The sequence below is a fragment of the Mytilus californianus genome, unplaced genomic scaffold, assembly GCF_021869535.1.
Source record: "Mytilus californianus isolate M0D057914Y unplaced genomic scaffold, xbMytCali1.0.p SCAF_9, whole genome shotgun sequence".
NCBI classification, from domain to species: Eukaryota; Metazoa; Mollusca; class Bivalvia; order Mytilida; family Mytilidae; genus Mytilus; species Mytilus californianus.
The window spans coordinates 88,531,710-89,685,142 of NW_026262745.1; the positions used below are offsets into that span (position 1 = coordinate 88,531,710).

The 1,153,433-nt window shown below is 31.6% G+C and overlaps 9 protein-coding genes and 17 long non-coding RNA genes across 41 annotated transcripts; 5 read left to right on the plus strand and 21 right to left on the minus strand.

Annotated features, from left to right (window-relative positions):
- Positions 1-10,040: 10,040 nt before the first annotated feature.
- On the minus strand, positions 10,041-11,249 carry LOC127716057 (uncharacterized). Its single transcript, XR_007988738.1, has 2 exons — positions 11,122-11,249; positions 10,041-10,127 (listed from the first exon to the last, which is right to left on the minus strand). It is a non-coding gene; the product is annotated as an uncharacterized LOC127716057 (long non-coding RNA).
- Positions 11,250-12,058: 809 nt separating this feature from the next.
- On the minus strand, positions 12,059-28,345 carry LOC127716038 (uncharacterized). The gene is made up of 4 exons (XR_007988719.1): positions 28,236-28,345; positions 27,028-27,115; positions 25,805-25,908; positions 12,059-12,204 (listed from the first exon to the last, which is right to left on the minus strand). It is a non-coding gene; the product is annotated as an uncharacterized LOC127716038 (long non-coding RNA).
- An 11,361-nt stretch (positions 28,346-39,706) lies between these two features.
- LOC127716014 (uncharacterized) lies at positions 39,707-82,481 on the minus strand. 5 transcript variants are annotated; one of them, XM_052222126.1, is made up of 6 exons: positions 82,381-82,481; positions 44,567-44,649; positions 43,520-43,689; positions 43,059-43,219; positions 41,682-41,848; positions 39,707-39,982 (listed from the first exon to the last, which is right to left on the minus strand). In XM_052222126.1, exons 1-6 carry the CDS (start codon positions 82,449-82,451, stop codon positions 39,930-39,932), a joined length of 705 nt encoding a protein of 234 aa, XP_052078086.1. In that variant the 5' UTR covers positions 82,452-82,481; the 3' UTR covers positions 39,707-39,929. The 5 variants fall into 5 exon arrangements, with proteins under 5 accessions (XP_052078086.1, XP_052078089.1, XP_052078087.1 ...); XM_052222129.1 differs by lacking the exon at positions 82,381-82,481 and adding an exon at positions 82,299-82,346; XM_052222127.1 differs by lacking the exon at positions 82,381-82,481 and adding an exon at positions 67,511-67,650.
- A 10,528-nt stretch (positions 82,482-93,009) lies between these two features.
- Positions 93,010-101,388, minus strand: LOC127716030 (uncharacterized). Its single transcript, XR_007988710.1, has 3 exons — positions 101,237-101,388; positions 95,492-95,677; positions 93,010-95,077 (listed from the first exon to the last, which is right to left on the minus strand). It is a non-coding gene; the product is annotated as an uncharacterized LOC127716030 (long non-coding RNA).
- A 5,207-nt stretch (positions 101,389-106,595) lies between these two features.
- Positions 106,596-136,889, plus strand: LOC127716024 (methionine adenosyltransferase 2 subunit beta-like). Its single transcript, XM_052222146.1, has 6 exons — positions 106,596-106,716; positions 123,641-123,826; positions 124,755-124,869; positions 126,671-126,823; positions 127,575-127,780; positions 134,209-136,889. The coding sequence occupies exons 2-6, from the start codon at positions 123,644-123,646 to the stop codon at positions 134,461-134,463; spliced, it is 912 nt and encodes a 303-aa protein (XP_052078106.1). The 5' UTR covers positions 106,596-106,716; positions 123,641-123,643; the 3' UTR covers positions 134,464-136,889.
- On the minus strand, positions 135,425-156,179 carry LOC127714026 (ficolin-1-like). The gene is made up of 6 exons (XM_052219975.1): positions 156,075-156,179; positions 154,774-154,904; positions 153,764-153,860; positions 152,084-152,248; positions 151,108-151,257; positions 135,425-135,447 (listed from the first exon to the last, which is right to left on the minus strand). The coding sequence occupies exons 1-6, from the start codon at positions 156,094-156,096 to the stop codon at positions 135,425-135,427; spliced, it is 588 nt and encodes a 195-aa protein (XP_052075935.1). The 5' UTR covers positions 156,097-156,179.
- An 8,764-nt stretch (positions 156,180-164,943) lies between these two features.
- On the plus strand, positions 164,944-175,404 carry LOC127716012 (E3 ubiquitin-protein ligase TRIM63-like). Its single transcript, XM_052222125.1, has 5 exons — positions 164,944-165,760; positions 167,090-167,134; positions 173,929-173,976; positions 174,728-174,745; positions 175,255-175,404. The coding sequence occupies exons 1-5, from the start codon at positions 165,075-165,077 to the stop codon at positions 175,271-175,273; spliced, it is 816 nt and encodes a 271-aa protein (XP_052078085.1). The 5' UTR covers positions 164,944-165,074; the 3' UTR covers positions 175,274-175,404.
- Positions 175,405-179,292: 3,888 nt separating this feature from the next.
- LOC127716043 (uncharacterized) lies at positions 179,293-182,362 on the plus strand. The gene is made up of 3 exons (XR_007988723.1): positions 179,293-180,250; positions 180,937-180,954; positions 182,044-182,362. It is a non-coding gene; the product is annotated as an uncharacterized LOC127716043 (long non-coding RNA).
- A 19,966-nt stretch (positions 182,363-202,328) lies between these two features.
- Positions 202,329-207,365, minus strand: LOC127715997 (uncharacterized). Of its 2 annotated transcripts, none has more exons than XM_052222097.1 (2): positions 207,313-207,365; positions 202,329-204,336 (listed from the first exon to the last, which is right to left on the minus strand). In XM_052222097.1, the coding sequence occupies exons 1-2, from the start codon at positions 207,317-207,319 to the stop codon at positions 202,394-202,396; spliced, it is 1,950 nt and encodes a 649-aa protein (XP_052078057.1). In that variant the 5' UTR covers positions 207,320-207,365; the 3' UTR covers positions 202,329-202,393. The 2 variants fall into 2 exon arrangements, with proteins under 2 accessions (XP_052078057.1, XP_052078058.1); XM_052222098.1 differs by lacking the exon at positions 207,313-207,365 and adding an exon at positions 206,624-206,740.
- Positions 207,366-219,090: 11,725 nt separating this feature from the next.
- On the plus strand, positions 219,091-231,030 carry LOC127714027 (uncharacterized). Its single transcript, XM_052219977.1, has 2 exons — positions 219,091-219,403; positions 230,690-231,030. Exons 1-2 carry the CDS (start codon positions 219,091-219,093, stop codon positions 231,028-231,030), a joined length of 654 nt encoding a protein of 217 aa, XP_052075937.1.
- Positions 231,031-267,521: 36,491 nt separating this feature from the next.
- LOC127716004 (transcription intermediary factor 1-alpha-like) lies at positions 267,522-699,345 on the minus strand. Of its 6 annotated transcripts, none has more exons than XM_052222110.1 (9): positions 699,319-699,345; positions 282,872-283,326; positions 281,383-281,427; positions 279,070-279,117; positions 278,423-278,440; positions 277,722-277,736; positions 273,830-273,853; positions 269,164-269,181; positions 267,522-267,823 (listed from the first exon to the last, which is right to left on the minus strand). In XM_052222110.1, the coding sequence occupies exons 2-9, from the start codon at positions 283,189-283,191 to the stop codon at positions 267,793-267,795; spliced, it is 519 nt and encodes a 172-aa protein (XP_052078070.1). In that variant the 5' UTR covers positions 283,192-283,326; positions 699,319-699,345; the 3' UTR covers positions 267,522-267,792. The 6 variants fall into 6 exon arrangements, with proteins under 6 accessions (XP_052078070.1, XP_052078067.1, XP_052078068.1 ...); XM_052222107.1 differs by lacking the exon at positions 699,319-699,345 and adding an exon at positions 688,100-688,241 and having other exon boundaries at positions 282,872-283,525; XM_052222108.1 differs by lacking the exon at positions 699,319-699,345 and adding an exon at positions 416,826-416,881 and having other exon boundaries at positions 282,872-283,525.
- On the plus strand, positions 310,780-317,104 carry LOC127716036 (uncharacterized). The gene is made up of 3 exons (XR_007988717.1): positions 310,780-310,839; positions 314,213-314,304; positions 316,189-317,104. It is a non-coding gene; the product is annotated as an uncharacterized LOC127716036 (long non-coding RNA).
- LOC127716059 (uncharacterized) lies at positions 338,528-342,147 on the minus strand. Its single transcript, XR_007988740.1, has 3 exons — positions 342,128-342,147; positions 341,089-341,107; positions 338,528-339,154 (listed from the first exon to the last, which is right to left on the minus strand). It is a non-coding gene; the product is annotated as an uncharacterized LOC127716059 (long non-coding RNA).
- Positions 355,585-363,465, minus strand: LOC127716053 (uncharacterized). Its single transcript, XR_007988733.1, has 3 exons — positions 363,216-363,465; positions 361,897-361,944; positions 355,585-355,716 (listed from the first exon to the last, which is right to left on the minus strand). It is a non-coding gene; the product is annotated as an uncharacterized LOC127716053 (long non-coding RNA).
- Positions 434,086-435,914, minus strand: LOC127716025 (uncharacterized). The gene is made up of 4 exons (XR_007988706.1): positions 435,577-435,914; positions 434,866-434,993; positions 434,382-434,520; positions 434,086-434,159 (listed from the first exon to the last, which is right to left on the minus strand). It is a non-coding gene; the product is annotated as an uncharacterized LOC127716025 (long non-coding RNA).
- Positions 448,640-452,607, minus strand: LOC127716031 (uncharacterized). The gene is made up of 4 exons (XR_007988711.1): positions 451,387-452,607; positions 450,702-450,829; positions 448,940-449,078; positions 448,640-448,707 (listed from the first exon to the last, which is right to left on the minus strand). It is a non-coding gene; the product is annotated as an uncharacterized LOC127716031 (long non-coding RNA).
- LOC127716041 (uncharacterized) lies at positions 539,928-545,766 on the minus strand. The gene is made up of 4 exons (XR_007988721.1): positions 545,723-545,766; positions 544,500-544,603; positions 541,819-542,075; positions 539,928-540,014 (listed from the first exon to the last, which is right to left on the minus strand). It is a non-coding gene; the product is annotated as an uncharacterized LOC127716041 (long non-coding RNA).
- LOC127716046 (uncharacterized) lies at positions 545,785-549,709 on the minus strand. Its single transcript, XR_007988727.1, has 4 exons — positions 549,494-549,709; positions 548,341-548,538; positions 546,930-547,045; positions 545,785-545,810 (listed from the first exon to the last, which is right to left on the minus strand). It is a non-coding gene; the product is annotated as an uncharacterized LOC127716046 (long non-coding RNA).
- Positions 559,437-923,933, minus strand: LOC127716018 (uncharacterized). 6 transcript variants are annotated; one of them, XM_052222140.1, is made up of 6 exons: positions 923,793-923,933; positions 564,295-564,377; positions 563,249-563,418; positions 562,788-562,948; positions 561,411-561,577; positions 559,437-559,712 (listed from the first exon to the last, which is right to left on the minus strand). In XM_052222140.1, exons 2-6 carry the CDS (start codon positions 564,374-564,376, stop codon positions 559,660-559,662), a joined length of 633 nt encoding a protein of 210 aa, XP_052078100.1. In that variant the 5' UTR covers position 564,377; positions 923,793-923,933; the 3' UTR covers positions 559,437-559,659. The 6 variants fall into 6 exon arrangements, with proteins under 6 accessions (XP_052078100.1, XP_052078098.1, XP_052078102.1 ...); XM_052222138.1 differs by lacking the exon at positions 923,793-923,933 and adding an exon at positions 598,035-598,135; XM_052222142.1 differs by lacking the exon at positions 923,793-923,933 and adding an exon at positions 597,953-598,000.
- On the minus strand, positions 879,944-915,227 carry LOC127716019 (uncharacterized). The gene is made up of 6 exons (XM_052222143.1): positions 915,124-915,227; positions 885,235-885,317; positions 884,189-884,358; positions 883,727-883,887; positions 882,349-882,515; positions 879,944-880,648 (listed from the first exon to the last, which is right to left on the minus strand). Exons 1-6 carry the CDS (start codon positions 915,192-915,194, stop codon positions 880,596-880,598), a joined length of 705 nt encoding a protein of 234 aa, XP_052078103.1. The 5' UTR covers positions 915,195-915,227; the 3' UTR covers positions 879,944-880,595.
- Positions 923,934-949,323: 25,390 nt separating the features above from the next.
- On the minus strand, positions 949,324-967,107 carry LOC127716035 (uncharacterized). Its single transcript, XR_007988716.1, has 4 exons — positions 967,072-967,107; positions 951,799-951,966; positions 951,171-951,385; positions 949,324-950,341 (listed from the first exon to the last, which is right to left on the minus strand). It is a non-coding gene; the product is annotated as an uncharacterized LOC127716035 (long non-coding RNA).
- LOC127716049 (uncharacterized) lies at positions 956,275-963,853 on the minus strand. The gene is made up of 3 exons (XR_007988730.1): positions 962,296-963,853; positions 961,341-961,436; positions 956,275-957,600 (listed from the first exon to the last, which is right to left on the minus strand). It is a non-coding gene; the product is annotated as an uncharacterized LOC127716049 (long non-coding RNA).
- Positions 967,108-1,033,282: 66,175 nt separating the features above from the next.
- On the minus strand, positions 1,033,283-1,128,761 carry LOC127716037 (uncharacterized). Its single transcript, XR_007988718.1, has 3 exons — positions 1,128,608-1,128,761; positions 1,126,597-1,126,641; positions 1,033,283-1,033,296 (listed from the first exon to the last, which is right to left on the minus strand). It is a non-coding gene; the product is annotated as an uncharacterized LOC127716037 (long non-coding RNA).
- On the minus strand, positions 1,044,170-1,046,337 carry LOC127716052 (uncharacterized). The gene is made up of 3 exons (XR_007988732.1): positions 1,045,728-1,046,337; positions 1,044,526-1,044,574; positions 1,044,170-1,044,234 (listed from the first exon to the last, which is right to left on the minus strand). It is a non-coding gene; the product is annotated as an uncharacterized LOC127716052 (long non-coding RNA).
- On the minus strand, positions 1,067,127-1,067,861 carry LOC127716062 (uncharacterized). The gene is made up of 3 exons (XR_007988742.1): positions 1,067,847-1,067,861; positions 1,067,495-1,067,518; positions 1,067,127-1,067,145 (listed from the first exon to the last, which is right to left on the minus strand). It is a non-coding gene; the product is annotated as an uncharacterized LOC127716062 (long non-coding RNA).
- LOC127716054 (uncharacterized) lies at positions 1,088,949-1,097,335 on the minus strand. The gene is made up of 3 exons (XR_007988734.1): positions 1,096,552-1,097,335; positions 1,092,786-1,092,860; positions 1,088,949-1,088,996 (listed from the first exon to the last, which is right to left on the minus strand). It is a non-coding gene; the product is annotated as an uncharacterized LOC127716054 (long non-coding RNA).
- Positions 1,128,762-1,153,433: the final 24,672 nt, after the last annotated feature.

A 1,153,433-nucleotide genomic window follows, 5' to 3' on the forward strand; every position in this document is an offset into this window, starting at 1 on the left:
ACTTTTGTTTTATCTTTCATGCGTTCAGGGAGAACAAATCAAACTGTATTGTCAAAGCATATAAGATATAACAATATAAGGATATTTTTTTATTGTATTTGTATCTATCATATGACGGTCCTTTCTAGTTGAGTGTTGCGACAAATAAAAAACAATGTACGTCCTTAAGTTCATTATGTTGACATGATGTTTTCTGCATGTTCTAGATATGCATATTTGACTTCATTTTATCAGTTGATATACATAACGTTGTTTGTTACATGCATGTTAGAACAGATGCAATATATACTCTTCGGAGTTTAGTATGACGTTCATTATCACTGAACTAGTAACATATTTGTTTAGGGGACAGCTGAAGGACTCCTCCGGGTGCGGGAGTTTCTCGCTGCATTTAAGACCCATTGGTAACCATCGGCTGTTGTCTGCTCTATGGTCGGGTTGTTGTCTCTTTGACACATTCCCCATTTCCATTCTCAATTTTATCTTATTTTGCAGGATTTTTTGACGAATCATCTGGAAATCCTGATAGTAAAATTGAGAATGGAAATGGGGAATGTGTCAAAGAGACAACAGCCCAACCATAGAACAGACAACAGCAGAAGGTCACCAACAGTGAATGTTTGGTAATAGTTGCTTTTTTCTCTGTGATGAGTGTGGATTGGTTTTGGGGACCAATAACCTGTACTACTGACGCGACATACGTTTGCGAATTTGAAAGAGTAAGTTTGACAAAGAATATTTAGATTTCAAGGCTTTTTTATCCTTGGTTTAACATTTAGATTAAACATAATGTTAACATTATATTAACCGCGCACTATTACTTGTCTGTTTGTCTTTTTTTATCTATGAGTTCGAATGCCCTAAGGTATAGTTTGCCCTTCTTTTGAAACAGCTGATTGTACCTATAAATAGTTTGTTCCAGGTAACATCAATAACATAGGCTTCTGACGTCATGCACATTGTCGTTTTTACTTCTATTTTGTCTATATCAATTTGTTTTAATACGTTTGATTGCATAATGGTGGCATATAATAAATTAACATATTCGTGTATTTTGGTATTATAATAAGTAGTTTCCTTATCGACAAGACTATGTATACAGGTGTATATAAGTCATCATTAAATACAAAAGAATGAATTTCAATGGGTCTTTGATTTTTATCAATAAAGCGATTAAAAATATAGAAGACGTGCTCAGCGAAAAACGATAAGACTAAAAGTACAAGATGCCAGATTCATAATAAAAAAAACTATGAATAGTTTCGACACATAAGGTATTAGTACGAATAATGTTGTGTATAATGTTTTTGTTTTCTATGAATTACATTTGTCTCTGCATAATACTTTTAAAAGCAGCAAAATATAAGTTATCAGCGTTTAAGATTTCATTATTTCTAATTCGTTGACAATAAACATATATGTTTAAATGCAGAACTCTTCATATTTGTTAATTAAATGGGATGTTGCAAACGGAACCACTTTAATCAATGTACATGTATATAGAAATCAGAGAAAAGTTCAAATATAGATTAATGTTATAAAAGTTAACATAAAATTCAAATAGATTAAATAACACGTATTCGAATTATGCCACACAGTCTAAATTTCGAAAGTTTTACTTTTTTTTATCAGATAAGCTGACATGTTTAACCTTACTATATTCTATATGTGCCTGTCCCAAGTCAGTAGCCCGTATTTGGGGTGGGGGGTGGTGGTTTGTTTGTTGCAGTTGATCTCATGCGTTGTTTGTTTTTTGTTTTAAACAGTTCTTGTCTTGCTCTGTTGCACCACTTCTCAGGATTAGGGGAGGTTTGGGTGCAAACCCCGCCGCATGCTGCATCTGCCTGTCCCAAGTAAACTGCATGTAATTTTGTGGTTGTCTTTTGTTGCTATGTCACATATTTGTTTTGTTCATTATTTTGTAAATAAAATAAGCCGTTAGTTTTCTCGTTAGAATTGTTTTACATTTCTCATTTAGGAGTCTGTTATAGCTGACAATGCGATTTGAGCTTCACTCATTTTTTACGGCCGTACGGTAACCTGTAGTCATTAATATCTATGTCATTATGTCTCTTGTGAAGAGTTGTGTCATTGGTAATCATACCGCATATTCTTTTTTATATTGTATAAAAAAGCAATTTAAAAAAAATGATTTAACTAATCAATAAATGAATTGATCAGTTATCCTTGCATGAAACCTGTTTAATGTATTTGATCTGTACTATATTTCTGTAAGATAATCTGTTTGTTTTCTTATCAAATGTTAATACATTCGGACGAACACGGGAAGCCTGCATACGCATTGGGGTTACATTGGACACCGAAAGCATACTAATGACGTCACGTTTAATTGCGAAATATTATTTTGTGAAATTTTCGTTCTTTAAAATTTTACATCAAAACATTAATTTTAATTTACGAATTTGTATTTGTGTTTGCATCAATATTAAACAAACCATGCTGTATTTGACTTCTTGGTTTTATTTTCACAAATACCTGGTTGTTCATGCTCTACGACAATTTGCTTTGTAAACTAAATATTCAACGGGAAAACACACGTTTTACATCGGCCAAGTTTCAAGCATAATACACATAATACATTGATCTCTGAATTGACGACTTGAATAATTCATTTTCAGGATTAATATATATTTGATGATGAAGGATTTACATTTGTACCATCACTCAAAAGTAATGATAATAAATGAATTTGTCAGACAATATTCGAATTTTATTTAAATGTATGTATTGTTTGTAGAATATATGGACTTACGTTTACTATGTTATGTATTTCAGAAGGTTTGTCCATAGATATTATGAACGCCACCAACAAAGCGCTTCATTGAAAGAAGACTGGTCAATGCATTAAAATCTTAAAACTGACTTATCTACATAAATTACGCCTTTTAGTTTTATCGTTTGATTTGTTTTCCGTTTGTCATTTTAGGGCTTGTTATAGCTGACTATGCGATATTGCCTTTGTTCGTTGCTGAAGGCCATTTGGTGACTTATAAGTGTCAATTTCTGTGTCCTTTTGTCTCTGGTAGAAGGTTGTTATTTAGATGACATGGCCCACAGGGCCAAGTGAGCTTTTCTCATCACTTGGCATCCGTCGTCCGTCGTCGTCGTCTGTCGTCCGTCGTCCGTCTTCCGTCGTCGTTAACTTTTACAAAAATCTTCTCCTCTGAAACTATTGGGCCAAATTTAACCAAACTTGGCCACAATCATCATTGGGTATCTAGTTTAAAAGATGTGTCCGATGAACCCACCTGCCAACACACATGGCTGACATAGATGAAAATAGAACATAGGGGCTTATATCTCTGAAACTACAGCATTTAGAGCAAATTTGAGATGAAAATATTTATCAGGTTAAGATATATTTGTCCTGAAATTTTTAAACGAATCAGACAAACTGTTGTTTGATTGCTGCCCCTAAATTAATAATTTTAAGGAAATGTTGTTGTTATTGGTTATTATTTTCAATATCATTATAGATAGAGCTAATTTGTAAACAGCAATAATGTTCAGCAAATTAAGATCTACAAATGAGTCAACATGACCAAAATGGTCAATTTAACAATTTTTCGTAAATGTTTGTAATTTTTTACAATAGTCTTCTCCTGAAACAGCTAAGACAAATTTATACTTGGTCACAAATAAGCACTAGGGTATTTTTTTTAAATGTGTCCTGTGACCTTGCCTGCCAACCAACATTGCAGACATGGTTACAAATAGAACAAAGGGGAAAAATGCAGTTTTTGACTTATATCTCTGAAACTAGACCAAAAGTATAACGGTTGCATTATTTCATGCATCAATTTTAAATACAAATATCATGTGAGCGACAGAGGCTCCTTGGAGCCTCTAGTTTGGTAAGTATACCACATCTTCTTATTTCATAGTAATTGTTTTAGTTTATTTCTGTAATATTTCACTGATACTCCAAAGGGTCTATCCAACTACGATTGCATCCGTAAATCATTCAATCAAACAAATCAGTTGTATAATTTTCAGAGAAAACAATTGTGCAACAGATTTCTTCTAAATATAAGTAGATAGAATATTATAGGAAAAACAAGCACTGGAATAAGAAATCAATTGAGAGGTTTTAAAATACTCTAAAAGCAGGAGTCGATTGAATATTCCTAAATATAATGTCAACGAAAATTATGTCTTTAAATAAGGAGATGTTGTATGATTGCCAATGAGAAAAACTATCTTCCAAATTTCAAATGAAGTATAATCCACTGGGTATTGAAGTTATATTCGTTACATTTATCATCTGTATCATTATATAATTCAATATTTTTTTTTCTTTTACAACTTTTAATGACTTAAACCATGTGCGTGTTACAGATTTCCCAATATGGCTCTACTTTAAATGATTTAAATTTGATTACAACCCGATAAAAGAGCAGATAACTGCATAATGACACCACAGTCTTCAACGCAGCGAGAAAATCCCGCACCCGGAGGTTGGCCTCAGCTGCCCCTTAAAAAAAGGAATATTGAATGAATTAAATCATAGCGAATGAATGTGACATTTTTTCTGTCTATTCAGAATAACCTCAAACACATATAAGTGGGATATAGTGTGAAACAAAGACAACAAATATCAGACATTCCTTAAATTGTTTTTTTTTTCAGTAATTGAGCGTCATGTTTACTTTTTAAAAGAATGATGCAATTTTTGTTAAAACTCGAATAGTATCATATAGATATAAGAAGATGTGGTATGAGTCCGAATGAGACAGCTCTCAATCCAAGTCACAACTTTTAAAAGTAAACCATTATAGGTCAAAGTACGGTCTTCAACACGGAGCATTGGCTCACACCGAACAGCAATCTATAAAGGGACCCGCAAATGACTATTATTACACCATTCTAATGGGACAACAAACGGTTTAATCTATATAATAAACGAGAAACGAGATTTAATTATGAACCACATCAATAAACGACAACTTCTGAACATCAGGTTTCTGACATATGACAGGTGCAAACACATGCAGTGAGTTTTAATAAGTACCATCCTTCACCCGTACCGAAACAATAGTGTAATATCACAACATATAAAAACACTATAGAATAACCGTTGAAATGGCTTTACTCAATCAAAAGACATATTAACACAAGTGAACAAACACTGGACGAATAAATATATACTGATGGACTTTATAAACGCAACACTAGATAATTCTATTTTATTCCCATTTTCAAAAAGGTAATGTTTGTAAACTAAATGTAAATAAATAAACTTTAATTATGTCGTAATTGCCTGGAAAAAGTTTGGAGTTTAAAAACTGAACTGATAACGTCATTTTTTAAGTTCAAATCATGTGGTATGCATTGGTTTTCCCCTTATCAATGGGTGTGTCACCGTCGAATGCAATGACTGCCTGCAACCAGCGCCAAAAAGATTGTCAGAAACGTCAACTAATTCTTTTGGGTATGTTTTCCGTTTTTTTTGGTACATTATGAGTTTGCCTCTGTCCCATGCATTACAGTGTGTTTTAGCCGTTAAGGTGTTGAAATTTTATTGCTTGAAATGTTTTAGTGAAGTCGATTCTTTTGCCTTTTAGTATACGGGAATCATTTTTGACATTAAACTGTCTGCCATTGCATTCTTGACTTGATGAGCAGTTTATGTTGCGGTCGTTAAAATGACGTGGCACATTTTTTTTTTTTTTTGTATTGACGTTGCGTTTTCACAAGATATTGATCTGGTCATAAAAGGTCTTCAAAAATTCTATGTCTGTCTGTACCGTTGTTGTAAGGACGAGTTTCTGATGTAAAATCGTCTGAAAACAGCACATTCACACATTCCTGCATGCACTATTCGTATAGCCTGATTCAGATTGTCATTGCTTAGTCTTGACAATATGAAGGTGCAACATTTGTTTGATGATTTAAAATTGGGTATGAATTAAAGGAATTGTTTCATGAACAAAAATCCTTAAAAAAATCATTTATGGGTTTCAAATTTTTGAAGAAATCCGTGCGACTTGAATAATACAGTATGTTCAATAACCTCAGGTAGTCAGGTATTGATTTTTCTAACCAGGCACACCTTTTTCAGTAAAAGGTTTAACGTTTTTGTCTCAAAAAAGACTGTATTCATGAACTACAAAAAAAGATCAAGGACAGATGAACCTTGCCAGACATGCATGTTTATCTGAGAACCCTTATGCACACCACAAAGTTGTAAGAATATGCTTAAAGTATATTGGAAACGCACCTCATTATCAAAATTAACAATGCAAAACACTCCGTACAGATGGAGTCACTGTAACACGTAGCATGTCAGACAGATATACACCTTACAGTCATTCAAAGTATCAAATATAATTACCTTTTGATTATTGTATCAAAACCGTTTTCACAAAAAATTAACAAATGAACTTTAAAAACAAGAATAAAACCTTTCAAACATACATGCATATCATAAAATCATTCCATAAAATACATGTAGTTGTCATATCCCTTAACGTATCGGAGATAAAGACAAAATGATTTATAAATTAACAATTCTTCTTTACATATTTGTTTGTTTTTGTAGTGATTAAGATTATAACACAATGTTGACTGCTGTACCCCTATTTTTGATGTGTTTTCCTATTAAAGTCTGTTTGTTTTGTTCACACATCGTTTTCAATATACTGTGAATTCATTATTATTCGTTGGATACCAATTTTCGTGGATTTCGTGGGTTTAGGTGAAACACGAAATTAAAAGTTCAACGAATGACAAATTTTGTATAGGCTCTTATGTAGTCTTCGTCAAAACCACGAACATTAATGTCAACGAACATGATACTGTAATTTCAGAAATTATTGCGAGGTTTTTATTTTTGGGACAAATGCGACAAAGTTGTTAACGCAATAATTTAAACTCGCATTTTAAAATATTTTATATGAAACAGGATTTTTCTCAAAATCTTAAAAATTAAAATCGCATTAAAGTCTAAAATGACAAAATCGCAATAATAAATGCCCGCAATAATTTTTGAATTTACAGTAGTTTTCTCAATCCACGAAAATTGGTGCCCACGAAAATAAATGAATCTACAGTAATGGAATTTGATGCAACTGTAATACAAGTGAGAGGTTTAGCTAGCTATAAAACCAGGTTTAATCCACCATTTTCTACATAAGATAATGTCTGTACCAAGTCAGGAATAGGACAGTTGTTATCCATTCGTTTATTGTGTTTCAGCTTTCGATTTTGCCATTTGATTAGAGACTTTCCTTGTTAAATTTTCCTCGGATTTCAAATTTTTGTGATTTTACTTTTAGCCAGACATGCATGTATTCCTGAGAACCCTTATACACACCACAACATTGTAAGAATATGCTAAAGGTATATAGGAAACGCACCTCACCATCAAAATTAACAATGCAAAACACTCCATGAAGATGGGGTCACTGTAAAACGTAACCAGTCAGACAGATATACACCTTACACATGTTACAGTCATTCAAAGTATCAAATTCATTTCACCTTTTGGTTATTGTATCAAAACCGTGTTCACAAAAAATCTAACAAACGAACCATAAAAACAAGAATAAAACCTTTCAAACATACATGTACAATGTATATCATAAAATCAATCCATAACAAACATGTAGTTGATATATCCCTTAACGTAATTGAAATACAGACAAATGATATATAAATTAACCATCAGTCAAGATACAACACAATATTTAAGATTAAACGAAGTTGACAAAACCACAAATATACACCATTCAATCATTTCATTCGTTACCTTTTGGTTATTGTATCAAAACCGTTTTCACGAAAAAGTTAACAAACGAACCATAAAAACAAGAACAAAACCTTTCAAACATACATGTACAGTGCAACCTGTGTAATCCGACACACAACTCATTTTACATCATAATCATACAGATGAAGGATATCTGTTTTCCGAAATATTTAACATTTGTTCATATTATTATTATTTTGTGGTGATGTTGTACCCTTTTAATCTTGTCATATATTATGTTTTGAAGTGTAGTGTATCGATTTTGTTTGTTTTGTTCACATATCGTTGTCCATATGATGGAATGTGATGCGACTGTCATATAAGTAAAAGGTTAAGCGCTTTAAACCAAGGTTCAATTCACCATTATCGACATAAGAACATGCCAAATTCCTACAAACATAAGAAAATGCCTGTACCAAGTTAGAAACATCCATTCCTTTGATGTGTTTGAGCTTTTAATTTTGCCATTTGATTATGTACTTTCCGTTTTGAATTTTCCTCGAAGTCAAGTTTTTGTGATTTTACTTCTGACTGTTTTAACACGTGAAACCGATCCTCAAGTAACCAGCAGAAAGGAATTGAGGGCCTAGACCTTTTGCTGAAAATTAAAAAGAATGGTAATATGCCTCTAGATTCAGACAAAAAAAGATTTGATATAATGGCTCTGTGTTTCAACACAGGGGACTGAGTCTCCAATGAACAAAAGAAAAAGGAATTAAGAGCCCACATCCCTTGTTTAAAACTTGGGAACAGGCCTTAACATGTTAAGGAACAAACGAAAAGTAATCGAATTATTTAACCTTAGTCAAAATTAAATTACAAATTTGAAATATTATACCAGCTTTAATCAGTGCTGTTTATTGGGAATGTATTTCCAAGCAATCGTTGTTGTAACGCCTTAATTGTCGTCATCTTTGAAATTTTAGAGTTGTATCAGTTCATATCGCACATTACTGTTTTTATTTAAAGCATATCTTTGCAGTCTCTGTTGTAAAAAACTATATAACCTTCGTCATGCTTTAAATTTTAGAATTGTACAAGTGTCTAAACTATGATGATCGGTTTTAGCTGTTTTATTGTAAAAATTTCAAGATTGATATGATTCATTTTACTTCATATTCATACTGATGAAGGATATCTGTTTTCCGAAATATTTTACATTTGTTCATATTATCATTATTTTGTGGTGATGTTGTGCCCTTTTAATCTTGTCACATATTATATTTTGTAGTGTAATATATCATTATTAAATAATCCATCGCCCCGTAAGATTTATCATTGGCTATTATTCAGTCATTTAATATCAATATATACATGTATATTCATATATACTTGTAGTCTGTTTAAAAAAAGAAGCATATGAAGTTAAAGTCATAATTAGAAACACCTTGACCTCATTATCTATTTTCTGGATCATTAACCTCAAATTGAAAAGATCAAGTTATGCTTCAGTTAAGGTTTACGAGTTATAATCATTTACTGCTCGTATCAAAAACATAAGAGAAAAGAACTCTCATATGGTATCTACTGATTACTTTGGTTACATTTTTTTTCGAAATCCTGAGGATGTAAGAGCAATTTGAAAATATAAATCAGTTATGTTTAAGAAGATCAATCACACAAAAACGGTATTCTGAGAGGTTACAATAAAAAGAAAAGCATTCGGTTAAGATTACACAGATTCAAAAGCCAAAAAACATCCTGTTCTATATCATGGACAAATAGAAAGACCTGCTAATATTATTAAAAACATAACTAGACTCAAATGAGAAAAAAACATTCGAGAGGATAGAAACCAAGAGACACCAATAAAATATCCATTTCAAAACTGCTCAAGTACAAGCAATCTTTATTGAGATGTATTACATTGCATATAACGGTTAACTTTTACAAATTTTGTATTGGATTGAGAGTTGTCTCATTGACACTCATACCACATCTTCTTATTTATACTATCTGAAAAACAGTACAAAAAAGTTCTTCGATCGAAATGCATATAAACTATACATCAGACTGTATATCTGTAAAGATTTATATACACAGCTAGTATGTATCTTAAGTTATTTTACATCTACACAGATGCACATATGAAGATAAAATGTAAATTAAAAACAATGTATAATATATACATTTTAATATGTTTATATTCAGTTTATATGTATCGGATCTGATGTATATTTCGTTGAAAGCTTTACAGACGTAACGTTAGTTTGAGGGAGACTTATAGAATATCAGTTATTAATTACAGAAACAGGCTGAAATAGATAAGTCAGTTTAAAGATTTTAATGAACCAAACAATCGTCTTTTTGTGAAGCACTTCGGTGGCAGGGTACATTATATCTAAGGACAAATCTTCTGAAAATACACAACATATTAATTGTTAGTCCATATATTCTACAAACAATTAATAAAATTAAATAAAACAAAAAAAAATCTTCACCGAATATTCCACAAAAGGTTTTTTTACAATTTTAAAATGTCGCGGTATAAGTCTCGGCACCGAATTTATGCACCAGACGCTGAAATACGACTTTCATACAAGTGAAACGTTTAGCTAGCAATAAAACTAGGTTTAATCAACCATTTTCTACATGCTTGTTCGAAATCAGGAATATAACATTTGTCTTCATTCGTTTGATATGTTTTATCTTTTTATTTAGACTTTTAATTAAGGACTTTCCATTTGTCAAAATGTTTAAATTTGATAAATAGAAGATGTTATCATTTCGGTTTGTCCTTAGTTACAGTCAAGTATCTACATAGTTTAAAAGAGTATTGTCATCCAATGACATTTTAAAGAGCCACCACATATTTTGATAATCAGGAAAGAATTACAATTATTTGAATAAAAAAAATGTTCGAAAAAAACACATAATTTCTACATAAAATGAACGAAAAGACTATATTAATGAGACATATTCAAATACATGAGAAGGTGATATACAAGGAAAATGGATGATTCCAATTATCTATTAAATCAATTATTGTTTACATATGTTATAAGGATAAACTACTTTTGAAATTAATAGTATCGTCGATAATGTTAAATGTTTGGCAACTTTCAAAGTATTTTTCTAATATACATGTACGTATTCGTGTAATTTCATCTAGTTATTAATTAGAATATACATTTTATTTAATCTTACGGATTGTGGATTCATTATTATGCATTGGATACCAATTTTCGTAGATTTTACTTGCACAGGGAAACCATGAATTTAAATGTTCAACGGATTACGAAAATATCCATAAAAACGCAAACAGAATACGTCAAAACTACGAAATCAAATATGCACGATAATTCCAAGTTGTCATCAATTCTACAAAAAAACAATGTACCCATGCATACCTATTTTCGTAACTTTCGTTGGTACAGATGAACCACGTAGTTAAAGGTTCAATGAAAAGCACATGTTCTCTTGGTTTTTTTGCGGACTTGGCCAAACCACGAATTCAGATATCCACGAAAAGTGTTCCTTGATCCAAGAAAATTGGAACCCACAAAAAGTAAGTGAATCCACAGTATTTTGAAATTCAAACATGCATCCACTGAAGCGTATTCCTCAGTATTTGATAATGACGTATTTGTACATGTATAAATCGTCACACGAGTCATATCAATAAGAAAACTCTGTAATAGAACCCCAAAATGTTGTACGACTTTCTGAACCTTGGATAATATTTTCTCAGAACATTAAAAACAAGAATATATAACTTTATGATATGAAAAAAATATTCATTTTGATAAGTTACTTTTGATTGGATCGATACAGCGATTTTTATAAACTCCAGATATATGGCATTCACCGAGGATAACAATTGTTTTAGTTTATAATACGCTCCAATTTCTAGTATTTGCTCAAGATATGTAACTACACCTTTTCTATTTTATATATTATCTGTTTCAAAAGTTGAAAATATATAATAGAATGTCTTAAAATTGACATCGACAAAAATGAGACAAAAATAAAAAATGTGCATGACGTCATGAGCCTACGTTATTGACCTTACCTAGGGAATTTTATTTTTGTTACACGTTAGATGTTCTAAATCTGATAATAACCTATCATGATGTTTTCCGCGGTGAGTATAATCTTTTATTAAAGAAGACATGTTTTTGCCAACGAGAAAAGAGAATGTTTAAGTCCTATAATAAAAATATGAGTCAAACTCACTCTTGGATATTCGCAAACGAATGACGCAGTAACAGAACAAGTTCTTGGTCTCCAGTACCAAATCAGAGACCCAACAAAGATAGGACTCATTCCTAAACATGCACTATCAGTATTAATAAAAGTCTGTAGTCCTGCATTTGTTGCCGCATTTACTGCAAAAAAGTGTATTAGTTGCAACTGTTGTAACATGAAAAGGACTAAACATTCACCATCAGTATTAATAAAAGTCTGTAGTCCTGCATTTGTTGCCGCATTTACTGCAAAAAAAAGTATTCGTTGCAACTGTTGTAACATGAAAAACATGTCAACTGTGAATAAAATAAAGTAAAATATGGATAATCAGAAAATTAAAACAAACAAACAGACACAAAAACGAAACTGAAAAACGTGTTTTCTTGTTTATGTGTCATAAGACTGAACTTAACAGTACAGTAATATCATCTACATAACATAAAGCTCTCTTCCCTATAACAAAAATTAAACATATCGTTTTAGCAAGACATTACGATTTTTTTCATCTAAGGCATGAACGATTGAAAATTTAAATATCGTGCTTCTGCTTGCTGATAGCACATTTTCATGACCATATATTTATCTTATAATTTTTTAACATCTATCAACACCAAAGATTCATACCTCGTTTGCTTAAATTTTGTGAAAACCACAACTTCTGACGGGGGTATTTGATAAAGGTATAAGTCCTAAGTCAGGAATCTGAGTTTCTGTTTATGTGTTTCATAAGTGTTTCTCGTTTTTATATAGATTAGACCGTTATTTTTCCCGTTTGCATGGTTTTACATAAGTAATTTTTGGGGCCCTTTATAGCTTGTTGTTCGGTGTGAGCCAAGGCTCCGTGTTAAAGGCCGTACCTTGACTTATAATGGTATACTTTTATAAATTGTTACTTGGATGGAGAGTTGTCTCATTGGCATTCATACCACATCTTTCTATATCTATAGACTTCAAATACAATATATGGAACTAAGAGATGTATGAAGTACCCTAGTTTCGAAATGATCATAATATTTGTTTGAACTTTTGGCCCTGTACGTCATATACAGTAAGTCGAAGTTTATCATTTAGGAGATAACTATTGTATTTTAAGCTTCGACGGCATCAATTGATGATTTGATGATCGATCGCAAATCAAGATAACTGGTGACATGTAGCCAGTTAACGGGTATCTGCTACCATCAAATCACCAATTGATGCCGTCTGAGCTTAAAATACAATATTGTTATCTCCATTCTAATGTAACTGACAGAAAACCACGTCAAATCATGCATTTAAATTTCTGTCATACCTCGTCTGCGCTTGCGCGTATGTTTTCATAGCATCAACCATGAAAATTAGTGACGTTATCCAATCAAAATGAACGTTACAAACGAAACGCGCGTCTGGCGTAAATATAAAATTTAATCCTGGTATCTATCATGAGTGTATATATGACTATGATTCATTACTAGAAATAAATGCATCGTCTTAAAAAAAGTGACATAACAGAAACAGATTATGACCAGATGTTTAATTTCTTTTGCGACCCTGTAGGTACCACATGTAAAGCAGTAACTTGTTGCCCATCAGCGTTCCTCAGATCTACCCGATTCATATCAGGGATTAAGTTATTAATGAATAGTTTTTATATGATTTTAACTGTTAATTATGTTAGTGATGTTTGTCCTTAGCAAGTTTATGGTGTTTGTCTTTGTATGTTTGTTGTCTGTTTGAAAGCCCTCTTTGAATCTTCTCCCTTTTTCATATGAGAGAAAAGTATAAGAGTTGTATGATTAGAAGACATTGTCGACAGACCGTTGAAGAACACTTATGTAGTGAAATTCATTAACACCCTCTTTTTTTCATAGGATGCTATAGAAAAAATATTGCCTATATTGATAGTATAATCCAAAGGCCTCGTTATAAATTTTCTACTTTTATGAAAAAGTTGTCACGTATTTCAAAATCCTGCTATCGGAAATTTGTATTGGTATTGCAAATATTCTGTATTGTTATGATCTATGTATGAATAACGGTGCGGCTTTTGGTCCCATAAGTTGATTTAGAGGGGGTCCTAATTACTTCCATGTTACAAAGATACAGATTGACAATCAAATTCGTAAGTAGAAAATAACTTACAACGCCATGGCGAAAAAGGAAAACAGACAAACATTTTTTTGCAAAACACAACATTAACAACTAAAGAATTAGCAATACAAACCCCACAAAAAAAGGGGTGACATCAGGTGCACCGGCAGTGTAAGAAGATCCTGCTCCACATGTGGAAAGTTATAAAACACGTTTAAGTATAAATTTCATCAGTATTTCATTTTTCTTCAGAAGCTGTAAAGAGGAGTATCTATAGTATAATCGCTTTAACCCTATTACAGTATATAGAGAAATTACAGGAAAGACTAAGATTTGAATTATTACTATTAAGAGCCAATCTGCCAGAAAACCATGCAAAACCGTCCGAATGTCACTTTTTCCAAATGAGTTCATATTTGGCATATTGGTGCACCTTAGTAATGTAAATAACCACACAAATTTTTTTGGGAAAATATTGAACCGATCTGGATATTTTTTGAGCGCCATGTTTTAACAGATGAAATTGCTCGAAAACAGCAAAAATAAGCCTTTTTTGGCATATTTGGCTGGTTTAAATAAAAAAATATGGTAACATTTATAATTTTTTGATAGTTGTTCCTAGTAGTACATCACTTTAAGTGTAAGAATGCATAGAATTAACAATGCTGTCTATTTAGTGTATGTATAATCTAACTGTTTCAATATGTCTTATTTAGCTACATGTCCAAAATGGCTGATTTTGGTCATCTTTCAGATCCAAAATACTCCAAGACCCGTTTATTATTGTAAAACAACATATCTACTTGCAAAGTATAACTATATATACCCAATCAAAAAAAATATCAAGCTCGGCAAATAATGTTGGTGTCTGGTATATGCCACACCAAAATGGGGTAACCTACATATTCAAATTTTTCTCAATTTTGCCGTCTAATTTGTAACTACTGACATATGATAGGATCTGGACTTATAAATAAGTATAACAACAAATGGAAAAGAATAATTAATGTTTCATTTAAAACATTAAGAAAATAATCATACTTAAATACAAATTATTCATTATAAATCTAGAGGCTCCCAGGAGCCGAAATAGATCGTATTGACAAATTGTGCACCTAAAACGATAAAAAACACATATTTCAAACGCAATCAATTTAAATTAGAAGTTAAACAATTCAGAATAAGTTCAGACTGTTCTGACCACTTTTGCAATTTATTCTTATAATATATTGATATAGTTGTCGGATAGTAGCAGAAAACTGTGAAAATTTGTAAATTTACACATTTCAGGGACAATAGCTCATAGATGTTATGTTCAATTTTTCAGAAAAATTTTGGATATTTAGATCTTGTCATGTTGATAGTTTTTATCAATATATATATATATATTGAAAAGTTTTTAAATTTTGTATACATATATATATGTATGACACTTTTTCTAAAGTTATTAAGATGATGGTTTAAAAGTGAAAACTGTAAACAGATGATTTTAACAAACACTTAGTGATGGAAATTTTTTTATGACCCTTTGAGCCTAGTATGCCAACAAGGCAAGATTTGCCAGGTACCTATATCTATGTTGCTGCAATGTGGTCAATACAAACATGAAAATCATAAATGCTTCTAAAAAAAAATCCCATAACTAGACGAAAAACAAATTACTTAGTCTATATATACCAGTGCAAAATTTATAAAGAATTTTGAATGAAATTGGATAGCTGTTAAGATTACTTTACCTATAATGCTCTACATCACATCCTCGGAGATAACAGAATTAAAATAAGTCATATCAATCTTCAAATTTCAATAAAGTTGAATGTGTTTTTTTTATACTTGAACGGCTATAGGTTTTACTATAAAACAAGTGTACATTAACTTTCTTGTAAAAGAAAAACCATAACATTAAAATCTCCATAAATGATGAACTGTTTTTTGAGACATCATCCCATGGAAGTTTTAACTGATGTTTTAAAGTTGGAAAGTTTCTGTTGCTTGTTTGGTTGGTTGAAATTGTTTCTGTTAGAAGCATTATCAGTCTCCCAATCTGATGTTGACTGCTGTGAAAGTTCAGTTGTTGTTGACACTGACAGAAAGGTTAGCTGCGAGTCTAGATCTGAAAACCACAATACATACATACATAAATCAGGCTGTTAGTTTTCATATTTTTTCATTTTCTTATTTTGGGGCCTTTTATGGCTGAATATATATGAGTATAGGTCTTGCTCATTGTTGAAGGCCATATGGCGTATGAAGACCTATAGCTTTACTTCTATGTCATTTGTTCTCATTAGCAATCATACCACATTTTTTTTTTAATTTCATATATACCACTGACAAGAAATAAAATTGACAACTTTTACTGTAAGTGGATGCAGTTACAAAATTCTCCCAACTAAAGCCAAATCATTTTTGCAGAATAGTTATTATCCACTCCTTTTAAGCATGTCCAAATAGCCCTTAACATCTTTACAACAATAATAAAATGCTTCGCAGGGCGCAGCTTGATACGACCGCAGAGGTCGAACCCTGAACAGTTGGGGCAAGTATGGACACAACATTCAAGCTTGATACAGCTTTGCATTTGGATTGTGATTAAATATTTGACACAGCATAGGTTTCTGACACAGAATGAATGTGGTCTAAGAACTTAAAAAATTTAAATTGGACATTCACCTATTATGGTCCAATATCCAAAATCTAAATACATGGTTAGATTCAGCATATCAAAGAACCCCAAGAATTCAATTTTTGATGAAATCAAACAAAGTTTAATTTTGGACCCTTTTGACCTCAATGTGGACAAAGTTGATAACGGGGCCCAAAAATCAAAAATCTAAATACATGGTTAGATTCAGCATATCAAACAACCCCATATATTCAATTTTTGTTGAAATCAAACAAAGTTTAATTTTGGACCCCAATTTGGACCAACTTGAAAACTGGGCCCATAATAAAAAATCTAAATACATGTTAAGATTCAGCATATCAAAGAACCCTAAGAATTCAATTTTTGTTAAAATCAAACTAAGTTTAATTTTGGACCCTTTGGACCTTAATGTAGACCAATTTGAAAATGGAACCAAAAATTAAGAATCTAAATACACGGTTAGATTCGGCATATCAAAGAACCCCAATAATTCAATTTTTGATGAAATCAAACAAAGTTTAATTTTGGACCCTTTGGACCTCAATGTGGACCAATTTAAAAACGGGGCCCAAAATCCAAAAACTAAATACACGGTTAGATTCAGCATATTATAGAACCCCAAGAATTCAAGAATAAAACCCCATTGAAATTGGTGAAGAAATAAGCTATTATACGAAGTTCTTTTGCACAATACTGTGCAATTAAATATTTCTTGCTATTGCGCAATACTGTACAATTTACAATTTCTTGCTATTGCGCAATATTGTGCTATTGAATATTTCTTGCTATTGCGCAATACTGTGCAATTGAAGATTTCTTGCTATTGCGCAATACTGTGCAATTGAAGATTTCTTGCTATTGTGCAATACTGTGCAATTGAAAATTTCTTGCTATTGCACAATACTTACTATATAATAATTTACACATCCTGTTTGGTGTGTATCTCCTACCATATTATTATTATTTGCTTTTAAATATAAATCAGAAATAACCAACTTTAAAGGAAAATTTTAAAAGAAAAAAAAAAGGAAAAAAAGAAAAAAAAGGAAAAAAAAAAAATCCCCCCCCCCAAAATTTTTTGAACCCCCTTATGATTCATCACCCCCAAACTCAATCCCAGCCTTCCCTTTGTGGTATGGTACCTTGCAGTACAATTTCAGAGAGATCCATACACTTGAACACAAGTTATTGTCTGGAAACTAGAAAAATGTGTTTTTTGGGCCCTTTTTGGCCCCAAATTCCTAAACATTTAGGGCAATTACCCCAAAACTCAAACCCAGCTTTCCCTTTGTGATATAGAACCTTGTAGTACAATTTCAGAAAGATCCATACACTTACACACAAGTTATTGTCCTGAAACTAGAAAAATGTTTGTTTTTTGCCCCTTTTTGGCCCCTAATTCCTAAAATATTGAGGCAATTACCCCCATCATCAATCCCAGCCTTCCCTTTGTGGTATGGTACCTTGCAGTACAATTTCAGAGAGATCCATACACTTGAACACGTTATTTTCTGGAAACTAGAAAAATGTGTTTTTTGGGCCCTTTTTGGCCCCAAATTCCTAAACATTTAGGGCAATTACCCCCAAACTCAAACCCAGCTTTCCCTTTGTGATATAGAACCTTGTAGTACAATTTCAGAAAGATCCATACACTTACACACAAGTTATTGTCCTGAAACTAGAAAAATGCTTGTTTTTTGCCCCTTTTTGGCCCCTAATTCCTAAAATATTGAGGCAATTACCCCCATCATCAATCCCAGCCTTCCCTTTGTGGTATAGTACCTTGCAGTACAATTTCAGAGAGATCCATACACTTGAACACAAGTTATTTTCTGGAAACTAGAAAAATGCTTATTTTTGTCCCCTTTTTGGCCCCCAAGTCCTAAACGTTTCAGCAATTACCCCCAAACTCAATTGCAGCTTTCCTTTTGTGATATGGAACCTTGTAGTACAATTTCAGAAAGATCCATACACTTACACACAAGTTATTGTCATGAAACTAGAAAAATGCTTGTTTTTTGCCCCTTTTTTGGTCCCTAATTCCTAAAATTTTGAGGCAATTACCCCCAAAATCAATCCCAGCATTCCTTTTGTGATATGGAACCTTGTGGTACAATGTCAGAGAGATCCATACACTAACACACAAGTTATGTCTGGAAGTTACAAAAATGCTTATTTTTGGCCCCTTTTTGGCCCCTAATTCCTTTACTGTTAGTACCATAACCCCCAAAATCAATCCCAACCTTCCTTTTGTGGTATTGAACCTTGTGGTAAAATTTCATAGAGATCCATTCACTTAAACTAAAGTTAGAGTGCGAAAACCAATGTGTCTTCGGACGACGCCGGACGACGCCAGACGACGACGACGCCAACGTCATACCAATATACGACCACAAAATTTTTTTTGCGGTCGTATAAAAATTGCCTCCATTTGGTTTGGCATGTCAGGGGCGTAGCTACCCGGAGGCACGGCAGCACGTGCATCCACGTCGTTTTCACAAAAAAAAAAGAGAGAGAGAGAGAGAGTGAGGGACAAAGTTAACATATAGGAATTAGTCTTTCTATGTATGCATTCTAAAAACTACACAAAGAATAAAAGCAAGAGAAATACACATGCAGCTGAATTTTTAATCCTGTAAGACATGTATGTGTACGATAAATACATACAACTGGTGTAAACTTAGAGGAACTTTTTATATTACGGGCATTGTTTAGAAAATACCAGCTACATAGTTGTTGGTACCACAACCATACCGTATACTTGCTTTGAGTGCAAAAAACATAACCCCTTTAGGGTTAACAAAAAAACTTGAAAATTATTATTTTCCCCCTCGCCCCAAAGCACACATCTTACTAGAATGAAGACTCTTCAACTTGTATCGATCCGGGAATAATGACTGTTACCTTGTGAACTAGTTCAATATTGACTAAGTATGTAGGTGTTGACAACACGAATAGTTCATTTTCACATCACGTCAACGTATCTCGTCCTGTGTGCATGTAATATTTGCTACCGGACATTAATAACCATTCAATCAATCAATAGTTTCCGTATACTAGTAGATGAGAAGTTGGAACTGCTGTTATTATAAAAAAAAGTACACATTTTCCAGTACATGTTTAACGTTTTTATTTATTTTACAAAAAAAATCTTTTATATAGATTCGATAATTCGAAGTAGTTTCTATATGGGCTGGCTATACGAATGGTTGATTGTAAAACCATTTAAATAAATTGTTAATTCTAACTCGTTTTACTGGACTATTAGGTCATTCAATTTTAAAAAGAACTGTCTGTCCGAGTAGGACACTAAACTGCTGATTCTTGTTCGAAGACACACCAAACTTTTATTGCACGTATCTTCACTGTTATCATCTAGATATTGCCATACAACTGGTCGAATGCATATGCATTTGTTAATTAGCTGGCTAATTAAAAACGCAGATCATGAAAAAGATCGTGATCAAAGTACCATTTACTCTGAAAAAGTTCATTAATTTCAACTTCGAATATTCCTAACTACGTAAAATTCGAAATTCCCATCTCTCTCTTGTAGAGTTTACCCACAAAATTTTTAAACATCTAAATACATATGTTAAGCAAAATATATGAGAATGTGTCCACCAAGTATTTGGTATCCATGATGTTTTTCTAACAGAAACTCCACATATAGTATTGTGTTTATGTTTATGTTTATTGTTTGTTTTTTTAAATCTACTTTGCTCAATACAAATACTAGCATATGGAACAAATCTCCGTGATTTTAAAAGCTTTCACGTACAAAAAACGCAAGCGACAATGTTAAGTCTTCATTCGACTCGAAGTTTAACAAATAGTTGACCAAATAACCTCAACAAAAATGTCCAAGTTTTATTTCGGTTGTGATTGTTTTGAAACGCTATATATGCGGAGCTTCCGGGGGGCTTCACCCCCCTGGCCCCCCTACCAGGGCTTTGCCCTGGACCTACTGGGGGCCTTAGGCGGTCCCCCAGACCCCTTGCCCTATAGTTTGTGATTCCACTTCATTAAGAAGGTAGCTACGCCCCTGCATGTCAAATTACCTCTCAGTATAATTTTACATTGAAAACAGACAATGGTGATAATTTGACCGCTTTTAGTGACAATCTTTGAAATGGTGGCCATCTTTATATCTGTTCTCTGTGTCAAAGTACAGCTGAATATCAATATATCAATATTCTTTAAAATCAAACTCAACAAAATTGAAAATTTAACCCTTTATTTGCTGTGTCCATCTTTAAAAAAAAATTTCATTGTTTTGTTGGCATGTCAAAAGTTCTGTAATTTCTTAATGTCAATTTTCATATAAGGCCATCTTGAAAATGTTTGCCATTTTGGAAGAAAAAACAACCTTACTTTGTTTAGCAAGTCAAACTACCACGACTATCCCTAATTAACAATTTTCATTAAATTAACCAGTGTTGAAATCCTTGGTGGCCATCTTGAAAATGTTTGACATCAGATAATCATCCACATATTGTGCTTTTCTTTACACTAAAGTTTCATTTAAAAAGATAACACCAGTTATCTCAGAAAAGGACAAATTTTGTGGAAGATGGAGAAAAAATGCAAGTTTGGACAGAACATTCAAGCTATAACAGCTCTAAATTTGTAATGGGATTAAATATTTGACAAAGAATAGGTTTCTAACACAGAATAAATATGGTATAACGATAAAGTTTAATAGATTCAGCATATTAGAGAACCCCAATATCAAATTAAGATTTAAAATTTAGTTTAATTTTGGACCCTTTGGATCTCAATGTAAACCAATTTCATAATAGGGGCCAAAAACTAAATACAGGTTAGATTCAGGCTGAATCAGCATCTTTAAAATTATTGTTGAAATCAAACACAGTTAACTTATGGACCCCATTTGAACCAACTTGAAAACCAAAATCATAAATCTAAGTACATATTTATATTCAGAATATTTGATTATTTCTATTTATCATTCAAAGAACCCTAATTCATTGTAAGGAGAGTTCAAGTTTTGTTAAAATTAAACTAAGTTAAAATTTGGACCCTTTGGACTTCAAAATGTGGACAAATTTGAAAACCGGACCAAAATTAAAAATCTAAATATAAAACATTTGCATTTTGTATATCAAAAGAACCTCAAGAATTCAAGTTGTGTAGAAATAAGAAAAAAAAAAATTGGACCATTTTGAAATCAATGTGAACCAATTTAAAATGGGGCCCAATTGCAACATCTTAAATTATTTAAATACATTGTTAGATTTAGCATATTAAGAACCCAAATAATGTATTTATTTTAATTTGTTCTTGTCCTAAACATGCATGAACTATTTGCCATTGGACATTAGCATTACCAACAATCAATCAATTAATCGAACAGGTGAAATATCTTCAAAAGTACATTGTACCAATAAAAATCTCCCCCTTTTATATTTGAAAAAGTAAAATCACAAAAATACTGAACTCCGAGGAAAATTCAAAAAGGAAAGTCCCCAATCGAATGGCAAAATCAAAAGTTCAAACACATCAAACAAATGGATAACAACTGTCATATTCCCGACTTGGTACAGGCATTTTCTTATGTAGAAAATGGTGGATTGAACCTGGTTTTATAGCAAGATAACAAACCTCTCACTTGTATGACAGTCGCATCAAATTCTATTATATTGACAACGATGCATGAACAAAACAAACAGACACAATAGGTAAAATTGTCAAAAATAGGGGTACAGCAGTCAACATTGTGTTATCATCTTAATCACCATAAAAACAAACAAATGTAACGAAGAAGCACAAAAAGGCATACATCAAATTTAACATCCTCATTTTGCTTATATTATACGATTTTATATATCTATGTAAAATCCACCCATAAAGGATGGAAGGTTTTAAGTACTGGCGTAAAATCGCGCGTTTGAAATTCGCACAGGTAGACATAAAATAATTTTGTCGTTCAAAGTATGACGGGATACATAAATACAGAGTCAAGTAAAATGGATATCACAAAAAACAGACTTAACAGTAAAAGTAATACGTATTAATAAATAAAATAATTGAAATGGAATGTATGAACAGTTCATTAGTCATTGTTAGTTATTGAATGGAAACTATAGGAGCCGCCCAATATAGTACTACAAATTAAAATTAGCAAAGTGATTTTTCAATGGGAAAACCAAGTTAACAAAGACCTGTTTAATAAAACTGATGTACAAATGTATAACATGTAATTGTATAATTATGTTATTATATAAGTGATTACATATACTTTGTATGATTACCATGTTATACAAACAGTTAAATTAATATATAAGTTAATAATAACTTACCAATATCTTCTTCTATACATGTATCATGTGTATTTAGTTTGACCTGGCTATTGTCACTTTTACAAAAATTCATCTTAGTTAAGCATTGCTTGCATAAATATAGCCCTACAAATAAAAAGTGTTAAACTATAAAATAATTCTTCAATTTTGTTTTACATGAAATAAAATATATCAGACAGGAAATGTAGGGTAGTGTAGCATCACTGTGCATGTAGTTTAAATGTAGGTTTTTTCTTTTAAAAAGGGCTCTATAAGTAATCTACATACATGTACATGTAGGGTCCTAAAATTGAACTTTACAAAAGTTTGCAATGCTTTTGATTTTTTTAGTCTCCATGGCCTATTAGTTCATTAAAAAAATATTATTCTCTGGATAAAGTTGTCTAGTGTTACATGTACAGTATGTTGTATGTAAAACATGTATTTGTAGGAGGCTTTTCCACGAGATAAAAGTTTTTTTAGTAGACAAAGAGCTGAACAACTTCCAGTAAGAACTGAAAATATAACTTACATGTAGGGGATGAGAATAAAAACCTGACCTGCTAAACGTTGAATATGTTGAAATAGATTTTGATTATTATCATGATTCTGGTCTATAAATTGATTTTTTTAAAGCAGAAAATAAATATATATTGTACCCTGGTTAATAGCTTGAAAATTAAAATTCTGTCCTAAGCTGACAAGGACATAAATATTTTGACCATACTAACCCTCCCCCTTGCTTTTTTAATCAAATGGTCCCAAGACAGAACAATGTATATACGGATATATATTATTTGCTTGCACTTTGCCATAGGAAATAAATAAGATGTCTTAGAAACAGGTCAGGTGTAAAAGAATATTCACATGCCCCATCAACACCCACCCCCCCCCCCTTTTTTTAATCTAGCTAATGTATCAATTGTTGGTCCCCTAATTTCAGATTGACTATATGGAACAAATGAAAATTGATTGTAAGATTTGTACCTGTTCCTACTGGAATAACTCGTCCTGTATACAGCCTGTTTTGAAAGGGTGAAGATCCTTGGTCAGCTTTGGCTTTGCTGGAAGAGGGTTGGACGAGATGTTGACATCTTGCTTGACTATCATGTCAATGAATTCCATAAAAGTCCCTGTACTTTGAGCATATTCAAAGACAAGATGATGTAACAACCATGGGAAAATAAACCACTCCTTGTCTTATATAAAATAAGGAGTCCTGTTGGAAATTCTACACCATAAAAATGTAGTTTTCAGTATTATTCAGACTTCCTAAATGTAGATGAATGGTAGTCTGTATCTGTATGAATATGTTTGGTTACCAATGCTGGTTTCAATACCACGGTAGAGAGAGTGTCGTTGATTTATTGATGGTGCGCCAGAGTAGTTTTGACACTCTCAATCTCAATTTTGGTGCGAGCAAGGTGGTTCCACTCGCTCACTTTTTTTTTTACGAAGAATGATTTAGAATACTTTTGTTTTGCTCGTTGAAATCTAAAAACACTTTTTGCTGTTCATGGACTTATTTTTCCAATCAATATTTATCATGTTTATTCACTAAATTATTGTCATTATTGTCAAATTTCTTGGCAGTATTTATTTTTTTTGGAAATGCTATTTTGGTCTTTAGTGCATTCAGATATCTTACATAGTTTGTAATATGTAGATGTATAAGGCTGGGATAGCCCACATGCTCATCCTAGATTATTAAAGTCACAAACTTCACTGTAAACATTTGTCTGCCAAACCATCACTGGGAGCTGACATGTTTGAGATCTTACCCAAGGGAGATAAGTCAATGGAAGAGCATAAAAGATGGACTCCCTGGTTTCAGACAATTTATTGATTTTTGGACTTGCAGTACAAATACGTCTTATTTCATTTTTTAGACAAATTGAATTTACTTGTTCGAATGATTTTATGAGCTATTTTAGTACCAATTGTGTTTAGAATTTAATTAAAATCAAAATTAAAATGTGTCAATTTGGGACTAAAATCACCATTCTTCCAAGGCATAAATTAACATATAATAGTCATTTGCCAAGCTTAATATTTTGTTTTGATATAAAACATACCCCATAGTTAAAACCGATATAAGTTGCAAACAAATCCGGAATGGGTCTTGCAAGATAGAAGCGAATGAAAACCACGTAAATTCATGTATGAAAAACCCCGCCTTTGTCTCCCTGCTCCTGGCAATGTGCCAAATCGTTTAAATTTTCATTTGTATTGATCATAACATAGTAAAATGGATGAGTTTCAGCTGACATTACTCTAAAAACTCAACTACCCCATTTAATATGCTTCTGGGTCATTCTTAAAAGGCATAAAATGTTGGAATTTTTCCTTGGTTTCATAATGAATTTACAGAATTATGCAAATGAGGCTGTTACTAAAAATAGATACGATTCTGGGAAAAACTAAGTGGTCAAATTCTTTTATTTTATGTCAAGGATTAAGATGACGTATAAAAATTTGTCAAGTTGTGATTGTCGATTTGGACGATTTTCTGAATATTGCATGGTTTTCTGGCGGATTGGCTCTTAAAAGAAACACTGCATACTATTGTGTGTGTCAAATCGGCGAGTTCTAATTATTGCGATGGTTACCCAGTCGCAAAATTCACATTAAAGAAAAACCTCGCAATAATTTCTGAATGTTATTACCAACACATATCTGTACATTTCCCACACCTGTGTGGTATGGTGTTCCCAATATAAATTGTTATGAATACCATAAAAGACAAAAATAGCAGCAAGTTGATTTAGAAGAGCTCATAGTAATATAAATATATATTCATTGTAATTATCTAAAATTTTAAGTTACCTCCAAATGGTACCTGATCCAATACAAATCCAGTATTGCCAATTTTAAATACAAACTTTCCATTAATGTCTTTTTTGCCACCAACCCACAGCATTTCTCGTTTTCTAAAAGAATGATATTAAGCATGTTAAGGTTAGTAACTTCAGAAGGTAGTTTATATCAAAGTAAATTAAAACTTCTGTAGAAAAAAGGATTTTGAATCGAACAAATACCGACAACACCATTTCTATTCTAGTTAACTATTTGTGGAATAAAATATACCCTTTTCTTGCTTATTTATATAATGTAAATGATTAGTATCTTTAAAAAAATATTTTTAGAAATAAAACTAAAAACTAAAAAATTTCAAAAAAAAAGAAAGTTTTATATGTTAACAATTGCAACAATACTCATTATTGTAAATTTAACTAGTAGGCTATGTTACAAGACTTGAAATACAACAGACGACATAATATGATCTTTGAAACATTGTTTTCAGACAATCCACTAATTTCAAAATATTTGCCGTAATTCATTGTCCACTGAATTTATAAATGATATAGTTGATCAACATTATACATGTTATATATACCATGTAAAATGACGATTTTGATAAACCTGTTCATTCCTGCAGACATTTAAGGAAGTACTTTTTATCAAAAGAATCATCTAAATAATTCCTTTTTTTCAATGTCAAAAGTAAAATCACAAAAACACTGGTCTCCGAGGAAAATTCAAAGCGGAAACTCTCTATTAAAATGGTAAAATCAAAAGCTTAAACACATCAAATCTGAGATAAATCCTGTGATAAGAAAAAGTTATTGGCATTTTCATTTTGATCCTGTCATTGTCCTAACATTGGGCCAGTATTTATTGAAAGCCACCATGCAGTTGAAAATGATGGCACACAAACCACATATTCTTATATCTTTTAACTTTATAAAAATATAGAAGACGCACCTGTTTCATGTTATCTCGGAAAAAAGCCCGTTTACTATTAACAAAATTACAAGGCACTCCTTTCGCCTTAACGCGGAGGTAAACGTTGAAAGAAACGCCCATTTACGTTTGATGTCTACTACAATTTTGGAGTAAACGCAGAGTTAACGCGGTGTTTACATGAAGTGCACCCGAGTAAATGCCGCGTGATATTTTTCGTGCTTCTATATGTAATGCTTGGTCTGCAATCAACTGTATATTTTCATCGATAAAGAATTATCATTGATATTTCACTCTTAACTTACCAAGCATAAGTTTAGTCTGTACGGAATTGGCTTCCGCCTCACTGTTTGGGTTCCACAGGAAAGCTCCAGGAGTCATGGCACATGTCCTCTAATGTTGCAAAAAGAAGACATCTCTAATGTGAATCATTATTTCAACTACCTATTTTTATAAGTAGCATGATATATTAATATGAATGTATGTCTGTTTTAATTTGTTTTTGCATCATATAAGAAAACCATTTGACTTTTATTTTGTCTTAAGCTTTATAATCTACAATATGTTCAACTTGAACCTCTGCTTATACGATGAAAAAAATAATTGTTTTTTAGTTATTGGTTACTATTATTACCCAGACAATTCAGTTAACATAAAACTAAACTTCAATGTTCTTAATTCAACTTTCGTTATGTTCATGCTGTCTTGTTACTCAATAACCCAAATCTTATCTTATCACTTATCTCAGTGAACTTGAGATAAAAAAAAAAAGTTGTCGAGACTAGAAGGTCTACTGCATATCTATTTTTTGTTCGGATATGAAGCCTTCTTCAACGATTTAAAACTAGAATCTTTCATAAACGTGATGATTTTAATACCCCAATAATCAATATTCCCTATCTTAGCAGTAGCATACCACTTGGTCATTCTTAAGGAGGATACTCATCAGAATTAATTGGTTGTTCTCGTGTATGTTCATACTACTCTGATTTTATTAGATTCGTTACATAAATTGTTTCAAGGAATAAGCTACTTAAATCGCCACTACATGCGTTTTATAACCTCGGTTTCGTTTTGTGACCCTTGATTTGTTTTCGGTTAATCGGTTTATGACTATTGAACACCGGTTTACTTCTGTTGACTTTAGTTATGGTCACCATTACGTACAACAATGTATTTGTTTACCGCTACGGTATATTTAGATCTTTAGCTTATAGTTTTAAATATTCAAATACCAGAATATTCTTTGAATCTGTTATGTCAACCATTGTGTCAGATTCATACTTGTGCCATTTTGACTAAGTATGGCTTTGCATAAGGGGTAACGTATGCATAAGAGGAGACGCGATGTCAGTTTACTCTGTCTCGTTGCAAAAAGAAAAATTGTCAAAGGATAATTTTCGAAAAGTTCTTTCTACAAAACAAAGTAATAATGGACTTATTTGAAATTATATGATATCAATATGTTACGAAATAAAGAGTTTAAATTGTTTCTATTTTAAACATTACTCACCCAAGCGTTATACCATGATTTCTCAGTATTTCCACTATACAGGTAACAATTAGGGCTAGCATTTTGGTCAGTAAGCAACACATAACCATTAGGGCAATTTGTTGGAATACATGGTGCTATAAATATGACAACGTTGGAGTTCAAAGAATTAAAACAATGGAAAAACATAAATGAAGATAAAGTAACCACATTCAACACAATGTTTTGAATAATTCTAAATGCAAAAGCATTACAAAAGAGGCGGAGGTATCATAAATTGAAAATAAACTGCCAAAGACATGTCATCAGAGAGAAAAAGAGCTAATTTATACAACAAATTGCAAAAAACAAGCAACAGTCTACAAAACACAATAAATAATATTAAAGACTGTGCAACACCAAAAACCGGGGTAATCTCAGGTGCTCCGGAAAAGTAAGCAAATATTGAATTAACGTTCTGTCCACAAATAGATCGTGCACATGTAGTATTATCGATATGTATCATTTTATGTTTCTATTAAAACAAAATGATGAAATATGAATATAAGAACTCTGGGATGGAGTGTTAACGTAAATGAGACCGTAATCAACGACACAAATAACCAAACATTTATTGACCGATGTTTTATTAAATGTGTCTTGTCTGTGTAATAAGTTGTTCAAAATGCATATTCTATCTTAAATGTCCCCTCCAAACCGATCACCTACCCCCATCCCCATCCCTCGCCCACACACAAACACACATGCAAACATATACTTTTCATAAAAAAAAAGAAAAAGAACTCGGTTTATTAAGTAGAGTTTATTTTCAGTTTATCACTACCTTCCATTGGAATGTACTAAAAAAAATAAAAAGTGAATGTTTTAAAACAATAATTTACATGTAGGCCATTGTAAAAGAGAGGCAAAATCTTCAAAAGGTATCGTTCGTCCTGAACATGCATGGAATATTTGCCACTGGACGTTAAGCAACCAACAACCAATCATTAGGAATATTCCAACTTATAAGTTGAAACCCAACTCATAATGACATGGCAGTATAACGGGGGAAAAACATAAAACATAACCACAGTATACAACTGTAAACAACATAAAGCATAACAAATTAAAGACATATCAACACAAAAGTGCTTTTTTTCTAGACACGGTAAAGCTTGCTTCAAAGAAAGGTGGATATACACATCCAAATGTATTGGTAACATTATAGATTGACAATGTAATTATGACATCTATAGCTTAGTTATTCAATGTTTCTGATAGACGCACTAGAAAATTGTTGCTATATGAATCACAGACAGGTGCATACATCACTGAAGGACTACTTCATACTACATATAGATCGAGGCCGTTGCGATATTAAGGTAACAAGAGGGGAATACCGACATTTGTTATATCTTAACATAAGCTAAATGATTTTGTCAATAATACTCACTATGTGTTGTTGATGAGGTTTGCGTTGTTGATAAGGCTTGCATTGTTGGAGTCAAAGTTACCTGACTGACACTAGTTGTTGTACTAGGACTCATCATTCCCATCATAGCCATCATAGGTACCGTAATCAAAGATTGGAAAACAAAGTAGGGAAAAAATAGATCCAAAGCCGTTTCCAAAAACGTTTCCTATACCAGTTTCTGCAATGGATTTTGAAATAAAAGATGAGTAAATGTAATACAAATAACCAATGATTATAATTGATAACTACTTAGTATAGTGTTCTTTCAACACCAGATGAAAAAAGTTCAAACATAAGATTGGTTGTGTTAAGTCATCTTGAATGGCGTTACCGGTATCACGGATGATAAATGTATATCGTCAAGTGTCAGATTTCACATTCAAATCTATATGCATCATACATGTACGTGTGATCTTTAGAATATTCTTATGTTCTATTGTGATCAGCTCAGCAGTCACGTTTAAAATATTTTTCAAAGAACTGGTATGTTTAAAACATCAATGCATTTACTGGTAATATTACAACGACCAAAAGTGTTGTGTTCAGTTGGAATTTTTGTATTGACATTATTATGTGTGGTTTACATTTTTTTACGTGTTGTCGATATTTCAAGTATTTGATAAGCACATTGCAGTTAAAATTTGAATTCATGAAACAAATAAAAAATCATTTTTAATGGCGCTCCGAATATGAAACAATGAACAAGTGTTTAAAACTTTTTGTATATTTTATTTTGCTTATGGTTTACTGTTTTATTTCAAAGTTGTCCGAATTAAAAAAAAACAAGTGTGCAACAAAAGTAAATTGCAATATACATGATATAGAAATATCAATATGTTATAAAAATGTATAATTGCAATACAGAGTTTACATGGTTCCGCATTTGTTTTTGTTTTTTGTACTCTATCAAAGCAAGACGGGTAGTTCTTTTGTTGTTTTGTTGTTTTTGTTATATTTCTTTCGACAGAACAGTGATAATTAGTTAAGAGTATTAAAAGGCGCGGAAATACTACTTCTTTAGCATGTTAAATGTACAATATTTATAATATATGAGTATGTTGAAGTCACCAATACTGACATTGATAGGAATTATACATTTTCAAAGACATCTGTTTATTAGTAACGCATTTACCTCAGGCATCGTCTTCAATTACTAACAAATTTGGCCGTTCTTCTTCAGCATTTTGAAATACTAAGCTTACACATAGTGGAAGGAAATCCACGATCAGTACTATAAATATAAGCTGAAAAAGAGAACATAAAAGTATGTGATATTTAAGTTTTTAAAGCAATTTATCGACGCAATGAATTAAAATGCATTCAACATAATACTGCTCAGCAAATTAAGTATTGGGTTACATGATCATATAAGATATGGTATGATTGCTAATGAGACAAATATCCACCAATATTAATTGAAATGGATGTAAGCAATTATAAGCAACCGTACGACATCAACCATGAGACAAACCCATACCGTATAGCTATACCAGCCCCAATTATATGTTTGGCTGTTTAAAAAGAATTCAATGTGCACTGAAAGATGTGTTTCTGGAATTTAAACATTATTAATTAATTGGTAGCAACATAATTATCTGACCATTTTCTGCAATCAAAAGTCATTAAATGATCAAGTTAAACGATTACAAATCAATTTGGTATTATTTCAAAGTAAAAAAAAATCATGATTTTCTTGCCTTCAGAAGAAAATGCGTTTAAAGCAAGCACATTTTTGGAAAGTGCTACTACATTTTGTGTATTGAAATTTCCCCCAAAATGTAAAACAAATTTTCTTCTGATCACTTCAAACAATACAAAAACCTTTTGTTTTTATCATAGCCGTGTGCGTTACGGCAAAAAAAAACTTTATTTAAAGATTTGAAAAATGTTATAAAAAAGCAAAAGGACTTCTACCACCAGAGAGCAGGCTTTTTAAAAGTTAGTTTTGCATCTTTTTTGTTTTTGTTTAAACATTTAGAATATCTATAAAATTTTACACACTTCGAAGTAAAAATGTAACCACAGAAATGAAAAAAATAAAGTAATACATTATGTTGAGAAATATATTTCTCACTATTGTTAGGATACCAATGTATCGGATTTTTTGTTTAAATTGTTGAAGAAACTTGATACTTTCATTGCAATATAATCATGAACTCCATTCTTGCAGTGAATATAATACTAGAACGCCATAAACAGGAATAAATATATACGACATTCCTCTGATTTTAAATGAGTTAGTGAAAGGGCAGAACCCTCAATTGCATGCTACATTTATTTACAGGAGGGAATATTTTGAAATGTTGGTACTTTTATCACAGCAATAGCTCCTCATCACAAAGGCATCTAAAATAAGTTTTCGTCCAAATATGGTCTAAACTTTAAGTACCGTTTGTTGATCATTCATAATTTAGACTATTGAAAAAGGGAAATTCTTCACAAGCTTACAGTACTGCAATAAGACATAGTGGTGATACACTTTTGCAATTGTAATCGAAGTTCTGTCATGAAAATGAACAGCCAACAACAAAATCAATACATTAAAACTAACCTTATAATTTTGTGCCATCATGAACTCTCTTCAGATTTATGAAAAATGAAATGTTCACTATGATATCATATGTTTTTTAGTGTGTTGACCTTCTCCTGAATCCTACGGTTTAACTATTAAACATCGATGTCTTATTCGAATATATGCTTCCGTAATATGTTGACAAATCAGAAAGTCAACCCACGTGTTTCTTAGGGTGAACCTGTTTTTTTTCGAAGAAAGGTATACAAGTACCAATGTAAGTTCATAGGGACTGATATTTGATGACCAAGGAAGTGTTATATGTCTGAAAACAGTGATGTATCTGTTTTGACGGATATAAATTATAATGATCTGTCCAAATCAGCTGTTCGAGCATAGTTGATTTATATCAAGTGTTTTTTAATCATTTGTGATCAATATTCAGTTCTTAGAAATTAAATGTCAAATTTAAATCTGACAATTGATGTGATAGACGTTTTAAATATAATTAACATTTATTAAAACAACTTATTTGATAAGCATTTTTTTATAAATTTAATGAAATCTTTCCATAAAAATTACATTTAGATGTGAAAATGAACCGCCAACATCAAATACATTGCAGTGATACTAACCTTGTCATTTTGTGTCATCATGTTCCCTCTTCAAATGTACGGTTAAACGGGATAAAATGGGATGTTCAGTATAACATGTATAATATCGTACGTTTTTTAGTTTATTGACCGGTAAAACATCGATGTTCTTTTAAAAATAAATGCTTCCGTTATCTGTTTGAGAAATTAGAAATCGCCTACATGTATCTCAAGGCAAATCTGTTCATTTCGAATCATTCGACTCATGTCCACCGTTCAATATGTAAATGCCAGAAGGAATATAATACAACTGTAAGTTAATAAGGATAGATGTTTTTAATCAAAATGAAGTATTATATTTATTAAAACAATTATTGAGAAGGAGCTTTTTACCATATGTGCAGTTGATTGTCTTTTTATTAATTTTTGGTTTCTTTCCATGGTAATGTCAGTTTGATTTCTATTGATGACTTTCGAATGTGAATAAACTAAATGTCTAGGCCTGCATCTTACAATATATCAGTCGATTTGTTTGTTTGTTCATTTGACTGTTTTCTTATGAAACCATGCAATCATACCGACATAACTATATCCATTTGACAATGTATCACATTTATCAACTTCAAACATTTCAAATCCAAGCATGTTTAATAATCTTAAGTTGTGCATAGCTGTATGGACAAAATAGACTTGAAGATAAATCTTTATCAAAGGTCAAGTGAAAGAATTGAAACCTAAACCTCGACTTATCAATGGAGAATTCTAAAATGGGTATGATTTAAACAATGTCAATTACGAATCACTGACTATTGAGATAATGACCTTTCGCTGATACAGCCCTTGGATGGTGTAAACTTCCCAAAATAACGTGTATGGTGTAATGGTGTATGGCATATGGTGCAATGGTAGAAGGTGTATGGTGCTATGGTGTATGGTGTAAGGGGAATGGTGTAATGGTGTATGGTGCTATGGTGTGATTGTGTAACGTGCGATCGGGAATGGTGTGAATGAATAGTGTACGACATTTCATTGGTTGAAACCGAAGTTCATTTTATTTTAATTTTTCGGATTGTAAACATAAACAATAATAATAATCCTATTGTTCTTTTTTCCCAGTAAAGCAAATTACTTTACTCGTTAGACTCTATGTCATATATATTTAATATACACATATTAAAAAATCTTTTTTTTTCATATTCTTATTTACATTAAACAATGGCTTTAAAATTACACACTTGTGATCACATGCAGTTATCATAAAAGAAAGGATTTTATTTTAACTAGAAGGCGGATAGAAAGGTTATCCACGCATCGGAACAGTATTATTATATCACGGGTTATCAACATCATTTTTAAAGTTGCTTCGTTCCCCACTTTTGACAGTCTCTTTATAAATATCTTATCGTCATTCACCTATGTTTGCCTTGGATTTACGATTCTGTTTTCCAAAAAATGTTCAAAGGAAAATTGTACAGTGTTATTGCACATAAGGTGTTGTATAATTATGAACAATCTCGTCAATTTCGTTAGATTTGTCTTTACGGATTATAAATGATATATTGAACGTCCGAAAAAATATACTTATGTGAAACGGAATGAAATATTTGCCACTTGATATTTAGCCACCAACAAAATCAACCAACCGACATAATATACTAACAGTATACTTTTCCTAGAAGAGAACTTCTCATACTTTTCATTATAAAGTACAAATGAAATCTGTCATGTCAGTCACACTGTTGGATGATGAGGTGGAATAGTTTTATTATACAAACCATCCTGAACTACTGAGTTTAAATCATCACACCTCAGCAAGCACGACTAATTTATGCGCAGACCAACCCATCACACAATAGCCCAAAAGGAATCTGTGATGTACCCGTCCATATTCAGAAGTCATGGAAGTGGGAAATACAGATACTGATACTGACTTTAGTGACAGTTTTATATAACGAATACAGAGATGAAATGCTGGCACTCTAAATTAAAGCGGACAAGAATTTGTTATCATTGTATTGCAATGTTGCTGTCATTTGTATTATACAATCCATCCTGACATCAAAATATTGCTGATTTACTATGCGGCTATATAGATTTACATAATAAAGTGCAAATATGGTCAGTTTTGGTTGATACTTTAAAATAGTTTTGTTATATGAGTCAGCCTGAGGTATCAAAACTACTGAAATTTTCTTGTGACACAATATTTTGAATAAAAAGAGGACATGCTGGCAATCTAGATTGATGGGGACAAATTTGTGTTGTCATTGTATTGCAATGTTGCTGTCATTTGTATAATGCAATCCATTCTGACAACAAAATATTGCTGATTTACTATGCGGCTATATAGATTTACATAATAATAAAATGCAAATATGGTCAGTTTTGGTTGATTCGTTTAAATAATTTTGTTATACGAGTCAGCCTGAGGTATCAAAACTACTGAAAGTTTGTTGCGTGACAATATTTTGAATAAAAAGAGGACATGCTGGCTATCTAGATTGATGGGAATAAATTTTTGTTGTCATTGTATTGCAATGTTGCTGTCATTTGTATTATACAATCCATCCTGACATCAAAATATTGCTGATTTACTATGTTGCTATATAGATATACATAATAATGTGCAAATATGGTCAGTTTTTGTTGATGCGTTTAAATAATTTTGTTATACTAGTCAGCCTTAGGTATCAAAATTACTGAAATTTTGTTGCGAGACAATATTTTGAATAAAAAGAGGACATGCTGGCAATCTTAATTGATGGGGATAATTTTTGTTGTCATTGTGTTGCAATGTTGCTGTCATTTGTATAATGCAACCCATTCTGACAATAAAATATAGCTGCTTTACTATGTGGCTATATAGATATAAATAATATTAAAAGTGCAAATATGGTCAGTTTTGGTTGATGCTTTAAAATAATTTTGTTATACAAGTCAGCCTGAAGTATCAAAACTACTGAAATTTTCTTACGAGACAATATTTTGAATAAAAAGAGGACATGCTGGCTATCTAGATTGATGGGGACAAATTTTTGTTGTCATTGTATTGCAATGTTGCTGTCATTTGTATTATACAATCCATCCTGACATCAAAATATTGCTGATTTACTATGCGGCTATATAGATATACATAATAAAGTGCAAATATGGTCAGTTTTTGTTGATGCGTTTAAATAATTTTGTTATACTAGTCAGCCTTAGGTATCAAAATTACTGAAAAATTGTTGCGAGACAATATTTTAATTAAAAAGAGGGCATGCTGGCTATCTAAATTGATGGGTATATTTTTTGTCGTCATTGTGTTGCAATGTTGCTGTCATTTGTATTATACAATCCATTCTGACATCAAAATATTACTGATTTACTATGCAGCTATATAGATTTACATGATAAAGTGCAAATATGGTCAGTTTTGGTTGATGCTTTAAAATAATTTTGTTATACGAGTCAGCCTGAGGTATCAAAACTACTGAAATTTTCTTGCGAGACAATATTTTGAATAAAAGAGGTCATGTTGGCTATCTAGATTGATCAGGACAAATTTTTGTTGTCATTGTATTGCACTGTTGCTGTCATTTGTGTTATACAATCCATCCTGACAACAAGATATTGCTGATTTACTATGTGGCTTTATAGATATACATAATAAAGTGCAAATATGGTCAGTTTTTGTTGATGCGTTAAAATAATTTTGTTATACGAGTCAACCTGAGGTATCAAAACTACTGAAATTTTGTTGCGAGACAATATATTGAATAAAAAGAGGACATGCTGGCAATCTAGATTGATGGGGACAAATTTTTGTCATTGTACATGTTGTTTTGCAATGTTGCTGTCATTTGTATTATAGAATCCACCCTGACATCAAAATATTGCTGATTTACTATGCGGCTATATAGATCTATATAATAAAGTGAAAATATTATGGTCAGTTTTGGTTGATGAGTTAAATAATTTTGTTATATGAGTCAGCCTGAGGTATCAAAATTACTGAAATTTTGTAGCGAGACAATATTTTTAATAAAAGGAGGGCAAAAATATTTCCAAATTTTTTAACCCTATATAAATTAACAGATTGACACACTCCCCATTTCCATTCTCAATTTTATAATTATAAGTGCAAATATGGTCAGTTTTGGTTGATGCTTAAAATAATTTTGTTGTACATGTTGTACATGTACCAGTCATCCTGAAGTATTCATTTTTGGCATTGTTTGTCGATTTTATCTGAAAACCAAGTTTATAAGATTTACGATACATGTTAAAACCGATAATAATAGCATTGTAACCAATATCGTTTTTAATTTATAGATAGGCAGATCGCGGATAAATTTGCATTACAAGCAAAGTTTTATGCGTACTTTATTTACAAATACATGTATATATATTTAATCTGTATTGTTTATATAACCATCATAGGCATGACCACGGAGATTTTAATTTTATACATTAATTTACAATATTGTGATCAAAATTCGTTTTTTAAATCAAATAAATAATTTTGTAGTCGCACGCTTTCTTTGAAATTTAATTGCATTATGGGTAATTTCGGATCGTGTAGATAGAATGGGGAATGGTGTATGGTGTAATGTGTAAGGTGTATGGTGCAAAGGTGTAACGTGTATGGTGTAATGGCACAAGGTGTATGGTGTAATGGTGTATGGTGAATGGTGTAATGGTGTATGGTGTGAGTGGGAAGTTTACACCATCCAAGGACTGTAAACATTTCACCCGTAGTAGTATCAACCAAAATAGGACCTATAGAAGCCGACTTTGTCAAGGTGTAGACATTTGTTATTTGATATCACAAAAGACAATACTATCGTTAGAATGTTTTTCCGTAAAGAGAAAACTGAATGTATTTGTTATTTTTCCAGTTTATTATTTGAATCATCAATGCATATCCAATATGAAAAGAAAGATATAAGATATGATTACTAGTGAGGAAACAGTGTTCGTTGTCAGTTTTTTTTTTGTTTTTTTTTTTTTGGTTTTATGAGTTTGTTTGTCCCTCTGGTATCTTTTGTCTCTCTTTTAAAGACAGATCGACCAGTTCGTATGCTTTTTACATCTTTCACGCTAACACCGCATAACCGTAGACTTATCTCAGAGATATCTCAGTTGTTCTTGTCATCGCCACTCCTTCGCAACCGTAAACGATACTGACAAATACGTTTTTTTGGCAAAATGCTTATAACATCTTCAGGATTTCGAATACAAATATGACCAGAGTAATCCTGATATTCCATACGAAAGTTATTTCTCCTAATTTCTATGATGTAATCGATATGTTTCTATATCTTGTAATCATTAATTGATAGATATCTAGAGCCCTCATATTTATAGTCCAGGAACAACAAAAAAAAGAAAACGAGGCCAAGGTAGTCTTTTTTATTTTGACATTGGCTTCATATGCTTTTATTCAGAAAGAGATATAGACACATCAATTTAACAAATAATTAGTCGCAAATGTTATAATTTGAATAACAGTATTTGTCAAATTGATATCCGACATTTTTTTTGCGGTTTCAATGCCCCTGAAATTATTTAATCTACATATTACCTAATTACAACTTTAAATGTTACAGCATATCAAAGTTTATATGTATCTAATATAAATCGATCAATCAACCAAGGTCCGTTTATCGTCGACGAACTCGCCCCATCCCGCCCCCGGTATGTTTGAGTTACCACAATTATATTAGAATTAAAATTGCCTTCTGTTCTGTGGTGTTTTTGAAAAATGCAATCCGACACATGTATAACTTTCTGAAAGAGAAATCTGCTGCAATTTTCATGTTTTTTATTTTCCCCAAAAAAAAAATCGAAAAACGTTTTATTTAATTACTATCATGATAATTGAATTTTTTTTTGGGGCATGCACTGAATAAAGACTCTAAGCCAGGGACAAGAGCTCTTCAATTTAGATGTAAATGAATAAGAAAATATAATCTCGTTAGCATTATGAATACTGGCCAGATCTGGGCTGAAAAATAAAAAAAAAATCAATGCAATTCAAATCACTCTCTTGTTCTTAGCTATTAGTGGTATCCTACATTTAAATTTCTAAACATGCACTAAGCACATACACTGGCATAACAATGGTGAAATAGGTTCATTTTCTCAAACAAAAAAAGATTAATTTGTAATTTAGTATCACGAGAAACAAAGACACAAAACATGTATTATCAAACATCAATTATGTGTAGTAACTAAAATCAATAGTTAGTGTGTTATTCCATCAATACTCATGTTGTCGTGTTGACAAACTCTCTTAAAAAGACTTCAAGTAGACCATCATTTTGCCTTTGATATCGATACTTCGTGACGTCATAATCACACCATCTTCGAATAGAATACGAAATATGCAGGTGATTTCAACAAAAGTTATAATCTACTAGTAGACACGGTTGCTCCACAAAATTAAGAGAAATAAAAGTGCATACAACAAAAACATAGAACATGAATCACTGGGGTCATTATTATAGAATGAAGACATTACTTAAGGAAGATGCAAGGATATTTTATTTAAAGAGAACAGCAATGTTAGTACAAACCTTGTAATAAGTCTAATTCGGTGAGTAACATTTGTGAAAAGGGACGGGCTTGTTGTTACGACATTAGGAACATATCCACTACAATCTGTGAAACGGATATTCTACAACGGTCAACCACATCGCGATGGGGATGATTTCAACTTCAGCACTCGAAACTCTTAGTTTGATATGCCCATGTATACATTCAAAAGTGCAAACTACAGAGTTCGCAAAGAAAATTAAACTATTATACTGAATTTCAAGTTTATGTATAAGAATGCTTCATACATATTACACAAGGGAGATAACTAAGCAAAAATCTGAAAGTTTTAATCCCGTTCTTTTGTAAAGACAATATCAATCAGCTTAACATTAGTGATAGTCAAACTACTGTATATCCAATAATATTTATTTTTTCTCGATAACATGTGTTTTACATTTTTATATTTCTGTCAAAAGGCCAAAGTTAATAGTTTGTTATTTAACGAAAATGAAACGAGCCAAATCAATTTAACCAAGATGTTTGGTACCACCTGAATATCAAGTTACAATTAAAATATTGCTACATATTATGTCAATATATTTTCCTGATCCTTCTTCTCTGTCTCTTTTTGCACTTTATACAATACAAAGAACAGATATAATCATGGTATCTGCTGGAACAGCCGTATCTACAAATAAAAAGAACAAAATGTATTCCTAAATATGACGCTTATGTATGAGGTGCTCAGAACCAGGAGTAAATTTGCTAAAAACTTCGGAATAACCTCACACATTTTTACACTTCTACGTGGATAAAAATATTACTGTCATGCTTTAATTAAACAGTGAAAAGGTGTAATCTTTGAAACGTCAAGTGAAGTTTCAGGGATAAATATAGCTTCTTTTCAAAAGAAGATCTTTCTGTTTGACTGTTTTCAGAGTCTTCTTTTACAAAATTTATGAACGACTTTGTGTTTTTATTTACAGATGATGTATCTTAAAGGGCCATTTTTTAAATTAAACTAAGTTATACAAATTCGTTCAATCAATCTAAAACACATTAATGAAACATCTGAATAGTGTTAAAATGACGCATGTGTATAGTTTTGCAAGGAGAAAATGATTAACATTGTATTTTCTCTGATATTTTGAGAGATTTAGCATTGACTTCTAATTCACAGCTTTAAATGCTGGGTGGGAAGAATAGTCATCTGTACATTTTTTTGAATGGTGGTTGTCATTGCTGATGAAAAAATATTAATGATTTGTAAAGAGGTTTCATGGTGCATTTTAGTGACCATTCATTGTACATATCATTATCGAGTGTATCTTGTAGAGTGAAGAACTTGAAAATAAGGAGATGTTGTATGATTGGCAATGAGAAAACTATCCACCAAACTTCAAAGAAGTGAATGTAAGCAATCACGTGCAACCGTACGGGCTTCAATAATAAGAAAACATTCATACTGTATGGTCGGCTTATCATTTTTGTTTATACAGTTAAGCTTTGGTTGAACTCCCAAGCCGAAAGAATAAATCTAGCCTGTTGAAAAATTCCTCGTCAGTAAAAACAGTAATTTACTGTGGTTTTAGTGTTAAAAATTTATTAGAAAGACTAATAATCACATATTGACTTACCTAATTAGACTTATCACAGGGTTTTTTTTTTACATTAACAACACGACAAGTGAAGTGAAGCAGGATCTCCTCTCCCTTCCAGAGCACATGAGATCACTCCCGGTTTTTGGTAGGGTTCTTATGGCTCAGTCTTTGGTTCACTATGGTGTGTTTTGTATAGTTTTTATATTTTAGTCTTTTTATCTATTTTGCCATTGTTTTGTAAATACATTTTCGACTTATGAGTTTGAATGTTCCTTTGACATCTTTCAACTCTCTGTCACTATATGCATTCACACTCAAGTCAACATTGGTACAATCAGAAAGAAGACACGGTTGATAAAATTCAAAAAAGACTTTTCTTGTATCCTAATATTTGATACTACTGAAACATGTCGCTAGTTGGTTGAGACACGGACAAATCGTATCAGTCAACCATTTTGTGATCGATTGATTGTGTGTAACTCGCTTTACGTCAAATGGCAAATAGTGCATTTTTAGTACGAAAAAAAATGAATGACGGGAAGTTTGGAATGACAATTGAAAAAATGGAATAGTGGATAGGGATAGGAGTTTTATTAGCCTTTGAACACGCCCATACAGTCCGATTGAAGAGTTGTTCCAAGTATTCTCAACTCGAATTGTAATCTGACATTCAGCAGTGAGGAATAGTAGTATTGAAAAAGGGACATATGAGCTAAGGGTGTTTTAATGTTTAATAATGATAAGCTCAACAAACTAAATTAGTTCGAACTTTAAATGCAAGCTTACCATTGGTCCAGTTTCTAGGTGTGAAGTTTTTGGTGTACAGGAAAAGTGGAATGGCTCCTTTCTTTTCCCATGGACAAGAAGGAGTTTGATCAATAACAACAAACCATCCATCATCTCCTGGACATCCATGATAACTTTTATTTACAAAAAACTTGCGCCGTGAATTTCTGAAGAAATAATCAGATATCAACTTGATCACATTTAAAATTAATGTTTACCTGTATATGATAATATAAATTATTTCCAGTGCCTGAGGGAGATATGAAGATGTGTTCACCCAAGCACATTCATATTTCATGAAAGCATCGCCCGATGGAACTATATCTTTTCGAGGGTGAAAACATCTTCATATCTCAATAAGCCAATTGAAAATGAATGTTTTATTCCACTACCTATACTTTTTTCCTTCCTGAACATTATTCTTTATCTTATCCGCTTCTTTTTGTTTTTGTAACTAAACACTACATGAAGAATGATAATCAAAACTAAACATAATCTATTCATTATAATTCCTTTTTTTCTTTTAGACCTGAATTAATTTTGAAAACGAAATTACTTTACAATCTCTAAAAATATTTAAAACGTTATTTAAATATTAACGCACGTAATGTTGTATACGGAAGTTCCGAGGGGAATATGATACTCAGAGGGTAATATAAAGTTTTGTTCGACGTCATGTGGCATAGTCTCGTCCAATCAATTGTTGATTTCGCTATCAATATTAATAAGCAGTGCAATAACATCATTTGAGATAACTTAATTTGACACAATGTAAAACATTGTAAAATATTATATAGTATATGATATTATATGGTATGATGTATAGTATAATATTACATTACTTAATTGTATCTTTAGCAATATATTAAAAATTATCATAGAATGCATGATATACAGTTAGTGATAAAGTTTTAATATTTAGAAATAAATGTACAGCAAGGGAGAATAATTGTAATTAGTTATATAACCGACAATAACGTTCTTATGTGCAGTTTGCAAACATTTCACTTGCCAATTGGAAATAATACAACTTTTTAGCAAAAAATACAAATATAACTACTGACCTAACAACAAAGTTGATTGCATGGATAATGGTTATATTTTTTCGTTTACTGTATGCCTATAGTCATGCAATCATTAAAACTCTCTTGATCATTACAAGTATAATTATTGCCGTTTTAATCTGTTCTCTTTAAAACGACTCTGAATCAACAAGTCGGTGTAAGTACATGTTTTTGATACCGTCAACATGGTCATGTATTGTTCCTGCATGTATCAAGAATATTTTATTGTCAATTTACTCCTATTTCCTTACCATGTTTACTGTATACAAAATAAGTGTTAGTCATTAAAATAAACTATTAGTAAATTATTTACCCAGTTATTGAAAAGAAGTTAAATGTACTGCAGGATTCCAAGTCATTAAAACTACTGTCTGCTAGATTTGCTCTACTAAACCAGTTCATCTTATCTGTATGTCTGCCATTAAAGGACATCCATGCAACAACATGATTATTCTTGAAAAATTCTATTTTCACCTGTGAACATTAAAATAAACAAACACAAAAAAATTAAAAATTAAATGCTACGTCATAGTAAAATGTCGTTGGTTATTTTGTTATTGTTTGTACAACAGATAATTTAGTTAACCTACATGTCTATAAACTTATCTTTCGTATTGAAAAGAATTAAAACAAACAATATTAAACACCATGTTCAAGCCTTGGGCTTCGTCTTTATGTAATTGGTGCCTTTGTTGTTCGGTATTTGTTATAGATATAGAGCTGGAACTTCTTTCTTTGTTTCTTTAGTTATATCTGTTATCAAATACAAGTTACCGTCTTTATATTTGCAGTACCCCAATTATCGATAATTCTATTTCTTAAATGGCGGCTTGTGCCCTGATTAACGAACGATGTTGGTAGATCGTTACACAATGCCTGGTTTTTCCATGCTTCAAGAACGGGCTTTCCATTTCCGGAAAATGCTATAAACACAGGAAACCAAACTAAAATGTAAAAGTTTTTATTTCACATTTCATGTCAGATAAAATATCGTATGATATAAATGTTTAAGAAGGACATTTCTATAGTAATGTGCCTTTAATAAAAAAAAAAGATGTTGTTTATCGTCTTAATAACGTGTTATATTATTCTTTTATTTGTCTTAAATATTATTACTTTTACTGTTTAGTCTGGTTTTTTTTTTTTTTTTTGGTGATATCCTTTAGACGTGACTCTAAACTTATTTATCCATCAATGTGTTATTCTTATTACTTATACACCCCGTCATTGTGTTATTGTTCTATGACAAGTTGTGCATTCTTGTCTTTCATTTTTGCTTATGTGCTTTGTTTATATGCCATTTTGTGTTAACTTTCTTTATTACATATGACTTGGCTCTGTACTTATACATCCCGTAATTATGTTCTTGTGGTATTGTAAATTTTTGTATTCTTGTCTTTCATTTTTGAATACATTATGCTTTGTCTATATGCCTTTTTGTGCTTCTTTGTTACATATTTGTTTGTTTTCGTAGTGATGAAGATTATAACACAATGTTGACTGCTGTTCCTCTTTTTTTGACATTTTTATCAACTGTGTGTGTTTGTTTTGTACGCACATCGTTGTCAATATAACGGAATTTGATGCTACTTTCATACAAGTGAGACGTTTAGCTAGTTATAAAACCAGGTTTAATCAACCATTGTGTACATTACAAAATGCCTGTACCAAGTCAGGAATATGACATTTGTTATCAATTCGTTTGATGTGTTTGATTAGGGACTTTCCATTTTGAATTTTCCTCGGAGTTCAGTATTTTTGTGATTTTACTTTTTAAATGCTTCATAAAACTACCAGCACTAACATGTATATAGTTCTTACCTTCTGTTGTGCTGACACTTTCGTGAACAACAAGCAAAACCAGAACTAAGATACACATGGTCATTTCAGCATTCGGTTTCATACTATATCATGAAAAAAAATATTATTAAAATAGCTACATTATGCATTTATAAGCATATTTTCAAAATAAATTACATTATTAACAAATAAAACGTAAGAATATTGTTATTAGTATATAATAGAATAGAACAAATTATATAAGGTAGGGTTATATGAAACATTACAAACATAAGCTCTATAGAACTTTTTGCCGACACTTTTTTTTTTGTGATCTGTTTTAGTTATTTGTTTGCGTTATATTACACTAGTAGCAAGATTTCAGTCTGAAACGGTCATTTTGGTCTGATCAAGTCTGAATCAACTGAATTTACCGCTAGGGAAAAACGTTAAGACTTTTTAAGACTTTCAGACGCTGTTCAGATATGTCGTGTTCAGTCCGTTCATTCATGTCAAGATAAACAAGACAGAAGGCTCTAGCTGTTAAACAAGATATGTTAAGACGGTTTTAGACGAATTCAGACCAAACATAAAAAGTAATGTTCAAAATTTTCAGATCGGGTTAAGATCCGTTTAGTGTGTCAGAATGATATTAGGAGTTACGCCCCTTCATGTGGATGATACATTTTAATTATAAAAAAATTACAATATAAATGCTAGAATGAAAAACGTATATTTTTAATAATTAAACATAAAATCATTGGTTGACGTTTTATTTCTGTTGGTCTTTTTTTAAGAGATTAGTGATTTTGTTTTGTTGAGGAAATAACTTATTCGCCTATAACTGTTTATGATTTTATTTTATTTTTTATTTTCTGATGTTAATTTATGTATTTATCTACTTATTCTTTGAAAAGAAGTAATTGCAAATTTTAAACATAACATTATCAAAAGAGTGAAAACACCTTATAAATTTCATGCGTCTGAAGCACGTTTCTGGATTTAACTTCATCGGGAACGATAAACGTAAATACAAATATGTTTTATGTCAGATAATTTATATCGTTAATTTCGTTATCTTTCGATACTTTCCTCTAAAACTTAATAATTACTTCGTGGCATTTAGTAATAATTCCCCGTGCGTGTTATTCTTTTTATATTTGGACAACCGTCTTCTTTTTTTTTTTTTTTGCTTTTATTTCGTAGTGATGCGTAGTCACCAAGGCCGCATCAGGGAACCATGTCTCCGAGTGCAGTTAATATTCTGAAAACTGCAACTTAGACCGTGACGAGACAATAAAACTATAAATAACATACCATCGGAAAGAAGAAGATGTTGATGGGAGGGGGCGGGGAGGAGGTTACAGAATAGAGAATGAGTGGCAATAAATATAAAGAATAGAGAAAATGGATAAAAAAAAATAAAGAATAGAGAATAATAAGGTGCTTGAATATAAAGAATTGATAATAATAGACAAAAAGTTTAAAGAATAGAGAAAATCGGCATAAAAAATTAAAGAATAAAGAACTAGAGGCTCTAAAGAGCCTGTGTCGCTCACCTTGGTCTATGTGCATATTAAACAATGGACACAGATGGATTCATGACAAAATTGTGTTTTGGTGATGGTGATGTGTTTGTAGATCTTACTTTACTGAACATTCTTGCTCCTTACTATTATCTCTATCTATAATGAACTTGGCCCAGTAGTTACAGTGGAAAATATTTTGTAAAAATTTACAAAAATTTACAAAATTTATGAAAATTGTAAAAAATTGACTATAAAGGGCAATAACTCCTTAAGGGGTCAATTGACAATTTTGGTCATGTTGACTTATTTGTAGATCTAACTTTGCTGTACATTATTGCTGTTTACAGTTTATCTCTATCTATAATAATATTCAAGATAATAACCAAAAGCTGCAAAATTTTCTTAAAATTACCATTTCAGGGGCAGCAACCCAACAACATGTTGCCTGATTGGTCTGAAAATTTCAGGGCAGATAGATCTTGACCTAATGAACAATTTTATACCATCAGATTTGCTCTAAATGCTTTGGTTTCAGAGATATGAGCCAAAAACTGCATTTTACCCTATGTATTATTTTTTTGCCATGTCGGCCATCTTGGTTTGCGGGCAGGGTCATCGGACACATTTTTTAAACTAGATACCCTAATGATGATTGTGGACAATTTTGGTTAAATTTGTCTTAGTAGTTTCAGAGGAGAAGATTTTTGTAAAAGATTACAAAAATTTACGAAAAATGGTTAAAAATTGACTATAAAGGGCAATTACTCCTTAAGGGGTCAACTGACCATTTTGGTCAAGTTGACTTATTTGTAGATCATACTTTGCTGAACATTATTGCTGTTTACAGTTTATCTCTATCTATAATAATATTCAAGATAATAACCAAAAACGGCAAAATTTCCTGAAAATTACCAATTCAGGGGCAGCAACCCAACAATGGGTTGTCTGATTCATCTGAAAATTTCAGGGCAGATAGATCTTGACCTGATAAACAATTTTACCCCATGTCAGATTTGCTCTTAATGCTTTGGTTTCAGAGATTTAAGCCAAAATCTACATTTTACCCCTATGTTCTATTTTTAGCCATGGCGGCCATCTTGGTTGGTTGGCGGGGTCATCGGACACATTTTTTAAACTAGATACCCCAATGATGATTGTGGCCAAGTTTAATCAAATTTGGCCCAGTAGTTTCAGAGGAGAAGATTTTTGTAAAAGTTTACGGACGACGGACGACGGACGACGGACGCAGGACGACGGACGCAGGACGACGGACGACGGACGCAAAGTGATGAGAAAAGCTCACTTGACCTTTCAGGTCAGGTGAGCTAAAAAAAGGACCCCCTCCAGATCCTCATAGAAGTTTTCGTTAAAACAATACAACCTAATTTAAGTTCAGCATCTAGTATATATCCTTGTAAATGCGTTAATCCTTTCTTTCATTTTAATAACAATTTTATTTAATATAAAATAATTATGTATTTATTTGTTTATTCAAGTTGCACTATAGCAAATAATTCTTCTTCGCCTTTTTCTTCCTATAATAGTAATAAATGTATTCGTTATTTAATATTTTCTGTCAATAAAGATTGAATTCGATGGCACGTGCCACTAATCAAAAATGATCCTTAAACTATCAAAAACTTGGCAATTACAATGGCTATTTCACAATTACATCATATGTACACCTGTCATGGTATCATAGCTCCGTTCATGTATGTGTAATTTAAGGTTCTGATACATTTTATAATACTAGTAGCTTCTTTCTGAACACTATTGACGACATTGTTAAAACTGCACGAACATATCACAAAACCGCAAATTTAGTGGTTAAAAAATAAACGATAATGACAAAAAAATAATTAAAAACTAAAAACAAAACAAAATTCTGTTGGAAGTAGCATATATTTACATGTATAAATTGTCTAGTGCTTTTATTACAGCGGTATACTTGTTTTATACACAGACCATATTCTGATCATATTCTATGCTAAGATATTGACAAGTCAGAAGTATATATGTTAAAAGTCGTTTTAAATCAATTCATTTCACAGCTGAGGCAAATGTTCCTTCCCATTGTTGAATGGAGGTTAAATAAATGTGAACAATAAAAAAGATGTATATTTCTTAGGCATGGAGCGAGGCATTTCTGAAGTATCTTTGATAGCATTTTTTTCCTATCAAAAATGTATGCTGGTATATATGTAACTCTAGGTGTTTACCTAAAATGTTATGTATATGTAAAAGTTTAAGATTTTTTTTTTAATATTTGCCAAAAAAAAAACATTATCCGGAAAACCATATAATGGCGTTTTGTCCTTTAATTCTGTTTTTGTGATTTTCTAACCTACCTTCTAATTGATACGTTAATCCAAACAGTGCAAGTGTGTAATGCAAACATGCAAAATTCGGCTTTGGTGTATCATGTTGAAACAATACCCATAAATTATGATAATTTTCAATAATTTTAGATAAGATTATGCAAGGAAATGTGTTATTGTTTTCTATTTATCTAGCAAAATTGTATCTTTTTTTACACAAAGATGTCGATAAATAAATTTGATACCCTGCATTTATCATGCATTTCAATAGCATATTGTCAAATTGTTAAAAGATCTCCTCCTTAACAGGGAATCCGTTAGTATTGAAAGTCCCTGTCCTAAATTATTGAATTTGTCATTCTGCATTGACAATATTCAATTTATCTTGGTGTAAGTAATACGCACTCATTCGGGCTAACGCCCTTAATGTGTATCTAATACATATTATTTTCTCCCTCGTTTCACCCCTCCGATAATAAAGTTTTTTCTTAACTAGATATCGTAGAAAAACCAAACACAGTATAGGGTTGTGCGTTCGCTACAAGATCGCCTTGAATTTAACATGTTCAACATAAATATATACAATCAGCCATGCACAAAGGCATAACATTTGTGTCAACTAATTCTGCCTCTTTAAAGGTCAAATGAAAGTTAGTCATTTCACTCTACTATGGAATGAAATGAACGAGAGAACTTTTGACGTGGTATAGTTATAATATAACTGTTCTTTATACTTAATATACTGAGTTTGTACTGCAAGCCGAAAAATCCACTTTGCTCTCTGGATGTCTCTTGGCTTTTGTTTTTGTTTTTGGTTTGTTTGCTATATTATTGACGTAAATAAAACCAACAACTCCTTTTATTCAGATATATAATTTGAGTTCTGTAAATTTCTAGACGTACGTAAGAATGAAAGACGAAAATGCAGGTTTCATAAATGGTCATCAAAGAGCGACACAATTAAAAACAAATAAAAATATAGTTATTACAGCTACAGTCATTTTTTTTTTCTCTATTAAAACATATTTGATACTTTTTGCGCTATTGTCATATATCAAAAAAAATCTAACATTTCCATAAGCTTTCTGTGATTTCCCCGATTCACCATTATGATGTCATGCCACTTACTATATGGATTCAGAAAACAAATTTACGAAATCTATGACCACACAATTGTAACTGTTCCTATCTTTATTAACAAAATTTAGTGTAAATATTTACAACTATAAAAATTAGTAACAGTGGTGGTCTATTCTGCCCGGAAAACAATGCGGACTAAATCTGTGTACAGTGCACGTGGCGGATCCAGTCTTTTTAAATGGGGGTTCCCAACCAAGGATAAAGGGAGGGGATCCAACCGTATGTCCTTATTAACAATAGGGGGTCCAAAATCCCCCCCCCCCATCCGCCACTGTGTGTACCACTGACATTAAATTTTACAAATATGCAAATCGATACTTGTTCTGTTAGGACATTTTACAATTTTATATAATAGAAGTAGGTGAATTAAACAGCAGACATATTGGTTTTCTTGGTTTATATAGAGGAATTGTCTACCCCCGATCAATAATCTCATTAAATTGTACAGATGTGCATACGTATTAGTCTAATATAATCTTTCATCTTATCAAATTTGAATCTCATGATTTTTGTAAAAAGGCGGAATTAAATTTCCAAAGTGATATTCAAACTTATTATTCAAAGACAAACTGACAACGCCATGGCAAAATAAAAAAAAGTCAAAATGACAAACTGTACAGATATGCTAACTTAGAATATATAGAACATACTCTATGACTTCATAACCATAGAAAGACAACGAAAGATCATATCATAAACAAAATTGTATTGAAAGGTCAATGATGAGAAAATTTTAACATTTGTTATACCTAGTACTTCATAATCTTTTTCTGAAAAGTTTTGTCGTCCTGAATATGCATGAAATGTTTGCCACTGGATGTTAAGCAACCAACAATCAATTAATCTTTTGCTCTAAAAAATTAATTAAACAATATAAGCCACAATTGTATCCATCACTTGGTGTCTGTTTAGGGGCCAGCTGAAGCACGCCTCCGGGTGCGGGATTTTCTCGCTGTGTTGAAGACCAATTGGTGGCCTTCGGCTGTTTTCTGCTCTGTGGTCGGGTTGATGTCACTTTGACACATGCATTCCCCATTTCCATTCTCAATTTTGAATAGTATAAAAAGTTGTTTTATTTAAAAGAGACTTTGAATAATAACTTTAAAACACAGTTATGTTATAATTGAACGAGTTCATAAAAACTAGAAATAAAGGACTATATATATACTGGAGTAAAACCAAAAGTTTGTTCCGACACTGGACTTGTAGGCAACGGCTCAGATGTACTTATTTATACTGGATAACCTATATGTGTGGTCATAAAAATTACAGACTAATTTCCTCTATGTAAACACAAGGAGATGTGGTATATTAAGAATTGCTTATGAATTTACAACTATCCGTAAAGTTCAAATGAGGTGGACGAAAGCCACCAGAGACAACCGTACGGCCTTCTAAAAACCATTCCGTTAAGTTGGCTAAAAACGGTCCCAACATGAAAAATATGAAATAATCAAACTCTGAGAAAACTAACGGATTTTACTCAGATCCATCCATCTTGACACCTCAAACATTCAAACACTATATAATTTTAAACCTAACTGACTCGCAATTTTATAATAAACAATAATTATGAACTTTTTAAAATAAGTTATCCATGGGGAATACTTAAAAAATCATCTTATTCACGATGTAAAAATGAATATTTAAAACTTTTCCGTTATATGTTACCTGTGAAATGGCGCCAATGTAGTTTTATTTTTTTGGCGCAAATGAAAGATTGATTTTTTTTTCAAAATTGGCGCAAATGCAATGCACCCCCTCTTTGGAATCATTTAAAAAGGTAAAATTCACCTGTATTGGTATTGCTGGTGTATATTTGTCACACGTTCCATCTACAATATACGGAAATGACACGGCTGGGTACTGTAAAGTTACTGAAGGACGTTTAATGTCAAATTCATATCCCCGGGCGAAAACATGATTATTTACCGGTTTGTCAAAACGCCGTTTGTATACTTACCAAAGTGTATTGATCTTTCACGCTGTCTAGTCTAAGATTAAAAGTTTAGGCAATTTTTGTAGGTTTTTAAAGTGAACGGAAAATGAGCTTTGCAACAGTGTCTCTAACGATAAAAAAAATAATGTGGTCCGTCAATATGACATATTACAGAGGCAGGTATAAATATTTGTAAAATTGGCTTAAATATTTCATTTAACAGCAATTTGTAGAACTGATTATTTTGATCCCTCGAACACGTGTAAAATAATGAGTATTTATATTATTTAGATTCTTTCATATAATTGTTTTTGTTTATTGTATTCACGAATTTTATATAAACTCATGACGTTTAGACCTTGACATTTCGTGTAGACACCTGGGGCACTATTTGATTTTTAAGAATAATCTTAAACTGCACAAAAATTCGTCAATGTTTGTCTCGAATATGATCAAAAAGGACATCTTGTTTATTCAATTTTTTTAAAGTAACCAAACTGGATTATTTTTGTATAAAGCAAAGATATCGGAAAGTTCTCAAAATCATTTTTCTCTGGTGGTCCTTGAAGAAAATCTTCTGTTCCTAACTATTATTTCTATTGCATAATTTCGATGGTCAAAACCTTCGGACCACCACTTTTCAAAAATTTTCATTGTATATGGATCTATATGCAAGTATATATATACAATGTATACCAGACATTTCTCTGACTGTTTTTTCTTCTTTTTTTTTTAATAAATCCGTTGGTTGTGTACTGATTGATACTTCAGTCTTGGAGAACAAGATTTATTTCAGTACTATAGTTGTAATTAGCTTTGAGCAAACTTCCAGTAATTGCAAATACCCTTATTTCCCTGCTTTGTGTCTATTGTCTTAATGTAAGTTTTTTTTTGTGTGTCTCGTACCGATCTTTTGAGTTAATCTAATTGCAATTGATTTGTGCAGGTTGTTCTAATATTGTTCTGTTACACCACTGTCCCAGCCTCGGGGAGGGTTAAGCGCTCACAAACATGTTATTGTACTGTTACACCACTGTCCCAGGTTAGGGGGCTGGTTGGGCCGGATCCCGCTAACATGTTTAACACCGCCACATTCTGTATGTATGCTCTGTCCAAAGTCAAAGTCAAATGTAATTCAGTGGTTGTCGTATTTTGCTGTGTTACATATTTGTTTTTCGTTCATTTTTTTTTGTACATTAATTTGACCGTTAGTTTTCTCGTTTGAATTGTTTTACATTTGTGATTTCGGGGCCTTTTATAGCTGACTATGCGGTATGGGCTTTGCTTATTGTTAAATGCCGTACGGTGACCTATAGCTGTTAATTGCTGTGTCATTTGGTCTCTTCTGGAGGGTTGTCTCATTGGCAATCTTCGTTTTTATATCAACCCTGCCATATTCTGTGTGTGTCTATCCCAAGTCAGGAGCCTGTAGTTTAGTTGTTGTCGTTGGTTCATGTCTCGACTCATATTTGATATTTTGTAAATTATTTTGTTATATATAATTAGGCCGTAAGTTTTCTCGTTTGAATTGTTTCGCACACTTTTCACGTCGGGCCTTTTGACAGTATCGGGTTTTGTCATTGTTGAAGGCCTTAATTACGGTTGTCTATAATTGCTTACATCCACTTCATATTTGAACTCCGGTGGATAGTTGCCTCATTAGCAATCATACATTTCTTCGTTTTTATTTATTTACCTGACTTTTAAACTCGTGTTTTGAACCGAGTCCTGAGCATGCATGACATATTTGTCACTGGGCGTTAATAATTAGCAACAAACAATCAACCAATTAAACTTGTGTTAAATAAGAAGAAAAACCATTTGATATTCATTCATTTAGTGGGGTGGGCTGGTAATTAAGAGCTGAAAAATATGCATAATAAGCGAAAGATTAAAAATGTTAATAATGCCCTCTATAAATTTAAACTGACCACCACGGAATAGCCCAACTTAGTGTTGAAAGTAGCGTTAAACACCAATCAATCAAAATCCCTTCCCTAGAATATCAAATAGTCGTCCCTTAACATTTTTGTCCGTGTAGTTCTTATATTTATCCAGCTTATCGTCATACAAGGATGTCCTATTAAGACTGTCATACCATAAAAACGTTTATAACACAGCTCACATTCCAATATATCTGCATTCATAAATTTATTAATGTCATTTAGACTAAACGACGCCATGTTTGTTATGTGCCTCTGCCGTTTAAACTACCTATCAAAAACGAAGAGGTGGAAGAGGGCCAGAAGATCTTCCCTATGCAAAAAAACAGAAATGGACCTCTTCTGGCTCACTACCGAAGAACAAAAAAACACGCCCCTGTTTCTTGTTGAAGACTGATTTACCCGGTACGTCTAAACACCACCTAGGCCGCCTTGGTGCACTAAGCTCTGAAAACTGCACTAAGCCCATGATGGAACAGTCATAAAAGTACCAAGGTCATTCAGTATGATAATGTTGTAAATAAAGAGCATATATTTAAATTTTGGTGTAAATGTATTTAGAAATGAAAGAGTTATAAACATTTTACATGGCACGCGCCGACTTTTGTATAATGTGTCCAGTTATCATAGTGTTGATTGAATCCACCGAAGCTTGACGAGTTCATATAAACCAATACCAATATCTTTATTCCCATAACCATTGCAGATACATAGGTACAGAGAGAGTGCAAAATATGTACATGAATATGCATCTATTTACAAAACATATATACAATACAGTGGTTTCTAAATAATATACATTTTAGCTAGGAGGACCCACATGTTTATTTATACACTTTGTAAACTTACATAATCTTTTTAGCTCTGAATTTTTGTTTAATTTGCTCATCAATTTTCTAAACTTTAGTGTATTAACATAAGCCAAATAGTACTTATCAAGGTATAATTTTCTACTGTCGTTAAAAAATGGACATTCTAGCAGATAATGAAATTCGTCTCCAATGCTACCAATATTACAAAGATGACATTTTCTATCATTTCTATTAACATTATTCCACCTCCCTGTCTCTATTGAGAGTCTGTAGTTTGTGGTTCTATATCTACACAAAATAATACTTTCGTGCATATCCAACATATCAAAATATTTTTTTTCAAAATTTAATTCTAACTTAAAAATTCTATAATCTACTGATTATGTAGACTCTTGAAATTGTGTATTCCACAACTGTTTGTATTGGTCTTGTAATCGCAACTTTAGTGCATTTTTTAATCATATATCATTACCAAAACATTGAGAAATCCAAATATTTGAAAAACCACATGCATCCAATATATTTTTAACTTCACTCACAAAAAATGTACATACATTATTAACAGTAAATAGTGTTTTTAATAGTGTATATGCGATAGAAGATAACTTAGTCTCTTTAGCAGATACTAATTTACACCAATAAGATACTATTTTTAATTTAAAGGATATCTACCAAGTTCTCCGTATACCATATAGCTAGGTGTGGAATTTTCAGTTTCAAAAGAAGTTTACAGAATTTCTGATGGATTCTTTCTATAATTTCAACATCACCATGCCTCCAAATTTCACATCCATACAAAAGTATGGGTTTCACAACTTTATAGAAAAGATCTAAGTGACACTGAGTGGAAAGATTATGTATGCGGCCTGATTTCAACACCTTAAACATAGCTTGTGTGGCTTTTTCTGCTAGGTGTTTCTGTGCTATTTTAGTATTACCAGTTCTAGATAATAATATGCCCAAATAGTTAAATTCTTTTAATATTTTCAATGTCAGTGCCGTCTATAGCTATATAAAAATGTAAATTTGACGGCATTCTGCCTCTAGAAAAAATCATCACTTTAGTTAACTTTAAGCTTCCAAATATTACAGTATTCACTGAAAGAATCCAGCTGTTTCTGTAAATCATCAGCACTTTCTGCCAATAGTACTATGTCGTCTGAACTAAGGATATGAATGGAAAGGTTAAATATGCACCAAGATCGTAAATTAAGATTGATTATTATAATGTAAAAAAATATGTTCAAAGTTGGTTCGAAAATCTTAAGAGATTTAAAAGTTATCATAAAAAAGAAGATGTGGTATGATTGCCAATGATACAACTCTCCACAAGAGACCAAATGACACAGAAATTAACAACTATAGGTCACCGTACGGCCTTCAACAATGAGCAAAGTCCATACCGCACAGTCAGCTATAAAAGGCCCCGAAATGACAATGTAAAACAATTCAAACGAGAAAACTAACGGCCTAATTTATGTACAAAAAATGAACAAAAAACAAATATGTAACACATAAACAAACAACAACCACTGAATTACAGGCTCCTGACTTGGGACAGGCACATACATAAAGAATGTGGAGTTAAACATGTTAGCGGGATCCCAACCCTCCCCCTAACCTGGGACAGTGGTGTAACAGTACAACATAAGAACGAACTATAAAAATCAGTTGAAAGAGGCTTAACTCATCAGATGGATAAAAATACAAATACTACAAATACAAGTTAACATTTTTACGGGGCACGCGCTCTTCTTGTGTAATGTCTGATCACCTTGAAAATTGATCCAACCAATCTTTAACTGGTAAATTATGTTTCCTTGTTGCTAAGTAGTAATGATAAAAGGGCTGTTGATCTTTTCTTTGATGCTTTGTTAGAAAAAATATATTTGGAAAAAGTGATTGTTTAATTGCGCTAGTTGAAATAAAAACAGTGAAACAATAGAAATTGGCTTTTACTCAAAGACATATCTGATTTACCTATGGCGTTTTTGTCGTTTGGTTGCTGTCAAATTGAAGTTTATTCCACATCTCCTATAGTTTGAGTTCTGTTTGATTACTTTTTATTACCGTCTCCTCGGAGACGGTATTAAGAGTTGAACGATGGACAGTCTGCGGGCTGAAGGCTTTCTTACTACCTAATTGGAAGATATTACTTACGCTGTCATAATTAAATTTCGTTCATTGGTTGGGACAATTCAAACCTAGTAAATGTCTTTTAATCCCGTAGAGTGTCGGATCTGAACTCTTTATTTTAGTAAATAGATTTGCCTGGTTACCAATCATGCATATCGGTACACAGGTAACACTTATCTATAAATAGCCAAATCTCCTGAAGATTTGTAAACACACACGTGATTATTTCATGTTACGTACATTTTATACGTGAAAACATAAGAAAACTTTTAGGAAAATGCCTTTTTCTTAGGTTATATTTATTTATACTCAGTAAGATTTGATTTGATTTGATTTTTGGTGTTTTAAAGCCACTTTGAAGCACCGCTTTTGGGCTATTTCGTGGCGGCCAGTTTTTATTGGTGGAGGAAGCCGGAGCGCCGGGAGAAAACCACCGACCTTCGATAGGAAAACTGACAATCCTAGTCAATTAAGATTGGAGTCGAGTGCACCCGCACGAGCGGGGTTCGAACTCACAACCTCAGTGTTGACTGGCTAGTGATTACAGTAGTAACTACTTAGACCACTCGGCCACCGAGGCCCCCTACTCAGTAAGATAATCTAAAGGCAACACAAACATTTTAAAACGGAGATATCAAATAATTTCTGTTCGATTAATATTAATTTACACAAGAATTTTTATCTCAGGGGGCGGGGGCGGCGGCGGCGGCACTTCGACCTTTTTATGGCAGAGGTGAGCAGCTGAGACATCCAATACCCCACTCTTTATATATATATATATATATATATATATATATATATATATATATATATATATATATATATATGAACAAGTCTAAATTGAAAACAACGTTCAAACCTATGATTGCGTTGGATAAAAACCGCAATTTTTATACGTGTGCATGCAAAACAAATTTCTTGGTAGAGGGGTCTAAATACAGCACAAACAACATTTTCCAAAAGACCAAATGAGTGAAAAAGTATATTTTAACAAAACGCATTTGACTAGCAGGTCGAACAACTGATGTTCTTAAACCCTGCTGACTGCCATTGGCGATTGACAAATAAACGGATCACAAGATGTAACAATTAGATCTTATCATTAATTTATTACCAAACAGAAAACAATAAACTTGCGGAAAAGATGGTATACCGCAAACATGAGGTGCAAACATTTGTACACCATATCCGGATTTCGACAATTAATGTCTCTTCAGTGATGTTAGGAATCGAAACGGTATTTGGAAGGCCATATAATTTACCTCAATTTAGGATAGACTCTTGAATTTTGAAAGAGTCAAAATAGGATGAACGGATCATATAAGTCCGAAGGCAAATATAATACAAGCCCAAACGAACAAATATAAACAAGTCTAAATTGAAAACAACGTTCAAACGCATGATTGCGTTGGATAAAAACCGCAATTTTTATACGTGTGCATGCAAAACAAATTTCTTGGTAGAGGGGTCTAAATACAGCACAAACAACATTTTCCAAAAGACCAAATGAGTGAAAAAGTATATTTTAACAAAACGCATTTGACTATATATATTGAATGATAAAAGAACATACATGCAGTTACCCTAGCTATCATATATTTTTTACAATACGTATATATACCTGCCGTGACATAGCTATCATTGTTACGTTATTTCATGGGGAGATACTAGTAAATAGATTTGACAAATATCTTAAACATTTACGAAAGTGATTTTAGAGACATATATACACAATCTCTGGTGATTTTAATTGCATCTGTAAAAAAATATCGACATCTGATTAGTTTCAGATTCAATCATCAACCTTGTCTTATATTTCACCTAAATTTCTCGACCTCATGCAATTTCATGAAGCTTCAAACAGTGACCTATCCCAGCGACTCATCCATTCCACTCATTACATAATAAGTGCCCCCACACACACCCCAAGATCGTTTGGCTGAGTTGGATGTTGTCTAGATCTACCTAGCTAGCTCTTCCTAGCAAGATATAGCAGAGGTTGAAGAACAGAAGACTAAAAATATATCTAAAAGGGAATATAAGAAGAGCAAAAAACTACTCTCAGACGATGTATGCTAACATATTTTAAGCAATGTTTAATTTCTATGAATGATTTTAAAGGAGATGTGAAGTATACATAATTAATTTAGACAGCAACCTAATTAAGCAACAAACAAAACGTGACAATTTACTTCTAAAGTTCAATCTACGGTCTTCTTCAATGGACATGTCATTACAACATTTTAAAGTTTTTTATCCTCCCAAGTCTAACTATAATATATAGAATAGTTGTGAATATGTGAGCCAAAATTAGTTCCTGTGAAAAAAGTTCCAGTGGAACAAATATCACAGGAAATATATTCTGGGAGAACTTTTTTCACAGATAATTTCTATATGATTTGTTCCATCTCTATAAAATAAGTTCAACAATTTACCTGGTGAAATAAGTTCTGGGTTTGTGAAATTTGTTCCTTACCTAGTGAAATAAGTTCAAGGTTTGTGAGATTTGTTCCTTACCTGGTGAAATAAGTTCCTTGTCTGTAGATATGTTCCACTGGTTATACAAGTTATCTTTTATACTGAGCATTGTTATCAGTGAGCTTAAAGTTATAATTCAAGTTCATTATAAAAACATGTATTATATTGATAATGTAATAAATAAAAGGTGTAAACATCCAATATGGATTCTGTGGAGTATAGCAAAATGTTTAATTACATTATGCATACAAAAATATCCAAATGACAATAATTTAATGAGGCAGATAAGCGAAGAATAAGAAAAATCCGTCAGAAATTTTTTATAGATCAATCATTTATTTATGAATATTGCAATTCAACATATGTTACTTCATATCAGAATTTGTAGATAAACTGTTATCACAGAAATATGTCTCATCCTTTTGTAATTTTGATTATGCAAATGTTGAAATTAAAATAGCAATACTTTAACATGTTTCATAAGTTATGCAAATATTCAAAGTCAATGAACCATGACTGAGGTACATGGCTAAACAATTTCCATGTAAATGAGATGTGCCAAAGCTAATACAACTGCATACCAAATACCATTGAATTATTATAAGTCGTTCCCTTTAAACAAACCTAAACACAAACATTAACTTATAAACTATGTAAAAGTTTCAAAGTCAATGAACCATGAAGAGGGGGTGAGGCTATATAATATCCATGGAAACGATATTTGCAAATGCCAATAAATTTGCATACCAAATATCGTTTACTTAACATTAGCAGTTCATCTTAAACTGATCTAATCACAAACTAATACATGTAAACTAAGCAAAAGTTTCTTAGTCGATAGACAATGACTGAGGGGGCGGGGCCAAATATTCTCCATGGTAATGAGATGTGCTAATGCTTATACAACTGAATACCAATTAACATTTGCCTACCCTAAATGGTTCTCCTTGAACTGACCTTATCACAAACTAATACATGTTAACTTAGCAAAATTCTCAAAGTCAATAGACCATGACTAAGGGAGCCAAATAATCTCCATGGAAATAAGATATGCCAATGCTTATACAACTGCATACCAAATATCATTGACCTACCACTAGTTGTTCCCCATAAACTGACCTAATCACAAACTAATACATGTAAAGTAAGCAAAAGTTTCAAAGTCAATAGACCATGACTGAGGGGACAGGGCCAAATAATCTCCATGGAAATGAGATGTGCCAATGCTAATACAACTGCATACCAAATATGATTGACCTACCACTTGTGGTTCGCCATAAACTAGACCTAATCACAAACTAATACATTGTTGACGACGCCGCCGCCGCCGACGCCGGAAACAGCATACCTATGTCTCGCTTTTTGACTCCGTCAAGGCGAGACAAAAAATGAAATAGTGTGTTTTAAATATTTATCGCAGTTGTTAATAATAGTTGTGCATTTGTTTTTTAATCATATTATCTACGTACAATATATGTGCTGACTTAATTTGATTTTCTCAAAGATTTACCTTATTTTGAACGTTGTCGTGTTGTTTAAAGACTTCAATGTTGAATATTAAACTTGTCAGGTACAACTATAGAATGTTTTGCTTGATATAAAGTTAATGCATCATGTTAATCTATAACACCCGGAACTTATTTAACATTTAGTAAAAAAATTAGTTCCGGAACAAATTTTACAGTGCTGGAACATATTTTCTTAAAATATATATTCCGGGTAAAAATTTTCGGTGATATAAATTCCGGTGGAACATATTTCCTATGAAATAAGTTCCAGCGGAACAAATGTCACGCCGGAACATTTTTTTTGTTACAAAAAATAATCTTAATAGCAAAAAATAATTCAGATATTACTTGGAACTATGAGCAGGGTCAGGAACAAACTTCTAATGTTTGTTTTGAGGTTTATTGACTATTTATACTAGACATGCTAAATGAGAGAAAGAGAAAGAAAAGAAAATTATAAATTTAAAAGACGAAAATACTGTTGGCACTTTAAAAGATTATTCTTAATTGTATGTTTTCTACAAGAATTGTAAAAACAAGTATAAACATACATATACTATGATCATAAAACAAAAAGACATTTATATGTCAACATACGAACGGTCTCCCACAAAAGATTATGTCAATCCAGTATGTCAAGCTTTTAAGGGTAAGTATGATAAGGGCCTTATTCGTCACCCAACATTAAATGGTATAGTAAATAAATATGAAGATATGTACAAGTAAAACAATAACAAAAGATACAGTATCAAGCTGTATGCTTGATTAAGTTTTGGTCAAATTTGTTGATTCTCTTATGTTGATGGCCTCATAGTGAACTTAAAGTAGCTTTGCAGAACTTATCACCTTCTTTATAACCAACGACGTCTATTATGATTTGAAAAAAAATGGCGGCGAAACTACTTTGTTTTCAGGCGCTTACAATAGGTCTTATATAACAAATTACCCGTCTCACGACTCTGAGTATTTTTCATCAAAAAATAAAATCAAGAAGTCCAATAACACCAAATAATCTGAAAAAAGAAACATTTAATTGTTAAGGATACTCATTATTCAAATATAGAAAAAGAGGCGTGGGGCATTCCACATTGCAGTCCAACTACAATGAATAGACTAAATCTTCATCGACAACAAAAATAACCATACATATATGTGAAGCTATACATTTTAAGGATCATTTTTGAAAAGATGTGAGATACCGTTGGAAATATATTAATTGTGTTCTTATATGTTTAAATTTTACTACGTTTCACTCTCTATTAGGCATGGGGCGAATTACATTGCAATGTAATGCATTATATTACAATTACTTTGACCAAACCATGCATTATATTACAATTACAATTACATGCATTTATCAAAGTAATGCATTATATTACAATTACTTTTGCAAAGTAATGCCTTGAATTACACATTACATTTGAAAATTTTATTAGTGAATAGAAAAATTAAACATTTTGAAAAACAACTACATTTCACAAAAGATTATAGCATATGCAGTAACTGTTCCATGAATTGAATATAAGTATACATGAAAAAAGTCTATTTAATTTGACTTTTACAATTTTTAATTATTTTAACTTAATGTTGACTTTACTTTTATAAAAATATTTTTTGTTGTTTTTCTTTAAATTTTAAACGAAATATTTAATTACTGTGAATTACTTCCCTAATTATAAAATAAACATAGACCTTAATTAAAATTAACATATTCTTAATTAATCAAGAAATCTTAAATTTGGTTTAGTTAAAACTCCAACAATATGTTAAAGATGTAGTATGTGAAAAAAGTAATGACATGTAATGCCATGTAATGCATGAACTTACACAACTTTTTGCTAAAGTAATGCATTATATTACAATTACATGTAATGCACAAATTGCTGCATTACACATTACATGCAATTACTTGGAAAAATGTAATGCATTACCATGCATTACAATTACAAATTTGCATTACCCCATGCCTGCTCTCTACACTTTTCGATGCCTATTATGAACGAAAAACTTTCAGGTGGAAGCGGCCATACTTTTCTAACACAAATAAACAAGCAAACAACCAAAGAAAAAGCCAACGAACAACTCCGATATCTGTTTGAAAAAAAATAATCGATAAAAAGACATTACCCCCAATTTCCAGTTTTAATACTTTCCCCCCAAAAAAATTGGTAAATCTAAAAAAAGGTATAAGCCTTTTATAATTTTTGTTATCTACTACAATTTACATACAATTTTGAACGAATTGAACTACAAAGAGAAAACATTTTCCACTTTCATCAGCTATGAGACGGCTAGCTTTTTAGAAAAGCTATTACTTGTTCAGTTTATAAGAATTCATAATTGAAAGGGTTATTTGCATGATTATAGATCAATTGCTTTTCTTTCACCCAAGCCATGCATATACTCAGAGGACAAAAAGGATAAAAAAACTTGAACACAAGTACAGTATAAGTAAACTTTTTGAAAATAAAATAGTTCCCTACTTTACCATCTTACTATTTTATGACGTATTAGGACCTAAATTAAATAAATTTTTTTGCAAAGTTTTAAAATATCCAGTTACCTTTAAAGAATAATGATAAGATCCGAAATAAGGTAACTTTAAACTGTGAAGGAAAACATGTATATATGATGAATCGTTCTAAACCCCAACCCTTTTACATAAGTCTTATAAAATAACCTTCTCATTATAAATTCTGATGTACGTATAGCACCTTTAACTAACAATTATAAGAAAGTTTAATTTAAGACCACTTAAATTCTAAATTCTTATTTGTAAATATATCCAGTTCTTACTTAACTTATTCTTACACTTCAGCACATTATGAATATTATTTTTAAAATTTTATGATGACAATCCTATGAATTAGTTATAATATTAATTATTTAGTAATTATTATTGCCTAAATTCAGTCATCTGTACATAATTAAATGTTTCCTTATGTTCTAAGGTGTATATAGTTGCTACAATTATACCCTATGGGTAATGCTCCACAATTAATGGAGGAATATACAAGAAACTGAACTGAACTGAACTGATTAATCGTAGCATGGAAGTACTATATTCAATATAGTACTTCCATGGTCTTAATATCCATCCAATGCATAGTAATATTTCTTTTTCATCACTTTTTTTATTCTTAAATATAAGCGTTGTCTATTTCTATCTGACAAGCACACACATGGACTTTTTCATTTGTATAGAAAGTCCCTGGCCAACAATAGCAACAACGTCCTTTTGATGATCAATTCATTATAAAAAAAACTACTAAACTCTCTAAACTAAACTATGTGGACAGTGGGTCATCGCACACAGGTTTGTTTAACAAGACAGCTGATTGGATAAATGTGATAGATTGTCACGCCTACATTAAACTGTTGTCCAATCAAATGCCAGCAGAAACCTGTCAATAAAAAGGTTATTGCAAGCGTGGATAAGTTAGAGATTTGATTGTGTATTCGATATTTGAACAAAAAGTTAGATAATCACTATTCGTTTAGAATTAAATTGCGAAGAAAGTGTTCGTGTAACAACCCTCCCCTTTTCCCGTTTTCGCCTTCTAATGTTTACACTTTCTTTTTTAACAGAAAAGTATTAAATATGAGCGTACTGCAAGTTTCTGAATTTTACAAGCATTCTATATAGCGACTTGTGATTTCGGGGAACGTCATATTTTCAAGATTTCACAGACCTCTGAAAAAGTTAGAACATACAAGTTTCATCTACCATTTGCAGAAAAAACAATACCAAATTATATTTGTAAATTGGAAGAGATTAAGAATTATAGTTTAATATCCGTACTAAAAATCGTCTGAAATATATCAAAACATATTTCTCTCTGCCTGAATGCAATCGAAAGCAAATTTTCATTTTATTCTTCATCTATTTGCAAAAGACGAAGAATTCTCCTTAAAACTGTAAATTATTAAACAGGCATACTAACTTTAAAGGATAAAATACAAGTTTGTACTACCATCCAAGGAAATAAGTGTTCCATAAAGTAACTAATCCTTAATTCACAACCGTCAAAACTCAGGACTCATTTTTGATATTTACCTGAGAGATCATAAAGGACATACATCTACCAAGAACTTATTATAACCAAAATGGCAAAAATGAAACAATATCTATTTTTTTTTTGGTAGACGAGTAGCAAATTGAATAAGGAAATGTTATTGAAAGAGAATTAAGATATATGATAATTTTTCCAAGCAAAGTGGCAAAAACATGCATATATAGTGTTACGTAGGTGCAAAACAAAACTATATATTAATAGTCAATTTCGACTATTTAATAAAGGATTATAGGTCGAACACGACACACGATTCTTGATTTCCAATGTACATGATTTAAAACCGTGTTTTTTTCTTCTACAGATTGCATTTTGAAGAACACATGCTTGGCCATGATCGTTGAATGTTCAGCGTACAATATTACATAATATTCAGGATGATTTCAACGAAAGGCAAACGAAAAAGATTTATTTTTTTAAATCCGAGCATTCCTTAAATTCAACATTTAAAACCGTTTTGTTTTACGCAAAACATATAAAATTGAGAATGACTGATGTACTTTTTATTCTCTCTAACAATTAGGATTGGTAGTCCCGACAGCTTTCTCTCCATTAGTAAGGGAGGTCCTGGGTAAGGGAGGTCCTATTCTTAACAGTAAGCGAACACTGAAAAGTCACAGGACAAAAAGTCACAGGACAGGAAGTGACAATTGTTTAAGTATGTAAGAGAAATATCTTGAAAAATTACTTTGTTTTACAGTTTATGAAATTGTTCATTAGCCTTGGTAAATGAAGATTTATTAAATTTTAATCATGCAAATGATATAATATTTCTTAGCACCATGAAGCTGTTTAGGTACCAATCCACTTTGATAGTTTGTTTACTAAACAATTATTTGTTCATTTAATACATTTGTTTACAGAGTTGGTTTATATATACAATAGTTCAAGATACATACAAAATATATTTTTTTAAATAAGTAGTTTCTCTTTTTCAAAGAAAATAGTCTCAGAAACTGAATTGTGACCTTTCGTCTGTGACCTTTTGTCCACAAGCACGCATTATTTATGAGTAAAGTTGGAACAAAGGTCAATTTGGCTCTGATTCACAACAATTGTTCTCTTGTTAACATGACCTTTTTTGTCGACACGCGCTCGCCGTATCAGGCTAGAACAAACCAATGCATATCAATGTCACATGTGTCTTTTCCTCGACTGAATGTTATAACAATATTAATATTGAATACAATTGTAACGTAATGAATTGCATTTGATCCTAGTCCTAAGTTTAATTTTTGGTTGAATCAGTTGAACATCTAAGTGATCATCGATGTGTAATATTTGACACTGGACATTATTTTAGGAGCGATGCAATACAAATAATGTATTTCTATCAATCATTTACTTCAGTTAAAGACTTTTGAATGTAACAATATGGTACAAATCGATTTGATTTACTGAATTGCATATTTCTTTTTATCGAAATGAAAATATTATAAACTGCTCCCGGTTAATATAAATAAGAAGATGTGGTATGTGTGCCAAATAATCATCTCCATCCAAGTTACAAAGTATAAAACAATTATAGATTAAAAATACGGCCTCAACACGGAGCTTTGGCTCACACCGAACAGCAAGCTATAAGGGTCCCCAAAATGACTAGTGTAAAACAATTCAAAATGGAAAAACAAAGGTATAATCTATAAGTACAGTCATTTCGCTACGTTATTCTATAGCTTTTTGGTCAATTTCGAAAAAGCAAGTAAGCATCTCACTGTTTTTTAAATGAGAAGTAACGCTGGTGTTATAAAAAAAATCTGATACGAAACAGAAATATAAACCGTACACAAGATTTTATCAATCGTTGTTTGATATTTTTCTATATGATTTATTCTTGTATTAGTTCTTGCTAAAAAAAACTTGATGATAAAAAAAAATCAAGAGAGGTATCGAAATCGGTCTTTATAGGTACCTAATGGTAAATATAAACTGTCAACTAAATTCTTAAAATATTCTTTATTCTTGTTGCATTTTTTTTTGAAAAAATAATGTTTTATTTGTCAATGTAATAATTTTACCCGGTAAATCCTTATATAAGATAAAACATGGAACTTTATTCATTTTACGTCCATAGATAAAACATCATAAGCGTTGCATGGGTAATTATTTAGATAGTTTATGACAACCCGTTTCGGTTGACTGCTTAGATAATCCGTTTATTGAAATGTAAATAACTTTCACCAAGCAACTGTCATCTATATAATATTTAAAAATTTAAAGTAAATTAGATACTTAGAATATATTTTTCTTGACAAATTTTATATGGATCAGAACTATTATTTTACATTAGAAACAAAAAATGTTTAAGAAAATTTCAGAACATCTTTGGGATATATTACTTATCATTATATCTTATCGGGCGGAATGAATAAATACAGGACTACTTTATGTCAGAAAGCACGACTGCAAAGTTTTAATGACTAACACATTTCCCGGTTAAGACAATTAATCTTTTCTTATATAACCAATTAAATGTTAAAAATTCTATCGGGAAAAAATGAATTGTACGTTTGCATACGTTATTTAATGAAATAGATATACAGTATTACATTAAAAGACCACAAAAGAATATCCTCCTAGCTATGCCGATTTTATTCATAAAGGGGAGTAACCCCTGATAAACACAGATAAAGTGTCGCTCGTTTTATTTAAAATATTTAAAATCTTAACACGACTGAACACGATCTTACAGCAACTAAACAGATTTTTTACCTTTGGTCTTATTTTATCTGAACGTGATCTAATCAAGTCTTATTTGAACGCTAGAAGAATCTGTCTTGTTTATCTTGACCCGACTGATCTGACTGAACACGATATATCGGAACAGAGTCTGAAAGTCTAAACCGGTCTTAACGTTTTTCCCTAGCAGTAAATCAAGGCGATTAAGACTTGATCAGACCAAAATGACCGTTTCAGACTTAAATCTTGCTACTAGTGTTAAGTAATAAATCTAAATGACAACAAATATTGTTCGAAGTAATTGACGTACATTAAAGTGACTGTTTTTATTGCGCATATGATTTGTAAATACACTTTTAAGTTGATATCGATAATCTTGTTTATAACTATATCTTATTTAACGTTTAAAAATTGTTTAAATGTTCACTTACATTCAATAAAATTCCAGTTTATCACTAGAACAGTATAACAACGACGCTAAAACTGTATTTGTTTGAACGTGTAATTCACAATATTCATATTTTCCTGTTATATATTGTATAAACAAATCGTAGATGCGGTTTTGGTACTTTTCCAAAGGTTAATCTCAAGGTTGATTTCAATTTGATAATTTGACTATTGCCTGAATTCATCTGTTTCATTTTTGTCAAGCCTTCGACTTTTGTCGAAAAAGCGAGATATAGCGATCCTATATTCCGTCGTCGGCGTCGTCGTCGTCGTCGTCGTTGTCGTCATCGTCGTCGGCGGCGGCGTCCACAAATATTCACTCTGTGGTTGAAGTTTTTGAAATTTTAATATCTTTCATAAACTAACCTGGTTTTCTACCAAACTTGGACAGAAGCTTGTTTATGATCATCAGATAGTATCCAGAAGTAAATTTTGTAAAGATTTTTCAGGTTTTTTCGTATTTTACTTATAAATGGACTTTTCAGATAACATTACATACAGTTTAGAGTTAAAGTTTTTAAAACTTTTATTAGATTCATAAACTATTCTGGATTTTAACCAAACTTGGACAGAAGCTTCTTACAATCAAAAGATAGTATTGAGAGGAATATTTTTATTAATTTTTTTCCTCGGTTTTGTTGAGCCTGCGATTAACAGCAAAAGTAGGCGAGACACTGGGTTCCGCGAACCCTTGCAAATTTTGAACATTTGCGTCTTTTTCATAAAATATGAATACTATGCGATAAAATTACATTAAATCCCATAAAACAGAAATATGATTTGTGTAAGTTTCTATCCTCATTAGTCCATTTTTAGTAGTTGTTGGTCACTCAATAAAGCACTGTCTTCAATTGTTTATGATTTTCGTTCTCCATTTGTCACAGTACTGTGACGTGAATTTATATTTCTTTCCTTTTGGTCTAATACACTAGTAGCAAGATTTCAGTCTGAAACGGTCATTTTGGTCTGATCAAGTCTGAATCAACTGAATTTACCGCTAGGGAAAAACGTTAAGACTTTTTAAGACTTTCAGACGCTGTTCAGATATGTCGTGTTCAGTCCGTTCATTCATGTCAAGATAAACAAGACAGAAGGCTCTAGCTGTTAAACAAGATATGTTAAGACGGTTTTAGACGAATTCAGACCAAACATAAAAAGTAATGTTCAAAATTTTCAGATCGGGTTAAGATCCGTTTAGTGTGTCAGAATGATATTAGGAGTTACGCCCCTTCATGTGGATGATACATTTTAATTATAAAAAAAATACAATATAAATGCTAGAATGAAAAACGTATATTTTTAATAATTAAACATAAAATCATTGGTTGACGTTTTATTTCTGTTGGTCTTTTTTTAAGAGATTAGTGATTTTGTTTTGTTGAGGAAATAACTTATTCGCCTATAACTGTTTATGATTTTATTTTATTTTTTATTTTCTGATGTTAATTTATGTATTTATCTACTTATTCTTTGAAAAGAAGTAATTGCAAATTTTAAACATAACATTATCAAAAGAGAGAAAACACCTTATAAATTTCATGCGTCTGAAGCACGTTTCTGGATTTAACTTCATCGGGAACGATAAACGTAAATACAAATATGTTTTATGTCAGATAATTTATATCGTTAATTTCGTTATCTTTTGATACTTTCCTCTAAAACTTAATAATTACTTCGTGGCATTTAGTAATCATTCCCCGTGCGTGTTATTCTTTTTATATTTGGACAACCGTCTTCTTTTTTTTTTTTTTGCTTTTATTTCGTAGTGATGCGTAGTCACCAAGGCCGCATCAGGGAACCATGTCTCCGAGTGCAGTTAATATTCTGAAAACTGCACTTAGACCGTGACGAGACAATAAAACTATATATAACATACCATCGGAAAGAAGAAGATGTTGATGGGAGGGGGCGGGGAGGAGGTTACAGAATAGAGAATGAGTGGCAATAAATATAAAGAATAGAGAAAATGGATAAAAAAAAATAAAGAATAGAGAATAATAAGGTGCTTGAATATAAAGAATTGATAATAATAGACAAAAAGTTTAAAGAATAGAGAAAATCGGCATTAAAAATTAAAGAATAAAGAACTAGAGGCTCTAAAGAGCCTGTGTCGCTCACCTTGGTCTATGTGCATATTAAACAATGGACACAGATGGATTCATGACAAAATTGTGTTTTGGTGATGGTGATGTGTTTGTAGATCTTACTTTACTGAACATTCTTGCTCCTTACTATTATCTCTATCTATAATGAACTTGGCCCAGTAGTTACAGTGGGAAATATTTTGTAAAAATTTACAAAAATTTACAAAATTTATGAAAATTGTAAAAAAATGACTATAAAGGGCAATAACTCCTTAAGGGGTCAATTGACAATTTTGTTCATGTTGACTTATTTGTAGATCTAACTTTGCTGTACATTATTGCTGTTTACAGTTTATCTCTATCTATAATAATATTCAAGATAATAACCAAAAGCTGCAAAATTTTCTTAAAATTACCAATTCAGGGGCAGCAACCCAACAACATGTTGCCTGATTGGTCTGAAAATTTCAGGGCAGATAGATCTTGACCTAATGAACAATTTTATACCATCAGATTTGCTCTAAATGCTTTGGTTTCAGAGATATGAGCCAAAAACTGCATTTTACCCTATGTATTATTTTTTTGCCATGTCGGCCATCTTGGTTTGCGGGCAGGGTCATCGGACACATTTTTTAAACTAGATACCCTAATGATGATTGTGGACAATTTTGGTTAAATTTGTCTTAGTAGTTTCAGAGGAGAAGATTTTTGTAAAAGATTACAAAAATTTACGAAAAATGGTTAAAAATTGACTATAAAGGGCAATAACTCCTTAAGGGGTCAACTGACCATTTTGGTCAAGTTGACTTATTTGTAGATCATACTTTGCTGAACATTATTGCTGTTTACAGTTTATCTCTATCTATAATAATATTCAAGATAATAACCAAAAACGGCAAAATTTCCTGAAAATTACCAATTCAGGGGCAGCAACCCAACAATGGGTTGTCTGATTCATCTGAAAATTTCAGGGCAGATAGATCTTGACCTGATAAACAATTGTACTCCATGTCAGATCTGCTCTTAATGCTTTGGTTTCAGAGATATAAGCCAAAATCTACATTTTACCCCTATGTTTTATTTTTAGCCATGGCGGCCATCTTGGTTGGTTGGCGGGGTCATCGGACACATTTTTTAAATTAGATACCCCAATGATGATTGTGGCCAAGTTTGGTCAAATTTGGCCCAGTAGTTTCAGAGGAGAAGATTTTTGTAAAAGTTTACGGACGACGGACGACGGACGCAGGACGACGGACGACGGACGCAAAGTGATGAGAAAAGCTCACTTGACCTTTCAGGTCAGGTGAGCTAAAAAAATGACCCCCTCCAGATCCTCATAGAAGTTTTCGTTAAAACAATACAACCTAATTTAAGTTCAGCATCTAGTATATATCCTTGTAAATGCGTTAATCCTTTCTTTCATTTTAATAACAATTTTATTTGATATAAAATAATTATGTATTTATTTGTTTATTCAAGTTGCACTATAGCAAATAAATCTTCTTCGCCTTTTTCTTCCTATAATAGTAATAAATGTATTCGTTATTTAATATTTTCTGTCAATAAAGATTGAATTCGATGGCACGTGCCACTAATCAAAAATGATCCTTAAACTATCAAAAACTTGGCAATTGCAATGGCTATTTCACAATTACATCATATGTACACCTGTCATGGTATTATAGCTCCGTTCATGTATGTGTAATTTAAGGTTCTGACACATTTTATAATACTAGTAGCTTCTTTCTGAACACTATTGACGACATTGTTAAAACTGCACGAACATATCACAAAACCGCAAATTTAGTGGTTAAAAAATAAACGATAATGACAAAAAAATAATTAAAAACTAAAAACAAAACAAAATTCTGTTGGAAGTAGCATATATTTACATGTATAAATTGTCTAGTGCTTTTATTACAGCGGTATACCTGTTTTATACACAGACCATATTCTGATCATATTCTATGCTAAGATATTGACAAGTCAGAAGTAAATATGTTAAAAGTCGTTTTAAATCAATTCATTTCACAGCTAAGGCAAATGTTCCTTCCCATTGTTGAATGGAGGTTAAATAAATGTGAACAATAAAAAAGATGTATATTTCTTAGGCATGGAGCTAGGCATTTCTGAAGTATCTTTGATAGCATTTTTTTCCTATCAAAAATGTATGCTGGTATATATGTAACTCTAGGTGTTTACCTAAAATGTTATGTATATGTAAAAGTTTAAGATTTTTTTTTTAATATTTGCCAAAAAAAAAACATTATCCGGAAAACCATATAATGGCGTTTTGTCCTTTAATTCTGTTTTTGTGATTTTCTAACCTACCTTCTAATTGATACGTTAATCCAAACAGTGCAAGTGTGTAATGCAAACATGCAAAATTCGGCTTTGGTGTATCATGTTAAAACAATACCCATAAATTATGATAATTTTCAATAATTTTAGATAAGATTATGCAAGGAAATGTGTTATTGTTTTCTATTTATCTAGCAAAATTGTATCTTTTTTTACACAAAGATGTCGATAAATAAATTTGATACCCTGCATTTATCATGCATTTCAATAGCATATTGTCAAATTGTTAAAAGATCTCCTCCTTAACAGGGAATCCGTTAGTATTGAAAGTCCCTGTCCTAAATTATTGAATTTGTCATTCTGCATTGACAATATTCAATTTATCTTGGTGTAAGTAATACGCACTCATTCGGGCTAACGCCCTTAATGTGTATCTAATACATATTATTTTCTCCCTCGTTTCACCCCTCCGATAATAAAGTTTTTTCTTAACTAGATATCGTAGAAAAACCAAACACAGTATAGGGTTGTGCGTTCGCTACAAGATCGCCTTGAATTTAACATGTTCAACATAAATATATACAATCAGCCATGCAAAAAGGCATAACATTTGTGTCAACTAATTCTGCCTCTTTAAAGGTCAAATGAAAGTTAGTCATTTCACTCTACTATGGAATGAAATGAACGAGAGAACTTTTGACGTGGTATAGTTATAATATAACTGTTCTTTATACTTAATATACTGAGTTTGTACTGCAAGCCGAAAAATCCACTTTGCTCGCTGGATGTCTCTTGGCTTTTGTTTTTGTTTTTGGTTTGTTTGCTATATTATTGACGTAAATAAAACCAACAACTCCTTTTATTCAGATATATAATTTGAGTTCTGTAAATTTCTAGACGTACGTAAGAATGAAAGACGAAAATGCAGGTTTCATAAATGGTCATCAAAGAGCGACACAATTAAAAACAAATAAAAATATAGTTATTACAGCTACAGTCATTTTTTTTTCTCTATTAAAACATATTTGATACTTTTTGCGCTATTGTCATATATCAAAAAAAATCTAACATTTCCATAAGCTTTCTGTGATTTCCCCGATTCACCATTATGATGTCATGCCACTTGCTATATGGATTCAGAAAACAAATTTACGAAATCTATGACCACACAATTGTAACTGTTCCTATCTTTATTAACAAAATTTAGTGTAAATATTTACAATTATAAAAATTAGTAACAGTGGTGGTCTATTCTGCCCGGAAAACAATGCGGACTAAATCTGTGTACAGTGCACGTGGCGGATCCAGTCTTTTTAAATGGGGGTTCCCAACCAAGGATAAAGGGAGGGGATCCAACCGTTTGTCCTTATTAACAATAGGGGGTCCAAAATCCCCCCCCCCCCCCCCCCCCCCCCCCCCCCCCATCCGCCACTGTGTGTACCACTGACATTAAATTTTACAAATATGCAAATCGATACTTGTTCTGTTAGGACATTTTACAATTTTATATAATAGAAGTAGGTGAATTAAACAGCAGACATATTGGTTTTCTTGGTTTATATAGAGGAATTGTCTACCCCCGATCAATAATCTCATTAAATTGTACAGATGTGCATACGTATTAGTCTAATATAATCTTTCATCTTATCAAATTTGAATCTCATGATTTTTGTAAAAAGGCGGAATTAAATTTCCAAAGTGATATTCAAACTTATTATTCAAAGACAAACTGACAACGCCATGGCAAAATAAAAAAAAGTCAAAATGACAAACTGTACAGATATGCTAACTTAGAATATATAGAACATACTTTATGACTTCATAACCATAGAAAGACAACGAAGGATCATATCATAAACAAAATTGTATTGAAAGGTCAATGATGAGAAAATTTTAACATTTGTTATACCTAGTACTTCATAATCTTTTTCTGAAAAGTTTTGTCGTCCTGAATATGCATGAAATGTTTGCCACTGGATGTTAAGCAACCAACAATCAATTAATCTTTTGCTCTAAAAAATTAATTAAACAATATAAGCCACAATTGTATCCATCACTTGGTGTCTGTTTAGGGGCCAGCTGAAGCACGCCTCCGGGTGCGGGATTTTCTCGCTGTGTTGAAGACCAATTGGTGGCCTTCAGCTGTTTTCTGCTCTGTGGTCGGATTGATGTCACTTTGACACATGCATTCCCTATTTCCATTCTCAATTTGGAATAGTATAAAAAGTTGTTTTATTTAAAAGAGACTTTGAATAATAACTTTAAAACACAGTTATGTTATAATTGAACGAGTTCATAAAAACTAGAAATTAAGGACTATATATATACTGGAGTAAAACCAAAAGTTTGTTCCGACACTGAACTTGTAGGCAACGGCTCAGATGTACTTATTTATACTGGATAACCTATATGTGTGGTCATAAAAATTACAGACTAATTTCCTCTATGTAAACACAAGGAGATGTGGTATATTAAGAATTGCTTATGAATTTACAACTATCCGTAAAGTTCAAATGAGGTGGACGAAAGCCACCAGAGACAACCGTACGGCCTTCTAAAAACCATTCCGTTAAGTTGGCTAAAAACGGTCCCAACATGAAAAATATGAAATAATCAAACTCTGAGAAAACTATCGGATTTTACTCAGATCCATCCATCTTGACACCTCAAACATTCAAACACTATATAATTTTAAACCTAACTGACTCGCAATTTTATAATAAACAATAATTATGAACTTTTTAAAATAAGTTATCCATGGGGAATACTTAAAAAATCATCTTATTCACGATGTAAAAATGAATATTTAAAACTTTTCCGTTATATGTTACCTGTGAAATGGCGCCAATGTAGTTTTATTTTTTTGGCGCAAATGAAAGATTGATTTTTTTTTCAAAATTGGCGCAAATGCAATGCACCCCCTCTTTGGAATCATTTAAAAAGGTAAAATTCACCTGTATTGGTATTGCTGGTGTATATTTGTCACACGTTCCATCTACAATATACGGAAATGACACGGCTGGGTATTGTAAAGTTACTGAAGGACGTTTAATGTCAAATTCATATCCCCGGGCGAAAACATGATTATTTACCGGTTTGTCAAAACGCCGTTTGTACACTTACCAAAGTGTATTGATCTTTCACGCTGTCTAGTCTAAGATTAAAAGTTTAGGCAATTTTTGTAGGTTTTTAAAGTGAACGGAAAATGAGCTTTGCAACAGTGTCTCTAACGATAAAAAAAATAATGTGGTCCGTCAATATGACATATTACAGAGGCAGGTATAAATATTTGTAAAATTGGCTTAAATATTTCATTTAACAGCAATTTGTAGAACTGATTATTTTGATCCCTCGAATACGTGTAAAATAATGAGTATTTATATTATTTAGATTCTTTCATATAATTGTTTTTGTTTATTGTATTCACGAATTTTATATAAACTCATGACGTTTAGACCTTGACATTTCGTGTAGACACCTGGGGCACTATTTGATTTTTAAGAATAATCTTAAACTGCACAAAAATTCGTCAATGTTTGTCTCGAATATGATCAAAAAGGACATCTTGTTTATTCAATTTTTTTAAAGTAACCAAACTGGATTATTTTTGTATAAAGCAAAGATATCGGAAAGTTCTAAAAATCATTTTTCTCTGGTGGTCCTTGAAGAAAATCTTCTGTTCCTAACTATTATTTCTATTGCATAATTTCGATGGTCAAAACCTTCGGACCACCACTTTTCAAAAATTTTCATTGTATATGGATCTATATGCAAGTATATATATACAATGTATACCAGACATTTCTCTGACTGTTTTTTCTTCTTTTTTTTTTAATAAATCCGTTGGTTGTGTACTGATTGATACTTCAGTCTTGGAGAACAAGATATATTTCAGTACTATAGTTGTAATTAGCTTTGAGCAAACTTCCAGTAATTGCAAATACCCTTATTTCCCTGCTTTGTGTCTATTGTCTTAATGTAAGTTTTTTTTTGTGTGTCTCGTACCGATCTTTTGAGTTAATCTAATTGCAATTGATTTGTGCAGGTTGTTCTAATATTGTTCTGTTACACCACTGTCCCAGCCTCGGGGAGGGTTAAGCGCTCACAAACATGTTATTGTACTGTTACACCACTGTCCCAGGTTAGGGGGCTGGTTGGGCCGGATCCCGCTAACATGTTTAACACCGCCACATTCTGTATGTATGCTCTGTCCAAAGTCAAAGTCAAATGTAATTCAGTGGTTGTCGTTTTTTGCTGTGTTACATATTTGTTTTTCGTTCATTTTTTTTTGTACATTAATTTGACCGTTAGTTTTCTCGTTTGAATTGTTTTACATTTGTGATTTCGGGGCCTTTTATAGCTGACTATGCGGTATGGGCTTTGCTTATTGTTAAATGCCGTACGGTGACCTATAGCTGTTAATTGCTGTGTCATTTGGTCTCTTCTGGAGGGTTGTCTCATTGGCAATCTTCGTTTTTATATCAACCCTGCCATATTCTGTGTGTGTCTATCCCAAGTCAGGAGCCTGTAGTTTAGTTGTTGTCGTTGGTTCATGTCTCGACTCATATTTGATATTTTGTAAATTATTTTGTTATATATAATTAGGCCGTAAGTTTTCTCGTTTGAATTGTTTCGCACACTTTTCACGTCGGGTCTTTTGACAGTATCGGGTTTTGTCATTGTTGAAGGCCTTAATTACGGTTGTCTATAATTGCTTACATCCACTTCATATTTGAACTCCGGTGGATAGTTGCCTCATTAGCAATCATACATTTCTTCGTTTTTATTTATTTACCTGACTTTTAAACTCGTGTTTTGAACCGAGTCCTGAGCATGCATGACATATTTGTCACTGGGCGTTAATAATTAGCAACAAACAATCAACCAATTAAACTTGTGTTAAATAAGAAGAAAAACCATTTGATATTCATTCATTTAGTGGGGTGGGCTGGTAATTAAGAGCTGAAAAATATGCATAATAAGCGAAAGATTAAAAATGTTAATAATGCCCTCTATAAATTTAAACTGACCACCACGGAATAGCCCAACTTAGTGTTGAAAGTAGCGTTAAACACCAATCAATCAAAATCCCTTCCCTAGAATATCAAATAGTCGTCCCTTAACATTTTTTGTCCGTGTAGTTCTTATATTTATCCAGCTTATCGTCATACAAGGATGTCCTATTAAGACTGTCATACCATAAAAACGTTTATAACACAGCTCACATTCCAATATATCTGCATTCATAAATTTATTAATGTCATTTAGACTAAACGACGCCATGTTTGTTATGTGCCTCTGCCGTTTAAACTACCTATCAAAAACGAAGAGGTGGAAGAGGGCCAGAAGATCTTCCCTATGCAAAAAAACAGAAATGGACCTCTTCTGGCTCACTACCGAAGAACAAAAAAACACGCCCCTGTTTCTTGTTGAAGACTGATTTACCCGGTACGTCTAAACACCACCTAGGCCGTCTTGGTGCACTAAGCTCTGAAAAATGCACTAAGCCCATGATGGAACAGTCATATAAGTACCAAGGTCATTCAGTATGATAATGTTGTAAATAAAGAGCATATATTTAAATTTTGGTATAAATGTATTTAGAAATAAAAGAGTTATAAACATTTTACATGGCACGCGCCGACTTTTGTATAATGTGTCCAGTTATCATAGTGTTGATTGAATCCACCGAAGCTTGACGAGTTCATATAAACCAATACCAATATCTTTATTCCCATAACCATTGCAGATACATAGGTACAGAGAGAGTGCAAAATATGTACATGAATATGCATCTATTTACAAAACATATATACAATACAGTGGTTTCCAAATAATATACATTTTAGCTAGGAGGACCCACATGTTTATTTATACACTTTGTAAACTTACATAATCTTTTAAGCTCTGAATTTTTGTTAAATTTGCTCATCAATTTTCTAAACTTTAGTGTATTAACATAAGCCAAATAGTACTTATCAAGGTATAATTTTCTACTGTCGTTAAAAAATGGACATTCTAGCAGATAATGAAATTCGTCTCCAATGCTACCAATATTACAAAGATGACATTTTCTATCATTTCTATTAACATTATTCCACCTCCCTGTCTCTATTGAGAGTCTGTAGTTTGTGGTTCTATATCTACACAAAATAATACTTTCGTGCATATCCAACATATCAAAATATTTTTTTTCAAAATTTAATTCTAACTTATAAATTCTATAATCTACTGATTATGTAGACTCTTGAAATTGTGTATTCCACAACTGTTTGTATTGGTCTTGTAATCGCAACTTTAGTGCATTTTTTAATCATATATCATTACCAAAACATTGAGAAATCCAAATATTTGAAAAACCACATGCATCCAATATATTTTTAACTTCACTCACAAAAAATGTACATACATTATTAACAGTAAATAGTGTTTTTAATAGTGTATATGCGATAGAAGATAACTTAGTCTCTTTAGCAGATACTAATTTACACCAATAAGATACTATTTTTAATTTAAAGGATATCTACCAAGTTCTCCGTATACCATATAGCTAGGTGTGGAATTTTCAGTTTCAAAAGAAGTTTACAGAATTTCTGATGGATTCTTTCTATAATTTCAACATCACCATGCCTCCAAATTTCACATCCATACAAAAGTATGGGTTTCACAACTTTATAGAAAAGATCTAAGTGACACTGAGTGGAAAGATTATGTATGCGGCCTGATTTCAACACCTTAAACATAGCTTGTGTGGCTTTTTCTGCTAGGTGTTTCTGTGCTATTTTAGTATTACCAGTTCTAGATAATAATATGCCCAAATAGTTAAATTCTTTTAATATTTTCAATGTCAGTGCCGTCTATAGCTATATAAAAATGTAAATTTGACGGCATTCTGCCTCTAGAAAAAATCATCACTTTAGTTAACTTTAAGCTTCCAAATATTACAGTATTCACTGAAAGAATCCAGCTGTTTCTGTAAATCATCAGCACTTTCTGCCAATAGTACTATGTCGTCTGAACTAAGGATATGAATGGAAAGGTTAAATATGCACCAAGATCGTAAATTAAGATTGATTATTATAATGTAAAAAAATATGTTCAAAGTTGGTTCGAAAATCTTAAGAGATTTAAAAGTTATCATAAAAAAGAAGATGTGGTATGATTGCCAATGATACAACTCTCCACAAGAGACCAAATGACACAGAAATTAACAACTATAGGTCACCGTACGGCCTTCAACAATGAGCAAAGTCCATACCGCACAGTCAGCTATAAAAGGCCCCGAAATGACAATGTAAAACAATTCAAACGAGAAAACAAACGGCCTAATTTATGTACAAAAAATGAACAAAAAACAAATATGTAACACATAAACAAACAACAACCACTGAATTACAGGCTCCTGACTTGAGACAGGCACATACATAAAGAATGTGGAGTTAAACATGTTAGCGGGATCCCAACCCTCCCCCTAACCTGGGACAGTGGTGTAACAGTACAACATAAGAACGAACTATAAAAATCAGTTGAAAGAGGCTTAACTCATCAGATGGATAAAAATACAAATACTACAAATACAAGTTAACATTTTTACGGGGCACGCGCTCTTCTTGTGTAATGTCTGATCACCTTGAAAATTGATCCAACCAATCTTTAACTGGTAAATTATGTTTCCTTGTTGCTAAGTAGTAATGATAAAAGGGCTGTTGATCTTTTCTTTGATGCTTTGTTAGAAAAAAATATATTTGGAAAAAGTGATTGTTTAATTGCGCTAGTTGAAATAAAAACAGTGAAACAATAGAAATTGGCTTTTACTCAAAGACATAACTGATTTACCTATGGCGTTTTTGTCGTTTGGTTGCTGTCAAATTGAAGTTTATTCCACATCTCCTATAGTTTGAGTTCTGTTTGATTACTTTTTATTACCGTCTCCTCGGAGACGGTATTAAGAGTTGAACGATGGACAGTCTGCGGGCCGAAGGCTTTCTTACTACCTAATTGGAAGATATTACTTACGCTGTCATAATTAAATTTCGTTCATTGGTTGGGACAATTCAAACCTAGTAAATGTCTTTTAATCCCGTAGAGTGTCGGATCTGAACTCTTTATTTTAGTAAATAGATTTGCCTGGTTACCAATCATGCATATCGGTACACAGGTAACACTTATCTATAAATAGCCAAATCTCCTGAAGATTTGTAAACACACACGTGATTATTTCATGTTACGTACATTTTATACGTGAAAACATAAGAAAACTTTTAGGAAAATGCCTTTTTCTTAGGTTATATTTATTTATACTCAGTAAGATTTGATTTGATTTGATTTTTGGTGTTTTAACGCCACTTTGAAGCACCGCTTTTGGGCTATTTCGTGGCGGCCAGTTTTTATTGGTGGAGGAAGCCGGAGCGCCGGGAGAAAACCACCGACCTTCGATAGGAAAACTGACAATCCTAGTCAATTAAGATTGGAGTCGAGTGCACCCGCACGAGCGGGGTTCGAACTCACAACCTCAGTGTTGACTGGCTAGTGATTACAGTAGTAACTACTTAGACCACTCGGCCACCGAGGCCCCCTACTCAGTAAGATAATCTAAAGGCAACACAAACAAAACAAAACGGAGATATCAAATAATTTCTGTTCGATTAATATTAATTTACACAAGAATTTTTATCTCAGGGGGCGGGGGCGGCGGCGGCGGCACTTCGACCTTTTTATGGCAAAGGTGAGCAGCTGAGACATCCAATACCCCACTCTTTATATATATATATATATATATGAACAAGTCTAAATTGAAAACAACGTTCAAACCTATGATTGCGTTGGATAAAAACCGCAATTTTTATACGTGTGCATGCAAAACAAATTTCTTGGTAGAGGGGTCTAAATACAGCACAAACAACATTTTCCAAAAGACCAAATGAGTGAAAAAGTATATTTTAACAAAACGCATTTGACTAGCAGGTCGAACAACTGATGTTCTTAAACCCTGCTGACTGCCATTGGCGATTGACAAATAAACGGATCACAAGATGTAACAATTAGATCTTATCATTAATTTATTACCAAACAGAAAACAATAAACTTGCGGAAAAGATGGTATACCGCAAACATGAGGTGCAAACATTTGTACACCATATCCGGATTTCGACAATTAATGTCTCTTCAGTGATGTTAGGAATCGAAACGGTATTTGGAAGGCCATATAATTTACCTCAATTTAGGATAGACTCTTGAATTTTGAAAGAGTCAAAATAGGATGAACGGATCATATAAGTCCGAAGGCAAATATAATACAAGCCCAAACGAAAAAATATAAACAAGTCTAAATTGAAAACAACGTTCAAACCCATGATTGCGTTGGATAAAAACCGCAATTTTTATACGTGTGCATGCAAAACAAATTTCTTGGTAGAGGGGTCTAAATACAGCACAAACAACATTTTCCAAAAGACCAAATGAGTGAAAAAGTATATTTTAACAAAACGCATTTGACTATATATATTGAATGATAAAAGAACATACATGCAGTTACCCTAGCTATCATATATTTTTTACAATACGTATATATACCTGCCGTGACATAGCTATCATTGTTACGTTATTTCATGGGGAGATACTAGTAAATAGATTTGACAAATATCTTAAACATTTACGAAAGTGATTTTAGAGACATATATACACAATCTCTGGTGATTTTAATTGCATCTGTAAAAAAATATCGACATCTGATTAGTTTCAGATTCAATCATCAACCTTGTCTTATATTTCACCTAAATTTCTCGACCTCATGCAATTTCATGAAGCTTCAAACAGTGACCTATCCCAGCGACTCATCCATTCCACTCATTACATAATAAGTGCCCCTACACACACCCCAAGATCGTTTGGCTGAGTTGGATGTTGTCTAGATCTACCTAGCTAGCTCTTCCTAGCAAGATATAGCAGAGGTTGAAGAACAGAAGACTAAAAATATATCTAAAAGGGAATATAAGAAGAGCAAAAAACTACTCTCAGACGATGTATGCTAACATATTTTAAGCAATGTTTAATTTCTATGAATGATTTTAAAGGAGATGTGAAGTATACATAATTAATTTAGACAGCAACCCAATTAAGCAACAAACAAAACGTGACAATTTACTTCTAAAGTTCAATCTACGGTCTTCTTCAATGGACATGTCATTACAACATTTTAAAGTTTTTTATCCTCCCAAGTCTAACTATAATATATAGAATAGTTGTGAATATGTGAGCCAAAATTAGTTCATGTGAAAAAAGTTCCAGTGGAACAAATATCACAGGAAATATATTCTGGGAGAACTTTTTTCACAGATAATTTCTATATGATTTGTTCCATCTCTATAAAATAAGTTCAACAATTTACCTGGTGAAATAAGTTCTGGGTTTGTGAAATTTGTTCCTTACCTAGTGAAATAAGTTCAAGGTTTGTGAGATTTGTTCCTTACCTGGTGAAATAAGTTCCTTGTCTGTGAAATATGTTCCACTGGTTATACAAGTTATCTTTTATACTGAGCATTGTTATCAGTGAGCTTAAAGTTATAATTCAAGTTCATTATAAAAACATGTATTATATTGATAATGTAATAAATAAAAGGTGTAAACATCCAATATGGATTCTGTGGAGTATAGCAAAATGTTTAATTACATTATGCATACAAAAATATCCAAATGACAATAATTTAATGAGGCAGATAAGCGAAGAATAAGAAAAATCCGTCAGAAATTTTTTATAGATCAATCATTTATTTATGAATATTGCAATTCAACATATGTTACTTCATATCAGAATTTGTAGATAAACTGTTATCACAGAAATATGTCTCATCCTTTTGTAATTTTGATTATGCAAATGTTGAAATTAAAATAGCAATACTTTAACATGTTTCATAAGTTATGCAAATATTCAAAGTCAATGAACCATGACTGAGGTACATGGCTAAACAATTTCCATGTAAATGAGATGTGCCAAAGCTAATACAACTGCATACCAAATACCATTGAATTATTATAAGTCGTTCCCTTTAAACAAACCTAAACACAAACATTAACTTATAAACTATGTAAAAGTTTCAAAGTCAATGAACCATGAAGAGGGGGTGAGGCTATATAATATCCATGGAAACGATATTTGCAAATGCCAATAAATTTGCATACCAAATATCGTTTACTTAACATTAGCAGTTCATCTTAAACTGATCTAATCACAAACTAATACATGTAAACTAAGCAAAAGTTTCTTAGTCGATAGACAATGACTGAGGGGGCGGGGCCAAATATTCTCCATGGTAATGAGATGTGCTAATGCTTATACAACTGAATACCAATTAACATTTGCCTACCCTAAATGGTTCCCCTTGAACTGACCTAATCACAAACTAATACATGTTAACTTAGCAAAATTCTCAAAGTCAATAGACCATGACTAAGGGAGCCAAATAATCTCCATGGAAATAAGATATGCCAATGCTTATACAACTGCATACCAAATATCATTGACCTACCACTAGTTGTTCCCCATAAACTGACCTAATCACAAACTAATACATGTAAAGTAAGCAAAAGTTTCAAAGTCAATAGACCATGACTGAGGGGACAGGGCCAAATAATCTCCATGGAAATGAGATGTGCCAATGCTAATACAACTGCATACCAAATATGATTGACCTACCACTTGTGGTTCGCCATAAACTAGACCTAATCACAAACTAATACATTGTTGACGACGCCGCCGCCGCCGACGCCGGAAACAGCATACCTATGTCTCGCTTTTTGACTCCGTCAAGGCGAAACAAAAAATGAAATAGTGTGTTTTAAATATTTATCGCAGTTGTTAATAATAGTTGTGCATTTGTTTTTTAATCATATTATCTACGTACAATATATATGCTGACTTAATTTGAATTTCTCAAAGATTTACCTTATTTTGAACGTTGTCGTGTTGTTTAAAGACTTCAATGTTGAATATTAAACTTGTCAGGTACAACTATAGAATGTTTTGCTTGATATAAAGTTAATGCATCATGTTAATCTATAACACCCGGAACTTATTTAACATTTAGTAAAAAAATTAGTTCCGGAACAAATTTTACAGTGCTGGAACATATTTTCTTAAAATATATATTCCGGGTAAAAATTTTCTGTGATATAAATTCCGGTGGAACATATTTCCTATGAAATAAGTTCCAGCGGAACAAATGTCACGCCGGAACATTTTTTTTGTTACAAAAAATAATCTTAATAGCAAAAAATAATTCAGATATTACTTGGAACTATGAGCAGGGTCAGGAACAAACTTCTAATGTTTGTTTTGAGGTTTATTGACTATTTATACTAGACATGCTAAATGAGAGAAAGAGAAAGAAAAGAAAATTATAAATTTAAAAGACGAAAATACTGTTGGCACTTTAAAAGATTATTCTTAATTGTATGTTTTCTACAAGAATTGTAAAAACAAGTATAAACATACATATACTATGATCATAAAACAAAAAGACATTTATATGTCAACATACGAACGGTCTCCCACAAAAGATTATGTCAATCCAGTATGTCAAGCTTTTAAGGGTAAGTATGATAAGGGCCTTATTCGTCACCCAACATTAAATGGTATAGTAAATAAATATGAAGATATGTACAAGTAAAACAATAACAAAAGATACAGTATCAAGCTGTATGCTTGATTAAGTTTTGGTCAAATTTGTTGATTCTCTTATGTTGATGGCCTCATAGTGAACTTAAAGTAGCTTTGCAGAACTTATCACCTTCTTTATAACCAACGACGTCTATTATGATTTGAAAAAAAATGGCGGCGAAACTACTTTGTTTTTAGGCGCTTACAATAGGTCTTATATAACAAATTACCCGTCTCACGACTCTGAGTATTTTTCATCAAAAAATAAAATCAAGAAGTCCAATAAAACCAAATAATCTGAAAAAAGAAACATTTAATTGTTAAGGATACTCATTATTCAAATATAGAAAAAGAGGCGTGGGGCATTCCACATTGCAGTCCAACTACAATGAATAGACAAAATCTTCATCGACAACAAAAATAACCATACATATATGTGAAGCTTTACATTTTAAGGATCATTTTTGAAAAGATGTGAGATACCGTTGGAAATATATTAATTGTGTTCTTATATGTTTAAATTTTACTACGTTTCACTCTCTATCAGGCATGGGGCGAATTACATTGCAATGTAATGCATTATATTACAATTACTTTGACCAAACCATGCATTATATTACAATTACAATTACATGCATTTATCAAAGTAATGCATTATATTACAATTACTTTTGCAAAGTAATGCCTTGAATTACACATTACATTTGAAAATTTTATTAGTGAATAGAAAAATTAAACATTTTGAAAAACAACTACATTTCACAAAAGATTATAGCATATGCAGTAACTGTTCCATGAATTGAATATAAGTATACATGTAAAAAGTCTATTTAATTTGACTTTTACAATTTTTAATTATTTTAACTTAATGTTGACTTTACTTTTATAAAAATATTTTTTGTTGTTTTTCTTTAAATTTTAAACGAAATATTTAATTACTGTGAATTACTTCCCTAATTATAAAATAAACATAGACCTTAATTAAAATTAACATATTCTTAATTAATCAAGAAATCTTAAATTTGGTTTAGTTAAAACTCCAACAATATGTTAAAGATGTAGTATGTGAAAAAAGTAATGACATGTAATGCCATGTAATGCATGAAATTACACAACTTTTTGCTAAAGTAATGCATTATATTACAATTACATATAATGCACAAATTGCTGCATTACACATTACATGCAATTACTTGGAAAAATGTAATGCATTACCATGCATTACAATTACAAATTTGCATTACCCCATGCCTGCTCTCTACACTTTTCGATGCCTATTATGAACGAAAAACTTTCAGGTGGAAGCGGCCATACTTTTCTAACACAAATAAACAAGCAAACAACCAAAGAAAAAGCCAACGAACAACTCCGATATCTGTTTGAAAAAAAATAATCGATAAAAAGACATTACCCCCAATTTCCAGTTTTAATACTTTCCCCCCCAAAAAATTGGTAAATCTAAAAAAAGGTATAAGCCTTTTATAATTTTTGTTATCTACTACAATTTACATACAATTTTGAACGAATTGAACTACAAAGAGAAAACATTTTCCACTTTCATCAGCTATAAGACGGCTAGCTTTTTAGAAAAGCTATTACTTGTTCAGTTTATAAGAATTCATAATTGAAAGGGTTATTTGCATGAGTATAGATCAATTGCTTTTCTTTCACCCAAGCCATGCATATACTCAGAGGACAAAAAGGATAAAAAAACTTGAACACAAGTACAGTATAAGTAAACTTTTTGAAAATAAAATAGTTCCCTACTTTACCATCTTACTATTTTATGACGTATTAGGACCTAAATTAAATAAATTTGTTTGCAAAGTTTTAAAATATCCAGTTACCTTTAAAGAATAATGATAAGATCCGAAATAAGGTAACTTTAAACTGTGAAGGAAAACATGTATATATGATGGATCGTTCTAAACCCCAACCCTTTTACATAAGTCTTATAAAATAACCTTCTCATTATAAATTCTGATGTACGTATAGCACCTTTAACTAACAATTATAAGAAAGTTTAATTTAAGACCACTTAAATTCTAAATTCTTATTTGTAAATATATCCAGTTCTTACTTAACTTATTCTTACACTTCAGCACATTATGAATATTATTTTTTAAATTTTATGATGACAATCCTATGAATTAGTTATAATATTAATTATTTAGTAATTATTATTGCCTAAATTCAGTCATCTGTACATAATTAAATGTTTCCTTATGTTCTAAGGTGTATATAGTTGCTACAATTATACCCTATGGGTAATGCTCCACAATTAATGGAGGAATATACAAGAAACTGAACTGAACTGAACTGATTAATCGTAGCATGGAAGTACTATATTCAATATAGTACTTCCATGGTCTTAATATCCATCCAATGCATAGTAATATTTCTTTTTCATCACTTTTTTTATTCTTAAATATAAGCGTTGTCTATTTCTATCTGACAAGCACACACATGGACTTTTTCATTTGTATAGAAAGTCCCTGGCCAACAATAGCAACAACGTCCTTTTGATGATCAATTCATTATAAAAAAAACTACTAAACTCTCCAAATTAAACTATGTGGACAGTGGGTCATCGCACACAAGTTTGTTTAACAAGACAGCTGATTGGATAAATGTGATAGATTGTCACGCCTACATTAAACTGTTGTCCAATCAAATGCCAGCAGAAACCTGTCAATAAAAAGGTTATTGCAAGCGTGGATAAGTTAGAGATTTGATTGTGTATTCGATATTTGAACAAAAAGTTAGATAATCACTATTCGTTTAGAATTAAATTGCGAAGAAAGTGTTCGTGTAACAACCCTCCCCTTTTCCCGTTTTCGCCTTCTAATGTTTACACTTTCTTTTTTAACAGAAAAGTATTAAATATGAGCGTACTGCAAGTTTCTGAATTTTACAAGCATTCTATATAGCGACTTGTGATTTCGGGGAACGTCATATTTTCAAGATTTCACAGACCTCTGAAAAAGTTAGAACATACAAGTTTCATCTACCATTTGCAGAAAAAACAATACCAAATTATATTTGTAAATTGGAAGAGATTAAGAATTATAGTTTAATATCCGTACTAAAAATCGTCTGAAATATAACAAAACATATTTCTCTCTGCCTGAATGCAATCGAAAGCAAATTTTCATTTTATTCTTCATCTATTTGCAAAAGACGGAGAATTCTCCTTAAAACTGTCAATTATTAAACAGGCATACTAACTTTAAAGGATAAAATACAAGTTTGTACTACCATCCAAGGAAATAAGTGTTCCATAAAGTAACTAATCCTTAATTCACAACCGTCAAAACTCAGGACTCATTTTTGATATTTACCTGAGAGATCATAAAGGACATACATCTACCAAGAACTTATTATAACCAAAATGGCAAAAATGAAACAATATCTATTTTTTTTTTTTTGGTAGACGAGTAGCAAATTGAATAAGGAAATGTTATTGAAAGAGAATTAAGATATATGATAATTTTTCCAAGCAAAGTGGCAAAAACATGCATATATAGAGTTACGTAGGTGCAAAACAAAACTATATATTAATAGTCAATTTCGACTATTTAATAAAGGATTATAGGTCGAACACGACACACGATTCTTGATTTCCAATGTACATGATTTAAAACCGTGTTTTTTCTTCTACAGATTGCATTTTGAAGAACACATGCTTGGCCATGATCGTTGAATGTTCAGCGTACAATATTACATAATATTCAGGATGATTTCAACGAAAAGCAAACAAAAAAGATTTATTTTTTTAAATCCGAGCATTCCTTAAATTCAACATTTAAAACCGTTTTGTTTTACGCAAAACATATAAAATTGAGAATGACTGATGTACTTTTTATTCTCTCTAACAATTAGGATTGGTAGTCCCGACAGCTTTCTCTCCATTAGTAAGGGAGGTCCTGGGTAAGGGAGGTCCTATTCTTAACAGTAAGCGAACACTGAAAAGTCACAGGACAAAAAGTCACAGGACAGGAAGTGACAATTGTTTAAGTATGTAAGAGAAATATCTTGAAAAATTACTTTGTTTTACAGTTTATGAAATTGTTCATTAGCCTTGGTAAATGAAGATTTATTAAATTTTAATCATGCAAATGATATAATATTTCTTAGCACCATGAAGCTGTTTAGGTACCAATCCACTTTGATAGTTTGTTTACTAAACAATTATTTGTTCATTTAATACATTTGTTTACAGAGTTGGTTTATATATACAATAGTTCAAGATACATACAAAATATATTTTTTTAAATAAGTAGTTTCTCTTTTTCAAAGAAAATAGTCTCAGAAACTGAATTGTGACCTTTCGTCTGTGACCTTTTGTCCACAAGCACGCATTATTTATGAGTAAAGTTGGAACAAAGGTCAATTTGGCTCTGATTCACAACAATTGTTCTCTTGTTAACATGACCTTTTTTGTCGACACGCGCTCGCCGTATCAGGCTAGAACAAACCAATGCATATCAATGTCACATGTGTCTTTTCCTCGACTGAATGTTATAACAATATTAATATTGAATACAATTGTAACGTAATGAATTGCATTTGATCCTAGTCCTAAGTTTAATTTTTGGTTGAATCAGTTGAACATCTAAGTGATCATCGATGTGTAATATTTGACACTGGACATTATTTTAGGAGCGATGCAATACAAATAATGTATTTCTATCAATCATTTACTTCAGTTAAAGACTTTTGAATGTAACAATATGGTACAAATCGATTTGATTTACTGAATTGCATATTTCTTTTTATCGAAATGAAAATATTATAAACTGCTCCCGGTTAATATAAATAAGAAGATGTGGTATGTGTGCCAAATAATCATCTCCATCCAAGTTACAAAGTATAAAACAATTATAGATTAAAAATACGGCCTCAACACGGAGCTTTGGCTCACACCGAACAGCAAGCTATAAGGGTCCCCAAAATGACTAGTGTAAAACAATTCAAAATGGAAAAACAAAGGTATAATCTATAAGTACAGTCATTTCGCTACGTTATTCTATAGCTTTTTGGTCAATTTCGAAAAAGCAAGTAAGCATCTCACTGTTTTTTAAATGAGAAGTAACGCTGGTGTTATAAAAAAAAATCTGATACGAAACAGAAATATAAACCGTACACAAGATTTTATCAATCGTTGTTTGATATTTTTCTATATGATTTATTCTTGTATTAGTTCTTGCTAAAAAAAACTTGATGATAAAAAAAAATCAAGAGAGGTATCGAAATCGGTCTTTATAGGTACCTAATGGTAAATATAAACTGTCAACTAAATTCTTAAAATATTCTTTATTCTTGTTGCATTTTTTTTGAAAAAATAATGTTTTATTTGTCAATGTAATAATTTTACCCGGTAAATCCTTATATAAGATAAAACATGGAACTTTATTCATTTTACGTCCATAGATAAAACATCATAAGCGTTGCATGGGTAATTATTTAGATAGTTTATGACAACCCGTTTCGGTTGACTGCTTAGATAATCCGTTTATTGAAATGTAAATAACTTTCACCAAGCAACTGTCATCTATATAATATTTAAAAATTTAAAGTAAATTAGATACTTAGAATATATTTTTCTTGACAAATTTTATATGGATCAGAACTATTATTTTACATTAGAAACAAAAAATGTTTAAGAAAATTTCAGAACATCTTTGGAATATATTACTTATCATTATATCTTTACAGGCGGAATGAATAAATACAGGACTACTTTATGTCAGAAAGCACGACTGCAAAGTTTTAATGACTAACACACTTCCCGGTTAAGACAATTAATCTTTTCTTATATAACCAATTAAATGTTAAAAATTCTATCGGGAAAAAATGAATTGTACGTTTGCATACGTTATTTAATGAAATAGATATACAGTATTACATTAAAAGACCACAAAAGAATATCCTCCTAGCTATGCCGATTTTATTCATAAAGGGGAGTAACCCCTGATAAACACAGATAAAGTGTCGCTCGTTTTATTTAAAATATTTAAAATCTTAACACGACTGAACACGATCTTACAGCAACTAAACAGATGTTTTACCTTTGGTCTTATTTTATCTGAACGTGATCTAATCAAGTCTTATTTGAACGCTAGAAGAATCTGTCTTGTTTATCTTGACCCGACTGATCTGACTGAACACGATATATCGGAACAGAGTCTGAAAGTCTAAACCGGTCTTAACGTTTTTCCCTAGCAGTAAATCAAGGCGATTAAGACTTGATCAGACCAAAATGACCGTTTCAGACTTAAATCTTGCTACTAGTGATACCACTTATACTTTTGTGAAAATTCAAATTAACGACACAAAAACTGTATTTGTGATTTTACGTGTAATTCACAATATCCATCTTTCCCTGTTGTAGATTAAAAAAAAAAATAGATCGTAGATGTGGTTTTGGTGTCTTTCCAAAGGTTAAGCTTACCAATTTTCTTGCAGTTTTGCACATATTTCATGTAAAGGTGTCAATATAGTTGTTGTTAATGATTTTGCAAACTTTTGAATATGAAGTTGCGAAGTGTCAAAAAATATTCATAATTCCAAGAAGAGCACACAACTTTATGGCAAAAAAAATTAATATGTCGATAAAACAATTTAATAGAATTGCAGTCGTTAACCAAACTAAAAAAAAAAACGTTGCTTGTAATAGAATTTGATTGAAGGTTATTTGCGATTACAATGCATACTAAGTGTCTATCAAATCCGAAATTTAAATCTTGACATTATTTCACATTTTTTTAATTCAGGACTATTGATAGCTGACTAAACTGAATGATTTTTGGTTCGACAATCATCCGATGGGATAAGTGTTTTCTGCTAATTGTCGAACGTCGTGTCGTGATCTCGAGTTATAGGCATTTTTAATAGATATTTGTCAAATTAGCACATCCAATTATATCATCTATTCTTTCTTATAGAGGAATTTAGAAAGATTATTCCCTTTTGAGATTGATGTTTAACGGTGGATTGATAGTTCTTTTCGATGAATCACATTTTTCAAACAAGTTTCAACACGTAGACATATAATTATGAAGACATTGCATGAATGCCAATAAGATATTCATTCATATTCATATTATGTGATCAAAATCCGATTAAATTTCCGACACACAGTGTTTTTATTAGTCAAATATAAGTATGTAAATGAAAAGGAAAGTAGATAGGCAAATTGCAAATCATTGCTTTTAACCTAATAATTACTAAGTATATGTGTTACAAAGTTGCAAAAAATCAAAATGTACTACAGCATTACAAGTTTTAAACGGATCAATGCTCGTTATAAAGCATCAAGCAGCATGCCTTTGAATGTCAGAACAGAAAAATGACGCGTACATATATAAAATTTAAAAACGTATGGCAACGTATAACCTCATCGAATATAGAAGAGACAAAATCATTAACAACTGGTAAAGCAGCCGATAATGCGTTTAGCAATTGACTTATTTTTCCCATCTAAAGCATTTATGTACATTTATACATTTGTATATGTAGTAAAAAACAGATACCGAATAACTGACCACACAACATTTACACTGAGCTGACAATGCTGACATTGTTCCGGAATTAGAAATAAAGTTAGATATTATTTGTCAATGTGAATATATATCACTGGGTTTATACTACAAACAGCAGGAATTACGTTCCCTTCCAGAAGACTATAAGTCATATCTATATCATAGTTTTTCTTATGGATGTGGCAATTATTTATTTTCTACATTATTATGTATTCCTTGTGTAACATTGAACAGAGTTTGGTATGAACAAGTAATACGATGGATATGTTAATTTAATAGCTCTTCTCCGCAATATGATACAGAATTTCCAAATTTCCATTGGCTATTCGTTAGGTCAATGATAACTTTCAAATATCAAAGACAGTGTAATACTTTTCATTAATTCGTTTGTGCACTGGTGGATTCTTTAACATGTTAGGACATGATTTATTCATTAATTATAATTGCCTCACTGTCACTTCAGTAATATTGGAGTAGTTACGTGTCTTTTGTTTTTAATGTTAATGGTTTTTTAACCTTCAAATTCAACTGTTTTGCTATAACACCATGGCCTCAGATAAGAAGAAAGACTGAGCTCTCGCAGTATATTTTACCTCGCTACATTTTACATCAGTCTATAATTCGTGAGCCTGTACTTCAGTGGTTCTCGTTAGTAGATGTCTATCATGTTCTGTTTTATTGTTTGTTCATAAATCATGCCGTTAGTGTTTTCGTTTGATTTCTGTAATATAAGCTCATGTCGAGTTGTATTTTATCTGACATAGGTTTATATTTGGTCATTGTTCAAGGTCGCATTGTTGACTTATTGATGTTTATACACACATCATTTGGACTCTGGTTGATAGTTGTCATAACACATATCTTCTTATTTTCATATAATTCTCCTCCAAAGCAACAAATAAATAACATTTCTTTATTTACTTTAAATAACAACAATAAACCTTCTAAAGGCTCGTGTATTATTGAAATGAAATGTAATAACTCTGGCTGATAGAAAGCTTGATCGATCGTCCAATGTCCGCATCACTCTACGCAGCTATGAACAAAATTGCTATCACGGCTTTGTGGCGTGAAGTACGTTGACCCGGCCTGATTAATTTGACCCGAACATATCACCGACGCTATAAGGAATGCACAGAAGTAGTAAGTTTGCCCAGAACTTATCAAGTTACCTTCCGGTTTGCAGATGAAACAAAGAAAACACTTATTTTATCATGCAAAATCTACAAATACAAACCGATAATTCGGTTATCTGGTTGACTTCATATTGATATTGTAAAAATTTGCTGCTCACTCGACATAAAGGATCAAATTGTATCTCGCAGCTGATCTTTTATAATATCAATATGCAGACAACCTGATATTCAGTTCATTTTACATTTTTACCCATTATGAAACCTATAACCCTTTTTTATATTTTCTGTATATTTTTTTGTGAGCTATCATTTATTTCCTTTTTTTTTCTGTTCTCTTGCCAATTATTTGTTGTTTTTCCTTGGGTAAGTTTTTGTATCATCCATTCGTATTTCATGCTTTTTTTATTCTTTCGAACCAGACAAAATGAAGTTACATGGGCTTGATCACATAAGTTACATTTAAATACATTGAAACTAAACACACATAGTGTGTAGCAAGTTTTTAATTGGAAAATTGTTAACACTATCATAATTCAGGTAAAATCAGATTTATCTTAAAAGGAGCCAGATCCGGTACTTTAACCGGTCTATAAAAATATTTTTACAATAAAAACTAATTGAATTATTGATATCTAATTTAAGAAAAGCATAATGTTCCATATATCGTGTGATGTCAGGTCAGTTGCCATACTCTTTTAAAACAAAACGTTGTCCTTATTAATCAGTTCTTGATAAGTCTGCACGGACTGAAATAACCATCATATCCGCTGGCTGTGCCATGTCTACAACACATTTTTTTTACATAAATTATCTCGTTCATTTTATTTAATATAGTATCCCTTAACATAACCAAATTTAGATAAATTAAAAACACGAAAAGGATGTGCCTACAAAATAGTAATTGTACGCCTGATATCTTTGATGGGTTTTATCACCAGCCCAATAGTCAGGAATTTGGAGTTGACAACTTATCATTGAAATGTTCATTTTCTGTAAATTATCTGTTTATAAAGTTTAACATAATTCGAATAACAGAAATGTACTAAGGTTTTCAATCCCCCGAGTGCCTTTGTCGTATTTAGAAACTCTTTTTCGTTGTTTTTTTGGTTTTAAATGCAATTCAACTTTGCGTTTGACTTTGCCTTCAAATTATTCTCATTCGGGTGCAACTGTAGAGTCTTGTGTAGACGAACCGCGCGTCTTGAGTAAAAACATGTACGCCATGTATCTTTGATGAGTTTTCACACTGATTAAAAACCATTAAATAGCAAAAATCATTTCACGAATACTTTGTAAATTAAGACATTTCTAGTTAGTGCGTTAACAAAAAAAAAACAGTAAAAGAAGGCGTTTATTTGTAAGCCCTTCCAGAAATTTGTTGCTGCTGGACGAAAAACAACCAATTATCAAGCGATCAATCCCCTAGTTGGTCCAGTATCTTCCTGTTCATATATCAGTAAGATAAAGGTTATTTAAATATTATATTTCCTATACCATATCAGTTCGGGTTCTCAACTATCCGAAGATAGGTTACTGCAACCTTTATAATCTTCCTAAATTGACAATAATCGGGAAAATCATAAATATTAACGTATACTAAGTGCACAACGTTCGCAAACAATGTATTAATGTCGAGATCCTTTATGACTCCCTTAGTACTTTCTCCATGTCCAGTTTCTATCTGTGAAGTGTTTTGTATAAAGGAACATAGAAATCGAGCCAATGCATTCATATGGACAGCATCTTTCTTTTATCAAGGACGTGCATCCACCCTTGATCATGAGCACATACTCCGTAGTTCTGATTTACATAGAATTTTCGCTGAATATCTCTGAAAAAAATGTATTTATTGGAAATTTTAAACGGAATTGATGGACTTACACGAAAAAGCAATTACATCAAATACTGTATAAAAGCAGACAACGTATTAAGCATCCCGATAATGTCTTTTAAACATGAAAAAAATATGTGTATCATTTGACCTTTCCTAATGCATGATATATGTATCTTCGTTTGTTTTTGTAGTTACTATTCTTCAACTTTAGAATGTGGTTTTAGGCAGAAACTTGTTTTTATGTCTATTAGACTGAAATACCAGAAAACGACTTTCAAGACTAGCAATAAAGGTAGATTTTATATTTTGAGACGGTCTCACTTTCTCAAGAGTAGATTTTTTATAGAATATTGCAAAAAACTAAAATTTTAGCTGAAAATGTTATAATTTTATCAATTTTCAAAAACTTACCAAATTTTTCTTTTTTCATATATATATATATATATATATATATATATATCGTCTTTCTGAACATTCATGCAAAAGAACAAAAGCTCTGGCAAAAATATCTCTGCACTTGTTTAAATATATTTCAAGGACAAGAGATAATCCCAAATGATCAATCATTTTTATTCTGCTGTACAATCTTCATCAGTCCTGAAGCAATAAAAAGAATCATAAGATAAAAGTTTAGCTTGAATCAATAAGTTACTTAAAGGAGAGCTAAAATTTTAGCTGGTTCCTTTTCAGACCAAAAGCTAAAATTTTAGCTTCCATAAATTAAGATAAAATTTTAGCTTCCATTATGATAAAATTTTAGCTTTGCAGAAAAAATGATAAAATTTTAGCATTATTGACTTTACATAATATTGCAAACAAAGATATAACTTTAGCATAAAATTATAGGTATTATAACATCGATGATGGCATTACCTCTGTTAACCTTAAGATTAATTGATTGTTGGTTGCTTTATGTTCAGTGGCAAATAGTTCATGCATTTTGAAGACAAGAACAAATTAACAGACAAAAGGTAGGTCCTGTAATAGGACTCAAAAGGGATGAAATTTGAACTATCACTGGCTGGTAAATTGGACAGGACATAGAGTAAGAAATTTGACCTTTCAAACCCCACCTGTGCACAGCTCATCAAGTAATAAATGCTGAACAATTCCTCATGGTTATTTGCATAAACAAACAAGTGACTAAATGAGTAACTAGACATCAGGTCATATTCATGTAATGACTCACTGACATTAATTCTGAACAATTCCTCATGATTTGATTGGTATGAACAAACAAGTGGCTATATGAGTAACGGGACATAAGATCATACACTCACATACAGACATTAACAGTAATAAATGCTAAACAATTCCTCATGGTTATTGGTATACACAACCAAGTGGCTATATGAAAAACTGAAGAAAGGTCATATACTGACTTGCAGACATTAAAAGTCATCAATCTTTCACAATTCATCATGGTTATTGGTATAAACAACCAAATGGCTATATGAGAAACTGAAGAAAGATCATATACTGACTAACAGCCATTGACAGTAATAAATGTTGAACAATTCATCATGGTTATTGGTATAAACAAACAACTGGCTATATGAATAACTGGACATAAGGTCATACACTGACTTACAGACATTAACAGTATTGAAATCTTCATGGTTATTGGTAAAAACAAACAATTGGCTTTATAAGTAACTGGACCTAAGGTCATACACTGACTCACAGACATTAACAGTAATAAATGCTGAACAATTCCTCATGGTTTTTGGTATGAACAAACAAGTTGCTATATGAGTAACTGGACATCAGGTCGTAGACTGACTCACAGACATATACAGTAATAAATGTGAAACAATTCCACATGGTTATTGGTATAAACAAACAAGTGGCTATATGAGAATATTGACATAAGGTCATACACTGACTCATAAACATTCACAGTATAAATACTGAACAATTCCTCATGGTTATTGGTAAAAACAAACAAGTGGCTCTATGAGTAACTGGACATAAGGTCATACACTGACTCACAGACATTAACAGTATAAATGCTGAACAATTCCACATGGTTATTGGTATAAACAAACAAGTGGCTATATGGGTAACTGGACATCAGGTCATACACTGACTCACAGACATTAACAGTAATAAATGTGGAACAATTCCACATGGTTATTAATAAAAACAAACAAGTAACTGGACATACAGTCATATATTGACTCATAGAGATTAACAGTAATAAATGCTGAACAATTCCTCATGGTTATTGTTATAAACAAACAAGTGGCTATATGAGTAACTGGACATCAGGTCATACACTGACTCACAGACATTAACAGTAATAAATGCTAAACAATTCCTCATGGTTATTATTATAAACAACCAAGTGGCTATATGAGAAACCTAAGAAAGGTCATATACTGACTTGCAGACATTAACAGTAATAAATGCTGAACAATTCCTCATGGTTATTGGTATAAACAAACAAGTGGCTATATGAGTAACTGGACATGAGGTCATACACTGACTTACAGACATTATCAGTTATCAATCCTTAACAACTCTTCATGGTTATTGGTAAAAACAAACAAGTGGCTCTATGAGTAACTGGACATAAGGTCATACACTGACTCACAGACATTAACAGTATAAATGCTGAACAATTCCCCATGGTTTTTGGTATAAACAAACAAGTGGCTATTTAAGTTACTGGACATAAGGTCATACACTGACTCACAGACATTAACAGTAATACATGCTGAACAATTCCTTATGGTTATTGGTATAAACAAACAAGTGGCTATATGGGTAACTGGACATCAGGTCATACACTGACTCACAGACATTAACAGTAATAAATGTGGAACAATTCCACATGGTTATTAATAAAAACAAACAAGTAACTGGACATAAAGTCATATACTGACTCATAAAGATTAACAGTTATAAATGCTGAACAATTCCTCATGGTTATTGGTATTAACAAACAAGTGGTTATATGAGTAACTGAACATAAGGTCATACACTGACTCACAGACCTTAACATTAATAAATGTGGAACATCTCCTCATGGTTATTGGTAAAAACAAACAAGTGGCTATATGAGTAACTGGACATAAGGTCATACACTGACTAACAGACATTAACAGTAATAAATGCTAAACAATTCCTCATGGTTATTGGTATAAACAACCGAATGGCTAAATGAGAAACTGAAGAAAGGTCATATACTGACTTGCAGACATTAACAGTTATCAATCCTTAACAATTCCTCATGGTTATTGGTATGAACAAACAAGTGGCTGTATGAGAATATGGACATAAGGTCATACACTGACTCATAGACATAAACAGTATGAATGCTGAACAATTTCTCATGGTTATTGGTATAAATAAACAAACAAGTGGATATATGAGTAACTGGACACATATGCAATTCGAGATAACAAATAAGTGGAATAAGTAATCACAGGTTGGGTTTTTTTTTGTGATTCGTAATTAAGCACAACATTCGCCATTACAATTATTTTTGTTAGTCGTGATAACGGATTAGAATCGTTATCACGGATTAACAGGTTTTTATAATGTATGACGACAGATTAAATTTGTTATCACGGATTTGTATAAGTCGTGATAGCGGTATTATAAATTCGTCTCGCAGTTTGGGTTTTCAAAGTCAAACGCGGGGAATGTAAAGCCTAGCGCTGTATATAAAAAGTAATGCGCTGGAGATATAAAGTCCGGCACTGTAGATCTAAAGTCGAGTGCTGGAGATTTAAAATCCAGCGCTGGAGATGTAAAATCAAGCGTTGTAGATATAAAATCCTGCGCTGTCAATCTAAAGTCCAGCGCTGTAGGTGTAAAGTCCATGCAGCGATGAAGCTGCAAATTAAATTTAAATCTCAAGCGCAGGACTTTATATCCACAGCGCTGGACTTTAAAAACCACAAGTTTTTATCTGTATGAGACCATTAGGGCTCCGTAGGTGTCATGTAGCATTTCCGATGTCTTGAATCTTAACCAAATAATGGAAATTCAAACTATTAACGGTCGAACAAAATATGGATTACAAAGGAGAATTAGAGGGATTCACATTGAGGTTTAATCTTGAGTGGAGTAGTTGCCAAATTTTATTCAATGTTTATCTGCCTTCAAACCCAGAATAGGACGTGCAGTTTCAGAGGAGTTAAATGTCTATAAGAAGGAAACATTTTTCAAACATATTGTGAAGGTATTCGTCCATTCCCAGAACAAGAAAAAGATCGGTTTATTGTTTTGTTGTTTATTGCGTAATGTCCAGGGACAAATATTTGAAGCATGCTCAATTCATGGAGAAAGACCTTTGTAAAATAGAGGAAATTACTGAACATCCAGTGACATTTATTTTTGGATATCTTCCTAAAATGCCAGTATCTCCTTTAAAAACACTTGGGTGGGGTCGCTATATGACATGATCTCCCTGCATATTTATCAAACTGTCTCCTGATTAATAACAGGTTTAGTTTTAGAAATAATTCTTTCATGTCTATGATAATTTTACTTTAAGATAGAAATCCAGGCCTTGCAGTCATAAAAATTCTGAGCGCGTTGATCGTACTCAGACTCAGATATGAACCTATCAAAATTAAAATAATAAAGAAACCTAACTTCAAGGAAAATTCAAAACGTCCCTTATCAAATGGCAAAACCAAAAACTCAAACACAAACACATCAAACGAATGGAAAACAACTGTCATATTCCTGACTAGTTACAGGCATTTCCTTGTGTCGAAATTGGTGGGTTAAACCTGGTTTTATAGCTAGACAAACCTCTTTTTCTCATAAAATTCCATTATATTGACAACAATGTGTGAACAAAATCAAAATATTGTGTTTTTGTTGCTTCGAGCACACTTTTGTACTCCCGAGTACTGAGTAAAGTTTTATGACCGAGAGCCAAGGAATGTACTAATTAAGTTTTGTTTTCACCTTTTCATCTATAATTCATGTGAGCTTATCAAACATGTTATCATACATGTACATTCATGTGCACGAAATATATCATTTCCATTATCTTTTTTTTTTTTAATAGTTCTGACATTTGAGTAAATTTATTTATATTACTTTTTAAATGAAATTAATTTATTATGTAAACCCTTTTTTATACTTAAACGAATATCAAAATCAGACATGGATCCAGTGGTTAGCAAGTAGAATTGTTTTTAATATATACATGATGATCTATTATCTTACATCTAAAAACATGTACATGGAAGTTTTATTTGTTAAACCAATTTGCCTAATGAATTGCTTCCTTAGTTGCACATTTCCGTTTCATAGTATACATTATTGTCAAGTATAATATTCTAATCACATTGGCAATCGACCTTAAATTTCGTTTTTAAAGATTTAAGCGTTCCGTGTGATGGAATACAGTAAATCGGTACGAATGCACACAACTTATTAAAAAAGTGTTGATATTTGAAAAATACCTAAAGAAGTTTTCATATATCAATTGCCTTTTTCCTGCCCTTATCCAGCATACCAAAATTTCTGTAGATATTCTAATTTCAGAAATCAATCGCTGTCCAACTACTTTTCATAAGCTGACTATTTGAAGGTTTAATTTGTTATCGGTCTTTCATAGTTCTAAGTGTTATCATTTATCATAAAAAAAAAAGTTCAGAGTTTAGCAATTAAACCAGAAAAAAGACAAAATAGTTCAGCAATTCATATGTTTATAATACAGTAATAATGTATCAATTTGATAACAGAAAAATAGACTTCATTCCAAATCAATAACTACAAAACATCTTCTGAAAGCGTTACTGCATCCGGAAAATTTGAGATGATGACACTTTTCCTGTTTTATCAAAACCTATTACTCTTTTTATTACAAGAGAAAAAATAAAATATTCATTGATCACTTCTATGTACATCAGATGTAAACATCTCATATCTTCGGGGCTGACGCCCCTCATCCATGAGAAGCTTTCATCTAATACTAGGACAGGTGACATTGCCATAACAATAATTAGTCAAAATGTCATAAGTAATACAACAAGTACATTATTACATGTACATGTAGGACGTGAACAAAATGCATATGTCTATTTATAATAAAGTGCAAAATAGCAATCAATAGAACATTGTAATGTGCATATTTATGTAAATAATACGATCGAATAAAAGAGGTAATAAATATATTATACATACGTGACTTCCTGATAGATTACGTGTTTTATTATCCGGTTATAATTTAGTTTACATAACTGTATGATAGTATATGTTTTCTGAAAACCAGTATTTAGGTCATTAAATCGATATTGTGCATAGTCTTTTGAAATGCTCGGTTTAGCCTTTTAACATGTTTCATTAACCGATTTTTACAGCATTGTTCAAGCTCGTTGTTTTATATGAAATGATTAGTTTATAATGTAATGAATTAAGTCAGATATGATATAATTTGCAGGTCATTAATTTTACACAAATACATATTCATATCATATGTGTACATTACCATGCATAAATTCATGCATTTGAAGGTGCCAATAAAGTTACACGTTTATTTCTTTGAAGGATATCTTACTATGCTCATAGGTGGAGATCGCGAAAATAGTAATGCACTTAGTCAATCAAAAAAGACGAAAAATGGTCACAAAAAAAAACCCCAAAAAAAACGAAATGGACCGGAGCTAGAATGTAAATTTGTTTTGTTCAAATATACACATAATTGCATTTGTCTATAGATTAAACATTGTTGATTTACTTCCCTCATTGCAATGATTGATGAATAGGAAAATGTGCATTATGTATAACAGTATGTACACACCATAACTTGTCGTATCATGCTTTAACTGTAAGTATTAGATGTAAGTTTCTCCTATCTGAGGTGCGTTAGCCCCGAAGATATCAGACGATTATACCTGATGTACATAGAATTTTAACTAAATATTTTATCTTTTCTATTGTTCTAAAAAGTCTTAGAGCAATTAGTTTAGATAAAGCAGGAAAGGTGTAATTTTCTGAAAATTTCCAGATGCAGTAACACTTTCAGAAGATGTTTTGTAGTTATGGATTTGGAATGAAATCTTAATTGTGTCTATTTTTTTGTCATCAAATTGATACCCTTATTACTGCTTTTGATTAGCTATATAATATTAAGAATGGAAATGGGTCAACACAGCAAGAAAATCTCGCACCCGGAGGCGGGCTTCAGCTGGCCCCTAAACAAACATGTGTACTAGTTCAGTGAGAATGGACGTCATATTAACTCCAAAACATATAAATGAACTAAAATTAAAAATCATACAAGACTAACATAGGCCAGAGCCTCCTGACTTGGGACAGGCGCAAAAATGCGGCGGGGTTAAACATGTTTTGTGAGATCTCAACCCTCCCCCTATACCTCTAACCAAAGTAGAAAAAAACAAGCACACAGCAATACGCACAGTAAAACTCAGTTGAAAAGAAGTCCGAGTCCGATGTCAGAACATATATCAAAAGAAACTAAGCAAAATGACAATGATACATAAATTAACAAAGGACTACTAGCAGTTACTGACATGCCAGCTCCAGACCTCAATTAGACTGATTGAAAGATTATGTCTTCATCATATTAAAATCAAGCACAATCCCTCCCTTAAGGGGTTTAGTAGCATACCATCATAAAATATATGAGAAGAACATAACCCGTATCATGCCAACAACTGGTTTTAGAATAAATGTGTTTATTTCCGATGCGAAGACCCTATGAGTGAATAAATATTTATACCAAAATATGCCATCTTTAATGACCTGACAACAGTATCGTAACTATATCCCTTATGAATAAGTCTGTTGAAAGGTTTGGTTAGCTTTTGAGGTGAATGCCGACATTTTTGTGCTTTCTAAAGAACATTACCATACAAGATTGGATGTGAAATACCTGAACGTATAAGATGTCTGCATGTTGATTTATATTTACGAATGATGTCCTTGTACCGATGATAAAATTAAGTAAATGTTTTGACTAGTTTGTGATATCGAAAACCCTGGTGTAATCATTTTTCCGTAATACAGACATTTCTTTCGTTAAAATCTAATACGTTGTTACATACACAAGCGAATCGAACAAGCTGAGATATATAAACACCATAAGATGGTGACAAGGGAACGTCACCATCTAAAAATTGATAATAAACAATAGAAAATGAAAAATCATCTCTTTTATCATAAATTTTGGTATTAAGTTTCCCGTTAAAGATATAGATATCAAAATCCAGGAAAGGGCAGTGTTCATTGTTAGTATTAGCGTTATTTAAAGTCAGTTCAGCAGGATCAATCCCTTAAGTGTACATACTTTAGTCGTCATTATTGAGAGTCAATATATCATCCAAATATCTAAAAGTGTTATTAATTTTTTGTATCAGATGTTGTTTCGATGGGTTTTTGTTGATTTTAGTCATAAATTGTAACTCATAACAATACAAAAACAGGTCCGCAATAAGTGGTGCCCAGTTAGTCCCCATTGGAATTCCGATAACTTGACGATATACGGAATATCCATAGCGAACAAAAATGTTACCTAGTAAAAATTCAAGGGCAGTTATAGTATCAAAGCAGTCCAATCTACATAGTGCTTTTGTTTGTTGTTACTAAAAAATGACCTAAAAGAGTTTGAACATATATATTCGCATTCTGACTTTTTAAATGCCAATTTAATTAGGTTTGTGAATTTTTTCTTAATAAGAATATGAGGCAAAGTGGTATATAGGGTAGAAAAATCAAAACTTTGAACAGATTCAAAATCACAAATATAAGCATGTATATTATTAGGTACTTCCAAAAAATTTTTGACACCCCAAAAGTAATTTATTCTACTATTTTCAAAGGCCTTATTTAAACAATTTATTACCAGGTTTTTGATTGTACCAAGTGTACTAGTAAGTAGAATAGACAGTTTAGTCGTGGAACAATGGCTTGAAGACGAAATAAATCTGTTTGTGCAGCTTCGGAAACCAGTACATAGTTGGAACTTTCATTGTATTTGATTCTGCTTGTAAAGAAGTAGCTAAAAGTTTATGTTTGTTACAGATGTCATTTTCCGAAAATGGAGTCAGTTGGAATGTTGGTGAATTCGTGATTTCCTTTTGCAGAACCTCAATGTAAAATTTACGTCAAACTATAATTATATCATTAGCAGCCTTATCAGCCGGGACAAAAACAAGTTCCTTTGCGAGTTCTTTTAGCTTATGTTTGATACGAGAAATAGGGTTATTATGGTTGTTGTTAGGAGTAAAATGTTCCCTAAAATCTTGTATACGTATATCAACTATATATGTTCATTACTGAATTAAAAAAGAATCTAAGGATTTCTTGTCAGTTTTTTCTCGTTTTATCCATTTTGAGCAGTAAGTACGGAGTGAGTCGTGAATGATGTCACGATATTCATGCAAATTAATAATTGACGGGAACGATATTTAGGTCCTTTTCTGAGGAATAATTTCAACTCTCGGTCACGAACGATGTTAAGGCCTCTTGTTATAACATGGAAACTGGGGCCATAAATGTATTCGGAATTACTGCAATTTCATGACGTAGGTGTATTGTCACTGATATTTACATCTTTACACGCTTGGCTATAGTTAAACACATATTTCCGGGTAGGTTTTTTGTAAACATAACAAATAAGAGGGATTTCAGTATTATCAAAATAGCCAGGAATGTGTATGAATTCCTGTACTATCTTTTTCTGGTTTGATTGCAAAAATCTGAGCTTTTTGCTGATAAATGATAACACTTCTATGCAAATAGGGTTAAATTTCTAAAAGATACAGCAATCCTTTTCTCAAAAGAATGTAATTTTGCATGAACATGATGAATCATATAGAATAATGACATGGAGTACATTAGGAACACCGAATCGGCTAACGCCATTTGGACATACACAAAGTGCTCGGATAAAGATTTACCGCGCTTAATCTAATGATGGAGATTACAAATAGAAGGGTTACAGTCTCAAAAACTTTATATAACCTGGTCACATTTTGATGTGCCTGTTCTAAGTCAGGAGCCTCGTTAGTAATTTTCGTAAATAATATCATGATGTTGTTTGATATTTGGTGAATTGGGGTGTTAATGGCGTATCGTTGATTGTTTGTCCTAAAGTTATTCTCTGCTGTACATGTAGTAAAGACAGACACAGTGTCTGCAGGAAGAATGCCACCCAAGGCAGTGTAAGCTTCGAATAATTCCGACAGCAGATATAGGCATGATGTACACCTTTGCGAAGATAATTTGATGTAGATTTACAACATAACAAGTTTTAGTGGGACGGAAAACCGCAAAATCGAAATGTAACGGAAGTTCACGACCGAATGTCATTTCTCAAATACATTAATTGTGAGTTGGGTAACCTTGTGTTATATTAAAGCATGCAGTTGAAGCCCGCCTCCGGATGCGGGATTTTCTCCCTGTGTTGGTCTTGGTCTGTTTTCTGCTCTTTGGTCGGATTGTTGTCTCTTTGAAGCATTCCCCGTTTTCATTCTCAAATTTAGATATTTAATTTAGAGACAAGTGTCTGTGTCACTATATATCGGCACAGCAGTATTTGATGTAAAGCATGCGTTTTTTTTAATCATCATATACAGGGTTGAAAGAAAACAAAAATCAAATACACTAAAACTTAAATTTTGGCAAACACAAAATATATATTATTAAGTGTAAAACCATTCAAACGGGAAAACCAACGGTCTAATCTATATAAAAAACGAGAAACACTTATGAACCACATCAACATACGACAACTACTGAACATCAGATTCCTACTCGAACAATAAAAACGAATTATCGCAGTTAATGGTGTTCGCTACTCTGTTTCAAAATAACAAGCTTTTTAAAGTATAGTTATAAATTAATAGTATATAAAAAAGAAAATTTAAAAAAGCAGGAAAAAATGAAAGGTCCGTCTCATTGTTTTTGAGATATTTAAGCCATTGAAAATTTGGCGGGAAAAGAAACTCTCTATAGTTTTCCTACATTTAACAGTGGTACATTTGTTGTTTCAAAACTTTGAAAAATAACAAGAATTTTATAAGATTTTGAAAAATAGCTTTTTAAACGATATGTAATAAAATTATGAAAAGAAATGTAGGTGTAAGCGAAATTTGTATTGGCTAATTGTGGATGAAACTAGAGGATTTCGAATATCTGGCAAAAAGTCAAAAATGAGAGAAGCAAACATCCTTAAACTGCTGATCAGAAATCATGCCGTCCTTCAACAAACAAATATATATAGCAACTTTATCATTGTTATAAACTATATAGGAAACATGAACATGAACACGAGTTATGTGTCTGTAGATATAGAAATATACAGATGTACACCTAGGATTTTAACTTTTCCTGATATGGATCTATGATTATCAGATTAGGCATAATTATTTATGTACGTTATTTGTTTACAAATATTCAGGTCATTTTACTAGCTGATTAGTTTAATGATATGTTAAGTTTTCTGAAAATGATATTTTTTAAATCGTATGTCGATGTATATATATAAAGCATTGTTCAACATGTTCAAGGTATATGAAAACACAATATTTTGCGTGCTCGACTTTGTACGGGTACACATGGTACATATGTTACCATGGTTATGCGGGGACAAAAGCGAACAAGCAGAGTACAAATAAGGAAAGAAAAGAAAGGGAACAAACGTAAGTTTAAGACATTATGCGAATTAAATGACGTGAAATCAAATTGTGTGTGCCTTTTCGAAACCCCTGTATGCGCCTCGGTACACAATGTGCAACAATTTTAGAACAGATCAATATTGCATGAACATTGTTGGTTATGTTTATCAATCGATCAACATGTATTTTCAGTGATAAATATGTATATATATGTATCACTGTATGCCTGAATACATAATTATATAATACTTACATATTGGAACTCACTTAATTTTTAACAAACTTTCCAATTTCCAAATACAGATCTATAAAAATGTACAGCATTAACCATTGTTAACATTATCCACAACCTTGACGTTTATCATTGAGTGCATGACTCCGATAAATTGTTGTGCTCGGTTTGTTGTGTGTAGATGTTTTCATGTAATTATTGTTTTGTTTATAACTTGGTTTGTTTTATTTCAAAGATTTGAATTTATCGTACCACGGGGTTGTAATTGGAATAATATTAATTGTACGTATGTGATCTGTTTTCTGAAAAACACATGACATGTATGCTACATGTACTAGAGTATCTGGATGGGGTTTACAGAATAGAGAATAAGGGCCAATACTGCAGAAAAAAATGGGCCAAAACAATAAATAATAGAGAAAAGTCGGCCACAAAATAAGGAAAAGAAAATAACAGGGTTAAAAAAAAATGTAAGAAAAAAATAGAGAAAAATTACCTAAAGAATTAAAGAAATTACAGAAATGAAGGATCCCCAATCCAGACCCGTATACCATATAAAATAATATATATTTGCAGTATGCTCTTTAGTAACACTACATTAGAAACAATTTCATTTATAGTATAATTTTTTCTCAATCTGATTGAATTTTATTAGAATTTTTTCAATGATTGCTATAGCATGTGTACATCTATATCTGATAAATGCAGACCTCTGAAAGAAGATACATTTCTTTGTCAAAAAGGGGAAGAGCAATCTGTAATACAGAAATAAAAAAAAGGTACATAGTTCATGTCCAATACGTCTGTGGATAATGAAAAACAAGGAGAAAGGCTGAGGCTTGTATCGTAGAATTAAATATTGGAACAAAACATGAGAGAATTTGCGGCAAATGGTAATACGCGTTCTTCAATATTCTGTTTCGGGGGATCAGTTTTGTATACTTTGAATATCGACAACCAGACGATCAAAATAAGTGGCTGATTAAGCTTGTCCTACATACGATATGACAAATCATACTTTCTAAAAACTTTGTAACAGTTGTGTAGCACTTCATATGTCGAAGATGATTTTCAATTAATGTTTTGTCCGGTACTAGAGTGTAGAATTTTTTTATCTCCAGATTTAATTTACGATGATGTCTAACATTCCTAAATGATCTGGAGAACAGGACAATTCCCAACATATCATTATATAAATCTTTAAAAATGCAATTCTTACTTGTGTGATTACACACTTTTACAACCTCTCTCCGCTTTAGCTAGTACCAATATCCGATGTCGCTCCCATACGGTGAGACAGGTGGAACATCTTGACAGAGTCGTTAATGTGGACTTTAAAAGAATGAAAAAAAGCGAAGGTCAATATGGACACATTGACACCTTATAGAATTGAAATAAAGATCTTATTGGTAATTTTTCTGTTTCCTGTGAGCTGTAGGGATAAAATCACTTTTGAAAAATTATCGGAATTTACAACGTGTTTAAGGATTTTGCATTCGCTTTATTGCAACACGCAATTAACAGCCAACCAGAAATCCATCCATTCGATTGATTGTTGGTTGATAAACATCCAATGACAAATATTTCATGCGGGTTCAGGATGATAACAACTTTCTAATAAATACAATTGTAGGGTTCTGCAATGGAGGCCGTCCAGAAAGAAGGTCGGGGAAATTTTGATTGCCACTGGGAAATGAGGGTATATCATATAGGTACAGAAATGATGCCGTGCAACAGGACACCTATCCATCCCCTCCATTCTGACCTGAAGAGGCTGCGTTCTTGTACATCCCGCACAGGCAAACGGACGCAAAATTTTGGCAAGGGTTTTAATTCGGTCGGAAGAAGATCAAGAGTGAACATATTTCTATTCCCCAGTCCCCTCCCCAGTCACCCTTTTATCATTTCTAATGTCAGTCCCATTGTTAAATTCTCCGGTGCAAGTACGCATTGACACTTTCTTCTGTCAATTCTAACTGAAATGTGCACTTGGCTTCTTATTCAAATGTATTATTAAACCAGTGTTCATATTGCCGACTCTAAATAAGAATTACTTACTTAATTTATATACTAGCACATTGCTTTTAACAGTTTAATCCATTTGCACCAGTAATTAGGACTAACATGTTATATAAAAATATTTAAAGTTAGAATTACACAATCTACATAGTAAAAAAAAAAAAGAAATCCGGAGGGTTACCACGGGTTGAGGGACAAACACTCATTATTCATGACATTGTGAATTGAACCTTTTCCGATACGCAAAAACAACACTACTGTTCAATCAATTGCCATCTTGAAAACTATTTTACAAATACGGCTGTGGTTACTCTGAGTACAGACAAAACTAAGCATACAGGAAAGTGTTAACGCTCATGTGGACCCTTTGTCTAAAATGGCTGCATTTTCACCTAAAAATTTACTCTGAGTACATTTTTTAAATTTTGTAAAAAATAAAATGCATTTGACTTTTATTTATTCTAGGACATGCTATGTCTTAAAACTTTTCCAGATGCACACTTGAGTCTGTACGAAGAATAAATTTTGAGGTGAAAACGCAGCAAATCGTTTAGCCAATGGGTCCACATGAACCCTTAAGCATGGCTGGATCTATACACATAAAAGTTATATGCGTTTTATGTTTCAGAAATTAAAAACCTACCTGGATTTTGGTCTGCAGAAGATAGCAAAATAAACAAACAACTGAGTTTCATTTGATACGGTCCCTCATGGGGCTATCTATAAGAGGGTCTTAATGGGGGTACCTTCATGGCGAATAACGGTAAAAAAAAATCTTGCCAATGACGGTAACGGTAATATCTGATGCATGACGATAAAATGTACATTTTCTTTAAGACGATAAAAAATCGACTGATCATCTAGTTTGACGACTCACGTTAAATTCTTTCCAAAAATTACGATAATGGATAATTATTTCAGACCTCTGAAGAATCACGATCAGGATATGTTGACGAATTTCTCATGATAACTTGAAATGTTAACCAATTTGCCGCTAACTGTAGCCGAAAATGTTTATTTTAATATTAAGAAACTCCAAACGTTGCCTAGTTTTGCCTCCCTTTTCAAAATCCTGGATATGCATCTTTTTGATTCTCAACTTAGTTTATATGCAGGTAGGAATGCAAAAAAAAAAAAATGAAAAGCAAAACCCAGTTAAGTTTTTAATTTAATATTTAGAAACTTCAAATGCATAAAAAAAGTGAAATTATATTGATCTAGGCGATTGATTGATTGGTATTTACAAGATTGTCTGTACTCAGAGTGAAATTTGTGGTGTAAATACGGCAATAATTTCAGTTTTTTTTTATAAAGTGACTCACTGACAATATGGTACTTCCCAAGCTGTAAAAATAAAACATTTTTTATGGTTATTCTTCACACCTTTTCTTGGTTATCTCCCATGTAGACAGAAAATACAAATGCCAGTAAGGGGAAACAACTCCTTACTATAATGCAAACGCCATTTTTATGCGGGGAAGATCAAGTTTTGTGTTTACAAAAAGGTTGATTTAGCGGATCGTACATATCAGAATGACACGTAAGTCTGCCACATAATATTTCATAACATGGTCTTTTGATCTATCTAAATGACAATAATAATCGCACTGTAAAAACTCTTGAAACCAGACGGCCAAAAAGTTGTGCTATTGAAAAATATCGAAAGGAAATCGCAAGGTACTTGCGATTTCAACTTTTTTCAAGAATATGACATAAAAAGATAAACTATTCGATTATTTGACATTATATCCATTACAAATGATTGACAAAGTTATAATAATCAATATTGAATGACAAAAATAAAATCAATCAACAAAATAACGAGTTTGCAGTTGCATGTTGACATTGTTGTTGTTCTATTGATATGCTAATCAAACACCACCTCCTCACAAATTGTTTACCACACAGTCACGATAGTCCTAGAAATAGTTCCTACTTTTAGTGTTGGCAGAATGTAAGTGAATATCATCCTAGATTTTATTATAAGATAAGATAAGATAAGATAAGATATTTTATTTTCAATTATGGGCCCCAAAGGGCATAAACATTACAACATCAATAATTTTTCATAATACAATACAAACAATGAGATAAAAAAAAAAAAAGTTAAACGAGAACTATTTAAGTTCTTAAATTATAATTTACACTGCTTGATATACAATGATATAGTCATGTATATTTTTTACAAAAATGTACCATGTTGTGCTCTCAGTCATTGTTTAATTGTCACTGCTGCCAGGTCAATATTAAATCTTTGTATACTGCACATGGTAAGCATTTTTGATCCTTTCATAAAGGCAACCAAATTTAAAGTGATTAACTTTTAAGTATTTACTCAGATTTTTTTTAATCCATGATGATGACCATAAAAAACAAAAGACTGGACAGCTTTGTTTGAAATAACATTTCTGATTATATGACAAGTTTGTCTCAAAGTCTTTAAAGTAAAGTATAGTAAAGTAATCTTTATTTAAAGTCGGGTTGCATATATAAATATTAATAGCAAGGAACATGAGCTCTTAATTAGAGCTCTTTAAAAATTAAGTATCCTTTTGTTGTTTCAATGCTAAACATGTAATTTTAAATAAAATCTAGCCTTTCCCTTGTAATCTAATATTTGACCATTCTATGCCTGATAGATAGAGGAATATTGCATGCAGTGCTAGCAATGATTTCCTTAGGACAAGTTTATATATCAAAATATTGGTTAGAACAAATATAAATATGGACCAATTCAAGTACACCTTCTAGGGTGCACTCGACTTTAGTGACTCAGCATGAGCCATTGAGGTTTTTTGGAATTAAAAGTTGTTTAGGACTTTTTGTAAACAATAAATGCTAGCATATCATAGAAAAACAAGTGAGTAATCTATGTTTAAAATTTTATAACAAAAATCTCTTTTTTAAAGTCTGTGGATTTTCTACAAAAATCTTGGTTTATTTGCCACAAAATCCCCCTTTTCTATTAAATGCAATGAAACAATAAATAATGATGCTTTGCACGAAGTTTCCCCTTGGTATATGTACAAAACAGCCCATCTCTATTATTCATTATCTTTGCTGTTTTGATACTATTGCAGCTTGAAAATTTCATATTTCACATGGCTACAGAAGGGGTCATAAACCTTAAATTTTGGTTGTTGCAGATGCTGTTCTGATTGTAGAGTTATGTGAAATGGAAAGGAAGAGATACATGTACATACAGAGACTGTTTTGATATTAAGGTGTAAGTACATATATGAAATAATTATTAGAAATGATGTATCGGCTTATCAGTGAATGTACAAACATTTATTAGAGTTCTATATTTCAGTTAAAAAAACATTAATGTCATTTGTGTATATAAGCAAGGCAAATGGACTTGTTTGTTAATAGTACATTACTCATCTTACATACTTCTAGAAAATATAATTTTATTGGACTGTTTTTCTCTGCTGTATACACAATTGATATTAAAATGAATCCGCAGTAACAGTAAGACAATTTTATTTTCAGAGGTGGATTTAGGGGGGTTGCAGCGGGGCCGTCCCCCCCTTTTGTGGGAAAAATTTGGTTGATTATATAGGGAATCACTGAATCATGACTCGAGTGGGCCCCCTCTTATGAACATTTTGTGGATCCGCCACTGATCTTTTATACATGTGTAATTACATGCCAATTTTGTTAATTCTTTATTGATATTATATGACTTCTCTTTTTCAGGTAAAAATGAGCTACCAGAAAAGATGTTAAAAATTTTAAAACTGTTTTAACAAGAGCATAAAAAAATAGAGAAAAAAAAAAGAACAATACCAGGTCTGGACCTTTGTGGCTGCATGCAATTAATTTTAAAATACCAGGAAACAAGATGTAGCTGCACAGCAGACATGGCAGATCTTAAAATTGCTAATAGACATCAACTCAACATTTTCAAGCTGCATATCAAAAATGAAAGCTTTCCTTTTCATATAATCCAAGAAATCTTTTAAACCAAGTCAAGTGGTTATTAGACCCGCTATCATGAAAATATTAACATATATATTATTACAGTCACATGTAATATCCCAAATATAAGAACTATTTGGTATGTCTGACTATCTTTCTTCCCATGTCATGTTACATGTATGCTCAGAATATTTTAATGCCACAAGGATATGAAATGGATAAATGATATATTGTCAACCATTTAAATAAAACAGACAGGCTCACATAAAAAGTAACTGTCTATGTGAAATTTCAAGTTGACTGAAATTGTCTATAATTCATACCATATATCCAAAAGTACAGAATTGTCTTTCTCAAAAATTTTGTATGTTTAATAGAATGATACTTGTAGCTTCTATTTTCTTGGATCTATATGATTATCAATATAAAATTGGGAGATGTAGTATGATATTCAATGAGACATCTTTCCACCATGCAGAGACCAATGTAAATGCTAGAAAATACAGGTCACAGTTATGTATGGCCTTGTGTAGCAATCTATGGAAGACACAAAGATTACAAAGTGTAAAATTATTCCAACAAGATGACCAACTATCAAGGCTTCCTCTTAAACCAGACAACTCACTGAAACTAAACACAATAGCAATATTCACAATAGGTATTATAGAATATTCCTTCATGGTTTGATTTCATTTCACTTCATGTGTTCAGAGACATATATATTGTACCAATATGTCTATGAAGTCTTTTGGAAATTAGAACAAAAGAAAAAGTTCTTGTTTGGTTTAAATATGAACGTTTGACCACCTATGATGACAATTAGTCCATGGTGTGTCTCCAATCGGAACCAAAAATAGAATACTTATGGGGAACTTCAAACGCAAACACTGATACCCTACAGGTTTGATTGTATTGGTTCACTGGCTCTTTGAAGCTAAGACCAATCTGATACCGTTTAGCTCTTGCAACCATATTAGGCTTTTTGTTAGGTAATACAGTGAAAACATATTGTTACGGTATTTTCTAAATTACATTCCAGGGTGATTATCCTTTATGTGTTACACAATATAAAAATATAAATCTGATTTTCATTATAAGGTTTCATGAAATGTTTAAGAAAGAGGTGCATGCCAACAAACACCTGGTTGTTATGAACATTCTTGATGGTTTTTGTTTTGCCTCTATGAATTCATTAATGTGAGACATGTTTATAGCGTGGTGTCGCTGTTTGAACAAGTCTGTGTTTAGGTTACTTAAGAACTCGATCATATTTGGCATGCTGTTGTATAAGCATAGACTTGGATCGAACCCCCTCAGGCCTCTTTTTTTAAAAATTCTGGATTCGCACCTTAGCATATCTCATTTCCATGGAGATTAGTTAGCCTTGCGCCTCTGGTCATTGGCATTGAATGACTTGGAATATTTTTTCTTAGTTAAAATGTGTAAAAGTATTTGCAATTATTTTAACCTTTCCATTTTATCATTTTAATTGCTTACAACGAGACGTATATCCCTGTGTCAACAGTTAATTAAATAATAGAAGCTGGGAATAGTTTATTAACTATTAACAAACCGGCGACTGAACCAAATTACTTCAGCCTTATTGTTATCCTTGATTTTGAGTATTTGTATGGTCATCTGTTAAAGTCATGCCGAACATAAGGTGAACCAAATTACTTCAGCCTTATTGTTACCCCCAAAATCAATCCCAACATTCCCTTTGTGATATATATGGAACCTTGTGGTACAGTGTCGGAGAGATCCATACACTAACACACAAGTTATGTCTGGAAGTTACAAAAATGCTTAATTTTATTTTGTCCCCTAATTCCTTAACTGTTGGTATCATAACCCCCAAAATCAATCCCAACCTTCCTTTTGTGATATTGAACCTTATGGTAAAATTTCATAGAGATCCACTCACTTAAACTAAAGTTAGAGTGCGAAAACCAATGTGTCTTCGGACGACGACGTTGGCCGTCATACCTATATACGACCGCGGTCGTATAAAAACTAAACCCAATGAAACCCACTTTCAAAATGACTTGATCCGCGCCTGGAATATATCACAGGTTGTGGTCAAAGGATGGAGCTAGCTGGTTTATTAAATGAATGCAAGGAGTCTGTGTTTTTGTTATAGATGTATTTCTATTTATATCCATCTGATGAGTTAAGCCATTTTCAACTGATGTTTATGATTTGTTCTTATGTTGTACCAGAGACATATTGTGTATATATGTCTCTGGTTGTACTATTCCTCCATAGCACAGGTTAGGGGAGGGTTGGCGCCTGCTAACATGTTTAACCCCGCTACATTCTATATGTGCCTGTCCCAAGTCAGGAGCCTGTAATTCAGTGGTTGTCGTTAGTTGCTGTGTTACATATTTGATTTTCGTTCATTATTTTGTACATAAATTAGACCGCTTGTTTTCTCGTTTTATTTGTTTTACATTTGTCATTTCCGGGCCTTTTATAAGGCTTTGTTCATTTTTGAATTTCTGTGTCATTTGGTCTCTTATAGAGTTGTCTCATTGGCAATCATTCCACATCTTTTTTCTATAAACTCTTTAATAGATTTTATCAGAAGTCCATTACTAGACTAGTCTAGTATAATGGACTTCTGATTTTATTGATAAGATGACAAGAAAAGAAAAAGACACAATAATGTTTTTTTTTTATATCCCGTTTGAATGGTTTTACACCAGTAATTTTTGGGGCCCTTCATAGCTTACTGTTCGGTGTGAGCCAAGGCTCCGTGTTGAAGACCGTACTTTGACCTATAATGGTTTACTTTTTTTAAATTTTGACTTGGATGGAGAGTTGTCTCATTGGCACTCATACAACATCTTCTTATATCTATATATTATATGATTTCACATTGACAAATACAGTGGTCCTAAAAAATATAGAAAACTGGATTCAATTATTCTGTTTTCCATGCATACTGAGACTACTATAACACTGTGTTATAGTAGTCTCAGATGCATACTAAGCCGCTTTTGTTATAAGCTGGGACTAAATATTATACTATGTTAGTATAATAGTCCCAGTTATAAGTAGCTAAATTATGCATCCATATATTAATAGAACAAATGTCTATAAAAAGATGAAGACGGAAAAAAAATGAAATTATCATCACTGACTCGGAGTAACTGAACAACGAACAGTTCGAATACAACTACCCGGTAAGGGAGCATTGCAAATTACCTGTCACCAATTCGTTAATAATTTACAAAAAATATGTGCACAACGGAAACAAATAAATTTAAGGTCTTCTTTTTTTTAAATGTTGCCACTTTAAAATATATATATAATCATATCTCAAGTCAGTTAAACATGTGCATGGCTGTGATTAATACGCGTTAGCTAGTAAACAAACCGGTGTATTGACCTTTTAATTTAAGAATAATAGAGTTCAAATATATCAATATTCATGTAATAAATGATTGTCATATTGACGTAAAGTTTTTAAACCAATGGCAAGATACGATTTATTTTTCGATAATCTCTGATATTTAGTCGTTTGAGATGGTAAAATTCAAAAAGGTTCGAATAAGATCTTCCCAGCATATTATCATTTGTTTCCCTCCCCCTTACTTATATTCCCCTGACAAATGTAAACAACTTGTTTGTAAGATTTTGTTTTTAGTGTTTAATTTACTGATCAAATGGATTTTAAGCTGATTTATTTTAATTGAGAAGTTTTAATCTGATGGCATAGGTGCCATCACTAACACCGACCCAAACTGTCAAAGAGTTACTGGGGTATAGAAATATGGTCACCTTGGTCTCATAAGTTATAATTTCCGGACTCCCTGAAAACTCGGCCCATAACAAAATCGGCCTGCAACAAAATCGGACTATAAACAACTCAGACTATTAGAAGAATTTAAGTATGATAAACGATGTCATCATATACTTGGAGTAAATAACTTATAATTTTTTCAGAATGATAATAGCTTTAAATTCACTTAAATTCCATATATTCCGAAATATGGTGTGTATCGTACTGATATGAAAAATTTATCAACTGCTTCTGGTTATTATCGAATGGCATTTTGACGTCACTGGGCAAATTCTGGAAAATACACATCAATGGTACGATTTCAGTGAAAAATATAACAATAAAAAAAAAGCACATGGAGTAGGATACAAAACAAATATTAGAAAACAGAAAATATTTTATGTAGAATGCAAAGCAAATGATACAATAAATTAATTTTTCCAAAATTTAAAAATAGTTCTTGTCTGTATTTCTTCTGCTGAAGTATATGATGAAAAGATCATCACATGTCATTTTTCATATCATTCATATCCGATGAATAACATTTGGCGTCTGTGGTCCGTAAACTTTTCACTTTTTGAACTTGTACTTGAGAACCACTTGATAGGATCAATATATTTAACTGTTATTTTTCTCCATTGTTGAAGCATATGATAAAAAGATCATTACAAATGTACATGTCATTTTTCATATCGGATGTATTATCAGCCCTTGTTCAATATCAGCCCTCAAGCATTCGGCTCTTTGGCTGATTGTGAACCTTGGGATGATAATACAGCCAACATGAAAAAAGCCATGGAAGATTCTGATATCATTTAACTTTGTTTTAAATAAATTCCCATCAGTAATAATTTTAAAATAATTTATCTTTTAACAGATTACAGAGGGGTAGATGCCAAATCCTGAATTCCCATGAAAATAATCAATCAATCCCGAATTTCCATGAAATTAAAAGTTGATGCTATTTCAAAATCGCCACACATGACCATATATAGTCATTTAAACATTTGAAAAAAATTATTGTGACAATAGCAAAAGGGTCAATATGGTTCCTGTTTTCACTTTGTTTTCTACATGTTCTATATACATGATATATGTACCTGTGCAAACCCAACATATTAAACCTTCTTGTGCTCTTTTCTTTTATTAAAAAAAAAAACATAACTCTAAATTTGAAGAAAAAAAGAGTTCACAGTCATGACACTGTCCACATCCTATAGCACTGCAGAAGCTGAACATGCTGAATAAAAGATTCAAATTCAGATTTGGGTTAATGAATTTAATATCAGCTAAAACGTGTACACGCACATACGAGAATGAAACAAGTAAAAATGTGATAACATTTAATAAAAGTTTAATTTCTTTAGTAATTAGTAATAGACAAAGAGCCTGGATGAAGCCCAATTTATAGTGTCCTTCCTGATCTTGACACATTCCGATTAACCATGAATTGAAGTTCTGTTGAAAATGTATTCGTGTTGTCAGAAATAGTTTGGTAAGATCTCCTTGTGAATGACTGTCTTATTTCAGTCTCGCTGTCATCATAATTATTTCATCATCCCCTATAATTTAACAAATATAACTTTAATAGCTTTGCAGACTGACTCTTGGTAAATATTAAGTGGAAGAGTACCACACTAATGTGCTTTATTTCCTGGTGAACATTACACTAACAAACACATTTTCAAAACAAGTTTGCCCACTCATATCCAGGCCACAATGTCTTCTTTCTCGACAGATACCCCCTTTGGCTTTTGAAAGGAAGGGACCATACATGTATAAAGGTAGACTACACACAGGGACAATATATATATAATAAGATGACTCTGAAGTAAATAATATGTTGCCCATGATCATGATGATGTAATTTTGTTACACGTTCACTATGTTCACTGAAGATTGTACCGTTATTTCGACAGTATTGTGGTTTTGTAGGTAATTTTTGCGTTCATTGGTAATAGAGTGAACACATTTTTTGATTAGGTTCATCAGAAGTAATTGAAAAATATGGCTGTGTTAACGTTTACACCACAAAATGTACTCTGAGTACGGACAAAGCTGTGCACATGGTAAAGTTTTAAGGCAGTTTATGTTTAAGAAAATTAAAAACAGGTCTGAATTTTGAGATTGTTTTTCTTAGCATGCAGAAAATGGTAAAATAAACAAACACCTGCAATTTAATAGAAAATAGTAAATGAACATTCAGCATGTTCAGTTAAACAAATTAAATAACATATTTATAAGAGTTAAATTACCTATATAGCTATTTATATAACAATTGGTTTCACAAGATATTTGACATTCCACACACATCAAAAATGTTTTTTTTACAAATAATATCCATTTACATTATAGACCATGAAAATATAGTTTTATACAAAACATGATAAAAGACAAGAAATATTACTTTTAAAAACAATTTTTTTACCATAAATATATGTAATCATTGCTTAATCGATACACACCGTGGTATTTAGAATAAACCAGTTCTGCATAACAAGTGCAACTTATTGTAGACTGTTTTAGATGTAGGACAAGCTTACAAAATTTTAAGTGAACATGTTCTATTATCATGATTATCATGATTATAAAAAAATATTTTCAAATGCAAATGGTGGTATTGTGGTAGCGTGTTCGCCGTGAGTGTTGGAGGTCGTGGGTTTGAACCCCAACCAGGTCAAACCAAAGACTTTAAAATTAGTATTTAATGCTTCTCCGCTTAACACACGGCATTAAGGAGTAAGGGCAAAGACTGGTCAGTTTGGAGTCAGAATAATGTGTCCGGGAAAGGTGACATGTCTTCCTGTGAACTGTTACCTTGTGAACTAGCACAGTAAAAATCTGGCTGAGCGTGTTGGTTTAGTACAAAGCAGGGTTAATATTCATAAAACATTAACATGTTCTCGTCCCGAATATACATATTAATTTGCCGCTGGACGTTAAGCCGCTATCCATCATCATAATCATCAAATGCCAAAATTTTAGAAGAATAGATAAAACTATCTTATCAAACATACATGTATCTAATTAACACTGTTAATCATTGTACTGTTTTGTCTTCCCTTTTTTTATATACCACACATTGATTTGTAGCTTGTTCACAAATATTTTTTCAGGTCTTTAGAAATGAACGATTTCTAGTTCTCTATTTGGTATAAACAAAAAAAAAAACTGGGTTGTTTCCCTTTGGAGACTATAAGAACTGTTTTCTTATAAACATATTCTTTGAGTTGCCATTTTTCACAATAATCACAAATTTGGTAAATCTTCACTACCCTCGGAAATCATCACAATGTGTTCAGCATATATATAATAACATAAATACATCTGTTGAGCATGGTGAGAAACTTCAAATTCTTCTTTTATTTACTACATTTTCCATCCTTTTTTTTAATTCATACAGTACTAGTATAACAAGACAATTCATTTGTAACATGCACTGAAATTAGCCTTCACTATGAGATTTTAATGTCTAGTATGATTAATTTTCATAATTTGTCTATAAGTGCAATGTAGTCGAGACAAATTCAAGAAAAGAAGAAAATATGACTTTTTTACTGATATAAGTAAACACAAATCTGAATGCCTAAGGATACAAAGTAATCTACCTCCAAGGAGATTTACCTGTACCAGTAAATAAAATACATGTGTATATGTATTACCCCTGACTGACTGACATGTTTTAAGTTCCTTACTTCATGTACCATGAATACATTTAAGGAATGATCAATTAAATCTTTAATAGTACTGAACAAATGCTAAAAGGTTCATCTTGCAGTTAAAATTTATTTGTCATTAATTCTTTGCAACAGCTTGTGCATTGATCATATTTTACATTCATCATGAAAATATATATTCTATATATACATTGACTGTCATTGAGGTCACCAACTGTTCAATACGCCCTTCACAATAAAGAGATTATTGATCATTGTTAATAAACAATTAAATTGTCAAATCTTTTTTATTTATTAACACAAGTAAATATTTTAAGTCTATATTTTTTTTTTATTACATAGAGACATATTTATATTATTCTTTGTAATTATTTACATGATTAATATCGGAACTCCTAACACAAAATCTGCCCTCAATTACACAGATTATCGAATATCAAGAAAACTGTCAAATCTTTATTGTTTCGTAAACACAAATAAAGGTTTTAAATCAACAAACAAATTATTCTATTGTTGTAAGGGGTCAGTCATGTGTCAGTAGGAGTTTTGCAGCTGAATTACATTTCGGTTAGTAATAAAAAATATTTTATGTACAGATTAATGCTTTTTATAAGTGATTTATTAGATTTGAAATAATTTTTAAGTTCTGAAATATTCTACTTGTGTAAGTGTGTCAGTTAAACAATAAATCATTACTTAGATAAAAATTTATTATATGGGTAAAAAAAGTAACAGACTTTTTGTTGACCTTTTAAAAAGGCAGAATCAGGAACTGTTGTTTTCTTTTTTTCATGATTTTTTTCCCTGAAATTTCAAAATGTTTTTATCCTATTCATCAGGTGTTGGACATGTGTATATATAAATGGGAAATTTAAAGTGTGTGCAACTCAAAAAAGGATTGCACGGAAAACTTTTGAACTATTTTTCAATTTATGAAATTCACTTATCGTTCTGATAGTTTTTATACGCCCGTTTACGGGATGTATTATGGTATACCGTTGTCTGTCCGGACATCCGTCCAGACATGAACTCAAAAACGCTTTAACCAATTTGCATGAAACTTTTGGTGAATTGTTTATATCTATTGATGCGAGCCCCCTTTTGTTTTTTAAAAATTTTAGATTTTATGTTTCCGAGTTTTGGGGTTTTATTCATTAAAAAAGGGGATTTTCCAGTTTTCAGACAACAACTCAAAAATGCTTTGAGCAGATTTCATGAAACTTTGGTGAATTGTTTATATCTACTGATGTGAGCTCCATTTCGTTTTTTTATAAATTTTAGATTTTGTGTTTCCGAGCTTTGGGGTTTTATTCATTAAAGAAAGGGGGATTTTCCAGTTTTTGGACAATACATTTTTTTTTGTAACTCGAAAATGCTTTGAGCAGTTTTTATGAAACTTTGGTGAATTGTTTATATCTATTGATGTGAGCTCCCTTTCGATTTTTATAAATTTTAGATTTTACTTTCCGAGTTTTGGGGTTTTATTCATTAAAAAAAGGGGGATTTTCCAGTTTTTGGACAATAACTCCAAAATGCTTTGAGCAGTTTTCATGTAACTTTGGTGAATTGTTTATATCTATTGACATGAGCTCCCTTTCGATTTTTCTAAATTTTACATTTTACATTTCCGAGTTATGGCCATGGGATTTTATTCATAAAAAGGGGTGATTTTCCAGTTTTCAGACAATATCCTTAAAGTGCTTTGAGCAGTTTTAATTAAACTTTGGTGAATGATTTATATCTATTAAGATAAGCTCCCTTTAGTTTTTTATAAATTTCTGATATGAAATTGAGAAGTTATTGAGCTTTATTCTTTGAAAACGTGACAGGCGTATCATGCCCTCATGGCACAGCTGTTTATTTCTTATAATGATGAATGTTCCAATGTACACATTTTCTTCATATAAAACACATCGGAGTCACAGAGACAAACAGCAACATTCTGATGACCATATTTTGACCTCTAGTGATCTTTTGGCTATTTTTGTCCTTGGGTTGCAGACTGTCTAACACAAAAATGGACATGAAGGGCCATGTCCTTACTGACATGTCAGTTTTCTAGATGTCTTTATTTGTACACTTTGTGTTTTATTAAAACCCAGATGAATTAAACCTGATGTCAAGTCCGTAAATATTATGTTTTTTTTTTCTTTTGGTCATGTTGTTGGGAAATGAATATTATAAACATGATAAGAATTAAAAGTTAATTTTCCTTATTTATCAATACGTAGAATTGTTACTCTGAATTAATTTCTTTTCGTGGGTACCAATTTTCACGGATGAAAGAAAATGTTTGTGGGTGATCTGATTTTATGAGGGTCTGGATGAGGAGTTCTTCAATTCTATATTCTTTAATTTGTTTAACCATTTTTCTCTAATTTTTTAATTTTTGTCCATATTTTCTCTATTCTCCATATTTAGGCACCTTGTTATTATCTAAATATAGTTATTCTTTATATATTTTGTCCTACCGGTATTTTTCTTAATTCTTCTTTACCCATTTTATCTGCAGTTTTAGCCCATTATTCTCAATTCTGTTTACCCCATCCTGACCCTCATACATTGAGAACTTCCATCAATTAAAAAATTTGTCCTTGAAAAATGACATTTCTTGCTCATTTGAACACACATCTTTTAAGGAGATGTGGGGAAAATTGTATACTTTTTTCCATGTACTCAGAAAACAACAAAAAGCTATAGTTACAGTTAGATTTTATTATGTTGTATTTATTTCTTATTAAACCAAAGATATTTATCTTATCACTGTTTGTCTGGATTATTTGATAATGGCATCTTGTTAATAATTCCATCATCTATCTTATAAGTACATATAATCAGGGGATTAGTAAAAATGTTTCAACATTTTTGTACATATTAGACGAATTATTTTTACAAATCAGTCAGTCCCACTTACATACATGTATTAGCAGCAGTGGTAAACAGATAGACAGAAAATTTATTGTAAGTTTCATTTCCAATTTTGAAAATTTTGTAAAAGTTTACAAGGCATCTACATGTATACTTAGAAGACAGTATGTTGTAAGTGAAAAGTTAAGATTTACAAAGTGATCGTAAATACCATTGAAAGTTTTAGCTCTATGGAATACATCCTATGCATTCTGCCTATTTGTCATGGAAAAAATAAGTCATTCAGTCATAACATGGGATTTTTCAATGATAATTTCAAACTCAGTGTAATTCAAACTCAGTGTAATCATGGTAAAAAGGTGACCAAAGATAGTTCTGAATATTATTTTAAAATACCGGTTTATCTTATTCATAACTTTAATAAATATTTGTTGTTCTTTTCAGGTAATGTCTAAGAAAGTTTTAATCACTGGAGCATCAGGATTATTAGGCCGAGCTGTTTACAAGGAATTTGTGAATGAAGGATCATGGGAAGTTTTGGGTTTGGCATTCAGTAGGTGTACAGGCAAGTTAAGGAAGTGTGACATTACAAAAGATGAGGAAGTAAAAACTGTGATGAAAGAGTTTAATGTAAGTGTGTATGTCCTGGAAATAATTATTATATATATTGCTTAAAAAGTTCTAATCATGCTAATTAGGGATATAATAGAAAAACAAAGGATATATATGGGGCACCATCCATGACATAAAATCAGTACATGCACAGCAAAAAAACACACAAAAAGCAAAGGAACAGCTCTTTCATTGCTGTTCTTCATCTCAAAGTCATAGTGAGGCCTTCAACAGGGAGCAAAAAAAAACCTCTCACATATCGGCAAGTATGAGACTGCCCCTAGCACTGGCCAGAGCGGAATTCTTAGCCCAAACAAATTTTGATAGACTTTATAATATATGTAACACCACCAAAACTGGCTTTGTCAAAAAGAACATACTGAAAAGAAGTACATATTTAAAAACAAAATAGTTCCTATGAACATAATGAATAGCTTTAAATTTTAATCTACGTAGAATAAATTTTGGTAATTTGAAATGAAAGGTGAAATGCATAGTAAACTTTTTGAAAATTTGTATTAAATATGAAGGGTCTGCATAGTTGAGTAATTAGAAATATTTAAATATGATTGATCATTCAGGTAAGTTGTAGTAAAACAAATATAATGTATTTGATGAATTTGTATATATAATGAAAATATTATAATACATGTGAGTACTTATAGATGGGTAGTCATTGTTTTTTTATGCGCCCGACGCAGCAGAATGAACATTCAGTGTTATCCTTGTGACTTGTCTGTTTGTACATCCGTTAGTGTTTAGCATAAATCAGGCTGTTTTTTTTTCTTTTGAATTTTTAATTCCCATTTTATAATGCCAGGGTCCTTATAACTTAAAATATATCCACATTATTTGTTCTATAGTGGATAGTTGTCTCATTGGCAATCATATCACATCTTCTTATTTTTGTACTAATGCTATAATGTAAATTCATATATTATTACAGCCATCAGTAGTTATACATTCTGCTGCTGAGAGGAAGCCAGATGATGTTGAACAGAAACCAGATGCAACTCAAAAACTGAATATATCAGCAACCAAAGTAGTCTGTCAGAATGCAGGTATTTTTTCTTGTTTGCATAAAGCTAACTATTCATACTTAGTCTAGAAGATAAGGATCTTTACCATGTTTGCTGTGGGTATTATCTAATCTACACCACATGTAAGAATACCACTGAAAGTTTGACCTATATGTAATTTTTGTTAGCATGGTCTAAAATATGTTTGCCACTCTTCATATAGACTTTCTGTCAGATATTGGTATTAGTTTTATCCGTGAGTGCCATTAAAGATTTTGCCCGCTAACCCTGTTTTTCTTTTTGTATTTTTCATTGCATATAGTTTAAGAAGCCATTTTTAAAAATCATATAAAGTTCTTGTTATTTTTTATAATTTTTGAATGAAAACAGATGCCAATGTTAAATGTATGAAAAATCTAGAGAGAATCATATTCCTACCAAATTTTCAATTGCTTATATCTCAAAACCAAGAACACCATCCATTAATTTTTTTCTGCTTTCTAAGTCCCATTATTTATATAACCATCAATTTATGACAGTCTTTTAAAAAGCTTGTTATTTTTAAACTGAGGAGCAAACATTCTTATATATATATAAGATAGAACATTTATCACTGGTGTTATTGGGGTAAAGATTGCATTCACACAATCATAAAAATTATGGTGAAGGCGTGTTATTTATCAATGTTAAAGACTTTATCAGTATTATCCATGAGTGTGGGTATTTTAGATACTTAGCTATAGTTTTTTGGGGGGGGGTAAAAATTGCAATGGAATCCATGAGGCTGGTTAGCTATATTTTTGCAATCTTTTTTTGTGTTTTCCTATATATGTCAATATAAATTAAGAAGATGTGGTATGATTTCCAATGAGATAATTATCCATCAAAAACCAAATGAAGTAGATATGAGCAACTATACTGAGGTCTCCTTACGGCCTTCAGTAATAAGCAAAACACAATAAATGTGAGACAATTTTAATGAGAAAACAAACGACCTGATATATATATATACATAAGAAAATAAATACAAATATGATATGCAGTACTAGTTACAATTGAAAACCACTGAATTACAGATTCCTTACTTGGGACAGGTACATACAGAATGTAAGCATTTTATTTATGATATATACTCAAATATAAATTAAAACAAATGATGTGTAAGTGTATTACCATACTTACATGTATCATGCTTTAAAATTAAGACAATAATTCTTAAAAACAATAACACAAGTTAAGTGTTCTGCCCAGATATTTCATTAAGCATCCTGGTAAACAGGTAAATTATAAATACCATCTTGTTTCTAAAATAATAGCATCTCATCCATAACATAATCTATAAGAAAACCAATTCAGATTGCATTACATTCAAGAAGTATAAGCATCACATTACCATGATGCTATACAGGTCTGGGGAGAACACTGAAGTTGTAGATACATTACAGACCAAGGGAGATAACTCAATTACTTCTTATTATGTTTCTTTATTAATTACTATAGATTCTTTTGTTTTCATTGTTACCAATTTTAGTGGCTTGAGGAAAACATAAGTTTTTGTTGATATATTATTTTGTGGTTTTGCCAAAGTCTGCTTACAAGTCTATAGAAATTTTATAATTCAGTGAACACTTCAATTCCTTGCATGTTCACCTGTACAAATGAAATCCACGGAAAAAAATGAATCCACAGTAATTCAATTAAATATCTTGACAAAACTTCAAATAAATTTTGTAAGATTAACACTTGTTAACTATAAAAGGTAGGAAGATTTTCACTTCAAAGAAGTTTTCTAGCTGATTTATTCAGATATTTATTGATAAAACATTCATATATTTTTTTTAAGCTGCTGTTGGTGCTTGGGTATTATATATCAGTACAGATTACGTGTTTGAAGGGTCATCCCCTCCATATAAGGAGGATGCTACACCTAATCCACTTAACAAATATGGACAAAGTAAATATGAAGGTGAAAAGGTCACAATGGAGGTTAGTCAAGGTAGACATTTTACTTTTATGTTAATATCTTATTTGATGCTGTCATAAAATTGTGAAAGATAGCTGTTATATGGAATTGGGTTTCATCTTAATTTTAGTAGCCCTGAATAGGATTTTTTTAATAAGGAGATAGTATCCAAACAAATTGGTATTGATTGATATTTGCTAAAAAAGCTTAGTTAAAAAATATTGTCAATTCATATGTTTAAAATTTGGTTAAACTGAAAAAATTTACAGAACCACATGTTTAAAATTGGTTCGATAGTAAAAAAAAGAAAATCTACCAGTTGGCCATCAAAGATGGCAGCCAAGGATAATAAATCCAACTAATATTTCATCATTGAAAACTATCTATAGGATTATTGTAGTAATGAATATAAAATATTATTCTACCATATATATGTTCGTGCTAAAATCCTTTTGAAGTTTTTCATTTATGTAATACAAGATGGAGTTATTTCCCTTGGATCAATCTTGCAGTGCCAACTGGTTGATTATCGTATTTGACTAACCATTTTGATAAATGTGGTACAGCCAAGTTGAATCAATAGAAGATCCGAAATTGATATAAGTGTTCAAAAAACAAACAAGGCTTAAACAAATAAAAATCATTCAGGAAATTTCTAAAATATGGATGTCAGAAAAGCAAGTTGAATTTAGTTGATTTATCAAAGGATGGGCAAAGGGGAGTAACTCTGATTCAAATTGCATGACAATAGGAAACCATTTTTATCATTGTGTTTTGTTTGTAGACAATTCAATATTAAGAGTGCCAATTCTGTATGGAGACATTGAGTACTTGGACGAGAGTGCAGTGACTACACTATTTCAGAAGGTCACAAATTCATCTAAACCGTGTCCTATGTCAGATTATGAAAGACGTTTTCCAACTCATTGTGATGACATAGCATATGTGATAAGACAGTTAGCAGAGAAAAGGATCGTGAAAATTTACAATGTGTTTAAAAATGCCATTGAATGTTTCTTTATGTTATCATGGTTATAATACATCTGCAAAAAAATGTTTTAATTAAAATTAACTAAGTTGTCCTGAAAAGTTTATGATGGAAGAGTATTTTATTTGTAAGATAGGCTAAAGATACCAAAGGGACATTCAAACTCATAAGTAGAAAAACAAACTAAGGCTGTTAGTTTTCTCGTTTGAATTGTTTTACATTGTCATTTCGGGGCCTTTTATAGCTGACTGTGCGGTATGGGCTTTGCTCATTGTTGAAGGCCGTACGGTGACCTATAGTTGTTAATTTCTGTGTCATTTGGTCTCTTGTGGAGAGTTGTCTCATTGGCAATCATACCACATCTTCTTTTTAATATTGACAATGCCATAACCAAAAAATAGGAACTTCGAAAAGACAAAAGAAAGTACACAAAACATAACATAGAAAACTAAGCAACACCACCCATATTGACAAACAGGGGGTGATCTAAAGTGCTATGGAAAGTTAAGCAGATCCTACACCACCTGTGGCACATGTCGTGTGGCTCATGTAAGTACAAACCCTGTGGTTGTAAGATTCTTCATGAAAACAGTTCCTGAAATAGTTTTTCAAATACGTACAAAAGCAAGTCTTTCCATTTTACTTTTAAATTAAATTTGCAATGTTAATTATCATGATTATACATGCAGTGTATCTGGATATTTGATAGATGCAAACATATTTAATTTATTGACACCTCTGATATTTTATAAATTCTAAGTATTTTAATAAATAAATAAAAAGGATTAATTATTTACATCATCAGAAAAAATATGTTTGTATATTTATTCATATAATTTGCATATCTACAAATACTTGAATGCGATTGCTTGGTTAGAATTTGTTCCTTGGTTTACACTTTAATAGACCATGTTGCCTAATCTACTTTTATTACCTATTTCAACACTCTGTTAATAGATATATATGCTAATAAATTGACAGAAAAAATATAAAACATGATATGACAAATGTTTAGTTGAAAATTATAGGGATAAAACACATTTTGTGTAGAGGTTTATACAGTTTGCAAAATAATTTGGGTCATGGTAACACATCATCAGCCTTAAGGATGTTTGCTCCTCTTGATTATGAATTATTGTCAGATATTCGGAATCCTTTGGTTTTATCCATTTAGTGACATAAAGAATTTTGCCCGCTAACCATTACTTTTCTTATCATAATTTAGAAAATCTTATCATAGAAAAATGATGTCAATGTTAAATGTATTAAAATTCTAGAGAGAATAATGTCCCTCCATATTTTCAATACCGGTAGCTTATATCTTGAAAACAAGCATAGTGACATAGACACTTTGGTAAGCTGCACCTTTTCAAAGTGTCTATGTCACTATCACAGTTGGAGGTGGCAAGCTGCAGCTTTTCAAAGTGTCTATGTCACTATCACAGCTGGAGATGGCAAGCTGCAGCTTTTCAAAGTGTCTATGTCACTATCACAGCGGGAGGTGGGTGAGCTGCAGCTTTTTAAAGTGTCTATGTCACTATCACAGCTGGCAGTGGCAAGCTGCACCTTTTCAAAGTGACAGCATCACTAGCACAATTGTGGTGTCTGAGGTGGCAAGCTGTAGCTTTTCAAAATGTCAGTGTCACTATCACAGCTGGAGATACCAAGTTGCAGCATTTCAAAGTATCAGAGCCACTATCACAGCTAGAGGTGACAATTTTCAGCTTTTTAGCTCACCTGGCCCCAAGGGCCAAGTGAGCTTTTCTCATCACTTGGCGTCTGTCATCTTTCGTCATCGTTGTTAACTTTTACAAAAATCTTCTCCTCTGAAACTACTGAGCCAAATTTAACCAAACTTGGCCACGATCGTCATTAGGGTATCTAGTATAAAAAATGTGTCTGATGACCTTGCGTGCCAACCAACATGGCCAGCATGGCTAAAAATAGAACATAGGGGTAAAATGCAGTTTTTGGCTTATATCTCTGAAACTAAAGCATTTAGAGCAAATCTGACATGGAGTAAAAAAGTAACCTGATATATCTTCCCTGAAATTTGTAGATGAATCAGATAACCCGTTGTTGGGTTGCTGCCCCTGAATTGGTAATTTTAAGGAAATTTGCAGTTTTTGGTTATTATCTTGAATATTATTATAGGTAGAGATAAACTGTAAACAGCAATAATGTTCAGCAAAGTAAGATCTAGAAATAAGTCAACATTACCAAAATTGTCAATTGACCCCTTACGGAGTTATTGCCCTTTATAGTCAATTTTTAACAATTTTTTTCGTAAATTTTTGCAATCTTTTACAAAATCTTCTCCACTTAATCTACTGGGCCAAATAGAATTAAACCTAGCCACAATTTTCAATAGGGTATCATAAATGAAAAAATTATCCGATGACCCTGCCATCCAACCAACATGGCCACAATGGCTAAAAATAGAACATAAGGATTTACTATAGAAGTCTAAGGGAAAATTGTGAAAAAACCAATTTCAAATTGTCACAACTTGAAAACTAATTTAAATAATGATAAGGGGTCTTCAGTACCTATTGTAGGTCTAGTTACTAGTGGGATGACCTGCTTTTAATTTAACTACTGGGCCAAATTAAACCAATCTTGGCCTCAATCATTATTAGGGTATCTAATACTAGTACTATTTATTATGATTTAAACCTTATTTTACATGATTTCATAAAACCACAGTAGATACAGGTGAGCGACACAGGCTCTTGAGAGCCTCTAGTTAAAGTGTCAGTATCACTATAATTACAGTTTGAGGTGGAAGGATGTACACCATGAAAATTTTAATGTAACAATCAAAAATAGAGGTTGAAGGTAATACCTTATCAAACTATTTCTCCAGATTCACAGTTGGAGGTGGAGGCTGCTCTTTAAGAACTGGGGATTGAAATATATTAAAATATTACTATTAGTTAAATACCAGCATCACAAATGTACTACTATGACAGTTGGAGGTGAGAAGCTGTACACTTTCTATCAGTGCCACAATCAAAGATTGATGCTGAGGTCTGCACTATTTATTAAAACCAGAGATGGAGGTAGAGGGCTGTACTTTTAGTGCCACAATCATACATTTGGATTGAGGGCCATTTTTGCCATATCAAACTATTAGTACAAGTATCACATTGAAGGTGGAGGGCTGTATTATTTTTAGTTGTTAGTCCTCCAATAACAATTTAAGATTGAGGGCTGTACAGCCTATCAAAATCTAAGTACCTTTATGACATGAAGATTGGACACTACTCTGTCATGCTACAGTGCACAAATCACAGTTGGAGGTGTAGACCTCATGCTACAGTGCACAAATTACAGTTGGAGGTGGAGACGTCATGCTACAGTGCACAAATTACAGTTGGAGGTGGAGACGTCATGCTACAGTGCACAAATTACATTTGGAAGTCGAGACATCATGCTACAGTGCACAAATCACAGGAGGAGTTGGAGACGTCATGCTACAGTGCACAAATCACAGTTGGAGGTAGAGACGTCATGCTACAGTGCACAAATCACAGGAGGAGTTGGAGACGTCATGCTACAGTGCACAATTCACAGTTGAAGGTGGAGACGTCATGCTACAGTGCACAAATCACAATTGAAGGTGGAGAGGTCATGCTACAGTGCACAAATCACAGTTGAAGGTAGAGACGTCATGCTACAGTGCACAAATCACAGTTGAAGGTGGAGAGGTCATGCTACAGTGCACAAATCACAGTTTAAGGTGGAGAGTGATATCAAAGTTGGAGATTCAGGACTAAACTCTATTCAAGTTTCTTTCTATCTGTTAAGATACAGTCAGGATCTGTGATATTTCAATACACTAAAGAGCAAACTGGAAAAGGGAGCACTTTCTCAGGAGGAGGAATTGAGAGGACTTTAAAAACAAAAAAAAAACGTTTATTTTAGAATCAGAAGTGTGAACTCAAAATACAAAATGAAGACTTGGAAAAGTGTATGAAGTTAGTGGATGACTTGTTGAGTGAAAAACATCAGGTAATAATTTAATTTTAAATTAATTTAAATACATTGTTCTTGTACAGAATGTTTTAATTTTACATATTAAATTAGTTAATTTAAAAAAGAGCTGATACTTTATTGTTAAATGTTGAAAACAAATATGAAATATATAAAAAATGATGTATATTATAATTATATATGCATCATATGATCTTTTTTTTTGATAAAAAACTGTAAACTTATGCAATTCAAGACACAGTTATTTTTTTTACAATGTTTACACTGAACAATGTTTTAGCAGAAAAAGGGAACATATTTTATTTTTTTCATTTTTATTTTGTTTAATCAGTATATTGTTTTGTTATCATTGCGCACATGGTTAGTTACACATTTTCTTGTATATTTTAGAGTTTTATGTGGCCATTCTACCAACCAGTGGACCCTATAGCCTTAGGCCTCTATGATTACTTTGAGATAGTCAAGAAACCAATGGATATCAGTACAATTAAGGTGAGAGTTATAAACAGAAGTAAGTGCTTTAATATGAACAGAGGTTCAATATACCATGACAGGGGGGTCAAAATACCATGCCTAAATACAATTTTCAAAACATCTTTTGCAGCATGTTAAATACATACAAACTACTTATTGGAGTAGTATTACTATGTAAAAGAGTAAGAATAGATAGAATGTTTTAAATTAGAGGTGTATAGTAGGGGGTTCAATATACAATGGCAGGGGGTCAAAATACCATGGCTTAGTAAAATTTTCAGCATTTTAAATACATACCAACTACTTACTGGAGTATTATTACTTTGTAAAGGAATCAGAATATCTAGAATTTTTGAAATTGGAGGTCTATAGCTATTCTTCCTCCTTTAAATAGTAATAATACTGCAACACATGGTTAGTATGTATTTAGCATGCTGGAAAAGATATTTGGAAAACTTTACCTAGCCATGGTATATTGACCCCCTATACACCTCAAATTAAAAAAAAGTTCTAGCTATGCTAATTCCTTTGCATAGTAATTCTACTCAGATAAGTAGTTGATATGTATCAAACATGCTGAAAAAGATATTTAGAACATTTTATTTAGCCATGGTATTATATATTACATTAACATGATTTGATTCTGAATAAGTATTTAACTTAATTTGTCACTGGAAGTTAAATAGCCATCCTTTTTTACCACTAATTCTTTGAGCATGTTTTTTTTAGAATAATTTGGAATGTTGTTTATACAAATCAGTAGATGAATTTAGTGGTGACATGCGACTTCTATACCAGAACTGCTATCTATACAGCGAACCAGATACTGAGATTTATAAAATGGCGAAACAGTTACAAGAATACTTTGAAAAGACAATGAAAACAACCATTAGTGATAAACCAGTTGGAATCAAGTCACATACTGAAAATTCTTCTCCAGGAAAGGAAATGGCTATAGCAATGGAAAATTTACAACTGGAGGTGAATTACAATTCACAGTGGTGTTTTTTCTTGCACAGTTTTAATAAAGTGTTTTAGATATTTAAATAAACTATTGCACTGATTTTGTTCTTGGTGTTTTGACTGGTTCACAAAATAATAAACACTACAGCTGAGAAGGATTTTTGCTTTTTAATTCTGTACACAGGGGAACTGGTGGCATAAACTGGTTGTCAAAACTGCCAACTTCTGCATACTTTGGAGTAGACAATTTTGATACAAGCTTTTGTATTAAGATTTCTATCCATTTTGATAAAAGGAAACATTTGAGTGGACATTGACTGTCTGTCCATTATAGACAGGAGGAATAGGCAGAATTATTGTTAGCTGTATTGGGCAACATTTTTTTTAGCAAGACATAACATTGCATCACTTATGAGCATTTTTCTAAATGAAAGATGATACTTACACTGTACTTGGAATTATGGTACTTTCCTTGTAATATTATTTTCCTTAATTAATGTTAATTTTGTATTTGTTTCATTAAATTTCCCAAGAGTGAGTGATAAAAGTTTATTCAATTTAAAATTTGCAATTTTCTTAGCATTTCTATTCAGGTTCTTTATGTTTTGTTTTTTTATAGACATTCTGAACATTGTCAGTAGCATATCACTAATAAAGGTTATTCCAGACACATATGATGTCATGTTAGGGCCTCTTATATATACAAATGACTATATTGTATGGTTACACACATTTTTGAGGGCAATACAATGACTTTTAGTACATAAGTATACTTTATTTGGAATCTGGTTGAAAGTTGTCTCGTAGGCAATGAAACCACATCTCCTTATATTCATATCAGTAATAACTTTTACCATGTTTACACTTGAAACATTCTTGTTTACTTCTACATATCGTAATCAAAATACCTTATAAACAAATTCAAAATGGAACTGTAATTAAAATAGTATCTGATTCTTTTAATTTGTTTTAATATTTGTTTTTTTCTTCTTCACAGGATAAAAGTATTAAAGGGGTATACCATTGGAGTGGTGATGAAAATATGACTAAATATGACATGGCTTTAGTAATGGCAGAGGTGTTCAGTCTTCCTTCAAATCATATTCAACCAGACAAAAAGCCTTCACCTGGAGCCTCTAGACCATTCAATTCTCAGCTTAGTTGTCAGAGACTGAAAGACCTAGGAATAGCAAAAAATAACCAGTTTAAAAGCAAGATTCTTGATGTGTTGAAGCCATATTACAAGACATGATTTACTTTCATTTTGATACTGTAAGTTTAGAAACTATTGCAAGGTTTTTATTAATGCGAATAATGCCACTGGGTGAGTATCCCAAAAATAAGGACTCACATTATGATATATGACGAATTTATATGTATGCAGATTTTTTTGAAATGGCAATAATTAATAATCTTGCATTAGTGTTAAAATCGCAATAATAAATGCACGCAATAATCTCTGAATTTTCAGTTTGTCAAATCTAAGTACGGACTTCATCACTATTACCTTGAACTTAAAGGACAATTAGTTTAAACATTTTATTTGCTGAATTAAAGCAAAATGGATTAGACACAAGTAAATCATACTTATATGAAGTCTTCTCCATAATACAATATAAAATTACAATAATAGTATAATATAATGGACATGCATTTAAAGCAAACAGTTTATAGAATATAATACAAGCTTTAATAGTTAAAAAAGTAGAGAGAGAGAGAGAGAAAAAAAAAGTCTATTAATTCTGTGATGATGATGTGAGTGTTGATGATGATGATGTTCCATGTCAGTATCAATAACGCTTTATGAAGGGACAAGAAATCTGTTTGACCTTTTGATGAAGTTTTGAACATGTTTGAAAATTTGAATATTTTGTTCGTTTGAAAGTTCCAAGTGTCCGCAAATTAATAATTTTGTATCTAAAACAAAGTTTTCGGAAAGGACAATTAACACATATTAGATAATAATTTCAAAAATTACAATTGGTGAAATATAAGTAGGCTATTCACTGTAGATTGGTGATTTATACAAGATTCATTACAGTCTTAGACTAAGATATTGAATAATATTAATAGATTTTTAAACATCTGAGGTGTCAATATAAACCCGCTTAATTTTTCAAATACTTTTCTATTTTTTTGCCCTTTATAATTGACTTCACAACAACTTATGTTAATACAGAAAATGTTTACTTTGATGAAAGACATATATGTTACTATTTTTCTACTCTGTGGAAGTCTGAAAAACAAATTGTTGAAGTCTGAAAAACAAATCCTGTTGAAAAAAGAGTTATAGAAATGCTGGAAGGAATGAGGAAGTTTTTGAAGATTGCAAAAGTCAAAAGGAATAATAAATAATTTGATTTTAATTTAACTTTTTAATTTGACTTGATCAAGGAATATTTGCTTTTTTATATCATTCTTTTGCCCTTTTTGCAATTTTATTATTAATACAAAGTTATTTTATTGGTAATTTATGGTACAGTATGTTTGTTGTTTTATTGTTTGTTAGCATTTTTCTATTTTGATTTAAGTAGAAATAAAAATGGTCATGATGGTATTGACCAGTTTTTAAACTGGAGTAAAATTCTGTTATATATATTACTTTTAGTATGCTGATTTTCTTTTATTTATATGTTTAATTAAAATAAATTCCAATGTGTCATTTTTGTTTTTGTGTGTTCATGTTTATGCTTTTTTCGCTCCTTGTCGTGTTAAAGTGATCAATTTGGTGCATAATTTATTTTGTATTTCCAGAGGTTTGTGTCAAAACAGATTGTTTTTTTTTTTTTTTCTTAGTTTATAAACGTATGTTATAGTATGTTCATGATGGTGATTATGAAGCTGTCACGTTTATAGATTGTAAAGAAGAATATTGACAAAATTATGTAAGTAAAGTAAAATTATAATAATGTCTGATCAAATGAATGTGATCATAAGTATGATTAGAATCATAAATAAAACAACTGCAAAAACTTAATCTTTGAAATGGATTGGCCCTTTAATAAAGAAATAAATCTCCACTTTTAAAAAAAAAATTAAATTTTAATATGGCTGAAGTCATCTTAAGCGTTTTTGCATAGAGAATAGAGAAGAGATTTGCCATGAGCATGCAGGAATTGGTGACTTTAAAAAATTATATACAAGTACAGAGAAATATGAGTTAACACTTTAAAGGGAAATGTTTTAAATGATGTGGATATTTATAGGTTAGTAGAGAATTATTTCATTATATGGAGGATGATTTCAGGAAAAATAATAGAGAATTTATAAGTTATCTTTGTTTTCAAAATTATAAATGCCTTTTTCGCTCACCTTGCCCAAAGGAATTTTCTGATAACCTGCAGTCTGTCATCAAAGTTATCCTTTGGTCATCAATCATCCATTAATTTCACAAAATTCTTCACCTGTGAAATAACTCAGCCAATTGGGACCAATCCATCATAATCATCCTTATTTTGATACCTTATAAACAAATGTGCTGGATAATCCTGTCTGCCAATCAACATGGCCGCCAAGGCTAAGCATAGACCTTATCGGTAAATACAAGGTGTGTCTAATATTTTGAAAAATGTTTTAGATAAAGAAAAACCCGAAAGCGCATAACTTGCAGAATAAAATAAAAGATCTACCAACTGTTCATTAGGACAGACATTTTCAAACGTCTTCTTATACATGCTATAGGAGTGCTTGCCTTTTAATAACAAACTGTTTCTAATTTTGTCATTTTTCTTATTTTGGAAACATAAATAGACGTTAATGGGTAATGTTTTCTTTTCTGTAGACACACTGTTGAAATTTTAATTAAGAAGATATCTTCTACTTTGAAATTTGTTTCATGCTAGTATGAATACTAACATTACCAACGCTTTTCGTTATCAAAAACCTTACATTTGTTTTTGAGTGTTTCTTCACGCAGAATGATACAGTTTTTTTTTTCCTTATTCAGAAACTTTTCTCTTATTCTATTCAGCCATGCGTCTGTAAGATTTTAAGTCAGAGGTAGAAAGGTATGGATTTATGGATGATCCTAAGGTCTATGTTTAAATGAAGTTGAAGTTTCTTAATGTTGAACATGTTGAAGTTTGAAAAAGTTTGAAAATGAAATATTTCATTTAAATGTGAAACATACATATCATGCATACATATGCTTCGTCTGGGTTTAGATAGTTGTATTGCGACCTAGTATACATATATTTTATAGTAAGACATTGTTCAAATAAAAAAAAATGTTTTTTATCTATTATTATTAATAGTCACATAGAACCCAAAAGCAAATTCAACTGACTGCCATTTTAATCTTAATAATATCTGGAAAGGCCGTACTGGAAAAGGTCATGTTATAGAGTTCAAACTAGTTTTCATATTTGCTCTTGTTGAAATTGCTGTACTGTTTAATTCAAATGCATTGCACTCATTTGAATACTGTCCCTTAGCTTTGTAAACAAACCACCATGTAGATTTTTTATATTGGTAAACAACAACTATAGTATTGTCCTAACATAGACATTGTTAAATTAAACATATCTCTGTTGCCAATTGTCCGAACAGTACTGGATTTACAACAAGAACTTATATAGAAAATAAAGAAAACTCGAAAAATACTCTTTGTGTTTTTAAATTCAGATTTTTCAGAAGCTGAATTTACCCTTTTGATTAACTTTTAGAATTGACTGAAAGACGGAGCAAGCATATAATTCATTGCTAAGCCTTGAAAGAGCGATTTAGGTCAATATTGCCGTTTCATCTCACAATTCGTTTACTTGTGATCTTACTGTATATCTCTTACAATCAAATAATTACCAGATGGATGGGATAGGGATATGTGTCTCCAACTTGATCTGTGTATATTATGGACCTTGTCATTATTATGATAGAGTTGAAGACAACAAGAAATTGACAATTTTATTAGATTTTAACGGGGATGTTAACACAAATAAGAACACCATTATATTACTTTATTAAGTTTCGTTAGTAAAAAATTATCCTTCATTTTATCATAAACCATTTCATTATAAAACGGTTCATTTAACGTACAATAAGATTTCAAGATTTCATATGTAATCAGAAAAGGCAATCATCTATAAATTCTCAGCAGTAGCTGGATTCAATAGGAAAAGCAGATATGGTACACCAAAAACATATATCGGAGGCGATACTTTTTTGTATAAAAGAAGGGCAAAATATACCAGAGGGACATTCAAACTCATAGATCGAAAATAAACTGACAACGCCATGGCTAAAATAAAAAAAGGACAAACAGACATATACAGCTTCATAATTCAGAAGGTAAAATACCTTATCTCTATGTTTTGTGCATATTTCTTTCTCAATGTTCAAACATTGTTTCTCAGATGCTATAAGCAGCATGCAAATAATATTTGTTGTGTGAAAGTGTTCGATATATATATGCATATCTGGCAAGTTTAATCTGTCATTAGACATATTTCTGTTTTTGGTGTATGCCTTATTTCTTATAGGATGCACTTTGTAAATAAAGCTGTTTCATAAACAACGCCTCTTTTGGGGAGATACATAAAATTCATAAATGTTTTGTTTTGTTTACGTACTGGTTCCCAGATATGATCTCCATGTCTCATCTCATAGAGATATAACTTGGGAATGTTACCAGTATAAATGCACATGGAAGGCGGTGGAATTGAATTCTGAGTAAGACATAAAGTGAAGGGAGTGGTAGTGCAGAATTTTAATATAAGTTTAAACTTATAAGAAGTTCGGGCCATATAAACGTTGAAAATATGCCGCACAGCCCTCTATTTTGACCTTTGAATAAAAAAGTAGTGCACATTAACTTTCCATTCTGGGATATCATTGTTTACGAAACTTCACAGTAAAAGTGACCAAGTTTAAGCGGTAAACGGAGTTCCTATGGGAAATTGCATTGTCTATATTTACAGAAATGTAACCTTAATACAATAGTCAATAGGTTCACTACATTTTGTATATGATATTATCGTAAAGTGTACATGTCTGCCTGACAGGTTCCATCTGATCTTGACCTTGTTTATTGGTCAATGTAAAGTGTTTGTTGTCTAATGTGCTTTTCTGATACTGTGGATTCATTTTTTATTCATGGATACCAATTTTCTTGGTTTGAGGAAAACTTATATTTTCTCAAATATTTGATTTTGTTGATTTGACAAAGTCTGTTTACAAGCCCTTGAAAGTATGTTCGTCGGTGGACATTTAAATAAGAAGTTTTACTATGTCAACGAAATCCACGAAAAATGATATACTACAGTACTGTATTTTGATAATATACATGATAAATTCTGTATTGAAACAACTTTATTTGGTGTATGGATAGTTGCAAAATACACATATCTGTCTTTTTGGCTTTTTCTGACATTGACCCCATTTTTAATGTTCTTTGATCAAAGAAAAGTTTCTCGAGTTTATGTCTGTTACTCACATACCTTGTGCAATATGTCAACAATATAAAGTATATGAAAGAATGGTCTCATTATTGGGTAATAGAATGAATTGAATGTTTGTTGATAATAATAACTATATGTTTTAGTGAAAAAAATGGACAACTATGTGTTATACATGTTATATATAAAACAGGAAAGACCTACAGTACGGAAGTAGTTCAGTTCAACGTAGATTTTTCGTGTCCCTTTTTTGATACATCCGTAAATATATGGTACAGATACAGTTATACTTAATTTAATTTATGCCTAGGGTTGGTTTCAATTATTAATTTGAGTGATAAACCATTTCTACAAAGAATTAACCATCAGTATAAGAAATTAAAAAAAAACAATTTCATGACGTAGGACCTTAATATTTCTTGGTGTTTTATTTGAGAATCTGTAAAATATATCAACCACACACATGGTTTCTGTTTTAGAACTGTAATGGTTTTTATGATACCTTTCTGAAACAGTTCTAGAAAGGCGTCAATAGAGAAACAGCAAAATCTGTCTCAATTGAAACTCTTGGGGACTCCAGATTGTGCTTTGTTATGGCAAATATTCTGTTTCACAAGGTTCACAACATATACAATTGGATATTCCTGGGCTTAAGATCATGAATGGTTTAGACAGGTTTCCGGATTATGCAAGATTCGGTTTACATAGGTTTAACTTTTTGTTTTCGTATGAAGTAAAACGTGTGCATTTAAATTGGCAAAGAGAAAAGAGAAGAGAAATTAAATAAATGTTTTTGTGTGAAAATTGCCGAAATATTGTAATATACTTTTTTTAAGAACCTTAGTTATACATGTTATATGTAGGAGATAATTGGTCTATTAACGAAAAAAGAAAATATAAGCGCCCAATTACATGTACTACAAAAAAAAAAAACATTTACGGTATAACCAAACAGGAAGTGATTTCAGATAAAAAAATATGAAATACATTACAACTTATCATATACAAGTTTCAGATCAATTATCACATCATACTGTAACACAAAAGTAAAATGGAACGAATAATGTTCATGCTCAGTCAGTAAAATAAACATTCAAAGTGCCGTCAAGCAGAAAGAGGATTGGAAAAAAGCTAATCCTGTACCACTACGGCGTATCAGTCCAAGTATTAACTCTTTTCTACACAAAAAAAAAACCAAAGTCATGAGCGGGCAAGGTGATAGCAGTATAGCACTCGCTCAGTGAATGTGGTCGGGGTTGGCTTTTCAGACCAAGAACGACCGCAAAGAACATTTCTAAAAAGTATCACGTTCATTGCAACTGAAATGTGTAAATCAAAATTGGTTATATTGAATATAAATTGACAAAGAAAACACGTGTATAATTTAATATATCAAGTAACGTTTTATATATGTTCTACGTATCATTAACGCTGTTGATTTTAACGAATAGCTGTATCCTCTCCAACAAGGCAAAACCATTCCTTTAGATTTGCTCCGTTTAGATTTGATTGATAACACTTGTTATACCAGTATCCTCCATTGTAAGAATTCGCACAGTTGATATGATGGTTATCATTGTCCTGGTCGGTAGTCGAGAAAAGAATGCCATTATGACCAGATAAGAATTCTCCTATAACAGACGAATTTCAAACTGTAAGACTGCATTCAAATCTTATTGCATGTTCATTTTACCTTTGCTATTTGCCCGTTTAATTAAAAAAAAAGTGGTCATAGTTTCCACTGCAGAAGTTGTTTTCCAGTTTTAAGGTTGATGGCAAAAGGGAATAATTACTGTGTAGAATAAACTCAAGCAAGTTGAACAATCATTGTGTTTTGTTCGGAGTCTGACTATAATATTTACCGCGTGCATACATGTACATGGATTTATAGAACAAGGCATTATGTTGTGATGGTACTCTTCATGTGCAGGGTACCTTAAATGCATTTTCAGCACGATCATATGTTTATGCAATATGTTTGTGTAATATGAATATTAGAGCAATACGCTGAGCCAGATTTTTAATCTGTCAGTGTACAAGATAAAACTCCACAGGAAGACACTTATTTTATTGATTTTGTATTTATATTGTGTCATAGATCAAATGTATTCGTTCAGTGTATGTTCACTTGTGTCAATGTGTCTTTTGATTGCGTTTAGCCATTTCAATTGATATTTTAAAGTGTCTTTTGTATGTTGTATTGTTAAACTATTGTTTCAGATAAGGGCGAAGGTTGGTACCTATTAAAACGTTTAAACACGCTGCAATTGTTTGTACATGTCAATTTTTGGGACCTTTATAGATGCTGTTCGGTGTTAGCCAAGTTTCCGTGTTGAAGACTGTACTTTGACCTATAATGGTTTACTTATACAAATTGTGACTTGGATTAGAGAGTTGTCTCATTGGCACTCTTACCACATCTTCTTATATCTATGTAAGAAAGCATGATTATGAAATTAATAACCAGTCATTACTGAGGCGTTATGGTATCGAACCTTGCCACATAAGTTGTAAATGTTAACGGTTTTTATATGTGTGTTTTTTTTTTGATTTTTGATTTGTTTATTTTTGTGAGTAGTTTTTCGTCATCAACTGATAATTTTTGAGACACACAAAAAGTACTCTTAACTTATTTGTTATCAAATATGAAAGGTATTGTTTAAACATTTTGAAGTTTTTATCGGGCTTTTGGGCATTGTTTTTTTCTTTTTTCAGTTAAAACCAAATTGCTTTGTCTTTTTATTCCATAGATGGGAACATTCTAAACAGCGCACGTTAGAAATGGAAATGCAATATGATTTATTTTAAGTACATACCTGCATTTCCACTATAACCACTAATTGTCAGTATGAGTATGAGTATTTAAAATCCATTGTTTAAAACGGAAGCTTAAAACAATTGTCTTACCTGTACACCAGTTATTGATCATATGTCCTCGTCCATACTTAAACCTTCCTGTGAAAATTATAACGTAAAATAATTATTTCATAACACTAAACAGGGACTTCGTTATAAGACACAATAGTTATATCAAACGTTGTATATACAATTAAGTTGAAATTAAAGAAAACAAAACGTGTGTATACGAAAACGACAAATTTACATGTTACTATTTTTACGTATATCTTATATTCTTACATTTCGTCTTGGTTATGAAAGATAGTTTCTTTCTTGTGTAATAAACATATTGTAATATTGTTTAAATGTTTTTCTCTGATATAATTAGGTAGACATTTTGAAAAATGCTTTGTGTGCGGTTTCGTATTTCTTTTTATGTGTTTACATATTTTCTTAATTAAACGTACTACACCTGTTGTAATTGGTGACCTAACAATCATCTCCAGTTTACTAGAAACATCCCAGTTAAAATTTGATATAAACTTAAAACATAAAAAAAAGAATCGTATGTATGCTAGATACGTCAAATATTGACGTAATTGATACATGTTGTCGCTGATGTGATTTTCTCTATTAAACAATTATATGTATATATATATATATATATATATATAAGTAAACCCTAGATTAACAAATTATGTGTTTGTTTTGACATTATAATATTTGTTTTATATTTTTTTTAGTGTTATTTATAGATTAAATGAATTTTGTAACTAGTTGCTATCATACTGTTAACTGCAAAACAAACCTATATATTACAACTCAGGTTTTTATTTATCATAAAGTTAAAACCCGTCATTATAACTTCAGTACATCATTTATCTTTATACGTTTATTAATTATTTACTCAAACATTATTATTCTTAAACTAACTTATGTTCATGTTTCCTTATATATTAAACATGATATTTACCTGATGATGACGTTACATTTTTTCATCGATTGTACAGTTCAAATTTACAGTACAATGACATTATAATTTGATTTTGATAGGACAGTCGAACATTTGTCGAACGTTGGTTTGTTTGTTTGTTAAATATTTGTATGTGTACTTATGTTTGTATGCTCAACATAATTCTATGATTTACAAATATCTACCTTCAATCGTTTTTCTTTTTCTACATATATACAGACATTCTAAAACATATTACAAGTCTGTGATATATATTAAACAATCTTTTTTTGAAATACGTGACAAAATCTAATAATCATAAAATTAATTTGGACTTTTGTCTGAAAATGCAGTAGTAACATAAATTGTTTTGATGAACCAACCATCTTACCTGTGGATTTGGGGTAAAAAGTATTTTGAATTATATATAGAAAATAAGTCACAAGACATTTTTTTTGAAGTTCCATGATATTATGTATATTTAGGTCACACAATGTATATGAAGTAAATATCAATGGCATTGTGTGTGTTTATCGTCTTGAACTCGATATATTTGGAAAAATCTATGAAATATTTCATCTCAAAAACGAAAGAACTGTACTTTCGAAAACTTTTCAGCTGCTACTTAGTTGAAATATAAAAAGTGAAATAACAAACCTAAAGTTGAAAAGTAATATTATATCTTAATATTTAAGAACACATATAACACTACGACAGTTGATAAGCCAGTGAGTAGATTGAAACTAGTTTCCTTAACATGAAAATATTCATTTGACTTAATCATTCACATAGAAGTAATCTCTAATACTAATTCTCTGTAAGGACCATACTTTTTGAATATGAGCTTAGAAATGGAAGTTCTTAGAATTCAGTCATACTTTGTTAAATTACTCATCTCATCATAAAAAATTACTGGAAGACATTTTTTTGGAAAAACTTTGTGCGTTACCATGGTTACGGGAGCCAATAAATTTCGGCTCTGTTTTAGACCTTTTTAAGTGAAAACGACCATTTTCCAGTATCAAATCAAACCAAACAACTAAATATTGAAGGAAATGTATTCCCATTTATGCATTATATACTTTATTTGTAATATTTTTACTACATCTCATTTCTTTCAGTTAAGCACATTCTCAAGGAAAAAAATCGCACGAACATGTGCTAATTTCAGAAGATTTACAATTTCAGAATGTTGCATTTTTTTGCTTTATTTAATCTATCTTTACTAAAATTTGTCAACACAAATTGGAATTGATATTGTGTTCCCTTAGTAGGTACATCATGAATAAAGTCAGAAAAAAAATTAAGTGAGGTCTCGACGGATGACCCATTACAAATCATGCTGAAAAAAGCATGAATTGGTATTTGGTCAAATTGAGCCAATACAACCAAGATCTTTATTGTTAATTTGTTCTAACAATTGCTCATACAAACGATCAGTAGTTATATCGATCACTGTGTGGTATTCAACTTTAAAAAAATCAAAATGAAAGGAATTCTTTAATTGTGTGTGCATAACAACAAATTGTTACCACAGTAACATACATTTTTCAAAAAATCAAGTAAGTTATATGAATGATAAAGAGAAAAATACATAAAGATATCTATGAATGAAATTTGTTTTTCATTTATATACAATATTTAAACAGATGCATATTTCAATACCGATTAACAGCTATGTAAAATATACCATAGAAACAGTATATCACCATAGCAACCATACTAACTTAAACTTTAAAATTTTTGTTTCCCTTGATTTTTCCCTTCACTCTTCATCAGATTCTCTCTGATCATGTTTGTAAAACAGAACTTGACAAACAGGTGACTTTAAAAAGGAAAAATAAACTTACTACTCTTCTTACGTGTCCAAAGAATATGAGTTTAACTACTTTTTGATGGGATATAGTTGCGGATCTATATTTTGATAGTTTTTTCGTGTAGTGCCTACCAATTAGTTATATGTTTTCTTTGTTTTTTTTTAAATGACTAATTTGATGATGTTTTTTAAAGAAAAAATAAATTTACTGTATAAGCAGAAATGATATACAATCACTTACCGTATTTATAATGCCTTCAATAGTATGATTATTTGATTTCATTAGCAAAATGTAAACAAAGTCCAATTCACACATTTCTTCCAATTTTATTTATATATTCTTGGAAGATTTTAGTTTTGCAATAAATAGATCACATACTTAGATGGGGCCTTTCATGGTTTTAACTGCTACAAGTATGATTTTGATGCTCACCAGAATCAATGACCATTCACTGGTGTTTTGGGATTTGCATATTATGGATGTGAATTCATTTACACTCAGCATGCAACATGATGGAAATGCTTGGCAAGCCTCATATTTCTAACTAGTTTTACATCATATAAATAAACTTTGTGTGAAACATTGCTCAGTTATTCTATATTATATTCTTGTCTGTTTAAATACGTGTCTATGTCCTAGGTCAACAATGTTTGAATAATATAACAATCAGAAGATAAATTATGATTGCCAATGAGACAAATCAACATTCAAGACCAAATGTTGTTGATGTTAGCAATTTAAGGTTACCTTATGGCCTTCAACATGGAGCATAACACTTCATGTGTCTTTCTTTTCTCACATTAATAATATTAATCCCTTAATTATTTTTGGAAGTAATATTATACTTCCTGTATAAAAACAAAAATTGTAAAGAAGACCAAGTTCATGATCAGCCCAAACTGAGAGCTTTACTAAATATTTTTAAAGTGGAAAATGAATCATTGACGTATCACAGATGAAATAATACATAGCACTAAAATTTAGTAAAATTGAGCTTATTTAGCAAGTTGCTGCAAATTTAAATTTTCAGTTCATGTTTGCTGTCTTCTTTTTCAGCAGATTTAAAAATCCCCAGGTTCAGATTTCATAGCAAGTCTTTAAAATAGGAAGAACTTTGTTATCCAGTCATATATTCATTTCTTTTGAATGGTACTGTTCTTCTTCCTTCATATTTCTCATTTCCTCTGCAGCTCTAAAAGGATCTACCTTACTGCCAGGTCTTTTCCCTGCGTAGAACCTGTCGAGCAAATATTCCCTCTGATCCTCACTGAAACTTATCTTTTTTCATGGTTGTCAGTGCCCATCCCTGATACAGCCCACTTTCTCCTGCCATTGAGTCTGATGGTATCGAAACTGACTGGGTGTTAATTAAAAGGCTGTTTGCCTCTGTGCCATACATAATCTTAGCCTTGTCATGCACAGAAATGACTTATTCATAGTTACAGTCTGCCAGCAGAAGGTGCTTATGCAAGGTTTCATTTGAGCTGAAGGATTTCACACAGCAGTCTTTTGGGCAATCATATGACAATTTCCTTTTCTTTGGTTTTGAGTGAGGGTTTTCATCTTTAATGAAAGGATCACATTGTCAAACATATTACCCAGGCTATAATTAATTAAAACATGTAATAGGCCATTAATTAAATTGAGGGTTATCACATGCTGAGCAGGCATATACCTACCCTTTCAGGAGTATTATCACTGCAGTTTTTAATGTTCACATTGTCAAAGCTTTAGTTTTCATAGTTGTGTATATGTGTTTCTGTGTGCTTGTATCTGTTTTTTTCTTTAGATTGTCTAAGTCTTAAACATTTTGAAGGCTCACTCAAAGTTTGTTAGGCATTTTTGTCTGCTTTTATGAATACCATTAACAAGTCATCTGTGCACTGACCAAATATCTTTCCTCTATGCCTTAGTTCTTAGCTCACCTGACATCAAGGGTCATGTTACAAAATTAATAAAGCAGGTTAAAATTTGGAGTAAACATTTTGAGATTATGACTTAAGCAATGAAATGATTGCAGCAGTATAAATGAACACTTTAATTTTACTTATAGTTTGTTCGTATGCTGCGTTTAAACTTGATTACTCTGTTCATTCTAAAAATATGAGGCTTATTAACCAACAAAAGAATAATTATTTGCAACTGCTTTTGTTGAATGCCAGGGAAAGCAGCAGAAGAAGAAGCAATATTCACCGAATAATGTTACCATGAATTGAAATGTTTAAATTATATGTAACAAGCAAAACATTAATACTCAAGATAACTTTTTTCATAAAAAAGTGCAAACCGAAATGGCAAGTCAAATGAAGTAAAACAAAACTGTGTGTACCCTGGAAGAATTCAAAGTAGAATATGAGAAAGTGACTGCGCTGAATATTTGGAAATCTATTACGCGATGTAACGCAAAGTATCACTTTATATCAAACCACTTCTGGATGAAAAAGGTGGATAACACAACAAATACATTCTGACAAAAAGTATTGATACTCGAGTTATATTAATGGTAGATATGACTAGCTGTTAATGTCTCATCATTGTGTAACTGATTTTTGCTTAATATTGAGCAACCACTATGTCCGTGCAGCCGTTGATATTGCGCATTTAATTATTCCGTCATATCCACAATGTAACAATAGCAGAATCTTTCTTTTAATTATTTTTAACTCTTCTGAAGGAATGAAAATAAAAAAGTTCAAGCCTGAATAAGAAGCCAGGTCATTTAATTTCACTTTCATATATATTGATGATGTTCTTTCCATTAACAATCCAAACTTTTCTGATTGGATTTCATTGATATATCCCTCAGAACAACAGAAACAACAGACACGGCATCCTCCGCCTCATTTTTAGACCTTTACCTCAAATTTGACTTACACGGTCATCTCAGTACCAGAATCTATGACAAACGATACGATTTTAATTTTGAAGTTATTAATTTTCCCCACCTTAGTAGCAATATACCAACTTCACCTGCATATCGCTTATATATTTCCTAACCCTTTCGGTATTTAAGAGCTTGCAGCTCCTACTCAGACTCAGACTTTGTAAAACGTCAGTATTGTCTGAGCAGAAAGTTGATGAACCAGGGGTATGTCAAAGAACGTCTCGTCATTTTTCTAAAAAAAAGTTCATTGGAAGGTACCAAGACCTTGTTGATAAATATTCCGTATCAACTTCACAAATAATACGCGATGGTATTGAAGTACATGTATAGATTCTGGGTACTGACGTTGTTTATTATCTTTATAACGTGTTATAGTATTCTTTTATTTTTCTTTATGCATATGCCTTTTACTGTTTAGTCTGTTTTTATTGAGATCCATTTGACATGACTTTGTACTTATACATCCCGTCATTGTGGTATTGTTCTATGATAATTCTCGTATCCTTTCATTTTTGCTAATGTGCTTTGTCTATATGCCTTTTTATGTTTCTTTGATACACATAGACGTGGCTCTGTACTTATACATCTAGTCATTGTGTTATTGTGCGATGGTGAATTTGTGTATTCTTGTCTTTAATTTTCGCTAATATGCTTTGTCTATATGCCTTATTGTGCTTCTTTGTTACACATTTGTTTGTTTTATAGTGATTAAGATAACAACACTTTGTTGACTGATGTGCCCCTATTTATGACATTTTTACCTATTATGACTGTGTGTTTTGTTCACACATCGTTGTCAATATAATGAAATTTGATGCGACTGTCATACAAGTGAGAGGTTTAGCTAGCTTTGAAACAAGGTGTAATCCATCATTTTCTACATAGCAAAAATGCCGGTTCCAAGTCAGGAATATGACAGTTGTTATCAATTCGTGTGATGTGTTTGATCTTTTAATTTTGCCTTTTGATTAGGGAATTTCCATTTTGAATTTTCCTCGGAAATCAGTATTTTTTTTATTTTACTTTTTATTTGCAATCCGCTGATTAACCATATTTAGCAATTTTCCATAAAAAAATCATCATCAGATCAAATTGAATTCATTTTTTATCAAATGTTTGTCAAAATGAAATAAATATTGCTCCGCATCCTTGGTAGTCTGTTTGGTTTAAACTGAACTATAATTCGTGGTATAAAATCTTTCCTGTATTCAAATTAAGATATGTTTTGAAGAACGAAATCACCAGACGTTTAAAGAACTGTCAAAACAGGGGTATGCCTAAATTTGGACACGTGTTACGTACATTTTAACGGTGAAACCATAAACAAGGTAGATTTCGTGAAATTAAAGTATGTCCTGAAATTGGTCAAATAATATTATCCGATTAATGGCTTCATTAGATTACCTAAGTGAAACCAAAACTATTACGTGCGTAAATACACCAAACTGCTGGTCAACCAACTCAGGATGGCATCCGTAAAATTTACAAAGGAATAATTTCAACTTTACTACCTGGAACTATAAGGCGTGAATATGTGTTTTTTAGAACAGCATCAAAAATTTACGGAATTTGTTTAGGGAAATTTCATGGGTATAGATGGTGTGCATTAAATCGAGGGAAAAGGGGTAAAATGGATATTTTGTGTGAAAACTGCCGAAAGATTTTAAGGGAGTTTTTTTTCTGTAAGGTAGTATAGTTTAATGCTGGATATTAGTTGACTAGTTATGAAAATCTTTAGAAAACTCAACGTCCCTTTTCTGAACAATACATTTAAGATATCGACACAACATAAGCATGTCCTGACACATCCACCGTCGAGTCTATGTTTTTTGTTCGATAATTGTGTGCTTTGTATCGATATGATGAGTGTTTATGATGGGTAAACACTTTCAACTGATATTGAAAGTTTGTTCTTGTTTCTTTTATTACACCACTGTTCGAAGTTAGGGGAACATTTGCACATCCAAACATTTTTAACCAAGACATGTATTTTTTATATGTGCCTGTCCGAAGCTTATAATTTAATGTTTATCGTTTTTGCCGTTTCTCATATTACTTTTTCGTTTATTGTTTTGCATAGTTTTTTTTTTTTTTTTTGGTTTGCATTTTTACAACTGTCGCAGATAGGTAGCCCACTAACATATGTTAAAGCCGCCACATTTTTTATTTGCCTGTCCCAAGTCAAGAGTCTGTATTTAAGTGGTTATCCTTGGTTCATGTCTGACATATTAGATTTTAGTAAAATGTTTTTTTTATACTTTAGGCTGTTAATTTCTCAATCGAATTGTTTCATATGTTTGATGTCGAAGCCTTTCATACCTGACTATACGGTATGGGTTTTTATAATTATTGAAGGCCAAAAGGTTACCTAAAATCGCTTACATCTACTTTTTTGGAGCTTTTTGAATAGTTTTCTCATTGCCAAACATACCACATCTCCTTATTTTGATATTTTAGATCGATTATCAAATCATTCCGAAATGCAACGAAAAATGTAGAATATGAATTATGTGCTCAGTGACTACTCTACGATTTAAAGTATCGTCAATCAGGAAGTCAATGACCGGCAAATTTAAACATCAATTATACCATACAACTAAGTAGTTCCAGACCACTTATCAAATTATTTCTACATGTTTTGTAGTGAAAGATACGGACAATGGGATTGCAGTATACCACCAACTAAGAGATTGGAGCTATAACAAAACAACATTGACCACAAACATCTTTTTGATTAATACAGAATACACTACAACTTAATTATAGCAAACTGAAACTGAATTCCATAATATCCTTCTTACAACTTGTAATCGGTTAATATAGGAAATTTTAGGTAAATTCATTTATTTTCTTATCGTGAAATTGACAAAGAATAACAATCTTTATTCAGTGTGTCATGTACTAGTAATTTTTATTCATATTCTACGTATCATCAATGTTGTTGATTTTAAAGAGTAGTTGTATCCTTTCCAACAAGGCCATACCATCCCTTGATATTTGATTTTGGTTTCACCTTTCAAATAGGCTCCATTTAGATTTGAACGATAACATTTATAATACCAATAGCCGCCCTTGTTCGAATCTGCACAGTTAGATTCAGAGGAGTCATTGTCCTGGTCAGGAGTCGAGAAAAGCCTTCCATTATGGCCAGTAAGACAGTCCCCTGTAACAAAGAAATGGTGTATTGCTTAATTATAAACACATTACTTTCCCACTTAAAACATGCATCTATTAGTTTAAAATGAATAAGTGCATACAGTTAATTTTGTTAAATATTGAGTTGATTTGTTTTCAGTCACAAAGCAAGTGGAACGATCATGGTGTATAATGCGAGAATCGACTATAATTTTCACTTTGAAAGTACATTCAAAATAATTGTAAATATAGGATTGCAAAACTAGGAATTATACAAAAAAAAAATTCATAACAAGTTATGAACAAGCAAACCATGCTCAACCCACAAGAATGGGATATGTAGGAATATAATTTGTCCTGTTTATGAGTTGTTTCCCTTAATTTAGTACTGGAAAAACACTACAGTTTAAAATAATATAATTTTTGTTGTACATGTTGTAATAATATCGAATTCTCATTAAATATTTAACGTTATATCATGTAACAGTCTGACACAATCTAAACATGTCGCGTGCATTTTTGTACTAACAAAAAAGGCAACAGAAGTATACCGCTGTTGAATAGTCATACATCGTTTAGCGAAAAAACAAATACGGGTTACAAACTAGAACCAAGGGAAACGCATCAACTATAACACAGGAATTAAACGGAACAACAATGATTAATCACACGGGCAATGAAACACACACTGATCTTTCGTTAGAACATATTATAATGAAACTGAAAATCGATCATCATATAGGTATGCAATTGTCAAACCTTACCGCATTGTTTGTTAACATTTGAAGGAATCTTTCAAAAAAATAAAATCATTAATCAATAGAGTAATCAAACAATTCATTTGAAGTATATACCTGCATTTCCACTATAACCACTAACTGCTAGTTTGTATTTTGAATTTGCATCATCAACCGAAAACCTCCTATATAAAGCATACCTGGCTTCTCCGTCAAAATCCTCAAGATATATTCTTAACTCAAAGTTACCTCCGGAAGTTAAAATATGTATTTTATCATTACCTATAAATAGAAAATATATTATATAACTTAGGTTTGACACATCAATTGTTAAAATTTATATATAGATAAGGAGCCCTACGTGACTGAGCATCTTCACTTATTCAGTTTGCCATTCCTTGTCAACTAATCTTGATGAGCATGTTAAGAGATTATGTCTAATTTATGACTATTCGAGGGTTTGAACAAGATATTGGGAATTTAAGTCTCTTTGTGACCTAACATAATTATGGATGAAATGTTAAACGGATTGATGTGTCATATTTCTTATTTTGTGTTGTCGATGATTTATACTACAAAATTTCTTATTTGTGTGTATTCAAGTGATTGCTGAGAACCGTAATCAGTGATCGACCACTTCACATTCATTTTGGTGAACACTGGGGTTATTGAACAAGCAAAGTTTACCTTACAGGAATTAGCTTTTCTTTCTCGATCCCTTTTTGAGCAGGTAGTTTATACATTTAAAAATAGAGGCGAAAGATGCAAACTGAAAAAGCCATATCTTAAACCCCAATATTTGTAAACGTCAAGAACCAACAACATAGAAAACTAGAGACTAATCGATTATCCAAAATCAAAATAAATAAACTCATCATAGATACCAGGCTTAAAATGGTATTCTGTCTACAACAGAATTATCACTGACGCTCCAATAAAAAGAGTTAAAATGTTCAAATAACGACCAATAACGAACGACGTTGGAGAGCTTTGGGACACAAAATTCTAAAATGTTTTGACAAATACCACTAAGGCTATATATTCCTGGGATGGACAATCCTTAGATTTTCAAAAATGTCTAAGTTTAATAAACAGTGAGTTTATAACTATCATGATAATAATTATAAATGCTCACCATTCTTGATTTTTGAAAAATGAAAATTATAAGAGTATGCATCATGTATTGTAATGTGTCGAAAACTGCTTTTGATTTTCATAAACAAACGTGTCCGAAACTGTATTGATTTGTAGGCCATATATATTTATGTATTTATAAAAAATTACACAAGAACATATTAAATTAAATAACCAATATATGTGATCATTTGTGTACAACCTTTATCAAAATATTTATCCTGCAAAGTTTGTTCTTTTACAATATCAAACCGATACAAATTAATTTTGATAAAAATAAACTGTTGATACACTGTCTAAACAATGCACACGTTGAGAAAAAGAACCACTGATTATTTTAATAATGTGCCCTTTTAAGCAACTGAATCACATAACAACAACCAATGTATTTCAATACTTTATTTGTGATCATGCAAGTTAAAAAACCAAATCGTTTAAGAGCAACAAACATGGATATATAAAACAAGCTATTCGACGCTCCAGTAAAATGGTCTAAAAATATGAAAGGATTAATTCACGTCTTATCTTTTTCCCCTCTAAATCATACGTTTGTCATTTGCTATTTTCTAAATATTAACAAAAGGCACCTACCTATAATATGTTTATAACATACCCGATAAGAGGATATTTGTGTGAGAATATTTTTTTAAAATTTGAACTTACCAAGCCAGTGTTCTCCTTTAAGATTACCAAACCCATGTGCATATTCATTCAAGGTTCTATAGAAGTCTATTTTTCCATCGAATCGTCTTTGAATAACCTGAATACGATATCAATACCATGTTATAGATACAATGAAACTGATCAAGCAATGAATTGCCCTTCTTGATTTTCTTGGTACGTTATTTTCTTGAAGTGTTGGTCATAAAATCAAAGTTAATGAGGTATATTGTTCAGTCTGCTTTTTTTTTTATCATTACTGTTATACATTTATATATGAAGTAAATATGAAAATAAGGATGCGTGATGTGATTGCCAATGAGACAACTATCAGCCAAAGTTCAAATGAAGTGGATATAATAAATTAAAGGCAACCGAACGATCTGAATCACTGAGAAATACCCATACCATAAAGTCGGCCCATAAAAGAACCCGCCATGAAAAATATGAAACAATTCAAAGAAGAAAACTAACGACCTAATTTTTGACAAAACAATTTACGAAAACCAAATATGACACAAATGAACTAACAAGTACAGATTATATGTGAACATGTGTCTTTTCTATTACCTTACTAACTGACTCGTTGTTAATAATTAAGAATATGTACACTTAAACGTCTTGATTTGTTACTCAACAGTCTTTATAAAGGACACTGTATCCTTTGCCTTATATTATTTACACTCAATCATTAATTGTTTGGAATCTCAGACGGATACTTTTTTTTCAATCGTTTATGGACAAAAAAGGTTGTATAATATATACTATACTGTGGATTCAATAATATTCGTTGGATACCAATTTTTGTGGATTTCGTGGGTACAGTTGTACCACGAAATTAAATCTTCAACGAATGACACATTTGTTATAGGCTAGCTTGTATGTTGACTTCAGCAAAGCCATGAAATTAAGTATCCACGATCATGCAAGTTTTCCCTAATCCCCGAAAATTGGTACCCACGAAAAAAAAAATTAATCTTCAGTATTTAAAAAGTACTAAATAATTGAATCCACGTCCAAGCTTTCCCTTGATTGGTCAGTTTACAGTAAACGTCAAATGGTTTAAGTCCTGGCGGGAAAATTGTATAAACTCCACTTTTACAATGTACTGGGTCTATATCTCCACAGTCTTTAGGTTTGGCAACTAAAAGGTTAAATGTTATTTACAGTTTAATAGGTTTAATAGTTCTTTGTGTATGTTATATTACCAATTATTTTAATCGTATTACTTTTTGCAAATATGTGCGTGTGAAATTAACAAAACGTGTTTAAAGCGTTTAAGCTGTATAAAAATATTTGAATTTAAACTGTTTGTATATTTTCAAAAAAAACAGAAGGTACAATTTTCGAAAGAACAATAAGAACATGAAAATGATTATATGATTGTTTTCTTCATATTAAAGAAACAATATCGAAAGTGAACGATTGTTAAAATTTGAAGCAATATACAAATAGCAATTCGATAATGGCATGTTTAAGCTTTTTGAAATCAAGTAGTATGATGTTCAGACGTCATCGAGTGTATCATAATACATATATAAATTGAATGATTGATTTTAATTATTGGGCACGAAACATTCCTGTTTGCCACTTTTTTCAACGATGCATGCGAAAGACATATATGGCTCGATTGATTTAAAACAGTTGCATTTGTGATTTATGTTGTTATTAATACAAAAATAAGGTTAAAAAAATGTGTTTTATTGCAATTGACATACTATCCATAAATAAACAAAATGACATATAAATAAGTAACTGCTTGTCACCATACGACATTAAACAATATTTAAAACCGTGCCACGTGGTAAAAGTTATAAAAGGCTTCAACATGACAAAATGTTAAATATCCCAAAAAAAAAAAAACAACAACCCATTAAATGATAAATTGATGGACTTAGGACATGCGTATACAGAATATGGTGGGATTAAATATTTAACGCGCAGCAAAATCTCGTCCTAATAGGACAGTGGTGTAGCAGAAAACACTTGGACCTAAATGCATAAGATATCAATTTAGGAGTACTTTACGTTATTGAAAAGTATTTCAAAGCCATTTATTACTGATGAATCACTCATCTTTTTATTTACAAAAATATCAAACGTAAAATAAGTGCAACCTCGCGCAATTCTACAATTTTAGGAATCGAAATTAAGGACCATGAGTGGTCATACGTGTATAGCAGTATACATATCTACCGAATATATTTATATTTATTATCAAGAAAATCAAAGTACCGACCAAAAGATATTCAAAGATCAGTATGTAAAAAAAGAAAATACTGTATAAAACGGTAAGCTTAAACATGTGTCCTACCTGGACACCAGTTATTGATCATATTTCCTCGCCCATACTTAAACCTTCCTGTGAAAATTATAACGTAAAACAATTATTTCCTAACACTAAACAGGGACTTCGTTATATGCCACAAAAGTTGTATAAAACGTTGTATATACAATTAAATTGAAATTAAAGAAAACAAAAAGTGTATATAGGAAAACGACAAATATATATATTCTTACATTACGTCCTAGGCGTAACAAATAGTTACTGTCTTGTGTAATGAGCATATTGCAATATTGTTTTAATGTTTTTCTATGATATGATTAGGTAGACATTTTGAAAAAATGCTTAGTTTGCGGTTTCGTTTTACGTTTTCTGTGTTTACATATTTTCTTAATTAAATGTAACACACCTGTTGTAATTGGTGAAAGAACTTTCATCTCACAAGTTTACTAGAAACATCCGTGTTAAAATTGGATATAAACTGAACATAAAAAAGTGCACTGTATGTATGGTGGAGACGTTAAATATTGATGTAATTGATACATTATGTCGCTTATGAGATTTTCTCTATTAAACAATTTTTTATTTTTCAGTCTTATTTATAGATTACAGAATTGTGTAACTAGTTGTTATCACACCGTTAACATCAAAACAAACCTATTACAACTCCAGGTTTTTTTTATCATCAAGTTAAAACCCGTCCTTATAACTTCAATACATTTCATTAAGCACGAGGGATGAATTATTTATTTTTATAAGTTTATTTACTCAAACATTATTATTATTGAACTAACATATGTTGATGTTTCCTTATATTATAAACTTAAGATTTTGTCATGAGAAATTTTCCTAATCTGCGGTATCGTCGTTGTTACCAAGACAACAAAAGTTGTAATCAGGAATAATTTCGATAAGAACATTTTGCCGAAAGGTGCATGCATTTTCAGAAACAACCTACTAGTGTTAACTGTAGAAATGTTTTGACTGTATAGTCTTATTGATTTTTTAGCTGTAATTTGATAATGTAACATTTGTTTCTATTCGTGTTTAAATAAATATATTCTGAACAATGTTTTGCATTAATTTCAGGAGAATGTGAAACAACTATAGTCTGGTATTTTGATTACATTTCATGAAAGTTACATTTTTCATCGATTGTACAGTTTATATTTACAGTACGGTTACATTGTAACTGTATTTTGATAGTACAGTCGAGCAGTCGTTGTTCATTGGTGTGTTATATATTTTCATGGGTAACCATTGTTGCATGCTCAATCAAAATATATGTATATCTATCCCGCGGGTAGTATCTCTAGTTCAGCAGCCAGAACTTTTACACGATTTTAGATATATTTTATAAAACTATCCCCTGATGATTTTATAAAACAAAGCACAGCTTCTTCTGTTAAAGGTGGCTATTTTCTACATATTCATACATCCTTTACTTGCAAATGTTTTGTTTCATATGAAAGTAAATCCAGAGAAGTGCTTCGAACGCACGAAATTCATGAAGTATCATTTTCATTCAAAAAGAATGTTATTTTCAATTTGGCATTGGTGTGTTGGACATACGTTAATTAAGTTGTTTCTATGTTTCAATTCCAACAGCCGGAATTTTAACAATATTGAATTTACTAAGTGGCAAAGTCTGAATATTGAACGAAAGACTGAACATGACATAATGCTTAATAGTTTAGACTTTTCAGATTAAGTTGAGATCAAAATGACCGTTAAATACTTAAATTACTCTTGCTTCCTTGTGGCAGTCTTCATTTCGACATTTTTATGAAAAACAAAATATTAAAATAAATCAATTGCATGTGCTGGTATGCCAAAGTTCATTTATTAGTGAACTAAAAGTATGCATAATATAACGAAAGAGGGGTGGGGTGGTGGTTGAATTAAATGGTCTACTATGCATAAGGTAAATTTCCATTTTAGTATGAAGGGAATTTTAGAATACTAAAATTATGGTTTAAATGTTTAGTAAGTGATTATTGTATATTTAGGTCTCGGTTTAAAAAGCATGTGTAGAATGTAAATGCTGGGCAACATTTGTACCTTAATTGTCCTGTATTCATGGTATAAATAATTTGTGTAATAATCAGTAGCTGTTGAAAGTTGAAAGGTTATATTTACCTCTAATTATACAACGAAGGCTAAACAGGAGTTACAATTATTCTTCAAAGGCTAGATTATACATCACGAATAAATATGGAAGTATTTATAATTATATTTACAGAAATGTATTCCATACCTTTTCCTTTTTAGCAAATGTATAACAAAGATTCGTTTGTATTCACAATTATTTGTATTGAAACAGGACGTTTTATTGGAACTAACATACATGAAAATACATTTAATTGGCGTGCAGATGTACCGATTTGCTTGAAAATATATAAAGAAATGATAAAGGATTGGGTCATCAAATTTTACAGTAATATGTACTATTAGTTGATGAAAAAAGCAAGTTTTTAAACTTTAAACGTAATTAAAACCTTTCTCGTTTAAATAAGAAGACCGGTTATTGTAAAGAATGTTTTCAACTTGAAACTTCTGACATCACCTATTGCTATTAATGCATATTGTTTATATTGTTTGTAATATGTCATTTGCATATAGTGCGTTTAAATACACCGATGAGCCGTAAAACTCAAGGTTAATAAACAAATTTAATAAACAATTGCCAGGGGCTAAAAAAAGTAATGGCATAAATAGTGTTAATAAAGATAACAAATATACATATAATTTAATAATAACAAAGTAAACTTGTAACATAACAAAAAATATAACTTCTACTGTTCAAGTACTTAAAGTCATCAGCAGTCGTCTAAGTTTCCATGGCGAATCAACGATTTATTATTGAAGAATACTTGGCTGTTATTTATATTATACGATTTTCTGAAATATAAAAGAACAACGCATTTCTTAAATGTGATAAGTTTAACAAAATTGATCATTAATTAAAAGCACATAACAAGTAAAAACAAGAACATAAACAACATTACTAAACCTCTAAAAATAATTACAAAGTTGACACAAACACAACCATTAAAAAAAGGAACACCCTTGATAAACCAGTATTCTTGTTAAATGATATGTCTTAGATGAAATTCAGATGAATATCATACTTCAGCTTCTCTTTGCTGTCTTTTCAAATATCTGGGAGTAACATGTTCCTCATTTAATGCGAGTGTCAAACTAAATGAGAGGTTTAATCAGCTAGAAAACCGGGTTTACTCCACTTTTTTTCTAATAAGGATATGCCTGTACCAAGTCAGGAATATGACAGTTCTTTTCCATTCGATTGATGTGTTTTAGCTTTTGACGAGAACCATTAACATTGCTTGTTTGATAGGCGTTTACTTAATTGTACTTAACATAAACACCGGAAGTCTTTAATAGGTCTTTGATACACACTTACATTGTTCTTTGGTTTGTTGAGTTGAATTCATACTTCCCATTTGTTGGCATTCTGCAATAATAAGATTATCGAATATTATAGAAATATTGTGATCTCGTATTTATATCAACTCGAGCACTTACTGGATTTACATTGATTTCCCGTCATACAGAACGCTCAGAGTCAAATATTTTTAAGCTAAGGGTGAATAAGAACCAAAGCATTTGTTATTTCTGGGCCTTTAACAGCTTATCATATGGTATTAGTTTCGCAAATTCTTGAAGAAACATGAGGATTGATAGATTTATTGATTAGTGTTAAACTCTACTTTTAGGACTATTGTGATATTTGATTGATAGAGGAAGCCAAAGTTTCCTAGGAGAGAACCACAGGATTTAGACAGGAAAACATTTGTCATTTTGGGGCTATTCAATGCTTACTTTCTGATTTGGTTTTGCACACTCTCGAAGGCCTTACAAGACCGCTAGTTGTTAACTTTGATGTCATTTTGGTTTCTGGTGGAGAGTTGTCTTATTGGCAATTATACATTATCTTTCTATTTTTATATTTTAACTTTGAAGCGTAATTGTAATAAAGCGGCTGAAAAATTTTTGATACAGATATACAAAATTAAAACATAATATTACATGATTGCTGGATTATTTTTACCGTATTTAAGGAAACATATGCATGAGTTAAAGTGGAAAAGTAAATAATTTCATATCATTTGGCAAATTTTTTTGAAACTTATCCGCCAAGAAAAGTATTCAAGGGCACAGTAGTTAGTAAGATACAATACCTGATAATCCGTACATTTAGTATATGAACATTTTACCTTCAACCAAGAGAGGTGGTTGTATTATCAAACACATCATGTTGTAAAGATAACTTGAATAAATCATAAAAGTTGACATATATGACCTGTGGTACGACATAACCATATCAAATCTAATGTATCGGCCTTTTCAAGTGACCGTCAAATATAGCGCTCTCATTCCAGTACCAACTATAGCCTAGCCTATCAAGTTATTTGATTATTTACTCATTGTATTGTAGGCATCAGAACGCATTTTGTAACTGCCACTTGAAATATTCCAACAGCAGTTAGAAGATGAAACTGTTCAATTTACTTTTAAATGTCATGATCAGAAATATTATCACCTTGTTGATGCTTCTCGTAACACTTATATTTTATGGGGTTGTCAGTTTATGTTTGATCTATGAGTTTGAGTTCCCCCTGGTATCTTTCGCTCCTCTTTTAAGCGTATGTTGATGACTAAAAAGTAATAAACTCTCTTAATCAGAAGTTTAATATTCTCTCTATTAAATTTAGAGGAATGGTGTATATCCGTGTTTTGCACAAACGTTCTTACCTTCCTAACAGTTCCTTTAAGCGATTCATTAGTATCAACTCTTGTGTATGAAATCCTGGGTTTTCCTTGCAATCTGTAAGCGAATATAACTTGAAATAATTCTAGAAGATATTGCATCTACACAAGTTATTACAATAAAGTATGTTTCAATAATATATTGTTAGATACATTTACCGTGATACTCCTCTGATTTCAACTTTGTCCTGCTGAAGCAAACAATTGTCGAGGTCAATGTTACGTTGTCGAAGAAATATATCCCACAAAATGATTATTTAATTCATTCGATAAGGTAGATATTAAAAAAAATAAGGAGATGTGGTATGATTGTTAATAAGACAACTATCCACCAAAGTTCAAATGAAGTAGATGTAAGCAATTATAGGCAACAGTACGGCCTTCAACAATGAGAAAAATCCATACCGTTTTGAAGACTGTTTAGCTCTACCAACACTATTGTTTTACCACTGGATAGTTTGCATGACTACGATATTCAAACACAAGAACTTAAAAAAGAGCATCACTCTCCCATTCAACTCAAATCGTTAAAACACGTTCTCCTGTATAAAATGCGGGTAAAAGTTATGAAGGGATTTTACTAGCAATGAGTACATTTCATGTAATTCATTTAAATCATTTTTTTATACAATACAATTGAAAAGGAAATGAGGAATAGTTTATAGTCAAAGACGTCTGACAGTAGTTGACTATGAGTGGCAGTGCATAAATGAGTGGTTTAATGAACGACGTCCCCGTCTTCGTCATTTTTAGTGCATTGATAAAGATATGATTTATCTTAAAAATGTATAGAAGAAAAGAAATCTGATATGGAAGATGTGCACTTAAAATTTTAAATGATACATTAGCACTGATCTATTTTATAAATCATACCAAACTATATAATATGGGACGATTAACTCAAATGTGGTCTAAAACCATTAATTAAATGTGAAGGGACATTATATACCCGTTTTTATATGTTTTAGAATGGTTTAGAATTAAGATCAAACTGTTGACGACTGTTTGGAAAAGATGAAATCTGCCATTTCCTTCATAAGAAGCTTTAAAAAATCATAAAGCAATATAGGCGATGATAAAAGGAGGAAATCTGTTAATTAACCATTTATTTTTTTTCTACGTGTTTTGATTAATGGGATTATACAGATATAAATATCATCAAGATAAAAAAATATAAAAATGTACTTGGACTAATTAACCTTACTTGAAAAAAATGTATGACATGTATAAGCCCTTGCTATAGATGCCTTAATATTTGCAAATCAAATGTATTCAAAATAAAATATAATCTTCATCACAGATTCCTCGGATTAGTTTCCCAAATATAGTTTCCGTAAGATGTTCATTATGTACTTAAACTTCATGTGTCACATGTTGTTAAAAATGAAATGTTTATATTGAATTCATACTATTTTGGTATATTATAATTTATACTTGACGAATGTAAAATGATCAGCATAGTTAGGATTGGTAACAGAACCCATGTGAAGTTTTTTTGTCATTTTAGGTTGTAACTTGATTTGTCTGCTCATAGAAATCCAAGATAAATACAGAATTGCTCTGAATCTACATTTGCCAAACAAACCCTATATTTTGCTTACACATGGACATTATTCCACAAAATTTAGTTCCTTTGCATTGCACCAGTTGCATTTGGCTCTTAAAAGTTGAAAAAGACAGAAGTACAATGGAAGTAACAAAAGAGCAGAATGGATTTTCATAAAGCACTCCAAGTATGTATAGTTCGTTGTAAACTAATTGAATATGCATATAAATAGATCATGCAATAAAGTTAGAGATAGATGTGTATGATGTCAAGTTGATTATTATTGCGTATGTTATATATTTGACAGTCGATTTGAAAAGTTTAATAGGTTAAGTGATATATTGAATAAATCGTGTAAGAACTCAATATCCATACAGGTAATGGAAAAAGAAACACCCTCCACCCCCCCCCCCCCCCCCCCCCCCCCCTCCCACCGAAAAAAAGAGAAAAAATAAAAGAATGTCTGATTAGTCCAATGTTGAGAAGTGTGATCAGGTTTGGGATTTTTAGTAAATCTAAACCCATACAACGTAGTAATAAATCGTTTTACCTTAAAGCTTTTCGTAATGTTAAGTCATTATGCCATGCATTTTTTGTAAGGTTAAGTCTTAAAAATACCAAATGGTATTTTCCGAAATAAATCTATGACATTAAGTTTGAAATGTGAATAAACTTTAACAAAGTATTTATACATTTTATTCCACACATCATATCTTCATATTGTACCCAATACGTCATTCTGACGGAAATAAAACGAGTAATACGATCGTTACCTTCTATGGAAAAATAATGTCTAGAAAGTATATAATTATTGTTATTCAACTAATCACGTGTCGCTATTTACTGGTTACAAAACATTATTTTTCTTGGAAATACTAAGGATGTTCTACCCCAGGAATAGATCACCTTAGCAGTATTTGACAAAACATTTTGTAATCTTTTTTTTTAAATCAGTAGAACCTCTTGCAAATGTTGTCTGGTAATTTTTAATTATTTATTAAACATATATTTTAATAATAATGCGAAAGTGATATATGTTGAAATCATTTTTTTTGTGCATATCAATAAGAAAATTCGCTATAAGGATATAATCTTACACTGTTTATATGAAGGAAAGCAGTGATGCTTATTAGATATTAGAAAACATATATCATTTTGAATCTAGAAACACCTTTCATAGCGAGCTGATTTTTTACATTTAAAGTACATGTAATATACGTTCAAAAAATATGTATTGAGAAATACAGCTTTTCTGTCTAAATTTACCTCTACCTTTATCATATACCAAATTAATACATTAATCTATTCACATACATAACCTTTTTTTTTAGTTCGTTTTTACCAGTTTTTGTTCTCAATTCGTAATGTTTGGTGGTTCTCGCTGGGTACTCTGACCTCCCCCGATGATACTGTCAAGGTCGAAGAAAGACTCTAAACAAATACAGCTGACTATGCGGTATGGGCTTTGCTCATTGATGAAGGCCGTACGATGACCTATAGTTGTTAATTTCTGTGTCATTTGGTCTCTTGTGAAGAGTTGTCTCATTAACAATCATATCACATCTTTATTTTTATACATATAGGGAACTTATTCCTAAATGATTTTTACAATCTGAACCTTTTTATTATAACTGCGTTGTATATATTATTGCAGTTTTATACCAGAGAAAGATCAATATGTCACTATCGTTGTATTCATAAATTTGCAAAACGAAAATCTTGGTGTAATATCCTACTTAAATATGTTTACAAAAATAAAGATTACACATTAAAAATTTCGTCATATTTAGTTTATCTATAATGGCGGAAAAACGCATAGGTGCATTCGTTTTCTTTTCTTTTGTTATGTAAAAAACAGCTTACAAATACAATGCACATGTAGGAATGTAGATCTTGTAGGTAAGTATCAGATACTATTTTCACCTTAATAAGTTTCTGGATGCAACTGTGTAATGATTAATGTTTCAGTTTCGTCAATGAATACACAGAGTGATTGGTGAATATACATATATGTGAAAACACTATTACTTAATACTCCATTTTTTTAAACCCACTTATAAACGAATATCAACGAATGAGAATGCGTACTGTTAAAGTATAAGGATAGCTAAATTCAGCACATATACAATCATTTGAACTGGGAAAATAATAACCCCTAATTTGCAGATTTGTAAAATTGGTGATATTAGTGTATTCAGTTGTCCCTCTAGGCCAACATTTTATCATCTTGATTTGAACATTAATTATAATAAGATACAGTCTACTTCGGAACTCAGGTATAGACATTTCAATAGTTTACCTGCTTTAACAGATTATTAATAAAGGTGAGATACCGTGTACGTCGGAACTCAGGTATGGACATTAAAATATCTATAAATAGTACACATTTAAGAGTAAACAAACACGTTACAAACTTCCTTACACATTTTGTATTTTGAATCAGACTCAATTCAAACCTTAACATTTTCATCGATACATATCATTATAATCATATGCGTAAAATTAATCCACATATGGTTGCAATTTCCGTAACTTCTTGTTTTACTTGTCCGAAGTCGATTATTGATTAGACATAACCTGTGTCAAGGTAACTTAAAAAAAACCCAACCAAAATGGCACAATCCGCTTCGAAGTCCTGCGATATCTGTATGAGCGGACCAGGACATAACTATTGTGAACAATGCGATCAATGAATGTGTGGAAATTGTAAAACTTTACATTTAAGGTCAAAAATAAGTATAAATCATACTTTTCTTAGTGGGCAAAATATAAACCCGGAAGAAAAACTGTTATGCAAAGAACACACCGAAAACTTCATATTTTACTGCATTGATTGTGCTATACCAATATGTAAAATGTGTATTGTAAAAAAGCACAAAAAGCATGAAACGTCTGAAATCAACGAATCGACACAGGAATTACAGGCTGAAGTGGAAAGGGCAATTAACTCGAAGATTAAATCCGTCAAAACAAATCTAGCCAAAATTGAACAAGGCACTGGAAAGTACCAGAGCGACGTAAAAGAAGCTATTCGTGTTATTACAGAAGATGGAAAACAGATGAAGCAGTGGATTGACAAAAAAGTTCAAGCCCTCATTACATCATTGGAAGAAAAAGAGACAGCTAACGTGAAGGTCTTTCAATCAATAAGAACTGGGTTTCAAAATGATTTAGAGAAGTTCCAGAAATGTCAAACTGCCTTTACCGAGAGCCAGAAAGTTACCGATGCTACTAAACTTCTGACACGATTAAAACATATTAAATCCGAGTTAGATGTTGGCGATGAAAAGCAGCCACCGGTCATGCCGACTATGAAATATAACAAAAAGAATGTATCAGAGCGAGAAATATTCAATCTATTTGGAGTCATATCGTTCCAGTAAGTTATTAACTCTAGACAAGTGTTGTTATGCCAATAGTTTGTTTTCACATATATTCAGTTAATTATATAATTAATGAATAAATGACGTTGTTATAAGTTAAAATGGTTTGGTTAATATTACACATTTGAAATTCGTATCTCGCCGTGACGCATCTACCGTTATATTTACATGCTTTCCATGTTACACTCAGATGAATTAGAGATAACACGTGATGCACATGTACAATTGCATCAAGTGATTACTAAGGCAATTACATTAACAGGGAGGTACACATATGGGTGATACACACCACTCTTATACCGATCCTGGGTCTACGCTTTGCTCAGCAGGATTTGACAACACTCCGTTCTACTTTCTGTTCTAGTAGTAATGAGTACATGAGTCAATTAAATTTCTGCCTCAACAGTTTTCAAGATGTGAATCATTAAATCAGAATCCTCAAAGCTCTTTAAATCAGAAAGTAGACGTTGCTTTGTCAGATCTTTGTGAGTGAAGGTTGAACACATGATCATTAATTCAATAATTTAGAACATAGACTTACGGAAAGTAGTGTAAATACAAAACACTAATATCAGAGGCATAACGATACATGCATGAATCTATGTAAAAGCATTTGTGTTTATTTTGAATGTAATTTGTAACTATCTTAAACAAATTGTGTAATCATATTTTCCTTTTCGAAAAAAATTAGTAATAATTTTATTCACAATTTTGAAAACAAGATTTCAAAAATTCACTTGAATTTTAAGTTTTATTTTCAAGTTCACACGATTACTTTAGTTAACTGTGTAGTTATATACAAAATATAAAAATTAGCTTCTGAAAGGCTGTTCACATACACAAGTATGAAAAAGAACATGACTAAACTGTTTACTGACAAGCTGTTCACGCTACATTAAAGATACACTTAAACTTGCAAAATAATGTACGAAAACACAGCACACGATAAATGCATAAGCTAATGCTCATGGTGTACAGTGTAAACAAATACTGAACACAGTTAAGACACTCGTTGCACATTATATTACAAAGAACCGGACAAACACGCTACACAGCATTGCACCATATGGTGTGCAAGAACACAGTCGCTGGTAAACGAACGACACAATAAGGGCCCACGTAAGCAAAAGATATATGAAATATGGAAAACGCACATACAGTAGACTGGAAGGACTTGAAATTGAAAAATCTTTTAAGATACGCGTTATGGGTTTTAGCGTTAACGATTAAATGCATTTCCATTTTACACCATGAACTCATATAATTGTAGTACGAGGAGAAATATGAGTACCTATAAATATTTCCTTTTTTTTGCTTTTCTTCAGAGAAATGGTTTACAGTGTAGAGCAGACGCCAAAGAAGGATACCAGGTATGTCCCTTATAATTAGAAGATACATCCTAATTTATTAAACAGAACAGTCCTTTTATCATGTTTTTGGTTAAGGGATATTCACAATAAACTTTGAACAACATATTGAACGTATCAATGTTCTTCAATATTCGATTGACGAAATCTCTACACTGATGTTGTGGTCATACATAAAGTGTCATTTTCAATTGTTTGCATGTATCTTATAAATCGAGCAACATGACACTTCACCATATAAAAATTGGGACGAAGCAATGTCCTTTGAAAGTGCTAGCAGTTTCTCTTCCACAAGTGACATCAGTCATATTATAACTGAGAAATAACTATAACAAATAACATGTATAAATGCGTCACTAAATACAACATTCAAATTAAGAAGAAATACAGGTTTTATTGTAATCATTTCATGTTTATGTTTTGCAGTTCAGCGTCATGGTGTAGGCGGTAAATTCAATACATATATGAATGTAATTACCGATATTGCATTTGATATATAAAACAGTGGTTGTTTTGTAGATTGTATCCATATCTGTATATACACTTATTCAATGACTGTCATTTTATAATAGCAGAACAGTCACTTCTGCCTTTGTACAGAGTCATTACCCACTAAGAATTGATTGAGTTTCTGTAGCTCATTTATATGCGTTTGGTAGTATTTTTGTTTACTGTTGTTGCCTGTTCCTTTTTTTCTCAAGGTAACATTTGTTACTTTTTTCGCATGGTATCATCTGTTCGTGCCAGGTGAGCTTTTCTCATCATTTTTCGTCCGTCGTCCGTCGTCCGTCGTCCGTCGTCCGTCGTCCGTCGTCGTCGTTGGTTGTCCTTAACTTTTACAAAAATCTTCTCCTCTGAAACTACTGGGCCAAATCTAACCACACTTGGTCATAATCATCATTTGGGGATTTAGTTTAAAAATGTGTCCGAAGACCCTGTTTGCCAACCAAGATGGCCGTCATGGCTAAAAAAAGAACATAGGGGTAAAATGCAAGTTTTGTCTATTATTTTGAAAACCGTTATAAATAGAGAAAATCTGATAGGGCAAAAACTGTTCAGAATGTTGAGCTCTATCAATTGTTCATATACGTTATAACTGTCAGACAACTTCAGATAGGAGTTATTGCCCTTAAATGACAAATTTACCATTTTTTTTTTTCGTTTTGTCTATATATTGAAAAATAGATAGAGAGAAACTTTAAGTTGCCAACACGATCAGCAAGACAAGTTCTACAAATAATTTTGATGGTCGAATTTGTCAGTCGACTCCTTATTAGAATGTTGCCCTGGTTTGAAGATTTTTACCGTTTTATCGTTTTTGCCTTATAATTAAAAAAAAATTAATAGATAGATAGAAACTTAAATGAGCAGAAATGATCAGCAAAACAAGATCTACAATTAAGACAATTTGGAGAAAATCGTCCAACGACTTTTTATTGGAGTTATTGCCCTTAAAGATGATTTTTACCATGTCTTGCATTAGATGATAAAATTATGATAGATAAATAAACTCATCTTAGGTACCAGGATTGAAATTTTGTATTTGCACCAGAAGCGCGTTTCGTCTATAAAAGACTCATCAGTGATGCTCGAATAAAAAAAGGTTAAAAAGGGAAAATAAAGTACGAAGTTGAAGAGCATTGAGGACCAAAAATTCCTAAAAGTTTTGCCAAATACAGCTAAGGTAATTTATTCCTTAGGTAGAAAAGCCTAAGTATTTCATACATTCAAATTTTTGTAAACAGTTAATAGACACTTTAAACCACAAAAATGATAAAAAAAAGGCAAGATCTACTAAAAAGTCAAATTTTGCCGATATAGTTAGTCGACTGTCACTCTTTAAATGAGTGATTTCCCTTAAATGAGGATTGTTTTTACCCTCTTTTGTGTTTTGAGTAAAAACTAAAGAAGATAGAGAGAACTTAAACAGACTAAAGTATCAGTAATACAAGATCAACATAACAGAGATTTCTGTCATGAATTCTATTCTCGTCTATAATGTTGTAGAGTATCCTTTGTTAAATATGCACATAGACCAAGGTGAGTGGCACAGGCTCTTAAGAGCCTCTAGTTTCTCCTGGTATCATATGTTCTTTTTTCTTATGGTATCATCTGTTCATCTTGGACTGATTTATTTGGGTTGTCCCATTCATATATTATTTACTTTTGCGTAAAACATTAGATGTAAGATTTGTGATCTGGTCGACAAAGGTATTTATTTTACAAAATCTTACATCTCCCTTATATAGTTTGTATTTCTGTAAATATAGAAAATGTAATTTCCCATAGGAACTCCCTTAACGACTAAAACTGTGCCACCTTTTACTATGAAGTTTCGTAAAAAGTTATATCCTAGAATGGGAAGTTGATACTATTTTATTCAAAGGTCAAAGCATAGGGCTGTGCTGCATATTTTCAACATTTATATGCCATGAACTTCTAAGAGTTTAAACTTATACTATAATTGTGCACTACCCTTCCATTCACATTAGGTCTTTCTCAGAATTCAATTCCACCGCCTATCATGTGCATTTATACTGGTATCATTCCGAAGTTATGTCTCTATGAGATGAAACATAGAGATCATATCTGGGAACCAGTACGTAACCAAAACACAATATCTATGAATAGTATATATCTCCCAAAAAGAGGCGTGGTTTGTGAAACAGCTGTATTGACAAAGTGCAACCTATAATATAGATTAATCAAATGTTTTTGATTATGATCATTTTCAATAGCTCTTTAATGTTTAAAAAGTATGATACCATAAACTGTACCAACTAACCTTTACCAGATGCGCATGTTGACAACTAATGTTCTTTTAGTGATGATCGATGCAAAGTGTTTGGTGTTTCATTTCTTGGAGTACAACACGTGACCTAGATTAACGCACAGCAAGTACCATCGAATGTTAAAGAATTTGGGCGTATACATTTTTGAGATAATAACAACAACGATGCAAAAATGTTTAACCAAGAGTGTATAAGATATTTTTTCCTTGAAACCCTCTCGGGTCAACCTTTAACTTTAACATAATTCACTATAATAATGAATGGAATATAGTGTAAACTGATAATGAATAGAAGTAAATTTAAAGGTATGGAGATTTGGTATAATTTTCCAATGAGACAGTTTGTACACGCATACACTATGATTTGCATATGTCATATTGTGTACTTTTTAGTGTACTCATAATAATCAATATATGTTCCCTATTATGTGTTTAATTTTGGAAGGAAACATTTTTTACTTTGAGCAGATACATACGGAGTATATATTTTGTTTTACTTTGCACAGAAGCATACGAAGTATATATCTCCAAGTTGATACGATATTCCCGGGCTTGTATTTCCTATCATTTTTGCCTTGATAGAGGGTTGTTTCTCACAATGAAGCTATTAAACCAAGAGTTCGAAATGGTGAAGTTTTAATCATCCCTTCGTAAGTTTGACGAGCGCAATCACGAGTTGGTTGACCGTTATGGAATATCCGTTTCACAGATGATAATGGATATGTTTCTAAAGTCGTAACTACAATACCATCCCCTTTTCCCGAATGTGACCTACCGAATAAGACTTATTACCGGGTTTGTACTAACATGAGCAACCTTACGGGTGCCACATGTGGAGCAGGATCTGCTTACCGTTCCGGAGCACACGAGATCACCGCTAGATTTTGGTGGGGATCGTGTTGCTCAGTCTTTAGTTTTCTATGTGGTGTTTTGTGTACTATGGTTTGTTTGTTGGTCTTTTTCTCTTTAGCCATGGTGTTGTCAGTTTATTGTCCACTTATAAGTTTGAATGTTCTTTTGGTATCTCTCTTCCTCGGTTGAATTTAATGTATTCTCTTAACAGTCAGAGCTAATCATGAGCTGTCGTCAGAAAATGATGACAATGAGTAAAAACCATTAAAATTGCACCATTATATATGTTCATCCTAGTTTAGATTTCAAACATTTGGTATTTAACTAGAATGATATCAGTATGTTTTTTTACTTTCTATAATGAATTTGATTAATTATAACACATAGGCTTGCACACAATAAATGAACAACGTCATACAGAACAGCATATTTACCACATCTATAATTTATTCTACTATGGGTAACTCCAGTAATTGTATTATTATCCTTATCGACGGTTTTGAGTGAAATGTGTTTTTTTTTTAAGTTGCTTTTCATTACATAATTTGTAAAAGCATATAAGTTTAAAAAAAACCTCCTGAAATGTTGTTTGGTAAATAGAGTATTTTAAAACTATTAGCAAACTATCTTTTTTTTAACAAAATTCAATTTTAGATTTTCAAAGTTATCAAATAAGTAAAATTTGATATTAAAAGGCATTTAAAAAAAAAATTGTTTTTCAATTTAAATGCATTGACATCATCGATAAGACAAAATTGAAGTCAGTGACAATGAAAATTAAGACAATAAATACAATATTTAACTTAAGTTAAAAGACAAAGTATTTTTTTATGGTTTATTGTATAAGACTATAGATTTTATCAATATATACATACATATAAAGACGATATAAAAGTGTTTTTTTTTATCTTTTGTGGGGGTATCTTATTAATTACTTACTATGTTGAAGTTAATGTATGGAGTTGGATGCTTCTAACATCATGTGGATATATTTTTGAAACTAATTGTAAATACAAGGTTAAAAGTGGACTACATTTTAAGTCTTCCATTACCCCTGGATAGATGGTTAATATTGTAAACAGGGACCATTAGCTTGTTACCTGGATACAGGAAATATTTAGAAATAAAACGTTTATATGTGTACAAAAAAGAGCATTTCAATGTGTGTACTTTCAAAAATCAAATTTTTGATGCAAGCTAAAAACTGCAGACCATTAAAGGATTCAGACCACAAATTCAAAACCTATCTGTTCAACAAAACTTTGTAATTTTCAAAGCTGTCTATATATTTTACCTTAAGTTTAACTTCATAGAAACCAGGTACTTGCTGTTCGGTGTGAGCCAATGCTCCGTGTTATGGCCGTACCTTGACCTATAATGGTTTACTTTTATAAATTGTAACTTGGATGGACAGTTGTCTCATTGGCATCTTCCTATATCTATATATTGAATCATACATGCATCACCTTTCTAAATGACAATTTTCAACCCATGTTTAAAGTCTTCTTACGAAGAACTCACGTTCGGAACCCAAGTACTACTAAAAATAACCCCCGGTTTTCTGGAAATTCTAAATTATAATTCCACCTTATGTAATAAAACTGTATTTTGATTGGATAAGAGAAATTGTATTTTTCACCAATTTTCTATATATTGAGAATTTCTTTTCGATGCCGATATTTTTGTCTTTAGGGAATTCCATGTGCCGGAGTATGTCCTAACAAATATCACGGCAGATAGGAAATACCATGTCTAAAAATAACGCGACGTCCGAAGACCTCTAGACTTTCATTGAGATGGAGGTAAACAAATTTCCTTCGTCTTACGGCACTCGAAATTTGTTTACCTCTCAACCGGTATTTTTTTTGGCAAATACTCCTTATAAGCAAGATATATGTATATAGTATACTATGGAGTGCGATAATCCTTAATTTTCAATGCAAACTCATGGATAGGTAAATTTAAGCTCAAAATGGTCTACATATATTTCTCTTTCACCAAAATTTCCATATGTGTAAATTTTTGGTTAGTTTAAGTAAAAAATGACATCAAACGCATCATTTTTTTGTCAGGGAAGGGCTACGTTAAGATATGTTCTAAATTGTAATGGGTGATTTGGTGGTCTGACACCTATGACAACTCCAAAAAAGATCTTTTATGGTCTCTGTTATTTTTTTACGGTATTTACATTTATTACTTTTGTTTATTTTCATCTTATTAAGTAGTGTTTTAGTTTAAAAAAAATCGATGGATAATTCTATATTGGAACCAGCAGCGCTTTGTGTTAATAATATACTTTGTACATAAAGGGTATATTTTTTCTAGTTGATACCTATAAAATAAAGATGGTTTCTCAGTTTTCCTTTGCAGCAAATGTAATATTTTTCTCATTCAATTATTGATCACCTTACAGATGTCCTTTGAATTTTTTTTTTTTATCTAAAGATATTGCTTATATTAAACGGTAGCATTGCTTGAGATCTTTTCACCTTTGTGTCGATGTTAATAGCTTTCAACCTCTCTTTAAGTAAGTGTGCTAGTCCATTCTTTTTAAATTGTCCCAATTGAGATAAAGTTGGAAATTTTTAAATGACATTATTTTCTTATGTACTGTCGTAATTCAATCTTTAGCCCAGTTTATATAATAAATACGTTCTCCCTCTCACAAGGGATAAGATATAATTTTATAAACATATATTGGTTTTCGAATTTCAAAAAGGGATTTCCATGCACCAAAAACCTTCTGCCAAACTTTAGTTGTTGACCTTTGCATGGGCCCAATGAAACTTAGTTCAATACAATATATTCGCTCCACAAAAAAAAAAACCCAAACTTTTCTTACCCACTTTAAATGGTGTTAAACAGCATTCTTTCCATGTAAGTGTCTGTCGCTGTATAAATCCTTTTATATTAAACAGCTGATTATGTTCACTACTAAGACGTTGATAATTGCAACATGTGTGCATTGTATTGGAAATTTTTCAAGATGAAATAAATTAAATGGACATTCTGTGAAAAACATGGAGTGACCTATTGAATAGATATTTAAACAAATATAGCAAAACACACGCACATTTTTTTAATATGGTTATGTGTATTTATCGTTTCATGTTTTCCATTTCATCAGTTTATATTTTCATTTCTCTGATTTCAGAAAACCGTCAACAAAGACATTGTACAGATACGTATGCGAGTATTGTGGGTAAGAATAAAGTTCTTTCTGGGTTGAATGTGAGAAGATGCTTGGATATGCCAAGGTGTTATTAAAAACACTCCCTCTGATGAATACCAATAAGGGTTAGCTCTGATAATCTCAGGTAAAAAAATTAGTTATACTCTGACTAGAAAATACACTGCACAACATAGAATAAATAAAAGTTTAGAAATATGAACTGAGAACAAATGGGAACAACCTGACACAAGACCAATTCAAAGATTAAATAATTTAGAAAGCCATGCACCATAGGTTCAGAACGATAAAAACGATAAGAGAAAAGAAAAAGACTGAAAAAAGAAACAATGATGGAAGAAAAGGTCTAATAAAACCAGAAAATGAGAGGAAATGAAGAAAAATATGGCAAATAACTCATTTATAATAGCGTTGTTCCAATGTACTGTATACGAAAGGAAACAATATATTTTGCAAGATTACTTTCAACCCTATGCAAATCATTATTTAACCATATATAATAGATGAAAACCAACAGTACATAGCACACGTTTTCAAAAGTAATATAGCAAAAATACCGAACTCCAAGGAAAATTCAAATCGTAAGGACCTTTATCAAATGGCAAAATCAAAAGCTCAAACACATCAAACGAATGGAAAACAACTGTCATATTCCTGACTTGGTACAGGCATTTCCCTATGTAGAAAATTAATTCGATTTACCTTTCGAAATTAATTTGAATAAAAATACGTTTACAAAAGATACTTGTCTATTCATTTTCAGGGGAGAAAAACTTTCTGAGTAAGTATCAGAATATATCTACAACTACATATTGAGCATCAATCATTCATAAATTGGGAACGACTTAAGTTAAATAAACATGTATTTTGACTAAAGTTGATGAAAATGTTTGGTTCATTTACTTGGTGTCACTTTAATCAAGGAAAATGATATAAAGCTTTATTTCAAAATACAGTAACTCGACCAAAAAAAAATACAGATATTAAGATTAAATAGAATAAGAGTTGATGTGTGCTTTGAAATTGTATTTTTTACAGACATGCTTTCTGTTACAGGAAAATAACATGTGGCAAATACGAAAATGAACAACATATAGATCAGGTCTTACAGACGATCATCTGTTGATTATTTAAAAAAATATGATTTTTTTTAAGAAAACTTACATACAAATTTCTTTATCAAAACAAAAGTAAAACAGTGTAATGTAACAGTTTTGAGTTAACTAACGTAATTACTGTTAAATGTATTTCAATTGTAGCTGAGTCTTTTATCATGTTTTTGTTTTATAGAAAAAAAGCTAAAGAGTGAGTATACATGTATAATATTTTATAAGAATAATATGTAAAACCTTTTAATTCAGTTAAAAACATTAAATTGACTTTACAACCTGCAATTCCATTTAAAACATTAGCTTCTGTAAACGTGCATACATTTTTTTATATAAGTTTCTAAGATAAGTGATTTTAAAGATATTGTGAAATCGTATAAGATAGATAACACAAATTTAAACGTCTTTCTAATAAAACACTTATCAACTGTTAATGGTTAATGTAGAGGAATGCATATCTAATCTTCAAGCAAATGTGATTTCCACATGACTATTTAGCATCATTGACATGCAATGGTTATCAGTTTTCGTTTTTATTTGTCTTATGATTTGCATTTCACAAGTTATATCAGGCCACCTTGACACATCCTGTGTTTATTTCTTCGATACTTAAAGTCAAGAAACCAGGATTCAGTCTTTTGCAATACATTGCATATCATATCAAAAATTGTGTTTTTGAATCCGATACTAAAAAATCCTATAACAAGTATAAAGGGATGAAAGAGTCCAAAACATCAACTAAATATACTTCATTCATTTTGAGGTTTTGGAACTATTGGTAAGGTCGCGTTGTGGTTAATTTCGTTAAAGCTATAACACTGGTGTACAAAAATCCATTTCCTTAAAGAATATTTGTCCTATTTAAATAATTTGTTTTGCATTTTCTATTTTTTCTAAAACATTGTGATATAGAACATATATTCCATGGTTATTCAGTCTATATTATAGAAAACGTTATTTTGTACAGACATGTTTAGAACTTTAACTTTTATGTTGGAAGATTACACTATATGTTTTATAATTGTAAAACTAGAATATTTTAGTTTTTTTTTCAATTGAACTACCAGCTTTAAAAAAGTTCATTGTTTGGCTACATTTTTGTAATCAGCATTTTCAATTGAAGTAACACAGGAAATGTCAATAATACTGCCTTTCTCTTTCATGTTTACATAGGTTTTTCTTGGTGTTCATTTGCCCCATAAGCAGATTTCTGTGTAACATTAACTTGTTTGTCTGTAAATGTTTTTAGTTATCTATCATTCTTTTACATATTTGTTAATTCTCATTCATATCTTTTCTCCTTTGGTAATATATAAAAAGACAGTTGTTGTCTTTTTCAATTTAAAACTATTTTCCATTGTTTTCATATATTAAATATGAAATTCCTTGGCATACCAAACTTACTATATCTGTATATATCACAATAAACAATTTTATCATAAAATAAGCTGTGTTTCAGTAAATACAATACTACCTATGACATACTATTATTAATGGTGGCCATAAAAACTATGTCCACAATGATGGCCCTGTTTGTCCATCATTATACCCCTTGTTGCTTAATTAATACACATCAAAACCTAATCAAGGGTAAAGGGAAATAATGATTGCATTAAAGTGACAACATTAAATAGATTACAAGTAAAGGGTCTCAGGTGCGTTGTAAATGTACATGTATATATGTCTCAGAAACAATATGTGTTTGTCAAACTTCATTACTGAAATGACAAGAAAATCAAAACTCCAATAGAATAATAAAACCATTTGAACATATAACTAAATAATATTTTTTTAGAAAAAAGTGTATCATGACTCAGTTTTTATATGTAGCTTATACTGCCATGGCTGTTTGTTTTTCTCTAAATTTAAGTTGTTTCTTACATGTATTTTTTGGCAAATGAAAAATATATGAATCTCATCTGCTAATATATTGCAAACTTGCACAGTCTCCAATCTCTATGGGTCTTATAATGTCTGCCTTTTTCTATTGAAAAAGGTGTTTTTCAATTTTTTTTCCCAAATCAAAATTGTTGAGATTTAGATATACTGATTTCCATTCAACATTGATTACCAAATGTTTAAGATTTACTTTAGGACTTTATTTATAAAAAATGTAACCAATTCATTTTTTTTCTCTATTGACATTGCATACAGCAAAGTTAAATAATTTCTTTATTGGCATATAAACATAATTAGTTTGTGACAAAAAAAAAAAAACACAAAAATAATGACACAAAGAAATAACAATTCTTTAATAAATGAACACATGAAAAAAAAAATTTAAGACCTCTGCCCTCACTTCTAAAGAATGTTTCATAAAGGAACCAATATTTCTAACATGTAACATGATATAGGGGTTTAGCTTTTGTTTTGAATTTTTATTGTTCTCGGGTAAGAGACATAATTATGAGAAGGTAAACAATTTTCAAATAGATTATCCCTTAGTTTTGTTGTTAATTTTACGATCAAGGAGGAAGTGTTTTTCATCCTTCAGCAAGAGGCTAAGTTTACATATTATTCGATTCTTGATATTGACCTCTTTCTATTTATAAATTATGGTCACTAATTCCTAAATAAGGGAAGTATTTTCTTATAGAACTTAAGCTTTCTGTCTTATCTCTTTTGTGGCTTTCTGTCTGTTGATCTATATTTCTTAACACCATGAAGCCAGTCAAATGAAAACTTTAAATAAGTCATATTGCCAAAGAATTTCAATTAATATTATTTAATAATTTTATTTTAAGTTTTGTATACAACTTGCTTTACATTTTCAGAAAAAAAAATGAAAGAAGTCTTTTGTAAATCACAGAAAAAAAAACATTACCATAAATAGCGTAGTATGTCTTTTCTGTGATTTTTTTTCCTATTTCATTGTACTTAGTCCTAGGGGGGAAATGTAATAAAAAAAACACCTTACCTCCTATGGCATAAGCATTATGAAAAAGATTGAAGATTCAAATGAATTTGCTACAATATATATAGTTCACACTGCTTGAGAAAGTGAATTAATCACATAAAAATACAAAATGTTAAGACTAGTATCACATGTATACAAATAAAAAAATACTTCAAGAACGGTAGGCTGTACAGGTCAAGTTTTGATGCAGTATGTTATTAACACACCTTTGTTAATCAATAGATAAAATCAGTTCATCTGTCCAGGTACCTAATTAGATTGAACAACCGCCCTTGGTTTATGACTCCAATTAATGGCCAACATCCCAGGTTTTATGAGCCCCAATAAATGGTCACCATTGGATGTTGAACATAGCAGATGGTAAACATTTTTCCGATATGTCACAGGTTGTACTGTACTTAAAAGATGTACTTATCGATAATTATGTAATGAGTTGTGTAATTCAGTGTTTTACAATCCACAGCATCTGATGTTGACAATTTTTCTGTGTATTGGCTGTATCATTTACGTAAATACTGTATTGTTTTATCGTAATGCATATTAAAAACGTTGTACTTATAAGTACATCAAGTTTATTTTTTGCATCTATATGTCGCGATCATTTATATAATACTATGTAGATTTATACCAAACCGAACTTTTAATTCAAATTGATATCAACATTCTATCATTTGTCAATATTTTACAGTACTGTTTGTTACATTTACTTTTACTCTTATAGCCATAACAAACTGATGATTTTCATTATACATGATGTGTTTTCTATTTTAGTTATCTTAAGAAGTAAGTATCACAAATCTTGAAAATCTTAAATATTTTACGTTCAATGAAATTCAAACACATATATTTTAATACCTACACATTTTCCATTGGTAATTATAAGAGGGGAATTTCAACACGCATAAAATGAAAACCCACACGTTAAAATGTTATATTTGCATAGCACATACAAAATCTATGGAGGTGTTATGGCCATATCCCTCATCATGGTTCATTGACTCTGAAATCTTTGCATAGTTTACTTATTTATAAGTTTATGTTTGGGTTAATTTAAAAGGAACCTCTTATTAATAAGTCAACGGTATTTAGTATTCAGTTTTATCAGCATCTGTAGTTTTTATTTCGCTGAAGGTTAATTGACACTCCATCTTTAATCATGGTTCTTTGACTTTCAATGTTTTGCATAGTTTAAATGTTAGCATTTTACCATTTCAATTATAATATTTACATTATACTATCAAAATTGTCTTGAAGTTAGATATATTTTTATACTGTTTACATAAAGGCGAGACTTATGTCTTTTTTATCCTTTTCTAAACAAAACTTTTTTTGATGAATTTGAATTTAAATCAAACAATATTTTCTGTTATATTATAATGAAAGTCAATTTTATCTGTATTTTATGTACGATAAAATTGGTATGTTCGAAATTCACTGCATGTATATGTCGTTGTTATCTTCTGAATTTGAAAACAAGAAGCTCACAATTTTTTGTCACAATATGTATCGTACTTTTTTACATAAAGGCGAGACATATTTCTGTGGCAACAGGTTTTATTAATCTCTTTGTAAAAACTTTATGGTGAAATATTTGAATTTAAAACGATAAATATTTTACTGTTATATTCCAACGTGTTTAACGAAAGTCAATATTATCTATTGTATTGTGTAATTTTATGTACGACGAAACTCACTGCATGTTGATCTTACGTGAACCAATACACATGGTTTACGCTTCCATTTATTGATAAGATTGTATGTTGATGTTTAATATAATCTTTGTGTGATAATTATACTCAAACTCTTCCAAAACACTTTCTACATCTATGTCTCAAACATCTCAGTACACCAATTATCTTTCTGTATCTCCTGTGCAGAAGCTAAATGAAAACCCTCAAACAAAATAATCTATTTGCTTTAGAGATGAACACGTGCAAAATGCAAAATTTGAAGTCAAAATTTTGGAACACTAAACGTGCGCATAACAGAGCATTCATTTTACATACAAACTAAAACGTTTTAATTATACAGGTAATTAGTTCGTAATAGTTTATTTGGTAAAACAAATAACATTTCTTAATAGTAAAATGACAAGTCGTGTCCACAGTAGCGCATATGTTGTGAAGGCCTACATGTATTCATTTTTTTGAAAAACAGTATAATAAAAAGAATAATATGTAGGTTTATTCCGCGACAATGATGATCATGTTTATGTTGTATCTTACAGTTGGTTACAAATTCAAGGACAAGGAAACTATTTGTAAGTTTCACTTTGTATATATATATATATAAACATTTAAGATGTGTTTACCATACAATATTTTATAAACTTATATCAAACCGATGAAAAACACAAAGTCAAGGTCAAAGTCCGCAACAGTTTGTGTGTTGTTTCAATGAAACAGATACCAATAAATTCAAATAATAATCGAACTCTAAGCTTATAACCTATACATTTTGGTTTTTCTCATGTCATTATAGGCACAGTTAAAGACACAATCTTGAAAATGAAACTGAAACATTCTGATTTGATTTTTGAAAATTAGAAAAGCTTATCATGATTATAAATAAGATGATTTTACTATAATATTTAAAAAAAATAGCTAATAGATAGATATATATTACTAGTTTAGTTATAATGACTTCAGTTATACTGAACTTGTGTAATTTTATTAAAGAGTTAAGTTCAATAAGAGATTACAAAGTATGTGTTACATAAATAAACGTTATTTAACGTAAGCATCACAAATGAAACGATATAAAGTTATACCTTTTCGGTGGAAAACTATAAATATTTTTGTGTTCATGCTCCAGCCTAAATGATAAATATGAATGAAATGTTATACTGTGTAAATATACAAAGTATACGGTATTTTGTTGTAAAAAATTAGAATATGAATGAAATATTTTACGTTATTTATTTTTTGTAATTGTGCTATATTTTAGCGACTGTGAAAACTGTGAGTAAGTTTATTTTATGTTTATGTTTATTGACCTTTCCTTTTTTTTAATTATCTTTGTGTTTGTTTTCCTTTCCATTTGTTTTCCTGCGTGTGTTTTATTTTCAATCAATTATGTTTCGCACGAAATATCTTATAATGGTTGTATTGTACTTTAAGATTCTGTTCGTATAATTCAATCAAATTTTAGTTTTATATGTTATGTAATATTTTCTTTTTCATCGCGGTATCAAAGTACAAACATGACAAGATTGGTATTTTATTTTTACCTGCGTATAGCAAACAGTAATTTATTCAGATTGTAACATGAATATGAAACAAATATATTATCCTAACAAAGGAATGCAATTTTATTTTGGTAAACATTTGTTTTTGATCGTATTGTATGAGAAATTTGATTTAAGCATTGAATTTGACATTTCGATACATGTCATAAACATTTGATACCTTTTAAGGATGTGCGGACAAAACAATACATACTAACTTTAGAACTTCAAAAGTCAAGAATTGTGTGCAGGTCGAATAGCTTGACATTGATTTTATATAAGTTGTAAAAATACTAACTCCATATATGGTGAAGCTAAATCAACATACTATAAACATGTTAAGAATATAAATAGATATAAGAAGATGTGGTATGAGTGCCAATGAGACAACTCTCCTTCCAAGTCATAATTTGTAAAAGTAAACCATAGCATACATGTACACTAGAGGAACAGAAAACCCAAATCTGATGTTTAAGGAACATTGTAAACAACAACTATATATGGAAATACTCTATTAGTTGTCGAAAAAGTTCCTGGACAAGTCTTGATAATGGTGTCATTTAAAGTATTTGTTTAATACATTTATAAAACCTATGCAAATTGAAATATCAAACAAGACAATCTAAAATAAGCATCTCATTTTAACGTGATATATGTTTAACACAAGGACAACAACAAACATCCACTGTCGTTGTCCTTAAATGCTATTTATCTGCTGATAATGACACTAGTTGTTTTCTTACGAGAAAAGATGACTTTGAAAATGATTAACAAAATATTAAATATAAGTATGAATGTATGTTCTGCTATGTAATTGTATGTTTTAGATGTCAAAGGTGGTTTTCGTGCATGGAAGAGAAGTAACAGAACACTTACTGTACAAAGCAAAAATACCATTGTAGAGATATTAATTCAATAAATTATCTATTTTGACTATAAATAAATGCTGATCATATAGACCTCATTTAAATTATTTTTAGTATAGTTTTGTATAATGCATTAAATTGGACTTTAGCAGTCTCGATCGGTTATACATTCTTTCTTTTAAAATCATGTAAAAAATGTAATAGTTAATTTGAACTTATAAATAATACAAATCTACTGAATTAAACAAATATAGAGAGTGTGGATGTTTATTAAAGTATATCTAACCCCTTTCTCTTTGCCTTGATCATTTACTGTATACAAAAACAAATGGGTTCTTCTCCCACAAAATTTTTTAATTTGATTTTCTTTTATCTTAAGAAAAGAAAAAAACGTTCTGTCTTGATAGTGCAAGTATACCGATTACAGCCTTAAGATTAACACGCAAGTAAAACTAACAACGAAGATTAGTCACAAGTCGTTTGTTGGGGGGGAATTATGACAATTATCCAAAACAGAAAAAAGGGTCAACCCACATTATCACTTAAAAATGCCCCCCCCCCAAAAAAAAAACAGCTCCTATGGAGAAATCAAAATTGGACTCAGGTTATCAGCCCTGGGTTTTTGTGGGGGTTTGTGCTGCTAATTCTTTAGTTTTTTTATGTTGTTTTTGTATACTGTTGTGTCTTTTTGGTCTTTTGATGTTTTGCCATGTCTTGACTTGTTTTCGACTTCTGTGTTTGAAAGTCAATTAGTTATCCTGTATAGCGCATACATTATGTTCATTCACCTAAGGAGGTTAAAGCCATTTGATATTTTTATGAATTGCATAGTTTAGGCTCCTTCAGATGAAGGATGATGATTGCCATTTGATCTCTAAAGTTATTTCGTAGGTCTAGATAGCTTACAGATTACGATCATCACTATTGCTTCTCTTCGCATCGAGTGTTGCGATATATAGTAAAAGATTATCATTTCATTTGACATAAGGAGATGTTTGAATATTCTGATGTTAACAGTGTTCAACTATTTTTTGGTGTTATGAACGATTGTAAGCTGTACAGGTCTATCGGACAGGGTTCCCTTGACATTTTCTTTATTGCCTGGTTTTCTGGTCAAAGTGCAGTTTTCTTCTGACCTTGACCTCCATATCATGGTTCATTTGCCAACATTTTTCTAAAACCCTACCTTTAATTATCAAACAATATGAATGAAAACATGGCTTTTTAGTAATAATTAAATCAAGCAGACTATTGATTTCTCAATTGCAAATTGCTTTTTAAGTATTACTGAAAAAACATACATTATGGCATGCCAAGTCACATAGAAACAGAGATAATTTAAAGCGCTCTTGAAATTTAAGTCGTTGGATATATGTTATTAGGCAAAATGATATACAGCAATGATTTGATAATTTTAGTCAATAAATTAATTGTGAGTGCTTAAAGGTTGTATCACGTTCAATATGTTTGCATATTTTTTTAATTTCATGTATTTTAGTGTTTAACTTTGTTGTCTATCATAGTACGTTAAAAATGCGAAAAGTGTCTAAAAGGTGTTTTCTGTTCATCATGAAATTACATTTATTTCATGTAACTTTTACTCCCATTTGCATAAGACAAACAGGAATATCACATATCATGCAACATATTCGTACGTAATCAATACACTGACATGCAATATGCATATTACTTTGGGTTTTTTTTCATAATATAAAAGGGATTTCATGATATTTTAAGCATATCGATTAACAGATTGAAGAGCTTTGTTATTCTTGTTGCATTCTTATATATTGTAATAGTTACAAGTTTAACTAACCGTAAAACGGTCAGCATATCCATTAATGCACAGAATAAGATTCCAGTTCGTGGTGTCTTGATAGATGATAATTATGACAAGGTTTCATCTTTGAAATTGAAATCGATTGAAGAAGTAATGAAATCCCAACAGGACCAATTAAACAAAACAATAGCAGTTTCGAAGGATAATAGTAACAGCGTTTCTGCAATTAAATCCAACCTCACAGATGTAAATAAAGCAATTAATGGTTTGCAGAAAGCAACTAGGAAACAAGCTGATGGTTTGTATCGATTATACAATAAAGTTTTCAACAACATTTCAATCATTGCGCACAAAACTAATGATATGTATACGATTTTGAATTAATTCAAATAAAATAAAATGTCCTTAAGTAGCTTTTTGAAAATGTATTCTGTCTATATAATCACAATCTCAAAACGACAAATTTACGAAGGCGATACATCTTTATGCATGGTGCTAGAAATACCATAGAAAGTTCGTAATCAATTAAAGGACCAGCGTGTAGAACATGTAGAAGTACAATTCGCTAATTGTTTATTCCGATGATAATTGAAATTATTGCAATGTTCGATACAATAAGGAACACGTTTTGAAAAAAATGTGAAATAGAGTGACACAAATCATATTCCAATGAAAATGATTTTTAATATGATTGAACCAAAAATTACATTTCAATAGCATTTGTAGAATCGTTTTAAAACAATTTCCCAATGTATAATATTTACTTAATGATCGAAAAATGCTTCTGAACGACATAATGTAATAACACAAATTTCTGATCGATTCTTTTAATATCTTTTGATTTTGTCACTTTAAGTAAATATTATTGTTAATATTTTAGGATACATTGGATGTTACAAAGATGACAATGTCAGACATCTCGAACATAAAATTTCGAGCTTGGGGAATTATATAACTTTAGCTAAATATCGTGAACATTGCAAAGTATATAAAAATACAGGCTTGCAGGTAACACTGATTTCACAACCAACTTTAAGAATAAAACATAAAATAGCGTCAAATAAAATATGCATTTGCATTCAGCTTTAAATGAAAAAAAAATAATTTGTTTAGATATCTTTTTGTCAAACGTTAGGAAAATCCATCCGATATATTAGAATAAAACACCATAATAAGTTTATATATAATTCGCACCACTATTGCGTCTTTTTAAAAAAAAGTTTATGCATATTTTTGTTTAAAAAAAAGTGTTTTTACATGGACCATTCCACACTTTTATTCATTCCAGCATTTTGATACATGTAATTTGTTTATAGCATATTAATATCATTTTGTTCGATTCAGAATTTACGTCTTTTTTTCACTTTTTCAGTATAGTACATACTGTCTGTGTGGAAATATGCAAGAAAATAAAAAGCATCCAAAAGTAGCAGAATCAGACTGTAACATGGCTTGTGCATCAATCGTTTTTTCCCCTACATATAAACCAGATATGTTTGTTTAATGTAAACTGATTGATATAATTATTTTCGTTTCTTAAAAGCTTTCAAATGGATTAATTGAAAACAGGAAATACATTACGTGAAAGTAACTGTTTTATACATTTTGATTTGTTTTTAATTATGATGCATTTATTTTTGTTTTTCAGTCGAACAATAGACGAGGTGAGAAATACAGAAGACACAGATGATCTGCATCAAAATAAAATAATCGCAATATGATTTGGTTTTTCTTGTTAAAATTAATGTTTTTGTTAAAGATGATGCAGCAATGCTTGAAGAAGTAATATTTTCTTTACTTAGGTGGCTTGAAATACATATGTGTTGGTTGCTTAATAAATAGATTTTAGTTGTTTTATATTACTGTGGTTATATTTAGTAAACACAGAAAGATTACTTTTTCTCCCTTTTTACATGTAGATTTTATGTTATAAACGAAAAAGAACATGTATCCATTTGTTTGATGTGTTTGAGCTTTTGATTTTGCCATTTGATTAGGGACTTTCCGTTTTGAATTTTCCTCGGAGTTCAGTATTTTTGTGATTTTACTTTTTTCTACCTCTTTATCCTTTGCCCAAAATCTCTTTCGTTTATAACATAAAATCTAATAAGAGAGACAAAGTAATCTTTCCGTGTTTACTAAATAAAACCACAGTAATATATAACAACTAAAATCAATTAGAATGTACCTGTTATTGATTCTTGATCCTGATAATGTGATCCAGTGTTATGTGAATTAAGTAATGTATTGGCTATTTAAGATAGCATCCATGTCTGTAATACAGGACTACATGGTTGTTTTATTAGCTACATCTGCTTTACCTATCGTAACACCTGAAAAGTGTGGTACTCGTTAGTCAGCAAATCTTTTCTTCAAACTGGAAGGGTAAGATGCGCGAGGCGATCTGTCATTCTGTTTTGGATCGATCTTTTAATTTGAAAAAAAAGACTAAGTGGATGTATGTCTCAGCAATCATTTCATTAAATACTAGGATGGCAAATAAATCAATGAAACTGAACTGTTAATGTTGTTCATTCTGATTGTTAATAGAAGGTTTTCAGCAAACAACATATCTGCTACATCTCACATGAAAGGTCAATACCAGATCAAGTGTCGAAATGCCGTGAAGGCTGATACACATGTAATGCGTTTGTAATATTTGACACCACGGGCGAATCCAAGATTAGATATGAATACTTAAAAATGTTTTACCTAAGAAATACAAATTTTCCGACCTTCAGGAAAAGCACACACTTTCTGTCCCCCCTGAATTTCCCTATCCATGTCGTCTATCTTTCGAATTTGTTAATTATAACCGAAAACGAACGTCTTAATATTTCAATGCATCAAGTGATCATATGAAGGAAGTTAGCGTGTATGTGAAAATAGGGAAAACAGTTTAATGTCCTTATTTAAGGAAAGTAGTTTATGATTCTCAATACTTCAGTGTCATTGTATTGTATCACGAGCTTTGACTTTATCTTAGTTTATGATTGCTCCTCTGAGAAAGACAGATGGAGACATTCAGTAAATAACATTTGTGATTTCAAGTTTGACATTTCTCACTTTCAAGTAGACATATTCATTAGTTTCCAACTCGATATAGTTCCATAATTACATTGTTTTTTTCATTTTTTTGAAAGGGACCACTGTCAATTTGGAACTGAGAAATATCAATTTATAATTAAGAAATGTATATTTTGAACTTCGAAATGTCACGTTGGTAAAATAACTGTGAAAAATATGTCTATCCCTTTTATAATCTCGAAGGATATGTTCACATGCATTTTACTTATGTACAGTAACGTTTTGTCTTTTGAATAGAAAATACGAAAGTTAACGACGCCAGTGCCCATGCCAAGTAGTTTTGGAGAAAATGTCACCAGATAAACTCAGCAGACTTAAACTTTCCTACGTGTACTGAATTCATTTTGTTTATATAAATCGAAATGTGAGAGCATGTTGAAAGGTCGTAAAAACATGTAATGCCCCACTTAACAAAATCGATAGGATCTAATAATCGCTTTGTCCGTATGTCCGTCTGAAACAAAAGTTTGACGAATGATAACTTGAGAATCCCTTGTTAAAATTGTATGAACTGTATCCACAGATACAAAAAAACAGAGATTAGCCTATTGATTGTTTGTTCAATAGGTCAGACTTTAACATAGTCAAGTTCACTATTAATAAAATCTAATTAAAAAAAACAATGGTTGTCGAATGATTCTTTTTCAATTAAGTTTTCCTTGTTGCAATGGAAAAAACATGTATAAAGGGAAGACAGTGACCCTTTTGAAGTCCGGTTTAATAGTCGAAATGTTAAAATGCGGATCTGGTGCAGGAACATGGTGCCGCTTATGTTATTATCTTCTGTGAGTCTCTATTTGATACTGACCAGAACTAAAATATATAGAATATTCCAATTTCACTTTACTTTAAAAGTTTTAATATGAGGAAGATAATCTACTTTTGAAATTTTTTTCATTGTTCTGTCTTCAAATTATATTTTGCCGATACAACCTTATATCTAACATTCGGGTAATGAACGGAGCTTGACAAATGAATTGCTAATGCATAGAAATCAGCAAAATATTTCATCATATATAAACAATTACTAGTATATAAAAATCAAAACAAATGGTAGTGACTGGACATTATATCGACTCGTTTTTGACATATATAACGAATAAAGGTGCTTTATTTTTGAACTCTCAAAAGACAGTATCATGTGTACCACTTTTGCTAATAAAAAATGAACAGATTTTATAAAAGCATCTGTCCCATACCCGAAGTAGGATAATATGAATTTGAGACTTTTATTATTTATATATTTAATGACATCATTCCACAGTTAATTTGAAATGCTGATTTATTGATTTGATCTGAAAATAAGATGCATTGCCACCCATAACTATTTAGAGTGATCAGCTTTTGTAAGAGTGTTTCCTGTGCGTGTCCTCTAATCTTAATATCAAATAAATTATTCTCGGGAATGAAATAATGGGGACAAACAGAATTTTCAACACAGTATATAAGTCTCCTAAAACACCTCATAAAATTAGGTATCATGTAAGCTGACCTCCATATCACGTGAGGCATTTCCTCAGAAATCCAAAACAAAATTGTTTTCAAGAAATATGAGCATTGTAATTCTTTACAATCTTAGTCAATATCTATCACATCTTTTAGAAAAATTTTCATCAGAGCATAACATAGTAATTGTGTGTGTGTAAATGTATATACAAGAAATGTTTCTCCAACCGAAAACGATATTCGCCATTCAAGATCTTCCTTAATAGACCCTTGAACACCTTTAGGTACAAATAGAACACCGTGTTGTATAATGGATTTTTAACATCGTATGCAGGCCATGAATTATTTGATCGTGTTATCCACTGTTTTGCTTGTGATATCCATGATTTACTATGTAGGCAAAATGCCATATCGAGTAAACCATGCGTGTCGGATATACACGGTCCATGCATGACCGGTGTGATTTGTTCAAGTATCGTTGTTTTATATAAATGTTAGAAAGGTATCATTCACCATCAATTTCATCATACAACTCTAAAATGCTCAGTGTACCACTATGTAAAACTTAGCTGTGCTTCTTCTGTTTCCATGATAAAATATATTTTAACAGGATCGAAATGAACGTTTATGTCCTCACACACTTCAATGTACTCAATTGTCTTCATAAGATCTATATCACTTCCTCCATCTCAAGTCCTTCTCCCAAACCCCCACTTGTGAAGAATGAACTAGTTTCATTGCTTGGTAATTTGTCTCTGACTGCATTCATCTTCCTGCGTGTTTGTACGTGCTCCTCTGTTCCAATAATATTCTTACACATGTAGTGATACAAAGCTATTGAAGCGTCTTGTGTAGCTTGTTCTGTAATACCATTTAATTAAAAGAGACAGACATTAGGTTCTAACACATTAAGGTTTGTCAAACAAAGGCACAACATTTTTGATAAGAGTGAAACTTAGGTTTGTATCGACCGAATATCACATGTTTGTTTGTGTTATTGTCTCCTATTGTTTCTAGTAACATTTTGACCGTTCATATGATGATGTTAATGGATGTGGTTCAGTTTGGTCAAAATCTCTAATGTGCCGTAAAGTTATGATCGACTAAAAAAGTAGTCCGTTAGTAAAAGTCTCTCTGAAGTGCAAGTGATATTTGACATAATGTTTAACAAGTTACTGCGCTTAACCAATTCTGCTGATTTGAAAAGCAGAGGACAAAAGAATAAAGGTGTACAAAACTGGGGCATTATCATATGTATGCAATGAACTAAATTTTCAAAGAACTGATTGCGTGATAAAAATAGATTTTTTACTTCGAGGACCCACAGCACAAAACGCTTATCGGGGAGTACTAAATAACGGGAAAACCAATTTTACTTTGTATCCAGAAATCTCAGTTTCGAAGCGATTCATCATACACATCCAAATTTACGAAACAGCCGAAATGAGGAAAAGGATACCATAACCTCTTACCTGAAATAAATTGCGCATCATGATCTCATTTCTGAAATTTATTTTAAAAGTTGTCAAACTGATTTAAGGATGAATGCATCTTGTACATCAGAGCAAATTGCCCAAATGAAGGCAAGTTGCCTTTTATAAATACTAAATAATCACAGTTATTCGTTTATATATCAGCACTCAGGTAATCCAACATACAAAAACATATCATTTGACAAGGATGAGATTTTGGCGAATCATAAGTCCATCATGGCTTCAATGAACATTACATTGAAAAAAAATTCGGAGGACTTACCTTGTTTGTTTTGGATACCTAAGTTTCACAAATTTCCGTACAATCAACAGTACATTTCAAGCTCACCTGCATGTTCGACTAAACAATTGTCCATTAAATTGACAAAAATTCTGTCCGCAGTGAAAGAGGGTCGTCAGAAATTCTGTAAAACTATTTACTCGGGTAGTGTAAATAACCATATGTAGATTCTAAAATACTCTTAAGAACTTCTGGATAATTTTACATCTTGATCGTTTTCTTTAATAAGTTCCATCAAAACATTAGATTTTTCAACCCTGTATACAAGCATTCCCAATGTGAAATTGAAAAATCGTCTAAAAGAAATAATCCACAATGCTTTTCAACTTAGAAATGGTAGCATACGATAAAATTTATAATTTTGGGATACCATACGACATTTTTTGTTAATAATGAACAAAACAGGCTACACAGAGGAACAGGTGATCAGTAAAACGGAGTTTCTTATTGACAACATATTTGTTGAATTTGGAGATAGCCTTTTTCAACAAATTGTCGGCATTCCTTTGGGAACGAACTGCGCGCCGCTCCTTGCTGACCGCTTCTTATTTTCATATGAAATGGAATTCCTTCATACACTTGTCAAAAACAAGAATATCAAAGCACAAGATCATTTAATTTCACATTCAGATCTATTGATGAGGTTCTTTCAATTAACAATCCAAACTTTTCTGATTGGGTTCCATTAACATATCCCCCAGAACTAGACATTACAGAAACAACAGACACGGCTTCCTCTGTTTCATCTTTAGACCTATACTTCGAATTTTACATACGTGGTCATCTCAGTACCAGAATCTATGACAAACGAGACGATTTTAATTTTGAAATTATCAATTCCCCCACCTTAGTAGCAATATACCAACTTCACCTGCATATGGGATATACATTTCCCGACATATTCTGTATTCAAAAGCTTGCAGCTCCTACGCAGACTTTGTAAAACGTCACCAGTGTCTGAGCAAAAAGTGGATGAACCAGGGGTTTGTCAAAGGATGTCTCGTCTTTGTTCTAAAAAAGTTCATCGGAAGGTACCATAAATATTATGTATCAACTTCACAAATAGTACACGATGGTCTTGAAGTATAGATATGTGTACTGACGTTGTTTATCATCTTAATAACGTGTTATAATACTCTATATTTGTCTTTATGAATATTTCTTTTACTGTTTAGTCTGGGTTTTTTTTTTTGTGATATTCATTTGACGTGGCACTGCACTTATACATCCCGTCATTGTGTTATTGTTTTATGGTATAATTTTTGTATGCTTGTCTTTCATGTTTGTTAATGTGCTATGTCTATATGCCTTTTTCTGTTTATTTGTTACATATGACGTGGCTCTGTCTTTATAATGATTAAGATTATAACACAATGTTGACTGCTGTACCCCTATTTTTGACATGTTTACCTATTATGTCTGTTTGTTTTGTCAATATAATGTAATTTTATGCGACTGTCATACAAGTGACAGATTTAACTAGCTATAAAACCAGGTTTAATCCACCATTTTCTACATAAGAAAATGCTTGTACCAAGTCAGGAATATGACAGTTGTTATCCATTCGTTTGATGTGTTTGAGCTTTTGATTTTGCCTATTGATGAGGGACTTTTTTGTTGAACTTTCCTCGGAGTTCAGTATTTTTGTGATTTTACTTTTTTGTAAACTCTTGTCTCCCTGGCAAGACAGTCATAACATTACTATCTGGAATACAACGTAAGAACACATGTGAAGCATTTTCATTAAAACAAAAATATGACATACAAACGTTGGTGTTTTATTTATAAACTTAATTTACTGTACCATTAGGTATTTTCTTTTACAAAATATTGTGTTGGTGTTCATATATCAATTATACTCCAGTTCTACAGGTAAATTGAAACTGAATAGACAATTTGTTGAATTTTGTTTAAACATTTTACAAAATGACTAGCTATTCCTATTCAGTTTGTTTGCCTGTCAAGGTTATGCGTTTTGTTAAGTGCCTAAGAATTCAGTCATTTTACGAAATGTCTGTAAAATATACAAATAAGAACATTTGGTATAAAAACCAATGTGGCAACCATCTAATTTTAAAACATTATTAGTTGGATATTACAAAAACTTAAATTACCGTTTGTCTTTTAGCCAGTAGCAAATCATAAACCGTAAATTAAGTTATAAAAAGAACAGACAAGAGCAAATTATAAACAATTAAAAGAAACAAAAAACCTGCTCTAGGTTAAAACAATAAAACAGATAGACGGCAACAAACGACTACCAATGAATAACAAACTCCACACCTGGGACAAACACATCAAACATGTGGCAGTCTTTTAAATCTTTGTTTAGGCAGAACCTTTCCAAAGCTTCAGACGTCGGTGTTATAGCACACATATTATCAATTTGCGGCATTTACATCTTGACTTCTTTTTTGTCGAGAAAAACAGAAGGATTGAAAAAATGGTTTTCTGGTTACAATTGCATGGTCAAAAGTCACAAAGGTGTTCAACCAATCAACGACAAGATCTCATATACGTTAAAGTAGACAAGTATCATTGAAATTTAATTCTTGACACAACGCTTGGATACGTTTATATGTCTTAAAAATAATCGAATAAAATAATGTTAAAAATATACATTAAAAACACAATAGTGTAATGTAATATACATTACCAGCCATTTTGTTTTACAGTATTTGTTTACCTTGATAAATGAATAGGGACTTTGCCCATTATTTGGTTGTCACCTATCTATTAATAGTCAATGTGAAGTAGATATAATTAGATAAACTTTACACTATTATGGCCTTATTTTATCTCAAATTTACCTATTTATATTACTGCTGAAATTATATTTATCTTTAATACTATGTTAGAACTGTTTGTTTTTATGTTTTATCTGATAATGTGATCATATGTCGGTGTATCGATCTTCATTGTTTCGAACAAATGTTAAGCTTTTTGTGGTCATTTCCTTTTAATTTGATAGCAATGAATTGTTTTCACAGCTCAAGCAGATTGTTTTATGCTTTGACTTATCTTTCATATTGATAAATCAGTAGACGAGAGTTCAACAACTCATTGGTATCAAAAAATTTGAAAATCAATTACGTTAGACAAATAATAAAAGATTTTATGTTTCGTATTGGCAAACGATAAAATTGGATTTAAAAATTATAGGCTTCAAATCACTGACAATTCTATTTTTATAAGCACATTATAGGAACTCAAGTTTGCTTTACCATATCATTATAACACTGTTACATAGGGATAGGTTCTGTAAATACATTTTAAATTTTAGGATGATAACATACATGTATGTTAAGGTTAGTTTATGATATTCAACGTATTGGCAATGCCAATACATTTATAAGTTGTGTTGTAAAATAGTATTTTTTAGTAATCATACAATAGAATGTTTTTAAATATTTTTTAAACCTCTTAATGACTTTTCTAACATATATTCATTGGTTAAAGTAAGATGATACTAGATTGTTTATCTTTTAAATACAGGTAGTGTACACATTGTTGATAAATCTGATTCATTTTTGTTTTTGAATTTGCACATTGGAAGCTGGTAAAAGTTATTTATTCTGACATATATCTCTGCACCAGGAGATTTGAGATTTAGTTTGTGGAGTAGCCAGGAATCCTGTTAGTAATAATTTCAATTTCATTTAGCTTTCAGAATTAACTTTGATGACTGATATAATTCGGATACATGAAAACCCATTATGAGTATTAAGATACTCATTTACGGAGAATTAAAGTACGAGCACATTAACAAAGCATTTTATATTTAAAAATTATCAAATTGACGAATTTTAACTTATAAGGTATAATTTGTAAAAATTAGACCTTTGTAATTTTCAATAATAAGTAAAAAAAGGGAACAAAATAATGAATTAAAAACCAATTGTTCCCTTACAATTGAAGGTCTTTCCACCCATAAAGATCAATTTTGATATAGAACTATAAAAATTCAGTTTGATATATCATATCCAGCGTCAAATGATAGCTTATTGTACACTGATTCCAAAAATATATGGTTTCTATACATTTTTTTCTAAATAAGGGAGATAAATTGTTACTTCCGGTTTGAAATATGTCACTTCCGGTTGTATTTGATAATTTACTTGATACTGATTCCAAAAAATATATGAATCAATATACTTTAACATTTAATAAGTACAAAAACTCCAATTTAATGTTAGCGTACCCTTTCAACCAAAATGTATGTGTCACGACATGTCGCAACTTACAATATAGTAAAAATATGTTGTCGATATCTTATACGGTTTTTGAAAAGAATTGAAAATAAGCCAAAATCAAAATTTAAAATATGACCTTGACCTCTGACCTTGACCTTATTTTCTTATTTTTGGATCAAGGACCTCAAATCAAAAGATCCTAGGTCTCTATCACTTATGGTTTACAACATAGAAATGCATATCACTTATATCAAATGCATAAGGGGAAATAAAGGACTCATATGGAGTGTTCATATCGCTTCGGTCAAAATAGGACAAATCATGCAAAGGGTATAACGAGCAATTTTAGAAAATAAATTTGTCGCTTTCTTTTATGGTTACGGAGGAGATGCAGTCACAAAGGAAAACAGTGTTCAGGGAGATAACTCCTACAAAGAAAATTGTTCGGCTTAGAAAGGGTGAAAATTAAAAGCGCATAAACTGTATGATACTATATAAGAAATATCTAAGCGACATCTTGCGAAACAAAAATTGTACGCGAGAACAAAATTAGGCGGAAGAAAAAAAAAATAATTAAAAACCAATTGTTCAGAGAACAATTGAAGGTCTTTCCATCCATACAGATCAATTTTGAAATAGAACTATGAAAATTCAGTTTGAAATATCATATCCAGCGTCAAATGATAGCTTATTGTAAACTGATTCTAAAAATATATAGTTTCTATACATTTTTTTCTAAATAAAGGAGATAAATTGTTACTTCCGGTTTGAAATATGTCACTTCCGCTTTTATTTGATAGTTTACTTGATACTGATTCCAAAAATATATTGTTCAATACACTTTACATCAAATAAGTACAAAACAAAGCTATTTCCGGTTTACACAAGGTCACTTCCGGTTGGCTTTTCAAGGTCATGTAAATTGCAACCTAATAAAAAAAGTCCCATGGCTTTATCGTGTTTAAATATGAAGTTAAAGCAAAGGTCAAAATCTAGAACATCAAATTTAACTTTGACCTTGAGCTCAATTTCAAGGTCATACACCAAGGACCTTTAATCATATTACCCTAGGTCTTTATTATACTTGGTAAATGAGTTATACCACCATACATGTAATTTTAAATATAAAAAGGGAGAAAACTCTCTTTTACGGTCAACGTACCCTTTCAACCAAATCATGTGTTACGACATGTCGCAACTTACAATTTAGTAAAAATATTTTGTCGATATCTTGTACGGTTTTTGGAAGTAAGTGAAAATAAGCCAAAATCAAAATTTAGAATGTGACCTTGACCTCTGACCTTGACCTAATTTTCATTTTTTTGGACCAAGGACCTCAATTCAAAAGACCCTAGGTCTCTATCACTTATGGTTTACCAGTTAGAAATGCATATTACTTATATCACATGCATAAGGGGAAATAGCTCTCATATGGAGTGTTCATATTGCTTCGGTCAAAATAGGACAAATCATGCGAAGGATATAAAGAGCAATTTTATAAAATAAGTTTGTCGCTTTCTTTTGCCGTTACGGAGTAGATGTAGTCACAAGGAAAACAGTGTTTGGGGAGATAACTCTTACAAAGAAAATTGTTTGGCTTAGAATGGGTGAAAATAAAAAGCGCATAAACTGTATGATACTATATAAGAAATATCTTAGCGACATATTGCGAAACAAAAATGTTACGCGAGAATAAAATTTGGCGGAAGAAAATAATAATAATAATCAGAACAAAAACAATAGGTCTTTCCACAGAAAAGTGGAAAGACCTAATAATAATAATAATAATAATCAGAACAAATACAATAGGTCTTTCCACAGAAAAGTGGAAAGACCTAATTAATCTGCGATAGTCTTGGTTTAAATTGTGAGATTGGAATACATATTTGTTTTATCAAAGAGTCTTTGTGGAAGTAATATGGACAGCAGCTTAGCTATATGTGGAGAGTAAATATAAAAAAAACCTAAATCATATAAATATGATTTTTTCACACAATTTTTAGTTATCTGCTGTTTTCTATTTTGCATCGGACAAATTGTTGGGAGAAGACTTATGCCTTCTGTGTCCAGCGTATTAATGCATTAGGGGTACCAGATGCAGCATCGGTGATTACGATTGATTGTAGATTGCAGTATGTTTATACAAAAATACAAACGCATGAGCAACACTGATCTTCTTTTCTCTTAGAGTTACCAACCTATGTGATTAATATTTTTTGCTGTATTATACTTGTATTGCTTTATTTATTTTTTTTGTCCCCAGCATTCATAATAAATATGCAGTAAAATCGAACAAGTATCGTTCCATAATCCTTACCATAAAAACATAGTTTTGATTGCAATTGCTTGTTTAAGCCTTCATCATTACTGATATTTACCTCCATAGACCCTCAAATAGTAATATGGCGTAAAAATATTTCCTTGTAATGGTTATTCATCTTTGACTTATAATCGTGTAGTTGTCGTGATAAAAGAGATGGAAAGCAGCTATATCTATCAACTGTCTCCATCACACAGTGCTTCACTTTCATGCATTACCCATATACACCTTTATGTTGTCAATATACTGTGAACATTGTATCTATTTATTACGTTCTTGCTTATTACTTTTAATCTTGCATATCTTACACTTATTACTTTGGATTTTTGATACTTGAATTTGAAGATTACGCTTCCTCGGAGTTAGGTATTTTTGTTATTTTACTTTTTATGTTGATAAAAATTAAAATGATATTGACGACTGTGAAAAATCTCTCGTTCAAACATAATTGATTATGAAAGAGACAAAATGTGTTATTTGAATATAATGTGTACCAAGTGTACAGTGTGAATGTTCTTCATTTAGTGTTGATGTGTGTCAATTAGAGGATGTTTTGTGTTTGTTTTCTCTGTAATGTTTTTTAAACTGTAGTTTATGTTTTCATTGTTTTTTTGTTTTTTGTTACCATGGTGCTGTCAGTTTGTCTTTGACTTATATTCTGTGTTTGAATGCCTCCTGTTTACTAAAACAACATATGAAAAAGTTCAAGAAACATGTTTGTGTTTATCAAGTTAACGAATAAAAAAACGTAGATTTTCGCTATTCACTCTTGTACATATACATATTAATCAGTTCCCTCAGTAGTTTTGACAAGGAGTTACCAACAAGACTGGTTTTAATTAGAATCTTTAAATCGTAAGCCTTTCGCAGAATTCAAAATTTTGTATGAAAAAAGATATGGCCATCTAGAGAGATAAAACAGCTAAACACTTGAGCTTAATTTCATGCTAGTTACGCGCCAATTTGCCAAATGGGTTATTTATATTCCATCTTATTGATTAGGATTGCAAAGTTCACCCATCCGTATTTGTAAATCTATGAATCTTTTTATTTCGCCTTACAAGAAATATTTCGTATCACACTTTATGATGTGTGATATGAATAAAGGATGCGAAGAAAGTGGTCTCTTGGTTTTTCTATCCCGCCATATTGAGTTAAATTTCCTACATTTCTATTTACTATCCGATAAGTGAATGCTGACTTCCAACGGTCACATACTGCTTGAATTACATTACATAGCAACAGATATGCGATGTGTTAATCAAAGTACAAAGCACTCGCACTTTTCAGTTCAAATTTTTTTTTTTTTATTTAGATTCTATTTTAGTCTGAACTGTAAAAAAAAGGCTTTTAAACGCACGATGTTACTGTTCGATAATCGAAGCTGACCTATGACATCAAATTGTGTATTTGTGGGGGTGGGTGAATGAGCAATGATTCACAGAATTCTCATGTCTAACAATATTTAATTGTTCAAAAGTGCACATTTAACAATTATACAATAAAATACAGGGTTTCGACAACTTGAATGACTTCTATATAAGTCCGTCTCCTCTAAGAAGATGGCAACATTGAAAACACTGTGTTGAGAAACCGGCCATAGTATAAGTTTACTTTTTATATTTATTCGGTGGTTTCTCTTTTTCATATGTACACAAAAGTCAGTTTGGTCGAAAGTAGCGATAAACTCATTTGTAATATTGTAATTGTGGCTGTGAATATGTTCCACAATTTTTTTAAATCTAAATAGAATTAATAGAAAAATGATTTTTGCCATAACAGAAACGGTCTCAAAACGTCATGAGAATTAGATATTGCTTAACAGCAACTCACAATAGGGTCGCTTATTGCTGTTAATAAAATCAAATTGAAACCTCTAGCTTGCATTTTTTAAATAAAGTTGTTCAACAAAATACGCCTCTCGTTGTGATATATATATAATATTCAAAGATATTTGGTTTTGTTCACCTACTGGTTCCCTGATATGATCATTATGTTTCATCTCAATGAAAACAGCTTGGGATTTTACCAAGAAAAAAAATGCATGTAGATTTTTACCAAATTAAATTCTGGTGAATATCAAAAGTGAAGGGAGATTTCAGTATTTTAGTAATAGTTTAAACTCTCAGAATTTCGAGGCATATAAATGTAGAAAGCATGCCTCACATCCCTATATTTTGACCAATGAAAAATATAGTTGTGCATATAAAGTTTTTGGCTGAACAGGAGAATTTGACTTGTTTGTATTTAAAAAAGTGCAACCTATAACTAGCTGTAGTACAGTACGTATTATTCATTGAAACATAATCTTTTGATGTTTAGGCAACAGTTTTATAATATCTTAGTAACATGCTACATGTCAAAGGAAACCAGACCTGGGGTAATTAAAATGTAATTGTAATTAGCTGTAATTAATTACAATTTTGAAAGTAATTCACTGTAATGTGTAACGACCATATTTTCAATTACTTTGAAATACATTTAAATATTTTCATGGAAATTTCGGCTTTTCTGATGAAACTTGTAAATATATTTTTCCTTCATTTTGTATGCACTGTGAACTTTCATTTTTCTTTATACATTTTAAACATTTATCATGATGAAAAAATATAACATGTCTCAAATTATTCTATCGAGCATTATTGTATGCATAATAACCATTATGTGTATTTAAATCAAATTTGTTTCACATGTTAACATAATAAATCTAAATAATAAAAATTATACCAATTTATTTAAATCAAATTTTCAAATATCATGTTGTTCTAACAATTAAAAAAAATCTTACCCTCAGGTTATTCCTCTCACTTAACTAATCGTTACGTACAAATTTGTCCTAGGTTAAAATGTCAAAGGCAATGCTTTTTAAACCATCATTTTTATTTATTAAAATCTGTACCGATGGATATTATTTAAAAACTTTCTACAAAATTTAAAATACAGTCAAACCATACAAGAATAAAGTCCAATATAATTGACAATTTTGACACATCATAAAACAAGTCTTGAAAATGCTACCCTTACTCTTCTGTAATAAGTGGAAGCTTTAAAGATACTTCAAGAAACATGATGTGCATAAGAAAGCCTTCAAGATATAAATTGACATTTTAAGAAGAAACTTAAAATGTTAAGAAAACAATTCTAAGAAGAAAAAACATATTAATCTAGATCTTTAACTGTATTCATGTAAATCTTTATAAATTGTTTTCCAATAAAAAAAAAGAAATGCAATCTAATAATCAGTATTCAAAATCTAATGGTGATCAAATGTATCAATGACGTAAGAATTTTTTTCAAACAAATCTTGTTCAAATGTTTTCATCGTTAAAAATGGAACCTAATGGTATATATGTAAATCTGGGTTTTGAAACAAATGCTTGCCTTGCTGTTTCTATGTCCCCTAATAGCTGAAAATGTACTACACGGATGTTGTATGATAAAGCTTTCTCGTAGGCATTAGCTATAAAATTGTCTTCCTGTATAGTTAATTGTAAATCTTGCAGAAAATACCGACATTGAATGATATTATTGTAATGATACTGGCAAATAAAACAAAGAAAATGTGCATATACAATATTATGTATGGCATCGTTTTACTTGGATTTGTTATTCATCGGGTAGTAATGTACACTTTTTCTACAACCATATGTTATCTATCAACAGCAATTTCGACAACTGACCATTCGTCATCTGCCTAAACAAATTCTAACTGAATATTTCAAAAAATGAATCTGCTACAAAGTCATACCATGGTAAAGAGTATATTGCAATATGGCAAGAGCTATTTTGTTTTGTATTGTAAGTTAGAGTACTGTGGTTTCATTTATTTTCGTGGGTACCAAATTTCGTGGATTAAGGAAAACTTTCATGTTCGTGGATATTTAATTTCGTGGCTTTGTCGAAGTCTGCATACAAGCCTATAGGAAATTTGGCATTCGTTGAACATCTAATTTCGTGGCACACCTGTACCCACGAAATCTACGAAAATTGGTATCCAACGAATAATAATGAATCCACAGTATACTGTTGACCTCTTTTTTTTCTTTCTAAGAAGTTCCTGTATGAAATCAGCCTCATAAGAAAAAAAAATGAACAAGTCGGCAAGAAGAGGGCCACAGATTGTTTCTACGGGAATGCCGATTGTTTGTTGAAAAACACGTCTTCAAAAGGTAACAGATATGTTGTCAATCAAGAAATCAATCATCTTGATTATGTCAGTTTCAGAGAACATTTTGTTCGAATCAGAGTGATTTTTTACAAATTAGGATTTGTCAATAACAACTAGTAGGATTTATCATTACAAACTAGCCGCCACGAAATAACCATTGTGTTGACTTGGTGTTAGATAAGAAAATATCAATCAATCATGTACATCAGACTGTTGTCACCTTCAAATCAGCATCATCCGTTTTCACAATGAAATATTCGCAACACCAGTCTACGTGAAATTGGACCGATTAGACTGTTTGTAATAAGGAGAAGTTCTACATTGTACATCATAAATTCGAAGCAAGACAGTTATGTCGAAGTTTGTTAAAGTTTGGCTTAATATATCTGTATGTCTTGGTGTGCTTTTACTTTTTTTCGGCTACGATTTTGCTGTCGTTAATGCACTAAAAGTCAAAAGATAAGTGTAATCTAAATTTACAAACCTGATTATCTACCATAACGGGATGATGTTACCCTCAGGGACAAAATGTACACCATCAGTGGCATTGACTAACATCTATCAATGATACCACTTCTATGTAAATTATAAAGTTATACTCGCAACACCAGTCTACATGAAATTGGACTGATTAGACTGTTTGTAATAAGGAAAAGTTCTACATTGTACATCATAAATTCGAAGCAAGACAGTTATGTCGAAGTTTGTTAAAGTTTGGCTTAATATATCTGTATGTCTTGGTGTTCTTTTACTTTTTTTCGGCTACGATTTTGCTGTCGTTAATGCACTGAAAGTCAAAAGATAAGTGTAATCTAAATTTACAAACCTGATTATCTACCATAACGGGATGATGTTACCCTCAGGGACAAAAAGTACACCATCAATGGCATTGACTAAAATCTATCAATGATACCACTTCTATTTAAATTATAAAGTTGGATTGCATTAATGATGTTTTACAAATAGACAGTGCTAAAAGAGTACTAGTACACTAAATGGTTGTCGATAATTGCTGTGAAAGATAAGATAAGTCGGAGATAGATAAAAATGTCTAAACAGGAAAGTCGACCGATAGACCAACGACGGCAAAACACCAACTTATTTGTATTTGCTTAAAAGGACGCCATTATACCAGTTTTCGGTTTGCTATTAGAAATATAGTTGATAGTTCGATCTTGATAAAAAAGAATGACACGGGAGAAGTCAATGTTTTCAGCAATTCGTGTTGCTGGGTCTTTAGTGGTTTCGGTCGTGTTACAAGAACATTAATTGTCTTTGTGTTCGTGTTTTATCGTGTAGTTTTGACTCCTGAAAAAATATTGTTTTTGCCTGTCCCTCTTGTATCATATGAATTTTTGAAATAAGGTGTGAATTTTTTTCTTATATCATATCTGAATTGTGTGTTTTTTATTTGGGGTTAATATATTACATTAGTTTGCAAATACCTATATCAACACGATAAATAAATCAAAACAAAAACACACAAATCAGATTTAATTTCGCAAAATACACCTCACTCACTAAAATACATTATCATACATAATTCAACCTATTAATGGCAGCATCCGGTACGCACTATTACAATCTACATCTTGGTATATTTCTATAGATTTCATTAATACTTGTCTGGCTGATGCTCTGTCTCCAACTAAGTGAAAAATTATACCTAAGATGTTATATGAAGAAGCTTTCTCAGAGTCCTCAGCAATGAAATAATCTTCCTCTATAGTTAATTGTAAGTCTTTAAGAGAATGCTGACATTGACAGATATTATTAAGTTGATAGTGACAAAGAAAACGAAGGGAATGAGCATAAACTACTGGTGGTATTTGAAAGCCTGTCGTATTTTTTCCAATAAGGAGTTCATTCGGTGTGAACAATGAGTTTTCAATAAACAACACTTCATTTACTAGCAGCAATTTTGTTAATTGAACTATACTCATCTGCATAAACAAATTCAAACGGTATATTTCATTATGAATATTTGAAACATCAAAGTCATTGTAAATTTTTTCGGGTGAACATTTTAGTAATGAGTACTGCAGGATGTCTAGAGCTATTTGAAACTGTTTAGTCTTATAGAAAAATGAAGCTAACATCAGCCATCCAGATACAGCATCTTCACGTGTATTTAGTAATACATGACTTATACACATTTTGTACTGTTTATAGAAAGATTTGTTATTGTCCATTACATCAAACGGTAGTACCTGGCATCTATTATGACACATTTTTGACATATAGAACGAACAAAGGTATTTTATATTTGAACTCTTAAAAGACTGCATCATGTGAACCTCTTTTTCGAATGAAGAAGGAGTGCTTGGAATGAAACCATCTCTCAAAAAAGCAGTTGGAGATACTACTATTTTCAGACTATTATAACATGTATAATATAACGTTGGCGTTTCTGATTGAATTTGAAATGATAATTTATTGATTTGATTTGAAAATAAGATACATTTCCATCCATAACTATTTAGAGACTTCAGCTTTTTCAAAAGTGTTTCTTGTGCGTGTCCTTTCATTTTATTCTCAAATAAATTATTCTCAGGAATGAAGTAATGTGGACAATCTGAGTTTTCAACACAATATGTAAGTCTCTTCATACACTTTATAAAATTAGATATTAGGTTAGCTGGGTGCCAGGTTGTGAGTGGTACTTCCTCAGAAATCCAAAACAAAATTGTTTTCATGAAATATGTGCATAGCATGTCCTTACTTTCTAAGTCATTCTCTATTACGTCTTTGAGAAGAATTTTCATCAGAGCATAACACAGTAATTGTGTATGTGTAAAGGCATAGATCAGTAGTCTTTCTCCAACGGAAAATGATATTCGCCATTCTAGATCTTCTTTTGAAGATCCCTTAACACCTATTGGTACAAATAGAACACCATGTGTTATAATAGACTGTTTAACATCGTATCCCGGCCATGCATTATTTGAGCGTTTTATCCACTGATGTGCTTGTCTTATCCATGATTTACAATGTAAGCAGTAGGCAATATCAAAGACACCTTTCTTGTCGGATGTACACGGTCCATGAATTATTGGAGCAAATTCGTTGATGAATCGTTGCTTTATACGAAAGTTTGAACAGTAGTATTCACCTCCAATCTCTTCACAAATTTCCAAAATGTTTAACTTTTTATTACAGTGTTTATTTTGCAGATGTAATTGAGTGTATCCCGGTTGTATTTCGTCTGCTTCAATGATAAAATATGCTTTATCAGGGTTTAAAGGAACATTATTGTCCTCGCAAACTTCAATATATTTCATTGCAAACATAAGATCGAGATCACTTCCTCGCATCTCGAGTCCTTCTCCAAAACTTCCACTTGTGATTATTGATTGGTTGTCATCGCTTTCTAGATAATCCCTTACAGTGTTCATCATTCTTCTTGCTTTAACATTTTCCTCTGACCCGACAATTTCCTGACAGAGGTACTGATATAGAGCTATTGATGCGTCTTGTGTTGCTGGTTCTGTAAAAAAAGTTAATTAAAAGACATAGAATACGCTTCTTACACTTTAATGTCTGTTACCTCAATGCACAACAAATGGTTTATGCGGAAGTTACATTAGTATATACTAAGCTTCTTTAAATTTGATTCTGTTTTTTTTAACACAATCGAAAAAGGAAAAATAACAACAGGGAAAGATAAATTATCCATTTTGGATGACATTTTTGTGTAGAGTTACCTTTCAAAACGGACATACCTATATGTTAGAAAGGAAACTATTGCTGTTTAATTTGATTTATATAAAATAATATAAAAACTAGAAGATATTGTATGATTGCCAATGATACAACTATCCACCATAGTTCAAATGTAGTGAATCATGCAATGATAGGCAAATTTATGGTCTTCAACAACTGAGAAAAAAACAATATCGCATCGAATGCTATAAAATGCCCCGACGTAAAGAATATGGATAGAATTGGATAAATGTTTACGTGGATTTGCCAATTACCTAGTTTGATCTCTTACGCTATGGTTACAAATCAGTTGATATTTGATTGAGACAACAACGTTTACCCACTATGACTTTGATTCTTTCCATTTTGAATTGTTTCTATTGTTTCTATTGTATATTTGTTAATTTATTTGTATTTTGGTTGGCCGATTAAGAATGATATAAATGACACCTCAATGAAATGATATGTCCTACTGAAATATGACTCCACAGATTATTTACTGTGTTAGTTATATGCGAATATTTTTGGTTTTAAATTTTTCATTGTTTTTAAATCAAAGATCTAGGTTTCAGCATCACTTGGAGGGAATACATGTTTGATAAATGCACACGTGATACGAACATTTAATAATGGGAATGTGTATAGCTAGTAGTCTTAGTTAATATAATATATCAATTTGATTACGTTTTTTAATTTACATGAAATCAAACAAGAGATTTTGATTTGAACAATCTAGTTGATCTGTAACGGGATAATGTATTTATAATTGATCCTTCACATAGAAGTAAAATAACAAACATTTCAAACTTCATTGCGAGTCTCTTATAAATTGAAAAAGCAAAGCTCAAACACATCAAACGAATGGCCAACAGCTATCATACTCATGACTTGGTACATGCATTTCCTAATTATGTAGAAAATGATGGATAATACATGGTTTTATAACCATCTAATCATCTCACTTGTATAACAAATTATCTTACCTTGGTCTCAAGTGCGAAACCAAAACGTACAATAGAGGCATCCAAGATAAGTATTTACTTGTAAATTTTGTTATTATTACATGCAATATTACCATGATGCTGGTTCATACAAACATTTCTCAGATACTTTTTTTATTTTATTTTCAAGTATCATTTAAAATATAGGATCCATGGTACAGAAACACATTGCAAGACCAGAAAGAGTGCGAGTTATACATCTGAACGTTGTTGTAGCTAGAATTCAGGTTATCGTTCGTGTTAAAGTTTGATTCGGAGTTTCACTTCGTGATGAATCTTTAGTAGGAACGAGAATAAGACTTTTAATCTTAATGAACCCTGCGCTCGAGCTACCTAATTGAATTTTGAATGAAAATAGTTTATCACTATATTATCAAAGGAAAACATCGTGTACATGAAGGTAGAAATGTTTATTTCACATCGTGTCGCTGTATCCAGACACACAAATTGTAACTATTAGTAATTCTGATATAACCTGGTAAACAACTTATGTAACATATGATCATTAATTATTTGTTTACAGATTGTGGCCTTTTCAAGATAGTGATGAAACAAGTTTCAGTCAGTATTCTGAATTATAAGTCAATCATATTGTTAATCAAAAGGACTGAAAAGCAGAAGGACAACATATGTTTTTTCCTCAGTGCGTTCGTTTATTTGTGTTAATTACTCTGAAATAGTGACATCAGATATGACCGAGCTCATCGACTCTTTTGACCTATAAGGTACAAAACTGAATTTTTCGAGTCTGAGACGAAAGTCACAAAAGTGAAACATTGCGACCCTATACTAAATCGTCTTCTCTTTCAATATTTAGCTGCAGTGTTATATCAAAACAAGCTATTACTATATGAAAACCAGTTGTTGAACGTGTATCAAGATATTGCACGGAAACAACATAAAATGGCAAAATTGTGCAATTAGAAAAAGATCATATGATAACAGGAATTGCTTACACAATGCCATAATTTTCGTAACAAAAGTATACTTAACTTATGTCCGTAGTAAAACTCAGAATTCAGTTTTAGATATACATCCCAGAAAACAAAAAAAGTATAAAATAGTACTAACCTTCCATTTTACTTTTGTGTACACTTTTATGTGCATGGATACGTTTACGTGGAGTTTCTAACAACCTTGTTGTTTTTTTTACTAAGTTATAGTTAAAATTTGTTGATATTTAATTAAAACAAAACGATTGACCCACTATGACTTGTTTCTTTCAATTTCAAAATAGTTCCTATTGTATATTTATTAATTTCATTGTATTTTGGTTGACCGATTAAGAATTATAGATGACACCTCAATGAAATGATATGTCCTACTGAAATATGACTCCACATATTTCGTTTCGTGTAAGATAGTAGGCAAACAATATTGGTTTTAAGTGTTTTATTGTTTCTAAATCAAATATAAAGGTTTTAAAAGTATCACTTGACGGGAAATAAAGTTTTAAACCAGACAAATATCAACCTATCTGCTCTTTGGTTGATGAACAGAATAACGTTTTTGTTCATTTCAACATTTCTTATGAGATAGCATTACAACTACACTGAGGATACGACAAACTAGACATACGTCAATCAAAGACATTAACTACGGAAATAAATCTACACCGGACGGCAACCAGTTAAAGTGTCAAAATCAAGCTTGGACTGCCTATCCAGTTCGTTCAATTGATAAAAGAATATCATATAAGAAATATGAAATAATTTAAACACATAATTAAGAGAAAAATAGTGTTATTCAATATTATTTACCTGCCATTTTGTTGTACACTTACTGTTGACTTGGTTACATACGGGGATTACCCCGGAACATCTACTTTCGTTTTTTTTAAAGGTATTGTGAAATCGATTTTTAAATCAGATGTATCGTACCATGACTGTGTTTAATTCAAATTTTGTTATTATGTGTATTTATGTCTGTTATACAGAACTGATATATTTGAATAAAGTGACCAACTATTATTATTAATATAATCTACCTTCTGATATAGGTTTTTTGTTTGTTTCACGACTTATTGAAGGGATTTTTGGCTAATGATGTCCTTCAGTGATAAGATTTTCCCATTCACCCTGTGTAACCGAACACTTATTCTTATAAGTGTTATCTCCCTGCGTCCCGTTTTTCTTGTTATTTTTATATCTCTTTAAATGGAAAAGATATCAACAAACATTAATTTCAAAATTGTTCGTCTACTCTTAAGAATGTTTTGGTTAAGTTTAACAGATATGATCCATTAATACCTTATGTTATTTCCCTTTAAAAAATTATCATAGATGATATTTTGAATTAATTTAAACACTATCAGCCATAGAGGCCTTAAATCTTTCGATACAGTCCCTGGTCAACTTGGAGGAAATTAGGGTCAAGGTAAAAGAGCAAGGTCATGTCCTTAATTTTGAATTTTGTTTGTTATATTTATTCCCAAAAAAACAGTGAGAGTTGAAGATGAGATGTGTGTGTCAAAAAACTGTTTCCGACATGAAACAACTTCAACGCATTTCAGTTGAAGTGATTCGGTAATCGCTTGTATTAGTTCTCTCCCCTTATATATTTAAAATCAGTATAACTGCTCAACCATACAAGGGAATAACCTTGACTCTTTCGATATGAGATCACTGACCTATTACCTTAAAATTGAGCACAAGGTCAAAGGTCAATTTGACATTCTAGATTTTGAACTGTGCATGAAGTTCATACTTGTTCATTGAAAACCCATCTGGTTTTTTGCATGAGATTGGTAGACGCATGACCTTAAAAATTTCAAAAGGAAGTGACATTATTCTAACCGGAAGTAGTCATTTTCACACTAATTTAATGAAAAAGTACCTTGAAACCTTAAATTTTTAGAATGAGTTTGAAGTCCTCAATCATATAAACACTAAGTAACGTCTTCCTACGATTTTTAATGTAATCCTCTATTATTGAAAGTTACGGTGTAAAGGCCTTCAACTGTTCTCTGAACAATTGGTTTTTAATTAGGTCTCTCCACTTTTCTGTGGAAAGACCTAGTGTATTTGTTCTGATTATTATTATTATTATTATTATTGTTTTTTTTTTCTTCCGCCAAATTTTGTTGTCGCATAAATTTTTTGTTTCACAATATGTCGCTTAGATATTTCTTATATAGTATCATACAATCTATGCTCTTTTTATTTTCACCCATTCTAACCAGTTTCTTTGTAAGAGTTATCTCCCTATTCACTGTTTATCATGTAATGTTATCTTCGTAACCAAAAAAGATATCGACAAATTTTTTTTCTTGATTGTTCGTTACATCCTCAGAAATTTTTGGCTCATTTGGATCGAAGCGATTCGATGAAATTTTATAGGAGTTATCTACCTTTACCAAATAAATTTGTCGGTATGTTTTTTTAACTCATAAACCTTTAACCGTATAACCCAGGAATCTTTTTATTTGAGGCCCCTAGGTCCTTACTTAGAAAATGAGGTCAAGGTCAAAGGTCAAGGTCAAGTTCTCAATTGTGACTTTTCCTTGTTTTGGCATTTTCTCCAACACTTGTAAAGATATATATAAAAGAACGAGCGCAAAATGTTTGCTTTATTGTTATGAAGATTTGTTACATTTGGTCTGATACAATCTTATGGCATCTTATAGGAGTTAGTGCCCCTGGAATGTCTAATTATAAGGTTAATTGAATATAACTTCAATTTGGTTCATTATAAAGCCATATGACCTTTTATAAAAGGTTAGGTGACATATGACCTTGAAAATTGACAACCGGAAGTGACCTTGAGAAAACCGGAAAAAGCTATTTTTGCACTTTTTTCATGGAAAAGTACTCAGAATCCGTATTTTTTGTAATAAAGATACACACACTTCTCACTAATGACCACAAGTGACTTTCGATCAACCGGAAGTGGCCAATTATATCCTGTTTAACATGCAAAATTATATAGAAACTATATATTTTTGGAACCAGTGTGAAAAAAGCTATCTGATGAGATCGGGAGTAACATTTAATTTACCGGAAGTAGCATATTATCTCCCTTAAAACTAAAAAAAAATAGAAACCACTTATTTATCGCATCAATATGAAGACACTTATGATTAGATGCCAATTTAAACTTTGAGTACACAGGAACTAGCTTCTTTTCAATAACTTTGAAAATTGATGTGGAAAGACCTCCAATTGTTCTCTGAACAATTGGTTTTTAATTATAAACATTTTTCTTTTTCCGACAAACTTTGACGAAGTTAGCAGCCTTAACAGTAAGACAAGTAGCTTTCACAACAACCAACCATTTTAGTTGTAAACTTGTGTCTGTCCTGATTTGTCTGCCTTAAAACCAAAACACTTGGTATCTAAGATGCTTCTATAAAATGTCAAGGGTAAATACAAATGATTACTGTTAGAGATGTTTATTAAATTTGTGAAAAATCGCAATGTTTTGAGTACCCATAGCTCTACTCCAGCCGAACAAATAGTTTCTCTCCTTTCACTTGTCATTGTACTTGTAGGAAAATTGATAAGTTTAAACATACACTTGGAATGCTGCAAACTGTATCACAAATTAATGACGCATGTACACATCTCTATGTCCTCTCAAATTTTAATGAATTGACAATATTGTATATATATATATATCAATATAAATTGCAGGATATTTGAGCTTTCGATTATTCAGTTTTTTCGTGTCAACTGGGACTAAAAGAGAGGAGAAAGATATCAAAGGGACATGTACAATCATAGGTCGAAAATAAACTCACAAAGACATGATGTAGGAACATTTATTCACCTAGAACTGTTTAAATAAAAAAAAAAAGTGGTGGATAAAAAATAAACAAACTCGTTTAGTGAAAATGATTACAATAAAGTTATGATTCAGAGAAAACAAACACAAAGAAGCCGTGTTAGAACTCACGTTTGTGAACGACATCAATATATTTCTGAAAAAAACTGAAAAGAAAACGTCATAAATTTTATGCGTCCAAAGCGCTTTTCTGGGTTAATCTTCATCAGTAACCCCAAAAGTCAAATATTTGAACCTAAGTCTATCTAAGGTCAACCTTTTCTAATGGAGTTGAAACCTTGTTTTCTTGATGATTTCAAAGTTAATAAATGAAAGCAATACGTTTATAACTTTATGTGTCAGATTCGCTTTTCTGGACAATCTTTTATCAGGAACGCTCGACGTCGAACATTTAAAAGCCAAGAATGAAGCATTTGATTAGCTGTCTGACAAAAATAAAGACATAAACGAAGCTAAATTCAAATCGGTTCTAATCTACCTGAGGGAGTAGAACACTAAGTTTCTTTATAATTACAAAATTTACAAACGATCTATAGCTATTTAAGACTACTTCTTAAGTCATTTGGTTTTCTTTTTGAACATGTATAATGAGAGTGAACTATAAAAAGACATGGAAAATATATAGGAACATGAATATTTTTCATAATTTAAATGATCCATTTACGTAAAAAATGAGGGCTGGCATCGAAACATGATTGTCATCTTAAATGTGATTAATATCTCGAATGATTACACTCAAATCAAAGTTAGAATTATCTTAAATATTGGCAGTTGGTTTAATCAGATTATAACTTTCAACCATGGCACAACACAATCAGTTATCAAACAATTGAAATTGTAAAATTTATTTTAACTTATGTAAATTCAAATTACGATTAAGTACACTAACTCAACATTCTATACTTTCTCCTGTATATATATCCTATTTCAATATAACGTCTTTAACTTAAAATAGTAATTTGAATGAAAAGTATAAATAGGCAATGAGATTAGTTTTCAACTTATAATATAATAAGCTTTTGTTTCAATGAAAATGAAATCTGTCCGCCATAACCGGATATCAAAATATGTGTGCCCTATAATTTTGTAACATAGCAGAGAAAGAATCTTTATATAGTTTTCCACTACTCAAAACGATTTAGAAATCATAAAATAAAACAGAATAAACAAGAGTGTATGCATTTGTATGGTATGTGATGCACGTGAAACAAAACACTTGCAATACCTCAGATGTTGTTGAAATTGTCAATGAGCGTGTTATTTAAATTGATAAACGAAGTTTATTCCTGTAGCTGAAATATCAATTTTGCATTTTATAATTATTGACAAGCTATGAATTTCAAATGAGGTGGATGACAAATATCCGAATTGAGTGAATAGCAGGGAATATAGACTGAAAGGGAAAATAGAGAGGTTGCTTCTATCGTTACATGACATCAAGCATAATTGTTTAATTGAAAAGATTAAATTAAATTGGCGTAAATATTTTCAACGTAAGCAACTATTTGCTGAAATTTAACTTTACTTGATTAATTTCACAATGCAAAAAAACATTCGATAAACAAGTAATTTCTTCCTTGGATAACCAATGAACTTCTTCCTTGAATAAACAATTATCTTCTACTTTGAATAACCAATTAACTTATTCCTTGTATAAATAATTTACTTCTTCCTTGGATAAACAATTAATTTCTTCCTTGGATAAACAATTCACTTCTTCTTTGGATAAACAGGTACATTTTTCTTGGATAAACACATAACTTCTTCTTTGGAATCCTGTTTAATTTTGGATGACTTATTTTACAAGAAAACAGTCATGGATATTCATATTTCTCATGCAATCAGTGGCAGAAATTACGAATTAATCTCAAGATTTTTGTTTTGTTCGTAATAATATACACGAAAGAATATTTTATGTTAAAATAATATACACGAGTGTCTGAATGGGGTTTACAGAATAGAGAATAATGGACAAAATGGGTAGAATAAAGGGCACATAAATTAAGGAATATAGATAGATAAACATTTTGGGGCCTTTTATTATAGCTGAATATGCGGTATAGGCTTTGCTCATTCTTGAAGGCCATACGGTGACCTATAGTTGTTAATGTCAATGTAATTCGGTCTCTGGGGAGAATTGTCTTATTGGTTATCATACCACTTCTTCGTTTTTAAACATATAAATTAGAAAAGTTAGACTTGATATAAACAAATTGGAAATATTAAATAATGAATCATTAAAAAAAAAACACACAAGAAGAATTAAAACCGTGCGTTTTGACAATTAACCGCAAGAAAGGGATAGTATACGAGCAGCATAGTTAGGATAAGTAAGAAAATCAATTTGAAAAACATTGTCATTTTAAATTGTAAATTGAGATGTCTGCTCATAGAAATCTAAGATAAATGCAGAATTGCTCTGAATCTACTTCCGCCACACAAACCCTATTTTGGAGCGTCACTGATGAGTCTTATGAAGACGAAACGCGTGTCTGGCGTATTAAATTATAAGCCTGGTACCTTTGATAACTATTTGACTACACATGGATATTATGCAACGATTTTAGTTACACAAGTTACATTAAGGTCTCGAAGTGTTTTCTAAAATTAAAAAAGACAGTATAAATGGAAGTAACAATGGAGCGGAATAGATTTTCATAAAAAAAAACTCCAAGTATGTATTGTTCGTTGTAAATCAATTCAACCAATATTTAAAGAACCAAAACATATATTGTGAGTTATTCAAAACAAATGACACAACTAAATGCATTATTTCAAAGTTTTAGAAATAGTAGTTGTAGGTATTTTTTTCTGCTTAAGTATATGGTAAAAAGATTTTTACATACATATACTTTTATTTCGTATTTCTTTATATAATTTCGTTTTAATGAAAATGGTTGCAATACTAGGACGATCGTTCAACAGCTTAAGTAACCAACAGTTTTAAATAAAATCACATACAAAGAATACAAACCATCGAGTAATTGTATTTGTTTTTGATCGTTCATTTCAGGGACTAAACGTGTCTTAACTAAATGTTTGCCAGATATTGGGAATCCTCTAACTTTATCCATGTAGTGTCATTAAAATGGTTTTAAATTAAACCACATAGAAAAGAAAACAAACCGTCCAGTAATTTTATTTGTGTTTGATCGTTCATTTCAAGGACTAAACGTGTCTTACGGATGTTCGCTCCTCTTAGTTCGAATTTTTGCCAGATATTGGGAATCCTCGGGTTTTATCCATATAGTGCCACTAAAACTTTTTGCCCACAAATCCCTACTTTTCTATGCATAACTTGATTACATATAGTTTAAAATACCATCTTTGAAAATCTTATCAAATCCTTGTTGATTTTTCGTACTTTTTGACAGAAAAAAGGTACCAATATTAGATGTATGTGAATCTAGAGAGAATCATTCCCCGTCAAATTTTCAATGGCTTATATCTCAAAAACAAGCTCACGCACCATTCATTTTTTTTGTTTTTTTTTATAGTTCCTTTATTTATATACTATCAATTTATAATAGTCTTTTTAAACGCTTGTCATTTTGATTCAGAGGAGCAAACATCCTTAAGGACGAAACCAGTAAATTGAAAAATTCACTTTCGAAATACATCGATGATTTTGTTCATCCTTTTTAATAATTCAGATCCGTAATAGTCATTTTTTTAAACGTTATATATTTGATGATTTACATAGACACATTCTGCTAAAAATCATTATTTGAAATTGTACAGTTACTTCAAACCACAATGATTTTAACATCATGCTGAGTACGAGATTTAAATAACAGTTTGTGGAAGACGTTAAATTCAGCTGTCATGCTAATCACCAAGTTATATGGATATATATTTCAAAACCCGTTTCCTGTATATGATTTCTTTCTTGAAAACATATTCTGGTAAGTAGTATTAATCAAACTTTTCATTTTCGGTAACACATACATTTATTTAGAATAAGTGTAAATTGTTCAGAGTACACAGTAAATGTACAAAGATTGTGTTTTTTTCTTTTTTTTTTTTTTTTTTTTCGTTTTCGTTTAATTTTTACAGTCTGATTTACACCTTCTTTTGAAAAAAGTGTTTATTTCATATAATTGGTATATTACCAAAATGCTAAGCAAGAAAATATGTTAATTCTGGAACAATAAATGTGTAAAAAATTGTTTGTGAACCCTCTTAATCAAAGAGTTCACAAACAAAAACAAAAAAAGAACCCGCACCCAAAAAAAATCTTTTTTTATATTTTGTGTTATAAATATTGACAAATATCTACATAAAAAATTTGTATTTGTCTTTTTATCATTTCGAGTTTTCTTTTTTTTTTTTTTCCTTATCCATGGGTCGATTTTGTATTTTTAGTTTTCTATTGTTTTTTTTTTTTTTTTTTTATCTATTACCAAAAATCCTTTACATTTAATCGGATAGAAGTATTGAAAAATTCAATTTCGGACAATTGTTTTATGGATAATTCGAGGTTTATAGTTTTAGCCCTGACAGTGGAATATGGAATGAAGTTCAATGTTTTATAAATATCGATATATTGAATATAAAAGTTAACAAAATGCACTCCATATAACTTCGGAAAAAAATAAGCACAAATATAATTTGGAAATTTGATATACGAACTATGAAGGAAAATGTTCTTTTAATGACAATTTGGAGAACAGTAGATTTGTATAATTTTTGTATATACATGTACCCAGGCATAGAGAAAAATAGATTACTTTGAAAAAAAGTTCGTTTTAACTTTATTGTTAAACCAACAAAAGACGATAAATGAACTAGCTTTTCGGAAACATAATATTCATAAAATAGAAATGTACTCTGACACGTATAACAGCATCGTCCGTAGCGAAGACAGGAACATCGCCAAAATAAAAATAAAACATTTTTGCACACTACTTTTTGAAATGGAAGACAAAGAAATATGCAAAATGATTATTATAATTTCAAACTTTGGTTCCTTCTAATGGATTCAAACATAAACAAGTTCGATCTGATCGCGACTGAAATTGACTCGGTATGCATACGAATAATTTTATAGCAAGAATACAGCAGAAAAAAGTTTGGTCTGACGTACACCGAAATCCTTTAGGTACGCTGTGGTGAGCTGGTCTTTAAAAATGTGTTTTAGTTATAATAAAACAGATGTGTGTCACATTATGCAATTGTTTGTAGGTTCATAAAACCGGTTGAAGGAGATAAGTATCATAATTACGTTACGTAATTTAAATATGCGAACATGACAGTCCGAGGAATTATTATTTATAAGGAATTGATATGTAAAGTGCATTTTATTTGCCATTTGATTCCGAAGAGACACAATATGACCATAAATCATGTAAAATTGCTCACTGTATCGAATTTCAAATATTTATTTCATGGCAGATCAGACACTAAACTACTCCAATTCATAAGAAATTAAAAGAACAGTGTAAGGATAACTTCCAAGAACATATACAAAAAAAAATGTTATTTTAGCAAAGGAGTTTAACTTTTTAAGTGTGATTGCACGTGGTTTTGGTTAAATATAAACATATATAAGAAAAGTCTGTCTTTAGTCAACTTTATTGCTACACATTACATGCATTTGGAAGTCCCTATGATTAAATCGTTCCATCCAAAAACAAATTGTTTAAAATATATACATGTTCTTTTTCAAATTTTACAAATAGTAAGCAGAAGATTATTTATATATCTAAAGCATAATAATAAAACAGAATAAAACTGAAGTTAAGTACCTGTTTTCCCCGTTTAAAACAGTCGTGCGACAAGGATATTTTATCTAGTAAAAACATATTCAGCGAAATCGTACATAAGGATGGATACTCCAAATAATATCCCACAAAATTATCATTTTTATTTATTCAATAAAGTACATATAGTTTATGGTGTGCAAAGGTTATGTCAGAAAAATGCATGTTTTATAATAAAAGAAATATGGGAAAATTACTTTTTTATGTAAAAGTAAAACAAATACCGAACCCCAACACATATTTAATCGGAAGTAACCTATCAAATGGAAAAATCAAAAGCTCAAACTCATCAAACGATTGGAAAATAACTGTCATGGATTATCATGGATTTCGAACCATATAACTGTGAAAGTACTTTCATTCGTCGGGTACGAATTTTCGTGGTTTTAGTGGATTGCTTTATCTACGAACTTGAATGTCCAATGAAACATAACAACTGATGTCAATATTAAGACATAGATTAAAGTTTCACTTCATGGATACGGGCATTATTGATTTAATCTAGAAAATACAACTTATATGAGCAAAACACTTTAATAAAAAACTACAGAGATGATTTTACCCATTTAATCCCCAAAGAACCCCGAATTGTCCGACTTTGAACCATTAAATTCTAACAAAAAATATAGTTTTGATCAATGAGAGTTATATTTCCGGTGATGATATACCGGATAATATATGAAAGTGCTAAACAATTCTCATACGAAAAATCTCATGTTGGGCTTGCTTTTCAAATTTCAAACGAATTAAGTTTTACAATCCAAAGTAAATTTTGTAGAACTATTTTTATGTAACTGTTTTCTTTATGTAACATGTCTATGGTCCAATTAATACCTTTGATGATCGCTAGTCTGTTGATCTCAAGTTAATTAGTGTCATCCCTTCTGATTTCTCGTATGCAACATATAAATGTTCACTTTGTTATATTCTTAAATCGAGACATAACTTTGAGCATAGCTTATATCCGAAAGCAATTATTTTATTAAATATTTAATGAATGTTGTCATTAATAACAGACGAACCAGCAAGTGAAAGTGAACACCTTAGTTTTCAATGTCCCAAAAATCAATATAAAACAACAGTTAGTTATATTCAAGACGCCTGATTGGGAAAGATGAAATCTGTTTTTTTTTTCATAAGAAGCTTAACAAATCACAAAGAACTACAAAGAACTACACATGCTATAGTCGATGGTAGATACCGGCAATTTGTTAATCAACTATAACTATAAAAGTTAAAAGAGACAGTATAAATGGAAGTTACAAAAGAGCGCAATAAATTTTCATAAAGCACTCCAAGTATGTATTGTTCATTTTAATATCCATATGAATATACCATATAATAGTAAAAGCGTAGCATTTTAAATTTATCATCCCTGCATATAGTGTATATTGTACAGCATGTTTCAACTTTAATGGGTTATGTGATATATTGTAAAAGTCGCGTAAGAAATTCAATTGCATACATATTTTGGAGAGCCCCCCCCCCCTTTTTTTTTTCTTTTTTACAAAAAAGGGCAACGTTGAAAAATGCATTTAGAATTTTTAGCATTGCACACATGCTATAGATCAGTTTCGACTAAAAAAAAAATATTTAAATATCTTATTACAAGATTTGTATTAAAAACATGAAACCCCAGAGCTGGAAACCCCTAATAAGAAACAATAAGTCTGTTCTTTCGTGTGTATGTAAAAAATACTTGCAGGTATATTTAAAAAAAAATGTCGTTTATAATGATCTTTCAAAAATGATAACAAAACTTCATAGAGGCGCTTTTCTGGGCAAACCTTCATCAGAAACGCTTAAACATTGTTTTGTCAAAGCTGAACATAAGAAAGCCAAGGATGGAAAAGAGCTGACAAAGTTGAAACGCTTTATAACCGAAAATGATATTAAATAATAACCAAACGAATTTGACCAGAGGGAGTTAAAACCTTCAGCGTTTTAATAAATTATAAATCTATAAACATACAATTGAAGAAAATTAAGCTATAAATCATATCAGGACTAAAGTACAACAATAATGAAGAGCGTTCACAGTATGGATAAGTAAACCGACAACTAAATTATTCTTAAGAGTATAACGAAATACTTTCTATATTCTTTAGAAGCATCACACTATATAGCTTTTTATAATAATAAATCGTTATAACTTAAAGCTGTTCGTAATGATAATTCATTATATCATACAATCTATTGTAATCTTATGTATCGACAATAATAAACGTTCAAGATTATGACATAACGTTTGAAACGTAACTAAACTTTTAAACAGTATTTACAATTTTTTCCACACATAATACCTTCATATTGTACCCAATACGTCATTTTGAGGGCGAAAAACAAAAAAAAAAACATTCTAGTAATACGATCGACACTAGAATGTATATAATAATTGTCAACAAATCATGTGTCACTTTTAAGTGGTCGCAAAACATTGAACTTTTCGAAATACTAAGGGTGGTCTACCCACTAGAAGGTATATAATAGTTGTCAACAAATCATGTGTCACTATTAGGTGGTCGCTAAACATTGAACTTTTCTAAATACTAAGGGTGGTCTACCTTAAGAATATATTACCTTATAAGTATTTTGCAAACATTGTTTTGTAATATTCGGTCTTCATCAGTCCTTATATTTGTACACTATTTGCCTTTTTTAGATATTTTAAATTTGCGTGTCACTGATTAGTCTTTTGTAGAAGAAAGGCTCCTCTTGGGATGCGAACTTTTCCTCACTGTCTACTAAAATAACAAATATAATGTAAAATAAAGAACATGTTTTTTTTAAGGTTTAATGGTTGATTTTTTACTTACAACCACCGATAATGGAAGAAAAGTTCATTCCAGTTCAACACTTGATATATTAGGTTAATCTGAGCATTTGGACAAATATGGCATCGAGGGTTCAAAAATCATTTCTTTAAAATTTAAAGTGAAAGCTAGCAGAGATGCAAATGTATATTTATCCAGCTCTGTCACTATAGATAGCGCAATGCCATTATACGATGTAAACTTTGGTGCACATGATAATACCAAAACACTGGTGATACGGCGCAAAGATAACTTATTAACCACACCATTCACAATGTCTTGGAATACTGTAATTGATCGTCATTGTCTAAATAGTTCGGAATTCAGAGATTTCTGGGTTATTTGGGATAGAGGAATTGTCAAACATGGACGAGGAACTGTGATTGGTGATGATCTGATTGGTGAATGGACAGATCCAAACCCGTTTCCGGTTAAAAGTATTTGCGTTTTAAACAGCTATAATTCTAAAGGCGACTGGATAATACACGCTACAGGTAATCATGCATGCAAAGTGACTAAAAAAAACCAGAAAATTATATGACAAAATTATCTGCTGATATAATTTGTACTTAATCTAGCAATATGAACTAACCTACGAGAGTTCTTATGTCTAATTATATGCGTAACTATCTAAAATTCCAACTGTTTCTTTATTCTCATACAATGTTATCATAGATACATATGAACATATACACTCCATGAAAAAAACACACATTTCTGGCCTTAGAATGTATGCAGTATGACTGAATGTTTTAAGACAATTTTTACTTTATTCTCATGTTTTGATCGCATATCACACTGACTGTGTGTGCAATAAATAAGCAAATAATACTGATTGTTTACAGTTTATTTAATTGTGTATTTTAAAAAGTGGGTTTTTTTTTGTTATTTTATGGATATGTGTTAAAAAAGGACTCTTTATTCCGACATATAATCGAATGACACAATTATGCAAGTCGTTGCTGTAATATGGTTGTTGCATATTGAATTATGGTAGAAAAAGATTTAAAATCAAATCATATTTCTTTTGCAGTTTATGGAAATGCATCTAACCATTTCATCAATTACAGTCCACCGAACGTGAAAGTTGACCTTAACATATATAAACCAGTGATGATTTTTTCTGTATCGGAGTGTGCAATAGAATGTAAGACAGATGAACAATGTATGGGGTTCAACTTCAAAGATAACAAGTATGTTGATTTTATTTTAAAGAAATGCAGAAAAAAAAAGGAAAGGGTGCACGATAACACATTTCAGAATCAACATACACATCACAAAGGCGTTTTATTGGAATCTGAAAATTATCATAAACTTGAAATTAACATGGGGAGTGGGATCTGCTTATCCTTTCGGAGCACATGAGATCACCCCTGAGTTTTTGTTTGTGTTACTCAGTCTTTAGTTTTTTATGTACTGTTTTCACTATTATGTGTATGTTGGTCATTTTCTTTTTAGCCATTGCGTTGTCTTTGTATTTTCTACTATGAGTTTGAGTTAACTTTTTGATTCTGTCGCCTCTTTTGATGATAGTTATCAGCCATAAAATCTTAAATTTACTTGAATAAAACAATTTGTGGTAGAAGAGGGGCGAAAGATACCAGAGGGACATTCAAACTCAGAAATCGAAACTAAACTGACAACGCCATGGTAACAAAGAAAAAACAAACAGACAAACAGTAGTACATAAACAAAACATAGAAAAATAAAGCAACCCGAACCCCACCATAAACTTGTGGTGATTTCATGTGCTCCGAAAGGGTAAGCAGATCCTGCTTCACATGAAAGATGTCAACAAATATATATTATATCTAGCTTTTGATTTGAATTGCATGTACAATATGATTTCGGTTCAACTGATTTAAAAAAAAATAGAATTTTGCTATTGTGTTCACCTTTTTTTGTTGGTTTATCCCTTAAATATCTTCTGTTTTTGTTCTGTTTATATCATTGCTGTTTTTGTAGGTATTTCATTTTTTTTTTTTTTTCTATAAAACTTATTTTAGGGTTTTCATACATTAAGCAATATGTTTCAGAAACTGATTTTAGTTTTGTTTTTTACACTTGTGAACTGCTATCATTCGGACAAGATGTCGTCACTGCTATTCCTAAGATATCGAAAACTGGATGGAAGTTTTTTACCAAGTGCTATGTACAGCAAAACGCATGTCTTGATTGTTTATTGTGATATTGTGAAGCAATTACAAAAAAATAAAAATATTATGTTTGTTTATGTGTTATATGTTATGATGTTGATTATTATTCTGTTTTTTAACATGCATAATTTTAAGTTTTAATTGTAGAATGCGTTTTGAAAAATATTTTGTACTTCTCTACAAAACTCTGAAAATATTTTAGACGGGCATTGTAAAGGTGATTTAAGTTCAACATATAAGGACTCCTCACTTGGGACAGGCTCATATATACAGAATGTGGCGGGGTTAAGTATGTTAGCGGGATCCAAAACCTCCCCCTATCACGGGGCAGTGGTAAGTTATTGAACAAATATATTTGTATCGGTAAAATCTGTGTCGTTCACTTAAAGTACCTGCAGAGTATTAAGATTGGTCATTTGTTTTTAAGAATTATAACAGCTTGATAATAATTCTGCTTGTCGTGTCATATAATATTACTTTTACTAAGGAATGAAACAAAAAAGACATGTGGTTGTAATGTTAGTAACCGTTTTTGAATTTTCTTCTAGACAAGCTCTAGAAAACTATCACTTTCAAATATTTGAGGTTTTCTCACATGAACAAACTTATTGTTCTCATAAGAACGTTCTCGTAAAAATCGATAATATATTTGTTCATTTTGGAGGATTGATATTTCAACAGACAGTCGATATTCAAATAGGTACTAACTGTGCACCCCTACTGGTTGATTTGTTTTTGTACTCGTATGAAGTATAATTCATTCAGAACCTTCTAATAGACAACATATAAAGTACCTTGCGAAATTCTTTAATTTTACTTTCAGATATATTGATGATATCCTATCACTGAATAACCCACATTTCAGCCAATACTCATGATACTTACATATCATATATCCCAGTGAACTTGAAATTATGGATACTAATGATTCTAGAAGGACTGCTTCATACCTTGATATTTTCCTCAATATTGACACAAATGGACGACTTTACACTAAAATCTATGACAAACGGGACGATTTCAACTTCCCAATTATCAATTTGCCATTTCTCAGCAGTAACATACCCTTTGTCCCTTCGTATGGTGTTTACATATCTCAGTTGATACGTTATGCTCGTACATGTACATGTTCACACTATACGGAATTCATATACAGGAGTGTTCTCCTTACACAGAAACTGCTCCAACAAAGTTATATGAGGATGAAAGATTAAAAATGACACTCCGTAAATTTTATGGACACCATTGCAAGTTGATTGATCCATACGATGTGTCCTTGTCTAAACTAACTAAGGACATTTTTTTCACGTCTTATATTCTGGTTTAGCTTTACTTTTAAGTACCGAACGTGACCTATTCTCGATTGACACTGTTTTGCTGAGTGTAAATTTGCATTGCTATAAGACGTGTCACGATATTTTGTTATCCAATATTCATGTATTTAGTTTTGATGTTGTATTTGTTATATTGATCGGATATTGTTTAATGTTTCATCGTTTATAGTTGTAATTCAATTTTTTTTTTATTTTCTATTCGTGTGTGAGGGTAAAGATAATTAATCACCAATTTCATTTATAATATTCAAGTTTGGGGCAACTAAACTTACACGGTGTATTCGGTTTACAGTTTGATTTAGGAGAAATACCATTATAGCTAGATAATACAATTGATTATCTAATTAATAAAACAATTCTATTATAATAGTATTGTAATTTTCATTATTATCAAATACATCAATTAGCATTAAAGCAAACCTAATCTTGAACTACCCCGGTATATCCAATTTTTTTGAATTTTTTTAGAGATTTATCTGTGACGTTGCTTTAATGCGTCGATCTAGTCGGGTGCCATGCCATGCGTTTTTCGGCTGTGATGTTTTTGTGTGCTGACCTAGGTTGTTTTACGTGTTCGTTTCTATTCTGTGTTGACATGTATATCAATTGTATGGTCATTTTTAATAGATTTTACTGTTTGCAGAAGTACATGTATGAATTATTCTAAATACTAAGGAATTTCTTATCCCAGGCAGATAACCTTAGCCGCATTTGGCACAACTTTTTGGAATTTTGGGTCATTTTTGCTCATCATCTTTGTTTGTCTTTCTTTACTATATTGACATGAGTGCATTGGTGAGTCTTATGTAGACGAAACACGGGTTTGGCGTTTTATATGATAAGCATGGTACCTTTAATAACTATTAGCATGTGGTAAGGTTATATTTATTGTTAATTTGTGTATTTCCCTATCCTGAATGTTTTTCCATTTATTTGTATTGTAGTCCTGTCATGTAATGTTGTCATGTTAGTGTTATATTTAACATTGCAATGAAAGCTGGAGGTTTGGCTAGCCACAAAACCAGGTTCAACCCACCTTTTTTTCTTAAAATCTCCTGTACAAAGTCAGGAAAATGGCTATTGTTAACTTACAGTTCGTTTCTGTGTGTGTTGCATTGTCGTTTGGTTTTTTTGTTGCACTTTAGTATTTTTGTTGTTTCGTTGTTTTCGTCTTATATTTGATGTGTTTCCCTCAGTTTTAGTTTGTAACCCAAATTTGCTTTCTCTCAATTGATTGATGACTTTCGAACAGCGGTATACTACTGCATGTTGCCTTTATTTGTTTGTTTGATTCTTTTAATCATTTATAAGTATTTCATAGATTTGCTGTATACATTATTTGCTATTTATCATTTGTACAAAACTGTCTATAGTATAGTTCACTTTGTGATCCTTTACTTATGCTTATTAAAAAAAAAGGAAAATCCATATACTTTTTTATTCATTAGCCTAACAAACAAAGATACATTGTATAATGTATATAAAAAACTGAATGGATTGAGAACTATTACAAATATCCTACACACTATTATGAAAATAAGAAGATGTAAGATGAATGACAACAGGGATGATATGACGTAGAAATGATCAACTATATCATATATATGTCATCGTTCGACCTTCAACAATTAGCAAAACCCGTATTTCACAGCATGCATATCAAGCTTTACAAGTATCTGATATGGCAAATGTCAAACAAATAAAACGAGAAACTATATTAGAAATAAAAACATGATATGCAGCGAAAAAACGACAACCACTGAACCACACGATCATCACTTATTCTGTCATTCTTGTTGTTAAAGGAGAAAGTGGTGAGAAAACGATAGTGATTGTTTCTAAACAACAATGACATGTATCCTCAGTTTCAGGCATGGAATCAGAAATCAGGAGAATATCTTGAATTGGCGGTTAATATCAAAACTTTGCAACAAAAGGGATGATTCCACCTTCTCAGTGAGGAATAAGAAAGAAGGAGGCGACATATACTAAAAGGATATGCTAACTCTAATATCATCAGATAACGATTGTATGGCTAAAAAGAAAGAAAGAAAAAGAATATACATACAGCAGTACACAAAACATAACTTACATGTAGCATTCGAGCAGCGCCAGGATATTGAGTATATTTCTCCCAGTTATTGAAATATTCCATGGCTTGCTTCTTCTATTACAATTTCCTTAAAAGATGTCTATATGTAGAGGTTTATTAAATACTTTCAATCTTCAACAAAGGACATGTTAGTATACAAAGCGTTAAGTGCTTTAACTTTACTGAATATAAACGTTGTAATTGTAACTCAAATATATCATATTATATATAAAACTGTTTCATTTTTCCATTCTGCTTTCTATGCACCATTTAAACAGCAGAGTTTTCACGTGTAAAATATAACGTTTTCACGTGTAAAATATATTTTTGGTTTTATCTTTTACATACTTTTAACATTACTTCCATTGTCTTCTATTATCTCAGATTTCAAAAAACTAGAACTCGAAATACAGAACATAGCTAATCATTAACTGTTTGAGCAGAATTTGAGCAAGATGTTAATAATTCGTAACAATTTCGACTTTATAATTTCACTCAAAAGTTTTGTCCAATGCGTTTTATTCGTAATAATAAACATTCATCTAAGTCTGTTTAACTTGAAAATATTGTTAGTATTATGGAACAAAATGTCCGTTGCGTAATTCCTGTTAATGACCTGTTGTCAATGATTGTTTTAACAGTACTTAATTGTTTGCAAGCAAACTGTCTGAACAGTACTGAACTAATTGTAGTAGATAAGTCTGAAAATTGACTGAAAAGCAAAAATGACATACTTTTTATTGTTCTTTTTTACAGCTGTTTGGATAAAAATTACTGTTTCAGATCAAATTCAGTTTACTAGACGTGTGATTTAACACTCAGACTTTGTGCCTTGAGTATCAAATGTTAAGCCTCGTATCTATTCAGAGTAAATTTAATGTTATAAGATCGTACCAGGTTTATAAAATTTTATAAAATTTCAATAAGAGAACATTTCAATACAGTGACTTCGGGTATGATGAGCTATGGTTACCATAGCAACTGTTGCTGGATTCCAATCATAGCTTTACTTCACATAAATCTGGAAACTTTTCCAAGCAGTTCAGTATAATCATGCATCATATAATGAGGATTTGTCTTTTGTTCTTTAATTTTGACTTTATTTAATACATATATAGAGAGTAAACCAATTATAAAGGAATGGACAGATCTATAAGAACATGATTATTTGATAAATGTTTGAAACTATCTTTCTAATTGATCTGCATGATATATGAGGAATGGCATCGCACCATGACAGTAATCTTAAGTGATAAATGAAATTATTTCTAAAATGAATGCACAAAGATCAAGGTGAAAATATATTAACAATTCATTTAGTTGGCTTTTAATTTTTATGCATGATATAACAGAAACAGTTTTCACTTAATTTGATTACAAATCTCAGTTTGTTTGGTTTTTTTTTTTTTTATCTTTTTTAGTGCAAAAAAATATTACTCCAACCCTTTGCCCAATAATTGCTTTGTGATAAATATCTAATTGCAATCTCATTATTTTATTTAACTACAAAGGAGTTATTTCGAAAATTATTTTAAATATGTAATGGAAAATAAGTTTTCAACTCAGCATATCAAAACTTATGTGTCAATACACCTTCAAGAACGAAAATGAGGAGATTGTTTCTATAGTAACATATAACATCAAGAAAAAATTCCACCTAAACCAGATTTAAATATTATGATAAGATATGTGTCTTTTTACATTTTATCAGGAAATGCTATGTAGATCAGAGATAGTAAAGCGGACATGAACAAATAGCATTCAAAAAGGAAGACGTAACCACAGGGAAAGCAAAACCAAACTTGCACTTTAGCCAGAACAATGAAAAAAGACAGATAAACAACAGTTCATACATTACTATTTGAAATACTGAAGCATGGGAATCTCGAACGCATCAAATCCTTGGTAAACTAGGTAACTACGTAGAGTTAGATTTGTCTGTCCCAGTAGGGACATCCGTCGCTTTATCCATTGTTGAGAGAATTATCGAATAGAATAGATGTCGCTCTTTAACTCAACACGAAGTTGATACATCAGAAGCATGTTTATGTTATCTGTCGATAAAAAGGAGACCGAATGTGCAAGTTTAAAGTGACAATGACAAAAACAGTCAAAACACCTAAACTTGCAAAAACAAATACACCAACATAAAAAAAAATTATTCAAAAAGACGAAAATATGAAGGCAGGTACTCAAGAAGGGTAAATAAATAAGACGCATAGGTAGGAATTCTTGTATAACGATTATTAATTTACAAATCGATATAAGAAAAAAATTCCGAAAAAAATTAAACCGTGTTTTCTGAGACTCAGGCCAAGCAATGATAAAACTTTAAATTATTGTGACTATGGTTTATCTTAAATCAATTTGCTTTTTGAATAGTATAAACTTACCAGTATGGGTTTGAACAAAAGTTCATCAAAGATTTCCTGTTAATATTTGTGCAAACCTGACATTTTGACTACAATAGAATTATCAGAGACGCTGAATCATATCTAAGTGCATCATTTGCTTAAAATTCGTGCATGGACTACTAGTACTTGTTTGAGACTTTTGAATACTTTTCAAGTTTATGTCACTTTTAACGTTAAATAATCAGTTGATAATGACATTTTTCTGCTCTTTGATCAGGTTGTTGTCTCTCTGACACATTCACCATTTCCATTCGCAATTATGTTCTTATATGTGGCAGTAGTAAAGCTCAATACAATATATATATTTGAAATAGAGCAGTCATTGAATATAGATTGATATCGAAATTTATTCGGTTTATTGTTGAACGATGATGGTCAATTCAAAAATAAGAACATAACAATTTCTAACAAAGTACAATAGTTTTTATAGTGCATATACGTCCACCATTTTGTGTTGAAATGCTTGTACCAAGTCAAGTGTATGATATCTGTTTTCCTTTCGTTCCGTTTGTTAAATTCATAAAGTCTTACATTTGATTTTGAATTTATCTTGACTTTCGCTATTTTATTTTAGTTAATACGTTTGAAGAACATATCATACACTTTTATTTGGTATTTCTTCATATACATTCATGTTTGACAATACTAGGAGATCAAGTAAATCAAGTAACTAACAGTGAGAAATTTATTTAGTTTTTGTTTGTTCCTTTAAGCGTGTTCTCAGGGGAGCCAGTGAATTATAATTACAACTTTTAAAATACACTAATAATTTTAATCAACCTTAATATCAAACTTTGTATTGTAATAGTATTGAGGATTAATATAAAACTTATTTCGATAACAGATCAATATTTCAAATCTTACAGTTCCTATCATAACAGAATTATGCTATCATGCTGATTACGGGATCAAACAAACAATTTGTGAAAGTCGTTCAATTCAGATGTCATTTTAGTCATGTGTTATGAAAATGTATTACAAAAACCGTATTTTGTATATGCTTTTTTTCTTGAAGACATTTTCTGGTAAGTAAAATATTTCTAATTTTACTTTTGTTGAAACGCATATTTTTTTTAGATTAAATTTCATAATGTTCAAAATGTTTCTGAAATATTTTCCTGGTCGTCATGCAAATGCGATGAGATATAATTGTACATACGTTCCTGTTTGTTTTTCTTTGGGTTTTTTAACAGTCTTTTCAAATAAAAATCTTAAAAGAGATTCGTCTACATTATTTTAAAGTTAACCAAACTGTTTAAAACATAAACATAATTGATAAGTTTTGAACAATGCATGGTGAAAAAATCTAAATTGAAGATTACCTCAAGTGAAAAATGAATTGTAAAAAGAAGTTCCATTTCAAAATTTCTTATGATTATTGATAAATTTGCATGCATTAGTGTCTTTTTTTATCATTTCATTTCGTGTCGTCTTTTACCGAGTCTTAAATTTTGTTTTTCTTTCTAAAAATTTTGGTAATGAAGAATTCTAGGACCATTTTTGAAAATAATTCAAATTTACAATTACAAGTTTGACAAGTGGTTCAAATTTTATTTTGTTTCCAAGAAATATGCACATTAATAATGTTATATATTAACAAAGAAGGCAACTCTCAATTACATGACATATTTTTTTAGCAGTAAATTCAACTAAATATAACACATTATAAATACAAATAGATTAATTTAAGCACAAACTAATTTTTAACTTAATTGCTGAACAAACAAAGTGTGATCAACTAGCTTTTCTGAAGAAGAAAACAAAAACATATCTGGTAAAATTTCATGTATTACGCTATGTCGTGTATTACGGTATCTTCCATTCAAAAAATAAGTTCATCGTCAAAATTTTTTAAAAAATGCGTAATTTGCACATTAGTTTTTAAAATTACAATAAATATGGAAAACAAAGAAATATAAAAAAAAAGTTTGTTGCAATCTCAGTTTAACGCCAAATATATAGCATATATCAAACGGGAGAGAAAAAAATTAGGAAAGATAAGATGTATATCCTGATACATTTGGCTCCGTATTATGGAGTTTAATATCAGAAGGATTGCCATGCGAACTTTTGCAATTGATATTGTATGTATGCGAATCGATAAAATAGCTAGAAGACAGCCGGAAAAAAACCACCGGTAGTTTTGAACTTTCTTTTATAATTTTGGTCCAGCTAACTTTCGCTCGGGTACTTTTGGCACCATGGACTTTGAAATATCTTTCAAAAAAGTTCCCTTATCTTACCAAACAAATATTTAGTAAAAAAAAGTAACTTTTTGTAGTTTCAGAAAATATCAGGTTCATTAAACCAGTTAACAGGAACAAGTGTCAGAAAACCCAGTACGTCAAACTCATTTGTGCCGCTTGACAGTTTGGCAATTGATAATTTAACATATTAGAGATGACAAGTATCTTTAGTTGGACACACGATGCCCTCGAGACAGCATTTGACAGATTATATTATGAGAAGTGTTTCATTGTATCGAATTGCCAATCAATAACTGATAAAATCTTAAATGAACAATAGTATTTGTAAGATTTAACTGTCCACCTGAATGAACAAACCCGAGTAGGAAATATGATTTCCTATAGTAATTAATATTTCATTGGAAGTTAAAAGCATAATTCAGGGTAATAGAAGTCAGATCCTAAAGATAATGTGGACATTAAACTACTGGTGAAGACTGTATGATGAACGCTAGACGTTTTCATATTATTTTAGTTTGACTGGTATCAGTCTCGTCAAAGTTTATTTTACAACACATTTTATGTATACATTGTATCGAACACAATCAACATTCTCACACTCTTGTAATCATGTTTTACTAAATTATTAATACGATGAAAATTTATCAATAATAGTAATTGTTTTGATTTGTTGGAAAATGAAAACTTTAATCAATATTATTTTATTGGTAAACTTTACAATATGTGACAGTGTCCTGAGGTAAAAATGTTCATCGCTTTTTATATAAATATATTATATTATACAGTTATGCAAACTAGTTATCATGTCATATTTTGTTTCCAAATCTAGTGTTTGCTTTCGCATTCTTTTCTTTATATAGTGCATATTGAATTACATTAAAAGTAAAAAAGAAACTCATCATAGATAACTTGATTAATTGTGTACACCAGACGAGCATGTCATCTACAAAAGAGTCAGCAGTGATCGACACTCGAAAAATAAAAGATGGTTTGAATTTTTGAACAACAGTTTAACTATTTTTGTTGAAAGATTTTTTGTTTTACATATTCTTCCGTATAAATCCCGCATGTTGCAGGTGCTCTCCACTCCTATCTTAATTGACTTGTATTGTCAGTTTTCCCACCAAAGGTCGGTGATTCTCTTCAGGCATTTCGACTTACTCTACCAATAAAAAACTGACCGCCACGACACAGCACAATATTGCTGAAGTAGGTTTGAACACCAACCAATCAATCAATCAATCCTTATACATCATCCTAAAGAAGATTAAGCAGGTAATACGATCGCGACCATAATTTTAAAACGCTTATTGAAACGGCTAGGTGAATAACGTGTACTCTCATTCGTTTGACCATTCGCATTTAGCTATTTGACTACACTTTCAGAATAATACATCAACCGTTCATGGTAAACATTTGAAAAGTAACAAAACACAAAAAAACTATTAGCAAATATAAACCATAAAACCAAAAATGGCTTGAACACTAAAGTAATTGGTACCGTTTATACTAAAACCGCAAAACACACTTTTCTGTTGCAGTTGCTTTGATAACAATTTAATTTTAAATTATTGTAGGTCTGGTAGTAGAATTTACATTTTCTTCCACCGATGATGGACAACAAATGACATCTGGCTCAACACCTGATATATTGGATCATGCTGTGTATTTAGATAAATATGGCATCGAGGGTTCAACAATCACTTCTTTCACATTTCAAGTTAAAGCTAGCAGGGATGAAACTATATATTTATCAAGCTCAACCACTATGGATAGCATAATGCCGTTCTACGATTTTAATTTTGGTGCACATACTAATACAAAAACACAGCTGGTGCGGCGCAAAGATAATTTATTAACCACACCATTTTCAACGTCTTGGAATGCTGTAATCGATCGTCATCGTCTGAAAGGTTGAGAATTCAGATATTTCTGGGTGAGTTGGGATGGTGGAGTTATCAAAAATGGACGAGGATCGGTTATTGGTGATGATATTATTGGTGAATGGACAGATCCAAACCCGTTTTTGGTGAAAAGTATTGGCGTTTTAAACAGTTATAATTCTAACGGCGACTGGATAATTCAATCTACTGGTAATTATGCATTTAAAGTACAAAATGAAATAGATATTTATATTTCAATACAGAATTGTCTGTCCATGATGATCAAAGTCAAATTTATTTTTAACTTATTTTCAAAATATAAACTTAAAGAGCTCGTCTATCTAATCCTATACGTAACCATTCCTAATTCCATCCGTATCTGCTTACATATATGCGACTTTATCTCATTACAGTTGCATGGTGATATTTTCATTATATTTCGTTCTTAATATGTATGCCATCGTTTAGCAAACAATGATTTATTAATTTTCATTCATTTTTAGAAGTTTTGATTAGATTTTTCGGACTATTTTTATGGAAATGTTGAAAACTATATGTATGGGGCCAAGTTCAATATTTTACTTAAACAACACATTAAGCTTGTTTCTCTTTGAATTTTGAACAACATTTCAACTTAGTATTTCTATTTCTTTTGCAGTTTATGGAAATGCGTCCAACCATTTTATCAAGTGCGGTCCATCCGACGAGAGGGTTGATCTTTACGTTTATAAACTAGTGATGCAGCTATCCGTAAAGATATGTGCAATAACATGTAAGACAGATGAAGAATGTATGGGGTTCAACTACAATGAAAACAGGTAATGTGGTTTTAGATATATACTTGCAGGGCAACAAATAAAGGAAAAGGTGCTTTTTTTTATTCTCTTTTTTTTTCCATTTTTATATTTATATTGATCTGTATACTCTTTTTTCAGTAAGTTAAATAATCAATAAGTTAAGATTAAGTTCTAGTTGCATAATTCTTTAAAAATTTACTTTCATGAACATAATGAAGTTAAAAAACAAACGCAATGAAAGTTAACAAAGCACACGTACTATGATTAACGCTTTATGGTAAGCTCGTGTACTATAAAATTTGAGACCTAGCTTGAAAATTTGTTTTTCCTCCGGGCAGAATTAACTTTTCTTTGTTTTATTGTTTATTTAATAACTTGTTGTAAATTATTTCTCAAGAAATAAGGCAAAAGTCAAAAGGTTTCGGCCAAACAATCGAAAAAGCCATACCGAATCGTACATTTATGTCAATTTAGTCGTTTATTCTCTTTTGTTTCATTTTAAATTATTGTGTTTTTGTTGTTATTTTTTTTTTTTTTTTTTTTTTTGTGATATGATAAAGTGCCATTGTTTTGAAAATAATAGTGTATTGTTTTACAGTTGTGAGCTGCTTTCTTTCGGACAAAATGTCGTGACTGCTATTCCCAAGATGTCAGAAATTGGATGGGGGTTTTATACGAAGTGGTACGTTGAACGACATGCATTTCTTGTTTGTTTATTGTGAAGCAACTACAAAAACTTTTACAAATGACATGCTTGGCTTCGCATTTTGTGCTGCCTCCGCTATCCGATTGTTATTCTCTGTAACGTATCATTAGCTTGATAGCTAGTGCTTGTACAATATCAGGATAGTACTTTGATGCAAATACGATAGATGTTTTCGTTTATCTAAACATCTAAAACTTATATTCATATTGTCGTCAAGATGCACAGATATTTGGACGGCTTTTTGTTGGTTTTTGTTATAGTTTTTTTCCTGAACAGATTTTTATGCATGCAGATGTCATATATTTCATATATTTTTCATATATTTCCTTTTATTTCGAACACATCTGATAAGAAAACCCTGAATAGTATTTGTTACAATACTCACCTTCTATATAGATTACATGAAAAACAAATGTTAGGGAAATATCAAAACATGAAAAGAAAACATGTTACCTATAAAGTACTTTATATGAGCATATGTTTTGTCAGCAAAAATGCGTTTTTTCCTAGGAAAACAAAACATTTGATTACAAAAATAACTAAAATATTAAAGCACGATAAGCGTACATTGTTTAGCAGTTGTTGTTGGCCATATATGTCTGTAATTAAAATTCAGTGAACCTTACCAAACGTGTCTCTTCCTGGGTTAGGAGACTAAACGTGAATATGTCAAGTTATATCCATATTTTTTTACAATTTTTTTTTATTTCAATTTGGCTTTCATGAAAATAACATTCTATCAATTTCGTCGATGTAGACGCTTTTCTGAATTGACATTGATCAAAAAGCTCAAACCATGGGGTTCGTCATAATCTTTTTTTGCAAATATGGTCGTATTTACATGACAAATTTTACAATTAATACAGACATATTTGTGCACCTTTTAAGTTTTGAGGCAGGGGAGGAACTTCATTATCAGAATATAAATGCATTTTATGTTTCATAAATATCAAAACTTTCCTGGATTTTATAATGATATTTCTCGTTTCAACAGAAGGTGCCAATAAACTAAGTGTGCATGGTTGTTTGGGATGATCTGTAATAATTGCAGTAAACTGTATTGACTGACGGGGGGAATAGAGGGGTAAAAGATAATGTACAACCATATGTTATCTAAACTGTATAAATGAGTGGACCGCATCAATGAAACACAGTTGTTTATTTTGGCACCTACTGTGGACGAATAAAAAAGAACCTCAATCTTTGTTATTTATTTTCAGAAACGTAAAATGCCTTTGATATTTAACTATCTAGTTCCTGTTTTGCCTTAAATCTTTTCCAGTTTCACAGGTTTTTCTGTGTAAACACAACAACTTTTGTTTAATATATTCTGATGAATGTAATATGTAACAAATGAGAAGCTAGTGGTATTGACCCTATGCAGGTTAATGAAAATATCGTCCAAAGCGAATTTTCTTGATTGACTTTCATAAAGAACGCTTAAACCCAAACACTTGAAGCCTAGGATGTATGAGACCTACTCACGTGAAGACCTATACGACCAAATAGAATCTAAAAAATATCCGAAGTCATCTAAGTTCAATTTTTCCTCCAGAGGGAGTTTTAACCTTAGTTTCTTAATTTAACACGGTAAATTTATAGAAAACATTCAATTTGTTAAAAATTAATATCAATACCGAAGCACGGACTAATGATGTGAAGATACATTTGTACCCTTGGGGACAATAGTTCATCAGCAGTTGTATCTATCCATTGCTAGTAAATGAAAATAAATTCGTAGAACTTAAGATTTTACTAAGTAGTTTTGGTGATAAAAGTATTTTTGCTCAAATGTTATTTGTTATGTTTTTTGTCTTTTTAAACAAATAATGCATTATATGAAAAAATGATAACAACTATGATACCAAATATCACATCATTCGTTTACATTGAGACTCATTTAAACAGAAGAGAGAACGGAATGACAGATGATTAACGTAACTGATGGCAGATAGCGAAAAACTCAGTTACTTTTCTTTTCTTTTGTGCATAGTGATTTTGAGTCATGAACTATTATTCCTGGACCTTTACTTTTGCTAAATACATGTATATGATGACATTAAATATATTTTAATCTTAGTATTGAGACAGCAAACAAAAGATAAAAATCACCAACGACAACTAAAGGTCATCAAATGACAGCTGTCCCGATCTATTTCCATAACAAATTATTTAAAAAACTGAATTACTAAACTAATTTTAATGTAAGTATTGTGACAGCAGGTCAATCCGAAAAGTCACAAATACAATGCAGATTAAAGTTGTGCCTAGAAGGAATTCTTTGTGGTATTCTCTGTGCTATATGGAAAAGCATCATTTTAGCAAAGACATAGGAATATACGATATGGAAATTTTAAGAGCGTACAACCCGTTCCTTTAGTAATATTCAGCTAGTATCAAAAACCTCAAACGAGATTTACAGTATAATAGACACTTCATCGTTGATTTCACGAGAAATGATTGCACAGGCACAACATGCATGTGCATACAGTGCATAACAATTGAAAGTACCAGTTATTAACTACTTTGACAAGACGAAAACAAGTTGAAAGGAGAAGCTGGAAAACATTTGTTTTTTAATCTCAGCATGCAGATTGAAGACCAGAGAGTGCACACTGAAATATTTCGCCTGTTTTACTTATCATTGCATTGATATAAAAAATTCTGTAATATAAAGGGTTTACCACAAGTATCACATAATCAATATTCTATGAAACTGAGGTCAAGGCCAGATGAACCATGCCAGGCAGACATTTACACATTAGAACCATTCCATACAGCAATTATAGTGGTCCTATCCTTAATAGTACCCGAGAAACAGATCAAACAACAAAATTCTGCTTTTGATATCTGATCAACCGACTAAATTACGAAAACTTATCAATAAAAGTGAGGTCATGTTCATATCAACCCTGCCAGACAGATATGTACACCTTACAATTGTTCAATAAACTGAATATGATTGATTATAATATTTGAGAAAAAGAACAACAAAAACTAAACCTGCTCCAATGAACCATGAGGTCAGGGTCAGACGAAAAAAAGGTAAGATTTGTCGTTTAGACACTCTTCCTACATCTTTTTTAATACTACTTGTAATATCTTTATTATATAGGCACCTACGTTTCAAAATTGTACTTATATTGTGTCCTAGATTAAACTCGTTCGTTCAGTGTATATCTACTTGTTTTTGTTTAAATTTCTTTTTAATCGAGTCAAGCCATTACAATTGATATTTTTTAGTGTGCCTTTCTGTGTTGTAATGTTACACTACTGTCTCAGGTTAGGGTGAAGGATGATGACTATTAGAACTTTTAAACCTGATGCATTAATATGCAACTGTCCTAAGTGAGGAGCCTGTTGTTCGGTGGTTTTTGTTTGTTGGTGTGGTTCATATGTGTTTCTTATTTCTCGTTTTTTATATAAATCATACCATTGGTTTTCCTGTTTGAATTATTTTACACTAGTCATTGTACGGCCTTTCAAAGCTTGCTGTTCCATGTGAGCCAAGGTTCCATTTTGAAGGCTGTACTTTAACCTATAATTGTTAACCTTTGATAAATTGTGACTTGAATTGAGAGTTGTCTCATTGGTACTAATAACACATCTTCTTATTTATATGTACACCTTACAATCATTTCATATACCAAATATAGTTGACCAATTGCTTTTAGATCTGATAAACTCAAAACAATTAAGAAAACTTATCATTGAATAATGAACCATGAAAATGAGGTCGAGGTAAGTTGAATCCTGCCAGATGGACATGTACACCTTATAATCTAAGAAACAGACCAAACCACAAAAACTAAACATTGTCCAATTAACCATGAAATTGAAGAGAGTTAGATGAAAACTGCCAGTCAGACATGTACATCTTACAATCATTCCATACACCAAACACAGTTGAACTTATGCTTATAGTATCTGAGATACAAACTTGACCACCTAACTTTATTCTTGACCACTGATCCATGGAATTAGGTCGAGGGGTCAGGTGAACCCTAACTGACGGACATGTACATGTTGCAAGGAACCAATATACCAAATGCATTGTGGTTCATTGTGTCGTTTTGGTTAATTTCTTGCCATGTTTTGGGCCTACTAAATATATTCTTACATCATGTCTAAATTCATATTAACATATCGAAAAATTTCAAATTCAATAGATCATAACTGAGGGGTAAAGGCCAAATAGTATCTATGTATAAACTAATAAAACTGGATAATAAACTTCATTGACTTTCAAATACATAATAGTTTCCTACAGGCTGAACTAATCACAAACTTGGACACGTCAATGACCACAATGCTGCCTCCACTCCAACTGTCACCTGTGAGAACACTACAGTTATAACTTTCAGTGTCGATGCCTCTGCTGGTGGACTGATAGTCCCCGAGGGTATCACCCTCCAGGTAGCCACAGTTCTTAAGTACTGGCATGAAAATATCACTACAAACCATTGAAAGTCTGAAATGGCCTATATTTGTACTCGACTGTACTGAATTTTACTCGACCAGTCTGAATTGGTCTGAAATTAAATTGATTATACTCGACTGTAGTCTGAACCATACTTAACAGTCTGAACTTGTACTCGACTACACTCGACCAGTACTTAACCATTTTATTTGCGTCTGAGCCATGCTCGACCTAGTCTGAACAATGCTCGACCTAGTCTGAACCATACTCGACCTAGTCTGAACCATACTCGACCTAGTCTGACCCATACTTGACCAAGTCTTAACCAACCTAGACATATTTTTTGTATCTATCTATTGTATTTCATCAATTTAGGAACTGTTTTTAACAGCTTTTTCCCCTGGCTAGAAATTTGAACAACAATTTGAAATTTAAAATGTATTCAATATTGCATTGAAACCAAAATTTCACAATAAACATAATATAAATTCAACACCATATTCATCAACACTTACATATATATATCACCTTTAAAATAAAAATAAAACAAGCTGATCCAATAATCTCAAAACTGAATTGTGACTAATATTCAATGTAGGACAAAAAGTCACAGGACAAAAAGTCACGGGAAATAATATATACCCGATTGAGACTGATAAAGTCCAATTTACTGCATTATTTCTAAAGGTTGTACACATATATATTTAAATAAAGTTGCAAATGCTGTCAAAAAGATTGCCATTTATTATTATTCAGAAGCGATAATACATTCAATTGTTATGTAAATATTCCTTGTTAATTTATTGTTCTGTTACTTCTCTCTTTTGAACAAAAACCACTTTTGACATCTGAAACATATGATTACATAGTAGGACATACATAGATACTAATATTTTATAGTTGTTTAAACATTTTCAAACTCCACTTTTCCTTTGAGTTATGAAGAAAACGTAGCATATTTCTATCTTTTACCGGCAGATAAGTTGTATGTATAAACAAGGACAGTAGCTTGATTATTTTGTTCTCGTGTAGTACATAAAACACTTCAACATTAAATGCCTATTTTCGGTGTCTGACAAAACAATACACACTAACCTTGTGTTGAGGCATTCATGAATTGCGCGTAGTGTGTATTGTTTTGTCAGGACATCCCAGAATTTGTATTTTTAAAGAATTTAATGGGATTTAATCATATTGATCGAAATGTCAAACCCAATGCTTAAATCAAATTCCTCATAGAAAACGTGAAGAAAAAAATGCATTTCTTTTTCTATGATAATATATAGATTAGATATGTTAAAGATTCGTGTCACCATCTGAATAAACTACTATTTGTTATACCCAGGTAAAACAATGTATCAATCTGTTAATGGTTGTTAATTACCCCGCACTTGAAAAAAAGTATTATATACGTGTAGCATGAAAATCTATGATTTAATTAAAATAAACGACAGGAATCATAAAAACAAAAGCATTATTATAAGACATTACGTACGAAATTAATATAGATAATATTAACACAGATAAATTTAAAAAAAAGGGCGAATACACACAAATATAAAATAAATTTACCCACAACTCGAACAGTCGCTGAAATTTAGGAATATTTATAGGTATAAATAAAGTATAGTATTTCATGCACATCATAACTTGCCACTCAAATTACGTATAACTTTTCATTCAGATTTATAAATTAAGCTTGAACCGTGAAGAAAAACATACTTATAGTTTACCACTGAAAAACATAACTTTATATTGTATCCTTGATTTTTGTCCTTTGTGATGTTAACGTCCCTAAACGTGTTAATGTTGTAAAACATAATGTGTTACTTCTTATTAAATATGACTTATGTGTTATTAAACTAATATTAGTTCAGTATTACTGAAGTCAATATAACTTAACGATTTGTAGATTTTCTATTTGTTATCTACTTTTTTTATATATAAATATAAAGCCTTCTTATATTTAATCATGATCAGCTTTTCTTGTTTACCGACATCAAATCAGAATGTTTCAATTTCAAGATTGCTTCCTAAACTGTAATGACGAGAAGAACCAAAGCGTATAAGTCTAGAGTTCGATTACTATCTGAATTGTGTGGTCACTGTTTTTTTGGAACCTTGATTTTGACTTTGGTTTTTCTTTGGTTTAATATTTAGCTATGCTCTATTGTATGGAAAATACATCGTTAATGTTTATATATATACAAACTTACAACGTGTTTCCTTGGCCACACCAACTGTAAGATACAACATGAACATGATCTCGATTGTTATGGAATAAATTTGCATATTATTCGTTAAAATGTATTGTTTTTCGAATTACTAATATACATATATATCTTTATATCTGTGGTACTGAGGGCACGGCTTCTCATTTTACTGTTTAGAATTGATATTGTGTCACCATATATAAACTTATATATAATTGCTTGGTTAATTAAAAGGTTTTTAGTTTGTTTGTACAACCAATGCTTACTAATGTGCCTGTTCAGTGTTGAAAAATTTGGCCTAACATATTGATTTTTACGCGTGCTCATCTATTAAGCAAATGGAACATTTTGTTTGAGGGTTTTCATTTAACTTATGCACAGAAAAAGCAGAAAGAGAATGGTTGTATTGAAATGTTTCAGACATAAATAAAGACAGTGTGTTTGAAGAGTTTGAGTATAATTATCACACAAAGATTATGTTAAACATCAACATACAATCTTCTACAATAAATGGAAGCGAAAACTATATGTTTAGGTTCACGTAAGACTACCATATACATGCAGTGAATTTCGTCGTACATAAAACACAATACAATAGATAAAATTGGCTTTCGTTAAACATGTTAAAAAATAAAAGTAAAATTGTTTTCAGTTCAAAGATTTCATCATCAACATTTTTTTTACAAAGAAAAAGAGTTATAAACCCTGTACCCACAGACACATGTCTTGCCTTTATGTAAAATAGTACGTTATCAATTGTGACACAAACTTGTGAGCTTCTTTTTCAAATTCAGAAGATAACAACGACACATCCATGCAGTGAATTTCGAACATACTAATTTTGTCGTACATAAAACACAATATAACAGATACAATTAGCTTTCTTTACAATATAACAGTAAAATATGTATCGTTTTAAAATCAAATACATCATCCAAAAAAGTTTGTTTTGAAAAGGATTAATAATAACTGATACCACAGACATAAGTCTCAACTTTATGTAAAAAGTATAAAAAATATATCGAACTTCAAGACAATTTTGATAATATAATATAATGCAAAACTTTGAAAATCAATGAACCATGACTAAAGGTGCAGTGTCAAATAACCTGCATCGAAATAAAAACTACAGATGCTCATAAAACCGAATACTAAATACCGTTGACTTATCAATAAGTGGTTCCGTTTTAACTAACACAAACAAAAACTTTAATTTGCAACATATGCACAGATTTCAGAGTCAATGAATCATGATAAGGGGGGTGGCCATAAAATCTCCATGGAAACAATTTCCTGCTAATAATCAACGATAAAATGTTTAGGTGTTAAAATATATGTGTATGAAATTCATTGAACGTTAATTATTTATGATTTTCAAGATTTGCGATACTTACCTCGGATGACTGAAATAAAAAAAAAACACAAAATTAAAGAAAATTATCAGTTTCTTCAAGCGATAAGAGTACAATTACATGTAACAAACAGTACAGTGAAATATTTACAAATGATAGAATGTTGATATTAATTTGTGTTAAAAAAAAGACTGTTTGGTTTAAATCTACAAAGTTATACATAAATAAACGAGACAAATCGATACAAAAACTAAACTAGTAATACTTAAAAGTACAACGTTTCTGATATGCATGTAGATAAAAAAGTACAGTATTTACGAAAATGAGACAGCCCATCAGAACACGGCAATACACAGAAAAAGTATCATCATCAGATGCTGTGAATTGCAAAACACTGAATTACACAATTTCATTATGTTAATCATGATAAGAACATCTTTAAGTAGTATTTACTGAAAAACAGCTTATTATACATGTATAATAATCATGTTTAATGTGATATATAGTTCGGTATGGCAAGGAATTTCATATTCAATATATGAATATACAATGGAAAATAGGTTTAACTTTAAAGAGACAACAACTGTCTATATATATATATATATATATATATATATATATATATATATATAAACAAGTCTAAATTGAAAACAACGTTCAAACCTATAGTTGCGTTGGATAAAAACCGCAATTTTTATACGTGTGCATGCAAAAACAAATTTCTTGTTAGAGGGGTCTAAATACAGCACAAACAACATTTTCCAAAAGACCAAAAAAGTGAAAAGTATATTTTAACAAAACGCATTTGACTAACAGGTCGAACAACAAATGTTCTTTAACCCCGCTGACTGCCATTGGCGATTGCCAAATAAACGGATCACAAGGTGTAATAAATGGATCTTAATTAAAAATTTAATACCAAACAGAAAACAATAAACTTGCGGCAAAGATGGTATACCGCAAACAAAGGTGCAAAGATTTTTGTACACCATATCCGGATTTCGACAATTAATGTCTCTTCAGTGATGTTAGGAATCGAAACAGTATTTGGAAGGCCATGTAATTTACCTCAATTTAGGATAGACTCTCGAATTTTGAGGAGTCAAATTAGGATGAACGGATCATATCAACCCGAAGGCAAATATAATACAAGCCCAAACGAAAAAATATAAACAAGTCTAAATTGAAAACAACGTTCAAACCTATGATTGCGTTGGATAAAAACCGCAATTTTTATACGTGTGCATGCAAAAACAAATTTCTTGTTAGAGGGGTCTAAATACAGCACAAACAACATTTTCCAAAAGACCAAAAAAGTGAAAAAGTATATTTTAACAAAACGCATTTGACTAACAGGTCGAACAACAAATGTTCTTTAACCCCGCTGACTGCCATTGGCGATTGCCAAATAAACGGATCACAAGGTGTAATAAATGGATCTTAATTAAAAATTTAATACCAAACATAAAACAATAAACTTGCGGCAAAGATGGTATACCGCAAACAAAGGTGCAAAGATTTTTGTACACCATATCCGGATTTCGACAATTAATGTCTCTTCAGTGATGTTAGGAATCGAAACAGTATTTGGAAGGCCATGTAATTTACCTCAATTTAGGATAGACTCTCGAATTTTGAGGAGTCAAATTAGGATGAACGGATCATATAAACCCGAAGGCAAATATAATACAAGCCCAAACGAAAAAATATAAACAAGTCTAAATTGAAAACAACGTTCAAACTTATGATTGCGTTGGATAAAAACCGCAATTTTTATACGTGTGCATGCAAAAACAAATTTCTTGTTAGAGGGGTCTAAATACAGCACAAACAACATTTTCCAAAAGACCAAACAAGTGAAAAAGTATATTTTAACAAAACGCATTTGACTAACAGGTCGAACAACAAATGTTCTTTAACCCCGCTGACTGCCATTGGCGATTGCCAAATAAACGGATCACAAGGTGTAATAAATGGATCTTAATTAAAAATTTAATACCAAACAGAAAACAATAAACTTGCGGCAAAGATGGTATACCGCAAACAAAGGTGCAAAGATTTTTGTACACCATATCCGGATTTCGACAATTAATGTCTCTTCAGTGATGTTAGGAATCGAAACAGTATTTGGAAGGCCATGTAATTTACCTCAATTTAGGATAGACTCTCGAATTTTGAGGAGTCAAATTAGGATGAACGGATCATATAAACCCGAAGGCAAATATAATACAAGCCCAAACGAAAAAATATAAACAAGTCTAAATTGAAAACCTATGATTGCGTTGGATAAAAACCGCAATTTTTATACGTGTACATGCAAAAACAAATTTCTTGTTATATTACATGTATAAGAATGATAGACATCACTTACAGACAAACAAAAGTTAACGCTACACAGAAAACTGATTATTGAGAAAAATAAACACCAACAAAAACCTATGAGAACATGTTAAGGAAAGACACTACGATTGACCCTCGTGTAGTCGCATCTTTCGAAATCAAGATGAAAGGTCTTAATATATCTTTACAAAATAACGTTTTCAATCTATAATATAAACTGATTAACCATCGAGTTTTGCTCAATCACAATGTCTTGGAAAACACAAGTGCTATAGCTTCAATAAAATCAATCTCAAATCGACCTTATTAATAGTTCCAAAACACCAATAACAATGAAGTATGTTTTGTTCATATTATTTAATCTTTAATTGTTACTTGTTATAGGACATTATTTAATCGGATTCAATAACACGAATCGCTATATTTGATACGATATGCAATACATTACAAAAACAGTATCCTGGTTTCATGACTTGATAAGTGTCGAAGAAAAACACAGCAATAGGTCAAGGTGACCTATATGTACTTGTGTAATGCAAATCAGAAGATAACTAAAACGATGCCTTGTAACCATGACAAGTCAAAGATGCTAAAGATTCATGTGGGAATCACCTTTGCTAGCTGATTATATATACAGTCCTCCAGATTTACCATACACAGATGAAAAGTGTTGTATTCGAATGAAGTTTACATCTGTGTTATCTATCATACGTCTTCACAATATCTTAAAATCGCTTATCTTAGAAACTAATTATATGAAAAATAAATGTGTACACGTTTACAGAAGTTAATGTTTTAATTGAAATGGCATGTTGTAAAGTCAACTATATGTTTTTAACTGAATTGATAGGTTTTACATATGATTCTAATAAAATACAATACATGTATACTCACAGTACACTAGGTTTCTGTCTACAAAACAAAATGCACATTAAAATGATTATGCCTTTCTAAAGTCTTTATAAACACAAACATAACAAAGAATGAATGACAAATTCTGAACAAATAGTACTGTCATGGATTGAATACACTAGCAAAATATTGCTTCTGATTTTCATGGTTACAATTAATAAATGATCATTTTTTTAATAGGATATTGTAGATATTTACTGATACTTACTCAGAATTTTTTTCTTCCCTGAAAAGCAATAGAAAAGTATCTTTTGTAAAAGTATTTTTATTCAGACTAAATTTCTCAAGATCAATCGAATTCATTTTAATATATACTTTTGAAGCCATTCTTCTAAATAATGTCATCATCTATTATCTCGGGTTAAACAATTATTTGCATAGGAATGAATATAATCTTGCAAAGTATATTGTTTCCTTTCGTATTTAGCATATTTGATTAGAATTAAACAATGCGATTATAAATGAGTAATTTGTTGTAGTTTTCATATGTTCTCTCATTTTGTGGTTTTGTAAGACAATGTTCTCCCATCGTTATATCTTTATTCAATCATTTTTTTTTCTCTTGTCGGTCTGACTTGTGATTCATGATTTTTTTAATCATTTATTCTTAGAATTGATTTTTTGTCAGGTTGTTGCCTTTTTTTATCATCTCATAATTATGACCCTTAGTTTTAGTACGTTCGTGTTGTGCAGAGTTTTTTTCTTCTTCTAAGTATATCAATATTTTTTCTTGTCATTATCTGGGCTTACACTTCCGGTTATTCTTCAAACGGGTGGTTTCTCATAACACTTTGTCATATATAAACACCTCACATTTAACATCAACAAAAGCTTAATCTTACGAACAATACATGCATGCGTATCTGTATAGTGTCTTTGTTAACTGTTCCCTGAAATAAGAGATGTGGAAATACAAACTGATTAAAGTGAAACTCACGAAAAAAAGAAATATTAAATATGCATATCAAAATGTGAGTGTCTTTTGTGATATTTGTTCAAATATTTATAATGTATGTCGCACAATGATTCACAAATAGTGTCCGTATGATTTGTTTCTTCTCTAATGAAAAGTTCTACTACAATACATACATGATGCAATTCACAACTTCGTTGTTATAAACATATTCAACTGTAAACCTTAAAACCATTTATACAGGGACTGAACTTACATAAATAAAAAGGCTGTATGAATCAAATTCAAAGTGGGTGGTATTTGCCTCTTTTGTATTAAACTGAATTACATTGCACCACTTGTCAACAAATAAGTTTGATAGGAGGTTTTTGATGTTTAGATTATCCTTAATCAAATAAGAAAACCAAGATGTGTTCATGAAATGCAATCGTATCCTTTGTGTAAAAGAGAAAACATTACAATTGGTTGTTCAAGTGTTTATTATAAAAACGTGATTGCAGGTGGTATTTGGCCAGAGCATGCATGACCTGCTTCATAGTTAAGGCAAAATTATGTCATTTAAAATGTCCAACAGTTATATCAATTTAGACCAATTTTAAACATTTTTTTAATCACACTTTCGCTTAAAGGGTAGTTATAAGCTATCAATATCGATTTAAATGAGAAAATGCTACTGTTTAATATAAGTATTTTCTTCGAATCATAGAAAGGTTAAAAGAACATATATAAGGTATTGAATGAGAAAAATGTTAAATTTGCTGCAAATGAAAATAGGAAATCCATCTTAATTTGACTGCTATTAACTAGAAAGAAAAATCATGAACAAAGTATACTAGAAGCACAACGTTTTGCTGGTTCCAATATAGAATTAGCCAAAGAAAATTAATTAACTAACACAGTAATTTATAAAATGAAGATAAGCAATACTAATATACATGATAATACTGCAAAGAAGAACCAGATTTTGGAAATTTTGAACATTTTGAATTGCCTTTGCTATCAAAAATATTTTATTTTGTAACTTTGGTATACAAAACTATATTTTGCTCAACATTGTCCTCACAAAAAACAATACTAAACAACACAAAATTACAAGAAGTCTTGGCAAACTTAAACATGTTAAAATGCTTTTCAAAATTATGAAAAGAAACCACTGAACTTTAAAAAGTACATTTCACTTGAAAACCTCTCTGTAGATGAATATAAAAAATACTAGAGTCCCCGGTTCTCCAATATAGACTACCTTAAAAGTATATGACTAAGCATCCGAATTTCTACCAATTTTTAGTGAGCTAATGTCTCTGTGCAAAGTGAGAATATCCTGTTTTGCTATGTTCGAATGAAAGTCATTGAATAAGCGTTTATACAGATATGGATATAATCAACAAACAACCATTAAGTTTTGTATCAAATGCAATATCGGTAGTTACATTCATATATGTATTGAATTAGCCCCCTATACAATCACGCTGAACTGCAACAAATGAATATGAAATACTTACAATAAAACCTGTATTTCTTCTTAATTTGAATGTTGTATTTATTGACGCATTTGAACAAGTTATTTGTTTTAGATACTTCTCAGTTATAATATGACTGATGTCACTTGCAAGCACTCCCAAAGAACCTTCCTTCGTTCCCATATGTATATGGTGGAGTGCCATGTTGCTCAATTTATTAAATTAATGCTTACAACTGAAAATGGAACTTTATGTATGATCCCAACATCAGTGTAGCTATTTCGCCAATTGCATATTGAAACGCATTTGTTACGTTCCATATCTTGTTCAAACTTTATTGTGAAATCCAAAAACCAAGCACATAATAAAAGGATTGTTTTGTTACGAAAGTAGGAAGCATCTTATAAATATAAGGGAATACCTGGTCTTTTTCTTTGACGTCTGCTCTTCACTGTAAACTATTTCTCTGAAAAATAGCAAAACATGCAGATATTTATCGGTATTCCTATTTCTTCTCGTACTACAATTATATAAGTTCATGGTATATAATGAAAACGCATTCAATCTTTCACGCTAAAAACCGCTACCTAAAATATTTTCAAAAAAATATTTCCAGTTTACTGCATGTGCGGTAATCATGTTTTATATGTATTTTGCTTGTGTGTGACCTTATCGTGTCGCATACAGCGTGTTCGTTTATTAGCGACTGTGTCCTTGTTCATCATATAATGCGCTTCTGTGGAGCGTGTTTCTGTGATTTTTAAAACAGTGTGCAACGAGTGAGTTAACTTTATTCAGTATTTGTTTACACTGTACCCCATGTGATGTGTTCTTGTACACACTTGGTGTACCGTGTACAAAGTGTGCATTAGCTACATGGTGATTTTAAGTGTATTTTTAATGTAGCATGCACAACTTGTCAGTGTACAGATGAGTCGTGTTCTTATTTATACCTTTGTATGTGAACGAGAAACGAGAAACACTTATGAACTACATCAACAAACGACAACCACTTAACATCAGATGCCTGACTTAGGACAGGTGCAAACAAATGCATCGGGTTTAAACGTTTTAATGGGCGCCAACCTTCACCCTACCTTGAACCAATAGTATAACATCATAACATAGAATGACACACTATAAAATATCAATTAAAATGGCTTAACGCAATCAAAAGACATATTAACAAAAACAAGTGAACATACGCTGAACGAATCAATTTGATATATGACACAATGTTAATAAAAAATTAATAAAAAAGGGGTGAGATGTAAAACAATATCAGAAAGACAACCATAACCTTGGATAAAATGCCGCCAAATAAAATAACGTGCACAGGTAAGTAAAAATAATTTAGTTGTAAGGTATACATGGGGTACGGAAATATTTTTTACAAAATAAATAATTTTGTTGTTCATAGTACGAGAACAGAAGTGAAAATTAATAGTCATACCAAACACTTATCAAATGTGGTGTATATTAAAAATAGTGAGACGAGATATAACAATAGAGAAGTAAGCATTAAATAACAAAAATGTATTACAAATTGTATCAACAGGTCAAATTAAAAGTATCGACAGGCTGTAGGATAGTTAGGAGTTAACCTTTTAATAAATATGTATAATGAAAAAATATGTTTACACCGTAAAATTGAGGTAATCTTGTGATCACACACATTTAACTTCAAACTTAAAAAAAAAAAAAATAGATAGTAAATAAACTTCACTTAATTATTAAATTCTTGTTTTCAAAATTCTGAATAAAGTTATCTTACTGTTATTTCACTAATTGTCTTTAAAATGATAATGTGATTACTCATTTTCTTTAAGATAATTACAAATTACATTCAAAATTATAGAATAATAAATGTTTTGTACAATGTTTTAATTCGTGTTTTTTTTTTTTTTTTTTCTGTTTTACACAGTATCATGCGTGTATCGTTATGCTTCTGGTATTAGTTTTTTGGATTTACATTACTTTCCGTAAGTCTGTGTCCTAATGATTAAAATACCGATCATGTGTCCACCCTTCACTTTTTTAATGATTCAAACCTTGCAAAATGTATTTGACTAATTCACTTATAACTACTAGAACAGAAACTAGAACGGAGTGTTGTCAGATCCTTCTAAGCAAAGAGTAGACCAATGATCGGTATGAGCGTGGTTGGTATCATGCATACGTGTAAATACCTGGTCGTGTAATTGCCTTAATTATCACTTGATGCTATTGTACGTGTGCCTTACTTGTTACCTCTAGTTCATCTGCGTGTAACATGGAATGCATGTGAATACAACGGTAGATGCGTTACGACGAGATACGAATTTCAAATATATAATATTAACCAAAACATTTTAACTTATACATGTTATAACAAAAGTAATTTATTGGTAAATTAATAATCACCTGAATAGGTGAAAACACACTATTGGCATTATAACACTTGTCTAGAGTTAATAACTTACTGGAACGATATGTCTCCAAATAGATTGAATATTTCTCGCTCTGATACATTCTTTTTGTTATATGTCATAGTCGGCATGACTGGTGGCTGCTTTTCTCCTTCAACATCTAACTCGGATTGAATATTTATCAATTGTGTCATAAGTTTAGTAGCATCGGCAACTTTCTGGCTTTCGGTAAAGGCAGACTGACATTTCACGAACTTTCCTAAATCATTTTGAAACCCAGTTCTAATTGATTGAAAGACCTTCAGGTTTGCTGTCTCTTTTTCTTCTAATGATGTAATTAGGGCTTGTACTTTCTTGTCAATCCACTGCTTCATCTGTTTCCCATCTTCTTTAATAACACGAATGGCTCCTTTTATGTCGCTTTGGTACTTTCCTGTGCCTTGTTCAATTTTATCTAGATTTGTTTTGATGGATTTAATCTTCGAGTCAATGACCTTTTTCACTTCAGTCTGTAATTCCTGTGTTGATTCGTTGATTTCAGACATATAATGTTTTTTTATGTTTTTTGACGCTGCAAATTTTGCATATTGGCATGTCACAATCAATGCAGTAAAATATGAAGTTTTCGTCGCGTTCTTTGCAAAAAAGTTTTTCTTCCGGATTGATATTTGACCCACTAAGAAATGTATGATTTCTACATATTTTTTACCTTAAATGTAAAGTTTTACAATTTTCACACATCCATTGATCGCATTGCTCACAATAGTTACGCCCTGGTCCACTCATACAGATGTCGCATGACGTCGAAGCGGATTGTGCCATTTTTTGTTGTTTTCTTTTAAGTCACCTTGACACAGGCTATGTCTAATCAATAATCGACATCGGACAAGTAAAACGGAAAGTTACAGAAATTGCAACCATATCTGGATTTTTCAAACTTATTTACGCACATGATTAGAATGATAGTTGTCAATGAAATTGTTAAGGTTCGATTGAGTCTGATTCAAAATACAAAATGTGTAAGCAAGTTTGTAACGTTTGTTTACTCTTAAATGTGTACTATTTATAGATATTTTAATATCCATACCTGAGTTCCGACGTGCACGGTATCTCATCTTATTTATATTCAGTTAAAGTAGGTAGAGTATTTAAATGTCCATACCTGAATTCCGAAGTACACTGGATCTTATTATAATCAATATTCAATTCAAGATGATAAATTATTGACTTAACTGGATAACTAAATACACTTATATCACCAATTTAAACAAATTAGAGGTTATTTTTTTCCCCAGTTCAAATGTTTGTATATGTGCCAAATTAAGCTACACATATACATGTACGTTAAACAGTACACATTCTCATTTTTGATATTCGTATATAAGTGAATTTCAAATAATGGCGTATTAATGGATAATTTAACTCCGTGTCATATATAACCTTTTTAATAATATTTTATTTCTATATTGATTAGAATATTATTGCACAATTGAAAAAGGATAATAGTTATTTTTTTGTGCATATTTTTTACCTAAATACATGTAATTGCATTTGGATTGAGTAGCCTGTGTTATTCTAATCAGGAAATGGTATCTTACATTTCTCTTTCGTAAATAGTATATAGACAAAAACTGTTTTGTGTCTTTGAATATCAGCTATAATGTAAAAGGCTAAGAAATAGGTGTAATGCGAGCTGATATTTAAGGACACTTAAAAGGTCTTATCTTTATCCTGCAATAAAGTTCGAGCCGAGTACAAATACAGCTGATATTTAAAGACACTAAAAAGTTATTATCTTTATTGTGTAATACATTTTGTTTATTGTTTTTGCTTTGAAAGACAGAAAAACTCACGTTTATTGCATGTATTTTCGATTTACAATTCTTTCAGGCCCGCGTAATAATATTAAAAAAGAATCACGCAATCAGCTGATTACCGGTACGCCGAAAAGAATCTCGCATGGTCAACAATAATACATAGCTCAAAGTTAAAAATTATTTATAACATAACAACTGGTTTCAACAGTAAAAAAAAAATGACAAAACTTTGTCCGATTTAATACAAAAGAGTTTGATTTGTCCTACGCTTCAGAATTTCGCACTGTCCGTGCATTCACTGATTATTGACATTGTTGCATGGTTGATTTTTTGTGTTACATATTAACACATTCTACTTTTGAATTTGAAGATTTGCGCCGTAGAAAATAGAGTTAATCATACTGTTCATGTTTGTCAATGAGCAGGAAGTAGGTTGCAGATCGGACACTAACACTTTAACATACGGAGCAATACGTCATTGGAATGCGATTGCATTACACATTCTGAGGTCACAAAAGTTCATACAACAGCAATACACAAAAATAGTCCGGCAGTGGGCGTAGCTTTAAAGCAATATCTGTATAGTATACAAATACAGGCTAGCGATATTTGTTGGGCTGTTAATGTATGACAGACACCCTGCAGGATACAGGTTTGTCTCCTTCTTATCTAGTGTAATGACCCAAAGCATGTGTTTCTATAATAATTTTTCAAATAATTTTCACGCTTTATCATTTCATAGGTATAAATAGTTATCAAAGGTACCAGGATTATAATTTAATACGCCAGACGCTCGTTTCGTCTACATAAGACTCATCAGTGACGCTCAGATCAAAATAGTTATAAAGCCAAACAAGTACAAAGTTGAAGAGTATTGAGGACCCAAAATTCCAAAAAGGTGTGCCAAATACGGCTAAGGTAATCTATTCCTGGGATAAGAAAATCCTTAGTTTTTCGAAATATTCAAAGTTGTGTAACAGGAAATTTATAAAAATGACCATATAATTGATATTCATGTCAACACCGAAGTGCTGACTACTGATAAAAGATAAGAGATTTATCTAATATTTGTTATTCAGTGTAAGGTATGTATGTTTGATAATGTTTTCACATATGGGTATATTCACCAATCACTCTGGGTATTCATTGAAGAAACTGTAACATTAATTATAACACAATTACATCCTAAAACTTTTCATAGTGAAAATAGTATCTAATACTAACCTACAAGATCTACATTCCTATATGTACATTGTATTGTGAGTTGTTGTTTTTTTAAATTAAAACAAAAGAAAACGAATGCAGCTATGCGTTTTTCTGCCATTATAGATAAACAAAATATGACGATATTATTGATGTGTTATGTTTATTTTTGTAAACATATTTAAGTTTGATATTACACCAAGATTTGTGTTATCCAAATCTTAATACAACGATATAGTGACAAGTTTATCCCTCTCTGGTATAAGTATTCAATACTTTCCTGCCGTACCAATATATATTTAAACGGTACGCCTCTGAGTATTATCATATAAAACGCAGTTATGAGAGAAAGGTTCAAATTGTTAAAATCATTTGATGTTTGTTAACAGTTTTTTCTGCGACCTTGACAATATAATCGGGAGGAACTCACAGTAACCAGCGAGAACCACCAAACATTACAAATTGAGATCAAAAACCGTGAAAAAAGCTAAACAAAAGGTTATGTATGTGTATAGCTTCATTTTTTAATTTGATGTACGATAAAGGTAGAGGTAAATTTAGACAGAAAAGCTATATCAGATTTGCTTTTTCTCAATACATGTTTTCCAAACATATATAACATGTATTTGAAAAAACAAAATCAGCTCCCTATGAACGTAGTTTCTAGATTCATTTCTTATATTTATTACACCTCACTACTTTCTTTCATATAAAAAGTATAAATCAAAATTTTATAGCCGGTTTTCTTATTGATGTTCAAAAAACAGAGACTGATTTCAATATATATCACTTTCGAATGACCATTAAAATATGTATTTGATAAAAATATATGAAAATAACGAGACAATATTTTCAAGAGGTTCTACTGATTTGAAAAAAAGAGATCAGTTTTTGTCAGATGAAAAAATAGTTTTTACTTATCGATAGATTCTTTTTTATTATATTTAGCATGTCATGCCTTTGGTAATGTATTCAATATAACTTATGTATCCGATTGTCAGCCAGATGTCTAAAAAACTAGATTTTACAAGTTTAATTTCTCTTTAAAAAACGTTCCAGAAATATGATACATTTACTAGATTCTACCATGTACCACACTCTATCTGTGTGTTTACACGTGTATTTTCATAGTAGAAATAACAAAGCAATATAAAAACACTCATTTACTCTAAGAAAGACCATGCAATATATTTTTTCAATTGAAATAATAGCGCGTTTGTACTTGTAATATATTATTCCAATTCTATTTTGTTTGACCATTCTGTCTATTAGTTGGTTGCATTGCCTTTGCTGAATATGCCATTATACTGTTCATATGGGTAATTGATAAATGCAGGAAGACAAAATTACCCGGTATTTTATGATAGTTTGAGTATTCCCTTTTTTTATCTTTGTTAATATTCTCTCATATGTGACATATATATTAAAAATATGCATCTAGACAAGCAAATATTTTTTGTATTGATATATCCCCACAGGAATACATAACAAAAGTTCATAATGAATACAAAAAAGTCATCTCCCCTTCAAATATCTCCAACGCGCGGTGCATCTTCCTTTGAAACGTTCAACGTACCTACAAATTGCAAATAATTTGCGTGCTTGGAGTGTTGAGTGTGTAGGTGTCTGTGTACGGTGTGTGGACTATGTACAGCAATGTTATTATTTGCTTAGGTTTTCTGACAAAAGAGATAACTCTGATATGCTTTATACATTTAAAAAGATAATTAAATGAGGCAGTTATATTTTATATTTGTGTTCTTTTACCTTATTCTCGTGAATGTTAAAAATACATTGTACTTCAACTGCCAAATTAGAATAAAATGTTTGTCATCGATATTAACACATATGGAGGCCTTCAAACCAGAATCTATGACAAACATGATGATTTCGAATTTCCAATTGTCAAGTTCTCATGTCCCAGCAGTAACATAATCTCCGCTCAATCGTATGGCGTTTACATTTCTCAGTCAATGCGTTACGCTCGTGCATGTTCTACTATACGAACTTCACTTAGAGGGATGTGCCCCTTTACAAAAACTGAGTTATAAAGAAGAACAACTGAAATCAACATAATGTTTACGGCCACAGTTCGTGATGAATTGGATAATGATACTACATTTCGGTATCTCAACTCAATACCAAACTGTTTTCGCGGTCTTAGATTTCTATAAACCAATATAGTCGTCTAATCTGTAATTTAACCAAGTGTGTCCTATTCTCGACTGTAATAACAATACTGAGTGTCTATTTGCCTTGCAGGAAACGCGTACAAATAAAGAAACGCATACGACTCCGTCGGTGCAGGCAGTTTAAGCTCCCTGTGTAATTCATGGGATTCTCTCAGTTTCTGTTTGTTACCTTGATTTGTCTCTTCCTAACCGATTTACGACTGTCAATTAAAATGTATTAATTTATAATTCTAGATTGACATTTAACTACTTGTAGATTTGAGTAAATTAAGGAATAACAAACATACTTAATTGACATCAGCTGTTATGTGTTGTGCAAACGTGGTTGAGATTGCCGATAAAAGGAGGAGAAAGGACAAATTACTACATGATTGACGATATGTTTTATTGACAGTGAAAACAAACCAACCATTTTAGTAATAAAAAGATCTAATTGTATTTGTAATACTCTTCAGTGACGCTTGAGAATAACATAATTAAAAATGCATAGCCTTTAAAAACGTTAAATAGCTGATAAAAAGCACCAAAAATGTTAAACCCGGACAAGCCACCATACTATATAGAAATAAAAAAAAAAACTTGTATGACTGACAATGAGATAACTCTCTAGTAGAGACTTAATGGCGTAGACAATTAACATTTATAGGTCAATGTAGGGACTTCAAAAATGAGCAAAATCATACCGCATAGTAATCTATGAAAGGACTCGAAATGACAAATGTAAAACAATTCAGTGAACTATGCATCAGAGAGATTTCCTTCAATTCAAATGATTTCCAAAATCTTCAACAGCAAATTTTACTAAAACTTTTAAATAAGTAATGCATTTCAGAATCGTATTACTAACTTATGGGCTGGTGCTATCATCGGTGACCAGCAATTCACTAACAAAGGCATATTTCAGTGGTAGCACAAAGTTTACGAAACCAGATTCGCATTTCGACACGTTATGTATCTTCAGTGATGCCCAAGTTCAGTTTTTTAATATCCAAAACCTAGAACTAACATTGATCTGAAAAACCCCAAATGGACATTTTATAACAGCACATTTCAATAGAAACAATATTCGTATTTTCATGTCAGGGAATGAAGTTCTTACTACTGAGCTGATGATAAACAAGGGACTAACAGTTTCCATGAACAGGTATCGATCCAGTCATACCAATTACATGGATGCAGCAGCTGCTAATTTCTCGAAGCACTCAATCCCGTCTCCTTTTCACCGAATGTAACTTACCAAATTAAACTTGTTACCGAATTTTTCTCTTATATGATCAACACGTAAATTGTCACATGCGGAGCAGAATTTTTTCTTACCCTTCCTGAGCACATAAAATCACACCCGGTTCATTGTGTGGTTCATGAAGCTCAGTCTAAATGTTTTCTGCGTAGTATTTTATATATTATTGTTGTTGTTGACCATATTTACTTCAGGCTGTTATCCCACTGTCGATTGGTTGATTTCAGACATATCATGTTTCCTGTGATTTTTTACGATACATAGTTCACATATTGGTATATCACAATGAGTGCAGTAACATAAATTATTTTCATCGTGTTCGCTTCAGAATGATTTGTCTTCCGGTTTTATTTTCGGTCCGATAAAAAATGTATGATTTCTTCTTATTTAGACCGTAAATGTAAGGTTTTACAATTATCGCATATACACTGATCGCAATGTTCACAATACATTTGTCCTGGTCAACTCATGAAAATGTAGCAGGACATCGAAGCGCATTGAGCCATTACCAGGAGATGTCTATAAAGTTACCTTGGAACATGTAGTTCTGTTAAATAAACGATATTGGAAATTTGAAAGTATGAAGTAACGGAATTCGGAATCATCTAACTCTTAAACATCATCTATGTTCAACTTATTTAATACACATAGTCATAGTAGTTTTTAAGTTATAAATTCGAACAGTTATCGATATTTAAAATATATAAAAATCAATACATTTGTATAACGTGTTCAAATTCAAAATTTGAACATCAAGTTCAGATTTTATGAATGAATTTTCTACTTACCACCTGATACTTTACATATAGGATTTATCTCCCTTTGACTGTTCAGACTCGCAAAAAAAAATTAAAGCGTATTGATGACTCTCATCTCAATCATATAATCATAGTCACCAAGACGCATGCGTCACCCTACCAAATCAGTTTTATTTTCTGGTCCTTATACCAAATAACCATAGAAAAAATATACTAAGTGGGGAGGTAGGGCGGGCAATTTCTCAGGTGGTAAGTAGAAAATTCATTCATAAAATCTGAACTTGATGTTCAAATTTTGAATTTCATTTCATTCATTTTCTACTTACCACCTGATACTTTACATATAGGATTAGATTACAAAGCCTTACCTTCCATTGGAGTTCGGGTAATTTTTCTATGGCTCTCCATATCTTTTCTTCTCTCTCCTTATCTCAGTAGTTGTTCAATTTTCTATTTGCAAATGTACATATTTACAATGTTCTTTTTTTTTCAATTTTTTTAAATGATAGAAATGTGGTTTTTTTTTGTTTTTTTTTTAACTGCATCCAAGCAGAAACAATAAATTTTAAATTGTCTTTTTAGGTAAAACTTTCACATCCACATTTCTAAAGTAAAATTTAGTAAAAGTTGTATCTGTCGACTAATCTGCCGATTCAAGAATACTTTTCATGCTTGCTCCATTAAATAGAGCCCATGATGGTCCAATCGCTCTAGTGGAATGTGCATTCACTTTAAAATCATCGTCTCCATAGGCCATTTAAATCGTATTTACAATCCATCTTGCAATGGTCTGTGAAGAAACAGGTTTGAAAGGTTTCACTAGCGATAAAAACAGTTTGCCTCCATCTTTTCTCACTTTCTAAGTTCTCTTTAAATAGATGGCAATTGCTCTCTTTGGATCCAATTTCTTATTGTCTTTAAAACATGGTACCAAAATTTTGAACCATAATGTTTTGTCTGTCCTGTTTAGACAATCCAGGTCTTAAAAAGTAATACCTCTACTTTGAACATTGACAAAGCCCTCTCCAATCCTTAACGCTTGAAGGTCTGAGCATCTCCTGAACGTCGTGATTACTGTAAGAAAAATTAACTTTATAAGTTACAAATTTAATCTCAGCTTCACGTAAAGGTTACATGTCTAGAATTTTATGCAAATCCCATTCAGGTACTAATTTCACTTTTGGTGGTCTTGAATTGAATACCCCTTTAAGCAATCTAATATTATAAGGATGTTGACCAATGGGTATATTGTCAATAGGTGATAAAAGTGATGAAAGCATTGACCTATATCCCGCAATAGTGCGATATTGTAAACCTGATGTATACAAAGATGTAAGAAAATCTGCACAATCTGCTAGATTTGCTGTATAGGGATCTTTTTTTTTCCTCTCACTACACCAGCAATTAAACTTTTTGAATTTGCTTGTGTAATCTTGTTTTGTACCAGATCTCCAGGATGCCCTGAGTAGCTTTCTAGTGTCTCGTGATAAGCCTTTATTTCTGAAATTTCGGTTGATAACAGCCATGCTGTTAACTTGAACACTTCTGGGTTTGGATGATAAATTTGTGTTTTTGGTTGATGTAGAAGATTTTTTAGTAAAGGAATGTTTATTGGTTTTGCTATTGACTTTTGTAGAAGTTCTGTGTACCAATGTCTTCTTAGCCACAGTGGAGCAATTAGTATTATCCGACATTTGTACTGACTCCTGTGTTTCAGAACTTTTGGTATTAGGCAAATTGGTGGAAACGCATATGCCCACATGTTCTCCCACGAAATTGTCAATGCATCTATTGCTAGGGCCTTGTAATGCGGAATCCAAACACAAAACACTGGTGCTTTGTGATTGTCTCCCGATGCAAACAAGTCGATCATTGGATTCCCCCATATTGAACAAAATGTTTGAACCACTTGATCGTTCAGTGTCCATTCTGTTGGGAATATTTTGTTGCGTGACAACTGATCCGCTAATATATTCTTTCGACCTGCTATGTGAGCTGCCCTTAGAACTATTTTGTTTTTGATTGCCGTTTTCCACAAGTCCCAAGTCTTGTAGCATAGATCTATTGATCTGGTGCCCCCTTGTTTGTTCACATATTGAACTACTGTCGTATTGTCGCTTTTGATCAGAACATTTTGTCCCTGTAACTGAGGTAGAAAATGTTGTACTGTGCGATGTATTGCATCTAACTCTAGAATATTGATGTGTAATGATTGTTGGGTTTCTGTCCATTTGCCCTAAAAAAATCTGACCCCTCATGTGACCCCCAAAACCTGTTTTGGAAGCATCTGTGGTTATTGTTATATTGGCTGACCACTGGTGAAGTGATCTGCCCTTGGCTGTGTTGGCTCTGTCTAACCACCATATCAAATGACTTTTTAGGTGTAGTGTAAATGGTATTTGACATAGTAGGTCTTTTGACGAGGGTTTCCAGTAATGTAGTAAATGTAACTGGATAGGCCTCATAAAAAGTCGAGCATTTGGGATCATTTCTTTGCATGATGCTATTAAACCCAATAGAACCAGATAATCCCTTGCTGTGTTGTGCCCTGTCATTAAATTTTGAATTGACATTTCTAATTTGTTCAGTCTCTCTGAAGTTGGTGACACAATTTCCTTTTTGAAATTGAAAAGTGCTCCTATGTATGTTATTGACTGAGCTGGGATCAATGATGATTTTTCTAGATTGACAATGAACCCCAACCTTGTTAAAAGATTGAGTGTTTTCTCTCGATCTAATACAAGACTGTACTCCTGCATATTTACTAGTAACCTATCGTCTAGATATGTCGCTAGCGTTACATTCTTAATTCTTAAATGAGCGGCTATTACTGTTACAATCTTTGTAAACACCCTTGGAGCTTGAGATGGGCCGAAACATAGTGCTACAAACTGAAACATTTTGCCCTGTATACAGAAGCGTAGGTATTTTCGATGTGATTTGTGAATGGGTACATGTAAATATGCATCCTTCAGATCGAGAGACAAAGCCCAATCTTGAGGTTTTACTAAATTTAGGACTTATGTCAAAGTGTCCATTTTGAAGTGCTGCTTCACTAGATACTGGTTGAGGGGTTTCAGGTTGATTACTGGTCTGAAGTCCCCGGTTTTCTGGGGAACTAGAAAAAGAGTACTGTAAAAACCTTGACCTATTTCGGATTGAGGTACTGTCTCTATTGCACCCTTTTCTAACAATGCGTCTACCTCTGATAAAATAATAGGAAGACTCTGTGCATTGACTTGTGTCTGCCTTATACCTGTCCAATGAGGTTCTGTCTGAAATTCCAATTTGAGACCTTCTTTTAGAATTTTTAAATTCCATTTGTCGTCTGTTATTTTTTCCAATTCTCTTACAAAAACCTCAACCGTCCCCCCACCGGTATCTGGGGAAGCAGCGCTAAAATCTTGGCGTCAGGAACAATACTTATTTTTGGCATTAGAAGAAAAACTTACCCAAGGTTTATTTGTTGAGTTCTGCTTTGCTGTATATGTAGCTCCTGACGTGAAATCAGCTGCCGGTTTCTTTGGTATTTTGAACCCATTGTCAAATTTCCCTTTCTTAAAACCACTGTCATTAGTTTCATTGGTACTGGTTACTTTCCTCTTCATAGGAAGAGAGCTAGGTACCCTTTTTAAATTCGGGAAACACCCAGCAAGTTGTTTATTTCTCTCTGTCTTTTCCTTAAGTTTCTCGTCAAATTGAGAACCAAATATTCCCTCAGAAGTAAGAGGTAAAGACATCACAGTATTAGCATAATCTTTTAAATCACTAAGTCCTGTGTCATACATTGTTGCTCTTCGCCTAACTATATGGTGAAAAGAACCAGTCCTAGACATTTGATCGAATGTTTTTGTAGATAACGCAAAAATGTCTCTCACATTTTGCACAGCACCATCTAAATTAGGTGTATCAGACTGTAAATTGTCCAATAAAATACCAAGTGCCTGTTGTGTATAGCAAGATGTTATCAAACCCATTCTTGCCGATAATTGTCCCTGATATGCAATTTTCGCTAAAGACTTTAACTCTTTATTGAATAAACAAGGAACTCTACCGAAAGCTGCTTTAGGTCCAAATCTCTTGACTAACAAACTCTCTACGGTATTGTCAAAAGTAGGCACATTGAAAAAATTTTCACAGCTAGTGTCTACTGGAAAACTTTAGCTATAACTGTCTAGAAAACAAGTTACCTTCTGAGGAGTATCTGACCTCCATGCCCCTTTCAAGATATCAATTTGATTCTGTTCTAATATGATACCAGTCTTGTCTTTGGAGCGATATGCATAAGCATCTTCTCCAAACTTTTCTCCTAGAACATTACATCTAGTTTTCTGATTAGAGTCTGTTGTACTAGTAGCTGTACTTGTATTCTCAGGTTTGAAATACCTTTGAAACCTTTCAGTAGATTTTACACCTTCAAGATCCAGTAATGATCTATTGTCTATACTAGATGCATATTCTGAATGTTCAGATGCATTTTCACTGAACATAAAACCACTATTTTGTCTCTCATTGTCTGACACACAAATTGACAAAGTATCTAAATTCCCGTGATTTGGCTGCTCATCAGCAGATATCAGGGGTAATATTGGTCTGCGAGCTGCACTACATGCCTCATCTGTGACCGTTACAGTTTCTGACCTAGCAACCCCCGCTACGGGTTCTGTATGCCTTTCAACTGCCAAAATGTTCACTAGTTGACCTAACTTTTCATTCAAAGATGAATATTGTTGCTCTTGCTCAGCAAACTTAGCATTCATACGTCCTTCTAAGTCATGAACATCGTCTTTTTTCTTTGAAGACCTTTTCTTACCGCTACGGTTTTGTTTCTTTTCGTCCGCCATGTTGGAAGTTTCTGACATAACAGAAGCGCTTTCTTCGTCTGCTACAATATCAGAGCCTTCAATTCTGATTCTGCCACGTTTAAAATCAAATCTTGAAACAACAGAAGTTGTTCAAGAACGTCTGAACTCTTTCGCGCAGAAAATAAAACTGATTTGGTAGGGCGACGCTTGCGTCTTGGTGACTATGATTATATGATTGAGATGAGAGTCATCAATACGCTTTAATTTTTTTTGCGAGTCTGAACAGTCAAAGGGAGATAAATCCTATATGTAAAGTATCAGGTGGTAAGTAGAAAATGAATGAAATGAAATTATTTTGTACATCTATTTATAATAAATGTTTGAATGCCAATACCCAAGTTTAGGAATGATTTTGTATTTTATGTGTATACAGATTAAGCAGAAAATATATTGTTTAAGGTCACTACTTTAAACACCTTTATAACTTGATTGCGGTTGAACGGTTCGACTTCATTTCATTTAAATTAAAATGTTTGTAAAGGTGGTTCACAGTTGAATTTAGTAATACATCGTTGATTGATATGTAGATTTTAGTTCGTGCTATTTTTTCATCAGGTATTTATTTCATTTCCTTTTGTTGGAATAAAGGCAATGAGTATGTAGCTCTGACACTCATCATTTTCTTTCTTTACTCTTGGTTTTATCAACTTATGACAGTAGGAATCATAAAAGTTATAACAGAAAAAAAAACCAAACAAACAACAAAACGAATAGAAAACTAACTATTTTTTTTAATTATATTCTATAGGATGCTGTTGAACACATTGAAGAAAACAGAGATAAACACCAGATAAACACATGAGGAAACTGTTACGGAAGCTTATGAGATATATTATGTAATCTTGGTAACCAAATGTTGCGCCTCGTGTTGCACCGGTTCGTCAAATGTTGGAAGACATTTTATTTTTTTAGAAAGTAAAAAGTAAAATAACAAAAATACCGAACTCCGAAGATTTTGCAATAAGTACTTTGTAAATTACATTCGGTCCTTTTTAAATAATTTGAATTAACTATAATAATGAAAATGTGTTGTTCTCTTCGGAATCGATATCATACATTTTTGTTATTTTAAACGTATTCCGTGAAATGTAATTTAAATGAACAAGAAATAGTACACTATATCTTCTTCGTTATATTGTTTGTTTATATTAGCCTCAGTTTGTTGAATCATGTCCAAAAAGAGAGAAGATACTGAAGGTAAAATACAAAACCATTAATAAAATACAAAACTGGCATCATCATGGTTAAAAAAGACGAATAAGCGAACAACAGAACATTCTTCTAAACCTGCTAAACCATATTAGAACCTTTTCAGCATAGCTGCTGACTAAGCAGATGATTTTTTCGGGTTATAAGTCATGTGTTAATCAGGAAGTAGCAAAAAGGATCCGATCAGTGATCGTAACTCTTTCACCATTTAATGGTTTTGTCATGTCGAGCATCTTCTAGATTAGACCGTGAACCTCAGTTGAATATTGTACATATAAAAAAATAAGAAGATGTGGTATGGTTGTCTGTCAGCCAACTCTCCACCATGAACCATATTACATAGAAGGTTGAACAATTTTGGTTATCGTACATCTGTGGACGATGAGCAAAACCTGTACCTCGCAAGAAGCTATACAGATCGTAAAAAATGACAAAGTAACGTAAAACATGCAATTCACACGAGAAAACTAACTTTTATATATATATATTGTATTGAAGTTCGTCTTAATTGTAATGTGAACTCTTTAAGCAGTAACACTCGTTTTTTTAAAGTTCATCTGCATCAGGGAGGAATATCGACGTTGTTATGTCTCTAGTCTACACTATTAACGTGTTCTGCAATTAAAAAGAATTCAACATTATCATTGATTGATCGTCTGAAAAGCAACATTTTCGATTCTACCCTAAAAAAGCCCTTTTTTTTGCAGCGACAATTGAAAAAATAAATGTCATTTGTTTACCTTTATAACTTGTTTCAATCCAAAAGAAATGAGACCTTTCACTTTGTTCTGTTAGATTTTCTTATCACTCGTAAAGAATTTTGATCAATCGATGAAATATAACCGATTTATTTACTAGCAGTTTATACTGGATCAATAAAATCAAATGTTTAAATGATTCAAGGAGCTGACTAGGCAAAACTATTCAGTTTTTCGTTATTGATGAAAGATGTATTACGACACAATCAATTGATTTACCAAAGTTCCTATCCTGAAGATGGTTAGACTGTAACATACAATAATCAGACTTTGCATACATGATGAAGGTTAAGATGGATTCACTGAATATCGCCATTTTGGATTGTACAACAGCAGTACACAATCGGTCTAGTTCTTTGCCTAAATCTGCAAATTTGAGACAGATTTGCAATTTATGTGTAAGACTTTTTATTTGTATAAAGACTAATTAGTGATTTATTGAATTATTCAAAATGTTAAAACAAATACCAAATTTTTTGTGTTTTTTTATAATCAATTTTTCAACCTAGCCATTTAAGGGAAGATAACTCTTATAATAAACGTTTTATACTAGAATGATAGTGATTTTATTTTATTTTTACTTTTAGCAAGAAAAAAAGTTCGATGGCATCATTTTTCATTTTCTTAAAGCATATTATATAACCTATCTTCTCATATTTGTTTTCAAAATTCTATCTCATATATTTCTTTTTATTCACAAAAAATGTGTTTTATGAACAATCTATGAATATTTAGGCAATTTTGCACAACCTGTTGCTTGAAAAATAGCACGATGTCCCACACTTCTTATTATATTTATGGAAAAGTATAATACAATCTTCATTTTGACAAAGTATAAGAAAATTCTATCTGAGGAAATATATACTGATGATCCACCTTAACTAATCGATTTTAGTTACTGTTTTGTTTAACAATATTCGTAAGCGTAACTTCTTAAGGAAATATGTTACCTTAGTTGGATATTTTTAAGTGCCCATTTTACCTCGCTGAACTAGTAAAAACATCTCCAGCATTCAAACGGTCAATCCAGAAAAGAGGCGTCAAAGCACCAATCCTTGTTATAAGTTTATTTCTATTTCGAAAAACTCATTTTGATCACATTCATAACACAAATCAATCACAAAAACATAAGAACAAGACATTCAAGATATTTAAAAACAACCATATAGAAAATCTTAAAATTTTAGTAATACGATGGCTGAAATGTCATCCGTTACAAAGGAGACTATGTCTGTGGTCTGTGGTTTTGTTTTCGGGTATTTATTCAAATGTTCGAAGCTCGGAATCAGAAAAAAAAATCCGAAAGAGGAGAATGTCTTCCTGCGGGCTGTTACCATGTGAACTAGCACGTAGTAAATGTGTCTCAATGCGTCGGTTTTGTACAAAGCAAGATTCATAGTTGTATCGCAATACATATTCTTGTTGGGAATATGCATTTGATTTGTCATTTGAAGTTTAACAGCAATCTATTATCATCTACAAATTCATTGTACGGGTATACAATATTTCATTTCACATAGCACAAACATAATACAGCAAATATTGAATCTTAAATAAAAGAGAAAAGAATGTCGTCTTGTCATAACAAACATAAATTCAATAGCAGCTACAACAGGATGGAAAGAAAACAACAATTGAAAGATAATTGAACTTGTATCCGATTACAATTTGAAATATACTGTTCAGGTATTAATATTTTACAAGAAAATACAAACAATTGGTTATGCAATAGGACAAATTGTACTAGGTCAATAAAAGGAGGAACATTATCTCAAAGTATGAGATATTGCTTCGTTGATATTCCTATCCAATGTTAAAAAACTTGAATATTTACTCATCGTATATACCAGACAACATCAGAATGGGAAACATCGAACATTGCTGTAAACCTTTCACCAAAGAGCAATGTCAATAATGATTTGCTGGCTTTAAAAGGCTCCACAAAAAAATTATGTAAAACTGTTCAAATCAGAAAACCAATGGCCTTATTTTTGTACAAAACACCAAAACAAAACAAATTTGAGACACCACAATAGTAACAGTGGGTGGTGCGTTACACGCCCCTGACCTTGGAAAACCACATAAATATTGTAGTGGGTTAAAGCCTTGATCCGTTAGATGCAAGATACACATGTGTTCAATATGATGAGATGATCTGAGTGTGAGGAATTGATGTACCTTGTGTGCTATACAAAATGTGTGTACGTTTCGGCAGTTAAATGTATTTATAGGTTTCATATATTCCTGTTGGTACCAATTGAGTATGTTTGATAATTGACGCATTCCGGTATTTTGTAATGAATCACAGTTTATAGAAAAAAATCATTCAAGTCCGTCTGAATTCCTTTAAATTGATAACTTTAATTACAAATACCATTACTATGATGATATATTTGCTTAAGATTGCATTTCTGTAAATATAGACAATGCAATTTCCCATAGGAACTCCCTTTGCGGCTAAAGCTGTGCCACTTTTACTTTGAAGATTCGTGAAAAATTATATCCTAGAACGGAAAGTTGATATGCACTACTTTTTGATTCAAAGTTAAAAACATAAGGCTGTGCGGCATATTTTTAACATGTATATGCCCCGATCTTCTAAGAGTTTAAAATTATAATAAAATTCTGTACAACCCCTACCTTCACTTTGAAGGTCCCTCAGAATTCAATTTTCGTTGCTACCATGTGTTTTTATACTGGTAACATTCCCAAGTTATTTCTCAATGAGATGAAACATAGAGATCATATATTGGAACCAATACCTTAACAAAACAGAATATCTATCAATATTATATATCTCCCCAAAAGAGGCGTGTCTTATGAAACAGCTGTATTTACAAAGTGCAACCTATACTTACACTTATTCAAATAGAAAACTCTTGAAAAACACTTTTTCTCACAACAATACTATTTATCAGAATTATAGCCTTAAAGAAATCACTGCATATACTCTAACATTTTTTTACAGTACATTTTATACCCCCACCCCTGTTTCAATTTTTAAAGAATTTGAAAACAAGACTTTACCTATTGTCAGATTACCCTATGTGCATGTTTGCTGACATGAAATGGCTAGAACCTGTTTGAAACTATTCTGATAACAAATTGAAAGCATTTCAGAATACTATAAATGTAACGTTAAGTAGTTAATCATTCCAACATTCAAGATTATATAAAGTATCCATTCCTGCTTCTGTCTCCAGTCCACATCTTGCTGTATGCCTATTTGTCAATAAAATTTCACAACTTCTGCCTCGAATGGTCAGTTTAGAAATCTTGTCACAACAATATCATATCGAACCTTATATCTAACATACTTTAGCTGATATATGATCTAGAAGTGTTAAACAAAGCCATATTTGCAAAAAATTGTATGTATGAAGTTACCAGTCTGATGTATGAATTCACATCTGTTTTTCTTTGCACAACTTCCAAGCACAGTTATTGTTTTTTTATACAAAGGACTTTTAAAATAATAAAATCATAGCATATAGGTTAAATTATCTGTTTTATGACCCAGAGGGTAGACATTTTTCTCTGTTTTTTGCCACTGGGGTCTCAAATTTGCCAACTTGTTCTGCTGTTTCTGTGAATTTGGAAAATTTAGTACATATTTAGGATAGAACATACTATTGTTAGTTTTATTGAGGTATTTTTGTTTTTCTAGCTTGTATTTTTATTTTTTCCGCGGTCAGAAAAAAAGCAAATTCAGGTGTTCCGGTTTACTTTTGGGTTATCGACAGGACAAAAACACCCCAACAAACAAAAGGTCGAAACATTGGGCTGTGCGGCATATTTTCAAAATTTATATGCCCGAACTTCTAAGAGTTTAAACTTATACTAAAATTCTGTACAACCCCTACCTCCACTTTGAGGGTCCCTCAGAATTCAGTTTTCGCCGCTACTATGTGTTTTATACTGGAAACATTTCAAAATTATTTCGCTATGAGATAAAACATAGAGATCATATCTGGGAACCAGTACGTAAACACAACAGAATATCTATGAATATTATATATCTCCTCAAAAGAGGCGTGGTTTATGAAACAGCTGTATTTACAAAGTGCAACCTAAAGATAATCAAATATTTAGAATAAAGTGGAACTTATTCATAGCGAACTCACTGTACGTAAAGTGGTAATAACAGCAATAATAGTGTTGTTTCAAAATTTGTATATCTTAGAATGACACAGAATACTTTATACAACATAAAAAAAAAGAAAAATTCCCCTTTTAATTCCAGATTTTGAACGTTAGACGTCGTTTTTTTCTCTTCTCCTGCTGTGCTCTGCCCTAGTATGTGTTTACGTTTAATATCTCATTGAACGTAATCTAAGCATAACTGGTTAAATATCGTTTGGCACATCTGCATAATTATATTTTGTTGATTCTAGGCAAATCAATTTGAACTATGCAGTGAGTTAAGATTTCCGTGTTCCTTCATTTCTTTATTAATTTCCTATTAAATAATTTGTAAATAGGAAAGAGCCATAAATGGTCTACTGCATTTCAGTAAAACTTAAAAGCCATTTGTTCATTCATACTGTTAAATAATTAAAGGAACGAATTTAGGAATATGAACCATAACAAAAAAGGTCGAGTTCATACGAACCTTAACAAAATACAGATATGTACATATTACATTCACTACATTTATCAAAAACAGGTGAAATAATACTCATATTAATTTAGTGACGGATCTATTAACAAAAACTACACATTGACCAATGAACCAGGAAAATGAGGTTAAGGTCAGAGGAATCCCACCTGACAAATGCTAAACTCGACGTAAGAATACTGTATTATCAAAGAGCGACATTTTCTTTTAAAGTTTAAAAAAATGGCTGTTGGAAAATTTTGGTTTCTAGAAACCATTTTGTTTCTAAAATAAAGTAAATGACCTCGGCAAAGTCAAAACGGTTAGATATACTTGAAGTACAAGAACAACACCAACTTAATTATTAGTATATTCCGTACAGTTTTATAATTATTATGTCAAATATCAATTCCGAATTATTTACATGCATCTCACCGGAAATAATATATATCCGATTGAGACTGATAAAGTCCAATTTACTGCATATTTTCTAAAGGTTTTGTAATCCTTGTACACAGATATACTTGAATAAAGATTCAAATACTGTCAGAAGGATTACCATTTATTGATAATTAGAAGAGATAATCCATTCAATTGTTATGTAGATTTTCCTTGTTAATTATTTTTTCTGTTACTTCTATCCACTGAACAAAAACAATGTTGGATATCTGAAATATATGATTACATATTAGGATATACATAGATACTAATATTTAATGTTTGTTTAAAAATTTCCAAAATCCACATTCCTTATAAGTTATATAGAAAAAGTAGCATATTGCTATCATTTACCAGCAGATACATTGTATTTATAAACAACGACAGTAGCTTGATGATTTTGTTCTGGTGAAGTACATAAAACGCTTTAACATTAAATGCTTATTTTGGGATGTCTGGTTTGATATTTTTATATCTGTGCTTTCTTGTTATTTTTTAAACAAATAGCTTAAATCATTTTCAAAACCTGTCAAGGACGTTTTTCCACCACCAGTGTAGTGTTTCAATATATAAGTTTGTATTGACATCGGTCTATCAACTGTTTTATGCAAAAACAATTTGTTAAGTCTACTTCACCAATCCATAATAAATTTTTCATAAACACCATGTGCTTACTGACCATTTTTACATGTATACTTTATTGTGTTAACAAGTTAATTTAGACTATTTACCGGATGTGTAATAAAATAAGCAACACGACAGGTGCCACATGTGGAGCAGGATCTGCCTACCCTTCCGGAGCACCTGAGATCACCCTTTTTTTTTGGTAGGGTTCGTGTTGCTTAGTCTTTGGTTTTCTATGTTGTGTCATCTGTACTATTATTTTTCTGTTTGTCTTTTTATTTTTGGCCATGGCGTTGTCAGTTTGTTTTCGATCTATGAGTTTGACTGTCCCTCTGGTATCTTTCGTCCCTCTTCTTTAATATAATGATATTTTGGTTTCACCTCTATAAATACAATGTTAAATTATTCGCAGTACGCATGATTCATGAATGCCTTTACCCGAAGTTGGTGTGTATTGTTTAATCGGGACATCCTAGAAATTTTATTTTTAATGAATTTAAAGGTATCTAATTATATTGATCAAAATGTCAAACTCAATGCTAAAATAAAATTCCTCATAGAAAACGTTTGGAAATAACGGTTTTCCAAAGCACAATTGCATTTCTTTTTCTATGATAAATACATATTTCAGATTTGTTAAAGATTCGTGTCACCATCTGAATAAACTACTATTTGTTATACGCACGGAAAACAATGTACCAATTTGTTTATGGTTGTTATTTACGCTGCGCTGGAATAGAAAGTATTATTTAACATGAAAAACTATGAATTAATTCAAATATACGACAGGAATCATCAAAAACAATAGCATTATTATAAGACATTACATACAACAATAACAGGTTGGACATAAAACAAACATAGCAAAACAAACGGAAAGGAAAACAAAAACAAAGATAAATAAAGAAAGGAAAGGCGAATACACACAAACATAAAATAAACTTACCCACAACTCGAACATTCGCTGAAATATGGGAATATTAAAAGGTATAAATGAAGTAAAATATTTCATTCACGTCATAATTTGCCACTCTAATAACGTATAACATTTCATTCAGATTTATAAATTAAGCTTGTATCATGAAGAAAAAAACGTACTTATAGTTTTCCACTGAAAACAAAATTATGTTGTATCCTTCATTTTTTCCTTTGTGATGTAAACGTCCCTAAACAGTCAGGGGCGTTACTTAAACAAGTTATTTTTTTTAGTTACTTATATAGGTAATTTTTGTTTTTAAAGATCATAAAATTACTCAATAGAGTTATTTTAAATTTCAATAGAAGCATGGACTTTATGTAGTTTTCATGAATTTTTACATCATTTTATATCATAAATATAAGAATTTACTAAATTTGAGTGGAGTATAGTGGTAAAGGGTTACTTTAAAAATAAAGACAAAAATATTACTTGAATAAGTTATTTTATACATCTTTGAAAGAATCAGTAATAACACTTATTTAAGGAATATATTTAATTGTTTTGGGTCACAAATTATAAATAACTTCAAGTCTTAATTAAATCACAAGTTTCTATCTATTTATATCTGTCTACTTTCAAGATTTTCAAGGAAAATGATATTTTAATAGTCCCAAGAGACCAATCTTTGACCCAGGAGCGTCGATATGAAAGATAAGTGCGTCAGAAAGGCAATTAGTGTTTCAGAAGGATTAGATTTTATATTTAATGGGAAAAATAACCAGATGACTGTAAAAATTTGTTAAAGCTAGTAAAATCTGTATAATTGGACACCTAAAAAAATAATATTTAGAAAAGTTACTTAAATAAGTAATATTTAATATAGCCTCGTTTTCAACATTACTTGTATAGGTAATTTTAAAAGTTACTTGTTTAAGTAATGCCCCTGACTGCTAAACGTGTTAATGTTGTAAAACATAATGTGTTACTTCTTAATGAATCTTACTCTCTTATTGTGTAATTAAACTAACATAAGTTCAGTATTGCTGAAGTCAATATGACTAAACGAGTTGTATATTTTCTATTTATTATCTACTTTTTTCTATATAAAGGTAAAGCCATCTTATCTTTAATCATGATCAGCTTTTCTAATTTATCGAAATCTAATCAGAATGTTTCATTTTCAAGATTGCTTCCTAAACTATAATCCCGAGCAGAACCGAAACGTATAGGTTATAAGCTAAGAGTTCGATTATTATCTGAATTTAGTGGTCACTGTTTATTTGAAACCTTGATTTTGACTTTGTGTGTTTCATCGGTTTAATATTAAGCTATGCTATATTATATGGAAAGTACATCGTTTATGTTTATATATATATACAAACTTACCACATGTTTGCTTGGCCAAACCTACTGTAAGATACAACATAAACATGATCTCAATTGTTATGGAAAAAACTTGCATATTATTCGTTAAAAGGTATTGTTTTTCGAATTACTAAATATATACGTATATATCTTTATATCTGTGGTACAGAGGGCACGGCTTCTCATTTTACGGTTTAGAATTGATATTGATTCACCATATATAAACTGTTTCAAATTAATTGCTTTGTTAATTAAAAGGTTTTAAGTTTGTTTGTACAACCAATGCTTACTAATGTGCATGTTCAGTGTTGACAACATTGGCCTAAAACGTTGATTTTTACGCGTGCTCATCTATTAAGCAAATGGAACATTTTGTTTGAGGGTTTTCATTCAGCTTCTGCACAGAAAATGCAGAAAGAGAATGGTTGTATTGAAATGTTTCAGACATAAATAAAGAAAGTGTGTTTGAAGAGTTTAAGTATAATTATCACACAAAGATTATGTTAAACATCACCATACAATCTTCTAAAAAAATAAGAACACCATCATACATGCAGTGAATTTCGTCGTCCATAAAACACAATAAAATAGATAAAATTGGCTTTCGTTAAACATGTTAAAATATAAAAGTAAAATATTAATTGTTTTCAGTTCCAAGATTTCATCATCAAAATTTTTTACAAAAAAAAAAGAGTTATAAACCCTGTAGCCACAGACACATGTCTTGCCTTTATGTAAAATAGTACGTTATAAATTGTGACACATTATTGTGAGCTTTTTCTTCAAATTCAGAAGATAACAACGATACATCCATGCAGTGATTTTCGAACATACTAATTTTGTCGTACATAAAACACAATATAACAGACACAACTAGCTTTCATTACAATATAACAGTAAAATATGTATCGTTTTAAAATCAAATACATCATCCAAAAGAGTTTGTTTTGAAAAGGATTAATAATAACTGATGCCAAAGACATAAGTCTCAACTTTATGTAAAAAGTATAAAAAATATATCGAACTTCAAGACAATTTTGATAGTATAATGCAAATTTTGGAATTGAAATGGCAAAATGTTAACATGTAAAGTATGCAAAACGTTGGGAGTCAATAAACCATGACTAAAGGTGCAGTGTCAAATAACCTGCATCGAAATAAAAACTACAGATGCTGATAAAACCGAATACAAAATACCGTTGACTTATCAATAAGTGGTTCCATTTTAACTAACCCAAACAAAAACTTTAATATGCAACATATGCACAGATTTCAGAGTCAATGAACCATGATGAGGGGCATGGCCATAAAATCTCCATGGAAATTAATTTCCTGCTAATAATTACCTATAAAAGATGTTTAGGTGTTAAAATATATGTGTATGAAATTCATCGAACGTTAATTATTTATGATTTTCAAGATTTGCGATACTTACCGCTGACTACTGAAATAAAAAACACATCATGTATAATGAAAATTACCAGTTTCTTAAAGCTATAAGAGTACAAGTACATGTAACAAACAGTACTGTCAAATATTTACAAATGATAGAATGTTGATATAAATTTGTATTAAAATATAGTATGTCTGGTTTGGTTTAAATCTACAAAGTTATACATAAATAAACGAGACAAATAGATGCAAAAACTAAACTAGTAATACTAAAAGTACAACGTTTTTAATATGCATGTCGATAAAAAAGTACAGTATTTACGAAAATGAGACAGCCCATCAGAACACGGCAATACACAGAAAAAGTATCATCATCAGATGCAGTGGATTGTAAAACACTGAATTACACAATTTCATTGTGTTAATCATGATAAGAACATCTTTTAGTAGTATTTACTGAGACACAGCCTATTATACATGTATACTAATCATTATACATGTATACTAATCATTATACATGTATAATAATCATGTTTAATGTGATATATAGTTCGGTATGGCAAGGAATTTCATATTCATTACGAATATACAATGGAAAATATGTTTAACTTTAAAGAGACAATAACTGTATATATATATATTTATTACATGTATAAGAATGATAGACATCACGTACAGACACACAAAAGTTAATGCTACACAGAAAACTGATTATTGAGAAAAATAAACACCAACAAAAGCCTATGAGAACATGTTTAGGAAAGACACTACGATTGACCCTCGTGTAATCGCATTTTTCGAAATCAAGATGAAAGGTCTTAATATATCTTTACAAAATAACGTTTTCAATCTATAATATAAACTGATTAACCTTCGAGTTTTGCTCTATCACAATGTCTTGGAAAACACAAGTTTAAATAGGACAAATATTCAATAAGAACCATCAAGTGTGTACACAAGTGCTATAGCTTCAATAAAATCAATCTCAAATCGACCTTATTAATAGTTCCAAAACACCAATAACAATGAAGTATGTTTTGTTCATATTATTGAATCTTTAATTGTTACTTGTTATAAGACATTATTTAATCGGATTCAATAACACGAATCGCTATATTTGATATGATATGCAATATATTACATATGTTATATGTTTCTTGACTTAATCGAGTATCGAAGAAAAACACAGCAATAGGTCAAGGTGACCTATATTTACTTGTGTAATGCAAATCATAAGATAACTAAAAACGATGACTTGTAACTATGACATGTCAAAGATGCTAAATATTCATGTGGGAACCACATTTGCTAACAGATTATATATACATTCCTATACATTAACCATTAACAGATGACAAGTGTTGTATTGGAAAGAAGTTTACATTTGTGTTATATATCTTATACGATTTCAAAATATCTTAAAATCACCTGCTAAAGTATCTTAGAAACTTGTATAAAAAAAATGTATGCACGTTTACATAAATTAATGTTTTACTGTGACTTGACTGTTAGTGTTGCTCTCCACCTATTGCAACTTATTCAAAATTCTGCCCAAATTGCAATTTGTTTTATAAAACCAAACTGATCAACTGGTCAAAAATTTGAACAAACTGCTGTAGAAAACCATAGTCAAGTCGTGAAAGTGCAAGGTGATAAAATAAAGCATACTTACAATCCTATCAGACTTTAATTCCACTTCAATGTTATTATGAAAAATCAGTCTAACAGTTTGTATAGAAATTTTATTGTTATTGGCATGCTAAAGGTGATGAATAGAAATTTTGAATCGCTATAAAAATGTCCAAACTAAGCTTAGTGGTCACTGTTTATTTGAAACCTTGATTTTGACTTTGTGTGTTTCATCGGTTTAATATTTAGCTATGCTATATTATATGGAAAATACATCGTTTATGTTTATATATATATACAAACTTACCACATGTTTGCTTGGCCAAACCTACTGTAAGATACAACATAAACATGATCTCGATTGTTATGGAAAAAACTTGCATATTATTCGTTAAAAGGTATTGTTTTTCGAATTACTAAATATATACATATATATCTTTATATCTGTGGTACAGAGGGCACGGCTTCTCATTTTACGGTTTAGAATTGATATTGATTCACCATATATAAACTGTTTCAAATTAATTGCTTTGTTAATTAAAAGGTTTTAAGTTTGTTTGTACAACCAATGCTTACTAATGTGCATGTTCAGTGTTGACAACATTGGCCTAAAACGTTGATTTTTACGCGTGCTCATCTATTAAGCAAATGGAACATTTTGTTTGAGGGTTTTCATTCAGCTTCTGCACAGAAAATGCAGAAAGAGAATGGTTGTATTGAAATGTTTCAGACATAAATAAAGAAAGTGTGTTTGAAGAGTTTAAGTATAATTATCACACAAAGATTATGTTAAACATCACCATACAATCTTCTAAAAAAATAAGAACACCATCATACATGCAGTGAATTTCGTCGTCCATAAAACACAATAAAATAGATAAAATTGGCTTTCGTTAAACATGTTAAAATATAAAAGTAAAATATTAATTGTTTTCAGTTCCAAGATTTCATCATCAAAATTTTTTACAAAAAAAAAAGAGTTATAAACCCTGTAGCCACAGACACATGTCTTGCCTTTATGTAAAATAGTACGTTATAAATTGTGACACATTATTGTGAGCTTTTTTTTCAAATTCAGAAGATAACAACGATACATCCATGCAGTGATTTTCGAACATACTAATTTTGTCGTACATAAAACACAATATAACAGACACAACTAGCTTTCATTACAATATAACAGTAAAATATGTATCGTTTTAAAATCAAATACATCATCCAAAAGAGTTTGTTTTGAAAAGGATGAATAATAACTGATGCCAAAGACATAAGTCTCAACTTTATGTAAAAAGTATAAAAAATATATCGAACTTCAAGACAATTTTGATAGTATAATGCAAATTTTGGAATTGAAATGGCAAAATGTTAACATGTAAAGTATGCAAAACGTTGGGAGTCAATAAACCATAACTAAAGGTGCAGTGTCAAATAACCTGCATCGAAATAAAAACTACAGATGCTGATAAAACCGAATACAAAATACCGTTGACTTATCAATAAGTGGTTCCATTTTAACTAACCCAAACAAAAACTTTAATATGCAACATATGCACAGATTTCAGAGTCAATGAACCATGATGAGGGGCATGGCCATAAAATCTCCATGGAAATTAATTTCCTGCTAATAATTACCTATAAAAGATGTTTAGGTGTTAAAATATATGTGTATGAAATTCATCGAACGTTAATTATTTATGATTTTCAAGATTTGCGATAATTACCGCTGACTACTGAAATAAAAAACACATCATGTATAATGAAAATTACCAGTTTCTTAAAGCTATAAGAGTACAAGTACATGTAACAAACAGTACTGTCAAATATTTACAAATGATAGAATGTTGATATAAATTTGTATTAAAATATAGTATGTCTGGTTTGGTTTAAATCTACAAAGTTATACATAAATAAACGAGACAAATAGATGCAAAAACTAAACTAGTAATACTAAAAAGTACAACGTTTTTAATATGCATGTCGATAAAAAAGTACAGTATTTACGAAAATGAGACAGCCCATCAGAACACGGCAATACACAGAAAAAGTATCATCATCAGATGCAGTGGATTGTAAAACACTGAATTACACAATTTCATTGTGTTAATCATGATAAGAACATCTTTTAGTAGTATTTACTGAGACACAGCCTATTATACATGTATACTAATCATTATACATGTATATTAATCATGTTTAATGTGATATATAGTTCGGTATGGCAAGGAATTTCACATTCATTACGAATATACAACGGAAAATATGTTTAACTTTAAAGAGACAATAACTGTATATATATATATTTATTACATGTATAAGAATGATAGACATCACGTACAGACACACAAAAGTTAATGCTACACAGAAAACTGATTATTGAGAAAAATAAACACCAACAAAAGCCTATGAGAACATGTTTAGGAAAGACACTACGATTGACCCTCGTGTAATCGCATTTTTCGAAATCAAGATGAAAGGTCTTAATATATCTTTACAAAATAACGTTTTCAATCTATAATATAAACTGATTCACCTTCGAGTTTTGCTCTATCACAATGTCTTGGAAAACACAAGTTTAAATAGGACAAATATTCAATAAGAACCATCAAGTGTGTACACAAGTGCTATAGCTTCAATAGAATCAATCTCAAATCGACCTTATTAATAGTTCCAAAACACCAATAACAATGAAGTATGTTTTGTTCATATTATTGAATCTTTAATTGTTACTTGTTATAAGACATTATTTAATCGGATTCAATAACACGAATCGCTATATTTGATATGATATGCAATATATTACATATGTTATATGTTTCTTGACTTAATCGAGTATCGAAGAAAAACACAGCAATAGGTCAAGGTGACCTATATTTACTTGTGTAATGCAAATCATAAGATAACTAAAAACGATGACTTGTAACTATGACATGTCAAAGATGCTAAATATTCATGTGGGAAACCACATTTGCTAACAGATTATATATACATTCCTATACATTAACCATTAACAGATGACAAGTGTTGTATTGCAAAGAAGTTTACATTTGTGTTATATATCTTATACGATTTCAAAATATCTTAAAATCACCTGCTAAAGTATCTTAGAAACTTGTATAAAAAAAATGTATGCACGTTTACATAAATTAATGTTTTACTGTGACTTGACTGTTAGTGTTGCTCTCCACCTATTGCAACTTATTCAAAATTCTGCCCAAATTGCAATTTGTTTTATAAAACCAAACTGATCAACTGGTCAAAAATTTGAACAAACTGCTGTAGAAAACCATAGTCAAGTCGTGAAAGTGCAAGGTGATAAAATAAAGCATACTTACAATCCTATCAGACTTTAATTTCACTTCAATGTTATTATGAAAAATCAGTCTAACAGTTTGTATAGAAATTTTATTGTTATTGGCATGCTAAAGTTGATGGATAGAAAATTTGAATCGCTATAAAAATGTCCAAACTAAGCTTACATACAAGTTTTCTTTCGAAAAGTCTTCTATATTCAAAAGAATCAGACATCATTTGAATTAAAACATCTTATATTCAGTAAAATATATGTCAAATTACAATACATTGTTAATAAGTTTCCATGGGAGATAACCTAAAACATTATTCTTTTGAATATAGAAGACTTTTCTAAAGAAAAATTGATTATCTCCCATGGAAACTTCCTAAAAAAGTATTGTAATTTCACACATATTCTACTGGACATACAATATTTTAATTCAAATGATGTCTGATTCTTATGAATATAGAAGACTTTTCGAAAGAAAAAAATTTTTGAAACCTTAGTCTGGACATATTTATAGCAATTCAAAATTTCTATCCATCACCTTTAGCCTGACAATAATAATAAAATTTCTATACAAACTGTTATACTGATTTTTCATAATAACATTGAAGTGAAATTATAGGATTGAAAGTATGCTTTACTTTACCACATTGCACTTTCACGACTTGAATGTGGTTTTCTACAGCAGTTTGTTCAAATTTCTGACCAGTTGAACAGTTTGGTTTTATAAAACAAATTGCAATTTGGCCAGAATTTTGAATAAGTTGCAATAGGTGGAGAGCAACACTATCAGTCAAGTCACAGTAACTGGAATTGCAAGTGGTAAAGTCAATTATATGTTTTAACTCAATTGATAGGTTTTACATATTATTCTAATAAACTATTATACATGTATACTCACACTATAGGTTCTTGTCTACAAAACAAAATGCAAACTTAAATGACTCAACAACAATTGAAATACTTTTACCCGTTATTACTTAGGACTTGTATGAGTTGGTTATGTTATTTCTTATTTAATATATTTTACTTTTTTCTGAATGAACTCGAAACTGTAACATTAAGCTTTTTCACTGGTTGATCATTAATGCGTCTTTTGATAAAGAAAATTGTGTATAAGGTTTAAAAAGCAATCATCTTTCTTTAGATAGTCAACAGATGGTCGTCAGTACGATCAGATACATATTTTGTGAATTTCTGGATTTGTCACATGTTATTTTCTTTTAACAGAAAGCTTGTCTAAATAAAATACAATTTCAGTACAAACTTCTTCTTCAAAACTAATAATTCTTAAAATGTGTATTTTTCATGGTTAAATTTCTGTATTACTAAATAATGTCTGATATAATTTCCCCTTAAAAAAGTTGATAGAAAGTAAATGAACCACACTTTTTAATCAATTTTAGGCAAGATAAATATTAATATGCCTTTCTAAAGTCTTTATAAACACAAACATGACAAACAATGAATGACAAATTCTGAAAAAAATAGTACTGTCATCGATTGAATACACTAGCAAAATATTGTTTTTGATTTTCATGGTCACACTTAATGAATGATCAATTGTTTAATAGGATGTAGTAGATATTTACTGATACTTACTCAAAAATTGTTTCTTCCCTGAAAAGCAATAGAAAAGAATCTTTTGTAAAAGTATTTTTATTTGAATCAAATTTCTCAAGATCAATCGAATTCATTTTAATATATACTGTTGAGTCCATTCTTCTTATTAATTTCATCATCTATTATCTCGGGTTAAACAATTATTTGCATAGGAAAGAATATAATCTTGCAAATTATATCGTTTTCTTTCGAATTTAATACATTTGATTAGAATTAAACATTGCGATTATAAATGAGTAATTAGTTGTGGTTTTCATATGCTCTCTCCTAAGTGGTTTTGTAAGACCTTGTTCTCCCATCGTTGTATTTTTAGTCAATCATTTTCTTTTCTCTTATCGGTTTGACTTGTGAGTCATGATTTTTTAATCATTTATTCTTAGAATTGATCTTTTTGTCATGTTGTTGCTATGTGTTATTATCTCATAATTCTGACCCCTTGTTTTAGTACGTTCGTGTTGTGCAGAGTTTCTGTCTTATTCTTAGTTCTACAATATTTTTCTTGTCATTAACTGGGCTTACACTTCCGGTTATTTTTCAAACGGGTGGTTTCTCATAACACTTGTTATATACTTGAGATGTCATATATAAACATCTCACGTTTAACATCAATAAAAGTTTAATCTTACCCACAATTGATGCATCCGTATCTGTATAGTGACTTTGTTGACTGTTTTCTGAAATCAGGGATATGGAAACACAAACTGATTAAAGTGAAACTCACGAAAAAATGAAACATTAAACACGCATATCAAAACGTGAGTGTGTTTTGTGATAATTTTTCAAATATTTATAATGTATGTCGCACAATGATTCACAAATAGTGTCCGTATAATTTATTTCATCTCTAATGAAAAGTTCTACTACAATGCATACAAATTGCAATTCACAACTTCGTTGTAATAAACATACTCAACTGTTAGATTCACAATCTTTTATACAGGGACTGAAACTTACATGAATAAGAAGGCTGTATGACTAAAATTCAAATATGATGGTATTTGTCTCTATTTTTGTAGAGCAAATAAATGATATTGAACTGAGTTACATTGAGTCTATTGTCAACACATAAAATTTGGTAGGAGGTTTTTGATGCTTGGAATATCCTTAAAACCAAGATGTGTAAATGAAATGATCTCTTATCCTTTGTGAGAGAGTAAAAACATTACAATTGGTTGTTCAAGAGTTTATTTGGTAAACTTGGTTTAAGGTGGATTTTGGCCAGAGTATGACTTGCTTCATAGTTAAGGCAAATTTTATCATTTAAACATGTCCAACAGCTATATCAATTTAGACCAATTTAAAACATTTTTTTATTGAATCACATTTTCGCTTATAGAGTGGTTTTAAGGTATCAAAATCGATTTAAATGAGAAAATGCTTCTGTTCAATGCAAGTATTTGCTTCGAATCATAGAAAGGTTAAAAGGACATGTATGACTTATTGAATGAGAAAAATGTTACATTTGCTACAATGAAAAAGAGAAAAAAATATCTTATGTATTATATTAATATGACTGGTAATAAATGGAAAAAATAAACACTTAATGAACAAAACATACTAGAAGCATTTAGTTTTGCTGGTTCCAATATAGAATTATCCATAGAAAATTAAATAACTAATACAGTACTTTATAAGATGAAGATAAACAATAGTAATATATATGACAATACTGCAAAGAGAAGTTTTGGAGTTGTCATACGGTCTGCAGTTTTTGGTTTCTAATAAAACATTTGATTGTTTTGAAATTTTGAAAATATTGAACTGCCTTTGCATATCAAACATATTCTATTTTGTATCTTTGGTATATAAAAATGAATTTTGTCAAAAGTAAGAAAATTGTGCTCATTAAATACAATATTTAACGAAAAAAGATTACAAGAAATATTGCCAAACTTATGTCTTTTAAAATTTTCCTTGAAAACCTCTCTGAAGATGCATATCTCAAATAATAGAGTTTCTGGTTCTCCATTATAGACGAAATAATAAAGTTTGTTTTGTTTGTGTGTGCTTTTTTAAAGTTTTTCTGTTTGCTTTTCTTTTTTTTTTTATGGGTTTTTTTGTTGTGTTTTGTGTTGGTTTTTTTCAAATTTAATGATATATTGTTTGTTTCGATTTAAAACTGATATTTTTGTTCTTAATTATGTAAGGGGATGTAACATTTTGTAAAATAAATACCATAGTAGACTGGTTCACAAATCTTATATTTTACGTTTTACGGAAAAGTAAATATGTATGAATGGTGCAATCATAATAAATCAATCGAAAAGGAACAGATGATACAAGAAAAAAAAAAAGAAATGCCAAACAACATTTAACAAAAATTCTACCCCAAAAGTATATGACTAAGCATCAGAAACTCTATCAATCTTTAGTGAGCTAATGTCTCCGTAAGAAGTGCCTGTTCTACTATGTTCGAATGAAAGTATTTTAATAAGCGTACACACAAATATGGATATAATTTACAAACAACCACTTTCATATATGTATTGAATTAGCCCCCTATACCATCACGCTGAACCGCAAGATATAAATATGAAATAATTATTATAAAACATGAATTTCTTCTGAATTTGAATGTTGTATTTAGTGACGCATTTATACATGTTATTTGTTATAGTTATTTCTCAGTCATAATATGACTGATATCACTTGTGGAAGAGAAACTGCTAGCACCCACAATGAATATTGCTTCGTCCCGAATTATATATGGTGGAGTTTCATGTTGCTCAATTTATTAGATTAATGCAAACAACTGAAAATGACACTTTATGTATGATCCCAACATCAGTTTAGAGATTTCGTCAATTGCATATTGAAATGCATTCTTACGTTCAATATGTTGTTCAAAGTTTATTGTGATATTCCAAAACTAAACACATGATAAAAGGACTCTTTTGTTTATTAAATTAGGGTGTATCTTATAAATATAAGGGAAATACCTGATCTCTTTCTTTGACGTCTGCTCTACACTGTATACTATTTCTCTGAAAAGCAAATATTTATCGGTACTCATATTTATCCTCGTACAACAGCTACATGAGTTCATGGTGTAGAATCAAAATGCATTTAATCTTACGCTAATAACCATTATGCAAACCGTAGAGATTTTTCAAAATTATTTCCTGTGTACTGCATTTGCGTTTACCATGTTCATGATGTTCCATATACATTTTGCTTGTGTTTGACCTTATTGTGTCATATACAGCGTGTTCGTTTACTAGCGACTGTGTTCTTGTACGCCATATATGCTGCGTTTTCGTGCTTCTTTTGAATACCTTGCGCAACAAGTGTGTTAACTGTTCAGTATTTGTTTACACTGTACACTATGTTCGTTAGCTTATGCATTAATCGTGTGCTGTGTTCTCGTACGCTTTTGGTATACCGTGTACAGAGTGTGCATTAACAATTTGATAAGTTTAGGTGTATCTTTAATGTATCGTGAACAGCTTGTCAGTTTAAAGATGAGTCATGTTCTTTTTTATACTTGTGTATATGTACAGCCTATCGGAGGCGAAAAATTCTATTTTTGTATATGTTTACATTGTAAAATAAAGTGATCTTCAGATCAAACATATTAAACTTGAAGATTTAAAAATATATAGATATAACATTAAGTTTAATGAATGATTGAAATCTTGTTTGCAAAATTTCGAATGCAGTTATTTTACTGTATTCTTACTTATTTCCTTTGAAAATGAAAATTTGATTACATATTTTGTTTAAGATAGTTAAAAATTACATTCAAAATTATAAAAACAAATGTTTTGTACAATGTTTTCATTGGTGTGCATTTGTGTTTCTTATTTACACAGATTCATGCGTGTATCTTCATGCCTCTTATATTAGTGTTTTGTATTTACATGACTTTCCGTACGTCTGTGTTCTAAATGATTAAAACACTGATAATGTGTCCACCCTTCATTTACAAAGATCTGACAAAGCAACGTTTAATATCTGATTTAAAGACCTTCGAGGATCCTGTGATTTTTGTTAATGATTCACACCTTGAAAAATGTTGATGCATATATTCAGTTGACTTAATATGTACTTATTACTACTAGAACAGAAAGTACAACATAGTGTTGTCTGATCATTCTAAGCAAAGCGTGGACCCAGGATCGATATTTTAATCAGATTGGTGTGTATCACGATACGTGTAACTACCTATTTGTGTAATTGCCTAATTTATCACTTGATGAAATTGTACGTGGGCCTTACGTGTTACCTCTAGTTCATCTGCATATAACATATAATGCATTTGCATACAACGGTAAATGTGTCACGACAAGACAAGATTTTCAAATGTATAAGTTTAACCAAAACATTTTAATTTAATACAACAGTTATTCATTGATATATCAAAAATCACCTGAATAGGTGACAACAAACAATTCACAAAACAACACTGGTCTAGAGTTAATAACTTACTTGAACGATGTGTCTCCAAAAAGATTGAATATGTCTCGTTCTGTTATATTCTTTTTGTTATATTTCATAGTCGGCATGATCGGTGGCTGCTTTTCACTTTCAACTTCTAATTCGGATTTAATTTTTTTCAAATGTGTCAGAAGCTTAGTAGCATCGGCAACTTTCTGGCTCTCAGTAAAGGCAGTCTGACATTTCTGGAACTTTTCGAAATCATTTTGAAACCCAGTTCTAATTGATTGAAAGACCTTCTGGTTTGCTGTCTCTTTTCCTTTCAATGATGCAATGAGGGCTTGTACTTTCTTGTCAATCCACTGCTTCATTTGTTTCCCATCTTCTGTAATAACACGAATAGCTTCTTTTATGTCGCTCTGGTACTTTCCCGTGACTTGTTCAATTTCACCTAGATTTGTTTTGACGGATTTTATCTTCGAGTCAATGACCCTTTTCACTTCAGCCTGTAATTCCTGTGAAGATTCGTTGATTTCAGACATATCATGCTTTTTATGTTTTTTGACGCTGCAGATTTTGCATATTGGCATGTCACAATCTATGCAGTAAAATATGAAGTTTTCGTAGTGTTCTTTGCAAAACAGTTTTTCTTCCGGGTTGATATTTGACCCACTAAGAATGGTATGATTTCTGCACATTTTTGACCTTAAATGTAAAGTTTTACAATTTCGCACATCCATTGATCGCATTGTTCACAATAGTTTTGCCCTGGTCCACTCATACAGATGTCGCAGGACTTCGATGCGGATTGTGCCATTTTGGTTGTTTTCTTTTAATTGGCCTTGACACAGGTCATGTCTAATAAATAGTCGACATCGGACAGGTTTTGAAGTTACGGAAATTGCTAGATTTTTCAAACTTTTCTACGCACAAGATTAGAAGGATATTTATCGATGAAAATGTACAGGTTTGAATTGAATCTGATTCAAAATACAAAATGTGTAAGTAAGTTTTTAAAGTGTTTCTTTACTTTTAAATGTGCACTATCTATAGATATTTAAATGTCCGACGTACATAGTATCTCACCTTTATGAATATTCAATTAAAGCAGGTAAAATAATCAAATGTACACACCTGAGTTCCGAAATACACTATATCTCATTATGATTAATATTCAATCTAATATGATAAGATATTGGCTTAGAGTGATAACTTAATACACTAATATCACCAATTTTACAAAACTGCAAGTTAGATGTTATCCTTTCCAAGGTCAAATGTTTGTATATGTGCCGAATTTAGCTATACATAAAGGTTAAACAGTACGCATTCTCATTTGTTGATATCCGTATATAAGTGATTTTCAAATAATGGCGTAATACATGATAATTTGACTCAGGGTCATATATAATATTCTAAATAATACCTTTTTTTCTTTGCATGTATTGATTATAATTTTTATTGCACAATTTAAAAACAAATGATAATAGTTACTTTGTTGACACATTTTTTCCTAAGTACATGCAATTTCATTTGAATTAATCGCCTGCGTTATTTTAATCAGGAAATCGTTTCTTACATTTCGCTATCGTCAATAGTGATATGTTTGTCTCCAACCTATCTATAGTAATGACCTTAAGCATCTTTTAAATAATTTTCACGCTTTATCATTTCATAGGTATGAACAATTTATCTTTTTTTTTTTATTATTCAGTGGAAAATATTTGTAATTAATAATGTTTTCACTAATCACTCTGTGTAATCATTCAAGAAACTGTAACATATTATAGATGTGTAATGTTTTATTTTTGTAAACATATTTAAGTAGGATATTACACCAAGATTTTTGTTATGCAAATATTAATACAATGACAGTGATATTTGTTATCACTCTCTGGTAAAAAACTGCAGTATTATCATATACAACTCTTTTATAAGAGAAAGGGTCAGGTTGTTAAAATCATTTAAGAATAAGTTACCCATAGATGTTTGTAAAGAGGTTTTCTGCGACCTTTCCAATATCATCGGGAGGAAGTCAGAGTACCCAGAATTAACCACCAGACATTACGGATTGAGTACAAAAACCGGCAAAAAAACTATAAAAAAAAGGATTCGTATGTGTATAGTTTAATTTATCAATTGGATGTATCATACGTGTAGAAGTTAATTTAGACAGAACAGCTATACTATTATAACATTTGCTTTTTCTCAATACACAATTTCCGAGCACAAATAACAAATAAATCAATATGCGTCACTATTTTTGTTTTCATATAAACTGTATAATTATAACATTATAGACGATTTTCTTATTAATATTCACAAAAAAAGAAAATGATTGCAACATATATCACTTTCGCATTACCTTTATATTTGTTTGATAAATGGTTAAACATAGCCAGACAATATTTCAAGATGTTCTACTGATATGAAAAATTAGAAACAGTTTTTGTCAAATGAATAAATAGTTCTTACTTATCGATGGATTCTGTTTTATTATATTGAACATGTCATGACTTTGGTAATGTATTCCATATAACTTATATATCAGATGATCAGCCAGATGTCCAAAAACGGTTATAGATTTTACATGCTTTATTTCTCTGAAAAACATGTACCACAATCTGTCTGTTTTATTTCCTTTGCTGAATATGTCATGATGCTGTTCATATAGGTCATAGATAAATGATGCTGGAAGACAAAATTACCCGGTTTCTCCGATAGTTTAGTCTTCTCTTCTGTTGTGTTTATTATTCCCTCATATGTGACATATATCATGAAAATATACATTTGTACAAGCATATATTTGTACTGATTTATCCCCACAGGAACAAATAACAAAAGTTCATACATTTCATAATGAATACAAAAATGTCATTTTCCCTTCCAATATTTTCAAAGTGCAGTGCACCATCTTTTCAAACGTTGAACTTAACCACAAATTGCAAATAAAGTGCGTGCCTACAGTGTTACGAGTGTTTTGTTTGTGTACGCTGTGTTGACTATGTACATCAGTGTCATTATTTTCTTAGGTTTCTGTCACAATTGAGTACTATGATATGCGTGTTGAAGGCCGTACTTTGACTTACAATTGTTGAAAACTAAAACAACACGCTAAATAATTGCATGTGTCCGAAGCGCTTTTCTGGATCAACAGGGAAAACGTTAACTGTGTATACATTGTTACTTGGTTAACTTTTTATACATTGTGACTTGGATGTAAAATCAAACGAGTCAGTTTTACTTTATTTTGGTGTTATCTGCCTTATTCTCTTGAAAGTTAAAAAATAATATGTACTTTGTCATCGATATTGACACATGGACGCTTCTAACAAGAATCTATGAACCAGTAGGTTACCTAATCTGTAATTTAACCGAGTGTGTACTATTCCCGATTGTGATACCTTTACTGTGTGTATATTTGCCATGTATGAAACGCTTACTGTGTCGGTTCAGGCAGGTTTAGCTCCTAATATAATTCACGGGCTTCCCTTGTGTCACCTTGAATTGTCTCGTCCTTACCAATTTGCGACTGACAACTTAAATGTATTGATCCAAAAATTTGAATGTTCACTACTTCTAGATTTGAGTGAAATAAGGAATAACAAACAAACTTATTGACATCAGCTGTAATATGTTGTTTATGGTTGAGATTACCGATAAAAGCAGGAGAAAGAGCAAAATACTAAATGATTAACGTTATGTTTTATAGACAGGGATATCAAACTTGCCATTTTATTAATGAAACTATTTTAGAATTCATCATATTCGTCAGCGATGCTCGAGTTAAAAAATATGATAATACACAAAGCAATAAAAACGTTGAATAGTTCATAAAAGGATGGAAGTGAAAGTAAGAGTTGATAAAGATGTGTTACGATTGCCAATGAGATAGTTCTCCACTAGACACGATTATTAACTATAGGTTACTATATAGCATTTTACAATGAACAAGACAATACCGTAAAGTAAGCTAGTAAAGGCTCCGAAATGACAAACAAAAATCAAACGAACTATGCATGAGGGAGATATATCCTTCAAAGGGAACGATATCAAAAACTTTCAACAGCAAATTTCTTAAACAAAAACCAATCTATGTATTATATACACCAGAAGCGAAGTGCTGGCTGTTATGCTGATTCTAAATTTCTGATATAACCAACAGTTGTAAATCTGTAGGATAGTGACAGTTAACGAATGCTAACCCAGAGTACAGTATATTTATTTGAAGTCTTTTTAATCCTTCTCAGAAAAACTACTTGATTTTCATAGCTCATAATAAACGTGTTTAATATAGTAGTTAAACTGTATTTGTCTCTAAAACATGTAGTATAAGACACAATACATACAGATCGTATGATTGTATCAACTTACTCAAATAAAGATATAATAAATGCCTGAACATTTTGACATTGTTTATTATTTTTATCCGTGTCGGTTTTTTTAGTATTACAACAAATTCCTCTTAAGGTTCGACAAAAAAAACCATATCCCGAAATCGTCAGTTAAACACTCAAGATTATTGGAAAGGTGAAAGTATGAAGTAACGGAATTCGGAATCATCTCAATCTGAAATGCTATCTTAGTTTAACTTATCTCATGATTATGATAGTTTTTCAGTTCTGAATTCGAGCATTCATCAGTATTTAAAATATGTAAAGATAAACACTTTTTATAACGTGGTACAATTATGTTATACATCTATCTCTGTAACAGCTGTTCAAATGCCAATACCTGAGTTTAAGAATTATCTTCTATTCCATATGTATATTAACCCGAATAATTCAGTCTTTGTATTTCGCTGATCTACGATTGCTTCATTAATGCCCGAATGCATCAACAGTGAAAAATCTTTAATCAATCAATCAGATTTAGCTCGGGATTTACCTATCTAGATAAATAGAACTGACTGCTGATTAGTCACCTCTCCTAGAAGACACTAAAATCCAGGATCCGTGAAGAGTTTTTAGCGTTCGCAAGTAGGAGAGATAGATCAAGGGGAGGGACTGAATTATTCGAATTACAAATGTATGTGTGTATAGACAAAGTAGATAACATATTGTTTTAAGGTCAATACTATAAAAATCTATATGATTTGAATGTGGGCGATGATTATTGACTTCAGTGATGATTTTGTATTATTGTTAACCAGTACTAGAACGTGTGTCGCTAAAAACAATTTTCAGTCACGAATGCCACGGTTAATAACATATTGTTTAAGATTTAAACCTACTTTTTACAGTATTAGTCAACGCTTATATCTTGAGTATGCGTATGCATAATAATAATTCCGTTTGGTAGATGGATAGATACTTTATTCTCTAACAACTAGATTCAAGTTTATAGAGAAACATACAATATAAATACAAATACAATATTTGAGGTAAACAAATGCAGTACGATATTTGTAAAATGAAGTGCAAACTTATGATGGCATACATGTTTAGTAACATGTATAATAAAAGGTTGAACTAAATAGAAATAAATCAGTACGATGCTTATGTGTATACATTTACACGGAGGGACTGACTTTTTTTTATTAATACACTTAATAAATAAACACAGTTTTCTTAAAACTGATTGCTTTTTAGTATTAAACAGTGAACACATTGACTTTATATTTGGACTAAATGGGAATTTAGGTTTTAGAAATAATTTTAGTTCCTTCTTCAATTGCGAACAGAAAAAAATAATAAAATTCGTCGGCTTTATCACCGGACGAAACAACGCAGATGTCCGTTCATTGCGGGCAATGTTTTGCAATCATCCCTTTTCTATAGGCAAGGCATGGTTACCTGCTCTGAATTTACATATGGTAAATACATTTTTTTCATCAAGAATATTCAGGTAGTTCTCAAAGTCCAATGTTTTGTTATGGACAGTCTAGTATTTACGGCATCGTTACCAATGAACAACTAAGAGAGTTTTTACCCAAGACCATTGACTGGAAAAGAACTTCAAGTTACTTATGGATGAAGTTGAGGACTTTAATGGGTAAAGCGCGAACAAAACGAACCAGAACTGGACACTTTGGCTTAATGGATCAAAGCTATTCGATCATGAATTAAGAAGCGCATTAAGAAACTATAATGTACTATGAGCACAAGGGTTTCTAACCCATTCAAAAACCCGGAGGTTGTGGATGCTTTAGCCTCTTTATACATGACAAATATATCTTTGCTTAAGCAGATAAAGCCTCTAATAATATTGTCTGCGTATGAAAAAATCCAGTATTTGCGATGTCTCACAAAAGAGCTTGAAATAATCAGTACAACTGGTAATCCTACATATTCTTTAACATTATTTACAAAGGAGAAAATTTTACAAGATCACAAATGTGTCCTTCTTTCATTTGGTATTAACATCAACGAAAATGACGAAAATCTACCGTCGTTATACTGGATATACCAAAACTTCACAAAACTGCGTATAAAGATCAAAACATAGCTGGATTATCAAGATGTTCCACTAAACATTTCTAAATTGTTGACTTCTATTCTTTTAACAGTAAAATATAGCCTTCAAACATATTGTGATGAGATATATTCAACCAATGGTGTCAATCAGATGTGGATTTCCAAAAGTTCCTAAGATCTACTGCTAAATCTTAGATGAAAATCTCTGCAATTTTGTAGCAACATTAAGACCTTTGATTTTTCTATGTTTTACACTACAATTCCACATGCTTAATTGGAAGATCGACTTCACCATCTCATAAAACATAGCCTTTTCTATAAGAATGGGAATCGTAGAAATAAATTTCTAGTTTTGGGTTATAATGATTCCTATTTTATGAAGAAACAAACAAACTGGTTCCCTCAGATAATACAGCGAAGATGATATTATCAAAATGCTTGACTTTTTAATCAACAATATATTTGTTGAGTTTGGAGGATTGATATTTCAACAGACAGTCGGTACTCCAATGGGTACTTATTGTGCACCCCTTCTGGTCGACTTGTTTTTATACTCGTATGAAGCAGAATTCATTCAGAACTTTCTAAAAGATAAAAAAAAAGAAAAAGCACCCTGCAAAATGCTTTAATTTGTCATTCAGATATATTTATGATGTCCTTTCACAGAATAACCCATATTTCTTTCATTACTTGCATCTCATATATCCCAGTGACTTGAAATCAAGGATACTACTGATACTAGAAGGTCTGCTTGATACCTTGATATTTTCCTCAATATTGACACAGATGGACGACTTCACACTAAAATCTATGACAAACGGAATGATTTGAACTTTCCAATTATCAATTTCTTATTTCTCAACTTTATTATTGTTTAATTTATAAATAAATATCGATTCGTATAATTAATTTAAAGTTCAATAATGTTGACAAATTATAAGACAAGCCGTAAAATAGAAAAATATAAACTCCACAGGAACAGATGATACAGATTGTCCATCATGTCGGACTTTATGATCATATTGATGGTTTTATTGGCATATTTCTGATTTGGTTCATGAACACACAAACAATGATTGCTATTATGATAAATACGGTGGTCCATTAGTCATTGGTCTATTGACACAAAAAAGGACTAGCGATACATATAACCAAGGATCTAGTTATATGTTGTAGTCATACAGTTTGAGTTATGCAACAATACGTATGTCTTTCGTTAAGATGTCAAGCGATGTCGTCGTATATAACTATTATAATTAGATTTATGGAAGGTACTATTTTTACAAATTGTGACTTGGATGGAGAGTTGTCTCATTGGCACTCCTACCACATCTTCTTATATCTAATAACCTAAATAACCACTTTCCAAAAAAAATTGAAACTTTTCACTGGACGTTTAAGATTTGTCTGAGTACTCGCGAGTATCATGACCGAGTACTCGAATATTAAATTTCAGATCTTTTGACATGCCTAATTTCAATACAATGAATTTTGGCAGAAAAGAGTGAAGGGCTAGAATTACTTTCATAAAAAAAAAACAAATTCTATATGAAATTCCATACATTGTTATTTTATTATGTCAAATTGATAATTTCAAATGTTTTAAATGTATCTCAAGGGAAAGAATATATAACCAATTGGGACTGACAAGGTCCAATTAACTGCATGATTATAAAGATTTTGTAAACTTTGTACAAAAATATACTACAATAAAGATTCGAATGCCGTCAAATTGATCAGCATTTTTAGATAGTTAAAATAGATAATGAATTGAATTGTTGTTTATATTTGCGTTGCTATTTAAGATTTCGGTTACTTCTCTTCGTTGAGAAAAAACCACCTTAGAAATCTGAAAGATATGATTACATAGTAGGAAATGAAATCAAATATTGGATATTTTGTTGATAATATTTAAAATCAGCTCTTCTTGTGAGTTTTGCTAATAACGAAAAGTAAAAACTAATATCGACAATTACCAGCATATAAGTTGTAATTATAGACAACGTCAGTAGCTGCTTGGTGTTTTCCTGGTGTCACACATAAAAAACGTTAAAATTAAATGCTTATTTTGTCTGGTTTGATCTTTTAATTTTCTTCTTTTTTTTGTTATTTATTAAACAAATAGCTTAAATGGCATCATCTTCAATAATTATCCATACATTTTTTCGACAACTAGAAATGAAGTTGGTATTTACAGTGCTCTATAAACTGTAATGTATTTTCCATTAAGACCATCTGAGATGTGTTTGCTGTAATATTGACTGACTGGTTGTTCTATACATACCGACTGAATGTAACAATTCTTCAATAAAATACAAAATACTCACACTTTTCACCTGAAAATCTTCTTTTTGTCAAATCTTATTATATTCTGAGTACGAAAAGTTTTAAAATAAAATACACATAAAAAACGTTAAAATTAAATGCTTATTTTGTCTGGTTTGATCTTTTAATTTTCTTCTTTTTTTTGTTATTTATTAAACAAAAAGCTTAAATGGCATCATCTTCAATAATTATCCATACATTTTTTCGACAACTAGAAATGAAGTTGGTATTTACAGTGCTCTATAAACTGTAATGTATTTTCCATTAAGACCATCTGAGATGTGTTTGCTGTAATATTGACTGACTGGTTGTTCTATACATACCGACTGAATGTAACAATTCTTCAATAAAATACAAAATACTCACACTTTTCACCTGAAAATCTTCTTTTTGTCAAATCTTATTATATTCTGAGTACGAAAAGTTTTAAAATGTCCGATGTTTGACACCGAAACATGACATATGACGTCATACTTGTATATGCAAAAACTAGATCAATCATTCGGAGATTATTTGATTCTATACAACGTGAGTGTTGACTATAAGAGAAATGTGAACCTGTTGTTTAGTTGTTGTCGTTTGTTGATGTGGCTCATAAGTGTTTCTCGTTTCTCGTTTTTTATATAGATAAGACGTTGGTTTTCTTGTTTTAATTGTTTTACACTAGTCTTTTTGGGGCCCTTTTTCGCTTGCGATCGATGTGAGCCAAGCATCCGCGTAAAAGTCTGAACTTAAACCTCTGATTGTTTACTTTTTACACAATGTGACTTGGATGGAGAGTTGTTTCATTGGTACTCATATCACATCTTCTTATTTCTGTGATAACTTTGAATTTATTTTAGCAATAGCATAAAACATTCGGTACGAATATATTGGAACGAGCACCAAACAAACTTAGCAAATCAAAAGGAAACGAAATCAAAACCAAAACCAAAGATAAATCATAGAAAGGAAAGGTGATATAAAAACATAAAACACACTCACCGACAATTTTTGCAGATGCTAAAACATAGCATTGTTAAAAAGACAAATTAAAATAAAATATTGTATTCACACCATAATTTATCACTGAAATCACGTATAATACAGTTTAATATTTCATTCATACCTATCATTTACTCTTTGACCTTGAAGACTTCATACACATACTTTTTCATTGAAAGAATCACTTTGTATCGTATCCTTTGTAAAGTTAACGTCTCAAAACGTTCTTATGATGCAACATATCATGACTTACCTCTTATTGAACCTTGTTTTTAAATTGTCTAATGAAGTTTACATAAGTTCATTACTACTAAAGTAAAACTAGATTTGGGTTTTCAGTTTATTATTTCCTTTGTTTCTATGTATCATATAATATTCATTCATGATCAGCATTTTCTAATTTTCCAAAATCAGATCAAAATGTTTTTGCTTCATTTTCAAGATAATTTCTTAAACTGTGCCTTTAATGACATGAGCAAAACCAAAGTGTATAGGTTATGAGCTCAGAGTTTGTTTATTTTTCGAATTTAGTGGTCAAGGTTAATTGAAATAAAAGGCAAAATATTGCTAAATTCGATTTTGTGTTTTATCGGTTAAATATTCAGCTATTCTATATTAAATTGAACATACATCGTTAATGTGTATTTATACAAACTTACAAAAATCGTCCATGGATTGGTCAACTGTAAAATACAACATAAATATGATTAAAAAGTTCGTGGAATAAAGTGACATGGTTTAAACATGTTAAAGGTAGTTTTTTTTTCTTCGGATGAATACATTAGGAATGCCATTATCACGACAAGCAGCTCAGTGTCTGAAAAGACCATATTTTGTGCTCGACCAGTAAAGTCGAGCACATATTTTACTTGACAAGACTCGACATAATCTCGACAGTACTAGTCTGTACTTAACTGTACTCGACTTTAGTCTGATTATGTACTTGATGATTTTGGTGTATTCTAAATATGGTCTCGACCAGTCCCGAATCAGCCCATCTAACTCAATTATGTAATGATTTTACAGAAGTACAGGTTATGTGGTAGTTTGGATCATTGCTGTCAAGTAAAAAGATTTAATTAATAGGGAGAAAATGCTACAATTTTCATTTCTGATTAAATTCAGATAGTCACCTTTAATTTTTTCTATAACTTTTACAAAACAACTTGGATGGTCATCAATCTATACAGCTATCTGAATTGTTCATCGATCTTACAGAATGTCAGGTTGTTTGGTAGTTTGGTGTATTGCTATCAAATTTAAGGATTTAATTAATAGTTAAAAAAAAAGCTCGAATTTTCAGTTCGGACTAAATTTAGATAGTCACCTTTAAATTTTGTTTATATCTTTTTCAAATCAACTTTGGTTTTCATAAAACTATACAGCTATATCAATTATATATTTATCTTAGATAATGCTCGGTTGTTTGGTAGTTTGGTGTATTTCTGTCAAATTCTATAATTTTGTTTGTAGGTAAAAAAAAAGCTAGAATTTTCAGTTCGGACTAAATTCAGATAGTCACCTTTAAAGGTTTTTATAACTTTTTCAAATCAACTTGAATTTTCATCAAACTGTACAGCTATCTGAATTATATATTTATCTTACATAATGCTTGGTTGTTTGGTAGTTTGGTGTATCTCAGTTAAATTCTATAATTTTGTTTGTAGGTAAAAAAAATAGCTAGAATTTTCAGTTCGGACTAATTTCAGATAGTCACCTTTAAATGTTTTTATAACTTTTTTCAAATCAACTTGAATTTTCATACAACTACAAAGCTATCTCAATTATGTGTTGATCTTACAAACTACCATGTTGTTTGGTAGTTTGTTTTATTGCTGTCAAATTTAAAGATTAAATTTATAGGTATCTATCTTACACTTGAGATTTGCTTTTTTGAACTATTGATTAAATCCTTGAATTTGACAGCAATACACCAAACTAATAAACAACCTGGCATTCTGTAAGATCAATTTATATTTGAGATAGCTGTAAAGTTTTATGAAAATCCATGTTGATTTGAGAAAGTTATAGAGATAGTTAAAGGTGACTCTCGGAATTTAATCAGAACTGAAAATTCAAGCTTTTGTTAAACTATTAATTATCTTTCAATTTGACAGCAATGAACCAAACTACTGATAACCTGTCGAGACTGGTCAAGACTGAATCGAAACTGGTCGAGACCATAATCAGACAATACCGAAATTATCAAGAACTTAATAAGACTTATTAGGTGAAGTCGAAACCAAAGTCGAAACCAAAGTCGAGTACAGTTAAGTACAGTAAAGTACTTTCGAGATTATGTCGAGTCTTGTCAAGTAAAACATGTGGTCGACCTTACTAGACGAGCAAAAAATTACGATATTTTCATACTCTGAACAGTTTGCAGTGTATCTTAGTGGTACTGTACAATGTGTACGTGGGTATGGCTTGTCATCTTATTGTTTAGAAATGATGTTCTCTTTTACATAATTGTTTGAATAATTTGAACTTTTTTCTTTTTGTGTGAAATCCAAGCTTACGAATGCGCCTGTTTAGTTTTGAAAACAATAGCATTCAATATTGTTGTTTTTCATATATCCATCTGTTAAGCAAACTGAACGTTTGTTTGCAGGTTTTCATTTAGCTTCTGCAAAGAACCAACTGTACCCCTCTTCTTGCCGATTTGTTCCTGTATTCATATAAGGCTGACTTCATACAGAAACTTCTGAGCAGAATCCTTTAACTTTACTTTCCGCTATATAGATGAGGTTCTCTTACTGAATAATTCAAAATGTGTTTACTATGTTGAACGCATTTTATCCATCGAATCTGAGATTAAGGATACAACAGATACAGTTAAGTGTGTCTCATACCTTGCCTTACATCTTGACATTGACAATGAGGGTCGGTTGAAAACAAAACGTTACGACAAAAGATATGAATTCAGCTGCCCAATTGTGAACTTTCTATTATTATGTAGCAAAATTCCAACAGCGCCTGCATACGAAGAATATATCTCCAAGTATATAAGTTCCATGATAGAGGATTACTGCACAAAAGGAAGCTATTAAACCAAGGGTTCCGAGTGCTGATGTTGAAATCACCCCTTCATAAGTTTTACGCCGTCAGTAGTTGCATGATGAAATCTGTTCACAGTTGAGAGCGGATATGTTCCAAAATGTTTTAACTATAATCCAGTCTCCTTTTCCCCGAATTTGATCTACCGAATAAGACTCATTTTCGGGTTTGTACTAACATGAACAGCACAATGGGTGACACATGTGGAGCAGGATCAGCAGACCCTTCCGCACACCTGAGATCACCCCCAGTTCTTAGTGGCATTCGTGCTGCTCAGTTTCTAGTTTTCTATGTTGTGTTAAGTGTATTGTTGTTTGTCTTTGGTCTGTTTCCTTCTTAGCTACAGCGTTGTCAGTTTATTTTCGACTTATGAGTTTGAATGTTCCTTTGTTATCTTTCGCCTCTCACATACGCGATATCTTGATATCACTTATTCTAGTAGAGAGTTATAGAAAAACTGCTATGCACGTTTACAGAAAGAAAAAAAAACGCTTTTATTTGAATTGGAATTAAAGGTTGCATAGTCAATTAAATGATTTTATTGTTTAGCGTGTGTAAGTGTTCCTTGCATATACTATGTCCAACAAGTGCGATTATTGTATGCAGTGTGCAGTTGTGAACAGTGTACAGCGTGTGCATTTACCGTGTTGTGAATAAACGTTTAAATGTATTTTCTATATTATACACGTCATACGTTTTTAAAGGCGATAATGTTTTTTTTTTTTCATACTTATCTGTACAAGATTCGAATGTTTATATTCTGTTGCGATATATTGACATATGCTTTGAATACTATATCGCAATAACCCTGTCATCACATACATTGATCTTACATTGTAAACTTATTCTTGATAGAAAATACCTTATTTTCATTGAAATATTGCATTTTTCTCCAAAACAATTTGAATAAGGATAACTCTCTTGCTGCCGGAGAGTCCACATCGGCATTGCTGGAGAAACACATATGTCTATGTTTTGATTTCTGCAAACTTCTCATCATTGCTGTATCTCTTTCAAATAAAAGACCGACGATTAAACAGTGTAATATTTTTCTTCAATGCGGGGTTCCCAAATGTAACGGTCATTAGGGTGTGACGTCATAAAATGAATGATGTCAATGTTGGGCATTCGACGTCACAGACGTCGAGCTGTCGTATTTTCTGGCACACAAAATGCAACCTTAAAAAACAACTGGCAGCAAGAGGGTTAATTAACAAATGATTAGGAGTTTGGCGATTTCCATAGAACATGAAATGTTCATTTACGCATTCTATGTTAATTGTTTTTTAAGATAGAGCAAAAAAAAAAGATTTGTGCAATTTTCTAAAATATGTGCACTTTTCTTTTTCAATAACGCAGATTTTAGCTTGCATCTGATATAGATCAATTCAATCTTATTAAAATATCGATCGTGTGTCCATGCTTTGCCATTTTTGTGTTTAAGACGTTTGGTGATCCAGTGGTTTTAGTCTAAATGATACACACCTAGAAACTTTTTGATTGAGCATTGACTGATGTAGTTATTATTCGAATAGATAAAAAAAAGAATATGGTTTTGTCGGATCCTGATAAACAAAGCGTAGATTCAGGGTCTGTATTTTAATCAGATCGTACGTGTTACTCCCTATTTGTATTTCACTTGCTGTAATTATGTGTATACTCTCCGTGTCATACTTGTTCATCTGTGTGAACTAGGCATATATGTGCATGCAACGGTAAATGCATGAAGGTGGAACAAAAATTTAAATGCATATTTCTAATCCATCAAAAAATAACCTATAACAAAAGTCATTCAATGGTTATGAAATTAGCATCAGGTTAATAGGTGGAAACAACTACAGTGTATTGAAATTACAACATTTTTCTAGAGGTATTAACTTACTGGATCAAAATGTCTCAAAATAGACGGATTATTTCTTGTTCTGATACATTCTTTTTGTTATATTTTGTTGTCGGCATGATCGGTGACTGCTTTTCAACTGCAACATATAACTTCAATTTTATATCTTTTAACTTTTTCAGATGTTTAGAAGGATCGCCAATTTTCTGACTATCGGTAAAAACGATCTGGCATTTCTTTGAATTTTGCATTGCATTTTGACAGTCAGTTCTGGCAGATTGTAAGGCCAGAAGGGTTGTTGTTTCATTTTCTTGCAATGATGATATAAGAGCTTGTACGTTTTTGTCAATCCACTGTTTCATCTGCTTCCCTTCTTCTGTAACTGTACGAATAGCCTCTTTTACGACTTTCTGGTATCTTTCTGTGCCTTGTTCAATTTTGTCTAGATTTGCTTTTACGGATTTAATCTTTGAGTCAACTACATTTTTCAATTTAGCCTGTAATTCCCATGTCGATTCGTTGATGTCAGACATATCATGCTTTTTGTGATTTTTTTACGATACACATTTTACATATTGGTATGTCACAATCAACGCAGAAAATAGGAAGTTTTCGTCGTGTTTTTTGCAGAACGGGCTTTCTTCCGGGACGGCTTTTGACCCATTCCGGAAGGAATGATTTCTACATATTTTTTACCGTAAATGAAAAGTTTTACAATTTTCACACATCCATTGATCGCATTGTTCACAATAGTTATTTCCTGGTCCGCTCATACATATATCACAGGACTTCGAAGCAGATTGTGCCATCTTTTATGGTCTAGTTTGAATAACCTGTAACCAGAATAATTGAAAGATGTTGAACAGGTCAAACACGAGGATTTGCAATATTTCTCGAAAACTATCACAAATTAATCTCAGAAAGAAAAATTATGTCAAACAATTTATCCTAATTATTCTTTTCAAGTAACAAGTTTTAATTTGAATAGTTTTTTATTTAAGTCTAAAATATTTAATCAAAATTACTTAATACGTGTTTCATAATGTATTTGTTCAATTTAATACGTTTATTTTTGATAAATATGTTTGATTGCTCTGTGAATATCATATCTCATGGGTGTTTATATACAGCTGATAATATGTTGCTTTATAGGTCACTACTTACAACTATATTAGTTAATTGTAGTGTAGTGTTAGAAGGGGAATATTTCAATTATTCAAATGTTTTCTGTGTTTACTTGTTTGATATTACATTTTGTATTGGGTATTGAATTATACAAGCAGTTTGTCGCACTGACATTTCGACTTAACTTAGTTTACATAAACCATATAAATGAAAATAATCATTTGTCTTTTTTTTTTCGGGGGGGGGGGGGGGGGGGGGAAGGGTCGTAACCCACAACATTATGGAAAACATATTTTTAGTAGTACACAAACATAAGCATTAATTCATTAATTTTCATTTATGACCGTCCCAGGCATCCAGGCATTCTTATGTAAATTATTATTTCTATTACTTCTCAGGACACAGCTTCTATATCGGTAAACGATAAAATCGATCAAAGATTATAAAATCACTACTGCGTCAATTGTTGGTGACATATTTTAGTCATATTTAAAATAAAAAAGGACGTATTTTTGTGTCTATTTAAACTCGCAATAGACATATTTCGTGGTCTGAGATCTTATGATAATCGTCTGATTTGTTAATGTACCAATTGTGTCATATTTTTTATGACGCATTTTAACTGAGTCTGAATTCACATGACAATAGATGCATGTATAGATGGAAACACTTACCTTTGAATATGAACCCTATGTCGCTCTTTGTGGATTGTATATCATTCTTTCCGTTTCCACTTTATATGAATTTTAAAGATGACGTACAAGATTTTAACATTGACAAACAAGTTTTCTTTTGTATGCAGTGAAACAAATACGTTATAATTACATTCAATATATTAGATAAAATAAACGCTTGATATATGTTGTGCATCCGCAGCACTTTTCTTGATTTCCTTCATCAGGAACTCTCAAACCCTCAATTTGTAACGGCAAGAATGTTTGATTACGAGGACACGTTAGGAGCAAGTATATGACAAAAAGGGACCAATTCAGATTAGCTAAATTTATCAAACTAAATCTGACTAGAGTTTTTTGGTCCTTGTTTTTAATTATTTTATAATTTTTTGGACGTTATATATCTTTTTCAAAGTTCTGTCCGTTACAATATTTAGTGTTATTATATTTATTTCTAAAACTCGAATTAAGGGATGTAAATTTTAAAGTAAGCTGTGTATATAATGAAGATTATCAATATAACTGACAGCCTCGAATAATATTAGAAAATAGGCAGATAATACAAAGGAACAATTGAAACTCATATGAATCCCATTTCCAAAATAAAAAAAAAAAGAAAAGAAAAAAAAGAGAAAGGATGCAAGCAACAGTTTACAAAACACTACATAGAAGACTTAGGACTGAGCAACACGAACAAAAACCGGTGTTGCTGTGGAAGAGAAGCACCTGTTATAGCATTCATTCAGAATTCAAAATGTGTAATATTGCCGTAATTTTTAATTTACTGTTCAACTCAAAAGAAAATGAAATCACAAGTAATGATGATTTATAGTTTCTTGTTTTGACATAAAAAGTGGTGGAATGAGTTACTTTATAATCTTTTCTTAGACTTTTCAACTAGACAAAGTCCATCAGATTTATTTTATTATTTTTTCATAGTTTTCATCCAACAAGAAAACATTTAACCAGCCTAAGATAACTTATATATTCTATAATGGATGCAATAACATGTTAATAAAAATGATAATACACAGATCATCTAAACTACACTTCTTCTTGTGTTTGCAGTATAAAATTCCCATAAGATATGAACGTATATATAGCCATCTCAATAATAAATGTTTCATCGAAAATGCACTGACTGATTTTGACAAAAAAACACAATGGAATAAAGTTCACGTGTTTGCAATCAAATTTAATAGTTTTGTACGACACACTTATAATTCATAATTCGTTACTTCGAGGAAATTTTAAACGGTCAATTGACTCTTTTATTGGATTTAATACCTTTGAGTGACAATTGAATTTGTGTTTTTGTTTCAAAGGGTTACACCTTCAAACTAGTAGTATAAACTAAATTTGCCCTAATAACATAAACGGTACCAATTTTTCTGCACCAGGTGCGCATTTCGACGTTATATATGATTCCGGTGACATTATGTTAGCTGGTTACATCAACGCCATTTTGATTCTAGTGGATACTAGTAGTTGTCGCAGTCAGCATACCACATCTATCTGTGTTCATATTTTGAATTACATTATGATTAATCAAGCAATATACATACAGTGGTTACACTTGAATATAGAAAAGAAACATTAAATGCACAAGATATCTAATATAAGATTGCTTCGGAGATGCTTATTTGATTTTGCTATGGCTTTTGTTATCATTTCTAATTAACAATTTCATGATTTTTCTTATGTTGTAATAGTTTGCAAGTTGTGCTATTAGGCCTCAACGGAGCATTTATTTTATCAAAGTTTATAGATACAATTCGTTTTGCGTACACAATCTTATTTGTCCTGTTCAAAACGGACTGAATTGTCTTGTACTCGTATTTGAACATGGAAATGGCAGTGACGGATAAAGCTTTGAATTTTTTCATCGGTTTCTTTGCTCATGTTTTACGAATCTTTAATCATCATTACCATGCTGCGTTAATAAGCTGTTCAAAACGAGAACGACGATCTTACTATATCTTTGTATAATAATAGTCTGGTCAAGATATATTTGCCAACATTATCAATTCTTATTTTGTTTGAAAACATTTGAATATGAACCTATGCATACGCGGATAGATATGAATAAAATAGTTTTTTTATACGACAATGAGACAACAACTCAACTATGAAAATAACGATTAAACTATAGATTGCCCTTTAGAAGTTACAAAAAAAGTTTGGGCATCCTTGTTAAGGACTTGAAAAAACTCAGAACTTCAGAACACCTGAGAAACAACACGTAACTATATAGGAACTATCTTTTTGTTAACAATACGTTGTAAATAGGACATAAGTTCCACATTATTTTTCATTATATCGGTTTAAATCAATAAACGAAAACATTTTTTAAATATGTTAAATACGACATTATTTTTTTTAAACTATGTCTGTCAGACAAAGACATTAACTATGCATTATTTACAGCTTCATAATTTGATGTTAGAGTTACTACAACTGTCACTTATTTATTCTAATCATGATTAAACTTCATAATGAGTCTAAAACAAAAATTGTTTGACCACAAACATAATATAAATCTAATACTAGTTTAATCACGATACATCTAAATAAGGAAATGATTATATGAACCCTGCCAGATGAACATATTCATCTTACAATCATTTAATGCCCAATATTTAAACTCTCAAATTGGACATAAATTTGTGAGGCAGGCGTGCCTAAAGCAAATAATGTCCAGTGAACCTCATCCAATGGGTATGCACATATTTCACTCATCGCTTTCACAAACCATAGTCGACCTACTGCCAATATTACATTTGTGAGACTTACCTAATTTCAAACTTAAATTTGACCACTGAAACTTAAACTTGATTAAACGGTCAAAAACCCATACATACAGACATGTATATCTGAGTATTATTCCTTAAACTAAACATAGTTGACTAATGCAACTAGTATCTGAGAAAAGGACCTAGTCATGCAACCATTCAATTGATTTATTAACCATGAACTTACAATCAAAGACTGATGAACCCTTAATTTAACAATCACCCCATACACAAAAAATAGTTTATCTTATCTTATAGCATTGGAGAAAGATCTTTTCATGAAATCTGAACATTGGCCAATGAACCATAACAATGGTCTGTCAACTGCTATATGAAAATAAAAATTATTAAGTCCATTTCACCAACCAATAATAAATTTTCTATGAAGACCAGCTGGTATTTATTTACTGTTCTTTTTATGTACACGTACACCTTATTTTTGTAACATGTTGATATTATAATATTTTGGCTTCGCTATATATGGAGTAAGTATTTATATTTCATTAATAATTATAACCAGAAGTTAGTGTGTATTGTCTTTCAGAGCCTCTTGGCATTTTTATTTTCAAAGAATTTGGAGGTAAATTCTTTTACGTTTTTAATTTGTTCTAATCAGATTTGAATCAGATCTTTGTTCTGTCAGATTTGCTTGTCGCTCATAAATTCGCTCGTGAAGACAAAAGTTTTGTTAAACTTCAAATCATTAGGATTGCTCAAAAGTACATATTTGGAAGGCATCGGTTTGTAACTATGTCAAAAAGGCAACAACCCGACCAAAGAACACAGCCCGAGATCACTAATGACACACATTTGGAAAGAGTATCAACGTCTCATCACTTGCGTTTGTCCTAGTATTATAAATGGCGTTCTATATTTCCTATTTAATCATGTTTGCTTTGTTTTAAAAGTTCGTATAATCTAGATTTGTCCAATATTACCTATAATATTCCTTTGATGACATTTGTTTTTCTAGTTGCTTGCATCCAAGTCATTCATTTGTACTCTAGTGTATAAGCGTCTCGTTAGTTATCATATGCCATATCTTTATTGTGACATTAAATGCTAGTTTATGAATTACAGTAAGATTTATCCATCATTATGCATATAGGGCTATTTGTAAACAGTAGATATTGAACATTTAAATAAAAAAAAATTATAATATACGATTACCTCGGAAATGTTAACTTTTTTAATGGTATTTTTTGTAAATATTGCAAAATCAACACATTTCATGTGTTTAAGTAAGTTGTCATAGGTTACCAGAAGTACTTTTAAGGTTCATCGGGTCTCTGGTTTATGGATGTTTATAGATACAAATTTGTATGTGCCAGATTTGAAAGGCAGCGTTGTGTTAATATATCAAAATGACAACAATTCGACCAAAGAGCCGGAGGTCAGCAATGGCACACATTTGGAAAGAGTATTAACGTCTCCTTACTTGCGTTTAACCAAAAGCTTAGCATTGTAAATGGTGTTCTATATTTCCTTGTTAATCATGTTCGTTTGATTTTCAAAGTTCGTATAATCTATATTTGCCCAATATTACCTATAATATTCCTTCGATGTCATGAATTACAGTAAGATTTATCAATCAATATGCATATACAGATGGGTGCGGTCCTAACCAGTACAAAAGTTAACTTTGAGCAGACTTGTTGACTGCTTTTCAAGTTAACTTGGGAAATTTTTAGCAGACAAGCAAGTTAACTTTGTCGTTGGTAGACCAGACCTACGGTCTGCTTTTTTAGGACTACTGCAGACCTATTGACAGGTCTGCTCCAGACCAGACCTGTGGACAAGTCTGCTTTTGACCAGTCCTGAGGACAGGTCTGCCCCAGACCAGAACTGTGGACAGGTCTGTTCCAGACCAGACCTGTGGCCAGGTCTGCTCCTGACCAGACCTGTGGACAAGTCTGTTATTGACCAGACCTGGGAACAGGTCTGCTTATGACAGATTACCGTGTTTAAGACTTTTATTTTAATATGTAAACAATAATCGCATTGTTCTTTTTTCCCAGTATAGCAAATTTCTTTACTCGTTAGACTCTATCGATATTATACACATCACCAAGTTAAAAAAAAATCTTTTTTTCATTTCATATTCTTATATACATTAAACAATGGCTATAAAATTACACATTTGTGATCACATACGGCTATCATTAAAGAAAGGAAAGTTTTTATTTAATTTGAAGGCGGATAGAAAGGTAATCCAAAGCATCGGAACGAATATTTTTATGTCATGGGATATCAACATCATTGTCGACGTTGCTTCGTTCCCCATTTTTTACAGTCTCTTTCTTAAATTTAACTTTATGCTTTACATGGATATTTCATCGTAATTCACCTTGTTTGCCTTGGATTTTCGATTCTGTTTTCGACAAAATATTCTAACGAAAATTGTACAGTGTCCGGATACATAAGGTGTTGAATAATTATGAACAATCTCGTCAATTTCGTCCGATTTGTCTTTACCGATTAAAAATGATGATTCGGGACTTCAAAAAATTATACTCGTTGTGCACATGAATGAAGAGAACTTCTTATACTTTTCATTATAAAGTAAAAATGAAATCAGACATGTCAGTGTTGGATGATGCTGTCAAATAGTTTTGTTATAAACACCATCCTCATTTTGATCCTGAACTACTAACTTTAGTGATGGTCTAATATAATAAATACAGAGATGAAATGCTGACAATCTTAATTGATGCGGAAAAGATATTGCATTCATTGTTTTCCAATATTGCTTTCATTTGTATTATAATACAGTACATCCATGAAATCCTGACATAAAAAAAATCTGATTAAATATAATGCAGCCATATAGATTTACATACTAAAGTGCAAATATGGTCAGTTTTAGTTGATATGGTCAACAAATTTTGCTACACCAGTCAGCCTGAGGTATCAAAAGTACTGAAGTTTTGTTACATATCAATATATTGAACAACAGGAGGACATGCTGGCACTCTAAATTTATGCGGACAAAATTTTGTATTCATTGTGTTCCAATATTACTGTCATTTGTATTATACATTAAATCCTGACATAAAAATATTACTGAATTATTATGCGGCTATAAAGATTTACATAATAAAGTGCAAATATGGTCAGTTTTGGTTGATACGGTCAAATAATTTTGCTATACAAATCAGCCAGGGGTATCAAAACTACTGAAATTTAGTTACGTATCAATATATCATGTATATTGAACAAAAGGAGGACATGCTGGCACTCTAAATTATACGGACACAAATTTGTAGTTGTGTTCCAATATTGCTGTCATTTGTATTATACATTAAATCCTGACATACAAATAACTGCTGATTTTCTATGTGGCTATATAGATTTACAAATAAAGTGCAAATATGGTCAGTTTTGGTTGATACGGTCAAATAATTTTGCTATACGGGTCAGCCTAGGGTATCAAAACTACTGAAATTTTGTTATGTATCAATATATTGAACAAAAGGAGGACATGCTGGCACTCTAAATTTATGCGGACAAAAATTTGTAGCTGTTGTGTTGCAACATTGCTGTCATTTGTATTATACATTTAATCCTGACATAAAAAAAGCTGCTGATTTACTATGCGGCTATATAGATTTACAAAATAAAGTGCAAATATGGTCAGTTTTTGATGATGCGGTCAAATAATTTTGTTATAGGAGTCAGCCTGAGGTATCAAAACTACTGACATTTTGTTGCGAGACAATATTTTGATTAAAAAGAGAACATGCTGGCAATCTAGATTTATACGGACAAAATTTTGCATTCACATTATGTTCCAATATTACTGTCATTTGTATTATACATTAAATCTTGACATAAAAATATTACTGAATTATTATGCGGCTATAAAGATTTACATAATAAAGTGCAAATATGGTCAGTTTTGGTTGATACGGTCTAATAATTTTGTGATAGGAGTCAGCCTGAGGTATCAAAACTACTGAAATTTAGTTACGTATCAATATATTATGTATATTGAACAAAAAGAGGACATGCTGGCACTCTAAATTTATGCGGACAAAAATTTGTAGTTGTTGTGTTCCAATATTGCTGTCATTTGTAATATACATTAAATCCTGACATAAAAATAGTTGCTGATTTACAATGCGGCTATATAGATTTACAAAATAAAGTGCAAATATGGTCGGTTTTGGTTGATACGGTCAAATAATTTTGCTATACGGGTCAGCCTGAGGTATCAAAACTACTGAAATTTTGTTACGTATCAATATATTGAACAAAAGGAGGACATGCTGGCACTCTAAATTATGTGGACAAAAATTTGTAGCTGTTGTGTTCCAATATTGCTGTCATTTGTAATATACATTAAATCCTGACATAAAAATAGCTGCTGATTTACTATGCGGCTATATAGATTTACAAAATAAAGTGCAAATATGGTCGGTTTTGGTTGATACAGTCAAATAATTTTGCTATACGGGTCAGCCTGAGGTATCAAAACTACTGAAATTTTGTTTCGAGACAATATTTTGATTAAAAAGAGGACATGCTGGCAATCTAGATTTATACGGACAAAATTTTGCATTCACATTATCATGATTATGTTCCAATATTGCTGTCCTTTGTATTATACAATACATCCTGACATAAAATATTACTGAATTATTATGCGGCTATATAGATTTACAAAATAAAGTGCAAATATGGTCAGTTATGTTTGATGCGGTCAAAACATTTTGCTATACGAGTCAGCCTGGGGTATCCAAACTACTGAAATTTTGTTACAATATATTGAACAAAAGGAGGACATACTGGCACTCTAAATTTATGCGGGTAAAATTTTGCAGTGATTGTGTTCCAATATTGCTGTCATTTGTATTGTACATTCTATCCCGACATAAAAATATTTCTGATTTACTATGCGGCTATATAGATTTACATTATAAAGTGCAAATATGGTTGATACGATTTAAAGAATTTGATATGTATTGGAATATATATTCAGCTCGTTAGCATTGTAACCATTATCGTTTTTTTTTTAATGTATAGAAAGGCAGATCACGGATAAATTTGTATATAAACAAGCAAAGTTTTATGCGTACTTTATTTACAAATAGATATAAGAAGATGTGGTATGAGTGCCAATGAGACAATTTAACTCTCCATCCATGTCAAAATTTATAAAAGTAAACCATTATAGGTCAAAGTACGGTCTTCAACACGGAGTTACATGTATTTAATCATGTTTATATCACGGAAGTATTAAATTGACTTTATTTTTTCTATGTTTATACCAAGAAACAAAGACATTAAAAAATATTTAAAAAAATCGATGTAGATCGAGCGGTCCTGGTTACAAGTTAACTTAGTGTTGAGCAGACCAGGCCAAAAGTTAACTTGAGATCAGGTCTGGTTCGATCGGAGTTGTCAAAATCAAAGTTAACTTGTGTTAACTTATGGCAGAACTGGTTTCGAAGTTAACTTATATCAATAGCGGACCTGTTTCCAAGTTAACTTTTTGGCAGACATAAAAACAGTCCTAGGACCAAGTCCGCTTTTCAAGTTAACTAGATTGTGGTCCTAGGACTGGTCAGAGCAGTCCTAAATCCTGTCACAGGTTAACTTTGACCAGTCCAAATGACTGGTTATCAAGTTAACTTGCTGTACAGGTTTGGACTGCACCCATCTGTAGGGCTATTTGTGAATAGTAAATATTGAACATTTAAATTAAAAAAAATGTATAATGTACGAATGCTTCGAAGATGTTCATTTTTTTTAATGGTATTTTTTGTGAATATTTCAAAATCAACACATTTCATGTGTTTAAGTTAGTTTTCATAGGTTACCAGAAGTCCTATTAAGGTTCATCGGGTTTCTGGTTTATGGATGTTTATAGATACAATTTTGTATTCATACAAAGCATTCGTTGTCCTGTTTCAAACTCTGTCATGTACTCTAATATGAACGTGAAAATGGCACAGATACAAATGGCTACAGATAAAGGTTAGAACTTCATCATCTTGTTCTTTTCTCATGATTCGCAAATTTTTTATCATGATGACAATGCTGTTCTTTTAAGCTGTTCAAAATTAAAGTGACGGTCTTATTCGGAAAGTAATACACTTCATCGTTGTAAATATTGTTCTGGTCAAAATATATATCCCGACATAACTCAGAACTTCAGAACACTTGCGGAACAACACGTAACTATATAGGAAATATCATTTTTGTTAACAATACGTTGTAAGTAGGACATAAGTTCCACATTATCTTTCATTATATCGGTTTAAATCAATAAACGAAAACATTGTTCAAACATTTTAAATACGACATTATTTTTTTAAACTATGTCTGTCAGACAAAGACATTAACTGTGCATTACTTACAGCTTCATAATTTGATGTGAGAGTTACCACAACTGTCACTTTCTTTCCTAATCATGATTAAACTTTATATTGAGTCTTAACAATCAATGTTTGACCACAAACATAATATAAATTTAATACTAGTTTAATCACGATACATCTAAATCAGGAAATGGTTATATGAACCCTGCCAGATGAACATATTCATCTGACAATCATTCCATGCCAAATATATAAAGTCTCAAATTGGATATAAATTTGTGAGGCAGGCGTGCCCAAAGCAAATAATGTCCAGTGAACTTCATCCGATGGGTATGCAAATATTTCACTCATCGCTTTCACAAACTATAGTCGACCTACTGCCGATATTACATTTGTGAGACTTACCTAATTTCAGAACTTAAATTTGACCACTGAAACTTAAACTTGATTAAACGGTCAAAAACCCATACATACAGACATGTATATCTGCATATTATTTCTTAAACCAAACATAGTTGACTACTGCAACTAGTATCTGAGAAAAGGACCTAGTCATGCAACCATTCAATTGATTTATTAACCATGAACTTACAATCAAAGACTGATGAACCCTTAATTTAACTATCACCCATACACAAAAATAGTTTATAGTCTCTTATAGCATCGGAGAAAGATCTTTTCATGAAATCTGAACATTGACCAATGAACCATAACAATGGTCTGTCAACTGCTATATGAAAATAAAAATTGTTAAGTCCATTCCACCAACCAATAATAAATTTTCTATAAAGACCAGCTGGTATATTTTCTACTGTTCTTGTTATGTACACGTACACTTTATTTTTTTAACATGTTGATATTATGATATTTTGGCTTCGCCATATATTGAGTAAGTATTTATATTTCATTGATAATTATAACCAGAAGTTAGTGTGTATTGTCTTTCATCGTCTCCTGGCATTTTTAATTTCAAAGAATTTGGAGGACTCAGGTAAATTCTTTTACGTTTCTAATTTGTTCTAATCCGATTTGAATCAGACCTTTGTTCTGTCAGATTTGCTTGTCGCTCATAAATTCGCTCGTAAAGACAAAAGTTTTGTTAAATTTCAAATCATTAGGAATGCTCGAAAGTACAGATTTGGAAGGCAGCGCTGTGCAAATATGTCAAAAAGGCAACAACCCGACCTAAGAGCAGATCCCGAGGTCACCAATGGCACACATTTGGAAAGAGTATCAACGTCTCATTACTTGCGTTTAGCCTAGTATTATAAATGGCGTTCTATATTTCCTATTTAATCATGTTTGCTTTGTTTTCAAAGTTCGTATAATCTAGATTTGTCCAATATTACCTATAATATTCCTTTGATGACATTTGTTTTTCTAGTTGCTTGCATTCAAGTCATTCATTTGTACTCTAGTGTATAAGTGTCTCATTAGGTATCATATGCCATATCTGTATTGTCACATTAAATGCTAGTTTATGAATTACAGTAAGAGGTATCAATCAATATGCATATAGGGCTATTGAAAATAGTAAATATTGAACATTTAAAAAAAAAAGTATAAGGTACGATTGCTTCGGAGATGTTCAATTTTTTTTATGGTATTTTTTGTAAAAATATTTCAAAATCAACACATTTCATGTGTTTAAGTTAGTTTTCATAGGTTACCAGAAGTACTATTAAGGTTCATCGGGTTTCTGGTTTATGGATGTTTATAGATACAATTTTGTATTCATACAAAGCATTCGTTGTCCTGTTTCAAACTCTGTCATGTACTCTAATATGAACGTGAAAATGACGGCTACAGATAAAGGTTAGAATTTTATCATCTTGTTCTTTTCTCATGATTCGCAAATTTTTTAACATGATGACAATGCTGTTCTTTTAAGCTGTTCAAAATTAAAGTGACGGTCTTATTCGGAAAGTAATACACTTCATCGTTGTAAATATTGTTCTGGTCAAAATATATATCCCGACATAACTCAGAACTTCAGAACACTTGCGGAACAACACGTAACTATATAGGAAATATCATTTTTGTTAACAATACGTTGTAAGTAGGACATACGCAGCGATGTTAAGGGAATTTCGATAAGATTTTGTCAGGGGCAGATAACCCCGTAAGGACCTCATTATGTATTCATATATTCATTAATGGCGAAGATTCCGTAAGCTGCGTCTATCGATGAAACTGTTATGAAATCAAATTACATACATGCCTGTTAACTAAAAACGGGTAACTATATGATGTAATTTGTTTATCGAAACACGAATATTTTATGTTTGTGCTTTAATTATTATGGTTAACAGTTGCAATAGCTGTTTTTGTTGACGAGATTGTCGGCTTGTGGACCCCGCCTCCTTTTGCAGATTAACCAATCAGTAGACGATCGCCGTCAAGTAGATGTTTGTAGTTTGCAGATGGAAAGAACCTTGCAGCGAAAATTATTTTCACTTCTATGTGAAAATCTAACCAGAAAAGTAAGTGTGAGCCTCCAAATATGTATTATTTATGAAACATACGTTGCTTGTTTTGTTAATCATTCGCTTCAGAAATAAAAAAAACTGTATACTTATAGATAAAAACGAGTTCAGTGTTGGCAAGCATGATATACACGTGGTCATGGTGGTCAAAACGAAACTAGACTGCAACAAATATCTGAAATTTGAATAATTTATAGAATCCCGTCAATAAATGAACAGAATATCGAATGAAACAAGATCCCTCCATTATACCGAGAGCCCATTCTCAACATTTACCCTGAAATTCGTTTCTAAATTTCGTTTAGCAGGTACCTGCCAAAAAGGGGGGGATTCCACCGTTCACTTCTCTCCGGCACCCGCATTGCTGGAGCCATGACCCCTACTTTCATAGCATGGAGCTCTTAATTTGTAACACACGGTACACAAACTTGCTCAAAAGGAAGCCTTGCAAGACATAATTATTTTGACTACCCCCCTGCCCCCCACTCTCTTTCCAACTTCTACTCCCACCATTTAATCAGTGTGAAGTCCATATTATATTATTTTCTGCTTAGTGCTGTATTAATCAACTTTGAATTTAAAAGGGCGGTAAAGGGTTAATTTTATGCAATGTTTTCTATTTACCCAGTGTATATATTTTATTTCACTTATTTTCGTGTTTTGACGTTTGACCTCTCAATACATGTATCTCGTGTTTGGTTCGATGTGCGTGCTACATGTTTCCCCTTATTTATTTCCATGTTTCCTGTCGTACAATTTATTTCTCATGCTTGTCAAAAAAGATTTGCAATTCTACTGAATATTTATGGTTCATGTACATGTTGTATGTGATAAAGAACTTCAAATTTAAATGTACTATAAATAATAATTTTTTGAAATCGGATGCAACTTAAGCTGTTAAGGAAGTTAAAAGGTGACAGCAATATGATTACATCTTTATGTCCATTAAAAATGACTGCAGAAGGCTGAGTATCTGGGTAATTATTTGGAAATATCCTGGACAGTGTGTCTTTCTCTGGAAAAAGCCTGTGCACCTTGTGTATCTTATTATCTGTGAACCAGTATTTTTTAAATCGTTACCAAGTCAGAAATGTATATATAACCAATTGCAAGTTTATGTACTTAAATTGCTGGCTAAATTAAACAATTTTTAATACATAGTCAAAATAATATTATAATTTCTTGAAAGGCTTTGTTAATGATTAACTGGGACGCCTTCCTAATGTTCCTATGACCGTCATTATTAGGAAGGAACCACAGCAAAAAATTGAAGAAGCTTTTCATGACACAATAATATTATACTAATGAATATGTAGTTTGCTCATCAAGACTGCCCACTTTGACATATTCTATTTATATATATGTAGTACTCTAAAGTGCGATGGTCACGCTAAAGTGTGATGGTGTCAGACGCTAAAGTGCGATCAGATGACACGCTAAAGTGCGATGGTGTAACGGGAATAGGATTCAGGCGATTGTTTTTGTATTTTGCTGTGTTCATATTAGTTTTTCGTTTATTGTATTGTTTCTAAATCATGTCGTTGTTATTCTCTTTTGAATTGTTTTACACAAGTCATTTCGTGATCCTGTATAGCTTTCTATGCGACGTAAGCCAAGGCTCCACATTGAAGGTCATAACGTTATTAGGTGCATACATCAACGATATTTGGTCTTTGGTGGATATTTGTTCGTTGACAATTACACCACATCTTCTTATCTGTTTTTTTGTTTATTGTTTATTTTGTATATTAATCAGTCCGTTATCTTTCTCATTTGAATTGTTATACACTGGTCTTTTTGATACTCTTTGGTCGTTATAGAATACTATCTGCGGGGTTAGCCATACGGTAACCTATAGTTAATTACATTAATGGCATTTAGCATTGAATAGCGACTGGTTGCATTGGCAATCATATTATAATACTACACCTCTGGTCGTTATGTTACTGTCTTGTCGACGAGTATCCATCTCTTTTACGGACATGACGAACCATATTTTAAAAAATTGTTTTTACAAAATTATTCAATTAGAAAGTTTAAAAGTGGCTTTTATTTCACGCAAGTAAAAATTTGAAAACAAAACGTTTAATTATTTCATTCGTCCGAAGTGCATTTCTGGATTTACCTTCATCAGGAACACTCAAAGCCAAACATTTGAAATCCGAGGATGTATAAGCATGATAAGTACCGAAACAGTTGAAGAGCTATATGCTTTTCCAGTAAATGACATGGGACGAATTAAATACCTTGACACTTGGTGTATTTTGCCATTTTCGCTCTCTTTTATGGTATACACCTTTCCCTTACTAACGTCAGTTTCAGTCTATGTTTATGAAAAGTATTTTTTTCCAGTATACTGACAGAATCATGTTTGTCCCCGCCGACACAGCGGGATCAAAGGTTTGCATTCTGTTACTGTGGATGATTTTTTGGGAAGTAACTCCTCCACATGCACTCTTCTAGCACCGACCAAAAATGTTCGGGATTGGGATCATTTGTTTCTTGTCTTTTAAAAAATCTGTATCTGCACTAACATTCTCGTTTACGGGCATGTCCATTTTTGTTTGTACAAAAGGCTTGTGGCGTCATAATGCGATTTAAGTAACGTTGCAAACGTCAATACTTTCGCGAACATACGCACTTTAGCGTATCGCGGCATCAGACTTTAGCGTGTTCAATAAATAGCACAGACTATCGCACTTTAGCGTATCAAACCATCTCACTTTAGAGTCCTACATATATATATATAAGTAAAACAGTATTTAAATTGAATAAACACTGCATGCATCATCCTTCTAAAAATAAGAGTATTACATAAAATATCTGAACTCTATCCCTGTTCAAGTGTTGGCAGGAATTAAAACCATTACTCGAAGATATATCCCCGGTAAACAGAAGGGTCAGTCCGCCCGTCCCATGAATATTTTTCTTTGCATCTTTCTCAGGAACATTACAAGGATTTCTGAAATTTGGTTTCAGGGTTTATATGTGTCAGCTATACCGTGTGATGCTTTTTCAGATGCATCACTCAACAACCTTTGTTTACCTTTTACTTTAAGGGTAAGGGGGTATATTAGTAGCTCACAGATTCACTTGTTTGTTTTAAATTTTTTTTTTTGGGGGGGGGGGCTTTTTTTTTAGCACAGCTCTTTATTTAGCATAGGATGCAGCAATTCTAGAAATCCAAGAAAAAATAGGCATTTATATATCTACGGAGGAAATCCTGATATCAAATTAGGGTTGTGTGGCAGACGTTATTTCTTTATTTTAAAAATTATATGAATCTGACATTATACATATGTGTATGCTCCTTATTTTAAAAAAAGTACCTATATGTAATTAAATAATTACTTTCTCTTATTATTTTTAGCTCCCCTGTCAATTACAAGATACAGTATGCCATTCCAGCTTTGATGAAATAAAGTAATGGTTTGATTTGGAGAGCTTTATTATTATAGACAGGTAAATTGTTTTATCCTGACTTAGAACTATTGTACAATGAGACAACTCTCCCCAAGAGTCCAAATGACACAGACATTACCAACTATGGGTCTTTGAATGGCCTTCTACAATGAGTAAAGCCCATTCTGCATATTTGGCTATAAAAGGCCCCAAAATCACAAATGTAAAACATTTCAAAGGAGAAAATTAATGGTCTAATTTATGTAAAAAAAAATGAATGAAAAAGAAATATGTTACACAGCAACAAACGACAACCACTGAATTACAGGAACATACATTGTACATACAGAATGTGGATGGGTTAAACATGTAAGCGAGCCTGGCTTTTCTTCCTGTTTTATAATTTGTCCAAATAAATTTCTGTTCTTACATCATGTACAATGTAAGAATATTGTATGATGTAAACTCAGAAATTATTGCAATGTTTTTATGAGGCAACCTTGAATATCGCAATAAAAGGAACTCACATTCTGAAATCTATACATATAACTGTACAAGTATGCAGATTTTTCTGAAATCGCAATTATAAATCTCGCATTTTTGTCCATTCTTCAAAAATTGCAAAAATAAATGTACCCAATAATCATGATAATTTCTTAATTTAATCAATGTTAATGAAGTATCTGTACCAGCAATAAAATTTGTTTACACAGACATGACAGATATTAATACAATAATATACTGAACTTGCTAGCAAATTTTTTTTAGCTGTGGATTACTGATATTGATATTGAAGTATTCCTGTCGGAAAAAGAGATACAAAACAAAGTAAATTAACATAAATAAATATTTATTACATAATACATCTTAAAGGCACATCTGGGTTTTTGTCTCGCCTTGACGGAGTCAAAAAGCGAGACGTAGGTATGCTGTTTCTGGCGGCGGCGTCAACAATGTATTAGTTTGTGATTAGGTCTAGTTCATGGTGAACCACAAGTGGTAGGTCAATGATATTTGGTATGCAGTTGTATTAGCATTGGCACATCTCATTTCCATGGAGATTATTTGGCCCTGCCCCCTCAGTCAAGGTCTATTGACTTTGAAACTTTTCATAGTTTACATGTATTAGTTTGTGATTAGGTCAATTTATGGGGAACCACTAGTGGTAGGTCAATGATATTTGGTATGCAGTTGTATAAACATTGGCATATCTCATTTCCATGGAGATTATTTGGCTCCGCCCCCTCAGTCATGGTCTATTTACTTTGAAACTTTTGCTTAGTTTACATGTATTAGTTTGTGATTAGATCAGTTTAAGATGAACTGCTAATGTTAAGTCAATGATATTTGGTATGCAAATGTATTGGCATTTGCAAGTATCGTTTCCATGGAGATCATATAGCCCCACCCCTGGTCATGGTTCATTGACTTTGAAACTTTTACATAGTTTACAAGTTAATGTTTGTGTTTAGGTTTGTTTAAAGGGAACGACTTATAATATGTCAATGGTATTTGGTATGTAGTTGTATTAGCATTGACACATCTCATTCCATGGAGATTGTTTAGCCATGTACCTTCAGTCATGGTTCATCGACTTTGAATATTTGCACAACTTACATGTTAAGGTATTGCTATTTTAATTTCAACATTTGCATTATCAAAATTACAAAAAGGCGAGACATATCTCTGTGATAACCGTTATTCTCATTTAACTTTAAAGTTTTATAAGAGTACATGTAGTGCACCTTATTAAAATGTGTGTGGAAAATTATATCCTTGTTCAAATGATGAATGAAGACATTATTAAATAAGGACAGGGAAATTATTTTGCTAGCATTTTAACAGTAACTTCTTGAAGAAATATGTTTGCACTAACTTTTGATAACTTTTCACATGTTAAATATTTCATTTAATATATATAATATTAGCATTTTCATATTTCAGGGATGATGACCTGCAGTAGAAAGTTCCTTATAACTCATCATGGCCATTACGGAAGATCTGATTAAAATTTGTTTAGAAAGCCACCAAATATGTCCATGAAAAGTAGAAAAAAGACAGCAATTCTATATAATGTACATATAAGTACTAAGCAGAAGCATTGACTGTTTCAAGACCAAATGAATTGGAATTTAGTGTTTTGATGCTGAGAGACAGAGGAAAATTAACTACACAATTTAGCTTCTTTTTCATCATCATGTATCACTGAAGTTGATGTTTACCATCTTAAAGAGCTTTTACCTCAGTTAAAATGAATTCTAAATACGGACAGTTTGGAGATTTGTGAATTTTCTTACAATTGGAGTTTCAAAAAAGGATTTCATTTAACAAAATTATATTTCATGGATGTAATTTGTAGTTTCTTTCATGAAATATTTGAAAAATCTGCAATACATTTGTATCTGACCAAGTGAGAGATCTACAAATAGACATATGATATTCAGTTGAACTGTAAACATGGTGAAGAAGGAGATATTCATTTATAAGACTTATATGAGTGTTTTGTTATTTTTATGGCAATTACGGGGAAAAAATAGTAATTGATTTAAACATTAATCCTACCTAGATATACATGAGATATACTATCATATACATGTAGGCATACAATTCACTTATGCACCACTAATGGAGTTACATGTAATTATAAAACTAAGAATATGACATATGATTGCCAATAAATTAACAACTCTTCATCAGAGAACAAATAGTCATATTATATATTGTCCACCAGCATGACCAGAGAACAAGAAGATCATATTATATCATGATTTATATTTCAATTTCATTTCATTTCATAACAGTTAACACAGAATAAAGGTATACAAAAAGTTCAGAAGCATAAAAAAGTGTTTTAATTGCAGTTGTTGTTCATCGTAAAGTGACTTAGTCATATTGATGTTGGCCTTCAATACTGAGCAAGACCTCTGTAACAGCCACAGAATGTTTGAACAAAAAAATTATCTATACTTATATATTTGTCTATACTTAGAAATCAGAATTTTTTTTCATTTCTTGTCTAAATTAAAATTGGTTATACAATTGTATACGTTTGGCAAAAAAAAATATAAATTTATTTAAATGATGGTATTATTTGTATCCAGGATTTTCTGAAACTGCAATAATTAATCTCGCATCTTTAATTGTCCTTACATTGTTCAATAATTAAAATTATCTTGGGAATAAATTTACTCACAAAATTCTGAGTCTTTTTGAAGGATATATAAACTTGGAAACTTGCGATGGAATATTTTCACAGTTACTGTTTTAGAGATTCTTATATCTAGCATGTTTAGCAAAATATGTTGGGAATACATGTATGGCAATGAGACAGCATCCCCAAAACAGACAGAAATTGTTTTGTTCTCAGTTTGAAATTGCACACATATTTTTGTATTACAGCTAGAATTTGATATAAAAAAAGATGATGTGGTATAATTGCCAATGAAGTTTTGATTTACAATTAAGTCATTTTTTTACTCTTGTGATTGGTTCAGGTAAAGATTAACCACTAATTGTACCCTTGTCAATGATATTTGTAGGAAGTAGTTTTATAAGCATTTACACATCATTTTGATTTCCATGCTGACTAGTTTGTCCTGTCCGCTATGTCATGATTCATTCACCTGACACTGCCTGAAACTTTTGGATTGTGTATATATGTATTAATTGTGATTGAGTTAGTCATTTCTGTGTATTTATATTATATATGGTACATAGAATTTCTTTTATTCTGACAGAAAAGAAATACCATTCAGTTGCCTCCAATCTCAGCAGGTGATGGGAAATAAGTTTTCTGATTTTGACATGTTTGAGATGAACCTTAAAATATTATGGCACTTGATAATGAAAAAACAATTGATTGATTGTGCTGAATGTCATGTAAGCACTTTTGGCTATTTCTTGGCTGTCCATTTGTATTGGTGAACACTGGTAGACAGGGATTTAATATGAAATGAGCAGCAGAAAAAAATAGGTCACTATTTCCAACTTCATGGTATAAACATGATTAATGTAAATTATAAGGTTGAGAAATTGAGATGATATATATGACAAGGTTGTTAATTGAATCATAGGTACATGTACATGTATCTGAAACTAATTGGATGTGGGGTTTTTTTCACAGATGCGATTAAAATTAGTCTTGTATATATATATATGCATCCGATATTTGTCAAACTGGTTATCGCTTTATGATATAGTGTAAGCATAAATAATGAGAGCTCAAGGTACATTTTTTTGAAGTATGGGGTACTCAATGCTGTAGCAAGCCATACAAAATACTGGCCTGGTAACTGGTGAAAATTCATATTCATTCATAGGCAAAAAAATTACCCTACCCCACCAGAATAAAATTCAAAAAGACCTCCCAATCATGATTTACAAATTGATACCAGTCACACTTGAGATACAGGAGATATTCAACTAGTAAAATGTGAATATTTATATGCAGGTAGGAGTTAATATTTATGATTTAAACATTCATTGTCAATGACAAAGAGCAAACAAAAAAATCATGAATTTTGGTATAAAGTTCTGTATGAAAATGCTACTTTTTTCATTAAAATTTTAATGCTTCCCAATATACAAGCACTAGAAGAGACTTTATAGTATACTATTAATTATATAATGAACTTGCATTTGCAAAAATGAGAACTGCACTATGAGTGACCCCAGATGAGGATTCCGGATTTTGACAAAAAAGGGGGGGGGGGGGTGTGTCCATACACTAATCGAAGTTATGGACATATAAGAAGTGTATACATTAACCATACATTGGTTGATACACAAGGGATCAGAGCCCACATGAATCCGCCTCTGCCATTTCAGCCATTTGCGGTGATATACACAAGACTCAAGAGGCGGAATGCAAGAAGATGTAAATATTCTATTTTATGAAAGTCCAGCCTGTCACAATAAAAATTCCCTGAAAAAAAAACCAATACTGAATAGGAAGCTTCAATAAATTAAGCAAGCAATACGAGAATATTTGTTTATTCGCTCCAACATGACGTTATTATATATGAAACGCTACACGGTGAGTACAAAAAATACACTGAGTTTTTTCCGTCAGCCGATCCGACTACTGCAGGGTCATTCAAACGTTTTTCTCTCACATTTCAAGGCGATAATACTACATCATGCTAAATTAATTGAAAAGGGCAGGTGCAAGAGCTATACCAACCCACTTGATTCTGGTATTGGTAGAAAGGCCACATTTCAAATTTTTCAAAAAGTGCTGTGCCTAGTTATATAGCGTTCGTGTAAAAGAAATTTCACAACCCGAAGTGCCAAAAAGTCAATAAATCGAAAAAATTCTCCACGTTTTATTGTTTTTTATTTACAACACCTCTATTAAAAACTAGGCACAGCACTTTTCCAGCAAAATAAGTAATCCTGATTACAGTGAGCCAAAAACCAGGGCGATCGGATTTCATCTTGCACCTGCCCTTTTGACTTTTTTAGGAAATGTCCTTACTTTCAGTTTGAAGTCACGTGACACTAGTGTATTTATATTTTTCTATAAATAAAAGTTTGGAATGTGATTCAGAAAAGAAATTTAACTTTGAGTTCAATATGATTTTTCCTGTGTATAAAAATGGGATATTTCTTGAAACGCCCTTAACGTCGCTGCGTAAGTTCCACATTATCTTTCATTATATCGGTTTAAATCAATAAACGAAAACATTGTTCAAACATTTTAAATACGACATTATTTTTTTATACTATGTCTGTCAGACAAAGACATTAACTGTGCATTACTTACAGCTTCATAATTTGATGTGAGAGTTACCACAACTGTCACTTTCTTTCCTAATCATGATTAAACTTTATATTGAGTCTTAACAATCAATGTTTGACCACAAACATAATATAAATTTAATACTAGTTTAATCACGATACATCTAAATCAGGAAATGGTTATATGAACCCTGCCAGATGAACATATTCATCTGACAATCATTCCATGCCAAATATATAAAGTCTCAAATTGGATATAAATTTGTGAGGCAGGCGTGCCCAAAGCAAATAATGTCCAGTGAACTTCATCCGATGGGTATGCAAATATTTCACTCATCGCTTTCACAAACTATAGTCGACCTACTGCCGATATTACATTTGTGAGACTTACCTAATTTCAGAACTTAAATTTGACCACTGAAACTTAAACTTGATTAAACGGCCAAAAACCCATACATACAGACATGTATATCTGCATATTATTTCTTAAACTAAACATAGTTGACTACTGCAACTAGTATCTGAGAAAAGGACCTAGTCATGCAACCATTCAATTGATTTATTAACCATGAACTTACAATCAAAGACTGATGAACCCTTAATTTAACAATCACCCATACACAAAAATAGTTTATCGTCTCTTATAGCATCGGAGAAAGATCTTTTCATGAAATCTGAACATTGACCAATGAACCATAACAATGGTCTGTCAACTGCTATATGAAAATAAAAATTGTTAAGTCCATTCCACCAACCAATAATAAATTTTCTATAAAGACCAGCTGGTATATTTTCTACTGTTCTTGTTATGTACACGTACACTTTATTTTTTTAACATGTTGATATTATGATATTTTGGCTTCGCCATATATTGAGTAAGTATTTATATTTCATTGATAATTATAACCAGAAGTTAGTGTGTATTGTCTTTCATCGTCTCCTGGCATTTTTAATTTCAAAGAATTTGGAGGACTCAGGTAAATTCTTTTACGTTTCTAATTTGTTCTAATCCGATTTGAATCAGACCTTTGTTCTGTCAGATTTGCTTGTCGCTCATAAATTCGCTCGTAAAGACAAAAGTTTTGTTAAATTTCAAATCATTAGGAATGCTCGAAAGTACAGATTTGGAAGGCAGCGCTGTGCAAATATGTCAAAAAGGCAACAACCCGACCTAAGAGCAGATCCCGAGGTCACCAATGGCACACATTTGGAAAGAGTATCAACGTCTCATTACTTGCGTTTTGCCTAGTATTATAAATGGCGTTCTATATTTCCTATTTAATCATGTTTGCTTTGTTTTCAAAGTTCGTATAATCTAGATTTGTCCAATATTACCTATAATATTCCTTTGATGACATTTGTTTTTCTAGTTACTTGCATTCAAGTCATTCATTTGTACTCTAGTGTATAAGTGTCTCATTAGGTATCATATGCCATATCTGTATTGTCACATTAAATGCTAGTTTATGAATTACAGTAAGAGGTATCAATCAATATGCATATAGGGCTATTGAAAATAGTAAATATTGAACATTTAAAAAAAAAAGTATAAGGTACGATTGCTTCGGAGATGTTCAATTTTTTTTATGGTATTTTTTGTAAAAATATTTCAAAATCAACACATTTCATGTGTTTAAGTTAGTTTTCATAGGTTACCAGAAGTACTATTAAGGTTCATCGGGTTTCTGGTTTATGGATGTTTATAGATACAATTTTGTATTCATACAAAGCATTCGTTGTCCTGTTTCAAACTCTGTCATGTACTCTAATATGAACGTGAAAATGACGGCTACAGATAAAGGTTAGAATTTTATCATCTTGTTCTTTTCTCATGATTCGCAAATTTTTTAACATGATGACAATGCTGTTCTTTTAAGCTGTTCAAAATTAAAGTGACGGTCTTATTCGGAAAGTAATACACTTCATCGTTGTAAATATTGTTCTGGTCAAAATATATATCCCGACATAACTCAGAACTTCAGAACACTTGCGGAACAACACGTAACTATATAGGAAATATCATTTTTGTTAACAATACGTTGTAAGTAGGACATAAGTTCCACATTATCTTTCATTATATCGGTTTAAATCAATAAACGAAAACATTGTTCAAACATTTTAAATACGACATTATTTTTTTAAACTATGTCTGTCAGACAAAGACATTAACTGTGCATTACTTACAGCTTCATAATTTGATGTGAGAGTTACCACAACTGTCACTTTCTTTCTTAATCATGATTAAACTTTATATTGAGTCTTAACAATCAATGGTTGACCACAAACATAATATAAATTTAATACTAGTTTAATCACGATACATCTAAATCAGGAAATGGTTATATGAACCCTGCCAGATGAACATATTCATCTGACAATCATTCCATGCCAAATATATAAAGTCTCAAATTGGATATAAATTTGTGAGGCAGGCGTGTCCAAAGCAAATAATGTCCAGTGAACTTCATCCGATGGGTATGCAAATATTTCACTCATCGCTTTCACAAACTATAGTCGACCTACTGCCGATATTACATTTGTGAGACTTACCTAATTTCAGAACTTAAATTTGACCACTGAAACTTAAACTTGATTAAACGGCCAAAAACCCATACATACAGACATGTATATCTGCATATTATTTCTTAAACTAAACATAGTTGACTACTGCAACTAGTATCTGAGAAAAGGACCTAGTCATGCAACCATTCAATTGATTTATTAACCATGAACTTACAATCAAAGACTGATGAACCCTTAATTTAACAATCACCCATACACAAAAATAGTTTATCGTCTCTTATAGCATCGGAGAAAGATCTTTTCATGAAATCTGAACATTGACCAATGAACCATAACAATGGTCTGTCAACTGCTATATGAAAATAAAAATTGTAAGTCCATTCCACCAACCAATAATAAATTTTCTATAAAGACCAGCTGGTATATTTTCTACTGTTCTTGTTATGTACACGTACACTTTATTTTTTTAACATGTTGATATTATGATATTTTGGCTTCGCCATATATTGAGTAAGTATTTATATTTCATTGATAATTCTAACCAGAAGTTAGTGTGTATTATCTTTCATCGTCTCCTGGCATTTTTAATTTCAAAGAATTTGGAGGACTCAGGTAAATTCTTTTACGTTTCTAATTTGTTCTAATCCGATTTGAATCAGACCTTTGTTCTGTCAGATTTGCTTGTCGCTCATAAATTCGCTCGTAAAGACAAAAGTTTTGTTAAATTTCAAATCATTAGGAATGCTCGAAAGTACAGATTTGGAAGGCAGCGCTGTGCAAATATGTCAAAAAGGCAACAACCCGACCTAAGAGCAGATCCCGAGGTCACCAATGGCACACATTTGGAAAGAGTATCAACGTCTCATTACTTGCGTTTAGCCTAGTATTATAAATGGCGTTCTATATTTCCTATTTAATCATGTTTGCTTTGTTTTCAAAGTTCGTATAATCTAGATTTGTCCAATATTACCTATAATATTCCTTTGAAGACATTTGTTTTTCTAGTTGCTTGCATTCAAGTCATTCATTTGTACTCTAGTGTATAAGTGTCTCATTAGGTATCATATGCCATATCTGTATTGTCACATTAAATGCTAGTTTATGAATTACAGTAAGAGGTATCAATCAATATGCATATAGGGCTATTGAAAATAGTAAATATTGAACATTTAAAAAAAAAAAAGTATAAGGTACGATTTCTTCGGAGATGTTCAATTTTTTTTATGGTATTTTTTGTAAAAATATTTCAAAATCAACACATTTCATGTGTTTAAGTTAGTTTTCATAGGTTACCAGAAGTACTATTAAGGTTCATCGGGTTTCTGGTTCATGGATGTTTATAGATACAATTTTGTATTCATACAAAGCATTCGTTGTCCTGTTTCAAACTCTGTCATGTACTCTAATATGAACGTGAAAATGACGGCTACAGATAAAGGTTAGAATTTTATCATCTTGTTCTTTTCTCATGATTCGCAAATTTTTTAACATGATGACAATGCTGTTCTTTTAAGCTGTTCAAAATTAAAGTGACGGTCTTATTCGGAAAGTAATACACTTCATCGTTGTAAATATTGTTCTGGTCAAAATATATATCCCGACATAACTCAGAACTTCAGAACACTTGCGGAACAACACGTAACTATATAGGAAATATCATTTTTGTTAACAATACGTTGTAAGTAGGACATAAGTTCCACATTATCTTTCATTATATCGGTTTAAATCAATAAACGAAAACATTGTTCAAACATTTTAAATACGACATTATTTTTTTAAACTATGTCTGTCAGACAAAGACATTAACTGTGCATTACTTACAGCTTCATAATTTGATGTGAGAGTTACCACAACTGTCACTTTCTTTCCTAATCATGATTAAACTTTATATTGAGTCTTAACAATCAATGTTTGACCACAAACATAATATAAATTTAATACTAGTTTAATCACGATACATCTAAATCAGGAAATGGTTATATGAACCCTGCCAGATGAACATATTCATCTGACAATCATTCCATGCCAAATATATAAAGTCTCAAATTGGATATAAATTTGTGAGGCAGGCGTGTCCAAAGCAAATAATGTCCAGTGAACTTCATCCGATGGGTATGCAAATATTTCACTCATCGCTTTCACAAACTATAGTCGACCTACTGCCGATATTACATTTGTGAGACTTACCTAATTTCAGAACTTAAATTTGACCACTGAAACTTAAACTTGATTAAACGGTCAAAAACCCATACATACAGACATGTATATCTGCATATTATTTCTTAAACTAAACATAGTTGACTACTGCAACTAGTATCTGAGAAAAGGACCTAGTCATGCAACCATTAAATTGATTTATTAACCATGAACTTACAATCAAAGACTGATGAACCCTTAATTTAACAATCACTCATACACAAAAATAGTTTATCGTCTCTTATAGCATCGGAGAAAGATCTTTTCATGAAATCTGAATATTGACCAATGAACCATAACAATGGTCTGTCAACTGCTATATGAAAATAAAAATTGTTAAGTCCATTCCACCAACCAATAATAAAATTTTCTATAAAGACCAGCTGGTATATTTTTTACTGTTCTTGTTATGTACACGTACACTTTATTTTTTTAACATGTTGATATTATGATATTTTGGCTTCGCCATATATTGAGTAAGCATTTATATTTCATTGATAATTATAACCAGAAGTTAGTGTGTATTGTCTTTCATCGTCTCCTGGCATTTTTAATTTCAAAGAATTTGGAGGACTCAGGTAAATTCTTTTACGTTTCTAATTTGTTCTAATCCGATTTGAATCAGACCTTTGTTCTGTCAGATTTGCTTGTCGCTCATAAATTCGCTCGTAAAGACAAAAGTTTTGTTAAATTTCAAATCATTAGGAATGCTCGAAAGTACAGATTTAGAAGGCAGCGCTGTGCAAATATGTCAAAAAGGCAACAACCCGACCTAAGAGCAGATCTCGAGGTCACCAATGGCACACATTTGGAAAGAGTATCAACGTCTAATTACTTGCGTTTAGCCTAGTATTATAAATGGCGTTCTATATTTCCTATTTAATCATGTTTGCTTTGTTTTCAAAGTTCGTATAATCTAGATTTGTTCAATATTACCTATAATATTCCTTTGATGACATTTGTTTTTCTAGTTGCTTGCATTCAAGTCATTCATTTGTACTCTAGTGTATAAGTGTCTCATTAGGTATCATATGCCATATCTGTATTGTCACATTAAATGCTAGTTTATGAATTACAGTAAGAGGTATCAATCAATATGCATATAGGGCTATTGAAAATAGTAAATATTGAACATTTAAAAAAAAAGTATAAGGTACGATTGCTTCGGAGATGTTCAATTTTTTTTATGGTATTTTTTGTAAAAATATTTCAAAATCAACACATTTCATGTGTTTAAGTTAGTTTTCATAGGTTACCAGAAGTACTATTAAGGTTCATCGGGTTTCTGGTTTATGGATGTTTATAGATACAATTTTGTATTCATACAAAGCATTCGTTGTCCTGTTTCAAACTCTGTCATGTACTCTAATATGAACGTGAAAATGACGGCTACAGATAAAGGTTAGAATTTTATCATCTTGTTCTTTTCTCATGATTCGCAAATTTTTTAACATGACAATGCTGTTCTTTTAAGCTGTTCAAAATTAAAGTGACGGTCTTATTCGGAAAGTAATACACTTCATCGTTGTAAATATTGTTCTGGTCAAAATATATATCCCGACATAACTCAGAACTTCAGAACACTTGCGGAACAACACGTAACTATATAGGAAATATCATTTTTGTTAACAACACGTTGTAAGTAGGACATAAGTTCCACATTATCTTTCATTATATCGGTTTAAATCAATAAACGAAAACATTGTTCAAACATTTTAAATACGACATTATTTTTTTAAACTATGTCTGTCAGACAAAGACATTAACTGTGCATTACTTACAGCTTCATAATTTGATGTGAGAGTTACCACAACTGTCACTTTCTTTCCTAATCATGATTAAACTTTATATTGAGTCTTAACAATCAATGTTTGACCACAAACATAATATAAATTTAATACTAGTTTAATCACGATACATCTAAATCAGGAAATGGTTATATGAACCCTGCCAGATGAACATATTCATCTGACAATCATTCCATGCCAAATATATAAAGTCTCAAATTGGATATAAATTTGTGAGGCAGGCGTGCCCAAAGCAAATAATGTCCAGTGAACTTCATCCGATGGGTATGCAAATATTTCACTCATCGCTTTCACAAACTATAGTCGACCTACTGCCGATATTACATTTGTGAGACTTACCTAATTTCAGAACTTAAATTTGACCACTGAAACTTAAACTTGATTAAACGGCCAAAAACCCATACATACAGACATGTATATCTGCATATTATTTCTTAAACTAAACATAGTTGACTACTGCAACTAGTATCTGAGAAAAGGACCTAGTCATGCAACCATTCAATTGATTTATTAACCATGAACTTACAATCAAAGACTGATGAACCCTTAATTTAACAATCACCCATACACAAAAATAGTTTATCGTCTCTTATAGCATCGGAGAAAGATCTTTTCATGAAATCTGAACATTGACCAATGAACCATAACAATGGTCTGTCAACTGCTATATGAAAATAAAAATTGTAAGTCCATTCCACCAACCAATAATAAATTTTCTATAAAGACCAGCTGGTATATTTTCTACTGTTCTTGTTATGTACACGTACACTTTATTTTTTTAACATGTTGATATTATGATATTTTGGCTTCGCCATATATTGAGTAAGTATTTATATTTCATTGATAATTCTAACCAGAAGTTAGTGTGTATTATCTTTCATCGTCTCCTGGCATTTTTAATTTCAAAGAATTTGGAGGACTCAGGTAAATTCTTTTACGTTTCTAATTTGTTCTAATCCGATTTGAATCAGACCTTTGTTCTGTCAGATTTGCTTGTCGCTCATAAATTCGCTCGTAAAGACAAAAGTTTTGTTAAATTTCAAATCATTAGGAATGCTCGAAAGTACAGATTTGGAAGGCAGCGCTGTGCAAATATGTCAAAAAGGCAACAACCCGACCTAAGAGCAGATCCCGAGGTCACCAATGGCACACATTTGGAAAGAGTATCAACGTCTCATTACTTGCGTTTAGCCTAGTATTATAAATGGCGTTCTATATTTCCTATTTAATCATGTTTGCTTTGTTTTCAAAGTTCGTATAATCTAGATTTGTCCAATATTACCTATAATATTCCTTTGAAGACATTTGTTTTTCTAGTTGCTTGCATTCAAGTCATTCATTTGTACTCTAGTGTATAAGTGTCTCATTAGGTATCATATGCCATATCTGTATTGTCACATTAAATGCTAGTTTATGAATTACAGTAAGAGGTATCAATCAATATGCATATAGGGCTATTGAAAATAGTAAATATTGAACATTTAAAAAAAAAAAAGTATAAGGTACGATTTCTTCGGAGATGTTCAATTTTTTTTATGGTATTTTTTGTAAAAATATTTCAAAATCAACACATTTCATGTGTTTAAGTTAGTTTTCATAGGTTACCAGAAGTACTATTAAGGTTCATCGGGTTTCTGGTTTATGGATGTTTATAGATACAATTTTGTATTCATACAAAGCATTCGTTGTCCTGTTTCAAACTCTGTCATGTACTCTAATATGAACGTGAAAATGACGGCTACAGATAAAGGTTAGAATTTTATCATCTTGTTCTTTTCTCATGATTCGCAAATTTTTTAACATGATGACAATGCTGTTCTTTTAAGCTGTTCAAAATTAAAGTGACGGTCTTATTCGGAAAGTAATACACTTCATCGTTGTAAATATTGTTCTGGTCAAAATATATATCCCGACATAACTCAGAACTTCAGAACACTTGCGGAACAACACGTAACTATATAGGAAATATCATTTTTGTTAACAATACGTTGTAAGTAGGACATAAGTTCCACATTATCTTTCATTATATCGGTTTAAATCAATAAACGAAAACATTGTTCAAACATTTTAAATACGACATTATTTTTTTAAACTATGTCTGTCAGACAAAGACATTAACTGTGCATTACTTACAGCTTCATAATTTGATGTGAGAGTTACCACAACTGTCACTTTCTTTCTTAATCATGATTAAACTTTATATTGAGTCTTAACAATCAATGTTTGACCACAAACATAATATAAATTTAATACTAGTTTAATCACGATACATCTAAATCAGGAAATGGTTATATGAACCCTGCCAGATGAACATATTCATCTGACAATCATTCCATGCCAAATATATAAAGTCTCAAATTGGATATAAATTTGTGAGGCAGGCGTGTCCAAAGCAAATAATGTCCAGTGAACTTCATCCGATGGGTATGCAAATATTTCACTCATCGCTTTCACAAACTATAGTCGACCTACTGCCGATATTACATTTGTGAGACTTACCTAATTTCAGAACTTAAATTTGACCACTGAAACTTAAACTTGATTAAACGGCCAAAAACCCATACATACAGACATGTATATCTGCATATTATTTCTTAAACTAAACATAGTTGACTACTGCAACTAGTATCTGAGAAAAGGACCTAGTCATGCAACCATTCAATTGATTTATTAACCATGAACTTACAATCAAAGACTGATGAACCCTTAATTTAACAATCACCCATACACAAAAATAGTTTATCGTCTCTTATAGCATCGGAGAAAGATCTTTTCATGAAATCTGAACATTGACCAATGAACCATAACAATGGTCTGTCAACTGCTATATGAAAATAAAAATTGTAAGTCCATTCCACCAACCAATAATAAATTTTCTATAAAGACCAGCTGGTATATTTTCTACTGTTCTTGTTATGTACACGTACACTTTATTTTTTTAACATGTTGATATTATGATATTTTGGCTTCGCCATATATTGAGTAAGTATTTATATTTCATTGATAATTCTAACCAGAAGTTAGTGTGTATTATCTTTCATCGTCTCCTGGCATTTTTAATTTCAAAGAATTTGGAGGACTCAGGTAAATTCTTTTACGTTTCTAATTTGTTCTAATCCGATTTGAATCAGACCTTTGTTCTGTCAGATTTGCTTGTCGCTCATAAATTCGCTCGTAAAGACAAAAGTTTTGTTAAATTTCAAATCATTAGGAATGCTCGAAAGTACAGATTTGGAAGGCAGCGCTGTGCAAATATGTCAAAAAGGCAACAACCCGACCTAAGAGCAGATCCCGAGGTCACCAATGGCACACATTTGGAAAGAGTATCAACGTCTCATTACTTGCGTTTAGCCTAGTATTATAAATGGCGTTCTATATTTCCTATTTAATCATGTTTGCTTTGTTTTCAAAGTTCGTATAATCTAGATTTGTCCAATATTACCTATAATATTCCTTTGAAGACATTTGTTTTTCTAGTTGCTTGCATTCAAGTCATTCATTTGTACTCTAGTGTATAAGTGTCTCATTAGGTATCATATGCCATATCTGTATTGTCACATTAAATGCTAGTTTATGAATTACAGTAAGAGGTATCAATCAATATGCATATAGGGCTATTGAAAATAGTAAATATTGAACATTTAAAAAAAAAAAAAGTATAAGGTACGATTTCTTCGGAGATGTTCAATTTTTTTTATGGTATTTTTTGTAAAAATATTTCAAAATCAACACATTTCATGTGTTTAAGTTAGTTTTCATAGGTTACCAGAAGTACTATTAAGGTTCATCGGGTTTCTGGTTCATGGATGTTTATAGATACAATTTTGTATTCATACAAAGCATTCGTTGTCCTGTTTCAAACTCTGTCATGTACTCTAATATGAACGTGAAAATGACGGCTACAGATAAAGGTTAGAATTTTATCATCTTGTTCTTTTCTCATGATTCGCAAATTTTTTAACATGATGACAATGCTGTTCTTTTAAGCTGTTCAAAATTAAAGTGACGGTCTTATTCGGAAAGTAATACACTTCATCGTTGTAAATATTGTTCTGGTCAAAATATATATCCCGACATAACTCAGAACTTCAGAACACTTGCGGAACAACACGTAACTATATAGGAAATATCATTTTTGTTAACAATACGTTGTAAGTAGGACATAAGTTCCACATTATCTTTCATTATATCGGTTTAAATCAATAAACGAAAACATTGTTCAAACATTTTAAATACGACATTATTTTTTTAAACTATGTCTGTCAGACAAAGACATTAACTGTGCATTACTTACAGCTTCATAATTTGATGTGAGAGTTACCACAACTGTCACTTTCTTTCCTAATCATGATTAAACTTTATATTGAGTCTTAACAATCAATGTTTGACCACAAACATAATATAAATTTAATACTAGTTTAATCACGATACATCTAAATCAGGAAATGGTTATATGAACCCTGCCAGATGAACATATTCATCTGACAATCATTCCATGCCAAATATATAAAGTCTCAAATTGGATATAAATTTGTGAGGCAGGCGTGTCCAAAGCAAATAATGTCCAGTGAACTTCATCCGATGGGTATGCAAATATTTCACTCATCGCTTTCACAAACTATAGTCGACCTACTGCCGATATTACATTTGTGAGACTTACCTAATTTCAGAACTTAAATTTGACCACTGAAACTTAAACTTGATTAAACGGTCAAAAACCCATACATACAGACATGTATATCTGCATATTATTTCTTAAACTAAACATAGTTGACTACTGCAACTAGTATCTGAGAAAAGGACCTAGTCATGCAACCATTCAATTGATTTATTAACCATGAACTTACAATCAAAGACTGATGAACCCTTAATTTAACAATCACTCATACACAAAAATAGTTTATCGTCTCTTATAGCATCGGAGAAAGATCTTTTCATGAAATCTGAATATTGACCAATGAACCATAACAATGGTCTGTCAACTGCTATATGAAAATAAAAATTGTTAAGTCCATTCCACCAACCAATAATAAAATTTTCTATAAAGACCAGCTGGTATATTTTTTACTGTTCTTGTTATGTACACGTACACTTTATTTTTTTAACATGTTGATATTATGATATTTTGGCTTCGCCATATATTGAGTAAGCATTTATATTTCATTGATAATTATAACCAGAAGTTAGTGTGTATTGTCTTTCATCGTCTCCTGGCATTTTTAATTTCAAAGAATTTGGAGGACTCAGGTAAATTCTTTTACGTTTCTAATTTGTTCTAATCCGATTTGAATCAGACCTTTGTTCTGTCAGATTTGCTTGTCGCTCATAAATTCGCTCGTAAAGACAAAAGTTTTGTTAAATTTCAAATCATTAGGAATGCTCGAAAGTACAGATTTAGAAGGCAGCGCTGTGCAAATATGTCAAAAAGGCAACAACCCGACCTAAGAGCAGATCTCGAGGTCACCAATGGCACACATTTGGAAAGAGTATCAACGTCTAATTACTTGCGTTTAGCCTAGTATTATAAATGGCGTTCTATATTTCCTATTTAATCATGTTTGCTTTGTTTTCAAAGTTCGTATAATCTAGATTTGTTCAATATTACCTATAATATTCCTTTGATGACATTTGTTTTTCTAGTTGCTTGCATTCAAGTCATTCATTTGTACTCTAGTGTATAAGTGTCTCATTAGGTATCATATGCCATATCTGTATTGTCACATTAAATGCTAGTTTATGAATTACAGTAAGAGGTATCAATCAATATGCATATAGGGCTATTGAAAATAGTAAATATTGAACATTTAAAAAAAAAGTATAAGGTACGATTGCTTCGGAGATGTTCAATTTTTTTTATGGTATTTTTTGTAAAAATATTTCAAAATCAACACATTTCATGTGTTTAAGTTAGTTTTCATAGGTTACCAGAAGTACTATTAAGGTTCATCGGGTTTCTGGTTTATGGATGTTTATAGATACAATTTTGTATTCATACAAAGCATTCGTTGTCCTGTTTCAAACTCTGTCATGTACTCTAATATGAACGTGAAAATGACGGCTACAGATAAAGGTTAGAATTTTATCATCTTGTTCTTTTCTCATGATTCGCAAATTTTTTAACATGACAATGCTGTTCTTTTAAGCTGTTCAAAATTAAAGTGACGGTCTTATTCGGAAAGTAATACACTTCATCGTTGTAAATATTGTTCTGGTCAAAATATATATCCCGACATAACTCAGAACTTCAGAACACTTGCGGAACAACACGTAACTATATAGGAAATATCATTTTTGTTAACAACACGTTGTAAGTAGGACATAAGTTCCACATTATCTTTCATTATATCGGTTTAAATCAATAAACGAAAACATTGTTCAAACATTTTAAATACGACATTATTTTTTTAAACTATGTCTGTCAGACAAAGACATTAACTGTGCATTACTTACAGCTTCATAATTTGATGTGAGAGTTACCACAACTGTCACTTTCTTTCCTAATCATGATTAAACTTTATATTGAGTCTTAACAATCAATGTTTGACCACAAACATAATATAAATTTAATACTAGTTTAATCACGATACATCTAAATCAGGAAATGGTTATATGAACCCTGCCAGATGAACATATTCATCTGACAATCATTCCATGCCAAATATATAAAGTCTCAAATTGGATATAAATTTGTGAGGCAGGCGTGCCCAAAGCAAATAATGTCCAGTGAACTTCATCCGATGGGTATGCAAATATTTCACTCATCGCTTTCACAAACTATAGTCGACCTACTGCCGATATTACATTTGTGAGACTTACCTAATTTCAGAACTTAAATTTGACCACTGAAACTTAAACTTGATTAAACGGTCAAAAACCCATACATACAGACATGTATATCTGCATATTATTTCTTAAACTAAACATAGTTGACTACTGCAACTAGTATCTGAGAAAAGGACCTAGTCATGCAACCATTCAATTGATTTATTAACCATGAACTTACAATCAAAGACTGATGAACCCTTAATTTAACAATCACCCATACACAAAAATAGTTTGTCGTCTCTTATAGAATCGGAGAAAGATCTTTTCATGAAATCTGAACATTGACCAATGAACCATAACAATGGTCTGTCAACTGCTATATGAAAATAAAAATTGTTAAGTCCATTCCACCAACCAATAATAAATTTTCTATAAAGACCAGCTGGTATATTTTTTACTGTTCTTGTTATGTACACGTACACTTTATTTTTTTAACATGTTGATATTATGATATTTTGGCTTCGCCATATATTGAGTAAGTATTTATATTTCATTGATAATTATAACCAGAAGTTAGTGTGTATTGTCTTTCATCGCTTCCTGGCATTTTTAATTTCAAAGAATTTGGAGGACTCAGGTAAATTCTTTTACGTTTCTAATTTGTTCTAATCCGATTTGAATCAGACCTTTGTTCTGTCAGATTTGCTTGTCGCTCATAAATTCGCTCGTAAAGACAAAAGTTTTGTTAAATTTCAAATCATTAGGAATGCTCGAAAGTACAGATTTGGAAGGCAGCGCTGTGCAAATATGTCAAAAAGGCAACAACCCGACCTAAGAGCAGATCCCGAGGTCACCAATGGCACACATTTGGAAAGAGTATCAACGTCTAATTACTTGCGTTTTGCCTAGTATTATAAATGGCGTTCTATATTTCCTATTTAATCATGTTTGCTTTGTTTTCAAAGTTCGTATAATCTAGATTTGTCCAATATTACCTATAATATTCCTTTGATGACATTTGTTTTTCTAGTTGCTTGCATTCAAGTCATTCATTTGTACTCTAGTGTATAAGTGTCTCATTAGGTATCATATGCCATATCTGTATTGTCACATTAAATGCTAGTTTATGAATTACAGTAAGAGGTATCAATCAATATGCATATAGGGCTATTGAAAATAGTAAATATTGAACATTTAAAAAAAAGTATAAGGTACGATTGCTTCGGAGATGTTCAATTTTTTTTATGGTATTTTTTGTAAAAATATTTCAAAATCAACACATTTCATGTGTTTAAGTTAGTTTTCATAGGTTACCAGAAGTACTATTAAGGTTCATCGGGTTTCTGGTTTATGGATGTTTATAGATACAATTTTGTATTCATACAAAGCATTCGTTGTCCTGTTTCAAACTCTGTCATGTACTCTAATATGAACGTGAAAATGACGGCTACAGATAAAGGTTAGAATTTTATCATCTTGTTCTTTTCTCATGATTCGCAAATTTTTTAACATGATGACAATGCTGTTCTTTTAAGCTGTTCAAAATTAAAGTGACGGTCTTATTCGGAAAGTAATACACTTCATCGTTGTAAATATTGTTCTGGTCAAAATATATATCCCGACATAACTCAGAACTTCAGAACACTTGCGGAACAACACGTAACTATATAGGAAATATCATTTTTGTTAACAACACGTTGTAAGTAGGACATAAGTTCCACATTATCTTTCATTATATCGGTTTAAATCAATAAACGAAAACATTGTTCAAACATTTTAAATACGACATTATTTTTTTAAACTATGTCTGTCAGACAAAGACATTAACTGTGCATTACTTACAGCTTCATAATTTGATGTGAGAGTTACCACAACTGTCACTTTCTTTCCTAATCATGATTAAACTTTATATTGAGTCTTAACAATCAATGTTTGACCACAAACATAATATAAATTTAATACTAGTTTAATCACGATACATCTAAATCAGGAAATGGTTATATGAACCCTGCCAGATGAACATATTCATCTGACAATCATTCCATGCCAAATATATAAAGTCTCAAATTGGATATAAATTTGTGAGGCAGGCGTGCCCAAAGCAAATAATGTCCAGTGAACTTCATCCGATGGGTATGCAAATATTTCACTCATCGCTTTAACAAACTATAGTCGACCTACTGCCGATATTACATTTGTGAGACTTACCTAATTTCAGAACTTAAATTTGACCGCTGAAACTTAAACTTGATTAAACGGTCAAAAACCCATACATACAGACATATATATCTGCATATTATTTCTTAAACTAAACATAGTTGACTACTGCAACTAGTATCTGAGAAAAGGACCTAGTCATGCAACCATTCAATTGATTTATTAACCATGAACTTACAATCAAAGACTGATGAACCCTTAATTTAACAATCACCCATACACAAAAATAGTTTATCGTCTCTTATAGCATCGGAGAAAGATCTTTTCATGAAATCTGAACATTGACCAATGAACCATAACAATGGTCTGTCAACTGCTATATGAAAATAAAAATTGTTAAGTCCATTCCACCAACCAATAATAAATTTTCTATAAAGACCAGCTGGTATATTTTTTACTGTTCTTGTTATGTACACGTACACTTTATTTTTTTAACATGTTGATATTATGATATTTTGGCTTCGCCATATATTGAGTAAGTATTTATATTTCATTGATAATTATAACCAGAAGTTAGTGTGTATTGTCTTTCATCGCTTCCTGGCATTTTTAATTTCAAAGAATTTGGAGGACTCAGGTAAATTCTTTTACGTTTCTAATTTGTTCTAATCCGATTTGAATCAGACCTTTGTTCTGTCAGATTTGCTTGTCGCTCATAAATTCGCTCGTAAAGACAAAAGTTTTGTTAAATTTCAAATCATTAGGAATGCTCGAAAGTACAGATTTGGAAGGCAGCGCTGTGCAAATATGTCAAAAAGGCAACAACCCGACCTAAGAGCAGATCCCGAGGTCACCAATGGCACACATTTGGAAAGAGTATCAACGTCTAATTACTTGCGTTTTGCCTAGTATTATAAATGGCGTTCTATATTTCCTATTTAATCATGTTTACTTTGTTTTCAAAGTTCGTATAATCTAGATTTGTCCAATATTACCTATAATATTCCTTTGATGACATTTGTTTTTCTAGTTGCTTGCATTCAAGTCATTCATTTGTACTCTAGTGTATAAGTGTCTCATTAGGTATCATATGCCATATCTGTATTGTCACATTAAATGCTAGTTTATGAATTACAGTAAGAGGTATCAATCAATATGCATATAGGGCTATTGAAAATAGTAAATATTGAACATTTAAAAAAAAAAGTATAAGGTACGATTGCTTCGGAGATGTTCGATTTTTTTTATGGTATTTTTTGTAAAAATATTTCAAAATCAACACATTTCATGTGTTTAAGTTAGTTTTCATAGGTTACCAGAAGTACTATTAAGGTTCATCGGGTTTCTGGTTTATGGATGTTTATAGATACAATTTTGTATTCATACAAAGCATTCGTTGTCCTGTTTCAAACTCTGTCATGTACTCTAATATGAACGTGAAAATGACGGCTACAGATAAAGGTTAGAATTTTATCATCTGGTTCTTTTCTCATGATTCGCAAAACTTTTATCATAATGACAATGCTGTTCTTTTAAGCTGTTCACAATTAAAGTGACGGTCTTATTCGGAAAGTAATACACTTCATCGTTGTAGATATTGTTCTGGTCAAAATATATACCCCTTCATATCCATTTAGTATTATAGATATCTGCTTGATTCATTGAATGATTTGGAAAAGTAAATATAAAGGGTTTACCTTTCCAGCATTCTAATCTGAAGAACATCGGAGTGTTTTAAGTTATAAAACTATGTTGTGAACCTGTGCATATGCATGCTTAATAAGAATCAAAGGAGAACTGTTTATACAACAGTGAGACTTCAACCTTACGATAAAAATAGCAATCAAACGATTGATTGCCTATTAGAACTTTTTAGCATATTATTTTATATATGTAGACCTTGACGGATCCAATATAGCATAGCAATATGATTATATATCATGTTTATAACTCATAATTGGTAAATTCACCTGTCAAAAATAAATTTATTATTTTTTTTCCACAGCAATTGTTGAGCCATGAACCTGAGATAAAGGAGAATGGACATATGACCTTCAAAACACAAGACCGTTGTTAACTAGATGTAAAGCGACTAGATCTTCTACCTTCCGAAATATTAAGGTGTATGTATCGAATTCTACAAACAAATTCGAATGAGAAACGAAATATACATTACAATAAAATTGACGGTACCAATTTTACTGCACCAAATGCGCAGTGTGACAATTAAGGTCTCCTCGGTGTTGCTAAGGGCTTATATAATTGCAAGTCAAATAAAGGCAACAGTAGTATACCACTGTTCAAAAACCTTATACAAACACTGAAAGGTCCAATGATCAGACCATTCCTTTTATTCAGTATAGCCCTTCAGTCATTAAACTGAATTACAAGTAACGCCATTGTACAAACAAAAGCAGGATTCATGAATTTTTCAAGTGAAAAAAGTTGGAAGATTATGTTATTTTTCTGGTACATTTTTTTTAGCAGTTGAAAATGAAGAAAGAATTTCAGAAAGTGTACCCAACTCTAATCATATGAAAATTGCGCCATTTAACGTAATGGACATCTTTCGTTAATGAATAACAAGTGATATGTCCATATATTTGGAAAAAAAAAATATACCGACATCAAAGGTAATAATTGCCATATGTCTCGAAAGTGCTACAAATATCTTTATGAAGTTTTGATTAGAAACGCTTCCAATGCCACTGAAGATATTGCAACTGATTCTCCTTTCAGATTACCAAATTCCTTTCCTTATATTCTGTAGGAACTTGTTTTATGGTTTCCTGAATACTTTTGTTAAAACCATTCATTCTATATTGTTTTTTTTTGGTTTTTTTGGCAATTGTCTAATTTTTTTTAGCATAACATTTATCTAATTCAAGGTATCTCTTATGGCTATGTATGCATATATACTGACTCCCGTGTACTTTTCCTATGATAGAACAGACCAAACATTTCTTATTCTTAATTCAAAAGAGCAAACACTACTGGTAGGAAACTTTAGGGTACTGTGAACTAGTTAGTTTATTCACTAAAATAGATGACTTCGCCTTAATCAAGACGTTTTATTTTCATGAACAACATCAACATCAAAATAAATCACGTTTATTTTAATTATTAATTATATCAAGTTTTACATTTCAAATTATTTACATACAATGCAAGGAAAACACTGATAACCGACTAGGGCCGTTTAAGTCCATTGAGCTACAGGAATATAAAGGTTTGAAAAAAAATTGATACACAAATAGATTTAAATGACCCCATAAGATACTACATTTGTTCAAAAGTCACAACAGAATATTGATCAAATTGTGATGTACTTTCGTTTATGTTATACGATATTTTTTAATCATGTCTAGTCATCAAAAAACATATTGTATTAAAACTGAGGATTTCAACTAGCTTTGCATAACCTTGTTAACGTAACAAATTTATTTTTTTTCAGTGTGTATTCCAATATACTTATTTCTGTCATATCATTATATGGAAAGCTTTTGCTTATCGTATATATGAAATATATGAATAACTTGTTGTTTATTATTTGACCCTAATCTAAAGTTTTTTTTTTGCCATTACAAATGTATATTATGTATTTGATGAACACTACTTCGTCTATTAAGATAAACAGCTGCAGTGTCATGCCTCAATAATTTCAAGCAGGTCTGTCTTGTAGGTGTTACCTCTCTCTCTATATTGTAAACCACATTTCATATCTAAAAAAGATAAAACAGGCATTTCTTTTATTATAGTGTCAGCAATAATTAAATACGCATAAACGTTAATATACTAGTATGATGATCTTGTTGTTAAGAAATCTGAAATTCAGCTTTCTTTCTGATCTATGTACAAAATGCAGCAAAAGCAAAATTATATACCATCAACTAGTCGATTATTTGTATTTCTAGACGATGACAGGGGCTGGGAGGTTTTGACCTGGTAAAGTTGATTTTGGATGGCTTGGTTTGATTTTCGATGCGTTTGTGATATTGGTAAACATTTTTTTTTAATGGCATCATGTTCAATACTTGTGCAGATAATTTGTTAAAAAACCTGAATTATTTCAATATCTAATTGGTATGCAAAGTGTTCTATGAACCGTCTTCTGAAAATAAAAATTATGAATTTAAAGATAACAAGATAAGGTAAAGTCCATTTCACCATTCCATATATTGTTTTCCCTTTATGACTAACAATTGTTCAAATAAATGAGTTAAGTTTGTAATATCTTTTCAGCGAAAATAGCGAGAATAGCTGCATCACTTGTTGTAACTATACAGTGTAAGTATATGATTAATTTTCTACCTCCATCATGCTCAATGGCCTGCACAAACTTATATGAAAGTATTAAGTAAACGACATCGATGTATTTCTATGACAAAGAAAAGGTCGTTGTTCACCTTTTTAAGAAACATATTTTCCTTTGCTACATGTATACATGTACACAATGTATATCAAGGGTCAGAAGTGTTCCATTAATTAACAATTGTTCCATATATTTCATACTAAATTAACATTCTACTTTAGTTATTTATTGTCCCAATTTAATGCTTCCTATTCAATGCAGAGGTGTCTGCAGTTTTTTACAATAAATGCAAAAAAAAAAAAACTATGTATGATTTACACTTTTAAAAACATAGATATAGAAAGATGTGGTATGAGTGCAAATGAGACAACTCTCCATCCAAGTAACAATTTATAAAAGTAAACGTTAAAAAACAAATATGAAAAACTCCACAAAAACTCATATGGCTGAAAAGGAACACAATAATTCACATATTTTAATTTTAATGATAATTTCTCTGTAAACATTTATGAGTTTAACAATAGAAATTGCATACAAATCTGACCTCAAACTTGTTTTAAACAATGTTCAAAAAAGTGTTTCATACATAATATATAAGGTAATTTCCGAACGGTGAAACGCTTTTGACCAATGACTGTTTCTTGAAAAATCGTTCATTAAATTACTTGTTTATGAAAACTAACATGGTATATTGTGAACTGTATAATGAAAAATGGTTTAAATTCACTGATGTGTAAAAAAAACTTGTCTTAGATGCATAATGTTTTTGTATTAGTTGTTATTAGCTTTGAACTAGCTGTCAGTAACTGCGAGTACTATCCGATCTATACTTAGTGTCTTTTTGTTGCAGGGGTGAATAAGTACCCTGTCACGTCCACTCCGTGTTTTTGTTAGATGTGTCCCTGCTTTATATCGATCTGACGAGTTTAACTGAGTTTTATAGTTTGTTCGTATTATGTTGTACAGTTACACCACTAGCTCAGGTGAGGGGAGTGTTGACGCGCCTTCCAACAAGTTTAATCCTGCAACATTCTGTATGTGCCTGTCCCAAGTCAGGAGCCTGTAATTCAGTGGTTGTAGTTTGTTGCTGTACATCATATTTGTTTTTCGTTCATTATTTTTTTACATTAATCAGGCCGTAAGTTTTTTTGTTTGAATTGTTATTACATTTGGCATTTCGGGGACTTTTATAGCTGACTATGTGGTATCGGTTTAACTCATTCTTGAATGTATTACTTTGACCTATAGTTGTTAATTTCAACTGGCACTGCTAAAGGAAACGAAAACAACTTATTTGATACAACAGAAAGCAAATCACGTAGACACAAACTTAAAATAACTTACCTTACAGATCTCACAGTCTCTGAAATATCGTATAATACTGTTACACAAAAATACATGTCATTTACATTAATCATTAAGGCTCGGGCAACGCAGACATGAATATTCATAATTGTTCACTGAAGGATAAGTTGTTGTCGTATGCCTTGTGTTTCAAATGTTCTTTGATATTTGAAGGAGGAAGCACATAGTTTGCAACCTGTTATTGCTTGATCCTTACTCTAAATTTTTTTTAAAAAAGCTGAATAGTTTTAATAAAACTAAAGTAGATAGAGCAAGGTCAAAATTTAGACTTTCTAATTATTACTTAATTTGTTTCTATACTAAACCATATAATCTTAAATTATTATTTGCTTCTCATTATTTTCAATAGTCAAATCTAAAAGTGTCTGATTAATTTTGAACAGTGTGTCTTAAACAGGGCCTATAATGACATGAACAAAATCAAGATGTATAGTTGAGAGGCTCAGTGTTTTCATAACCGAGTTCAGTGGTCACTATTTAATTGAGATAACAGACAAAATATCGCTGACTTTCTTGTATGCTTTATCGGTTTTTATCTTAAATTTTGTAATATTGAAGAAAAAACACCGTCTCATGTAACCTTTGTTATGAAAAACTTGTTTCTATTTCGAAATTTCATATTTGATCAAATGTGAGGGTTAAAATTTTGCATGACCGATGGTTTATAGTTGGTGATGTCTTGATGGTTAGATGAAAGTCAATTACTAATCCGCTTTTTCGTGATGTCAAGTCGTTTGATATAACTTATTAACGTAATTTATAGTAGTATCACGATTGTCGTATGTGGAGTAGAACTTGCTCACCCTACCTGATCACGTGAGATCATCACCGGTTTTTTACGGAGTTCGTGTAGCTCCGTTTTTATTTTTTTCTTTGTTGTGCTTTGAGATTGTTTTTTGTGTTTTGGTCCATTCCTTTGTTTTTGCCATTGCGTTGCCAGTTTCTTTTTTACTTATGAGTTTGAATGATCCTGTGGTATCTTTCGCCTCTCTTTTAATGTTTATACATACAAACTTACAACTCGTCTCCATAGCCCCTGCAAAAAACATAACCATGACAAAGCCATTCATGGAACAAATTATCATTATTGTCGAATTTATGAATTTGGAGGCTCTTCTTTACTTTTGTGGGAATGTGGTCGCGGCTGTTCATTGAAATGTTTAGAAATGTTTATTTTTTTTGACGAAATCGACATTTCGAAATTAAAACCTGTCAGCTAGTATGCAACATCATATTGTTAGTATGCGCATGTGTAGTATCAAAACAAAAACATCGGTAATGGAGATAACTGTTCGAGTATACTCATCTGTTAAGCAACTACAGCATACGTGTTAGATGTTCGGTTAATTTTGCACAGACAATTTATACAGAGAATGGTTGTATTTAAAATGTTTCCTACATCGTATAAACAATATTGTTTAAGATTTAGTATTACAAAAAAAAAATATGTTGAACATCAACCAACGATCTTTCATAATTAACGGAAAGGTAATCCATATGTCAAGCTCTTTATGATCAACATTAAACCTTTAGAGAACAAACAAAAAAGTCAGTTTTGGTTTAATATTGTAAAAAAAAACCCAAAACATCGCTGATGTATCATTGGCTTGCTAGTCATTCGTTCAACCTTATTTGGATCCGTATTTATAAGATTTTCAAGTTGACTCTTAGCTGGATTTCTGTTACTTATGTGCCAAAGATGTCCAGTTATTGTAAAGAAATGAGTCTCAACATTGAGAAGTGAAACAAAAGAGCCAACAGGAAGAGACATTTCGTTTACTGATTCGGCTCACAAAAGAAAATAGTTCTTAAACAGACAAAACGATGATTAACATGATCATCATATCTACAACAGGAAATCATGCCTAGAAAAATCGTCTTTATATGATTACACGTTTTTTGTCCTTCTTGTTGATATTGAGTCGTGTGACCTTCGGTAGTCTTCGGAGGTCATCACGATGGGTAATTAAAATACAAACGAAATAGTGATACATTATAACGTGTTCATATATTAATTATTGATTCTGTTGGACGTTTGTAATTGGATATACGTCTTAGCATTTTATAAATCAAATATGACAATTTTAGCAAATTGGTTAACATAAATTAGACAGTTAATTCCGCTTTAATGTGTAGACAATCTCAGCAATAACGTTTTCAAATAGAATTTCAAAAAGATTGACCCATAACATAATAACTTTCTTTCTTCAGAGGATGAACTTTAAATTTACAAAATAATGTTTCAATAGTATTTTTATTTTGATGTGTTTGCAGTTAGCAAACACTTATTTTAGTTATTTTAAACCACGAGTCATAACCTATATATAGGTTTTCGATTAAAATTTCGTACAAGCGCTTTAATTTTCCTCAAAATAAACTGCAGTGTCATAGCTGATCAAGATGCTTAAAGATTATTAAATTTTATATTTGATTACAAAGAGGCATTTTATTGTTTAAAATGATAGTTAAGGTTCATAAAACTGACTTGAAATACAAAATTGTTGGACACTAAAACCGATTTCACCGCAGCCTTGTTTTATATGGAACGACAACAACCAAATGTGAGGTACCTGTCTGACTTTGGTAATAAAATGAATCACTTCAGTTTTCATTTATAAACCACTATCATGAATGTGCGTTTAGGATTTGTAGTTTTCTTAAGAGCATTAAATCATGTGTGTCTTGCTCTAAATATACCCAAATAGCACATTTGTATGGTAAGCTCTATAACATTAGAAATAGAATAAATACACATATACATAACATGTTTTTCTGTAAATGTGCATTACTCAATGATAACATTTTCTTGTGAGTGTGCTTTTCGCACTAAAAACATCAAATTTGTATGTATCATTGAAACAAAATCTTATTTAACAATTCATCTCTCTGATTATTACAATATCAACATTGAATATTTACGATGTTGAAATATTGCCTTTTGTACATGTACTAGTACATATTTTTATTTTCCTTTCCTTTTTATTCTTCGGAAATTCATGAACGGTCGTTCGAATTATATGTATCCGTATTATGTATAATGTTTTACAATGCAATCCTATTTTGTTATCGTGTTGTATTGTATTGTATTTGACAATGGGTAATGACATGGTAGCGTACATATTAATAATATGACTGTTTTATCGCAAGACTAGTTTGGGTTGTTTGCGAAAAACAGTTTACCGGTGTTGTTTTTCCTTAAAAGATATGCTGGCAGAATTAATAAAGATGATTTCAAGATTTCAACTATGTATTCGCAACTTAAACAGAACTTGTAGTAGTTTAATTGCTTTCTACATATTGCTATTATGTATATCAATAACATGTGGTGACATTGAACCGAACCTGGGTCCTGAACTGCCAACGTGTAAAGTTTTTGAGTTATCCTTCTTTGAGTGCTACCTGGATTTAAATCTTAGTGATTTATAAATAGAACAAAAGTAATCAAGTTTGACAAATAGGTAGTGTGAAGGTGAGAAACTGGTTAGGCAGGTTAATTTAGAAACACTAGTCTTGAGATAGGGTGTTGTCAGTATAACACCTGGACAGTGTTGAAGTCAGATGTTGAGAACTGACTGGAATTTGGAGTTGGAGTTTGACTATTGTCAGGGCAGATATTATATCAGAAATGATCAGTTCAGGATAATTCATTAATATTTTGTCCATCAGGACAATAAAGAACTCCAAGGTAGGTTTTGTCACACAAACACACCATGCCTCGCCCTCATGTCTTCTGTTTCAAATATTCGCACGATATATCAAATTTTGTTTGTCATATTGTAATTATAGCGCGCACGGTTGTCAAATAATTATGTTTATTCGGGATTAAATCGGTCCGTTATTTAAAATTGTGTTTTGTTTCTTTCCCAGGGGACTTATTGAGTTATGGAAGTATTTTAGACCATTAAAAGAAAGGAGTGATAAGTAAAATGAGACAATTTCCTATATATAAAGTTGAATCTCAGATGAGGATAAATATATACTGTGTGTATTGTTAACATTTGATAGTTTAAATGGAACAGATAGTTTTCAAGTAATAAGTATTACAACAACCTGAATGTCTGTGCTAAATAGTCCGTCAGTGAATTTGTTTTGGGACAATTACAATTTAAAAGATAGCAGAAACTTGTTTGACAGTTTGTCCCAGAGACTGAAATATTTAACGTTATGTTGTCAAAGTATTGGTTTTTCAATATTTGTCTAAAGTTAGTTAAAAGTTGTCAGACAGTAAATTTGAACAGTATAATAATTCGGATCAAATGAGAACAACCTTTGAGATTTCTGGATTGATATAGACTTGTGATTTATGGACTGTGATGGACTCATTTATTTATTTACTTTTAATTTTAACTTTTAGTTATGTGTATTTAGTTCCGTGTATTTGTCATTGTCTATGTGAGATAGAAGAGAGGTCGTGGAGAGGTTGTTTCATATGTGTATATTTATGTTTTGTGTTTGTCTTGTGGTTATGGTATTATTAAATGCAAATTTTTATTTAGTTTTGCTTGACGCCCAATTGACATATCTATTTGATTGTCCCTTACTAAAAGAACCCAGAAGTGAAAATTTCACTTCTTTACATTTGGCATCCACAATGGGATCTGTCAGTAGGGTTTATACTAGTTGACTGAAATTCAACTTTGTCATGGACATGCCTTAGTGGATGTCTGAGTTAGTAGAAAAAGGGGGGTCTGTTACAAATTGTCTGACCCTGTGGAAGGAAATACAAGCGACGGAGCGCGAAGAGCGTGCAGCAGATCGTGATTTGAAACGTGCAGAGATGGAAAGAGAAATACGCATGCGTGAACTTGAGATTAATGAGAAAGAGATAGCGGTGCAACAAGCTCTAGGTATTGCAGCACCTGTTACTAGCAAAGGAGATCAGAAATATAGTAAGTTACCAAAATTTATTGAAGGTCAAGACCCAGATGTATTTTTGAAGTCTTTTGAGAAACTAGCAGCCTTGCATAAATGGGCAAATTCTGAATGGCCAGTTCGTATTGTGCCATTATTGAGTGGTAAGGCATTAGAGGCATACTCTCGTTTAAGTGATGCTGATGGTGGTAATTATGACAAGATTAAAGATGCAATTCTAAAAAGGTATGAGTTAACTGCAGAAGCCTACCGGAAAAAAATTTATGTCTGCTATTCAGGAAAAAGACGAATCATTTAGAGAATTCAGGGTTAAGCTAGAAAAGTATTTAGAACATTGGTGTGAACGTGAGAGTGTTGGTAACAGTCATGAAAAACTGTTGGATTTGATGTTGCTTGAGCAATTACTCCAAACTTGTAGTACGGATTTAAGGCTTTGGGTTAATGAACACAAGCCTAAATCTGCTCATGAAGTTGTTGATTTAGCTGAATCCTATCAAGTGGCTCACAAGATTGAGAGTCTTGTATCAGATGGTGCTTTCAAGATGAAACCTCAATCAGGTAATAATGGTGGTCAAACCAGAGGCTTACAGAAGGATCTAGGAAAGGGTAAGGATTTCAGTAAACCTAAAACTTGTTACATTTGTCATAAACAAGGACATTTAAGTTATGATTGCACTGAAAAGAAAAGTACGGAAAAAGTTAAGAATGAAGATGAGTAATCAGCGATTATTATGTTGGAGTCTGAAACTACAGGAATTAAAATTTAGAAATTCGTATGTGCCTGGTAAGTTGAACATTGTGGCAGATGCGTTGTCCAGGTTGGAGGAATAGAAGTCCCCTGAAATACTCCAGGTAGTGTGTATAGTTGTATATATGTTTATGCATGTTGTTCTTGGCAGTTATAAGATTCTGTCTAAATGATGTAGACAGGTAGGTCATTTTGTATCGAGTATGAGAGAGTGTTTGGTATGGACAAAAATGGTATTTTGTCTCCTTAGTGGGGAGGATTGTAAAGTTTTTGAGTTATCCGTCTTTGAGTGTTACCTGGATTTAAATCTTAGTGATTTATAAATATAACAAAAGTAATCTAGTTTGACAAACAGGTAATGTGAAGGTGAGAAACTGGTTAGGCAGGTTAATTTAGAAACACTAGTCTTGAGATAGGGTGTTGTCAGTATAACACCTGGACAGTGTTGAAGTCAGATGTTGAGAACTGACTGGAATTTGGAGTTGGAGTTTGACTATTGTCAGGGCAGATATTATATCAGGAATGATCAGTTCAGGATAATTCATTAATATTTTGTCCATCAGGACAATAAAGAACTCTCAGGTAGGTTTTGTCACACAAACACACCATGCCTCGCCCTTATGTCTTCTGTTTCAAATATTCGTACGATATATCAAATTTTGTTTGTCATATTGTAATTATGGCGCGCACGGTTGTCAAATAATTATGTTTATTCGGGATTAAATCGGTCCGTTATTTAAAATTGTGTTTTGTTTCTTTCCCAGGGGACTTGTTGAGTTATGGAAGTATTTTAGACCATTAAAAGAAAGGAGTGATAAGTAAAATGAGACAATTTCCTTTATATAAAGTTGAATCTCAGATGAGGATAAATATATACTGTGTGTATTGTTAACATTTGATAGTTTAAATGGAACAGATAGATTTCAAGTAATAAGTATTACAACAACCTGAATGTCTGTGCTAAATAGTCCGTCAGTGAATTTGTTTTTGGACGATTACAATTTAAAAGATAGCAGAAACTTGTTTGACAGTTTGTCCCAGAGACTGAAATATTTAACGTTATGTTGTCAAAGTATTGGTTTTTCAATATTTGTCTAAAGTTAGTTAAAAGTTGTCAGACAGTAAGTTTGAACAGTATAATAATTCGGATCAAATGAGAACAACCTTTGAGATTTCTGGATTGATATAGACTTGTGATTTATGGACTGTGATGGACTCATTTATTTATTTACTTTTAATTTTAACTTTTAGTTATGTGTATTTAGTTCCGTGTATTTGTCATTGCCTATGTGAGATAGAAGAGAGGTCGTGGAGAGGTTGTTTCATATGTGTATATTTATGTTTTGTGTTTGTCTTGTGGTTGTGGTATTATTAAATGCAAATTTTTATTTAGTTTTGCTTGACGCCCAATTGACAGATCTATTTGATTGTCCCCTTACTAAAAAAACCCAGAAGTGAAAATTTCACTTCTTTCCACAACGCATACAAGAGTAATCCGAGAAAACATTGTCAATTTTCCATTGCAACATAAGAAGCCTTAGAAATAAACTGTACTATATTGCCGATATTAATGAGGATTATGATGTAGTATTTTTCATAGAAACACATTTAGACTCTTATATTACTGGTTACGATATATCTATTATGGGGTTTCAAATACCACTTCGAAAAGATAGAAATTAACATGGGGGGTGGCAGTAATATGTATTTTAAAAATTATGTTCACATAATCCGTCGACAAAATTTAGAGTACGACGATATTTGAGAGCATGTGGTTTGAGTTAAAGACCAAACTTCGATCTATTTTAATTAATATAAATTATAGGTCCGAAAGACAATCTACAGTTTATTTCTGGCAATATTTTGATCAAATGTTGAAAAACGCCTTGCATGAAAATAACTGTATAATTTGCTAAGTTATCTGAATAAAAAATTTAAGTCTGATCTACCATCAAATATAAAACATGTCATTTTCATTAATGGCCTGACTAACATAATTGACAAAGCCACGCACTTTGACACTACTTTATAGTATTTTAATTACTTAGTTTTATACCATTTTTAGATAAAGACACAATACGTATTGAAAGGTTTATAAGTTATCAATATGGAACAAACGTCACAATTGATTGCTGTTTTAGTAAAAGCCAAACATATATTAGATCTATATAGGATTATAAAAGAGGGGATTATGACTTGATGAAACAAAAATTACTTAATACTATTTGGGAAAATTTTATTTCTGATGCAAGTGATGCTACAAACTTCACTAACATTTTTATTAACATAGCATCTATGTGTATACCTACAAGGTAACTATAAGATGTGATGATAAAGTTTGGTTCGATTCAAATTTGCAACGGGAACGAAAACAATCTATTCGTTCAAGAAGTACATTTTCTGAACATAAATGTAAGCAACAAAGGAACTAAGCTGATAATTTAAAAAAGCAAGTAGCGATTTACCTGAATTTGAAGATCGCTGTCAGGATTTTCTTTCACAAATGATTGTTAGTGAACAAGATGCACTTGATATTGTTTCCACGCTTGATGCAAATCAAGCCGTGGGACAATATATAATTAGCAACAGAAAGTTACTTGGTGTTAGAAATGAAACAGTTTTTTTTTACTTTTAAATAAATCTCTTAATGATAGAAGTTTCGATGGAAAATTGCACATGTTATTCCCATATTCAAAGGTGGGGACAAATCTTGACCTTCCAACCACGGGCCTGTCTTCTTATTGTTATGTGTGAGTAAAGTATTAGAAAAATTGTTTTCAAAAATATTTTTAACCATGAACATGAAAATAAACTGTTGTATAAGTATCAACCTGGATTTATTCCAGGATATTCCACTACGCATCAATTGATTGAACTTTACAACAAAATATTATGAGGGCTCAATAATAAGCTAACTAGCATTACATTTCATGACATTGGCAAGCTTTTGATAATGTTTGGATCACGACTTTACAATACAAACTTGAAAAATATGATATAAAATGAGATTTGCTGTGTTGGCTAAAAAGCTACTTCTGTAGACGATCTCAGAAAGTCGTCTTAAAAGATTCACTTTCAAAATTTGGAAAATTAAACGCCGGTGTTCCTCAGGGTTCGGTATTAGGGCCGTTAGTGTTTTTAATATATATTGATGATATAGCTGATGGTTTTTTCTGGATTTGGGATGCTCTTTGCAGATGATACCTCAATAGGTCATACAGCCCCTAATGAATCTGTTTTAAGAAATTCAATCAGCACAGATTTGGTTTATTTAAGTGAGTGGTCAAAACGAAGGCTAGTGAAGTTTAATCCAAATAAAACAGATATTATGATATTCAGAATGAAAACTATACAAAGTAATTTTTATTTTTATTTTGATGGTGTTACATTAGAGCCAGTTCATACGCATAAGCATCTTGGTGTCATATTTTGTAGTGATTGTTAATGGAATAAGCATGTTGATAAACTGATAGAAAAAACTTCAAAGCAGCTTATTTTTTTACGAAAACTAAAATTTAGACTTAATAGGGAATATATGGAAAACATTTATGACTTTTAATCGGCCAGTTCTGGAGTATTCGTCAGAAGTCTGGGGTAACTGTGAGCAAGTAAATTCTGATCGGTTGAAAAATATCCAAATCGAGGCTGCCCGAATAGTTACGGTATTTCCAAGTTACTCTAGCCGGAACAGTATCTATGTAGAGAAGGAAAGGGAAACATTAGGCGTCAGACGAAAGGTTAAAAGAATTAGCAAGATTTATAACATTATCAATAACCAAGCGCGAGATTATTTACATGATTTGGTTCTGGATTTTATATCAGATATTGGTAATTATAATTTGCGCAACAGTTAAAATATTACTATTCCTCTAAATCGTTATCAACCTATCAACAGTCTTATTTTCCGTTATCTATTGCATTGTTGAATTCTTTGGACTGAAGTATTAGACAGATTTTTACATTTTCCTCTTTTAAACTAAATTTGCATAAACTATATTAGAAAAAAAATAATTCTTGGAGATATGATTCCTCAGGAGTTCGTTTGTATTCTGTTTTACACACAACACTGCGTAACAGATGTAGCGCTCTGCATGCTGACTTGTTCATTGCAAATTTAATACAAAATACCAATAATTGTTCATGTTGTTCTATCAATGAAAACTATTTACCTTATTGTATTAATTTTCAAATTCATAGACATCTGATGTTAAACGAAAGTAATGTCTTTTATGTCAATATTACTATCGATTTATTATTATTTTGGCAATGATGTATTGCATACTGAAGAAAATGATATTATTTGTTTATCTATTCAAAAGTATATAGAAAATACCAAACGTTTTTCTCTGCATAGACAACCTAAACTTTGTAAACAACACATGTGAGTAAAGATATTTCTAAATACATGTAATGGCAATAATCGAATGATCTTGATGAATAACTACTGTTATGTTGTGTTATCAATAACGAATAAATGGATTTTAAAATTAAAAACTAATTGTTCAGAGAACAATTGAAGGTTTTTCAACCCAAATTAACCGAAGATAAGAAAATTTTGATAAAAAACAGTATGTCCGATCTTAAATGATAGCTAATCACACACTGATTTTGAAAATAAAATGTTGAAGGCACTTTTTTTCATCAACTAAGGGAGATAATAAGCCACTTCCGGTTAAATCAAAAAAAACTTCCGGTGTCAAAAATAGCTTACTTCACGCTGACTCCAAAAATATATAGTTTTTATATACTTGTGTTTAAAATAAGGGAGATAAGTTGCTTCTTCCGGTTAAAAAAAGTTCACTTTTGGTTTCAAGATCATATATCTACCAACCTAATGCAAAAGACCCCATGGCTTTGTCATGTATAAATATGAATCTATAGCAAAGGTCAATATCTAGAACGTCAAAATCAAAATTAAGAACCTGATCGTGACCTTTGACCTTGACCTAATTTTCTATTTGTTGGACCAAGAACCTCAATTCAAAAACACCCTATGTCTCTATAACTAATGGTTTACCAATTATCATTATATTTAACTTATCTTAAATACAGAAGGAGAAATAACTCTCATATAGAGTCTCCGGAACGCTTCGGTCAAAATTATTCTTAAGATCCTTAGGATATAACAAGCGAATTGGTGAAATAGTTTTGTCGTTATCTCTTACGGTTTCGAAGGAGATGCGAACACAAGTAAAAACAGTGTTTGGGGAGATAACTCTTACAATAAAAAGTGTTCGGTTAAACAGGGTCTGTTTCAAGAAAGAAGAAGAAAAATAATAATATTCAGAACAAATACAATAGGCTTTTCCACGACAAAGTGGAAAGACCTAATTAAATTACAAATCAATAAATGTTTAAACTAACAAAAGTACACACAACACAAAAAAAGTATATTGACAAAAAACGAAATACAACAACAACCGGGACTTTAGATGAAAAAGTAAGGGATCCAGGAAGGGTCAGTAGTTCCTGCACCACTTATGAGACTCCTGTTTCACTCCTGCCCAAATTGTTGATAAGTCAAATAATGCACGTTTATAATTTTCACAGATAGTACATATTACAAAAGAAAATCAAGTTATACAAAAATAAAACATATGATGCATTTTATGTATTAGTTGCAATTGGCTTCACACTAGCTTTTAGTAACTTCGAGTACTCTTATTTCGGTGCTTTGTTTCTATTGTTTTTATATTAGTTGTTTTTGTACCTCGAATTGAGCCTATTGCTACTGAATTTTACTGTGTGTTCTTCTGCTGTGCTGTCACACCCCTGTCCCAGGTTAAGAGAGGGTCGGGCACTCACAAACATGTTTAACCTCGCAACAATCACCATGTGCATGTTCCTATTCAGAAGTTGCTTTTCGTAAATTGTCTTGTTATACATCAGGCAGTTGGTTTTCTCGTTTGAATTGTTTCACATTTTTCATGTCGTGGTCTTTTATAACCGAATATAGGATATGGGTTTTTCTCATTGTTGAAGGTCGTACTGTTGTCTAAAATTGCTTATATTCACTTTATTTGACTTGTGGTGGATAGTCGTCTCATTGGCAATCATGTTACATCTCCTTATTTCCATATTAATCACATCTACTGAAATTAAGATCAAACATTTCATCACAAAAATCATGCTTTTTATATTGTTGTACTTCCGAGTATATTCAATATCACAATGTCTTGGAAAAAAAATAGAAGACATTTGATAACAAAATAACAATTATTACCAGAATGTATGTACACATGACTAGTGTTATAGCTTCAATTAAATGAATCACATAAATATGATATTTATAGTTCCAAAACATCAGTCATATAACAAATTATATATGTTTTGTTTATATATATTTTTTTTAATCTCTCTTAACTTTCTTATCACTTGTCATAGGCCTTTCTGTTATTAGATGCAATAACACGAATTGCTATAGTTGATATAGCAATATACAATCATTTTTTAAGCAGAATATGTCACGGTTGCTAATATTTACTTGTTTAGTGTAAATCATAAGATAAATTAAAACGATGCCTTGTATCATGACATGTCAATGATATTAAACATTCATGTGGAAATTACCTTTGAAAGCAGATTATACATATATTTATCTATCTTGACAATTAACAGATTAAAAGTGGTGTATTTGAATGAAGTCTATATCTGTGTTATCTATGTTTGAAGACATCACAATAACTTAAAATTACATATACTTAGTCTAGAGAGTCATAGAAACACGTGTTGTGCACGTAGACGTTAATTGTCCAATAGAAACTGAAGGTTGTATTGTCAAATATATGTATTTTTTACTGAATTGATATGTTCCATATATCATTTTACAAAAGTAATATGAATGTATACTCACTGGTAAGGATTAATTCTATAAAACAAAATGCAGAATGCAATGACTAAACTACAATTAAAATACTTTTAACAGTAATGACTTATGAGTTGTTTATGTTTTTTTATATTTGATATTTAATCAACTTTACATTTTTCGAATAAACTTATCCTGAAACATCACGCTGTTTCACTGGTTGATCATTACTTCGTCTTTTTGATAATTTGAAAATAAAGGTGTATAAGTTTTCCAAATTATCCTTCTTTAAATAGTCAACAGATGTTCGTCAGTAAGACCAGATACATATTTTGTTCATATTCGGATTTGCCACATGTTATCTAACTTACATAGAAAGCATGTCTAAATAAATTACAATTTCGATACATACCTCTGATTTAAATCTATTTATTCTTAAAATGTGTATTTTTCATGTTTGAATTTCTGTTTTAATTAAGGAAGACTTACACCATTTTCCCTGAATAAACTGATAAAAAGTAAAGGAACCACACTTTTTCATCAACTTTAGGCAAGATAAATGTTAATATGCCTTTCTAAAGTCTTTATAAACACAGACATGACAATGGATGACAAATTGTGAACAAATGGTACTGTCATGGATTGAATACACTAGCAAAATATGTTTTTGATTTTCATGGTCACAATTAATGAATGATAATTTTATCAATAGGGTGTTGAGATTTACTGATACTTACTCAGAAATTTTGTCTTGCCTGAAAAGCAGTAGAAAAGTATCTTTTGTAAAAAAATGTTATTCAATCGAATTCATTTTAATATGTACTGTTGAATCTACTGGTTCTGTACCAGTTACCGTCAATAATTCTTTTTTTTTCGAATAAAATTTTACTGGGACTCTATTTGAAAATATTTTTTTAACATCAAAAGGGTTACCAAAAGTTATGTCAAATACCACATACTTGGACTTTCAATCATCTTGTAAACAATGAAAAGTGGTTTGCAAGTGTGCCTATTTTTGGGAGGAATTTTATGGTTACAAGGACCAGTAACCGTCACTTAATTATCTGACCACTTAATCATAGTTAATATGAATAGTAATGTCATATATGCCAATCGATATTAAGAAAAGAAGTAGATTTGTTAAATTAACCAAAAGTGTAGACATTGCATCCAAAAATTCTTAATCTTTTCTTCCTTTTGCTAAATTTGATCTGAACATGAATTGTGTCACTTGAGACAATCAAAATACACTGTATTGAAAGGGAGCATATAATGTGATTTTCAAAGTGTTAAACTTGTTTTGATTTTGATTAAAGAAATTTGTATTCTAAAGCAAGCTTTGATATATAATTTGTTAAAAAACGGCAAGTTTTCCAAAATTGAGGACGACAAAAAGTGATTACGTCATGTCCCCGCACGCGTTTTTCCCACGACGTGTTACAAAAACTAAACACTCAACATGTCATTGTCTTAAATGGATCAAACAAAACAAAGTTTTTGAATATGAAGCAATAGTATTTGTCTGCAGAAAATAGCAGTATGCCGAATGTTCGCAATACTTCCGTTATCACATTAAATGCATGGTGACGGTAACTGTAACTGACGGTAACTGGTCCACGGCCAGTATTCTTAAAATTAATTTCATCATCTAATATCTCGGGTAAAACATTTATTTGCATAGAAATTAATATAATCTTGCAAATTATATCATTGCCTTTTGTATTTAGCGCATTTGATGAGAATTAAACAATGCGATTATAAATGAGTTATTTGTTGTTAATTGCATTTTGTGGTTTTGTAAGACCTTGGTCTTGCATCGTTTTTTTTCTTTCCTCGTTTATTTTCTTTCTCTCGTTCGTCTGAACTTGTGATTCATGATTGTGTTAATCATGTATTCTTAGAAATGATCTTTTGTCAGGTTGTTGCCGTTTGTGATCATCTCATAATTTTGACCATTTGTTTTTAGTAAGTTTGTGTTGTGCGTTGTTTTTTTTTATTCTTCTAAGTTTTACAATATTTTTCTTGTCATTATCTTGGCTTATATTTCCGGGTATTCTTAAAACGGGTGGTTTCTCAAAGAACTGTGTCATATCTAAACATCTCACATTTAACACCAATATGACAGTATTCTTACCCACAAAGGTTGCATGCGTATCTGTACAGTGCCTTTGTTGGCTGTTCTCTGAAATCAGAGATTTGGAAATAAGAACTAATGAAAGTGAAACTCACGAAAAAATAAAACATTAAATACGCATATCAAACGTGTGTGTGTTTTGTGATATTTGTTCAAATATTTATAATGTATGTCGCACAAGATTTACACATAGTGTCCGAATAACTTATTTCATCTCTAATAAAAAGTTCTACTACAATGCATACATATTGCAATTCACAACTTCGTTGTAATAAACATACTCAACTGTAGAATTTAAAATCATTTACACAGGGACTTAAACGTACATGAATAAGAAGGCTGTATGACTCAAATTCAATGTGGGTGGTATTTGTCTTTATTGTAGAGCTAATAAATTGTATTGAACTGCGTAACATTGAGTCTATTGTCAACAACTTATATTTGGTAGGAGGTTTTTGATGCTATGAATATACTTAATCAAATTAGAAAACCAAGATGTGTTCTTGAAATGCTATCGTATCCTTAGTGAGAGAAAGAAAATATTACAATGGGTTGTTCAAGTGTTGTTTTTTTTTAATGAAAACTGGGTTTAAAGTGGAATTTGGCCAGTGCATGACTTGCTTCATAGTTTAAACAAGTTTATGTCATTTAAAAATGTCCAACAGTTATATCAACTTATACGAATTTTAAACATTTTTGTTTAGAATCAAACTTCACTTAAAGAGTGATTATATGTTCCTAATGTCGTGACTACAATCCCATCTCCTTTTCCCGAATATGACCTACCGAATTAGACTTATTACCCACGGGTTTGTATTAACATGAGCAACACGACGGGTACCACATGTGAAGCAGGATCTGAGATCACCATAAGTTGTTGGTGGGGTTCGTGTTGCTCAGTCTTTAGTTTTCTATGTTGTGTTTTGTGTACTATTGTTTGTCTGTTGGTCTATTTCTTTTTGAGCCATGGCGTTGTGAGTTTATTTTCGAATTATGAGTTTGAATGTCCCTTTGGTATCTTTCGCCTCTCTTTTATAAGCTATTAATATCGATTTAAATGAAAACATTCTACTGTTCAATATAAGTATTTTCTTCGAATCAAAGACATTTAAAAGGTACTAAATGAGAAAATGTTACATTGGCTGCGAAGGAAAACAGGAAAACCATCTTAATATGACTGATATTAACTTAATAGAAATATACCAGGGTTTCCGCTGGCGGTCGCCATTTTCGCCATTTGAGAAAAAAAAATTGTGGCGATTAAAATTCGTTAATGGCGAAAGAATTTGGCGAAACAAATATAACCGTTCGGCTTCGTTCATCCTGTTTACTTTTAGGGTTTATCAGACTTTTTTCTTGTCAGATCATACAATACTAGGAATTCACCATGAACTCGTTATATCTTAAATAGAAAATCAATAATCAGGTTATTGCATTTCATAGCTACCGCCAACAATGGATTATAATTAGTAAAGGTGTTGAGTGTATTGTTTAATAAAATGGTGAGGTCAAATGGCGTCATATGTCATTCAAAGGATTTAGTTACAACTTTCATAGAAATTATTGTTTTGAACAGGGATTTTACAATCGTTTTACTTTTAGCAATGCAAGTGTACATCTCCCCTTTTACTTTTAACCATGGTATGGAAAAAAAACCTGTTGTTATGGCGAAAAATGTTCAACAGTAAGAAAAATCTCTAATTTTAAAGTTTTTTATATAATTTTTTTAGAAATAATTGTTTTGATGTAGGTGATTTTTTTTAGCGACGCATGTGTTTAAGGCTTGGTTTTTGGGGATCCAATTTTTTTCATTTAACGATGGTCCGGAATGAAAACTATTGTTAACAAATAAAATATTTAAAAGTAAGAAAAATCTTTGACGTTAGTCCTTATCCTTTAACTAGACGGGAAGTATCCAATACACTTATTTAATATGAATCCCTTCTTATGCGTCAGAAGTTAAAAATAATGGTTTCATGATCTGTTTTGCAATTTTACAGTTTCTTTTTAAAAGTAAATGTTTTGTTGTTATTGAGTGTTTATTCATTACAATGTAGATAACAAAAAGATATGAAGAATTATAATAGATAACGATGTGAAATGATTTTTTTTTTGTTAGAAAGAAGGAACATTTTAAACGAAAAATATGTTTAAGCTAGTGGGCGAAAAAAAGATTGAAACTGACAAAAAAATTGTTTTCGCGAAAGAGATGGCGAAAAGAAAATTGTTCCAGGGGAAACCCTGAACATATGTAAATACTGAAAAGAAAAACAGAGACCATAGAACATCTATTTTGGAGTTGTCATATGGTCTGCAGTACTAAGCTTGCACTAAACAATTGGATTTTTGAAATTTTGAAAATATAAGAAGATTTTGCTCACAAAAAAAATATTACAAGAAGTATTGCCAAACTTAAATAATTTTCCAAATTTGTAAAGAAACACCTGAACTTGAACAACTCTCTAAAGATGTATATAGCAAATACTGGAGTCCCTGGTTCTCTATTATAGACTAAATAATAAATGTTTTTTTTTGTTTTTTTTTATTTGTGGTTTTTTTCGCATTTCTTTATTCAAATTTGATTTATACACAACACATATATATTCAAGAACGAAATAAGAATCGTTCTTCCGCTACTAGATCATTATTTGGGTTTGACCTAAGGTTGTATCATTATATATTCTATTGTTTGTTTTAATTTAAAATTTCCTTGATGTAAACATGCTATTCTGCAAACCTTTGTTCATACATGATGTGCAAGCTAATTTATTACAGTAAAGCATATCCATTATAAACAAAATATACTCATATCATTATAGTGTTATTCCAAATGTCTGAAATCCTAACTCGGATAAATAATTGTTTTACTAATTGTCGTCGTCTTCTAACGAAAGTTCTTTATTAGCTATGACTGTTAAGATAATACATCAAATTCACGCGAGGAAAATATTTCTTTCCAAAATAAAATGCATGATAGGGAAAATATCTTATAAACTCTTGACTAACAATTTTTATCTCGTTGCTTTTACTATCTCATAAGTTTTATACGCCTGGATTCCCCATTTTTAGCATTGGAGTATACATTCTTTTGGTTATTCCAGTTCACGTGTTGTGCTCAAATATATCATATAAAACATTATATGTTATCAGGTCTCAGACAGGGTATATACTTTGACATTCCCAGCTTAGAGTCTATATAACTCCTAAGTCGGGAATGTCACAGTATATACCCTGTCTAAGACCTGAATTACACATATATTATGGATTACCCCTGTCTTTATGTTTTTTTCCAGTGCAGGTATTTATTAAACATTCACAATGCAGCATGTATATTCATTACATGTTTATTAGGTCTTTCCACCTTTCCGTGGAAAGACCTATTGGTTTTCTTCTGATTATTTTTTTTTTCTTCCGCCTAATTTTTTTCTTGCGGTGTATTTTTGTTTCAAAAGATGTCGCTTAGTTTTTTGGTATATGATAGCATACAGTCTATACGCTTTTGAAACTGACCCTGCTTAACCGAACACTTTTCTTTGTAAGAGTTATCTCCCCAAACACTGTTTTTCTTGTTATGAGATCTCCTCCGCAACCGTAAAAGAAAGCGACAAATTTATTTTTCCAAATTGCTCGTTATATCCTCAGGATGTTAGGTTTTATTTAGACCGAAGCTTTACGAAGACTCCAAATGAGAGTTATTTCCCCTTTTGTATTTGATATATGTGAAATGTATTTGTAACTGGAAAACCATAAGTGATAGAGGCCTAGGGTCTTTTGATTTGAGGTCCTTGGTCCATAAAAATGAAAATGAGGTCAAGGTCAAAGGTCAAGGTCATGTTAAAAATTTTGATTTTGGCTTTTTATCACTAATTTTCAGAAATCTTATAAGATATCGACAAATTTTTTTACAGAATTGTTAGTTGCGACATGTCGTAACACGTAAATTTGAGTTGAAAGGGTACAGAGACATTTAGTGGGAGTTTTCTCCCATATAATATTCAAAATTACACGTATGGTGATATAACTCATTCATCATATATATTTGAGACCTAGGGTCTTTTTATTTGAAGCCCTTGTTTCATGACCTTGAAATTTGGGTCAGGTCAAAGGTTGATTCGACGTTCTATATTTTGACCTTTGCTTTTACCTCATATATATACATGATAAAGCCATGGGACTTTTTGCATGAGGTTGCAAGCCATTTGACCTTGAAAAAGCCAACCGGAAGTGACCTTTTGTAAACCGAAAGTAGCTATTTATTGTACTAAATTAATGTAAAAGTATATAGAACTATATATTTTTGGAATCAGTGTCAAGTAAACTTTCAAATAATACCGGAAGTGACATTTTTCAATCCGGAAGTAAAAAATTATCTCCCTTATTTATATTTTTTTTGTAAAGAAACCATATATTTTTGGAATCAGCGTACATTAAGCTATCATTTGACGTTTGAATTGACATTTAAAATCTAATTTAAATATTTTTCATATCAAAACAGATCCTTACTGGAGGAAAGACCTTCAATTGTTCTCTGAACAATTGGTTTTTAATATTGTTCTTACATCTGTTCTGAAAAAAAAAATCCACATGCTTGTTATCAGATGTTCTCTGAAACTACATGTCCAATTGACCCCAAAATTTGCAGTCAGCAGGGTATACATGTATTACATCTTCATAAAACAATGTGGTGCAGATATCTTTCAAGAATTTTCCTAGAGAAAAGAAATTGCAATGCCGTAAAAATCGCTTGCTAGTTCCGTAAATCTTAGTGAAATCCATCCTACAATAAAACGTCCGCTCCTAGATTGAAATACAAATCTGTGTTACAAACTGCTACTGAAAAATGTACAATACAAATCTGTGTTACAAACTGCTACTAAAAAATGTACATTATATGAAAATAATCAACAAACGTGTTTTAAAATTACACAGGATCAATTAAATCCAAAGCATGCACTGCTCGTAAACTGTGATCAAAATGTCAATTACCTACAATGACAAAAGAAATACATTGTGTGTATTCCGTCGCTATACATGTTGTCTGTCCAACGTCCCCACCTAAAAAGAAATAAAAATACTAAGTTTTCGCTAATATAAAGCCTCGTAACGTGACGCCACAACCTGGCGCGAGACAAAGACGCGCGCAGACCTTGAAATAGACTAAAAACTTTCCAAACTAAATATAGAAACTTAACCAACACACTTATATGGACCCTTTAAAGAAACAAACACACAAACAAACATACACATGTATCAATCAATCATGTTTCAGAAGGGGAAAAGACCGTTTACAATTGCTTTTTAAAGCAATTGATTTATATTTGTTTCTTAATATTTTGAGTAATCCATTTAAATGCACCTTTTCTTATCTTGACAATTTTTTATCCGTTTAGAAAATGTTTTCAATAAAGTTTTCAGATTTCATGTTTTGTGTTTGTATGTGTGTGTGGCTTTATTTTTTACAACACAAACATTGGAAAACCCAACCTGATATGTTCTGCAGACGTGAAAGATTATGTAATTTGCTGTGAAAATAATTTTATCCTGTATGTAATAATTTATTATAACACTTTAAAACATTAAATTTAAGTATTCGAAGTGTAAATTTGCGTGATTTTTTGTATTAAAAATGTATTATTGACGGATGCACGTCATTATTTTCCCTCCGTGAGCCTCTGGCATTTTTTAGTGTTCTGTATAGCTTTTGACTACGTCACATAGTAACAGGTGTTATGATGACGTTTTTGAGGTTCCAATTGGGAATAAAAACGTCGTATATACCCCGGCAGTTTCCTGAATATATACTGACATCTCTGTGTTGTTATCAATCACAAAACTCGACACATTTGTAATCCGTAATATATAATTATGTAAGGAGTGTAACATTTTATAAAATTAATTCGTTTATTGTCAATTCTAAAAACGTCACAAACATACAAATATTTTCTTAGCGCATATTCTAATCATTGGTTATCAGAAATCCTAGGATGAATAAAATTAAGTTGGTCCTTGCAAGTTCGTGTTTAAGTGTTTTGATTTATTAAACCAATGCAAACAATTGAAAATGGTGCTTACTGGAGGATCCCAACATCAATTTAGCCATTGAAGCGTGTTTGTATGTTCACTATGTTGTGCAAAGTTCGTTGTGAATATCCCAAACCCAGAAAAGCATAATAAAAAGACTTTTTTTATATTAAAGTAGGATGTATCTTACAAATATAAGGAAAATACCTAGGCCCTTTCTTTGGTGTCTGTTCTACACTGTAAACTACTATTCCTCTGAAGAAAAGAAGAAAAGGCAAATATTTATCGCTACTTATATTTCTCCTCGAACTACAGTTACACGAGTTCATAGTGTACAAATGAAAATACATTTATCTTTAACGCTAAAAAGCATTACACCAACCTTAAAACGGTAAGATTTATAACAAAATTAATTGCAGTTTATTGCGTGTGTTTTTACCATGTTTCATGTACTTTTTGCTTGTGTGTACCTTTATTGTGCCGTATTTAGCTTGTTCGTTTACTGGCGACCTTGTCGTTGTACACATTAGGATGCGTTACTATGTAGCATGTGTGTGTAGTCCTTTCACATACCGTGTGAAACGAGTGTGTTAATTGTGTTTAGTATTTGTTGACACTATATACCATGTACGTTAGCGTATCCATTTATCGTGTGCTGAGGTCTCGTATACGTTTGTTGTATCGTTTATAGAGTATACCTTGACTATGTGGTGTGCATTACTTCGTATTTACAGTTAATCTGTGATTTTAAATTGTAAAAGAATTCTGAAAAGTAAATAAGTTTTACTGAAACATTGAAATCTTGTTTTTAAGATACTGGAATACGACTATTTTACTGGCTGACGATTTCCTTGTAAAATAAAAAAAAAAAACATGATTACACATTTTGTGTGGAATAGTTTTAGAAAATTATGGGAAAACATATTAAAAGTAGAATTTTTAATCAATATGCGCTTTTGTTTCTGATCAATACGAATCCTAGTGTGTATCTACGTGCATGATGTGCATCTGATGTATGTGTTTTGCATTTGCATTCATTTCCGTAAGTCTGTAATCAAATTTATTACCATATCATTTTTCCACGTTTCGCTTAACAATAATCGACATTGATTCGTTTTAAGACTTTTAGTAATTTTGTCGCAATGATACACACCTTGGCATAATTGAAGGCAACATTTTGATTGACTGATGTAGTTTTGATAAGAACGAAAAGTAGCATGCGTGTGACCATTTGTTTGTTTGCAAGTGACTTGTGTGCAAGCTGCTGTAAATGTGCATGTGTCTTGGGTGTCACGTCCAGTTCATTAACCATGAAATGCATGTTTATACAACGGTTGAGTGACGGTAATAAAAGAATGTCGAATGTAATATATAGAATATATGCAGTATATTATTTGTATATTATAACAATAAAGTTAAACTTATAACAAAAATCAATCAGTGGTTAAATAATTAGACTCGAGACAGGCAAAAAGGTGAAAACAAACTATTGACATTACAACACTTGTCTAGAGTGAATAACTTACCGGTACGATATGTTTCCAAATATATTGATTATTTTTCGTTCTGTTACTTTCTTTTTGTTATATTTTACTCTCGGTAGCACCGATGACTCCTCTCCCCTTGCAACATCTAGCTCGGATTTGATATGTTTTAACTGTTTCAGACGTTAAGTAGCATCAGTTATTTTTAAGCTATCGAAAAAGGCGTTCTGGCATTTCTTCAACATTTTTATGTCATTTTAAAACTCAGTTCTACTAGACTGTAAGGCCTTAATGCTTGCTGTCTCTTTTTTTTTCCAATGATTTTATGAGAGCTTGTACTTTCTTGTCAATCCACACTTTCATCTGTTTTCCTTCGTCTGTAATCATACGAATAGCTTCTTTGACGTCGTTTTGGTACCTTCCTGTGCCTTGTTCAATTTTGTCTAGGTTTGTTTTGGTGGAATTAATCTTCGATTCAATCACATCTTTTAATTCTGATTGCAATTCCTGTATCGATTCGTTGATTTCAGACGTATCATGCTTTTTATGTTTTTTGACAATACACATTTTGCATATTGGTATGTCACAATCAATGCAGTAAAATATGAAATTTTCGTCGTGTTCTGTGCAAAACAGTTTTTCTTCCGGATTGATATTTGACTCACTTAGAAAGGTATGATTCATACATATTTTAGACCTTAAATGTAAAGTTTTACAATTTTCACACATCCATTGATCGCATTGTTCACAATAGTTACGCCCTGGTCCATTCATACATATGTCGCAGGATTTCAAAGCGGATTGTGCCATTTTAGTTGTTTTCCTTCAGTTACCTTGACACAGGTTAAACGTCTAATAAATAATCGATATCGGTAATGTAAACCAAGAAGTTACGGAAAATTCTACAGAATTTTATCTTGTTTAACTTTTATTACGCACATGATTGAAAGGATATTTATCGATGAAAATATTAAGGTTTTATTGAATCAGAATAAAAATACAAAATGTGTAGGCAAGTTTTCAACGCATTTATTTACTTTTAAATGTGTACTATTTATAAATATTTAAATGTTCTACCTGCGTTCCGAAGAACACAGTATCTCAATTTAAATAATATCTGGTTAATGTCCTCAGCTGAGTTCCTAAGTACACTCTCTCGTCATGATTAATATTTAGTTAAATGTGATACACTATTGGCTAAGAAGGGTTAGTTAATACACCAATATCACAAATATTACAAAACTGTGGATGACAGGTCAGCCTTTTTCTAGTTCGAAAGTGTGTATCTGGTTTGAATTTAGCAATGCAAATACGTTTAATAGTACACGCAATGATTTTTTGATATTGATATATATTAGTGATTTTCAAATAAAAGCGTATTAAATGATAATTTGATACAGGGTTCTATATAATCTTCTAAATAATACCTCTATTTATATTGATTAGAATTTTATTGCACAACTATACAAGGATAATACATGTAGTTATATATTTTGCATATATTTACTTAAATACATACACTTACATTTGGAAAAATATCCTGCGTTATTCTAATCATCAAATGCTTTCTTATATTTATCTTTTGTGAATTAGTATATGTCTGTCTCTGATACCTTTCTAGAGTTATGACTCAATGTAAGTGTTTTATAATTATTTGCCAAGTATTTTCCTTCTTTTATCATTTAAAAGTCTTGAAAAATGTCCTAATACATTTATGTTATTCAAGAGGGTGTGGATGGGGGTTACAGAATAGAGAATAATGGCCAAAAAATATAAAGAATAGAGACAAATGGACCAAAAACTAACGAATAGAGAATACTAGGTTGCTAAAATATAAAGAATAGAGACTAATGGGCAAAATGTATAAAGAATAATGAAAAAATGGCCAAAAAAATGAAAGAATACGATATTGAAGGACCCGCATCCTCATTCAGTATTGAGGTTTTGTGTTTAATAATGTGTTCACATATGGTTTATTCGCCAATCACTCTGTATGTTCATTGGAAAATATTGTAACATTAATCATAACACAGTTGCATCCTAAACCTTCTCATGATGAAAATAGTATCCGATACTTACCTACGAGATCTACATTCCTATATGTACATGTGTTTGTTAATTGGTTTCTGAACACACAAAAATGAAATAAAACGCATGCAGCTATGAGTTTTTGTCCGCCCTTATAGATACTAAAGATAAATAACGATATTTTTGATGTGTAATATTTATTTTTGTAAACATAGTTAAGGAGGATATTACACCAATATTTTCGTTATACAAATATTAATGATAGTGGCATGTTGACCTCTTTCTGGTATAAGACTGCAGTATTATTATATACAACACAGTTATACGAGAAAGGTTCAGATTGTTAAAATCATTTAAGAATAAGTTACCTATAGGCATTCAGAACAAAAACCAAGAAAAAAGCTTAAAAAAGGCTCTGTATGTGTATATATTAATTTATTAATTTGGTGTATGATAAAGGTAGAGGTAAATTTAGACACAACAGCTATATCAGATTTGCTTTTTCTCAATACATATTTTCCGAACATAAAACATGTACTTAAATTAAAAAAAAGCAGCTTGATATGAACGTTGTTTCTAGATTCAAAATGATATATGTTTTCTAATATTTAATAAGTCTCACTATTTTATTTCATATAAACAGTGCAACATTATAACCTTATATCCGATTTTCTTATTGGTATTCACATATGATTCGAACATATATCACTTTCGCATTACCATTACAACATTTGTTTAATAAATGATTGAACATAGATGGACAATATTTTCAAGAGGCTATTTGATTTGCAGGAAACACGTACAAATAATGAAACGCTTACTCTGTCGGTGCAGGTTGGTTCGCTCTTTTTGTAATTAATGGGATTCTCTCAGTTTCTGTGTTTGTTACCTTGGCTTGTCTCTTTCTAACCAATTTACGACTACCAATTAAAATGTATTGATTCATAATTCTGAATTGACATTTTGATTTGTTCACTACTTGTAGATTTATGTGAAATAAGGAATAACAAACAAACTTAATTGAACGTCAGCTGTTATGTGTTGTCTATACGTGGTTGCGATTCCCGATTAAAGGAGAAGAATAATCAAAATACTAAATTATTGACGATATGTGTTATAGACAGGGATATCAAATTAACCATTTTAATCATGAAACTATTTTATAGTATTCATCATATTCTTCACCGATGCTAGAGTATAAATCATGTATAAATGCAAAGCCTAAAACAAACTATGAATAGTTCATAAAAAGAACTTAAATTCAAAGTCAAACCCGGACAAAGCTATTTCGAAATTAGAAGATGCGGTATGATTGCCAACGAGATAACTCTCCATTAGAGACAATTAACAACTATAGGTCGCCGTATGGTATTTTACAATGAGCACAACAATACTGTAAGGTAAGCTATTAAAGGCCCCGAAATGATCAAAAAATTCAAACGTAATATGCACGAGGAAGACATTTCCTTCAATTTAAATGATTTAAAAAATTTTCAACAGAAAATTTCATAAAAAACAAAACAATATACGTACTTTATACCAGAAGCAAAGTACTGGCTGCTGGGCTCATGATACCATCGTTGACCAACAATTCACTAACAGAGGTATTGACAAGAGGTAGTTTCAATTTCACGGAACCAGATGCGTATTTTGACAAGTGATATTTCTTTAGTGATGCCCTATTTTTGTTTAAATCCAAAATCTAAACAAAACATAAAAGAGCTGAAAAAACAAAAATGGACATGTTATAAGCGCATATTTCAATAAAAAAAGATATCCGTAGTTTTATGTCAGGAAAGAAGTTCTTGCTACAAGGCTTATGATACACACGGGACAAACAGGTTACCAGTAAAGGTATTTATCCAGTGCTAGCAACAACATGAAAGTTGAAGCTGTAAATTTTTCGAACCTGTAAATCCCGCCTCTTTTTTCCCGAATATGACGTACCGTATTAGACTTATTGTTGGATGTGTTTTTACATGATCAACACGACGGAAGTCACGTACGGAGCAAGTTTGTTTTTTCTAAGATGTGTTTTGTATACTGAGTTTGTCTTTTGATGACCGTTTATACTTCAGCCTGTAATCCCTCTGTCACATTGTCTGATTGTTTGATATCAGACATATCTTGGTATTTGTAATTGTTGTCGATACATAGTTGATATATTGGTTTATCATAAGCAATACAGTATCAAAGGCTATTTCATCGCGTTTGCTGTAGAATGATTTTTCCTCCGATTTTATATTCGGTTTGATGGAAATGGTATGATTTTAAATTCTTTTAGACCGTAAATGAAAAGATTTGTAATTATCACAAAGCAACTGCTGGCATTGTTCACCATAGTTTTGCCCTGGTTCACTCATATAAATGTCGCAGGACATCAAAGGGGATTGAGCCATTATCAGGAGTTTTTTATAAAGTTACCTTGACACATGTAGTTCTAATAAATGAACACTAATTGATAGGTGGAAGTATCAAGTAACGGAATTCTGAATCATCTAAATCTGAAACGTTATTTCAACTAATCTAGTACACATGATTATGGTAGTTTTTAAGTTCTGAACTCGAGCATTAATGAATATTCAAAATAATTATGTAAAAATCAATACGTTCCAATTATGTTACACATTTATTTGTAAAAGCTATTCAAATGCCAATACTCGAGTTTAAGAATTATCATATATTTCATATGTTTATTAACCCGAGTAATTCAGTCGTTATATTCCGCTGATCTACGATTGCTTCATTAACGCCTGAATGCATAGACAGTGAATAATCGTTAGTCAATCATTCAGAATTAGCTCGGGTTTTACCTTTTCTCAATAAATTGAACTGACTGCTGATTGGTCACCTCTTCTAAAAGGCACTTATCAAAATCCAGGATCCGTGAAAAGTTTTTAGTGTTCGGAATTCTGACCCTCGCAATTAGGAGAGATCGATTACGGGGAGGGACGGAAATATTTGAGTTATGTATATAAAGACAAAGTAGATAACATATTGTTTTAAGGTCAATATTATAAACATCTATATGATTTGCATGTAAGCGATCGAGTAGAAGTTCACAGACTCATCGTTTTCTAAATTTACTTTAGGTTTTGTTTATTATAAGAGTACAAATCATACAAGTTACCATTGAAACAAATCAACAAAAACAAAACAAAAACTAACAGACAAATCTTAATCCATTTGATAGAAAGCTGTAAATCACATTGAAGACAACATAGATAAAAACCAGGTAGACATATTATGAAACTCTTACGGAAGCCTGTGTAATATATCATGGAATCTAGGTAACCAAATGGTGTTTATAATGCTGCAACAGTTGGTCAAATGTTGGATGACATTTCATTTTCAATAAGTGAAAAACTGCAATCGGAACATATTTTTTTTATTTTGATTACTTTGAAATAAGTTTAATGGTGAGTATGTGTTGGTCACTTTGGAATAGATATTATACGGTTTGCTTAATGCATTTCGTGTAATGTTATCTAAATGAAAGAAAACAAGTACACTAAATCTTCTTTGTTATATGTGTTTGTTTGTATAGGCTTTCTTTTGATTGAGTTAAGCCATTTCAATTGATATTTTATAGTGTATCTTTCTATGCTGTGATGTTACACTATTATTTCAGGTTGGGTGAAGTTGGCGCCTATTAAAACGTTTAAACCCGCTGCATTTGTCTGCACCTGTCCTAATTCAGGAAACTGATGTTCAGTGGTTGTCGTTTGATGATGTCGTTCATAAGTGTTTTTCGTTTCTCGTTTTCATATAGATTAGACCGTTGAATTTCCTGTTTAAATGGTTTTACACTAGTGATTTTTAGGGCCATTTATAACTTGCTGTTCGGTGTAAGTCAAGGGTCAGTGTTGAAGGCCGTACTTTGACCTATAATATCTTACTTTTACAAATTGTGACTTGGATGGAGAGTTGTCTCATTGGCACTAATACAACATCTTCTCATATCTATTTAGCCTGTTGCATCGTGTAAAATGAGGGAGAAGATATACTAAAGGTTAAACCATGAAAAAACTGTATATTGTATTAACTAGTTGTAATTGACGTCGGGTTTTTGTTTGAATTGTTTCTCTGTTTTTCATGTCGGGGACTTTTAATGGCTAATACAATTGTATAAGTTTCCCTCATTATTAAAGGCCGTACAATGACCTATATTTTGCTTAATCAACGTCATGTGGACATTGGGAACTGTTGGATAGTTTTATCTTTGGCAATCATTCCACATCTTCTTATTTTTATGCTAAACTTGCTCTTTGTATGTAGAGCAAGATCTGATTACTCTTCCTTGACATATGATATCTCTTCCGGTGTTGGTTGTTTTTTTGTTTGTTTTTTTTCCAGTGCTATTTTTTTTCTATGAAGTGTTTTGTGGACTTGTTTGTATTTTCGTCCGTTTTTGTCATGTCCATGCAGGTTTCTCGTCGACGTATTTATACTTAACATTTGTTATGGTTTTATTTTAATGAATTCCTTTGCTGTGTCAGGGCATTTAATAGCTGACTTTACGGTAAGGATTTTTTTTCATTGGGACTCATGTAAATAGATGTCGTAATCATACCACATAAACTCAATGCTGCTCGACCGATGGCATCATTTTGCTTTCAGACTTTACATTGGCGTAGACAATAACTAAAGTATATTGTTGTATGCAAAATTGCCTAACAAATTAGTCAATAATCAAGAAAACACTAATGAATAAAATTCTGTCTGCTTTTTTACGTTCCATTACGCTTAGACGTTTGAATTTGAAATGGTGATCATTTAGAGAGAAATGAAAATAGGCTTTACAACATCTAAAAAACAACAACGTTGAAGCACATCTTAATCATAACTGTTTCCGTAAGGCACTGTTACACATTTAGAACTAATAGAAATACCGACAGTCTGCTAAATTAACAATCCACCAAACTTGTTGTCGATAAAATATTTCAGAATTTTGGTCCATTTGTTATAAGAATGAGCAAAGTAACAAAGTAATATGTTTCATGACATAACACACGGAATATGTTTCATGGGACAATGTTGTCGATCTTTCAATTGAGCATTTTAGAGTAGTGATTTATAACTTGTTAGATATAGGTGTACTTATCAATTAGACAACTCTCCGCCAGAGACTAAACAACGTAGGGGTTAACAACTAACGGTAGACATGTAAACTTGTGAAAGAAGAACATTGTTTATGAACTTTGTGGATATTTAGTATGTCTTTTTTCAATACAGCTTAAGCACGTTAATGTGTAGATCAGGTGTTGTTTTGTTTAATTGGTCAATATGGTATCGTTTTGCACACACTTCAACCTACATCAGTTGTCTGAACCACACTGGTAAATATCGGGCGCATCTTACAGCAAGTATTATCTAATCAATTGCATTTTATACAAATATCATTGTTTCTGATTTATCAATAAATTGTGTAGATTTTTAGTAGTCTCTCTTTCATAAAATGAATAATGTATGTACAAGTCAATGTCTTTTTACCCTCTATCATTTGTCTATAGTGTGGTATTTGCCAAAACATAATATTTTCGTTATTCACATTCACAGACAAATTTTATCGTTTGTGCGCTTGATTGAATTAACTTCGTAATACCGAACGACTATTAAAAAAGTGAGAGAGTAGGAAATGTTAAGAATGCTACATTCAAAAATAACTCAAAATAGGTTAAGAACAAAATCATGTAGGCCAATGCCCATAATTTTTTTTAGATATTTTATTACTTTTTTAATAATCAACATTGACCTCCGTGATGATTTTGCATTGTTGTTTACCATTACTATAACATGTGTCGCTACAAAATTTTCATTGATGAATGCCAAAATTACTAAAATATTGTTTGAGATCTGAAGCTACGGTTTATATCATTAGTCAATGCTTAATAATGCATAATAATTTCAACTGATATATATTTCTATTGTTTATTGATTCGTTAATGCTGGCACCGATACATAATTATATTTTGGTGAGTATAGGAAAACCAATAAAATTCTGCGGTGGGTTGAAATTTATGTTTTCCTTGATTTCTATATTAATTTCCTACTTGTGTTACACTATAGAAACACAATATTTATAAATATGTTAGAGACAATAATGTTCTACTGTGATTCAGTAAAAGTCTTTTTTTTTCATCTATACTGTTAACTAATTAAGGGTAGGAGTTTATGAAAATGTTGTCAAATGAACTCCATGGAAAATGCAAAAATGCGTTATCAAATGGCAAAATCAAAACCTCAAACACATCAAACGAATGGCAAACAACTGTCATATTCCTAAATTGATACAGGCATTTCCTTATGTAGAAAATTGTGGATTAAACTTGGTTTTATAGATAGCTTAACCTCTCACAGGTCGTATTAAATTACATTTTATTGACAACTATGTTAACAAAACAAACAGATTTAATAGGTAAACATTTCAAAAATAGTGGTACAGCAGTCAACAATGTGTTATAATCTTAATCTTAATCTGAAAGACGGACATGCACATATAACAATCACTACAATTATCAAATATAGTTGACATAATACTCATATACACTTGATGACAGGTCTTTTCTCAAAACTACACATTGACCAATGAACCAGGAAAACGAAGTAAATGTCAGAGGAACCATACCCGACAGACATATTCAGCTTACAATTGCCCTACTGCTTAATTCAGTGTATCTAAACATCTCATTTTCCTCTATAAAACGATGATCTTTTTGCTATATATTGCAAAACTCGACGTGAAGTGTAGAAGTAGGAATGATCGCAATTTGTAAGCTATCTTGACCAACGAATTGTTTTTAGAGATCCCATGGATATGGAACTGATTCATTTTAATGAAATGGCGTTAAGCGCCTACATATAAAGTAAAAGAACCGACTGTATGCATGATCACTGAATGGTTGCACAGAGGTTATTGTCAAAGTGATTTTATTTTCTTAGATATAAGAAAATGTGGTATTGAAACAACTCCCCATCCAAGTCACAAATTGTGAAAAGTAAACCATTATAGGTCAAAGTAAGGCCTTCAACACGGAGCATTGGCTCACAACGAACAGCAAGCTATAGAGGGCCCCAAATTACTAGTTTAAAACAATTCAAACAGGAAAACCAATGGTCTAATCTATATAAAAAATGAGAAACGTGAAACACTTATAATCCACATCAACAAACAACAACCACTGAACAACAAGTTTCTGACATAGAACAGATGAAAACAAATGCAGTGGGTTTTAACGTTTTAACAGGCGCCAACATTCACCCTAATCTGAATGTTACATCACAACATAGAAAGACATTTGTCTTACAGTTCAAATCCAAAACAGAAAATCCACGAAATGTAACCTTTCCTATCACATGACAATTGAGTCGTCTAACAAAACGTATTTTTGTCGGTAATGATTAATGATGAATGAGGTCAATCATTATGAAACACAATTCCGATATCAATGGAATCAGTCGTTGTATTTTCCCCTAGGGTTACACGTTTCATAAATTACTTGGCATGAGCAGAACGACCAATGCAACTGAAGGTGCAGCAGCTGCATACCCTTTCTCATATCCTGAGTCCACTCTTGGATTTCTTTTTCGTAGGTGTGAATTGTTCGGACCCTTTATTTTTTTATTCTGTTGTCGCATTTGTCAATGGTCATATATTCTTCAACATACGAATTGTAACTAAACTCTGAACTTTAAAATATTTTTACTTCGTATTAGTTTAAATGATATAGTCGGTAAATTTGCATTTTCAAAGAGCTATATTTTTCTGAAGTTTGAAGACAAACATAAAAATTTGATAGATGGAAAATTTGGGAGAACTAGTTGATATATTAATACAATATATGCTCGCGACAAAGTTAGAAGGGTTAGGATTACTCGGATAAACAAAAACTAATTAGTTTTTAATATATACTATATTTATTGATTGTTATCATTTATTATGTCAAATTACCAGTTTCAAATGTTTTAAATGTATCTCAAGGGAAAGAATATATAACCAATTGGGACTGACAAGGTCCAATTTACTGCATGATAATAAAGATTTTGTAAACTTTGTACACAGGAATCTACAATAACTATTTAAATGCCGTCACATTGATCAGCGTTTTCAACATAGTCAAGAAAGATAATTCAGTGAATTGTTATGCATATTTGCTTTGTTAATTAGGTTTTCTGTTACTTCTCTTCTTTGAGGAAAAACCACCTTAGAAATCTGAAAGATATGATTACATAGTAGGACATACATACATACATCATGTACATACTAATATTTGATATTTTGTTAATAACATTTGAAATCAGCTTTCCTTGTGAGTTATGCCGATAATGTAGCAGAAGCAAAAACAAATATCGCCATTTACCAGCAGATAAGACAACGACAGTTGCTGCTTGGTGCAGTCCTGGTGTAATACATATATATATAACATGATAAAATCAAACGCTTATTTCGGAATTTCTGGTTTGATATCTTATTTTCTTCTTTTTTTGTTATTTTTTTTAAAACAAATATCTTAAACGGCATCATTTTCAATAATTGTCTATGCATTTTGTCGAAAACCAGTAAAACGTTCAGATATGGAAATGGTATTTACAGTGGTCTATTAACTGTTTTATGAAAATAAAATGTTAAAGTCCATTTCATCAATTCATAATGTGTTTTCCATTAAGACTCTCTGGTATGTGTTTGCTGTTCTTATAAAATACATGTAAACTTTATTTTCTTATCATGGTAATATTGACTGACTGGTTGTTGGATACAATGTACATACTGACTGAATGAAACTGGATTCTACATAGTAAGCTAATGACTGCATTTCTTTCAATAAAGCAAAGTTTGTTTGGTTTCACATACATGGGGTATTGATATAACATGTATACATATAATGTGAAATTATTCGCACTGCGCACAAAGCTTGAATGCTATTACGCGAAGTTAGTGTGTATTGTATTGTCAGCGCATCCTGAAATTTTTGTTTCACTTATGGTTGCGGCCTGTTATATTTTTTCTTGAATGAAGAGATATTTCTCGTATCACACGGCACAAAGTGTTATATGTTAAACAGTGATACAAATGTCTGCAATAATTTGATTGGCTAATTCAGCATCATGAGACAATATTACGATGTCTTCATTGGTTATTTGTTGTGTCATGTGTGGTAGCGTTCAAAGGTTAAGACGATGTACATTCTGTCCATGGCAGCGGACGTATTTGATTTCTTCAATAATATACAAAACACTCACACTTTTCACCTGACAATCTTCTTTTTGTCAAATCGTATTATATTTTGAGTAAGAAAAGTTTTCAAATGTCCCATGTTAAGGTTTGACACCGAAACGTGACATATGACGTCATAATTGTATATGCAAAAACGAGATCGATCATTCGGAGATTATTTGATTCAATACAACGAGAGTGTTGACTTTAAGAGAAATATGAACCTGTAGTGAGTGGTTGTCGTTTGTTGGTGGGTTCATAAGTGTTTCTCGTTTTTTATATAGATAAGACGTTAGTTGTCTGTTTTAATTGTTTTACACTAGTCATTTTGGGGCCCCTATTCGTTTGCGATCTGTGTCAGCCAAGCATCCGTGTTGAAGTCTGTACTTAAACCGCCGATTGTTTACTTTTACCACAATGTGACTTAGATGGAGAGTTGTTTCATTGGCACTCATATCACATCTTATTTCTGTGATAACTTCGAATTAATTTTAGCAAGGGCATAAGACATTCTGTACGAATAGATTTGGAAGGTACATGAAACAAACTTAGCAAAACAAAAGGAAAGGAAAGGAAAACAAAACCAACAACAAATATAAATCATACGAAAGGAAAAGGGATATAAACATAAAACACACTTACCTACAGGTTTGGCAGATGCTAAAATATAGCATTATTAAAAAGACAAGTTAAAGTAAAATATTGTATTCACACCATAATTTATCACTGACATTACGTATAATATAGTTACACAGTTTAATATTTCATTCATATCTATCATTGAGGCTTTGACCACGAAGACATGCATACTCATATTTTTTCCACTGAAAGAATCACCTTATATTGTATCCTTTGTGAAGATAACGTCTCAAAACGTTCTTATGGTGCAACATATCATGACTTACCTCTTATGGAACCTTGTTTTTAAATTGTCTAATGAAAGTTACATAAGTTCAGTATTACTAAAGTAAATATAACTAAATTAGTTTTGAATTTTCTGTCTTTTATTTTACTTTTTTTTTTCTATGTTAAACCATATCATCTTCATTCGTGATCAGCTTTTCAAAATTTTCCAAAATTAGATAAAAAGTTTTAAACTGTGTGTATAATGACAAGAGCAGAATTAAAGAGTATAGGTTATAAGCTGTAATGTATTGTCTGATAATTTTTTGAATTTAGTGGTCAATGTTAAATGACATAAACTGCAAATTATTGCTGAATCTGATTTTGTGTTTTATTTGTTTTATATTTTGCTATGCTATATTAAATGGAAAATACATCGTTAATGTGTATATATACAAACTTACAAAAATCGTCCATGTATTGGCCAACTGTAAAATATAACAAAATATGATCAAAAAGTTCGTGGAAAAAACTTACATTTGTGATATCGGAGCCTTTTATAGCTGACTATGTGGTATGGGCTTTTCTCATTGTTGAAGGTTGTACGGTGACCTATAGCTGTTAATCTCTGTGTAATTTGGTATCTTGTTGAGAGTTGTCTCATTGGCAATCATTCAACATCTTCTTTTTTATATTAACATGCATTAAAGGTATATTTTTTTTCTCGGATTAATGCATTAGGAATGCCATTATCTTAGTGGTACTGTTCTTTGGCATTGGTTGTCATCTTACTTTTTCGAAATGATGGTTTTTTTTAAATAATTATTCGAACAATTTGAACGTTTTTCTTAGTTTTGAAAACAATAGCATTCAATATTGTTGTTTAACACATATTCATCTGTTAAGGTAGATGGGGTGTCTAAATTATAATCCATAGATTTTTTTAATAATTTGCCAAAATGTAGTTTATATCATGCTTTTTAAAAAAAAATAATAAAAAGAATGGGTCACGGGGCTTATTTTCACGCTTCAGGTTGTTCAAAATTGACAGATTTTGTATAGATTATGCATGGAAAACCCAATTTTCAGCCATAAAACGAAAACTACACCATAGAATTTTGAGATAAAATATGAGAAGATAGCTTTAATAGTATGCTTTCAGATAAGAAAAAGAAAAAATGGGGTCACCGAACCCGTTTTCTTGCTACATAATAAAATAGGTAAATTCCTAACACATTCTATTATAAAAGTACCTTTATCTGAATTATCTGCCCTTACATTTGAGTTGCCTCCCTTTACGTGGCAAAGTTTGAAAAAATTGAATCAAACAAAAGTTTTCTGTTTTTTTGTAAAATACAACCATAAATATGATAAAACATGTCATTTTCTATATTGAAATGAAAATTCTTACACATGAATTACCTACTACTCTCAAAATTTGCACATTCTATTAAAGATCTAGACCTATTGCTTTCTGGTATTTCAAAATCCAAGATGGAGGAAGACACCCTATCTACCTTAAGCAAATTGAACGTTTGTTTATGGGTTTTCATTTAGTTTCTGTACAGAAAGTCAGAAAGCAAATGGTTATATTAAAGTGCTTCAGTTATATAAGAAATCTTTTTTTTTAAGTTTAAGTTTAATCATTACACTAATATTATGTACACCACCAACATGCAATATTCTACAACAAATTGAATCGTTTACCATATGTCAAGTTCTTAATTGGTACAAGTGAAATCTTAGAAAGACTCTCACCGTACGATAAAACTATGCGAATTTTTAACTTCTTTTCAAATACATAAGGTAATTACCACACATACAGTGTATTTTGAACATAATTTTGTTGGACATAAAACTAAACGTAATAGATAGAATTTCATGTCATTAAACTTTAACGTTAATTTTTTATCGTTTTACATTCAATAGTCCATCAACAAAATTTGTCTACACAGAAAAATATTAATATAAGCTGTTGCCACGAAAATATTTCTCGGCTTTATTTTATTTTGATAGTACAATGCAAATGTTGGAATTGCAATGGCAAAATATAACCATGTAAACAAAGCAAAACATTCACAGTCTAACAAACATGCCTGAATGTGCAGTGCCAAAAAACCTCCACCGAAATAAAAATAGCACAAGATGGAACAACTTAATACTAATTAACATTGACCTAAGAGGTTCCTTTTTAAATATCCAAATTACACACTTTAATATGTAAATTATGTTAAAGTTTAATAGTAAACGAACCATGACGAGGGGCGTGGCCATAAAATCTCAATGGAAATGAGTTTGCAAATATCAATAACATAAGTGATTTATCTTTAATTGAACTAATTCCACACTTTTCGTGTTAACTATGCAAACCGTCCACAGTCAATTGACCATAAATGAAATTGCGGGACCAAGTTTTCTTTCTGGAATTGAGAGGCTTACACATCCGCCTACCAAATACCGTTGACATTCCCCTGGAACTGACGTAATTAAAAACTAATAATGATAACGTAGGAAAACGTTTTAACGTCAATAGAGAGTGACTAAAGGGCGGGGCAAATGATTTGCATGGGAATGAGATGTGTCAATTTTAATACAACTTCAAGCTAAACATAATTTTCCTACCACTCGTGCTTCGTCATTAACTGAACTAATACAAAACTAATGAATTGTTGACGTTGCCGTTACCATCAGAAACAGCACGCCTAAATCTCGCGTTTTCGAATTCGTCGAGACGAGACCAAACACTTTGATTCCTCTTTCATTATTTCCTATAATACACAAAATTTATACTCAAATGTTGTCAAACATACATCATGTACATTATGAGTAACTTTTACAATGCAGTGAAGATTTATACGTAATGATCATTTCGTGTTGTCGATTTAATTGTTCGCATTAGAAATGTATATGCTTATTAACGTCAATAATATATAAAGGTTGATTGCTGACTTAATCAATGTGCAGAAACTCCCAGATATAACGTTTTCTATACACTTTCAAAAAGGGTAAACTATAGTATAATATTGTGTTTCATCAGAGTATGAACGTTCTTTTAACTGGTTTTGAAATACTATCTATATTTGTTTTGTATTTGTCAAAAAACTATATTCAATTATTAAAAACTATGAGTATTGACCGATATCAAACTGAGTGAAGCATGGCATTCATTGAGAATTTCGGGAGAAAACTTTCAATCCCCCCTTCCCAAATAAACTGCAGAGGCAAAATTGATCAACATACCTAAACAAAAATCAGTTTGTCATTTGATTATAAGCAGTCATAAAGTAAATTTGGAAGACCGGTGTGATGAATCATGTATTGCTTAGATCTTACGGAAAACATTGAAATTAGCTATTAACACACACAAATGTGTTTTCTGAATATGCCCGAAATATAGGCCATCTAAATTTTGAATAACCATAACAATAACCTAGCAGATTGTAATATATGAATTTTCAAAAGCATTTTTATTGTCCAAATTTGATTATTTAGGTTAGAAAAAACTCACTCCAAACATAAGAATGTACAAGTTGTTTGCATTTCAAACCGGAAGTGTTGCTTTGCTTAAACTCATGAAACAATGACAAACAATGGCGAGGTACCCGGCGTTATCACAAATCAGAATCACTTCAGTAAATCATAGATCAATAGTACTAATGAATGCATTACTATTTTTGTTTTTCATTTTTCGGTACAAGTGTTATATTAAAATATTACAATTTGTAACGCAGTAGTATCTACATGGCCAATGGAATAATCCTACTGATTCTTACAACGTCTTAAGAAAAAGAAAAGAAGTTACATGTAGTAGTATTCTTGAACTATAATTTCGCTAAATAGAGGATTTTCTCTCACTAAATAATTCAAATTAAATGACTATGTTGAACGCATTTATCCATCGAATATGAGATTAAGGATGCAACATATACAGTTAAGTCTGCCTCATATCTTGTTTTACATCTCGAAATTGATAATGAGGGTCGGTAAAAAACAACACTTTACGACATAAGAGATGATTTAAGTTTCCCAATTGTGAACTTTCCATTTTTATGTAGGAACATTCCAACAGCGCCTGCATATGGAGTATATATTTCCCGACTGCTACGATATTCCAAGGCTTGTTTTTTTCTATCATGAGTTCCATGATAGAGGGTTTGCTGCTCACAAGGACACTAGTAAACCAAGAGTTCCTAGTGGTGATGTTTAAATCATTCCTTTGTAATTTATAAGGACGCTATCACGAGATAGTTGACCTTTATGAAATGGTTTCACAGATAATAGTGGATATGTTCCAAATGTCGTAACTACAATACCATCCCATATTAAATGAATGTAACCTATCGAATTAGAATTATTACCGGGTGTGTACTAAACTGAGCAACATGACGGGTGACAGATGTGGAGCTGAATCTGTTTATTCTTCCGGATTTCCTGAGATCAGCCCCAGATTTTGGTGGGATTCTCCTTGCTCAGTCTTAAGTTTTTTTTATGCTGTGCTTTTTGAACTGTCTTTTGATGTTTTTCGTTTTTAGCTATGGCGTTGTCAGTTTATTTTCAACTTATGCGTTTGAATGTCCCTTTGGTATTTTCCGCCTCTCTTTTACGCGATATCTTTAAATCACTTATTCTAGTAGAGAGTTATAGGCAAACTCCTATGTACGTTTACAGAAGAAAGCTAATGTTTAAATCGGAATTGAAGGTTTATATCATATATGATTGTACTGAATTGATAGGTTTTAAGAACTAGTGTATGAAAGTAATAGGAATGTATACTCACCTTGTAGGGTTGTTTCTATAAATCAAAATACAAATTAAAATGACTCAGCTACAATTGAAATACTTTTAACAATAGTTACGCATGAGTTGGTTATGTTATTTCTTATTTGATATGCTTTACTTTTTCTCGAATAAACTTGAAACTGTAACACAACACTGTTTCACTGGTTGATCATTAATTCATCCTTTGATACAGAAAATGGTGTATTACTTTTCCCCAAAAAAAAATCATCTTTCCTCAAATAGTCAACAGATGGTCGTCAGTGGGACCAGATATCATTTTTGTCATTTTTCGGATTTGCAACAGGTTATCTTACTCAAGGTGGTACCAAATACCTTGACTAAAATTAATTTGGCTCGTTTAATTTTCATAAAATTTTGACATAATAATTACTTTGACCCTTTGACAAAAATATATATATTTCACAAAACTTGAACCACACACTATGTCGGAAAAAATTCCATTGGATATATAGCAGTTTGACATACACTTATTTAATCTGTGAGAAGCTTGATATTTCTTAACAATAGATTGTGATTAAAACGTTATCTCCCTGTAGTGTTCTGCGTCACCTTAAATAGAAAGTATGTCCAAATGAATTACAATTCCAGTACAAACATTTCCTTTAAATCGATCTATTCTTGAAATGTGTATTTTACATGGTTGAATTTCTGTATTACTTAAAAAGACATTATATCATTTTCCCTAATTACACTGATAGAAAGTAAGGGATCCACACTATTTCATCAACTTTAAGCAAGATAAATGTTTAAATAACTTTATAAAGTCTTTATAAACACAAACATGAAAAAACATCAATGACAAACTATGAAGACTTAGTACTGTCATGGATAAAATACACTTATGAAACACATTTGTTTTTTTTTTTTTTATTTTCAAGGTCACAATTTATAAATGATTATTTTTCATTAGGTTGTTTTAGATATTTACTGATACTTACTCAGAAAGTTTTTCTTCCCTGAAAAACAATAGGAAAGTATATGTTGTAAAGGTATTCTTATTCGAATTAGAATTCTAAAATTAAATCGAATCCATTTCATCATTTCTGTTGGTTCGAATTCTTCAAATTAATTTCATCATCTATTATCTCGGGTAAAATTTCATCCAAATCACATTATTTCCTTTTTTTATCTTTTACATTTGATAAGAATTATAAATGAGTTATTCGATATAATTATCTTCATATTTTAGTGTTGTAAGACCGTGTTATCCCAATCACGGTTTCTTCGTTCAGTCATCCTTTTTTCTCCTATCGGATTGAACTCGTTATTTGTGGTTTTCTTGATCGTTTATTCTTAGATGATTTGTTTGGTTATACCATTTGTTATCGTTTCATATATCTAACCGTTTGTATGAGTAACTTTATGTTGTGCAGTTGTGCAGTGGTTTTTTTTCTCTTGTGATTATATTAGCAAACCCTTCCTAGTTGTTATCAATTCGTTTGATGTATTTGAGCTGTTGATTTTGCCATTTGCTTAGGGACTTTTCGTTTAGAATTTTCCTCGGAGGACGTTATTTTCTATTTTACTTTTTCCTTATATTCGTCGAAAGAAAAGTTTCTTATAACACCTTGGCATATCCAAACATCTTTTCACATTCAACCTAAATGAAACATTATTCTTACCAACAATGGTCACATTGGTATCTGAACAGTGTCTTTGTTAACTGTTTTCTGAAATCAGAGGTATGAAAATATAAACTGATGAAACGGGACATAAAGAAAACAAAACGATAAATACACATGAACATTTCAAAAATGTGTACGCGTGTTTTCTATATTGTTCAAGAATTTATGCTTTATGTCACATGATGTTATACACATAATACCCATATAATTTATTTCATCTGTATAGAAAAGTTCAAATTCATTTAAATGGAATCAAACACTCGCTTACAGAGTAGGCAAAAGCTATCAACATCGATTCAAAGGAGAACATATATCAAGCAATGATACCGTTCAATATACGCATTTTTTTTAATGAAAGAGTTTCAAAGGACATGTATATTGTTTTGAATGAGAAAAATGTTACAAATGCAAAATAAAAATAAAAATTGGAAAACCAATTTTATATGACTGGTATTACCTAAAACAACACTTTTATGTTCAAAATATACTAAAAGCACAAAGCTTTGCTGGTTCCTATATAGAATTATGCAAAGAATTTCGCGAACTAAAGCACTTCTTTAAAAAAATGAAGATAACAATACATGTAGTGATACATGTTTATACTGCAAAGAAGAGACCATAGAAAAGCATCTATTATGGAGTTGTCATATGGTCTGCAGTCTTTAGCTTGTAATACACAATTGGATTTTAGAAATTTTGAAACATTGAACTGCCTTGTCGTATCAAAATTATTAAACTGAATTTTGTTAGAAACAAGACAAAAATACAAAATACTATATTTACCGAGAGAAAGTACAAAAGGTATTGCAAAACTTAAATGCATTTTAAAAATTATAGAAAGAAACACATCAACGTAGAAAAATACATTTCACTTAAAACCCATCTAAAGATGTATATAGCAAATACTGAAGTCCTTGGTTCCGAATTTTAACCCAAATCATAAATGATGGTTATTTTATTTCTTTGGGGTCTTTTTTTATGTGTTTTGCTGTGAGTTTTGTGTGTTTTTACTGTCTCTCTACTTGTTTTTTGTTTGTTTGTTCTTTAATCCAATTTGATTTAAAAACCACACATATATATTAAAGAACGAAAATATATTCCCTCTTTCGCTAATAGATAATTATTTATGTTTAATTTTATACCATTATATATTCCATTGTTTTTTTTTTTATTTATTTAATATTTCCTTGCTGTGAATTTGCTTTTATGTTTACTTTTGTTCATACATGTTGTGCAAGCATATTCATTACAATAAAGCAAATTCATTAAAAAAAAAATAAACGTACTCAAATCATCCTCGTAATATATCAAATATTTGAACCTAAACAAAGACATCTATTAGGAGCAGTTCTAACTGCTTTAACGTATTGTCATAATTTTCTAACGACAGTTCTTGATTAGCTATGAATGTTAAGGGAATACAGTAAATTCAACCGAGAAAAATGTGTCATTTCAACTTTAAACATATACATAACTGGTATTGATTGTAAGTTCACAAAAAAGTACACAATATGAAATTGGAAAATTATAGTTTATATGTGTACAAACTGTCCCATTGGCAAATATACAGCTCCTTAATTTTAAAGGATTAATGTTCAACATCAGTTTTAAAATGTATCCCAGTCCTTATTATAGTGAGTTATATGTATGTTAAAGATTGACACAAGAGGTTTAAAGGGGAAACAATTTTATACACTCTTAATTAACCATTTTTGCCTCTTTGTTTTTTTTTATCTCAAAAGTTTCATACGCCTGGAATCCGGATTTAAGCATTCGAATGTACTAGATGTGGACTATCCCAGTTTACGTATTGCACTGAAAGAAATCATATTCACATGTTACCGTCCCGGGTATCACTGAAGATACACTAATTGTCGTAATGTGCATCTGGTACAGGTTAGTTGGTGCAGTTAATGTTATCATATTTTTTTATACATTAAAATCCATTGAGCATGATAATGATAGATAAACAATTTAACATTCATTTCTAATCATGTAAGGAGTGTTACATTTTGCAAAATAAATACCTGTGTCGATTACTTCACAAATCTTATATTTTATGTTGTACGAAAAAGGAAATAATATAATTATAATAAAACATGTATTTTTTCTTATTTTAAAAGTTGTATTTAGTTACGCAATTCATGCATGTTATTCATTTTAGTTACTTCTCAGTTATAATTTGACGGATGTCACTAGTGGAAACTGCTAGCACTTCCAAAGCACCTTGCTTAGTCCAAATTTATATATGGTGGAGTGTCATGTTGTTTAATTTATAAGATTAATGCAAACAACTGAAAATGACGCTTCATGTATGATTCCAACATCAGTGTAGCTATTTCGTCAATTATGCATTTTTTGGTACCGTTTATGTTATTAACACCACTGGGTCGATGCCTCTGCTGGTGGACTGATAGTCCCCGAGGGTATCACCAGCCCAGTAGCCAGTACTTCGGTACTGGCATGAAAATACGGATTTAGTGTTATTGAAATTTCCAGTTACCAAATGTTTTAAATTATTTTAAACTAAGGAATGTATCTCCCTCATGCAAAGCTCTGATTCCCTGCCCGGCTTTGGCTATACTTTTTTGTCCTATTTGGCTTATAGCTCTTCATCTTTTTAATTATCTTTGGATTTTCAAATATTTTGATCTCGAGCATCACTGAAGAGACATTGATTGTCGAAATGCGCATCTGGTGCAAAAAAAAAATGGTACCGTTTATGTTATTAAGTGCAATATGTAGTTCAAACTTTATTGTGAATATCCCAAAACCAAAAACATAAATAAAGGATTATTATTTTTATTAATACAGGATGCATCTTCTAAATATGATGGAAATACCTGATCTCTTTCTTTGACGTCTGCTCTACACTGTAAACTATTTCTCTGAAGAAAGGCAAAAAGGGCAAATATTTATCGGTTCTCATATTTCGTACTACAATTATATGAGTGCATGGTGTACAATGAAAATGATTCTAATTATATACGCTAAAAACCATTAAGCATACCTTTAAGATTTTTACAAAATTATTTCCAGTCCACTGCATGTGCGTTTACCATGTTTCATATGCCTTTTGATTGTGAGTTCCCTTATTGTGTCGTATACAGCATGTTCGTTTACTAGCGAGTGTGTCCTTGTACACCATATAATGCGTTTCGGTATAGCATGTTTGTGTAGTTCTTTTCAATACTGTGTGTAACGAGTGTGTTAACTTTGTTCAGTATTTGTTTACACTGTACACCATGTGCGTTAGCTTATGCATTTAACGTTTACTGTGTTCGTGTGCACATTAGGTGTGCCGTGTACAGATTATGCATTAACTATTTGGTGAGTTTAAGTGTATCTTTAATGTAGCGTGTACAACTTTTCAGTTTACAGATGAGTCATGTTCTTTGTTATACTTGTGTACATCCTTTGAATGTTGAATTTTTATATTTGCATATGTGTACACTGTATATTACAGTCAACATGTAATTACACACATATAATCCTAAAACTGTAAATTTAAATTGGATAAAAAATTAATTTTACGAATTATTGAAATAATACACAAAACAGTTATTTTACTGTTTCATTATTTTCTTAGAAAATAAATGGTTGATTACACATTTTGTTTCAAAACAAATGTTTTGTACAAACTTTCATCGATGAACACTTTGATCCTCATTTACACGGATTCTAGCGTGCATCTTTGTGCCTCTGATATCGGAGTTTTGCATATCCGTTACTTTCTGCAAGTCTGTATCCTAAATCATGAAAGTACCGATCATATGTCCACGCTTCGCTTAAAATGATTTGACAATTTACGTATACTTTCTGGCGAAATTACCTTAAGGGATCCTTTATTTATTTCGTATTGATTCACACCTTGATAAATACGGAGGCAGACATTTAATTGTCATCGTAGTTATTACTATTTGAATACAAGGAAGAATGGAGTGTTTCCAGATTCTTCCAAGCATAGGCCATAGCGTAAAGACAGAATCTGCATCTTAATCAAATCGGTATGTATCATTTGTACGTGTAACTCCCTGTTTGTATGTAAATGTCTTGTGTGTCACTTGCTGTAATCGTGTGTGTACCTTGTGTGTCACGTTTAGTTCATCTATGTGTACCATAGAATGCATGTACATACAACAGTTAATGTGTAACGATAGAACAAGTGTTTCAAATTTATAATTTTAACCAAAAAAAGCAACGTATAACATAAATCTTTCATTAGTCAGGCGAAAATGCAAACACTATCTATTGGTATAACAACACTTTTCTAGATTTAATAACTTACTTGAACGATATGTCTCCAAATAGATTGACTATTTCTTGTTCTGATACATTCCTTTTGTTATAATTTACTGTCGGCAAGATTGGTGACTGCTTTTCACTTACAACATCTAACTCGGATTTGATATGTTTCAGTTGTGTCAGAAGTTTAGTTACATTACCAAGTTTCTGGGTCTCGGTAAAGGCAGCCTGACATTTCTGTAACTTTTCTAACTCATTTTGAAAATCAGGTATAATTGATTGTAAGGCCTTCTGGTTTGCTGTCCCTTTTTCTTCCAATGATGTTATGAGGGCTTTTACTTTCTTGTCAATCCACTGCTTCATTTGTTTCCCATCTTCTGTGATAGTGCGAATAGCTTCGTTTATGTCGCTCTGGTACTTTTCCGTGCCTTGTTCAATTTTGTCTAGATTTGTTTTGAAATATTTAATCTTCGATTCCATCACCTTTTTCACTTCAGCCTGTAATTCCTGTGTCGATTCGTTGATTTCAGACATATTATGTTTCTTGTGATTTTTTACGATACACATTTTACATAGCGGTATGTCACAGTCAATACAGTAAAATATGAGGTTTTCGCTGTGTTCTTTGCATAACGGGCTTTCTTCCGGGACGTCTGACCCACTGAGGAAGGAATGATTTCTACATATTTTTGACCTTAAATGTAAAGTTTTACAATTTTCACACATCTATTGATCGCATTGTTCACAATAGTTACTCCTTGCTCCACTCATGCATATATCACAGTACTTCAGAGCAGATTGCGCCATCATTGGTTGTTTCCCTCAGATAACCATAACCAGGTACATGTATTTCTAATCAATTAAAAGATGTCGGAAATGTTAAACACGAAGTTACGAAATTTTTCTTGAAAACTATCACAAAGTAGTCTGAGAAAGAAACATTATTTCAAACAGACAATTATATTTAGTTTTTCTAATGTTCTAATTTGAATTGACTTGGATTTAAAATTTGAAAAATTGAATTATAATTACTTACGTGTTGTACAACGTGTTTGTTAATTTAAATACGTTTATCTATGATAAATATATTTGATTGTCATGTGAATATCATATCTCTAGGGTGTTTATATACAGCTGATAATAGGTTGCTTTATAGGTAACTACTTAATAATATAACAATATCAGTCAATTGAAGTGTTGGAAGGGGTGTGTAAAATGTAAAATAACAAAAATACCGAACTCCGAGGAAAATTTAAAACGGAAAGTCAGTTATCAAATGGCAAAATCAAAAGCTCAAACATATCAAACGAATAGATCACAACTGTCATATTCCTGACTCGATACAGGCATTTTCTTATGTAGAAAATGGTGGATTAAATCTGGTTTTAAAGTTAGCTAATTATAATTGATAACTATAAATTATCTTTATCTAAATCGTTTCTTATTTTCTTTCAAAGTTACATTAACATAAGTGTGTCGATTAAAATCATTACAATGAACAATAATGAAATGTTTTCACTTTTACTAGTGTCTATTTCATAACTTTAGCTTTCAAATTTTATTAGCACTGTAGACAGTTTACACTGTACAATGAGTCATACACATGATACAAATAATATTACACAATGGTGAACAAGATAGAAAGAAATATTCATAGTTCATTACACCTAATTCTTTGTGCACAAGTATACACATTTACAACATGTTAAAATCATTCAGAGCTATAATAATGGGATTTAAGATCCCAAGTCGAATAAATGTAAGTATTGATAATATATTCATAATCATAGATATTTCATAAGTATTTTGGGGAAAATAGACAAGTTATTCAAGACTTTGACATTACATAAAGATATCAAACCTTTAAATTTATATTCGGAAGGGTTTACAATATAGTAATTTGGGATATATGCATGTCTGAATTTTGTGACCTCGTCATTGCGACATTCAAATAAGTAATGAAACTGATTTCCGAATAAAATTATTTTTGCCCAAAGTACATAATCTTTCCTGTTTTTGAATGTTATGCCATTGACTAGTTTCTATGGGAATTTTGATGTTTGAACACCTAAGATTGGTTATATACATATTCTTTTTTCTCTTTTCAATCTTAATAAGTAATTTTCTCAACAAACATCGTGTTTAAACAGTAAAAAGTATCCAGCTCTTGGGGAGTTTTCAGCATCACTAAGCCACTTTTGAATAAACTGGTCGTGTGAAATTTGCTTTACATATATTTTGAGGTCAAAATATCTTAAAATACATTGATTGTTCCATACATGGCCTAAACATATGTTTTCTACTGTAAATTTCATTCAATTAATCAATTTAGAAACAACATTTCCATAATTATGCATGTTGTACAAAAATTGTTATAATAATCTTCATAATATTGTGCTGTTAAATAATTATTTTGACCAGAATGATAACATTAGTAATCTTACTTTATTTTCTAAGGCATATCTGCCAGTTTCACCGTACACCATAACATTCGGACTACTGGTTCTTAATGAAAGAATTTTTTAGAAATGTTAAATGAACTCTTTCTAAAGCATCTATGTTTTCGAAACCCCATATTTCACAAGAGTAAATCAGTATGGGTTCAACCAAAGGATCGAACAATTTTAGTTGTAAATCAATAGGGATATATAAATTTCTATTTTTATTGTAAGGAGCATAACGTGCCTTTTCTGCTTGATCTATTAATAATCTTTTTCTGGCCTTTGTAAATCTACCGTTACAATTAAGGGAGCTACCATTTGATTTTTATTGTGGGAGGGCTAGGATGACAAATCCTATCCTGCATTTTGTTGTAGTTGTAATCTCTGTCCTGCCTTTTTATTTTTCACTCTATTTGGTCCTGCATTTTTTTAATTTTTTTATCCTGACTTTTTTTTTTTTGCCAAGTTGTTCATTCTGCCTTTTTTTTTAACTCAAAACTCCTGTCCTGCCTTTTTTTTAAATTTCATCCTACCCCCCCCCCCCCCCCCCCCCCCCCCCCCCCCCCCCCCCGTCTAGATCCGAAAGAAAAATAGAAAACGAAAAAAAAGGTGACAAATTTTCTCCTTGGCGTACCCAAAGATCACTAGAACAGAAAGCAGAAATATCATTTCCCTTTTTGACACAATATTTGATATTATCATACATATTAAAAAATCACTCTTAAAATTGGATGTTGTATGTTAACTGATTAATATTTCAGTCTTAGATGCATTAAATAAGTATATTATTAGTTATTTGCCTTGAACTAGCTTTCAGTAACCGTGAGTATTTTAATATCTCAGGTACTTTGTGTCTTAAATATTTTTTTGTGTGTGCTTCGTATCGATCTGATGAGTTAATCCCTCTTCAACTGATTTTAATAGTTTGTTCTAAGGTTGTACTGTAACAGCACTGTCATAGCTTAGGGGAAGGTTTGGTGCCAGCAAACATATATAACCCCGCCACTTCTTCTGTATGTGCCTGTCCAGAGGAGCCTGTAGTTTGTTAATTTTCATTTATTGTTTTGTACATAAATTATGCCGTTAGTTTTCTCTTTTACATTTGTCATTTTGGTAATTTTATAACGTAATATGCTGTATGGGTTTTGCCTATTGTTGAAGGTCGTACGATGAACTATAATTGTTAATTTCGACGTCGCTTGATATCCAGTTGAGAGTTGTCTTTTAGGCAATATTATCACATCGTCTTATGTTTATATGTAAGGTGATGATACTATTATTGACTTTCGGCGACATTTGTTGTAATTTTAGTTGCATTAGTACAAGTTCATATTTCATATTAATTTTTAGAACATTTACAAGTTTATATATCTTATAATTTGGTTAAAATTTTTTGTCTACGTGTTTGGGAAAATTATAACAGATCTTTAACAACTGATTGTCGCAGACATTTGGACATTCAGGAATACACATAATACTGCATGCACAACACATGCACAACGCATTATTTCAAAAATTTCATATGTACTATATTAATTTATTTGTATGCTTTTATTAAGAAAAAAAAAACAAAACACGTTGTTTGGTATACAATGAACTGAAATTAATTAAATCAAATATAGCGAAAACGTAATCGAAACGTGAATAATATTCATTGTACATAATTTTATTATTAACGTGTTTTCTTGTCACTCCTTGACACTTCATATATATATATATGCTGGTAGTAAGTGTGACCCTACTAGCATGTTATCAATGTGTTCCTTTCACCTTACTTGTACTTCCCTAGACAAAAAAAATCAACATGTCTAAAAAGAGGGACAGCTCTCCGTCACCATTATCGCCGAAAAAAAAAGAAAATAAGCACATCATCGAGATCATCAAAACTACAGAATGATGCAGTAAGTCAATGATTTACGTGTATGAATTGCATAAACTATCGCATACAGACAACTCGGCCCGGAGACAACTCTGAACCGTCTGTAACTGTAAGAAAAACTCATATCAAATCTATCTAAGAGAGGGTTTGCACTTTTTAAATTATTAAATGTTATATTTCACATAAAAGAACTAGATCTGTGTGTTTAATTTTAGTGCTCTTAAAATATGAACTTGATGAGCATAATGAGATCAACTTTTCTATAGTTTTATTTAATTTGTGGCCCAAATAATATGTTCATTATGAATTATAGTTATCTCGTACTATAACAAAATGATACCAGTGTTAACTCGTACCGTTAGAAGCAAACTTGTACCATTCCAAACCTGTACTGCTTTCTAGGCATGCTAGGGGGCTACTCAATAAATTACAATGAAAATAAATAAAATAACACAACTAAAAATACTACCTACTCATTAATTGCCTAAATTATGCACCTGTGGTAGATTGGTTATTTAAATAAATTCAAATTGTGTTAAATGTTGAATCTGGATCTATGAAATTCAATATAAATGTGTGTTGATGATACTTATAGGTTTCATTAAGAGTGAGAATGGGATATTGCTTGATATCAACTTGAGTTATTGAATTTCAATATAATAATAAACGAGCCTTTGGCAAGTTTATTTATACTATTTGAATTAAATAACGAGAGTTGATATCAAGTGATATCCCATTCTCACAAGTTGTTAAACCTATTTCTCTTATGGTCAACACTCTCATTGTGCTTAATAAAAAGATTCAGCGAATCGTTGATTAGTCTTTTTGCACATTCCAGTATGAAGTCATATGTGTCCTTTTCCGGTGTCAAACTTTAAAATCAGACATTTTAAGACTTTCTGTACGCTTCAGAATGTAATAAAATTTGACAAAAAGAAGATTGTCAGGTGAAAAGTGAGAGTGTTTTGTATATTATTGAAAAAAAAAAATCACATATTTATGTCCATTGCCATGGACGAAATGTACATTCTCGTAGCCTTTGAAAGTCATCAATGACCTAATGATCAATAATCAATTCTGTAATATCGTCTTATTATGCTGGATAAGCAAGAAATAGATAACAGGCAACGACCATTAGAGCATAGTTATTAAGAAATTCAAGACATGCTAGAAAATCAATACATTTTGTACAAATGTTTGTAAATACAATTCATAAATAAAATTGAGAATGGAAACCGGAAAGATGACAAAGAGACAACAACCCGACCAAGGAACTTAAAACAGCCTACGGCAATGAATGGGTCTTCAACACAGCGAGAAAATCCTGCACTCTGAGGCGGGATCCAGTTGGCCCTTAAACATAAATGTGTACTAGTTCAGCTAAAATGGATGTGACAATAAACTCTGAAACATATAAAGTTAACCAAAATTATAAAACATACAAGACTAACAAAGGCCAAGAACTCCAGGAAAAAGCCAAAACAGAAAGACCCTTCTAAAAATGGCGAAATCAAAAGCTCATACACATCAAACAATAGGAAACAGCTGTCACATTCTTGTCATATAACTATTATAATAGATTTAGCAAGATTGTTAGAAGCAAAAATGTATACTACAAATAATCCAATTAGGCTGAAATGTCAATTGACCACTTACAGCAGTTATTGTCCTGGAAAGACATGAAAGATGGCTTTTATAAATGTTTTTTTTTTCTCTTTTATTTTTCAATACCATCACGGAATGAGAGGAATTGTATTTAGCAAAAATGTTAGGCACAATCAGATCTACAAGCATGCTGAAATTGTCAACAGAAATTTGAGCTATTGCCACTATAGGACCATTTTCTTGACTGTTTCCTAAAACAAAGATATTTAGCGAGCAACAGTATATAGAAAAAATGCTCAGCACAATAGGATCTACAAATTAGTCTTTGTTTCGGGAATTGTCAACTGACTCCTTAGTGAAATTGTTTCCCCTGACTTTTGATTGTTATTCATGTTCGTTCTTCACTGAACTCCACCACATTTAATCATTACTGTCCACTGCTGTGATTCAGTTCCTCAATGGTAGTCTTTGTTTTGGCTTGTATGTTATATATATATAATTTCTTTTCTTTTAAATGAATAACACAGTCAATTGTGTTGATGTTTTTTAGTGAAACTTTTAAAGTCAGTAAATAAGAGATCTTATTAATTGCTGTTGTTTGCTTAATAATATTTGCTGATCACTTATTTTTAAAGGAGTTATGCCCTTTGGAGATATTAGTTATATGGAAAGTTGCATTGTTGTCAAGTGTACAATTCTTGCCAGAATTTTATGACATGTATATCATAGGTTTAAATAAGCAATGTCTTTGGAACTTTTGAAAATAAGTAGTGATCAAAAAATTTTAACGAGAGATGTCTCTTTAAAATATTAATTATATTGGAAATCACTTTGAATTTGCTCTGAAGCATTAATTTCTCTACGATATTTATCAGCAGAAAAAAAAAAAAAATAGTTATTGCCCTTGATCATTGGACAGATGAAATATGTGCAATGCTGAAGACATTGGAACTCTGTTCTTTTATTTTATTTTATGTAACCTTTATTTCCAGAGTTGGTTCCAATTCAGTTGCCAACAGAAACAGTGTAATTGACACAAGCAATGGGATGTCTTCTCCAACAGATGATTGTAAGCATTCAACATGCATATGTGAATGGAATGTGTAATCGTCAAGCTGTACAAGCTTGGAATAAAATATTCTCTTTAATATATTAGAAAAAGGATAACTAAGACATTGTGTCGTAGGGGAAGCAAGAAGCCTCATGGACTTCTATAGATGTAAAGTGAGGTTCTGTGTTCAACCAAATAAAGGTGGTAACCCAAATTTTGACTGTGATATTGGCAGTGGCAGCTTTAATTCTAATGCCAAATATTGTGAAAATGCAATGTCTAAGCAGTTTACAGTGGCAGCTGATCAGACTGTGTATGAGAAGGATGGAAGTTCACTGCCAAGTATTGGTTTTAAAAGTCCAGACTTACTTATTTGTGATGAAGATGGGACAATAGTTCCAAAATGCATGTGTGTTGTAGAAATTAAATCAGAATTAGAAAAGTATCATTAAAACAGAGCAGAACGACAGGTGGTTGAATACATGCTTTGTAATTTACATTTCCAGTCTAAAATACGTGGTGTTCTTGTATTGTCATCAGGTTTCAAGTTGTACAAGACAGTAAAGAATAAGAGTTCAAAAAGAATAAGAATAATTCAAAGCCAATATTCTATTTAGGATGATTCTAAAGTAGATAACTTCAGAACTGATATTTTCAGAAAGTTCATTCATCACTTGATTGCATCTTGCGAAGACATTAGCAATGATGATGACATTTCTGAAGGAAAGTCTTTTTCTGTAAAATTGTGATATTGAGTGTTTAAGACTGGAAATAAATAAAACATGTAATTGTTTACAAAGATGTTTTATATGCAACATCCAGAAATGTGAAAGAGCCCTTGTATGTCCTTCCATATACATGATATTCATACAAACAAAATATATGTCCTAATGTATGTCCAATTTGATCATGTTATTCATTTTGGTTTATTAATTATATCAATGCCATTGCTACATTCTATTATAATTTCCATGCAACAAAGAAAAAGTACAATGTGTCTGCCAAAGTCTTTTCATGCTTGATAGATATATTATTGCAGTTAAGTTCTATTCCAGAAACCCTGTGAGATTCAAAGCAAAAGAACACATGGTGATATATGAATGATTAACTACTGCAGTCATCATACACAGTATCGTATTCTCTAACAATACAGTCATTGTTGTCTTGCCTTGACACAGTCAAACGCAGGACTTATGTATGCTGTTTCGGCTTTCGGCGACACTTTCAACAATGTATAAGTTTGTGATTAGGTCAGTTTATTTGGAAGCACTAAGGGTAGGTCAATGATATCTGGTATGCAGTTGTATACGTTTTGGTACATCTCAATTTCATACAGATTATTTGGCCCCTACCCTCAGCCATGATATATAAACTGTGAAACTTATGCTTATTTGCATGTATAAGAAGTTGTGATTAAAAGTCTTTTAAAAAGGGAACCGCTAGTGGTAGGTCTATGATATCTAATAATGTACATGCATAAGCAAGTTAAAGTTTGTATTAAGGTTAATGTGAAAAGTGGGCCACCTTAGACAAGTCAAAGGTATCTGGCATGCAGTTTTATAAGCATTGGCATTGTTCATTTCTTTAGTTATTTGGTTCTGCAGCTTAAGACATGGTTCAATGATTTTGACATTTTTGCATAGTTCAATGTTGAAATATTACCATAGGGCGATATGGATTCAATATTTGTATTATACTATCAAAATTACAAAAAGGTGAGACATATCTTTTTGTCAACAGTTTATTACCTGCATGTCATGCTTGCGACTTGTTTCAGTTTTTGTGTTAGGTCTATTTAAAAAAAAAAAATAGTGATAAATCACTGATATTTTTCGAATAATAGGGTCAGACCCATGCAGTTGTGAAAGGGGGTACATGGGTTTAACTGAGGAAAGGGGGTGATGGCTTGATTTTGTCAGATTTTCGCTGAATTCAAAATGAAAGAGGTTTCGGATCCTTTGAACCCATCTCGCGTTTAAACTAACTGCTGACATCTAACATATATAAGTAATATTTAAGATGCTGATAGATTAACATTTAATGCTTGAGTAATTTGAGAAGGTTTTGCTTTCATATCCATTTCTTGAAGTATGCACAGGTGTCTGATATATTTTAACGGTTCCTTGATTCTCAATCATTTTTGTACGAGGTCTATTTCGCAGTAGCAAGTGCAAATCAAGTATATTTGGTCTGTATTATTCTTTACTTGTTACAATTGTCATGCTTTGTTCAAATTATTACAACTAACCAAAGAAAATGTCTGTTAATTATTGTTTAATGAGTAGTAATAGATCACATAGGAGTTTTATTCCAGATGACCTTCTGATTACCTAAATTTTGTTTAGATGTAGAAAAAGTCTTAAAACTAGTTTGTGTATTCCAATGTCGACAGTCCTTTTCGATGTCTCCGTCGTATGCTACGGGGACATTCAGTATGTCTTTCCGTCTGCCCGTCCCTTTTTTGTTACAAAGCTTAAATGGGTACATTTGTGTCCTCGGACACATTCTTTTTTAATATTTTCGTATATGAAGCTGATAGTTGGTTAACAATTGTATGATGAAAAGGTAGGTAACTACCCAGCAGACACATCAACGTATATTTAATTTTGAATAAACGTCAGATTTCAACGTTGTATCAATGTTGAAAAGTTAGTTTGGATTGAAAATTGATATGACGCTGAAAACACGTCAACTTTCAACGTTGAAAACTGGTTGATTTTTTGTCTAAATGTTGCCAGAGTGTCTTGACTACGGCGGGTCGAATGCTTGTTGAACTAGGGTTAATGCAAGTTGAAAACCGGTCGAATGTTAGTTGAACTTTTATCAATGTATACTGAAAACATGTCGAATGTTGGTTGAACTATGGTCATTGAATGCTGCAAATAGAGGGGATTTTGGTCCAGGTATGGTAAATAAAAGTTGAAACTTGAGATGTGGTCAATATTTATGAATGTTGTGTAGAACAAATTGGTCAAATTCTTCAATGTTAAGAAAAGGATGTGAACATTGGTTAAAATGAGGTATATCAACAGCTTGAGGTATGTTCTGTATTTCAACAGAAAAAATATCTATGCCATCAGGAACATTCGTTTTACTCAAAATAATACGTTTTAGTGTTAAGATTGAGTAATTTTGATATTCTTCTACGTAGCAATTGTGTTTTTTTTTTAGCTAGATATCTTCCTTGATTTTCAAAAACATACTTTTTAAGACATTTTAAAGCAGATAAGGCTTCAAATATCTACAGGGACAACAAATCACGTATTGGACCCGATTTCCTGAGAATGAGTGAGTAGAAACTGAGATAATAAAAGACGGGTAAATCTTGTAAAAATAGAAAATAAAATACATTTTACACTTAAACATTTTGTTGATCAAGTGTTGCCTTTGAACACAATAGAAGATTTGTTTTGAAATATGACATTATTTGTTTACATGTACATGAAAATATTTAAAAAAAAAACGACTGTGTAAGACTCCCTCTTTGTTAGTATCCTGGTAAAATAAACAGTTATATTATGTTATACTTGTGTAAAAATTATAACTTTTAAATTATGTTATATTTGTGAAAAAATCAATAAAATAAAATACATTCAATCATACAAAAGATAGAATAAAAGTCTAGTAGAAAAAAATGCATGCATTTTTATAATCATAAAAGAGAGACGGCATATACCAAGTAGACATTAAAAACTTATAAGTCTCAAAAGGAAAGATGAAAAAAGCACAAACACACTACATATTAAATTAAAGACTGATCAATACAAACCAAATTCAAAGGGGAAATGCTCCAGAGCCTTATCTACTGCTGGGCTCATTCGGTCATGAACATATCATTGGTCATTTGTAACACAAATATGCCAACGGTCAACTAATTCGAAATTGCGTCGTTCAAACTTCTATTTTACCATTCAGAAACCCTGATTAAAAAGCTTCCTTTAAAGCAGTATCTCTCTATTATGGAAATACTGATAGAAGAAGTAAGTTTTGGAATATCTTATCAACTGAGATATATATACACCATATGCTAGCGCTGCTGGAATGCTATGTTGTGTTTTGTGTACTGGTGTTTGTCTTTAACCTTTTTTCGTTTTTTTTTGCCATGGCATTGTTCGTTTGTGTTTTCGATTTATGAGTTTGCATATCCCTTTGGTATATGTCGCCATCTTCTTGCTAGTTCACAACTGGAAAGCTTAAATAACCCCTTTTGTTGTAAAGTTTTTTTTTTATTAACCGTCAATTCAAGATATAAGTAAAGATATGATGCATATTCAACATGTTTTATTTGAATGTCCATGCAAGAGGTGCGTTAAACATATGGACACCAAACTTTGAAATATTTAGAGAGAGGACATCATCTTTATATCGGAAAGTAAAGTTAAAGGATAAAGGCACAACAGGAAGGAAGAAAGAGTACAATTGGATCCTATAGGAATGCCGATTGTTTGGTCATGCAGCCATAACAAATACATTGTATATGTGGTCAATACAAAAAATAACACATGATGATTGAAGTTTCAAAGAATTTATTGTTTAATCAGAATAGTTTTAACAAGAAATAGTATGACTCATCGTTTTCTTAAACAAGATATTTGCATCTAGGTTTGCCATTCTTTTTTAGTGAAACGACGTTATCATGGTTATGTTTCTATATGCATTTACCTTTTTACGCGGAAATACTAGCGTACAGATAAAGAAATCAAATATTTCATACAATTGCAAGATGAAAACATCTTAGATTGTATGTATTCTAACTGATCTTTAGAATTTTAAATTTCAAATAAAATCATCATAGATTTAGGATTGAAATTGTATACGGAAGACGCTCGTTGCGGCATCAAAATACTCGTCAGTGAAGCATTGAGAACAATAAAATATCACAGTTTATCGACATTGAATGTTGATACAATTGATGTTAATAGTTTTGAAATAGGTTTGATAAAGCACTTAACAGACCCAGCAATAAATTGTTGTTTCATCATTTCAACGACTCGTTCTGTGGACAAATAAATACCTAGCGTACGTTCGTCCTTACATCTGTCCGTCCGTAATGATAGACACAATAACACTTACAGTTATTGCCAGTTTTTCTGTAGTTTTTCTGTAGTTTTTTTTTTATTAAGTTTTATATCAGCAATTTCTCGAACAAGTTTGAAAATCAATTCCAATGAATTATTTTTTTTATAGAAGTTATGCCTCTTGGAAATAAAAATGATATAGAAAATTGCATGGTAAACTCTGTCAATGAGTAATGTCCATATACATTTAAATTATTTAGAAAAGTCATTATAAGTGATGTCAAGAGTACAGTTCTTGTCAGATATGTATGAAATTTATTACAAAGGTTTATATCGGCAAATGTCTTGGTCAAGGTCAGCGCTGATCATTTTTTCTGCAAGAGCTGTGTTTCTTTCAAATATAAATTTGATGGAAAATCCCATCGTAAGCGCTCTCAAGTGTACAATTCTCGTCAGCTATTTATGAAATTTATAAATTTATAACTAATGTTTATTATTAGCAATGTTTTGGCTGAGTTTGAAAATCAACACCGGTCAATTATATTTACAGATTATATCCCTCAGAAAAGTGTATTCTATATAAAATTGCATTTTGAGTGCCCTCAAGTGTGCTATTTTTTCCAGATACATGTATTTATAAAATGTATAAAACATGTTTATAGTAGCAATGCCATGGGCGGGTTAGAAAATCAGCACTTATTAAGTTGGTTTTGTTTTTACAGAAGTGATTTTTTTTTTAAATGTAAATTATATACAAGTGTACATTTCTTTCCATATTTTTTTTTTTAAATTAAGATTAAAGATTGATAACATCAATGTCATGCAACAGTTCAAATATCATTGCTAATCGATTATTCAAGAGTTGTATCCATTAGAAATGTTAATTCATATAAACAAAACTGAGGAAGCATGTCCTTGTTTTTTGTAGTAATCAATTACTATCTTTCCATCACCACTTTCTCCTCGGAAAACAAGTTTCATCCCCTCATTAAGTCAATATCTTGTTGTTCGTTTTTTGCTGTATACCATGTTTGTGTTTTTCGATTATAGTTTCTCTTTTGAATTGTACATTTGTCATATTGGTCTTTTTAAAAGCTTGCTATGCATGCTGTACAGTACGCGTTTAGCATATTGTTGAAGGCTGAACGGTGACCTGTAGATGCCAATTGCTACGTCATTTGATCTCCGGTGGAGACTTGTTTCATTGTTAATCAAACTGCATATTTTTCTTTTCATATTAGTGTGAAGATATTTTCAATCGTTCACAACCATTCTTACCTGACATCAGCGATTTTTTTAAAGAGCATACAATGTATCTATGACTGTTAAACCGATACTGAACAAAGTATCCTTGATTTTTCTTTGTGTTTAATAAGCTTAAGCAAGATTTACAGAGGGAATTAAACAGATATGTCAAATGAATCATAATAAATAATGTATATAGTAAATCTATGAAATATTACTTATAAATGAAATACAGTATCATATAGCAAGAAAAAAACGTATTTTGAGAAAGTTTAGACTTGTCCATGCGACAAAACATTTAACTTTAAGATATGGCTTTATAACTTTGTTGTGCTTGACTATAACATGTATAACAACATTACAAAAGGTATCATTTTCTAACAAACATTACAACATTTAAACAAGCAAAGGCTTTTTTGTTCTCTTTTCTAGTCTGAAGGTATAAAATAAGAAACGTCAAGCAAATTTAACATTAAACTGTAATAATCATAAGGGAACAAATGAAGAGGAGCAATCTAAAAACACTTCAGATAAATATGTCTGAATAGCGCAGATTTAACGTGTACAAAATATCTATGACTAATGAATACATGCTATGATTAGACGTTAGATGTTGTGTTCAGATCACAAATACAATGCCAATATAAAATATTTTATGGATTTGTAGATATATAACTTAAAACGGGTCACAACGCAATATAAGTTTGAAACTTAAGGTTAATCATGTTATAAAACGAAATTATACAGAACAATAATGAAAATGAAATATGTAAACAGCCATATTTTTGTTACAGTTTTTACAGTTGCTTCACAACAAACAATCAAAACACGCGTTGAGCTGTACATAACACTTTGTAAAAAATCTCCATCCAGTTTCTGGTATCTTAGGAATAGCAGTGACGACTCCTTGTCCGAATGAAAGCAGCTCACAACTGTTAAACAAAATAAAACAATTTCTGAAACATATTGCTTTTTATATGTAAGACATAAAATAAATTAAATCCAACAAATGAAACAACTCGAAAAACAGCAATGAAATAAACAGAGCAAATACAGAAGAAAAGAAAAAGGAATTAAAAGAAGTTAAAACAGTGTATGTACGATTTAATATTGCTTTCTTGTGTATTGATTTGCGGTCTAATTCATCACGAAATGTTAAATGTGTGTCGAAATGTTAATTTAATAAAATATTATAAAACAAGTTGTAAAATAAACATAAAAAGTAGAAATAATATAATTCTATATGTTTTTTAAATCAGTTGTATATCGTGTTGTGCATACAAATCAAATCAAGCGCTAGTGATAATTTAAATGTTTCGACAGCTATCACTAAGTGTGTAATCTAAGAAAGTGAAAGTAACCTTTATGATGCTGGTGACTATCAAAACAGAGAGGGAAAAGATACCAAAAGGACATTAAAACTCATAAGTCGAAAATAAACTGACAACGCCATAGGTGAAAAAGAAAGAGACCAACAGACAAACAATAGTTAAAACACAACATAAAAAACTAAAGACTGAGCAACACGAAACCCAACAAAAACTGGGGGTGATTTCAACTGCTTTGGAAGGATAAGCAGATCCTGCTCCATATGTTATTTTTAAATTTGCGATCTTTTTCAGATTCCAATAAAAGCGTTTGTGATGTGTATTGTGATATGTGATATATTGTCCACCTTTTTCTCTATTTTATTCTAGATATAATGTAAATAAAATCACAGTACCTGTTATCGTTGTAGTTGAACCCCATACATTGTTCATCTGTCTTACATTGCATTGCACACATCGTTGCAGAAAGAATCATCACTAGTTTATTTATGATAAGGTCAACTTTTTCGTTTGATGGGCTACAGTTGATGAAATGGTTAGATGCATTTCCATAAACTGCAAAAGAAATATGATTTGATTTTAAATATTTTTCAATCATAATTCAATATGCAACAACCATATTACAGCAACGACCTGAATGTGTCATTCTAATATGAGTCGGAACAAACAGTCCATTCCTTTTTTTTAATATACATGTATCCATAAAAATAACCAAATAAAAACAATTTCTGAAAGATTAAATTAAACAAAATGAATGGAATCAATTATCATTTGCTTAACTAATACACAACATTCAGCATATATTCTAAGGCAAGGAGTGTGTGTTTTGATTATGTGTGTTTTTGTGGTGTGTCTATGGTCGTGTGTATATATAGGAGGTAACGCTGTATAATATAAAAAAGTATTAAAAGTGACGTAGCCGTTAAATTAGGTAAAATAATTCTTGTAGTTTATGATTAAGAAAAATCAGTACAAAATATATCATTGGCATATAAATCTGTCATCTAAATTTATTATTTATATTTTAGGTATTTGTCATGCATAATTACCGGTAGCGTGCATTATCCAGTCACCTACAGTATCAAAACTGTTTAAAACGCCAATACTTTTCACCGGAAACGGGTCAGGATCTGCCCATTCACCAATAACGTCATCTCCAATGACCGATCCTCGTCCACGTTTGACAATTCCTCCATCCCAACTCACCCAGAAATCTCTGAATTTCCAATTATTTAGACGATGACGATCGATTACAGTATTCCAAGTTGTTGTAAATGGTTCGGGTGATAAAGTATCATCAATGCGTCGTACCAGCTGTGTTTTTGTATTAGTATGTGCACCAAAATTTACATCGTAGAAAGGCATTGCACTATCCATAGTGGCTGAGCTTGATAAATATACATTTACATCTCTGCTAGCCTTCACTTGAAATTTAAAAGATTTGATTTTTGAACCCTCGATGCCATATTTTTCCAAATGATTGGAATAATCCAATATATCAGGTGTTCCACCGGAATAAAGTTGTCTTCCATTATCAGTGGTGGTAAATGAAAATTCAACTATCAAACCTAAAAAAAAAGAACGTATTCTTTGTTTTACATTACTTATGTCATTGTAGTAACCCCTGGAATTCAATGTTTTGTTACCAGTTAATAGCGACACGGGATTGGTTTGGAAGACAATTAATATGTATGCTTTCTAGACATTAATATTTCTATAGTGGGTTAAATTCGTATTACTTGTTTTTTTTCCCTCATAATATAATGTTTTGGGTACAATATGAAGGTATTATGTATGAAATACAATGCATAAATACTTTGTAAAGTGTATTGACGTTTCAAACTTTATGTCATATATTTATTTAAGAAATGGATTTTCAATAGTTTGGAATTGTTGAGACTTGACATTACAAAACAATATGTGGTTTAATGATTTATCATTACGAAAAGCGTTAAGGTATAACTATTTGATATTACGAACAGCTATATAGTATAATTGTTCTTACGAACATTCAAAATATTTCGTAATACTCTTAATAATAATTTTGTTGTCAGTTTACTCATCCATTCTTTGGCAGCTCAGTAGTTAGGCCCCTCATGGGGGTGTCCAAGTAATCACATAATCAAAAATTTTTTGCCAATATAATCAAATAATCATTATTTTTTTTTAATCAAGATAATCAATTAATCAAAAATACAGTTTTAGATTATCAAATAATCATGAAATATTTGGTTTGGTTATCAAATAATCACTATACAAACGGCCAAGTAATCACATAATCATAAACCCATGAGGAGGCTCAGTAGTCAGTACTTTAGTACTTACGTATTGGCATGATCTATAACAAACCTTTCTTTAATTGTCCGTTTATAAATTAATAAATTATTTAAAAAAATAAGGTTTCCCTTTGGTAAATTTGACCTCAGATTGGTTAAGTTATTATTTCACATGTTTTATGTCCTTTTCAGTCATATAGTGCTTCAACTTTTCGGTTCTTATGCATCTTTGTCTTTCAAATGTTCAACTTTGAGCGTTTCTGATGAAGGTTCATCAAGAAAAGCGCCTCTATGAAATGTTGTTTTCATTTTTGAAAGATCATTATCTGTATGGATATGTATATACGACATGTTTCTGAAAACGATTTTTGCACTAAAGTTCTACATATTCATGAAAGTGCACGCTTATTGTTCCTAACTAGCTTTTGCAAGCTTAGAAGTTTAATATAAAAGCAAATACTTGTATAAATGTATTTAATGTCCCCATTGCTAAAACCGCTTATATAAGAGCAGTGATATAATCATTATAAAATATTTGTGTATCGTATCATGTTGAAACGGGTTTACTAGGTTCAATCCACCATTTTCTACATCAGAAAATGCCTGTACCAAGTCAGGAATATGACAGTTGTTATCCATTCGTTTGAAGTGTTTTGATTTTGCCATTTGATAAGGGAATTTCCGTTTTTGAATTTTCCTCCGAGTGCTGTTTTTTTTTTTATTTTACTTTTTAAATTTAAAAAATATCCCAATGATCCTGAACACTTATCAGACATTCTTGGGAGTCTTATATTATAACCTGTATGAATCTTAAGTTCTAACACGATCTATGTCACTTAACCCATCAATCTTTTCAAACATGCTGTCCATTCTGCTCTTTTATCGGGTTGTTGTCTCTTTGACACATTCCCCATTTCCATTCTCAATTTCCAACTATGCAGGAATAATCAACTTAAAATCATACACTTTTACCTCTAAGTTTATTGCATGAAATATTGCTATATTGATGTGGTTCATAAGTGTTTCTCGTTTCTCGTTTTTTATACAGATTAGACCTTTGGTTTTCCCGTTTGAATGGTTTTACACTAGTAATTTTGGGGGCCCTTTATAGCTTACTGTTCGGTGTGAGCCAAGGCTCCGTGTTGAAGACCGTACTGTGACCTATAATGGTTTACTTTTATAAATTTTGACTTGGATGGAGAGTTGTCTCATTGGCACTCATACCACATCTTCTTATATCTATATGCATATTGAATTGATTTACAACGAATAATACATACTTGGAGTGCTTTATGAAGTTTATTCCGTTCTTTTGTTACTTACATTTCAACTGGATTTGTTTTAACTCTTTAGGTTAGAGGCCTATATCCAATTTGTGCAATTCTTAGGTACTTAAATTCGTTGAATATTGTTCATGTGTAAGCAAAATAGAAGGTTTGTGTGGCAAAAGTAGAGTTAGAGCAATTCTGCATTTATCTAGGATTTCTTTGAGCAGACAAATCAGTTTATAACCTATAGTGACAACAACTAGTCACATGTATTCCCTCACCAATCCTTACTATGCTGCTCATTATACATTCGTCAAGTATAAATTATAAAATAACAAAACAGCATAAATTCAACATTAACATTTCAATTTAACAATATGTGACCCATACAGATTAAGTACAAAAAGAACATCTTCCTGAAACTATATTTGGGAAACTTATCCGAGGAATCTCAAAGCAAGATTGTATTCTATTTTGAATACTTTTGATTTGCAAATATTATAGCATCTATAGTAATGGCTTATACATGTCACACATTTTTTATTTAAGGTTAAGCCGCTTAAGAACTGATTTCAATAAGTCCAAGTACATTTTTTTATTTTTTATCTTGATATCTATATCTGTATAATCCCATTAAGCAAAACACGTAGAAAAAAAAATGTATAGTTAATTAATAAAGTGCCTGTATCTACCATCGACTATAGTGCTTGTGATTTTTTAAGCTTCTTATGAAGGAAAAGGTAGATTTATTCTTTTCCAAACAGTCGTCTCTAAACCATTTTAATACATATAAAAACGGCCATAAAATTTCCCTTCACATTTAATTAATGGTTTAAGACAACATTTGTTTTTTTTTTTTTTTTTTTTTTTAAATTTAAAAAAAACATATTATGCTTTATTTCATTTAAGCTGTGTATAAATCTTTTAAAGATACAGCTCTCTCCTTAAAAGCCCACAATACTGTAAATAATAGGTTTCGGGTTACCTATTGATACTAATACTATTAACATAAGTATAAATTACAATTTACAATTTTCCGGAAATATAACAGTGTTTTTCCGTATATTTTAATGTACTAATAAATCGTCCTATATAATACAATACTACTATAACAAAAAACATGCAGTTGGGATTTAATTTTACAATTTGTGAGTATATCACTATTGGTTTTGGCTTTTGCTGTTTAGTGTCACTGGAACATATGATATTAAACAGTTATACAAGTTTTAGCTAAGAAGTAAAAAGAGTTTTTTCTTAAATACTTTCAATTTGCTTCAGCGTAAAGCTTACTTGTTGTTTCATTGCTTTGTAGTGGTTTACTCTTGACAGAAATTCATACTAAAATATAGCGAACACATTTACTTCTTTTTCTTTTCTATTTGATAAGCAGTATGCTTTATTTATACTAAATATTACTACTGTTATAAGAAAATTAATTTCATAATACTTATCATCAGTTATTTTATATCCAAATATTAGGTTTTCTAGACTTATAATGAGATATCCAATTTTGAGTTTGTTAAGAATTAATCTAATACTTTCCCAAAAAGTTTTAAAATATTTGCAGGTGATAAAGAAATGTTCATAATTCTCTTTAACCTTCCATATATTACACAAAGGAGTATCTACTATTTTCCAAGTTTCTAGTATTTGTTTACAGGGCAGTATCCAATGTAACAATTTCCACCTCAATATTTTCAATTTATTATCTTTTAAATATCTACAAATAAACAGTATATTGTGTTTTATTTTCAAATTTATATCTTCAACTTGCAAAATATTTTTCCACTTTACAAAACCTATTGGTGTTTCTATGTTAGATTGTATTAGTATATTATATATATCTTTTGTTGTTACTTTTTGTAACTCATACTTTGTATGATTTTTACATACTATTTCCAATTTTTTATAAAAGTTAACTTTTGTTCGCTTTGATTTTTCTTCTTTAAGTAAATTTAACCATTGGTTTGGTAATGCCTTTTTTAATTTTGTATATTCTGCGAACCAATTACAATGAGATGATAGTTTGTTTAATATCAAATTTTGAGAAATATCTCCATTATCATCCAGGAGATCATTAATATATAGTATATTATTTTTAATCCATTGATTATAGATTAGACATTTACCCTTTAATTTTATGTATTTGTTTCCCCATATTATTTGTTTTCTTATTTCAATAAAATTATTTGGCATTTGTTCTGTTCTACTGTTTTTCAATTTCACCCAAGTTTTAATTATTTCGAAGTAAAAGGGTGTTACATTGTTTTTTAAATTCTCTATATCTTTTGTTTTATCTATGTTCATATAGAAAATTAAATATGTTTTTCCTAGTTTATCAAAGTAGAACGGAGGAATAACTTTCCAGTTTGGTAACATATCATTATTGTTAACTAATCTTTTAATCCAATTTATTTTTAATGATTCAATATATTTATCTACATCAATCATATTTAATCCTCCGTTAGCATACTTTGTACAAATAACAGATCTTTAAACCTTTTCTCTTTTATTATCCCAGATAAAGTTACATATTATTTTTTTTTTAAATTTGATATGTAGTCTTTATTAATATTGCTTATTGATGCTAAAAAGGTTAAGTTTGGAACTATTAAAGACTTTACAACAGTTATTCTGCCTAAGATAGTAAGTTTTCTTTTAGACCAATCTTTGATAATTTTCTCTGATTTAGTTAGCTGTTTTTCTAAGTTTATTTTTTCACATTCAATCATGTTATGTCCAAAGTATACTCCCAAGCATTTTATTGGCTTTGTTGACCAGTTTATATTTTCATATTTATCTCTGCTACTTTTCAGATTTCCTAGCCAAATACCTTCTGTTTTATCTCTATTCAGTTTAAGACCAGATAAAGAACCAAATATCTCAATAGACAACATTTGATTTGAATGTCGCATATACGTTTGGTATGATTTACAAAAGAAACCAATGCTACTGTATCATTTAAAATTTTAAGTGCAAATCCTGCAAAGCAGATTTCTTTTTTTCCAGACATTTTGACGATAATCAATATCTTTATCAATGCGCTAAAAATTAAGAAGACGGGGACGTTGTTAATTAAACTACTCATTACCGCACTGCCACTCTAATTCAACTACTATCAAACGTATTTTAATATAAACTACTTGTTTAAAACAAATACATTTAAAAGAATAACATGAAATGTATTCAATTACTAGTAAAATCTCTATAAAGACTTTACCCGTATTTTGTACCGGAGAACTAGTTTTAACGATTTGCATTATATGGGAGAGTGGTGCACTTTTTATTGTTGGTTCTTGTGTTTGAGTTTCGTAGTGGTGCAAACTATCCAGTTGGTAAAACAATAGTGTTGGTAGAGCTAAACAGTCTTGAAAACGCTCACAAACATGTTTTACCCCGCGACATAAATAAAAGTATGTTCAAACCTAAGGAGCCCGTAATTCAGTGTTTGTCGTTGGTTGCTGTCTGTCATGTTTGTTTTTACGTTCATTGTTAAAGTCTGAAAAGAACTGAATATCCAGAGAATTTAATCAATGAAAATCGGTACTTTGTACTTGCTGAAGCCTCGTCATATAAGTCCTTTCGGAGTTTCCAGATTTTTTAAAATATTTATAACAATCGTACCCCCAAAAAATAACTATATCTGTGAAAATGTCTCATCTTCGAACAGAGCCATCATACATATCTGAGATTACGATATGGACAGAGAAATTGAAGAAAGGTTTACCATTATCGCCTATCTGAAATGAATAGAACGTATTGAACTATTTGTACTAGTTTGTGTCATTGGCATCATATCACCTCTCTATATTATGATACTCTGTTTGAAAACAAAATATTGATATAAATCTACCGATTTTAATTATTTGTCTAATTTATTAAGAACCGGATACTGTATAACATTTATAATCTTTAATGATTTTTTTTAAATACCAGAACTGGTAATAGGGTTCAAAATCCATGATGACAATTAACCATGATATTATTCTCATTAAATTAAAACGAGACGAAATATACTGACAGTCTTGCATAACATCACAATTAAAACGAGACCAAATGTACTGTCCAAGGCGTTAAAACACAAAAACCCCTAGGATGTGTGTTAATTGATTTTAGTCTCTGATGCATATTTTTTTTATTATTAATTGTTTTTGGCTTTTAACTAGCTTTCAGTAACTGCGAGTACTCTTAGATAGTATTTTTGTGTTAATTTGACCTAGTTGACACAATTTGTTATACATTTTTGTTATTCAATGTTTACTTATTTTTTGTTATAACTCGTCTCACTGTTTTTAAAATGTACCACAAGTATTTAGTACATGCACTACGATAAATTTTCACTTCTGTACTCGTTCTATGAACGACAAATTTATTAATCTTGTAAGAAATATTTCCGTACTCCTAACAACCAAACTATTATATTCAAATTTACCTGTTATTTCATTTAACGCCATTTTGTCCCAGGTTAGAGTTGTCTTTTTGACATTGTTTTTAATCAATATTGTATTGATATTGTGTCATAGATCAAATTTATTCGTTCAGTGTATAATAAAATTGAGAATGGAAATGGGGAATGTGTGTTTGTTTTTGTTAAAATGTTTTTTGATCGAGTTAAGCCATTCCATTTCATATTTTATAGTGTGTCTTTCTATGTTGTAATATTACACTACTGTTTCAGGTTAAGGTGAAGGTTGGCGCCTCTTAAAACGTTTAAACCCCCTTCATTTGTTTGCACTTGTCCTAAGTCAGGAGCCTGTTGTTCAGTATTTGTCGTTTGTTGAAATTGTTCATAAGTGTTTTTCGTTTCTCATTTTTTAAATAGATTATACCGTTGGTTTTCCTGTTTGAATTGTTTTACTCTAGTCATTTTGAAAGCCTTTATAGCTGCTGTCCAGTGTAAGCGAAGGCTTAGTGTTGAAGGCCGTACTTTGACCTATAGTTGTTCACTTTTTGCACATTGTGACTTGGATGGATGGTCGTCTCATTCGCACTCATACCGCATCTTCTTATTTCTATTGACAGTCTTGCATGACATAGACATTTAAACGAGACGAAATATACTGTCGGTCTTGCATGACATGAAAATTAAAACGAGACGAAATGTACTGTCAGTCTTGCATGACATGAACATTTTAAAGTTAATTTTAAAAATTGTTTGATTATTAAAAATGCATTAATCTGACATAACCTCAATACACAAAAAACTATATCTACCTATCGAATTTTGTGGGATATTTTTTGGAGATTTTATCCTCTTTTACGATTTTGCTGAAAATTACTTTTTTACTAGATTAAATATCATTTTCGCACGAATGTTTTGAAGGGGGAGAAAAGGTGCTAACCTTAAGTTTAATTCGGTTTTATAATTATGGTTTGGATATATAAACATAAGCTCTTTGCTGTTTGTAACATTGGAAAAGAGCATGCATACATTAAAAACAATGTATTTTAGTATGAACGATAAGACTCATTGGGACTTCCTAATGTGTAGCAAAAGAGTTGACTAAAGATAGACTTTTCTTATATGTGTTTATGTTTAACAAAACATGAGCAACATACATACCTAAAATGTTTAACACTCTTGCTCAATAACATTTTCTGTGTACAAATATTCCTGGAATTTGAGTTAAAATTTTCAATAACAGCAAAAAAATGAATTTAAAATTATAATAACGATCAATCTTTTGATAAATTGTATAATCGTGGGTGACTAGGTCTCTTGCGCTGATCATTTGATTTCTAATGAATCAGAGTAGTTTACTAAGGTATGTCATTAAGTCTTTCCAATTCTATTATTTGAATAATCTGCCCTCATATATTTATTTGCAATTCGATACAGTGAGCAATTTCTCATAATTTATGGTCAAATGGTGTCTCTGAGAAATCACATGTCAAATTCAATACAGATTTCATATCAATATTTGTTCAAATAATAATTCCCAAACTGTCATGTTCGCATATTTTAAAAAACGTAACAGAATTCTGATACTTATCTCCTTCAATTGGTTTTATGAACCTGATTGCTTCTTCAACTACATATAGTTACATAATGCGTCTACCATTTGTTTGGTAGGTTAAGTTATTATAACTCAAACACATTTCAAAGACCAGCGCATCACTGTACCTGAACGAAATTCAGTGTAAGTAGGACCAAAATAACAACAACAAAAAAAATAAAAACTTCTTTTTTTTAGGCTGCATTCTAGCTATAAAATCGTATACACACAGAGTTTATGGCAAAAAGTAGAATAACAAAAATACCGAACTCAAATGGAAATTCAAAACGAAAAGACCTTTACAACATGGCAAAATCAAAAGCCCAAACACATCTAACGAATGGAAAACAACTGCCATATTCCTGACTTGGTACAGGCATTTTCCTATGTAGAAAATGGTGGATTAAACCCGATTTTAGAGCTAGCTAAACCTCTCACTTCTATGACAGTCGCATTGAATTCCAAACGCATGCATATCGAACGTAACGAGGTTTGAATCCGTAAGAAGGAGACACAAACTTCATCTTCTATTTTAAATTGTAACATTGTTTTGTATATATCTATGTCTTTCATATTTTGTAAATTCAAACATTATAATCATCTGTTCTCCAAGTTGTCATCTAATGGACATGTTCCTACATAGTTCATATATCTCATTTCCAAATTATATTTGGGTTTATTTCCCTGAAGTTATATGGAATGTAATTTGGACTTATTTAATGATAATCAACTATAATTGTAATAATAATTTGTGAGAAAATTTGAGAATTTCGTCATGTTTTTTGTTTAATTTAACAATTTTTATAAAAAAAAATTGAACGTCTTTTAATGCTCTGGATCTGTTTGTCAAGGTGGAAATTATAAAATCAGAATTATCCACAAAACATTTGTCCAAAATTGAAATTTTAAATACTTCTATACGAATTAATTCAAAGCGTTCTAGTAAAACACAAAAAGTCAATCAAAAACAAAAACATATGAAATCACTCCATCTTCAACATTTTGTAAAAGAACAAGAAAATAGAAAAAAAATACACAATGTGACAGAAAAACATAGACAAACGTATGTGTGTGTAATTTTTTGTCTATGTGGAAATCTTCGATTACGAGTTATTCCCAATCTAACTGTTCATTATTTACTGTACCAAGTCAGGAATATAGCAGTTGTTATCAAATAGTCCGTTTCTATATATGTTAGCGTTTGTTTTTGTTGCAGTTCAGTTTTCTGTTGTTCCGCTGATTTTCTCTTATAGTTGATGTGTTTCCCTCTGTGTTGGTGTGTGACCCGGATTTGTTTTGGATTAACCGATTTATGACTATTGAACAGCAGTATACTACTGTTGCCTTTATTTATAGTATTTTGTTTCGAAGCATTTTTTTAAAACACCAAATAATATAAAAGATACACCTTTTCAAGAGAAGAATGAAATAAGACATTACAAAAATGAAACGAAAGAAAAAACAAAGAAAAAACAAACACGATCTAACGTACTGTCTTGTATACCTTGAACGAAATAAAAACATATTTTCAATATGTGTTACCGAAATAGAAAAAATATAAATTATTTTACTTACCAGAAAATGTGTTCAAGAAAGAAAACAGATACAAAATACGGGTGAAATAATATATATCCATAATACTTTGTGACTTAAATGACATCTGAATTTAACGATTTCCACAGATTGTTATTTTGATCTAGTAGTCAGCATCATGTTAAAATTATACTGATATGGCTTAACTGCTGTTTTCAAATATAGATTTTTTAACGGAATGAGTCTGTGTAAATCTTCAATAATAGTACGGTATAAAGTTTGATAATTACTAAAATTATTAAAAAGCTTTGAAGTGTACTGATTATGCTGATTGGTATTTTAGTCTTAGATACATGATTATTTGGGTAGTTGTTATAAATAAGAAGATGTGGTATGAGTGATATTGAACAACAGTTGTTATTGGTTTTGAGCTGTCAGTAACTTCGAGGACTATCAGATCTTTACTGTTGCGCACCCGTTCAAGGTTAGGGAATGTTTGGCGCATTCAAACCCCGTCACATTCTATATGTGCCTGTCTTAAATGAGGAGCTTTTAGTCAGTGGTCGTCGTTGATTCATGGCTGTCATATTTGTTTTTGTACATTGTTTTGTTATAAGTTAGGGCGTTAGTTTTTTCAATTGAATTGTTTCATACTGTTCATGTCGGGCCTTTTATAGCCGACTAACTGGTATGGGTTTTTCTCATTGTTGAAGGTCGTAGGTTGTCTATAACTACTTACATCCACTTTATCATGTTCATTAAAACTTTGGTTGATAATTGTCTTATTGGCCATCATATAACATCTGCTTGCTTTTATTGTGAATAAGATTTTAATGTATTTCGAAAGTCGAAATGCTAATTCAATGGCGCTATCAAGAACACACTTTTAGTGCACGAAATAAAGGAATTAAAACAAGCAAAAACTTTTCAAGGACTGTTTCCTTTGTATTCGGTATACTTTTAAATTGTTAGTCACATGACGTGTTGAATGATCGTCCTATCGAATGTATATTTTGATTCAAACCTGCACGCAATAAATTTCACAATATTTATGTTTTGCGTCTCTGTGGTTGCGTAATATGTCCTAGCTTACTTTTCTGCTGTGCTGAAATTTTATTTTATATTAAATTCATAAACAAAACAAAAAATAAAAGTATATAAAAGTTTTAAGCTCTTTAAGAATTCAATTTTGTTGTAGAGAAGTGTATAACAAATGTGACAAATTGTGTTTAATTTGTAAAAAATATTATATGTATTCTACGTACCAATAATGTGTATGGGTATAATAATTCTTAGAAAGGTAAATGACATTGCAGTAAAAACAGTTTATCCAAATGCTCCATAACTATTGAAACTTACAGCAAAGAGGACCGTGTAGAACAAACTTTAAGAAATCAGATGTTCAATGTTATCATTTCAAACGGACTATTCAGGTAGTTTTGAAGTTCTGAGTCCAAGCATTAATCAATATTCAAAATCTTTAAACATCAATACGTTTTAATAACGTGTTCCAATCATTGTATACCTCTATCTGTAACAGCTATTCAAATGCCAATGCTCGAGTTTATGAATGATCTTATATTTCATGTGTACATTTACCCGAATAATTCAGTCGTTATATTTCGCTGATCTACGATTCCTTCATCATGTTCATTAACGCCGGAATGCATAGACAGTAAAAAATCGTTAGTAGATCTTTCGAAATTAGATCATGAACTGACTGCTGACCTCTACTTCAGTGCCCTTATGAAAATCGAGGATCCGTGAAGAGTTTTTAGTGTTCGGAATTCAGGCCCTGGCAAGTAGGAGAGATCGATTACAGGGATGGACTGAATTATTCGAACTATGTGTATAAAGACAAAGTAGATAATATAATGTTTAAAGGTCAATACTATAAACATATATATATGAATTGAAGGCGGACGATCAAGTTGTAGCTCACACACTCATCATTTTCTTTGTTTATTCTAGGTTTTGTATAGTATAAGACTAAAAATCATAAAAGTTACCAAATAAACAAACGAACAAAAACAAAACAAAAACAAACAGAACAATCGTAATAACATTCTATACAAAACTGTTTATCACATTGCAGACAACATAGATATAAACCAGACAGACATGTTATGAAACTCTTAATTCAGCCTGTAAAATATATCATGAAATGTAGGCACCCAAGTGTTGCTCCTTATGGTGCACCGGTTAGTCAAATGTTGAAAGACATTTCATTTTCAATTAGTGAAAAATTGCAATCGGCTCCTTCTTTTTTTTTACTTTCGGTCATTTTGACTACTTTGAAATAACTATAATGGTGAATATGTGTTGTTCACTCTGAAATCGATATTATACGGTTTGTTCAATGCATTTCGTGGAATGTTATCCACATGAACGAGAACAAGTACACTAAGTCTTGTATGTTATATTGGTTTGTTTATATAAGATGTTTTTAATCACATAACATGAGGGAGAAGATACTTAAGATTAAATCAGAAAAAAAAAATAATCATGAACGAAACTGGTATCACCATTGTTAACAAAACGACGAAAGAGCAAAAAAAAAAAAAAAAAAAAGAACAGTCTGCGTAAAACTGTTGAAAAAGAGAGTTCAAATGTACCAGAGGGACATTCAAACTCATTAGTCGGAAATAAACTGTCAACGCCAAGGCTAAAAAAGAAAAAGACAAACAGACAAACAATAGTACATAAAACACATAGAACACTAAAGACTAAGCAACACGAATCCCACCAAAAACTGGGGTGGAACTTTTCAACATAACGACAAAAGAGACACTTCATTGGATGTACAGATGGGTTAAGTTCTGACACAGTGAATCTAGACTTTAAAGGATTTAAAAGTCTTACTCCCTATATATAACTGAAAGCAATTATACCAACAGAATAATACTAGTCAGAAACAATATATTAAATGTTATACTTTTTGAAAATTAGGGTCCAAATGTACTCAATACTACAGGAAACCAGCATATTTTGAGTTCTTCCTCTCAAGAAAACAACCAAATCGGAAACACCCTTAACATGTTTCCTTAAATTTCATGATAACAGTTAACTGAAACACAGTATTTTAGTAAATACAGATGAGTGCAGTCCTAACCTGTACACAAGTTAACTTAGAGCAGACGTTTTGACTGCTTTCCAAGTTTACTTGAGAAATTTTAAGCAGACAAGCAAGTTAACTTCATCGTTGGTAGACCAGACCTAGGTCTACTTTTTAGGACTTATGTCTAACCCTTTGTTTGAGTAACATTTGTTCACATTCAACCTAAATAAAGCGTTATTCTTACCAACAATGGTCACATTGGTATCTGAACAGTGTTTTTGTTGACTGTTTTCTGAAATCAGAGATATGAAAATGTAAACTGATAAAACTGGACACGAAGAAAACAAAAAAATAAATACACATTTTAAAAATGTGTACCCGTGTTTTCCATATTCGTTCAATAATTCATGCTAAATGTCAAACGCTGTTTTACATAGAATGTTCATATAATTCATTTCATCTGTAAAGAAAAGTTCAAATACAATCCACATAATATGAAATTCACAACTTCGTATAATAAACTCAATTGTTAAATAAAGCATGTTTACAGGGGCTGAAAATTAAACGAATAAGAAGTCTGTTTATCGCAAATTCAAAGTTGGTGATATTTGTCTCTTTTGGTTTAAGATTGTGTTAGTGTGCTTTGTCTATCATTGTCTATATGCCTTTTCGTGTTTATTTGTTTGTTTTTTCAGTGATTAAGATATATAAAACACAATGTTGACTGTTGTACTCATAATTTGACCTTTTTAAGTATGTCTGTTTGTTTTGGTCAGATATCGTTGTCAATATAATGTAATTTAATGTGACTGTCATACAAGTGAGAGGTTTAGCTAGCTATTAAACAAGGTTTGATGCACCATTTTCCACATAAGAAAATTTCTGTACCAAGTCAGGAAAATGACAGTTGTTATCCATTCGTTTGATCTGTTTGACCTTTTGATTTTACCATTCAATTAGGGACTTTCCGTTTTAATTTTTCCTCTGAGTTCGATATTTTTGTGATTTTACATTTTGGTAAGCAAAAAGATAACAATATACTAAGTTACATTTGGCCGATGTAAAGATCATCAAATACATTTTGGCAGGAATTTTTGAATGTTTGGAAAACCCCTTTTTTTTAAATCAAAATGCTGTATAACTTAAACTCAAAGTTGGGAGAAAAACCTCTATTGTAGACCAACTGAAGTTACAGTGAGCCTATGATCAACGAATAAATTTTTGTAGGAGGTTTTGTTTTGGTTTTTTGAATATTCATAATCAAAAAACTTTCTTGAGTAATGACCTGAAGGTATCCGTATCATTTGTTGTTTCTTATTGATCCACACTTTGAAAAATATGGAAGCAGACCTTAAATTGCAAAAATGTGCATACAACAGTTAATGTGTAACGATAGAACAAGAATTTCAAATGTATAATTTAAACCCAAAAAAAATCAACGTATAAATTAGTCCTTCATTAGTAAATGAGCTAGGTATTAGTCAGGCGAAAAGGGCAAAAACTATATAATGACATAACAACACTTTTCTATAGTTAATAACTTACTGGAATGATAGGTCTCCAAATAGAATGAATATTTCTCGTTCTGATACATTCGTTTTGTAATATTTTACTGTCGACATGACTGGTGACTGTTTTTCACATGCAACATCTAACTCGAATTTAATATGTTTCAGTTGTGTCTGAAGTTTAGTTACATCTGCAAGTTTCTGGCTCTCAGTAAAGGCTGTCTGACATTTCTGGAACTTTTCTAAATCATTTTGAAAATCAGTTCTAATTGATTGTAAGGCCTTCAGGTTTGCTGTCCTTTTTTCTTCCAATGATGTTACGAGGGTTTTCACTTTCTAGTCAATCCACTGCTTCATATGTTTCCTATCTTCTGTGATAGCGCACATAGCTTCGTTTATGTCGCTCAGGTACTTTACCGTGTCTTGTTCAATTTTGTCTAGATTTGTTTTGACACATTTAACCCGTGAGTCCATGACCTTATTCACTTCAACCTGTAATTCCTGTGTCGATTCGTTGATTTCAGACGTATAATGATTTTTGTGATTTTTTACGATACACATTTTACAGATTGGTATGTCACAGTCAACGCAGTAGAACATAAAGTGTTCGTTGTGTTCTTTGCATAACAGGCTTTCTTCCGGGACGATTTTTGATCCACTGAGGAAGGAAGGATTTCTACATATTTTTGACCTTAAATGTAAAGTTTTACAATTTTCACACATCCATTGATCGCATTGTTTACAATAGTTATGCCCTGGTCCACCCATGCATATATCACAGGACTTCGAAGCAGATTGCGCCATCATTGGTTGTTTCCCTCAGATAACCATAACCAGGTACATGTATTTCTAATCAATTAAAAGAAGTTAAACACGAAGTTACGAAATTTTTCTCGAAGCTATCACAAAGTAATCTGAGAAAGAAACATTAATTCAAACAGACAATTCTATTAATTTTTTTTAATGTTCTAATTTGAATTTACTTTGATTTAAAATTTGAAAAATTGAATTATAATTACTTACGTGTTGTACAACGTGTTTGTTAATTTAAATACGTTTATCTATGATAAATATATTTGATTGTCATGTGAATATCATATCTCTAGGGTGTTTATATACAGCTGATAATAGGTTGCTTTATAGGTAACTACTTAATAATATAACAATATCAGTCAATTGAAGTGTTGGAAGGGGTGTGTAAAATGTAAAATAACAAAAATACCGAACTCCGAGGAAAATTTAAAACGGAAAGTCAGTTATCAAATGGCAAAATCAAAAGCTCAAACATATCAAACGAATAGATCACAACTGTCATATTCCTGACTCGATACAGGCATTTTCTTATGTAGAAAATGGTGGATTAAACCTGGTTTTAAAGCTAGCTAATTATAAATTATAACTATGAATTATCTTTATCTAAATCTTTGTCATTTTCTTTCAAAGTTACATTTAGCACTAGTGTGTCGATTGAAATCGGAACAATGAACAATAATGTTTTTTTTTCACTTTTAATAGTATCTATTTTACAACTTCAACTTTCAACTTTTTTTAACACTCTAGACAGTTTACACTGTAACAAGAGACATACACATGATACAAATAATATTACACAATGGTGAACAAGAGAGAAAGAAATATACATACATAGTTCATTATACCTAATTCTCTGTACACAAGTATACACATTAATAACATGTGAAAATCATTCAGAGCTATAATAATGGGATTTAAGATCGCAAGTCGAATAAATGTAAGTGATGATAATATATTCATAATCATAGATATTCCATGAGTTTTTTTTTTTGTGAAAATTGACAAGTTATTCAAGACTTTCACATTACATAAAGATATCAAACCTTTCATTTTATATTTTTAAGATTTTAAAATATAGTAATTTGGGATATATGCATGTCTTAATTTTGTAACCTCTTCATTGCGACACTCAAATAAGTAATGCAACTGATTTATTTTTTCACAAACTACATAATCTTTCCTCTTTTTGGGATGTTATGCCATCGACCAGTTTCTATGGGAATTTTGATATTTGAACATCTAAGTTTGATTATATATATATTCTATTTTCGCTTTTTAATCTTGATAAGTAATTTTCTTAGCAAAAATCGTGTTTAAACAATAAATAATATCCACCCCTTGATGAGTTTGATGCATCACTAAACCACTTTTGAATAAACTGGTCGTGTAAAATTTGCTGTACATATATTTTGATGTAAACATTTCTTAAATACATTGATTATTCCATACATAGGTCAAACCTGTGTTTTCTACTGTCGATTTTATACAATTAATCCATTTACAAACACTATTTCAGAATTATGCATGTTTTACAAAAATTGTTATAACAATCGTCATAATTTTATGCTGTTTAATAATAATTTTGACCAAGATGATAACATTCGTAATCGTACTTTATTTTCAAAGGGATATCTGCCAGTTTCACCGTACACCATAAAATTAGGAGTACTGGTTCTTAATGAAGAGATATTTTTCAGAAATTTTAAATGAACTCTTTCTAAAGTATCTATGTTTTCGAAGCCCCATATTTCACACGAGTAAATCAGTATGGGTTCAACCAAAAGATCGAACAATTTTAGTTGTAAATCAATAGTGATATACAAATTTCTAATTTTTCTGTAAGGTGCATAAAGTGCCTTTTCTGCTTGATCTGTCAATTTTTTCTGGTATTTGTAAATCTAAACAATAAGCCTAGATACGGATAAAAATCTACTATTTCAATATCAGAACCATATAATTTGAAATCATGAAAGTGATTTCTTTTGCTTTTCCTTTTTGAAAATATCATAATCTTTGTCTTATCAGTGTTCACATAAATTTTTCATTGTGTACAATATAATTCTACAACATAAGAACAAATTATAAAAATCAGTTGAAAAAGGCTTAACTCATCAGAAGGATACAAATAGAAAGACAAACACAAAGTGGACGTGGACGGGTACTTGTACATCTCAACAACAAAAAGACACTTAGCACAGATCTGAGAGTACTCGCAGTTACTGACAGCTATTTCAAAGCCAATAACAACTAATAAGAAAATCATGCAATTAAGACTAAATTATCAATCAATACACATCCAAAATCAAATGGATTTAGTGTAAAGACGTCATAAACAGTCAGAGAAAAACATGACCTTGTGCAATGCCAAATGCAGGCATCGACAGATTGTAGAGCCATGAATGTGCATATGTAAATAACAATAATATTTAGTTTGATTTTAATTTACTGATAACAAAATGAATATTAATACCAATAAAAACAATATTCAAAGATATAATTACTGTGTTGAATTGGTAACCTTTTTGAATATGTTTATTTAAAGGATCGATAAGTTTACCGGAATCGTTTCTGTATTTCCGGGCTCGGAAAATAATATCTCCGTAAAATGAGGATGTGCTATCCTGTTTGAAATAAGTTTTCTACAGGTACAACCAAGCACGTTTTTAATAATGGTGAGCATAAACTTAATGAAGTAATAAATTGTCATATTGAATTTTAATTAATATAAGTAAGTACAACATTACAAATGGATAATGTTGACTGGATTGCTTTTAAATTTTCACGACCGACAGCAATTTGCAGTAATTGACCCGGTAGAGACTGGTTATTATAGTATTTTCCACTCAAAACTGTAATCAACCAGAAATGACTGGTATTTGCCTTGCTTGTGTTTTCTGGTATTAACGTTTTTATCGCCGGCCTTTTCGAACCAAGAGAGAAGGTAGAGGTCAACAGTGTCTGCAATCAAATATATCTAACTATCAATACGCAAATATGAATGGGGGGTTTTTGTGATCTATGTAAATACTATTGGTAACTGCATTTAATTTCTAACTGCATTACATTCTATAGTCTTCCTCAGGAATCAACACTTTGTAGAAATAATATTCTTATAGTAAAAAAAAGCATCATGCAGAAGGGTTTTTGTCTTTGAAAATCCTTGATATATCATACCACAACAGATTTGAATTGAATATTTCAATTGTTATAGCAATGATTAAACACAAACAAGAGGAGAAAAAGATGCTTTCAAACTAATTTAAACAGTCCCGTATTAATGCACATGTTCCGCGTCGGAAACTTAAATTTCAGTTGTTTTTACTCAATGACATTTAAACGATTTTTAGTCGTATGCTTATCTTGTGAGTAGGTTTTATAAAAAAAAACACATAAACAACAATATGTAGATACAGTTTATTAATAGGTATGTAAGTTTATAAATGACAATGTGAGTTTGAAAAATTCAATATGAGATTTTGTGTACGTAGTACATGTACTACAGAACCATATGCTCCGTTTATTGTTTGTTAATGGGACCTTGCGGACTGTGGAGTTAAATTACGCTACTCATTACACTCATTTTATACATGTTCATGTATTTAGCGCACGACAAACTATTACTGTCATGTTTTGAATATTCATCTCATTATTTTTATCGTTAAGGAAAATGACGCTTTGATTCCTAGACTGAAAAAAATAACTTTACATACACATGATAAAAAACATGTTTATAGAATTTTATTTTGTTTTTATTTTAAACAAGGAAGTTAATGTCATATATTATTTGTACATCTAGTATATATGAAACAAAGTTTTGAAGTCGTAATCTAATATGAAACCCATATATAAACACGCAATTTACGCCTGTAATTTTGTAATTAGAAAAACACATACCTATATGCTACCACCACTACAAAATGCTTATAGTCAGAATTTACGAATTGTTGTCTTTATTTAACTGAAAAATTACTCAACATTTTGAATTTTACTTTTTTGGCATGATATTCCTAAATATTTCTCGACAAATTCTCAAGACTAATAATTCTTCGGAACTAGTCTTGACATAATCTATATATTTAAAAAAGAAGATGTGGTATGATTGCCAATGAGACAACTCTCCACAAGAGACCAAACGACACAGAAATTAACAACTATAGGTCACCGTACGGCCTTCAACAATGAGCAAAGCCAATACTGCATAGTCAGCTATAAAATGCCCCTAAATGACAAATGTAAAACAATTCAAACGAGAAAACTAACGGCCAAATTTATGTACAAAACAATGAACGAAAAACAAATATGTAACACAGCAACAAACGACAACCACTGAATTACAGGCTCCTTACTTGGGACAGGCACATACATAATGTGGCGGGGTTAAACATGTTAGCGGGCGCCCAACCCTCCCCCTAACCTAGGACAGTGGTGTAACAGTAAAACATAAGAACAAACTATAAAAATCAGTTGAAAAGGCTTAACTTATCAGATAGATACAACTAGAAAGACATCTAACAAAAACACAGAGTGGACGTGGACGGGTACTTGTACATCCCAACAACAAAAAGACACTAAGTACAGATCTGAGAGTACTCGCAGTTACTGACAGCTAGTTCAAAGCCAATAACAACTAATAAAAAATCATGCATCTAGGACTAAATCTTTAATTGCATTAAATTTTTGTGACATTTTCTCGATCTATGAATGAAGATGTCCTTTGACTAATTTTTTAATAGGTTCTGTCTCATTGACACTTAATCAAGAAAGTCAAAATTAGCTGTACTGAGCTATTCTATTTGCCTGAGTTTAATATTTTCAAAAAAGATAGGCCAAAGAAACAACTGAACATTCAAAACGCAATAGTCGAGTACGATGGAAAAACGACTACGAAAAGACAAACAAGTTCACACGCATTACAAATAACATTAAAGACAAACACTTCATATAAAACTAAAGACAAAACACTATATATAAAACTGAAGACAAAACACTACATATAACATTAAAGACAAACACTACATATAAAACTAAAGACAAAATACTATATGTAAAACTGAAGACAAAACACTACATATAACATTAAAGACAAACACTTCATATAAAACTAAAGACAAAACACTATATATAAAACTGAAGACAAAACACTACATATAACATTAAAGACAAACACTACATATAAAACTAAAGACAAAATACTATATGTAAAACTGAAGACAAAACACTACATATAAAACTAAAGACAAAACACTATATATAAAACTGAAGAAAAAACACTACATATAAAATTAAAGACAAAACACTACATATAAAACTAAAGACAAACACTACATATAAAACTAACGACAAAACACTACATATAAAACAAAACACAAAACACTACATATAAAACAAAAGACAAAACACTACAAAGAAAACCAGAGACACCACTATATAATTTAAATAAAAAACCAAAAAGACAAAACACTACATAAAAAACTTCATTAATTAATTAACTTTTGTAAGAAATTGACATATATATATTGTGCATGAAATATTTTAAGCAAAAATATACTATATATATGTATTACTGAAAAATTATTACACCAGGGTTTTCGATATCACAAACTAGTCAAAACATTTACTAAATTTTATCATCGGTATAAGGACATCATTCGTAAATATAGCTCAACATGCAGACTTCTTATACGTTCAGGTATTTCACATCCAATTTTTTATGAAAATATTCTTTATAAAGCACAAAAATGTCAGTATTCACCTCTGAAGCTAACAAAACCTTTAAATAGACTTATTAAGAAGGGATATAGTTACGATACTGTTGTCAGGTCATTAAAGATTGCATATTTTTGGTTTTAATATGGATCCACTTATAGGGTCTTTGCATCGGCACTAAACACATTTATTTAAAAACCAGTTGTTGGCATGACACGGGTTATGTTCTTCTCATATATGTTATGATGGTATGATACTAAACCCCTAACGGGAAGGATTGTGCCTGATATTCATATGATGAAGACATAATCTTTCAATCAGTTTAATTGAAGTCTGGAGCTGGCATGTCAGTTAACTGCTAGTAGTCTGTTGTTATTTATGTATTATTGTCATTTTGTTTATTTTCTTTGGTTACATCTTCTGACATCAGACTCGGACTTCTCTTGAACTGAATTTTAATGTGCGTATTGTTATGTGTTGTTTTTTTTCTACATTGGCTAGAGGTATAGGGGGAGGGTTGAGATCGCATAAACATGTTTAACCCCGCCGCATTTTTGCGGCTGTCCCAAGTCAGGAGCCTCTAGCCTTTGTTAGTCTTGTATTATTTTAAATTTTAGTTTCTTGTGTACAATTTTGAGTTTAGTATGGCGTTCATTATCACTGAACTAGTATATATATTTGTTTAGGGGCCAGCTGGAGAACGCCTCCGGGTGCGGGAATTTCTCGCTGCATTGAAGACCTGTTGGTGACCTTCTGCTGTTGTCTGTTCTATGGTCGGGTTGTTGTCTCTTTGACACATTCCCCATTTCCATTCTCAATTTTATATATTTTTTTTTAATTTATTTTTTTTATATGTTGATACAAGTAAGCCAGATATTGGTTAGCTATTCTTAAAATAATTATGATAAATATAACATACGGACAATAGATCATACACCAAGTTTGTCTTAGATAAGCTAAATTTTCCATCTATAAAACATTTTTTTTTTTTTTTTTAAACATTATAAAAACACAATTATTCTCATTTAAGTGGTGTCCTCTATGAAACATGCCTTCAGGATTTGAGTTATCGTTCTGGAACTATTATAAAAGGTGTAATCTTTTGAAAAATAATTGAAATAGCAAGAAGTTCATTTAATTTTGAAAATCACAATTTAATATTCATTAGATAGATGCAAATAACATTTTGGTTTTAAACTTGTCAATTAAACTTTCTATAACATTCCGTAGCAGAGAAAGCAGTAAGATTTTAAAACATAATAATCCATGACATAAGCTTGATCTGGTTAATGTACAAAATCGAAATATTTCTTTTCATTCTCAAAGTTACACGTTATTATTGCCTATACTGATAATAAATTGTGCTAGATATGGGAGATACATCGCTAAATATCTGAACACTTTCAACTGTTGAATTGGAGAAGCTAAATTAAGTGATAGCATTCCACATTCCATAGTTATAAGAAGATGTGGTATGAGTGCCAATGAGACAACTCTCCATCCAAGTCAAAATTTATAAAGGTAAACCAATATAGGTCAAAGTACAGTCTATCTTTTAAACAGATAGTATGATCAATTTGGATTACGAAAATGGATAGGAAATACCCGCACGGTTATAATTTTCAAAAATTCCATATGAAACTAAATACACACAGATCCACTGTCATCAATTCAAACTTTGCTTGTGTAAAGTATGGCATTGTTTCTTTTGTATTCCAAATTATGATAAATTAAAATTATCGGATTTTTGATACGATTAACCTGAACTAGTTGACATATATAATGACAACATTATTCTATTAACACTACAAATGAAGAAAGGAAGAAAACAAAAGCGAACTGATTGGCTTGGTGTATCTTGTGAATTTAGTTAAGGCTGAAATGATGAAGATGTTATTAAGAAGAAGTCATCGGTCTTTTCCAAACAAGTAGGAAAGAAACCTGGTCATCAATTAAAGATGATTGTTTGCTTTCTGCTTTAATGACACCCCGAAGAACAAGCCCAAGGTATATTTTTTTGTCATGATAAAGTTTACTAATGAACATATAAATTCCTCAAAAGAAATAGGAATTAAAGGCAATAAAGCCCATAATAAATTACTGTATAGCATAAAATTCTTATGTTGAATAGAAATCTCGCGTCATTGCTCCCAGAATTTCTTCGTTTGTATAAGAACATGTCATACATTCTGTTTATAAATTGCAGTTATGACACAAAGGCATAATTTTGCGTTATTGCATTGTTGTATAATCTCCTTATATGCATATTTAAAATTTGCAACCAATGATACTTTTGAAATCATTGCTACAACTAGTTTATCAATAACAAATCTGAAATAAAATTCCCAGTTTAGTTAAGATCCTTACATTACTATTTTCTGTTTAAGTTAATCATTAAGCAAATATTATCTTTTATTAAAACAACAGTCAAACTACATCTCAAATCCAAATCTCAAAAAATAGTAATCAAGTATTTGTATAATAAAAATCCTGAGAGTTATGCATAGAACACATTATCGCCCATTGTAAAACTGAAAAGATTTAAAATGTGTATAAAATTGTGCATCACAATGTATACAACATAACGCATTTTATTTGTAAAGAGCCAGTCTGCCAGAAAACCATGCAAAATACAAAATATTGTCGAAATTTCAGGTCGGAACGTTTGAAATCTTTTTATATTTCTGCGATCATATTATATGAAAGAAAAATACAAATAAATCTTATGATTATTTGCATAGTGTCTTTTTTAGAAACAGCCTCATAAATGCCTAAAAATCATCTAAATGTTAGTGAAAATGGGTATAGTTTCAACTCAGTAGATTCTGATTTTTAACATTTTTAATTACTTTCAGGCTATGTAAATTATATTTGCTAAAAATGACCTTCATATACTAGAATTATCTATGTCTGGAAATATTTGTGTTGTATGGTTCTTCTGTAGGGGGTATTATAAAAGGACTTGTAGGCCAGAAAGAATGTTTGAGTCTAAAAATCTCTTAAAGTGGCCTTCTTTTTTTTCACGAAATAAATTTCAGTGAACAGACCAATTTATACAGTAAAAAGTAACAGAAATCCAATTTGGCAAATTATTGCAAGATGTTAAATTGTGCATCTAATTTTCATAGATTTTGACAAATTTCTGAATTATTTGAATTTTAATTAAAACCTGTTAAAACTTAGTTATAAATTAAACTAGAACCTGATTTACCTAAAATTACTGCATAAATAAAGGCAACAGTAGTATACCGGTGTTAAAAAGTCATAAATCGATTGAGAGAAAACAAATCCGGGTTACAAACCAAAACCGAGGGAAACACATCAACTATAAGAGGAAAACAAAGGAACAACAGGAACACCGAAGTGCAACAATAAAAAAAACGCCAACACGCATAGAAACGAACTATTTGATAACAACTTCCATATTTACATAACACATTTAACATACATAATGTCATTATTTGTATGTCCAATTGCCAAAAAATCTCCTTAATTGGGGAAAACAGTCACAGGTGTTGTATGAGCTATCTTCCCTTATTTACAGTCTCAATTGTGAAAACATAATGTTACCATAAGTTGTCTGTCATGTAGAATGAGAACAAGAAATGTGACTTCTCATATTACTCACTGCCATACTGGTATCTATTGTGGAAAATAACCAAATTATGGCGAGGACACGCTCACAATACATAGTTTTCAGGGTAATAAGAACACACATAATACATTTGATTTGACTGTAGTGTTTAGAAAGATGTCAAAATCCGGGAAGGTGTACTTATTTTCATATCGCACTGGATTTTTGTTATATTGATGCTTGATTGCCAACAACAAAGGGATTATATTTTGGCATTTATGGACAGGAAGCTTAAGTAAACTGAAATGCTGCTACTAGAACACCCAGCTTCAATCAAGGCAACAGAACACAGGGCTTCAGAGGTGCCTCTCCAATTGTCTGGAAGGCATACTTACAGAGGTTATCAACAAAGGAACAGGTAAAAATACACCCCTTCTCCATACACATAGACATAGATCAAATTCCAGAGGACCATTTGCATTGGAGGAAAACGGGGGAATGGGTTCATCTGTTGTGATTTTTTTATCAAATATTAATTTTCAATGTTTTCAGGGTTAAATTATTTATCTTTTCCATACGCTGATTTAATCTGTAATGTTCATGTGTGGGGAGATGGTTTAAAATCTGAGGCATTCAAATAATTTATTTTCTTAACCTTCTGTAACAAACTATTTATTTCAACAAAAGGTTCTAGTATGTATGACGACATTTTGGAAGAAATGCTGTGAGATTATAATCTAAAATTTGGTTTAAAGGCTTTAAAGTATTTTTGTTTATGGGATTTATCTCCTTGTATTGATATTGGAATTTAATGTAGCTCGGGTGTCCTTCGCAATCTTGGATTCTTAAATAGCAGAAAACAATTGGTCTAGATCTACAATGAAATATGCGAATTTTGAGAGAATAATGTAATTCATTTGTTAGACTTTTAATTTGAATGAAGAAACTTATTTGTGTTATCATATATTTTCCACTGTTTTTTTACATGTATAGAATATTTTTTGTTCGATTCATTTTTTGTTTAATTTTGCAAGATAAAGGGGAATAACTTAGATAAGCTTGTTTACTAGAATGTGTTATGAATTTACCTATTAAGTTTTGTAGCAAGCAAACGAACTCCGTGACCCTATTTTTTTTGGGGAGGGGGAGGGGGTTATTTTCTGAAAGTTCGTTATAAGAGCTGTCTTCTCATATTTTATCTTTACATTCTATTGTTTAGTTTTCTTTCTAACACACAAAATCGTTTTCCATGAATAATGTATATAAAATCTAACAATTTTGTACATCCTGTAACTTGAAAAAAAGTCCCGTGACCCATACTTTTATTATATATTAGAGAAAACCATGATTTAAACTACATTTGCGCATATTATTAAAAAATTGTTTCGATTTTTACTTAGACCCCCATCTACCTCAAATGTTGATAGCTTAACTTAACCATGACAAAAAATACATTATATTTTGTTCTTTAGGAAATTTTTGTCAGAAAATTAAAGCATAAAAGAACAACAATAACCTTTGATTTATGAAAATATGTCCTATCTTATTGATTGGAACAGCCTGATAGCTTCTTCATAAAACATTTTCACATGGTTTTCCCGGGTTTGGCAATACTCCCTGAAAATGGTCATTCTGGGCAATACTGGGTAATATGAGTTTTTAAACCTATTTATACAAATACTATTAAAGAATGATTGTAGTTTTATAGTATTTTTATCAAATACATACTTAGAGTCATATTCAGGTTTTCCCAGCATTTCCTACTGGGCTTGTCAAACTCATAAACCCAAGATTTTTGCCAACCCTGCATCTTCATCATTTCAACTCCAGCTGCCGCCTTTTCCTCATCTGAACAACATTGTTTTTTGGACTTTTTTGTTGCCATGGCGTTGTTAGTTTATTTTCGTCGGTCCCTTTGGTATAGTTCGCCTCTCTTTCAGAAGACACATCAAGGCAATCAGTTTTCTGTCGTAAAAGAGAGGCAAAACAATACCAAAGGGACATTCAAACTTATCAGTCGAAAATAAACTCACAAAGCCATGGCAAAAAAAAGAAAGACCAAAATACAAAGGACAGTACAAAAAACACAACATCGAAAAGTTACGACTGAGCAACACGAACCCCACTAAAACCGGAGATGATCTCGGGTGCTCTTGAAGGATAGGCAGATTCTGTTCCTCATTTGGTACCCGTAATATTTCTGTATGTGTAGCGTTGATATATTAATGCCAATACTTCACAAGTCAATTGGTTCAGTTCACTTGTTTTACAAATGTGGTTTCATAAATGTTTCAAGAATTTGAATACGGAACAACAAGGCCATTCGTTAGACAAACAAAGTCCGCATAACTAATCGGAATGTAATTAAAAGTTTTTTCGTACATCAATTTAAGCTATCGGTTGCTCCTCATAATCCTAAGTTTGTTGAAGTTTCCCGGTCCACATTGCACATACTATTTTTAACAACTTTGTTTTCGAATACACTACTTTGTGTTAATATGAAAACAGTCATGTCTGTTCAATTTAGTTCAATACAGATTGGAGAACGTAATGAAAACCATTAGTTTAATAAGGGATATGTAGCAAACGATCAACAATCATAACGTTTTCTCACTAAGTATTATAGATTGATGTTGTAAAATCAAAACTATTTGTAAATATAAATAAGAAGATGTGGTATGAGTGTCAATGAGACAACTATCCATCCAAGTCACAATGTGTAAAAAGTAAACATTTATAGGTCAAAGTACAGCCTTCAACACGGATCCTTGGCTCACACAGAACAGCAAGCTGTAAAAAGTCCCCAAAAGACTAGTGTAAAACAATTCAAACAGGAAAACCAACGGTCTACTCTATATAAAAAACGAGAAAAATGAAACACTTATGAACCAAACCAACAAACGACAACCACTGAACAACAGGCTTCTGACATAGGACAGATGCATTAAAATGCAGGTAAGGTTATTATATATCAGTTTGGGTTATTCCTATGTTAAGGTCAAAATTTAGATTATTCCCTGGTGAGAATCAACTATGTAAACACATAAATTCAGTCAATGTATAGAAATAAGAAAATGTGCCAGTAATACAACTATCCTTGGGGATCAATTGACAAGAGGTAACTACAACCATGGTTCAATTAAACCCTAAAGCAAGTGTTGTTTATAGATTTGTAATAATTGAACAGGCGTAGCTTTAATACCTTTTGAGGTTCTGTGTTCGGATCGTTTTTCCCAAAGGACTTGAGCACATGAGGTTGCTGCACTGATACATGACGTCATTGCCTAATATTTTCGAGTATCAAGTCCTGTCCATGATCTTAAATATACAAGGCAGTAAGATCAAAGGGAAAATGTACAAATTGCCAATAAACAAATGTACTCGGCCTGTTAATAACTGGAAAAAAAAACATTGCCAAATACAAGATAAAAATGAATCTTCTTTCCTACAAAATGCACGACAATGCAGGAAATGTGTACAATTTTTTTAAAGTGAAATGAAATTTCGTTGTGAAATAGATAATTTTTTACTCTCAATAGGTGTAGAGGTGTAAAGGAATATTATATGCTATCAAAAATCGGAAACCGAATGTTGTAAGTAGTCGAACTCCTGTATCACTACCCTGTAAACACAGAGGTTGAAGTAAGAGTTTTCTTAACTTTGCTCTCAAAAGTCCGTCAAGTGATAAACATTGTTGTCCAAATTATGATGACATCTGCTGTGAGTATATTATTATTTTTTAGATCAGGAGAAAGCATTTAAGCAAACCATAAGGTCATAAGCTTCACGACATGTTTTTTGGACTAGGAGTGTGAATTAGTTACTACTAAAGTTAATTAATATTTTCATAGTGATATACTCAACACTAGCATTAGTGACTTATAACTTAATCGTTTTCACTTTTATGTATGGATGTACAGGTCATTTTGTAACAAGTTTTAAGTTCATAACCCCATATACCACGTACATGATGTACTGTAGATTCAATTTTTTCCCTGTGTTCTTACTTGGTGGATTTAGGGAAAATGTAATTCAGTGGATGTCTAAAATCGTGGTTTTGTCAAATTATGCATACAAGCCTAACGAAAATGGGTACTTTGTTGAGCGTTTAAATTCGTGGTTCACCTTTTCCAACGAAATCCATTGACATTGGTATCCCACAAATAATAATACATCCACAGTTCACCATGAATAAATGTAAGAAAGTATCAATCTTTAACAGTCCTGAATCGTTCTAAATGGACACCTTACGTTTTCTGTCAGATTGTGTGCAACAGCTTGTGTATTGATCAAATATTACAGCTATCTTCAAAATATTTATATTATAAATAAACATTGACTGTCCTAAAGTTCCCCAACTATTAATTCTTTTTTTATATTCAACAACGTTGCTAATGAAGTTCAGTATACTATGTGCGCCTGGCCGTTCCCTACGATTCCTAATAAACCGGATACCATTGCATCAGTAAAATAACACATGTCAAAGGTATCACGTAATCTCAGACATTAAATATATAAATTGTCTGTTTTTGCAGTTTAAGTTAATATTTTTCTGTAAATTCATACCTGAAAATTCACTATAAAGAGGTAGTCCAATTTATGTTAAAGAATCGTTAAATACACATGCTGTGAAATATTGAACAACAGGAACTGCACCAAAGCAATATTTAACCTTTTAGTATATGCATCATAAGGACTCGAAAATCCTGCTCTTGTATCCATTATATCATGTAACTGCAACTGTAACGAATACAAAATTGCCTCTTGCGTGTAACCTTGGTGTTCAGGGCAGATCTCTCATAAATTCTGTAAAACTTGTACCAAGATTTCTAGACTCCGGGCGACTCAGAGTTGAGCATATTGGAATATATATGTTTTCCTAATTTATGAGACGGTTGGTTGACCTCTATATATCTGTGTGGTTCTTTTGAGTTATGTGGCTGCCGCCTAAATGACGTATATTGAACTTCAAACTTAATTTAGAATTAATAAAAAAAATGGCAAAACCCTCATAAACTTTACTTGAAATACGCATGAAATAATAGTTGCAAACACCAACAAGGCAAATGTTGGCACTGTCCACAGGTATTTAGAGAAAGTAAACATTAGTCAGTAAATATAAGAAGATGTGGTATGAGTGCCAATGAGACAACTCTCATTCCAAGTCACAATTTGTAAAGGTAAACCATTATCGGTCAAAGTACGGCCTTTAACACGGGGTCTTGGCTCACACCGAACAGCAAGCTATAAAGGGCCCCAAAAAATGACTAGTGTAAAACCATTCATACAGGAAAACCAACGGTTCAATTTATATAAACAACGAGAAACGAGAAACACCCATGAACCACATCAACAACGACAACCAATGAACATCAGGTTCCTCACTTAGGACAGGTTCACACAAATGCAGCGGGTTTAAACGTTTTAATAGGCGCAAACCTTCATCCTACCTGAAACAATAGTGTAACATCACAACATAGAAAGACACACTATTAGCTGCATGTATGAGGTGGAAAATTGTATGCTTTGGTAGGCATTGCAAGCAATTACTTTAATCGGTCATGTATCACATGCAGCAAACGTGTTCACAATCTTTAATATCGTACTTGAGTCATCATTCATAAGCATCGCAACTATGTGAGGACTATATGCTATTTTTCTGAGAGTATACACGCAAAAATTAATAGGTTATCTAGAAACCAAAAATATCAGAAAAAATATATAGAAAACTCATTTTAGGGCATATGTCTAATCAAAGTGCTATAACAATTGATATTGCAAGAGATTTTATTCATTCTTAACAAAACTTTGAACCATGGGTTAACTTTACTCCGGCAAACTCGCCATGTCTTCGAGACAAACGATATAAAGAAACACCTTTTAAGTCATCGGTTTTTGATGCAGATGTACGTTGTCATGTCTAACCCGACAAGTCTTTTGGATCATCCCAAATTAAAATGTTCTGACAAAATTGTAAGCCATAGTTTTATCTACATGCCAAGATAATAAAATTTCAAACTCATTAAAGCTGAGTTCAGCAACTTTGAACGGTTAACCTTAAACTCGATAGGTGTCTTTGTTGTTCTCCTACATGGACTTTGACTTTTAAGAGTTTAACCTAGACATCGAAAGGGGTCCTTTTATAAATCTTTTTTCTATAGTAACAATGCAAACTAAATTGAAAATAATCCTTCGGAAACCATTGTTCTTTTTTCAAAAATCGATTTTATTAATAGTGACCTCACGATCTGACTCATTGACCAAATAACCGATAGGCTTCTCTTTGTTTATATCTGTTGTATACATTTAATACCAATTTATTTAGTTATCATCCACCAAACGTTTGTTTCGGACAGATGTACGGACAAAGCAACTACTAGATGATACCGATTATAATTAGGGGAGCGTTATTTTGTATACGACCTTTCAAAATGCTCTAACATTTTTGTGTATATGAACACAATTTTTTCAGTACAATTTGGAAAGTTCAAGCTCGCTGAGGTTATCCGGTGACCTTTATTCCAAAACCACTTGTCATACACGTAAGCAATGATGTCGATACCTTTTTGTCTTCCGTGGCTCTTTTTAATATGTTACACATTCTAAATTCATGTGAACATAGGTTTTGATGATATCAAGTGGGTTTGAAAGACATTTTATTTTCAATATTTCTTATTTCCATTTTGACATTTCTTACTACGAATGTGACATTTTTCAGTTCCACATAGACATGTCTCAGTTATACGTAGATATTTCTCAGTTCCAAGTTGACATTTCTCACTTCCTAGTTGACATTTCATTCTTCTAAGTTGACGTTTCACACTTCCAATTTAACATATCTGAGTTCAAACTGGAAATTGAGAAATGTAAATTCGGAACTAAGACATATCGAGTTGGAAATTAATGAGTATGTCGAATTGGAAATGAAAAATGTCAAACTTGAAATAAGAAATATCAAACTTGAAATGAAAAATGTTATTAACAGAATGGGCCAATCGGTCTTTTGTAAAGGAGCAATCATAAACTAAGATTAAAGACCGAGCTCCAGATACAATACAAAGACACTGACGTATTGAGAATCATAAACCACTTTTTTTCAAAATAAGGAAAATAAACTTATTTAAACTTATTTGAACAGACACACTAACTTCCTTCGTATGATCACATAACAAATCCTGGATCCACCCCTGATGTCAAATATTTCAAACAAATTACATTAATAGCAGCCTTGAAGGAATTTCGACGCTAGATGAGGTATGGACCACCGGTTTGAGATGTAGTTTTTTTTACTGCAGACCTTCTATTACACTGTAACAGCCAAAATTAACCACATTAACAGTTCGGCTTCTTTGAACTATTTGCCTTTTCCTGGTATTTAATTAAATGCTTGCTGATACATAAATCCCCTATGTCTTCTTTTCCAATTAAAAGATAAATTCAATAAAGAATGACAGATTAACCTCGCGCAACGTACCCTTCCAATTTGAGTAAAAGATTTGATGACTTACGTGTATCAAACTCGACGGTTGTTGTATTTCAGTGTAGTATATCAATACAATAAAAACAACCATATATCCCTGTTATTCGGACATTGATGGTATCTACAATAGCCGATGTAGTACTTGATTCACAATAGTCTGGATCACATGATAAGGATCACAAAGCAATAAAAGATACATATTACTTGATTTCAGTCGTGTGTTATTACTGTGGATACATCTGGTAAACACAGAAAGATGGTTCCAAGAGACAGCAACAAAAAGACAATTATTTCAAGCCACCTGATTATGAAAAATACTACTTTTTCAATCACTGCTCAATTTTAACAAACACAGTAATCTGACTAAGAAAAACCAAATAAAATTGCAATTATTTTATTTTGATGATGATCTTCTGTGTGTTTTCTGTTTTCTCATCTCGCTTATGGTTTGACTGAAAACACAAAAATATGCATTATAATTCAAAACAAATCACAAGGTATAAAACAGTAACTTTCCCATAATGTAATACCTGTTCTAAATTGATCCAATTGTAACGCGTTTAAGAAATGAAAATAATCAAAACAAATGCATTAAACACAATTATCTGGTGTATATCTAGAAATAAACAATTTATGGTATGTCTTTACTGATAGATAGAATTTTTATAAGTTACCTAGATATATCGAGTTTCTCCAGCCACCTCCGCATTTTCGAGTTTTTTCTCCAGCACAAGCCATGTTACACTCTGAATCTGCTACTTTTGGATACTTTTTGTTTTCTAGTACATTTCCACACAGACAGTATGTACTATACTGAAAAATTTCAAAAAGATTTAAATTCTGAACAAAATGATTGAAATATGGTATTAACAACTAAAGTGTATCAAAAAGCTTGAATTAATAAAAGTATGGAATGGTATGAATATTTTTGTCAACAAAAATATGCATATATTATTCTAAGCAGGGGCGCAAGAGTTGTGCCAATTGTATATAAACTTTATCATTATGGTGTTTTATTCTAAACTGCTCAGGATTTGCCTAACGTTTGAGAAATAGATATCTAAAAAAAAAATTATTTAAAGCTGGATGCAAATGCATATTTCAATTGACGTTATCTTATTTTTTACTTTTAAATGTTTGTTGTAAAAATAATTTTACCTGCAAGCCTGTGTATTTATATCCTTTACAATGTTCACGGCATTTAGCTAAGGTTATAGAACTCCCCTAGCTCGAAACTTTATGTTTGAGATGTCTGACACCGTCATCTTTGTAACATCCAATGTATCCTAAAATATAAACAATATTATGTATTTAAAGTGATAAAGTCAAAAGATAATAAAAGACTTGATCAGAAATTTGTGTTATTACTTTCTATCGTTCAACCGTAGTTTTTGCTCATTAAGTAAATCTTCCACATTGGTAAATAGTTTTACAACGATTTACGAAATACTATTAAAATTTATTATTTGGTTCAATCATATTAAAAAGTCAACATCATTAGAATATGTATGTGCCCCTCTTATTCGTCTTTTTTTCTAAACGTGTTTCTTTATTATCTTTACATCTAGCATTGTAATTACTTCAAATTATCATCGGAACAAACAAGAAACGAATTGTACTTCTAAACGCTTGTCCTTTAATTCATCGCGAACTTTCAATGGTATTTCTAACACTTTGCATAAACATGTATCGTCATAGTTAAACTGTCGTATTGAGACTGTGATTAAATAGACAGACTTAATTTTAAAAAAAAAACACCTGAGCACATTGTATTCATTTTGCATTAATACAAATCGTATACATATAAATTAGTTTTGTATACAATTATTAAAATGTTGTTGCAAACTTTATTCTATAATGGATACAAACCACCACTAGCCGAATTAGCCTGTTTCCTTAGTGCTTTTTGCAAACCAGTGACCGCTTTACTAAGATCTGTGAGGTCGGATTTAATTGCAGAAACGCTCTTGCTGTTATCCTTCGAAACTGCTATTATTTTGTTCAATTGGACCTGTTGGGATTTCATCACTTTTTCAATCGACTTTAATTTCGAAGATGAAACCTTGTCATAATTATCATTTAATAGGAAACCACGAATTGGTATCTTATTCGGTGCATTCAAGGATAAACTGACCGCTTTTCGTTTAGTTAAACTGGTAACTATTACAAATTCTAAGAATGCAACTAGAATTACAAAGCTCTTCATTCTGTTGGTCGATGCTGAAAATATCAGGAAATCACTATTTTATAATAAGAAAAACTGATATGCATATGGCATGTCATTATATTGATTACGAACGCGGCTGTTGCGTTATATATGATATATCTATGTTTGTCGTTTGCATATGGGAGTAAAGGTTACGTGAAATAAAAGAGAGATTTCATAATGAACAGAAAATACATTTAAGACACTGTCTACATATTTGAACATACTACGATATACAACGGCCTTTCAAACGGAAAATACAATAACAAAAAATATGCCCTAATAGTAAACGGAACAAATCGATAAGCACCCTCATATAAACATTCAGCTAAGACATGCAATTCCATTGTTGTATATCACAATTAATTGTAAAACAAATAAGGATGAAAAGAAATACCCATTTATCAATCTATTCTCATTGCCGGCATGATTTTTGTTGTTGACTTCATTGAAACAGCTAATGGCCTTTTCAAGATCCTACTACTTCAATTTAAGGAGCCCCTACAACTGCCTTTGTGTCCATGTTACTTGGTATGACCTAAATGTTTCTGTTGTGTAGATGTGCAGGTCGTGTTGTTGCTCTTCGATATGTTTGTTTTCAATCTCCAACTTCTTACACAGCGCTTAAAAATACAACTGAAAGTTGATTATCTTATTATTATTATTACCAATTAATATGGTTATAAATTTGTACTTTTCATAACCTACATGTTGTCGAACTATATAAATCTATTGATAGTAATTGCCCGAATTTGTTTATTCTATCTTGTATGAACGATTTATTAATTATTTTGTTTTCAAAGAAGGTTAGGGCTTTTTGTCTCCATTTATCTTTTTCAACGTCAAATCGTTTCGGCAGGTATACATATGTTGGTTTAAAGTTATTTGTCATAATATATGAGCACAGGGAGAAAGCTTATTTCATCCATCCGGCGGCTTAAACAACTTCATCTAAGTCGTATGAACGCTACACAATTCTACTTTTTGCAATAGCATATTCTTTGGGACCTGATAAAGCTATGCCGAACTGCAAATACTCCAGGACGTAGTGAAGAATCACTTTATGCTAAAACTACTTTTTACATGGTTGCTGTATTTTTGGTAATGAGAATTACTCTATCTTTTGACATATTCTTACCAATATTAATATTGTCAAGACGGATAGCATTTTATGTAGATTTGTTTATGTTGGTATGTAAGTTTGAAAAAATCGATCTTATATCTATTTTTTTCAATGATATATGCTTTGTGTTTTGTCTGTCAGATGAACCGTACTGACAGTGCAGTTACATTGTGCTACTCAATACATTCATTATTATTATATAAATACTTGACTGTATGCATACGACACAACAAATGATTCCTGTAATATTTATTAATGTAATTATTTTGAAGATTTGTAAAAAAAACAACGATGTTGATTCCTAGAAAAAAGTATTTCACATAAAAACATGTTGATGGATTTTTCTTGGGTTTTTTTTTCAAACAAGGAAGTCGATGTAAATTACGATCTGTAAATTTGATATGCTATATATGAAAATAACTTTGATGTAGTAATCCAATATGATATCAATAAAATTAACACGCAATATATTCTTGATATGTTATTTTGTATTGTAAAACAACTATGCAACCTACGCTTCAGAGTGCTTAGTGAACTGACCAGTTATTCTCTGAAAATATTTCCTCGATATTTTGAATTTACTTTACTGGAGAGAAAGTTTCACGACATATTACTGACATAATTAATATGTATGTAACCAGTGTTGACATCTTCCTTATATTCTGGAATATTCTAAATATTGCTCGCCAAATTCTTGATGAATTCATCTTTCTAAATTTGTCTAGAAATAATCTAGTTATTGTTGACATCAGCATTATTTATCTGAAATGTCTAGTTTAAGTCATGAATATATAATATCAACCACAGCTTTGCTTCCTACAAAACAGTAAATTGCATCTCAAACCCAAATCTCGAATAAGAGTAATCATGGATTTTTTATATACAAATCCTTGGTATAATTAATAAAACACATTCGCACACATTGTTATAATCAAAACACCAGAAATGTGAATGAAATAGTGCAATTTCATGTATAAAAAATCACATCTTTTTTTGTTATCATTATCATTATTTTTGTAAATGAAGTTTTTTGTATTTCTTGAGTAAACTTAAATGTAGAGGTAGTTCTTGAACTGATACAGCTATTTTACTTTTACATTTTGTTTTAAATAACAAAACTGTATTTGATGCAAGCTAGGAGAAGCTGGCACCTTTGGAAAGGGGTAACATTATGTATTATATGAATTTTGGATACTCATATTCTTTTACATAACCTTTCTTGAAGATTCAAACATATAAATTTTAAAATATTGATAAAGAATACAAACGTATGGATAATGATGGAATAAAACATTTCAATACCCATTTGAAATTATACATATTTTGTGTTCAACTACTTCGTACCTTTTGTCTACTTTCATACATGTATGCCCAACTTCTGCATACATTGTTTATTGGCATTTAACAAATATAATAACTAGGACAATTATCAATAAAAGTATGGAATTCAGAAGGATACGTTTGATGTTTATCAAATGGTGCGTAAGGTAGTACTCATCTTTGCATGAAGGCTTTACATGAAGTTGTAATTTTTATGGCTATAATCATTCTGCTCTATGGGAATAACTCAATTCTGATTTTAAACACAAAGGCAAAAAAAGCAAAAACATAAGAAAAAAATACAAGTGAAATTCAAAGCTCAGGAATATTGAAATCTGAGGTTTAACATGTTTAAAACATGATTTACATAAACATAACATTTAAACTATATGGGTAAAATGGTATTTGGGTTTTAATGAAATTATACAGCAATCCATTTACAAATAAAAAAAGTATAAAATACAAGTAGAAAGTACAATAACAAAAATACAGAACTCCAAGGAAAATTCAAAACGGAAGGTCCCTTATCAAATGGCAAAATGAAAAGCTCAAACACGTCAAACGAATGGAAAACAACTGTAATATTCTTGACTTGGTTTAGGCATTTTCTAAAGTAGAAAATAATGGATTAAACCTGGTTTTATAGCTAGCTAAACCTCTCACTTGTATGACAGTCGCATATAATTCCATTATATTGACAACAATGTTTGTGAGCAAAAAAAACAGACAGTATAGGTAAATATGTCAAAAATTGGGATACAGCAGTCAACATTGTGTTATAATCGTAATCACTATGAAAACATACAACTATGTCAACAGAAGAAAAACAGAAGAAATTGAAAGACTATGCACAAATTACTTGCTGTATATTACCAGAAGAAACTTGCATGGCGCAAGTAAAAACTTCAAGTAAATTAAATAGGCATTTGTCTTCTTTGACTGTCCATGACGTTAAAATACTAAATCCCTGGGATGTGTTTTAGTTGATTTTAGTCTCTGATTCATGATTTTTTATTATTAATTGTTTTTGGCTTTTAACTGGCTGTCAGTAACTGCGAGTACTCTCAAATCGTACTTTCTTGGTTTTTTGACCTGTTGATACTAATTGTAATGCCTTTTTGTTATTTAATGTTATTCAGGGTTATATATTGTCTATATACCAGTTTTGATAAGTGTTTGGTATTACCATAAATTTTCACTTCCTACTATGAACATCAAAGTTATTTATTTTGTAAACATATTTCCTTTCTCTAATTGAACTGTACACGTATACATAACAACAAAATTATTTTCATTTACCTGTGTCTAAAGTTATTGCAAATGGTTGATATTTTTGTTCGAGCATATTGTTTTTCTTGGATTGTTTGGTATTTCATAACGGTTTGGCATGTTGCACCTTGCACTATTGTTTCGGAAAAAGGGTGAAGGTTTGGTACCATTGAAACGTTTGGACCCGCTGCGTTTGTTTGCGCCTGTCCTGGGTCGGGAATCTGGTGTTCAGTGGTTGTCGTTTTTTTATGTGGTTCATGGGTGTTTCTCGTTTCTCGTTTTTTATATAGATTAGACCATTGGTTTTCCCGTTTGAATGGTTTTACACTAGTAATTTTTGGGGCCCTTTATAGCTTGCTGTTCGGTTTGAGCTAAGGCTCCGTGTTGAAGACCGTACTTTTATACATTTTGATTTGGATGGAGAGTTGTCTCATTGGCACTCATACCACATCTTCTTATATCTATGTGTTAGCTTATATAACAGCATACTGTTGTGTCTAAGCATCTGTCAACTCTTCATTCTCCTTATCAGTCTTTGACATAATACTCTTGAAAAAGAAACTCCTTCCATTTTGAAGGATTTCAACTAAAACTTCAATTAATTATGTTCCGCGTACATAACACACTGCATTTTAATATAATGCCATAAAAAGTAAAATATCAAAAATATAGAACTTAAAGGAAAATTCACGAAGGAAAGTCCCTTATCAAATGGCAAAATAAAAAGCTCAAACAAATCAAACGAATGGGAGACAACTGTCATATTCCTGACTTGGTACAAGCATTTCCTTATTTAGAAAATGGCAGTTTGAACCTTGATTTATTGCTGGCTAAACCTGTTTTCTAGATAGATGAAAGGTTATTTCATCATTTTATGTTAATAGCATTTTCCAGTTTTCCTATCAATGTAATTTTCATTTGTTGTATAGTCTTAAAAATGACGTTTCTGTTAATTCTATAGGTGTACGGTTAAGACGTCAATAAGGTCTACTTTCTTTGCATTGCGATGTTACTTTTTAAATGATATGGTAATTGATTAACACAAGACTTAAAATGGAAAATCTCTTTCAATGTATATCAGGTATTTCTAATTGTCAGTTTTATATACTTTTGTTGTAGAATCATGAAAATGGATCACATTCTGAACATGAGAAGTCTTATATTAGCGATTGGTCGCAGTGATGATTTATTATTAATTACAAGCAATTCGTGAAGTGAACATCACCTGGATATTTGAAACATGCTGAATGCGATGATACAAACAAACAGTTGTTTACTGCATTATTGCATGCTATGATACAATCAGCCCTAATACGGATAAATCAGCAAGTAAAATACTGATGACGTCGCCCTGTTGAGACAAATCATCAGTTTATATTGCTGTTCGGCCCGGTCCAATACCGAAAAAGCCGTTTAGCCCATGGGTTATGGGCTTATACGGGACGTTCACTTTCAGCTTCAATTTGTCAAGCCTCATTCAATTTTTGACCTATCATTATCATGAGTATACATAAAATACTTTTTTGTAACATTCTGTAACTTAAAAACAAAACATAAAAAAAGGTTAAACGATGTTCAGTGTTTTATAACGATTTGAAATGGAAATTTCCTATAGCATTTCCGAGTAAATCTTTTGCTTACTATTACTGTTTCATTTCCGTTTATTAATCATCAGAGGGCAGACGATTTAATGATTAGAATGGTTAAAATGTATGATTTTTTTCTTTCCAGCTACTTTTTATTTGCTAGAATAAATGAATTAAATAAGCATAGATTAATAATTTGGCAAGAAAATCAGAAAATTCTCAATGTTGACAAAAATGCATCGTGACTGCAAAAAGACAAGTTCTAAATTATGAATTCCTGTATCTTCTTCACGTTAAGTTTCTCGGTTTAAGTCCCCAAACAACGTCGTGTTTGTGTATAAATCACATTACATAAACTGCTTGATAAATGAACGAGGTATTGACAATTCACTTGGGAACTCAACAGATACCCCCACGACACTTACCAAGGAGAAAATCCTGGATAATCATAGGTCTGTTCTCTGTTCCTTTGGAATTTTAACCAAAGATGAAGAACTGGATCTTACTTCACTGTATTGGATCCCTAAACTACAAACTACATAAGTGTCCTTACACACAACGTCATATTGCTGGGTCTTAAAGTGCTCCACAAAACCTCTTTCTAAATTATTAACATCAGGTTTATCAGCAATCAAAGCCGGGCTTCAGAGTTATTGTGAAACCAGCTATTCTAGGGGTGGCGTGAATCAAATTTGGATACTAAAAAACCCCAAAGATCTTTTAGACCACATACAATCTAAGACTCTTTCATCTTGCAATGGTATACAAACATTTGACTTTTCTACACTTTACCCAAGTATTCCCCATTCCAAACTAAAAGACAAATTAAAAGAGTTGGTCATGCTTTGTTTCGTAAAAAAGAATGGATTACGTAGATACAAGTTTCTTGTCTTAGGATGGATAAATCGTAGTTTGTAAAAAATCACTCTGATTCAAACAAAAAATTCTCTGAAACTGACATCATCAAGATTCTTGATTTCTTGATTGACAACACATTTTTTACGTTTAGAGGACGTGTTTTTCAACAAACAATCGGCATGGGAACCAACTGTGCTCCTTTTCTTCCGACTTGTTCCTGTATTCATATAAGGCTGACTTCATGCAGGAACTTCTTAGGAAGAAAGAAAAGAACTTAGCAGTATCCTTTAACTTTACTTTCCGCTATATAGATGATGTTCTCTCACTAAATAATTCAAAATATGGTGACTATGTTGAACGCATCTATCCTATCAAACTTGAGATAAAGGATACAACAGATACAGTTAAGTCTGCCTCATATCTTGACTTACGTCTAGAAATTGACAATGACAGTCGGTTGAAAAAAAAACTTTACGAGAAAAGAGATGATTTCGGCTTCCCAATTGTGAACTTTCCATTTCTATGTAGCAACATTCCAGCAGCGCCTGCATACTGAGTATATATCTCCCAGTTGATACGATATTCCAGGGCTTGTGTTTCTTATCATGATTTCCTTGATAGAGGGTTGCTGCTCACAAGGGAGCTATTAAACCAAGAGTTCCAAGTGGTGAAGTTGAAATCATCCTTTCGTAAAAGGGTCCTCGGTGGCCGAGTGGTCTAAGTAGTTACTACTGTAATCACTAGCCAGTCAGCACTGAGATTGTGAGTTCGAACCCCGCTTGTGCGGGTGCACTCGACTCCAATCGTAATTGACTAGGATTGTCACTTTTCCTATCGAAGGTCGGTGGTTTTCTCCGGCCACTCCGGCTTCTTCCACCAATAAAAACTGGCCGCCACGAAATAGCCCAAAAGCGGTGCTTAAAAGTGGCGTTAAAACACCAAAAATCAAAATCAAAAATCAAAATCCTTTCGTTAATTTTACGGACGCAATCACGAGTTGGTTGACCGTTATGGAATATCTGTTTTACAGATGACGACGGATATGTTCCAATTGTCGTAACTACAATGTCACCCCCTTCCCCCGAATGTGACCTACCGAATTAGCCATATCACCGGGTTTGTACTAATATGAGCAACACGACAGGTGCCAAATGCGCAGCAGAATCTGCTTACCCTTCAGGAGCACATGAGATCAGCCCCAGTTTTTTTATGGGGTTCGTGTTGCTCATTCTTTGGTTTTTTATTTTGTTTTGTGTATTGTTGTTCGTCTGTTTGTTTTTCTTTCTTTTTTATCCATGGCGTTGTCAGTTTATTTTCGACTTATAAGTTTGAATGTCCCTTTTGTATCCTTCGCCTCTCTTTTAATCGAAGAATAAGAATCATTTAATAAAAGTGTATCGGGGCTAACACATCTATCTTCGAATCTATAACAGGGCCAATACAGAAACAGTAGGTTAATACAATTATAATGATGATTATTCAATCTACAAATACATGTATACATAATAAACAAATTTTTGAAATGGTATTTTCCGGACTGGTCATACACGTTCATTCCCATATTGAACTGCTGGTTATTGTGCTAAATCGGAGTGGACATTCATTAAATACTAATTAGTTGATTTTTTTTTTTTCAGTTTTTATTAATTGTTTTTGACAAAATTACAAATAAAAGACTCTTTAGTAATTTTTCAACACACACGTCAGAGATACACAGATAGTGTAGGCTTCAAAAATTAAAAGCTACATAACTTGATTTGTCTATTGACAACATTTGTATTTTATTTTTAATATAGCTAAAATACATGTACAATGGTGGTTGTGGTTAAGTTTAACGTATTTACTGACGGTTTGAACCTAGGCTATCATCACTGATCTGAACTAACATAGTTATTGTTGTTCATTTTCTTCCTTTCTCAAACCTGTCAAATGAAATATATATAATTTTTATCAAATCTACTGAGTTGTTTTATCTACATATTTTTCAAATGAAAACATTTTGCTTTCACTTGATTGACATTCCAAATATATATGACATGCTAACTTGGCAAAAAATGGATATTCGAATATTTTTATTTCATTTGAATTTCTAAGATTTGACAAACATTAAATACTTTGTTTATAAATAAATGAATTAAAGGCCACCCGAACATAAACAGATCAAAAGATAGTTTAAGGCCATAATAACATTGAAAGAAACATGCACAGAATCATGTATAACAGGACAATTGACTTGACTCCTTGCTAAAGGCTCTCTTACCTTATCTTGTATCATTTGTTGTTAGGAACCCGGATAACTGCAAACATTGCCACTATCCAACTGGGACAGCAATGTTAAAATGATGTACTTAAAGCCTTACTTACATGGATCAACCATACGTATTGCCAATCTCTTTCAGAAAACAAAACATTCAAGAGGGACAAAATATGTGTCCAAAGTACATGAAGTATACATTGCCCCTCTAGCATTATTATTTTATTGTTGTGAACCATGAAATCAGGGAAAAATTGGTATTGGGCTAAAATTTTAGATCGAAATGAATATGCGAAAACAGCTTCATGTAAGACAATCTCAATAACAACTTATCATATTTACAAATGTGTTTGATAGCTTGCTGTTCGGTGTGAGCCAAGGCTCCGTGTTGAAGGCCGTACTTTGACCTATACTTGTTTACTTTTTACACATTGAGACTTGGATGGAGAGTTGTCTCATTAGCACTCATACCCCATCTTCTTATTTATATTGAACATTTTATTTGAAAAATGGTCGTTTGCAGCAAATAAACAGTCCACACATATTTTATACAAATATTCAACTATAGGTGAATGTTCGGCCGTCAAAACATAGGCTTAAGTGAAATGACTTAAATCAGGACAGTGACCTTCGTTTACATATATCTAAATCATGTCAAAATAAGAAAATAAGAATACCCTTTTAATGAATGTGCCAAGAACGTCAGTGTATTGTCGATATTAAAGTCATGTACATGAATACCCCTTATGAATAAAAGGATATGTGGATATACGTCATAAGATTAGCAACTCAACATCAAAAACAATAAAAAAAACATTATAAATCAATAGATGGGAATTTTATGACATGCCAAACCCTAGATTGTGTTGAATCTATATAAGTTGTTAACCTCCATTTTCTCTTATTCTCCAAATAACAAAACGCTTTAAGATAAGATAAGATAAGATCAAACTCCCACTCAGCGCTGTAGTAGAAAAAGAAAGGATATAGGGTATCCATCCATGACACTAAAACCAGTACATGCACAGCAAAAAAAAAAAAACAAACACAAAAAGCAAAGGAACAGCGCTTTTATTGCTGTTCTTCATTTCAAAGTCACAGTGAGGCCTTCAACACGGAGCAAAACAATCTCACCTCACTGCAAGTTTAAGACGGCCCCTAGCACCGACCTACTTTAATAAGTCAAGTAAAAAGCAGTATTTGTTCAGTGGCAAGTCTAGCACATACTTAAGGTGATCTGGCTGACTTTTGTAGGACTGATCCGTTGTCGGTTCAATGTTTTATAATAGTAGATGTACAAAAAGTAAAAAAAAAAACATATGTAAAAGCCTTAACCTGAATTACCACATGGTGATGTGTATATCTACAATTGCTAAAAACTATAATGCAAGAACACCCAATTAATATGTACATATAAATAAAAAGTAACAAAAATAAATTGTGTAGGCCAATTATAACGTAACAGTGTTTGCTATCTATGCAGAACTACGAGACAAACAAATCTACTGCATATAATAACATTTTATTGCTTTACTTTATGGATTATATGATACATTACTTCTGACCATATAAATTTTCAGAATAATGACTTATAGATACAATTTTGAACCTCAGTCTATAGTATTGGAATTTTTTATTTACATCTAGCTAGATATTGACAACGAGTGCTTGTTGAGAACGAAACTTTACGACAAAAGAGATTATTTTACCTTCCCAATTGTGAACTTTCCATTAGTATGTAGAAAGATTTGAGCAGCGCCTGCATATCACATATATATCTTACTACATCATAGTCATATTGGCCAATATGACTATGATGTAGTCAGAAGCACGCACATTAATGTTATTTGTCACGCTCCGTCTATTGCCCACATTTCAGATGTTAGGTTGCATTGACAAAATATCTTTTTGAACACTGAACAATGAAAAAGTTTCAAAAGTAGATTATCTATCTGATATTAAAACTTTCAAAGTAAAGTGAAATGAGACTTTTAGATATTTTAGTTCTGGTCAGTATGAAATATAGACTCAAAGAACAGACTTCTTTACAGTTTCAAATATTAATATTTGTTATTATATGGGGGAATTTATATATTCATCAGTTTATTTATCTTTTGAAATAATGTCCAACTCTGGAGATTATCATCTGTGTGATTCAAATATTATCAGTGAAATGCATCAACGATTGTCAAGGGTTCATGTTTATCATATTTATTTTTTCGTAAATTGTTTTGTTATAATTCAGGCAGTTTATTGTCTCGTTTGAATTGTTTCGCATTTTCATGTCGGGGCCTTTTATGGCTGACAATACGGTATGGGTATGCAATATTTTTTATTTAATTGGTATTTTTCTTCATTTAAATGCAATATTTTTTTCATTTGAATGGTATTTTTCATTTAAATGCAATATTTTTTTATTCAAATAGTATAATTTGTCATTCAAATACAATTTTTTTTTTATTTAATTGGTATAACTTGTCGTTTTAATGTAATATTTTTTATTCAATTTGTATAGTAGTTTTTTTTTATTTATATGCAATAATTGCATTACGGGAAATTGTTTGACGTCCCAAGGTACCTGTTACCTGTTACCTAATCTGTACGTTCCGCCTCTGTCAGTTGCTCAACCAAACGGTGTATGGGGTTTGCTATATACACGGGTCATGATCACACCTGAACTTTGACATTATACAGGGATTGACACTACTAAATTCAATCATTGACTAAAAAATATATCAACAAGTAGTTTCTGGTTGTAGTAAGAATACAAGGACGGATTCAAACAGAAAGATTTTGAAAGCAGAGAAAACTGTGCACGTTATAATCAGCATTACTTTATCAAATGACAAGACGAATACTAAACATCCAGGCTAAAAATAAGGCGTAGGTACTTGAATTCAGTCACGGACCCACGATTTTGCGGGCGTGTTCGAGTCGCAATAATAAGAACTCGCATTATGATATATGATACATATATATGTAAGAAACTTTTCCCTAGATCGCAATAATTAAACTCGCATTTTTGTTTAATTTATAAAAAATCGCAATAATAAATGCATGCTATAATTTCTGAATTCAGAGTAGATATTTCTCAGTTCCAAGTTGACATTTTTACCTTCCAAGTTGACATTTCTCACTTCCGAATTGAAATTGAGAAATATAAATTAGGAACTAAGACATATCGAGTTAGAAATTAATGAGTATGTCGACTTTGAAATGAGAAATATCAAACTTAAATACTATTTACTGAAATGTCTCCATCGGTCTGTCGTAAAGGAACAATCATAAACAAAGACAAAGACCGAGCTCGAGATATAATACACAGACACTGACGTATTGAGCATTATAAACCACTTTCTTAAAATAAAGAAAATAAACTAATTTTCAATTAATTGAACAGACACACTACCTTCCTACATATGATCACATGATACATTAAAATCCTAACACATTCATATTCGGTTATAATTAACAAACTTGAAAGACGGACGGAATTGGCAGGGGCGAATTTAGTGTAGATGTACTTTTCAAAACTCAGAAAAATATGATTTTAAGGTAAAACATTTTTGGGTTTACAATCTTATCCTGGATTCGCCCCTGATGTCAAATACTTAAAACAAATTACACCTAAAGCAGCCTTCAAGGCATTTCGACACTTGATGCGGTATTGACCTTAGGTTTGAGATGTAGTAATTTTTTTTTGCTGAAGACCTTCCAATAACAGTGAGAATGAACAACATTAACAGTTCCGTTTAATTGAACTATTTGCCTTTTCCTAGTATCTAATTAAGTGTTTGCTGACAAAAACATACTCTTAGTCTTCTTTTCAAATTAAAAGATAAATTCAATAAAGAATGACAGATCACCCTCGCGCATCTTACCCTTCCAGTTTGAGCAAACGATTTGCAGACTTACGAGTATCAAACTCGGCAGTTGTTGTTTTAAGAGTAGCATCTGTATCTAATAAAAACAACCATGTATCCCTGTATACCGGACATTGATGGTACCAAAAACAGCCGATGGAGTACTTTATTCAGAATAGATTGGATCTCATGATAAGGATCAAGAATCAATTAAAGGTACATTTTTATAGATTTTAATCGTGTAATGTTACTGTAGTTGAATCTGGTAAACACAGAAAGATTATTTTTTCTCTTAAGTTTGATTTAATGTAATAAATGAAAAGAGATTTTGGGCATAAGACAAAAAGGCAGCAACCCTCAGATATGTATTTCAAGCCACCCATGTATGGAAAATATTATGTCTTCAAGCATTGCTCATTTTTAACACAAACAGTAAGTTTACTAAAAAACAAGTTAAATTGCAATTATTTTATTTTGATGCTGATCCTCTGTGTCTTTTACTCATCTCACTAACGGTTTGACTGAAAACAAAATAAATGCATCATAATTTAAAACATATCAAAACGTATAATAACAGTAACTTTAACATAATGAAATTCCTATTCTGAATTGATACATGTGTAAAGCTTTTAAGAAATGAAAATAATCAAAACAACCAATGTACATTAAACAAACATATCTGGTTTATATGTAAGAAAAAAAAAAACGATTGATGCAATATCATTACTGATAGATAGAAGTTTGCAAAGTTACCTAGATATATCGAGTTTGTCATGCTAGCTCCGCACATTCGTTTAGATTCTCCAACACATGCCATGTTACAGTTTGATTCCGCTACTTTTGGATACTTTTTGTTTTCTAGTATATTTCCACACAAACAGTATGTACTAAACTGAAAAAGTAAAAAAATATGTACATTCTGATTTAAATATGCTATGAACAAATAACATGTATCAAAAAGCCGGAATGAATAAAAGTATGGAATGGTACATTTATGAACACTTTTTCCTAAAACGATACGCAAGAGTGGTGCGAATTATATATATGTCGTGTACATGTTACACAGGATCAATTAAATCCAAAGCATGCACTGCTCGTGAACTCTGATCACAACATCAATTACAATGACAAAAGAAATACATTGTGTGTTATTCTGTCGATATACATGTTGTCTGTCCAACGTCTCCACCTAAAAAGGAATAAATATTTTTCGCTATTATAAACCCTCGTCACGTGACGTCTCAATCTGGCGTGAGAGACGCGCGCGGGACCTGAAATAAAATAAAAACTTTCCAAGCTAAATATAGAAACTTAACCAACACAATAATATGGACTCTACAAACAAACAAACAAACAAACAAACAAATATGCATAGCAATTGTACAAGTAATTACGTGTACGATGCCATCATACAAGTTATTACTTGTACAAATATAATTGTACATTTTTTGTTGAGAAAAAGATCATAACTTGTACAACTAACTATCTTTGAGTTCAATTTGTTTCTATCTTCTGTTTTTTTTTTTAAATGTTTTATTCAAAAACTCTTTTCTTTAGGTTTGTTATTTTGGGTTTTTTTTTTGTCATTTCTCAGGTTATTTTTTTCTTTTACTATTTTTTCTTATTTATTTGTTTGTTTTTATTTTTGCTTAGTAAAAATCGATAAAACAGAGATAAACTGTCGGAAAACATTTGGAATACTGGACAATATTGGTGTTATTGCTACATACGGCATTATGCAAGAATATGAGTTATATCATGAACGTCAGTGTTATTGGATGAAAAAACTGAAGCACCAGGAGGAAAGCTGACTATTTGTTCTCGTATATTTTTTTTTTAAATATTCTTTATTATTTTTGAAAATATTTTTTGTTTGTTATTTATTTTGTTTGTTTTTTATCATATTTTGAATTTTTGTTTTTTTAATCATTTTTAAAATAAAGAATAATTGATTTATCTTATTTTCAATCGATGGAAAGATTCAATTGTTCTCTGACAGTTGGGTTTTCATTATTACTATGATTATTAATATATCTGTTTTTTTTTAAATTGCACATATCTTAATCCTTCCGACCAGTGTGAGTTGTTGTTCTCGTGTGTCCATGAAATCATCATACTCTTTATGTCAGCGTTCGCTCTTTCAAATAGGCCTAGGTAGAATAATGATTTGTACAAGTTATTATCTTTTTCTCAACAAAAATTGTACAAGTAATTACTTGTACAATTGTATTTGTACAAGTAATAACTTGTATGATGGCATCATAAAAATAATTATTTGAACAAAATGTTTGTACAAGTAATAACTTGTACAAAATATTAACATGTACACGACATATAAACTTTATCATTGTGGTGTTTCATTTAAGATATATCGGATGGATTTTTCTAACGTTTGAGAAATAGATATCTAAAGAAAATCTTTTTTTTTTTCATTAAAAGCTGAATGCAAATGCATATTTCATTTGACGTAATTTAATGTTTTACATTTAAAAGATGGTTGTGAAATCAGTGTTACCTGCAAGCCTGTGTATTTATATCATTTGCAATGTTCACGACATTTAGCTAAGGTTATAGAACTCCCAAAGCTATAAATTTTATGTTTGAGATGTCTGGCACTGTCATCTTTGTAACATCCAATGTATTCTAAAATATAAATAATATCATTTATTTAAAGTGACAAAAAACAAAAGATATTAAAAGACTCGATCAGAAATTTGTGTTATTACATTCTGTCGTTCAAAAACAGTTTTTGTTCATTAAGTAAATATCATACATTGCTAAATAGTTTTACAACGATTTTAAAAATACTATAAAAATGTATTATCTGGTTCAATCATACTAAAAATCAATATCATTTGAATATGTATGTGTCACTCTTATTCACAATTTTTCTAAACGTGTTTCTTTATGGTATCGAGCATTGCAATTATTTTCAATTATCATCGGAACAAACAAGAAATGAATAGTACTTCTACATGCTGATCCTTTAATTGATCACGAATTTTCATAGTATTTCTAACACGATGCATAAAGATGTCGTATTGATGTTGTGATTAAATAGACAGAATACATTTTCAAAAAGTTACCTGAGCACATTGTATTCAATAGTAGCATTAACACAAGATCGTATACATATAAATTAGTTTTGTACGCAATGATTGAAATGTTGTTGAACACTTTATCCTAAAATGAATACAAACCAAATTTCTTAGTTGCTTTTTTCAAACCATTTATCGCTTTACTAAGATCTGTGAGCTTTGATTTAATTGCAGATACGCTGTGGCTATTATCCTTCGAAGCTGCTATTATTTTCTTCAATTTGTCTTGTTGGGAATCCATCACTTTTTTAATCGAACCATGGACCGCTTTACTAAGATCTGTGAGCTTGGATTTAACTGCAGAAACACTGTTGCTATTAACCTTCGAAGCTGCTATTATTTTGTTCAATTGGTCCTGTTGGGAATCCTTCACTTTTTTAATCGAACCATGGACCGCTTTCCTTAGATCTGTGAGCTTGGATTAAACTGCAGAAACGCTGTGGCTATTAACCTTCGAAGCAGCTAATATTTTGTTAAACTGGTCCTTTTGGGAATCCTTCACTTTCTTAATAGAACCATGAACCACTTTACTAAGATCGGTGAACTTTGATTCAACAGCAGAAACGCTATGGCTATTATTCGTCGAAACTGTTTTTATTTTGTTCAATTGGTCCTGTTGGGAATCCATCACTTTTTTAATCGAACCATGGACCGCTGTACTAAGATGTGTTAGTTTTGATTTAATAGCAGAAACGCTGTGGCTATTGTTTTTCGAAACTGCTATTATTTTGTTCAATTGGTCCTGTTGGGAATTCATCATTTTTTTAATCGAACCATGGACCGCTTTACTAAGATCTGTAAATTTTGATTTTACTGCAGAAACGCTGTGGCTATTGTCGTTCGAAGCTGCTATTATTTTATTCAACTGGTCCTGTTGAGAATCCTTCACTTTTTTAATCGAAACATGGACCGCTTTCATAAGATCTGTGAGCTTGGATTTAACTGCATAAACGCTGTGGCTATTAACCTTCGAAGCAGCTAATATTTTGTTAAACTGGTCCTGTTGAGAATCCTTCACCTTTTTAATCGAACCATTGACCGCTTTACTAAAATCTGTGAGCTTGGATTTAATTGCGTAAACGCTGTGGTTATTATTCTTCGAAGCTGCTTTTATTTTGTTTAATTGGACCTGTTGGGATTTCATCATTTTTTCAATCGATTTCAATATCGAAGATGAAACCTTGTCATCATTATTATCTAATAAGAAACCACGAATTGGTATCTTATTTGGTGCATTCAAAGATAAACTGATCCCATTTTGTTTATTTAAACTGGTAACTATTACACATTCCAAGAAAGCAAGGAAAATTGCTATGCTCTTCATTCTGTTGATAGATGCTTAAAATATCAGGAAATCACTGTTTTATAATAAAACAACTAATATGCATATGGCAAGTCATTGTATTAATTACGAACGCGGCTGTTGCGTGATATGTGATACATGTATTTTTATGTTTGTCGTTTGCAAATGGCAGTAAAGGTAACATGAAATAAAACAAAAAAATCATATTGCATATTTGAACGTACTACGATATACAACGGCACTTTAATACGAAAATAAATGAAAAAAAAAATATGCACAATTATCGAACGGAACAAAGCACCCTTATGTAAACATTCGGCTAAAACACGCAACCCCATGGTTGCATATCACAGAAATTTATAACCAAATAAAGATAAAAGGAGATACCCATTAATCACTCTATTTTTTTATTGCCGGCATCATTTTTTCTGACTTCATCGAAACAACTACAGACTTATTCTTTATTTATCCTGCAACCTAATGTTCAGACTCACCTACAATTTCCTTCGTTTTCATGTGACTTGGTATGACAAAATGTCGTCTGTTGTGTATATGTGCACATTGCGTTGATGCTCTTCGATAGATTGTTTTTTCAATCTGTAACTTCTTACACAGCGCATAAACTACATCTGAAATTAGATTATCTTATTCATTATTAATTAATAGGGTCATAGATTTGTACTTTTCATAACTTACATGTTGTTGAACAATATCAATCTGTTGATAGTAATTGCTCGAAGAAATTCATAAAAAAACAAGGGGTCAATCTATAATCGATTAAGACAACAACACAACACATGTGTCTCGTAGTTTTATAGAGAGGAAACACTTTTTCGTTCTAATTGGTCTATGAAATTTTTACTTTTGTTACTTTTTATTCGTATCTAAACATTAATTTGTGGCTGATATGTTAAATTGTTTTAGTAGTTATAGCTATGCACATATCACCACGTGATATCTTAGGCTAAGGCTAAGACTTTTAAAACTTGTTTTACATTTTGTCATATCTACCATTACAACACATCGGTGCGACGACTCATCAGTGAGACAAAAGTCAGTTGGATTATAACAATGTGTTTGTGGTAGCTTTGCAAATGAGACAAATATCCATTACAATCGATATTCATATGTATAAAATATCCCCTGAAGTGCATGTAACAAGTATATTATTGTGGGATCCTAAGGCATTTTGTGAAATTTTTCATGCGACTACAGTTTGTTGAGCATAACACAAATATATAAAAAATATATATATATATAACTTTAATAATTTCTCAGAAATCGCAAATTAAATATCTGATCAAAATTGGTGCAAACGTAAAGACTACTAGTATATATCGCTAAAAAGTTCAGCAATTTTGACTTAAAACTATTATTTCTCGAAATCCTGTTCTACATATTTTGTTTAAATATTACATTTGTTGCTACCGGCATTTGTGTTTTATTGATTTAAATAGCACAACATGAAAATGCGCTGAAAAGCAAAATAGTTCTGACGTCACATTATTCAATATTTTTGGCGATTGTTACGTGCTTCATATACATGTGTATTTTATTTATACAGAATATTCAATTTGATTTATTTCCGAAAGTCTAGAAGTGATGTAATTTTATTTCCATATTCATATGCAAATCTACGCACTTTAGTTGCTTTGAAAATTTCATATATATCTGTGAAATCGCCCATTAACTTACAAGTTACTATTAGATAAAAAAGGGCAAACTAAAAGTAAATTATAAAAAATATTGAACAAAATGCTCCTTGTGGGATGTTTTTTAAGCTGTTTCTTTTCATATTCATTAGTCTTCAGATAACAATACGTTTAAACTAGTAACGAAAATATCTGGAAAATTTATTACACAGACGTTATATTTCATTTGACGTCGACTGTATATATACATTTCATTGTCAGTCATGTCATCCCTTTATATTGTAAATTGTACATGTTTTTATGAAATACCGCTAAGGGTGTTTAACTAGTTTTACCCCGCCACATTCTGATATAGATTTTTTTCTATACCTAGATCACTTTATATCAGTTTTCCTCTTTTCAGGTTACATATAATAAATTTGATAAATCATATTAGGAGTACGCATTTTTCCAGCGGGTTTAAAAATGTAAAACTTAATTGTGAAAATACATATTCATTCAATAGTTCTTTGAAGAACAGTTAAGCTACCATCATTGAGTATAAAGTGAAATAACAAAAATACCGAACTTCAAGGAAAACTCAAAACGGAAAGTACCCTTGTCAAATGGCAAAATCAAAACCTCGAACACATCTAACGAATGCAAAACAACTGTCACATTTCTGACTTGGTACAGGCATTTCCTTGTGTAGAAAGTGGTGGATTAAACCTGGTTTTATAGCTAGCTAAACCTCTCACTTGTATGACAGTCACATACAATTCCATTATATTGACAACATTGTATGAACAAAACAAACAATCATAATGAGTATAAAAGTCAGAAATAGGGGTACAGCAGTCAACATTGTGTTATAATCTTAATCACTATAACAGCAAATAAATATGCCAAGAAAAACAAAAAGGGCATATAGACAAAGCACATAAGCAAAAATGAATGACAAGAATAAAAAATTTACTAGAGCAAAATTACACAATTACGTGATGTACGAGTACCGAGCCAAGCCAAATAAATATTACCAAAAATGGACTAAACATTAAAGGTAATAATTTACAAAGACAAATAAAAGAACACTATAACACGTAATTAAGATGATAAACAACGTTAGTACCTAGAATCTATACTTAAAGACCATCATGTATTATTTGTGAAGTTGTTAGAAAGAACATCATCAGTATATCTGAATGTGAAATTAAATGATCTGGCTTCTTTGATCTACTTGTTTTTGAAGTGTCTAAAGCAACTCCGACTCATATGAAAATACAAAGAGGTCGGCAAGGAGAGGCACACAGTTCGTTTCCATAGGAATGCCGACAATTTGTTGAAAAAGTCTACCTCCAAATTCAACAAATATGTTGTCAATAAGAAACTCCAGCCTACTGATCACTTGTTCCTCTGTGTAGCATGTTTTACTTTCTTTTTCACTATTAACAAAATATGTCGTATGTATCCCAAAGTAATAAATTTATAGCGTACGCTACCATTTTTATATTGAAAAGCATTGTGAATTATTTCTTTTAGACGCTTTTTCAATTTCACATGGGGATTGGTGGTATACAGGGTTGAAAAATCAAAAGTTTTGATAGAACTGATTTCAGAGAAAGATCGAGATTTAAAATAATCCAGCAGTTCGTTAGAGATTTTTTGAATCCACATATAGTTAATACCCCTACGCGAGTTAACAGTTTCACAGTATTTCTGAAGACCCTCTTTTACTGCTGACATATTTTTTTTTTCAATCTAATGAACAATTCCACGTTTTATCAGGGACCTGATTGTTTTGACCCTTTTTGACAAAGTGCCCAGAAGTCCTCAATGGAATCCATAATTATTCTGAAGTTATTGTTCCAATTGATGTGTGGGTTCTCTAAACTAAGGACCATTAGTAAAATGCCATTACTCTTGATTTATTTTAGATTCAGTTGAATAAACAAACTGCATTTGATTAATTATAATTTCTACTAAAACTTCTGCTGTATTACACTAAACATGCTAAAGGGACGGGTTTGAATTTAAAAACAAAGTGTGAAAAAAAGTCTCATTGCTTTCAATAGGATCTGATACAACATATAGATATAAGAAGATGTGGTATGAGTGCCAATGAGACAACTCTCCATCCAAGTCAAAATTGATAAAAGTAAACCATTATAGGTCAAAGTACGGTCTTCAACACGGAGCCTTGGCTCACACCGAATAGCAAGCTATAAAGGTCCCAAAAATTGCTAATGTAAAACCATTCAAACGGGAAAACCAACGGTCTAATCTATATAAAAAAAACGAGAAACGAGAAACACTTATGAACCACATCAACAAACGACAACTACTGAACATCAGATTCCTGACTTAGGACAGGTGCAAACAATTGCAGCGGGTTTAAACGTTTTAATGGAACTAAACCTTCACCCGTATCTGAAACAATATTGTAACATCACAACATAGAAAGACACACTATAAGATATCAATTGAAATGGCTTAACTCAATTTAAAGACATATTAACACCAGTGAACATGCACTGAACAAATAAATTTGATCTATGATACAACGTAAATACAAAATAAATAAAAAAAAGAAAAGAATAATTAAAGTAACATGTTATACCGCTGTGAAATGTTAAACAATTTAAGAAAATATCAGACATTTGCAATTACTTTAAACACAGGTAAATGAAAATAATTTTGTTGTTAGGTATATGTGTAACGTTCAAATGGAGAGAGGAAATATATTTACAAAATAAATAATTTTGATGTTTATATTACGAAGAAGTGAACATTTATAGTAATACCAAACACTTATCAAAGCTGGTATATAGACCAGATATAACCCTGAAAAAGTTAACATTAAATAACAAAAAAGCATTACAATTAGTATCAACAGGTCAAATAAACAAGAAAGTACGATTTGAGAGTACTCGCAGTTACTGACAGCTAGTTAAAAGCCAAAAACAATTAATAATAAAAAATCATGCATCAGAGACTAAAATCAACTAAAACACATCCCAGGGATTTAGTATTTTAACGTCATGGACAGTCAAAGAAGACATGACTTGTGCAATGCCAAAAATAAATGTATCGACAGGCAGTAGAATAGTTAGGAGTTAACCTCTTTATAGATCAAAATGAACGTTGGTGTGTCTTTATACATCCCGTTTGAAAAGAATACAAATTTAGTTATGTTTTAGTTTGCTGATGACAAAATCTTATTAGTGCCAATGTAAATTATAATCAAAGGTCTAATTACAACATTGGTAAGATAACCTTTACTAATAAGTTTGTTTAAAAGCCAGCTGAAGGACGCCTCCGGGTGCGGAAGTTTCTCGCTGCATTGAAGACTAATTGGTGGCCTTCGGTTGTTGTCTTCTCTATGGTCGGGTTGTTGTCTCTTTGACACATTCCCCATTTCCATTCTCAATTTTATTGATGAGTTTACACGGATCACATAGTGATTTCCGCGCTTTAAGTACAATATAAGCGTACAATTTAGGATGTGAAATAACGTTTTTATTCAGTTTTCTACAGGTACAGCCAAATTTACTAATCAAATCTTTGTATCTATGACAGAATTTAGTAAAAGTTTTACGTAATTTATGGTAACGAAATCCCTGACTTAATAATATACCAGTGATGCATTGATTATGTTCCTTAAAATCTATGACATCACTACACACACGGGCATAACGAACGAGTTGGGATATATAAACACCGTATGATGGAACCAAAGGAACATCGCCGTCTAAAAAAGGAAAATTAACAATACGGAATGAAAAGTCGTCCCTTTTGTCGAAAATTTTAGTGAGGAGTTTTCCTTTAGAGACTGAAATGTCTAGAAAAGTACAACTACTGCTGTTTATGTTAGATTTAGTTAAAGTAAGTTTTTTTGGGTCAATTTCGGTAGTATATTTAGAGAACTCTAGATTATTTAACGAAAACATATCATCCAGATAACGGAAGGTATTGTTGAATGTACACTTCGTTCCCATGTGATTTATCTAATTCTACTTGTCATGCCGTCCGGTTTTTATTACTGATTTGAATCTGATTTTAAATGTCTTTGATGATCAAAGACAAAATATTTGAATAGTCAAAACTTATGTGTTGTCATTGTTACGGGAATACGTGAGACATTTGATGATTCATACAGGTGAAAAGTATCTTTTATATGTAGACTCTGAACCGCGATTGTACTCTCATCTGCGATTGTCACAATGAAGAGAGATGGTCCTGGCTGTAGTGCGTTGGTTAATACACTGAAGTGCGAAAGTGAAATTGTGACACTAACGTGTTGATAGCTATGCTGAAGTTGGTTATTTGTTACGATGGCGTGCGATGGTGCCTATATGCTAAAATGCGATGGTCTGAAGTTAAGCCCACATTTAATGTGGCGGAGTAGTGATAAGTGTGCTGAATTCGCATTTGGAAAATCGGGTTTGATTTGTGTTCAGGTTAAACCAAAGATATTAAAATTAAAAAAAAAAACAAACAATTCTGCAAAGCAACTTGATGCTAATTTATAAACTGTATTTAAAATACTGATTGGACGCCATTTTTTTATGTATTGCTTTGATTTGTCACCTTTTGGGATGCAAGTAATAATACCTTGTTTTTTGGTAATACATGTAGACATTTCACCTTGATTATAACCATATTTAATTGATCTATGACCACATTTATCTATATCTTTCCAATTTTTTTTTTGATATTCATTTGTGTATTCATCAGATCCAGGGCTTTTCTCATGTTTCATTCTTTTGATTGCATCAGTTAACTCTATAAATGTTATTTCCACTTCTAGGGACTCTCTTATACTTTCAAATAGTTGTGGTATATCATTATGGGTTATAGCATTATTCAAATTAATTTTTTGTCTCTAAATTCATAAAATATTTTGATGGTTTCTCTCCTTTTTCTACCCATTGTGTTTTGACCTTATATACTGACCACTCAATTTATTATGTCTGAGAATTTTTAGATCTGTTTTCATTATGTTACTCTGTTTCAAAGTTTCATCTGTTTGCGATATTTGTTCCAAGTTGTTTTTATCTTCAGCTAGTAAATGTTCTTATTTATTTGTTTCTTTCTTTTTAAATGAAGCATATGATATTGTTTTCCCCCTTTTTTCAGTTAATAATGTTTATAAAAAAATAACTGATCACTAATTGTGAACTCGATATCACTAGAATTTACTAAATTTATGTTTTCTCTATTATATCCAAGGGAAACATATAGCTCTTTAGTTTTACTTATAACCTCCTTAACAATATGGACATTCTGTGTCATTTGGTCTCTTGTGGAGCGTTGTCTCAATGACAATCATACCACATCTTCTTATTTTTATATTATCTAGATCATACAGATGAAAATTGTTCAATTTCCACAAACCCCTCCCAATACTGAAGTTATTTGGGTTTTAAAATAATGTAAAATAATGGGCGAGTGATCTGATCTATAACTATTTTGTATCTCTATGTCATGTATATTTGAGTAAATGCTCTGTGAAACTAAAAACAAACGTCTAGTCTGGCCTGTTTTATAGGGATTGGTTTCCTCCAAGTGAACCTTTTACTTTCTGGATATAATTCTCTAAAGGGATCAATTAAATTGTAAATTTCCTTTTATCTAGAACATTTTCTTTGGCTATTGGATTATCATTATTTCGTTAATTAAAAGTATCAAGGTCTTGATTTTGCACCAAATTACAATGTTACAATGACAGTCTGATTATCAATTTCCTCAATTATTCCACCATTTTTTTTTATCAAATTCAGGGGTTTCACTATTTTGACTATATAACAAGGTTTATTTGCTAATTGAAAATTAAGCTGAATAAAATCATTTAAGACAGCAGAGAAGACAATTCTGTATTAATTGTTTATTACTAAGACTTACATAAAGAGTGAGCTATTTATACTGTAAATGTATGATTTCTCTAGTCTGGTCAACGGGTCAAAGTTGTTCTACTTAATTAAACGATAAATTGTTGAAATTAGATCACATGTTTTCACGTGCAGAGAAATTTCACTTACTACCAGTGCATGATTGGATTACATCTTTCTTATTCGTCAATGATCTTGCGGAGTCAGCACGAGTTCACGTGTAAGTGCGTTGTGGTCACTTCCTTTTATCATCAGCCTTTGACGTGTTAACTTGTAATTCTAATCAAACAATTTGTGGAAATTTCCCACCCACATACCTCCCTTAATGTTATCTTTATAATTAGATATGTATATATGTTTATTAGTGGGGCAGATTTTTCTCTCCACATTTGCTATTCTTTGTCATTTATTCAATTGATATGATTTTAGTTGATGTATTTTCGTATTAATTATGTATTATAATTTCATATTAGATATCAACTTTTACGTCAAGTGTTTTATTTGCAAAATGTAATTTTTGCATTTTATGATTTTGAATAAATGACCTTTTTTCGTCAATTCAGTTTATATCATATAGAAAAACAAGCGCAGACTCTGGCCTGTGAATACGTTGTATGTTTATGGTATCTAGCTGTCTGTTTTAAAATGTAATTAAAGTAACATTGGTATCTCCAATTTTAATATTCAATCCTAAAAAGTTACCATTTTGATCTTTTTTCACATCATTGATTCTTAATAAATCGTTCGTCTTTTTCAGAACAGTGTGTATCTTGAAGGCAATATACGTTACAATCTTTTGATTTTAGATAATCTAAAACACCTCTTCGTTTTTCAATTGAATTAAGCCCTTGGCAGTTGTATGAGATAATCTGAATACGATTATTTTTCATTTAAAGTATACATGACACATATAGTTTATAACATTATTTAAATATAAAATGACTGAAAAATGTCTCACACAACTGACAATAAGTAATGAATAGCTAACACAATATATATTCTGTAATAATGGTCTTGTCTCTGATTCAAACTTGATACTATAAGCTGATTAGAAATCCTGCTGCTATGAGTTTCTATACCTATATTTGCCAATAAAATAATAAACAAAATGATAAACCATGGAAAAGAGAAGAAATGAAAAAAAGTTGAGAAAAATAAATAAAAATAATCAATAAGAGTAAGTTAAAAAATATAACATCTATAATTGCAAAAAGCATAGTCACCAAGTTTGCTGAAATTACCATGTATGCTCTGCCGGAGGAGGTATTAGTAATACTTTGATAAAATCTGTTTGATCACTCTTAATTATTAGTGACCTAACAGGATTTATACCTGGCAGCTTAATTGGTGAAAATACTAGATTGATATATGATTTACTACACTACACTGAAGAAAATTACATCCCAGGCATTCTCTTTCTCATTGATTTTGAAAAAGCTTTCGATTCTATCTCCTGGATTTTCATAGAACAGGTTCTTGATTTTTTCAACTTTGGAAATTCCATAAAATACTGGGTTAAAACTTTTTTTACAAATACTAAATCGGCGGTAACACAGAATTGTTTCCCTTTGATTTTTTTTTACAATTCATGTTATGTGCTGACAGTTCAGGAATACTACTTAGAAAAAACGAAAATATTGAAGGTATTACTATTGAAGACTCATAAGTTTTTATATCACAATATGCTGATGACACCACACTTATTTTAGATGGTTCACCAGAATCCTTACATACATCTCTTTGTGTTTTAGCACTATATGCTGAATGGTCTGGTTTCAAGATTAATTTAGAAAAAAACCCAGAGGTAGCATGGATTGAAAAAAAGAAGTATAGCGAAGATACAATGTGTGTAAAGTGGGGGTTGGAGTGGGGTTCCAACATATTTACACTCCTGGGTATTACATATTGGGTTGATTGACAAGAAATGGAAACATTGTATTATGGACACAAACTTAAAGAGATACAGAGAATAATAAATAGTTGGTAAAACAAATACTTATCCCCAAATGGAAACCTTACTATAATTAAAAGTCTTATAATCTCAAAGCTTAATCATTTATTTTTAACATAACCAAATCTTAACAATTGGTAACTTAACCAATGTATTAATAATTTATTTCCTTTTATTTGGAATTGTAAACCTAACAAAATTAAAAGAGAAACAATGTCTCAAATATTTGAATTGGGTAGACTTAACATGTTAAACTTAAACAATATATAAAAGAATTTAAATTATATTGGATTAAAAGAATCATTAAACAGACTAATAATTATTGTAAGTTACTGACTTATTCGGAAACAATAAAATTTAATGAACTGTTATATGTCCAAGAACACATGTAAAAAATTCACTTTTGGCAGGAGGTTTTTAATGCTTGCATTGAACTCTAAACTAACGTAGCTGTTAAGAACGAATATGATTTTATCACATCTAATATTTGGAATAATAAACAAATTAAGTTTTGTAATCAAACCACTCTTTACAAAAAATGGACTGAAAAAGGAGTCTGGTTAATTATTGATGTAATTGATAATGATAGACATTTAATAAAATGACACGAGTTTCAAAAAAAAAAACATACAATATTAATACAAACTTTCTTATATACCAGGCTGTAATTTCAGCAGTTAATTCTTATATGAAAAGTATTGAATGTAATTAGATTTTTAAATATTTCTAAAATCTACAAAAGGATAAAAAGACATTTACAAATTTCTAAAAGACAAAATAACAAATTTCACATCACAGGAAAATTGGTACTTAATCCTAAATAGACATACTATTACCTTGAATAAAGTGAATAGAATGTTATTTTATATAACTAAAAATTCAAATTTACAGTGGTTTCAATACAGAATTTTGGGGACAAATGAATTTCTCTACAAAATTAAAGTTATACAAAACAATAAATGTTCTTTCTGAACGGACTCAATAGAAACCATAGAACACACATTCTGGACATGTCCAAAAGTATTTGATGTATGGGAAAAACTTAATGGATGGATATATACAAAAGTCCAAATTGAACTACCACTTAACTTAGACATAGTCTTATTTGGGATATAAGAAAAAACGGAAAAAAACTACATAAGAAACCTCATAATATTATTAACTAAATATTATATATACAGAACCAAAGAATGCAAAGTAGACAAGTAAATATTGTAGTTTAAAAAAACTGTCCTATAGAAAATGTTTATTTAAAAAAATAATATTTTATAAAAATAAAGTATTGCAAATGCGTACTACTCCCGGAACCCCTGCCTCCAACCAATAGAATAACTATACAAATACATTTTTAAGTAATAAACATATTTTCCCAATTCAGGCTGCTTAGGTTTCTTACCATTATTATCTATTTATAAGTTTGTCAAATGATTAAACAAAACAACTATTTGTATTTGTCTTGATTTTGCTGATGTACTATGGACTAACTACCATCATTATACCATATACTATGATTATTTATACATGTTTATGTAATTTTGCCAATAAACACATTACAAAAATTTCCTAATTCTGCGCCCATTTACAGATCACATTCATTGTTCAGCCGCTTTGCTCCGCATTATCTTTTGCCTTACTTAGTTTTACATATTTTTGCAACCTCCATTTGCACTTAGTAAAACTTCAGGACTTGAATAGTTCATTGTTTTCTTTTTTTTTTTTGTATGACATCTTCATTTAAAAAATGGCATCCGCCTGCTTACGAATCCATTTTGTATTTCCAGTAACGTTGTAATTAAAAACATCACAATATTCATTCGTCATAGCAAACTATAATAACGCGCCAACATGTTAGTAACGTAAACGCCAACGTTTGTAATTTGAGGAATAACTAACATTTAGCCGTTTTTAATTTTACCAAAAAAACATATCGTTTGTATTATCAATCCCTAAATGGTATTCATCAAGCATTCTAATATCACCATTTCAAATATTTTGCGGCATAAACCCTCTCACTTCAGCGAACGGACAATCGAACTTCGGTGCGAACAATCTCACTTCCACTTCCCCATCGCATATCCGAGTTCTGCATATATAACATCAGTAGATTTAATTCAACGTTATACATGTATACATAAAACAGTTGAGAAATGAAGAAAGCGGAATATTTCAGGTTGAACAGCGAATGCATGTAAAATGTCAGTTCAAAGGATGAACGACAGCCTAGGTGATGTGTTAAAAAATGTTCCAGTCGCGTGGTACATTTTCAGCTTCCATTCCATTACAAGGCAATTGTGTGTTCATATTTCGAAAGTTTGCAAGTGAAACGCATTTTAACTGATATTAGTGAACAATGGTGAAGGAATACTGTTTTTACATTCTAAAACAGAAAAAAGTTTCCTGAATATCCATTCGTTTCTTCAAAAAAATCTCTGAAACGATCATTGTTAAATAATTACATTGCATGTGAGTTTCAATAAAGACCGTAATTTTGATTGGTTGACAACAATCATTATTGTCCATAGTTTACATACACATTTTGTTTGTTTTTTGGGAAATTATGGTCAGAAAATTAACGCAGAAAACAAAAACAATTGACTTTATTAAAATGAGTCCAACCTTTCTGATTGGATAAGACTCAGTTGCAGCTTTTAACATCATCTGGACAACAATAATGTTGTCATTATACCGGTCAACTGGTACAGTTGATCGGTATTTGAATTTGGCAATTCATTGGCGTATCATGATTTTGATTACAACAAAAAAGGCCATATTTAGACAAGCAAAGTCTAAATTTATGACATCGGATATTTATATATTTAGTTTCAAAAAAGTATAACAAAAAATACCGAACTCCTAGGTACATTCAAAAAGGTGAGATCCATAAAAACTGACAAAATCAAACGTTATCAACCTACAAATCGATTGTGTTAGGACAGTTGGATATTGTCTATCCATTTTCAGAATCTCAATTGATCATGCTATTTGTTTAAAAGATATGATATTACATGTACATCTTATTGAATGCAAGTAAAAATAGAATATTTTTTTTATGAGAGTTAATCTGATAACTAATTTAACTATTTGAATTGACCAATTGTAAGTGTTCAGATATTTATTGACTTAACTTCCATATCTAGCATAATATACGGTATGGCAAAAGCAACTTCAAGTTGTTAGTTTGAGAAAAGGAAACAAATATTTCGATGTTGTATATTAAGTTTTTGTCTTCGGTTTTTTATGAAGTGTTTTGTCTAAAGTCCCTTTGTAGTGTTTTGTCTTTAGTTTTCTGTGTAGTGTTTTTAATGATTTATCTGTTCGTAGTCTTTAATTAATTTAAATGGAGTTTGAAAGTCAGGAATATCAGGAATATGTCGACACTGAATTCATATAAATCAATGATGTCGAGAATATGTCGTGAAGTTTTCATTAAAAAAAAAAGGTATAATTAGGAATGTCGAGTTATTTTTCTGTAAAATTTAGACACAAATTAGTAAATGTTGACACTAAACATGTTGAAGTGTTTGTTGCATAGGTGTATAATAATGCAAAATAACATATAAAGCATGCATGTTTTCTTATTGATTTTGTATAAGATTACTACATCAAAACTTTGTGTCATATATACCAGATGTTCAATTCATAAATCACATTTACTTCCTTGTTTAAAAAACAAACAGCCAATACAAATCTACAAATATGTTTTTTATGTACAGTTATTTTTTCCCGTCTAAATCAAAGCGTCATTTTCCATAATGCTAAAATCAATGGGATACATATCCAATACATGACTGGAATAGTTTTGTTGCGCTAAATCTCTATGTACATGTATCTAATGAGTGTAATGAGTAGCGCAATTTAACTTCACATTCCACAAGGTCCCATTGACAAACAATATACGAAGCATACTACGTAAACAAAAATGTCAGATTGGATTTTTCAAACTCACATTCTCATTTATTAACTTACATACTTATTCATAAATTGTATTTACAGATTGTGGTTTTTATGTTTTCCGTTATAAAACCTACTCACAAGATAAGCATATGACTGAAAATCGTATAAATGTCATTGAGTAAAACAACCGTTGCTGAAATTTAAGTTTCCGACGCGGAACATATGCATTAATACGAGACTGATTAAATTAGTTTGAAAGCATCCTTTTCTCCTCTTATGTATGTTTAATCATTGTTATAACAATTGAAATATTCAATTGAAATATATTATGGTATGGCATCTTAAGAATTTTCACAGACGTAAACCCTTTTACATGAGGTTTTTCTTGCTACGGTTGCATGATACAAATGATATATTTTACAAGTGCTGATGCCTGAGGAAGACTTATGAAATTAAATGCAGTTACAAATAGTATTGACATAGATCACAAAAATTCTACATTATTGTTTTTCGAATTGGAGAAAGGTAAATACTTTTGATTGCAGGCACTGTTGGCAACTCCCTTCTCTCCAAGTCAGTTAAAGTAGGCCGGCGATGAAAATGTTAATACTAGGAAATACTACCAAGGCAAATACTAATAAATTCTGGTTGATCAGAACTCTTGAGTGAACAATACTATAAAAACTAGTTCCTACCCGGTGAATTGCTGTACATTGCTGTCAGTGATGCAAATATAACAGTTCAATTCAACAACATTATCCATTTGTAATGTTCTATTTCCCTATATACATTGAAATTCGAAATTGAGATTCCTGGTTTTATGAGGTTTATGCTCATCATTATTAAAAACGTGCTTTAATTCTGACTACAACATAGCAATCTGTTCATGCTCACTATTGTTGCTATTATCTTTCAAATGGAATCATATTATGTCATATTATAAAAAAGTTATGTAATAAAATTGACAATGAAAAGGTAAAAGGTACGCCTCATTGAATATTTGAGGAGTTTGGAGCCATGCATTATAGAAGTCATAAGAGTAAAGGTAATTGCATCTTCTGAATATAGCAGATTTATATTACATAATTTATTGATACAAACGGTTTACCTAATTCAACTTTTGACGTTTTACTGTTCATCACATTATTATGTGTTTATTCTATTGCATTGTTTAAAAAAATGTGGCCTATAAACATTTGTCTTTGTGTAATTCAAAATTTTGTAATTATATCTACCTGTATTTATATTTATCATTTTACTTATATCAACATTTTCAAGAAAAACAATGTTTGATTTCAAACGTTGATATAAGTAAAATAGTCATATTTTTTGTATTTGATGTATGCTATATAATAACACCTTAGTACTGAATTAACCATAGTTCCTGGAATATATGATTATCATCTATTTTGATAAATTGAATCAAACTGAAGAATAGAAATAATAATTATCCATTATATTTTAATGTATCACTTACAACAGGATAAATTTCTCAGATGCTAAAAAGAAAAAAAACATACATGTCCCTTATCCCGTACACCATCCAGCGATGTTGATTGCTCTGCGCACGCTCATATCAAATTGACATGTATGTCATTTTTTTTTCGTTCATCATCAGAATAGAATAAAAGATAATATCTTCGAAAAATAGGCTTTCAACATTATCGCAAAATATGAGGTTAAATTTGATCAGACGTTCATGCGTGTGTTTCCCACAATGGACAGGTGTAAATGACAAAATCCCCATGAGTCATCAGGAATTTCTTCAACGGATACGATTGCAACTGGTAGCATTGTTTCTTTATACTGACATGTGATTAATTTAATATGACATTGATAACTGCCTAAAAACAAGCGGACAAAATATAGATGTATAATGAAAGGATATGTGGGTATACATGTCACCAAGAAAGCAACTCGTCTATACATACTATACAAAAAGCAACTCTATTTAATATACGGAGTAGTCAACATAATTAAGGACTTCAGCAATTACAAAAGGCAAATGTCTGCACAATTTTGTTTTTCTCGTTCTTAGAAATGTGTACATATATGATGTCGGATGATTCATTATTCAAAATGATTGGTACCTACATTTCATACGTAAAGTTCACAACGTCCATGTTGCATTCATTTTTAGATTTGCACAATCTTATTTCGTATTTCTCCACATGTATATTCAACAACAAAAAAATGTTTTTCACATTTGCAGATTCTGCAATAGGGTTCAACAGAAAGTCAGTCACTGTTATACCTATAAAACATATTTCTATCACAACAATGATTCATTATGTAAAAAAGGCAGACTGTACACAGGTCACATAATTCGAAACTCCGAGAATCATTAGAATCTAATAAAATAACTTAGGAAAGGCCTTAATCTGTATATAAACCAAAGTTTATTACTGACCTTCATATACCTTGTGCATATATCTTTCTGGCCACAAACAACAACACACTATTTTTGTAGCCTTTTAACCGATATTTGTGTTTACAGAACAATAACGATTTGACAATGTGATTGCTATTCATATCTGTGTAATTGTTGGCAGTTTTTATGTTAGGTGATAATATCTGCATTATGTTAATAAATATATAAATATGAAGCTTAGAATTAAAAAAAAATATCATACAGATTTAAAATCGTTACTTTTGTTAAAAAATAATAAAGATTTGACAATTTGACTGTTCATCAATAATCTGCTCAATGTAAAGGACGTATTAAAAAGTTGGGAATATTCAGGAAAATCAATATATATTTTCATGACAAATGTAAAGTTTGATCGATACACAAGCTGTTACACAGAATTAATGACAGAAAAAAAAGGATTGTAAGATATACCTTCTGGTACGTTTAAAGACATACTAACATGTATGGTATATTCTAGTTTGAATTGTTGTTTATTTCTTCATGTTGGGATTTGTATAGCTTGCTATGTAGTCTAGGTTTTGATCATTATTAAAGGTCGTACAGTGAATTATAGTTGCTAACATCTATGTCAGTTGGTCTCACGTGGACAATGAGTTGTTTTATTGGCAATCACATCACATCTCCTTATTTTATATACATGTACATGGAGGTATGATATATAAAAAATATATATGGCATTAATCTCAAAATTAAGTGAAGATTATATTGTTTTGGTCAAAAGGTCCTCGTACACATAAAATATAACAAAAATTAGCACAATAGTAAACCCCGTTCAGTTGCTTATAATAAGAGTGACAGTCTAAGTCTAGGGTGGTACACCGAATTTGCAGTAAATCAAACCCTCTTAAGTCCAATCAATAAATTGAAATGGAATTCATGTTAGGAATTATTCAAGAAAAAAGAGACTTGCTATTCCGGAAATCGGTAAGTCCAATATTCCATGGTTATATGCATAAATACAAATTTTACCGTGATAATTTAACAGGAAACCTTCTTGTAAAAAGAAGTATTAAAAAGAAAACAAATTATATACAATGTCATTTCTATATATATAAAGTCAGTATCTATTCCCTGGGAGGGATTTATTTCTGTAGACTTTTTTTTAAATATTTTGGCCTTTTTCATTTATTTAGTTGCCCACTAATATGAGGCAGGCGTTACCTGTGAAAAGGGATGCATATCTTAACTTCAGAATCTGTTAAAAAAGAAACGGAAATTCGGAAACGTTTTTTTTTTTCTTTATTGATTTTTCAACTGTAATTGGGGACTTCATCCCCATATCATCTGTTATATCTCTCAGCTGTCAAGTTATTTCTTTGTTTCTTTTACCAACTTTTTTTATTATTTATTTTTTCGCCGGTCCATCAATATATTCAAGTTTCCCTATGCAATATTCTCTTCAATGTAGTCCTAACAAGACATTGGTTTGTGCATGAACCCCCATTAAGAAGCTCAAGGGAATAACATTAAATGATTTATGGTAACAATCAGTACCTTTTAATTCAAGTCACAAAGAAAATAAAGCACATCTTATTCGGACATGTGTAATACGATTAAATCGAGACGACCGCATATGTGTGGAAATCGAGATATCAAATCATTAATTGCAAAAGAAATGAATTGTAGTACACTCTGTTAACAGAGCAGATCTATGTATTTAAGCATATATCACATGAGCAGACATGACTTTTGTATATTCATACAACGCGGAGTATTTGCAAAATGTCTAAGTTGTTGAAAATGAAAGTACAATGTATACTTCTGGTAATGTACAAATCTTTGGAATATCACTCGTATGAGGACCAATCTAAACTCGATGTCTGGAAAGAACTTTCAATTATATTCTGTATAACATACAAATTACTTTTCATGTAAGTATGCAGCAGATGTCAAAATTGCTAAGATATATGTGCAATATGTTTATAATGTAGTGTGGTAACTGAATTGAACTTTAAAAGAGTTTTCTATGTGGTGTCTTATCTCTAGTCTTCTATGTGGTGTGTTATCTTTAGTTTTCTATGTGGTGTCTTATCTCCAGTTTTCTTTGTAGTGTTATTTTTCCTTTGTTTTCTATGCAGTGTTTTTCTCTCTAATTTTGTATGTAGGTCTTTTTATAAGTTATCTATGTATTGTTCCTTCTTCAGTTTTTTAAGTTGTGTTTTGTCATTATTCTTCTATGTAGTTTGTTGGTATCAAATTTCTAAGTAGTGCTTTCTATGGAACGCCACAGCTGTCTTATGTGGTACTCTGATATTACGTTATGTTGTTTTATTATTACTTGATGATATTTTTTCTTTACATCATATGGTTTTGACATTACGTAATGATGTTATGATATAACTCAATATGGAATAGTCATTACTTAATGATATTTCGATATTACATGATATGGTTTCGTATGGACTTGATATAGTTTTGTCATAACTTAATATGGTTTTTGTCATTACTCGATGTGGTTTCACAATTATTTAATGTGGTTGTGTCATTAGGCAATGTGGTTTTAACATTACTTGATGTGTATGTGACTTAACGTAATGTAGTTGTTTGAAATTTCATTACATGATGTGGTTCTGTCAGTCTTTGATGTGGTTATCACATTACTTGATGAGGTAAAACCATGTGACCATTTTGGGAAAAACTAGTTCTATTTTTAAACCGATTTCCATATTTTTAATGTGCTCCGGATGAGTGTCGCTATCCATTGAGTTAAAGTTCAAATTTAAGTTCGATTTGTTGTTCTGAGTTATTTGGTATGAAAAAGGGGAACGGCAGACAAAAATAAGTTTTCTGTTCAGTTTTCTTAGTAATGGTTAGTTTGTTGTTTTCTATGTAGTGTTTTGTCAATTGTTTTGAATAGGGTTGACTCTGTTTTGTTTTCAACAGTATATGTTTTGTATTAGTTTTCGATTTAATGTCTTATCTTTAGTTTTCTGTGTTATGTGTTTTCTTTAGATTTTTATGCATTTTTTCGTCTTTATTTTTCGAGACTAATTGAGAAAAAAAAATGTATTTATCATGACTTTGTCGAGCAATATTCAGAAAATTCAAGAATATAAAGAATATGCTAAAACTGGTTACAAACAAATTAATTTTGCCGATAATACACTTCAAAAGTCTAAAAGTCTGAAAAGACCAGTTTTTGTCTTAATTTGCATGAACTTTTACTCGACATTCTCCAAAAGTATGACTTGTGTCTTAATTTTTCTTGACAAATTCTCATTTATATTAAATTTGTATGAAATTTACTCGACATATTCTCGACATTCTGAATATGGTCTTAAAATTTCTTGACAAATTCTTGACATTTGAATACTGTCTTCAAATTTCTCGACATATTCTCGACATTCTTATTTTTTCTCAGTATGGCTTGACATATTCTGAGCATTTTGAATCCTGTCTTAAATTTACTTGACAGTTCTGAGTTTAACAAATCATGACCAATATTCATGATATAACTTTAATCTTTATTTCTCTTTATATGATATACTGTTGTTTCAAGTTACACTTCTTTACAACAAAAATAAAAGTTGGGCATGTAAAATAATTGAAAATTTGGGTATATAAATATTTTTACAAATGCAGATATGGCTATGAATTCAAATCTAAAGTATAAAATAATTCAAATGTGGGTGTGTTGATATAAAACAATATCAATGTGGGTTTTTAAATAATTACAAATTTTGATTCCTAAATCTTATAAATTAAATGATTCAAACCAATCATACTGTAGACATATTTCATTCTACATTCATAATATTCAATGTTGATATGGTAAATAATTATTATACCAAAATGTGGTTTATATAAATAGCAAATTATGATGATATACAAATCATTCATTTAACAGAAGAAAAATTAGTGTTATGTCATCTGTTGGAATATATTAAGTATTACACATGGACAGGATGTTCCCCATAAAATTAAGGTATTCCACACCCCAGAGTACACGCAACTGTCAAATAGAAGTTATTGCTTTACCTGTAATCAGCCATACAACTTATCAGTTGACCGACCATGCCACTACAATTTAAAAAGTTTGTTGATAGATGAAAATGAAAATCATCATTTTGATGAAAAAAAATTGAATTGAAATGGATTTTCTTCATCAAAATTATGAAGTTAATTATTTTAACATAAAAACAAATTGAATAATTCCCAAAGATTAAAAGAAAATTATTATCGACTCCAGGAATAATAGAAAAAAGTATATTTATAATGAGTCCCATCAATTATTTCTATAGAAATCATCGGTCTTATGAAATGGTTCTCAAACAGACATGCATAATATAGATCTAAACATTTTTTTCTTTTCAGGAAGGAGTTATCACACATATTTATTTTTGATAAAAAATTATAAAATTCAACACTCAAATTTGAATAAAATATGTTTTTGGGTTGTTCTAAAAAATGAATAAGATTTTTGAATCAAGATGGGAACAAATTCTTTGACCTAAACGAAAGCCCCCCTCTTTTTTTAGCCACACAAACCCAAAAGATGAATTGTGGGGTCCAAAAGAGATACAGGACACCTATTTTAGTAAAGCAAATTTGACTGGCAGTTTTGCGAACGGCAAAAATCTAAATGCTGTTTGTCAATACCTTCGACTTATATTCCAAGTGAAAACAATTACTTGAATGTTTTATAAAAATAAATCAAAATTAAACTACATGGGGGATTATTCAGGGTATTCCAACTTAGTTGCACCAAATGGGTATCTTACTATACCAAATTAATCCTTGATTCTTCAAAGTTTAGTTTAGCCATAATAAAAAGGAATATACAACAGCAATAGAATGTCATAAACAGTGCAGAATAAGTCTGTTCACATTTCAGGCAAAATTTATACTGTTGAGATAATGTCAAGACATATTTAAGACTGTCAAGAATGTGTCGAGACATATTCAGACATTATTTAGAATGTCAAGAATATGTCGAGACATATTCAGACATTATTAAGAATGTCAAGAATATGTCAAGACAGATCGAGACAAATTTAAGACAGTCAAGAATTGGTCGAGACTAATCCAGACTCTTATCAGATGATACAGGAAGTGTCGAGAAATTTTAAGACAATGTTCATACTGTCAAGACACTTGTCAAGAAAAATCAAGAACCTTATTAGACAAATTCATACTATGTCAAGAATTTTTAAAAATTATTCAGACAAATTAAGAATGTCGAGTAAAAATTCATGCAAATTCAGACAAAAACTGGTCTTTTCAAATTTTTTGACTTTTGTAGTGATATGTCGTGAAACTTTCATTCCAATAAAGTAAAATTCAAAATCTCGAGTAGTTTATTTTTTCAAACAAAAATTGGTCAGTTTTAACTTTAGGCACTCTGTGGCGGACGTTGCATAGTTGTTTTACAATACAAATTAACATATCAAGCATACATTGTGTGTTGATTTTATCGATATCATATTATATAACTACATTGAAACTGTTTTCATATATAGATTATCACATTTACAGTTGGTAAAATCCATCGATTTTCTTGTATGAAAAATATGTTTTTATGTAAGATATATATTTTCTAGGAATCCACAAAGCGGGTTTTTTGTCTTTCAAAATAATAAATATATTGGGATTGACATAAATAAATATTACAAGAACAGTTTGGTATGTCCTATATATACATGTATACATGTATTTAGATGATAATAATTGTACCCAGTAGCACAATTTATCTCCACCGCCAGTACGGGTCGTCTGACAGACAATACACAAAGCACATTATGTAAAAGAAATAGGTGTACGATCGATTTTTTTCGGATTTACATACCAATAAATGAATTGTTTCTACATATTGATGTTGAGGAAAGACAACCGTTAAGTTTCCGATATGGCACAGGTATAAACACACGGGACGGATCAAATTATTTTGAAAGCAGATAGGTATACTCCTACTTGATTCTTAATATTATTATAATAATTGAATATATTTATGGTATGCATATCTAGATTTTTAAGTGAGGGATATACCTGTACATGATGTTTTCTTTTTCTGGGTAACGCTGCATGAGAATAATCAGTGTTGTGATGCATCTGTTGATCCCTGAAGAAGACAAATGTAATACAGTCAAACATAGTATTGGCATATATTATATAAATTCCACATATATTTGTAGATATTGGAGATAGTTAAAAAAAATTGATTGCCGGCAAAATTGGGGAAAACTAGTTCTGTTCGAGCACGGAGATCGGCACTGTAAACACGATTAAATTACAGCAAGCAACTAGACGATTACAATTTTGAATGTAAAGTATTTTAAAAACCAGTCACAAAAAGTGTCAATTATGATAAATTGCTTTCCGTCATGACAATATTAATATTGGCAAGAATATGTCAAAAGTTAGAGTAATTCTCATTACTCAAGTATAAGGCGACCATGTACTAAATAGTTATAGCATAGAATGTTTCTGCACTACGTCCTAGATTATTTGCAGCACGGCATACGTTATCAGGTCCTAATAAGTATTATATTGTAAGTAGACTGGCGTACCGTTTATACGACTTAGATGAAGTTGTTGCAGTCGGTGGATGGATGTCACAAGCATTCTCCCTGTGCTCATATGTTAAGACAAAAAAACTTTAAAACAACATATTTTTACCTGCTGAAACGATTTGGCTTTGAACAAGATATATGGAGACAAATAGCCCTAACCTACTTTTCAAATATATCATGTATATATCGTTGATGCAAGAAAGAATCAACAAATACGGAAGAAGTGTATAAATACGTGATCAGGTGCGACTACACCGATCAATGTTTACTTATGAACGAGGTTGTTACAATCAAAAGTTTGTTGAAAAAAAAACTGGTGTTTGTAATTACCGAAATATTACAATCTGACACAGCGATAATTAATTTAAACAAGGGACGACAACAGCACTTTGAAAGATTCAGAGAATAGATACCAAAAGTTTTTTCACAAGATTATTTTGAAATGGAACTCGCAGAAGAGTTTACAAAATCAGCAGCGCCTATTCCATTTACTCTAGAGTCTAATCTGGTTCCCGAAGGATATCAATATGATTATTGTGTATCACATCATAAAAAAGGTAGTGATTTGGTTTTCAATATGCTTCTATTCGAATAAGAAATGAAATTTCCCGACGATGATGAAGCTAGCAAAGGTAACTTATGAAAGTATAAGAGATAGGCGAAAGAGGTCAAAACGATAGTCAAACTCATAGGTCGAAAACGAAATGACAATGATATGGAAAAAAAACGAAAAACGATCAGAAGACAAACAAGTCTACAAAAAGCAGATTGAAAGCTACAAACTGTCCAACACAACCTACCAAAATCCAAAGGTGATCTCATGTGATCATGAAAGAAAAGCATATCCTATTCGTCAGCTGACTCCCGTCGCGTTAAATATGTAAGTACAGCCCTTATGATAAGTCTAATTAATAAAACCACATTCGAGAAAAAAATATGACAGGTTTGGGGATACGACAATTGGGACATATCTGTTTTCATTTGTGAAACAGATAAATAAATGATACCGAAACAATAAATGAATGATGTAGTTCATTTTTCTTGCATAAGCGATGTCTGCGTCGTTTAAATCCTTATCGGCTGCCGCGTAATGAATAAGTTGTGTTATTTACGAATTAGGTACTATTTGAAATGTCATATTAGGTTATATTTACCCCAAATATAAGTGTACATTTTGTCTGAATGCTTATTTAAAAGTGGATATACTTTGTATAAAAGTGACACCTAACATCTACGTATTCCAACATCAATCCGAATTCCGATAGCAAAAAATCTTATTCGGAAGTCTTTCATATACATACTTTTAGTATTTTATTGTATTTATATTACAACATAATGATCACATGATGCTAGTAATACTAGAATTGCAAATGCTTTACATAGATCCGACCCTTATTTAGTGTTTCGGCGGTTTTTGTATTATATGCGAATGATAAATGTATGACATTTATGAATGGGTTTAAGCATTGTAGGCCCGCCATCATCAGGGATTTACTTATCAGTTTATTTTAATTTTGTCGTTGCCAATAGATCTGCTATAGTTTTATGCTTTTTATAAGCTATTATTGGTTTGCTTGAAAATATTTCGTTGCATACCGCATCCTGTTTTAGTAGATCCCAATGTTTACTAATGCATTGTTTTAATTTATGAATGCATGGATTGAATTTCGTTGCCAATACTAAAAGAATTTCCTTTGTGTGTTTTTTTGGCCTGATTAAATCAGATCTATCACATTATAATGCCTTATTTATATACTGTTCGATTTTAATCTCCTTGTATCCTCTTTTTATTAAGTTCAATCTGAACTGTAACAAAATATGTTGTAAATCATTAGCATTATTTATTGTTCTTATGTATCTGATAACTTCACCCTTGATAAAACCTGCAAACACGGGTCGACTATGACAGCTTTTACGATGTAGATAAAGGAAAGCATTTGTTGGTTTAAAATGTGTTTTTACATCCAAGATGTTTTCATTAGAAAACCTCGTTCCTTTGAAAATAATAACATCAAGAAATAGTATTTCTTTAGAAAAAAATTCTAGTGTCAATTTTAAGAACGGATGATGATTATTTGCTAACTCTAATGAATCCTTTATTTCCTTCATGTCGCCGTGATATATTAATAAAATACCATCACGATACCTACCATAGAAAAACCTATTTTGTTTCTATGTTCAAACTTAGAAAGAATTTCTTTCATAATTTTATACATGAGTATATCACAGATTTCCGGGCTTGGCACTGCTCCTATCGCGGCGCCTATTTTTTTCTTATAAAGCTGTCCATTAAAATCAAAAATGTTGTTCTCTAAAATTTATCTGAGGAGATAGATCAAATCATCCGGTTGGCATTTGATTTTGTAATCTGATTTATTAAACTTATCATACGAAATTCTAACTGCCGAAAATAATTCATTAATCGGGCATTTAGTGTACATTGATACTACATCAAAGCTACAAAGCCAGCAATCTGCAATAGGCTTAATCCTTTCCAACTTGTATATTAATTCAGACGTATCTTTTATATAAGTGTGTTGTTTCTGTACTATAGGTCCTAGAACATAATCGATATAGCGTCCAATAAATTCAGTGAAAGTACCAATCTGAGATATGATTGGCCGACATGGCGGCATTATGTTTTCAATGTTCAACCCATATTTATTGATTTTTTATTAATTCCGATTCATTTAATCGGTGTATTTTAGGCAAGATATGCATATACCCAGGCCATAATTGATTTGATTACCATCATTAAGGTAATTTAATGTGGAGTAATCTATAACACCTTTGGTGTACATGCCTTTAACATATGTATTGATATTACACATGTTACATCTAAGTACTTTTAGGTCAACATTTTTCAATTTGGTGTAATGTTGTGTATTTAATTGGCGATCGCCTTCAAGTAGGTCATTGACCTTATCTAAAATAACAACATTATTACTTGTATCGGCTTTCTAAATGATTAATGATTCCTCATTTAACTGAGAAGAAATGCCGGACCTCTCTGAAACACTTAAATTGTTTCGAAATTTTCGAATTTGCATTGAAGATAATTCATACTTTGTATTAAACCGGTAATTTTCAAAGGTGTTGCAGGTTAAAGGTGGTGTGTGTCCAGATTTAACTGTGAAGGGATGAATTTCATCCAAGTTACCATGATACAAGTAACGACATCTCATTTTCCTGGCTAATTCATCGACATCATGTAATAAATCCTGCTTTGCTTTTTTGACTGACGGTAAAGGAATGAATTTAAAACCCCTGGATAATACCAAATACTCGTCATCAGTTAATTTTCTATGCGAAAAATTAACAACCTGGTTTCTAGCTTGTGATAGCATAAATGTAAGCTTACTTTGCTGCATTGACACTTAATTTTTCAGCCTTCGTTTATGTTTATTTCCTTTGGCATATTTCTTATAATGTCTAGCCATTTCTGTGATCACAGAGACTAGTATCTGAAAGACTATTATCAATGCAATATCAACAAAACAAACTGGTAGGAGGCGTGGTGTATTTGCCTAAACTGATTTTCATTGGCTCAGTTACGTCTGTAATTATGTTAAGAGTAACAAGTACTTCAATACATACCAATTTAATGGAAAATATAAATTCCAAAATTACATTATAAATAAAACAATAAATATTATTGTTTTTCTTCACTAGGTATCAAGTGCCAAGCACTAGTTATTTCAAATAAACTAATACAATATTTATTGTTTATTCCTAATTCTGATCACGAGAAAATGCAACAATTTCTTTCGATTTATATGTCCTAATCATCAAATGTTTCGTTGGAAAAGGTTTCTGTGTGCTTTGGATTTCCAAAGATTTCACATGAGGAATATCCTCAGTGTTTCTCTTTTAACATGATAAATTATCATTGATAATATATGCATTTTCTCCAGAATCTGTTTTCAACAACAAAATGTTTGAAGTACTGATGTGACAGTAACGCCAATTATGTGAATCAGAAAGGATTGACCAAAGGTGCCGTACTTCCTTTTCCGAAACAATAAATAACGTTTTGAACTAAGTAAGCGAATTGTTTCAGTGACATTTAACATATGTTTATGTTTGACAAGCTTTTCCGTCGTAATGGCATCGCCAAAATTATTTATAGGAACAAGGTTAGTTAGTATCGAATTCCAGAAAGATTAGGAAACACGGATCACCAACTAAATGATGATACAAGGGAAAGTGCCAGTGGGACACAGACCCAAATGCAAACTTTGTATAAAAGTGACACCTAGCATCCACGTATTCCAACATCAATCCGAATTCCGAGAGCAAAACATTTTATTCGGAAGACTCCATATACATGCTATTATTTACATTGTATCATAGGTCAAATGTATTTGTTCAGTGTATGTTTACTGGTGTTAATATGTCCTTTGATTGAGTTAAGTTATTTCAGTTGATATTTTATAGTGTGTCTTTCTATGTTGTGATGTTACACTACTGTTTCAGAAAAAGGGTGAAGGTTTGGTACCATTAAAACGTTTAAACCTGCTGCAATTGTTTGCACCTGTCCTAAGTCAGGAATATGATGTTCAGTAGTTGTCGTTTGTTGATGTGGTTCATAAGTGTTTCTCGTTTCTCGTTTTTTATATAGATTAGACCGTTGGTTTTCCCGTTTGAATGGTTTTACACTAATAACTTTTGTGGCCCTTTATAGCTTGCAGTTCGGTGTGAGCCAAGGCTCCGTGTTGAAGACCGTACTTTGACCTATAATGGTTTACTTTAAAAAAAAATATAAATTTTGACTTGGATGGAGAGTTGTCTCATTGGCACTCATACCACATCTTCTTATATCTATATATTAGTATTTTATTGTATTTATATTACAACATAATGATCACATGATGCTAGTATTACTAGACTTACAATTGCTTTACATCAATCCGACACTAATTTAGTGTTTCGGCGGTTTTTGTATTATATGCTAATGATAAATGTATAACATTTATAAATGGGTTTAAGCATTGTAGGCCCGCCATCATCAGGCATTTACTTATCAGCTTATCTTAATTTTGTCACACAGAAACCTTTTCCAACGAATCATTTGATGATTAGGACATATAAATCGAAAGAAATTGTTGCATTTTCTCGTGATCAGAATTAGGAATAAACAATAAATATTGTATTAGTTTATTTGAAATAACTAGTGCTTGGCACTTGATACCTAGTGAAGAAAAACAATAATATTTATTGTTTTATTTATAATGTAATTTTGGAATTTATATTTTCCATTAAATTGGTATGTATTGAAGTACTTGTTACTCTTAACATAATTACAGACGTAACTGAGCCAATGAAAATCAGTTTAGGCAAATACACCACGCCTCCTACCATTTTGTTTTGTTGATATTGCATTGATAATAGTCTTTCATATACTAGTCTCTGTGATCACAGAAATGGCTAGACATTATAAGAAATATGCAAAAGGAAATAAACATAAACGAAGGCTGAAAAATTAAGTTGCAATGCAGCAAAGTAAGCTAACATTTATCATGTGTATGCTATTACAAGCTAGAAAACAGGTTGTTAATCTTTCGCATAGAAAATTAACTGATGACGAGTATTTGGTATTATCCAGAGGTTTTAAATTCATTCATTCACCGTCAGTCAAAAAAGCAAAGCAGGATTTATTACATGATTTCGATGAATTAGCCAGGAAAATGAGATGTCGTTACTTGTATCATGGTAACTTGGATGAAATTCATCCCTTCACAGTTAAATCTGGACACACACCACCTTTAACCTGCAACACCTTTGAAAATTACCGGTTTAATACAAAGTATGAATTATCTTCAATGCAAATTCGAAAATTTTGAAACAATTTAAGTGTTTCAGAGAGGTCCGGCATTTCTTCTCAGTTAAATGAGGAATCATTAATCATTAAGAAAGCCGATAAAAGTAATAATGTTGTTATTTTAGATAAGGTCAATGACCTACTTGAAGGCGATCGCCAATTAAATACACAACATTACACCAAATTGAAAAATGTTGACCTAAAAGTACTTAGATGTAACATGTGTAATATCAATACATATGTTAAAGGCATGTACACCAATGGTGTTATAGATTACTCCACATTAAATTACCTTAATGTTGGTAATCAAATCAATTATGGGCCTGGGTATATGCATATCTTGCCTAAAATACACTGATTAAATGAATCGGAATTAATAAAAATCAATAAATATGGGTTTAACATTGAACACATAATGCCGCCATGTCGGCCAATCATATCTCAGATTGGTACTTTCACTGAATTTATTGGACGCTATATCGATAATTTTCTAGTACCTATAGTACAAAAACAACACACTTATATAAAAGATACGTCTGAATTAATATACAAGTTGGAAAGGATTAAGCCTATTGCAGATTGCTGGCTTTGTAGCTTTGATGTAGTATCAATGTACACTAAATGCCCGATTAATGAATTATTATCGGCAGTTAGATTTTCGTATGATAAGTTTAATAAATCAGATTACAAAATCAAATGCCAACCGGATGATTTGATCTATTTCCTCAGATAAATTATAGAGAACAACATTTTTGATTTTAATGGACAGCTTTATAAGAAAAAAATAGGCGCCGCGATAGGAGCAGTGCCAAGCCCGGAAATCTGTGATATACTCATGTATAAAATTATGAAAGAAATTCTTTCTAAGTTTGAACATAGAAACAAAATAGGTTTTTCTATGGTAGGTATCGTGATGGTATTTTATTAATATATCACGGCGACATGAAGGAAATAAAGGATTCATTAGAGTTAGCAAATAATCATCATCCGTTCTTAAAATTGACACTAGAATTTTCATCTAAAGAAATACTATTTCTTGATGTTATTATTTTCAAAGGAACGAGGTTTTCTAATGAAAACATCTTGGATGTGAAAACACATTTTAAACCAACAAATGCTTTCCTTTATCTACATCGTAAAAGCTGTCACAGTCGACCCGTGTTTGCAGGTTTCATCAAGGGTGAAGTTATCAGATACATAAGAACAATAAATAATGCTGATGATTTACAACATATTTTGTTACAGTTCAGATTGAACTTAATAAAAAGAGGATACAAGGAGATTAAAATCGAACAGTACATAAATGAGGCATTATAATGTGATAGATCTGATTTAATCAGAAAAAAAGGCCAAAAAAACACACAAAGGAAATTCTTTTAGTATTGGCAACGAAATTCAATCCATGCATTCATAAATTAAAACAATGCATTAGTAAACATTGGGATCTACTAAAACAGGATGCGGTATGCAACGAAATATTTTCAAGCAAACCAATAATAGCTTATAAAAAGCATAGGAATATAGCAGATCTATTGACAACGACAAAATTAAAATAAACTGATAAGTAAATGCCTGATGATGGCGGGCCTATAATGCTTAAACCCATTCATAAATGTTATACTTTTATCATTAGCATATAATACAAAAACCGCCGAAACACTAGATTAGTGTCGGATTTATGTAAAGCATTTGCAAGTCTAGTATGACTAGCATCATGTGAATATTATGTTGTAATATAAATACAATAAAATACTAAAAGTATGTATACGGAAATCTTCCGAATAAGATTTTTTGCTATCGGAATTCGGATTGATGTTGGAATACGTGGATGTTAGGTGTCACTTTTATACAATGTATATCCACTTGTAAATAAGCATTCAGACAAAATTTACACTTATATTTGGTGTAAATATAACCTAATATGACATTTCAAATAGTACCTAATTCGTGGATAACACAACTTATTTATTACGCGGCAGCCGATAAGGATTTAAACGACGCAGACATCGCTTATGCAAGACAAATGAACTACATCATTCATTTATTGTTTCGGTATCATTTATTTATCTGTTTCACAAATGAAAACAGATATGTCCCAATTGTCGTATCCCAAAACCTGTCATATTTTTTTCTCGAATGTGGTTTTATTAATTAGACTTATCATAAGGGCTGTACTTATATATTTAACGCGATGGGAGTCAGCTGACGAACAGGATATGCTTTTCCTTCATGATCACATGAGATCACCTTTGGTTTTTGGTAGGTTGTGTTGGTCAGTTTGTATCTTTCTATGCTGCTTTTTGTAGACTTATTTTTCTTCTGATCGTTTTTCGTTTTTTTTCCATAGCATTGTCATTCCTTTTTCGACCTATGAGTTTGACTATCGTTTTGACCTCTTTCGCCTATCTCTTATACTTTCATAAGTTACCTTTGCTAGCTTCATCATCGTCGGGAAATTTCCTTTCTTATTCGAATAGAAGCATATTGAAAACCAAATCACTACCTTTGTTGATTCTTTCTTGCATCAACGATATATACATGATATATTTGAAAAGTAGGTTAGAGCTATTTGTCTCCATTTATCTTGTTCAAAGCCAAATCGATTCAGCAGGTATAAATATGTTGTTTTAAAGTTTTTTGTCTTAACATATGAACACAGGGAGAATGCTTGTGACATCCATCCACCGACTGCAACAACTTTATCTAAGTCGTATAAACGGTACGCCAGTCTACTTACAATATAATACTTATTAGGACCTGATAACGTATGCCGTTCTGCAAATAATCTAGGATGTAGTGCAGAAACATTCTATGCTATAACTACTTAGTACATGGTCGCCTTATAATTGGGTAATGAGAATTACTCTAACTTTTGACATATTCTTGCCAATATTAATATTGTCATTACGGATAGCAATTTATCATAATTGACACTTTTTGTGACTGGTTTTTAAAATACTTTACATTCAAAATTGTAATTGTCTAGTTGCTTGCTGGAATTTAATCGTGTTTACAGTGCCGATCTCCGTGCTCGAACAAAACTGGTTTTCCCCAATTCTGCTGGCAATCAATTATTTCAACTATCTCCAATATGTACAAATATATGTGGAATTTATATAATATATGCCAATACTATGTTTGACTGTATTACATTTGTCTTCTTCAGGGATCAACAGATTCATCACAACACTGATTATTCTCATGCAGCGTTACCCAGAAAAAGAAAACATCATGTACAGGTATATGCTTGACTCCAAAAAAACAAAATGTATACAGACTACATCCCTTTTCACAGGTAACGCCTGCCTCATATTAGTGGGCAACTAAATAAATGAAAAAGGCCAAATCATTTAAAAAAGTCTACAGAAATAAATCCCTCCCAGGAAATAGATACTGACTTTATATATATAGAAATGACATTGTATATAATTTGTTTTCTTTTTAATACTTCTTTTTACAAGAAGGTTTTCCTGTAAACTTATCATGGTAAAATTTGTTTTTATGCATATAACCATAGAATATTGGACTTACCTATTTCCGGAATAGCGAGTCTCTTTTTTCCTGAATAATTCCTAACATGAATTCCGTTTCAATTTATTGTTTGGACTTAAAAGGGGTTGATTTACTGCAAATTAGGTGTACCACCCTATTTATTTCTATTCCGTTATATTTGGAATTTCCCTATTCTATTTCTATCTTTAGACTTGTGGTACAAGTTTGGCTAGTATGTAAATCAGAAGTGGTCTGATGTTACTGTTGTTTTCTGCACGAATATTTCGAGGGCGGTAGTACGGGTGGGGTTTTATAGGCATATATAAGTCCTGATTACGTTTGATTATTATCGATGTGCTCCAGTAACTTTGATAGACGAAGTTAACGTTAAGCTCTGCATAATATGTCCGAGGAAGGCTCCGACCATGTGAACGCCGTGCTACTACTCAACATGCTGAAAATAGTAACGAAACAGAGTTAAGTACGGACGGGGCTATTTCGCTTTTCACTTCAGCTTTAAACAATGCTTTAGAGAAGCAAAAACATTCCTTGATTAATCATTTCGAAGCTCGTTTAGGAAAAAGTGTTAAAGCAACCGGTGTCGACCAACCAGAATTTGTATTCCAAAGTGAGGGAATTAAAGTGCAACATTCGTTTAATACCGAGCGTCTGGAGAGGCTTGCTGCCGTTGAAAGTTGTATAAAGCTTGGAAACGCTTCCGAAGTTAGTGAAATTATTACCCAGGAAAAGGAAATCATCCGTAAGCGTAACAAAATTCTAAAGATAGCCGACAAGCATGGATGGGACACGGTTAAAGAGTACTTGGATAGTCCGTTGGCCGACAATAAAGAAGATGCTAGTGATTTGCGTGCTGCTATTTCCAGGGCTTCTCGTAAAAGAAGTTCCAAGCCGTACAGTAAACCAGAATCTTCCAATAGTGGTTCCGGAAAAGGAAAATTCAATTCCAGGAGTTTTTTTCGTGGCTTTGGCCAAGTCAGTGATACCGAGTTCTCCAAAGCAGGCAAGTCATAAAGTTACAAGTGTTTCTATTGTAACCAGCCCGGGCACTTTGCAAGGAACTGCCCCGAAAAAAGGATTCCTACAGCGACAGTTGGTGCACCAAAGTTCCAGGAACAGAACACAGGAAAGACCCAGTAACAAAACAGATACAGACATAGATGAAGTTGAGTATTGTTTTCAATTTGTTAACAAGTATGAGAAAAACTCTTGTCAAAATCTTATAAATGTGAAAGGAAATTTAAGAAAACATGCATTGTTTTGGAAAAATGTACTTAACGCTAATGATTTTATAATGAATGTTATTAATTTTGGTTATAGAATTCCTTTTCTGAGTGAACCACCGACTATTTTTCTAAGTAATAATAGATCCGCGTTAAAACACTCAGAATTTGTGGAAAATTCTATTGAAGAACTTTTAACTAAAGAATGTATAAAAGAAGTAAATCGATCATTTGTCGTTAATCCACTTACTGTGTCGGTAAATAGTACGGGTAAAGAAAGATTAGTCTTAGATTTGAGACATGTTAATAAATTTGTCGAGAAACAAAAAGCACCAGTTTGTTTAGTTAGCAAGTGTTTAAATCACATGCGGTTATGTAAAGCTAAAGGCACTTTAGTTGTACCTAAATGGCCATCAGCGTTATTTTGGCCTATCTTAGTGAATAGGTTTTCAGACAGATTTAAATCTTTCGTTATAGACTTTAGAGAGTACGTAAAACTAATGAACTTTTTTTACAAAAGGTTCACAAGAAGAGAGTATATTTGCACAGAGACCTTTTAACAGTAATGTATATGTTTTGTTGTTGGATTTCTCGAAGTATTGAGATTTATGCATTGAATGTTGTATACAGACTGTAGTTGATTTAGTTTTCTGCGATGGTTATTTGCCGCAGTTATCAGATATGAGACTATATTCGTAAGAATGTTAAATTTAACATTGTGATGTTTTAACTGCAACAATTAGATATGTCATTGTTAACATTGTTGATTAATTGTTTATGAATACAGTGAGGGTTAATGCCACTGTATATATATAAGTATATGACTTTTTTAGATACTGTGAGGTTGAATGCCACAGTAAGTGTGCGAGGAAAATGCCGCATTCATTTGTTTGCGAGGAAAATGCCGCACTCATTTGTTTGCGAGGGAAATGCCGCATTCATTTGTTTGCGAGGGAAATGCCGCTTTCATTTTTTTGCGAGGGAAATGCCGCATTCATTTATAGTAGTAATGTTAATTATATTTATTTTACAGATCAATGGAAACAATTTGAGTGTTATGCCAATGATTCGAGATTTGCCAGTATCATACGAGATTTGCCCTCTTTTGTCGAATCGTCTAGATCAAATTCTACAATTAAGAAATACAAGTGCTATTTTAAAAAGTTTGAAAAATGGTGTGTTTCATGTTCACTTGAGTGTTTACCAGCGACAACTACTACGATTTCTATGTATATAGGTGGACTCATTCAACAGGGATCCAGTGTTGCGATTTTAGATGCAAGTTTTTATTCAATAAAATGGTTTCATGACTTTAATTTCAAACATAATCCTTGTTCAGACAAATTCCTTGGTCTTATTTATGAAGGAGGAAGGAGATTGCTAAGTAAACCTATAAACAAAAAAGAACCTATTACGCCAGATATATTAAGGAAAATTGTTTTGAAGTTCGGAGATCATAATAATCTCAAAAAATTGCGTGTAGTAGTATTATTTCTGTTAGGATTTTCTGGATTTTTGAGGTATAGTGAATTGGCTAACATTAAGATGAATAATATTGAGTTTCAAGTCAGTCATGTTAAAATTCGCATTGATAAAAGCAAAACTGATTTATACAGAAGGGGTAATTCTGTTGTTATAGCTGCAACAGGTACAGATTTATGTCCAGTTTTTTGGTTAAATAAGTATATCAATTTAGCTGAATTGAGCAAAAATTCTGATAGCTATATTTTCAGAGCACTGTCTTTTATGAAATCGAAAGATGTTTATAAATTATGTAATATAAATAGTCCATTGTCCTATACCAGAGCGAGAGAAATTTTGTTAGAGAGTTTATCAGATATTGGTTTAGATAAGCTTAAGTTTGGGCTTCATAGTTTGAGAAGTGGTGGCGCTTCTACGGGGGCTAATAAAGGAGTCTCTGATAGGTTACTTAAAGTCCACGGTAGATGGGCTTCTGATAAAGTCAAAGATGGGTATATTAAAGACAATTTAAAATCTCAAATGGCTGTTTCCTTGAATCTTGGCATATAGTTCTCAAATTATTTATTCCTTTGTTTTATCGAAGTTACTGCGAGCAAACAAACCTAAATTGTGACTTGTCTCTTATTTAGCCATGTATTTAGAATAGAAATGTGTTAAATTCGGACGAATTCATGAGGGAGAATTTAAATTTATTTCTATTCCGTTATATTTGGAATTTCCCTATTCTATTTCTATCTTTAGACTTGTGGTACAAGTTTGGCTAGTATGTAAATCAGAAGTGGTCTGATGTTACTGTTGTTTTCTGCACGAATATTTCGAGGGCGGTAGTACGGGTGGGGTTTTATAGGCATATATAAGTCCTGATTACGTTTGATTATTATCGATGTGCTCCAGTAACTTTGATAGACGAAGTTAACGGTAAGCTCTGCATAATATATTACAGTTATGTTTGTATTGATATGTATTTAGAGGACATTGTGAATGTATATAGATGGAATTGTGGTATATTTTTGTAATTTGTAAAATGTTTACAAGATATTAAATGTTGTTTCGCTGAGAAAATAAGAAAGTTACTGCGAGCAAACAAACTTAAATTATGACTTGTCTCTTATTTAGCCATGTATTTAGAATAGAAATGTTTTAAATTCGGACGAATTCATGAGGGAGAATTTAAAGACTTAGACTGTCACCTTTATTATAAACAACTGAACGGGGTTTACTATTGTGCTAATTTTTGTTATATTTTATGTGTACGAGGACCTTTTGACCAAAACAATATAATCTTCACTTAATTTTGAGGTTAATGCCATATATATTTTTTATATATTATAACTCCATGTACATGTATATAAAATAAGGAGATGTGGTGTGATTGCCAATAAAACAACTCATTGTCCACGTGAGACCAACTGACATAGATGTTAGCAAATATAATTCACTGTACGACCTTCAATAATGATCAAAACCTAGACTACATAGCAAGCTATACAAATCCCAACATGAAGAAATAAACAACAATTCAAACTAGAATATACCATACATGTTAACATGTCTTTAAAAGTACCAGAAGGTATATCTTACAATACATATTTTTTCTGTCATTAATTTCTATGTAACAGCTTGTGTATCGATCAAAGTTTACATTTGTCATGAAAATTTATATATTGACTTTCCTGAATATTCCCAACTTTGTAATACGTCCTTTACATTGAACAGATTATTGATGAACAGTCAAATTGTCAAATCTTTATTATTTTTTAACAAAAGTAACGATTTTAAATCTGTATGATATTTTTTTAATTATAAGCTTCATATATATATATTTATTAACATAATGCAGATATTATCACCTAACATAAAAACTGCCAACAATTACACAGATATGAATATCAATCACATTGTCAAATCGTTATTGTTCTGTAAACACAAATATTGGTTAAAAGGCTACAAAAATAGTGTGTTGTTGTTTGTGGCCAGAAGGATATATGCACAAGGTATATGAAGGTCAGTAATAAACTTTGGTTTATATACAGATTAAGGCCTTTCCTAAGTTATTTTATTAGATTCTAATGATTCTCGGAGTTTCGAATTATGTGACCTGTGTACAGTCTGCCTTTTTTACTTAATGAATCATTGTTGTGATAGAAATATGTTTTATAGGTATAACAGTGACTGACTTTCTGTTGAACCCTATTGCAGAATCTGCAAATATGAAAAACTATTTTGTTTTGTTGAATATACATGTGGAGAAATACGAAATAAGATTGTGCAAATCTAAAAATGAATGCAACATGGACGTTGTGAACTTTACGTATGAAATGTAGGTACCAATCATTCTGAATAATGAATCATCCGACATCATATATGTACAAATTTCTAAGAACGAGAAAAACAAAATTGTGCAGACATTTGCCTTTTGTAATTGCTGAAGTCCTTAATTATGTTAACTACTCCGTATATTAAATAGAGTTGCTTTTTGTATAGTATGTACAGACGAGTTGCTTTCTTGGTGACATGTATACCCACGTCTCCTTTCATTATACATATACATTTTGTCCGCTTGTTTTGAGGCAGTTATCAATGTCATATGAAATGAACCACATGTCAGTATAAAGAAACAAAGCTACCAGTTGCAATCGTATCCTTTGAAGAAATTCCTGATGACTCATGGAGATTTTGTCATTTACACCTGTCCATTGTGGGAAACACACGAATGAACGTCTGATCAAATTTAACCTCATATTTTGCGATAATGTTGAAAGCTTATGTTGCAAAGATATTATCTTTTATTCTATTCTGATGATGAACGAAAAAAAATGACATACATGTCAATATGATATGAGCGTGTGCAGAGCATTCAACACCGCTGGATGGTGTACGGGGTAAGGGACATGTATGTTTTTTTTCTTTTTAGCATCTGAGAAATTTATCCTGTTGTAAGTGATACATTAAAATATAATGGATAATTATTATTTCTATTCTTCAGTTTGATTCAATTTATCAAAATAGATGATAATCATATATTCCAGGAACTATGGTTAATTCAGTACTAAGGTGTTATTATATAGCATACATCAAATACAAAAAATATGACTATTTTACTTATATCAACATTTGAAATCAAACATTTGTTTTCTTGAAAATGTTGATATAAGTAAAATGATAAATATAAATACAGGTAGATATAATTACAACATTTTAAATTACACCAAGACAAATGTTTATAGGCCACAATTTTTTAAACAATGCAATAGAATAAACACATAATAATGTGATGAACAGTAAAACGTCAAAAGTTGAATTAGGTAAACAGTTTGTATCAATAAATTATGTAATATAAATCTGCTATATTCAGAAGATGCAATTACCTTTACTCTTATGACTTCTATAATGCATGGCTCCAAACTCCTCAAATATTCAATGAGGCGTACCTTTTACCTTTTCATTGTCAATTTTATTACATAACTTTTTTATAATATGACACTTAATGATTCCATTTGAAAGATAATAGCAACAACAGTGAGAATGAACAGATTGCTATGTTGTAGTCAGAATTAAAGCACGTTTATAATAATGATGAGCATAAACCTCATAAAACCAGGAATCTCTATTTCGAATTTCAATGTATATAGGGAAATAGAACATTACAAATGGATAATGTTGTTGAATTCAACTGTTATATTTGCATCACTGACAGCAATTTACAGCAATTCACCCGGTAGAAACTAGTTTTTATAGTATTGTTCACTCAAGAGTTCTGATCAACCAGAATTTATTAGTATTTGCCTTGGTAGTATTTCCTAGTATTAACATTTTCATCGCCGGCCTACTTTAACTGACTTGGGGAGGAGGGAGTTGCCAACAGTGCCTGCAATCAAAAGTATTTACCTTTCTCCAATTCGAAAAACAATAATGTAGAATTTTTCTGATCTATGTCAATACTATTTGTAACTGCATTTAATTTCATAAGTCTTCCTCAGGCATCAGCACTTTTGTACACTATATCATTTTTATCATGCAACCGTAGCAAGAAAAGCATCATATAAAAGGGTTTACGTCCGTGAAAATTCTTAAGATGCCATAACATAATATATTTCAATTGAATATTTCAATTGTTATAACAATGACTAAACACACATACAAGAGGAGAAAGAATGCTTTCAAACTAATTCAATCAGTGCCGTATTAATGCATATGTTCCGCGTCGGAAACTTAAATTTCAGCAACGGTTGTTTTACTCAATGACATTTATACGATTTTCAGTCGTATGCTTATATTGTGAGTAGGTTTTATAACAGAAAACATAAAAACAACAATTTGTAAATACAGTTTATGAATAATTATGTAAGTTTATAAATGAGAATGTGAGTTTGAAAAATCCAATCTGACATTTTTGTTTACGTAGTATGCTTCGTATATGGTTTGTCAATGGACCTTGTGGATTGTGAAGTTAAATTACGCTACTCATTAGATACATGTATATATAGATTGAGCGCAAAAAAAATATTAAAGTCATGCATTGAATATGTATCCAATTGATTTTAGCATTATGGAAAATGACACTTTGATTTAGACGGGGAAAAAATAACTGTACATAAAAAATATATTTGTAGATTTTTATTGGCTGTTTTTTTTTTAAACAAGGAAGTAAATGTGATATATGAATTGATCATCTGGTATATATGACACAACGTTTTGATGTAGTAATCTTATACAAAATCAATAAGAAAACATGCATGCTTTATATGTTATTTTGCATTATTAAACACCTATGCAACAAACACTTAAACATGTTTAGGGTCAACATTTACTAATTTGTGTCTAAATTTTACAGAAAAATAACTCGACATTCCTAATTATACCTTTTTTTTTAATGAAAACTTCACGACATATTCTCGACATCATTGATTTGTATGAATTCAGTGTTGATATATTCCCGATATTCCTGATTTTCAAACTCCATTTCAATTAATTAAAGACTACGAACAGATAAATCATTAATAACACTACACAGAAAACTAAAGACAAAACACTACAAAGAGACTTTAGACAAAACACTTCATAGAAAACCGAAGACAAAAACTTAATATACAACATCAAATTATTTGTTTCCTTTTCTCAAACTAACAACTTGAAGTTGCTTTTGCCATACCGTTTATTATGCTAGATATGGAAGTTAAGTCAAAAAATATCTGAACACTTACAATTGGTCAATTCAAATAGTTAAATTAGTTATCAGATTAACTATCATAAAAAAAATATTTTATTTTTACTTGCATTCAATAAGATGTACATGTAATATCATATCTTTTAAACAAATAGCATGATCAATTGGGATTCTGAAAATGGATAGACAGTATCCAACTGTCCTAACACAATCAATCCAGTTGACCGGTATAATGACAACATTATTGTTGTCCAGATGATGTTAAAAGCTGCAGCTGAGGTTGAAAATGAAAACGATATTTAAGAAGAATCTCTAAGTCTGTTCCAATCAGAAAGGTTGGACTCATTTTAATAAAGTCAATTGTTGTTGCTTTCTACGTTAATTTTCTGACCATAATTTCCCCAAAAAACAAACAAAATGTGTATGTAAACTATGGACAATAATGATTGTTGTCAACCAATCAAAATTACGGACTTTATTGAAACTTACATGCAATGTAATAATTTGATAATGATCGTTTTAGAATTTTGTTTGAAGAAACGAATGGATATTCAGGAAACTTTTTTCTGTTTTAGAATGTAAAAACAGAATTCCTTCACCATTGTTCACTGAAATCAGTTACAATGCGTTTCACTTGCAAACTTTCGAAATATGAACACACAATTGCCTTGTAATGGAATGGAAGATGAAAATGTACCACTCGACTGAAATATTTTTGACGCATCACCTAGGCTTTCGTTCCTCCTTTGAACTGACATTTTACATGCATTCGCTGTTCAACCTAAAATATTCCGTTTTCTTCATTTCTCAACTGTTTTATGTATACATGTATAACGTTGAATTAAATCTACTGATGTTATATATGCAGAACTCGGATATGCGATGGGGAAGTGGAAGTGAGATGGTTCGCACCAAAGTTCGATTGTCCGTTCGCTGAAGTGAGATGGTTTATGCCGCAAAATATTTGAAATGGTGATATTAGAATGCTTGATGAATACCATTTAGGGATCGATAATACAAACTATATGTTTTTTTGGTAAAATTAAAAACGGCTAAATGTTAGTTATTCCTCAAATTACAAACGTTGGCGTTTACGTTACTAACATGTTGGCGCGTTATTATAGTTTGCTATGACGAATGAATATTGTGACGTTTTCAATTACAACGTTACTTGAAATACAAAATGGATTCGTAAGCAGGAGGATGCCATTTTTTAAATGAAGATGTCATGCAAACAAAGAAAAAAAAGAAAACAATGAACTATTCAAGTCCTGAAGTTTTACACAGTGCAAATGGAGGTTGCAAAGATATGTAAAACTAAGTGTGGTGTCATCAGCATATTGTGATATGAAAACTTCTGAGTCTTCAATAGTAAAACCTTAAATATTTTCGTTTTTTCTAAGTAGCAGTCCTAAAATGTCAGCACATACCATGAATTGTAAAAAAAATTAGAAGGAAATTATTCTGTGTTACCGCCGATTTGGTATTTGTAAAAAAAAGTTTTAACCCAGTATTTTATGGAATTTCCAAAGTTGAAAAAATCAAGAACCTGTTCTATGAAAATCCAAAAGATAGAATCGAAACCTTTTTCAAAATCAGTGAGAAAGAGAATGCCTGGGATGTAATTTTCTTCAGTGTAGTGTAGTAAATCATATATCAATCTAGTATTTTCACCAATAAATCTACCAGGTATAAATCCCGTAAGGTCATTATTAATTAAGAGTGATCAAACAGATTTTATCAAGGTATTACTAAAACCTCCTCCAGCAGAGCATACATGGTAATTTCAGCAACCTGGGTGACTATGCTTTTTGCAGTTATTGATCTTATATTTTTTAACTAACTCTTATTTATTATTTTTATTTATTTTTCTCAACTTTTTTTCATTTCTTTTCTTCTCCATGATTTATCATTTTGATTATTATTTTATTGGCAAATATAGGTATAGAAACTCATAGCAGCAAGATTTCTAATCAGCTTATAGTATTAAGTTTGAATCAGAGACCAGACCATTATTACAGAATATATATTGTGTTAGCTATTCATTAATTATTGTCAGTGAGACATTTTTCAGTCACTTTATATTTAAATAATGTTATAAACTATATGTGTCATGTATACTTTAAATGAAAAATAATCGTATTCAGATTATCTCATACAACTGTCAATGGCTTAATTCAATTGAAAAACGAAGAGGTGTTTTAGATTATCTAAAATCAAAAGATTGTAACGTATAATGCCTTCAAGATACACACTTTTCTGAAAAAGACGAACGATTTATTAAGAATCAATGGGGTGGAGAATGTGTTTTTATTTCCTTTTTCTCAAACCAAAGAGGTGTGGCCATTTTATTTAATAATAATGTTGAATATAAGTTTTTACAAAATAAAAAAGATCAAAATGGTAACTTCTTAGGATTGAATATTAAAATTGAAGATAACAATGTTACTTTAATTACATTTTCAGACAGGCAGCTAGATACCATAAACATACTACGTATTCACAGGCCAGAGTCTGAGCTTGTTTTGCTATATGATATAAAAACTAAATTGACGAAAAAAGGTCATTTATTCAAAATCATAAATGCAAAAAAGTTCATATCTAATAAGAAATTATAATACATAATTAATACGAAATTACATCAACTAAAATCATATCAATTGAATAAATGACAAAGAATAGCAAATGTGGGGAGAACAATCTGCCCCACTAATAAACATATATACATATCTAATTATAAAGATAACATTAAGGGAGGTATGTGGGTGGGAATTTTCCACAAATTGTTTGATAAGAATTACAAGTTAACACGTCAAAGGCTGATGATAAAAGGAAGTGACCACAACGCACTTACACGTGAACTCGTGCTGACCCCGCAAGGTCATTGACCAATAAGAAAGATGTAATCCAATCATGCACTGGTCGTAAGTGAAATTTCTCTGCACCTGAAAACATGTGATACCGTTTAATTATGTAGGACAACTCTGACCAATTGACCAGACTAGAGAAATCATACATTTACAGTATAAATAGCTCACTCTTTTTTAAGTCTTAGTAATAAACAATTAATACAGAATTATCTTCTCTGCTGTCTTAAATGATTTTATTCAGCTTAATTCTCAATTAGCAAATAAACCTGGTTATATGGTCAAAATAGTGAAACCCCTAAATTTGATAAAAAAAAATTGGTGGAATAATTGAGGAATTTGATAATCAGACTGTCATTGTAACATTATAATTTGGTGCAAAATCAAGACCTTGATACTTTTAATTAACAAAATAATGATAAAACAATAGCCAAGGAAAATTTCTAGATAAAAGGAAATTTACAATTTAATTGATCCTTTTAGAGAATTATATCCAGAAAGTAAAAGGTATGCTTGGAGGAAACCAATCCCTATAAAACACGCCAGACTAGACGTTTTTTAGTTTCACAGAGCATTTACTCAAATATACATGACATAGAGATACAAAATAGTTATAGATCAGATCACTCGCCCATTATTTTACAACTAAAACCCAAATAACATCAGTATTGGGAGGGGTTTGTGGAAATTTAACAATTCTCATCTGTATGATCTAGATTATATAAAAAAGGAAGATGTGGTATGATTGCCATTGAGACAACTCTCCACAAGAGACCAAATGACACAGAATGTCAATATTGTTAAAGAGGTTATAAGTTAAACTAAAGAGCAATATGTTCCCCTTGTATATAATAGAGAAAATATAAATTTGGTAAATTCTAGTGATATCGAGTTCACAATTAGTGATCAGAAATTTTTTTAAACATTATTTACTGAAAAAAGGGGGAAAACAATAGCATATGCTTCATTTAAAAAGAAAGAAACAAATAAATAAGAACATTTACTAGCTGAAGATATAAACAACTTGGAACAAATATCGTAACAGATGAAACTTTGAAACAGATTAACATAAAGAAAACAGATCTAAAAATTCTCAGACATAATAAATTGAGTGGTCAGTATATAAGGTCCAAAACACAATGGGTAGAAAAAGGAGAGAAACCAGCAAAATATTTTATGAATTTAGAGACAAAAAATTAATTTGAATAATGTTATAACCCATAATGATATACCACAACTATTTGAAAGTATAAAAGAGTCCCTAGAAGTGGAAATAACATTTATAGAGTTATCAGATGCAATCAAAAGAATGAAAGATGAAGAAAGCCCTGGATCTGATGAATACACAAATGAATATAAAAAAAAAAATTGGAAAGATATAGGTAAATGTGGTCATAGATCAATTAAATATGGTTATAATCAAGGTGAAATGTCTACATGTATAACCAAAAAAACAAGGTATTATTGCTTGCATCCCAAAAGGTGACAAACCAAAGCAATACATGAAAAATTGGCGTCCAATCAGTATTATAATAATGTTTATAAATTAGCATCAAGTTGCTTTGCAGAATTGTTTTTTTAATTTTAATGTCTTTGATTTAACCTGAACAGAAATCAAACCCGATTTTCCAAATGCGAATTCAGCACACTAATCACTACTCCGCCACATTAAATGTGGGCTTAACTTCATACCATCGTATTTGGCATATAGGGACCATCGCACACCATCGTAACAAATAACCAACTTCAGCATAGCTATCAACACGTTAGTGTCTCAATGTCACTATCGCACTTCAGTGTATTAACCAACGAACTACAGCCAGGACCATCTTTCTTCATTGTGACAATCGCAGATGAGAGTACCATCGCGGTTCAGAGTCTACATATAAAAGATACTTTTTACCTATATGAATCATCAAATATCTCACGTATTCCCGTAACAATGACAACACATAAGTTTTGACTATTCAAATATTTTGTCTTTGATCATCAAAGACATTTAAAATCAGATTTAAATCAGTAATAAAAACCGGACGGCATGTCAAGCAGAATTAGATAAATCACATGGGAACGAAGTGTACATTCAACAATACTTTCCGTTATCTGGATGATATGTTTTCGTTAAATAATCTAGTTCTCTAAATATACTACCGAAATTTACCCAAAAGAACTTACTTTAACTAAATCTAAGATAAACAGCAGTGGTTGTCCTTTTCTTAGATTTGGACATTTCAATCTCTAAAGGAAAACTCCATACTAAAATTTTCGACAAAAGAGACGACTTTTCATTCCCTATTGTTAATTTTCCTTTTTAGACGGCGATGTTCCTTTGGCTCCATCATACGGTGTTTATATATCCCAACTCGTTCGTTATGCCCGTGTGTGTAGTGATGTCATAGATTTTAAGGAAAGTAATCAATGCATCACTGGTAAATTATTAAGTCAGGGATTTCGTTACCATAAATTACGTAAAACTTTTACTAAATTCTTTCATAGATACAAAGATTTGGTTAGTAAATTTGGCTGTACCTGTAGAAAACTGAAAACGGTATTTCACATCCTTAATTTTACGGTAATATTGTACTTAAAGCGCGGAAATCACTATGTGATCCGTGTAAACTCATCGAACCTTTTAAACAAACTTATTAGTAAAGGTTATCTTACCAATGTTGTAATTAGATCTTTGAATATAATTTACATTGGCACTAATATCGATTTTGTCATCAGCAAACTAAAACATAACTAAATTTGTAATCTTTTCAAACGGGATGTATAAAGACACACCCACGTTCATTTTGATCTATAAAGAGGTTAACTCCTAACTATCCTACTGCCTGTCGATACATTTATTTTTGGCATTGCACAAGTCATGTCTTCTTTGACTGTCCATGATGTTAAAATACTAAATCCCTGGGATGTGTTTTGGTTGATTTTAGTCTTTGATGCATGATTTTTTATTATTAATTGTTTTTGGCTTTTAACTAGCTGTCAGTAACTGCGAGTACTCTCAAATCGTACTTTCTTGTTTATTTGACCTGATGATACTAATTGTAATGCTTTTTTGTATTTAATGTTTACCTTTTCAGGGTTATATCTGGTCTATATACCAGCTTTGATAAGTGTTTGGTATTACTATAGATTTTCACTTCTTCGTACTATAAACATCAAAATTATTTATTTTGTAAAAATATTTCCTTACTCCATTTGAACTGTACACATATACCTAACAACAAAATTATTTTCATTTACCTGTGTTTAAAGTAATTGCAAATGTCTGATATTTTTATTCAAGCATATTGTTTTTTTTAAATTGTTTAACATTTAACAGCGGTATAACATGTTACTTTAATTATTCTTTTCTTAGTTTATTTATTTTGTATTTACATTGTATCATAGATCAGATTTATTTGTTCAGTGTACGTTCACTGGTGTTAATATGCCTTTTGATTGAGTTAAGCCATTTCAATTGATATTTTATAGTGTGTCTTTCTATGTTGTGATGTTACACTATTGTTTCAGATAAGGGTAAAGGTTTGGTACCATTAAAACGTTCAAGCCCGCTGCAATTGTTTGCACCTGTCCTAAGTCAGGAATCTGATGTTCAATAGTTGCGTTTGTTGATGTGATTCATAAGTGTTTCTCGTTTCTCGTTTTTTTTTATATAGATTAGACCGTTGGTTTTCCCGTTTGAATGGTTTTACACTAGCAATTTTTGGGGTCCTTTATAGCTTGCTGTTCGGTGTGAGCCAAGGCTCCGTGTTGAAGACCGTACTTTGACCTATAATGGTTTACTTTTATAAATTTTGACTTGGATGGAGAGTTGTCTCATTGGCACTCATACCATATCTTCTTATATCTATATGTTGTATCAGATCCTATTGAAAGCAATGCGACTTCATTTTTTAACACTTTGTTTTTAAATCCAAACCCGTCCCTTTAGTGTAATACAGCTGAAGTTTTAGTAGGAATTATAATTAATCAAATGCAATTTGTTTATTCAACTGAATCAAAAAAAAATCAAGAGGTAAGGAATTTTACTAATGGTCCTAAGTTTAGAGAACCTACACATCAATTGGAACCATAACTTCAGAATAATTATGGATTCCATTGAGGACTTCTGGGCACTTTGTCAGAAAAGGTCAAAACAATCAGGTCCCTGATAAAACGTCGAATTATTCATTAGATTGAAAAAAAAATTATGTCCGCAGTAATAGAGGGTCTGCATAAATACTGTGAAACTGTTTACTCGCGTAGAGGTATTAACTATATGTGGATTCAAAAAATCTCTAACGAACTGCTGGATTATTTTAAATCTCGATCTTTCTCTGAAATCAGTTCTATCAAAACCTTTAATTTTTCAACCCTGTATACCACCATTCCTCATGTGAAATTGAAAAAGTGTCTAAAAGAAATAATTCACAATGTTTTTCAATATAAAAATGGTAGCGTACGCTATAAATTTATTACTTTGGATACATACGGCATATTTTGTTAATAGTGAAAAAGAAAGTAAAACATGCTACACAGAGGAACAAGTGATCAGTAGGCTGGAGTTTCTTATTGACAACATATTTGTTGAATTTGGAGGTAGACTTTTTCAACAAATTGTCGGCATTCCTATGGAAACGAACTGTGTGCCTCTCCTTGCCGACCTCTTTGTATTTTCATATGAGTCGGAGTTGCTTCAGACACTTGTCAAAAACAAGAAGATCAAAGAAGACAGATCATTTAATTTCACATTCAAATACAAAGATGATGTTCTTTCTAACAACTTCACAAATAATACATGATGGTCTTTAAGTACAGATTCTAGGTACTAACGTTGTTTCTCATCTTAATTACGTGTTATAGCGTTCTTTTATTTGTCTTTGTAAATTATTACCTTTAATGTTTAGTCCATTTTTGGTAATATTTATTTGGCTTGGCTCGGTACTCGTACATCCCTTAATTTGTGTAATTGTGCTATAGTAAATTTTTGATTCTTGTCATTCATTTTTGCTTATGTGCTTTGTCTATATGCCATTTTGTTTTTCTTGGCATATGTATTTGCTGTTATAGTGATTAAGATTATAACACAATGTTGACTGCTCTACCCCTATTTCTGACTTTTATACTCATTATGTTTGTTTGTTTTGTTCACACAATGTTGTCAATATAATGGAATTGTATGTGACTGTCATACAAGTGAGAGGTTTAGCTAGCTATAAAACCAGGTTTAATCCACCACTTTCTACACAAGGAAATGCCTGTACCAAGTCAGGAATATGACAGTTGTTTTGCATTCGTTAGATGTGTTTGAGATTTTGATTTTGCCATCTGACAAGGGACTTTCCGTTTTGATATTTCCTTGAAGTTCGGTATTTTTGTTACTTCACTTTTTACTCAATGATGGTAGCTTAACTGTTCTTCAAAGAACTATTGAATGAATATGTATTTTCACAATTAAGATTTACATTTTTAAACCCTCTGGAAAAATGCTTACTCCTAATATGATTTATCAAATTTATAATATGTAACCTGAAAAGAAGAAAACTGATATAAAGTGATCTAGGTACAATAAAAAAAATTAATATCAAAATGAGGCGGGGTAAAACTAGTTAAACACGCTTAGCGGTATTTCATAAAAACATGTAAAATTTACAATATAAGGGGATGACATGACTGTAAATGAAACGTATATATACAGTCGACGTCATATGAAATATAACGTCTGTGTAATAAATTTTCCAGATATTTTCGTTACTACTTTAAACGTATTGTTATCTGAAGACTAATGAATATGAAAAAAAAAACAGCTTGAAAAACATACCACAAGAAGCATTTTGTTCAATATTATTTATAATTTACTTTTAGTTTGCCCTTTTTTATCTTACGGTAACTTGTAGGTTAATGGGCGATTTCATAGATATATATGAAATTTTCAAAGCAACTAAAGTGCGTAGATTTGCATATGAATATCGAAATAAAATTACATCACTTCTAGACTTTCGGAAATAAATCAAATTGAATATTCTGTATACATTAAATACACATGTATATGAAGCACGTAACAATCGCCAAAAATATTGAATAATCTGACGTCAGAACGTTTTTGCTTTTCAGCGCATTTTCATGTTGTGTTGTGCAGAGGATTGAACTGTTCATATTTAAAAAAGCAAATACGATGACCCGTACAAATTTTAAATCAATAAAAGGCAAATGTCGGTAGCAACAAACGTAATTTTTAAACAAAATATGTAGAACAGGATTTGAGAAATAATAATTCTTTTAAGTCAAAATTGCTGTACGATATGTACTAGTATTCTTTACGTTTGCATCAATTTTGTTCGGATGTTTAATTTGCGATATCTGAGAAATTATTAAAGTTATATATATATATATATTTTTTTAGATATTTCTGTTATGCTCAACACGCTGTAGTCGCATGAAAAATTTCACAAAATGCCATGGGATCCCACAATAACATACTTGTTACATGCACTTCAGGGGATATTTTATAAAAAATGAACATTTGGTTTTTTGTCTCCTTTGCAAAGCTACCACAAACACATTGTTATGATCCAACTGACTTTGTCTAACTGATGAGTCGTTGGACCGATGTAATGTAATGGTAGATATAGCATGTATAATAAAATGTAAAAAAACAAGTTTTAAAAGTCTTAGCCTTACATATCACATGGTGACATGTGAATAGATATAGTTACTAAAACAATCTAATATATCAGCCACAAATCCATGACATTAATGTTTAAATACGAATAAAAAGTAACACAAGTTAATTGCATAGAAAAATAAGAACGAAGTGTTTTCTCTCTATGAAACTACGAGACAAATAAAAAGTACTGCATGTAGGAACGTTTCAATTCTTTGCTTTCTATGTTAAAATGCATAACAGAAAACCACAAACATTTCTTTTCAAAATGAAATCTAAAGATCCAATTTGGAACTTATATAGTTTTGTAGAAGAAAATAGCAAAACCAGTACATAATGCAAATATTGCGTTGTTTTAGTCAGAATAAAGCACTTTAATGACAACGAATTACATTATTTTTATATAATTAAATCCCTGTCCATGAAGAATGTCTAATAATATAAGTAAAGAGAGCTTTTAAAATGGCTAATATTGACTTGAACATTTTCATGTTTGAATGAATGACAGCAAATAACAGCCTTTTCTTAGCTAGGGAACGGGGTATTATAAAATGGTCCACTCAAAATTTATATCGACCAGTATTGACCGGTGTTTGTCAATAATTATCGGTATTCATCTGTTTTCACACCAGCCTTGATACTACTAGTATTGATCTTTCTTTACGAACATTTTTTAAATTAAATATATATAACTATCCCTGAAAGCAAAAATGAATGGTAAATCTATATGTTTAATACCAATACAATTTATAAATGCATTAGATTTAAAAAGTCATCTTTGGGGATAAACCCCTTTATCACAAAGTAAATGTTTCTCGTGCATCGCTACCAATAAAATTATCATGTAGAGGGATGTCCGTCAGTGAAAACCATTATTATTTTAAATAATTAAGAAGCAAATGGCACTAAGTGGTATTTTAATCAAACCCGTTTTAATGTTCCTGCCCCATGTCAGAAATTGAGAACATATCAGTGGTTATCTGTACTCGATAACAAATGCATAATGTGTATTCTTATACTAATTCTTTGAACCTATTTCATCACAAAAAACATAGAAACCACTACTTGTAGACATAATTTTATTAATTGGTATTTAAGCTTCCATAATGAAATGTTATAACTAATTCTAGTTTACCATAAAAATAGCACCATTGTGTATCATTCATTATATTTCAACATAAATGTACCAACTACTGTATATGACAGTTACCTGCTGTTTCTTGAGACAAGTCAGAATAAATAAATATGTAATAGTAAAAGTTCAATGATAAGTTTATGATAAACCTTCGAACAAAAAAAGGATGTAATATTTGAAAAGCCCTTTTTGTGAGGAGGTCTTTCAATTTCAATATGAACTTGTCATTGAACCATATTGATATGCAGATAAATTAGCTCTCTTTGCAATAATTTTTTAATATCTAAATATATGCTTTCTTATAGAAAAGGACGGTTTGTTGATTTCTAGACTGAATAATGTACCTTGTTTACCAGAAATGTAAACAGATTTTTTTTTTTTGGTTTTTTTTTTAATTTTAAACACGGAAGTTCGTGTAATATACGAATTGTACAGATATGTCATATATGCAACTAGTTTTGATGTAGTAATCTAATATGATATCGATAAATTAACACGCAATTTACACTTGGTATATCATTTTGTTATTCTAAAAGACCACGTATTCCATATTGATTGAATCTAGTTTCCGCAATGAAAGCTTGAGATGGTCATCCTTAGATGCATTTCTTAAATACAATTAAATATACAAAGTATTCATTGATATATATATATATATTTATATCTAAATTCTTTATCATTCGAAAGATCTGCTTTAATCAATGGTCAAACAGTCACGGTTATATAATACACTTCGACTTAGATTTTCAAAATTTGGTGACTGTGTTGAACTCATCTATCCAATCGAACTTGAGATAAAGGATACAACAGATAAGTTAAGTCTGCCTCATATCTTGACTTACATCTAGAAATGGACAATGACAGTCAGTTGAAAACAAAACTTTACGACAAAACATTTTCTCTATTGTGAACTCCCCATTTCTATGTAGCAAAATTCCAGCAGCGTTTGTACGCGGAGTATATATTTCCCAGTTGATAAGATATTCCAGGGCTTGTATTTCCTATCATGATTTCCTTGATAGAGGGTTGCTGCTCACAAGAAAGCTTTTGAACCAATAGTTCAAAGTGGTAAAGTTGAAATCATCCTTCGTAAATGTTACGGACGGCATCACGAGTTGGTTGAACTTATGATGTCAATGGATATGTTTCACTTGTCGTAACTATAATCCCGTCCCCTCTTTCCCAAATGTGACCTACCGAATTATATTTATAACCGGGTTTGTACTACTATGAGTAACATAATAGGTGCTACATGTGGAGCAGGATCTGCTTACCCTTCCGGAGCACATGAGATCACCCCCAGTTTTAGGTGGGGTTCGTGTTGCTCAGTCTAATTTTATATGTTGTGTTTTGTGTACTGTTCTTTGTCAGTTGGTCTCTTTTTTTCGTTTTCAACCATGGCGTTGTCAGTTTATTTTTGATTTATGAGTTTAAATGTCCCTTTGGTATCTTTTGCCCTTCTTCTGCAATACTCGACACTGTTTAATAAAACTTTATATCGGTTTAATGTCATTGGATTGATGCTCATGTTTTCTTTTTTATCCAATACTTGCTTTATTTCAACAAAGCTGGTACGAATGGTGCCTCCTTTTCTTGGTTGACCTGTTGTTTGTACTCATATGAAGCAGAATACACACAGAACCTTCTTAAAAAAAAAAAAAAAGTATCTCGCAGAGTTCTTTTTTTTTCGTATTTATATTGATGATGTCCTGTCACTTGAAAATCCGCATTGAAGTGAGTGCAGGTTTATCACAGAAACATAGACACCACGATGTAAAGACATAGTTTCGATTATTGATGTATAAGTTTTTGAAAGATGTACTGTTATATCTAATGATGTTTTTTTCTCTCTCAAAAATATAGTTAGTTCATTGTTTTTTAGAGGGACCTTGCTAGTGCAGTTGAATTGGACAAATTATGATAGATATCTATATAAACGAATGCTTGTATAACTTAAAACAAGCTATTGTTGACAAATTTTCAATATTTAACTATTCATTCTTATTATTTTTGATACTGACTTTTTGTTGATTCTTAGATAACAAAATTTACTTTACATGAAAGACTGGTTGGTAAATGATTCCTTTTTTCCAAACAGGAAAGTTAATGTAATAACAGATTTGCATTTCGACATTGCTTTTCATGTAAATACTTTAGATGTTGTATTCTTATATGGTATCGATAAGTTAACACGCTATTTGTGCTTGATATGTTATTTTCTAATAAACCATCCTTTCATATTACAAGTTTTGCAACCCTTACTATCTAAAGCAAAATGAAGTCTCTATTCGTTTTAATTTCGACTTTACAAATAGTTCTTGTTTCCAGTTTAAATGATGCGTATTTCAGAAACTGGATGCAGTGGCAACTGAATGACAGAAAATTGAAGACGAATAGAATTTTGAATGTCTTGACTGCTATTTCCAAAAGAGTTAATTCTATTGAGTCTGATCAAGGGGATTCAAATGGTTAGCTTCTATAAATATATAGACTGTTTTATAATTATAATTATCATTATTTTTATCATTAATAGTGATACTACTGTTTCTTCTTGTTCTTCTTTGATTCTTTGTCTTGTTTTCTTATCTTATTTGTAATTGTATGGGGTGTTTTCTTGGTTTTTCTGTTTGATTTTTGTTTTTTGTTGGGTTTTTTTGTGTTTATTATTTTGTTAAAAATTGTATTTCTCATTTCACATTCATAATAATCATTACTAGTATCACAATGATTGTGTTTCTTGTCAACTCATACAGTGTCATTTTAAAACACAAAAATATTTCGAACTCAGAAGGGGCACAACTACATAACTTAGATAAAAAATAAACTCAATCATTACCTAAATTACAATCTTGCCTTAAAGGCCACTGGTCCATTGGATCATTCAAAAATTCAGGTCCATTTTTCCATATTGAGTTCTTAACCAAATCATTAGATGTAATCCTTGTCGCGAGGTCCGCTGCATTGAATTCACTTGGCACCCACCTTCAATCGGACGGTTCAGTCTAAATTTGAATTTTTGCTACCCTTGTAGCAACAAATGTGCCGAATCCATAACTTTCTCGTTGAATTTGTGCCCTAACAATCATCGAATCGACTATGTGTATAACACGACTAAATTTGTAATCCATCTCCTCGGCTAACTTTTGTCTAATCTAGCTGTCAATACATCTCCACATAATTCCAGTCTTGGAACAGACATCTGTTTAGTTGGTGCTATACGGTTCTTTGCTGTTACTAATCGTGATTCAAATCCTCCGTGTGCTGTTCCCCATCTGACATATGCACATGTTCCATAAACTAATTTACTTCCATCCGAAAATATAACTAGCATGGGATCCCCACCAGCATTATCGGGTTTTAAACATCTGTGAAATTCCAACTGTTCTATGTCGAAAAGCTCTTTGAAAAAATCCACCCATTCTAATCGTGATTCTGATGACATGGCATAATCCCACCGAGAATTGATTCGAGTTTTGTCATTCGTACTGTTTTCTATGCATAGCTTTCGCATGAAAATCTTAGGTGCTAAAGTATACGGATTGTAATGTACTGCCGCATTTTTCATTTCCAGATATAATCCAATGTTTAATGCGGAAACCTCCATATGCCAGCATTTTGTCGGTCTGCTGGGTTATCAAACGAGTTTTATCTACACTTTCAACTGACTGTAATATATCATCTACATAATTGTTTCTTATCACCATTTTTGATGCATCTGGGTAAATATGTTGATATATTTTTTTTGCCGTTTGATGTAATACAAGCGTCGAAATCGCTCCACTCGGTCTGTCTCCAAAAGTAACTGTTAACAATGCATAGTGATCTGGATCTCTGTGTGTTTCTAAATTTCTCCACACAAATCGGTGTGTGTGCTGTTCTAACGGTGAAAGTCTTATCGCATTGTACATTTTTTAAATGTCACCAGCCAAAGCTATGGATTCTTGTCTGAATCGAATTAAGACCGCTAACAAATCATTGATCACATTGGACCCTTTCGCCCAATAGTCATTGAGAGTGTGTCCCATATAAGATGACGAAGAGTTAAACACAATTCTTAATGGTGTCGACTTTGATTCGGGTTTTAACACCTCGTTATGTGGTATGTAATGTACCGGACCGCTATGTTTCTCCATCTCCTCCTTCGTCAATTTTCTTGCTATGCCACGTTTCACCACGTTTTTTATCCAAGGGTAATTTACTATCCATTGCTGGAATTCTTCATCATGTGTCATGCCTGATTTAATGATATTTAATTCCCTCTCCTCCCTTATACTGTGTTGTGATTGTCTTTTAGCACATTTGCCACACTTACATGAGCCACATTTTAATATGGTTTGTTTCCCAGGCCCTTCTATGTCAAAAAGTGAATCTAATTTGTTCATAATACTGTCTCTGTCCAATACATGAATATCATTTAACGGAATGATTTTCCCAGATGCCCAGTAAATACGGACTATGCCATGGTTTGACAATTTTGGGACTTCTAGTAGTGGATGGCTGCCACAAATGCAGTACCCAAACTGATTTCTCATCAACTGTAGATTTCCAATGTGTTCTTCTTTATTTGGCATTAACATACAACAATCTGTGCCGATCAATATGTCTACTTGGCCAGTTGGCCTTTGAATGTCATTCTTGTTGATACCTTTGAACAGTTGTTCGACTCTACTCATATCAACTCTTGCAACCGCGGCTGTAACTTCCTCCATGCCATATGCTTTTATTGTCCATATTTTACCTCCAAAGTCGGTCAAAGGTATTACATACTCTTTACTTTGTACGTGTTCGGTTACATTTCCAACTTTCGTCATAGATAATGTTATATCTTGTCCAGATAATCCTAATCGTTTAGCAGTTTTGTGTGTGATCAATGACATGTTCGCTCCAGGGTCCCAAAGTGTTGTCAACGACATGTCCTTACACTGAACTGAACTGATCATTAATAGTACTCCATTCTTGTTCTTGTCATCGTTTATCACCTGTGTAGAGTTATGAAAGGATATGCCATCCATGTGTGCAGTGTGCAAATTTTTGTGATGAATTTTCCCACATGTTTGATGAAGCTCATTTTGTATGTCACAAGGTTTACGGCTGTGACAATTTTCTTGATAAATGTCCTATCTTTAGACAACTGAAACATCCACCATTTTTTCTCACTAAATCAACCTTCGGCTGACAATCTAATCTCGCAAATATAGAACAATCATGCACTTATTTCATGATTAACTGATTTGTGATACAACACTTAAACTTCTCTTCTGTATTTCTATTTGTACCGGTATATTTGTCTGAATTGTATCGATTTGTCGGTTTGTTTTACATTGCTAGCGCTACCTGTGCAAGACCTTCAACAACCAGTTTCATCACTTGCTGGTTTTCTTGTAATTGCACTTGTAAGGGATCTACGGCTACACCATTATTATTCTCGTCATTTTCCGATTCGTTTGCATCAAAAGTATTTATCTTTCCTTTTGCTGTTCCATATTCACGCAATCAGACTCCATGTACTCTAGAGCACCTTTTTCCTCTAACAAAAGAAATAAGAATCCTTTGAAACTCAGTGGAATACATTTCGATTGTGTCTTCTGTTGTCGTAATGCCCATTCGCATTTTTGTATAGGCGGTAGGAGTTTTTCTATCTGACTCACCATAGTTGCTGTGTTCATCTCTGCTTCGAGATTCATTCGTACTAAATCAAGCCAACATTTCTCGACAGTTTCTACTACCGAAATAAACTTCATGTTGTCACCTTCTTGAACGTTCTTTAATCTTTTCAATTCATTTAATATGTGATCGATCACTTTCTCTGCTCTGCCATATTTCATATCAAGACGCCGAAACATTTCCTCGAAATCATTGTCAACACCTTTCACGACAGTTAAGGCTTCACCACTTAAACATTGTTTCAGGGCATATGGATCTTTACCGTATGACGATAGCATGTGTCTTTCATAATCAACTTTGAAACTTGGATAATCACGAATGTTGCCAGCAAAAATAGGAGCCTCTAATTTTTTCACCCTAAACGTTTCAGTATCTTTATTTTTCTTAGCATGCTTCATCGAGTTTTGTTCCTTTAGCTTACTGTCTTGTTCATGTTTTATCTTTTGTCTTAGATTCTCACACAATGATCTTGATTTACAAAGTTCTCGGTACATACCAGTTAGATCATGATTAAGTTCATTTATCTTTGGTTTGTCTTCTTCACTTTCAGAATCAAATGCTTCTAAAAATACCTCATGTCTTGCTCTAGTTCTGTATACGCTGTTTCCAAATCTTGAAGTATTTTTTCAACCACAATTGTCACTAACTCATCCTGTATTCCTTTTAGTAAACGACCATATATTCTATGAAATCCCTTTGGCCGTACTTCTTTTCTTCTTTGTTAACCTTATGTGATCGGCATCAACAGATATATTGCCTTGCGTTGAAATGTATGAAGATAATTCGTCAAAGGCTGTATTTTTTTTATTGTAAATGATGTTTCAACCTAAAAATACACAATATGACAATATTCAAATAACACATAAGTCACAATTTTGATATATGTTGACATCGCGATTGATAACAGTTAATTAGACACAATAAGCAGTTCAAACATTCGATAAAGAATAATGTTGATATCACTCACGCATTGACGGCCTATTTCATATCAATCATTTGCTATTAACTTGTTGGTTTTCCAGGATGAACAAAACAAGTTCAAAAACCATTCCAGGGTTATTCGAGAAAGGGGAAAGAAACGAGTCTGTATACTATACTTTTCTACTCATTATAATACCTACATTATTTGGAGTACCACTTCTTTAACGTAAACTGTACTTTATCACATCATCAATTCAGGTTAAATCCGTCATTAATCAATACTAATATCGAAAATGTTATCAGATTAAAATAATCGCCATACAATCCAAACTTAATCATTAATCAAAGTTATAATGTTTATCGATCCGATACACTCCCCAGAGACCACTAGGGCTTGCAAGTGTTATTCTATTTGCCACATTTATTTCTCCTTCCTTTGTCCAGCTTCTAGCTATATCTAAATGAGTTGTTTCTTTTGATACCGTTACCTGAGTATCATATAGAGTCCAATCAGGGTTTGTGACATTTCCACATTTTTGTTTGTGTAGGATGAATTTTGTAATGATGTTGATTGGAGTATCTTTCTGAAACATAAAGCATGATTTGGAGATTGTCTCTATTTGTTTCAATAAAAGCCATGTCATCGGCACAAGTAGGAGTATAGACAAAAATGTTTCCAATGTTTAAGCCTAAATAGTTTCTTTCTTATTCTAAAAGCAGATCTTGTATACAGATTTTTTAGAGAAAAGTTGATAAAATTCTGCCTTGATGAACACCTTGGTGAACAGGAAATTTTTCACTAAGCATGCTAAGATCTCCTTGCAATTGTACTTTTGTTGTCAGATTAGTATATAGTTCTCTAATCACCAGCAAAATAAGAGTTATGTAAGGTGCTATTTCCTTTTTGCAAAGTTAGAGATGTTCTGCACGTACATGTAGTCCAAATTCATCAGCACTTTTATTCATATTTAATTCTTCAATAGCTTTGATTATATCCGCAGCATTAACATAGTTAGAAGGTATTCCCTGGTCTTCAAAAAATGTCATCATTTCTTTTTGTCGGATTTTTCATAAATTACATATTATTCATCAAATTGTTCAGGTTTAGGATCATTTAAGTCCTTGTAATAGCTTGCAAAAGCTTTCCTTTGGTCATTAGCCAGAAATAGATACTTTGGATTCATTTATTAGTCTTCTACCGACGAAGTCGAAAGGGACTTTAGGTTTGCAATCTGTCTGTCTGTCCGTCTGTCCGTCTGTCCATCCGTCAGTCCGCCAAATCAGTTTTCCAGTCTTTTTTTCTTCATGCTTGAAGATATTATTTGATATTTGGTGTATTGATTTATCATGACAAGTTACAGGTCTAGTTCTATTTTCATGATTTGAGCTTTTCTCCTTGTACAGTTAAAGCCCTTTTCCTAGAATTAAATTTTTGATGAAATACTTATTAATAACTAGATTTCTGTTCAAAGGGAAATAACTCATTTTTTAAAGATTTGTAAAAGACATTGTATTAAGATAAATGACATTTTGGATATTTTTCCCTTTCTTAAGTAAATTGTTTGAAGAGTTTGGTGGTAGATTTTTAACCGGTAGGGGACTATGTATTGCCATGCAATACTCACAGAATGCTTGTTTTCGTGGGTATCAGTTTTCGTGGATTGAGGAAAACTTACACTTTCGTGAATATTTAATTTTGTGGTTTTTGAAAAGACTGCATTCAAGCCTATGATAATTTTGCAGTTGTTGAACATTTAAATTCATGGTTCCCCGGGCTGTACTCACTAAATCCACGAAAATCTGTATCCAACGAATAATAATGACTCCACATTATTCCTTCTCATCAGTTTCTATGCAAAGTCCACTTACAGAGATTCGAGGGTACACACATTTTAGATCCTAAGATTGTATTTATGTTTCATCGAGTTGAATAACATTCTGATAAGGAAAATGCCTCGCCCCTTTGTCACAGATAAATAATAGTCACAAGTTTATTTCAAATTTCAAAAAAATGTGCCGTTCAAAAGTTTCTTAAGGGAAATAATGATAGGAAACTCAAGCTCTAAAATATCGTTCCAACAAAGAGATATATACTAAATGAGCATGCTCCACAGGAATGAATGTAAACCGTTTTTTAATAATTTAAGTAATTTCTATGATTTTAATCATATGATATAATTGTGAGAAGTTGACATACAACATTCTTTGTAGACATTCATTAGAGTATAAAAACAAACCATTATCTCTTTATCAATATCAAACTTACCTCCAGCAGCGAAACTGTCGATAATGACAAAAAAATCGTGCTGTTGTTGCTAAGGGGGTCAAAATACTATTTCGCACACACATTGTGGAAGGAAAACCACTACGTAAGTAAAAGAATGAGCTGGAAATGAGAATAAAAACGTATTAATAGTGTGTCGTTCTATGTTGATACGTTACACTATTGTTTCAAATAAGGGTGAAGGTTGGTACCGATTAAAACTTAAAATCTGTCGTAGGGTTGATAACTGTTTCGGACCAGCTGAAAAACAATTGATCCTAAGATTGTATATATGTTTCATCGAGTTGAATAACATTCTGATAAGGAATATGCCTCGCCCCTTTATCACAGATAAATAATAGTCTCAAGTTTATTTTAAATTTCAAAAAAAAATTGCCGTTCAAAAGTTTCTTCAGGGAAGTAATGATAGGACACTCAAGTTCTAGAATATCGTTCCAACAAAGAGATATATACTAAATGAGCATGCTACACGGGAATGAATGTACACCGTTTTTAATAAATTAAGTAATTTCTATGATTTTAATCATATGATATAATTGTGAGAAGAGAACATACTACAATCTTTGTAGACATTCATTTGGGTATAAAAACAAACCATTATATGTTTATCAATACTAAACTTACCTCCAGCAGCGAAACTGTCGATAATGACAAAAAAATCGTGCTGTTGTTGCTCAGGGGGTCAGAATACTACTGCACACACACATTGTGGAAATAAAACTACTGTCATAAGTAAAATAATGAGCTGGAAATGAGAATAAAAACGTATTAATAGTGTGTCTTTCTATGTGGATATGGTACACTATTGTTTCAAATAAGGGTGAAGGTTGGTACCGATTAAAACTTAAGATCTGTCGTAGGGTTGTCACAGGGTCAGACGTACTTATAACATAATATGATTATTTCCGTGACTTCATCCTACATTAATTTGCAAGATCCTCTTATCAGATAACTGTTACGGACCAGCTGAAAAAAACAATTGATTCTAAGATTGTATACATGTTTCATCGAGTTGAATAACATTCTGATAAGGAAAATGCCTCGCCCCTTTGTCACAGATAAATAATAGTCTCAAGTTTATTTCAAATTTCAAAAAAAATGTGCCGTTCAAAAGTTTCATACTGGAAATAATGGTAGGAAACTCAAGCTTTAAAATATCGTTCCAACAAAGAGATATATACTAAATGAGCATGCTCCACCGGAATAAATGTAAACCGTTTTTTAATAATTTTAGTAATTTCTATGATTTTAATCATATGATATAATTGTGAGAAGTGGACATACAACATTCTTTGTAGACATTCATTAGAGTATAAAAACAAACCATTATCTGTTTATCAATACCAAACTTACCTCCATCAGCGAAACTGTCGATAATGACAAAAAAATCGTGCTGTTGTTGCTCAGGGGGTCAGAATACTACTTCGCACACACATTGTGGATTTTAATCATATGATATAATTGTGAGAAGTGGACATACAGCATTCTTTGTAGACATTCGTTAGAGTATAAAAACAAACCATTATCTGTTTATCAATACCAAACTTACCTCCAGCAGCAAAACTGTCGATAATGACAAAAAATCGTGCTGTTGTTGCTCAGGGGGTCAGAATACTACTTCGAACACAGATTGTGGAAGGAAAACCACTATCATCAGTAAAAGAATGAGCTGGAAATGAGAATAAAAACGTATTAATAGGGTGTCTTTCTATGTTTATATATTACACTATTGTTTCAAATAAGGGTGAAGGTTGGTACCGACTAAAACTTAAGATCTGTCGTAGGGTTGTCACTGGGTCAGACGTAATTTGTACATAATATAATTATTTCCGTGACTTCATCCTACATTAATTTGCAAGATCCTCTACGATAGATAATTCAGCTGATCAGTAAAAATTCCATCTTCACGCCTTACAAATCATGTACTGTGTTACGACGCGAGAAAAAAACTGACGATAAAAGGTAACACCCGGCCACTGAAAGATTTATTATGTACAGCCTAGGTGTTCGAGTGGTCTAGCGCGTCGGGCATAGTGAACAGCGATTTGGTGTCAAGATATCTCAGTAGCATGAGTTCGAATCCCAGCCAGGGAAGAACAAAATATATGCTTCCGCAATTTCTAGATGTAACATTGTTAAGCAAATTTTTCCCCGGCTGGGATTCGAACTCATGCTACTGAGATATCGTGGCATCAAATCGCCTTGCATTATGCCCGACGCGCTAGACCACTCGACCACCAAGGCCCTACATTATAAAACTTTCGATGGCCCGGTGTTACCTTTCCTCGCCTTGCACTAAGCCTGACGGATTTCTTATAATCAAGAAATAACAGCTTTAGAATATTTAGAATATTAATCTAGGTTTCAAACACCATATTACATGTCAAACCTAGTTCCGGAACAACTTTTGCCTTAATTTATTTCGTTAAAATTGCCAGAGGATGTATGTAACCTCGACGACCCAAACGCTTGATAAAGAAATCAATTCTATAACACCTTTCACCCCTTCATTTGCTATTTTATATCAATAAATAAATATATAATGAACACTCTTTATGTTATTTAATTGTTTGGCTGTATTTTGTTACGTACATTTTCGTTTGCTATTCAGCATTTTATAATAGCTTGTAATTTTATTTCTGAAATTAGGGAGATATTTATATATATATATATATATATATATATATTTCGTCTAAATATCAGCCAAACAATGTTAGATCTGTAAATTTGCGTAAGCAAATTTTTCCCTGGCCGTAATTTGAACTCATACTACTGAGAAATCGTGGCACCAAATATCCCTGCACTGTGTCCGACAGATATCTTACGATAAAGAAATACCAGGCTTTAGAATATGTATAAAGTGCCTAGAAAATCCACCTAACAATGTTAGAGTAGATACCGTAAAAACCAGGATAAAATGTTGTACGACAGACCGCTCGTCTGCTAAAGACTCATCGACGAATTTTACATCTAAAAAAGACTTCATCGTGACGCTAAAATAACAAAAGATTAAAAATAACCGAGAACATCACACTTTGTGTTTTTAAACAATCGAAAATCCTCTATTTAACAGTGATGGGAAAGGCAGATTTAGCTATTCTACACACTCATATATCACGGAAAAAAATGATGTAATATCGATAAATTCCTTACATGATTAGCTCTTTAACCCATATGCATATACATTATTATTCTCCGTCTGAACAACTGTACATGTATATACTTTTATTTAATATTCCATTATTATAGTTTGGAATTATTTTTTTTCAAACTTAATTTACTGCAATCGGACATAATTTTTATCAAAACAACATATAGTGAAAGTCCCTTAAAATCTGATAGGCTTTTTTGACCAACAAATCACATGTTTGTATGTCGATGGATTCCATTTCGTAGACGTATACCCACTTATCCGTTTATTCATTTAGGCCATGCACTTTACTGGATTGAAGTGCATGGGTCGATTAGATCAAAATAAACAGTTTTACCCTGCGGTTAATGTAGATTGACAAGCACTTTTAAACAGATCACGGATGCATTTGATCAAATAAGACATCAATGTTTTACCAGAAAACCGCACGCCTTTGGAGTAGGTCAACACATTAACATGCATACAGTATGATATGATAGTAAACATTCCATGTTATCATTATTCTGAAAAGGGAATATGATGGCACACAATGATAAGGTAAGTGTTACTGCATATATTTTGTTGTTGGCTGAATATACATCTTCATAAAAAAACGCAAAGGTATATTTTTCTATAAAAAATGTTTTAATGAATGTTAATAAAATTGTTATACCCCTTTAACACAAGTTGTAAGATAAAATCTTTCTTCGCTTTTGAAGAAATAAACGTTTTGCAACAGCTAAGTAATCGAAATCCATAAAACATTGAAGTAAATATGCGTATTCATATTTTCATATTGGTCTGTTATTGGTGTTTATTTAGATATCTCTCGATATTTAGAACTTAATTGCATTGTTAACTAGTGTTTAAATGAGAGCAATTTGAGTATACACTGCTATATATGAATAAAAATGGTTAAGTGTTATTCCTGTAAATATTTTAGCGAAAAGGTTTTTCGATTTATTCCTGAAGTTGATGTTAATTTTACAGACCAGAGTATGAATGAACGGATAAATGGTGTGTATGTTAACGAAATGGAACCCATCGGCATACACAATTTGCTGGTCAAAAAGCCTATCAGAGTTAAAGGGACTAACACTATCTGTTTTGATGAAATTATGTCCGATCCCAGTAAATTATGATTGAAAAAACATTTTTTTCCAAATTATGATAATGGAATATTAAATAAAAGTATATATACATATACAGTTGTTTAGACGGAGAATAATGATTAATATGTACATGGATTAAAGAGCTAATTATGTAAGGAATGTATCGATATTCCATCATTTTTTGTTCCATGAAATATGAGTAGTGTAGAATAGATAAATCTGCCTTACCCATCTCTGTTAAATAGAGGATTTTCGATTGTTTAAAAACAAAAAGTGTGAGGTTCTCGTTTTTTTCTTTTAAATCTTTTTATTATTGCGTCAGGTTAAAGTCTTTTTTAGACGAAACATTCTTTTGCAGACGAGCGTACTGTCGTAAAACATTTGACCCTGGTATCTTTTATAACTTTTTGTTTGTAAACATTGTGGTCATGCGGTGAAACAATAATTATATTGTAGTGAACACATCGAGTTTCATCAAAATTTATAAATTGTATTGTGATAAACTGCGTCCTAAAAATTGTAAAATTTATATTTGTTAAACATATATAAATGTAATTTTTAATGCTTTTCTCCATAAATTGTCTATGTTACTTTCTTCAAATTTTTGGTTTTACTTAGATTTCGTAGTATGTATAATTTAATAGATAATCTAAATGTTTTCGAAAGAACCTACATGCGAGAATATTTTTGTCTAAAACGTCTTTCCTATATTTGTATTACTTACAAATATATCTACTTCAAATCTTCAAAATAACTTGAATTTGGCCTTATTGTACACATGATATCAACCATAATAAAAATAAAAGTTTATCACAGTGTGTATTTATCAGACGAAATACGAAATTAATCTTACATTTATTTTCTATCAAAACAGACATACAATGTAATTACACACAAAGCAGTAAAATGTCAACAAAATTCATTGATTTGACATTGTTTAACCTGTTCATTTAATTATTTTTCTTTGTAGTATATGTTCTGATAATATACGTTGCTATCATGAAATTATATTGAAAAAAACACAAAGACTTACGTATGATTAACATTACCTTCTCTTGTAACATGCTTTACTCAATGTTTAGATGTCTGTGCAGTGTTTTGTTGAATGTACATGTGCGTTTATGGTTCGTCATCTTGTGTTCTATTTTTTGTCCTTGTTTTACGTTTTAGCATCTTTTTGTTATTGCGCCATTGGTATCTTAAACATGGAAAAAAATAGTTAATTTTCATTTAAAAAAAAAATCGTTTGAACATAATACAATAAATTTCTCCATCAGAATATTTGATTCATACTTAAGCTGTAAAATTAAAGGTTGTACGATTGTCTGCACACGACAAACCGATAAGTCTATCATTATTGATCAGACGCACCATTTGTGGTGATTAGGAAAGTAGAGGAACATAGAATAAATGTGTAAAAACTATGGAGCTATTAAATGTGTTCAAAGTATTAAATTTTCAAAGAAATTATTTTGTTAAAAAAGTGATTTTTTACCACGTGGAGCCGCATCACGAAATGATGTTCGGGTTATGCTAATTTACGGAAAAAGTAATCACACTTCGTACCCCGAAAATTTAACCACATATGTGAAAATGTAACAGCTTCGAAGCGAGCTATCATACATATCCAAATTTACGATATGGACTGAGCTACAGGAAAAAACGTTACCATTACCGCCTTTGGAATATAATTAAAGATATTGACCTAATTAACTTGAAGATTTTCAGCAGTTTTCAGACTGATTGATGGATGATTGTACCTTGCACACCAGAGACAATTGTGAAAATGACGGTTAGTAGTTTTTTATTTATACCTAGTTATCCCAGCTGGTTTTAGATAAACATTATCGAAAAAGATCAGCAAAAATTCAATGAAATTTTCGCTTTTAAAATGCATTACTGGCACGGGGCTGAACACTTCTTTTAGGCACTATCATAACTTTGTTTACCCCGAGAGATCCGAAAGGAACTTGTTATTTAATTGAAAAAGGCATGAACTAACTTATGAAAACATTTAATATTATTAAATTGTAAGTAAACATGACACAATAAAGTCTTTGTTATGTAATTATCATTCCGGTTTACAGGAATAACTGATAATCAAGGGAAATAACACACTTCATACGAGTAAAGTGTAATACATCATCACATGTGCTTTTCTCCAATAATTTGACCCCTGGTCATTAGAAATCATATAAATAATAAACAGACAAATATGCATTTAGAAAGTCATGAATTATTATATTTTAATGAACACTAGCAAGTCACAAGATATTATCTTTTTCTCAGTGAAAAAGGGTGAGGGTCAAACCTTTTGGAAAACAATAGTGCTGTACCTATTCAACTATTTAGCTACTACTCATTGCTCCTAATATAAAAGGTTTAAATGAAGGTTGATTAGCCACAAGGGAGAAGCATTTTTCTTTTTTTTTGTGATAAAACTTTCAAGAAATTGATTTTTTCTCTCTCAATAATACTTATGTATCTATATCAAATGATAACACAGCCTGAGTACATATTTTGGCTTATTTCAGTTCCAGATTTATCATTACTTTTTATCCTGAGATGGCAAACTATAGGTTTTAAAAAGTTCTGAATAACTGGTAAGCATTTTGTTTTATTAGGCAAGCTCTAAATTGTTTAAACTGTTGCTATGGTCTTGATATTATATACAAATGCTTAGTTACTGATCTTTTCGACTCCATATTTCGAGTTTAACCTTGCGGCAACTGTTCCTCGTGTCACACTGCAACTATAATAAGCATTATTTTGATCTGTCGTTATTTAACGACGCCATAACACGTGTAATGTCACAATGTTTCCTTTAAAACCTCATGTGGATTTCTCACTGATAAAAGGTTTTCACTGAAATACATGTAAAAAAACTTTTTTTTCAAATAGAATTATGTGAAAGGACAAGTTTTGAAAATTTGCACTTCATTGCACTCTAATTATATGATAAAGATGACATTCACAGTAGTTTAGAGTGTTTTTTACAGTATAAAATACCAGATTTTTACTGGTAAAAATAATTAAGTATTTTGTTTCTTTTTTTATGAAATCTACATGTTTGCATAATTTCTCTGTCAAAATGCACTTTTAGGCACCAACAAATTTTATTGAATGCTTTAACAGGGTCTGTGTATTGTTATTTAAGGTTATCATCAGATGTTTTGTCTATGTTTTGACTAGTGAAGGTATACCTGAAGAAATTAATTATACATACACATTGTATGCAAAATAAATTAATATAGCGATACAAGTGTCATTGCCATATATTGCTGAAACAGCTTTATTTGTTTTTCAGAAATGGACAAAATTACACAGATTTATTCAGAATGTCATACCGATGAAGATCACATAAAAATATTTGGAAAACTATGGATTTCAATATGGGTCAATATACCTAATGCGCCTCGAAATAAGGAACTCAAAATCTGTGAGTAAACAAAAAATCTCTGTATAGTGATATTGGACATGTTTCTATTTTTTACAAATGACTGAGCTTAACCATTTGTGGAAACTAGAGGAACATAGAATATATGTGTAAAAACTATGGAGCTATTAAATGTGTTCAAAGTATTAAATTTTCAAAGAACTTATTGTGTTACAAAAGTGATGTTTGACCACGTGGAGCCGCATCAAGAAAGGATGTTCGGGATATGCTAATTTACGAAAAAGTAATCTCACTTCGTACCCCGAAAATTTAACCACATATGTGAAAATGTCACAGCTTTGAAATAAGCTATCAAACATATCCAAGTTTACGATATTGACTGAGCTACAGGAAAAAACGCTACCATTACCGCCTATGAAAAAATAATTAAAGATATTGACCCAAATATCAGCCTAACAATGTAAGATCTGTAAATTTGCGAAAGCAATTGTTTGTACTTCCCTGACCGGGATTCGAACTCATGCTACTGAGATATCGTAGTACTAAATCGCTTTGCACTATGCTCGATGTGCTAGACCATTTGACCACCTAGGCTCTACATAATGAAGCTTTCGGTGGCCGGGTGTTATCTTTCCTCGTCAGTTTGTATCTCTCTCTCTCTCTCTCTCTCTCTCTCTCTCTCTCTCTCTCTCTCTCTCTCTCTATATATATATATATATATATATATATATATATATATATATATATATATATATATATAATATAATATATATATATAGCTACAAAGGTAAAGACATAAATGCGAAATACACGTCAAGTGATTCAATAATTGGGATAGGGAAACAAGAGCAGTGATCTGATATAAATCCGTCTCCCTAAATTTAAAAATAAAATTACAAGCTATGAATAGCAAACGAATATGTACGTGACAAAATACAGTCAAAACATTATATAACTTAAAGAGTGTCATTATAAATACATTCATTTATCATGTTTATAAAAAAAATAGTAAAGGAAGGGGTAACAGGTATTTTATAATTCATTTCTTTACTAAGCTTTCGAGTTGTCAAGGTTACTTGCATCCTCCGGATTAAGTTTGACATGTAATATGGTGTTCGAAACCTAGGTTAATCAGAAAATAGTATAACCGCTATTTTACGAAATGTTCCTTTAATCTTACTGACTGGTAATTTCCCTTCTCAACACAGTAGAGAGATATGAAAAATAATCGATAGAAACTAAGGGTGCACGTGCCCGTTGTCAATGCAATTAAATATAAACAATAGCGATCAACAGATTATCATTGGTCATCTCAAATCGTACCGGCTCAAAGGAGAAAATCAATCTCGTTAATATGATCACCGATTATCTATAATTTAATATATCAAATAAAAAATACTGATTATCAAATAGATAAAAATAGATGTGGTATGAGAGCCAATTAGCTCACATCGAAGAGCAAGCTATAAAGGGCCACAAAAATGACTAGTGTAAAACCAATCAAACGGGAAAACCAATGGTCTATATAAATAAAGAGAAACGAGTTATACATCTGAACTAAATCAACAAACGACAACTACTAAACATCAGATTCCTTTCTAAGGATAGATGCAAACAATCGCAGCGTGTTCAAACGTTTTAATAGGTACCAACCTTAACCCTTATCTGAAACAATAGTGTATCATCACAACAAAGAGACACACACTATAAATACTTTTGTATTCTCATTTTCAGCTCATTCTTTTACTAATGATACATGTGTAGTAGTATTCCGACCCCCTGAGCAACAACAACAAGACTTTTTTGTTATTTTCGACAGTTTTGCTGCTGGAGGTAAATTTGGTATTGATAAACAGATAATGGTTTGTTTTTATACTCTAATGAATGTCTACAAAGAGTGTAGTATGTACACTTCTCTCCATAATATCTAAAATCATAACAATTTCTTAAATTATTTCAAATAGTTTACATTCATTCATGTCGAGCATGCTCACTTAGTATAGATCTCTTTGTTGGAACGATATTTTAGAGCTTAAGGTACCTATTATTATTTGATTTTCCCTAAGGAAGCTTTTGAACGACACATATTTTTGAAATTTAAAATAAATTTGAGACTTAGAAGATTGAAATTATTCGTCTGTGATAACGGTGCGAGGCATTTTCCTGATGCATAAAGTTATTCAACTCGATGAACCATACATATAAAATCTTAGGATTGAATATTTTCAGCTGGTCTGGAACAGTTATCTATATAACATGTATTTGTCATTAAAGGATGATCGCTCCTCTTGTGTGTGTTTTTTTTTTTTTTTTTTTTTTACCAGATATTTGGAATCATTTGGTTTTATCCATGTAGTCCTATTTAAACATATTCCCCGCTAACCCCCTACTTTGCTTTTTTCTAATTGTATTACATATAATTTAAAAAGTCTGAAAAGTCTAGAGAAAATTATTTCCCGTCAAATTTGCATGTCTTATATCTCAAAAGCTTGTTATTATGAAACAGAGACGCACACATTCGTAATCTAATTTTCCTAATCCATTGCATGAACTGGTACAGGAAACAGTCCAGGGATTCTTTGGCCATTCTTTACTCTTTTAGTTATTGTTTCTATGATGGCTTTGATTCAAATGAAAAGTCCTAGTACAACTGCTACTGTAGATGAGGTATCTTTGCCTCCAACAACAACTCAAGCCTCATCAACAACGGTTGTCTCATCAACAACAAATAGTAAGTATTTTTGACAACACCTTTCTTATCGTTTAGTGGACTCTGAGAGATGAAAACGTTTCATTTAATGTAGTATTTAATTGTCCTTCAATGGACCCAAGACCAAAATTAATGATCCAGCGTTTCAATGTCCACAAATATAGTTCCCTTTAATAAGAGTGGGATTTTTTTTCTTTCCCTTACTCATACATTTCTTATTTTTTTATGGGGTTGAAATGAAAGAAGAGAGCTGAAATTCATGTTTAACTGATTTTGATATGGAAAGAGTGATTCGGCCAAGTGCAAAAAGGTAATATTTACAGTTTTCGGAACATTTCTTGGCTTGTCCACAGGGGTATGGATGTGTATTGGTTAAACTTGTAAAATTTAAACATGCAATTTTTCTGAAAATTGGAGATATGTTTGGACTTATACAGTACAATACACATGTTACACTCATTTTTGACCAAAAAGCTGGTGCTATTTTTTGAATGCGACAAGACGTTTCTAAAGAACTAATTAAGGAAGTAATTGTGACCTGTGGCCAGTGCTAAAGACACCTAATTTCCGTTCTCAGCGGAGTCGAGTGATATCAAAAATTATCTCTAGAATCTAAATAAACTCATCATAGAAACCAGGATTAAATTGTGTATGTAAGCCAGACGCGCGTTTCGTCTACAAAAGACTCATCAGTTACGCTCGAAGAAGGCACGTGGCGTTGTCAATGAAATTGACATGAAATTGACAACGTCGCCATAGGTAAAATACTTATCAACATGCAATTGATAGCCGTACCAGCTCAAGCGAGAAAATCAATCTCGTTGAGATGATCAACGATAATTTATTATTATTACATTGTGAATCAGATATATCTCCGACAAATCTGAATCTCTATATCCACCTCTCTTTAAACATGTTAAAGAAGGCACTAACATTTCAGGAAAAACAACAATTGTGTGTTGATAAGTTTTTTTGTTTTCTAGATTGTGTGTTGTATACTAATGTGTGTCTATGATTGTTTATCGTTTGATTGTTTTTGCCTTGACATTGTCATTTTGTTTTCGACTTAAGAGTTTGAATATCTCTGTGTGGTATATTCGCCTCTCTTAACCAACTGCCTACCTCAAAATCTATTGTTCTAAAACATCAACTAAAAGTACATAGGATTGTCCTCCCTCAATCATATACAGATTCCGAAACGTGAACGTTTTTTTAAACTGTTTTTCGGTAATTGCACGTGCAGTGTTTTAGACATGCTAGGCTGTCAAATTGTGCAAGGAAATTATTCGTACCATAGTTAGGTAGCGTTCATTTAACCTGACATCCTCGTCCGAACATTATTCGTTCAACTTATGACATCGTGTATCGTTGTGTTTTGAGTATCATATGGTGAGAATTTATTTGTTATATATCTCGTACTGGTTAAAAAATTTGAGATTTAGAAAAATTCATCCTTATTATTAAAAATTCTTCTCAAATTTTTCAAGTAAAGATACCACAACAAATATGGAAACACTATTTGTTTACTGGTATTCAGTAAACGAGTTGATATAGGCTATATACTTTATATTTGCCGACCTTTTTTTCATATAAGTCAGATTTTTGCCAGAAACTTTTTAAAACAAGAAGATCAAAGAAGCCATATCATTTAATTTCATGGAATTTTATGCGACTGTCATACAGATGAACGGTTTAGATAGCTATATAACTAGGTTTGATCCACCATTTTCTACCTAATGAAATGCCTAAACCAAAGTAAGGAATTTGTTTGATGTGTTTCATCGTCTAATTTTGTTTTTTGATAAGGGACTTTAAATGTTGTCGTGCAGTCCGGTATTTTTGTTATTTGACTTTTTAAACCACCCTTAGGAGATGCGTATTAATTGCCCAATAGAAAACTACATAGTGTAGCTATATTATCACCCTCCAAACATTTACTTCTACTCAAACAACTTCTGAATCAGAAAAAAAAACATCCTTCATAACTTCATCGATCCAAAATCGAATCCTTTAATCCTAATCTTCCTGACGCTTGAATCTAACTCGAAATTCCTCTGTTCAATAATAATTTATATATGAAGGTTAAAATTCACAGAAAAAATCAGATTATTGTTGAGACTAGTTTCAGATTACTTGTCAACTTCACGCATGAAAATGGGATTTTTTTTAAAAATAATAACAAAAAAAAAAGGGTTTTTCGGGTTTATAACATTCCAAAAAGACGGTTGCGATAAACTTGAATCAGCGAATCTCTACTGTTAAAACACAGTCGAATCTCTTGTATGGGTAATGAGGAGATCGAAGAGGAGGATAGATAGATTGATACATGCGATATTATATGCATTTCAACAAGTTTTTGAACAAAAAATGTGATTTAAATTCCTTCAAACACTGTGCTATGTCATTTTAGTATTTGTGTCGTTGATTGCCTTCTCGTTTACTATCTTAACATAACCGAGTACTTTTACTCACATTTCATAATGTTGTCTAACCGCAGCATGATGTACATTAATAGTTATAACATGTGCACGCGTACGGGGTATATTTAAGAATTTTTTTAGGAGAAGAAGTTAGTTCAATAAATGCCTCACCTTCCGGATTACACTAGACCACACTAAGGTTGTGGCTGGATTCTTGTTGATCAGTCTTTAGTTTTCTATGCTATATTTTGTATACTTTCTTTGATTTTCTTTTTTGTATTGCCATGGCGTTGTGAGTTTACTTTCAACTTTTCTAAGTTTGAACGCTCTTGTTTATCTTTTGCCTCTCTTTTGTCCTGAAAAAATAAAAGGATTTGTTAGAAAATTCTTATTTAAACATTGATAGTATTTCTTCTTTTCACTTAATCATCATTTATGTTTGCTTTTGTTTTAATACTTCGTACAATAATTGTGTCATATTTATAGCACCATTTGTTCCAACAAATTGTCCATCTGGGTATTATTTCCTTCCGGCGAAAATGCTGGTACTAATTGTTAACTGTATAATGACAACAGTACCAAGACATTATATTTTCATTGTAGTAAGGTATTGTTTAGATACTTCGAACTATAATTTTGTCATATTTATAGCACCGTGTGTTCCAACAAATTGTCCTCTTGGGTATACGTTGCTTGCTGACGAAAATGCTGGTCCTAATTGTTACATGTTTGGCGGTTCCACTACCGGAAAATCCTGGGAGGAAGCAAGGGTGAGTAATATTGAATGTGGGAGCAGTTAAATCTCGTTACATTGTAAATAATTGATATTGAAAATAGGGCTATTGAGTAACAAGACAGCTTCATCATAAAGAAAGTGAAATTGAACAACGATGAATGAAGTTTCGTTTTATGGAAACCGTGTATATTGCACGAGCATCATTGGTAAAAAGAACTCAAGTTTGAACTACATTTTAAAAGCATATACGCAGTAGTTCAAATTGGAAATTATAATGCTTTAGAATTTGAAGAAAAAAATAAATAAATTTTAATATAAAAAAAAAACTTTAAACAGTCATCCATTGTATACAGCCAATGCTCCGTACCTTGACTTATAATGGTTTACTTTTATAAATTGTTACTTGGATGGAGAGTTGGCACTCATACCACATCTTCCTATATCTATATCTATATAAATGTATATGCTACTTCTAAAAATATTTCGATTATATAATTTTGTAATACTATTTATGTTTTCTTCCCAAATTTCAGAGGTCATGACCCCTGGGGCATTCTTGTGGAACCCGAACAGTGAGACAGAAGCGAATGCTGTAAAGAGTAGATTTAATTTTGGTAAGTAAAAAGTGAATGATTATTATCAAGTTCTTAATCTATGGAAAGTAGCAAAAGCATATTACTTAGTATTATGATTAATGAAACCCATTTATCAAGTTAGTTTTTTAAGTAAATTTGAAAAAAAAATAATAAAGCTGTCAAAAAAGGACCCAAAAAATTAAACTGTCAGAAATAGTTTCAGAATACGACTGTAAGAATCAGTTATTTGGTAACACATCTTCAAAATATCCATAATATAACTACCAGAATCTACTCTAGCGTAGAAATGTTCAAAATTTTATTAGGATGTCGTAGGCAGCAATGTCAATGTCTAGAGATAGTGTTTTAAACCTGCTAGTCATTGACAAGGTGTTAGAGATCGTCCATTCAGAACAACATACTCGTGTAAAAGAGCATCACATTGATGGGACAACATTTTAAGAATTAGTTTGTTTTCCGAATTATAGCAGATTTTAACAAATTAAAAAATATGACATCTTTTAGAATATAAAAAATAAAATAAAACAGACAACATAACAAGGAAGAAAACCGTGGAATTTTGCATCACAAGATGTATCAATTATTCATTAAACCAATTGCGATATGATATTGAACAATTGAATGTCATGGTTTCTATGATACTATGTGATGGAATTCTAGGCGGCTGCCATACAAGTTAGAATTTAGCTAGCTATAAAACCAGGTTCAAGCCACCATTTTCTACATAGAAAAATGCCTATACCAATTCTGTAATATGACAGGTTTTTTTCAGTTCGGTTGATTTCTTTGAAGTTTTGATTATGTAATTTGATTTTTCCTATGAGTTTAGTATCTGAACGCAGTTGTATTATGATTTAGTTGCTGACAATTAATATGTATTTTCCGTTTTGGTATTTGATATGCAAGGATCCTGGGTTGGTGGACAAAAAAACAGTAATAGAAAGTTTGTATTTAAAATAGACAATGTTGGATTTGTATTGAATCAGCAGAGTATACCTTTCGGAGGTAACTATAGCATTTTAGATTATTAAGTTAATAGTACATATTTGTAGGACCGCGATGGTACACCGAACCCCGATGGTCACAATGGGGTACGTTGGTTTGACGGTGCAGTCCTTTTTTATCACGCTGAGTGCGATGGTGGCATTATGTCGCTATCTTGTTGTTTTTTCGCCGAAGTTTAATGGTGGTGTAACGCTGAAACGTAATGGTTTACACAAACAATAATTTTAGAGCTTTTCGTGTCAATGCAGAATTCAATGTGTATGTTTGAGGCAGTTTTGGAGTTTTTTAAGTTAATAAAGGGCTTATAATCTTTTGATTTTTTTTTTCTCTAAAAATATCTTTTTGCACTTTTCTTTGCTGTAATGGCAAATTACCCGACCTACAACAGTTGGCTGAGTATCCCTGTGAATAAGTCACTACATTACTAGGGATTTTATCCAGTGAATTCATATTTATAAGGAGTCAGTTAGTTTTACAACTCATTATTAATACAGTTTTTTGGGGGAAATCTATAGTCACATGATTAAGGAAAGTGTACAAATTTGTCCGGTTTTGTTCAAAGATAATAGTTTTTTTATCATTGACCTTATTTCTTTATTAAAAAAAAACTGTTACAGCTATTTGGACAGTTGTCCTGGTGAATGTATGCGTTTTATTGACTGTAATCTCAAACAGCTTGCACTTGAGTTATATATTGTAAGTGGTAAGTCTCGACATTCTACATGTTCTAATTGAACATTCATTTGAATAAATATGCAAATATGAGTTTTGCTGTTTTATCTTATTACCATGTGTTCAGATAAATTTTCAGATTTTCCTATCCAGGAAAGCTGTTTATATCTAGCTGTTCATGATCATATGTATCTTTTTAAATCATTTAGAAATATGCTGTTTTTAGCATTAATAAATTTGTTAATTTCGTATGTGTTCAAAAATTTATTTCTGAAAACTGCATAAACATCTATACCTTTTCGTTTATAATTTGATATATGAGTACTTCTATTGTTTAATAGATTAAGATAGTTAAGAAGAAATTTGAAGCATGATACATAGGATCATGTATTTTATAGCCTAGTACTAAAGGGTTTATATTAAAAATATGTGACCCTATATTGGTTTTGCTTACAAGTACACATACTTTCTTCCAAAATTCATGAAAGTATTGACATTTTAGAAAAAAAGTGTTCGTAGTCTTAAGTCGAATTGCACAGGAAACAAATGCTTGTATCTTGTATGTTCGATTCTTGTAGTTTTTGTTTTCATTGAAGGGTATAATGGAGTAATTTCCATCTTAACATTTAATATTTGTTATTTATTAAATAAGAAAAAGTTATTTGTAGCATGTTACTTATTGGAGTGATTGATTTTAGTTTGAAGATTTTTTTTTCATTTGGAGAATCCTATACATGTAGGTCTCTTTTCGTTCCTGTTTTTTAAACGGTTATTTATTTCTTTAGATGACATATTCTCTTTTTTTGTTAACAGTGAAGGACGAGTTCAAATTTGTTTTTATAAACGTTTTCAAAGATTTGTCAAATTTTGATGTATTACGCCATTGTTTTGGCATAGAGTTTTTCAATTTTGAAAGTTCTGAAAAATTCGTATATGAAGGGCCATTCTAAAGAATCGAAGGCTACGGAAAAGTCGATGAACAATAAACTCCATCTATATAAAATTTTTCTGAGAAGTCTATTATATCTTGAATCTGGCGAAAGTTAAAACCTATGTACCGATTTTTTATATATACATTCTGGTCACTATGGATAATTTTGAACAACACCACATTTAATCGTTCACTAGTGCATAGGCCATAAGCTCATACATTTATTAAAGTGATTGATCGGTAGTTATCGAATGATAATGGATCATTTTCTTTATAAAGAAGGAAAATAACACCTGTTTTTTGGAGAGTTGACATTTTTTTCTTTTTCATAACATGTATTCAACAGGTAAGATACTTTCACTGCAGACTTTTTTAGGTATGATCAAAACGTCAATAAAATTCTGCACTTAGACCATGTAATCCAGGGAATTTGTTCAGTTTCATGTCGAATATAGCATTTGTACATTCTTCTAATGTAAGGTTTGACCCCAATAGTTCACTATCATTATTGGATAATGAGTGATCTATCTTTGTTTCACTAGTATACAATTTTATTTCTGAAGGGTCTGATTGATTTCAAAAATGCACTTGCATATATCTGTGACGTATATATGATTAACCAATCAGCATATAAGATTTTGTAATCACGTGGTAGCAATTAGATAGAAATATTTGACTGATAAAATACACATACTTATCAATGATCACACATTGCAGGATCTATTTTAATGCTATAAAATAGGAAGAAAAAAACTGTTATGCCTTTTTTAAAAAAACAATAATTATCATCTCTCAATAAGAGATCGATAATGATAATTATTCTCGAATAGAATAACAACATCTAGTAATCTCTCAATTGCAGACTGCTAATCTAAGTTATTCTCAAATAGAATAGCAAAAATAAAGTAATCTCTCAAATAGAGACTGCTTAAATAAGTTGTTCTCAAATAGAATAACAAAATAAGATATTTAATCTCTCAAATAGAGTATTAAATTTATAAGCAATGATAAACTAAAGCAAACGTTTTGCATACAAAAGACAAAAAAATCTAAAAGAGTATTTAACGAATTCACATTTTATAAACCATATATGGTATCAAACATAAGCATTATACCATTTATAAATCCAATGTAGACTTGCTTACCTTTTTTTTTCTGTCGCTTATATACAATGCTTTAACTCATGAATTCTAATAAACCAAAATGTTCAAGTTGTGATATACAAGATCAAAATTTAGAACAATTATAATGAGCATTTCTATAGCAGGGGTCATCATATTTCCATACATTGTATTCGAAGGCTATTCGTTTATCAAATACCTCCGTCAAAAGTAACGGAAATAACAGATTTAAAGCAACCAAAGTATGAAATTTTGGTGATGATAAATTTGCATAATTGTATAAAAGATATATGGTCATGGAAATGATCCAGATTTAAGCTGAAGTACGATTTTTACTTTTGTTTTATCGTTCATGCGTTCAGGGAGAACAAATCAAACTGTATTGTCAAAGCATATAAGATATAACAATATAAGGATATTTTTTTATTGTATTTGTATCTATCATATGACGGTCCTTTCTAGTTGAGTGTTGCGACAAATAAAAAACGTCCTTAAGTTCATTATGTTGACATGATGTTTTCTGCATGTTCTAGATATGCATATTTGACTTCATTTTATCAGTTGATATACATAACGTTGTTTGTTACATGCATGTTTGAACAGATGCAATATATACTCTTCGGAGTTTAGTATGACGTTCATTATCACTGAACTAGTAACATATTTGTTTAGGGGACAGCTGAAGTACTCCTCCGGGTGCGGGAGTTTCTCGCTGCATTTAAGACCCATTGGTAACCTTTGGCTGTTGTCTGCTCTATGGTCGGGTTGTTGTCTCTTCGACACATTCCCCATTTCCATTCTCAATTTTATCTTATTTTGCAGGATTTTTTGACGAATCATCTGGAAATCCTGATAGTAAAATTGAGAATGGAAATGGGGAATGTGTCAAAGAGACAACAACCCAACCATAGAACAGACAACAGCAGAAGGTCACCAACAGTAAATGTTTGGTAATAGTTGCTATTTTCTCTGTGATGAGTGTGGATTGGTTTTGGGGACCAATAACCTGTACTACTGACGCGACATACGTTTGCGAATTTGAAAGAGTAAGTTTGACAATGAATATTTAGATTTCAAGGCTTTTTTATCCTTGGTTTAACATTTAGGTATTCCTCTTTGATTAAACATAATGTTAACATTATATTAACCGCGAAAAAAATATCTTGAGAGGTTCATATGATATTTGTTGGGGTTCGTGTTGCTTAGTCTTTAGTTTTCTATGTTGTGTCTTGTGCACTATTACTTGTCTGTTTGTCTTTTTTTTATCTATGAGTTCGAATGCCCTAAGGTATATTTTGCCCTTCTTTTGAAACAACTGATTGTACCTATAAATAGTTTGTTCCAGGTAACATCAATAACATAGGCTTCTGACGTCATGCACATTGTCGTTTTTACTTCTATTTTGTCTATATCAATTTGTTCTAATACGTTTGATTGCAAAATGGTGGCATATAATAAATTAACATATTCGTGTATTTTGGTATTATAATAAGTAGTTTCCTTATCGACAAGACTATGTATACAGGTGTATATAAGTCATCATTAAATACAAAAGAATGAATTTCAATGGGTCTTTGATTTTTATCAATAAAGCGATTAAAAATATAGAAGACGTGCTCAGCGAAAAACGATAAGACTAAAAGTACAAGATGCCAGATTCATAATAAAAAAAACTATGAATAGTTTCGACACATAAGGTATTAGTACGAATAATGTTGTGTATAATGTTTTTGTTTTCTATGAATTACATTTGTCTCTGCATAATACTTTTAAAAGCAGCAAAATATAAGTTATCAGCGTTTAAGATTTCATTATTTCTAATTCGTTGACAATAAACATATATGTTTAAATGCAGAACTCTTCATATTTGTTAATAAAATGGGATGTTGCAAACGGAACCACTTTAATCAATGTACATGTATATAGAAATCAGAGAAAAGTTCAAATACAGATTAATGTTATAAAAGTTAACATAAAATTCAAATAGATTAAATAACACGTATTCGAATTATGCCACACAGTCTAAATTTCGAAAGTTTTACTTTTTTTTATCAGATAAGCTGACATGTTTAACCTTACTATATTCTATATGTGCCTGTCCCAAGTCAGTAGCCCGTATTTGGGGTGGGGGGTGGTTTGTTTGTTTGTTGCAGTTGATCTCATGCGTTGTTTGTTTTTTGTTTTAAACAGTTCTTGTCTTGCTCTGTTGCACCACTTCTCAGGATTAGGGGAGGTTTGGGTGCAAACCCCGCCGCATGCTGCATCTGCCTGTCCCAAGTAAACTGCATGTAATTTTGTGGTTGTCTTTTGTTGCTATGTCACATATTTGTTTTGTTCATTATTTTGTAAATAAAATAAGCCGTTAGTTTTCTCGTTAGAATTGTTTTACATTTCTCATTTAGGAGTCTGTTATAGCTGACAATGCGATTTGAGCTTCACTCATTTTTTACGGCCGTACGGTAACCTGTAGTCATTAATATCTGTGTCATTATGTCTCTTGTGAAGAGTTGTGTCATTGGTAATCATACCGCATATTCTTTTTTATATTGAATAAAAAAGCAATTTAAAAAAAATGATTTAACTAATCAATAAATGAATTGATCAGTTATCCTTGCATGAAACCTGTTTAATGTATTTGATCTGTACTATATTTCTGTAAGATAATCTGTTTGTTTTCTTATCAAATGTTAATACATTCGGACGAACACGGGAAGCCTGCATACGCATTGGGGTTACATTGGACACCGAAAGCATACTAATGACGTCACGTTTAATTGCGAAATATTATTTTGTGAAATTTTCGTTCTTTAAAATTTTACATCAAAACATTAATTTTAATTTACGAATTTGTATTTGTGTTTGCATCAATATTAAACAAACCGTGCTGTATTTGACTTCTTGGTTTTATTTTCACAAATACCTGGTTGTTCATGCTCTACGACAATTTGCTTTGTAAACTAAATATTCAACGGGAAAACACACGTTTTACATCGGCCAAGTTTCAAGCATAATACACATAATACATTGATCTCTGAATTGACGACTTGAATAATTCATTTTCAGGATTAATATATATTTGATGATGAAGGATTTACATTTGTACCATCACTCAAAAGTAATGATAATAAATGAATTTGTCAGACAATATTCGAATTTTATTTAAATGTATGTATTGTTTGTAGAATATATGGACTTACGTTTACTATGTTATGTATTTCAGAAGGTTTGTCCATAGATATTATGAACGCCACCAACAAAGCGCTTCATTGAAAGAAGACTGGTCAATGCATTAAAATCTTAAAACTGACTTATCTACATAAATTACGCCTTTTAGTTTTATCGTTTGATTTGTTTTCCGTTTGTCATTTTAGGGCTTGTTATAGCTGACTATGCGATATTGCCTTTGTTCGTTGCTGAAGGCCATTTGGTGACTTATAAGTGTCAATTTCTGTGTCCTTTTGTCTCTGGTAGAAGGTTGTTATTTAGATGACATGGCCCACAGGGCCAAGTGAGCTTTTCTCATCACTTGGCATCCGTCGTCCGTCGTCGTCGTCCGTCGTCCGTCGTCCGTCTTCCGTCGTCGTTAACTTTTACAAAAATCTTCTCCTCTGAAACTATTGGGCCAAATTTAACCAAACTTGGCCACAATCATCATTGGGTATCTAGTTTAAAAGATGTGTCCGATGAACCCACCTGCCAACACACATGGCTGACATAGCTGAAAATAGAACATAGGGGCTTATATCTCTGAAACTACAGCATTTAGAGCAAATTTGAGATGAAAATGTTTATCAGGTTAAGATATATTTGTCCTGAAATTTTTAAACGAATCAGACAAACTGTTGTTTGATTGCTGCCCCTAAATTAATAATTTTAAGGAAATGTTGTTGTTATTGGTTATTATTTTCAATATCATTATAGATAGAGCTAATTTGTAAACAGCAATAATGTTCAGCAAATTAAGATCTACAAATGAGTCAACATGACCAAAATGGTCAATTTAACAATTTTTCGTAAATGTTTGTAATTTTTTACAATAGTCTTCTCCTGAAACAGCTAAGACAAATTTATACTTGGTCACAAATAAGCACTAGGGTATTTTTTTTAAATGTGTCCTATGACCTTGCCTGCCAACCAACATTGCAGACATGGTTACAAATAGAACAAAGGGGAAAAATGAAGTTTTTGACTTATATCTCTGAAACTAGACCAAAAGTATAACGGTTGCATTATTTCATGCATCAATTTTAAATACAAATATCATGTGAGCGACAGAGGCTCCTTGGAGCCTCTAGTTTGGTAAGTATACCACATCTTCTTATTTCATAGTAATTGTTTTAGTTTATTTCTGTAATATTTCACTGATACTCCAAAGGGTCTATCCAACTACGATTGCATCCGTAAATCATTCAATCAAACAAATCAGTTGTATAATTTTCAGAGAAAACAATTGTGCAACAGATTTCTTCTAAATATAAGTAGATAGAATATTATAGGAAAAACAAGCACTGGAATAAGAAATCAATTGAGAGGTTTTAAAATACTCTAAAAGCAGGAGTCGATTGAATATTCCTAAATATAATGTCAACGAAAATTATGTCTTTAAATAAGGAGATGTTGTATGATTGCCAATGAGAAAAACTATCTTCCAAATTTCAAATGAAGTATAATCCACTGGGTATTGAAGTTATATTCGTTACATTTATCATCTGTATCATTATATAATTCAATATTTTTTTTTCTTTTACATGTTTTAATGACTTAAACCATGTGCGTGTTACAGATTTCCCAATATGGCTCTACTTTAAATGATTTAAATTTGATTACAACCCGATAAAAGAGCAGATAACTGCATAATGACACCACAGTCTTCAACGCAGCGAGAAAATCCCGCACCCGGAGGTTGGCCTCAGCTGCCCCTTAAAAAAAGGAATATTGAATGAATTAAATCATAGCGAATGAATGTGACATTTTTTCTGTCTATTCAGAATAACCTCAAACACATATAAGTGGGATATAGTGTGAAACAAAGACAACAAATATCAGACATTCCTTAAATTGTTTTTTTTTTCAGTAATTGAGCGTCATGTTTACTTTTAAAAAGAATGATGCAATTTTTGTTAAAACTCGAATAGTATCATATAGATATAAGAAGATGTGGTATGAGTCCGAATGAGACAGCTCTCAATCCAAGTCACAACTTTTAAAAGTAAACCATTATAGGTCAAAGTACGGTCTTCAACACGGAGCATTGGCTCACACCGAACAGCAATCTATAAAGGGACCCGCAAATGACTATTATTACACCATTCTAATGGGACAACAAACGGTTTAATCTATATAATAAACGAGAAACGAGATTTAATTATGAACCACATCAATAAACGACAACTTCTTAACATCAGGTTTCTGACATATGACAGGTGCAAACACATGCAGTGAGTTTTAATAAGTACCATCCTTCACCCGTACCGAAACAATAGTGTAATATCACAACATATAAAAACACTATAGAATAACCGTTGAAATGGCTTTACTCAATCAAAAGACATATTAACACAAGTGAACAAACACTGGACGAATAAATATATACTGATGGACTTTATAAACGCAACACTAGATAATTCTATTTTATTCCCATTTTCAAAAAGGTAATGTTTGTAAACTAAATGTAAATAAATAAACTTTAATTATGTCGTAATTGCCTGGAAAAAGTTTGGAGTTTAAAAACTGAACTGATAACGTCATTTTTTAAGTTCAAATCATGTGGTATGCATTGGGTTTCCCCTTATCAATGGGTGTGTCACCGTCGAATGCAATGACTGCCTGCAACCAGCGCCAAAAAGATTGTCAGAAACGTCAACTAATTCTTTTGGGTATGTTTTCCGTTTTTTTTTTGTACATTATGAGTTTGCCTCTGTCCCATGCATTACAGTGTGTTTTAGCCGTTAAGTTGTTGAAATTTTATTGCTTGAAATGTTTTAGTGAAGTCGATTCTTTTGCCTTTTAGTATACGGGAATCATTTTTGACATTAAACTGTCTGCCATTGCATTCTTGACTTGATGAGCAGTTGATGTTGCGGTCGTTAAAATGACGTGGCACATTTTTTTTTTGTATTGACGTTGCGTTTTCACAAGATATTGATCTGTTCATAAAAGGTCTTCAAAAATTCTATGTCTGTCTGTACCGTTGTTGTAAGGACGAGTTTCTGATGTAAAATCGTCTGAAAACAGCACATTCACACATTCCTGCATGCACTATTCGTATAGCCTGATTCAGATTGTCATTGCTTAGTCTTGACAATATGAAGGTGCAACATTTGTTTGATGATTTAAAATTGGGTATGAATTAAAGGAATTGTTTCATGAACAAAAATCCTTAAAAAAATCATTTATGGGTTTCAAATTTTTTAAGAAATCCGTGCGACTTGAATAATACAGTATGTTCAATAACCTCAGGTAGTCAGGTATTGATTTTTCTAACCAGGCACACCTTTTTCAGTAAAAGGTTTAACGGTTTTGTCTCAAAAAAGACTGTATTCATGAACTACAAAAAAAGATCAAGGACAGATGAACCTTGCCAGACATGCATGTTTATCTGAGAACCCTTATGCACACCACAAAGTTGTAAGAATATGCTTAAAGTATATTGGAAACGCACCTCATTATCAAAATTAACAATGCAAAACACTCCGTACAGATGGAGTCACTGTAACACGTAGCATGTCAGACAGATATACACCTTACAGTCATTCAAAGTATCAAATATAATTACCTTTTGATTATTGTATCAAAACCGTTTTCACAAAAAATTAACAAATGAACTTTAAAAACAAGAATAAAACCTTTCAAACATACATGCATATCATAAAATCATTCCATAAAATACATGTAGTTGTCATATCCCTTAACGTATCGGAGATAAAGACAAAATGATTTATAAATTAACAATTCTTCTTTACATATTTGTTTGTTTTTGTAGTGATTAAGATTATAACACAATGTTGACTGCTGTACCCCTATTTTTGATGTGTTTTCCTATTAAAGTCTGTTTGTTTTGTTCACACATCGTTTTCAATATACTGTGAATTCATTATTATTCGTTGGATACCAATTTTCGTGGATTTCGTGGGTTTAGGTGAAACACGAAATTAAAAGTTCAACGAATGACAAATTTTGTATAGGCTCTTATGTAGTCTTCGTCAAAACCACGAACATTAATGTCAACGAACATGATACTGTAATTTCAGAAATTATTGCGAGGTTTTTATTTTTGCGACAAATGCGACAAAGTTGTTAACGCAATAATTTAAACTCGCATTTTAAAATATTTTATATGAAACAGGATTTTTCTCAAAATCGTAAAAATTAAAATCGCATTAAAGTCTAAAATGACAAAATCGCAATAATAAATGCCCGCAATAATTTTTGAATTTACAGTAGTTTTCTCAATCCACGAAAATTGGTGCCCACGAAAATAAATGAATCTACAGTAATGGAATTTGATGCAACTGTAATACAAGTGAGAGGTTTAGCTAGCTATAAAACCAGGTTTAATCCACCATTTTCTACATAAGATAATGTCTGTACCAAGTCAGGAATAGGACAGTTGTTATCCATTCGTTTATTGTGTTTCAGCTTTCGATTTTGCCATTTGATTAGAGACTTTCCTTGTTAAATTTTCCTCTGATTTCAAATTTTTGTGATTTTACTTTTAGCCAGACATGCATGTATTCCTGAGAACCCTTATACACACCACAACATTGTAAGAATATGCTAAAGGTATATAGGAAACGCACCTCACCATCAAAATTAACAATGCAAAACACTCCATGAAGATGGGGTCACTGTAAAACGTAACCAGTCAGACAGATATACACCTTACACATGTTACAGTCATTCAAAGTATCAAATTCATTTCACCTTTTGGTTATTGTATCAAAACCGTGTTCACAAAAAATCTAACAAACGAACCATAAAAACAAGAATAAAACCTTTCAAACATACATGTACAATGTATATCATAAAATCAATCCATAACAAACATGTAGTTGATATATCCCTTAACGTAATTGAAATACAGACAAATGATATATAAATTAACCATCAGTCAAGATACAACACAATATTTAAGATTAAACGAAGTTGACAAAACCACAAATATACACCATTCAATCATTTCATTCGTTACCTTTTGGTTATTGTATCAAAACCGTTTTCACGAAAAAGTTAACAAACGAACCATAAAAACAAGAACAAAACCTTTCAAACATACATGTACAGTGCAACCTGTGTAATCCGACACACAACTCATTTTACATCATAATCATACAGATGAAGGATATCTGTTTTCCGAAATATTTAACATTTGTTCATATTATTATTATTTTGTGGTGATGTTGTACCCTTTTAATCTTGTCATATATTATGTTTTGAAGTGTAGTGTATCGATTTTGTTTGTTTTGTTCACATATCGTTGTCCATATGATGGAATGTGATGCGACTGTCATATAAGTAAAAGGTTAAGCGCTTTAAACCAAGGTTCAATTCACCATTATCGACATAAGAACATGCCAAATTCCTACAAACATAAGAAAATGCCTGTACCAAGTTAGAAACATCCATTCCTTTGATGTGTTTGAGCTTTTAATTTTGCCATTTGATTATGTACTTTCCGTTTTGAATTTTCCTCGAAGTCAAGTTTTTGTGATTTTACTTCTGACTGTTTTAACACGTGAAACCGATCCTCAAGTAACCAGCAGAAAGGAATTGAGGGCCTAGACCTTTTGCTGAAAATTAAAAAGAATGGTAATATGCCTCTAGATTCAGACAAAAAAAGATTTGATATAATGGCTCTGTGTTTCAACACAGGGGACTGAGTCTCCTATGAACAAAAGAAAAAGAAATTAAGAGCCCACATCCCTTGTTTAAAACTTGGGAACAGGCCTTAACATGTTAAGGAACAAACGAAAAGTAATTGAATTATTTAACCTTAGTCAAAATTAAATTACAAATTTGAAATATTATACCAGCTTTAATCAGTGCTGTTTATTGGGAATGTATTTCCAAGCAATCGTTGTTGTAACGCCTTAATTGTCGTCATCTCTGAAATTTTAGAGTTGTATCAGTTCATATCGCACATTACTGTTTTTATTTAAAGCATATCTTTGCAGTCTCTGTTGTAAAAAACTATATAACCTTCGTCATGCTTTAAATTTTAGAATTGTACAAGCGTCTAAACTATGATGATCGGTTTTAGCTGTTTTATTGTAAAAATTTCAAGATTGATATGATTCATTTTACTTCATAATCATACTGATGAAGGATATCTGTTTTCCGAAATATTTTACATTTGTTCATAATATCATTATTTTGTGGTGATGTTGTGCCCTTTTAATCTTGTCACATATTATATTTTGTAGTGTAATGTATCATTATTAAATAATCCATCGCCCCGTAAGATTTATCATTGGCTATTATTCAGTCATTTAATATCAATATATACATGTATATTCATATATACTTGTAGTCTGTTTAAAAAATGAAGCATATGCAGTTAAAGTCATAATTAGAAACACCTTGACCTCATTATCTATTTTCTGTATCATTAACCTCAAATTGAAAAGATCAAGTTATGCTTCAGTTAAGGTTTACGAGTTATAATCATTTACTGCTCGTATCAAAAACATAAGAGAAAAGAACTCTCATATGGTATCTACTGATTACTTTGGTTACATTTTTTTTTCGAAATCCTGAGGATGTAAGAGCAATTTGAAAAAATAAATCAGTTATGTTTAAGAAGATCAATCACACAAAAACGGTATTCTGAGAGGTTACAATAAAAATAAAAGCATTCGGTTAAGATTACACAGATTCAAAAGCCAAAAAACATCCTGTTCTATATCATGGACAAATAGAAAGACCTTCTAATATTATTAAAAACGTAACTAGACTCAAATGAGAAAAAAACATTCGAGAGGATAGAAACCAAGAGACACCAATAAAATATCCATTTCAAAACTGCTCAAGTACAAGCAATCTTTATTGAGATGTATTACATTGCATATAAACTTAACTTTGACCTATAACGGTTAACTTTTACAAATTTTGTATTGGATTGAGAGTTGTCTCATTGACACTCATACCACATCTTCTTATTTATACTATCTGAAAAACAGTACAAAAATGTTCTTTGATCGAAATGCATATAAACTATACATCAGACTGTATATCTGTAAAGATTTATATACACAGCTAGTATGTATCTTAAGTTATTTTACATCTACACAGATGCACATATGAAGATAAAATGTAAATTAAAAACAATGTATAATATATACATTTTAATATGTTTATATTCAGTTTATATGCATCGGATCTGATGTATATTTCGTTGAAAGCTTTACAGACGTAACGTTAGTTTGAGGGAGACTTATAGAATATCAGTTATTAATTACAGAAACAGACTGAAATAGATGAGTCAGTTTAAAGATTTTAATGAACCAAACAATCGTCTTTTTGTGAAGCGCTTCGGTGGCAGGGTACATTATATCTAAGGACAAATCTTCTGAAAATACACAACATATTAATTGTTAGTCCATATATTCTACAAACAATTGATAAAATTAAATAAAACAAAAAAAATTCTTCACCGAATATTCCACAAAAGGTTTTTTTACAATTTTAAAATGTCGCGGTATAAGTCTCTGCACCGAATTTATGCACCAGACGCTGAAATACGACTTTCATACAAGTGAAACGTTTAGCTAGCAATAAAACTAGGTTTAATCAACCATTTTCTACATGCTTGTTCTAAATCAGGAATATAACATTTGTCTTCATTCGTTTGATATGTTTTATCTTTTGATTTAGACTTTTAATTAAGGACTTTCCATTTGTCAAAATGTTTAAATTTGATAAATAGAAGATGTTATCATTTCGGTTTGTCCTTAGTTACAGTCAAGTATCTACATAGTTTAAAAGAGTATTGTCATCCAATGACATTTTAAAGAGCCACCACATATTTTGATAATCAGGAAAGAATTACAATTATTTGAATAAAAAAAATGTTCGAAAAAAACACATAATTTCTACATAAAATGAACGAAAAGACTATATCAATGAGACATATTCAAATACATGAGAAGGTGATATACAAGGAAAATGGATGATTCCAATTATCTATTAAATCAATTATTGTTTACATATGTTATAAGGATAAACTACTTTTGAAATTAATAGTATCGTCGATAATGTTAAATGTTTGGCAACTTTCAAAGTATTTTTCTAATATACATGTACGTATTCGTGTAATTTCATCTAGTTATTAATTAGAATATGCATTTTATTTAATCTTACGGATTGTGGATTCATTATTATGCATTGGATACCAATTTTCGTAGATTTTACTGGCACAGGGAAATCATGAATTTAAATGTTAAACGGATTACGAAAATATCCATAAAAACGCAAACAGAATATGTCAAAACTACGAAATCAAATATGCACGATAATTCCAAGTTGTCATCAATTCTACAAAAAAACAATGTACCCATGCATACCTATTTTCGTAACTTTCGTTGGTACAGATGAACCACGTAGTTAAAGGTTCAATGAAAAGCACATGTTCTCTTGGTTTTTTTGCGGACTTGGCTAAAACCACGAATTCAGATATCCACGAAAAGTGTTCCTTTATCCAAGAAAATTGGAACCCACAAAAAGTAAGTGAATCCACAGTATTTTGAAATTCAAATATGCATCCACTGAAGCGTATTCCTCAGTATTTGATAATGACGTATTTGTACATGTATAAATCGTCACACGAGTCATATCAATAAGAAAACTCTGTAATAGAACCCCAAAATGTTGTACGACTTTCTGAACCTTGGATAATATTTTCTCAGAACATTAAAAACAAGAATATATAACTTTATGATATGAAAAAAATATTCATTTTGATAAGATACTTTTGATTGGATCGATACAGCGATTTTTATAAACTCCAGATATATGGCATTCACCGAGGATAATACGCTCCAATTTCTAGTATTTGCTCAAGATATGTAACTACACTTTTTCTATTTTATATATTATCTGCGTTTCAAAAGTTAAAAATATATAAGAGAATGTCTTAAAATTGACATCGACAAAAATGAGACAAAAATCAAAATTGTGCATGACGTCATGAGCCTACATTATTGACCTTACCTAGGGAATTTTATTTTTGTTACACGTTAGATGTTCTAAATCTGATAATAACCTATCATGATGTTTTCCGCGGTGAGTATAATCTTTTATTAAAGAAGACATGTTTTTGCCAACGAGAAAAGAGAATGTTTAAGTCCTATAATAAAAATATGAGTCAAACTCACTCTTGGATATTCGCAAACGAATGACGCAGTAACAGAACAAGTTCTTGGTCTCCAGTACCAAACCAGAGACCCAACAAAGATAGGACTCATTCCTAAACATTCACTATCAGTATTAATAAAAGTCTGTAGTCCTGCATTTGTTGCCGCATTTACTGCAAAAAAGTGTATTAGTTGCAACTGTTGTAACATGAAAAGGACTAAACATTCACCATCAGTATTAATAAAAGTCTGTAGTCCTGCATTTGTTGCCGCATTTACTGCAAAAAAAAGTATTCGTTGCAACTGTTGTAACATGAAAAACATGTCAACTGTGAATAAAATAAAATAAAATATGGATAATCAGAAAATTAAAACAAACAAACAGACACAAAAACGAAACTGAAAAACGTGTTTTCTTGTTTATGTGTCATAAGACTGAACTTAACAGTACAGTAATATCATCTACATAACAAAAATTAAACATATCGTTTTAGCAAGACATTACGATTTTTTTCACCTAAGGCATGAACGATTGAAAATTTAAATATCGTGCTTCTGCTAGCTGATAGCTCATTTTCATGACCATATATTTAATTTATAATTATTTAACATCTATCAACACCAAAGATTCATACCTCGTTTGCCTAAATTTTGTGAAAACCACAACTTCTGACGGGGGTATTTGATAAAGGTATAAGTCCTAAGTCAGGAATCTGAGTTTCAGTGGTTGTCGTCTGTTTATGTGTTTCATAAGTGTTTCTTGTTTTTATATAGATTAGACCGTTATTTTTCCCGTTTGCATGGTTTTACATAAGTAATTTTTGGGGCCCTTTATAGCTTGCTGTTCGGTGTGAGCCAAGACTCCGTGTTAAAGGCCGTACCTTGACTTATAATGGTATACTTTTATAAATTGTTACTTGGATGGAGAGTTGTCTCATTGGCATTCATACCACATCTTTCTATATCTATAGACTTCAAATACAATATATGGAACTAAGAGATGTATGAAGTACCCTAGTTTCGAAATGATCATCATATTTGTTTGAACTTTTGGCCCTGTACGTCATATACAGTAAGTCGAAGTTTATCATTTAGGAGATAACTGTATTGTATTTTAAGCTTCGACGGCATCAATTGATGATTTGATGATCGATCGCAAATCAAGTTAACTGGTGACGCGGTAGCCAGTTAACGGGTATTTGCTACCATCAAATCACCAATTGATGCCGTCTGAGCTTAAAATACAATATTGTTATCTCCATTCTAATATATCTGACAGAAAACCACGTCAAATCATGCATTTAAATTTCTGTCATACCTCGTCTGCGCTTGCGCGTATGTTTTCATAGCATCAACCATGAAAATTAGTGACGTTATCCAATCAAAATGAACGTTACAAACGAAACGCGCGTCTGGCGTAAATATAAAATTTAATCCTGGTATCTATCATGAGTGTATATATGACTATGATTCATTACTAGAAATAAATGCATCGTCTTAAAAAAAGTGACATAACAGAAACAGATTATGACCAGATGTTTAATTTCTTTTGCGACCCTGTAGGTACCACATGTAAAGCAGTAACTTGTTGCCCATCAGCGTTCCTCAGATCTACCCGATTCATATCAGGGATTAAGTTATTAATGAATAGTTTTTATATGATTTTAACTGCTAATTATGTTAGTGATGTTTGTCCTTAACAAGTTTATGGTGTTTGTCTTTGTATGTTTGTTGTCTGTTTGAAAGCCCTCTTTGAATCTTCTCCCTTTTTCATATGAGAGAAAAGTATAAGAGTTGTATGATTAGAAGACATTGTCGACAGACCGTTGAAGACCCTTATGTAGTGAAATAGGATGCTATAGAAAAAATATTGCCTATATTGATAGTATAATCCAAAGGCCTCGTTATAAATTTTCTACTTTTATGAAAAAGTTGTCACGTATTTCAAAATCCTGCTATCGGATATTTGTATTGGTATTGCAAATATTCTGTATTGTTATGATCTATGTATGAATAACGGTGCGGCTTTTGTTCCCATAAGTTGATTTAGAGGGGGTCCTAATTACTTCCATGTTACAAAGATACAGATTGACAATCAAATTCGTAAGTAGAAAATAACTTACAACGCCATGGCGAAAAAGGAAAACAGACAAACATTTTTTTGCAAAACACAACATTAACAACTAAAGAATTAGCAACACAAACCCCACAAAAAAAGGGTTGACATCAGGTGCACCGGCAGTGTAAGAAGATCCTGCTCCACATGTGGAAAGTTATAAAACACGTTTAAGTACAAATTTCATCAGTATTTCATTTTTCTTCAGAAGCTGTAAAGAGGAGTAGCTATAGTATAATCGCTTTAACCCTATTACAGTATATAGAGAAATTACAGCAAAGACTAAGATTTGAATTATTACTATTAAAAGAAACACTGCATACTATTGTGTGTGTCAAATCGGCGAGTTCTAATTATTGCGATGGTTACCCAGTCGCAAAATTCACATTAAAGAAAAACCTCGCAATAATTTCTGAATGTTATTACCAACACATATCAGTACATTTCCCACACCTGTGTGGTATGGTGTTCCCAATATAAATTGTTATGAATACCATAAAAGACAAAAATAGCAGCAAGTTGATTTAGAAGAGCTCATAGTAATATAAATATATATTCATTGTAATTATCTTAAATTTTAAGTTACCTCCAAATGGTACCTGATCCAATACAAATCCAGTATTGCCAATTTTAAATACAAACTTTCCATTAATGTCTTTTTTGCCACCAACCCACAGCATTTCTCGTTTTCTAAAAGAATGATATTAAGCATGTTAAGGTTAGTAACTTTAGAAGGTAGTTTATATCAATGTAAATTAAAACTTCTGTAGAAAAAAGGATTTTGAATCGAACAAATACCGACAACACCATTTCTATTCTAGTTAACTATTTGTGGAATAAAATATACCCTTTTCTTGCTTATTTATATAATGTAAATGATTAGTATCTTTAAAAAAATATTTTTAGAAATAAAACTAAAAACTAAAAAATTTCAAGAAAAAATAAAGTTTTATATGTTAACAATTGCAACAATACTCATTATTGTAAATTTAACTAGTAGGCTATGTTACAAGACTTGAAATACAACAGACGACATAATATGATCTTTGAAACATTGTTTTCAGACAATCCACTAATTTCAAAATATTTGCCGTAATTCATTGTCCACTGAATTTATAAATGATATAGTTGATCAACATTATACATGTTATATATACCATGTAAAATGACGATTTTGATAAACCTGTTCATTCATGCAGACATTTAAGGAAGTACTTTTTATCAAAAGAATCATCTACATAATTCCTTTTTTTCAATGTCAAAAGTAAAATCACAAAAACACTGGTCTCCGAGGAAAATTCAAAGAGGAAACTCTCTATTAAAATGGTAAAATCAAAAGCTTAAACACATCAAATCTGAGATAAATCCTGTGATAAGAAAAAGTTATTGGCATTTTCATTTTGATCCTGTCATTGTCCTAACATTGGGCCAGTATTTATTGTAAGCCACCATGCAGTTGAAAATGATGGCACACAAACCACATATTCTTATATCTTTTAACTTTATAAAAATATAGAAGACGCACCTGTTTCATGTTATCTCGGAAAAAAGCCCGTTTACTATTAACAAAATTAGAAGGCACTCCTTTCGCCTTAACGCTGAGGTAAACGTGGAAAGAAACGCCCATTTACGTTTGATGTTTACTACAATTTTGGAGTAAACGCAGAGTTAACGCGGTGTTTACATGAAGTGCACGCGAGTAAATGCCGCGTGATTTTTTTCGTGCTTCTATATGTAATGCTTGGTCTGCAATCAACTGTATATTTTCATCGATAAAGAATTATCATTGATATTTCACTCTTAACTTACCAAGCATAAGTTTAGTCTGTACGGAATTGGCTTCCGCCTCACTGTTTGGGTTCCACAGGAGAGCTCCAGGAGTCATGGCACATGTCCTCTAATGTTGCAAAAAGAAGACATCTCTAATGTGAATCATTATTTCAACTACCTATTTTTATAAGTAGCATGATATATTAATATGAATGTATGTCTGTTTTAATTTGTTTTTGTATCATATAAGAAAACCATTTGACTTTTATTTTGTCTTAAGCTTTATAATCTACAATATGTTCAACTTGAACCTCTGCTTATACGATGAAAAAAATAATTGTTTTTTAGTTATTGGTTACTATTATTACCCAGACAATTCAGTTAACATAAAACTAAACTTCAATGTTCTTAATTCAACTTTCGTTATGTTCATGCTGTCTTGTTACTCAATAACCCAAATCTTATCTTATCACTTATCTCAGTGAACTTGAGATAAAAAAAAAAGCTGTCGAGACTAGAAGGTCTACTGCATATCTATTTTTTGTTCGGATATGAAGCCTTCTTCAACGATTTAAAACTAGAATCTTTCATAAACGTGATGATTTTAACACCCCAATAATCAATATTCCCTATCTTAGCAGTAGCATACCACTTGGTCATTCTTAAGGAGGATACTCATCAGAATTAATTGGTTGTTCTCGTGTATGTTCATACTACTCTGATTTTATTAGATTCGTTACATAAATTGTTTCAAGGAATAAGCTACTTAAATCGCCACTACATGCGTTTTATAACCTCGGTTTCGTTTTGTGACCCTTGATTTGTTTTCGGTTAATCGGTTTATGACTATTGAACAGCGGTTTACTTCTGTTGACTTTAGTTATGGTCACCATTACGTACAACAATGTATTTGTTTACCGCTACGGTATATTTAGATCTTTAGCTTATAGTTTTAAATATTCAAATACCAGAATATTCTTTGAATCTGTTATGTCAACCATTGTGTCAGATTCATAATTGTGCCATTTTGACTAAGTATGGCTTTGCATAAGGGGTAACGTATGCATCAGAGGAGACGCGATGTCAGTGTACTCTGTCTCGTTGCAAAAAGAAAAATTGTCATAGGATAATTTTCGAAAAGTTCTTTCTACAAAACAAAGTAATAATGGACTTATTTGAAATTATATGAAATCAATATGTTACGAAATAAAGAGTTTAAATTGTTTCTATTTTAAACATTACTCACCCAAGCGTTATACCATGATTTCTCAGTATTTCCACTATACAGGTAACAATTAGGGCTAGCATTTTGGTCAGTAAGCAACACATAACCATTAGGGCAATTTGTTTGAATACATGGTGCTATAAATATGACAACATTGGAGTTCAAAGAATTAAAACAATGGAAAAACATAAATGAAGATAAAGTTACCACGTTCAACACAATGTTTTGAATAATTCTAAATGCAAAAGCATTACAAAAGAGGCGGAGGTATCATAAATTGAAAATAAACTGCCAAAGACATGTCATCAGAGAGAAAAAGAGCTAATTTATACAACAAATTGCAAAAAACAAGCAACAGTCTACAAAACACAATAAATAATATTAAAGACTGTGCAACACCAAAAACCGGGGTAATCTCAGGTGCTCCGGAAAAGTAAGCAAATATCGAATTAACGTTCTGTCCACAAATAGTTCGTGCACATGTAATATTATCGATATGTATCATGTTATGTTTCTATTAAAACAAAATGATGAAATATGAATATAAGAACTCTGGGATGGAGTGTTAACGTAAATGAGACCGTAATCAACGACACAAATAACCAAACATTTATTGACCGATGTTTTATTAAATGTGTCTTGTCTGTTTAATAAGTTGTTCAAAATGCATATTCTGTCTTAAATGTCCCCTCCAAACCGATCACCTACCCCCATCCCCATCCCTCACCCACACACAAACACACATGCAAACATATACTTTTCATAAAAAAAAAGAAAAAGAACTCGGTTTATTAAGTAGAGTTTATTTTCAGTTTATCACTACCTTCCATTGGAATGTACTAAAAAAAATAAAAAGTGAATGTTTTAAAACAATAATTTACATGTAGGCCATTGTAAAAGAGAGGCAAAATTTTCAAAAGGTATCGTTCGTCCTTAACATGCATGGAATATTTGCCACTGGACGTTAAGCAACCAACAACCAATCATTAGGAATATTCCAACTTATAAGTTGAAACCCAACTCATAATGACATGGCAGTATAACAGGGGAAAAACATAAAACATAACCACAGTATACAACTGTAAACAACATAAAGCATAACAAATTAAAGACATATCAACACAAAAGTGCTTTTTGTCTAGACACGATAAAGCTTGCTTCAAATAAAGGTGGATATACACATCCAAATGTATTGGTAACATTATAGATTGACAATGTAATTATGACATCTATAGCTTAGTTATTCAATGTTTCTGATAGACGCACTAGAAAATTGTTGCTATATGAATCACAGACAGGTGCATACATCACTGAAGGACTACTTCATACTACATATAGATCGAGGCCGTTGCGATATTAAGGTAACAAGAGGGGAATACCGACATTTGTTATATCTTAACATAAGCTAAATGATTTTGTCAATAATACTCACTATTTGTTGTTGATGAGGTTTGCGTTGTTGATAAGGCTTGCATTGTTGGAGTCAAAGTTACCTGACTGACACTAGTTGTTGTACTGGGAATCATCATTCCCATCATAGCCATCATAGGTACCGTAATCAAAGATTGGAAAAAAAGTAGGGAAAAAATAGATCCAAAGCCGTTTCCAAAAAAGTTTCCTATAAAAGTTTCTGCAATGGATTTTGAAATAAAAGATGAGTAAATGTAATACAAATAACCAATGATTATAATTGATAACTACTTAGTATAGTGTTCTTTCAACACCAGATGAAAATAGTTCAAACATAAGATTGGTTGTGTTAAGTCATCTTGAATGGCGTTACCGGTATCACGGATGATAAATGTATATCGTCAAGTGTCAGATTTCACATTCAAATCTATATGCATCATACATGTACGTGTGATCTTTAGAATATTCTTATGTTCTATTGTGATCAGCTCAGCAGTCACGTTTAAAATATTTTTCAAAGAACTGGTATGTTTAAAACATCAATGCATTTACTGGTAATATTACAACGACCAAAAGTGTTGTGTTCAGTTGGAATTTTTGTATTGACATTATTATGTGTGGTTTTCATTTTTTTACGTGTTGTCGATATTACAAGTATTTGATAAACACATTGCACTTGAAATTTGAATTCATGAAACAAATAAAAAATCATTTTTAATGGCGCTCCGAATATGAAACAATGAACAAGTGTTTAAAACTTTTTGTATATTTTATTTTGCTTATGGTTTACTGTTTTATTTCAAAGTTGTCCGAATTAAAAAAAAACAAGTGTGCAACAAAAGTAAATTGCAATATACATGATATAGAAATATCAATATGTTATAAAAATGTATAATTGCAATACAGAGTTTACATGGTTCCGCATTTGTTTTTGTTTTTTTGTACTCTATCAAAGCAAGACGGGTAGTTCTTTTGTTGTTTTGTTGTTTTTGTTATATTTCTTTCGACAGAACAGTGATAATTAGTTAAGAGTATTAAAAGGCGCGGAAATACTACTTCTTTAGCATGTTAAATGTACAATATTTATAATATATGAGTATGTTGAAGTCACCAATACTGACATTGATAGGAATTATACATTTTCAAAGACATCTGTTTATTAGTAACGCATTTACCTCAGGCATCGTCTTCAATTACTAACAAATTTGGCCGTTCTTCTTCAGCATTTTGAAATACTAAGCTTACACATAGTGGAAGGAAATCCACGATCAGTACTATAAATATAAGCTGAAAAAGAGAACATAAAAGTATGTGATATTTAAGTTTTTAAAGCAATTTATCGACGCAATGAATTAAAATGCATTCAACATAATACTGCTCAGCAAATTAAGTATTGGGTTACATGATCATATAAGATATGGTATGATTGCTAATGAGACAAATATCCACCAATATTAATTGAAATGGATGTAAGCAATTATAAGCAACCGTACGACATCAACCATGAGACAAACCCATACCGTATAGCTATACCAGCCCCAATTATATGTTTGGCTGTTTAAAAAGAATTCAATGTGCACTGAAAGATGTGTTTCTGGAATTTAAACATTATTAATTAATTGGTAGCAACATAATTATCTGACCATTTTCTGCAATCAAAAGTCATTAAATGATCAAGTTAAACGATTACAAATCAATTTCGTATTATTTCAAAGTAAAAAAAAATCATGATTTTCTTGCCTTCAGAAGAAAATGCGTTTAAAGCAAGCACATTTTTGGAAAGTGCTACTACATTTTGTGTATTGAAATTTCCCCCAAAATGTAAAACAAATTTTCTTCTGATCACTTCAAACAATACAAAAACCTTTTGTTTTTATCATAGCCGTGTGCGTTACGGCAAAAAAAAACTTTATTTAAAGATTTGAAAAATGTTATAAAAAAGCAAAAGGACTTCTACCACCAGAGAGCAGGCTTTTTAAAAGTTAGTTTTGCATCTTTTTTGTTTTTGTTTAAACATTTAGAATATCTATAAAATTTTACACACTTCGAAGTAAAAATGTAACCACAGAAATGAAAAAAATAAAGTAATACATTATGTTGAGAAATATATTTCTCACTATTGTTAGGATACCAATGTATCGGATTTTTTGTTTAAATTGTTGAAGAAACTTGATACTTTCATTGCAATATAATCATGAACTCCATTCTTGCAGTGAATATAATACTAGAACGCCATAAACAGGAATAAATATATACGACATTCCTCTGATTTTAAATGAGTTAGTGAAAGGGCAGAACCCTCAATTGCATGCTACATTTATTTACAGGAGGGAATATTTTGAAATGTTGGTACTTTTATCACAGCAATAGCTCCTCATCACAAAGGCATCTAAAATAAGTTTTCGTCCAAATATGGTCTAAACTTTAAGTACCGTTTGTTGATCATTCATAATTTAGACTATTGAAAAAGGGAAATTCTTCACAAGCTTACAGTACTGCAATAAGACATAGTGGTGATACACTTTTGCAATTGTAATCGAAGTTCTGTCATGAAAATGAACAGCCAACAACAAAATCAATACATTAAAACTAACCTTATAATTTTGTGCCATCATGAACTCTCTTCAGATTTATGAAAAATGAAATGTTCACTATGATATCATATGTTTTTTAGTGTGTTGACCTTCTCCTGAATCCTACGGTTTAACTATTAAACATCGATGTCTTATTCGAATATATGCTTCCGTAATATGTTGACAAATCAGAAAGTCAACCCACGTGTTTCTTAGGGTGAACCTGTTTTTTTTCGAAGAAAGGTATACAAGTACCAATGTAAGTTCATAGGGACTGATATTTGATGACCAAGGAAGTGTTATATGTCTGAAAACAGTGATGTATCTGTTTTGACGGATATAAATTATAATGATCTGTCCAAATCAGCTGTTCGAGCATAGTTGATTTATATCAAGTGTTTTTTAATCATTTGTGATCAATATTCAGTTCTTAGAAATTAAATGTCAAATTTAAATCTGACAATTGATGTGATAGACGTTTTAAATATAATTAACATTTATTAAAACAACTTATTTGATAAGCATTTTTTTATAAATTTAATGAAATCTTTCCATAAAAATTACATTTAGATGTGAAAATGAACCGCCAACATCAAATACATTGCAGTGATACTAACCTTGTCATTTTGTGTCATCATGTTCCCTCTTCAAATGTACGGTTAAACGGGATAAAATGGGATGTTCAGTATAACATGTATAATATCGTACGTTTTTTAGTTTATTGACCGGTGAAACATCGATGTTCTTTTAAAAATAAATGCTTCCGTTATCTGTTTGAGAAATTAGAAATCGCCTACATGTATCTCAAGGCAAATCTGTTCATTTCGAATCATTCGACTCGTGTCCACCGTTCAATATGTAAATGCCAGAAGGAATATAATACAACTGTAAGTTAATAAGGATAGATGTTTTTAATCAAAATGAAGTATTATATTTATTAAAACAATTATTGAGAAGGAGCTTTTTACCATATGTGCAGTTGATTGTCTTTTTATTAATTTTTGGTTTCTTTCCATGGTAATGTCAGTTTGATTTCTATTGATGACTTTCGAATGTGAATAAACTAAATGTCTAGGCCTGCATCTTACAATATATCAGTCGATTTGTTTGTTTGTTCATTTGACTGTTTTCTTATGAAACCATGCAATCATACCGACATAAATATATCCATTTGACAATGTATCACATTTATCAACTTCAAACATTTCAAATCCAAGCATGTTTAATAATCTTAAGTTGTGCATAGCTGTATGGACAAAATAGACTTGAAGATAAATCTTTATCAAAGGTCAAGTGAAAGAATTGAAACCTAAACCTCGACTTATCAATGGAGAATTCTAAAATGGGTATGATTTAAACAATGTCAATTACGAATCACTGACTATTGAGATAATGACCTTTCGCTGATACAGCCCTTGGATGGTGTAAACTTCCCAAAATAACGTGTATGGTGTAATGGTGTATGGCATATGGTGCAATGGTAGAAGGTGTATGGTGCTATGGTGTATGGTGTAAGGGGAATGGTGTAATGGTGTATGGTGCTATGGTGTGATTGTGTAACGTGCGATCGGGAATGGTGTGAATGAATAGTGTACGACATTTCATTGGTTGAAACCGAAGTTCATTTTATTTTAATTTTTCGGATTGTAAACATAAACAATAATAATAATCCTATTGTTCTTTTTTCCCAGTAAAGCAAATTACTTTACTCGTTAGACTCTATGTCATATATATTTAATATACACATATTAAAAAATCTTTTTTTTTCATATTCTTATTTACATTAAACAATGGCTTTAAAATTACACACTTGTGATCACATGCAGTTATCATAAAAGAAAGGATTTTATTTAAACTAGAAGGCGGATAGAAAGGTTATCCACGCATCGGAACAGTATTATTATATCACGGGTTATCAACATCATTTTTAAAGTTGCTTCGTTCCCCACTTTTGACAGTCTCTTTATAAATATCTTATCGTCATTCACCTATGTTTGCCTTGGATTTACGATTCTGTTTTCCAAAAAATGTTCAAAGGAAAATTGTACAGTGTTATTGCACATAAGGTGTTGTATAATTATGAACAATCTCGTCAATTTCGTTAGATTTGTCTTTACGGATTATAAATGATATATTGAACGTCCGAAAAAATATACTTATGTGAAACGGAATGAAATATTTGCCACTTGATATTTAGCCACCAACAAAATCAACCAACCGACATAATATACTAACAGTATACTTTTCCTAGAAGAGAACTTCTCATACTTTTCATTATAAAGTACAAATGAAATCTGTCATGTCAGTCACACTGTTGGATGATGAGGTGGAATAGTTTTATTATACAAACCATCCTGAACTACTGAGTTTAAATCATCACACCTCAGCAAGCACGACTAATTTATGCGCAGACCAACCCATCACACAATAGCCCAAAAGGAATCTGTGATGTACCCGTCCATATTCAGAAGTCATGGAAGTGGGAAATACAGATACTGATACTGACTTTAGTGACAGTTTTATATAACGAATACAGAGATGAAATGCTGGCATTCTAAATTAAAGCGGACAAGAATTTGTTATCATTGTATTGCAATGTTGCTGTCATTTGTATTATACAATCCATCCTGACATCAAAATATTGCTGATTTACTATGCGGCTATATAGATTTACATAATAAAGTGCAAATATGGTCAGTTTTGGTTGATACTTTAAAATAGTTTTGTTATATGAGTCAGCCTGAGGTATCAAAACTACTGAAATTTTCTTGTGACACAATATTTTGAATAAAAAGAGGACATGCTGGCAATCTAGATTGATGGGGACAAATTTGTGTTGTCATTGTATTGCAATGTTGCTGTCATTTGTATAATGCAATCCATTCTGACAACAAAATATTGCTGATTTACTATGCGGCTATATAGATTTACATAATAATAAAATGCAAATATGGTCAGTTTTGGTTGATTCGTTTAAATAATTTTGTTATACGAGTCAGCCTGAGGTATCAAAACTACTGAAAGTTTGTTGCGTGACAATATTTTGAATAAAAAGAGGACATGCTGGCTATCTAGATTGATGGGAATAAATTTTTGTTGTCATTGTATTGCAATGTTGCTGTCATTTGTATTATACAATCCATCCTGACATCAAAATATTGCTGATTTACTATGTTGCTATATAGATATACATAATAATGTGCAAATATGGTCAGTTTTTGTTGATGCGTTTAAATAATTGTGTTATACTAGTCAGCCTTAGGTATCAAAATTACTGAAATTTTGTTGCGAGACAATATTTTGAATAAAAAGAGGACATGCTGGCAATCTTAATTGATGGGGATAATTTTTGTTGTCATTGTGTTGCAATGTTGCTGTCATTTGTATAATGCAACCCATTCTGACAATAAAATATAGCTGCTTTACTATGTGGCTATATAGATATAAATAATATTAAAAGTGCAAATATGGTCAGTTTTGGTTGATGCTTTAAAATAATTTTGTTATACAAGTCAGCCTGAAGTATCAAAACTACTGAAATTTTCTTACGAGACAATATTTTGAATAAAAAGAGGACATGCTGGCTATCTAGATTGATGGGGACAAATTTTTGTTGTCATTGTATTGCAATGTTGCTGTCATTTGTATTATACAATCCATCCTGACATCAAAATATTGCTGATTTACTATGCGGCTATATAGATATACATAATAAAGTGCAAATATGGTCAGTTTTTGTTGATGCGTTTAAATAATTTTGTTATACTAGTCAGCCTTAGGTATCAAAATTACTGAAATTTTGTTGCGAGACAATATTTTGAATAAAAAGAGGACATGCTGGCAATCTTAATTGATGGGGATAATTTTTGTTGTCATTGTGTTGCAATGTTGCTGTCATTTGTATAATGCAACCCATTCTGACAATAAAATATAGCTGCTTTACTATGTGGCTATATAGATATAAATAATATTAAAAGTGCAAATATGGTCAGTTTTGGTTGATGCTTTAAAATAATTTTGTTATACAAGTCAGCCTGAAGTATCAAAACTACTGAAATTTTCTTACGAGACAATATTTTGAATAAAAAGAGGACATGCTGGCTATCTAGATTGATGGGGACAAATTTTTGTTGTCATTGTATTGCAATGTTGCTGTCATTTGTATTATACAATCCATCCTGACATCAAAATATTGCTGATTTACTATGCGGCTATATAGATATACATAATAAAGTGCAAATATGGTCAGTTTTTGTTGATGCGTTTAAATAATTTTGTTATACTAGTCAGCCTTAGGTATCAAAATTACTGAAATTTTGTTGCGAGACAATATTTTGAATAAAAAGAGGACATGCTGGCAATCTTAATTGATGGGGATAATTTTTGTTGTCATTGTGTTGCAATGTTGCTGTCATTTGTATAATGCAACCCATTCTGACAATAAAATATAGCTGCTTTACTATGTGGCTATATAGATATAAATAATATTAAAAGTGCAAATATGGTCAGTTTTGGTTGATGCTTTAAAATAATTTTGTTATACAAGTCAGCCTGAAGTATCAAAACTACTGAAATTTTCTTACGAGACAATATTTTGAATAAAAAGAGGACATGCTGGCTATCTAGATTGATGGGGACAAATTTTTGTTGTCATTGTATTGCAATGTTGCTGTCATTTGTATTATACAATCCATCCTGACATCAAAATATTGCTGATTTACTATGCGGCTATATAGATATACATAATAAAGTGCAAATATGGTCAGTTTTTGTTGATGCGTTTAAATAATTTTGTTATACTAGTCAGCCTTAGGTATCAAAATTACTGAAAAATTGTTGCGAGACCATATTTTAATTAAAAAGAGGGCATGCTGGCTATCTAAATTGATGGGTATATTTTTTGTCGTCATTGTGTTGCAATGTTGCTGTCATTTGTATTATACAATCCATTCTGACATCAAAATATTACTGATTTACTATGCAGCTATATAGATTTACATGATAAAGTGCAAATATGGTCAGTTTTGGTTGATGCTTTAAAATTATTTTGTTATACGAGTCAGCCTGAGGTATCAAAACTACTGAAATTTTCTTGCGAGACAATATTTTGAATAAAAGAGGTCATGTTGGCTATCTAGATTGATCAGGACAAATTTTTGTTGTCATTGTATTGCACTGTTGCTGTCATTTGTGTTATACAATCCATCCTGACAACAAGATATTGCTGATTTACTATGTGGCTTTATAGATATACATAATAAAGTGCAAATATGGTCAGTTTTTGTTGATGCGTTAAAATAATTTTGTTATACGAGTCAACCTGAGGTATCAAAACTACTGAAATTTTGTTGCGAGACAATATATTGAATAAAAAGAGGACATGCTGGCAATCTAGATTGATGGGGACAAATTTTTGTCATTGTACATGTTGTTTTGCAATGTTGCTGTCATTTGTATTATAGAATCCACCCTGACATCAAAATATTGCTGATTTACTATGCGGCTATATAGATCTATATAATAAAGTGAAAATATTATGGTCAGTTTTGGTTGATGAGTTAAATAATTTTGTTATATGAGTCAGCCTGAGGTATCAAAATTACTGAAATTTTGTAGCGAGACAATATTTTTAATAAAAGGAGGGCAAAAATATTTCCAAATTTTTTAACCCTATATAAATTAACAGATTGACACACTCCCCATTTCCATTCTCAATTTTATAATTATAAGTGCAAATATGGTCAGTTTTGGTTGATGCTTAAAATAATTTTGTTGTACATGTTGTACATGTACCAGTCATCCTGAAGTATTCATTTTTGGCATTGTTTGTCGATTTTATCTGAAAACCAAGTTTATAAGATTTACGATACATGTTAAAACCGATAATAATAGCATTGTAACCAATATCGTTTTTAATTTATAGATAGGCAGATCGCGGATAAATTTGCATTACAAGCAAAGTTTTATGCGTACTTTATTTACAAATACATGTATATATATTTAATCTGTATTGTTTATATAACCATCATAGGCATGACCACGGAGATTTTAATTTTATACATTAAATTACAATATTGTGATCAAAATTCGTTTTTTAAATCAAATAAATAATTTTGTAGTCGCACGCTTTCTTTGAAATTTAATTGCATTATGGGTAATTTCGGATCGTGTAGATAGAATGGGGAATGGTGTATGGTGTAATGTGTAAGGTGTATGGTGCAAAGGTGTAACGTGTATGGTGTAATGGCACAAGGTGTATGTTGTAATGGTGTATGGTGAATGGTGTAATGGTGTATGGTGTGAGTGGGAAGTTTACACCATCCAAGGACTGTAAACATTTCACCCGTAGTAGTATCAACCAAAATAGGACCTATAGAAGCCGACTTTGTCAAGGTGTAGACATTTGTTATTTGATATCACAAAAGACAATACTATCGTTAGAATGTTTTTCCGTAAAGAGAAAACTGAATGTATTTGTTATTTTTCCAGTTTATTATTTGAATCATCAATGCATATCCAATATGAAAAGAAAGATATAAGATATGATTACTAGTGAGGAAACAGTGTTCGTTGTCAGTTTTTTTTTTGTTTTTTTTTTTTTGGTTTTATGAGTTTGTTTGTCCCTCTGGTATCTTTTGTCTCTCTTTTAAAAACAGATCGACCAGTTCGTATGCTTTTTACATCTTTCACGCTAACACCGCATAACCGTAGACTTATCTCAGAGATATCTCAGTTGTTCTTGTCATCGCTACTCCTTCGCAACCGTAAACGATACTGACAAATACGTTTTTTTGGCAAAATGCTTATAACATCTTCAGGATTTCGAATACAAATATGACCAGAGTAATCCTGATATTCCATACGAAAGTTATTTCTCCTAATTTCTATGATGTAATCGATATGTTTCTATATCTTGTAATCATTAATTGATAGATATCTAGAGCCCTCATATTTATAGTCCAGGAACAACAAAAAAAAGAAAACGAGGCCAAGGTAGTCTTTTTTATTTTGACATTGGCTTCATATGCTTTTACTCAGAAAGAGATATAGACACATCAATTTAACAAATAATTAGTCGCAAATGTTATAATTTGAATAACAGTATTTGTCAAATTGATATCCGACATTTTTTTTGCGGTTTCAATGCCCCTGAAATTATTTAATCTACATATTACCTAATTACAACTTTAAATGTTACAGCATATCAAAGTTTATATGTATCTAATATAAATCGATCAATCAACCAAGGTCCGTTTATCGTCGACGAACTCGCCCCATCCCGCCCCCGGTATGTTTGAGTTACCACAATTATATTAGAATTAAAATTGCCTTCTGTTCTGTGGTGTTTTTGAAAAATGCAATCCGACACATGTATAACTTTCTGAAAGAGAAATCTGCTGCAATTTTCATGTTTTTTATTTTCCCAAAAAAAAAAAATCGAAAAACGTTTTATTTAATTACTATCATGATAATTGAATTTTTTTTTGGGGCATGCACTGAATAAAGACTCTAAGCCAGGGACAAGAGCTCTTCAATTTAGATGTAAATGAATAAGAAAATATAATCTCGTTAGCATTATGAATACTGGCCAGATCTGGGCTGAAAAATAAAAAAAAATCAATGCAATTCAAAATCACTCTCTTGTTCTTAGCTATTAGTGGTATCCTACATTTAAATTTCTAAACATGCACTAAGCACATACACTGGCATAACAATGGTGAAATAGGTTCATTTTCTCAAAACAAAAAAAGATTAATTTGTAATTTAGTATCACGAGAAACAAAGACACAAAACATGTATTATCAAACATCAATTATGTGTAGTAACTAAAATCAATAGTTAGTGTGTTATTCCATCAATACTCATGTTGTCGTGTTGACAAACTCTCTTAAAAAGACTTCAAGTAGACCATCATTTTGCCTTTGATATCGATACTTCGTGACGTCATAATCACACCATCTTCGAATAGAATACGAAATATGCAGGTGATTTCAACAAAAGTTATAATCTACTAGTAGACACGGTTGCTCCACAAAATTAAGAGAAATAAAAGTGCATACAACAAAAACATAGAACATGAATCACTGGGGTCATTATTATAGAATGAAGACATTACTTAAGGAAGATGCAAGGATATTTTATTTAAAGAGAACAGCAATGTTAGTACAAACCTTGTAATAAGTCTAATTCGGTGAGTAACATTTGTGAAAAGGGACGGGCTTGTTGTTACGACATTAGGAACATATCCACTACAATCTGTGAAACGGATATTCTACAACGGTCAACCACATCGCGATGGGGATGATTTCAACTTCAGCACTCGAAACTCTTAGTTTGATATGCCCATGTATACATTCAAAAGTGCAAACTACAGAGTTCGCAAAGAAAATTAAACTATTATACTGAATTTCAAGTTTATGTATAAGAATGCTTCATACATATTACACAAGGGAGATAACTAAGCAAAAATCTGAAAGTTTTAATCCCGTTCTTTTGTAAAGACAATATCAATCAGCTTAACATTAGTGATAGTCAAACTACTGTATATCCAATAATATTTATTTTTTCTCGATAACATGTGTTTTACATTTTTATATTTCTGTCAAAGGGCCAAAGTTAATAGTTTGTTATTTAACGAAAATGAAACGAGCCAAATCAATTTAACCAAGATGTTTGGTACCACCTGAATATCAAGTTACAATTAAAATATTGCTACATATTATGTCAATATATTTTCCTGATCCTTCTTCTCTGTCTCTTTTTGCACTTTATACAATACAAAGAACAGATATAATCATGGTATCTGCTGGAACAGCCGTATCTACAAATAAAAAGAACAAAATGTATTCCTAAATATGACGCTTATGTATGAGGTGCTCAGAACCAGGAGTAAATTTGCTAAAAACCTCGGAATAACCTCACACATTTTTACACTTCTACGTGGATAAAAATATTACTGTCATGCTTTAATTAAACAGTGAAAAGGTGTAATCTTTGAAACGTCAAGTGAAGTTTCAGGGATAAATATAGCTTCTTTTCAAAAGAAGATCTTTCTGTTTGACTGTTTTCAGAGTCTTCTTTTACAAAATTTATGAACGACTTTGTGTTTTTATTTACAGATGATGTATCTTAAAGGGCCATTTTTTAAATTAAACTAAGTTATACAAATTATTTCAATCAATCTAAAACACATTAATGAAACATCTGAATAGTGTTAAAATGACGCATTTGTATAGTTTTGCAAGGAGAAAATGATTAACATTGTATTTTCTCTGATATTTTGAGAGATTTAGCATTGACTTCTAATTCACAGCTTTAAATGCTGGGTGGGAAGAATAGTCATCTGTACATTTTTTTGAATGGTGGTTGTCATTGCTGATGAAAAAATATTAATGATTTGTAAAGAGGTTTCATGGTGCATTTTAGTGACCATTCATTGTACATATCATTATCGAGTGTATCTTGTAGAGTGAAGAACTTGAAAATAAGGAGATGTTGTATGATTGGCAATGAGAAAACTATCCACCAAACTTCAAAGAAGTGAATGTAAGCAATCACGTGCAACCGTACGGGCTTCAATAATAAGAAAACATTCATACTGTATGGTCGGCTTATCATTTTTGTTTATACAGTTAAGCTTTGGTTGAACTCCCAAGCCGAAAGAATAAATCTAGCCTGTTGAAAAATTCCTCGTCAGTAAAAACAGTAATTTACTGTGGTTTTAGTGTTAAAAATTTATTAGAAAGACTAATAATCACATATTGACTTACCTAATTAGACTTATCACAGGGTTTTTTTTTACATTAACAACACGACAAGTGAAGTGAAGCAGGATCTCCTCTCCCTTCCAGAGCACATGAGATCACTCCCGGTTTTTGGTAGGGTTCTTATGGCTCAGTCTTTGGTTCACTATGGTGTGTTTTGTATAGTTTTTATATTTTAGTCTTTTTATCTATTTTGCCATTGTTTTGTAAATACATTTTCGACTTATGAGTTTGAATGTTCCTTTGACATCTTTCAACTCTCTGTCACTATATGCATTCACACTCAAGTCAACATTGGTACAATCAGAAAGAAGACACGGTTGATAAAATTCAAAAAAGACTTTTCTTGTATCCTAATATTTGATACTACTGAAACATGTCGCTAGTTGGTTGAGACACGGACAAATCGTATCAGTCAACCATTTTGTGATCGATTGATTGTGTGTAACTCGCTTTACGTCAAATGGCAAATAGTGCATTTTTAGTACGAAAAAAAATGAATGACGGGAAGTTTGGAATGACAATTGAAAAAATGGAATAGTGGATAGGGATAGGAGTTTTATTAGCCTTTGAACACGCCCATACAGTCCGATTGAAGAGTTGTTCCAAGTATTCTCAACTCGAATTGTAATCTGACATTCAGCAGTGAGGAATAGTAGTATTGAAAAAGGGACATATGAGCTAAGGGTGTTTTAATGTTTAATAATGATAAGCTCAACACACTAAATTAGTTCGAACTTTAAATGCAAGCTTACCATTGGTCCAGTTTCTAGGTGTGAAGTTTTTGGTGTACAGGAAAAGTGGAATGGCTCCTTTCTTTTCCCATGGACAATAAGGAGTTTGATCAATAACAACAAACCATCCATCATCTCCTGGACATCCATGATAACTTTTATTTACAAAAAACTTGCGCCGTGAATTTCTGAAGAAATAATCAGATATCAACTTGATCACATTTAAAATTAATGTTTACCTGTATATGATAATATAAATTATTTCCAGTGCCTGAGGGAGATATGAAGATGTGTTCACCCAAGCACATTCATATTTCATGAAAGCATCGCCCGATGGAACTATATCTTTTCGAGGGTGAAAACATCTTCATATCTCAATAAGCCAATTGAAAATGAATGTTTTATTCCACTACCTATACTTTTTTCCTTCCTGAACATTATTCTTTATCTTATCCGCTTCTTTTTGTTTTTGTAACTAAACACTACATGAAGAATGATAATCAAAACTAAACATAATCTATTCATTATAATTCCTTTTTTTCTTTTAGACCTGAATTAATTTTGAAAACGAAATTACTTTACAATCTCTAAAAATATTTAAAACGTTATTTAAATATTAACGCACGTAATGTTGTATACGGAAGTTCCGAGGGGAATATGATACTCAGAGGGTAATATAAAGTTTTGTTCGACGTCATGTGGCATAGTCTCGTCCAATCAATTGTTGATTTCGCTATCAATATTAATAAGCAGTGCAATAACATCATTTGAGATAACTTAATTTGACACAATGTAAAACATTGTAAAATATTATATAGTATATGATATTATATGGTATGATGTATAGTATAATATTACATTACTTAATTGTATCTTTAGCAATATATTAAAAATTATCATAGAATGCATGATATACAGTTAGTGATAAAGTTTTGATATTTAGAAATAAATGCACAGCAAGGGAGAATAATTGTAATTAGTTATATAACCGACAATAACGTTCTTATGTGCAGTTTGCAAACATTTCACTTGCCAATTGGAAATAATACAACTTTTTAGCAAAAAATACAAATATAACTACTGACCTAACAACAAAGTTGATTGCATGGATAATGGTTATATTTTTTCGTTTACTGTATGCCTATAGTCATGCAATCATTAAAACTCTCTTGATCATTACAAGTATAATTATTGCCGTTTTAATCTGTTCTCTTTAAAACGACTCTGAATCAACAAGTCGGTGTAAGTACATGTTTTTGATACCGTCAACATGGTCATGTATTGTTCCTGCATGTATCAAGAATATTTTATTGTCAATTTACTCCTATTTCCTTACCATGTTTACTGTATACAAAATAAGTGTTAGTCATTAAAATAAACTATTAGTAAATTATTTACCCAGTTATTGAAAAGAAGTTAAATGTACTGCAGGATTCCAAGTCATTAAAACTACTGTCTGCTAGATTTGCTCTACTAAACCAGTTCATCTTATCTGTATGTCTGCCATTAAAGGACATCCATGCAACAACATGATTATTCTTGAAAAATTCTATTTTCACCTGTGAACATTAAAATAAACAAACACAAAAAAATTAAAAATTAAATGCTACGTCATAGTAAAATGTCGTTGGTTATTTTGTTATTGTTTGTACAACAGATAATTTAGTTAACCTACATGTCTATAAACTTATCTTTCGTATTGAAAAGAATTAAAACAAACAATATTAAACACCATGTTCAAGCCTTGGGCTTCGTCTTTATGTAATTGGTGCCTTTGTTGTTCGGTATTTGTTATAGATATAGAGCTGGAACTTCTTTCTTTGTTTCTTTAGTTATATCTGTTATCAAATACAAGTTACCGTCTTTATATTTGCAGTACCCCAATTATCGATAATTCTATTTCTTAAATGGCGGCTTGTGCCCTGATTAACGAACGATGTTGGTAGATCGTTACACAATGCCTGGTTGTTCCATGCTTCAAGAACGGGCTTTCCATTTCCGGAAAATGCTATAAACACAGGAAACCAAACTAAAATGTAAAAGTTTTTATTTCACATTTCATGTCAGATAAAATATCGTATGATATAAATGTTTAAGAAGGACATTTCTATAGTAATGTGCCTTTAATAAAAAAAAAAGATGTTGTTTATCGTCTTAATAACGTGTTATATTATTCTTTTATTTGTCTTAAATATTATTACTTTTACTGTTTAGTCTGGTTTTTTTTTTTTTTTTGGTGATATCCTTTAGACGTGACTCTAAACTTATTTATCCATCAATGTGTTATTCTTATTACTTATACACCCCGTCATTGTGTTATTGTTCTATGACAAGTTGTGCATTCTTGTCTTTCATTTTTGCTTATGTGCTTTGTTTATATGCCATTTTGTGTTAACTTTCTTTATTACATATGACTTGGCTCTGTACTTATACATCCCGTAATTATGTTCTTGTGGTATTGTAAATTTTTGTATTCTTGTCTTTCATTTTTGAATACATTATGCTTTGTCTATATGCCTTTTTGTGCTTCTTTGTTACATATTTGTTTGTTTTCGTAGTGATGAAGATTATAACACAATGTTGACTGCTGTTCCTCTTTTTTTGACATTTTTATCAACTGTGTGTGTTTGTTTTGTACGCACATCGTTGTCAATATAACGGAATTTGATGCTACTTTCATACAAGTGAGACGTTTAGCTAGTTATAAAACCAGGTTTAATCAACCATTGTGTACATTACAAAATGCCTGTACCAAGTCAGGAATATGACATTTGTTATCAATTCGTTTGATGTGTTTGATTAGGGACTTTCCATTTTGAATTTTCCTCGGAGTTCAGTATTTTTGTGATTTTACTTTTTAAATGCTTCATAAAACTACCAGCACTAACATGTATATAGTTCTTACCTTCTGTTGTGCTGACACTTTCGGGAACAACAAGCAAAACCAGAACTAAGATACACATGGTCATTTCAGCATTCGGTTTCATACTATATCATGAAAAAAAATATTATTAAAATAGCTACATTATGCATTTATAAGCATATTTTCAAAATAAATTACATTATTAACAAATAAAACGTAAGAATATTGTTATTAGAATAAAATAGAATAGAACAAATTATATAAGGTAGGGTTATATGAAACATTACAAACATAAGCTCTATAGAACTTTTTGCCGACACTTTTTTTTTTGTGATCTGTTTTAGTTATTTGTTTGCGTTATATTACACTAGTAGCAAGATTTCAGTCTGAAACGGTCATTTTGGTCTGATCAAGTCTGAATCAACTGAATTTACCGCTAGGGAAAAACGTTAAGACTTTTTAAGACTTTCAGACGCTGTTCAGATATGTCGTGTTCAGTCCGTTCATTCATGTCAAGATAAACAAGACAGAAGGCTCTAGCTGTTAAACAAGATATGTTAAGACGGTTTTAGACGAATTCAGACCAAACATAAAAAGTAATGTTCAAAATTTTCAGATCGGGTTAAGATCCGTTTAGTGTGTCAGAATGATATTAGGAGTTACGCCCCTTCATGTGGATGATACATTTTAATTATAAAAAAATTACAATATAAATGCTAGAATGAAAAACGTATATTTTTAATAATTAAACATAAAATCATTGGTTGACGTTTTATTTCTGTTGGTCTTTTTTTAAGAGATTAGTGATTTTGTTTTGTTGAGGAAATAACTTATTCGCCTATAACTGTTTATGATTTTATTTTATTTTTTATTTTCTGATGTTAATTTATGTATTTATCTACTTATTCTTTGAAAAGAAGTAATTGCAAATTTTAAACATAACATTATCAAAAGAGTGAAAACACCTTATAAATTTCATGCGTCTGAAGCACGTTTCTGGATTTAACTTCATCGGGAACGATAAACGTAAAGACAAATATGTTTTATGTCAGATAATTTATATCGTTAATTTCGTTATCTTTCGATACTTTCCTCTAAAACTTAATAATTACTTCGTGGCTTTTAGTAATCATTCCCCGTGCGTGTTATTCTTTTTATATTTGGACAACCGTCTTCTTTTTTTTTTTTTTTGCTTTTATTTCGTAGTGATGCGTAGTCACCAAGGCCGCATCAGGGAACCATGTCTCCGAGTGCAGTTAATATTCTGAAAACTGCACTTAGACCGTGACGAGACAATAAAACTATAAATAACATACCATCGGAAAGAAGAAGATGTTGATGGGAGGGGGCGGGGAGGAGGTTACAGAATAGAGAATGAGTGGCAATAAATATAAAGAATAGAGAAAATGGATAAAAAAAAATAAAGAATAGAGAATAATAAGGTGCTTGAATATAAAGAATTGATAATAATAGACAAAAAGTTTAAAGAATAGAGAAAATCGGCATAGAAAATTAAAGAATAAAGAACTAGAGGCTCTAAAGAGCCTGTGTCGCTCACCTTGGTCTATGTGCATATTAAACAATGGACACAGATGGATTCATGACAAAATTGTGTTTTGGTGATGGTGATGTGTTTGTAGATCTTACTTTACTGAACATTCTTGCTCCTTACTATTATCTCTATCTATAATGAACTTGGCCCAGTAGTTACAGTGGAAAATATTTTGTAAAAATTTACAAAAATTTACAAAATTTATGAAAATTGTAAAAAATTGACTATAAAGGGCAATAACTCCTTAAGGGGTCAATTGACAATTTTGGTCATGTTGACTTATTTGTAGATCTAACTTTGCTGTACATTATTGCTGTTTACAGTTTATCTCTATCTATAATAATATTCAAGATAATAACCAAAAGCTGCAAAATTTTCTTAAAATTACCAATTCAGGGGCAGCAACCCAACAACATGTTGCCTGATTGGTCTGAAAATTTCAGGGCAGATAGATCGTGACCTAATGAACAATTTTATACCATCAGATTTGCTCTAAATGCTTTGGTTTCAGAGATATGAGCCAAAAACTGCATTTTACCCTATGTATTATTTTTTTGCCATGTCGGCCATCTTGGTTTGCGGGCAGGGTCATCGGACACATTTTTTAAACTAGATACCCTAATGATGATTGTGGACAATTTTGGTTAAATTTATCTTAGTAGTTTCAGAGGAGAAGATTTTTGTAAAAGATTACAAAAATTTACGAAAAATGGTTAAAAATTGAATATAAAGGGCAATAACTCCTTAAGGGGTCAACTGACCATTTTGGTCAAGTTGACTTATTTGTAGATCATACTTTGCTGAACATTATTGCTGTTTACAGTTTATCTCTATCTATAATAATATTCAAGATAATAACCAAAAACGGCAAAATTTCCTGAAAATTACCAATTCAGGGGCAGCAACCCAACAATGGGTTGTCTGATTCATCTGAAAATTTCAGGGCAGATAGATCTTGACCTGATAAACAATTTTACCCCATGTCAGATTTGCTCTTAATGCTTTGGTTTCAGAGATTTAAGCCAAAATCTACATTTTACCCCTATGTTCTATTTTTAGCCATGGCGGCCATCTTGGTTGGTTGACGGGGTCATCGGACACATTTTTTAAACTAGATACCCCAATGATGATTGTGGCCAAGTTTGGTCAAATTTGGCCCAGTAGTTTCAGAGGAGAAGATTTTTGTAAAAGTTTACGGACGACGGACGACGGACGACGGACGCAGGACGACGGACGCAGGACGACGGACGACGGACGCAAAGTGATGAGAAAAGCTCACTTGACCTTTCAGGTCAGGTGAGCTAAAAAAAGGACCCCCTCCAGATCCTCATAGAAGTTTTCGTTAAAACAATACAACCTAATTTAAGTTCAGCATCTAGTATATATCCTTGTAAATGCGTTAATCCTTTCTTTCATTTTAATAACAATTTTATTTAATATAAAATAATTATGTATTTATTTGTTTATTCAAGTTGCACTATAGCAAATAATTCTTCTTCGCCTTTTTCTTCCTATAATAGTAATAAATGTATTCGTTATTTAATATTTTCTGTCAATAAAGATTGAATTCGATGGCACGTGCCACTAATCAAAAATGATCCTTAAACTATCAAAAACTTGGCAATTACAATGGCTATTTCACAATTACATCATATGTACACCTGTCATGGTATCATAGCTCCGTTCATGTATGTGTAATTTAAGGTTCTGATACATTTTATAATACTAGTAGCTTCTTTCTGAACACTATTGACGACATTGTTAAAACTGCACGAACATATCACAAAACCGCAAATTTAGTGGTTAAAAAATAAACGATAATGACAAAAAAATAATTAAAAACTAAAAACAAAACAAAATTCTGTTGGAAGTAGCATATATTTACATGTATAAATTGTCTAGTGCTTTTATTACAGCGGTATACTTGTTTTATACACAGACCATATTCTGATCATATTCTATGCTAAGATATTGACAAGTCAGAAGTATATATGTTAAAAGTCGTTTTAAATCAATTCATTTCACAGCTGAGGCAAATGTTCCTTCCCATTGTTGAATGGAGGTTAAATAAATGTGAACAATAAAAAAGATGTATATTTCTTAGGCATGGAGCTAGGCATTTCTGAAGTATCTTTGATAGCATTTTTTTCCTATCAAAAATGTATGCTGGTATATATGTAACTCTAGGTGTTTACCTAAAATGTTATGTATATGTAAAAGTTTAAGATTTTTTTTTTAATATTTGCCAAAAAAAAAACATTATCCGGAAAACCATATAATGGCGTTTTGTCCTTTAATTCTGTTTTTGTGATTTTCTAACCTACCTTCTAATTGATACGTTAATCCAAACAGTGCAAGTGTGTAATGCAAACATGCAAAATTCGGCTTTGGTGTATCATGTTAAAACAATACCCATAAATTATGATAATTTTCAATAATTTTAGATAAGATTATGCAAGGAAATGTGTTATTGTTTTCTATTTATCTAGCAAAATTGTATCTTTTTTTACACAAAGATGTCGATAAATAAATTTGATACCCTGCATTTATCATGCATTTCAATAGCATATTGTCAAATTGTTAAAAGATCTCCTCCTTAACAGGGAATCCGTTAGTATTGAAATTCCCTGTCCTAAATTATTGAATTTGTCATTCTGCATTGACAATATTCAATTTATCTTGGTGTAAGTAATACGCACTCATTCGGGCTAACGCCCTTAATGTGTATCTAATACATATTATTTTCTCCCTCGTTTCACCCCTCCGATAATAAAGTTTTTTCTTAACTAGATATCGTAGAAAAACCAAACACAGTATAGGGTTGTGCGTTCGCTACAAGATCGCCTTGAATTTAACATGTTCAACATAAATATATACAATCAGCCATGCAAAAAGGCATAACATTTGTGTCAACTAATTCTGCCTCTTTAAAGGTCAAATGAAAGTTAGTCATTTCACTCTACTATGGAATGAAATGAACGAGAGAACTTTTGACGTGGTATAGTTATAATATAACTGTTCTTTATACTTAATATACTGAGTTTGTACTGCAAGCCGAAAAATCCACTTTGCTCTCTGGATGTCTCTTGGCTTTTGTTTTTGTTTTTGGTTTGTTTGCTATATTATTGACGTAAATAAAACCAACAACTCCTTTTATTCAGATATATAATTTGAGTTCTGTAAATTTCTAGACGTACGTAAGAATGAAAGACGAAAATGCAGGTTTCATAAATGGTCATCAAAGAGCGACACAATTAAAAACAAATAAAAATATAGTTATTACAGCTACAGTCATTTTTTTTTTCTCTATTAAAACATATTTGATACTTTTTGCGCTATTGTCATATATCAAAAAAAATCTAACATTTCCATAAGCTTTCTGTGATTTCCCCGATTCACCATTATGATGTCATGCCACTTGCTATATGGATTCAGAAAACAAATTTACGAAATCTATGACCACACAATTGTAACTGTTCCTATCTTTATTAACAAAATTTAGTGTAAATATTTACAACTATAAAAATTAGTAACAGTGGTGGTCTATTCTGCCCGGAAAACAATGCGGACTAAATCTGTGTACAGTGCACGTGGCGGATCCAGTCTTTTTAAATGGGGGTTCCCAACCAAGGATAAAGGGAGGGGATCCAACCGTATGTCCTTATTAACAATAGGGGGTCCAAAACATTTGTTATACCTAGTACTTCATAATCTTTTTCTGAAAAGTTTTGTCGTCCTGAATATGCATGAAATGTTTGCCACTGGATGTTAAGCAACCAACAATCAATTAATCTTTTGCTCTAAAAAATTAATTAAACAATATAAGCCACAATTGTATCCATCACTTGGTGTCTGTTTAGGGGCCAGCTGAAGCACGCCTCCGGGTGCGGGATTTTCTCGCTGTGTTGAAGACCAATTGGTGGCCTTCGGCTGTTTTCTGCTCTGTGGTCGGGTTGATGTCACTTTGACACATGCATTCCCCATTTCCATTCTCAATTTTGAATAGTATAAAAAGTTGTTTTATTTAAAAGAGACTTTGAATAATAACTTTAAAACACAGTTATGTTATAATTGAACGAGTTCATAAAAACTAGAAATAAAGGACTATATATATACTGGAGTAAAACCAAAAGTTTGTTCCGACACTGGACTTGTAGGCAACGGCTCAGATGTACTTATTTATACTGGATAACCTATATGTGTGGTCATAAAAATTACAGACTAATTTCCTCTATGTAAACACAAGGAGATGTGGTATATTAAGAATTGCTTATGAATTTACAACTATCCGTAAAGTTCAAATGAGGTGGACGAAAGCCACCAGAGACAACCGTACGGCCTTCTAAAAACCATTCCGTTAAGTTGGCTAAAAACGGTCCCAACATGAAAAATATGAAATAATCAAACTCTGAGAAAACTAACGGATTTTACTCAGATCCATCCATCTTGACACCTCAAACATTCAAACACTATATAATTTTAAACCTAACTGACTCGCAATTTTATAATAAACAATAATTATGAACTTTTTAAAATAAGTTATCCATGGGGAATACTTAAAAAATCATCTTATTCACGATGTAAAAATGAATATTTAAAACTTTTCCGTTATATGTTACCTGTGAAATGGCGCCAATGTAGTTTTATTTTTTTGGCGCAAATGAAAGATTGATTTTTTTTTCAAAATTGGCGCAAATGCAATGCACCCCCTCTTTGGAATCATTTAAAAAGGTAAAATTCACCTGTATTGGTATTGCTGGTGTATATTTGTCACACGTTCCATCTACAATATACGGAAATGACACGGCTGGGTATTGTAAAGTTACTGAAGGACGTTTAATGTCAAATTCATATCCCCGGGCGAAAACATGATTATTTACCGGTTTGTCAAAACGCCGTTTGTATACTTACCAAAGTGTATTGATCTTTCACGCTGTCTAGTCTAAGATTAAAAGTTTAGGCAATTTTTGTAGGTTTTTAAAGTGAACGGAAAATGAGCTTTGCAACAGTGTCTCTAACGATAAAAAAAATAATGTGGTCCGTCAATATGACATATTACAGAGGCAGGTATAAATATTTGTAAAATTGGCTTAAATATTTCATTTAACAGCAATTTGTAGAACTGATTATTTTGATCCCTCGAATACGTGTAAAATAATGAGTATTTATATTATTTAGATTCTTTCATATAATTGTTTTTGTTTATTGTATTCACGAATTTTATATAAACTCATGACGTTTAGACCTTGACATTTCGTGTAGACACCTGGGGCACTATTTGATTTTTAAGAATAATCTTAAACTGCACAAAAATTCGTCAATGTTTGTCTCGAATATGATCAAAAAGGACATCTTGTTTATTCAATTTTTTTAAAGTAACCAAACTGGATTATTTTTGTATAAAGCAAAGATATCGGAAAGTTCTCAAAATCATTTTTCTCTGGTGGTCCTTGAAGAAAATCTTCTGTTCCTAACTATTATTTCTATTGCATAATTTCGATGGTCAAAACCTTCGGACCACCACTTTTCAAAAATTTTCATTGTATATGGATCTATATGCAAGTATATATATACAATGTATACCAGACATTTCTCTGACTGTTTTTTCTTCTTTTTTTTTTAATAAATCCGTTGGTTGTGTACTGATTGATACTTCAGTCTTGGAGAACAAGATTTATTTCAGTACTATAGTTGTAATTAGCTTTGAGCAAACTTCCAGTAATTGCAAATACCCTTATTTCCCTGCTTTGTGTCTATTGTCTTAATGTAAGTTTTTTTTTGTGTGTCTCGTACCGATCTTTTGAGTCAATCTAATTGCAATTGATTTGTGCAGGTTGTTCTAATATTGTTCTGTTACACCACTGTCCCAGCCTCGGGGAGGGTTAAGCGCTCACAAACATGTTATTGTACTGTTACACCACTGTCCCAGGTTAGGGGGCTGGTTGGGCCGGATCCCGCTAACATGTTTAACACCGCCACATTCTGTATGTATGCTCTGTCCAAAGTCAAAGTCAAATGTAATTCAGTGGTTGTCGTTTTTTGCTGTGTTACATATTTGTTTTTCGTTCATTTTTTTTTGTACATTAATTTGACCGTTAGTTTTCTCGTTTGAATTGTTTTACATTTGTGATTTCGGGGCCTTTTATAGCTGACTATGCGGTATGGGCTTTGCTTATTGTTAAATGCCGTACGGTGACCTATAGCTGTTAATTGCTGTGTCATTTGGTCTCTTCTGGAGGGTTGTCTCATTGGCAATCTTCGTTTTTATATCAACCCTGCCATATTCTGTGTGTGTCTATCCCAAGTCAGGAGCCTGTAGTTTAGTTGTTGTCGTTGGTTCATGTCTCGACTCATATTTGATATTTTGTAAATTATTTTGTTATATATAATTAGGCCGTAAGTTTTCTCGTTTGAATTGTTTCGCACACTTTTCACGTCGGGCCTTTTGACAGTATCGGGTTTTGTCATTGTTGAAGGCCTTAATTACGGTTGTCTATAATTGCTTACATCCACTTCATATTTGAACTCCGGTGGATAGTTGCCTCATTAGCAATCATACATTTCTTCGTTTTTATTTATTTACCTGACTTTTAAACTCGTGTTTTGAACCGAGTCCTGAGCATGCATGACATATTTGTCACTGGGCGTTAATAATTAGCAACAAACAATCAACCAATTAAACTTGTGTTAAATAAGAAGAAAAACCATTTGATAATCATTCATTTAGTGGGGTGGGCTGGTAATTAAGAGCTGAAAAATATGCATAATAAGCGAAAGATTAAAAATGTTAATAATGCCCTCTATAAATTTAAACTGACCACCACGGAATAGCCCAACTTAGTGTTGAAAGTAGCGTTAAACACCAATCAATCAAAATCCCTTCCCTAGAATATCAAATAGTCGTCCCTTAACATTTTTGTCCGTGTAGTTCTTATATTTATCCAGCTTATCGTCATACAAGGATGTCCTATTAAGACTGTCATACCATAAAAACGTTTATAACACAGCTCACATTCCAATATATCTGCATTCATAAATTTATTAATGTCATTTAGACTAAACGACGCCATGTTTGTTATGTGCCTCTGCCGTTTAAACTACCTATCAAAAACGAAGAGGTGGAAGAGGGCCAGAAGATCTTCCCTATGCAAAAAAACAGAAATGGACCTCTCCTGGCTCACTACCGAAGAACAAAAAAACACGCCCCTGTTTCTTGTTGAAGACTGATTTACCCGGTACGTCTAAACACCACCTAGGCCGCCTTGGTGCACTAAGCTCTGAAAACTGCACTAAGCCCATGATGGAACAGTCATATAAGTACCAAGGTCATTCAGTATGATAATGTTGTAAATAAAGAGCATATATTTAAATTTTGGTGTAAATGTATTTAGAAATGAAAGAGTTATAAACATTTTACATGGCACGCGCCGACTTTTGTATAATGTGTCCAGTTATCATAGTGTTGATTGAATCCACCGAAGCTTGACGAGTTCATATAAACCAATACCAATATCTTTATTCCCATAACCATTGCAGATACATAGGTACAGAGAGAGTGCAAAATATGTACATGAATATGCATCTATTTACAAAACATATATACAATACAGTGGTTTCTAAATAATATACATTTTAGCTAGGAGGACCCACATGTTTATTTATACACTTTGTAAACTTACATAATCTTTTTAGCTCTGAATTTTTGTTTAATTTGCTCATCAATTTTCTAAACTTTAGTGTATTAACATAAGCCAAATAGTACTTATCAAGGTATAATTTTCTACTGTCGTTAAAAAATGGACATTCTAGCAGATAATGAAATTCGTCTCCAATGCTACCAATATTACAAAGATGACATTTTCTATCATTTCTATTAACATTATTCCACCTCCCTGTCTCTATTGAGAGTCTGTAGTTTGTGGTTCTATATCTACACAAAATAATACTTTCGTGCATATCCAACATTTTTTTTCAAAATTTAATTCTAACTTAAAAATTCTATAATCTACTGATTATGTAGACTCTTGAAATTGTGTATTCCACAACTGTTTGTATTGGTCTTGTAATCGCAACTTTAGTGCATTTTTTAATCATATATCATTACCAAAACATTGAGAAATCCAAATATTTGAAAAACCACATGCATCCAATATATTTTTAACTTCACTCACAAAAAATGTACATACATTATTAACAGTAAATAGTGTTTTTAATAGTGTATATGCGATAGAAGATAACTTAGTCTCTTTAGCAGATACTAATTTACACCAATAAGATACTATTTTTAATTTAAAGGATATCTACCAAGTTCTCCGTATACCATATAGCTAGGTGTGGAATTTTCAGTTTCAAAAGAAGTTTACAGAATTTCTGATGGATTCTTTCTATAATTTCAACATCACCATGCCTCCAAATTTCACATCCATACAAAAGTATGGGTTTCACAACTTTATAGAAAAGATCTAAGTGACACTGAGTGGAAAGATTATGTATGCGGCCTGATTTCAACACCTTAAACATAGCTTGTGTGGCTTTTTCTGCTAGGTGTTTCTGTGCTATTTTAGTATTACCAGTTCTAGATAATAATATGCCCAAATAGTTAAATTCTTTTAATATTTTCAATGTCAGTGCCGTCTATAGCTATATAAAAATGTAAATTTGACGGCATTCTGCCTCTAGAAAAAATCATCACTTTAGTTAACTTTAAGCTTCCAAATATTACAGTATTCACTGAAAGAATCCAGCTGTTTCTGTAAATCATCAGCACTTTCTGCCAATAGTACTATGTCGTCTGAACTAAGGATATGAATGGAAAGGTTAAATATGCACCAAGATCGTAAATTAAGATTGATTATTATAATGTAAAAAAATATGTTCAAAGTTGGTTCGAAAATCTTAAGAGATTTAAAAGTTATCATAAAAAAGAAGATGTGGTATGATTGCCAATGATACAACTCTCCACAAGAGACCAAATGACACAGAAATTAACAACTATAGGTCACCGTACGGCCTTCAACAATGAGCAAAGTCCATACCGCACAGTCAGCTATAAAAGGCCCCGAAATGACAATGTAAAACAATTCAAACGAGAAAACTAACGGCCTAATTTATGTACAAAAAATGAACAAAAAACAAATATGTAACACATAAACAAACAACAACCACTGAATTACAGGCTCCTGACTTGGGACAGGCACATACATAAAGAATGTGGAGTTAAACATGTTAGCGGGATCCCAACCCTCCCCCTAACCTGGGACAGTGGTGTAACAGTACAACATAAGAACGAACTATAAAAATCAGTTGAAAGAGGCTTAACTCATCAGATGGATAAAAATACAAATACTACAAATACAAGTTAACATTTTTACGGGGCACGCGCTCTTCTTGTGTAATGTCTGATCACCTTGAAAATTGATCCAACCAATCTTTAACTGGTAAATTATGTTTCCTTGTTGCTAAGTAGTAATGATAAAAGGGCTGTTGATCTTTTCTTTGATGCTTTGTTAGAAAAAAATATATTTGGAAAAAGTGATTGTTTAATTGCGCTAGTTGAAATAAAAACAGTGAAACAATAGAAATTGGCTTTTACTCAAAGACATATCTGATTTACCTATGGCGTTTTTGTCGTTTGGTTGCTGTCAAATTGAAGTTTATTCCACATCTCCTATAGTTTGAGTTCTGTTTGATTACTTTTTATTACCGTCTCCTCGGAGACGGTATTAAGAGTTGAACGATGGACAGTCTGCGGGCTGAAGGCTTTCTTACTACCTAATTGGAAGATATTACTTACGCTGTCATAATTAAATTTCGTTCATTGGTTGGGACAATTCAAACCTAGTAAATGTCTTTTAATCCCGTAGAGTGTCGGATCTGAACTCTTTATTTTAGTAAATAGATTTGCCTGGTTACCAATCATGCATATCGGTACACAGGTAACACTTATCTATAAATAGCCAAATCTCCTGAAGATTTGTAAACACACACGTGATTATTTCATGTTACGTACATTTTATACGTGAAAACATAAGAAAACTTTTAGGAAAATGCCTTTTTCTTAGGTTATATTTATTTATACTCAGTAAGATTTGATTTGATTTGATTTTTGGTGTTTTAACGCCACTTTGAAGCACCGCTTTTGGGCTATTTCGTGGCGGCCAGTTTTTATTGGTGGAGGAAGCCGGAGCGCCGGGAGAAAACCACCGACCTTCGATAGGAAAACTGACAATCCTAGTCAATTAAGATTGGAGTCGAGTGCACCCGCACGAGCGGGGTTCGAACTCACAACCTCAGTGTTGACTGGCTAGTGATTACAGTAGTAACTACTTAGACCACTCGGCCACCGAGGCCCCCTACTCAGTAAGATAATCTAAAGGCAACACAAACATTTTAAAACGGAGATATCAAATAATTTCTGTTCGATTAATATTAATTTACACAAGAATTTTTATCTCAGGGGGCGGGGGCGGCGGCGGCGGCACTTCGACCTTTTTATGGCAGAGGTGAGCAGCTGAGACATCCAATACCCCACTCTTTATATATATATATATATATATATATAAGTCTGAAAATTACACCCAACAGTGTTAGAATTAGACTTTTATGCTGACAATTTTTTGTCCCTCAACGGGATTCGAACTCACACCTTTGATACACTACAGCACCAATCGCTTAGCCTCATGTCCAGCGCTCTAGACCACACGACCACATCCGCTATATAAAAAATATAACTTCAATAGTCGTAGTGTTACCTTGTCACGTAAGGCGAATCTAGAGATAGACATAAGACATGTGTTTTAAGCGTGTGAAGATGTTATATTATTATTTAATACACAATGTATATATATATATATATATATATATATATATGAACAAGTCTAAATTGAAAACAACGTTCAAACCTATGATTGCGTTGGATAAAAACCGCAATTTTTATACGTGTGCATGCAAAACAAATTTCTTGGTAGAGGGGTCTAAATACAGCACAAACAACATTTTCCAAAAGACCAAATGAGTGAAAAAGTATATTTTAACAAAACGCATTTGACTAGCAGGTCGAACAACTGATGTTCTTAAACCCTGCTGACTGCCATTGGCGATTGACAAATAAACGGATCACAAGATGTAACAATTAGATCTTATCATTAATTTATTACCAAACAGAAAACAATAAACTTGCGGAAAAGATGGTATACCGCAAACATGAGGTGCAAACATTTGTACACCATATCCGGATTTCGACAATTAATGTCTCTTCAGTGATGTTAGGAATCGAAACGGTATTTGGAAGGCCATATAATTTACCTCAATTTAGGATAGACTCTTGAATTTTGAAAGAGTCAAAATAGGATGAACGGATCATATAAGTCCGAAGGCAAATATAATACAAGCCCAAACGAAAAAATATAAACAAGTCTAAATTGAAAACAACGTTCAAACGCATGATTGCGTTGGATAAAAACCGCAATTTTTATACGTGTGCATGCAAAACAAATTTCTTGGTAGAGGGGTCTAAATACAGCACAAACAACATTTTCCAAAAGACCAAATGAGTGAAAAAGTATATTTTAACAAAACGCATTTGACTATATATATTGAATGATAAAAGAACATACATGCAGTTACCCTAGCTATCATATATTTTTTACAATACGTATATATACCTGCCGTGACATAGCTATCATTGTTACGTTATTTCATGGGGAGATACTAGTAAATAGATTTGACAAATATCTTAAACATTTACGAAAGTGATTTTAGAGACATATATACACAATCTCTGGTGATTTTAATTGCATCTGTAAAAAAATATCGACATCTGATTAGTTTCAGATTCAATCATCAACCTTGTCTTATATTTCACCTAAATTTCTCGACCTCATGCAATTTCATGAAGCTTCAAACAGTGACCTATCCCAGCGACTCATCCATTCCACTCATTACATAATAAGTGCCCCCACACACACCCCAAGATCGTTTGGCTGAGTTGGATGTTGTCTAGATCTACCTAGCTAGCTCTTCCTAGCAAGATATAGCAGAGGTTGAAGAACAGAAGACTAAAAATATATCTAAAAGGGAATATAAGAAGAGCAAAAAACTACTCTCAGACGATGTATGCTAACATATTTTAAGCAATGTTTAATTTCTATGAATGATTTTAAAGGAGATGTGAAGTATACATAATTAATTTAGACAGCAACCCAATTAAGCAACAAACAAAACGTGACAATTTACTTCTAAAGTTCAATCTACGGTCTTCTTCAATGGACATGTCATTACAACATTTTAAAGTTTTTTATCCTCCCAAGTCTAACTATAATATATAGAATAGTTGTGAATATGTGAGCCAAAATTAGTTCCTGTGAAAAAAGTTCCAGTGGAACAAATATCACAGGAAATATATTCTGGGAGAACTTTTTTCACAGATAATTTCTATATGATTTGTTCCATCTCTATAAAATAAGTTCAACAATTTACCTGGTGAAATAAGTTCTGGGTTTGTGAAATTTGTTCCTTACCTAGTGAAATAAGTTCAAGGTTTGTGAGATTTGTTCCTTACCTGGTGAAATAAGTTCCTTGTCTGTGAAATATGTTCCACTGGTTATACAAGTTATCTTTTATACTGAGCATTGTTATCAGTGAGCTTAAAGTTATAATTCAAGTTCATTATAAAAACATGTATTATATTGATAATGTAATAAATAAAAGGTGTAAACATCCAATATGGATTCTGTGGAGTATAGCAAAATGTTTAATTACATTATGCATACAAAAATATCCAAATGACAATAATTTAATGAGGCAGATAAGCGAAGAATAAGAAAAATCCGTCAGAAATTTTTTATAGATCAATCATTTATTTATGAATATTGCAATTCAACATATGTTACTTCATATCAGAATTTGTAGATAAACTGTTATCACAGAAATATGTCTCATCCTTTTGTAATTTTGATTATGCAAATGTTGAAATTAAAATAGCAATACTTTAACATGTTTCATAAGTTATGCAAATATTCAAAGTCAATGAACCATGACTGAGGTACATGGCTAAACAATTTCCATGTAAATGAGATGTGCCAAAGCTAATACAACTGCATACCAAATACCATTGAATTATTATAAGTCGTTCCCTTTAAACAAACCTAAACACAAACATTAACTTATAAACTATGTAAAAGTTTCAAAGTCAATGAACCATGAAGAGGGGGTGAGGCTATATAATATCCATGGAAACGATATTTGCAAATGCCAATAAATTTGCATACCAAATATCGTTTACTTAACATTAGCAGTTCATCTTAAACTGATCTAATCACAAACTAATACATGTAAACTAAGCAAAAGTTTCTTAGTCGATAGACAATGACTGAGGGGGCGGGGCCAAATATTCTCCATGGTAATGAGATGTGCTAATGCTTATACAACTGAATACCAATTAACATTTGCCTACCCTAAATGGTTCTCCTTGAACTGACCTTATCACAAACTAATACATGTTAACTTAGCAAAATTCTCAAAGTCAATAGACCATGACTAAGGGAGCCAAATAATCTCCATGGAAATAAGATATGCCAATGCTTATACAACTGCATACCAAATATCATTGACCTACCACTAGTTGTTCCCCATAAACTGACCTAATCACAAACTAATACATGTAAAGTAAGCAAAAGTTTCAAAGTCAATAGACCATGACTGAGGGGACAGGGCCAAATAATCTCCATGGAAATGAGATGTGCCAATGCTAATACAACTGCATACCAAATATGATTGACCTACCACTTGTGGTTCGCCATAAACTAGACCTAATCACAAACTAATACATTGTTGACGACGCCGCCGCCGCCGACGCCGGAAACAGCATACCTATGTCTCGCTTTTTGACTCCGTCAAGGCGAGACAAAAAATGAAATAGTGTGTTTTAAATATTTATCGCAGTTGTTAATAATAGTTGTGCATTTGTTTTTTAATCATATTATCTACGTACAATATATGTGCTGACTTAATTTGATTTTCTCAAAGATTTACCTTATTTTGAACGTTGTCGTGTTGTTTAAAGACTTCAATGTTGAATATTAAACTTGTCAGGTACAACTATAGAATGTTTTGCTTGATATAAAGTTAATGCATCATGTTAATCTATAACACCCGGAACTTATTTAACATTTAGTAAAAAAATTAGTTCCGGAACAAATTTTACAGTGCTGGAACATATTTTCTTAAAATATATATTCCGGGTAAAAATTTTCGGTGATATAAATTCCGGTGGAACATATTTCCTATGAAATAAGTTCCAGCGGAACAAATGTCACGCCGGAACATTTTTTTTGTTACAAAAAATAATCTTAATAGCAAAAAATAATTCAGATATTACTTGGAACTATGAGCAGGGTCAGGAACAAACTTCTAATGTTTGTTTTGAGGTTTATTGACTATTTATACTAGACATGCTAAATGAGAGAAAGAGAAAGAAAAGAAAATTATAAATTTAAAAGACGAAAATACTGTTGGCACTTTAAAAGATTATTCTTAATTGTATGTTTTCTACAAGAATTGTAAAAACAAGTATAAACATACATATACTATGATCATAAAACAAAAAGACATTTATATGTCAACATACGAACGGTCTCCCACAAAAGATTATGTCAATCCAGTATGTCAAGCTTTTAAGGGTAAGTATGATAAGGGCCTTATTCGTCACCCAACATTAAATGGTATAGTAAATAAATATGAAGATATGTACAAGTAAAACAATAACAAAAGATACAGTATCAAGCTGTATGCTTGATTAAGTTTTGGTCAAATTTGTTGATTCTCTTATGTTGATGGCCTCATAGTGAACTTAAAGTAGCTTTGCAGAACTTATCACCTTCTTTATAACCAACGACGTCTATTATGATTTGAAAAAAAATGGCGGCGAAACTACTTTGTTTTCAGGCGCTTACAATAGGTCTTATATAACAAATTACCCGTCTCACGACTCTGAGTATTTTTCATCAAAAAATAAAATCAAGAAGTCCAATAACACCAAATAATCTGAAAAAAGAAACATTTAATTGTTAAGGATACTCATTATTCAAATATAGAAAAAGAGGCGTGGGGCATTCCACATTGCAGTCCAACTACAATGAATAGACTAAATCTTCATCGACAACAAAAATAACCATACATATATGTGAAGCTTTACATTTTAAGGATCATTTTTGAAAAGATGTGAGATACCGTTGGAAATATATTAATTGTGTTCTTATATGTTTAAATTTTACTACGTTTCACTCTCTATTAGGCATGGGGCGAATTACATTGCAATGTAATGCATTATATTACAATTACTTTGACCAAACCATGCATTATATTACAATTACAATTACATGCATTTATCAAAGTAATGCATTATATTACAATTACTTTTGCAAAGTAATGCCTTGAATTACACATTACATTTGAAAATTTTATTAGTGAATAGAAAAATTAAACATTTTGAAAAACAACTACATTTCACAAAAGATTATAGCATATGCAGCAACTGTTCCATGAATTGAATATAAGTATACATGAAAAAAGTCTATTTTATTTGACTTTTACAATTTTTAATTATTTTAACTTAATGTTGACTTTACTTTTATAAAAATATTTTTTGTTGTTTTTCTTTAAATTTTAAACGAAATATTTAATTACTGTGAATTACTTCCCTAATTATAAAATAAACATAGACCTTAATTAAAATTAACATATTCTTAATTAATCAAGAAATCTTAAATTTGGTTTAGTTAAAACTCCAACAATATGTTAAAGATGTAGTATGTGAAAAAAGTAATGACATGTAATGCCATGTAATGCATGAAATTACACAACTTTTTGCTAAAGTAATGCATTATATTACAATTACATGTAATGCACAAATTGCTGCATTACACATTACATGCAATTACTTGGAAAAATGTAATGCATTACCATGCATTACAATTACAAATTTGCATTACCCCATGCCTGCTCTCTACACTTTTCGATGCCTATTATGAACGAAAAACTTTCAGGTGGAAGCGGCCATACTTTTCTAACACAAATAAACAAGCAAACAACCAAAGAAAAAGCCAACGAACAACTCCGATATCTGTTTGAAAAAAAATAATCGATAAAAAGACATTACCCCCAATTTCCAGTTTTAATACTTTCCCCCCAAAAAAATTGGTAAATCTAAAAAAAGGTATAAGCCTTTTATAATTTTTGTTATCTACTACAATTTACATACAATTTTGAACGAATTGAACTACAAAGAGAAAACATTTTCCACTTTCATCAGCTATGAGACGGCTAGCTTTTTAGAAAAGCTATTACTTGTTCAGTTTATGAGAATTCATAATTGAAAGGGTTATTTGCATGATTATAGATCAATTGCTTTTCTTTCACCCAAGCCATGCATATACTCAGAGGACAAAAAGGATAAAAAAACTTGAACACAAGTACAGTATAAGTAAACTTTTTGAAAATAAAATAGTTCCCTACTTTACCATCTTACTATTTTATGACGTATTAGGACCTAAATTAAATAAATTTTTTTGCAAAGTTTTAAAATATCCAGTTACCTTTAAAGAATAATGATAAGATCCGAAATAAGGTAACTTTAAACTGTGAAGGAAAACATGTATATATGATGAATCGTTCTAAACCCCAACCCTTTTACATTAGTCTTATAAAATAACCTTCTCATTATAAATTCTGATGTACGTATAGCACCTTTAACTAACAATTATAAGAAAGTTTAATTTAAGACCACTTAAATTCTAAATTCTTATTTGTAAATATATCCAGTTCTTACTTAACTTATTCTTACACTTCAGCACATTATGAATATTATTTTTAAAATTTTATGATGACAATCCTATGAATTAGTTATAATATTAATTATTTAGTAATTATTATTGCCTAAATTCAGTCATCTGTACATAATTAAATGTTTCCTTATGTTCTAAGGTGTATATAGTTGCTACAATTATACCCTATGGGTAATGCTCCACAATTAATGGAGGAATATACAAGAAACTGAACTGAACTGAACTGATTAATCGTAGCATGGAAGTACTATATTCAATATAGTACTTCCATGGTCTTAATATCCATCCAATGCATAGTAATATTTCTTTTTCATCACTTTTTTTATTCTTAAATATAAGCGTTGTCTATTTCTATCTGACAAGCACACACATGGACTTTTTCATTTGTATAGAAAGTCCCTGGCCAACAATAGCAACAACGTCCTTTTGATGATCAATTCATTATAAAAAAAACTACTAAACTCTCTAAACTAAACTATGTGGACAGTGGGTCATCGCACACAGGTTTGTTTAACAAGACAGCTGATTGGATAAATGTGATAGATTGTCACGCCTACATTAAACTGTTGTCCAATCAAATGCCAGCAGAAACCTGTCAATAAAAAGGTTATTGCAAGCGTGGATAAGTTAGAGATTTGATTGTGTATTCGATATTTGAACAAAAAGTTAGATAATCACTATTCGTTTAGAATTAAATTGCGAAGAAAGTGTTCGTGTAACAACCCTCCCCTTTTCCCGTTTTCGCCTTCTAATTTTTACACTTTCTTTTTTAACAGAAAAGTATTAAATATGAGCGTACTGCAAGTTTCTGAATTTTACAAGCATTCTATATAGCGACTTGTGATTTCGGGGAACGTCATATTTTCAAGATTTCACAGACCTCTGAAAAAGTTAGAACATACAAGTTTCATCTACCATTTGCAGAAAAAACAATACCAAATTATATTTGTAAATTGGAAGAGATTAAGAATTATAGTTTAATATCCGTACTAAAAATCGTCTGAAATATAACAAAACATATTTCTCTCTGCCTGAATGCAATCGAAAGCAAATTTTCATTTTATTCTTCATCTATTTGCAAAAGACGAAGAATTCTCCTTAAAACTGTAAATTATTAAACAGGCATACTAACTTTAAAGGATAAAATACAAGTTTGTACTACCATCCAAGGAAATAAGTGTTCCATAAAGTAACTAATCCTTAATTCACAACCGTCAAAACTCAGGACTCATTTTTGATATTTACCTGAGAGATCATAAAGGACATACATCTACCAAGAACTTATTATAACCAAAATGGCAAAAATGAAACAATATCTATTTTTTTTTTGGTAGACGAGTAGCAAATTGAATAAGGAAATGTTATTGAAAGAGAATTAAGATATATGATAATTTTTCCAAGCAAAGTGGCAAAAACATGCATATATAGAGTTACGTAGGTGCAAAACAAAACTATATATTAATAGTCAATTTCGACTATTTAATAAAGGATTTTAGGTCGAACACGACACACGATTCTTGATTTCCAATGTACATGATTTAAAACCGTGTTTTTTTCTTCTACAGATTGCATTTTGAAGAACACATGCTTGGCCATGATCGTTGAATGTTCAGCGTACAATATTACATAATATTCAGGATGATTTCAACGAAAGGCAAACGAAAAAGATTTATTTTTTTAAATCCGAGCATTCCTTAAATTCAACATTTAAAACCGTTTTGTTTTACGCAAAACATATAAAATTGAGAATGACTGATGTACTTTTTATTCTCTCTAACAATTAGGATTGGTAGTCCCGACAGCTTTCTCTCCATTAGTAAGGGAGGTCCTGGGTAAGGGAGGTCCTATTCTTAACAGTAAGCGAACACTGAAAAGTCACAGGACAAAAAGTCACAGGACAGGAAGTGACAATTGTTTAAGTATGTAAGAGAAATATCTTGAAAAATTACTTTGTTTTACAGTTTATGAAATTGTTCATTAGCCTTGGTAAATGAAGATTTATTAAATTTTAATCATGCAAATGATATAATATTTCTTAGCACCATGAAGCTGTTTAGGTACCAATCCACTTTGATAGTTTGTTTACTAAACAATTATTTGTTCATTTAATACATTTGTTTACAGAGTTGGTTTATATATACAATAGTTCAAGATACATACAAAATATATTTTTTTAAATAAGTAGTTTCTCTTTTTCAAAGAAAATAGTCTCAGAAACTGAATTGTGACCTTTCGTCTGTGACCTTTTGTCCACAAGCACGCATTATTTATGAGTAAAGTTGGAACAAAGGTCAATTTGGCTCTGATTCACAACAATTGTTCTCTTGTTAACATGACCTTTTTTGTCGACACGCGCTCGCCGTATCAGGCTAGAACAAACCAATGCATATCAATGTCACATGTGTCTTTTCCTCGACTGAATGTTATAACAATATTAATATTGAATACAATTGTAACGTAATGAATTGCATTTGATCCTAGTCCTAAGTTTAATTTTTGGTTGAATCAGTTGAACATCTAAGTGATCATCGATGTGTAATATTTGACACTGGACATTATTTTAGGAGCGATGCAATACAAATAATGTATTTCTATCAATCATTTACTTCAGTTAAAGACTTTTGAATGTAACAATATGGTACAAATCGATTTGATTTACTGAATTGCATATTTCTTTTTATCGAAATGAAAATATTATAAACTGCTCCCGGTTAATATAAATAAGAAGATGTGGTATGTGTGCCAAATAATCATCTCCATCCAAGTTACAAAGTATAAAACAATTATAGATTAAAAATACGGCCTCAACACGGAGCTTTGGCTCACACCGAACAGCAAGCTATAAGGGTCCCCAAAATGACTAGTGTAAAACAATTCAAAATGGAAAAACAAAGGTATAATCTATAAGTACAGTCATTTCGCTACGTTATTCTATAGCTTTTTGGTCAATTTCGAAAAAGCAAGTAAGCATCTCACTGTTTTTTAAATGAGAAGTAACGCTGGTGTTATAAAAAAAATCTGATACGAAACAGAAATATAAACCGTACACAAGATTTTATCAATCGTTGTTTGATATTTTTCTATATGATTTATTCTTGTATTAGTTCTTGCTAAAAAAAACTTGATGATAAAAAAAAATCAAGAGAGGTATCGAAATCGGTCTTTATAGGTACCTAATGGTAAATATAAACTGTCAACTAAATTCTTAAAATATTCTTTATTCTTGTTGCATTTTTTTTTGAAAAAATAATGTTTTATTTGTCAATGTAATAATTTTACCCGGTAAATCCTTATATAAGATAAAACATGGAACTTTATTCATTTTACGTCCATAGATAAAACATCATAAGCGTTGCATGGGTAATTATTTAGATAGTTTATGACAACCCGTTTCGGTTGACTGCTTAGATAATCCGTTTATTGAAATGTAAATAACTTTCACCAAGCAACTGTCATCTATATAATATTTAAAAATTTAAAGTAAATTAGATACTTAGAATATATTTTTCTTGACAAATTTTATATGGATCAGAACTATTATTTTACATTAGAAACAAAAAATGTTTAAGAAAATTTCAGAACATCTTTGGGATATATTACTTATCATTATATCTTATCGGGCGGAATGAATAAATACAGGACTACTTTATGTCAGAAAGCACGACTGCAAAGTTTTAATGACTAACACATTTCCCGGTTAAGACAATTAATCTTTTCTTATATAACCAATTAAATGTTAAAAATTCTATCGGGAAAAAATGAATTGTACGTTTGCATACGTTATTTAATGAAATAGATATACAGTATTACATTAAAAGACCACAAAAGAATATCCTCCTAGCTATGCCGATTTTATTCATAAAGGGGAGTAACCCCTGATAAACACAGATAAAGTGTCGCTCGTTTTATTTAAAATATTTAAAATCTTAACACGACTGAACACGATCTTACAGCAACTAAACAGATTTTTTACCTTTGGTCTTATTTTATCTGAACGTGATCTAATCAAGTCTTATTTGAACGCTAGAAGAATCTGTCTTGTTTATCTTGACCCGATTGATCTGACTGAACACGATATATCGGAACAGAGTCTGAAAGTCTAAACCGGTCTTAACGTTTTTCCCTAGCAGTAAATCAAGGCGATTAAGACTTGATCAGACCAAAATGACCGTTTCAGACTTAAATCTTGCTACTAGTGTTAAGTAATAAATCTAAATGACAACAAATATTGTTCGAAGTAATTGACGTACATTAAAGTGACTGTTTTTATTGCGCATATGATTTGTAAATACACTTTTAAGTTGATATCGATAATCTTGTTTATAACTATATCTTATTTAACGTTTAAAAATTGTTTAAATGTTCACTTACATTCAATAAAATTCCAGTTTATCACTAGAACAGTATAACAACGACGCTAAAACTGTATTTGTTTGAACGTGTAATTCACAATATTCATATTTTCCTGTTATATATTGTATAAACAAATCGTAGATGCGGTTTTGGTACTTTTCCAAAGGTTAATCTCAAGGTTGATTTCAATTTGATAATTTGACTATTGCCTGAATTCATCTGTTTCATTTTTGTCAAGCCTTCGACTTTTGTCGAAAAAGCGAGATATAGCGATCCTATATTCCGTCGTCGGCGTCGTCGTCGTCGTCGTCGTTGTCGTCATCGTCGTCGGCGGCGGCGTCCACAAATATTCACTCTGTGGTTGAAGTTTTTGAAATTTTAATATCTTTCATAAACTAACCTGGTTTTCTACCAAACTTGGACAGAAGCTTGTTTATGATCATAAGATAGTATCCAGAAGTAAATTTTGTAAAGATTTTTCAGGTTTTTTCGTATTTTACTTATAAATGGACTTTTCAGATAACATTACATACAGTCTAGAGTTAAAGTTTTTAAAACTTTTATTAGATTCATAAACTATTCTGGATTTTAACCAAACTTGGACAGAAGCTTCTTACAATCAAAAGATAGTATTGAGAGGAATATTTTTATTATTTTTTTTCCTCGGTTTTGTTGAGCCTGCGATTAACAGCAAAAGTAGGCGAGACACTGGGTTCCGCGAACCCTTGCAAATTTTGAACATTTGCGTCTTTTTCATAAAATATGAATACTATGCGATAAAATTACATTAAATCCCATAAAACAGAAATATGATTTGTGTAAGTTTCTATCCTCATTAGTCCATTTTTAGTAGTTGTTGGTCACTCAATAAAGCACTGTCTTCAATTGTTTATGATTTTCGTTCTCCATTTGTCACAGTACTGTGACGTGAATTTATATTTCTTTCCTTTTGGTCTAATACACTAGTAGCAAGATTTCAGTCTGAAACGGTCATTTTGGTCTGATCAAGTCTGAATCAACTGAATTTACCGCTAGGGAAAAACGTTAAGACTTTTTAAGACTTTCAGACGCTGTTCAGATATGTCGTGTTCAGTCCGTTCATTCATGTCAAGATAAACAAGACAGAAGGCTCTAGCTGTTAAACAAGATATGTTAAGACGGTTTTAGACGAATTCAGACCAAACATAAAAAGTAATGTTCAAAATTTTCAGATCGGGTTAAGATCCGTTTAGTGTGTCAGAATGATATTAGGAGTTACGCCCCTTCATGTGGATGATACATTTTAATTATAAAAAAAATACAATATAAATGCTAGAATGAAAAACGTATATTTTTAATAATTAAACATAAAATCATTGGTTGACGTTTTATTTCTGTTGGTCTTTTTTTAAGAGATTAGTGATTTTGTTTTGTTGAGGAAATAACTTATTCGCCTATAACTGTTTATGATTTTATTTTATTTTTTATTTTCTGATGTTAATTTATGTATTTATCTACTTATTCTTTGAAAAGAAGTAATTGCAAATTTTAAACATAACATTATCAAAAGAGAGAAAACACCTTATAAATTTCATGCGTCTGAAGCACGTTTCTGGATTTAACTTCATCGGGAACGATAAACGTAAATACAAATATGTTTTATGTCAGATAATTTATATCGTTAATTTCGTTATCTTTCGATACTTTCCTCTAAAACTTAATAATTACTTCGTGGCATTTAGTAATCATTCCCCGTGCGTGTTATTCTTTTTATATTTGGACAACCGTCTTCTTTTTTTTTTTTTTGCTTTTATTTCGTAGTGATGCGTAGTCACCAAGGCCGCATCAGGGAACCATGTCTCCGAGTGCAGTTAATATTCTGAAAACTGCACTTAGACCGTGACGAGACAATAAAACTATAAATAACATACCATCGGAAAGAAGATGTTGATGGGAGGGGGCGGGGAGGAGGTTACAGAATAGAGAATGAGTGGCAATAAATATAAAGAATAGAGAAAATGGATAAAAAAAAATAAAGAATAGAGAATAATAAGGTGCTTGAATATAAAGAATTGATAATAATAGACAAAAAGTTTAAAGAATAGAGAAAATCGGCATTAAAAATTAAAGAATAAAGAACTAGAGGCTCTAAAGAGCCTGTGTCGCTCACCTTGGTCTATGTGCATATTAAACAATGGACACAGATGGATTCATGACAAAATTGTGTTTTGGTGATGGTGATGTGTTTGTAGATCTTACTTTACTGAACATTCTTGCTCCTTACTATTATCTCTATCTATAATGAACTTGGCCCAGTAGTTACAGTGGAAAATATTTTGTAAAAATTTACAAAAATTTACAAAATTTATGAAAATTGTAAAAAATTGACTATAAAGGGCAATAACTCCTTAAGGGGTCAATTGACAATTTTGTTCATGTTGACTTATTTGTAGATCTAACTTTGCTGTACATTATTGCTGTTTACAGTTTATCTCTATCTATAATAATATTCAAGATAATAACCAAAAGCTGCAAAATTTTCTTAAAATTACCAATTCAGGGGCAGCAACCCAACAACATGTTGCCTGATTGGTCTGAAAATTTCAGGGCAGATAGATCTTGACCTAATGAACAATTTTATACCATCAGATTTGCTCTAAATGCTTTGGTTTCAGAGATATGAGCCAAAAACTGCATTTTACCCTATGTATTATTTTTTTGCCATGTCGGCCATCTTGGTTTGCGGGCAGGGTCATCGGACATATTTTTAAACTAGATACCCTAATGATGATTGTGGACAATTTTGGTTAAATTTGTCTTAGTAGTTTCAGAGGAGAAGATTTTTGTAAAAGATTACAAAAATTTACGAAAAATGGTTAAAAATTGACTATAAAGGGCAATAACTCCTTAAGGGGTCAACTGACCATTTTGGTCAAGTTGACTTATTTGTAGATCATACTTTGCTGAACATTATTGCTGTTTACAGTTTATCTCTATCTATAATAATATTCAAGATAATAACCAAAAACGGCAAAATTTCCTGAAAATTACCAATTCAGGGGCAGCAACCCAACAATGGGTTGTCTGATTCATCTGAAAATTTCAGGGCAGATAGATCTTGACCTGATAAACAATTTTACCCCATGTCAGATTTGCTCTTAATGCTTTGGTTTCAGAGATATAAGCCAAAATCTACATTTTACCCCTATGTTCTATTTTTAGCCATGGCGGCCATCTTGGTTGGTTGGCGGGGTCATCGGACACATTTTTTAAATTAGATACCCCAATGATGATTGTGGCCAAGTTTGGTCAAATTTGGCCCAGTAGTTTCAGAGGAGAAGTTTTTGGAAAAGTTTACGGACGATGGACGACGGACGACGGACGCAGGACGACGGACGACGGACGCAAAGTGATGAGAAAAGCTCACTTGACCTTTCAGGTCAGGTGAGCTAAAAAAATGACCCCCTCCAGATCCTCATAGAAGTTTTCGTTAAAACAATACAACCTAATTTAAGTTCAGCATCTAGTATATATCCTTGTAAATGCGTTAATCCTTTCTTTCATTTTAATAACAATTTTATTTGATATAAAATAATTATGTATTTATTTGTTTATTCAAGTTGCACTATAGCAAATAAATCTTCTTCGCCTTTTTCTTCCTATAATAGTAATAAATGTATTCGTTATTTAATATTTTCTGTCAATAAAGATTGAATTCGATGGCACGTGCCACTAATCAAAAATGATCCTTAAACTATCAAAAACTTGGCAATTACAATGGCTATTTCACAATTACATCATATGTACACCTGTCATGGTATCATAGCTCCGTTCATGTATGTGTAATTTAAGGTTCTGACACATTTTATAATACTAGTAGCTTCTTTCTGAACACTATTGACGACATTGTTAAAACTGCACGAACATATCACAAAACCGCAAATTTAGTGGTTAAAAAATAAACGATAATGACAAAAAAATAATTAAAAACTAAAAACAAAACAAAATTCTGTTGGAAGTAGCATATATTTACATGTATAAATTGTCTAGTGCTTTTATTACAGCGGTATACTTGTTTTATACACAGACCATATTCTGATCATATTCTATGCTAAGATATTGACAAGTCAGAAGTAAATATGTTAAAAGTCGTTTTAAATCAATTCATTTCACAGCTGAGGCAAATGTTCCTTCCCATTGTTGAATGGAGGTTAAATAAATGTGAACAATAAAAAAGATGTATATTTCTTAGGCATGGAGCTAGGCATTTCTGAAGTATCTTTGATAGCATTTTTTTCCTATCAAAAATGTATGCTGGTATATATGTAACTCTAGGTGTTTACCTAAAATGTTATGTATATGTAAAAGTTTAAGATTTTTTTTTTAATATTTGCCAAAAAAAAAACATTATCCGGAAAACCATATAATGGCGTTTTGTCCTTTAATTCTGTTTTTGTGATTTTCTAACCTACCTTCTAATTGATACGTTAATCCAAACAGTGCAAGTGTGTAATGCAAACATGCAAAATTCGGCTTTGGTGTATCATGTTAAAACAATACCCATAAATTATGATAATTTTCAATAATTTTAGATAAGATTATGCAAGGAAATGTGTTATTGTTTTCTATTTATCTAGCAAAATTGTATCTTTTTTTACACAAAGATGTCGATAAATAAATTTGATACCCTGCATTTATCATGCATTTCAATAGCATATTGTCAAATTGTTAAAAGATCTCCTCCTTAACAGGGAATCCGTTAGTATTGAAAGTCCCTGTCCTAAATTATTGAATTTGTCATTCTGCATTGACAATATTCAATTTATCTTGGTGTAAGTAATACGCACTCATTCGGGCTAACGCCCTTAATGTGTATCTAATACATATTATTTTCTCCCTCGTTTCACCCCTCCGATAATAAAGTTTTTTCTTAACTAGATATCGTAGAAAAACCAAACACAGTATAGGGTTGTGCGTTCGCTACAAGATCGCCTTGAATTTAACATGTTCAACATAAATATATACAATCAGCCATGCAAAAAGGCATAACATTTGTGTCAACTAATTCTGCCTCTTTAAAGGTCAAATGAAAGTTAGTCATTTCACTCTACTATGGAATGAAATGAACGAGAGAACTTTTGACGTGGTATAGTTATAATATAACTGTTCTTTATACTTAATATACTGAGTTTGTACTGCAAGCCGAAAAATCCACTTTGCTCTCTGGATGTCTCTTGGCTTTTGTTTTTGTTTTTGGTTTGTTTGCTATATTATTGACGTAAATAAAACCAACAACTCCTTTTATTCAGATATATAATTTGAGTTCTGTAAATTTCTAGACGTACGTAAGAATGAAAGACGAAAATGCAGGTTTCATAAATGGTCATCAAAGAGCGACACAATTAAAAACAAATAAAAATATAGTTATTACAGCTACAGTCATTTTTTTTTCTCTATTAAAACATATTTGATACTTTTTGCGCTATTGTCATATATCAAAAAAAATCTAACATTTCCATAAGCTTTCTGTGATTTCCCCGATTCACCATTATGATGTCATGCCACTTGCTATATGGATTCAGAAAACAAATTTACGAAATCTATGACCACACAATTGTAACTGTTCCTATCTTTATTAACAAAATTTAGTGTAAATATTTACAATTATAAAAATTAGTAACAGTGGTGGTCTATTCTGCCCGGAAAACAATGCGGACTAAATCTGTGTACAGTGCACGTGGCGGATCCAGTCTTTTTAAATGGGGGTTCCCAACCAAGGATAAAGGGAGGGGATCCAACCGTATGTCCTTATTAACAATAGGGGGTCCAAAACATTTGTTATACCTAGTACTTCATAATCTTTTTCTGAAAAGTTTTGTCGTCCTGAATATGCATGAAATGTTTGCCACTGGATGTTAAGCAACCAACAATCAATTAATCTTTTGCTCTAAAAAATTAATTAAACAATATAAGCCACAATTGTATCCATCACTTGGTGTCTGTTTAGGGGCCAGCTGAAGCACGCCTCCGGGTGCGGGATTTTCTCGCTGTGTTGAAGACCAATTGGTGGCCTTCAGCTGTTTTCTGCTCTGTGGTCGGGTTGATGTCACTTTGACACATGCATTCCCCATTTCCATTCTCAATTTTGAATAGTATAAAAAGTTGTTTTATTTAAAAGAGACTTTGAATAATAACTTTAAAACACAGTTATGTTATAATTGAACGAGTTCATAAAAACTAGAAATTAAGGACTATATATATACTGGAGTAAAACCAAAAGTTTGTTCCGACACTGAACTTGTAGGCAACGGCTCAGATGTACTTATTTATACTGGATAACCTATATGTGTGGTCATAAAAATTACAGACTAATTTCCTCTATGTAAACACAAGGAGATGTGGTATATTAAGAATTGCTTATGAATTTACAACTATCCGTAAAGTTCAAATGAGGTGGACGAAAGCCACCAGAGACAACCGTACGGCCTTCTAAAAACCATTCCGTTAAGTTGGCTAAAAACGGTCCCAACATGAAAAATATGAAATAATCAAACTCTGAGAAAACTAAAGGATTTTACTCAGATCCATCCATCTTGACACCTCAAACATTCAAACACTATATAATTTTAAACCTAACTGACTCGCAATTTTATAATAAACAATAATTATGAACTTTTTAAAATAAGTTATCCATGGGGAATACTTAAAAAATCATCTTATTCACGATGTAAAAATGAATATTTAAAACTTTTCCGTTATATGTTACCTGTGAAATGGCGCCAATGTAGTTTTATTTTTTTGGCGCAAATGAAAGATTGATTTTTTTTTCAAAATTGGCGCAAATGCAATGCACCCCCTCTTTGGAATCATTTAAAAAGGTAAAATTCACCTGTATTGGTATTGCTGGTGTATATTTGTCACACGTTCCATCTACAATATACGGAAATGACACGGCTGGGTATTGTAAAGTTACTGAAGGACGTTTAATGTCAAATTCATATCCCCGGGCGAAAACATGATTATTTACCGGTTTGTCAAAACGCCGTTTGTACACTTACCAAAGTGTATTGATCTTTCACGCTGTCTAGTCTAAGATTAAAAGTTTAGGCAATTTTTGTAGGTTTTTAAAGTGAACGGAAAATGAGCTTTGCAACAGTGTCTCTAACGATAAAAAAAAATAATGTGGTCCGTCAATATGACATATTACAGAGGCAGGTATAAATATTTGTAAAATTGGCTTAAATATTTCATTTAACAGCAATTTGTAGAACTGATTATTTTGATCCCTCGAATACGTGTAAAATAATGAGTATTTATATTATTTAGATTCTTTCATATAATTGTTTTTGTTTATTGTATTCACGAATTTTATATAAACTCATGACGTTTAGACCTTGACATTTCGTGTAGACACCTGGGGCACTATTTGATTTTTAAGAATAATCTTAAACTGCACAAAAATTCGTCAATGTTTGTCTCGAATATGATCAAAAAGGACATCTTGTTTATTCAATTTTTTTAAAGTAACCAAACTGGATTATTTTTGTATAAAGCAAAGATATCGGAAAGTTCTAAAAATCATTTTTCTCTGGTGGTCCTTGAAGAAAATCTTCTGTTCCTAACTATTATTTCTATTGCATAATTTCGATGGTCAAAACCTTCGGACCACCACTTTTCAAAAATTTTCATTGTATATGGATCTATATGCAAGTATATATATACAATGTATACCAGACATTTCTCTGACTGTTTTTTCTTCTTTTTTTTTTAATAAATCCGTTGGTTGTGTACTGATTGATACTTCAGTCTTGGAGAACAAGATATATTTCAGTACTATAGTTGTAATTAGCTTTGAGCAAACTTCCAGTAATTGCAAATACCCTTATTTCCCTGCTTTGTGTCTATTGTCTTAATGTAAGTTTTTTTTTGTGTGTCTCGTACCGATCTTTTGAGTTAATCTAATTGCAATTGATTTGTGCAGGTTGTTCTAATATTGTTCTGTTACACCACTGTCCCAGCCTCGGGGAGGGTTAAGCGCTCACAAACATGTTATTGTACTGTTACACCACTGTCCCAGGTTAGGGGGCTGGTTGGGCCGGATCCCGCTAACATGTTTAACACCGCCACATTCTGTATGTATGCTCTGTCCAAAGTCAAAGTCAAATGTAATTCAGTGGTTGTCGTTTTTTGCTGTGTTACATATTTGTTTTTCGTTCATTTTTTTTTGTACATTAATTTGACCGTTAGTTTTCTCGTTTGAATTGTTTTACATTTGTGATTTCGGGGCCTTTTATAGCTGACTATGCGGTATGGGCTTTGCTTATTGTTAAATGCCGTACGGTGACCTATAGCTGTTAATTGCTGTGTCATTTGGTCTCTTCTGGAGGGTTGTCTCATTGGCAATCTTCGTTTTTATATCAACCCTACCATATTCTGTGTGTGTCTATCCCAAGTCAGGAGCCTGTAGTTTAGTTGTTGTCGTTGGTTCATGTCTCGACTCATATTTGATATTTTGTAAGACTCGGAGACGGTATTAAGAGTTGAACGATGGACAGTCTGCGGGCTGAAGGCTTTCTTACTACCTAATTGGAAGATATTACTTACGCTGTCATAATTAAATTTCGTTCATTGGTTGGGACAATTCAAACCTAGTAAATGTCTTTTAATCCCGTAGAGTGTCGGATCTGAACTCTTTATTTTAGTAAATAGATTTGCCTGGTTACCAATCATGCATATCGGTACACAGGTAACACTTATCTATAAATAGCCAAATCTCCTGAAGATTTGTAAACACACACGTGATTATTTCATGTTACGTACATTTTATACGTGAAAACATAAGAAAACTTTTAGGAAAATGCCTTTTTCTTAGGTTATATTTATTTATACTCAGTAAGATTTGATTTGATTTGATTTTTGGTGTTTTAACGCCACTTTGAAGCACCGCTTTTGGGCTATTTCGTGGCGGCCAGTTTTTATTGGTGGAGGAAGCCGGAGCGCCGGGAGAAAACCACCGACCTTCGATAGGAAAACTGACAATCCTAGTCAATTAAGATTGGAGTCGAGTGCACCCGCACTAGCGGGGTTCGAACTCACAACCTCAGTGTTGACTGGCTAGTGATTACAGTAGTAACTACTTAGACCACTCGGCCACCGAGGCCCCCTACTCAGTAAGATAATCTAAAGGCAACACAAACATTTTAAAACGGAGATATCAAATAATTTCTGTTCGATTAATATTAATTTACACAAGAATTTTTATCTCAGGGGGCGGGGGCGGCGGCGGCGGCACTTCGACCTTTTTATGGCAGAGGTGAGCAGCTGAGACATCCAATACCCCACTCTTTATATATATATATATATATATGAACAAGTCTAAATTGAAAACAACGTTCAAACCTATGATTGCGTTGGATAAAAACCGCAATTTTTATACGTGTGCATGCAAAACAAATTTCTTGGTAGAGGGGTCTAAATACAGCACAAACAACATTTTCCAAAAGACCAAATGAGTGAAAAAGTATATTTTAACAAAACGCATTTGACTAGCAGGTCGAACAACTGATGTTCTTAAACCCTGCTGACTGCCATTGGCGATTGACAAATAAACGGATCACAAGATGTAACAATTAGATCTTATCATTAATTTATTACCAAACAGAAAACAATAAACTTGCGGAAAAGATGGTATACCGCAAACATGAGGTGCAAACATTTGTACACCATATCCGGATTTCGACAATTAATGTCTCTTCAGTGATGTTAGGAATCGAAACGGTATTTGGAAGGCCATATAATTTACCTCAATTTAGGATAGACTCTTGAATTTTGAAAGAGTCAAAATAGGATGAACGGATCATATAAGTCCGAAGGCAAATATAATACAAGCCCAAACGAAAAAATATAAACAAGTCTAAATTGAAAACAACGTTCAAACCCATGATTGCGTTGGATAAAAACCGCAATTTTTATACGTGTGCATGCAAAACAAATTTCTTGGTAGAGGGGTCTAAATACAGCACAAACAACATTTTCCAAAAGACCAAATGAGTGAAAAAGTATATTTTAACAAAACGCATTTGACTATATATATTGAATGATAAAAGAACATACATGCAGTTACCCTAGCTATCATATATTTTTTACAATACGTATATATACCTGCCGTGACATAGCTATCATTGTTACGTTATTTCATGGGGAGATACTAGTAAATAGATTTGACAAATATCTTAAACATTTACGAAAGTGATTTTAGAGACATATATACACAATCTCTGGTGATTTTAATTGCATCTGTAAAAAAATATCGACATCTGATTAGTTTCAGATTCAATCATCAACCTTGTCTTATATTTCACCTAAATTTCTCGACCTCATGCAATTTCATGAAGCTTCAAACAGTGACCTATCCCAGCGACTCATCCATTCCACTCATTACATAATAAGTGCCCCCACACACACCCCAAGATCGTTTGGCTGAGTTGGATGTTGTCTAGATCTACCTAGCTAGCTCTTCCTAGCAAGATATAGCAGAGGTTGAAGAACAGAAGACTAAAAATATATCTAAAAGGGAATATAAGAAGAGCAAAAAACTACTCTCAGACGATGTATGCTAACATATTTTAAGCAATGTTTAATTTCTATGAATGATTTTAAAGGAGATGTGAAGTATACATAATTAATTTAGACAGCAACCCAATTAAGCAACAAACAAAACGTGACAATTTACTTCTAAAGTTCAATCTACGGTCTTCTTCAATGGACATGTCATTACAACATTTTAAAGTTTTTTATCCTCCCAAGTCTAACTATAATATATAGAATAGTTGTGAATATGTGAGCCAAAATTAGTTCATGTGAAAAAAGTTCCAGTGGAACAAATATCACAGGAAATATATTCTGGGAGAACTTTTTTCACAGATAATTTCTATATGATTTGTTCCATCTCTATAAAATAAGTTCAACAATTTACCTGGTGAAATAAGTTCTGGGTTTGTGAAATTTGTTCCTTACCTAGTGAAATAAGTTCAAGGTTTGTGAGATTTGTTCCTTACCTGGTGAAATAAGTTCCTTGTCTGTGAAATATGTTCCACTGGTTATACAAGTTATCTTTTATACTGAGCATTGTTATCAGTGAGCTTAAAGTTATAATTCAAGTTCATTATAAAAACATGTATTATATTGATAATGTAATAAATAAAAGGTGTAAACATCCAATATGGATTCTGTGGAGTATAGCAAAATGTTTAATTACATTATGCATACAAAAATATCCAAATGACAATAATTTAATGAGGCAGATAAGCGAAGAATAAGAAAAATCCGTCAGAAATTGTTTATAGATCAATCATTTATTTATGAATATTGCAATTCAACATATGTTACTTCATATCAGAATTTGTAGATAAACTGTTATCACAGAAATATGTCTCATCCTTTTGTAATTTTGATTATGCAAATGTTGAAATTAAAATAGCAATACTTTAACATGTTTCATAAGTTATGCAAATATTCAAAGTCAATGAACCATGACTGAGGTACATGGCTAAACAATTTCCATGTAAATGAGATGTGCCAAAGCTAATACAACTGCATACCAAATACCATTGAATTATTATAAGTCGTTCCCTTTAAACAAACCTAAACACAAACATTAACTTATAAACTATGTAAAAGTTTCAAAGTCAATGAACCATGAAGAGGGGGTGAGGCTATATAATATCCATGGAAACGATATTTGCAAATGCCAATAAATTTGCATACCAAATATCGTTTACTTAACATTAGCAGTTCATCTTAAACTGATCTAATCACAAACTAATACATGTAAACTAAGCAAAAGTTTCTTAGTCGATAGACAATGACTGAGGGGGCGGGGCCAAATATTCTCCATGGTAATGAGATGTGCTAATGCTTATACAACTGAATACCAATTAACATTTGCCTACCCTAAATGGTTCCCCTTGAACTGACCTTATCACAAACTAATACATGTTAACTTAGCAAAATTCTCAAAGTCAATAGACCATGACTAAGGGAGCCAAATAATCTCCATGGAAATAAGATATGCCAATGCTTATACAACTGCATACCAAATATCATTGACCTACCACTAGTTGTTCCCCATAAACTGACCTAATCACAAACTAATACATGTAAAGTAAGCAAAAGTTTCAAAGTCAATAGACCATGACTGAGGAGACAGGGCCAAATAATCTCCATGGAAATGAGATGTGCCAATGCTAATACAACTGCATACCAAATATGATTGACCTACCACTTGTGGTTCGCCATAAACTAGACCTAATCACAAACTAATACATTGTTGACGACGCCGCCGCCGCCGACGCCGGAAACAGCATACCTATGTCTCGCTTTTTGACTCCGTCAAGGAGAGACAAAAAATGAAATAGTGTGTTTTAAATATTTATCGCAGTTGTTAATAATAGTTGTGCATTTGTTTTTTAATCATATTATCTACGTACAATATATATGCTGACTTAATTTTAATTTCTCAAAGATTTACCTTATTTTGAACGTTGTCGTGTTGTTTAAAGACTTCAATGTTGAATATTAAACTTGTCAGGTACAACTATAGAATGTTTTGCTTGATATAAAGTTAATGCATCATGTTAATCTATAACACCCGGAACTTATTTAACATTTAGTAAAAAAATTAGTTCCGGAACAAATTTTACAGTGCTGGAACATATTTTCTTAAAATATATATTCCGGGTAAAAATTTTCTGTGATATAAATTCCGGTGGAACATATTTCCTATGAAATAAGTTCCAGCGGAACAAATGTCACGCCGGAACATTTTTTTTGTTACAAAAAATAATCTTAATAGCAAAAAATAATTCAGATATTACTTGGAACTATGAGCAGGGTCAGGAACAAACTTCTAATGTTTGTTTTGAGGTTTATTGACTATTTATACTAGACATGCTAAATGAGAGAAAGAGAAAGAAAAGAAAATTATAAATTTAAAAGACGAAAATACTGTTGGCACTTTAAAAGATTATTCTTAATTGTATGTTTTCTACAAGAATTGTAAAAACAAGTATAAACATACATATACTATGATCATAAAACAAAAAGACATTTATATGTCAACATACGAACGGTCTCCCACAAAAGATTATGTCAATCCAGTATGTCAAGCTTTTAAGGGTAAGTATGATAAGGGCCTTATTCGTCACCCAACATTAAATGGTATAGTAAATAAATATGAAGATATGTACAAGTAAAACAATAACAAAAGATACAGTATCAAGCTGTATGCTTGATTAAGTTTTGGTCAAATTTGTTGATTCCCTTATGTTGATGGCCTCATAGTGAACTTAAAGTAGCTTTGCAGAACTTATCACCTTCTTTATAACCAACGACGTCTATTATGATTTGAAAAAAAATGGCGGCGAAACTACTTTGTTTTCAGGCGCTTACAATAGGTCTTATATAACAAATTACCCGTCTCACGACTCTGAGTATTTTTCATCAAAAAATAAAATCAAGAAGTCCAATAAAACCAAATAATCTGAAAAAAGAAACATTTAATTGTTAAGGATACTCATAATTCAAATATAGAAAAAGAGGCGTGGGGCATTCCACATTGCAGTCCAACTACAATGAATAGACAAAATCTTCATCGACAACAAAAATAACCATACATATATGTGAAGCTTTACATTTTAAGGATCATTTTTGAAAAGATGTGAGATACCGTTGGAAATATATTAATTGTGTTCTTATATGTTTAAATTTTACTACGTTTCACTCTCTATCAGGCATGGGGCGAATTACATTGCAATGTAATGCATTATATTACAATTACTTTGACCAAACCATGCATTATATTACAATTACAATTACATGCATTTATCAAAGTAATGCATTATATTACAATTACTTTTGCAAAGTAATGCCTTGAATTACACATTACATTTGAAAATTTTATTAGTGAATAGAAAAATTAAACATTTTGAAAAACAACTACATTTCACAAAAGATTATAGCATATGCAGTAACTGTTCCATGAATTGAATATAAGTATACATGTAAAAAGTCTATTTAATTTGACTTTTACAATTCTTAATTATTTTAACTTAATGTTGACTTTACTTTTATAAAAATATTTTTTGTTGTTTTTCTTTAAATTTTAAACGAAATATTTAATTACTGTGAATTACTTCCCTAATTATAAAATAAACATAGACCTTAATTAAAATTAACATATTCTTAATTAATCAAGAAATCTTAAATTTGGTTTAGTTAAAACTCCAACAATATGTTAAAGATGTAGTATGTGAAAAAAGTAATGACATGTAATGCCATGTAATGCATGAAATTACACAACTTTTTGCTAAAGTAATGCATTATATTACAATTACATATAATGCACAAATTGCTGCATTACACATTACATGCAATTACTTGGAAAAATGTAATGCATTACCATGCATTACAATTACAAATTTGCATTACCCCATGCCTGCTCTCTACACTTTTCGATGCCTATTATGAACGAAAAACTTTCAGGTGGAAGCGGCCATACTTTTCTAACACAAATAAACAAGCAAACAACCAAAGAAAAAGCCAACGAACAACTCCGATATCTGTTTGAAAAAAAATAATCGATAAAAAGACATTACCCCCAATTTCCAGTTTTAATACTTTCCCCCCCAAAAAATTGGTAAATCTAAAAAAAGGTATAAGCCTTTTATAATTTTTGTTATCTACTACAATTTACATACAATTTTGAACGAATTGAACTACAAAGAGAAAACATTTTCCACTTTCATCAGCTATGAGACGGCTAGCTTTTTAGAAAAGCTATTACTTGTTCAGTTTATAAGAATTCATAATTGAAAGGGTTATTTGCATGAGTATAGATCAATTGCTTTTCTTTCACCCAAGCCATGCATATACTCAGAGGACAAAAAGGATAAAAAAACTTGAACACAAGTACAGTATAAGTAAACTTTTTGAAAATAAAATAGTTCCCTACTTTACCATCTTACTATTTTATGACGTATTAGGACCTAAATTAAATAAATTTGTTTGCAAAGTTTTAAAATATCCAGTTACCTTTAAAGAATAATGATAAGATCCGAAATAAGGTAACTTTAAACTGTGAAGGAAAACATGTATATATGATGAATCGTTCTAAACCCCAACCCTTTTACATAAGTCTTATAAAATAACCTTCTCATTATAAATTCTGATGTACGTATAGCACCTTTAACTAACAATTATAAGAAAGTTTAATTTAAGACCACTTAAATTCTAAATTCTTATTTGTAAATATATCCAGTTCTTACTTAACTTATTCTTACACTTCAGCACATTATGAATATTATTTTTTAAATTTTATGATGACAATCCTATGAATTAGTTATAATATTAATTATTTAGTAATTATTATTGCCTAAATTCAGTCATCTGTACATAATTAAATGTTTCCTTATGTTCTAAGGTGTATATAGTTGCTACAATTATACCCTATGGGTAATGCTCCACAATTAATGGAGGAATATACAAGAAACTGAACTGAACTGAACTGATTAATCGTAGCATGGAAGTACTATATTCAATATAGTACTTCCATGGTCTTAATATCCATCCAATGCATAGTAATATTTCTTTTTCATCACTTTTTTTATTCTTAAATATAAGCGTTGTCTATTTCTATCTGACAAGCACACACATGGACTTTTTCATTTGTATAGAAAGTCCCTGGCCAACAATAGCAACAACGTCCTTTTGATGATCAATTCATTATAAAAAAAACTACTAAACTCTCCAAATTAAACTATGTGGACAGTGGGTCATCGCACACAAGTTTGTTTAACAAGACAGCTGATTGGATAAATGTGATAGATTGTCACGCCTACATTAAACTGTTGTCCAATCAAATGCCAGCAGAAACCTGTCAATAAAAAGGTTATTGCAAGCGTGGATAAGTTAGAGATTTGATTGTGTATTCGATATTTGAACAAAAAGTTAGATAATCACTATTCGTTTAGAATTAAATTGCGAAGAAAGTGTTCGTGTAACAACCCTCCCCTTTTCCCGTTTTCGCCTTCTAATGTTTACACTTTCTTTTTTAACAAAAAAGTATTAAATATGAGCGTACTGCAAGTTTCTGAATTTTACAAGCATTCTATATAGCGACTTGTGATTTCGGGGAACGTCATATTTTCAAGATTTCACAGACCTCTGAAAAAGTTAGAACATACAAGTTTCATCTACCATTTGCAGAAAAAACAATACCAAATTATATTTGTAAATTGGAAGAGATTAAGAATTATAGTTTAATATCCGTACTAAAAATCGTCTGAAATATAACAAAACATATTTCTCTCTGCCTGAATGCAATCGAAAGCAAATTTTCATTTTATTCTTCATCTATTTGCAAGAGACGGAGAATTCTCCTTAAAACTGTAAATTATTAAACAGGCATACTAACTTTAAAGGATAAAATACAAGTTTGTACTACCATCCAAGGAAATAAGTGTTCCATAAAGTAACTAATCCTTAATTCACAACCGTCAAAACTCAGGACTCATTTTTGATATTTACCTGAGAGATCATAAAGGACATACATCTACCAAGAACTTATTATAACCAAAATGGCAAAAATGAAACAATATCTATTTTTTTTTTGGTAGACGAGTAGCAAATTGAATAAGGAAATGTTATTGAAAGAGAATTAAGATATATGATAATTTTTCCAAGCAAAGTGGCAAAAACATGCATATATAGAGTTACGTAGGTGCAAAACAAAACTATATATTAATAGTCAATTTCGACTATTTAATAAAGGATTATAGGTCGAACACGACACACGATTCTTGATTTCCAATGTACATGATTTAAAACCGTGTTTTTTCTTCTACAGATTGCATTTTGAAGAACACATGCTTGGCCATGATCGTTGAATGTTCAGCGTACAATATTACATAATATTCAGGATGATTTCAACGAAAAGCAAACAAAAAAGATTAATTTTTTTAAATCCGAGCATTCCTTAAATTCAACATTTAAAACCGTTTTGTTTTACGCAAAACATATAAAATTGAGAATGACTGATGTACTTTTTATTCTCTCTAACAATTAGGATTGGTAGTCCCGACAGCTTTCTCTCCATTAGTAAGGGAGGTCCTGGGTAAGGGAGGTCCTATTCTTAACAGTAAGCGAACACTGAAAAGTCACAGGACAAAAAGTCACAGGACAGGAAGTGACAATTGTTTAAGTATGTAAGAGAAATATCTTGAAAAATTACTTTGTATTACATATATTCTTTTTACAGTTTATGAAATTGTTCATTAGCCTTGGTAAATGAAGATTTATTAAATTTTAATCATGCAAATGATATAATATTTCTTAGCACCATGAAGCTGTTTAGGTACCAATCCACTTTGATAGTTTGTTTACTAAACAATTATTTGTTCATTTAATACATTTGTTTACAGAGTTGGTTTATATATACAATAGTTCAAGATACATACAAAAATTTATTTTTTTAAATAAGTAGTTTCTCTTTTTCAAAGAAAATAGTCTCAGAAACTGAATTGTGACCTTTCGTCTGTGACCTTTTGTCCACAAGCACGCATTATTTATGAGTAAAGTTGGAACAAAGGTCAATTTGGCTCTGATTCACAACAATTGTTCTCTTGTTAACATGACCTTTTTTGTCGACACGCGCTCGCCGTATCAGGCTAGAACAAACCAATGCATATCAATGTCACATGTGTCTTTTCCTCGACTGAATGTTATAACAATATTAATATTGAATACAATTGTAACGTAATGAATTGCATTTGATCCTAGTCCTAAGTTTAATTTTTGGTTGAATCAGTTGAACATCTAAGTGATCATCGATGTGTAATATTTGACACTGGACATTATTTTAGGAGCGATGCAATACAAATAATGTATTTCTATCAATCATTTACTTCAGTTAAAGACTTTTGAATGTAACAATATGGTACAAATCGATTTGATTTACTGAATTGCATATTTCTTTTTATCGAAATGAAAATATTATAAACTGCTCCCGGTTAATATAAATAAGAAGATGTGGTATGTGTGCCAAATAATCATCTCCATCCAAGTTACAAAGTATAAAACAATTATAGATTAAAAATACGGCCTCAACACGGAGCTTTGGCTCACACCGAACAGCAAGCTATAAGGGTCCCCAAAATGACTAGTGTAAAACAATTCAAAATGGAAAAACAAAGGTATAATCTATAAGTACAGTCATTTCGCTACGTTATTCTATAGCTTTTTGGTCAATTTCGAAAAAGCAAGTAAGCATCTCACTGTTTTTTAAATGAGAAGTAACGCTGGTGTTATAAAAAAAAATCTGATACGAAACAGAAATATAAACCGTACACAAGATTTTATCAATCGTTGTTTGATATTTTTCTATATGATTTATTCTTGTATTAGTTCTTGCTAAAAAAAACTTGATGATAAAAAAAAATCAAGAGAGGTATCGAAATCGGTCTTTATAGGTACCTAATGGTAAATATAAACTGTCAACTAAATTCTTAAAATATTCTTTATTCTTGTTGCATTTTTTTTGAAAAAATAATGTTTTATTTGTCAATGTAATAATTTTACCCGGTAAATCCTTATATAAGATAAAACATGGAACTTTATTCATTTTACGTCCATAGATAAAACATCATAAGCGTTGCATGGGTAATTATTTAGATAGTTTATGACAACCCGTTTCGGTTGACTGCTTAGATAATCCGTTTATTGAAATGTAAATAACTTTCACCAAGCAACTGTCATCTATATAATATTTAAAAATTTAAAGTAAATTAGATACTTAGAATATATTTTTCTTGACAAATTTTATATGGATCAGAACTATTATTTTACATTAGAAACAAAAAATGTTTAAGAAAATTTCAGAACATCTTTGGGATATATTACTTATCATTATATCTTTACAGGCGGAATGAATAAATACAGGACTACTTTATGTCAGAAAGCACGACTGCAAAGTTTTAATGACTAACACATTTCCCGGTTAAGACAATTAATCTTTTCTTATATAACCAATTAAATGTTAAAAATTCTATCGGGAAAAAATGAATTGTACGTTTGCATACGTTATTTAATGAAATAGATATACAGTATTACATTAAAAGACCACAAAAGAATATCCTCCTAGCTATGCCGATTTTATTCATAAAGGGGAGTAACCCCTGATAAACACAGATAAAGTGTCGCTCGTTTTATTTAAAATATTTAAAATCTTAACACGACTGAACACGATCTTACAGCAACTAAACAGATTTTTTACCTTTGGTCTTATTTTATCTGAACGTGATCTAATCAAGTCTTATTTGAACGCTAGAAGAATCTGTCTTGTTTATCTTGACCCGACTGATCTGACTGAACACGATATATCGGAACAGAGTCTGAAAGTCTAAACCGGTCTTAACGTTTTTCCCTAGCAGTAAATCAAGGCGATTAAGACTTGATCAGACCAAAATGACCGTTTCAGACTTAAATCTTGCTACTAGTGATACCACTTATACTTTTGTCAAAATTCAAATTAACGACACAAAAACTGTATTTGTGATTTTACGTGTAATTCACAATATCCATCTTTCCCTGTTGTAGATTAAAAAAAAAAATAGATCGTAGATGTGGTTTTGGTGTCTTTCCAAAGGTTAAGCTTACCAATTTTCTTGCAGTTTTGCACATATTTCATGTAAAGGTGTCAATATAGTTGTTGTTAATGATTTTGCAAACTTTTGAATATGAAGTTGCGAAGTGTCAAAAAATATTCATAATTCCAAGAAGAGCACACAACTTTATGGCAAAAAAAATTAATATGTCGATAAAACAATTTAATAGAATTGCAGTCGTTAACCAAACTAAAAAAAAAAGTTGCTTGTAATAGAATTTGATTGAAGGTTATTTGCGATTACAATGCATACTAAGTGTCTATCAAATCCGAAATTTAAATCTTGACATTATTTCACATTTTTTTAATTCAGGACTATTGATAGCTGACTAAACTGAATGATTTTTGGTTCGACAATCATCCGATGGGATAAGTGTTTTCTGCTAATTGTCGAACGTCGTGTCGTGATCTCGAGTTATAGGCATTTTTAATAGATATTTGTCAAATTAGCACATCCAATTATATCATCTATTCTTTCTTATAGAGGAATTTAGAAAGATTATTCCCTTTTGAGATTGATGTTTAACGGTGGATTGATAGTTCTTTTCGATGAATCACATTTTTCAAACAAGTTTCAACACGTAGACATATAATTATGAAGACATTGCATGAATGCCAATAAGATATTCATTCATATTCATATTATGTGATCAAAATCCGATTAAATTTCCGACACACAGTGTTTTTATTAGTCAAATATAAGTATGTAAATGAAAAGGAAAGTAGATAGGCAAATTGCAAATCATTGCTTTTAACCTAATAATTACTAAGTATATGTGTTACAAAGTTGCAAAAAATCAAAATGTACTACAGCATTACAAGTTTTAAACGGATCAATGCTCGTTATAAAGCATCAAGCAGCATGCCTTTAAATGTCAGAACAGAAAAATGACGCGTACATATATAAAATTTAAAAACGTATGGCAACGTATAACCTCATCGAATATAGAAGAGACAAAATCATTAACAACTGGTAAAGCAGCCGATAATGCGTTTAGCAATTGACTTATTTTTCCCATCTAAAGCATTTATGTACATTTATACATTTGTATATGTAGTAAAAAACAGATACCGAATAACTGACCACACAACATTTACACTGAGCTGACAATGCTGACATTGTTCCGGAATTAGAAATAAAGTTAGATATTATTTGTCAATGTGAATATATATCACTGGGTTTATACTACAAACAGCAGGAATTACGTTCCCTTCCAGAAGACTATAAGTCATATCTATATCATAGTTTTTCTTATGGATGTGGCAATTATTTATTTTCTACATTATTATGTATTCCTTGTGTAACATTGAACAGAGTTTGGTATGAACAAGTAATACGATGGATATGTTAATTTAATAGCTCTTCTCCGCAATATGATACAGAATTTCCAAATTTCCATTGGCTATTCGTTAGGTCAATGATAACTTTCAAATATCAAAGACAGTGTAATACTTTTCATTAATTCGTTTGTGCACTGGTGGATTCTTTAACATGTTAGGACATGATTTATTCATTAATTATAATTGCCTCACTGTCACTTCAGTAATATTGGAGTAGTTACGTGTCTTTTGTTTTTAATGTTAATGGTTTTTTAACCTTCAAATTCAACTGTTTTGCTATAACACCATGGTCTCAGATAAGAAGAAAGACTGAGCTCTCGCAGTATATTTTACCTCGCTACATTTTACATCAGTCTATAATTCGTGAGCCTGTACTTCAGTGGTTCTCGTTAGTAGATGTCTATCATGTTCTGTTTTATTGTTTGTTCATAAATCATGCCGTTAGTGTTTTCGTTTGATTTCTGTAATATAAGCTCATGTCGAGTTGTATTTTATCTGACATAGGTTTATATTTGGTCATTGTTCAAGGTCGCATTGTTGACTTATTGATGTTTATACACACATCATTTGGACTCTGGTTGATAGTTGTCATAACACATATCTTCTTATTTTCATATAATTCTCCTCCAAAGCAACAAATAAATAACATTTCTTTATTTACTTTAAATAACAACAATAAACCTTCTAAAGGCTCGTGTATTATTGAAATGAAATGTAATAACTCTGGCTGATAGAAAGCTTGATCGATCGTCCAATGTCCGCATCACTCTACGCAGCTATGAACAAAATTGCTATCACGGCTTTGTGGCGTGAAGTACGTTGACCCGGCCTGATTAATTTGACCCGAACATATCACCGACGCTATAAGGAATGCACAGAAGTAGTAAGTTTGCCCAGAACTTATCAAGTTACCTTCCGGTTTGCAGATGAAACAAAGAAAACACTTATTTTATCATGCAAAATCTACAAATACAAACCGATAATTCGGTTATCTGGTTGACTTCATATTGATATTGTAAAAATTTGCTGCTCACTCGACATAAAGGATCAAATTGTATCTCGCAGCTGATCTTTTATAATATCAATATGCAGACAACCTGATATTCAGTTCATTTTACATTTTTACCCATTATGAAACCTATAACCCTTTTTTATATTTTCTGTATATTTTTTTGTGAGCTATCATTTATTTCCTTTTTTTTTCTGTTCTCTTGCCAATTATTTGTTGTTTTTCCTTGGGTAAGTTTTTGTATCATCCATTCGTATTTCATGCTTTTTTTATTCTTTCGAACCAGACAAAATGAAGTTACATGGGCTTGATCACATAAGTTACATTTAAATACATTGAAACTAAACACACATAGTGTGTAGCAAGTTTTTAATTGGAAAATTGTTAACACTATCATAATTCAGGTAAAATCAGATTTATCTTAAAAGGAGCCAGATCCGGTACTTTAACCGGTCTATAAAAATATTTTTACAATAAAAACTAATTGAATTATTGATATCTAATTTAAGAAAAGCATAATGTTCCATATATCGTGTGATGTCAGGTCAGTTGCCATACTCTTTTAAAACAAAACGTTGTCCTTATTAATCAGTTCTTGATAAGTCTGCACGGACTGAAATAACCATCATATCCGCTGGCTGTACCATGTCTACAACACATTTTTTTTCATAAATTATCTCGTTCATTTTATTTAATATAGTATCCCTTAACATAACCAAATTTAGATAAATTAAAAACACGAAAAGGATGTGCCTACAAAATAGTAATTGTACGCCTGATATCTTTGATGGGTTTTATCACCAGCCCAATAGTCAGGAATTTGGAGTTGACAACTTATCATTGAAATGTTCATTTTCTGTAAATTATCTGTTTATAAAGTTTAACATAATTCGAATAACAGAAATGTACTAAGGTTTTCAATCCCCCGAGTGCCTTTGTCGTATTTAGAAACTCTTTTTCGTTGTTTTTTTGGTTTTAAATGCAATTCAACTTTGCGTTTGACTTTGCCTTCAAATTATTCTCATTCGGGTGCAACTGTAGAGTCTTGTGTAGACGAACCGCCCGTCTTGGGTAAAAACATGTACGCTATGTATCTTTGATGAGTTTTCACACTGATTAAAAACCATTAAATAGCAAAAATCATTTCACGAATACTTTGTAAATTAAGACATTTCTAGTAAGTGCTTTAACAAAAAAAAAACAGTAAAAGAAGGCGTTTATTTGTAAGCCCTTCCAGAAATTTGTTGCTGCTGGACGAAAAACAACCAATTATCAAGCGATCAATCCCCTAGTTGGTCCAGTATCTTCCTGTTCATATATCAGTAAGATAAAGGTTATTTAAATATTATATTTCCTATACCACATCAGTTCGGATTCTCAACTATCCGAAGATAGGTTACTGCAACCTTTATAATCTTCCTAAATTGACAATAATCGGGAAAATCATCAATATTAACGTATACTAAGTGCACAACCTTCGCAAACAATGTATCAATGTGGAGATGACTCCCTTTGTACTTTCTACATGTCCAGTTTCTATCTGTGAAGTGCTTTGTATAAAGGAACATAGGAATCGAGCAAATGCATTCATATGGACAGCATCTTTCTTTTATCAAGGACGTACATCCATCCTTGATCATGAGCACATACTCCGTAGTTCTGATTTACATAGAATTTTCGCTAAATATCTCTGAAAAAATGTATTTATTGGCAATTTTAAACGGAATTGATGGACGAACACGAAAAAGCAATTACATGAAATACTGTATAAAAGCAGACAACGTATCAAGCATCCTGATAATGTCTTTTAAACATGAAAAAATTATGTGTATCATTTGACCTTTCCTAATGCATGATATATGTATCTTCGTTTGTTTTTGTAGTTACTATTCTTCAACTTTAGAATGTGGTTTTAGGCAGAAACTTGTTTTTATGTCTATTAGACTGAAATACCAGAAAACGACTTTCAAGACTAGCAATAAAGGTAGATTTTATATTTTGAGACGGTCTCACTTTCTCAAGAGTAGATTTTTTATAGAATATTGCAAAAAACTAAAATTTTAGCTGAAAATGTTATAATTTTATCAATTTTCAAAAACTTACCAATTTTTTCTTTTTTCATATATATATATTTCGTCTTTCTGAACATTCATGCAAAAGAACAAAAGCTCTGGCAAAAATATCTCTGCACTTGTTTAAATATATTTCAAGGACAAGAGATAATCCCAAATGATCAATCATTTTTATTCTGCTGTACAATCTTCATCAGTCCTGAAGCAATAAAAAGAATCAAAAGATAAAAGTTTAGCTTGAATCAATAAGTAACTTAAAGGAGAGCTAAAATTTTAGCTGGTTCCTTTTCAGACCAAAAGCTAAAATTTAAGCTTCCATAAATTAAGATAACATTTTAGCTTCCATTATGATAAAATTTTAGTTTTGCAGAAAAAATGATAAATTTTTGCATTATTGACTTAACATAATATTGCAAACAAAGATATAATTTTAGCATAAAATTATAGGTATTATAACATCGATGATGGCATTACCTCTGTTAACCTTAAGATTAATTGATTGTTGGTTGCTTTATGTTCAGTGGCAAATAGTTCATGCATTTTGAAGACAAGAACAAATTAACAGACAAAAGGTAGGTCCTGTAAAAGGACTCAAAAGGGATGAAATTTGAACTATCACTGGCTGGTAAATTGGACAGGACATAGAGTAAGAAATTTGACCTTTCAAACCCCACCTGTGCACAGCTCATCAAGTAATAAATGCTGAACAATTCCTCATGGTTATTTGCATAAACAAACAAGTGACTAAATGAGTTACTAGACATCAGGTCATATTCATGTAATGACTCACTGACATTAATTCTGAACAATTCCTCATGATTTGATTGGTATGAACAAACAAGTGGCTATATGATTAACGGGACATAAGATCATACACTCACATACAGACATTAACAGTAATAAATGCTAAACAATTCCTCATGGTTATTGGTATACACAACCAAGTGGCTATATGAAAAACTGAAGAAAGGTCATATACTGACTTGCAGACATTAACAGTCATCAATCTTTCACAATTCATCATGGTTATTGGTATAAACAACCAAATGGCTTGTGAGAAACTGAAGAAAGATCATATACTGACTAACAGACATTGACAATAATAAATGTTGAACAATTCATCATGGTTATTGGTATAAACAAACAACTGGCTATATGAATAACTGGACATAAGGTCATACACTGACTTACAGACATTAACAGTATTGAATCCTTAACAATTCTTCATGGTTATTGGTAAAAACAAACAATTGGCTTTATAAGTAACTGGACCTAAGGTCATACACTGACTCTCAGACATTAACAGTAATAAATGCTGAACAATTCCTCATGATTTTTGGTATAAACAAACAAGTTGCTATATGAGTAACTGGACATCAGGTCGTCGATTGACTCACAGACATATACAGTAATAAATGTGAAACATTCCAAATGGTTATTGGTATAAACAAACAAGTGGCTATATGAGAATATTGACATAAGGTCATACAGTGACTCATAGACATTCACAGTATAAATACTGAACAATTCCTCATGGTTTTGGGTAAAAACAAACAAGTGGCTCTATGAGTAACTGGACATAAGGTCATAGACTGACTCACAGACATTAACAGTAAAAATGCTGAACAATTCCACATGATTATTGGTATAAACAAACAAGTAGCTATATGGGTAACTGGACATCAGGTCATACACTGACTCACAAACATTGACAGTAATAAATGTGGAACAATTCCACATGGTTATTAATAAAAACAAACAAGTAACTGGACATAAAGTCATATACTGACTCATAGAGATTAACAGTAATAAATGGTGAACAATTCCTCATGGTTATTGTTATAAACAAACAAGTGGCTATATGAGTAACTGGACATCAGGTCATACACTGACTTACAGACATTAACAGTATTGAATCCTTAACAATTCTTCATGGTTATTGGTAAAAACAAACAATTGGCTTTATAAGTAACTGGACCTAAGGTCATACACTGACTCACAGACATTAACAGTAATAAATGCTGAACAATTCCTCATGGTTATTGTTATAAACAAACAAGTGGCTATATGAGTAACTGGACATCAGGTCATACACTGACTCACAGACATTAACAGTAATAAATGCTAAACAATTCCTCATGCTTATTATTATAAACAACCAAGTGGTTGTATGAGAAACTTAAGAAAGGTCATATACTGACTTGCAGACATTAACAGCAATAAATGCTGAACAATTCCTCATGGTTATTGGTATAAACAAACAAGTGGCTATATGAGTAACTGGACATGAGGTCATACACTGACTTACAGACATTATCAGATATCAATCCTTAACAACTCTTCATGGTTATTGGTAAAAACACACAAGTGGCTCTATGAGTAACTAGACATAAGGTCATACACTGACTCACAGACATTAACAGTATAAATGCTTAACAATTCCCCATGGTTTTTGGTATAAACAAACAAGTGGCTATATAAGTAACTGGACATAAGGTCATACACTGACCCACAGACATTAACAGTAATAAATGCTGAACAATTCCTTATGGTTATTGGTATAAACAAACAAGTGGCTATATGGGTAACTGGACATCAGGTCATACACTGACTCACAGACATTAACAGTAATAAATGTGGAACATTTCCACATGGTTATTAATAAAAACAAACAAGTAACTGGACATAAAGTCATATACTGACTCATAGAGATTAACAGTAATAAATGCTGAACAATTCCTCATGGTTATTGGTATTAACAAACAAGTGGCTATATGAGTAACTGGACATAAGGTCATACACTGACTCACAGACCTTAACAGTAATAAATGTGGAACATCTCCTCATGGTTATTGGTAAAAACAAACAAGTGGCTATATGAGTAACTGGACATAAAGTCATACACTGACTAACAGACATTAACAGTAATAAATGCTAAACAATTCCTCATGGTTATTGGTATAAACAACCGAATGGCTAAATGAGAAACTGAAGAAAGGTCATATACTGACTTGCAGACATTAACAGTTATAAATCCCTAACAATTCCTCATGGTTATTGGTATAAACAAACAAGTGGCTGTATGAGAATATGGACATAAGGTCATACACTGACTCATAGACATTCACAGTATAAATACTGAACAATTCCTCATGGTTATTGGTAAAAACAAACAAGTGGCTAAATGAGTAACTGGACATCAGGTCATACACTGACTCACAGATATTAGCAGTTATAAATGTGGAACAATTCCACATGGTTATTAATAAAAACAAACAAGTAACTGGACATAAAGTCATATTCTGACTCACAGACATTAACAGTAATAAATGCTAAACAATTCCTCGTGGTTATTATTATAAACAACTAAGTGGCTATATGAGAAACTTAAGAAAGGTCATATACTGACTTGCAGACATTAACAGTAATAAATGCTGAATAATTCCACTTGGTTATTGGTATAAACAAACAAGTGGCTATATGAGTAACTGGACATAAGGTCATACACTGACTCACAGACATTAACAGTATAAATGCTGAACAATTCCCCATGGTTTTTGGTATAAACAAACAAGTGGCTATATAAGTAACTGGACATAAGGTCATACACTGACTCACAGACATTAACAGTAATAAATGCTGAACAATTCCTTATGGTTATTGGTATAAACAAACAAGTGGCTATATGGGTAACTGGACATCAGGTCATACACTGACTCACAGACATTAACAGTAATAAATGTGGAACAATTCCACATGGTTATTAATAAAAACAAACAAGTAACTGGACATAAAGTCATATACTGACTCATAGAGATTAACAGTAATAAATGCTGAACAATTCCTCATGGTTATTGGTATTAACAAACAAGTGGCTATATGAGTAACTGGACATAAGGTCATACACTGATTCACAGACCTTAACAGTAATAAATGTGGAACATCTCCTCATGGTTATTGGTAAAAACAAACAAGTGGCTATATGAGTAACTGGACATAAGGTCATACACTGACTAACAGTCATTAACAGTAATAAATGCTAAACAATTCCTCATGGTTATTGGTATAAACAACCGAATGGCTAAATGAGAAACTGAAGAAAGGTCATATACTGACTTGCAGACATTAACAGATATCAATCCTTAACAATTCCTCATGGTTATTGGTATAAACAAACAAGTGGCTGTATGAGAATATGGACATAAGGTCATACACTGACTCATAGACATAAACAGTATGAATGCTGAATAATTTCGCATGGTTATTGGTATAAATAAACAAACAAGTGGATATATAAGTAACTGGACACATATGCAATTCGAGATAACAAATAAGTGGAATAAGTAATCACAGGTTGGGTTTTTTTTGGGATTCGTAATTAAGCACAACATTCGCCATTACAATTATTTTTGTTAGTCGTGATAACGGATTAGAATCGTTATCACGGATTAAACTTGAATTTCTTGAAAAATTATCACAGGTTTTTATAATTTATGACGACAGATTAAATTTGTTATCACTGATTTGTATAAGTCGTGATAGCGGTATTATAAATTCGTTTCGCAGTTTGGGTTTTCAAAGTCAAACGCTGGGAATGTAAAGCCTAGCGCTGTAGATAAAAAGTAATGCGCTGGAGATATAAAGTCCGGCGCTGTAGATCTAAAGTCGAGTGCTGGAGATTTAAAATCCAGCGCTGGAGATGTAAAATCAAGCGTTGTAGATATAAAATCCTCCGCTGTCAATCTAAAGTCCAGCGCTGTAGGTGTAAAGTCCATGCAGCGATGAAGCTGCAAATTAAATTTAAATCTCAAGCGCAGGACTTTATATCCACAGCGCTGAACTTTAAAAACCACAAGTTTTTATCTGTATGAGACCATTAGGGCTCCGTAGGTGTCATGTAGCATTTCCGATGTCTTGAATCTTAACCAAATAATGGAAATTCAAACTATTAACGGTCGAACAAAATATGGATTACAAAGGAGAATTAGAGGGATTCACATTGAGGTTTAATCTTGAGTGATGTTGCCAAATTTTATTCAATGTTTATCTGCCTTCAAACCCAGAATAGGACGTGCAGTTTCAGAGGAGTTAAATGTCTATAAGAAGGAAACATATTGTGAAGGTATTCGTCCATTCCCAGAACAAGAAAAAGATCGGTTTATTGTTTTGTTGTTTATTGCGTAATGTCCAGGGACAAATATTTGAAGCATGCTCAATTCATGGAGAAATACCTTTGTAAAATAGAGGAAATTACTGAACATCCAGTGACATTTATTTTTGGATATCTTCTCAAAATGCCAGTATCTCCTTTAAAAACACTTGGGTGGGGTCGCTATATGACATGATCTCCCTGCATATGTATCAAACTGTCTCCTGATTAATAACTGGTTTAGTTTTAGAAATAATTCTTTCATGTCTATGATAATTTTACTTTAAGATAGAAATCCAGGCCTTGCAGTCATAAAAATTCTGAGCGCGTTGATCGTACTCAGACTCAGATATGAACCTATCAAAATTAAAATAATAAAGAAACCTAACTTCAAGGAAAATTCAAAACGTCCCTTATCAAATGGCAAAACCAAAAACTCAAACACATCAAACGAATGGAAAACAACTGTCATATTCCTGACTTGTTACAGGCATTTCCTTGTGTCGAAATTGGTGGGTTAAACCTGGTTTTATAGCTAGACAAACCTCTTTTTCTCATAAAATTCCATTATATTGACAACAATGTGTGAACAAAATCAAAATATTGTGTTTTTGTTGCTTCGAGCACACTTTTGTACTCCCGAGTACTGAGTAAAGTTTTATGACCGAGAGCCAAGGAATGTACTAATTAAGTTTTGTTTTCACCTTTTCATCTATAATTCACGTGAGCTTATCAAACATGTTATCATACATGTACATTCATGTGCACGAAATATATCATTTCCATTATCTTTTTTTTTTTTTAATAGTTCTGACATTTGAGTAAATTTATTTATATTACTTTTTAAATGAAATTAATTTATTATGTAAACCCTTTTTTATACTTAAACGAATATCAAAATCAGACATGGATCCAGTGGTTAGCAAATATAATTGTGTTTAATATATACATGATGATCTATTATCTTACATCTAAAACATGTACATGGAAGTTTTATTTGTTAAACCAATTTGCCTAATGAATTGCTTCCTTAGTTGCACATTTCCGTTTCATAGTATACATTATTGTCAAGTATAATATTCTAATCACATTGGCAATCGACCTTAAATTTCGTTTTTAAAGGTTTAAGCGTTCCGTGTGATGGAATACAGTAAATCGGTACGAATGCACACAACTTATTAAAAAAGTGTTGATATTTGAAAAAAAATCTAAAGAAGTTTTCATATATCAATTGCCTTTTTCCTGCCCTTATCCAGCATACCAAAATTTCTGTAGATATTCTAATTTCCGAAATCAATCGCTGTCCAACTACTTTTCATAAGCTGACTATTTGAAGGTTTAATTTGTTATCGTACTTTCATAGTTCTAAGTGTTATCATTTATCATAAAAAAAAAAGTTCAGAGTTTAGCAATTAAACCAGAAAAAAGACAAAATAGTTCAGCAATTCATATGTTTATAATACAGTAATAATGTATCAATTTGATGACAGAAAAGTAGACTTCATTCCAAATCAATAACTACAAAACATCTTCTTAAAGCGTTACTGCATCCGGAAAATTTGAGATGATGACACTTTTCCTGTTTTATCAAAACCTATTACTCTTTTTATAACAAGAGAAAATATAAAATATTCATTTATCACTTCTATGTTCATCAGATGTAAACATCTCATATCTTCGGGGCTGACGCCCCTCATACATGAGAAGCTTTCATCTAATACTAGGACAAGTGACATTGCCATAACAATAATAAGTCAAAATGTCATAAGTAATACAACAAGTACATTAATACATGTACATGTAGGACGTGAACAAAATTCATATGTCTATTTATAATAAAGTGCAAAAGAGCAATCAATAGAACATTGTAATGTGCATATTTATGTAAATAATACGATCGAATAATAGAGGTAATAAATATATTATACATACGTGACTTCCTGCTAGATTACGTGTTTTATTATCCGGTTATATTTAGTTTACATAACTGTATGATAGTATATGTTTTCTGAAAACCAGTATTTAGGTCATTAAATCGATATTGTGCATAGTCTTTTGAAATGCTCGGTTTAGCCTTTTAACGATTTTTACAGCATTGTTCAAGCTCGTTGTTTTATATGAAATGATTAGTTTATAATGTAATGAATTAAGTCAGATATGATATAATTTGCAGGTCATTAATTTTGCACAAATACATATTCATATCATATGTGTACATTACCATGCATAGATTCATGCATTTGAAGGTGCCAATAAAGTTACACGTTTATTTCTTTGAAGGATATCTTACTATGCTCATAGGTGGAGATCGCGAAAATAGTAATGCATTTAGTCAATCAAAAAAGACGAAAAATGGTCACAAAAAAAACCCCCAAAAAAAACGAAATGGACCGGAGCTAGAATGTAAATTTGTTTTGTTCAAATATACACATAATTGCATTTGTCTATAGATTAAACATTGTTGATTTACTTCCCTCATTGCAATGATTGATGAATAGGAAAATGTGCATTATGTATAAAAGTATGTACACACCATAACTTGTCGTATCATGCTTTAACTGTAAGTATTAGATGTAAGTTTCTCCTATCTGAGGTGCGTTAGCCCCGAAGATATCAGACGATTATATCTGATTTACATAGAATTTTAACTAAATATTTTATCTTTTCTATTGTTCAAAAAAGTCTTAGAGCAATTAGTTTAGATAAAGCAGGAAAGGTGTAATTTTCTGAAAATTTCCAGATGCAGTAACACTTTCAGAAGATGTTTTGTAGTTATGGATTTGGAATGAAATCTTAATTGTGTCTATTTTTTTGTCATCAAATTGATACCCTTATTACTGCTTTTGATTGGCTATATAATATTAAGAATGGAAATGGGTCAACACAGCAAGAAAATCTCGCACTCATATTAACTCCAAAACATATAAATGAACTAAAATTAAAAATCATACAAGACTAACATAGGCCAGAGCCTCCTGACTTGGGACAGGCGCAAAAATGCGGCGGGGTTAAACATGTTTTGTGAGATCTCAACCCTCCCCCTATACCTCTAACCAAAGTAGAAAAAAACAAGCACACAGCAATACGCACAGTAAAACTCAGTTGAAAAGAAGTCCGAGTCCGATGTCAGAACAGATATCAAAAGAAACTAAGCAAAATGACAATGATACATAAATTAACAAAGGACTACTAGCAGTTACTGACATGCCAGCTCCAGACCTCAATTAGACTGATTGAAAGATTATGTCTTCATCATATTAAAATCAAGCACAATCCCTCCCGTAAGGGGTTTAGTAGCATACCACCATAAAATATATGAGAAGAACATAACCCGTATCATGCCAACAACTGGTTTTAGAATAAATGTGTTTATTTCCGATGCGAAGACCCTATGAGTGAATAAATATTAATACCAAATTATGCCATCTTTAATGACCTGACAACAGTATCGTAACTATATCCCTTATGAATAAGTCTGTTGAAAGGTTTGGTTAGCGTTTGAGGTGAATGCCGACATTTTTGCGCTTTCTAAAGAACATTACCATAAAAGATTGGATGTGAAATACCTGAACGTATAAGATGTCTGCATGTTGATTTATATTTACGAATGATGTCCTTGTACCGATGATAAAATTAAGTAAATGTTTTGACTAGTTTGTGATATCGAAAACCCTGGTGTAATCATTTTTCCGTAATACAGAAATTTCTTTCGTTAAAATCTAATACGGTGTTACATACACAAGCGAATCGAACAAGTTGAGATATATAAACACCATAAGATGGTGACAAGGGAACGTCACCATCTAAAAATTGATAATAAACAATAGAAAATGAAAAATCATCTCTTTTATCATAAATTTTGGTATTAAGTTTCCCGTTAAAGATATAGATATCAAAATCCAGGAAAGGGCAGTGTTCATTGTTAGTATTAGCGTTATTTAAAGTCAGTTCAGCAGGATCAATCCCTTAAGTGTACATACTTAAGTCGTCATTATTGAGAGTCAATATATCATCCAAATATCTAAAAGTGTTATTAATTTTTTGTATCAGATGTTGTTTCGATGGGTTTTTGTTGATTTTAGTCATAAATTGTAACTCATAACAATACAAAAACAGGTCCGCAATAAGTGGTGCCCAGTTAGTCCCCATTGGAATTCCGATAACTTGACGATATACGGAATCTCCATAGCGAACAAAAATGTTACCTAGTAAAAATTCAAGGGCAGTTATAGTATCAAAGCAGTCCAATCTACATAGTGCTTTTGTTTGTTGTTACTAAAAAATGACCTAAAAGAGTTTGAACAAATATATTCGCATTCTGACTTTTTAAATGCCCATTTAATTAGGTTTGTGAATTTTTTCTTAACAAGAATATGAGGCAAAGTGGTATATAGGGTAGAAAAATCAAAACTTTGAACAGATTCAAAATCACAAATATAAGCATGTAATTTATTAGGTACTTCCAACAAATTTTTGACACCCCAAAAGTAATTTATTCTACTATTTTCAAAGGCCTTATTTAAAACAATTTATTACCAGGTTTTTGATTGTACCAAGTGTACTAGTAAGTAGAATAGACAGTTTAGTAGTGGAACAATGGCTTGAAGACAAAATAAATCTGTTTGTGCAGCTTCGGAAACCAGTACATAGTTGGAACTTTCATTGTATTTGATTCTGCTTGTAAAGAAGTAGCTAAAAGTTTATGTTTGTTACAGATGTCATTTTCCGAAAATGGAGTCAGTTGGAATGTTGGTATATTCGTGATTTCCTTTTGCAGAACCTCAATGTAAAATTTACGTCAAACTATAATTATATCATTAGCAGCCTTATCAGCCGGGACAAAAACAAGTTCCTTTGCGAGTTCTTTTAGCTTATGTTTGATACGAGAAATAGGGCTATTATGGTTGTTGTTAGGAGTAAAATGTTCCTTAAAATCTTGTATACGTATATCAACTATATGTGTTCATTACTGAATTAAAAAAGAATCTAAGGAATTCTTGTCAGTTTTTTCTCGTTTTATCCATTTTGAGCAGTAAGTACGGAGTGAGTCGTGAATGATGTCACGACATTCATGCAAATTAATAATTGACGGGGGACGATATTTAGGTCCTTTTCTGAGGAATAATTTCAACTCTCGGTCACGAACGATGTTAAGGCCTCTTGTTATAACATGGGAACTGGGGCCATAAATGTATTCGGAATTGCTGCAATTTCATGACGTAGGTGTATTGTCACTGATATTTACATCTTTACACGATTGGCTATAGTTAAACACATATTTCCGGGTAGGTTTTTTGTAAACATAACAAATAAGAGGGATTTCAGTATTATCAAAATAGCCAGGAATGTGTATGAATTCCTGTACTATCTTTTTCTGGTTTGATTGCAAAAATCTGAGCTTTTTGCTGATAAATGATAACACTTCTATGCAAATAGGGTTCAATTTCTGAAAGATACAGCAATCCTTTTCTCAAAAGAATGCAATTTTGCATGAACATGATGAATCATATAGAATAATGACATGGAGTACATTAGGAACACCGAATCGGCTAACGCCATTTGGACATACACAAAGTGCTCGGATAAACATTTTCCGCGCTTAATCTAATGATGGAGACTAAAAATAGAAGGGTTATACAGTCTCAAAAACTTTATATAACCTGGTCACATTTTGATGTGCCTGTTCTAAGTCAGGAGCCTCGTTAGTAATTTTCGTAAATAATTTCATGATGCTGTTTGATATTTGGTGAATTGGGGTGTTAATGGCGTATCGTTGATTGTTTGTCCTAAAGTTATTCTCTGCTGTACATGTAGTAAAGACAGACACAGTGTCTGCAGGAAGAATGCCACCCAAGGCAATGTAAGCTTCGAATAATTCCGACAGCAGATATAGGCATGATGTACACCTTTGCGAAGATAATTTGATGTAGATTTACAACATAACAAGTTTAAGTGGGACGGAAAACCGCAAAATCGAAATATAACGGAAGTTCACGACCGAATGTCATTTCTCAAATACATTAATTGTGAGTTGGGTAACCTTGTGTTATATTAAGGCATGCAGTTGAAGCCCGCCTCCGGATGCGGGATTTTCTCCCTGTGTTGAAGATCCATTTGTGGCCTTGGTCTGTTTTCTGCCCTTTGGTCGGATTGTTGTCTCTTTGAAGCATTCCCCGTTTTCATTCTCAAATTTAGATATTTAATTTAGAGACAAGTGTCTGTGTCACTATATATCGGCACAGCAGTATTTGATGTAAAGCATGCGGTTTTTTTAATCATCATATACAGGGTTGAAAGAAAACAAAAATCAAATACACTAAAACTTTAAATTTTGGCAAACACAAAATATATATTATTAAGTGTAAAACCATTCAAACGGGAAAACCAACGGTCTAATCTATATAAAAAACGAGAAACACTTATGAACTACATCAACATACGACAACTACTGAACATCAGATTCCTACTCGAACAATAAAAACGAATTATCTCAGTTAATGGTGTTCGCTACTCTGTTTCAAAATAACAAGCTTTTTAAAGTATAGTTATAAATTGATAGTATATAAAAAAGAAAATTTAAAAAAGCAGGAAAAAATGAAAGGTCCGTCTCATTGTTTTTGAGATATATAAGCCATTGAAAATTTGGCGGGAAAAGAAACTCTCTATAGTTTTCCTACATTTAACATTGGTACATTTTTTGTTTCAAAAACTTTGAAAAATAACAAGAATTTTATAAGATTTTGAAAAATAGCTTTTTAAACGATATGTAATAAAATTATGAAAAGAAAAGTAGGTGTAAGCGAAATTTGTATTGGCTAATTGTGGATGAAACTAGAGGATTTCGAATATCTGGCAAAAAGTCAAAATGAGAGAAGCAAACATCCTTAAACTGCTGATCAGAAATCATGCCGTCCTACAACAAACAAATATATATAGCAACTTTATCATTGTTATAAACTATATAGGAAACATGAACATGAACACGAGTTATGTGTCTGTAGATATAAAAATATACAGATGTACACCTAGGATTTTAACTTTTCCTGATATGGATCTATGATTATCAGATTAGGCATAATTATTTATGTACGTCATTTTACTAGCTGATTAGTTTAATGATATGTTAAGTTTTCTGAAAATGATATTTTTTAAATCGTATGTCGATGTATATATATAAAGCATTGTTCAACATGTTCAAGGTATATGAAAACACAATATTTTGCGTGCTCGACTTTGTACGGGTACACATAGTACATATGCATATGTTATCATGGTTATGCGGGGACAAAAGCGAACAAGCAGAGTACAAAAAAGGAAAGAAAAGAAAGGGAACAAACGTAAGTTTAAGACATTATGCGAATTAAATGACGTGAAATCAAATTGTGTGTGCCTTTTCGAAACCCCTGTATGCGCCTCGGTACACAATGTGCATCAATTTTAGAACAGATCAATATTGCATGAACATTGTTGGATATGTTTATCAATCGATCAACACGTATTTTCAGTGATAAATATGTATATACATGTATCACTGTATGCCTGAATACATAATTATATAATACTTACATATCGGAACTCACTTAATTTTTAACAAACTTTCCAATTTCCAAATACAGATCTATAAAAATGTACAGCATTAACCATTGTTAACATTATCCACAACCTTGACGTTTATCATTGAGTGCATGACTCCGATAAATTGTTGTGCTCGGTTTGTTGTGTGTAGATGTGTTCATGTAATTATTGTTTTGTTTATAACTTGGTTTGTTTTATTTCAAAGATTTGAATTTATCGTACCACGGGGTTATAATTGGAATAATATTAATTGTACGTATGTGATCTGTTTTCTGAAAAACACATGACATGTATGCTACATGTACTAGAGTATCTGGATGAGGTTTACAGAATAGAGAATAAGGGCCAATACTGCAGAAAAAAATGGGCCAAAACAATAAAGAATAGAGAAAAGTCGGCCACAAAACAAGGAAAAGAAAATAACAGGGTAAAAAAAATGTAAGAAAAAAATAGAGAAAAATTACCTAAAGAATTAAAGAAATTCCGGAAATGAAGGATCCCCAATCCAGACCCGTATACCATATAAAATATATATATTTGCAGTATGCTCTTTAGTAACACTACATTAGAAACAATGTCATTTGTAGTATAATTTTTTCTCAATCTGATTGAATTTTATTAGAATTTTTTCAATGATTGCTATAGCATGTGTACATCTATATCTGATAAATGCAGACCTCTGAAAGAAGATACATTTCTTTGTCAAAAACGGGAAGAGCAATCTGTAATACAGAAATAAAAAAAAGGTACATAGTTCATGTACAATACGTCTGTGGATAATGAAAAACAAGGAGAAAGGCTGAGGCTTGTATCGTAGAATTAAATATTGGAACAAAACATGAGAGAAATTGCGGCAAATGGTAATACGCGTTCTTCAATATTCTGTTTCGGGGGATCAGTTTTGTATACTGTTGAATAACGACAAGCAGACGATCAAAATAAGTGGCTGATTAAGCTTGTCCCACATACGATATGACAAATCATACTTTCTAAAAACTTTGTAACAGTTGTGTAGCACTTCATATGTCGAAGATGATTTTCAATTAATGCTTTGTCCGGTACTAGAGTGTAGAATTTTTTTATATCCAGATTTAATTTACGATGATGTCTAACATTCCTAAATGAGACACGTGAATCATCTTGACAGAGTCGTTAATGTGGACTTTAAAAGAATGAAAAAAAGCGAAGGTCAATATGGACACATTGACACCTTATAGAATTGAAATAAAGATCTTATTGGTAATTTGTCTGTTTCCTGTGAGCTGGTAGGGATAAAATCACTTTTGAAAAATTATCGGAATTTACAACGTGTTTAAGGATTTTGCATTCGCTTTATTGCAACACGCAATTAACAGCCAACCAGAAATCCATCCATTCGATTGATTGTTGGTTGATAAACATCCAATGACAAATATTTCATGCGGGTTCAGGATGATAACAACTTTCTAATAAATACAATTGTAGGGTTCTGCAATTGAGGGCGTCCAGAAAGAAGGTCGGGGAAATTTTGATTGCCACTGGGAAATGAGGGTATATTATATAGGGACAGAAATGATGCCGTGCAACAGGACACCTATCCATCCCCTCCATTCTGACCTGAAGAGGCTGCGTTCTTGTACATCCCGCACATGCAAACGGACGCTAAACTTTGGCAAAGGTTTTAATTTGGTCGGAAGAAGATCAAGAGTGACCATATTTCTATTCCCCAGTCCCCTCTCCAGTCACAGTCTAATGTCAGTCCCATTGTTTAATTCTCCGGTGCAAGTACGCATGGACACTTTCTTCTTTCAATTCTAACTGAAATGTGCACTTGGCTTCTTATTCAAATTTATTATTAAACCAGTGTTCATATTGCCGACTCTAAATAAGAATTACTTACTTAATTTATATACTAGCACATTGCTTTTAACAGTTTAATCCATTTGCACCAGTAATTAGGACTAACATGTTATATCAAAATATTTAAAGTTAGAATTACACCATCTACATAGTAAAAAAAAAAAGAAAGAAATCCGGATGGTTACCACGGGTTGAGGGACAAACACTCATTATTCATGACATTGTGAATTGAACCTTTTCCTATCTCCGCAAAAACAACACTACTGTTCAATCAATTGCCATCTTGAAAACTATTTTACAAATATGGCTGTGGTTACTCTGAGTACAGACAAAACTAAGCATACAGGAAAGTGTTAACGCTCATGTGGACCCTTTGTCTAAAATGGCTGCATTTTCACCTCAAAATTTACTCTGAGTACATTTTTTAAATTTTGTAAAAAATAAAATGCATTTGACTTTTATTTATTCTAGGACATGCTATGTCTTAAAACTTTTCCAGATGCACACGTGAGTCTGTACGAAGAATAAATTTTGAGGTGAAAACGCAGCAAATCGTTTAGCCAATGGGTCCACATGAACCCTTAAGCATGGCTGGATCTATACACATAAAAGTTATATGCATTTTATGTTTCAGAAATTAAAAACCTACCTGGATTTTGGTCTGCAGAAGATAGCAAAATAAACAAACAACTGAGTTTCATTTGATACGGTCCCTCATGGGGCTATCTATAAGAGGGTCTTAATGGGGGTACCTTCATGGCGAATAACGGTAAAAAAAATCTTGCCAAATGACGGTAACGGTAATATCTGATGCATGACGATAAAATGTACATTTTCTTTAAGACGATAAAAAATCGACTGATCATCTAGTTTGACGACTCACGTTAAATTCTTTCCAAAAATTACGATAATGGATAATTATTTCAGACCTCTGAAGAATCACGATCAGGATATTTTGACGAATTACGCATAATAACTTGAAATGTTAACCAATTTGCCGCTAACTGTAGCCGAAAATGATTATTTTAATATTTAGAAACTCCAAACGTTGGCTAGTTTTGCCTCCCTTTTCAAAATCCTGGATATGCATCTTTTTGATTCTCAACTTAGTTTATATGCAGGTAGGAATGCAAAAGAAATATGAAAAGCAAAACCCAGTTAAGTTTATTTTAATATTTAGAAACTTCAAATGCATAAAAAAAGTGAAATTATATTGATCTAGGCGATTGATTGATTGGTATTTACAAGATTGTCTGTACTCAGAGTGAAATTTGTGGTGTAAATACGGCAATAATTTCAGTTTTTTTTTATAAAGTGACTCACTGACAATATGGTACTTCCCAAGCTGTAAAAATTAAACATTTTTTATTGTTATTCTTCACACCTTTTCTTGGTTATCTCCCATGTAGACAGAAATTACAAATGTAAACAACTTGTTTGTAAGATTTTGTTTTTAATGTTTAATTTACTGATCAAATGGATTTAAAGCTGATTTATTTTAATTGAGAAGTTTTAATCTGATGGCATAGGTGCCATCACTAACACCGACCCAAACTGTCAAAGAGTTACTGGGGTATAGAAATATGGTCACCTTGGTCTCATAAGTTATAATTTCCGGACTCCCTGAAAACTCGGCCCATAACAAAATCGGCCTGCAACAAAATCGGACTATAAACAACTCAGACTATTAGAAGAATTTAAGTATGATAAACGATGTTATCATATACTTGGAGTAAATAACTTATGATTTTTTCAGTATGATAATAGCTTTAAATTCACTTAAATTCCATATATTCCGAAATATGGTGTGTATCGTACTGACATGAAAAATTTATCAACTGCTTCTGGTTATTATCGAATGGCATTTTGACGTCACTGGGCAAATTCTGGAAAATACACCTCAATGGTACGATTTCAGTGAAAAATATAACAATACAAAATAAAGCACATGGAGTAGGATACAAAACAAATATTAAAAAACAGAAAATATTTTATGTAGAATGCAAAGCAAATGATACAATAAATTAATTTTTTCAAAATTTAAAAATAGTTCTTGTCTGTATTTCTGCTGCTGAAGTATATGATGAAAAGATCATCACATGTCATTTTTCATATCATTCATATCCGATGTATAACATTTGGCCTCTGTGGTCCGTAAACTTTTCACTTTTTGAACTTGTACTCGAGAACCACTTGATAGGATCAATATATTTAACTGTTATTTTTCTCAATTGTTGAAGCATATGATAAAAAGATCATTACAAATGTACATGTCATTTTTCATATCGGATGTATTATCAGCCCTTGTTCAATATCAGCCCTCAAGCATTCGGCTCTTTGGCTGATTGTGAACCTTGGGATGATAATACAGCCAACATGAAAAATGCCATGGAAGATTTTGATATCATTTAACTTTGTTTTAAATAAATTCCCATCAGTAATAATTTTAAAATAATTTATCTTTTAACAGATTACAGAGGGGTAGATGCAAAATCCTGAATTTCCATGAAAATAATCAATCAATCCCGAATTCCTGTGAAATTAAAAGTTGATGCTATTTCAAAATCGCCATACATGACCATATACATGATATATAGTCATTTAAACATTAAAAAACATTATTGTGACAATAGCAAAAGGGTCAATATGATTCCTGTTTTCATTTTGCTTTCTACATGTTATATATACATGATATATGTACCTGTGCAAACCCAACATATTACACCTTCTTGTGCTCTTTTCCTTTTGTTAAAAAAAACATAACTCTAAATTTGAAGAAAAAAAGAGTTCACAGTCATGACAGTGTCCACATTCTATAGCACCGCAGAAGCTAAATAAAAGATTCAAGGTTAGATTTGGGTTAATGAATTTTATATCAGCTAAAACTTGTACACGCACATACGAGAATGAAACAAGTCAAAAAGTGTTAACATTCAATAAAAGTTTAATTTCTTTAGTAATTAGTAATAGACAAAGAGCCTGGATGAAACCCAATTTATAGTGTCCTTCCTGATCTAGACACATTCCGATTAAACATGAATTGAAGTTCTGTTGAAAATGTATTCGTATTGCCAGAAATAGTTGGTAAGATCTCCTTGTGAATGACTGTCTTATTTCAGTCTCGCTGTCATCATATTCATTATTAACATCAACCCCCTATAATTTAACAAATATAACTTTAATGGCTTTGCAGACTGACTCTTGGTACATAATATAAATGGAAGTGTACCACACTTATGTGCTGCATTTTCTGGTGAACAGTACGCTTACAAACACATTTTCAAAACAAGTTTGCTCACTCATTTCCAGGTCACAAAGTCTTCCTTCTCAATTGATACCCCCTTCGGCTTTTGAAAGGAAGGGACCATACATGTATAAACATGATAAAGGTAGACTACTCACAGGGACCATATATATAATAAGAAGACTAAAGTAAATACATGAAATGATATGTTGCCCATGACGTACTTTTGTTACCCTTTCACTGAAGATTGAACAGATATCTCAACAACATTGTGGTTTTGTAGGTAATTATTTGCTTTCAGTGGTAATAGAGTGAAAAAATTTTTTGATGAGGTTCATCAGAAGTAATTGAAAAATATGGCTGTGTTAACCAAACTGTACTCTGAGTACAGACAAACATGTGCACATGGTAAAGTTTAAGGCATGACAGGAACTATAAGATAAATGAAATTTAAATACAGTTTATGTTTAAGAAAATTAAAAACCGGTCTGAATTTTGAGATTTTTTTTCTTAGCATGCAGAAAATGGTAAAATAAACAAACACCTGCAATTTAATAGAAAATAGTAAATGAACATTCAGCATGTTCAGTTAAAAAAATTAAATAACACAATTATAAGAATTAAATTACCTATATAGCTATTTATATATCAATTGGTTTCACAAGATATTTGACATTCCACACACATCAAAAATGTTTTTATTTACAAATAATATCCATTTACATTATAGACCATGACAATATAATTTTATAAACATGATAAAAGACAAGACATGTTACTTTTAAAAACATTTTTTTTACCATATATATATGTTATCATTGCTTAATCGATACACACTTTGGCATTTAGAATAAACCATTTTTGCATAAAAAGTGCAACTTGGTGTAGACTGTTTTAGATGTAGAACAATTAAGCTTACAAAATTTTAAGTGAACATGTTCTATTATCATGATTATAAAAAAATATTTTCAAATGCAAATGGTGGTCACGTGGTAGCGTGTTCGCCGTGAGTGTTGGAGTTCGTGGGTTTGAACCCCGACCAGGTCAAACCAAAGGCTTTAAAATTAGTATTTGATGCTTCTCCGCTTAACACACGGCATTAAGGAGTAAGGGCAAAGACTGGTCAGTTTGGAGTCAGAATAATGTGTCCGGGTAAGGTGACCTGTCTTCCTGTGAACTGTTACCTTGTGAACTAGCACAGTAAAAATCTGGCTCAGCGTGTCGGTCTAGTACAAAGCAGGGTTAATATTCATAAAACATTAACATGTTCTCGTCCTGAATATACATATTAATTTGCCGCTGGACGTTAAGCAGCTATCCATCATCATCATCATCAAATGCCAAAATTTTAAAAGAAAAGATAAAACTATCTTATCAACCATACATGTATCTAATTAACACTGTTAATCATTGTATTGCTTTGTCTTCCTTTTTTTATATACCGCACATTAATTTGTAGCTTGTTCACAAATATTTTTTCAGGTCTTTAGAAATGAACTATTTTTAGTTCTCTATTTGGTATAAAAAAATCTGGGTTGTTTCCCTTTGGAAACTATAAGAACTGTTTTCTTATAGACATATTCTTTGAGTTGCCATTTTTCACAATAATCACAAATTTGTTAAATCTTCACTACCCTCGGAAATCATCACAATGTGTTCAGCATATATATAATAACATAAATACATCTGTTGAGCATGGTGAGAAACTTCAAATTCTTCTTTTATTTACTACATTTTCCATCCTTTTTTTAATTCATACAGTACTAGTATAACAAGACAATTCATTTGTAACATGCACTGACATTAGCCTTCACTATGAGATTTCAATGTCTAGTATGATTAATTTTCATAATTTGTCTATAAGTGCAATGTAGTCGAGACAAATTCAAGAAAAGAAGAAAATATGACTTTTTTACTGATATAAGTAAACACAAATCTGAATGCTTAAGGGATACAAAGTAATCTACCTCCAAAGAGATTTACATGTACCAGTAAATAAAATACATGTGTATACGTATTACCCCTGACTGACTGACATGTTTTAAGTTCCTTACTTCATGTACCATGAATACACTTAAGGAATGATCAATTAAATCTTTAATAGTACTGAACAAATGCTGAAAGGTTCATCTTGCAGTTAAAATTTTTATGTCACTAATTCTTTGCAACAGCTTGTGCATTGATCATATTTTACATTCATCATGAAAATATATATTCTATATATACATTGACTGTCATTGAGGTCACCAACTGTTCAATATGCCCTTCACAATAAAGAGATTATTGATCATTGTTGATAAACAATTAAAATGTCAAATCTTTTTTTATTTATTAACACAAGTAAATATTTTAACTTTTATTTTATTACATAGAGACATATTTATATTATTCTTTGTAATTATTTACATGATTAATATCGGAACTCCACAAAATCTGCCCTCAATTACACAGATTATCGAATATCAATAAAACTGTCAAATCTTTACTGTTTCGTAAACACACATAAAGGTTTTAAGTCAACAAAAAATGTATTATATTGTAATGGGTCAGTAGGAGTTTTGCAGCTTACATGTCGGTCAGTAATAACAAATATTTTATGTACAGATTAATGCTTTTTATAAGTGATTTATTAGAAAGATAAAAAGCAATTCATATATGTGCATTCTCTGTTTACAATGTTCAAAATGGCTACTGCTTAGTGTCAATGGGGGAAGGGTTACATCCGCTATTGCTTGCAATGGCAAATCTAGTTTTTTTTCAAATCCTAAATTTTCAACATAGGAATATTTTGTTATAACAAAGTAAGAAAGGAGTAAATACGAACCTTTCCTTCATTCAGGATCATGTTCTATTTCACATGTTACAAATTTTCATAATTACATGAATAAAAATTATTATAGACATAAAATATCACACATTAATGTATTTAAATAACTATTTACACAAATTGTTAACAGGATAACAAAATAACAGAATACAATTCATAGTTAGTAACTATTTTTTGTCTTTTTTACTTTTTTATGTTTTTTTCTCTAGTATTTATATGCATCTTTTTTAGATGCTGATTCACGTTTTCGGACTGCTTTATTACTCGTGCTTGTAACTCTGCTCGAGTTAAAGGTCGTGCTTCATCTGCATTCGCATCTCTTCCTTTGCTGTCATATTCGTCACTGAAAAATAAGATCCAAAATAATTTAGAGATGGCTGAACAATTCAATATAAATATTGGCAGATAAAGATATTTTATTTGTATTTTATCCACATTATCCTCAATGGTTACTTTTTACATGTAAAAACTTGGAAATAAAGGAATGCTTATATTTTTGGCAGACATCTGGAGTCAGTTCTCTCTGTTCAGTTTTGAGATTAAGATAGTGTTAAAAAAGTAAGAAACTATGGCATGCATTTTTTATTGCAATTTTTTTAAGAATAGAAAAAAATGTGAGATTAATTTTAATTGTGATTTTAGGAATTCTATATACAGATATATGAATCAAATATCAGAATGTGAGTCCTTAATTATGTCACCCGATCGACAATGTCGGGTGACATATTGCTTTTCCTCCTCTGGTTCTTTCTTATTATTATTATTCTTCCAATGATTTTTGTCCGCCATTTTTTTTTGGAGCCAATGGAACCAATCTTAATGATTGTTTACTATAACGAGAAACACGAAATTTCGAGTTGCAGTAGATCTTTGGAACATAAAAAATGGCTGCCGTTACCATGGAAACGGAACAAATGTGAAAAAAATCAAGTTTTGGTTTTAGTGAATTATTTGTATATTCTTAAACTTAAAATCATTAGATTTTAATACAATGTAGGTGTTCACTATATACTGGTTTTGGATGATTTTGGCAATCATTGGAACTACTTTGTTGTTCAAATGTGATTTAAATACCACAAATATATAATTAAGGAAGAGATAAAGTTCCATCTTTCGCTTATAGATAATTATTTAGGTTTAACTTGATGTTAAATCATTGTATATGCCATGGTTCATTTTAATTTAAAATGTGCTTGGTATGAATATGCTATTATGCATACCATTGTTCAAACATATTGTACAAGAATATTTATAACAAGAAAGAAATTTTATTATAAAAAAATAAACATAGTTATATCATTCTAGTGATATACTGAATGTCTGAAATACAACTTGGATGGATATATATATATAAGGGATCAATTCTAATTATTGTACTCATTGTCATCATCTTCTAACGACGGTTCTCAATTAGCATTGACTGTTGATAGAATACAATAAATTCACCCGTAGAAAATGCGTCCTTCCAAAATAAAATCCATTATGTAGAACACATATTGATAGTTAGCAAAGGCAAAGAGTACAAATATGAGATATGCAAAATAGGGTAAATTTGAGTACAAATTGTCTCATTAGCAATTATACAGCATCTCCTTAATTTTAAACTGACACATATAAGTTATCAGTTTCAAACTGTATCCCAGTCCTTACGATAGTGATTTATTCTATTTTTGACTTATGGGTTTGAATGTCCCTCTGGTATCTTTCACCGAACTTATATTCATGTTGTAGGTTGATGGATTCAAGGAAAAGCATATCTTATACACTCTTGGTTAACCGTTTTTGCCAAGTGGCTTTTTTATCTCAAAAGTTTTGTACGTTTGGATTGCCAAATTTTAGCATTGAAGTGTACTTTGGGTTATTTCAGTTCACTTTGTGTGATCAAAGAAACCATATACACATTTTTTGTGTGTGTATTTTGAGTATCACTTAACAGACAGTAATTGACGAAATGCGCATCAGGTGCAGATACATTTGTGTAGTCAATGTAATCATATTATGTATACATTAAATAGAGAATGATTATAATAAAAAAACATTTGATTTGTTTTCTAATTATGCATGTTATGCAACGGGGATTGATTGATTGTTGGTTGCTTAACGTCCAGTGGCAAATATTTCATGCATATTCAGGACGATGCAACGGGGATGTATTATTTTGTAAAATATATACCTTTGTTGACTGGTTCACAAATCTTGTAAGTTGTGTTATACGAACAAGCAAATAATATATGAATAGGGTAATACTAATAAATAAGTCGAAGAAGAACAGATGATTCTATGAGAACAAAAATACAGATCATACCACGAGTAACAAGCAAACAACAGTAAACAAAACAACTGCCCAGAATAAATATGACTAAACCTTAGAAGCTCCGTCAGGTTTCAGTCAGCGCACGTCTTTGTGGTATTTCAGAAGCACCTGTACTACTATAATCAAATGAATGAAAATCCTTGAATAAGCGTATATCACCCCGTATCACCCCGATACAAATAATCAGGACAACATTTGGGATGACAACAATTTTGAATGCTTTTCTAGAACTTATTTGAGTGTATATCAATATATCAATGTACATTTTACTTTATTTATTCAATTATACAGTTGTTGATAGTTTAAGATAATGTATAGGGAACGTTTGATAAAACTGCTAGATGCAAAACGCACAGACATGGTGCAATTTCTTACGTTTTATGAGATAAACAATAATAAATATCTCCTCGTACATAAACTTGTGCGTATTAATACGATATTCCCGGGCTTGTGTTTCCTATCATGATTTCCTTGATAGAGGATTGCTGCTCACAAGGAAGCTATTAAACCAAGAGTTCCAAATGGTGAAGTTGAAGTCATCCCTTCGTAAATTTTACGGACGCCATCACGAGTTGGTTGACCGTTATGGAATAACCGTTTCACAGATGATATCGGATATGTTCCTTATATCGTAACTACAATATCCTCCCTTTTCACGGATGTGACTTACCGAATTAGACTATTTACCGGATTTGTAAAAACATAAGCAACACGACGGGTGCCACATGTGGAGCAGGATCTGCTTACCCTTCCGGAGCACCAGAGATCACCCCCAGTTTTTGGTGGGGTTCGTGTTGCTTAGTCCTGGGTTTTCTATGTTGTGTCATCTGTACTATTATTTGTCTGTTTGTCTTTTTATTTGTGGCCATGACGTTGTCAGTTTGTTTTCGATCTATGAGTTTGACTGTCCCTCTGGTATCTTTCGTCCCTCTTTTTAATACCTTAAGCAATAATAAATAGCTAATCGTTGAATTGCTACGTGCCTTCAAATGTTCCCTATAACTCAGAATAAACGCAATATTATACTAAATTAGTTTTCTCTCACTGTACCGTTCGTATCACCAAATGTGTCGAGTTCGTTGTTCGTTTTTAAATAATCACTGTACAGTCCATTGACAAAAACCGTCACAAATCCCTTTCTTTTTAAGGTGTTCTGGATGACTTCGGCGACCCTTTTTCTGTATTTTATTGTAAATATTTATCTGAAAACTTAGTCGAAGTAGTTGACCATAAAATATCAGTCATCCAAAGCCAAAATTGCAATGCTTTAACCAGCGTACATCTGAAAGGAATTTTTTTCTATTAAAAATTGGGACTTTCAACGTTATTCCAGATGAAATAAACTGTTAATTAATATGTTCCAGATGAAATAAAGTTTCAAAAAATATAGTACAGCCAATAAAACTTCAATTATTTTTACTTTTCACAAATTGAGGATCTTCCAAACGCCGATGTTGGTCCAACTTCGCTTAAACGAAAGCAGCCATAGGAGCTCGTTGAACTTTGTTTGCCGATTGCATTAGATGGCATTCATACTGGTATTTTGTTGGTTTTTTTTTTTTACATATAAACATTTGTAGATGTGGTATGATGGCCAATGAGACAACTATCCACCAAAGTTTAAATGAAGTGGGTGTAATCATTCAACAATATGGGAAACCTATACCGTATAAAAAAAGAAAGGCGAAAGATACCAAAGGAACAGTCAAACTCATAAATCGAAAATAAACTGACAACGTCATGACTAAAAATGAAAAAGACAAACAGACAAATAATAGCACACAAGAAACAACATAGAAAACTTAAGACTGAGCAACACGAACCCCACCAAAAACTGGGGGTGATCGCAGGTGCTTCTGAAGGGTAAGGAGATCCTGCTCCACATGTGGAACCCGTCGTGTTGCTCATGTTATTACAAACCCAGGAAATAGTCTAATTCGGTAGGTCACATTCATGAAAAGGGAAGGGGATTGTAGTTACGACATAAGAAACATATCCGATATTATCTGTGAAACGGTTATTCCATAACGGTCAACCAACTCGTGATGGCGTCCGTAAAATTTACGACGGGATGATTTCAATTTCACCATTTGGAACTCTTGGTCTAACAGCCTCCTTGTGAGCAGTATAATTTATAACTACTAGTAATGAATTATTTATTAACGAAAAAAATATATGACAGATCTAAATAACCATTGTACTACAGGCTCCTGAAGTTGGATAGGCCATTAAGAATGCGGCGGGATTACACATATGAGCCCTCAACCCTCTCCCTAACCCGTGATACTTGTGTAACAGCACACCATGATAGAAAAAGTGTACAGTTGCAATTCGCTCAACTCAAAATATCGGTACAAGGCACAACAAAAAATACACATAAAGTACTGAAATAAGACTAATTGAAGTAACTGATAGTTATTTCAAGCCAATTACATCCGTTCCGGGGAGAAAATTTGAGAGACTTAATTTTCGGCTCTCCCTTGACACCATTTGCGAGTATGGTCTTGACAAACGATGATAGTCCGTCGGAAGGGGACGATAAATGACTTGCCTGTGTTAAGAGAGAGCAAATTATCTTGTACGTAAAGACACCCTTGTGGATTTCGAAAAAAAAGAGCAGGCTAATGCTGTTACAAGGCAGCACTCGAACCCGCAATGTGGAAAGGGAATAGTATAAGTTGTAATAACTTGTTTCCCAGTCCACTATACATAAATATGTTCAAAATAATAAATATGTTTAAACTAAAGTCAATTACAACTAAAAGATAAATCATGTCATTCAAGACTAAAGTATCAGTCAGTATATATCCAACGGATTTATAGTAAAGACGTAATAAAAACGCATGAACTTGTGCAGTGCCAAATAGAAGGAAACAGTATCGTAAGGATGCACGATCTCATGAGTTCTCAAAGTTGTGCATATATGGTAATAATATTTAGTTATGTTTTGATTTTTCAAAAACAATTCAATGGCTATTTCAACAACCTGTCAAAATGGGAATATTAGATCCCATGCCTCATGTAGAGAGAGCACCGCGCTCTCTATACTTTACGAACCCTTGCAAAAAATCCATGAGGGGTCCTTAAATAGCCCGTTGCAAGGCAACGATGAGAAAAGCCCATACCGCATAGTCAGCTATAAAAGGGCCAGAAATGACAAATGTAAAGCAATTCAAAGGAGAAAACTAACGGCCTAATTTATGCACAAAATAATGAACGAAAAACAAATATATTACAACAGAACTACACGCTCCTGACGTCGAACAGGCACATACAGAATAATGTTGCGGGGTTAAACATGTTAGCGGGAACCAAACCGTTTCCCTTACATGGGACAGTGGTGTAACAGTACATTGAATGTCGTATAGTTCACGTTTTAAAAAATGCTGTCAAATTGGAAATCGGACGCGTGTATCCGTATACTCAGCCAGTGATATACGCATTTGTCGAAAAACCAATTTACAGTTTCATATAGATAATGAATTTTTTTTAAATATACAACATGTACAAATACCCCCAAAAGTGTTTCGACAACACAACGGTATTATAGGTTGCTGTATGCATATTATGGTGGTATTATTTTTTTAAACATGTATATTGGTTAAAATCATACCAAAGCATACTTTAATGCATGCAAAATTTATTGACAAATACAATATTGTCGCAACGAACGTACAGTATAAAAAAGTGTAATGATAACGAACCGTAGACAAACTGAAAATGAAGACATTTTAAAAACGTGTATTTGTTTTTGTTTCTAGATACCAGATAAACCTACGATATCCATAAGTTTGTTAAATTTAAACAATGAATTATTGTTTTAAATGTACGTTTTAAAAACTTTGCGGCACGGGAAACCATATTTGTTTAATATCTAAAAATACCAAGCGTGCTTTTATCAGTGACATTGCTCTGCGTTGGTTAATGTTTGTCTATAAAAATGTCACATAAAAAAAAAACTTGCAGTAAGTAATGAGTATTATGGCAGAAAATATATTGAAGCAAAATAGCCGAAAAATAGATATTGGATTTTCTTTAAAATTATAAATTCTTCACTGTCTGAACTCAACGTCCGGATTCATCTGTATCGGGGTTATACCGGGAAGATATAGATTTGTATGTTGGCACCAGCGGGTTATCGGATTTATCAAATCAAAATAGATAAATTATCAAATCTTATAGTCCGAGCATAGACAAGCATTTTAAAACTGAAAATTAAACTATCGAAATTATTAAATCCGATAATCCGCGATTTACTATGTACATGTAAAAATCTGTTTCTTACCAATGATTACCAAATATTTTTTTTTTTCATTTTTTGTATACGAAAATCGATTTCGAGTGCCTTCCACATTCCACAAAGTATTCAATTTCATTATACATAATTTGATTCATCCAGTAAGCTAATCAACTCATTCAATCATATTTTTAGATCATCGACAGTCAAACATTGATTACTAGTATTTTTTTTGTATATAACATGTTTAATGGGCCCGGAAAGGGTTTAGTTGTATAATCTTTGTCGTTTTGTTTGGCAACTTGTATCATCTCTCTCTTTCTGTCTCTCCTTCTCTCAAGTCATTTATTTTAAATCGTAATAAAACAGAATTTTACTGGAATCATTGGGTACATACACATATTCACTTATTTTAAATGATTTCTAATCATTGCTTATCAGGAATTAAATGGTGAAACAAAAGAATGTTTGTTCTTGCAAGTTTGTGTTTAACGAAACAATTAAAATTACGCTTTATGTACGAGTCCGATGCAAGTGCAGCTATTTCCTCAATTGAATATTGAAGTGCGATATAAGATTCAATATGTTGTTCACAGATTATTGTATACATCCCAAAACTAAAAACAATATAAGAACTTTTCTTTTTTTTTTACGTAAAATGTATCTAATACATATCAGGGTCTCTTTCTTTGGAGACTGCTCAACTCTGTTAACTATTTCTTTGAAGAAAAAAAAAGTGTCAATAAATTATTGAAATCTTGTTTTCAAAATTTTGAATACAGTTATTGTTACTGTTATTTTACTGATTTCATTAGAAAATAAGATTTGTGTACAATGTTTTCATTTGTGATCATTTTTTGTATCTAATTTACACAGATTCATGCGTGTATCGTTATGCCACTGATATTAGTGATTTGTATTTACGTAACTATTCGTAAGTAAGTATTCTTAATTCTTAAAATACTGATCATGTGTTTATCTTTCATTTACAAAGATCTGATAAAGCAACGTCTAATTTCTGATTTAAAGATCTTCAAGGATGCTGCTTTAATGATTCACACCTTGAAAAATGAAAAGGCAGAAATTTAATTGACTAACTTACTTATGACTACAACAGAAAGAAGAACGACTTGTTGTCAGATCATTCTAAGGAACGCATAGACCCATAATCGTTATTTTAATCAGATTGGTGTGTATCATGCATACATTTAACTCCCTTCTTGTGTAATTGCTTTATTTATCACTTAGTGTACTGTAGGTGTACCTCTAGTTCATCTGCATGTAACATGGAATGCACGTGCATACAACGATAGAGGCGTCACGACGAGAAAAGATTTTCAAATTGTGTTTAGTTTTAACAAAATTTTTGGAGCTTATAACAAAACTCATTAATGAGTTAATGAATAGTCACCTAAATAAGTGAAAAACAAACTATTTGCATTACAACATGTACAACACTTGTATAGAAACAATAAGTTACTTGAACGATATGTCTCCAAATAGATTTAATATTTCTCGTTCTGATACTTTCTTTTTGTTATATTTTATAGTCGGCATGACCGGTGGCTGCTTTTCACCTTCAACATTTAACTCGGATTTAATATCTTTTAATCGTGTCAGAAGTTTAGTAGCATTGGTAACTTTCTTGCTCTCGGTAAAGGCAGTCTGACATTTCTGGAACTTTTCTAAATTATTTTGAAACCCAGTTTGAACTGATCGAAAAACCTTCAGGTTTGCTGTCTCTTTTTTCCAGTGATGTAATGAGGGCTTGTACTTTCTTGTCAATCCACTGTTTCATCTGTTTCCCACACTCAAAAATAACACGGATAGCTTCTCTTTGATGTCGCTCTGGTACTTTCCCGTGCGTGTTTCACTTCTATCTATATTTGATTTGACCAATTTAATTTTCGAGTCAATGACCCTTTTCACTTCAGCCTGTAATTTCTGTGTCGATTCGTTAATTTCAGACATATCATGCCTTTTATGGTTTTTGACACTGCAAATTTTGCAAATTGGTATGTCACAATCAATGCAGTAAAATATGAAGTTTTCGTCGTGTTCTTTGCAAAACGGTTTATCTTCCGGATTGATATTTGACCCACTGAGAAAGTTCTGATTTTTGCATATTTTTGACCTTAAATGTAAAGTTTTACAATTTCCACACATCCATTGCTCGCATTGCTCACAATAGTTATGTCCTGGTCCGCTCATACAGATATCACAGGACTTCGAGGCGGATTGCGCCATTTTGGTTGTTTTTCTTTTTATTGACCTTGACACAAGTCATGTCTAATAAATAATCGTTATCAGACATGCAAAACAGGAAGTTACGAAAATTGCTACCATATCTAAATGTTTCAAACTTTTCTACGCACATGATTACAAGCCTTAGGACATTTATTGAAGAAAATGCTTAGGTTTGAACTGAATCTGATTTAAAATACAAATTGTGAAAGCAAGTTTGTAACGTGTTTGTTTACTTTTAAATGTGTACTATCTATATATACTAAATGTCAATTCAGAAATTTGACTTTCACAGTATCTTACCTATATCAATATTCAGTTAAAGCAGGAAAACTATTTAAATGTCATAACCTGAGTGACTGAAGTACATTGTATCATTATAAATAATATTCAATTCAAGATAATACAATTTTGACATAGAGTGATAACTTAATACACTAATTGCACGAATTTTACAAAACTGCAAGTTAGTTGATAACCTTTTTCAAGTTAAGATTTTTGTATATGTGTTGAATTTGGCATTAGACAAAGGTTAAACAGAACGCATTCTCAATTGTTGATATTCTTATATAAATGATTTTCAATTATGGCGTAATAAATGAAAATTTTACTCAGGGTAGGTCATGCAGAATCTTCTGAATAATACTTTTTTTTCTACATTGATCAGAGATTTATAACACAATTATTAAAAACGGAAAATAGTTATTTTGTTATCATATTTGTACCTAAAAACATGCAATTACATTAGGATAAATATCGTGCTTTTTTTTTTATCAGGAAATGATTTCTTACAATCCTCTTTCGTGAATTTTCACGCTGTATAATTTCAAAGGTATGAACAATTATTTCATTTTATAAGAGTAACATATTTGTGTATAATATGTTTTAACATATGTACATGTTCACCAATCACTGTGTACTCATTGAAGAGACTGTAACATTATTCATAGCACAATTTCATCCTAGAACTGTTCTTGGTGAATGTAGTATCTGATACATATCTACAAGATCAACATTGATATTTGTTAGTTGTTTTCTAGATTTGAAAAAAAAGGAAATGAATGTAACTATGCATTTGTCCGCCTTGATAGAAAAACTATGAACAAACTAAATATGAAGATATTATTTATGCGTAATGTTTATTTTTGTAAACATATTTAAGTAGAACAGTCAGGATTCTACTTTGTCGAAACTATCTCCCCACTACGTCGATGAATTTCTCTCTTTTATGAACAATTTTCTATTTCGGGATCATTGCCCAAAAAAGCTGTCGCCATTAAAGATAAAATTTCATGTTTAAAAGATCAATCTAGTATCTTTCTTTGGATTTTTTTCTTCAGTCGAATGTATGCTTAAGCACTTAAGTGTCCACATAAGACTGTAGTATTATTATATACAACGCAGTAATAAGAGAAAGGTCCAGCCTGTCAAATTCATTTAAAAATAGTTTACCTTCAGGTGTTTGTTTAGATTTTTTTCTGCAACCGTGGCAATGTCATCGGGGGGAAGTCAGAGTACCAAGCAACAACCACCAAAAATTACGAATTTAGTACAAAAACCGGCAAAGAAAAACTAAAAAAAAGGATTCGTATATTTCACGCTTAATTTATTAATAGGGTGTATGATAAGACAGAAAAGATATGCAGTGTAACCTGTGTTATCCGACACACTGGGGGACCAGAACAAATTGTCAGATTAAGCAGGGTGTCGGAATACTCAGGTTTTTTCTGCAAGGATAAGCATATTTTGGGATCATGAAAATGTGTCGGTTAAAGCAGGATGTTGGAATACTCAGGTGTCGGATTAGGCAAATTGCACTGTATTATTTTTTATTTGCTTTTTCTCAATCTATAATTTCTGACCAAAAATAACACATATATTCTTTTTATGAAAAAAAACTAGATCGCTATGAGCCTAGTTTCTAGATTCAAAATGAAATGTGTTTTCTAATTTTCAATATGCCTAACTACTTAGGCTTCTCTTTTTTATTTTGTGTTAATCATTCCTCATATGTGATATATATCATAAAAATTATACAATTGTACAAGCAAATATTTGTACTGATGTATCCCATAAGGAAAACATAACAAAAGGTCAAAGTGAATACAAAAATGTCATCTTCCCTTCCAATATTTCCAAAGCGCAGTGTATCTCTTTTGAAACGTTGAACTTTACTCCAAATTGCAAATAAAGTGCGTGTCTGCATTGTTACGAATGTTTGTGTTTGTGTACGCTGTGTGGATTATGTACAGCAGTGTCATTATTTTTTTAGGTTTCTGTCACAAGTAATTACTATGAAATGCTTTATCATGTTTATGTGTTATGTACTTTGACTTATAATTGTTGAAAAATGAAAACAACACGCGTAATAATTTAATGCGTTCAAAGCCCTTTCCAGGGTTAACCTTAAACAGGAAAATCGTTAACTGTTCATACATTGTGACTTGGATGTTAAAATAACGAGGCAGTTTCATTATATTTTGGTGTTATTTTCCTTATTTCTTGAAAGTTAAACATTAATATGTACTTCGATTATTAAATAAAATATCTGTCATCGATATTGACACATATGGACGCTTCTATCGAGAATCTATGACAAACATGATGATGTCAACATTTCAATTGTCACCTTCTCATATCTCAGCAGTTACATAATCTCTACTCAATGGTACTTCTCAACCAATGTGTTACGCTCTTGCATGTTCTTCAATACCAACTTCATTAAAACTGAGGTATAAAGGATAACAACTGAAATCAACACTACACAGTGTTAGAGGCAACAATTGGTGATGCATTTAATATCGATACGGCTAGTTGGTATCTCAATTCAATAGAGACAAGTTTTCGAGGTTTTAGATATCTATAAACCAGTATAGTCGTCTTATCTGTTATTTAACCGAGTGTGTCCTATTTCCGATTGCGATTACTTTTCTGAATATCAGTTTACCTTGCGTACGAATAATAAAACGCTTACTCAGTCGGTGCAAAAAGATTTAGATTCTTGGGATTCTCTCAGTTTCTGTTTATTACATTGGCTTGTCTCTTTCAAACCAATTTACGACTGTCAATTAAAATGTTTTTGATTCATAATTCCTAATTGACATTTCGACTGGTTCACTACTTGTAGATTTTAGTGAAATAAGGGAAAAACAACTTATTGATGACATCAGCTGTAATGTGTTGTTCATAGTTGGTTGATATACAGATAAAAGGAGGAGAAAGAGCAAAATACCAAATGATTGACGACATGTTTTATAGACAGGGATATCAAATTAACCATTTTAGTAATGAAACTGTTTTAAATTATTCATCATATCTGATTGAGTATAAACAATGTAAATATGTAAAGCCTTAAACAACCTTACTTTACGGTATTATCTTGCTCATTGTAAATGACATACGGTGACCTATAGTTGTTAATTATCTCAAGTAAAGATTTATCTCATTGGAAATCATACCACTTCTTCTTATTTCTAAAACGCTTTGTCCGGGTTTGGCTTTCATTTTCCGTCCTTTTTATGAACTACCGTATATTGTTTTTTTTTTCTCTCAAAAGGCATTTTCTTTATTTTGATGTGCGTAATTTCGATGCTTCGTCCAGTTGATGTGTTTAATTTTGTCACAATAGTAGCGAGCAAGCTCATTTATAATAATTATGGCCTTTATTTACCCGTTCATTTAAAAGGAATATCCGAGTTATGTGGTACATGTGTGTAACCCAGAAGCAGTAATAAAAATAGAAGTAAGGTAAGGTCGATTTTTTTTTATTTTCCACCTATGCTGCGTTTTACAGATGTTATTGCAAATACATACAAACATATGTTAATTATTTTTTTTTATAAAGAATTAATTTATAACACATATCAAATGAAAATAATTCTAATCATTATTTTTCAGTACATGTTTATCTGTTGACGAATAAGCATAACTATCCGTAGTTTCATGTCAGGAACTAAGTTATTGCTATAAGACGGGATGACCATTTTACCATCAGAGGTATTGACCAAGTGCTAATAAGAACATGGTAGCTAAAGCTGACGCTGATAAGTTTGAAAACCTATTCATCCTGCATATTTTCCCCAATGTAACGTCCCGAATTAGAACGGACATGTTCTTACATGTTCAACCCATGTTCAACACGACGGAAGACGCGTGCGGAGCAGGATATGCTAAGCCTCTCGGAGTACCTTAGATAAACCCGATTTTTCGTAAGGTTCATGTTGTTCAGTTTTTATTTTTCTAAGTTGAGAGTTGTCTGCTTTTCTTTGTCTTTTGGTGATCGTTTTTTCCTCAGTCTGTAATCCCTCTGTCACACTGTCCGATTTTTTTAAATTTAAGACATATCTTGCTATTTGTGATGTTTGATGATACATATCATAGTTCGCATATCGCGTTCGCAGCAGAATGATTTGTCCTCCGATTGGATATTCGGACTGCTGGAAATGGTACGATTTTTACTCGCATTTTACACGGCAGTTTTGACCTGGTTCACTCATGCATATGTCGCGGAACAACGGAGGGGTTGAGCTATTATGGGGAGTTTTCTGTAAAGTAACCTTAAGACAAGTAGTTCTAATAAATGACCACTTTTGGAAAGGTGAAAATGTAAAGTAACTCGGAATTATCTAAATCTGAAATGCTATCTAATTTCCACTAATCTAGTACGCATGATAATGGTAGATTTTAAGTTCTGAATTCAAGCATTAATCAGTTTTCAATGATATATAAAAATCAATAGATTTTTTATGATGTGTTCAAATTATTGTATGCATATATATGTAACATCTATTCAAATGCCAATACTTGAAATAGGAATTAATCTCATATTGCATGTCTATATTAACCTGAATAATTCAGTCGTTATATTCCGCTGATCTATGTTTGCGTCATTAACGTCTGAATGCATTGCCAGTGATAAATCATTAATATGTCATTCAGAGTTAACTCGGAAATTACCTATATCGACAAATATAATTGACTGCTTTGTCATTTCTGCTAAAATACACTAATCAAAATCACGGATCCGTGAAGAGTTTTTACCGTTCATAAGTAGGAATGATCGATCACTAGGAGGGATTGGATTAATCGATTTATGTGTATATAAAGTAGATAACCTATTGTTTTTATCTAAATTGCATGTGTACATTACTGGTATACCGAGTATGAACTTGCATTGCTATACGGCGTGTCTTGGTATTTTTTACATCCATCATTCATGTATTTATTTTTAATGTTTCTGTTATGGTTTCGGTGGGATAATGTGTTATGTCTTATCGTACGTAGTCAAAATATGTATAAATTGTCTTTCAATACCATCATTGTCATGAAAATTGTTTTGATAATAGTGGTATAAAGTTCGAGATTGAATGTTAGTTACGTAAACGCGTCACTGTTTCAGATATCCTGTGGTGTCTGTCGTTGATGGAATTGGTTCGTTTTTTTTTTGTTCTGCGGTTTGCATGTTGTGTCGACTATTATATTATTTGTTTGTGCGTTGTTGTGTGATTTTGTGCTGTATTTCTGTCACATAATGTTGTCATGTTAGCGATATTCTTCTAACATTGTCATAAAGCGGGAGGTTTAGAATATCTTGAACATTCTTCGTCCATTTGATACTTTCATGTTTTACACTGTGTTGATAGTATGCAATCTTGTAAATCATTGGCGACAATTTGTTTTCCTCTGAACATAGTTTGAGAGTGTCAACTAGCACCAGGATGCGGATAGGATACAATACTGAAATCTGAGTTTAGATGAAATGGGTTATGTATACTGCAGTTTTCGGGTTTGTATCAAGTTTATATGTTGAGTACTTATAAAATGAAAACTAACAACATTTGTTAAAAATAAGTACTCTGTTATCAGTTAGTAATGTATTGATATACAACTGATATATGACTATTGTTCATGTTGTTAATGCATTCGTTAATGCTGGCACATATGCCATGTATACATAATTGTATTTCAATTATTCTAGGAAAATCGACTTATATTCTGCAGTTGGTTGAAATTTATGTTTTCCTTGATTTCTATATTATTTTATACCTCTATTACATTGTAGAAACACATGATTTGTAAATATGATAGAGACAATACTTGTCTACTACTTTTCATTAAAAGCGTTTTTATCGTATCAATACTATGGAATTATAAAGGGTATGCATATAAGGTAATGTTGTCAAATGAACCCTGGAAAAGAGGTCAAGGTAAAATGAACCCTGAAAAGGGGAAATAAAAAAATGTCTGAACTCTAAGAAATAAGAAAAATTTAAATCGGAAAGTCCCCTATCGAATGGCAAAATCAAAAGCTCAAACACCTCAAACGAATGGAAAACAACTGTCATATTTCTGACTTGTTACAGGCCTTTCCTTAGGTAGAACATTATGGATTAAACCTGGTTTCAGAGCTAGCTACACTTCACACGTGTCATATGAAATGACAGTATTGGTTACTGATTAATGAGGTCAATCATCATGGAACAAAAATACCGATATTAAGGGAATCAGTTGTTGTATTTCCCCCTAATTGTTCGGCATGAGCAGAACGACAAATGCCACTTACGGAGCAGCAGGTGCATACCCTTTGTAACATCCTTATTCCACTCTTGGTTTTTTTTCTTCGTAAGAGCTAACTGTTTGGACCCTTTATTCTTTTGTCGCATTTGGCAATGGTCATATCCTCTTCAACATACGAATTTTTACCAACCTCCTTTAAATAATTTTCAAAGTTAAAAGGATATAGACGGTATACCTGCACAGCAAAAAAGGTGGGAAAACTTTGGGAACCCGTTGGTATATTATTTCAATAAATGATCGCAGCAAATTGAGTATGGTTATGATTACTTTCATAAACAAAAATAAATTCTATTTTAATTGAGTAAATTCCATACATTGTTATCATTTATTACGTCAAATTAACAGTTTCAAATGTTTTAAATGTATCTCAAAGGAAAGCATGTATAACGATTCAGACTGACAAAGTTCAATTTACCGCATTACTATAAAGATTTTTAAACCTTGTACAGAGACATACTACAATACCAAAAAAAAATGCCGTCAAATGTATCAGCATTTTCGAATAGTCAAAATAGATGATGCATTGCATAGTTATGTATATTTGCGCTGGTTATTAAGTTTTCTGTTGCTTCTCTTCTTTGAGAAAGAACCACCTTAGAAATCTGAAAGATATAAGTACATAGTAGGCCATACATACATACTAACTATTAATATTTATATTTTGTTAAACATTTTAAATCAGCTTTCCTTGTGATTTATGCAAATAATTTAGCAAAAGCAAAAACAAATAACGCCAATTACTAGTTGAAAAGTTGCATTTATAGACAACGACAGTTGCTACTTGGTGTTGTCCTGGTGTAATACATATACCACGTTAAAATGGAATGCTTTTTTTGGATTGTCTGGTTTGATATTTTAATTTTCTTGTGTTTTTTTGTAATTTATTCAATAAATAGCTTAAATTGCATCATTTTCAATAATTGTCCATGCATTTTGTCGACAACCGGTAAAACATTTAGATATGTATGAAGTTGGTATTTACAGTGGTATATTAACTGTTTTATGAAAATAAAACTGTAAAGTCCATTTCATCAATCCATAATGTATTTTCCATTAAGACCATCTGGTATGTGTTTGCTGTTCTTATGAAGTACATGTATACTTAATCTTTTAACATGGTAATATTGACTGACTGGTTGTTCTATACATATCGAATGAATGAAACTGAAATCTGCATAGTAAATTTATGACTGCGTTTCTTTCAATAAAACTAAGTTTGTTTGGTTTCACATACATGGGGTATTCATATAACATGTATACATATAACGTGAAATTATTCGCCCTGCGCACAATGCTTGAATGCTATTATGCGAAGTTAGTGTGTATTGTATTGTCAGCACATCCTAAAATTTTTATTTCTCTTATGGGTGCGACCTGTTATCTTTTTCTTGAATGAAGAGATATATATCGTATCACACGGCACGAAGTGTTATATGATAAATAGTGATACGAGAATCTGCGATAATTTGATTGGCTTATTCAACATGATGAGACGATAATATGACATCTTCATTGATTATTCGTTGTGACATATCTGGTTTTCAAAGGTTAAGACGATGTACATTCTGTCCATGGCAGTGGACATATTTGATTTATTCAATAATATACAAAACACTCACACTTTTTGCCTGAATATTTTCTTATTATCTTATTATATTCTGAGTACGAACAGTTTTAAAATGTCCGATGTTAAAGTTTGACACCGAAACATAACATATGACGTCATACACGATATGCAAAAACTAGATCAATCATTCGGGGATTATTTGATTCAATACAACGAGAGTGACTAGAAGAGAAATATTAACCTGTTGTTCAGTGGTTGTCGTTTGTTGATGTGGTTCATAAGTGTTTCTCGTTTCTCGTTTTTTATATAGATAAGACGTTGGTTTTTCTGTTTTAATTGTTTTCCACTAGTCATTTTGGGGCCCTTTTTCGCTTGCGATCGGTGTGAGCCAAGCATCCGTGTTGAAGTCTGTACTAGAACCTCTGATTGTTTTCTGTTTACACAATGTGACTTGGATGGAGAGTTGTTTCATTGGCACTCATATCACATCTTCTTATTTCTGTGATAACTTTGAATTTATTTTAGCAATATCATAAGACATTCCGTACGAATATATTGGAATGAACATCAAACAAACTTAGCAAAACAAAAGGAAAGGAAAACAAATCAAAAACAGAGATAAATCATAAGAAAGGAAAGGTGATATAAACATAAAACACACTCACCGACAGTTTTTGCAGATGCTAAAATATAGAATTGTTAAAAAGACAAATTAAAATAAAATATTGTATTCACACCATAATTTATCACTGAAATTACGTATAATAGAGTTACACAGTTTAATATTTCATTCATATCTATCATTTAGGCTTTGACCATGAAGACATACATACTCATATTTTTTCACTGAAAGTATCACTTTGTATCGTATCCTTTGTAAAGTTAACGTCTCAAAACGTTCTTATGATGCAACATATATTTGTTTTTAAATTGTCTAATGAAGTTTACATAAGTTCATTACTACTAAAGTAAAACTAGATTTCGGTTTTCGGTTTATTATTTACTTTTTTTCTATGTTAAACCATATCATATAGTATTCATTCATGATCAGCATTTTCTAATTTTCCAAAATGTTTTTGCTTCATTTACAAGATATTGTCTTAAACTGTGCCTTTAATGACAAAGGCAAAACCAAAGTGTATAGGTTATGAGCTCAGAGTTTGATTATTTTTCGAATTTAGTGGTCAAGGTTAATTGAAATAAAAGGCAAAATATTGCTGAATTCGATTTTGTGTTTTATCGGTTAAATATTCAGCTATGCTATATTAAATGGAAAATACATCGTTAATGTATATATACAAACTTACAAAAATCGTCCATGTATTTGCCAGCTGTAAATACAACATAAACATGATCAAAAAGTTCGTGGAATAAAGTAACATGTATCAAAGGTATTTTTTTCTTCGGATGAATACATTAGGAATGCCATTATCACGACAAACGGCTCAATGTCTGAAAAGACCATATTTTGTTCTCGACCAGTAAGGTCGAGCACAGATTTTACTTGACTCGAAATAATCTCGACAGTACTAATCTGTTCTTAACTGTACTCGACTTTAGTCTGATTATGTACTTGATGATTTTGGTACAGTCTAATCAGGTTTCGACCAGTCTCGACTCAGTCTTGACCAGTGTCGACCTATCTCGACCTGTTTCGACTCAGTCTTGAACCTTTAAATTTTGTCAAGACTGGTCTGAATCAGCCTATCTAACTCAATTATGTAATGATCTTACAAAATTACAGGTTATTTAGTAGTTTGTTTCATTGCTGTCAAACAAAAATATTTAATTAATAGGGAGGAAAAGCTACAATTTTCATTTCCGATTAAATTCTATAACTTTTACAAATCAACTTGGATGGTCATGAATCTATAAAGCTATCTCAATTGTTTATCGATCTTACAGAATGTCAGGTTGTTTGGTAGTTTGGTGTATTGCTATTAAATTTAAGGATTTAATTAATAGGTAAAAAAAGCTAGAATTTTCAGTTCGGACTAAATTCAGATAATCACCTTTAAAGGTTTTTATAGCTTTTTCAAATCAACTTGAATTTTCATCAAACTATACAGCTATCTAAATTATATATCTATCTTACAGAATGCTGGGTGGTTTTGTAGTTTGGTGTATCTCTTTCAAATTCTATAATTTTGTTTGTAGGTAAAAAAAAGCTAGAATTTTCAGTTCGGACTAAATTCTCATACAAGTACACAGCTATCTCAATAATGTTTTGATCTTACAAAATACCAGGTTATTTGGTAGTTTGTTTTATTGCTGTCAAATTTAAAGACTAAATTTATAGGTATCTATCTTAAACTTAAGATTTTAGCTTTTTTTAACTATTAATTAAATCCTTAAATTTGACAGCAATACACTAAACTAATAAACAACCTGACATTCTGTAAGATCAATTTATAATTGAGATAGCTGTAAAGTTTTATGAAAATCCATGTTGATTTGAGAAAGTTATAGAAATAATTAAAGGTGACTCTCTGAATTTAATCTGAACTGAAAATTCTAGCTTTTGCTAAACTATTAATTATCTTTCAATTTGACAGAAATGAACCAAACTACTAATTACCTGTAATTTTGTATGATCAATATATAATTGAGCTAGATGGGCTGAATCAGACAAGTCTAGATTAAACTCAAAGGTCAAGACTGAGTCGAGACAGGTCTAGACAAGTCTAGACTGGTCACGACAGGTCGAGATAGGTCGAGACTGGTCGAGACTGAAAATCGAGACTGGTCGAGACCATAATCAGACAATACCGAAATTATTAAGTACTTAATCAGACTTATTAAGTAAAGTCGAGTACAGTTAAGTACAGTAAAGTTCTGTCGAGATTATGTCGAGTCTTGTTAAGTAAAATCTATGGTCGACCTTACTAGTCGTGCAACAAATTACGGTCTATTCAGATTCTGAACAGTTTGCAGTGTATCTTAATGGTATTGTACAATGTGTAAGTGGGTATGGCTTGTTTACTTACTGTTTAAAAATGATGTTCTCTTTTAGATAATTGTTTGAATAATTTGAACGTTTTTCTTTGTGAAATCCAAGCTAATCATGCTTACGTATGCGCCTGTTTAGTTTTGAAAACAATAGCATTCAATATTGTTATTTTTCACATATTCATCTGTTAAGCAAACTGAACGTTTGTTTGCAGGTTTTTATTTAGCTTCTGCAAAGAGCCAACTGTACCCCTCTTCTTGCCGACTTATTCCTTTATTCATATTAGGCTAACTTCATATAGAAACTTCTGAGCAGAATCCTTTAACTTTACTTTCCGCTATAAAGATGAGGTTCTCTTACTGAATAATTCAAAAAGTGTTGACTATGTTGAACGCATTTTATCAATCGAATCTGAGATTAAGGATACAACAGATACAGTTAAGTGTGCCTCATTTTTTGCCTTACATCTCGAAATTGACAATGAGGGTCGGTTGAAAACAAAACTTTACGACAAAAGATATGAATTCAGCTGCCCAATTGTGAACTTTCCATTATTATGTAGCAAAATTCCAACAGCGCCTGCATACGAAGAATATATCTCCAAGTTGATACAATATTCCAGGGCTTGTATTTCCTATCATAATTTCCATGATAGAGGATTACTGTAAAAAAGGAAGCTAGTAAACCAAGGGTTCCGAGTGTTGATGTTGAAATCACCCCTTCATAAATTTTACGCCGTCACGATTGATGAAATCTGTTCACAGATGAGAGCGGATATGTTCCAAAGTGTTATAACTACAATCCAGTTTACTTTTCCACGATTTTGACCTACCGGATTGGACTCATTTTCGGGTTTGTACTAACACGGGCAACACGACGGGTGACACATGTGGAGCAGGATCAGCAGACGCTTGCGGAGCACTTGAGATCACCCCCAGTTCTTGGTGGGGTTCGTGCTGCTCAGTTTTTAGTTTTCTATGTTGTGTTAAGTGTGCTGTTGTTTGTCGTTGGTCTGTTTCCTTCTTAGCTATGGCGTTGTCAGTTTATTTTCGACTAATGAGTTTGAATGTTTCTCTGTTATCTTTCGCCTCTCACTTACGCGATATCTTGATATCACTTATTCTAGTAGAGAGTTATAGAAAAACTGATATGCACGTTTACAGAAAAAAAACACTTTTGGTTAAATCTGAATTGAAGGTTGCATAGTCAGTTATATGATTTTTTTGAATTGGTAGGTTTTAAATATTATCTTATGAAAATAATATGATGTAATACTCACCTTGTAGGGTTTCTTCTATAAAAAAATGCAAAATAAAATGAAAAAAAAAAAAAACAATTATTGAAATAGTTTAACAGTAATTACTTATGAGTTGGTTAAGCTTTATTTGATATTTAATCTACTTTACTTTATCACCGAAAAACTTAGAATACAATATCACGTGGTTGTACTGGCTGATTATTAATTCATTAAGTTTCCCAAAAATCGTCTTACGTTAAATAGTCAACAGATGGTAGTCAGTAAGACTAGACACTTATTTTGTTCATTTTCTTTATGGCCACATGTTATATTACTTGAATGGAAAGCATGTCTAAAAAATACAAGTCCAATACAAACCACTTCTTCTAATCTACTTTTGCTTAAAATGTGTATGTTTCATGGTTGAATTTCTGTATTACTAAAAAAGACATCGTATCATTTTCCCTTAATACACTGATAGAAAGTAAAGGAACCACACTTTTTCATCAACTTTAAGCAAGATGGATATTTATAAAACTTTATAAAGCCGTAATAAACACAAACATGAAAAACTATAACGACTTAGTACTGTCATTGATTAAATACACTTATGAAACACATGTTTCGATTTTCATGGTCACAATTGATAAATGAGTATTTTTCAATAGGTTGTTGTAGATATTTACTGATACTTACTCAGAAAGTTTTTCTTCCCTGAAAAACAACATAAAAGTAACTATTGTAAACTAATTAAAAAGAATCCATTTCAACAGCACTGTTAGTTCGAATTCTTCAGATTAATTTCATCATCTACATATATTATCTCGGGTTGAATTTTACTTTGTATAGGGTTGAATATCATCTTCTAAATCATATTCTTTCCTTTGTATCTATTAAACATGATAAGAATTGAACAACGGGATTATGAATGAGTTATTTATTACAATTATCTACTTTTTTTGGTGCTTTAAGACCGTGTTATTGCTATAAATGTTCTTGGTTTTGTCATTTTCGTAATTAATTTCATTTTCTAGTGTTGTAAGACCATATTATCCAAATTATTATTTCTTTGTTCAGTCATTTTCTTTTCTCCTATCAGTCTGAACGTCGTGGTTTTCTTGTTAATTTATTCTTAGAATTGATGCTTTCTCTGGTTATGCCATTTTTATTATTTCACATGTCTTAACTTTTGTTTTAGTATTTTTATGTTGTGCAGTGTTTATAAGTGTGCCAATCGTTTTTCGTTGTGATTAACTCTTCCTTATATTCGTCGAAAGGATGTTTGCTAATAACACCTTGGCATATCCAAACTTCTTTTCACATTCAACCTAAATAAAACTTTATTCTTACCCACAACTGTTACATTGATATCTGTACAGTGTCTTTATTGAATGCTCTCTGAAATCAGAGATTTGAAAATATGAACTGATGAAAATGAAAATCAAGAAAACGAAACGATAAATACAACATTTCAAAAATCTGTGGGCGTGTTTTGTCATATTTGGTTAAGTATTTATGCTAAATAGCACACGATCTTTTACAAAGAATGTCCATATACGTTATTTCATCTGTATAGAAAAGTTCAAATACAATGCACATATGTTGGTATTCACAAGCTGTATTATAAACATACTTAATTTATAAATCTAAAAGCATGTACACAGGGACTGATAAGAAAGCTGTATGACGCAAATTCAAAGTTGGTGAGACCAGTCTCTTCTGTGGAGCAAATAATTGTATTGAGATAAGTTATATTTGGACATTAGTACTGTCATGGATTGAATACACTTATGAAACACATTTTGTTTTTCTTAATTTTCAGGCTCATAATTGATAAATGATTATTTTTCAATCGGTTGTTGTAGATATTTACTGATACTTACTCAGAAATGTGTTCTTCACTGAAAAACAATAGAAAAAGTATCAACAAATACATTTTTGGATGAGGTTTTAGATGCTTGGAAAACCTTTTTTCAAATTAGAAAAACCAATACATGTTGATTAGATGCTAATGTATCCTTTGTGGAAGGGACACAAAAGACAATTAAAATGTCAATTGTTCTTGAACAATTGAGAGGTCTTTCCTTTTCATTACGTAGAATAAATGTTTAAATAAGCGTATAATGCTTTGAAAAGCTCTAAAACACACACAAAACCCTTAAAATATGGTCAAAAACACATAATTCTGAATTTGGGACATGACCTAGACTTTTGACCTTATGGCCTTTGTCAAGGTCATTTGTCCACGATGTCATAAGAAAAGACCCCATGGGTCTAGGACCTTTGGTTCATGAGTTAAAGCTTATTTTGTCTTTCCTAAAACAGTTAACAGGGGTTATGCCCTTTACGGATAGGTCAAATCTCTTCGGTCAATATGTAAAAAGGTTGCGCCTTTATGTCCCAATTATTTTTCACTATTTACTATTTTTGTAAGTATAATCGTTTTTGAGATATTCAATAAATAAATTTTAAGGTCAAAGGTCAAGGTCAACCTCAAAAAGCTTTTAAACACACTAAAAATCCTTTACATAAGGTCAAAAACACATAATTCGCTATCGGGGACATAACCTTGACCTTTGACCTTTTTACCTTTGTCAAGGTCATTAGTCCCCGATGTCATTGCTGAAGACCCCATGGACCTTTGGTTAATGAGTTAAAGCTTATTTTGTCTTTTCTAAAACAGTTAACAGGAGTTATGCCCCTTACGAATAGTTCAAATCTCTTCGGTTATATTGTAAAAAAGTTGCGTCTTTATGTCCTTAACATTTTTCACTATTTACTATTTCTGTAAGTATTATCGTTGTTGAGATATCCAATAAAAAGTTGTAAGGTCAAAGGTCAAGGTCAACCTTAAAAAGCATGAAAACACTAAAAATCCTTCATATAAGGTTAAAAACACTTAATTCGCTTTCTGGGACATGACCTTGACCTTGTGACCTTTCTCAAGGTCAATGGTCCCTAATGTCATTGCTGTAGACCTCATGGGGCTAGCACCTTTGGTTATATAGTAAAAGCTGGTTTTGCCTTTTCAGAAACCTAAAACAGGGGTTATGCCCCTTACAGAAAGGTCAAATCTCTTCGGTCAATATGTAAAACAGTTGCGGCTTTATAACCCAAACATTTTTCACTATTTACTATTTCTGTAAGATTAACCGTTTTTGAGATATCCAATAAAAAGTTGTAAGGTCAAAGGTCAAGGTCAACCTTAAGCTTTAAAAGACACTAAAATCCCTTAAATAAGGTCAAAAACACATAATTCGTTATCTGGGACATGACCTTGACCTTTGACCTTTTGACCTTTGTCAAGGTCATTTGTCCCAAATGTCATTGTTGAAGACCCCATGGATCTAGGATCTTTGGTTATATAGTAAAAGCTGAATTTTTCTTTTCCGAAACCTAAAACAGGGGTTATGCCTCTTACAGAAAGGTCAAATCTCTTCGGACAAAATGTAACAAAGTTGCGCCTAAATGACCCAAACATTTCCCACTATTCAAAACTTCTGTAAGTATAATGGTTTCTGAGATTATCCTATAACAAGGTGTAAGGTCAAAGGTCAAGGTCAACATACAAATTTGACCTTGAGGCATTTTCAAAGTCACATGAATTGATGATCATTGGTGAAGATCCTAGGTGGCTACGACTTATGGTTTCTGAGTTTTGGTGGCCAACCGACACCGGTTAATTTTCAAAGGGGCATAACCCTACCAATGAGTCATTGAATCTTTTCGATCCAAATGTAACGAAGAACCGGGGTCTGGTCCTGAACAAATTTCACCCTTTGCTTTTTTCGACCTATTACGGTTATGGTGTTTGAATGATAACAAGGTTTTTAGGTTCGGAGGGATAATTCCGGACCGACAGAATATAACGACTCATAGGGTGAGTTCCGGATAGGTATTTATGACACCGATACAAAGTCTGAACCTGAAAGCGACATTGCTTACGGTTACGGAGGTAAATTTTGTCAAAGTTTGGCGGAACAAAAAGAATAATAATAATAATAATAATAATAATAATAATAATAATCAGAAGAAATACAGTAAGGTCTTTCCCTTTTGGAAAAGGAAAGACCTTAATAATGGTTCAAGTGTTTATTATAAAAACTGGGCTTAAGTTGGAATTTGGACAGTGCGTTACTTGCTAAATAATCAGGGCAAAACTATGTCATTTCAAAATTCTTAACTCTCTCTCTCTTTCTCAGTTTTTATTTATTAATTAAGGATGTATTTTCTTGATGTTTCAGTCTTGAAATATCGTTCGGGTATTATTTTCAAAACATTGGAAACAAGTGGAAAATATTAATTAATTTAAAAAATCAAAATCAAACTTAACGCTATGAAGAAAATTGTGTACTTACAACAAGTAGTTTTTTAGTAACCAATTTAATCAGTGTCATCAGCCAAAATGTGGAGAAAATTGGTGAGGGTACGAAGAAATGATTTTACCAGAAATATGTTTATCCAATATCAATGTTTCTTTTTAAAATTTTTACATAAGTATTTTATCAATCATTTATCACAAAGAAATTGAAACAAATACTTAAAAAGTAATAATACACTATCAATGAAGGACATCTCTCAGAAGAAATACTTGAACATTACCATGACTGATATTGTTCTGCAAATATGTTGTTTATTTAATTGGCATGCCCTAAGACTCCTTACACCAAACTGAAATTTAAAAGCGTGAGATAAAATAAATGTTATCGAATCTTTTAAATATGAATTCAATACGGGAAAAAGGCGTCAATACTTTGTTTTTTGTTCGAAAAAAAGAAGAAAAATCCCCAATTTACAAAATTGATCACATGAACATGATATTTTTTTACGTGAAATTTTTAAGCATTGAAAACAAAAATCAAAACTGTGATTTTTTCATCATATTAGCCCAAAAATTGGTTAAAAATGATGAAAAATGGGAAAATCGTAAATATTTGGATACTATCAAAACGAGTGCACCACTATATGATTTTCTCTTCATCAGTCACTTTCTTACGGTCAAACAACCCCCCAAAACAGGGTAGGAAAAGTTATTAAATTATTAAATTATAAAAATATTTGGGTACTCAGAGGTGTAATTCATACACACAAACAATTAAACATGACACTTTATCTATGATCCCAACATCACTGTTGCTATTTCGTCAATTACACATTATAGCGCGCGTTTACGTTCAATATGTTGTTCAAAGTTTATTGTGAACATTCCAAAATAAAAAAAAAAATATTATAAAAGGAATTTTCTTGTTATCAAAGTATCTTTAAAGGAAATACCTGGTCCCTCTCTTCGGAGTCTTCTCTTAACTGTAACATATTTCTCTGAAGAAAAACCAAATAAGACAAAAATATATACGTGCTCATATTTTTCCTCGTTTTGGAATTACATGAGTTAATGATATACAAATTAATTGCATTCATACTTAACGCTAAAAAGCATTATGTCACCCTGGAAACGGTTATCATTCTAACAAAATTATTTACCCTCTGCGGCGTGTGTGTCTATTTATCATGTTTCCTTTATGTTGTGTGTGTGTAACCATTGAATGCAGTACGTTGTCTGTGTTGACCCCAGATGAATAGTGTACAGCTCTTTGCGCTACTGTTTATCGTGTGTAAGTGTTCCTTGTATTTACAATGTCCAACGAGTGCGATTATGTTTTGCAGTGTTTAGTTGTGAACATTGTACAGCGTGTGCATTAACGGTTTGTGAAAAACTGTTTGAGGCAACGACAAAAATATTCTGTTCAAGCGGAGGACAAAACAAATTATTCTGAATCCAGATTTCCCCCATACCTTACAGTGTTAAATTTTGAACAAAATAATTTGATTGATAGCGTTGAAATAAAATTTTCTGACTCAGACAAAAAATCATAACCCCCCTCCCTCCCCTTGGAGTTAAATGTTTGCTCCCTAAATGTACATTTTATGTGTCAGACACACTGCGTGCGTTTTCAATGCGATAATGTTATTTTCATACTTATTTGTACAATATTAGAATATTTGTCGTGTGCTGCATATCGAAATATCGATTTTTTTTCTTCAAATAATTGTGATAAGGGTAATTAACAAATGATTAAGAGTTTGGCGATTTCCATAGAAAATGAAAAGTTGATTACACATTTTATATAAGATAGTTTTATAAAATAAAGAAAAAAAAAAAAAAGTTTTGTGCAATTTTTGAAACTATGTGCTTTTTTTTTCTTTTTTGCTTAGCGCATATTCTAGCTTGCATCTGTAATAGATCAATTCAATCTTATTAAAATATCGATCCTATGTTCATACTTTGAGTGAGCATTGATTAATGTATTAATTACTGGAGCAGAAGAAGAATAGAGATTTGTCAGATCCTAATGAACAAAGCGTAGACTCAGGCTCTGTATTCTGATCAGATCGTACGTGTTACTCCCTATTTGTGTGTCACTTGCTGTAATTATGTGTTTGCTTTCCGTGTCATACCAGTTCATCTGTATGAACTAAGGCATGCATGTGCATGCGACGGTAAATGCATGAAGGTGGAATAACAATTTAAATGCATATTTCTAATTTATAGAAAATTAACTTATAAAAAAAGTCATTCAATGGTTATGAAATTAGTATCAGGTGAATAGGTGATTTGATTTGATTGATTTTTGCTGTTTTAACGCCACTTTTAAGCACCGCTTTTGGGCTATTTCGTGGCGGCCAGTTTTTATTGGTGGAGGAAGCCGGAGCGCCCGGAGAAAACCACCGACCTTCGATAGGAAAACTGACAATCCTAGTCAATTAAGATTGGAGTCGAGTGCACCCGCACGAGCGGGGTTCGAACTCACAACCTCAGTGTTGACTGGCTAGTGATTACAGTAGTAACTACTTAGACCACTCGGCCACCGAGGTCCCTGTGAACAGGTGAAAACAAACTACGGTGTATTGACATTACAACACTTTTTTAGAGGTATTAACTTACTGGATCGAAATGTTTCAAAAAGACTGATTATTTCTTGTTCTGATACATTCTTTTTGTTATATTTTATTGTCGGCATGATCGGTGACTGCTTTTCAACTGCAACATCTATCTCCAATTTTATATCTTTTAACTTTTTCAGGCGTTTAGTAGGATCGCCAATTTTCTGGCTGTCGGTAAAAAAGTTCTGGCATTTCTTTAACTTTTCTATATAATTTTGAAAGTCAGTGTTAGCAGATTGTAAGGCCAGAAGCATTGTTGTTTCTTTTTCTTGCAATGATGATATAAGAGCTTGTACGTTTTTGTCAATCCACTGTTTCATCTGCTTCCCTTCTTCTGTAACTGTACGAATAGCCTCGTTTACGACTTTCTGGTATCGTCCTGTGCCTTGTTCAATTTTGTCTAGAATTGTTTTGACGGATTTAATCTTTGAGTCAACTACATTTTTCACTTCAGCCTGTAATTCCTTTGTCGACTCGTTGATATCAGACGTATCATGCCTTTTGTGATTTTTGACGATACAAATTTAACATATTGGTATGTCACAATCAACACAATAAAATATAAAGTTTTCGTCGTGTTTTTTGCAGAACGGGCTTTCTTCTGGGACGATTTTTGACCCACTGAGGAAGGAATGGTTTCTACATATTTTTGACCGTAAATGTAAAGTTTTACAATTTTCACACATACATTGCTCGCATTGTTCGCAATAGTTATGCCCTGATCCACCCATGCATATATCACAGGACTTCGAAGCAGATTGCGCCATCATTGGTTGTTTCCCTCAGATAACCATAACCAGCTGGTACAGGTATTTCTAATTAATTAAAAGATGTCGGAAATGTTAAACCCGTAGTTACGAAATTTTCTCGAACACACTCAAAAAGTTATCTCAGAATGAAACATTATTTCAAACAAACAATTCTATTCATTTTTTTCCAATGAACATGTTCTAATTTGAATTGACTAATTTAAATTTTGAGAAATTGATTAATAATTACTTACATGTTTCACAAAGTGTTTGTTCAATTTAATACGTTTATTTGTGATAAATACGTTTGATTGTCATGTGAATATCATATCTCTTGGGTGTTTATATACAGCTGATAATAGGTTGCTTTATAGGTAACTACTTAATAATATAACGATATCAGTCAATTGTAGTGTTAGTAGGGGTGTAAATTATCTTTATCTATATCGGTTGTCATTTACTTTCAAAGTTACATTTAGCACTAGTGTGTCGAATGAAATCGTAACAATGAACAATAATTAATTGTTTTTACTTTTACTAGCATTTATTTTACGATGGATTTTTTTTTTTTGACTCTTAATGTCTCAATTAAAAGAATCAAGTCATTGGTGTTTCTTTTTTTTTATTCGCATGAACAATTAACATTTTGTATATGAACGAAAACAACTATTTCAAGAGGTTTCCTTGTGCCGACATGGATGAAATATTTGTCACTGGACGTAAAGAAAACAGAATATGCCATCAATCAATCAAATGTTGTCATCTTTTGAAGAACCAACAGTGCTCTCTGCATTAACGAAACGAAAATAATCTAGAAGAAAATTCGGTGTATTGAGTTTAAATTTATTCTGATTTAAGTAATTACTGGACATTGTTTTACTATGAACAAAGATTGTATAAGTACAAAACCATACTGTTTGGGCTAAAGATGTGTCATCGCTTTGTCACAAGGTCATGTCTTTATATGACAGTTAAGATAGGGTGTTAACACTAAATCTATAAGTTGTTGGATGTTAACTGATTGATATTTCAGTCTTATATACATGATTTTTTATTAACTGTTAATAGTTTTCATATCCAAACAAGTAAGACATCACATGACTTTGGTGACTTTGGTGACTTAGGAGAACCGCCATTTTGTGTTATATTGCCCCATATAAAATACATAGGTGCTTCAATAAAGTTCAACTTTCTCATTACTCTGACCCGTTTTCTAATTTTTGCAATTCCTTGGTATTCGAAAATAATCTAACAAATAATGTTGGGTCTGACAGTCTAACTATTGATTAAATTACGTCTCTGGAAATTCGTAAAAATCGTACTTTTTCTCATCATTTCCCTGCTGACTCAATGTTAAATCTAGCGACCCCATGTCTACTTGTACTTCAAATTCACAAATTCCACAAATAAAAGTAAAACTTTGCATTTCTATTGAGTATATTAAAACATATGTTTGGTGAAGTTTTATACTTTAAACAGTTCAATTCGAGGGCAAATTACGTCCCACATCGATTTAAAAAAAGTGAATTATTCGGGATTTTCAAAATGGCGGATGTGTTTGGAGTGTCGCATGTATTTTTAATCATCGTGTTTTTTTTTCATCCAGAATCTGTGCTGTTTCTGGAATTTTTTTGTTGATATTTTTATATGTTTGATTTCAAAATATCTCGATAAGATATTAATCATTTCAAGTGTGAAGTGAAAACAATAGCAGGAACATATATTTTGACAGGTATACTGTTCCCAGAAAATAGTTAACACTGATATTTATAAATTTATAATAAAATTAGTTTTTTTTTTAGGTTTTTTTTCCTTTTTTCTGTATAATTTGTTTTTATTTTGAAAATTATATATATTCGTTTTAAAAAATATGTTTTTGTCTCGGGAGAGAAAAAAAGCCTAACAGTAGATACTTGCTCTGTACCTTTAAAAGTCAATGTCCCTTGACGAACAGGTTAACTCAGGTTAAAGTTATAATATTACATAACAACAGGTAGCGCAAAGGAATCGTGTCAAACCAAATGCCACCAGGTGACATTAACATCCTGTGTACATATGTATTTCCAGAGTTTAGACTTTGTTATATACAAACGTTTTCTGTAATATACCAATGAATATTTACTCTTTCCCGTGTACACACATGAAGAAATGTATATCATCAACTTTAAGAAAAATGAATATTATGGAAAATTCTTCGATAAGTTGATTTTTGCTTAAAACGAAATGAAATATTAATATTTCACGATAATTGTTTTACAAAATACTCTAATTCAAATTTTATATTTTATAGTTTTGTTATTACTTTATAGAGAACGGGACTTCATTGCATATGATTTTTGTCATTTTTTTTTCTAATTCAATATTTTAAGCAACATTCAGGCATTAAAACCGATATTGAAATTTTAACTTGTGTACAAAAAATTATGATTGCATACATTTCATCATGGTAGACCCGCAAATATTTATCGACACAGTTATCGGTCCTGAATAGTACCAATATAGTTGGGTATGTGAACTATTGCTTTCAGTGACTGCGAGTATTTTCAGATCTCAGGTACATTTCTTTTATGTTTTTTTAGTGTTTCGTACTGATCTAATATGTTAAGCCCTTTTCAGTTGATTTCAATAGTTTGTTCTAATGTTGTACTGTAACAGCACTGTCCCAGGTAATGAGAAGGTTTAGCGCAAGAAACATGTATAACCCCGCCACTTCTATAAGTTCCAGTCCGGAGGAGCCTGTAGTTCATCGTTTTGTACATAGATAAAGGCAGCAATAGTATACCGCTGTTCAAAAGTCATAAATTGATTGAGAGAAAACAAATCCGGGTTACAAACTAAAACCGAGGGAACTACATCAACTTTAACGGAAAACGACGGAACAGCAAAAACACTGAAGTGCAACAAAAACAAACGCCAATGCAACATACATAGAAACGAACTATTTGATAACAACTGCCATATTCCTGACTTAGTACAGGACATTTTAAGAAAAAATGGTGGGTTGAACTTGGTTTTATGGCCAACCAAATCCCGCGCTTAATGGCAATGTTAAAAATACCCCTAAATTGACAACACTACTTGACAGGAATACAGTACAAATAAATGCAAAAACACTCAGGACAGAGAAATACTTAAATAAATAGTATAATAGTACATTTCGACATGTTAACAACAGAATAACAACGAAAACCTACAATTAGTTTACGACAGTACACGAATTCAGCACAATAGGATTACAAACTGAGCATCACACGAATGTTTCATCGCCACAAAAATGACGTCACAGGTAAATTAAAAAAAAATTGAATATAAATCGGAATTAAGTTTGCAATAACAATTACAAGAATATAAATATAGAATTGTGTAAGTAATTGTATAATTAATTGTATTATCTAACTATGTCGGTTTTTCTTCTAAATCAAACTGTGAACAACAAATTAATCCTGTGCATATAGTTGCTTTAAACTAAAATCATCTAAATGAACTAGATGATTAATTATCTTTACTTTTACATACGAGTAGATAATAGAAAATAGAATTAAAACTACAAACAATAAAACATAAAGCAATATCCAATCAGAATTACAAATAAAATATCATAACTAAATACATGAATGTTAGATGTTGGATGTACAAATACCGAGACACGTCTTATAGCAATGCGAACTCACACTCATCAAAACAGTCATATTCGGGAAAAAGTCACGTTCGGTACTTAAGGTGGTATGGGAGTATAAATTAAAAATGATAAAATTTGTTAATACTTTGCCAAAACGTAGTACTTATTGTGATACATTCAAAAATAAGATAAAAATGATAGGTCACCGAGCATTTTCTCAAGCTACCGGTTGTGACAAAATGTCACATTTTGTATGGATTATACAAGAAACCATCAATCATTATGTGATTATAAGCTAAACTAATTGATAGAATTGTGAAATAAAATACGAGAAGAAAGCTTTTAGAAATTGCTATGAGAATATCAAAAGAAAAGATAGGGTCACCGTACGTTTTTTCCGGCTGAAATATAAAATAGCAAAATTTCATATATATATTTCTTAAGAAAATATACCATTTCAGAGTTACCTCCCCTCACAATGCCAATTTAAAAACATTATAATTAATCAAGTAAAAATAATCTACACCTGTAAAAATATTAATATTTATAAGTTAAAATCTTATAAATTTATTCTTTTAAATAAAAATTTACATTAGTTATCTACATTCCTTATCAAAGTTTGCTAATTTGATTGCAAATCTGGACCTCAGATTATCTGTTATTTACAATCCAAGATGGCGAAAGATCCCCATACTACCTTAATAGACCAGACGACGTAGATGGTAAACCACAATCAGGCCATAGTTTTCTCCTTTGATATTTTTTACATTGTCATTTGGGTCATTTTATAACGTTCTATGTGGTATGGGTTCTGCCTATTGTTGAAGGTCGTACGATGACCTATAATTGTTAATTTCGACGTCGTTTGATCTCCAGTAAATAGTTGTCTCTCTGGCAATCACATCACATCGTCTTATGTTTATATTATAGGTAATGATACTAATGATTTTCGGCGAAATTTGTTGTAATTTTAGTTCCATTATTACAAGTTCATATTTTCATATTAAGTTTCAGAACATATATATGTTTATCTTATAATTTATTCAACCATTTTTGTCTAGGTCTTTGGAAAAATTATGACATAGCTTAAAGATTGTGGCAGAAATTTAAACATTTAAGAATACACATAAAACTGCATGCACAACACATGAACAAAGCAATATTTCAAATAGTTCATTACATTTACTATAATGATTTATTTGTATAACTTTTTTCAGATTTTGTTTTTGATATACAATGAACTGAAAATAAACAACTGAAATAAGGCGAAAACGTACATTTGTAACTGAAACGTAAATAATATACATAATTTTATTAGTAAGGTGTTTTCATGTCACTTCTTGACGCTTCATACATTTTTTGGTAATTAGTGTGACCTTTTGAGCAAATTATCAATGCGTTCCTTTCCCCTTACTTATACTTCCATGGACAAGAAAATCAACATGTCTAAAAAAAAAAGGAATAGCTCTACGTCACCATTATCACCAAGAAAAACAAAAAGAAACACTTCATTTTCTAGATCATCAGAACTGCAAATTACAGTAAGTCAATAATTTCCGTGTATGAATTGCCTTATCTATCGAATATGGGACAACTCAGCCCAGAGAGAACTCGGACCGTCTGTAAAGGAAAACTTCGAAAAAGTATTTAGAAAGAGGGTTTACATTTTTTAAATGATTAAATGTTATATTTAACATAAAATTCCTTAATGTGTGTGTTTAACCTTAGTATTTTTAAAATATAAACTTGATGACCAGGATGAGATAAACTTTTCTTTAATAATCATGATAATAATGTTTTATATGTGGCTCAAATAATATGTTTATTATGAATCATAGTACTCTGTAACAGGAGGGGGCCAGTGACGACACCTCCCGGGACGTGTAGTGGCTAGTACTTCGTCCCTGTTCAGTCCTCGGGGTACCTGATATCAGATTTTGGCAGAAAAGAGACACAAATCAAATAGAACTCAACATTTTATTTACAAATGTACAGCATTCAAATAAAACATAGTCAAATGAAATCGAAAAAGGTTAGTATTTCAAAAGTTAAGTTCAAAAATGAAATGTAATGAAATGTAATGAAATGTAATGAAATGTAATGAAATGTAATGAAATGTAATGAAATGTAATGAAATGTAATGAAATGTAACGAAATGTAATGAAACAGTAGAAGTTTGCAAACGAAACGGAAAAGAAAAGTATTTCAAGTCAGATGAACTCAAATAAAACAGTTATTCAAAAACTAAGTTTGAAAAAAAACTCGAGTGGAAGGATTCATTCCTGCGATCTGCTATATTAAAGAAGGGTGGCAGTGCTACACTGCTAGCTCATATATACATTTGGGGAGTGGTCTTCACCCCACGGGAGCAACTCCTGATCAAGTTTTAGATAAAAACTTAATACTTTCAAAGATATAAATAAAAATATGGTATTGAAGAAAAATTAAATAAATTAATATTCATCAAATATATTTATAAAGTAACATGAAATTTGAAGACTTTTATCTATCTATAGTTAAATTAATAACCCTATTATGTATTTTAGCATGTCTAGCTGAAATTAAACATAAAATAAACATTAATTAAGATAATACTAATCTGAGACAATTAAAGGGAGACTACCTTAACCCCATTCATTACAGTTGACTCTCTACCATGTTGGTTTTCACCTTCGCAATTGCGTATTGCTATCACCGGATTTTTACGAGAAAGGTAACGCTGAGACCACTGTTTACGGAAAACATGTCGGCGAATTATTGTCTGGGAAGACAACAATTGAAAAAAGTACATTTCTTTTAAATTTGGACAAATTAAAGAATTTTCTTCGGAAAAAAGAGTATGTACATACGTTTTATAATAAAAACTAGCCATTTAGCTATTAAAAACATATGCATTTTTTTTTTTATTTGAAGTTTCACATGACTTTAAACTTTTTTTTTTTTAATTGAAATTGTGTTAAATTTTGAATCTGCGACTATGACATTTAAAATAAATTAAGTTGATGATACTTGTTATTAAGAAATTCAAGGCATGCCAGAAAATCATTAAGTTTTGTATAAATATTTACAAATACAATTTATAAATGAATTTGAGAATGGAAACGGGGAATATGACAAAGAGACAACAACCCAACCAAGAAACAGAAAACAACCTAAGGCAAAATGAATGTGTCCTCAACCTGGAGGCGGGTTCAAGCTGCCCCCTAATCAAAAATGTGTACCAGTTCAGCGAAAATGGATGTCACAATAAACTATGAAACATATAAATGAACCAAAATTATAAAAACATAAAAAACATACAAAACTAACAACGGCTAGTGGCTCCTGACTTGGGACAGACGCAAACACGCGGCGGGTAAAACATGTTTTGTGAGACCCCCCCCCCCCCCCCCCCCCCCCCCTTAATACCTCTAGCCAATGTAGAATAAACAAACACTGCAATGCGCACAGTAAAACTCAGTATAAAAGAAGCCCTATTCCGACGTCAGAATAGTTAACAGAAGAGCTAAGCTAAATGATAAATGATACCTAAATTAACAAAGGACTACTAGAGCAGTTACTGACATGCCTGCCTCAGAGCTCAATTAGATTGAAAGATTATGACTTCTTCATAGGAAAATCAAGCACAATGCCTCCCTTAAGCATGTTAAGGGGTTAAGTATCATACTATCATAAAATATATGAGAAGAACATAATCCGTATCATCATGATCATGCCAACAACAGGTTTTAGAATAAATGTGTTTATTTCCAATGCAACGACCTTATGAGTGAATCAATATTAATTAAAAAAAATGACCTGACAACAATATGGTAACTATATTTCTCTTCTGAACATGCTGAATAAGTCTGCTTAAAAAGTGTTGGTTAGCTTTTGAGGTGAATGACGACAATTTTGTGCTTTGTATAGAACATTACCCTAACAGATCGGAGGTGAAATACCTGGACATATTTAAGATTTCTGCATGTAGATTTATATTTATCATAAAACATTCATATATATTGTATATATTTTTTAATACAAAAATTAGGAAAATCAATCCATGTTTTATAAAGATTTGCAAAAACAATTTATACAATTTTTGTTTATTGTTTTGTGTATACATATATTTTCAATGGTACAAGTTTACAGTGGTACAAGTTCACATTATGCGGCAGACAATCAAAAGTACTTGTTACTTAGGCTACTTGACATGCAATTATATAATTATATTCATTTGATCAAATTCATGATATACCACATGTATACAAATAAATATATCAACAAGCAAAAAGGTCTACCAAATACATTAAATAGTACAAATGTTATAAAAAAGGGATATGTGGTGTGATTGCCAATGAGACAACTATCCACCAAAGTTCAAATGAAGTGGATGTAAGCAATTATAGGCAACAATACAGCCTTCAACAATGAGAATTACCCATATCGTATGGTCGGCTATAAAAGGCCCCGACATGAAATTTTTTTAAAAGTTTAACTGAGAAAACTATCGGCCTAAATCAAAACAAAACAATTTACCAAAAACAAATATGACAGACATGAACCAATGACAACCACTGAACTCTAGGCTGCTGACTTGGGACAGGCACATAACGAATATTGCGGTGTTAAATAAAGGCAAAAGCAGTATACCGCTGTTCAAAATTCATAAATCGATTGAGAGAAAACAAATCCGGGTTACAAACTAAAACCGAGGGAAGCACATCAACTATAAGAGGAAAACAACGAAACAACAGAACACTGAAGTGCAACAAAAACTAACGACAATGCAACATACATAGAAACGAACTAGTAGATAACAACTGCCATATTCCTAACTTGGTATAGGACATTTTAAGAAAATATGGTGGGTTGAACCTGGTTTGTGGCTAGCAAAACCTCGCGCTTTATGGCAATGTGAAATATACCGCTAAAATGACAACATGACATGATTGGAATACAAAACAAATAAATGCAAGAACAACCAAGACAGAGAAATACATAAATAAATAAAATAATAGTACATTTCGACATGTTAACCACAGAATAACAACGAATAACTAAAACTGATTTAGGACTGTACACAAAAACTGCTTAATATAATTACGAACTGTATGTCTGTCACACGAAAGTATCAACGCCACAAAAAGTAATGTCACAGGTAAATTTAAAAAAATAAATATAATATATACATATAATAGATACGGTTTCTAATTATGTTATTTGATGTATTTTATAACAATTACAGGAATATTAATATAGAATTGTGTTAGTAATTGTGCAACTAACTATGTCGGCCTTACTTCCAAATCAAACTGTGTAAAACAAATAAATCCTGGGCACATAGTTGCATTAAACTAAAATCATACAAATTAACTAGGTGATTAATTATCTTTACTTTTACATACGAATAGAAAGTTAAAAAAAAAAGAACATTAACTACAAGCTATAAGACACAAAACAATATCCGATCAGAATTACAAATAAAACTTCGTAACTAAACTTCGACGACTTAAATGGTAAACCACAATATAAGACGTGGAAAACATATCACCGACACATCGTATGGATCAAACAATTCGTGATGGTGTCCATAAAGTTTACGGAGTGTCATTTTTAATCTTTCCTCCTCATAACTTTGTTGGAGCAGTTTCCGTGTAGTGTGAACATGCACGAGCATAACGTATCAACTAAGATACGTAAACACCATACGATGGGGCAGAGGGTATGTTACTGCTGCGAAATGGGAAATTCATAATTGGGAAGTTGAAATCGTCCCGTTTGTCATAGATTTTAGTGTGAAATCGTCCGTCTGTGTCAATATTGAGGAAGAGATCAAGGTATGAAGCGGTCCTTCTAGTATCAGTAGTATCCTTAATTTCAAGTTCACTGGGATAAATGAGATGTAAGTACCGGCTGAAATGTAGGTTATTCAGTGATAGGACATCATCAATATATCTGAAAGTAAAATTAAAAAATTTCGCAAGGTGCTTTTTCTGTTTGTCTTTTAAAAGGTTCTGAATGAATTCTGCTTCATACGAGTACAAAAACAAATTGGCAAGTAGGGGTGCACAATTAGTACCCATTGGAATACCGACTGTCTGTTGAAATATCAATCCTTCAAACTCAACAAATATATTGTCGATAAAAAAGTCCAGCATTTTGATAATATCATCTTCAGTATATTTTCTGGTAGAATCAGTTTGGTTCTTCACAAAATTAGAATTATTATAACCCCAAAAAAAAAAAAGAAATTTGTATCTACGATTCCCATTTTTATAGAAAAAGCTATGTTTAATGAGATGGTGAAGTCGATCTTTCAATTGAGCATCGGGAATAGTAGTGTAAAGCGTAGTAAAATCAAAAGTCTTAATTTTGCTGCAAAATTGCAGAGATTGTGATCTAAGATTTAATAGTAGATCTTTAGAATTTTTAAGAATCAACATCTCATTTACACTACTGGTAGAATATATCTCATTACAATATTCTTGAAGGCCAACTTTTACTGTAGAAAGAATAGTAGTAAGTACTTTAAACATGTTTGTGGCCCTTTATAGCTTGCTGTTCTGTGTGAGCCAAGGCTCCGTATTGAATATCGTACATTGACCTATAATCATGATAATGTTTTTTCTTTTACAAATTGTGACTTGGATGGAGAGTTGTCTCATTGGCACTCATACCACATCTTCTTATATCTAGTTTGAGCGTTCAATCCTCCGACTATGCATATGCATGTTATGTACACTACTTATGAATCAACAGAAAAAAAAATAAATATATGGAGCATATCATACCATCCTCTACAATAGACAAATGCAGGTCTACACAAAATGTCAAGCTCTAAAATATTTTGAGTCTAAACATTTTGATATGAGATGACTTAACACTCGTGCGTAGATACAAAATTTCAATCCTGGTATCTATGAAGAGTTTATTTAATCATCTAGTATATAGTTATAACGGGTTTTAAAACTCTCTTTTTATACTTTGGCCTTATAAACAGTTCATGTTTTCATTTTTTTCCAGTCTGACTTCTTTTTAGACACAGTCTGAGTAATCGGAGTTGTTTTTTCACCAAAGACAGTCATTGAATAATTTATATAGGCAAAACTCTCCCTTTATACTTTGTCTAAGATCAAATTCTAATTTTGGTTCAATTTGATTATTAGAAGACCGAACATATTCGTAACATTGCATTTCCAGGCAATACATCATGTACATGTTCATGATGTCACCAGGAAACAAATGAAAGGAACTTCTTGAAACCTAGTATACAGATTAATAGCCATATAATACAAAGTTCTATATTGGGTAATTGATATGTCCGTCCTAAGGTTATGCACCTTGAAAGACTGACAATATTATAGATATGGCTTATCTAGACAGTAATTTGAGAAGAAACGAAATGTAATTTTTGAGGGTCAGGACCATACATGGCAGGTCAAGTTTGAAATTTGAGTTCAATTGAATTATGCACACGACATTTATCATATGCCTTGAAAGACTAAAACGATCGATACATTTGCAATATGGTGTTGTATCATGTCCCATTAGATACTCTATCTGATATTTGTTCTCATTTTAAATACAGCTCTGATAAAACACTTGTACCTAATTTTTATCCTTTATCATGTTATACTAAAGGTTTATTTATAATAATAATACTTTTAATATTCCAAAGGCAAATACAGCTTATAGGATACATACACATTATGATAATAATTTTATATGCACCAATAATAAGATTTTTTTTTAAATATTTAAATATTCTAGATTTACTATTTTCTGTACTATGTCTGCATTGACTTTTATTTTGACCGTGTTGACATGTTGCAGTCTTCCATTTTACATGTTTGACCAGTTTAGTCCTCTATATTGTAAAGTAATACAAATGTATAAGGTTTCCAAAAACTTAACATATTTTTTATCATGTTTTTATGTGGTTAAAAAGTTTATTTCAATGGTTTTCAGCCTAACATCGCAGACCCTTGTGTGGTACTTTCAACATATCAGAATGCTGTATCTCGTATCGAAATAATTGGTGAAGAAAATGCAGGTTGTCCAGCAACTGTTCAAGTCTTCTCTAGACATCCACAAGATGGGTATCAAGAAAACGAACACAGAGATTAATATACCATCAAAAATATGATATTTCCACTTTCAATTGTTGGCCAGGAAAATGTAATCATTCAAAAAATGAATTCAAAACTACCACTGACAGGAACATTGAAAGCAGTAATGGAGTTGACAGATAAGTGTTTTGACTCCTAATATAACCTCAGATGGTTTCCAAGAGCAAAAACTAAAGATGGACATTGGAAAATTATTGAAAGTATGCATCAAACATATGATACTATGTTTTTCCGACCATTTGTCAGTTGTCAATCAGTCAGCTGTCACCTTCGTACGATAACTGAAATTCGTGGACAATAGCTTTAACACTTAAAATGATCAACTTCAAGGTTATGTCCTGAATCTACAAATTATTCCATTGTATGCATCTTTCAAGTAAACACTGACAGGCTCATCGAGGAAATGATAGCATTGTTTTTGCATGTATAAAGTTGTTTTTAAAATGAAATACTTGTCTTTTAACTAGTAAAGAATCAAGCTTTAAACAAAAACATATCATGTGAGTGTCATAAAAACTATTTGTTCACATGTTTACTTCTCAAATTACTTGTTTCAGTGATTTTTTGTCTGTGTCTGATTTTGTACAAATGTTCAATTTTTCAATGCAAAAATAACTTTAAAAAGAGATTCTGATATCTCTTGTATAAGTAGTAACCCTGACACATACTTTATTTAAACTTAATTCAAGTTAATTTATTCTTTAATATTCAATCAATGAAGTATTTTTTTCTTGTGTTCCTGTTGATGCTGTAAGTAAATAAATAAGCTATATTATGTATATAGATCAAAGGCATACATTTTCATCAAAATACTCATTAAACCTGTAAATATACATTTTTGCGCCTGCCAAAGTCAGGAGCATCTGGCCTTTGTTAGTCTTGTATGTTTTTTTAATTTTAGTTCATTTATATGTTTTGGAGTTAAGTATGACGTCCATTGTCATTTGAACTAGTACACATTTTTATTTAGGGTCTAGCTGAGGCTATATTGACAACAATGTTAATAAGTAAACATTTAAAAATTTGGGATTCAGCAGTCAACATTGTGTGTTGATGTAAATCACTATAAAACAAACAACTTTGTCAACAACAAAAAAATAGCATATAGACGTGCAATAGACAAAGCACATACGCAAAAATAAAAGAAAATAATACAAAAAATTACCATCGCACAATTACACTATTGCGGGATTTGCAAATACCGATCCACGCCAAAAGGATATACTCAAAAGTGGACTAAACAGTAAAAGTCAAAAATATACAAAGACTAGAAAAAGAACACAATAACAACAAACAAGATGATAAACAACGTCAGATTATAGAATCTATACTTAAAGACCATCATGTATAATTTGTGAAGTTGTTAAGAAAGCTTTTGCGTGTTGTATATTTGAAATATATTTTCAAACACTTTTTTGTTACTTATTGGGCCCAATGTTTCCCATGTCATTAATGTTGTAAATTCGATCTACCATGAAGAAATTAAGCTTAACTGTCATTATTTTAGTATTCTGCAGCAGGGTATCTTGTATGTGTTTTACTTCTCTTCAAGCCAACCTTCATATCTAAAACAAAGATGTTGCAAGCATTTTTTTTTAATACAGAGTAGGACAGTATTACAGAACATACATGCCAATATTTTATAATATTGTTGTTAATAAAATTGAAATTAAGCTTTCCTAGTGATATATATAGAAAATGCAGCAAAAGCAAGACAAACTATCATTAACCATTCGATACGTTGTATGTTTAGACAACGACTTAGTTGTGTACATCCGTCTCTAGTTTAACTATCTCAAATAGCCTATAACCTATTTCTGCTACACGTCGTTAGGTAAACTAAATTTGCGACAGAGAAAAAACCGATGGGCATCTGCAAAGCTTCAAATATAATTAGTTATCCCTTAAATGTACCAATCTTGTCATTTCATGGTTATAATTTGACACTGCGAGGAAAAATGAATAAGTAATTAAAATATATATATATATATCACTGTACTATTATAAAAACAAACAAGAGGCTCATGAGAGCTTGATATCGCTCACCTGGCAGTAATTTCAGTTTCAGACATTTGACTTATTGTAGATCTTTCTTTGTTGAACAATTTTGTCATTCACACTTTCTCTCTTTCCATAATAATATTAAAGATAATATATAAACCAAAACTGTAAAATTTTCCTAAATATTACCTATATCAGGACAGTTACCCAACAATAAGTTGTCCTATTGGTCTGAAGATTATTTGAAAGGTAAAGCCAAATACTGCATTTGACCACTATGTTTTATTTTTAGACATGGCGGCCATGTTTGTTTATGAATCAAAACTTCGGATACAATGTATAAACCAGTTACCCTAAGAAACATTCAGGTAAAGTTTAGAAGTATTAGGCAAAGTAGTTTCAGAGGATGAGATTTTTAAATGTTTGCAAACATGATGAACAAACTTTTTTGTAGATCTTACTTTGCTTAACATTTTTGCTGTTTACAGTTTATCTTTATCTTCAATAATATTGAAGATAATAACTAGAAACTGCAAAGATTGCTTAAAATTACCAATTTAGTGGCAGCAACCCAACAATGAGTTGTTCGATTCGTCTGAAAATTTCAGGGCTGATAGATCCTGACCTATTAAACATTTTCACTACATTTCAGATTTGCTCTAAATGCTTTAGTTTTTGCGATTCTATGCCAAAAACTGCATTTGACCCCGATGTTCTATTTTAAGCCATAGCAGCCATGTTTGTTGATGGATCAAAACTTTGGATACATTTTATAAACTAGATACACTAAGGAACATTCAGTTTAAGTTGGAAGGTATTTGGCCCAGCAGTTTCAGAGGAGAAGATTCTTGAAATAGTTTACGACGACGACGACGACAACGACGACGGACGACGACGGACGCCAAGTGATGGCATTAGCTCACATGGGGCCCTTCGGGCCCCGGTAGCTAAAAAGCATCATCGTGAACAATAATTGTAACGGCACAGTTTAAGACGATAATATTAACATCCATGACAAAAACATAGAAATGAGGAACATGCTCCAGAAACAATCAAAAGCAAATTTCTGTAATTGTAGTTTTTTTAATTGTAATATTTTAATCATTTCCAAAAAACGTCTCGTTTAAACAGTACTATTATAAGACATTGCTTAAGAAACGTCATGGTTTGAACATCGAACATACATATCAGAGCTAAAGGAAAATAAAAATAAATATAAAAAAAAGGCAAAGGTAAATAGACACACACATAAAATAAACTTACCCACAGTACCCACAGTGTCTAAAATATAGTAAAATAGTCTTAAACAGTATCATTTTTTTATTCTGATTTATCATTTAGGCTTGGACCATAAACACATACATATTTATAATCTGCAACTGGAAAAGGAATAAGTAATTTCGTATCCCTTGTGATTCGAACGTTTGTAAACATTCGTTTGATGTGTTTGAGCTTTTAATTTTGCCATTTGATAAGGGACTTTCCGTTTTGAATTTTCCTCGGAGTTTGGTATTTTTGTTATTTTATTTTTGACGAAGCAAATAAGATGTTAACTTTTTTTGTTGAAACTTGCTCCTTATTTGTCTGTTGAATGTAATATAATAATTTTAGTAATAATATAGGTTGCACTTTGTAAATACAGCTTTTTCATAAACCACGCCTCTTTTGGGGAGGTATATACTATTCATAGATATTTTGTTTTGTTTACGTACTGGTTCCCAGATATGATCTCTATGTTTCATTTTATAAAGACATAACTTGGGAATGTTACCAGTATAAATGCACATTGTAGGCGGTGGAATTTGATTCTGCTTACAACATAAAGAAAAGGGAGGGGTAGTGCAGAATTTAAGTATAAGTTTCAACTCTTAAAAGTTCGGGGCATATACAAGTTGAAAAATATGCCGCACAGCCCTATGTTTTGAAATTTGAATAAAAAAGTAGTGCATATCATCTTTCCATTATAAGATATAATTTTTTACGTAACTTCATAGTAAAAGTGGCACAGTGTAACCCGTAAAGGGAGTTCCTATGGGAAATTGCATTGTCTATATTAACAAGAATGCAACCTATAGTTAAAAAAAAATGGTTTTAGGCTTTTTAGTTATTATATTAATATTTCAGATTCAATATTAAACAAGCTTATCTAAATGTTTTCATAAAAGATAACAGGATGACAATTTGGTAAAACGCGCGTTTCGTCTACAGAATTCTCAGCAGTGATGCTCAAATCCAAAAAGTTAAATAATAATATGCTTTGCTTATATTTCACAATTTGATTCATTTTCAACCTTGTGTCTTAAATTTTACGCTATAGGATTGAGTGCTCACTGTTTGTCTGTAATAACACAAACACTATTGGTGACTTTGTTTTTTATTTTCTAACAGTCTATTTTCAAGCTCTGCTACATTGTAGAAAAGTTACATCGAAATCGTGTAGATATACAAACTTACAAAGTGCTTCCTAGGCCACACACACTGCAAAATACAAAATAAATTTGATTAAGACGTTCAAAGAATAAATTCACGCTGTATCAATTTGAATGCAATTTGTCTTTGTGGCATTGTGGTTACGGCCAGTCATTTGTAAGTTTAGAAATGTCGGTTTTTTTTACAAAATCAACTGTTTTAGAATTGTTTAATAAAATGAAACATTTCCGTTTGTACTCTACCTCGTGTAAACGTAATGCGCATGGTAAGTATTTGAGAACTTGTTATTAGATATTGCTATTTTGCGTGTGTTTTTCTGTTCAAAGCCCCTTTTTTATGTGTACGATCTTTAGTCAGTTTATGCACAGACAATCCAGAAAGACAATGCTCGTTTTACAATGTTTTATACAAAAATAAATAAAAAAAAACAAAAAAACTTTCGTTTGAGACTTTCGGTATAATTAATATACAACAGATGTGTTGAACACAGCTGCACAACACGACAAAGGAACAAAAGCAGTCGGCATACGGTCTTCCACAATAATGTTATGCCATACGTCCAGCTCATAATGAATTAACCTCAAATTTTTATAGCACAAGTACAGCACACTATTGATTATGACTAATGGTTGTTAAATTCTTTTTCCTTGGATAATTTTTTGAACATACGTATATACTCAATGAGTTCCTGGCATAAGTTTGTCTCACTCGATTTCTTGTATATAAAACATGCATTTAATACGATAAATCAACTCAGATGAAAATTTATCTTTACAGATGAATATTTTGATTGATTGCAAATACACCTTTCCACTATTTACTGGTATGCCCCGCTCCCTTAGCAAGACATGGCAACCCAACATCCTAGGTCAAACTAATCAACAAAATGGCGGTTAGTATGAACATTGGATAATAACAAGATGAAGAATTTGTTTTAACAAATATATAAAAGAGGAATATTTTGTTCATATTTTGCTTTTGTGTTAAAGTATGAGATAGTTCCATGTGGGGTTGAAAGATAGAATTTATGACATTTTGAAAAAATCATGTCCATTTATACGGAATAAAAAAAAACAATTAGAATACTACAGATTTGAAGCAACTGATTTACCCTCATTCCAAAGAAATGTAGTTTAGTTATTTGCTTAAATGAATATTTGGCCATTGTACTTCGTCTTTGTTCTAAATTTATATTGTCCTGAACATGAATCTTTGCACATTGTACGGAACCTTTTTAAAATTAAGAAAATAAAATGGATCGAAAAATGCTCACTTATTTCCTTTTTTGTAATTTTTATATAAAATTATACAAACGGTGAAGTACAATCAGCAAATATTCCCACAGTAGAACAAAGTCATATCAAAATTAAACATCATCTTATTTTTTATGAAGCATCTAATGAAACATAAATTATGAATTGATTTTCCCTTCTGTCTTTTAACTACATTCTAGTGATGAAGGCAGTACAAACATAAATACTTTCTTTTTTGTAAATTTTGTACACAAAAAGACTACAAATATCTAATTCACTACATCATTTCATTCAATGCACACTTTCAGATTAGTAATTTAAATTCCGATTTCATTCCGATAAAGTTGTAAATTCCTTCTTCCAGATTGATTTTAAAAATGAAACAACACGTTTCTTAATTTAATGCGTCCGAAGCGCTTTTCTGGAATTACCTTCATCAGGAACGCTCAAAACCGAATATTTGAAGATAAGAAAACTTAAACTACCTAACAATACCTGAATTAAAATATTTTGATTGTCAAAGAACATAGAATAGTTCTTGTACACATATTATACTGGAAAATGGAAATGCTATATATATACGCTATTTTGTAAATTCTTTGTAATTAAATTGAGAAAGGTGTCAATTTTGTTGTTGCTGAATCTTTATTATATGATATAAAATGTAATTTCCAGAAATTATACATACTAACTTGCATGTTTTATTGTATATATCTTTTAAAATGTATTGTATCTATCAATTTCAACTAAAAAACAAAATACTGGACAATTTAATTGTGAAAATTAAAAAACAAATTGAGATCAAATAAACTGTTCAGATAAGAATGTTTGGCGAGGAAATGGCCGACAACACGTGCTGCAAATGTTTATGCATGTGTTAAATTTGCCACATGTGAACGGTCAATTTACTGATGATTGATAGGAGAGTGGAAAGATGTATTCATATACATCCTAAGATAAGCCATTATCCAAAGACATTACTTGTTGTAGTTTCATTACAGATAACATCAATCATTAACGCATAGCAGGTGTGTCCCAAATTTGCTCGAAACAGGCCATTTATTATTAAAATGACTATAACAATAACCTTTCAATTTGAAATATGCGAATTTTCAACTGCATCGGCATCATGTGTATTGTTCAAATCTGATTATTTATGCTAAAAAAACTGACTCCACATACAACAATGTACAATCTTTTTCTTTTAACTATAAGGATATGGAATCGATTTGTTTGCCGTAACATTTATAAAACATTGACAAACAATGGCAAGGTATCAGACTTTGAAAAAAATCGGAATCACTTCAGAGAATAACAAAGTCAATATTATAAATGCATTACATGAATAATCATTGAAATGGTCATAATTAGAAATCAACTGTTAACAAAAACTTACATCTAACGAAATACCGCGGGAATAGATTTCCTTAGGTGTATGTGGTCAAACCTTTCGCAACTATTGGTCCTAAATGCTCTTCAAATTAGTACTTTATTTGAATTTTTAAACCTTTTTTGATTCGAGCGTTACTGATGAGTCTTTTGTTGACAAAACGCGCGTCTAGTAACTTTTTAATGGTGGTGTGTCTGATTGAATTATTTTCTATCTTCTCAATTGAGTTGTTTTGTTTTATCTGGCTCCAAAAATGTATGTACACCTTATTTGATGGTCTGTTACATTTTAATAATTATGAACTAAATATATCATATATATACCATATTTCTGTAAATAAACTGATCATAAATACCAGGACTGTAATTTTGTATTTGCGTTAGACGCGCGTTTCGTCTACAAAAGACTCATTAGTGACATAAGTGTATTATATGCAAAATAACAATTTTCTGTAACTTAGTGTGTTTCACGCAAATGTAAAATTGTCTAGCGATGGGATTTCCCTTTTACGCTTGATCAAATTAGTTACTGTTAATTTCCAATTCATAATTATGGGTGTTAAAATATATGTGTATGGAAATCATTGAAAGTGTAAGATGTTTGTCTTAGAAAAATGCAGTTCTTACCCGAAAGGATGACTGAAATAGAAAACATGTCATGTCAAAATTTTTTTATGACTTAAACTATACATTTAAAGTACAAGTAATAAACAGTACTATACATTATTTACATTATTGATTTTGAAGTATGTAATATTCATGACTAGTCAACAATACATTTTTGTAAACAGTTGCAAAACAAACGGCAATTCATAAAAAAAGTATACGCAACAAATTCTGCGGATTATAAGACTGAATTGGACTATTTCATTATATTAATCATGAGAATAATACGGTATCTACCTAAACACAATGTATCAAAATAATCATGCATTTACATGATATATGGCTAGTTTTGTATGCTAATATGAATATGATAATGAAAACATTACTTGATTTAAGCTGAAACAAAGATATTAAACGGCTTATCAAACTTTATCATCATGTTGAAAATGATTAGCTTAGTTTTAATTACTCATTTGTAGCATTCTCTTAATCCAACAGTTTCATTTCTAGTGTTCTCTACGTTTTCTAATTTCACTGTAACAATATCTTTATTCTTATTTGTTAACCAAGCGTAGTGTAATCGTTTTTTTTTTTTTTCTCTATTGGCATTTAATCATTCTACGTAGTTCATAAGTTTGCAGAATGTTTATGCTAAGGAATCTAACAAGTTAACTGGACGATTATATATACATGATATATGTATGACACGATTGAGGACAGTAATTGCATATTTTAAATATAAATAAAGTGGAACGTAGCTTTAACCTGAAAGAGACAACAACCGTTTTTATATATTAGCAAATCGGAGAAGATATTAAGGAGAATATAAAATATGTCTAAGAATGATAAACAACAGAAACTTGTAGATTGATAAAAATTAACAAGAGAGGTGGACATTTGGAATTAAGGCATTCAAGAAGTCAGTAGTTTCTGCAACACTAGAGACAACCACTGTGTTTCGCGAGTTAATAATGTCGATTATTTAAATAATGAAAGTTACTTATTAACACAGGGATCGAAGCACACATGACAATTGACAATAGATTGTACTTATATAATAATAAGATATACGGCGTTATTGCATCTACTTAAACCATGATCAAAGTTCTTTGTATTTCTTTACAAAATAACGTTTTCTATAATGAAGTTTGAAACGTGTTGTTTTTATTTTTTATAACATAGTCGGATTAACCATCGAGTATATGCCCTATCTCAATAACTTGCGAAATGTAAAAGACATTTGTTTAGATAGGACAAATATTTCAATAAGAACCAGCATGTATGTACAGAAGTGTTATAGTTTAAAACAAATAAATCACATGGCGATCATATTAATAGTTCCAAAACCTCAATATCAATGAAGTATGTTTTGTACATATTTTGGACTCTTAAATCTCTTATTACTTGTTATAGTACATTATTCTATTAACATGACATCAAGTATAAAAGAGAAAAAAACAGGTTACGGCGGCTTACATTTACTTAATTATTTGTGTAGCGTAAATCGTAAGATAAATGAATATGACGACTTATAACCGTGATATGCAAAATAAACATGTGACAATCCCCCTGTTTTATCAGATTGGTTACATATTACTGTGGATGACCATTAAAAGATGAACATTATTGTATTGGCATGAGTTTACATTTGTGTTATCTGTGTTTGCCTACATTGCGATATCATATATTCTAGAGAGTTGTAGACAGATTGGTGTGCACCTTAACAGAAGTATGTTAATGTTTTTAACAGAATTGTAGGTTGTATATTCAATTATTTTATTGTACTAAATAGGTAGATTTAACATAGTAATTTCAGAAAGTAATTTTAATAGTATACTCACACTTTAGGTGTTTCTCTATAAAACAAAATACAAACTAAAATGACCATTAACTGCAGTTAAAATACTTTTAACAGTAATAACATATTAGTTGGTTATGTTATTTTTTATTTGATATACTTTACCTTTTACCGAATAAATATGCAACTGTAACACTACGCTGTTTCACTGGTTGATCATTAATTAATCTTTTGACAAAGAAAATTGTGTATAAGTTATCAAACAAAATCCTCCCTTTTTAAATAGTCAACAGATGGTCATCGTTAAGACCAGATACATATTTTATATAAATAGGAAGATGTGGTAGATGTTTCAATAAGACAACTCTCCATCCAAGTCATAATGTATACAAAAAAAATAACAATTATAGGTCAAAGTGGGAGCTTCAACCCGGAGCCTTGTCTGACACCTAACAGTAAGTTATAAAGGCCCCCCAAAATGACTAGACAGTGTAAAACAATTCAAACAGAGAAACACAACGGTCTAATCTATGTAACAAACAGAAAAACGAGAAACCCTTATGAACCACACCAACATACAACAACCACTGAACAATAAGCTCTTTGTTCATTTTTGGATTTATCACATGTTATTTTACTCTAAAAGAAAGCCTGTCTCATGAAATATTATTTCAATATACACCTCTTCTTAAAAATATTCTTTGATTTTGATTTCACAATTTTAAAATATTTATTTTACAATAGGCTGTTGTAGATATTTACTGATACTTACTCAGAAAGATTTACTTTCCTGAAAAGCAATAGCAAAGTATCTTTTGTTAAAGTATTTTCATTCGAATCTAATTGCTAAAGATCAATCGATTTCCTAACAACATATACTGAAATCATTTGAATATGTACTGATGGTTCTGATTCTTCAAATTAATTTCATCGTTTATTATTTTTGGTCAAATGATAATTTACATAGAGTGGAATATAATCTTGCAAATTATATTGTTTCCTTTCGTATTTATTACATTTGATTTGCATTTAACAAAATGATTATAAAGGATTTATTTGTCTTGATTTTCTTCTTTTTCTGTCATTTTCCGGTGTAGTTCGACCATGTTCTCGCATTATTGTTTCTTCATTGAACGCATGATTGAGTCATTTTCTTTTCTCGTTTTAGTGTGAACCTGTGATTCATGGTTTTCTAAATCGTGTATTCTTAAAATTAATATTTTGTCAGGTTATTGCCATATGGTATCAATATAATTCTCTTATAATATGAGACTTTGTTTTTTAGCAAGTTTGTGTTGTGCAGTCTTTGTTTTTCTATGTTTAACATTATTTTTCTTGTGAAATCTTGGCTTACACTTGCGGGTATTAGTATTCTTAAAACAGGTGCATGTAGTTTATCATAACACCTTGGCATATCTAAATAAAGGCAACAGTAGTATACTGCTGTTCAAAGTCTAATATACCTACATGGAGTTATTTTCTTTCAGAACGATAGGTCATTTTTTTTAAAGAATCAACCCGGACGATACCAAGTTTCAATAAAATTTGCTTCAAGGCATAAAATAATGACCTGATACAGGTCATAACAATTCATTGGTGTATTGCATCATGCAGTTAAAGTAACATGTCTATTCAAACTGACAATGATATCTAACGTTTATATATCTAGTTTAATTAGTGAGCTTTATTACACATTATAAATGAGCTGTAGGGCATATTAAAACATGAACACATTTTTTATTTGACCAATCCTGACACCCCTCGGTGTGTTATACTTCAGGAAAACTTTAAAATATGCATTATCTATAACATGAATCGATTAACAGAAAATAAATCCTGGTTAGAAACTAAAACAGAGGGAAACACATCAACTTTAGAAGGAAAACAACAGAACAACATAAAAACTGAAGTGCAACACAAACAAACGCCAACATACATAGAAACGGATTACATGAATTTGATAACAACTGCCATATTTGTGACTTGGTAAAAGACATTTTATGAAAACGTGGTGGGTTGAACCTGGTTTTATGGCTAGCTAAACCTCCCTCTTATATGGAAATATTAATAAATGTCGTTAAAATGACATCACTACGTGACGGGAATACACTACAAACAAATGCGAGAACAATCAGCACAAATAAGCAAATAATATAATAGTACATTACAACATCATGAACATGTAAACCGCAAACTAACAACGAACATCATCCTTTAATGACAGCACAGAACACGACAAACAGTGACATAATTTTGTGACGTGTATATAATATTGAAATTCATACAATTCTTTGGAACGAGATCCAAAAATTCACAATTATTTTCACAATACTAGTTCAAATAATTATCATGACTATGACGGTATCGAAAGGCTGTTTTAAGTGAACCCTGTGACGACGTCATGATTATTTGGACAAACACAATACATTTTCCATGGACAACGGAAATTGACTCGACTATACTAACAAATAAAACATATGTGAAATGTACCGAAAATACAGAATTCAAACCACAAATGATAAGACATAACACAATATCAAACCGAACATCTTCTCACATTTAACATAAACATTACTTATTCTTACCTACAATTGCTGCATTCGTATATGTACAGTGTTTTTGTTGACTGTTCTCTGAAATCAGAGATATGGAAAAGCAAATTGATGAAAGTGAAACTCACGACATAATGAAACATTAAATACGCATATTAAAATGTGTGTGTGTGTGTTTTGCAATAGTTGTGCAAATATTTATTATATATGTCACACAATGATTAACACATAAAGTCCGTATAATTCATTCCATCTCTAATGAAAAGTTCTTCTACAATGCATACATGTTGCAATTCACAACTTCGTTGTTTAAAATATAATCAACTGTTAAATTTTAAACAAATTATACAGGGTCTGAAAACTTACATGAACACACGTATGACTGTATGACCCAAATTCAAAGTGGGTGGTATTTGTCTCTATCGTAGATCAGATCAAGTGTATTGAACTGAGTTACATTGAGTAGATTGTCAACAAATAACATCTTTGCAGGAAGTTGTTGATGCTCGGAATATCCTTTATTAAATTAGAAAACCAAGACGTGCTCATAATATGCTATCATATCTTTGGTGTGAGTAAACAAACACCTAAACTTAAAAAAAATCATATTGACATGAAAACCTCTCTAAAGATGTAACTATAACAAATACTAGAGTCCCTGGTTCTCCATTATAGAATAAATGATAATTGTTTTAGGGTTTTTTTTTTGTGTAAATTTTTTTGTCTTTTTTTTGTAAAATTTTATTTTTTTTTACAAGCATATATTCAAGAAAAATATAAATATCCTGAAATGTCTGAAATACTAACTCGGATGTATAAATGTTTATATTGAGGAACAATTTTAATTGTTTACGTATAGTAATCATCTTCTAACAACAGTTCTCACTCTTGGTTTACAATTTTTGCCTCATAGCTTTTATTATCTCAAAAGTTTTATACGCCTGGATTCCCAATTCTTAGCATTGGAGTATACTTGCTGTGGGTTATTCAAGTTGATGTGTTGTGCTCATATACATATTTTGCCCCTTAGTAGCACCTAAGACACACTAATTATCGAAATGCGCACTTGTTTCAGGTACATTGGTACAGTTAATGTAATTATATTATTTATTCATTAAAAAGCTATTACAATTTGAAAGGGGATGTAACATTTTGTAAAATAAAAAATTCTATTTTATTACGAAAACATAAATAATATACGAATGGGACAATCTTAATAAATCAGCCGAAAAGAAACAGATAATACCATTGGAAAAAAGAAACAGAATATACCATGACAAAAAGGAAAAAAAAAATGATACTTTAAAAAAAAAGAAACAGATGATACCATGATTAAAACAAAACAGATGAAACAATAAGAAAAAGGAACCGATAATACAACGAGAAAAAGGAACAGTTGATACCATGAGAATGAAAAAACAGGCAAACAATAGTATACAAAAATGTTATCCTAAAAAATCTGACTAGGCATCAGAAACTCCATCAATCTTTAGTTAGCTTATGGCTTTGCCCAAAGTAAGAAGTGCCTGTACTTTTATAATCCAATGAATGAAAGTCCTTGAAATATACATAAATGAATATGAATAAGTCTAAATTGAAAACAACGTTTAAACCTATGATTGCGTTGGATAAAAGCCGCAATTTTTATACGTGTGCATGCAAAACAAATTTCTTTGTAGAGGGGCCTAAATACAGCACAAACAACATTTTCCAAAAGACCAAAAAAGTGAAAAAAGTATATTTAAACAAAACGCATCTGACCAACAAGTCGAACAACAGATGTTCTTAAATTGGTACCAGTGGATTATCGGATTGATCTTATCGAGATAGTTAAATTATAAAATTTTAGAATCCGAGACTCGGCAAGGACTTTAAAATTGATCATTTCACTATTGAGATGGATAAGTCGATAATCTACTAATTACTATTTATGAATCTGTTTCAATGGTGCTCTCTCTCTCTCTCTCTCTCTCTCTCTCTCTCTCTCTTTCTCTCTCTCTCTTCTTTTTAACAAAGTAGGATGTATCTTATAAATATAAGGGAAATACCTGGTCACTTTCTTTGGAGTTTGCCTTACACATTTAACTATTTCTCTGAAAAAAAAGTAAAAAAGGCAAATATTTATCGGCACTCATATTATTCCCCGGACTACAATTACGTGTACAGCTTATCAGTTAACAGATGAATCATGTTTATTTATATGTGTGCAACGTTGTGAAGATGAGTTTTTATATTTCCATATGCTTTCAACGTAAATTGTAATCTTGTGATCACACACATTAAACTTAAAACTGTAAACAAATTTAGATAATATATTAATTCACTAAATTATTGAAATCCTGTTTTCAAAATTTTGATTAAAATTACTTTACTGTTATTTTACTAATTTCCTTAGTTCTGTTTACACATTTTACATAAGATAGTTACAAATTACATTCAAAATTATAAAAACAAATGTTTTGTACAATGTTTTCATTGGTGTTCATGTTTGTTTCTGATTTACACCGATTTCTGCGTGTATCTTTATTCCTCTGATATTAGTGTTTTGTATTTTCATTACTTTCCGTAAGTCTTTGTTCTAGATGATTAAAATACTGATCATTTGTCCATCGTTCACTTAAGAAGATCTGACAATGCAACGTCTAATTTCTGATTAAACGAGCTTCGGGGATCCTGGGATTTTTTTTAAAGATTCACACATTGAAAAATGTTGAGGGAGACATTTAATTGACTAATTTACTTATTACTTCTAGAACAGAAAGTAGAACGGAGTGTTGTCTGATCCGTCTAAGGAAAGCGTAGACCGGGGATCTGTATTTTATTCAGATTGCTGTTTTTCATGCATACGTGTAACTTCCTGTTCGTGGAATTGCCTTATTTATCCCTTGATGCAATTCTACGTGTGCCTTACGTGTTACATCTAGTTCATTTGCGTGTAACATGGAATGCATGTGTATACAATGGTAGATGCATCACGACGAGAAAAGAATTTCAAATGTATAATTTTAGCCAAAACATTTTAACTTATTACAAAAGTCATTCATTGGTAAACGAATAATCATCTCCATAGGTGAAAACAAACTATTGCCATTACAACACTTGTCTAGAGTAAATAACTTACTGGAACGAAACATCTCCAAATAGATTGAATATTTCTCGTTCTGATACATTCTTTTTGTTATATTTCGTAGTCGGCATGACCGGTAGCTGCGTTCACCTTCAACATCTAAGTCGGATTTTATAGTTTTCAATTGTGTCAGAAGTTTGCTAGCATCGACAACTTTCTGACTCTCGGTAAAGGCAGTCTGACATTTCTGGAACTTTTCTAAATAATTTTGAAACCCAGTTCTAATTGACTGAAAGACCTTAAGGTTTGCAGTTTCCTTTTCTATCAATGATGTAATGAGGTCTTGTACTTTCTTGTCAATCCACCGCTTCATCTGTTTCCCATCTTCTGTAATAACACGAATAGTCTCTTTTATGTCGCTCTTGTACATGTCTGTGCCTTGTTCAATTTTATCTAGATTTGTTTTGATGAATATAATTTTCGAGTCAATTACCTTTTTTACTTCAGTCTGTAATTCCTGTGTCGATTCGTTGATTTCAGACATATCATGCTTTTTATGTATTTTGACGCTGCAAATTTTGCATATTGGCATGTCACAATCAATGCAGTAAAATATGAAGTTTTCGTCGTGTTCTTTGCAAAACGATTTGTCTTCCAGATTGATATTTGACCCATTAAGAAAGTTATGATTTCTACTTATTTTTTACCTTAAATGTAAAGTTTTACAATTTTCACACATCCATTGATCGCATTGCTCACAATAATTACGCCCTGGTCCACTCATACAGATGTCACAGGACTTCGAAGCGGATTGTGCCATTTTGGTAGTTTTCTTTTAAGTTACCTTGACACAGGCTATGGCTAAAAATAATCGACATCGGACAAGTAAACAGGAAGTTACAGAAATTGCTATCCTAACTAGATCTTATAACCTTATTAACGCACGTGATTACAAGAATATTTATCTATGAAAATGTAAAGGTTTCAATTAAATCTGCTTTAAAATAAAAAAAAAATTGTAAGCAAGTTTGTAACGTGTTTGTTTACTTTTAAATGTGTACTATTTATAGATATTTTAAAATATCCATACCTGAGTTCTGATGCACACGGTATCTCACCTTCATTATAATTCAGTTTCAGCAGGTTAAACATTTTTATGTCCATACCTGAGTTACACTGTACACTGTATCTCCTAATAATTAATGTTCAATTCAAGATGATAAAAAATTTGCTTACTAGAAGGATAACTAAATACACTTATATCACCAATTTTACAAATTAGAGGTTATTATTGTTTCAGTTCAAATGTTTGTGTATATGCCAAGTTTAGCTTTACATATTTATGTACGTTAAAAAGTACGCATTCTAATTTTTCGATTTTCGTATATAAGTGATTTTCATTTAATGACATTTACAATGATAATTTGACTCAGTTTTATATATGATCTTTTAAATAATACTTTTTTTCTATTTGATTAGAAGTTTATGGCACAATTATAAAAAAAGGATAATAATTTTTGTTTGGGGCATATTGTTACCTAGATACCTGCAATTACCTGTGGATTGATAGCCTGCGTTATTCTTATCAGGAAATCTTATCTTACATTTCTCTTTCGTGAATAATTATATAGACAATATCTGTTTTGTGTCCTTAAATATCAGCTGTATTTGTACAAGGCTAAGAAAAATGTGTAATGCGAGCATCAGCGAGCTATTTCTCCTGTTTCGAGCCGAGTACAAATACATCTGATAGTTAAAGGGGTACTAGCTACGAGATATATAGAACATCTAAAGTATGATTTTTTTTGTTCAATCGATCATTAATGAAAGTGAAATAGTGAAGTAATAATTCGCTTTTAGCAAGCAGTATGGTTCAATTTTGTCAAATTAAGCTAAGAAACATTGATTATGAATTATTCCCTTGCAAGGGAATAATTCGACCTCATTGAATCCGTATTCATGTGAACTTCAATTTAACTCCTTAGCTAGAGATGGATAACGCATGCATTTTGCGTGTTCGGTTATTTAAAGGAAAAGAATGTCAACATTGAAAGTGAAACAAAGGCAAATCATTTGATTGACTGATTCGATCCACAAAGAAACATTCTTATACAGGTAAAAACGGTGATTAACATATATTTTTAATCTATAATATGAAATAAAACAGACCTATACAAATCCAATTGCACGATTTCGATTTCTATTCATATCTATATTTATGTTTATATTGCTTATATGGCCATCGGAGATCATCGGAGATATCGTTTATATGGCCATCGGAGATCTTTAGATGGCGTCAAGACTAAAATACACACGAAACGAAGCTACATATTATCGAGTCCATGCCCTGTAAATTGTTTATTTTAGACTTTTTATAATTTGGATGAATGTTTTACATGGTTATAAATCAAATATGAGAATTTGAATCCAATCGGTGAACATGAATTTGACAGCTAGCTAAAGAGTTATTGTTTTTTATCCTGCAATACCTTTTGCACATTGGCTTGGCGAAAGATAAATAAACTCACAAGTATTGCCTTTATCTGCGATTTAAAACTCTTTGACGCCCGTGTAGTAATAAAAAGAAATATCAAACAATCAGCTGATGACTGGTACGTGGAAAAAAAATTTCGCATGGTCAACAATAATACATCGCTCAAAGTTGGTAATTATTTATTATAACATAACAACTCATTTCAACAGAAAAAATAAATCACAAAACAGTGCCCGATTTAAGATCAAAATGTTTAATTTGTCCTACGCTTCAGAATTTCGAGCTGTCCGTGCATTCAGTGATTAGTGACAATGTTGTATAGCTGATTTTTTTGTATTACTCATTGAAACATTATAGTTTCGAACTTGAAGATTTTCGCCGTAGAAAATGAAGTTAATCCTGATGTTAATGTTTGTCTATGACATGACCTGTATGAGCAGGAAATAGATTGCAGATCGTAGACGGGCACATTTATAGACTGAGCAATACGTCATAATCATAATCATTGGAATGCGGAGATCAAAATGTCACTATCAGTGTATAAATATTTGTATAACGAAAAGCTGCTCCCACTGCCGGACTATTTTTTGTGTATTGTAGGACTGCAGTACTATTATATTCAACACAGCTATAAAAGACAGGGTCAGAATATTAAAAGCATTTTAGAATAAGTTACCTCTCGGTGTTTGTTAAGGGTTTTTTCTGTGACCTTGGGAGGAAGTCAGAGTACCCAGCGAGAACCACCAAACATTACTAAATTTGAGAACAAAAACCGGCAAAAAAGCTAAAAAAAAGTTATGTATGTGTATATCTTAATTCATCAATTTGGTGTATGATTCACACAAAAAAAGAGAATGATTTTAACGTATATCACTTTCACAATACCATTAACATGGTTTACATGATTAATATTTGTTTACTAAATGTTTGACAATATTTTCAAGAGGTTCTACTGATTTGAAAAACAAGAAATCTGTGTTGGTCAGATGAATAACTAGTTCTTACTTATCGATAGATTCTATTTTTATTATAATAAGCATGTCATGCCTTTGGTAGTGTATTCCATATAACTTATATGTTCGATGGTCAGCCAGATGTCTAAAAAAACAATTCTAGATTTTATATGCTTTGTTTCTCTAAAAAACCCATTCCAGAAATAGGATACATTTATTGGACTCTACTATGTACTACATTCTGTCTGTTTGTTTATACATGTACTTTCATAGAAGAAATATTAATGCATTATAAAAACACTCATTTACTCTAAGAAATATAATATGATATTTCTTTAAGTGTTGGAGGCCGTTCAATGACCTATAATTGCTTTATCCATGTCATGTGGACAATGTTCATTCATGGATAGTTTTATCATTTGCAATTATTCCACATATTGTTATTTTATTATAAACTAGCTCATTGTATGTTGAGCAGGATCTGATTACTCCTCCGGGATACTAGGTATCACTCCTGATGTTGGTTGATTTAATTTGTTTTGAAGGTATTTTTTTGTCTGTGAAGTGTTTCGTGGAATGATTTGCCTTTCCGTCCGTTTTTTTCATGTGCATGCCAGTTTCTCGTCGACGTATGACTTAACATTTGTTTTCGTTTTCGTTTTATAAATTCCTTTGCTATGTCATGGCCTTATATAGCTGACTTTACGGTTAAGCTTTTTCTCATTTGGAACTTAGATAAATAGATGTCTCAATCATACCACATCAACACAATGCTGCTCGACCGCTTGCATCAATTTGCTTTCAGACTTTACATTGACGTAGACAATGACTGAAACAATAACTAAAGTATATTGTTCCATTCGAAATTGCCTTTACAAATAAGCCAATAATCTCGAAAAACTAGTGAATAAGGTTTCTTTCTGCTATTTACGATTCATTACCCATAGACGTTTGAATTTAAAATGATGATCATTTAGAGGGAAATAAGAATAGTCTTTGCTTTTTATACAATATATAAAAAACAACAACATTGAAGCACATCTTAATCATAACTTCTTCCGTAATGCACTGTAACACAACTAGTACCCATATGAGTATCGACAGTCTGCTAAAATATCAATTCACCAAACCTCTTGTCGATCAAAGAGTCCTGAATTTTGATAATACCAGTTTTGGTCCAGTTGTTGTAGGAATGAGCATAGTTCTTCATAAATTCAGATGTTTCATGACATAAAACACGTAATAAGTTTAATTAGACGATGTTGCTCATCTTTCTTTTGAGCACTCAAGATTAGATATCTGCAACTTTTAAGATATTGAATAAAAAGATGTGGTGTACTTGTCAACGAAACAACTCTCCGTCAGAGACAAAACAACGTAGGTAATTGTACGGCCTTTAAGAATCAACATCTCATTGACACAGATGAATGATCAAACATTAGCACAATATGTCTGAAAGCCAAATTTTGATGTAGAATGGATGGGTCTGATTTGTAGCTTGTCCTGTCCATATAATTTTTTGTTGTTTGTACGACAAAATAATGATCAAATAACACTGAATGTATTTGTCGTTCTTATCTTGCGTATGATTTTTTTTTAAGTTTAAGTATAAACATTACACAAATATTGTGTACGACATCAACATACAATCTTCTACAATAAATAAAATCGTATACTATGTCAAGTTCTCAGTTAGTAAATCTAAAATCGTAAAAAAAAACACACACAGCACGATCAAATTATGTAAACAAATTGTGAGTTTCTTTTCAAATACGTAAAATAACAACGACACATACATTCATTGTATTTTGAACATAATTTGGTCGTCCATAAAACTATATATAATATATAAAATGTCCTGTCACTAAACTTAAGCATCAAACTATTGATTGTTTTACATTCAACATGTTCAAATAGTTCATTTAAAACCTGTAAAAAAAATATTTACATAAGCTGTTGCCACGAATATATTTCTCACTTTTTTTCTATTCTGATAGTATGATGTATATGTTGGAATTAAATGGCAAAATATAAAAACTAGCACAAGATGAAACAATTTAATAAAAAAAGGTAATCTAGAATATATATATATAATATCTGAGTATGAACGTTCAATTAAAAATCTGATTTTTACATACTATCTATATCTCTTTTGTTGTTACCAAAAATATATAAAATGATTACTTTAAACCATGGGTAATGACCTATATCAAATTGAGTGAAGTATTTTATTCAATGATTATTTCGGGTGAAAACTTTTAATCGCCCCTTCTGACATGAATTGCAGAGTTAAATTCATCACAAAACTTAAAAAATAGGTTTTTCATTTGATTATAAGCAGTCATATAGTATAATTGAAAGACCGACGTGATAAACAATTGCTAATGTATTGCTTGCAAATTCCTTTAGACATAAAAATTACCCACCAACGCACAACGACGTGCTTCCAAAATATGCCCGAAATATAAACCATTAAAGTTTTGAATAACCATAACAATAACCTAGCAATTTGAAATTGTTTGGTTTTCAAACTGGAAGCGCTGTTTGCTTTAATATATGAAAGCACGAAAAAATGGCGAGGTACCAGGCGTTTAAACCAATCAGAATCACTTCAGCAAATTATTGATCAATAGGAATAATGTATGCATTACTATTTTCTAAATTTTAGGTACGAGTGTTATAATCAAATCTACATCTTGATGGACAGCATATTTGTTCCGTTTGGAGGACATGTTTTAACAAGCATGCCCATGGGAACCAACTATGTCCTCTTCTTGTCAACTTGCTCCTTTATTCCTTTCAGGCTGACTTGATACATAAACTTCTTAGGAATAAAAATAAGATGTTTGCAGTACCATTAACTTTACTTTCCACCATAAACATGATATACATGATGTTCTCTCACTAAATAATTCAAAATTTGGTGACAGTTAAGGCTGCCTCATATTTTGTCTAACTTCGTCTAACTATCCAAATTTGATAATGAAGGTTAATTGAAAATAAAACTTAACGACAAAATGAAAGATTTCAGGTTCCAATTTGTAAACTTTCCAATTCTATGTAGCAGCATTCCCAAAGCGCCTGTATACGGAATATATATATCTCCCATTTGATACGACATTTCAAGGCTGTTATTCTCTAACATTATTTCCATGATATAGGGTTGTTGCTCACAGGGAAGCTATTAAACCGAAATTCCAAGTAGTGATGTTTAGAAATTATCCCTTCGCTAATTTTACGGACGCCCTCAGATGTTTCATGACATAAAACACGTAATAAGTTTAATTAGACGATGTTGCTCATCTTTCTTTTGAGCACTCAAGAGTAGATATTTGTAATTTTTAAGATATTGAATAAAAAGATGTGGTGTACTTGTCAACGAAACAACTCTCCGCCAGAGACAAAAACAACGTAGGTAGTCGTACGGCCTTTAAGAATCAACATCTCATTGACACAGATGAATGATCAAACATTAGCACAATATGTCTGAAAGCAAAATTTTGATGTAGAATGGATGGGTCTGATTTGTAGCTTGTCCTGTCCATATAATTTTTTGTTGTTTGTACGACAAAATAATGTTCAAATAACCCTGAATGTATTTGTCGTTCTTATCTTGCGTATGATTTTTTTTAAGTTTAAGTATAAACATTACACAAATATTGTGTACGACATCAACATACAATCTTCTACAATAAATAAAATCGTATACAATGTCAAGTTCTCAGTTAGTAAATCTAAAATCGTAAAAAAAACACACACAGCACGATCAAATTATGTGAACAAATTGTCAGTTTCTTTTCAAATACGTAAAATAACAACGACACATACATTCATTGTATTTTGAACATAATTTGGTCGTTCATAAAACTATATATAATAGATAAAATGTCCTGTCACTAAACTTAAGCTTCAAACTATTGATCGTTTTACATTCAACATGTTCAAATAGTTCATTTAAAACCTGTAAAAAAACTATTTACATAAGCTGTTGCCACGAATATATTTCTCACTTTTTTTCTATTCTGATAGTATGATGTATATGTTGGAATTAAATGGCAAAATATAAAAACTAGCACAAGATGAAACAATTTAATAATAAAAGGTAATCTAGAATATATATATATAATATCTGAGTATGAACGTTCAATTAAAAATCTGATTTTTACATACTATCTATATCTCTTTTGTAGTTACCAAAAATATATAATATGATTACTTTAAACCATGGGTAATGACCTATATCAAATTGAGTGAAGTATGTTATTCAATGATTATTTCGGGTGAAAACTTTTAATCGCCCCTTCTGACATGAATTGCAGAGTTAAATTCATCACAAAACTTAAAAAATAGGTTTTTCATTTGATTATAAGCAGTCATATAGTATAATTGAAAGACCGACGTGATAAGCAATTGCTAATGTATTGCTTGCAAATTCCTTTAGACATAAAAATTACCCACCAACGCACAACGACGTGCTTCCAAAATATGCCCGAAATATAAACCATTAAAGTTTTGAATAACCATAACAATAACCTAGCAATTTGAAGTTGTTTGGTTTTCAAACTGGAAGCGCTGTTTGCTTTAATATATGAAAGCACGAAAAAATGGCGAGGTACCAGGCGTTTAAACCAATCAGAATCACTTCAGCAAATTATTGATCAATAGGAATAATGTATGCATTACTATTTTCTAAATTTTAGGTACGAGTGTTATAATCAAATCTACATAATTAATGGATAAATCCTTCTGATTCTAACAAAAAACTATCTGAAATGAGCATTATAAAAATGGTTGATTTCTCGATGGACAGCATATTTGTTCCGTATGGAGGACATGTTTTAACAAGCATGCCCATGGGAACCAACTATGTCCCCTTCTTGTCAACTTGTTCCTTTATTCCTTTCAGGCTGACTTGATACATAAACTTCTTAGGAATAAAAATAAGATGTTTGCAGTACCATTAACTTTACTTTCCACCATAAACATGATATACATGATGTTCTCTCACTAAATAATTCAAAATTTGGTGACAGTTAAGTCTGCCTCATATTTTGTCTAACTTCGTCTTACTATCCAAATTTGATAATGAAGGTTAATTGAAAATAAAACTTAACGACAAAATGAAAGATTTCAGGTTCCAATTTGTAAACTTTCCAATTCTATGTAGCAGCATTCCCAAAGCGCCTGTATACGGAATATATATATCTCCCATTTGATACGACATTTCAAGGCTGTTATTCTCTAACATTATTTCCATGATATAGGGTTGTTGCTCACAGAGAAGCTATTAAACCGAAATTCCAAGTAGTGATGTTTAGAAATTATCCCTTTGCTAATTTTACGGACGCCCTCACGAGTTGGTTGCGTTATGAAATCATTTCACAGATGATTGCGAAATTGTTCCAAATGTCGTAAAAACAATCCAGTCCCTTTCCCCCCGAATGTGACTTACATAATTATAGTAATTATCGGTTTTGTACTACCATGAGCAACACGACGGGTGCTAGATGTGGAGCTTGATCTGCTGACCCTTCCGCAGCACCTAAGATCACCCCCAGTTTTTGGCGGGATTCGTGTTTCTCAGTCTTAAGTTTTCTAAGTTGTGTTTTGTGTGGCTGTTTTTCTTTTTATTTGTTAGCTATGGTGTTGTCATTTTACTTTCGACTTAGATAAACGGCTAGGCACCTTTACAGAAGAACCCTTATTTTTAAATCGGAATTGAAGGTTTCATAGTCAATTATATGAATGAACTTAATTAAAAGGTTTTGAATGCTAGTTTATGAAAGTAATATGAATGTATACTCACCTTGTAGGGTTGTTTCTATCAATCAAAATGCTAAATAAAATGACTCAGCTACAATTGAAATACTTTTAAAAAGTACATGAAGTTACTTATGAGCTGTTTATGTTATCTTTAATTAGATAGTTTATCCACTATACTTTCCCAAATTAACTTGAAACTGTAATACTAAGCTGTTTTACTGGTTGATCATTATTTCAACTCTTGATAAAAAAAAATTGTGTATAAGTTTTCCCCCTCAAAATATCATCTTTCCTTAATTAGTCAACATATGGTCGTCAGTAGGACCAGATACTTATTTTTATTAATTTTATTATATGCCACATGCTATCTTACTTTAAAAGGAAGCACGTCTAAATAAATTACAATTTCAATTTACACCTGTTCTTTAAATCATTTTATCCTCAATATATGTATTTTTTTATGATTGGATTTCTGTATTACTAAATACGGCCTTCATTTGTCCTTTATAAACTGATAGAAAGTAATTGAACCACACCTGTTCATCAACTTAAGGCAAGATAGATGTGTATTTACATTTCCAAAGTGTTTATAAACACAAACAAGACTAAACATCAATGAAAAACTATGAATAATTAGTACTATCATGGATTAAAAACACTTATGAAACACATTTTTTTTATTTTCATAGTCACAATTGATAAATGATTTTTTTTTCAATAGCTTGTTGAAGATATTTACTGATACCTACTCAGAAAGTCTTTCTTCCCTGAAAAAAAAAGTATGAAAGTATCTGTTGTAAAAGTAATCTTATTCAAATTTTATTTCTATAGTTAATAAAATCCATTTCATCAGTGCTGCTGGTTCGAACTATTTTGATTTATTTCATCATCAATTTTCTCGGGTTAGATTTAAATTTGATTTGGATTAATATAATCTTCGAAATCGTATTCTTTCCTTTCACATTTGTTGATTAGAATTAAACACAATAATAAATGAGTTATTTGATATAAATTTCTTCATTTGTTCACATTCATCCTAAATAAAACGTTATTCTTACCAACAATGGTCACATTTGGTATCTGAACAGTGTCTTTTCTGACTGTTTTCTGAAATCAGAGATATGAACATGTAAACTGATGAAACTGGACACGAAGAAAACAAAACGATAAATACACATTTCCAAAATATGTACCTGTGTTTTCTATATTCGTTCAACAATTTATGCTAAATGTCAAACGATGTTTTACATAGAATGTCCATATAATTCATTTCATCTGTAAATACAATGCACATTATATGAAATTCACAACTTCGAAGTATAAACATACTTAATTGTTAAAACTAAAAACATGTTTACAGGACTGAAAATTAAACAAATAAGAAGTCTGTTTAGCGCAAATACAAAGTTGTTGATATTTGTCTCTTTTGGTTTAAGATTGTGTTAGTGTGCTTTGTCTTTATGCCTTTTCGTGTTTCACTGTGTGTTTTTTTAGTGATTAAGATATATATAACACAATATTGACTGTTGTTCTCCTAATTTGACCTTTTAACTATTATGTCTGTTTGTTTTGTTCAGATATCGTTGTCAATATAATGTAATTTTATGTGACTGTCATACAAGTGAGAGGTTTAGATAGCTATTAAACAAAGTTTGATCCACCATTTTCTACATAAGAAAATGTATGTACTAAGTCAGGTATATGACAGTTGTTATCCATTCGTTTGATATGTGTGAGCTTTTGATTTTGCCATGATTAGGGACTTTCCGTTTTAATTTTTTCCTCCGAATTCGGTAGTTTACATTTTGCTAAGCAAAAAGATAACAATATACTAATTTATATTTGGCCGATGTAAAAGTCATCAAATATAAAGTTGGGCAATAAATCTTTATTGTAGACCAACTGAAGTTACAGTGTGCCTTTGGTCAACGAATAAATTTTGGTAGGAGGTTTTTTGGTTCTTTGAATATTCATAATCAAATAAACTTTCTTGAGTAATGACCTGAAGGTATCCCTATAAGTTTTTTTTTTGTATTAATTCACACTTTGAAAAATATGGAAGCAGACATTTAATTGCAAACATGTGCATACAACAGTTAATCAGTAACGACAGAACAAGAATTTCAAAGGTATAATTTCAACCAAAAAAAATCAACGTACAAATCAGTCCTTTACTAGTAAATGGGCTAGGTATGAGTCAGGCGAAAAGGGCAAAAACTATCTATTGACATAACAACACTTGTGTATAGTTTATAACTTACCGGAATGATAGGTCTCCAAATAGAATGAATATTTCTCGTTCTGATACATTCTTTTTGTAATATTTTACTGTCGACATGACTGGTGACTGTTTTTCACCTGCAATGTCTAACTCGGATTTAATATGTTTCAGTTGTGTCAGAAGTTTAGTTACATCGGCAAGTTTCTGGCTCTCGGTAAAGGCAGTCTGACATTTGTGTAACTTTTTTAAATCATTTTGAAAATCAGTTCTAATTGATTGTAAGGCCTTCAGGTTTGCTGTCCCTTTTTCTTCCAATGATGTTGTGAGGGCTTTCACTTTCTGGTCAATCCACTGCTTCATCTGTTTCCCATCTTCTGTGATAGCGCAAATAGCTTCGTTTATGTCGCTCTGATACTTTACCGTGCCTTGTTCAATTTTTTCTAGATTTGTTTTGACACATTTAATCCGTGAGTCCATGACCTTTTTCACTTCAACCTGTAATTCCTGTGTCGATTCGTTGATTTCAGATGTATAATGATTTTTGTGATTTTTGACGATACACATTTTACAGATTGGTATGACACAGTCAACGCAGTAGAATATGAAGTTTTCTTTGTGTATTTTGCATAACGGGCTTTCTTTCGGGACGATTTTTGACTCACTGATAAAAGAATGATTTCTACATATTTTTGACCTTAAATGTAAAGTTTTACAATTTTCACACATCCGTTGGTAGCATTGTTTACAACAGTTATCTCCTGCTCCACTCATGCATATATCACAGGACTTCGAAGCAGATTGTGCCATCATGTGTTGTTTCCCTCAGATAACCATAACCAGGTACATGTATTTCTAATCAATTAAAAGATGTCGGAAATGTTAAACACGAAGTTACGAAATTTTTCTTGAAAACTATCACAAAGTAATCTCAGAATGAAACATTATTTCAAACCGACTATTCTATTTATTTTTTCTAATGTTCTAATTTGAAGTGACTTTGATTTGAAATTTGAAAATTAAATTACAATTACAATTACTTACGTGTTCAACAATGTGAAATTTAATACGTTTATCTATGATAAATATGTTTGATTATCATGTAAATATCATATCTCATGGGTGTTTATATACAGCTGATAATATGTTGTTTTATAGGTCACTACTTATAACGATATCAGTTAATTGTAGTATTGAAAGGTGGTGGTGTGAATTATCTTTAGCTAAAACGTTTATTATTTTCGTTCAAGTTACATTTAGCACTAGTGTGTCGATTGAAATCATAACCATGAACAATAATGATTTTTTTTATAATATCTTTTTAACGATGTATCCTTTTTTTTAATTTCTTTTAATATTTTAAGTTAAAAATTAAGTCATTTGTGTTTCTTTCTTTTTATCCGCATAAAACAATTAAGATTTTGTATATGAACGAAAACAAATATTTCAAGAGGTTTCCTTATACTGATAGTAAACTATAATATTAATATAAATTCAGATAAATGCCATCATAAAAGCATATCTAAAGCATAAAATAAAAACAATGATGAAAACCTTTATATTATATTGCTGTTTTGGTGGCCCTTTCAAAGGCTTTTGACTGCCTACAACATGACAAATTGATGGCATGCGGCGTTTCTCTTCTAAAATCATATTTATCAGATAGGGAGCAACAGATAGGCTGATATCCAGAAGGGGGTTCTCTAAGGATCTATCCTTGGGCTCCTCCTTTTAACGATTTTTATAAATGATATATTTGTACTTATCAAAAAGGGGTCACTGTACAATTATGCAGATGATAATACTCTTTTTTTCAGTAGTACTGGTTATAATACTTTCATTTCAACATTGGAATCTGAGTCAACTCAACTAATAAAATGATTCAGGGTGGATAAGATGCAAGCAAACCCTGATAAATTTCAAGTTTTGGTTGGTGGTAAACATACATTTAATACAAATCTTTGTATTCATGTTCAAAACACTGAAACTTCATGTGAAACTACTGTTAAATTACTTGGTATAAATATATACTATGAACTAAATTTGGATGTGCATACAAGTAAGATCTGCAGGAAGGCATCCCAGCAACTGAATATCCTCAAACGTTTAGGCACGTTTTGGAACAAACTAAGTAAATTAACCTTTTGTCATTCATTTGTTTTGAGTAATTTCAGCTTTTGCCCATTGGCACAATTCTACACAGAGAAAAACATTGAAAAAAAATGAAAAAGTGCAAGAAAAATTTGCTTTGCCATGCTTGTGTTGTTCTTACTTTTATGTGTGTTTCTCTATTTTTTGTTTGCTTGCATGATGATGCTTTTTATATTGTTGTATATTTTTGTATGTATTCGGTTAAAAGCGCTGTAGAATTTATATTTTGTCGTTTGGATTTATACCGAATCTAAATAAAGTTTTGTATGCAGTATAATTCTCGAAATGTGTTTGAAGGACCAGCAGATCAGCTGTATTTGTCATTGCAAAAAATAATTTTTTTGATAAGTAATCAAAAAAATTATTTATACGAAGATCCAATTGAAAAAGGTATATTGATGACATTGAGTGAAATAGAAGAAATATATCAAATTTTATTTCTAAATAAATGTTAAATATCCATGCTAAACCAAAGCAAATGCATAATTCAGGTATCGCATGAACTTTTATTTTTTTAATCTAAAAAAAAATAGTACGTATTAAATTTATATGTTTAATTGGTAGGTTAGATAATCAGACATGATTCTAAAATCCGACCTATCAAGGACCATTCCACTAAAGTTTTGTTTAATTCGGCCAAGTTGTTTCGCGGAGAAGATTTTTTAAACGAGTGTTTGACATATTTTCTATTTTCAGTAATGGTGTCATTGCTGGAATGCAAAATTATCAAACGACAACAAGCCTTATCAGTTTTTGCTATTTTAAGTCTGATGATATGTCACAAACCTATGATTGTATCAATTTCATTTTACATAACAGTGTCCATCTTGGTTAAAAGGTGGACATAATTTTGAAAGGGGAACATTCAAGGATTATTCCACCAACGTTCGTTTTCAATTAGGACAGTAGTAAAAGAGGAAAGAATTTAACATTGAGTGAAGCAAATTCCTCTGTGAATAATATTTTAATTAAAAGTGCTATTAAACAAACTAAGACTTCATCTGTACATATATATATATATATACACTATATATTATTATATTTGGTCGTTGCTGCTAGACACACAGATACTAGATGCTCCAAGATGTTTGCAATCGCGCAGCTTGTTCACAGCAGATCTATAATTTAAAGAAATTGGAATATGAAGTATTGGAAGTGTCAATGAAAGTATCATAAGACATTTCATATAGGACATTATATAATGATGGTTTGATGACTGTGCTGAGACATGAATTAAGAAGTAAAGCAAAGATGTCTTTGATTGTCCTAAGACCATTTAACGAGGGTCTGGATAAGGATCCTTCACTTCTCTATTCTTTATATGTTCTGTCCATTATTCTCTATTCTTTATATTTGAGTCCAATTATTCTCTATTATTTATCTTGTTTGCCCTTTCTGTGTGACCGTACATGGCCTTTTGATATACAACATTTCTGTTCCAATCCAATATCGTATGATATAATTTTGCGGTCAGTCAAATTTCCACTTGACGTTCCTGTCGACTCATACTTTGAAGAGGTGGCGTGAATCAGATGTGGATACTAAAATATTCCAAAGATCTTTTAGAGTACATACAATCTAAGACTCTCTCATCTTGCAATAGTATTAAAACATTTGACTTTTCTACACTTTACACAAGTATTCCCCATTCCAAACTAAAAGACAAATTGAAAGAGTTGATATTGCTTTGTTTCATATAAAAGAATGGCGAATGTAGATACAAGTATCTTATCTTGGGGAGGGATAAATCGTACTTTGTAAAGAATCACTCTAATTCAAACAAAACATTATCTGAAACTGACGTTATCAAGATGCTTGATTTCTCGATTGGCACCATATTTGTTACGTTTGGAGGACGTGTTTTTCAACAGACTGTCGGCATTCCAATGGAAACCAAGTGTGCCCCTCTTCTTGTCGACTTGTTTCTTTATTATTATGAGGCTGACTTCATACACGAACTTCTTAGGAAGAAATATAAGAAGTTAGCAATATCCTGTAACTTTACTTTCCGCTATATAGATGATGTTCTCCATGTTCTCATTATTCAAAATTTGGTGACTATGTTGAACGCATCTATCCCATCGAACTAGAGATAAAGGTTACACCAGATATAGCTAAGTCTTCTTCATATCTTGACTTACATCTAGAAATTGACAATGAGGTTCGGTTGAAAACAGAACTTTACGACAAAAGAGATGATTTCAGCTTCCCAATTGTGAACATTCCATTTCTATGTAGCAACATTCTAGCAGCGCCTGCATACGGAGTCTATATCTCCCAATTGATACGATATTCCCGGGCTTGTATTTCCTATCATGATTTCCTTGATAGAGGGTTGTTGCTCACAAGAAACCTATTAAACCAAGAGTTCCAAATGGTGAAGTTGAATTCATCCCTTCGTAAATTTTACGGACGCCATCACGAGTTGGTTGACCGTTATGGAATTACCGTTTCACAGATGATATCGGATATGTTCCTTATGTCGTAATTACAGTCCACTTCCTTGCAATAACATGAGCAACACGACGGGTGCCACATGTGGAGCAGGATCTGCTTACCCTTCCGGAGCATCTGAGATCACCCCCAGTTTTTGGTGGGGTTCGTGTTGCTTAGTCTTCAGTCTTCTATGTTGTGTCTTGTGTAGTATTATTTGTCTGTTTGTCTTTTTAATTTTTAGCCATGGCGTTGTGAGTTTATTTTCGATCTATGAGTTTGATTGTCCCTCTGGTATCTTTCGCCCCTCTTTTGAAGGACATACCTATCGTATTTACTGTTAATTGGTTCTCGTCCTGACATGGATGAAATATCTGTCACTGGATGTATATGAAACTGAAAGCCAACAACCAATCAATTTTGGCATCTTTTAAAGAACCAAGAAAGCTCTCTCTATTGCTGAAACGAAAATAACCTTCAAGAAAATTCAGTTTCTTACAACACTGTGACAATCATGCGTGCTTAAAATTATTGTGACCACAACTGGAACAGTAAATACCGTAGAAACAAATCAATCCTTAAATCAGACAATAAGCTTAATAAATAAAATTTCAAACACAATACATCTATTTAGATCTATTATTTTTATTTTCAGTTATGGGGTGGCCAATGATATGTGTAACACAACTCGACACTATATTGGAAGGAAATCAAGGAAACTTAGTAGGAGGAGAAATGGAAAACTTATGTTGTGTATGTCATTTTTAATATGGGTCTGATCCGAAAAGTATCGATTAGTGAGTACTAGAATACAAAATCAGTATCGCAGTCAACGCCTTGGTTCAGGTGTATGTTTTCAAGAAACCGCTTTCAAAACGTCTTAAAATTTCTCCGACTTGTTTGTGATAACAGACTCCATAATCGTTATAACCAAAACTATCGTCTTGCACAAAGATTTCAGCCACTAATAGATTTTGGGAACCGCAAATTTCTGTTTTATTACTGCCCAAAAAAGGAGCTTTTCAATCGACGAATCACCAGCAGTACGAAAGGGAGAACAGCTATGCTACAGTATATACCTAGTAAACGTTCTAGCTAACAAAACCTTTAAACAGACTTATTAAGAAGGGATACAGTTACGATACTGTTGTCAGGTCATTAAATTTTGCATATTTTGGCTTTAATATTGATTCACTTATGGGGTCTTTGCATCGGAATTAAACATATTTATTCTAAAATCAGTTGTTGGCATGACACGGGTCATGTTTTCTCATATATTTTATGATGGTATAATACTAAACCCCTAACAGGAGGGATTGTGCCTGATATTCATATGATGAAGACATAATCTTTCAATCAGTGTTATTGAGGTCTGGAGCTGGCATGTCAGTAACTGCTAGTAGTCTGTTGTTATTTATGTATTATTGTCATTTTGTTTATTTTCTTTTGGTTTCTATTCTGACATCGGACTCGGATTTCTCTTAAACTGAGTTTTACTGTGCGTACTGTCGTACGTTTGTTTTTTCTACATTGGCTAGAGGTATAGGGGAGGGTTGAGATCTCAAAAAACATGTTTAACCCCGCCGCATTTTTGCGCCTGTCGCAAGTCAGGAGCCTCTGGCATTTGTTAGACTTGTATCATTTTTAATTTTAGTTTCTTGTGTATAATTTGGAATTTAGTATGACGTCCATTATCACTGAACTAGTATACATATTTGAAGGACGTCTCCGGGTGCGGGAGTTTCTCGCTGCATTGAAGACCCATTGGTGGACTTCGGCTGTTGTCTGCTCTATGGTCGAGTTTTTGTCTCTTTGACACATTCCCCATTTCCATTCTCAATTTTAGATTCGGAATAAAATTTTGGATATTGGTCGAGGCCGTTACCGGCTACATACTTCAAATGAAAGTTTACGAAGGGAAAACATATGGTCCTGTTTCTAATGGTACACTTCAAGATAATTTTTTTCACCGCGATTTCTCTTGTAAAAACACTATTAAGACTATCTATACTACTTAAATGACGCGGTCCAATTTGTTAGCCATGCAACATGACGTAAAAACGACGAATCAAAGAAACAATTTTATATATAACTAATATAGGACAATGGTGTTGATTAAAAATTACACAATTCCAGGCCCTTTAGTTTTCCACGTAATTGATATTACCAATAATTTACAAGTTCTGAGTCGAATCCGATACCGATATATACCAATAGTAACTGTTACCTGTTACCTTATCTGTAGGGTAAACGGTAGTATTTATTCTTCCATAGGCGACAATACTAACATTTTCTAAAATTTCCACTTTTTTATAAAAACTTGGACAAAACAGTTATGTGTGGTATTAGTACTTTATTATTCTGTTAAAGAAATTGAAGTAAAATAGTATCATGGCCATCTTCCAACGGAGCTTGTTCATGATATCCATACCCACTGTCACTTTACATCAAATTTATGAAAATGTGGAAGTCTTTTCAAATAAATCTCAAGAAAATATTTTGATCGATTTTAAAATTTATATTGTAAATATACACACTACAGTTATTCATAAATAAATAAAAAAAAAATATTGTACCCATACATCCAATCACAGTGCTCCTAAGTTGACTTCCTTCACCTGCCTTTGGTACACAAAAGACTAGCCTAAAGCCGGGAAAATGTAATACTACTTTTTTTCCTGTATGTTCCGCCGCTGCCAGGCGCACCACAATATATGTATACAGTGTATTTTAGGATTTGCCATATACACAGTCATTATCAAATCTGAACTTCATCATTACATAGGGATTGACACTACTAAATTTAACCATTGTCAAAACAAATATATCTACAAGTAGTTTCCGGTTGTGATTAGAAAACCAGGACGGATTCAAACAGAAAGACTTTGAAGGCAGAGAAAACAGTGCACCTTATAATTATCATGACTTGTTAAAATGATAATACGAATACTAAAAACCCAGGTTGAAAATAAGGCGTAGGTGCTTTTATTCAGTGTTCCAGTTATTTATAAAATAATTGTTTAACACCGATTGTTTGTCACTTTGACTGACAATTAAGATGCGGAAAGTTAAATGACATGCCTAACAAATACTAGTTTCCTCATTTCAGCATGAAGATAAAATGAGGCGAACAATTGAGGAACATAACACAATGACTATTTTGCCAGTCATGTACAATATATACAGAGATGTTTAAAAAATCTATAGGAATTTTTTACGATGAATTGACTTTTGTTTGCGTAAAAATTCAGTGCAAATATTCCATGCATATTCAAAAAACAAAGCGGGTCTGCCAAAACGATGGGATATGAAGCCTAGACTATCACTGGAGAAAACAACATGGTGTGTTGGTTAGGAGCAGCAATTTTGCCTTTTTATAGGCAACGTTCGACCCCTTCAAACAGTTGTTATATTTGTTCTTTTACTTACACGAGATGTCGGATTTATGGTCCCTATTTATATTAGACGTGTCTGAAAACTTATACACGCTTCACGTTACTGAACGTACGCCTGTTTGGCTTGAATTTTACTGTTGGAAGGGAGAGCTGAAGTAATTTACTGGAAGGGAGAACTGAAAGGTAAGTCCTGGAATAAATTATTATTTATTATTTATAAAAGGCTTTGAACTAGATTTCAGAAACTGCAAGTAATCTTAGGTCAGTAATTTTTGTTTTGTCTTTATGTTAGTTGTTTTAACCTGCGTCGTCGAAGTCGGAAGCAGGTCTAGTAACCTCTCGACTCTGTCCATCCGGCAGTCTTTTAGTCAGTTCGTTCTCTCCGAAAAAAAACTTTCGTCAAATATTCTCGGCTTTTAAGAAAGGGAATAATTTAATATTTGGTCTGCAGCTTGATAATGGTGAGTTTTAGAGAGTATGCAATGTTTGCATTTGCCGTGTAGCCACTTTCTGTTTGCCTAGCTATAGTTTGAAATTTGGCAACACTTACAAGTAAAATTTTCCTCCAAGTTTTCTCGGATTCTATGAAAGGCAATGATTTAATATTTGGTCTGCATCTTGATTATTTGAGTTGTAAGCAACTTTTACATCTGTCGTGTAGCCACTCCCTTTATGCCAATAGTTTGAAATATTACTGCATTCGTTGTATTCAAGGAAATTGTCGTAAAGCTTTTTTTTGGCTCCAATTGAAGTGAATGATTTTAATATTTGGTCTGGGAATGATCTGTTATGCTCCAGTATACATGTTAACTCAATCAATTGCATGCAGCGACGCAGGTCCAGACCCGGTATTGGTTTTGGTTGTGCTTAGTGCTGATCTAATTAGTTAAGGCATTTCCTAATCATTTTTACCGTTTGTTGTAATGTTGCGCTTTTACATTACTGTCCCAGGTTAGGGGATGGATCGTAACATCTCTAACTCCGCCACATTATGTGCTTGTCTTAAGTCAGGAACTTGGAATTCAGTGATTGTTGTTGGTTTCTTTCTAACTATCATATTCGTTTTTACTTTACTATTTTACCATTGTTCAGGCCTTTGATTTTCTCGTTTGAATTGTTTTTCATTTTGTCATGTCGGAGCCTTTTATAGCTGAGGATACGGTTTGGTTTTTACTTGTCGAAGGTCACAGTTGCGTAAATCCACCTCATTTGAACATTTGTTCTCCTTTTCAGAACTAAAAACTTAACACACGGAGTTTCATTCATGAACAATTTCAGATATGATAAAATTTGTTCATTGGTTTGAGAGCTTACAATTTGTTTAAGAAAAAAGTAAAAATTGTGATTATAAGGGCATTAACTCAAATCAAAAAGTCAGTTGTTATATGTATTTCAATCATATAACTTTTATTGGTGATCATTTTTGCAGTGACGATTTTGCTCTACATTTGCATCTATTATATTTTCAAGTTAATAGAAAGAAAAGCTAAAATTAGTTAAAAAATCGTCTTTTAGGCAATAACTCCTATAAGTGGTTTCATTTATTATCGTACTTTTGTAACTCTTGCATTGCTGATCATGTTTGCTCTCTACAGTTTCTGTCAATCTATTAATGTTTTCTTGATAACAGACAAAGCATATTAATAGGTTAAAACGTCGTTTAAGGGCAGCAGGTCTTATGTCGGTATTCATGTTTGTGGATCTTGCATTGCTTATTATTTTGAATATTATTTAATATTAACAATTTCTGTCTATTCTGTAATAATTTTCAAGGTAAGAAGCAAAAATGTAAAATCTGGTCACAAATCGTCATTTTACATTTTTAATATATATGAGTTGATATTTTCAATCATATTGTTATCTGTTACACATCTTGTATTGCTGATCATGTCAGCTGTTTTCAGTTACTATCTATCTTATAGTTTTCAAGATAATAGACAAAATTACTAGATTATAAAAAAAATCGTCTTATAACATTGTGATGATTAAAATAGATTTTGACATTATGATTATTTTTGTCATTCAGAATTTTTTGTATTATCATTTTTAAGATATTGGACATTTACCTGAAAATCCTTCATTCCTATTTGTAGTCATGACAGCCATGTTGGTTGTTAGAGATGACTCGAATATAATTAAGACTATGTATAATTTATATGACCTTTGATAGTTTAAGACGAGTTATTGGCCCTGTAAAATAAAATGTTAATCTGCCACGTTTTGTTAACATGACCAAATTGCAGCATGGTCAGTTATACAAACAGATATTACATGGCGAATATCCTTTAAACATTGATTGTAAGTCAAATAAGTCTCTAACAAACTAAATATTACATTCTTATATGATGTTCTTCTTTCGCTTTGGAAACAAAGCCATGTTCTAATTCCAATAAAACATTGGCTTCACGTGATTGACGTCACGATTGAAATTGCGACGTCAGTTGTATTTTGTACAAGGCCGGAGATCAAAATGGACATTTATGTTGGTGTTGTTCGCTAGGAAATTGAATAAAATCCTTCTAAAAGTAAGTTTACATGTATCTTTTGATTTTTATTCGTGAGACAGAAAATTTTCTAATACGTTTCAACCTCATCAAACCAAAATGGCATCCTTTCGAACGTGTATTATACATGTAGGCCCGCTTCGAAGTACAAAAGTTCTAAATTTTCCTATATGAATCGAAATATTTCTATCATGCCATGCTCTATGCTCATTTTATCATGGGTAGGCATTATATTTGTCAACATTTTAAACCTCGCTAACGCTCGGTATAAAAATATTGACAAATATAATGCCTACCCATGTTAAAATGAGCATAGAGTATGGCATAAACAAATTATTTCTTAAAAAAATTTGTTAGAAATGGAAAACCATGACATCTGATGATGGCTGACAACGTTAATTAAATGGAAAATGTATGGGGAAAAATTGCAAATTCAAGTTGCTTGTTTAAAGCATGACAGAAATGGAAATTATAACAAAATCTTTGAAAGGAATCTGTACTCATATCATTTTGAAAATGTTCAATGCAAAAATACTTAATGTATACGGTATGTGTAATTTCTCATTCTTTTACGACCTTCAACAAAATAAAAAGTTTGGGCGGTACTGCTCGAATAAAGTAGGTTAATTTCCTGTACTAGTAGTTAAAAACGAGTTGTGAACGCGAAATTATGAATAAGGTTTCTTTATACATTTAGTATCAATTTATTTTATTAAAAGAAGGGTTAATGGTTTTAAGTCACAGATATAATGTAAGATCTCTAACGCAGTGACCACGTTTTAAGCAGCCATATAACGATATATAGCATATTTAGTTTGCCACTTCTTTTCAGACTTAACTGACACTAGTAAACTACTAGTTTCATATCAATAAAGCACTTCTTTCAGAATTATCTTTACTCGTGTTGCATTTTATCTATTTGAAATGAACTGATCTACCCCTTATTGCAAGATAACTCTTTAATGCTGACATTAAACAATGATTGATCAATCACATATTAATCATTTTTGTATCACTGGTCTCTATTTACATGTACCACGCAATACAAAACTATATTCTATTTTTCCTCATCAAACGTTTCGCGGCCCTAGAAACTTTGCTTAAGTACACTTGTGCAGAGATGATGATGGTGATGATGGTGGATGGGTGTGTAACGTCCAGCGGCAAATTAAATGCATATTCAGGACGAGAACATGGTAATGTAATATGAATATTAAGCATGTTTTGTACTAGTCCGACACGCTGAATCGAATTTCCACGTGCTAGTTCAAAAGGTAATAGTCCACAGGAAGACATGTCACCCTACCTGGACATCTTTATTCTGGCTCCGAGATGGTCAGCCTTTGCTCTTACTCCTCATATGCCGCGAACTAAGCGGAGAAGCAACATTATTAATTAAAGTCTTTGTTTTGATCCAGCCAGGTTTCAAACCCACGACCTCCGACACTTGAGGCTAACACACTACCACGAGACCGAGGCGGTTTTACTTTTGCAGAGAAGTTGGCAGATATTTTGTTAAATGTGATGATTTTCTTTTCTTTTCATGCTCATTTTGTTTTACATTGAACATGCACTGACATATTCTGTGTATTATCCCTTTACGACCATTTATGATTGATATTACTTGTTTTGGCCTGAATTTGAGTCTAATACTTGCAACTTGACAACTATCAGGAATTAATGATACGTTTATAATGTAATATGAACATGATACCATTCAGGTTTACCGAGAAAATAATTCTCCACCTCTCCACCTATCCTTCCTAACCCCCCCCCCCCCCCCCCCCCCCCCCCTTCCCCACAAGAAGTAGAAGAACTTGCCACAGAAGTCCATACTTGCCAATGTGATGATGGTGGATGGGTGTGTAACGTCCATCGACATATTCAGGACGAGAACATGTTAATGTAATATGAATATTAAGCATGCTTTGTACTAGACCGATACGCTGAATCGGATTTCCTCGTGCTAGTTCAAAACTTGAGGCTAACACACTACCACGAGACCGAGGCGGCTTTACTTTTGCAGAGAAGTTGGCAGATATTTTGTTAAATGTGATGATTTTCTTTTCTTTTCATGCTCATTTTGTTTTACATTGAACATGCACTGACATATTCTGTGTATTATCCCTTTACGACCATTTATGATTGATATTACTTGTTTTGGCCTGAATTTGAGTCTAATACTTGCAACTTGACAACTATCAGGAATTAATGATACGTTTATAATGTAATATGAACATGATACCATTCAGGTTTACCGAGAAAATAATTCTCCACCTCTCCACCTATCCTTCCTAACCCCCCCCCCCCCCCCCCCCCCCCCTTCCCCACAAGAAGTAGAAGAACTTGCCACAGAAGTCCATACTTGCCAATGTGATGATGGTGGATGGGTGTGTAACGTCCATCGACATATTCAGGACGAAAACATGTTAATGTAATATGAATATTAAGCATGCTTTGTACTAGACCGATACGCTGAATCGGATTTCCTCGTGCTAGTTCAAAACTTGAGGCTAACACACTACCACGAGACCGAGGCGGCTTTACTTTTGCAGAGAAGTTGGCAGATATTTTGTGAAATGTGATGATTTTCTTTTCTTTTCATGCTCATTTTGTTTTACATTGAACATGCACTGACATATTCTGTGTATTATCCCTTTACGACCATTTATGATTGATGTAACTTGTTTTGGCCTGAATTCTGTGCAGTGTGATACGAGATGTATATCTTTGTGCAAGAAAAAGATAACATGTCACAAACATTGGAATATAGCCTGTATCACTCTATATCAACATTTTAGGTGTATTAGGCCTTACATGAATGTCATGTAAGATACTGTTAGTTGTAAAGATTGTATTTGTAATATGTATATGCCCCACCCCTCTCGCCCCTTCCCCCTGAGGACCTAATTTGGATATATAGAATTACCATACATTATCTCGAAATATAAATGTTATGTGTACAAATGCTTAAACACGTTTCTAAATGTTCACGACCGATAAACAACATCGCCATATAAATTGGGATGTGCAATCATGTAAGTAAAACATTATACAGGTACACCCAAACTTTCAAACAAATTGTTCAATTTATGAAAAATTTAGTAAAGGTTCTAAGCAACTTGTGATTACGAAATTCTCGACTTAATAATCATCATTAACAAATAGATTATAATGTACGTTTATTGAAATCTAAAACGTCATTACAGACACGGTTATGGTAAACAAGTTTGGATAAATCAATACTGTAAGGTAGGACCAAGGGAAGATCACAGTCCAAAAAAGGAAAATTAACAATAGGGGAAAAAAGATCATCCATTTTGACTGACATTTTTGTGTAGATTTTCTCTTTTATATCTGACATATCTAAATTCATAAAAGCAAACTATCGCTGTTTAATTTGATTTATTTAAAATGATATATAAATAAAGAGATGTGGTATGATTGCCGATGATACAACTATCCACCATAGTTTAAATGAAGTGAATTGAAATGAATGAAAGCAATGATAGGCAAACTTACGGCCTTCAACAATAAGAAAAAAACCATACCGCACAGAAGGATATAAAATGCCCCGACTTGAAAAATATGAAAAGAATTGAATATGTTTACGTGGAGTTCCCCACAACCTAGTTTGTTTCTATTAATTCCGTATCAACTTCACAAATAATACACAATGGTCTTGAAGTATAGATTCTAGGTACTGACGTTGTTTATCATCTTTATAACGTGTTATCAATTTGACGTGGCTCGGTACTTATACATCCCGTCATTGTGTTATTGTGCTATGGTAAAAAAAATGTATTCTTGTCTTTCATTTTTGCTAATTTGCTTTGTCTATATGCCTTTTTGTGTTTCTTTGTTAATATGACAGTCGCATAATATATTTGTTTGTATTACATTGATTAAGATAATAACACAATGTTGATTGCCGTACCCCTATTTTTGACATTTTTACCTATTATGTCTGTTTGTTTTGTTCACACATCGTTGTCAATAGGGGCCTCGGTGGCCAAGTGGTCTAAGTAGTTACTACTGTTATCACTAATCAGTCAACACTGATGTTGTGAGTTCGAACCCCGCTCGTGCAGGTGCACTCGACTCCAATCTTAATTGACTAGGATTTTCAGTTTTCCTATTGAAGGTCGGTGGTTTTTTCCGGGTACTCCGGCTTCCTCCACCAATAAAAACTGGCCGCCACGAAATAGCCCAAAAGCGGTGCCTAAAAGTGACGTTAAACACCAAAAATCAAATCAAATCGTTGTCAATATAATGGATTTTTTTGCGACTGTCATATAAGTGAGAGGTTTAGCTAGCTATAAAACTAGGTTTAATCCACTCATTTTATATATGAGAAAATAACTGTACCAAAGTCAGGAATATGACAGTTGTTATCCATTCGTTTGATGTGTTTGAGCTTTTAATTTTGCCATTTGATAAGGGACTTTCCGTTTTGAATTTTCCTCGGAGTTCGATATTTTTGTTATTTTACCTTTTAAGTTATAGTTAAAAATCAGTTGATATTTAATTGAAACAAAAACTATTTACCCACTATTCTTGTTTCTTTCCATTTCAAAATAGTTTCTATTGTATATGTGATGATTTATTTGTATGTTGGTTGACCGATCAAGAATGATTTAAATGACACCTCAATGAAATGATATGTACTAATGAAATATGACTTCACAGATTATTTATTGTGTTAGGTAGTATGCAAATATTTTTTGTTATAAGTTTTTTTTATTGTTTTCTGATTCAAATATCTACGTCTCAAAATCACTTGAAAGGAATACATGTTTGGTAAAAACACACATGATACACAAATTTAAGTACGTAACTATTTAAAGCTAGTGGCCAATCGTCGTCTGTTTCAGTATTTAGTTTCAGTATGTGATTCAAACAAGATATTACAATTTATGTAAAGTATGGATTGAATGTTTATCAAGATATTGCACGGAAACAACATTACTACGTGCATCAGTTCTATCTCTTTTCCAACCCTAGCTTGTTCAATGCCCTATTGAACCGACAGACGAAAAAGAGATTTGCATTGACACGACATTTTTCGTCCTATAGGTCAATGAAAGACATTAACTACGGAACGGCAAACAGTTTAAATGTCAATATCAAGCTTGAACTGCCTATGTAGTTTCGTTCAATTGATGAAAGAATATCACATATAAATTTGAAATAGATTAAACACATGTTTATGAGAAAAATAGTGTTATTCAATATTATTTACCTGCAATTTTGTTGTACACTTATTGTTGACTGGGTTTCATCGACGGGGATTACCCCGGAAAATCTACATTCGTTTCTACTAAAAGGTATTGTGAAATCGATTTTTAAAAACGATTTATCGTACCATGACTGTGTTTTATTTACATTTTGTTATAGTGTGTATTTATGTATATTTGAATACCGTTTCCAATCAATTGAGGTGTAAACTGTTTTTTTTTTCAAGCTTAATTTTGGTTACAGTGTTATTTTTTATTCTTCAATTTTAATTCCAAAGTGGTAAAAAATCACCAACGGTTTTGAATTATTTATAATTTGTCCAACATGTATTGTCTTATTTTTGTCAACCATATGCTATTACGATCTTATTTAAATTTAATGTGAAAGGGATTGTGATTTCGGTTTATTATCCAAACGTACTGGTGGCGACATAACTAATATATACTGAGGCAGAGTTTATCATGTTTAACCAGCAAGCAAGTTTAACAGAACTGAACTGTCCTAAATACTATTTCAAAAGTTTTATCTAAATTATTACGATAACACGGGTGTAAAAAACTTCATTTTTTATAGTGATGCAAATACCTTAACAGTACCATTTTGATTACACCAGATGCAAGAGCATATACAAGTTTCAAAAGTAAAAAGCTCAAACCGGACTAGGAATCAGAGCTCTGCATGAAGGTGATAAATTTATCAATTTATAAATTAAAAATGATTTCAAATTTTACTAATTTGAATTGCATGAATGGTTATCAAGCATAGGTATCGACCTGGTCGTGATTATAACATTAAAGGTTCCAACTGTATTGTTTAAGGCGAAACCAAATACAAACTATATGGAGCCGATACAAAGCACAAAAGCAAAGTAAAAATGCATTTGCACTGCTTTTTTAAACTATGCTGAAGTTATCGTGTGCAAATCATTTTCAGTAGACTACGTTCAGAAATATGTTATTTTACAAATGAACAAGTGTGGACACAGATCAGTGTGGATAGTATGATTGGATGTTTGACAGTGTTTTATATGACAAAAGGAGTTCTATGTTTTATGTTTTCTATGTATTAACTGTGTTGCACAATGACAACCAACATGAGCATTAGGGGTGTTGTTTATGTAATATTTATTTTTTATGTTCAACACGGGCATGGAAGAGATACTAATTGCATTAATTACCAAATGATTATGATAGAATATATATGTTCCACATCTTTGATTTTGGATACGTTTTGTAGCTAGGAGAGGAACACATAATAGGTTCATTTTTTTCTTAATGTGATTTTTTTATATGGGAGATGGTATCTGAGAACATGTATTTGCTTACTATTTGTATAGTTCTATTTATATTACTTTGTGGGGGATTGTCAGTATCATAAGTAAAAGATTTCGGTTAAATGTGGAAATTGTTTCTCAGTTTAGAAGACATTTAACGTTTTTTAGTAATGACAATGCCTGACATGATGATTGGGGCTAGATGAGCTAGAACGTGAATTTCTGTGTTATTTTTTATTAATTCTTTGAAAATATCTCCTCCAAAGCTGGTCAAAGCAAAAAAAAGTTTTGACCAGTATGAAAATGATATCAACAAAAGAACCTTTGTGAGCATGCTTCAAAGACTCATAACTAACTACAGAAGTCATATGATAAAATGTCAAGTGGATATTATGAACATCTACTTAATATGTCTAAATATCTAAAAAGTTTTAGTATTCAATATGAAAAAGCTATTGCAAAAGTATTCTCTTTTCAGTTTTTTTTTGTTATATGGATACAAATTATAAGTGATACCAATACAGTAGGGCAGTTTTGTTATGGTATGAAAGTGTAGTAATTAACATTTACTGTTAATTCACACAAATTAAGAAATAAACAAATGAATGATAAATGTTGAACATGTACAATGAAATATATTTTAGAAATCAATTAGGCCAGATAGGCCTTATAAATTTTGGTCTTTTTCTTAACATACTGAATGACCATTTACAGTCAGGACTGAGTCGCCAGTAGGCAGTACAGATGTAAAGAAATGTGGATAGTGTCCACATGTGGACACAGATGATGCCCCCGCTTGCATATCATATAGTTATAAAGGGACATAACTGAAGAACGGTAAAAGTAACGCTACCCAAATTTGAACTTGATCCGAGTTTTGTGGTAATAAGCATTGTGTGTAAGTCTCATAACATTAGGTTGAGGTTAATTTAAGTAGAGAACAGAAACTCAAAATTCAGCAATTTTTCTATTTGTAAACACGCATAACTCTAAAACGGTTGTGTATAAGTTTTATAACATTTGGTTGAAACAAACTAAAGTTAGAGAACGGAAACGAAAAATTCAGCAATTTTGATGTTTATAAAGGGACATAACTCAAGAATGGTAAAAGTGTCGCCACCAAATTTCGTACTTAATCTGTATTATGTAATAATAAGCATTGTGTATAAGTTTCATAACATTTGGTTGTGGCAAACTAAAGTTAGATAACGGAAACAAAAAATTTGTACTTGATCTTAGTTTTGTGGTAATGAATATTGTGTATAGGTTTCATAATGTTTGGTTGGGGCAAACTTAAGTTACAGAATGGAAACTAAAAATTTAGCAATCTTTCGATTTATAAAGGGGCATAACTCAATAATGGTTAAAGTGACCCTACCCAACTTCAAATTCAACTTGATCTGTATTTTATCAGTGGAAGTCAAAATTAAACATTGCATTGTATAAAGCATTGATTGTAGTTGATTCAACTATAATCATGGACAAAGGAAGATAACTCCAATTTTATGAATTACTTGATATTTAGAAGAAAATAAAAATTTAGCAATTTTTCCATTTATAAAGGGGCACAACTCAAGAACGGTTCACCAAAATTCAAACTTGATCTGTGTTTTGTGGTAATAAGCATTGGGTATAAGTTTCATAACATTTGGTTGAGGCATACTAAAATTAGAGAACGGAAACGAAAAATTCAACAATTTTTCCATTTTTAAAGGGGCATAACTCTAGAACGGTAAAAGTAACGCTACCCAAATTTGAACTTGATCCGAGTTTTGTGGTAATAAGCATTGTGTGTAAGTCTCATAACATTAGGTTGAAGTTAATTTAAGTAGAGAACAGAAACTCAAAATTCAGCAATTTTTCTATTTGTAAACACGCATAACTCTAAAACGGTTGTGTATAAGTTTTATAACATTTGGTTGAAACAAACTAAAGTTAGAGAACGGAAACGAAAAATTCAGCAATTTTGATGTTTATAAAGGGACATAACTCAAGAATGGTAAAAGTGTCGCCACCAAATTTCGTACTTAATCTGTATTATGTAATAATAAGCATTGTGTATAAGTTTCATAACATTTGGTTGTGGCAAACTAAAGTTAGAAAACGGAAACAAAAAATTTGTACTTGATCTTAGTTTTGTGGTAATGAATATTGTGTATAGGTTTCATAATGTTTGGTTGGGGCAAACTTAAGTTACAGAATGGAAACTAAAAATTTAGCAATCTTTCGATTTATAAAGGGGCATAACTCAATAATGGTTAAAGTGACCCTACCCAACTTCAAATTCAACTTGATCTGTATTTTATCAGTGGAAGTCAAAATTAAACATTGCATTGTATAAAGCATTGATTGTAGTTGATTCAACTATAATCATGGACAAAGGAAGATAACTCCAATTTTATGAATTACTTGATATTTAGAAGAAAATAAAAATTTAGCAATTTTTCCATTTATAAAGGGGCACAACTCAAGAACGGTTCACCAAAATTCAAACTTGATCTGTGTTTTGTGGTAATAAGCATTGGGTATAAGTTTCATAACATTTGGTTGAGGCATACTAAAATTAGAGAACGGAAACGAAAAATTCAACAATTTTTCCATTTTTAAAGGGGCATAACTCTAGAACGGTAAAAGTGACGCTTCCAAAATTCAAACTTGATCTGTGTTTTGTGGTAATAAGCATTGCGTATAAGTTTCATAACATTTGGTTGAGGCAAACTAAAGTTAGAGAATGGAAACCAATTTTAGGACGTACGTACGTACGTTCGTACAGTCGGACAAGGGTAAAACTGTATGCCCCCTACACTACGGCGGGGGCATAAAAATAAAGTGTAACAAAAGAACCTAGCATCATATTGCTAGTAGCGCCAGTAGCATTGCTTGGTGAATTTGTGCTTTTTTTTTTTAATTTGGCTAATGGACAACAAATGTTTGGTTCAAATCTAAATAAAATGCTTTTATCTCCCTATTACTTACATTGTACATAGAATGGATACTACTTTGACAATTCCTTGTACATGAGAGTTGTCTGTCAAATCTTTATTTCACAAAGAATGATTTGCATAACAATGAACTGAGCTCAAAGCAAAGCACTTTAATAATACACTTAGACAATGAGCTCAATCCAGTGATATACTTTGTACTACAGGTCCTTCATGAACATCCTACTGGCCAAAACCATATCTCACAAACATGCCATACTACATGATTGGATCAGAAGTCCTGAAAAAGACATGAACTTTATTAACATATTTTGAGTATATACACCGGTTAAAACCTTCACAAATTTGTGGTAAAATTATTCAGTATCTAGCAACTATCAATCGCTTCATGCACAAATTGATATAGGTTGAGTACCCCTCTGTCAGAAATAAGAACATACCTCCACCTAACTTTAGTAAACTGATGAAGAAACATTCAAAACTATAAAATGTTATCTAATAGACTAGCTGCAATGAAATCCCAGTTTTCTAAAATGGTAGGTGGAACCTAAAACTCGAAAGATTTTAAACTTTGCATTTTAAATATTGCAAATATACATGTAATAATAATTCTTCTCAAAAATTCGCTATATTTTTCCTTACACAATGTATTTTGTCTTTTGTTCGAGACTGTATATTGACCTCTAGATGTCTTTCAATTACATCCAGTTTGGCGTGGGTTGATGTTTGATTGTTGTACATGTTATATATCGACGTGGGATTTGTTTATATAAATTAGGCGTGAAATAATTTTGGTTAACTGAAATCCTTTAACTTACTTCCAAATTAGTGTTAATACTGAGGGAAAAAATTACATTGCTAAATAACCACTTTAAAACACATGCAAACTTTTTGAGAGGAAGTCATAATGCATGTAACATCTATTAGATCTTTTTTTAAACCATTCTAAACTACTGCATGGATTTTTCTAGCATTCCACAGGGTCCGATATTCGGACCCATTCCCAATGGCAAATACCCTACATTTTCCCCAATTTTGGGAGCAAAATTATATCGGACCCATTTCCAGTGGCAAATACCCTACATTTTCCCCAATTTTGGGAGCAAAATTCCCAAACGATCTCAAAATTTATTTTCATCTTTATTATTCATGACAGCAAATCGCTAGCTTTATGCCGAAAATCGCCAACAAATAATGTGTAAATCCCAGTAAAATCCTACCTGACTGACAAAAACAACATTGAAAAACAATTGATGTCATAAACCGGAAATGAAGACAATTACAATACGGGGTCAGATTCCGGGGGCGGATAAGGGTAATTCCGGGTTTACCGATCAAATACAATAAAAAAAATAATAATTCCAGGCCAGCAACAAAATACATGTTGATGATGAAATATAAACACTAAAATTGAAAACCAAAAGATATATGGAAAAAAAAAGAGAAAAATCAGGAAATATTTTATACAGAAACTCAAAATTACTTTTAGTTCACAAATTTTCATGTTTAAATCCAATTAAATCATATAAATGTGACAGTAATTTTCCTAATCATTAATGAATGTTGATATTACATGTAGATGTTTTTATAGTGTAAACATATAACTACAATTCCAACAGGTAATTTCTTCTCAATTTTGAAAGGCCAGTAAAATTCTGGAAGTTTCTTACTTTATTTTCACAATAAAAGATAACTTTTAATGAACTAAACACACTAAAACTCAAATCTGGTATATTTGCTGTTTTCCCAATTTCATTGAAAAGTGCGTGAAAAAATTCCCAAAACTGGCCAGGGTCCTTTTTCCCAAAATACCCAGAAAAACCCCTGTATTGATAAGTGATAAAGTTTGTTAACTGTTACTCACCTTCAAAAAGGGGGTTGCATTCACTTTACTACATATACATATAAATATAATCAACAATACTGAGTGCAACACCTAGGATAAATATAGGATTGTTTTGTAAGAATAGTTGCCGAAATAAGCAGGCAATATTCAAAGTAGAATAAAAAATATTAAAGGACTGTGTTTTAAAGTAATAAGCATTGTGCAGGGCTCACGTTACCATGCTACTTGGGAGACAAAGTCGCTTTCCCGGTCGCCACTTCGCTTTGACCGACCTTCAAAAGCGAAATGTAGTCGCCCTGTTCTTTACGATACTCAAATTCAGTCGCTTTCGTCATCAGCAAAATTCAACATTTACCAAATCGATGAAACAGAAATTTTTCATTTGAAAGTAAAGAAATTCAAAGACATAAGCGATTTATTTTATTTAGGAGGTTAAAGCATTGATTTTAAAGTTGGTTGCATGTTATTTTCATAAAGACAACTTTTTTATCACTTCTGGTACTTGTTACTCAAGCGTAGATCAAATCATTCTAACTTTCGGCAAAATAAGTTTGTTACTTCATTAGAACGTGATGAAATTAAAGATTTCTTGCTGTTGTGCAATACACTGTGCTGTTGCGCAATACTTAGTAAATCTGTCGTCAGACTATAAACAAATAAAGTTCAATTACTTCCCAGTCATATTAGAAATTTGTGAAAATGTTAAGGGAGCTTGCATCAATAGTTGTAAACAATTCACTTAAGTTTCATGAGAATTGCTGACAGCATTTTTGAGCTATTGTCCGCAAACTGGAAAATCACCCCTTTTTTAATGAATAAAACCCCATCACTCAGAAATGTAAAATGTAAAATTTATAAAATTCTAAACGGAGCTTACATCAATATAGATATAAACAATTCACCAAAGTTTCATACAAACTGCTGAAAGCATTTTTGATTTTTGTCCATAACTGGAAAATCCCCCCTTTTTTCATGAATAAAACCCTGTAACTCAGAAATGTAAAATCTAAAATATATAAAAATCAAAAGGGAACTCATGTCAATAGATATAAACAATTCACCACAATTTCTTGCAAGTTGGCTAAAGCTTTTATTGTCCGAAAACTGGAAAATCCCCCTTTTTTTAATGAATAAAACCCCACAAATCAGAAACATAAAATCTAAAATTTATAAAAAACGAAAGGGAGCTCATGTCAATAGATATAAAAAATTCACCAAAGTTTTATGCAAATTAGTTAAAGCGGTTTTGAGTTAATGTCCGACATGTTGACGACGGACAACTGTATACCATAGTACGTCCCGTAAACGGGCGTATAAAAATGACAGGATGTCTTACCACACCAAAACCTTCTGAAGGAAACACAAAGTTGGCAAACATTTTTTTTTTTCATTGACAACCCTGTATAACCTTGCAGCAGTATCGAGTCTACATGCATTACCTTGTATATTTCATGTACATTGAACTTAAAAATATGTGGTAATTGTCAAAGTTAGTTATGTCAGTATGCCAGAGAAGTACATGTACAAACTTTTGAATTTGATCTGCAAACTGGGAAAGCCATCCTTTTTTATGAATAAAATTCCACAATTTATTAAATTGAAAGGGAGCTTGCATCAATAGATATATATAAACAATTAACCAAAGTTTCATGACAAATGACAACTTCTTAAAGCATTTTCGAGTTAATGTCCAAAAAGTAAAACATGGAAATCCCCCTTTTTGAATGAATAAAACCCCTTACAATGTAATTGGATAATTTAAATTCTAAAATTCCAAAACAATCTAAAGGGAGCTCACATCAATACATGAGTATAATCCCATATAACTCTGAAACAGAAAACCTAAAATTTATAAAATAATCAATTCACAACAGTTTCATGCAAATTGGTGAAAGCGTTGAAGAGTTTGTGAACAAAGCATTTTTAGAGTTAATGGGCGTTAACATGAAAATCCCCCTTTTTTAATGAATAAAACCTCACATTTTGAAAATGTATATTATAAAATTCCTAAAAATCTAAAAGGGAGCTCACGTCAGTAGATATAATCAATTCACCAGAGTTTCATGCAAATTGGTGAGTTAGAGAACAACATGCTAGAAACAGACAGATCAGGGCAGACAGACGGACAAAGGCATACCATAATATTTCTCATGAACAGGCGTATGAAAACTGCAGGGTACCATTCCAGGCCAACACCCTCTGAAGGAAACACTATAAGGGAGCTTCCTTTCCATTTTTATGGGAAAAAAAGGGGGGGGGGGCTAGGATGAAAAATTTTGTCCTGCATTTTTTTTTTAGTTCAAGATGTAATCTGTCCTGCCTTTTTATTTTTCACTCTTTTTTGTCCTGCCTTTTTTCTATTAGTTTATCCAGACTTGTTTTTACATAAATTGTCATCCTGCCTTTTTTCACATTTCATCCTAGACCCCCCCCCCCCCCCCCCCCCCCCTAAAAATCAAATGGTAGCTCCCTAAGTTAGCAGACAAATTATTTTATTTTTACATTGACAAACCTGTATAACCCTGAAGCAGTATTAAGTTCATGTATTATCCCGCATATTATTACATGTACATTGAACTAAAACAAATTGTGGTCATTGTCAAAATTATAATTTACAGTTTACTTTTCCAATGCTTTTAATTTAAGATTAGGGCATTTTTGTCATTGGAATTGAGTTTTTTAGTCGGAGATTACTCTAACATCCAACGACTGTTTTGCGACACCAGCTAGGGCAGTGAGACTTCAGCTGGTCCCATATCAGATAGATGATATTTGCCCGTCCAAAGTGGATGTGCTGCTTCGTTGCTTCTGGAGTCGACTGGATCCATATAAATCAAGCCTCAATTCATTCATTTTTCTCTTCATTTAAGTAAGTTTGATCAACCTGCCACCCGTTATCTTCTCATATTTGGACAGTTTTCACATTGACCCATCCAGTGGCGGATCCAGAAATTTTCATAAGAGGGGGCCCACTGACTGCCTAAGAAGGGGCCTGCTCCAGTCATGCTTCAGTGATTCCCTATATAATCAACCAAATTTATCACACAAAAGGGGGGGGGGGGCCTGGGCCCCCTGGCCCCCCCTAAATCCGCCTCTGCCATCAATACTGACATTTTAGAGGGTATGATTGCCCTTTACCGTCAGGCGTCTCACGGTCATTTTCGGCTACCGTTTGCGTCAAATATGTTAACATTTTACCGTGATTCGTCAACATATCCTTATCATGATTCATCAGAGGTCTCAAATAATAATCGTTACCGTTATTTTTGGCAAAAAATTAACGTGATTTGTCAAAATCTGTCAGTTTTTTTATCGTCTTGAAGAAAGTCTTCATTTTATCGTCATGCACCAAAAGTTACCGTTAACGTCATTTGGCAAGATTATTTACCTTTATTCGTCATGAAGGTACCCCCATTACCACCCTCATTTTAACTTTTACTTTATAAGAATGTCACATGACCAACATTATGGGAACTGATTTATGCAATTGACCCTTATTCAATAGGAAAACAATCTATATAAATCAAGCCTCAGTTCATTTTTCTCTTCATTTAAATAAGTTTAATCGACCTGCCACCCGCTATTTTCTCACATTTGGACAGTTTTCACATTGACACATCAATACTGGTATTTTTACTTTAACTTAAAAAGATTGTGACATCAGGGGTGAAACTTAACTTTGTAAGGCCAGTAGCCTGGTGGGTTACTAGACTTGAAAATCAGTTAGCCCAGACAAAAAGTTAGTAGCCCAATTTATTTCACTATGAGTATCACTGGTGAAGCCTGCGTGCGGGCTGAACTTGCTAGGGGGGTTTGGGGGCATGCCCCCCCCCCCCCCCCCCCCCCCCCCAAGAAAATTTTGAAATTTTAGACTCAAAACCCTGCATTCTGAGCATACCTGGAGGTGATTTAGATGCTTGGGAAAATGTAAATTTTGTCTTATTTTTGTTGTTGACTTCAATCAAATTTAATAAAAAAAAAAAACATTTACAAAATGGGAATCTTCATACCCTGTGTACCAGTTTTTTTTTTTAATATCTTTTTAAGACAACTAAAGAATTCTCTGTCCTTAAATACATGTAGATGAACGATGAAATATTTAAATTTATTTCTTTAATAATCTAATTTATTAAATATCTTGATCGATTTATTTTGCGTAACTACATACATTTGTAAACAAATGACCCCCATTTTTTCTCAAAAGACTTGTACACGTATTTCAAAAGCATTGTCATAAAATTGATATCTCCTCTGATTTTCTCTTTTTTGTAAACTGTTCAGTAAATAGGAAACTAAAATCATTTTGAACTAATGTTATTTATTTGTGGTCGACAATATTCTTTCGTTTTTGACCTTCTTTCTCTGGACACCACGTGGGCTTTGAAAAGGGAACTACAAAAGGTACTGTTTTCCAGATTCTTAACAACATTATATATTATACGTTCTTTTATTTGACTGATATTATTTCATAACATGCTATTGTCATCTTCTCTGAATTTCTTCGCTTTCTTGAAGCCAAAACCGAACAGGGTATTTGATCGCTTCATATTGTAAATGACCATCGGAACGTCTCTCTTATTATCCTTGCAAACATTCAATACTTTCCGGACTTTAAATAGACGACCAATCAGTGACCTGAATTAACGTGAACTATATTTAGTCAAAGGTAAACTCTGATTTTACATCCTTGTTTATCGCAACCGCAACTTTGCGACAATACGACTCTCGACACTTGCCTGTATACATTTTAAAAAGATTTTTTTTCTTTTTCAACTTATATTTTTGTCAGTGAAGTAGCCGGCACTTGGAGCCACGGTAAACAGCGGATTTCCGTCTGTCGGGTACTTTGTTTTCAATTCGCCACCTGGGCTACCACAACTGAATAAAAAGATCGCCCAGGTCAATTTCTGGTCGCCATGGGCGACCGTTAAGTTTTTTCCCTGGACATGACCAACAGAAAAAGTAATTTTCAATGCATTATGAGAGTTGATTTATGAAAATGACCCATATTCAATAGGAAAACATAATCTAACACCTCGTTCATTTATGATGCAAATAAGCTGAATGGCCGAGTGTGTTCAATTTGAAAATAAAAGTTAAAATGCAGGAATCGCAAAAACAGATGTTGGACATCAGAGTAATTCTTTGCCTATGAGTATGAGTTTTAGGCAATTTGTAGGGGGAGGGTTCAAGGGAAGCAAATGCTCTTTAAATTATGCATGTTTCAAAAATTGGGGAAAAATTACACAGAGCGTTGAGTCATTTTTTTCAGACTTAATTTAAATAAAGACTAATGTAGACTTACCTTCTAATTCTATAAAAAAAAAATCACAACTACTGAACAGGAACAATCAAAACCTACAAACAGACACAGAAATATCATCAAATAGTGAAATATAAGATTGATTGCACCTTGTATGGATAGTTCCGACACGTGTTACATGGGGAGCCCGTTTGTTTACAAATAATAATGTCACGTGATCACGCACTGACCGTCACAAATTTTTATCCTCCGCCATTTTTCGTATTACACAATATTACTGTACTTGCACAATTCACAAATGCATAACCCATTTATCTTGCGGACATGCAATGGGAATGTGCACGGTTATCGAAAACTTCAAAAATATTGCATGTACAGTTAATGAAGAAGTTATTTCATCAAATAGATATTTAGATAAGATTTTCACTCATGACACAAATTGACTGGGTGTCATCGCCATCGGGGATAATTGATAAATGGGATTAAATTGACCGCCAAGAAGGTGTAGAGAACCGCCTCTGGAGAACCTTAACATTAATAAGTAATACTCACCAAAATTTCTCTATAATTAACGCTATTTTCTGTTGGAAAATTTCAGAAAGATGCTGATAAACTTATTTGGTGACACAGATTATTTTCTTGTTTAGGCGCGAAATATATTCTTACTCTTAACAAAATTTGTATATAATTATATTTTACTAAAGCTCAGCATAAATATGCAGAAGCATGAAAATACATTAATGATAAAATGTGTGAATATTTCTGTAAAAGAATATAATTTTACTTTCCCAGTATACTTCACTTAGAATTACATTTGAGCGCAAGAAAGTCTCCTTGTGAATAGGCCCGGGATCGAAGTTCAACATATCAACGGAAATTTTTACGTGTGCTTGCGTTGCTTTACATCGAGGCTACAGCTTTTCAACCAATCGGGGAATGTTTACCTAGGGCATACATCTATTTTTACTGCAGGTTTTGACATGTTTAAATCGGGATTATAGAAAAATGGAATGTTGTTGGTAAATACAAAACAGAAAATGATGAACACTTTTAGCAAAAGATAAATTGGATCGGGGGTCTGTGAATTCACATTATTTGTACAACTCTCCTTACTCTTGGGAAGCGTGTGCTTTACATCGAGGCTTGCGTTGCTTTACATCGAGGCTTACATTGACGCCATAGTAGTTCAACCAATCGCGGAATGTTTATTTGGGGCATACATCTATTTTTACTGCAGGTTTTGGCATATTTTAATCGAAATTAGAGTAAAATGGAATGATGTTAGGAGATATAAAACAGAAAATGATAAATATTTTTAGCAAAAGATGAATTGGATCGGGGTTCTGTGTATTCACATTATTTGTACAACTCTCCTTACTGATGGCAAAAAATGGAATTTCCGTGACCTAAATGGTTCGCGAAAATTAATATTTTTATATATATATAGTAAATATAAAGGTAAATGTCTATAAAAGTCATATATGGTATTATTGTACCACTCTTGCACTTATATTTATAAAACTATTTACATATATCTATTTTTATTTTTATTTTAGTAATCCAAATAGTTATCATGAATGTTTGCAACGGGTTTGTCACATACATTTACGGTCGTATTTATAGATTTTCCTCATTTTATTTTCATTAACTCAATGAAAAAAAAAACCAGTCGAACCCATTGAATTTTTCAATGAACAGTAAACACATCAAAAGTTTAAGATGAGATAAATTGTTAATTCCTTCTCATTTTCTTTACACTTAATGGAAAACAAATATTTCTTCAAATGCATATTTCATTACGTTTAAAGATGTTTTTTCTTTTTTTTTTTTCTTGGCATTGCAAAAGGTTATGTTTTTTCTCTGACTGTTTACGACGTGTTTACACTTAATCCATTGGATGTTGGCTGTGTTATATTGATAATTTAGTCTTAGATACATGATTTGTTTTTATTAGTTGTTATTGGCTTTGAAATAGCGGTCAGTAACTGCGAGTACTTTCAGATCTTAGTGTATAATTAGGAAACGGAAAGTCCCTAATCAAATGGCAAAATCATAAGCTCAAACATGATAATATGCTTGGTATATATGTCATTTTGTGCTTCTTTGTTACATATTTGTTTGTATTTTTAGTGATAAGGGTTGTAGCACGATGTTGACTGCTGTATATTTGACATTTTGCCTATTATGTCTGTCTGTTTTGTTCACGCATCGATGTCAATAAAATTGAATTTGACAACAATGCGTGAACAAAACAAACAGACATCATAGGTAGAAATGTCAAATATACAGCAGTCAACATTGTGTTATAATCTTAATCAGTACAAATGGTTGCTGCGTTACAAGTGTTTATATTGAGACGCCACTTCGTACACAAGGAATATTTAGAGACCGTACAAACTCACTAGATATGTATACAGATGCCGAGATATTCAAACGCTATCGTTTCCCAAGGGACAAGGTGTTGGAACTGATAGACCGTGTTTCACCCATTAAAGAGAGACCTACAAGACGGTGGATGTCAATTTTTGTCATCACGCAGGTAAAGTATTAAATGTAAGAGCAAAAATTTATAACCGTTTACACTCAGCTAAACAACAAAGTCAAACATGACGTCGACATCTACCGGAAACTTCTTACATTCACTCGTTCCAAGTGCACTTTGTTCAATCTCTCGTCCTCGTTGGAACAACATTAAAAGTGTTGCAAGTGGAATTTAATTTACTGTGGCGTAGTTAGGTAATTTCTGAGTGTACGCCCCGAACCTCGGCAATGGGTATGAAAGCTCCCAGTAGGTTCAGGGCAGAGGATCCCATGGTAGGAGGTGTGAAGCTGACTCATTATTGAGAAAGAGGGACAAATTGTGTTATTAAAAACTCATCTATAGCAACATACGTAAGAGCCAATTTATATATTTTCATTGTTACAAACATGAGGGGATGTGATATGATTACGAACAAGACAATTTCCCGCCAGTTACAATGACATTATTATACGTAGTTATATAGGACACAGTACGGCCTTTCTACAATGAGAAAAAAAAAACATATCGTATGATCGGCTATGAAATACTCCAACACGAAAACTGAAAAAAAAAACATTTTCAAGAGAAAACTAACTTCCTAGTTAATAAGAAAACAAACGAAAACAAAATATATGACAGACATGAACAAACGACAACCACTGTTCTATAGGATCCTGACTTGGGACAGACACATAACTTACAGTTGGCTTTGCGAGATGGGTTTTACTCATTGTTGCAGGCCGTACGATGATAGTTAGTTCTTAGTTGATGTGTCATTTGGTCTCTTTCCGAGAGTTGGCTCACAGGCAATCATACCACATCTTCTTATTTTTATGTTTAAAGAATGAATAAAAACCAGAACCAAGTAAGGGCCCACAAAGTGGATATAGAGAATACATGTATAAAAGAAAAAAGAACATTTAATTGCTTAGATACAAAGAATTTACACAAGCACAATACAATTTGACTGTAATAAAACCTTTGGTTTAAAAACTATTATATAGTTACAGGAAAATAAATATATCTAACTTATATTGACTTTATGTGAGAGATGTAAACATATTTAACCTAGAACAGTTGTTTGACAGCACAACATAAGAACAAACTGTAATAATAAATTACAATTGGATTTAATCAAAAAATCGATACGAGACACAAAAAAACAATAAGATAAGAACAATAGTCACAACGCTTGGAAAAAGGAATAATCACAGTTACCGAAAGCTTAGTACACTGGTATTATATATTATGTCAATTTGACCATTTCAAATGTTTAAAATGTCTCTCAAGGGAAAAAAAATATATGACCGATTGAGACTGGCAAATGTCACTTTACTACATGATTATAACGATTTTGTAAACTTTGTACATATATATATATATAACACAATAAAAATTCAAATACCATCAAATTGATCACCATTTTCAACATAGTCAAAATAGATAATTCACTGAATTGTTATGTATATTTGCTTTGTTAATTTCTTTTTCTGTTACTTCTCTTCTTTGAGAAAAAACCACCTGAGAAATCTGAAAGATATGGTTACATAGTAGGACATACATACATACATACTAATATTTGATATTTTGTTGATAATCTTTATAAACAGTTTTCCTTGTGATATATTCAGATAATGTAGCAAAAGCAAAAACACATATCGCCATTTACCAGCATATATATATATTCATAGACAACGACAGTTTCTGCTTGGTGTTGTCTTGGTGTAATACATATAACTTGTTAAAATGAAATGCTTATTTTGCATTGTCTGGTTTGATCTTTTACTTATCTTCTTTTTTTTTTGTTATTGATTAAACAAATAGCTTAAATGTCATCATGTTCAATAATTGTCCCTGAATTTTGTCGACAACCAATCAAACGTGTAGATATGAAGTTGGTATATACAGTGGTCTATAATCTGTTTTATGAAAATAAAATTGTAAAGTCCATTTCATCAATTCATAATGTATTTTCCATAAAGACCATCTGGTATGTGTTTGCTGTTCATATGAAGTACATGTATACTTTGTTTTCTTAACATGGTCATATTAACTGACTAACTGATCTATACATACCGACTGAATAAAACTCAAATCTACATAGAAAATTTATGACCGCATTTCATTCAATAATAGTGCGTTTGTTTGGTTTCACTTACATGGGGTGTTCATATAACGTGTATACATATAATGTAAGTTATTCGCCCTGTGCACAATGATTGAATGATATTACGCGAAGTAAGTGTGTATTGTATCGTCAGTGCATCCTGATTTTTTCATTTCTCTTATGGTTGCAATCTGTTATATTTTTCTTGAATGAAGAAGAGACATTTCTAGTATCACGTACCGCACGAAGTGTTATATGATAAATAGTGATACGAAAATCTGCGATAATTTGATTGGCTTTTTCATCATCATGAGACGATATTACGACATCTCCATTGGTTATTCGTTGTGTCATGTGTTATGGCTTTCAGAGGTTATACGATGTACATTATGTCCATGGCAGCGGACATATTTGATTTCTTCATTGATATACAAAACACTCACACTTTTCACCTGAATATCTTCTCTTTGTCAAATCGTATAATATTCTTAGTACAAAATGTTTTCAAATGTCCCATGTTAAAGTTTGACACCGAAACAAGACATTTGACGTCATACTTGTAGATGTAAAAACTAGATCAATCATTCGGAGATTATTTGATTAGATACAACGAGTCATAGTGTTGACTATAAGAGAAATATGAACATATTGTCTATATTTGTCGTTTGTTGATGCGGTTCATACGTGTTTCTTCTTTCTTGTTTTTGATATAGATAAGACGTTAGTTGTCCTGTTTTAATTGTTTTACACTAGTCAATTTGGGCCCTTTTTCGCTTTCTATCGCTGTGAGTCAAGCATCCGTGTTGAAGTCTACAATGTATACTTTAACCGCCGATTGTTTACGTTTACCTTTGAAGGACGCACTTAGACCTATAATAGTTTACTTTTACAAATTGTGACTTAAATGGAGAGTTGTTGTTACATTGGCAAGCATATCACATCTTCTTATTTCTGTGATAACTTTGAATTAATTTTAGCAATAGACAAAATTAGCAAAACAAAAGGAGAGGAAAACAAATCAAAACCAACAACAAATATAAATCATAAGCATATCCAGAAATCAACGCCACTTTGCTTATTTGAATATTAAACTAAAGAAATCGGATACGGGTCACGAAAATTATATTGAAATGCTAGGGAATTTAAAAAAAAATGTCTGTTTTAACTTTAATTTAAGTGATAGACAGGTTGCAGGGACAGAAAATAAATAGACACAACAATATACACCATTTAAACGAAACATAATGACTGTCGTTGCAAAAATCAAGGTTCCTGAGCTATCTTAAAAATCGAAGCGAGAGGCTTTTAACATTGCATTATAGAATACAGGCTAAAATGGGTGAAACGTCAAATTTGCAAACTTCGTGTTGAAAATTGGCTAACAAGGTCAAGCGAAAACAGGTTGCGGGGATGAAACTTGAAACTTGAATATCCAAAGAATAAGCAAGTCCAAACCTTGTATGTGTAGTCGTTGAACTCTAGGTTCCCATGTAAAGTTAAATGCCCCTATTTCAAGAAGCATAAACTCACGAAAACACGAAAAATTCACTAAATTCGCGTTTATTGTTTTGATTTTGACCGCCTGACAACTTAACGGAAATATCAGAGTGATTATAAACAAGGACTCTGTGACGGGCAACTTATAATATCCGTGTTTTAAAGATTTTAATGACATCAAGCCAGTCCAGTTCAAACTATTATCACGTGGTACAATTCTCATTTACATATTATGAATATTAATTAGCAAAAGTACTACGAATTTCTGGCTATGGAAAGAAAAGATGATATAAACATAAAACACACTCACCGACAGTTTTTGCACATGCTAAAATATACATGCAACATTGTTAAAAAGATAAATTGAGATAAAACATTTTATCAATATATATTGAAACAATATCATCTTCATTCGTGATCAACCTTTTAAAATTTTCAAAAGTTAGATGAAAAGTGTTTGACTCATTTTCAAGATTCCGTCTTAATCTTTGTCTATAATGAAATGATCAGCACCGAATAGTATAAGTTATAAGCTTTTACTTTTGTCTGATCATTTTTTGAATTCAGTGGTCAAGGTTGTTTGACATAAAATTCAAATTTTTGCTGAATTCTATTGTGTGTTTTATTGGTTTAATATCCAACTATGGTACATTGTATGGAAAAACATAAAAACTTACAAAAATCGTCCATGTATTGGCCAACTGTAAAATACAACATAAACATGATAAATATGATCAAAATGTTCGTGGAATAAACGTACATGTTTCAAAGGTAATTTTTTGGATGAATAATTAGGAATGCGATTATCTTAGTAGTACAATGCATGAGCATGGGTTGTCATCTTACTTTCTCTGAGGTTGTGAGTTCGAACCCGCCTGTGCGGGTGCACTCGACTCCAATCGTTATTAACTAGGATTGTAAGTTTTCCTATCGTAGGTCGGTGGCATTCTCCGGGTACTCCGGCATCCTCCATCAATAAAAACTGGCCGCCATGATATAGCCCTAAAGTGGCACTTAAAAGTGGCGTTTAACACCAACAATCAATCAATTAGTCTTAATTTGTTGAAATGTTGTCCTTTTAAAATGATTATTCGAAGAATTTGAACGTGTTTCTTTGTATGTGCAAACCAAGCTTACGTATGCACCTGTCCAGTTTTGAAAACAATAACATTCAATATTGTTGTTTTACATATTCATCTGTTAAGCAAAAAGAAGGTTTGTTTAACATTTCATTTAGCTTTTGCTTAGAACATGTAGAAAGTTCAGAAAGAAACTGGTTGCATTAAAGTGCTTCAGACATTTTATGATTTTTTTTTTTAGGTTTTAGTATAAAAATTACACAAATATTATGTACAACAACAACATACAATCTTCTACAATAAATGGAATCGTATACTATGTCAAGTTCTCAGTTAGGTAAACCAAAAATCGTAAAAAGACACTCACAGCACGATCAAATTATGTGAACAAATTGTGAGCTTCTTTTCAAATACGTTATATAACAACGACACATACATTCAGTATAATTTGAACATTAATTTGTCGAACATAAAACTAAATATAATAGATGAAATTTTCATAGTAGTTCGTTTCTATGTATGTTGCATTAGCGTTTGTTTTGCTGTACTTCAGTGTTTCTGATGTTCCGTTGTTTTCCTTTTATAGATGATGTGTTTCCCTCGCATTTAGTTTCTAACACAGTTCAAATGATCTCAATCGATTGATTACTTGTGCACAGCGGTATACAAATGTTGCCTTTATCTTAGAAAACAATGGGCACCACCAATGGAGCCAACTATGCATATTTTTTTTGCATAATTACTCCTTTATTCATTTTAGGCAGACTTCTGCTGTTGTCTGTTCTATGGTCGGGTTGTTGTCTCTTTGACACATTCCCCATTTCCATTCTCAATTTTATTCATATGGAAACTTCTGAGCAGTATTTTTTAACTTTACTTTTCGATATATAGACGAAGTTTTCTTGCTGAATAATTTAAAATGTGTTGACTATGTTGAACGCATTTATCCAATCAAATCTGAGGATAAGAATATAACAGATATATTTAAGTCTGCCTCATATCTTACTGTACATCACGAAGTTGACAATGGGGATCGAATATGTTCCAACATACATAATTACAATCCAGTTCCATTTTCCCCGATTTGATTTACCGAATTCGACTTATTACCGGGTTTGTACCTGTACCTGAGCAACACGACGGTTGACACATGTGAAGCAAGATCAGCAGGCCTGTATGGTGTTGTTTGTACTGTTGTTTTTCTTTTGTCTTTTTTCTTTTATAGCCATGGCGTTGTCAGTTTATTTTCGACTTATGAGTTTGAATGTCCCTTTGTAATCTCTCTCTACTCTCTTACGCGATATCTTTAATTCATAAATTGTAAAAGAGAGTTATAGATCAACATGTATGCACGTTTACAGAAAAACGCCAATGTAAAAATCAGAATTGAAGGTTGCATAGTCAATTGTAGGATTTTATTGAAATGATAGGTTTTAAAAACTAACTTATGAAAGTAACAGGAATGTAAACTCACCTTGTAGGGTTGTTTCTATAAAACAAAATGCAAAATAAAATGACAATTGAACCAGATTTAACAGTAATTACTTAAGAATTGGTCATATTTATTTGATATTTAACTTATTTTACTTTTTCCCGAATACACTCACAATTGTAATACTACGCAGTTTCACTGGTTGATCATTAGTCCATATTTGATAAATAAAATGTGTACAAGTTTTCCCCCTCAAAACATCATCTTTCCTAAATTATTCAACAGATGGTCGTCAGTAAGACCAGATTCTTAGTTTTGTTCATATTATCTTGCTAAAATAGAACATCTAGAAAGCATGACAAATCATCAAAGAAAAGCTATAAAGACTTAGTAATGTCAGGGATTAAAAACACGTATGAAACACATTTTTTATATTTTCATGGTCATAAATGAAAAATGATTTTATCCAATAGGTTGTCGTAGATATTTACTGATACTTACTCAGAAAGTCTTTCTTTCCTGAAAAACAATAGGAGAGTATCTGTTTTAAAGGTATTCTTATTCGAGTTGGAAATCTAAATGGAGTAGGTCCGGTAAGACCCTTTTTGGCCCCAAAACATAGCAGTTTTACAAAATTGTTAAAATGTAAACTTTTAGCTATTTATTGGAAAGTATATTTCTTCTGCTACATAAATATGGACTGTTTTTGACAATACAATGCACACATATCGGATATCAGCATCATTAAGTCCTGCTAAATTACTGAAATCGTCACAATGTTAGCATTTGAGTTAAATTTTAGACGGTTTCCGTCTTTTAAAAATGGAAGTGGCCGCATCTGTGTTTATTCTTACCGGTATTTTAATGAAAGTTGTATTTGATGATAATTCATAACATATGTAAAGGTTGAGAGTAAACACGGATGCAGCCACTTTCATTTTTGACAAAAACCATCTGAAAAGTGACATATTATGGCATATTTGATAGATTTTTCATATTGAAGCTTAATTTTGAGCGTCTTTTATGACTAAATCACTTCAAATCTTTCACATAAACAAATTGAATCGACGGAAGTAGACACTTATCTGTTTAAAAAGTGTTCAAAATCTTTCATCAGATGAACCTGAAATTTGAGTCCAAAATCGGCCCTTACCGAACCTACTCCTTTAATCGAATCTATTTCAGCAGAGCTGCTGGTTCGAATTATAGATTAATTTCATCAGCCATTATCTCAGGTTAGATTAAAATTGATTTGGGTTGAATATAATCTTTAAATCATATTCTCTCCTTTCTTTTTCATGTATTTATAACATTTGATTAGAAACACGATTATGAGTGAGTTATCTATAGTAATTATCTTCATTTTCTGCTGTTGTAAGAACGTGCTATCCAAGTCATTGTTTCTTCATTTTCGTTTCTGTAATCAGTCTGAACTTGTTATTCGTGGTTTTCATTGATGATTTGTCTGGTTATGCCATTTGTTATGTCTTACCCTTTGTTTTAGTAAATGTATGTTGTACGGGTTTTCTTTACGTTTAACAATATTTTTCTCTTGTGATTATATAGCCCAGCCCTTCCTTGTATTCTTCGAAGGGTTGGTTTCTTATAACGCCTTAGCATAACCAAACATCTTTTCATGTTCTTACCAACAATGGTCACATTGGTATCTGAACAGTTTTGCTGACTGTTTTCTGAAATCAGAGATATGAAAATGTAAATTGATGAAACTGGACATATAGAAAACAAAACGATAAATACACATAAACATTTTGAAAAATTAATCAAACACCCGCTTACATAGTGGTCAAAAGCTATCAATTTCGATTTGAGGGAGAAAAGATATCAAGCAATGCTATCGTTCAATATAAGCATCTTCTTTGAAATTAAAGAGTTTCGAAGGACATGTATAATGTTTTGACTGAAAAAATGTTACAAATGCAAAAGAAAAATTGGCAAAACCAACTTAGTATGACTGGTATTACCTGCGAAAAAAAAACCCATTTATGTTAAAAATATACTAGAACCGTACGATGACCTATAGTTGTTAATTTCTATGTCATTTGGTCTCTTGTTGAGAGTTGTCTCATTGGCAATCATACCACATCTTCTTTTTTTATATAGAAGCACAAAGCTTTACTGCTTCCAATATAGAATTATTCAAAGAATTTCGTGAATTAATGTACTACTTTATAAAATAAAGATTAACAATAGTGAAATATGTTTTAATACTTTGAAAAAACCATCTTTTATTGAGTGTCATATTGTCTACAGTCTTTAACGTGTAATAAACAATTGGATTGTTTGAAATTTTGAATCATTAAACTGCATTTGAGTATCAACATTTTTAAATTGAATTTTGGTTAAAATAAGACAAAAATACAAAATACTATATATTAATCGAAACAAAGTACAAAAGACATGTTGCGCATCCTGATGAAGCAAATTCGGTACACAAAACAACAAGCATACTCATATCATCCTAGTAATATACCAAATGTTTGAAACATAAACAAAGACATATATTACATGTTTTAGAATCAATTCTGATTGCTTTTACGTAGTTCTTGACTAGCTATAACTGTTCAGAAAATACAGTTAATTTAACCGAGATAAAATTTTCATCCCAACATAAAACATCTACATAACTAATATTGATTGTAAGTAAGTTCACAAAAAAGTACACGATATGAAATGTGAAAACGATAGTGTATATGTGTACAAATTGTCGGATTGGCAATTATACTACAGCTCCTTAATTGTGAACAGTCTCAAGTTCATCATCAGTTTCAAAATATATCCCAGTCCTTATTATAGTGATATATATGTATGCTAAAGGTTCCAAACAAGATGTTTTAATGGGGGGGGGGGGGGATTATTTACTCTAGAATAACAATTTTTGCATCTTTGTTTTTATTATCTTAAAAGTTTCAAACGCCTGAATATCCGACCTTTAGCATTCAAGTGAACTTGGTGTGAAATATTCCAGTTCACGTGTTGTGCTCAAAGTAATCATATAACATATGTAGGTCAAGAGTATCATTGAAGATTTGTCTAAATGGTCATCTGGTACAGGTTAGTTGGTACAGTTAATGTTATCATAGTTGTTTATACATTACAAATCCATTGAGTATGATAATCATAGGCTATTGTTGGTCATCTCAACAAGATTGATTTTCTTACATGAGCCGGTATGTCGAATTTGGGAAAGCAATAAAGTTGAGATGAACATTAATAAACTATTTTTCGCTATTTTACCTATCACGGCGGTTGTTAATTTCATTGACTCTACTGTGCCGGGAAAAAAGATTATCAGTCAGCAAGTTAAAAAAAAATTCGTAAAATATTGATAATAATAGATAAAAATTTATTTCTGGTCAGTTAAGGGATGTTACATTTTACAACATAAATACCTGTTTTGACTACACGTTCAAAATGTAGTTCACAAATCGTATATTTTATGTTTTCCGAAAATGGAAATAATATACGAATTGGACGTCACAGTCCTAATAAATCAGAAAAAAAAAGGAAAAGATTATAATGAAACATGTATTCCTTCTTAATTTGAATATTGTATTTAGTTAAGCATTCACGCATGTTATTTATTTTAGTTACTTCTCGGTTATATTATGACATATATCACTAGTGGAGCAGAAACTGAAAGCATTAACAAAGATTCTTGCTTTGTCTCAAATTGCAGATGGTTGAATGTCATGTAGTTTAACTTATAAGATAAATGCAAACAACTGAAAATGACGCTCAATGTACGATCCCAACATCAGTGTAGCTATTTCATCAATTATGCATTTTTTTTTACGTTCAAAATGTTGTTCAAAGCTTATTGTGAATATCCCAAAACCATAAACATAAATATATATACAATACTAGGTCAATGTCAGAAAAATATAAACTTTGTTGTACATGTATGGAGCTGAGAAACTGGGTAAGGGCGAGGTTTTACCGAGCTCTTTCCCACTTTTGTGCCGAATACAAAAAAAAGTTTATATCTTTATGACATTGAACTAATATTGTTTTTTTACTACAACTTAAATTAATACATTGATGGCTTTTTAAATTGTAACACAAATGTCAAACTTATTTTCATCCCTTAATGAACACCTGATTGTTGAGAACGTTTTAAACGATGAAATTGACATTGCACAAAATATAAATGTGTTACAATATTTAAGAAAAAAACACAACTAGTTGAAGTATAAAGGACCTTTACTCTTATTTTACCGGATGAATCTTATAAATTTAAGAGAATTACCTGGTCTCTTTCTTCGACGTCTGCTCTACATTCAGGAAGGAATGATTTCTACATGTGTTTGACCGTAAATGTAAAGTTTTACAATTTTCACACATCCATTGTTCGCATTGTTCACAATAGTTATGCCCTGGTCCACCCATGCATATATCACAGGACTTCAAAGCAGATTGGGCCATCATTTGCTGTTTCCCTCAGATGATCATAACCAGCTGGTACATATATTTCTAATTAATTAAAGGATGTCGGAAATGTTAAACACGAAGTTACGATTTTTTTTGTCGAAAACTATCACAAAGTAATCTCAGAATGAAACATTATTTCGAACAAACAATTCTATTTATTTTTTCTAATTAACATGTTCAAATTTGAATGACTGTAATTTAAAATTTGAAAAATTGAATTAAAATTACCTACATAATTCACAACGTGTTTGTTTAATTTGATACGTGTATTTATGATAAATATGTTAGATTGCCCTATGCGTATCATATCACATGTCTGTTTATATACAGCTGATAATACGTGTATGTTGCTTTATATATTACTACTTATAACGATATCAGTTATTTGTAGAGTTAGAAGGGGGAGTTGTTACTTATTTAAACCGTTTGTTATTTTCTTTCAAAGATACATTTAGCAATTGTGTGTAGATTGAAATCGTAGCTATAAACAATAGTAAAACATCAATTTCGATAGTGTTGTTTTACTAGGAAGGATTGAATCACACATTATTTTTGAACGTGAATTTTTGTGGTAGATAACAAAACAGGCATTCATTTCCATCAATGGTCCAATGGTCCTGGGTAATGCAGTGCGTGCATAACGAATTGATAACAACTGTCATAATCCTGACTTAGTACAGGCAAAAAACAACCTAAATGAGCAGATGATTAGATTATTGTTATATTTTTTCTACTTTGAAGTATACATTCAATCGATTTTTTTTTTGCAGACCTGGAATTTCACAGTTGAATATTTAGTGTTTTTCTTCATCTTCTGCTATTGATAATGTGATTCTTGTTGGGTTCAATAAATGTCATTTTTATTATTTGATGGATACCTTTTTTTGGAAAGGGAAAGTAAAGCCAGCTGTTTTCTTATTAGCATTTACTTTCTCTTTGAACTCTCTTCACCAAGGTCATGACATAATAAAACTAAAACAAAGGATTCTCAAAAAACAATTTGAATGTTCTTTCAAATTGTGTAGATTTTAAATTTTTCCAAACTGAATTATATTTTGTGCAAAAAAGAGTCTTTGATATTGTTTGAAGTTGAGCAAAGAAATAAACTAAATAACTGTTTTTGGGAAATAATTTTAAGTCACAAGCTGTCGGGACAAATATTCTCCTCTCTTGTTGTTTATGATATCTATTTAGTTGTTGGATGTAGAAATGACTTTGTCTAAGGTTTAAGTATTGAATACCAAATGTTTTTATTTAACTCTTTATCTTGTGGTATGATCGTCAATTATACAACTCCCCACAAGAGACCAAATTATAAGGAATAAACGAACATGCATACAAATACGAAATGATAGCCAATCATGTCCACTTAACTCAAATATGTTTTTTTTTTTTTTGCTTTTTTGTTGCACAGTTCCTTTAAAACAGAAAAAAATATAGATAAATTCATCATAGATACCAGGATTTAAATTTTGTATTTGGGTCAGACGCGCGTTTCGTCTTCAAAAGACTCATCAGTGACGCTCGAATCATAAAAAGTTAAAACGGCCAAATAAAGTACGAAGTTGAAGAGCATTGAGGACCAAAAATTCCTAAAAGTTTTGCCAAATACAGCTTAGGTAATCTACTCCTGAGGTAGAAAAGCCTTAGTATTTCAAAAATTCAAAGTTTCGTAAACAGTAAATTTTTAATTATGACCATAGCAATGCTAATTCATGTCTAAACAGATGTGCTGACTACTGGACTGGTGATTTTAATGGCAGATGGTATGATTTTGTTTTGTCGAAAATTGGGCGACCATTTGTTATATTTAACGAACCGTTTCAAGTTAAAGGTTTAACTTTGCTTGACTTTTAATGCAGAAATAAGTAAATATCAGCAACATACGACAATTAGACAGTAACCCAATGGTTATTCCGAGTTGGGAAGATGTCCTTTATTGATATCTCGTATAGTAAGAATAATTGGATATTGGACTTGTCTATTACGGACGAGAAATTGTATTCTGAGTGCTGTATATAATGCCATGTATGATGAGTGTGAATCAGGAAATAAGTCATCATTGGTTAATAATGTTAAATGTATGCTACTAAGCTTAAGTTTTGGGCATGTTTGGTATACACAGAATGTTGTATGCGGAAAATTATTTTTTTTAATTATTCAGACAAAGGCTTTCTGACCATTTTCTACAGAAAAGAATTTTTTTTTTTCGATTCGTCATCAAAAGGTACTACTTAATATAAAGATCTTGTGGATAATTTTCAATTGCAGTTTTATTTGACAAAATAACTTAAGTCTACAATGTGTTAGAATTTTAACTAAATATAGACTGTGTTCACATAAATAAAATGTAGAATATGGTAGATTCATAAAAAGAGCAAGAAATGAAAGATTATGTATTTTATGTAGCCATGATGATATCGAGAATGAATTTCATTTCATTTTTTTTTATTCTTAAAATATGAAAATATGAGAGAATTGTATAGTTAAAAGGTATTATTATACAAATGCATCTGTTTTAAATTTAGTTCAGTTATTGTGAACAAAGAATGTATACGAACTATCTAGTTTAGGAAAATATTTGAAATACGCCACAGATATAAAGTTTCCAGGACAATCCTTTGAATGATTTATACTATGTAGTCTTGCCTCCGATTGTGTTTAAACTATTCTATTATGATATACATGTTTATATTTATGATATACCTATAAGCCGTATTGCTTCTGGTTTAAAATAAACAAATACAACATACAATCTTCAAGTATAAAAAGTTGTAAACAAATAAAAAAAAAAGCTCGAAATCGTCTCCAGGCGGGTCAAGGAGCAATATGTTAATTATTCAAGTTTAGAAACTAGCAATCAGGACAAAAGATGTAATTGTTGTTTCGCGCTGTAAAAATTATTCTAAATATAAAAAGAGACACTAGTATTGGTATAAAAAAAATAACGATATTAATATATTCGTATTGTCTTACGGTTAGATAAGTGACACATTTTATTCCGCGAATGTCAAATGTCTTATTATCGGGTTTTGTCGGGTTTATATATGTGTAACTTAACAGTTGTCATTTACTGTAACTGTGAACTTTTTCGTAAGCAGCTCCGATTTATTGTAATGTCGTGTTGCTCCTTTTTGTAATTTTGGCTGACTTTTATTTGTTTTTATTTCAAATTATATCCATAAAGTCACTAACAAAATTTAGAACACAGTTACCACATAGTAGACAAAGAATAAAATTATTATTTTAATCTTAATTCAGTATTCGGATTATTATTTTCCGAAAAGGCAAACCAGCCTCTCTTTACAAATCATACAGCTGTGGTTTTGAATGTGTCAGTCCTCATTATTTAAAACTAAAAAGAACGAATGATTTACGAAGTTAACCAAGACATACTGATGATGATGGAACGAGTGTATACTTAGTGGATGTATCGTACTCATGACTGTTTCCATCCTTTTGTTGAGCTACTGAGATATCTGGCTCCCCATTTTTTAAACGTATTTTTTTTTAAATTCAGAACCTTTCAAACCTTTTTTTTTTACAAAAAAATATACCCATAACAAAAATTACTACGTTATTTCATTCAGAGTTAAATATATTTGACATATATGTAATAGATTTCTGACGTATGTTCAAATCGGTTCTATGAGAAATATCGAGATTGATTAGTTAAGATATTTTGAATTTAATCAGCATTTTATTTCTGTTGATCAGAATTTTATTTTTTTTAATTTGCGGGTTTTATCATTTATTACCACGCTTGAAGTAGTGACTAATCTAAGCAGCAGTTATACCCGATGTCACATACACACAATAGTCGGAAAAGCGACTTGAGAATGTTCTAAAGTAATTTTATAGCAACTCTAATCTAGACATGTTGGTTATTTGAAAGATCATATGGCTATAAACGAAATTTCGCCAAATCCCAAACGTAAATGAACGAAATGATCATGGACGTCTCAGTGCACATTTATGATGGATTGATGAATGCAAAAACAAGGAATATTGCCATAATGGTGATTGTAATTTTCTGATAAAATTTCAAGTAGTAGAAGCCGAGAATTTTGTTTATGGAAATTTACAAAACTCATGACATATGATAATTAGACAATGATTGTGTCCTCTGTCATTACTATATTCACCGCTAGGATTGACTACAATTCTCTTGAGTAATTTATCATTAGCAATACGACTAATGACACCTTAGGAGCTGCGGCTGCATAAACTTTCTGATTACTTGATTTCACTTCGTTTTTCGTAATAGCTGATTGTTTTTGGGTATCCGGGTAATGTTTTTGGGTTGACCGTCTATCTGTTGTTGTTTGTTTGTTTTCAACATACGATTAGTGACTACCGTACTTTTTTTCTTACTTGTAGTTATGTTAAAATACTATTATATAATACATATTTAATATATTAGTACCATGTTTTTATATATTACATGCATTTCAAGACCTACGCGTACTCCTACTTTGATTATAACTTTTGATGATATTCACACCATACGAAATGTAAGGTCCTCAGATAAAGTATTACAATTTCTCTAAGAGAAGAATATTAACATTTTAAATACATATACATATAACATCAAATTTAGAATTTAATATATTTTTTTTCATTTATAGCATGAATTTTTAACAGATTTTAAACCTTCAGGTCATAGTGCTGTTAGAATATGAAGGATTTGTAAAATTAAAATCAAAAACGCTTTTACTAAAATTGTAATGACCCCAATACGTACTAAACTTTTTAAAAGTGAAAGAGAGAGTTTTTTCTAGAATTTACTAATGCTTTTCGAAAAAATGTAAACGAAACAATGAAAAGTAAACCCACAAAAATACAAAACGGTCCCCAATCAAATGGTAAAATCTAAAGCTCAAGCACATCAAACGAATGGATAACAACTGTCATATTCCTGACTTCGTACAGGCATTTTCGTATGTAGAAAATGGTGGAATAAACCTGGTTTTATAGCTAGCCAAACCTCTAACTTGTATGACTGTTGCATCAAAATCCATTATATTGACAACGATATGTGAACAAAACAAACAGACACAAAAGGTAAAAATGTCAAAAATAGGGGTACAGCAGTCAACCTTGTGTCATAATCCTCAACACTATAAAAACAAACAAATATGTAACAAAGAAACACAAAAAGGCATATAAACAAAGCACATTAGCAAAAATGAAAGACAAGAATACAAAAATGTACCATAGCACAATAACACAATGAAGGTTTCTTTGAGTTTTGTTTAGCACTAAACTATGTAAACTTATTTCTGTCAAATAATTAACCGAAAGCGGTTTGCTTCCTTTCTTGCTTATTATCCACTGAATGATAGTTGAGCACTCTTTGAATATTTGTTTTACCATATTGATGCTTTCAATTTCATTATAAGTTTTATTTTCATTTAATGTACAATCATTCTACTATTAAGATATAAATCTGTAGTATTTTTTCTGAAATATTTTCAAGTAATTCCATCTTGTGTGTGCTATTTCTCAACAAGGAACTCACAAAACCAGCATAGACATCTAAAACAAAGAATAATTAAGGATTTCTCTGATTGCAAAGTATGAAATTATTTTACATACATAAATTGCTGATATTTGATGATATATTATTTATAATTTTGAAAATCAGCTTTCTTGTGGTTTATGCCGGCAATCTTGAATTCTTATATCCAAGGAAATAGAAGGTATGTTAGGCTCTTCGTGGACTTTACAGTTACAGTTACATGTCTTATTTTTGTTTTCGATTTTGTGAATGCTGAAATCAAATTTCGAGACAAAAAACGTGGTAATAAAAATGTACTTAAGCACTATTCCATTCCTTGTTTTACAACCAATATGAATACTGGGTCTGTAAAAGATTCATGTAACATCTAAATTAACTATTACCTGCTATAAATATATATTTCTATATAGCATTGAAAAGTAAACTAGGCCGAAAAAGTGTGACTTGCTTGAAATTATTATTGTTTAATCGGATCGTAATCATAAGTTCATTTCCGTACGTGATAGAGACAATGATGCTACACTAATCTTTGGTAGTAACTTATAAATGATTATTAAATAGTAAATAATATGTATTACAGTGTCAAATGTTTGAATTTCTTTTTAAAATCAAGAAAGGTCAAAGCCCCATCTTTTGCTGTGGGGACACGTTAGTTTTCATATCACTATCAAGATAAATGTCCTGTACATGATAAGATTAGAATCTGAAGTATGGGGCATCAATGTATTGTTAAGAGCTTCTCAAATGTGAACTTCCAGTTTTATAAGGCATAATTCAAGCAACGCCAACATAAGACATATATGTATCCTAGCTGACACGATAAAACAGAGCTTGCGATTCCTATCATGGGTTCCGTTATATAGGTCCGCTGCTTACATGTCAAATATTGAATCAAGGGTTCTAAGTCTTGAAATTGAAGTCATCTCTTTTAAAGTTTTACGGACGTCATCTCGAGTTAGTTGAACATGGTGTAATATCCATGTCACAGATAACCACGGATAGGTTCCAATTGACGATATTCTAATTTCGATCTCTTCTCCGCTATTGCGATTGGAAATAATCAGCAGATTTGTACTTCCAAGGGCAATCCAACGGTTGTCACATGTGGAAAAGGAATTGCTTTCCATTCATTCCACATGAGTTCACCCCCGGTTGATGATGCGGATCCAGTGCCCCAATCTTTAGTCTTTTTATAAAGTAATTTGTTGAGTTGTTTTTCTTTGCGTCATTTTTTTGTTTTTTTTGGGGTTTTTGTTAGCCAATTTAGTTTAAATGTCCCTTCTCTTTTGTGGAATGTTACCTTAACAAAACATGAAAATATGCAATTCGGTGCATAATATTGTTAAAATATCCATACGATTGATGTTAGAAAACGTGAAATGATATACCGACAACATTTGTTAAGTTAGTGTTTGAATGGACTATAACATACATCACTTTAACATGTAAACAGTCAGTATTATTAATAATATTTGAACTGCACAGTTTAAAAACGATAATATTGATATTGTCATTCACAGAATAAAGAATTAAAGTAAGTATTGCAGAAAAATTCACATATACATTTTTGTTGATGTTTTCATAGTACTGTTGTAATATATCAATCATTTCCAAATAGAAACTTATTTAAGGTAGCACAATACAAAAGCAACTAAATTTTATCAAAATTTCATTTTCGGCTGTTTTTGTTACTTCTTAATATTCAAAAACCACAGCAGAAAAAAATATTTACATATCTTGCAGTGTTAATGAGTTTTGATGATAATTAGTTTTATAAACAAATGCTAGTGTCTGACTGATACAAGATAAGAACATGTGGGCAGTACTATGTGGTTAATCAATAGAATCATTTGATAGCTTTACAACCACTGACCAGCAATAAAAATTACAGTTATGAAAAAGAGGTGGATTAGGGATTTATGGAAAAATGAAAGATAATGAATTCCAAATAAAAATACATTTCTGTATTGGAAATGTCAGGAGAAAAAAACAAAAAAAGTATTTTGAGTTAAAGAGGGAATCAAAATATAAATGTACAGATATTAAACAAATATAATTGTACAACAATAAATGTTGCTGATGTTTATACTAGAATTTCTTGAGGAGAATGTTTAAATATGAATTCTTTTTAAAAGAAAATACAAATTAAATACTTCATTTTCAACATGTTCAAACTGCAAAAAATGAAAAAAAAATCTACTTTGTGTAAAACACCATATTGTCATTGTATACAATTATAATTCTAGAAATCCCCCATAAGGATCCTCTAGACTGACCAACTGATCATTTTGTGTACACATGCATAACTTACTTTTTGTAACAATGCAAAATACAAAATATATCATTTTATGTACTAAAAGAATAAAATCCATATTGAAAAAAGTAAATGCAATGTGTAATTAAACTTCTGAGATCATTAATCGTAAAGGTTTATCATAGTGGGTGGAGTTTTGACCATATCAGTAGCAACTGACTTACAGCAAGGTCAATAATGATATAACATCTCCCGCAAGATCTGATTGTTGATGCATAGGGTGTGCATTTTCTTTATATATTTAGAATTGCTGAATTGGAATGCTTTCTAACTGGTAAAAACCTAATTGATTTATGATTAAAGGCCAATCCTGAAGTATTCCCATGATACATGTATGAATTATATTGAAGTTAAAGGGGTACAAGTAGGAAAATCCTTATTTATTCAATTGTGCCACATTCATTTTTGTCATGAAAATGTTGTTTTAAATGAAATTAGCTCCTAGATGGGTGCCTCTATATGCTTGATTTTCACACATGTTGTTCCTTGACTAGTTATCTTCAAAAAGGTGTCTCAGATTTCCACAAACATCAATAGAACAAATTTTATACCCAATTTAATTTAGTGATCTCTTTTGAATTGAGGTTGCAAACTTCATTGAAGGTTTATGAGAGAATGAAATACAATAGGAAAAATCTGAGACACCCTTTCTGAGGTCAAGCTGTGTTGCACAAGCATCTATAAAATATTTTGGGATGGTATGAATAACAAAGAAGCTAATTTCATTCAAGTGTGGACATGACAATATAGCAACTAATTACATAATAAATAATTATGTAATAATCATGTCATAATGAAATAATCACCATTTGAAAGATTAATCTTTTTTCATTCTTTTGGTACCTCATTTATAAAATTTAAAGCTGGATGAAAGAAATTACATCACTTTAAAGTTGTCTGATTGGGGGTGAAAAAATTTTTGTATTGTGCTACTTTAAACCGTATTATTTTAAGACATTGTTTAAGCAATATAATGGGTTGAATATACTGAACAGAATAAAAAAAAAACAACAAACAACAAACAATCAAATGTAAATAAACACAAACGTAAAAAAACACTTACCCACAGTTTGCACAGTTGCTGAAATAACGTAAAACAGTTTAACAAAGGACATACTTCATTCAGATGATTCATTTATGCTTGAAACTTAAAGATAATCATATTCATGATTTGCCACTGAAATAATACGTTTTTTTGTAGCTCTCAATTTTCTTTTTAATATATGGCTATATCAATTTTGATTGGACCAATCTGTGTAATATTATTGGTACTGTTTGTCAATGTAAAGTTGACAAATGCATGTTTTACGAAATTAATTGTTGTAAACGTATTGTTAAATTAATTACAACATACGCAACATAGTAGTATAATAATTGGCCTGTTAAGTATTTGGAAATTTGGCATTTGGGTATTACATTGCTGTTTTGCATGTGTTCATCTGTTAAGCAAATTGATTGTTCGTTTTAGGTTTTAAGTCAGTGTCTGCATAGAACATTCTGACAGATAATGGTTGTTTTAAATGTTTCATACATATTGTCCTGTAAGTCTTTTATAATGAATAATACACATACATTATAAGGATATTCCGTTTATCAAAACTCTAGTTGATTACCATATTGATTACGACAAAGTTTTCCTTTTCATACGATAAATTCACAACAACGCATACATTAAATGAGTTTTATAGATTTTGAAGATGTTTTTTTTTCCAAACGAGAGGGTTTTTCTCAGCGTAACACTCACCAAAGGGAGACAGCCCTGATATGATATGATATGTAGCCAAGAATCATCGTCCAGTTTGACAGATAATAAATTATACTTTCATTTTTGTATTTGCAAATCAGCATAGATTGATTAGAATCATTGACGAAGGAAATATGTTATCAAAAATATTCAATTTATTTTTATTTTTTATTTTTTTATTTTAGTGTTGCTGTTTTCTTTTTGGCATATATATTAAAATCATTGACGGTTATATTATTAAATGGTGATATTTACCCATAATAATCACTGAAATAGAAGAACATGCATAATAAGAAAAACGCTGGTTTTTTCATATCTGCATGTTTAAAAATTCAAGTATCAAATATACTGTGAAATATGTATACATGATAGTATTGTGTCATATGTTAAACCCCAGAATATTAAATATTGGGTTAAACATTACTCGACATGAATTAATAAATCAGCATTACAAATAGATAAAAAAAAAAAAAACACCACAGTGATGCATAATTATTCATGTTATTTGTGATTACTAGAAATTTAAAATCGATGTCCATAAAAGGATTAACGTCAGTGGGTAGCCGATCAACACCCGCAAACACACAAACAAGTATCGTGTGGTCAAATACATTACTGATCAGCAGTTTGTGTATCATGTTCTGAACTAAATACATGTGCATATTGATTATATTATATAATTGAAAGCCCGGTTTTATGTAAAGCCATAATAACAGTGAATAAACCTTTTTACATTTATATTGGCAATCGAGGATCACAGCCGTACTTACTGAATATGATTAGTTTATAACCACTGAAAATTCAGATAACATTAAGAATAATTAATCAATTTGAATATTGCGGGGGAAAAAAGCAAAATCACAAAAAATACCGAACTCCAAGGAAAATTCAAGACGGAAAGTCCCTTATCAAATGGCAAAATCAAAATCTCAAACACATCAAACGAATGGATAACAACTGTCATATTCCTGACTGAAAGAATTTGTCATGTTGAAATTAAGTGATTAAAGTTTGTTAAACTGAGTTCACATACAAGGTTGTTTCACTTTCAAACAGTTGACGCCTAATTTAAACTTTTATAAAACAGCGACTTGTCTCGACAAATGAAATCGTAGGATTTGGTGATTCTTAATTATGAAGAGAACAATAGGCAAAAAATCTTAGTTTATGTAAGAGAATGATAATCTTTTTATTCATGATTAAGTACGAGCGTTAGCGAGTTTTTGTTATGAAGAAAGGGATTATCATTCTCTTACAAACTTAGAATATTGTAAAGTGCTCAAGGCACAAATGATCTCATGATGTGAGTATGAATGTAAGTCATGTAATAAATGAGCAAGGATTTTTTTTTTTTTTTATTTACAGTTAAAATCAATAAATACAAAATTTAAGTGACAACTTAATTTTATTTCACAAACAATGTTTTGGTCCATGTTCAACTACAATGCCTTTAAATGTTTGAAATATATTCATAAGTTTAACTTAATTCCTGTTTTTAAAATTTGATCAGAATATTGTAAATTACTAGTCTCATCAACTGCGAATCAAGTTATCTAAGTTTTTAAAAGAGTATAAGTTAGTTAATATTTAATTGTTAAAACTTTTTTTGCATTGCTTTGATATTTGTTTATTATTGTTTTTTCATGTTTATTGTAAATTGAAGTTCTTATTAACATTCTCATAATAAAGTTAACGTACCAATGTTACTACATCATTAAACTAAAATCTTATATTGATTTTTTTTGTTTGTTTCAAAATCCAACTTTAAGTCAATTTCAATCACATATTCTTTCAAGGTGGTAAATGTGCTTCGGGCAGTTGTAACTCATTTATATAAATCTTTGTTTTGAACGGTAAGTAAGCCTTAACAATAGGATAATCACTAAACAATAACATGATTTCATTCGTTCTTCATAATTAAGAAACAACAAATCATATGATTACATTGGTCGATAGCACTTTGCTATATTCTAAAGAATACATAATACGAGGACAGTTAAAAGTCTGGAGAGAACAATAGGCAAATATTTCATTAAAATTCTGAGTTTTTAAATAAAACAATACGTTTTGAAAGTTGACCTGGTATATATATATATATCTGTTAGTTATATACATTGATGTCGAATCAAATGAACCGCCAGAACTCGACTATAGAGTTTACTGTATTGTTCTTTGTTGTTCGTAGTTTTTTGGTTTGTTGAATTTATCAAAATTTATTGTATGTTGCCTTAAGCTGAACGTTTTGCTGGCACATCATATTATTTGTTAAGAGTGATTTATAAAAAAAATTTCAAACTTATTTCTGAATCCCATGTATAACTGCTTTGAAGAAATGTACTACTTTATTGCTTGAAATTTTCAATAAGAAATGCTGTTTTGTCTAACGACATCGACTAGCAAATTATCAGACGTAAACATAACTTCTTATGCCGACTATATTGTATACGTTTATGTCATTGTTGAAGGCCGTACGGTTGCATTTAAATGCTTGCTTCCACTTGAACTGAACGTTGGCGTATAGAAGACGCTTTGGCAATCATACCACTTCTTTTTATGTTTATATTTTCCATTTAACATGTTTGTGTTAAAAAAAAAAACAGGTTACAGATCAAGAACATTAATCTGCATGTTTTAACATGAGTGTTAAATCTAATTTTGTATTGATTTAAACATGTCCTTACATCTTGTTTGTATGATCTATTCCATAACATGTAACGTGATAAAAATGTATCGTGTACATATACATATTTACAAATGTGCTATATGCGCAAAGAAAATTTCAAATGTTGATGTTTTCATTTTGCGCATACAAGAATTTCAATTACTTACTGAAAATTGCTAATGACTGTTACAATATATATAATACGAAGTTCATTAAAGTCTTCAATTAGGTCCTCAATGGCGATACTTACCATAAAGAACTCCTGAAAAGAAAACACGTAATGAAAACTAAAAAAAAAAAAGAAACTGCTGTCTTCCCCACAATGGACTTTTTATCAAATTAAGGAAGACAACATGGTGGTATTACTATTTTCCATAAACATCAACACAAATGAAGAAAATTATATTTGTTTGTTCATTTGAATGAACATGCCTCATCCGGAACAGACCTTGAATAGTATTTCAAACAGTTTTATTGATTCAGTATGCTGTTAAACATTTAGAACTTGATCTATTTCACTGGGAAATCATAAGGTACTTTTGGGAAATAAGCGAATCTTTTGTCTGACATCAGTTTTTAGTTCAAAACAAACGCAAAGAACACAAGGACCGACATACCAAAAAAACTGTAAATTGACAACACTATTTCTATGTTTATTTACTGAAAAACAAAGCAATGATGTAAGGAAAATTAATTAAAGAATATAGTCATAAAATGATCATAATTTTCAAGATCATTATTTAACTTATGAACTAACCGCAACAGTAGTTTTACGTAAAATCAGTAAAGTTTCATCATAAAAAATGGACTGTTAACGCATTTTAAACGTATATACAAAAACATGTAACACTAAGAAGCCCTTGCGTTGCTTTTTCGCCTGTGTACACATAAAAGATGTGCAGGCAATCCCGTGCAGTTGGGACAGAATTAAAGGCTAGCTTCTAATAGATATTTAATATTTAAAGAAAGAAAAAATCTTCTATGACCATTTTTTTCATCCCGGCAGAATGTGTAAAAATTAATTAAGTAGCGTAAAATCTTTGAGATGTAACAATCGATTGGTATGGACAATACTCAATAGGAGGATAATAAATAGCTTAACAACAACAGGTCATTTAGAGGGTGTAACTAAGTGGAAAACCTAAAACAATGTAAAACGAAAAAAATCCCATCCAAATTAAGATGCTATACATTCTATAGAAAAGTTCACTCATTTGTTTGAGACATTTGAAATGACATTGTCACGACATTTTCAAGTTTTTATAAGTAAAATGATGCGTCTGACACTTCTCAATATCTCAGCGGCTGAACCACATTTCATTTATTTATTCTTGCGAAGCTCAACATGGTGTTTCAACTTTTGACTTTAGCTTGTTCTCAAACAATTATGTGTATCACATGCTTCATCGACACATGTGTCACATTCGTAGCAGAAAAAAACCCCGCTTCAAACACTTGCGTGTGACACGCATGTTAAACGTATAAACAAAATCATGTAAAACTCATAAGCCCTTGCGTTGCTTTTTCGCCTGTGTACAATATGTATATGAATGGCACAGCCTAAAATACTCTGAATAACTACAGTACATAATAAAACAATATTATTAATATGAATGTTTGCATTATCATTTTCTCAAATTAATTTCTCATATGGTTATCAATTTTTTTCTGTAATAGTATTGTTTTCGCTATAACATATTGTTCTTTTGCTTTGGTTTTTAATTTTGACGCATCCTAGAATTAGTCGCTCCTAATTGTCGGTTGGTGTTACTGTGTGAATGTATAGAATTTATTAAATGATTAACATTGTAGGTTTTCAAAAATGGCTATACTTACATAAAATAATTCCTAAAATAGAAAATATGCGTAATGTATATTGAGGCATTTATTTTTATAACTAAAAAAGTACAAATTATAAATAGTACTGTACAATATTTACAAATAAAATATGAAAAAATTTTAAAATATATCCAAATAATCAAATAACTAATTCACGTAAATGGGATAAATATATAACAAGCGTGCACACACACTGAAATGTCCCACCTGCTTGACTGACCAGGAATGAAAGATTGTTAGCTGTAGAAATTTTATCAAAATTACCACAGAAACTAACATTATCAATGATCCATGACAATTAGACAAAGGCTAACCAAATTTGTTTTACTCAATACAACCAAATACCAATTGTTATAAATTACATAATATATTTATGGAATTTGATACAACTTTTTTTCATTTTACTTTTTGAGTTATAGCTTTTTGTCACCATAGGCTGTTCCGGAGTATCTATTAATCTGAAGATAATAGATAATAAACACGTTTTCTTGAAATTAAATATATATTAATGGACGGTTTTGATTTTATCAAATTGTCTAGTATATTTAATGATTGTACCATTTAAAACTGTATACCTTCAATAAATCCCAATAAAAGTTTTCTTTTTAATTCTACGACTGCATGCCTCACTATGATAATAATGCTCCAAAAGCATGAGATTGTGAATTATTAAATTTTATATATGATACTGATAACCATCGATCTTATTAAAGTGATAACGATTGATACTCGAAGTATAAAACAGTCAATTTAATACAAACGTAACCAAATGAGGAGTGATTTCCAATGATATACTTTTGCAATTTATGACTCATTTTTAGTTAATACGAGTTCATCGTACAGTCTTTAACAATAAACAAAACCCATACCTTATAAAACGCCCGGATATGAAAAAATGTGAAACAATTTAAACAAAACGATCACAGTTCTGTTTTATATATTAATTCAATTTCATTAATTTTTTTTTTCAGATACAAACAAAAGAAAAACAAAAATAATAGCAAATTTGTGGACATTGTGACATGCATGTTAGTTTCGACAGCTTCATTTTAGGAGTTTTATCACATTTTAGGTTGAAGGTAGAACCGTATTCATACTTACTCAGAAACTATTTCTGTTCTGAAAAAAAAAAAAAAAAACACACACCACTAAACAAAGTTTCTAGCGGAAGAATTATTTAAACCGGAACATTGATTACATAAAATGTATGCACTTCAGATAAGCCTGATACTTAAATATGTACCGTTTGTCACGATTCATGTTACAATAAAAGTACTTTTATTCGTGGGATACCAATTTTTGTGGTTTTCGTGGATGGCTATATCCAAGAATTTTGGTGTCCAAAGAAATATAACAAGTGTTGTCCAAATCAAGACATGGAAATTATCCCAATGTAGGTTTGAATACATGGCAAAGGAAATTTAATAAAGTGAAAACATCGAATATCAGCAAGTGCACTATGAACTATTTATACAACTTTAGACAGGACTTTACCAACGTAAACTTTAAAAACCTTAAAGTCACGACATTTAGCCTTTAACTCTCATTGAAAATTAGTTTTGATCTTTTAAAGTCACACTTTCTGCTGTGATTTGCGATGATAAAGTGTTAATTTTATTTTTCGCATAACTTCACATACATTTTTTTTTATTAATTTCATATTGGAATTGTTTTTTTGTTTTTTGTTTCATAAGAATTAATTATACAATTCAAAGTACATTTGTATCATTTTTATGTAACTGTTTTCTTTAGGTGACATGTTAATGGCCTAATTAAAACCTGTATGATTGTTAATCTATTGACCATTTGATTTTGGGTTAAAAAGTGACCTCACTTCTGATTACATGTGTGAAACGATAATTTAAATTACCTTCAAACGAGGCAATTTGTAAGCATAGACGAATCAGCTTATTTCTGGGAGCAATTGTTCTATTCAAAATTTGATAAATATTGTCAGTAATTAAAACGATCAAGCAAGTGAAAATGAAGACCTTATGTTCAATGTACCACAAATCATTATAAAACAACATACAATTTTCTTCAAGAATCTCCGTTTCTGATGGGTAACATTCTTCACATAATTTTTTCGGAAAACTGATATCCACGAATTTATGAACTCACGAACATGTAGTTTTTTGGTGAAACCAAGAAAATTGATACCCACAAATAAAAGTAATTTTATTTAGTTTATGTTATATTATTTATTATTTAGTATTAGATGAACGGAACCAATTCAATTTCACCAGATGCACATTTCGTCAATACATGTATGTTAAGAACATCGAGGCTAAACTATTTGAGAATCGAATCTAAAACTTATAAAAACGTAGAGCTTTTAAACCAAAAAGTATATTAAAAGTATTGCCAAAGCCAGTCAAGGAATCAGAGCCTCCAATAAAGTAGATGTATCCTTAATATAAAATAATTTCCAAATTTACATTTATAAAAATGATCATTTGCACAGGGTTAGATTTATCTTCTTAATACACGTATTTATCTTATCATGCTCACACTTACCTACAAGTTCTGCATGCGTACAGATATCTATACATTGTCTTTGTTGATTGTTCTCTGAAGTTGAAATTATAAAGTATGAAGTTATGCTGTTTGCCACCCTAATAGATAAACATAAAGATGAATGACGATAGAATTTAAAAAAAAAACATGAAGTTTATTTGTCAGAATACGGAATCATCGATAGAAAAAAAAACCTGAAAAAAATTAAGAATAGAAATAGGAGATGTGTCAAAAGAGGACAACCATCCAAAGAGCTCTAAACAGCCCAAGTCTACCAAATGTTCTTCAACACAGCGAGAAAACCCCGCACCCGGAGGCGGGCTTCAACTGGGCAATAGACACAAATATGTACTAGTTCGGTGAAAATAGACGTCACACTAAACTCCTAAACATATAAATGAACGAAAATAGAAAAAAACCATACAAGACTAACAAAGGCTGGAGGCATCTGACTTGGGACAGGCGCAAAAAATGCGGCGTGATTTTACAAGTTTAGTGAAATCTCAAGCCTCCCCTATACCTCTAGCCAATGTAGAATACACAAACACACCTCAATACGCACAGTAAAACTTACTTTAAACAAATTCCGAGTCCGATGTCAGAATAGGTATCTGAAGAAACTAATCGAAATGACAATGATACATAAATTAACAAAGGACTACTTGCAGTTACTGACATGCCAGCGCAAGGCATTAATTAAACTGATTGAAAGACAATGTCTTCGTCATATGAAAATCAAGCACAGTCCCTCACTTTGGCAGTTTAGTATCATACCGTCATAAAATATATGAGAAGAACATAACCAGTATCATGCCAACAACTGGTTGTAGAATAAAATTGTAAATTTCCAATGCAAAGAGTGAATCAATATTAATTCAAAAATATGCAACTTGTATGCGATCTGACAACAGTATCGTAACTCTATCCCTAATAATAATTCTGTTTGGTAATTTTTTGAGGTGAATGACGACATTTTTTGTGCTTTGTATAGAATTGTATCATAAACGAGTGAATGTGAAATACATTAATATATCAGATGTCTGCATGTTGATTTATATTTGCAAATGAAGTCCTTGTACCGATGATAAAATTTATAACATATCTTGACTAGTTTGTGATATTGAAAACCCTGGTGTAATATTTCATTGATACAGAGATTTCTTTCGTTAACATAAAAAAAACTGTTGTTACATACACGAGCGAATCGAACAAATTGAGATATATAAACACCATACGATGGTGACAAGGGAACGCCGCCGCCTTAAAACAGAAAACTTACAATAAGAAATGAAAAGTCATCCCTTCTATCGTAAGTTTTGATATTGAGCTTCTTGATATAGATATCCTGTTCCAGGAAAGTAGTGTGTTCATTGTTAGTATTAGCTTTATCCATAGTCAGTTCAGCAGTATAAATCTCTTTAATGTACAAACATAAGTCGTCATTTTTGATAGCCATAATATCATCCAAATATCTAAAAGTGTTATTAAATGTTTTGTATCAGATGTCATTTCAATGAGTATTTGCTTATTTTGATCATAACTTGTAACTCATAACAATACAGAAACAGGTCTGCAATAAGTTGTGCACAGTTATTCCTCATAGGAATTACGATAATCGATATATGGAATCTCCATAGCGAACATAAATGCTTTCTAGTACATATTCAAGTGCAGTTATCGTATCAAAGCAGGTCCAATTGACATAGTTCTTTTGTTTGTTGTTACTTAAAAATGACTTAAACGAGTTTGAAAATATATATTCGCATTATTATTTAGTATTAATCATTCTATATAAAAATTACAGGGGAAGAAAAACTATCATAGTCTTATGAAATAAAAAAATTTCAAATAAAGAAAAAACACAACGTTGAATATATGTTATATACTTGAATTGCTAAGTTATACTTTAAAATAAGTGTACGTTTACTTTCTGATAGACGAAAATCCTTCATATTATCAAAATGTTCATAAATATACCGCTGTTAAACTAATGTCTTCCCCAATCTAATTCGCCGGTATTCTCCCGAAAGTGCGAGGAGGGAATCAGTGATCGAAGAATTTAGCCAAACGTACATTGAAGGTAAATAGTAATAACTGATACCTAAAGAACAAATAAAATACACAAAATATTTTAAAAACTATCAGGACTAGTTAGATTTACAAATGGGAACGCATGGAAAAGATAAAGAAATCAATTCGCTTATGTTTCCGGTGCTCAACGTGTTCTAAATAGATTGTTCTCGATTCACGATTCATGATTCTGTAAACATTGGCAAGACATTCGAAAGTTAATCATTTGCCGATCAACAATCGCCGAATAAAATATTTTTTTTTGTCGATAATACGTTATAAATTCGTAATAAATGTAAAAACCGTGCAACGTACCTAGTTTAGTATAAAATTGGTTTCATAATTTCGATAACATTATAATTGCAAAAAACTCGTTTCAAAACTTTAAATTGTGACAAACAGTAATACATGTATATGAAGGGACACAAAATAAAAACCATAAAGATACACTGAACCTGTAAGAAATAGGCATATACAAATTAAACTATGTGTAGTATTAATTTAGTGCGTATTCAAACAGGATATTACATAATTTATAATTATATTTTTTTTTTTACATTTTTCCAAGCTCTTATGTTCTACGAGTTGCAGGTCAAACTGGTTTTGCGAATGGCAAACTTACTATCGACGGCAACAAATCGTCAACTATAGTACTATTATTCATATTCCTATGTATCACAAACGGAAGTAGACCATTAAAGCTCACAAATATATCTAGGAACGTGCGCTCTGCACACAGAGATTATGTTATGCGTGATTCAAATAGGTAAATTCCCGTTCCACGTTACATCAATTCCGCACAATATCTTTAGCTTAAGAATTCTTATTATTTAGTGTACTTTTTTTGATAATGTACGCTAGTAATAAACACTTCAAAAGTATTGCATAAGATATACCTATTTACAAAAAAGTTAAAAAAAATGCAGTTATTCAAATCTTTATTCAATTTTATTGAGAGTTCAATGTTTCTCTGGCATGGCATGTGTACGCACTTTCATTTGAAACGAAGCAGTTTTAGGGAAAAAAGTTTCTGCTTGGGCTTTGCTCAAAGATGAAATAAACTAGTTTCAACTTTATTTAAAAAACAAAAACATTTAAAAAAAAAACAAACCCGAAAACGTTATTTAACATGACTTGTACGAAATCTTCTTTTTTCTCCTTGACTGTTTAGTCTTAATGTAACATGTTCAATCTATTTTACATCTCCATTGTCTAGAGGTATAAGGGGAGGCTTGAGATCTCACTAAACTTGTAAAATCCCGCCGCATTTTTTTGCGCCTGTCCCAAGTCAGATGACTCTAGTCTTAGTTAGTCTTGTATGATTTTTTCTATTTTCGTTCATTTATGTTTCGGAGTTTAGTGTGACGTCTATTTTCACCGAACTAGTACGTATTTATGTCTAGGGCCCAGTTGAAGCCCGCCTCCGGATGCGGGATTTTCTCGCTGTGTTGAAGATCATTTGGTGGCCTTGGGCTGTTTCCAGCTCTTTGGATGGGTTGTTCTCTTTTGACACATCTATTCCTAATTTTTTTTTCAGGTTCAGTAGATTTATGAATTTTGAACAGCGGTATACTTCTGTTGCCTTTGTTTACTCTACTGTGTAATTTTTCCCCTACACAGCAGTATTCATCAATTTGACGTAGGATAATGGTAGAGGTCAACACGATATATAACTGTCGACAGAAAATTAAACGGGATTCGTTTATCATGTTATTCTCAATACATATTTTGATTTGTTCATATAGATTATTGTAAGCAGAAAATAACCTGGTATTCTTTGTTGTGTGAGTCTTCCCTATTTTGCCTTTTGGTTCAGTATTCCCTCTTCGGTAAATTACATTCCTATAAAACAAAGAAAGGCAAACATATACTGTCATTTATATACAATTATTCACTCACACTAATATGAATATAGATTTCTTCCCATAATTTTACTTAAAAAGGTGTACTTTTTTCTGAAAAGCTTAACATATCCTTAAATAGCAAATATTGTGTTTGCTTGTGTTTGGTCTTTGCACAGCGTATGGATTTTTCTATATTGCGTTGGATGAACATTGGCATAGAAAAAAAGCAAGTTGTGGTGCTCTTAATGTCATAGTCTAAAGTATGGTCTTAAATTTAAGCAACGTTTCACTGCATAATACCAGACACTCCAGTACAAGGACTTAAAATATTAAGAAACGATTGACATTGAAAAATTCGATTTTAAAAGTCGGACGAGCAGACATACTATAAGACAAGTTGTCGGAGCATCATTTACTTTTTGTTTCCAGACTAGCTTTACTAGTTTTCCAAGTAATCAAAATAAAAGGGGAATTTAAAAAGGGATTATCAATTTCGAAAAAAAAGATTCAAATTGAAATTCTAAAACATGTCAAGCGGACAATCTGTTGGACAAAAATTATGTCAGACAAACAAAGGACATACATGTATGTCATTCGAACATGGACAAATTTCGGACTAACAACGTAATTTTTGTTGAATAAAAGAATTAAAGAAAATATCTGACTAACACAAGTTCAGTTATTGCATATCAACATGATACACTGTAGAAGTGATTAGAATAGGAGCCATTTGCCAGAGTCATAATCAAGGGAACAAAATATCAACTGTTGGATGCATCAATTGAAAATTCAGATCGTCAAATATTTTCGAACAGAAAAAATGAGTGGTCAATATTGATTGATTTGTATAAAAAAAAGACATTACAGTAAAAAATTATCCTAAATACTTATAAAGGAGAGGCGAAAGTTACCAAAAGGGCATTCAAGCTAAAACCGAAAATAAACTGACAAGGCCATGGCAAGAAAAAAAACCCACAAAAGACCAAAAGATAAACAGCCGTATCCAAAAAACAACATAGAAAACTAAAGAATGAGCAATAAGAACCATATCAAAAACCGATGGTGATCACAGGTGCTCAGGTAGAGTAAGCAGAACCTGGTCCCCATGTGGCAACCGTCGTGTTACTCATGTCAGTACAAACCCGGCGATAGGTCTGATTCGGTAGGTCAAATCGGGGGGACAGGGGACAGGGATTGTGGCTATGACGATAGTTACATATCCGTCGTCATCTGTGAAACAGATGTAACACAACGGTTAACCAACTCGTGATGGCGTCTGTAAGATGTAAAAGTGATGATTACAATTTCACTTCACAACGTTGAACTCTGTGTTTTACAGCTGCATTGTGAGCAGCAACCCTCTATCAAGGAAATCATAATAGGAAACGGAAGTCCTGGAATATCTTATCACCTGAGAGATATATACTTTATACGCAGGCGAAGCTTGAATGTTGGTTAATAGAAATTTACAATTGGGAAGCTGAAACTATATCTTGTGTCGTAAATTTTGTTTGTTTTTACGCTTATTGTCAATTCCTAGGTGTGAGTCAAAATATGGAGCACACTTAAATGTATTGGTTGCATCTAATATTTCAAGACCGATGAGATAGATGCGTGCAACAAAGTTACCAAAATTTGAATTGTTTAGTGCGATGACATCACCTATGTAGCTGAAAGTGAAGTTAAAGGATAATTCTAGCTTCATTACATTCTTCTAGAGAAGCTCCTGCATGATTTCAGTCTCATTTGAATAAAGGACCAAGTCGGTAGGATGAGGAACACAGTTTTTTTTTCCATTGTATGTCGATTGTTTAATGAAAAACACGACCTCCAAACGTAACAAATGTGTTGTCAATCAAGAAATCAATGTTGATAATGTCATTTTCAAAACATTTGTTTGAATCAGAAAGATTTTTTTTAAAATGTACGATTTATTCCTCTATCAGACAAGACACTTGCATTTATATGGCCTATTCTTTTTTTCTGAGACAAAGCAGAACCCACTCTTATAATTTTTCTTTTAGTTTGGACTTGAGAATATTTGTGTAAAATGTAGAACATTCAAATGTTTTAATATTCTGACAAGATAAAACAGCCTTTGAATGTATTTTCTCTAACAAATCTTTGGAATTTGTTAGTATCCACATCTGATTCACGTCAACTCTAGAATAGGTAGTTTCACAATAACTGTGAATCCCGACTTTGATTGATGATAATATTGATGTTAATAATTCAGAAACATGTTTCGTGGAGCACTTGGAAGACCAAGCAATATAACGTTGTTTGGCAGGACACTTATGTAATTTAGGTATCAAATAATGGTAAGCGTCGTTGGGGTATATGTTGAGTATGCAAGTGGATTGTAAATACTAAATTCCTTTATCAAGCAGTTTATGTAATGGAATATATACACAAAACGATATTGTGGGGGCTTCATCTGCAGGGTTTTCAAAGATTGATGTAGCATGTGTATTCATATATCCAAACATTTTTTTTAATTCAGATTTGTATCAAATTTTGGTTATACTAAGTTAAAACTCAACTTACTGCTTGAAAATCTTGCATTCTTAGAGAGACAAATGTGTACAGACATTGTAACGTCCGACATACTTAATTTAAAAAACTAATAAAAATAGATTTATTCAAGATAATTTCAAACTATACACTTTTAAAATAAATCAAACTGCACGAAGATGTCTTCTTTATCTCCTTACAGAATTTCATGTTTGTAATTTGAGAATAAATTAAGAAATAAAAATGCATTTTAAAATATATTTTCGGCAGTTGCTACTGTTTAACTTTAAACGAATACCTAGCCAATTATATTATTTTAGTAAGACAGCAATCAGTCTAATATGTGTTTACACATTATTTTTTATATCCTTATTTTGACATTCTAATGTTATTAAACTGATAGTCATCATTATTTTATAAAAACAAGGAAACTTCGAATCAGTTAGGCTAACTGAAGAATCAAATTCAAATACGATTGATGTACTAATATGGATATGCAATAAAACTATTCAATTTTTGTACTTTTACTTTATTAAGCTTTCCCCAGCGGTATGTATTATATATTTATTTGGTAAACATTAACATAATTAACTCATGAATGACATACAATTCAAAATTATTACTTGCATGACTACTTCGAATCGGACACTCTTATCTATTTATTTTGTTTATTAATTATGCATACAGTTCGAACAATTTAAATAAAAATGAGAAGAATACAAGATTAAAGAAAGCGTCTAATCTGATGAAATACATTTTCTGTGTCGCAGCTTTGCTTGCAATGATCTTCTGACAAGATTCCATTCTGCTTTCTGATATTTAAATATTTCGTAAGCTTCAGGTTTTGTTGTAATGAAACACATTTTTAGTAATTTGAAGGCCAAACTTTCACAAAATACATTTGAAGGCTGAAATTTGATTTGCTGAAGTAAAAATTACCAGAACAGAAAAACCAGTAGAACTGAGTGGTGACAGATCTTTGTTAGCAAAACATATGAAGGACTACTAATTTAGAGTTTAGGGGAGGATGTAACATTAACAACAGTAAGAGTGCACAAAAGGGAAAATATTAAAAAAAAGTTGCATAAATCGCGATAAATACGTAAAGGATCCAAACAAAGTAATAACAGTTTTCCAAGGTGAATAACTTACAGGAATGAAATGTCCCCAAATAACGTATGTGTTTCTCCTTCTGATATATTCTTTTTGAAATATTTCACTGTTGGCATTTCCGGTGGCTGTTTTTCTTCTGTTTCATCTTAATTGGACTTTATTTGTTTCAACTGTTTCAGAAGTTTAGTAACATCAGTTATTCTTTGCTGTCGGTAAAGCATTCTGACCTTTCTTTAACTTTTCAATATTATGTTGAAACCCAGTTCTAATAAATTTTAAGGACTGAATAATTGCTACCTCTTTGAGTTCCAATGATAATAATAGAGCTTGTACTTTCTCGTCAATCCACTCCTTCACCTGCTTGCCTTCTTCTGTAATGACACGAGTTGCATCCTTAACATCGATCTGGTATCGTGTTATTCCCTGTTTAATTTGATTTTGATTTGTTTTGACAACTTCAATCTCCGATTCAAATTCCTTTTTTACTTTAGCCTGTAATCCTGCTGTCGATTCGTTGATTTCAGACATATCGTGTTTTTTGTGTATTTTTACGCTGCACAATTTGCATATTGGTATATCACAATCAGTGCAGTAAAATATGAAATTTTCATCATGTTCATTACAGAATCTTTTTTCTTCCTGGTTTATATTTGGTCCACTAAAAAAAGTATGATTTCTACTAATTTTTAACCGTAAATGTAAAGTTTTACAATTATCACACAGCCACTGATCGCATTGTTCACAATATTGCTGCCCGGGTCCACTCATGCAGATGTCGCATGACTTCCAAGTGGATTGAGCCATTATCGGAAGTTTCCCATAAAATTACCTTGACACATATAGTTCTAATAACTGAACGATATTGGAAAGGTGAGTGTATGACGTTCCGGGAATTTTGATCCATCCAATTTCAGCTAATCTTATGCACATGATAGCTGAATGTTCTGAATAAAACTAGAATAAATATTTTAAAATATGCAAAAATAAATAAGATAACGTTATTAGTTTTACGTGATGCATGTATCTAAGATAAACCACGGTAGGTATAGTGTTCGACTGAGATCGTGTTTTTTTCAAGTGATTCGGTCCACTTTTTCCGAGTGATAGAACATGCGATCAGATCGATTTACTGCTATTTCGCGTGTATAGCAGTTATTTCATCACTGTTCATCTTATTCTGGAAAATCATACGACGCAACGTTTCCTTGAAATTCACTTATAATTAGGTGTTTTACATTGTGGTTTTTTTTTCGAGATCAACATTTAAAACAAACGGGTTTTTAAACAAATGGTCCGACATTATTGGACTTAACAACTGACTTTTTTCTAGTTTGTAACTGTAATTCAGCAAAAGACAATATTAAATATTCCCAAAAAGTCCCAAAACATATAACATGTTGATCAAACGTTTACCTGTTCAACTTAATGATAATTTTCTGATCTGAAAACATTTTACAATAACCTTGCAATATTAAGATATAATAGAAATTACTGGATTCTTTTAAAAACTGTCTTTAAAACCGAAAAGTGGAAAATCATAATCTTTTCAATATTATGTCATGCTACATTTTGTTTTAACAGTAAATAATATTTCATGATTTTGATATACCTGAAATTTTAAAAAGTAGGGGAAAGAAAACTAAGTGACAGAAATAATAAATCAGTAAAATGCAATATACCACAAATACTCTACTAAGACAGGCATGGGCAGTCCCCCCCCCCCCCCCCTTTGGAACCACGGGGGAGGGGGTCTCGACATAGAAATTTGAGTATAGGCTTCCGGTTGCAGTTTTAAAAAAAAAAGTTCATATATTGATTTATCCATTCATCTATTTCAAAGGAAAAACACAACCCATTCGTATGTTACATACGATCGTTCATATTATTAGATAACAAAGATCAGAACATAGGTCTTAGAAACTTCTTGACAGAATATGAACATTTTGGACCCATTGATATATGGGACGTTCCAAAAAGTGACCCATACTAGCGGCTCGTCTGTGTATACCTTTATATAGAAAGAGACCACCCGTCATTTTAATCATTTACTCTTTTTTAAACGTAAATTTATTGACATATAATATTTGAAGCTATTGACTTTTTTTTGTTTATTCACTCGATCAAAATACAACCGTACTAAAAAAAACGGACTGCTCTCGGAAAAACACAGACATATAAAAATAAACGTATTCTAGGAAGCTTGTTTACATGTTTGATCATTATCACTCGAAAAAATAACGTGGTTACACTCAAAAAAAAAAAAAAAAAAAGGAAAAAAAAAAACACGATCCCAGCCGGACACTAGACCTACTGTGTAAACATTTAAATATCAATACCTGAGTTTACCCAAATTATCTTGTATTTCAAAGGTATGTACAAAAGGTCAGTCACATATTGCTTTAAAGGTCACTTCTAATAATGCTTTTATGATTTGGTCGCGGTTGAAATGATACATAATTGTTTTTGAATTGAAATGTGTTTAAAGGTGGTACAAATTAAATTCAGTAATAAATATATAGTAAGCGTATATTGTTGATTGATATACCTACCTCTAAGTCGTGCTATTTCAATCAAGCATTTATTTCAAACGAATTAATAGAAATGGGAATGTTGAGGCTGCAGCTCAACTACTTTTTTATCTCATTTTTTTTTTTTTCAATTTTTGACAAACAAATAAAAAAACACTGAGAAAATGACAGTAAAAAAAAAATAAACACACCGAACAACCCATAATATTCTCATGATTCGATAGCAACCATACTGTTGATCACAGAGATATGTAAACGCCCAAATAGAAGAAAACAGAGATAAAAAATGAAAACAACACGTTATAAATTTCATGCTTCTGAAGCGCTTTTTATTATTTACATTCACCAGTAACATCCAAAGCCGAAAACTTGAAAACCAAGATTTAGTTGTATAAGAACCGAAACAGTTGAAGAGCTTTATTACCAAAAAAGGATCGAAGAAAATAGCCAAATCTATCTAAGGTCAAGTTGAAAACCTTAGTTTCTTTGAAATTCAAAATTTATTAACAAACACTTTTAGAAAAGAAACAAACTAAGACACACATTATCAAACTATGACTGAAGTTTATGAAATATCAAGGTTAGGATAACAATATATCTATGTTAATTTGATTCCAGGTTTGTATTGCAGTTGAGACTACCAGGATGAATATTGTCTAGCAGAAAAAAAAAAAAAAAAAAACAATTGTGCAGCCGAATCGCGAAATACTAGAGACATTGTCCGATCATCGGAAATATTGATGTGCTCTGTATTTAAAAATATGTTTTCATTATCCGAATATTGAATTCATCTATTTAAAAGCAACGTCATCACAATAAAAGATCCATCTGGCAATACAAATTATGTATTACATCAAAAGTTTTTCAATTTAGATAACAATAAAAATTCTTTAGCGATTTCAATTCGTTCCAATCCGATTGGAATCAGATCTTTGTTCCGTTAGACTTGCTTGTCGCTCGAAAACACAAACGATTTATTTAATCTTAAATAATCTGGAATGCTCGAACGTACAGATTTGGAAGGCAGGGTATGTAAATTTGTGTGAAAAATTAGCTAGAATATGAAAAACAGTCCCTTGTATTAATCGCTACATTATTGTAAACTCAAGTTAGCCTGAGTGAGTTTGGTCATACATGTACTTTCTTTATTATTTAAAGACAGTTCATTCTTTCATAAATGTTATTTAGGGTATTAAAGATCTGTCAGTTACTGCATAAAGTATCCTCATTTCAGTGGGTAATGTCCCTTGATATGTTAAGGCGTATCGTACAATACTCTTCTAGGACAAAGATGAACATGATGAAATTGAACAGCAATTAGAGCAGTATGACAATGATTCTTGTGATGATAATGGTACAGGGAGAAGGAAAAGAACTTGCAATATTAAAAACTCCATAAAAATCCCCTATTTCAAAAATTTCTGAAAACAGAAAAAAGCGGTAACCATAAACATGCCAATAAGTAAGGGCAAGAAAAAAAGCAATCTTGGAAATAGTGGCAATATAGACAAAACACAACTATCTTTGGATAGATTTGTAAGAACAACATATAGAAGAACAGTTAATGCAGGTGACAGAACTACTCCAACACCTACAGAAGCTCTACATGACAAAACTACTGGAATTAATGGAACTAAGAAATAACAGAACTAAAGAATAATCAAAAATGTTAAAAGTATTAGTTAAATGACAATGATTGTACTATAGTTTTATCACATGAATTAATCTATAAAAATATTGAAACATGCTTAAAAATTGAAGCTCAGATTAGGAGTCTACAAATCATCAATAAAAAAAAAACATAAGTTGTTGCTTAATATGTCCCAGCTTGCTTTTCTGCTTTGCAGAAATTTTATTTTATATTAAATTCATCAATAAAACAAAAAAAAATATATAAAAGTTGTAAGCGCTTTGAAAGAGTTAGAGAAGTGTATAACAAATGTGTCAAATGGTGTTAAATTTGTGAAAATATTATATGTATTCTACGTACCAATAATATGTATGGGTATAATAATTCTTAGAAAGGTAAATGACATTGCAGTGAACATAATATATCCAAATGCTCCAAAACTATTGAAACTTATATCAAAGAGGCTCGTGTAGAACAAACTTTAAAAAATCATCTTTTCAACATTTGTTCAATGTAATCATTTCAAACAGAGCTTTCAAAGTTCTGAATTGAAGCATTTATGAATATTCAAAATATGTAAAAATCAATTCGTTTTGATATCGTGTTCCAATTATTTTATACATCTACCAGTAACAGCTATTCAAGGGCCAACTTTAAGAATTATCCTATATTTCATGTGTATAATAACCCGAATGATTTAGTCGTTTTATTCCGCTGATCTACGATTACTTCACGAACGCCTGAGTGCATAGACAGTTAAAAATCGTTAATCAATCATTCAGAATTAGATCGGTATTTACCTGTCTCGATAAAGTTGAACTGACTGCTGATTGGTCACCTCTCCTTCAAGACACTAGCCAAAATCCAGGATCCATGAAGGGTTTTTAGTGTTCGGAATCCAGGCTATCGCAAGTAGGAGAGATCGAATACGGAAAGGGACTGAATTATTCGAATTATGTGTATAAAAATAAAATAGATAACATATTGTTTAAAGGTCAATACTATAAACACCTATAGAATTTGAATGGGAGCGATCAGGTTGTACATGTAGCCCACACACTCATAATTTTCTTTATTTACTCTAGGTTTTGTTAATTATAAGTCATTAGAGTAAAAATCACACAAGTTACCAAAGAAACAAACGAACAAAACCAAACAAAAGCAAACATAAAAATCTAAATAACATTCTATAGAAAGCTGTTGATCACTTTGAAGACAACAAAGATAAAAACCCGATACAGATATTATGCAACTCTTACGAAAGCCGGTGTAATTTATCAGAAAATCTAGGTAGCTAAATGTTGCTCTACATGCTGCACCGATTGGTCAAATATTGGAAGACATCTCATTTTCAATTAGTGAAAAATGCAATTGGTACCTTCTTTTTTTACTTTCGGTCATTTTGATTACTTTAAAATAACTATAGTGGTGAATATGTATTGTTCACTTTGGAATCGTTATTACATGTATACGGATTGTTTAACACATTTCGTGTAATGTTATCTAAATGAACGAGAACAAGTACACAATATCTTTTATGTTATATATGTTTGCTTGTATAAGCTTCAGCCTTTTGTATCATGTAAAATGAGGGAGAAGAAACTCAAGGTTCAATCAGAAAAAAAATAATCATGAACAAAACTGGTAACACCATGGTAAAAACACGACGAAAGAGGAAACATCTTAACAGTCTGCATAAAACTGTTGGTACCTTTCGACATACACGACAAAAGAGACAATTCATTGGATGTGTTCTATGTGATAATTTTGTCTTAGATTATATTATGTATTTATTAGTTGTAATTTAGGTTGGGTTTTTTGGTTTGAATTGTTTCGCTTTTTTTTTTCATGTCGGGGCCTTTTTATTGCTGACGAAATGATATAAGTTTCACTCATTATTGAAGGCCGTACAATGAGCTTTAATTGCTAAATCAAAGTCATGTGGGCATTGTTTGATAGTTTTATCTTTGGCAATTATTCCAAATATTATTATTTTATTCTAAACTAGCTCTTTGTATGTAGAGCAGGATCTGATTTATGTTTTAGTTTGCTAGACTTAAACGAACATAAATTATTCATACAATAAAACTCAACACATTTATCAGAAGTGAGCTCTCCTTGTAAGAGTAGCCTACTTTATTATCCAATGTATAATGTGACTCAAACACAGTTCGTTTTTCTTTTCAAGCACACTACGGCTCATTCTCAGTCAAACAGTCATACAGACTGACCCGTCTAAATTGAATTTATTTGATAAATTCAACAACAATTACCGTTATCTTCATGATTTTTTTTCGTTATATAATCAATAATTTTCTAAATATAATGCCGAAATTTACTCAAAAAAACTTACTTTAAATAAATCAAATGTAAACGGTAATAACTGTCCTTTCCTAGATTTAGATATTTAAGTTTTACACGGTGTTTATGTTTCGCAACTCGTTCGCTATTTCCTAGTCTGTTGTAACGTTTTTGATTTTAACGAACGTAATCTATATATTACTAGTAAATTATTAACTCAGGGATTTCGTTACAACAAATTACCTAAAACCTTTACTAAATTCTTCCATAGATATAAAGATTTGGTTTTAAAGTTTGGCTGTACCTGTAGAAAACGTATTTCACATGGGTTAGCACATCCTTATTATTACAGAGATGTTGTTTACCGTGCTCGGAAATTTAGAAAAGATCCTGGTAAACTTATCGATCCTTTAATTAAACTTATTCTAAAAGGTTATTAATTCAACACTGTAATTAAATGTTTGAATATTGTATTTATTGGTATTAATATTGATTTTGTTATCAGTAAATTAAAAGCAAATTAAATATTATTGTTATATACATATGCACATTCATGGATCTACAATCTGTCGATACCTGTATCTTGGCATTGCACAAGGTCATGTTTTTTTCTCTGACTGTTTATGACATCTTTACGCTAAATCCATTGGATGTTGCCTGTGTACTGATTAATAATTTAGTCTTAGATGCATGATTTTTTTTATTAGTTCTTTTTGGCTTTGGACTAGCTGTCAGTTACTATGACTAATCTCAGATCTGTACTTAGTGTCTTTTCGTTGTTGGGATGTACAAGTACCCGGCCACGTCCACTCTGTGTTTTTGTTAGATGTAGTTGTATTTGTATCAATCTGATTAAGCCTTTTTCAACTGATGTGTATAGTTCGTTCTTATTTTGTACTGTTACAGCACTGTCCTAGGTTAAGGGAGGGTTGGGATCCCGCTAACATGTTTAACCCCGCCACATTCTGTATGTATGTGCCTGTCCCAAGTCAGGAGCCTGTAATTCAGTGGTTGTTGTTTGTTGCAGTGTTGCATATTTGTTTTTCGTTCATTTTTTGTACATTGATTAGGCCGTTAGTTTTCTCGTTTTAATTGTTTTACATTTTTCATTTCGTGGCCTTTTATAGCTGACTATGTGGTATGGGCTTTGCTCATTGTTGAAGGCCGTACGGTGACCTATATTTGTTAATGTATGTGTCATTAGGTCTCTTGTGAAGAGTTGTCTCGTTGGCAATCATACCACATCTTCTTTTTTATATATAAAGATAAGGCTCGATCACAGTCATCCATTAAAAAAATATACACCGATATACAAAACAAGAAATACAACTTAATGTAAAGCATTATAAAGCATTATAAATAACCATTACTTTCCACATGAGAACAATGGACTGTCTAGGTTATGGTGTGTTGGGGGGGGGGGGGGGGGGTCATAATACAGGCAAGGCAGTAGTACGGAGTATATGCGTAAGGCAGATCTTCGAATAATAACATTATAAATTACATTTAATTGATATGAAACAACAAGCACGAGAAACACTAGCCAAAAGCATACGATACATAGAATACCTGTTTAATCCGGAGAATTATACCTGCAATGCAACAAATTTCATCCAATGAAAAATCATTGTTAACATTGCAAGCATTCTAAAACACGTGTTGATGTAAAAACACACACGTGTTTTACCAAAACAAATACATGTGCTTCCGTACTATTAATAAATATATTTATGTTCTAGTTCGCAAGACTTAAATGAACATAAACTATTTATGCAATAACACTCAACACAAGTATCAGAAATTAGCTCTCCTTGTGAGAGTAGCATACCTTTAAAAGTAACAAAGGGGAATCATATGCCAAGGGTTTTAAAAACTATTAATTTTTCTGATATGTTTTCCTGAACATACTCATCTTTTGCAGTTTCAGATGCCCATCTTCCGTGTTTCTTGCATAATATGTTATTTATACCAACAGCGGCTGCAGCCGTCGCACCTCCTCCTCTCAAACTGTGTTAACCAACATGAAATTTGTCTAGACCTAAAGATCCAAGACAATAACTCTCTAGCCCTTGTAAAAGATAGAGGAGTAATTCCTCTTTTGTTTGTTTTCTTTCGAAAAGTTACTGCTCTAAAAATAAATTCTTTAGAATTGATTGCTATGTTAGCTTGTAATAAATATGTGTGTAAAATAGATACCGGACAAGTTATAGAACTAGTCTTCGAAATCAATACTCTACTACCTTTTCTGTGTTGGTTGGTCTTACTTTTTTCGATAAAAAAAGACATATAAGCAGGGAAAATATGTATATCTGATCTTTTCAAATTAACAAGTTCGGAAAATCTTAAACATTCTGCACAACTTAAGAGACACATACAGGCTATTGTTCTACGATTTAAAATACTGAATTTGTTACCGTATTTTGTACAATCTGGTAAATAATTTCCGGCTATTTCATTTTTTCAATGTGATGCCCGATTGACCTATGAACTCCTTCTTTAATAGAAGTACATAAAAAAGAATTACAAGGATCGGCAAATCCGGCTAGTTTATGTGACCAACTAATTGCATAAGCTCATTCAACTATATATGCGGATTTGTGTTTTTTACATAAATGAATCAGGTATAACGAAACATCATAGTCTGATGCTGGTAAAGCATTACGAATAAACGAATTACACCATGCATCTACAAAAATTTTTAAAGGCGTACCTGTACTATTTCCGAGTGTTATCAGCCCTAGAGTGTAGACAAAATTCTTGAATACACTTTGCTTATTTTGTAATGACAGGTGTGGTGAAATAATTTCTGATGACCACCTACCAACGCTGAAAGTATCTGAAAAATGTAAAAATTCAAACAAATAGTAAATAAAAAAGCATATACATTTCATCATAAACAAATGCGTTTAATATATAATCATTGCTGACTTTGCTCCATATTATAGCCTTGTCAGATTTTCTAAATAAAAAGACCTCGCTATCATTTCCATAGACTTGTCAACATGTTTCATGTCTATGTCACAGTACAACAAAACAGTTATCTACATTGTTCTTAGCCTAACGGCTAAAGTATCAGAATTAAAATTCTTAGAGCCAGAAATGGAATTCTTGTTGTTCCCTTGAAGAAATATGCATTGCTCACTGGAAAATTGAATGACTTCCGATACATAATGACGAAATTCCATGTTTCTTCTGAATAAGAAAGTCCAGAAAGATGTGGACGGCCCTTTTGGTACTATCAGGGTACCTTCGGCTTTCCAGAGTACTAAATGATTAATACTTTTAGTAACTACATTACTTGGAGGGACTATCCAATTATTTTTGTTTTCCCAATTTTGTGTAAAAGCGTAAAACGATTCACTTCCGGGATTCAAAAATTTTGAATTAAATCAATTCAATTTTGTATTAGCAACATTGGCAAATCTATCAACGGTATAAAGACCCGGAGATGTTTGCCAGTCATCTATATCTATCATTCTAGACAAAAAATCAGCTCTACAATTTTCTGATCTAGGTACCCATATTGGATGTACAATGAGTCCTTCTTTCGAACAAAATTTAAAAATGTCATATGCAAAACATTGTAAATGCGTCTTAGTGCTTTGATTATTTTTACACAGTTTTGATTATCTGTGTGCCATTTGACAGTACTATTATTTAAACAGATTTATAAATGAATACAAGGCTAATTGAATAGACCTTAGTTCTCGCCAAATTGAACTCATGTTTTTCTCATATTCGCTCCATGTGGAATGAAAAACTTTTTCATTCAACTCTACAGTAAAAACACCTGCGGCTGCATTACTAGCATCTGAATACACCACTATATTTGGTAAGGTGTCATTCACAAAACTCTTCTGATTAAGATTTGTCAAACTGTGTGACCAAAATCTCTGCCAATACACACTCAGTGTAAGCAATATCTAATATACCATCCCATGAATTTCGGTTCTCAATTGCAAAATATAAATGCCTTGTCATTAGGCTAGTGATATTGCCCATAACTGGAGACATAGAAATAATTCTACCTGTTAACTGTGCTAACTGACGAGCACTTAAGCCTAGGTCACACATTCACGGATTTGACGCCCGATTAGCTACGGATACGATCCGGCATCATTCGTGGCAATCTGTATTGATCCGTAGATTTCCGTATTGTAGCCGTAGTCATACGTAGTAGTACTTGTTTATCCGTGACAATTTTTTAACATGCGCAAAATTTGACCACGGATCAGACAACCGTAGTATATCCTTACTGAACCGTATTAGAACGTACTGATCCGTTTTAGTCCTATTAGAGATTTCTAATAAAATGACATACGTACGTAACTCGACGTACGGACTGGTTATTGCCAACCATAGAATTTGATTAAATACGTCGCTCAAGTTTAAACAAAGTATTCAAAGACTTTTAAAATCACACATTGGAATTTTCTTCCATACAAAATAATTTTACGATGACGAAAAATTACAGAAATCTTGCAATTTTATTTATCACGTGGTTTTCCAGATTCCCGCCTTTATTTTTACTGACATAAGATCACGTATAAACATCGTACGTACAATTTGAGTTATCTTTCATGGTTTTGATAATGACAATTATTTTTCAATATACTTTGTAGATGAAGGCCCAATTATACTAGTATTTTATCCATTTTATTGATAAACAAATAAAAGGGTGTCACCGAATTCCTTTTTCATGAATAAATCATTAACGGAAATGTGTATGGTAAGTAACATTGAAAAACATAATATAATAAGATTTCGTTGCCAGATGCGGATCAAGGATTTTGTAAAAAGGGGGGGTGGGGGTGGGGGGAGGTATATGCAACGTTTAAAGTAGAACACAAAATAGAAGTATTAATAGGATGTCGGGCCATATATATAAGTGTTCGTTGCATATGTTACATATGCATATTAAGGACGAGAAGATGAACATGAACCAGACTTTGTATTATACCACAGGGAGACATGTCATCCTACCCGGACACATGATTTTGACCCCGGACCAACCAATCTTTGCTCTAACTCCTAAATATTGCGTGCTTGGCAGAGAGGCAGCCAATCTTCGATTTGAAAACGGGCAAGGATTGAGTGGAAGAATTCCTGCACTCGAACAGTGCATGGTGTAGATTTCATTGACGCAATGAGGCAACCACCTCACCAAATTTTTGACAATTAAAAAAGAGAGATAAAGAGAATTATATACCATGTACGTACAAAGTATACTGAGTGACGACGGTTCAAAAAGTTGACTGCTGTACTCTTTACTCACTCATTCCTCATTATTAACGTCTTGAAAACTTTGTTCATCAAATGAACAAGGTAGATGCAAATATAACAGACAAAGTAAACCTCGCAAAAAAAAACCTGATTTAAACAAGTGGTCATAACTGTGAAACTGACATGATGCTTGATTTTTTTTGACAACGACATTGTTACTTTTGGTGGACAAAGTTTTCAACAGGTACTTGGCATTCCTACATTTTATGTAGTACTCTTCTATCTTGGTTGATATATACAAGACTTCATAGTTCACTCAGTTATTATCATCCGAATATTTTGACAAAAGCTAAACGTATAAAGTTAAAAAACATAGTGGATCATAAACCTTATATCCCCAGATCTGTACAAAAGCATTTTAGAGGAGGTCATACATATAATTCTGTCAAATATTTTTGTTTTGATCAGGACCTGTCTGTAACTGAATACTGAGAATTTAACCTTAATCCAGCAGTTTCATTGACATATATTGATTTAATGCGCACAAGCAATATTGTTTCATGATAAAATTCCACAAATCTGGATTTTACATAGACAGGATCTTTTTGCCAGTGTATGACCTATCAAGAATATACATCACCTATACCTATTTTTCGATTCATATTTTCAATTAACCGTCCACTCCCTATTGGCATTGACGTTTTTTAACCAAAGTGAGGCTTTGACTGCCAACATTCAAATCATTTGCCTCACACGAAATAAAATACAACTTACGCTACTGTCGATTGATTGATAGTTGGTTGCATACCGTTCAGCGGCAAATATTTCATGCATAATTAACGTGTAAAGAGCTTGGCATTCTCTCTACTACTGTACTAGAGGTATTGGATTTAACGTCCCCACTCTGACCGGACTGGACTGCGTACTTGTACATCCCGCACAACCAAACGGACTCCCCACTTTGACAATGGTTTAACTGCCGATCGGAACAAGACCAATAATGACCATATTTCTATTCCTCCTATCACCTTTGAGGGGTTACTGTCAGGGCGAACACGCGACCAAAGAGACAGTTATAAATATGGAAGATACATATACATGTACGTGTATTAATCAAAACATTTGCAACAAGAATGTGTGGCCTTAAGACACCGTGCCCCTTCACATGATCATATTTCCATGTTCAGTGCACCACTTTATCCGGGTCAAGCTCTTATTTGGTATATAATTTTAAACGTTTCATATTGTAAACAGAACGGAAAAACGGACGGATGCACAGACAAGTAAATATAATATCCCTTGCTATCATAAGTTGGTCATAAAACTAAAATGAACAGTCTACTTAACAAAACGTCAATCAAATATTCCGTATATGTCCGTTTTTTCATACGTATTTGTATAAGTTAAACGCCAAACATTTTAAAAAAACAATTTAAGAGCAATGACGTTAAACTACTCATACGTGTGTATTGGCTCTTCCTAGAATCCAAGCATCATTATGAGACAAGATATAAAAAAATAAACTGATTCAGTAAAGTTTTATCATATTTTTCTTGAAGATGCGCCCTCATAAATTCCATATGATAAAATTCTACGGAAAGGTGACAAAGTACTATCAGAAAGATGCATCAGTGATCTGAATTTTTACCTTTGACAAAAGTATCTTGAAATAAATTATAGAAGTATGCTTAAAAAAAAGAAGAAGCAGCAATTTGTGTACACCTTTTACATTCCGGTGTGTTTGAAATTCTTGTTTTAATCTTATAACTTTAAAATCAAAAATGAGAATATGATCTTGCTTCAGATTCCATTATTTTTATTTTTTCAAACTTAATTTTGATTTTTTAGCTTTAAGAATTCATCGTTTGAGGAATAAATATATGGGTCAAGTGAAATGACGAAGTAATTATCGGTGCGTTTGATTAACGGTAACTGAATTAATTATTCCCTTTATTGGCTTTAAAGGTTGTTGTAAATTAAATCATCCTAAATTTAATAACAAAAATATGTAAAGAATTAAAATAGTAGTTTGTGCTAATTTTTAAATAAAATCTATTCCAACAAATTATGTGTATTCAACGTGCCAAACATTCATGCAGTATATGGTCCCCTCCGTCATCCTCTAATGCAATAGGACGAGATATGGTCAGATAGGTTGGTTATGTCGAGTGGTGTCATTTTATTGGAAATGTCTATTAAAACCGTTTTAATCCGTACGTATTCGTAGTTCCGAATAACTAAGTACTAGTAAACACGTATTTGTTAACGATGCAATACGGTTTGTAACGAATCTGTCACGGAACGGCACGATCTCATTACGTTGCGTTACGGATAGCTAGGGATCAGCAAGGGTTCTCAAAGTCTGTTATGGTTTACTACGTTACAACACGACAAACTACAGAATATGTAGGTCCACGACATACTGACATCGGGCTTCTGTATGAATACTCCCTACTTATAGGGCCCAACTTAGTCTGTGTCTTGCCGTAGAGGTATATATAACATTATTCAACACGAACAATCAACAACTGATGCTTGCAATTAATTGGCTGGAATTGGATATTGATATGGCAAAAAAAATGCCAGGGCACTGACCAAGCTATTTGATGACAGACGTAGAGGTGACCGGAGGCAGAGGAGATGTAGGTCTGTGTCATGGCAGAATAAAAAAAAGTCCTTTAGAACTGTCGAGCATTGTTGGATATTATTAGATATTACCTTGTGGACTTTGTGTTGTTCTTTATTTCTATTTACGTATGCATCATTGCTGAAGATAAATACCTTGAAATATGCACAATATAACACACACACACACACACACATATATATAATCTATAGCTTTAATTAAGTACCAAACAAGTACTATAATGTAAATGATTTGCAAATGACAAGATTTTTATGATCCACAACTAAATTCGAAAATATTAAATAAATAATTTAATAAAACTAAAACAAAAAACATCGATTCACTGCCATAAAGAAATGATAAGCGGCTTAGAAAATGTGGCGGTTCGTAATATCCCGTATCAGACCGTTCTCATTCGTACTTACCCTTACTTATACCGTGGCAAACCGCTGTTTAATCGCAGTATATACGCATCGACACGTGTCGTTGCGTATTAAACAGTGTCATGTCCGTATCAAACCGTGTCGTACCGTAAGAATCCGTATCACTCATGTCGCCAAAATGACCCCTTTCTTGCATATCCCTTGGTAGATACGTCAAAATCCGTAGCCAAACCGTTGTGCATCCGTATTGGACTACGTAAAATATATTTCCGGGAACATCCGTGAGATTTAATCAGTAGTGGAACCGGCGAGGTAATCGGTGAATGTGTGACCTGGGCATTATATTGCGAACATTTTTCAAAATATTGTCAAGTGACTCTTTAGTATCATTTAATCTACGTTCAGGCACTGCTAAACTAAAGCTTACCGAATCCCAAATTTGTCCGAGTCTTGCGGGCATTGAACTAAAGTCACAAAAGGAATCATCTAACTGATTTTATAGTATTAATTATAAATTTGCTTGCTCCATTGTGTTCCCAAAAAGCTACATTTTAGATAAGCTACTTTTGACCCCTTTAGCGAATTTAGAAAAATCAACTGTATTAAAAATACTTCGCATGTACAAAAAATATATTGATGTGTCCTTGCAACAAATATTCGTCTACAAAATCAAGATACTTATCTTTTATCTTATGTTGCTGGATTGTTCTCTGTGCCAATTGTTGCTTCGATTGTTCAACAGTGTCCAAATTGGTGGCACTGATAACACATGTCATAGGAAGTCGCCTGTCGGCGACTGTTCCTCCGAAGGGGTGGCTGGTTGTACTGTTGATGGGGCATATCTGCAGAATTAACAGGAGGTCTGGAAACAGTAGCTGAAGGCTTAGCGTAAGTTTTAGTACGGCCTTTCTTCTCCTTGATGATTTTGAGAGCTCTGTTTTCAGCGTGGCGGAGTTTTTTCTCGTCAACTGAATCTGGTGCTATTTCGTCGCTCTCGTTCTCACGCACTGTCGTCCAACAAGCTGGAGATTTATCGGCTATTTCGTTGAGCTTATTTCTTTTGTTCAACTTTAAGATAAGTCCAGAAATTAAATTTATAGTAACAAAATCTTCCTTCAAAAAGCGTTTTGTAGTTTATGTAGGTCAGCAAGGACTTCAGAATTGAAGGTAAATTGAATTTGATTACCTTCACTCTTCAGTTTCACGGAAGCTTCCTTTTCCAACTTAGTGGCTAAGGAGTCGTTGCCCGACACTTACTTGTTCTTTAGTGCAGATATTTTGGAATCGAAGTACGACGTAAACAGCTGAAAGGAGCTGTCACTTATTTTTTTTGCTATGGCGCTGTTTGCTGGGTTGCTGTCGACGGTACTGGTAGAGGCAAACTAGGAAATGCAGCTTCTCTGTTAAGAACAACAGGAGTTGTAGACTTATGTAGTAGTAATTCTTCTTCGTCTTCAGAACAGTGGTCTGTCATGGTTAATACAGGCAAGGCAGTAGTACGGAGTATGCTACTCAGCGTAAGGCAGAACTTCGAATAATAACATTATAAATTACATTTAATTTATATGAAACAACAAGCACGAAAAACACGAGCCGAAATCATACGATACATAGAATACCTGTTTCATTCGGAGATTTATACCTGCAATACGACAAATTTCACCCAATGAAAAACCATGATTGTAAACATTACAGGTATTCTAAAACACGTGTTGATGTAAACAAACACACGTGTTTTACCAAAACAAATACATGTGCTTCCGTACTATTAATAAATATATTACTCTTCCGGGACACATGGTATCACTTCTGGTGTTGGTTGTTTTTTTAATTTTTGTTTGCAAGGTAATGTTTTTCTTATGAAGTGTTTTGTTGACTTGTTTGTCTTTCCGTCCGTTTTTGTTATGTCCATGCCAGTTTCGCGTCGACTTATGACTTAACATTTGTTATGGTTTTCGTTTGATAAATTCCTTTTGCTATATCAGGACCTTATATAGGTCACTTTACGGTTAGGCTTTTTCTCTTTGGACTCAGGTAAATAGATGTCTCAATCATAACACATCAACACAATGCTGCACCACCGCTGGCACCATTTTACTTTCAGACTTTACATTAACCGTGTGTTAACGTAGACAATAACTAAAGTATATTGTTGCATGCAAAATTGCCTTTACATATAAGTCAATAATCCAGAAAAAACTAATGAATAAGGTTTTCTTTCTGCTATTTACGATTCATTACCCTTAGACGCTTGAATTTGAAATGTTGATCATTTAGAGGGCAATGAGAATAGGCTTTGCTATATAATATATAAAAACAACAACTTTGAAGCAAATCTTACTCATAACTTCTTTCGTAATGCACTGTAACACAATTAGTACCCATATAAATACCGACAGTCTGCTTAAAATATCAATCCACAATCGAACAAATAATTCGGAATTTTTATTATACTAGTTTTGTCCATTTTTTTTTGGGAATGAGCATAGTTCTTCATAAAGTAAGATGTTTCAAGACGTATAACACTGAATATGTTTAATAAGACGATGTTGTCGATCTCTCAGTTGAGCATTCTAGAGTAGAGATTTTTTCATTTTTAAGATATAGAATAAGAAGATGTGGCGTACTTGCCAATGATACAAACCTCCTCTAAAGACCAAACTACGTTAAGGTTAATAGCTATAGGTTACCGTAAAACCTTACAAATCAACATCTGATTGACATCGATTAATGAACATACCTCAGTACAATATTTCTGAAAGCCATATTTTAATGATTGTCGAAATGAGCATCTGGTGCAGAAAATAGTTGGTACCGTTTATGTTATTAATACCACTGGGTCGATGCCTCTGCTGGTGGACTGATAGTCCTCGAGGGAATCACCATCCCAGTAGCCTGTACTTGGGTACTGGCATGCAAATACGGATTTTGTGTTTTTGAAATTTCCTGTTACAAAATTTTTGAAATTATTTAAATTTAAGGAATGTATATCCCTCATGCAAAGCTTTGATTCCTTGCCCGGCTTTGGCTATACTTTTTTGTCCTGTTTGAGTAATAGCTCTTCATCTTTTTAATAAGCTTTGGATTTTTTATTATTTTGACCCCGAGCATCGCTGAAGAGATATTGATTGTCGAAATGCACATCTGGTTAAGAAAACATTGGTACCGTTTTTGTTACTACTACCACTGGGTCGATGCCTCTGCTGGTGGACTGATAGTCCCCGAGGGTATCACCAGCCCAGTAGCCAGTACTTCGGTAGTGGCATGAAAATACGGATTTTGTGTTATTGAAATTTCCTGTTACAAAATTTTTGAAATTATTTAAATTTAAGGAATGTATTTCCCTCATACAAAGCTCTGATTCCTTGCCCGGCTTTGGCTCTACCTTTTTGTCCTGTTTGGTTTATAGCTCTTCATCTTTTTAATAAGCTTTGGATTTTCAATTATTTTGACCCCGAGCATCGCTGAAGAGACATTGATAGTCGAAATGCGCATCTGGTGCAGAGAAATTGGTACCGTTTATGTTATTAATGTAAAACGTATGAGTCTGATTTGAACCTTGTCCTGTCCATATTTTTTATTGTTTGTCTTACGAAAACACATGACATACAAAAAAACTGTTATTGTGAGTTTATGAATATCATAGATATTATATCAGGTAAATGTACACAGTTAAGAACAATATAATATATGAATATAACATGTACATATTAAGCGATCATTTGAAGTCAACATATATATAGTTTACTTGTGAAAGAAGAATTTTTTTTTATCTTGTAGATATGAGTATGTTTTTTTTTAAATACAGCTTAAGCACGTTCAGGTGTAAACCAGGTGTTGTTTTGTTTAATTGGTCAATATAGTTTCTTTTTGCACATACTATAACTTAAGTTAGTTTTCTGAACCACACTGGTAGAAATTGGGCGTATCTTAGAGCAAGTATTTTCTAATAAATTGCATCTTATATAAATATCCTTGTTTCTTGTTTATCAATTACTTATGTAGATTTTTAGTATTCTCTCTGTATAAAATGAAATATGTTCATATGTATGAACAAGTCAATGCCTTTTACCCTCTACAGTGTGGTATTTGCCAAAACATATTTTCGTAATTTAACCTTCAGTGAAGCTTGATCTTTTGCGCACTCGATTAAATCACCGTCGCAATACCGAACGACTAATAAAAAGTGAGTGAGTATGAAATGTTAAGAATGCTACATTCAAAAATAGGTAAAGGACAAAATCATGTAGGCCTATGTCTATGATAAAATTTTTTCCTACATTATTACTTTTTTAATAATAAACATTGATTTCAATGATGATTTGGTATTTTTGTTAACCACCCCTAGAACGTATGTCGCTAAACAATGTTCATTCATGAATGCTAAGGTTAATAAAATATTGTTTAAGATTTTAAGCTACTTTTTACATCATTAGTCAACGCTTATATCTTGAGTATGCGTATGTATTGTATCTAAATAATATTCTATTTGAGAGTGTCAGCTAACACCCGGATGCGGATATAATACAAAACTCAAATATAAGGTATACTGCTGTCAAGTAACCAAGTCAAAACCTTGCAGTCTTCAAGTTTGTATCAAATTTATATTTTGAGTACTTATAAATTAAACCCAACAACATTTGTTAAATATCAGTACTTTCTTGATAATTTATTAATACAAGAATAGTTGATTACAACTGATATATCAACATCTCCTTTTTCCCCATAAAACGATGATCTTTCACTATGATATTGCAAATCTCGACGTGAAGTGTAGCAATAGGAATGATCGTAAAATGTAAGCTATCTTGACCAACGAATTGCTTTTAGAGATCAGATGAATATGGGCCTGATTCATCTCAATGAAATTGCGGTAAACTCCTACATGTAAAGAAAAAGAACCGAATGTATGCATGATCACTGAATGCATTTACAGAGATTATTGTCAAGATGATTGTAATTTCTTGTACATTTGTCATGCATTTGGAATCCGAAAAAAAAAATCAACGAAATGTTACTTATCTTATCACATGACAATTGCTCCGTCTAACAAAACGTATTTGTTTATGTGATGATTAATGATGAATGAGGGCAATCATTATGAAACACAATCACCGATATCAAAGGAATCAGTTGTTGTATTTTCCCTTTGTGCCACACGTTTCCTTATTTACTTGGTATGAGCAGAACGACCAACGCAATTTATGAAGCAGCAGCTGTATACCCTTTCTAATAACCTGAGTACACTCTTAGTTCTTTTTCGTAGGGGTGATTGTTTGGACCCATAATTCTGCTGTAGCATTTGGCAATGATCGTATCTTCCTCAACATACGAATTGTTACTAACCTCCTTTAATCATTTTTACTTGAGTGTTAGTTTAAAAGATATTATTGGTATACTTCCATTATCAAAGACCTTTTTGACGTTAAAAAAAAATAATATTTGTAGGAAAACTTTAGGAAACAAGCAACCTTTTGTTTTTCTAATGAAATAAATTATCACAGCAAAGTGAGAAGGTTGAGATAGACTTTCATGAACAACAACAACTTCTTTATTAGTAAATTCAGTGCATTTCGTTTATTTATCATATCAAATTAACAACATCAAATTATTTAATTTTCTAGCAAGGAGAAGCATATATAACCGATTAAGACTGTTAAGGTTCAATTTACTGCGTTACTGCATTATTATGTAGGTATTTTAAACATATAAAATATACTAAAATAAAGATTTGAATGACGTTAAAGAGATCAGCAGTTTTTTTAATAGTCAAAATAGACAATTTATTGAATTTGTATGTACATTGTATATTTGCTTTGTTAATTAGATTTTCTTGAATCATAAATATATAAACATCGGAAAATCTTGAAAAGTCTAGGCAATTTCACGATGTTCTATCTTTGCTAAACAATGTAAACGAAAAAAGTAAGTTTGCTTTATTTCTATTAAACCATTAAAATTCTACTGTAATATCATGAAATGGGAGATGTTTGCGACTTTTATTTGTACTCATTGTACATCAGAAAAGTACTTTGAACACTCTTATTTGGCCTTATAGCTTTTTTGATTCAAGCGTTCGATGAGTCTTTTGTAGAAGATACGCGCGTCTGGAATACAAAATGTTAAGCTTGGTATCTATAATGAGTTAATGTTAATTGTCAAACCCTAATGTTTTCAACGTCATTACAAGTTTGATATGCATTTGATGTACATTAATTATACTATTAAGATGTTAAGCTACAGCGCCATTGCTTTGGTACTTTCAAGCAGGTCTATCTTATAGGTGTTACTTCTATTTTTTGAGCCAAAACCACCTTTGACATCTGAAAGAAAAAAATGAATACATCCGTTTCTTTGATTAAAGAGTAGGACATTATTACAGATACATAAATACTAATATTTTATATTTTGTTAACAATTTAAAAAATCAGCTTTCCTCGATGGTTATTCAAAAAATGAAGATAAAGCGAACACCAATATTGCCATTTACCAGCGGTTAAGTTATTTTTGTAGCTTTATTCAGTGGCTGGCTGATTTTGTCCTGTTTTACTACATATAACACGTTAGAATTAAATACATATTTCGGATTGTCTGGTTTGATATTTTAATTTCCATGCGTTTTTGTTGTTTATTAAACAAAAAGCTCAATGGCATCATTAGCAAGAGTTGTCCAGAAAGTTTGTCGACAATAAGTAAAGCATTTCAATATATAGTTGTTTTTCACAGTGGTCTTTCAACTTTTTTATGAAAATAAAAATTGTTAAGTCAATTTAACAAATCCATCATTTACTGTTTCCTATAAACCAGTTGGTACGTGTTTATTCTTCTTTTTTGTACATGTATAATTTATTTTCTTAACATGTTAATATTATGAAATTTTGGTTTCACCATATATGAAGTTAGTATTTATAAAGCCTGTATCAATGAAATGTCAAATCATTCGCCCTGCGCACAATTCTTGAATGTTATTACCCAAAACTAGTGTGCTTTGTCATGTCAGCGCATCCTGGAATTTTAAGTCTCAAACTCAATGCTTAAATCAAATTTCTCATAGAAAGCGTTAAGAAACAAATATCTACCAAAGCACAATTGCATCCCTTTTTTGTGATAAATATATGCTAGTTTACTGAATTTGTTTAAGATGTATGCCACAATCTGAATTAACTTCTGTTTGTTATACGCAGGTAATAGCAGCATACCAATCTAGTCATGGTTGTACTTTGACACCGACAGTAAAATATAACATAACAAACTGTAATTGAAACATACGTAAAGCATCTTTTTGTACAATAACACTCTTGTAAAACATTTCGTACAAAATATAATGGGTTGAACATCAAACAAAGATTAATAAAAAAAAAAGAAAGGTGAAAAGACACAAACATAAAATAAACTTACCCACAGTTTTCACAGTCGCTAAAATATAGCATTATTAAAAACTAAAAATAAAGTTAAAAATTTCATTGACATCATAATTTGTTACTGAAAATATCAGTATTTTACAATGACTAAATGCATGTCGAATTTGTACATGAAACCTATTTCCATAGATGTTTATTCCGTCGGGTAACGTATTACAAAAAGAAAGAAATAAAATAGTTGACAATATATGCATGCATGGCACTGTGCATTCATTCATACTAATGACTGGCCTGAATTTAGTAAAATTGTATAGGAATGCACATGAGATGTTAAAATCAATGAGAACTATCATTTATCATTAAAATAATTAGGAAACAAAACATTTATGGTTTTTAATCTGATAGTCATCATACTATCATTTCAATTGATCACTTTTTGTGTACATTTTTTTTCTCGATTTTTTCATTTATTCTACTTAAATCAATGTTAGTCTATACAATAGCGTTTATTGTTATGTTTATTATCTATCAAAATGTGTGTCTGAAGTCTGTCAGTTTTAAATATTTCTCTTTGTATCGATATATTTTCCATTTTGACAAGCATCACTTAAAACAATATAAATGAATTTATGTTTATTTATAATGGGATATATGAATTTAGTTTGAAGCTTTTCAGTAATTATGTAACTTCTATTGCAGAATGATTTAAATTGCATTTATAATGCCTAAATACTTTTAGTTTCCATAATATCAAACAAGAGGTCAACACTAAAGTAAAACGATCATATATTAAATCATGATCAGCTTTTCTAATTTTCCGATATCAAATCAGAATGTTTATGTTTAATTTTCAATATTGTTTCTTAAACTGTATCTATAATGTCATGACCAAACCAAAGTGTATAGGTTATAAAAGATACCAGAGGGACATTCAAACTCATAAGTCGAAAATAACCTGACGACACCATAACTTAAAAAGAAAAAAGACAAACAGACAAACAATAGTACACAAAACTCATCAAAGGAAACTGAAGACTAAGCAACACGAACCCCACAAAAAACTGGGAGTGATCTCAGATGCTCCGGAAGGGTTTAGCAGATCCTGCTTACAAGATGAAAGTTCGATTATTGTCCCAATCAAGTGGTCACTGTTCAATTGAAATAAAAAACAAACTATTGCTGACTTTGACTTTGACTTCGTGTATGTAATCGGTTTAATATTAGTCTATGCTATATTGTATAGAAAATACGTAAATGTTTATAGTTCTACAAAGTAAAACTTACAAATAGTTTCCTTTTCCATACATGAAAATGTTGCTGTAAGATAAAACAGAAACATGATCCGAATTGTCGTGGAGTAAACTTACATATTATTCTTTGAAAAGTATTGTTTTTCGAATTTCTTATATATGTATGCCTTTATATGTGTGGTACCATGGGCACGGCTTGTCATTTTACTGTTTAGAAATGAATTATTTTTACCAAATAAACTATTTCGAATTAATTGTCTGTATACTTATGACGCTAAGGTTTGAATGTAAAATCAATGCTCTCGTATGCACCTGGCTTAAACTATTGCTTTTTGCACGTGTTCATCTATAAAGCAAATGGAACATTTTCTTTGAGGGGGGTTTTCATTTAGCTTCTTCACAGGAAATACAGAAAGAGAATGGGTGTATTAAATTGTTTGAGACATAGATATAGAAAGTGTTTTTAAAGAGTTTGAGTTTAATTATCACACAAAGATTATGTTAAACATCAACACATAATCTTCTACAATAAATGGAAGCGTAAACCATATGAATTGGTTCACGTAAGATCAACATATACATGCAGTGAATTTCGTCGTACATAAAATACAATAAAAAAGATAAAATTGGCTTTCGTTAAACATGCTTAAATATTACAGTAAAATATTGATCGTTTTCAATTCAAAGATTTCATCATAAAAAAAAATTATAAAGAAAAAGATTACTAAAACCTTTAGCCACAGACATATGACTTGCCTTTATTCAAAATAGTACGATATGAATTATGACAAACAAATTGTGAGCTTCCTTTATTCCAATTCAGGAGACAACAACGAAACATATATGGAGTGATTTTCAAACCATACAATCTACAAGGAAATTGTATTTTGTATGTTATATGCAAATATAACATTTTGAACGTGTCGGTTTTCATTTTACACGTGATGAAATTACCTACTAATAATTACCAAAGAAAAATGTTTAGGTGTCAAAAAATATGTGTATGAAATTCGTTAAACGTTGAATATTTAAGATTTTCAATATTTGCGATACTTACGCAATATAATGACTGAAATAGAAAACACGTCATGTGTAATGAAAATCATCAGTTCGTTTTAGCTATAAGAGTACAAGTACATGTAACAAACAGTACTGTAAAATATTTACAAATGATATAATGGTGATATTAATTTGAATTAAAAGTATAGACTGTTCGGTTTTGATATAAATCTATAAATAGATGCAAAAATAAACTGATAATACTTATAAGTACAACGTTTCAAATATGCATGACGATAAAACAATACAGTATTTACGTAAATGAGACAGCCCATCAGAACACGGCAATACACAGAAAAAGTATCAACACCAGATGAAGTGGATTGTAAAACTCTGAATTACACAATTTCATTATGTTAATCCTGATGAGTACATTATTTTAGTAACATTTACATAATATTACTATATGATGAAATTATTTAATGGGATTTATAGTTAGTTTGGTATGACAAGGAACTTCATAATTAATATATGAATACAATGGCAAATAGCTTTAACTTGAAAGAGACAACAATTGTCTATACATATTACCAAATGAGAGAAGATATGAGATTAAACTAAAATGTATAAGAATGATAGACATCTAAGAAAATACTTACTGACAAACACAAGTTAATGCTACACAGAAATATGTTCATGTGACAAATTAACACTACCAAAAACCCATGTAAACATGGTAAAGAAGACACTAATATTGAAATTCCCTGTGTTACTTCAGTTGAAAATGTTAATATGTCAAATAATGCACGTTATTTATAAACGCTGGTAGTTCATTTGAAAAAAAAAATTATATTTCTACAATAATAAAACATATAGCATTTACTGGAATAAAAATCAAAGTTCTAAACATGTCTGTATAAAATAACGTTTTGTATGACACAGACTGATTAACCATTGAACATATGCTCTATATCATCATGATCATAATATCTAAGAAAAAAAAAAAAAAAAAAAGATAGGACAAATATTTCTAAAAGAACATGCAGTTTTGTACACATGTGTGTAAGGTTCAACGAAGTTAACCACAACGCAACCTTATTAATAGTTCCAAAACCTCAACATCAATACAGCATGTTTTGTTTGTATTTTGGACTCTTTAATCTTTTATTACTTGTTATAGGACATTATTGTATCAGATTCAATAACACGAATTGCTATAATACTAGATATGATATGCAATATTTTACAAAAACTGAATCCTGGTTTCTTGACTTTAAGTATCGAATAAAAACACAGGATGTGTCAAAGTGGCCTTTATTAACTTGTGTAATGCAAATCATAAGATAAATATAAACGATTACTTGTAACCATTGCATGGCAATGGTGCTAAATAGTCATGTAGAAATCACCTTTGCGAGCAGATGATATATACAGTCAGGAGCCTGTTGTTGAGAGGTTGTCGTTTGTAGATGTAATTTATAATTGTTTCTCGTTTCTCGTTTTTTATATAAATAAGACCTTTGGTTTTCCTGTTTGAATTATTTTACACTGGTAATTTTGGGGCCCTTTATAACTTGCTGTTCGGTGTGAACCAAGGCCTCTGTGTTGAAGGTCATACTTTGACCTATAAATGTTAACTTTATATACATTGTGACTTGGACAGAGGGTTGTCTCATTGGCACTCATACCACATCTTCGTATTCATATTCCTGTAGATTAACCATTAACACATGACAAGTGTTGCATTGGGAAGAAGTTTACATTTTTCTATTCTATACGACTTCACATTATCTTAAACTCACTTATCCCAGAAAGTTATAAACAAAAATGTATGCACGTTTACAGTAGTTTTAATTGGAACTGAATATTTTAAAGTCAATTATATGTTTTAACTGAATAGGTACATGTAGGCTTACATACTATACATGTATACTCACTCCATAGGTTTTTCTCTACAAAACAAAATGCATAATAAAATGACTTCGCTACAATCATAATACTTTTAACCGTAATAACTTATGAGTAGGTTATGTTATTTTTTTATTTGATATTTATTCCACTATATTTTGTCCTGAATGAACTTGAAACTGTAACATCACGCTGCTTCACTGATTGATCATTAAGTCATCTTTTCATAAAGATAATGGTGTATAAGTTTTCAATAGAAATCAACCTTTTTATATAGTCAACAGATGGTCATCAGTAAGACCAGATACATATTTTGTTCATTTTCGGATTTGCCACATATTATTTATCTTTAAACAAAAGCATGTCTACATAAAAAAACAATTTTAAAACACACCTCTTCTGTAAATCTTTTTATTCTTAATATGTGTAGTTTGCATGGTTAATACTGTATTCTGAAATAAGGCCTTATATCATTTTCCTTGATTAAAGCGACAGAAAGTAAAAGAACCAATTATGTTCATCAACTTTAGGCAAAATAAATGTTTATATAACTTAAAGTCATTATAAACACAAACATTACAAACAATGAATGCCAAATTGTGAACACATAGTACTGTAATGAATAAAATACACTAACAAAACATTTCTTTTTTTAATTGGTCACAATTAATGAATGATCGATGTTCAATAGGTAGTTGTAATTATGTATTCATACTTACTCAGAAAGTTTTTCTCTCCTGGAAATGAATACAAAAGTAGTTTTGGTAAAAGTACTTTATTCGAATGAAGTTTCTAAAGATTGATTGAATTTATTTCAATATGTACTGTTGAATTTGATTCTTCTAATTTATTTCATCATCTATTATTTCGGGTTAAATTATTATGCATAGGAATACATATAATCTTGAAAAACATATTCTTTCCTTTCGTATTTAGTGCACTTGATTAGAATTAATCATTGCGATGACAAATGAGATATTTGTTGTAATTTTCTTCCTTTTCTCTCATTTTCTGTTGTTATCAGACCCTGTTCCCCCATCATTGTTTTTTCGTTGAGTCATTTTCTTTCCTTGTATCTGTCTGAAAGTGATTTCATGGTTTTCTAAATCATGTTTTCTTAGAATTAATCTATTTGTTAGGTTATTGCCATCTGGTATCATCTCATAATTCTGTTTTAATAAGTAAGTGTTGTGCAGTGTTTTTCCCCTACGTTTTACAATATTTTTCTTGTGACTAACTTAGATAACGGGTATTCTTGGAAGGGATCGTTTCTCAAAACACTGTGGTTTATCCAAACATCTTCCCACATTTAACCTAAATAAAACTGTATTCTTACCCACAACTGTTGCAAAAGTATCCGTACAGTGTCTTTGTTGGCTCTTCTCTGAAATCGGAGATATGGAAATAAAAACTGATGACAGAGAAACTGTAAAAAAATAAAACGATTAATACGCATATCAAAATGTGTGTGTGTGTGTTTTGCAATAGTTGTTCAAATATTTATGATTTATGTCACACAATGATTTACACATAATGTCCGTAAATGTATAATTCATTTCATCTCTAATGAAAAGTTCTACTACGTTTCTTGCATGTTGCAATTCACAACTTCGTTGTAATAAACATACCTAACTGTTAAATTCAAATGATTTATACAGGGACTGAAACTTACACAAATAAGAAGACTGTATAACTCAATTCAAAACGGCCAACAAACACACAGTACGGATACTTTTGCAACAGTTGTGGGTAAGAATAATGATTATAATAAAAAAAAAAATGATATGTCTTTTAATTATGCAATGTCATGTATCATTTTGTAAAGTAAAGACCTTAGTTAAATTGAGAATAAAAATTGAGAATGTGTCAAAGAGACAACAACCCGACCAAAGAGCAAAACACAGCCAAGGCCACCAATGGGTCTTCAACACAGTGAGAAAATCCCGCACCCGCTGGCGGGCTTCAGCTGGCCTCTAAACAAAATGTGTACAAGTTCAGTCAAAATTGACGACATACTAAACTCAAAAGCAAATACATGAACTATAATTGAAAAACATACAAGGATAAAGACAAAGGCCAAAGACTCCTGACTTGGGACAGGCGCACAAATGCGGCGGGGTTAAACATTTTTTGTGATATCTCAACCCTCCCCTATACCTTTATAAGGGTAGACTGGTTCACAAATCTTGATATTTCATATTTTACGAGCAAGTAAATAATATATGAATTGGGCAATCTTGATAAATCAGTCGAAGAGGAACAGATGATACAATGAGTAAAAAGAAATGGGAAACAACAGTAAACAAAAATTCTCCCTTAAAAAGCATAAGACTAAGCATCAGAAACTCTATCAAATATTTAGTGGACTAATGTCTCTTTACAAAGTGAGAGGTGCCTGTTCTACTATCTACGAATGAAAGTCATTGAATAAGCTTATATACAGATATGGATATAATCTACAAAGTACCACTGTTTTATGTATCAAATGCATTATTTGAAAATACATTCATAAACATATTAAATTAGCTCCTTTACCATCACGCCCAACTGCAAGACATAAATATGAAATAATAATTATAAAACATGCATTAATTTGAATGTTGTATTTAGTGACGCATTTATACCTGCTATTTATTTTAGTTACTTCTCAGTTACAATATGACTGATGTCACTAGTGGAGCAGAAACTGCTAGCACTTCCAAAGCACCTTGCTTAGTTCCAATTTGTATATGGTGGAGTGTCATGTTTCTCAATTTATTATATTAATGCAAACAACTGAAAATGACGCTTTATGCATGATCTCAACATCAGTGTAGCTATTTCGTCAATTGCATATTGAAACGCATTGTTACGTTCCATATGTTGTTTAAAGTTTATTGTGAATATCCCAAAACCAAGCACATAACAAAAGGACTTTTTTTCTATGAAAGTAGGATGCATCTTGTAAATATAAGGGAAATACCTGGTCTCTTTCTTTGGCGTCTGCTCTACACTGTAAACTATTTCTCTGAAGAAAAAAAAAAAAAACAGGCAAATATTTATCGGTAGTCATATTTCTCCTCGTACCACAATAATATGAGTTCATGGTGTAAAATGAAAACGCATTTAATCTTTCACGCTAAAAACCATTATGCATACTTTAAAATATTTTCATAAAACTATTTCCAGTATACTGCATGTGCGTTTACCATATTTTATATACCTTTTGCTTGTGTGTGCATTTATTGTGTCGTATACAGCGTAATACTATTCGTTTACTAACGAAAAAGTAAAATAACAAAAATGCAGAATTCCGAGGAAAATTCTAAACGGAAAGTCCCTAAGCAAATGGCAAAATCAAAAGCTCAAACACATCAAACGAATGGATAACAACAGTCATATTCCTGACTTGGTACAGGCATTTTCTTATGTAGAAAATGGTGGATTAAACCTGGTTTTATAGCTAGCTAAACCTCCCACTTGTATGACAGTCGCATAAAATTCCATTATATTGACAACGATGTGTGAACAAAACAAACAGACATAACAGGTAAAAATTTCAAAAAACGAAATGGGGTACAGCAGTCAACATTGTGTAATCTTAATCACTGTAAAAACAAACAAATATGTTAACAAAGAAAAACAAAAAGGCAAATAGACAAAGCAAATTAGCAAAAAAGAAAGACAAGAATTCCAAATTTTTACCATAGCACAATAACACAATAACGGGATGTATAAGTTTCGAGCCACGTCAAATGGATATTACCAAAAATAGAATAAAAAGTAAAAGTAAAAATGTGTCCTTGTAAACCATATTATGCGTTGCTGTGTTGCGTGTTTGTGTGCTTGTTTTTAATACCGTGTGCAACGGGTGTGTTAACTGTGTTCAGTTTTTTTTTACACTGTACACCATGTGCGTTAGCTTATGCGCGTTAGCTTATGCATTTATCGTGTGATGTTTTATCGTACACATTTGGTGTACCGTGTGCAGAGTGTGCATTAACTATTTGGTGAGTTTAAGTGTATCTTTAATGTAACAAGAACAGCTGGTCAGTTTACAGATGAGTCATGTTCTTTTTTTTTTATATTTGTGTATATGAACAGCCTTTCGGAGGCGAATTTTTATATTTGTATATAACTACATTGTAAACTGAAGTAATATTGTGATCACACACATTATATTAAACTTAAAACTTTAAATAAATAAAGGTAATCAATTATTTTCACAGGATTATTGAAATCTTGCTTTCAAAATTTTGAATAAAGTTATTTTACTGTTATTTTACTTATTGTCTTAGAAAATAAAAATTTGATTACATATTTTGTATAAAATATTAACAAATTACATTCAAAATTATAAAAAAAAGAAAAAAAATGTTTGTACAATGTTTTCGTAGGTGTGCATTTTTGTTTCTGATTTACACAGATTCATGAGTATATCTTTATGACTCTTGATATAAGTGCTTTGTATTTACATTACTCTTCGTAATTCTGAGTCCTAAATGATTAAAATACTGATCCTATGTCCACCTGTCGCTTACAAAGATATGATAAATCAACGTCTACTTTCTGATTTAAAGAGCTTCGGGGATCTGTGATTCTTTTTTATTGATTCACACCTTGACAAATGTTGAGGCAGACATTTGATTGACTAATGTATGTATTACTAATAAAACAGAAAGTAGAACGGAGTTTTGTCAGAACATAGAACAAGGATTGTTATTCTAATTAGATTGGTGTGTATCATGCACACGTGTAACTCCCTGTTCGTGTAATTGCCTTATTTATCCCTTGATGCAATTGTACGTCTGCCTTGCGTGTCACCTCTAGTTACGGATGATACTTGACGAAGAGACAAGAATTTCAAATGTATAATTATAACCAAAAACATATTAACTTATAACAAAAGTCATTCATTGGTAAATGAATAATCACCTGAATAGGTAAAAACAAACTATTGGCCTTACAACACTTGTCTCGAGTTAATAAACTTACTGGAACGATATGTCTCCAAATAGATTGAATATTTCTCGTTCTGATACATTTTTTTTGTTATATTCCATAGTTGGAATGACCGCTGGCTGCTTTTCAACTTCAACATCTAACTCGGATGTAATATTTTTCAATTGTGTGAGAAGTTTAGTAGCATCGGCAATTTTCTGGCTCTCAGTAAGGGCAGTCTGACATTTTTCGAACTTTGCTAAATCATTTTGAAACCCACTTCTAATTGATTGAAAGACCTTCAGGTTTGCTGTCTCTTTTTCTTCAAATGATGTAATGAGGGCTTGTACTTTCTTGTCAATCCACTGCTTCATCTGTTTCCCATCTTCTGTAATAACACGAATAGCTCTCTTTATGTCGCTCTGGTTCTTTCCTATGCCTTGTTCAATTTTTTCTAGATTTGTGTTAACGGATTTAATCTTCGAGTCAATTACCTTTTTCACTTTAGTCTGTAATTCCTGTGCCGATTCGTTGATTTCAGACGTATCATGCGTTTTGTGTTTTTTTACGATACACATTTTACATATTGGTAAATCACAATCAATGCAGTAAAATATGAATTTTTCGTCGTGTTCTTTGCATACCAGTTTTCTTTCCAGGTTGATATTTTTCTCACTAAGAAAGGTATGATTTCTACTTATTTTTGACCTTAAATGTAAAGTTTTGCAATTTTCACACATCCATTGGTCGCATTGTTCACAGTAGATATGCCCTGGTCCTCTCATACAGATATCGCAGGACTTTGAAGCAGATTGTGCCATTATTGGTTGTTTCCTTTACGTAATCAGTAACCAGGTATTTCTAATCAATTATATATGTCAGAAAGATAAATCATTAAGATACGATTTTTTGTTCACCAAATTATTACATATTAGTTTTTGTATAAAATTGAGAATGGAAATGGGTAATGTGTCAAATAGACAATAACCTGACCAAAGAGCAGAAAACAGCCGAAGGCCACCAATGGGTCTTCAACATAGCGAGAAAATCTTGCACCCGTAGGCGGGCTTCAGCTGGCCCCTAAACAAAAAACGTGTGCTGGTTCAGTGAAAATGGACGTCATACTTAACTCCAAAACATAAATATGAACTAAAATTAAAAAAACATACATGACTAACAAAGGCCATATGCTCCTGACTTGGGACAGACGCAAAAATTCGGCGGGGTTAAACATGTTTTGTGAGATCTCAACCCTCCCTTATAGCCAATGTAGAATAAACAAACACACAGCAATACGCACAGTAAAACTCAGTTCAAAAGAAGTCCGAGTCCGATGTCAGAATAGGTAACGGAAGATGAGAATTCTGTAATAATGGTGTTGTCATTCTGAAAAAGTCTGATGTAAGAATAGGTAACAAAAAAAATCAAAACAAAATGACAATGATACATAAATCAACAAAGGACTACTAGCAGTTACTGACATGTCAGCTCCAGACCTCATTTAAACTTATTGAAAGATTATGTTTTCATCATATGAAAATCAAGCACAATCTCTCCCGTTGGGGGTTTAATATCATACCATATAAAATATATGAGAAGAACATAACCCGTATCATGCAAACAACTGGTTTTAGAATAAATGTGTTTATTTCCGATGCAAAGACCCTATAAGTGAATCAATAATAGTATCAAATTATGCCATCTTAAATGATCTGACAACAGTATCATAACTATATCCCTTCTGAATAAGTCTGTTTAAAGGTTTGGTTAGCTTTTGAGGTGATTGCAGACATTTTTGTACTTTTTTATAGAATATTACCATAAAAGATTGGATGTGAAAAACCTGAACGTATAAGATGTCTGCATGTTGGTTTATATTTACGAATGATGTCCTTGTACTGATGATAAAATTAAGTTAATGTTTTGACTAGTTTGTGATATCGAAAACCCTGGTGTAATATTTTTTTCAGTAATACAGAGATTTCTTACGTTAAAATCAAATATGTTGATACATACACGAGCGAATCGAACACGTTGAGATATATAAACATCATAAGATGGTGAAAAGGAAACATCACCATCTAAAAATGGATATTTAACTGTAGGAAATGAACAATCTATCTCTTTTATCATACATTTTGGTGTTAAACTTCCCGTTAAAGATATATATATCAAGATCCTGGAATGGGCAGTGTTCATTGTTAGTAATAGCTTTATTTAAAGTTAGTTCAGCAGCATATATCTCTTTAGTGTACATACTGAAGTAGTCATTATTGCGAGCCAATATATCATTCAAATATCTAAAAGTGTTATTAAATTTTTGTATCAGGTGTTGTTTCGATGGGTCTTTGCTGATTTCAGTCATAAATTGTAACTCATAACAATGCAGAAACAGGTCCGCAATAAGTGGTGCACAGTTAGCCCCATTGGAATTTCGATAACTCGACGATATCCATAGCGAACAAATATGTTATCTCTTAAAAATGCAAGGGCAGTTATAGTATCAAAGCAGGTCTAATTTGCATAGTTCTTTTGTTTGTTGTTACTAAAAACATGACCGAAAAGAGTTTGAACATATATATTTGCATTCTGACTTTTTAAAAGTCCATTTAATTAGGTGAATGATTTTTTTCTTAATAAGATTATTAGGCAAAGTGGTATATAGGGTAGAAAAATCAAAACTTTGAAAAAATTCGAAATCACCAATGCATGCAATTTTTCAAGTACTTCCAACAAATTTTTGACACTCCAAAAGTAGTTAATTCCACTAATTTCAAAGGCTTTATTTGAACATTTTATTACCAGGTTTTTGATTGTACCAAGGGTACTAGTAAGTAGAATAGACAGTTTAGTAGTGGAACAATGGCTTGAAGATGAAATAAATCTATATTTGTAAGGTGTTGTGTGCAGCTTCGGAAGCCAGTACATAGTTGGAACTTTCATTGTATTTGGTTCTGCTTGTAAAGAGGTAGCTAAAGGTTTATGTTTGTTACAGATGTCATTTTCCGAAAATGGAGTCAGTTGGAATGTTGGTGAATTCGTGGTTTCCTTTTGCAGAACCTCAATGTAAAATTTATGTCAAACAATAATGATATTATTAGCAGCCTTATCAGCCAGGACAAAAACAAATTCCATGGCAAGTTCTTTTAGCTTATAATTGATACGAGAAATAGGGCTATTATGATTTTTGTTAGGAGTTAAATGTTCTTTAAAATGTTTTACAAGAATATCAACTATGGTCATTACTGAATTAAAAACGAATTTAAGGATTTCTTGTCAGCTTTTTCTCGTTTTATCTATTTCGAGCAGTAAGTATGGAGTGAGTTGTGGATGATGTTACGACACTCATTCCAATTAATAATTGACGGGGAACGATATTTAGGTCCTTTACTGAGGAATGATTTCAACTCTCGGTCATGAATGATGTTAAGGTCTCCGGTTATATCATGGCATATAGGGCCATACGTGTATTCGGAATTACTGCAATCTCATGACGTAGGTGTATTGTCATAGATATTAACATCTATACACACTTCGCTATAATTAAACACATATTTCCGGGTAGATTTTTTGTAAACATAACAAATAAGAGGGAGTTCAGTATTATCAAAATAGCCCGGAATTTGTTCTTTAACAGAATGATCATTAAAAATACTGCCAATATTTACAAAATCAAAACCTTTATTGACATATTTGATTTTAATAAAATATTTTTATGAATTTCTGGGCGATCAATTTTGGGAAACAGTTAAGAATAACAATGTGCAATTATAATCTGGACGATTTCATACTTAGGACTGCTATATGGAATGGTGTTGCAATCCTCTAAAATTTGATATAATTTATTAACTGGTAAAGAACAGAGCTTGGTAAACAGATAATGTCTGCCGTTGTTTTTTGAAATAGTAATTAGGTCCGAAATATTTGTATTGTTGGTACGAAATTTTCTTTGATTGCTATTTATTCTACGCCCATGGGAACGGTCTTTACGAACAATTTTAGAAACTATATCCAAAACCTTAAAAGAATCGGTTCTTGATATATTACCAATTCCCATGAATTTATCATTAAGACCGAGAAGATAGACTGTTTATTTTCCGTGATCGTACAAACTTTGAATGAGATTCCCCAGGCTGCTTAGTTACTACTTTCGAAGGTTGAACTGTTAAATATTTAATAGAATGATTGTGCTTCTTAAGGTGTTGATGAATGATACTTTTGAATTTATGAGGTCTTTTAAACAAAAAAGGTGTTCTTGCGTGCGTTCAGATAAATAGCGTCCAGTTTCACCTACGTACTGAATACCACATCCCGGTTTGTTTCATGTGAGTAAATAGAGAATACTGTTAGTTTTTCAATTTATATCAGTTTCAAAATTTAAGGAAAATGTGCGACCATTAAACACGGACCTTACCGTATTGTTGGTGGAAAGAAGGGACATGCAAGTCATTTTTTGGCATGACAATTATCGATAGAAGGGTAACCACGATTTTTATGATAAAACATGTTATCGATTGTAGTATTTTTAGGTAAACTTATTTTAAACAACTTGTTGTACTAATTATTTCCGATGAACCGGTCTTATATGAATTGACTTTGTTTCAAAGTTTAAAAAATTGAAATGAAATTACTTACATACTGCACAACGTGTTTGTTTAATTTAATGCGTTTATCTATGATAAATATATCTGATCTTCCCACATTGTACATGTATGAATATAATATATCTCGCGTGTTTATTTATAGCTGATAATATGTGGCTTTATAGGTCACTACTTATAACGATATCATATAATTGTAGTGTTGAAAGGAGAAGATTGGTATTTTGATTTTAAATGTTTGTTAGTTTTTTACAAAATTGTACTCAGCATTGCATAAAAAGCAGTTCCTTGCACTGACATTTCGATTAAAATTCATACATACACATTATAAATGAAATATAAACTCAAATCGTTTTTATTTATGTGTAGGGGACTGAGGATTGTAGCACAACACAGCACTGAGTCTGTATTTCCGTGGAAGACAAAAAATCAGGCATTATTTTTCTTTTATAACCCTGTGTACAGGCATTTTTATGTAAAAGAGTATGGACTTTAGAAATAAAACTCTAAAAGTCTAAATGTGGCGTCAACTATTTCGTTAAAGCATTCAGTCATTGTAACATTGCTTAAAAAGGAATAGTTGTGTTTATCTCAACTTGAAATAGACATGTTTCGTGGTCTAGATCTTATGATAGTCGTGTGCAAGTTTGTTGATGTACCGATAGTGTCACATTCTTTATGACGACATTTGTACTTCACATTGTGACAGATGCATGCAGAGCACAAGACGAGTACCTATACGTATGGACCAAGTGTAGTTTTACAATTTACGATTTCCCCCTTTATTTGAATTGTTAAATGTGATGTTCTATTTTTTAACATTGGCAAACTAGTGTTGCCTCTTATGGAGTCAAAACGTACGTTATCTGTACAGTCTTGATAAATTGTGGTCGTCTGAAGATAGAGAATGTAATATTTCCGAAATTTAAAACAAATTAATGTGTTTTGACCTTTTGTCTTCGTAAGACAAATATCATAGGCAACGTACGAATATACAACGAGCAGGAGATAGATATAAGAAGATGTGGTATGAGTGCTAACGAGACAACTCTCCATTCAAGTCACAATTTATAAAGTAAACCATTTAAGGTCAAAGTACGGACTTCAACACGGAGCCTTGGTTCACACCGAACAGCAAGCTATAAAGGGCCCCTAAAATGACTAGTGTAAAATCATTCAAACAGGAAAACCAACGGTCTAATCTATATAAGAAACGAGAAACGTGAAACACGTATGATTCACATCAACAAACGACAACCACTGAACATCAGATTCCTGATTTAGGACAGGTGCAAACAAATGCAGCGGTTCTTAACGTTTTAATAGGCGCCAACCTTCACCAAACCTGAAACAATAGTGTAACATCACAACATAGAAAGACACACTATAAAATACCAATTGAAATGGCTTAACTCAATCAAAAGATTTTATTAACAAAAACAAGTGAACATACACTGCACGAATACAACTGATCTATGACACAATGTAAATACAAAATTATTAAAACAAGGGGGTTAGATGTAAAACAATATCAGAAAGACAACCATAACCTTGGACAAAATACCGCCCAAAAAAATAACGTACACAGGTAAATAAAGATAATTTTGTCGTTAGGTAAACAATGGAGTACGGAAATTTATATTACAAAATAAATAATTTTGAAGTTCATAGTACGAGACCAGAAGTGAAAATTTATCGTCATACCAAACACTTATCAAAGGTGGAAAATATTAAAAATAGTGAGACGAGATATATAAATAAGTAAATAAAAAAAATGCATTACAAAATGTATCAACAGGTCAAATTAACATGAAAGTACGATACAGATACTATGTTTTTGTCGTTGCCTCTGCTTGTGGACTGATAGTCCCCGAGGGTATCACAAGGCCAGTAGCCAGGACTTTGGTACTGGCATAAAAATACGAATTTTGTGTTATTAGAATTTGCTGTTACAAAATGTTGGAAATTATTTAAAATTAAGTAATGTATCTCCCTCATGCAAAGCTCTGATTCCTTGCCCGGCTTTGGTTTTACTTTTTTGTCGTTTTTATGGTTAATAGCTCTTCATCTTTTTAATACGCTTTGGATTTTCAAATATTTTGCCTCGAGCATCACTGAAGAGACATTGATTGTCGAAATGCGCATCTGGTGCAGAAAATTTGGTACCCTTTATATTATTATTACCACTGGGTTAATGCCTTTGCTGGTGGACTGATAGTCCCCGAGGGTATCACCAGGCCAGTAGCCAGTACTTTGGTACTGGCATGAAAATACGGATTTTATGTTATTAAAATTTGCTGTTACAAAATGTTGGAAATTATTTAAAAGTAAGCAATGTATCTCCTTCATACAAAGCTCTGATTCCTTACCCAGCTTTGGCTTTACTTTTTTGTCGTTTTTTGGTTTATAGCTCGTCATCTTTTAAATTAGCTTTGGATTTTCAAATATTTTGGCCTCGATCATCACTGAAGAGACATTGATTGTCGAAATGCGCATCTGGTACAGAAAAATTAGTACCGTTTATGTTATTATATCAGTACGTGTGAACATATTTTTTAATCAACCTCGAATAAATATTACAGAAACACGTTATATATTATAACGATTATAATATTGAATGAAATTCTAAAATCATATGAAAAGTAAAGAGGCGGAAGATACAGAGTCGACATAAAACCGAGAAAATCATTGTAAAAAACAAAACGAACGACGAAAAAGGCAAACACCAGTTTACAAAACGCTACAGAGAAAAACAACGACTGAGCTGCACGAACCTTACAATAAAAAAACCCAGGGATGATATCAGGAGCATAAGTACAGGAAGGGAGGTTCCCGTAATATTGTTCATTCATGACGGAAAGTATGTAATATTGCAAATGTTGCAGACACTTTTGAATTTATAGTAAAAATAGTCAGTTCGTTTACGACTTATAAATTTGAATATCCCTTTGGTATTCTCCGCCTCTCTTTTTCAATTGGAAATGAAATCACAAATTTGTTTGATATCCAGTTGATCTGTTTTCACATTATTAATCGTGAATCGAAACACTTCAGTTTATTTCTCCTTCCTTAACTTGTTTTACATTGAAAAACAATTTTGTTTTGGTTTATTTTATTATCGGTTCATGATTTTATGATCAAACGAGAAAAAAATTACTCAGCAAAGAATAACTCATTGCATAATAAATGCAAAAAAAAAAAGAATGAATCTTCCAAGACATTCAGATAACAGTAAGTTTTATCATATTTACAATATTTAAGTGAATTATTGGAATTTTGATCCAGAATCAGGAATTTAAGCTTGATTTGCAGAAAGTGATTTCAGAAACTTGTTTTTGTTCCATTAATTAGGTGATATTTTAGCGCATATGTTATGTTCATTGAACAAAACTACAAGATGTCGGACAACATAATGCTTTTAAGTAATAAATCAATTAAACGAAACAACTAAACAGTACAAACTGCTCAGAGTCTGAAAAGACCATATTTTGTGCTCGACCAGTAAGGAGCACAGATTTTACTTGACAAGACTCGACAGTACTTAACTGTACTTAACTGTACTCGACTTTGGTCTCGACTTTACTCAGACTTTACTCAGACTATACCAAAATTATCAAGTACTTAATCAGACTTATTAAGTAAAGTCGAGACCTAAGTCGAGTACAGTTAAGTACAGTTAAGTACTGTCGAGTCTTGTCAAGTAAAATCTGAGCACAAAATATGGTCTTTTCAGACTCGAGCAGTTTGTAGTGAAATGAACACAAACTACAGAGATATATGTTGAATGCGGGCTATTTTTAAGTAAATTAATTTTACAGTTGTTTCATTTAAGGAATTTTAGATATCGTTACTATTAACTTAAAAAGTAAACCTTAAATAGAATGTCCTTCTTGTCCATGCGCACAACAAAAGTGCAGCGAGCTAATACAGTGGTCTCATAATTGAGAAAAGATGTTAACTTTTTTGGAAAAGTATTACTATTTGTCAGTTGAAAACAATGACGACTTATATTTGACGGGTTTGTATGGTACGGTAACCACAATGATTTGCAAATATACAATACATTTTCAAAATGTTCAATACGTCAGCACATGATATCAAAGTGTCAGAAATAAAGGGCTCAAAAAGACGGAAAATCCTGATACTGCAGTTACCAAATGTCCATGGGGAGACCTAGTTTAATAGTTTACCTTTTGTGACCTGCTACTTAACGTTCTTTACTCAAACGTTACTTTTCATGAACATTAATGGAATGTAATTTAAATTTAAAACGGCAATTAAAAAAGAATAGCAGCACAACTGCACGTATCAACCACCAACTACCGAACTTCTGACAATTATAAAAGTGTTAAGATTATCTAACACTGAAGAATCGTATGACTAAAAACACGCGTCTGACATACTTTTTACAATGTATAAGAGTTGTATCCGATACATTAATTTTCAAAAAAATATATGTTAATTTCATGATACATACATTCTATGTGATGAGATGATAACAGTTTCACTGAACGCTAAAAAGGCCTTTACTATTCTGGTTTTGGAGATATATAGGCAATACGATTGTCAGCTATATGTTAAGTAATATAACACTGTTCATTTTATTATGCGTACAGACATTTAAAATAGCGATGATTTATAAATAATAATAAATGTTTAATTTTGTTATCTTGCCATACGTGTTGGGTAAACATTTCTAAAAGAAAAAAGGACAAATTAAAACAAAAGACGTGGTATACGACTTGGTTCAGCAGAAACAATTCATTCGTCGGATGATCTGACGAATTTGAAATACTCCTCGGCACTCCAAAATATTGTCTATTTCAATCAAATTCAATTAGGAGACGTCACGGCAAATGTTAGGACTCTTTATTTGAGGGACAGTATACAACAAAATATGTTGTTACCTATGTACGTTTCCTGTAGTGTCGAGTTTTTTTTTTTATCCTACATTCCAATTAGATTGAGGTATATTATTTCCTTGTTCGATTCAGTCAAATATCATCCTTTTCATCAATTCTACTATCCAACACAAGAGCAAGAGTTCACCTTTATTTTGTATTTTTTTATTTTTTGTTTTGTGTTTGCCTACGTTTTCTGTCTTGAATCTTTGCTAATTGATCTAAAAATGCATTTTTTTTTCTTTTAATACTTTTTTTATGCTGTTATATTTTGTTTCAAATAAGGGGAGGGTGTAGAGCTAACAAATAAAAAAATAAACCCACCACACTTTTTCTGTGCCAATCTAAAGTAAATAATCTATAACTATGTACTTGTCTGTGGTTTATGTCTAGGATATTTGTTTTTCGTGTATTGTTTTGTCATCACTGTCGACGATATGCATTACTGACTAGACGGTATTAGTTTTACTGTGCGGTGACTCACAGTTGTTACATTCTCGCCACTTGACGTCTTGTGGATCGTTGCCTCATTGGCTAGCATACCTTATCTCCTTAACTATATATTTATTTTATACTTTGTTAAGAAGAACTGTTTGTCTCAATCATTAGGACAGGAAATGAACATGTCTCGATGGCTCATATTATATGGTTAAAGATCAGACTTGTAATAATTCGCTACAACAAATACATTTAATTACTGGATTTTCGATGAGGCATCTAACCATATGGGTGTCATAACAGAAGCAGGAGCTGTTGACTTTTTTAACTAGATAAAACTATGACTCTTGCAAAGAAAATTATAACAAAGGTTAATTGGAAGTAGTACCATTCGTTGCAATGATCACTTCTGGAGTTGACGAATGAACGTAGGATTGTATTATTAAAGGCTTTCCAGAGTATACTTCAGTCAAAACATTTGCCTTGAGACGATGTTTAAACTGAAACATTTTAAGAAATGCACGCATGTAGGCAAATAATCATCAGTTACTCGAGTACCATGCTTCATTAAAATATCAATATAATTTGTCAGTAAATAAGAAATACATGTACGCACATATGCATAAACAAAAAAGTTTTACAGAGTCACTGATTACATTTAATTTAACAAATGAAATAATGATTGACAGAGCAGAAAAAGATGCAAATTCAAAAGACATATTTTCAATCAAAACTACCGAGATACTTCTGAACGGATTTACAAAAAAGCAATGTTCATATCATTGGAAAATAATCGATTCCCAAATTAGACATACATCAATAGTTATGACATCATTATTATCAACTGCTGGTTGAATATAATAAAGTAAAATCTGTCTGTGTTATTGCAATTAGGCAAACAAAACATATTGTTATCCTCAACATAATGGTTCTAATATAAACCATATCGTTTTATTATGGTATCACCTAAGTTGAACAAAGGTATAAAGAAAAACATATCATTTTACAATACATTGTTGTGTTCATTTGTTGAGCAAACATAAATGTGAGTTACATTATAACGGTATCAGGAGCAGCAAATGCGACAAGTTAACATCAGACATAATCCAGTTTGTCAATTATAATTCTAATAAATTGGCGTAATTTTAGAAGTTAACCTTGCTGTTTTTGATTCATTATTGCTTTATATTTTAGAACATTGCAGTTTGATAAGTAATTCCTGTTAATAAGTAGTTTTCTACCTCTCAGTAGACTGTTGCTTTCCAACAATAAACAAGTAGTATCCTCCGATATTAAATTGGTTAAACAGATGAAATTTTATGTTGCTACAATTATTAACAATAAGTTTAAAATGACTGATTGTATATGTCTTTGTCCAATGATTGAAGGGTTTGCATACATCACCAGTGCTGTGTAATTTGTTTCATCTACTATTACTTTAAAATACAAAAACACTTGGGGAATCTGTTATCTAAATTAAAACTTTGACAAACGGTCACCACTCTTCATACACTACACACCAGTAATAGTCTGGAATGGCTTATATCTGTACTCGACCAGTCTGAATTCATCTGAATTTTACACGATATTACTCGACCCCACTCTAAACCATACTCGACTGATCTGATTTGTACTCGACCTTTATCTCTGCCATTGAAAAAAGTCTTAACTATAACTGGACCAGTCTGAAACAGTCTTTACCTATTCTCGAACTGTACTCTACCTATACATGACCAGTCCTCGACCTATTTTTCTCACTTTGAACCGTACTCGACCAAAGTCTGAACAATACTCGATCAGTCTGAACAATATTTGACAATATAACATCTACTTTTTTAATTTTAACTTTTTAAAATACTATCTTTTTAACTGACACAATGAAGTAAAGATATATTTACACATATATACATCCTTACATGATTATCAGATTTATCAGAATGAGAAGTTCAAATTATCTAATTTTAAAGTCTGAATCTTGGTTAACAAAAACCATTTTCTTCTGCCTAAAAAAACACACCTGCACTAACGGTAATAAAACCTTATTAAGGTGCTTCTTGTTTGTTATGTGTTTTTTTTTTTAAACAAAACGTAATTAGCCTAAATTCTTAAATAAAACTACGTATTGTTTCATGGTAACATACAAAAGTTGCATAACTATCTTTTTAACTGACGTTACAACATCAAAAACAAAATCTTATATCAGAAATAAATCTATTCGTATTATAATTTTGCATATTTATATATAGATATATCTAAAAGGGATAACAAATTAAAGAAATTATTTAAAATTGTTCTTCTGGTCAGGATTAAATCATTAATAATACCTCCTGCTTGGGGCACACTGATTAAAAAGAGCACACCTGGTCAGCGAGTAATACATTTTAAATAACACCCTTTAAAAATTAAACAATATCCTGTAAAATGTAAATCTCAAAGTATTTTGAATTCAGTAGAAAAATAATACACGAGTTTAAAGAAAAATTGAAATTTCTTTTTACCTGTAAAACACACCTGTTCTGAGGTAAAAAAAAACCTTACTATGGAGATTCTTGTATGCCATGTCTTTAATTTTGAAAAAAAAACTTAATTAATCAATCTTTTATTGCAAAATTAGAACAGCATTTCATTTTTTATAGGTTATTAAGGATGTGTATGGAAGTTCTATAATATTGCGTTGTTGATGTTACAAAATTTATTAAATTGCTTTTAATACAATATAAAAACAAAATATACACTGTTTTAGTAACTAAACTTGACTGACACCATACATTTTTACCAGACTTAAGTTAGTTTTTAAAATCTTCCAGCAGCCATAAATGTATATCTCAAACATTCAAAGAATTGTGAATACCATCTTAAAAATATACATTGATATCGAAAAATGTAGTATTGTTGGTGTACATGATGCAATGTTAATATGATTACGTATATATAACTTAATTTAACTGAAAACTTATTTGACTACATGGCTTTTTTAATTCGACCAGAAATCACTTCCTTTGGTCATCTTGCTTTTATTCTTATTTTAAAGGTAATATACATTGTAAATATATATATATTTATACATGTTGATGAATATGGTGTATTTTGTGACATTTTAGTTTTAATGACATATTAAATACATTTAGGATTTCCAATTGTTGTTTAAGTTTTTAGCCAAATGCTAACCATTTTTTAAAATAGTTTTTTTTATGAAATTAATAGATACATAAATAGGTCTAGGTTGGTTAAGACTTATTTGAGGTTACATGGTTACTACAGCTCGTACAGAGGGAAAACAAGGGTGAACATTTGATTGGTTAACTTCCAGTGATGGTTATTTTCGTTTATGCAATAATACGTTATGTGACATTTTGTCAACAGTACTGTACAGGATACCACTTTACTCATGCCAAGTATTTCTTTATTTGAAACAAAGATAAGTTCTACACAATAATTTTAATAACAAGTACAAATTTAACAAAGAATTATAGGAAAAAAACAATGGTGATTAGTACACCTGTAGTGATATTGTTACGAATGTGTAACAACAACTATGTTTCATACTCTAAAACAACTTACTAGTAACACAAAGGGGATCATAATTAACACATAGGTATGGACTATATTTTCGCCTTTCTTTTCAGAATAGGATTTGCATGTGATGAAACATTTGACATGTTGGATATTGTTTGACCAGGATAATTAAAAAAGCATACTTTATATTTTAGAAATTGAGTCTAATGCTATCAAATGGAATATGTTATGTCCAAATGAAGCAGGGTGCATTTAAGATTATATTGTGAGGTGTTATAGCCTATATTAAGATTGTTTTTTATCAAATACTAAAATTTCAATAAGTGCAAATCCAAGTTCAATGTTTCGAAATAATCTTATCTCTTCGTATATATTAATATGTTAACAGATATAATCAAAATTTGCTACTTTGTTAACAATCACCTTCCTAATGCATGTAATGCAATCACATACACTTTTACTTATATTTGCGTTTTTTATGTAAACTGTAAGTACAATAATTAGCTTTGTTTTTATTTCTAACATTTTCTTTGTGTTTAAAAACCTTGCTGTTATAAGTGTCGTTGCTGAAATACTTGTCAATAATAATATTCTGCTTGAATCACTGTCTTCCAATGTAATCGAACCATCTACACCTACAACACATATATTGATCATTTCATTAACAGGCGTATCTTTGTTTAAAGTATGAGAAAGTGACAAATCCAGAATGGTATGGTTATTGTATTTGCATTCATGTCAATTTCAAGAGAACATACACAAAAGGTAAAATTTTGCTTTCGTGAAATTCACATGAATCTCGCGTGAAATTCAAGTTAAAATGTCACGTGAAATTCACCTCAACCAAATAATACGTAACAATCACGTGAAAAGATGCACATAAATCTCATTTTAATTGAGATTCACATGTAACATTTTTCACGTGAATTTCACATGAACTTTATACAAAATTAAATTGGTATTTTTCATGTTTTTTATCAAATTTTAGAATAAAGATGTTATCTGAAATTCATTATTTTGAACAGTTACGTCAATTTTACGTGAAATTCACGTGAGTTTCACATAAGATTCATGTTCAACTAATGGTAAATCAGTTAACGTGAGTTTCACATGAGATATGCAATTGTATACTACTTAATTACTCTATTTATAAAAATGGGTATTGCGTTGATCGATTTGAATTATTTTTCATGTTTTATGAACCTTTCTTTCATAGTGAAAGTCTAAGTGTAAATTCGCATCAAGATAATTGATGAATCTATACTATTTTACTCGTAAAACAACAACGCAGGTGTTACACTTTCAAGTTGTATTACACTACCAGGATTGTGATATTTTTAGTCCATTCACGACTCCAAACAAATCAATCAAACGTAGATGTATCTAATGAATCGGAGATATGTTCCCATATATAAACAAAAGTCTGTCTTAAGAACTACAATATACAATGTCGGATCATTTAAAGCGTTAATCTTACATAAGAACTAATCTATAAGTTTTGTCAACCCGTTAAGAACTTAAAACAAAGACATGTAGTATGTCACGGCTTAACATATAGAGTTGCCGTACAGGTCGTTTTGTGACCTGCATTTGTTTACGTTGTTGTCGTTTGGTTTTAATAGACAGCTTTTGTATTGGCAATTTGCCCTTGTTATGAAATTATATAAATGACTAGTGTAATCCGTTCAAACCGTAAAACCAACGGTCTAATCTATATGAAAAAAGAGAAACGAGAAACACGTATGATACAAATCAACAAACGACAACCACTGAACAACAGGTTCCAAACTTAGGACAGGGGCAAACAAATGCAGCGGGTTTAAACGTTTTAACAGGATTCAACCTTCACCTTAACCTTAAACAGTAGCATACCATTACAATATAGAAAGACACACTATAAAATATCAATTGAAATGGCTTAATGAAATGTATTTATGTCTGTGAACTTTGTGTTAGAATGGCATTCAAAACAGAACAAGACATACGCCATTTGAGGTCTTACATATGTTTATAAATAAAATAGAATATTTCAAATCAGGGAGACATAATGTCAAACAAGTAACGTATTATAAAAATATCAGTATCTGAATGAACCGATAGATATATCATCGAACCAATATGTCATCGTCGTCAAATTTATTTAAAGGGAACAATGTATAAGGTTATACGATAAGAAATACAAAATAAAGAAGTGTAACAGTATAGCAGAATCAAAACTCATGCAAATTTCTTGTCATAGTACTGTATGAATATATCTGATTAAAAATGTTCTTTAATAAAACCTCAATTAACATATAATTGGTTGAACAACATGAAAACAGGTAAATAAACTCATCATAGATAGCAGAATTAAAATTTTGTACGACATACGCGTAAAAAATACAAATACAAATGAAAAAGTGAAAGTAAATATAAACAAACATTAATTAAACTTACCCACAGAACCCACAGTTGCTGAAATATATAAAAATATGAAAAAGTATAAGATAAAGAATCACGCTTCGTTTAAATCATAAATTTGCCACTGGAAAAATGAGTGTTGTGTGTGTCCTTAGTGATTGAAACATAATTTAACGTTATAAGAATGCAGTACACAACTTGACACCTCTTAATGATTGGACCTCACGTTCTTAATATATACTAAAAGTAGTTTCAGTGATATGTTAATAATTTATAATTATTTTCAGACTTTCAATTTATTATTTACCTTGTTTTTTGTAATTCTTTTTTTCGACAATCAGATCTAAAATCTCTGATTCGCATCAGCATTATGTCTTAAATTGGTTTTACAATGTCATGAAACAAATTAACTTGTATGGTTGAAAAACACGCAATGTCTTATGTATTTAATATGTATTTTTCATATTTTGAAAATATAACAAATACTGTTTTGTTTGAATGTTATGTCAGTTTTATTTAAAGTTTACTATTTATATTAGAAAGAAATAGTTAGTTAAAAAGTTAAACTCACCAATGATTTCCTTGACGGCCATTCCGGCTGAAAATTAAACATATGAATGAACAAACTAACATACATGTATTTGTCTGTTTGGTAAACTTGTTTGTTTTGAATGTTTACACTTTTTCTTTGTTCTCCTTTTGGTATAGTGGTCAAGGGTTGTTATTTAAACATTCAGAAATATATCTTTTATGAAATCAACTGCTTCATATCTATTGTTTAAATACACCTCATTGTCATTAATATGTGCATTTGGATTATGTGAAAAAAAAAAATTGTGGAAATTGCTATGTTGCATATTTTTGTCTGTTAATCAAACTGTCTGATCGTGATAGGTATTTTGTTATTCTTGCACAGATTTAAAAAAAAAATGCAAGGATGATATAAATAATAAATTCAAAGTGGATCTTATAATTGTTGATAAGGCATAACACGTTGACACTTTGTGAAATTATTTAAATACAAATTAGGGGAACAGCTTTTTTCAGTTCTTCATTTTGGAAAAAAGACAAAATCAATCTAGAGAATAGTCAAATATTAGGAATATTAAATAGTTTATTATGCTAAAATATGTTATATGTATTAAGCCATAATACGAAAAAGTTTAGACAGATGTTGGGTTTCTAAGGTAAGGAAAACAATGGATTTTTAATGAGCCAAAACGCCAAGACGAAGGGGAGAAAAAACACGTTATATTTGTTATTTAGAACAAAAAGTCCACTTTACAGAATATATTATATCTAGTACGTTTGAATAAATGATCCAGTTATCGAAAAATCAACACGCCATTCAAACAGAGCACATGGAAATTGATCATTGACGTTCAGACGTGTAGGCAATCACTTGAAAATAAATATAACTGTTTCAACAACAAAAAAAAACGCACAAAAAATACCAGGCCTAATTTTGTAAACCCAGGACGCGTGTTTCGTTTACGAAAGATTTATAAGTGACGCCCTATTAAAAGTATAAACAGCCACATGCAGCATGCAGTTGACAAGCATTGAATACCGAAAATTTCGAAAGGTATTGCAACATACAGATTATGTGATATATTTCTGATAAAAATCAACCAACTTGAAATATTATTGCTTGCAAAAGAGTTATTTTTTGTAGACATATGGTAATTCAGCATTCTTATATATTTCACATACAACATATGCTTTAATTGCCCAAAAAACGACATGCAGCAAATCGAAGCGAATCTTTGTCCTATATAAAGTAATGACAACAAATAACAAGACATTGATAATAATCTAAGTCAATTCCGTAATTACAAATTGATATCATTTATGTATAAATAAAAAAAAGAAGATGTGGTATGATTGCCAATGAAGCAACTCTTCACAAGAGACAAAATGACACATACATTAACAACTATAGGTTATCATACGGCATTCAACAATGAGCTCATACTATAAAAGGCCACGAAATGAGAAATGTAAAACAATTCAAACGAGAAAACTAACTACCTAATTTATGTACAAAACAATGAACGAAAAAACAAAGTAACAGTGCAACAAACGACAACCCCTGAATTACAGGCTCCAGACTTGGGAAAGGCACATACATACATAATGTGGCGTAACTATAAAAATCAATTGAAAAAAGCTTAACTCATCAGATGGATACAAATATAAATACATCCAACAAAAACACTGAGTAGACGTGGCCGGGTTCTTGTTCATCCAAAACACACAAAGACACTTAGCACAGATCTGAGAATACTCGCAGTTACTGACAGCTAGTTCAAAGCCAATGTGAATGTATTCATTTCTATTTTCTCAAGAACGTTTGTATAACCGGTTCTATTACAATAAATATGAAATAAATACAATATGTACATACAAATACTACATTTTCTGTGTGTGTGCTGTACCCATTATGAAATTAATATGTGGGCGATAAACGTAGGTAAACAGGCTAGTTGTTATTCAAACTGTGGAAATATGTATTGGATAATCACAGTGCGGGAAAGATTACAGTTTTTTTTAAATATAGATGGCGTTACTTACTTAAAAGGATCACTGAAATAGAAGACATATTATGTTAACTGTAGCTTTCGACTTAATAAAAACATTTCGAAACAACTTACAAAAAATGGAATCAGACGATAATATTCTTTCATGTCTCAAACAGATAACCTTGCAACTAAAAATATACTAGATTTTACAATTATACTGTTTCTATCTTTTTTACAATCTAGAGTTAACATATCTCAACCATTCTTAGCCAGGAGTCATAACATATGTATATCATGTACAAATAGGTCCAAGATACTTACAAATCGTTTGTTTATATGCATATAAGTTTTTAAATTATTCAATTGGAATACGGTATGCAATATACTGATTATTGTGCATATCATACTTTTTTACAATAACATTGACAATTCACGCTTACAGACTCAACAAAATACGTTAAATTACCACAATTATGATCACATTATAAATTGGAACTGTTCGATGTATTTTTTTATTTTTTCATGTTGTTCAAATTAGTAATTTAGGTTCAGTATCCTGACTCCACGTACAAAATTGATAAAGTTCGAATCAATCGAAGAGTAGCTTTGTCTCAATTATATGAAGCAACTGCAACTCATGACGAGGTACCAGACTCTGCAAATAATCTTAGTTACTTCAATTTATCATAAAAAAAATCATTAATGTATGCATTATCATTTTCTCAATATAATTGAATCCAATTTTTCTCTTCTGACCATCTGCTATACACATTAATAACATTGTTTTCCCGTAGGTATGCTTTACGAAATAATAATAGTTTCTAACGTCGGGGTTTCTGTTTAATAAACAAAACACGAATGATTTACTGTTGATTGTTAGTGTGTGTTAAAATTGGTCAATGCAGATAAGAAAACGTTAACAATTATCGATTACTTAATTAAATTACTCCTGAAATAGAAAACACAACATGCATAAAGATAAAATCACGGCGCTTTATATCTATAATGGTACAAGCTATAAATAGTACTGGCAACGGTGTTAAAATCTTATTAGGTTGCCAATCATTTGAATAAAAGTTTGGGCTATTATGTTGGATCGATATAAATCTACATAGATAAACACAACAACAACCGTGTCATATAACATTATTTCAAAGTACTAATTATCAGACATTCCTGTCAATAGATCATTACATAAATTACGTAAATAATAGTCACACACAACACGAACATCTTGATGTCACTGATATGTATAAATATTTGATATAATACATTAAACGTAATCATCCAGAGGACGTTTTCAACAGGCCTACAAAATGTCAGTTGACATCAACAATGACATTCTAAAAATCATCCATAATAATTGTAAGCAAAATATACTGTTCATCTCCAAGGATTACAACGTTGAACCTTTTATAATCAAGGTAAATACAACTGAAAACCAATTGTTCTCAGAATAATTGAAAGTCTTTCCCACCAATTATCTAAATGATTGGTAGGAAGCTACTTCAAGTTTACTAAACGTTACTATTTGCGTCCAATCAAAGTTTCTTCATACTGATTCTATAAATATATGGTCTCTACATACTTTTGTCTGAAATAAGGGATATGATTTGTTACAACCGGTTAAGAAAATGGCATTATTGATCTCATATGGTGTGTTTATTAACACTGATTCGAATTATACATGGTTTCCATATATTTTTGCCTGAATTAAGGATGATAATTTGCCTACTTCCTGTTACTAACCATTTTTGGTTTCTTGTGATAACTGTATTTACACTGATTAAACAAATATTTGATTTCTATAGACGTTTTACTATAACTAGAAAGATATTCAGCTGTTTCGGGTTTATTGAGGTCTCAAATGATAGGTTAAGGTATGCTTATTTCAAAAAAATGGTTTTTAGGTACTTTTCAATGAAATAAGGCGACTTCATGTTTACTAAAGGCAATTTCTGTTTTTTTTTTTCCATACTCATATGTCACCAAACATGTTACAGAATACACTATGGCTAAATCATTTATCAAATTGAAATAATGATCATTAAACTTCAAATTTATTTAATTCAGGGGCATAAGAAATTTAGTTATTTCAGGGGCATAAGATGTCACCAGATAGCTTAGGACCAACTATGCCATATCTTCCTCTTAACAAACCAAATAGTTTGCATTAGTTATTTTGTATCTAGCTTTCATAGTTTGAAATGAGATGCACACACTAGCAAAGGCCAAATTTTAGAATAAGACCTTGACCTTTGACCAAGTTATGATCTCAAATCAATAGACTGAAGATCATAAAGATAAACAGTATATGTTGCTCTAAGGCTTACTGTTGATGAGTAACACTAGCATACCAATACATTTAATATTGACCGGTAGATAACTCCTGTCAAATTTCAACGAATCTCTTAACTCCATATTGATCAAAGCCAAATGGGGATATAACGATCAATTTAGAAAAAGAATTTTGTTTATTTCTTTTTGTTTGTTATTGAGGAGATGCGATACACACACCCGATAAACAATGTACGGGGAGATAACTCTTACACAGAAATGTTTTCGGTTTAGCGGGTCAAATATAAAATCACATAAACCGTAAGGTACCATATAAAAAGGATATCTATGCGAAACACAAATATGCCACAAGAAAAAGATTTGGCGAAAGAAAAAAAATTAAGATTACAATAGTTCAGAGAATTTTTGAAGGTCTTTCCATATAATATTTCTTAACAATTGTTAAGAAGCTAACTTCCGGTTGAATCAGAGTTATAATTAGTATTTAATCACAGTATAATTCAAGGTTATACTTTGTATATACAGCTGTTCCACAAGCCACGCCTTTTTTGGGGAGATATATAATAGTCATAGATATTTTGTTTTTTTTAATGACCGCTTCCAAGATACAGTCTCTATATTTCATCTCATAGTGACATAACTTCGGAATGTGACCAGTATAAAAACATATGGTAGCGACGAAAATTAAATTCTAAGGAAGACCCAAAGTGAAGGTAGGTGTAGTACAGACATTTAGTATAAGTTTAAAATCTTAGACGTTCGTTGCACAGTGTTGTTTTTGTTTATTAAATTAAATATTTTGAAGTGGTTTTGTCAATTATGAATTTTTAATTGAGTGATTGGTTATATCATTAAATTCACGAATATGATTATAATCCATACTCACATTACAGGAATTCTGTTGAATAAAATGCAAAATAGAATGAATCAATTACTAAGAGAGTTGTTAGCCAAGGGACCAAAATATAGAATTCCCCAGCCCATCAACTGGAAAAAGAATTTTAAGTTACTGATGGATGCAGTTGAGGACTATGCAAGAAAATGGGTAAAGCGCGAACCAGACGAACCAGAACTGGACACTTTGTCTGAATGGATCAAAACTATTCGATCATGCATTCAGAAGCGCATTCAAAAACTACGATGCAATATGAGCACAAGAGTTCCTAACCCTTCAAAAATCAGGATGTTGTGGATGCTTTATCCTCTTTGCATGACAAATATGTCGTTGTTCCAGCAGATAAAGCCTCCAATAATATTGTCTTTATATGTAAAAAACATTATTTGCAATGTCTCACAACAGTGATTGGAATTAATAGAACTACTGGTAACCCTACGTATTCTTTAACATCATTTACCATGGATGAAATTTTACAAAATCACAAATCTGTCCTTCTTTCTTTTGGTATCAACATCAAAGAAAATGAAGAAAATTTACCATCATTATACTGGATACCAAAACTACACAAAACTCCATATAAAGAACGATACATAGCTGGGTCATCAAAATGTTCGACTAAACATCTTTCTAAAGTGCTGACTACTATTCTTTCTACAGTTAAAGATGGGCTTCAAAAATATTGTGATGAGATATATTCTACCAGTGGTGTTAACCAGATGTGGATTCTCAAAAATTTGAAAGATCTACTGCTTAATCTTCGATCACAATCTTTGCAATTTTGCAGCAACATAAAGACTTTTGATTTTTCTACGCTTTACACTACTATTCCCGATGCTCAGTTGAAAGATCGACTTCACCATCTCATTAAACAGAGCTTTTTCTATAAAAATGGGAATCGTAGATACAAATTTCTTGTTTTGGGTTACAATAATTCATATTTTGTGAAAAACCACACTGAATCTACCAGAAAATATACTGAAGATGATATTATCAAAATGCTGGACTTTTTGATCGACAATATATTTGTTGAGTTTGGAGGATTTATATTTCAACAGACAGTCGGTATTCCAATGGGAACTAATTGTCCACCCCTACTGGCCGATTTGTTTTTGTACTCGTATGAAGCAGAATTCATTCAGAACCTTCTAAAAGACAAAAAGAAAAAGCACCGAAATTCTTTAATTTTACTTTCCGATATATTGATGATGTTCTATCATTGAATAACCCATATTTCAGCCAATACTTACATCGCAGGTAGGTTAAGGCACTTATGGACGTTTTTTTCCATAAAATCGTCCATAATCATTTAATCAGATTTTTGTATTTCATCTAGCCATATTTCTTTACCTCAATTATAAAGAAAAATGTTCATACTGATGTAATAAAAAAAATTTAGAACACCGGTTCATGTTTACACACACCTGTATTTTCATATCACGTGATTTCTGTGGTATGTCTAGTGACATTTACAAATAGGAAAAGCACAAGTTGTTCCTCATCATTAAATTGGGATTTGTTTTTACACATCACTTCAGAAACCTACAAACTTCAGAAAAATGATACTCGCAGACCCGGCTACCTCAAGTATTATTTAAAATAAAAAGTGTATTCTGTAAATAGGTCCGTTGTTGTGAAATTGCGTACAAAAAGACTAATTTTGTACATTAATCGTAATTTCTTAAAATGCGAGTAGCAATTTTTAAAAGCAGAAAAAAATTCTGAAAAAGATGATATAGACATCGCGTTATTATAACATATGGAACAACTTGTACTTTAGGATTCTTTGTGTTTATCAACAAAGGTAAAAATATCACCGGTTACCGTCAAACGTTCAAGAGACGTCAACAAAACAGAAAGGGACGCAACTCTGCAAAGATACGGGAAATGTAAAAACGAAACCTCAAAAACATTATGACTCGCGATTGTAATCATCATTTCTTGCATTATTGTTTGCATTCATTAAAATAACTTACCTTTATGTTGATTTATATACTTTGTAGTATTCCTTTGCAATTTCATCAAGTGTTTGGAACAGTTTTCACAGATGTAGTTTACGTTTATTACTCATGATATCTAGAAAGTATTCTACAATCTAAATGAACTATCTCGGACAACTGAGGAAAAGACCGAACCTGAAGAGAATATCCGTTATCTTCCCTTATACAGGCTACGAGCTAGTGATAATTGAAATAATTAGCTCTAGTTTGTTCTTGGAGAGGAGTTGGAATTGTCAACATTCTTACAACAATTTTCAAAGAATGTGAAATCTAAACAAGTTGACCATCTATTTGAAAGATGATTCTAAAATGTCTATATTTAAGTGTCATATGTGTTAAGAATAAAATTTTGTATGCATTTATAAATAATTTATGATATAACTTTACTATAAATATAGAGTAAACTATGAACTAACTGAAAATAAGACAATCTGATGTCCCTATTATTATCTGATAAACACTAACATAAACCCTCACACACAAGAGACAACATTTTTATTGGGTGCCTTTGAGTGAAATATTGTTGAAATGCTATTTTCTTCTTTTGAAGGGTGTGAATGTGTATACATGAATTAACAATTTGGCATACATGTACATGTATAATGTCCCATATACAGTCGAGGAAAATAAATTCCCACCATTTATCATTGCAATAAAATGATGTAAATCTCACTTGTATTTTTTAATGATTATGTATATTTTTTCAACCCGTTTTCCCTGCGTCTTTTGCCGTTTTTGGGTATATAATTGTTTCTGTGTAGGAAGGGGCCTTTGCACCAATTAGGGATCATTCAGAGACACAGCAGCCATACTAATTACAGGAGTCAAATTGGTTAAATTCTGTCCTAACTTACCACAATAACAGTTAATGCGTATTCCACTCTTCTATATTTTATTTCCATCAATGACACACTTAGAAACATGAACTACTGCAACTTTGCAAAGGTTATTTTGGCCAGATCAACAAAAGACAGTGCAGCAATTGATTTTTTTAATAATTACGATAATTCCAAAACTACATCAAATTTTGTAAAAGCAAATTATATAAATAGTGTATCAATTCAGCAAATACATGAAAACTACAACATTTTTATGACAAAATACAGAAATCTACAGATACCATCATATGACATATTCAAAAACCAGCTCCCTAAACTTCAAAATTATGTAACAAATACCAAATATTTTGTGCATAATGGCAAAGCTGGTAAAAAAATGAGGTTCACTGATAACTTCTCTCTATTTAACTGGCTTAAACTTCCAGAAAATGAAAAGCAAAGCCACAAATTGCAAGATTGCTCCACCTGTTTAACCACCCATGGCAGCATATCATCTCTGCACAAGTCATATTCTCATGCTTCATCATTAGTACAGCCATGTAAAGACCCTGTAAACAACATCAATGAGATTATTGTGTCACCGTCTTCATCAATTGAGAAAAAAACAGTTTAAATGTTATTAAAGCTTTAGAACCAATTATTGAAACCCAATATGACATTAATTTTAAGAAAACGTTAGCGGAAGTTATGAACATGTCACCTAGAGAATCCGTCGTTGAAAAAAACAACAAAATTATGACATCAATTCGAGAGACAACCCAACAAATAGCAGAATCAATGACTGAAAATGATGGCGACTTTCAAAATTTGCTTGCCAGTGGGAAGTCTTTTCTACAGTATCAAAGGGAGCGACTTCAGACAACTGACCAAGCTGAAAGACAAGCTTACGACCTACAGACCAAACTTGCCTCAGGTAAAAAGCCGAAGACACACATAGGCAAATACGCCAATTATAATTTTGATCAACAGGAATTTCTCGAGGAAGTAAAAAATTGTAAATCAACCATCATGAATTGGACCAGAATGGCTATTAAATACAACGTTACGTTGAACGGAAAGCTTGCTGGCAATGGGGGCAAATCCTTAAGCAATTTGCAAAGGACAACAATATTGACGTCCATCGATTTGATCCACATTTAAGGATAAGTGGAAGGGACCATCTTCAAAGAATTAGGAGGTCAAAAAAACGAGTCTTTAGGGGAAAACTTGCTATTCCAAATAAAAGAACAGCTAAAAAACTCAAATCGATCATCCAGCACAAATTGGAATAAAAAATTTACGACATTGGCCTAAAAATTGCCCCAAAGGAAATCCGAAAGAACACCATTGATTTCTCAGGTAATATTCAAGAAACATCAATTCAAGTATATGGCCGGAAAATTCTCCTTAAAGATATAATGCTGAAAGAAATTCAAAGGCTTACAAAATATGGCATCTTAATATCTAGGAGTGACGAGCTCTACCAATCACTATCAAAGGAGGCTGTCTATAATAGGTTAAAACAAATTTCATCTTCAACCAAGTCCACTGAAACAGACAGCACTTTAGCATCAGAAATTAACCGATTAATGACCATGGAGAGACAAATTAACCTTAAAATCTGGCATGACCATTCAGATATCCTTAACCATACATATATAAGCTTTATGGTCAGCTTCATCTATGACCATGCAAACTTCCTGACCAATGAAGAATTTAGGGAAACCTATCCGAAGAAGAAGCCTGTAGATGTTCAAGCTGTAGTAGAGAGACCAAACCTGTACATTTTTGGACAATCAGGTAATGGTTACTAATGCTCATGTTAACAAAAAAAGTTTCATTTTTCAGTAAAATACAAAAACTAAACCCTTTTTCAGATGATATTTCATGATCTTGAAGATAAATAATACTGTCTAAGTTTCATAACAATCTATGAAGGTTTAAAAATCTTTAATGTCAAAAAAGTTAAATTCCAGACAGTCTGTAAATATCAACTGTAAATAATCAACCTATCAGTAAAATACTGAAAATTTTGTTTAAAAAAATCAAGTTTGCTTCCGACATAATCTCTTTATCCTTAAATAAGAGTGCACTCGCTGAAATGTCTCGCCTACTTTATTAACCATTGATTTATGTTGATAGTCCTTAATATAAATTTAAAAGCTTTACTACAAGTATCACATAAACTAAACATGATCCAAGAAAATGAGGTCAAGGTCAGATAAACCAAACAAGAAATATATTTGCACCTGACAATCATTCAATATACCAAATATAGTTGACCAATTGTGATTATTGCCTATAGTTTCTATGAAATAGACTTAACCAAGAAAACTAAACATTGACCAATGAACCATGAAAATGAGGTCAAGGTCAGAACCATGCCAGACAGACATGTACACCTTACAATCAGTCTATACATAACATATAGTTGACCTATTGCTTATAGTATCTAAGAAACAAACTTAACCATGCAAACTTAACATTGACCAATGAACCATTAAAACTAGGTGAAGGTCAGGTGATGCCTGCCAGACAGACATATACACCTTACAATCATTCCATACAACACATATAGTTGACCTATTGCTTATAGTTTAAGAACAACTGATCAAATTACAAAAATTTCACACTGAGCATTGAACCATGAAAATGAGGTCAAGGTCAAATAAAACCTGCAAGTCTGACATGTACATCATAAAATATTTCCATACACCAAAAATAGTTGACCTTTTGCATATAGTTTTAGAAAAAAGACAATAACTCAAAAACTTAAATTTGACCACTGAACCATGAAAATGAGGTCAAGGTCAGATGACACCTGCCAGTTGGACATGTACACCTTACAATCATTCCATACACCAAACATAGAAGGCCTATTGCTTATAGTATCTTGACCACCAAAACTGAACCTTGTTCACAGATCCATGAAATGAGGTCGAGGTCAAATATTAACCATAATACGTAACTGTCTGGTGGGCATAAGGTCAAGGACCTTGCAAGGTACACACATACTAAATATAGTCATCCTATTACTCATAATAAGAAAGAAATTAACATTACAGGGAGCTTTCGTCACTTGATATAAACATTTCAAAAAAAAATCCGCCACTTGAATATAGAATTGTTTTGTCTCATTTTCGCAACATAAATGTTGCAGGCTGGACAAAACTATATCATATATACATGTACATCAACATGATTAAAAATTAATTGTATGAATAAAATATTGTACAAAAGTTCACCTGTAAATTATACACACAATATAATTTGATGTGATTCTATTTATATACATGCATGTAGTACCTAGGATAATCACATACTCACTAAAACTTTTCATTTTCTTTTAAAAGTGGTTATTGCACATGTATGAAGATATTAACAATAATTATAACAAAAGCTGTATGCAACATTATAACAAATGTTCACACACTGAAATATCTGACGATGTTTTAAAGCTTCTACTACAGGTACATGTATCACATAAACTTTAGTAATATGAACAACGATTTCTGAAACAGAGAAAGTAAACATTCTGATATTTTTGATTTTCGTTACTGTTTCAAAATAACCAAGCTTTCAAAAAGTGTTGTAAAATTTTGGTATATATAATTAATGATATAAAAAGCAGAAATAAATGAAGGGTTTATTTTTTTGTTTGTAAAAATTAACCCTTTCGGCCAGATGAACTATAAAGGATGTCGAGGTCAAATCAATGAACCCAATCTGATATACATGTACATCTTTAAATCATTCCTTATACCAAATAAATTAGACTTTTTGCTTACGGCATTAAAGATTTAAACAATCACAATAAATCAACATGACCAGTGAAGCATGAAATGAGGTCAAGAGGACCCAACCATATTATTAAATCTATACAATTACTTATAACAATCAATGACTTCTAAATATCCTACACAACCATAAATATCCTCCAATTTGCTGACCAGACTCAAATTGATGTGCTGGCAATAACATGAATAACTATGATTTTTTTTTTTTTGGACAATTTTTCGCACATACTTAAAATCCTTGGTGAAGTGACTTAGTGTTTTCATAAAAATAAAATATTAAGGCCTACAAAATGAAGTTTAATTTCCAGTTTCCCTACGTCATGTATATATGTATTTGTACCTACTCCAACTATATCATAAATATTTTGAACAAGCACTGTAAAAGTCTATACAATTTTGGTTAGACATGTTAAAGTTTTATGTAAACTTAGCAATTTTGAAAATTGCAATTCTAGAATTTTCTTTATAACTTGCGACTAGCGAATGTTTTTTTTTTTTTTTTTGCAGGCTCAAAGGACACAGAACAAGTATCGTACACACCTGCCAGAACTGAAGATCTAGAGGAACTGAGGAAAGGAATAATTTTTGATGGAATACCGTATACTTTTCAACTGAGATTTTTTAGCGGAGATGGACCAGCACGACAGTTTGAGGCTGGTCAGCAGAGAGGGGGAAATTTTTCTTGCTTATGCGGTGTTCACAGTAAAGAGCACATGAATTTGGAATGCTGTTTTAAGCGAACACCTTCTGATTTGGAAGACCGCAGGGCAGACTTCAGGAAGAAATGTCAGATCTGCTGCATGGAATATCTCGCCCACCTGCCCTTCTCCTACATTATCCGGAAAAAATCATTGACAGAGTCTCACATCAGCTGTTATGAGGTACTCCCGTGTGAGCCACTACACGACATTTCAAATGTAGTCCAAAACATAATACAAGAATTGCCACATCATGTTAAACAAGTCTACAAAATTGGAGTGGGAAATTTTTTTTAACAACACCATCGGAGACAAAAATCAAATTAAAGGATCTGACGCGCGACTTTATGCCATAAAACTTTCAAAGTTCATAGAAAATTTACAATTGGATGGAAACCTTTCGTCAGATATTTCACAACTTATTAATTCTCTAGTAGAAATTATTATTATAGCTTACAGCTCTGTTGAAAGAAGAACTCCCAGACAAATTTTAAGGTTGTATAATCAAACTTTCCTTTTCGCTGTTTTGTCCAAATCAATCATAGGAATTCCAGTCAAGATGACACCAAGACAATTTTACGGCAGTCATTTCCATAGCTTGGTTGTGCTTCTGCCTGAGATTTATAGGATTATAAATACAAAATCTATCCTTGCAGAACAGGAAGAACGAACTTTTGGATCACTAAGACGTCTCGCGGAAGGTACAACAAACCGAAAACCTGGTTGGATCGTAGACAACACCATTTTAAGATTTAACTGCCAGCAAACTGAAAACCGCATATGCTCCTTCTCAAAACAGAACTCGGTTATAAGTGAACAATCAAAATTACTTTCTAAGCGGGAAAACACCATCTTTCCTAAAGAGATTTTTGGAATCAAGTCATCACTTTTCCAGTCACACCTTGAGCGCATTGCTGACTTTTTGCTTCCAGGATATAATATATGGTGGCACTACAATGGCACTGAAATAGTTTTTCACGACTCTGTGGATGAGCCTGAATTCCGCACGCAAGGTCCTGTCACTGCAAACTTCATATCAACATCTTTGAAAAAAGAACGAGCTATCATTGACGACATTTGGCAAACAAGTTTGGACAAGGCTGCATCATCTGAACTTCCATTATTGCATGTCAAAACAAAGGAAGATGGAAAATTGATCTACAAAAGAACAAATCTCAAGTCAGGTACGTTATACTATATATATATATATATATGTTGCAATTTGAATGAAATGAATGATACATGTCAATCTGACTTAAATACAGATCCTGACTGAACACATTGGTTACAATTATGTGAAAAAGTTCCACTTTCTGTTCTGTTTATAATTATTACTACGTCAGCCAATGTCAATGACAAATCAGCCTTTTCAGTTGAATTAAATTTTGACAAAACCAGAGGATCCCGAAATTTATTATACAAACTGCAATACAAGATGTTAAAACCCCTATAAATTTCAGTGTAAGACACATAAACAAACACAACATTTTGAAAATGGAGGCCAATAGATTTCTTAGAATACAATAGATCAAGAAAATGAAACCAATATATAAAACATTCATTTTATACCTGCTTGTGTTTTTAAATGTTTATTGATTTCTTTTTTATGGAAATATATTTGAATTCATGTTTTTTACAGTCATGAAACATGTGTCCAGTCCTACAAATACCATCAGTGAGGATGAAACAAATGATAATCTTGAGGAAACAGCACAGAAAGAGACAAATCAAGGTAAACTCATATTGAGGTTGGTATATAATTAAGGAACTTCTAACGAAAACAAATTATGTAACAAAATAAGGGGCCTGTTTTTTTTACGACTATTCGGTAAAGATGCATTTCCTAACTATTAATTATATAAATGTACATTGATTTTTAAATGTAAATTTTAGGTAAGTTGAAAAGACAAGAATTATAAATAATTAATACTATTTTATAGTTATACACACCATAAAACATTAATAATTACATGTGTTTGACATGCATCTGTATCAGTTTGTAAAGCCACCAGAATGTTCTGAAATTATATAATTTTAAAATATAATAATATAAAATACTATACAATAGGTTCTCATTCATACTGAATTTATACAATATACATGTATTGAAATTTACATAAGTTATTTTTTGATATTTTTTGTTTTCACTCTACCATAGTTTCAAGTGAACTTGCATTATTAAATCCCATAAACTTTATTCCAGATGACAACTCTGAGTCCACAGAAGATTACATCCCGAACATTCCAATTGTGCAAGGTAATGTAAATTGTATGGCAAATACAGTTCAAAATATTTGTGAAAAAATGTGAAATTTCATTTTGTTGTATTTCAATTTTATTTTTATTATCATGATTATATATTTGCCAAATTTACAGGTTAATTTCTGTCCATAAAGTCTTTATTGGTATCTCTAACCACATAAATGTGATATAAGTTTGTAACCTTAATAGATAACAAATTCAGGTATAAAAAGTATCTTAGTACTTTTTCACAAACCTTCAATTTCTTATTCACTTTTCAATTATTGGTTAACTAGTGAATAGTTTTTTCGAGAAATCTGTACATCTTACATGTCTGTTAAGAATATATCTCATGGCAAGTGTATGTGTAAATACATAAATAAATGAACATCTTATTTTCTCGTAACAGAACCACCAGAAGTACCAGCTGTAGACCAAGAGAGAAAACACCTGGAAGACAAGGAAAACAAGGAAAAGTACAAATCGTACATTAAAGGTAGTTCTAATATGACGTGCTTCTTTCGCTTTGTAAACAACACCGTGATAAAATTCTGGATATATCTATACTTAGCGCAGACTCAGAGATATACATAATAATGGATGTTACAATATACCTCCCACGTAAATCCACATGTATCGGAACCTATTTGCAAACGATGTGCCGATTTGATTGTTTTAAAAAGTTGCAATTGAAAACAAAGAACTGAACTTTTATTCTTATTTGGATGCATAACAAAAAGAATTCATGCACACGAGCTCGGAGAAATCTACAAAATCAGAATATTTAAAATTCCTCGAAAAGTCCATTAATGCTTTTGACGCGTTTAAGTCATTTCAAAACATGACGTCATACCAATGAAAACGTTAAAGCTGAAAGTTTTTCAGTTACGCGAACCATCGAAATTCGTATAATATTATATTAAAATTTTTAATTAGGGGTTGTTTTATTTTCTATTCTGTTGCATTATTTGCATATTTACTAATTTCAGCAAGTCAACATGGCGGCTCTTTAGTTCCGAAATGTCAACCTTTGATTTGACGGTAGCTTACGAGAAAAACATGTAAATTAGAAATGGGAAATGTTGGGTTTGAGAATTAAAAGAATTAATCACATTTTTTCTAGCGGATATTTACGAAATGATTCATGCAAGCTACAGATTTATTAAAATGTTTTAGCAGGGAGTAAAAAAGAAATTAACTGACATTATTCAGATGATCATATGTTTTTTTTTCAGTTTCAAGATGGACTGTACAACCTACATGTAGCAAAATTGATGTCCATGAGAGTCTGTTCAACAAACCAAACAAATTACCAGGTAAATTAGAAATGGGAAATGTTGGGTTTGAGAATTAAAAGAATTAATCACATTTTTTCTAGCGGATATTTACGAAATGATTCATGCAAGCTACAGATTTATTAAAATGTTTTAGCAGGGAGTAAAAAAGAAATTAACTGACATTATTCAGATGATCATATGTTTTTTTTTCAGTTTCAAGATGGACTGTACAACCTACATGTAGCAAAATTGATGTCCATGAGAGTCTGTTCAACAAACCAAACAAATTACCAGGTATTTACACAATCTTCAGATTCTCATTCTTAATATTGGAGGAATTTAAAGAGACCATTTTTTTTCTTCTTTTTGTTGTTATTTTGCTGTTCACAACTCCTTTTTCAAAACAAAACTTTCGATTTCAGCTAACCATGCTAACAGGGCAAAGAAACCACCTTCATGCAAGAGGAAACTATTCGCGTCTGAAGTTTCCGAACAAGAAATTGGTGAGTATTAGAATGATAAGTACATGTATAAATTATTACAAGTTTAATAGAGCATATACAGATGTGAAATGAAATTTCAGAAGTGTCATAAATCAAATGTTTATATGAAATTTTCAAAGATTATTTTTATTATAGTCTTAAATTAATCAGTCATGACTGTATGCAGCATCAGATATTTTTGGAACAACACATAGTTTTCAATGTAGCTATTTTTTTTAAGTTTGAAGGAATTGAAGAAAAAAATAATCTATAACTGCCAGCGAGACCAAATGATGGGGAAAACTCTTTATAATATGCTAAAAATACATACTTGTTTTATGCTTCAGCATCATGTAGAAAACAACACTAGACATGGTTGTCCAACTACTTGGCCCATCATCAGATGTGGATGACTGTCTTAAGTACAGGGAATTGAAGCTAAAACACCCTGGTCATAAGTCCTTTATATCGGCTTTTGATCAATCTTTCTCTAAGCTACAGATTGAGGTCAGCAAGAGATATTTTGCCCTGAAAGAAGAGACTACAAAAGATGTTGGAAAGGAGAACAGGGAGAATCTGTTAGCGGACAAAGAGATTGCTCAAAAGCTTCTTAATCACTGGGGAATGTACTACTTTTAATGTCCAGTGCACTAAATAATGATTCTTAAATATAAATGTTACACATAAAATAATTTTACCAAATTTCATACCTACTAAAGTTATAAAGTAAGGAGATGTGGAATGATTGTCAATTATACATTTATCTTTAATTGACCCAAAAAGATTGTAAGCAGCTATTGGTCAGTGTAGAGCAGAAGAAATTTGAGAAAAAACAATGTTCTAAATTTTACGCATAATACACCTTTTCACTAGTTATTTCTTAGATCATCCTATGAATATGCATATTTAGTTAGGTAAGTTATGTATCATATACTTTATAGATATACGAAAATGTGGTATGAGTGGAAATGAGACAATTCTCCATCAAAGTCAAAATTTATAAAAGTTAACCATTATAGGTCAAATTACGGTCTTCAACAAGGAGCCTCGGCTCACAATGAACAGCAAGCTACAAAGCATTAAAGGGCCCCAAAAAATTACTAGTGTAAAACCATTCAAACGGGAAAACCAATGGTCTAATCTATATAAAAAAACGAGAAAATGAACCACATCAACAAACAACAACTTTAGTTATTTTTTTTTTTAGCCTCATGGCAGGTGTTTAAAATCAAGTGGCAAATATTACATGCATATTAGGACTAGAACATGTTAATCATGTTAATGATATATGAATATGAACCCTGCTTTGTATTATTATCAACAACCGTTACATTAATGTACATTTAATAGTGAAAAGATTAATTATACAATTGTATAATGAGCACTTTAATATGTTAAATGGTGCACTGGACATTTTTATATAAGTGTGCACCCTTAGTGGCTTGGATCACAAGGCTATTTTCATAAAGACAAAATTCATAAAAGGGGGAAGGTGGCAGGTTGTTAAAAGGGTACCCTGGTAACACTTTTAAACAAGGGATAATTACAAACTACCATGACTGAATATGTGTGTTGAATCCTCAGAAAAATTCCTGATGTATAAGGGCTGGAATATTTGACTTTCTGAAAATTTAAACAGTATGTAATAGGAGACAAGAATTAAGGAAATGTGATATAATTGCAAATGACACAATTATTCTTCATAGACAAACAGACTAGAATGTAATATTCCATAAATATAATCATGATAAGAGGAAATGTGATATGCTTGCAAATGACACAATTTTAGATCATTGTTTAAAAGGGGGGAGGGCTTCAACAATGAGCAAAACCAATACCATGAAGCAAGATACACTTGAACCTGGCATGAAAACATTGAGAAATATTCAAACAAGTCAACCTACAGCCTGTTTAAGCAAAGCAAAATATAAAAAATATGACAGACAGCAACCTATGTAAACAACAGGCAATTACAAAATGACAAAACGAATGGCAGATCAGAAACGTTTTAATTGCCGTTTTTCCATGTGAACATTAAAATCACAATTTGACCTTCAACAGGATTGATTGATTGATTGTTGGTTGCTTAACGTCCAGTGGCAAATATTTCATGCATATTCAGGACGAGAACAAGTTCACAATAAATACAATAGGTAGGTTCTGTAATAGATTAAGGGATTAAGGTCGGAGAAATTTAGACTGCCACGGGAAATGAGGGTATATTGGATAGGGACAGAAATTTAGCCTTGCAACAGGTCACCTACGGACCCCTCAAAGAGTTGTTGCAAGGGTTCTTAACGTGCAAAGAGCGTGGCACTCTCTTTACACGAGGCATCGGATTTAACGTCCCCATTCTGACCGGACGTGGCTGCAAATTTGTACATCCCGCACAGCCAAACGGACGCCCCACTTTAGCACGGGTTTTACTGCCGGTCGGAGGAAGACCAATGGTGACCATACTTCTATTCCCCAGTCACCCTTGGGGGGTCCTTCAACAGGAGCCTTTACTATTACCTTGTTTATACTACATTCATTTTCAAAGCCTGCCCCTGTTTTTTTAAATAGATCTTGTGGTTAATATGGAAGGATTTATGAAGGGGACCTCTTCAATAGACAGAGACATGGCTGATGCTGTATTCATCTTCAGTATAAACTGTTTGAAATTTAAATAAAATTGAGAATGGAAATGGGGAATGTGTCAAAGAGACAACAACCCGACCATAGAGCAGACAACAACCGAAGGCCACAAATACATTTTGTAATTAAGTCCATATCTGTAAATCTGCAGAAAAACCTTATCTAGAATGTCATATTGAGACTCATTGGTGAAAAAAATGGGAACTTAAGTCAAATAAATGTCAGATTTTAAAATAGTTTCATATAATTGCAAGTTTCATTCATATACAATTTTCAAATATATTATGACAATGGTACCAGTGAATTCCAGTTTTGTTCAATAATAAGCATGATTAAAAGCTTTGTCCTGAATTCTTTTTTTGAAACAGTGAATACAGCATCAGCCTCATTACCTGTACTTACCGCCATGAGTACAACCAGAGATTTATACCAAGTTTCCAATAACATCAGGATGATACCACTGTCAGGATATTACAGAAAATTACCTATCATGACTGAAAAATATACTGGATATGCCAATGATTTACTCGATAATCCCAGGGGTGTGGCAATTTGAAGTTCAACCCATAGGACAAGTACATCCATGCAACGGGACAGGTATTTTTAAACAAGTTATAAAGACAATATCTGAATTTAAGAGTCCTTCCTTCAACCACATGTATCTGATATGACTAGTATACCATGGGTCAGTGTGGTTTTTCCGCGCTATACCTTTCATTCTTAAAATAATAGGAATAGGTCATTGATAGGGTTCTGAAAGAATTTAGGGTCAGTGTGGCTTTTTCTACGCTAAACCCATATTCCAATTCTTTGCTCAGAAGGAAATGTTGGAAGAGACACAAAAATCATGAAATACCAAGTCCACCATGTATCTAGAATTTAGAAGTAGACGTTTATACAGACTTCATAGGCAGGCTGGATGCTACATTGGCCTTTCAGTACCAGACACCCCTGGGATATGACAACACAATTTACCGGATATGACATAACATTTCACTGGATTTGACAACAATTAATGGATATGACTTGACTCAATAATGTCACACTGACATGCACTGTAATTATTATTATTTTCCTTTCTAAAAAAAGGTAATGTTAATCTTTGCAATTTTATTAGGTATCCAGGTGATGGTTAAAATATCTGGTCATCTTAAATGTGTATAGGAAACAGTATCATGGTAGGTTGGCCATAGGGTTGGTCATTTGATTTATTATGATCTGTACCATTTTGAACTAAATTATGACAAGTGTTTTAGCTTCTCATCTAGGATTTCATAAATATTCTGCTAAATTTCTAGCTTTTTTATAACTAATTTTGATGTTTATAATCATTGATAAAGTTTAAACATGTTTAAGTTTTGTACACTGATTGTGTGTGCATTAAAGATTTCTTCTTTCAAAGAGTAAAGTTTAAAAAATAATCTAATGTAAATAAAGATGGAAAAAATATTAAATAATTCAAACTACCAGAAATAGCAAAAAGGGCCAACAATAAAATCCTAATGACTGGCATTATAACAAAATTATCCCGAATTTTTATTGGAATTTGAATTTAAATTTGTCCTGTTTCAAAGAAGGTGTTATAAAAAGTGGTTTCAAAGAAGAAATAATAAACAAAGTGGTTTCAGAAAAGATGTAAATGACATTTAAGGGTTTTCTTGCTGTGTAAAATTCTCCATGCTTCATTACATGCCATATTTTGTATTGCATTATTGCATCAGTCCAAGTCAAGCACCTTCTGGAAATTCTGATATTAAATAAAACTAATTTTTTTCTCTCCTTGGACAATGTCGGACAAAAGTTATTTATAAATAGAGTAAATGATAAATATGCAAATAAGTCACATTCTTTTTTAATTTACCGGTAAACAGGTCATTGTTTAAAAAATATCAATTATGTCTGCATTTAACAATATTTCTTCAAATAATGGCAAGCATTTAATTTGATAAAACCGTAAAAATAACAAGTAATTGAAATCTCTAGTTTCTTAAGACTAAAAAATAAAGGTGGGCAGCAAACTTGGGAAAGTTTTGTAATCATTTTGTTATATAAATTACAATTAATACATAAATAGAAATTCAACTAATTTTTACACAGCAATTTTGTTAGGGTGAACAGTATAAAAAAAGGTTCCCCTTGGACTGAAATTTGCAATGTGGTGGTGGGTGGGGAATGCAGCCAAGATATGTAAAATCTTGCCAGTCACAAGCCTGGAAGGAAGGTAACTTCAATCAATATGGAAGTGACCTTCTGAATGCAGAGTGAACCACCATAAGAAGGAATAAACTAGTATAGTGTGATTTTTCAGAAAATAAATTTGTACAAATTAACAAAAGGCACTTTGAAAATGTTGCAACGAGAACGATCAATAGAGATTTACTACAGATTGAGTTTAATATTTGTGGGATATCAATTTTGGAAGATTTCATTGGTGAACCAAATTAAAAAATTTCAATGAACAATTGATAACTTTTCTTAATTTTAATGAAACAGGGGCCCATATTCATAATTATTGATGTTAACTTATAATCGTTATCGATTCATTTAAAGTTTTGTCTTGACCATGTTGACCATTGATGATGTTACCTCATACAGTATCTCATGATAAATTAAAGCTGGTAAGACTTGGTACAGAAACACTATGTTTAGGGGTTAAACAAGTTTAACATGCACACAACCCTCCCCTTGATTTGCCTTTTCAGAACATATGCTACTAAGGATGCAAAATTTTGTATGTTTCAAATAAGGAAAAGTAAACAAGACTGAACATAATTTGGTCAAAATATGACTGCCTTAATAAGGATCTGATATTTGAGACGATATTATTGTTCTGCATTTCTAGTACAATGTAGATTTGATTTAATTGTTTTTGTGACAATCGAAAATTAAGTAATATTTTGAATAGTCTATTTCAATGCTTATTTACATACAAAAGACACTTATCAGATGTACATGAGTTGTTTTTTTAAAACAGGCAAGTTGAGCATAGAAATCTATTTTCATAGACTTCCACTTACAATATTCAACCAAGTTAGTTTGGTACCCCTGATGCTGTTATAAGGTAATGATCCATTACATATAAATTGACAAATTTTGTACTGCATGGAATTCTGATGTTATCATGTGACAGCACATGGTGCGTGTAATAATGAAATCTAACCCGGAAAATGTGGCAATACTGGTCTTCTTACTCCTTACTAGTTGGAAAAGTTTTTAGTGCAGACTGCCTATTCCAGCGTGTACATAGCAGACTATATGGTAATGGTAGTTATTTACTGGTTAGAACACTGAGAAGTATGCATTGATTTTCATTCAACAATATACATGTTCAAGGCATATGGACATATCACATATCGTTTTCTGTCACAGGCACTTGTTTTCTGTCAATGGGGAGGGGTTTCTATCCACACTCGTACGAGATTTAGTGATTTTTCGTACGAGTGTGGATAGTTAAACCCCCCCATTGACAGAAACAAGTGCATGTTTTCTAAACATCACATAACATGTTATCGCCATCGCCATCGAAGTCCGGGACTAATGCCACAAGAAGGGGTCTCTCAAATACTTCACGCTCAATAATACTACTTATTCATTAGAATCAATCATATCTAAGGGACAGTTTGTCGCCGGATGATTAATCTGGCGACAGCATGGTAATTCACACGTGGTTGCCCGTTAAAATTGACATTCTGCGACAAATTCTCTGTAAATACGAGTATATATGGCTTGAATTACAACTTACCTATTGAAAATGATCATTCTTGCTTTCCATACTGACTTGTCTGCCAAATAAACTACAAAACTGCAGCAAATTTCACGTTTAGACATGAAAATTCCTTTCTGTTGAAAACCCAGACAGGTGCTCGACTCATTCATACTGCAAGCATCTGTACGACCCCGACAACATTTTGATTGGTCGTTTAATAAAAGTAGGCGGGGCCTAATCCGCGAAAAAAAAACGGCTAAATTTAATAAACTTTACGTAAATCTTTGAATATGAGGTTAAATATCAGTCACTATGATATATATGCATTTTATTTCAAAAGTTTTATTAACAATTGGGCATCTAAATAAGTGCTACTAACAAATGTAGCCTTGTGACGCCGATATTTATCTGATGACGTCATGAATAATAATGAGGAAAATAGAGTTATCTGCGATTGGTAAAAACTCCGGGAAAAAAATCGAAAAACTGCCTTAACGTACCCGCGTAACAAATTATTGATCACATTTGACCCTTTCGCCCAATAGTCATTATGAGTGTGTCCCATATAAGATGACGAAGAGTTAAACACAATTCTTAATGGTGTCGACTGTGATTCGGGTTTTAACACCTCGTGATGTGGTATGTAATGTACCGGACCGCTATGTTTCTCCATCTCCTCCTTCGTCAATTTTCTTTCTATGCCACGTTTCACCATATCGATAATCTGTTCATCGTAGGCACTTGCATATTCTAATGAATTTCGAAGTTGTCGTTTTTTAGTAGACCCAAGTGTTGATACGGCTGAATTCATGTTATTTGGAAGGTTGTTTGGATTTTTTATCCAGGGGTTATTTACTACTCATTGCTGGAATTCTTCATCATGTGTCATGCCTGATTAAATGATATTTAATTCCCTCTCCTCCCTTATACTGTGTTGTGATTGTCCTATAGCACATTTGCCACACTTACATGAACCACATTTTAATATGGTTTGTTTCCCAGGCCCTTCAATGTCAAAAAATGAATCTAATTTGTTCATAATACTGTCTCTGTCCAATACATGAATATCATTTAACGGAATGATTTTCCCGGATGCCCAGTAAATACGTACTATGCCATAGTTTGACAATTTCGGGACTTCTTGCATTAAAATACAACAATCTGTGCCGATCAATATGTCTACTTGGCCAGTTGGCCTTTGAATGTCATTCTTGTTGATACCTTTGAACAGTTGTTCGACTCTACTCATATCAACTCTTGCAACCGCGGCTGTAACTTCCCATGCCATATGCTTTTATTGTCCATATTTTACCTCCGAAGTCAGTCAAAGGTACTACATACTCTTTACTTTGTACGTGTTCGGTTACATTACATACCTTCGTCATAAATAATGTTATATCTTGTCCAGATAATCCAAATCGTTAAGCAGTTTTGTGTGTGATCAATGACATGTTCGCTCCAGGGTCCCAAAGTGTTGTCAACGACATGTCCTTACACTGAACTGAACTGATCATTAATAGTACTCCATTCTTGTTCTTGTCATCGTTTATCACCTGTGTAGAGTTATGAAAGGATATGCCATCCATGTGTGCAGTGTGCAAATTTTTGTGATGAATTTTCCCACATGTTTGATGAAGCTCATTTTGTATGTCACAAGGTTTACGGCTGTGACAATTTCTTGACAAATGTCGTATCTTTAGACAACTGAAACATCCACCATTTTTCTCACTAAATCAACCTTCGTCTGACTATCTAATCTCGCAAATATAGAACAATCACCTATTTCATGATGATCTGATTTGTGATACCAACACTTAAACTTCTCTTCTGTATTTCTATTTGTACCGGTATATTTGTCTGAATTGTATCGATTTGTCGGTTTGTTTGAATTGCTAGCGCTACCTGTGCAAGACCTTCAACAACCAGTTTCATCACTTGCTGGTTCTCTTGTAATTGCATTTGAAAGGGATCTACGGCTACACCATTATTATTCTCGTCATTTTCCGATTCATTTGCATCAAAAGTATTTATCTTTCCTTTTGCTGTTCCATATTCACACAAATCAGACTCCATGTACTCTAGGGCACTTTTTTCCTCTAACAAAAAAAATAAGAATTCTTTGAAACTCAGTGGAATACATTTCGATTGTGTCTTCTGTTTTCGTAATGCCCATTCACGTTTTTGTATAGGCGGTAAGAGTTTTTCTATCTGACTCACCATAATTGCTGTGTTCATCTCTGCTTCGAGGTTCATTCGTTTTAAATCAAGCCAACATTTCTCGACAGTTTCTACTACCGAAATAAACTTCATGTTGTCACCTTCTTGAACTGTCTTTAATCTTTTCAATTCATTTAATATGTGATCGATCAATTTCTCTGCTCTGCCATATTTCATATCAAGACGCAGAAACATTTCCTCGAAATCATTGTCAACACCTTTCACGACAGTTAAGGCTTCACCGCTTAAACATTGTTTCAGAGCATATGGATCTTTACCGTATGACGATAGCATGTGTCTTTCATAATCAACTTTGAAACTTGGATAATCACGAATGCTGCCAGCAAAAATAGGAGCCTCTAATTTTTTCACCCTAAACGTTTCAGTATATTTATTTTTCTTAGCATGCTTCATCGAGTTTTGTTCCTTTAGCTTACTGTCTTGTTCATGTTTTATCTTTTGTCTTAGATTCTCACACAATGATCTTGATTTACAAAGTTCTCGGTACATACCAGTTAGATCATAATTAGGTTCATTTATCTTTGGTTTGTCTTCTTCACTTTCAGAATCAAATGCTTCTAAAAATACCTCATGTCTTGCTTCTAGTTCTGTATATGCTGTTGCCAAATCTGGAAGTATTTTTTCAACCACAATTGTCCCTAGCTCATCCTGTATTCCTTCTAGTAAACGAACATATATTCTAATGAAATCTCCCTTTGGCCGTACATCAACAGACATCTTGCCTTGCGTTGAAATGTATGAAGATAATTTGTCAAAGGCTGTAACTTTTATTGTAAATGATGTTTCAACCTAAAAATAGACAATATGACAATATTCAAATAACACACAAGTCACAAGTTTGATATATGTTGACATCGCGATTGATAACAGTTAATTAGGCACAATAAGCAGTTCAAACATTCGATAAAAAATAATGTTGATATCACTTACGCATTGACGGCCTATTTCATATCAATCATTTGCTATTAACTTGTTGGTTTTCCAGGATGAACAAAACAAGTTAAAAAACCATTCCAGGGTTAATCGAGAAAGGGGAAAGAAACGAGTCTGTATACTGTACTTTTCTACTCATAATAATACCTCCATTATTTGGAGTACCACTTCTTTAACGTATACTGTACTTCATCACATCATCAATTCAGGATAAATCCGTCATAAATCAATATTAATATCGAAAATGTTATCAGATTAAAATAATCGCCATACAATCCAAAATTAATTATTAATCAAAGTTATAATGTTTATCGATCCGATACACACCCCAGAGACCACTAGGGCTTGCAAGTTTTATTCTATTTGCCACATTTATTTCTCCTGCATTTGTCCAGCTTCTAGCTATATCTAAATGAGTTGTTTCTTTTAATACCGTTACCTGAGTATCATATAGAGTCCAATCAGGGTTTTTGACATTACCAAATTTTTGTTTTTGTAGGATGAATTTTGTAATGATGTAGATTGGAGTATCTTTCTGAAACATAAAGCATGAATTGGAGATTGTCTCTATTTGTTTCAATAAAAGCCATGTCACCAGCACAAGTAGAAGTATAGACAAAAATGTTTCCAATGTTTAAGCCTAAATAGTTTCTTTCTAATTCTAAAAGCAGATCTTGTATACAGATTTTTTAGAGATAAGTTGATAAAATTCTTCCTTGATGAACACCTTGGTAAACAGGAAATTTTGTACTAAGCATGCTAAGATCTTTTTGCAATTGTACTTTTGTTGTCAAATTAGTATATAGTTCTTTAATCACCAGCAAAAAAAAAAGTTAAGTAAGGTACTATTTCCTTTTTGCAAAGTTAGAGATGTTCTGCACGTACATGTAGTCCAAATTCATCAGCACTTTTATTCATATTAATTCTTCAATAGCTTTGATTATATCCGCAGCATTAAAACAGTTACATGTAGAAGGTATTCCCTGGTCTTCGAAAAATTTCATCATTTCTTTTTGTCGGATTTTTCATAAATTTACATATTATTCATCAAATTGTTCAGGTTTAGGAGCACGTAAGTCCTTGTAATAGCTTGCAAAAGCTTTCCTTTGGTCATTAGCCAGAAATAGATACTTTGGATTCATTTATTAGTCTTCTACCGACGAAGTCGAAGGGGACTTTAGGTTTGCACTCTGTCTGTCTGTCTGTCCGTCTGTCCGTCTGTCCGTCTGTCCATCCGTCAGTCCGGCAAATCAGTTTTCCAGACTTTTTTTCTTCATGCTTGAGGATATTGATTTGATATTTGGTGTATTGATTTCAAATGACAAGTTACAGGTCAAGTTCTATTTTCATGATTTTAGCTTATCCCCTTGTACAGTTAAAGCCCTTTTCCTAGAATAAAATTTTTGATGAAATACTTATTAATTACTAGATTTCTGTTCAAAGGGAAATAACTCATTTTTTAAAAGATTTGTAAAAGACATTGTAATAAGATAAATGATATTTTGGATTTGTTTCCTTTTCTTAAGTAAATTGTTTGAAGAGTTTAGTGGTAGATTTTTTAACCGGTAGGGGACTATGTATTGCCATGCAATACTCACAGAATGCTTGTTTTCGTGGGTATCAGTTTTCGTGGATCGAGGAAAACTTACAGTTTCGTGGATATTTAATTTTGTGGTTTTGCAAAAGACTGCATACAAGCCTATGGTAATTGTGCAGTTGTTGAACATTTAAATTCATGGTTCCCCGGGCTGTACTCACTAAATCTGTTCTAACGAATAATAATGACTCCACAGTATTCCTTCTCATCAGTTTTTATGCACAGTCCACTTAAGAAGACTCGAGGGTACACACATTTCAGATCCTAAGATTGTATTTATGTTTCATCGAGTTGAATAACATTCTGATAAGGAAAATGCCTCGCCCCTTTATCACAGATAAATAATAGTCTCAAGTTTATTTCAAATTTCAAAAAAATGTACCGTTCAAAAGTTTCTTAAGGGAAATAATGATAGGAAACTCAAGCTCTAAAATATCGCCAACAAAGAGATATATACTAAATGAGCATGCTCCACAGGAATGAATGTAAACCGTTTTTTAATAATTTAAGTAATTTTTATGATTTTAATCATATGATATAATTGTGAGAAGTGGACATACAACATTTTTTGTAGACATTCATTAGAGTATAAAAACAAACCATTACCTGTTTATCAATACCAAACTTACCTCCAGCAGCAAAACTGTCGATAATGACAAAAAAATCGTGCTGTTGTTGCTCAGGGGGTCAGCATACTACTTCGCACACACATTGTGGAAGGAAAACCACTATCATAAGTTAAAGAATGAGCCGGAATTGAGAATAAAAACGTATTAATAGTGTGTCTTTCTATGTTGATATGTTACACTATTGTTTCAAATAAGGGTGAAGGTTGGTACCGATTAAAACTCAAGATCTGTCGTAGGGTTGATAACTGTTTCGGACCAGCTGAAAAAAAAACAATCGATCCTAAGATTGTATTTATGTTTCATCGAGTTGAATAACATTCTGATAAGGAATATGCCTCGCCCGTTTATCACAGATAAATAATAGTCTCAAGTTTATTTCAAATTTCAAAAAAATTTGCCTTTCAAAAGTTTCTTAAGGGAAATAATGATAGGAAACTCAAGCGCTAAAATATCGTTCCAGCAAAGAGATATATACTAAATGAGCATGCTCCACAGGAATGAATGTAAACCGTTTTTTAATAATTTAAGTAATTTCTATGATTTTAATCATATGATATAATTGTTACATTTTTTGTAGACATTCATTAGAGTATAAAAACAAACCATTATCTGTTTATCAATACCAAACTAACCTCCAGCAGCGAAACTGTCGATAATGACCAAAAAAATCGTGCCGTTGTTGCTCAGTGGGTCAGAATACTACTTCACACACACATTGTGGAAGGAAAACCACTATCATAAGTAAAAGAATAAGCTGGAAATGAGAACAAAAAACGTATTAATAGTGTGTCTTTCTATGTGGATATGGTACACTATTGTTTCAAATAAGGGTGAAGGTTGGTACCGATTTAAACTTAAGATCTGTCGTAGGGTTGTCACTAGGTCAGACGTAATTATAACATAATATAATTATTTCCGTGACTTCATCCTACATTAATTTGCAAGATCCTCTACGATAGATAATTCAGCTGATCAGTAAAAATTCCTTCTTCACGCCTTACAAATCATGTACTGTGTTACGACGCGAGAAAAAAACTGACAAGGAAAGGTAACACCCGGCCACTTAAAGCTTTATTATGTACAGCCTAGGTGTTTGAGTGGTCTAACGCGTCGGGCATAGTGCAAAGCGATTTGGTGTCAAGATATCTCAGTAGCATGAGTTCGAATCCCAGCCAGGGAAGAACAAAATATATGCTTCCGCAATTTCTAGGTGTAACATTGTTAAACAAATTTTTCCCCGGCTGGGATTCGAACTCATGCTACTGAGATATCGTGGCACCAAATCGCCTTGCACTATGCCTTACGCACTAGACCACTCGACCACCTAGGCCCTACATTATAAAACTTTCGATGGCCCGGTGTTACCTTTCCTCGCCTTGCACTATGCCCGACGGATTTCTTATAATCAAGAAATAACAGCTTTAGAATATTTAGAATATTAATCTAGGTTTCAAACACCATATTACATGGCAAACCTAGTTCCGGAACAACTTTTGCCTTAATTTATTTCTTGAGAATTGCCAGAGGATGTATGTAACCTCGACGACCCAAAACGCTTGATAAAGAAATCAATGCAATAACACCGTTCACCCCTTCATTTGCTATTTTATATTAATAAATAAATATATAATGAATACTCTTTATGTTATTTAATTGTTTGGCTGTATTTTGTTACGTACATATTCGTTTGCTATTCAGCATTTTATAATAGCTTGTAATTTTATTTCTGAATTTAGGGAGATATTTATATATATATATATACATATATATATATTTCGTCTAAATATCAGCCAAACAATGTTAGATCTGTAAATTTGCTTAAGCAAATTTTTCCCTGGCCGTAATTTGAACTCATGCTACTGAGATATCGTGGCACCAAATATCCTTGCACTTTGTCCGACAGATTTCTTACGATAAAGAAATACCAGGCTTTAGAATATCTATAAAGTGCCTAGAAAATCCAACTAACAATGTTAGAGTAGATACCGTAGATACCAGAATAAAATGTTGTACGACAGACCGCTCGTCTGCAAAGGACTCATCGACGAATTTTACATCTAAAAAAGACTTCGTCGTTACGCTAAAATATTAAAAGATTAAAAATAACCGAGAACATCACACTTTGTGTTTTTAAACAATCGAAAATCCTCTATTTAACAGTGATGGGAAAGGCAGATTTAGCTATTCTACACACTTATATATCACGGAAAAAAAATGATGTAATATCGATAAATTCTTTACATGATTAGCTCTTTAACCCATATGCATATACATTATTATTCTCCGTCTGTACATGTATATACTTGTATTTAATATTCCATTATTATAGTTTGGAATTATTTTTTTTTTCAAACTTAATTTACTGCAATCGGACATAATTTTTATCAAAACAACATATAGTGAAAGTCCCTTAAAATCTGATAGGCTTTTTTGACCAACAAATCACATGTTTGTATGTCGCTGGATTCCATTTCGTAGACATACACCCACTTATCCGTTTATTCATTTAGGCCATGCACTTTACTGGTTTGAAGTGCATGGGTCGATTAGATCAAAATAAACAGTTTTACCCTGCGGTTAATGTAGATTGACAAGCACTTTTAAACAGATCACGGATGCATTTGATCAAATAAGTCATCAATGTTTTACCACAGAACCGCACGCCTTTGGAGTAGGTCAACACATTAACATGCATACAGTATGATATGATAGTAAACATTCCATTTTATCATTATTCTGAAAAGGAAATATGATGGCACACAATGATAAGGTAAGTGTTACTGCATATATTTTGTTGTTGGCTGAATATACATCTTCATAAAAAAACGCAAAGGTATATTTTTCTATAAAAAATGTTTTAATGAATGTTAATAAAATTGTTATACCCCTTTAACACAAGTTGTAAGATTAAATCTTTCTCCGATTTTGAAGAAATAAACGTTTTTGCAACAGCTAAGTATTCGGAATCCATAAAACATTGAAGTAAATATGCGTATTCATAATTTCATATTGGTCTGTTATTGGTGTTTATTTAGATATCTCTCTATATTTAGAACTTGATTGCAGTGTTAACTAGTGTTTAAATGAGAGCAATTTGAGTATACACTGCTATATATGAATAAAAATGGTTAAGTGTTATTCCTGTAAATATTATAGCGAAAAGGTTTTCCGATTTATTCCTGAAGTTGATGTTAATTTGACAGACCAGAGTATGAATGAACGGATAAATGGAGTGTATGTTAACGAAATGGAACCCATCGACATACACAATTTGCTGTTCAAAAAGCCTTTCAGAGTTTAAGGGACTAGCACTATCTGTTTTGATGAAATTATGTCCGATCCCAGTAAATTATGATTGAAAATACATTTTTTTCCCAAATTATGATAATGGAATAGTAAATAAAAGTATATATACATATACAGTTGTTTAGACGGAGAATAATGATTAATATGTACATGGATTAAAGAGCTAATTATGTAAGGAATGTATCGATATTCCATCATTTTTTGTTCCATGAAATATGAGTAGTGTAGAATAGATAAATCTGCCTTACGCATCTCTGTGAAATAGAGGATTTTCGATTGTTTAAAAACAAAAAGTGTGACGTTCTCGTTTTTTTCTTTTAAATCTTTTTATTATTGCGTCAGGTTAAAGACTTGTTTAGACGAAACATTCTTTTGCAGACGAGCGTACTGTCGTAAAACATCTGACCCTGGTATCTTTTATAACTTCATGTTTGTAAACATTGTGTTCATGCAGTGAACAAATAATTATATTGTAGTGAACACATCGAGTTTCATCAAAATTTATAAATTATATTGTGATAAACTGCGTCCTAAAAATTGTAAAATTTATATTTGTTAAACATATATAAATGTAATTTTTAATGCTTTTCTCCATAAATTGTCTATGTTACTTTCTTCAAATTTTTGGTTTTACTTAGATTTCGTAGTATGTATAATTTAATACATAATCTAAATGTTTTCGAAAGAACCTACATGCGAGAATATTTTTTTTCTAAAACGTCTTTCCTATACTTGTATTACTTACAAATATATCTACTTCAAATCTTCAAAATAACTTGAATCTGGCCTTATTGTACACATGATATCAACCATAATAAAAATAAAAGTTTATCACAGTGTGTGTATTTATCAGACGAAATACGAAATTAATCTTACATTTATTTTCTATCAAAACAGACATAATTACACACAAAGCAGTAAAATGCCAACAAAATTCATTGATTTGACATTGTTTAACCTGTTCATTTAATTATTTTTCTTTGTAGTATATGTTCTGATAATAACCGTTGCTATCATGAAATTATATTGAGAAAAACACAAAGACTTACGTATGATTAACATTACCTTCTTTTGTAACATGCTTTACTCAATGTTTAGATGTCTGTGCAGTGTTTTGTTGAATGTACATGTGCTTTTATGGTTCGTCATCTTGTGTTCTATTTTTTTTTCCTTGTTTTACTTTTTAGCGTCTTTTTTTGTTGTTGCGCCATTGGTATCTTAAACATGGAAAAAAAATAGTTCATTTTCATTTAAAAAAAACTTTTGAACATAATACAATAAATTTCTCCATCAGAATATTTGATTCATACTTAAGCTGTAAAATTAAAGGTTGTACGATTGTCTGCACACGACAAACCGATAAGTCTATCATTATTGATCAGACGCAGACTTGATATGTGACTGAGCTTAATCATTTGTGGTGATTAGGAAAGTAGAGGAACATAGAATAAATGTGTAAAAACTATGGAGCTATTAAATGTGTTCAAAGTATTAAATTTTCAAAGAAATGCCTTATTTATGCTAATTTACGGAAAAAGTAATCACACTTCGTACCCCGAAAATTTAACCACATATGTGAAAATGTAACAGCTTCGAAACGAACTATCATACATATCCAAGTTTACGATATTGACTGAGCTACAGGAAAAAAACGTTACCATTACCGCCTATGGAATATAATTAAAGATATTGACCTAAATAACTTGAAGATTTTCAGCAGTTTTCAGACTGATTGATGAATGATTGTACCTTGTACACCAGAGACAATTGTGAAAATGACGGTTAGTAGTTTTTTATTTACACCTAGTTATCCCAGCTGGTTTTAAATAAACATTATCGAAAAAGATCAGCAAAAATTCAATGAAATTTTCGCTTTTAAAATGTATTACTGGCACGGGGCTGAACACTTCTTTAAGGCACTATCATAACTTTGTTTACCCCGAGAGATCCGAAAGGAACTTGTTATTTAATTGAAAAAGGCATGAACTAACTTATGAAACCATTTAATATTTTTAAATTGTAAGTAAACATAACACAATAAAGTCTTTGTTATGTAATTATCATTCCGGTCTACAGGAATAACTCATAATCAAGGGAAATAACACACTTCATACGAGTAAAGTGTAATACATCATCACATGTGCTTTTCTCCAATAATTTGACCCCTGGTCATTAGAAATCATATGCAAATAAACAGACAAATATGCAGTTAGAAAGTCATGAATTATTATATTTTAATGAACACTAGCAAATCACAAGATATTATCTTTTTCTCAGTGAAAAAGGGTGAGGGTCAAACCTTTTGAAAAACAATAGTGCTGTACCTATTCAATTATTTAGTTACTACTTATTGCTCCTAATAAAAAAGGTTTAAATGAAGGTTGATAAGCCACAAGGGAGAAGCATTTTTCTTTTTTTGTGTGATAAAACTGTCAAGAAATTGATTTTTTCTCTCTCAATAATACTTATGTATCTATATCAAATGATAAATATTTTGGCTTATTTCAATTCCAGACATATCATTACTTTTTATCCTGTGATGGCAAACTATAGGTTTTAAAAAGTTCTGAATAACTGGTTAGCATGTTGTTATAATAAGGCAAGCTCTAAATTGTTTATTTATGGTATTTATGCAATTGAAATGACAGTTTGTATGTTAAAAATTTGCTGATATCATAACTGTTGCTATGGTCTTGATATTATATACAAATGCTTAGTTACTGATCTTTTCGACTCCATATTTCTAGTTAAACCTTGCGGCAACTGTTCATCGTGTCACACTGAAAATATAATTAGCATTATTGTGATCTGTCGTTATTTAACGACGCCATAATACGTGTGATGTCACAATGTTTCCTTTAAAACCTCATGTGGATTTCTCACTGATAAAAGGTTTTCACTGAAATACATGTAAAAAACTTTTTTTTTTTAAATAGAATTATGTGAAAGGACAAGTTTTGAAAATTTGCACTCTAATTATATGATAAAGATGACATTCACAGTAGTTTAGAGTGTTTTTTACAGTATAAAATACCAGATTTTCACTGGTAAAAATAATTACGTATTTTGTTTTTTTTTTATGAAATCTACATGTTTGCATAATTTCTCTGTCAAAATGCATTTTTAGGCACCAGAAAATTTTATTGAATGCTTTAACAGGGTCTGTGTATTGTTATTTAAGGTTATCATCAGATGTTTTGTCTATGTTTTGACTAGTGAAGGTATAACTGAAGAAATTAATTATACATACACATTGTATTCAAAATAAATTAATATAGCGATAAAAGTGTCATTGCCTTATAGTGCTGAAACAGCTTTATTTTTTTTCAGAAATGGACAAAATTACACAGATTTATTCAGAATGTCATACCAATGAAGATCACATAAAAATAATTGGAAAACTATGGATTTCAATATGGGTCAATATATCTAATGCGCCTCGAAATGAGGAACACAAAATTTGTGAGTAAACAAAAAATCTCTGTATAGTGATATTGGACATGTTTCTATTTTTTATAAATGACTGAGCTTAACCATTTGTTGAAAGTAGAGGAACATAAAATAAATGTGTAAAAACTATGGAGCTATTAAATGTGTTCAAAGTATTAAATTTTTAAAGAACTTATTGTGTTACAAAAGTGATTTTTTACCACGTGGAGCCGCATCACGAAAGGATGTTCGGGGTATGCTAATTTACGAAAAAGTAATCTCACTTCGTACCCCGAATATTTAACCACATATATGAAAATGTCACAGCTTCGAAACAAGCTATCATACATATCCTTGTTTACGATATTGACTGAGCTACAGGAAAAAACGTTACCATTGCCGCCTATGAAAAAACATTTAAAGATATTGACCCAAATATCAGCCGAACAATGTAAGATCTGTAAATTTGAGAAAGCAATTGTTTGTACTTCCCTGACCGGGATTCGAACTCATGCTACTGAGATATCGTGGTACCAAATCGCTTTGCACTTTGCTCGATGTGCTAGACCATTTGACCACCTAGGCTCTACATAATGAAGCTTTCGGTGGCCGGGTGTTATATTTCCTCGTCAGTTTTTATCTCCTTCTCTCTCTCTCTCTCTCTCTCTCTCTCTCTCTCTCTCTCTCGCTACAAGGGTAAAGACATAAATACGAAATACACGTCAGGTGATTCAATAATTGGGATAAGGAAACAAGAGCAGTGATCTGATATAAATTCGTCTCCCTAAATTTAAAAATAAAATTACAAGCTATGAATAGCAAACGAATATTAACGTAACAAAATACAGTCAAAACATTATATAACTTAAAGAGTGTCATTATAAATACATTCATTTATCATGTTTATAAAAAAAAAAATAGTAAAGGAAGGGGTAACAGGTATTTTATAATTCATTTCTTTACTAAGCGTTCGAGTCGTCAAGGTTACCTGCATCCTCCGGCAATTCTCAACAAATGAATTTAGGCAAGAGTTGTTCCGGAATTAAGTTTGACATGTAATATGGTGTTCGAAACCTAGGTTAATCAGAAAATAGTATAATTGCTATTTTACGAAATTTTCCTTTAATCTTACTGACTGGTAATTTCCTTTCTCAACACAGTAAAGAGATATGAAAAATAATCGATAGAAACTAAGGGCGTACGTGCCCGTTGTCAATGCAATTAAGTATAAACAATAGCGATCAACAGATTATCATTGGTCATCTCAACTCGTACCGGCTCAAAAGAGAAAATCAATCTCGTTGATTTGATCACCGATTATCTATAATTTAATATATCAAATAAAAAATACTGATTATCAAATAGATAAAAATAGATTTGGTATGAGAGCCAATTAGACAAGTCTCCATCCAAGTCACAATTTATTAAAGCAAATCATTATAGGTCAAAGTACGGCCTTCAACACGGAGCCTTGGCTCACATCGAAGAGCAAGCTATAAAGGGCCACAAAAAAGACTAGTGTAAAACCAATCAAACGGGAAAACCAACGGTCTATATAAATAAAGAGAAACGAGATATACATCTGAACCAAATCAACAAACGACAACTACTGAACATCAGATTCCTTTCTTAGGATACGTGCAAACAATCGCAGCGTGTTCAAACGTTTTAATAGGTACCAACCTTAACCCTTATCTGAAACAATAGTGTATCATCACAACAAAGAGACACACACTATAAATACTTTTGTATTCTCATTTTCAGCTCATTCGTTTACTAATGATACATGTGATAGTGGTATTCCTTCCACAATGTGTATATGTAGTAGTATTCCGATCCCCTGAGCAACAACAACAAGACCTTTTTGTTATTTTCGACAGTTTTGCTGCTGGAGGTAAATTTGGTATTGATAAACAGATAATGGTTTGTTTTTATACTGTAATGAATGTCTACAAAGAGTGTAGTATGTCCACTTCTCTCCATAATATCTAAAATCATAAAAAGTACTTAAATTATTTCAAATAGTTTACATTCATCTTTGTCGAGCATGCTCACTAAGTATAGATATCTTTGTTGGAACGATATTTTAGAGCTTAAGGTACCTATCATTATTTGATTTTCCCTTAGGAAGCTTTTGAACAACACATATTTTTGAAATTTAAAAAAAATTTGAGACTTAGAAGATTGAAATTATTCGTCTGTGATAACGGTGCGAGGCATTTTCCTGATGCATAAAGTTATTCAACTCGATGAACCATACATATAAAATCTTAGGATTGAATATTTTCAGCTGGTCTGGAACAGTTATCTATATAATATGTATTTGTCATTAAAGGATGATCGCTCCTCTTGTGTTTTTTATTTTTCTTTTTTTTATTTTTACCAGGTATTTGGAATCATTTGGTTTTATCCATGTAGTCCTATTTAAAAATATTCCCCGCTAACCCCCTACTTTGCTTTTTTCTAATTGTATTACATATAATTCAAAAAGTCTGAAAAGTCTAGAGAAAATTATTTCCCACCAAATTTTCATGTCTTATATCTCAAAAGCTTGTTATTATGAAACAGAGACGCACACATTCGTAATCTAATTTTCTTAATCCATTGCAGGAACTGGTACAGAAAACAGTCCAGGGATTCTTTGGCCATTCCTTACTCTTTTAGTTATTGTTTCTATGATGGCTTTGATTCAAATAAAAAGTCCTAGTACAACTGCTACTAGATGAGGTATCTTTGCCTCCAACAACAACGCAAGCCTCATCAACAACGGTTGTCTCATCAACAACAAATAGTAAGTATTTTTGACAACACCTTTCTTATCTTTTAGTGGACTCTGAGGATGAAAACGTTTCATTTAATGTAGTATTTAATTGTCCTTCAATGGACCCCAGACCACAATTAATGATCCAGCGTTTCAATGTCCACAAAAATAGTTTCCTTTAATTAGAGTGGGATTTTTTTTCTTTCCCTTTCTCATACATTTCTTAATTTGTTATGGGGTTGAAATGAAAGAAGAGAGCTGAAATTCATTTTTAACTGATTTTGATATGGAAAGAGTGATTCGGCTAAGTGCAAAAAGGTAATATTTACAGTTTTCGGAACATTTCTTGGCTTGTCCACAGGGGTATGGATGTGTATTGGTTAAACTTGTAAAATTTAAACATGGAATTTTTCTGAAAATTGGAGATAAGTTTGGACTTATACAGTCATGACAGTACATTACACATGTTACATTCATAAAAGATTTGACCAAAAAGCTGGTGCTATTTTTTAAATGCGACAAGACGTTTCTAAAGAACTAATTAAGGAAGTAATTGTGACCTGTGGCCAGTGCTAAAGACATCTAATTTCCGTTATCAGCGGAGTCGAGTGATATGAAAAATTATCTCTAGAATCTAAATAAACTCATCATAGAAACCAGGATTAAATTTTGTATTTACGCCAGACGCGCGTTTTGTCTACAAAAGACTCATCAGTTACGTTCGAAGAGGGCACGTGGCGTTGTCAATGAAATAGACATGAAATTGACAACGTCGCCATAGGTAAAATACTTATCAACATGCTATTGATAGCCGTATCAGCTCAAGCGAGAAAATCAATCTCGTTGAGATGATCAACGATAATCTATAATTATTACATTGTGAATCAGATATATTTCTGAATCTCTATATCCACCTCTCTTTAACCATGTTAAAGAAGGCACTAACATTTCAGGAAAAACAACAATTGTGTGTTGATAAGTTTTTTGTTTTCTAGATTGTGTGTTGTATACTAATGTTTGTCTATGATTGTTTATCGTTTGATTTTTTTTGCCTTGACATTGTCATTTTGTTTTCGACTGAAGAGTTTGAATATTTCTGTGTGGTATATTCGCCTCTCTTAACCAACTGCCTACCTAAAAATCTATTGTTCTAAAACATCAACTGAAAGTACATAGGATTGTCCTCCCTCAATCATATACAGATTCCGGAACGTGAACGTTTTTAAAAACTTGTTTTTCGGTTGTCGCACGTGCAGTGTTCTAGACATGCTAGACTATGCAAAATTGTGCAAGGAAATGATTCGTACCATAGTTAGGTAGCGTTTATTTAACCTGACATCCTCGTCCGAACATTGTTCGTTCAACTTATGACGTCGTGTATCGTTGTGTTTTGAGTATTATATGGTAAGAATTTATTTGTTATATATCTCGTACTGGTTAAAAAATTTGAGATTTAGAAAAATTCATCCTCATTATTAAACAATTCTTCTCAAATTTTTCAAGTAAAGGTACCACAACAAATACGGAAACACTATTTGTTTATTGGAATTCAGTAAACGAATTGATATAGGCTATATACTTTATATTTGCCGACCTTTTTTCATATAAGTCAGATTTTTGCCAGAAACTTTTTAAAACAAGAAGATCAAAGAAGCCATATCATTTAATTTCATGGAACTTTATGCGACTGTCATACAAATGGTTTAGATAGCTATATAACTAGGTTTGATCCACCATTTTCTACCTAATGAAATGCCTAAACCAAAGTAAGGAATTCGTTTGATGTGTTTCATCGTCTAATTTTGTTATTTGATAAGGGACTTTAAATTTTGTCGTGCAGTCCGGTATTTTTGTTATTTGACTTTTTAAACCACCCTTAGGAGATGCGTGATAATTGCCCAATAGAAAACTACATAGTGTAGCTATATTATCACCCTCCAAACATTTACTTCTACTCAATCGACTTCTGAATCAGAAAAAAAAACATCGTACATAACTTCATCGATCCAAACTCGAATCCTTTAATCCTAATCTTCCTGACGCTCGAATCTAACTCGAAATTCCTCTGTTCAATAATAATTTATATATGGAGGTTAAAATTCACAGAAAAAATCAGATTATTGTTGAGACTAGTTTCAGGTTACTTGCTTACTTCACGCATGAAAATGGGATTATTTTGAAAAATTATAACAAAAAAAAAAAGGTTTTTCGGGTTTATAACATTCCAAAAAAGACGGTTGGGATAAACTTGAATCAGCGAATCTCTACTGTTAAAACACAGTCGAATCTCTTGTATGGGTAATGAGGAGATCGAAGAGGAGGATAGATAGATTGATACATGCAATATTATATGCATTTCAACAAGTTATTGAACAAAAAATGTGATTTAAATTCCTTCAAACACTGTGCTATGTCATTTTAGTATTTGTGTCGTTGGTTGCCTTCTCGTTTACTATCTTAACATCATCGAGTACTTTTACTCACATTTCATAATGTTGTCTAACTGCAGCATGATGTACATTAATAGTTATAACATGTGCACGCGTACGGGGTTAATTCAAGAATTTTTTTTAGAAGAAGTTAGTTCAATAAATGCCTAACCTTCCGGATTACACTAGACCACACTCGGGTTGTGGCTGGATTCTTGTTGATCAGTCTTTAGTTTTCTATGCTCTATTTTGTATACTTTCTTTGATTTTCTTTTTTGTATTGCCATGGCGTTGTGAGTTTACTTTCAACTTTTCTAAGTTTGAACGCTCTTGTTTATCTTTTGCCTCTCTTTTGTCCCGAACAAATAAAAGGATTTGTTAGAAAATTCTTATTTAAACATTGATAGTATTTCTTCTTTTCACTTAATCTTCATTTATGTTTGCTTTTGTTTTAATACTTCGTACAATAATTGTGTCATATTTATAGCACCATTTGTTCCAACAAATTGTCCATCTGGGTATATGTTTCCTACCGGCGAAAATGCTGGTACTAATTGTTAACTGTATAATGACAACAGTACCAAGACATTATATTTTCATTGTAGTAAGGTATTGTTTAGATACTTCGAACTATAATTTTGTCATATTTATAGCACCATGTGTTCCAACGATTTGTCCTCTTGGGAATACGTTGCTTGCTGACGAAAATGCTGGTCCTACTTGTTACATGTTTGGCAGTTCCACTACCGGCAAATCCTGGGAGGAAGCAAGGGTGAGTAATATTGAATGTGGCAGCAGTTAAATCTCGTTACATTGTAAATAATTGATATTGAAAATAGGGCTATTGAGTTACAAGACAGCTTCATCATAAAGAAAGTAAAATTGAACAACGATGAATGAAGTTTCTTTTTATGGAAACCGTGTATATTGTACGAGCATCATTGGTAAAAAGAACTCAAGTTTGAACTACATTTTTAAAGCATATACGCAGTAGTTCAAATTGGAAATTATAATGCTTTAGAATTTGAAGAGAAAAAATTATTACATTTTAATATAAAAAAAAACTTTCAACAGTCATCCATTATATACATCCAATGCTCCGTGTTGAAGGCTGTACCTTGACTTATAATGGTTTACTTTTATAAATTGTTACTTGGATGGAGAGTTGGCACTCATACCACATTTTCCTATATCTATATCAATATAAATGTATTTGCTACTTCTAAAAATATTTCGTTTATGTAATTTTGTAATACTATTTATGTTTTCTTCCCAAATTTCAGAGGTCATGTGCCATGACCCCTGGGTCATTCTTGAGGAACCCAAATAGTGAGACAGAAGCGAATGCTGTAAAGAGTAGATTTAATTTTGGTAAGTAAAAAGTGAATGATTATTATCAAGTTCTTAATCTATGGAAAGTAGCAAAAGCATATTACTTAGTATTATGATTAATGAAACCCATTTATCAAGTTATCTTTTAAAGTAAATTTGAAAAAAAAATAATAAAGCTGTCAAAAAAGGACCCACAAAATTAAACTGTCAGGAACAGTTTCAGAATACGACTGTAAGAATCAATTATTTGGTAACACATCTTCAAAATATCCATAATATAACTACCAGAATCTACTCTAGCGTACAAATGTTCAAAATTTTATTAGGATGTCGTAGGCAGCAATGTCAATGTCTAGAGATAGTGTTTTAAACCAGCTAGTCATTGACAAGGTGTTAGAGATCGTCCATTCAGAACAACATACTCGTGTAAAAGAGCATCAAATTGATGGGACAACATTTTAAGAATTAGTTTGTTTTCCGAATTATAGCAGATTTTAACAAATTCAAAAATATGACATCTTTTAGAATATAAAAAATAAAATAAAACAGACAACATAACAAGGAAGAAAACCGTGGAATTTTGCATCACAACATGTATCAATTATTCATTAAACCAATTGCGATATGATATTGAACAATTGAATGTCATGGTTTCTATGATACTATGTGATGGAATTCTAGGCGGCTGCCATACGAATTAGAATTTAGCTAGCTATAAAACGAGGTTCAAGACACCATTTTCTACATAGAAAAATGCCTATACCAATTCTGTAATATGACAGTTTTTTTTCAGTTCGGTTGATTTCTTTGAAGTTTTGATTTTGTAATTTGATAAAGGGCTTTCCAATTTGAATATTCCTATGAGTTTAGTATCTGAACGCAGTTGTATTATGATTCAGTTGCTGACAATTAATATGTATTTTCCGTTTTGGTAGTTGATATGCAAGGATCCTGGGTTGGTGGAAAAAAAACAGTAATAGAAAGTTATTATTTGAAATAGACAATGTTGGATTTGTATTGAATCAGCAGAGTATACCTTTCGGAGGTAACTATAACATTTTAGATTATTAAGTTAATAGTACATATTTGTAGGACCGCGATGGTACACCAAACCCGATGGTCACAATGAGGTACGTTGGTTTGACGGTGCAGTCCTTTTTTATCACGCTGAGTGCGATGGTGGCATTATGACTCTATCTTGTTGTTTTTTCGCCGACGTTTAATGGTGGTGTAACGCTGAAACGTAATGGTTTACACAAACAATAATTTTAGAGCTTTTCGTGTCAATGCAGAAGTCAATGTGTATGCTTGAGGCAGTTTTGGAGTTTTTTAAGTTAATAAAGGGCTTATAAACTTTTGACTTTTTTTTCTCTAAAAATATCTTTTTGCACTTTTCTTTGCTGTAATGGCAAATTACTCGACCTACAACAGTTGGCCGAGTATCCCTGTGAATAAGTCACTAAATTACTAGGGATTTTATCTAGTGAATTCATATTTATAAGGACTCAGTTAGTTTTACAACTCATTATTAATACAGTTTTTTGGGGGAAATCTATAGTCACATGATTAAGGAAAGTGTACAGTTTTGTCCGGTTTTGTTCAAAGATAAAAGTTTTTTGATCATTGACCTTATTTCTTTATAAAAACAATCTGTAACAGCTATTTGGACAGTTGTCCTGGTGAATGTATGCGTTTTATTGACTGTAATCTCAAACAGCTTGCACTTTAGTTACATATTGTAAGTGGTAAGTCTCGACATTCTACATGTTCTAATTGAACATTCATTTGAATAAATATGCAAATATGAGTTTTGCTGTTTTATTTTATTACCATGTGTTCAGATAAATTTTCAGATTTTCCTATCCAGGAAAGCTGTTTATATATAGCTGTTCATGATCATATGTTTCTTTTTAAATCATTTAGAAATATGCTGTTTTTAGCATTAATAAATTTGTTAATTTCGTATGTGTTCAAAAATTTATTTCTGAAAACTGCATAAACATCTATACCTTTTCGTTTATAATTTGATATATGAGTACTTTTATATATTTAATAGATTGAGATAGTTAAGAAGAAATGTGTAGCATGATACATAGGATCATGTATTTTATAGCCTAGTACTAAAGGGTTTATATTAAAAATATGTGACCCTATATTAGTTTTGCTTACAAGTAAACATACTTTCTTCCAAAATTCATGAAAGTATTGACATTTTAGAAAACAGGTGTTCGTAGTCTTCAGTCGAATTGCACAGGAAACAAATGCTTGTATCTTGTATGTTCGATTCTTGTAGTTTTTGTTTCATTGAAGGGTATAATGGAGTAATTTCCATCTTAACATTTAATATTTGTTATTTAATAAATAAGAAAAAGTAATTTTTAGCATGATACTTATTGGAGTGATTGATTTTAGTTTGAAGATTTTTTTTCATTTGGAGAATCCTATACATGTAGGTCTCTTTTCGTCCCTGTTTTTTAAACGGTTATTTATTTCTTTAGATGACATATTCTCTTCTTTTGTTAACAGTGAAGGACGAGTTCAAATTTGTTTTTACAAAAGTTTTCAAAGATTTGTCAAATTTTTATGTATTGCGTCATTGTTTTGGCATAGAGTTTTTCAATTTTGAAAGTTCTGAGAAATTCGTATATGAAGGGCCATTCTAAAGAATCGAAGGCTACGGAAAAGTCGATGAACAATAAACTCCATCTATATAAAAATTTTCTGAGAAGTCTATTATATCTTGGATCTGGCGAAAGTTGAAACCTATGTACCGATTTTTTATATATACATTCTGGTCACTATGGATAATTTTGAACAACACCACATTTAATCGTTCACTAGTGCATAGGCCATAAGCTCATACATTTATTAAAGTGATTGATCGGTAGTTATCGAATCATAATGGATCATTTTCTTTATAAAGAAGGAAAATAACACCTGTTTTTTGGAGAGTTGACATTTGTTTTCTTTTTCATAACATGTATTTAACAGGTAAGATACTTTCACTGCAGAATATTTTAGGTATGATCAAAAACGTCAATAAAATTCTGCACTTAGACAATGTAATCCAGGGAATTTGTTCAGTTCCATGTCGAATATAGCATTTGTACATTCTTCTAATGTAAGGTTCGACCCAAATAGTTCACTATCATTATTGGATAATGAGTGATCTATCTTTGTTTCACTAGTATACAATTTTATTTCTGAAGGGTCTGATTGATTTCAAAAATGCACTTGCATGTATCTGTGACGTATATATAATTAACCAATCAGCATGTAAGATTTTGTAATCACGTGGTAGCATTTAGATAGAAATATTTGACTGATAGAATACACATACTTATCAATGATCACACATTGCAGGATCTATTTTAATGCTATAAAATAGGAAGAAAAAAACTGTTATGCCTTTTTTAAAAAAACAATAATTATCATCTCTCAATAAGAGATTGATAATGATAATTATTCTCAAATAGAATAACAACATCTAGTAATCTCTCAATTGGAGACTGCTAATCTAAGTTATTCTCAAATAGAATAGCAAAAATAAAGTAATCTCTCAAATAGAGACTGCTTAAATAAGTTGTTCTCAAATAGAATAACAAAATAAGATATTTAATCTCTCAAATAGAGTATTAAATTTATAAGCAATGATAAACTAAAGCAAACGTTTTGCATACAAAAGACAAAAAAATCTAAAAGAGTATTTAACGAATTCACATTTTATAAACCATATATGGTATCAAACATAAGCATAATACCATTTATAAATCCAATGTAGACTTGCTTACCTTTTTATTTCTGTCGCTTATATACAATGCTTTAACTCATGAATCCTTGGAGCCTCTAGTTTGGTAAGTATACCACATCTTCTTATTTCATAGTAATTGTTTTAGTTTATTTCTGTAATATTTCACTGATACTCCAAAGGGTCTATCCAACTACGATTGCATCCGTAAATCATTCAATCAAACAAATCAGTTGTATAATTTTCAGAGAAAACAATTGTGCAACAGATTTCTTCTAAATATAAGTAGATAGAATATTATAGGAAAAACAAGCACTGGAATAAGAAATCAATTGAGAGGTTTTAAAATACTCTAAAAGCAGGAGTCGATTGAATATTCCTAAATATAATGTCAACGAAAATTATGTCTTTAAATAAGGAGATGTTGTATGATTGCCAATGAGAAAAACTATCTTCCAAATTTCAAATGAAGTATAATCCACTGGGTATTGAAGTTATATTCGTTACATTTATCATCTGTATCATTATATAATTCAATATTTTTTTTTCTTTTACATGTTTTAATGACTTAAACCATGTGCGTGTTACAGATTTCCCAATATGGCTCTACTTTAAATGATTTAAATTTGATTACAACCCGATAAAAGAGCAGATAACTGCATAATGACACCACAGTCTTCAACGCAGCGAGAAAATCCCGCACCCGGAGGTTGGCCTCAGCTGCCCCTTAAAAAAAGGAATATTGAATGAATTAAATCATAGCGAATGAATGTGACATTTTTTCTGTCTATTCAGAATAACCTCAAACACATATAAGTGGGATATAGTGTGAAACAAAGACAACAAATATCAGACATTCCTTAAATTGTTTTTTTTTAGTAATTGAGCGTCATGTTTACTTTTAAAAAGAATGATGCAATTTTTGTTAAAACTCGAATAGTATCATATAGATATAAGAAGATGTGGTATGAGTCCGAATGAGACAGCTCTCAATCCAAGTCACAACTTTTAAAAGTAAACCATTATAGGTCAAAGTACGGTCTTCAACACGGAGCATTTGCTCACACCGAACAGCAATCTATAAAGGGACCCGCAAATGACTATTATTACACCATTCTAATGGGACAACAAACGGTTTAATCTATATAATAAACGAGAAACGAGATTTAATTATGAACCACATCAATAAACGACAACTTCTGAACATCAGGTTTCTGACATATGACAGGTGCAAACACATGCAGTGAGTTTTAATAAGTACCATCCTTCACCCGTACCGAAACAATAGTGTAATATCACAACATATAAAAACACTATAGAATAACCGTTGAAATGGCTTTACTCAATCAAAAGACATATTAACACAAGTGAACAAACACTGGACGAATAAATATATACTGATGGACTTTATAAACGCAACACTAGATAATTCTATTTTATTCCCATTTTCAAAAAGGTAATGTTTGTAAACTAAATGTAAATAAATAAACTTTAATTATGTCGTAATTGCCTGGAAAAAGTTTGGAGTTTAAAAACTGAACTGATAACGTCATTTTTTAAGTTCAAATCATGTGGTATGCATTGGTTTTCCCCTTATCAATGGGTGTGTCACCGTCGAATGCAATGACTGCCTGCAACCAGCGCCAAAAAGATTGTCAGAAACGTCAACTAATTCTTTTGGGTATGTTTTCCGTTTTTTTTTTGTACATTATGAGTTTGCCTCTGTCCCATGCATTACAGTGTGTTTTAGCCGTTAAGTTGTTGAAATTTTATTGCTTGAAATGTTTTAGTGAAGTCGATTCTTTTGCCTTTTAGTATACGGGAATCATTTTTGACATTAAACTGTCTGCCATTGCATTCTTGACTTGATGAGCAGTTGATGTTGCGGTTGTTAAAATGACGTGGCACATTTTTTTTTGTATTGACGTTGCGTTTTCACAAGATATTGATCTGGTCATAAAAGGTCTTCAAAAATTCTATGTCTGTCTGTACCGTTGTTGTAAGGACGAGTTTCTGATGTAAAATCGTCTAAAAACAGCACATTCACACATTCCTGCATGCACTATTCGTATAGCCTGATTCAGATTGTCATTGCTTAGTCTTGACAATATGAAGGTGCAACATTTGTTTGATGATTTAAAATTGGGTATGAATTAAAGGAATTGTTTCATGAACAAAAATCCTTAAAAAAATCATTTATGGGTTTCAAATTTTTTAAGAAATCCGTGCGACTTGAATAATACAGTATGTTCAATAACCTCAGGTAGTCAGGTATTGATTTTTCTAACCAGGCACACTTTTTTCAGTAAAAGGTTTAACGGTTTTGTCTCAAAAAAGACTGTATTCATGAACTACAAAAAAAGATCAAGGACAGATGAACCTTGCCAGACATGCATGTTTATCTGAGAACCCTTATGCACACCACAAAGTTGTAAGAATATGCTTAAAGTATATTGGAAACGCACCTCATTATCAAAATTAACAATGCAAAACACTCCGTACAGATGGAGTCACTGTAACACGTAGCATGTCAGACAGATATTCACCTTACAGTCATTCAAAGTATCAAATATAATTACCTTTTGATTATTGTATCAAAACCGTTTTCACAAAAAATTAACAAATGAACTTTAAAAACAAGAATAAAACCTTTCAAACATACATGCATATCATAAAATCATTCCATAAAATACATGTAGTTGTCATATCCCTTAACGTATCGGAGATAAAGACAAAATGATTTATAAATTAACAATTCTTCTTTACATATTTGTTTGTTTTTGTAGTGATTAAGATTATAACACAATGTTGACTGCTGTACCCCTATTTTTGATGTGTTTTCCTATTAAAGTCTGTTTGTTTTGTTCACACATCGTTTTCAATATACTGTGAATTCATTATTATTCGTTGGATACCAATTTTCGTGGATTTCGTGGGTTTAGGTGAAACACGAAATTAAAAGTTCAACGAATGACAAATTTTGTATAGGCTCTTATGTAGTCTTCGTCAAAACCACGAACATTAATGTCAACGAACATGATACTGTAATTTCAGAAATTATTGCGAGGTTTTTATTTTTGCGACAAATGCGACAAAGTTGTTAACGCAATAATTTAAACTCGCATTTTAAAATATTTTATATGAAACAGGATTTTTCTCAAAATCGTAAAAATTAAAATCGCATTAAAGTCTAAAATGACAAAATCGCAATAATAAATGCCCGCAATAATTTTTGAATTTACAGTAGTTTTCTCAATCCACGAAAATTGGTGCCCACGAAAATAAATGAATCTACAGTAATGGAATTTGATGCAACTGTAATACAAGTGAGAGGTTTAGTTAGCTATAAAACCAGGTTTAATCCACCATTTTCTACATAAGATAATGTCTGTACCAAGTCAGGAATAGGACAGTTGTTATCCATTCGTTTATTGTGTTTCAGCTTTCGATTTTGCCATTGGATTAGAGACTTTCCTTGTTAAATTTTCCTCGGATTTCAAATTTTTGTGATTTTACTTTTAGCCAGACATGCATGTATTCCTGAGAACCCTTATACACACCACAACATTGTAAGAATATGCTAAAGGTATATAGGAAACGCACCTCACCATCAAAATTAACAATGCAAAACACTCCATGAAGATGGGGTCACTGTAAAACGTAACCAGTCAGACAAATATACACCTTACACATGTTACAGTCATTCAAAGTATCAAATTCATTTCACCTTTTGGTTATTGTATCAAAACCGTGTTCACAAAAAATCTAACAAACGAACCATAAAAACAAGAATAAAACCTTTCAAACATACATGTACAATGTATATCATAAAATCAATCCATAACAAACATGTAGTTGATATATCCCTTAACGTAATTGAAATACAGACAGATGATATATAAATTAACCATCAGTCAAGATACAACACAATATTTAAGATTAAACGAAGTTGAAAAACCACAAATATACACCATTCAATCATTTCATTCGTTACCTTTTGGTTATTGTATCAAAACCGTTTTCACGAAAAAGTTAACAAACGAACCATAAAAACAAGAACAAAACCTTTCTAACATACATGTACAGTGCAACCTGTGTAATCCGACACACAACTCATTTTACATCATAATCATACAGATGAAGGATATCTGTTTTCCGAAATATTTAACATTTGTTCATATTATTATTATTTTGTGGTGATGTTGTACCCTTTTAATCTTGTCATATATTATGTTTTGAAGTGTAGTGTATCGATTTTGTTTGTTTTGTTCACATATCGTTGTCCATATGATGGAATGTGATGCGACTGTCATATAAGTAAAAGGTTAAGCGCTTTAAACCAAGGTTCAATTCACCATTATCGACATAAGAACATGCCAAATTCCTACAAACATAAGAAAATGCCTGTACCAAGTTAGAAACATCCATTCCTTTGATGTGTTTGAGCTTTTAATTTTGCCATTTGATTATGTACTTTCCGTTTTGAATTTTCCTCGAAGTCAAGTTTTTGTGATTTTACTTCTGACTGTTTTAACACGTGAAACCGATCCTCAAGTAACCAGCAGAAAGGAATTGAGGGCCTAGACCTTTTGCTGAAAATTAAAAAGAATGGTAATATGCCTCTAGATTCAGACAAAAAAAGATTTGATATAATGGCTCTGTGTTTCAACACACGGGACTGAGTCTCCTATGAACAAAAGAAAAAGGAATTAAGAGCCCACATCCCTTGTTTAAAACTTGGGAACAGGCCTTAACATGTTAAGGAACAAACGAAAAGTAATTGAATTATTTAACCTTAGTCAAAATTAAATTACAAATTTGAAATATTATACCAGCTTTAATCAGTGCTGTTTATTGGGAATGTATTTCCAAGCAATCGTTGTTGTAACGCCTTAATTGTCGTCATCTTTGAAATTTTAGAGTTGTATCAGTTCATATCGCACATTACTGTTTTTATTTAAAGCATATCTTTGCAGTCTCTGTTGTAAAAAACTATATAACCTTCGTCATGCTTTAAATTTTAGAATTGTACAAGCGTCTAAACTATGATGATCGGTTTTAGCTGTTTTATTGTAAAAATTTCAAGATTGATATGATTCATTTTACTTCATAATCATACTGATGAAGGATATCTGTTTTCCGAAATATTTTACATTTGTTCATATTATCATTATTTTGTGGTGATGTTGTGCCCTTTTAATCTTGTCACATATTATATTTTGTAGTGTAATGTATCATTATTAAATAATCCATCGCCCCGTAAGATTTATCATTGGCTATTATTCAGTCATTTAATATCAATATATACATGTATATTCATATATACTTGTAGTCTGTTTACAAAATGAATCATATGCAGTTAAAGTCATAATTAGAAACACCTTGACCTCATTATCTATTTTCTGGATCATTAACCTCAAATTGAAAAGATCAAGTTATGCTTCAGTTAAGGTTTACGAGTTATAATCATTTACTGCTCGTATCAAAAACATAAGAGAAAAGAACTCTCATATGGTATCTACTGATTACTTTGGTTACATTTTTTTTTCGAAATCCTGAGGATGTAAGAGCAATTTGAAAAAATAAATCAGTTATGTTTAAGAAGATCAATCACACAAAAACGGTATTCTGAGAGGTTACAATAAAAAGAAAAGCATTCGGTTAAGATTACACAGATTCAAAAGCCAAAAAACATCCTGTTCTATATCATGGACAAATAGAAAGACCTGCTAATATTATTAAAAACGTAACTAGACTCAAATGAGAAAAAAACATTCGAGAGGATAGAAACCAAGAGACACCAATAAAATATCCATTTCAAAACTGCTCAAGTACAAGCAATCTTTATTGAGATGTATTACATTGCATATAAACTTAACTTTGACCTATAACGGTTAACTTTTACAAATTTTGTATTGGATTGAGAGTTGTCTCATTGACACTCATACCACATCTTCTTATTTATACTATCTGAAAAACAGTACAAAAATGTTCTTTGATCGAAATGCATATAAACTATACATCAGACTGTATATCTGTAAAGATTTATATACACAGCTAGTATGTATCTTAAGTTATTTTACATCTACACAGATGCACATATGAAGATAAAATGCAAATTAAAAACAATGTATAATATATACATTTTAATATGTTTATATTCAGTTTATATGCATCGGATCTGATGTATATTTCGTTGAAAGCTTTACAGACGTAACATTAGTTTGAGGGAGACTTATAGAATATCAGTTATTAATTACAGAAACAGACTGAAATAGATAAGTCAGTTTAAAGATTTTAATGAACCAAACAATCGTCTTTTTGTGAAGCGCTTCGGTGGCAGGGTACATTATATCTAAGGACAAATCTTCTGAAAATACACAACATATTAATTGTTAGTCCATATATTCTACAAACAATTAATAAAATTAAATAAAACAAAAAAAATTCTTCACCGAATATTCCACAAAAGGTTTTTTTACAATTTTAAAATGTCGCGGTATAAGTCTCGGCACCGAATTTATGCACCAGACGCTGAAATACGACTTTCATACAAGTGAAACGTTTAGCTAGCAATAAAACTAGGTTTAATCAACCATTTTCTACATGCTTGTTCTAAATCAGGAATATAACATTTGTCTTCATTCGTTTGATATGTTTTATCTTTTGATTTAGACTTTTAATTAAGGACTTTCCATTTGTCAAAATGTTTAAATTTGATAAATAGAAGATGTTATCATTTCGGTTTGTCCTTAGTTACAGTCAAGTATCTACATAGTTTAAAAGAGTATTGTCATCCAATGACATTTTAAAGAGCCACCACATATTTTGATAATCAGGAAAGAATTACAATTATTTGAATAAAAAAAATGTTCGAAAAAAACACATAATTTCTACATAAAATGAACGAAAAGACTATATCAATGAGACATATTCAAATACATGAGAAGGTGATATACAAGGAAAATGGATGATTCCAATTATCTATTAAATCAATTATTGTTTACATATATTATAAGGATAAACTACTTTTGAAATTAATAGTATCGTCGATAATGTTAAATGTTTGGCAACTTTCAAAGTATTTTTCTAATCTACATGTACGTATTCGTGTAATTTCATCTAGTTATTAATTAGAATATGCATTTTATTTAATCTTACGGATTGTGGATTCATTATTATGCATTGGATACCAATTTTCGTAGATTTTACTGGCACAGGGAAACCATGAATTTAAATGTTCAACGGATTACGAAAATATCCATAAAAACGCAAACAGAATATGTCAAAACTACGAAATCAAATATGCACGATAATTCCAAGTTGTCATCAATTCTACAAAAAAACAATGTACCCATGCATACCTATTTTCGTAACTTTCGTTGGTACAGATGAACCACGTAGTTAAAGGTTCAATGAAAAGCACATGTTCTCTTGGTTTTTTTGCGGACTTGGCCAAACCACGAATTCAGATATTCACGAAAAGTGTTCCTTTATCCAAGAAAATTGGAACCCACAAAAAGTAAGTGAATCCACAGTATTTTGAAATTCAAACATGCATCCACTGAAGCGTATTCCTCAGTATTTGATAATGACGTATTTGTACATGTATAAATCGTCACACGAGTCATATCAATAAGAAAACTCTGTAATAGAACCCCAAAATGTTGTACGACTTTCTGAACCTTGGATAATATTTTCTCAGAACATTAAAAACAAGAATATATAACTTTATGATATAAAAAAAATATTCATTTTGATAAGTTACTTTTGATTGGATCGATACAGCGATTTTTATAAACTCCAGATATATGGCATTCACCGAGGATAACAATTGTTTTAGTTTATAATACGCTCCAATTTCTAGTATTTGCTCAAGATATGTAACTACACTTTTTCTATTTTATATATTATCTGCGTTTCAAAAGTTAAAAATATATAAGAGAATGTCTTAAAATTGACATCGACAAAAATGAGACAAAAATCAAAATTGTGCATGACGTCATGAGCCTACATTATTGACCTTACCTAGGGAATTTTATTTTTGTTACACGTTAGATGTTCTAAATCTGATAATAACCTATCATGATGTTTTCCGCGGTGAGTATAATCTTTTATTAAAGAAGACATGTTTTTGCCAACGAGAAAAGAGAATGTTTAAGTCCTATAATAAAAATATGAGTCAAACTCACTCTTGGATATTCGCAAACGAATGACGCAGTAACGGAACAAGTTCTTGGTCTCCAGTACCAAACCAGAGACCCAACAAAGATAGGACTCATTCCTAAACATTCACTATCAGTATTAATAAAAGTCTGTAGTCCTGCATTTGTTGCCGCATTTACTGCAAAAAAGTGTATTAGTTGCAACTGTTGTAACATGAAAAGGACTAAACATTCACCATCAGTATTAATAAAAGTCTGTAGTCCTGCATTTGTTGCCGCATTTACTGCAAAAAAAAGTATTCGTTGCAACTGTTGTAACATGAAAAACATGTCAACTGTGAATAAAATAAAATAAAATATGGATAATCAGAAAATTAAAACAAACAAACAGACACAAAAACGAAGCTGAAAAACGTGTTTTCTTGTTTATGTGTCATTAGACTGAACTTAACAGTACAGTAATATCATCTACATAACAAAAATTAAACATATCGTTTTAGCAAGACATTACGATTTTTTTCACCTAAGGCATGAACGATTGAAAATTTAAATATCGTGCTTCTGCTAGCTGATAGCTCATTTTCATGACCATATATTTAACTTATAATTATTTAACATCTATCAACACCAAAGATTCATACCTCGTTTGCCTAAATTTTGTGAAAACCACAACTTCTGACGGGGGTATTTGATAAAGGTATAAGTCCTAAGTCAGGAATCTGAGTTTCAGTGGTTGTCGTCTGTTTATGTGTTTCATAAGTGTTTCTCGTTTTTATATAGATTAGACCGTTATTTTTCCCGTTTGCATGGTTTTACATAAGTAATTTTTGGGGCCCTTTATAGCTTGCTGTTCGGTGTGAGCCAAGGCTCCGTGTTAAAGGCCGTACCTTGACTTATAATGGTATACTTTTATAAATTGTTACTTGGATGGAGAGTTGTCTCATTGGCATTCATACCACATCTTTCTATATCTATAGACTTCAAATACAATATATGGAACTAAGAGATGTATGAAGTACCCTAGTTTCGAAATGATCATCATATTTGTTTGAACTTTTGGCCCTGTACGTCATATACAGTAAGTCGAAGTTTATCATTTAGGAGATAACTGTATTGTATTTTAAGCTTCGACGGCATCAATTGATGATTTGATGATCGATCGCAAATCAAGTTAACTGGTGACGCGGTAGCCAGTTAACGGGTATTTGCTACCATCAAATCACCAATTGATGCCGTCTGAGCTTAAAATACAATATTGTTATCTCCATTCTAATATATCTGACAGAAAACCACGTTATCCAATCAAAATGAACGTTACAAACGAAACGCGCGTCTGGCGTAAATATAAAATTTAATCCTGGTATCTATCATGAGTGTATATATGACTATGATTCATTACTAGAAATAAATGCATCGTCTTAAAAAAAGTGACATAACAGAAACAGATTATGACCAGATGTTTAATTTCTTTTGCGACCCTGTAGGTACCACATGTAAAGCAGTAACTTGTTGCCCATCAGCGTTCCTCAGATCTTCCCGATTCATATCAGGGATTAAGTTATTAATGAATAGTTTTTATATGATTTTAACTGCTAATTATGTTAGTGATGTTTGTCCTTAACAAGTTTATGGTGTTTGTCTTTGTATGTTTGTTGTCTGTTTGAAAGCCCTCTTTGAATCTTCTCCCTTTTTCATATGAGAGAAAAGTATAAGAGTTGTATGATTAGAAGACATTGTCGACAGACCGTTGAAGACCCTTATGTAGTGAAATAGGATGCTATAGAAAAAAATATTGCCTATATTGATAGTATAATCCAAAGGCCTCGTTATAAATTTTCTACTTTTATGAAAAAGTTGTCACGTATTTCAAAATCCTGCTATCGGATATTTGTATTGGTATTGCAAATATTCTGTATTGTTATGATCTATGTATGAATAACGGTGCGGCTTTTGGTCCCATAAGTTGATTTAGAGGGGGTCCTAATTACTTCCATGTTACAAAGATACAGATTGACAATCAAATTCGTAAGTAGAAAATAACTTACAACGCCATGGCGAAAAAGGAAAACAGACAAACATTTTTTTGCAAAACACAACATTAACAACTAAAGAATTAGCAACACAAACCCCACAAAAAAAGGGTTGACATCAGGTGCACCGGCAGTGTAAGAAGATCCTGCTCCACATGTGGAAAGTTATAAAACACGTTTAAGTACAAATTTCATCAGTATTTCATTTTTCTTCAGAAGCTGTAAAGAGGAGTAGCTATAGTATAATCGCTTTAACCCTATTACAGTATATAGAGAAATTACAGCAAAGACTAAGATTTGAATTATTACTATTAAAAGAAACACTGCATACTATTGTGTGTGTCAAATCGGCGAGTTCTAATTATTGCGATGGTTACCCAGTCGCAAAATTCACATTAAAGAAAAACCTCGCAATAATTTCTGAATGTTATTACCAACACATATCAGTACATTTCCCACACCTGTGTGGTATGGTGTTCCCAATATAAATTGTTATGAATACCATAAAAGACAAAAATAGCAGCAAGTTGATTTAGAAGAGCTCATAGTAATATAAATATATATTCATTGTAATTATCTTAAATTTTAAGTTACCTCCAAATGGTACCTGATCCAATACAAATCCAGTATTGCCAATTTTAAATACAAACTTTCCATTAATGTCTTTTTTGCCACCAACCCACAGCATTTCTCGTTTTCTAAAAGAATGATATTAAGCATGTTAAGGTTAGTAACTTCAGAAGGTAGTTTATATCAATGTAAATTAAAACTTCTGTAGAAAAAAGGATTTTGAATCGAACAAATACCGACAACACCATTTCTATTCTAGTTAACTATTTGTGGAATAAAATATACCCTTTTCTTGCTTATTTATATAATGTAAATGATTAGTATCTTTAAAAAAATATTTTTAGAAATAAAACTAAAAACTAAAAAATTTCAAGAAAAAAGAAAGTTTTATATGTTAACAATTGCAACAATACTCATTATTGTAAATTTAACTAGTAGGCTATGTTACAAGACTTGAAATACAACAGACGACATAATATGATCTTTGAAACATTGTTTTCAGACAATCCACTAATTTCAAAATATTTGCCGTAATTCATTGTCCACTGAATTTATAAATGATATAGTTGATCAACATTATACATGTTATATATATACCATGTAAAATGACGATTTTGATAAACCTGTTCATTCATGCAGACATTTAAGGAAGTACTTTGTATCAAAAGAATCATCTACATAATTCCTTTTTTTCAATGTCAAAAGTAAAATCACAAAAACACTGGTCTCCGAGGAAAATTCAAAGCGGAAACTCTCTATTAAAATGGTAAAATCAAAAGCTTAAACACATCAAATCTGAGATAAATCCTGTGATAAGAAAAAGTTATTGGCATTTTCATTTTGATCCTGTCATTGTCCTAACATTGGGCCAGTATTTATTGTAAGCCACCATGCAGTTGAAAATGATGGCACACAAACCACATATTCTTATATCTTTTAACTTTATAAAAATATAGAAGACGCACCTGTTTCATGTTATCTCGGAAAAAAGCCCGTTTACTATTAACAAAATTAGAAGGCACTCCTTTCGCCTTAACGCTGAGGTAAACGTGGAAAGAAACGCCCATTTACGTTTGATGTTTACTACAATTTTGGAGTAAACGCAGAGTTAACGCGGTGTTTACATGAAGTGCACGCGAGTAAATGCCGCGTGATTTTTTTCGTGCTTCTATATGTAATGCTTGGTCTGCAATCAACTGTATATTTTCATCGATAAAGAATTATCATTGATATTTCACTCTTAACTTACCAAGCATAAGTTTAGTCTGTACGGAATTGGCTTCCGCCTCACTGTTTGGGTTCCACAGGAAAGCTCCAGGAGTCATGGCACATGTCCTCTAATGTTGCAAAAAGAAGACATCTCTAATGTGAATCATTATTTCAACTACCTATTTTTATAAGTAGCATGATATATTAATATGAATGTATGTCTGTTTTAATTTGTTTTTGTATCATATAAGAAAACCATTTGACTTTTATTTTGTCTTAAGCTTTATAATCTACAATATGTTCAACTTGAACCTCTGCTTATACGATGAAAAAAATAATTGTTTTTTAGTTATTGGTTACTATTATTACCCAGACAATTCAGTTAACATAAAACTAAACTTCAATGTTCTTAATTCAACTTTCGTTATGTTCATGCTGTCTTGTTACTCAATAACCCAAATCTTATCTTATCACTTATCTCAGTGAACTTGAGATAAAAAAAAAAGCTGTCGAGACTAGAAGGTCTACTGCATATCTATTTTTTGTTCGGATATGAAGCCTTCTTCAACGATTTAAAACTAGAATCTTTCATAAACGTGATGATTTTAACACCCCAATAATCAATATTCCCTATCTTAGCAGTAGCATACCACTTGGTCATTCTTAAGGAGGATACTCATCAGAATTAATTGGTTGTTCTCGTGTATGTTCATACTACTCTGATTTTATTAGATTCGTTACATAAATTGTTTCAAGGAATAAGCTACTTAAATCGCCACTACATGCGTTTTATAACCTCGGTTTCGTTTTGTGACCCTTGATTTGTTTTCGGTTAATCGGTTTATGACTATTGAACAGCGGTTTACTTCTGTTGACTTTAGTTATGGTCACCATTACGTACAACAATGTATTTGTTTACCGCTACGGTATATTTAGATCTTTAGCTTATAGTTTTAAATATTCAAATACCAGAATATTCTTTGAATCTGTTATGTCAACCATTGTGTCAGATTCATACTTGTGCCATTTTGACTAAGTATGGCTTTGCATAAGGGGTAACGTATGCATAAGAGGAGACGCGATGTCAGTGTACTCTGTCTCGTTGCAAAAAGAAAAATTGTCATAGGATAATTTTCGAAAAGTTCTTTCTACAAAACAAAGTAATAATGGACTTATTTGAAATTATATGATATCAATATGTTACGAAATAAAGAGTTTAAATTGTTTCTATTTTAAACATTACTCACCCAAGCGTTATACCATGATTTTTCAGTATTTCCACTATACAGGTAACAATTAGGGCTAGCATTTTGGTCAGTAAGCAACACATAACCATTAGGGCAATTTGTTTGAATACATGGTGCTATAAATATGACAACATTGGAGTTCAAAGAATTAAAACAATGGAAAAACATAAATGAAGATAAAGTTACCACGTTCAACACAATGTTTTGAATAATTCTAAATGCAAAAGCATTACAAAAGAGGCGGAGGTATCATAAATTGAAAATAAACTGCCAAAGACATGTCATCAGAGAGAAAAAGAGCTAATTTCTACAACAAATTGCAAAAAACAAGCAACAGTCTACAAAACACAATAAATAATATTAAAGACTGTGCAACACCAAAAACCGGGGTAATCTCAGGTGCTCCGGAAAAGTAAGCAAATATCGAATTAACGTTCTGTCCACAAATAGTTCGTGCACATGTAATATTATCGATATGTATCATGTTATGTTTCTATTAAAACAAAATGATGAAATATGAATATAAGAACTCTGGGATGGAGTGTTAACGTAAATGAGACCGTAATCAACGACACAAATAACCAAACATTTATTGACCGATGTTTTATTAAATGTGTCTTGTCTGTGTAATAAGTTGTTCAAAATGCATATTCTGTCTTAAATGTCCCCTCCAAACCGATCACCTACCCCCATCCCCATCCCTCACCCACACACAAACACACATGCAAACATATACTTTTCATAAAAAAAAAGAAAAAGAACTCGGTTTATTAAGTAGAGTTTATTTTCAGTTTATCACTACCTTCCATTGGAATGTACTAAAAAAAATAAAAAGTGAATGTTTTAAAACAATAATTTACATGTAGGCCATTGTAAAAGAGAGGCAAAATTTTCAAAAGGTATCGTTCGTCCTTAACATGCATGGAATATTTGCCACTGGACGTTAAGCAACCAACAACCAATCATTAGGAATATTCCAACTTATAAGTTGAAACCCAACTCATAATGACATGGCAGTATAACAGGGGAAAAACATAAAACATAACCACAGTATACAACTGTAAACAACATAAAGCATAACAAATTAAAGACATATCAACACAAAAGTGCTTTTTGTCTAGACACGATAAAGCTTGCTTCAAATAAAGGTGGATATACACATCCAAATGTATTGGTAACATTATAGATTGACAATGTAATTATGACATCTATAGCTTAGTTATTCAATGTTTCTGATAGACGCACTAGAAAATTGTTGCTATATGAATCACAGACAGGTGCATACATCACTGAAGGACTACTTCATACTACATATAGATCGAGGCCGTTGCGATATTAAGGTAACAAGAGGGGAATACCGACATTTGTTATATCTTAACATAAGCTAAATGATTTTGTCAATAATACTCACTATTTGTTGTTGATGAGGTTTGCGTTGTTGATAAGGCTTGCATTGTTGGAGTCAAAGTTACCTGACTGACACTAGTTGTTGTACTGGGAATCATCATTCCCATCATAGCCATCATAGGTACCGTAATCAAAGATTGGAAAAAAAGTAGGGAAAAAATAGATCCAAAGCCGTTTCCAAAAAAGTTTCCTATAAAAGTTTCTGCAATGGATTTTGAAATAAAAGATGAGTAAATGTAATACAAATAACCAATGATTATAATTGATAACTACTTAGTATAGTGTTCTTTCAACACCAGATGAAAATAGTTCAAACATAAGATTGGTTGTGTTAAGTCATCTTGAATGGCGTTACCGGTATCACGGATGATAAATGTATATCGTCAAGTGTCAGATTTCACATTCAAATCTATATGCATCATACATGTACGTGTGATCTTTAGAATATTCTTATGTTCTATTGTGATCAGCTCAGCAGTCACGTTTAAAATATTTTTCAAAGAACTGGTATGTTTAAAACATCAATGCATTTACTGGTAATATTACAACGACCAAAAGTGTTGTGTTCAGTTGGAATTTTTGTATTGACATTATTATGTGTGGTTTTCATTTTTTTACGTGTTGTCGATATTACAAGTATTTGATAAACACATTGCACTTGAAATTTGAATTCATGAAACAAATAAAAAATCATTTTTAATGGCGCTCCGAATATGAAACAATGAACAAGTGTTTAAAACTTTTTGTATATTCTATTTTGCTTATGGTTTACTGTTTCATTTCAAAGTTGTCCGAATTAAAAAAAAACAAGTGTGCAACAAAAGTAAATTGCAATATACATGATATAGAAATATCAATATGTTATAAAAATGTATAATTGCAATACAGAGTTTACATGGTTCCGCATTTGTTTTTGTTTTTTGTACTCTATCAAAGCAAGACGGGTAGTTCTTTTGTTGTTTTGTTGTTTTTGTTATATTTCTTTCGACAGAACAGTGATAATTAGTTAAGAGTATTAAGAGGCGCGGAAATACTACTTCTTTAGCATGTTAAATGTACAATATTTATAATATATGAGTATGTTGAAGTCACCAATACTGACATTGATAGGAATTATACATTTTCAAAGACATCTGTTTATTAGTAACGCATTTACCTCAGGCATCGTCTTCAATTACTAACAAATTTGGCCGTTCTTCTTCAGCATTTTGAAATACTAAGCTTACACATAGTGGAAGGAAATCCACGATCAGTACTATAAATATAAGCTGAAAAAGAGAACATAAAAGTATGTGATATTTAAGTTTTTAAAGCAATTTATCGACGCAATGAATTAAAATGCATTCAACATAATACTGCTCAGCAAATTAAGTATTGGGTTACATGATCATATAAGATATGGTATGATTGCTAATGAGACAAATATCCACCAATATTAATTGAAATGGATGTAAGCAATTATAAGCAACCGTACGACATCAACCATGAGACAAACCCATACCGTATAGCTATACCAGCCCCAATTATATGTTTGGCTGTTTAAAAAGAATTCAATGTGCACTGAAAGATGTGTTTCTGGAATTTAAACATTATTAATTAATTGGTAGCAACATAATTATCTGACCATTTTCTGCAATCAAAAGTCATTAAATGATCAAGTTAAACGATTACAAATCAATTTGGTATTATTTCAAAGTAAAAAAAAATCATGATTTTCTTGCCTTCAGAAGAAAATGCGTTTAAAGCAAGCACATTTTTGGAAAGTGCTACTACATTTTGTGTATTGAAATTTCCCCCAAAATGTAAAAAAAATTTTCTTCTGATCACTTCAAACAATACAAAAACCTTTTGTTTTTATCATAGCCGTGTGCGTTACGGCAAAAAAAAACTTTATTTAAAGATTTGAAAAATGTTATAAAAAAGCAAAAGGACTTCTACCACCAGAGAGCAGGCTTTTTAAAAGTTAGTTTTGCATCTTTTTTGTTTTTGTTTAAACATTTAGCAATATAATCATGAACTCCATTCTTGCAGTGAATATAATACTAGAACGCCATAAACAGGAATAAATATATACGAAATTCCTCTGATTTTAAATGAGTTAGTGAAAGGGCAGAACCCTCAATTGCATGCTACATTTATTTACAGGAGGGAATATTTTGAAATGTTGGTACTTTTATCACAGCAATAGCTCCTCATCACAAAGGCATCTAAAATAAGTTTTCGTCCAAATATGGTCTAAACTTTAAGTACCGTTTGTTGATCATTCATAATTTAGACTATTGAAAAAGGGAAATTCTTCACAAGCTTACAGTACTGCAATAAGACATAGTGGTGATACACTTTTGCAATTGTAATCGAAGTTCTGTCATGAAAATGAACAGCCAACAACAAAATCAATACATTAAAACTAACCTTATAATTTTGTGCCATCATGAACTCTCTTCAGATTTATGAAAAATGAAATGTTCACTATGATATCATATGTTTTTTAGTGTGTTGACCTTCTCCTGAATCCTACGGTTTAACTATTAAACATCGATGTCTTATTCGAATATATGCTTCCGTAATATGTTGACAAATCAGAAAGTCAACCCACGTGTTTCTTAGGGTGAACCTGTTTTTTTTTCGAAGAAAGGTATACAAGTACCAATGTAAGTTCATAGGGACTGATATTTGATGACCAATGAAGTGTTATATGTCTGAAAACAGTGATGTATCTGTTTTGACGGATATAAATTAAAATGATCTGTCCAAATCAGCTGTTCGAGCATAGTTGATTTATATCAAGTGTTTTTTAATCATTTGTGATCAATATTCAGTTCTTAGAAATTAAATGTCAAATTTAAATCTGACAATTGATGTGATAGACGTTTTAAATATAATTAACATTTATTAAAACAACTTATTTGATAAGCATTTTTTTATAAATTTAATGAAATCTTTCCATAAAAATTACATTTAGATGTGAAAATGAACCGCCAACATCAAATACATTGCAGTGATACTAACCTTGTCATTTTGTGTCATCATGTTCCCTCTTCAAATGTACGGTTAAACGGGATAAAATGGGATGTTCAGTATAACATGTATAATATCGTACGTTTTTTAGTTTATTGACCGGTGAAACATCGATGTTCTTTTAAAAATAAATGCTTCCGTTATCTGTTTGAGAAATTAGAAATCGCCTACATGTATCTCAAGGCAAATCTGTTCATTTCGAATCATTCGACTCATGTCCACCGTTCAATATGTAAATGCCAGAAGGAATATAATACAACTGTAAGTTAATAAGGATTGATGTTTTTAATCAAAATGAAGTATTATATTTATTAAAACAATAATTGAGAAGGAGCTTTTTACCATATGTGCAGTTGATTGTCTTTTTATTAATTTTTGGTTTCTTTCCATGGTAATGTCAGTTTGATTTCTATTGATGACTTTCGAATGTGAATAAACTAAATGTCTAGGCCTGCATCTTACAATATATCAGTCGATTTGTTTGTTTGTTCATTTGACTGTTTTCTTATGAAACCATGCAATCATACCGACATAAATATATCCATTTGACAATGTATCACATTTATCAACTTCAAACATTTCAAATCCAAGCATGTTTAATAATCTTAAGTTGTGCATAGCTGTATGGACAAAATAGACTTGAAGATAAATCTTTATCAAAGGTCAAGTGAAAGAATTGAAACCTAAACCTCGACTTATCAATGGAGAATTCTAAAATGGGTATGATTTAAACAATGTCAATTACGAATCACTGACTATTGAGATAATGACCTTTCGCTGATACAGCCCTTGGATGGTGTAAACTTCCCAAAATAACGTGTATGGTGTAATGGTGTATGGCATATGGTGCAATGGTAGAAGGTGTATGGTGCTATGGTGTATGGTGTAAGGGGAATGGTGTAATGGTGTATGAGGAATGGTGTGATTGTGTAACGTGCGATCGGGAATGGTGTGAATGAATGGTGTACGACATTTCATTGGTTGAAACCGAAGTTCATTTTATTTTAATTTTTCGGATTGTAAACATAAACAATAATAATAATCCTATTGTTCTTTTTTCCCAGTAAAGCATATTACTTTACTCGTTAGACTCTATGTCATATATATTTAATATACACATATTAAAAAATCTTTTTTTTTCATATTCTTATTTACATTAAACAATGGCTTTAAAATTACACACTTGTGATCACATGCAGTTATCATAAAAGAAAGGATTTTATTTAAACTAGAAGGCGGATAGAAAGGTTATCCACGCATCGGAACAGTATTTTTATATCACGGGTTATCAACATCATTTTTAAAGTTGCTTCGTTCCCCACTTTTGACAGTCTCTTTATAAATATCTTATCGTCATTCATCTATGTTTGCCTTGGATTTACGATTCTGTTTTCCAAAAAATGTTCAAAGGAAAATTGTACAGTGTTATTGCACATAAGGTGTTGTATAATTATGAACAATCTCGTCAATTTCGTTAGATTTGTCTTTACGGATTATAAATGATATATTGAACGTCCGAAAAAATATACTTATGTGAAACGGAATGAAATATTTGCCACTTGATATTTAGCCACCAACAAAATCAACCAACCGACATAATATACTAACAGTATACTTTTCCTAGAAGAGAACTTCTCATACTTTTCATTATAAAGTACAAATGAAATCTGTCATGTCAGTCACACTGTTGGATGATGAGGTGGAATAGTTTTATTATACAAACCATCCTGAACTACTGAGTTTAAATCATCACACCTCAGCAAGCACGACTAATTTATGCGCAGACCAACCCATCACACAATAGCCCAAAAGGAATCTGTGATGTACCCGTCCATATTCAGAAGTCATGGAAGTGGGAAATACAGATACTGATACTGACTTTAGTGACAGTTTTATATAACGAATACAGAGATGAAATGCTGGCACTCTAAATTAAAGCGGACAAGAATTTGTTATCATTGTATTGCAATGTTGCTGTCATTTGTATTATACAATCCATCCTGACATCAAAATATTGCTGATTTACTATGCGGCTATATAGATTTACATAATAAAGTGCAAATATGGTCAGTTTTGGTTGATACTTTAAAATAGTTTTGTTATATGAGTCAGCCTGAGGTATCAAAACTACTGAAATTTTCTTGTGACACAATATTTTGAATAAAAAGAGGACATGCTGGCAATCTAGATTGATGGGGACAAATTTGTGTTGTCATTGTATTGCAATGTTGCTGTCATTTGTATAATGCAATCCATTCTGACAACAAAATATTGCTGATTTACTATGCGGCTATATAGATTTACATAATAATAAAATGCAAATATGGTCAGTTTTGGTTGATTCGTTTAAATAATTTTGTTATACGAGTCAGCCTGAGGTATCAAAACTACTGAAAGTTTGTTGCGTGACAATATTTTGAATAAAAAGAGGACATGCTGGCTATCTAGATTGATGGGAATAAATTTTTGTTGTCATTGTATTGCAATGTTGCTGTCATTTGTATTATACAATCCATCCTGACATCAAAATATTGCTGATTTACTATGTGGCTATATAGATATACATAATAATGTGCAAATATGGTCAGTTTTTGTTGATGCGTTTAAATAATTTTGTTATACTAGTCAGCCTTAGGTATCAAAATTACTGAAATTTTGTTGCGAGACAATATTTTGAATAAAAAGAGGACATGCTGGCAATCTTAATTGATGGGGATAATTTTTGTTGTCATTGTGTTGCAATGTTGCTGTCATTTGTATAATGCAACCCATTCTGACAATAAAATATAGCTGCTTTACTATGTGGCTATATAGATATAAATAATATTAAAAGTGCAAATATGGTCAGTTTTGGTTGATGCTTTAAAATAATTTTGTTATACAAGTCAGCCTGAAGTATCAAAACTACTGAAATTTTCTTACGAGACAATATTTTGAATAAAAAGAGGACATGCTGGCTATCTAGATTGATGGGGACAAATTTTTGTTGTCATTGTATTGCAATGTTGCTGTCATTTGTATTATACAATCCATCCTGACATCAAAATATTGCTGATTTACTATGCGGCTATATAGATATACATAATAAAGTGCAAATATGGTCAGTTTTTGTTGATGCGTTTAAATAATTTTGTTATACTAGTCAGCCTTAGGTATCAAAATTACTGAAAAATTGTTGCGAGACCATATTTTAATTAAAAAGAGGGCATGCTGGCTATCTAAATTGATGGGTATATTTTTTGTCGTCATTGTGTTGCAATGTTGCTGTCATTTGTATTATACAATCCATTCTGACATCAAAATATTGCTGATTTACTATGCGGCTATATAGATTTACATGATAAAGTGCAAATATGGTCAGTTTTGGTTGATGCTTTAAAATAATTTTGTTATACGAGTCAGCCTGAGGTATCAAAACTACTGAAATTTTCTTGCGAGACAATATTTTGAATAAAAGAGGTCATTTTGGCTATCTAGATTGATCAGGACAAATTTTTGTTGTCATTGTATTGCACTGTTGCTGTCATTTGTGTTATACAATCCATCCTGACAACAAGATATTGCTGATTTACTATGTGGCTTTATAGATATACATAATAAAGTGCAAATATGGTCAGTTTTTGTTGATGCGTTAAAATAATTTTGTTATACGAGTCAACCTGAGGTATCAAAACTACTGAAATTTTGTTGCGAGACAATATATTGAATAAAAAGAGGACATGCTGGCAATCTAGATTGATGGGGACAAATTTTTGTCATTGTACATGTTGTTTTGCAATGTTGCTGTCATTTGTATTATAGAATCCACCCTGACATCAAAATATTGCTGATTTACTATGCGGCTATATAGATCTATATAATAAAGTGAAAATATTATGGTCAGTTTTGGTTGATGAGTTAAATAATTTTGTTATATGAGTCAGCCTGAGGTATCAAAATTACTGAAATTTTGTAGCGAGACAATATGTTTAATAAAAGGAGGGCAAAAATATTTCCAAATTTTTTAACCCTATATAAATTAACAGATTGACACACTCCCCATTTCCATTCTCAATTTTATAATTATAAGTGCAAATATGGTCAGTTTTGGTTGATGCTTAAAATAATTTTGTTGTACATGTTGTACATGTACCAGTCATCCTGAAGTATTCATTTTTGGCATTGTTTGTCGATTTTATCTGAAAACCAAGTTTATAAGATTTACGATACATGTTAAAACCGATAATAATAGCATTGTAACCAATATCGTTTTTAATTTATAGATAGGCAGATCGCGGATAAATTTGCATTACAAGCAAAGTTTTATGCGTACTTTATTTACAAATACATGTATATATATTTAATCTGTATTGTTTATATAACCATCATAGGCATGACCACGGAGATTTTAATTTTATACATTAATTTACAATATTGTGATCAAAATTCGTTTTTTAAATCAAATAAATAATTTTGTAGTCGCACGCTTTCTTTGAAATTTAATTGCATTATGGGTAATTTCGGATCGTGTAGATAGAATGGGGAATGGTGTATGGTGTAATGTGTAAGGTGTATGGTGCAAAGGTGTAACGTGTATGGTGTAATGGCACAAGGTGTATGGTGTAATGGTGTATGGTGAATGGTGTAATGGTGTATGGTGTGAGTGGGAAGTTTACACCATCCAAGGACTGTAAACATTTCACCCGTAGTAGTATCAACCAAAATAGGACCTATAGAAGCCGACTTTGTCAAGGTGTAGACATTTGTTATTTGATATCACAAAAGACAATACTATCGTTAGAATGTTTTTCCGTAAAGAGAAAACTGAATGTATTTGTTATTTTTCCAGTTTATTATTTGAATCATCAATGCATATCCAATATGAAAAGAAAGATATAAGATATGATTACTAGTGAGGAAACAGTGTTCGTTGTCAGTTTTTTTTTTGTTTTTTTTTTTTGGTTTTATGAGTTTGTTTGTCCCTCTGGTATCTTTTGTCTCTCTTTTAAAGACAGATCGACCAGTTCGTATGCTTTTTACATCTTTCACGCTAACACCGCATAACCGTAGACTTATCTCAGAGATATCTCAGTTGTTCTTGTCATCGCTACTCCTTCGCAACCGTAAACGATACTGACAAATACGTTTTTTTGGCAAAATGCTTATAACATCTTCAGGATTTCGAATACAAATATGACCAGAGTAATCCTGATATTCCATACGAAAGTTATTTCTCCTAATTTCTATGATGTAATCGATATGTTTCTATATCTTGTAATCATTAATTGATAGATATCTAGAGCCCTCATATTTATAGTCCAGGAACAACAAAAAAAAGAAAACGAGGCCAAGGTAGTCTTTTTTATTTTGACATTGGCTTCATATGCTTTTACTCAGAAAGAGATATAGACACATCAATTTAACAAATAATTAGTCGCAAATGTTATAATTTGAATAACAGTATTTGTCAAATTGATATCCGACATTTTTTTTGCGGTTTCAATGCCCCTGAAATTATTTAATCTACATATTACCTAATTACAACTTTAAATGTTACAGCATATCAAAGTTTATATGTATCTAATATAAATCGATCAATCAACCAAGGTCCGTTTATCGTCGACGAACTCGCCCCATCCCGCCCCCGGTATGTTTGAGTTACCACAATTATATTAGAATTAAAATTGCCTTCTGTTCTGTGGTGTTTTTGAAAAATGCAATCCGACACATGTATAACTTTCTGAAAGAGAAATCTGCTGCAATTTTCATGTTTTTTATTTTCCCAAAAAAAAAAAATCGAAAAACGTTTTATTTAATTACTATCATGATAATTGAATTTTTTTGGGGCATGCACTGAATAAAGACTCTAAGCCAGGGACAAGAGCTCTTCAATTTAGATGTAAATGAATAAGAAAATATAATCTCGTTAGCATTATGAATACTGGCCAGATCTGGGCTGAAAAATAAAAAAAAATCAATGCAATTCAAATCACTCTCTTGTTCTTAGCTATTAGTGGTATCCTACATTTAAATTTCTAAACATGCACTAAGCACATACACTGGCATAACAATGGTGAAATAGGTTCATTTTCTCAAAACAAAAAAAGATTAATTTGTAATCTAGTATCACGAGAAACAAAGACACAAAACATGTATTATCAAACATCAATTATGTGTAGTAACTAAAATCAATAGTTAGTGTGTTATTCCATCAATACTCATGTTGTCGTGTTGACAAACTCTCTTAAAAAGACTTCAAGTAGACCATCATTTTGCCTTTGATATCGATACTTCGTGACGTCATAATCACACCATCTTCGAATAGAATACGAAATATGCAGGTGATTTCAACAAAAGTTATAATCTACTAGTAGACACGGTTGCTCCACAAAATTAAGAGAAATAAAAGTGCATACAACAAAAACATAGAACATGAATCACTGGGGTCATTATTATAGAATGAAGACATTACTAAAGGAAGATGCAAGGATATTTTATTTAAAGAGAACAGCAATGTTAGTACAAACCTTGTAATAAGTCTAATTCGGTGAGTAACATTTGTGAAAAGGGACGGGCTTGTTGTTACGACATTAGGAACATATCCACTACAATCTGTGAAACGGATATTCTACAACGGTCAACCACATCGCGATGGGGATGATTTCAACTTCAGCACTCGAAACTCTTAGTTTGATATGCCCATGTATACATTCAAAAGTGCAAACTACAGAGTTCGCAAAGATATTTAAACTATTATACTGAATTTCAAGTTTATGTATAAGAATGCTTCATACATATTACACAAGGGAGATAACTAAGCAAAAATCTGAAAGTTTTAATCCCGTTCTTTTGTAAAGACAATATCAATCAGCTTAACATTAGTGATAGTCAAACTGCTGTATATCCAATAATATTTATTTTTTCTCGATAACATGTGTTTTACATTTTTATATTTCTGTCAAAGGGCCAAAGTTAATAGTTTGTTATTTAACGAAAATGAAACGAGCCAAATCAATTTAACCAAGATGTTTGGTACCACCTGATTATCAAGTTACAATTAAAATATTGCTACATATTATGTCAATAGATTTTCCTGATCCTTCTTCTCTGTCTCTTTTTGCACTTTATACAATACAAAGAACAGATATAATCATGGTATCTGCTGGAACAGCCGTATCTACAAATAAAAAGAACAAAATGTATTCCTAAATATGACGCTTATGTATGAGGTGCTCAGAACCAGGAGTAAATTTGCTAAAAACCTCGGAATAACCTCACACATTTTTACACTTCTACGTGGATAAAAATATTACTGTCATGCTTTAATTAAACAGTGAAAAGGTGTAATCTTTGAAACGTCAAGTGAAGTTTCAGGGATAAATATAGCTTCTTTTCAAAAGAAGATCTTTCTGTTTGACTGTTTTCAGAGTCTTCTTTTACAAAATTTATGAACGACTTTGTGTTTTTATTTACAGATGATGTATCTTAAAGGGCCATTTTTTAAATTAAACTAAGTTATACAAATTCTTTCAATCAATCTAAAACACATTAATGAAACATCTGAATAGTGTTAAAATGACGCATTTGTATAGTTTTGCAAGGAGAAAATGATTAACATTGTATTTTCTCTGATATTTTGAGAGATTTAGCATTGACTTCTAATTCACAGCTTTAAATGCTGGGTGGGAAGAATAGTCATCTGTACATTTTTTTGAATGGTGGTTGTCATTGCTGATGAAAAAATATTAATGATTTGTAAAGAGGTTTCATGGTGCATTTTAGTGACCATTCATTGTACATATCATTATCGAGTGTATCTTGTAGAGTGAAGAACTTGAAAATAAGGAGATGTTGTATGATTGGCAATGAGAAAACTATCCACCAAACTTCAAAGAAGTGAATGTAAGCAATCACGTGCAACCGTACGGGCTTCAATAATAAGAAAACATTCATACTGTATGGTCGGCTTATCATTTTTGTTTATACAGTTAAGCTTTGGTTGAACTCCCAAGCCGAAAGAATAAATCTAGCCTGTTGAAAAATTCCTCGTCAGTAAAAACAGTAATTTACTGTGGTTTTAGTGTTAAAAATTTATTAGAAAGACTTATAATCACATATTGACTTACCTAATTAGACTTATCACAGGGTTTTTTTTTTACATTAACAACACGACAAGTGAAGTGAAGCAGGATCTCCTCTCCCTTCCAGAGCACATGAGATCACTCCCGGTTTTTGGTAGGGTTCTTATGGCTCAGTCTTTGGTTCACTATGGTGTGTTTTGTATAGTTTTTATATTTTAGTCTTTTTATCTATTTTGCCATTGTTTTGTAAATACATTTTCGACTTATGAGTTTGAATGTTCCTTTGACATCTTTCAACTCTCTGTCACTATATGCATTCACACTCAAGTCAACATTGGTACAATCAGAAAGAAGACACGGTTGATAAAATTCAAAAAAGACTTTTCTTGTATCCTAATATTTGATACTACTGAAACATGTCGCTAGTTGGTTGAGACACGGACAAATCGTATCAGTCAACCATTTTGTGATCGATTAATTGTGTGTAACTCGCTTTACGTCAAATGGCAAATAGTGCATTTTTAGTACGAAAAAAAAATGAATGACGGGAAGTTTGGAATGACAATTGAAAAAATGGAATAGTGGATAGGGATAGGAGTTTTATTAGCCTTTGAACACGCCCATACAGTCCGATTGAAGAGTTGTTCCAAGTATTCTCAACTCGAATTGTAATCTGACATTCAGCAGTGAGGAATAGTAGTATTGAAAAAGGGACATATGAGCTAAGGGTGTTTTAATGTTTAATAATGATAAGCTCAACAAACTTAATTAGTTCGAACTTTAAATGCAAGCTTACCATTGGTCCAGTTTCTAGGTGTGAAGTTTTTGGTGTACAGGAAAAGTGGAATGGCTCCTTTCTTTTCCCATGGACAATAAGGAGTTTGATCAATAACAACAAACCATCCATCATCTCCTGGACATCCATCATAACTTTTATTTACAAAAAACTTGCGCCGTAACTTTCTGAAGAAATAATCAGATATCAACTTGATCACATTTAAAATTAATGTTTACCTGTATATGATAATATAAATTATTTCCAGTGCCTGAGGGAGATATGAAGATGTGTTCACCCAAGCACATTCATATTTCATGAAAGCATCGCCCGATGGAACTATATCTTTTCGAGGGTGAAAACATCTTCATATCTCAATAAGCCAATTGAAAATGAATGTTTTATTCCACTACCTATACTTTTTTTCTTCCTGAACATTATTCTTTATCTTATCCGCTTCTTTTTGTTTTTGTAACTAAACACTACATGAAGAATGATAATCAAAACTAAACATAATCTATTCATTATAATTCCTTTTTTTCTTTTAGACCTGAATTAATTTTGAAAACGAAATTACTTTACAATCTCTAAAAATATTTAAAACGTTATTTAAATATTAACCGCACGTAATGTTGTATACGGAAGTTCCGAGGGGAATATGATACTCAGAGGGTAATATAAAGTTTTGTTCGACGTCATGTGGCATAGTCTCGTCCAATCAATTGTTGATTTCGCTATCAATATTAATAAGCAGTGCAATAATATCATTTGAGATAACTTAATTTGACACAATGTAAAACATTGTAAAATATTATATAGTATATGATATTATATGGTATGATGTATAGTATAATATTACATTACTTAATTGTATCTTTAGCAATATATTAAAAATTATCATAGAATGCATGATATACAGTTAGTGATAAAGTTTTAATATTTAGAAATAAATGCACAGCAAGGGAGAATAATTGTAATTAGTTATATAACCGACAATAACGTTCTTATGTGCAGTTTGCAAACATTTCACTTGCCAATTGGAAATAATACAACTTTTTAGCAAAAAATACAAATATAACTACTGACCTAACAACAAAGTTGATTGCATGGATAATGGTTATATTTTTTCGTTTATTGTATGCCTATAGTCATGCAATCATTAAAACTCTCTTGATCATTACAAGTATAATTATTGCCGTTTTAATCTGTTCTCTTTAAAACGACTCTGAATCAACAAGTCGGTGTAAGTACATGTTTTTGATACCGTCAACATGGTCATGTATTGTTCCTGCATGTATCAAGAATATTTTATTGTCAATTTACTCCTATTTCCTTACCATGTTTACTGTATACAAAATAAGTGTTAGTCATTAAAATAAACTATTAGTAAATTATTTACCCAGTTATTGAAAAGAAGTTAAATGTACTGCAGGATTCCAAGTCATTAAAACTACTGTCTGCTAGATTTGCTCTACTAAACCAGTTCATCTTATCTGTATGTCTGCCATTAAAGGACATCCATGCAACAACATGATTATTCTTGAAAAATTCTATTTTCACCTGTGAACATTAAAATAAACAAACACAAAAAAATTAAAAATTAAATGCTACGTCATAGTAAAATGTCGTTGGTTATTTTGTTATTGTTTGTACAACAGATAATTTAGTTAACCTACATGTCTATAAACTTATCTTTCGTATTGAAAAGAATTAAAAACAAACAATATTAAACACCATGTTCAAGCCTTGGGCTTCGTCTTTATGTAATTGGTGCCTTTGTTGTTCGGTATTTGTTATAGATATAGAGCTGGAACTTCTTTCTTTGTTTCTTTAGTTATATCTGTTATCAAATACAAGTTACCGTCTTTATATTTGCAGTACCCCAATTATCGATAATTCTATTTCTTAAATGGCGGCTTGTGCCCTGAGTAACGAACGATGTTGGTAGATCGTTACACAATGCCTGGTTGTTCCATGCTTCAAGAACGGGCTTTCCATTTCCGGAAAATGCTATAAACACAGGAAACCAAACTAAAATGTAAAAGTTTTTATTTCACATTTCATGTCAGATAAAATATCGTATGATATAAATGTTTAAGAAGGACATTTCTATAGTAATGTGCCTTTAATAAAAAAAAAAGATGTTGTTTATCGTCTTAATAACGTGTTATATTATTCTTTTATTTGTCTTAAATATTATTACTTTTACTGTTTAGTCTGTTTTTTTTTTTTTTTTAGGTGATATCCTTTAGACGTGACTCTAAACTTATTTATCCATCAATGTGTTATTCTTATTACTTATACACCCCGTCATTGTGTTATTGTTCTATGAGAAGTTGTGCATTCTTGTCTTTCATTTTTGCTTATGTGCTTTGTTTATATGCCATTTTGTGTTAACTTTCTTTATTACATATGACTTGGCTCTGTACTTATACATCCCGTAATTATGTTCTTGTGGTATTGTAAATTTTTGTATTCTTGTCTTTCATTTTTGAATACATTATGCTTTGTCTATATGCCTTTTTGTGCTTCTTTGTTACATATTTGTTTGTTTTCGTAGTGATGAAGATTATAACACAATGTTGACTGCTGTTCCTCTTTTTTTGACATTTTTATCAACTGTGTGTGTTTGTTTTGTACGCACATCGTTGTCAATATAACGGAATTTGATGCTACTTTCATACAAGTGAGACGTTTAGCTAGTTATAAAACCAGGTTTAATCAACCATTGTGTACATTACAAAATGCCTGTACCAAGTCAGGAATATGACATTTGTTATCAATTCGTTTGATGTGTTTGATTAGGGACTTTCCATTTTGAATTTTCCTCGGAGTTCAGTATTTTTGTGATTTTACTTTTTAAATGCTTCATAAAACTACCAGCACTAACATGTATATAGTTCTTACCTTCTGTTGTGCTGACACTTTCGTGAACAACAAGCAAAACCAGAACTAAGATACACATGGTCATTTCAGCATTCGGTTTCATACTATATCATGAAAAAAAATATTATTAAAATAGCTACATTATGCATTTATAAGCATATTTTCAAAATAAATTACATTATTAACAAATAAAACGTAAGAATATTGTTATTAGAATAAAATAGAATAGAACATATTATATAAGGTAGGGTTATATGAAACATTACAAACATAAGCTCTATAGAACTTTTTGCCGACACTTTTTTTTTTGTGATCTGTTTTAGTTATTTGTTTGCGTTATATTACACTAGTAGCAAGATTTCAGTCTGAAACGGTCATTTTGGTCTGATCAAGTCTGAATCAACTGAATTTACCGCTAGGGAAAAACGTTAAGACTTTTTAAGACTTTCAGACGCTGTTCAGATATGTCGTGTTCAGTCCGTTCATTCATGTCAAGATAAACAAGACAGAAGGCTCTAGCTGTTAAACAAGATATGTTAAGACGGTTTTAGACGAATTCAGACCAAACATAAAAAGTAATGTTCAAAATTTTCAGATCGGGTTAAGATCCGTTTAGTGTGTCAGAATGATATTAGGAGTTACGCCCCTTCATGTGGATGATACATTTTAATTATAAAAAAATTACAATATAAATGCTAGAATGAAAAACGTATATTTTTAATAATTAAACATAAAATCATTGGTTGACGTTTTATTTCTGTTGGTCTTTTTTTAAGAGATTAGTGATTTTGTTTTGTTGAGGAAATAACTTATTCGCCTATAACTGTTTATGATTTTATTTTATTTTTTATTTTCTGATGTTAATTTATGTATTTATCTACTTATTCTTTGAAAAGAAGTAATTGCAAATTTTAAACATAACATTATCAAAAGAGTGAAAACACCTTATAAATTTCATGCGTCTGAAGCACGTTTCTGGATTTAACTTCATCGGGAACGATAAACGTAAATACAAATATGTTTTATGTCAGATAATTTATATCGTTAATTTCGTTATCTTTCGATACTTTCCTCTAAAACTTAATAATTACTTCGTGGCATTTAGTAATCATTCCCCGTGCGTGTTATTCTTTTTATATTTGGACAACCGTCTTCTTTTTTTTTTTTTTGCTTTTATTTCGTAGTGATGCGTAGTCACCAAGGCCGCATCAGGGAACCATGTCTCCGAGTGCAGTTAATATTCTGAAAACTGCACTTAGACCGTGACGAGACAATAAAACTATAAATAACATACCATCGGAAAGAAGAAGATGTTGATGGGAGGGGGCGGGGAGGAGGTTACAGAATAGAGAATGAGTGGCAATAAATATAAAGAATAGAGAAAATGGATAAAAAAAAATAAAGAATAGAGAATAATAAGGTGCTTGAATATAAAGAATTGATAATAATAGACAAAAAGTTTAAAGAATAGAGAAAATCGGCATAAAAAATTAAAGAATAAAGAACTAGAGGCTCTAAAGAGCCTGTGTCGCTCACCTTGGTCTATGTGCATATTAAACAATGGACACAGATGGATTCATGACAAAATTGTGTTTTGGTGATGGTGATGTGTTTGTAGATCTTACTTTACTGAACATTCTTGCTCCTTACTATTATCTCTATCTATAATGAACTTGGCCCAGTAGTTACAGTGGAAAATATTTTGTAAAAATTTACAAAAATTTACAAAATTTATGAAAATTGTAAAAAATTGACTATAAAGGGCAATAACTCCTTAAGGGGTCAATTGACAATTTTGGTCATGTTGACTTATTTGTAGATCTAACTTTGCTGTACATTATTGCTGTTTACAGTTTATCTCTATCTATAATAATATTCAAGATAATAACCAAAAGCTGCAAAATTTTCTTAAAATTACCAATTCAGGGGCAGCAACCCAACAACATGTTGCCTGATTGGTCTGAAAATTTCAGGGCAGATAGATCTTGACCTAATGAACAATTTTATACCATCAGATTTGCTCTAAATGCTTTGGTTTTAGAGATATGAGCCAAAAACTGCATTTTACCCTATGTATTATTTTTTTGCCATGTCGGCCATCTTGGTTTGCGGGCAGGGTCATCGGACACATTTTTTAAACTAGATACCCTAATGATGATTGTGGACAATTTTGGTTAAATTTGTCTTAGTAGTTTCAGAGGAGAAGATTTTTGTAAAAGATTACAAAAATTTACGAAAAATGGTTAAAAATTGACTATAAAGGGCAATAACTCCTTAAGGGGTCAACTGACCATTTTGGTCAAGTTGACTTATTTGTAGATCATACTTTGCTGAACATTATTGTTGTTTACAGTTTATCTCTATCTATAATAATATTCAAGATAATAACCAAAAACGGCAAAATTTCCTGAAAATTACCAATTCAGGGGCAGCAACCCAACAATGGGTTGTCTGATTCATCTGAAAATTTCAGGGCAGATAGATCTTGACCTGATAAACAATTTTACCCCTGTCAGATTTGCTCTTAATGCTTTGGTTTCAGAGATATAAGCCAAAATCTACATTTTACCCCTATGTTCTATTTTTAGCCATGGCGGCCATCTTGGTTGGTTGGCGGGGTCATCGGACACATTTTTTAAACTAGATACCCCAATGATGATTGTGGCCAAGTTTGGTCAAATTTGGCCCAGTAGTTTCAGAGGAGAAGATTTTTGTAAAAGTTTACGGACGACGGACGACGGACGACGGACGCAGGACGACGGACGACGGACGCAAAGTGATGAGAAAAGCTCACTTGACCTTTCAGGTCAGGTGAGCTAAAAAAAGGACCCCCTCCAGATCCTCATAGAAGTTTTCGTTAAAACAATACAACCTAATTTAAGTTCAGCATCTAGTATATATCCTTGTAAATGCGTTAATCCTTTCTTTCATTTTAATAACAATTTTATTTAATATAAAATAATTATGTATTTATTTGTTTATTCAAGTTGCACTATAGCAAATAATTCTTCTTCGCCTTTTTCTTCCTATAATAGTAATAAATGTATTCGTTATTTAATATTTTCTGTCAATAAAGATTGAATTCGATGGCACGTGCCACTAATCAAAAATGATCCTTAAACTATCAAAAACTTGGCAATTACAATGGCTATTTCACAATTACATCATATGTACACCTGTCATGGTATCATAGCTCCGTTCATGTATGTGTAATTTAAGGTTCTGACACATTTTATAATACTAGTAGCTTCTTTCTGAACACTATTGACGACATTGTTAAAACTGCACGAACATATCACAAAACCGCAAATTTAGTGGTTAAAAAATAAACGATAATGACAAAAAAATAATTAAAAACTAAAAACAAAACAAAATTCTGTTGGAAGTAGCATATATTTACATGTATAAATTGTCTAGTGCTTTTATTACAGCGGTATACTTGTTTTATACACAGACCATATTCTGATCATATTCTATGCTAAGATATTGACAAGTCAGAAGTATATATGTTAAAAGTCGTTTTAAATCAATTCATTTCACAGCTGAGGCAAATGTTCCTTCCCATTGTTGAATGGAGGTTAAATAAATGTGAACAATAAAAAAGATGTATATTTCTTAGGCATGGAGCTAGGCATTTCTGAAGTATCTTTGATAGCATTTTTTTCCTATCAAAAATGTATGCTGGTAAACAGTCCGTGTAACGTAAAAGTTAACAATACGAACGATGCCCGAATCATGTACGGACGATGCCCGAACGATGTACGTACGATTCCCGAACGGTGTACGAATGCAAACGAAACGCTAACCGAACGTTGTACGAACCCTGAACGAATGATGTACGAACGAAACCATGTACCATAAACCATACCATAAACGATAACATAAGCTCCCTTTTATCGTACATCGTATGGTATTGCGTCAATCTTTTCGTTTAGCGTATATCGTATCGGTTAGCGTACATCGTTTCGTTTAGCGTATATCGTATCGTTTAGCGTACATCGTTTCGTTTAGCGTATATCGTATCGTTTAGCGTACATCGTTTCTTGGCGTACATAGTTTCGTTTAGCGTATATGGTTTTTTTAAATATATAAAACATGAATTGTGTTCTGTTAAATCTTTTTATATAGGTTATCATAGGCGTAACATTTAGATTGGATGCATATTTCAGTTTTTAATTAATCATTTAATAAATTATAACTTAATCTGACTCGATGTTGATCCAAAATTATTTACATAAACAGTTTGAAAAATAAACACTGAAATAAATTTAAACAAATTAAAAGATATGATAGCCGTGGAAATACATACTTGGTGAATGTGCGAGTAAACTGCAGTCTGCAGGGTTTTCAGTCAACATTTTTTGAAAATAGCCTAAGGTATTAACATTCTTTTGACCTAAATGAACAATGTATTTTAGATGGAATTCGGAATTAATCTAATGTTCTTACAAAGTATATTCGGGGTCTTAAGGTTTGCCTTTTGTTTAAAAAGTTTGTTAATCATATTTATATATTCTCTTTTATCGCATGTATTTAAACATCGTCTGAATAACAGTTTCATCTACATATCGTAATCAATCTTTTTTTTTAGATTATAGATATATTTTTATTCATCTATCAAATCAGTCGAACAAAATCAAATATATGAGAAATTTCAAATAAAAACAATTACCCGTTATGTGCCTCATCAACAGCAAACATAAATCCTTACCAATGTACAAACGATAGTGTATTATTTTTACTACAAATGCACTTGATTTTAAACAATAATCAAAAAAGAGCGCGTACGGCAAATGAAAAATTTCGAATTCTTAAGTGAAATTATAATTGAGCGTCTTCATTTTTGAATTTTCTAACAACAAAAACTAGACCGTTTCCCTGTATTCTTAAATTTTCTAAGACCATTGTCCTCTATTTTTTATTTAGCCCGTTATACTCTATTCTTATTTTTTTTTTTTTTTTTTTGCTTTATTTTCCTGTATCTATATCCCCTTTATTCGGAGCAACCCTAAATATACATATGCTACACAGGGTCTAAAGGTCATCGCTTGTGCCGTGATACACATGTTTGCATAACAAAGGATGTCCTTGTTCATATTTATAACATTTTAAATGTCCTCCTAATAATACATCTAATAGTTGCCACTGGACGTTAAACAGCTAACTATAAATTTATCCGTCATATTCTTAGTTTTGTTATAATGTGTAAATCAAACAACATAATGAAATACTTGCAGATTTTCACTGCCGAAATAATGGGAAATAATTGCACAAAACCACTCAATTACATCCCTACGCCACAAAGTCTAGCTTTTTCACATGTAAATAAATTACTATCATTAATCTATTTCAAAATAATTTCAAATGATTTTAAATCAAACGGTCGTTTTACTAATTTGCCAAAAACAAAAAACAAACAGTTATTTTCATTTCTTTTTTTAAACAGATCGATTGTTTTTTAATGGTCGGTGCCTGACAGCATTTATAAAATCTTTTTCCATTTTTGCCAGTAAGAAAACTACATAGAACAGGAAAAATCAGTGTCTTAGAAATACTTCCGGCTCAGTTTTCTAATTTCTTTTGAAATGTGGTTTAATGCAAAAATGTAAGTCCTGAATACTGCATTTGTACCCACCAAGCATTTGGGATTAATAACAAATCTATGGTAGTCTCTTTTACTTTACTTTGCATACAGTAAAGATAAGAAATAAACAAATACGTCTCCGAAGTATGTTGCTATTGTCACGGACACGCTGGGGTATGTTGCGGCCACTAGGCGCCTCTTCGAAGTTCGGGCGTACACTAAAAAAAATGCCTAGCTACGCCACCTTAGGTGTCTGTATCAATTTAGACTTCATCTTTCGTTTAAATATATTCATATTTCTGGACGTACGTATGTCGGGGTTTAGGCTATTCCATTCAATAGTAGTAGATCGAGAAAAAAAAAGGATTTTCTGGTTAAATCTATCTATAACTGGGTATCACATAATTGTTTCGCAAATTATAATTAGACATTTGACCAAAAAGTGCCAGTAAATCGTAGAGGCAGTCCCATTATATAAAGAATAGAACATAGTGAGCTTTCTGTACTTTCTTCTGTCCACTAGCAAATTTCAGCCTGTTTCACTTAAAATATATAACTTCCCGACAAGCAAACACGGGCAACCCAGTTACTAATATTCCTGCTTCTAACTAAACATGTTCTAAATTGTCGGAATCTTGTTAAGTACAACCATAGCATAGCATTTGTCTTGTAAGGGTTAAAATCAATAAGCCAATCTTAAGACCATGCTAAGATTTGTTCTAAATCGCTATTTAAGACATCCTCTATTGTGTAAGGACTATTACTTTAAAAAGAAAGGGATGTTTCATCAGCACACAATCGAGTTAGTCTTATCAAATTACAAGCTATGTCATATACATGAATAAGGAATAGTAGGGGACCCAATACAGAGCCTTGCGGAACTCCTGCATTAGTATTCTCAAAAGGTGAAACGCTTTTTTTTCTATTTGAAATATAACTAATTAAGTGAATAAGATGTTGCGCACGGTATTGGTGTCTCTTTGGAAATATACGATAGATGGCGGGTTATTCAAATTGAAGCTCTTTTCCTTTACAATAAATATCCATGTTCTGCATATCATTCGAAAGGAAATAAACCAAAGAAATCAATAACATAGATGAGTTTTTGCTTTGTGCATTGTGTAATGAAAAACTCTGCTCATTTCGATGCCTACAACGTCATTTTAAGGGTGACCCGCTGTTACAATTTTGTGCGCGTCTTTGAAATCCCAGTGCGGATTAAATAGTAAGTAGAATGTTATATAATTTTACAACTGTATTGTATACCTATAACGTAAAATGGGGTTTTAGACGTTTTTTACTGTTAGAGGAGGAAGATCGTCAGAAGAGTTTAGAGATGGAAGAGAAAAAATGTCCAAATTAGCTACTCAAGCCGTACACAAACTTTCTGCCTTCACTTTTTATAAGATTTAACGGTTAAAAATGGATTTTAATAATATCAGAAAATACATACATGTCCTAAAGAAGCTCTCTGAAGTCATCATTATGTAACTGCGGTGTTACTTTAAAAACATCGTCAGTTTTCCCGTGTCCAATAAAATGTCCTGATGGACAAAATAATTCAAAGTATGATTCGGAGGCTTTTTATTAAACAAAATTCTACTATAGATCTCAAATTTTTCACACCTGTTAACTGATATGGATGGAAAAAACATTCAATTTTATGGAACGCCATGACTGCCTTATGTTGATGATTATCATTATATGCAGTGGTCACAGCATAATATGCAGCCGCGACAGCATTATATGCAGTCGTCACAACATTATATGCAGTGGTTACATTATATGCAGTGGTCACAACATTATATGCAATCGTGACAACATTATATGCAGTCGTGACAACATTATATGCAGTTGGCGGAACATTATATGCAGTTGTTAAAACATTATATGGGGTGGTCACAACATTATATGCAGTGGTTACAACATTATATGCAGTCGTGGCAACATTATATGCAGTTGTCGGAACATTATATGCAGTGGTTAAAACATTATATGCGGTGGTCACAACATTATACGTGTTTTGTTTATGAAGGTGATGATCAGTGATGGTGATGATGATGATTGATGTATGTGATGGTGGTGGTTCTGATTCAGTAAACTTCGTAACTTTTTTATCGGGAATTGCCGTTTCCAGTCATAATTGATAATGCCCCGCAAACAAAATGAAACAGTTATTGCCTTTAAGTCATGTAATTTAGGCAATTCGATTGAAACTTTATCGGAGAAAAAATAACGCCTGTTATTGTCTGCAAATTGGACAAACATTATTTTATCCATATAGGGGTAGTTCATTCAGAAGAAATGGTGAAACTAAGAGTTGAATGCATTAATTATAGTTCTATTTATCTTAAGAAATACGCACGGCATAATGTGAATGGCATTTGTATACTATATGTCTCGAGTTCATTTCATATTAACAACCAAAAGTTATAAGCCACTTAAAGTCTTTAGTCAATATTCAGTGCCATCTTTCATATATATGTAAGACTCAGATCGACGTCCACCGGGAACCTATGATCGAGGTCCCACGGTTCCTCAAATCATGTGGTGCCATGACTGCACATCAAGACTATTACCTGAAGTCTCCTCTTTTCGATGTCTTATATGATTTCATCATTTGTTCCAACTTTGATCTCTTTTTTTTTTATTTTCTCTGAAGTGATCGTTTTGTTTTCGTATAATACTGTCCAAATATACATTTTTTTAATATTTTATGCATATCACAATGGCTTATGTAAAGGAACAACAAAATCCCGTCGCAAAGAATAAACTAAAACAAATAAAAAAAAAACGAACATGGATAAATGACAACCGGTTAACCACCGCCAGCAGATTCTGCACTCGGACAGAAATAGTTTGCGTACATGAAACACGTCGATCCACTCAATCTACGTACGATGTCTCATTCATTTCATATTCATATGAATAAGGGAGATATGGATAAGCTTTAATGAGGCAGCAATCCAACGACAAAGATAACCGTACAACACTGGAGTCATGCTGTCGGCAACAATAGACAGCTGTCTATTCACTACAATGTATATATAAAACTCTGGCATTTTTTACGTCTTTTGATCTTATTTCAATGATCAGTATCATCATATTCACAAATTAATATGTTTATACTTTAAGTATTTAAAACATATATAATTGTGCATTTCTGATCATTTAACCCCAATTAAACATCTTCAAATAACTCGGGACTGCAATTTATATATATCATGACCCAGTATTTTTAAAGGAGAACCAAATATCTGTCAGAAGTAAACTATGTATTGCATTTTAGAAATAAATTAATCTATGTAGGTCAGCGATGTCATTCGAAATAGAATTTTACTAAAACATTCAAGATTCGCAATATTGTTTTAATGAAAATCTTTTTAAGTATATAATTCGGACTATGCAATATATAAAAATCCAATAAGTTTTGACAATTTTACGATTTTTACCCCGTGAGTGAAACATATACAGGAGAAAGAAGCCCCACAGAAACAAGCAAGATCCACCATCAAAAGTAACGAAAAATATTCAGATATGAAATTTTCAACTTCTGACAAGGATCCTAACATGGGATATGGAAAACATTTTGTTAGCAAAAATAACTGAAATCTCCAGACTATAGCAACAAGACAAGCTTGTATGTGAAAAGAATTAGAACACCAATAACAACAACGAGAAGAATTCATAGTATATATAAAACAATAGTTTGATAAGAACTTTTGTTTGAGCTGCAGATAGAAAATCAGAAACGATCTAAGATGTCCAATGACATGTCCCCATAGCCTTAATTTGACGTTCGCGTTATAATAACGCTAAACTGTATATGACTTTTATTGCATATTTGGCATAAAATAATTTCATGAAATGGTCTGATCTATATAAGATAAATTTCTCGTCTAATATGCATCAATATATAGATCCGCATTGTATCAAGGATTTAAGATGTCGAAATATTTAACTCGGATACTGCATAAAGACAATGATCCGCAGTCAACCGTTTACATATGATCACACTCTCACTTTTAGAAAGGCAAGCTACATTGAAAATGAAAATGCGATCAATCTTAATTATCCCTCTAAGCCAGATTATAAACGATTCTAAATCAAGCTGTACACCAAATCCCTAATGCCTAGCGTTGCTATTAAAAGAATCGAAGCTAAACTCATGAATAAAATATCTCACAAAAAAATCTTATGAGAAAAAGTGCTCCTTAGTCACGAACATTTCAGTATAACCTGCAATCATTTTTTTGTGTCAGCGACTCATCTAACAAAAAAAAAGGTATATCACGAATTTCAGTATAGCTTACGATAATCTTTTTTAATCTACTGTGAGTAGAACACTCGCTAGTCATATGTATGAAAAAGAAGGTTATAATTTATTACATCTAGAAGTAGTAAGGCAGAATGGAGTTTATTTTCTAGAATCTCCAACAGAATTGCCTGTTACATAGGCATGCGATGAGACTAGTATATTAAGATTGAAACTTTTCTTTTACATTTATTTGAGAGAGAGAGTATAGTTGTCCGACAAATAAGATGGATTGCACACAAACATGTAGCAGGCTCCAGTATATTAATTTACAGACACTCCCGACCCGTTCGAAAAAAAATCCCTCATTTAATGGACCCCACATCTTCCAAAATTTCTTCATTTCCTTATTTTTCAAAGCGTATACTTTGCGTGAAGTTTATTTTTTTTATATGAATATCCAACTTATAAAAAAAGGAAGAGAGAATTCAAATTCTAATAAATAGACTACATTGAATCCGCTGTGTATATACATTGAAAACTGTCTTAAGAGACCACTAAAGGGAGAGCAAAATTGTGGTTTCATATGACTGGTGGTCTTTTACATGTTCAATCTATATGAAATGCACTACATAGGGACCTACAATTAATGGTCTTATAACACAGTTTTTTGCTGAATACAGGTGGTTTCTTCGGCAGGTTTGATTGTATAGATAACAAATTGACATACCATTTTTCTCTTCTTTATCATTAAATCAACCTCAAAAAGCCTGCAGTGTGGCTCGGTGGTTACCTCAAGCACTCCGGCTTCCTCATCCAATAAAACCGCCACGAAATAGCCAATAGTGACGAATGTGGCGTTAGACACCAAATAAATAAACCAATCAATCTACTGCGTGCAAATTTTCAATTTTTGAATACAGTAGATTTTTTTTTTATTTTCGCAGAACTCAACATGGCGTGAATATTGATTTTTATACTTGTAAAACAATGTAAAAACAAAACCAAAACCATTGAAATCGAAAAATTATCCATTTGGAAATGATTTTAAAAAAATGTCAAAGAAGATCTAGTGTAAACCGATACTCAGTAATATCTTGACTAGAAATGGAAGCGCTAAACCAAAAATAATTTATAGTATGAAAAGTGCATGAAATGCATTCCTGATCCATATTTGTTCATTTCAGAAAACATTGATCCATGTGTATATATAGCAGTTACTTAAAAATACACATCTGGTCACTTAAAAGTAATTATATATGTAAAAATCAGATTTCGGCCTACTGTTAATCTGTGAGGTAGATATTGGTCTATATAAAAAGAGTTTTCCATACTTTGCCAAATTCTATAATTTCAAACATATAATAAAAAAGTATGGATCGCCGTCCCTTCTTTTAAGCTTTTGTTTGTGAAAAAAATATTTCAGATGAACACATGTTTTCCGAAAGCAAAAAACAATACGAAATCATCGTCCTCGTTTTCTTAATAAATCACAGAATAGATCAATTTATTGTAATTATTAAAAGAAGAAGATGTGGCCGTATGATTGCCAACGAGACAAACTTTCATCAAAGACCAGATGACAAAGACGTTAACAATGAGCAAAACCCTATCCTCATAGTAAGCTATAAAAAGCCCCGAAATGACAAATATAAAACAATTCAAACGAGAAAACTAACGGCCTGATTTACTGTACAAAATGTGTAAATTCCTTCATAAAATGATTTTTTCTAAATTATTTGCCCGATAAAACAATCCTGATTTAAAAATTGTAATCAATGAAAACATTTTCTTTTAAACAAAAATTAGACCCCCGACCAACCTTGAAATATTGAAAGTTGACAATGGCATCATCATAAGAGCACGTATTTCTTTTTCAAACTTAATGCACATTAAAAAAAAATGCAATTTTTAACACTTTCCATAAAATCGTAATTGATATTAAGATTGTTGACTTATTCGAGTATTAACTGATAAAATAAATACTATGGATTATAATACTAGTATATAAGCCACTTTTTATTAAAAAATAAATAAAACGTACTTCTTAAATAACAACAATTTCACTAGCCAAGATTGGAGACGTCTTCTGGCAAGGAGAACATTGCTAAATTTTAAGAAAGAGAAGAAACTGATAATACACAAATAGTGAAAACAAAATTAAGAAAAGAAGACATGAAAGGTTATAAGCAAAGACAGTCAATGTGATATGTTGGAAGCACGCTCGTCCTTAGATGTACATGTAGCCTCAGATTTTCCGGCATTTGTTTCACTCATAGTGTCAAACTTAGTTTTAAGGATTCAAAACATTTTGAATGTTGAAAAATAAAAGACTCTTAATAATATACAAAACAGATTTTAAATCATATTACAAGACATCAAATTGTTATTCAGTGCTACATATTATTGTTGGAGACAATTTATCGCAAAATTAAAAAATTTGCATGTGTGAAATTTTGTTTTAATTCTATGAAATTTTGCATTTATTAATGCTAAGCCCAGCTTAAAAAAATGAAAGCATATACAGAAGCAACTTAGAAAATCTCGGCAAAATGAATACTTGTTGGAAGAATGTAAATTCTACGGTCTTTTTAAGACGTCATTTTCACATAAGTAGGTTGTAAGCTTTAACGTTTGAAACTTTCTTTCGAAGAACGTCAAAAGCGTATAGTTTTATTGGGAACGTGCGTAACGTCTAAATACATTTTTAAATACAATTCTTTCAAATACTTTGCCCACTGCTGATAATAATGAGATAGATCTATAATTGAAAATCAGTGATTTGTCTCAGGTTTTGAAAATATATATAAATGCTCCAAGTCAACACATTTTCAAGATTTTGTGAAAATACGATGGTAATGTGCATTTGTTTTTTATCATAAAACACAAATAAATGTACACTCATTGTCAGATCAAAATATCTTAAATACCCCAGTCCAGAGATACCATGTTTATCCTACTGAATATACCATATCGATAATTTTACATTATTCGTACTTGTTACGTAATAAGATCTGTGTCCAGGTAAAGAAAACAGCAAGTGGTGTATATTCTAAAGTGTTTAGCGACTTCCATTATACAGAGAGAAAATTTATTTTATTCAAGTGTCACATACTTGTCTACCAAGTTATATACAAATTATATAAATTTGTAATATACATTTCACAATAATAAAATAAGACAAATACCCAGACTAGATAGGCTTATGAGACACTAGACATCTGACGACGACATTTAGCTTAGGACCATTTTGTTTTCACAAGGAAAAACACCAATTTAAAAATTATATATATAACATTCTGTTAAAAAATCATATTAAAGGTAAATAGACGGTATAAAAAGGTAAAAGCATAACATCCTCGCAATTTCTTGTTCAGAGCCAGGGACACAGATGTCCAAATGAATAAGAATACACTAAATGCTTAAACAATATATAGTACAATGGACACCAATCACATTTTGATAGTGTACTAAGAGGTTTTCTCGTTTTTTTTCTATATTCTAGAGACTTCAACATCCTACCAAAAATACAAAAATTAAAGTCCTAAGTTTTATAAATTAAATGTCATTTTTTTAAATATTATTTGCGAGGCTGCATGCACATTGTTTTCGTATATTTCTTTTCCGCCATGCATAAGTTTAATGATTTCTGTGACTTCTATATATATTATAATATAGTGTGTTACGTAGATCGATTTTTCAACTTTATTCTAAAAATTATTAACCGACACGGAGCGATAGCACGGAAACTGAAAAATGCTTCGGAAAGCGGATTGTTTGCTAATCATTTTGAAAAAAAAAACGTGTATTATTTTGATATCCTAATGATAATGTGTCTTTTTGACAGCACTATATTTTGTTGATTATTCAATATATTTATATGGTGCCTGGCATTTATATACATATACATGCATAATAATAATCCCTTGAATATATTTTAGTTGATTGATTGTTGGTTGTTTAATGTCCAGTGTAAACTATTTCATACATTTCTATGAAGAAAGAGTTTCTCATTCCTAGGAAGATTTTATTATATTTTGTGCACAATGTAATTTAAAGTACTAACTCCGTGTTTCAAAGTCAAACAAGATAATTATTATTCTTCTTCATATTTCTTAAAAAAAAATTGAATATCCATATAATTCAAATCTGGTTTGGATTTGTTTTGTGCTCAATGGAATTTACTACGACAAATTCAATTTTATTGGTAATTTTGGGATCAAATGTGATGAGGTTTATATTTAGGTATGTGCAAAACAGGGAAACAATAAACTGGTAAGTTGGAGACCATTCAGACTTCGTTTAGATGAGACACGTCTTCAAAATCAATACAGTTTAAAATTTTGGGGAGTTGAAAATTGAAAAGTGAAACTTTTTTTTTATTGTTTACTTTGCACTAAGCATTTATATACAAACCTCTTCTATTAATCTTCATCTGAGCAAAACTCAGTTTGTTTTAAATCGATTAAAACGTACATTAAACAGAACTTAAACAGTAGGAGATCATGGTGGGTTTAACGACAATAAGACAGCAATCAAACAACAAAAAACACACAGGGACATCGAGTGGGCAACATATATAGTGTTTACCAATAGAAAGGTGTATACACAACATGCCAATTTCTAAATCGTCCCGAATTTCCATATATCATTGTGAATAAGTTTATTCAGAAAAAATAGAATACATGTATTACATGTCTTTGATTTAACAGAAACAATGATAAAAGATATGGCATTAAAACGCGATTCTCCATATTAGCAATTGAGGAGAAAGCCTGAATATGAAAAGTTAAACAATTTAAAGGTTATACAAATTTTAAAGTTTTACTCCTAAGAGGTATATTTTCCCCCTTCTTTTACCCTACAAGAAAACTTTCCTTGGAGCCGTTGATTAACTATCTGCCGAATTTTTCCAAAACGCTCATGTATAATATTATTATGCCGTCATGTGTTTAAACAGTTATTGGCCAATCAAATCGGTACATATGCCAGTTAAATAAATATCAGAGACATATAATACATATGTCTCTGTAAATATTAAATAATTATATAAATAACGCTTCAAAATGATACAATTATATTATCATTCTAAAAATATTATACATGACCAACAAAAATAAAATATATTAAATGACTGAAGCAATTTTATAATACTGAAGGATAAACCCTTATTGTTAAGATATTGCCGAAAACCATACGACATTGATTAGCAATTATGACAAACCAATAAAACATTTGTTGTTTGAGATTATTCATGGTTGACTAGTTGTATAACCGGTGGCACGTGTCCTAATTATTAAAACAAGGGACAGAAAAGTATTAAACAGAAATAACCGTTTTTTTTAAACCATATTTTCAAAATTCACTGCATGATTTAAACAGCTTAAAAGTGTTTCATTTATTTTATCTTTGTGCGTATACGATGAAGTGTCCTGAAGGGCTCTCTTACAAAACAATATTACTACAAAAATTGATAGCAAGTTATACTTGCACTTTTTTTTTTTTTTGTAAAATGATTAATCAGACTAGACTTCGTGAACTTTGCAATTTCCCGCGTATTTAATTTTTATGCGACAATTCTTTACTTATAAAGATATGTTTCGCTCGTATTTACTGTAATATATTATTGATTATGTCAAAGTCATGTGATTCGCTACGGTGGAGTTGACCAGTGCGTCGAAAAAACGTCACTCAGTCATTTTGAAATTCAAATTACAGTAACACATTGCTTAGGCTGAGGATGACAAGCATGACATCTTAAAAGCGACAAAGGATTGAGCAAGAACGTATTTATTGACTTCTATTTCACAACTCCACCAAACAGAAAGTAATACTCTATAACACTCTCATATGAAAACGGTGTGTAGAAATACCGCAAAGGACTGAGCACAAAGTTTTTGCACTTAGGACACTAAAACGATGTTTTAAGACCACAAAGAACATGGATATAAGAAGATATAAGTAAACTCATAAATATAAAGTTTGGTGTCAATCAATATTATTATTTTGAAGTTAAATGACTTTTAAGCAGCGCGTGCCACAAAATAAATACGACAGTAACAAACAAACGAAAATAATCAGAGAAAATTGAAATACCATAAACATGTTTAATCAGTTTACAAGTGGATCCAAAACGGGTCAAGGTTAAACGAACATGAATCTCTATCGATTACACAGATGACAATCAACGGAGTGTGGCGCGTGTCGATAAAACATTAACTAACTTTACAATTACTTAAGATATGATTATCAAATTAAAAAAATGTACTGTTAGAAAGTGTCCTTCTATATGCCATGTTCTTTGTGTCAATTCTATCATTCCGTCAGGTCCTTAGTGCAAATTTTTGTCCTTAGTGCAAATAAGAACAAAAAATTGCAGATAAGTCTATAACATTTGCGCAATTAAATGCTTGTTTTTTTGGCGCAATAGAATGCTGCAGTTTTCAAAATAAAGTGACGCAAAAGAAGAATTGGCGTAATAAAGTTGTGGCGCAAATTAATTCTTTTTTTTACAGCGCAAATGGATATCGGCCTTCAAAACACCGTTTGTACACTAACATTTATCTTTTACGCTGTCTAGCCTGAAAATAAAAGTTTTGGCAATTTGTGTAGGATTTTAATTTTAGAATGTAATGAACAAGTACGAAGATCGTTAAAAACCTTAAGTGAATCGGAAAATGAGCTATGCACGATTAAAGGAAATAGTTTGATGCGTCGATATGAAATTTCACAGAGGCATGTAATATTTGTAAAATTTGGAGAGAGAGAGAGAGAGAGAGAGAGACAGAGAGAAAGAGAGAGAGACTAATAAATTTCGCGGTATTTGGTCTCATGTTACAACAAATGTACTCATGTCAAAATGTGATGGAAGGAACAACAAATGGAAGTTTTTAACGACCTTGACTGGCTATACAGCCCTTGTATGGTCGGCCCTGGCTTGCGCCTTTTATATTTTAAATAATTTAATTTTTACCATATGGTAATTGATATAATTTAGAAAGACAAAAAAAAAATTGATAAAAAATAATATAGAGTAAAATTTTGAATAACTAAATAAATAAATAAATTGACGAATAAGTTAATAAATAAAGAAAAGAAAAGAATATAAAAATAAATAAAATAAAATAATATAAAAATGAAATTCTTATATAAAACATAAAAAAAAAAAAAAAAAAAAAATATATATACGTAAAAATAAATAATTAATAAACACGGAGCCACCAGAAGTAGGAAAAGGAGGAAAGCTAGGCCAAGCAAACAGCAGTGAACGGTAACAACGTTGTCCTGGTACACCAGCAGCCATGTAAAGAGCGGAAAATTTTGATATGCCAAATTGTGTATGTGAATTTATTTGCCAGATATTTTGTATAAACCGAAAGATGCCTAAATTTGTGTATGCGAGTTTTGCAAAAATAATTAGTAAGATGTTTTGTATGTACTATAAAAAAAGAGAATTAAGTACAATAAAAATAAAATAAATAAAAAACCAAAGGGTGTATGTATAATTTTGACTGCTTTGTGCTAGTGCTACTTATATTGAGACTTTATAGTGCTAGTACACTGGAACGCTGCCCGCAGGAAGACAGCGCCCCACGCTAATTAAAACTGGTTTGCGCAAACCAGATCTTGCGAAGTACCATTTTTTAAGTATTAGATTTGAATTGCGGCTTAATGATATGGAAAATTTATATAAGGACCAAAAGTAGACACAAAAATAATTTGGATGCCGCGAATGTGGAAAAAAAAGCCAAATGTTATCGTGAGTTACTGTTTAGTTAGCATAATTTCAATAGTTTAATTTACTTAGCACTACATATATTTTAACTAATTTTAAATATGTTTAATTATTTCAAACATTTTTTTTAGATTATAAATTTATTTCGATTTTAATTCGTCTTGAAGAGCTTGCTGTACTGCCGGTTACGGCCTGACTCCATTTCTGAGTCACTGACCCGGATAACTCTTGCAGTGCAGTTGGTCTTCTTACCGATGTGTTGTTAAGCCGTCTTGAAGAGCCTGCTGTACTGCCGGTTACGGCCTGACTCCATTTCTGAGTCACTGACCCGGATAACTCTTGCAGTGCAGTTGGTCTTCTTACCGATGTGTTGTTAAGCCGTCTTGAAGAGCTTGCTGTACTGCCGGTTACGGCCTGACTCCATTTCTGAGTCACTGACCCGGATAACTCTTGCAGTGTAGTTGGTCTTCTTACCGATGTGTTGTTAAGCCGTCTTAAAGAGCCTGCTGTACTGCCGGTTACAGCCTGACTCCATTTCTGAGTCACTGACCCGGATAACTCTAGCAGTGTAATTGGTATTCTTAACGATCTTTTCTTTAGTACGTCCTGTTATTGTTGTAAAAATTGTTTTATTACTGCCGGTTACGGCCTGACTCCATTTTGAGTCACTGACCCGGATAACTCTAGCAGTGTATTTTATTTATTTTATTTATATTACTTTTATTTTTTTTAATACTTATATAAATTTATGGTAATCAATTTCTGTTAAATATTGAACCAAGCACGACCAGACATATTGTTGTTTATCTTTAGGAGGATCTAGCAATATTTTGGTATTAACATTTTGTATTTGAACCTTATCCAAGTTTGATTGTAAATTTTGTCTGGCTTGTGAGTGATTAATACAGTTAACTAGTACGTGTTCTATATCCTCTTTAATGCCGCATGTATTGCATATTGGAGGTACATTGCGGATGTACTGGCCTAGCTGACCAGGTAATAAAGTAGTACCCAATCTAAGTCTAGTTATTGTTTTTGCATGATATAGATTACCTTGATAAAAAGTGGGTTTTTTATTTACTGTATTGATGGAAGGAAATGTTTCCCCCTCGTTTTATATAGCAGGATATTCCATAGTGTAATGATATTAGTTGCAGATTTTTTTTTCTATCGGTAAGAAATGGTATACAGTTCCAAATCTACATTAAGTTATAGTACATTCAAAGTAAGTTTATTACATTGCTAAACGTTTCTCAATCAAGATAAAACGTTTACAACCAATACTATTTTTACGACTAAATATTTTTTATGTAAAATAGATAGTTCACGTTCCATTGAACTAAGGGTATTGTTTAGGTTAGTTTTTTTTTAACATTTTATAAGATCAAATTTGAAATGTAATTAACACAATGATTCAAAATTACAAAAAGACATCAAGAATTACGCAATTTGTATAAAACAAAAAATATAATAATTAAGATAACTTATTTGCTTTAATTAATAAGTGAAATGTCTCCAATCCAATCTTTCCAGTCTAATTTAGTCCAAAGGGTGACAAGGGGATATAAATATGGTCACTACAAGTCTTCTTTCGGCTGGCAGTAAAAAAAAACTTGCCAAAGTGGGGCATCCGTTTGGTTGTTTGGGATATACAAGTACGCAACCAACTATAAATCAATCCAATCTAATAACTGTTTTTTTTTCCGCTTTTTTTTTTGTTAAATTATTTTAACTCAAAATAATAATTGAAATAACTTTCTGAAATAAAACATATATCATACGCCTAACAAAACGATATACCATACGATAAATGAAACGCTAAACCATACGATAAACGAAACGCTAAACGCTAAACCATACCATGTTACATACGACAAATAAAACGCTTAACGATACCATGAACCATACGATATACAAAACCCTAAACGATGACATTTACCATACGATGAACGAACGATGAACGAACGCTGACCGAACGTTGTACGAACGCTATACGAATGATGTACGAACGATGACCGAACTCTATACGAACGATTCCCGAACGCTGTACGTACGATTCCCGAATGAAAAAAGTGTTAACTTTTACGTTACAGGGACTGTATATGTAACTCTAGGTGTTTACCTAAAATGTTATGTATATGTAAAAGTTTAAGATTTTTTTTTTAATATTTGCCAAAAAAAAAAACATTATCCGGAAAACCATATAATGGCGTTTTGTCCTTTAATTCTGTTTTTGTGATTTTCTAACCTACCTTCTAATTGATACGCTAATCCAAACAGTGCAAGTGTGTAATGCAAACATGCAAAATTCGGCTTTGGTGTATCATGTTAAAACAATACCCATAAATTATGATAATTTTCAATAATTTTAGATAAGATTATGCAAGGAAATGTGTTATTGTTTTCTATTTATCTAGCAAAATTGTATCTTTTTTTACACAAAGATGTCGATAAATAAATTTGATACCCTGCATTTATCATGCATTTCAATAGCATATTGTCAAATTGTTAAAAGATCTCCTCCTTAACAGGGAATCCGTTAGTATTGAAAGTCCCTGTCCTAAATTATTGAATTTGTCATTCTGCATTGACAATATTCAATTTATCTTGGTGTAAGTAATACGCACTCATTCGGGCTAACGCCCTTAATGTGTATCTAATACATATTATTTTCTCCCTCGTTTCACCCCTCCGATAATAAAGTTTTTTCTTAACTAGATATCGTAGAAAAACCAAACACAGTATAGGGTTGTGCGTTCGCTACAAGATCGCCTTGAATTTAACATGTTCAACATAAATATATACAATCAGCCATGCAAAAAGGCATAACATTTGTGTCAACTAATTCTGCCTCTTTAAAGGTCAAATGAAAGTTAGTCATTTCACTCTACTATGGAATGAAATGAATGAGAGAACTTTTGACGTGGTATAGTTATAATATAACTGTTCTTTATACTTAATATACTGAGTTTGTACTGCAAGCCGAAAAATCCACTTTGCTCTCTGGATGTCTCTTGGCTTTTGTTTTTGTTTTTGGTTTGTTTGCTATATTATTGACGTAAATAAAACCAACAACTCCTTTTATTCAGATATATAATTTGAGTTCTGTAAATTTCTAGACGTACGTAAGAATGAAAGACGAAAATGCAGGTTTCATAAATGGTCATCAAAGAGCGACACAATTAAAAACAAATAAAAATATAGTTATTACAGCTACAGTCATTTTTTTTTTCTCTATTAAAACATATTTGATACTTTTTGCGCTATTGTCATATATCAAAAAAAATCTAACATTTCCATAAGCTTTCTGTGATTTCCCCGATTCACCATTATGATGTCATGCCACTTGCTATATGGATTCAGAAAACAAATTTACGAAATCTATGACCACACAATTGTAACTGTTCCTATCTTTATTAACAAAATTTAGTGTAAATATTTACAACTATAAAAATTAGTAACAGTGGTGGTCTATTCTGCCCGGAAAACAATGCGGACTAAATCTGTCTTCAGTGCACGTGGCGGATCCAGTCTTTTTAAATGGGGGTTCCCAACCAAGGATAAAGGGAGGGGATCCAACCGTATGTCCTTATTAACAATAGGGGGTCCAAAATCCCCCACCCCCCCCCCCCCCCCCCCCAATCCGCCACTGTGTGTACCACTGACATTAAATTTTACAAATATGCAAATCGATACTTGTTCTGTTAGGACATTTTACAATTCTATATAATAGAAGTAGGTGAATTAAACAGCAGACATATTGGTTTTCTTGGTTTATATAGAGGAATTGTCTACCCCCGATCAATAATCTCATTAAATTGTACAGATGTGCATACGTATTAGTCTAATATAATCTTTCATCTTATCAAATTTGAATCTCATGATTTTTGTAAAAAGGCGGAATTAAATTTCCAAAGTGATATTCAAACTTATTATTCAAAGACAAACTGACAACGCCATGGCAAAATAAAAAAAAGTCAAAATGACAAACTGTACAGATATGCTAACTTAGAATATATAGAACATACTTTATGACTTCATAACCATAGAAAGACAACGAAAGATCATATCATAAACAAAATTGTATTGAAAGGTCAATGATGAGAAAATTTTAACATTTGTTATACCTAGTACTTCATAATCTTTTTCTGAAAAGTTTTGTCGTCCTGAATATGCATGAAATGTTTGCCACTGGATGTTTAGCAACCAACAATCAATTAATCTTTTGCTCTAAAAAATTAATTAAACAATATAAGCCACAATTGTATCCATCACTTGGTGTCTGTTTAGGGGCCAGCTGAAGCACGCCTCCGGGTGCGGGATTTTCTCGCTGTGTTGAAGACCAATTGGTGGCCTTCGGCTGTTTTCTGCTCTGTGGTCGGGTTGATGTCACTTTGACACATGCATTCCCCATTTCCATTCTCAATTTTGAATAGTATAAAAAGTTGTTTTATTTAAAAGAGACTTTGAATAATAACTTTAAAACACAGTTATGTTATAATTGAACGAGTTCATAAAAACTAGAAATAAAGGACTATATATATACTGGAGTAAAACCAAAAGTTTGTTCCGACACTGGACTTGTAGGCAACGGCTCAGATGTACTTATTTATACTGGATAACCTATATGTGTGGTCATAAAAATTACAGACTAATTTCCTCTATGTAAACACAAGGAGATGTGGTATATTAAGAATTGCTTATGAATTTACAACTATCCGTAAAGTTCAAATGAGGTGGACGAAAGCCACCAGAGACAACCGTACGGCCTTCTAAAAACCATTCCGTTAAGTTGGCTAAAAACGGTTCCAACATGAAAAATATGAAATAATCAAACTCTGAGAAAACTAACGGATTTTACTCAGATCCATCCATCTTGACACCTCAAACATTCAAACACTATATAATTTTAAACCTGATTATTTACCGGTTTGTCAAAACGCCGTTTGTACACTTACCAAAGTGTATTGATCTTTCACGCTGTCTAGTCTAAGATTAAAAGTTTAGGCAATTTTTGTAGGTTTTTAAAGTGAACGGAAAATGAGCTTTGCAACAGTGTCTCTAACGATAAAAAAAATAATGTGGTCCGTCAATATGACATATTACAGAGGCAGGTATAAATATTTGTAAAATTGGCTTAAATATTTCATTTAACAGCAATTTGTAGAACTGATTATTTTGATCCCTCGAATACGTGTAAAATAATGAGTATTTATATTATTTAGATTCTTTCATATAATTGTTTTTGTTTATTGTATTCACGAATTTTATATAAACTCATGACGTTTAGACCTTGACATTTCGTGTAGACACCTGGGGCACTATTTGATTTTTAAGAATAATCTTAAACTGCACAAAAATTCGTCAATGTTTGTCTCGAATATGATCAAAAAGGACATCTTTTTTATTCAATTTTTTTAAAGTAACCATACTGGATTATTTTTGTATAAAGCAAAGATATCGGAAAGTTCTCAAAATCATTTTTCTCTGGTGGTCCTTGAAGAAAATCTTCTGTTCCTAACTATTATTTCTATTGCATAATTTCGATGGTCAAAACCTTCGGACCACCACTTTTCAAAAATTTTCATTGTATATGGATCTATATGCAAGTATATATATACAATGTATACCAGACATTTCTCTGACTGTTTTTTCTTCTTTTTTTTTTAATAAATCCGTTGGTTGTGTACTGATTGATACTTCAGTCTTGGAGAACAAGATTTATTTCAGTACTATAGTTGTAATTAGCTTTGAGCAAACTTCCAGTAATTGCAAATACCCTTATTTCCCTGCTTTGTGTCTATTGTCTTAATGTAAGTTTTTTTTTGTGTGTCTCGTACCGATCTTTTGAGTTAATCTAATTGCAATTGATTTGTGCAGGTTGTTCTAATATTGTTCTGTTACACCACTGTCCCAGCCTCGGGGAGGGTTAAGCGCTCACAAACATGTTATTGTACTGTTACACCACTGTCCCAGGTTAGGGGGCTGATTGGGCCGGATCCCGCTAACATGTTTAACACCGCCACATTCTGTATGTATGCTCTGTCTAAAGTCAAAGTCAAATGTAATTCAGTGGTTGTCGTTTTTTGCTGTGTTACATATTTGTTTTTCGTTCATTTTTTTTTGTACATTAATTTGACCGTTAGTTTTCTCGTTTGAATTGTTTTACATTTGTGATTTCGGGGCCTTTTATAGCTGACTATGCGGTATGGGCTTTGCTTATTGTTAAATGCCGTACGGTGACCTATAGCTGTTAATTGCTGTGTCATTTGGTCTCTTCTGGAGGGTTGTCTCATTGGCAATCTTCGTTTTTATATCAACCCTGCCATATTCTGTGTGTGTCTATCCCAAGTCAGGAGCCTGTAGTTTAGTTGTTGTCGTTGGTTCATGTCTCGACTCATATTTGATATTTTGTAAATTATTTTGTTATATATAATTAGGCCGTAAGTTTTCTCGTTTGAATTGTTTCGCACACTTTTCACGTCGGGCCTTTTGACAGTATCGGGTTTTGTCATTGTTGAAGGCCTTAATTACGGTTGTCTATAATTGCTTACATCCACTTCATATTTGAACTCCGGTGGATAGTTGCCTCATTAGCAATCATACATTTCTTCGTTTTTATTTATTTACCTGACTTTTAAACTCGTGTTTTGAACCGAGTCCTGAGCATGCATGACATATTTGTCACTGGGCGTTAATAATTAGCAACAAACAATCAACCAATTAAACTTGTGTTAAATAAGAAGAAAAATCATTTGATATTCATTCATTTAGTGGGGTGGGCTGGTAATTAAGAGCTGAAAAATATGCATAATAAGCGAAAGATTAAAAATGTTAATAATGCCCTCTATAAATTTAAACTGACCACCACGGAATAGCCCAACTTAGTGTTGAAAGTAGCGTTAAACACCAATCAATCAAAATCCCTTCCCTAGAATATCAAATAGTCGTCCCTTAACATTTTTTGTCCGTGTAGTTCTTATATTTATCCAGCTTATCGTCATACAAGGATGTCCTATTAAGACTGTCATACCATAAAAACGTTTATAACACAGCTCACATTCCAATATATCTGCATTCATAAATTTATTAATGTCATTTAGACTAAACGACGCCATGTTTGTTATGTGCCTCTGCCGTTTAAACTACCTATCAAAAACGAAGAGGTGGAAGAGGGCCAGAAGATCTTCCCTATGCAAAAAAACAGAAATGGACCTCTTCTGGCTCACTACCGAAGAACAAAAAAACACGCCCCTGTTTCTTGTTGAAGACTGATTTACCCGGTACGTCTAAACACCACCTAGGCCGCCTTGGTGCACTAAGCTCTGAAAACTGCACTAAGCCCATGATGGAACAGTCATATAAGTACCAAGGTCATTCAGTATGATAATGTTGTAAATAAAGAGCATATATTTAAATTTTGGTGTAAATGTATTTAGAAATGAAAGAGTTATAAACATTTTACATGGCACGCGCCGACTTTTGTATAATGTGTCCAGTTATCATAGTGTTGATTGAATCCACCGAAGCTTGACGAGTTCATATAAACCAATACCAATATCTTTATTCCCATAACCATTGCAGATACATAGGTACAGAGAGAGTGCAAAATATGTACATGAATATGCATCTATTTACAAAACATATATACAATACAGTGGTTTCCAAATAATATACATTTTAGCTAGGAGGACCCACATGTTTATTTATACACTTTGTAAACTTACATAATCTTTTTAGCTCTGAATTTTTGTTTAATTTGCTCATCAATTTTCTAAACTTTAGTGTATTAACATAAGCCAAATAGTACTTATCAAGGTATAATTTTCTACTGTCGTTAAAAAATGGACATTCTAGCAGATAATGAAATTCGTCTCCAATGCTACCAATATTACAAAGATGACATTTTCTATCATTTCTATTAACATTATTCCACCTCCCTGTCTCTATTGAGAGTCTGTAGTTTGTGGTTCTATATCTACACAAAATAATACTTTCGTGCATATCCAACATATCAAAATATTTTTTTTCAAAATTTAATTCTAACTTAAAAATTCTATAATCTACTGATTATGTAGACTCTTGAAATTGTGTATTCCACAACTGTTTGTATTGGTCTTGTAATCGCAACTTTAGTGCATTTTTTAATCATATATCATTACCAAAACATTGAGAAATCCAAATATTTGAAAAACCACATGCATCCAATATATTTTTAACTTCACTCACAAAAAATGTACATACATTATTAACAGTAAATAGTGTTTTTAATAGTGTATATGCGATAGAAGATAACTTAGTCTCTTTAGCAGATACTAATTTACACCAATAAGATACTATTTTTAATTTAAAGGATATCTACCAAGTTCTCCGTATACCACATAGCTAGGTGTGGAATTTTCAGTTTCAAAAGAAGTTTACAGAATTTCTGATGGATTCTTTCTATAATTTCAACATCACCATGCCCCCAAATTTCACATCCATACAAAAGTATGGGTTTCACAACTTTATAGAAAAGATCTAAGTGACACTGAGTGGAAAGATTATGTATGCGGCCTGATTTCAACACCTTAAACATAGCTTGTGTGGCTTTTTCTGCTAGGTGTTTCTGTGCTATTTTAGTATTACCAGTTCTAGATAATAATATGCCCAAATAGTTAAATTCTTTTAATATTTTCAATGTCAGTGCCGTCTATAGCTATATAAAAATGTAAATTTGACGGCATTCTGCCTCTAGAAAAAATCATCACTTTAGTTAACTTTAAGCTTCCAAATATTACAGTATTCACTGAAAGAATCCAGCTGTTTCTGTAAATCATCAGCACTTTCTGCCAATAGTACTATGTCGTCTGAACTAAGGATATGAATGGAAAGGTTAAATATGCACCAAGATCGTAAATTAAGATTGATTATTATAATGCAAAAAAAAAAATATGTTCAAAGTTGGTTCGAAAATCTTAAGAGATTTAAAAGTTATCATAAAAAAGAAGATGTGGTATGATTGCCAATGATACAACTCTCCACAAGAGACCAAATGACACAGAAATTAACAACTATAGGTCACCGTACGGCCTTCAACAATGAGCAAAGTCCATACCGCACAGTCAGCTATAAAAGGCCCCGAAATGACAATGTAAAACAATTCAAACGAGAAAACTAACGGCCTAATTTATGTACAAAAAATGAACAAAAAACAAATATGTAACACATAAACAAACAACAACCACTGAATTACAGGCTCCTGACTTGGGACAGGCACATACATAAAGAATGTGGAGTTAAACATGTTAGCGGGATCCCAACCCTCCCCCTAACCTGGGACAGTGGTGTAACAGTACAACATAAGAACGAACTATAAAAATCAGTTGAAAGAGGCTTAACTCATCAGATGGATAAAAATACAAATACTACAAATACAAGTTAACATTTTTACGGGGCACGCGCTCTTCTTGTGTAATGTCTGATCACCTTGAAAATTGATCCAACCAATCTTTAACTGGTAAATTATGTTTCCTTGTTGCTAAGTAGTAATGATAAAAGGGCTGTTGATCTTTTCTTTGATGCTTTGTTAGAAAAAATATATTTGGAAAAAGTGATTGTTTAATTGCGCTAGTTGAAATAAAAACAGTGAAACAATAGAAATTGGCTTTTACTCAAAGACATATCTGATTTACCTATGGCGTTTTTGTCGTTTGGTTGCTGTCAAATTGAAGTTTATTCCACATCTCCTATAGTTTGAGTTCTGTTTGATTACTTTTATTACCGTCTCCTCGGAGACGGTATTAAGAGTTGAACGATGGACAGTCTGCGGGCTGAAGGCTTTCTTACTACCTAATTGGAAGATATTACTTACGCTGTCATAATTAAATTTCGTTCATTGGTTGGGACAATTCAAACCTAGTAAATGTCTTTTAATCCCGTAGAGTGTCGGATCTGAACTCTTTATTTTAGTAAATAGATTTGCCTGGTTACCAATCATGCATATCGGTACACAGGTAACACTTATCTATAAATAGCCAAATCTCCTGAAGATTTGTAAACACACACGTGATTATTTCATGTTACGTACATTTTATACGTGAAAACATAAGAAAACTTTTAGGAAAATGCCTTTTTCTTAGGTTATATTTATATATACTCAGTAAGATTTGATTTGATTTGATTTTTGGTGTTTTAACGCCACTTTGAAGCACCGCTTTTGGGCTATTTCGTGGCGGCCAGTTTTCATTGGTGGAGGAAGCCGGATCGCCGGGAGAAAACCACCGACCTTCGATAGGAAAACTGACAATCCTAGTCAATTAAGATTGGAGTCGAGTGCACCCGCACGAGCGGGGTTCGAACTCACAACCTCAGTGTTGACTGGCTAGTGATTACAGTAGTAACTACTTAGACCACTCGGCCACCGAGGCCCCCTACTCAGTAAGATAATCTAAAGGCAACACAAACATTTTAAAACGGAGATATCAAATAATTTCTGTTCGATTAATATTAATTTACACAAGAATTTTTATCTCAGGGGGCGGGGGCGGCGGCACTTCGACCTTTTTATGGCAGAGGTGAGCAGCTGAGACATCCAATACCCCACTCTTTATATATATATATATATATATATATATATATATATATATATATATATATATATATATGAACAAGTCTAAATTGAAAACAACGTTCAAACCTATGATTGCGTTGGATAAAAACCGCAATTTTTATACGTGTGCATGCAAAACAAATTTCTTGGTAGAGGGGTCTAAATACAGCACAAACAACATTTTCCAAAAGACCAAATGAGTGAAAAAGTATATTTTAACAAAACGCATTTGACTAGCAGGTCGAACAACTGATGTTCTTAAACCCTGCTGACTGCCATTGGCGATTGACAAATAAACGGATCACAAGATGTAACAATTAGATCTTATCATTAATTTATTACCAAACAGAAAACAATAAACTTGCGGAAAAGATGGTATACCGCAAACATGAGGTGCAAACATTTGTACACCATATCCGGATTTCGACAATTAATGTCTCTTCAGTGATGTTAGGAATCGAAACGGTATTTGGAAGGCCATATAATTTACCTCAATTTAGGATAGACTCTTGAATTTTGAAAGAGTCAAAATAGGATGAACGGATCATATAAGTCCGAAGGCAAATATAATACAAGCCCAAACGAAAAAATATAAACAAGTCTAAATTGAAAACAACGTTCAAACCCATGATTGCGTTGGATAAAACCCGCAATGTTTATACGTGTGCATGCAAAACAAATTTCTTGGTAGAGGGGTCTAAATACAGCACAAACAACATTTTCCAAAAGACCAAATGAGTGAAAAAGTATATTTTAACAAAACGCATTTGACTATATATATTGAATGATAAAAGAACATACATGCAGTTACCCTAGCTATCATATATTTTTTACAATACGTATATATACCTGCCGTGACATAGCTATCATTGTTACGTTATTTCATGGGGAGATACTAGTAAATAGATTTGACAAATATCTTAAACATTTACGAAAGTGATTTTAGAGACATATATACACAATCTCTGGTGATTTTAATTGCATCTGTAAAAAAATATCGACATCTGATTAGTTTCAGATTCAATCATCAACCTTGTCTTATATTTCACCTAAATTTCTCGACCTCATGCAATTTCATGAAGCTTCAAACAGTGACCTATCCCAGCGACTCATCCATTCCACTCATTACATAATAAGTGCCCCCACACACACCCCAAGATCGTTTGGCTGAGTTGGATGTTGTCTAGATCTACCTAGCTAGCTCTTCCTAGCAAGATATAGCAGAGGTTGAAGAACAGAAGACTAAAAATATATCTAAAAGGGAATATAAGAAGAGCAAAAAACTACTCTCAGACGATGTATGCTAACATATTTTAAGCAATGTTTAATTTCTATGAATGATTTTAAAGGAGATGTGAAGTATACATAATTAATTTAGACAGCAACCCAATTAAGCAACAAACAAAACGTGACAATTTACTTCTAAAGTTCAATCTACGGTCTTCTTCAATGGACATGTCATTACAACATTTTAAAGTTTTTTATCCTCCCAAGTCTAACTATAATATATAGAATAGTTGTGAATATGTGAGCCAAAATTAGTTCCTGTGAAAAAAGTTCCAGTGGAACAAATATCACAGGAAATATATTCTGGGAGAACTTTTTTCACAGATAATTTCTATATGATTTGTTCCATCTCTATAAAATAAGTTCAACAATTTACCTGGTGAAATAAGTTCTGGGTTTGTGAAATTTGTTCCTTACCTAGTGAAATAAGTTCAAGGTTTGTGAGATTTGTTCCTTACCTGGTGAAATAAGTTCCTTGTCTGTGAAATATGTTCCACTGGTTATACAAGTTATCTTTTATACTGAGCATTGTTATCAGTGAGCTTAAAGTTATAATTCAAGTTCATTATAAAAACATGTATTATATTGATAATGTAATAAATAAAAGGTGTAAACATCCAATATGGATTCTGTGGAGTATAGCAAAATGTTTAATTACATTATGCATACAAAAATATCCAAATGACAATAATTTAATGAGGCAGATAAGCGAAGAATAAGAAAAATCCGTCAGAAATTTGTTATAGATCAATCATTTATTTATGAATATTGCAATTCAACATATGTTACTTCATATCAGAATTTGTAGATAAACTGTTATCACAGAAATATGTCTCATCCTTTTGTAATTTTGATTATGCAAATGTTGAAATTAAAATAGCAATACTTTAACATGTTTCATAAGTTATGCAAATATTCAAAGTCAATGAACCATGACTGAGGTACATGGCTAAACAATTTCCATGTAAATGAGATGTGCCAAAGCTAATACAACTGCATACCAAATACCATTGAATTATTATAAGTCGTTCCCTTTAAACAAACCTAAACACAAACATTAACTTATAAACTATGTAAAAGTTTCAAAGTCAATGAACCATGAAGAGGGGGTGAGGCTATATAATATCCATGGAAACGATATTTGCAAATGCCAATAAATTTGCATACCAAATATCGTTTACTTAACATTAGCAGTTCATCTTAAACTGATCTAATCACAAACTAATACATGTAAACTAAGCAAAAGTTTCTTAGTCGATAGACAATGACTGAGGGGGCGGGGCCAAATATTCTCCATGGTAATGAGATGTGCTAATGCTTATACAACTGAATACCAATTAACATTTGCCTACCCTAAATGGTTCCCCTTGAACTGACCTAATCACAAACTAATACATGTTAACTTAGCAAAATTCTCAAAGTCAATAGACCATGACTAAGGGAGCCAAATAATCTCCATGGAAATAAGATATGCCAATGCTTATACAACTGCATACCAAATATCATTGACCTACCACTAGTTGTTCCCCATAAACTGACCTAATCACAAACTAATACATGTAAAGTAAGCAAAAGTTTCAAAGTCAATAGACCATGACTGAGGGGACAGGGCCAAATAATCTCCATGGAAATGAGATGTGCCAATGCTAATACAACTGCATACCAAATATGATTGACCTACCACTTGTGGTTCGCCATAAACTAGACCTAATCACAAACTAATACATTGTTGACGACGCCGCCGCCGCCGACGCCGGAAACAGCATACCTATGTCTCGCTTTTTGACTCCGTCAAGGCGAGACAAAAAATGAAATAGTGTGTTTTAAATATTTATCGCAGTTGTTAATAATAGTTGTGCATTTGTTTTTTAATCATATTATCTACGTACAATATATATGCTGACTTAATTTGAATTTCTCAAAGATTTACCTTATTTTGAACGTTGTCGTGTTGTTTAAAGACTTCAATGTTGAATATTAAACTTGTCAGGTACAACTATAGAATGTTTTGCTTGATATAAAGTTAATGCATCATGTTAATCTATAACACCCGGAACTTATTTAACATTTAGTAAAAAAATTAGTTCCGGAACAAATTTTACAGTGCTGGAACATATTTTCTTAAAATATATATTCCGGGTAAAAATTTTCGGTGATATAAATTCCGGTGGAACATATTTCCTATGAAATAAGTTCCAGCGGAACAAATGTCACGCCGGAACATTTTTTTTGTTACAAAAAATAATCTTAATAGCAAAAAATAATTCAGATATTACTTGGAACTGTGAGCAGGGTCAGGAACAAACTTCTAATGTTTGTTTTGAGGTTTATTGACTATTTATACTAGACATGCTAAATGAGAGAAAGAGAAAGAAAAGAAAATTATAAATTTAAAAGACGAAAATACTGTTGGCACTTTAAAAGATTATTCTTAATTGTATGTTTTCTACAAGAATTGTAAAAACAAGTATAAACATACATATACTATGATCATAAAACAAAAAGACATTTATATGTCAACATACGAACGGTCTCCCACAAAAGATTATGTCAATCCAGTATGTCAAGCTTTTAAGGGTAAGTATGATAAGGGCCTTATTCGTCACCCAACATTAAATGGTATAGTAAATAAATATGAAGATATGTACAAGTAAAACAATAACAAAAGATACAGTATCAAGCTGTATGCTTGATTAAGTTTTGGTCAAATTTGTTGATTCTCTTATGTTGATGGCCTCATAGTGAACTTAAAGTAGATTTGCAGAACTTATCACCTTCTTTATAACCAACGACGTCTATTATGATTTGAAAAAAAATGGCGGCGAAACTACTTTGTTTTCAGGCGCTTACAATAGGTCTTATATAACAAATTACCCGTCTCACGACTCTGAGTATTTTTCATCAAAAAATAAAATCATGAAGTCCAATAAAACCAAATAATCTGAAAAAAGAAACATTTAATTGTTAAGGATACTCATTATTCAAATATAGAAAAAGAGGCGTGGGGCATTCCACATTGCAGTCCAACTACAATGAATAGACAAAATCTTCATCGACAACAAAAATAACCATACATATATGAGAAGCTTTACATTTTAAGGATCATTTTTGAAAAGATGTGAGATACCGTTGGAAATATATTAATTGTGTTCTTATATGTTTAAATTTTACTACGTTTCACTCTCTATCAGGCATGGGGCGAATTACATTGCAATGTAATGCATTATATTACAATTACTTTGACCAAACCATGCATTATATTACAATTACAATTACATGCATTTATCAAAGTAATGCATTATATTACAATTACTTTTGCAAAGTAATGCCTTGAATTACACATTACATTTGAAAATTTTATTAGTGAATAGAAAAATTAAACATTTTGAAAAACAACTACATTTCACAAAAGATTATAGCATATGCAGTAACTGTTCCATGAATTGAATATAAGTATACATGTAAAAAGTCTATTTAATTTGACTTTTACAATTTTTAATTATTTTAACTTAATGTTGACTTTACTTTTATAAAAATATTTTTTGTTGTTTTTCTTTAAATTTTAAACGAAATATTTAATTACTGTGAATTACTTCCCTAATTATAAAATAAACATAGACCTTAATTAAAATTAACATATTCTTAATTAATCAAGAAATCTTAAATTTGGTTTAGTTAAAACTCCAACAATATGTTAAAGATGTAGTATGTGAAAAAAGTAATGACATGTAATGCCATATAATGCATGAAATTACACAACTTTTTGCTAAAGTAATGCATTATATTACAATTACATGTAATGCACAAATTGCTGCATTACACATTACATGCAATTACTTGGAAAAATGTAATGCATTACCATGCATTACAATTACAAATTTGCATTACCCCATGCCTGCTCTCTACACTTTTCGATGCCTATTATGAACGAAAAACTTTCAGGTGGAAGCGGCCATACTTTTCTAACACAAATAAACAAGCAAACAACCAAAGAAAAAGCCAACGAACAACTCCGATATCTGTTTGAAAAAAAATAATCGATAAAAAGACATTACCCCCAATTTCCAGTTTTAATACTTTCCCCCCAAAAAAATTGGTAAATCTAAAAAAAGGTATAAGCCTTTTATAATTTTTTGTTATCTACTACAATTTACGTACAATTTTGAACGAATTGAACTACAAAGAGAAAACATTTTCCACTTTCATCAGCTATGAGACGGCTAGCTTTTTAGAAAAGCTATTACTTGTTCAGTTTATAAGAATTCATAATTGAAAGGGTTATTTGCATGAGTATAGATCAATTGCTTTTCTTTCACCCAAGCCATGCATATACTCAGAGGACAAAAAGGATAAAAAAACTTGAACACAAGTACAGTATAAGTAAACTTTTTGAAAATAAAATAGTTCCCTACTTTACCATCTTACTATTTTATGACGTATTAGGACCTAAATTAAATAAATTTTTTTGCAAAGTTTTAAAATATCCAGTTACCTTTAAAGAATAATGATAAGATCCGAAATAAGGTAACTTTAAACTGTGAAGGAAAACATGTATATATGATGAATCGTTCTAAACACCAACCCTTTTACATAAGTCTTATAAAATAACCTTCTCATTATAAATTCTGATGTACGTATAGCACCTTTAACTAACAATTATAAGAAAGTTTAATTTAAGACCACTTAAATTCTAAATACTTATTTGTAAATATATCCAGTTCTTACTTAACTTATTCTTACACTTCAGCACATTATGAATATTATTTTTAAAATTTTATGATGACAATCCTATGAATTAGTTATAATATTAATTATTTAGTAATTATTATTGCCTAAATTCAGTCATCTGTACATAATTAAATGTTTCCTTATGTTCTAAGGTGTATATAGTTGCTACAATTATACCCTATGGGTAATGCTCCACAATTAATGGAGGAATATACAAGAAACTGAACTGAACTGAACTGATTAATCGTAGCATGGAAGTACTATATTCAATATAGTACTTCCATGGTCTTAATATCCATCCAATGCATAGTAATATTTCTTTTTCATCACTTTTTTTATTCTTAAATATAAGCGTTGTCTATTTCTATCTGACAAGCACACACATGGACTTTTTCATTTGTATAGAAAGTCCCTGGCCAACAATAGCAACAACGTCCTTTTGATGATCAATTCATTATAAAAAAAACTACTAAACTCTCTAAACTAAACTATGTGGACAGTGGGTCATCGCACACAGGTTTGTTTAACAAGACAGCTGATTGGATAAATGTGATAGATTGTCACGCCTACATTAAACTGTTGTCCAATCAAATGCCAGCAGAAACCTGTCAATAAAAAGGTTATTGCAAGCGTGGATAAGTTAGAGATTTGATTGTGTATTCGATATTTGAACAAAAAGATAGATAATCACTATTCGTTTAGAATTAAATTGCGAAGAAAGTGTTCGTGTAACAACCCTCCCCTTTTCCCGTTTTCGCCTTCTAATTTTTACACTTTCTTTTTTAACAGAAAAGTATTAAATATGAGCGTACTGCAAGTTTCTGAATTTTACAAGCATTCTATATAGCGACTTGTGATTTCGGGGAACGTCATATTTTCAAGATTTCACAGACCTCTGAAAAAGTTAGAACATACAAGTTTCATCTACCATTTGCAGAAAAAACAATACCAAATTATATTTGTAAATTGGAAGAGATTAAGAATTATAGTTTAATATCCGTACTAAAAATCGTCTGAAATATAACAAAACATATTTCTCTCTGCCTGAATGCAATCGAAAGCAAATTTTCATTTTATTCTTCATCTATTTGCAAAAGACGAAGAATTCTCCTTAAAACTGTAAATTATTAAACAGGCATACTAACTTTAAAGGATAAAATACAAGTTTGTACTACCATCCAAGGAAATAAGTGTTCCATAAAGTAACTAATCCTTAATTCACAACCGTCAAAACTCAGGACTCATTTTTGATATTTACCTGAGAGATCATAAAGGACATACATCTACCAAGAACTTATTATAACCAAAATGGCAAAAATGAAACAATATCTATTTTTTTTTTGGTAGACGAGTAGCAAATTGAATAAGGAAATGTTATTGAAAGAGAATTAAGATATATGATAATTTTTCCAAGCAAAGTGGCAAAAACATGCATATATAGAGTTACGTAGGTGCAAAACAAAACTATATATTAATAGTCAATTTCGACTATTTAATAAAGGATTATAGGTCGAACACGACACACGATTCTTGATTTCCAATGTACATGATTTAAAACCGTGTTTTTTCTTCTACAGATTGCATTTTGAAGAACACATGCTTGGCCATGATGGTTGAATGTTCAGCGTACAATATTACATAATATTCAGGATGATTTCAACGAAAAGCAAACGAAAAAGATTTATTTTTTTAAATCCGAGCATTCCTTAAATTCAACATTTAAAACCGTTTTGTTTTACGCAAAACATATAAAATTGAGAATGACTGATGTACTTTTTATTCTCTCTAACAATTAGGATTGGTAGTCCCGACAGCTTTCTCTCCATTAGTAAGGGAGGTCCTGGGTAAGGGAGGTCCTATTCTTAACAGTAAGCGAACACTGAAAAGTCACAGGACAAAAAGTCACAGGACAGGAAGTGACAATTGTTTAAGTATGTAAGAGAAATATCTTGAAAAATTACTTTGTATTACATATATTCTTTTTACAGTTTATGAAATTGTTCATTAGCCTTGGTAAATGAAGATTTATTAAATTTTAATCATGCAAATGATATAATATTTCTTAGCACCATGAAGCTGTTTAGGTACCAATCCACTTTGATAGTTTTTTTACTAAACAATTATTTGTTCATTTAATACATTTGTTTACAGAGTTGGTTTATATATACAATAGTTCAAGATACATACAAAATATATTTTTTTAAATAAGTAGTTTCTCTTTTTCAAAGAAAATAGTCTCAGAAACTGAATTGTGACCTTTCGTCTGTGACCTTTTGTCCACAAGCACGCATTATTTATGAGTAAAGTTGGAACAAAGGTCAATTTGGCTCTGATTCACAACAATTGTTCTCTTGTTAACATGACCTTTTTTGTCGACACGCGCTCGCCGTATCAGGCTAGAACAAACCAATGCATATCAATGTCACATGTGTCTTTTCCTCGACTGAATGTTATAACAATATTAATATTGAATACAATTGTAACGTAATGAATTGCATTTGATCCTAGTCCTAAGTTTAATTTTTGGTTGAATCAGTTGAACATCTAAGTGATCATCGATGTGTAATATTTGACACTGGACATTATTTTAGGAGCGATGCAATACAAATAATGTATTTCTATCAATCATTTACTTCAGTTAAAGACTTTTGAATGTAACAATATGGTACAAATCGATTTGATTTACTGAATTGCATATTTCTTTTTATCGAAATGAAAATATTATAAACTGCTCCCGGTTAATATAAATAAGAAGATGTGGTATGTGTGCCAAATAATCATCTCCATCCAAGTTACAAAGTATAAAACAATTATAGATTAAAAATACGGCCTCAACACGGAGCTTTGGCTCACACCGAACAGCAAGCTATAAGGGTCCCCAAAATGACTAGTGTAAAACAACTCAAAATGGAAAAACAAAGGTATAATCTATAAGTACAGTCATTTCGCTACGTTATTCTATAGCTTTTTGGTCAATTTCGAAAAAGCAAGTAAGCATCTCACTGTTTTTTAAATGAGAAGTAACGCTGGTGTTATAAAAAAAATCTGATACGAAACAGAAATATAAACCGTACACAAGATTTTATCAATCGTTGTTTGATATTTTTCTATATGATTTATTCTTGTATTAGTTCTTGCTAAAAAAAAACTTGATGATAAAAAAAAATCAAGAGAGGTATCGAAATCGGTCTTTATAGGTACCTAATGGTAAATATAAACTGTCAACTAAATTCTTAAAATATTCTTTATTCTTGTTGCATTTGTTTTTGAAAAAATAATGTTTTATTTGTCAATGTAATAATTTTACCCGGTAAATCCTTATATAAGATAAAACATGGAACTTTATTCATTTTACGTCCATAGATAAAACATCATAAGCGTTGCATGGGTAATTATTTAAATAGTTTATGACAACCCGTTTCGGTTGACTGCTTAGATAATCCGTTTATTGAAATGTAAATAACTTTCACCAAGCAACTGTCATCTATATAATACTTAAAAATTTAAAGTAAATTAGATACTTAGAATATATTTTTCTTGACAAATTTTATATGGATCAGAACTATTATTTTACATTAGAAACAAAAAATGTTTAAGAAAATTTCAGAACATCTTTGGGATATATTACTTATCATTATATCTTATCGGGCGGAATGAATAAATACAGGACTACTTTATGTCAGAAAGCACGACTGCAAAGTTTTAATGACTAACACATTTCCCGGTTAAGACAATTAATCTTTTCTTATATAACCAATTAAATGTTAAAAATTCTATCGGGAAAAAATGAATTGTACGTTTGCATACGTTATTTAATGAAATAGATATACAGTATTACATTAAAAGACCACAAAAGAATATCCTCCTAGCTATGCCGATTTTATTCATAAAGGGGAGTAACCCCTGATAAACACAGATAAAGTGTCGCTCGTTTTATTTAAAATATTTAAAATCTTAACACGACTGAACACGATCTTACAGCAACTAAACAGATTTTTTACCTTTGGTCTTATTTTATCTGAACGTGATCTAATCAAGTCTTATTTGAACGCTAGAAGAATCTGTCTTGTTTATCTTGACCCGACTGATCTGACTGAACACGATATATCGGAACAGAGTCTGAAAGTCTAAACCGGTCTTAACGTTTTTCCCTAGCAGTAAATCAAGGCGATTAAGACTTGATCAGACCAAAATGACCGTTTCAGACTTAAATCTTGCTACTAGTGTTAAGTAATAAATCTAAATGACAACAAATATTGTTCGAAGTAATTGACGTACATTAAAGTGACTGTTTTTATTGCGCATATGATTTGTAAATACACTTTTAAGTTGATATCGATAATCTTGTTTATAACTATATCTTATTTAACGTTTAAAAATTGTTTAAATGTTCACTTACATTCAATAAAATTCCAGTTTATCACTAGAACAGTATAACAACGACGCTAAAACTGTATTTGTTTGAACGTGTAATTCACAATATTCATATTTTCCTGTTATATATTGTATAAACAAATCGTAGATGCGGTTTTGGTACTTTTCCAAAGGTTAATCTCAAGGTTGATTTCAATTTGATAATTTGACTATTGCCTGAATTCATCTGTTTCATTTTTGTCAAGCCTTCGACTTTTGTCGAAAAAGCGAGATATAGCGATCCTATATTCCGTCGTCGGCGTCGTCGTCGTCGTCGTCGTTGTCGTCATCGTCGTCGGCGGCGGCGTCCACAAATATTCACTCTGTGGTTGAAGTTTTTGAAATTTTAATATCTTTCATAAACTAACCTGGTTTTCTACCAAACTTGGACAGAAGCTTGTTTATGATCATAAGATAGTATCCAGAAGTAAATTTTGTAAAGATTTTTCAGGTTTTTTCGTATTTTACTTATAAATGGACTTAGTTTTTCTTCCAGATAACATTACATACAGTCTAGAGTTAAAGTTTTTAAAACTTTTATTAGATTCATAAACTATTCTGGATTTTAACCAAACTTGGACAGAAGCTTCTTACAATCAAAAGATAGTATTGAGAGGAATATTTTTATTAATTTTTTTCCTCGGTTTTGTTGAGCCTGCGATTAACAGCAAAAGTAGGCGAGACACTGGGTTCCGCGAACCCTTGCAAATTTTGAACATTTGCGTCTTTTTCATAAAATATGAATACTATGCGATAAAATTACATTAAATCCCATAAAACAGAAATATGATTTTTGTAAGTTTCTATCCTCATTAGTCCATTTTTAGTAGTTGTTGGTCACTCAATAAAGCACTGTCTTCAATTGTTTATGATTTTCGTTCTCCATTTGTCACAGTACTGTGACGTGAATTTATATTTCTTTCCTTTTGGTCTAATACACTAGTAGCAAGATTTCAGTCTGAAACGGTCATTTTGGTCTGATCAAGTCTGAATCAACTGAATTTACCGCTAGGGAAAAACGTTAAGACTTTTTAAGACTTTCAGACGCTGTTCAGATATGTCGTGTTCAGTCCGTTCATTCATGTCAAGATAAACAAGACAGAAGGCTCTAGCTGTTAAACAAGATATGTTAAGACGGTTTTAGACGAATTCAGACCAAACATAAAAAGTAATGTTCAAAATTTTCAGATCGGGTTAAGATCCGTTTAGTGTGTCAGAATGATATTAGGAGTTACGCCCCTTCATGTGGATGATACATTTTAATTATAAAAAAATTACAATATAAATGCTAGAATGAAAAACGTATATTTTTAATAATTAAACATAAAATCATTGGTTGACGTTTTATTTCTGTTGGTCTTTTTTTAAGAGATTAGTGATTTTGTTTTGTTGAGGAAATAACTTATTCGCCTATAACTGTTTATGATTTTATTTTATTTTTTATTTTCTGATGTTAATTTATGTATTTATCTACTTATTCTTTGAAAAGAAGTAATTGCAAATTTTAAACATAACATTATCAAAAGAGAGAAAACACCTTATAAATTTCATGCGTCTGAAGCACGTTTCTGGATTTAACTTCATCGGGAACGATAAACGTAAATACAAATATGTTTTATGTCAGATAATTTATATCGTTAATTTCGTTATCTTTCGATACTTTCCTCTAAAACTTAATAATTACTTCGTGGCATTTAGTAATCATTCCCCGTGCGTGTTATTCTTTTTATATTTGGACAACCGTCTTCTTTTTTTTTTTTTTGCTTTTATTTCGTAGTGATGCGTAGTCACCAAGGCCGCATCAGGGAACCATGTCTCCGAGTGCAGTTAATATTCTGAAAACTGCACTTAGACCGTGACGAGACAATAAAACTATAAATAACATACCATCGGAAAGAAGAAGATGTTGATGGGAGGGGGCGGGGAGGAGGTTACAGAATAGAGAATGAGTGGCAATAAATATAAAGAATAGAGAAAATGGATAAAAAAAAATAAAGAATAGAGAATAATAAGGTGCTTGAATATAAAGAATTGATAATAATAGACAAAAAGTTTAAAGAATAGAGAAAATCGGCATAAAAAATTAAAGAATAAAGAACTAGAGGCTCTAAAGAGCCTGTGTCGCTCACCTTGGTCTATGTGCATATTAAACAATGGACACAGATGGATTCATGACAAAATTGTGTTTTGGTGATGGTGATGTGTTTGTAGATCTTACTTTACTGAACATTCTTGCTCCTTACTATTATCTCTATCTATAATGAACTTGGCCCAGTAGTTACAGTGGAAAATATTTTGTAAAAATTTACAAAAATTTACAAAATTTATGAAAATTGTAAAAAATTGACTATAAAGGGCAATAACTCCTTAAGGGGTCAATTGACAATTTTGGTCATGTTGACTTATTTGTAGATCTAACTTTGCTGTACATTATTGCTGTTTACAGTTTATCTCTATCTATAATAATATTCAAGATAATAACCAAAAGCTGCAAAATTTTCTTAAAATTACCAATTCAGGGGCAGCAACCCAACAACATGTTGCCTGATTGGTCTGAAAATTTCAGGGCAGATAGATCTTGACCTAATGAACAATTTTATACCATCAGATTTGCTCTAAATGCTTTGGTTTCAGAGATATGAGCCAAAAACTGCATTTTACCCTATGTATTATTTTTTTGCCATGTCGGCCATCTTGGTTTGCGGGCAGGGTCATCGGACACATTTTTTAAACTAGATACCCTAATGATGATTGTGGACAATTTTGGTTAAATTTGTCTTAGTAGTTTCTTCAGAGAAGATTTTTGCAAAAGATTACAAAAATTTACGAAAAATGGTTAAAAATTGACTATAAAGGGCAATAACTCCTTAAGGGGTCAACTGACCATTTTGGTCAAGTTGACTTATTTGTAGATCATACTTTGCTGAACATTATTGCTGTTTACAGTTTATCTCTATCTATAATAATATTCAAGATAATAACCAAAAACGGCAAAATTTCCTGAAAATTACCAATTCAGGGGCAGCAACCCAACAATGGGTTGTCTGATTCATCTGAAAATTTCAGGGCAGATAGATCTTGACCTGATAAACAATTTTACCCCATGTCAGATTTGCTCTTAATGCTTTGGTTTCAGAGATATAAGCCAAAATCTACATTTTACCCCCTATGTTCTATTTTTAGCCATGGCGGCCATCTTGGTTGGTTGGCGGGGTCATCGGACACATTTTTTAAACTAGATACCCCAATGATGATTGTGGCCAAGTTTGGTCAAATTTGGCCCGGTAGTTTCAGAGGAGAAGATTTTTGTAAAAGTTTACGGACGACGGACGACGGACGACGGACGCAGGACGACGGACGACGGACGCAAAGTGATGAGAAAAGCTCACTTGACCTTTCAGGTCAGGTGAGCTAAAAAAAGGACCCCCTCCAGATCCTCATAGAAGTTTTCGTTAAAACAATACAACCTAATTTAAGTTCAGCATCTAGTATATATCCTTGTAAATGCGTTAATCCTTTCTTTCATTTTAATAACAATTTTATTTAATATAAAATAATTATGTATTTATTTGTTTATTCAAGTTGCACTATAGCAAATAATTCTTCTTCGCCTTTTTCTTCCTATAATAGTAATAAATGTATTCGTTATTTAATATTTTCTGTCAATAAAGATTGAATTCGATGGCACGTGCCACTAATCAAAAATGATCCTTAAACTATCAAAAACTTGGCAATTACAATGGCTATTTCACAATTACATCATATGTACACCTGTCATGGTATCATAGCTCCGTTCATGTATGTGTAATTTAAGGTTCTGACACATTTTATAATACTAGTAGCTTCTTTCTGAACACTATTGACGACATTGTTAAAACTGCACGAACATATCACAAAACCGCAAATTTAGTGGTTAAAAAATAAACGATAATGACAAAAAAATAATTAAAAACTAAAAACAAAACAAAATTCTGTTGGAAGTAGCATATATTTACATGTATAAATTGTCTAGTGCTTTTATTACAGCGGTATACTTGTTTTATACACAGACCATATTCTGATCATATTCTATGCTAAGATATTGACAAGTCAGAAGTAAATATGTTAAAAGTCGTTTTAAATCAATTCATTTCACAGCTGAGGCAAATGTTCCTTCCCATTGTTGAATGGAGGTTAAATAAATATGAACAATAAAAAAGATGTATATTTCTTAGGCATGGAGCTAGGCATTTCTGAAGTATCTTTGATAGCATTTTTTTCCTATCAAAAATGTATGCTGGTATATATGTAACTCTAGGTGTTTACCTAAAATGTTATGTATATGTAAAAGTTTAATATTTTTTTTTTAATATTTGCCAAAAAAAAAACATTATCCGGAAAACCATATAATGGCGTTTTGTCCTTTAATTCTGTTTTTGTGATTTTCTAACCTACCTTCTAATTGATACGTTAATCCAAACAGTGCAAGTGTGTAATGCAAACATGCAAAATTCGGCTTTGGTGTATCATGTTAAAACAATACCCATAAATTATGATAATTTTCAATAATTTTAGATAAGATTATGCAAGGAAATGTGTTATTGTTTTCTATTTATCTAGCAAAATTGTATCTTTTTTTACACAAAGATGTCGATAAATAAATTTGATACCCTGCATTTATCATGCATTTCAATAGCATATTGTCAAATTGTTAAAAGATCTCCTCCTTAACAGGGAATCCGTTAGTATTGAAAGTCCCTGTCCTAAATTATTGAATTTGTCATTCTGCATTGACAATATTCAATTTATCTTGGTGTAAGTAATACGCACTCATTCGGGCTAACGCCCTTAATGTGTATCTAATACATATTATTTTCTCCCTCGTTTCACCCCTCCGATAATAAAGTTTTTTCTTAACTAGATATCGTAGAAAAACCAAACACAGTATAGGGTTGTGCGTTCGCTACAAGATCGCCTTGAATTTAACATGTTCAACATAAATATATACAATCAGCCATGCAAAAAGGCATAACATTTGTGTCAACTAATTCTGCCTCTTTAAAGGTCAAATGAAAGTTAGTCATTTCACTCTACTATGGAATGAAATGAATGAGAGAACTTTTGACGTGGTATAGTTATAATATAACTGTTCTTTATACTTAATATACTGAGTTTGTACTGCAAGCCGAAAAATCCACTTTGCTCTCTGGATGTCTCTTGGCTTTTGTTTTTGTTTTTGGTTTGTTTGCTATATTATTGACGTAAATAAAACCAACAACTCCTTTTATTCAGATATATAATTTGAGTTCTGTAAATTTCTAGACGTACGTAAGAATGAAAGACGAAAATGCAGGTTTCATAAATGGTCATCAAAGAGCGACACAATTAAAAACAAATAAAAATATAGTTATTACAGCTACAGTCATTTTTTTTTCTCTATTAAAACATATTTGATACTTTTTGCGCTATTGTCATATATCAAAAAAAATCTAACATTTCCATAAGCTTTCTGTGATTTCCCCGATTCACCATTATGATGTCATGCCACTTGCTATATGGATTCAGAAAACAAATTTACGAAATCTATGACCACACAATTGTAACTGTTCCTATCTTTATTAACAAAATTTAGTGTAAATATTTACAACTATAAAAATTAGTAACAGTGGTGGTCTATTCTGCCCGGAAAACAATGCGGACTAAATCTGTCTTCAGTGCACGTGGCGGATCCAGTCTTTTTAAATGGGGGTTCCCAACCAAGGATAAAGGGAGGGGATCCAACCGTATGTCCTTATTAACAATAGGGGGTCCAAAATCCACCCCCCCCCATCCGCCACTGTGTGTACCACTGACATTAAATTTTACAAATATGCAAATCGATACTTGTTCTGTTAGGACATTTTACAATTCTATATAATAGAAGTAGGTGAATTAAACAGCAGACATATTGGTTTTCTTGGTTTATTTAGAGGAATTGTCTACCCCCGATCAATAATCTCATTAAATTGTACAGATGTGCATACGTATTAGTCTAATATAATCTTTCATCTTATCAAATTTGAATCTCATGATTTTTGTAAAAAGGCGGAATTAAATTTCCAAAGTGATATTCAAACTTATTATTCAAAGACAAACTGACAACGCCATGGCAAAATAAAAAAAAGTCAAAATGACAAACTGTACAGATATGCTAACTTAGAATATATAGAACATACTTTATGACTTCATAACCATAGAAAGACAACGAAGGATCATATCATAAACAAAATTGTATTGAAAGGTCAATGATGAGAAAATTTTAACATTTGTTATACCTAGTACTTCATAATCTTTTTCTGAAAAGTTTTGTCGTCCTGAATATGCATGAAATGTTTGCCACTGGATGTTAAGCAACCAACAATCAATTAATCTTTTGCTCTAAAAAATTAATTAAACAATATAAGCCACAATTGTATCCATCACTTGGTGTCTGTTTAGGGGCCAGCTGAAGCACGCCTCCGGGTGCGGGATTTTCTCGCTGTGTTGAAGACCAATTGGTGGCCTTCAGCTGTTTTCTGCTCTGTGGTCGGGTTGATGTCACTTTGACACATGCATTCCCCATTTCCATTCTCAATTTTGAATAGTATAAAAAGTTGTTTTATTTAAAAGAGACTTTGAATAATAACTTTAAAACACAGTTATGTTATAATTGAACGAGTTCATAAAAACTAGAAATAAAGGACTATATATATACTGGAGTAAAACCAAAAGTTTGTTCCGACACTGGACTTGTAGGCAACGGCTCAGATGTACTTATTTATACTGGATAACCTATATGTGTGGTCATAAAAATTACAGACTAATTTCCTCTATGTAAACACAAGGAGATGTGGTATATTAAGAATTGCTTATGAATTTACAACTATCCGTAAAGTTCAAATGAGGTGGACGAAAGCCACCAGAGACAACCGTACGGCCTTCTAAAAACCATTCCGTTAAGTTGGCTAAAAACGGTCCCAACATGAAAAATATGAAATAATCAAACTCTGAGAAAACTAACGGATTTTACTCAGATCCATCCATCTTGACACCTCAAACATTCAAACACTATATAATGTTAAACCTAACTGACTCGCAATTTTATAATAAACAATAATTATGAACTTTTTAAAATAAGTTATCCATGGGGAATACTTAAAAAATCATCTTATTCACGATGTAAAAATGAATATTTAAAACTTTTCCGTTTTATGTTACCTGTGAAATGGCGCCAATGTAGTTTTATTTTTTTGGCGCAAATGAAAGATTGATTTTTTTTTCAAAATTGGCGCAAATGCAATGCACCCCCTCTTTGGAATCATTTAAAAAGGTAAAATTCACCTGTATTGGTATTGCTGGTGTATATTTGTCACACGTTCCATCTACAATATACGGAAATGACACGGCTGGGTATTGTAAAGTTACTGAAGGACGTTTAATGTCAAATTCATATCCCCGGGCGAAAACATGATTATTTACCGGTTTGTCAAAACGCCGTTTGTACACTTACCAAAGTGTATTGATCTTTCACGCTGTCTAGTCTAAGATTAAAAGTTTAGGCAATTTTTGTAGGTTTTTAAAGTGAACGGAAAATGAGCTTTGCAACAGTGTCTCTAACGATAAAAAAATAATGTGGTCCGTCAATATGACATATTACAGAGGCAGGTATAAATATTTGTAAAATTGGCTTAAATATTTCATTTAACAGCAATTTGTAGAACTGATTATTTTGATCCCTCGAATACGTGTAAAATAATGAGTATTTATATTATTTAGATTCTTTCATATAATTGTTTTTGTTTATTGTATTCACGAATTTTATATAAACTCATGACGTTTAGACCTTGACATTTCGTGTAGACACCTGGGGCACTATTTGATTTTTAAGAATAATCTTAAACTGCACAAAAATTCGTCAATGTTTGTCTCGAATATGATCAAAAAGGACATCTTGTTTATTCAATTTTTTTAAAGTAACCAAACTGGATTATTTTTGTATAAAGCAAAGATATCGGAAAGTTCTCAAAATCATTTTTCTCTGGTGGTCCTTGAAGAAAATCTTCTGTTCCTAACTATTATTTCTATTGCATAATTTCGATGGTCAAAACCTTCGGACCACCACTTTTCAAAAATTTTCATTGTATATGGATCTATATGCAAGTATATATATAATGTATACCAGACATTTCTCTGACTGTTTTTTCTTCTTTTTTTTTTAATAAATCCGTTGGTTGTGTACTGATTGATACTTCAGTCTTGGAGAACAAGATTTATTTCAGTACTATAGTTGTAATTAGCTTTGAGCAAACTTCCAGTAATTGCAAATACCCTTATTTCCCTGCTTTGTGTCTATTGTCTTAATGTAAGTTTTTTTTTGTGTGTCTCGTACCGATCTTTTGAGTTAATCTAATTGCAATTGATTTGTGCAGGTTGTTCTAATATTGTTCTGTTACACCACTGTCCCAGCCTCGGGGAGGGTTAAGCGCTCACAAACATGTTATTGTACTATTACACCACTGTCCCAGGTTAGGGGGCTGGTTGGGCCAGATCCCGCTAACATGTTTAACACCGCCACATTCTGTATGTATGCTCTGTCCAAAGTCAAAGTCAAATGTAATTCAGTGGTTGTCGTTTTTTGCTGTGTTACATATTTGTTTTTCGTTCATTTTTTTTTGTACATTAATTTGACCGTTAGTTTTCTCGTTTGAATTGTTTTACATTTGTGATTTCGGGGCCTTTTATAGCTGACTATGCGGTATGGGCTTTGCTTATTGTTAAATGCCGTACGGTGACCTATAGCTGTTAATTGCTGTGTCATTTGGTCTCTTCTGGAGGGTTGTCTCATTGGCAATCTTCGTTTTTATATCAACCCTGCCATATTCTGTGTGTGTCTATCCCAAGTCAGGAGCCTGTAGTTTAGTTGTTGTCGTTGGTTCATGTCTCGACTCATATTTGATATTTTGTAAATTATTTTGTTATATATAATTAGGCCGTAAGTTTTCTCGTTTGAATTGTTTCGCACACTTTTCACGTCGGGCCTTTTGACAGTATCGGGTTTTGTCATTGTTGAAGGCCTTAATTACGGTTGTCTATAATTGCTTACATCCACTTCATATTTGAACTCCGGTGGATAGTTGCCTCATTAGCAATCATACATTTCTTCGTTTTTATTTATTTACCTGACTTTTAAACTCGTGTTTTGAACCGAGTCCTGAGCATGCATGACATATTTGTCACTGGGCGTTAATAATTAGCAACAAACAATCAACCAATTAAACTTGTGTTAAATAAGAAGAAAAACCATTTGATATTCATTCATTTAGTGGGGTGGGCTGGTAATTAAGAGCTGAAAAATATGCATAATAAGCGAAAGATTAAAAATGTTAATAATGCCCTCTATAAATTTAAACTGACCACCACGGAATAGCCCAACTTAGTGTTGAAAGTAGCGTTAAACACCAATCAATCAAAATCCCTTCCCTAGAATATCAAATAGTCGTCCCTTAACATTTTTTGTCCGTGTAGTTCTTATATTTATCCAGCTTATCGTCATACAAGGATGTCCTATTAAGACTGTCATACCATAAAAACGTTTATAACACAGCTCACATTCCAATATATCTGCATTCATAAATTTATTAATGTCATTTAGACTAAACGACGCCATGTTTGTTATGTGCCTCTGCCGTTTAAACTACCTATCAAAAACGAAGAGGTGGAAGAGGGCCAGAAGATCTTCCCTATGCAAAAAAACAGAAATGGACCTCTTCTGGCTCACTACCGAAGAACAAAAAAACACGCCCCTGTTTCTTGTTGAAGACTGATTTACCCGGTACGTCTAAACACCACCTAGGCCGCCTTGGTGCACTAAGCTCTGAAAACTGCACTAAGCCCATGATGGAACAGTCATATAAGTACCAAGGTCATTCAGTATGATAATGTTGTAAATAAAGAGCATATATTTAAATTTTGGTGTAAATGTATTTAGAAATAAAAGAGTTATAAACATTTTACATGGCACGCGCCGACTTTTGTATAATGTGTCCAGTTATCATAGTGTTGATTGAATCCACCGAAGCTTGACGAGTTCATATAAACCAATACCAATATCTTTATTCCCATAACCATTGCAGATACATAGGTACAGAGAGAGTGCAAAATATGTACATGAATATGCATCTATTTACAAAACATATATACAATACAGTGGTTTCCAAATAATATACATTTTAGCTAGGAGGACCCACATGTTTATTTATACACTTTGTAAACTTACATAATCTTTTTAGCTCTGAATTTTTGTTTAATTTGCTCATCAATTTTCTAAACTTTAGTGTATTAACATAAGCCAAATAGTACTTATCAAGGTATAATTTTCTACTGTCGTTAAAAAATGGACATTCTAGCAGATAATGAAATTCGTCTCCAATGCTACCAATATTACAAAGATGACATTTTCTATCATTTCTATTAACATTATTCCACCTCCCTGTCTCTTATGAGAGTCTGTAGTTTGTGGTTCTATATCTACACAAAATAATACTTTCGTGCATATCCAACATATCAAAATATTTTTTTTCAAAATTTAATTCTAACTTAAAAATTCTATAATCTACTGATTATGTAGACTCTTGAAATTGTGTATTCCACAACTGTTTGTATTGGTCTTGTAATCGCAACTTTAGTGCATTTTTTAATCATATATCATTACCAAAACATTGAGAAATCCAAATATTTGAAAAACCACATGCATCCAATATATTTTTAACTTCACTCACAAAAAATGTACATACATTATTAACAGTAAATAGTGTTTTTAATAGTGTATATGCGATAGAAGATAACTTAGTCTCTTTAGCAGATATTAATTTACACCAATAAGATACTATTTTTAATTTAAAGGATATCTACCAAGTTCTCCGTATACCATATAGCTAGGTGTGGAATTTTCAGTTTCAAAAGAAGTTTACAGAATTTCTGATGGATTCTTTCTATAATTTCAACATCACCATGCCCCCAAATTTCACATCCATACAAAAGTATGGGTTTCACAACTTTATAGAAAAGATCTAAGTGACACTGAGTGGAAAGATTATGTATGCGGCCTGATTTCAACACCTTAAACATAGCTTGTGTGGCTTTTTCTGCTAGGTGTTTCTGTGCTATTTTAGTATTACCAGTTCTAGATAATAATATGCCCAAATAGTTAAATTCTTTTAATATTTTCAATGTCAGTGCCGTCTATAGCTATATAAAAATGTAAATTTGACGGCATTCTGCCTCTAGAAAAAATCATCACTTTAGTTAACTTTAAGCTTCCAAATATTACAGTATTCACTGAAAGAATCCAGCTGTTTCTGTAAATCATCAGCACTTTCTGCCAATAGTACTATGTCGTCTGAACTAAGGATATGAATGGAAAGGTTAAATATGCACCAAGATCGTAAATTAAGATTGATTATTATAATGTAAAAAAATATGTTCAAAGTTGGTTCGAAAATCTTAAGAGATTTAAAAGTTATCATAAAAAAGAAGATGTGGTATGATTGCCAATGATACAACTCTCCACAAGAGACCAAATGACACAGAAATTAACAACTATATGTCACCGTACGGCCTTCAACAATGAGCAAAGTCCATACCGCACAGTCAGCTATAAAAGGCCCCGAAATGACAATGTAAAACAATTCAAACGAGAAAACTAACGGCCTAATTTATGTACAAAAAATGAACAAAAAACAAATATGTAACACATAAACAAACAACAACCACTGAATTACAGGCTCCTGACTTGGGACAGGCACATACATAAAGAATGTGGAGTTAAACATGTTAGCGGGATCCCAACCCTCCCCCTAACCTGGGACAGTGGTGTAACAGTACAACATAAGAACGAACTATAAAAAACAGTTGAAAGAGGCTTAACTCATCAGATGGATAAAAATACAAATACTACAAATACAAGTTAACATTTTTACGGGGCACGCGCTCTTCTTGTGTAATGTCTGATCACCTTGAAAATTGATCCAACCAATCTTTAACTGGTAAATTATGTTTCCTTGTTGCTAAGTAGTAATGATAAAAGGGCTGTTGATCTTTTCTTTGATGCTTTGTTAGAAAAAATATATTTGGAAAAAGTGATTGTTTAATTGCGCTAGTTGAAATAAAAACAATAGAAATTGGCTTTTACTCAAAGACATATCTGATTTACCTATGGCGTTTTTGTCGTTTGGTTGCTGTCAAATTGAAGTTTATTCCACATCTCCTATAGTTTGAGTTCTGTTTGATTACTTTTTATTACCGTCTCCTCGGAGACGGTATTAAGAGTTGAACGATGGACAGTCTGCGGGCTGAAGGCTTTCTTACTACCTAATTGGAAGATATTACTTACGCTGTCATAATTAAATTTCGTTCATTGGTTGGGACAATTCAAACCTAGTAAATGTCTTTTAATCCCGTAGAGTGTCGGATCTGAACTCTTTATTTTAGTAAATAGATTTGCCTGGTTACCAATCATGCATATCGGTACACAGGTAACACTTATCTATAAATAGCCAAATCTCCTGAAGATTTGTAAACACACACGTGATTATTTCATGTTACGTACATTTTATACGTGAAAACATAAGAAAACTTTTAGGAAAATGCCTTTTACTTAGGTTATATTTATTTATACTCAGTAAGATTTGATTTGATTTGATTTTTGGTGTTTTAACGCCACTTTGAAGCACCGCTTTTGGGCTATTTCGTGGCGGCCAGTTTTTATTGGTGGAGGAAGCCGGAGCGCCGGGAGAAAACCACCGACCTTCGATAGGAAAACTGACAATCCTAGTCAATTAAGATTGGAGTCGAGTGCACCCGCACGAGCGGGGTTCGAACTCACAACCTCAGTGTTGACTGGCTAGTGATTACAGTAGTAACTACTTAGACCACTCGGCCACCGAGGCCCCCTACTCAGTAAGATAATCTAAAGGCAACACAAACATTTTAAAACGGAGATATCAAATAATTTCTGTTCGATTAATATTAATTTACACAAGAATTTTTATCTCAGGGGGCGGGGGCGGCCGCGGCGGCACTTCGACCTTTTTATGGCAGAGGTGAGCAGCTGAGACATCCAATATCCCACTCTTTATATATATATATATATATATATATATATATATATATATATATATATATATATATATATATGAACAAGTCTAAATTGAAAACAACGTTCAAACCTATGATTGCGTTGGATAAAAACCGCAATTTTTATACGTGTGCATGCAAAACAAATTTCTTGGTAGAGGGGTCTAAATACAGCACAAACAACATTTTCCAAAAGACCAAATGAGTGAAAAAGTATATTTTAACAAAACGCATTTGACTAGCAGGTCGAACAACTGATGTTCTTAAATCCTGCTGACTGCCATTGGCGATTGACAAATAAACGGATCACAAGATGTAACAATTAGATCTTATCATTAATTTATTACCAAACAGAAAACAATAAACTTGCGGAAAAGATGGTATACCGCAAACATGAGGTGCAAACATTTGTACACCATATCCGGATTTCGACAATTAATGTCTCTTCAGTGATGTTAGGAATCGAAACGGTATTTGGAAGGCCATATAATTTACCTCAATTTAGGATAGACTCTTGAATTTTGAAAGAGTCAAAACAGGATGAACGAATCATATAAGTCCGAAGGCAAATATAATACAAGCCCAAACGAAAAAATATAAACAAGTCTAAATTGAAAACAACGTTCAAACCCATGATTGCGTTGGATAAAAACCGCAATTTTTATACGTGTGCATGCAAAACAAATTTCTTGGTAGAGGGGTCTAAATACAGCACAAACAACATTTTCCAAAAGACCAAATGAGTGAAAAAGTATATTTTAACAAAACGCATTTGACTATATATATTGAATGATAAAAGAACATACATGTAGTTACCCTAGCTATCATATATTTTTTACAATACGTATATATACCTGCCGTGACATAGCTATCATTGTTACGTTATTTCATGGGGAGATACTAGTAAATAGATTTGACAAATATCTTAAACATTTACGAAAGTGATTTTAGAGACATATATACACAATCTCTGGTGATTTTAATTGCATCTGTAAAAAAATATCGACATCTGATTAGTTTCAGATTCAATCATCAACCTTGTCTTATATTTCACCTAAATTTCTCGACCTCATGCAATTTCATGAAGCTTCAAACAGTGACCTATCCCAGCGACTCATCCATTCCACTCATTACATAATAAGTGCCCCCACACACACCCCAAGATCGTTTGGCTGAGTTGGATGTTGTCTAGATCTACCTAGCTAGCTCTTCCTAGCAAGATATAGCAGAGGTTGAAGAACAGAAGACTAAAAATATATCTAAAAGGGAATATAAGAAGAGCAAAAAACTACTCTCAGACGATGTATGCAAACATATTTTAAGCAATGTTTAATTTCTATGAATGATTTTAAAGGAGATGTGAAGTATACATAATTAATTTAGACAGCAACCCAATTAAGCAACAAACAAAACGTGACAATTTACTTCTAAAGTTCAATCTACGGTCTTCTTCAATGGACATGTCATTACAACATTTTAAAGTTTTTTATCCTCCCAAGTCTAACTATAATATATAGAATAGTTGTGAATATGTGAGCCAAAATTAGTTCCTGTGAAAAAAGTTCCAGTGGAACAAATATCACAGGAAATATATTCTGGGAGAACTTTTTTCACAGATAATTTCTATATGATTTGTTCCATCTCTATAAAATAAGTTCAACAATTTACCTGGTGAAATAAGTTCTGGGTTTGTGAAATTTGTTCCTTACCTAGTGAAATAAGTTCAAGGTTTGTGAGATTTGTTCCTTACCTGGTGAAATAAGTTCCTTGTCTGTGAAATATGTTCCACTGGTTATACAAGTTATCTTTTATACTGAGCATTGTTATCAGTGAGCTTAAAGTTATAATTCAAGTTCATTATAAAAACATGTATTATATTGATAATGTAATAAATAAAAGGTGTAAACATCCAATATGGATTCTGTGGAGTATAGCAAAATGTTTAATTACATTATGCATACAAAAATATCCAAATGACAATAATTTAATGATGCAGATAAGCGAAGAATAAGAAAAATCCGTCAGAAATTTGTTATAGATCAATCATTTATTTATGAATATTGCAATTCAACATATGTTACTTCATATCAGAATTTGTAGATAAACTGTTATCACAGAAATATGTCTCATCCTTTTGTAATTTTGATTATGCAAATGTTGAAATTAAAATAGCAATACTTTAACATGTTTCATAAGTTATGCAAATATTCAAAGTCAATGAACCATGACTGAGGTACATGGCTAAACAATTTCCATGTAAATGAGATGTGCCAAAGCTAATACAACTGCATACCAAATACCATTGAATTATTATAAGTCGTTCCCTTTAAACAAACCTAAACACAAACATTAACTTATAAACTATGTAAAAGTTTCAAAGTCAATGAACCATGAAGAGGGGGTGAGGCTATATAATATCCATGGAAACGATATTTGCAAATGCCAATAAGTTTGCATACCAAATATCGTTTACTTAACATTAGCAGTTCATCTTAAACTGATCTAATCACAAACTAATACATGTAAACTAAGCAAAAGTTTCTTAGTCGATAGACAATGACTGAGGGGGCGGGGCCAAATATTCTCCATGGTAATGAGATGTGCTAATGCTTATACAACTGAATACCAATTAACATTTGCCTACCCTAAATGGTTCCCCTTGAACTGACCTAATCACAAACTAATACATGTTAACTTAGCAAAATTCTCAAAGTCAATAGACCATGACTAAGGGAGCCAAATAATCTCCATGGAAATAAGATATGCCAATGCTTATACAACTGCATACCAAATATCATTGACCTACCACTAGTTGTTCCCCATAAACTGACCTAATCACAAACTAATACATGTAAAGTAAGCAAAAGTTTCAAAGTCAATAGACCATGACTGAGGGGACAGGGCCAAATAATCTCCATGGAAATGAGATGTGCCAATGCTAATACAACTGCATACCAAATATGATTGACCTACCACTTGTGGTTCGCCATAAACTAGACCTAATCACAAACTAATACATTGTTGACGACGCCGCCGCCGCCGACGCCGGAAACAGCATACCTATGTCTCGCTTTTTGACTCCGTCAAGGCGAGACAAAAAATGAAATAGTGTGTTTTAAATATTTATCGCAGTTGTTAATAATAGTTGTGCATTTGTTTTTTAATCATATTATCTACGTACAATATATATGCTGACTTAATTTGAATTTCTCAAAGATTTACCTTATTTTGAACGTTGTCGTGTTGTTTAAAGACTTCAATGTTGAATATTAAACTTGTCAGGTACAACTATAGAATGTTTTGCTTGATATAAAGTTAATGCATCATGTTAATCTATAACACCCGGAACTTATTTAACATTTAGTAAAAAAATTAGTTCCGGAACAAATTTTACAGTGCTGGAACATATTTTCTTAAAATATATATTCCGGGTAAAAATTTTCTGTGATATAAATTCCGGTGGAACATATTTCCTATGAAATAAGTTCCAGCGGAACAAATGTCACGCCGGAACATTTTTTTTGTTACAAAAAATAATCTTAATAGCAAAAAATAATTCAGATATTACTTGGAACTATGAGCAGGGTCAGGAACAAACTTCTAATGTTTGTTTTGAGGTTTATTGACTATTTATACTAGACATGCTAAATGAGAGAAAGAGAAAGAAAAGAAAATTATAAATTTAAAAGACGAAAATACTGTTGGCACTTTAAAAGATTATTCTTAATTGTATGTTTTCTACAAGAATTGTAAAAACAAGTATAAAGATACATATACTATGATCATAAAACAAAAAGACATTTATATGTCAACATACGAACGGTCTCCCACAAAAGATTATGTCAATCCAGTATGTCAAGCTTTTAAGGGTAAGTATGATAAGGGCCTTATTCGTCACCCAACATTAAATGGTATAGTAAATAAATATGAAGATATGTACAAGTAAAACAATAACAAAAGATACAGTATCAAGCTGTATGCTTGATTAAGTTTTGGTCAAATTTGTTGATTCTCTTATGTTGATGGCCTCATAGTGAACTTAAAGTAGCTTTGCAGAACTTATCACCTTCTTTATAACCAACGACGTCTACTATGATTTGAAAAAAAATGGCGGCGAAACTACTTTGTTTTCAGGCGCTTACAATAGGTCTTATATAACAAATTACCCGTCTCACGACTCTGAGTATTTTTCATCAAAAAATAAAATCAAGAAGTCCAATAAAACCAAATAATCTGAAAAAAGAAACATTTAATTGTTAAGGATACTCATTATTCAAATATAGAAAAAGAGGCGTGGGGCATTCCACATTGCAGTCCAACTACAATGAATAGACAAAATCTTCATCGACAACAAAAATAACCATACATATATGTGAAGCTTTACATTTTAAGGATCATTTTTGAAAAGATGTGAGATACCGTTGGAAATATATTAATTGTGTTCTTATATGTTTAAATTTTACTACGTTTCACTCTCTATCAGGCATGGGGCGAATTACATTGCAATGTAATGCATTATATTACAATTACTTTGACCAAACCATGCATTATATTACAATTACAATTACATGCATTTATCAAAGTAATGCATTATATTACAATTACTTTTGCAAAGTAATGCCTTGAATTACACATTACATTTGAAAATTTTATTAGTGAATAGAAAAATTAAACATTTTGAAAAACAACTACATTTCACAAAAGATTATAGCATATGCAGTAACTGTTCCATGAATTGAATATAAGTATACATGTAAAAAGTCTATTTAATTTGACTTTTACAATTTTTAATTATTTTAACTTAATGTTGACTTTACTTTTATAAAAATATTTTTTGTTGTTTTTCTTTAAATTTTAAACGAAATATTTAATTACTGTGAATTACTTCCCTAATTATAAAATAAACATAGACCTTAATTAAAATTAACATATTCTTAATTAATCAAGAAATCTTAAATTTGGTTTAGTTAAAACTCCAACAATATGTTAAAGATGTAGTATGTGAAAAAAGTAATGACATGTAATGCCATGTAATGCATGAAATTACACAACTTTTTGCTAAAGTAATGCATTATATTACAATTACATGTAATGCACAAATTGCTGCATTACACATTACATGCAATTACTTGGAAAAATGTAATGCATTACCATGCATTACAATTACAAATTTGCATTACCCCATGCCTGCTCTCTACACTTTTCGATGCCTATTATGAACGAAAAACTTTCAGGTGGAAGCGGCCATACTTTTCTAACACAAATAAACAAGCAAACAACCAAAGAAAAAGCCAACGAACAACTCCGATATCTGTTTGAAAAAAAATAATCGATAAAAAGACATTACCCCCAATTTCCAGTTTTAATACTTTCCCCCCCAAAAAATTGGTAAATCTAAAAAAAGGTATAAGCCTTTTATAATTTTTGTTATCTACTACAATTTACATACAATTTTGAACGAATTGAACTACAAAGAGAAAACATTTTCCACTTTCATCAGCTATGAGACGGCTAGCTTTTTAGAAAAGCTATTACTTGTTCAGTTTATAAGAATTCATAATTGAAAGGGTAATTTGCATGAGTATAGATCAATTGCTTTTCTTTCACCCAAGCCATGCATATACTCAGAGGACAAAAAGGATAAAAAAACTTGAACACAAGTACAGTATAAGTAAATTTTTTGAAAATAAAATAGTTCCCTACTTTACCATCTTACTATTTTATGACGTATTAGGACCTAAATTAAATAAATTTTTTTGCAAAGTTTTAAAATATCCAGTTACCTTTAAAGAATAATGATAAGATCCGAAATAAGGTACTTTAAACTGTGAAGGAAAACATGTATATATGATGAATCGTTCTAAACCCCAACCCTTTTACATAAGTCTTATAAAATAACCTTCTCATTATAAATTCTGATGTACGTATAGCACCTTTAACTAACAATTATAAGAAAGTTTAATTTAAGACCACTTAAATTCTAAATTCTTATTTGTAAATATATCCAGTTCTTACTTAACTTATTCTTACACTTCAGCACATTATGAATATTATTTTTAAAATTTTATGATGACAATCCTATGAATTAGTTATAATATTAATTATTTAGTAATTATTATTGCCTAAATTCAGTCATCTGTACATAATTAAATGTTTCCTTATGTTCTAAGGTGTATATAGTTGCTACAATTATACCCTATGGGTAATGCTCCACAATTAATGGAGGAATATACAAGAAACTGAACTGAACTGAACTGATTAATCGTAGCATGGAAGTACTATATTCAATATAGTACTTCCATGGTCTTAATATCCATCCAATGCATAGTAATATTTCTTTTTCATCACTTTTTTTATTCTTAAATATAAGCGTTGTCTATTTCTATCTGACAAGCACACACATGGACTTTTTCATTTGTATAGAAAGTCCCTGGCCAACAATAGCAACAACGTCCTTTTGATGATCAATTCATTATAAAAAAAACTACTAAACTCTCTAAACTAAACTATGTGGACAGTGGGTCATCGCACACAGGTTTGTTTAACAAGACAGCTGATTGGATAAATGTGATAGATTGTCACGCCTACATTAAACTGTTGTCCAATCAAATGCCAGCAGAAACCTGTCAATAAAAAGGTTATTGCAAGCGTGGATAAGTTAGAGATTTGATTGTGTATTCGATATTTGAACAAAAAGTTAGATAATCACTATTCGTTTAGAATTAAATTGCGAAGAAAGTGTTCGTGTAACAACCCTCCCCTTTTCCCGTTTTCGCCTTCTAATTTTTACACTTTCTTTTTTAACAGAAAAGTATTAAATATGAGCGTACTGCAAGTTTCTGAATTTTACAAGCATTCTATATAGCGACTTGTGATTTCGGGGAACGTCATATTTTCAAGATTTCACAGACCTCTGAAAAAGTTAGAACATACAAGTTTCATCTACCATTTGCAGAAAAAACAATACCAAATTATATTTGTAAATTGGAAGAGATTAAGAATTATAGTTTAATATCCGTACTAAAAATCGTCTGAAATATAACAAAACATATTTCTCTCTGCCTGAATGCAATCGAAAGCAAATTTTCATTTTATTCTTCATCTATTTGCAAAAGACGAAGAATTCTCCTTAAAACTGTAAATTATTAAACAGGCATACTAACTTTAAAGGATAAAATACAAGTTTGTACTACCATCCAAGGAAATAAGTGTTCCATAAAGTAACTAATCCTTAATTCACAACCGTCAAAACTCAGGACTCATTTTTGATATTTACCTGAGAGATCATAAAGGACATACATCTACCAAGAACTTATTATAACCAAAATGGCAAAAATGAAACAATATCTATTTTTTTTTTGGTAGACGAGTAGCAAATTGAATAAGGAAATGTTATTGAAAGAGAATTAAGATATATGATAATTTTTCCAAGCAAAGTGGCAAAAACATGCATATATAGAGTTACGTAGGTGCAAAACAAAACTATATATTAATAGTCAATTTCGACTATTTAATAAAGGATTATAGGTCGAACACGACACACGATTCTTGATTTCCAATGTACATGATTTAAAACCGTGTTTTTTCTTCTACAGATTGCATTTTGAAGAACACATGCTTGGCCATGATGGTTGAATGTTCAGCGTACAATATTACATAATATTCAGGATGATTTCAACGAAAAGCAAACGAAAAAGATTTATTTTTTTAAATCCGAGCATTCCTTAAATTCAACATTTAAAACCGTTTTGTTTTACGCAAAACATATAAAATTGAGAATGACTGATGTACTTTTTATTCTCTCTAACAATTAGGATTGGTAGTCCCGACAGCTTTCTCTCCATTAGTAAGGGAGGTCCTGGGTAAGGGAGGTCCTATTCTTAACAGTAAGCGAACACTGAAAAGTCACAGGACAAAAAGTCACAGGACAGGAAGTGACAATTGTTTAAGTATGTAAGAGAAATATCTTGAAAAATTACTTTGTATTACATATATTCTTTTTACAGTTTATGAAATTGTTCATTAGCCTTGGTAAATGAAGATTTATTAAATTTTAATCATGCAAATGATATAATATTTCTTAGCACCATGAAGCTGTTTAGGTACCAATCCACTTTGATAGTTTGTTTACTAAACAATTATTTGTTCATTTAATACATTTGTTTACAGAGTTGGTTTATATATACAATAGTTCAAGATACATACAAAATATATTTTTTTAAATAAGTAGTTTCTCTTTTTCAAAGAAAATAGTCTCAGAAACTGAATTGTGACCTTTCGTCTGTGACCTTTTGTCCACAAGCACGCATTATTTATGAGTAAAGTTGGAACAAAGGTCAATTTGGCTCTGATTCACAACAATTGTTCTCTTGTTAACATGACCTTTTTTGTCGACACGCGCTCGCCGTATCAGGCTAGAACAAACCAATGCATATCAATGTCACATGTGTCTTTTCCTCGACTGAATGTTATAACAATATTAATATTGAATACAATTGTAACGTAATGAATTGCATTTGATCCTAGTCCTAAGTTTAATTTTTGGTTGAATCAGTTGAACATCTAAGTGATCATCGATGTGTAATATTTGACACTGGACATTATTTTAGGAGCGATGCAATACAAATAATGTATTTCTATCAATCATTTACTTCAGTTAAAGACTTTTGAATGTAACAATATGGTACAAATCGATTTGATTTACTGAATTGCATATTTCTTTTTATCGAAATGAAAATATTATAAACTGCTCCCGGTTAATATAAATAAGAAGATGTGGTATGTGTGCCAAATAATCATCTCCATCCAAGTTACAAAGTATAAAACAATTATAGATTAAAAATACGGCCTCAACACGGAGCTTTGGCTCACACCGAACAGCAAGCTATAAGGGTCCCCAAAATGACTAGTGTAAAACAATTCAAAATGGAAAAACAAAGGTATAATCTATAAGTACAGTCATTTCGCTACGTTATTCTATAGCTTTTTGGTCAATTTCGAAAAAGCAAGTAAGCATCTCACTGTTTTTTAAATGAGAAGTAACGCTGGTGTTATAAAAAAAATCTGATACGAAACAGAAATATAAACCGTACACAAGATTTTATCAATCGTTGTTTGATATTTTTCTATATGATTTATTCTTGTATTAGTTCTTGCTAAAAAAACTTGATGATAAAAAAAAATCAAGAGAGGTATCGAAATCGGTCTTTATAGGTACCTAATGGTAAATATAAACTGTCAACTAAATTCTTAAAATATTCTTTATTCTTGTTGCATTTTTTTTGAAAAAATAATGTTTTATTTGTCAATGTAATAATTTTACCCGGTAAATCCTTATATAAGATAAAACATGGAACTTTATTCATTTTACGTCCATAGATAAAACATCATAAGCGTTGCATGGGTAATTATTTAGATAGTTTATGACAACCCGTTTCGGTTGACTGCTTAGATAATCCGTTTATTGAAATGTAAATAACTTTCACCAAGCAACTGTCATCTATATAATATTTAAAAATTTAAAGTAAATTAGATACTTAGAATATATTTTTCTTGACAAATTTTATATGGATCAGAACTATTATTTTACATTAGAAACAAAAAATGTTTAAGAAAATTTCAGAACATCTTTGGGATATATTACTTATCATTATATCTTTACAGGCGGAATGAATAAATACAGGACTACTTTATGTCAGAAAGCACGACTGCAAAGTTTTAATGACTAACACATTTCCCGGTTAAGACAATTAATCTTTTCTTATATAACCAATTAAATGTTAAAAATTCTATCGGGAAAAAATGAACTCTACGTTTGCATACGTTATTTAATGAAATAGATATACAGTATTACATTAAAAGACCACAAAAGAATATCCTCCTAGCTATGCCGATTTTATTCATAAAGGGGAGTAACCCCTGATAAACACAGATAAAGTGTCGCTCGTTTTATTTAAAATATTTAAAATCTTAACACGACTGAACACGATCTTACAGCAACTAAACAGATTTTTTACCTTTGGTCTTATTTTATCTGAACGTGATCTAATCAAGTCTTATTTGAACGCTAGAAGAATCTGTCTTGTTTATCTTGACCCGACTGATCTGACTGAACACGATATATCGGAACAGAGTCTGAAAGTCTAAACCGGTCTTAACGTTTTTCCCTAGCAGTAAATCAAGGCGATTAAGACTTGATCAGACCAAAATGACCGTTTCAGACTTAAATCTTGCTACTAGTGATACCACTTATACTTTTGTCAAAATTCAAATTAACGACACAAAAACTGTATTTGTGATTTTACGTGTAATTCACAATATCCATCTTTCCCTGTTGTAGATTAAAACAAAAATAGATCGTTGATGTGGTTTTGGTGTCTTTCCAAAGGTTAAGCTTACCAATTTTCTTGCAGTTTTGCACATATTTCATGTAAAGGTGTCAATATAGTTGTTGTTAATGATTTTGCAAACTTTTGAATATGAAGTTGCGAAGTGTCAAAAAATATTCATAATTCCAAGAAGAGCACACAACTTTATGGCAAAAAAAATTAATATGTCGATAAAACAATTTAATAGAATTGCAGTCGTTAACCAAACTAAAAAAAAAACGTTGCTTGTAATAGAATTTGATTGAAGGTTATTTGCGATTACAATGCATACTAAGTGTCTATCAAATCCGAAATTTAAATCTTGACATTATTTCACATTTTTTTAATTCAGGACTATTGATAGCTGACTAAACTGAATGAATTTTGGTTCGACAATCATCCGATGGGATAAGTGTTTTCTGCTAATTGTCGAACGTCGTGTCGTGATCTCGAGTTATAGGCATTTTTAATAGATATTTGTCAAATTAGCACATCCAATTATATCATCTATTCTTTCTTATAGAGGAATTTAGAAAGATTATTCCCTTTTGAGATTGATGTTTAACGGTGGATTGATAGTTCTTTTCGATGAATCACATTTTTCAAACAAGTTTCAACACGTAGACATATAATTATGAAGACATTGCATGAATGCCAATAAGATATTCATTCATATTCATATTATGTGATCAAAATCCGGTTAAATTTCCGACACACAGTGTTTTTATTAGTCAAATATAAGTATGTAAATGAAAAGGAAAGTAGATAGGCAAATTGCAAATCATTGCTTTTAACCTAATAATTACTAAGTATATGTGTTACAAAGTTGCAAAAAATCAAAATGTACTACAGCATTACAAGTTTTAAACGGATCAATGCTCGTTATAAAGCATCAAGCAGCATGCCTTTGAATGTCAGAACAGAAAAATGACGCGTACATATATAAAATTTAAAAACGTATGGCAACGTATAACCTCATCGAATATAGAAGAGACAAAATCATTAACAACTGGTAAAGCAGCCGATAATGCGTTTAGCAATTGACTTATTTTTCCCATCTAAAGCATTTATGTACATTTATACATTTGTATATGTAGTAAAAAACAGATACCGAATAACTGACCACACAACATTTACACTGAGCTGACAATGCTGACATTGTTCCGGAATTAGAAATAAAGTTAGATATTATTTGTCAATGTGAATATATATCACTGGGTTTATACTACAAACAGCAGGAATTACGTTCCCTTCCAGAAGACTATAAGTCATATCTATATCATAGTTTTTCTTATGGATGTGGCAATTATTTATTTTCTACATTATTATGTATTCCTTGTGTAACATTGAACAGAGTTTGGTATGAACAAGTAATACGATGGATATGTTAATTTAATAGCTCTTCTCCGCAATATGATACAGAATTTCCAAATTTCCATTGGCTATTCGTTAGGTCAATGATAACTTTCAAATATCAAAGACAGTGTAATACTTTTCATTAATTCGTTTGTGCACTGGTGGATTCTTTAACATGTTAGGACATGATTTATTCATTAATTATAATTGCCTCACTGTCACTTCAGTAATATTGGAGTAGTTACGTGTCTTTTGTTTTTAATGTTAATGGTTTTTTAACCTTCAAATTCAACTGTTTTGCTATAACACCATGGTCTCAGATAAGAAGAAAGACTGAGCTCTCGCAGTATATTTTACCTCGCTACATTTTACATCAGTCTATAATTCGTGAGCCTGTACTTCAGTGGTTCTCGTTAGTAGATGTCTATCATGTTCTGTTTTATTGTTTGTTCATAAATCATGCCGTTAGTGTTTTCGTTTGATTTCTGTAATATAAGCTCATGTCGAGTTGTATTTTATCTGACATAGGTTTATATTTGGTCATTGTTCAAGGTCGCATTGTTGACTTATTGATGTTTATACACACATCATTTGGACTCTGGTTGATAGTTGTCATAACACATATCTTCTTATTTTCATATAATTCTCCTCCAAAGCAACAAATAAATAACATTTCTTTATTTACTTTAAATAACAACAATAAACCTTCTAAAGGCTCGTGTATTATTGAAATGAAATGTAATAACTCTGGCTGATAGAAAGCTTGATCGATCGTCCAATGTCCGCATCACTCTACGCAGCTATGAACAAAATTGCTATCACGGCTTTGTGGCGTGAAGTACGTTGACCCGGCCTGATTAATTTGACCCGAACATATCACCGACGCTATAAGGAATGCACAGAAGTAGTAAGTTTGCCCAGAACTTATCAAGTTACCTTCCGGTTTGCAGATGAAACAAAGAAAACACTTATTTTATCATGCAAAATCTACAAATACAAACCGATAATTCGGTTATCTGGTTGACTACATATTGATATTGTAAAAATTTGCTGCTCACTCGACATAAAGGATCAAATTGTATCTCGCAGCTGATCTTTTATAATATCAATATGCAGACAACCTGATATTCAGTTCATTTCACATTTTTACCCATTATGAAACCTATAACAACTTTTTATATTTTCTGTATATTTTTTTGTGAGCTATCATTTATTTCCTTTTTTTTCTGTTCTCTTGCCAATTATTTGTTGTTTTTCCTTGGGTAAGTTTTTGTATCATCCATTCGTATTTCATGCTTTTTTTATTCTTTGGAACCAGACAAAATGAAGTTACATGGGCTTGATCACATAAGTTACATTTAAATACATTGAAACTAAACACACATAGTGTGTAGCAAGTTTTTAATTGGAAAATTGTTAACACTATCATAATTCAGGTAAAATCAGATTTATCTTAAAAGGAGCCAGATCCGGTACTTTAACCGGTCTATACTAATATGTTTACAATAAAAACTAATTGAATTATTGATATCCAATTTAAGAAAAGCATAATGTTCCATATATCGTGTGATGTCAGGTCAGTTGCCATACTCTTTTAAAACAAAACGTTGTTCTTATTAATCAGCTCTTGATAAGTCTGCACGGACTGAAATAACCATCATATCCGCTGGCTGTGCCATGTCTACAACACATTTTTTTTTCATAAATTATCTCGTTCATTTTATTTATTATAGTATCCCATAACATAACCAAATTTAGATAAATTAAAAACACGAAAAGGATGTGCCTACAAAATAGTAATTGTACGCCTGATATCTTTGCTGGGTTTTATCACCAGCCCAATAGTCAGGAATTTGGAGTTGACAACTTATCATTGAAATGTTCATTTTCTGTAAATTATCTGTTTATAAAGTTTAACATAATTCGAATAACAGAAATGTACTAAGGTTTTCAATCCCCCGAGTGCCTTTGTCGTATTTAGAAACTCTTTTCGTTGTTTTTTTTGGTTTTAAATGCAATTCAACTTTGCGTTTGACTTTGCCTTCAAATTATTCTCATTCGGGTGCAACTGTAGAGTCTTGTGTAGACGAACCGCGCGTCTTGAGTAAAAACATGTACGCCATGTATCTTTGATGAGTTTTCACACTGATTAAAAACCATTAAATAGCAAAAATCATTTCACGAATACTTTGTAAATTAAGACATTTCTAGTTAGTGCGTTAACAAAAAAAAAAAACAGTAAAAGAAGGCGTTTATTTGTAAGCCCTTCCAGAAATTTGTTGCTGCTGGACGAAAAACAACCAATTATCAAGCGATCAATCCCCTAGTTGGTCCAGTATCTTCCTGTTCATATATCAGTAAGATAAAGGTTATTTAAATATTATATTTCCTATACCACATCAGTTCGGATTCTCAACTATCCGAAGATAGGTTACTGCAACCTTTATAATCTTCCTAAATTGACAATAATCGGGAAAATCATCAATATTAACGTATACTAAGTGCACAACCTTCGCAAACAATGTATCAATGTGGAGATGACTCCCTTTGTACTTTCTACATGTCCAGTTTCTATCTGTGAAGTGCTTTGTATAAAGGAACATAGGAATCGAGCAAATGCATTCATATGGACAGCATCTTTCTTTTATCAAGGACGTACATCCATCCTTGATCATGAGCACATACTCCGTAGTTCTGATTTACATAGAATTTTCGCTAAATATCTCTGAAAAAATGTATTTATTGGCAATTTTAAACGGAATTGATGGACGAACACGAAAAAGCAATTACATGAAATACTGTATAAAAGCAGACAACGTATCAAGCATCCTGATAATGTCTTTTAAACATGAAAAAATTATGTGTATCATTTGACCTTTCCTAATGCATGATATATGTATCTTCGTTTGTTTTTGTAGTTACTATTCTTCAACTTTAGAATGTGGTTTTAGGCAGAAATTTGTTTTTATGTCTATTAGACTGAAATACCAGAAAACGACTTTCAAGACTAGCAATAAAGGTAGATTTTATATTTTGAGACGGTCTCACTTTCTCAAGAGTAGATTTTTTATAGAATATTGCAAAAAACTAAAATTTTAGCTGAAAATGTTATAATTTTATCAATTTTCAAAAACTTACCAATTTTTTCTTTTTTCATATATATATATTTCGTCTTTCTGAACATTCATGCAAAAGAACAAAAGCTCTGGCAAAAATATCTCTGCACTTGTTTAAATATATTTCAAGGACAAGAGATAATCCCAAATGATCAATCATTTTTATTCTGCTGTACAATCTTCATCAGTCCTGAAGCAATAAAAAGAATCATAAGATAAAAGTTTAGCTTGAATCAATAAGTAACTTAAAGGAGAGCTAAAATTTTAGCTGGTTCCTTTTCAGACCAAAAGCTAAAATTTAAGCTTCCATAAATTAAGATAACATTTTAGCTTCCATTATGATAAAATTTTAGTTTTGCAGAAAAAATGATAAATTTTTGCATTATTGACTTAACATAATATTGCAAACAAAGATATAATTTTAGCATAAAATTATAGGTATTATAACATCGATGATGGCATTACCTCTGTTAACCTTAAGACTAATTGATTGTTGGTTGCTTTATGTTCAGTGGCAAATAGTTCATGCATTTTGAAGACAAGAACAAATTAACAGACAAAAGGTAGGTCCTGTAAAAGGACTCAAAAGGGATGAAATTTGAACTATCACTGGCTGGTAAATTGGACAGGACATAGAGTAAGAAATTTGACCTTTCAAACCCCACCTGTGCACAGCTCATCAAGTAATAAATGCTGAACAATTCCTCATGGTTATTTGCATAAACAAACAAGTGACTAAATGAGTTACTAGACATCAGGTCATATTCATGTAATGACTCACTGACATTAATTCTGAACAATTCCTCATGATTTGATTGGTATGAACAAACAAGTGGCTATATGATTAACGGGACATAAGATCATACACTCACATACAGACATTAACAGTAATAAATGCTAAACAATTCCTCATGGTTATTGGTATACACAACCAAGTGGCTATATGAAAAACTGAAGAAAGGTCATATACTGACTTGCAGACATTAACAGTCATCAATCTTTCACAATTCATCATGGTTATTGGTATAAACAACCAAATGGCTTGTGAGAAACTGAAGAAAGATCATATACTGACTAACAGACATTGACAATAATAAATGTTGAACAATTCATCATGGTTATTGGTATAAACAAACAACTGGCTATATGAATAACTGGACATAAGGTCATACACTGACTTACAGACATTAACAGTATTGAATCCTTAACAATTCTTCATGGTTATTGGTAAAAACAAACAATTGGCTTTATAAGTAACTGGACCTAAGGTCATACACTGACTCTCAGACATTAACAGTAATAAATGCTGAACAATTCCTCATGATTTTTGGTAAAAACAAACAAGTTGCTATATGAGTAACTGGACATCAGGTCGTCGATTGACTCACAGACATATACAGTAATAAATGTGAAACATTCCAAATGGTTATTGGTATAAACAAACAAGTGGCTATATGAGAATATTGACATAAGGTCATACAGTGACTCATAGACATTCACAGTATAAATACTGAACAATTCCTCATGGTTTTGGGTAAAAACAAACAAGTGGCTCTATGAGTAACTGGACATAAGGTCATACACTGACTCACAGACATTAACAGTAAAAATGCTGAACAATTCCACATGGTTATTGGTATAAACAAACAAGTAGCTATATGGGTAACTGGACATCAGGTCATACACTGACTCACAAACATTGACAGTAATAAATGTGGAACAATTCCACATGGTTATTAATAAAAACAAACAAGTAACTGGACATAAAGTCATATACTGACTCATAGAGATTAACAGTAATAAATGCTGAACAATTCCTCATGGTTATTGTTATAAACAAACAAGTGGCTATATGAGTAACTGGACATCAGGTCATACACTGACTTACAGACATTAACAGTATTGAATCCTTAACAATTCTTCATGGTTATTGGTAAAAACAAACAATTGGCTTTATAAGTAACTGGACCTAAGGTCATACACTGACTCACAGACATTAACAGTAATAAATGCTGAACAATTCCTCATGGTTATTGTTATAAACAAACAAGTGGCTATATGAGTAATTGGACATCAGGTCATACACTGACTCACAGACATTAACAGTAATAAATGCTAAACAATTCCTCATGCTTATTATTATAAACAACCAAGTGGTTGTATGAGAAACTTAAGAAAGGTCATATACTGACTTGCAGACATTAACAGCAATAAATGCTGAACAATTCCTCATGGTTATTGGTATAAACAAACAAGTGGCTATATGAGTAACTGGACATGAGGTCATACACTGACTTACAGACATTATCAGATATCAATCCTTAACAACTCTTCATGGTTATTGGTAAAAACACACAAGTGGCTCTATGAGTAACTGGACATAAGGTCATACACTGACTCACAGACATTAACAGTATAAATGCTTAACAATTCCCCATGGTTTTTGGTATAAACAAACAAGTGGCTATATAAGTAACTGGACATAAGGTCATACACTGACTCACAGACATTAACAGTAATAAATGCTGAACAATTCCTTATGGTTATTGGTATAAACAAACAAGTGGCTATATGGGTAACTGGACATCAGGTCAGACACTGACTCACAGACATTAACAGTAATAAATGTGGAACATTTCCACATGGTTATTAATAAAAACAAACAAGTAACTGGACATAAAGTCATATACTGACTCATAGAGATTAACAGTAATAAATGCTGAACAATTCCTCATGGTTATTGGTATTAACAAACAAGTGGCTATATGAGTAACTGGACATAAGGTCATACACTGACTCACAGACCTTAACAGTAATAAATGTGGAACATCTCCTCATGGTTATTGGTAAAAACAAACAAGTGGCTATATGAGTAACTGGACATAAAGTTATACACTGACTAACAGACATTAACAGTAATAAATGCTAAACAATTCCTCATGGTTATTGGTATAAACAACCGAATGGCTAAATGAGAAACTGAAGAAAGGTCATATACTGACTTGCAGACATTAACAGTTATAAATCCCTAACAATTCCTCATGGTTATTGGTATAAACAAACAAGTGGCTGTATGATAATATGGACATAAGGTCATACACTGACTCATAGACATTCACAGTATAAATACTGAACAATTCCTCATGGTTATTGGTAAAAACAAACAAGTGGCTAAATGAGTAACTGGACATCAGGTCATACACTGACTCACAGATATTAGCAGTTATAAATGTGGAACAATTCCACATGGTTATTAATAAAAACAAACAAGTAACTGGACATAAAGTCATATTCTGACTCACAGACATTAACAGTAATAAATGCTAAACAATTCCTCGTGGTTATTATTATAAACAACTAAGTGGCTATATGAGAAACTTAAGAAAGGTCATATACTGACTTGCAGACATTAACAGTAATAAATGCTGAATAATTCCACTTGGTTATTGGTATAAACAAACAAGTGGCTATATGAGTAACTGGACATAAGGTCATACACTGACTCACAGACATTAACAGTATAAATGCTGAACAATTCCCCATGGTTTTTGGTATAAACAAACAAGTGGCTATATAAGTAACTGGACATAAGGTCATACACTGACTCACAGACATTAACAGTAATAAATGCTGAACAATTCCTTATGGTTATTGGTATAAACAAACAAGTGGCTATATGGGTAACTGGACATCAGGTCATACACTGACTCACAGACATTAACAGTAATAAATGTGGAACAATTCCACATGGTTATTAATAAAAACAAACAAGTAACTGGACATAAAGTCATATACTGACTCATAGAGATTAACAGTAATAAATGCTGAACAATTCCTCATGGTTATTGGTATTAAGAGCCAATCTGCCAGAAAACCATGCAAAACCGTCCGAATGTCACTTTTTCCAAATGAGTTCATATTTGGCATATTGGTGCACCTTAGTAATGTAAATAACCACACAAATTTTTTTGGGAAAATATTGAACCGATCTGGATATTTTTTGAGCGCCATGTTTTAACAGATGAAATTGCTCGAAAACAGCAAAAATAAGCCTTTTTTGGCATATTTCGCTGGTTTAAATAAAAAAATGTGGTAACATTTATAATTTTTTGATAGTTGTTCCTAGTAATACATCACTTTAAGTGTAAGAATGCATAGAATTAACAATGCTGTCTATTAAGTGTATGTATAATCTAACTGTTTCAATATGTCTTATTTAGCTACATGTCCAAAATGGCTGATTTTGGTCATCTTTCAGAGCCAACATACTCCAAGACCCGTTTATTATTGTAAAACAACATATCTACTTGCAAAGTATAACTATATATACCCAATCAAAAAAAATATCAAGCTCGGCAAATAATGTTGGTGTCTGGTATATGCCACAACAAAATGGGGTAACCTGCATATTCAAATTTTCTCAATTTTGCCGTCTAATTTGTAACTACTGACATATGATAGGATCTGGACTTATAAATAAGTATAACAACAAATGGAAAAGAATAATTAATGTTTCATTTAATACATTAAGAAAATAATCATACATAAATACAAATTATTCATTATAAATCTAGAGGCTCCCAGGAGCCGAAATAGATCGTATTGACAAATTGTGCACCTAAAACGATAAAAAACACATATTTCAAACGCAATCAATTTAAATTAGAAGTTAAACAATTCAGAATAAGTTCAGACTGTAAAAAAAAAGTTTCTTCTGACCACTTTTGCAATTTATTCTTATAATATATTGACATAGTTGTCGGATAGTAGCAGAAAACTGTGAAAATTTGTAAATTTACACATTTCAGGGACAATAGCTCATAGATGTTATGTCCAATTTTTCAGAAAAATTTTGGGTATTTAGATCTTGTCATGTTGATAGTTTTTATCAATATATATATATATATATATATATATATACAAACAAGTCTAAAATGAAAACAACGTTCAAACCTATGATTGCGTTGGATAAAAACCGCAATTTTTATACGTGTGCATGCAAAACAAATTTCTTGGTAGAGGGGTCTAAATACAGCACAAACAACATTTTCCAAAAGACCAAATGAGTGAAAAAGTATATATATATATATATATATATTGAAAAGTTTTTAAATTTTGTATACATATATATATGTATGACACTTCTTCTAAAGTTATTAAGATGATGGTTTAAAAGTGAAAACTGTAAACAGATGATTTTAACAGACACTTAGTGATGGAAATTTTTTTATGACCCTTTGAGCCTAGTATGCTAACAAGGCAAGATTTGCCAGGTACCTATATCTATGTTGCTGCAATGTGGTCAATACAAACATGAAAATCATAAATGCTGCTAAAAATAAATCCCATAACTAGACGAAAAACAAATTACTTAGTCTATATATACCAGTGCAAAATTTATAAAGAATTTTGAATGAAATTGGATAGCTGTTAAGATTACTGTACCTATAATGCTCTACATCACATCCTCGGAGATAACAGAATTAAAATAAGTCATATGAATCTTCAAATTTCAATAAAGTTGAATGTGTTTTTTTATACTTGAACGGCTATAGGTTTTACTATAAAACAAGTGTACATTAACTTTCTTGTAAAAGAAAAACCATAACATTAAAATCTCCATAAATGATGAACTGTTATTTTTTGAGACATCATCCCATGGAAGATTTAACTGATGTTTTAAAGTTGGAAAGTTTCTGTTGCTTGTTTGGTTGGTTGAAATTGTTTCTGTTAGAAGCATTATCAGTCTCCCAATCTGATGTTGACTACTGTGAAAGTTCAGTTGTTGTTGACACTGACAGAAAGGTTAGCTGCGAGTCTAGATCTGAAAAACCACAAAACATACATACATAAATCAGGCTGTTAGTTTTCATATTTTTTCATTTTCTTATTTTGGGGCCTTTTATGGCTGAATATATATGCAGTATAGGTCTTGCTCATTGTTGAAGGCCATATGGCATATGAAGACCTATAGCTTTACTTCTATGTCATTTGTTCTCATTGGCAATCATACCACATTTTTTTTTAATTTCATATATACCACTGACAGGTAATAAAATTGACAACTTTTACTGTAAGTGGATGCAGTTACAAAATTCTCCCAACTAAAGCCAAATCATTTTTGCAGAATAGTTATTATCCACTCCTTTTAAGCATGTCCAAATAGCCCTTAACATCTTTACAACAATAAAAATTGCCTCCATTTGGTTTGGCATGTCAAATTACCTCTCAATACAATTTTACATTGAAAACAGACAATGGTGATAATTTGACCGCTTTTAGTGACAATCTTTGAAATGGTGGCCATCTTTATATCTGTTCTCTGTGTCAAAGTACAGTTAAATATCAATATTCTTTAAAATCAAACTCAACAAAATTGAAAATTTTACCCTTTATTTGCTGTGTCCATCTTAAAAAAAAATTTCATTGTTTTGTTGGCATGTCAAAAGTGCTATAATTCCTTAATGTCAATTTTCATATAAGGCCATCTTGAAAATGTTTGCCATTTTGGAAGAAAAAACAACCTTACTTTGTTTAGCAAGTCAAACTGCCACAACTATCCCTAATTAGCAATTTTCATTAAATTAACCAGTGTTGAAATTTGTGCCATCCTTGGTGGCCATCTTGAAAATGTTTGACATCAGATAATCATCCACATATTGTGCTTTTCTTTTCACTAAAGTTTCATTTAAAAAGATAACACCAGATTAGATTCAGGCTGAATCAGCATCTTTAAAATTATTGTTGAAATCAAACACAGTTAAATTATGGACCCCATTTGAACCAACTTGAAAACTGGGACCAAAATCATAAATCTAAGTACATATTTATATTCAGGATATTTGATTATTTCTATTTATCATTCAAAGAACCCTAATTCATTGTAATTAGAGTTCAAGTTTTGTTACATTTAAACTAAGTTAAAATTTGGACCCTTTGGACTTTAAAATGTGGACAAATTTAAAAACCGGACCAAAATTAAAAATCTAAATATAAAACATTTGCATTTTGTATATCAAAAGAACCTCAAGAATTCAAGTTGTGTAAAAATAAGAAAAAAAATTTTGGACCATTTTGAAATCAATGTGAAACAATTTAAAATGGGGCCCAATTGCAACATCTTAAACAAGAGTGCACACGCTGAAATGTCTCGCCTTCTTTACTAATCATTGATATTATGTTGATAGTCCTAAATATAAAGCTTTATTACAACTGTCACATAAACTTAACATAAACCAAGTAAACTAAACATTGACCAATGAACCATGAAAATGAGGTCAAGGTCAGATGAACCATGCTAGGCAGGCATGTACAGCTAACAATTCTTCCATACAACAAATATGGTTGACCTATTGCTTATAGTTTAAGAAAAACAGACCAAAACACAAAAATTTAACACTGAGCAATGAACCTTGAAAATGAGGTCAAGGTCAAATAAAACCTGCGTGACTAACATATAGATCATAAAATATTTCCATACACCAAATGTAGTTGAACTATTGCATATAGTATTAGAAAAAAAGATCAAATCTCAAAAACTTAACTTTGACCACTGAACCATGAAAATGAGGGCAAGGTCAGATGACACCTGCCAGCTAGACATGTACACCTTACAATCATTCCATACACCAAATATAGTAGACTTATTGCATGCAGTATTAGAAAAAAAGACCAAAACTGAAAAACTTAACTTTAACCACTGAACCATGAAAATGAGGTCAAGGTCAGATGACACCTGCCAGCTAGACATGTACACCTTACAATCATTCCATACACCAAATATTATAGACCTATTGCATACAGTATAAGAAAAACAGACCAAAACACAAAAACTAAACTATAACCACTGAACCATGAAAATGAGGTCAAGGTCAGATGACACCTGCCAGCTAGACATGTACACCTTACAATCATTCCATACACCAAATATAGTAGACCTATTGCATACAGTATAAGAAAAACAGACCAAAACACAAAAACTCAGCTATAACCACTGAACCATGAAAATGAGGTCAAGGTCAGATGACACCTGCCAGTTGGACATGTACACCTTACAGTCCTTCCATACACCGAATATACTAGACCTATTGCTTATAGTATCTGAGATATGGACTTGACCACCAAAACTTAACCTTGTTCACTGATCCATGAAATGAGGTCGAGGTCAAGTGAAAACTGTCTGGCGGGCATGAGGACCTTGCAAGGTACGCACATACCAAATATAGTTATCCCATTACTTATAATAAGAGAGAATTTAACATTACAAAAAATCTTAACTTTTTTTTCAAGTAGTCACTGAACCATGAAAATGAGGTCAAGGACATTGGACGTGTGACTGACGAAAACTTCGTAACATGAGGCATCCATATACAAAGTATGAAGCATCCAGGTCTTCCACCCTCTAAAATATAAAGCTTTTAAGAAGTTAGTTAACGCCGACGCCGCCATAGCCGCCGCCGGATCACTATCCCTATGTTGAGCTTTCTGCGACTTCGACAATTATTTAAATACATTGTTAGATTTAGCATATTAAGAACCCAAATAATGTATTTATTTTAATTTGTTCTTGTCCTAAACATGCATGAACTATTTGCCATTGGACATTAGCATTACCAACAACCAATCAATTAATCGAACAGGTGAAATATCTTCAAAAGTCCCCCTTTTATAATTGAAAAAGTAAAATCACAAAAATACTGAACTCCGAGGAAAATTCAAAAAGGAAAGTCCCCAATCAAATGGCAAAATCAAAAGTTCAAACACATCAAACTAATGGATAACAACTGTCATATTCTTGACTTGGTACAGGCATTTTCTTATGTAGAAAATGGTGGATTGAACCTGGTTTTATAGCTAGATAATAAACCTCTCACTTGTATGACAGTCGCATCAAATTCCATTATATTGACAATGATGCGTGAACAAAACAAACAGACACAATAGGTAAAATTGTCAAAAATAGGGGTACAGCAGTCAACATTGTGTTATCATCTTAATCACTATAAAAACAAACAAATGTAACAAAGAAGCACAAAAAGGCATACATCAAATTTAACATCCTCATTTTGCTTATATTATACGATTTTATATATCTATGTAAAATCCACCCATAAAGGATGGAAGGTTTTAAGTACTGGTGTAAAATCGCGCGTTTGAAATTTGCACAGGTAGACATAAAATAATTTTGTCGTTCAAAGTATGACGGGATACATAAATACAGAGTCACGTAAAATGGATATCACAAAAAACAGACTAAACAGTAAAAGTAATACGTATTAATAAATAAAATAATTGAAATGGAATGTATGAACAGTTCATTAGTCATTGTTAGTTATTGAATGGAAAATAAAGGAGCCGCCCAATATAGTACTACAAATTAAAATTAGCAAAGTGATTTTTCAATGGGAAAACCAAGTTAACAAAGACCTGTTTAATAAAACTGATGTACAAATGTATAACATGTAATTGTATAATTATGTTATTATATAAGTGATTACATATACTTTGTATGATTACCATGTTATACAAACAGTTAAATTAATATATAAGTTAATAATAACTTACCAATGTCTTCTTCTATACATGTATTTAGTTTGACCTGGCTATTGTCACTTTTACAAAAATTCATCTTAATTGAGCATTGCTTGCACATATATAGCCCTACAAATAAAAAGTGTTAAACTATAAAATAATTCTTCAATTTTGTTTTACATGAAATAAAATATATCAGACAGGAAATGAAGGGTAGTGTAGCATCACTGTGCATGTAGTTTAAATGTATGTTTTTTTCTTTTAAAAAGGGCTCTATAAGTAATCTACATACATGTACATGTACATGTAGGGTCCTAAAATTGAACTTTACAAAAGTTTGCAATGCTTTTGATTTTTTTAGTCTCCATGGCCTATTAGTTCATTAAAAAAATATTATTCTCTGGATAAAGTTGTCTAGTGTTACATGTACAGTATGTTGTATGTAAATCATGTATTTGTAGGAGGCTTTTCCACGAGATAAAAGTTTTTTTAGTAGACAAAGAGCTGAACAACTTCCAGTAAGAACTGAAAATATAACTTGGGGGAAGAGAATAAAAACCTGACCTGCTAAAGGTTGAATATGTTGAAATAGATTTTGATTATTATCATGATTCTGGTCTATAAATTGATTTTTTAAAGCAGAAAATAAATATATATTGTACCCTGGTTAATAGCTTGAAAATTAAAATTCTGTCCTAAGCTGACAAGGACATAAATATTTTGACCATTCTAACCCTCCCCCTTGCTTTTTAATCAAATGGTCCCAAGACATAACAATGTATATACGGATATATATTATTTGTTTGCACTTTGCCATAGAAAATAAATAAGATGTCTTAGAAACAGGTCAGGTGTAAAAGAATATTCACATGCCCCTTCAACACCCACCCCCCACCCCTTTTTTAATCTAGCTAATGTATCAATTGTTGGTCCCCTAATTTCAGATTGACTATATGGAACAAATGAAAATTGATTGTAAGATTTGTACCTGTTCCTACTGGAATAACTCGTTCTGTATACAGCCTGTTTTGAAAGGGTGAAGATCCTTGGTCAGCTTTGGCTTTGCTGGAAGAGGGTTGGACGAGATGTTGACATCTTCATGATCTTGCTTGACTATCATGTCAATGAATTCCATAAAAGTCCCTGTACTTCGAGCTTATTCAAAGACAAGATGATGTAACAACCATGGGAAAATAAACCACTCCTTGTCTTATATAAAATAAGGAGTCCTGTTGGAAATTCTACACCATAGTTTTCAGTATTATTCAGACTTCCTAAATGTAGATGAATGGTAGTCTGTATCTGTATGAATATGTTTGGTTACCAATGCTGGTTTCAATACCATGGTAGAGAGAGTGTCGTTGATTTATTGATTGTGCGCCAGAGCAGTTTTGACACTCTCAATCTCAATTTTGTTGCAGCAAGGTGGTTCCACTCGCTCACTTTTTTTTTTTACGAAGAATGATTTAGAATACTTTTGTTTTGCTCGTTGAAATCTAAAAACACTTTTTGCTGTTCATGAACTTATTTTTCCAATCAATATTTATCATGTTTATTCACTAAATTATTATCATGATTGTCAAATTTCTTGGCAGTAATTATTTTTTTTGGAAATGCTATTTTGGTCTTTAGTGCATTCAGATATCTTAAATAGTTTGTAATATGTAGATGTATAAGGCTGGGATAGCCCACATGCTCATCCTAGATTATTAAATTCACAAACTTCACTGTAAACATTTGTCTGCCAAACCATCACTGGGAGCTGACATGTTTGAGATCTTACCCAAGGGAGATAAGTCAATGGAAGAGCATAAAAGATGGACTCCCTGGTTTCAGACAATTTATTGATTTTTGGACTTGCAGTACAAATACGTCTTATTTCATTTTTCAGACAAATTGATTTTACTTGTTCGAATGATTTTATGAGCCATTTTAGTACCAATTGTGTTTAGAATTTAATTAAAATCAAAATCAAAATGTGTCAATTTGGGACTAAAATCACCATTCTTCCAAGGCATACATTAACATATAATAGTCATTTGCCAAGCTTAATATTTTGTTTTGATATAAAACATACCCCATAGTTAAAACCAATATAAGTTGCAAACAAATCCGGAATGGGTCTTGCAAGATAGAAGCGAATGAAAACTGCGTAAATTCATGTATGAAAAACCCCGCCTTTGTGTCCCTGCTCCTGGCAATGTGCCAAATCGTTTAAATTTTCATTTGTATTGATCATAACATAGTTAAATGGATGAGTTTCAGCTGACATTACTCTAAAAACTCAACTACCCCATTTAATATGCTTCTGGGTCATTCTTAAAAGACATAAAAAAGTTGGATTTTTCCTTGGTTTCATTATGAATTTACAGAATTATGCAAATGAGGCTGTTACTAAAAATAGATACGATTCTGGGAAAAATTAAGTGGTCAAATTCTTTTATTTTATGTCAAGGATTAAGATGATGTATAAAAATTTGTCAAGTTGTGATTGTCGATTTGGACGATTTTCTGAATATTGCATGGTTTTCTGGCGGATTGGCTCTTAACAAACAAGTGGCTATATGAGTAACTGGACATAAGGTCATACACTGATTCACAGACCTTAACAGTAATAAATGTGGAACATCTCCTCATGGTTATTGGTAAAAACAAACAAGTGGCTATATGAGTAACTGGACATAAGGTCATACACTGACTAACAGACATTAACAGTAATAAATGCTAAACAATTCCTCATGGTTATTGGTATAAACAACCGAATGGCTAAATGAGAAACTGAAGAAAGGTCATATACTGACTTGCAGACATTAACAGATATCAATCCTTAACAATTCCTCATGGTTATTGGTATAAACAAACAAGTGGCTGTATGAGAATATGGACATAAGGTCATACACTGACTCATAGACATAAACAGTATGAATGCTGAATAATTTCGCATGGTTATTGGTATAAATAAACAAACAAGTGGATATATAAGTAACTGGACACATATGCAATTCGAGATAACAAATAAGTGGAATAAGTAATCACAGGTTGGGTTTTTTTTGGGATTCGTAATTAAGCACAACATTCGCCATTACAATTATTTTTGTTAGTCGTGATAACGGATTAGAATCGTTATCACGGATTAAACTTGAATTTCTTGAAAAATTATCACAGGTTTTTATAATTTATGACGACAGATTAAATTTGTTATCACTGATTTGTATAAGTCGTGATAGCGGTATTATAAATTCGTTTCGCAGTTTGGGTTTTCAAAGTCAAACGCTGGGAATGTAAAGCCTAGCGCTGTAGATAAAAAGTAATGCGCTGGAGATATAAAGTCCGGCGCTGTAGATCTAAAGTCGAGTGCTGGAGATTTAAAATCCAGCGCTGGAGATGTAAAATCAAGCGTTGTAGATATAAAATCCTCCGCTGTCAATCTAAAGTCCAGCGCTGTAGGTGTAAAGTCCATGCAGCGATGAAGCTGCAAATTAAATTTAAATCTCAAGCGCAGGACTTTATATCCACAGCGCTGAACTTTAAAAACCACAAGTTTTTATCTGTATGAGACCATTAGGGCTCCGTAGGTGTCATGTAGCATTTCCGATGTCTTGAATCTTAACCAAATAATGGAAATTCAAACTATTAACGGTCGAACAAAATATGGATTACAAAGGAGAATTAGAGGGATTCACATTGAGGTTTAATCTTGAGTGATGTTGCCAAATTTTATTCAATGTTTATCTGCCTTCAAACCCAGAATAGGACGTGCAGTTTCAGAGGAGTTAAATGTCTATAAGAAGGAAACATATTGTGAAGGTATTCGTCCATTCCCAGAACAAGAAAAAGATCGGTTTATTGTTTTGTTGTTTATTGCGTAATGTCCAGGGACAAATATTTGAAGCATGCTCAATTCATGGAGAAATACCTTTGTAAAATAGAGGAAATTACTGAACATCCAGTGACATTTATTTTTGGATATCTTCTCAAAATGCCAGTATCTCCTTTAAAACACTTGGGTGGGGTCGCTATATGACATGATCTCCCTGCATATGTATCAAACTGTCTCCTGATTAATAACTGGTTTAGTTTTAGAAATAATTCTTTCATGTCTATGATAATTTTACTTTAAGATAGAAATCCAGGCCTTGCAGTCATAAAAATTCTGAGCGCGTTGATCGTACTCAGACTCAGATATGAACCTATCAAAATTAAAATAATAAAGAAACCTAACTTCAAGGAAAATTCAAAACGTCCCTTATCAAATGGCAAAACCAAAAACTCAAACACATCAAACGAATGGAAAACAACTGTCATATTCCTGACTTGTTACAGGCATTTCCTTGTGTCGAAATTGGTGGGTTAAACCTGGTTTTATAGCTAGACAAACCTCTTTTTCTCATAAAATTCCATTATATTGACAACAATGTGTGAACAAAATCAAAATATTGTGTTTTTGTTGCTTCGAGCACACTTTTGTACTCCCGAGTACTGAGTAAAGTTTTATGACCGAGAGCCAAGGAATGTACTAATTAAGTTTTGTTTTCACCTTTTCATCTATAATTCACGTGAGCTTATCAAACATGTTATCATACATGTACATTCATGTGCACGAAATATATCATTTCCATTATCTTTTTTTTTTTTTAATAGTTCTGACATTTGAGTAAATTTATTTATATTACTTTTTAAATGAAATTAATTTATTATGTAAACCCTTTTTTATACTTAAACGAATATCAAAATCAGACATGGATCCAGTCGTTAGCAAATATAATTGTGTTTAATATATACATGATGATCTATTATCTTACATCTAAAACATGTACATGGAAGTTTTATTTGTTAAACCAATTTGCCTAATGAATTGCTTCCTTAGTTGCACATTTCCGTTTCATAGTATACATTATTGTCAAGTATAATATTCTAATCACATTGGCAATCGACCTTAAATTTCGTTTTTAAAGGTTTAAGCGTTCCGTGTGATGGAATACAGTAAATCGGTACGAATGCACACAACTTATTAAAAAAGTGTTGATATTTGAAAAAAAATCTAAAGAAGTTTTCATATATCAATTGCCTTTTTCCTGCCCTTATCCAGCATACCAAAATTTCTGTAGATATTCTAATTTCCGAAATCAATCGCTGTCCAACTACTTTTCATAAGCTGACTATTTGAAGGTTTAATTTGTTATCGTACTTTCATAGTTCTAAGTGTTATCATTTATCATAAAAAAAAAGTTCAGAGTTTAGCAATTAAACCAGAAAAAAGACAAAATAGTTCAGCAATTCATATGTTTATAATACAGTAATAATGTATCAATTTGATGACAGAAAAGTAGACTTCATTCCAAATCAATAACTACAAAACATCTTCTTAAAGCGTTACTGCATCCGGAAAATTTGAGATGATGACACTTTTCCTGTTTTATCAAAACCTATTACTCTTTTTATAACAAGAGAAAATATAAAATATTCATTTATCACTTCTATGTTCATCAGATGTAAACATCTCATATCTTCGGGGCTGACGCCCCTCATACATGAGAAGCTTTCATCTAATACTAGGACAAGTGACATTGCCATAACAATAATAAGTCAAAATGTCATAAGTAATACAACAAGTACATTAATACATGTACATGTAGGACGTGAACAAAATTCATATGTCTATTTATAATAAAGTGCAAAAGAGCAATCAATAGAACATTGTAATGTGCATATTTATGTAAATAATACGATCGAATAATAGAGGTAATAAATATATTATACATACGTGACTTCCTGCTAGATTACGTGTTTTATTATCCGGTTATATTTAGTTTACATAACTGTATGATAGTATATGTTTTCTGAAAACCAGTATTTTGGTCATTAAATCGATATTGTGCATAGTCTTTTGAAATGCTCGGTTTAGCCTTTTAACGATTTTTACAGCATTGTTCAAGCTCGTTGTTTTATATGAAATGATTAGTTTATAATGTAATGAATTAAGTCAGATATGATATAATTTGCAGGTCATTAATTTTACACAAATACATATTCATATCATATGTGTACATTACCATGCATAGATTCATGCATTTGAAGGTGCCAATAAAGTTACACGTTTATTTCTTTGAAGGATATCTTACTATGCTCATAGGTGGAGATCGCGAAAATAGTAATGCATTTAGTCAATCAAAAAAGACGAAAAATGGTCACAAAAAAAAACCCCAAAAAAAACGAAATGGACCGGAGCTAGAATGTAAATTTGTTTTGTTCAAATATACACATAATTGCATTTGTCTATAGATTAAACATTGTTGATTTACTTCCCTCATTGCAATGATTGATGAATAGGAAAATGTGCATTATGTATAAAAGTATGTACACACCATAACTTGTCGTATCATGCTTTAACTGTAAGTATTAGATGTAAGTTTCTCCTATCTGAGGTGCGTTAGCCCCGAAGATATCAGACGATTATATCTGATTTACATAGAATTTTAACTAAATATTTTATCTTTTCTATTGTTCAAAAAAGTCTTAGAGCAATTAGTTTAGATAAAGCAGGAAAGGTGTAATTTTCTGAAAATTTCCAGATGCAGTAACACTTTCAGAAGATGTTTTGTAGTTATGGATTTGGAATGAAATCTTAATTGTGTCTATTTTTTTGTCATCAAATTGATACCCTTATTACTGCTTTTGATTGGCTATATAATATTAAGAATGGAAATGGGTCAACACAGCAAGAAAATCTCGCACTCATATTAACTCCAAAACATATAAATGAACTAAAATTAAAAATCATACAAGACTAACATAGGCCAGAGCCTCCTGACTTGGGACAGGCGCAAAAATGCGGCGGGGTTAAACATGTTTTGTGAGATCTCAACCCTCCCCCTATACCTCTAACCAAAGTAGAAAAAAACAAGCACACAGCAATACGCACAGTAAAACTCAGTTGAAAAGAAGTCCGAGTCCGATGTCAGAACAGATATCAAAAGAAACTAAGCAAAATGACAATGATACATAAATTAACAAAGGACTACTAGCAGTTACTGACATGCCAGCTCCAGACCTCAATTAGACTGATTGAAAGATTATGTCTTCATCATATTAAAATCAAGCACAATCCCTCCCGTAAGAGGTTTAGTAGCATACCACCATAAAATATATGAGAAGAACATAACCCGTATCATGCCAACAACTGGTTTTAGAATAAATGTGTTTATTTCCGATGCGAAGACCCTATGAGTGAATAAATATTAATACCAAATTATGCCATCTTTAATGACCTGACAACAGTATCGTAACTATATCCCTTATGAATAAGTCTGTTGAAAGGTTTGGTTAGCGTTTGAGGTGAATGCCGACATTTTTGCGCTTTCTAAAGAACATTACCATAAAAGATTGGATGTGAAATACCTGAACGTATAAGATGTCTGCATGTTGATTTATATTTACGAATGATGTCCTTGTACCGATGATAAAATTAAGTAAATGTTTTGACTAGTTTGTGATATCGAAAACCCTGGTGTAATCATTTTTCCGTAATACAGAAATTTCTTTCGTTAAAATCTAATACGGTGTTACATACACAAGCGAATCGAACAAGTTGAGATATATAAACACCATAAGATGGTGACAAGGGAACGTCACCATCTAAAAATTGATAATAAACAATAGAAAATGAAAAATCATCTCTTTTATCATAAATTTTGGTATTAAGTTTCCCGTTAAAGATATAGATATCAAAATCCAGGAAAGGGCAGTGTTCATTGTTAGTATTAGCGTTATTTAAAGTCAGTTCAGCAGGATCAATCCCTTAAGTGTACATACTTAAGTCGTCATTATTGAGAGTCAATATATCATCCAAATATCTAAAAGTGTTATTAATTTTTTGTATCAGATGTTGTTTCGATGGGTTTTTGTTGATTTTAGTCATAAATTGTAACTCATAACAATACAAAAACAGGTCCGCAATAAGTGGTGCCCAGTTAGTCCCCATTGGAATTCCGATAACTTGACGATATACGGAATCTCCATAGCGAACAAAAATGTTACCTAGTAAAAATTCAAGGGCAGTTATAGTATCAAAGCAGTCCAATCTACATAGTGCTTTTGTTTGTTGTTACTAAAAAATGACCTAAAAGAGTTTGAACAAATATATTCGCATTCTGACTTTTAAAATGCCCATTTAATTAGGTTTGTGATTTTTTTCTTAACAAGAATATGAGGCAAAGTGGTATATAGGGTAGAAAAATCAAAACTTTGAACAGATTCAAAATCACAAATATAAGCATGTAATTTATTAGGTACTTCCAACAAATTTTTGACACCCCAAAAGTAATTTATTCTACTATTTTCAAAGGCCTTATTTAAAACAATTTATTACCAGGTTTTTGATTGTACCAAGTGTACTAGTAAGTAGAATAGACAGTTTAGTAGTGGAACAATGGCTTGAAGACAAAATAAATCTGTTTGTGCAGCTTCGGAAACCAGTACATAGTTGGAACTTTCATTGTATTTGATTCTGCTTGTAAAGAAGTAGCTAAAAGTTTATGTTTGTTACAGATGTCATTTTCCGAAAATGGAGTCAGTTGGAATGTTGGTATATTCGTGATTTCCTTTTGCAGAACCTCAATGTAAAATTTACGTCAAACTATAATTATATCATTAGCAGCCTTATCAGCCGGGACAAAAACAAGTTCCTTTGCGAGTTCTTTTAGCTTATGTTTGATACGAGAAATAGGGCTATTATGGTTGTTGTTAGGAGTAAAATGTTCCTTAAAATCTTGTATACGTATATCAACTATATGTGTTCATTACTGAATTAAAAAAGAATCTAAGGAATTCTTGTCAGTTTTTTCTCGTTTTATCCATTTTGAGCAGTAAGTACGGAGTGAGTCGTGAATGATGTCACGACATTCATGCAAATTAATAATTGACGGGGGACGATATTTAGGTCCTTTTCTGAGGAATAATTTCAACTCTCGGTCACGAACGATGTTAAGGCCTCTTGTTATAACATGGGAACTGGGGCCATAAATGTATTCGGAATTGCTGCAATTTCATGACGTAGGTGTATTGTCACTGATATTTACATCTTTACACGATTGGCTATAGTTAAACACATATTTCCGGGTAGGTTTTTTGTAAACATAACAAATAAGAGGGATTTCAGTATTATCAAAATAGCCAGGAATGTGTATGAATTCCTGTACTATCTTTTTCTGGTTTGATTGCAAAAATCTGAGCTTTTTGCTGATAAATGATAACACTTCTATGCAAATAGGGTTCAATTTCTGAAAGATACAGCAATCCTTTTCTCAAAAGAATGCAATTTTGCATGAACATGATGAATCATATAGAATAATGACATGGAGTACATTAGGAACACCGAATCGGCTAACGCCATTTGGACATACACAAAGTGCTCGGATAAACATTTTCCGCGCTTAATCTAATGATGGAGACTAAAAATAGAAGGGTTATACAGTCTCAAAAACTTTATATAACCTGGTCACATTTTGATGTGCCTGTTCTAAGTCAGGAGCCTCGTTAGTAATTTTCGTAAATAATTTCATGATGCTGTTTGATATTTGGTGAATTGGGGTGTTAATGGCGTATCGTTGATTGTTTGTCCTAAAGTTATTCTCTGCTGTACATGTAGTAAAGACAGACACAGTGTCTGCAGGAAGAATGCCACCCAAGGCAATGTAAGCTTCGAATAATTCCGACAGCAGATATAGGCATGATGTACACCTTTGCGAAGATAATTTGATGTAGATTTACAACATAACAAGTTTAAGTGGGACGGAAAACCGCAAAATCGAAATATAACGGAAGTTCACGACCGAATGTCATTTCTCAAATACATTAATTGTGAGTTGGGTAACCTTGTGTTATATTAAGGCATGCAGTTGAAGCCCGCCTCCGGATGCGGGATTTTCTCCCTGTGTTGAAGATCCATTTGTGGCCTTGGTCTGTTTTCTGCCCTTTGGTCGGATTGTTGTCTCTTTGAAGCATTCCCCGTTTTCATTCTCAAATTTAGATATTTAATTTAGAGACAAGTGTCTGTGTCATTATATATCGGCACAGCAGTATTTGATGTAAAGCATGCGGTTTTTTTAATCATCATATACAGGGTTGAAAGAAAACAAAAATCAAATACACTAAAACTTTAAATTTTGGCAAACACAAAATATATATTATTAAGTGTAAAACCATTCAAACGGGAAAACCAACGGTCTAATCTATATAAAAAACGAGAAACACTTATGAACTACATCAACATACGACAACTACTGAACATCAGATTCCTACTCGAACAATAAAAACGAATTATCTCAGTTAATGGTGTTCGCTACTCTGTTTCAAAATAACAAGCTTTTTAAAGTATAGTTATAAATTGATAGTATATAAAAAAGAAAATTTAAAAAAGCAGGAAAAAATGAAAGGTCCGTCTCATTGTTTTTGAGATATATAAGCCATTGAAAATTTGGCGGGAAAAGAAACTCTCTATAGTTTTCCTACATTTAACATTGGTACATTTTTTGTTTCAAAAACTTTGAAAAATAACAAGAATTTTATAAGATTTTGAAAAATAGCTTTTTAAACGATATGTAATAAAATTATGAAAAGAAAAGTAGGTGTAAGCGAAATTTGTATTGGCTAATTGTGGATGAAACTAGAGGATTTCGAATATCTGGCAAAAAGTCAAAATGAGAGAAGCAAACATCCTTAAACTGCTGATCAGAAATCATGCCGTCCTACAACAAACAAATATATATAGCAACTTTATCATTGTTATAAACTATATAGGAAACATGAACATGAACACGAGTTATGTGTCTGTAGATATAAAAATATACAGATGTACACCTAGGATTTTAACTTTTCCTGATATGGATCTATGATTATCAGATTAGGCATAATTATTTATGTACGTTATTTGTTTACAAATATTCAGGTCATTTTACTAGCTGATTAGTTTAATGATATGTTAAGTTTTCTGAAAATGATATTTTTTAAATCGTATGTCGATGTATATATATAAAGCATTGTTCAACATGTTCAAGGTATATGAAAACACAATATTTTGCGTGCTCGACTTTGTACGGGTACACATAGTACATATGCATATGTTATCATGGTTATGCGGGGACAAAAGCGAACAAGCAGAGTACAAAAAAGGAAAGAAAAGAAAGGGAACAAACGTAAGTTTAAGACATTATGCGAATTAAATGACGTGAAATCAAATTGTGTGTGCCTTTTCGAAACCCCTGTATGCGCCTCGGTACACAATGTGCATCAATTTTAGAACAGATCAATATTGCATGAACATTGTTGGTTATGTTTATCAATCGATCAACATGTATTTTCAGTGATAAATATGTATATACATGTATCACTGTATGCCTGAATACATAATTATATAATACTTACATATCGGAACTCACTTAATTTTTAACAAACTTTCCAATTTCCAAATACAGATCTATAAAAATGTACAGCATTAACCATTGTTAACATTATCCACAACCTTGACGTTTATCATTGAGTGCATGACTCCGATAAATTGTTGTGCTCGGTTTGTTGTGTGTAGATGTTTTCATGTAATTATTGTTTTGTTTATAACTTGGTTTGTTTTATTTCAAAGATTTGAATTTATCGTACCACGGGGTTATAATTGGAATAATATTAATTGTACGTATGTGATCTGTTTTCTGAAAAACACATGACATGTATGCTACATGTACTAGAGTATCTGGATGAGGTTTACAGAATAGAGAATAAGGGCCAATACTGCAGAAAAAAATGGGCCAAAACAATAAAGAATAGAGAAAAGTCGGCCACAAAACAAGGAAAAGAAAATAACAGGGTAAAAAAAATGTAAGAAAAAAATAGAGAAAAATTACCTAAAGAATTAAAGAAATTCCGGAAATGAAGGATCCCCAATCCAGACCCGTATACCATATAAAATATATATATTTGCAGTATGCTCTTTAGTAACACTACATTAGAAACAATTTCATTTGTAGTATAATTTTTTCTCAATCTGATTGAATTTTATTAGAATTTTTTCAATGATTGCTATAGCATGTGTACATCTATATCTGATAAATGCAGACCTCTGAAAGAAGATACATTTCTTTGTCAAAAACGGGAAGAGCAATCTGTAATACAGAAATAAAAAAAAGGTACATAGTTCATGTACAATACGTCTGTGGATAATGAAAAACAAGGAGAAAGGCTGAGGCTTGTATCGTAGAATTAAATATTGGAACAAAACATGAGAGAAATTGCGGCAAATGGTAATACGCGTTCTTCAATATTCTGTTTCGGGGGATCAGTTTTGTATACTGTTGAATAACGACAAGCAGACGATCAAAATAAGTGGCTGATTAAGCTTGTCCCACATACGATATGACAAATCATACTTTCTAAAAACTTTGTAACAGTTGTGTAGCACTTCATATGTCGAAGATGATTTTTAATTAATGTTTTGTCCGGTACTAGAGTGTAGAATTTTTTTATATCCAGATTTAATTTACGATGATGTCTAACATTCCTAAATGAGACACGTGGATCATCTTGACAGAGTCGTTAATGTGGACTTTAAAAGAATGAAAAAAAGCGAAGGTCAATATGGACACATTGACACCTTATAGAATTGAAATAAAGATCTTATTGGTAATTTGTCTGTTTCCTGTGAGCTGGTAAGGATAAAATCACTTTTGAAAAATTATCGGAATTTACAACGTGTTTAAGGATTTTGCATTCGCTTTATTGCAACACGCAATTAACAGCCAACCAGAAATCCATCCATTCGATTGATTGTTGGTTGATAAACATCCAATGACAAATATTTCATGCGGGTTCAGGATGATAACAACTTTCTAATAAATACAATTGTAGGGTTCTGCAATTGAGGGCGTCCAGAAAGAAGGTCGGGGAAATTTTGATTGCCACTGGGAAATGAGGGTATATTATATAGGGACAGAAATGATGCCGTGCAACAGGACACCTATCCATCCCCTCCATTCTGACCTGAAGAGGCTGCGTTCTTGTACATCCCGCACATGCAAACGGACGCTAAACTTTGGCAAAGGTTTTAATTTGGTCGGAAGAAGATCAAGAGTGACCATATTTCTATTCCCCAGTCCCCTCTCCAGTCACAGTCTAATGTCAGTCCCATTGTTTAATTCTCCGGTGCAAGTACGCATGGACACTTTCTTCTTTCAATTCTAACTGAAATGTGCACTTGGCTTCTTATTCAAATTTATTATTAAACCAGTGTTCATATTGCCGACTTTAAATAAGAATTACTTACTTAATTTATATACTAGCACATTGCTTTTAACAGTTTAATCCATTTGCACCAGTAATTAGGACTAACATGTTATATCAAAATATTTAAAGTTAGAATTACACCATCTACATAGTAAAAAAAAAAAGAAAGAAATCCGGATGGTTACCACGGGTTGAGGGACAAACACTCATTATTCATGACATTGTGAATTGAACCTTTTCCTATCTCCGCAAAAACAACACTACTGTTCAATCAATTGCCATCTTGAAAACTATTTTACAAATATGGCTGTGGTTACTCTGAGTACAGACAAAACTAAGCATACAGGAAAGTGTTAACGCTCATGTGGACCCTTTGTCTAAAATGGCTGCATTTTCACCTCAAAATTTACTCTGAGTACATTTTTTAAATTTTGTAAAAAATAAAATGCATTTGACTTTTATTTATTCTAGGACATGCTATGTCTTAAAACTTTTCCAGATGCACACGTGAGTCTGTACGAAGAATAAATTTTGAGGTGAAAACGCAGCAAATCGTTTAGCCAATGGGTCCACATGAACCCTTAAGCATGGCTGGATCTATACACATAAAAGTTATATGCATTTTATGTTTCAGAAATTAAAAACCTACCTGGATTTTGGTCTGCAGAAGATAGCAAAATAAACAAACAACTGAGTTTCATTTGATACGGTCCCTCATGGGGCTATCTATAAGAGGGTCTTAATGGGGGTACCTTCATGGCGAATAACGGTAAAAAAAATCTTGCCAAATGACGGTAACGGTAATATCTGATGCATGACGATAAAATGTACATTTTCTTTAAGACGATAAAAAATCGACTGATCATCTAGTTTGACGACTCACGTTAAATTCTTTCCAAAAATTACAATAATGGATAATTATTTCAGACCTCTGAAGAATCACGATCAGGATATTTTGACGAATTACGCATAATAACTTGAAATGTTAACCAATTTGCCGCTAACTGTAGCCGAAAATGATTATTTTAATATTTAGAAACTCCAAACGTTGGCTAGTTTTGCCTCCCTTTTCAAAATCCTGGATATGCATCTTTTTGATTCTCAACTTAGTTTATATGCAGGTAGGAATGCAAAAGAAATATAAAAAGCAAAACCCAGTTAAGTTTATTTTAATATTTAGAAACTTCAAATGCATAAAAAAAGTGAAATTATATTGATCTAGGCGATTGATTGATTGGTATTTACAAGATTGTCTGTACTCAGGAAGAAATTTGTGGTGTAAATACGGCAATAATTTCAGTTTTTTTTTATAAAGTGACTCACTGACAATATGGTACTTCCCAAGCTGTAAAAATTAAACATTTTTTATTGTTATTCTTCACACCTTTTCTTGGTTATCTCCCATGTAGACAGAAATTACAAATGTAAACAACTTGTTTGTAAGATTTTGTTTTTAATGTTTAATTTACTGATCAAATGGATTTAAAGCTGATTTATTTTAATTGAGAAGTTTTAATCTGATGGCATAGGTGCCATCACTAACACCGACCCAAACTGTCAAAGAGTTACTGGGGTATAGAAATATGGTCACCTTGGTCTCATAAGTTATAATTTCCGGACTCCCTGAAAACTCGGCCCATAACAAAATCGGCCTGCAACAAAATCGGACTATAAACAACTCAGACTATTAGAAGAATTTAAGTATGATAAACGATGTTATCATATACTTGGAGTAAATAACTTATGATTTTTTCAGTATGATAATAGCTTTAAATTCACTTAAATTCCATATATTCCGAAATATGGTGTGTATCGTACTGATATGAAAAATTTATCAACTGCTTCTGGTTATTATCGAATGGCATTTTGACGTCACTGGGCAAATTCTGGAAAATACACCTCAATGGTACGATTTCAGTGAAAAATATAACAATACAAAATAAAGCACATGGAGTAGGATACAAAACAAATATTAGAAAACAGAAAATATTTTATGTAGAATGCAAAGCAAATGATACAATAAATTAATTTTTTCAAAATTTAAAAATAGTTCTTGTCTGTATTTCTGCTGCTGAAGTATATGATGAAAAGATCATCACATGTCATTTTTCATATCATTCATATCCGATGTATAACATTTGGCCTCTGTGGTCCGTAAACTTTTCACTTTTTGAACTTGTACTCGAGAACCACTTGATAGGATCAATATATTTAACTGTTATTTTTCTCCATTGTTGAAGCATATGATAAAAAGATCATTACAAATGTACATGTCATTTTTCATATCGGATGTATTATCAGCCCTTGTTCAATATCAGCCCTCAAGCATTCGGCTCTTTGGCTGATTGTGAACCTTGGGATGATAATACAGCCAACATGAAAAATGCCATGGAAGATTTTGATATCATTCAACTTTGTTTTAAATAAATTCCCATCAGTAATAATTTTAAAATAATTTATCTTTTAACAGATTACAGAGGGGTAGATGCAAAATCCTGAATTTCCATGAAAATAATCAATCAATCCCGAATTCCTGTGAAATTAAAAGTTGATGCTATTTCAAAATCGCCATACATGACCATATACATGATATATAGTCATTTAAACATTAAAAAACATTATTGTGACAATAGCAAAAGGGTCAATATGATTCCTGTTTTCATTTTGCTTTCTACATGTTCTATATACATGATATATGTACCTGTGCAAACCCAACATATTACACCTTCTTGTGCTCTTTTCCTTTTGTTAAAAAAAAACATAACTCTAAATTTGAAGAAAAAAAGAGTTCACAGTCATGACAGTGTCCACATTCTATAGCACCGCAGAAGCTAAATAAAAGATTCAAGGTTAGATTTAGGTTAATGAATTTTATATCAGCTAAAACTTGTACACGCACATACGAGAATGAAACAAGTAAAAATGTGTTAACATTCAATAAAAGTTTAATTTCTTTAGTAATTAGTAATAGACAAAGAGCCTGGATGAAACCCAATTTATAGTGTCCTTCCTGATCTAGACACATTCCGATTAAACATGAATTGAAGTTCTGTTGAAAATGTATTCGTATTGCCAGAAATAGTTGGTAAGATCTCCTTGGGAATGACTGTCTTATTTCAGTCTCGCTGTCATCATATTCATTATTAACATCAACCCCCTATAATTTAACAAATATAACTTTAATGGCTTTGCAGACTGACTCTTGGTACATAATATAAATGGAAGTGTACCACACTTATGTGCTGCATTTTCTGGTGAACAGTACGCTTACAAACACATTTTCAAAACAAGTTTGCTCACTCATTTCCAGGCCACAAAGTCTTCCTTCTCAATTGATACCCCCTTCGGCTTTTGAAAGGAAGGGACCATACATGTATAAACATGATAAAGGTAGACTACTCACAGGGACCATATATATAATAAGAAGACTAAAGTAAATACATGAAATGATATGTTGCCCATGACGTACTTTTGTTACCCTTTCACTGAAGATTGAACAGATATCTCAACAATATTGTGGTTTTGTAGGTAATTATTTGCTTTCAGTGGTAATAGAGTGAAAATTTTTTTTGATGAGGTTCATCAGAAGTAATTGAAAAATATGGCTGTGTTAACCAAACTGTACTCTGAGTACAGACAAACATGTGCACATGGTAAAGTTTAAGGCATGACAGGAACTATAAGATAAATGAAATTTAAATACAGTTTATGTTTAAGAAAATTAAAAACCGGTCTGAATTTTGAGATTTTTTTTCTTAGCATGCAGAAAATGGTAAAATAAACAAACACCTGCAATTTAATAGAAAATAGTAAATGAACATTCAGCATGTTCAGTTAAAAAAATTAAATAACACAATTATAAGAATTAAATTACCTATATAGATATTTATATATCAATTGGTTTCACAAGATATTTGACATTCCACACACATCAAAAATGTTTTTATTTACAAATAATATCCATTTACATTATAGACCATGACAATATAATTTTATAAACATGATAAAAGACAAGACATGTTACTTTTAAAAACATTTTTTTTACCATATATATATGTTATCATTGCTTAATCGATACACACTTTGGCATTTAGAATAAACCATTTTTGCATAAAAAGTGCAACTTGGTGTAGACTGTTTTAGATGTAGAACAATTAAGCTTACAAAATTTTAAGTGAACATGTTCTATTATCATGATTATAAAAAAATATTTTCAAATGCAAATGGTGGTCACGTGGTAGCGTGTTCGCCGTGAGTGTTGGAGTTCGTGGGTTTGAACCCCGACCAGGTCAAACCAAAGGCTTTAAAATTAGTATTTGATGCTTCTCCGCTTAACACACGGCATTAAGGAGTAAGGGCAAAGACTGGTCAGTTTGGAGTCAGAATAATGTGTCCGGGTAAGGTGACATGTCTTCCTGTGAACTGTTACCTTGTGAACTAGCACAGTAAAAATCTGGCTCAGCGTGTCGGTCTAGTACAAAGCAGGGTTAATATTCATAAAACATTAACATGTTCTCGTCCTGAATATACATATTAATTTGCCGCTGGACGTTAAGCAGCTATCCATCATCATCATCATCAAATGCCAAAATTTTAAAAGAAAAGATAAAACTATCTTATCAACCATACATGTATCTAATTAACACTGTTAATCATTGTATTGCTTTGTCTTCCTTTTTTTATATACCGCACATTAATTTGTAGCTTGTTCACAAATATTTTTTCAGGTCTTTAGAAATGAACTATTTTTAGTTCTCTATTTGGTATAAAAAAATCTGGGTTGTTTCCCTTTGGAAACTATAAGAACTGTTTTCTTATAGACATATTCTTTGAGTTGCCATTTTTCACAATAATCACAAATTTGTTAAATCTTCACTACCCTCGGAAATCATCACAATGTGTTCAGCATATATATAATAACATAAATACATCTGTTGAGCATGGTGAGAAACTTCAAATTCTTCTTTTATTTACTACATTTTCCATCCTTTTTTTAATTCATACAGTACTAGTATAACAAGACAATTCATTTGTAACATGCACTGACATTAGCCTTCACTATGAGATTTCAATGTCTAGTATGATTAATTTTCATAATTTGTCTATAAGTGCAATGTAGTCGAGACAAATTCAAGAAAAGAAGAAAATATGACTTTTTTACTGATATAAGTAAACACAAATCTGAATGCTTAAGGGATACAAAGTAATCTACCTCCAAAGAGATTTACATGTACCAGTAAATAAAATACATGTGTATACGTATTACCCCTGACTGACTGACATGTTTTAAGTTCCTTACTTCATGTACCATGAATACACTTAAGGAATGATCAATTAAATCTTTAATAGTACTGAACAAATGCTGAAAGGTTCATCTTGCAGTTAAAATTTTTATGTCACTAATTCTTTGCAACAGCTTGTGCATTGATCATATTTTACATTCATCATGAAAATATATATTCTATATATACATTGACTGTCATTGAGGTCACCAACTGTTCAATATGCCCTTCACAATAAAGAGATTATTGATCATTGTTGATAAACAATTAAAATGTCAAATCTTTTTTTATTTATTAACACAAGTAAATATTTTAACTTTTTTTTTTATTACATAGAGACATATTTATATTATTCTTTGTAATTATTTACATGATTAATATCGGAACTCCACAAAATCTGCCCTCAATTACACAGATTATCGAATATCAATAAAACTGTCAAATCTTTACTGTTTCGTAAACACAAATAAAGGTTTTAAGTCAACAAAAAATGTATTATATTGTAATGGGTCAGTAGGAGTTTTGCAGCTTACATGTCGGTCAGTAATAACAAATATTTTATGTACAGATTAATGCTTTTTATAAGTGATTTATTAGAAAGATAAAAAGCAATTCATATATGTGCATTCTCTGTTTACAATGTTCAAAATGGCTACTGCTTAGTGTCAATGGGGGAAGGGTTACATCCGCTATTGCTTGCAATGGCAAATCTAGTTTTTTTTCAAATCCTAAATTTTCAACATAGGAATATTTTGTTATAACAAAGTAAGAAAGGAGTAAATACGAACCTTTCCTTCATTCAAGATCATGTTCTATTTCACATGTTACAAATTTTCATAATTACATGAATAAAAATTATTATAGACATAAAATATCACACATTAATGTATTTAAATAACTATTTACACAAATTGTTAACAGGATAACAAAATAACAGAATACAATTCATAGTTAGTAACTATTTTTTGTCTTTTTTATTTTTTTATGTTTTTTTCTCTAGTATTTATATGCATCTTTTTTAGATGCTGATTCACGTTTTCGGACTGCTTTATTACTCGTGCTTGTAACTCTGCTCGAGTTAAAGGTCGTGCTTCATCTGCATTCGCATCTCTTCCTTTGCTGTCATATTCGTCACTGAAAAATAAGATCCAAAATAATTTAGAGATGGCTGAACAATTCAATATAAATATTGGCAGATAAAGATATTTTATTTGTATTTTATCCACATTATCCTCAATGGTTACTTTTTACATGTAAAAACTTGGAAATAAAGGAATGCTTATATTTTTGGCAGACATCTGGAGTCAGTTCTCTCTGTTCAGTTTTGAGATTAAGATAGTGTTAAAAAAGTAAGAAACTATGGCATGCATTTTTTATTGCAATTTTTTTAAGAATAGAAAATAATGTGAGATTAATTTTAATTGTGATTTTAGGAATTCTATATACAGATATATGAATCAAATATCAGAATGTGAGTCCTTAATTATGTCACCCGATCGACAATGTCGGGTGACATATTGCTTTTCCTCCTCTGGTTCTTTCTTATTATTATTATTCTTCCAATGATTTTTGTCCGCCATTTTTTTTTGGAGCCAATGGAACCAATCTTAATGATTGTTTACTATAACGAGAAACACGAAATTTCGAGTTGCAGTAGATCTTTGGAACATAAAAAATGGCTGCCGTTACCATGGAAACGGAACAAATGTGAAAAAAATCAAGTTTTGGTTTTAGTGAATTATTTGTATATTCTTAAACTTAAAATCATTAGATTTTAATACAATGTAGGTGTTCACTATATACTGGTTTTGGATGATTTTGGCAATCATTGGAACTACTTTGTTGTTCAAATGTGATTTAAATACCACAAATATATAATTAAGGAAGAGATAAAGTTCCATCTTTCGCTTATAGATAATTATTTAGGTTTAACTTGATGTTAAATCATTGTATATGCCATGGTTCATTTTAATTTAAAATGTGCTTGGTATGAATATGCTATTATGCATACCATTGTTCAAACATATTGTACAAGAATATTTATAACAAGAAAGAAATTTTATTATAAAAAAATAAACATAGTTATATCATTCTAGTGATATACTGAATGTCTGAAATACAACTTGGATGGATATATATATATAAGGGATCAATTCTAATTATTGTACTCATTGTCATCATCTTCTAACGACGGTTCTCAATTAGCATTGACTGTTGATAGAATACAATAAATTCACCCGTAGAAAATGCGTCCTTCCAAAATAAAATCCATTATGTAGAACACATATTGATAGTTAGCAAAGGCAAAGAGTACAAATATGAGATATGCAAAATAGGGTAAATTTGAGTACAAATTGTCTCATTAGCAATTATACAGCATCTCCTTAATTTTAAACTGACACATATAAGTTATCAGTTTCAAACTGTATCCCAGTCCTTACGATAGTGATTTATTCTATTTTTGACTTATGGGTTTGAATGTCCCTCTGGTATCTTTCACCGAACTTATATTCATGTTGTAGGTTGATCCAAGATGGATTCAAGGAAAAGCATATCTTATACACTCTTGGTTAACCGTTTTTGCCAAGTGGCTTTTTTATCTCAAAAGTTTTGTACGTTTGGATTGCCAAATTTTAGCATTGAAGTGTACTTTGGGTTATTTCAGTTCACTTTGTGTGATCAAAGAAACCATATACACATTTTTTGTGTGTGTATTTTGAGTATCACTTAACAGACAGTAATTGACGAAATGCGCATCAGGTGCAGATACATTTGTGTAGTCAATGTAATCATATTATGTATACATTAAATAGAGAATGATTATAATAAAAAAACATTTGATTTGTTTTCTAATTATGCATGTTATGCAACGGGGATTGATTGATTGTTGGTTGCTTAACGTCCAGTGGCAAATATTTCATGCATATTCAGGACGATGCAACGGGGATGTATTATTTTGTAAAATATATACCTTTGTTGACTGGTTCACAAATCTTGTAAGTTGTGTTATACGAACAATCAAATAATATTAAATAGGGTAATACTAATAAATAAGTCGAAGAAGAACAGATGATTCTATGAGAACAAAAATACAGATCATACCACGAGTAACAAGCAAACAACAGTAAACAAAACAACTACCCAGAATAAATATGACTAAACTTTAGAAGCTCCGTCAGGTTTCAGTCAGCGCATGTCTCTGTGGTATTTAAGAAGCACCTGTACTACTATAATCAAATGAATGAAAATCCTTGAATAAGCGTTTATCACCCCGTATAACCCCGATACAAATAATCAGGACAACATTTGGGATGACAACAATTTTGAATGCCTTACTAGAACTTATTTGAGTGTATATCAATATATCAATGTACATTTTACTTAATTTATCCAATTATACAGTTGTTGATAGTTTTAGATAATGTATAGGGAACGTTTGATAAAACTGCTAGATGCAAAACGCACAGACATGGTGCAATTTCTTACGTTTTATGAGATAAACAATGCTAAATATCTCCTCGTACATAAACTTGTGCGTATTAATACGATATTCCCGGGCTTGTATTTCCTATCATGATTTCCTTGATAGAGGATTGCTGCTCACAAGGAAGCTATTAAACCAAGATTTCCAAATGGTGAAGTTGAAGTCATCCCTTCGTAAATTTTACGGACGCCATCACGAGTTAGTTGACCGTTATGGAATAACCGTTTCACAGAATATCGGATATGTTCCTTATATCGTAACTACAATATCCTCCCTTTTCACGGATGTGACTTACCGAATTAGACTATTTACCGGATTTGTAAAAACATAAGCAACACGACGGGTGCCACATGTGGAGCAGGATCTGCTTACCCTTCCGGAGCACCAGAGATCACCCCCAGTTTTTGGTGGGGTTCGTGTTGCTTAGTCCTGGGTTTTCTATGTTGTGTCATCTGTACTATTATTTGTCTGTTTGTCTTTTTATTTGTAGACATGACGTTGTCAGTTTGTTTTCGATCTATGAGTTTGACTGTCCCTCTGGTATCTTTCGTCCCTCTTTTGTAATACCTTAAGCAATAATAAATAGCTAATCGTTGAATTGCTACGTGCCTTCAAATGTTCCCTATAACTCAGAATAAACGCAATATTATACTAAATTAGTTTTCTCTCACTGTACCGTTCGTATCACCAAATGTGTCGAGTTCGTTGTTCCTTTTTAAATAATCACTGTACAGTCCATTGACAAAAACCGTCACAAATCCCTTTCTTTTTAAGGTGATCTGGATGACTTCGGCGACCCTTTTTCTGTATTTTATTGTAAATATTTATCTGAAAACTTAGTCGAAGTAGTTGACCATAAAATATCAGTCATCCAAAGCCAAAATTGCAATGCTTTAACCAGCGTACATCTGAAAGGAATTTTTTCTATTTAAAATTGGGACTTTCAACGTTATTCCAGATGAAATAAACTGTTAATTAATATGTTCCAGATGAAATAAAGTTTCAAAAAATATAGTACAGCCAATAAAACTTCAATAATTTTTACTTTTCACAAATTGAGGATCTTCCAAACGCCGATGTTGGTCCAACTTCGTTTAAACGAAAGCAGCCATAGGAGCTCGTTGAACTTTGTTTGCCGATTGCATTAGATGGCATTCATACTGGTATTTTGTTGGGTTTTTTTTACATGTAAACATTTGTAGATGTGGTATGATGGCCAATGAGACAACTATCCACCAAAGTTTAAATGAAGTGGGTGTCATCATTCAACAATATGGGAAACCTATACCGTATAAAAAAGAAGGGCGAAAGATACCAGAGGAACAGTCAAACTCATAAATCGAAAATAAACTGACAACGGTATGACTAAAAATGAAAAAGACAAACAGACAAAATAATAGTACACAAGAAACAACATAGAAAACTTAAGACTGAGCAACACGAACCCCACCAAAAACAGGGGGTGATCCCAGGTGCTTCTGAAGGGTAAGGAGATCCTGCTCCACATGTGGCACCCGTCGTGTTGCTCATGTTATTACAAACCCATGAAATACTCTAATTCGGTAGGTCACATTCATGAAAAGGGAAGGGGATTGTAGTTACGACATAAGAAACATATCCGATATTATCTGTGAAACGGTTATTCCATAACGGTCAACCAACTCGTGATGGCGTCCGTAAAATTTACGATGGGATGATTTCAACTTCACCATTTGGAACTCTTGGTCTAACAGCCTCCTTGTGAGCAGTATAATTTATAACTACTAGTAATGAATTATTTATTAACGAAAACAAAATTATGACAGATCTAAATAACCATTGTACTACAGGCTCCTGAAGTTGGACAGGCCATTAAGAATGCGGCGGGATTACACATATGAGCCCTCAACCCTCTCCCTAACCCATGATACTTGTGTAACAGCACACCATGATAGAAAAAGTGTACAGTTGCAATTCGCTCAACTCAAAATATCGGTACAAGGCACAACAAAAAATACACATAAAGTACTGAAATAAGACTAATTGAAGTAACTGATAGTTATTTCAAGCCAATTACATCCGTTCCGGGGAGAAAAATTGCGAGACTTAATTTTCAGCTCTCCCTTGACACCATTTGCGAGTATGGTCTTGACAAACGATGATAGTCCGTCGGAAGGGGACGATAAATGACTTGCCCGTGTTAAGAGAGAGCAAATTATCTTGTACGTAAAGACACCCTTGTGGATTTCGAAAAAAAAGAGCAGGCTAATGCCGTTACAAGGCAGCACTCGAACCCGCAATGTGGAAAGGGAATAGTATAAGTTGTAATAACTTGTTTCCCAGTCCACTATACATAAATATGTTCAAAATAATAAATATGTTTAAACTAAAGTCAATTACAACTAAAAGATAAATCATGTCATTCAAGACTAAAGTATCAGTCAGTATATATCCAACGGATTTATAGTAAAGACGTAATAAAAACGCATGAACTTATGCAGTGCCAAATAGAAGGAAACAGTATCGTAAGGATGCACGATCTCATGAGTTCTCAAAAGTGTGCATATATGGTAATAATATTTAGTTATGTTTCGATTTTTCAAAAACAATTCAATGGCTATTTAAACAACCTGTCAAAATGGGAATATTAGATCCCATGCCTCATGTAGAAAGAGCACCGCGCTCTCTATACTTTACGAACCCTTGCAAAAAATCCATGAGGGGTCCTTAAATAGCCCGTTGCAAGGCAACGATGAGAAAAGCCCATACCGCATAGTCAGCCATAAAAGGCCCAGAAATGACAAATGTAAAGCAATTCAAAGGAGAAAACTAACGGCCTAATTTATGCACAAAATAATGAACGAAAAACAAATATATTACAACAGAACTACACGCTCCTGACTTCGAACAGGCACATACAGAATAATGTTGCGGGGTTAAACATGTTAGCGGGAACCAAACCGTTTCCCTTACATGGGACAGTGGTGTAACAGTACATTGAATGTCGTATAGTTCACGTTTTAAAAAATGCTATCTAATTGGAAATCGGACGCGTGTATCCGTATACTCAGCCAGTGATATACGCATTTGTCGAAAAACCAATTTACAGTTTCATATAGATAATGAATTTTTTAAGATATACAACATGTACAAATACCCCCAAGAGTGTTTCGACAACACAACGGTATTATAGGTTGCTGCATGCATATTATGGTGGTATTATTTTTTTAAACATGTATATTGGTTAAAATCATACCAAAGCATACTTTAATACATGCACAATTCATTGACAAATACAATATTGTCGCAACGAACGTACAGTATAAAAAAGTGTAATGATAACGAACCGTAGACAAAATGAAAATGAAGACATTTTGAAAACGTGTATTTGTTTTTGTTTCTACATACCAGATAAACCTACGATATCTATAAATTTGTTAAATTTAAACAATGAATTATTTTTTTAAATGTACGTTTTAAAAACTTTGCGGCACGGGAAACAATATTTGTTTAATATCTAAAAATAACAAGCGTGCTTTTATCAGTGACATTGTTCTGCGTTGGTTAATGCTTGTCTATAAAAATGTCACATAAAAAAAAAACTTGCAGTAAGTAATGAGTATTATGGCAGAGAATATATTGAAGCAAAATAGCCGAAAAATAGATATTGGATTTTCTTTAAAAGTATAAATTCTTCACTGTCTGAACTCAGTGGTACACGGTGTGTTCCATTCGAACGCGTCAACGTCCGGATTCATCTGTATCGGGGTTATACGGGGAAGATATAGATTTGTATGTTGGCACCAGCGGGTTATCGGATTTATCAAATCAAAATAGATAAATTATCAAATCTTATAGTCCGAGCATAGACAAGCATTTTAAAACTGAAAATTAAACTATCGAAATTATTAAATCCGATAATCTGCGATTTACTATGTACATGTAAAAATCTGTTTCTTACCAATGATTACCAAATATATTTTTTTTTCATTTTTGGTATACGAAAATCCCTTTCGAGTGCCTTCCACATTCCACAAAGTATTCAATTTCATTATACATAATTTGATTCATCCAGTAGGCTTATCAACTTATCCAATCATATTTTTAGATCATCGACAGTCAAACATTGATTACTAGTATTTTTTTTTTGTATATAACATGTATAATGGGCCCGGAAAGGGTTTAGTTGTATAATCTTTGTCGTTTTGTTTGGCAATTTGTATCATCTCTCTCTTTCTGTCTCTCCTTCTCTCAAGTCATTTATTCTAAATCGTAATAAAACAGAATTTTACTGGAATCATTGGGTACATACACATATTCACTTATTTTAAATGTTTTCTAATCATTGCTTATCAGGAATTAGATGGTGAAACAAAAGAATGTTTGTTCTTGCAAGTTTGTGTTTAACGAAACAATTAAAATTATGCTTTATGTACGAGTCCGATGCAAGTGCAGCTATTTCCTCAATTGAATATTGAAGTGCGATATAAGATTCAATATGTTGTTCACAGATTATTGTTTACATCCCAAAACTAAAAACAATATAAGAACTTTTCTTTTTATTTACGTAAAATGTATCTAATACATATCAGGGTCTCTTTCTTTGGAGACTGCTCAACTCTGTTAACTATTTCTTTGAAGAAAAAAAAAGTGTCAATAAATTATTGAAATTTTGTTTTCAAAATTTTGAATACAGTTATTGTTACTGTTATTTTACTGATTTCCTGAGAAAATAAGATTTGTGTACAATGTTTTCATTTGTGTTCATTTTTTGTATCTAATTTACACAGATTCATGCGTGTATCGTTATGCCACTGATATTAGTGATTTGTATTTACGTAACTATTCGTAAGTAAGTGTTCTTAATTCTTAAAATACTGATCATGTGTTTATCTTTCATTTACAAAGATCTGATAAAGCAACGTCTAATTTCTGATTTAAAGATCTTCAAGAATGCTGCTTTAATGATTCACACCTTGAAAAATGAAAAGGCAGAAATTTAATTGACTAACTTACTTATAACTACAACAGAAAGAAGAAAAACTTGTTGTCAGATCATTCTAAGGAACGCATAGACCCATAATCGTTATTTTAATCAGATTGGTGTGTATCATGCATGCATTTAACTCCCTTTTCGTGTAATTGCTTTATTTATCACTTAGTGTACCTCTAGTTCATCTGCATGTAACATGGAATGCACGTGCATACAACGATAGAGGCGTCACGACGAGAAAAGATTTTCAAATTGTGTTTAGTTTTAACAAAATTTTTGGAACTTATAAAAAAACTCATTAATTAGTAAATGAATAGTCTACTAAATAAGTGAATAACAAACTATTTGCATTACAACATGTACAACACTTGTATAGAAACAATAACTTACTTGAACGATATGTCTCCAAATAGATTTAGTATTTCTCGTTCTGATACATTCTTTTTGTTATATTTTATAGTCGGCATGACCGGTGGCTGCTTTTCACCTTCAACATCTAACTCGGATTTAATATCTTTTAATCTAGTCAGAAGTTTAGTAGCATTGGTAACTTTCTGGCTCTCGGTAAAGGCAGTCTGACATCCAGATTGAACTGATCGAAAAACCTTAGGGTTTGCTGTCTCTTTTTCTTCCAGTGATGTAATGAGGGCTTGTACTTTCTTGTCAATCCACTGTTTCATCTGTTTCCCATGCTCTGTAATAACACGGATAGCTTCTTTGATGTAAATCTGGTACTTTCCCGTGCGTGTTTCAATTCTATCTAGATTTGATTTGACGAATTTAATTTTCGAGTCAATGACCCTTTTCACTTCAGCCTGTAATTTCTGTGTCGATTCGTTAATTTCAGACATATCATGCCTTTTATGGTTTTTGACACTGCAAATTTTGCAAATTGGCATGTCACAATCAATGCAGTAAAATATGAAGTTTTCGTCGTGTTCTTTGCAAAACGGTTTATCTTCCGGATTGATATTTGACCTACTGAGGAAGTTATGATTTTTGCACATTTTCTACCTTTAATGTAAAGTTTTATAATTTCCACACATCCATTGCTCGCATTGCTCACAATAGTTATGTCCTGGTCCGCTCATACAGATATCACAGGACTTCGAGGCGGATTGCGCCATTTTGGTTGTTTTCTTTTTATTGACCTTGACACAAGTCATGTATAATAAATAATCGTTATCAGACATGCAAAACAGGAAGTTACGGAAATTGCTACCATATCTAGATTTTTCAAACTTTTCTACGCACATGATTACAAGCCTTAGGACATTTATCGAAGAAAATGTTTAGGTTTGAACTGAATCTGATTCAAAATACAAATTGTGAAAGCAAGTTTGTAACGTGTTTGTTTACTTTTAAATGTGTACTTTCTATATATATTAAATGTCAATTCAGAAATTTGACTTTCACAGTATCTTACCTATATCAATATTCAGTTAAAGCAGGTAAACTATTTAAATGTCATAACCTGAGTTTCTGAAGTACATTGTATCATTATAAATAATATTCAATTCAAGATAATACAATTTTGACAGTGAGTGATAACTTAATACACTAATTTCACGAATTTTACAAAACTGCAAGTTAGTTGATAACCTTTTTCAAGTTAAGATTTTTGTATATGTGTTGAATTTGGCATTAGATAAAGGTTAAACAGAACGCATTCTCATTTGTTGATATTCTTATATAAATGATTTTCAATCAGGGAAGGTCATGCAGAATCTTCTGAATAATACTTTTTTTTCTACATTGATCAGAGTTTTATAACACAATTATTAAAAACGGAAAATAGTTATTTTGTTGTCATATTTGTACATAAATACATGCAATTACATTAGGATAAATATCGTGCGTTTTTTTTTTATCAGGAAATGATTTCTTACAATCCTCTTTCGTGAATTTCCACGCTGTATAATTTCAAAGGTATGAACAATTATTTCATTTTATAAGAGTAACGTATTTGTGTATAATAATGTTTTCACATATGTACATGTTCACCAATCACATAGCACAATGTCATCCTAGAACTGTTCTTGGTGAAAGTAGTATCTGATACATATCTACAAGATCAACATTGATATTTGTTAGTTGTTTTCTAGATTTGAAAAAAAAAAGAAAATGAATGTAGCTATGCATTTTTCCGCCTTGATAGAAAAACTATGAACAAACTAAATATGAAGATATTATTTATGCGTAATGTTTATTTTTGTAAACATATTTAAGTAGAACAGTCAGGATTCTACTTTGTCGAAACTATCTCCCCACTACGTCAACTAATTTCTCTCTTTTATGAACAATTTTCTATTTTGGGATCTTTGCCCAAAAAAAACTGTCGCCATTAAAGATACAATTTCATGTTTAAAAGATCAATCTAGTACCTTTCGTTGGATTTTTTTCTTCTGTCGAATGTATGCTTAAGCACTAAAGTGTCCACATAAGACTGTAGTATTATTATATACAACGCAGTAATAACAGAAAGGCCCAGCCTGTCAAATTCATTTAAAAATAGTGTACCTTCAGGTGTTTGTTTAGATTTTTTTCTGCAACCGTGGCAATGTCATCGGGAGGAAGTCAGAGTATCAAGCAATAACCACCAAACATTACGAATTGAGTTCAAAAACCGGCAAAGAAAAACTAAATAAAAAAGATTCGTATATTTCTAGCTTAATTTATTAATAGGGTGTATGATAAGACAGAAAAGATATGCAGTGTAACCTGTGTTATCCGACACACTGGGGGACCAGAAAAAATTGTCGGATTAAGCAGGGTGTCGGAATACTCAGGTTTTTTCTGCAAGGATAAGCATATTTTGGGATCATGAAAATGTGTCGGTTAAAGCAGGATGCTGGAATACTCAGGTGTCGGATTAGGCAAATTGCACTGTATTATTTTTTTATTTGCTTTTTCTCAATATATAATTTCTGACCAAAAATAACTCATATATTCTTTTTATAAAAAAAAATTAGCTCGCTATGAGCCTAGTTTCTAGATTCAAAATGAGATGTGTTTTCTAATTTTCAATATGCCTCACTACTTAGGCTTCTCTTTTTTATTGTGTGTTAATCATTCCTCATATGTGATATATATCATAAAAAATATACAATTGTACAAGCATATATTTGTACTGATGTATCCCATAAGGAAAACATAACAAAAGGTCAAAATGAATACAGAAATGTCATCTTTCCTTCCAATATTTCCAAAGCGCAGTGTATCTCTTTTGAAACGTTGACCTTTACTCCAAATTGCAAATAAAGTGCGTGTCTGCATTGTTACGAGTGTTTGTGTTTGTGTACGCTGTGTGGATTATGTACAGCAGTGTCATTATTTTTTTAGGTTTCTGTCACAAGTAATTACTATGAAATGCTTTATCATGTTTATGTGTTATGTATTTTGACTTATAATTGTTGAAAAATGAAAACAACACGCTTAATAATTTAATGCGTTCAAAGCCCTTTCCAGGGTTAACCTTAAACAGGAAAATCGTTAACTGTTCATACATTGTGACTTGGATGTTAAAATAAACGAGGCAGTTTCATTATATTTTGGTGATATTTTCCTTATTCTCTTGAACGTTAAACATTAATATGTACTTCGATTATTAAATAAAATATCTGTCATCGATATTGACACATATAGACGCTTCTAACAAGAATCTATGACAAACATGATGATTTCAACATTTCAATTGGCACCTTCTCATGTCTCAGCAGTTACATAATCTCTACTCAATAGTATTTCTCAACCAATGTTTTACGCTCGTGCATGTTCTTCAATACCAACTTCATTAAAACTGAGGTATAAAGAATAACAACTGAAATCAACACTACACAGTGTTAAAGGCAACAATTGGTGATGAATTTGATATCGATACGGCTAGTTGGTATCTCAATTCAATAGAGACAAGTTTTCGAGGTTTTAGATATCTATAAACCAGTATAGTCGTCTTATCTGTTATTTAACCGAGTGTGTCCTATTCCCGATTGCGATTACTTTACTGAATATCAGTTTACCTTGCGTACGAATAATAAAACGCTTACTCAGTCGGTGCAAAAAGATTTAGATTCTTGGGATTCTCTCAGTTTCTGTTTATTACATTGGCTTCTCTTTCAAACCAATTTACGACTGTCAATTAAAATGTTTTTTATTCATAATTCCGAATTGACATTTCGATTGGTTCACTACTTGTAGATTTTAGTGAAATAAGGGGAAAACATCTTATTGATGACATCAGCTGTAATGTGTTGTTCATAGTTGGTTGATATACAGATAAAAGGAGGAGAAAGAGCAAAATTCCAAATGATTGAGGACATGTTTTATAGACAGAGATATCAAATTAACCATGTTAGTAATGAAACTGTTTTAAATTATTCATCATATCTGATTGAGTATAAACAATGTAAATATGTAAAGCCTTAAACAACCTTACTTTATGGTATTATCTTGCTCATTATGAATGACATACGGTGACCTATAGTTGTTAATTATCTCAAGTAGAGATTTATCTCATTGGAAATCATACCACTTCTTCTTATTTTTAAAACGCGTTGTCCGGGTTTGGCTTTCATTTTCCGTCCTTTTTATGAACTACCGTATATGGGTTTTTTTTTTTCTTCCAAAAGGCATTTTCTTTATTTTGATGTGCGTAATTTCGATGCTTCGTCCAGTTGATGTGTTTAATTTTGTCACAATAGTAGCGAGCAAACTCATTTATAATAATTATGGCCTTTATTTACCCGTTCATTTAAAAGAAATATCCGAGTTATGTGGTACATGTGTGTAACCCAGAAGCAGTAATAAAAATAGAAGTACGGTAAGGTAGATTTTTTTTTATTTTCCACCTATGCTGCGTATTACAGATGTTAATTAATTTATTTTTTTATAAATAATTCTAATCATTATTTTTCAGTACATGTTTATCTGTTGACGAATAAGCATAACTATCCGTAGTTTCATGTCAGGAACTAAGTTATTGCTATAAGACGGGATGACAATTTTACCATCAGAGGTATTGACCCAGTGCTAATAAGAACATGATAGCTAAAGCTGACACTGATAAGTTTGAAAACCTATTCATCCTGCATCTTTTCCCCAATGTTACGTCCAGAATTAGAACGGACATGTTCTTACATGTTCAACACGACGGAAGACGCGTGCGGAGCAGGATATGCTAAGCCTCTCGGAGTACCTTAGATAAACCCGATTTTTCGTAAGGTTCATGTTGTTCAGTTTTTATTTTTCTAAGTTGAGAGTTGTCTGCTTTTCTTAGTCTTTTGGTGATCGTTTTTTCTTCAGTCTGTAATCCCTCTGTCACACTGTCCGATTTTTTAAATTACAGACATATCTTGCTATTTTTGATGTTTGATGATACATATCATAGTTCACATATCGCGTTCGCAGCAGAATGATTTGTCCTCCAATTGGATATTCGGTCTGCTGGAAATAGTACGATTTTTACTCGCATTGTACACGGCAGTTTTGACCTGGTTCACTCATGCATATGTCGCGGAACAACGGAGGGGTTGAGCTATTATGGGGAGTTTTCTGTAAAGTAACCTTAAGACAAGTAGTTCTAATAAATGACCACTTTTGGAAAGGTGAAAATGTGAAGTAACATAATTCGGAATTATCTAAATCTGAAATGCTATCTAATTTTCACTAATCTAGTACGCACGATAATGGTAGATTTTAAGTTCCGAATTCAAATATTAATCAGTTTTTAATGATATATAAAAATCAATAGATTTTTTATGATGTGTTCAAATTATTGTATGCATATATATGTAACAGCTATTCAAATGCCAATACTTGACTTAGGAATTAATCTCATATTGCATGTCTATATTAACCTGAATAATTCAGTCGTTATATTCCGCTGATCTATGTTTGCGTCATTAACGTCTGAATGCATTGCCAGTGATAAATCATTAATATATCATTCAGAGTTAACTCGGAAATTACCTATATCGACAAATATAATTGACTGCTTTGTCATTTCTGCTAAAATACACTAATCAAAATCACGGATCCGTGAAGAGTTTTTACCGTTCGTAAGTAGAAATGATCGATCACTAGGAGGGATTGGATTAATCTAAATTGCATGTGTACATTACTGGTATACCGAGTATGAATTTGCATTGCTATACGGCGTGTCTTGGTATTTTTTACATCCATCATTCATGTATTTATTGTTAATGTTTGTGTCATGGTTTCGGTGGGATAATGTGTTATGTCTTATCGTACGTAGTCAAAATATGTATAAATTGTCTTTCAATACCATCATTGTCATGAAAATTGTTTTGATAATAGTTGTATAAAGTTCGAGATTGCATGTTAGTTACGTGAACGCGTCACTGTTTCAGATATCCTGTGGTGTCTGTCGTTGATGGAATTGGTTCGTTTTTTTTTTTTTTGTTCTGCGGTTTGCATGTTGTGTCGACTATTATATTATTTTTTTGTGCGTTATTGTGTGATTTTGTGCTGTATTTCTGTCACATAGTGTTGTCATGTTAGCATTATTCTTCTAACATTGTCATAAAGCGGGAGGTTTAGAATATCTTGAACATTCTTCGTCCATTTGATACTTTCATGTTTTACACTGTGTTGATAGTATGCGATCTTGTAAATCATTGGCGACAATTTGTTTTCTTCTGAACATAGTTTGAGAGTGTCAACTAGCACCAGGATGCGGATAGGATACAATACTGAAATCTGAGTTTAGATGAAATGGGTTATGTATACTGCAGTCTTCGGTTTTGTATCAAATTTATATGTTGAGTACTTATAAAATGAAAACTAACAACATTTGTTAAAAATAAGTACTCTGTTATCAGTTAGTAATGTATTGCTATACAACTGATATATGACTATTGTTAATGCATTCGTTAATGCTGGCACATATACCATGTATACAAAATTGTATTTCAATTATTCTAGGAAAATCGACTTATATTCTGCAGTTGGTTGAAATTGATGTTTTTCTTGATTTCTATATTATTTTATACCTCTATTACATTGTAGAAACACATGATTTGTAAATATGTTAGAGACAATACTTGTCTACTACTTTTCATTAAAAGCGTTTTTATCGTATCAATACTGTGGAATAATAAAGGGTATGCATATAAGGTAATGTTGTCAAATGAACCCTGGAAAAGAGGTCAAGGTAAAATGAACCCTGAAAAGGGGAAATAAAAAAATGTCTGAACTCTAAGAAATAAGAAAAATTTAAATCGGAAAGTCCCCTATCGAATGGCAAAATCAAAAGCTCAAACACCTCAAACGAATGGAAAACAACTGTCATATTTCTGACTTGGTACAGGCCTTTCTTATGTAGAAAATTATGGATTAAACCTGGTTTCAGAGCTAGCTACACTTCACACGTGTCATATGAAATGACAGTATTGGTTACTGATTAATGAGGTCAATCATCATGGAACAAAAATACCGATATTAAGGGAATCAGTTGTTGTATTTCCCCCTAATTGTTCGGCATGAGCAGAACGACAAATGCCACTTACGGAGCAGCAGGTGCATACCCTTTGTAATATCCTTATTCCACTCTTGGTTTTTTTTCTTCGTAGGAGCTAACTGTTTGGACCCTTTATTCTGTTGTCGCATTTGGCAATGGTCATATCCTCTTCATCATACGAATTGTTACTAACCTCCTTTTAATAATTTTCAAAGTTAAAAGGATATAGACGGTATACCTGCACAGCAAAAATGGTGGGAAAACTTTGGGAACCCGTTGGTATATTATTTCAATAAATGATCGCAGCAAATTGAGTATGATTATGATTACTTTCATAAACAAAAATAAATTCTATTTTAATTGAGTAAATTCCATACATTTTTATCATTTATTACGTCAAATTAACAGTTTCAAATGTTTTAAATGTATCTCAAAGGAAAGCATATATAACGATTCAGACTGACAAAGTTCAATTTACCGCATTACTATACAGATTTTTAAACCTTGTACAGAGACATACTACAATACCAACAAAAAATGCCGTCAAATGTATCAGCATTTTCGAATAGTCAAAATAGATGATGCATTGCATAGTTATGTATATTTGCGCTGGTTATTAAGTTTTCTGTTGCTTCTCTTCTTTGAGAAAGAACCACCTTAGAAATCTGAAAGATATAAGTACATAGTAGGCCATACATACATACTAACTATTAATATTTATATTTTGTTAAACATTTTAAATCAGCTTTCCTTGTGATTTATGCAAATAATTTAGCAAAAGCAAAAACAAATAACGCCAATTACTAGTTGAAAAGTTGCATTTATAGACAACGACAGTTGCTACTTGATGTTGTCCTGGTGTAATACATATACCACGTTAAAATGGAATGCTTTTATTGGATTGTCTGGTTTGATATTTTAATTTTCTTGTGTTTTTTTTGTAATTTATTCAATAAATAGCTTAAATTGCATCATTTTCAATAATTGTCCATGCATTTTGTCGACAACAGGTAAAACATTTAGATATGTATGAAGTTGGTATTTACAGTGGTATATTAACTGTTTTCTGAAAATAAAACTGTAAAGTCCATTTCATCAATCCATAATGTATTTTCCATTAAGACCATCTGGTATGTGTTTGCTGTTCTTATGAATAATTGTATACTTAATCTTTTAACATGGTAATATTGACTGACTGGTTGTTCTATACATATCGAATGAATGAAACTGAAATCTGCATAGTAAATTTATGACTGCGTTTCTTTCAATAAAACTAAGTTTGTTTGGTTTCACATACATGGGGTATTCATATAACATGTATACATATAACGTGAAATTATTCGCCCTGCGCACAATGCTTGAATGCTATTATGCGAAGTTAGTGTGTATTGTATTGTCAGCACATCCTAAAATTTTTATTTCTCTTATGGGTGCGACCTGTTATCTTTTTCTTGAATGAAGAGATATATATCGTATCACACGGCACGAAGTGTTATATGATAAATAGTGATACGAGAATCTGCGATAATTTGATTGGCTTATTCAACATGATGAGACGATAATATGACATCTTCATTGATTATTCGTTGTGACATTGCTGGTTTTCAAAGGTTAAGACGATGTACATTCTGTCCATGGCAGTGGACATATTTGATTTCTTCAATAATATACAAAACACTCACACTTTTTGCCTGAATATTTTCTTATTATCTTATTATATTCTGAGTACGAACAGTTTTAAAATGTCCGATGTTAAAGTTTGACACTGAAACATAACATATGACGTCATACACGATATGCAAAAACTAGATCAATCATTCGGGGATTATTTGATTCAATACAACGAGAGTGACTAGAAGAGAAATATTAACCTGTTGTTCAGTGGTTGTCGTTTGTTGATGTGGTTCATAAGTGTTTCTCGTTTCTCGTTTTTTATATAGATAAGACGTTGGTTTTTCTGTTTTAATTGTTTTCCACTAGTCATTTTGGGGCCCTTTTTCGCTTGCGATCGGTGTGAGCCAAGCATCCGTGTTGAAGTCTGTACTAGAACCTCTGATTGTTTTCTGTTTACACAATGTGACTTGGATGGAGAGTTGTTTCATTGGCACTCATATCACATCTTCTTATTTCTGTGATAACTTTGAATTTATTTTAGCAATATCATAAGACATTCCGTACGAATATATTGGAATGAACATCAAACAAACTTAGCAAAACAAAAGGAAAGGAAAACAAATCAAAAACAGAGATAAATCATAAGAAAGGAAAGGTGATATAAACATAAAACACACTCACCGACAGTTTTTGCAGATGCTAAAATATAGCATTGTTAAAAAGACAAATTAAAATAAAATATTGTATTCACACCATAATTTATCACTGAAATTACGTATAATAGAGTTACACAGTTTAATATTTCATTCATATCTATCATTTAGGCTTTGACCATGAAGACATACATACTCATATTTTTTCACTGAAAGTATCACTTTGTATCGTATCCTTTGTAAAGTTAACGTCTCAAAACGTTCTTATGATGCAACATATATTTGTTTTTAAATTGTCTAATGAAGTTTACATAAGTTCATTACTACTAAAGTAAAACTAGATTTCGGTTTTCGGTTTATTATTTACTTTTTTTTATGTTAAACCATATCATATAGTATTCATTCATGATCAGCATTTTCTAATTTTCCAAAATCAAATCAAAATGTTTTTGCTTCATTTACAAGATATTGTCTTAAACTGTGCCTTTAATGACAAAGGCAAAACCAAAGTGTATAGGTTATGAGCTCAGAGTTTGATTATTTTTCGAATTTAGTGGTCAAGGTTAATTGAAATAAAAGGCAAAATATTGCTGAATTCGATTTTGTGTTTTATCGGTTAAATATTCAGCTATGCTATATTAAATGGAAAATACATCGTTAATGTATATATACAAACTTACAAAAATCGTCCATGTATTGGCCAGCTGTAAATACAACATAAACATGATCAAAAAGTTCGTGGAATAAAGTAACATGTATCAAAGGTATTTTTTTCTTCGGATGAATACATTAGGAATGCCATTATCACGACAAACGGCTCAGTGTCTGAAAAGACCATATTTTGTTCTCGACCAGTAAGGTCGAGCACAGATTGTACTTGACTCGAAATAATCTCGACAGTACTAATCTGTTCTTAACTGTACTCGACTTTAGTCTGATTATGTACTTGATGATTTTGGTACAGTCTAATCAGGTTTCGACCAGTCTCGACTCAGTCTTGACCAGTGTCGACCTATCTCGACCTGTTTCGACTCAGTCTTGAACCTTTAAATTTTGTCAAGACTGGTCTGAATCAGCCTATCTAACTCAATTATGTAATGATCTTACAAAATTACAGGTTATTTGGTAGTTTGGTTCATTGCTGTCAAACAAAAATATTTAATTAATAGGGAGGAAAAGCTACAATTTTCATTTCTGATTAAATTCTATAACTTTTACAAATCAACTTGGATGGTCATGAATCTATAAAGATATCTCAATTGTTTATCGATCTTACAGAATGTCAGGTTGTTTGGTAGTTTGGTGTATTGCTATTAAATTTAAGGATTTAATTATTAGGTAAAAAAAGCTAGAATTTTCAGTTCGGACTAAATTCAGATAATCACCTTTAAAGGTTTTTATAGCTTTTTCAAATCAACTTGAATTTTCATCAAACTATACAGCTATCTAAATTATATATCTATCTTACAGAATGCTGGGTGGTTTTGTAGTTTGGTGTATCTCTTTCAAATTCTATAATTTTGTTTGTAGGTAAAAAAAAGCTAGAATTTTCAGTTCGGACTAAATTCTCATACAAGTACACAGCTATCTCAATAATGTTTTGATCTTACAAAATACCAGGTTATTTGGTAGTTTGTTTTATTGCTGTCAAATTTAAAGACTAAATTTATAGGTATCTATCTTAAACTTAAGATTTTAGCTTTTTTAACTATTAATTAAATCCTTAAATTTGACAGCAATACACTAAACTAATAAACAACCTGACATTCTGTAAGATCAATTTATAATTGAGATAGCTGTAAAGTTTTATGAAAATCCATGTTGATTTGAGAAAGTTATAGAAATAATTAAAGGTGACTCTCTGAATTTAATCTGAACTGAAAATTCTAGCTTTTGCTAAACTATTAATTATCTTTCAATTTGACAGAAATGAACCAAACTACTAATTACCTGTAATTTTGTATGATCAATATATAATTGAGCTAGATGGGCTGAATCAGGCCAGTCTAGATTAAACTCAAAGGTAAAGACTGAGTCGAGACAGGTCTAGACAAGTCTATACTGGTCACGATAGGTCGAGATAGGTCGAGACTGGTCGAGACTGAAAATCGAGACTGGTCGAGACCATAATCAGACAATACCGAAATTATTAAGTACTTAATCAGACTTATTAAGTAAAGTCGAGTACAGTTAAGTACAGTAAAGTTCTGTCGAGATTATGTCGAGTCTTGTTAAGTAAAATCTATGGTCGACCTTACTAGTCGTGCAAAAAATTACGGTCTATTCAGATTCTGAACAGTTTGCAGTGTATCTTAATGGTATTGTACAATGTGTAAGTGGGTATGGCTTGTTTACTTACTGTTTAAAAATGATGTTCTCTTTTCGATAATTGTTTGAATAATTTGAACGTTTTTCTTTGTGAAATCCAAGCTAATCATGCTTACGTATGCGCCTGTTTAGTTTTGAAAACAATAGCATTCAATATTGTTATTTTTCACATATTCATCTGTTAAGCAAACTGAAAGTTTGTTTGCAGGTTTTTATTTAGCTTCTGCAAAGAGCCAACTGTACCCCTCTTCTTGCCGACTTATTCCTTTATTCATATTAGGCTAACTTCATATAGAAACTTCTGAGCAGAATCCTTTAACTTTACTTTCCGCTATATAGATGAGGTTCTCTTACTGAATAATTCAAAAAGTGTTGACTATGTTGAACGCATTTTATCAATCGAATCTGAGATTAAGGATACAACAGATACAGTTAAGTGTGCCTCATTTTTTGCCTTACATCTCGAAATTGACAATGAGGGTCGGTTGAAAACAAAACTTTACGACAAAAGATATGAATTCAGCTGCCCAATTGTGAACTTTCCATTATTATGTAGCAAAATTCCAACAGCGCCTGCATACGAAGAATATATCTCCAAGTTGATAAAATATTCCAGGGCTTGTATTTCCTATCATAATTTCCATGATAGAGGATTACTGCAAAAAAGGAAGCTAGTAAACCAAGGGTTCCGAGTCTTGATGTTGAAATCACCCCTTCATAAATTTTACGCCGTCACGATTGATGAAATCTGTTCACAGATGAGAGCGGATATGTTCCAAAGTGTTATAACTACAATCCAGTTTCCTTTTCCACGATTTTGACCTACCGGATTGGACTCATTTTCGGGTTTGTACTAACACGGGCAACACGACGGGTGACACATGTGGAGCAGGATCAGCAGACGCTTGCGGAGCACTTGAGATCACCCCCCAGTTCTTGGTGGGGTTCGTGCTGCTCAGTTTTTAGTTTTCTATGTTGTGTTAAGTGTGCTGTTGTTTGTCTTTGGTCTGTTTCCTTCTTAGCTATGGCGTTGTCAGTTTATTTTCGACTAATGAGTTTGAATGTTTCTCTGTTATCTTTCGCCTCTCACTTACGCGATATCTTGATATCACTTATTCTAGTAGAGAGTTATAGAAAAACTGATATGCACGTTTACAGAAAAAAACACTTTTGGTTAAATCTGAATTCAAGGTTGCATAGTCAGTTATATGATTTTTTTGAATTGGTAGGTTTTAAATATTATCTTATGAAAATAATACGATTTAATACTCACCTTGTAGGGTTTCTTCTATAAAAAAATGCAAAATAAAATGAAAAAAAAAAAAAAAACAATTATTGAAATAGTTTTAACAGTAATTACTTATGAGTTGGTTAAGCTTTATTTGATATTTAATCTACTTTACTTTATCACCGAAAAACTTAGAATACAATATCACGTGGTTGTACTGGGTGATTATTAATTCATTTTTGATAAAAAAAAAATCTGTATAAGTTTCCCAAAAATCGTCTTACGTTAAATAGTCAACAGATGGTAGTCAGTAAGACTAGACACTTATTTTGTTCATTTTCTTTATGGCCACATGTTATATTACTTGAATGGAAAGCATGTCTAAAAAATACAAGTCCAATACAAACCACTTCTTCTAATCTACTTTTGCTTAAAATGTGTATGTTTCATGGTTGAATTTCTGTATTACTAAAAAAGACATCGTATCATTTTCCCTTAATACACTGATAGAAAGTAAAGGAACCACACTTTTTCATCAACTTTAAGCAAGATGGATATTTATAAAACTTTATAAAGCCGTAATAAACACAAACATGAAAAACTATAACGACTTAGTACTGTCATTGATTAAATACACTTATGAAACACATGTTTCGATTTTCATGGTCACAATTGATAAATGAGTATTTTTCAATAGGTTGTTGTAGATATTTACTGATACTTACTCAGAAAGTTTTTGTTCCCTGAAAAACAACATAAAAGTAACTATTGTAAACTAATTAAAAAGAATCCATTTCAACAGCACTGTTAGTTCGAATTCTTCAGATTAATTTCATCATCTACATATATTATCTCGGGTTGAATTTTACTTTGTATAGGGTTGAATATCATCTTCTAAATCATATTCTTTCCTTTGTATCTATTAAAACTGATAAGAATTGAACAACGGGATTATGAATGAGTTATTTATTACAATTATCTACTTTTTTTGGTGCTTTAAGACCGTGTTATTGCTATAAATGTTCTTGGTTTTGTCATTTTCGTAATTAATTTCATTTTCTAGTGTTGTAAGACCATATTATCCAAATTATTATTTCTTTGTTCAGTCATTTTCTTTTCTCCTATCAGTCTTAACGTCGTGGTTTTCTTGTTAATTTATTCTTAGAATTGATGCTTTCTCTGGTTATGCCATTTTTATTATTTCACATGTCTTATCCTTTGTTTTAGTATTTTTATGTTGTGCAGTGTTTATAAGTGTGCCAATCGTTTTTCGTTGTGATTAACTCTTCCTTATATTCGTCGAAAGGATGTTTGCTAATAACACCTTGGCATATCCAAACTTCTTTTCACATTCAACCTAAATAAAACTTTATTCTTACCCACAACTGTTGCATTGATATCTGTACAGTGTCTTTATTGAATGCTCTCTGAAATCAGAGATTTGAAAATATGAACTGATGAAAATGAAAATCAAGAAAACGAAACGATAAATACAACATTTCAAAAATCTGTGGGCGTGTTTTGTCATATTTGGTTAAGTATTTATGCTAAATAGCACACGATGTTTTACAAAGAATGTCCATATACGTTATTTCATCTGTATAGAAAAGTTCAAATACAATGCACATATGTTGGTATTCACAAGCTGTATTATAAACATACTTAATTTATAAATCTAAAAGCATGTACACAGGGACTGATAAGAAAGCTGTATGACGCAAATTCAAAGTTGGTGAGACCAGTCTCTTCTGTGGAGCAAATAATTGTATTGAGATAAGTTATATTTGGACATTAGTACTGTCATGGATTGAATACACTTATGAAACACATTTTGTTTTTCTTAATTTTCAGGCTCATAATTGATAAATGATTATTTTTCAATCGGTTGTTGTAGATATTTACTGATACTTACTCAGAAATGTGTTCTTCACTGAAAAACAATAGAAAAAGTATCAACAAATACATTTTTGGATAAGGTTTTAGATGCTTGGAAAACATTTTTTCAAATTAGAAAAACCAATACATGTTGATTAGATGCTAATGTATCCTTTGTGGAAGGGACACAAAAGACAATTAAAATGTCAATTGTTCTTGAACAATTGAGAGGTCTTTCCTTTTCATTACGTAGAATAAATGTTTAAATAAGCGTATAATGCACTGAAAAGCTCTAAAACACACACAAAACCCTTAAAATATGGTCAAAAACACATAATTCTGAATTTGGGACATGACCTAGACTTTTGACCTTATGGCCTTTGTCAAGGTCATTTGTCCACGATGTCATAAGAAAAGACCCCATGGGTCTAGGACCTTTGGTTCATGAGTTAAAGCTTATTTTGTCTTTCCTAAAACAGTTAACAGGGGTTATGCCCTTTACGGATAGGTCAAATCTCTTCGGTCAATTTGTAAAAAAGTTGCGCCTTTATGTCCCAATTATTTTTCGCTATTTACTATTTTTGTAAGTATAATCGTTTTTGAGATATTCAATAAATAAATTTTAAGGTCAAAGGTCAAGGTCAACCTCAAAAAGCTTTTAAACACACTAAAAATCCTTTACATAAGGTCAAAAACACATAATTCGCTATCGGGGACATAACCTTGACCTTGACCTTTTTACCTTTGTCAAGGTCATTAGTCCCCGATGTCATTGCTGAAGACCCCATGGACCTTTGGTTAATGAGTTAAAGCTTATTTTGTCTTTTCTAAAACAGTTAACAGGAGTTATGCCCCTTACGAATAGGTCAAATGTCTTCGGTTATATTGTAAAAAAGTTGCGGCTTTATGTCCTAAACATTTTTCACTATTTACTATTTCTGTACGTATTATCGTTTTTGAGATATCCAATTAAAAGTTGTAAGGTCAAAGGTCAAGGTCAACCTTAAAAAGCATGAAAACACTAAAAATCCTTCATATAAGGTTAAAAACACTTAATTCGCTTTCTGGGACATGACCTTGACCTTGTGACCTTTCTCAAGGTCAATGGTCCCTAATGTCATTGCTGTAGACCCCATGGGGCTAGGACCTTTGGTTATATAGTAAAAGCTGGTTTTGCCTTTTCAGAAACCTAAAACAGGGGTTATGCCCCTTACAGAAAGGTCAAATCTCTTCGGTCGATATGTAAAAAAGTTGCGGCTTTATAACCCAAACATTTTTCACTATTTACTATTTCTGTAAGATTAACCGTTTTTGAGATATCCAATAAAAAGTTGTAAGGTCAAAGGTCAAGGTCAACCTTAAAAAGCTTTAAAAGACACTAAAATCCCTTAAATAAGGTCAAAACACATAATTCGTTATCTGGGACATGACTTTGACCTTTGACCTTGTGACCTTTGTCAAGGTCATTGGTCCCAAATGTCATTGTTGAAGACCCCATGGATCTAGGACCTTTGGTTATATAGTAAAAGCTGATTTTGTCTTTTCAGAAACCTAAAACAGGGGTTATGCCCCTTACAGAAATGTCAAATCTCTTCGGTCAAAATGTAAAAAAGTTGCGGCTTGATGACCAAAACATTTTTCACTATTTACTATTTCTGTAAGATTAACCGTTTTTTAGATATCCAATAAAAAGTTGTAAGGTCAAAGGTCAAGGTCAACCTAAAAAACCTTTAAAAGACACTAAAAATCCCTTAAATAGGTCAAAAACACATAATTCGCTATCTGGGACATGACCTTGACCTTTGACCTTGTGACCTTTGTCAAGGTCATTTGTCCCAAATGTCATTGTTGAAGACCCCATGGATCTAGGACCTTTGGTTATATAGTAAAAGCTGAATTTTTCTTTTCAGAAACCTAAAACAGGGGTTATGCCTCTTACAGAAAGGTCAAATCTCTTCGGACAAAATGTAACAAAGTTGCGCCTAAATGACCCAAACATTTCCCACTATTAAAAACTTCTGTAAGTATAATGGTTTCTGAGATTATCCTATAACAAGGTGTAAGGTCGAAGGTCAAGGTCAACATACAAATTTGACCTTGAGGCATTTTCAAAGTCACATGAATTGATGATCATTGGTGAAGATCCTAGGTGGCTACGACTTATGGTTTCTGAGTTTTGGTGGCCAACCGACACCGGTTAATTTTCAAAGGGGCATAACCCTACCAATGAGTCATTGAATCTTTTCGATCCAAATGTAACGAAGAACCGGGGTCTGGTCCTGAACAAATTTCACCCTTTGCTTTTTTCTACCTATTACGGTTATGGTGTTTGAATGATAACAAGGTTTTTAGGTTTCGGAGGGATAATTCCGGACCGACAGAATATAACGACTCATAGGGTGAGTTCCGGATAGGTATTTATGACACCGATACAAAGTCTGAACCTGAAAGCGACATTGCTTACGGTTACGGAGGGAAATTTTGTCAAAGTTTGGCGGAACAAAAAGAATAATAATAATAATAATAATAATAATAATAATCAGAAGAAATACAGTAAGGTCTTTCCCTTTTGGAAAAGGAAAGACCTTAATAATGGTTCAAGTGTTTATTATAAAAACTGGGCTTAAGTTGGAATTTGGAAAGTGCGTTACTTGCTAAATAATCAGGGCAAAACTATGTCATTTCAAAATTCTTTACTCTCTCTCTCTTTCTCAGTTTTTATTTATTAATTAAGGATGTATTTTCTTGATGTTTCAGTCTTGAAATATCGTTCGGGTATTATTTTCAAAACATTGGAAACAAGTGGAAAATATTAATTAATTTAAAAAATCAAAATCAAACTTAACGCTATGAAGAAAATTGTGTACTTACAACAAGTAGTTTTTTAGTAATAAAATTTTCGAATTTTATAACCAATTCAATCAGTGTCATCAGCCAAAATGTGGAGAAAATTGGTGAGGGTACGAAGAAATGATTTTACCAGAAATATGTTTATCCAATATCAATGTTTCTTTTTAAAATTTTTACATAAGTATTTTATCAATCATTTATCACAAAGAAATTGAAACAAATACTTAAAAAGTAATAATACACTATCAATGAAGGACATCTCTCAGAAGAAATACTTGAACATTACCATGGCTGATATTGTTCTGCAAATATGTTGTTTATTTAATTGGCATGCCCTAAGACTCCTTACACCAAACTGAAATTTAAAAGCGTGAGATAAAATAAATGTTATCGAATCTTTTAAATATGAATTCAATACGGGAAAAAGGCGTCAATACTTTGTTTTTTGTTCGAAAAAAAGAAGAAAAATCTCCAATTTACAAAATTGATCACATGAACAATTTGACATGAAAAAGAAACAAATGATATAAAACTTTCTAATATTAACACCAACCTATATTATTTTACGTGAAATTTTTAAGCATTGAAAACAAAAATCAAAACTGTGATTTTTTTCATCATATTAGCCCAAAAATTGGTTAAAAATGATGAAAAATGGGAAAATCGTAAATATTTGGATACTATCAAAACGAGTGCACCACTATATGATTTTCTCTTCATCAGTCACTTTCTTACGGTCAAACAACCCCCTAAAACAGGGTAGGAAAAGTTATTAAATTATAAAAATATTTGGGTACTCAGAGGTGTAATTCATACATACAAACAATTAAACATGACACTTTATCTATGATCCCAACATCACTGTTGCTATTTCGTCAATTACACATTATAGCGCGCGTTTACGTTCAATATGTTGTTCAAAGTTTATTGTGAACATTCCAAAATAAAAAAAAAAATATTATAAAAGGAATTTTCTTGTTATCAAAGTATCTTTAAAGGAAATACCTGGTCCCTCTCTTCGGAGTCTTCTCTATACTGTAACATATTTCTCTGAAGAAAAACCAAATAAGACAAATATATATACGTGCTCATATTTTTCCTCGTTTTGGAATTACATGAGTTAATGATATACAAATTAATTGCATTCATACTTAACGCTAAAAAGCATTATGTCACCCTGGAAACGGTTATCATTCTAACAAAATTATTTACCCTCTGCGGCGTGTGTGTCTATTTATCATGTTTCCTTTATGTTGTGTGTGTGTAACCATTGAATGCAGTACGTTGTCTGTGTTGACCCCAGATGAATAGTGTACAGCTTTTTGCGCTACTGTTTAGCGTGTGTAAGTGTTCCTTGTATTTACAATGTCCAACGAGTGCGATTATGTTTTGCAGTGTTTAGTTGTGAACATTGTACAGCGTGTGCATTGACGGTTTGTGAAAAACTGTTTGAGGCAACGACAAAAATATTCTGTTCAAGCGGAGGACAAAACAAATTATTCTGAATCCAGATTTCCCCCATACCTTACAGTGTTAAATTTTGAACAAAATAATTTGATTGATAGCGTTGAAATAAAATTTTCTGACTCAGACAAAAAATCATAACCCCCCTCCCTCCCCTTGGAGTTAAATGTTTGCTCCCTAAATGTACATTTTATGTGTCAGATACACTGCGTGCGTTTTCAATGCGATAATGTTATTTTCATACTTATTTGTACAATATTAGAATATTTGTCGTGTGCTGCATATCGAAATATCGATTTTTTTTCTTCAAATAATTGTGATAAGGGTAATTAACAAATGATTAAGAGTTTGGCGATTTCCATAGAAAATGAAAAGTTGATTACACATTTTATATAAGATAGTTTTATAAAATAAAGAAAAAAAAAAAAAAGTTTTGTGCAATTTTTGAAACTATGTGCTTTTTTTTTCTTTTTTGCTTAGCGCATATTCTAGCTTGCATCTGTAATAGATCAATTCAATCTTATTAAAATATCGATCCTGTGTTCATACTTTGAGTGAGCATTGATTAATGTATTAATTACTGGAGCAGAAGAAGAATAGAGATTTGTCAGATCCTAATGAACAAAGCGTAGACTCAGGCTCTGTATTCTGATCAGATCGTACGTGTTACTCCCTATTTGTGTGTCACGTGCTGTAATTATGTGTATGCTTTCCGTGTCATACCAGTTCATCTGTATGAACTAAGGCATGCATGTGCATGCGACGGTAAATGCATGAAGGTGGAATAACAATTTGAATGCATATTTCTAATCTATAGAAAATTAACTTATAAAAAAAGTCATTCAATGGTTATGAAATTAGTATCAGGTGAATAGGTGAAAACAAACTACGGTGTATTGACATTACAACACTTTTTTAGAGGTATTAACTTACTGGATCGAAATGTTTCCAAAAAGACTGATTATTTCTTGTTCTGATACATTCTTTTTGTTATATTTTATTGTCGGCATGATCGGTGACTGCTTTTCAACTGCAACATCTATCTCCAATTTTATATCTTTTAACTTTTTCAGGCGTTTAGTAGGATCGCCAATTTTCTGGCTGTCGGTAAAAAAGTTCTGGCATTTCTTTAACTTTTCCATATAATTTTGAAAGTCAGTGTTAGCAGATTGTAAGGCCAGAAGCATTGTTGTTTCTTTTTCTTGCAATGATGATATAAGAGCTTGTACTTTTTTGTCAATCCACTGTTTCATCTGCTTCCCTTCTTCTGTAACTGTACGAATAGCCTCGTTTACGACTTTCTGGTATCGTCCTGTGCCTTGTTCAATTTTGTCTAGAATTGTTTTGACGGATTTAATCTTTGAGTCAACTACATTTTTCACTTCAGCCTGTAATTCCTTTGTCGACTCGTTGATATCAGACGTATCATGCCTTTTGTGATTTTTGACGATACAAATTTTACATATTGGTATGTCACAATCAACACAATAAAATATAAAGTTTTCGTCGTGTTTTTTGCAGAACGGGCTTTCTTCTGGGACGATTTTTGACCCACTGAGGAAGGAATGGTTTCTACATATTTTTGACCGTAGATGTAAAGTTTTACAATTTTCACACATCCATTGCTCGCATTGTTCGCAATAGTTATGCCCTGATCCACCCATGCATATATCACAGGACTTCGAAGCAGATTGCGCCATCATTGGTTGTTTCCCTCAGATAATCATAACCAGCTGGTACAGGTATTTCTAATTAATTAAAAGATGTCGGAAATGTTAAACCCGTAGTTACGAAATTTTCTCGAACACACTCAAAAAGTTATCTCAGAATGAAACATTATTTCAAACAAACAATTCTATTCATTTTTTTCCAATGAACATGTTCTAATTTGAATTGACTAATTTAAATTTTGAGAAATTGATTAATAATTACTTACATGTTTCACAAAGTGTTTGTTCAATTTAATACGTTTATTTGTGATAAATATGTGTGATTGTCATGTGAATATCATATCTCTTGGGTGTTTATATACAGCTGATAATAGGTTGCTTTATAGGTAACTACTTAATAATATAACGATATCAGTCAATTGTAGTGTTAGTAGGGGTGTAAATTATCTTTATCTATATCGGTTGTCATTTACTTTCAAAGTTACATTTAGCACTAGTGTGTCGAATGAAATCGTAACAATGAACAATAATTAATTGTTTTTACTTTTACTAGCATTTATTTTACGATGGATTTTTTTTTTTGACTCTTAATGTCTCAATTAAAAGAATCAAGTCATTGGTGTTTCTTTTTTTTTATTCGCATGAACAATTAACATTTTGTATATGAACGAAAACAACTATTTCAAGAGGTTTCCTTGTGCCGACATGGATGAAATATTTGTCACTGGACGTAAAGAAAACAGAATATGCCATCAATCAATCAAATGTTGTCATCTTTTGAAGAACCAACAGTGCTCTCTGCATTAACGAAACGAAAATAATCTTGAAGAAAATTCGGTGTATTGAGTTTAAATTTATTCTGATTTAAGTAATTACTGGACATTGTTTTACTATGAACAAAGATTGTATAAGTACAAAACCATACTGTTTGGGCTAAAGATGTGTCATCGCTTTGTCACAAGGTCATGTCTTTATATGACAGTTAAGATAGGGTGTTAACACTAAATCTATAAGTTGTTGGATGTTAACTGATTGATATTTCAGTCTTATATACATGATTTTTTATTAACTGTTAATAGTTTTCATATCCAAACAAGTAAGACATCACATGACTTTGGTGACTTTGGTGACTTAGGAGAACCGCCATTTTGTGTTATATTGCCCCATATAAAATACATAGGTGCTTCAATAAAGTTCAACTTTCTCATTACTCTGACCCGTTTTCTAATTTTTGCAATTCCTTGGTATTCGAAAATAATCTAACAAATAATGTTGGGTCTGACAGTCTAACTATTGATTAAATTACGTCTCTGGAAATTCGTAAAAATCGTACTTTTTCTCATCATTTCCCTGCTGACTCAATGTTAAATCTAGCGACCCCATGTCTACTTGTACTTCAAATTCACAAATTCCACAAATAAAAGTAAAACTTTGCATTTCTATTGAGTATATTAAAACATATGTTTGGTGAAGTTTTATACTTTAAACAGTTCAATTCGAGGGCAAATTACGTCCCACATCGATTTAAAAAAAGTGAATTATTCGGGATTTTCAAAATGGCGGATGTGTTTGGAGTGTCGCATGTATTTTTAATCATCGTGTTTTTTTTCATCCAGAATCTGTGCTGTTTCTGGAATTTTTTTGTTGATATTTTTATATGTTTGATTTCAAAATATCTCGATAAGATATTAATCATTTCAAGTGTGAAGTGAAAACAATAGCAGGAACATATATTTTGACAGGTATACTGTTCCCAGAAAATAGTTAACACTGATATTTATAAATTTATAATAAAATTAGTTTTTTTTTTAGGTTTTTTTTCCTTTTTTCTGTATAATTTGTTTTTATTTTGAAAATTATATATATTCGTTTTAAAAAATATGTTTTTGTCTCGGGAGAGAAAAAAAGCCTAACAGTAGATACTTGCTCTGTACCTTTAAAAGTCAATGTCCCTTGACGAACAGGTTAACTCAGGTTAAAGTTATAATATTACATAACAACAGGTAGCGCAAAGGAATCGTGTCAAACCAAATGCCACCAGGTGACATTAACATCCTGTGTACATATGTATTTCCAGAGTTTAGACTTTGTTATATACAAACGTTTTCTGTAATATACCAATGAATATTTACTCTTTCCCGTGTACACACATGACGAAATGTATATCATCAACTTTAAGAAAAATGAATATTATGGAAAATTCTTCGATAAGTTGATTTTTGCTTAAAACGAAATGAAATATTAATATTTCACGATAATTGTTTTACAAAATACTCTAATTCAAATTTTATATTTTATAGTTTTGTTATTACTTTATAGAGAACGGGACTTCATTGCATATGATTTTTGTCATTTTTTTTTTCTAATTCAATATTTTAAGCAACATTCAGGCATTAAAACCGATATTGAAATTTTAACTTGTGTACAAAAAATTATGATTGCATACATTTCATCATGGTAAACCCGCAAATATTTATCGACACAGTTATCGGTCCTGAATAGGACCAATATAGTTGGGTATGTGAACTATTGCTTTCAGTGACTGCGAGTATTTTCAGATCTCAGGTACATTTCTTTTATGTTTTTTTAGTGTTTCGTACTGATCTAATATGTTAAGCCCTTTTCAGTTGATTTCAATAGTTTGTTCTAATGTTGTACTGTAACAGCACTGTCCCAGGTAATGAGAAGGTTTAGCGCAAGAAACATGTATAACCCCGCCACTTCTGTAAGTTCCAGTCCGGAGGAGCCTGTAGTTCATCGTTTTGTACATAGATAAAGGCAGCAATAGTATACCGCTGTTCAAAAGTCATAAATTGATTGAGAGCAAACAAATCCGGGTTACAAACTAAAACCGAGGGAACTACATCAACTTTAACGGAAAACGACGGAACAGCAAAAACACTGAAGTGCAACAAAAACAAACGCCAATGCAACATACATAGAAACGAACTATTTGATAACAACTGCCATATTCCTGACTTAGTACAGGACATTTTAAGAAAAAATGGTGGGTTGAACTTGGTTTTATGGCCAACCAAATCCCGCGCTTAATGGCAATGTTAAAAATACCCCTAAATTGACAACACTACTTGACAGGAATACAGTACAAATAAATGCAAAAACACTCAGGACAGAGAAATACTTAAATAAATAGTATAATAGTACATTTCGACATGTTAACAACAGAATAACAACGAAAACCTACAATTAGTTTACGACAGTACACGAATTCAGCACAATAGGATTACAAACTGAGCATCACACGAATGTTTCATCGCCACAAAAATGACGTCACAGGTAAATTAAAAAAAAATTGAATATAAATCGGAATTAAGTTTGCAATAACAATTACAAGAATATAAATATAGAATTGTGTAAGTAATTGTATAATTAATTGTATTATCTAACTATGTCGGTTTTTCTTCTAAATCAAACTGTGAACAACAAATTAATCCTGTGCATATAGTTGCTTTAAACTAAAATCATCTAAATGAACTAGGTGATTAATTATCTTTACTTTTACATACGAGTAGATAATAGAAAATAGAATTAAAACTACAAACAATAAAACATAAAGCAATATCCAATCAGAATTACAAATAAAATATCATAACTAAATACATGAATGTTGGATGTTGGATGTACAAATACCGAGACACGTCTTATAGCAATGCGAACTCACACTCATCAAAACAGTCATATTCGGGAAAAAGTCACGTTCGGTACTTAAGGTGGTATGGGAGTATAAATTAAAAATGATAAAATTTGTTAATACTTTGCCAAAACGTAGTACTTATTGTGATACATTCAAAAATAAGATAAAAATGATAGGTCACCGAGCATTTTCTCAAGCTACCGGTTGTGACAAAATGTCACATTTTGTATGGATTATACAAGAAACCATCAATCATTATGTGATTATAAGCTAAACTTATTGATAGAATTGTGAAATAAAATACGAGAAGAAAGCTTTTAGAAATTGCTATGAGAATATCCAAAGAAAAGATAGGGTCACCGTACGTTTTTTCCGGCTGAAATATAAAATAGCAAAATTTCATATATATATTTCTTAAGAAAATATACCATTTCAGAGTTACCTCCCCTAACAATGCCAATTTAAAAACATTATAATTAATCAAGTAAAAATAATCTATAACACCTGTAAAAATATTAATATTTATAAGTTAAAATCTTATAAATTTATTCTTTTAAATAAAAATTTACATTAGTTATCTACATTCCTTATCAAAGTTTGCTAATTTGATTGCAAATCTGGACCTCAGATTATCTGTTATTTACAATCCAAGATGGCGAAAGATCCCCATACTACCTTAATAGACCAGACGACGTAGATGGTAAACCACAATCAGGCCATAGTTTTCTCCTTTGATATTTTTTACATTGTCATTTGGGTCATTTTATAACGTTCTATGTGGTATGGGTTCTGCCTATTGTTGAAGGTCGTACGATGACCTATAATTGTTAATTTCGACGTCGTTTGATCTCCAGTAAATAGTTGTCTCTCTGGCAATCACATCACATCGTCTTATGTTTATATTATAGGTAATGATACTAATGATATTCGGCGAAATTTGTTGTAATTTTAGTTCCATTATTACAAGTTCATATTTTCATATTAAGTTTCAGAACATATATATGTTTATCTTATAATTTATTCAACCATTTTTGTCTAGGTCTTTGGAAAAATTATGACATAGCTTAAAGATTGTGGCAGAAATTTAAACATTTAAGAATACACATAAAACTGCATGCACAACACATGAACAAAGCAATATTTCAAATAGTTCATTACATTTACTATAATGATTTATTTGTATTACTTTTTTCAGATTTTGTTTTTGATATACAATGAACTGAAAATAAACAACTGAAATAAGGCGAAAACGTACATTTGTAACTGAAACGTAAATAATATACATAATTTTATTAGTAAGGTGTTTTCATGTCACTTCTTGACGCTTCATACATTTTTTGGTAATTAGTGTGACCTTTTGAGCAAATTATCAATGCGTTCCTTTCCCCTTACTTATACTTCCATGGACAAGAAAATCAACATGTCTAAAAAAAAAAGGAATAGCTCTCAGTCACCATTATCACCAAGAAAAACAAAAAGAAACACTTCATTTTCTAGATCATCAGAACTGCAAATTACAGTAAGTCAATAATTTCCGTGTATGAATTGCCTTATCTATCGAATATGGGACAACTCAGCCCAGAGAGAACTCGGACCGTCTGTAAAGGAAAACTTCGAAAAAGTATTTAGAAAGAGGGTTTACATTTTTTAAATGATTGAATGTTATATTTAACATAAAATTCCTTAATGTGTGTGTTTAACCTTAGTATTTTTAAAATATAAACTTGATGACCAGGATGAGATAAACTTTTCTTTAATAATCATGATAATAATGTTTTATATGTGGCTCAAATAATATGTTTATTATGAATCATAGTACTCTGTAACAGGAGGGGGCCAGTGACGACACCTCCCGGGACGTGTAGTGGCTAGTACTTCGTCCCTGTTCAGTCCTCGGGGTACCTGATATCAGATTTTGGCAGAAAAGAGACACAAATCAAATAGAACTCAACATTTTATTTACAAATGTACAGCATTCAAATAAAACATAGTCAAATGAAATCGAAAAAGGTTAGTATTTCAAAAGTTGAGTTCAAAAATGAAATGTAATGAAATGTAATGAAATGTAATGAAATGTAATGAAATGTAATGAAATGTAATGAAATGTAACGAAATGTAATGAAACAGTAGAAGTTTGCAAACGAAACGGAAAAGAAAAGTATTTCAAGTCAGATGAACTCAAATAAAACAGTTATTCAAAAACTAAGTTTGAAAAAAAACTCGAGTGGAAGGATTCATTCCTGCGATCTGCTATATTAAAGAAGGGTGGCAGTGCTACACTGCTAGCTCATATATACATTTGGGGAGTGGTCTTCACCCCACGGGAGCAACTCCTGATCAAGTTTTAGATAAAAACTTAATACTTTCAAAGATATAAATAAAAATATGGTATTGAAGAAAAATTAAATAAATTAATATTCATCAAATATATTTATAAAGTAACATGAAATTTGAATACTTTTATCTATCTATAGTTAAATTAATAACCCTATTATGTATTTTAGCATGTCTAGCTGAAATTAAACATAAAATAAACATTAATTAAGATAATACTAATCTGAGACAATTAAAGGGAGACTACCTTAACCCCATTCATTACAGTTGACTCTCTACCATGTTGGTTTTCACCTTCGCAATTGCGTATTGCTATCACCGGATTTTTACGAGAAAGGTCACGCTGAGACCACTGTTTACGGAAAACATGTCGGCGAATTATTGTCTGGGAAGACAACAATTGAAAAAAGTACATTTCTTTTAAATTTGGACAAATTAAAGAATTTTCTTCGGAAAAAAGAGTATGTACATAAGTTTTATAATAAAAACTAGCCATTTAGCTATTAAAAACATATGCATTTTTTTTTTTATTTGAAGTTTCACATGACTTTAAACTTTTTTTTTTTTAATTCAAATTGTGTTAAATTTTGAATCTGCGACTATGACATTTAAAATAAATTAAGTTGATGATACTTGTTATTAAGAAATTCAAGGCATGCCAGAAAATCATTAAGTTTTGTATAAATATTTACAAATACAATTTATAAATGAATTTGAGAATGGAAACGGGGAATATGACAAAGAGACAACAACCCAACCAAGAAACAGAAAACAACCTAAGGCAAAATGAATGTGTCCTCAACCTGGAGGCGGGTTCAAGCTGCCACCTAATCAAAAATGTGTACCAGTTCAGCGAAAATGGATGTCACAATAAACTATGAAACATATAAATGAACCAAAATTATAAAAACATAAAAAACATACAAAACTAACACGGCTAGTGGCTCCTGACTTGGGACAGACGCAAACACGCGGCGGGTAAAGCATGTTTTGTGAGACCCCCCCCCCCCCCTTAATACCTCTAGCCAATGTAGAATAAACAAACACAAATAAATGCGCACAGTAAAACTCAGTATAAAAGAAGTCCTATTCCGACGTCAGAATAGTTAACAGAAGAGCTAAGCTAAATGATAAATGATACCTAAATTAACAAAGGACTACTAGAGCAGTTACTGACATGCCTGCCTCAGAGCTCAATTAGATTGAAAGATTATGACTTCTTCATAGGAAAATCAAGCACAATGCCTCCCTTAAGCATGTTAAGGGGTTAAGTATCATACTATCATAAAATATATGAGAAGAACATAATCCGTATCATCATGATCATGCCAACAACAGGTTTTAGAATAAATGTGTTTATTTCCAATGCAACGACCTTATGAGTGAATCAATATTAATTAAAAAAAATGACCTGACAACAATATGGTAACTATATTTCTCTTCTGAACATGCTGAATAAGTCTGCTTAAAAAGTGTTGGTTAGCTTTTGAGGTGAATGACGACAATTTTGTGCTTTGTATAGAACATTACCCTAACAGATCGGAGGTGAAATACCTGGACATATTTAAGATGTCTGCATGTAGATTTATATTTATCATAAAACATTCATATATATTGTATATATTTTTTAATACAAAAATTAGGAAAATCAATCCATGTTTTATAAAGATTTGCAAAAACAATTCATACAATTTTTGTTTATTGTTTTGTGTATACATATATTTTCAATGGTACAAGTTTACAGTGGTACAAGTTCACATTATGCGGCAGACAATCAAAAGTACTTGTTACTTAGGCTACTTGACATGCAATTATATAATTATATTCATTTGATCAAATTGATGATATACCACATGTATACAAATAAATATATCAACAAGCAAAAAGGTCTACCAAATACATTAAATAGTACAAATGTTATAAAAAAGGGATATGTGGTGTGATTGCCAATGAGACAACTATCCACCAAAGTTCAAATGAAGTGGATGTAAGCAATTATAGGCAACAATACAGCCTTCAACAATGAGAATTACCCATATCGTATGGTCGGCTATAAAAGGCCCCGACATGAAATTTTTTTAAAAGTTTAACTGAGAAAACTATCGGCCTAAATCAAAACAAAACAATTTACCAAAAACAAATATGACAGACATGAACCAATGACAACCACTGAACTCTAGGCTGCTGACTTGGGACAGGCACATAACGAATATTGCGGTGTTAAATAAAGGCAAAAGCAGTATACCGCTGTTCAAAATTCATAAATCGATTGAGAGAAAACAAATCCGGGTTACAAACTAAAATCGAGGGAAGCACATCAACTATAAGAGGAAAACAACGAAACAACAGAAGACTGAAGTGCAACAAAAACTAACGACAATGCAACATACATAGAAACGAACTAGTAGATAACAACTGCCATATTCCTAACTTGGTATAGGACATTTTAAGAAAATATGGTGGGTTGAACCTGGTTTGTGGCTAGCAAAACCTCGCGCTTTATGGCAATGTGAAATATACCGCTAAAATGACAACATGACATGATTGGAATACAGAACAAATAAATGCAAGAACAACCAAGACAGAGAAATACATAAATAAATAAAATAATAGTACATTTCGACATGTTAACCACAGAATAACAACGAATAACTAAAACTGATTTAAGACTGTATACAAAAACTGCTTAATATAATTACGAACTGTATGTCTGTCACACGAAAGTATCAACGCCACAAAAAGTAATGTCACAGGTAAATTTAAAAAAATAAATATAATATATACATATAATAGATACGGTTTCTAATTATGTTATTTGATGTATTTTATAACAATTACAGGAATATTAATATAGAATTGTGTTAGTAATTGTGCAACTAACTATGTCGGCCTTACTTCCAAATCAAACTGTGTAAAACAAATAAATCCTGTGCACATAGTTGCATTAAACTAAAATCATACAAATTAACTAGGTGATTAATTATCTTTACTTTTACATACGAATAGAAAGTTAAAAAAAAAAGAACATTAACTACAAGCTATAAGACACAAAACAATATCCGATCAGAATTACAAATAAAACTTCGTCACTAAACTTCGACGACTTAAATGGTAAACCACAATATAAGACGTGGAAAACATGTCACCGACACATCGTATGGATCAAACAATTCGTGATGGTGTCCATAAAGTTTACGGAGTGTCATTTTTAATCTTTCCTCCTCATAACTTTGTTGGAGCAGTTTCCGTGTAGTGTGAACATGCACGAGCATAACGTATCAACTAAGATACGTAAACACCATACGATGGGGCAGAGGGTATGTTACTGCTGCGAAATGGGAAATTCATAATTGGGAAGTTGAAATCGTCCCGTTTGTCATAGATTTTAGTGTGAAATCGTCCGTCAGTGTCAATATTGAGGAAGAGATCAAGGTATGAAGCGGTCCTTCTAGTATCAGTAGTATCCTTAATTTCAAGTTCACTGGGATAAATGAGATGTAAGTACCGGCTGAAATGTAGGTTATTCAGTGATAGGACATCATCAATATATCTGAAAGTAAAATTAAAAAATTTCGCAAGGTGCTTTTTCTGTTTGTCTTTTAAAAGGTTCTGAATGAATTCTGCTTCATACGAGTAAAAAAACAAATTGGCAAGTAGGGGTGCACAATTAGTACCCATTGGAATACCGACTGTCTGTTGAAATATCAATCCTTCAAACTCAACAAATATATTGTCGATAAAAAAGTCCAGCATTTTGATAATATCATCTTCAGTATATTTTCTGGTAGAATCAGTTTGGTTCTTCACAAAATTAGAATTATTATAACCCAAAAAAAAAAAAAGAAATTTGTATCTACGATTCCCATTTTTATAGAAAAAGCTATGTTTAATGAGATGGTGAAGTCGATCTTTCAATTGAGCATCGGGAATAGTAGTGTAAAGCGTAGTAAAATCAAAAGTCTTAATTTTGCTGCAAAATTGCAGAGAATGTGATCTAAGATTTAATAGTAGATCTTTAGAATTTTTAAGAATCAACATCTCATTTACACTACTGGTAGAATATATCTCATTACAATATTCTTGAAGGCCAACTTTTACTGTAGAAAGAATAGTAGTAAGTACTTTAAACATGTTTGTGGCCCTTTATAGCTTGCTGTTCTGTGTGAGCCAAGGCTCCGTATTGAAGATCGTACATTCACCTATAATCATGATAATGTTTTTTCTTTTACAAATTGTGACTTGGATGGAGAGTTGTCTCATTGGCACTCATACCACATCTTCTTATATCTAGTTTGAGCGTTCAATCCTCCGACTATGCATATGCATGTTATGTACACTACTTATGAATCAACAGAAAAAAAAATAAATATATGGAGCATATCATACCATCCTCTACAATAGACAAATGCAGGTCTACACAAAATGTCAAGCTCTAAAATATTTTGAGTCTAAACATTTTGATATGAGATGACTTAACACTCGTGCGTAGATACAAAATTTCAATCCTGGTATCTATGAAGAGTTTATTTAATCATCTAGTATATAGTTATAACGGGTTTTAAAACTCTCTTTTTATACTTTGGCCTTATAAACAGTTCATGTTTTCATTTTTTTCCAGTCTGACTTCTTTTTAGACACAGTCTGAGTAATCGGAGTTGTTTTTTCACCAAAGACAGTCATTGAATAATTTATATAGGCAAAACTCTCCCTTTATACTTTGTCTAAGATCAAATTCTAATTTTGGTTCAATTTGATTATTAGAAGACCGAACATATTCGTAACATTGCATTTCCAGGCAATACATCATGTACATGTTCATGATGTCACCAGGAAACAAATGAAAGGAACTTCTTGAAACCTTGTATACAGATTAATAGCCATATAATACAAAGTTCTATTTTGGGTAATTGATATGTCCGTCCTAAGGTTATGCACCTTGAAAGACTGACAATATTATAGATATGGCTTATCTAGACAGTAATTTGAGAAGAAACGAAATGTAATTTTTGAGGGTCAGGACCATACATGGCAGGTCAAGTTTGAAATTTGAGTTCAATTGAATTATGCACACGACATTTATCATATGCCTTGAAAGACTAAAACGATCGATACATTTGCAATATGGTGTTGTATCATGTCCCATTAGATACTCTATCTGATATTTGTTCTCATTTTAAATACAGCTCTGATAAAACACTTGTACCTAATTTTTATCCTTTATCATGTTATACTAAAGGTTTATTTATAATAATAATACTTTTAATATTCCAAAGGCAAATACAGCTTATAGGATACATACACATTATGATAATAATTGTATATGCACCAATAATAAGATTTTTTTTTTAATATTTAAATATTCTAGATTTACTATTTTCTGTACTATGTCTGCATTGACTTTTATTTTGACCGTGTTGACATGTTGCAGTCTTCCATTTTACATGTTTGACCAGTTTAGTCCTCTATATTGTAAAGTAATACAAATGTATAAGGTTTCCAAAAACTTAACATATTTTTTATCATGTTTTTATGTGGTTAAAAAGTTTATTTCAATGGTTTTCAGCCTAACATCGCAGACCCTTGTGTGGTACTTTCAACATATCAGAATGCTGTATCTCGTATCGAAATAATTGGTGAAGAAAATGCAGGTTGTCCAGCAACTGTTCAAGTCTTCTCTAGACATCCACAAGATGGGTATCAAGAAAACGAACACAGAGATTAATATACCATCAAAAATATGATATTTCCACTTTCAATTGTTGGCCAGGAAAATGTAATCATTCAAAAAACGAATTCAAAACTACCACTGACAGGAACATTGAAAGCAGTAATGGAGTTGACAGATAAGTGTTTTGACTCCTAATATAACCTCAGATGGTTTCCAAGAGCAAAAACTAAAGATGGACATTGGAAAATAATTGAAAGTATGCATCAAACATATGATACTATGTTTTTCCGACCATTTGTCAGTTGTCAATCAGTCAGCTGTCACCTTCGTACGATAACTGAAATTCGTGGACAATAGCTTTAACACTTAAAATGATCAACTTCAAGGTTATGTCCTGAATCTACAAATTATTCCATTGTATGCATCTTTCAAGTAAACACTGACAGGCTCATCGAGGAAATGATAGCATTGTTTTTGCATGTATAAAGTTGTTTTTAAAATGAAATACTTGTCTTTTAACTAGTAAAGAATCAAGCTTTAAACAAAAACATATCATGTGAGTGTCATAAAAATTATTTGTTCACATGTTTACTTCTCAAATTACTTGTTTCAGTGATTTTTTGTCTGTGTCTGATTTTGTACAAATGTTCAATTTTTCAATGCAAAAATAACTTTAAAAAGAGATTCTGATATCTCTTGTATAAGTAGTAACCCTGACACATACTTTATTTAAACTTAATTCAAGTTAATTTATTCTTTAATATTCAATCAATGAAGTATTTTTTTCTTGTGTTCCTGTTGATGCTGTAAGTAAATAAATAAGCTATATTATGTATATAGATCAAAGGCATACATTTTCATCAAAATACTCATTAAACCTGTAAATATACATTTTTGCGCCTGCCAAAGTCAGGAGCATCTGGCCTTTGTTAGTCTTGTATGTTTTTTTAATTTTAGTTCATTTATATGTTTTGGAGTTAAGTATGACGTCCATTGTCATTTGAACTAGTACACATTTTTATTTAGGGTCTAGCTGAGGCTATATTGACAACAATGTTAATAAGTAAACATTTAAAAATTTGGGATTCAGCAGTCAACATTGTGTGTTGATGTAAATCACTATAAAACAAACAACTTTGTCAACAACAAAAAAATAGCATATAGACGTGCAATAGACAAAGCACATACGCAAAAATAAAAGAAAATAATACAAAAAATTACCATCGCACAATTACACTATTGCGGGATTTGCAAATACCGATCCACGCCAAAAGGATATACTCAAAAGTGGACTAAACAGTAAAAGTCAAAAATATACAAAGACTAGAAAAAGAACACAATAACAACAAACAAGATGATAAACAACGTCAGATTATAGAATCTATACTTAAAGACCATCATGTATAATTTGTGAAGTTGTTAAGAAAGCTTTTGCGTGTTGTATATTTGAAATATATTTTCAAACACTTTTTTGTTACTTATTGGGCCCAATGTTTCCCATGTCATTAATGTTGTAAATTCGATCTACCATGAAGAAATTAAGCTTAACTGTCATTATTTTAGTATTCTGCTGCAGGGTATCTTGTATGTGTTTTACTTCTCTTCAAGCCAACCTTCATATCTAAAACAAAGATGTTGCAAGCATTTTTTTTTAATACAGAGTAGGACAGTATTACAGAACATACATGCCAATATTTTATAATATTGTTGTTAATAAAATTGAAATTAAGCTTTCCTAGTGATATATATAGAAAATGCAGCAAAAGCAAGACAAAATATCATTAACCATTCGATACGTTGTATGTTTAGACAACGACTTAGTTGTGTACATCCGTCTCTAGTTTAACTATCTCAAATAGCCTATAACCTATCTCTGCTACACGTCGTTAGGTAAACTAAATTTGCGACAGAGAAAAAACCGATGGGCATCTGCAAAGCTTCAAATATAATTAGTTATCCCTTAAATGTACCAATCTTGTCATTTCATGGTTATAATTTGACACTGCGAGGAAAAATGAATAAGTAATTAAAATATATATATATATATCACTGTACTATTATAAAAACAAACAAGAGGCTCATGAGAGCTTGATATCGCTCACCTGGCAGTAATTTCAGTTTCAGACATTTGACTTATTGTAGATCTTTCTTTGTTGAACAATTTTGTCATTCACACTTTCTCTCTTTCCATAATAATATTAAAGATAATATATAAACCAAAACTGTAAAATTTTCCTAAATATTACCTATATCAGGACAGTTACCCAACAATAAGTTGTCCTATTGGTCTGAAGATTATTTGAAAGGTAAAGCCAAAAACTGCATTTGACCACTATGTTTTATTTTTAGACATGGCGGCCATGTTTGTTAATGAATCAAAACTTCGGATACAATGTATAAACCAGTTACCCTAAGAAACATTCAGGTAAAGTTTAGAAGTATTAGGCAAAGTAGTTTCAGAGGATGAGATTTTTAAATGTTTGCAAACATGATGAACAAACTTTTTTGTAGATCTTACTTTGCTTAACATTTTTGCTGTTTACAGTTTATCTTTATCTTCAATAATATTGAAGATAATAACTAGAAACTGCAAAGATTTCTTAAAATTACCAATTTAGTGGCAGCAACCCAACAATGAGTTGTTCGATTCGTCTGAAAATTTCAGGGCTAATAGATCCTGACCTATTCAACATTTTCACTACATTTCAGATTTGCTCTAAATGCTTTAGTTTTTGAGATTCTATGCCAAAAACTGCATTTGACCCCGATGTTCTATTTTAAGCCATAGCAGCCATGTTTGTTGATGGATCAAAACTTTGGATACATTTTATAAACTAGATACACTAAGGAACATTCAGTTTAAGTTGGAAGGTATTTGGCCCAGCAGTTTCAGAGGAGAAGATTCTTGAAATAGTTTACGACGACGACGACGACAACGACGACGGACGACGACGGACGCCAAGTGATGGCATTAGCTCACATGGGGCTCTTCGGGCCCCGGTAGCTAAAAAGCATCATCGTGAACAATAATTGTAACGGCACAGTTTAAGACGATAATATTAACATCCATGACAAAAACATAGAAATGAGGAACATGCTCCAGAAACAATCAAAAGCAAATTTCTGTAATTGTAGTTTTTTTAATTGTAATATTTTAATCATTTCCAAAAAACGTCTTGTTTAAACAGTACTATTATAAGACATTGCTTAAGAAACGTCATGGTTTGAACATCGAACATACATATCAGAGCTAAAGGAAAATAAAAATAAATATAAAAAAAGGCAAAGGTAAATAGACACACACATAAAATAAACTTACCCACAGTACCCACAGTGTCTAAAATATAGTAAAATAGTCTTAAACAGTATCATTTTTTTATTCTGATTTATCATTTAGGCTTGGACCATAAACACATACATATTTATAATCTGCAACTGGAAAAGGAATAAGTAATTTCGTATCCCTTGTGATTCGAACGTTTGTAAACATTCGTTTGATGTGTTTGAGCTTTTAATTTTGCCATTTGATAAGGGACTTTCCGTTTTGAATTTTCCTCGGAGTTTGGTATTTTTGTTATTTTATTTTTGACGAAGCAAATAAGATGTTAACTTTTTTTGTTGAAACTTGCTCCTTATTTGTCTGTTGAATGTAATATAATAATTTTAGTAATAATATAGGTTGCACTTTGTAAATACAGCTTTTTCATAAACCACGCCTCTTTTTGGGAGGTATATACTATTCATAGATATTTTGTTTTGTTTACGTACTGGTTCCCAGATATGATCTCTATGTTTCATTTTATAAAGACATAACTTGGGAATGTTACCAGTATAAATGCACATGGTAGGCGGTGGAATTTGATTCTGCTTACAACATAAAGAAAAGGGAGGGGTAGTGCAGAATTTAAGTATAAGTTTCAACTCTTAAAAGTTCGGGGCATATACAAGTTGAAAAATATGCCGCACAGCCCTATGTTTTGAAATTTGAATAAAAAAGTAGTGCATATCATCTTTCCATTATAAGATATAATTTTTACGTAACTTCATAGTAAAAGTGGCACAGTGTAACCCGTAAAGGGAGTTCCTATGGGAAATTGCATTGTCTATATTAACAAGAATGCAACCTATAGTTAAAAAAAAATGGTTTTAGGCTTTTTAGTTATTATATTAATATTTCAGATTCAATATTAAACAAGCTTATCTAAATGTTTTCATAAAAGATAACAGGATGACAATTTGGTAAAACGCGCGTTTCGTCTACAGAATTCTCAGCAGTGATGCTCAAATCCAAAAAGTTAAATAATAATATGCTTTGCTTATATTTCACAATTTGATTCATTTTCAACCTTGTGTCTTAAATTTTACGCTATAGGATTGAGTGCTCACTGTTTGTCTGTAATAACACAAACACTATTGGTGACTTTGTTTTTTATTTTCTAACAGTCTATTTTCAAGCTCTGCTACATTGTAGAAAAGTTACATCGAAATCGTGTAGATATACAAACTTACAAAGTGCTTCCTAGGCCACACAAACTGCAAAATACAAAATAAATTTGATTAAGACGTTCAAAGAATAAATTCACGCTGTATCAATTTGAATGCAATTTGTCTTTGTGGCATTGTGGTTACGGCCAGTCATTTGTAAGTTTAGAAATGTCGGTTTTTTTTACAAAATCAACTGTTTTAGAATTGTTTAATAAAATGAAACATTTCTGTTTGTACTCTACCTCGTGTAAACGTAATGCGCATGGTAAGTATTTGAGAACTTGTTATTAGATATTGCTATTTTGCGTGTGTTTTTCTGTTCAAAGCCCCTTTTTTATGTGTACGATCTTTAGTCAGTTTATGCACAGACAATTCAGAAAGACAATGCTCGTTTTACAATGTTTTATACAGAAATAAATAAAAAAACCAAAAAAACTTTCGTTTGAGACTTTCGGTATAATTAATATACAACAGATGTGTTGAACACAGCTGCACAACACGACAAAGGAACAAAAACAGTCGGCATACGGTCTTCCACAATAATGTTATGCCATACGTCCAGCTCATAATGAATTGACCTCAAATTTTTATAGCACAAGTACAGCACACTATTGATTATGACTAATGGTTGTTAAATTCTTTTTCCTTGGATAATTTTTTGAACATACGTATATACTCAATGAGTTCCTGGCATAAGTTTGTCTCACTCGATTTCTTGTATATAAAACATGCATTTAATACGATAAATCAACTCAGATGAAAATTTATCTTTACAGATGAATATTTTGATTGATTGCAAATACACCTTTCCACTATTTACTGGTATGCCCCGCTCCCTTAGCAAGACATGGCAACCCAACATCCTAGGTCAAACTAATCAACAAAATGGCGGTTAGTATGAACATTGGATAATAACAAGATGAAGAATTTGTTTTAACAAATATATAAAAGAGGAATATTTTGTTCATATTTTGCTTTTGTGTTAAAGTATGAGATAGTTCCATGTGGGGTTGAAAGATAGAATTTATGACATTTTGAAAAAATCATGTCCATTTATACGGAATAAAAAAAAACAATTAGAATACTACAGATTTGAAGCAACTGATTTACCCTCATTCCAAAGAAATGTAGTTTAGTTATTTGCTTACATGAATATTTGGCCATTGTACTTCGTCTTTGTTCTAAATTTATATTGTCCTGAACATGAATCTTTGCACATTGTACGGAACCTTTTTAAAATTAAGAAAATAAAATGGATCGAAAAATGCTCACTTATTTCCTTTTTTGTAATTTTTATATAAAATTATACAAACGGTCAAGTACAATCAGCAAATATTCCCACAGTAGAACAAAGTCATATCAAAATTAAACATCATCTTACTTTTTATGAAGCATCTAATGAAACATAAATTATGAATTGATTTTCCCTTCTGTCTTTTAACTACATTCTAGTGATGAAGGCAGTACAAACATAAATACTTTCTTTTTTGTAAATTTTGTACACAAAAAGACTACAAATAACTAATTCACTACATCATTTCATTCAATGCACACTTTCAGATTAGAAATTTAAATTCCGATTTCATTCCGATAAAGTTGTAAATTCCTTCTTCCAGATTGATTTTAAAAATGAAACAACACGTTTCTTAATTTAATGCGTCCGAAGAGCTTTTCTGGAATTACCTTCATCAGGAACGCTTAAAACCGAATATTTGAAGATAAGAAAACTTAAACTACCTAACAATACCTGAATTAAAATATTTTGATTGTCAAAGAACATAGAATAGTTCTTGTACACATATTATACTGGAAAATGGAAATGCTATATATATACGCTATTTTGTAAATTCTTTGTAATTAAATTGAGAAAGGTGTCAATTTTGTTGTTGCTGAATCTTTATTATATGATATAAAATGTAATTTCCAGAAATTATACATACTAACTTGCATGTTTTATTGTATATATCTTTTAAAATGTATTGTATCTATCAATTTCAACTAAAAAACAAAATACTGGACAATTTAATTGTGAAAATTAAAAAACAAATTGAGATCAAATAAACTGTTCAGATAAGAATGTTTGGCGAGGAAATGGCCGACAACACGTGCTGCAAATGTTTATGCATGTGTTAAATTTGCCACATGTGAACGGTCAATATACTGATGATTGATAGGAGAGTGGAAAGATGTATTCATATACATCCTAAGATAAGCCATTATCCAAAGACATTACTTGTTGTAGTTTCATTACAGATAACATCAATCATTAACGCATAGCAGGTGTGTCCCAAATTTGCTCGAAACAGGCCATTTATTATTAAAATGACTATAACAATAACCTATCAATTTGAAATATGCGAATTTTCAACTGCATCGGCATCATGTGTATTGTTCAAATCTGATTATTTATGCTAAAAAAACTGACTCCACATACAACAATGTACAATCTTTTTCTTTTAACTATAAGGATATGGAATCGATTTGTTTGCCGTAACATTTATAAAACATTGACAAACAATGGCAAGGTATCAGACTTTGAAAAAAATCGGAATCACTTCAGAGAATAACAAAATCAATATTATAAATGCATTACATGAATAATCATTGAAATGGTCATAATTAGAAATCAACTGTTAACAAAAACTTACATCTAACGAAATACCGCGGGAATAGATTTCCTTAGGTGTATGTGGTCAAACCTTTCGCAACTATTGGTCCTAAATGCTCTTCAAATTAGTACTTTATTTGAATTTTTAAACCTTTTTTGATTCGAGCGTTACTGATGAGTCTTTTGTTGACAAAACGCGCGTCTAGTAACTTTTTAATGGTGGTGTGTCTGATTGAATTATTTTCTATCTTCTCAATTGAGTTGTTTTGTTTTATCTGGCTCCAAAAATGTATGTACACCTTATTTGATGGTCTGTTACATTTTAATAATTATGAACTAAATATATCATATATATACCATATTTCTGTAAATAAACTGATCATAAATACCAGGACTGCAATTTTGTATTTGCGTTAGACGCGCGTTTCGTCTACAAAAGACTCATTAGTAACATAAGTGTATTATATGCAAAATAACAATTTTCTGTAACTTAGTGTGTTTCACGCAAATGTAAAATTGTCTAGCGATGGGATTTCCCTTTTACGCTTGATCAAATTAGTTACTGTTAATTTCCAATTCATAATTATGGGTGTTAAAATATATGTGTATGGAAATCATTGAAAGTGTAAGATGTTTGTCTTAGAAAAATGCAGTTCTTACCCGAAAGGATGACTGAAATAGAAAACATGTCATGTCAAAATTTTTTTATGACTTAAACTATACATTTAAAGTACAAGTAATAAACAGTACTATACATTATTTACATTATTGATTTTGAAGTATGTAATATTCATGACTAGTCAACAATACATTTTTTACATGCATGAAACAGTTGTAAAACAAACGGCAATTCATAAAAAAAGTATAAGCAACAAATTCTGCGGATTATAAGACTGAATTGGACTATTTCATTATATTAATCATGAGAATAATACGGTATCTACCTAAACACAATGTATCAAAATAATCATGCATTTACATGATATATGGCTGGTTTTGTATGCTAATATGAATATGATAATGAAAACATTACTTGATTTAAGCTGAAACAAAGATATTAAACGGCTTATCAAACTTTATCATCATGTTGAAAATGATTAGCTTAGTTTTAATTACTCATTTGTAGCATTCTCTTAATCCAACAGTTTCATTTCTAGTGTTCTCTACGTTTTCTAATTTCACTGTAACAATATTTTTATTCTTCTTTGGTAACCAAGCGTAGTGTAATCGTTTTTTTTTTCTCTATTGGCATTTAATCATTCTACGTAGTTCATAAGTTTGCAGAATGTTTATGCTAAGGAATCTAACAAGTTAACTGGACGATTATATATACATGATATATGTATGACACGATTGAGGACAGTAATTGCATATTTTAAATATAAATAAAGTGGAACGTAGCTTTAACCTGAAAGAGACAACAACCGTTTTTATATATTAGCAAATCGGAGAAGATATTAAGGAGAATATAAAATATGTCTAAGAATGATAAACAACAGAAACTTGTAGATTGATAAAAATTAACAAGAGAGGTGGACATTTGGAATTAAGGCATTCAAGAAGTCAGTAGTTTCTGCAACACTAGAGACAACCACTGTGTTTCGCGAGTTAATAATGTCGATTATTTAAATAATGAAAGTTACTTATTAACACAGGGATCGAAGCACACATGACAATTGACAATAGATTGTACTTATATAATAATAAGATATACGGCGTTATTGCATCTACTTAAACCATGATCAAAGTTCTTTGTATTTCTTTACAAAATAACGTTTTCTATAATGAAGTTTGAAACGTGTTGTTTTCATTTTTTATAACATAGTCGGATTAACCATCGAGTATATGCCCTATCTCAATAACTTGCGAAATGTAAAAGACATTTGTTTAGATAGGACAAATATTTCAATAAGAACCAGCATGTATGTACACAAGTGTTATAGTTTAAAACAAATAAATCACATGGCGATCATATTAATAGTTCCAAAACCTCAATATCAATGAAGTATGTTTTGTACATATTTTGGACTCTTAAATCTCTTATTACTTGTTATAGTACATTATTCTATTAACATGACATCAAGTATAAAAGAGAAAAAAACAGGTTACGGCGGCTTACATTTACTTAATTATTTGTGTAGCGTAAATCGTAAGATAAATGAATATGACGACTTATAACCGTGATATGCAAAATAAACATGTGACAATCCCCCTGTTTTATCAGATTGGTTACATATTACTGTGGATGACCATTAAAAGATGAACATTATTGTATTGGCATGAGTTTACATTTGTGTTATCTGTGTTTGCCTACATTGCGATATCATATATTCTAGAGAGTTGTAGACAGATTGGTGTGCACCTTAACAGAAGTATGTTAATGTTTTTAACAGAATTGTAGGTTGTATATTCAATTATTTTATTGTACTAAATAGGTAGATTTAACATAGTAATTTCAGAAAGTAATTTTAATAGTATACTCACACTTTAGGTGTTTCTCTATAAAACAAAATACAAACTAAAATGACCATTAACTGCAGTTAAAATACTTTTAACAGTAATAACATATTAGTTGGTTATGTTATTTTTTATTTGATATACTTTACCTTTTACCGAATAAATATGCAACTGTAACACTACGCTGTTTCACTGGTTGATCATTAATTAATCATTTGACAAAGAAAATTGTGTATAAGTTATCAAACAAAATCCTCCCTTTTTAAATAGTCAACAGATGGTCATCGTTAAGACCAGATACATATTTTATATAAATAGGAAGATGTGGTATGTGTTTCAATAAGACAACTCTCCATCCAAGTCATAATGTATACAAAAAAAATAACAATTATAGGTCAAAGTGGGAGCTTCAACCCGGAGCCTTGTCTGACACCTAACAGTAAGTTATAAAGGCCCCCCAAAATGACTAGACAGTGTAAAACAATTCAAACAGAGAAACACAACGGTCTAATCTATGTAACAAACAGAAAAACGAGAAACCCTTATGAACCACACCAACATACAACAACCACTGAACAATAAGCTCTTTGTTCATTTTTGGATTTATCACATGTTATTTTACTCTAAAAGAAAGCCTGTCTAATGAAATATTATTTCAATATACACCTCTTCTTAAAAATATTCTTTGATTTTGATTTCACAATTTTAAAATATTTAGTTTACAATAGGCTGTTGTAGATATTTACTGATACTTACTCAGAAAGATTTACTTTCCTGAAAAGCAATAGCAAAGTATCTTTTGTTAAAGTATTTTCATTCGAATCTAATTGCTAAAGATCAATCGATTTCCTAACAACATATACTGAAATCATTTGAATATGTACTGATGGTTCTGATTCTTCAAATTAATTTCATCGTTTATTATTTTTGGTCAAATGATAATTTACATAGAGTGGAATATAATCTTGCAAATTATATTGTTTCCTTTCGTATTTATTACATTTGATTTGCATTTAACAAAATGATTATAAAGGATTTATTTGTCTTGATTTTCTTCTTTTTCTGTCATTTTCCGGTGTAGTTCGACCATGTTCTCGCATTATTGTTTCTTCATTGAACGCATGATTGAGTCATTTTCTTTTCTCGTTTTAGTGTGAACCTGTGATTCATGGTTTTCTAAATCGTGTATTCTTAAAATTAATATTTTGTCAGGTTATTGCCATATGGTATCAATATAATTCTCTTATAATATGAGACTTTGTTTTTTAGCAAGTTTGTGTTGTGCAGTCTTTGTTTTTCTATGTTTAACATTATTTTTCTTGTGAAATCTTGGCTTACACTTGCGGGTATTAGTATTCTTAAAACAGGTGCATGTAGTTTATCATAACACCTTGGCATATCTAAATAAAGGCAACAGTAGTATACTGCTGTTCAAAGTCTAATATACCTACATGGAGTTATTTTCTTTCAGAACGATAGGTCATTTTTTTAAAGAATCAACCCGGACGATACCAAGTTTCAATAAAATTTGCTTCAAGGCATAAAATAATGACCTGATACAGGTCATAACAATTCATTGGTGTATTGCATCATGCAGTTAAAGTAACATGTCTATTCAAACTGACAATGATATCTAACGTTTATATATCTAGTTTAATTAGTGAGCTTTATTACACATTATAAATGAGCTGTAGGGCATATTAAAACATGAACACATTTTTTATTTGACCAATCCTGACACCCCTCGGTGTGTTATACTTCAGGAAAACTTTAAAATATGCATTATCTATAACATGAATCGATTAACAGAAAATAAATCCTGGTTAGAAACTAAAACAGAGGGAAACACATCAACTTTAGAAGGAAAACAACAGAACAACATAAAAACTGAAGTGCAACACAAACAAACGCCAACATACATAGAAACGGATTACATGAATTTGATAACAACTGCCATATTTGTGACTTGGTAAAGGACATTTTATGAAAACGTGGTGGGTTGAACCTGGTTTTATGGCTAGCTAAACCTCCCTCTTATATGGAAATATTAATAAATGTCGTTAAAATGACATCACTACGTGACGGGAATACACTACAAACAAATGCGAGAACAATCAGCACAAATAAACAAATAATATAATAGTACATTACAACATCATGAACATGTAAACCGCAAACTAACAACGAACATCATCCTTTAATGACAGCACAGAACACGACAAACAGTGACATAATTTTGTGACGTGTATATAATATTGAAATTCATACAATTCTTTGGAACGAGATCCAAAAATTCACAATTATTTTCACAATACTAGTTCAAATAATTATCATGACTATGACGGTATCGAAAGGCTGTTTTAAGTGAACCCTGTGACGACGTCATGATTATTTGGACAAACACAATACATTTTCCATGGACAACGGAAATTGACTCGACTATACTAACAAATAAAACATATGTGAAATGTACCGAAAATACAGAATTCAAACCACAAATGATAAGACATAACACAATATCAAACCGAACATCTTCTCACATTTAACATAAACATTACTTATTCTTACCTACAATTGCTGCATTCGTATATGTACAGTGTTTTTGTTGACTGTTCTCTGAAATCAGAGATATGGAAAAGCAAATTGATGAAAGTGAAACTCACGACATAATGAAACATTAAATACGCATATTAAAATGTGTGTGTGTTTGTGTGTGTGTGTGTGTTTTGTAATAGTTGTGCAAATATTTATTATATATGTCACACAATGATTAACACATAAAGTCCGTATAATTCATTCCATCTCTAATGAAAAGTTCTTCTACAATGCATACATGTTGCAATTCACAACTTCGTTGTTTAAAATATAATCAACTGTTAAATTTTAAACAAATTATACAGGGTCTGAAAACTTACATGAACACACGTATGACTGTATGACCCAAATTCAAAGTGGGTGGTATTTGTCTCTATCGTAGATCAGATCAAGTGTATTGAACTGAGTTACATTGAGTAGATTGTCAACAAATAACATCTTTGCAGGAAGTTGTTGATGCTCGGAATATCCTTTATTAAATTAGAAAACCAAGACGTGCTCATAATATGCTATCATATCTTTGGTGTGAGTAAACAAACACCTAAACTTAAAAAAAATCATATTGACATGAAAACCTCTCTAAAGATGTAACTATAACAAATACTAGAGTCCCTGGTTCTCCATTATAGAATAAATGATAATTGTTTTAGGGGTTTTTTTTTGTGTAAATTTTTTTGTCTTTTTTTTGTAAAATTTTATTTTTTTTTACAAGCATATATTCAAGAAAAATATAAATTTCCTGAAATGTCTGAAATACTAACTCGGATGTATAAATGTTTATATTGAGGAACAATTTTAATTGTTTACGTATAGTAATCATCTTCTAACAACAGTTCTCACTCTTGGTTTACAATTTTTGCCTCATAGCTTTTATTATCTCAAAAGTTTTATACGCCTGGATTCCCAATTCTTAGCATTGGAGTATACTTGCTGTGGGTTATTCAAGTTGATGTGTTGTGCTCATATACATATTTTGCCCCTTAGTAGCACCTAAGACACACTAATTATCGAAATGCGCACTTGTTTCAGGTACATTGGTACAGTTAATGTAATTATATTATTTATTCATTAAAAAGCTATTACAATTTGAAAGGGGATGTAACATTTTGTAAAATAAAAAATTCTATTTTATTACGAAAACATAAATAATATACGAATGGGACAATCTTAATAAATCAGCCGAAAAGAAACAGATAATACCATGGGAAAAAAGAAACAGAATATACCATGACAAAAAGGAAACAAAAAATGATACTTTAAAAAAAAAGAAACAGATGATACCATGATTAAAACAAAACAGATGAAACAATAAGAAAAAGGAACCGATAATACAACGAGAAAAAGGAACAGTTGATACCATGAGAATGAAAAAAACAGGCAAACAATAGTATACAAAAATGTTATCCTAAAAAATCTGACTAGGCATCAGAAACTCCATCAATCTTTAGTTAGCTTATGGCTTTGCCCAAAGTAAGAAGTGCCTGTACTTTTATAATCCAATGAATGAAAGTCCTTGAATAAGCGTATATACATAAATGAATATGAATAAGTCTAAATTGAAAACAACGTTTAAACCTATGATTGCGTTGGATAAAAGCCGCAATTTTTATACGTGTGCATGCAAAACAAATTTCTTTGTAGAGGGGCCTAAATACAGCACAAACAACATTTTCCAAAAGACCAAAAAAGTGAAAAAGTATATTTAAACAAAACGCATCTGACCAACAAGTCGAACAACAGATGTTCTTAAATTGGTACCAGTGGATTATCGGATTGATCTTATCGAGATAGTTAAATTATAAAATTTTAGAATCCGAGACTCGGCAAGGACTTTAAAATTGATCATTTCACTATTGAGATGGATAATTCGATAATCTACTAATTACTATTTATGAATCTGTTTCAATGGTGCTCTCTCTCTCTCTCTCTCTCTCTCTCTTTCTCTCTCTCTCTTCTTTTTAACAAAGTAGGATGTATCTTATAAATATAAGGGAAATACCTGGTCACTTTCTTTGGAGTTTGCCTTACACATTTAACTATTTCTCTGAAAAAAAGTAAAAAAGGCAAATATTTATCGGCACTCATATTATTCCCCGGACTACAATTACGTGTACAGCTTATCAGTTAACAGATGAATCATGTTTATTTATATGTGTGCAACGTTGTGAAGATGAGTTTTTATATTTCCATATGCTTTCAACGTAAATTGTAATCTTGTGATCACACACATTAAACTTAAAACTGTAAACAAATTTAGATAATATATTAATTCACTAAATTATTGAAATCCTGTTTTCAAAATTTTGATTAAAATTACTTTACTGTTATTTTACTAATTTCCTTAGTTCTGTTTACACATTTTACATAAGATAGTTACAAATTACATTCAAAATTATAAAAACAAATGTTTTGTACAATGTTTTCATTGGTGTTCATGTTTGTTTCTGATTTACACCGATTTCTGCGTGTATCTTTATTCCTCTGATATTAGTGTTTTGTATTTTCATTACTTTCCGTAAGTCTTTGTTCTAGATGATTAAAATACTGATCATTTGTCCATCGTTCACTTAAGAAGATCTGACAATGCAACGTCTAATTTCTGATTAAACGAGCTTCGGGGATCCTGGGATTTTTTTTAAAGATTCACACATTGAAAAATGTTGAGGGAGACATTTAATTGACTAATTTACTTATTACTTCTAGAACAGAAAGTAGAACGGAGTGTTGTCTGATCCGTCTAAGGAAAGCGTAGACCGGGGATCTGTATTTTATTCAGATTGCTGTTTTTCATGCATACGTGTAACTTCCTGTTCGTGGAATTGCCTTATTTATCCCTTGATGCAATTCTACGTGTGCCTTACGTGTTACATCTAGTTCATTTACGTGTAACATGGAATGCATGTGTATACAATGGTAGATGCATCACGACGAGAAAAGAATTTCAAATGTATAATTTTAGCCAAAACATTTTAACTTATTACAAAAGTCATTCATTGGTAAACGAATAATCATCTCCATAGGTGAAAACAAACTATTGCCATTACAACACTTGTCTAGAGTAAATAACTTACTGGAACGAAACATCTCCAAATAGATTGAATATTTCTCGTTCTGATACATTCTTTTTGTTATATTTCGTAGTCGGCATGACCGGTAGCTGCGTTCACCTTCAACATCTAAGTCGGATTTTATAGTTTTCAATTGTGTCAGAAGTTTGCTAGCATCGACAACTTTCTGACTCTCGGTAAAGGCAGTCTGACATTTCTCGAACTTTTCTAAATAATTTTGAAACCCAGTTCTAATTGACTGAAAGACCTTCAGGTTTGCAGTCTCCTTTTCTATCAATGATGTAATGAGGTCTTGTACTTTCTTGTCAATCCACCGCTTCATCTGTTTCCCATCTTCTGTAATAACACGAATAGTCTCTTTTATGTCGCTCTTGTACATGTCTGTGCCTTGTTCAATTTTATCTAGATTTGTTTTGATGAATATAATTTTCGAGTCAATTACCTTTTTTACTTCAGTCTGTAATTCCTGTGTCGATTCGTTGATTTTAGACATATCATGCTTTTTATGTATTTTGACGCTGCAAATTTTGCATATTGGCATGTCACAATCAATGCAGTAAAATATGAAGTTTTCGTCGTGTTCTTTGCAAAACGATTTGTCTTCCAGATTGATATTTGACCCATTAAGAAAGTTATGATTTCTACTTATTTTTGACCTTAAATGTAAAGTTTTACAATTTTCACAAATCCATTGATCGCATTGCTCACAATAATTACGCCCTGGTCCACTCATACAGATGTCACAGGACTTCGAAGCGGATTGTGCCATTTTGGTAGTTTTCTTTTAAGTTACCTTGACACAGGCTATGGCTAAAAATAATCGACATCGGACAAGTAAACAGGAAGTTACAGAAATTGCTATTCTAACTAGATCTTATAACCTTATTAACGCACGTGATTACAAGAATATTTATCGATGAAAATGTAAAGGTTTCAATTAAATCTGCTTTAAAATAAAAAAAAAATTGTAAGCAAGTTTGTAACGTGTTTGTTTACTTTTAAATGTGTACTATTTATAGATATTTTAAAATATCCATACCTGAGTTCTGATGCACACGGTATCTCACCTTCATTATAATTCAGTTTCAGCAGGTTAAACATTTTTATGTCCATACCTGAGTTACACTGTACACTGTATCTCCTTATAATTAATGTTCAATTCAAGATGATAAAAAATTTGCTTACTAGAAGGATAACTAAATACACTTATATCACCAATTTTACAAATTAGAGGTTATTATTGTTTCAGTTCAAATGTTTGTGTATATGCCAAGTTTAGCTTTACATATTTATGTACGTTAAAAAGTACGCAGTCTAATTTTTCGATTTTCGTATATAAGTGATTTTCATTTAATGACATTTACAATGATAATTTGACTCAGTTTTATATATGATCTTTTAAATAATACTTTTTTTCTATTTGATTAGAAGTTTATGGCACAATTATAAAAAAAGGATAATAATTTTTGTTTGGGGCATATTGTTACCTAGATACCTGCAATTACCTGTGGATTGATAGCCTGCGTTATTCTTATCAGGAAATCTTATCTTACATTTCTCTTTCGTGAATAATTATATAGACAATATCTGTTTTGTGTCCTTAAATATCAGCTGTATTTGTACAAGGCTAAGAAAAATGTGTAATGCGAGCATCAGCGAGCTATTTCTCCTGTTTCGAGCCGAGTACAAATACATCTGATATTTAAAGGGGTACTAGCTACGAGATATATAGAACATCTAAAGTATGATTTTTTTTGTTCAATCGATCATTAATGAAAGTGAAATAGTGAAGTAATAATTCGCTTTTAGCAACCAGTATGGTTCAATTTTGTCAAATTAAGCTAAGAAACATTGATTATGAATTATTCCCTTGCAAGGGAATAATTCGACCTCATTGAATCCGTATTCATGTGAACTTCAATTTAACTCCTTAGCTAGAGATGGATAACGCATGCATTTTGCGTGTTCGGTTATTTAAAGGAAAAGAATGTCAACATTGAAAGTGAAACAAAGGCAAATCATTTGATTGACTGATTCGATCCACAAAGAAACATTCTTATACAGGTAAAAACGGTGATTAACATATATTTTTAATCTATAATATGAAATAAAACAGACCTATACAAATCCAATTGCACGATTTCGATTTCTATTCATATCTATATTTATGTTTATATTGCTTATATGGCCATCGGAGATCATCGGAGATATCGTTTATATGGCCATCGGAGATCTTGAGATGGCGTCAAGACTAAAATACACACGAAACGAAGCTACATATTATCTAGCCCATGCCCTGTAAATTGTTTATTTTAGACTTTTTATAATTTGGATGAATGTTTTACATGGTTATAAATCAAATATGAGAATTTGAATCCAATCGGTGAACATGAATTTGACAGCTAGCTAAAGAGTTATTGTTTTTTATCCTGCAATACCTTTTGCACATTGGCTTGGCGAAAGATAAATAAACTCACAAGTATTGCCTTTATCTGCGATTTAAAACTCTTTGACGCCCGTGTAGTAATAAAAAGAAATATCAAACAATCAGCTGATGACTGGTACGTGGAAAAAAAATTTCGCATGGTCAACAATAATACATCGCTCAAAGTTGGTAATTATTTATTATAACATAACAACTCATTTCAACTGAAAAAATAAATAACAAAACAGTGCCCGATTTAAGATCAAAATGTTTAATTTGTCCTACGCTTCAGAATTTCGAACTGTCCGTGCATTCAGTGATTAGTGACAATGTTGTATAGCTGATTTTTTTGTATTACACATTGAAACATTATAGTTTCGAACTTGAAGATTTTCGCCGTAGAAAATGAAGTTAATCCTGATGTTAATGTTTGTCTATGACATGACCTGTATGAGCAGGAAATAGATTGCAGATCGTAGACGGGAACATTTATAGACTGAGCAATACGTCATAATCATTGGAATGCGGAGATCAAAATGTCACTATCAGTGTATAAATATTTGTATAACGAAAAGCTGCTCCCACTGCCGGACTATTTTTTGTGTATTGTAAGACTGCAGTACTATTATATTCAACACAGCTATAAAAGACAGGGTCAGAATATTAAAAGCATTTTAGAATAAGTTACCTCTCGGTGTTTGTTAAGGGTTTTTTCTGTGACCTTGGGAGGAAGTCAGAGTACCCAGCGAGAACCACCAAACATTACTAAATTTGAGAACAAAAACCGGCAAAAAAGCTAAAAAAAAAGTTATGTATGTGTATATCTTAATTCATCAATTTGGTGTATAATTCACACAAAAAAAGAGAATGATTTTAACGTATATCACTTTCACAATACCATTAACATGGTTTACATGATTAATATTTGTTTACTAAATGTTTGACAATATTTTCAAGAGGTTCTACTGATTTGAAAAAACAAGAAATCTGTGTTGGTCAGATGAATAACTAGTTCTTACTTATCGATAGATTCTATTTTTATTATAATAAGCATGTCATGCCTTTGGTAGTGTATTCCATATAACTTATATGTTCGATGGTCAGCCAGATGTCTAAAAAAACAATTCTAGATTTTATATGCTTTGTTTCTCTAAAAAACCCATTCCAGAAATAGGATACATTTATTGGACTCTACTATGTACTACATTCTGTCTGTTTGTTTATACATGTACTTTCATAGAAGAAATATTAATGCATTATAAAAACACTCATTTACTCTAAGAAATATAAAATGATATTTCTTTAAGTGTTGGAGGCCGTTCAATGACCTATAATTGCTTTATCCATGTCATGTGGACAATGTTCATTCATGGATAGTTTTATCATTTGCAATTATTCCACATATTGTTATTTTATTATAAACTAGCTCATTGTATGTTGAGCAGGATCTGATTACTCCTCCGGGATACTAGGTATCACTCCTGATGTTGGTTGATTTAATTTGTTTTGAAGGTATTTTTTTGTCTGTGAAGTGTTTCGTGGAATGATTTGCCTTTCCGTCCGTTTTTTTCATGTGCATGCCAGTTTCTCGTCGACGTATGACTTAACATTTGTTTTCGTTTTCGTTTTATAAATTCCTTTGCTATGTCATGGCCTTATATAGCTGACTTTACGGTTAAGCTTTTTCTCATTTGGAACTTAGATAAATAGATGTCTCAATCATACCACATCAACACAATGCTGCTCGACCGCTGGCATCAATTTGCTTTCAGACTTTACATTGACGTAGACAATGACTGAAACAATAACTAAAGTATATTGTTCCATTCGAAATTGCCTTTACAAATAAGCCAATAATCTCGAAAAACTAGTGAATAAGGTTTCTTTCTGCTATTTACGATTCATTACCCATAGACGTTTGAATTTAAAATGATGATCATTTAGAGGGAAATAAGAATAGTCTTTGCTTTTTATACAATATATAAAAAACAACAACATTGAAGCACATCTTAATCATAACTTCTTCCGTAATGCACTGTAACACAACTAGTACCCATATGAGTATCGACAGTCTGCTAAAATATCAATTCACCAAACCTCTTGTCGATCAAAGAGTCCTGAATTTTGATAATACCAGTTTTGGTCCAGTTGTTGTAGGAATGAGCATAGTTCTTCATAAATTCAGATGTTTCATGACATAAAACACGTAATAAGTTTAATTAGACGATGTTGCTCATCTTTCTTTTGAGCACTCAAGATTAGATATCTGTAACTTTTAAGATATTGAATAAAAAGATGTGGTGTACTTGTCAACGAAACAACTCTCCGTCAGAGACAAAACAACGTAGGTAATCGTACGGCCTTTAAGAATCAACATCTCATTGACACAGATGAATGATCAAACATTAGCACAATATGTCTGAAAGCCAAATTTTGATGTAGAATGGATGGGTCTGATTTGTAGCTTGTCCTGTCCATATAATTTTTTGTTGTTTGTACGACAAAATAATGATCAAATAACACTGAATGTATTTGTCGTTCTTATCTTGCGTATGATTTTTTTTAAGTTTAAGTATAAACATTACACAAATATTGTGTACGACATCAACATACAATCTTCTACAATAAATAAAATCGTATACTATGTCAAGTTCTCAGTTAGTAAATCTAAAATCGTAAAAAAAAACACACACAGCACGATCAAATTATGTAAACAAATTGTGAGTTTCTTTTCAAATACATAAAATAACAACGACACATACATTCATTGTATTTTGAACATAATTTGGTCGTCCATAAAACTATATATAATATATAAAATGTCCTGTCACTAAACTTAAGCATCAAACTATTGATTGTTTTACATTCAACATGTTCAAATAGTTCATTTAAAACCTGTAAAAAAAATATTTACATAAGCTGTTGCCACGAATATATTTCTCACTTTTTTTCTATTCTGATAGTATGATGTATATGTTGGAATTAAATGGCAAAATATAAAAACTAGCACAAGATGAAACAATTTAATAAAAAAAGGTAATCTAGAATATATATATATATAATATCTGAGTATGAACGTTCAATTAAAAATCTGATTTTTACATACTATCTATATCTCTTTTGTTGTTACCAAAAATATATAAAATGATTACTTTAAACCATGGGTAATGACCTATATCAAATTGAGTGAAGTATTTTATTCAATGATTATTTCGGGTGAAAACTTTTAATCGCCCCTTCTGACATGAATTGCAGAGTTAAATTCATCACAAAACTTAAAAAATAGGTTTTTCATTTGATTATAAGCAGTCATATAGTATAATTGAAAGACCGACGTGATAAACAATTGCTAATGTATTGCTTGCAAATTCCTTTAGACATAAAAATTACCCACCAACGCACAACGACGTGCTTCCAAAATATGCCCGAAATATAAACCATTAAAGTTTTGAATAACCATAACAATAACCTAGCAATTTGAAATTGTTTGGTTTTCAAACTGGAAGCGCTGTTTGCTTTAATATATGAAAGCACGAAAAAATGGCGAGGTACCAGGCGTTTAAACCAATCAGAATCACTTCAGCAAATTATTGATCAATAGGAATAATGTATGCATTACTATTTTCTAAATTTTAGGTACGAGTGTTATAATCAAATCTACATAATTAATGGATAAATCCTTCTGATTCTAACAAAAAACTATCTGAAATGAGCATTATAAAAATGGTTGATTTCTTGATGGACAGCATATTTGTTCCGTTTGGAGGACATGTTTTAACAAGCATTCCCATGGGAACCAACTATGTCCCCTTCTTGTCAACTTGTTCCTTTATTCCTTTCAGGCTGACTTGATACATAAACTTCTTAGGAATAAAAATAAGATGTTTGCAGTACCATTAACTTTACTTTCCACCATAAACATGATATACATGATGTTCTCTCACTAAATAATTCAAAATTTGGTGACAGTTAAGTCTGCCTCATATTTTGTCTAACTTCGTCTTACTATCCAAATTTGATAATGAAGGTTAATTGAAAATAAAACTTAACGACAAAATGAAAGATTTCAGGTTCCAATTTGTAAACTTTCCAATTCTATGTAGCAGCATTCCCAAAGCGCCTGTATACGGAATATATATATCTCCCATTTGATACGACATTTCAAGGCTGTTATTCTCTAACATTATTTCCATGATATAGGGTTGTTGCTCACAGAGAAGCTATTAAACCGAAATTCCAAGTAGTGATGTTTAGAAATTATCCCTTCGCTAATTTTACGGACGCCCTCACGAGTTGGTTGCGTTATGAAATCATTTCACAGATGATTGCGAAATTGTTCCAAATGTCGTAAAAACAATCCAGTCCCTTTCCCCCCGAATGTGACTTACATAATTATAGTAATTATCGGTTTTGTACTACCATGAGCAACACGACGGGTGCTAGATGTGGAGCTTGATCTGCTGACCCTTCCGCAGCACCTAAGATCACCCCCAGTTTTTGGCGGGATTCGTGTTTCTCAGTCTTAAGTTTTCTAAGTTGTGTTTTGTGTGGCTGTTTTTTTTTTATTTGTTAGCTATGGTGTTGTCATTTTACTTTCGACTTAGATAAACGGCTAGGCACCTTTACAGAAGAACCCTTATTTTTAAATCGGAATTGAAGGTTTCATAGTCAATTATATGAATGAACTTAATTAAAAGGTTTTGAATGCTAGTTTATGAAAGTAATATGAATGTATACTCACCTTGTAGGGTTGTTTCTATCAATCAAAATGCTAAATAAAATGACTCAGCTACAATTGAAATACTTTTAAAAAGTACATGAAGTTACTTATGAGCTGTTTATGTTATCTTTAATTAGATAGTTTATCCACTATACTTTCCCAAATTAACTTGAAACTGTAATACTAAGCTGTTTTACTGGTTGATCATTATTTCAACTCTTGATAAAAAAAAATTGTGTATAAGTTTTCCCCCTCAAAATATCATCTTTCCTTAATTAGTCAACATATGGTCGTCAGTAGGACCAGATACTTATTTTTATTAATTTTATTATATGCCACATGCTATCTTACTTTAAAAGGAAGCACGTCTAAATAAATTACAATTTCAATTTACACCTGTTCTTTAAATCATTTTATCCTCAATATATGTATTTTTTTATGATTGGATTTCTGTATTACTAAATACGGCCTTCATTTGTCCTTTATAAACTGATAGAAAGTAATTGAACCACACCTGTTCATCAACTTAAGGCAAGATAGATGTGTATTTACATTTCCAAAGTGTTTATAAACACAAACAAGACTAAACATCAATGAAAAACTATGAATAATTAGTACTATCATGGATTAAAAACACTTATGAAACACATTTTTTTTTATTTTCATAGTCACATTTGATAAATGATTTTTTTTTCAATAGCTTGTTGAAGATATTTACTGATACCTACTCAGAAAGTCTTTCTTCCCTGAAAAAAAAAGTATGAAAGTATCTGTTGTAAAAGTAATCTTATTCAAATTTTATTTCTATAGTTAATAAAATCCATTTCATCAGTGCTGCTGGTTCGAACTATTTTGATTTATTTCATCATCAATTTTCTCGGGTTAGATTTAAATTTGATTTGGATTAATATAATCTTCGAAATCGTATTCTTTCCTTTCACATTTGTTGATTAGAATTAAACACAATAATAAATGAGTTATTTGATATAAATTTCTTCATTTGTTCACATTCATCCTAAATAAAACGTTATTCTTACCAACAATGGTCACATTTGGTATCTGAACAGTGTCTTTTCTGACTGTTTTCTGAAATCAGAGATATGAACATGTAAACTGATGAAACTGGACACGAAGAAAACAAAACGATAAATACACATTTCCAAAATATGTACCTGTGTTTTCTATATTCGTTCAACAATTTATGCTAAATGTCAAACGATGTTTTACATAGAATGTCCATATAATTCATTTCATCTGTAAATACAATGCACATTATATGAAATTCACAACTTCGAAGTATAAACATACTTAATTGTTAAAACTAAAAACATGTTTACAGGACTGAAAATTAAACAAATAAGAAGTCTGTTTAGCGCAAATACAAAGTTGTTGATATTTGTCTCTTTTGGTTTAAGATTGTGTTAGTGTGCTTTGTCTTTATGCCTTTTCGTGTTTCACTGTGTGTTTTTTTAGTGATTAAGATATATATAACACAATATTGACTGTTGTTCTCCTAATTTGACCTTTTAACTATTATGTCTGTTTGTTTTGTTCAGATATCGTTGTCAATATAATGTAATTTTATGTGACTGTTATACAAGTGAGAGGTTTAGATAGCTATTAAACAAAGTTTGATCCACCATTTTCTACATAAGAAAATGTATGTACTAAGTCAGGTATATGACAGTTGTTATCCATTCGTTTGATATGTGTGAGCTTTTGATTTTGCCATGATTAGGGACTTTCCGTTTTAATTTTTTCCTCCGAATTCGGTAGTTTACATTTTGCTAAGCAAAAAGATAACAATATACTAATTTATATTTGGCCGATGTAAAAGTCATCAAATATAAAGTTGGGCAATAAATCTTTATTGTAGACCAACTGAAGTTACAGTGTGCCTTTGGTCAACGAATAAATTTTGGTAGGAGGTTTTTTGGTTCTTTGAATATTCATAATCAAATAAACTTTCTTGAGTAATGACCTGAAGGTATCCCTATAAGTTTTTTTTTGTATTAATTCACACTTTGAAAAATATGGAAGCAGACATTTAATTGCAAACATGTGCATACAACAGTTAATCAGTAACGACAGAACAAGAATTTCAAAGGTATAGTTTCAACCAAAAAAAATCAACGTACAAATCAGTCCTTTACTAGTAAATGGGCTAGGTATGAGTCAGGCAAAAAGGGCAAAAACTATCTATTGACATAACAACACTTGTGTATAGTTTATAACTTACCGGAATGATAGGTCTCCAAATAGAATGAATATTTCTCGTTCTGATACATTCTTTTTGTAATATTTTACTGTCGACATGACTGGTGACTGTTTTTCACCTGCAATGTCTAACTCGGATTTAATATGTTTCAGTTGTGTCAGAAGTTTAGTTACATCGGCAAGTTTCTGGCTCTCGGTAAAGGCAGTCTGACATTTGTGTAACTTTTTTAAATCATTTTGAAAATCAGTTCTAATTGATTGTAAGGCCTTCAGGTTTGCTGTCCCTTTTTCTTCCAATGATGTTGTGAGGGCTTTCACTTTCTGGTCAATCCACTGCTTCATCTGTTTCCCATCTTCTGTGATAGCGCAAATAGCTTCGTTTATGTCGCTCTGATACTTTACCGTGCCTTGTTCAATTTTTTCTAGATTTGTTTTGACACATTTAATCCGTGAGTCCATGACCTTTTTCACTTCAACCTGTAATTCCTGTGTCGATTCGTTGATTTCAGACGTATAATGATTTTTGTGATTTTTGACGATACACATTTTACAGATTGGTATGACACAGTCAACGCAGTAGAATATGAAGTTTTCTTTGTGTATTTTGCATAACGGGCTTTCTTTCGGGACGATTTTTGACTCACTGATAAAAGAATGATTTCTACATATTTTTGACCTTAAATGTAAAGTTTTACAATTTTCACACATCCGTTGGTAGCATTGTTTACAACAGTTATCTCCTGCTCCACTCATGCATATATCACAGGACTTCGAAGCAGATTGTGCCATCATGTGTTGTTTCCCTCAGATAACCATAACCAGGTACATGTATTTCTAATCAATTAAAAGATGTCGGAAATGTTAAACACGAAGTTACGAAATTTTTCTTGAAAACTATCACAAAGTAATCTCAGAATGAAACATTATTTCAAACCGACTATTCTATTTATTTTTTCTAATGTTCTAATTTGAAGTGACTTTGATTTGAAAATTGAAAATTAAATTACAATTACAATTACTTACGTGTTGTACAATGTGAAATTTAATACGTTTATCTATGATAAATATGTTTGATTATCATGTAAATATCATATCTCATGGGTGTTTATATACAGCTGATAATATGTTGTTTTATAGGTCACTACTTATAACGATATCAGTTAATTGTAGTATTGAAAGGTGGTGGTGTGAATTATCTTTAGCTAAAACGTTTATTATTTTCGTTCAAGTTACATTTAGCACTAGTGTGTCGATTGAAATCATAACCATGAACAATAATGATTTTTTTTATAATATCTTTTTAACGATGTATCCTTTTTTTTAATTTCTTTTAATATTTTAAGTTAAAAATTAAGTCATTTGTGTTTCTTTCTTTTTATCCGCATAAAACAATTAACATTTTGTATATGAACGAAAACAAATATTTCAAGAGGTTTCCTTATACTGATAGTAAACTATAATATTAATATAAATTCAGATAAATGCCATCATAAAAGCATATCTAAAGCATAAAATAAAAACAATGATGAAAACCTTTATATTATATTGCTGTTTTGGTGGCCCTTTCAAAGGCTTTTGACTGCCTACAACATGACAAATTGATGGCATGCGGCGTTTCTCTTCTAAAATCATATTCATCAGATAGGGAGCAACAGATGGGCTGATATCCAGAAGGGGGTTCTCTAAGGATCTATCCTTGGGCTCCTCCTTTTAACGATTTTTATAAATGATATATTTGTACTTATCAAAAAGGGGTCACTGTACAATTATGCAGATGATAATACTCTTTTTTTCAGTAGTACTGGTTATAATACTTTCATTTCAACATTGGAATCTGAGTCAACTCAACTAATAAAATGATTCAGGGTGGATAAGATGCAAGCAAACCCTGATAAATTTCAAGTTTTGGTTGGTGGTAAACATACATTTAATACAAATCTTTGTATTCATGTTCAAAACACTGAAACTTCATGTGAAACTATTGTTAAATTACTTGGTATAAATATATACTATGAACTAAATTTGGATGTGCATACAAGTAAGATCTGCAGGAAGGCATCCCAGCAACTGAATATCCTCAAACGTTTAGGCACGTTTTGGAACAAACTAAGTAAATTAACCTTTTGTCATTCATTTGTTTTGAGTAATTTCAGCTTTTGCCCATTGGCACAATTCTACACAGAGAAAAACATTGAAAAAAAATGAAAAAGTGCAAGAAAAATTTGCTTTGCCATGCTTGTGTTGTTCTTACTTTTATGTGTGTTTCTCTATTTTTTGTTTGCTTGCATGATGATGCTTTTTATATTGTTGTATATTTTTGTATGTATTCGGTTAAAAGCGCTGTAGAATTTATATTTTGTCGTTTGGATTTATACCGAATCTAAATAAAGTTTTGTATGCAGTATAATTCTCGAAATGTGTTTGAAGGACCAGCAGATCAGCTGTATTTGTCATTGCAAAAAATAATTTTTTTGATAAGTAATCAAAAAAATTATTTATACGAAGATCCAATTGAAAAAGGTATATTGATGACATTGAGTGAAATAGAAGAAATATATCAAATTTTATTTATAAATAAATGTTAAATATCCATGCTAAACCAAAGCAAATGCATAATTCAGGTATCGCATGAACTTTTATTTTTTTAATCTAAAAAAAAATAGTACGTATTAAATTTATATGTTTAATTGGTAGGTTAGATAATCAGACATGATTCTAAAATCCGACCTATCAAGGACCATTCCACTAAAGTTTGGTTTAATTCGGCCAAGTTGTTTCGCGGAGAAGATTTTTTAAACGAGTGTTTGACATATTTTCTATTTTCAGTAATGGTGTCATTGCTGGAATGCAAAATTATCAAACGACAACAAGCCTTATCAGTTTTTGCTATTTTAAGTCTGATGATATGTCACAAACCTATGATTGTATCAATTTCATTTTACATAACAGTGTCCATCTTGGTTAAAAGGTGGACATAATTTTGAAAGGGGAACATTCAAGGATTATTCCACCAACGTTCGTTTTCAATTAGGACAGTAGTAAAAGAGGAAAGAATTTAACATTGAGTGAAGCAAATTCCTCTGTGAATAATATTTTAATTAAAAGTGCTATTAAACAAACTAAGACTTCATCTGTACATATATATATATATACACTATATATTATTATATTTGGTCGTTGCTGCTAGACACACAGATACTAGATGCTCCAAGATGTTTGCAATCGCGCAGCTTGTTCACAGCAGATCTATAATTTAAAGAAATTGGAATATGAAGTATTGGAAGTGTCAATGAAAGTATCATAAGACATTTCATATAGGACATTATATAATGATGGTTTGATGACTGTGCTGAGACATGAATTAAGAAGTAAACCAAAGATGTCTTTGATTGTCCTAAGACCATTTAACGAGGGTCTGGATAAGGATCCTTCACTTCTCTATTCTTTATATGTTCTGTCCATTATTCTCTATTCTTTATATTTGAGTCCAATTATTCTCTATTATTTATCTTGTTTGCCCTTTCTGTGTGACCGTACATGGCCTTTTGATATACAACATTTCTGTTCCAATCCAATATCGTATGATATAATTTTGCGGTCAGTCAAATTTCCACTTGACGTTCCTGTCGACTCATACTTTGAAGAGGTGGCGTGAATCAGATGTGGATACTAAAATATTCCAAAGATCTTTTAGAGTACATACAATCTAAGACTCTCTCATCTTGCAATAGTATTAAAACATTTGACTTTTCTACACTTTACACAAGTATTCCCCATTCCAAACTAAAAGACAAATTGAAAGAGTTGGTATTGCTTTGTTTCATATAAAAGAATGGCGAATGTAGATACAAGTATCTTATCTTGGGGAGGGATAAATCGTACTTTGTACAGAATCACTCTAATTCAAACAAAACATTATCTGAAACTGACGTTATCAAGATGCTTGATTTCTCGATTGGCACCATATTTGTTACGTTTGGAGGACGTGTTTTTCAACAGACTGTCGGCATTCCAATGGGAACCAAGTGTGCCCCTCTTCTTGTCGACTTGTTTCTTTATTATTATGAGGCTGACTTCATACACGAACTTCTTAGGAAGAAATATAAGAAGTTAGCAATATCCTGTAACTTTACTTTCCGCTATATAGATGATGTTCTCCATGTTCTCATTATTCAAAATTTGGTGACTATGTTGAACGCATCTATCCCATCGAACTAGAGATAAAGGTTACACCAGATATAGCTAAGTCTTCTTCATATCTTGACTTACATCTAGAAATTGACAATGAGGTTCGGTTGAAAACAGAACTTTACGACAAAAGAGATGATTTCAGCTTCCCAATTGTGAACATTCCATTTCTATGTAGCAACATTCTAGCAGCGCCTGCATACGGAGTATATATCTCCCAATTGATACGATATTCCCGGGCTTGTATTTCCTATCATGATTTCCTTGATAGAGGGTTGTTGCTCACAAAAAACCTATTAAACCAAGAGTTCCAAATGGTGAAGTTGAAATCATCCCTTCGTAAATTTTACGGACGCCATCACGAGTTGGTTGACCGTTATGGAATTACCGTTTCACAGATGATATCGGATATGTTCCTTATGTCGTAATTACAGTCCACGTCCTTGCAATAACATGAGCAACACGAAGGGTGCCACATGTGGAGCAGGATCTGCTTACCCTTCCAGTTTTTGGTGGGGTTCGTGTTGCTTAGTCTTCAGTCTTCTATGTTGTGTCTTGTGTAGTATTATTTGTCTTTTTGTCTTTTTAATTTTTAGCCATGGCGTTGTGAGTTTATTTTCGATCTATGAGTTTGATTGTCCCTCTGGTATCTTTCGCCCCTCTTTTGAAGGACATACCTATCGTATTTACTGTTAATTGGTTCTCGTCCTGACATGGATGAAATATCTGTCACTGGATGTATATGAAACTGAAAGCCAACAACCAATCAATTTTGGCATCTTTTAAAGAACCAAGAAAGCTCTCTCTATTGCTGAAACGAAAATAACCTTCAAGAAAATTCAGTTTCTTACAACACTGTGACAATCATGCGTGCTTAAAATTATTGTGACCACAACTGGAACAGTAAATACCGTAGAAACAAATCAATCCTTAAATCAGACAATAAGCTTAATAAATAAAATTTCAAACACAATACATCTATTTAGATCTATTATTTTTATTTTCAGTTATGGGGTGGCCAATGATATGTGTAACACAACTCGACACTATATTGGAAGGAAATCAAGGAAACTTAGTAGGAGGAGAAATGGAAAACTTATGTTGTGTATGTCATTTTTAATATGGGTCTGATCCGAAAAGTATCGATTAGTGAGTACTAGAATACAAAATCAGTATCGCAGTCAACGCCTTGGTTCAGGTGTATGTTTTCAAGAAACCGCTTTCAAAACGTCTTAAAATTTCTCCGACTTGTTTGTGATAACAGACTCCATAATCGTTATAACCAAAACTATCGTCTTGCACAAAGATATTTTGGCTTTAATATTGATTCACTTATAGGGTCTTTGCATCGGAATTACACATATTTATTCTAAAATCAGTTGTTGGCATGACACGGGTCATGTTTTCTCATATATTTTATGATGGTATAATACTAAACCCCTAACAGGAGGGATTGTGCCTGATATTCATATGATGAAGACATAATCTTTCAATCAGTGTTATTGAGGTCTGGAGCTGGCATGTCAGTAACTGCTAGTAGTCTGTTGTTATTTATGTATTATTGTCATTTTGTTTATTTTCTTTTGGTTTCTATTCTGACATCGGACTCGGATTTCTCTTAAACTGAGTTTTACTGTGCGTACTGTCGTACGTTTGTTTTTTCTACATTGGCTAGAGGTATAGGGGAGGGTTGAGATCTCAAAAAACATGTTTAACCCCGCCATATTTTTGCGCCTGTCGCAAGTCAGGAGCCTCTGGCATTTGTTAGACTTGTATCATTTTTAATTTTAGTTTCTTGTGTATAATTTGGAATTTAGTATGACGTCCATTATCACTGAACTAGTATACATATTTGAAGGACGTCTCCGGGTGCGGGAGTTTCTCGCTGCATTGAAGACCCATTGGTGGACTTCGGCTGTTGTCTGCTCTATGGTCGAGTTTTTGTCTCTTTGACACATTCCCCATTTCCATTCTCAATTTTAGATTCGGAATAAAATTTTGGATATTGGTCGAGGCCGTTACCGGCTACATACTTCAAATGAAAGTTTACGAAGGGAAAACATATGGTCCTGTTTCTAATGGTACACTTCAAGATAATTTTTTTCACCGCGATTTCTCTTGTAAAAACACTATTAAGACTATCTATACTACTTAAATGACGCGGTCCAATTTGTTAGCCATGCAACATGACGTAAAAACGACGAATCAAAGAAACAATTTTATATATAACTAATATAGGACAATGGTGTTGATTAAAAATTACACAATTCCAGGCCCTTTAGTTTTCCACGTAATTGATATTACCAATAATTTACAAGTTCTGAGTCGAATCCGATACCGATATATACCAATAGTAACTGTTACCTGTTACCTTATCTGTAGGGTAAACGGTAGTATTTATTCTTCCATAGGCGACAATACTAACATTTTCTAAAATTTCCACTTTTTTATAAAAACTTGGACAAAACAGTTATGTGTGGTATTAGTACTTTATTATTCTGTTAAAGAAATTGAAGTAAAATAGTATCATGGCCATCTTCCAACGGAGCTTGTTCATGATATCCATACCCACTGTCACTTTACATCAAATTTATGAAAATGTGGAAGTCTTTTCAAATAAATCTCAAGAAAATATTTTGATCGATTTTAAAATTTATATTGTAAATATACACACTACAGTTATTCATAAATAAATAAAAAAAAAATATTGTACCCATACATCCAATCACAGTGCTCCTAAGTTGACTTCCTTCACCTGCCTTTGGTACACAAAAGACTAGCCTAAAGCCGGGAAAATGTAATACTACTTTTTTTCCTGTATGTTCCGCCGCTGCCAGGCGCACCACAATATATGTATACAGTGTATTTTAGGATTTGCCATATACACAGTCATTATCAAATCTGAACTTCATCATTACATAGGGATTGACACTACTAAATTTAACCATTGTCAAAACAAATATATCTACAAGTAGTTTCCGGTTGTGATTAGAAAACCAGGACGGATTCAAACAGAAAGACTTTGAAGGCAGAGAAAACAGTGCACCTTATAATTATCATGACTTGTTAAAATGATAATACGAATACTAAAAACCCAGGTTGAAAATAAGGCGTAGGTGCTTTTATTCAGTGTTCCAGTTATTTATAAAATAATTGTTTAACACCGATTGTTTGTCACTTTGACTGACAATTAAGATGCGGAAAGTTAAATGACATGCCTAACAAATACTAGTTTCCTCATTTCAGCATGAAGATAAAATGAGGCGAACAATTGAGGAACATAACACAATGACTATTTTGCCAGTCATGCACAATATATACAGAGATGTTTAAAAAATCTATAGGAATTTTTTACGATGAATTGACTTTTGTTTGCGTAAAAATTCAGTGCAAATATTCCATGCATATTCAAAAAACAAAGCGGGTCTGCCAAAACGATGGGATATGAAGCCTAGACTATCACTGGAGAAAACAACATGGTGTGTTGGTTAGGAGCAGCAATTTTGCCTTTTTATAGGCAACGTTCGACCCCTTCAAACAGTTGTTATATTTGTTCTTTTACTTACACGAGATGTCGGATTTATGGTCCCTATTTATATTAGACGTGTCTGAAAACTTATACACGCTTCACGTTACTGAACGTACGCCTGTTTGGCTTGAATTTTACTGTTGGAAGGGAGAGCTGAAGTAATTTACTGGAAGGGAGAACTGAAAGGTAAGTCCTGGAATAAATTATTATTTATTATTTATAAAAGGCTTTGAACTAGATTTCAGAAACTGCAAGTAATCTTAGGTCAGTAATTTTTGTTTTGTCTTTATGTTAGTTGTTTTAACCTGCGTCGTCGAAGGCGGAAGCAGGTCTAGTAACCTCTCGACTCTGTCCATCCGGCAGTCTTTTAGTCAGTTCGTTCGTCCGAAAAAAAACTTTCGTCAAATATTCTCGGCTTTTAAGAAAGGGAATAATTTAATATTTGGTCTGCAGCTTGATAATGGTGAGTTTTAGAGAGTAAGCAATGTTTGCATTTGCCGTGTAGCCACTTTCTGTTTGCCTAGCTATAGTTTGAAATTTGGCAACACTTACAAGTAAAATTTTCCTCCAAGTTTTCTCGGATTCTATGAAAGGCAATGATTTAATATTTGGTCTGCATCTTGATTATTTGAGTTGTAAGCAACTTTTACATCTGTCGTGTAGCCACTCCCTTTATGCCAATAGTTTGAAATATTACTGCATTCGTTGTATTCAAGGAAATTGTCGTAAAGCTTTTTTTTGGCTCCAATTGAAGTGAATGATTTTAATATTTGGTCTGGGAATGATCTGTTATGCTCCAGTATACATGTTAACTCAATCAATTGCATGCAGCGACGCAGGTCCAGACCCGGTATTGGTTTTGGTTGTGCTTAGTGCTGATCTAATTAGTTAAGGCATTTCCTAATCATTTTTACCGTTTGTTGTAATGTTGCGCTTTTACATTACTGTCCCAGGTTAGGGGATGGATCGTAACATCTCTAACTCCGCCACGTTATGTGCTTGTCTTAAGTCAGGAACTTGGAATTCAGTGATTGTTGTTGGTTTCTTTCTAACTATCATATTCGTTTTTACTTTACTATTTTACCATTGTTCAGGCCTTTGATTTTCTCGTTTGAATTGTTTTTCATTTTGTCATGTCGGAGCCTTTTATAGCTGAGGATACAGTTTGGTTTTTACTTGTCGAAGGTCACAGTTGCGTAAATCCACCTCATTTGAACATTTGTTCTCCTTTTCAGAACTAAAAACTTAACACACGGAGTTTCATTCATGAACAATTTCAGATATGATAAAATTTGTTCATTGGTTTGAGAGCTTACAATTTGTTTAAAAAAAAAATAAAAATTGTGATTATAAGGGCATTAACTCAAATCAAAAAGTCAGTTGTTATATGTATTTCAATCATATAACTTTTATTGGTGATCATTTTTGCAGTGACGATTTTGCTCTACATTTGCATCTATTATATTTTCAAGTTAATAGAAAGAAAAGCTAAAATTAGTTAAAAAATCGTCTTTTAGGCAATAACTCCTATAAGTGGTTTCATTTATTATCGTACTTTTGTAACTCTTGCATTGCTGATCATGTTTGCTCTCTACAGTTTCTGTCCATCTATTAATGTTTTCTTGATAACAGACAAAGCATATTAATAGGTTAAAACGTCGTTTAAGGGCAGCAGGTCTTATGTCGGTATTCATGTTTGTGGATCTTGCATTGCTTATTATTTTGACTATTATTTAATATTAACAATTTTTGTCTATTCTGTAATAATTTTCAAGATAAAAAGCAAAAATGTAAAATCTGGTCACAAATCGTCATTTTACATTTTTAATATAAATGAGTTGATTTTTTCAATCATATTGTTATCTGTTACACATCTTCTATTGCTGATCATGTCAGCTGTTTTCAGTTACTATCTATCTTATAGTTTTCAAGATAATAGACAAAATTACTAGATTATTAAAAAAAAATCGTCTTATATCATTGTGATGATTAAAATAAATTTTGACATTATGATTATTTTTGTCATTCAGAATTTTTTGTATTATCATTTTTAAGATATTGGACATTTACCTGAAAATCCTTCATTCCTATTTGTAGTCATGACAGCCATGTTGGTTGTTAGAGATGACTCGAATATAATTAAGACTATGTATAATTTATATGACCTTTGATAGTTTAGGACGAGTTATTGGCCCTGTAAAATAAAATGTTAATCTGCCACGTTTTGTTAACATGACCAAATTGCAGCATGGTTAGTTATACAAACAGATTTTACATGGCGAATATCTTTTAAACATTGATTGTAAGTCAAATAAGTCTCTAACAAACTAAATATTACATTCTTATATGATGTTCTTCTTTCGCTTTGGAAACAAAGCCATGTTCTAATTCCAATAAAACATGGGCTTCACGTGATTGACGTCACAATTGAAATTGCGACGTCAGTTGTATTTTGTACAAGGCCGGAGATCAAAATGAACATTTATGTTGGTGTTGTTCGCTAGGAAATTGAATAAAATCTTTCTAAAAGTAAGTTTACATGTATCTTTTGATTTTTATTCGTGAAACAGAAAATTTTCTAATACGTTTCAACCTCATCAAACCAAAATGGCATCCTTTCGAACGTGTATTATAGGCCCGCTTCGAAGTACAAAAGTTCTAAATTTTCCTATAAGAATCGAAATATTTCTATCATGCCATGCTCTATGCTCATTTTATCATGGGTAGGCATTATATCTGTCAGCATTTTAAACCTCCCTAACGCTCGGTATAAAAATATTGACAAATATAATGCCTACCCATGTTAAAATGAGCATAGAGCATGGCATAAACAAATTATTTCTTAAAAAATTTTGTTAGAAATGGAAAACCATGACATCTGATGATGACTGACAACGTTAATTAAATGGAAAATGTATGGGGAAAAATTGCAAATTCAAGTTGCTTGTTTAAAGCATGAAAGAAATGGAAATTATATCAAATCTTTGAAAGGAATCTGTACTCATATCATTTTGATAATGTTCAATGCAAAAATACTTAATGTATACGGTATGTGTAATTTCTCATTCTTTTACGACCTTCAACAAAATAAAAAGTTTGGGCGGTACTGCTCGAATAAAGTAGGTTAATTTCCTGTACTAGTAGTTAAAAACGAGTTGTGAACGCGAAATTATGAATAAGGTTTCTTTATACATTTAGTATCAATTTATTTTATTAAAAGAAGGGTTAATGGTTTTAAGTCACAGATATAATGTAAGATCTATAACGCAGTGTCCACGTTTTAAACAGCCATATAACGATATATAGCATATTTAGTTTGCCACTTCTTTTCAGACTTAACTGACACTAGTAAACTACTAGTTTCATATCAATACAGCACTTCTTTCAAAATTATCTTTACTCGTGTTGCATTTTATCTATTTGAAATGAACTGATCTACCCCTTATTGCAAGATAACTCTTTAATGCTGACATTAAACAATGATTGATCAATCACATATTAATCATTTTTGTATCACTGGTCTCTATTTACATGTACCACGCAATACAAAACTATATTCTATTTTTCCTCATCAAACCTTTCGCGGCCCTAGAAACTTTGCTTAAGTAAACTTGTGCAGAGATGATGATGGTGATGATGGTGGATGGGTGTGTAACGTCCAGCGGCAAATTAAAGCATATTCAGGACGAGAACATGGTAATGTAATATGAATATTAAGCATGTTTTGTACTAGACCGACACGCTGAATCGGATTTCCACGTGCTAGTTCAAAAGGTAATAGTCCACAGGAAGACATGTCACCCTACCTGGACATCTTTATTCTGGCTCCGAGATGGTCAGCCTTTGCTCTTACTCCTCATATGCCGCGTGCTAAGCGGAGAAGCAACATTATTAATTAAAGTCTTTGTTTTGATCCAGCCAGGTTTCGAACCCACGACCTCCGACACTTGAGGCTAACTCACTACCACGAGACCAAGGCGGTTTTATTTTTGCAGAGAAGTTGGCAGATATTTTGTTAAATGTGATGATTTTCTTTTCTTTTCATTCTCATTTTGTTTTACATTGAACATGCACTGACATAGTCTGTGTATTATCCCTTTACGACCATTTATTATTGATATAACTTGTTTTGGCCTGAATTTGAGTTTGATACTTGCAACTTGACAACTATCAGGAATTAATGATACGGTTATACATAAAATATGAACATGATACCATTCAGATTTACCGAGAAAACAATTCTCCACCTCTCCACCTATCCTTCCTAACCCCCCCCCACAAGAAGTAGAAGAACTTGCCACAGAAGTCCATACTTGCCAATGTGATGATGTGATGATGGTGGATGGGTGTGTAACGTCCATCGACATATTCAGGACGAGAACATGTTAATGTAATATGAATATTAAGCATGCTTTGTACTAGACCGACACGCTGAATCGGATTTCCTCGTGCTAGTTCAAAACTTGAGGCTAACACACTACCACGAGACCGAGGCTACTTTACTTTTGCAGAGAAGTTGGCAGATATTTTGTGAAATGTGATGATTTTCTTTTCTTTTCATGCTCATTTTGTTTTACATTGAACATGCACTGACATATTCTGTGTATTATCCCTTTACGACCATTTATGATTGATGTAACTTGTTTTGGCCTGAATTCTGTGCAGTGTGATACGAGATGTATATCTTTGTGCAAGAAATAGATAACATGTCACAAACATTGGAATATAGCCTGTATCACTCTATATCAACATTTTAGGTGTAGTAGGCCTTACATTAATGTCATGTAAGATACTGTTAGTTGTAAAGATTGTATTTGTAATATGTATATCCCCCCACACCTCTCGCCCCTTCCCCCTGAGGACCTAATTTGGATATATAGAATTACCTCGAAATATAAATGTTATGTGTACAAATGCTTAAAAACGTTTCTAAATGTTCACGACCGATAAACAACATCGCCATATAAATTAGGATGTGCAATCATGTAAGTAAAACATTATACAGGTACACCCAAACATTCAAACAAATTGTTCAATTTATGAAAAATTTAGTAAAGGTTCTAAGTAACTTGTGATTACGAAATTCTCGACTTAATAATCATCATTAACAAATAGATTATAATGTACGTTTATTGAAATCTAAAACGTCATTACAGACACGGTTATGGTAAACAAGTTTGGATAAATCAATACTGTAAGGTAGGACCAAGGGAAGATCACAGTCCAAAAAAGGAAAATTAACAATAGGGAAAAAAAGATCATCCATTTTGACTGACATTTTTGTGTAGAGTTTCTCTTTTATATCTGACATATCTAAATTCATAAAAGCAAACTATCGCTGTTTAATTTGATTTATTTAAAATGATATATAAATAAAGAGATGTGGTATGATTGCCGATGATACAACTATCCACCATAGTTCAAATGAAGTGAATTGAAATGAATGAAAGCAATGATAGGCAAACTTACGGCCTTCAACAATAAGAAAAAAACCATACCGCATAGAAGGATATAAAATGCCCCGACTTGAAAAATATGAAAAGAATTGAATATGTTTACGTGGAGTTCCCCACAACCTAGTTTGTTTCTATTAATTCCGTATCAACTTCACAAATAATACACAATGGTCTTGAAGTATAGATTCTAGGTACTGACGTTGTTTATCATCTTTATAACGTGTTATCAATTTGACATGGCTCAGTACTTATACATCCCGTCATTGTGTTATTGTGCTATGGTAAAAAAAATGTATTCTTGTCTTTCATTTTTGCTAATTTGCTTTGTCTATATGCCTTTTTGTGTTTCTTTGTTTTTATACTTGTTTGTATTACATTGATTAAGATAATGACACAATGTTGATTGCCGTACCCCTATTTTTGACATTTTTACCTATTGTGTCTGTTTGTTTTGTTTACACATCGTTGTCAATAGGGGCCTCGGTGGCCAAGTGGTCTAAGTAGTTACTACTGTAATCACTAGTCAGTCAACACTGATGTTGTGAGTTCGAACCCCGCTCGTGCAGGTTCACTCGACTCCAATCTTAATTGACTAGGATTTTCAGTTTTCCTATTGAAGGTCGGTGGTTTTCTCCGGGTACTCCGGCTTCCTCCACCAATAAAAACTGGCCGCCACGAAATAGCCCAAAAGCGGTGCCTAAAAGTGACGTTAAAACACCAAAAATCAAATCCAATCGTTGTCAATATAATGGATTTTTTTGCTACTGTCATATAAGTGAGAGGTTTAGCTAGCTATAAAACTAGGTTTAATCCACCATTTTATATATAAGAAAATAACTGTACCAAATCAGGAATATGACAGTTGTTATCCATTCGTTTGATGTGTTTGAGCTTTTAATTTTGCCATTTGATAAGGGACTTTCCGTTTTGAATTTTCCTCGGAGTTCGATATTTTTGTTATTTTACCTTTTAAGTTATAGTTAAAAATCAGTTGATATTTAATTGAAACAAAAACTATTTACCCACTATTCTTGTTTCTTTCCATTTTAAAACAGTTTCTATTGCATATGTGATGATTTATTTGTATGTTGGTTGACCGATCAAGAATGATTTAAATGACACCTCAATGAAATGATATGTACTAATGAAATATGACTTCACAGATTATTTATTGTGTTAGGTAGTATGCAAATATTTTTTGTTATAAGTTTTTTTTATTGATTTCTGATTCAAATATCTAGGTCTAAAAATCACTTGAAAGGAATACATGTTTGGTAAAAACACACATGATACACAAATTTATGTACGTAACTATTTAAAGCTAGTGGCCAATCGTCGTCTGTTTCAGTATTTAGTTTCAGTATGTGATTCAAACAAGATATTACAATTTGAAAAGTATGGATTGAATGTTTATCAAGATATTGCACGGAAACAACATTACTACGTGCATCAGTTCTATCTCTTTTCCAACCCTAGCTTGTTCAATGCCCTATTGAACCGACAGACGAAAAAGAGATTTGCATTGACACGACATTTTTCGTCCTATAGGTCAATGAAAGACATTAACTACGGAACGGCAAACAGTTTAAATGTCAATATCAAGCTTGAACTGCCTATGCAGTTTCGTTCAATTGATGAAAGAATATCACATATAAATTTGAAATAGATTAAACACATGTTTATGAGAAAAATAGTGTTATTCAATATTATTTACCTGCAATTTTGTTGTACACTTATTGTTGACTGGGTTTCATCGACGGGGATTACACCGGAAAATCTACGTTCGTTTCTACTAAAAGGTATTGTGAAATCGATTTTTAAAAACGATTTATCGTACCATGACTGTGTTTTATTTACATTTTGTTATTATGTGTATTTATGTATATTTGAATACCGTTTCCAATCAATTGAGGTGTACACTGTTTTTTTTTCAAGCTTAATTTTGGTTACAGTATTATTTTTTATTCTTCAATTTTAATTCCAAAGTGATAAAAAATCACCAATGGTTTTGAATTATTTATAACTTGTCCAACATGTATTGTCTTATTTTTGTCAACCATATGCTATTACGATCTTATTCAAATTTAATGTGTAAGGGATTGTGATTTCGGTTTATTATCCAAAAAAGTACTGGTGGCGACATAACTAATATATACTGAGGCAGAGTTTATCATGTTTAACCAGCAAGCAAGTTTAACAGAACTGAACTGTCCTAAATACTATTTCAAAAGTTTTATCTAAATTATTACGATAACACGGGTGCAAAAAACTTCATTTTTTATAGTGATGCAAATACCTTAACAGTACCATTTTGATTACACCAGATGCAAGAGCATATACAAGTTTCAAAAGTAAAAAGCTCAAACCGGACTAGGAATCAGAGCTCTGCATGAAGGTGATAAATTTATCAATTTATAAATTTAAAATGATTTCAAATTTTACTAATTTGAATTGAATGAATGGTTATCAAGCATAGGTATCGACCTGGTCGTGATTGTAACATTAAAGGTTCCAACTGTATTGTTTAAGGCGAAACCAAATACAAACTATATGGAGCCGATACAAAGCACAAAAGCAAAGTAAAAATGCATTTGCACTGCTTTTTTAAACTATGCTGAAGTTATCGTGTGCAAATCATTTTCAGTAGACTACGTTCAGAAATATGTTATTTTACAAATGAAATATAAAGGTAAATGTCTATAAAAGTCATATATGGTATTATTGTACCACTCTTGCACTTATATTTATAAAACTATTTACATATATCTATTTTTTTTTTTATTTTAGTAATCCAAATAGTTATCATGAATGTTTGCAACGGGTTTGTCACATACATTTACGGTCGTATTTATAGATTTTCCTCATTTTATTTTCATTAACTCAATAAAAAAAAAAAAACCAGTCGAACCCATTGAATTTTTCAATGAACAGTAAACACATCAAAAGTTTAAGATGAGATAAATTGTTAATTCCTTCTCATTTTCTTTACACTTAATGGAAAACAAATCTTTCTTCAAATGCATATTTCATTACGTTTAAAGATGTTTTTTCTTTTTTTTTTTTTTTGGTATATTTGTATTGATGTAATATGTTAATTCAAAGACATAATATTTATAGCAACGTGTTTATCATTTTTTTGGATAACTCATTATATATTTATTATATTTTTATAACTTTACGTAACGTTATTAACAGTTGACCAGAATATACATCTTTGGTGGAAAAGAAACCAAAAAAAGAAAAAATCTACAAAAGATAGAAAATAAAAACACATCGTCATATTATGTATTTGTTAAATGGACACAGTGTGAACTATGATGAACACGCATATGTTGTTAAATAGACGACAAAATGTTAGAATGCATACGAAAGAATCAAATGGTTACCGTGCCCAGAAATTAAAAACGATCCTGATGAACTGATCGATCCTTTAAATAAACTTATTCTAAAAGGTTACCAATTCAACACTGTAGTTAGATCTTTGAGTATTGCTTTTATTGGTATTGATATTGATTTTGTTGTTAGTAAATTAAAAGCAAACTAAATATTATTGTTATATACATGTGCACAATTTTACTTTCATGGATCTACAATCTGTCGATACCTGTATCTTGGCATTGCAAAAGGTTATGTTTTTTCTCTGACTGTTTACGACGTGTTTACACTTAATCCATTGGATGTTGGCTGTGTTATATTGATAATTTAGTCTTAGATACATGATTTGTTTTTATTAGTTGTTATTGGCTTTGAACTAGCGGTCAGTAACTGCGAGTACTTTCAGATCTTAGTGTATAATTAGGAAACGGAAAGTCCCTAATCAAATGGCAAAATCATAAGCTCAAACATGATAATATGCTTGGTATATATGTCATTTTGTGCTTCTTTGTTACATATTTGTTTGTAGTTATAGTGATAAGGGTTGTAGCACGATGTTGACTGCTGTATATTTGACATTTTGCCTATTATGTCTGTCTGTTTTGTTCACGCATCGATGTCAATATAATTGAATTTGACAACAATGCGTGAACAAAACAAACAGACATCATAGGTAGAAATGTCAAATATACAGCAGTCAACATTGTGTTATAATCTTAATCAGTACAAATGGTTGCTGCGTTACAAGTGTTTATATTGAGACGCCACTTCGTACACAAGGAATATTTAGAGACCGTACAAACTCACTAGATATGTATACAGATGCCGAGATATTCAAACGCTATCGTTTTCCAAGGGACAAGGTGTTGGAACTGATAGACCGTGTTTCACCCATTAAAGAGAGACCTACAAGACGGTGGATGTCAATTTTTGTCAACACGCAGGTAAAATGTTAAATGTAAGAGCAAACATTTATAACCGTTTACACTCAGCTAAACAACAAAGTCAAACATGACGTCGACATCTACCGGAAACTACATACATTCACTCGTTCCAAGTGCACTTTGTTCAATCTCTCGTCCTCGTTGGAACAACATTAAAAAGTGTTGCAAGTGGAATTTAATTTACTGTGGCGTAGTTAGGTAATTTCTGAGTGTACGCCCCGAACCTCGGCAATGGGTATGAAAGCCCCCAGTAGGTTCAGGGCAGAGGACCCCATGGTAGGAGGTGTGAAGCTGACTCATTATTGAGAAAGAGGGACAAATTGTGTTATTAAAAACTCATCTATAGCAACATACGTAAGAGCCAATTTATATATTTTCATTGTTACAAACATGAGGGGATGTGATATGATTACGAACAAGACAATTTCCCGCCAGTTACAATGACATTATTATACGTAGTTATATAGGACACAGTACGGCCTTTCTACAATGAGGAAAAAAAACATATCGTATGATCGGCTATGAAATACTCCAACACGAAAACTGAAAAAAAACATTTTCAAGAGAAAACTAACTTCCTAGTTAATAAGAAAACAAACGAAAACAAAATATATGACAGACATGAACAAACGACAACCACTGTTCTATAGGATCCTGACTTGAGACAGACACATAACTTACAGTTGGCTTTGCGAGATGGGTTTTACTCATTGTTGCAGGCCGTACGATGATAGTTAGTTCTTAGTTGATGTGTCATTTGGTCTCTTGCCGAGAGTTGGCTCACAGCAATCATACCACATCTTCTTATTTTTATGTTTAAAGAATGAATAAAAACCAGAACCAAGTAAGGGCCCACAAAGTGGATATAGAGAATACATGTATAAAAGAAAAAAGAACATTTAATTGCTTAGATACAAAGAATTTACACAAGCACAATACAATTTGACTGTAATAAAACCTTTGGTTTAAAAACTATTCTATAGTTACAGGAAAATAAATATATCTAACTTATATTGACTTTATGTGACAGATTTAAACATATTTAACCTAGAACAGTTGTTTGACAGCACAACATAAGAACAAACTGTAATAATAAATAACAATTGGATTTAATCAAAAAATCGATACGAGACACAAAAGAACAATAAGATAAGAACAATAGTCACAACGCTTGGAAAAAGGAATAATCACAGTTACCGAAAGCTTAGTACACTGGTATTATATATTATGTCAATTTGACCATTTCAAATGTTTAAAATGTCTCCCAAGGGAAAAAAAATATATGACCGATTGAGACTGGCAAATGTCACTTTACTACATGATTATAACGATTTTGTAAACTTTGTACAAATATATATATAACACAATAAAAATTCAAATACCATCAAATTGATCACCATTTTCAACATAGTCAAAATAGATAATTCACTGAATTGTTATGTATATTTGCTTTGTTAATTTCTTTTTCTGTTACTTCTCTTCTTTGAGAAAAAACCACCTGAGAAATCTGAAAGATATGGTTACATAGTAGGACATACATACATACATACTAATATTTGATATTTTGTTGATAATCTTTATAATCCGTTTTCCTTGTGATATATTCAGATAATGTAGCAAAAGCAAAAACACATATCGCCATTTACCAGCATATATATATATTCATAGACAACGACAGTTCCTGCTTGGTGTTGTATTGCTGTAATACATATAACTTGTTAAAATGAAATGCTTATTTTGCATTGTCTGGTTTGATATTTTACTTCTCTTCTTTTTTTTTGTTATTGATTAAACAAATAGCTTAAATGTCATCATGTTCAATAATTGTCCCTGTATTTTGTCGACAACCAATCAAACGTGTAGATATGAAGTTGGTATATACAGTGGTCTATAATCTGTTTTATGAAAATAAAATTGTAAAGTCCATTTCATCAATTCATAATGTATTTTCCATAAAGACCATCTGGTATGTGTTTGCTGTTCTTATGAAGTACATGTATACTTTGTTTTCTTAACATGGTCATATTAACTGACTAACTGATCTATACATACCGACTGAATAAAACTCAAATCTACATAGAAAATTTATGACCGCATTTCATTCAATAATAGTGCGTTTGTTTGGTTTCACTTACATGGGGTGTTCATATAACGTGTATACATATAATGTAAATTATTCGCCCTGTGCACAATGATTGAATGATATTACGCGAAGTAAGTGTGTATTGTATCGTCAGTGCATCCTGATTTTTTCATTTCTCTTATGGTTGCAGTCTGTTATATTTTTCTTGAATGAAGAAGAGACATTTCTAGTATCACCTACCGCACGAAGTGTTATATGATAAATAGTGATACGAAAATCTGCGATAATTTGATTGGCTTTTTCATCATCATGAGACGATATTACGACATCTCCATGGGTTATTCGTTGTGTCATGTGTTATGGCTTTCAGAGGTTATAAGATGTACATTCTGGCCATGGCAGCGGACATATTTGATTTCTTTATTGATATACAAAACACTCACACTTTTCACCTGAATATCTTCTCTTTGTCAAATCGTATAATATTCTTAGTACAAAATGTTTTCAAATGTCCCATGTTAAAGTTTGACACCGAAACAAGACATTTGACGTCATACTTGTAGATGTAAAAACTAGATCAATCATTCGGAGATTATTTGATTAGATACAACGAGTCATAGTGTTGACTATAAGAGAAATATGAACATATTGTCTATATTTGTCGTTTGTTGATGCGGTTCATACATGTTTCTTCTTTCTTGTTTTTGATATAGATAAGACGTTAGTTGTCCTGTTTTAATTGTTTTACACTAGTCAATTTGGGCCCTTTTTCGCTTTCTATCGCTGTGAGTCAAGCATCCGTGTTGAAGTCTACAATGTATACTTTAACCGCCGATTGTTTACTTTTACCTTTGAAGGACGCACTTAGACCTATAATGGTTTACTTTTACAAATTGTGACTTAAATGGAGAGTTGTTGTTACATTGGCAAGCATATCACATCTTCTTATTTCTGTGATAACTTTGAAATAATTTTAGCAATAGCATAAGACATTCCGTACGAATATATTGGAACGTCCATGAAAAAAAATTAGCAAAACAAAAGGAGAGAAAAACAAATCAAAACCAACAACAAATATAAATCATAAGCATATCCAGAAATCAACGCCACTTTGCTTATTTGAATATTAAACTAAAGAAATCGGATACGGGTCACGAAAATTATATTGAAATGCTAGGGAATTTAAAAAAAAATGTCTGTTTTAACTTTAATTTAAGTGATAGACAGGTTGCGGGGACAGAAAATAAATAGACACAACAATATACACCATTTAAACGAAACATAATGACTGTCGTTGCAAAAATCAACGTTCCTGGGCTATCTTAAAAATCGAAGCGAGAGGCTTTTAACATTGCATTATAGAATACAGGCTAAAATGGCTGAAACGTCAAATTTGCAAACTTCGTGTTGAAAATTGGCTAACAAGGTCAAGCGAAAACAGGTTGCGGGGATGAAACTTGAAACTTGAATATCCAAAGAATAAGCAAGTCCAAACCTTGTATGTGTAGTCGTTGAACTCTAGGTTCCCACGTAAAGTTAAATGCCCCTATTTCAAGAAGCATAAACTCACGAAAACACGAAAAATTCACTAAATTCGCGATTATTGTTTTGATTTTGACCGCCTGACAACTTTACGGAAATATCAGAGTGATTATAAACAAGGACTCTGTGACGGGCAACTTATAATATCCGTGTATTAAAGATTTTAATGACATCAAGCCAGTCCAGTTCAAACTATTATCACGTGGTACAATTCTCATTTACATATTATGAATATTAATTAGCAAAAGTACTACGAATTTCTGGCTATGGAAAGAAAAGATGATATAAACATAAAACACACTCACCGACAGTTTTTGCACATGCTAAAATATACATGCAACATTGTTAAAAAGATAAATTGAGATAAAATATTTTATCAATATATATTGAAACAATATCATCTTCATCCGTGATCAACCTTTTAAAATTTTCAAAAGTTAGATGAAAAGTGTTTGACTCATTTTCAAGATTCCGTCTTAATCTTTGTCTATAATAAAATGATCAGAACCGAATAGTATAAGTTATAAGCTTTTACTTTTGTCTGATCATTTTTTGAATTCAGTGGTCAAGGTTGCTTGACATACAATTCAAATTATTGCTGAATTCTATTGTGTGTTTTATTGGTTTAATATCCAACTATGGTACATTGTATGGAAAAACATAAAAACTTACAAAAATCGTCCATGTATTGGCCAACTGTAAAATACAACATAAACATGATAAATATGATCAAAATGTTCGTGGAATAAACGTACATGTTTCAAAGGTATTTTTTTTGGATGAATAATTAGGAATGCGATTATCTTAGTAGTACTGTGCATGAGCATGGGTTGTCATCTTACTTTCTCTGAGGTTGTGAGTTCGAACCCGCCTGTGCGGGTGCACTCGACTCCAATCGTTATTAACTAGGATGGTAAGTTTTCCTATCGTAGGTCGGTGGCATTCTCCGGGTACTCCGGCATCCTCCATCAATAAAAACTGGCCGCCATGATATAGCCCTAAAGTGGCAGGAATGTAAACTCACCTTGTAGGGTTGTTTCTATAAAACAAAATGCAAAATAAAATGACAATTGAACCAGATTTAACAGTAATTACTTAAGAATTGGTTATATTTATTTGATATTTAACTTACTTTACTTTTCCCGAATACACTTAAAATTGTAATACTACGCAGTTTCACTGGTTGATCATTAGTCCATATTTGATCAATAAAATGTGTACAAGTTTTCCCCCTCAAAACATCATCTTTCCTTAATTATTCAACAGATGGTCGTCAGTAAGACCAGATTCTTAGTTTTGTTCATTTTCAGATATGCCACATATTATCTTGCTAAAATAGAACATCTAGAAAGCATGACAAAGCATCAAAGAAAAACAATAGAGACTTAGTAATGTCAAGGATTAAAAACACGTATGAAACACATTTTTTATATTTTCATGGTCATAATTGAAAAATGATTTTATCCAATAGGTTGTCGTAGATATTTACTGATACTTACTCAGAAAGTCTTTCTTCCCTGAAAAACAATAGGAGAGTATCTGTTTTAAAGGTATTCTTATTCGAGTTAGAAATCTAAAAGGAGTAGGTCCGGTAAGACCCCTTTTTGGCCCCAAAACATAGCAGTTTTACAAAATTGTTAAAATGTAAACTTTGAGCTATTTATTGGAAAGTAGATTTCCTCTGCTACATAAATATGGGCTGTTTTTGACAATACAATGCACACATATCGGATATCAGCATCATTAAGTCCTGCTAAATTACTGAAATCGTCACAATGTTAGCATTTGAGTTAAATTTTAGACGGTTTCCGTCTTTTAAAAATGGAAGTGGCCGCATCTGTGTTTATTCTTACCGGTATTTTAATGAAAGTTGTAATTGATGATAATTCATAACATATATAAAGGTTGAGAGTAAACACGGATGCGGCCACTTTCATTTTTGACAAAAACCATCTGAAAAGTGACATATCATGGCATATTTGATAGATTTTTCATATTGAAGCTTGATTTTGAGCGTCTTTTATGACTAAATCACTTCAAATCTTTCACATAAACAAATTGAATCGACTGAAGTAGACACTTATCTGTTTAAAAAGTGTTCAAAATCTTTCATCAGATGAACCTAAAATTTGAGGCCAAAATCGGCCCTTACCGAACCTACTCCTTTAATCGAATCTATTTCAGCAGAGCTGCTGGTTCGAATTATAGATTAATTTCATCAGCCATTATCTCAGGTTAGATTTAAATTTGATTTGGGTTGAATATAATCTTCAAATCATATTCTCTCCTTTCTTTTTCATGTATTTATAACATTTGATTAGAAACACGATTATGAGTGAGTTATCTATAGTAATTATCTTCATTTTCTGCTGTTGTAAGAACGTGCTATCCCTGTCATTGTTTCTTCATTTTCGTTTCTGTAATCAGTCTGAACTTGTTATTCGTGGTTTTCATTGATGATTTGTCTGGTTATGCCATTTGTTATGTCTTACCCTTTGTTTTAGTAAATGTATGTTGTACGGGTTTTCTTTACGTTTAAAAATATTTTTCTCTTGTGATTATATAGCCCAGTCCTTCCTTGTATTCTTCGAAGGGTTGGTTTCTTATAACGCCTTGGCATAATCAAACATCTTTTCATATTCAACCGAGATGAAACGTTATTCTTACCAACAATGGTCACATTGGTATCTGAACAGTTTTGCTGACTGTTTTCTGAAATCAGAGATATGAAAATGTAAATTGATGAAACTGGACATATAGAAAACAAAACGATAAATACACATAAACATTTTGAAAAATTAATCAAACACCCGCTTACATAGTGGTCAAAAGCTATCAATTTCGATTTGAGGGAGAAAAGATATTAAGCAATGCTATCGTTCAATATAAGCATCTTCTTTGAAATTAAAGAGTTTCGAAGGACATGTATAATGTTTTGACTGAAAAAATGTTACAAATGCAAAAGAAAAATTGGAAAACCAACTTAGTATGACTGGTATTACCTGCGAAAAAAAAACCCATTTATGTTAAAAATATACTAGAACCGTACGATGACCTATAGTTGTTAATTTCTATGTCATTTGGTCTCTTGTTGAGAGTTGTCTCATTGGCAATCATACCACATCTTCTTTTCTTATATAGAAGCACAAAGCTTTACTGGTTCCAATATAGAATTATCCAAAGAATTTCGTGAACTAATGTACTACTTTATAAAAAAAAGATTAACAATAGTGATATATGTTTAAATACTTTCAAAAAAACCATCTTTTATTGAGTGTCATATTGTCTACAGTCTTTAACGTGTAATAAACAATTGGATTGTTTGAAATTTTGAATCATTAAACTGCATTTGAGTATCAACATTTTTAAATTGAATTTTGGTTAAAATAAGACAAAAATACAAAATACTATATATTAATCGAAACAAAGTACAAAAGACATGTTGCGCATGCATATGCATTTTGATGAAGCAAATTCGGTACACAAAAAAACAAGCATACTCATATCATCCTAGTAATATACCAAATGTTTGAAACATAAACAAAGACATATATTACATGTTTTAGAATCAATTCTGATTGCTTTTACGTAGTTCTTGACTAGCTATAACTGTTCAGAAAATACAGTTAATTTAACCGAGATAAAATATTCATCCCAACATAAAACATCTACATAACTAATATTGATTGTAAGTAAGTTCACAAAAAAGTACACGATATGAAATGTGAAAACGATAGTGTATATGTTTACAAATTGTCGGATTGGCAATTATACTACAGCTCCTTAATTGTGAACAGTCTCAAGTTCATCATCAGTTTCAAAATATATCCCAGTCCTTATTATAGTGATATATATGTATGCTAAAGGTTCAAACACGATGTTTTAATGGGGGGGGGGGGGGGGGGGGATTATTTACTCTAGAATAACCATGTTTGCATCTTTGTTTTTATTTTCTTAAAAGTTTCAAACGCCTGAATATCCGACCTTTAGCATTCAAGTGAACTTGGTGTGAAATATTCCAGTTCACGTGTTGTGCTCAAAGTAATCATATAACATATGTAGGTCAAGAATTTCATTAAAGATTTGTCTAAATGGTCATCTGGTGCAGGTTAGTTGGTACAGTTAATGTTATCATAGTTGTTTATACATTACAAATCCATTGAGTATGATAATCATAGGCTATTGTTGGTCATCTCAACAAGATTGATTTTCTTACATGAGCCGGTATGTCGAATTTGGGAAAGCAATAAAGTTGAGATGAACAATAATAAACTATTTTTCGCTATTTTACCTATCACGACGGTTGTTAATTTCATTGACAACGGCACATGTGCCCTTTATTTCGTATCACTCTACTGTGCCGGGAAAAAAGATTATCAGTCAGCAAGTTCAAAAAAAAATTCGTAAAATATTGATAATAATAGATAAACATTTATTTTTCTGGTTAGTTAAGGAATGTTACATTTTACAACATAAATACCTGTTTTGACTACACGTACAAAATGTAGTTCACAAATCGTATATTTTATGTTTTCCGAAAATGGAAATAATATACGAATTGGACGTCACAGTCCTAATAAATCAGTCGATGGCGAACAGATAATACCATTTGAAAAAAAAAGGAAAAGATTATAATGAAACATGTATTCCTTCTTAATTTGAATATTGTATTTAGTTAAGCATTCACGCATGTTATTTATTTTAGTTACTTCTCGGTTATATTATGACAGATATCACTAGTGGAGCAGAAACTGAAAGCATTAACAAAGATTCTTACTTTGTCTCAAATTGCAGATGATTGAATGTCATGTAGTTTAACTTATAAGATAAATGCAAACAACTGAAAATGACGCTCAATATACGATCCCAACATCAGTGTAGCTATTTCATCAATTATGCATTTTTTTTTACGTTCAAAATGTTGTTCAAAGCTTATTGTGAATATCCCAAAACCATAAACATAAATATATATACAATACTAGGTCAATGTCAGAAAAATATAAACTTTGTTGTACATGTATGGAGCTGAGAAACTGGGTAAGGGCGAGGTTTTACCGTGCTCTTTCCCACTTTTGTGCCGAATACAAAAAAAAGTTTATATCTTTATGACATTGAACTAATATTGTTTTTTTACTACAACTTAAATTGATACATTGATGGCTTTTTAAATTGTAACACAAATGTCAAACTTATTTTCATCCCTTAATGAACACCTGATTGTTGAGAACGTGTTAAACGATGAAATTGACATTGCACAAAATATAAATGTGTTACAATATTTAAGAAAAAAACACAACTAGTTGAAGTATAAAGGACCTTTACTTTTATTTTACCGGATGAATCTTATAAATTTAAGAGAAATACCTGGTCTCTTTCTTCGACGTCTGCTCTACATTCAGGAAGGAATGATTTCTACATGTGTTTGACCGTAAATGTAAAGTTTTACAATTTTCACACATCCATTGGTCGCATTGTTCACAATAGTTATGCCCTGGTCCACCCATGCATATATCACAGGACTTCAAAGCAGATTGGGCCATCATTTGCTGTTTCCCTCAGATGATCATAACCAGCTGGTACATATATTTCTAATTAATTAAAGGATGTCGGAAATGTTAAACACGAAGTTACGATTTTTTTTTGTCGAAAACTATCACAAAGTAATCTCAGAATGAAACATTATTTCAAACAAACAATTCTATTTATTTTTTCTAATGCACATGTTCAAATTTGAATGACTGTAATTTAAAATTTGAAAAATTGAATTAAAATTACCTACATAATTCACAACGTGTTTGTTTAATTTTGATACGTGTATTTATGATAAATATATTAGATTGCCCTATGCGTATCATATCTCATGTCTGTTTATATATAGCTGATAATACGTGTATGTTGCTTTATATATTACTACTTATAACGATATCAGTTATTTGTAGAGTTAGAAGGGTGAGTTGTTACTTATTTAAACCGTTTGTTATTTTCTGGCAAAGATACATTTAGCAATTGTGTGTAGATTGAAATCGTAGCTATAAACAATAGTAAAACATCAATTTCGATAGTGTTGTTTTACTAGGAAGGATTGAATCACACATTATTTTTGAACGTGTATTTTTGTGGTAGATAACAAAACAGGCATTCATTTCCATCAATGGTCCAATGGTCCTGGGTAATGCAGTGCGTGCATAACGAATTGATAACAACTGTCATATTCCTGACTTAGTACAGGCAAAAAACAACCTAAATGAGCAGATGATTAGATTATTGTTATATTTTTTCTACTTTGAAGTATACATTCAATCGATTTTTTTTTTGCAAACCTGGAATTTCACAGTTGAATATTTAGTGTTTTTCTTCATCTTCTGCTATTGATAATGTGATTCTTGTTGGGTTCAATAAATGTCATTTGTATTGTTTATTATTTGATGGATACCATTTTTGGAAAGGGAAAGTAAAGCCAGCTGTTTTCTTATTAGCATTTACTTTCTCTTTGAACTCTCTTCACCAAGGTCATGACATAATAAAACTAAAACAAAGGATTCTCAAAAAACAATTTGAATGTTCTTTCAAATTGTGTAGATTTCAAATTTTTCCAAACTGAATTATATTTTGTGCAAAAAAGAGTCTTTGATATTGTTTGAAGTTGAGCAAAGAAATAAACTAAATAACTGTTCTTGGGAAATAATTTTAAGTCACAAGCTGTCGGGACAAATATTCTCCTCTCTTGTTGTTTATGATATCTATTTAGTTGTTGGATGTAGAAATGACTTTGTCTAAGGTTTAAGTATTGAATACCAAATGTTTTAATTTAACTCTTTATCTTGTGGTATGATTGTCAATTATACAACTCCCCACAAGAGACCAAATTATAAGGAATAAACGAACATGCATACAAATACGAAATGATAGCCAATCATGTCCACTTAACTCAAATATGTTTTTTTTTTTTGCTTTTTTGTTGCACAGTTCCTTTAAAACAGAAAAAAATATAGATAAACTCATCATAGATACCAGGATTTAAATTTTGTATTTGCGCCAGACGCGCGTTTCGTCTTCAAAAGACTCATCAGTGACGCTCGAATCATAAAAAGTACGAAGTTGAAGAGCATTGAGGACCAAAAATTCCTAAAAGTTTTGCCAAATACAGCTTAGGTAATCTACTCCTGAGGTAGAAAAGCCTTAGTATTTCAAAAATTCAAAGTTTCGTAAACAGTAAATTTATAATTATGACCATAGCAATGCTAATTCATGTCTAAACAGATGTGCTGACTACTGGGCTGGTGATTTTAATGGCAGATGGTATGATTTTGTTTTGTCGAAAATTGGGCGACCATTTGTTATATTTAACGAACCGTTTCAAGTTAAAGGTTTAACTTTGCTTGACTTTTAATGCAGAAATAAGTAAATATCAGCAACATACGACAATTAGACAGTAACCCAATGGTTATTCCGAGTTGGGAAGATGTCCTGTATTGATATCTCGTATAGTAAGAATAATAAGATATTGGACTTGTCTATTACAGACGAGAAATTGTATTCTGAGTGCTGTATATAATGCCATGTATGATGAGTGTGAATCAGGAAATAAGTCATCATTGGTTAATAATGTTAAATGTATGCTACTAAGCTTAAGTTTTGGGCATGTTTGGTATACACAGAATGTTGTATGCGGAAAAGTATTTTTTTTAATTATTCAGACAAAGGCTTTCTGACCATTTTCTACAGAAAAGAAATATTTTTTTTCGATTCGTCATCAAAATGTACTACTTAATATAAAGATCTTGTGGATAATTTTCAATTGCAGTTTTATTTGACAAAAAAACTTAACTCTACAATGTGTTAGAATTTTAACTAAATATAGACTGTGTTCACATAAATAAAATGTAGAATATGGTAGATTCATAAAAAGAGCAAGAAATGAAAGATTATGTATTTTATGTAGCCATGATGATATCGAGAATGAATTTCATTTCAATTTTTTTTTATTCTTAAAATATGAAAATATGAGAGAATTGTATAGTTAAAAGGTATTATTATACAAATGCATCTGTTTTAAATTTAGTTCAGTTATTGTGAACAAAGAATGTATACGAATTATCTAGTTTAGGAAAATATTTGAAATACGCCACAGATATAAAGTTTCCAGGACAATCCTTTGAATGATTTATACTATGTAGTCTTGCCTCCGATTGTGTTTAAACTATTCTATTATGATATACATGTTTATATTTATGATATACCTATAAGCCGTATTGCTTCTGGTTTAAAATAAACAAATACAACATACAATCTTCAAGTATAACAAGTTGTAAACAAATAAAAAAAAAAGCTCGAAATCGTCTCCAGGCGGGTCAAGGAGCAATATGTTAATTATTCAAGTTTAGAAACTAGCAATCAGGACAAAAGATGTAATTGTTGTTTTGCGCTGTAAAAAATATTCTAAATATAAAAAGAGACACTAGTATTGGTATAAAAAAAATAACGATATTAATATATTCGTATTGTCTTACGGTTAGATAAGTGACACATTTTATTCCGCGAATGTCAAATGTCTTATTATCGGGTTTTGTCGGGTTTATATATGTGTAACTTAACAGTTGTCATTTACTGTAACTGTGAACTTTTTCGTAAGCAGCTCCGATTTATTGTAATGTCGTGTTGCTCCTTTTTGTAATTTTGGCTGACTTTTATTTGTTTTTATTTCAAATTATATCCATAAAGTCACTAACAAAATTTAGAACACAGTTACCACATAGTAGACAAAGAATAAAATTATTATTTTAATCTTAATTCAGTTTTAGGATTATTATTTTCCGAAAAGGCAAACCAGCCTCTCTTTACAAATCATACAGCTGTGGTTTTAAATGTGTCAGTCCTCATTATTTAAAACTATAAAGAACGATTGATTTACGAAGTTAACCAAGACATACTGATGATGATGGAACGAGTGTATACTTAGTGGATGTATCGTACTCATGACTGTTTCCATCCTTTTGTTGAGCTACTGAGACATCTGGCTCCCCATTTTTTAAACGTATTTTTTTTAAAATTCAGAACCTTTCAAACCTTTTTTTTTACAAAAAAATATACCCATAACAAAAATTACTACGTTATTTCTTTCAGAGTTAAATATATTTGACATATATGTAATGGATTTCTGACGTATGTTCAAATCGGTTCTATGAGAAATATCGAGATTGATTAGTTAAGATATTTTGAATTTAATCAGCATTTTATTTCTGTTGATCAGAATTTTATTTTTTTTTAATTTGCGGGTTTTATCATTTATTACCACGCTTGAAGTAGTGACTAATCTAAGCAGCAGTTATACCCGATGTCACATACACACAATAGTCGGAAAAGCGACTTGAGAATGTTCTAAAGTAATTTTATAGCAACTCTAATCTAGACATGTTGGTTATTTGAAAGATCCTATGGCTATGGGTGTTAACAAACGAAATTTCGCCAAATCCCAAACGTAAATGAACGAAATGATCATGGACGTCTCAGTGCACATTTATGATGGATTGATGAATGCAAAAACAAGGAATATTGCCATAGTGTGATTGTAATTTTCTGATAAAATTTCAAGTAGTAAAAGCCGAGAATTTTGTTTATGGAAATTTACAAAACTCATGACATATGATAATTAGACAATGATTGTGTCCTCTGTCATTACTATATTCACCGCTAGGATTGACTACAATTCTCTTGAGTAATTTATCATTAGCAATACGACTATTGACACCTTAGGAGCTGCGGCTGCATAAACTTTCTGATTACTTGATTTCACTTCGTTTTTCGTAATAGCTGATTGTTTTTGGGTATCCGGGTAATGTTTTTGGGTTGACCGTCTATCTGTTGTTCTTGCTTGTTTTCAACATACGATTAGTGACTACCGTACTTTTTTTCTTACTTGTAGTTATGTTAAAATACTATTATATAATACATATTTAATATATTAGTACCATGTTTTTATATATTACATGCATTTCAAGACCTACGCGTACTCCTACTTTGATTATAACGTTTGATGATATTCACACCAAAAGAAATGTAAGGTCCTCAGATAAAGTATTACAATTTCTCTAAGAGAAGAATATTAACATTTTAAATACATATACATATAACATCAAATTTAGAATTTGATATATTTTTTTCATTTATAGCATGAATTTTTAACAGATTTTAAACCTTCAGGTCATAGTGCTGTTAGAATATGAAGGATTTGTAAAATTAAAATCAAAAACGCTTTTACTAGAATTGTAATGACCCCAATACGTACTAAACTTTTTAAAAGTGAAAGAGAGAGTTTTTTCTAGAATTTACTAATGCTTTTCGAAAAAATGTAAACGAAACAATGAAAAGTAAACCCACAAAAATACAAAACGGTCCCCAATCAAATGGCAAAATCTAAAGCTCAAGCACATCAAACGAATGGATAACAACTGTCATATTCCTGACTTCGTACAGGCATTTTCGTATGTAGAAAATGGTGGAATAAACCTGGTTTTATAGCTAGCCAAACCTGTAACTTGTATGACAGTTGCATCAAAATCCATTATATTGACAACGATATGTGAACAAAACAAACAGACACAAAAGGTAAAAATGTCAAAAATAGGGGTATATCAGTCAACGTTGTGTCATAATCCTCAACACTATAAAAACAAACAAATATGTAACAAAGAAACACAAAAAAGGCATATAAACAAAGCACATTAGCAAAAATGAAAGACAAGAATACAAAAATGTACCATAGCACAATAACACAATGACGGTTTCTTTGAGTTTTGTTTAGCACTAAACTATGTAAACTTATTTCTGTCAAATAATTAACCGAAAGCGGTTTGCTTCCTTTCTTGCTTATTATCCACTGAATGATAGTTGAGCACTCTTTGAATATTTGTTTTACCATATTGATGCTTTCAATTTCATTATAAGTTTTATTTTCATTTAATGTACAATCATTCTACTATTAAGATATAAATCTGTAGTATTTTTTCTGAAATATTTTCAAATAATTCCATCTTGTGTGTGCTATTTCTCAACAAGGAACTCACAAAACCAGCATAGACATCTAAAACAAAGATTAATTAAGGATTTCTCTGATTGCAAAGTATGAAATTATTTTACATACATAAATTGCTGATATTTGATGATATATTATTTATAATTTTGAAAATCAGCTTTCTTGTGGTTTATGCCGGCAATCTTGAATTCTTATATCCAAGGAAATAGAAGGTATGTAAGGCTCTTCGTGGACTTTACAGTTACAGTTACAGGAGCATGTCTTATTTTTGTTTTCGATTTTGTGAATGCTGAAATCAAATTTCGAGACAAAAAACGTGGTAATAAAAATGTACTTAAGCACTATTCCATTCCTTGTTTTACGACCAATATGAATACTGGGTCTGTAGAAGATTCATGTAACATCTAAATTAACTATTACCTGCTATAAATATATATTTCTATATAGCATTGAAAAGTAAACTAGGCCGAAAAAGTGTGACTTGCTTGAAATTATTATTGTTTAATCGGATCGTAATCATAAGTTCATTTCCGTACATGATAGAGACAATGATGCTACACTAATCTTTGGTAGTAACTTATAAATGATTATTAAATAGTAAATAATATGTATTACAGTGTCAAATGTTTGAATTTCTTTTTAAAATCAAGAAAGGTCAAAGCTACATCTTTTGCTGTGGTGACACGTTAGTTTTCATATCACTATCAAGATAAATGTCCTGTACATGATAAGATTAGAATCTGAAGTATGGGGCATCAATGTATTGTTAAGAGCTTCTCAAATGTAAACTTCCAGTTTGTATAAGGCATAATTCAAGCAACGCCAACATAAGCCATATATGTATCCTAGCTGACACGATAAAACAGAGCTTGCGATTCCTATCATGGGTTCGGTTATATAGGTCCGTTGCTTACATGTCAAATATTGAATCAAGGGTTCTAAGTCTTGAAATTGAAGTCATCTCTTTTAAAGTTTTACGGACGTCATCTCGAGTTAGTTGAACGTGGTGTAATATCCATGTCACAGATAACCACGGATAGGTTCCAATTGACGATATTCTAATTTCGATCTCTTCTCCGCTATTGCGATTGGAAATAATCAGCAGATTTGTACTTCCAAGGGCAATCCAACGGTTGTCACATGTGGAAAAGGAATTGCTTTCCATTCATTCCACATGAGTTCACCCCCGGTTGATGATGCGGATCCAGTGCCCCAATCTTTAGTCTTTTTATAAAGTAATTTGTTGAGTTGTTTTTCTTTGCGTCATTTTTTTGTTTTTTTTTTTGGTTTTTTTTTAGCCAATTTAGTTTAAATGTCCCTTCTCTTTTGTGGAATGTTACCTTAACAAAACATGAAAATATGCAATTCGGTGCATAATATTGTTAAAATATCCATACGATTGATGTTAGAAAACGTGAAATGATATACCGACAACATTTGTTAAGTTAGTGTTTGAATGGACTATAACATACATCACTTTAACATGTAAACAGTCAGTATTATTAATAATATTTGAACTGCACAGTTTAAAAACGATAATATTGATATTGTCATTCACAGAATAAAGAATTAAAGTAAGTATTGCAGAAAAATTCACATATACATTTTTGTTGATGTTTTCATAGTACTGTTGTAATATATCAATCATTTCCAAATAGAAACTTATTTAAGGTAGCACAATACAAAAGCAACTAAATTTTATCAAAATTTCATTTTCGGCTGTTTTTGTTACTTCTTAATATTCAAAAACCACAGCAGAAAAAAATATTTACATATCTTGCAGTGTTAATGAGTTTTGATGATAATTAGTTTTATAAACAAATGCTAGTGTCTGACTGATACAAGATAAGAACATGTGGGCAGTACTATGTGGTTAATCAATAGAATCATTTGATAGCTTTACAACCACTGACCAGCAATAAAAATTACAGTTATGAAAAAGAGGTGGATTAGGGATTTATGGAAAAATGAAAAGATAATGAATTCCAAATAAAAATACATTTCTGTATTGGAAATGTCAGGAGAAAAAAACAAAAAAAGTATTTTGAGTTAAAGAGGGAATCAAAATATAAATGTACAGATATTAAACAAATATAATTGTACAACAATAAATGTTGCTGATGTTTATACTAGAATTTCATGAGGAGAATGTTTAAATATGAATTCTTTTTAAAAGAAAATACAAATTAAATACTTCATTTTCAAACTGCAAAAAATGAAAAAAAATCTACTTTGTGTAAAACACCATATTGTCATTGTATACAATTATAATTCTAGAAATCCCCCATAAGGATCCTCTAGACTGACCAACTGATCATTTTGTGTACACATGCATAACTTACTTTTTGTAACAATGCAAAATACAAAATATATCATTTTATGTACTAAAAGAAAAAAATCCATATTGAAAAAAGTAAATGCAATGTGTAATTAAACTTCTGAGATCATTAATCGTAAAGGTTTATCATAGTGGGTGGAGTTTTGACCATATCAGTAGCAACTGACTTACAGCAAGGTCAATAATGATATAACATCTCCCGCAAGATCTGATTGTTGATGCATAGGGTGTGCATTTTTTTTATATATTTAGAATGGCTGAATTGGAATGCTTTCTAACTGGTAAAAACCTAATTGATTTATGATTAAAGGCCAATCCTGATCCATGATATATGTGTGAATTATATTGAAGTTAAAGGGGTACAAGTAGGAAAATCCTTATTTATTCAATTGTGCCACATTCATTTTTGTCATGAAAATGTTGTTTTAAATAAAATTAGCTCCTAGATGGGTGCCTCTATATGCTTGATTTTCACACATGTTGTTCCTTGACTAGTTATCTTCAAAAAGTTGTCTCAGATTTCCAAAAACATCAATAGAACAAATTTTATACCCAATTTAATTTAGTGATCTCTTATGAATTGAGGTTGCAAACTTCATTGAAGGTTTATGAGAGAATGAAATACAATAGGAAAAATCTGAGACACCCTTTCTGAGGTCAAGCTGTGTTGCACAAGAATCTATAAAATATTTTGGGATGGTATGAATAACAAAGAAGCTAATTTCATTCAAGTGTGGACATGACAATATAGCAACTAATTACATAATAATTAATTATGTAATAATCATGTCATAATGAAATAATCACCATTTGGAAGATTAATCTTTTTTCTTTCTTTTGGTACCTCATTTATAAAATTTAAAGCTGGATGAAAGAAATTACATCACTTTAAAGTTGTCTGATTGGGGGTGAAAAAATTTTTGTATTGTGCTACTTTAAACCGTATTATTTTAAGACATTGTTTAAGCAATATAATGGGTTGAATATACTGAACAGAATAAAAAAAAAACAACAAACAACAAACAATCAAATGTAAATAAACACAAACGTAAAAAAACACTTACCCACAGTTTGCACAGTTGCTGAAATAACGTAAAACATTTTAACAAAGGACATACTTCATTCAGATGATTCATTTATGCTTGAAACATAAAGATAATCATATTCATGATTTGCCACTGAAATAATACGTTTTTTGTAGCTCTCAATTTTCTTTTTCATATATGGCTATATCAATTTTGATTGGACCAATCTGTGTAATATTATTGGTACTGTTTGTCAATATAAAGTTGACAAATGCATGTTTTACGAAATTAATTGTTGTAAATGTATTGTTAAATTAATTACAACATACGCAACATAGTAGTATAATAATTGGCCTGTTAAGTATTTGGAAATTTGGCATTTGGGTATTACATTGCTGTTTTGCATGTGTTCATCTGTTAAGCAAATTGATTGTTCGTTTTAGGTTTTAAGTCAGTGTCTGCATAGAACATTCTGACAGATAATGGTTGTTTTAAATGTTTCATACATATTGTCCTGTAAGTCTTTTATAATGAATAATACACATACATTATAAGGATATTCCGTTTATCAAAACTCTAGTTGATTACCATATTGATTACGACAAAGTTTTCCTTTTCATACGATAAATTCACAACAACGCATACATTAAATGAGTTTTATAGATTTTGAAGATGTTTTTTTTTTCCAAACGAGAGGGTTTTTCTCAGCGTAACACTCACCAAAGGGAGACAGCCCTGATATGATATGATATGTAGCCAAGAATCATCGTCCAGTTTGACAGATAATAAATTATACTTTCATTTTTGTATTTGCAAATCAGCATAGATTGATTAGAATCATTGACGAAGGAAATATGTTATCAAAAATATTCAATTTCTTTATTTTTTATTTTTTTATTTTAGTGTTGCTGTTTTCTTTTTGGCGTATATATTAAAATCATTGACGGTTATATTATTAAATGGTGATATTTACCCATAATAATCACTGAAATAGAAGAACATGCATAATAAGAAAAACGCTGGTTTTTTCATATCTGCATGTTTAAAAGTTCAATTATCAAATATACTGTGAAATATGTATACATGATAGTATTGTGTCATATGTTTAACTTCAGAATATTAAATATTGGGTTAAACATTACTCGAAATGAATTAATAAATCAGCATTACAAATAGATAAAAAAAAAAAAAAACACCACAGTGATGCATAATTATTCATGTTATTTGTGATTACTAGAAATTTAAAATCGATGTCCATAAAAGGATTAACGTCAGTGGGTAGCCGATCAACACCCGCAAACACACAAACAAGTATCGTGTGGTCAAATACATTACTGATCAGCAGTTTGTGTATCATGTTCTGAACTAAATACATGTGCATATTGATTATATTATATAATTGAAAGCCCGGTTTTATGTAAAGCCATAATAACAGTGAATAAACCTTTTTACATTTATATTGGCAATCGAGGATCACAGCCGTACTTACTGAATATGATTAGTTTATAACCACTGAAAATTCAGATAACATTAAGAATAATTAATCAATTTGAATATTGCGGGGGAAAAAAGCAAAATCACAAAAAATACCGAACTCCGAGGAAAATTCAAGACGGAAAGTCCCTTATCAAATGGCAAAATCAAAATCTCAAACACATCAAACGAATGGATAACAACTGTCATATTCCTGACTGAAAGAATTTGTCATGTTGAAATTAAGTGATTAAAGTTTGTTAAACTGAGTTCACATACAAGGTTGTTTCACTTTCAAACAGTTGACGCCTAATTTAAACTTTTATAAAACAGCGACTTGTCTCGACAAATGAAATCGTAGGATTTGGTGATTCTTAATTATGAAGAAAACAATAGGCAAAAATCTTAGTTTATGTAAGAGAATGATAATCTTTTTATTCATGATTAAGTACGAGCGTTAGCGAGTTTTTGTTATGAAGAAAGGGATTATCATTCTCTTACAAACTTAGAATATTGTAAAGTGCTCAAGGCACAAATGATCTCATGATGTGAGTATGAATGTAAGTCATGTAATAAATGAGCAAGGATTTTTTTTTTTTTTTATTTACAGTTAAAATCAATAAATACAAAATTTAAGTGACAACTTAATTTTATTTCACAAACAATGTTTTGGTCCATGTTCAACTACAATGCCTTTAAATGTTTGAAATATATTCATAAGTTTAACTTAATTCCTGTTTTTAAAATTTGATCAGAATATTGTAAATTACTAGTCTCATCAGCTGCGAATCAAGTTATCTAAGTTTTTAAAAGAGTATAAGTTAGTTAATATTTAATTGTTAAAACTTTTTTTGCATTGCTTTGATATTTGTTTATTTTTTTTTCATGTTTATTGTAAATTGAAGTTCTTATTAACATTCTCATAATAAAGTTAACGTACCAATGTTACTACATCATTAAACTAAAATCTTATATTGATTTTTTTTGTTTGTTTCAAAATCCAACTTTAAGTCAATTTCAATCACATATTCTTTCAAGGTGGTAAATGTGCTTCGGGCAGTTGTAACTCATTTATATAAATCTTTGTTTTGAACGGTAAGTAAGCCTTAACAAAAGGATAATCACTAAATAATAACATGATTTCATTCGTTCTTCATAATTAAGAAACAACAAATCATATGATTACATTGGTCGATAGCACTTTGCTATATTCTAAAGAATACATAATACGAGGACAGTTAAAAGTCTGGAGAGAACAATAGGCAAATATTTCATTAAAATTCTGAGTTTTTAAATAAAACAATACGTTTTGAAAGTTGACCTGGTATATATATATATATATATCTGTTAGTTATATACATTGATGTCGAATCAAATGAACCGCCAGAACTCGACTATAGAGTTTACTGTATTGTTCTTTGTTGTTCGTAGTTTTTTGGTTTGTTGAATTTATCAAAATTTATTGTATGTTGCCTTAAGCTGAACGTTTTGCTGGCACATCATATTATTTGTTAAGAGTGATTTATAAAAAAAATTCCAAACTTGTTTCTAAATCCCATGTATAACTGCTTTGTAGAAATGTACTACTTTATTGCTTGAAATTTTCAATAAGAAATGCTGTTTTGTCTAACGACATCGACTAGCAAATTATCAGACGTAAACATAACATCTTATGCCGACTATATTGTATACGTTTATGTCATTGTTGAAGGCCGTACGGTTGCATTTAAATGCTTGCTTCCACTTGAACTGAACGTTGGCGTATAGAAGACGCTTTGGCAATCATACCACTTCTTTTTATGTTTATATTTTCCATTTAACATGTTTGTGTTAAAAAAAAAAAACAGGTTACAGATCAAGAACATTAATCTGCATGTTTTAACATGAGTGTTAAATCTAATTTTGTATTGATTTAAACATGTCCTTACATCTTGTTTGTATGATCTATTCCATAACATGTAACGTGATAAAAATGTATCGTGTACATATACATATTTACAAATGTGCTATATGCGCAAAGAAAATTTCAAATGTTGATGTTTTCATTTTGCGCATACAAGAATTTCAATTACTTACTGAAAATTGCTAATGACTGTTACAATATATATAATACGAAGTTTATTAAAGTCTTCAATTAGGTCCTCAATGGCGATACTTACCATAAAGAACTCCTGAAAAGAAAACACGTAATGAAAACTAAAAAAAAAAGAAACTGCTGTCTTCCCCACAATGGACTTTTTATCAAATTAAGGAAGACAACATGGTGGTATTACTATTTTCCATAAACATCAACACAAATGAAGAAAATTATATTTGTTTGTTCATTTGAATGAACATGCCTCATCCGGAACAGACCTTGAATAGTATTTCAAACAGTTTTATTGATTCAGTATGCTGTTAAACATTTAGAACTTGATCTATTTCACTGGGAAATCATAAGGTACTTTTGGGAAATAAGCGAATCTTTTGTCTGACATCAGTTCTTAGTTCAAAACAAACGCAAAGAACACAAGGACCGACATACCAAAAAAACTGTAAATTGACAACACTATTTCTATGTTTATTTACTGAAAAACAAAGCAATGATTTAAGGAAAATTAATTAAAGAATATAGTCATAAAATGATCATAATTTTCAAGATCATTATTTAACTTATGAACTAACCGCAACAGTAGTTTTACGTAAAATCAGTAAAGTTTCATCATAAAAAATGGACTGTTAACGCATTTTAAACGTATATACAAAAACATGTAACACTAAGAAGCCCTTGCGTTGCTTTTTCGCCTGTGTACACATAAAAAATGTGCAGGCAATCCTGTGCAGTTGGGACAGAATTAAAGGCTAGCTTCTAATAGATATTTAATATTTAAAGAAAGAAAAAATCTTCTATGACCATTTTTTTCATCCCGGCAGAATGTGTAAAAATTAATTAAGAACATCTTTGAGATGTAACAATCGATTGGTATGGACAATACTCAATAGGAGGATAATAAATATCTTAACAACAACAGGTCATTTAGAGGGTGTAACTAAGTGGAAAACCTAAAACAATGTAAAACGAAAAAAATCCCATCCAAATTAAGATGGTATACATTCTATAGAAAAGTTCACTCATTTGTTTGAGACATTTGAAATGACATTGTCACGACATTTTCAAGTTTTTATAAGTAAAATGATGCGTCTGACACTTTTCAATATCTCAGCGGCTGAACCACATTTCATTTATTTATTCTTGCGAAGCTCAACATGGTGTTTCAACTTTTGACTTTAGCTTGTTCTCAAACAATTATGTGTATCACATGCTTCATCGACACATGTGTCACATTCGTAGCAGAAAAAAAACCCGCTTCAAACACTTGCGTGTGACACGCATGTTAAACGTATATACAAAATCATGTAAAACTCATAAGCCCTTGCGTTGCTTTTTCGCCTGTGTACAATATGTATATGAATGGCACAGCCTAAAATACTCTGAATAACTACAGTACATAATAAAACAATATTTTTAATATGAATGTTTGCATTATCATTTTCTCAAATTAATTTCTCATATGGTTATCAATTTTTTTCTGTAATAGTATTGTTTTCGCTATAACATATTGTTCTTTTGCTTTGGTTTTTAATTTTGACGCATCCTAGAATTAGTCGCTCCTTATTGTCGGTTGGTGTTACTGTGTGAATGTATAGAATTTATTAAATGATTAACATTGTAGGTTTTCAAAAATGACTATACTTACATAAAAGAATTCCTAAAATAGAAAATATGCGTAATGTATATTGAGGCATTTATTTTTATAACTAAAAAAGTACAAATTATAAATAGTACTGTACAATATTTACAAATAAAATATGAAAAAATTTTAAAATATATCCAAATAATCAAATAACTAATTCACGTAAATGGGATAAATATATAACAAGCGTGCACACACACTGATATGTCCCACCTGCTTGACTGACCAGGAATGAAAGATTGTTAGCTGTAGAAATTTTATCAAAATTACCACAGAAACTAACATTATCAATGATCCATGACAATTAGACAAAGGCTAACCAAATTGGTTTTACCCAATACAACCAAATACCAATTGTTATAAATTACATAATATATTTATGGAATTTGATACAACTTTTTTCATTTTACTTTTTGAGTTATAGCTTTTTGTCACCATAGGCTGTTCCGGAGTATCTATTAATCTGAAGATAATAGATAATAAACACGTTTTCTTGAAATTAAATATATATTAATGGACGGTTTTGATTTTATCAAATTGTCTAGTATATTTAATGATTGTACCATTTAAAACTGTATACCTTCAATAAATCCCAATAAAAGTTTTCTTTTTAATTCTACGACTGCATGCCTCACTATGATAATAATGCTCAATAAGCATGAGATTGTGAATTATTAAATTTTATATATGATACTGATAACCATCGATCTTATTAAAGTGATAACGATTGATACTCGAAGTATAAAACAGTCAATTTAATACAAACGTAACCAAATGAGGAATGATTTCCAATGATATACTTTTGCAATTTATGACTCATTTTTAGTTAATACGAGTTCATCGTACAGTCTTTAACAATAAACAAAACCCATACCTTATAAAACGCCCGGATATGAAAAAATGTGAAACAATTTAAACAAAACGATCACAGTTCTGTTTTATATATTAATTCAATTTCATTAAGTTTTTTTTTCAGATACAAACAAAAGAAAAACAAAAATAATAGCAAATTTGTGGACATTGTGACATGCATGTTAGTTTCGACAGCTTCATTTTAGGAGTTTTATCACATTTTAGGTTGAAGGTAGAACCGTATTCATACTTACTCAGAAATTATTTCTGTTCTGAAAAAAAAAAAAAACACACACCACTAAACAAAGTTTCTAGCGGAAGAATTATTTAAACCGAAACATTGATTACATAAAATGTATGCACTTCAGATAAGCCTGATACTTAAATATGTACCGTTTGTCACGATTCATGTTACAATAAAAGTACTTTTATTCGTGGGATACCAATTTTTGTGGTTTTCGTGGATGGCTATATCCAAGAATTTTGGTGTCCAAAGAAATATAACAAGTGTTGTCCAAATCAAGACATGGAAATTATCCCAATGTAGGTTTGAATACATGGCAAAGGAAATTTAATAAAGTGAAAACATCGAATATCAGCAAGTGCACTATGAACTATTTATACAACTTTAGACAGGACTTTACCAACGTAAACTTTAAAAACCTTAAAGTCACGACATTTAGCCTTTAACTCTCATTGAAAATTAGTTTTGATCTTTTAAAGTCACACTTTCTGCTGTGATTTGCGATGATAAAGTGTTAATTTTATTTTTCGCATAACTTCACATACATTTTTTTTATTAATTTCATATTGGGATTGTTTTTTTGTTTTTTGTTTCATAAGAATTAATTATACAATTCAAAGTACATTTGTATCATTTTTATGTAACTGTTTTCTTTAGGTGACATGTTAATGGCCTAATTAAAACCTGTATGATTGTTAATCTATTGACCATTTGATTTTGGGTTAAAAAGTGACCTCACTTCTGATTACATGTGTGAAACGATAACTTAAATTACCTTCAAACGAGGCAATTTGTAAGCATAGACGAATCAGCTTATTTCTGGGAGCAATTGTTCTATTCAAAATTTGATAAATATTGTCAGTAATTAAAACGATCAAGCAAGTGAAAATGAAGACCTTATGTTCAATGTACCACAAAGCATTATAAAACAACATACAATTTTCTTCAAGAATCTCCGTTTCTGATGGGTAACATTCTTCACATAATTTTTTCGGAAAACTGATATCCACGAATTTATGAACTCACGAACATGTAGTTTTTTGGTGAAACCAAGAAAATTGATACCCACAAATAAAAGTAATTTTATTTAGTTTATGTTATATTATTTATTATTTAGTATTAGATGAACGGAACCAATTCAATTTCACCAGATGCACATTTCGTCAATACATGTATGTTAAGAACATCGAGGCTAAACTATTTGAGAATCGAATCTAAAACTTATAAAAACGTAGAGCTTTTAAACCAAAAAGTATATTAAAAGTATTGCCAAAGCCAGTCAAGGAATCAGAGCCTCCAATAAAGTAGATGTATCCTTAATATAAAATGATTTCCAAATTTACATTTATAAAAATGATCATTTACACAGGGTTAGATTTATCTTCTTAATACACGTATTTATCTTATCATGCTCACACTTACCTACAAGTTCTGCATGCGTACAGATATCTATACATTGTCTTTGTTGATTGTTCTCTGAAGTTGAAATTATAAAGTATGAAGTTATGCTGTTTGCCACCCTAATAGATAAACATAAAGATGAATGACGATAGAATTTAAAAAAAAAACATGAAGTTTATTTGTCAGAATACGGAATTATCGATAGAAAAAAAAACCTGAAAAAAATTAAGAATAGAAATAGGAGATGTGTCAAAAGAGGACAACCATCCAAAGAGCTGGAAACAGCCCAAGTCTACCAAATGTTCTTCAACACAGCGAGAAAATCCCGCACCCGGAGGCGGGCTTCAACTGGGCCATAGACACAAATATGTACTAGTTCGGTGAAAATAGACGTCACACTAAACTCCTAAACATATAAATGAACGAAAATAGAAAAAAACCATACAAGACTAACAAAGGCTGGAGGCATCTGACTTGGGACAGGCGCAAAAAATGCGGCGTGATTTCACAAGTTTAGTGAAATCTCAAGCCTCCCCTATACCTCTAGCCAATGTAGAATACACAAACACACCTCAATACGCACAGTAAAACTTACTTTAAACAAATTCCGAGTCCGATGTCAGAATAGGTATCTGAAGAAACTAATCGAAATGACAATGATACATAAATTAACAAAGGACTACTTGCAGTTACTGACATGCCAGCGCAAGGCATTAATTAAACTGATTGAAAGACAATGTCTTCTTCATATGAAAATCAAGCACAGTCCCTCACTTTGGCAGTTTAGTATCATACCGTCATAAAATATATGAGAAGAACATAACCAGTATCATGCCAACAACTGGTTGTAGAATAAAATTGTAAATTTCCAATGCAAAGAGTGAATCAATATTAATTCAAAAATATGCAACTTGTATGCGATCTGACAACAGTATCGTAACTCTATCCCTAATAATAATTCTGTTTGGTAATTTTTTGAGGTGAATGACGACATTTTTTGTGCTTTGTATAGAATTTTATCATAAACGAGTGAATGTGAAATACATTAATATATCAGATGTCTGCATGTTGATTTATATTTGCAAATGAAGTCCTTGTACCGATGATAAAATTTATAACATATCTTGACTAGTTTGTGATATTGAAAACCATGGTGTAATATTTCATTGATACAGAGATTTCTTTCGTTAACATAAAAAAACTGTTGTTACATACACGAGCGAATCGAACAAATTGAGATATATAAACACCATACGATGGTGACAAGGGAACGCCGCCGCATTAAAACAGAAAACTTACAATAAGAAATGAAAAGTCATCCCTTTTATCGTAAGTTTTGATATTGAGCTTCTTGATATAGATATCCTGTTCCAGGAAAGCGGTGTGTTCATTGTTAGTATTAGCTTTATCCATAGTCAGTTCAGCAGTATAAATCTTTTTAATGTACAAACATAAGTCGTCATTTTTGATAGCCATAATATCATCCAAATATCTAAAAGTGTTATTAAATGTTTTGTATCAGATGTCATTTCAATGAGTATTTGCTTATTTTGATCATAACTTGTAACTCATAACAATACAGAAACAGGTCTGCAATAAGTTGTGCACAGTTATTCCTCATAGGAATTACGATAATCGATATATGGAATCTCCATAGCGAACATAAATGTTTTCTAGTACATATTCAAGTGCAGTTATCGTATCAAAGCAGGTCCAATTGACATAGTTCTTTTGTTTGTTGTTACTTAAAAATGACTTAAACGAGTTTGAAAATATATATTCGCATTATTATTTAGTATTAATCATTCTATATAAAAATTACAGGGGAAGAAAAACTATCACAGTCTTATGAAATAAAAAAATTTCAAATAAAGAAAAAACACAACGTTGAATATATGTTATATACTTGAATTGCTAAGTTATACTTTAAAATAAGTGTACGTTTACTTTCTGATAGAAGAAAATCCTTCATATTATCAAAATGTTCATAAATATACCGCTGTTAAACTAATGTCTTCCCCAATCTAATTCGCCGGTATTCTCCCGAAAGTGCGAGGAGGGAATCAGTGATCGAAGAATTTAGCCAAACGTACATTGAAGGTAAATAGTAATAACTGATACCTAAAGAACAAATAAAATACACAAAATATTTTAAAAACTATCAGGACTAGTTAGATTTACAAATGGGAACGCATGGAAAAGATAAAGAAATCAATTCGCTTATGTTTCCGGTGCTCAACGTGTTCTAAATAGATTGTTCTCGATTCACGATTCATGATTCTGTAAACATTGGCAAGACATTCGAAAGTTAATCATCTGCCGATCAACAATCGCCGAATAAAATATTTTTTTTTGTCGATAATACGTTATAAATTCGTAATAAATGTAAAAACCGTGCAACGTACCTAGTTTAGTATAAAATTGGTTTCATAATTTCGATAACATTATAATTGCAAAAAACTCGTTTCAAAACTTTAAATTGTGACAAACAGTAGTACATGTATATGAAGGGACACAAAATAAAAACCATAAAGATACACTGAACCTGTAAGAAATAGGCATATACAAATTAAACTATGTGTAGTATTAATTTAGTGCGTATTCAAACAGGATATTACATAATTTATAATTATCTTTTTTTTTTACATTTTTCCAAGCTCTTATGTTCTACGAGTTGCAGGTCAAACTGGTTTTGCGAATGGCAAACTTACTATCGACGGCAACAAATCGTCAACTATAGTACTATCATTCATATTCCTATGTATCACAAACGGAAGTAGACCATTAAAGCTCACAAATATATCTAGGAACGTGCGCTCTGCACACAGAGATTATGTTATGCGTGATTCAAATAGGTAAATTCCCGTTCCACGTTACATCAATTCGCACAATATCTTTAGCTTAAGTATTATTATTATTTAGTGTACTTTTTTTGATAATGTACGCTAGTAATAAACACTTCAAAAGTATTGCATAAGATATACCTATTTACAAAAAAGTTAAAAAAATGCAGTTATTCAAATCTTTATTCAATTTTATTGAGAGTTCAATGTTTCTCTGGCATGGCATGTGTACGCACTTTCATTTGAAACGAAGCAGTTTTAGGGAAAAAAGTTTCTGCTTGGGCTTTGCTCAAAGATGAAATAAACTAGTTTCAACTTTATTTAAAAAAAAAAAAAACATTTAAAAAAAAAACAAACCCGAAAACGTTATTTAACATGACTTGTACGAAATCTTCTTTTTTCTCCTTGACTGTTTAGTCTTAATGTAACATGTTCAATCTATTTTACATCTCCATTGTCTAGAGGTATAAGGGGAGGCTTGAGATCTCACTAAACTTGTAAAATCCCGCCGCATTTTTTTGCGCCTGTCCCAAGTCAGATGACTCTAGTCTTAGTTAGTCTTGTATGATTTTTTCTATTTTCGTTCATTTATGTTTCGGAGTTTAGTGTGACGTCTATTTTCACCGAACTAGTACGTGTTTATGTCTAGGGCCCAGTTGAAGCCCGCCTCCGGATGCGGGATTTTCTCGCTGTGTTGAAGATCATTTGGTGGCCTTGGGCTGTTTCCAGCTCTTCGGATGGGTTGTTCTCTTTTGACACATCTCCTTTTTCTATTCCTAATTTTTTTTCAGGTTCAGTAGATTTATGAATTTTGAACAGCGGTATACTTCTGTTGCCTTTGTTTACTCTATTGTGTAATTTTTCCCCTACACAGCAGTATTCATCAATTTGACGTAGGATAATGGTAGAGGTCAACACGATATATAACTGTCGACAGAAAATTAAACGGGATTCGTTTATCATGTTATTCTCAATACATATTTTGATTTGTTCATATGGATTATTGTAAGCAGAAAATAACCTGGTATTCTTTGTTGTGTGAGTCTTCCCTATTTTGCCTTTTGGTTCAGTATTCCCTCTTCGGTAAATTACATCCCTATAAAACAAAGAAAGGCAAACATATACTGTCAGTTATATACAATTATTCACTCACACTAATATGAATATAGATTTCTTCCCATAATTTTACTTAAAAAGGTGTACTTTTTTCTGAAAAGCTTAACATATCCTTAAATAGCAAATATTGTGTTTGCTTGACGAACGTGTCCTGTGTGCATGTGTTTGGTCTTTGCACAGCGTATGGATTTTTCTATATTGCGTTGGATGAACATTGGCATAGAAAAAAAGCAAGTTGTGGTGCTCTTAATGTCATAGTCTAAAGTATGGTCTTAAATTTAAGCAACGTTTCACTGCATAATACCAGACACTCCAGTACAAGGACTTAAAATATTAAGAAACGATTGACATTGAAAAATTCGATTTTAAAAGTCGGACGAGCAGACATACTATAAGACAAGTTGTCGGAGCATCATTTACTTTTTGTTTCCAGACTAGCTTTACTAGTTTTCCAAGTAATCAAAATAAAAGGGGAATTTAAAAAGGGATTATCAATTTCGAAAAAAAAGATTCAAATTGAAATTCTAAAACATGTCAAGCGGACAATCTGTTGGACAAAAATTATGTCAGACAAACAAAGGACATACATGTATGTCATTCGAACATGGACAAATTTCGGACTAACAACGTAATTTTTGTTGAATAAAAGAATTAAAGAAAATATCTGACTAACACAAGTTCAGTTATTGCATATCAACATGATACACTGTAGAAGTGATTAGAATAGGAGCCATTTGCCAGAGTCATAATCAAGGGAACAAAATATCAACTGTTGGATGCATCAATTGAAAATTCAGATCGTCAAATATTTTCGAACAGAAAAAATGAGTGGTCAATATTGATTGATTTGTATAAAAAAAAAGACATTACAGTAAAAAATTATCCTAAATACTTATAAAGGAGAGGCGAAAGTTACCAAAAGGGCATTCAAGCTAAAACCGAAAATAAACTGACAAGGCCATGGCAAGAAAAAAACCCACAAAAGACCAACAGATAAACAGCCGTATCCAAAAAACAACATAGAAAACTAAAGAATGAGCAATAAGAACCATATCAAAAACCGATGGTGATCACAGGTGCTCAGGTAGAGTAAGCAGAACCTGGTCCCCATGTGGCAACCGTCGTGTTACTCATGTCAGTACAAACCCGGCGATAGGTCTGATTCGGTAGGTCAAATCGGGGGGACAGGGGACAGGGATTGTGGCTATGACGATAGTTACATATCCGTCGTCATCTGTGAAACAGATGTAACACAACGGTTAACCAACTCGTGATGGCGTCTGTAAGATGTAAAAGTGATGATTACAATTTCACTTCACAACGTTGAACTCTGTGTTTTACAGCTGCATTGTGAGCAGCAACCCTCTATCAAGGAAATCATAATAGGAAACGGAAGTCCTGGAATATCTTATCACCTGAGAGATATATACTTTATACGCAGGCGAAGCTTGAATGTTGGTTAATAGAAATTTACAATTGGGAAGCTGAAACTATATCTTGTGTCGTAAATTTTGTTTGTTTTTACGATTATTGTCAATTCCTAGGTGTGAGTCAAAATATGGAGCACACTTAAATGTATTGGTTGCATCTAATATTTCAAGACCGATGAGATAGATGCGTGCAACAAAGTTACCAAAATTTGAATTGTTTAGTGCGATGACATCACCTATGTAGCTGAAAGTGAAGTTAAAGGATAATTCTAGCTTCATTACATTCTTCTAGAGAAGCTCCTGCATGATTTCAGTCTCATTTGAATAAAGGACCAAGTCGGTAGGATGAGGAACACAGTTTTTTTTTCCATTGTATGTCGATTGTTTAATGAAAAACACGACCTCCAAACGTAACAAATGTGTTGTCAATCAAGAAATCAATGTTGATAATGTCATTTTCAAAACATTTGTTTGAATCAGAAAGATTTTTTTTAAAATGTACGATTTATTCCTCTATCAGACAAGACACTTGCATTTATATGGCCTATTCTTTTTTTCTGAGACAAAGCAGAACCCACTCTTTCAATTTTTCTTTTAGTTTGGACTTGAGAATATTTGTGTAAAATGTAGAACATTCAAATGTTTTAATATTCTGACAAGATAAAACAGCCTTTGAATGTATTTTCTCTAACAAATCTTTGGAATTTGTTAGTATCCACATCTGATTCACGTCAACTCTAGAATAGGTAGTTTCACAATAACTGTGAATCCCGACTTTGATTGATGATAATATTGATGTTAATAATTCAGAAACATGTTTCGTGGAGCACTTGGAAGACCAAGCAATATAACGTTGTTTGGAAGGACACTTATGTAATTTAGGTATCAAATAATGGTAAGCGTCGTTGGGGTATATGTTGAGTATGCAAGTGGATTGTAAATACTAAATTCCTTTATCAAGCAGTTTATGTAATGGAATATATACACAAAACGATATTGTGGGGGCTTCATCTGCAGGGTTTTCAAAGATTGATGTAGCATGTGTATTCATATATCCAAACATTTTTTTTAATTCAGATTTGTATCAAATTTTGGTTATACTAAGTTAAAACTCAACTTACTGCTTGAAAATCTTGCATTCTTAGAGAGACAAATGTGTACAGACATTGTAACGTCCGACATACTTAATTTAAAAAACTAATAAAAATAGATTTATTCAAGATAATTTCAAACTATACACTTTTAAAATAAATCAAACTGCACGAAGATGTCTTCTTTATCTCCTTACAGAATTTCATGTTTGTAATTTGAGAATAAATTAAGAAATAAAAATGCATTTTAAAATATATTTTCGGCAGTTGCTACTGTTTAACTTTAAACGAATACGTAGCCAATTATATTATTTTAGTAAGACAGCAATCAGTCTAATATGTGTTTACACATTATTTTTTATATCCTTATTTTGACATTCTAATGTTATTAAACTGATAGTCATCATTATTTTATAAAAACAAGGAAACTTCGAATCAGTTAGGCTAACTGAAGAATCAAATTCAAATACGATTGGATGTACTAATATGGATATGCAATAAAACTATTCAATTTTTGTACTTTTACTTTATTAAGCCTTCCCCAGCGGTATGTATTATATATTTATTTGGTAAACATTAACATAATTAACTCATGAATGACATACAATTCAAAATTATTACTTGCATGACTACTTCGAATCGGACACTCTTATCTATTTATTTTGTTTATTAATTATGCATACAGTTCGAACAATTTAAATAAAAATGAGAAGAATACAAGATTAAAGAAAGCGTCTAATCTGATGAAATACATTTTCTGTGTCGCAGCTTTGCTTGCAATGATCTTCTGACAAGATTCCATTCTGCTTTCTGATATTTAAATATTTCGTAAGCTTCAGGTTTTGTTGTAATGAAACACATTTTTAGTAATTTGAAGGCCAAACTTTCACAAAATACATTTGAAGGCTGAAATTTGATTTGCTGAAGTAAAAATTACCAGAACAGAAAAACCAGTAGAACTGAGTGGTGACAGATCTTTGTTACCAAAACATATGAAGGACTACTAATTTAGAGTTTAGGGGAGGATGTAACATTAACAACAGTAAGAGTGCACAAAAGGGAAAATATTAAAAAAAAGTTGCATAAATCGCGATAAATACGTAAAGGATCCAAACAAAGTAATAACAGTTTTCCAAGGTGAATAACTTACAGGAATGAAATGTCCCCAAATAACGTATGTGTTTCTCCTTCTGATATATTCTTTTTGAAATATTTCACTGTTGGCATTTCCGGTGGCTGTTTTTCTTCTGTTTCATCTTAATTGGACTTTATTTGTTTCAACTGTTTCAGAAGTTTAGTAACATCAGTTATTCTTTGCTGTCGGTAAAGCATTCTGACCTTTCTTTAACTTTTCAATATTATGTTGAAACCCAGTTCTAATAAATTTTAAGGACTGAATAATTGCTACCTCTTTGAGTTCCAATGATAATAATAGAGCTTGTACTTTCTCGTCAATCCACTCCTTCACCTGCTTGCCTTCTTCTGTAATGACACGAGTTGCATCCTTAACATCGATCTGGTATCGTGTTATTCCCTGTTTAATTTGATTTTGATTTGTTTTGACAACTTCAATCTCCGATTCAAATTCCTTTTTTACTTTAGCCTGTAATCCTGCTGTCGATTCGTTGATTTCAGACATATCGTGTTTTTTGTGTATTTTTACGCTGCACAATTTGCATATTGGTATATCACAATCAGTGCAGTAAAATATGAAATTTTCGTCATGTTCATTACAGGATCTTTTTTCTTCCTGGTTTATATTTGGTCCACTAAAAAAAGTATGATTTCTACTAATTTTTAACCGTAAATGTAAAGTTTTACAATTATCACACAGCCACTGATCGCATTGTTCACAATATTGCTGCCCGGGTCCACTCATGCAGATGTCGCATGACTTCCAAGTGGATTGAGCCATTATCGGAAGTTTCCCATAAAATTACCTTGACACATATAGTTCTAATAACTGAACGATATTGGAAAGGTGAGTGTATGACGTTCCGGGAATTTTGATCCATCCAATTTCAGCTAATCTTATGCACATGATAGCTGAATGTTCTGAATTAAACTAGAATAAATATTTTAAAATATGCAAAAATAAATAAGATAACGTTATTAGTTTTACGTGATGCATGTATCTAAGATAAACCACGGTAGGTATAGTGTTCGACTGAGATCGTGTTTTTTTCAAGTGATTCGGTCCACTTTTTCCGAGTGATAGAACATGCGATCAGATCGATTTACTGCTATTTCACGTGTATAGCAGTTATTTCATCACTGTTCATCTTATTCTGGAAAATCATACGACGCAACGTTTCCTTGAAATTCACTTATAATTAGGTGTTTTACATTGTGGTTTTTTTTCGAGATCAACATTTAAAACAAACGGGTTTTTAAACAAATGGTCCGACATTATTGGACTTAACAACTGACTTTTTTCTAGTTTGTAACTGTAATTCAGCAAAAGACAATATTAAATATTCCCAAAAAGTCCCAAAACATATAACATGTTGATCAAACGTTTACCTGTTCAACTTAATGATAATTTTCTGATCTGAAAACATTTTACAATAACCTTGCAATATTAAGATATAATAGAAATTACTGGATTCTTTTAAAAACTGTCTTTAAAACCGAAAAGTGGAAACTCATAATCTTTTCAATATTATGTCATGCTACATTTTGTTTTAACAGTAAATAATATTTCATGATTTTGATATACCTGAAATTTTAAAAAGTAGGGGAAAGAAAACTAAGTGACAGAAATAATAAATCAGTAAAATGCAATATACCACAAATACTCTACTAAGACAGGCCTGGGCAGTCCCCCCTCCCTTTGGAACCACGGGGGAGGGGGTCTCGACATAGAAATTTGAGTATAGGCTTCCGGTTGCAGTTTTAAAAAAAAAAGTTCATATATTGATTTATCCATTCATCTATTTCAAAGGAAAAACACAACCCATTCGTATGTTACATACGATCGTTCATATTATTAGATAAAAAAGATCAGAACATAGGTCTTAGAAACTTCTTGACAGAATATGAACATTTTGGACCCATTGATATATGGGACGTTCCAAAAAGTGACCCATACTAGCGGTTCGTCTGTGTATACCTTTATATAGAAAGAGACCACCCGTCATTTTAATCATTTACTCTTTTTTAAACGTAAATTTATTGACATATAATATTTGAAGCTATTGACTTTTTTTTGTTTATTCACTCGATCAAAATACAACCGTACTACAAAAAACGGACTGCTCTCGGAAAAACACAGACATATAAAAATAAACGTATTTTAGGAAGCTTGTTTACATGTTTGATCATTATCACTCGAAAAAATAACGTGGTTACACTCAAAAAAAAAAAAAAAAAAAAGGAAAAAAAAAAACACGATCCCAGCCGGACACTAGACCTACTGTGTAAACATTTAAATATCAATACCTGAGTTTACCCAAATTATCTTGTATTTCAAAGGTATGTACAAAAGGTCAGTCACATATTGCTTTAAAGGTCACTTCTAATAATGCTTTTATGATTTGGTCGCGGTTGAAATGATACATAATTGTTTTTGAATTGAAATGTGTTTAAAGGTGGTACAAATTAAATTCAGTAATAAATATATAGTAAGCGTATATTGTTGATTGATATACCTACCTCTAAGTCGTGCTATTTCAATCAAGCATTTATTTCAAACGAATTAATAGAAATGGGAATGTTGAGGCTGCAGCTCAACTACTTTTTTATCTCATTTTTTTTTTTTTCAATTTTTGACAAACAAATAAAAAAACACTGAGAAAATGACAGTAAAAAAAAAAATAAACACACCGAACAACCCATAATATTCTCATGATTCGATAGCAACCATACTGTTGATCACAGAGATATGTAAACGCCCAAATAGAAGAAAACAGAGATAAAAAATGAAAACAACACGTTATGAATTTCATGCTTCTGAAGCGCTTTTTATTATTTACATTCACCAGTAACATCCAAAGCCGAAAACTTGAAAACCAAGATTTAGTTGTATAAGAACCTAAACAGTTGAAGAGCTTTATTACCAAAAAAGGATCGAAGAAAATAGCCAAATCTATCTAAGGTCAAGTTGAAAACCTTAGTTTCTTTGAAATTCAAAATTTATTAACAAACACTTTTAGAAAAGAAACAAACTAAGACACACATTATCAAACTATGACTGAAGTTTATGAAATATCAAGGTTAGGATAACAATATATCTATGTTAATTTGATTCCAGGTTTGTATTGCAGTTGAGACTACCAGGATGACTATTGTCTAGCAGAAAAAAAAAAAAAAAACAATTGTGCAGCCGAATCGCGAAATACTAGAGACATTGTCCGATCATCGGAAATATTGATGTGCTCTGTATTTAAAAATATGTTTTCATTATCCGAATATTGAATTCATCTATTTAAAAGCAACGTCATCACAATAAAAGATCCATCTGGCAATACAAATTATGTATTACATCAAAAGTTTTTCAATTTAGATAACAATAAAAATTCTTCAGCGATTTCAATTCGTTCCAATCCGATTAGAATCAGATCTTTGTTCCGTTAGACTTGCTTGTCGCTCGAAAACACAAACGATTTATTTAATCTTAAATAATCTGGAATGCTCGAACGTACAGATTTGGAAGGCAGGGTATGTAAATTTGTGTGAAAAATTAGCTAGAATATGAAAAACAGTCCCTTGTATTAATCGCTACATTATTGTAAACTCAAGTTAGCCTGAGTGAGTTTGGTCATACATGTACTTTCTTTATTATTTAAAGACAGTTCATTCTTTCATAAATGTTATTTAGGGTATTAAAGATCTGTCAGTTACTGCATAAAGTATCCTCATTTCAGTGGGTAATGTCCCTTGATATGTTAAGGCGTATCGTACAATACTCTTCTAGGACAAAGATGAACATGATGAAATTGAACAGCAATTAGAGCAGTATGACAATGATTCTTGTGATGATAATGGTACAGGGAGAAGGAAAAGAACTTGCAATATTAAAAACTCCATAAAAATCCCCTATTTCAAAAATTTCTGAAAACAGAAAAAAGCGGTAACAATAAACATGCCAATAAGTAAGGGCAAGAAAAAAAGCAATCTTGGAAATAGTGGCAATATAGACAAAACACAACTATCTTTGGATAGATTTGTAAGAACAACATATAGAAGAACAGTTAATGCAGGTGACAGAACTACTCCAACACCTACAGAAGCTCTACATGACAAAACTACTGGAATTAATGGAACTAAGAAATAACAGAACTAAAGAATAATCAAAAATGTTAAAAGTATTAGTTAAATGACAATGATTGTACTATAGTTTTATCACATGAATTAATCTATAAAAATATTGAAACATGCTTAAAAATTGAAGCTCAGATTAGGAGTCTACAAATCATCAATAAAAAAAAAACATAAGTTGTTGCTTAATATGTCCCAGCTTGCTTTTCTGCTTTGCAGAAATTTTATTTTATATTAAATTCATCAATAAAACAAAAAAAAATATATAAAAGTTGTAAGCGCTTTGAAAGAGTTAGAGAAGTGTATAACAAATGTGTCAAATGGTGTTAAATTTGTGAAAATATTATATGTATTCTACGTACCAATAATATGTATGGGTATAATAATTCTTAGAAAGGTAAATGACATTGCAGTGAACATAATATATCCAAATGCTCCAAAACTATTGAAACTTATATCAAAGAGGCTCGTGTAGAACAAACTTTAAAAAATCATCTTTTCAACATTTGTTCAATGTAATCACTTCAAACAGAGCTTTCAAAGTTCTGAATTGAAGCATTTATGAATATTCAAAATATGTAAAAATCAATTCGTTTTGATATCGTGTTCCAATTATTTTATACATCTACCAGTAACAGCTATTCAAGGGCCAACTTTAAGAATTATCCTATATTTCATGTGTATAATAACCCGAATGATTTAGTCGTTTTATTCCGCTGATCTACGATTACTTCACGAACGCCTGAGTGCATAGACAGTTAAAAATCGTTAATCAATCATTCAGAATTAGATCGGTATTTACCTGTCTCGATAAAGTTGAACTGACTGCTGATTGGTCACCTCTCCTTCAAGACACTAGCCAAAATCCAGGATCCATGAAGGGTTTTTAGTGCTCGGAATCCAGGCTATCGCAAGTAGGAGAGATCGAATACGGAAAGGGACTGAATTATTCGAATTATGTGTATAAAAATAAAATAGATAACATATTGTTTAAAGGTCAATACTATAAACACCTATAGAATTTGAATGGGAGCGATCAGGTTGTACATGTAGCCCACACACTCATAATTTTCTTTATTTACTCTAGGTTTTGTTAATTATAAGTCATTAGAGTAAAAATCACACAAGTTACCAAAGAAACAAACGAACAAAACCAAACAAAAGCAAACATAAAAATCTAAATAACATTCTATAGAAAGCTGTTGATCACTTTGAAGACAACAAAGATAAAAACCCGATACAGATATTATGCAACTCTTACGAAAGCCTGTGTAATTTATCAGAAAATCTAGGTAGCTAAATGTTGCTCTACATGCTGCACCGATTGGTCAAATATTGGAAGACATTTCATTTTCAATTAGTGAAAAATGCAATTGGTACCTTCCTTTTTTACTTTCGGTCATTTTGATTACTTTAAAATAACTATAGTGGTGAATATGTATTGTTCACTTTGGAATCGTTATTACATGTATACGGATTGTTTAACACATTTCGTGTAATGTTATCTAAATGAACGAGAACAAGTACACAATATCTTTTATGTTATATATGTTTGCTTGTATAAGCTTCAGCCTTTTGTATCATGTAAAATGAGGGAGAAGAAACTCAAGGTTCAATCAGAAAAAAAATAATCATGAACAAAACTGGTAACACCATGGTAAAAACACGACGAAAGAGGAAACATCTTAACAGTCTGCATAAAACTGTTGGTACCTTTCGACATACACGACAAAAGAGACAATTCATTGGATGTGTTCTATGTGATAATTTTGTCTTAGATTATATTATGTATTTATTAGTTGTAATTTAGGTTGGGTTTTTTGGTTTGAATTGTTTCGCTTTTTTTTTCATGTCGGGGCCTTTTTATTGCTGACGAAATGATATAAGTTTCACTCATTATTGAAGGCCGTACAATGAGCTTTAATTGCTAAATCAAAGTCATGTGGGCATTGTTTGATAGTTTTATCTTTGGCAATTATTCCAAATATTATTATTTTATTCTAAACTAGCTCTTTGTATGTAGAGCAGGATCTGATTTATGTTTTAGTTTGCTAGACTTAAACGAACATAAATTATTCATACAATAAAACTCAACACATTTATCAGAAGTGAGCTCTCCTTGTAAGAGTAGCCTACTTTATTATCCAATGTATAATGTGACTCAAACACAGTTCGTTTTTCTTTTCAAGCACACTACGGCTCATTCTCAGTCAAACAGTCATACAGACTGACCCGTCTAAATTGAATTTATTTGATAAATTCAATAACAATTACCGTTATCTTCATGATTTTTTTTCGTTATATAATCAATAATTTTCTAAATATAATGCCGAAATTTACTCAAAAAAACTTACTTTAAATAAATCAAATGTAAACGGTAATAACTGTCCTTTCCTAGATTTAGATATTTAAGTTTTACACGGTGTTTATGTTTCGCAACTCGTTCGCTATTCCCTAGTCTGTTGTAACGTTTTTGATTTTAACGAACGTAATCTATATATTACTAGTAAATTATTAACTCAGGGATTTCGTTACAACAAATTACCTAAAACCTTTACTAAATTCTTCCATAGATATAAAGATTTGGTTTTAAAGTTTGGCTGTACCTGTAGAAAACGTATTTCACATGGGATAGCACATCCTTATTATTACAGAGATGTTGTTTACCGTGCTCGGAAATTTAGAAAAGATCCTGGTAAACTTATCGATCCTTTAATTAAACTTATTCTAAAAGGTTATTAATTCAACACTGTAATTAAATGTTTGAATATTGTATTTATTGGTATTAATATTGATTTTGTTATCAGTAAATTAAAAGCAAATTAAATATTATTGTTATATACATATGCACATTCATGGATCTACAATCTGTCGATACCTGTATCTTGGCATTGCACAAGGTCATGTTTTTTTCTCTGACTGTTTATGACGTCTTTACGCTAAATCCATTGGATGTTGCCTGTGTACTGATTAATAATTTAGTCTTAGATGCATGATTTTTTTTATTAGTTCTTTTTGGCTTTGGACTAGCTGTCAGTAACTATGACTAATCTCAGATCTGTACTTAGTGTCTTTTCGTTGTTGGGATGTACAAGTACCCGGCCACGTCCACTCTGTGTTTTTGTTAGATGTAGTTGTATTTGTATCAATCTGATTAAGCCTTTTTCAACTGATGTGTATAGTTCGTTCTTATTTTGTACTGTTACAGCACTGTCCTAGGTTAAGGGAGGGTTGGGATCCCGCTAACATGTTTAACCCCGCCACATTCTGTATGTATGTGCCTGTCCCAAGTCAGGAGCCTGTAATTCAGTGGTTGTTGTTTGTTGCAGTGTTGCATATTTGTTTTTCGTTCATTTTTTGTACATTGATTAGGCCGTTAGTTTTCTCGTTTTAATTGTTTTACATTTTTCATTTCGTGGCCTTTTATAGCTGACTATGTGGAATGGGCTTTGCTCATTGTTGAAGGCCGTACGGTGACCTATATTTGTTAATGTATGTGTCATTAGGTCTCTTGTGAAGAGTTGTCTCGTTGGCAATCATACCACATCTTCTTTTTTTATATATAAAGATAAGGCTCGATCACAGTCATCCATTAAAAAAATATACACCGATATACAAAACAAGAAATACAACTTAATGTAAAGCATTATAAAGCATTATAAATAACCATTACTTTCCACATGAGAACAATGGACTGTCTAGGTTATGGTGTGTTGGGGGGGGGGGTCATAATACAGGCAAGGCAGTAGTACGGAGTATATGCGTAAGGCAGATCTTCGAATAATAACATTATAAATTACATTTAATTGATATGAAACAACAAGCACGAGAAACACTAGCCAAAAGCATACGATACATAGAATACCTGTTTAATCCGGAGAATTATACCTGCAATGCAACAAATTTCATCCAATGAAAAATAATTGTTAACATTGCAAGCATTCTAAAACACGTGTTGATGTAAAAACACACACGTGTTTTACCAAAACAAATACATGTGCTTCCGTACTATTAATAAATATATTTATGTTCTAGTTCGCAAGACTTAAATGAACATAAACTATTTATGCAATAACACTCAACACAAGTATCAGAAATTAGCTCTCCTTGTGAGAGTAGCATACCTTTAAAAGTAACAAAGGGGAATCATATGCCAAGGGTTTTAAAAACTATTAATTTTTCTGATATGTTTTCCTGAACATACTCATCTTTTGCAGTTTCAGATGCCCATCTTCCGTGTTTCTTGCATAATATGTTATTTATACCAACAGCGGCTGCAGCCGTCGCACCTCCTCCTCTCAAACTGTGTTAACCAACATGAAATTTGTCTAGACCTAAAGATCCAAGACAATAACTCTCTAGCCCTTGTAAAAGATAGAGGAGTAATTCCTCTTTTGTTTGTTTTCTTTCGAAAAGTTACTGCTCTAAAAATAAATTCTTTAGAATTGATTGCTATGTTAGCTTGTAATAAATATGTGTGTAAAATAGATACCGGACAAGTTATAGAACTAGTCTTCGAAATCAATACTCTACTACCTTTTCTGTGTTGGTTGGTCTTACTTTTTTCGATAAAAAAAGACATATAAGCAGGGAAAATATGTATATCTGATCTTTTCAAATTAACAAGTTCGGAAAATCTTACACATTCTGCACAACTTAAGAGACACATACAGGCTATTGTTCTACGATTTAAAATACTGAATTTGTTACCGTATTTTGTACAATCTGGTAAATAATTTCCGGCTATTTCATTTTTTCAATGTGATGCCCGATTGACCTATGAACTCCTTCTTTAATAGAAGTACATAAAAAAGAATTACAAGGATCGGCAAATCCGGCTAGTTTATGTGACCAACTAATTGCATAAGCTCATTCAACTATATATGCGGATTTGTGTTTTTTACATAAATGAATCAGGTATAACGAAACATCATAGTCTGATGCTGGTAAAGCATTACGAATAAACGAATTACACCATGCATCTACAAACATTTTTTAAAGGCGTACCTGTACTATTTCCGAGTGTTATCAGCCCTAGAGTGTAGACAAAATTCTTGAATACACTTTGCTTATTTTGTAATGACAGGTGTGGTGAAATAATTTCTGATGACCACCTACCAACGCTGAAAGTATCTGAAAAATGTAAAAATTCAAACAAATAGTAAATAAAAAAGCATATACATTTCATCATAAACAAATGCGTTTAATATATAATCATTGCTGACTTTGCTCCATATTATAGCCTTGTCAGATTTTCTAAATAAAAAGACCTCGCTATCATTTCCATAGACTTGTCAACATGTTTCATGTCTATGTCACAGTACAACAAAACAGTTATCTACATTGTTCTTAGCCTAACGGCTAAAGTATCAGAATTAAAATTCTTAGAGCCAGAAATGGAATTCTTGTTGTTCCCTTGAAGAAATATGCATTGCTCACTGGAAAATTGAATGACTTCCGATACATAATGACGAAATTCCATGTTTCTTCTCAATAAGAAAGTCCAGTAAGATGTGGACGGCCCTTTTGGTACTATCAGGGTACCTTCGGCTTTCCAGAGTACTAAATGATTAATACTTTTAGTAACTACATTACTTGGAGGGACTATCCAATTATTTTTGTTTTCCCAATTTTGTGTAAAAGCGTAAAACGATTCACTTCCGGGATTCAAAAATTTTGAATTAAATCAATTCAATTTTGTATTAGCAACATTGGCAAATCTATCAACGGTATGAAGACCCGGAGATGTTTGCCAGTCATCTATATCTATCATTCTAGACAAAAAATCAGCTCTACAATTTTCTGATCTAGGTACCCATATTGGATGTACAATGAGTCCTTCTTTCGAACAAAATTTAAAAATGTCATATGCAAAACATTGTAAATGCGTCTTAGTGCTTTGATTATTTTTACACAGTTTTGATTATCTGTGTGCCATTTGACAGTACTGTTATTTAAACAGATTTATAAATGAATACAAGGCTAATTGAATAGACCTTAGTTCTCGCCAAATTGAACTCATGTTTTTCTCATATTCGCTCCATGTGGAATGAAAAACTTTTTCATTCAACTCTACAGTAAAAACACCTGCGGCTGCATTACTAGCATCTGAATACACCACTATATTTGGTAAGGTGTCATTCACAAAACTCTTCTGATTAAGATTTGTCAAACTGTGTGACCAAAATCTCTGCCAATACACACTCAGTGTAAGCAATATCTAATATACCATCCCATGAATTTCGGTTCTCAATTGCAAAATATAAATGCCTTGTCATTAGGCTAGTGATATTGTCCATAACTGGAGACATAGAAATAATTCTACCTGTTAACTGTGCTAACTGACGAGCACTTAAGCCTAGGTCACACATTCACGGATTTGACGCCCGATTAGCTACGGATACGATCCGGCATCATTCGTGGCAATCTGTATTGATCCGTAAATTTCCGTATTGTAGCCGTAGTCATACGTAGTAGTACTTGTTTATCCGTGACAATTTTTTAACATGCGCAAAATTTGACCACGGATCAAACAACCGTAGTATATCCTTACTGAACCGTATTAGAACGTACTGATCCGTTTTAGTCCTATTAGAGATTTCTAATAAAATGACATACGTACGTAACTCGACGTACGGACCTAATGGGACTGGTTATTGCCAACCATAGAATTTGATTAAATACGTCGCTCAAGTTTAAACAAAGTATTCAAAGACTTTTAAAATCACACATTGGAATTTTCTTCCATACAAAATAATTTTACGATGACGAAAAATTACAGAAATCTTGCAATTTTATTTATCACGTGGTTTTCCAGATTCCCGCCTTTATTTTTACTGACATAAGATCACGTATAAACATCGTACGTACGATTTGAGTTATCTTTCATGGTTTTGATAATGACAATTATTTTTCAATATACTTTGTAGATGAAGGCCCAATTATACTAGTATTTTATCCATTTTATTGATAAACAAATAAAAGGGTGTCACCGAATTCCTTTTTCATGAATAAATCATTAACGGAAATGTGTATGGTAAGTAACATTGAACAACATAATATAATAAGATTTCGTTGCCAGATGCGGATCAAGGATTTTGTAAAAAGGGGGGGTGGGGGTGGGGGGAGGTATAGGCAACGTTTAAAGTAGAACACAAAATAGAAGTATTAATAGGATGTCGGGCCATATATATAAGTGTTCGTTGCATATGTTACATATGCATATTAAGGACGAGAAGATGAACATGAACCAGACTTTGTATTATACCACAGGGAGACATGTCATCCTACCCGGACACATGATTTTGACCCCGGACCAACCAATCTTTGCTCTAACTCCTAAATATTGCGTGCTTGGCAGAGAGGCAGCCAATCTTCGATTTGAAAACGGGCAAGGATTGAGTGGAAGACTTCCTGCACTCGAACAGTGCATGGTGTAGATTTCATTGACGCAATGAGGCAACCACCTCACCAAATTTTTGACAATTAAAAAAGAGAGATAAAGAGAATTATATACCATGTACGTACAAAGTATACTGAGTGACGACGGTTCAAAAAGTTGACTGCTGTACTCTTTACTCACTCATTCCTCATTATTAACGTCTTGAAAACTTTGTTCATCAAATGAACAAGGTAGATGCAAATATAACAGACAAAGTAAACCTCGCAAAAAAAACCTGATTTAAACAAGAGGTCATAACTGTGAAACTGACATGATGCTTGATTTTTTTTGACAACGAACTTGTTACTTTTGGTGGACAAAGTTTTCAACAGGTACTTGGCATTCCTACATTTTATGTAGTACTCTTCTATCTTGGTTGAGATATACAAGACTTCATAGTTCACTCAGTTATTATCATCCGAATATTTTGACAAAAGCTAAACGTATAAAGTTAAAAAACATAGTGGATCATAAACCTAATATCCCCAGATCTGTACAAAAGCATTTTAGAGGAGGTCATACATATAATTCTGTCAATTATTTTTGTTTTGATCAGGACCTGTCTGTAACTGAATACTGAGAATTTAACCTTAATCCAGCAGTTTCATTGACATATATTGATTTAATGCGCACAAGCAATATTGTTTCATGATAAAATTCCACAAATCTGGATTTTACATAGACAGGATCTTTTTGCCAGTGTATGACCTATCAAGAATATACATCACCTATACCTATTTTTCGATTCATATTTTCAATTAACCGTCCACTCCCTATTGGCATTGACGTTTTTTAACCAAAGTGAGGCTTTGACTGCCAACATTCAAATCATTTGCCTCACACGAAATAAAATACAAGTTACGATAGTTGGTTGCATAACGTTCAGCGGCAAATATTTCATGCATAATTAACGTGTAAAGAGCTTGGCATTCTCTCTACTACTGTACTAGAGGTATTGGATTTAACGTCCCCACTCTGACCGGACTGGACTGCGTACTTGTACATCCCGCACAACCAAACGGACTTCCCACTTTGACAATGGTTTAACTGCCGATCGGAACAAGACCAATAATGACCATATTTCTATTCCTCCTATCACCTTTGAGGGGTTACTGTCAGGGCGAACACGCGACCAAAGAGACAGTTATAAATATGGAAGATACATATACATGTACGTGTATTAATCAAAACATTTGCAACAAGAATGTGTGGCCTTAAGACACCGTGCCCCTTCACATGATCATATTTCCATGTTCAGTGCACCACTTTATCCGGGTCAAGCTCTTATTTGGTATATAATTTTAAACGTTTCATATTGTAAACAGAACGGAAAAACGGACGGATGCACAGACAAGTAAATATAATATCCCTTGCTATCATAAGTTGGTCATAAAACTAAAATGAACAGTCTACTTAACAAAACGTCAATCAAATATTCCGTATATGTCCGTTTTTTCATACGTATTTGTATAAGTTAAACGCCAAACATTTTAAAAAAACAATTTAAGAGCAATGACGTTAAACTACTCATACGTGTGTATTGGCTCTTCCTAGAATCCAAGCATCATTATGAGACAAGATATAAAAAAATAAACTGATTCAGTAAAGTTTTATCATATTTTTCTTGAAGATGCGCCCTCATAAATTCCATATGATAAAATTCTACGGAAAGGTGACAAAATACTATCAGAAAGATGCATCAGTGATCTGAATTTTTACCTTTGACAAAAGTATCTTGAAATAAATTATAGAAGTATGCTTAAAAAAAAGAAGAAGCAGCAATTTGTGTACACCTTTTACATTCCGGTGTGTTTGAAATTCTTGTTTTAATCTTATAACTTTAAAATCAAAAATGAGAATATGATCTTGCTTCAGATTCCATTATTTTTATTTTTTCAAACTTAATTTTGATTTTTTAGCTTTAAGAATTCATCGTTTGAGGAATAAATATATGGGTCAAGTGAAATGACGAAGTAATTATCGGTGCGTTTGATTAACGGTAACTGAATTAATTATTCCCTTTATTGGCTTTAAAGGTTGTTGTAAATTAAATCATCCTAAATTTAATAACAAAAATATGTAAAGAATTAAAATAGTAGTTTGTGCTAATTTTTAAATAAAATCTATTCCAACAAATTATGTGTATTCAACGTGCCAAACATTCATGCAGTATATGGTCCCCTCCGTCATCCTCTAATGCAATAGGACGAGATATGGTCAGATAGGTTGGTTATGTCGAGTGGTGTCATTTTATTTGAAATCTCTATTAAAACCGTTTTAATCCGTACGTATTCGTAGTTCCGAATAACTAAGTACTAGTAAACACGTATTTGTTAACGATGCAATACGGTTTGTAACGAATCTGTCACGGAACGGCACGATCTCATTACGTTGCGTTACGGATAGCTAGGGATCAGCAAGGGTTCTCAAAGTCTGTTATGGTTTACTACGTTACAACACGACAAACTACAGAATATGTAGGTCCACGACATACTGACATCGGGCTTCTGTATGAATACTCCCTACTTATAGGGCCCAACTTAGTCTGTGTCTTGCCGTAGAGGTATATATAACATTATTCAACACGAACAATCAACAACTGATGCTTGCAATTAATTGGCTGGAATTGGATATTGATATGGCAAAAAAAATGCCAGGGCACTGACCAAGCTATTTGATGACAGACGTAGATGTGACCGGAGGCAGAGGAGATGTAGGTCTGTGTCATGGCAGAATAAAAAAAAGTCCTTTAGAACTGTCGAGCATTGTTGGATATTATTAGATATTACAATGTGGACTTTGTGTTGTTCTTTATTTCTATTTACGTATGCATCATTGCTGAAGATAAATACCTTGAAATATGCACAATATAACACACACACACACACACACACACATATATAATCTATAGCTTTAATTAAGTACCAAACAAGTACTATAATGTAAATGATTTGCAAATGACAAGATTTTTATGATCCACAACTAAATTCGAAAATATTTAATAAATAATTTAATAAAACTAAAACAAAAAACATCGATTCACTGCCATAAAGAAATGATAAGCGGCTTAGAAAATGTGGCGGTTCGTAATATCCCGTATCAGACCGTTCTCATTCGTACTTACCCTTACTTATACCGTGGCAAACCGCTGTTTAATCGCAGTATATACGCATCGACACGTGTCGTTGCGTATTAAACAGTGTCATGTCCGTATCAAACCGTGTCGTACCGTAAGAATCCGTATCACTCATGTCGCCAAAATGACCCCTTTCTTGCATATCCCTTAGTAGATACGTCAAAATCCGTAGCCAAACCGTTGTGCATCCGTATTGGACTACGTAAAATATATTTCCGGGAACATCCGTGAGATTTAATCAGTAGTGGAACCGGCGAGGTAATCGGTGAATGTGTGACCTGGGCATTATATTGCGAACATTTTTCAAAATATTGTCAAGTGACTCTTTAGTATCATTTAATCTACGTTCAGGCACTGCTAAACAACTAAAGCTTACCGAATCCCAAATTTGTCCGAGTCTTGCGGGCATTGAACTAAAGTCACAAAAGGAATCATCTAACTGATTTTATAGTATTAATTATAAATTTGCTTGCTCCATTGTGTTCCCAAAAAGCTACATTTTAGATAAGCTACTTTTGACCCCTTTAGCGAATTTAGAAAAATCAACTGTATTAAAAATACTTCGCATGTACAAAAAATATATTGATGTGTCCTTGCAACAAATATTTGTCTACAAAATCAAGATACTTATCTTTTATCTTATGTTGCTGGATTGTTCTCTGTGCCAATTGTTGCTTCGATTGTTCAACAGTGTCCAAATTGGTGGCACTCATAACACATGTCATAGGAAGTCGCCTGTCGGCGACTGTTCCTCCGAAGGGGTGGCTGGTTGTACTGTTGATGGGGCATATCTGCAGAATTAGCAGGAGGTCTGGAAACAGTAGCTGAAGGCTTAGCGTAAGTTTTAGTATGGCTTTTCTTCTCCTTGATGATTTTGAGAGCTCTGTTTTCAGCGTGGCGGAGTTTTTTCTCGTCAACTGAATCTGGTGCTCTTTCGTCGCTCTCGTTCTCACGCACTGTCGTCCAACAAGCTGGAGATTTATCGGCTATTTCGTTGAGCTTATTTCTTTTGTTCAACTTTAAGATAAGTCCAGAAATTAAATTTATAGGAACAAAATCTTCCTTCAAAAAGCGTTTTGTAGTTTATGTAGGTCAGCAAGGACTTCAGAATTGAAGGTAAATTGAATTTGATTACCTTCACTCTTCAGTTTCACGGAAGCTTCCTTTTCCAACTTAGTGGCTAAGGAGTCGTTGCCCGACACTTACTTGTTCTTTAGTGCAGATATTTTGGAATCAAAGTACGACGTAAACAGCTGAAAGGAGCTGTCACTTATTTTTTTGCTATGGCGCTGTTTGCTGGGTTGCTGTCGACGGTACTGGTAGAGGCAAACTAGGAAATGCAGCTTCTCTGTTAAGAACAACAGGAGTTGTAGACTTATGTAGTAGTAATTCTTCTTCGTCTTCAGAACAGTGGTCTGTCATGGTTAATACAGGCAAGGCAGTAGTACGGAGTATGCTACTCAGCGTAAGGCAGAACTTCGAATAATAACATTTTAAATTACATTTAATTTATATGAAACAACAAGCACGAAAAACACGAGCCGAAATCATACGATACATAGAATACCTGTTTCATTCGGAGATTTATACCTGCAATACGACAAATTTCACCCAATGAAAAACCATGATTGTAAACATTACAGGTATTCTAAAACACGTGTTGATGTAAACAAACACACGTGTTTTACCAAAACAAATACATGTGCTTCCGTACTATTAATAAATATATTACTCTTCCGGGACACATGGTATCACTTCTGGTGTTGGTTGTTTTTTTAATTTTTGTTTGCAAGGTAATGTTTTTCTTATGAAGTGTTTTGTTGACTTGTTTGTCTTTCCGTCCGTTTTTGTTATGTCCATGCCAGTTTCGCGTCGACTTATGACTTAACATTTGTTATGGTTTTCGTTTGATAAATTCCTTTTGCTATATCAGGACCTTATATAGGTCACTTTACGGTTAGGCTTTTTCTCTTTGGACTCAGGTAAATAGATGTCTCAATCATAACACATCAACACAATGCTGCACCACCGCTGGCACCATTTTACTTTCAGACTTTACATTAACCGTGTGTTAACGTAGACAATAACTAAAGTATATTGTTGCATGCAAAATTGCCTTTACATATAAGTCAATAATCTAGAAAAAACTAATGAATAAGGTTTTCTTTCTGCTATTTAGGATTCATTACCCTTAGACGCTTGAATTTGAAATGTTGATCATTTAGAGGGCAATGAGAATAGGCTTTGCTATATAATATATAAAAACAACAACTTTGAAGCAAATCTTACTCATAACTTCTTTCGTAATGCACTGTAACACAATTAGTACCCATATAAATACCGACAGTCTGCTAAAATATCAATCCACAATCGAACAAATAATTCGGAATTTTTATTATACCAGTTTTGTCCATTTTTTTTTAGGAATGAGCATAGTTCTTCATAAAGTAAGATGTTTCAAGACGTATAACACTGAATATGTTTAATAAGACGATGTTGTCGATCTCTCAGTTGAGCATTCTAGAGTAGAGATTTTTTCATTTTTAAGATATAGAATAAGAAGATGTGGCGTACTTGCCAATGATACAAACCTCCTCTAAAGACCAAACTACGTTAAGGTTAATAGCTATAGGTTACCGTAAAACCTTACAAATCAACATCTGATTGACATCGATTAATGAACATACCTCAGTACAATATTTCTGAAAGCCATATTTTAATGATTGTCGAAATGAGCATCTGGTGCAGAAAATAGTTGGTACCGTTTATGTTATTAATACCACTGGGTCGATGCCTCTGCTGGTGGACTGATAGTCCTCGAGGGAATCACCATCCCAGTAGCCTGTACTTGGGTACTGGCATGCAAATACGGATTTTGTGTTTTTGAAATTTCCTGTTACAAAATTTTTGAAATTATTTAAATTTAAGGAATGTATATCCCTCATGCAAAGCTTTGATTCCTTGCCCGGCTTTGGCTATACTTTTTTGCCCTGTTTGGGTAATAGCTCTTCATCTTTTTAATAAGCTTTGGATTTTTTATTATTTTGACCCCGAGCATCGCTGAAGAGATATTGATTGTCGAAATGCACATCTGGTTAAGAAAACATTGGTACCGTTTTTGTTACTACTACCACTGGGTCGATGCCTCTGCTGGTGGACTGATAGTCCCCGAGGGTATCACCAGCCCAGTAGCCAGTACTTCGGTAGTGGCATGAAAATACGGATTTTGTGTTATTGAAATTTCCTGTTACAAAATTTTTGAAATTATTTAAATTTAAGGAATGTATTTCCCTCATACAAAGCTCTGATTCCTTGCCCGGCTTTGGCTCTACCTTTTTGTCCTGTTTGGTTTATAGCTCTTCATCTTTTTAATAAGCTTTGGATTTTCAATTATTTTGACCCCGAGCATCGCTGAAGAGACATTGATAGTCGAAATGCGCATCTGGTGCAGAGAAATTGGTACCGTTTATGTTATTAATGTAAAACGTATGAGTCTGATTTGAACCTTGTCCTGCCCATATTTTTTATTGTTTGTCTTACGAAAACACATGACATACAAAAAAACTGTTATTGTGAGTTTATGAATATCATAGATATTATATCAGGTAAATGTACACAGTTAAGAACAATATAATATATGAATATAACATGTACATATTAAGCGATCATTTGAAGTCAACATATATATAGTTTACTTGTGAAAGAAGAATTTTTTTTTTATCTTGTAGATATGAGTATGTTTTTTTTAAAATACAGCTTAAGCACGTTAAGGTGTAAACCAGGTGTTGTTTTGTTTAATTGGTCAATATAGTTTCTTTTTGCACATACTATAACTTAAGTTAGTTTTCTGAACCACACTGGTAGAAATTGGGCGTATCTTAGAGCAAGTATTTTCTAATAAATTGCATCTTATATAAATATCCTTGTTTCTTGTTTATCAATTACTTATGTAGATTTTTAGTATTCTCTCTGTATAAAATGAAATATGTTCATATGTATGAACAAGTCAATGCCTTTTACCCTCTACAGTGTGGTATTTGCCAAAACATATTTTCGTAATTTAACCTTCAGTGAAGCTTGATCATTTGTGCACTCGATTAAATCACCGTCGCAATACCGAACGACTAATAAAAAGTGAGTGAGTATGAAATGTTAAGAATGCTACATTCAAAAATAGGTAAAGGACAAAATCATGTAGGCCTATGTCTATGATAACTTTTTTTCCTACATTATTACTTTTTTAATAATAAACATTGATTTCAATGATGATTTGGTATTTTTGTTAACCACCCCTAGAACGTATGTCGCTTAACAATGTTCATTCATGAATGCGAAGGTTAATAAAATATTGTTTAAGATTTTAAGCTACTTTTTACATCATTAGTCAACGCTTATATCTTGAGTATGCGTATGTATTGTATCTAAATAATATTCTATTTGAGAGTGTCAGCTAACACCCGGATGCGGATATAATACAAAACTCAAATATAAGGTATACTGCTGTCAAGTAACCAAGTCAAAACCTTGCAGTCTTCAAGTTTGTATCAAATTTATATTTTGAGTACTTATAAATTAAACCCAACAACATTTGTTAAATATCAGTACTTTCTTGATAATTTATTAATACAAGAATAGTTGATTACAACTGATATATCAACATCTCCTTTTTCCCCATAAAACGATGATCTTTCACTATGATATTGCAAATCTCGACGTGAAGTGTAGCAATAGGAATGATCGTAAAATGTAAGCTATCTTGACCAACGAATTGCTTTTAGAGATCAGATGAATATGGGCCTGATTCATCTCAATGAAATTGCGGTAAACTCCTACATGTAAAGAAAAAGAACCGAATGTATGCATGATCACTGAATGCATTTACAAAGATTATTGTCAAGATGATTGTAATTTCTTGTACATTTGTCATGCATTTGGAATCCGAAAAAAAAAATCAACGAAATGTTACTTATCTTATCATATGACAATTGCTCCGTCTAACAAAACGTATTTGTTTATGTGATGATTAATGATGAATGAGGGCAATCATTATGAAACACAATCACCGATATCAAAGGAATCAGTTGTTGTATTTTCCCTTTGTGCCACACGTTTCCTTATTTACTTGGTATGAGCAGAACGACCAACGCAATTTATGAAGCAGCAGCTGTATACCTTTTCTAATAACCTGAGTACACTCTTAGTTCTTTTTCGTAGGGGTGATTGTTTGGACCCATAATTCTGTTGTAGCATTTGGCAATGATCGTATCTTCCTCAACATACGAATTGTTACTAACCTCCTTTAATCATTTTTACTTGAGTGTTAGTTTAAAAGATATTATTGGTATACTTCCATTATCAAAGACCTTTTTGACGTTAAAAAAAAAAATATTTGTAGGAAAACTTTAGGAAACAAGCAACCTTTTGTTTTTCTAATGAAATAAATTATCACAGCAAAGTGAGAAGGGTGAGATAGACTTTCATGAACAACAACAACTTCTATATTAGTAAATTCAGTGCATTTCGTTTATTTATCATATCAAATTAACAACATCAAATTATTTAATTTTCTAGCAAGGAGAAGCATATATAACCGATTAAGACTGTTAAGGTCCAATTTACTGCGTTACTGCATTATTATGTAGGTATTTTAAACATATAAAATATACTAAAATAAAGATTTGAATGACGTTAAAGAGATCAGCAGTTTTTTTAATAGTCAAAATAGACAATTTATTGAATTTGTATGTACATTGTATATTTGCTTTGTTAATTAGATTTTCTTGAATCATATATATATAAACATCGGAAAATCTTGAAAAGTCTAGGCAATTTCACGATGTTCTATCTTTGCTAAACAATGTAAACGAAAAAAGTAAGTTTGCTTTATTTCTATTAAACCATTAAAATTCTACTGTAATATCATGAAATGGGAGATGTTTGCGACTTTTATTTGTACTCATTGTACATCAGAAAAGTACTTTGAACACTCTTATTTGGCCTTATAGCTTTTTTGATTCAAGCGTTCGATGAGTCTTTTGTAGAAGATACGCGCGTCTGGAATACAAAATGTTAAGCTTGGTATCTATAATGAGTTAATGTTAATTGTCAAACCCTAATGTTTTCAACGTCATTACAAGTTTGATATGCATTTGATGTACATTAATTATACTATTAAGATGTTAAGCTACAGAGCCATTGCTTTGGTACTTTCAAGCAGGTCTATCTTATAGGTGTTACTTCTATTTTTTGAGCCAAAACCACCTTTGACATCTGAAAGAAAAAAATGAATATATCCGTTTCTTTGATTAAAGAGTAGGACATTATTACAGATACATAAATACTAATATTTTATATTTTGTTAACAATTTAAAAAATCAGCTTTCCTCGATGGTTATTCAAAAAATGAAGATAAAGCGAACACCAATATTGCCATTTACCAGCGGTTAGGTTATTTTTGTAGCTTTATTCAGTGGTTGGCTGATTTTGTCCTGTTTTACTACATATAACACGTTAAAATTAAATACATATTTCGGATTGTCTGGTTTGATATTTTAATTTCCATGCGTTTTTGTTGTTTATTAAACAAAAAGCTCAATGGCATCATTAGCAAGAGTTGTCCAGAAAGTTTGTCGACAATAAGTAAAGCATTTCAATATATAGTTGTTTTTCACAGTGGTCTTTCAACTTTTTTATGAAAATAAAAATTGTTAAGTCAATTTAACAAATCCATCATTTACTGTTTCCTATAAACCAGTTGGTACGTGTTTATTCTTCTTTTTTGTACATGTATAATTTATTTTCTTAACATGTTAATATTATGAAATTTTGGTTTCACCATATATGAAGTTAGTATTTATATAGCCTGTATCAATGAAATGTCAAATCATTCGCCCTGCGCACAATTCTTGAATGTTATTACCCAAAACTAGTGTGCTTTGTCATGTCAGCGCATCCTGGAATTTTAAGTCTCAAACTCAATGCTCAAACTCAAATCTACAAGGAAATTGTATTTTGTATGTTATATGCAAATATAACATTTTGAACGTGTCGGTTTTCATTTTACACGTGATGAAATTACCTACTAATAATTACCAAAGAAAAATGTTTAGGTGTCAAAAAATATGTGTATGAAATTCGTTAAACGTTGAATATTTAAGATTTTCAATATTTGCGATACTTACGCAATATAATGACTGAAATAGAAAACACGTCATGTGTAATGAAAATCATCAGTTCGTTTTAGCTATAAGAGTACAAGTACATGTAACAAACAGTACTGTAAAATATTTACAAATGATATAATGGTGATATTAATTTGAATTAAAAGTATAGACTGTTCGGTTTTGATATAAATCTATAAATACATGCAAAAATAAACTGATAATACTTATAAGTAGGTTATTTTTGTAGCTTTATTCAGTGGTTGGCTGATTTTGTCCTGTTTTACTACATATAACACGTTAGAATTAAATACATATTTCGGATTGTCTGGTTTGATATTTTAATTTCCATGCGTTTTTGTTGTTTATTAAACAAAAAGCTCAATGGCATCATTAGCAAGAGTTGTCCAGAAAGTTTGTCGACAATAAGTAAAGCATTTCAATATATAGTTGTTTTTCACAGTGGTCTTTCAACTTTTTTATGAAAATAAAAATTGTTAAGTCAATTTAACAAATCCATCATTTACTGTTTCCTATAAACCAGTTGGTACGTGTTTATTCTTCTTTTTTGTACATGTATAATTTATTTTCTTAACATGTTAATATTATGAAATTTTGGTTTCACCATATATGAAGTTAGTATTTATATAGCCTGTATCAATGAAATGTCAAATCATTCGCCCTGCGCACAATTCTTGAATGTTATTACCCAAAACTAGTGTGCTTTGTCATGTCAGCGCATCCTGGAATTTTAAGTCTCAAACTCAATGCTTAAATCAAATTTCTCATAGAAAGCGTTAAGAAACAAATATCTACCAAAGCACAATTGCATCCCTTTTTTGTGATAAATATATGCTAGTTTACTGAATTTGTTTAAGATGTATGCCACAATCTGAATTAACTTCTGTTTGTTATACGCAGGTAATAACAGCATACCAATCTAGTCATGGTTGTACTTTGACACCGACAGTAAAATATAACATAACAAACTGTAATTGAAACATACGTAAAGCATCTTATTGTACAATAACACTCTTGTAAAACATTTCGTACAAAATATAATGGGTTGAACATCAAACAAAGATTAATAAAAAAAAAAGAAAGGTGAAAAGACACAAACATAAAATAAACTTACCCACAGTTTTCACAGTCACTAAAATATAGCATTATTAAAAATTAAAAATAAAGTTAAAAATTTCATTGACATCATAATTTGTTACTGAAAATATCAGTATTTTACAATGACTAAATGCATGTCGAATTTGTACATGAAACCTATTTCCATAGATGTTTATTCCGTCGGGTAACGTATTACAAAAAGAAAGAAATAAAATAGTTGACAATATATGCATGCATGGCACTGTGCATTCATTCATACTAATGACTGGCCTGAATTTAGTAAAATTGTATAGGAATGCACATGAGATGTTAAAATCAATGAGAACTATCATTTATCATTGAAATAATTAGGAAACAAAACATTTACGGTTTTTAATCTGATAGTCATCATACTATCATTTCAATTGATCACTTTTTGTGTACATTTTTTTTCTCGATTTTTTCATTTATTCTACTTAAATCAATGTTAGTCTATACAATAGCGTTTATTGTTATGTTTATTATCTATCAAAATGTGTGTCTGAAGTCTGTCAGTTTTAAATATTTCTCTTTGTATCGATATATGTTCCATTTTGACAAGCATCACTTAAAACAATATAAATGAATTTATGTTTATTTATAATGGGATATATGAATTTAGTTTGAAGCTTTTCAGTAATTATGTAACTTCTATTGCAGAATGATTTAAATTGCATTTATAATGCCTAAATACTTTTAGTTTCCATAATATCAAACAAGAGGTCAACACTAAAGTAAAACGATCATATATTAAATCATGATCAGCTTTTCTAATTTTCCGATATCAAATCAGAATGTTTATGTTTAATTTTCAATATTGTTTCTTAAACTGTATCTATAATGTCATGACCAAACCAAAGTGCATAGGTTATAAAAGATACCAGAGGGACATTCAAACTCATAAGTCGAAAATAACCTGACGACACCATAACTTAAAAAGAAAAAAGACAAACAGACAAACAATAGTACACAAAACTCATCAAAGGAAACTGAAGACTAAGCAACACGAACCCCACAAAAAACTGGGAGTGATCTCAGATGCTCCGGAAGGGTTTAGCAGATCCTGCTTACAAGATGAAAGTTCGATTATTGTCCCAATCAAGTGGTCACTGTTCAATTGAAATAAAAAACAAACTATTGCTGACTTTGACTTTGACTTCGTGTATGTAATCGGTTTAATATTAGTCTATGCTATATTGTATAGAAAATACGTAAATGTTTATAGTTCTACAAAGTAAAACTTACAAATAGTTTCCTTTTCCATACATGAAAATGTTGCTGTAAGATAAAACAGAAACATGATCCAAATTGTCGTGGAGTAAACTTACATATTATTCTTTGAAAAGTATTGTTTTTCGAATTTCTTATATATGTATGCCTTTATATCTGTGGTACCATGGGCACGGCTTGTCATTTTACTGTTTAGAAATGAATTATTTTTACCAAATAAACTATTTCGAATTAATTGTCTGTATACTTATGACGCTAAGATTTGAATGTAAAATCAATGCTCTCGTATGCACCTGGCTTAAACTATTGCTTTTTGCACGTGTTCATCTATAAAGCAAATGGAACATTTTCTTTGAGGGGGGTTTTCATTTAGCTTCTTCACAGGAAATACAGAAAGAGAATGGGTGTATTAAATTGTTTGAGACATAGATATAGAAAGTGTTTTTAAAGAGTTTGAGTTTAATTATCACACAAAGATTATGTTAAACATCAACACATAATCTTCTACAATAAATGGAAGCGTAAACCATATGAATTGGTTCACGTAAGATCAACATATACATGCAGTGAATTTCGTCGTACATAAAATACAATAAAAAAGATAAAATTGGCTTTCGTTAAACATGCTTAAATATTACAGTAAAATATTGATCGTTTTCAATTCAAAGATTTCATCATAAAAAAAAATTATAAAGAAAAAGATTACTAAAACCTTTAGCCACAGACATATGACTTGCCTTTATTCAAAATAGTACGATATGAATTATGACAAACAAATTGTGAGCTTCCTTTATTCCAATTCAGGAGACAACAACGAAACATATATGGAGTGATTTTCAAACCATACAATCTACAAGGAAATTGTATTTTGTATGTTATATGCAAATATAACATTTTGAACGTGTCGGTTTTCATTTTACACGTGATGAAATTACCTACTAATAATTACCAAAGAAAAATGTTTAGGTGTCAAAAAATATGTGTATGAAATTCGTTAAACGTTGAATATTTAAGATTTTCAATATTTGCGATACTTACGCAATATAATGACTGAAATAGAAAACACGTCATGTGTAATGAAAATCATCAGTTCGTTTTAGCTATAAGAGTACAAGTACATGTAACAAACAGTACTGTAAAATATTTACAAATGATATAATGGTGATATTAATTTGAATTAAAAGTATAGACTGTTCGGTTTTGATATAAATCTATAAATACATGCAAAAATAAACTGATAATACTTATAAGTACAACGTTTCAAATATGCATGACGATAAAACAATACAGTATTTACGTAAATGAGACAGCCCATCAGAACACGGCAATACACAGAAAAAGTATCAACACCAGATGAAGTGGATTGTAAAACTCTGAATTACACAATTTCATTATGTTAATCCTGATGAGTACATTATTTTAGTGACATTTACATAATATTACTATATGATGAAATTATTTAATGGGATTTATAGTTAGTTTGGTATGACAAGGAACTTCATAATTAATATATGAATACAATGGCAAATAGCTTTAACTTGAAAGAGACAACAATTGTCTATACATATAACCAAATGAGAGAAGATATGAGATTAAACTAATATGTATAAGAATGATAGACATCTAAGAAAATACTTACTGACAAACACAAGTTAATGCTACACAGAAATATGTTCATGTGACAAATTAACACTACCAAAAACCCATGTAAACATGGTAAAGAAGACACTAATATTGAAATTCCCTGTGTTACTTCAGTTGAAAATGTTAATATGTCAAATAATGCACGTTATTTATAAACGCTGGTAGTTCATTTGAAAAAAAAAAAATTATATTTCTACAATAATAAAACATATAGCATTTACTGGAATACAAATCAAAGTTCTAAACATGTCTGTACAAAATAACGTTTTGTATGACACAGACTGATTAACCATTGAACATATGCTCTATATCATAATATCTAAGAAAAAAAAAAAAAAAAAAGATAGGACAAATATTTCTAAAAGAACATGCAGTTTTGTACACATGTGTGTAAGGTTCAACGAAGTTAACCACAACGCAACCTTATTAATAGTTCCAAAACCTCAACATCAATACAGCATGTTTTGTTTGTATTTTGGACTCTTTAATCTTTTATTACTTGTTATAGGACATTATTGTATCAGATTCAATAACACGAATTGCTATAATACTAGATATGATATGCAATATTTTACAAAAACTGAATCCTGGTTTCATGACTTTAAGTATCGAATAAAAACACAGGATGTGTCAAAGTGGCCTTTATTAACTTGTGTAATGCAAATCATAAGATAAATATAAACGATTACTTGTAACCATTGCATGGCAATGGTGCTAAATAGTCATGTAGAAATCACCTTTGCGAGCAGATGATATATACAGTCAGGAGCCTGTTGTTGAGAGGTTGTCGTTTGTAGATGTAATTTATAATTGTTTCTCGTTTCTCGTTTTTTATATAAATAAGACCTTTGGTTTTCCTGTTTGAATTATTTTACACTGGTAATTTTGGGGCCCTTTATAACTTGCTGTTCGGTGTGAACCAAGGCCTCTGTGTTGAAGGTCATACTTTGACCTATAAATGTTAACTTTATATACATTGTGACTTGGACAGAGGGTTGTCTCATTGGCACTCATACCACATCTCCGTATTCATATTCCTGTAGATTAACCATTAACACATGACAAGTGTTGCATTGGGAAGAAGTTTACATTTTTCTATTCTATACGACTTCACATTATCTTAAACTCACCTATCCCAGAAAGTTATAAACAAAAATGTATGCACGTTTACAGTAGTTTTAATTGGAACTGAAGATTTTAAAGTCAATTATATGTTTTAACTGAATAGGTACATGTAGGCTTACATACTATAAATGTATACTCACTCCATAGGTTTTTCTCTACAAAACAAAATGCATAATAAAACTACAATCATAATACTTTTAACCGTAATAACTTATGAGAAGGTTATGTTATTTTTTTATTTGATATTTATTCCACTATATTTTGTCCTGAATGAACTTGAAACTGTAACATCACGCTGCTTCACTGATTGATCATTAAGTCATCTTTTCATAAAGATAATGGTGTATAAGTTTTCAATAGAAATCAACCTTTTTATATAGTCAACAGATGGTCATCAGTAAGACCAGATACATATTTTGTTCATTTTCGGATTTGCCACATATTATTTATCTTTAAACGAAAGCATGTCTACATAAAAAACAATTTTAAAACACACCTCTTCTGTAAATCTTTTTATTCTTAATATGTGTAGTTTGCATGGTTAATACTGTATTCTGAAATAAGGCCTTATATCATTTTCCTTGATTAAAGCGACAGAAAGTAAAAGAACCAATTATGTTCATCAACTTTAGGCAAAATAAATGTTTATATAACTTAAAGTCATTATAAACACAAACATTACAAACAATGAATGCCAAATTGTGAACACATAGTACTGTAATGGATAAAATACACTAACAAAACATTTCTTTTTTTAATTGGTCACAATTAATGAATGATCGATGTTCAATAGGTAGTTGTAATTATGTATTCATACTTACTCAGAAAGTTTTTCTCTCCTGGAAATGAATACAAAAGTAGTTTTGGTAAAAGTACTTTATTCGAATGAAGTTTCTAAAGATTGATTGAATATATTTCAATATGTACTGTTGAATTTGATTCTTCTAATTAATTTCATCATCTATTATTTCGGGTTAAATTATTATGCATAGGAATACATATAATCTTGAAAAACATATTCTTTCCTTTCGTATTTAGTGCACTTGATTAGAATTAATCATTGCGATGACAAATGAGATATTTGTTGTAATTTTCTTCCTTTTCTCTCATTTTCTGTTGTTATCAGACCCTGTTCCCCCATCATTGTTTTTTCGTTGAGTCATTTTCTTTCCTTGTATCTGTCTGAAAGTGATTTCATGGTTTTCTAAATCATGTTTTCTTAGAATTAATCTATTTGTTAGGTTATTGCCATCTGGTATCATCTCATAATTCTGTTTTAATAAGTAAGTGTTGTGCAGTGTTTTTCCCCTACGTTTTACAATATTTTTCTTGTGACTAACTTAGATAACGGGTATTCTTGGAAGGGATCGTTTCTCAAAACACTGTGGTTTATCCAAACATCTTCCCACATTTAACCTAAATAAAACTGTATTCTTACCCACAACTGTTGCAAAAGTATCCGTACAGTGTCTTTGTTGGCTCTTCTCTGAAATCGGAGATATGGAAATAAAAACTGATGACAGAGAAACTGTAAAAAAATAAAACGATTAATACGCATATCAAAATGTGTGTGTGTGTGTTTTGCAATAGTTGTTCAAATATTTATGATTTATGTCACACAATGATTTACACATAATGTCCGTACATGTACAATTCATTTCATCTCTAATGAAAAGTTCTACTACGTTTCTTGCATGTTGCAATTCACAACTTCGTTGTAATAAACATACCCAACTGTTAAATTCAAATGATTTATACAGGGACTGAAACTTACACAAATAAGAAGACTGTATAACTCAATTCAAAACGGCCAACAAACACACAGTACGGATACTTTTGCAACAGTTGTGGGTAAGAATAATGATTATAATAAAAAAAAAATGATATGTCTTTTAATTATGCAATGTCATGTATCATTTTGTAAAGTAAAGACCTTTGTTAAATTGAGAATAAAAATTGAGAATGTGTCAAAGAGACAACAACCCGACCAAAGAGCAAAACACAGCCAAGGCCACCAATGGGTCTTCAACACAGTGAGAAAATCCCGCACCCGCTGGCGGGCTTCAGCTGGCCTCTAAACAAAATGTGTACAAGTTCAGTCAAAATTGACGACATACTAAACTCAAAAGCAAATACATGAACTATAATTGAAAAACATACAAGGATAAAGACAAAGGCCAAAGACTCCTAACTTGGGACAGGCGCACAAATGCGGCGGGGTTAAACATTTTTTGTGATATCTCAACCCTCCCCTATACCTTTATAAGGGTAGACTGGTTCACAAATCTTGATATTTCATATTTTACGAGCAAGTAAATAATATATGAATTGGGCAATCTTGATAAATCAGTCGAAGAGGAACAGATGATACAATGAGTAAAAAGAAATGGGAAACAACAGTAAACAAAAATTCTCCCTTAAAAAGCATAAGACTAAGCATCAGAAACTCTATCAAATATTTAGTGGACTAATGTCTCTGTACAAAGTGAGAGGTGCCTGTTCTACTATCTACGAATGAAAGTCATTGAATAAGCTTATATACAGATATGGATATAATCTACAAAGTACCACTGTTTTATGTATCAAATGCATTATTTGAAAATACATTCATAAACATATTAAATTAGCTCCTATACCATCACGCCCAACTGCAAGACATAAATATGAAATAATAATTATAAAACATGCATTAATTTGAATGTTGTATTTAGTGACGCATTTATACCTGCTATTTATTTTAGTTACTTCTCAGTTACAATATGACTGATGTCACTAGTGGAGCAGAAACTGCTAGCACTTCCAAAGCACCTTGCTTAGTTCCAATTTGTATATGGTGGAGTGTCATGTTTCTCAATTTATTATATTAATGCAAACAACTGAAAATGACGCTTTATGCATGATCTCAACATCAGTGTAGCTATTTCGTCAATTGCATATTGAAACGCATTGTTACGTTCCATATGTTGTTTAAAGTTTATTGTGAATATCCCAAAACCAAGCACATAACAAAAGGACTTTTTTTCTATGAAAGTAGGATGCATCTTGTAAATATAAGGGAAATACCTGGTCTCTTTCTTTGGCGTCTGCTCTACACTGTAAACTATTTCTCTGAAGAAAAAAAAAAAACAGGCAAATATTTATCGGTAGTCATATTTCTCCTCGTACCACAATAATATGAGTTCATGGTGTAAAATGAAAACGCATTTAATCTTTCACGCTAAAAACCATTATGCATACTTTAAAATATTTTCATAAAACTATTTCCAGTATACTGCATGTGCGTTTACCATATTTTATATACCTTTTGCTTGTGTGTGCATTTATTGTGTCGTATACAGCGTAATACTATTCGTTTACTAACGAAAAAGTAAAATAACAAAAATGCAGAATTCCGAGGAAAATTCTAAACGGAAAGTCCCTACGCAAATGGCAAAAACCAAAAGCTCAAACACATCAAACGAATGGATAACAACAGTCATATTCCTGACTTGGTACAGGCATTTTCTTATGTAGAAAATGGTGGATTAAACCTGGTTTTATAGCTAGCTAAACCTCCCACTTGTATGACAGTCGCATAAAATTCCATTATATTGACAACGATGTGTGAACAAAACAAACAGACATAACAGGTAAAAATTTCAAAAAACGAAATGGGGTACAGCAGTCAACATTGTGTAATCTTAATCACTGTAAAAACAAACAAATATGTTAACAAAGAAAAACAAAAAGGCAAATAGACAAAGCAAATTAGCAAAAAAGAAAGACAAGAATTCCAAATTTTTACCATAGCACAATAACACAATAACGGGATGTATAAGTTTCGAGCCACGTCAAATGGATATTACCAAAAATAGAATAAAAAGTAAAAGTAAAAATGTGTCCTTGTAAACCATATTATGCGTTGCTGTGTTGCGTGTTTGTGTGCTTGTTTTTAATACCGTGTGCAACGGGTGTGTTAACTGTGTTCAGTTTTTTTTTACACTGTACACCATGTGCGTTAGCTTATGCGCGTTAGCTTATGCATTTATCGTGTGATGTTTTATCGTACACATTTGGTGTACCGTGTGCAGAGTGTGCATTAACTATTTGGTGAGTTTAAGTGTATCTTTAATGTAACAAGAACAGCTGGTCAGTTTACAGATGAGTCATGTTCTTTTTTTTTATATTTGTGTATATGAACAGCCTTTCGGAGGCGAATTTTTATATTTGTATATAACTACATTGTAAACTGAAGTAATATTGTGATCACACACATTATATTAAACTTAAAACTTTAAATAAATAAAGGTAATCAATTATTTTCACAGGATTATTGAAATCTTGCTTTCAAAATTTTGAATAAAGTTATTTTACTGTTATTTTACTTATTGCCTTAGAAAATAAAAATTTGATTACATATTTTGTATAAAATATTAACAAATTACATTCAAAATTATAAAAAAAAGAAAAAAAAATGTTTGTACAATGTTTTCGTAGGTGTGCATTTTTGTTTCTGATTTACACAGATTCATGAGTATATCTTTATGACTCTTGATATTAGTGCTTTGTATTTACATTACTCTTCGTAATTCTGAGTCCTAAATGATTAAAATACTGATCCTATGTCCACCTGTCGCTTACAAAGATCTGATAAATCAACGTCTACTTTCTGATTTAAAGAGCTTCGGGGATCTGTGATTCTTTTTTATTGATTCACACCTTGACAAATGTTGAGGCAGACATTTGATTGACTAATGTATGTATTACTAATAAAACAGAAAGTAGAACGGAGTTTTGTCAGAACATAGAACAAGGATTGCTATTCTAATTAGATTGGTGTGTATCATGCACACGTGTAACTCCCTGTTCGTGTAATTGCCTTATTTATCCCTTGATGCAATTGTACGTCTGCCTTGCGTGTCACCTCTAGTTACGGATGATACTTGACGAAGAGAAAAGAATTTCAAATGTATAATTATAACCAAAAACATATTAACTTATAACAAAAGTCATTCATTGGTAAATGAATAATCACCTGAATAGGTAAAAACAAACTATTGGCCTTACAACACTTGTCTCGAGTTAATAAACTTACTGGAACGATATGTCTCCAAATAGATTGAATATTTCTCGTTCTGATACATTTTTTTTGTTATATTCCATAGTTGGAATGACCGCTGGCTGCTTTTCAACTTCAACATCTAACTCGGATGTAATATTTTTCAATTGTGTGAGAAGTTTAGTAGCATCGGCAATTTTCTGGCTCTCAGTAAGGGCAGTCTGACATTTTTCGAACTTTGCTAAATCATTTTGAAACCCACTTCTAATTGATTGAAAGACCTTCAGGTTTGCTGTCTCTTTTTCTTCAAATGATGTAATGAGGGCTTGTACTTTCTTGTCAATCCACTGCTTCATCTGTTTCCCATCTTCTGTAATAACACGAATAGCTCTCTTTATGTCGCTCTGGTTCTTTCCCATGCCTTGTTCAATTTTGTCTAGATTTGTGTTAACGGATTTAATCTTCGAGTCAATTACCTTTTTCACTTTAGTCTGTAATTCCTGTGCCGATTCGTTGATTTCAGACGTATCATGCGTTTTGTGTTTTTTTACGATACACATTTTACATATTGGTAAATCACAATCAATGCAGTAAAATATGAATTTTTCGTCGTGTTCTTTGCATACCAGTTTTCTTTCCAGGTTGATATTTTTCTCACTAAGAAAGGTATGATTTCTACTTATTTTTGACCTTAAATGTAAAGTTTTGCAATTTTCACACATCCATTGGTCGCATTGTTCACAGTAGATATGCCCTGGTCCTCTCATACAGATATCGCAGGACTTTGAAGCAGATTGTGCCATTATTGGTTGTTTCCTTTACGTAATCAGTAACCAGGTATTTCTAATCAATTATATATGTCAGAAAGATAAATCATTAAGATACGATTTTTTGTTCACCAAATTATTACATATTATTTTTTGTATAAAATTGAGAATGGAAATGGGTAATGTGTCAAATAGACAATAACCTGACCAAAGAGCAGAAAACAGCCGAAGGCCACCAATGGGTCTTCAACATAGCGAGAAAATCTTGCACCCGTAGGCGGGCTTCAGCTGGCCCCTAAACAAAAAACGTGTGCTAGTTCAGTGAAAATGGACGTCATACTTAACTCCAAAACATAAATATGAACTAAAATTAAAAAAACATACATGACTAACAAAGGCCATATGCTCCTGACTTGGGACAGACGCAAAAATTCGGCGGGGTTAAACATGTTTTGTGAGATCTCAACCCTCCCTTATAGCCAATGTAGAATAAACAAACACACAGCAATACGCACAGTAAAACTCAGTTCAAAAGAAGTCCGAGTCCGATGTCAGAATAGGTAACGGAAGATGAGAATTCTGTAATAATGGTGTTGTCATTCTGAAAAAGCCTGATGTAAGAATAGGTAACAAAAAAAATCAAAACAAAATGACAATGATACATAAATCAACAAAGGACTACTAGCAGTTACTGACATGTCAGCTCCAGACCTCATTTAAACTTATTGAAAGATTATGTTTTCATCATATGAAAATCAAGCACAATCTCTCCCGTTGGGGGTTTAATATCATACCATATAAAATATATGAGAAGAACATAACCCGTATCATGCAAACAACTGGTTTTAGAATAAATGTGTTTATTTCCGATGCAAAGACCCTATAAGTGAATCAATAATAGTATCAAATTATGCCATCTTAAATGATCTGACAACAGTATCATAACTATATCCCTTCTGAATAAGTCTGTTTAAAGGTTTGGTTAGCTTTTGAGGTGATTGCAGACATTTTTGTACTTTTTTATAGAATATTACCATAAAAGATTGGATGTGAAAAACCTGAACGTATAAGATGTCTGCATGTTGGTTTATATTTACGAATGATGTCCTTGTACTGATGATAAAATTAAGTTAATGTTTTGACTAGTTTGTGATATCGAAAACCCTGGTGTAATATTTTTTTCAGTAATACAGAGATTTCTTACGTTAAAATCAAATATGTTGATACATACACGAGCGAATCGAACACGTTGAGATATATAAACATCATAAGATGGTGAAAAGGAAACATCACCATCTAAAAATGGATATTTAACTGTAGGAAATGAACAATCTATCTCTTTTATCATAAATTTTGGTGTTAAACTTCCCGTTAAAGATATATATATCAAGATCCTGGAATGGGCAGTGTTCATTGTTAGTAATAGCTTTATTTAAAGTTAGTTCAGCAGCATATATCTCTTTAGTGTACATACTGAAGTAGTCATTATTGAGAGCCAATATATCATTCAAATATCTAAAAGTGTTATTAAATTTTTGTATCAGGTGTTGTTTCGATGGGTCTTTGCTGATTTCAGTCATAAATTGTAACTCATAACAATGCAGAAACAGGTCCGCAATAAGTGGTGCACAGTTAGCCCCAATTGCAATTCCGATAACTCGACGATATCCATAGCGAACAAATATGTTATCTCTTAAAAATGCAAGGGCAGTTATAGTATCAAAGCAGGTCTAATTTGCATAGTTCTTTTGTTTGTTGTTACTAAAAACATGACCGAAAAGAGTTTGAACATATATATTTGCATTCTGACTTTTTAAAAGTCCATTTAATTAGGTGAATGATTTTTTTCTTAATAAGATTATTAGGCAAAGTGGTATATAGGGTAGAAAAATCAAAACTTTGAAAAAATTCGAAATCACCAATGCATGCAATTTTTCAAGTACTTCCAACAAATTTTTGACACTCCAAAAGTAGTTAATTCCACTAATTTCAAAGGCTTTATTTGAACATTTTATTACCAGGTTTTTGATTGTACCAAGGGTACTAGTAAGTAGAATAGACAGTTTAGTAGTGGAACAATGGCTTGAAGATGAAATAAATATATATTTGTAAGGTGTTGTGTGCAGCTTCGGAAGCCAGTACATAGTTGGAACTTTCATTGTATTTGGTTCTGCTTGTAAAGAGGTAGCTAAAGGTTTATGTTTGTTACAGATGTCATTTTCCGAAAATGGAGTCAGTTGGAATGTTGGTGAATTCGTGATTTCCTTTTGCAGAACCTCAATGTAAAATTTATGTCAAACAATAATGATATTATTAGCAGCCTTATCAGCCAGGACAAAAACAAATTCCATGGCAAGTTCTTTTAGCTTATAATTGATACGAGAAATAGGGCTATTATGATTTTTGTTAGGAGTTAAATGTTCTTTAAAATGTTTTACAAGAATATCAACTATGGTCATTACTGAATTAAAAACGAATTTAAGGATTTCTTGTCAGCTTTTTCTCGTTTTATCTATTTCGAGCAGTAAGTATGGAGTGAGTTGTGGATGATGTTACGACACTCATTCCAATTAATAATTGACGGGGAACGATATTTAGGTCTTTACTGAGGAATGATTTCAACTCTCAGTCATGAATGATGTTAAGGTCTCCGGTTATATCATGGCATATAGGGCCATACGTGTATTCGGAATTACTGCAATCTCATGACGTAGGTGTATTGTCATAGATATTAACATCTATACACACTTCGCTATAATTAAACACATATTTCCGGGTAGATTTTTTGTAAACATAACAAATAAGAGGGAGTTCAGTATTATCAAAATAGCCAGGAATTTGTTCTTTAACAGAATGATCATTAAAAATACTGCCAATATTTACAAAATCAAAACCTTTATTGACATATTTGATTTTAATAAAATATTTTTATGAATTTCTGGGCGATCAATTTTGGGAAACAGTTAAGAATAACAATGTGCAATTATAATCTGGACGATTTCATACTTAGGACTGCTATATGGAATGGTGTTGCAATCCTCTAAAATTTGATATAATTTATTAACTGGTAAAGAACAGAGCTTGGTAAACAGATAATGTCTGCCGTTGTTTTTTGAAATAGTAATTAGGTCCGAAATATTTGTATTGTTGGTACGAAATTTTCTTTGATTGCTATTTATTCTACGCCCATGGGAACGGTCTTTACGAACAATTTTAGAAACTATATCTAAAACCTTAAAAGAATCGGTTCTTGATATATTACCAATTCCCATGAATTTATCATTAAGACCGAGAAGATAGACTGTTTATTTTCCGTGATCGTACAAACTTTGAATGAGATTCCCCAGGCTGCTTAGTTACTACTTTCGAAGGTTGAACTGTTAAATATTTAATAGAATGATTGTGCTTCTTAAGGTGTTGATGAATGATACTTTTGAATTTATGAGGTCTTTTAAACAAAAAAGGTGTTCTTGCGTGCGTTCAGATAAATAGCGTCCAGTTTCACCTACGTACTGAATACCACATCCCGGTTTGTTTCATGTGAGTAAATAGAGAATACTGTTAGTTTTTCAATTTATATCAGTTTCAAAATTTAAGGAAAATGTGCGACCATTAAACACGGACCTTACCGTATTGTTGGTGGAAAGAAGGGACATGCAAGTCATTTTTTGGCATGACAATTATCGATAGAAGGGTAACCACGATTTTTATGATAAAACATGTTATCGATTGTAGTATTTTTAGGTAAACTTATTTTAAACAACTTGTTGTACTAATTATTTCCGATGAACCGGTCTTATATGAATTGACTTTGTTTCAAAGTTTAAAAAATTGAAATGAAATTACTTACATACTGCACAACGTGTTTGTTTAATTTAATGCGTTTATCTATGATAAATATATCTGATCGTCCCACATTGTACATGTATGAATATAATATATCTCGCGTGTTTATTTATAGCTGATAATATGTGGCTTTATAGGTCACTACTTATAACGATATCATATAATTGTAGTGTTGAAACAGTCGAGGCAAATAGGAAATACCATAATATTATGAAATTTCATAATTTAATTGGTATATTGGATCAAAGTGGAGTTGTCTTTCTTAGACGCCTATTGTCAAAATGGACATGGGAGATAACAACTTTTGTCTTAAACGCAGTCGAAAGGAAGACAACTCATTATTATAAAAAGTTAACATTTAAAATATAAATTTGTATAACAATTTAGGAATTTATTAAATTGGGTTCGAACTATGGGTTTTATTATACACAAGGAGTAACTCTAGATAAATCAAACTTGACTAAAGATTATTTAAAAATCTGGTGTAATGCACTAGAAATAATCATTATAATTATTACTATTTTATCAGTCTCCGACATAGCAAATCATGCATGTGGAGGTCAATTGCGAATTTATTTACAGTTTATTTATTATGTAAACAAATTAAAGACCGTAAAATTATGCAAAATCACAGGAAAATATTTCTAAAAAAAACGATGTAAAATATGTTTGAAAATCTAACAACGGGAGATAAACAAACAATCGAATTCCTCACAAAAACTGATAACTATGACAATAATTATTACATTCTGTCAATAGCCTGTGTACAAATAAGCATAGACATTTATGCGATTGATGCGGATCTGACATTACAACATTAACAATCTACAAAGCTGAAAAGTAATTCTTTGCATCATAGCAAATTATTAATGTCCAAATGATCGACATTGGCTATCTGATAAAGAAAATAAATTCACTAAAAGCTTAAAAACAAACAGCAAAATGTCCATAATATTTTTTATATACGTAGAATTCTGAGTTGAGGTGAATTAATTGTAACAAAGAATATTTATACCTTTAATCTTTTTTAATTGCAAATACTCATGGAGATAAAACACATTTGGCAAATAACCTATTGTTATTTGGAAAGAAACTACTCAGCATAAATTGATCGATGACAATTTGTTTAGTTTAAACATATTTTATTTGCTTAAATATGCAAAAGGGATGAGACACAAGTTAATCAAACTTATGAAGTAGATTGGAACAACTTGTTCACCATGGTTCCTGTTGAATGTCAAACTATTTGTACATTTAAATGCGTATTATGTGCATATTTCTACGTACATTTGTCAGATATTTCTATATGAAAGAAGTGATTGTATACAAATGCTTAAGTTAAATCAGGATAAAACTGAAAAGTATTGATTCAAAACAGTTACATCAGTTAAAAACAGAGCATAAGTAAGGTCATGAAGTCTCTTCACGGCAATCCCACCTCAGGATATCACGTATTGATGACTTCTGACCAGGCAAAATAAATTATCTTAATCAAAGTGATATCTCAAGCTAATTAAAATGAAAAAAAAATCAGAACAAGATCTGAGATAATCAGTACTGTTATTGTAGTGGGGTGGGTGGCTAGGGGGTCGTTTTCTGTCGATTACGGGTAGAGCATGGCATCATTTGGATCAGATACTTTGGTAACGGGTATATTAAATTAAAATGATTTTCATATTTTGATTTCATTCATTAGAATTTAAGTTAGAGAATTTAATAATTCGCAGTCATTTAAGATAAAAATAAAAAAAAACACAATATTAACAAAGTGTTCCAACAAGAAGAAAAAAAAAAGACGAATGCGTATGAACAAGGGACCCATATCTTATTCGTCCTTCATATGCATATTTGTGGTTCTGCAACACAATGGAGTAAACATTTGAAGGCGTTAAATACATTAACCTTTGCAGAAATAGTCACATGATATGAATCATATTACAATTTATAATGTGAAATGTAAATAATTTGGAATACAATTTTCTTCGGTTCACATCTGTGTTTGTTGGTAATCTTATCTAAGGGCACCTGCTTGGAGAGATGTACTTCGTGATAATTTAACAAAATATATAAATAACCAGTGACACAGTTGCAGGCTTACTGCTAGTGCAGTTTTATAGAATAGTATAATAATCTACATTGGAAAAGATTGAAAGAAATAAGATTTGAAGATATACATGAATTGCATAACATGACTCGTAGGGTTTTATTTGAAATGTAACTACCGTGCATTTTTCAAAGTAATAATTTGTCCACACACAATGTGTATAAGTTTTTATACAGTTTGCAGATTCAGATTAAATAAAAAAAAAGTATCGCCACTAGAATAACAGAAAATATTCAAATACACGTATAAAGCATAGCTATAGTGAATAAATTAATAAATAATAATTGATCAATGAAATCATAGAATGATTTGAAGATAAAATATTAATTCGACTGCAGACCAACAAATCAAACAACACGATACAAAATAACGTAAAATAGAGTTTTAACACCATCCAATAAGAAGTTTCAATAGATTTAGAAAGATTAGATAAATGCTCATCTAAATATTTCCAGCTGAAGATTAAAAACATAATATAGTTACTACTCAGTATCCCGATCTGAAGTTGAATGCAAAAAAAAACCATACGTGTCAAGTAAGACGTATCAAAACACTGTTCCTTAATACAAACTACATGTTTGCACTTAATCTCATTTATAATCTTATTTAGTAGTTACTAATGAATTTGTCAATGAAGGAAAACGTGTTCCTCATCATTTAACTATTTTACAAACTTTACCATCTCTCTCATGCCTATGTTCTTTTGTAGAATTTTTGTTAAACCTGTTAACAATAAACAAACAAAGGCGCCATTTCCTTTAAACGTATCTTAAGCTGCCTAGATTTAACTATTTTCCATCCATGTACTACATATGTGTTCATACACTTTGACCGTATATGTATAAAACTTATACAGTCATTCATGATTTGGTTAATACAGTTTATTTTGACTGATTTCGATTTACGATATGAAAATAAGAAGATATGGTATGAAACAGATACCAAATGACGTAGAAAGTACAACTATAGGTTACCGTAAGGCCTTCAACAATGAGCAAAACCAATAGTGCATAGTAAGTTACACATTGCCCCGAAACGACAAATATAAAACAGTTCAAACGAGAAAACTAACGGCCTTAAGTTGGGGTTACACATTCACGATTTTTACTGCCCTACTTGACAGAACCTCTGCGGACCTACATATTAATTCGTGACCTTCGCATGCTATTCATGTAATGTTTGCAATAATTCACTAATCCATCATTTCAATAAGCGGATATGTATAAGATATAATACATCTGTGTTTAGTATATATAATGTAAATGTATGTGATATGTCTTGTCTAGTCTTGTCTTGTCTTTCAGTATAAGCTGGGGTCACACATTTACGATTTTTAATGCCGTCCTTAACAGGACCATTCCCGATTAAAATTTGTCAAAAGTCTGATCAAAATCCTTTGAATCGTGGATGGAAATTCTAAACTTAAATTAAAATTTGTAAAAAAAAATATATTTAAACACGACAACAATCAGATATTATTCAGGAAGCGTCGACATTCAACCGTTTCCAAGCGAATTTGTCTCGACAATCCCGTTCTCAATCCGATTCTAATCCGTTTTTTATCTTTCGCATGGTAGAAAAGGATCGAATCTGTCCCGACAGCGTCCCGATTCTACCAAATGTAATCCGACAGAGATCAGACGGAATTTCGTATTAAGGGCATACGATACAATTACAGGGGAGGTAATGACGTTGCTAACGTAAACTGTTATTTTCGCGACGTCAAACTGTGACATATCAGGAAAAGATGCAGTTTTCTGATTTAACTTGAAAACGAGTTCATTGACCCCTCTTTTAAAAATTGCATTTGGTTTAATTACGTATGAAGATTATTTGTATCAATTTTCATAAAAAAGTCAACAATGCAATTTTTTTTAAATTGGATAAAAATACAGCAAAAAAAGACGTTTTTTTTCTAATTTCATGAACAACTATATCTGCCATAATTCAGCATCGGCCATAATTCAATAGAAACCCTTCAAAACAATACACGAATGTTTGAACAATAGATACCCTATGAAAATAGAAAGATGCGAGAAAATATATATGTGATAAAAACAATGTTGATGTGCCAATTAAATCGTTACGTTCCAATCTTCATTTATTTTTCTACTTGATGTGTACGCTACAGCAATATTAGATTGATAGTTGGTGGTTTTACCTCCAGTGGCAAATATGTCATGCATGTACAAGATACGAAATTCTGAATATGTTGTTTTTACAAAGTAAGAGCTGATCTGTATGAATGTTATGAATTGGAGACTGCCACTGAAGCACTAGGGTATGGATAGGGCAAAAGCACTAGGGTATGGATAGGGCAAAAAGTCACGGGCATGTAAACCAACCCATCAAGGGCTCTTACTCGTGCACCATCCGATTTAACGTACACGTTCCGATCGTACGTGGCTGCGTATCTATCCATCCCACACGGTTTTAATACCAGAACGTAAGACGTCCAGAAGACTTAGTTCAGAAAATAATGTAAACAAAATCGATTGCTATTCAGGAAAAATTAACATTTAATTGGAAAATCATGACACTTTGCTGTTTCAAACACGAACTTAATTCCGATTAATTGAAAAATAAAATGCATCTCGAAAATTTAATCAAAGAAAAAGTCATTCACGACCACTGCTAATTAGGGACAGGCATAATACGAAATATAACATTGTTAATCATATTCGAACGCTTCATCCTCCCTCAACCAGTGACAGTCGTGTTGTTACAGTAATGTAACAACACAATACTCTTTTCATGTTTTTAGTTTTAAAATAAATTATATTCTATAAGCCACTATACAGTATGGGTTTTCCTCAATTTTGAAGGCCGTGTTGTTGACTATAATTGCATACACTCACTTCAGATGTCTCATTGGCAATCATACCACAAATCCTTATTTTTAAATAACTAATGGCCTTGTTTCAAGCTAGTCGGAGGTTTCTTGAATACATGTAATGTTTAATAAAATGAGGGTAACTAATCAAGTCAATGACATTTTCATTCCGATAACATTTTCGTTTGGTCAAAAGGCTATAAATTGCAAAATCGTCCTACTTTTTATTCACTTACGGACAAAAAAAAGTTTTTTAGAACCTTGACAGTTATTTTGTGTCCAACTTATATCGGACATAGATAAATTAAATTTATTAAAAGTACAAAACTTTATTTCGACGTTACGATTTGAAAATTGTGTGTATTTGTCAAGAGATGCATGAGCATTCAATATTTTTAAATGTCACCTTGCCTTTTTCAGATGATTTCATCTTCTGATAGTTACAGTTGTGTAGCTAGATGTCATCACAGGCAAATGTCTCTGCAATTGTTTACTTATATATCTTACTAAAATACATACGTATATAGGTCAACCCCAAAAAAGGTACGTTTAGTTCGTTTATTTAACAAAAGAGACACACATTTATGTTCCTTAATGTATGATTGATTGTTGGTTGCTTAACGTCCAGTGGCAAATATTTAATGCATATTTAGAACGACTTAATTAGTTACATTTGTTAACAATTATATACAATTAATTATAAGGCTACAGCACCTGATGAGGATGAACGGCCTTGGTCGACAGTTTTGACCTAAATTGAGATCCGAAACACTTGAGCGGGAAAGACACTGACATATAGTCAATCAAAATATTATAGCAAAATAGAAAATAATATTTAATATCTATGACATATAATTAAAAACTTGGCGCGCTCTATGTAAAATGTTGCTTGGATTGGTAATGGACACGTCTTTTATTATAAAAATTAATATAAGATCAAAATCTATAAACGTGTTAAACAAAACTAAATCGATAATACTATTGATATTGTAAACAAGTGGAAATGCAAACAAATCATTGTAGTTTCATATCTATTAACTGTATAGTTCATCTGATTTTTTTTGCTCCTCAGTCATTTTTTTTTCATTGGGTTATTGTCTTGTTAATGCATGCGCCATTGTTTTTTTATTCATAGGCTTAGTCTGTCGTATATGACATTTTTTTTAAAGATTTGCTGGAAACTAATGTAAAAAAAAAATAATAAAAAAAAAGCATTCGTAGTACATTTTTTAACAGATGAAAAGTAAATGATCAGTCTTTCTGCCCATCCCCCAGCCACCCAAAAGAATATCAAATGGTCGTCCCCTCACTGTGAGTGTTCCAAATTGAAAAGTATGATTTAACAATTACAAGGAAACACAAAATTAATTTTAAAGATAATATGTGCACAGCAGCTATGATATTGTTAAATTACACGAATGAATTTGTACCAAAACACTACAAAATATCTACTTTAAATTGATTAGTAAATAAAAAAATAAATCATTAGTTGTTCTTCAAGTTGTTCTACTGAATAGATCCCGCTAGAATTTCTACATCAAGGATAGGCTTGGCATTTGATATCTTTGTGGTTAGAAAAATCCCATGCATACGTTTACAATAGGTTTGACTTGATTAATTTGATGTAATCAAGATAAACTGCTGACTTCGATATTCCCACACTATATGTACTTGTGTTACTTTGAAGAACAAAAATGATATATATTTTGAAGTCGCATTTGATTTATTAATTTTAAGAAATCACAATGAAAAATACAACGAATCCTCTGCAAAAGTGAATGATTGATTATTGATACAATAAAAAAAAAGAATTATACAAGAAGAATGATGCACACATATTTTGAATGATATAACCCCCCCCCCCCCCCCCCCCCCCCCTTTTTTTTTTCTTTCTCTCTCTCTCTCTCTTGCACTTAAAAAGATAAATTACATTTAAAAAGTTGAGTTTATGGCAGAAAACAGTTTTGAAAAGTATACTTATATATATATATAATTAACTTTAAAATAAAATGTTTGAAACTATGATCGTCTGCAAACTGTTCATTTATTTCGTTACTTTTAAAATTAGTTGGCGTGTAGGGAAACAATTTTTTTTTTTTATTTTGTTATCTCATGATTTTTGTTTGTTTTTATTTTGAGGGAGGGGGATTATGAAAGGACACAAGATCACCTATAGCCGTATGCCATTTATATAGATAAGATATTATAACGTAATTACTTGAGTTAGGAAAATTAGGAAATCTCGACTAATTTCAGATGACTTAACTATCTTTTACATCCGATCATTAGTTTTTAATCAATTTGTGTGTACCTTGGGGAAAGGGGGGGGGGGGGGGGGGGGGAGGTAACGTTGCACTTTTATACTTTATTGATAGTTGGTGCCGCTGGGGTTCTGTTGCACTACCTTTTTCTTAATACTTGAGATTTTAGAAATGTAACATTTTCCCATATTGATCAATATTGGTTGGGTTTCGTGTGTGGTGCGTTGGAAAAGTGGAATACAAAAGTGTCAAAAGAAAGGAAATTTGTGAATAAAAAAACAGCCTTCACACCAAGAAAATTACAGGGCATTTCATATCACACTTAAGGAAACTTTACCATATATTTTATAGTTTTCCCCACCCATTCATACCTCCGAAGTGTGTACTTTCGGGACGTCCAACTAATTTTATTTGGGGTGGGGGTGAAAAGAATATCCTGCCGGCCTGGTAAGAACTGTAAATAAATAATCTTACACAAGGCGGGATGAGAATATTTTACAAAACACAATGCAAGAAACTATAGTCAACAGGACGGATATTTAAGTACAAGCCTTCCAACATGTTTAACCCCGCAACACCTTATATGTGCCTGTCCCAAATCAGAAGCATGTAAATCGTCGACTGTCATTTTTTGCTGTTTCTAATATGTGGTTTTCGTTTATTATTTTGCATAATTAGTTTGTTCATGCTTTGTTCCGTCACACCACTATACCAGGTAAAGAGAGGGTTGGCGCCTTCAAACATGTTTAACCCCGCCATATTCTTTATGTGCCTTTATTTCAGTGGTTGTTGTTGGTTCTTTTCTGTCATATTTGTTTTCCGGAAATTGTTTTGAACTTTGATGTCCCATTGGCAATCATACTACATCTCCTTATTTTTATATAGTGTATATAAAATTGAAAATAAATTTTCGGAAAAAAATAAGCATGAGTACTGACAGATGAAAATAAACAGTAAGTCTCGCTCCCTTTTTTCATAAATTTTATATATTTATATATTTGTAGGACTCGGAGGTGCGATTGGGACGCTGAAGTCCGATGGTCACGCTGAAGTGCGATGGTCTCCGCCGAGTGGTCTATATAAGCCATTACTTGGAATATCCGTTTCACAGATGATAACGGATATATTCCTAATGTCGTAACTACAATCCTGTCCCCTTTTCCCGAATTTGACCTACCGAATTAGACTTATTACCGGGTTTATACTAACATGAGCAACACGACGGGTGCCACATGTGGAGTAGGATCTGCTTACCCTTCTGGAACACCTGAGGTCTCCCCCAGTTTTTGGTGGGGTTCGTGTTGCTCAGTCGTTAGTTTTCTATGTTGTGTTTTGTGTATCATTGTTTGTCTGTTTGTCTTTTTCTTTTTTAGCCGTGGCGTTGTCAGTTTATTTTCGACTCATGAGTTTGAATGTCCCTCTGGTATCTTTCGCCTCTCTTTTACAGTTCCATACTAAATGATAGATTGTTTTCTTTAAATTTGCTGCATTAGGACATTATTCTGCGTTAACAGCTTATCTTTACTTTGTTCCTCTCATCTGAGATTACTGAAAGTAACATCAACTCTCAGCTCTCATGATTTTCACGTTAACCGTTATATCATTATACGAGGAGTACCTCTCCGGACCCATATGTAGTTGGAGAATTCCAAGCTCCATCGTACATAAAAAAACAAAACTTCTATAGATTTCGAAAAAGAATCTCATTTACATTTTCCCTGTCTACTACTTATATCCCTTTTTCGATAGTATTAAAAAAATACAAGTTGTATTCATGTTGAATATGCAAAAACATTCCATATTTTCTTCAGTTGCAGAAAAAAAAACCGACGGTAATAAACTAATATAAGGCCCTTATTAAATTGCATCTTAAACAGCTATCACAATATCATTCATTGAAATTAACACTGGTTTTAATGGAAAATAATCTTGTATGTAGCGTCTTGAATGACTGTACGTTGGCTTATTTTTGCCAAAAGCGAACTACAACTTTACAATTATGACTAGAAATATTTATTATGGCACCCTTAACAGAGTCGGGGTGACATATTTTAATTCTACTTTTCTTTTTTTCTTATTTTTCTTATTATTTTCTTCCACTTTTTTTGTCCAGCTTATATCTCGGAATTGTATGAACCAATTGTCATGGAACTATACCATAATGTTAACCAGCATGTGCAATCGGGGTATATCATAATCAAGATGGCTGCCGTTACCATGGAAACAGCAAAAATGTCTAAACTTTCAAAATGCTCCATCCTTAATGAAACTTTACAACAATGTTAATTGGGATGTGTAGATGCGCTCTTTGACTTTCGAATTTTCAAAATGGCTGCCGTTACCGTGGCAATGGGGAGAAGGGTGCCATCCGTTATTGCTCGCAATTACAAATCTAGTTATGACTGTTTTTAATTAAACAGGTTACTGTTCTCGATAATTTACTTAATAAACATGAAACGCTGCTTCTAGCAAACAAATTTACCTTTTCGTCGACATGGGACACATTAACAATAAAGGTTAGGTAATCCATCGCACCTCAGCGTAACCACCATCGCACTTCGGCGTAGCTATCAACAAGATAGCGTCACAATGCCACCATCGCACTTCAGCGTGATCAAAAACGTACTTCAGCGTCAAACCATCGCACTTCAGCGTGACCATCGCGGTTCGGAGTACCATCGCGGTTCAGAGTCCTACATATATATAGGGTCATTTCCGTATACCAAGAATATAATGTAAATATTAACCTTTTCCCAAATTTTATCTGAATTCTGATGTGCACTCTTATCATGTACATGAATTATGAAAATCTTCTTCAAACATAGACATATCCCAGGTGATTAACGGAAACGCTCAATCCTTCCGAGGAGTCAGTTAGACTTAGTTTTTTGCTTAGGTTAAATAGGTCTTGTTTTTTATAGAAGGGGTGTATCTTTGATAATTCCATATTATCATATTTAGTGCGCATGTACATTACAGTGAGTTATGAATATACGATGCGAGTAAGTCAGTAAGTAATGCCAAGACGACTATAATATGCTCGCAGAGGAAGCAAATTTAGCAGAAGGGTCGACTTTGATCATACAACTAACGTATTTGCAGACCCTAAACAATTTGGCAACGACACTAATCTTTCCTCTGAGAATCTTTCCGGGGTTTCGTTCCTTTTTGATTATTTTTAGAGCATACGATTTCCCCGAATATTTACATATCTGAATACCGAAGTATAACATGCATAATGATAAATAAAGCAAACATGTACGTATTACATTCGGAAGCTCGTGTAACACTTGTTTCACATAGAAAAATAATTACATTTGGAAGATCGTGTAGCTCTTGAATCACATAAATAGTGCATTGTTAGCTTTGTTGTCCCCTCATTTTAATGTTTATTTACTTATATGCCCTTAAAATGAACAGCATCTACAACACATTGGTCTAGTGATTCAGTTTCGGTCTGTTCCTGGTAAAATTGAGAATGGAAATGGGGAATATGATAATTATCTGCATGTATACTATTACATTTGTTAACAAATGTTTTTAGCCGGTTTGTATCCGAGCCGACGATCGTCTGAAGTATTATATAACAATAAATAGTTAGTGTATGTAATGTACTTTATAACTTCATATAGTAATTTCTTTTGATTTGTTTATATGACAATATAGATTATTATCTAATTAGCGTAGCTTAATTAATTCAACCCCAAATAAAGTTCCGTAGCTGGTTCCTTACCGTCTACGTATTGTAAGCAGGCGGAAATGTTTCTGTATTCAATTTGTTTTAAATTTATGACAACTCGGCCAACGGCCAACTCGCTATACTCAAACACTCTTACTAATTATTACAAGTTGTATCACAAACTCGCACCACTCAAACTCGGAAGAAATGTGTTTTATTCATTAAATTGTTTTCTTCTTCTGTGCGTAAATTCCTCCTTTCTCGGAGGACCCATGTCAGAGAGACAAAACTCGCACCACTCGAAAAAAAAAATACAACACACTCGCATCACTGAAGACATGTTTTAAATCATGGTCTTCTCTCAGTTATTTCCTCCGTTCTTTGAGCACCCGTATCACACAGAGACAGAACTTGACTCGCACCTTTCGAAGATGAAAAATACTACGAACTAGCACCACTGAGAAATGTTTTAACCATCAGTGTGTTGGTTGTCGTCTTTTTCTCTGAGTTTTTTCCTCCGTTCTAGGAGCACCTGTGTAGCACAGAGATAGAAGCTACTAACTGGACATTTCAATTAGTTCTCAAGACGCGGTTTTTTTTTCTAGTATTTTGTATAATAAAGCGTTTTACCCCTTAAACGGCGTGTTCCAACGAAGTATACACCTATTTGAGAAATATACATTAAACTTAGTACGGTGGGAACGTATTTCATAAGCAACATTTCAACCAAAATTGAATTCTACACGAAATTATCAAATCTGCTGACATTTTCTGTTTTTATATAAAAAAGAAATGATAAAATCGTCATTTTTTTATTTAGTCTGTTTTATTCTGATGCTTTGTCTATTTTTCCGGCTGACCGGAAGAATAGTAACTTTCTATTTTGTATAGCGGAGTTGACCGAGTTTCGGTATTACAGAGTTAATAACATGTGTTTACTCCCTCAATACAGTTTGTCTAGAGAAAATCAGGCCTTTCGGGGAACAAAAAACTGCTATTTAAAAAGAGTATACATAAGAGTTTTACACGAATGGACCTGCTGCTCTGCAATAGCCACCTACACTCATGAGTTGTTGAAAATGGTCTATACGCTTAGAACCGTGGCAACCTTTAGTACTTAGTAAAACAGAATTAGCGATCAGTCATTGGTCAGTCATCAATCAGTCAACGTTAGGATAGTATAAGTAACATATTAGATACAATCGTTGTAGATTTGTACTTTTTTCATATTCGGTTATATAATTTGCCATACTATTAGAATTATGCATATAGGTTTAAACAATTGAAGAATAATACAATGTAAACTTAAATTTGTTTTAGAACATTCAAAATGCATGCATTTCCACGATTCATAGTTCGCAGTTGGTAATTAGGCTTGTTTCTAGTAAACACTTGAAAGTTGTAAGCATCCGTTCGGATTTGAGTATATCATTGATTTATTGATTTATCGGTAACTGTTGTCCGGTGAACTTTTAGGATTCAACAGGTTCATGAGGTAAAATCTGTTGCTTCCGTGGTTCGTCCCCAACCAGTGAGGGGTTCGCCACCGGCCGATCAGTCAAAGAGTAATAACTACGACCGAGTACATGCAAGTGCATTCTGTACAAGACATCTAATTTAACTTATTCTGACTGTTTTCCTTGCTGCGCATTGTCAGTTTGTTTTCGATCTGAGTTTGACTGTCCCTCTGGTATCTTTTGTCCCTCTTTTATATATCCCGAACAATCAACGGAAGCCCCTCAATAGAAAGGGGTTTTTGCATGAGGTTATGTCGGCGTTACAGAGTAAATAACATGTGTTTATTCCATTAATACAATATTGGAGACAACAACCCGGCCACCAAGATATAGTCAATAGTGCTGAATGTGGCCTTATCCAATACAAATCTATCAATCAATCAAAAAGTGGAAAACATTGATCTTTGAAGTCTTAAATCTGAAGAATTCAGGGTATGAATACAAGAAGATTTGCAAAACATGAATTATATGAAAAATGAAACCAATCCAACGACAAAAAGCAAACAAAAAACCTATCAAGTATCTTTAGGAAATGGTCTTCAATAAGAGTCCTATAAAAGAATAAGGAGATATGGCATGATTGTCAATGAGACAACTATTCATCAAAGTTAAAATGAAGTGAATGTAATCTAGTCTATATCATATGTCAAGCTATATAAAATCTGGAAAAAACTATAATAAGTCATGTCCTTCGTCAAAACGAGGCGTTTATATGAAACTGTCATTGCAATTGTAGCCTACTTGCATTTCTAATTTTGATATTCATGGAAACTCTTTCAAAATTAACATAATATTAATTTTGTTTTTAATACTAGATTTATTTTCGTTACCAAATGTCGCTACTGTACTATTTGACGTTGTTTAATAATAATTATTACGACGAAAAAAAAACCAACATTTTCTTCTGCAATCATTACATTGTTTTCTAGTCTCAAGTCCAACTAAAAAATGAAATAATGCTTTCGTGAATACAAATCAAAGAGTCTGGATAGGGTTTACAGAATATCAGGGCAAACAATAGAGAATAAAGTAAAAGGCGAAAATTTTAAACAGTATAGAGGAAAATAGTTCAAAAGAAAAGAGAATGCTGGTGTGGTAATGTAGTCAGAATAGAGAATTTCGGCAAAGAAATTAAAATAGAGAAACAAGACCCAAACACCACTACCAACACACTATAAATTAGACATATTTAGTGACTAACGATTAAGTTTAATATGTATGTATTTCCCGTTTCCTCTAGAATCATTTTTCTTTTCTTTTCTTTTCATAATCATGTTAATATTGACGATTTCTCTGTTTGTTATTCAACTTCATCTTTTTATATACTAGTATTCATTCTAGTCATGTTTCAACAAAACCTATATATCTCGTTACTGTGTGACAATATTTTTAAATCGAACTCTACTTCGTCTTGTAACTCGATTTCTCGAACTGGAACTGGAACTCATTTTCCAACTCAAAGGTTGATCACACTCTATTCAAAATTTGAAACAACAATATAAGCATTTATCCCCAGATTGAATTAAAAAGAAGATGTGGTATGATTGCCAATGAGACAACTCTCCACAAGAGACCAAATGGCACAGAAATTAACAATGCGCAAAGCCAATACCGCATAGTCAGCTATAAAAGACCCCGAAATGACAAATGTAAACCAATTCAAACGAGAAAACTAACGGCCTAATTTATGTACAAAATATGAACGAAAAACAAATATGTAACACATCAACAAACGACAACCACTGAATTACAGGCTCCTGACTTGAGACAGGCACATACATACAGAATGTTGCGGGGTTAAACATGTTAGCGGGATCCCAACCCTCCCCTAACGTTGGACAGTGGTGTAACAGTACAACATAAGAACGAACTATAAAAATTCAGTTGAAAACGGCTTTACTCATCAGAAGGATACACATATAAATACATCTAACAGATTCAAAGAGGGGGCGTGGCCGGGTACTAGTATATTTCTAGAATTTTTATTGGTTAACGCACGTTGTCACAAAACCTATAGCCCCGGTTGTTCCAAACCCATATACCCGGACGTTGCTACCTATTACACCGAGGAACTTCACGCGCGTTTTCCTTAGTTCCATGGTTGTTCCTTGTTGTCTTTGATGTTTGACTTTCACAACATTGGGCGCCAAATTTGACCCATTCCAGTTCCTCTGTCTCTGGATTAAAAACGTCTTATATTTGACCATCTGAAGGATTGTACCAAAAGTATTACCCTACGTTGCTTTCACGTTACACTTTGTGGTCGAATTTATCTAAAAAACGCCAGATTTGGACTAAGACCGGGGATGAATTCGTTATATATGTTCATAGGTGGTTCATACCTGTAGATATTTTAACACCCTTCTGTACGGCTTCGCCCCAGGGTGAACTTGGATACTTCAGGGTGTTAAAATATCCATATCCACGGATATGAACGCAGATATCCTATATTGTATCTCTTATACAACATGTATATTGTAGATTGTATCGGTTTTTATTGTCTTTCTATGGCTGCATGTTTTGTTAATCTACTAAAATATGAATATTCATTACCCAGCTATGACGTTTCGACCGATGTTTGCTATTGATTCTGCTAGAAATTCTGCTTCCAAGATTGACTTGGCATATGCTTTCTTTGTAGTTAGAAAGTTTTTACAAGTCGCAGGTGTTTTATTACTAACTTTAATATTTCGGTTTATTTTCATTAAGAATTTACAACCGCCTTAGTTATGTGAATCGTAAAAAAGTATATAACATACACACTTATTTTGTTCATAAACAACTTGTCATGATCAAGAGACACCAATTACGTTACTTTTATTTTATTATCTCTTCAACTTATTGAAAAATGAATTTTTAGCTGATTGATTTTCGAGAGAAACAAATTAAATATGTGTAAAATTAACTGAATAATATATTAAAAAAAACGTGTCTTCTATTAATTTTGTGTTGTTTATTTAATTCGTTTGTACTTTGGGGATTGTAATATTTTACTAGGGAATGACACTGTGTTTTTAAAGTTTTAAAGAGGATTAGGGTGGAAGGGGGGGGGGGGGGGGGGGGGGGGGGGGGAGGGCACTTACTATGTAATGAGTTTTAGGGATGAGCCGCTGGAATAGGTCACTATTTCATGCTCCATGATATATGAAAAGGGTGAGAAAATCAGATTAAATATATCAATAGGTTGCTTGATTATATCATAAGTAATTGAAACTAATCAGTTGTCAGTATTTAATTTCGGTGCGGTAAAACCAGAGTCGTAAATGCATCATTTATTTGTCAATCCACTAATCTCTATTTATTCCAATGTGGTATTTCCACTGATGGTAGTTATAATATAGATGCTATAAATCCGACCATTTTGACATGTGCACCTAGTTAACATTCAAAGGTTTGTATGAATGAAACATGATAACAATTATTAAAAGAAATTCCACAGTGTCAAGAGCAATGTAACTTTTTATCAGTTTTTCATTTTATAATATAAAACCCTGTGAAAGTGTAACTCTCTGGGAGTGTTACCACATTTATCTTACCAAACATATTTTATTGTCTATTGAAATTGAAATTTCTTCAAAATGAAAGATATAAAAGGGTCAAATAGAGGAAACTGAAAAGTAAGGTGTGTACAACTGCGTTGCTTCTTAACATAAACTTGATGATGAGCGGGACCCCAAAAAAATCTCTATACTAATGTACCAGAAGATGAAAAATATCCAAATATATCTATAGGTTTTATTTTTTTGTTAATTGATATATAACAAGGTATATATTTTTGACAAACAAAATATTTGAAAAGTGTGGGGTACTTGATGTCTCAGCTGCTCATCCCTACCAAAAAAATATTGAAGTGCCCCACCCCCCTCCCCTCCCCTCGAGGCTATCGCAGCCGTATCATATTTTTTCTAATATATAGAATGTATTCGCATGTGGTTTATTTTATAAAAGGAGGCAGATAAGACTGGTGGATCCAGGATCTTAGGTGAGGGGGAGGGGGCGCAAACTTAAACTTTCGCCGAGCGGAGCGATGCGAACATTTTCTTAAGTTATAATTATCGAAATGTCTTTTATTAAGCTGAAGACAACCCATGCTTTGCAAATTTTAGGTGGGGAGATGCACGCCCGCTACGTCCCCGCACGAATCCGCTTCTGATATAATGCCATATCAATATATAATACTAAATATAATTTGAGTTGGTAATGCAATTTTACAAATATCTGATCAATTAACGATTTCTGACATGTATCTTTATACATGTGAAAACTTGATTTCTAGTTTTTAAAACTTTTGTGTTAATATTAACCTTCAAAGGCGGATTATGGGAGAGGGGAGGGGCAGGGTGCCCCAGCTCATCCTTTTCAGCTACATTTATAATTATACAGACTGTTTACTGTTTACCTCTGAACGTCGTCTCGTCGGGGTCCCGATGCTTCCTCCCCCCTTTTACAGATCCGCATCTGACCTTGTGGTATATTGCCCCCGAACTGTGCACCCATATCATGTATTATATATATAGCATCGGAAAGAGTCTAATTCCAGCGGATCACCCCTAGCACTCAATTCATTTCACTCGTCCTTCCCCAGGGGTTTCTACAAATTAAATTTTTTTAACAATTTAGGAAAGAAATCTGTTGTGTTTCACTCCTACTTTACAAACCCGAATTCTTTTATTTTAACGAATGTGTTGGTTCGTATCAGCTGTGTATTTTTTTTCTGATTTCCTTTTTATTTTACTTTTCTTTCGATTTGATACATTTGTTTGCAAGGCTTTTGCAAGAAATAATTTCTCTAAAACAAGTTTTTAAATAAAAATATTAGTTGGTAACAAGAACAAAGAATGGACCAATTCTCGGATGAGCTCGACTAAAGTAACTCAGCACGACGTTTGTCTGTATTTTTTCAGGCTATTTTAGACCTTTTGTAAACAATAAAAGCTAGGACATTCGAGTTATTTATATGTTTCCAATGCTATCACTAAAATTTCTGTCGATACCTATTTTTGCATGGCACACGGTTTTTCTCTGACTTTAATGACGGCTTTTACTAAATCCATTGCATGTTGGATATGTACTGATATTATAATCTTAGGATGTTTACATGCTTTATTATAAGTTGGTATTGGCTTTCAACTAGCTGTCAGTAACTGCGAGTACTCTCAGATCTATACTTATTGTCTTTTTTGTTAGGCAGTGGCTTTTCTTCCGGTTAGCCGGAAAATAGCAAAAATGTCTATTCTTCTGGCCATACGGATGGATAGCTTTACTCTGCTTATATGCTGTTATTCCGGCCATACTCTACTGGTTAATCCACGAAACACACCGATTCCGTCAAAATAAACTGTTTTTCAAATGAGATCAAAAGAAGCATGCCAACATCTAGATATTGATATGCAGCAAATACATTTTTGAATTTCCTGCAAGGTTACGAATCAGCGACTCTTTTCACAAAATATATTACGATTAAAATTGATCGTAAGTTATACTGAAATGTTCATGACTTACGAGTATTTTTACTCTTAAGATTTTTTGTGAAAAGAGCTCCTGGCCACAAACTTATGGCTTCAGTGGAAATATCTGATTCCCAAAGAGGTTCCTGAATTTATCTTTTCCTTGAAGTATGGTTCAAATCAGGTCGTGAAATGATTTTGAACGATATTTCTTTTAAAATTTCGGTGATTTTTAACACATACATGTAGGAAATAAGAGAAAATGGTAGGCACAATTAACCCTGTCTCAAAAGTAAGATTGTGTTTACGATAATATCTAACAGAGAAAAAATCATTCATTATTTTTAATTCAAAGAAAAACAGAATAAAAAAGGAAGAGGGGTTTCATCAATCATGTTATCCTATTCCCAGTCTAGGCATATCAGTGCATTTTCATAGATTTCCGTTGTAGTAGAACTAAGAAAGAATGCATCCAAACATATTTAATTTATAGTCGTTTTCCCGTGCATTTTTGTTATGCGTTTTCCGCCATCAGTTGATACAGGTAAAGGTAATGGATAAATTAGTAATTAAGTCGCCAAAACGGAGTTTTGGGGTCTTTATGTTTTTGTCCCGTTTCTTATTATTATTATTATTATTATGGCACCCTCAACGGAGTTGGGGTGACATATTATTATTCTACGTTTCTTTTTTTCTTATTATTATTTTTTTTTTCCACTTTTTTTGTCCAGCTTATATCTCGGAATTTTATGAACCAATGTTAATGGAACTATACAATAATGTTAACCAGCATGTGCAGATTTGCAATCGGGGTATGGCATTTTCAGAATGGCCACCGTTACCATGGAAACAGAACAAATAAAATTTTAGTTTTTGGCGAATATTTTGAGATTGCCTGAACTTTAAATCATCAAATCTATAAATATTGTTGGTGTCCACTATATACAGGTTTTAGACGATTTTGAGAATCTTTGGAACTACTATATTGCCATGGAAACTAAATATGTTTAGCATTAAACCCTAGTTAGTATTTACACTCTAAACATGGTATATCAAACCATTGAAACTTTAATGGTATGTTCCTTATCATGTGCCAATGTGGTAGGTGTCTTTGGAATTTTGGAAATGGTCACCGTTACCATGGAAACAGCAGAAATGTCCAAAAATTTCAAAATGCTCTAAACTTTCTAAAAATTTATAGAAATGTTAAGTGGCACACCAAGAGCTGGTATTCGACTTTGGAATTTCCTAAATGGCTGCCGTTTCAATGGAAACAACAAAAATTTCAAAAATTTCAAAATGCTCCAAAATTTATGAAACTTTACAACAATGTTCATAGACATCTGTAGATGCACTCTTTGACTTTGGAATTTTCAAAATGGCTGCCGCTCACCTGGTAATGGGGGAAGGGTGCCATCCGTTATTGCTAGCAATTACAAATCTAGTTATTATGTCACCCGTACGACAATGTCGGGTGACATATTGCTTTTCCTCCGTTTCTTTATTATTATTATTATTATTCCACCTTTTTTTGTCCGCCCGTTTTTTCATAGATTAATGGACCAATTATATTGAATGGGTACCAGAATGAGGACCACCAACTCTAGTTATGCACGACAGCTTTGGAATTTTTTAAATGGCCACCGTCACCATGGAAACCAAAGAAAGGTGAAAAAATAAAATTTTAGAGTTTGGTGGATAATTTGGATATGCATAAACTTAGAATCATGATATTTTAATACAATGTAGGTGCCCACTATATACTGGTTTTGGATGATTTTGGCAATCACTGGAACTACTATGTTGCCATGGAAACTACACCAAAAATTTCAAAAATATCAAAATGCTCAAAATTTAATGAAACTTCACAGTAATGATGACCAACATTGGTAGATGTGGAATTTGGCGTTGGAATTTCAAAAATGTCTGCCGTTACCATGGAAACAATGCAAAACAGGTCAAAATGATCCAAAAACCTTAATGTAGCATTTCCTCTCTTAAAATGGTAGTTCAAATCCATTAAAACCTTGATGGTATGTTCCCTCCAATGTACCAACGTGGCATCTGTCATTAAAATTTTGGAAATGGTCTCTGTTACCATGGAAACCATCAAAAATGTCAAAAATTTCAAAATACTCCAAACTTTATGAAACTTAATATAAATGTTAACTGGCAAGTATAAATGAGACTTCTGGCTTTGGAATTTCCAAAATGGCCGCCGTTGCCATGGAAACAGCAAAAATGTGTAAAAATTTCAAAATGCTCCAAATGTTCTGAAAATTTAGAGAAAGATGTAAAGCCATGCATATATGTCCATTCACTGTTTAAAATTTTCAAAATGGCTGCCGCTTAGAGGCAATGGGGGGAAGGGTGACATCCGCTATTGCTTGCAATGGCAAATCTAGTTA

Coding starts and splice junctions, on each gene's coding strand:
- LOC127716014 (XM_052222126.1), bottom strand. CDS start 82,451: ATGCTCAGTATAAAAGATAACTTGTATAACCAGTGGAACATATTTCAC. Junction 44,650..82,380: donor CAAGGAACTTATTTCACCAG/GTAAGGAACAAA, acceptor TTCATGATATAG/TATGAAACCGAATGCTGAAA. Junction 43,220..43,519: donor GTACTGCAAATATAAAGACG/GTAACTTGTATT, acceptor TAATGTTCACAG/GTGAAAATAGAATTTTTCAA.
- LOC127716024 (XM_052222146.1), top strand. CDS start 123,644: ATGTCTAAGAAAGTTTTAATCACTGGAGCATCAGGATTATTAGGCCGA. Junction 123,827..124,754: donor CTGTGATGAAAGAGTTTAAT/GTAAGTGTGTAT, acceptor ATATTATTACAG/CCATCAGTAGTTATACATTC. Junction 127,781..134,208: donor GGATCGTGAAAATTTACAAT/GTGTTTAAAAAT, acceptor TCTTCTTCACAG/GATAAAAGTATTAAAGGGGT.
- LOC127714026 (XM_052219975.1), bottom strand. CDS start 156,096: ATGATCAATAACTGGTGTCCAG. Junction 152,249..153,763: donor TAAAGGAGAACACTGGCTTG/GTAAGTTCAAAT, acceptor TTCTATTTATAG/GTAATGATAAAATACATATT. Junction 135,448..151,107: donor AAATGGAGCCTATTTGAAAG/GTGAAACCAAAA, acceptor TTTGTTTTTCAG/ACTTCCACAGAGTAGAAAAA.
- LOC127716012 (XM_052222125.1), top strand. CDS start 165,075: ATGTGTGGAAATTGTAAAACTTTACATTTAAGGTCAAAAATAAGTATA. Junction 165,761..167,089: donor TTTGGAGTCATATCGTTCCA/GTAAGTTATTAA, acceptor GCTTTTCTTCAG/AGAAATGGTTTACAGTGTAG. Junction 167,135..173,928: donor ACGCCAAAGAAGGATACCAG/GTATGTCCCTTA, acceptor CTCTGATTTCAG/AAAACCGTCAACAAAGACAT.
- LOC127714027 (XM_052219977.1), top strand. CDS start 219,091: ATGCCATTATACGATGTAAACTTTGGTGCACATGATAATACCAAAACA. Junction 219,404..230,689: donor CTGGATAATACACGCTACAG/GTAATCATGCAT, acceptor AAATTATTGTAG/GTCTGGTAGTAGAATTTACA.
- LOC127716018 (XM_052222138.1), bottom strand. CDS start 598,105: ATGCTCAGTATAAAAGATAACTTGTATAACCAGTGGAACATATTTCAC. Junction 563,419..564,294: donor AAGTGTCAGCACAACAGAAG/GTAAGAACTATA, acceptor TTTACATTTTAG/TTTGGTTTCCTGTGTTTATA. Junction 561,578..562,787: donor AACTTCTTTTCAATAACTGG/GTAAATAATTTA, acceptor TTATTTCTTCAG/AAATTCACGGCGCAAGTTTT.
- LOC127716004 (XM_052222107.1), bottom strand. CDS start 688,212: ATGGCACAATCCGCTTCGAAGTCCTGTGACATCTGTATGAGTGGACCA. Junction 283,526..688,099: donor TGTAAAACTTTACATTTAAG/GTAAAAAATAAG, acceptor TTTACATTTAAG/GTCAAAAATGTGCAGAAATC. Junction 281,428..282,871: donor TTTGGAGACACATCGTTCAA/GTAAGTTATTAA, acceptor TTTGCTTTTCAG/AGAAATAGTATACAGTGTAG.
- LOC127716019 (XM_052222143.1), bottom strand. CDS start 915,194: ATGCTCAGTATAAAAGATAACTTGTATAACCAGTGGAACATATTTCAC. Junction 883,888..884,188: donor GTACTGCAAATATAAAGACG/GTAACTTGTATT, acceptor TAATGTTCACAG/GTGAAAATAGAATTTTTCAA. Junction 880,649..882,348: donor ACCTAGAAACTGGACCAATG/GTAAGCTTGCAT, acceptor TTTTATTTGTAG/ATACGGCTGTTCCAGCAGAT.